The 1,153,433-nt window shown below is 42.0% G+C and overlaps 4 protein-coding genes, 1 long non-coding RNA gene and 2 other non-coding genes across 11 annotated transcripts; 2 read left to right on the top strand and 5 right to left on the bottom strand.

Moving 5' to 3' along the window:
• Positions 1–41,388: 41,388 nt before the first annotated feature.
• On the bottom strand, positions 41,389–806,939 carry RYR2 (ryanodine receptor 2). Its single transcript, XM_042907783.1, has 105 exons — positions 806,892–806,939; positions 595,805–595,924; positions 533,288–533,392; positions 509,753–509,773; positions 499,120–499,134; positions 491,780–491,854; positions 488,083–488,161; positions 484,655–484,767; positions 476,626–476,725; positions 475,823–475,919; positions 446,860–446,934; positions 440,040–440,196; positions 429,569–429,733; positions 424,284–424,405; positions 419,469–419,652; positions 416,146–416,281; positions 401,240–401,335; positions 377,790–377,908; positions 377,309–377,442; positions 375,586–375,827; positions 369,475–369,667; positions 367,321–367,537; positions 365,186–365,290; positions 361,917–362,020; positions 349,577–349,660; positions 335,720–335,879; positions 332,222–332,369; positions 316,420–316,628; positions 313,853–314,027; positions 293,210–293,418; positions 291,862–292,214; positions 290,180–290,294; positions 288,444–288,604; positions 286,379–286,538; positions 285,914–286,000; positions 282,976–283,202; positions 278,828–279,632; positions 275,163–275,363; positions 268,460–268,565; positions 261,610–261,753; positions 259,370–259,643; positions 254,190–254,304; positions 252,683–252,815; positions 252,373–252,476; positions 248,192–248,327; positions 247,457–247,643; positions 245,206–245,311; positions 242,666–242,786; positions 237,585–237,754; positions 235,675–235,895; positions 234,275–234,365; positions 231,695–231,835; positions 229,699–229,862; positions 227,433–227,511; positions 225,805–225,894; positions 224,889–225,026; positions 217,753–217,830; positions 216,447–216,522; positions 212,390–212,513; positions 211,788–211,903; positions 208,582–208,646; positions 206,013–206,134; positions 197,193–197,242; positions 186,603–186,663; positions 185,138–185,376; positions 183,399–183,480; positions 176,325–176,455; positions 172,945–173,265; positions 171,430–171,670; positions 170,744–170,831; positions 167,649–167,741; positions 156,972–157,142; positions 155,816–155,875; positions 153,105–153,239; positions 149,772–149,816; positions 148,896–149,008; positions 146,016–146,112; positions 143,788–143,891; positions 142,209–142,260; positions 130,942–130,995; positions 118,634–118,733; positions 117,054–117,133; positions 113,460–113,536; positions 112,596–112,669; positions 102,667–102,747; positions 101,842–101,930; positions 99,819–99,947; positions 84,187–84,291; positions 81,668–81,749; positions 77,819–79,116; positions 77,018–77,085; positions 74,227–74,374; positions 73,598–73,684; positions 72,766–72,984; positions 71,120–71,250; positions 69,478–69,520; positions 66,276–66,409; positions 61,899–61,959; positions 58,081–58,227; positions 56,179–56,313; positions 48,516–48,672; positions 46,519–46,583; positions 44,767–44,867; positions 43,722–43,773; positions 41,389–42,989 (listed from the first exon to the last, which is right to left on the bottom strand). Exons 1-105 carry the CDS (start codon positions 806,937–806,939, stop codon positions 42,894–42,896), a joined length of 14,913 nt encoding a protein of 4,970 aa, XP_042763717.1. The 3' UTR covers positions 41,389–42,893.
• On the bottom strand, positions 393,183–393,289 carry LOC122202864. The gene has a single exon (XR_006194921.1). It is a non-coding gene; the product is annotated as a U6 spliceosomal RNA (small nuclear RNA).
• On the top strand, positions 761,491–766,710 carry LOC122202635 (prefoldin subunit 5-like). Its single transcript, XM_042909079.1, is given in 3 exon segments — positions 761,491–761,709; positions 766,148–766,319; positions 766,322–766,710. Coding segments are annotated over 3 exon segments (654 nt in total). The 3' UTR covers positions 766,585–766,710.
• Positions 806,940–855,126: 48,187 nt separating the features above from the next.
• Positions 855,127–871,194, bottom strand: LOC122202268. The gene is made up of 3 exons (XR_006194559.1): positions 871,042–871,194; positions 870,380–870,492; positions 855,127–855,212 (listed from the first exon to the last, which is right to left on the bottom strand). It is a non-coding gene; the product is annotated as an uncharacterized LOC122202268 (long non-coding RNA).
• A 20,754-nt stretch (positions 871,195–891,948) lies between these two features.
• On the bottom strand, positions 891,949–1,022,919 carry MTR (5-methyltetrahydrofolate-homocysteine methyltransferase). Of its 3 annotated transcripts, none has more exons than XM_042909233.1 (34): positions 1,022,458–1,022,919; positions 1,018,826–1,019,037; positions 1,014,962–1,015,051; positions 1,012,689–1,012,758; positions 1,010,843–1,010,935; positions 1,009,287–1,009,393; positions 1,007,012–1,007,071; positions 1,006,168–1,006,262; positions 994,638–994,738; positions 993,501–993,562; positions 991,507–991,574; positions 988,568–988,647; positions 985,750–985,862; positions 982,202–982,342; positions 979,503–979,688; positions 967,227–967,406; positions 964,736–964,852; positions 964,316–964,456; positions 958,479–958,568; positions 957,255–957,407; positions 955,175–955,282; positions 953,994–954,094; positions 945,906–945,973; positions 945,199–945,319; positions 937,948–938,029; positions 932,729–932,827; positions 931,593–931,668; positions 928,449–928,604; positions 926,979–927,175; positions 924,390–924,590; positions 923,597–923,789; positions 922,207–922,319; positions 921,678–921,760; positions 891,949–892,419 (listed from the first exon to the last, which is right to left on the bottom strand). In XM_042909233.1, the coding sequence occupies exons 1-34, from the start codon at positions 1,022,489–1,022,491 to the stop codon at positions 892,341–892,343; spliced, it is 3,870 nt and encodes a 1,289-aa protein (XP_042765167.1). In that variant the 5' UTR covers positions 1,022,492–1,022,919; the 3' UTR covers positions 891,949–892,340. The 3 variants fall into 3 exon arrangements, with proteins under 3 accessions (XP_042765167.1, XP_042765166.1, XP_042765168.1); XM_042909232.1 differs by having other exon boundaries at positions 1,018,826–1,019,040; XM_042909234.1 differs by lacking the exon at positions 891,949–892,419 and having other exon boundaries at positions 916,669–921,760; positions 1,018,826–1,019,040.
• On the top strand, positions 1,001,494–1,001,600 carry LOC122202888. Its single transcript, XR_006194943.1, has one exon. It is a non-coding gene; the product is annotated as a U6 spliceosomal RNA (small nuclear RNA).
• Positions 1,022,920–1,043,636: 20,717 nt separating the features above from the next.
• Positions 1,043,637–1,115,620, bottom strand: ACTN2 (actinin alpha 2). 3 transcript variants are annotated; one of them, XM_042909237.1, is made up of 21 exons: positions 1,115,446–1,115,620; positions 1,086,739–1,086,853; positions 1,085,693–1,085,812; positions 1,084,814–1,084,900; positions 1,080,966–1,081,053; positions 1,079,131–1,079,209; positions 1,075,202–1,075,283; positions 1,072,055–1,072,140; positions 1,069,073–1,069,165; positions 1,067,080–1,067,310; positions 1,064,189–1,064,336; positions 1,062,299–1,062,449; positions 1,058,741–1,058,849; positions 1,056,694–1,056,834; positions 1,054,331–1,054,513; positions 1,052,386–1,052,520; positions 1,051,072–1,051,251; positions 1,050,278–1,050,424; positions 1,046,777–1,046,842; positions 1,045,508–1,045,666; positions 1,043,637–1,043,866 (listed from the first exon to the last, which is right to left on the bottom strand). In XM_042909237.1, the coding sequence occupies exons 1-21, from the start codon at positions 1,115,569–1,115,571 to the stop codon at positions 1,043,708–1,043,710; spliced, it is 2,685 nt and encodes an 894-aa protein (XP_042765171.1). In that variant the 5' UTR covers positions 1,115,572–1,115,620; the 3' UTR covers positions 1,043,637–1,043,707. The 3 variants fall into 3 exon arrangements, with proteins under 3 accessions (XP_042765171.1, XP_042765169.1, XP_042765170.1); XM_042909235.1 differs by lacking the exon at positions 1,072,055–1,072,140 and adding an exon at positions 1,070,817–1,070,902 and having other exon boundaries at positions 1,115,446–1,115,619; XM_042909236.1 differs by lacking the exons at positions 1,072,055–1,072,140; positions 1,079,131–1,079,209; positions 1,084,814–1,084,900; ... (1 more) ...; positions 1,086,739–1,086,853; positions 1,115,446–1,115,620 and adding an exon at positions 1,070,817–1,070,902 and having other exon boundaries at positions 1,080,966–1,081,024.
• Positions 1,115,621–1,153,433: the final 37,813 nt, after the last annotated feature.

Consider the following 1,153,433-nt stretch of genomic DNA (forward strand, 5'->3'; position numbering starts at 1 on the left):
TGCGCAGTGTCACATTTACTCCTCCCTATGGTATGTGTTATCTGCCTCTTGTCCAGAAGGCCTCTAGTCTCCAAAAAATAAGGACACAGGAAGACCAGCATGCCCAGCAGGAGTCCTGAAGGGCAAAGTAATCTGTTCCCTCCGTGTCTTTCCACGGGCCTAAGGAAGCTCTGTGCATAGAGGAAAGCCAGCATACAAGACCACTTTTATTTGACCATGTTGTGAAGAAGCAGTGTGTGTGTTGGCTTTTTTGCTCAGTGCTCCAAAAAGTAAATCCTGGGCCCTGGGAAGGTGGAAGCCATGGTCAATGGTGCTTTTAGGCACCTGTATCATATTCTACATTAGGCCATTAGACCGGGCTCCATGCTCTTGATAACACTTTGCACGTTACCTTCCCTGTCTCCTTCCAATGGTTTATACCTGCGAGCGTGCAGTTTCTGGCATTTGCTGTTACCTAGGAAGCTACAGAGACAAGTGATGGGAAAGTACTCGTAAGTAAGTCCGTTCATAATGAAGGCCTAGGAAGAAGCCCTCTGTCAAAGTCACATTTAAATTCGATGAGTCAACCCTTTTCGCAATTACCCAGCAGCCAAGCTTAATATAATCTATCGGAGCGGCCTCCATAAGATGACACCGAAGCCCTGAGACACCTCCGGGCTGACTCGGTGCCCTTGGTTTGGGGCCAACTGACTTAATGTTCTGTGTTTCCTGTGAATGAGTCCTTCCCCTCATTTCACCCTGATGGCTACATTACAATTCCCTAAATTCTCTTTTTGCCTTTTTTTTTTTTTTTTTTTTTTAAATCTCTGGTACCTCGGGAACCTTCTTCTTCTGGCCACAAAAGAAAAATACAACATGGAAATCTGAGTGACTGAAACATGGTAGCACAATGGAAGGACTTCCCGGCTGAGGCCTGATGAAAACTACACCAGAATAGATTCATGACAAAGTGGACAGAGCACAAAACAGTGTTATTTCAATATTAGGAGTGCAATAAATATTTACTTCATGTTCACGATGCACTGGGTGAGATTAAAAACAAAATGAGATGCAGAATTAATCATGAGTCTACCCTGATGAACTTATCCAAGTGCAAGGTTATTCTATGAAACAGATGGCGTTGAAAGGAAAATATTAATTTGTGCATTTTAACCCCTGAAATAAATGTTGAGAAAGCGTAAAATAATCATTACCATTTTTTAGCACATACAATATGCCAAACACTGTGTAAGCAATCTCCATGGATTATTTTATGTAATGCTCACAATGACCTATGAAGTAGGCAATAATATTATCAACATCTTAAGAAAAGAGAAAGAGGGGCACCTGGGTGGCTCAGTCAGTTGAGTGTCCAGCTTCCGCTCAGGTCATGATCTCACAGTTCCAAAAGGCTGACCCCACCCCTACTTTAGCAGGTGGCCTCTTCGTTCTAAGAGGAATCCCATCTCCCTTTATTCACAGCTGGTTGTGGAGTGAATGTGTGACCACACTTGGCTCTGTGACTGGAGAATTCCTCCTGGGGGAACTTGGAGAAATCTCCTCACTCCTAAGAGAGAGCTAGAAGGGATACCCTCTTCTTCTTGCAGGGAATTGTGGGTACGGCTGTGCCACCTAGTGTGGCTGCAGCCTGTGGGCTTGGTCTCTACGTTCAAAGGCTGAACCTAAGAGGACAGAGTAAAGGCAGAGAAAACTACTTGCATTCCTGAGGACATCCTTGAGCCGTGCAATCAACCTGTCTCTGGACTTGTACTTCTATGTGGTAGTAAATGTCCTTTCTGGTTAAGATCAACACCCCCTGCAATATACCACAGCTGTTAAATATAGACACAGAGGCAAAAGTAGCAAAACGTGATGAATATAGTTTTCTGCCATCCTGCAGAAGATTAGATCATCACAGGAAAGCAAACTCTTACTTAGGTACTCAAAGGGCTCTTTTGAGTTTATCATGGGAGGTTGCATAACACTGTTTCTGGTTTCCCACCCACCTGGTCCTTTCTTGGCGAGAATGAGGGATCCATTCCTTCATAGAAGCCAAAGTAAAATTCATTGTTCAAAGAGATTCCCTTAAACACTCTTTGTCTCGGGGCGCCTGGGAGGCTCAGTCCGTCAAGTATCTGGACTCTCAGTTTCAGCTCATGATCTCCCAGTTCATGAGTTCAAGCCCTGCACTGACAGTGCAGAACCTGCTTGGGATTCTCTCTCTCCCTCTCTCTCTGCCCTTCCCCTGCTTGTGCCCTCTCTCTCTCTCTCTCTCTCTCTAAAAAATTTTAAAAAATACTCTTTATCTTTCAGGCACTGTGTGAGGTAAGAATTAAGGATCAGAACTCACAGTCTAAAGAATAACTGCCTGAGGTAAGTGAAATACAGAGATAGAGCCAAGGAAGGGTCTTGGCTGTGGCCATGTGTAGAGACCACATGTAAGGGCTTAAAAACCTGAGGGTTATATTGGTGTATTATTGGGGTAGGAGGGACAGAGAGAGGAATGGGGGCTTAGAAGGAGAGGAAGGGAGACATTCCCAGCAGAAGAAAAAGCATGAACAAAGTCAGGAAGAGGTGAGAAACAGCTGGATGTGTCTAACAGGTACCAAAGCACATGATAAAGTTATCAATCTGCAAACACTGTGAAAATGGTTCTAGAATGGACAAACGCATCAATAGAACCAAGAAGAGAGCTGAAAGAAAACCAATTCTATCAGTGAATTTTGTATATGGAAAAGGCAGCATTTCCAACTTTTCACTCTATCTCTGTATTGTTTGAATTCTTTACAACATATTTATATCTTATTTATGTTTAATGAAAATAGCAATCATTTATTCCTTTTCATGACTATAAAAGTAGACATATGCATTAAACATTCAGAAAACACATAAGGAGATAACAAACATTACCCTTGGGGATATACTCTTCCAAAATTCTTACATATTATTTTTCTTTTCACCAAAATAGGATTATAATTTATGTCCTGTGTTCCCCTTATACCCTCCCCCCATTGTGGTTGTTTTAAAATATCTCTTTGACATTTCTCCCAATAAGAGGTAGAGCCTTATTCTTTTCCCTGAATGTGGGTCAGGCTTGGTGGCTGACTTCTTAACCAATAGACTATGTAGGAAGGACAGGGTATAAATTCTAAGGTCAGGTTATAAAAAAGATATTGCTTCTGTCTTCTGTGATGCTGTTCTCTAGCAAAAAGTAACACATACGGCACTATATCATCAACACCTTAATGTTAATATATGTAAATCTACGTTGTTATTAAAGGGGATAGCAAACCAACCTTAGCCAATCTGACCTTGTATAAATCTCAAGTTCTTTTTTGGTAGATGATGGTAGCCACAGAACATTTAGGTAATTGAGAGTGAATTTTTTCCCATCACAAATGAAAGTAAGCCTCAGTCGAAATTCACACCACACACACACACACACACACACACACACACAGAAAAGCAATGCCATCTGTTCGGTGAGGTATGTGAAAGCCCAGCTCTGTGGGTTTTTGTTGTTTTTACCAACTTTGCCATGAGGTGGACCCCCAAGACCTGACCTTAACTGCTTCCCTGCTTGTGCCCACTGACCTTTGTACCACATTTTTCCTTAAGCTCTTCTTAACTTCTCTCTTAACTCAGCTTCTCTCTTAACTGAGGCAAAGGACCCAATGGCCCAATGGGCATCATATCCCATGATGGAAACAGAAACGACCACTCAAGCAATAATGACTGCCCAGAGGAAGAGCTGTGGCAGCCAGTCCATCCAGAACAGCTTGAGCTCAACCCCCGACTCACATCTGCACAGACGGACCATGGGGTGACCTCTAGAATGACCGACAATTACCTTTACCTCATTATGATACTAAAATCTCCACCCAAGGAGGACCCTCAGCCTCATTTACACAGCATGCGATGTGTGTATAGGCATGTTTCCTTAAGGTCCATGTGCAACCTTATCCCATTTCTAGACACCATGACAAGTCTCTGCTTTCTGAATATTCATCCTAACCCTAAAGAAGAGGAACCCATTCACCCTTGCTTGGGGAGTCATGGCTTTTGAAGTTATTCCCCCCATCTCCTTATTTGCAGCATATAAAGTTTCCTTTGTGTGAAGTTTCTATTTGTGACTCACCGAGGAGCAAACTCATGTTGGTTAAGTCTTGAGTGAAAGCTTCAGTCAGGCAGCACAGTATATCCTCGAATTCAGGCAGCTAGAGCAACCAGAAACCAGAATCCAGACCCAAATGGAGCCCTGTTGAAAGACCAGCATCAATCAGCCACTGGATTCTTAAGATCAAGCCTCAAGGTGTCACCCCTTAGGGTGTGGGCCACAGGCCTTGCTAAATTCTTGTACCCTTTTCAGGCAAAGGTAGGCAGTATTTCAAATAATGAATTCAACCCATGATCTTAAATACCACTGATTCCTCCAATAAGGCCCACCTCTAACAATCATTACGGTAATTAGCACAGTCTGTGGGGCTGAGAAGCAATGGGAGAGAGGAACCCTGGCTGTGGTCACATCAAGTGGGGGCTTCCTAACCAGAACGTGAGGGGTAGCCTGGGTGTCTCCATCGGTTAAGCGTCTGACTCTTGGTGTTAGCTCAGGCCACGATGTCATTGCTCATGAGTTCGAGCCCCACAGCTGGCTGATAGTATGGCTCCTGCTTGGGATTCTTTCTCTTTCTCTCTCTCTCTCTCTCTCTCTCTCTCTCCCTCTCTGTCTGTCCCCCCACCCCCCAGCTCACTCTAACTCTATCTCTCAAAATAAATAAACATTAAAAAAAAAAATGTTAACTAACTACCCCTGCAGGAGCTCAAATTTCAGAGACAATTAATAACTATACCCAGATTAAGATTTTATCTTTTTAAATAATCTCTACAGTCAATTCGCGGTTCAAATTCACAACCCCGAGATCAAAAGTCACATGCTCTATTGACTGAGCCAGCCACGTGCCCATAGGGTATAACTTAAAACACTGCCTATGGTGAAATATGTTTTTAATCTTTTTTGTTTTAATGTTTATTTATTTTTGAGAGAGAGCACGAGTGGTGAAGGGGTAGAGAGAGAGGGAGACCCAGAATCCAAAGCAGGCTCCAGGCTCTGAGCCGTCAGCACAGAGCTCCATGCGGGGCTCAAACTCACAAACTGGGAGATCATGACCTGAGCCAAAGTCAGACGTTTAACTGACTGAGCCACCCAGGCGCCCCGAAATATTTTAAAGTAACAGACGTCATGGCAAACAACTCCACAGCATTCCAATGTGTGGCTATGCCAGACTTTTGCAAATCATATTCATTTAATAAACACTTATGTCATGGCCCATTTGTTCCTTTTATAAACAATTCAGAGATGAGTGCCCTTAACATACACATTCTGTGTCCTTTTCTAATTATTCTGTAACCGGGGTCCAAGCAGCAGGAGCACCTGACTCTGGGGGTCCCAAACAGACCAGCTGTGGTCACCTGACGCTGACAAAATCCAAAAGGTGAGAGCTGAGTGGTAGTAACACAAGAAAAGGAACTGAGTTCAGAAAGGCCGATGCTGGGAATGATGGGAGAAAAAGGAACAAAGGCCAGACTTTGTTGTGGCTCCTAGTCTGCAGGCAGGATTCCTCAGGCATGCAGACTAACTCCTACAGCTCCCTCAAGAACTTCCTTTAATGCGTTACCACTGCCCTTTGATCTGGTTAGTGTAACTTCACTCCCATAACCATAAACACCGCCCCCACAGCCCCCCCCCCCCCCCATATATGTCAGCGATCATCTTTCAAACATACCCCAATGACATACATCTGAAGGGTCTCACCACTAAGGTTCAACTCCACAACAATGAAACCAACCTCAACAACAGCTAGCCCTCCAAGATCCTGGAGACCTTGTTTTTAACAAGCACGAATTCCTTAGAGACTCAGCTATCCCTAACCCCAAGTAAAATGTATATAATCAGTTATTCCTCAAATGTATATCATCAGTTATCCTTACTGGGATAAAGCATTAATCCCGGTGCAGCTCTTTCTGCGCATGGATTTTGTCCCGGTGCTCTCATAAAGCACCTTTTTGCACAGAAAATGTCTCAAGGATTCTCTCTTGGTCTTTCGCTGAGGGCCCCACATCAGGAAGACAGGGGACTAGCATTTCAACTACCTCCAAAGTGCTGAAAATACTTCTACGTCTATATGAGGCGAATGTGGGACAAAGGTTGGTGGGTATGAGACAAAGCCGGGGCTGGACAGGGGTCCCCTCAATCCTGACCAAAAAACGCAGCGTTCCCTGAGACCTGAATCCAAGCGCCAGAGTAGCACGCCTTGCAGGAACCCGGGGCAGGATGTTTACCAAAAGGCGACTCCACCACCAAGACCAGCGAAGACAGAACCAAACCAGTCTGCTCTGAGGTGCACCCCAGCGCTGACCTTTCCCTGACTTTCGCCCTCATGATAATACTAACAAGCACGCCCAGGAGTGCAGATTTCACGTAATGAATGAGACCCGGTACAGGGTTTGCTTATTGCGCCTGCGCGCCCAACGTCCTGTCTCTCTCGCTCCTTGCTGGTTTGAGGTTTAGACGTCATTCCCTTCCCGCATCAGTGTCTTTAAAATCCTTCCCTGGACTTTGTTCTGGGACCCAGCAGGAAGGGTCCTTTCCTTTGTGCTGTTCCGCTTGTGCTTGAGCATGAGCCCCTATGAAAACTTGCCTGGAACTTCCCGGTTTGGCCTCTAGTCAATTTCTATTGTGTAGGTAACAGGCGCATGCAGGTGGTTAGTAAGTGTCAGGTCAGTCTTTGTCTGGGGTCAGTCCTTTGGGGTCAGCCCTGCAGGGCAGTCTTACTGCTGGAGTGGGAAGTTTCAGTTCCCACCAGGTCTTTTGCCCCAGTTAAGCTGGAAAGACCTTAATCAGTTAGAAAGTACCAGACTAAGGTCAAAATGGAGGCAATTGCAAGTTCTCTTTCAATTCTTTGGGATAAATTCCTACAAGTGGAATTGCTAGATCAAATGGTATGTAGCCCATTTTCTCAAAAAGAAAAAAAAAAAAAGAAAGAAGAAATGCAAGAACAAAATGTAGGAAAATTGGATAAAGATTTTGAAAGAAACAATACTTCAAAATTAAAGGCAAGTAATAACAAGACAAAGCTCCAAACAGGAAAAGTAAAAGGAATCAGTGTTATCAGACTGCCAATCCCCAAACTAAAATGTGGGCCCAGATTGCTTCCTTCTCAGTCTCACTAGAACCCAGTCTCCCCACCAACCCCCAGCCCTGTCTCCCCCATTCCTGGAGGGTCCAAGTACATAGTCCTATGCTAACTAATGGAATTGCTTAGAATTAGCGTTTTCCCCTTCAGCATGCAATCCTATTATTTCCTTCTCTTCTGCCCTCCAGGGGAGGAATGGGAAAGGAAATCTTAGTCCTTTCTCCATCTCTCAGTAAAGAGGCAACACAATCCTCTAAGGGTGGATGAGCACAATAGGAAAAGACCCAAACACCTGGCTCCCTGGTTCTAGCAAAAAAGGGATTAGCCTCACTTCAGTTAGCACTCCTAAGAGGAGGCAGTTTGGGTCCAGACCAGAGCAAGCCAGTTCCAATATCTGAATTGAGGAAAAAGCTTAGACTCTTTAAGTGACCAATTAAATCTTCTTTACGTGATTGAGGCCAATTTACATAAATAGTTCCCCACTTTCAAACAAAGGGACAGCAAACAAACTTCAAGCTACTAAAGAACAGAAAGGACTGGAAAAGCTGGCAGTCTCCGGGTTACCTGGGGCAGGATCTGGTACTGGGAGATAAGAGTCCAATCCTGGAGCCCTGGCTGAGTTCCCATGGGGCAAATGCTTGTTTTATTCATTGTCCTATTTTAAACTGCTAGCCAGCTACTCCACCGGTTGAATTCATCTCTACCGAGGAAAAGCGAGAGAAGGAAGAAGCTGCTAGGGCCAAATGACTCCCAGACAGGATGGACAGGCCAACAATGGCAGGCACCACAGCGTTTTCTTACTGACTCAGCGGCACGGGGTCTGCCCGGCACTGGTAATCGATGGACAGCTGATGACTGAAGAATGAATGTTTGATAAGCCTCCATCACAGCGAGGATCCCAGTTGTTCATCAGGAGTCGTTCCCGCCCTGGACCGTCAGCCACGTGATAGAAACGGGGAAACAGGTGCCGTCAGTCTGTTTTAAGTCTCCAAGCACAGCTGCTGGGACAGCAGCTTCGCACAGGTGCTCGCTGATGAACGAGCAGCAGCCGAAGGAGGATGCTCATCATTAGTGGTCCCGTTGCCATTGGAGCCTAGGCAGCCTTTAATCAAAATCAAACACACTGTGTTTCAGCAATCATACGCACTGGAAGCACCCCCTGCCTTCAGCAGACAGGAAGGTAAGCAACCTCTTCCACCCACCCCATGTCATCCTCAAAACCCATGAGTGGCCTCAAAAAGCGTCCAGACTTATCTGACAAATCGTAAATGAAAGATATTAAATATGTTTACGAAAAAACCAAAATATTAGGACGGGTTACTTTATCATTAAAAATCTTTTTTTTTTTTTTAAGTTGATTTATTTACTTTGGGAGGGAAAGAGAGACAGAGAGAGAAAGCAGGGGAGGGGCAGAGGGGGGGTGGGGAGAGAGAATCCCAAGCAGGCTCCAAACTATCAACACAGAGCCCGATTCAGGACTCGAGCCCAGGAACCTTGAGATCAGACCTGAGCTGAAATTAAGTCGGGCGCTTACCAGACCGAGCCACCCAGGCGCCCCTAAAAACAATCTTTAATGGGAAAAAAGAAGACACGGTGAGTATAAAATCACAGCTTGAGTCAAGCATGTGCCCATTAATATAAAAAAGCATAGACACCACAGGTAATTAGACCAAGATTGCCCTGTTCTGACCCTCTTCTCTGGATGTTTCCAATCTTGGTGGGTGGCACCAACATGCATGCATTTCCCAAGCCAGAAACCCAGGACTTTAAATATTCATCATTCCTTCATTGCCTACAAATTAAGCAACACAGGCTCCCATCTTCAAGCGCACATACACCCACCCTCACACACACATGCCCCCTGGTGTGGTCCCAGCCTCACTTGCCCCTGCCCAGCCACACCTTGGCACTGGGAAGCCCTGATGACACGTGCATCTTCCACGTGGCTTTGGTTAAGCAGGAACCTCAAATAGGCCAGCTGTGGTTTGGGAAGAGGCCAGAAACAGCGGCCTTGACCCAAAGGTCAAAACTCTCCTTTAAGTGTGCAGACAAGCCAGTGATAAAGCAGCGCCCTCATGTGGTCGGGAAGCAGAAGACAGCATCTCGGAGACGCAGGGAGCATAGATCAGAGACACCTGGGTGGGAGGAGGCTATTTACAGAAAACAGAGGCCCCACAATATTCATGCGGGGCAAACGCCAACAAAACATGGATTATAACTGTGACTGTAACCTCCTTAAACTAACAAGGCTGGGAAAAGTTCAGCTAGGCTTAAAACTGATTTATTCAATCTATTTGATTTTTGCTCTCACTAAAAGTAAACATTGATAGGATTTTTCTTTGGTTTTTGTTGGTTTGTTTGAATAAACTTCCAGAACTAAAATTAACATACGAAATTTCGTCAGAAACAAGCCGTGTGATCTCAGACGGTAGCAGTTCATGGCTCAGTTTTGCTCACGGTTCAAAATGACAAGAGTGAACTTCCTGATTCCTAAATTTCCTCCCAGCTCAGGAATACTGTATTTACTCCTGGGGGGTGCATAAGATGCTTATCTCTAGAATGTGCTTGACAATTTGTATTAGAATCGTCATGACTTTATTAAAAGTGGTTTAAGACACAGGGAACAGAGTCGTGCTCACACTGGCTCATATTTCGGGCGTCTGTTGTCAGGACAGGAGGCGTGAGGAAGGGAGTCTCAGGAGAAGCCAGGGACCCAGGCTGAAATTCACCCAGGCCTCAGGGAAAGAAATGGGACGAGGAGCCATCACGAGCTCTCTGATGTGGCCTCGCCCTCTCGGCGGCTGTGAGCACCCCTGGTGGCTTCTCCCCTGACCACATCAGCCCCACTGTCCCCTCTTCCCGGGCGGGGGCGGGAGCTGCTTTCCCTGTTAGACCCCTGGGATCGCTGTGTCCGCACAGCTCCTAGAGGCGACCCGGAGTCTGACGCGGCTGCGAGAACTTCACGCTCACCTCCCAGAGCCAATGCACTATTTCCCCATTCCAAACTCGGTGGAGAGAAATATGATTGGAGCAGCTCATCTTTGGAGTCAGGCCTCACTAATCACTAGCAGCCCCTGAATGGCTGTCCTTGCAGCACGTGACCACCCCTGGTCCAATCAGCTGCGGGTGGATGGGAAAGGTCAGGTGACAGAAACCACCGCTGCTGAACTGTGGGTGGGGCAGAGTCCCTTAGCCGGGGTTAGCGTCCGAGTGTAGTTCTGTGCTAACTCCGTAGCCACTAAAACTAGGCACCTGCAGCATTTAAATTAAAATTGATTGAAATAAAGTTAAATTAAAAAACCCAGTTCCTCATTTGCACTATCCACATTTCATGTGACTAGTTCAGGTGTTCACGTGACACTGAATTGCACAGATCTAGGTATGGAACATTTCCTTCCTTGTAGAAAGTTCTGTTGAATAGCACTGGCCTCTAAGTAATAGATAATTCTAGTAGCGTTATTAAATGCCACAGATGATGGGAATATAAATTCAAGTTCATTGAAATAAAATGTAAAAACCCAGTTCCTCATTTACACTCACATTTCAGGTGCTCGGCAACCGCAGGTGACCAATGGGTACTACATTAAATTGCACAGATATAGGACATTTTCCATCATTGTAGAAAGTTCTGGCCTTTACAAAATTAGGTATCTCTAGCACTTCGTAAATATGAAAGATGACAGGGAAAGAAAATTCTTTCATCAGCTTGTTGTCTATCTTGATCTTACAACCTAGATTCTTAGAGGGAGGCTTTGGAGAAATATAATAGGCAAAGGACATCCAATTTTCCTCATGTACTTGCTGGGTCATAAGGCAACTAAGTGACACCCCATCAGCCATCACTTTCTCACATAGGCAGACTGTTTGCTAAGCTGTGGCCTGGTCGATGATTTGGGGATCAGCAAGAAAATCTACAGATACACAAGAGGCAAAATGAGAATATGGGTTTTTCTGTTGCTGTCAGAAAAGCCACACAGTCAAAGCCGTGAGATTGGGTCTGTGTGCCAACAGGGGTTCCATTGTCTGCTCTGTCAGAGTGACCCTCAAAAAAGTGGTTTTGAAGCATGATGCACACATTAGAAGCACAGCGTTTGGTCTGAGCATGATAAGAAAACAATAAAATAGGTCAGGGTCCTATCGCCTCTCCTGTCTTTATTCATATTTGCTGGACAAAAAAATTACCAGAGATGCCGTTTACTACGTGTTAGTGTCAGGCGTGGTGCGGGGTAAAGATAGGAGTTAGAGTCAAAAAGAATTTTTGCAGTTTAAGGCTTTATTGGGAACTAAGGTTCCCGGCGAGGTTCCGGGACTCAAGGAGGGAGTCAGGAAAGTCACCCCCGGGTGTGGTGGGGTAGGGTTTTTAAGCTGTAGCAGTTCGGGGTTTAGGCTGGGGTGGGTCTTTCTCTCGCCATGTTGTGCTGTTGCTGGTAATTGGTTGACCTTCAGTTCGTTCTGGAGAGCCGCTGGGGGCTTTCCCTTGGATTGTGCTGGCGCTCGGTGATTGGTTGCCCTGCGGTTTCTTCCGGGGCGCTGGGGAGAGGGCCGTCCCCTTCCTAACATTCCAACCTCTCATTGGTGATAATGGGCGAGGGATCTGATCTGGCTGCTTCCAGCAGATATAAGGGAGGCGCCGTAGTATGTGGTGGGGTCTGAGGTTGGAATGCGGGAATAGGGTCAGACCACCATCTGATGAAATGCCACCTGGGAAACTTCATGAGTTCGTTTCCCTACGAAACGGAGAAAACAAGGTAAGGGCATAAGTATTATACGGACAGCAACTAGTGGGGTGACTATGGGGAGGAGCCAAGTTAAGAGGGGTGATTGCCACCAGGAGGTTAGGGGGGTCTGAGGATCCTGGGCGGGCGGATAGAGTTTTTTGGATTTCCTTTAGGGGTTCTATATTGGTTTCAACTAAGCCTGATTCATTGAGGTAGTTAGTAGCAACATTCTTCCCTCAGGAACAGGCATGTTCCCCCTTTTTCTGCTGTTAGGAGATCTGTCTCGTCGGTTTTGTAGAGTGACCTGAGCTAGGGAGTTGATCGGCCTTTGTAAGGCGGATAGGGCGGTTGCTGAGGCTTCTATTGCGATTTGGAGCCTGACAGGTCCCTGGAGGAGGTAATGGAGTGTGCAAGGGAGCCGGTCCCAACCCCGGGGGCCAAGAGGGACGTGGCTAGGGATAGTCCGACCATTAGTGGGAGGAAAACGGCTCGTTTGTGGAGACGGAATTCGAGGAGTCGATGGAGTTCTTCCTGTCCGTATAGGGTGAGTTGGGGGATAATGGTGACTGGGAGACAGATAAAAGCATTTTTGGGCATTTGTTTATAAGCTGTGCCATCACACCAATAGAATCCCCCTGGGGGAGGGTCGTGGCTATGCCTAGGCAGGGGGGAGGGGCAAGGTGGGGAGGCATGAGAGGAGTAGCATATTGGGTGAGACGTGTTGCTTTGAGGGGTCTCAGTGAGGATGGGAATCTGTAGGGAGATTTGACTTCTGGGGTGGTTGATGGAGTTAGTGGTGTTGGGAAAGGGGGTGGGTAGTGGGACGGCTATTACTGGATCCGGCTGAAGGGATGCACAAAGAAAGCAGTGTGACAGGTTGGTTAAGCCTGAGTGGTTAAGCAGGATCGCTCCTTGTCTGATTAATGTAAGCCATGAGAAGGGATGTTGTGCAGGGGGTGTCTGTAGTTGTGTGTTGAGCTGGTCTTCTTGGTCCGTGATTACTTGGGTAAGATCTTTAAGGTTGGAGAGGGAAGGAGACCTAGAGGGCTCATAGGTCCGATAGATGGTTAAAGAGGAGATGGGGTTAGAGAAATGGCCGTTCTGATACAGTTTGCCCTTTATTCCGGTTTGCCAGCGGGGATCCCATGGATCAGGGACAGTAAGGGTAAAGTTGCTGTTTTTTAAGCAGAAGCGGCCCGTCCTTGGTCCTGTGAAGCAGTATAGGTTGAGCCAGTGTATGTTACAGTAGTGCTAGGGGCATCCTCCATATTGGTTGGGGGAGGTTTGGGAGCATATTTTGTCGGTTTGGTCATATAAAAAGCAAATGGCGGGAGTAATCCGCGTAGAGGCTTGGAGGGTGTTGAAAGAGGGGAATTTTAAGGTGACTTGATTTTGGCACCCAACAATGGGGCAAGGGGTAGAGGGTATGATGGAGGTGTGTCCATTAAAAGTTTCGGATAGGTAAAAAACCCACCTATAGGAGGGTTGTGAGGGCATAAGGGGGATGATGTTAACAAGGAGTAACAAGGGAAGTATCATGATATATAAGTATGGTTAGTAAAAAGGTAAAGAAGGAGATTTCGACGGGGGAGAAATCGGAGAGAGTTCCCTGAAGCCAACAGTCGGAGACCCAGGAGAGAAATAAGGGGAGGGTGATGGGGTCGGATGAGTGGGAGAGTTGTAGCTCGTGTAATATTGTGAGTGTGAAGGTGGAAAACCGAGGGGAAGGGTCCGTCATGAAGGGGCCTGTCGGGTTAGTTTGAGGGTGAGGGGGCCGGTTGGTTGGGAGGTCCACGACTCTTCTGGTATAGGGGGTAAAGGGGGGGCCCGTTTGAGGTCGGAGGTGTGAACCCACAGGGTGTGGCCCAATAATTTAGCAGCCGTGGGGGTTGTGAGTATGACCGTGTGGGGACCCTCCCACCGGGGGGCAAGGGTTGGTTTTTGTCTTACTCGAAGGAGCACTGAGTCTCCTGGGTTTACAGATAGTGAGGGAGAGGAGAGATCGATGGGAGCTGGTAGAGTGAGGTCAGCGTACTGTCGAATCAGGTGTCGGAGCAGGCTGAGGTAAGGGAGATAGGCAGCCAAAGGAGGAGGATCTTTTGGTAGGGGTTGGGGTAACAGGAAGGGTCGCCCGTATAGGAGTTCAAGTGGGCTGAGGCCTGTGGGTCCTCGGGGAGCGGCTCGGAGTCGGGTGAGTGCTATAGGTAGGAGTTGAGGCCAAGAAAGCCGAGTCTCTATGGGGAGTTTAGTGAGATGGTCTCTTATGAGGCCACTGGCCCTTTCAATGTTACCCGAGGACTGGGGGTGGTATGGTATGTGGAGTTTCCAAGTAATACCCAAAGCTTTGGAGACCTGTTGGGTGACTGCTGAGATGAAAGCAGGCCCGTTGTCAGACTGTATCCTTCTCGGTGGACCAAAGCGGGGAATGATGTCCTTGAGTAGGATCTCAGCCACTGTGGAGGCCCCTTCAGATGAGGTGGGGAAGACTTCTTTCTTTCCACCCTATAAAGGTGTCAGTTATAGTAAGGAGATACCGTAATTTTTTGTGTTTTGGCATGTGAGTGAAATCTATTTGCCAGTCTTCGCCCGGGAGATGGCCCCGCATCTGAGGAGTGGGGCCCGGGTGCCTCATCCTCCCTTGGGAACTGACTGCGGCGCGGGTGGTGCATCGTGGGTGTGTTTTGGCGACCAGTTGTCGTAGGTGGGGGTGGTACCTAATGGGCTCCAGGAAGCGGAAGGTGGCCTCCGGCCAAGTGTGTAGGGTTTTGTGGATTTTTGTTAGCAGGGAAGGGACTAGGCTATTTGGGAGGGCCAGTCGGGGGCCCAGCATGATCCAGCCTGCCTTGGTGTGGGCATCGGGATGGGCCACGTATTGTTTTTGTTCATCTGGGGTACAATCGGGAGTTGTATCTTCGGTGAGGATGCCCATAGGAACTGGGTCGAGAGAGAGAGCTGTTTGTTTGTCTGGCAGTGTTGTCAGCCTTGTGATTTCCTACAGCTGTCTCTGTGGTTAGGGGTTGGTGGCCCTTGCAGTGGACAATGGCCACTTCCTGTGGGAGCTTGAGGGCCTCAAGGAGTTTCGCTATGAGTGGCCCGTTGATGATGGGGGTACCCTTAGTTGTGAGGAATCCTCTTTCTTCCCCTAAGTGGGAGTGTATATGTGCAATAAGGAAAGCGTATTTTGAGTCTGTGTATATTGTGACCCTTTTGTTTCTGGACAATTGGAGAGCCCTCATGAGGGCTGTGAGTTCAGCCTTCTGGGATGTGGTTCCTGTGGGTAGTGTCTGGGTCTCTAGAGTTTGGTTTAATGTAACTACAGCGTACGCTGCTCGTCGGTGGCCCTTGCAGTCAACTAGTGAGCTGCCGTCTACAAACAGAGTGAGATCAGGGGAAGTGAGGGGAAGGTCCTTTAAGTTAGATGGAGGTTTGGAGAGAGTATCTATAAGTTCAGTGCAGGAGTGGAAAGGTGGCTGTGAAGTGTCTTTGGAGTTGATTTGTGGAAGTAGCGTGGCAGGATTGAGTCTAGGGGAGAGTTGGAGAGATATTTCAGGATTTGCAATAAAGAGCAGATGGAACAATTGTATGCGTGATGGAGAGAGGTGTGCCAGGGCCTTATGCTTAAGGAGCTCAGATAGACGGTGCGATGAAAGTATGGTTAGGGGGCAGTGTAGGGTGAGTTTGAGTGTGTCTTGGGTTAGAGTGGCTGCTGCTGCAATGCTCTAAGGAAGGGTTGCCACCCCCTGATCGTAGGGTCCAGTTGTTTGGAAAGGTAGGCGACAGCTTGTAACTTAGGGCCACACGGTTGGGTTAGGAGACCTGTTGCAATTCCAGCCCTCTCATCTGTGTATAAGAGGAAAGGCTTTGAAACATTAGGGAGGGAAGGGACCGGTTGAGTGACTAGAGATGCGACCAGCCGTTGGAAGGCCCTTGCGACCGCTGGAGAGTGGGCCTTGGGGGGTTTCTTTGGCGGCTTTGTATAGGGGAGCTGCGTGTATAGCAAAGTTAGGGATCCAGTGTCGGAAGAAGCCTACTAGACCCAGGAAGGAGAGGATTTCGTCTGCATTGGTAGGTGAGGACAGGGTCTGGAGGGCTTGGAGGCGATCTTGGGTTAGGGCCTTGGTAGTAGGTGTGAGTGAGACTCCCAGGAATGTGACTGCATTAGTACAGATTTGGGCTTTGTGTGGGGAGACTCGATACCCCAGATTAGCCAGGAAATTTAGGATTTGGACTGTATCTTGTTTGGTGTGGTCGAAAGAGGTTCCACATAATAGAAGGTCATCTACGTACTGTAGTAGAGTACAGTGACTGGAGAGTGGGGCTTTGAGGAGATCCCTGGCCAAGGCCTGCCCAAAGAGATGGGGACTATCATGAAATCCTCGGGGAATTACCGTCCATGTGAGTTGGCAGGCCAGAGAAGTGACTGGATCTTGCCATGTGAAGGCGAAGAGGAATTGGGACTCAGGATGTAAGGGAATGGTGAAAAAGGCATCTTTGAGATCAAGCACTGTAAAATGGGTCGTGGGTGGGGGGATTTGGGAGAGGAGGGTATATGGGTTGGACACTACTGGATGGATGGGAATTACAGCTTCATTGATTATTCGGAGGTCTTGAACTAGTCTATATGAGCCATTTGGCTTTTTTACAGGCAAGATTGGGGTGTTGCAGGGGGAATGACATGGGATTCGGAGGCCCTCCTTGAGTAGGCGATCGATGATGGGCTTCAGGCCTAGTCGGTGGGTGTGGGAGATTGAGTATTGGGGTCTAGACGGGAACTGTGATGGATTTTTGAGTCTAACGAGGACGGGTTGGTGATGGGTGGCGATTGTTGGGGTGGATGTGTCCCATACGATTGGGTCCATTGGGAGGTCCAGGTGTGGGTTAAGGCTGTGGTCTGTGTCGTCCATGATAACAGCCAGTAGGAGATGAGTCGGGGAGGGAGAGGAGCAAATAGCTGGTAAATGTATAGAGGCTCCTAATTTACTGAGGATGTCTCGGCCCAAAGGGGGAAGGGGCAGGAGGGGATGACTAGGAAGGAGTAGGAGAAGTGGAGGCCATCCAGGCAGCAGGTGAATACCGGTGTGCATGGGGGAATGGAGGGGGTGCCATTTATGCCCATGACTGAAACGGAGGACGGCGTGGTGGGGCCCGGAATAGCTTGGCAGGACGGAATAGGTAGCCCCCGTGTCCAACAGAAAGGAGATGGATTACCCGCTACCTGGAGTTTTACCCAGAGTGGGTCACCAGAGTTACTGAGTCTGGGCCTCGTTAGTCGTCATCCTCCATCTCCAGGAGTTGGAAGGCAGAGTCCATTCCGGGTGAAGCCTCGCCACGTGGAGGCATTGTGAGTCTGTCGTCCCTTGGGTTAGGACAATCGGATTTCCATTGGCCCATTTGCTGGCACAATGGGCATGGGCTGGTAGGCTTTTTGGGATGGGGACACTGACGAAACCAATGGCCTTGTTGGCCACATTTAAAACAAGGCCCCAGAGGGGGCTGTGGTCCAGACGGCTTTACTGCGGCTGGCCTCAGGGCAGCTACAAAGGCTTGGGTTTGTAATTGTACCTTTTGTTGGAGACGGGCCTGTCGCTGTTCTTGAGCTTCCTCTTGGCCATTAAAAACTTTAAAAGCCATCTTGACCAGGTCGGCCATAGGGGTTTGAGGGCCGTCTTCGGCCGTTTTTAGTTTTCTTTGAATATCAGGGGCTGATTGGGAAATAAAATAGGTGGCCAATACTGTGGCCCCGGCGGGGGTGGTAGGGTCTAGTCTGGTATATTGGGTAAGTGCCTCTGTGAGCCGGCCAAGGAAGGCTGCGGGGTTGTCATTGGAGTCCTGTATTCTTGAAGTTTGTTAAAATTTACTGATTTGTTTGAGGTTGCCCTCATGCCTGCTAGTAGGCATTGGATCATCTGGTCCCGGCGCCGGTGACCATTGCCTGCGTGTTGGTAGTTCCAATTGGGATCCGCCGCCGGGACAGCATCGGCTCCTACGGGCATAGTGGGGTCGGTCATGTGGGTTTGGTCTGCATGCTCTCTGGCTGCGGCCTGGATGCGCTCCCTCTCCTCAGGGGTGAGGGTAGAGGTGAGGATCACATGAATGTCATTGTGAGACTGTGGGCTTGGGCGAGGTATTGGAATTCCTTAATGTATTGGGTGGGGTCAGCCGAGAATGACCCTAGCTGCTTTTCAATGGCGGATAAGTCTTGGAGGGAGAAAGGGACTTGAACTCGAACCAGGCCTTCAGGCCCTGCCACCTCACGGAGAGGTAAGATGGCCACTGGGGTCTGTTCGCTGGGAGGGGCCTGAGCACGAGTTCAGGATGATTTGGGAGGCGAGGGCGGGACGGCTGGGGGTTGGGAGTACGGAGGGGGGCGAGGGCCTGTGGGCAGCGTGGCTAGATCCTCTAACGGTCGGAGATCGGGGAAGTTGGTGAGGTGGGGTCATGGGGGGGTTGTGGGTGGGTGAGGAGCATGCATGCAGAGGGGCAGGAGGAACATAGGTGGGGGCGAGACCTGAGGTCCCAAAAGGCCATAACGTAGGGTATTTCTCCCCATCTTCCCAGCCGATGGCAGAAATTGTCCAGATGGGTTAAGATTTGGTATTGTAAAGACCCCTCAGGGGGCCATTGAGGATCATTATCTAATTGGTACTGAGGCCAGACTACAGTGCAAAGGCAGACGAGTCGTTTACCATGGAGTTCACCTTGTAAGCCTAGGAGCCGGAAGTTTTTTAACAGACATTGGAGGGGGGGTAAGAGATCGAGGCGGTTTAGACTCGTGACTCCCCTTTGGCGTGGCAAGGCGAGGCGTCCCTCGCGTTGCGATAAGGGGCCTTTCGGCGTGCGGAGGAGAGGAGAGTGACTTGCGAGACATCTCTCGTGGGTGTCAGCCGTAGTTGGAAGGGGGGAAGGAGGGGTCTGTCCTACTTACTGGCTCCTGTAGGCTCTTGAGAGTAGGGTGGTTGGCATCTGGTTGGCATCTGGCTTGGTGAGGAAGTTCAGCCAAGGGAGGCGAGCTATCACCTCCCTCCCGGGTTTAGGCACCAAATGTTAGTGTCAGGCATTGTGCGGGGTAAAGATAGGAGTTAGAGTCAAAAAGAATTTTTGCAGTTTAAGGCTTTATTGGGAACTAAGGTTCCGGGCGAGGTTCCATGACTCAAGGAGGGAGTCAGGAAAGTCGCGCCCGGGTGTGGTCGGGTAGGGTTTTTAAACTGTAGCAGTTCCGGGTTTAGGCTCCGGTGGGTCTTTCTCTCCTGCCATGTTGTGCTGTTGCTCGGTAATTGGTTGACCTTCAGTTCGTTCTGGAGAGCCGCTGGGGGCTTTCCCTTGGATTGTGCTGGCGCTCGGTGATTGGTTGCCCTGCGGTTTCTTCCGGCGCCCTGGCGAGAGGGCCGTCCCCTTCCTAACACTAAGCACCTGGGGACTGATACTCCGTACACAGCAGCAGTGAGTGGCTGGGGAACTAGCAGGTTCCTGTAGTGTGACCTTTGGTCTTTCATCCTTGGGGCCTTCCTTGGTTCCTGACTATTTGCCAGTCTAATTCTCCAGCCTCACATCTTCCCAGGAGCCCCCAAGATCCTGCTCATAAACTGATTTCCTTAGATGGACAGACTGATTGATGCATTATCAATGGTTTGCAAGTCAGAGTCATGGCTGAAATACACTTCCATTTGTTTTTTTTTAAGTTTTATTTATTTAACTAATTCCTGCACCCAAAGAGGACTCAAACTCATGACCTCAATCAAGAGTCACATGTTCTTTGGGCACCTGGGTGGCTCAGTCAGCTCAGTGGTTAAGCATGTGATTTTGGTTCAGGTGGTGATCTCACAGTTTGTGAGGTCGAGCCCTGCTGCGGGTGAGCACAAGTCCCACTTTGGGTAAAACACAAGCCATGAGTGAGCTCCTCTCCCCTCTGTCTCTCTCTCTCTCTCTCTCTCTCTCTCTCTCTGCCCCTCATTCACTTGTGTTCTCTCTCTCTCAAATCAAAAAAAAAAAAAAAAAAAAAAGTCACATACTGTTCAGACTGAGCCAGCCAGGCATCCCTATGCTTCCATTTTTATTCTTCAAAACCATTTTTGTTTATATTGGTCTGGTTTAGTTTGGACCTGTAAGTCGCTCCTCCTTCTTCTGCCAGAAGAAACTCAATTGCTTCTCAGTTTCCTTTCACTTACTTCCCTCCTACACAAAGCTCTACGTCTTGCCACACCATTGGGTTAGACATGCAGCCTACACTAAAAGAAATGACCCCATTCTCCTAGACACAGATTGCTCTGACTCCAGAGGGGCCACTACCCCTTTTCTGTGACTGAGGTAGGTAGGCACAGAGAGAAGATATTTTGTTTTCAGAGAACAGAGGCACTAAGAATCATATTAGCCTGTTTTGCTAGTGGCTATCACTATAGCCAAGTAGAAAGAGCCTGATGGAAAATTGCATCAAATCAGAGGACAGCAGAGAGAGAGAGAGAGAGAGAGAGAGAGAGAGAGAAGAAAGTAAGAAGTCAGAAGAGAGAAGCATTAACGTGACTTCCTTTGTACCACTCATTCACCTGCTCCAGAAATACCACCTTTGTAAACACTTAGTACATTTCCTTTTGCTTGAAGGAGTCTAGTTTAGGTTTATTTCACTTGCAGTGAGAGGAATCTTCCTTTTCTCCACATCCTGAAGCCAGCTAATGAGAGAGAAGAAAATTATCTCATAATTAATTTATATTAAGTTGTAAATTACTCATGGCTTAATGTTTCATTTACTCACCCAAGTTTAATTCAGATTTTTGAAGGTACACTGAAAAGTTGATACCCTCTTCCCATAACACTCTGTAGTATTTGCTTTCTTCTTCTTTTCCTTACTCTTCTTTTATTAACAGCGTTAATTTTTTTATTTTTAGTTTTTTAAATGTTTACTTAGTGAGAGAGAACAAGCAGGGGAGAGGCAGAGAGAGAGAGAGAGAGAGAGAGAGAGAGAGAGAGAGAGAGAGAGAGAATATGAATCCCAAGCAGGATCCATGCTGTCAGCATGGAATTCGATGTGGGGCTTGATCCCACAAACCTTGAGATCATGACCTGAGCTGAAAGCAAGAGCCAGACACTTAACTGGCTGAGTCACCCAGGTGCCCCTATTAACAGGGTTAATTTTTTAAGAGCAGTTTTAGGTTTATAGAAAATCAAGCAGAAAGTACATATTTCCCCCTGTATCCCTTCTCCGTTCCCTCAACAATTTGCCCTGTTATTAACATCTTGCATTAATGAGGTACATTTATCACAATTGATGAACCAATAGTAATAATTATTAATATAAATCCATAGTTTACATTATGGTTCACTCTTTATGACATTATGCATTCTACGGGCTTTGACAAATGCATAATGTTGTGTATCCGTCATTACAGTTCCACACAGAATATTTTCACAGCCCTCAAAATTCCCTGTGTTCCACCTGTTCATTCCTCCCCCCCCCCCCCCAACCCCTGGTAACCACTGATAATGTTTGCTGTCTCCATTGTTTGCCTTTTCTAGAACGTCCATATAGTTGAAAGCATACAGTATGTAGTCTTTTCAGATTGGCTTTTCACTTAGTAATATGCATTAAAATTTCCTCTATGATTTCTCATGGTCGAATAGCTCATTTCCTTTTATTGCTAAATAAAATACCATTGTCTGGATGTACCACGGTTTGTTTATCCATTCACCTACTGGAGGACATCTTGGTTACTTCCAATAATGAATAGAGCTGCTATAGATTGTATGACCTCTTTCTCCAATGGCCGGCCTGTCCTATTTTGAAAGTTGCTTTTCATTTTTCGAGAGCTACTGAGATGTCACTGGACTGACAACCTTCAAGCTCCCCAAGATAGTATAAATCATACCACACTCTCTTCCTAGCAATCCTTCCTATAGGTTTCTATAATAGCACCATCCCATTATTGGGTGGTTCCTTGGTCTCTGTATTCTTTGTCATGGTGAACTCTTTCAGGATGGCTTACTCTCTGCTGAGTTATCTAAACTCTTTTTATCTACATTTCCTTGTCTGTAAAATAAAGATGAGAGAGTTGCAAGAATTAAATAGATCAAGTAAATACATTTAGAATATATATGTATATTTAGAATATAGAGATTATGTATATATTTAGAATATATTATATATATATATATATATATATATATATATTAGAATACATATATTTAGAAATAGTACCTGACACACAGTATACACTGTATACATTTTAGCTATTATTCTTTTTACTTATTTACTGAAAGGGACATTTCTTTCATTTAGTTTTTTTAATGTTTATTTATTTATTTTTGAGAGGGAACGAGAAAGAGAGAGCACTTGGGGGAGGAGCAGAGAGAGAGAGGTTTACAGAGAATCCCAAGCAGGCTCTGTGATGTCAGTACAGAGCCTGATATGGGGCTCAAGTTCATGAAACATGAGAGCATGACCTGAGCCAAAATCAAGAGTCAGATGCCCAGTTGACTGAGCCCCAGGCACCCTGGAAAGTTATTTTTTTTTTTTAAGTTTATTTATTTATTTTTTGAGAGAGAGCGCAAGTGGGAGAGTGGGCAGAAAGAGAGGGAGAGAGAGAATCCCAAGCAGGCTCCGCACTGTCAGCAGGGAGCCCCATGTGGGGCTGAATCCCAAGACAGCAAGATCATGACCTGGCGTAAACCAAGAAGCTTAGCCAACTGAGCCATCCAGGCTCCCAACTATTATTCCTTTTATTATTAGTACTAATCTGTGTGTATATAGCAATCAGCATATATATACCATGTAATAAATAATTTTTGAATCAATAGTTTCCTCATGGCATTGATTGATATGTGACTGAACAGAACTTACAATTTAAAATGATATGATAACTGTGTCAGAGTCTTACCATCTATGCTGGTGGGGCTTTCCCACCACATTGCTCACCATTTTCATGGCCTTGGAGACTCCAGGCGAGGCTGCATCTGTGGTGAGGGCCTGACAGGCAATGGCCAGCTGACCAGGCCCGGAATTGTTGAAAGAAGCCGGGGCTTTCTGCCACTTCCGGGTCCACAAACGATCCAGAAACTTTATATCTGGTGCTTCTGACTTGATTCATCTCTCAAGAACTGACAGAAACTCAAATAAAATAAACCCAAAAGGCTCTGGGGAGAAAACTAGAACATTAATTCCTTAATTTTCCATAAAATCTATGATTGTCTCTAGAACACTCGATACCATAGTCCTACCTCAGTCTGTGGGCTTAAAAATATCTCCCCCAGTTTGCATACAACCGGTGCCATTTGAACATGAGGATACAAAACACATCAGTGCTTCCTTCATATCCTCTTCCTGTTTCAGCAAGGAATGATTCAAGTTGAGCTGATGTCAACGTGTGCTGGGCACCCTGGGACCCAAGTCTCAAAGTGAAACCTATCTGAGTTCAGATAATCCAACCAGCTTCCAGCTTGTTTCTGCAGTGGAGGTAGGTCCATCTGCTCCGGGGGTTGTTGTGGGAATAAACAGAGAATGTATTTCAAACGTCTAGCAGAGAGCCTGCCCCAAGTTCACTTGCTTGTCCACCTGGTTGCCAGCTCAGGGAGAGCCCAGTTCCTGCTAAGTGCCCACACCCTACTCCATGGGGATTTCTACCTGAACCTCTCTTGGCTAACTTGCCTTAAGGCTTAGACATAACCAGCTTTTCAAAAGTTGAGTCAAAGATTAAGTTTTTTTTTTTTTTAAAAGTTAAATCTCTTTGGGCCACAACAGCACTTGAGACTTAATTACTTTATAAATGAGCTTTGATTTCTCAGTTGTGACAGGCTTTCCACCCTCCCTCCTACCCACAGTTCAGTTGACTATGCCTAATTATCTTATCTTGCTAAGTCATTAAATATGCATTTGCTAAAGTCATTTCCCTTCTCTCCTCCCTCCCCCCCCCCCCCACCCTCTCTGGAGATTTTATCCTAATTACTGATTTGCTTTCCTTCATGAGAGTATGATTAGTTGGTGAATCTTTTGTTCGCTAACGTGTCTATGTGGCGGGGTGGTCTTGTGGCTCCTTCTGTGCTGATGCTAGTCGAGTCCTTCTTCCCTTGTCTTTCCAAAGAAGAGAACTGGTAGGAAGAGAAGTCCAAAGTATACAGTTGGTCTAAACGAGCAATTTTTGGACTGGGTAAACTATTGGTGTCTTAGGCAGGGTTCCTCTATAAGTGAAGACTGAGACAAAATCTGCTGGGCAGGTAGTTTGCCTGTTGGCGGGACATGTAAACCCAGGGACAAGAGTAAGACACCAAGGTGAGGGTAAAAGGATGGAGTGAGAGGTAATGCACGGGCGTGTTGCCAAGTTCACCACTGTTTGGTGCACAGACATTCCGCATTCCAACCTACTGAGCCTGGGTCTATGTTTCTTCATTCACTTAAAGCTTTCCTATGCGCTCTCTCCATACTAACTTCATGTGCTGCACACAGGCACATTTCTCCACCACCTTGCAAGAATTATTAATCCTGTCCTTCTGCTCTTTTTCCTGCAGCAAATTACGGGGGCCAGGGTTGGGATGCCGTTGATAATATCTATCTTGCAAGACCCATATCAGACATGAGGTTGACAAGTGAGAAACCAGGACCCCCAGAGAGTGCTAGGGTGCCAAAAATAGCATATAATCTCAAGAACTTTCGAGGCCTTTCCAGGTCCTTCCCTAACCTCCACGTACATTGCAGATCATACATAAAGCGTTCCTAGGCTCAACAGGACAAGGCAGATTTGGGACCAATCCCCTGCCTTCTCATTGGCTGCCCTTCCAGTAATAAAGCTTTCTCTGCTTCAAACCTGATGTTTCAGAGATTTGCTTACTGTGCATCGGACACACGAATCTGATTTCAGGGTTTGGCAACACTGTGGCATTTTCTGAGGATCTTGCCGACACAGGGCTCTGACTGTCCTCCCCGGGGCAGTAGGAGACAGCGTGCATCCATTGACTCCGGTTCCCTATCAGTCATAGGACTTGGCTCCCGGGTTGCACTTTGGGGTAGGAGGTGTATGAGTAACCTTGTAGGCGATAGAAACCTCAGGCATGTCATGCTGCAGAGCCAGAAAAGCCCAGAGCAGGAAGCAACGGGTAGATGGCGTAATCCAGGCACCGCACTGTCGGAAGTAGCGGCCTGAAGCAGCAGCCTGAAGCTGGCAGACACCTGAGTAGGAGCGAAGGGGAGCAGCGCATTAGAGATCAAATTGGGATGTGAACCATCAGCCCTTTTAATTCTCCTTCCAATCTAATTTCACAAAGGATACAGCCCTTTCTCAAACCCTATATCTGGTGCTACTCATTTTGAACTAAAGGCTAGAAGGAAAATCAAAAGTGATTAACGACACTCTTGGTGTATCAGTTATTTCAAATAACATTGTAAAACTCTCCAAAATCATTTGAACCTGCATGCGACCATACCGCAGAACACATTTAAGAGGAGTGTTGAGTTGGGGAAGGAGGCATGGAGTCAAGTCAAGCAGCAATGAGATATCCCCACTCCCCAAAGCATTAGGAGTTTGCTTAAAGCACCTTGACACCGTCCAATGGAAGCTCGTGGCTGGTTGGAAAGCTTCTGCCGCGGATTCTGAATCCCCTTTAGAGTAGGGAGCTGGATGATTTCAAACCTGAGATGATGGAGGCACAGAGAGAATGCTGCCTTACAAACCAGAAAGTCCTGGGGGAAATGTTTTCTTCTGACAATGAAGGAGACCGTTTTCTGCTTCTGAAGTGGCTTGCTTGTGATTCAGACAGAGCATTTTTATATTTCTTTGGCGTAACAAAAGTAATTTAGAGTCTAAATTTAAATGTGCACGATTCCAGAGGGCAGGGAGTTGATTTATATACTTATCACATTGTGGCTAATCATGTATTTGAAGAACAAGAGGAAATTACACTAAGTAAAGAGGGCAAATATGTAAAGGCCAGAGTGTCTTCAGAAATCAATTACTAGACTCTGGTTAAAAGTCACATGCATGATAACTGACAGGAGAGGTTTACATTCAGATCTGTAGAGAAAACATGACCTTCACCTTCTAAGTTAATGAAAGAACACTTCGCGTTGCCCTGAGGAAAAACAACAATCCTCTAGCTCACAGAAAAGTGAGCTATTTAACTATATAAACTATAGACACGTGCTTGTAGTTTTCATCAGCTGTGATTTCTCATTCTGAGGATGTTTTCAGGAAGAGAGCCTGACCTTAGGATGCGGTAGTAGGATATTTGCCTTAGAAGAGTCAGCCTGTAACCCTTAAAAATCTTGCAAGTGCGTTACAATTTCTGGAGGAGAACAGACGCTATGGTATTTGTCTTTGCTATTTCTGCTCTGAGACCATGGGAATTTGAGCAAAGTCGATATCCCAGATGACACCGGAGAAAGAGAAAGGCAGAAGGGAGACCCAGCGAGAGAATGATTGAGTGAAGCAGGTATGTATGGTGGAGGCAGAATGTTGGAGGTAGGACAGAAAGTAGAAAGGAACATTTGTAAGATTAGTCATCTTTATATAGTATGGGGAGTAAAGACAGAAGACAATGTGTCCAGAGAGAGATAGACAAGGTCAAGGCCTTAAGAAACAAAGGCTCTTTAGAAGTTTATTTTAGAAGCTGCACACAAGATAATGATAAGGGGGTTATGCTAAAGGCATGTTTGTATGAATGAGGGATTTAGTGGTAAGCTATAGATACGTTTGGCTATAACTCAAAAAAATGATTAAGGATAAGAAAAGAAAGTTATGACTTTCCCCTCCTGCTTCAATAATAATTGAGAAGATTCACATTTGCTGTTCTGGAATGAAGACATGGCAAAAAGTTCAGACTGAGCTTGGTAATAACAGGAAAAGATTGGGGTGTGAGAGAGAGAGAGAGAGAGAGAGAGAGACACGCTCTAGGAGGCTTCCACTTAAAACCAACCTGCCAACATGTTTATATATGTGATCAACTTCTTTAAATTCTTATCAAGGGGATTAAAAAGATAATTTTAAAAATACACAATGCTTTATAATTGACTTGGGAACATCAGATGCAGATCATATAGAAGACAAATTTTAGTCAAGGAACACAAGAGAAACTTTTAGAGGTTATCAGCTTCCAGTAAGCCAATAAAATGATAAATGAATAGAAAGACCATAAACTCTCTCTTAAATACCAAGAAAAGCTGAGGCACACACAATTTATGACAGTCTCGTTGTGAAGATTGTTATAAGGTAATCAGAGACCCTAACCACATTAGATGTTTCAGTATTTTAAACTATAGAAACAACAAAAAACAGCAAGGAGGATTCAGTGCCTTTGATTTACCACCTGCTTGAAGCATGGATACAGATTATTAACAGGTATGATAAAGAGTAATATTTACTGAGCATTGTTCAGGTACGCAGTAATGTTGGATGCTTTAACTCATATAAGTCTTCTGACAATGCAGGGAAGTGAGACATTGTTATTTTCATTCTACAGAGGAGAAAACAGATTTAAAAGGGTTGGGAAATGTATCCTATTCAGTTTCATTCACCCCATGTTCATAGTACCTAGTCTAATGCTTGGCAAATAAAGATATTTAGTAACTATGTACTGAACAAATGAATGAATGAATGAACAGAGTAATGATGCCTACATTCACAGCTTGGACTGCCTAATGTCAAATCTTTAAAACCTCTTTATTGCTTGTAACAGGACTGTGACACACAGTTTGAAATGAGAGTTTCATAATATTAATACTTGAAGCACCCACCAAGACAAATAAGTTACATCCTTTCTTGGACACTTGGATGACTAATCCAATGGGATATCTACCAAACCAATCCTAACACCTATGGAGAAAATAGGTGTTTAGCCCCTCCTTCATTTTCCAAACCAAAAATTAGTGCCTACATTCAAGATAGGCTTAAAAAATGACTAGGGGGGAAGCATAATAACAAAGTGCCTGCAAAACCCCATCCTTACAAATAAATTAAACCCCAAAGTATTCAACAATCAGGGAGTCATCAGTCTTTTTCAAAAGCGGTGGCGAGGCGGGGAGAAAAAGAAACAGTGCTTAGAGGAGTCAGGAGTGAGGACCCTTCAGAAAAATTTCAAAATATGAACTGAGAAAGAAAAAAATCAGAATTGGTGCAACATAGGTGATGTATGCCATGCTCACCACAGCAAGGAGAAGTCCTGTCCCACGTTCACTTATGTATCTTCTTCAGTTAAGCAGTCAAATTGTCTCCACTTGGTGCACCATGAGCGCACGATAATTTTATGAGGAGCCGAACACGGTACATGCATGCAAAGTGGAGGTGGAGTCAAACACGCTTGGCGGGAGACTTCACCGCTGCTCCTTGCTGGTGTCCTCTGTCCGTGATCCCCCAGGAGACAGACATCCAGCCTGGAACTCGGGGCTAAGAGAAATTGCCCGTAGTTCCCCTGGTTCAATCGTCGTTTCCTGGGTCTGATTACATCTTGCCTTGTAAAAATGTTTCAGTCAAGTGGTAAGTACAGGGAGGGGACTTCATTTCTGGCAATGAAGTAGGCTACCCATCGTCACCATCTGTCCCTGGTAAGACAAATAAAAACCCTGAATAAAATAAAAAAATCGATTTTGGCTTAAATATTTTCATTAAAGTGAATCATGCATGGAGAAAAAGTCCAGTAAGTATATAGTTAATTAGCCTAAGGGAACACATGTGGATAATAAACACCCATATCAACATAAGTAACCCCACTTGCATTTCCAAAGCCAGGCTGTGCTCCCTCTGAGCCACAAACCCTCTCTTCTTCCCTCAAGTAGACTTTAAAACCACAGATTACTTTTGCCCATTGGGAACCATGCAATGTTTGTTGTTTTCAGATCTAGCTTCTTTCACTCGACTGTGAGATTCATCCATATTATTCATGTGCAGTAGTTCATTCATTTTCATTGGGGTGTAGTATTCCATTGTGTGAATATAGAACCTAAAGATAGAATTGACTTACTGAATTGTGGAAGGACGTTTCTCTGCGGCGTTTAGATATTACAGACTATACTTCTATGAAAACTATTGTATATATTTCCCCCCATATGTACCGTTGAGTATATGCCTAGTAAGGGAATTTCTGGTTTACAGAGAATGCATGTGATCACCTTTATAGATATCATTATGCATAAAATTCATCTTATTAAACAGCCTTGATGAATTGGCAAGAAAGTAAGGAATAGTTGGGTAACAGAGTCCTTCTTATTTCCTTCCTACTTACCTTCTTCCCTTCCTTCCTTTCTTCTATCTATCCTTTCTTAATAATTCAGCCTCAGAACCATTAGGTAGGGCATCTGAGTGAGGAGAGGGCAGTGGTAGCATCCCTGTGTGGGCTGTAGGAATCCCAAAGAAGTGAGGACAGCTTCATGGGAGAGTGAGAGTTAAGTCTGGGGGGTTGGGAGGGGTGGGAGCAGACCAGAGAGGGCTGTTGAGGGATGAGAAAGGTGTCCAGATTGGAGGAAAGTGGCCAGCCTGGTAGCAGCGGTGAGTGGACATGGGGATGGCTATGTAGGCAAGAACAGCGTTCTAGGGATATCCCAGCCTGAGAGGAGTGACAAGAGTGGCCAAATGGAGGATGGTGTGGCAATGGAAGATTGGTTACATATTATTATTAATCTAACAAATAAATCTATTCAGAATAAAGGGACCCAGGTTTTGAACTGTTGGACAAAAGACTTATAAATATGATAGGGGACATTCTAGAATGAACTCTGTGGTGTTGGACTAGAGTTGGAGATATCAGTTAAATTCATCATTTTCAATATGTAGAAATATAGAAATGTGGATGTAAGTGTGCATGTGTGTGTGTGTAAACATACATATATCCCCTAGGTTTGGCCACTGTGAATATGGATAGTTTTACTCCTTCCTTTTCAATCTGGTTGCCTTTTATTTCTTGCCTAGTTTCTCTGGCTAGGTCCTCCAATACAAAGTTGAATAGAAATGGTGGTGAGAATGGACATTTTAATTTTGTTCTTGATGTTAGGGGCAAAGCATTCTGTCTTCCACCACTAATTATGATGTTAATTGAGAGGTTTTTGAAGATGTTGTTATCAGGTTGAGAAAATTCCTATTTCTTGTTTGTTAAGTGTTTTTATCATGAAACCATATTGGATTTTGCTAAATGGTTTTTCTGCATCTATTGAGATGATTGTGTATTTTTTGGGTGCTTCACTCATTTTCTGTTTTTTTTTTAAATTTTATTTAAATTATTTATTTATTTTTTTAAAGACAGAGACAGAGCATGAGTGGGGGAGGGGCAGAGAGAGAGGGAGACACAGAATCCAAAGCAGGCTCCAAGCTCCGAGCTATCAGCACAGAGCCCAACATGGGGCTCAGACTCACAAACCACGAGATCATGACCTGAGCTGAAGTTGGACACTTACCCAGCTGAGCCACCCAGGTGCCCCTATTCATTTTTTAAATAAAGTCCCCATTTTCAGTCTCTTTTCTCTCCATGACTTACTTTCAGTATTTTTTGCTGTGATTTCTTCAAGTTCACTAATCTTTTCTTTTATAGTCTAAGCTTTCATTAATTCCATCTCACCTACTCGTCATCTCAGACACTGTATTATTACTTTGTCTCTCCTGGTACTTGTTTTCTCTTGGTATCAGAACAAATTACTACAGATTTGGCATTTTAAACAACACTCATTTATTACCTCAAACTTCCATTGGTCAGAAGTCCTGGCACCCCCTGATTCAGGGATTCTAAACTTTGCCTCTCTCAGCAATTTCTTACTTGACACATCTCCAAAGGCAAGGGAATTAAAAGCAAAAATGAACTATTGGGATCTTAGGAAGATAAAAATCTTCTGCACTGTAAAGGAAACAACCGACAAAACTAAAAGGCAACCAACAGAATGGGAAAAGATATTTGCAAATGACATATCGGACAAAGGGCTAGTATCCAAAATCTATAAAGAATTCACCAAACTCCACACCCTAAAAACAAATAATCCAGTGAAGAAATGGGCAGAAAACATGAATGTGACACTCCTCTAAAGAAGACATCCGGTTGGCCAACAGGCACATGAAAAGATGCTCAATGTCGCTCCTCATCAGGGAAATACAAATCAAAACCACACTGAGATATCACCTCACGCCAGTCAGAGTGGCTAAAATGAACAAATCAGGAGACTATAGATGCTGGAGAGGACGTGGAGAAACGGGAACCCTCTTGCACTGTTGGTGGGAATGTAAACTGGTGCAGCCGCTCTGGAAAACAGTGTGGAGGTTCCTCAAAAAATTAAAAACAGGTCCACCCTATGACCCAGCAATAGCACTGCTAGGAATTTACCCAAAGAATATGGGAGTGCTGATGCAGAGGGGCACATGTACCCCAGTGTTTACAGGAGCACTTTCAACAATAGCCAAATTATGGAAAGAGCCTAAATGTCCATCAACTGACGAATGGACACAAAAATTGTGGTTTGTATATACATTGGAATACTACTTGGCAATGAGAAAGAATGAAATCTGGCCTTTTGTAGCAACATGGATGGAACTGGAGAGTGGTATGCTAGGTGAAATAAGTCATACAGAGAAAGACAGATACCATGTTTTTTCACCCTTATGCGGATGCTGGGAAACTTAAGACCATGGGGCAGGGGAAGGAAAAAAAAAAAAGAGGGAGGGAGCCAAACCATAAGAGTCTCTTAAAAACTGAGAATAAACTGAGGGTTGATGGGGGGTTGGAGGGAGGGGGGGGTGGGTGATGGGCATCGAGGAGGGCACCTGTTGGGATGAGCATTGGGTATTGTATGATAACCAATTTGACAATAAATTTCATATTAAAATAATAAATTTTGCATCTCACACGTTGAACTCCAGGTGTTGGCAGGGATGCCTTCCTCTGCGGAGTCCCTGGGGAGGAATACACTTCCAAGCTCAGTCAGGACACAGCAGAATTTACTTCTGTGCAGCTGTAGGTTAACGTTCCTCTTTCCTTTCTGGCGATTGGCCAGGGTAATTCTCAGCTTCTGGAGGGCACTTGCATTTCCTGTCCCAGGTATTCTCTATGTTTAAAGCCAGCACTGGGGCACCCATGGGGGGCTCAGCCGGTTAAGCGTCTGACTTTGGTTCGGGTCATGATGTCCTGGTTTGAGCCCTGCATCGGGCTCTCCACTCTCGGGGAGCAGTGCACTTCAGATCCTCTGTCTCCCTCCCTCTCTCTCTCTCCCCCTCCCTCCCTCTCTCAAAAGTAAACATAGAAGAAAAATTTTAAAAGCCAGCACCACTGGTTTAAATTCTTGCCGTACTTTCAATCTCTCTAAACATTCTCTTCTGATGAGTCTCTTTTCTGCTTTCAGCCTGAGGAAATTCTTTCAGATGTTTCTTTTCCTGACCTCAGGTATTTTCCTCACGGGCCTCTGTTGATCCTTACCCACTTAAAGACTGGAGGGGACCCTCCATGCATCTTCAGAGCTTTCTTTCTCTGCAGCTTTCCTCCTTCTCTGGTTCTCTTCGCACAGAACGCTAACCACCAAAGGCCCCCCTGGACTCCTGGCAACGTGTAGTTAGCTTAGACAAGGTGATGCTGTTGTGTTGAGTAAGGGAAGTTAACCAGCACGATCTTAAATAGTTGATTTATATTGAGTTTGAGTGCTCGCTTCGGCAGCACATATATATTGAGTTTGAAATGAAATATTTAAATTTTTATAAAGAATTCACTGTCACCAACGATTATATCCTTGAAGATCAGTTTGAGAAATACTGATCTAGATGAAGAAATCAAAAATCATTATTTCAGGACTGTTATGGGTTGAATTGTGTTCCTGTAACAAAAGATATGTTGGTACCCTAGCCCCCAGTACCTCATAATGTGGCCTTGTTTCGAGATGGGGCCTTTAAAGAGGTAATCAAATTAAAATGAGATCATTATAGTGGGTGGGCCCTAATCCAGAATGACAGGTGACCTTATAATAAAAAGGAAATATGGACATGCACACAGGGAGAATGCTATGTGGAGGTTAAAGTTGCATTGACATAGTGCCATATCAAAGATCGCCAGCAACCATGGGCAGCTGGGTGAGAGAGCCATGGGACAGGCATAGGGCATTGTCCCTCACAGCTTTAAGGGGAAGTGTGATTTCAGAATGAACTGACACGATAAATTTCTGTTTAAGCCACTCAGTTTGAAGACAAAATAAACAAACTGAACATCCAACATGTTTCTAGTTTGATACCTATAAGGATGTCAATTTTCTATACTCAATAATTTTAACACAATTATAATTAAAACTCCAATAGGCCTTTTTTTTTTGGAACTCATGAAAATGATTTAGGTCTTAAAAGAATTAAAGCATTAGAGAAATCGAGAGTTTGGGGAAAGATAATAAATGAGGATGGGGGGCTTGCTGTATTATAGATTAAAACATTTTGAAGTTTTAGTGATTTAAACATGGTCCAAATGTAGGATTTGTTCACTTCTTACTGCGAGGAACAGAAAATTAGTTCAAACCAGCTTAAGCAGTAATGAAAATGTTAGTGTTTTCTATAAATGAAGAAACGTATGGAAGGCTTCTGATGACAGTGTAGTCTAGATGTTCATGATGGTATTAGGAACATAGCTCCATTTCTCTGTGCTTCTTCCCTCTGCCTTCCCCTTCTGTCAGCATCATTCTTGGACTGCCTTCTCTTGCAGTAGCAAAATGTCTGTCTGAACCGTGAGAGCTCAGTGCTTGTCATTCGGATGCAAGGGGATTCATAGCCAAGGGGATATATCATATCAAGTCCCATAACTATCCAATAAGAGTCCCAAGCTTCCTTCTGATGGACCATCTTTAGTCAACTACCTACCCCTGTAACAATCACAAAGTCAAGAACATGGTTACTTCATTGCTGACCATCTTTGAACTATATAGAAAGGCTCTTCTTACACAAGAATAATTGAAACTAGAACAAAAGGACACTTGAAATAGTAAGGAAGACACACAGTTGGGTAGAATTCACCAGTACAACTACTTTTTAAGGAATAATTTTTATAACAAATCCAATGACTTCAGTAAATTTAGGGCTACTTACATTTTTTAACCATTTTGTCAGTATGGTATTGTGTTTTTCAGGGATCTGTCCATTTCATTTTAGAAAAACTAAAGTGTCAAGTTTATTGTCAGATAGTTGTTGATAGTACATAACGTCCTGTGGTATCTACAGTATCCAGAGTGATATCCTTTCTTTCATTCCTGATATTAATAAATCATGCTTTTCTCTTCCCCTTTTTTCATGCTTAAACAGTGTTGCTACGGATTTATCAACCTTTTTTTTTTTTTTTTTTTATCCCCTTCAAAGAACCAATTTTGGCCTCATTAATCTTTTTTTTTTTTTTTTTTAATTTTATTGATTTCAGCTCACATCTTTCTTCTACTTACTTTGGGTTTAATTTCTTATTTCTATTCTAATTTCTAAATATAGAAACCTGCACAATTGATTTTAAATCTTATAAATACACAGGCATTTAAGCTATAAATGTGCCTCTACTTATTGCTTTAGCTACATCCATAAATTTTGCTATGTTCAATTTTACTTCATTCTTTTTGAAATATTTCCAACTTAACTCTTACAAGAATTTTTGTTTCAACTGGCAAAATGGCAGACAGGCCTAACAATAATGACAAATGTGCAAAAGTGGAAAAGTCCTTATAATCATGGTCCCTATTTTCTAGTTCCTAATCAGCTTTTAGCCTTTTGATTTTTATATCAGGGTTGGAAGAAACAGGGTCATCATTCCCATCTGCTCACCTTCCTTCCAACTTATGACCTTTAACAAAGGACTTGCTGATTCCTTTTTCCTTAGTGGTCCCTTTATCCAGTATTACAGCCAAAAATGAAATTCAAAGCAAGTGGTCAATAATTGACTGCTTTTTGATCTTGGACCTGGATGGATTCGGGTTCCCTGGAAACCTAATATTACTTACCCTTTTAGTACTTTCTCAGAGAAACAACCGGAATCCTATAAACAGACATGAAACGAGAGGTGCCTGGGTGGCTCAGTTTGTTGAGTGTCCGACTTGGGCTCAGGTCGTGATCTCATGGTGTGTTAGAGCCCCACATCAGGCTCTGTGCTGTCACAACAGCTCAGAGCCTGGAGCCTGCTTCAGCTTCTGTGTCTCCCTCTCTCCCTTCCCCTCCTCCACTGACACTCTGTCTCAAAAACTAAACATTAAATAAATAATTAAAAAATCATGAGATAATAAACATAAAATCTAAATATTCTCTTTTACAAGCACAGAGAATAAAGTAGAAACAACTAAACTATCAGAATTACAGAGAAAATGCACCATTCTAGATTGCTCAATGAGGCAACTATTCAGAAGTTAAGGCACTGAATTGTACAATTATGAATACACTGAACTGATAAAAATTTCCCTTAGTCTTAGGAAAACTTTAGGTTTAGGAGTGGTTATCTCTTGCAAAAATCTCATTTTGTTACATTGCGCAAGTTAATAATGTCAAGTCCCTTGCTTTGAATCATGTTATTCAATTCTTAATCTTTGCATAAACTTTGATCCTCAGAATTCTGCCATTAATATCAGAAAAAGTAATCAAGCCTTAGCCATGTTAAATGAATTCATCAATGCAAGTTAATTTATCAAATATATATGGCTGGTAAGTTCTAGAGCTGGGGCTCAAATCCAGATCACCTGACTCTCAGGTTCGTGCTCTAACACATCACACTGAAGGCCAACGCATCATGTCCTTGTCAAATAGTCATATGACCTTAGGGGCTTCAAGATCATTAATGCAACGTTCCCTTAAACTGTAGTCAGTGAACCACTTATCGCAAGTACTGTGTATTAGTGAAGACTGGATACTGATTCGAGATACAGACTCCCTGGCCTTATCAGACCTTCCAAATCAGAATATTTAGGGGCATGGCTGAGGAATCTGAAATACTTACCAATTCCCAGATGATTTATGCTCCTATACTGAGAAAATCTTTCCTAGGAAGACTGAAAAATTGCCATATAGTCTCTACTTAAATACTTCTCAGGGGAGTAAGGCCTCCCCAGTTTGCCCAAATCACTGTTGGGCAGAAGTATCAAAAGGCCATCCAATGGAGTGCCTGGGTGGCTCAGTTAGGCGTCCGACTTTTCATTTCGGCTCAGGTCATGACCTCACAGTTTGTGAGATCGAGCCCCGCGTTGGGCTGTGCGCTAACAGTGCAGAGCCTGCTTGGGATTCTCTCTGCGCCTCTCTCTCTCTCTCTCTCTCTCTCTCTCTCTCTCTCTCTCTGTCTCTCAAAGAAAAACTTTTTTTAAAAGGCCATTGGAAAGAAATACCTCTATATATTACTTCTGAAAAGTGGTCATTAACTTTTGGGAACAAAAAAGGTTTCTTTTTCCTCTCACATCTTAAAGACTTGTATTTTTCAGATTTGGTGAGCAGACCATCTATGCTTTCATTCAATAATTAACCGAACCATTCTCCTTGTTGGAGAACGTGAAAGTAACGTAAATGTTAAGAAAACTTTGTTCTTTTTCTGTGACCTGTTAGCATGAGGCCATGTTTAACCACGCCTCGAAGCTACTTTTTCCTTGTCTTTCATTTTCGATTATTAAATATTTCAAGTGTCCAAGAATCAAACGAAAACTTACATGGTGGCCACTTGTATCAGACTCAAACCTCATGCGCATGTTCAGATTTCTTTCATGCTACTTGCTTCTGGGGTCTCCAGCCTTTGGTTCTGCCTCAGCCTCCTGCACCAGAAAACATTTTTGGGCCCTCACAGTTCTGCTTTCTCCTTGGTCAAAGGCTGACCAACCTCTTGCTCTTGACACCTTGGGCCCTCCCACACTCGAGCTAAGCGGCCCCACTTCCTACCTGCCAGCTTCGATCCACCTGCCCACTCCAGCGCATGGGTCTGATATTCAGGGTGGGGTCTTACAGGCCAGAGGATCCAGTCCGGCAGGTGGAAGGGTACTTGATACACCTCGAGGTGAATTCTGACCGATGGGAAACAAGAGATGAGGAGAAATGACAGAGTCACTCCCTGCCCTATCTCCTTCCCTTGGACTATTGTAACATACAATTTGTTTTCACAGAATGTCATGGGAGGTCCTAGCGTGACAACCGGACACACCTGTGTGGTACCTTTTTCTCTTCCTTGCTTGTGATGGGGCACAGCCATTGCCTGCATGCATTAGTTTGCATTGCTACACACCCTTCCCTGACTCACCCTTGTTGCTTGGCTCTCCTGATAAAGCATAATCACCTCCATCCTTGCTGCAGGCTGCATTCTGGAGAACCCAGGCTACGACAATACCATGTAGTCACTAGCCAGCATAAATAATGTCGTTCCTTTCCTGACATTATGCCTAGTATACAATATAAATTATTTTTTGTGTGTAGCATTCTTCCACAGCTCATTCTAAACTTAGCCTTCATGACATTTTATATGCAGGCAGTCATTTCATGATTTATACTCTTCAAACAAAATGATAAAGAGTTTCTAGCAGTTTATCTCACTGGTGAAAAACTGCTTAAATAATTTTTTCTCTTCTGTATATATAAAAATAAAGAATAAAATGACAATCATCTGGCTATGAATTTTTATTAATTTATAATATAATATCTTGCCTAGGCTTCTGCTCTATTCATCTTTATTTTATGTGGGAGGAAGGCCCTTAGCTTGGTCCTAATATAAAAAGCTAAATAGATATCTCCAATTTCCCTTTCTGCAAGTAAAGAATAGGACATCTTAAGATCATCCATTACTTTTCTTCGTGACATTATATCTTCCTATATTTCTGAATTTGCATATAAAATATTAGGTCTACCTAATGTTAACACGATTTTGGAAATTAGGTTGAAAACTGCAGGTAATTCAAATTACATGTACAATAACTTCCAGGTCTGGTGATCTTTTGAAAAAAGTTATTAACGCTAGTGTTTCTACTTGTGTGTTAATATAGTATTGTTCGTGTTAGAAGCATTACACTTTATAATAGTAGTGTTAGCCAGGTCTATATAAATTTTTTCTCTACAGACAAAAATTGAAAGGCCCATTTAGCCACACTTAATGCAAAGGGAGGACACATAGATCACACTTACAAATTTCTTGAAAAATAAATTTTATGATGTGTGGTAGGAATTGGAACACTGTGGGTGTGTGGGAGATGGTGGACAAGACAGGGAAATCCGTTGCTCCTTTGCCATTAAAACACTTTTGCCATTAAAACACTGTTGACGTGCTAACACGTACGAGTCTTTGATTCCCTAAAACTTTCCTCAACTGAGGATATCCAAAATGTTTAAGAAAATATGAATCCAAATTATTTTTTAAAAAATTTTTAATGTTTCTCTTTATTTTGGACAGAGAGAGGGACAGAGCGTGAGTGGGGGAGGGGCAGAGAGAGAGGGAGACGCAGAATCTGAAGCAGGCTCCAGGCTCTGAGCTGTCAGCGCAGAGCCCGACTTGGGGCTCAAACTCATGGAGTGTGAGATCATGACCTGAGCCGAAATCACATGCTTAACCAACTGAGCCACCCAGGTGCCCATGAATCCAAAGTATTTTAATCATGATGAATATTACAACCGGGTCCAGATCTTTTAGCCACAATTAAGTAACTTACAGACCATTAGGAAAACCAAGGAAACATTCAGTAGAACTCCATCAAGAAGTGAGGTAGACACTGAAATAAAATATCGAGGTGAATGAAACTTCACCTCCTGTCTTGGATTAAAATTGATGCTGTTTCTTTTTTTCAGAAATAGTGCATTTTGACACCAGCTCTTCATGTGATAATCACTTCCAGAATTCCCCTTATCAAAGACGCAGAAGGTGAGTACCAGTGACATTTCATCAAAGCTTTTGTAACTACCTGCTTTCCTGTTTCATTTCTGCTGGGTCATAAAGTGCCTGTTACTTTTCAAGCCAATCTGACCACAACAGGAAAAAGTTTAAACAGAAACTTGGCTTTTTAGAGAAAGCTCCAGCTCTCCCACTGAACCAGGCACTTCTGCAAAGGCATTTAACCTGCCTAGATTGCTCATCCGAAACATGATTGCTCAAATCCTTTCCAGCGCGAACGTTCTAGAAGGCCTTGAATGTCATACATACGAAGAGAATAGTGCTTCTACTGCTCACTACACTGAGTTGTGACATTATAAATACTCTGCCATTTGGGGAACATGGAACTTTAAGGACTCACTCAGCTGTTTAGCACTCATATTAGCTACACAGTTGAATACTAGCAGTCTAGATGATATGATGGGTTCTGACCTTGTCCTATTAAGAAATGTGTTGGGGCGCCTGGGTGGCTCAGTCTGTTTGGCATCTGACTCTTGATTTTGGCTCAGGTCATGATCTCAGGGTTTGTGAGTTTGAGCCCGGAATTGGGTTCTGTGCTGACATTGTGGGGCCTGCTTGGGATTTAATCTCTCTCTCTCTCTCTCTCTCTCTCTCTCTCTCTGTGCCCCTCCCCTGCACATGCACACTCTTTCTCACACTCTCAAAATAAACTTAAAAAAGAGAAATGTGTAATCAGGGGCAGGGTGGCTCAGTTCGTTAAGCACCCGACTCTATTCCAGCTCAGGTCGTCATCTCACAGTTCATGAGACTGAGCTTCACGTTGGGTTCCGTGCTAACAGCACAGAGCCTGCTTGGGATTCTCTCTCTCCCTCTTCCCTGCTCTCTTTCAAAATAAATATTAAAAATGTGTTACATTTATGGCTATTAAAAAACCCAGGTGCCATCCGTGCACTTGTACCAATGTGAGATGATATTTTCCAGGTTTTGTCACAGGTATTTCAGAATGTTAAGATAGAAACATCACCAGTAAGGTGATAGGGAGGTCATCCTCTTCACCATACAATATTTATAAAAATAATTTGGAGAATGTCTAACCAAATGTATCCATGTCAAGTTTACATGAATTCCATGCTTGGTAAATGTACTAAACACATTTGTTTAAAGTTCTCCTTTACTGTGTCCAGAGTAAACGAGACACTGGCCACACTGATGGCCACCTAAAGCCCTTTTTAGCAATGGGGAGGGAGGCCATATTGGTATATTCACCCAGAAAATTGGAGTTTAAGAAAACAGGAACACTTCCCAGTAAAGCAACATAGTGGAAAAAAAAAAAAAATCATTTTCACAGCTATGCCTTTGCAATGGTGAAGAATGTAATTTTCATTACAATATGACTTTTAAATAAGGTTTTGAGGAACTAAGAACTGCCTCTTCTATGTGAGAAAAATGACGATCAGTCCAAGGACTAAGTACCATTTAGTGCATCTGGAAATCTTCAACCATGATTCTAAATGTATTTAATGGAGTAGGATCAAGAGAGATTTCTGGGAAGAGAGAGACAGAGAGAGAGGGGAAATAAGAATGGCAGAAAAAATGTCTGTGTTAAAACAAATATGCAAACATTATTTTGTGAATGTTTGAATGATTGTCTAATACAAAATCTCGAAAGGGATGACATTTCTTGAGTTTGAGTCAATCAGTTCAGAGTTTAATCAGAGAAGTGGTGAGCCACGTTGTTTGAGATTCATGTGACATTTCCTGGGAGAATTAATAATGCTGATACATAAAAGCCCCTCTTCTCTTGAGGACTCGAGAAGGGAATAGAGAGGTGATCTCCTCTAAGTGTCAGCCACAATAAGGCTGGGCAGTGGGTGGCTTTCTAAAGTGACTGGCTTTGCTCCCTTACTCTTCCTCCAACGCCAATGCCCAAAGTCCAAGGGTGGAGGAAGCTCTTTTTCCAGAATTCAGCCTTTTTCTGTTTCTCTGTGAGCACTGTCACCTTCCCAGGCACTAAAGCCGGGAGTGATCAATTAGGAGAGTCAACAAGTCTGCAAAATCCAGGCCAGGAGATGACTAGGGATTTGTTCTCTCACCTCTCACCTGGACTGTTGTTTCACATCAAATCTGACTTTGCTTTATTCATGAAGACCCAAATCTATCAGATTTTATGTCCTGGAGAAATATGTATTCCTTTTCACTGTATGCTTCCTCTGCAGTTTTGTGGCAAAGGGGAACATACTTTTTAATGTTTTATGGAGCTGATCTATTTTATTCAGACACCTCAGAACATAAGATCACCTCCCTGGGCAGGCTTGGGAATTCCCATGGTGTGGTCGAATTGACTCTATTCCTTCTCCCAAATAAAAATGATCCCAAAAGACAAATGCAAACTCTAGGTACCATAGCTCTCATGTTGTGTCAACAAGTTGAAAAATGACAGGTGATACCCAGCCCAGGGCTTGGAACATGGCGAATGTTCGATTAGTGTCTGAGTATGTAATAACACCACTTGCTAGTGTACCAGTTCTCTTTCATATGAAGGCAGAAAATAAATCCGTACTATTACAGGGGGAAAAAACTGCCCTGAGCAAGGAAGAACCTTCTGGAATGAAAGCTGTATAAAAATTAAATGATTTGGGAGACAGTGATCCTTCTGTCATTGGTGGTTTTAACGAACTCCTGATGTCCCCGAGTCAGGGAAAGGGCAGAGGTGAGGCTAGGTGGTTCAAACTGCCTGCTGACTCTGAGTTTCCGTCATCATAAAGGCAGCAAGCTTGCTGGGCCACAAGGAAATCTGAAGGCATTAAAGGCCATAGGGCAGGGTTTGCATTGCCCCAGACCCCTCTCAAGTTAACAGCTCAAGATTTTATAATGCCTCCCAACTATACATGAAATGGAGAAAGAAGAGAGTGAGAAAGTTAGTTAAATAGTTTAATCAGAGCAGTTTTCCAATTCTAAAATTAACAAGCAGACTTGTAATAAAAGAGCTCCAATGTTTGCAAAATGATCTTGCTTCCATTCTGAATCTGTCTTTTTATTTGTAAAGATAAGCATTACATTTAAAAGGACTCAAAATGGAGTGACTGGTAATTATCACCCGTGGTTTTTGATGCATCTGATGAACTCCCTGAATGGATATTGCTTCAGCTTTGATATTAAAAAAATGGCCGGACAAGAAGTCCTTAATCAGCAACTGATCACAGGTGGCCAAAAGAAAGAGAAAAACCCAAAACTACTGTCAAGTTCATAACGTATCACATTGTTGGTGGATGACACTGGCTCCAAATATACAATTAAGCCCACGACACTTTATTACTATGAGTAGAATTATCATGAAAGGTCTCTCACGTTCATCAACTTGCTTCTGGAGGTTTTCTTTGTTCTTTTTAAACTTGCATAATAAACATGCAATGAATTATTTCTTTTGAAAGTGTATTTTTTTTTTTTTTTTGCAGTCTTTGTGTTTTCATACAAAGATTTCATAAAGTCGCAGTGTTGCACCAGAGCATTACCAAAATAAGAGCACGATCACATGGGGAGGGTAAATGTGAATTTAGTGAATGAGAAGAGCCTCCTCTCGTCCTGAGACAGGCCACCCGTCTTTTTTTTTTAAAAAGGTGCACGCAAACTGCTTTTCTTACCCTCCCCCACCAGAGAAAAGAATAAAGGGAAAAAAAAAAAAAACACAAAATCAATCTGAGAAAAAAAAGATCGACATGAAGAAAATAAAGATGTTTTTTTTCATGCACACATCTTCTGCATAGCTCAACCCACATATAGTAAGGCACTATTTCCCTTCGTAAGTGGTGTCCACGGCAATCTCTTAAGTGCTACAGTGCTCTGTGACCATTAGAGAGTTCCTCTCAGTATGGTGAAATAAAGGGGCCGGATGAGTGTGGCTGTCACGCGTCTCTGTGACTGTCCCATAGCTCAAGGGGACTTCCAGGAGTCTCAGAAGGAAATCGGTCCATTTGCGTTATGACTGAGAGTGTCCGAAATGGTGTCCTTTCCAGAGTTCCTATGTTGTCTGTGTATGAATTTAGAATATTCTTCAGTCTTTATTCTCAAAGAAAATACACAAGGTGGGGGGAAAAGCACAGTCGGGTCTTCAGAAACAGAGTTCACTGCTCCCAGAAAGCATATAATGCTGGCAATTCACAAATTCAGCAGGATGTCTCCAAGAGAGCAGAGAGAAAGAGAGACAGAGTCAGACACAGAGAGACCGAAACAAAGAGTGAATGTGTATGTTTTGGTTTTCAGAGGTGACCGGAGTCTGAGTTTAATTTAGCTGGTCTTCATACTGTTTCCGGAAACAATCCCCTGCTGGGAAGAATTCCCAGCATCTTTCTTGATACATCTTCCAGACATAAGATTCCTGTAAACGTAAAGGAAATGTATTAACATCATGTCTTTCCCCAGGATCTGTGCATTACCACAAAATACAAGATAAAAACACACATTTGTTGCATATATATATCACATACCCATGTAACTGTGTAAGTGCACATAATCACATGATTCGAAAAGCCCAAATTCATCTAGAGAGTGCCTAGCTATACCAGACCTCATATATTTCTATTAATAATCCATCTTCATCTGGACCATAATACAATGATGATTAAAAACACTATTTGTGGCATATGATTTTATGGGTTCTCTTAAGGAAATATTATTAATTGTATCCTTCAAATTCAAACTGCTAACAATCGGAGGTGAATATTTGTGGAGGGAGAATTTCAAATACTTAACGAGAACCGTAGATATTTCATACACAATTATTTTTAATTGATCCTAATATTGTGGACTGGAACTCATCTGAAACCATCTGCTATCTGATTAAGCAATCAAGGACATTATACTTAACAGAACACAAAGCCCTGCATTTTCAGCTAATTAAAAGCTTACATTTTTTATGTGAACTTATGATTTTACTTTCTCGACAAAAGCAATCTTTGCACGCTCGTCTGGGATAACAGGAATTTTTTGTTAAGATACTATATCTGAAAGTAATCCCAACTCTTCAGGTTTAATGCACACATTTTCCCCACCATGTCCATATTCTCTGTCACTTCTTTCAGAAGACGGTGTATGGTCACTGTTTACCTACCTGTCCCGTGTGCTCTGTTTCATCTTTGTTTATGAGATACATCAGAAAAAACCTACAGATACAGAGAGACGAATCAGAAATGGGTTGTATGGAAATGTCAGCGTTCACAGATACTTCTGATCTGGCTACGGGCTAACTGCACACTGTTGGCAGAGCAGAGAAACGTATCAAAACTGCAAGGCAAAAGACGCCACGGGAACCAAAAGCTTAACCATTTTTAAAAAGTACGTTTTCAAAGTAGCTACAATGTGGGCGTGTGCAGATCAAGTTATACCTCTCGGGAGCTGCTGTACATCAGGTTTCGTGTCAGATCGCACTTAGCCACTCATGGGGCAGGAATCACAATCCCCATTTAGAAAAGCAGGGATTAAAAAGTTCAAATAACTTGCCTAATGTCCCACAGTTGTGAATGCCGAAGCTTGCTTTTTTTCTTTTCTTTTTGCTACAGTGCTACTCTGCCTCTCTTCTGTTTGATAGCAAAATTGGGTTAGAAACCAAGAATAATTTTTTAGCAAACTGCAGCTAGGGCTAGTCCTACAGCAACAGCCAGATTTCTATGTATTAAAAAAAATGCAACTTTGAATCATGTTAGAACACAGTGCCTAAAGAGGATAATTGGGCCTAAAGAGATCTGTATGTCCTCAGAAAATGAAGATGGAGATTCCTGAGTCCCTAGGAGGCATCTGGAGTCTGCCTTCTTGAAATGGGAAACACGGCCAAGGCTCTCTGAGAGGCTGAGCATGTATTTCGCTTATCATTTTGCACCTTTCCATTTCGTGTTCTAGAAGGTATCATTCACATGAAGGGCTGCAAGTTCTTTTCTTATCACATACTCGTCTGATACCACACCACATACCAGGTACACATACCTCCTGAGGACAAGGGGACCGCTAGCTGTGGGTCTTTCTCTCAAAGAGATAGACGAAGCCTGAGTTCAACAGTATAAAGAAAGGAAGCTATGTCTCTTCTGCTTCTCAAGCTTGCTAACGGGGGGGCACTGGCGGGTATAAGGAGGGGCTGGAGAGTCTGAGTCAGGCACACTCACAGGTAATTGGCCAGGTTGTGTTCCTGTAAAGTGTGGGTTTCAAAGCCATGTGGCACTGTGTCGAAGTAATCGTTGCCTATCCCACAGATGAAACATTTGGTCTAGAAGACAAAGGGAAATATTTACATGTCAGATTTCAGAAAGCAAAACAAAGGAACACACAACTCGCCACTTAGGGGGCAGCTGCTATGCTTACTCGATGTTTGTAGAAGATCACGACAGAAGGCTGTGCCAAGCACACGAACGCTAATTTAACTGTTGCCACAACTATATCTGGCTGGAGGTTTAAATGACATAGGTACCAGCAACAAGTTCACATGTAGGAAGAAGCGTACAGGATCACGATGGCCGAAAAGCACGGTCTTTTCCTTATTTCCTCCAGCTTAAGTGAGAGTGCCCAGACTTAGCCATCAGTCTTGTTCATGACATTAACTCGAGTTATGTAGACGGGACTCAGTGTGCCCTCAGCTGAAACTACCAGCTTGGTACCTACTGGAACAAAGTCTGATGACCCAGGGGAGGGGGGAAAGGTCCAGATTACTCCCATCTGGGGAGAGCCAAATCAAATATCAAGCTGTGGGGTGTTCGATCAATGACTGAGAGAGGGTCTGCCACGGGCCAGGCACTGAGCTAAAGTGCAGAATTAACCAATGAACAGTCATCATCAGAACTTTCTACTCCAGGAATGAGGCGCCTGCTCTTTGTGCCCCTCGCTTGTTCTAACCAGATCTCTCAGAGCAGCACCTGCTTAGGGCCGTGGTGTGCAGGACCAGCACACAAAAGCTAAGGAGAAGCAGGCCTCCCGTTTCATTATGAGAATTTCACATGTATCAACTCAAGCAAATGTGATAGTTATTGCCCTCGTGTGGCTCCAGATGCTCATCGTGCTTGCAAATTAGCAACTGTTTAATGCCATCGGAGGCATGTTTATGATGCCTTAGATTCTAGGGCCTGGACTCGAGACGATTAAGGTAATCTATTCAATTCCCTCTGCCTTATTGATCAACAACTGTGGACAGCAGGAAGGCCACATTCAGAAAGGCAACAGGTCTTTTTACCATTTGATGTCTTGACTAACGGGCTCATGCTTCGCAGCTTCACCCACGAACCTGCCCCTCCTCTGTGTTACTTATCGCTGTGACTCTGGAAACCTGGGTAGCGTCCCCGCTTGCTCCAAACACCTCACCTCTGCATCTGGACAATCACCCGCTGCTTGTCATGCCAACTCCTACGTACTGCTTGAATCCATCTGGTTCCTACATCTTCGGTGGACGTCTTTCGCGAGAGCTTCATCAACTGCCTAAAACATGCTCCCAGCCCACTTCCCTGCCCCTGATCTTGTTAGTTGCTGATGCACTGCCAAACCCCATCACCTTACTTAAAACCCATTTCTGATTTTCCACAGGCTGTACGTTACACTATACATCTCTCCACTGAGTTATTATAAAGGGTTCAACACACCGCTCTGCAATTTCCTGTTCACTTATTTGTCAGTGAATCCATCATTCTGAATGGGTGGTTCTCCTCAGGGAGCAGGAGACATTACTGTTTGCACGCCCCCGGCGTCCGCCATGTTTCCTGCCTACCACACGATACGCGTTGCCCGGATGGAAAGCGGGCCGAGGAAGTCACACATCGCTCATGCCCTTTTCCTACTTTCTCCCACGGCCGTGATTCTTTGATAAAGACAGTAGGAAAAATGAATGCCCACAACAACAACAACACAGCTGAGTCAGACGCGGCAAGACTCACCTCCATGTCTTCTTTGACTTGCTCCTGTTGGTCTCTTAGCTCTCCAAAAGCATCAATAATTAAACCTGGTGTTAAATAAAAACACACTCGAATCTTTATCAACCAGAGAATGATAATGAAGCTCACAGCCCCGTGGCTAGTCCTCCCAAGGAAAGAGAAAATGTACAGCCAGGTTGGGAGAAGTCGTGAGTGAGCACACACTTGATACTCCTCCTAGGGCAGCAGCGTTATCTCTTGGGGGGCAGAAGCACAGCGGGTACTGTGCTTACCCCGTCCCCGAGAAGGGGGTTTCAAAACAAAGTGACAGGGCAGGAAAAACCGCTCGTTAACGTGGCACATGCACCTGGTATGTTAGCCGACACGTTGTTCCAAGAAAGAACAACAGAGATTTCTGGTGGCAAAGCGCAGGAAAGTCTACTGACAACATTTTCGGGTACCGATTTGGAAATCAGACGTTACCATGAACTGAGGAATCTGCCTCCACTCATTCTCGTTACGCGTTCCTCACAAGTAAACTTGCCGGCCCGTTATTAACTGTGTCAGCCAGGAGCTAACTGCACCGCGTTGTTTCCTCTCAGCTCGTTTCCCTCCTGTGACTTACTGGCTGCACATCTTTTTCCGAGTGTTTTATGAGTTTGCTCTCTTATAAAATATGTTATCGTTACACTCAGTAAAGACAAAAGGATGGATTATGAATCTTGTCGACTTGTTCGTGTACTTTACTGGAAACAAAAAGTACCGTTTTGTGCCTGCAGAGCTTAGAGGATAATAACACATTTATAGACATTTAATTCAAGCCAGGATAAACGTATGAACAGAAAAAGGTAGCAAGAGTGATTTTTCTGAGGGAGAAGAACACCACATTCCAAGTTTCCTTAGGGTAAAGGGAAGAACTGGTAAGTTAATATGGCTCTCTGGTTTTTATTTATTTATTTTTTTAAGTTTAACTTATTTATTTTTGAGAGAGACAGAGACAGCATTAGTGGGGGAGGAGCAGAGAGAGACAGAGAGAGAGAGACAGAGAATATCCCAAGCAGGCTCTGTGCTGTCAGCCCAGAGCCCAATAGAGCTCAAACTCAGGAAACCATGAGACCATGACCTGAGCCAAAACCGAGGGTTGGACACTCAGCCGACTGTGCCACCCAGGCACCCTGATGGCTTCTCTGGTTTCAACTGAGGGCTCTGGGTCCAGAAACTTGGGTTTGGATTCCAGCCCTGACACTTCTTGACTGTGCACTTTGGCCAAGTTACTTAGACGTATTATGGCTCAGTTTCTTCAAATGTAAATAACACCACTATTTTCACAGGGTGCATGAAGGTAAAATGAGTTAATAACATGTGCCAGGCACATAGCAGGTACTCAACGATAGCCTTAGGATTCTTTATGAGGCATCAGATACTGTGCTGAGTACTCACATGTACATCACTTCTTTTTTTAAAAAAAAATTAAAACAATTTTTTTAATGTTTATTTAAAAAAAAAAATTTAATGTTTCATTTTTGAGACAGAGAGAGACAGAGGGGAGGGTCAGAGAGAGAGGGAGACACAGAATCTGAAGCAGGCTCCAGGCTCTGAGCCGTCAGCACAGAGCCCTACGCGGGGCTCGAACTCACGGACCACGAGATCATGACCTGAGCCGACGTCGGCCGCTTAACTGACTGAGCCACCCAGGCACCCCTCAAAAGGAGTTAAATGGCTCACCCACCCAACATTATAAAGTTAATAAGTGGCAGGGCAGAAAGTCACAGCAAAGAAAGTGCTCTTTCCATTAGGTAATGGGAAAAGAGTCCAGAGAAATCTGTATCCGACTTCCCCCTTACCAGGGCCCCCTTTGATACCCCCCTATAGATTTCTAATGGAGAAACACTGAACAGAAAAGTTCTCGTTGCCTTTTTACAGATAGCACTTGACATTCTGACCTGCCCTTAAGTGTTAACTTGAACAATAAATGGCTCAAATTCTAGATCCTCTTGAACTCCAGTGAGGAGGATGCTCACCTTGAATTATGGCCAAGAGGATGACAATCACGAAGAAGAAGAAGGTGATGTCAAAGATGATTCGATAGATCTCATATTCGTCGCCTGCTGGGTCTTCGATTTCATCGCCGATACCCCCTCCGGCACGTACCCCGACGTACATGTGGAACATGTAGCACTGGAAAAGACAGACACAGTCACTTCCTGGAGACGCTGCCCATCTGCACATTGAACAAAGTTGAGGCTCTCTCTCTAGCTGCTAATCCTCACTCTGGAAACTGACCATCTCTGCCTTCTACATTGCCTCTTTTTGTTTCAGCGTTTGTGGTTATGATGCAAACACGTGGCTCTTACACTCTGCTGTCCTTTGAACAAAACTCGACACGACACTCTGCCTCGCACCTTCTGTCACACTTTGCAGGGGATGAAAAATACCTCACTAGCATCTGGCATAAGGTAATCCCATTAAGATCACATTAAGGCCCACAAAGCTATATTTAATCACACTGCTCTTTTTTTCTTTTTCTTTGATCAGAACAGACAGAGGAGAGAGGAAGGAAAACCTCAGTATTTAATAAGATGGAATCTCAGAAATTAAGCTAGGAAAACACCAGACCCAATAACGCCATCCCCTCATCCGTCATGTATGGAATACGATGCTGAAATGTTTCTACTCTAATGTGTACAAGAAAGAAGACAGAGGGGAGAAGCAAGGAGGAAATAACAGCTCATTGTTAAGAATCTGAAACATTAAAGCAACCAATTAGAAGGAGAGCTCCAAGCGCCCACTGCAGAAGAGGGCAGGGTCTCTCAGCCTCAGTGCCGTTGACATTTAGGGCCGGATAATTCTTTGGATGGGATCTGTCTCGTGCATTGTAGGATGTTTTAGAAGGATCCCTGGCCTCTACCCACTCAATGCCAAGAGCACCTCATTGTAGATAACCAAAAACGTCTGCAGACGTTGCCAAGCGTCCCCGGGAGGGCAAAATCGCAACAGCTGAGAGCCAGTGGCTGCAAGCGTCAGTGTTTTATCTGTTTTCAGGATAAGGGCAGACTCTCCAGGTCGGGGCCTCAGATTCAGGGACGCTTCATCCCTCTCCACTGATGGGCTGCTGCTCCCGAGTACCACCCTGCACTCTATCCATGCCTGTCAGATAAACAACTCCCGATTCTAGTTCTTGGTTTGCATTTCCTTCCCATCTTAAACAGTTATTTCCCTTTCTTATCCCATTCCTTTTCACCCTCAGGTAACAAGCCTTCCTCCACGAGGCCTTCTTAGACTGTTTCAGACACTCCGACTTACCCAACTGATGTCATCCGTGAGTACAAAACACATTTACCCACCATCTGCCTTAACGAAGGGGCAAAGGCTTTGACACAGTGTCTTCACTTGGGGAGACACCACAATCCCCTGGTCATCTTCTACATTTCTGGCCACCCTTTCTCAGCCTCCTTGGCCAGTTCTTCCTAGAGGAATGTCCCCACCTTCACAGTTAAGTACCATCTCTGTGCCAATGACGTACACTTTTTTTCTGTTTACACCTTGGGTCTCTTTCCTGAATTCCAAACCTGTACCTACCACTTACCTAATTTTGATGCTTCGTGATCTGTCTCACTGCACTGAACTGGCTTCATTACAAGAAGAATGACTTTGGTTACTGCTCTATTATCAGGGCCTAAAATAATGTCCAGCACATGAGAGGAACTTACACATCACTGGGGCGGAGGGGGGGCGGTGAATGAAGAGTGAAAAGTCATGACTGATCGGTGTTCTCATGGAGACTTCACTGTCTCAGCCCATGAACCTCAGATTCTCAGATGACCCCAAAGAGCACAAAGGACAGGCAGCAAGTTGGCCCCAAAATGCTCATAGTTCAACAGCTAATATAGTGATAGATGCAGCACACAGAAAGTGTCCTGGAGCGGATGCCTGGAATCTAATGATCAGAACCGAATAACGACTGGGTCACTCAGGAAGGAGGTTTGTCAGTCTGGCACACAGTGAACGAAGAGGATCAGAGGGCGGCTCTGTCGCTGCCCAACCAAGAACCATCTGGGGCTCAGGTAAGGGGTCTCTCTCACAGACAGGCCAGAAAAGTCATTTTTGTAATGTTCATTTATTTTTGAGAGAGACAGAGTGTGAGCGGGGGAGGGACAGAGAAAGAGGGAGACGCCGACTGTGAAGCAGGCTCCAGGCTCTGAGCTGTCAGCACAGAGGCCGACGCGGGGCTCAAACTCACAGATCGCGAGATCGTGACCTGAGCTGAAGTCGGACGCTTAACTGACAGAGCCACCCAGGTGCCCATAGAGTTTTTCTCTAGGGAAGAGAATGCGTTCTCCTGCGGCATGAACTCTTACGAGTAGGATGTTGGTGTTCTGACTCATACATCTGACTCTTAGGAGCCTGGTTAATGTGAGTCTGTCCTCAAGAGAATGTTTAGTTTCCAGACATGCACAGTTGAAGATAGGACCATGGAATGAGGCTAAATTACCAAAGCAAATGTCTCCTACTTCTCAGGTCTCCTGTCAGCCATCTAGCAACATCCATGTCTCTCTGCTCACCTTCATTCTGTGAAAGCTCTGATGCTGACAAAAGGGCTCCCACCATATTTCAATAATAGACTCAGGCCATGCTGAAAAGATAGGCAGTCTTACGCATTGGATTGTTTAGGCTTAGTAAGCTACCAGATTTTAAAAGTATAAAATTCCAGGTTCACCTGTGGGATGTTGATACTGATTTTCCCAACCTTAATCTCACTACCTGGTTATCCCCAGATATAGCAGGTGGGTGGCTAGAATATGCGGTAGGGTGGTGAACATCCACCTACGTAGGGCTGTCAGGCTTTTAGTTGTCAGATGATCATTCTGCTCCTGAAAATGGAAAATCTCTCATTCACCTTCCTTTTCACAGGAGCAGCTTAAACCTGAACATCAGAGTTGGAGAATGGAAAGCAGTAATTCTGGGACACAAACCCATATACTTTGTTCAGAGAATCTGAGTCATGAGGAAGGAAGGTGCCTGGTGCTACCAACACTGGGAATACGCAGTCAGTTATTCTCCAAATTTAATATTCTATGGTTTCTCCCCTACCCACTCATCTCCCGAGTGGATTCATTCCAGGGTTAATCACTATTTATGACAGCTTTAGGAAATACTGAGGAGGGACAGTTTCTGGTGGAGTAGTGAAGATCTTTACGAGATCTTTATCCTGACCAACCCCCCCCCCCCAAAAAAAAATAGGGGGAGAAATAAAAGTGGAAAGAGAAAGACAGAGACAGAGACTGGCAGAGATTACTTGTTGGGAGGGTAGGGTAAAATAAGTAATTTAGAACAATCCCCTGAGCTGGGGATCGTACTTCCCTAGGAGTAACTCGTTCTCTCAACCACCTGGTAAGTTTTTCCCAAAAAACACAACAGGTCTGGACACCTTCCCTGCAGTTTCTGACTTGGGATATGAGGGTGGCCTCATTGAGCTGCGGTTCATAAAGGGATGCCCTGGTGAGTCCTGGTGAAAGGACCACCCCTTTGGAGATGAATGTCTTTATATAGGCCAAGTCAGTCTCCCTGGCTAGTTAGCTACAATCATCTTTTTGCCTGGGGCTTTGGAACTTTGGATCATTTTGCACTTTCTCCTTGTACATTCTTGGAGAAGAGGTTCAAATTCTCTCAGGATACTGATGGTTTAATTAGATTCTCAGGCTTAAAACACCATGATCCTAAATAAATAAGTAAAAAAGAAAGGAAAGGAAGGAAAGTGTAGGAAGGAAGGAAGGAAGAAAAGGGAGGGAGGGAAGGAAGGAAGGGAGGAAGGGGAGGAGGGAGGGAGGGAAGAAGGAAGGAAGGAAGGGGAGGGAGGAAGGAGGAGGCAGGTGGTAGGTGGGCAGGCAGGCATGTAGCATCACAGTCTAAAACTGTAGCTACAGCGCCACCTGCTGTTAGGCATGAAACACTGGCAGGTGAACCACATCGCTGTGAAAACCTAAAATGTTCCTAACATATGCCAGGAAACTACCAGAAGCAATGAAGGCACTGGAAACTCAGATGTTGCCGAGAAAACAGGGCATGAGTGAAGAAAACCCATCTCAAGCAAACAATCCTCGACTTCACCCTGTGAAGACTAATTGTTAGAGACGGATGTAAACAAAAGATTCTCTTTTGAGAGATACACGCAAGATATTAAGCGTGACCACTTCCTACGCCGTACTTCTGTCTTGCTAGCTGCTGGGTTTTGCTAAGCCTTGACTTTTAACGAGCACTACTACAAGTGAGCAGTTACATTTTAAATGTTGTCGGCTTGTTCAAACCTTGCTGCACAAGTATTAATAAGAGGCAAATTAAAAGGGGTTTTGAGACCAACTATTGTAAGGTAAATCTAGGTGATGTGGCCTCTGATGTGATCGTTTTTAAGAACAATCAGCTGGATACGAGCATGTGCAGAGCTACACAGACTCCTGTGTGCCTGATCCACCTGGCAGAAGTATGGGAGCTGAGATGTTGTTTGTGGCTTGGAATTGAGTTTTCTCTTTTGCAAGAAGACACATCTAAGGTACATCCTCATGATGCCCCCAACCTCACCCCACCCAAAGGCAAGGTACAAAGCTTACCGTTATGTGTAGAGCTAGAAACACCCAGAACAGACCTGGTTGTAGGTAGTCTCACTGGTAGGGGCAGAAATCCCTTAAACTGGACAAAATCCAGGCTCTAGCTCAGTCCTGAGGCCACGGTCGAAACATCAAGAAGCCTTATTTCCTCACCCTAAAGTGAGGCAAACTTCTCTACCTCTTCCCTACACATCCCATGCAACTAGGTCATGCCAACCAGGTAAAGGCAGTTCGTTGTCTTCCTAACTCACTTGTTGTTCAAACCATGCCTGGATTCCTGTCAATTTCATTGGTTGGTAAAATTTACAAAAGCAATGGAAACTCATACCAAGAGTGATGTTCGAAATGTAGTCATCCAAGGATACTATCAGCATAATTGAATAGGGTCAAACATGACTCATGACATTAGAAGGAGACACCTGGATGTTTCAGGGGTCTTATTGTGGTAGGAGGGGGGCAAGTGAGGCCCCGCCATTCCCAATGCCAACTCAAAAGTACTACCTGAAGTCATCCTGACTTTCCAGCAATCTTCAGCGATTCAGCGGGCACCACACCCTCTGGCAGTGAATCACCTTGCTAAACTTTCTGACTCAACCAAGGTGGACTTTGAGATTTAGAACCATGGGGGAGGGGGTGCTTCTGGAAGAGAAATGAATCTCCCTGGAGTCACAACTGTCTGGTGTTAGTAATGACTGACTCCCTTTTGTGCCTTGTTGACTCCTCCAGCTGTCTGCTCCCCTCCCTGCCTCGAGCCAGCTGCTACCCCAAGTCTTGAAGTCACCGGGTAGAGAGGCAAGGTGGGTATTAAAGGCACCTCTCACAAGAGGAGATGAAGGATCCTTACTGGCGGTAAAGTGTCACATGTTTAGTGACTCTGGGGGACGTCACTACCAGTGACGAATCCCTTACCGTGTAAGTTTCTTCTCTCCCTAACCTGTAGTCCTACTCCCTGTAGGAACCCTTGTTAACAGTGTCCCATGTATTCTTCCAGAAACACCGTGTACATATTCTAGTGTATCTAATATGTACATTCTAGCATGTGTATGTGTGCACACAATCAGGATCTTATCATAACACTGTTCAAGATCTTGCCCCCCCTTCCCCACTGAAATGCAATCTGTATGTCTTTCTATATCAGCATGTGCAGATTTGTCTTATTTTTAAACAACTACCTACTTTTCCATGATAGGGATTTGCCATAGTGGGTTTAATCGGGACTCTATTGATATAATTTAGATTATTTCTAATTTGTGATAGTAGCAAGTATCCTTAAACCCACAGGAGCATATTTGGAAACAAACATTTAAATCAATACAATCAGTGGAACTGACAAGTCAGAGGGTAAGTACAATGAAAAATGTGATGGATATTGCAAACTTTCTGTAAAATCATTGTCTTAATTTGAATTCCCTACAAGTGTTCATGAAAGTGCCAGTTTTTCCATCGATTCAACAACTGTGGGTATTAACAAACTTGAATATTCTGCAAACCTGATAGATATGAAATGGCAGTTGATTGATTTGCATTTCTTTAATCTTTGTCAATTTGTAAGCTGACTGAATTTTACCACGAGCTGATTGTTCCTTTTCCTATTGGTTTACTTCCTAGTGATGTGATTTAGTACTTAGTAAGTTAAGGACACTGGCCCTATGTTAATATTTTTCCTAGTTTTTCATTTGTCTTTAAGACATCGCTTAGTGTTGTTCCTTTTTAAAGTAATTGTTTAGGACCCCATGCATCTTAGGTTTTATGACACACTTAGAAAGACCTTTCCCCATTTAAAAATTATTATTATTTCAAGGACGCCTGCGTGGCTCAGTCAGTTAAGCGTCCGACTTTGGCTCAGGTCATGATCTCCCATGATTCATCTCGCATCAGGATCTGTGCTGACAGCTCAGAGCCTGGAGCTTGCTTTGGATTCTGTGTCTCCCTCTCTCTCTGCCCCTCCCCTGCTTGTGCTCTGTCTCTGTCTCAAAAATAAATAAGCATTAAAAATTTTCTTTAAAGAAAATAAGTAAAATTTTAAAAATTGTTTATTATTTCAAAAGTCAAATTGTTATAATTTTTATTCTTTTCTTTTTGCATTAAAATATGTGTCCCATTCAGAATTTATTTTGATTTAAAGAACTAGGTTGGTATCAATTTTTATCAAAATTTCCCCAAAAGCATATCCATGGTACCAATACCATTTACTGAATTCTTTTTCATTTCATGATTTCAAAAGCCACGTTTTATCATACTTTTAATTTCCCAGTGTATCTGCATGTATTTCTAGACTCTCTATTCTGTCCCACACATGTATCATTCTCTAGTACAAAACCTGCCTTAAGTATTAGTTTTTAAAACATTAGTAGTTCCCTCTCATTACTCTTTTGGGTGTTTATTTTTTCTAGAGTAATTTTACTGTCACTTTGTTGGTCTCTTACACCACTAACCCCAGCTATGTAGGTATTTTAATTTGGTGCTCAATGAAGAATTCATCTCCTTTCAGCTAGAGGTACATATTTCCAATCTAAGGTCTCACCTGTAATAACTTCTGATTCGCCAATATTAGACGGGCAGGTTAAGGAACAGGGGTAGAGCAATATGAAAGCTTGGACATCCATTGATTTTAAAACCAAGACCAAAAGGGTAATTTATGCTAAAGTACTGAATATTTAAGCAAAACCTAAGAGTTCTAGTAAAAGATCTAATTTTGGGCTTCAGTGATGTCAGTTAATATCATGAAAGTACACAGATAACTAAGGGTTCAAAATACTCTCCAAGGAAATAATTTTAACCGCTGTCCTGGAATCTATGAACCAATTCAGCTAAAGCGTTTATATTAATCCTTCCAGCTCTAAGTCCTTTATGCAAAAAATCTGATTATCAGGCTGGTACGGCAGATGTAAAAAAATGGCAGAAACGGTCCTTTACATTCTGCAAAAGAATGAAAACTGTTGATTCTTTAAAGAGCCACACAATTTTTTTACTGGGTACGCTATTTTCTATTCTGCAAGGTTAAAGAGTAACTACACAACCACTCATACTGAAGAAGCAGGAGAAATTTTCACTCATATGAGATCAAAGTGTATGAACTTACCGTTAGCATATCATCACATTTCATATCCGGTGTGTCACCATCTTCACTTTTATTGTAGAATTTTCGGAAAAAGTTGAATGCCACAACAGTATATAGGTATACAACAACAGCTAACAAGCCAACAGTTAATACAAGCTGGAAAGCAATGTGACACAGAACATGCATTAGAAATGCAAGGCATATATGACTGGCATGTTCAACATCAGTGTGGGAGGAGAGAATTCTATGAGCACATACCTGGATTTATTGACTAGAAACTAATGGGATCCATACCTCACACCATACCTTTCTTACCCCCCTCTGTGGGGAAATTTATTTCCATATGCTCTTTATTTTATCAAGTGGTCAGACTGTTTTATGCAAAAGTTGGCTACTTAATTGGTTAATGAATGCATACTACAGCTGGAATATGAATAAACTCTGATTGACTTTCACATCCAAATTGATCATAATATGTATGTGCTGAAAATAAGAATTTCACCAAGTTGGTGAAAATATATTTCTGGTTATATCACAGAAAATCTAAACACACTAAAATGCATTATTTTTTGTGTCTACTTCCTCTAATTACAATGAATCCCTATGTTCTTGACCATGGCAGCATATATTAAGTCCTTCAAAAATAATTTTACAATTATCTGGAGAAAATATGTTATCTGAATAGAGGGCTTAATTCACTTCTGTAAATGAAGTACAATGCCACTATAAATTTCTGCACATCTTATTATGAGGACTATTAAGCTCTCTATATTTCTGTAAGTCAAAAATTGATATCTCAAAAAGAAGGAATAATCCTCCCAAAATTTTAGAAGTGAATTGAAAGCAAGCCAAACCTTTTGTGTGAAAATACACAAGAGATTCAGAATCTCCAGTTCTTTAAATATGTCAGGGGCTCAATACTATGAATGAATAAACACTTTTTGCTGATGTCATAGTCACATTCAAAAGTTAGAGTGACATATAGAACAACAATGTGTTGAAATTTAGGAAACTAAAAATCATGATAACTGTTCATATGAACTTAACTATGGACATAGTTCACGTGTTTGGGGGGACATGGATTTAAAAATATGCTGAATTACAAAATTCTGGAAAAGAAGGACTCTGTTAAGCCAAATAACGAATATAGAATGTGTTACTCCCAGTAGACAGGTGATAGCGAATGAATCAATAAATATATGCTTCTATAATGAGTTTATGAATAATTAAAGTTTTCACATTACAACTGGGCTCCATTAAAACATAAATTGATCTTCTGGAACTAGGCCAGTATGTAAGTCCTTGGAGTATGACCTTGTCAAGTATGAAACATTGTGATTCTTTCTGTCCAATTTAAAAGTGGAGAAAAGACCACATGATCTCCAATTTTTAAATGTCACATCAAATTAAGAACGCAGCATCTTGTGTTTTATTACTATTGTAACTAGTGCATCAGGATTCTGAAACACATTTCAGTTCCCTCTGGTATCAAATGGAGTAAATATCATATTAGGAAAAATTTAACTATTTTCCGCGGTGTTTTGTATGTGCCGGGGCCTGTGCTAACACCTCCACATTTATGTTCTTATTTCATTTTCTCAGAAACTCCAAAAGGTAGGTACTTTTATTGTACTCATTTTACACAATGAATTGAGATTTAAAAATGTTAAATCAGTTATCCAAGGTCACACAGTGAATCGGTCAAGCCAAGACTTGAATGTAGGTGTAGGGGACTCTTGAACCAATATTCCTCATGGTTTGTAAAAAAAATTAAAAAATAAAAAAATAAAAAAAGTGCATATCCTCCATTCACAAAAATCTTTAAAACTATATGTTGCCATTGGAGGTTGGGTTTTATTTTTATTGGTGTATTTTTTGTTTTTTTGTTTTTTTGTAGGAAGTCAAAAAAAAATCAACTTTTACCTGCTTGCCATTGTGAGTTACCGATGACAAGATGGTTCTCAGTGTCTTGAATCCCATGGCAATGTCAAGAAGATGAGCAGCAAAAAAAAAGTTGTTATAGTGTCCCAGAATGGACATAGTCATATACCAGGCCAGGTAGAGGAAAGACTGAGAAGACAAACGAGAGGGAAGCATATCAGAAACCAGAAGGAGTGACTGTTGTCCAAAGCTACTCTGATTTCATTCCATTATAATCACTTCATTTACTTTACCTTCTTAGTCTGTCTGTTTATTTAATTCGAATCAGTTCTATTGGTTTATGTATTTTAGTGTTATTTAGCTTGTTCTCAGAGGTTCAATGTCTTTCTCTCCTTTATATCAGAGAGGCTGTTCTTATGTATCTTTCTATAGAGAGAATTTTACTGACCTAATACTCGATAGCAAGGTGTTTTCACCTTGGCACTACTGAGAGTTTAGACTGGATAATTCTCTGTTTTGGAGGCTGTCTGATGCACCGTAGGATGACCAGCAGTGACCCTGATCTCCACTCACCAGATGCCAGCCGTGACCATCAAAGATGTCTCTAGACATTGCCAAAAGTCACCTGGAGGACAAAATTTCCCCCCTTGAGAGCCCTGCTCTACACTCAACCAAAGAACCAACCAACTATCCTTCCCTCTTTCGTTTTTCATTTACTCACTCTCTAAATCAGTGTTTGTGGAGACCTACTAGTTGTAAGAAATTATGTGTGGTATTTTATTAACCAAGCATCTCACTTTATGTGAGCCAAAACAAGTCTAGAAGAAAATGCAAATACTACTTAATGTCACCGAAGGCTATAATAAACCTAATAATACAATTGGTACTATCTGTAGGAATCTTGTTTATAATCAATGTAAGAGATTCGCTTTACAGAGGTTAGATGTATAAGTGTATATACTTTTTGAGGGGAGGAGAATAAAAAAAGTAGAATAAAAGATACTGAGATCATGCTTGCTTTCTGGATTAGGGTCCTTGGGCATAAGAAATGTTTTGCCATTGGAGTCAAGAGCTACCCATTTTGGGAAAGGGAGGAAACCTTCATTTTGACTAGAATATATCTTAAGCTTTAATAGAGAACACAAACAAGACAAAGGGGGCTGAGGTGGTATAAATCATCTTTATGGGCAGTTCAGGGCTGAGGTTAGACATCGGGTGGAAGAAAGCAGTACTTGAAAATAGACACCGAGATAAGACTACGCAGAATGTGCTGAGGAGTGACAGTTTGGTTTGAGAGTGGGCTTCTGTTTCAGAAGATGAGGCTGGAAATGTATGGCGGGGTTGGAAGGCCTTCAAGCCAAGTTAAGGGATATGGGCACACCCCACAGGCACGGGAGAACCCCTGGAGCATCATACGGAACAATGGTATGTGAAAAGCAGCATTTTATGAAAATACCGTCTTGTATCTTTGCACATACAGTCTCTGTTTTTATTCTAGCCAGACTCTTGATAAGTAGGCAATCTTAGCCCCAAATTGACAAATGAGGAAAGTGAGCTCACTCCGGTCAAGCTACTTTCTCAAAGAAGATGTAAGTGGCAGAGCTATTGCGTTAGGACACTACTGGCCAACCCCACGGGGGAGGTTATAAGAGGCACGACTATCAGCAGAACTGGCCAGAGAATGACAGAGGGCAGGAAAAGGATCCAATTGGGCACATAACTGAATGCATATATTAGAAGGAGAAGGAAAAGGAGTCCAAGCTGGTCACCTGGACATAGGTAGCAAGAAGAACAAAAACACTAACAGAAAGAGGAAATGGTGGACAGGGGGACTGCGTTTAGCAGGGAAGAGTGAGGAGAGGAGAAGATGCATTTGTCACAGGACATTTGAATGGACACACCCAGCAGGCTATTAAGAAATGAAAAGGCTGAGGAGAAAGGACAAGTGTGTGGACACAAGATGAGTAAGGAGATGAGTAAGGAGACTAATATAGGTGATCAGGGGAGCCAAGGATACATGTATAGACGACACAGGTGCTGTCCTTAGATAGCCGGATTTCGCAAATAAAAACACAGGCTGCCCAGTTACAGATAAACGTTAGGTAAAGAATAAATAATTTTTAGATTATGTTCCATGCAATATTTGGGATATACTCACATATAAATATAAATATATAAGTATGTATATTGTACATTGTTATATTATAGATATAAAACTACCTATATTTATGTATAGGTATGTATACATACCTATATAAAAATGTAAATATAATATGTAAATAGTTAGCTGTAATTAAAAATTTTTTATAATGTTTTTTATTTAGTTAGTTTTGAGAGAGACAGCAGAAGCAGAGGAGGGGCAGAGAGAGAGAGAGAGACACAGCATCTGAAGCAGGCTCCAGGCCCTGAGCTGTCAGCGCAGAGCCCAACGCGGGGCTTGAACTCATCTGTACTTCATCTGGTAAGCCTAGCTGTGTTTCAGACAGAAACCACACTATTGAGGACTGAAGACATGTTGACAAGTAGCTGGCCAAACAGCCATGAAACTACAGGTGGATGAATAATATATCAGAATAATATAACAGAAACAAGTCTGAAGAAGTCTATCCACGCCCAAATGCTCTGGAGGCAAGAAAACTAGAGCAAGATACGTATCTTGCATGACACAGGTACTGCGGCATATAAGGAGGTCAAGGAGGATTGACCTTAACTAGCAAAAGCCAAGATGGCCGGGCTACCTGAACAGAAAACATCAGTGCTAGAGATGAGGTGGTTTCCTTTTAATTTGAGGGAGTTGCTTCCATTATTAGAAATTTGCTGAAGGCATTAACAGTTGACAATTCTAAAAGATACTCACAAGACTTGTTTTTGAGATCTTTGGAGAGTTGTCTAAAAGACCCAGTATTCCGGGCCCGTGACTGGGTACGATAGGGGTGGGGATAGAGACAGGAGAATTTGGGGGGTGTCGCAGGTCTTTAGGAGAACAGAATTCCCACTCACTGTAAAAGTCACTGCTAATTAGAGTGTGATTTTGAGACTAAGTGAGATGTGCAAGGGAGACAAAACCAGAGGAGGGTCTAGGACTAGGCCTTTGGATTTGCTTGTAAGTGCACCTTCGCAGGTGTGTGAGGATTGTAGGAGGATTCTGAACCAGCAGGAGGAGACAAACATTTGTAGTTGATCCATTCAGCAGAGTTTCAGGACTGTCCCTAGCAACTTCCCATAGAGAGCACATGGGAGCATGAAAACCATTGATAATGATTTTTTTAAACTGAAAATTCTAAGTCAAAAATGTCAAACTATTGAGCAAGCCAGGGTAGTACAATGTGATCGTCCGACCCGACGGTCGGTGGCTTTTGGTGAATTTTTTTCATTATATTTGGATACAGACTTGGGCTATTAGGCTCTTTGAGAAAAGAAGGATCAATCAAGAACAAAAACCAAAAAAAAAAAGAACAAAAACCACAATAATTTAATGCACTTAATTTGGGGGAAACTTAAATTTATCACAATTAATGTTTTAAAACTGTATTTATTTAGAACTTCCGTTTTAACATCTAGGAAACTTTGAACTCATTACCCAACTAAAACCTAAATGAAAATACATGTGAATTTTCATCTCCGTTTCTTTTTCTTGCATAAATATATTTTCATGTTAATCTTTCAGCTATTGAAAGAAATGGATTGAGAGACGGGGGCTAATTAATCACATATTTCCTTGGGTCATTCTCAGATAGTGGTCTGTATTAAATCAATTGCTGTCTGACTGACTTCCCTAAATCACGGACTCTGCCTGCCGGATCCCAACAGACTTGTCTAATCAGAGCGCACCGTCCTTTGTGGTAATGAAGCGGGCTTACGTTGTCCGTGAAGACGACTCCTAGTTTCCACATCTGATACTTCACATCAATAGAGTTCAGTCTGGAAAGACAAAAAAAGAAGGATTTGTGGATATGCGTGTGAAGCAAAGACCCGGGGGCTTGCAAGAGCCTGCTGCCATTCTTTCCGTGGGATGAAACTGGCAACCATCTCAGGAAATTAGTTCCATCCAAAGTGTCAAGGGAATCTGGAACATCTGGATGACGTGTTCCAGAATCCTGTAATGCTTTTTTAGTGGGATCTTGGAAAACAAAACAAAGATGCAACTTCTATTATTTAAGATTAGCACTTTCTTTTCCTGCATTAAATATAAGGTAAAGCCACTTGTTATGTGAGAATGATTTCTGGAAACTATGCTGCTACATTAACCAACATGTGTGCATCCCAAGTTTCCTCGCTTTCATTATACATTTGTAATTGCATTCTGACAGAATAATTTTTACTTAGGCTGATAAAAACTTGCATAAACATCCACATTCACTTTACAACTAAATTTGCCAGCGAAAGGGCTCTTTCATCTTGTTTGTGTTTCCTCTTGTTTTCAAAAAAAAAAAAAAAAAAAAAAAAAATCTCTACCCAAGAAGGCATTCACCTTTTCCCCTTGGTTCCCAAATTACCTTGTAGACTTACTACAATTTCCCATTTGTTTGGTAGTTGCGGGTGTGCAGGTATCTACGTACATTTATGCCTTTCTCCCTAGTCTGCAGACTCCCTAACACCAAGCACATTGTATCATACATGGAATATCTCTCAATAAATGTGCTGGGTGAGTAAATCTTAGCATAAATATTCCTGATCTTTGTAGATTAAATACATACATAGTAAAACATACTTTCTAACTTTAATTTTTTTTAGAGCTGCCCACTGATTCATGTGCTAGAAATTATAACTTTGTTAGCCTAATATTCTAGGTAATTGATATGATAGGATATAAAATATGAGTATTCTTTTCAAAAGGGCTTCTCTATATTTACTGTTTTACATGTTATTTCTTTAGTCATTTTTTTTAGGAAGGCCAATCTTAAATTTCAAGTGGTAGGATCAGTAATCGCTAATCAAAATGGACTTCTTAGAGACTTCTCCCCCAAAGGTTACTTTTTAATTTACCTTAGCCTAGGAGTTTTTATCTTAAGGAAATAAAGTTATCTTTGAGCTAGAATCAATTCTATTACTAGAGATCATTTTTTTAAAGTTCTGTGAATATTTAAAATGGGTTTCAATACAAGGCTATTTTTTTCTTTTTGTTTTTTAAAGTATATTTATTTATTTTGAGAGGGACAGTGTGTGTGGAAAGGAGGGGCAGAGAGAGAGGGAGAATCTCAAGCAGGCTCCATGCTGTCAACACAGAGTCCTATTTGGGGCTCAGACTCGTAAAACTGTGAGATCATGATCTGAACCAAAATCAAGAGTCAGATGCTCAACCGACTGAGCCATCCAGGCACCCCAAGACTATTTTATCTTAAATTTAAAAAGCCAAAGAGAAAAAATAAATAATGGGGTAATTTGCATGAGAGCATGGTTATTTCCCATGAAAGCAATCTAAAACAAAATAAGTGTTTCTATCAGGATGAATGAATGCCCCATGGCAGTTTCTTACTTTATTTAAAAAATGGTTATTATTTTTCCTTCCTATCAAACATTAGGGTAACAAGTTTGCTGTCAGCATCGTGAAGCAGCATACCCTTTTGGTGGCGTAGGACACTCTTTTCTCACCAATCACGACAGTACTCCTGTTTGGGTGGAGCTGACCCAACCCCTAGGGATGGGCCAAAGCTGGTCTAGGCCAACTGGGCACGCATTCACCTGGCCACAGAGCTTGGTTCAGGGGCAGACCATAAGCCAGAAGCTGAAGAGTTTTGCTAGATGGTTTTGAGATACAAATCCCTCCTCTTTTCCCATGAAGACACAAATGAAAAAGATGCAGGTTTTCTGGGTCCTGGCAGCCATTCTATCCCCAGGAGGTAATCTGGCTACCTGTTTGTTTGACAAGCCCTACATATCTGATTGACAAATAAAACATGCACAAATAGATGAATCATCCTTGTACCCAAACATTCACATTAAGATAATATTAATATGCAAACCAGATAATGTTTTAAAATTTGATCTTTGTAAATGTTTTAAATAAAGGAACAATATATGTAATTCTTTTTCCTAGTTATGGACATTATTTACTAGAAATTTATTCTTCTAATTTTATTATCCATATTTATTTTTTATTTAATTTTTTTTCTGAGAGAGAGAGAGAGAGAGAGAGAATCTTAAGCTGGCTCTACAGTCAGCACAGAGTCCAATGAGGGGCTCAATCCCACAACTCTGGGATCATGACTTGAGCCGAAAGCAACATTCGAATGCTCAAATGACTGAGCCACCCAGGTGCCCCTTCATATTTAAAGGTATTAATGCCATATTAATTTCTTGGCACTTTGCCAGGGGTCAAACTCGCAAACATTTCCTATGTAAAAAAGTGGAAAATTCCACTAATTTAAAACTATTTGTTCAGGGGCACCTGGGTGGCTCAGTCGGTCGAGTGTCCGACTTTGGCTCAGGTCATGATCTCACAGTTCGTGAGTTGAGCCTGGAGCCTGCTTTGGATTCTATGTCTCTCTCTCTGCCCCTCCCCCATCATACTCTGTCTTTCTCTCTCTCAAAAATAAACATTGAAAAAAAAATTTTTTTAAAACAAAACTTTTTGGTCACAGTAAAAAAAAACAACAACACCTTTTTGTTTATAAAACAGTCTAAACTTTCCTTCTATTTTTTTCAGACTTTTTTTTTAGGATCATAAATATTACCATGGAAAGAGCATAATTTAGTAAAACGATTTGATTCTACATTGTCAGAGATCTGAAAATATTAGTAGAAAGCTCAACACTGCTCTATGGTCCTTGTTTTTATATGATATTCTAACATAAAGGTCTTAATTCCTAAGCACTGGCAAGGTGTTTCATCTTCTATACAGTGACATACTCATTATGTACCACATGGGTTTTCTTAAAGTACCCAGGTGATATTTTGGATCTAAATCCACAGTTTCTGTTATGTATTTGTCCATAGAACTAACTACTTTTAAACTGAGTTCACATTATTTTTAAAAACCATGTAGCTCCAATAAGTTTTCAGATAGATAAAAAATTATATTACCAATGAGGTCAGCCAACATGTTTTTTTAATGCTAGCTAAAATATTTATCGGACACAAAATAATACCACCCTACAGAGCCTCAAGTATCTATATTTCCAAAGTAGTCACATCCCTAACTGACTAAGACCATAAATTTACAAGAAAAGTGGACATGTTCTTAAGGGAAAGTAACTGTTAAGTTTCTTCTAAAATCGTTAAGTGGCTACAATGAGAAATTACATTTTTTAAAACCTGTATGCTTTACACTTAATCCAGAATTATAGTTGATGAAATATATATTTGCAGTGTGTGTGTGTGCGTGTGTTGTGTGTGTGTGTGTGTGTGTGTGTGTGTGTGTGTGTGTGTGAAATTCAACCTGAGGCAAATTCAATTCAACTGATTCACATCTTTCTAGCTATATTATAACCTATTATTCCATTAAAGCACTATATCAGGAACACCTCATTTAAAAAAGATTTTTTTTAATGTTTATTTATTTTTGAGAGAGAGAGAGACAGAGCATGTGCATGGGAGGGGCAGAGAGAGAGAGGGAGACACAGATCCGAAGCAGGTTCCAGGCTCTGAGCTGTCAGCACAGAACCCAACACGGGGCTCAACCCCATGAACCATGAGATCATGACCTGAGCCAAAGTCAGACACTTAACCGACTGAGCCACCCCGGCGCTCCAGGAACACCTCATTTTAAAGTTAAATTCCTGAGTAACAGCATGACAGCATAGTACTTCTGGCTTGTGAAGTCTTTGCTATTTAAACAAAACACAAGAATTATAATAAAAAGAATATGAACTTTGAACTTTCCTAATAAAAGGGCTCCATAGAGCCCTCTTCCAAAACCTAAGAAAGATTAACCTCTTTTCAGACAGCATCAGAAAAGGTAGTCAAATATTGTGCTTTTGTTTATGTTTGACTTTGACTTAAATGGCATTTAGGGATAGAAAAGGAAAATTAAGTTAAGAACATACATCTTTATTTACATAATTTTTGCTTTATGTAAATAACAAAAAAGTCGCCTTCCAAAATTCATAGGGAAAAATCCAATCATTCCACACCCAAAAATACCCAGAAGCATAGAAGTAGACCCTTAGGTACATTCTTTCCCTCATCTCTATTCCCCCAGGCTCTGAGGGAAAGGAAGTCGAGGCATTATCAAGTTCAGAATTGTATTAATTTCTTCTCCTTTGGGTCTAGAGCCATTGGGAAGAGGTAACACTCACACGGCTGACAGGGAGCTGTCTTTCTTTGGCTTCTTCTTTTCCCGGGCATCGCTGAAATCTAGGGCGGCTTTGTCCATACCAAGGAGCTCGCTGATTCTGTCCCGGCCATAGAACTCCCCATATTTATCCATAACCTGGGCACAGGAAATAAAACATTTTACTGGCCTCAACCACTCAGTAACCCCTCGTATGCATGCGCGTACAAACATCTAATTATTTTGACACTTACTATATACCTGTCTTATGTTCGAGTTCACTTAAAAGTCTCACTTCTGGCTCTTCTTCTGTGATCGCAATGCTTAAGGTCAAAACAAACTTACAGCACTGTACGTAATACCCATCCGAGGAACAAGATGTCTTAGTCAAGAGAGGGACGCATGCAAAAGGAAGGGGGGGGCCAAGGAAATAAGTCAAGAAGTGGAAAAAATGGAATGAAAGGAACTTTGACCAAATTCATACTTTGCGCCAGGAATTATGTCAAGAAATTTGACTTGCTCTCCCTCATGGGACTGTCACATTATGTAAGTCACACTATGTTATCAGCATCCTATTCTGCAGATAAAGAAGTTATGTCTTAGAAAACATAACATGCCCTTGGGGCACCTGGGTGGCTCAGTGTATTGAGCGTCCAACTCTTAGTTTTGGCTCAGGTCATGATCTCATGGTTCATGAGACCAAGCCCCTCACTGGGCTGTGTGCTGACAGCCTGGAGCCTGCTTGGGATTCTCTCTCTCCCTCTCTCTGCTCCTCCCCTGCTTGTGTTCTCTCACAAAATAAATAATTAAATATTAAAAAAATAAAATAAAATAAGAAAATGTAACATGTCCAAGCTTTATGCTAAGCTTGGCAAGAAATGAAATAAGGAAACCACCAAACGAGATCTGACTCTCAGGAAAGATCTGCACTGACCATCGCCAGCCATGGGCTGGCCACTTGTGACAGCATCCTCTCTGGGCTCTCAGTTACAACCGTTCAACTCTCCCCTAGTTTCCTGACTTGAGCTGTCAGTCCTTCAGTAATCCCCGGAACCTCATCACCTCCCCCTGTCTTCAGGGCAATCCCTGCATAGACCCCTTTGCACCACCAGAATCCCTTCTGAGCAACTGTCCTCCATTTCCCGGCCCCCCTCTCCCTCTGCCACATCTTCCTGGCCTTGCCCACATGTCCCGTTTTCAGACCGGTGTAGACGTGGGCCCACAGCTCTCCCTTGAGCCCAGGAAGCACAGCCCCGTGACACAGCCACTCTTGGCCTAATGCTTCCATGAGAGGCCCACACACAATGAAAATGGAGACAACGGTAAAAGCAATGAATGAAAAGTAGGAGAGAGAATGGGCCACTAAGGGGAAAAGAGGGTAGGAGAGCAGAGGACGAGGAAGGCAGAAGAAGGAAATGAGCACTTGAGGGAAAGGAGGAAGGAGGTTCCCCAGGGAAAGAAGAGACAGAACGAAGGAAGAAATACATTAATGGAAAGGAAGAAGGGATTAGCAAAAGTAAAAATAAGCCTCTTCTGAAAGTATACAGTCGAGGTAAATGAAAACATGAAAGAGAAGTGGTAGTTAAAAAGCCCATGAACATCACCCACAAAGGTCTGTTCTGTGTTATTCTCACGGTGCTAAAAACGGGCTGGGGTGGCCTGCATGGGGGTTCCCTCTGGGCTGTGTTCTCACCTCACTCCCAGGACAACAAATCAGCACTAAGTATAGTAGGAGTGCCACCAATAGTCCCTGCTGCAATTACAGTTTAGTTTTACTTTTTTAAGTTTATTTATTTGAGAGAAAGGGAGCACAAGAGTGGGGGGAGGAGCAAAGGAGAGGGGGGCAGAGAATCCCAAGCAGGCTCCACACTGTCAGCGCAGAGCCCCACATGGGGTTTGATCCCACGAACCTCAAGATCATGACCTGAGCTGAAATCCGATGCTTAACTGACTGAGCCACCCAGGCGCCCCTGCAATGACAACGTATTTCTTTGACTCTGAATATGCAGTTTCCTTCAGAGAAATCTGTGCTTTAACAATTCAAAGCTTCTTTCTTAAGTAGCTAATGAGAATAAAATGTTCAAGTTACCTATTTAAAATTGTTTAAAAATAAGGCTTTCAAAGCCCTGGCCCAATGTGGATGTGCTCGTATGCAGGAGGGCAATGCTGCTCAGAATTTCACGTCACACCAGGAGACAAAACTCTTGCGCCAGAATAAAATCTACAAACACACGGCTTCTCTCAACTAGAAAGTCTTGTTATTAAATAGATTTTTTAAAAAAGGTCAACGTGCTTCCTTGTGTCCCTGATTTCAGTTCTTGGTGCAAGCCCTCTATCTCCCCTCAGATTGCTAACAAAACACAGAATCAAAGGGAACAAGAGCACTTCATCTGGCAGATGTCTCTGGCTACTCCAGACGGTACCGGTTGGAGCTAGAACTCATTAAGGAGGTGAGTTGAGTCAGGGTGGCAATCAGAAAGGTTCAAAGAATAAGTAGGAGCTAGAATGTAATGCTTTATGTGAATCGCTTTAGTCTTCACATAAAGCAACAGTATTTCATGATCTACAAGTACCGGTACATACATTATTTCGTTAAAAGAGATCTGACATTAAAATGCTATGTGGTGAGAAGAGCAGAGAAGACCCTTGACTTTCAAGATCAGAGCAGTCAGCAGGCGCCACAGTTCATCACTGATGCCCTATCATTGTTCTTTCTACTACGCTATGACGCAGTCTGCATCAGAAGAATAAAACTTTATGAAAATAAAAAGATCTCCGAAGTTCATGTGAAATAAACAAAACTCAATCCTTTGTTCTCATGGAACGACTCTGCTCCTACAGGGCGAAGCAGGATTCCAGCCCCAGTGATTTACAGCTGTCTTATCAGAAAATGGTCATTAGCCAATTCAGGGGACCCAAAGAAGCTCGGAGAAAATTCTCACCAATTCCTATTACTGTGCGGACTGAGCACCGATTATTCACCTGAGTCAGAGGACAGGTGGATGAAGCAATGCTTATTATTCATTTTATAGCTGCAGAGTATGGGTTCTTCTTTATGTGCAATTTTTGAAATTCATACTGAATTCTATTGCCACTTTGAAATGACATTAAAAGACAGATAAAAGCACACCTCAGTATTTCATTCTCCACACGAGCCATATCAAATTCAAATCTGAATTGCACTCTAGGAAACAAATAGAGAATGCATTCCTTCTGAGAGGTATTACCTTTCTTTTAACAAATTTGTCCCAGTAGTTGTTGGGAAATGACCTAAAAAATATAAAAGCATAAAAGTAAAATAACATCATTTAAAAAAATGATAAATAACAATATGTTGTTTGGAATAAGCAAAATACTTAATATGTAAACACATATTGTTTCATTCACAAAAATTATAATCAATTTTGTCCCACCTTATCCCATAATTTTCCTATATCAGAGGTACATTAAATATTATGTAAGCGTTAATATATCAATATATACATGCAAATCACAAAAAGACTCCGGGCTAATATTTTAACGGGGAAGAATATGAGCATATTTATTAATAAGTAGCTTGTATTTATTTACATGCTGACACATGTCATTTGTAACATGTCAAATGACATACGTTTCTCTGTCAATTATCTTTAAAAACTAAGGTATCTAAAAATCTGTCATTTTTTTTCTTATAAAGTTAAAAAATCTCATTCCCACGTTATCCTCGAGGAAACTGACCGTGGCACCTGTACTAATATGGACTTCACTTAAAGGGACAGATCTCATTTGACTTAGTATTAACAGCTAGAGTTGACAAATACAACATTGAGCATTTAGAGTAAACATTTTTTTTTAATTTTTTTTATTTAAAAAAAAAATTTTTTTTTTAATGTTTATTTATTTTTGAGACAGAGAGAGACAGAGCATGAACGGGGGAGGGGCAGAGAGAGAGGGAGACACAGAATCGGAAGCAGGCTCCAGGCTCTGAGCCATCAGCCCAGAGCCCGACGCGGGGCTCGAACTCGCGGACCGCGAGATCGTGACCTGAGCTGAAGTCGGACGCTTAACCGACTGAGCCACCCAGGCGCCCCTAGAGTAAACATTTTAAATGCACAAACACATCATCCCCATTTGAAAACTCAGAGCTTATTAGCAATTTTAACTTCTTAAGAACAAGCAAAGCTGATCACAATAAAAAGATATTTCACACTTGACACACTTGACTAGTAGAAACTACTCAAAAAATAGTGTATCACTAATACCTGTAGTGGTGGCAAGTTCTACTTTTGTGATGGGTTGACCTGGAACAGCTGCTAGGAGTCTGGGTCTTGATCTCACAAGGGTAAATAATTAATGTATAGAAAAAGCATTTGTCTCCCTGCCTTATATTTTACATGTCATAACGTTTGACTAGTTTTATGCTGGGCTGCTTTATGGTACCAACTGAAAGTTTACAACTTAGATACACTGAAAGTATGAAATTCAATATTTTTGCCTTCAATGCTACAACTCTTTCCTTAATGAATCATTTTTGCCTCGTCTGGTCTTTTGGATGAGATAACCCCACACTGCAGGTTATGCCCCTCTAGCTACACACTTCTCTGAACATTGAGTAATGGATGTTAAGTTCCATCAGGGCTGTGGAAATGGACCCAAAGCCATTTTTGATTAAGGAATTGGGAACACAGATGGGAAAAAAATTGATAGCATCCATTAAGAGGCTGACAGTGCTTAGTCTTTTGGTTTTCTTGGCCGAAAATATAACTATTATTCACCTCTGCTAAACTTTTGACAAATCTGCAGGAACTCCAGCAAAGTTGGGTTTTTTTTGTTTGTTTTTTGTCTTGAAATTTTTGAGCACAGTAATGTCTCATATAATTCTTTACTCACTGTGTGTTGATTACGAGTCTATCCCACTGGCCTTTAATATCATCTTCTGAAGGCTGTTCTGTAATATAAAGCCCATCAAATTCCAATTTTCGAGCTACTTCCTTTTCTCGCTTAAAAATAACCAATGGGACCTACATTTGAAAAAAATAAACACGTTAAAATTAGTTTAGATTTACTGGCATCTCCTGTGGTCGCTATCTTTACAAAACAGCTTCTGGAAAAAGAAGTATTTCCCATGTTACTTCCAGGAAGGTAAAATTGAGTGAAAATGAATTGGTTATATTTAGGCAAAAAGAAACATCTAGAGGTTTAGGAAAAAAAGAAGATAGAATAGATATAGTTTATAATCATATGTTTTTAAACACATAGAAGTTCACAGATAACTACACTGAAGAAATCATTTTTATGTATTAAAGAGAAAAAGATGTATTATATCTTTTATTATGATATACTTAACATACATCTTTATATATGTGAAACATGAACGGATACAATAAAATACAGCAATGTTACTAATGTTCCAAAATGCATGCTTCTAAAAAGTGCAGTGTTATTTGAGAAATCTCTTTTAATTATTCCACACTCAGCATGCCCATATGCTATTTTGAAATAAATTTTAATTCCAGCATCAGCAAAAATCTTTGTCAGCTAGCCAAAATGTTTCCAGAACATATTGGCTCTCTTTTCATATGGACAGATTTTACAGAAGGCACGGATACAAAAAAGAGGCAGACGTTCTAGAAAAATCCAAGAATACTTTCCCTGTCCCCTCTTAATAAAACAAAGGAAAGACAGGGAAGGGAAAAGAATTTCTGAAGAAAATTTTACAGTCTAGTCTTTCACCCTGGGCTCTGGCTTTTCAAAAGTCTTCTAGAAGCTTCACAATCTGAGGTAGGAGATAATGAAATAAAGGCATTACCAAGAAAAGGTGTCTCGCTAGGAAAAAATAAAGAGGTTTGCAAAGGTAATGGGCAGCCCTGGGCATTCGGAGACTATCTTGAGTTCTGTTCACCAAGTTATATTATTCTCTTGGTATTATTCTCTTGGTATATTATTCTCTTGGTGGGGATAGAGCTGCATTATTCTCTGGGTGAAGGGTGACAAACTGTGGTCTTTCTGCCATTGATGGCATTAGGTAGGTGCCTAATGACTCATAGGTTCCATACGATGTATATATAACTCTAAAACAGTGGAGCATTGCTAGGAGACATGGTAGGTTATTTCTACCATGGGGCCAAGTTTTGATGAAACGGGTCATTATGTAAATAATTGCCAATATGTGACAGGAAGCTATAACAAGACAGCCCGGGGCCACAGGCCCTTCCCAGGACAGCCTGCAGTCAACGACTGGTCAACATGGAGCTCTGAAGGCCAGGCTCCAGTCCCCCAGCCCTGCAGGGGCATCCCAGCTTCAGGGACTGAGGCTTGTGTGTGTGGCCTGTTGTATCTGAACCACAGCCCCACTTTGTCTTCTGTTCCACCCTGCTTCTTCTCCTTGCCCCACGGGTGTTGATTCGTGGAACATTCCCTAATAATCTCTGTGCAGGAAATTCCCATCTCAGAGTTTGCTCCCCCAGGAGTCCAACCTGCAAAAGACATGCGCAAACACGGACACACACAGGTACCTTGGTGCCTTACTATCTTACTTTCAAGCAGTAGTAGCCGATGATGCAGAAGAAAGAAATGACCGTGTGAAGAATGGCTAAGATCCGCAGCGTGGGCTCCATGTAGCCGCTGCTCTCCTCCAGGACGTAATGAACCGCGATGATTCTAGGCGAGCCACTGTCCAGGCTGCTAACTTTGGCATTTCCACTTGAACTGCGAGTGGGGGGCTCCTTTCCTTCAACCACAGAAGAAGTGGAGACCTGATTCAAACCATTTAAAGTAGAGTCAGTTCACTCCCTCTAAGGGACCGGCACACACAAGAAACAATGGAAACCCAGCCTTCTCCGCAGAGAGCCAGATATGAGGCTCAGGTACCATGAAAAGACTGAAAGCAAAGGCTAAAAATAAAAAGATAGCTTTTCAGAAGCTGATGGCCTATAACGAGCACACCCTTTAAAACACCTCCTAATCTGAGCAAGAGTTACGAGGAGTCTAATGCATGCAGGAGAAAAATCAGAGGGCTAGGCTGCCTTCTCAGGTACCAAATGAATTTAATGTAATGAGGGTGTGCCACACCCAGATATGGTACCAAGGGGGGTACGCAGCCAAATCAGGCTAGGGACACTGGGTAAACCCTGTACTACATCAAACACTCTTTAGTTGAGGTATTTCCCACTTAGTTTGGAGGAACAAGTCTGCTCCTGCCTTACTACACCGTCAGTGATGTGCCTGAGCTCTAGGTTTTTTCCTTTCATCAAAACATATCTCGAAAGAGATTTACATGTGCTCAGTGGCGAATGTGTGAATTCTGCACACGCAATCCAACCCATCTGTGGTTTCGTACTGGTTCCTGAAACGTAAAGATGTACCTACCTTATAAAAGAGCAAGATGAAATTGATTGCAAACGCGACGAATAAGGCTAACATTCTCATGTTGTAAAAGTTGCGAGCAAAATAGTTCTGAAAAAAACGATGGAAATTAAGGTCACTGAATGAAGAGATTGACACGTGCAGACGATTTAAAGCATTCATTCATCTGCCCCAAACTACTTCTTGAGAGCCTACTCTGCATCCAGTAACGTTCTTGGAGCTGTAGACGCAACAGTGAGGGAGTACGTTTGGGCCACCACGGAGGAGGTACACATCCGCAGATGAAAGACAAAACAAAATCTAATTTCAGAGGATGCTAAATGCTATGAAGAAAAATCCATCAGGTTACAGGCTTGGGGAACACTCTGGTTGCACTGTGCTGGCAGTCACTAAATCACATGGCTTCAGGGAAGGTGGATGTGGTGGAGGTTATGGTTTGAGGACAGGGAGCAGTGGGCCAAAGGCATTTATTAGAAAATATGAACACGCTCAGGCAAGCAAAGAAAACATACTTGCGGGGCTGACTCGTCCCCTGATTGCCACCCAAGGAGAGGTCGGTGAATGTTTACTGGGCCTGAATGATTAGGGTCTCACAATATATCAATAACAATATTCATTGTAAAACATCTTACTAGAAGTTTCTGTTGATATGCGATGATTTTCTTCCAGAATGCCGACTCGGGAACTTCTGGCTCTCCGTATCTGTGTGTGTGGAGCTGCCTCAACTTCTGTTTACCCTTATCTTCTTTGGCTTTTTCTTCTTTTTCTCCATCTTCTCCCCTGTGAACACAAATGAATGAAATACAAGCCATCCAGGAGCTACAGATATAAACAGGTTTTGTGCCAAATTATGGAAATGGATATTTAAATCATGGCATCGCTTGGGGCACCTGGGTGGCTCAGTCTGTTGAGCGTCTGACTTCGATTCAGGTCATGATCTCGCAGCTTGTGGGTTCAAGCCCCGTGTTGGGCTCTGTGCTGACGGCTCGGAGCATGGAGCCTGCTTCGGATTCTGTGTCTCCCTCTCTCTCTGCTCCTGACCCACTCACATTCTGTCTCTCTCTCAAAAATAAATAAACATTAAAAAAAAATTTAAATCACAGCACTGCTGTTGAAAACTAGTTTCTCTTCCAGTGCATTATAATATCCAGAATTTTAGAATGAGGGGTTGGATTCCTTGCCTATCATAGGCTCCCATTGATGGATCATTCTGTGACATTCAAATCTAAAGGGATGTTTGTTCAGCATCGTTCTTCATCAGGGAAATACAAACCAAAACCACAGTGAGATACCACCTCACATGGGTCAGAGTGGCTAAAATAACAACTCAGGAAACAACAGATGTTGGCAAGGATGTGGAGAAAGGGGAACCCGCTTGCACTGTTGGTGGGAATGCAAACTGGTGCAGCCGCTCTGGAAAACAGTGTGGAGGTTCTTCAAAAAATTAAAAACAGATCTAACCTATGACCCAGCAGTAGCATTACTGGGAATTTATCCAAAGGATACAGGAGTGCTAATTCATTCAGGCACGTGTACCCCAAGGCTTATAGCAGCACAATCAACAATAGTCAAGTTGTGGAAAGAGCCCAAATGTCCATCAACTGATGAATGGATGAAGAAGATATGGTGCATGTGTGTGTGTATGGAACACTGCTTGGTATTCCAGTATAATGGGATACTACTCGGGCAGTGAAAAAGAATGAAATCTTGCCATTTGCAACAATGTGGTCAGAACTGGAGGGTATTATGCTACCTGAAATAAACTAGTTAGAGAAAGACAGGTATCATATGATTTCACTCACATGTGGAATTTGAGAAACTGAACAGAAGACCATAGGGGAAGGGAAGGAAAAATAAGTTACAAACAGAGAGGGAGACAAACCACAAGAGACTCTTAAAGACAGAGAACAAACTGAGGGTTGTAGGGGTGGAGGGCTGAGAGAGTAGGGGAGGTGGGTGATGGGCATTGAGGAGGGCACCTGTTGGGATGAGCACTGGGTGTTGTATGTAAGTGATGAATCATGGGCATCTACTCCTGAAGCCAAGACTAGGCTGTATGGTAGCTAACTTGACAATAAATTAAAAAATAAATAAATACAGGGCATCTTACAGGTTTGAAGTGTCTTTACGGCTCTATGTACCACATTCCCTTCCAAATGTGCAATAAAAACATTTAACCGAAAACAGAATGACAATGAAGATACTTTTTTTTTTTTTTGGCTGTGACTTCCCAATAACCTTATTTTTAAATTGTGATTTTAATGTTCAGTTTTAACACCGACCAGCCATTAGGACTTAAAAATCAGAGGCATATTTGCATTTGGCGGTTCACATACATAAAGCATGTCAACATATTAATGATGGAATCAGAAGTACTGAAATTTGATAGTCTACCCCTTCTAGGTGCAAAATACCAATCCTTCATGAAAGCATATTTATGGGTAGTCATATAAACATATATACGTATCGTCACATATACATAACCCCAACCTGGATGACATATATCTAACATTATTTTTAACATGAAAGAATTGCCACAGAAACGGCGGTTGTGACGTTACATTTCACTATAACAAATCATCTACGTGGCCGTTTTTATAACCGACCCAACTGTGCGGGTTTCTTCGACAATGAACAGAGGTGACTGTAGGAAGAGCCCACGAAAACACGCCAAAGAAAACAACGGAGGGGAAAGTAAAAATGCTGTGTGAGCATAGTAGCACTTAGAGGTACTTAAAATTTTACTTCGTTGATTTTTAAAAGTGTGCCTATGAAATTATTTAAACTGGGTGAAAGCTAGAGGTTTCCATGATTAACAGAGGTTTCCATGATTAACAGAAAGCCAGTGTCATGGGGAAGTGACCCATTTTTAGGGCTCCACACCCAGCTCTTTCTTTCTTACCGCCACAAAGGCAACTGCGCCCCGCAGCAGGAGTGTGGGTAAAACTGAAGACTTCTGGGCTCCACACCAGACATGCTGAATCAGAATCCCTGTGGATCTTTGTTTCTAACAAACTCGCCACTGTGCATGTGGCTCTGGGGCTACGCTTTGGGGGGATGGTCACTGCTGGGATTTGGGCAATGGCATTCAGAACGCTTGTCTCCTCCCTGGCTCATAAGGACAGAAGTCCTGCCTGATTCTGAGCACAGAACTGCAGCACTGAGTGACCTTGAGGAGAGCATCCCATGGAATCACTGGAGCCATTTCCGCTGAAAGGGAAATGCACAAACAGAATCCTCATGGAACAAGGAGGAAGAAATGGAGTGGCAGCTGGGGGGGGGGGGGTCCTCCCCCCAGAGCTTCACCTCAAGAATGGCAGACTTCATCAGGGAGCAAGACAGACTGTGTCCCCCAAAGAGAGGGAGAGTGCAGGTAAATCAGACTTACTGAAACAAAGGCACATATACAGAAATTACACATACTCGGCCTTTTCAGGTTCAGATTTGCTTTCTTCTTTCTCCTCCTTTTCTTCCTCTTTCACCTTCTGTTCCTTGAATGGGCCAAGGGGGAGAAGGAAATCGGGGTTACACATCACCTCTGAGTGAGTTTAGGGAACCCCGTGACCCCGTGACAAATCACAACCTACCAAGGATACCCTCTTGCCTTCACGGAGATGAAGGTGCCAGGCACGCCCTTCATTCTGGTCTAAACTCTCGCCCCTTCTTCTTCACTCACACCTCCCACATCCACCTACTCGATCCTTACTCACCCTTCCAGGCAAACTTAAGTGCCCCCCTCTTAAGTTGCACTGAGATCCTCCAAACCAAAGTGATGTTTCCGTTTTGTCAACATACACGACCTCTACTATCTAGTGCCCGCACCATTTAACCCTTCATAATTTCCTAGTTCCTTCATGACTGTTGGTTATATCTTCCTAATAAACTCTCTCAGGCAATTTGAAAGCAATGACCACATCCTCTATCTCCTTTAATGTCCTGTGATACCCAGCGGCATTAGGCACCTGGTAAAGACTCATAAAATATCTGTGGATGGAATGACCGCCCAGCTGACTCCCGTCACTAGGGTGAGGACTTGAGCTTACGCCCTAACAGTTTAAGATAACTCAGTAATTTGCCAAGTATCATCATAAGGCAAGCTTTGCCTACCAAGAGCCATTTCCCTTTGGAAACCCAACTCACGTATTTACCACCACTCTGGCACTAGCACGAAAACGGATGTAGACTTCATTGATCATGCCCAGAGAAGTCCAGAGAGTCAATTACCTGAAATTTTTCTTGCACGTCAGGGATAGGGACCGGGTTGCTCATTAGATCGCTGAGGCCAGCGTTTGGATTATGAGGAATAAGTTTGTACTGTCCTCCTTCTCTCTTCAGATCCAAGCCAAATATGTCCGAAAGAAGGTCGCTTTCCTCTGTCAGTTCCTTCAGGTCTGTCAGATCTTCCGAGGGCAGGGCGGCCTCCATGGGCCTCCTGTCCCCCTCTTCTCCATCCCCTCTCACCTCATCCTGAGTGGGGTCTGGCATGTTGGCTAAGAGTTCTGCCACTCGGATCTTTTTTGCTCCTTCTACTAGGCTCCCGCCAAGCAGCAGGCTGCAAATGATGCGGAAGAAGCCTCTGGAAACGCTGGCCACAAAGTGCAGGAGGCTCATGAAAATACTCCAGTAGGACGAAAAGGCGGCCGTGACCATATCCTTCATCGTCATCTTCTTCACCTTTTTCATCTGTTTCTTCAGGCTCTTCAGGCTGAGCATTCTCATGAGGGTCAAGATATTATACCTGAGAGCAAACAGGGCCGACTTGACCGTCACGATGGAAAAGAAACCCATTCTGGGCCCCTGCTCTTCTGGCTTCTCCTTCTCACTCTCTTCTTTATTCGCTGACCTCTCATTCAAATCCGACTCTGAGATCTGCGCTGCCAGCTGCATTTCGAATATGGTGTCCTCACAGAAGTTGACAAAAAGTTCCATTTTCTCCTTTTCTCCCCCTTCGTTGACCACGTCAAATATGAACTGCCTTTTGGACTCCTTGACCTGGGGCTTCTCCCACTGGGTTCGGCTGGACTCACTGATTTCAAAATACACCCTCTCGATGCGTTTGGCACTTCCCATGATCTCGATGCGGCCCAGAAAGGGCTGGAAGTAATTCAGCACGCTCTCTGCCAACTCCAGGAAAGTCTGCAGTCGCGTATCATTGGGCATGTGCTCCGAAAGGTTGGTCAGAAGAACGGCCACGTTGAAGCCGATGTCCTTTGCGGGCTCGTGAAACCTTTTGACAAACTCTTCATAGTCCAGGGTTTCGTTTTCATCCGTCTCTGCACAGGACAGAAGAAACTCGGTTTCTGATTGCGTGTAGTGTTTATGGCTCTCCATCGCTTTATGGAAGTCCCTCTTGGAAATGACTCCCTTGCCGTCAGGGTCGTATTCTTTAAATGTGTCAGAAGAGGTCAAATCCTTTAGTTTTAAGAACATGTCAAAAAACTTGAGAATCATCTCCACGTTGTTGGAAGACTCCACAAGCATATCGACCATCTGTTTGCCAATGGTTCCATTGACAACATTACCTGGTGGTAAAGAATGGCACGTGTTCAGAATGAACATTACTGATAAAACCAGTGTCTGGACAGGAAATGACCATAGAAGCCTCAAATGACATCTGAATCAAGGACGCCTCCTTGGTTATCATCTACCACATGAAGTCTCAGGAAACGATGGATAGTTATTTGTAAACCCTACTTTAAAAGAGTGATTACATAAACACGTCAAAACCATATTTACAAAGTAGTCAGACTAACGGGAGTAAATCAAGATTTGAAAAAAAGCTGGGTTTTTTTCCCCTCAAATTGATCGAGGAGGCAATATATTTTAGGATAGAAAAAATGGGGGAAACATTTATATCCTAAAGCCAAAAACTGAAGTCCAGTTTCATGTTAATAATAAAAATGAGCATTTGGACAGCATTTTAGGACCGAAGAATCACTATTCATAGAAAATACGTGATTTAATGTTCATATGTTTGTGAGGCAGATACTTTTTTTTTTATTTTTAAAAAAAAATTTTTTTTAACGTTTATTTATTTTTGAGACAGAGAGAGACAGAGCATGAACAGGGGAGGGGCAGAGAGAGAGGGAGACACAGAATCCGAAACAGGCTCCAGGCTCTGAGCGGTCAGCACAGAGCCCGACGCGGGGCTCGAACTCACGGACCGTGAGATCATGACCTGAGCTGAAGTCGGACGCTTAACCGACCAAGCCACCCAGGCGCCTCGGCAGATACTTTTTATTAATTCTGATTTTACTATTGAGGAAACTGAGGTTTAGCAAGGCTAAATGAACGTGCCCGTTGTGACATGATTATTGAGGGTGAGTGCCAGGACATCAACGTGATCCTCTGAAAGCAAATTATATGCTCTTTCTGATTTACAATGTAAAGCATCTCCCAGCATTTCTTCATGGTCGAGAATATTTATTGTAGGAAAATGGAAGATCATTGATAAGCGTGAGAAAATTAGATATTATCCTAAATTACAGAGTCACAGAAAGCTTTTATCCACTGAACAGAATGTGCTATGTAGCATAAAGACAGACATCAGAAAAAAGACACGTGGTGAGGTCTTTTTGCGCAGCAATAAACACCGTGGTCGAGAACGTGGGCTCAGGAACCACACCGTTAGGTTGGAATCCAGGCTCATCTCCAAGCTGAGCAATGTGGGCAGATTTCTTAGCCTCTCTGTGCCTTGGTTTCCTCATCTGCCAAACAGTGGTAATACTACCAAAGCCATAACCTTGGTATTAGGATTAAATGAGCAGCTGGTATATTAAAGTGGGTGAATTTGGGGCATCTGGGTGGATCAGTCGGTTAAGCACCTGACTTCGGTTCAGGTCATGGCCTCACAGTTAATGGGTTCAAGCCCCATGTTGGGCTCTGTGCTGACAGCTCAGAGCCTGGAGCCTGCTTCGGATTCTGTGTCTCCCTCTCTCTCCCCCTCCCTTGCTCACATTCTGTGCGTCTTTCTCTGCTTCAAAAATAAACATTAACAAAATTTTTTAAAGTTTATTATAATGGTGATTTTAAGTTGTCACAGATGCAGTCACAGCTGCTCCTGCAGTTATGAGTGTCGTTACTATTTTCTAGACTAAAATGTGATATGAAGTCATGGTAAAAGAGTCCTGTGCTCAGAGGGCATACAGTGGCTGGCACGTAAGCGTTTCTGCAAATGTGGCATCTTTGAAGTCCTAGCACAAGGCACACCTCCTGCCTCAGTTAATCAAAGTGCAGTTATGCAAAGCACAGTGGACTAAGAAACAGGGAGAGAAAAATTAGGAGGGGTTCAAGAAGAAAGGGGAGGTAGCAACAGCAAACGTGTTTTAGGTGGGTTTGGTCATTTTCACGTGATTTCACCAATTTTGCCCATCGGTCTCTTGGTACCCCCGTGTCACAGAAGAAGGAACTTGAAAATGGAGATGGAACCAGTGCTAGCAAGGGTCACACTGCCAGCAAGTGGGAAAGCGGGGACTTGAACGCAAGCTCTCGAGCACCACGTTTACTGCCTGACCCAGAAGAGACATGGGGCAGGAAAGCAAGACAAGTTGGAAAGAGAGAAGAGAACGAGAGCTGATACAGGCATGCCGTGGGAGAACAGGACTGCCGCCAGCAGCCACCGTGGGGGATGGTGTCCTCTCTTCTTCTCTTGTAGGCCATGAAGGACCCATGGGGGTCACCATGCAGCCAGCTCAACGCAGTGGTTTATACTGTCGGGCTTTATCCACATGCCTGTAATGCCCAATGATTACAAACCAATGGACAAAACAAATAACGTCTTCATATATACTATGTCTGGAGAGCGTGTTCTTTAGGATATCACTAGGAAATGACAAGTGTCCCTGTAAGTTACCACTGGTTTCATCTCCCAGCTATAGAAGCTGAGATATGCAAGATATCTCTTAAAAAATAACCTTGAGAAAACAGTAATAAAGCCAGCAATAAATCCAAGGTATCCGTCACATCTCAGCGTTGATATTTTATGCTTTGCAGTATGCTGACTCCATAAGCAAGCACATACTGATCCTTGAAATCGAAGGCTAATGGGAACTTGAAAATGTAAATCAAAACTACCTTCTAGCATGGACAGCAACATGACCACCATATCCTTCTGAAGATCCATTAATTCTTTTAATAGCTCGATTTGACTGGAATCCTGAAAATATTAATATATGTTATATTAACATATAACATATAATACATGACATACAATACATAATGTGTACATTGCATTTTAGATAATATGAGAAGACTATGTAGCAAGAACACTGTACTTGTTCTCACAAAAAGAAGTGCTTTGCCAATTGTAAACACTTTTCAGAAGTGTAGAACTAAAGAAAGGTCAAGCATAAATATGCAGCGTATTGTAAACAGATACAACTGTAAACTGTAAATTGTAAACAGATACAATTCAGAATTAGTACTTACTACTGATTCTATCTCATTTTATTAAAGTATGTGTGAGGACAACAAACGAGTCTAACATGGGCACAGAAGGACGAAAGCAGCAGCGGGTTCTCCAGGGCCAGGGAAGACTCAGGCACCTCTGGGCATTAGACAGGTTTCGTTTACTTGAAGGCTGTACTCGTCTTTCTTTCCTCCTAACTTATTACACAGAAATGCTATATGTTTTATAAAAATTAACTTATTCTGGAAAAACATGCCTAACAGTGATAGGGACATAAATTTATTTTATATAAATCTAACAAAAATGTACTCAAGTACCACCTACAGGAATAATGTATAATGTATCTTATTTACCAATTTTATTAAACTCCTTGATATTTCTCTGGTTAAGATTTTCTGGATTTTTTCTTTGTTTATGTTTGCCTTTGATTTTTCACCATGGAAAATTCTTTTACAAAGGTATGCTGTGTCCAAACAACACAGAACATACTTATGTTGACATTACAACATTATGGGTCATCAAATTTTACTTTTAAACTATGCCTTGTTTCCTTGTAAAAGATTATACAAGGTATCGTTTTGATCATTTAGATTTTGCTCTACATAAGGTTATTTCCTTCTACATAGTGTCCCCTTGACTAGGTCTACAAACTGAACAACTACTAGGTAGCACCAGACGTTAATAAAGTGATGGAAATACACCAGAATGAGAACTCTCTTCTGAGTGTATAAATTTGGTTCCTGCTGGTTTCCTTTACTTACTAAAGTGATTAGATGAAAGAATCACGTTATTCCCTTATATATGGGGAAGTCACCAATAACCAGCTGTTGACAAAACTCTAGCCAAGCTTCTCTGAATCCTCTTCCCAACTAGACTCCAAACTTGAGCTTTAAAGACCTGAACAAAACCCTAATAGGGGTTAACTGGCTCAAGGCCGCATCCCTAGCATGACCCTAGCCCACCTTAGATGGCCTGCCTGGAAAAACTCAAGGCTGCCAAAAAAAACTCCTGTCTGTGCCAGCTGACACCCGGGGCAGGGTCTCCTCTCCCAGTATCTGTGTGAGGGCAACTGCCAGCCTGCAGACAAGCTGGCCCCATCGCGTCTGTACCGATCAACCCTTTGTAATTTCTCCCTTACAGCCTCTACTGACCTTCTGCCTACTCCCTCATTCTCCCTTAAAAATACCCAGTCACCTCCATACAAATCCAAGTGGAGCTCAGTTCACGCTGGACTCTTTTCCCTACTGCGATAGTTATTTCTGATTAAAACCTGCCCTCATTGCTTCAACCAGTGCCTGGCTTTGTTGCTCTTTGACAATATGCTCCTGCTTATAGGCCGCGGTGGAGGGGGGCGGGGGGCAAGCCCAAGTGTCCTCACTTCACTGGAGGAAAGGGAGCTGGCACACACTAACAGGACACACGAATGTCTTCTGGTCTTAACTCCATCATTCTTTCCTCCCCCTGACACCTGCGAACACCCACACCCAGACAGGTACATCAGATCTCAGGACAGATCATCAAAGTTCACCCTATCAAAGGGACACATTTACTCAAGATTTATATCGAGAATTTTTCCATTCGTGTATCTCTTAGCTTCGAATGAAATAGATACAGTAGTGAGGAAATAATATGCTGATATTTTCAATATGCACTCCCAAGTTAACATTAAAACACAGGTGGACAATCTGTCTATTCTTTATGTGCTTGTCCTCAGATACTTTTTCTCTTTGACTTTCATGAAGTTAAATGTCCTGTTAATGAATGAACGTCATCTGTTGAGAACAGCTGCTTGTTAATGACTCAGCAAGGAAACTGTCTCTCTTTCACCAGGGATTTGCAGATTACAAATCCTTTTTCAATTACCTGGAGGAAGGAGGAAAATTCTAGTGAGTAATCACCAAGAAGTGGGTCTATGAAGGATTGTAAAATAGACAGTGTTTGGGAACGATTCTATTTCTCCATTATAGTCAACTCCTTAATATCTTTTGTTCTCAAATTTGAATAATGGCTCCCATATATTTTCAGCTTACATAAAATTATTCTATTGAAAACTTTTTTTTAAAATATGGAGTGAAAGGTATATAAAGAAGTGACCTAAGAAAGATCATATTCAAACAAAGGAAAGCAGGTTGAGTATACAGATGACTACCGTCCCTTGCGCGTTGGGATGGGGAAGAGAGTTTACCTGAGACAGCTTCATCTGCATGTGGGCGAATACGTGAAGGAAGCCCACAACTGCGTCCCATAGCCTGCTGTGGGCCAAGCTCTGCTGATTCCCAGTGCAAGGACCCTGGACCGGAGACAGACACACAGTGATCATCCCCAGGTAACCGAACTGCCAAATCAACTTTACAACAATAGGGAGGAACAAAATTAACTTAGCGTTTACATATCACCAACATGGTATCTGGAAAAATAGGAACCCAAATGAAAGATCGACAGTGGTGATAATGGCAGAGTACCCTCAGGGGGTAAGTATATTCTCCTTTGAGATGTTCAGTGTAATAAATCCAAAGACAGTTCCTCAAAGACATTCATGTTCTGTTTCTGCATGCACAATAAAATAGAGACAAAAAAAAAAAAAAAAAGAATGATGAATTCTCTCATTTTTGTCTGGCTTTTAGTTTCTTTGACTTAGAGGAAGAGGGTAAGGTCCAGGTCTTTGGGTTATTAGATGAAAGCAATCAGACTTACTACCTGGTGTGAAAAGGGTCTGCGATTCAGCTTCAGATAAGAGGCAATTATTTCTTATCGCTAAATAGTAACCTGGACAAAGCATCCCCATTGAGGAAAACTCCTCTTCAGTGCTTTCGTAAGTGTACGGCTATTTTACCAATCGCACAACCACTGAGATTTTAAAAGATTATTAGTTGATCATTACATTCCCCAACCCGGAATCCAGGGCAAGTGGAACCTAACTTTGCTGTCTTAGCTCATACTTCGGAAGTGATCTTCATGGGATACTAGGGGGCATGTGTTGTAGCAGGCACAAAGCTTGAATGGAGACAGTTTCTATTTTTATCTCCAAAGAAAGATTCTACAATCACCAAGTTTTGCAAACGTACCTACATCAACCAGGGAAATAAATAACAGGGATTTTGTCTATTTCTTAAAAAATTTTTTTCACATTTATTTATTTATTTATTTATTTCCCAGAGACAGAGAGACAGAACCCAAGCAGGGGAGGGGCGGAGAGGGAGGGAAACACAGAATCCAAAGCAGGCTCCAGGCTCTGAGCTGTCAGTGCAGAGCCCAACTCGGGCCTCAAACTCACAAACTGTGAGATCATGACGTGAGCTGAAGTCGGACGCTGAACTGACTGGGCCACCCAGGTGCCCCCCGGGATTTTACTTTTTTAAAAAATGTGTGTGTGTGTGTATATACACACACACATATACACATATATATATATATATGTGTGTGTATATGTGTGTGTGTATGTATATATACACATATATACACACACATATATACATACATGTATATATACACACACACACAACACATTTCTTAACTTTCAATTCATTCGTTCCTTTTGACCAATGACTCATAATGAGTTTCAATTTGAGAGAACATTAAAACATGTTTCAGATTTCACTCTAGAAACAAGTGACCAGGGGAGATGCGCACAATGCAGATGCTGATGAGATGTTGACACGGAACTCTGTCCTGTGTCAGCGTCTCTTCTCTCCTAAAACTGACAGTAAAAGACAGTAAGTGCCAGGTACCTCCACATTTCCAAAGCAAGGGGCTAGACGAAGTTCATGCAAACGAGGAGACTAAATAGACCTTTCGACCCTAAGGATATAAAGGGGACGAAGTTGAAAAGGGAGAGACTTGGGAGAGCTCTCTGCGTGCTGGGCGTCTCCCCCTTCCACCTCTGTTGTGTTGCAAGGGCAGACACACCCCGCGAGCCAGGAGCCGTTAAGAGAGCCACCCGACGTGCCTGGTGTCTGTCTCCGGAAGCAGGGTATCAGAAAGTGTGAAAGGCACAGGGGCACCTGGGTGGCTCAGTCGGTGAAGCATCCGACTCTTGATTTCTGCTCTGACAGCACAGAGCCTGTTTGGGATTCTCTCTCTCTGCCCGTCCCCGACTCACATGCTTGCTTTTTCTCCCCCCCTCTCTCAAAATAAATAAATAAACTTAAAAAATGTGAAAGGCACAAAGTGACCAAAAAAAAAAAGTTTTGTCTTTCTCATATGGGCTACTAAGGAGGAAGAGATCCCGTCCGTCCAACGAGACTGGGATCTTGTCCAACAAGACCATCTGGAAGAGCGATGTGATTCCAAGGCAGACAGACAGAGGCCACCGGACGCACAGGGTCTGGGGAGTAATTTGAAGCTGGGTGGGCAAACAGGCGTGTCCAGGCGCTGGAAGCAGTCAGCGGGCTGAGCCCACTAACGAACACGAGATGCCACAGGGCATGCTCCACTGTGCACTCCTGAATCAAGGAGGAAGGAAGACCTCCCCCCGCACCCCCCCCCCCCCGCCACTCCTTCCCTTCTTCCTCTTGCGCAGTTCTGACCCTGAGGATGCCAGAGTGAAGGGAAGGAGGGAAGGAAGGAAGAGAGGAATCCTGCGGAAGACAGTAGAAAATCCCAGATCGCACCCCTCGTACTCCACCCTCTGTCAGATGGGAGGGATTTCCAGCCTGACGGCGAGGGGAGGTTTCAAATAGGGTAAGAGTTGAGTGTGCCACAGTGCTATTACTGTGACAAAGTGACTGAAGGAGTTGTACTTACCTGAGAGCGGCCAGTGCACAAGACCCATTGAAAGAGTGGTAAAGAAATGGCCCAGAGAACTAAGTGCGAGACGGTGGTGAGGAGGACTCCGGTTATTTTCACCTGCATGTTAATAAATTCAGGGACCAGGGGCGCCTGGGTGGATCAGCTGGCTAAGCATCTGACTTGGTTTCAGCTCAGGTCATGATCTCACGGTTCACAAGTTCGAGCCCTGCATCAGGCTCTGCGCTGACAGTACAGAGTCTGCTTGGGATTCTCTCTCTCCCTCTCTCTCTCTGCCCCTCTTTTGCTCTCTCTTTCTCTCTCTCAGAATAAATAAATAAACTTTAAAAAAATAACAAATAAATAAATTCAGGGACCAGGCTATAGTGCTTTTACAGTGTATTTCAGTCCTGGCTGTTACAACTCTGGGTTCAAGGCGACGGGTCTTCAGGATTCCACCGGGGCTCAAGTCGGTGTCTGCATCATGTCTCGTGGTGCAAAAACCTGGGAGGGTGCAAGGGGCAGGGGGCCACTACGTGAGCCCTAAAATGCCATTTCCAAGAAAACAGCCTGGATGTTTCCTCAAGCCACAGGACACTTTCTCCATGTGGTATTTACTATTTTAATCTTTATAAATGACACAGGACTAAGATCTTCTGCAAGCTCTAGGTGACCAAGACTTGGTTTTACAACCCTGATGCGACAGAGCTGGAGACTGAAGGCCAAGGTACCCATCTTTCCTTCGAAAGCCGAAACAAACAAAACTTAATGAACTTCTGGAACCTGCTCAACCTTTACTCTTGCACTTCCGAGAAATGATAACTGATCTGGATGGAACCTGCACCTCCCTTACTGTGTAACCTTCTTTTTAAAAAAAATTTTTTTTAACATTTATTCATTTTTGAGAGACAGAGAGAGACAGAGTGAAAACAGAGGAGGGGTAGAGAGAGAGACACAGCATCTGAAGCAGGCTCCAGGCTCCAAGCTGTCAGCACAGAGCCCGACACGGGGCTCGAACCCACATACCACAAGATCACGACCTGAGCTGAAGTCACATGCTTAACCCACTGAGCCATCCAGGCACCCCACCATGTAACTGTCATTTCTCACATCTACCCGGTGTCTGCATCATATAAAACCTTTGCTGACTGCCAGGGGGCAAGATGGTCTTACTTGCAGATTGAATTTCTTCTGGCAATAACAAATAAAACTTTCTCTTCTCTCACCACTTTGTGGTCCTAATTTAGGAACTTAGACAATGTAATGTCCTCTTATTCAAGCAATTCTTATTCTTTCCCCTTTATTAAAACTGCAATGAAATCCTATAGATGATTACTTTGACTTCATTGGTTTTGGATCTCCCTCTTATATAATTCTCTATAGTTAGCAAAAATTTGAATCAAAAGCAGTATACAATAGCGTAATCTAAAAGGGAGTCCAAAATAAGCACGAAGCTAGTGATGAGCTTTTATTCCCAGTATTAATAACAGTCATAAATATGATGCGAATGCAAGCTTCTTCAAAATATATTTCATTAAATTCAATGGGGTGGCTTGGACTGGCTCCTGGAACAGAAAAAGGACATGCATGGAAAAATGGATAAAGTCAGTATAAAGTCTATAATTTAGTTCAGAAGACTGTGATTTCAATTTCTTGTTTTTGATAAACGTGTCATAGTTATATAAAATGTCAATGTTAGGGAGAGGCAGGTGAATCTGACGTGCAGACTCTATTTTTGTTTTTTGATGTTTACTTATGTATTTATTTTTGAGAGAGGGTGCGACCAGGGGAGGGGCAGAGAGAGAGAGAGAGAGAGAGAGAGAGAGAGAGAGAATACCAGGCAGGGTCTGCCCTGTCAGTGCAGAGCCAGACACGGGGATCGATCCCATGAACTGTGAAATCATGACCTGAGCAGAGATCAAGAGTCGAACGCTTCACCAGCTGAGCCACCCAGGCACCCCACTCTCTACTTTTTCTTTGCAACTTTTCTGTATATCTAAAAGTATTACAAAATAACTTTTTCTAAAACATATAATTCAGAAATGATTAAATTATATAAAAATGCCACGTAAACTAGGAGTAACAAGAAATTAAAAAATGAACAAGCCATAATAAACCAAGCTACTTTATCTCTGAAATGCTCACATAGAATGTTCTCTGTGACATGAACAAATTAGAATGAAGTTTGGGGTTCCAGTTCAAGATGGTGACATAAGAGGGGGCGCCTGGGTGGCTCAGTCGGTTGAGCGTCCGACTTCGGTTCAGGTCATGATCTCGCGGTCTATGAGTTCGAGCCCCGCGTCGGGCTCTGTACTGACAGCTCAGAGCCTGGAGCCTGCTTCAGGTTCTGTGTCTCCTTCTCACTCTGTCCCTCCCCCACTCACACACACTCCCTCTCTCTCCTCTCAAAAATAAAATTAAAACATTAAAAATTTTTTTAAAAATTTAAAAACGAAAAAGAAAGCACGTGGTAGGAGGCAGGAAAGTCTGAGCGATCTCGTCACAAACTCCACCCCAGGTAGGACACCCAACAACTGGAAGAAATCTCAAACCCTGGAGGTTCTCCCTGAGGAGCAAAGCGATTGTACCCCACGTGGGGCAGCCCAATTAGGACCAATACCTGAGAAACGAGCCCCACAAACATCTGGCTTTTAAGACCAATGGGCTTCCCGCCCGCCAGACCTATGGGGCTGTGGTGAACTTAAGGAAAGACAGGCTCATAAAGTGCCCTTGTGTCGACTCACCCACCCCAGCGCCCAGCGCAGAAGGTGCCCTTTGTAAAGCATCCAGACTTCATGTGACAGAGACGCATTTCCTGATTTTAAAGCGTGGGTCTGAGGGGCAGGGGCCCACCGGGACATTCTCCAGGGGTGGAGGCTGCTGGGTGCCGTCTTCCTGTTTTTCCGCTGTCTCACTAATGCCAGCAGGCACCATCTCTGTTCTCCAGTTTGTGGGCTCTCCCTTCCATGCTGTCCCAGTGCTTGACTAAAGCCAGTCGGCTCCATCTTTCTTCTTCTTCTCCTTCTCCTCTTTTTCTTTTCTTTTGTTTTTTTTTTGGCGTGTGCCATATTTACACTCCGGCCACTGAGGCCTGTGTGTTTTTCCTTTGCTGTGCTTGGGAGCAGCAGTACCTCCAGAAGGGAGCTTCTGCACACAACCGGTAGACTTGTGAGCCTGGGTCCCCTGAGACTGTAACAATCGGACGGGCGGTTCTTAGCAGACCAGCCCCCGTCACTCCTAGGGTACCGCACGGACAGCAGATAGAAATACACCCCTGGTCTTTCTTTTTTTTTTTCAATGTTTATTTATTTATTTTGAGAGAGTGTGTGAGCAGGGAACAGGCAGAGAGAGAGGGGGAGGGAGAGAGAATCCCAAGCCGGCTCCACACTCTCAGCGCAGAGCCTGACCCAGGGCTCCAATCCACGCAAGCGGAGATCATGGCCTGAGCTGCAAGCAACAGTCAGACGCACAACTGACTGCGCCAGCCAAGCTCTCCATCCGTCTTTCTGAGAAAGAGGCTTGCGCGTTTGTGCAGGTGTTGGGGCCTGGGGGCAGGTTTCTGGTGTGGCGCACGGACAGGGGCCTATGGAGCTCCTCTCTGGGAAGGACGGCCAGTGAACACACACTTTGTGCTGTCCCTCTCCCTCGCTCCATCCAGCAGACTGGCATCTTACCTAAAGAAGCTTATGGTCGTCTCTGGTGCCCTGATTTTTGTGGCTGCTGGCAGGGAACAAGTCTACATTGCCTGGCTCTGGCGGCCAGTGAGGCTTAAGCTCGCAGTCCACGGGACTGTCACCAATGATGTAAGAGTTCTTAGAAGCCGCCACAGCAAGCTGGGACAGACCCAGGAGGAGCTCAGTCCTTCTGTGAAAGAGGTCTATCAGCTTCTCAGCACAGCTGCAGCCTGAGGGGGCAGGCTTCCCATTAACAAACTAAAGACTGACGGTAAATCCCTCCAGAGACCTCGAAAAGCGGGCATTACCTTCGCATTCTCCTTCTGCCATATTCCAGGGCACCAGCGTCTCTCAGAGGGGAGATCTTATATATGCCTCACACCCTAATTTCTATGCGGGGTACCTGGTTTGTGTGACCTGCTTCCCACGGGACACCCCTGGATTACTAGGCTCTGGGGAGCAGGGTGGCTTATGTTCCTGGGTCCCCTGGGACCGTAGTAAGTGGGGAAACAGTTCTGGCCAGGCTATGACCCCCAAGTACTGCAGAGAGTGGAGAGAAACATACCTCCAGTCCTTCTGTGAAAAACGCCTACTTGCTAGTCCTGGAGCTTTCACCTTAGGGGCATGCTTCAGGTTTCGCACGCATCTAGGGGCCATGAAGCTCTTCTCAGGGAACACAGGCTGAGGGATGCCATCATTGTGTCCCCCGCCCTCTGCCTCACTACAGCTCACTGGCATCTCCCAGAAAGGAACACGTACACTCATCTGGTACCCCGAGTTTTGCAACCGCCTTGCTCCCAGATTGCCTTGCTCTGGGGCCAGCAGGGTTTATGTTTATAATCCCATAGGACTGTATATATTTGCATTTTTTTTAAAGCTGCTGCCTGAGGGTCTAGCTTCCAATCAGCCTGACTCCAGGGGCTAAGATCTTCCCCTTTGGGACACTGACCGGTCTTGCACACCCTCAACTACTATAAGTTATTCAGACAAAATAGACTGCTTGGACAATTAAAATGGTTTGAGACACAACCAAGAGCTAGCGTAAGGTTGAACGATAAAGTTCATCTCCTAAGGGGGGGCCATTCCTTCAAGACCAGGAGGGATGGCTGTTTCACCTGATGCACAGAAACCAACGCAATCAAGAAAAATGAAGAAACAGAGGAATATATTCCAAATGAAAGAACAAGCTAAAACCTCAGAAAAAAAATATTAATGAAACAATATAGTGGTCAAAGGAACGGTCATAAAGATGCTCCCCAAAATCGAGGGGGAAAAATGGACAAACAGAGTGAGAAATTCAACAAAGAAAGAAAATGTAAGACAGTTCCAAACAGAAATCACAGAGCCGAAGAATACACTCACCCAGCTGAAAAATACACAAGAGGGGTTCAACAGCGGACCAGGTGGAGCAAACTCCAGAATAACAAAAATGAGAAAGAATGAAAGAGTGAAGAAAGCTTAAGGCACTTCTGGGACAATAGCAGGCCAAATATTATTTGCATCTCAGGGGTCCCAGAAACAGAAGAGAAAGGGCAGAAAACTTATTTGAAGAAATAATTGCAGAAAACTTCCATAGCCTTGGGAAAGTAACCAAATAAGGGCCCAAAGAGACCTAGACACATTATAATTAAAATGTCAAAAGTTAAAGCCGAGGAGAGACTCTTAACAGTAGCAACAGAATAACGACTTGTTACATAAAAGGAAACTCCCAAACTATCAGCAAATTTTTTCAGCAGAAACTTCACAGACCAGAAGGAATCTCAACCAAGAATACTCTATCTGGTCAAGCTGTCATCCAGAATTGAAGGAGAGATCAAGAGTTTTCCAAACAAGCAAAAGCTTAAGGAAATAATCAACACTAAACTAGCCTTCCAGTAAATGTTAAAGGGACTGCTTTGGGCTGAAAAGAAAAGGTGCTAATTAGCAATAAAAAAAATCATATACAAGTATCAATCTCACTAGTAAAGGTAAATACATAGCAAACATCATGGATTAATCACTTATAAAGCTAGTATAAGTTTTAAAGACAAAAGTAGTAAAAATAACTGTAATGACAATAATTAGTTAAGGGATATACAAGATAAAAAGATGTAAATTGTGATGTCAAGAACTTAAAGCATGAGGGGTGGGGAGAATAAAAATGTAGAGCTCCATAATGTGTTCAAACTTAAGTTGTAATCAACTTAAAATAGACTACTATGGGGTGCCTGGGTGACTCAGTCGGTTAAGCATCTGACTGCAGCTCAGGTCATATCTTGTGGTTCATGAGTTCAAGCCCCGTGTTGGGCTCCACATTGACAGTGACTCCAACAGTGACACTGCTTGGGATTCTCTATCTCTCCCTGTCTCTCTGTCCCTCCCCCACTTTTGCATGTGCACACTCTCTCTCAAAATAAATAAATAAACTTAAAATAATAAACTGTTGGGCCACCCGAGTGGTTCAGTTAGTTAAGTATCCAACTTCGACTCTGGTCATGATCTCATGGTGTGTGGGTTTGAACCCTACATCGAACTCTGTGCTGATAGCTCAGAGCCTGGAACCTGCTTTGAATTCTGTGTCTCCCTCTCTCTCAAATATAAACACTAAAAAAAAATTAAAAAAAATAATACACTGCTATAAATAGAAGTTGCTATATGTAAGCTTCATGGTAACCACCCAGCAAAACCTATAGTAAATATGTAAAAAAGATAATGAGGACGGAATCAAAGCATACCACTAAAGAAAGTCATGAAACAACAACAAACAAAGGAGGAAGAAAAGAAGAAGAAAAAACAAAAAAGCCAAGAAACAATGAATGAAATAGCAATCACTACATACCTATCAGCAATTACTTTAAATGTAAACGTACTAAATTATCTAAGCACATAATTGAATCAAAATATCTAATCAAAGCACATAAATTGATGAATGGATTAATAAACAAGACTCACTCATATACTGCCTACAAGAGACTTACTTCAGATATATAGACACACAGATGGAAAATGACGGGATGGAAAAAGATATTTCTTGCAAATGGAAACCAAAAGAAAGCTTGGTATCTATGTCTATATTAGAAAAACAGACTTTGAAACAAAGACTGTAAAGAGAAAAAGGTCATTATATAATGATAAAGGGGTCAATTCAACAAGGGGATATAATATTTGTAAATATTTATTCACCCAACATAGGAACATCTAAATAGATAGAGAAAATAATAACAGATTTAAGTTAAGAAATAGACAGCAGTATAATAGTAAGGAACTTTAATATCACACTTATATCAATAGATTACCCATATATAAAATCCATAAGGAAACATCAGCTTGAAACAACACATTAAAACAGACCACTTTGACAAATATGTACAAAAAATTCTCTCTAAAAGCAACAGAATGTATATTTTTCTTACTTGTACATGGAATTCTCCAGGATAGATCATATATTTATTAGGTCACAAAACAAGTCTTAACAAATTTAAGAAAGACTGAATACTGAAATGTATCAAGCATATTTCCTGACCACAATGGTATGAAACGAGAAATCGATTACAAGAAGAGAACTGGAAAATTCATAAATAAGCAACAACATGCTTCTGGAAAATCAATGAGCCAATGAATAAATAAGAGATAAATTAAAAATATCTTTAGAAAATAGAAAATAGTAATATAGTAACAAAAATTAAGGAGTACAGAAGAAAAGCAGTTCTTTTTTTAAAGTTTATTTATTTATTTTAAGAGAGATCTCAAGCAGGAGAAGGGCTGAGAGAGAGGGAGAGAGAGAATCCCAAGAAGGCTCTGCACTGTCAGCACAGAACCTGACGTGGGTCTTGATCTCACAACCGTGAGATCTGACCTGAGTCAAAACTGAGTAGGATGCTTAACTGACTAACCCACGCAGGCACCCCTAGAAAAAGTAGTTCTAAGGGGGAAATTTATCATGATAGATGCCTACTTCAAGACAAGAAAAATCTCAAATAAACAACGAAACTTTACATCTCGTTGAACAAGAAATAGAACAACTGAAGCCCAAAGTTAGTAGAAGTAAATAACAAAGATCAGAGCAAAAAGAAATGAAATAGAGACTAAGAAGACAATAAAAATGATCAATGGAGACAAGAACTGGTTCTTTGAAAAGATATACAAAATGGCACACCTTTAGCTATACTTACTAAGAAGAAAAGAGAGAAGACTCACATAAAATCAGAAATGAAAGAGATGTTAGAACTGATACCCCAGAAATACAAAAGACGGTAAGCCTACTATGAACAATTATTCTCCAACAAACCAGACAACCTAGAAGAAATGGATAAAATGGCTGTAGAAGCAAACAACCTTGCAAGACTAAATCATGAAAAAATATAAAATATGAATAGACATATTAACAATAAGGAGATTGAATCAGTTATTTGAAAACTCCCTATAAATGAAAGTCCAGGACCAGATGGCTTCCTTGGTAATTCTACCAAATATTCAAAGAAGAATTAACACTAATTTTTCTGAAACTCTTCCAAAAAAAATAGAAGAGGAAGGAATACTTCCAAAATCATTTTATGAAGCCAGAATTACCCTGATAACATAACCATACAGGGACACAGCAAGAAAAGACAATTACAGGCCAATATCCCCGATGAACATAGATGCAAAGGTCCTCAACAAATTTAAGCAATTTGAATTCAACAATACATTGAAAAGATCATACACTGTGATGAAGAAGGATTTATTCTCAGGATGCAAGGGATGGTTGAACATCTGTAAATCATTCAATGTGATACACCACATTAATAACATGAAGGATAAAAATCATATGATCATCTAAACAGATGCAGAAAAAGTATTTGATGGACTTCAACATCCACTTATGATAAAAGTTCTCAACAAAGTGGGTATAGAAGGAATGTACCTTAACATAATAAAGGTCAAAGATGACAAGGTCACAGCAAATATTTTTTTAATGATGAAAAACAGAAAGCTTTTCTTCTAAGATCAGAAATAAGTCAAGAATGCCCATTCTCACCACTTTTTAAAAATTTCTTGAGCTTATTTATTTATTTTGAGAGGCAGCATAAGGAAGGTAAGGGCAGAGAAAGGATCTCTGCACTGTCAGCACTGAGCCTGATGTAGGGCTAGAACTCATGAACTGCAAGATCACGACCTGAGCTGAAATCAAGAGTTGGATGCTTAACCAACCGGCCACCCAGGTGCCCCCACTCTCACAATCTTTATTCAATGTAGTATTGGAAGCCTCAGACAAAGCAATTATGCAAGAGAAATAAAAGACATCCAAATTAAAAAGAAAGAAGTAAAACTATTACTATTTGCATGGGGACAGGATACTGGATATAGAAAATCCTAAATAGTCCACCAAAATATGGTTAGAACTAATAAATCAATTCAGGAAAGTTGCAGGATACAAAATCAGTATACAGAAATTTTGTATTCGTATCAACTAATAATAAACTACCAGAAAGAGAAATTAGAGAAACAATCCCATTTACAATTGCATCAAAAGAATAAAATACCTTGGAATAAATTTAACCAAGCAGGTAAAAGACTTGTACAGTGATAACTAGAATACGTTGATGAAAGAAACTGAATAGGACACAAATAGATGCAAAGATATTCCATGCTCATGGATTGAAAGAATTAATATTGTTAAAATGTCCATACTACCCAAAGCAATCTATTTGTTCAATGCAATGCCTATCAAAATTCCAGTAGCATTTTTCATGAAAGAGAGTAATCCTAAAATTTGCACGGAACCATAAAAGATCCTGACTAGCCAAAGCCATCTGGTGAAATCAGGGGGCATCACGCTCCCTGTTTCAAACTATACTACAAGCTATAGTAATAAAACCAGGATTGTACTGGCATAAAAACAGACCTATAGATCAAGAGAACAGAAGAGAGCCCAGAAATAAACCCACATGTATGTGGTCAATTAATTTATGATAAAAAAGCCAAAATATACAATGGGAAAGGACAACCTCTTCCATACATTGTGTTGCGAAAACAACATATGCCACCTATAGAAGAATGAAATTGGACTACCTTCATACACCATATACAAGACTTAAGTCAAAATGCATTAAAGACTTGAATGGAAGACCTGAAAATCATAAAACTCTTTAAAGAAAAAATAGTGGCAATAATTTCTCTGGATTTGACACCAAATATAAAGGCCACGAAAGCAAAAAGAAATAAATGGGACTACATCAAACTAAACGGCTTCACCACAGCAAGGGAATTATCAACAAAATGAAAAGGCAAGGACATAATGAATGGGAGAAAATATATGTAAATCAGGGGTTAATGACCAAAATATATAAAAACTCATACAGCAGTAAAAAATAATCTGATTAAAATGTGAGCAGATTTAAAAATGTTTTTAAAAACACTTTTTTTAAAAAAGACACACAGATGGCCAGCAGGTACATTAAAAGATGCTCAACATCATTAATCATCAGGGAAATGTAAATAGAAACCACAATGCAATACCACCTCACACCTTTTAGGACGGCTATTATAAAAAATATAAGAAATAACAAGCATCGGGAAGGGTGTCGAGAAAAGAGACTCCTTGTATATTGTTAGTGGGATTGGTGCAGTCACTACAGAAAACACTACGGACCTTCCTCAAAAAATTAAAACCGAATTACCAGATAACCCAGTAATTCCATTTCTGGGTATTTGCCCAAAGAAAATGAAAGCACTAACTCCAAAACATACATGCCACCCTGTGTCCACTGCAGCATTACTTACAACAGCCAAGATATGGAAACAACCGAAGTGTCTACTGATGGATGAATGGAGGCAGAAAATGTGATATGAGATACACACACATACATAGACACGCATAATGTAATATTATTCAGCCATTAAAAAAAAGAAACTTGCCATTTGCAACACGGATGGACCTTGAGGGCATTGCGCTGAGTGAAGTCACTCAGACCGAGAAAGGCAATTCACGTATGATCTCGTTTATATGTAGAATGTAAAAATAAACAAAAGAATATGCTCATAAACACACAGAACAGACTGCTAGTTGGCAGAGGTGGGGGGGGGGGGACATGAAATGGGTACAGGGAGCCAAAACAAAACAGCCAAAACTGAAACAGATTTATTCAGTTATAAAATAAATAAATCTAGGGACTGGAATGTCCAACACAGCGACAATAGTTAACAATGCTGTATTACATATCCAAAAGTTGCTATGCGAGTAAATCTTAAATTTTCTCCGCATAAGGAAAGAAACTCTATGACTATGCATGGTGCCAGATGTTAACCAGACTTACTGCAGTGATCGTTTTGCAATACATACAGATATCAAATTATTATGTTGTATGCCTGAAACCAACTTAATGTTTTGTCAAGTCCAGCTCAATTAAAAAAATAGTTTTGCACATACTGAGAGGTTAATGGATTCTTCTTGTTTTATATAAATTCAGGAATCTCACCTATATTAGAAACCAGGAAACGCTCACTCTCCACCTAAAAGGCATTTAAGTTCCATATGTTACTTAGAAACCATTTATTAGCTTCCTAAAAAGTCCCTTGGCTTGCTCATGTTATCAGATAACTATTATATTTTAATCAAGAGAACTGACACGGAATGCTGTATTGATACTTTTCTAGGCGTGGATGAGAATAATGAGAATATGAAGGCAATAGAGGAAGCCAGGGAAGACAAGGGAATGCGAATGTGAGGGGCTGAAACAGATTTAAAATTTTGCTTTTGGGGGTGCCTGGGTGGCTCAGTCAGTTGTGTCCGACATTAGCTCGGTTGGCATCACTTGGCCCCCCGTGTTCTTGTACTCAGTCATTCTATAAACACCGGTAGCTATTCGAGGCTCTGGGGTACCGTCTGTCATTTTTACTTAACTTCTTTCTGCCGCAAGATTATGTTTAGTCTAATGACACAAACTTAGTTTATTCCTCCTGATTTATCCTTGGCACATGGTACTTCAAACAGACTGACTGGTTCAGAGTCAAACTGGCCATGGAGACAGAACACTGAAAGGAAAGATGACTGACTGGTCCCCTAGATAATAATAAAGTTTCCCCTGGTTGAAAAAAACAAAATTTTATAAAATCTTTTAAAAATCTGCAGGTCAAGACTAGAAATTTAGCCTAAGAAGAACATAAAATGAATAGATGTTTTAAAAAAAAAAAGGTATTTAAAAAACATTTTTTAACATTTATTTATTTTTGAGAAACAGAGTGAGACAAAGTGGGGGAGGGGCAGAGAGAGAAGGAGACACAGAATCTGAAGGAGGCTCCAGGCTCCGAGCTGCCAGCACAGAGCCCAACGCGAGGCTCGAACCCACAAAACTGTGAGATCATGACCTGAGCCAAAGTCGGATGCTCAACCAACTGAGCCACCCAGGTGCCCCCCAAAAAGGTATTTGCTTCATGGTTATTGGAATTCTACCTGTAACATACATTATTATATGAGTTCATATGTATGTGTGTGTATGTGCCTTCACACACACATATATATGTACTAAAATGAAGTTGTTGGCTTTTTTGACTGGTTTCTTTTTTATTTTTTTTTCTTTTTTCTTTTCTAAATTCAAGTTAGTTAACATACAGTATGTTAAGAGTAGAACCCAGTGATTCATCTCTTACATAGGACACCCAGCGCTCATCCCGAAAAGTGCCCCCCTTAATGTCTGTCACCCACTTAACCCTTTCCCCCACATACTGTCCCCTTCCAGCAACCCTCAGTTTGTTCTCTGTATTTAAGAGTCTTTTATGGTTTGTCTCCCTCTCTGTTTTTATCTTATTTTTCCTTCCCTTCCCCTATGTTTACCTGCTGTTTTTCTCAAATTCCACATATGAGTGAAATCATATGATACGTATCTTTCTCTGACTTATTTCACTTAGCATGATACCCTCTAGTTCCATCCATGTTGTTGCAAATGGTGAGATTTCATTCTTTTTCATTACCGAGTAGTATATCTGATATATACCACATCTTCTTTATCCATTTGTGTGATGATGGACATTTGGACTCCTTCCATAATGAAGTCTTAAACACATTCTCTTTTATATAAGGTTTCTATGAAACTCCTTCCTCATTTTTGTTGGAATACAATAAAGAGTAGTTTATTGCTCTGTCCTTTCTGCCTCCCTTCTTTAATATTTATTGAGTGCTTAAGATATACCAGGCCCTAGAGATACCACAGAGTCCCCATCCTGGTTCACCCCTGAAAGGAGTTAATAATAACTCAATCTGCTGAATGGTAAGGCAAGTTCATGTCATATAAATTCACACCTCAACCTGATATTTAATTGTCATTGGTTAAGAATCTATGTGAAAGGTCAATAGCAAATGTGAATGATGGCAGGAAAATTGGCATATTGCATTTCTCCATAGAATTTAATGGTAACAAGTTGACTCTTTTTTTTCTTGAAACAGAAATATTTAAATGTTTACCTGAATATACTCTGTGAGCGTGTTAAAGACTTGTTTTGCTACTTGAATTGCTTTGGAGAAATTCCGTTGTCCTTGTTCATCAATAACATCTTTCCCAGAGTAATACCAATAGAAATCACTAATGGATTCCTGCAAAAGAGGGATGATAGGATTAAGACACATTCTAAAGCTACCACTGACCTGCCTGGCTTTGAAATCTAGAATAGGAAATCATTTTAAATAACAAGATTTGGAAGCAAACAAAAATACCTGTGAAGTAAATACTATTCTCAATGATTTTCCTAAACAGAAAATGTGGCAATGTCTTCCCGAGACAGAGATAACAACTAGAGATAAAAAGCAGAAAACTTAGCTTGAAATAATGACTCTCTGTCTTTGATGACTTTGAATTTCACAGACATAAGGAGTCGTAAGATTAATGTGTATTTATCTACTGAGCAAAGCTAAATTAATTTTATGTAATTTTATGTAAGTACAAACATTAGGCAAGTCCTGGATGTTTTTGGGGTTACATACATCTGACCTCCTTTTTTTTTTCCAACAAAGTTCACTAACATTTCCTCATGAGAACTCCAAAATGTTCCTCGCTCTTATAAATGCCCCTCAAGAAACTGGTTGGACTACTTATAAACACAGACACGACAGATATAAATAAACATCTAAACAAGATCAATCTTTTTTTTTTAATTTTTTTTTTAATGTTTATTTTTGAGAGAGAGACAGAGAGACAGAAAGGCAGAGCACGAGCAGGTGAAGGACAGAGAGAGAGAGGGAGGGAGACACAGAATCCTAAGCAGGCTGCAGGCTCTGAACTGTCAGCCCAGAACCTGATACGGGGCTCGAACTCTTGAACCATGGGATCATGACCTGAGCTGAAGTCAGATGCTTAACCAACTGAACCGCCTAGGCGCCCTTAAACAAGATCAATCTTTCTGAACGGGATGTTTTCAATAATAACTTACATTTGGAAGGAATTTTAGTTGGCTAAAGGAATAATAAAACTTATCTTTTTTTTAGTTTATTTATTTTATTCTGAGAACCAGTACAGATGGGAGGAGCAGAGAGAGTGGGGGACAGAGGATCCGAAGCAGGCTCTGCGCTGACAGCATAAAGCCTGATGTGGGGCTCAAACTCACAACCATGAGATCATGACCTGAGCCAAAGTCAGACGCTTAACCGACTGAGCCACCAAGAGCCCCAGGAATAACACAATTTAGTCTAGCATGTAAATTGCATCTGGATTTCAAGACAGGATTTTAAAAATCACAAATATGTTTTCAGCAATATTTCTTGTATTTGCTTCAAAAATGGAAGCTCTCAGTTAAAAAAAAAAGGGTTGTGCTTTTACATACTCAAAAGATTAAGGGAGAAACTGTAAGTTTGAACATGTAGGTTTTAAAGTACTCTATCTGGTTACTCTTATAAATAAGATGAGGGAAATAAAAATTGTACAGAGCTCTCATTACCTAGGTAGGCCTACACCTTCAGATTCAGTTTCACCAATGTGTGAAAGATGACTACAATATCACAGAGATTTTTACCTGATGGAGTGTTAAGCTGGATTTTAAAATTAATTCAAGTATTGGGACAGCTAAAAAGAACCACCTGTCAAATTTAGGTACATTGTGCATACTTTGAAAGCCTTTCTTTCGCATTCCTAAAAATATTTCAAATATTCTTCCTAATTTCTCTACCAACTTTAGAAGAAGGAGCAGAGTATGTAAGTACTTTCCAAAACGACATGAATTTAAAGTGCCATCAAGCTAAAAAACATAAGGGGGGAAAAAATTCCCACTTACAGAAAGAAAATCATGAGCAAAATGGGAGTCAGGATCGGAGGCAAAGACAACAGAGGCAGGTCCCCCCTAAAACTTGGTGAAAGATTGTGATCGAAGACAAAAGATCTCAAAAAATTCTGTTTGGTCAACAATCACGACGCATTAAAACACGTCGGTTTCATACTTCCACCACATCACATCCACTCACCAACCCCCTTCACTCGTTACAAGAGAAGCCGACATACCTGGACTCTGAGTAGGTAGTCTACGGTAGAGATGATGATGTTGACAGTTGTGTTATTGCCAGTCTGAGTTCTCAGATAATTTTGAAAATCTATGGAAGATCAAAAGAAGTCACTAAAGCTGAGTCAAAAGTTTTGAATGAGTTATCCGAATAACTCCAAAAGCAACTGAGGCCTCCGGCAAAATTGCTGTGGCTAAGAGTAGTGCTTCAAGGGAGCACCCCCAAAACGTCTCGGTGCTTCAGAGAGTATCAATTTCCAATTTCTGTCTAAGTGGTTGCTGACGTCTGTTTCCTGATTGCTAGCTCTACAGCCCTGGGCATCCCCGGAAGGAGTTTTGCCGTTTAGGAAAGAGTAATTGAACTATGGATTCAGTAATCATTTGTTCCTGAGTGCTGGGGAAACAAAGATAAAATTAAGATACAGTTCCTACCTTCACAGATGCACAAGTCTGGGAGAGAGCTTGTTATATAAACAACAAAGGGAAATATGTTATGCTAAGTGATACTATGAAGTTGATTCCCCAGTTAAAGAGAAGGGGTAAGGAAGGAATAAACCCATACAGCTCTCTGTAGACCTCGCATCTTTTTTCACCTGATTTAACAGAAAAACAAGTGTTAGGAATTAAGTGGTGCGGCCAGCAAAGGACTTTGAGAGTAGGGATGCAATGCATAAAATGTCACAGTGTATACTGAGCATACGGAGGAATACTCTAGAATGTTTGTGGACTCAGGGACAAGGTGTAATTGGAACGAGCGGGCCCCTGTCACTACTGGCTTCAAACTGCTTCCTCCTTGGTACCGTCATAGAGTCTGGGGTCTCACGAACCTGAGTTGTGTCCCTCACAAAGCAGCTGGAGGAAACGGAAGAGGTCACACGTGAACTCGTCATCTTGGAGAACCTTTTCTCCTGCAGAAAATCCAGAGATCAGACATGATCAGCTATCCTCGCGGGTCCCGCCCTCTCTTTCCCCACCTCCAGAAAACTTGCATGTTGATCTAGCATCGTTCTGAACCAAAAACAGTCACAAATCATAGCCACTCGTCTATCTGAAGCTTGTACGATCATGCGCTTGGCAGATAGATGCACTTTTTCTTTGTCACAAAAGAACACTTGAATCTTAAAACTCATATTTCTCTCTGTTAAAAGTAGCAGCATGGGTTTGGCAACATTTTAGAAACAACCTGAAGGTTTAAACTTCCTTTTTTTGGTTTTTGTTTTTTTGTTTGTTTGTTTTTTTGTAAGGTGTGTATACGAATGATGTCCACATCTCTTACAAATGCCAAGGTGAAATCTACTTTGCTCCCAGAGAACCACCAATTATTTCAATGCAAAGGCATTCATTGCATACATAAAACAGGACCGAGAGCTTCTTCTATTTAATGAATAGTTAAAGGATCTTGTGAAAATTGTAAATGACTAGAAAATGTCTGATTCATTTCAATTAACTATCTCGTTAGCTTGCCTAAGGGATTTAAAAAAGTAAAGACTTCAGAAATCTGATACAGACATGCCATGGTTGGAACTTGACTTTCAGAGGAGACAGAACTAGCGAACAGACCTAATTCTACATATCAAACCAAATGAAAGACTTTGGTGGCTCATGCTGTATGAGTCACTCCAACCAAAAGGTGAAAAGAAGGTTATCTCATAGCCATAGAAGTTACTCAGAATCATTAAAAACTAATATATTTGTGGGCTAAACACCTCAGAAAAGGGTTCAGATATTTTACCTACGTTTTAATCAAAATGTATCTTGGTCACAAGTTACTCGGAAAGCAAAAACACAAAGAAAGAAACAAACGAAAAAAACAGCACCACACAAATGACAGTGGATTTTGCAAGCATAGAGCGTCAGTGGAAAAACTGTCAACGTTATGAGTGTATGTTCTGGAACCTAAATTTGTTGCTTAGAAATCAAAATGACACAAAAATGTCGTTTGGCAAGTGAATGAATGCACTTATGTCTTTAAAAAAAAATGATAATAACTTTTCAGACTGGAAATACTTTGGGCCGAGAAAGAAAACTAGGCAATGACCATGTGTTTACTTTAACTAAAATTATGAAGGATTATAATGACAGAGAGGTGATGGACTTACCAGTCTGCAGTCTGTGACTTTCAAAGTGAGAGGCTTCATATAATGGGAGGGTTAGGAAGCAAAACCATTTTGAAAACTAATATAAACATTAAAAAAAGTACATAAAATCACCGTACTGGTTTCCCTGTAAGATATGATATTTGGCGACCAAACTAAAATCACCATGCATATAGATCGGTTGTGTGGCAAATTCAAGTTTAAGTGCACATTGCTTTGACTCTCAGTACGTGGCTGATAAGCCCATTCCTCAGTGTCTCCGTTCATGACGGGATAGGAAAGAAAGGGAGAAGAGTCTAGGCTAATAAACTAAACTCTTCACTTATGATACTTAGTGTCTTTCCATGAACTGTTTGAATCAGACGAGTCTTTAAAATGATATTTAAAACATAATATTATGAGTTACACAGTCTTCCTGATTCTTTCCTTGCGAGCCCATCTAAAATGCTTTTCTCTAGAAAACTGAATCAATAAACCATGTACTTTCAATGTTCACATACTCCATGTGGAATAAGTAACCCTTGATAGAAAGTATTCAGAAAAGTTAACAAGGAAATAAATATCATACAGTCTACCTGTGTTCCTGAAAATGCCCTGCGCAATGCACACTGATTCATAACGTAAGGATTTACTGCCGGCATGCACGGTATTTTCTCGACCGTATACCAAAACACATACAAGTAACTTTACTTACAAAAGGACACACTGCACACAGCAGAACAACAGGGGAGGAGCGTGGGAGGGGGCGGGTCAAGCCTTCCTTTACCATCAGGTGACAACGAGGTATAAACTGGGGTGCTATTGCTTAACGAACACGTTACTATCTGATTAAAATGCTGCCATTCCCCATGCTGCATGTAAGTGGTACAGTAACAGAGATGGGTGGTGGCTTTATGTCTGCAGAAGGCACAGGATCCACGGTCTATTTTGTGATGTATGCAAAAGAAATTCCATTGCAAGATGGAAACTAAGATTAATAACAACGAAATGGAGTAAAATGTAGTTGAAAGTGCTCTGATGTTCTTAAAATTACTATTTGTAATAGCTGCATGATGGTCAAATGGGAATACTGTAAAGGACATTCCTTGGGTTTCATTTTTAATTGTAAGGGGCTAATGATTTCTAATACTGTAATATAGGGAGAGTTGTTTCAATATTGTTGCTGATGATGAGACAGTTCTTCGTGCCTTAGTCTTCTCATCTATAAAACGAGGGGAACGTGGGCACTGTCTACCTCACTAGCTCTTCATAACTGATGTGACCATTTTTAGATATTGTGGAGAGGTCAACATTATCAGTAGCAGTGGCAACACCACTAAATAAACATGGGAACAACATGCCTACGTGATGAATACAGTCATTTGAACATATTTACTACAAGTGTTTCTATTTCCAAAAAGCCATCTTAATTTTAATGGACCAAAAGAGTCTCAAAAACCTCCATTTCACTTGGAAATAAATTAGACCTTATGTGTGCAAGGTACCTGTAAAATCAATTCCTATTTTAAAAATCTAATCAAGTTAAGACACTTTTAAAGGCCACTGTTCTACTCACAATTGGCGTTAAAAAGTATATAATGTTTGCTTAAGTGTTTGTTTTTATTGACTACCTAAAACACCCATGGTCTTAGCTTGACATTTATAACCTTATCTTGAGACAAAGCTTGGTTTAATTGTTATTACTTGCTAAAAATTATCAATAATTGTTGATAAAACGAAGGCAATAAGTGAAATGCCGAGTAGATATATAGAAACAATTGATTTAGGACACATAGATCAGAAGACTAAGATCCTCTTTGTTGTAATGTCTTTTCATGGCAATATCCCCAGTAATGGAAAGCTAAAAGGATGAGTGGCATGAAATGTTAACACTGGTTGCATCAAAGAACTCCCTACAAAAGCTTGTTATATGGAACTCAAGAGTGTTTTCCCCCTGCCCCTGCCATGGAAGAAATAGTTCTGCTCAGTGATCTTTAGAGGACTCAAATACCTATTTTGTATAATGGCAAAACTGAAAGATTAAGGCTAAAAATATTTTTAAATAGTGAAAAGTCAGGTATTTGGTTCCATGTGGGTAATTTTAATGTCACTGCTTAAATGGTTTAAGTGGCCACTTAAATTATACTACTATTCAACCAACAACGGATACAGTTTTTAAAATGGATTCACAATTAACATTTAGTTAGTGACTACAGTGTGCTAGGCATTGTGCTAGATATATTTTCTTATCATTTCATTTTAGGTTTATAATAATCCTATGAATCAGGTGACATGAATCCCATTTTGTGGGATGCAACTGAGAAATTAAGTAGCTTGACTGAGGTCCTATAGCAATTTACTAGTAAAGGATTTGAGTCCAATAAACTTCGATGAACATTCATTAATTGTCTCCTACATGGAAGGCACCTTGTGAGAACCTGGGCGTATAATTATGACTAATGGACACAAGCCCTAACTCAAAGAAGTTCATAGTCTAATGGAAGAGATAGGCAATACAAAGGTCATTTCAACACCAAGTGGTCTTTCTGGATCACAAAGTTCACATCAGTAACTGATCAGATCTTTGGCTAACAACCTCCGACTACATGTACTATATGTTAGTTAAACTGTGAACTCCTACTTGTTTTTTTATCAATTTTAGAACCCAAAGAAAACAATTTTCTAGATATGTGGCTTTGGGAAAGTCAATTCACCTTTCTGAGGCTTTGTTGCATCACTTTGATATGGGAATTAACGATCTCCTCACCCCCTTACTTTCAAAGGGTTGTTCGGAGAATAAAATTGGCTCAGACAAGTACATTTGCTTTGAAACATGCAAAGCACAATAGGAATAAAAGTGAATTTTCAATGATAGGAAGGCACAGGTTCAAAAGACCTAGGTTTCTAAAATAAAGACTTCAATGGGCTGTGGGGTGTGATAAATAATCTACATATTCCATGTACTCAATGTGACATGAGTGCATAAAATGCATTCCTATTTCAGATCCCAAGACAATAAAAATGACCACTGTGTGAAATAAATTAGGTATGTCCCATGGATAACAGAATTAAAGCACATGTTAGTTATGGAGGGAAACATACCTTTGCTTTCAAATGTGATCCTCAGATTATTTCTCTTATAACGTCTTAATGCCTTTGAGCTCCCATTACTCTAACTGAAATCCTTACTGTTCTTTATCCATTCCATTAACCAACATCCTAACTGATCTCCCTCCCTTCCGGCTGCAATGCCCATCTTAAACACTGTTGCCTACAACGACAGTTGCCGGCAATCCAATCATAAAACACTCCCAACAAAAAGATGGACTCCTTTAACAGCAGTTGAGAAAAATCTACTCTCAAAATCCCCTCACTCTATCATCAGATATAACCACAGAGCTCCCCAACTTCCATGAAGGAAATCATGCTGCTAATGTTAGAGGACTCAGTGTTTAGTTAGCATACTAGCATTACTGAGAAATGAGAAATCTGTTCGCTTTAATGTTACTGGCTTGAACAATGTACGTTAGGACTTAATGCCAGGTACACCATCACACAACACACACTACTTAAGTGTTACTTACGTAGTGGCTCTTCATGGCCTCAGAAAGAAAGTATGAATTCTTTGGCATGGCACAAAAAGCCTTTTACAGCCTCCCACCAACTATCTTTCCAGCCTCTAGTCTGTTCATGTCTCTTCAACCACCCTAGGTCAGTAATGTTCTTCGTGATGCTTTGCACCTCAAGCTTTGCATATGCGGTTCCCTTTCATTGGAATATCCAACGCCTTTCTCATCTACCAGGTAAACGCCTACTTCAGGCCATATGTTACTTCTGTTGTGAAACTTAACCCATCAGCCTGGCAGACAAGTACTTCAACTCAGTTCACTCAAAACACATAGCTCATGGGTTCTGAAGTTATTTGTTTACAAGTCTATCTACATAACACTGAGTCCGTAAAGAACGCCAATGCCTAGGACAAGGTCTAGCACATAATAGCCACTCAAATTTCAATTAGTGCTTCAATGTTTAAAAACTGTACAAGGATGTTAGGAGAATTTATTTAGTGCCATGAACTAGTATCACATGCTTTCCTCAAAAAGAAGGTTGATCCAGAGGAATGGCACAGCAGTGCAGTCAGAACTGAGAGCTAAGCTGAACTACACCTGAGTCAGACTTTGCAAATCTGGGGTGGGAGATAGACAGTAAACAATTAAGCACTAAAATACTAACAAAAAATTAGGATAGCCAATGTTTAGAGATTGTGTAAATTATTGTGACTAATTAACAATTAATTATTTGGCTGCATTTTCATACAAATTTGATGAGGTCAGTATAAATATCCCGAGTAAGAACCTCAATTCAGCGCATTACCAAGTGCAGATGGAAATTTAGAAAGGTGAAATGTTAGTTGTTTTATATAAAATGTTCAAAAAAATAAAAAAAAAAATTCTGAGGACTGTATCAGCTTCAAAATTTCATCTTGTTGATGAAGTCCAGGGCTGCTACAAAATGATCAAAAAATAAAATGAAGTATCTTCTACAACACTCCAAGAAGTGGAAAAGAAGAAAAATTGCACTTTCAAGCTCATAATGACTTAGTAATGAGGTTAAATGGTTCTGAGAAAAAAAAAAATCCAAGGATGGAATGAAATTTTAAATATTCATAAGGTTTTTGGTTTTGAACTTCATTATACGTTAAAAGAAAACACGTGATTAAAAAATTATGCAGAGAAGACAACATTGAACACATCACAAGTCTAACAACACACTTGCCAAAGAAAACTGCGGTTTTTTTTTTTTAACAAATGGGAAGTCCAGGCTTTTGCAGGAAAGGGAGAAATTTACTAAGAAGGGACAGAAATATTGGCAAACTTTCATGGCAGTAACAATGGTAGGAACAGGAATAAATATTAAATCGTATGAAATCCTTATATACAAACCTCAAAAAGGCACACATTTCCTAATGGTATCTCAATACCGGTTTAGGAATATCATATAAAACCATAAAAGTTCCAAAGTGATTTTAAAACTTCAACAGTAAATGTAAAGACTGGCAAGAGATTTGTGTCTTTAAAGAGAGTAAAAAAGCAATAAGAAGCAAAAAATACCACCTAAGCTGATATGGTGAATATAAAATAAGCCCCCGGAAGGTATTAAAAGATGGGGCTAAGGGATTGGCTCATGAAATTGGTAACAGTGGGAGGCAGAGAGCCTGCATTTCAGTCTTGACCCTGTCACTTCACTGTGTGATCCTGGACAAACCATGTAGCCTTTCCACCCCTCAGTCCCCATACCTATAAACTGGGGACAATACCTTACTGGTGGTTGTAGGTTTCAAAAAGTTGCATTTAAGTTAGACATTTTCCATGGCTATATAATTTACAGCCATTTTATCATCATCAGGAAGAGGTTTAGCCTATTAGAGACAGGTGGTTGGGATGCAGAAAATTTAACTCATCAGATTGTCTTCCCAGTGTTGAGTTTATTAAACTGCATGGGTCTCAGGCTTTAAAGCTACAACATCACTAACAGATGGGGAGTTTTCAGCTTTCTCTATGAATTCTGAGAGGGATGATTGATTTTCCGTCTCCTTATGAGGGTACAAACTCTTCTTGACTTCTGTAGACCCGTAAAAAAAAATGGGCATGTCACAGAAATTGTTTAAATATGCCAGAAGATAGAGTTGCTGTAGGTATTCTTAATCTGGGAGGTAGTATGATTATTCATAGAGTGAATGAATTGCCGTCGCGTGTTCTAATAGGCGTCCTGATTAAGGCAAGAGTGTGTACTGAGAAAGCACAATTTAATATCTAAAGCCGTGCTGACGTTCTAGGTACTCCTCAAAAATCTCATCCCTCTTTTATTACCACTGCCTATAATGCCTTTTAGAAACCTCTTTGAAATACCAATGCCAACTTTGTTATTAGTTTGCTGCTGCTTCTTCAAATTGGGTCTCAAGAATGAAAACACAGTTTTTACGTTAGGAAGGTTTTTAACGTGTGATGTTTTCAAAGGAATAGAAAAAATCTCTGTAGATCTCTCAATAATTGGAAGGGAACTGGCAGAACCCGCTGGCCAAGAGGAGACTCAGCAGGACACAGTGCCCCCGGGTCACCACTGATTTCCCATGCACCCATTGGTGCAGCCATAAAGCCACAGAACGTCCGAGACAGAAATGCCACAGAGAGACTACTGCACACATCTATGGTTCATTCGTTTACACGACAATTGCAAACACTGGGTCCGTCAGAATTTTTTTTAAACGAACGAAACAAATCCGAAAACGTAACTTAAACTCTTGACCCTTTTTGTCTAATATGTTCATAACTGAACATCCTCATGGAGAGAAAAAGGAAAGCTTGGTATATAAGTTCTATAAATAAAAGGATGCATAATGATGGAAATTAAATCATCTATTCGTTCCACAGTCTACCAAAGGGAAAAAAATGCACAAAAAACTTTCACTGTCAAGACTGTACACAAAGCTAATAACAAATGAAGGAGCAAATAAATAAAAGGCAGATCATTTGTAATAATTACCACGCTCATGTGTGATGGCTGAGGAAAGGAGGACAGTCAGTACATTTACAGGTGAAAGAAAAGGAAACGGGGAAAAAATAAGTTGAGATGTTGGTTTTGTCTTGCTGTTTGTAAGGAAATACAATAGAAAACGTGTTAATCAGTTTGGGCAATTATTTGTGTGTGTTGAAAAAGAATAAACAAATCAAATCAACCTCCTACTGACAGATGTGACTAATTCTCGCGTCAGAATGGTCATTCTCACCCAGCTATTTCTGATTCGGGACTCACGAATGTCATTCCAATCCGTAGCTGGTTGATGAAGGGTAGGAGACCCTGTAAAGCTAACCTTGCACAGCCACTATTCCTGTGCGGATATGAACAATGGCAAAGAATGATGAATGCAATTGTGTTCAGAGCCTCTGGAACATCAGGTAATAATTGCAGGGAAAATTGAAACTGATTTCTAACTCTGAGACAGGAAGTCCCACTTTGGACAGAGAATTCATCCCTTTTAGGCACTTTACAGCTAATGGGAGATGCCCAGGCTTCCTGGAGACTCTAGAGGCAGGCAGGTAACGGGCTCTGAGATTTGTAGGGGCTCTGAGCTCTCTGGATGGGGCCCTCGGGCCAGTGTTTTCACTGTTGACATAAACCTAAGTCATCAAGAGATTTGGCTGCATATTCATTTCAGAAAATTTAAATAAGTTTACAGTGCTGCTGGCAATTTTTTCTTAAAAGTAGCTTACACAGGTAACTGTAAGGACTAATTCTGGATGGTGGAATCTATACATTCAAATGTCAACAAGAAAATAAAAGCACACAGGAGCTGTAGTGTAGCAGCAGCATTAGAATATGTATAACTGATAATTTTTTTTTTAATTTTTTTCAGGGTTTCTTTACTTTTAGAGAGAGATAGAGAGTGCAAGCGGGGGAGGGACAGACATAGGAAGACAGGGATCCGAAGCAGGCTCCAGGCTCTGAGTTTTCAGGACAGAGCCCGACATGGGGCTCGAACTCACGAACTGTGAGATCATGACGTGAGCCGAAGTCGGACGCTTAACCAACTGAGCCACCCAGGCGCCCCTATCATTGATAATTCTTAAAAAACAGTAAGAAATATGCAGCTAATCCTTTTACCTAATGTGAACACAAATATATGCAGAAATAAGAGAGATTAGTTAATTCTAAAATATTTCAGAAAGGTAAGCAGACTGCAAATGGCAGATAGGATAAAATTTAGTTTTTGCAAAAAGAAAAATTTAGTTTTTGCAACAAGATTAGTTTTATCAAAGATCCGATGTGCCAAAACTAATGCATTGATAATATGACCACTGCAAACTAGACCAAACAAACAAAAACAGATCAACACACAGGGCCTCATTGAAACTAAATTAATTGGAAAAAATGTCAAACACAAAAGAACAAAAACAAATCGAGACAAAAAATATTGAAGATTTTTTTCCTAATACTAAAAACGAATGTGCAGCAATAGTTATTTCTGCTTTCACTGTAGTATATACTAATTTTTCTAGTTTATACACACATTTACAGAGAAAAAAGTCTAAGATTATGTGAGTCATTATATTTGTGTGCATGTGAATTAAGTGATCAGAATTATTTTAACATTAAGAATTACTCCTTAATTTCTTTCATCAAATTTGGACTTGTGAAGACATAGGGATGTATGAGATACAAAGATATCTGTGCTATAAGGGAGGAGACTGTCAGAATAGTGGTCCATCAGAGGATCTCAAAGTGTCACTTTCCTAAGGAGACCAAGGAATCTGAAGATTTGGCAGTTTGCCAAAGTGGCCAAAAAAAGTCCAATATCCTCTAATTTGGTTCATCCATACGCTTTATAATTTCACAGATGATTCTCTTATAAGGGATCTTGTTCTACTAACCAACTAGGGGAAAGGCCAATTACAATAGGTCTGGAACAACAAAGGAGTTAACAGTCAACTGGGAAAGTTGGGTTTTGGGTATGATTTGAGTGAGTGCCCAATTGTGAACTTTTAAATGAGTCACATAAGCATTTTGGCCATGTAAAAATAACCCTACATCTCTCTGTTTTGCAAAGATAATTGGTAACTGACTCATCTCGGGAAAGGGGGGGAGAGGGGACAGGTGACCCTTTTAGTTTAAGTGACTGATACCTGATCCTTCTTCCGTGACCATTCCAAGTCCTTCAGCTTTGTTCTGCCGCTCAAATGCATTTAGGTCGAGGACGCTACAATAGCAGGGAGGAAAACGCTTAGAGGACGAGAAAATTTTCTTTCTTCAGGAGAGCAAATGTGTACAAGTTCTATATCATGAAATGTGAACCAAATATTAACATACACTGAAGACATACCCCAATTCAATGTCTACCAACCATATTTTCCCAGGAGCAGCCCAGTCCCTCCCCAGGGCCTGCAATGAAATGATCCGTGGGCGAGGCAAACAGAAGGCATTAATGGGTTTCGACTTTGGGAGTACATTGTAATGTTAGCAGACACACTGAAATGTAATTATAATAATCATGTTTTCCCAGAAGGAATAGCTTATTACACTAACTATCTGTCAGATTCCTTTGTCAGGTGCTGTCTGAGTGATTTTAAATACTGCAAAAAATAGAAAATGATGACCATAAATGAGGTTAGGGATCATTTGTTTAGGGAAAATGAGAAGTGGTCCACAAGCTCCCAAAGAAAACTAATTAGAATTTCCCTTTTTCTCTTTTAAAATGCACACACTGCTCATTTTCAAGTGTGCAGCATATACGTTAATTCTCCAAGGTCCCTATTTAAGAATAGGGAAGACTATTAAAAGACATTACTAACGCTGAGTAAGTTAGCAATTACGACATTACTAACACCTAACAACAAGGCAGGAAAGAAGGCACCATCAATTGTCCTACTTTGATGTGTACTGAATCACTAAAAAATATTCTGTGTAGAATTACTGTCAGTAATGTTAAACAAACACCTTGAAAGACACAACCACTTAGTAGAGCCGGAACAAGGAAGGAGCGGGCTTACCTGCACGACTGCATCAGGCCGGCAAGGCTCTGAAAGAAACCCACGTCCTTCTTCTCCTTGAGATAGTCAAGCATTTTCTAGGGGTAAATATACAAACCACACGGCCACTGAACACAAGGCTTATTTTTTGTTAAGCAAGAAACATCAAAAACATGGTTTTTGTTCTGGAATAAAGACTTTAAAAAATTAGTGCATATGAAAACGACTGTCATCTTTACCACGACATGGTGACCAAAACGTCAAAATGAGATAGCTGCACGTTTCAGTGTCGGCAGTATATACAGGTGGCTTGGAACAAGACAGCTGCTTTACATAAACATCATAAGCACCATAAATATCCATGGAAATAATACTCTCAACTCTTCTAGTCAATCTTTAAGGATGTGAAGATGTAGACACTTAGTTCAAGTTTACTGGGAAGAAGGCCCACCTGGATGCTAGTCAGAGATTCCCATACAAAAGCTGAGTTCCTTATTTTTTTTTTTTAACGTTTATTTATTTTTGAGACAGAGAGAGACAGAGCATGAACGGGGGAGGGTCAGAGAGAGAGGGAGACACAGAATCCGAAACAGGCTCCAGGCTCTGAGCTGTCAACACAGAGCCCGACGCGGGGCTCGAACTCACAGACTGCGAGATCATGACCCAAACGGAAGTCGACCGCTTAACCAACTGAGCCATCCAGGCGCCCCAAAATCTGAGTTTCTTAAAAGGCATTATAATCCATGTGGTGTGACTACCATATGCTACTGTCTATAAGACATTATTTGTCTATTATAGACCTATGTATATAAGACAGAAATTTAGTTTCCATTTTCATGGTCTCTAAACCCAAGCAATGGTAGCAATCATCTGACCGCTAAATGTTTCTTCTCTTGTCAGAATGATGTCCAGTCTCTGTGCCCAAAATTGTGATGAAACACAAACGTAAAAAATGCTAAAGCAGTACATGGCTCCACCCTCCTAACTCTTGTTGTTGTTTTGTTTTTTGTTTTAACACTTATTTCCTTTTGACAGACAGAGACAGAGCACGAGTAGAGGAGGGGCAGAGGGAGGGAGACAGAGAGTCGGAAGCAGGCTCCAGGCTCTGAGCTGTCAGCACAGAGCCCTACCTGGGGCTCGAACCCATGAACCCTGAGATCATGACCTGGGCCAAAGTCAGACGCTTAAGCAACTGAGCCACCCAGGTGCCCCTTAACTTATTATTATACACTAAAATGAAACAGCTATTTTCAATGTAGATGAAGTAAGTGTTGGAAGTTTCAAACAAGAAGTACATACAAGATGATAAAATGATAGGAGGCACACCAAAGGTTTCAAGAAAACAAAGATACTGCTCTTCTCTGAATCTTGAATAGATGTGAATAATTGCTATCACCAGTGTTGTCTGAACGGGACTTGGCCGAACAGTAAGTTTTGGTAGTCATTTTCCCCCCAAGATTTGACTAACAGCTACCAAATATGTCAAGGCTGTGCACACGCACACACACACACACATACACACAGTATATGCATATGTATGTATGTATGTACACATACATAAAAATAGGAACACGAAACACCTAGCCATTTTCTGGGGAGTGTGATAACTTACTGGTCTAATAAAACGTATAGCACTTATTCATTCCTGGATCTTTTAAACACAAGCAATGTAGCTCAGAGAATTAAAGTGGGGCAGTAGAATATGTACCTGAAGGTTTACAGAAAAAAAGAAAAGGCCTGTATAGACAGGAAGTGCATATATTATATGATTTCTCACGGCTACTTCTGACTCCAAGGATTTCTGAATCTAAATGCTACATCATTAAGAACTTTTAAAGTAAAACATAAATCAAGGGGAATTTGTTAACTATTATGGGGAGATTAAATAGATTAAATAGATTTTCTTTAGATTTTCTTTTTTTTCACATCATGTAGTCATTTACTATAGAAATGAAAACGGGACATCTGTAAATAGGATGGGGGAAAAAAAAGACATCATTATTTTCACAAAGTTGTGATGGAAACAGCGTTCCATTCAACTATTAATGTAAGCAACAAACACGGGTCAGATTAGCAGTAACTCTGACGGTGTCACCAATAGAAATTCCAGAGATTTTCATCTCACATCACCTGGACGAACCATTTCTTCTCAATAATTCGACCAAGTACTACATCTTTCATTTAAGGAGTTCATAAAGAAGCACAAATGAATTTACTAAAAAATGTGTTTATAATGCTCTGAAAATCACATTTCAGTATTTTTGGTTTCTCTTAGAAACGGTGTCGTTTTACTTTGTGATTTAAAAAAGTCAAACCAAGAGGAGTCCAGACGCTTCACTAAGCTGTCAGAGGCATTAAAAAGAAAAAGTTAAGCACCCCAGATGACATTATGTACTCCTCCAGTCCAAAAATATAATGATTATATTTGCAGGAGGAAAAAAAATAGAGTACACAATTTGAGAAAAGTGTACAAACGAATTTTTCAGCTATTCTGGGTTGCCAACTTAACCTAGTCCCAAACTTCACCAACCCAAAAGGCAACCTTCAAATTTTCTCTGCTTTCCTTAGACTCAAAGATCTTCTGGGAACATATACAGGGCTTTGTCCCACTGTCATGATCCTGGGGCTCCCAGAAACCTGAAGTCAAAGATTCCAAGGTTTTCACTAGCCTTCCCTTCTTTTCCTTCCAACAGGGTAGCACTTTCCCTGCCTCACCAAAACTTACCCAAGAAAGAATAATTATTAGTTCCATGTTCATAAACTGTTTTTTCTCATACAGAAGCCAGTATAGAAAAATATGAGATCAATGTTAGTTTTAGAATAATACGGTCTGCTTAACTCATGTTTTGTTTTGCTGTTTTTCAATTAGCGTAAGAATTCTTTCTGAGCTCACAGCCACAACTGTAGGCCATGTGAGTAGTGTCCCCAGGGGTGTGCAGTACAGAGCCTGTGACAGTCTGTTTCTGAGAGTTTTTTAAATCACTCAAACATTCTGATTCTAACAAACTCACAGACCTTGGCCTTCAGTGGGATATAGAGATTATACCCTTTGTCGTAACTGGTTGAAGTCATTAAAATTCAGCCCAGATCACGTCTAACTTCTTAACAGGACATAGCTACAAAACTTGGCTGGGAAGAGGTTTTTTTCATGCCCTGAGAGACTATAATTACAACTAAAAATATTTTAAACAGTGTATTCTGTTTCCATGTTAACCAAGACATAGGCTTCTCACCAAATATACCACAAAATCCTGAGAATCAACTTGTAAGACATGTAACACTGTAAAACATATCGCCCAACTAGGCTCCTGAGGTAAGAATATTAACTTTTCCCCCCACTATTAAAACAAACCATTTTATGCTAATTCACATGAAATGCAGGTTGCACACCATGTGATAGGACTTCTCAAGAGAGTCAGTGCCTCGCATGGCAGGGTGCTATCTACATGTTTGAATGCTGGGACTGATGGCCATGAAATAAAGGCATTATTTTACACAGAAATGAAAAATTGTACAGCCAATATTGCTTTTAGGATGACGAAAATAACTCAATGGGATGACAAGAGGGTCCCTCTGTTTGAAGAGTACATTCTGTGGATGCCTTCAAGATCTTACCTGCTGAACTGTGGAGTTCCCGCCATTTAAGATTGCAATTCCAAGTTTCAAAGTCGCCGCTACCATTGGTCCAGTATCACCTTAAAAATATAAAAAATGGCGTTCCTTATATCATTTCGCCCACTTCATTAACCATTTCTGTCTCAAAACGTATACTTTTAAAATTAATATCACCCCCCCCCACAAATCTGTATAATGGAGTAGGACTGACTGACTTACAAGTCAAAAAATACTAAACGAGTAATAATGCTTATTTTGCCAGCAGTGTTTTTACTCAATCTTGTGGAATTTATCTAAGAATTGAAACTAGATGAGGACATTGAAGAAAAAAACAGAAACAACTTATTTTTAAATACACCTAAAACTGTCAAGATTTAAAACTAATTGTGCATATTAAAGTAATATTGAAAAAATAAGGGCTACCTAGAATTTTAAGGAAAATTCCTCTCTCTCCTTCTCTCCTCCATATATATATATATATATATATATATATATATATATATACACACACACACATATATATATACATATATATGTGTGTGTGTGTATATATATATATATATATATATATTATTTGAGAGAGAGCACACATAAGCAGAGGAGAGGGGCAAAGGAAGAGAGAGAGAAAAGAGAGAGAGAAGAGAGAGAGAGAGAAATGAATGAATGAATCCCAAGCAGGCTCCAATGCAGGGCTCAATCCCACAACCTTGGGATCATGACCTAAGCCAAAATCAAGAGTCAGGTGCTCAACTGACTGAGCCTCCCAGGCACCCCCTCTCCCCTCCATATTATGTTTGAACAACTTTTATAATTTTCATTTTAGCACTTTTTATCTTACTGTGTTTATAGTATTGCTTTATTAGGATGACTGCCTAATTTGAAGTAAGTCACTCAAATAATAATGACAAAATTTATTCATTTATATTTTTAGTAATCTCTACACCCAACACGGGGCTCAAACTCATAATGCTGCGATCAAGAGTCACATGCTCTATGGACTGAGACAGCCAGGTGCCCCAATAACGATAAAAATTTAAATCCAACCAGTTGTCTACCCTTAGTCTATTTTACTTTTACATTATCCACCTCTACTTATCTTAGAAATACAATAATAAAAATAACAGAAATAGAAATAATAATAGAATAAGAGAAATACCTTAGTGATCTGGGAGAGGGGTGTTTAATAAAGTTTTATTAGAACTCAGCCACACGGCTCGTTTACGTATTGTCTCTGGCTGCTTCCATGCTACTATGGCAGAGTCGAAGGGTTGTGACAGAGACCCACGGCCAGGAAAGCCAAAAATATTTACTATCTGGCCTCTCACCGAAAACACTGACCCACCCCTGATTTATTGTGTCACGACAGAATTTCCAAAACTTAAGGACCAGAAATAAAATAAATATTTGAATAAGATTCTGAAAAAAAAAATCCACATTGGACTGGGTTAATGAGAGCCTGCATTTCTGAAGTCACCTGACCTAGGGATGAACAAGAGATTCAGGGACTAGATAAGTCAGGAGGAGTTAAAGAGGGGTGCTCCGAGAGACTGAAGGGGTGTGAGGGGGGCAGCGAGCCTCACCTTTGCTGGCACTGATGGTCTGTAGCACCATCTCAGCAGCCCCGCGGTCATGGAGCCTGGCTTGCTGGTACAGAAGCTTCTGCTTCTCCATTTCTTTTTCCTGAACACAAATCCCAACCATTTATGTTGCGGCTGTCATGAAGCACAGCAGCTTTCTACAGACCATATTTTCAGTCATCTCTTCATGTATGGGCTCTATGACAACATCATGGACCATTTCAACACCAACAATGTTATTCAACAGATGTTAACAATATTCAACTCTCGGTTTTGCCCTTTATATTTTTCTCGGTATACTTTTGGTACTGGCTTATCCGGATGGATTTTCTCAATTTTAATTGTTGGATTAGTCCAAAGCCTGTATCACAGTTTTGAAGTACTGAACTTCATCACTGAAACGTGCACTTTCTGAACGATACATTTGTGCAGAAGTCTGTCACGTTTTTAATCATCTCCCATGCCATGGCCATAACTTGATACTGCTCAGCAAATGGCTCGAGTTGCAAGTTATCACTAAATGACAGGAAAACATGAACTGAGACGTGTTGGAGTTTAAGCAAAATTGAAAGCGGATATGAATAAAAAAGGTAGGCTTCAACTAAGTAGCGGACTTAGGATACGCATCTCCCCGGTCACCCCCCCCCCCCAAGAATAAAAGAAGCAATGTGCCTTTATATTTTGTATTCTCGGGTGGTAACAAACGATACTGCATGGTGCTGCTCGAGCAATGGCTGGGGTTTGGTTCTTTTCCACTGAGACTACCACTGAAAACATAAAGAAGAAAATAAAAATAAAATATAAAGGCACAGCAAGTTCAAGACTGGTAGGATCATTCACTTGAGCTATCCAGTTCGCTGGAGAATTGAGACGGAACTAAGCAGTATAAGTTGCAAAATGGAAGTTGCATAGAGCCCTAGGACAGCGAGTCCATCAAATGGCGTGGTAGAGAAGCTTAGTCAATGGGACATGAAACAGTCAATTAGTATCATGTCCATAAACACAACGGCCAAAACATATATGACCTAAGAGCAGGAAGAGCCGCAGCAGAAGTAGCCAGAGTGACAGTTTGCTGCCATAAACTTTCCATCCAAAGTACGGAAAATAGACACAGGAAGATGGAAGAGGTTTAAAAAATGAAGGCTTGCTAGTTACAGAATATGAAAAAGAAAGTAAACTAAAAGGAGGAGGGGGGGAAGAAATGGGCTCAAACAAATGAAAAAAAAAGAAACCTTCAAATCAAAAGCAACCAACACAGACATTTATGCTGTTACCAGAGAGTTCTCGCCGAGGCTGGCAAATTTGTTTCTTAAATCTTTGATAATATCGTGCTGCGAAAACAAAATTGATCAGGGTTTTTTTTCACACTATAGTTAGAGCTCCTGTGGTTAACGTTTTATTTTTTTTTTCTTAAATTATGTGATAGGTCTAAATGGAAGCAGAGAAAAGAAAAAAAAAAGGCAGCTTTGCTTCATATGTATAGCCATGCTAACATCTAAAAGGGTTGCCTTCATGTTTAAACCTCTTCCTGCAAAGTCAAGAACAAAACGAAAACAAAACCACACAGACACACAAAACCATATTGTCATTACAACACAGTTTCAGAAAAACTGAAAGACCCTTTCGCCTGCTCTTCAGGTGTGGTTTAAAATTGGTCACAGCAACATTTGATCCCTCCTTTTAGACCCAACAATCTTTCACGTTCTTCCTAAACTCTGCACTTGTGCTTCCCAGCGTAACCAATTCCTTTCGTGGAAGACTTTTTCAGTAAGACAGCGAGAAGACATTATTGGCCTAAGGAACCACCCTAGCATTTTCATCTACTAAAGAGGCAAGGGAGTTAGAAAGACTGATTCTTCTACTAACCCAATAAAATGTATGAAGACAGTCATCAGGAAAAACCCAAAGAAGACAGAAGATAGCAGCGTGCCGTATATTCTTGAGGGGGGAAAAAACAAACGAACAAAAAATAGAAAACCCTTTGCTGTTTGTGCTACAAAAGTAGGTGGACCAGCTCGAAGATCTGCCAGAACAATGTACACAATACATTCTAGATCCTGGTATCCTCTGCAGTAACTGAAATCGCGCCTGATGGATGAAGGTCAGAGGATCAAGAGACAGAGAATATTCAATTGCCTTCTTGAAAAAAAAAAAAAAAAACTCCCTGGGTAGAGATCACCCTCATTTTTCTCACACGGCATCTAAATTTCAATATTAATAAATACTTCAGGGGAGATGATGATTCATCTGATACAACTACTGACCTAAAAAAGATACACTGATCTAGAAGCAGGAAAGCCATACTTCATAAGGAGGGATCAGGTCAACCTCTAGGCTTGAATTTCTTCTTTGTCAGATTGAGTTGGAGGCTTTCTCTTCGGAAGGTATTTAATATTATTTCTTTCTGGTACTTTGTCCTTTGAGAAGTGCTTCCTGGGTATGTAATTTAATCCCTCCATTGGAAATTTTATCACAGTGTAATAAAATAAAACCTTGAAAGCTAAACCCGGAAGTTTTCAGACAATAAAATGATGGATTATGTGGAAAGAAAGAAAATTATTTCATTTCAACCTCACTGCAGATTAGTTTTTCTAAGAAAACTGAAGATAGGTCTTTTTAAAGAATTTTACTCAGGGAAACAGCACCCGAAAAGTAGCTTTTTAAAGCATCTTTTTAAGAGTAGGGTCCTGTCCCATCCCAGATTCTGCCTAAACTGCCACTGAGTCTTAAATAAACATTATACCTTCTACTTTAAGTTCAGTCTCTAAATCATTCTGTCTAAGGTTACAAAAGAAGGTTGTGGGGAGGAGGAGGTCCAAAGTTTCAATTTTCCCCTAGGCAAAAAGTTCTGATTACCAAGAGCAACCAGGAATTATCAGCTGTTTTCCTCAGAAGATTGCTATGAACCTTTTCAAGGTCAATAGTGGTAATAAATCAGACCCATGATCAAATAGCAGGCATTGAATGAAAGTATTCAACATCATGACTGCATTTAGTATGACTGAAGTTTGTAATAAAATATTAAGATTCTTCCATTTTTTCCTAGAGTGCCTTGCGTTTAGCATTTGATGGGGGGGGAGGGGAGGGGAATTGAAAGGCCTGAAGAAAAAAATCATCCATTCAGTTCTTCAACAACTTGTCTTACAGGAGAAAAATACGGAACTTAAAAAAAAAAAATAAATTACAACTGCCCCTTGCTTCTTGATGGATAAAATAGTTTATCCCTATGATGGAGATGAAAGATATTTTAAAGTAAAGTAGGTCAGCCTTTTGAGAGCAAAACTTTTACACTGAAACTGACGGACCCCTCCTCGGTTATGTGGGCATTTGGGGCCGCGTGGACATCCCAGCTACAGTCAGTACATAACGCCACAGGAGCCCAGTTGGCTTGCCTTTTTTTGTTTTTTCTCTTTGCATTTCCAAGCATTCAGCAACTGCTGAAAAGGTTTTCATAATGTTTTCCTCTTCAGCTGCATGTAGAGGCTAGTTCTGAGTTTTCTAAGAGCTGAACTCTTTCTATATATATTTCCCATAATTTCATAATAAGTCAACCTTACCTATTCTTATTTGGCACCTTAAGAGTAGTCACAACCTACAAGGTGATGTTGAATCTCAACATTATAAGAAAAAGAAGACGGAAATTTAGAAGACTCAATTGGGTGACTATGGGGGCAAGAGCAAAAGGCAGTGAGATGCTAACCCTTTGGTTTACAACACAAACAGGCCAACTCCGACTAAGGGAACACAAAAATCTAGCTGGGAGTCATGTTCTACATTTCAATTATTTTTGTTCAGTATTCCAGTTTCTGAAACTGTAGGTTGGCCACATTTATAAAGAGTCGACTTGCAGTCCTAGGAAAACACTTTAGATTATAACTCTAATAACAATGGCCCCCCACATTTATAAATTTTAAATTTAATTTCTTAAAAATTAAATGAATGTATATGGAGTTTCCTAGAAGAAAGTCTCCATGAGACCAGGGGCTAAGAGACTTGTCTGCCTGTTTTAACCACAAGGATTCATATACTACAGATCCAGTAATGTTCCCTGCACATCACAGGTGTTCAAGGAAATGTGTGGAATGAATTGCAGAACTAAACAGTGTGGCAACAGGTAGCATGTACAACTGATCTGAAATTTTACAAATGCTATCTTTTCACGTGAAGAGCTACAAAGCTAGTACAACGTGGACGTCTCTTTTTGTCCATTTTTGGTACCTGGTCAAAGAATTATACACGTACAAATACTCATTCTCAAACTGTGGTTTTTAGCTCATTTCATTTGCTGTCTGTACCTTTATTTCCCATTCTCTTTGTTGCTGAATATCGAATAGTATAATAATCTTCCAAAGTTCTGCTTTTCAATAGGATGGGCATAGTTTCTAATGTTTTCTCTTTAACAACAACAACAAAAAAAATGAAGAAAAAGAAAAATATGCTTTCACCCAAAGCAAACTTTAAATGCCACATTTTTTATTAATAGGTGATCAGAGATGACAGAAACACTAAAACAGAGAAATGTCGTTCAGTTAATGTGTTGGAGGTCTGAAGTTTAGATGTGCTATATGGTATGATCATGGCTTACTTCTTCCTTTAGCATTTATACTCCCATACTTGTTGAAATATTATTTCCCTTGGATTCAGCATATTTAGAACTAACCACTATGATGCGGAAGCAATAAAACCCAGCCGCATTGAAATAATTATCTATTTCAGGGACCTGTTGGCAAAACGTATACTACATCTCACACACACACACAAAAACTCCATCAACAAAATATAAAGTGGCGTGGGGGGTGGGTGGGGAGAATGAGCAATTCTAAAATCAGAAGGTATCAAATTAGCAATGTTAGATTAAGTTATCATGAGAGGGAATGTGGTTTGTCCTGAGCACAAAATTGATTTAGAACAGCGTTCATTTACCCATTTGGTTGCTTAAGCCTTAAAAGCATCAAATACTGCCTTGAAGACAGAAGGAAATGCTATGCAGTCCCACTAGCCTGATGAAAGAGAGAACAAGAAAAATAAGGTGATTGGCGGTCTCTAATAATATGGAGGTATGGTTAGATCACGAAGGTCCCAGAGTGTTGGAAAAATTCATGGGAAAAGGGAGAAGTTAGAATACATTTTATCATAGAATGGATCATGACAACTCATTATCTGGGTTTTGACTTCTCTCAGTGCTAGTTGTTTTAAGGGTCTATAATTCTAAGTTTTCACAAATGATTACTGATCCTTCCCCAGATCAACTCTTGAGAAACAGATGTACTCGATACAGTCTTGAATATTACCTGTTCAGCTGACAGAGGGCTTTTTCTGGAGACTGTCTTACAAGGATACACAGTCCTTCTGTTATTCCAGACTCTGGGTACTTATCCTGTGCTCAGCCACCTTCAGATGTCACCTGTACATCTGGACTTTATTGTATATGTTCTCAAATAATTACTTATACTGAATTTCTGAAGACCTTTATCATTATATCACATGCTGTCCTTTTCACGAAGATCCTCAGGAATTTTTGTTTCTCCCAAAGAAGATGACTATGTTTATTTAATTGATATAGTGAACTGTGAAATTTATGTGATAGAATGTGGACTCCTGGAAAGCTCATCGTAATCAGTAATGCTGACCAACTCCAGCAAATTAGCAAGACTCTAAGGCATGGGTTTCTGGATTAATCTCATTCTTAGAAGGCTCCATGTGTCCCTGAACCCCTATTATCCCTCAACGCTTTTCCCTTTTTTATCTAACTGTATCAGGTATAATTGTGTGATACTTTGAATACCAACTAACTAGAATTTAAATAAAAACTTGAAACAAACAAAAAATACCAAAAAGGTAGAGACAGGTATACATGTACAGAAGCTAAGCTATTTTCTACAAAACATTTTTAATGTGACATTTCTATTCTAAAAACTATGAAGTTTATTTTTTTTCCACTCCTCCACAAAAGATTGGAAGAAAAAGTAACAAAAGTTTGCATGCTTCTATCCATATTCTTGCATTTAGATGAATTATGAGATTTCCCTGAAAAATTAAAAGCACTCACCCATGAAAAGCAAATCAACACTTTTAAAGCTGGGTGTGACCCCTGAGAACATCTAGTTCAAAACAGAAAAAGCTGAGGCACAGAGTAATTTAAATATGACCACTGAAGGTCACCTGGATGAGAACCCAGGTCTCCTGTCCTGTGTAGTTCTGTGTTCACCCTCCTGGGAAAGTTTCTCTAAGGGCTTCCTCGGCTTGATTTTATACGAAGGTAGAATTGATTAAAAGTAATAGTAACAACAAATACCTATAGAGTTTGTTATGTGATAGTCAACGTTGTGAGTGTATTATATGTGTGAACTAATTCGCTCCTTACCACAGTCCCATGAAATAGAATCTATAATCAGCCCCATTTTATAGACAGGATAATTGAGGCTTAAGATCACACAGGTAGCTGGTAGAGCTGGGATTCAAATACAGGTGGCTCATTCAACTGATTCTGCTGTTACGCATCTGCTGTACATAATGCAGTCAAGCATAAACCTCAACTGAGATTATTTTTAAAACACCAGCACATGAAGTCAAACTGTCATGCGCAGCAAAAATGCACAATTATATGTGTAAATGTATATTCCATACAGTTTGCTATTTAGGTGCAACACCCAATATGCACGAGTCACCATATACAATATAGAGGACTGTGCTTTCTAGGAACTTTCCTCATACCAGGACTGTACTCCATCCTGCCCCATACCCCTTTCTCTCCAAGACTTGGCAATTTGCCATACTTCTGAGACAGTGGGCCCTAGAAACGGCTCACAGCATTACTGTGGTTATGAAACCTGGCTCCTGTCATCACTACCACCCACTGAGGAGGCCCCACGCCCATGTATACAGAGGCTGTAGTGCCTGAACACGGCTGGACCCACGCTGGCTTTGGCTTCCCAAAGGGTGCATGAAAAATCTGCTTATCATCAGGAAGTATGAAGAAATTAAGCCCCTGTAACCAATAACAGGTAGGAGGTGGGACAGAACCAGTGCTCATCCTTCGTCCCCATTAGGCACTGTTCCAAGATGCATATGGTCATTCTAGGGCCATCTGACATCACTGTTGAATAGCTGTGGTCAGCTCAAGAATGCACTATCTTGTATTTGCTCTCTCTCCTTCCTTAGATCATCCATTCTCCTTTGCCCCCACTCTTACCTTCCCTGGGATTGTAACACCCCTCAACCCCAATAAAGTGTTAGCACATAATCTCTTTGCCCTGTTTTCCAAGGAACCTGGGCTAAGACATGGGGGTATTACTTGAGATCGATGATTTCAGTATATAACAGTGCCGTTGGCGGGATGCAGCCAGAGACATGAGAACAGTGGCCATCAAAATTCCTTATCCCTTCTCTATGATTCAATAGTACAATGAGCAACTCAACACTTTAGCCTGCGTTTGGGGTACCACGGTGCTTCTGCGGTAGAAACAAAGCAACTATAAGTTTACCTGATAAAAAGAATCATTGTTTCAATGTTCTAGATCCAAAGCTATATCTTTGACTTTTTATATTTAAGGGTTGTCTTTGGTAAGACTTGGGGAACCCTTCTAATTTAAATTGCTTTGTTCCTATGGACAGAATTAAATGAACCCATTCAAAGATCGAATTATATACCTGCTGGAGGGTACATCTTATAGCCAATTCATTCTTGCAGGACTGCCAAAGAATGGAATTCTATTCAAAATTAGATCATTGGAGGGGCCAGACAAAGGCAATTTTATCACTGGGTACAGCTATATAGCATCAGACCTTAAAGACATTTGGGCCTAAATGGATTCTTCCACACTCAGTGATGCATATTTTGGAATATGAGCTGGGTACTGGTCTGAATTCTTTAGCAGGTACGATGATATTTTAGTTATGCCTGAGGCCCATCTGGGACAGAATACAAGTTAGTCTCCTAAAGCTTTTTAATACAGAATATCAACTCTGGAATAGGCATTTTTAGCATTTAAGAGAGTAGCAATTCTCTTTAATCAATAGTACAGAATAATAGGACCTCGGGGACTCAGCAGAGAATTCATCTGTGAATTAGAAATTGGGCATTTGCCAAAGGATGATGCAACTTGCCTAATATTTGAGAAAGATGGTTTAGAAGGCAAGTTAATGCTCCATTCCTCTGGCTTACTTAAGCTCCACTGTCATTAATTTGGAGTTTTATTAAGAAATAAATCTATATTATAGTACCTTAATATTCCACAGAAATCCTTCCATTGAATTAGCATTTAATGCCACACGCTCAGAGTTTAGAGAACAGCATTAGAAAAGCAGCAGCCATCTGGGGGACGTTTCTGTGTCTTTTGCAAAATCATAGTTTAAAAATGTGGTTTACTCTGGTACCAAATCTCTTTGTTCATCTAGGTGAAAAAACCCATCATGCTCAAGAGAAATGAAGTTATTTGACCTGCAACATTATTAATTTGTTATTATTGTTATTTGCTTTGGCATTTGAAAAATCCAAAGCTAAACAAAGTGTTCAACTATAGTAATAAGCATCTCAAGTAATTGCTAAAACATTTCTTCCCTTTCAGTTACTCTTGGCCTCTTCTTAAGATTTAACTGTCCTTTTGTGTAGTTTTAGTATTGAAGTAGTCCCAAATCTAAAAAGAGCTATATATAATAAACTAAATATGCAACAAAATTATTAAATAGTTACAGGAAGAGAATATTTACGTATATTATTGATGAAGCAGGGAATTGAATTATCAAGTTAAATCAAGCAAGTTTTAACATAATCGTATCAGCAAAACACACATGTGATGGAAAAAGAAAAGAGCTGTCAAATACTCAGCATTTTAGTCCCCACCTCCTGTGTTTAACATTTCTTAAACTTTACTTCACCCCTGCATGAAAATTTTCCCTATAATGCCATCTTTTAAAAAGACCTAGTTTCTTCTCAGTATCTTCACTGAATACTTACAGATGAAGAATTTAAGTAGAAATACACCAAATGTTAATAATTAGTCAGTTATGGGGATAAAATTAAACTATCACACACTTTAGGTTATTCCCAAATTTGTTTAACATCATTCGTTTTAAGAATTATTGAAACAGCCAAATAAACTTTCACATTTATTATATCTTGGATGAAAACTTCCACTCCTAGACTATCTCTAAGTGATGTTAAACAACCAGACACTTCAATGTAAAAAGTCTGGGAGATTACTAAATTCATAAAGAAAAAGTAATAATCCAGTTGTCTGGTCAATGTTCAGTGGTTCTGTTAGTATCACAGAGTCAACCTCAGACAAGAGTATCTTCATAGGCAACTGCTTTCATGTCTCTTTTTCAAATTGGTAAGAGTTCATATTGCTTACTCATGGAGTATGTATTTTGTGAAAAGTAGCATGCTATGCAAATTAGGCATATATAATAAATTACAGTCCTGAATCACATGGAAATACAGTAAAAAATCTGGTTAAGAGGTGAACATTCCCACATCTTGTCTATGGTTATGCACATGAATAAATGGCAATCATAAGCAACTTTAAAATCCTGTTTCGGAGGGGGGGCAGTTATACCTGGGGGTTTACATCTTCTTTCCTATGGTTAATTGCCAGGCTTCACCAGTATTTGAATGTCCTGCCAGTCATTCTTAGTCTAGGGCACGTAACCTCTTCCCTCAGGTCAGGCTCCATGCCTCACCTGATCTCTTGTCTTCGGTCTGACCTGAATCCTAGACAGATTCCACCACTAGCCATTCCTAGACTTCTGTTTTGAATAGGGAACTTTTCTTTTTTGAATAAGGAATCACCAGATTCGACCCTATTTACCAAACTGGATTTGCTTTTAGATCTCCCTGAAACTGTATTCCTCTCTCAAAGTAAGGTGGTTTTCTTAACCAGCAACACATTCCTGACCTTCCTTATCTACCCGTATCCCACAGATATCAATACACTCTTGGGGCATGAACTTTAGTGCTAGGAAATCAAATCTTTGGTTTCTGCTAGGAGGTCCCTTCATGTTTTCAACTCTCAATAATTCACAAGCATTATACCTGAGATAATCAGTGATAAAAACATAAATACCAGCTTAGTATCACACTCATTATTACCTACTACTTAAGCCCAGAATATATTATTGTCATATCTTACATGTCATTAACTATATTATATCCATCCAATTAGAGTTAAATCTGACAGCTGTATGAACTCAAATTTTTAAATTTATAAGGATCATAATGTACGAATAATATATTCTTCCAAATATAACAGTGAGTTAAAGTATTATCATTTGTTTCTTCTAAATAGATTCTTCATGACATTATAAATTCATTTTAACAGTAATTTTTTTTTAACTAAAGCCATGATGGGTATTTTTTCCCTGGGATCTTCTAATCAATTTTCCTATGAACTAGTGTCATGAAAATAATATGTAAGCTTAACAGGGTTCATAACAAAGGAAAATGGTTGTAATGCTAGATCAAGATGGGTTTTTTTGTTAGATAATGTTCCAAGTGCTCAGTTATTCAAAATATTAAGAGATAGAAGTAATCATCAAGTTGTTCCCTGTAATGAAATGCTGAAATCGACATTAAAATTGTGGAACAGCCTCTCTGATTACTAACTAGGGATATTACGAGCACAATGGGAAAGCAGGCTTCCTTCCAATCTCATCAGCAATGCCATTTGTCGCGTCTCTTTTCGAGTAACAAGACTCGTATTCAAGAAACATCAAGAGGGATGAGGCCAGAATGCTGTACTGAAAGACCCTTAGCTGAAAGGTAATCAGCTAAACGGCTGGCCTTTGACCCCAGCCCAGCATGCAGCCCAGGGTTCACATGTAGGATAACATTTCAATTATGAGTCATTGGAATGGCAAGAATAAATCTGCATCAAGGAACGGGCACCGAAGGGACCAATTGCATTAGAGCTACGAACTCATAGAAAGATTGCAAGACCTTTTATTACAAAAGAATCCAAGATGTTGGGTCTAACAAAGGTAAATGTCACAAGAAACCGAAACTCAGACCCAGACAAATACACACATATATATATAGTTTTACCTTGCTGCGTTGGGATCCTGTGACCTTAAGGAAGGATGAGGACAAGAAGCAAAATAGCAATAAACAATTGCTCGGAAGACAACTGACAGACCATAAATGGTGTGCACTTCAGAAAAAAACAGTATTATTTGCTGCTCAGAGCTCATTCGAATTTACCTCAGTTTCTTATCAATAAAGATGGATTTGAGAACAGAACATACATACTTTAGAAAAGATTATAGTGTCATGTAGGAAAATTAATCTTACAGCATCTTAGTCAGCAACAGTCACAGGGTATTCTCAGATTAGTTTTCGTACTTTCTACACATTGACTTCAATGCTGCAGAGATGCTGTATCGAATTGCTTCTGGAAGGGACACTACTCTTTGTCCACCCCTCAACCTCTACCTTTTTATGGGACCACTGTAATTAAGGACCGACTGCTGGCTACTAATCTGTTTACAGACTTCTGGCTCGAAATCCAGGTATGTAATAGGAAAAAACAAATAATGTAATCTGTTTCTTTCCACTTCATTTTTTTTTGAAAATTCTATAAAGAAAAAAAAAAGAAAAAGAAAAAAAAAAGAAACAGAGAAGGGGTGGTTAGCAACAACTCCTTTTTTTTTTCTATAGAAAACAAAAGTCAAGTCTAAATAAAGGGGGAAAATAATATTGACTTCCCTTCTGGCTAACTGATATTGAGCAGTCTTTCTAATATTTACAAGCTGAGAACATTGAGAAAATAATCATAGAATAGAACATAGCCCTAGGAATATACGCATTCCTACCTCATGCAAGCAAACTGCGTTCTGCACCACCATCTACATATGATCAGGAAATGAGTGACCTAATTGGGTTGAAGTCAAAAGAGGCTGAATCTTTTAGGAGTTCTTCAATTCAGAAGAAAATATCAAACCAAGGGTTTAATTAAAAACTCGATGTCATGTTGCTCTTCAGTGAGTATTTTCCTCACATGTCCGTTGGAAATTTCAGATCCCAACATTCACTGAGATGAGAACAATTTGAAGTGATCTCATCTCGGAAGGTTCTCAGGAACACTCATTCTGAACATATGGGTTTTATTGGATTATTTCATTACTCTACGTTCCTTGGTCTTAACTTTAGCAAATGTTAGGACTCAGATCTGTCTATCCAGCTTCTGACATGCAGTTCCTTGACACAATAAGCTGCAATAAGCCATGAAGCAAGAAACATAAATGTCAGTTATAAGCTATGAAACAATGTTTCAAAGTAGAAAAAAAAAAGACAAATCTAGAAAGATCCATCTTACTTCAAAACTCTTCACTTCTTCTTCACCATCATCATCTTCCTCATCATGACAACTCTGATACATGGAAAACATTAAAAAAAAGTCAGCAGGATTAGAATATGTTGAGGCAGGAGGTACAAAAGAATGTTGTGTAGAACACCAAATCATTGGTATTAATTTATCACTGACATTGTTTAAATGGATGTGTCAGATACAGTAAACGTGGACGGCATGACCAATGAATTCATGACCTACAAGAAAATGATACTGTGCTTTTACAAAATCAAAATATTAAATTGCCAATTTAAGTAATACAGATACATGCAATAATTGTGAATAAAATTAACAGAAAACATGTCCATTATCAAAGTTCATCTTGTAATCCTTTAAATTCATTTTTATTGTAATTGATCCAAAAGAGGAAATGAAATTCTAGCTGCTACTAATATTACTCTTTAATAGAAAAATAAGTAAACTATTCTATTATTTTGAGTTATTTCCCCAGAAATGATAAAGGAGGTATAGTAATCCATGCATACATTTTAATCTAATTCCCACAGCTAAAATTTTTGTTTGATAAATTGTGTGAGGACACAGAGGGTCTGCTTCAAATCCTAATGCTGCCAATTATTAGCTGTTTAGCTTAGGGCAAGTTTCCTTACCTCTCTGGGTCTCCCTTTCCTCATATTTAAGATGGGAATAAGAAAAAGAGGACCAGGGTTCCTGAGACGATTATATGAATTAACATATGCTAATGGTTTCCCACTTAGAAATAAGCGTCTGAAAATAATAAGCATTTAATACATCTCAACTGCTCCTATTATTATGGTTGACCAAAGGAAGCTGTCACTAGCCAATAGCTATGGCAGGTGAAAAACCTTGAGTTCTTCAATGTTAGATCATTCCAGCCTTTCTAAAGATTCCTCACGGTCGGCAAGCACTCAGTGTATCAGTGAAGTGAATGGTGGCAAGTAATTAAATATAAGCTACAAATCAGAAAAAATGCTTTCAATTCAATGATTGCCTGTATTTTGAGTAGAGAGATGAAGAGGGGGTGGGAGAGAAGGCATAGAATGTGATCCTCCTACCCACACAATAATATTCTGTTGTTCATTCAACAAATATTGACTCTCACCCTTTCCAATTCAGAATAAGACTGACAACGTGGTTTGCCAAGGAGAAAGTAAAGGGCACACAGACCTGTGACAATTTTGCTCTTTGGAAAAGGTGTTCAGTAGTGTGCTGCTCCCCAGAAACAAAGATGTGAATTATTTATTCAGAGGGTGGGGGATTATCTGCTAGGTGCTAATGCCACCTTGGCTCCCAGGTAATCAGTTCACCAGGAATTTTAAAAATAAGAACCCATGATGACTTCAGCAAAACATATCTGCAAGGCAAATCTGTGGTCATCCATAACTACTATGTATCTCATGTTAAACACAGAGGACTTTTGGCCTATCTGCCCTCTAAGATTACCAATGTAATATTTCACTCTTCTGCATTAGTAATTAGAAGTGAAGCATGGGGCGCCTGGATGGCTCAGCCAGTTAAGTGTCTGACTTCGGCTCAGATCATGATCTCGCAGCCCGTGGGTCTGAGCCCCACGCGGGGCTCTGTGCTGACAGCTCAAAGCCTGGAGCCTGCTTTGGAATCTGTACCTCCTTGTCTCTCTGCCTCTCCCCCACTTGCACTCTGTCTATCTCTCTCTCTCTCAAAAATAAATAAACATTAAAAAATTAAAAAAAAAGAGAAGTGAAGCATAGGGATTTTATCAAGTAACAAGCATGTTTGCTATTTAAGCAAATTAGAACACTAATATGAAATGTCTCTTACTGGAGAGTTTTAAATGATCTCCTATATAAGTTTTATTACCTTTAAAAATACCAAGAAGAAAAAAAAAATAGCAAGAAGAAACAAGTTACAAAAAAAAAAAAAAGGTTATTTATTTATTTATTTATTGAGAGAGAGAGAGAGAGCGCAAGTGAGCATGGGAGGGTCAGAGAGCAAGGGAGAGAGGTATCCCAAGCAGGCTCTGTACTGCCAGCCCAGAGCCCAATGTAGGGCTCAAACCCACACACCTTGAGATCATGACTTGGAGTGACACCAAGAGTCAGACATTCAACCGACTGAGCCACCCAAGTGCCCCTTGAATTCAAGAATATATTCAGAAAAATTGTCATTTTAGGTTATAACGATATACGCTTTTAAGCTATAAAAGTCATAGGATATGCTTGCTTTTAGAATTCCTTCAGGAATTTAGAGCTCTAGCTGACAGATTTTTTTTTTACAAAAGTTTTTAAGTAAAATAAACTACTTAATAAATCTTTCCATGAAAATTTAGTGAGATTTGCTCCAATCAGGTTAAAATTTGTGATTTTTAGGACCTATTAAGCCTCAATTTGGAATATACATCAAACCTATAAACGACTTTGAACTTCCATTGATTGCATATGTGGAGGGTATGCTGAGACTACAAGAAAACTACAACAGATCTGCAATTTTTTAATGTATGGGGAAGAAAACGAAGGATTCACATGTATACGAGATACATTTTTCAGTAGCAAATGGCATCCGTGTGATATATAGGGTAAGTAAATAGAGTTCTATTAGATGGTCCTAACACACAGGATTAGCTTTCTGCACCAAAATGACAAATTCTAGGCAAGGAGTGATGCCATATGCCAGGAAGGAAAAGGTGAATAAAATCCATACATAAAGGAGCAGAAGTGTGGAATAAGGGACTTTGAAATTAAAAAAAAAAGAAAGAAAAAAAAGAAAACTAAACTGGAGGATACTTTGGGCCATTCCAGCAACCAGATCGAAATTCACAATTGGTGATGAGAATCCATAAGCAGTAAGTAGGGCACTTCACACTGCCAGCATCTGCTGGGAATTTCTTTCTGCAAAGCAAGTATATTTCACACATTGTTAAGTTGCCCTTCTGTGCCATGCCTCAGAAGATGGAGGAGGCAAAAACCAGAAACTTTTAGCATGCATGTAAATCTAAAAGCTAATGGGTGAGGGGTGCCTGGGGGGGCTCAGTCGGTTAAGCGTCCGACTTCAGCTCAGGTCATGGTCTCACGGCTCATGAGTTCGAGCCCCGTGTTGGGCACTGTGCTGACAGCTCAAAGACTGGAGTCTGCTTCAGATTCTGTGTCTCCCCCTCTCTCTCTAACCGTCCCCTCCCCTCCACTCTCTGTCTCAAAAATAAATAAACATTAAAACAAAAAAATTTTAAAGCCAATGAGTGAGATCAAAGTGAGAGAAATCTCCTAAGAAAGTGACCCTGGCCTTTGATAATTTTAACCAACAAAGGATAGAACATTGGGCATAACTAGTATCTAAATATTTTATTATGTTAGTAAGAGAAGGACGAGAAAAGGATTTTCTCAGCCTGAAGCCAAAATAGTGGAAACACTGTTGAGTGAATAACTTATGATGGCAGCATTCTAGATACTTCCATATTGTTATCTTGTTCAAATTGGTAGGAGCATCCCATTAGAATGAAACAGCTTCAGACTGTTGAGGAGAGAGACTGGGTAGTAAAGAAGCATTCTGAGACTCAAGCAGGGGTGGTCATGATGACGACAATGGGGATGGCAACAGTAAGCTAATGTGGATGCACTAGAAATCCTCTGACACACTTTTAAAGGGGTGCTATACATGACAGAAGTAGACGGTTGGAGACACAGGAAAAGAAAAGAATATTAATCTCAAGTTTAAAATAAAGTGTGGCGTGAAAAAATACAAAGATTTAAAATGAGTTTTTTAAGATCTAGAGGAAGCAAAGAGAATAAGGGACAGTAAGAACAGGATTTAGAGCAGATGTAATAATAATAATAATAATAATAATAATAATAATAATAATAATAATAAAAAAGAAGAGTAGAGCTATTCATCAGCTATTTGCTTCAGATTATACCATGAAAGAGAAGTGATTTTTAAATACAGACATTATCTAGCCAAGAGAAATGAAAATTAAGACCCCAATGAAAGACCATTTTATTCCCATTTGGTTGGCAAAAATTGAGAAATCCTATAATATCAAATACTAGAAAGATATGGATCATCAGAATGTCTCTTAAACACTGAGGGTAAGAACGTAATTTCATGCAATAAACTTTGAAAAAGAGTTTGCCATTTTCTCCTTAAGTTGAACATTCTTATACCCTATACCCTACATCCCTTGTACAAGAGAAGAAATGGGGGAACCTGGGTGGCTCAGTTGGTTAAGTGTCTGACTCTTGATTTTGGCTCAGGTCAAAATCAAGCCCTCTGGGATCAAGCCCTCTGTCGGGCTCTGTGCTGATGGCAGGGAGCCTGCGTGGGATTCTCTTCCTCTCTCTCAGTTCCTCCCCCATGCTCACTCACTCTCTCAAAAAAAAACAAAAATTAAAAAAACATATAAATGAATAAAAAGAGGACATTTTGAGCCCTTTTCATGTTAGCAAAAACATAGATTCAACATAAAAGGTTATCAACAGAAAAGTAAATAAATAAGCTAGGGTGTAGTTGCCCAATGGAATATAATGAAATAGTAAAATCAAATGAACTCCGGCAACACATAGAAGGGTTGATGAATCTTAGAAAACAGTATTAAGGAAAACAAGTACCAAGAAATTATATATAGCATACTGCTCTTTTAAAAGTTAAAAACAACTAAAATTAAAAACACATATAATTATATGTATAATTATAATATATACACATTTGCATATATGTGATGTGTATGTATTAACAAATAGGTATGATAAGGGAAAATGACATAAAAGGAGAGCAAGGGTACTGGAACACAAAATTCAGGATGATGGTTTCCTTGTATGTGGGAACAAGGTATGGGTTAAGGCGGAAGATCACATGACTACGTGTAAGTTAGTATGAAGGTCTTAACTTTTCTTGCGTGTGGTGCATTTATGGGTATTTGCTACATTACTAGAAATGACTACATAACTAACTTAGTAAAAGTAGGCCACTATAATGGGCCAATGGTAAGGGTCTAACATGGAATCCAGAGTTACGATTAACCCAGTTCTGTGTTCCTATGGTTAAAATATCAAAACTGAAAATAAAAACCTAATTGATATGTAAGCAGTGCTTTCAAAAGATCCTGCAATGGTGAAAGAAGACATGAAGGCATAAGTCTCTTAAGGTGAGTTCAACTTTTAAGACTCAAGGCAAAAATAGACATTATGTGAATGCAAAATGATTACTGGTAAACTCTAAGAAACCATGAAGGCCAAGAGGAAGTTTCGGACTCTGGGATGCTGATTTATTTTTCTTTTCTTTTCTTCTCTTTCCTTTTCTTTTTTCTTTTTTTCAGGCTCCATATTTAGCATGGAGCCCTGACATGGGATTTGATGCCACGACTCTGAGGTCATGACCTGAGCTGAAATCAAGAGTTGGACGCTTAACCTACTGAGCCACCAAGGTGCCCCTTTATTAAAAAAAAAAAAAAAACAAAAAAAAAACAAGACAATCTTCTTAATGCTTCCTCAAATCATGAAAAAAATATAAACATAATTACCCTATTTCTTCATCTTAATGAGGTTGCAGTGGGGAAATTAAATATGAAGAGCAAATAAGTATTCAAATTAAGAAAACTTGATAATTCCAAGGTCTGTATTTGGCTCACTTTAGAAATTCTCTCCTCATGTTTTCATTTTTAGTTTAGGGACTTTGTGGTCATTGGATTTTCCCCCAAAAGCAGTCTTCCCAAAGGACTAATTCCTTAATTCTCATTTTTTGGTCTATACCTGTGAATGTATCTAAAAATGATGAAGTCAAGCTTTCACTTTTTGCAGATGACATGATATTCTACATAGAAGACCCGACAGACTCCACCAAAAGTCTGCTAGAACTGATACATGAATTCAGCAAAGTCGCAGGATACAAAATTAATGTAGAGAAATCAGTTGCATTCTTATACACTAATAATGAAGCAACAGAAAGACAAATAAAGAAACTGATCCCATTCACAACTGCACCAAGAATCATAAAATACCTAGGAATAAACCTAACCAAAGATGTAAAAGATCTGTATGCTGAAAACTATAGAAAGCTTGTGAAGAAAATTGAAGAAGATACAAAGAAATGGAAAAACATTCCCTGCTCATGGATTGGAAGAATAAATATTGTTAAAATGTCAACATTACCCAAAGCTAACTACACATTCAATGCAATCCCAAACAAAATTGCACCAGCATTCTTCTCGAAGCTAGAACAAGCAATCCTAAAATTTGTGTGGAACCACAAAAGACCCCGAACAGCCAAAGTAATATTGAAGAAGAACAAAGCGGGAGGCATCACAATCCCAGACTTTAGCCTCTACTGCAAAGCTGTAATCATCAAGAGCATGGTATTGGCACAAAAACAGACACACAGACCAATGGAATAGAATAGAGACTCCAGAACTGGACCCACAAAAGTATGGCCAACTAATCTTTGACAAAGCAGGAAAGAATATCCAATGGAAAAAAGACAGTCTCTTTAACAAACGATGCTGGGAGAGCTGGACAGCAACATACAGAAGAATGAAACTAGACCACTTTCTTACACCATTCACAAAAATAAACTCAAAATGGATAAAGGACCTGAATGTGAGACAGGAAACCATCAAAACCCTAGAGGACAAAGCAGGAAAAAACCTCTCTGACCTCAGCCGCAGCAATTTCTTACTTGAAACATCTCCAAAGACAAGGGAATTAAATGCAAAAATGAACTTTTGGGACCTCATGAAGATAAAAAGCCTCTGCACTGCAAAGGAAACAATCAACAAAACTAAAAGGCAACCCACGGGATGGGAAAAGATATCTGCAAATGACAGATCGGACAAAGGGCTAGTATCCAAAATCTATAAAGAACCCACCAAACTCCACACCCGAAAAACAAATAATCCAGTGAAGAAATGGGTAGAAGACATGAATAGACACTTCTCTAAAGAAGACATCCAGATGCCCACAGGCACATGAAAAGATGCTCAATGTTGCTCCTCATCAGGGAAATACAAATCAAAACCACAGAGATATCACCTCACGCCAGTCAGAGTGGCTAAAATGAACAAATCAGGAGACTATAGATGCTGGAGAGGATGTGGAGAAATGGGAACCCTCTTGCACTGTTGGTGGGAATGCAAACTGGTGCAGCCACTCTGGAAAACAGTGTGGAGGTTCCTCAAAAAATTAAAAACAGAACAACCCTATGATCCAGCAATAGCACTGCTGGGAATTTACCCAAGGGATACAGAAGTGCTGATGCATAGGGGCACTTGTACCCCAATGTTGATAGCAGCACTTTCAACAATAGCCAAATTATGGAAAGAGACTAAATGTCCATCCACTGATGAATGGATAAAGAAATTGTGGTTTATATACACAATGGAATACTACTTGGCAATGAGAAAGAATGAAATCTGGCCTTTTGTAGCAACGTGGATGGAACTGGAGAGTGTTATGCTAAGTAAAATAAGTCATACGGAGAAAGACAGATACCATATGTTTTCACTCTCATGTGGATCCTGAGAAACTTAACAGAAGACCATGGGGGAGGGGAAGGAAAAAAAAGTTAGAGAGGGAGACTCTTAAAAACTGAGAAGAAACTGAGGGTTGATGGGGGGCGGGAGGGAGGCGAAAGTCAGTGATGGGCATTGAGGAGGGCACCTGTTGGGATGAGTACTGGGGGTTGTATGGAAACCAATTTGACAATAAATTTCATATTAAAAAAATTAAAAATAAAAATAAAAAAATAAAAATACTTTTACTGATTAACCATATAGCTAAAAATAGAAAGGAATAATGACCATAATGCCTGTAACAGCAGCCTAAAGATACACTGCTTTCTGTAAAAAATAGGCAAATTCACAGCACTGAAAAAAATAGTCTTCTCTTCAAACTATTCCCTACATGCACATGCGCATGCACAATCTTCAGAGGGATTGTGAGTAAAGTGACTGTACATTTGTACTTCATAATGCTGATTGAACTAATAGTCATCTGTTTATTCCATTTTTTTTCATCATGATAAGTGCACTCCTTAATCCCCATCACCCATTTCACCCATTCCTGTCACCCACCTCCCCTCTGGTAACCATCAGTTCGTTTTCTGTAGTTAAGAGTCTGTTTCTTGGTTTGTCTGTCTCTTTTTTCCTTTGTTTGTTTGTTTTGTTTCTTAAATTCCACATATGAGTGAAATCATATGGTATTTATCTTTGTCTGACTTATTTCACTTAGGATTATAGTCTATAGTTTCATCCATGTTGTCGCAAATGGCAAGATTTCACTGTCTTTTATGGCTGAACAATATTCCATTGTGTATATACACCACATCTTCTTTATCCAATCATCTATCAATGGACACTTGGGCTGCTTCCACACTTTGTTGTAAATAATGCTGCTATATATACACATAAGGATGCATGTAGCCCTTTGAATTATTATTTTCTTTTTTTTTTGGGTAAATATCTAGTAGCATAATTCCTGGATCATAGTACCTTATTTTTAATTTTTTTGAGGGACCTCCACACTGTTTTCCACAGAGGTTACCTCAGTTTTTGGGATGAGGATTTTCAAAATGAAGAAAGGTAACCTCCAGAGACCCCAGTTTGATATGAATCATCAAAACTAGCCACTAACATAAACACAGGGAAACCACATTTAACAAGCTTGTGGCCGGCATACTTGCAAAGAGCTATTTAACACTGAATGATAGAGCTGAACTTTAAAAATATTTTGGCTTTGGACTATGGTCTGACTCTAATTAAAGAAATGATCATGTATGTTAAAAATTATAAAATTTAGGGGTGCCTGGGTGGCTCAGTCAAATAAGCCTCTAACTCTTGATTTTGGCTCAGGTCATGATCTCGCAGTTTATGGGTTTGATCCCTGCATCTGTCAGTGCAGAGCCTGCTTGGGATTCTGTCTCTCTCTCCCTCTCTCTCTGCCCCTCCCCCCCCATCTCTCTCAAAATAACTTAAAAAATTATAAGAATTAAAAATACATCAAATGTCAGGGGCTCTTGGGTGGCTCAGTCGGTTGAGTGTCGGACTTCGGCTCAGGTCATGATCTCACGGTTCATGGGTTCGAGCCCTGCATCGGGCTCTGCTGACAGCCCGGAGCCTGGAGCCTGCTTCGGATTCTGTGTCCCCCTCTCCCTCTGCCCCACCCCTGCTTGTGCTCTCTGTCTTTCAAAAATGAATAAACATAAAAAATTTTTTAAATAACGTTTTTATTTAAATAGAAAATATCAGACTATATCGCTCATAGGAAGGGTATTAATTTCATGAAAATTTTCTTTCAACCTACCTATTTTCATGTTTCCATAAATATACTGTATAAATGTGCTTCTTATTGTGGGTTCTATTTTTTAATGTTTATTTATTTATTTTGAGAGAGGGAGAGAAAAAGAGCATGTGCACATGCACGAGTGAAGGAAAGGCAGAGAGAGAGAGGGGGAGAAAGAGAATCCCAAGCAGGCTCCATGCCATCAGCACAGAGCCCAACGTGGGGCTCACTCTCATGAACCATGACATTAGGACCTGAGCCAAAATCAAGAGCCAGATGCTTAACCGACGGAGCCACCCAGGCACCCCTGTGGGTTATGGTTTAAAATAAAGCTGGAAGGTAACAACTTTTCCTTATGCTCTGTAGCCTGTGCTCTCCCCCTGCTCCCATTCACTCGAGGCTACACCACAAATAACTCCCTTGCCCATTCTACTGGCTCCTGACCACCAGGACAGAAGCACGTTCAAATCTCTCTCTTAAATACAAGTAAACAAACGGCAAACAAAAATAATCCCCCTTCAACGTCACAATTCCATCTATTCTTTTTCTCTTCTCATCTCTCTCAATCTTCTAGTAAAGAAACATCTAGGCCACATCTCCTCACTCGTGGATCTCTGCTTAGTTCCCCATAATATGGCGCTAGCACCACCAATGGCCCCTCTCCATAATCTTCTGGAACTGTTCTCACCACGGTCACATGATGCCCATGTACTAAATCCTAGAGAAGTTTCAATTCTTACCTTATTCATCCCTATTCCTAGCAGCATACGATTCTGTTGACTACTCCCTTAGGTCTACAGCTCCTACATATGCTCATGCTTAAGATTCTCCACCTGCCTGTTTTTTTAACGGGTTTCTTTTCTTCTAGAAGGAGAAACATAAACCCATGTTTTTAGAGGCGCAGCCGCAGGCCTTCCCCTCTACAGAGGGGAAGAGACGCCTTCTCTTTCTGGGCAAGACCATCCATGTCTATGACCTCGATTCCCTTCGAATGCTGGTAAATCCCAAATCTGTATGTATAAGCCATCCCTGATATACTGAATGTCAGGCACGAATGCCTCATCACATGTCTGACATCTCCACGTGGCTGTCTCACAGGCATTTTTTTTTCCAATATATGAAATTTATTGTCAAATTGGTTTCCATACAACACCCAGTGCTCATCCCAAAAGGTGCCCTCCTCAATGCCCATCACCCACCCTCCCCTCCCTCCCACCCCCCCATCAACCCTCAGTTTGTTCTCAGTACACAGGCATTTTTAACTAACAAGTCCACAATGTAATAGGTCATTCTTCCTCTTCACTCCAGACCCGCAATTCTCCCGGGCTCCCCATCTCAGTATCGGGTACCACCATCTACCCAACTGCCCACGTGAGAAGCTTCAGAGACACCCTGACTCCTCTTTTAATTCACCCCTTCATTCACCCTCCTATTGTGAGATATAAATGAAACAAAGACTCAGGAAATACTGTTACTATTTTCACATGCTCCACTTGTCACTGGACAGTCACGGACTCCCGTAAACCTTAGGCTAAGCGGGCCTCCCAACTACACACCAGCTCCTGTACCACTAACAGCACTGCTACCACTGAACTCGACACAGCTTTTTGCGATCACTTGCTTGCATTTTGTTTTCTCTCCCTCAGACTATCAACTCCAGGAAGGGTGTATGCATTTTCTTCTTATTGGCCATGTCATCGACAATACCTTGATGCCCAGTGAATATTTGTTGAATGAATGAATGAATGAATGAATGAATGAATGAGTGAACATTTGGAAAATTAGCTCCCCGTAAATAAAATGTGAACAGGGAAACAATGGTTACCTGTCAAGGAAGTTTGAACAGAGATTCATTCAGCAAGTGGAAAATTAAGATTAATGCCTCTTCAGGCTTCTAGGATTTAACAGTATTTTATCTAGACCCCAAAATACATAGATTTTTATCCTTATGTCAGATGAAAGTGATTTCCCTTTATTCAAATTAAACATTAAAGTCAAGATGGATTTATTTACCTTTGCCATAATATCTGCATAAGCCATATATAAAAAATCTTCCTCCAGTTTGCTATGAAAAACAAGAACAACACATGAGTTTTTAAGTGGGAGGCTTGTCATGAGCAGAACTACCATCATGGTAAAATAACCTTTAGTTTTCAACCAGTATGCCCTTTTAAAATGAAATAAACACAAAACCTAGGCAAAGTCATCATTCAGAAATATTGTAGAATCAGCAAAGATCTCAGACCTACACGGCTGTCCCTGTCCCGCCTTACCTTCCAGAAGAGGCCTTCAAATCTCACAAAATAAATGGTCTAGTGACTTACACACAATGTATAGCTTTCATTTTCTTGAAACTACAGAAGCTGAAACAAGCAAATTTAAATGAGGTAGGGGCTTTGACAGCAGAAGCGATACTCGACATTGGATGGAAAGACTCCCCAAATTCTTATGCTACTATATTGCCCCAAAAATACAATGGTCATAGTGATTCTCAAAAATTAAGAAATATGTTTACTAATCCTTTTCTTACAGCGTATGGAAATCATTAATTCATGAAGAAAGGTTTCCATCAAAAATTACCTAATATTTGCAAAGCTATTTCAGCAGTTCAAAGCTTCAGCCATCAGAAAAATTCACTTATGAAAATACCTCATTACCTGACAAGGCCAGACAGAGGGTTGCTCTATGCTTAGGAATGAGATGATTTTGTTAGTTAGGAAATAATAAGAGAGAGAGAGAGACATCGTGAGAGAAGAATGGATCACATTGGCTAAGGGGGAGAAATGTGCATTATTATGGCATGCATAGAGGTCACATGAATTTATCTAGACTCTGAAAAGACTCGGGCGGAAAGGATTGATAATTAAATTATCTTCTGGCTTCTGCACGAACCAGAGGGAGGCCTTGGGCAAAGGAGGATTCCTTTTGTATGGCAGGGATGCAGATAAATGTTTTATAACCTCTCCAAGGTTTCCTCCACAGAGCGAATCTATGTAGTGCTCCCTAGGAGGAGCGGACTCTGAGCCCATTTTGATTACTGGGCATCTGAGTGCAAAGCTTACTTAACTACACAGAGGGTCAGCCTTTGTGGCTCCGGGGAATTCATATGAACCAGGCTGCAAAAGCCAAGGAAAATGGAGAACGCCCTCAAAACAGACCTCAAAGAAACTTCCTGTGGAGATGATGGTTCACCCACCTTCTAAGGTTTCTTAAGACCCACTGCACAATCTACCCAGGAAATTTGGGTGCCCACATTTTTTTGTGTACTGGAATTTGCTTTGGGTTCCTTTTTTTTATTTATGAAGGCCATTTGCGATGAAGAAAAAACTCATTTTATAAGATTCAGGATCAAGTAAATCCGCTGATGACTAGGTTGTTAGGAAAAACTGGAGCTCACAGGTAGACATCAAAGCCTGCACTTGCATGAATGCTGGCCCACAGGTGTGTGGCAGACTGGTCTTATCTTGGAACAATTCTCTCTCCTAACAAGAGTCAGATGAAATTGAAACATGAACATGTGACACACGGGATACTGAGACATGGGTTTCTTTATCTGTTCTTCCTATGCTCACACGAACCGTCCCAACCATACCATTTCTCTGTTAAAGCTGTTCGACTAAACAGAAGGATGAGCTGATGGAGGGGGTCGACTCTCTTCGTGCCTTCCTCTTCCTCTGGAGGGTCTGCTCCAGGTTTCTACAAAAAAACCAAATTGATAAAATTTCACACTGAAATGAAATGTTCACTCAAACTCAGGAGCGGTGTGAGGGTCAGGAACAATGAATAAAAGGAAAGCTATTTTCTTCCTGCTCTGGCGTGTGTGTGTGTGTGTGTGTGTGTGTGTGTGTGTGTGTGTGTGCACGTGAGCGCACACGTGTGCACGCATGCTTTAGAGGCATTGTGCGTGCACGTGTGTGTTTTATATACACTGTGCATATGTGTGTGGGTTACATAATCAATGCAAAATTATGCAGCTTAAAAAAAGTTACTTAATAATTGGACCAAAAAACACTATGGGCAAGGATGACTCACATCACTTACCAATTCTGACTGCCATTCTTGGAAGCAGATTCACAACTGGGGGTGTATTTGGTACAGAGATGTCAGCTTTATGGAGGGCTCAATTTATAAAAAATTACAATAATATCCTAGGTTGTTCCAAGTATAAAAGTTTAGTCCGCACAACACTGAAAATTGATTATTAAACATAGCATCGTCTTTGCCCACACAAGCAATGACAGGGAAAGAATGCTAAAAGTTAATGTGTGAACCACTTCTACATTTTTTATTTTCAGTTACTTTAAACTCACAAAGAATAGTTTTGTACTATTAGAACTTTTAACATGAGGAAAATTATAAAGCATTTTTACTGACTGTAGAGTTAATTAATCTTGACTGTCTGTTGAATGGTTTAATGACTTTTGTATCTCCAAGGCCTTACCCATTTAGACTGATTTTCTCTCTACATAAATGATGTTCTTTCCTGGATTTAAAGGTTAATGTTGTAGATACTGGGTACACGTCTGTAAGATACCCAAAATTCTATTGGTTGTTTTGGTTCTAAAGCCAAACCAGAATTCATTTAAAATATATAGGGATAGTCAGGGTCAGGCTTTCATGAATTATATCAGTTTATCCAATATTCTCTGATAACTTGGGAGTTAAAAAAAAAATGTTTACAGATGAGGTCTTTAACTTGAGAATCAAGAAACCTCCAACTAGTCTGCAAAATTCCAGAGGACCATATGCCTGGAAATTTTCCTGAGAAGATAGTTTCATCAGATATTTTTTAAAAATAACTGTAGGTTTATTTATTTTTGAGAGAGAGAGCAAGCGAGTATGAGTGGGGAGGGGCAGAGAGAGAGAGACACACACACACACAGAATCCGAAGCAGGCTCCAGGATCCATGCTGTCAGCACAGAGCAGGATGCGGGGCTCAAACTCATGAACCGCGAGATCATGACCTGAGCTGAAGTTGGACACTTAACCAACTGAGCACCCTGGTTCATCAGATATTTAATCAGGTCCGCGACTTATAAAACATTAAGACTGGGGTGCCTGGGTGGCTCAGTCAGTTAAGCAGCTGACTCTTGATCTTGGCTCAGGTCATGATCTCATGGCTTCGTGAGTCTGAGCCCTACATGGGGCTCTGTGCTGACAGGGTGGAGCCTGCCTGGGATTGTCTCTCTCCTCTCTCTCCCTGCCCCTTCCCCACTTGCACAGTGTGCCCCTCAAAAGAAATAAACATTAAAAAAAAGATTTAAAAAAAAAGATGAAGACTCCTCTCCTCTCAGTACGAGAGCACCTTTACCTGTCCAAAATGGCGGGACCAAAAATCTAGTCTCCATCTAATGCGTTTTACCATGACTTCCTGTTCTTCTTGCGTCTAGTCCCATCATTCTCTGCCTCATATATTTTTAAAAACCAGCTACTTTTCATTGGCTTTTGTTAACCCTCAACTTATTTTTGGTGGATAACTTCTATATGGTTCAGCTTTTATAGTTCTATGCTAGGTTCTAAGGTGTTTAAAGGTGCTCTGCAGAAGAATTTAAAAGAATAATCGAGTCAAAGCCTGGTTATAATAAACTTCTATCATTCACCTGAAATTCGGAATTGCTGGGTGCTGATGAGATCTCTGAAGTAAGAAGAATAAGATGTTCCCTGAACATTGAATGCAGTAGCAGTCAAGAAAAGAAAGTTTCCTAGGACCAACACTGCAATGGTGCTTTCTCTCCGCTATGATAGGATAACCTGGTCACGCCAGCGTTACTCCACCAGACCCAAGCCCTCTTTCAACTTATAGCCCCATTAAGACATACTGCTAAATCTTCTATCAGCTTATCTTCAAAGTAGTGTTCTTCTGTTTCAATCCAAGACTTTTCGTATCCCTGAAGAAAGAGGTTAACGGCCCGGTGCCTAAAAAAGAAGCATAATTTCAAACAAAGAGTTTTTTTTGTTTTTGTTTTTGTTTTTAAATAAATTGGACAGGTGCTTTATCACTGGACTCTCGGTGCGCTCAAAGACAGAAGATAAAAATAAACTTCCCACTCTTGATTGCACAGGCAAGACATGGTAGTCAATAAGGCAAGGCTTCTCGTAGCACATTCTGACTTGCATTTAAATTCTGGCTCTGCCATTTCTAAGCTTCATAATGCTGGTCAACTCTTCACTTTACCAACATTCACTTTTTGTTCATTGATAAAACTGGGAAAACCCCATCTGCACTTCAGTCTGCAGAGACTTAAAATGAGATAAGTCATGTAAAGCACATGGGGTATATGGATGGTCATTAAGCGGTAGCTAGTATGACATCAAGTGGCTTCAGCAAAACAATATAATAAGGATTAATAAGGAATTAGTCAGTGGTTAACATTAGATACAGGCCCTGAGGATGACAAGACAAAACGAAACGTATTGCATGAACTTAGTAGAGTATACACCCAAAGATTAAATACTGGAATACTGATGATAAATGGTGGCCTAAGAAATAAAAAAATAAAAAAATAAGCGAGGACTAAAAGAATAAGTAAACTCATCATGAAGCCGATGAGAGGTATGGATAAGACACCACCATGGGAAAGGATAAGAGAAAGTCATGACCATAAGGGAACATCATAAGAAAGTTAGAAGTGTTAGGAGAAAGTCAGAAGTGTTAAAAGGAGACGTGTCATTACGGGGTGGGAAGAAAGCTGAGCCCAATGGAACTAATGGTGAGTTACGGAGTCATGAGACACGTGGTTAGATAGGTTTATGAAGGGCCTGGAAAACCAAGGAGAGGAATTGACAGTGCATCTAGAATGCTAGAAATCACCATAAAGTCCTGTGCACGGGCCAGACATGACAAAGGACAGGCTCGACAATATTGGTACAAGAGAATCATCTGAGCGGCTTTGAAACGATACACTTGCTAAGCCCTCACAGAAATTCTCATCCAACAGGCTGAGGCTTGGATATTTCTTAAATGAATTTGAATGTATTTCCCAAAAGCGCCAGGTCTGAGCACCACTGCAATAAAGGATACAATTTTGAGAAGGTTACGTGAGAAAGTGGAACAGCAGATTCCATAACATCAGGGAAATCACCTCAGAATCTGCTGCCATCAACCTGATATGAAGCAATAAACACGTGAGCCGGAGGGGTGGCCATAAAAGGAAGGATAGCAATGTGAAAAGAGATCTAAGAAAAATCTGATGGAATCTGGAGAATGACTGTACAGGACGGACCAGAAAAGGAGTAAAACTATGGATTCAAGGTTAATGTTCTATTGACTAACTGGTGACACCATAACTGAGTTAGAGAATTTAAAGTGGCACATGGTCTGAGGGGGAAATTAATGTATTTTATACTCAGTGAATGTGCCTTGGCAAGGAATCCAGCTGTCTCACTGAAAGGGGAAAGTGTGAAGTTTCTTTGTTTGCTTTGTTTGAGGGTTGGGGGAGGGGTTTGTATTTTGTGTTGTTATTCTCTGACTCATTTATTTATTCAAAGATGTTCTGAAGGTCAGTGTTCCAGGTACTAAGGATATAAAATTGAATAAAACTCTAAAGGATCTCAAAGTCCAGGGGTGCATGGGTGGCTCAGTCGGTTAAGCAACTGACTCTTGGTTTCAGCTCAGGTCACGATCTCATAGTTCATGGGTTCCAGCCTCGCATCGGGCTCCACGCTGACAAGTCAGAGCCTGCTTGAGATTCTCTCTCTCTCTGCCCCTCCCCTGCTCAGCGTGCATGTTCTCTCTCAAAATAAATAAATAAACTTAAAAAAAAAGAACCAAAATAAAGGATCTCAAAGTCTGAATCAGAGAGACAAATAGGCCCAACCTTACAGGATCATGCCTACAATGAGAGGTCTGTAAGAGTGTTCTGGAAACAAAGAGGAGGAAGTGTTCCATTTGCAAGGAGTTGAAGGGCATGGTTTGGTCAGAGATATTCCAAAAAAAGGGACGCAGTTGAGCTGAGTCCTGTTTACCAGATGTGGGGACGATGCCACTTATACAAAGCTCAGAGAGGAAAGAGCACAGTTTCTTAGGAAAACTGCAAGGAGGCTGAAATGGTACCTGGGCCACCGAGTCAGACTCAAATGTACCAGTTTCTCTGTTAACGAGTATGCCAGCTGTAGCTCTAAGAGAAGGTTGAGGGACTGTTAAACACCTTTCTGCTATTCCCATAAACTAGATCCATACCAGTTCTTTTCCCCAAGACCGAAAACCACAAGAAATAATAAACAGCAATGGACATTAATAGTGCTAAATTTGGTTCTAAGCACCCCCTATACCTCAATCCATTAAATAATCTGAACAACTCCATGGGGCAAATCTCATCGTGGCACAAATGAGGAAACTATAACCAAGTCAGGTAAGAAACTTGACCAATGGTCATGCAGGCATCAGCTGACATGCCAGGGTTCAAATCAAGGCAGTCTGACTCCAAAGAGAGAGTTCCTAATTACCCTACCCTGCCTTACATACGTGAGCACAACTTCCTCGGTATTCAGAAGTGATTGAATAACTACACCGCGCATCAAAGTTCTCTGAGATCACCCAACAAAGAAAAACAAGCTCAGGCATTACACAAAAGAGCCAAGACCTGTTTTGCATTCTTCTCTCAGACTACTGCACTCCTGTTAAGGTAGACGCGATGCTCCTCCAGCTTACTAGGGAAAAAAGAACGTTCATCTATTGCCGACATTAAAAAAATTCTGACCTTGGCAGATTATATAAAGGAGCCATTCGGAAGCAGGCCACCACTGCCCTCTTCCTCTGCTTGGACAGAAGTTTGTGCCATACAGCTTTCTTCGATCTCTGTGGGTGCTCCACCTGAGGTAAAAACGATACAAACAAAACATTAAATATGTTGAACTCCGACTTACCCTCAACAATACTGTATTAAACAGCTGTGCCTTTTACATTAAAAACGTTTGGAATTACAATTCCCAAAGTACCCCTGCAATTATTATAGGAAAGCCCGTGTCCTAGAAGTCACCCAACGCTAAATTGGAAATAGTTTTGAATGCTGTGTATTTTCTTTAGTCAAAACAGAATATCTCCCCAGTAGTGTGTACTTAAGAAGCTATGTCATCTGTAAAATCAAAGAAATATAAAACCATTCTACATAAAATCATTTTGCAGCCTTTTCAGAATCTGGTTATGGTTCTAAAACATGTTTTCTGCCTACGCAAAAAAATCAACCTATTCTTATTTATGTATCCATTTCGACCAATTTTATCATGAGAGTTACAGCAGTAAACACGAATAGAGGCAGACATAGAAAATTCTACCGAAATTTCAACTGTTCCTTACTATAACAGGATGGGGAGAAAATGACAAGGCTTCAGGAACACATTACTAGGAGTGAGGAAAAGAATTTAATTTTGCAAAAATGTTAAAATACATTATTATTTTGTTAGATAGGGACAAATGAGAATTCAAAGTTGCAGTAAATGAGGCAAGCAAGCTATTTATTTAGCTAATGGTGTTTGGAGCTCCAAGAGGAAAAAGAGATTAATTATAAGTATTAGAGAGGAAAAAAAAAACAACATGTAATTCTAAATTAATTAGTAGTCTCTAGGTAATTGAGCACTGTACTTCCCAGACTGTAATATCTCCGGTGCATAGATGTAGATTTCTGGAAGAAATAAAAATGTTGCGTTAGCTAAAAAAATAAATCTAAAGTCTATTATCCTTTGCAGTAAAGGGTCAAAATATGAATTGTATAATGCCTGAAGAAAACATTAAGAGTGTCTGGACTAGAGTGGTTTAGAAATTTTAATGAAGCAACTTGTCTTTGGAAAGCACTTATTTATATCCATGATGGTCCTCCCTCCACAGGATCAGTAAACGCTTTGTGACAACTGTCCACTTCGATTTTCTTCTTGGTGGCTGTGTTAAGTGAATCAAGGCTGGTATCGTTCAACTAGACTCAATGCATTACAGTGCCATTCTGATATTCAGGCTGTAAGAGGTAGTTTTTTCTGGGAATAAGGTATTCTGATGGGTGTGGGTGATAGTCAACAAACACATTGCAATAGTGAGGCACTGAGGATACGGTAGTGACCATGGTAGAAAAGGTGTCTGCCATCATGAAGCTTATCACTTGGCAGCGCATTTTACTATATGTGAGAAGTGCTTAATGCCTCTCTTCTCACTGTCCAAATGCTGGGAGGTGCTGCTGTGTTAGCTTGGCTCGAGTTTAAGTGTTAGGAAATCCCAAGGAGACAGGTTACTCTCATGGACAAAAGTTACCAGATGTACAGCACAAAATATATAATTGCAAAGGTCGCTGATACCTACGATGAATTAAGTATTTGCTGCGCGCCCACTGTTTATGCACTGAGTTTGGCGGGTGAAGATACTCATCACAAGCTACTCTATGACTGAGTTACAAATAAACATTAGAATAGAGGTACTGAAGGCATGAATTCCTCTTCTGGTACATCCTCTGCTCTTTTCTATTCTTTGATAATTGATGATTTCTTTTTACTCATGTTCTTAACCATCTGTAAAATAGTTGGCCTTCACTAAAATCTGACCCCCTTACCTTTTCCTAGAAAATTCCTACTTCTCCTTTAAGATTATGGGGATCACCTACTTCATAACTAGATCAAGCCTGGACTCCTTTTATAGCCTCTTCAGCACCTTTTGTATCCCAGCACATCTGTATTATTGCATATTTATCTATCCACATGCTGTACTAGAGGATGACTCACTTGAGTAGACAGACCACGTTCAATTCCCTGAACCTGCGAAGTATAATGCTGCCATATGGTTGTGCACTAAAAAAATGTTCGGGGAAGGAATGACTGCTTCAGAAAATGAATCTCACTACTTTACAAATGACTTCATCCATTATGATTGAATACATGTGTCAATATGTAATATGTGAGTATAATAAAACTATCAGATTTCAATAAGCTTCATTTCATGTATCTAATACTCATTCAAGCAAATCCAGGTATATGCATAAAAACCAGGAAGAGTTAAAACCTTATGGTAGAACAATGCTGCCAGGAATAGTTCTCTGGTAGACATTTAGTAGCCTTCTTAAATATGTGTTTCTTTCTTCTTTTTTTTAATGTTTATTTATTTTTGAGAGAGAGAGAGAGAGAGAGAGAGCGCGGTGGAGGGCAGAGAGAGAGCGAGACACTGAATCTGAAGAAGGCTCCAGGCTTGAGCTGTCAGCGCAGAGCCCGACGTGGGGCTTGAACTCACGAACTCACGAACCGTGAGATCATGACCTGAGCCAAAGTCAGATGCTTAACTGACTGAGCCACCCAGTCTCCCCAATAGCTTTCTTAAATATGTATAAACTCTGGAAAAACAACTCTAGGACTTTATATATCACTTAAAATTTCATTACCTTAAGTTTTGTCTTCTGTTGAGTGATAATTTGTACTTATTTAATATTTCATGGAGATATTGAGGGAAATATTAAGTTCATTATATAGTACATATTACATATGTATATTACATATGTTATATATTATAAATATTGTGGTGTTACACAATGTGAGCACATGTCCATAGCCATGTGGTTTGAGAGTATCCTAGCTACATCTCATCAGGTATAGTGACAGATCGCATGACACTGGAGAAGTTATTAATGTTTGAGGGTCACGTAAGTAAGCAAACAAGGAAATTAAAAGGATATTACGTTAGGTGATATCTGCATGTGACTTAACTGGTCAAGGCAGGGATGAAAGATCACCAGATAATATAAAATAGAAATCAAAGAAAAATCTTTGTCATTGTTATGCTAAGATATTCTGCAAAACATTTACGTGACAAAGTTCCTGAGATGACACAGGCCATTTTATGATTTTATGTGTACTGTAAAAATGTGAGATCTGCCACATCAGGTAAAGGTTGTCATGAAAGCCCAGTGACAGATCACACTGTTGGGTTCACACTGAACTCCCTCACTCTGGTGTCATTTTGCCGAATGGACCTCATGAGACACAGGGACAATGTCCCTCTATTGCAAATATCTTACCTAGGCCAGAAGATTCCTTACACAAAAACGTAACCCACTGATGAATAATTTTTCGAATATTCTCAATTTGAGAACTGTTAAACAAAGGTAATGAATACAGAAATCAAACATAGTAAACTTTGTAGTTTAAAATAGGACACAACTGAAAAATCATATAAAACCACTATTCTCGCACAGTTTTAATATTGATGCCGTAGCTCTTATCTAAATATATTTATTGCTGATCTTGGAGAAAATTAGCTCAAAAATATCTCTAATAAAAGGAAAGTTGAAGCAAGTAACCAAAAAAATTCAAATATTAAACTAGTGAAAGCATCTCATACATGTTGTTATGAGCAGTAATAAAAAAATGATACACAGAACATGAAATCAGGTAACTCCTGAAATTTTTGTTAGAATGATTTAAAATTAAGTGTATAATCCTATTTATCTGTATAAATATAGAAATATTTTGGGGCACCTGGGGGACTCAGTCAGTTAAGCATCTGACTCTTGATTTCGGCTCAGGTCATGATCTAATGGTTGTGAGGATCGAGAACTGCTTTGGGCTCTACACTGACAGCAAGGAGCCTGCTTGGAATTCTCTCTCTCTCCCTCTCTCTCTGCCTCACCCCTGCTTGCACACACACATACTCTCTCTCAAGATAAATCAATAAAATTTTAAAAAAGAAATATTTTGAGAAAAGACAATAAAACAAAGGCCGTGATATCTCAAAATATATTACTTATATATTGCCACAAAAATTACAAGCTTGGAAATTTGCTTATTAGGTATAAGCACTCCTGAATCATATATTATTTATAATGAGTGAGCTGAACACACATGTTTTTGGCCCACCCATAGCTAACAAATTAACACATACCATCTTTGAAATGTTTTTACACGGTTAAGGCAAATACTATGGAATCCATGCTGAATCTAACCTGCTCAAGATGAAAAAGCACATTTGCTATATCTAATACTCTCTCTACGGTCTTCTCTGGATCTGATGTATCTTCAGTCCTGTTCGGTAAGTCTTTGTAAAGAGCCATTTGCCATCTGATAGCAGGATCCTCCAACTGCATGAAAAAGGAAAAAAGTTTCAAAAATACAAGGTTACGATGTAAGGAAGGGAAGACCTACTTTACTGGGTGTAGCCCAGTGTCAAAACACCATGAAGAGATCAACACAGAGAAAGACCTTGTATTCATGAAATTTACCATGCAGTGGGGAAGACAGAAATTAAATATGTACAGTTGTGAGGAGAGCTACTCAAGAGAAAGATAAGGTATCATGAGCTTGGACCTAACCTGCTGGTGGCTGTTAAGATTCCCCTGAACAAGTGAAGTTTTACCTAGAATGTAAGGATGAGCTGGATATGATCAAGGCAAGGAAGTAGGCAAAGTGATCTATCTTTCTCTTCCCCTTTCACGGTCAAACACTGAAAGATTTACATACTTACTTTTACAGGCAATGATACAGGATCTCATTTATCTATAAATACAGGGACTCTGCAACTGAGTTTAGTCTCATTGAAACAAAGATATCAAATATAAAGCAATGGAGGAATATAAAATCATATTCTTATAATAAAGGAGTCTTTTTAATATTGTCAAATTTCCTGAGTGGGAGATACAACTGAATTCTGTATGTTTTTGAGAAAGATTATTATAACATCGTAGAAATGGACAAATATAAACATCTTTATAGGGAAAAGATCACATTACTTCAAAGAAAGAATATAGAATAACTATATTATTGAAAATAGGCAAAGTCATCCCTGTATGTTTCTCTTCCCCTTTCAAGTCTCCATGAAAACTGGGGGACTGAGGGTAATGAAGCACAAGTAAATGGACAAATCTAAAACTTCACAACTCCCAGCCCAAGAAAGCATAGTTTGACATGGAAAAATAACTCATCTAGGGGCAAACACAGGATTTTATACACTGAGTGGCTTGTAGACACCATCTGTCCTTTGATAAGACAAAATGTTTTTCCTCCACATACTTTTTTTCATTTGAGGACTGTGCCTGGTGCTTCCAGACAGAAATACACATTTTTACTTATATTTGGTAAAATAAGTAGCATCTTTATTCTTTCTCATATAAAATTACTTCTTTTGGCCCCCAGGATGACCCATCCTACAATTTCAAGACAATACATTCAAGAAGGTGCTAGGAATAAAAGAATTCATCTTCTGTAAGTCTGTGTGTCCCCATAATATATGTGCCTGACTCTTCACAAAACAAGTATAGACTGAAATATCAAAAAGAATATGCATTCATTACTGCTTTATTTTCAGGTCTCATTCAGTTGGAAGTGAAATGCTGATCATAAATGCTTTCCTTCTCTGCTCTCCTCTCTCTTTCTGACTCCCCAAGACACAACATAAATTGCCCTCAGTACTACTATAAAAAACTTCTAGAATATAATCGGATTTCCTTCTGCTTCTTCAAGACATCCTTTTTTATTTATTTCCTGGGAAGAGCATAGAACCTTCGTTTAGAGGTACTGAACATCTCCTGTCTCTACTCAGTAATGGTTGTCCTAGACCACGTTTCTCAAAGTGTGGTCTTGAGTCCCGGGGATCCCGAGACCTTTGCATGGACTACAGGATCTCCTCGAACACCCATATATGAAGCATAAACCCTTCACTTGAGGTTCAGGCAGAGGCTTTACTAGTACATTTTAAAATGCTCATAATCGTTTTGCAATCTGAGAAGAGATCGAACTCTAAAAGGCATTCATCTCCCATTCTGGCCAAGTTATTACTAAATAATATGAGTACCTACACATCAAAGTGCACACGAAATGTGCTCTAAATCAGTGTCTGTGCCTTGTGAATATTGGAAAGGTATGTCTCACCTTTATCATATTGTGCTCGTAAGTGTTAAAAGAAGAATATGGTTTTGATCTTGGAAAGAAACATTTTAATACCCAGAAAAGCAAACGTTATGCTGTGGTCACTATTTGCTGACATTTGGGCACTGTCATAATTGAAAAAATTTCCCAGAAGGGACACCAGAATAGAAGCAAATAGGCTGAATGAAGATAACAAATTGCTAGACTTCTTACATTGCATAACGGGTTCTGTAAACAAATGAACAATTTATCCCCTAGTATGAAAAATTTCCAAATAATTGTACTACAAAGTAGTACAAAAAGTACTTACTTCTAGCAATTGTTTTTACCCACATTTATGTTTTCCTTTACCTCCCTAGGTAAATTCATTTATTCATCTATTTCTATTACAGCAAGTCTTAATATCTCCTATGTACTAATGACTTCTAATGACATATATTTAATTTCTGGACACTAGATGAAAAAGTTCAAATTCTTATGGACACCTATCTCCATGTCCCAAAAGTCCTCAAACTCAGCTAATGAAGGAAATTTCCAACCTTTATTTGAAATGGTGACATATTTTTTTTCAAAGTCTAAAAATCTTTGGTGATCTACGTTGACTTTTTAAAGTAAATAAAACACATTACTTATCTTGAGAGTCTTTAATACCAAGAGTTTTGCAAGTAGAGTAAAGACTGATTAAAATAATATGTTTTCACTATTTGAATTGCTAAAGTGACATTACTTGCAATACTATTCTAAAGAGAGATTCACTAAATTCATAAATACTATGTACTTAAATTTGGCTTACCTTGCCTTGTAAATGAATATTACTGCGGATTATATCTCGTACTTCATCCTCAGTGTCTTTCTGTCAAGAAATAAATGTTACCTAAAAGAAGTCTTACCATGAATGCATCAACTGTCACAAGTCAACAGAAGTAACTCCAGCCTCTTTTGAAATAGTGTATGTCTGCCCAAACCTACGTACAGGGTTTCAAACACACCACAAATGCGGGGGATTCTTTTTCAGACTATTTCTTGATACTGCTGTGAACCGGAAACAAGGTACCAACTTACATCGACTCTACGGGAAGTGTCTTAAGACTCACTGGAATGGAATTTCTGGTTCACAAAAAGTGGGGGCAGAGGTGTGTTCCCTTGTGATCAAACAGGGGTATATCTCCATCATTCTCTGAACTCTCCAGAAAGTAATTTTGGCATTTAATACTACCCCCCTCTGATCCAGTAACAACAAGGAAATACCCTGAGAATCAAATACTAGAATGACCACCACCAGAACTGCATCTGTGCAGCCCATGGTGACACAATGTCCCCTCGATTTGCTTATCTCAGGGTATCCAATTCTGGATATTCAGAGAGGTGCTTCCGCGTGGGAATGGGGGTAAAAGAAAATGTCCTCCCATTTACATAAATATAAAATAATGATCCCGCTGTATATTCTTGAAAAAGTGCGTCTAGGTAGCCACAAAGAGAAAAAACAGAGGTCATAAAGAAATCTTGAGAACTGAAATGTTGATGCTTGCCAAGTCGAAGAGTCAACTTGGTTGACTTAGAAAGTCAACACCTTATCTAACCACGATCAGCACAGTCCATGATGCTTCTCACACTGAAAAGTTATCCCTCCTAAATTTGAATACACTTTTCATAACAAATTTTATATAGGAGTTCACATGAAATCCATTTTTTTTCCCCGCTACCAGCAACATGTTTGCATCTTTTCTACTGGGTTTCAGAATATTCCCTGGAGGTGATCAACATAATTTAGAAATGAAAAATAGCGCCCCCCCCCCCAAAAGGGCAGTCTTTGCATACACAGAAAAACTGCTTACTAAAACATCTAACGGAAATGAAATCCTGACACAGACCAGTGAGAAAAAGGGAGTCTAAACATTTGAGTCTGGAGGTCAAGTGATCATTACCACCGGTATGAACAGGAAAGTTACCATACTAAATCGGTTTTTGGCCAGAGCGATGAGCTCCTGGTCCCCAGGGGCACAGATGTTCAACCCAATGGGCAGCAACCGCTTCAGAGCTGCCACAATGAGAGAGGTCTGCGTGGAGTACCGATCTCCTTTGCGCTTCATCTTCTTCCTTTCCTGATCAGAGACAGCGGCCTGGGGAACAAAGACAAGTTTTGGATTCGGTGACTGCTTTTCCCACACTCAGAACTAGGAGTCTTGGGGCGCCTGTATGGCTCAGTCGGTTAAGGGTCTGACCTCTACTCAGGTCATGATCTCACAGTTTGTGGGTTCAAGCCCCGCATCAGGCTCTGCGCTGACAGCTGGGAGCCTGGAGCCTGCTTTGGATTCTGTGTCTTCCTCTCTCTCTGCCCCTCCCCTGCTCATGCTCTGTCTCTGTCTCTCTCAAAAATAAATAAACGTTAAACAAAATTAAAAAAAAATTGGAGTCTCTTCTAACTTGATAGTGGTTCGAACTTCCTTCTTTCTTTGGTCCCTATTTTTGAGAATACTTTTCCTCTCTCCTTCTTAGCATCTCTTGCTAATTTTAAGTCCTACTCTCCTATTCCCAGGTCATTAGAATTCACTGGTGTGCTTTCTACATGCTTTTAGAAGGAAAACGCAAATTGTGATTTTAGAGAAGCAGATGGATATATGTAAAGTCCATAGTAATTTCTGATATTATATGTTTAATAGTTTTCAATGCTTAAGAGGAAAAATTTAAGAATATATGGGTTAATGAAAGACCTAAACGTAAGACAGGAAGCCATCAAAATCCTCAAGGAGAAAGCAAGCATAAACCTCTTTGACCTTGGCTGCAGCAACTTCTTACTTGACACGTCTCCAGAGGCGAGGGAAATTAAGGCAAAAATGAACTATTGGGACCTCATCAAAATAAAAAGTTCTGCACAGCGAAAGAAACAATCAGCAAAACTAAAAGGCAACTGATGGAATAGGAGAAGATATTTGCAAACAACATATCAGATAAAGAGTTAGTATCCAAAATCTATCAAGAACTTATCAAACTCAGCACCCAAAAAAACAAATAATCCAGTGAAGAAATGGGCAAAAGACAGGAATAGACACTTCTCCAAAGAAGACATCCAGATGGCTAACAGACACATGAAAAAATGCTCAACATCACTCATCATCAGGCAAATACAAATCAAAACCACAAGGAGATACCACCTTACACCTGTCACAAGGGCTAACACTAACAACTCAGGTAACAACAGATGTTCGTGAGGATGTGGAGAAAGAGGATCTCTTTTGCACTGTTGGTGGGAATGCAAACTGGTGCAGCCGCTCTGGGAAGCAGTACGGAGGTTCCTCAAAAAACTAAAAATAGAACTACCCTACGACCCAGCAATTGTACTAGGCATTTATCCAAGGGATACAAGTATGCTGTTTCAAAGGGACACATGCATCCCCTTGTTTATAGCAGCACTATCAACAATAGGCAAAGTATGGAAAGAGCCCAAATGTCCATCGATGGATGAATGGATAAAGAAGATGTGGTATATATATTCAATGGAGTATTACCCGGCAATCAAAAAGAATGAAATCTTGCCATTTGCAAGTACATGGATGGAACCAGAGGGTATTATGCTAAGCGAAATTAGGGAAAGACAAATATCATATGACTTCACTCATATGAGGACTTTAAGACAGAGAACAAATGTACACAAGGGAAAGGAAGCAAAAATAATATAAAAACAGGGAGGGGGACAAAACATAAGAGACTCTTAAATATGGAGAACAAACAGAGGGTCACTGAAGTGTTTGTGGAAGCAGGGGATGGGCTAAATGGGTAAGAGGTATTAAGGAATCTACTCCTGAAATCATTGTTGCACTATATGCTAACTTGGATATAAATTTTAAAAATAAATTAAAATTAAAAAAAGAAATCTAACCAAAAAATAAATAATAAAAACGATTTTAGGCGTGCCTGGGTGGCTCAGTAAGCTAAGCATCTGATTTTGGCTCAGGTCATGATCTCGTAGTTCGTGGGTTTGAGCCTGCAACGGGATCTGTGCGGACAGCTCAGAGCCTGGAGCCTGCTTCGGATTCTGTGTCTTCCTCTCTCTCTGCCCCTTCCTTGTTTGTGCTCTGTCTCTCTCTGTCTCAACAATTAATAAATGTTAAAAAAAAAATTTTTTTTAAATAAATAAAAATAAAAAAGAATCCCAAGAAACTCCAGCTACCAAGCCAGTCGGTGCCCATCCCCCAACTCTATCCCCTAGGACCTTCCTGGAACTCATGGGTCATGCCAAAGGCTGGGGGCAGGGCAGGAGAGCTGGGGGCACAATCCCTCTGTGCCCAAGAAGGCCGTCACTGCAGGATGAATTGAAATCCATGCAATCCCACGTGGCCTTCAGAAGAACCTCCTCCTATGGATCCAAACCAGCTAGAGATGTTCCTGTCACTCCTCTCAAGCCACCTTGTCTGTCTGTTCAGTTTAACTGCCGATGCCTCTCAGGCAGTGGGTTTGTTCAAACTGAAGCTCAAGAGAATTATAACATATAGGGTCATATTTAACAAGTAAGGAAGACTCATACATAGAATCTGATGAATAAACTATCTTATTGTTCAAAAAAAAGGAATATATAGCTTATTTTTGTTTGATAGATGCTTGGTTTGAAATATACACATGCTCTCACTCTCACACACATGAACACAGTGTATATAAGACTATTATAAAATACATTAGCCTTTTATGCAGTCTTCAAACACGTCTCCCTAGGGCATTAACCCCTCTCTAGTGGAAACAGATGTTAATATACTAACTCATATAACATAAATATTCAGGATTAGATCTCTGGACGGCCTGTTCACATCTGAGTAGTGCCATGCTACCTCAGGGTTCTTTTGGGATTTTGTTGAATTTTATGTTCATGTGTCAGGGTCACTTTCAATGCCGAATCTAATTTTCACTGGGTAGTAAGTGTCATTCTTTCTATTAACAGGGCATATGCTAATGTCAAAATGAAATTAATTGTCCCATATCCACTGCTTTGTACTTGTTAAGTTTCTTTGTAGCAATAACACTGCAGATATCTTCATGACAGTGACATACTGTAATAGTTTCGGTCTACCGAGAAAAAAAACAGAAGAGAACTTAACATACAAACAATATGCTTTCCCTATGTTGCTATCACAACATGATGTTGAAAGAATTTCTTCACATTATGCAGTAAAATAATGGAGTCATCATGAAGTAATGGTGCCTTATATATTGTTAATTATATTATATGACATATTTACTATGACATATATTATACATAGAGTATATGTTGATATATCAAACCTATAATATTTGAGCCACAGCAATAAGAATTGTATTCAGTTTCCAACGAAATGGACTTACTGCATGGACCCTGTTCTTAACTGTACCAATTCATAAGAGATTATTTTCAGTATATTTAGTGGAAAAAAAAAACCCTATGAATAATTATTTGTGCCATTAAATTAACTCATAAAAATAATGAATCAGTGGTTTTATTTTATTTTATTTTATTTTTTAATTTTTTTTTTTTAACGTTTATTTATCTTTGAGACAGAGAGAGACAGAGCATGAACGGGGGAGGGGCAGAGAGAGAGGGAGACACAGAATCGGAAACAGGCTCCAGGCTCCGAGCCATCAGCCCAGAGCCCGATGCGGGGCTCGAACTCACGGACCGCGAGATCGTGACCCGAGCTGAAGTCGGCCGCTTAACCGACCGAGCCACCCAGGCGCCCCTGGATCAGTGGTTTTAAATGAGCTCTTTGCTCATTTAAAAATGAAGGAAATGTAACCACAGTGATAAAAATAATTATCCAAATGAGGAACCAACATCCTAAAAATTAAACAAATTGATACAAATGATTGCAAACATATTTCTATCCAATTCTGGTAATTTAGCTTCAGCAAAACAATATCATACAATACATTAATGTCTAAATTTTGTTGGTGTTATGGTTTTCTTGACCCTAACTTGTAAAGATTTTTGATTTTATGGTTGTATAAGTACAAGGGGCTTATACCTGGTTTGAAATTTATAAATATTCAAGTGACCCTACAATAAGACTAATTGAAATCAACACTAAGGGCAATTATAAACTGCTCCATTTTGAGAAACACTAGACAAATGAACTCCTCCTTATGCTCAAATAATAATCTTGCATTGTATACCACAGGAAATCTATAAACTGAAAAGAGAAATTAATACATCTTTGAACACTCCCAGTGATGATATAGTCCACTTCCACTATAAAGAAATGAAATCTACAATCAAATATGCTTATGTACGACTATATCAATCAGGTTTTTGATGTTTATTTATTTTTGAGACAGAGAGAGACAGAGCATGAGCAGGGGAGGGGCAGAGAAAGAGAGGGAGACACAGAATCTGAAGCAGGCTCCAGGCTCTGAGCTGTCAGTACAGAGTCCGATGCGGGGCTCGAACTTATCAACCGCGAGATCATGACCTGAGCCGAAGTCGGATGCTCAACTGACTAAGCCACCCAGGCACCCCTATCAATTGGGTTGGTTTGTTTGTTTGTTTGGTTGGTTGGTTGGTTGCTGGCTGTTTTCTCACCAGACTATGGAGCTCCATCAGGGCAGGGGCCAAACTTGGTCTGCTCCTTTCTATTCATTCATTCATTCATTCATTCATCCATTCACTCTTCATTCATTCACTCACATACTCATTATTTATTTTAAAGAGTTTTTTAAATGTTTTTTTAAATTTATTTTTGAGAGAGAAAGAGAATATGAGCAGGGGAGGGGCAGAGACAGACAGAAACACAGAATCTGAAGCAGGCTCCAGACTCTGGGCTGTCAGCACAGAGCCCAACACGGGGCTCGAACCATGAGATCATGACCTGAGCCAAAGTCGGCCGCTTAACTAACTGAGCCACCCAGGAGCCCCAAAAGAGTTTTTTTTAAGTTTGTTTATTTTGAGAGAGTGAGAGAGAATGTAAGCAGAGGAGGGGCAGAGAGAAAGGGAGAGAGAGAATCCCAAGCAGACTCCGGACTGTCAGTGCAGAGCCTGATGCGGGGCGCGATCTAGTGAACCATGAGATCATGATCTGAGCCACAATCAAGAGTCAGATGCTTAACCAATGGAGCCACCCAGGGGCCCTTCCAGTATTTAGAACCAAGCACTCCGCCTTGTCCCTAGGAGCTGCTCAATAATTTGAGCAGAACTGCTAACACTACTGAATTTGCATGATATTTCATTTGCAACCAATTCCTAACATTCGAATCAGAGGTGAATTTGCAACAGCATGGTCGATATGGGCATCGTATTTAAACAGAAAAGTAGGGTCAGCTGATCCCCGTCACGAATCAGTCTCTTTCTCTCTCTCAGGCACACACACGCATACACACACACACACACACACACACACAATTTCACCTAAAATAAAATTTAATACAGGATCACGAAAAAGGGAAGACTTTTCTAATAGTCCCACAGTGAAATAGCCTCCCCAAACAAAACAAAAATCATAGATATTTACTAATGTTTTTTTCAAAAAAAATTCAGATATATTAATTATAAAAGTGAATCTCATCACATCAAAAACACAAGAGATGACAAATGCCGGTGATTATATGGAGAAAAAGAAACCCGTGCTCACTCTTGATGGGAATGTAAATTGGTGCAGCCACTGTGGAAAACAGTATAGACGTTCCTCAAAAGTTAAAAATAGAACCACAGGACGCAGCAATTACACTCTTGGGTATTTAGCAAAAGGAAATGAAAACAGGGTCCCAACATGTCTGCACCCTCCTGTTCATTGCAGCGTCAGTCAAAAGAGCCAAGATATGGAAACAACCTATGCATTCATGCATGGATATATGCACACAGTGGAGTGTTATTCAGCCATAAGAAAGAAATCCTGCCATGTGCAACAACACGGATGAACCCTGAGGGCATTATGCTAAGTAGATAAGTTAGAGAAAGACAAATACCATATGCTACCACCTATATGTGGAATCTGAAAAAGACAAACTGATAAAAACAGAGAGGAGAGTGGTGGTTACCAGGGGCCGGGAGGTGGGGACAACAGGGACATGCTAATCAACGTGGACACATCTCCCATTATAAGATAAATATAAGTTCTGGGGATCTAATATACAGCAGAGTGATTGTAGCTAATGATCGATCCTGTGTTGTCTACTTGAAAGTTTCTAAGAGAGTAGATCTTAAGTGTCCTCACCACAGGAACAAATGGTAATTATATGACATGATGTTAACCAATGCTACGGTGATAATCAGGTTGCAATACAGAAGTGTATCAAGTCAATCTGTTGTTGATTTGTTCACCTGACACAGCACACTGTTATATGCCAACTGTATGTTAATAAAGCTGGAAAAGATAGTGAGCCTAGCTTTAAATAAATAAGGCCAGGTGCTACATTTCAACAGGAACTGAAATCTTAAGAAAAAACAGGACAGAATTCTATAATGCAATAGGTAAAACCCACTATTTTTTTTTCTCACATCAACAAACTAACAAGAGTTTGTAATAGATGCTTTCTTTAAAAAAAAAAAATTATAATCTTTATTTATTTTTGAGAGAGAGAGACAGAGGGTGAGCGGGAGAGGGGCAGAGAGAGAGGGAGACACAGAATCCAAAGCAGGCTCCAGGCTCTGAGCTGTCAGCACAGAGCCCGATGCAGGGCTTGAACTCAGGAACTGTGAGATCATGACTTGAGCTGAAGTCAGCTGCTCAACCGAGACACCCAGACCCATGGATGCTTTCTGTATATGGGTTTTTTTGGTGTTTTTGTTTTTTAAGATTATTTATTTATTTTGAGAGACAGAGGGAGCACAAGTGGGGGAGGGGGCAGAAAGAGAGAGAGAGAGAGAGAGAGAGACTCCCACCCTGGCTCCACTGCCAGCACAGAGCGCAACATGGGGCTCGAACTCACCAACCGCGAGATTATGACCTGAGCCAAAGTCAGACGCTTAACCGACCGAGCCACCCAGGCGCCCCTGCGTATGTTTTTTAAAAAGTCATGCCATTAAAAACTTCAGCAATGCTGGCAATACAATGATGAAACATTGGTACCAATGCAACAGTGAGTCTGGAAAATCAACAGTAAAATAAGACACCTACACATGCCCAGGTTAAGGACCAAATTTCAAACTCTTTAAAGTCAAATCTTAGATTTATCCATATTAATTAAGTAGCCACCATGCACCAAGCGCTGCATTGAGCTTTCAAGTTACCATGTGAATAAAATATGTTCCCCGCCCCTGCAGAATGTTGGGTCTTAAAGAAGTCACAGGGGCTGCCGCCCAGAGTGCTCAGGGCCAGGCTGTCACCGAGGGCTAAGAGTAAGAGAAGGGGGCAGGAGGAGACCGGCTTCACCGGAGGGGAGCATTCACCACCCTACACGTTAACAACTGGGTGAAGTACACTAATATGCACTTGCTGTAGACAACACCACTTCCCAAGCTTCAGACAAAGGCACAGCAGGGCTTCCGTGTCCCACACAGGTGGTCACCCCCTCCTTAGAGCATTACGGCCAATTTCATATGCACTGGCCTCTCTCTGCCTGATGGGATACACACATTTTAATTCAAAATGAGGTCCTCAATCCCAGATTACCATATTCCAAATTGGTCTGCTGGCTTCAATCATATTTCCATATTTTATCTATAATTACCCGCTTTCTATATTATCTTCTAATTTTAGAAATGGTACTGCAGGGGTGTGTTGGTGGTTCAGTTGGTTGAGCATCTGACTCTTGATTTGGGCTGTGGTCATGATCTCATAGTTCATGGGTTTGAGCCTTGCATCAGGCTCTATGCTGGTGCTGCAGAGCCTGCTTGGGGTTCCCTCTCTCTCTCTCTCTCTCTCTGTCCTACTCTCTCTCTCTCTTCTCTCAAAATAAATAAACTTAAAAAAAAAAGAAAGCAATGGTACTCCATACAAATAGCATTCGTTCCTGTTTGGATGTCTGCTTGAAGACTGATACATAACAATATGTTGTTTGGTTTGTGTTTGGGTCTGAATCTCCATTCAAAAGAGTTTCTTTCTCCTTCTTCTGCACTCCAGGGGAGTGGATCTATGGGCCACTGTGACGTCTCAGGCAGACAGTTTGAGGCTTTGTCAGAGGAATCCCTGAAGCCTTCTGGATCATTCTGTTCCCAGCTCTGCATGGGGGAACATCTCTCTGCCCATTTCAGCTTCAGACGTAAGACCTATGGCTACCTTCCTGTTACCCATTCCTGGCACTAGACCTGAACAGTGCAGCTTTTGGGAAAGATGTTACTCATTCCTTTGCTACATCCTGCTTTTGGGCCCTTCCTGCCATATGGGGTTAGCAGAGCACCTCAATGATATGATGGAAGTAGAATTATGATGCTACTTTGGCCAACACAGTGACTCTCAAATCTGTGCAAATGCTGAAACACAAAGACATCATGATTCTTTTGGTGAAACAATAGTGTCTTAAACCAGCCTGGGTGGCTTAGTCGGTTAAGCATCTGACTCTTGATCTCAGTTCAGGTCATGATCTCATGGTTTGTGAGATCAAGATCCGCACAGGGCTCTGAGCTGACAGCGTGGAGCCTGCTTGGGATTTTCTCTCTCCTCTCTCTGCCCCAACCCTGCTCATGCACACACATGCATGCACTCTCTCTCTCAAAATAAATAAATACACATTAACAAAATAAACTAGAAACATTACTTCTAGGAAAAATGTTTATGGTATGTATGCAATACAAAATCTCAAGCACACATGTAGACAAAAACGACGAGACGTAAGAACAACAAGGGAAAGCGTGATCACTCATTTCTAAGTACTTCATCAATATTTCTGTTATTTGTTATATATCTTGTTTCAGAGCGTTAGCAGTCATATGGTAAAAAGACTGAAAGGCTTGAGAAAATTTGGGGGGGGGGTGCGGGCATTAAGATGCTTCTATCCATTTTTGCATTTTATCCCCTGCAAATGGGAGTAAATGTTACTCTTCGTCAGTGTGTACAGATGCCCTAGTGTGGCTTATAGGATGTGCAGCACACTGAGCGTATGCTTTGAGAATCAATGGACTACAATGAGGAAAAGGAGGGAAGAAGATGTCTTTGTAAGGGTGTGCAGACCTCTGATCTTACGACTTTTCGCTTACCTCAAGTTTCATGATACACCACAATCACCGTCATCCTCCCAAACTTAACACTGACTCCTTGGGCCCTCTCTCTATGCCTTTGTTAACGGCGTCCTATATCGACAACATGCTGTCAAAGCAGAGAAATTCACTAACGGTTTTCGGCTCAAAACATCCGTGAGACGTGTGCTTTTAGCGCAGCATCTCCTGACAGAGCATCAGCTCACTCTCCAGGCTTGCTGACAGCCCAGAGGGGAGAAAAGTTCTCATCTTTTATGTGTGTGGCAAGAGCACGGTCACGCAAATAGCCTACTGTAGTTGGGGACAGACACTGCAGGCATGCAAAGCTTCAGTTACCCTTAGCTTTTAGTTCCTCTGTAATCGTGTCAAATGCATGCATTTAAAACCCTAAAAAAGACTAGGAGCATTGAGGGACGCTATTCAATTGTCCCAGTGGTCACCAACAAAGCAGGTGACAGGCACGAGTCACTCCTAGGGTTCAGGGGAACAGGTGTCCCTGCCAAGGAAACGCCACCCCATAACTTACAGAGTTAGAGACTGATTTCCTTGGCCAGACTCACACTATGCTGCATCTCTGGCCATCTGGCAGCATACTTTCGGTGTTACATACTTTGCGTGTCTGTAAGCTGTTCATTTCCTTATTTAGTGGTAATTCAAATAACAAAGGCATGGATCTTTAAGTGTTTGGAGAGGTCCTCCCCTCCCTAACATGAGTGACACAGAAGACAAAAATTTAGAGGCATCCCCCCACATCTCCTATGTGAGAACCTGGAATCCATCCATGTGGTTCTTAAACAATGCGGCTAATTATTCTGATGTCCAAGTGTGTGTGTGTGTGTGTGTGTGTGTGTGTGTGTGTGTGTGTGTTTGCAGGTGGGTGGGTGAGTATGTTAAGCATGCCTTTTTATTCTGAGACTTTGATGTCTTGGGGTCTTGATCCTTGATCACTCCTCCCAAAGATAGTCATTTCCTACAGATAATAAACGACTTTCTTGCAAGCATGTCTTTCATAGATCGACCGACCAACCCAGAGTCCTGTATTCCCCAAACGCTTCCTCTACCTGGGCCTCCATCCACTTGCCCTAATCGCCCCAGGGCTACGTACCCCAACTAGGGACACTCCTTACACCCCAGAGACCACTGAAATTATGCAAACTAGCCAACTCTGCTTTACCCGTCCAGTCCCACAAAAACCGTAATACAGGTTCCTGCCCACCTTTTCCCCTTGTTCCCTCTGCCACAAGACCAACAGTGCTTTGCCACATGTCCCCCCCATATGACACGCCTTCTGTTTCTAGGAAACGGTGAGTAAAAACCTCTTCCTTCATGAAAGTCATTTCTGGGTCTGTCTTACCATACCTACTCACATCCTAGGTTTCCTTAAAACTGGGTGTATGCATATGTGTTTAATCGGTAAATAATATTACAAAATCTATAAAATCTCAGTTATACATCCTCAAAAGATCTAAAAGAAAATCAGCAAATGAAGGTTCCATTCAGACATTTTCTAGAACAGTACAACGTATTATACTAATACCTTTGACATCTTTGACTTGGTGTCCGTAATAAGGAAAGACATATTGTTGATTTCATTCTGTACCACAAAGTTCTGCTCTTCTCTTTTGAAATTCTGAGAAGGTGCAAAGAAAATTTCAGTTAAAACCACACAGATAAGAAGCCCATGTAATCAAGAGGTTACACAGGACCCAGAAGTCTTTACAAAGAGAAGTAGTAATTCGATACAGATTTAATAAGAAAGGGAGCAAATATTTGTTACGTATATAATGAGAGTGCTTGGCATGGGGCAACAATTCTGGGAACTAGATACAAATATGTAATGTTTCAAAGGTGGGAACACTAAGATCCAGAATATTTTAAGCACTGAAGTCACACACCTACCAAGGGATAGAATCAGTACTCAAATCCCAATGTAGCTGGCAAAAGGCACAGACTGCTTCTTGGAAGAAACACGGGGCGTGCACAACTATGATGTAGCTTTCCATTCTGCCAGATATTTTATCTACTTTTTCAAATACTATTGACGTTATTTTATTCATGTTCAATTCAGGAGTGTGAGAACACAAAGTCAACTGTTTGAGGAGTGGTAGTGAAGAAAGCAAACACAAAATGAAAGTAGAAATATTCAGAGGTTTAAAACAGAAATTAACAATCTAAGCACATGCCTTCTTCCTCTTTTTTTTTTTTTTAATGTTTATTTATTTTTGAGAGAGAGAGAAAGAGACGGACCACAAGCGGGGGTGGGACAGAGAAACAGGGAGACACAGAATCTGAAGCAGGCTCCAGGCTCTGAGCTATCAGCACAGAGCCTGACACTGGGCTCGAACCCACGAACTGTGAGATCATGACCTGAGCTGAAGTCAGACGCTTAACCCACTGAGCCACCCAGATGCCTCAGCTTCTTCCTCTTTTGGATAAGCAAAACTCAAATAAAATAATTTCCTAGTAAGCATCCAAAATGTTAACAATTGATGAGTAATAAAATATTTTGTGTGAAGGACAGTGAAAAGACCAAGCTTCGACTTTCCTTCAGCTCACGTTAACCTTCTAATCTTACTGTTCATAACAATACGGTTGCTCATGAGTTTCATCTTTAAATATTTGGGTAAGAATATATATGACACACACTAACAGATTTGTGTTTTAAATATACCCATGAGATTCAAAGGGTGCCTGGGTGGCTCAGCCAGTTAAGCGTCCGACTTCAGCCCAGGTCATGATCTCATGATTCGTGAGCTCAAGCCCGGCATCGGGCTCTGTGCTGACAGTTTGAAGCCTGGAGCTGCTTCGGATTCTGTGTCTCCCTTTCTCTCTGCCCCAACCCTGCTCATGCTCTGTCTCTCTGTCTCTCTGTCTCTCTGTCTCTCTCTCTCTCTCAAAAATAAATAAATATTTAAAAAAAATTTTTTAATAAAAAAAATATCCCATGAGATTCAAAAGTACATATTCAGATTTTTTTCTTATTCTTGAAATTATCATTAGACATTCATCTAAAAATCTGATGATGATAAATACTCCTCCAAATACTTTTCCAAAATTATGTCTTGCATATAAATTTAAAGAAGCCTTTTTTTGGTATTTTGGTGATTAATGAAGTTGAAGAGTCTCAGTTCTTCAAGGGAAAATATGCAGGTTTTAGTTTTCTTAATTTCAAATATTCCTTGGATTTCAAATATTCCTTGAAAAGCACCCTGAACCATCTAATGCACCCCTCAACATGAGTTACATAGGATGAGAAATCATTTGCTTTTTATCTAGGGGAACATAAAGACCTAAATGAATTTTAGGCACCACAGAAAATGAAAGTCAATGTGAAATACAAATGCATATATTAAAAAGGCCATTATTTCATATATTATTTCAGTGTGCTTACATTTTTTGATGTATGTTTTTACATACATTTTGATATCAAGTTTGACAGACTCCTCAGAGGCAGGCAACAAATATTATGCATTATTCTAGACATGAAGTGGGAAATTTTTATTTTTTTAAAAATATGACATTTCCAAAGTAACAGGATTTGGATAGCAATCTGACGAAATAAACAAGGAAGTTTTCTCAAATAATGGAACTGAGGTTGAGGATTTTCTTTCTTGGAGTCTCACATTTACAAAGTGCCACAGAATCATAACTGAGACAAAAATTCTAAGATTTTGAAATAATCTGGGACAATAATAAATGTTCACTTAACCCATTTTCTGCGAGTTATTCAAAATAATTATAGAATGGTCTCGAGTTCTTATTATTAAAAACCTTTTTCAGACTTAAAAACATATAGCTCCACTTGCAGCATACAAAATAGTGAAAATATTCACTAAAGATGTACTTTATAATTTCTTTTCAACAGGATTCCGAGCAGGGACTGTATTGTATTCTAACATATACATGAAACTAAACTCCTGTAGAAACAAGAGTGTGTGCAACAAATTTAAAGAAGTAGTATCTTTAACAAGTAAACAAATGTATCTTGAGATTGAAAAACCCAAGTCCAACCCATTTCTCAAACTAGGCATCAGGCGTGCTCCTGGGGGCTCAGCAAAACACCTACAGGAGGGAAGCCTAGAGGAGAAAATGCCACATCCCTGTGTCCCCGTTACCCTAAGATTTAGAGGCAAACAGAAAAAAGCATTTATGGAGTGCAACTAAAAACCCCTCAGTGATTTTTTTTTTTTTTAATACAAATTACCAAACTCCAAATGAAGGTTTATAGTGCTTCAAACTACCACGGGGAATGTGTCCTGTCTCCACACCAGTTAAGGGATACCTAGGAGGCTAGCTTGAGAAACACTGTCACAGGTATTTACTAAAGGGACTGGAAAATTAGTTGAAAACTTGAAAGCCCTGGGGCGCCTGGGTGGCTCAGTCGGTTGAGCGTCCGACTTCACCTCAGGTCATGATCTCACGGTCTGTGAGTTCGAGCCCCGCGTCAGGCTCTGTGCAGACAGCTCAGAACCTGGAGCCTGCTTCGGATTCTGTATCTCCCTCTCTCTCTCTGCCCCTCCCCAGCTTGTACTCTGTCTACCCCTCTCTCAAAAATAAACAAACATTAAAAAAAAAAGAAAACTTGAAAGCCCTTAAAATAAACCAAACCGGAAGCAATATTTTTCTACTTACGTGGGATTTTGACCAGTAGATAAACACTTCAGCCACCATGCGGAAAAGGTCCTCTGCTTCTGGGTTAGGTTCTTTTAGCCACTTTGCCCTGGATCACATATAAATAAAGTGGTGTCTCAGTTACTCCTTCCACTTGATTTTTTTTTTTAAACACCCACTCAGGGGCGCCTGAGGGGCTTAGCTGGTTACGTATCCGACCCTTGATTTTGGCTCAACTAATGATCTCATTACTTGAGCCACAGTGCTCCCCAACATTAGTCTCTGAGCTGGGATTCTCTTTCTCCCTCCCCTACTCATGCTGTTTTCTCTCTCTCGCTCTCACAATAAATAAACTTAAAAAAAAAAAAAATCACCCGTTAAGTTAAATTTCAAACCAAGCAAACTAAGGGCAAGTGTGCTGTCCACAGAGGCCCTAGATGGCCACTGGAGTACATCTGTCTTACACTTAAAGCAATTTAAACACTGTAACTATCAAACTGCTAACTTTTGCAGAAGGCAGACTACTAATGAGATCTCCCTTGGTCAATTCGAGATGCTTGGTGAAAATCACCTTGTCTATACACATCTGGTTAGGTCACAATCACGCACCAGCTCATCCCCAAGCGAATGAAGCCATTCATCAGGACACATGAACCCAGCAAGGTCATGACTGAATCGGAGAAATGAATCCCTTGGGAACAGTGTACCTGTTATAGTCCACAAATCTAATCAAGAGCGGGTAGAAGGCATAGAGGTCCCTGGCCAGAGTGGTGAACTCATCGAGAATGAGAAGCTCTGCCTCGGACATATCCCCCCTGGCCTCAGCTTTCAGATGGTCCTCCTCCGACACCACCATCGCTGCTTTTTTCTTGAGTTTCTCCATTAATGGCAAGAAATGAGTTTTCAGGAGCTGAGGTTTCACTTTATTTATAATGGGCTGTGAAAATACTGTTTGGAGACAGACATTAATATTCTGTTCTGCATCAACAGGCATTAAAAAGAAGACAGATTATAATTACAATTGTAGCATGATTTTGCCCCGCCCACCTCCCCTCCCCCAGCACAAGGCTTCTTTCAGGATTCAGCCCATGCCTCAGGCATTTTTCTAGTCCCAAACCTAATTACACAGTTGCTGTTCAAAAATGATTACTGAATTGAATTTGATGTGCTTTCTTTTCTTTTTTTTTTAATTGGCAGCTAATTTGGAATGGGGGAAAAAATGTTCATTCACTTTGGAAATCAATTATTTTCACAAAAAGAAGAAAAAATCCCCAAATGGAAAACATTCTTCTGGCTCTTTCTTTACAAGGAGTAGGCACCACTGAATAATCACGAGCCTACATACAGCCATCCCGTGTTGGCTTTCCCAGCCTTGTCCCAGTGGGAGACTCAGGCTGCACAGGTCATTTATTTATTTCTGAATTTTTTAAACACCCATCTTGTCCATCCTTGAAGCTGGTCCACATTGTCCGAGGTGGGAGGTGCAAAGACAGACAAATGTAGATTCTTGACTCTGTGTTTTGGTTATCCTCTCCCCACTCCTGATAAGATGAATCGCTAAAAGGGGGTTGTTTCAAAATCCAGTTTTTTTTTCGTCTCTGTCTACAGAACCATCAGTTTTTCCTGCTGCACTTCCTGATCAGTCTTACAGAGACCGTCCAATCAGGAAAATGTTTACTTATTTAAAAGTTGTATCAGACTGTTAAAAACTGAGAACAAACTGAGGGTTGATGTGGGGGTAGGAGGGAGGGGAGGGTGGGTGATGGGTATTGAGGAGGGCACCTTTTGGGATGAGCACTGGGTGTTGTATGGAAACCAATGTGACAATAAATTTCATATATTGAAAAAAAAATAAAAAAAGAATAAAAGTTGTATCAATATGACAAGTCACCTGATGTCTGATCAAATCGACATTTTTTTTTATTATTTAAAGAACAGCGTGACAGAAACAATATTTTTAAAGATTTTTTGAGCACAGAAGAAAATATTAATGAGGCCCAAGATAGGAAAATTCTAGTAGTTCTGTATTTCTTTCCATTTTAAAAAGTTCTTTTACTTAGGAAATCTCTACACCTAACGTGGGGCTCAAACTCATGACCTGCGAGGATCAAGGGCCGAATGCTTTACTGACCAAGCCGGTCAGGTGTCCCTAGTCTTCTGTTATTTCAAAGAGTTTGGCAAATGAAACAAATTCACGTGGTGCATTCCTCTCCAATTCTTACCTGCTAACCTCTTCATCCAGGCTCCCTCATCAATTCCCAGGTTATTATATATGATTTTCAATATATTCCCCAAGAGCGTGTTCATGTGCTCGGAGTTCAGGGCGGTACAGCACATTTCAGCCCTTTCTGGATTATTTTCAGGTCCGTGCTCCCACCAACGAGACATGTAGCTGCAAAGCATGGGCAGTATGACTTCCATGACGTGTGGCATCTGCGTGTAGCGAATGCCGGACTCCGCTAATTCCACAATTTCTTCCATGAGTTTCTCCAAAGACGGTATATTTGGGCACACATCTTCCACGTTAGTTGGCAAATTCAGAGCTAGAGAAACACACGTAAGAGTGAACCGCGTTCAGTGAAAGGACGGACTTACCATGACGGCCACACTTCCACCGTGTATGGCAGCCACAAGCAGCCATCTCGCTCTGGGCTTCAGAGCTGGGCAAGACCCGGCGGGCCTTCCACCGGCTCCCTCTCTTTACTGGTGGCAGCTATATCCAAAGTTCTCTCCTTTCCCCAAGTTCCTATCTCACCACCACGCCTCACTCCTTTAAGATCAGAAAATGACCATTTCTTCTACTTCAGAGCAAACCAGAACATCAAAGGTCTCTGCCTACAGGCCTTCTGTGTGGTCCATCCTTCTGCGACCATCACCTATTTTCAGAGCAAGGAGCTCTGAGGTCCCTGTTCAGGCTCGGCCTGTGTTCTCAATGCCCCACTACAGAGGCCATGCTTAGGCCCTATGTTGAGCCACTTATATATGCTCTGTACACAGCATAATATATATGCATTATATATATAACATACAACATATAATTATACTCTGTACCACCTCCTCCCCAGCAGCCTGCTGCGATGCTTCGAATCTCCCCTGGATTGTTTAACTTTCCATAAATTGCTTTCTATAAATTTAACTTTCCATAAAGTGCTTCCCACCACTTAACTGATCGCCCTTTTTCACAAACCCTTACGTGGCTAACTGTTACAGTGGCATTTCCCATCACTGACCAGATTCCCTTTTCCTTAATCTCAATGTATTCAGTCTTTCCGGACTCCCTCCTGAACTTTGTCAGGCTCCTTTTACTGGCTATTTTCTCCTTGAAGAACTTTTTAAAAAAAAATTTTTTAAGTGTTTATTTTTGAGAGAGAGAGAGAGAGAGAGAGAGAGAGAGAGACTGACCACGAGTGGGGGAAGGGCAGAGAGAGAGGGAGACACAGAATCCAAAGCAGGCTCCAGACTCAGAGAGCTGTTAGCAGGGACCTGATGCAGGGCTTGAACTCACCAACCATGAGATCATGACCTGAGCCAAAGTCAGACACTTAACTGACTGAGCCATCCAGGGGCCCTTCAAGATTCCTCAATGAACACTGCATTTTTGTGCCCTCAGTGTTCTTTATTCTGAATTCTATCACATGTATCTACGGGTCTCTCCCGTACTGCAACTAAAACCCCCCTGAAAGAAAGAATCCAAGTCTAATACTTTCTTATGTCAAATCTCCCCCATTTCCCTCAGTGTGTGTTGCAAACAATTACTTGTGCGATGGCTAAAACCTGAATGAAAGGGGATCTTTCAATTCAATTCCTTTACTTTGTTATGCAAATGATGTGTTACAGAAACAAAAGCAGGTAAATTATCTGCTCTGTGTGTTTCCTTTTCTGCAATAAATAACAAATCTGCTTCATTCTGGATTCACAGCAAAAGGATTAATCAGTCAAAAATCCTAACTAAGACAACTTAGTAAGACAGGTTTACACAGAAGCCTAGTAGCTCAAATTCAACCATGTTTTACTATTTACAAATATATTGTGGCAATTATGCAGAGAAATATTGCTAACTCACATTCAACATATTTTGCCTTAGCTTCCTCTGTTATAGGAAATCAGAATTATAAAATGGGCAAATTAAATAATGGCGATTCAAGGTTTTAAAAGATTCCTTACTTGATAAAAGGCATTATAAAACAAGTATAACCAGCAGATCCCCTCAAAACAGGAGTTACACAGAGAAATGATCTCATTAACAGAGAGGGATGCACTTGTGGACAACAAATAGTTCTTGCCTAAGTTTTGAGAACTCTTTAGGCTACTGGAAAGCAAATGAAATGCAGTATACGATATCAGACTTAGAAGAAATCAAACAAAAGAGTAATATGAGAGGACACCTACATAATGTTTAAGCCTACTAAATAATTCTAACAGGTTCTCACAGACCAATCCTTGAAATCATCAGCAATGGTCCTAAAAGCTTTTCAACTGGTGTAAGGGTTAAATTGTAGTGTAGGGCTAATGCTTAGCTTGAAAAATAACAGCTTTGTGTTGACACTGAAGGTTAAGAGATAACAGCCTTGCTTTGCTCTGGTAAACTATGCCTCATACCCTTGTAAATTAGGCTTCACCAATTAAGGAAACAAAAGTTCAAAGAAAAGAGCATCAGAGGCAGGGTCAAGGAGATCCACTGGTTGCAACTTAGAGGAGAAAGTCTAAAGTAAACACCTCATTAGGCAACTGTTTCTAACTCATCTGGAACCTGTTTCTTTGTTCTGTTCCCAGGTGATGATAAAACGATGTGATCAGTTATAAAAACTCTGTACCCCGGCTGTTCGGGGCCGCACTCTTATCAAGAGTGTTGGTCCCGATGGGTCGGCCTTGCCTCTCATTGTAATAAACTTTGTTGTGACTGTCACTGGTGCCCGCAGCATTCTGTTTCAGGAGTCGTGTGGATGCAACACTGGGACAGTGGGAAAAATGAGCCTACCAACCCAGAAAAATAGATTTTCCCGAGTGAAAGACGATGCGGGGCATGACTACTTATAGATACCTAGTATGCATACAGACGTACATAAAAATCTTAAGAATACACATGCTAAGGTCAGATTTAAATTTGAGTCACTGATTAATTGTGTTTCAGATTTACAAGTTTTTTAAATGATAAAAATTGGACTAAACTGTGAGAAAAAAATCACTTGGAATTAATCTGTCCCAAGAAGACAGACACATCTGGTGAACCCAAACGAAACAAAACAAAAACCAATCTGAAGGGTACAAATCCATAAACATAATGAATAACACCCTCTGCTCGCTGTACCTAGGAGAGAGAACTGAATCAGAAATCAGCCCGACCTATTTATTTCCATTTCTGCCAATTATTTTGTCTTAGGAGGGCTAATTTGAAGAAATTAAACGACTTTTCTTGCAGAGACACTATGGGGATAGTATACGACATTCCAGAGAATTCCAAATCATAACATTTAAAAACAAATAGCATTGGAGATAATAAATTGAAATGGTCCATGAAAAAAATCACTGTAGGAAAATACAGTAGATGTCATTACGTGTCAAGGTCATATCTCAAATACTGAACATGCTTCTTCTGCATTACCTGCTCTTTCTCGCGATGACTTGGTATTGTAGATAGAGTAGATGTTATGTTTGTCGAGATGAGTTTCCAAAAATGCGACAGGAAAGGCACCAGCAAAAGCAGCAAGACATTCTCCTAATGCAGAGCGTTGCCTGCAAGTGCAAAATGTTTGTTTTTTAGGTCTTCCAAGTGAATGAAGAAGTTACACTAAAGGCAACAAGTTTAAAACTAACGTTAGAGGGGCGCCTGGGTGGCTCAGTCAGTTAAGCTGACAGCTCAGAGCATGGAATCTGCTTCGGATTCTGTGCCTCCCTCTCTCTCTGCCCCTCCCCTGCTCATGCTCTGGCTCTCTGTGTCTCAAAAATAAAAATAAAAAAAAAAAAACTTAAAAAAAATTAAAAACAAAAAAACTAACATTAGAGGGATAATAATCACGCAAATAATAAAAGTAACCCCCAAATCCAAGTTCTACATTGCAAAACATCATCTGCTTTCAATAGCAAAGTCTCCACCATTTAAAAACAGCTAAATTATCCGTTAGTTTAAAAAGAAGTTAAGGGGTGCGTGGGTGGCTCAGTCGGGGAGCATCTGACTTTGGCTCGGGTCATGATCTCACAGTTCCTGGGTTTGAGCCCTGCATCAGGCTTGCTGCAGTCAGCTCAGAGCCCGCTCCAAATCCTCTGAACCCTCTCTCTCTGCCCCTCCCCTGCTTGTGGTCTCTGTCTCTCTCTAAAATAAATAAAACATTGGGGCATCTGGGTGGCTCAGTCAGTTAAGTGTCTGACTTCAGCTCAGATCACGATCTCACGGTTTGTGAGTTCCACCCCTGCATCGGGCTCTGTGCTGACCGCTCAGAGCCTGGAGGCTGCTTCTGATTCTGTGTCTCCCTCTCTCTCTGCCCCTCCCCTGCTTGTGCTCTGTCTCTCTCTCAAAAATAAATACATCCATATTTTTGAGACATTTAAAAAAATACATAAAACATTAAAAAATAAGTTAAAACATTATAGACCAAAATAACAAGAAAAACCCTGTCAAATCCCCCCCATGAGTCTGGACATTTCTTTTGCTTTGCTTCCTTTCTTTACATCTTCTTCTTTTTTTAAACATAATGACCTACTGAGGAAGAATTCTTACTAGGTGAATAAATGCACTAATAAACATTAAAAAAAAAAATAAAGTAGCGATACCAACACACTAATACAATTTTCTGAAAATTTACTAAGTAATTTCAAGGTAGCTATGAAATATTAAGACATAATATATACCAAAAACTATTAATAACACTTAAAATTGATTCATCGTTTTTAAGGGAAGGAAGAGGTTTAAGGAATCATTCTGGGATCAATTGATTCAGGGCAGTTCATAACCCATGGCTCCCCCTGCCAGTGACATAAATTCTCACTTTCCCCGGGGCGCTTGGGTGGCTCAGTCCGTTGAGCGGCTGACTTCAGCTCGGTCATGATCTTGCGGTCCGTGAGAGCCCCGCGTCAGGCTCTGTGCTGACAGCTCAGAGCCTGGAGCCTGTTTCAGATTCTGTGTCTCCCTCTCTCTGACCCTCCCCCATTCATGCTCTGTCTCTCTCTCTGTCTCAAAAATAAATAAACGTTAAAAAAAATTTAAAAAAAAATTCTCTCTTTCCCTTAGCTACCTACATAATCCAAGGATTCGCTGGCACATGTTTATTAAATGTAGGACAATATGAGTTATTTCAGCATATTATGACCTCCTGAAATTACATAAATATTTTACTTTAAAAGTCCATAAAATCTATCTAATTAAGAAAAGATCATACAATTCTCTTTGGTAGCTTTAAATTCCTAATGGAAAAATATATGACTACATAAAATTAACAATGCCTAATAGTTTAATATTTTAATTAAAAATGACCTGACATTTAGTCAGCTAGGAGAAAATATCTCTTCATAGAATGACACTGAATAACTGAATAACAGAGTTTAATTCAAACACTGAAAAACATTTTATTACTAAAAATAATTTAGGATAGCAAGAAATCACAAAGGGAACAGGCTTTGATTCAGCCAGACCTGAGTCCCAAACTTATTCCTGATACTCGTATCACTTTAGGAAAATTACTCTCTTTCTGTTTTGCTTTCCTTACCTAAAAACTGGGATGCAGAATTGCAAAATTTCTGACACATAATAGGAGTTCAATAAAAGTTTGAAAATAATGAGAATATATTTATTTAAGAATTTAATAGCCTAAAATGTTTCATATATAACCCCAAAGTAATGAATTCTCTTACATCTGACTGGACAAGTCCTTTTATTTTATTAATAATACATGTGAACTATTTAATAATTTACTTTAAAATTTTGATTCAATTAGTAATTCTCAGACCAACTGTGATTATTCGTATTTTGGAAATAGCAGGTTTTTTATATGATGCTTAAGATACCTACATTTTTCTTAGTACAGTGACACTCTTTCATTTTTTCCAATATATCTTTTACTCATCTTCCAATTTGCATTACAAAATTTTTTTAATGTTTATTTATTTTTAAGAGAGAGAGACAGAGTGTGAGAGGGGGAGGTGCAGAGAAAGGGAGACACAGAATCCGAACCAGGCTCCAGGCTCCAAGCTGTCAGCACAGAGTCCAACACGGGGCTCGAACTCACAGACCGCGGGATCATGACCTGAGCCGAAGTTGGATGCTCAACTGACTGAGCCACCAGGCACCCCCCCCCCCCATTTTCATTTTTATACTCTCCCCAAATGACTTTATAACTGCAAGAAAAATAAAAAAAAAAATGTATCTTTTTTAGATCCTAACAAAAGAATCCCAAAGTTTATCAAGGAAAAACCAGAGGTAAAAAGAATAACAATGAGAGCACTGCTGAGGTTATGAGAGAGTTTGGATTACCAGATACTACAATGTATCATAAATGTATCATGTTATGATACAATGTATCATAACAATTCAGGCTACATGGTACTGATCTAATAATTTAAAAAGTCAAATAACAGAACAAAATAGAGATTCTAGAAATATAACCTATTTAATCTATTACCACAGTACAGAATGAAGGTCTTATTTTAAATCAGTAGATAAAAGAAATATTTAATAAATCTTTCCTTTGGGAGGAGGTTGGGGGATGGGTGAACTAGGTAAAGGAGATCAAGAGGAATAAACTTCTAGATATAGATCACAGAGATGAAAAGTGCAGCATAAGGAATACAGTCAATAATATTGTAATAATGTTGTGCTGCGACAGATGGTAACTACCCTCAGAGTGGTCAGCATGGTGTAATATAGGGAACTGTCCAGTCACTAAGTTGTGCACCTGAAACTAATATAACATTGTATGTCAACGACATTTCACTTAAAGATAAATACTTCCCACATGAAGGATGGTTTTAAAATTTTAATTTGAATTCTACATAACACCTAAAGAGAAACATGAAATTCAGATTCATTTCCAGTAAATTCCCCTCTTACTCCAGAGATGATCATTCCGGACATTCACTACTTTCCTCGAACTTCTTACATTTCTTTTCTCAATCATCACTTGGCTGAGGCATATTTCATTGAGAAAAATGGAAGCCAGGAGACACACACCTATTTATACCTGACTTACCTACTACCTGCTTTCTGTTGAATGGAGGAAAGTTCTGCGTTTCAAAACGTTCTAAAACATACATTTCTGAACACCCCATGTCATTCTCTTTATTGTGTGCTTACTGACCCATGATAAGCTGCCAATATTACATTCTTCACTTTACTTGTTTTGTTTTTTGTTCCTCATTAGGTCTAAGGTCTTTGAGAGTAGGGATCTATCTTGCTTATTACGGTTGTTATCACAGAACCTGGTGCTTACTAAATTTTTATTGAATGAGTAAAGGATTAAAAAGCTAAATGTAAACAACAAAAAGAATGAAAAACCTAAAAGGATAAGTTTTTTTTTAATGTTTATTTATTTTGAGAGGGAGAGGGAGAGAGAGAGAAAGCGCAAGCAGGAGAGGGACAGACAGGGAGACAGAGAATCTGAAGCAGACTCCAGGCTCTGAGCTGCCAGCACAGAGCCTGATCCAGGGCTCGAACTCACTAACTGCGAGATCATGACCTGAGCTGAAGTCGGAGGCTCAACCGACTGAGCCACTCAAGTGCCCCAGAGATAAATATTTTAACTTCTAGCTGTTATGAGTATGGTATCACTTTTCTAAAAATATTAAACTAAGAAGAATAAACACACTTGAAATAATTGACAGATTATATAAAAAAAAATTCCCAGGTCATAAGATATTATCTTTACATAGTTTCATATAGAAGCACTATAAAGTTATAAAAATGCTATAAGTCACAAAGATGGGAAAAAGAACAGGCAAGAGGTTAATATTTGCTATGAATAAAATGGTTTTAATAGATAAAATTCATTACTAATCAGTAAAATAACGCATTAATAGAAAAGTGGACAAGAGATATGAAAGGCAATTCATAAAATAAAGAAAAATGGCAGAGTAACCACAAAACAATGGCTGAGAAGTGGGAGTTACGGAAGTGCATTGGAAATTAACATTGGAGGGACGCCTGGGTGGCTCAGTCGGTTAAGCGTCCGACTTCACCTCAGGTCACGATCTTGGCAGTTGATGAGTTCCAACCCCGCATCAGGCTCTGTGCTGATGGCTCGGAGCCTGGGGCCTGCTTCCGATTCTGTGTTTCCCTCTCTCTCTCTCTGCCCCTTCCCTGCTCATGCTCTGTCTCTCTCTGTCTCAAAAATAAATAAACATTAAAAAAAAAATTTTTTTTTTGAAATTAACATTGGATCCCATTTTTAACTATTGTATTTTTAAATAGTAAAAAGAATAATAATCAGAAATGAGGAAAATGTGAGGAAACAAGGCTTTTCTTGTAAACTTGACAGTGTCAAGTGAATCAATTTTCTGGAAAGACAGTGAGATGTTATCATGATCCTTTAATATATGCCTATTCTTTAATCTGTAACTAAAATAAACTGAACTATAACTAAACTGAGACAATAACTAAACTATAACTAAAACAAATAAAATTAAATATATATAGATTTTATATATATTTAAATACATATACATAAATAAATAGAAAACTATGAACGGAGATTAACATCACTTATGGAAATGAAAAAAACATTCATTTTTCAAAAATGAGGTAACAATAAATTATAAAACTCCCTCAGTATAAAATATTTGAAGCCCTAAAAAATCATATGAAAAGAGATTAACTGAAAATATAGGTAGGGGCGCCTGGGTGGCTCAGTCGTTTAAGTGTCCGGCTGTTGACTTTGGCTCAGGTTAAGATCTCATGGTCTGCGATTCGAGCTCCCCATCAGTCTCTGCGCTGGCAGCACATAGCCTGCTTGGATTCTCCCTTCCTCTCCCTCTACCCCTCCCCTGCTTGTGTGCTCTGTTTCTTTCTCTCTCTCAAAATAAAAAAAAAATAAATAAAGTTAATAAAATATGTTTTAAAGAAAATACAGGTAGGGCGCCTGGGTGGCGCAGTAGGTTAAGCGTCCGACTTCAGCTCAGGTCACGATCTCACGGTTCGTGGGTTCGAGCCCCGCGTCGGGCTCTGGGCTGATGGCTCAGAGCCTGGAGCCTGCTTCCGATTCTGTGTCTCCCTCTCTCTCTGCCCCTCCCCCGTTCATGCTCTGTCTCTCTCTGTCTCAAAGATAAATAAACGTTAAAAAAAAAAAAAATTAAAATAAAGAAAATACAGGTAAAAAACATTCAGAGTGAACTCAGTTGTCCTTTTATATGGATTAATTGTTCTAGCTCTATGTAGTTGCCACCCTATTTTAATTATTGATGCTTTATTTTTATTATTTTTAAAAACATATTTATCGAGAGAGAGAGAGAGAGAGAGAGAGAGAGAGACAGCATGAGCAGGGGAGGAGCAGAGAGAGAGGGAGAGACAGAATCCCACGCAGGGTCTGCACTGTCAGCTCAATCTCAGGAGTGGTGACATCATAACCCAGAGTCAGACCCTTAACTGACGAAGCCAACAGGCACCCCTACTTATTGATGCTTTGTAAGTTTTAACAGTTGGTAGGCCAGATGAGTGAGTACTCTTGCATTACCTTTTCCTCTCTCAAAATTTTATTGGCTAGTCTTGTGAGTCATTCTTTCAAATGAACTTTCAAATGAATTTCCCAAATTTCAATAAAAAACAAATTTCTTAAAAAACTTTAAGAAAACAAATTTTTTAAATGTTTATTTTTGAGACAGAAAGAGACAGAATGTGAGTAGAGGAGGGGTAGAGAGAGGGAGACACAGAATCCGAAGCAGGCTCCAGGCTCTGAGCTGTCAGCACACAGCCCGATGCAGGGCTTTAACTCATGAACCATGAGATCATGACCTGAGCGGAAGTCAGATGCTTAACTGACTGAGCCATCCAGGCACCCCAAAACCCAAATTTCTACTTGAAATTGTATCATAGTAGATTAACTGGGGGAGAATTTACAACTTTTCAGTATTATTCCACTAGAATATCCTTTCACTGATTTATTTTATCAGTCTTCTCGCCAAATGTCATTTTCTTTAGTCTAGCCTTTAAAAAAAACTGCCGTCTTTTTCTTCTCTTTTTCACAGAAATCTTTTTACTGAAGTTGCGAGTGACCTCTTATTTTAAAATTCAGTGGGACACCTGAACTTGACCTGTCCACATCATCTGAAGATCTCTTCATCTTGAATGCGAAAACATGAAAAATAAAGCTGGTTTTAGTAACTGCCTATATTCATGCTTAATTTGCTTTTCAGATACATATGAGGAATTCTTCTAGCAGATTCCTTCATAAACTGGACTCATAAATGCTCTGTTTAATCTTTACATTGAATATGGTCTTTACCATTAGTGCTTTACGTTTGTTTTTTTTTTACATAACTTGATCGACTTTTATTGTATCAATTCAAATTTAGCTTAAAGATTGTTCAATTACTCCCAAGGAATTCAGTATGTTGATCTCGTTGTTTAGTGTATAACTAAGGAAAAAATGATAAAGCAAAGACTTGAAATAAATGGTTGTAACACTTGAAACAGAAGTTAGTTTTAACACAAGTTAGTTTTAACACTTGAAACACAAAGTTAGTTTTAAAATCTTACCTTTCCACATAAATACTTTTGCTGGTTCCCAAAGCATATAAGCTAGTCAGAATTCTATAACATGACACCTGTACATCTTCCACTAAATAAAAATAAAAACAGAACAAAAACACTTGTTATTTATACACTGTCTTAAGAAATTTTAGAATAAAACCAAAATTCCATATTGAGGGCATACTTATGTTTTAGCATTTTTTAAAAAAAATAAAAATTAGGGGTGCCTGGTTGGCTCAGTCGGTTAAATGTCCGACTTCAGCTCAGGTCATGATCTCGCAGTTCGTGAGTTTGAGCCCCACGTCGGGCTCTGTGCTGACAGCTTGGAGCCTGGGGCCTGCTTCAGAGTCTGTGTCTCCCTCTGTCTCTGCCCTACCCCTGCTCATGGTCTGTGTCTCTCTCTCTCAAAAATAAATAGACATTAAAAAAAATTGTTTTTAAAGCAAAATTAGAAGAAATAGATATGTAAAATGAAATAAAAAAATATTTCTCAGACAAAATTCGTTTCTTTAAGAAGCTGAAAGCATTCTACGGAATGGACTATAATTATTCGGAACATTCTCAGGAACATTTTAAAAATAATTTTTCTGCAGATGGAAGAAAAAAGGATTTCTTCAAGAATAAAATTAAGCACAAGAATATTTGGGAAGGTCAGGCAGATTGTGTCTCCTGTTTTGAAGGTATGTAAAGACTGTGTCTTTTATTTCAACACCTAAGTGAACAATAATGAGAGTGCTGGAGGAGGTCGTGAGTTACTTGTTTTTGACCTGACATTCAAGGCATCGGGAAGCCAATCTTATAGAGAAGCCAGAAACTAAAATAAAACCTTATAGGTGATCTACGACCCGACAAGGCATGTTTAAAAGGCAAGAAAGAAAATCTAAGAACCTCGGCTTTCTAATCCCAACTCTTCTAGTATTTCCTGGAGAATGTACCATGACATGAATGGAGAAATCATCCTTGTCCTCCGGACCTGGTTCCGTGTCCACACTGCACTGCAGTGCTCCTACAATGGCTCAAGGACATGTGCTGCGAGTAGCGGCTGTGTTAGCCACTGAGTAACACAGTGGTTTTCACACACAGCCGTACTTCACTGGAGACCTACAAGGTGGAGAGTCTGAGTAGGCATGTCATTAAGACCCACTTAACAAGGGCTTACATCTCTCACGCTCAACATCAGTAGGAGGGTCGGAAATTGGGACAGGTCGCGTATCATTGTGTTTCGCATTGCTACTAGCATTCTGTGGATATTTTTAATAATTATGGAAATCTATGCAAAAATAGCCGATTAAATCCATAAAAACAGACCAATACCTACAAATAGAAAGCGTGTGAGCCACTGTAGTAGGCCAATTGTTTAGCCACAGACTTTGTCAGGATTACAGCTTGTAGAACAATGTGCACTGACTCAGACGTAATCGGAAAACAATGTGGTCAAACGGCATTAGAAAAATTCCATGGAAGGAGGGAACAGAGAAGCAGCAAAATTTGGAACCTGCACTCGAACAAGGTGGAAATGACTGCCCACCACCACTACCTTCTGGTCCCTTCTGTGAATGCATGTGATTCAGTGATCTACCTCTCTAAGAATGGTTTCTGTAACTCAAATGTCAACCGAGTGTTCTGGGGGCAAAAAAAAAAAAAAAAAAGAGTGCATTTCAACGGATAAGCAGCGCTTGATGGGGCTTTTACAATTTCTCATTGTACCATTAGATAGTGAAAGTCTAAGGAATAGGTTTACATACATATTAGATCTTCTCCGAACTGATGCTGGCCAATATGCTCAAATAATGATGACAGCATTGGCAACAGAGCCACCGTGGTATAATTGATAATCTGAGTAACACCTTTGGGTTGGTTTCGGGTGTGGGTGAACTGGCCCTGCTTGAGATTCTCCATCGTCTTCTCCAGATCCTCCGCCGCATTGTCCAGAAACGTTCTGAGCGCACTTTTAACGCTCTCCAGGCCAGTCTTCATGACGGTCCTAGCAATGAGAGAAGGGAGAACAGACACCTTGCAAAAGGACCGAGTGGAATTAGAAATAACACATGCTTCTACTTTGGTTACTCATCCGTGACTTTCACTCAGCCGATTACTTCAATTCACCCTCAATAAACGTTTTCAACGTACTCGAATTTACAGTAATATATTGCCCTGCGAATGCATAACCTTTCCCAAATGTCTTCACCGTCAACTTAATGAGGGCCCAGATCAAGAGGCAGCGCTCATGCTCTGTATTTTCTAGCAATTTTGAGTATTTGTTTCATAATGAGCAAAACACAGGTTTTGAGCCAGCCAATCCCCAAATCCAACACAACCGAAACGGTTTCTGAGGCAACGGCTGTGAAAGAAACGTTGAATCCCTGCTACGCCAAGTCATTAAATGATGTAAATGTTTTAGGAGTGAAGTGTAGCCATCAGCTAAATGAGCCTCTAAAGGCTGAACTTTGTACAGAAGTGACCCCCTAATGCCACTATTTCTAGTAGGAAATGAAGGGATCTAATAGCATCTACTTTTTTCATTTATTATACAAAACACCTCAAGTAAAATTTTAAAGGCAAAAATAAAGAACCCGAGAGTATCATGGGATATTCTCTGTAGGAGACATGGAGGAATTTTTATTTAGATCTATCCTGGATAATAAGTGAAATAAATGTATGACTTAAAGGCTGAATCACTCCTGCAAGATACACGGATTTGGTATTGAGGCAAACGACTGGGTTTCCAGTCCTGTGGCTGGGAGGGCAGAGTAGAAAGTACACGGACTTGGGAACTGGCCTACTTTCACACTTACTATGCAATCTTAAGCTTCGCTTCGCTCATCTGTAAAATAGGAATAAAGCTCATGTCCTTATAAAGCTAAATGTTATCACAAGTGTGGAACACAAGTTACCACACCTAGAAGCTACTGAGACCTCTGAAGTTGCAGCTTACCATCATCTTTACTTGACATGATACATTCCCGTTTCGACCTTCAGTTACATACCTAGCTGCTACAGACATTGCTTGAAATTTAAATAACGATATATATATATATATATGATCACAAAAATAACAGAATGCCATTTATTAGTAATTTACAAAATACGTTTTCACCCACAAGCGTTTATTACAATTCCAAACACTGAAATCAAGAGACAAGGTATGTCTTAATATTCTTTTAAGTGTAGCACTGTTACGCTCACTTAGACAAAAACGTATCCATTTACCTTGCATCCAAAGTCTGACCCAAAATATGAAGACAGTTGACAATTGATGTGGCATCATTTCCTAAAGAGCAAACAAAATGCTATATAAATTGCTACCAAAAATTAGTCAACAGAACAACCCGACAGTAACTCAATTAACAAGATTTTTTGATAATCAAGTTTAAAATCATGCGGTTTTTCTGCTCGAAAGTGGTTATGCAAATGTAAGTAGAAAAGCAATAAAGCATGTTTCATCAAATAGCTGACATACTCAAGAAGCATTCAAAGCACTGTGCCAGGCTGAAGTGTTTTAACTGAACTCTTCAAATACAGTCACCTCCCCATATTGGCTCATCTTCCTCCTAAGTCATAATGTGTATCAACTTTTTAAAATCAGCTCATATCCTTTCTGAAACGAGATGGGCTAAAAGTCCCATAAATAAATTGAATTCCTTTGCAATTACCCAAGCGTCTCTGCTTTCTTATTCCATTCAACTGCATTAGGATGAATTATTTTGCCCAAGTGTTTTTGGCCTTCGGTGAAAACGAGCCACCAAACTATCACATAAATAAGCATCAGAAGCTGAAGAAGTTAAATCCTACCCTTCTCAGATATTTGAAATGGGGATGGCTTTTCTTGAAAGATGACATTCACCCATTTTAACTGTGTATTTTACCAGAAAGTACAGAAATATGAATTATGAATTACTGTACCTATTTTACTTTGTGATGAAGATACATAATAGCAAAGAAATAAAATGATGAATCCAAAGTTACAAAGTAATTTGGCCATTCACAATACAGCTTGCCATTATCGCTTCCTCATTTTATAGTTCCCTATTTATAATACATACAGTCATTTCCCGGGTCCTGAGGTCTGAATGTACATTTTTACTAACATTTGAGTATGTTGCATTCTTTAGGCAAAAAAAAAAAAAAAATCCTAATATATATGAAAATTAACAACTGCCTTAGAATCTGGATAAGACAGTTTAGTGATATGATATACATAAGAAAAAAGAAAACTAAGGTGTTCATTGCTAGAGTCTGAGTTCTTTGATAAAATGTTCCATTCATCTCGTGCTTTGATTCTCAGAATTTCTGGTAATAATGAAGACAAAATCAGCAGAAAGGCAGAATTTGTTATGTCCCTGTCTATTGATTAGTAGGGCTTTCCCTGCAGCCCATGGAAGTATTACTCATTTAATTATTCATTCACTCAATAAATACATGTCAAATACCAGGCATTCTGAAACTTCCAGTTATAAGTGAAACAGAGTTCTCATGGTACTTGCATTTTAATGGAGGACACAGTTAATAAAATATTAAGAAAAAAATCAATATGAACCTAATACCAGGCTACAGTAAAATCTATATATTTATATATATTAATTATATAACTATATATATAGTTACACACACACACACACACACACACACACACACACACATACATATATCAGAGAATAGGGATAAGAGCAACTGGATAGGGTAATAAGGTGAGTGGTCACAAGGCTCTAAGAAGGTGGCATTTGAGCAGAGATTTGAATGAACAAATCATGCCTGTATCTGGGAGAAGGGCCCAGGCAGAGGGAACAGCATGTGCAAAGGCTCTGAGGCAGAAAATGAAGCTGGTGTTCCACGTAAGGCAGTGAAGGTGGCTGATGTGTGATCAAGATTCAGGGGAAAGAAGGGGGGTATGAGGTAGAGAGGAGGGGACTGGCCAGGTTTTGCGATTAGAGCAAGAGGTCTGATTTTTTTTTTTTTTTTCAGGTGCAATAGAAAATATCCTTAGGTTTTGAACAGGAAGGGTTCTGGTTTCTATTTTAAAAGGACTAATTCACACTGTGCAAAACTCTGGAAGGGCAAGAGTGCAAGCCGGTTAGGAAGCTGCTACAGTCAATGACACTGAATTTGCATTAGGATACCAGCAGTGAAGAAGTTAAGAATTCATTTTCAGCCTTCGCTTATGGACTGAACGTGAAATGAGACGGATAGAATCAGGGATAACTCCAAAATTGGGTGAGCACTTGTATGAGCAGTTGGGTGAACGGTGGTAAGATTTACTGAGGTAGAGAGAGCACAAGACAGGAGCGGAATGAGGGAGCTGGGGGCAGCGCGATCTGCTTCAGGCAGGTTCAGCATGATGGGCCTATTAATGTCAGGTAGAGATGCAGAATAGGCTGCCGGTGCACAAATCTGGAGGGCAGAGAACACAGCTGGGTTGGAGCTACACATCTGGGCCCCATAAGCATACAGGTACTTTGAAAAATCATGGGCCTGAATGCAATTGGCCAGCATGTGCATAAATACAGAAGAAAAAAAAGGTCTCAGGGCCTCCAATGTTTGGAAGTGTGAAAGATAAGGACGAGACAGCCCAGAAAATGAGAAAGAGAAGGCCCAGGAGAGAGAGGGGACACAAGGCAACGTGTGAGACTCTAATGGAAGTTATTAGTTAGCCCCCAGTCAGAGAGGCTGGCCCCTCACTCTTCGTCCTAAAACTCAGTTCTTTTTCCCTTTCCCTTCCAGCCTGCTGTCTCCTCCTATAGAGGACCAGTGTTTGTACTTTGAGCCTTTTCCAAAGGAGTGGCTGGGGTATTGCAAACCTCCATTCATTATGAACTCGTGAGGTGGGATTTCTGTTCCTGGTGTAGGCCAGCCCCGAGAATAGTGTCCGGCAAACAGCAGGTATTCAGTGAAATCTTGTGGGCTGTGAAGAATAGGAAATAGTACCAGTGGCCAGACAAGTTCTGGGGGTCAGAGGAAAATGCATAGGGCGTATGGGAGATTTCTGTGATTGTAGAGTAACCCACCATAAGCTCTGGGAATACTCCATATTAGACGCAGTATAACTTTGAATGGAAACATCTCTGTGTAAAAAAAAAAAATGGTGGGGGGAGGCCCCTAAGGAATGTAGAAAAAGTACAAATTGAATCTTCAACATCTTGTTGGGCAGACCACGCAAAAGCATCAATTCTACCAGCAGGGGTAGAGGCCTAGCTTATGATTAGTTTTGATGAGGTAAAGCATGTAGCAAGAGCTTTAAATAAGATAAGAACCCCGTGCACCCCGGCCTTCTGCAGGCTCTCTGGATCGCCATCACCAGAAATGTCAATCACACTATCGGTAAGAACAGGAAAGGCTAGTGACAGTGGAGTAAGATGATAAAATTCTAAAGCGATGATTGTATTTTCATGTATTTAACTACATGTAATTCCTTCACTACTCGGACTAGAATAAAAACCAAAAGTTTGATATTTTCCAGCTTATGCTCTTTCAAGGTCCAAACTGCTTCCCTTGTCTTCAAACATAACTGACCAACACTTAAGGAAACACCCGTGAGTTAGTTGCCTACGTGTCTCTGAGGCTGTGTGTTCCCATCAGTGCGTAAGCATGAAAGGTACGTAACTAAAATCATAACCTATACCTGAATCTGACAGCAAGAGACAGCAAGCGTTTGGTTTTTACAATGATTGTACCAACTCATAAAACACGACAACTCTCTAAATAAAAACAACAAAGTTAAAAGAGGTTAGAGTCAAAATATTCTTTTTGTATCTTAATCTCAATTTGTTTTGTGGTTTTTAATATAAGGTTCCTGTAAGTCAGGAGTTTTCAATGTTATTCAAAATCTGACGTGTGGTGTCCTGCTTCTGTTTTGTAATCTGATGTTTCGAGTCACTGGGAAAGCAGTGACAGACTTTCTAATTTTTATTCTTCATCCTCACTTGTCTCCCGTGGCTCTTGACGCAATACCTCATTGTGTTCGCTTCTTTGAAGAAACGATTAATCTTGGCAGAATCCTCATTAATAATGTGAAATAAAACTAAGCTAGAGGCACAAATTTCTCTCAAAATGATGAGGGGATAAAAAGAGACTGAAAAGGGCCAATGACTTCATTACTCCCGAAGTCTGTGACACTGAACAGAATAAAACTATTGAAACTTTAACCTAGTGAGAAGTTTTAGTTAAACTGAAAATGTATTTTAGATAATTACATATTCTATTTATTTACCCCGAAGTAAGTACATTCTCTCAAAGTGGTATGTTCAAAGAAAAGAAATAGCTGTATCGCTCTAATACTATTTTCTGATACTATTTTCGTGACAGGTCTCTAATTCTGTCGTTTCTCACCTATTTCTTCACAAGAAATGCGTTATTTTTTACATAGCACATAAAACAAGTTAAATCCAGGAAACTCTTGCCTTTGCTATGTATACTGTCATGAAACAACAGAACTGTTACTCTAGGGAAAGACCTTAACAATATTTTAGTGATTTCAACAATACTCAGCAAAAGCAGCACGTTGCACATAACTGAACTATTAAATTCCCAGCATAATGACATGTCCAACTTTCAGATATGCACTATCCTCAGAGACCCTGAGTGCTTTAAGTAATTTTCCTTTCATTATGTGTCCCATTAAACACAAGCACGATCTGAACCTTCTTAGGGATAATACGTACCTGTACTAGTTTTCTAATATCTCCTGATAACAAGAGAGCAGTCCTCATTTTAAACACTTGAATGGGTTTTGGGGGTGGGGAGATAACAGATGGGTCAACGTAAATTTAACACATTAATTTGTTAATCAGGGAGAGATACCAACTGATAGAATCTACTGTATCACTTTACTATGGAAACTCTGCAAACATAACATTAAGATTTACACAGCAGTTTAAATCAGGCATCTCTTGGGGCGCCTGGGGGGCTCAGTCGGTTGGGCGTCCGACTTCAGCTCAGGTCATGATCTCGCACTCCGTGAGTTCCAGCCCCACGTCGGGCTCTGCGCTGACAGCTTGGAGCCTGCTCCGGACTCTGTGTCTCCCTCTCTCTCTGACCCTCCCCCATTCATGCTCTGTCTCTCTCTGTCTCAAAAAATAAACGTTAAAAAAAAAACAACTTTTAAATCAGGCATCTCTTCCTGGGGGGAGAAAACCCAACATTTTAACAAGAACTACTACTGCTTCTTTTAAATATGTGACAATACTTACCCTACTTAATATCCCTGCGGCTAATACTGGAGTCAAATTAATGATGTGCCACATTGGGTTCTAGGGTCACTGAGGACAAACCAGAAGAAATTTTGGAGTACTATGCTCAATTTTGGAGTGTTTGCTTGATTCCAGGCATTCCTAAAAATGTCTCCACTATCAGATTAGGAAACTCTCCAGCTCTCTGGACAATCTGCTATCTCACTAATACGTGAACAATTTACCAGGAAGTGTGAAAGTAGAAAAGGCCTCCGAATGATAACTATTTTGTGCCTTCTCAAATAGTTCCTCTAGGTGAAAGGATCGCGGTTGGCTGGGCTTAATGATCTTGTTTGAATAGTCATTAATTATGCATTACTTCCTCTTCAGTGTAAGTGCCCTAAGTGGTTTCTTGGACACCTTAAGAAATAAAAAAATATATATATGTGATTCTAATGAAATGTGGGATAATTGGATACATTTTTCTTAATCATCTCATAAGCCAAAAAAAAAAAAAAAAAAAGGTAAAATTTCAGTTATTCTGAATGTAAGAAAATTCCAAATCAAGAGCCCTTATCTCTTTGTTCTAAGTGTCTGCTCTTCTCTTTTGGAATGTAGGCTTCCTAAAGGCAAGACCTAGTTGGTTCATTCCTTCAGTCACCTGACATGGATAAAAGACCTACTATGTGCCAGGCTTCGGATACAACAATAAGCCCTCAGTGAGCCGAGAGGTTTGTGCCAGACAGGGATGTGACTCCGGGGACATCATGGAGGACAGGTACTCGAGTGAACAGAATGTTCTAAGAGTAGGGGGAGGGACTAAAATCAGGGAGGTTGGGGAAGGTTTTCCTGACAGAGTAGGTAATATTTGGGTTGAAATCTGAAGGGTGAGGTGAGCAGTTTACTCCACTGAGTGTGAAGGACTGGAGAGGAGACTTATGTCTGGGGACCCCATTCTAGTAGGCAATTACAGCAGGTGCAAAGACCCTGCACAGAAAGGGATATGACACTTTTAAGAAGCAGAGAGAAGGCCACTTAAGCTGAAGCATAGAGAGCAGGCCACAACATGGCAGGGAAGGTGGATGGAGGGGTACTTAGGGGATAGTCTATGAAACACTAATGTGGCCAGATTCAGAAATTTTCTTCTCAAGAAAAGGGAAGCCACCGAACCTGCAGGAGAGTGATAGGAAAGACAGGATTGTGGGGAGACCCGACTGCTGTGGAGCACACTTTGGAAGAGCAAGAGGGGATTCAAGGAGAATGGTCAGTTTGTTCCGAGAGGACAGATGACCGATGCCTGGACCGGCCTCAGATGGTCACAGTGGAGAAGCGCAGAGATCTTCATTTTCCTATTCTCACACCCTGAAAGGATGACCCCACACAGCAGAGCACAATAAATGTTGATTGATGCAGTGCCTGGCGGGGCTCGGTCAGTTAAGTGTCTGACTTCGGCTCAGGTCGTGATCTCCTGGTTCATGAGTTCGAGCCCCGCGTCAGGCTCTGAGCTGTCAGAGCCTAGAGCCTGTTTCAGATTCTGTGTCTCCCTCTCTCTGCCCCTCCCCTGCTCATTCTCTGTCCCTGTCTCTCTCAAAAATAATTAAACATTAAAAAAAAATTTTAATAAAAATTAAAAATAAATATTGAATGAATGCATCAAATGAATGCTATTAAGGCATTAGATTGTATTTTATTATTATTCATCTCACATATAAAAATAAAGCCCTTATGAAGTGCTGATTTGCATACACCTGTGGCACCACGGTTGTCCCTGTTGGAGGCTTAGTTACCAGATTCTGCTTCCTTTCCGACTGACCGAAAGGCTTAAACAGGCTGTAGCAGGAGGACTTATGTATTTTCTACCATCCTTGGCATTTGTAATCAGAATTTCCACTTAGCAAAAGTGAGCAAAAATGGTGGGATGAAAAAGCAATATTTCATTAGTTGGCAATGGGTCCTTGAAAATGGCAAATGGGATTCCCATCACTTCTCAACTTGCCTGGGTCCCATCCATGTCCTAACCAATTTCCTTAAATACAAGAGTACACCAACTTATAATCACTAACAAGGATGTCAGAATTCAAACAGGAACCCTATAATGAAGATACTAATTTCTTCATTGTTATATTTTTCCATAAAGCATTCTAATGGATTCATCAGAACTACTGTTCTGTGGGGAATAGGGCCTGTTTCTGCTTTTAAAAGACTTAGCTTTTTCAAATATAAAATGAAATGGTTTAAATGCCTCAAAAAATATATATGAAGCATAAAACGTTTTGTACTGATGGTCTCTTGAGTTCTTAAATAGTGTGCCTCAATGTAGAGAATGCATTTTTAAGTCGATAAAAGACATACACAAATATAGAAGTCCAAATGTGGGGAATCTTCAATTAATCAGAAAAGTCCTTCAACTACAGATAAAGTCTGGAAGTATAACAACAATTTAATTTGGCAGCCAGCTTGGAATAAAGAGTCCCTTACTCATCAGATCCTGAACTCACCACAATCACTACCACCAAGACGAATATTTTGTCTCTTGGCATGAATATTCCCCTTGTGTCTCCAATCGCACCTTCCTGACATGTTGAGGGTGTGTCTTTCTACATCTTTACTTCTGGTCATCGCTCCTAAGACACAAAGCTCGGGCATTCCTTTGTCAACCTCAACTTTTAACTGTCTTAATCTGTCCTTAGCTTAAGTCATAAACAGTTTGTAAATTTAAAGCAGTAAAGTAAAAACCACTTTGATCATCAGCGTATTGTCTACCAGAATTTGGAAAAAAATGATACCATGTTAGAGAAGCGAGAAAGGAAAAAATCACAGATAATATGACTATAAAGGACCACGATGTGTGTGTGTGTGTGTGTGTGTGTGTGTGTGTGTGTGTGTGTGTACATTAGGTCTCTCTCTTTAGGGAAATCCACAATGGCAGAACTGATACATCAAAAATAAATAGTTGGTATACCACTTCGACTTCATTCTGGAAATGGGTAAATTATAAAGGCTTAATTGTGCATGTACTTTAAAGAGCCAAGTCCTCTAGGTTCCCCTAGGAATCCCTTAGGTTTGAAAGCTGTTAAGACTGCAGTTTACATAATCCTTCAACGTTCATTATCTTACATTCGATCAGCTATGCGCAACTGATCTCTAAGATTAGTATTTATTGTGACCCAGTTAAAAAATGGAAAAACATGGGGTGCCTGGGTGGCTCAGTTGGTTAAGCAGCTGACTTTGGCTTAGGTCATGATCTCACAGTTTGTGGGTTTGAGCCCCCCGTCGGGCTCTGTGCTGACAGCTCAGAGCCTGGAGCCTGTTTCAGATTCTGTGTCTCCCTCTGTCTCTGCCCCTCCCCTGCTCACGCTCTGTCTCTGTCTCAAAAATAAACGTTAAATTTTTTTTTTTTTTTTAAATGGAAAAACAAAAACAAAAACAAAGGTTCAGAGAAATCAAGTCTCTCGTCCAAATCATTCAGCTGGTCTAGTTACAAATAAAGCATTAATATCTAGGTTTTCCGACTTGAAGCCCACTATTTTTCTGGGACATCCTACTAGAGTCTAAAGCCAGGTTGTAACGGTCATGCGTAAAGGTGATACGGAGAAGACTTAAAGATTCTAATAACTTGACAAGACTGTATTAGAAAACAAAGGCCTCCTGAAGTTCGTATTATTGTATAGGCAAATGCCAAAACAAATTTGAAACCCTGAAAACAAGAGACGCTAGAATAATATAAAGAAGACACACACAAGTACGCTTTTGAGGTAAAGTAGCTCTCCAGTAAATTCCTGTTAAAAATAAAAATAACAGTATTTAAAGGCTACAGGATTTAAAATACAATGCCTAAATGGAGTATCAGCATCATATAGGGTTGGTATGAATGTTAAAGTCTGGCTTGTCTCCATGGAGAGGTAGTACAAGTTTCATCAATGCATTTATCTTCAATTACTAGTCCCTTAAGAAACATAGGAGATTAAAGAATAGGCAAAATTTATCCACAGTAAAAGAAGTCTATATGTAGTGCCTTTGCAGAGGTTATAAACGGGAAATGGCACAAGGGAGGCTTCTGGGGTGCTGGAAATGTTTTATGTCTTGATCTGAGACATGTATGCGTGGATGGAAAATTTCAACAAACTGTATCATCAGGCTGTCTTCAAGATTTGTGTACTTTGCTCCATATATGGAACACCTCAGAAAATTTTTAAAAGAAATTATAGTGAAATATAAACTAAGAAGCCAAGAATTTACAGTAAGAACTTAGAAACAGCACAACGGAAATATTACCATGCTCATCAGGAAGAATGTAAACACTGCCCTTGAGAAAAGGGGTCCCCATCAGAGCGATACAGACTAAGACAGCACTCTCGGAAGACAAATGGAGGACACTTGAATCCACTGTTATTACGAGAAAGTTGAAGAGTTTCTAACAATTCTGTCCGCACAATGTTCATACAAATTTTTCTATGTCGAGGAAAAGTCAAACAAAAATCAGTCAACTAGAAATTACATTGAAGAGATTTTGCCCAATGATGTGGCACAACTTAAATATGAATGCAAAAACTCGGGCAATTTAAATGAAATACAGGGGCGCCTGGGAGGCTCAGTTGGTTAGGCGTCTGACTCTTAGTTTCAGCTCGGGTCATGATCTCACGATTCCTGAGTTTGAGCCCTGCGTTGGGCTTTGTGTTGACTGTGCAGACCCTGCTTGGGATTCTCCCTCTCTCTCTCTCTCTCTATTTAAATAAATAAGTAAATAAACTTTAAAAAATATTCACTGTGTCTTATATAGAAATGACTTAACCCTTAGCGTTTCCTGTGAATGGAACTGAACTTACATCTGTATCAGTACACTAAATATTTCATTACTAAAATCACCCCAACACTGTCTCAAAACCGGCAGTGCACAGAGCTAAAGTTTGCTTTTGTGCTTTACAAAAGCAGATGCAGGAAATGAAAACACAAATTCTGCCAGCTGCTCTGGAGTCCTAAAGCCCCACGGCAAGGACAATCTGTGGCATGTGGGTGACTGCCCTGCATGGCTGTCCAAAAGCAGGTGCGCGGTGTGTGGACTTCAGTCACGCGAATTCTCAGACACAAACAAAAGCTAACTATGGGGTGGGTGATGCTAGAAAAGTCACTTCTGCCACGTGAGGTCCTTGCCTCACTGCCTCTACCATGAAGCTCCAATGTCTGGAATGCAGTCAACATGCAAATCTGTAGTCAAGAGCATTAAAAAAAAAAAGAAGAAGAAGAAGAAGCGCAGTTAAAATTTTTTTTCTGATTTATGACAGCTCATTCTTTAATCTATCAGAAACAGACAAATGAATTCAAGGGCCCAGTTGCACTTCACCCCTCCGAAATAAAAGATGGCAGAAGCCGCCATGTCCATTCATTTTCTCTTTCATAACACAACCTTTTGATTTTCAAATGTGCTTTGGACCAGCATAAAAAAGTTACAGTCTTCAATTTCACCATAGAGAATGCTACTTACAAACGACCTCGAGGACCTTATCTTGGCCTATGACAACCATGCATGCAGCCATGCAAACATGCATTCATGCAACATAGCAGCACACAACACAGTGCAAAATTGGCAAAGAAAACCAAGTGATGGCCATGCTAGTATTTGTTGCAAGGGTCTCCTTACCAAATAGTGAAATCCTATGCCTGACAAGAACTCCAAGTTTGCAGAATAGGCTGAAGACAAAAGAAAAACAAAAGAGAAAGGGGGGAAGGGGGAGGGAAGATAGAAAAGACAGGGAGAAATTAAAATAAAATTAAAAAAAAAAGAAGAAAAAAAAGAAAAATAAACAGCTGATATATGAGCAGGAAAAAAGCAACATGATGTCACGCAGAAAGAATCAATTTTCTGAGCAGAATGTGGAGTAGAGGTATTAAAGAAAGAATCTTTGAGTGCATATCTTTAACAAACATGGTTAAAAAAGCACATATTATAAGTAAAGAAACCAAAAAAAATTTGAAAGCAAAGCTAATTAATATAAAAGCAATCTATATGAACCCCATAAGAATATGACTACTCAAATAGCACAAGGAAAACGCTTAAAATTTTATCTGCCCAAATGTACCACTGAAATTCTAGAATTTTTGTTGTTGTTATGGATTATTATTTAAAATCAGAAGTATGGCACTTGGGGCATGAAATGTCACTTTAAGGTTTAGTATGTTTATCATTTGAACTTTCCTTCTTTCCAACCGTGAGCATACCCCTCCCATATACACCAAAGCATCCAGTGAATTTGAACACAGTGAGGTAGAGATAGAATTTGAACAACTGATAATCACTCAGAAAAATGTTGCAGATGCAATAACTTCAAGGGTTCTTCACGCTAATGCTTGACTTAAGCCTATTTCTTATCTCCTCCAGAGCAAGTTTCTGGGCCACTGTGTTCCTGGGGATCGGCAGTGGGAGATCCCAAATAAGGGTGGCCTGCAGTCAGCAGGACAGCACTGATATGTACTAACTCTCACATGAGAACCTGGGAAAGACCTGCCATTGTCCCGGCTTGTCTCCAGGCTGCAGTCTGGCGGGCTCCTTCCAGGTCTTCTCAGGAATACCCTTCACTCCCTTCCCTGCTATACTCCCTTCTATCCATCCCTCAGGATTCAGCAACAGACATGTCTACTCCAACAAGCCTTTGCTAACACCCAGTGCTCCTTCACCACTCCCAGTCCAAGCTGAAAGGGTTCCTTCCAGCCTCTCCTAGGGGTCATGTGCAAATCTCTACCATGACATGTAACCTTCCATATTGCAAATGATACTATTTTCACATCTACCCAAACACTTCTGAGCTCTCAGATAGAGGCTCTGTGTAGCCAGAACTTGATGAAAGCTCTAGCCTTGATGATCCATGTGTACCGCACCACCCACACCCAGCTTGACTGTCCCAGCTAGATCCTGACTGCCCCATTCAGTCTTGCAAAGCTCTCCCATAAACAGCAGCGTGTAGACATGCCCTCCCCAAGACGGGGATATGGACGATGCCATGGAAAAAAAATGGAGTCACGAGCTCACGGCAGGACTGGAGAAAGGAGACGGAGAATCACGTCTGTGACACTGACTTTTTTAACAGTAAGTTTTGGCTATCATCTCTCATTTCTGTAACAAGGCAGAATAATGTATTAATGAAAAATAATTACAAAGGGTATCGTACAGCTTTTCCGAGAGAACATGCATCGGCAAATCTCTCAGTGAATCTGAGGTCTTGAGTCGTCTCCTAGCAGTTCTAAAAGTTTTTAAAACAATGATCTATTCAAGCAGATATTATATTTAAAATGAGATATTAGCCTCCTGAGCTGCATTGTTTGTCTCTGCTATAATGTAAACAAAAAAAGAGATAATAAAATAAGCAACATTCTCCAGGTGCTCTGACCCACTGAGCCTTATGCTAATTCAACAAGGATCTGTCTCCATCTCTAGAGAGTGAGCGCTTGTCAGAGTTGTACGTATTTTGGATCCCTATATGTATATCAACCTGTTTTAAGTGATCTCGTTTTACTTCTTACGAACTGAGACTCTGTCGTATCAGTGTGAAACATTCTGAGATAATGTTGAATTTGTAATGCTAGGATCATGTTTGAACCCAATTCATCCAGACCTAGGACATTTTCCTGCGATGAAAAACACAGCATTATTCTGTGTCCGATTCTGTTGGATTATAGTGAATGTCTGAGAATCTGTTTGAAAAAAATGACTTCTTAAAATAGCAATGCTTCTTAACTTTGGTTGTTCCTAATCAGTAGCCGATATGTAGAAATAGAAATATGTAGATATGTAGAAATAGAAATATGTAGATATGTAGAAAACCAGGTTCTCACAAAGAACAAACTGTATTTCTCCTCCTGTGCTATCATCCACTTTTAGAGTGGAGTTTGTATATCAACTATAAGTTTTTATTATTATAAGCTTTGGCCTATAGTTTCTCTAAAAATATTCTCCATAATACTGTCTTCTCTTTCTGTATGTATATCCCTCCATTACTAACATTCTTTTTTTTTTTTTTTTTTTTTTTTTTTAATATATGAAATTTACTGTCAAATTGGTTTCCATACAACACCCAGTGCTCATCCCAAAAGGTGCCCTCCTCAATACCCATCACCCACCCTGCCCTCCCTCCCACCCCCCATCAACCCTCAGTTTGTTCTCAGTTTTTAACAGTCTCTAATGCTTTGGCTCTCTCCCACTCTAACCTCTTTTTTTTTTTTTTTTTTTTTCCTTCCCCTCCCCCATGGGTTTCTGTTATGTTTCTCAGGATCCACATAAGAGTGAAACCATATGGTATCTGTCTTTCTCTGTATGGCTTATTTCACTTAGCATCACACTCTCCAGTTCCATCCATGTTGCTACAAAAGGCCATATTTCATTTTTTCTCATTGCCACGTAGTATTCCATTGTGTATATAAACCACAATTTCTTTATCCATTCATCAGTTGATGGACATTTAGGCTCTTTCCATAATTTGGCTATTGTTGAGAGTGCCGCTATAAACATTGGGGTACAGGTGCCCCTATGCATCAGTACTCCTGTATCCCTTGGATAAATTCCTAGCAGTGCTATTGCTGGGTCATAGGGTAGGTCTATTTTTAATTTTCTGAGGAACCTCCACACTGCTTTCCAGAGCGGCTGCACCAATTTGCATTCCCACCAACAGTGCAAGAGGGTTCCTGTTTCTCCACATCCTCTCCAGCATCTATAGTCTCCTGATTTCTTCATTTTGGCCACTCTGACTGGCGTGAGGTGGTATCTGAGTGTGGTTTTGATTTGTATTTCCCTGATAAGGAGCGACGTTGAACATCTTTTCATGTGCCTGTTGGCCATCCGGATGTCTTCTTTAGAGAAGTGTCTATTCATGTTTTCTGCCCATTTCTTCACTGGGTTATTTGTTTTTCGGGTGTGGAGTTTGATGAGCTCTTTATAGATTTTGGATACTAGCCCTTTGTCCGATGTGTCATTTGCAAATATCTTTTCCCATTCCGTTGGTTGCCTTTTAGTTTTGTTGGTTGTTTCCTTTGCTGTGCAGAAGCTTTTTATCTTCATAAGGTCCCAGTAATTCACTTTTGCTTTTAATTCCCTTGCCTTTGGGGATGTGCCGAGTAAGAGATTGCTACGGCTGAGGTCAGAGAGGTCTTTTCCTGCTTTCTCCTCTAAGGTTTTGATGGTTTCCTGTCTCACATTCAGGTCCTTTATCCATTTTGAGTTTATTTTTGTGAATGGTGTGAGAAAGTGGTCTAGTTTCAACCTTCTGCATGTTGCTGTCCAGTTCTCCCAGCACCATTTGTGAAAGAGACTGTCTTTTTTCCATTGGATGTTCTTTCCTGCTTTGTCAAAGATGAGTTGGCCATACGTTTGTGGGTCTAGTTCTGGGGTTTCTATTCTATTCCATTGGTCTATGTGTCTGTTTTTATGCCAATACCATGCTGTCTTGATGATGACAGCTTTGTAGTAGAGGCTAAAGTCTGGGATTGTGATGCCTCCTGCTTTGGTCTTCTTCTTCAAAATTACTTTGGCTATTCGGGGCCTTTTGTGGTTCCATATGAATTTTAGGATTGCTTGTTCTAGTTTCGAGAAGAATGCTGGTGCAATTTTGATTGGGATTGCATTGAATGTGTAGATAGCTTTGGGTAGTATTGACATTTTGACAATATTTATTCTTCCAATCCATGAGCAGGGAATGTCTTTCCATTTCTTTATATCTTCTTCAATTACCTGCATAAGCTTCCTATAGTTTTCAGCATACAGATCTTTTACATCTTTGGTTAGATTTATTCCTAGGTATTTTATGCTTCTTGGTGCAATTGTGAATGGGATCAGTTTCTTCATTTGTCTTTCTGTTGCTTCATTGTTAGTGTATAAGAATGCAACTGATTTCTGCACATTGATTTTGTATCCTGCAACTTTGCTGAATTCATGTATCAGTTCTAGCAGACTTTTGGTGGAGTCTATCGGATTTTCCATGTATAATATCACGTCATCTGCAAAAAGCGAAAGCTTGACTTCATCTTTGCCAATTTTGATGCCTTTGATTTCCTTTTGTTGTCTGATTGCTGATGCTAGAACTTCCAGCACTATATTAAACAGCAGCGGTGACAGTGGGCATCCCTGTCGTGTTCCTGATCTCAGGGAAAAAGCTCTCAGTTTTTCCCCCCATTACTAACATTCTTAAGAAACTGTAATTCATTGGGGCGCCTGGGTGGCTCAGTGGGTCAAGCATCCAACTTTGGCTCAGGTCATGATCTCAGGGTCTGTGAGTTCGAGCCCTGTATCGGTCTCTGCTCTGTGCTGATAGCTCAGAGCCTGGAGCCTGCTTTGGATTCTGTGTCTCCGTCTCTCTCTGCCCCACCACGCTCGCTTGCTCACACATGCACACACTCTCTCTCAAAAATAAACAGTAAAATAATTAAGAAAAAGAATTCATAATGCACCTACAATTCCTTGGCTTTGATGCCTCACTGCTCTACAGAAACACTCCCTAGAAATTCTCGGTGCTTGCTGATCAGTAAATCAAATAATACTTTTTCAATCTCGGTCCTGGAAAGCTGCCTATGGTACTTGGCATCACTGACTACTTCAATCTGGGAAACTCTCAGTTCTGTTTTACGGCGATATGTTTCCCCTTCTCTAATAAATCATCCTCAGTGTTCTTCAAAGAACCATTTCTGAAAACCCTTCAGATGTAATGAGTCTCTAAGGTTTGGAATTCAGACCTTTTTGCTTCTCTGTCTACTCTCCCTTCATCTGCTTCCAGCACTGTGAGCATAACATGTGTACAGATAATCTCCAAATACGCCATTTCCGGCTGACTAACCTGCCAGTACCCACGCTTCAGTAATTACCTAACCAAACTGAACCCCTTCTTCTCAAAACCAGGTCTCCGTCATTTCTTTTTTTTACCGTTGCCAGCAATATTGTTCCAACCACTCAGCACTGAAACTCCAGCACCGTGGGGACCTGCCATATGACCCACTGCCAAGGTCTGTGATTTTCTCTCGTCCATGCTTCCCACATCCAACCCCTCTCTCCACGTACATCTCCTCCGTATTCCCAGTACTTCATATATGTTTCCATTGCACTCGTCACAACTTGTTAAGTGGTTAGCGCTACATGTAGGCAGGTACTCAGCTGCACTTCTTAAAAGCTGCACTTAATTGGAACTGCATCATTATATGTGTGTGTTTATCATCCTCAGTCCTAGGACAGCACCTTGGACACGGCATGGCGGGCATTCAGAAACGCGTGCTGAATGGATCTGTGGGTAGAGCCACCTCTTTAAGGTAGCACTTCCCTCACGACAGCCTGCATTGCTGTCATGGCCTCTTAGCAAGCTCACACTTCTCAATCCCACTTTTGTGGCCAGACTGCCCTTTATCCCAATGGCTTCATAGGGCTCATGAATTAAGTAAAAAAGATTAATTATAAAAATCAAAAAGAAAAAAGGAAGAAGGTGCCTTGTTCCAGCAGTCAATATCAATGACAGGGTTCTATAATGAATCTACGTCACCCACACTTACCCTAAATTGCTACGTTCTACACTCTATACGTTATCGACACGTAGAAAATAGTCCCCCTTCTTAATCTACAACCTACAGATTCTTGAAAGTCAATTCTGAATTACCGTGTCTTCTGTATATCTCTAGCCTGTCCATACCCACCCAATGTGGTCTTCCTTGTCCTTGAATCCCACAGCACTGCATGGCTTTCTTCTACTAGAATTATATTTTTACCCACATACTTAGGTACTGCCAGCTACACTCCCAGAGAGCAGAGAGCACACCTTACTCTTTTCCACAGACATGATGGTGCGGGTTTTAGACACAGTAAATGCTCGACATATGATTTCTAGTGCCAAGAAGTATCCAAACATCTAATGGCGACAACCCATTCTTAAATGTGGAGGTTAATTTAGACCCATGCCGTACTGCTACACGCAACTGTTAAATACGAATTAAAAGTAGTCCTGCAGTGTTCAACATGGGTGTGAAGGCATGACTGCTTATTCACAGTAGCAGGGACAGTGGGGTTTTTTTTCTTTGTATTTGATCCTTTTTTTTTTTTTTTTAACCTATTTTACCCGCCAAAGTAATATTTAACTGAAGTGGTAAGAAATCACATTTATAAAATTTCAGTGATCCCATTGTAATATGTCTAAAAAATTTGTAGTTGGTTTTTGTTAGTGTGACGGTGATTTGGTTGTTTTAAGACATAGATTTATGATCAGAAAAGTAAGACTTTTTCCACTTTAAAAATATATAAAAATGGTAAGAAAAACATCTCTACTATGCTACCCAAGGGAAACAACTATTAAAATCAAGTTTCTTCCCTACCAATATTCTTCTACACATCCAAATTTAGAGGTTTTTTTAAAGATCTTGATCCATATTATTTAAATAGATATATATATATATTTTTTACTTTTTAAATAACCATTGTCCTAAGATGTGATATATTTGCATCCATCATAATGTTAATGACCAGACAGCATTTTCCATGTGCCGTAATTTCTTTATCATTAACTTTATTCATTTTTCATCCTAGAATTTTTCCGAGGTTAAAATCTACCTATGTTTGGTACTCAAGGGCTGTGATGAAATAAGGTACTTCTATCAGTGTGCATCTCATTCTTACATGTTGGAATGTGAGACCATTTCTCTTTTGGAAATGGTAACGGGAGAAATAAAATGTGCCGGTCCTTGTTGCCTGAGGTGGAGAAAATCTGAAGATGAAATTACAGAAAACCTTCTGGTGAGGCGTTAATAAAGAGGGGGCGTCTCAGGCCCCCAAACCACATCAACTGAGGCTCGCACAGAATAGCAAGGCTCTTCCAATTTCTTCTATGAGGGGCAGTGGGCAAAGGAAAATTAGTTACCTCTGGGGTCAGTGAACAGCTCTCAGAGTAAGAATGAAAATGGAATGGAGATACAAACATGATGGGGGGGGGGAATAGAATCTGCATACTTTTATTTGTATTCTTTCCTATATTCTTTGATTGTATTTCTCTTGGTTTACATAATTGACTGATACCCAAGTTACCAACTCTGGGAACAAAGCTGCTGTTACAAGATTCCTACTCTGATGGGGGAAGGGGGCGGGGGTGAGGAGACTGCAATAGCCTGGGCTCTCTGGTATTGAAAGGTAACTTGATGCCTTGGCATTTTCTGGCCACCGGGGATGGTGGGCCGGTGAAGCGATTAGGGCACTAGTGAAATGCAGAGAGCCGGGCCTCTCTTTCCCAGGGAAAGCGGAAAGAAGACCACTCCAAAGTCAGGAGGAGATTCATACCTTGGAAAGTAGCCCCTCACCCCCTTTTTTCTGGTAACGAGACGGTGGAAACAAAGTGTGTCACTGGATGGATTCTCTGTTACTTTAACTATAATCGGTTATACCAACTTCACAGGAAGACTATTATTTGAAGAAGTTTGGGGCCATTTTTAACGCGGTTGCAATCTTACATCACATGACATCACATATCATTAAAGTCAAGTCCAAGGAAAGCTTGTAGCCTGCTTTATCTCGGTTACTCATTTTTATAGAAACTTCTTTCAAATACAATCTAAAAGCTTCGTATGGACTCCTGTGTAATTTGATAATACGGAAATAGATTTGCTCTGTAATCGATCACGTATGTACTAAATTTTGGCATATTTTGAAAAATCAGACTTGAAATACCCAGCAGAATCACAAATAAATCTATGAGGAATACTTGGATTTAAACAGAAATGAGAAAGCATTGCTAAATTGCCAACTTGAGTGGTGCAAATCTTCAGAAAGGTACATATTTTTACGTCATTTTCTTCCAAGATAGGTCATTATTTACACACAGATGTTGAAAAATTTGATTCCTGTAAATGGGATTCTGCCCTCCGGAAAAACTCCTTTATTTTTCAAAATTGTGGCAAATATAGTAGACTCAGAAATTTTAGAGGAAGTAATGTTAAAAGCACCATTTATTGGGGCACCTGGGTGGCTCAGTTGGTTAAGTGATTTCGGCTTAGGTCGTGATTTCATGGTTCTGTGGGTTTGAGCCCCACATGGGGCTCTGCGCTGACAGCTCAGAGCCTGGAGCCTGCTTCGGATTCTGTGTCTCCCTCTCTCTGCCCCTCCCCTACTCGCGCTCTCTCTCTCTAGCAAGAATGAATAAACGGTAAAAAAAATTTTAGAAAAAGCACCATTTATCACAAATACTAATGCAGTGATGACTCTGGATTCTGTGATGGGGGTCTTATTCCTTCTATTCAGCATTATATTTAGCAGCAAAATGGAAGAAAACTCAACGTTTAGAACACACGTATTAACTCGTAGAGAGCATCCTCCTCCGTGTTTGATCCCAAGGGGCCAAGGGTCAGGGAAGCTGGGTAGACACTGCACGCTCCCACCTCAAGGTCCCCAGATGCTCTTCCTCAAATGCAAATACACTTCGCTCAACAACAGTCTTTATTTTGTGTAGCTCTTTACCTCGTCACCATTTCTTTCTCCTTGTTTGACGCATGTCCTCCAGAACAGAGGGGTCTGCTTGCTGCAGATAAGAAGTATAAACGATGGTTTTTGAAATACTGATCAATTAAAGGAAGCACAACCTGAAAGAAAGGAAAAGAAAACAGATCTACATGGTGGACGGAGACTCTGGGGCAGCCAGACTTCTGTCCACCTGCAGCAGGTCCCCCAGTATCCATAGCCCTGCCAGTTGGCACGATTTTAGAGTATGCCTCTCTCAAATCTTACCCTGCTATCTCTAGTCCCGGCGGGGGGGGGGGGGGGGGGAGGAGGGAGGGGAGGTTGGAGGGTGTATGTGTGTGTGCGTGTGTGTGTGTGAGACAGGATGTAATTATGGGGAACACACCAAATTTTCAACGGTTTGGAATTATTTTCAATACCTTCTAAAAATGAAATATTCTTAGTCTTCTCATATAACGTAGTTCGGGGTCCGATAGGTTCAAAAAATAATCATCGACTACCATTTATGGGTGAGAATTGCAACTCCACACTGTCAATTCACTGCTCCTAGTAACTACTCTGTGTGGCAAGCGTCATCATCCGTTTTACAGGTATTAAACTGAGGTGCAGAAAGTGAGTGACCTACTCAAAGTCACACTGCCGCTTACCTACCTCCACAGGGTTCTCACCTGGCCTCTCTCAGAGCCGCCTGGCCCTTCCCACATGCTAATCCTGCTGCCCTTTGGCGAATTCCTCTTCTTTGCCCTGTGTGCTCACATCACAAGGCTCTGCACATGCCATTCCCTATGTCTGAAATGCTCTTCCCACACCCCGTAACCCGTCCACTCCACTCTTCCTGCAGACCTCAGCTCAGTGCTTCATCAGATAACCATCCACTGATCTCCTCAACTGGGTAAAATGCCCATATTCTCTGTTCTTAGAACATCATTTGCAATTTTGCATTTAATACGTGTGATTCTGAATTAGTCTTTCTCCATAAGAGTCGATAAAATACACAAGAACAATACACATTTCTGGGTCTGTTTCCCATTACTGTACTCTCCTGGCTTCTAGAACAACTTTTTGCTCTGCTTTGTTTACCCCTTGGTCACCAGTACTTAGGACTTTATGGGACCTACAGCAAGCGCTAGATAAATATTCGTTAAATAAATAAATGAAAAAAAAATAACTGGCATTATCAGTATTTAGACTCGAGTCTGTCTAACTACATTTTTCCTACAACGTGGTATATGGCATATTTATATATAACAGCAACATACAAATTTTTTGTGATCTTCCTTGAAAGTTGTGACATTGCCTGGATTTTGATTGGCACATAATAGCTACTCAATAAATATGTGAATGAATGGATTACAGACTCAGAGGAAATTAAACCACATTAGGCGTCTGCAAACAAAATCACTAGGGGTACACAGGACAATACAAGAATGTATTTTAAATGTATGATTAGAGGCCATGAATACAGCATTTGTTATAATTGGCTATCAAGAGGGGGGATTACAATGCAGTATGATAGATAACTAACAATACGCATCCCAGGATAAACTTGGGATGCTTGATACGGATTTTGAGTGCTATACTGAGTGGAAAGAAAAGACAAGAGAAATCTCCCTTACGGTAAAGGGCACAAATCTGAAAACATATAAAGGAGGCCAAATATGAATCAATCAAAACAACACGCCATTTTGCAAATGATCTCTAGGAACCAGCAAATGCAAGGACTTTGAAAATAAATTGACAGAAAGCATTACGTCCTCAGGCTAAGTGCAACATCGTTTGAACAGGAAAGCTTCCCAAGGGCATATTCTGTCTTCGCGACAGGCATCCCCGGGACGGAGTCTAACACCTGACAGAGACTGGACACACGCAGCACATGCTATGCCAGTGAATGGTCCCAATGAGGAGAATCTGCAATACTTTGTCTCCTGACTGGAGACAGGAAGTCTGTCTGAAAGGAAGTCATGAATGTTCCTGACTGGCTGAAAGGAAGTCATGAATGTTCGCGGCCTAGGGCAAACTCTTGATAAATTCGTATTAAATGGAATGAAGAGCGATATTTGGGTAGACTTTACATATAAACAATTCACCCTCTCTGATCCTCAGCTTCCTCTGCTGTAAACGAGTAGGACGAGGGTCCCACAATAAAGCTTACACAGTAGAGCTTCTTATCATGTACAACTTCCTGAATTTATAATTTATAAACGAATTCTTTTCCCCTTTATAAAAGAAACGCTCGTACATTTTTAAATCCTAACAACCAAACTGAAGAAGTAGATTATTTTTCCTCTTTGTCATTTGATAAAGCCCAGTAAGGAGAACTTTGATTCCTACAGATTGAAGTGATTTGTGAATTACGGCAGGAAGAGCAGGGAGTGAAAATAAGACCGAGTATTCTGGGCGCAAATTCATCCTACATGACTCATGCACTTATTCCTGTGCCACAGAATATTTACTTGTAGTAGAACTCACACTGGTAGACCAGTACGTTCCGTAAAGAGGCAAAGATCTAAAGGGTATATTCGGTTGACAAACACATGGAATGAAAAACAAGATGGAGTGTATACTGTACTTTAGCAAAGAACTTGATTTCTTGCTCGTAAGGAAAATGTTCCGCCTTGCTTCTGCTGCCACCATCTGTAGAAATGAAGAGTTGTTGAACATGTTTTGTTTACTTGAAACATTACAAGATCTTCCACCCAAAAAGCAACATGTAGAACACATCACTGTAACATCACTGAACGCGTTATCCCAGGAAAGCGAACACAGAAACCCATCCAAAATATCAAGGCTAACTTCATTCAGCAGTATGACAATTTTTTAAAGGGGATTTTCAAAAGTACCCAAATCGTAATAAACAAATCTATCGAGGACAGCCCATACACACGCTGGCGTAGCTTTACGAGCTTCTTGACACGTAGCGGGAAAAGTGGAATAGTCACATAAAAACCCCGCATCTTCTTTCAGTAAGAAAGAAGCTCGCCACGGATGACAACAGTGAGTATAAACTCAGTAAACAAAAATTGGTTACATTGTTAGATTGGTGAGCCTCTAATAAAAATAGTTGCTTCTTGCTGGGACTAGAAGTTACAATATTAACATGCCAAGGGAAAAATTGCAGGAAGCCAGCCTGGGATGAGCGGGAGGACCACGACCGTGATATTCGGTTGGCAAATTAACATTCTGCTCAGGAGTAAAGAAGTTCACTTATGTCACAAGATAATTTCCATGAGCAAAGCAAAGACACCCGAGTTTTCCCCATGGTTCAAAAGGTTAAGAACTGATCGACCGAATGCACCGAGCTTTGAAGTGGCCCTTCTGTGCCTCCTTCACGCATCCGCAGGAGGTGACATCAACTCTAATAACCAGGATGATATGCAGACACACGGGAGAGCAAAACATATCCACAACTGGATATACAGTTTTAGTAACATTTGTAAGCAGAGCTTCCTTCTTGTGTAAGAAGCAAACTGACTGCTGCTTGAAAAAAGTTCTTTTGCAAACAGAAATAAAAGCAATTTGAGACAGATTTTCTAAAATCTGAAACATTAAGTTTGGGATGACTTTTAGGAAATTGAGGTAATATTTTGTGATATCAGAACAATGCTCTTTCCAGCGAATTAGTAAAAGAAAAGTACGGCTTTTGTACACTCGCAGGCATCACTTTTACATTAAGAATATTACTCTCAAGAATATTGTGCCAAGTGGCTGGATCCACGTACGGGACTTTCCCACATAAGCTACGTCTAGACGGAATTCTGCACATCACAAAATACGTTAACAGTTCAAGGAATTAAACTGGAAATATCTTCCCTTTTTACATTATGCATTTACATTACACATTTTAACAAAAATGCCTCTGTGCAAAATGCTGATGGAGATAACTGTGGTCTAGATGGAATACAAAAATCAGAAAAAGGCATATATGCATATTCTTACTACGGCCATTAGCCTCCAATGTGTTGCAAAGGCAGTAAATTTAAAGACAAAAGAAGACATCTACAAGTTTTCCTTGCAGTGACAATGAAAACTGGCAATTAAAATAAATGTAAAGGGTCCCAACTCTGCTCCTCTAACAGAATTCTTGCATTTTCTCTGTCACAGCCATCTGAAAAAGGAGCCTGTGACCTCGGCCATGGTAAAAAAAACAACACCTTAATTTCTTGGGCTTAATTTCTGCCCACACCCTTTATCCTGTGGAAATAAGGAAGTGCCCTAACTGGGTGAATTTAAAGTAAGGTTCTTAATACTCCCTCTGCACAAACACTTCTTTATTCAGAAACTTGAACACAGTGGGGAGAAAACCCAAACACATTTTACCCTCTGAATTTCTGTTTCTGTTAGCCATGTCGAGCTCAAAAAGTTTTTTTTCCTTAATCCCTTGATTTTGCTTTCTCTCTTCTCTCTCGCCAAAAAGAAGAGTAAACTTGACTTGCCATTCATCTCGGATACACTTAAATGTGCCTGAGAAATTTCAACATTTAATTTGTGTGCATAAGAGCTTTAAAAATTCACCATAGCTTCATTTTTGTTTTTTGGATCAAATTTCATTAACTGAGACGAATGTGGCTACTTTTCAGAATGATTCATAAATCATATTTAAAAAATCATTAAAAAATTTTAAAAAATCATTGCAGGACCTACAAAAAGATTACATACTGTAAATTAGTTTGCACGGTTGGCTTTTGTGAAAAAAGGTAGTTAAGAAGAGTGCCAAGGCACAGCATCTGCACTGCAAATAAAGAACTGATTGAGAGGGGAAGTTCTTTAAGAGAAGGACACTCAACTGGAAAATCTTTAATCGCATTTGGGATACAGGAGACCAGGAACAAGTAAATTCCAGAGCTCAAATTTCTATGAACTTTAATCTGACACTGTGCCAAAAACTAAGTCCTAAATCCTAAGAAAACAGTAGTAAAGAAGACTCCTTCGTCAGGATGGGTTTGTTGAGGATGTGTTTATTGCTAAGGTGAGGACGATGGGCTGGGGGAAAAGTATTGAAAAGGAGAAAGAATGAGGATTAAAAAACAAAAATAAAAACAGAAAAAAAAAAAGCATGAAAAAGAAATTGAAAAGATAATCACCAGAACATTCTGTTCTTCCAAAGGGGCCAGATTCTACTTCCTTCTATCTTAATACCAACTGGTGGCTGGAAGACGACCCAACATGAAGCTGGGTAACTAACAACTTGAATTTTAAGTCAACAGTACTCAGGACAATCAGGAAATAACAGAAGTGAGAGGAGGCTGTCGTTAAAATCTGAATCTAAGAGTTAAAACAAGGAATTCTTTTCATACTTGGTGGGCCACGTGGGGGGAGGAGGTCTTTCATTTTACTCTAACAAGATCCTAAGTAAAGTGTTCTGCATTGCAGATATTCTACTATAAATGTGTATCCCTACACAGGATAAACTTGAGGGCCTCACGTTGCCTGGAAAGTTTGGGGATGCACAGAGTTTCCGTTTTTTCAAGAGCATGGCAATTAATTTCAAAAGGGAAGATTTAACTGTACCTTAAATTGGGATATCCACCCCATGTGTCTTTCAAAATAAAAAATCAATGCCAATAAACATTGTAAGGAGAAAAGAATGAAAAGAATGATGTGTTCCGTTTTTTTTTAAGTTCTGTAAATTATGCCATCCCGAAAAAATGTGTTTGCCTACTGACTGCTAGATTCTGTTTAGTACTAGGTTGGATAGAAAGTGTTTATGCCACCAGGGAACAGACCATAAACAGCCCAGGAGACTGTGCTGTTCTATACCCTGATGTAGGTACCTACCAAACTCCAGGATATACTGATGGGCTTCATCCACATAGCGAATGAGTTGCTGAAGGAAACTATAGGCAAATCGTTTCTCAATGGAAGGTGTGTCCAATTCCAGGTCCTTGAATCCCCTAGAGCAGCAAAAATGAAACATGGAAACCAGTTTCTACCCAGACTACTGGAAGGTAAAATTTTGCTTAAAAAGTATAAATGGTATATACAAATATGGAACATTACCTAATATTCTTGTAGCTAAAGGCAAAAGTGAGATTTAATTTATAAGGAATACTTTGCATATGATATAAAACTGTAGTGAGTAACTCTATTACTATGCAAAAAAAAAAAAAAAAAGAGTCACTTTAGAGAAACAGTGGGTCATTTTTGCCCCCAATTTTTGCCTAAATGATGGATAGGATTTAACCTAAGTAGTGAAAAGAATCAGGTAGGTGGTAAACAGTCAAGGGCATTTATGTTTCTGATGTGTTTATTTTGAACATACTAAATAGTAGCACTAAGATTTAAACGGGTCCTGAATCATTTGCAACATTAAATATGATGGGGATATTTAAACGGTCAGTCTTTATAACAAGGGTATATACTGGTACGTGTGCTTTTACCTGGATACAGCATATCCATTGATCTGCAAGAACTTGAGGATGTCCTGTGCTTTTTCCCTATCCTTGGCTTTCTCTTTGGCTGTCAGTGTATCATAGGGTACCAGCAGGGGATGGTTTCCACCTCCTAAGAGCATGTCAAGACAAGAACACAGCATCGCGATTAGCAAATAATCTGAAATATGACAGATGACGTGCATAATAGGACCACAATACAGAACTTCGGGTATCTTCTAGTTATATACATGGAGTATACATAAATCATATATGGCTCTTGACTCTCCAGCACCTTTTATGTTCCAATTAATTTAGCAAACCTGTTCAAAGAAACACTGTGCATACGTCTTCTAAGAGGCAATTAATGGGGCACCTGGGTGCTTCATTTGGTTGAGCATCCAACTCTAGATTTCAGCTCAGGTCACGATCCCAGGGTCGTGGGACTGAGCCCCATGTCAGGCTCCACACTAGGCATGGAGCCTGCTTGGGATTCTCTCTCTGCCCCTCCCCTGCTAATGCGTTCTATCCCTCTCATATTAAAAAAAACACACGCACACACATGAAAAACAAGCAAAAAAACACAGGGACACGTAGACATTTGTGACATCCGGGGCTGATGACACCTGTAATCACAGAAGAAGGGAGAAGAAGCTGTGTTACCCTCTCCATTCAAATGAACTCTGGATGTGGAGCATGTAAATACACACTAAAACTTGCACAGCTCGAGCTAGTGAAATTATAAGGCAATTATAAGGGCTAAGCTTCACTTTCCACTTCACAGAGAGAGGAGAAAAAAAATGTCTTAAACATGGAATTTTTAGTAAGCCTCCCAGATCAAACAGTACTTTATAGCCATATATTCTACGCAAAACCTATACTTGGGTTGCTAAGTTCAAAGCTGCTCTCTTAAACATCTCATAAGAGTAACATACGTATGTGACTGACTAAAAATTGTGGCAGGCACCTAGGTTTCCGGTTAACCTATTTTGGTGAAAAATATCAAAGAGCAACCTTCTAGATTTAAAAATTCTAGAAAATATTTAAATTTTTAAAAAACTAATAATGAACAAAGTATTCATAAAAGTAGAGATTTTGTAAAAAGTTTTGTAAAAGTTACAAAAGTTTCAGGAAATGCCCTGGTAATTCCAGATGTAGAGATCTCACGATCAGCATCAGTGTGACGAGCATGGTGTACCCCAGATTTCAACCTTATAAGACACGTATGGGAATATATTTGGAACGGAATCCTGAAATTCCCTGAAACGCAACTACTATGGAAATTCCAGGAAAAAAAAAATACTTAAAAATTAATATTTGGTTTGAACGTTGGTGCAACACAGAGCCTGTAATAGCAGTGTCCAACATGATGTGGCCGCGAGCTACTTAAACAATCCTACTGAATTTGCCCTACGCACAAAAAAAGCAAACAAAAAGGCAAAGGAGAAAATGCCATGTCTGCCTGGAGTTTGCCTGGACTGAGAGCGCCATCTACAAAAATGTGAGCACGCACTGAGCTTTCTGACCATTAGGTGACACTATACGATCATAAATGCAAAGGGACAGATCACAGCTACAAAGCCGACAGATGCTAAGCATTTTAAGGAGCCATCAGTCATTTTATACTTTAGTACTCATAGTATCAAGTATAATACAGAATATTCAGAAGACAACAGAAACCGGTATTTTGTGACAAGCAAGAAGGATACAGAATACGTTATAAGCACACAAGGATCAAATTTGACTTCTACCATCAGCAGAGATCTGTGGAGATGTTTTATGAAAAAAATGTGTAGATCAAACGTCTAATTTGATCATCCTGCAATCATCTGCTGTTTTTGCATTTAGTCCTTTATTCCTAGTAAATATTCTAATTTGGCAACCACGATGATTTGGGGGGCAGACACCAATAGGTTATTATGGGAGGGAGAGAAAATAAAGAGCCCAGGACGGGGTAGAAACTGAGGTATGCAGCTTTTAGGTGTCTGACTCTAAATGACTTTCTGTTTATAGGTGTTTCCTTGTTCCTTACTTCCTATACTTCACTCCTGGTGTTTCTCCCTCCCTCCCTCTCTCCTTTCTGCCCTCCCCCACACATATACACACGCACGCACGCACACACACATCACGGGCACCAAGCCAGGGAGGTTACTGGTACCTCCCACACGCCAGCCCAGAACTCAGAAGTGAAGCAGAGTTGTCAGCACACAAGTTGGTGTCAAAGTCCCTGGGTGAGAGAACAAATTTGTGAAAAGACGCAAGTAGTTTCCTTCCAAAAACTGTCCACAGCCTCTAGCCCGTCTTCTTTCTAAGACTCATTTCTTGCTTTTTGCTCGTTTCAAAACCCAAAGAAGCCAGGGCTGCATATTCTAACACCTTTCCGACTGGGCTGCTGTTCTGACCCTAAGCCACTCCCTTTTTCTTTCAAAAGGGGAAGCACGCGTGGAGGAAGAAGAAGGATTAAGGTTTTGAGGACTAATACCACCACCTCACCATTTAGCCTGCTGCGACCATGCCGGTCTCCCAGCTACAAAGTATGAATCTGGACCCATACACACGGGATGCAGAGGTTGGGACGTCTCATTAACAGGTGGCCTACTTTAAAGAAAACACTGACCGTAGGACATTGAATGGCCAAGCCACAGTGACTAAAACATACTTGGAAAAAGAGAGACTAGACTTTTTAAATGTCTATTTATTTTTGAGAAAGAGAGCGCGTGAGCAGGGGAGGGACAGAGAGAGAGGGAGACAGAATCCGAAGCAGGCTCCCGGCTCAAAGCTGTCAGTGCGGAGCCCCTCGCGGGGCTCAAACTCGTGAACCGTGAGGTCATGACCTGAGCCTACTCAGACACTTAATTGACTGAGCCACCCAGGCACCCTGAGAGTTGACATTTTTCATGCTATCTGCTTACGCAGGAAATAGGCATTTTGTTTACTATTCATGTGGACGATGCCCCTTCAAGAATTTCACTAAGCAAAACTCAATGCCTCTATGGCTCAGCCAGCCAGCCAGCCATCTGCTCAACTATCTGTCGGCCAGACAAGTGCTCATTCATTTAACAAACATTTATAAAATGGTTCTAGAAAAACAGGCCTAGCCCTGAGTCAAATTTTGGAATAGGCAATTTTGGTGTAAGGGATCCTCTCTGTTCATTTCTGTGATGGGTTCTCACTTGTACTAGTCTGATCACGAGTGTGTGGTGTTGCCACCATCCTTCAAGACCCCAGCTGTACTTTCCACCATGAAATATCCCCACCCTTCAAAACTATCTCCCATATATTTTTACCTAGGCCAATAAATAAGAAACAGAGAGTTTCTTGATGCCTAGAACTATACAGTAAGAATTATAAGAGTAACAGAAGTTGGGGCCCTGACCTGGAGACAATTATTGCTTCACTGGGGGAAAGAAGTCTCTCTAGGAAGTAATTGTAGAGACAGCACATGCGTGAACACACACACACACACACACACACACACACACACACACACCAGTATGTTTATAGACCAGGAGTGAATAAATAACAATGAAAGAGATCACCCATCCATGTAGGATGCCTCAAATTGCAGAAATCATGCAAGTAAGTTAAGAGAACATCTGAGAAACAACTACGAGAATATTATGTCATTTTAGTATTTAAGAATAACAGCAGCAAAGACCAAGCAAAAGCATGTAAGAGATAAGAACGTAACTAGACTGGACAAAGCAGAGGGGTTGAGATGGAAAAGGGGAAGGGATGACATGAGAGAAATATTTAAGTTAGGGGTAGAAGTCAGGGGGAGAAGTGTAAGGAATTCACAGAACACCTCGAATGTTTGGATGTGGCATATCGATATCTACATGTTAAAACGGGTAAGAGAGTCGTAGAATTCCCAGACATAAAGAAATGTACACTCACAGGCAGGAAATTATAAAATTCCCACCCTGCAACTGTTATAGGCGTATCTGAACCATTCTAAGAAAATAAAGGTGTAATAAGCTCTTATTTTAAAAAGATGGTTTTATCCATACCATATATTCACAGAGTTGCACTCTGTTTTTTAATCAGGATTTTTGGAAAATATTACCTTTGGACTCCAGCTCCATTTTCTTTTTCTTTGCCCATATATTATGGTAGTTTTCAGCCATCATTTCTGCCATAGCCTTAAGTGAATGAAACAGAAAATAAGTTATAATTTAATGGGTAGAAAAAGACCTCACTTGCCAATAGGTAATATCAAAACATGCTTTAAACTAATAAATCATAGCGTGTCCAGGCTAAACTATCTCAAGATTATCAAACACAATGATCTTACTTGGAATCTGAAACCCAGATTCAACGTGTGAAACCCAGAAACAATCTGTGAAATTGTGCGGTAGTAAACAGCAGAGATGATTTGATGGGAATGATTATTGTTATTTGTAATGGTTTTTGTCTAGTTATTTGTAATGTCTAAAGACAAAGGTTTTATTAATTCAATAATGAAACTTCAGATTAGCTATGGACTTTAACAAAAAAAAAATCTATTTGCAGGTTCTTATTGCAATTTCCAAAGCTTTAAAAGGCAATCTAAATCTTATTAAACAATGAATGCAAAGAAGCTTAGATGGAAAGTCTAGATTCAGTGCCTGCCCCACACTCAGGGAGAGACTTGGACAAGCCACATTAACCTTTTTGTGGCCGTTAGCTTTTTGGTAAGATTGCCTCTAAGATTCTTTTCTTTTCCCTTTTGAGTTTCAAGATTACTATCTCATTCTTAAGGCATCCATACGGGAGCAAAGACAATGGGCAAGTCAAACAATTTAACATAACTGTCATGACCTACTACATAGGGTTTGTCTTTATAAATTTATTTCTCATGGAATAATACTAATAATGCCAATATCGCTGTTTGATCAGGATATTGACCTATCAATTTCTGTTCCAAGGCAACAAATTTTCGTTTACTCCAATCAGCCATTTCAAAGTACATTCCTTAGGCACAAAGGTGAACAGATACAACTATGGATGCAGCAGGCAAAATGCTACCCATTTCCCTGGATAAATGACTTAAATTTCATATTCTTTACTGGGTAACTGAAGTTACCCTTGAGCAGAGCATTTCTAATTCCTGATTTATTCTCTTCTCACTCATAGCTATTCAATTATAGTAGGATTTTTTTAATGCACATTATCTCTAAGGAAAATATGTTATCTGGAAGACGCATCCTAGAAAAAGTTGTATCAACTTTCAGAGCATTAAAAAGCTAGGGTCCGTAATCCATAAATTCCATGGACCCTTTATATGATCAACATATTCAAGCAATTCATGAAGAGAAATGTATGCAGGAAAGTGTTACAATATGCTTTTTAAAAATGGAATTTTCAGAATACTTTAAAAAAGTAATACTTACGTGCAGGTCTCTGGACAGTGTGACATTGCTCATATCAATGGCTCGGGGGCTATAACCATGCGCAGCATCAACAGAAACCTAAATAATTTATGTGAAAATGATAGAGTCTAATTAAAAAACCCAGGGGAGAGAGACTTAAGACAAATTTTAGAAATACAGGACAAGTAAACTTTCAAACGTAATGTTTCCTCAGATGAAACTGGCAAGTATCTGTACGTACATACTTCACGAGCATATAAATTAAATTGTATTTGGGTATCTGATAATTTCAGTTTATGACTGAATAATACATCCCAACATTTCAGGAATTGCCCCTCCCAAAAACTAATGATCAGAATTCAACATATTGTGCAATGGATCCAAGATTCTTTTTTGTTTGTTTGTTTGTTCTTTTGTTGTAATGTTTATTTATTTTTGAGAGACAGAGTGAGAGTCAGGGAGGGGCAGAAAGAGAGAGGGAGACAAAGAATCCAAAGCAGGCTCCAGGCTCTGAGCTGTCAGCACAGAGCCTGACCCATGAGCAGCAACATCATGACCAGAATTGAAGTCAAATGCTTACCCGACTGACCATACAGGTACCCTTATTTATTCATTTGGAGAGATAGAAAACATGAGTGGAGATGGGAAGAAAGAGAGAGAATCCCAGGCAGGTTCCATGCTGGCAGCACGGAGCCCAACACGGGGCTCGATCCCACAAACTGTGAGATCATGACCTGAGCCAAAATCAAGAGGTGGAAGCTCAACCAACTGAATCACCCAGGTGCCCCTGTATCCAGGATTCTGAAACACTACCTTAGTCAAAGGCTCGCTGTATTCTTCAGTTTCTTACAGACTCTAATTGGCTACAATGAAATTTACTCTTCCTCAGGCAAACAGTAATTAATCAAAGAGGGCAATTTATGAATGTCTCAATGGGCCAAATGTGAAGATAAAGTACAACCAACTCTTCCAAAGAACACCATACAGTCGTCAATGATTTACAAAGTTATCTCCAGTAACAATCAGACTTAATTTCTGAATTTTGGCTTTTGAAAAAACGAAACATCTTCTCATCAACCATAACATTTCATGCACTGTCTCGAGCTCTCAATACATTCCTCACAATGTATATGTTATATAACAGTGTTTAATAGAAATAAGCTATGGTTCATGCTTTAAATCTAAAGCTCTATCTTAATATATTCTAGCATGTATTTATATTACATTTCATATGTACAGTCTCCTGTTAGACACGTATAAGCCAAAAAATAAAAATAAAAATAAAATGCACACTATAGCTCATGTTTGTGTTTTTAGGAAAGAGAGGCTAACGTTATGTTACCATTAATAATGGACTCATGGGCTATTCTCAACCTATTGGTTAGTTTTGACTGAACCCTGGCTTTTGAGCCTTCGCCACTGCTCAGTACCATCTAATAATGGAATGTTTAATGAAATCACATTTTTTCCCTCTTTTAAATTAAATATTCCTAAAAGGAAATTTGAAACTTAAAGAACACTAGTGACTTACCCAAGGTCACAGAGCTAAAAATCTGAGCTGGCAGGATTCCAACTCAAGCTATCTGATGCCTTGGCCACTTCCCTCTCCCTATCACCTCCTATGGCCTCAACATATTGCAGTGTATTTCTTTCCCCACAAATCTAATATAACTGTCTTCTCAAATGTTATAAGTTTCCAAGCTGCTACACAAGGCTTCTTTCCAGCTGCCATCAAGCCAGTCCATCTAGATTTGACCCCAGGAATCACTGCTCTCCAGCCCTTCATTTCATGAACTCCAGGAAACCACCCTCCTGTCTCTGTGCTCAACTTCTCTTGACTCCATTTCCTCAGATTCCTTCTTTGGCAACTCTTCTATCCATTACCTGAAGATCTCCCACATTTGTTGGCTCATGGCCCCTTTCCTCCATCTTCAAAGCCAGCAACACTGCACCTCTTTGGCCATTTTTTGGAAGTCACATTTCCCTTACCCAAAGCCAGAGCAGTTATTCCACTCTTAAGGATTCTTGAGATTATACTGGACTCGCTGATAATTCGGTATAATCTCCCCCGTCTCAAGGTCTTCAGCCTTGATCACACTGGCCAAGCCCAAGTAAAGTCACACTTCCACAGATTCCAGCAACTGGGGATCATCTTTGAAAGCCGTAATTCTGCCTAACACAACATCCATAATCAAATTCATTGTTCCCTCCTTGCCATCTCCGAGCAAGTAGCCATCTCAGTGCTCCCTACCTTTCCTCATATAAACACCCACCTGGCAGTCCAGCCCGGATCCGTGGTGACCACCTTTGATTACTCCTCCTCCTCTGCAATCATATATCAGGCAGTCACAGAACTCTGTCTTTTCTACTTTAAAAATCCCTCCGGGATACGTCCACTTCCCTCCATCTCCACTCTCTCCATTCTAATTCAGATATTTAACATTTGTCTTGTTTTGAGGGATGTCTATGGTGTCCTCCCAAGGAATCTGTCTTTCTGCCTTCCATATCCTCCTTCTCTAATTCATTCTCCACTCTGTTGTCAGAACTGTATTTCCAAAATATTTATTTTGTTATTCTCTAAACTCTTCCACTGTATGGGAAAAATCTGTGGGCGTGGGCTGAGCCTTATTGGTCGTAATGTTCCCAGAGGCCGTGGCACAAGCCAGACTTCGCCAACACTACAATGATAAAGTGATTCCTAATCTCACAGACATGATGGCAAACCTAGGTCTTAAAATGATAAATAAACAATATTAGACTCTCTGTAAATTGAATAAATGAATAAAATGGAGTTGGTATCAATAACTTTATTTGTTCCTAAAATAAAATTCTCAGTATTTCATATCCTCTTTGACTATGTCTAACTATTTATCATTTTAGCTTTAGATTAAGTTACTGAGGCTGGGTTAAAGAATGTGAAGTTGATGCCTGTTTGGTCAGGGACAGATTCTATTTATATTTTTCATTACCTATTTCTCTCCTTCATATACAGAGAAATCAAAAGAGCGGCCAAGGCTGCTATAATTTCAAGTTGCCCGAAACACGCACCATTTCCGAACGAGGGGCTTGAACGTTAATGTAATTAACTCCAGTGGTTTTAGCAACAGTAACGGCCCCCACGTGCGTGGTTATGCGCAAGGCAGGCAGATTATGTCTTTTGTTCTTTAGAACAACTCTAAAAGGTAGAGGTCACTTCTCACCATTTCAAACGGAGAAGAAAATTTCAGAAGAATTATTTCAAAAGTCATAGAAAATGGCAGCATCAAGTTTTGAAAGTAATTCCGTCAGAGTCCAAAGAGCTTCACTAATTTCTCAAAATTGCTCCCAACATTCCGCGTGATTTGATTTCTGAGACACCCCCACCTTTCCCCTGGCTACCCAGCTCCAACTCACTCAGCACCAATATATACACACACTTCCTTCATCTCCCTGACATGTATCAGGCGTCACTCCCACCTTACTGCTGCTGCACTGCTTGGGACATTCTTCCCCCAGCTCCGTGTAACTCCCTCGCCTTTTTCAAATCTCTATTCGTCTTCTCAGCGAAATCCACTCTGACGACCGTGTATAAAACTGCAACTCATCCACAAATGTTACCCAACCCCCTCCCTCTGCACTCCCAGTCTGCCTTTCCATGCTGTTTTCTTGTTTCTGTAGCATGAATCGTATTTTTACATAGTACATAATTTCCTCATATCTGCTGCTTACTTTCCCTACAAGAATGTAATCTCCATGAGAGCACAGAGCTTTGTCTATTTTGTCCACTGATCTGCCTGAAAAGCTAAGAATAATGACTGGAACACAACAGGTGCTCAATAAAGAATCCGTTGAAGGAATGAATGAAATTTTGTTTTGTCCTAGCCTGCGTTTTAGTTCTAGGTGGTCACACTTTCCAAAAGTTTCATTCCCATCTCTCTCTTCATCCCGGGTTATAAAATTACTTTTCATTTGTTTAAATAGTTTATATCCTGTATTTGCAATACTGAAAAACAGATAAATAGGAACTTGCAATTTGGGGACAAGTAAGTAATGGTTAAGAACTTGTGGAATGTGCCTGAAATTGTCAGAAACGCCCTCCTTCCATGCTGTCTTTGCCAAGAGGCCTACTTAGGCCCCCTCTCTAATCAGTATCTCCTCACTTTTTCCTATCTGTACTTCTATATATTCTATATCCTATGAAGTTGTTATTGGCCACGCCCAAGCCCTTATGGTATCTTGCATATGCAAATTACAAAACCCTAATGGAGCAGTAAACTTCCTAAAATCAGGACTCATGTCTTCCTGTGGTGTTCAAAGCAAACAAAAAACATTAAAATTGTTATTGATCCACATAAAATAATAATGGTAATAATTAAGTATAATATTTATTGAAATATAGGCCAGTTACTCTTTTTTTTTTTTTTTTCAACGTTTTTTGTTTTTTTTTTAATTTATTTTTGGGACAGAGAGAGACAGAGCATGAACGGGGGAGGGGCAGAGAGAGAGGGAGACACAATCGGAAACAGGCTCCAGGCTCCCAGCCATCAGCCCAGAGCCTGACGCGGGGCTCTAACTCACGGACCGCGAGATTGTGACCTGGCTGAAGTCGGACGCTTAACCGACTGCGCCACCCAGGCGCCCCAGCCAGTTACTCTTTTAGGTGACTCATGAGCCCTCAGAATAATCTTTTAAAATAGATGCTTCATTTGCTTCATTTTAAAGATGAGAAAACCGTAACACAGAGAAGTTAACCAGTTTGCCGAGCTCACACAGCTACGTGGTGGTAAGGCCAGGATTTCAACGTAGGCAGGCTATGCCAGACCTCGCTCGGTTAAATCCAGGCTGCTTCTGCCTTGCAGAGGGAGAGCTGAGCCCCATGTGAAAGGAAGCTGAGACAATTCAGCTCCAAAATCACATCGACCAGTGACCTCTCTCAATTCACCCATTTATATTCCTTACTATAAACTGATGCTATAAAAAGCGTTCCTTAGTTTATCCAAAAGAGCCTCTCTATTGCATAATAGAAAATATCTTTATAAGCTTTCTGGGAAACCAGCAACGGAGAGAAAAGAAAAGACATTAAAAAGTTTGGCACGATGATACCTGAAAAAGATGACAGAACTACAAGATTAGTGATTAAGGAATAATATACGTTAACATTTCAAGTAATGTTGCTTTCTGCTTAAAGAATCTCTGAATAAAAGTAATGACAAGATTATAAATATATTGATGGCATCGACTGGAATTTGCTCTCCATTTCTGATACTGAGAGAAATATTCTTTCTTTACTACTAATAGGTCAAAGCACTACAAACGCAAAAACACTCTTATCTACCATGCAATGCTCTCTGGCATTAAAAATATTTAAATAATAGCAGTAACAATAAGAGTTATCATTTACTAAAAAGAAAAAAAAATGGGGGTGTTAACATTTACTCAAACAGATCAAGTAACATGCCTGATGGTACATTTCTAAAAAGTCTCGGTCTACCTCCAGATACTTCGTCCTTCATCTATGCACTGTGCCTCTGGCATACTGAAATCACACAGGAGATATAACAACGCACATCATATGTCACACATGTATGACGTCCCTCTAAAACCAGTAAGGACTAAGACATGGTTCTACGAGTCTCGGTTGATAGAATCTATCGAGAGCTTAAAGTCCCCAGAGAACAATATTACGAGACAAGCAAGGAGTAAGGAAGACAGGGAATAAATACAACGCATGCAATTTTAAGTCAGGGGACACAATCCTGCTGTTACGGGCAGTGGGAGAATCTACCTTCTTGTTCTGGGCACAGCTTAAATCACCCCCATTAGACAGTAATTTTTTTTGGATTTCCTGTCCAATTTAGAGGGGAAAAAAGAATAATTCCACCCTCTGCACTCTGCACCACCTGGTACACACCACGAGTCGAAAACTTCCTGTACTATGTTGAAGTAGGTCTAACCTGCCTGTCTCTGACACCACATTGTGAGTTTTTGGCCCTTATCACCTTCATGTTCCTATCATCTACCGGAGGGTTTGTGCTCAGTATGTGCTGAAACAGATTAAAACAAAATGTAACCTAGTCAGAAATGTGTGCGTACATGATAAAAAGGTAAAATATGCTTTTACGGCTTCCACCCACATGATACTTACTTAAGAGAATTTAATGTACAACATGCCCAAATCCGAACTCAATCTATTTCAAATATGAAACATGGGAAACACATGCTATGAATGCCCTTATTTTCTTTAAAAAACGGCAATAATACACATGATATTTTGTGCGAACCGAACACAGTAGCCCTAGCAGCCTGGAAAAGGGAAATGACAGGTTTGGCTCCCAGGAGAGATGAAAGGGCCACAGGTAATAGTTAGCATTTGCTCCCCACCTTGAACTCCAGGTTCTTCAGGCTGAGGCTGTGCCGCATCTTGAGCACTGACGCCCCACAGCCAGCACCTTGCTAAGTTGATTGGATTTCCTTGATGTGACCCACTAGCAAGGTGCTCTCTGAATTCTTTTTTTTTTTTTTATGTCTATTTATTTATTTTTGAGAGAGAGAGAGAGGGTGTGAGCAGGGGAGGTGCAGAGAGAGGGGGAGATAGAGAATCCATAGCAGGTTTTGCACTGTCAGCACAGAGCCTGATGCGGGGCTTGAACTCATGAACCATGAGATCATGACCGGAGATGAAGTAGGACGCTTAACCGACTGAGCCACGCAGGTGCCCCTCTCTGAATTCTTGCTCTGCCTGTATGGTTGCATATATTGCCTTGGAAAAGCGGACAGGTGGTCAAGCTCACTATGTGGACCATTCGTGTGGGTTCTAGATCGGGATCACTGTCTGACGATCCCACTGTTCCCTAAGAAACCAACCTTCAGTTCTTTCTCGAAAGGAGAAGAGAACTCTGCAGACAATCTCACTGTACGTAAGGCTTCATCAGTAAAATGTCAAGACCTCACCATTGGGCACTCCTTTAGAGATTAACCAGGAGAAGCATCACCTGATAAACTCCAGTTTTAACCAAGACTTAACTTCACTTAAAAAGAAACATGGTTTTTCCTCTTCTAAACATTCTGTTACTCTTCGTAATTTTCCAATTATTTGTTTTAGAAAACCCACTAATTAAATAAAAGATTCAAATGATTGTGAAACAACATAAGCTGTGCATTCACCGATGTGTTCTTACCTGGCTTGTCTGAGAAATACGACGAGAACGGTTGTAGAGGGCCATGCTGTCTCCCTCCCGTGTTCTCTCAACCCTCCAACCCCATGCCAGCATGGTTTTTAAAGATTCTTTGATTGGCCAGCGATAAATTTCTTTTTCCTAGAGACAAAAAGGAAGAGGAAAAAAAAAAGGGAGGTGCATGGAATCCAAATAAAAAATCTGAAATAGACTACCTTTACTTCACTTTAAAAAAAAGAAGACTGGCATTATTTATTTAGAAATGAAAAAGGAAAGTAAAAATTCTGAAAAGCACAGGGTGAGCTGAGATCTAATTTGGCTAATGCTACAAAAGAGGGATTTCAGCGTATTATTTCGTTGGAGGTTAGTTTTCTTTAGTTTCCCAGCTTCTGATACTTTAGATAGAAACTAAAAAGGAGAAACAGTGCCAGATTATATGAACCATGAGTGCAGGCTTTTCTACCATCTGAATGCACAGATGAGAAAAACTCTTCCTCCGTAAGCACCAAGCTAAAAAAGTCCTTTTCACTTCATTTGTCAAGATATTGATTTCCCCCGAAAGAAGTAAAATACATGCAAAATTATAAGTAATAATCATTGTAAATATTACTTCTTTATCCCTCATCAAGAAACTCCTTAGCACGTAAGAATATTTTCTAAAGACCTTAAAAATATTGGGGAGGAAAAAATATCAAAAAGGAACAGAAGAATATAAGTAGAGAAGAACCTATTAAATGCTCATAGAAATAGGAATAGAGGAAAAAAAGACAAAAGATTAAAATTAAAAATTGCAACCTTTAAATAAAGGTTTTTTAAAAAGCATACATAAATAAAGAAAACATTTTAATAAGAAATTACATAATAAAGAAAAAAATTCAAAATAAATTAAAACTGTATAAAAAAAAGAAAGAAACCTCACCTTTTCAGATAATAGTTTATATGGCTTCATTAACGGCTGAACTTTAGACGAGTCTGAATATATTTCTCCATAAATCCATCCATTTGCCAACTTAAAAAAAAATCAAAATTGTTTTACATGCATTAATTTTTGAGAATGTAGGTATGTATGTGTTGAAGTGTGTACTAGTAAAATAAAAATAAATCAAGATATGGGCTAAGGTTTGAATTCCACCCAGCATAAGTCAATATAAAGATTTCCATCCTAACCAGTATTATTTTGAATAATTACCGAGAACAAATCTTTCTATCCAAAGATTAAACACACCCTGAAGAGATCCAGGTCTATAGTTATGTCAGTAAGCACTCCCCCGCTGAGCAAACTAAGGGGTGCACGGCCCCCATGATGTTGATTCTGCGACATCTCGGGACCTCCATCTGAGATGTGTATGCGAAATGCTCGTTCAAGCAGGAAAACTGGAGTGTGCCGTTTTTATTGGCAAGCTTCTCTGAATAATGCTAACTGTTTGGTCCACTCCAGTATTCAATTAACTCTCAACATGTTTGTTCCACATGATTTTGCCCTTGCAGTTCTGTACGTGTCACCGTTTCCCTATCTCATTTCATATCTGCCCATGGAATCTGAGTAACTAGACTGCAATAGCTCAGGACAGCCTTCTTGTAAATTTCCTCTCCATCACCAGCAGCTTGGTACCTAATAGAGTCTTTACATAAAACAGACACTTATCTCGGACTGACTCACCTAGTAAATAAATTAGTGAACAAAGAACCACACATTCACCAACACAAAAAGAGGGTTTCTTAGGAGAAAGGGACTGATTGGCGAAGGCAAGAACTGAAATTTAATATAAAGTCTAACAGGATAATACAGAGCTGCTCCATAAACACAAACACCTCGGAACCTTTGATGTTTGATTTTCACTTCGCCAACAGTACATGCTTATTTTAGATTCCCGCATCATCTCAGCTCAATTTCTCTGACAAATCTATTTCACATCTCTCAAGTTTAACCAGGCTCAACATAATGTGACTACACAGCCATAAGGTTCCTTTTAGAGAATTTCATGATATGTAGGACATGTGTCACTTAACTCATCAGCTTGCATTTTTCTGACAATACAAATAAAATATGTCAACTTGCCATGCAGTTTATTTTTAGCGACCTGCAGATCTACTTAGCAGTAAGACCTATTACAGAAGACTGGAAGGTATAAACAATCACTATTTCCGATTAATAATTTCAAGATTTCTCTAATATAAAATTACTCTTGAAGCGAAAGTTTCTTTAAAAGATTTCTGACCCACAGTCACCTTTTCTTCCTAAAGCCACTGATGATGATTATCTCCCAAACAATATGTGTTTAGAAACTGTATTTATTATTTCACTAATAGAATTTTTATTCCTAAAACTGTGCTTTTGATAAACAGATATTCTCATTCATATTGGATTACACGTATTAATGGCGGAACCAAATACAGTATTAGCAAATCGTAATTAAATATTCTTTCTTAATCTAGATACAGCTCTCACTTTAAGGTAGAAAACAGTCATGGTCAGAAATATTTGGGTGGTGGCCACTCATTGGGTACATTCAGTACTGAATGACAATGTGATACTCTGGCTTTTACCTTGTCCATTGACCATTTGTCATGAGAATGTTCAGCATATTTGTTAATGAAGTATTCCAACTTCTCAGGAATTGTAATGCTATGAGAAAAATAAAGAAAAAAAGCTTGATTTTTACAGGATTTATGGGAAATCATACCAGTAATTTACTCACAGCTTATGATTGCTTAAATCCCACTTGATGCATAACTGTTAAAAAATCATTTTAACATAGTATTGCTTTTCCCTAGTGCAGGAATAATATATAAATCAAGCCGGTAATGTGCTTATCTGCTCATCTTGTATTAATTCATAACTTATTATGTCTTCATAGAAGTTGCATATATTAAAAATTATATATAATATAATTAAAATATATTCAAAGACGAGGATAATCAATCATACAAAAAAATTTTTTTAAACCTGAATCAAGATATGGTTAGATTTAATGAGCTTAAAGACATACTTCCCTTCCATATTCATTCTTTTAAGTTATTCTCCCTTTTTGACTTAAGTCTCTTCTGCAACAACTATAGGTAGGTAAAAGATCTCCTGAAATCTGACCGGTGACACTTTTTCAATGTACTAAAATTTTAAATTAATGTCATACAACTAGAGATGTGTTAATGATTTTAAATTTTATGGTCTACATATAACATTCTACTATTAATATGGACTATAGCGAAAAGTAACTACTCATGCTCTGTGATCTTGATAACATTTATTCTCGATTCCTTTCATATTTAACATTTGATCTCTTCAACAGATGATAAGGGCATGCAACTGATGACCAAGTCCAACTATGAGACTTGGGAATATCAAATAGATCAATGAACGGAAAATCAAATATATATATAATTCCATTCACTCATGCATATAACTTATTAACACAATTACCATTGATAACTGACTTCTAAATAAAACCTAGCATAATGAGATGGTTTACTGTTCTTGTGCAACAATGTTATCAGTCAGGAATTGAACTATATGACCCAGAAATACTTAAGAAACAATATATAAAAATCACAAAGATGTAGCAATGATTGATATCACTAAGTAAACCTAGTCTGGTAAGAAGGCCCCAAAGGGGTAAGCCTAGGTAAATGAATACACATGCCCGACAGCTGTTAATCAGTTAGATCTAATTAATCAACACCAAGACCACCACATGTTCTGATGTTATTTTAAAATCGTGGATTATATCACGTTAGCAAACCAAAAACTTACCCATGTAGGAACTGAATATGTGATATTTTGGTTTACTTACATTGGAAGAGAAACAAAGGATCAATCACATAAGCCAAATACTGGGGGGTAGAGTCTTTTCTCACGGGACTGTCATCAAATACCAAACATGCAAATTTAAGGCATTATCAAACTAATGGCATACCACTTGGGTTGAATTTTTGATCTGTTATGGAAGCTAAACCAGCTGGGGGGCCACCCAGAAGCCTGAAAGTTGAACTCCCAAGCCAATTTGGATGCCGTGGATGAGAACTACCACTGACTGCCTTGCTAACACCATAATCTTGCGGAGTCACCAAGGAATCGATAAGATAATGTGGCATGAAGAGTCAGCTTTCCTCGCAAATGGGAAACCATGGTCCTACTCAAAGACAGTAACAACAAAAATGCTGAGACTCCAAACACCTGAAGTACTGAGACATCCCGTTTGTAAAAACAATTTACGCAACTAAGTACGGGTAAGCAGTTTTATGCGACGGAACATTTGATCTGTGGTTAAGGCTGTCACGTTGCATTCTAACAGCATGCTACATTTTCCACATATATTCTCATTTGATATTCCCTGGAATCTCATGCTGTGCTTTATGATGCTGAACACCAGGTGCTACCCCTTAGACGCTGCTGACATGTAGCGGTGACTCCCTGCAGCTGACAGAACAGCTCTGCCCTGCCGGGATCACCCCCAGTCACAGATGCGCTACAGAGGCTGGCTGCAATTAATAAACACTTGGGGTAAATTTTCAGCTACAAATATAGCTGATATCCTTTCTTGATTCTCATTACCGCAGATACTATCATGTGGTCACACACACAGAATCCGGGTTATGTGACGTAGCCTAGAAGGTACATCGTTATCTACTTCTGACATGTGTATGATCATTATTATCACCACTGTTCATTCTGTCAAGTAAAGGGACCCCTACCAAAAGGATACCAATTCAAAGGGGGCATGGATTAGAGAAAGTTCACATTAGTACCTTATTCAATTTCAGACTTCACACATCATTTACAATAAAAATCTGCTGCAATAGACAGAGTCCATACTTTGAGGTATCAACAGGTTGTGGGTTAAAGTTCCCTTCAGAATCCATTGATGACTGTTTTTCCATCATACTGACATAATTTGACTCCATGTAGTCTGGAGGCAAAGCTCCCGCAACGGCACTCAGGCAAGGCAGTGCCAGTTTGAAAAGTTCTTGTTCATATTTCTGGGAAGAAATGGAGGACCAAAACAAAACACCAAAAGCCTGGGTTACTGTTGAGCAAAAGTCGTCAGAATGATCGCCGTGGCTGGCACAGCGCTGTCAGAGAAGATCGGAATTACCCCCAGGCTAACGTAACTCCCTCGCAGACTCTTCCTCTAGCAAATGGAAAGTATATGTAGCCTGAAATCCCATCAAACGTGAGACAGGCTGAAGTCAGAGTTACTGAGTTGCTGCTTAAGAAGAATACAAACTCTGCTTCTCTAAGAGGTTTTCTCCAATATTTGAAATGAAATATACTCAGATATTCTAAATGTATAACATGTCTTTACAACTGAAACATAAATTCAGTAGATGAATAGCATAACTATAGAATACCGCCGTACCATATTATAAAGGCTATACTTGAAAAATAAAGGAACATTCCAGAGAGTGAGAAATTTTAACTGATCTGTATCATATACAAAGGTATGAAAAATAAAATTCTAAACCGAGAAAGAAATTCTATAGGGAATATGCACAGTCAAAATTTCTGGGAAGAGGTATTTGTATATTAATCACATAACTAATTAAATTAGTATTTAGGAATTTTTAATTTTTTAAAGTTTATTATTATTATTATTATTATTATTTTGAGAGAGAGAGTGTGAGCAGGGGAGGTGCAGAGGATCTGAAGCGGGCTCTACGCTGACAGCAGAGAGCTCCCTGTGGGGCTCGAACTCGCAAACTGTGAGATCATGACCTGAGCTGAAGTTGGACGCTCAACTGACTGAGCCACCCAGGCACCCCAGTATTTATAGATGTTTCAAAAAATAGAAAATAATATTTATTTAAAAATTATCTCACTTCAAGTGTTCAATTGTAAGTTAATGCTGTAAGTTCCTCTAAAAATACCTTCAGCATTTGCAATTCGGTAACAGAAAGCATCAAGATGTAGCTTCCAACTGTAATCACAGATGAACTTGACTCTATTATGTAGCAAACTTCTGGATATCCTGCTCTGGTTGTCTAATAATGTCCACCTGGGAATTCAAGCTGATTTCGATTAATAATTTTAGCAGAAGCATACAAAGCATGCTGTTCTGATTTTTCTCCGAAATACTATCCCCTTCCAGCCTTCTGAAAATATCTGAACTATCCATTATAAATATGTCAAGTGTTAGGGAATGTCACATATAGAAAGCAACACTGAATGGAGTGACTTTAATCTCCATAGCAGCAAAGTGGGAAAAGTCAGGAAGGCCACTGGAATATTATAATTTTATGAGGCTGCATATTTTTATACGTGATAAGATTTTGTCATGGTTTTAAGATCAGGGTGACTAGGGAGGGTTTGAGTCCAGGTAAGTCCAAATGCGCCAAAACTTGGAGCGCCTGGGTGGCTCAGTCGGTTAAGTGGCCAATTCTTGATTTCAGCTCAGGTCATGATCTCACGGTCTGTGAGTCTGAGTTCCGCATAAGGCTCTCGGGTCTCAGTACAGAGCCCACTTTGGACCCTCTGTCTCCCTCTCTCTCTGCCCCTCCCGTGCTTGTGCGCTCTCTCTCTCTCTCTCTCAAAAATAAACATTTTTTTTTAAATGCACCAAAACTCAACCATGTTCATAATTTCCTAAAATGCTTAGCCATTTTAAATTCTGATGGTGTTATGGTCACAAGGACCATGCTACCATAATAATTAAGAAAACTCGGTATCAATTACATTCTCAAAATATGTTGTATGTTAGAAAAATGAAAAAAAAAACTACACAAGTCTTAATAAGTAAAGATGATATTCTACTAGGAATATTTACAACTTTTAAATTATTTTGTCACACAAAGCCCACAAAATATTGAATCACCTTTTGAGACAGGGCGTCAAAAATGCCCCAAAACAACTTTCTTGATAAATGAAGTTCTTCTTCTGAGGCAGCTCCGAAGTTCCCCCACCCTCCAGGCAGGCAGTAATATTTCCAGCATCTTTCATAATGATTTGTCAGCAACTATGTGAGGAAACAATTAAATTATAAAAGTGATGACTTAAAGGTACCATTTGGATTTTTCCCATTTCCACCCATGTGACTTGACCCAAAGGCCAAGTAATAAGGTCAAAACTGCTCAATCCCCTATGAATTCTTCTGGAGAATACTATACTAGGCCTCTTTAAAATCTAACACTAATCACAGTATGAGGACCAAATACCCAGGTTTACGAACAAACCATCTAGAACAGTAGTCTTTATGAGAGTGTTTGGTTACTAATGTATCCTTGAGTCCTATATATTAGATGGCATCATTTACTCACAGTTTCATGAATCACCATCCCCTGGATGTGCACATCTACACTTAGTGACAGGATTGACCTCAGGGTAACCCAGAGGCACAAGTAAATATCTCTAGGATACAGCACCAGAAATGTACATTCTAAGGGAAATCTACCTCTCAATATTTTTGCTTCCTTTTGCCAATCCTTAATCACCACACTTCAGGCTTTGCTTCAAGCTTGAACATCTCAAACTACTCCATTTCAGTAATCTCCTTATCTGTATTTCTCTGGTGGTTATGGATGCAACATATTATCTTTCTGAGTATCTATGTTGCTTCTTACATTTTCATCTATGCATATTTTGTTTGTTTAGGACTAAACTGAATTTAAAGACAAGGATAGAATCTTCAAATTATTTGGTAGCTCTTTGGATAGTTCATTTTTGATCTATAAACTAACAAATATTCACAACTACTTGCTGAATTAATGAAATGATCTTTATGAATCAGCAATAAGTTTTTGGACTCTTTTCTGTAACTAAGAAGGGAAACAGATTGATAAGGATTATTGTTATTAAAACAAACTACATGTTGGGGCACCTGGGTGCTCAGTTGGTTGAGCGGCCAACTCTAAATTTCGGCTCAGGTCATGATCCTAGGGTCATGGGACTGAGCCCTGTAGTGGGCTCGATGCTGGGTATGGAGTGTCCTTAAGATTCTCTGTGTCTCCCTCTGCCCCTCTCCCGCATGTGTTCTCTCTTTCTAAAAAAAAAACTTAAGGGGTGCCTGGGTGGCTCAGTCGGTTAAGAGTCCAACTTTGGTTCAGGTCATGATCTCATGGCCTGTGAGTTCAAGCCCTGCATTGGGCTCTGGGCTGACAGCTAGGAGCCTGGAGCCTACTTCAGATTCTGTGTCTTCCTCTCTCTCTGCCCCTCCCCTGCTTGTGCTCTATCTCTCAAAAATAAATAAACATTAAAAAATATTTTTTAAAAATAAAAAAACTTAGAAAACAAACAAAAAATGACATCTCTTACTACAGAAATACTTCTATTATGGTCTCCCCTTCAATTACAAAATACACACACATACAATTTAGAAATCTCAAATGATGAAATATTGAGACCTAATGTGTTTCGATTAACTTGGAAATATCTATAAGGTAAAAGAGTTTATCACATAAAGTAATACTGTCTCTTTTTTCAGGTACCTTCCAGCTCATTTATATCAAGAAAATTTTGCATGGCAAAGGGTCTCTAGATGATAAAAAATGTAAAAATGGGATTGGGGGCAAGGATACAATTTATTTTACATAATTAATTAATTTATATAAATTTATTAAACCAAAATCAATTTTTCATGGAGAAAGATTGCATTTGCTAAATATCAAGGGATGGTGAGAGTAACAGCAGTTCAAAAAATAGACGTATTAATATCTCAAACTTCTTTTTCCACCACTCTTACTGGGTGGCCACAAGGAAAAATGATGCTTACCAGATGACAGTGCAGAGTGGTCCCCTATAAAACAGTCCATTGCGTGACTATGACCTCCACCCATAGACCATGCTATTAGACGTACTAGGACACATCGAATATTCTAATGCTAAGTCCTGACTGAGACACTAGATGACAGAAAAATATTCCCAGGTCAGTAAGACACTATGAGACTAGATCATTCATGAACAGAATAATGAAGCTGGGCAGAGAAAGTGTCAGTGATTTTTCCATATTGGTGACAAACTCTAACTACATACAGAAGTTGTCTTTGAACTCTATGAAATTACACTTGGAAACTGTCATGAAATTACCAACTTAGAAAATGGTTCAAAAGCCTGCTCTTTATCCCTTGAGGTTACTAAGATTTTAGGCCACATCTACCACCATGTTTTCCAGACTTAACGATACCTTAGTGCATTGTTTCCTTGTTGCCCATCTTTTTTCCCAGTGATTTCTCTTTCCATTCACCTAAAGGAAATCAATCTTGGAAATCCTATGATATTTTATTACTTGTTTTATTGTGATATACACATTTCTCAAATTTATATGTCCCTTTTCAAGAATTGGAAGAAAATTTCCTCATCAAAAATCAAACATGGCATTTCTAAGAGCTGTACATATTGTAAGAGGAGCAAAGTCAGAGGACTCAGTAATCAACTAACTATAAACATTTCCTATCCTTACCTTAAGAGGCATCTTCGCATGTTCATTTAATAATGGGACATCAAACACTAATCTTCGGAGCAAGTGCTGCATCATAGAAGGTCTCAATTGGCTGGTGGAACAAAGTTCATTTAAATAATGAAGGGAAATGTGTCTAAACTAAGTAAATAGTTCATTAGACTAAATTATATATGCCAAGAACCTCTCTTCAGATGGTGGTTAATTAGGTGCCCCAATCCAAAGATCAACAAAAGGCTACACAACTATACAAAAGGTTACATCCCAACTCATCTCTACTCCCTAGATCTGAAGAGCATTCCTTAGAGATGGCCCTCTTTTCTCCTCCTTCACTTTCCCACCATTCACAGTGGCGGACCCTAATGCTTCCTGAGACCCTTCCTCCAGAAATACTTCTTTCTCCACTCTACTGGGTGGGAATGGTCTTCAGTGACTGAATTAGAAGCAAAAAGAAGAAGAAGTATCCCAACAGGAGGGAGAAAAAAAAGGCAGAGACAAATTTTGCCAGAGGTGGAAGGGAACAAAAATCAACATACAGTGAACGTCTACTATGTGGGGTCATCCTGAATGTTTCACTTTGTTTAATATTTAGGTAAACTCTATGAGGTAGGTATTTTGATTTCATTTTTACAGAATTTGAAGGTCAGGGGAGCTACAGACAGAACCTCCTAATTTTTCACCTCCTTCAGTCCCATCTGGCTTCTAAGCCATACATACACTTTACTGTGAGTGCAAACTTTTCTTCATCAGTGGACTGCCGAGCCACGTGCTTTCACCCACTCTTGAAATCAGAAAGGAGCCATCACCCCAGCTAGGGGGCTTGAGAAATTGTCATGTTAGCTGTCAGAACTCCAACAGGGGAAGGTATGCTCTGGTTTTCACAGTAAGACATTTGAACACTTCCATTTACAGGAAGTGGTTTTCTAGGCTGGAGGAAATAAAGTCAGCCTTCATGATTGCCACACATAAGTAATGCTTTAATATTATACTATATCATTTTTTATATATTTAAGAAGTCTCTTTTTTCTTTTCTCTTCTGGAAAAGGAGTTAAAATCATCACACATAGTCAAAAGGGGAGAATCTATTAATCTTACACTACGGTGGCCAGAGACTCCTCACACAGTCACCCTACCCACCAACATCCAGAATAGTAAAATTGATCCAGCACTGTATCCAATGGCCAGATACCCTAGAGAGGCTTGGAGGAACACTCCAGAACTTGACGAGGAGCAAGGGTGCTCTGATAAGACTCAGACCTTGGGTACAGGCGACTGCCTACAGTGAATTAATTTTTTGATACAGAAATTGTTTCCAAAATTCGTAACTATTTGTCAAGGTCCATATAGTAAATGCTCTTCCTTAAAGGAGAAGAAACTGGATTCGGAGTTGGCCTCCCACTTACCCACAAATGGAGAGCAAACAAACTTCTATGGAATCCCGCTGAGCTTTGGTAAGTGAGCAGCCCTTCGAAAGTCTGTACACAGTGTGCAGTAACGAGTCAATGAGAGAAGCGTGGTGTTCTGTGCCCGCAAAAAGAGGGGCACACCTTGTTAACAAAGGCAACACGGCTGTGCAAAGGTACCGATTGAGGGCCAGGGCCATGTCTGTGGCACTCAAAGCAGCCTAAAAAGAAATCGTGAGAGTAGAAAGTCATTTGTGTTTGGCAGTAGACAACTCTCAAAGGGATGAACATGTTGACATGTAATTTCATTATCTAGAAAATGACAAATACAGTGAAACCTGGGTTTGTGAGCATAATTCATTCTGGAAACATGCTTGTAATCCAAAGCACTCATATATCAAACCGAATTTCAAGACCCATTGGCTCAGGTGGGATCATGTGACGTCTGGCGTCATGTGCGACTCGTATTAGAAGACATCGCTCGCTGATCAAGTTAAAATTCATTAGAAATGTTTGCTCGTCTTGCAGAACGCTCATAGAACAAGTTACTCGCAATCCAAGGTGTTACAGTATATGAAAAGTGAAGATGTATTCCTCACTTATACCTTTAAATGTGGTTCATATGATTTTTTTTTACCACTAGTAACAATCAACTTTCGATTGCTCACAAACAGATAAAAATGAAGTGATGTCTATAGTGATCTCTACCTCCTCAAGAAGCCCAAGAGGCTCACATTCTATAATAAAATATCAATGGTAAGATGAGTGTGAGTTGAAGACGCTAATGATATCCAAGAATGTGAGTACTTTACTAGGGGAGGAAAAACAGAAAGAAGCTTATTCCCATAACAAATCTCATGTTCAAAAATTCTTCCATAATTCTACTTAATAACGTTTACAGTTTTGTTCCTGTCTGTTGGAATCGATAGTGGAAGGTTCATTGTCTTCTTGTGTTCTCGACTATCCTATTAGGTTCAGAATTACATGTGAACACCCCCAACAAAGAAAAAAGAAAATTCAGTGTATTTTTAGGAGTCTCCTCTGAAGACTTTCATGAAAAAGCTGTTACCACCTCAAGATCTGGTTTTCTCTGGAATCAAAAAGACCCACTTAATTGAGAAAAGGAGGCATTATAACTATCAAAATGACATTTAGAGCTTCAGCTTACTCTACAATGCTTTAAACAGGAGAGTATTTACACCAGGAACGACAGATTCTCAGTGCGGACCACAGGAGGCACAGGGAATATTACAGCCTTATCTATGCTTTAAATATTATAATGATGATATTATATTATAATGATGATATATTGTAATGATGATATTATATTATAATTATGATATTATATTGTAATGATAATATTATATTATAATGATGATATTATATTGTAATGATGATATATTATAATGATAATATTATATTATAATGATATATTGCAATGATGATATTATATTATAATGATATTATATTACAATGATGATACTATATTGTAATGATGACATTATGTTATAATGATGATATTATATTATAATATAGTATCCTTATAAGTATTATAAGGATGATACTGTTATTGGCACAACTCAACAGTGTCCATTAAACATTCTTAATACTGTAACTGCTTTCATTGAGAAGCATGATTGTTTCAGCCAACCTCCCAAATCAGGGTTACTATCTTCCGTGGTACCTGATCAGAATTCTTATCTTAATCCTGAGGTTGTAAGTGTTCCCCACTGTTCAATGAATTTCTTAGGATATAGTCTATTTTATGTTTACCCACTGCCTGCTTAAAATTATAATTGGTACTCAATAGACATTTGGTGACAATAAATAAACAAATGAATACATCTATGGAGAATAAGCCAGAGGAGGACATGTCAGGAATTGAGAATGTTCATCGTTAAAATCATTACCGTATCTAAAGAAGCAGCAGCCCGGAGATCAGGCAGAAAGCCAACCTCGAGAAGATGGAGGAGGAAATCTTGAACCTCAATGCCATAGACCCTGTCAAGGAACAAAACCATGGCTGCCTTGTGATCTGGGCAAAACCCCGCAGACATGTCAGGCTCCACCACATTCCCATCTAAAAGAGAGAAGGTGACATGTTGTTGTTAATGGACAGATTACAAATGGCTTCTCTCCAGCCTTCTCACATTCAAGTAAAATTATCAGTTGAATGTTTTTTTGTCCTTCTATCCACAAGCAAGTGCTAGGAACTGACCTAAGAATTACCACAGGGCAATGTAAATTCAAGGTCATTCGAAATGTGATTTGGGCATATCTATTTGTTAGCTGCGTATTTGATTCAATACACAGCATTATGCTAGACAATGTGAAAGAAACAAAAAGGCATCCCAAATCTACACTGTGAAAACTAGTAAATACCATAACAAGTTAAACTGCAAAGTCTTCACTGTTTTCAAAAAATCAGTGTTTTCAGAAACACTAATAACACTCATGCATCCCTGAGAGCCTCTTTTAAACACTAATAACACTCATGCATCCCCATGTGATAATCATGGTTCATTTACATATTTATGGCTTGGACAAAATGATGCAACTCTATGAATCAGTTGGACTGTCAAATGAAACACGTTTCATGAATCATAATAGCATTTAACAACACTTAAGACATATTTGAGAATCAGATTATTTTCTCTATTAATAGTCACTATTTGATGCCTGTATAGATCAGGGAATCTCATTAGAATTCCATAGATCCACACACTGGGAATCACTGAGATATGGAATTAGGGGATTATGTGCCAATTTAAAAAACTGGAGGACAGATCTGCTTCCTGTTTGGCCATGTGGTAATTATGCCAAATAATATCCTGCTACTGATAATACACTATGAGAATCTACAAAGACTATCACAGAATCATTAATATTGATACAATGTTGAAAAAACAAGGATCCAGGGAAGAGGTTACATGACCACAATCATCCTGAAAAAATAAAGTCACAACTTGTTTGTTTTCATTCATAATTAATGAATGGATTTCATATCTGAATTGTGAAAATAAACAAGTAACAATGTTTTCAGGGACATTATATTAAAGGCTAATACCAAATAGCTTCCATTCCTTATTAAATGATAATAATACCCATATACCTACTACTTTCCTTCCTATCATTAAAATAATGGGAATAACAGCTTGTTTGTGGTGTTAGGCGCTATGCCAGGAAAGTTACACACACCATTCGATAACAATTTTCACAAGCACACTGTGAGGCTGGTATTCTTAGCTACATTTAACAGATGACCACTGACCTTTAAGGAAGTTAAATAACTTGCCCAGGGTTGTACACCTAGTAATTGGCAAAGTTAGATTTAAACCAAGAAAATCAGCTTTCAAATCCAACCAAAACTGATTTAATCCTTAATGTTAAATCAGTATGTTATATTTTTTAATTAAAAATCCATATGAAATTCCAGTCCAGTTTAATTCTCCTAAAAAATTGCATGATAGGGAATTCAAATTTATAAGATTCTATGATTTTTTTAAAAATTCTTTTAATGTTTATTTATTTTTGAGAGAGACAGACAGAAAATGTGCAGGGGAGGAGCAGAGAGAGAGGGAGACACAGAATCCGAAGCAGGCTCCAGGCTCTGAGCCGTCAGCCCAGAGCCCGACACGGGGCTCGAACTCACGAACTGTGAGATCGTGACCTGAGCTGAAGTCAGACGCTTAACCAATGGAGCCACCCAGGTGCCCTAAGATTCTAAGATTTTAATATACAGTCGTGACTAACAAAATGTCAAGCAACCTGCTGATCCTAAAATAAGATCTGTGTTTTAAACACTCAATCAAGTAGACGTTCATGTTAAGGAATGTTACAGCTACACATACCTGGGATTCAAGACTCACTGAGTTGCCACAGTTGCTGTTTCACTTTTACCATCTCCTCAAACACAGTGGAGACAATAAAGCTGACAGACTGCCTCCTGTCAAATTGCTGGCTTTTGAACTAGAAGAAGGAAGGCCAGGTATACTGGCCTTACCTTGTGGTCCCTGCAATATTCATCTGCCTACAGTTACAGTTACTGACTTAGATAGTCTGTCCAAATCTGCTGGGGCCAAGCACTGCAGGAAGTGAACATGAACTTTTTAAAATTTATTTATTTATTTTCAGAGAGAGAGAGAGAGAGGGAGAGAGCGCACCAGGGAGGGGCAGAGAGAGAGAGAGAGAGAGAGAGAGAGAGAGAGAGAGAATCCCAAGCAGGCTCCATGCTGTCAGCGCAGAGCCTGATGTGGGGCTCGATCTCACAAACCATGAATATCAACTTTTGAGATTGTGTGTTTGTCCCTCAAGTTTTCTGAAACCCTCCCTCTTTCATTATTATTCTGGGCCATGCTGTAGTTCTAAAAGATGATAAATAATTTCTGAGAAAGGCCTCAGCCATCACTAAGGGAGGAAGAACTAATCATTAGAGGCAAACTTCACGTCCTAAATATATAACATACAGTAACAATTATTACTGATAATGGGTGATGCTTAAATGGGCAACTGACTTGTCACAGAAACATACAAAAAAGTACCAGTTTAGCTTTTAAAGTTGACTTAAATGCGTACCACTCAAAATAAAAACATACAGTTTTCTGTGTATATTTTCCATGAAAGGAAAGTGGTAATAAAAAAGTAGAAATTTAATAATAACCAATGGATTGGGTTTTAAAAATTAACTTTCGTCGTGATTGTGAGAGCTCACAAAAAAATCCTTTAAACCCCAAGGTAGACAATATAGTGCATATTTATAAAGGAAAACACCACCAAATATCATTACAGCACAACTAAATAGAACAGGAAAGAAACCACCTTGAAAAATCTTGAAGGCTAATGGCAGATAACTGGAGCAAAATGATATATACTTTGGGGGAATTCTGAATGAGACATCTGGATATTCTTAGGGGTTATGTTCTTGGTTTTTCATGATAACTGATTTTATCTAAAAATGTAGCACTTCTCTCTTTCCTAATCTGTGTAACACTGGTATTATTATCTTTCTTCTGACAGCACCAATTTTATGGCTCAAAATATAGGGAAAAGAAAGGACATTGTACTTAAGTAAATGAACATGAGTTAGAAAGAGAAGTGGAAAGAGGGCAGGAGAGAACAGTCTGTATGTATACAAAAAAAAAAGAAGTTGCCTCAAGTGGAGAAGATGAAAAGCCACAGACAATTATTCAGTTCATGCTTTCTCGAAAATCACAATGAATATTCAACTCTTATGGCTGGAAGATCTGGGTTTATAAGCTGGGCACATATGAAACTACTTTCTCTTCATCAGAAGGCTGGCGAGGAGGGTAAGTCACGTTCAGTTACACAGTGGTCCCTTCATTCTAGACTACACTTTCTTCTAAAATTAGAAGTTTATATAAAAATGACATATGTAAGAATATCCAATAAAAAATTGAAAACTGAACAAAATTGAAACCGGAAAAAGGAAATCTAAGTATAATTTGGAATCTAATTTGTCCCTTAGTGGTCTTGAATAACTTTTTAAAAAATGTTTATTTATTTATTTTGAGAGAGAGAGACAGAGAGAGAGAAAGAGAACGAGCAGGGGAGGGGCAGAGAGATAGTAAGACAGAGAATCCCAAGCAGGCTCTGTGCCGTCAGCAGAGGGCCCAATGTGGGGCTTGAACTCACGAACAGTGAGATCACGACCTGTGATGAAATCAAGAGTTGGATGCTTAAACAACTGAGCCACCCAAGTGCTCCAAATCTTCAATAACTCTTAAATCTTTTTTTCCATGGTAGGCAGAGTGAACCACCAACAGGGAATTGGCCTCGGGCCATCGCCATGTGCTATTTCTGCTGTGGTTTGGGGGCACTGCAGGGGATCGGTGTGTGTGTAAACCACCCAAACTGTGAGGCATCTGTGCTTCATCCAGCAATGCCTGAGCCCTCCCTCTTCCCCAGCCCAATCTGGCCCCAGGGGAGGGGCCACAGTTGTTGGACAAAGGTTTAGGTAGAGAGTAGGTTAAACCTTTATTTTCCATGCTTTTGGGTTAATATTAAAAACTAATCACAAGCAGTTGCTAAACCAAAATGACATACTGTAGAATGGCAATAAACATTTCATCAAAATGGTAAAAAAAAAAATTCTTTTTTTAATTCTCTCCTTTGTCTTGATAAGAGCACTTCTTTCAACACACTGGGAATTTATAAATCTCTAAGTCAGAAGCTATGGTCATTTCTGGGGAAAAAAAAATATTATAAGTAAATGACAATGAAAACTATCCAAAAGAGTGAAGAAAGGAATTGCAGGCAAGAAAGAGAAGAATGAGGGCCAAAAAAAACAAAACAAACAAACAAACAAACAAACAAAAAACAAAAACCAGTGGAAAGAAATTAGGTAAGACGGTTGAGGTACATATTTGCTCTTCTCTGGAAATTGTCTGAAATGTCATATACAAAAATCTCATTGAAAACAGCCGTTTAAAAACAATGAGGCTAGAAAATACTTTACAAAATGGTAACATCCTTTTCATTTATATACGTGTGTTTGTAAATGTCTGTGTAGAAGAATATGGCAATAGAGCTTTTCTTAATTCAATGAAAAAGATGTACTTTATAGCTTTTTCCTTTTTAACTTTTTTAATGTTTATTTATTAATTTTGACAGGGAGAGAGAGTGGGGAAGAGGCGGAGAGAGAGTGGGGAAGAGGCAGAGAGAGAGAGAGGAAGAGAGAGAGAATCCCAAGCAGGCTCCGTGCTGCCAGCGCAGAACCCGATGCAGGGCTCTATCCCATAAACCGTGAGATCATGACCGCAGCCGAAATCAAGAGTCAGACGCCGAACCCACTAAGCCAATCAGGTGCCCCAAGTTTTTTTACTTTTCTTGAAGAAACGTAAACCCAGTAACTATGCTGCATGGCAGTGGGGACTGGGGGCGAGGTGTTGGGGGGAATGTTGAGTGCTGATGGTAGTATTTAAAACATCATGTCCTCCAATGCCCCACTGAATTACAAAGAAGCTGGCCTTACCTTTGGCTATTGTTGGCATCTGAAAAGCAATGCTGATTACTCCCACCAAATCTCCCAGTGGAATTAGGGATCTCAGAATTGACCGGATTCTGATGGCTTCCCCCTTACCAGCATGAATCAACTACATGAAGGAAAACGAAGGAACGTTAGAACAGCTTCGTGAAATCAGTGTTACAATTCCATCCAGAAAATCTGAAGAATGGGTCTCCCCATCTAAAATAATTTTCTGCTAATTAATTATGCGTATAAACTTAGACCTCTCACAGTATTTGTTATTTTAGGCTTAGAGACAGATATTTACTCGTCCACACAGTACTGCTGACATCAGCATAGGCCAAATCATGTACTACAGCATAGGCCCAGTGGTTTAACCATCAAAACAGTAGTTTTTATCCTCTGCAGGTACTAAAATACATTGAAAATCTGATAAGGCTACGAAGGCTTACCTCGCAAAATTATATATAAGTACCTATCGTAACATGAACAATAAATACAATGAAATAATTATCTTCGGACCCAGAACACATAGTAATATTTATGATTGATTTAGCCTCTTTCTTGCTTTGGGATGAAAATGTAATTGTATCCTTATCCATATTCCGTACTAATTTCTCCCAAGGAAGGGTTTAGGATGTAGTGGGGAAAACGTGAGTATGAATCATGACAGGTTTTTGAGGCTGTCACTGGCTAATGGACGACTCGTAAAGACTGGATGCGATATGTCAAGAACCTCAGCAAAGCTCTGGAACAGACCACGGGCTTTCGGAGTGGGGGGGGGGGGCACCTGTTTCCTTCCCCACAAGGTGAGAAACACAAGTACAATCTCTGTCACATGGGAGGTCTTCAACCAATCGATACAGAAGATGAATAAATTTCAGAAGTGCCAACTTTAGCGCCTTACTGAGTCACTTGGTTTTTTTCCTCCTAGTTTAATAGAGCACAAAATTTCCATTTATTGGCATAATTTCCTGGTTCCTTTGATCTTTCATGTCAACTGAGAAGAGAACAGATACTGGGAGCATCAAGTTTTTTGTATGCAATCACCTCCAGCATACAAACAGGCTCCAAGTCCTTCTAACATTCTGACATTTCTCCACGCTGGGATTCCTCTCTGTTCACAACGAAAAAGTTATGTCAAGAAAGCATGAAAGTTTTTTTTTTTTCTTTTAAAGGCTTTCTCTGATTTTATTTTTCTTAATGTTTATTTTCGAGAGAGACAGAGTATGAGGGTGGGGGTTACGGGCAGAGAGAGAGGGAGACACAGGATCCGAAGCCGACTCCAGGCTCTGAGCTCTCAGTAGAGAGCCAGATGCAGGACTTGAACTCAGGAACCGCAAGATCATGACCTGAGCCAAAGTTGGACGCTTAACCGACTGAGCCGCCCAGGTGCCCCAAGAAAACACGAAGGTTTTAACCTACAGCCATGAGAGAAGGAGACCAAAACAAAAAACAAAAAAAACAAAAAAACAAAAAGAAAAAGAAAGAAAAAAGGAGAGAAAAATAAAACAACACGAAAACAAACGCACAAAACTCCCACAGATCCTAAGCATACGTAGAAAGATGTGATCTGTAAGCAACAGTCCCAAGGGCTTTTCAGTTTAGACGTGTATCTGCCATATGCCCCAGCACTGTTCACTGTGTTTCGATCTCTGTGGTCTTTCCCATTCCCAGGCCATGAAGCTAATTTTATGAGCCTTTAAAAGCTAGCACTTTTAAAATGAATACGATAGAATAAAACAAAGCCGGTTAGGGTAAAATAAAGTACAAAACATCGGAATGTATTACGGAGTAAAAGTAAGTACCATTCCAGGAGACTTCTAATTTCTTCTCCATCAGAACATTTCAGAAAACACCAATCCATAGAGCCTGAATAGCTGTTTCCATCTCTGTAACCACCCGCACTCCCACTTTCCCCTAAACCAGTGACGGGCATATGGCAGCTCCCTCAGAGACGAGATACTGCGCACCAAGAAAATGACTCTTGTCGGGAGCTGTTGTTCTCTCTCTCTCTGCATGCACTAAATTAGCAGAGGAAATTTATAGGAAAAATGTATTCTTTTCTTCTTAAAGTACAGGGAGGCTGAATGTGTTTGAGAGATATAGATGTAACTGGCTATTCCACTAATGACTTGTACTGAAATCTCATTACTAATTTTACAACCAAGGCATTTCCAACTAAATAAACACTTGTTCAGCAATTAGGCGGCTGCTATTATTTTTAATGGAGCGTGGAGATTATTGGTTTTGGATGCCGTTATGATGTTTGCCGGCTATGGATTGTTTTCTGTTTTTATTTATTTATTTTGGGAGAGACAGAGACCAGCGTGAGTGGGGAAGGGAGAGAGAGAGAATCCCAAGCAGGCTCCCTGCTTCCAGCACAGAGCCCAACGCAGGGCTCGAAATCATGAACCGTGAGATCATGACCTGAGTCAAAACCAAGAGTCGGACACTTGACCGACTGAGCCACCCAGGTGGCCCTGTGGATTCTTCACATAGATGGATAAGCCAGGATCGCTGTTCTTGGGCCCCAAAGCACTTACATGCATTTCAGGAGCACAGCGTCCTAAGAGGTCAATCAAAGCTGCATAAAACGTCATGATGGCATTCCCCATGTGGATAGTGTCATCCTCCTCCTCTTCTGTCTCACTTTTGTAGGTTGTTCAAAAGAAACAGAAAGCAAAGGAAACATGATGATAAAATGACACTTCGCGTTTATTACATACTTCTTGGAGAAAAGGGATCCCCAAGGTAATTCATTCTGCCTCTTCTGCTACTTTTCATGTATGTGATTAATTTGTAGCTTGACATTTTTAAAGGGAAGTAACAAGGAGTTAAAGACCAGACACCAAGAATACATTTGTGGGAACTTTAATATTGAGAATCCCTCAAACGAAAAAAAGAATTGCTAATTTGATGGAATCTGCTTATTTCTAGAGGCAGACAACCTTTGTTTTAACAAAGAAAATAACTAATGGAAAGACTTGGTAAGTTTAAACTTACCTTTTTTTTAAGCTTATTTATTTATTTATTTACAGAGAGAGAGAGAGAGAGAGAGCGCGCGCGCACATAAGCAGGGGAGGGGCAGAAAGAGAAGGAGAGTGAGAAAGAATCCTAAACAGGCTCTGCACTGTCCTCACAGAGTCCAATATGGGGCCCAAACTCACAAACTGTGACATCATGAGCTGTGAGATCTAAGCTGAAACCAAGAGTGGGAAGCTTAATGGACTGAGCCAGCCAGGTGCCCCTGTTTAGAAGACTTATTTATAAATAGCTTACATCTACAAAAAAGGTGACAAAGATCTGTCCTATAAGATAGCAAATGTAAGGCACCTAGGACAGTGCTCGGCTCAGAGAAAGTACTTAGAAATGTGATTATCTTTCACTTACTATCTCTTTACCATGTACTCTACCCCACCCAGCCACTCCCATATAATCCAACATGTCTCCCTCCCCATCTCTGTGAGAAAAACAAAGACCTCATTATCTTGCTAATGAGGGACCAATCTAGATGGCCTTGGAAGATCACATCATTCACCCCTCCCTTGGTAGGTGGCTCAGCTGGACCTAGCAGTCTGCAGGGAGACAGCAAGGCCTTGCTGACCACATCCTCTTGGCATGCAATGCTGCTCCCAGGGCACTGTGTACACACTCACTGGTGTGGTCCTGGGCCAGAGATCTCTTGATATATTTTCCACTACTTAGAGAAACTGAGGGCCACCTAGCTCCTCTGTGGCTAATTGATAAACATGTAACATGATCTCGGAAGACTCCCAGTCTGAAACCACCTTGGACTTGACATGGACAAAACATCTAGGCCTAGTCTGTGTATACAAGAATGAGGGTCTGCAGGACTACTCTGCATGGAAATTTGCCTCCAGTAAGCCCTACATTCTATCTTTTCCAGGGGGGTCAGTAGCATGGGAGTAGGATCTGTTAGCAAGACACTCAACCCCACAGATAAAAACTGTGAAGCAACATGCCTGAGTTGACTCATGTCCGTTACTGGAATCAAGTATTAATAATGTCTCCTATGTAGAAATGTAAGGTAGCTACTGCCTCCCATATCAGCCATTGTACCTTAATCAAGCATTTTGCTCCTCAGAATGACAACGCCCCCTTTTCTGGGCTTTACCACTATGCCAGTTAAGTCCCCCATTCTCTTGCTAAAGGTCTTAATTTCTTACTATTATCTTGAAAACTCATTCCAGCTAGCTTCCCACCAAACCCTCCTACAATTTCAGAATCTTGTCTGCCATGGTTTGTAATGACTCGCTTTGCCATACCACCCCACCCCCCCCGGGAAAAAATTCACAAAATACATCTCCTCCAAACAACCTAAACTTCTCCCTGCTACATTCACCCCATCTTCCTTATTTTCTCTTTATTCAAGCTATACCCACAGCAAATTCCATCCATTCTTCTTTTTTCATTAATTTTTTTAAATGCTTGTTTATTTTTGAGAGAGAACAAGTGTGAATGGGGGAGGGGCAGACAGAGGGAGGCAGAATGCAAAGCAGGCTCGAGGCTCTGAGCTGTCAGCACAGAGCCTGATGCAGGGCTCGAAGTCACAAACTCTGAGATCATGACCTGAGCCAAAGTCGGATGCTTAACCGATGGAGCCACCCAGGCGCCCTGCATCCGTTCTTCCAAGTCTAACACATTGGATTTCCAAGGGCAGAAATCATGGGTACCAGAGGATTCTATTGCAATTGACAGAATGCCAATCATATTTTGTAAAATTTCAAGACAAGGAGTATAATTTGCTCCTAAGAGTATATATATTAGACCTACAGTGTTTTACTGGATCCGCTAGTCGGTGAGGGACCATCTCGAGAGGGATCCTCGGCTATTTTTATGGCTTCTTCCATTGCTGCAAGAAGACCGTTCCCACCTTCCCCTCTCAAAGCAGGACCGAAACACTCGGGCCTCCGGATAAGCAACCTCACCACAACATTAGCATTCTCTTCCACACTCTCCCCTAAAATCAAACGAGGAACAAGAACACACAAACATTGGTTATATGGACATTCTGAGCCAATCGATGTTGTGTTCATTCATTTAGATTTAAAGAAAAATCACTAAAACCAAAGGACATAGTCACTAATAAAGCTAGAATTCGACCTAAATCACTAGTTTTATGTACACAAGACTCAGAAAGCTTCTTGTACTTAAAATTTGGAAAGTAAAAAGCATTACAGATGCATAGTTTTTTCACCCTTGTTAATTCATTATAGGAAATGAAGCCATAAGCCTACCTATTAATTAGGACCCAATTATTAAAATTTACAAGAACTTGTAACTGCCTAAAAATGTTAGTTTAATAATAAAAGCATCGCATTCAAGAGAAATATTAGAAATTAAATTATTACTGTGAACGAACTACTGATTATAAAATATTTTACTAACTTTTTCTTTACTAATATTTGCTTCTTATATGAAAATGCTAGGATATATTATTATTTTATACATCTATTTTTATGCAGTTTTAATCATGACCAAAAAAAGACCCAAAGCAATTAGTCTTACCATTACAGAAGACAGCAAATCGGAGAAAGTCAAGGTATCTCTCTCCTTCAACTGGATTCCACCCAATATCTGGGTAACCCTTAGATACCAGCATCGGGCAACTCTGCAGTCCACAACCAGCCAAATATCGAACTACCTACAAACAATGATAAGCAAATGTGTTATCCTGTGGGTCAGAAGTCATTAGATGCTAATACGATACATAATACATGATATTCTCAAAGGACAGTTTAAAACAAATGTGGTTTTGGGGTGCCTGGGTGGCTCAGTCGGTTAAGCATCTGACTTCAGTTCAGGTCATGATCTCACGGTTCATGGGTTCCAGCCGTGCATTGGGCTCTGTGCTGACAGCTCAGAGCCTGGAGCCTGTTTCAGATTCTGTGTCTCCCTCTCTCTGTGCCTCCCCTGCTCGTGCTCTGTTTCTCTCTCTCTCTCTCAAAAGCAAATAAAACAGTTAAAAAAAAAAAAAAAGAATGTGGTTTTGCAAGTTTTTGTTTTTTTAAATGTTTGTTTATTTATTTTGGGGGAGGAGGGGCAGAGAGAGGAGAGAGAATCCCAAGAAGGCTCCATGCGGCCATTGCAGAGCCCAACTCGGTGTTCGATCTCATGAACTGTGACCTAATGACCTAAGCCGAAATCAAGAGTAGGCAGCTTAACCGAGTGAGCCACCCAGGTGCCCCTGCAAGTTGTTTTTAACCTCATGACAACACATGAACTCTCTTTAGCAAAACCTTAGAATTAAGAAATATTTATAAATCATAACAAAGTGCTATCGTAATAAAAATATTTATAAATCAACTCTATGAAAGAAAATGTTCCTAAGTTTCACAGCATTTAATTTGAGACTTTTATCTATAAACATATTTGTGCCACCTGGCTGGCTCGGTCGGTAAACCATGCAACTCCTGATCTCGCAGTTGTGAGATAAGCCCCACATTGGATGTAGAACTTATGTTTAAAAAATTGTGTGTGCATATATATGTGTATATATATATACACATATATATATATATGTGTATATATATATACATTTATATTATATATCATATATGTATTATACATTATATATCATACATGTATTATACATTATATATAAATCACATATATATACATATATATATATTATGATATATTTGATAAACTTTAAAAATGTCTAAAGACCCCTCACCCAGCATAAAACCTGAATCCATCGGAGATACTGAAAGACCCATCTGAGATACAGTGATATTTAGAAAAGTGAATTTACTTTCAACATGGTATTATCAATTTAAGTTTATATTCAAATACCTTGGGTTCAAATCTTTTCTGCATTATTTACTAGATCCTTCTGAACCATGGTTTCACTGTCTATAAAATTTGGGCAAGTATTACTTACCTTTCAGTATTACTGATTTTAACACATTACATTTTCTGCTTATCATTGCCTTTTAAATTACCATTTTAATTGAATGTTGATCCTTGGCAAATTTCATAACTGGTCCAGTTTTAAAAGAAATCCCTATGTTATTATCAATGGCAGTAGATTGCCAGTCAAGCAACTTATCAACCAAATTAACCCAGATCAAGTTAAATCGGCTTGAAAAAGAAATAAACAATCTAGCTAAAAATATTTTGTACCAAACTGAAGTATAATTTGTGTACAACAAACTCATCTATTTAAAGTATAAGTTCAGTGATCTTTGAGAGATTTATGCATTGGTGAAAACACAGCACAGTCAAGATGCAGAACATTTCTATCACAGGGAGCCTGTGGGGCTCAGTTGGTTGAGCATCCAACTCTTGATCTCAGCTCAGGTCATGATTTCACAGTTTGTGAGTTCGAGCCCTATGTTGGGCTCTGTGCTGAGAGCGTGGAACCTGCTTGGGATTCTGTCTCTCTCTCTCTCTGCCTCTCCCGCTTTCTTTCTCAAAATAAATAAATAAACTTAAGAAAAAAATAGAACATTTCCATCACTCTTCAGGACCCATCCATCCCTCCCTGCATGTGGATGCCTTGACAATCTGCTTGGTGTCATTACAAATTAACTGGTCTATTCTAGAACATGCAATCCATGTATAAACATAAAATCCATGTATGTACATGCATGTGTGTATATATATATATATATATGTATATATAGCATGTAAATGTATAAATGCATGTAAGTATATAATTGTATATATATGTATATAAAGATATGTATGTCATTCTGTGCCTGGCTTATTTCACTCAGAATAATGATTTTTAGAGTCATTTACATTGCAACACATGTCAAGACTTCATTCCTTCCCTTTGCTTCATAACAGCCTTCCACCGCATATGGAAATAGTCTGTGTTTCCTTATCCATTCATCACCTGATGGGCACGGTCTCTAGTTTTTGGCTAAGATGAACAGTGTTGTCAGCAATGTCCACACCTTTGTGTGGACATACATTCCTATTTCTAATGAGCAAGTACCTATGAGTGAGAGGGCTAGGTGTGCGTTTAGGACAGGGATACATTTAATTTGTGAAGAAACTGCCAACCTGCTTTCCAAACTGACTCCACCATTGTTCATCTCAACAGCAACAGGTAAGAGTTCCAGGTGCTCTGTATCTTCCACAACATTTGGTATAGTCAACTTTTTAAATAGTAGCCAATTTAATGCGTGTGTAGATAAAAAGATTTTAGGGACGCCTGGGTGGCTCAGTCGATTAAGCATCCAACTTCAGCTCAGGTCATGAGCTCACAGTTCATGGGTTCGAGCCCCGTGTCGGGCTCTGTGCTGACAGCTTAGAGCCTGGAGCCTGCTTCCGATTCTGTGTCTCCCTCTCTCTGCCCCTCCCCCACTTGTCCTCTATCTCTCAAAAATAAATAAACATTAAAAATATTTTTTAAAAATAAAAAAAAACAAAAAATGAGAGAGAGCACGCGACTCACTGGCCTTATTGCTATGGTAAGGAGCCGGTTTCTAAAAATATGCAAACATACAGATTTTAGTAAAATATATTTGCTTTAAAATATGATTTTAGACTATAAATATTAAACTGTATTTACAGAAATATAAATAATATGAAAATGTGTATTCATCTCTATAATACACAAATATGTTTTTGTTGTGTGGTTTTTGTTTTCCTTCGGAGAGAGAGAGAGTGAGCACAGGAGAAGGGCAGAGGGAGAGAGAGAGAATCTTAAGCAGTTTCCACGCTCAGTGTGGAGTCTGACGTGGGGCTCGATCCCAGGACCCTGGGATCACTGACCTGAGCTGAAATCAAGAGTTGGATGCTCAACTGACCGAGCCACCCAGATGCCCCTACAAATGTGTTTTTTTTCAACTGTTGAAAAGAAAGCAGCAAAGACAAGAAAGGAGACAGAGAAGAAGTTTCAATCTTAAATGGCATGAGCATGAAGGGCTAGACTAAAAGGTGACTTGGAGTGAGTGGAAGGGTGTCAGGAAAAGAGCCAGGAAGACATAAGGCAGAAGAATACTGCAGATGGAGGGAGCAGTGAGCACAGGGTCCCTGAGGCAGGAACGCAATCGGCGTGGCTGGAGCAAACAGAAAAGATGAGGAGAATTGCAGGAAATGAAATAAGACGGATATGTGAAATCAGATGAGTCAGAAGCTATCACAATGCCTTTACTTGAAGCGAGGCAGGAAGTCTCTGGAAGAATTGTAGACAGGGTTAATAAGATCCTTTCAGGAGGCTCACTCTGGCTGCTAAATAGGGGAGCAAGGGAGGGACCGGGGAGACTACTTAGAGTGCAATCACAACGACAACACTGGGGGCGGGACTTATCTATGTTCCGGCAAACATGTATGGGGTTTCAAGAACTTGGTTACAGTGCAAGGTCTTAATATGTCACGGATGCCTTGCCCTGGAATATATGTCTATAGGATACGAAATGTACTTTGGGATGTTAAAACAACCTTGGAAGAAATTGAAACTGTACGACTAAAACAAAAGGAACAACAGATACTTTTTGTTCATTCCCTTTCCAGAGAAAAATGCACGTGATCAGAGGAAACACTTTATCTCAAGTTTCTTGTTCTTTGTAATTTACAATTATATGCTATATGTAATATATGTAACATGTTTATAGTACACAATAGATGTGACTGTATCAATATAACTATGACTCCATTACAGTTATATTTAAATAATCTTGAAAAACAACTATAAACAAGCATCACACACACACAGGGGTATGGATGTTGCTTACCTTTTCCAAATCTGGCTCACGCAGAGCTAAGGCCAGTTCATTATTATCCATCACTGATGCGGCTGCCACATCCAACGGTGTTGAACCTCTCATTGCTGGTGAGGCTGTTAATTCAAACAACATTGAGACAAAACCCAGATTGTGCGGCAACCATGAAGGCTATATAAAAACATACTTTCCCTCAAAATTTCATTTCTAAATACGACACATACTGCACTAATCTAAAATTAATTTCCATTAAAGTTTAATTTTTAACTGTAATATATTCTTTTTATCTTAAAGGTGAAATTAAAGCCACGAATTTACTTACCAAGACCAACACTGCTGTTCTCCAATAAATAGCTGAGATGGTCAAACATAGCTTTTTGATTCTGCCGACTTATACGACAGAAGTAACAAAGAAAACGGCAACAGTTGGCCACCATCTTGGGAAAAGTGATTTCCTACATAAAGAGCATTTAGTTAGCGGTGAGAGCCAATGGTCTTCAGAAAACTGAGTTCAGAAACTGAGATCCAATCACACTGTCATTCCATGGGTGCCCATGGGTGCCAAGCCTTTGAGACTGAAGACCATCATTTGTCTCGACTTTAACTCACCTAGTCTTTGAGCCATTGAAGAACAAAACCAGCACTAATTTATAAACCTCATTATCAGAGGTTTGTATGAATTGATCTGGAACTAATCTACAGCCCTAAATCTACAGGCAGCACAAACCTAGTCAGCATTCAGGCAGACTCAGTTGTGAATCCTGACTACCCGTTAGCTGTGCTTCCTTGGGATGATATTCCGTCTCAATGATTCAGTTCTGTAAAACTGGATTAAAATGAATGATAATACTTACTTGGGGTAAGATAGGGAAAGTTCAATGAGACCACTTGTGAAAAGTTCCACTACCTGGAACCACAGAAGGGCGTTCTTACCATAGGTGTTATTGTTGTTGTTTTTAAGTTTCCAGGATTCACACCTTCCCTGATTTGCCCGACTTGTCACTGTGATGAGCCCCTTGACCAGAAGGTCTGCATGCTAGATCCCATCAAATACATCTCCCCTGAGGGCCAAATCTTGTTCTAATATACCCCAGATGAATCTCTTGAGTCCCTCCCTAACAGAATACTTTATAAATATCTTTGTAAGTCTGTCTAACTGAACATGAGAAATATGGACTCCTTTCCATATTTTGAAGAATATATCTTAACATTTCCAAAAATACTGAAATATATTTTGCAAATCATAGGTCATGAAATTATACTGATTCACATGAAGTTGCCTGTTTTATTACTCTTGTTCATTTAGTTTTAAAGAACTGTATTTTAATTTTGGATCACTTAAAAAATTAACTTTATAGTCTTAAAACAAATACTCCAGAGCACCATCTTCAAAACTTGGCCTGGATCAGGAATTTAGTGGAACTAATTGTTGTCTAAATCAAGAGGAATGTCTGGGTCTGAAGAACATGTTTTGTATTTTGGACTTTTTATGTAATGGACATTAATTTATAATTCAGAATTTCGAAAAGTTAGCATAGTATTAACGTTTAAAGTTTCTAAATAACCACTAAATGGGAACAGTTTAGGAGACAGAAAATTACACGGTATAAGATAGAAACTGTTGCCAATATCAAAGGAAAAAAATAACTAACATATTCAATTCTCAATCTATAAGGTTTTATTATGTTTTTTTTTTTTTTTTTTCGAAAGCTATTCTTTAAAAAACAGTCCTCCTAAGAAGATTTAAGAAATCCTCATTAAGAATATGTAATGGATGCCCTCGGGAGTCATATTTCTTCGCATCTTAAGAATCAAAGGTTTTCCTTTACCTTGGACTCTCCACCTCCAAGGACATTCACCATGACCTCCATCACCGTCTCGTGCATCCCAAGTGCCCTCATGAGATTAGGGTGCTGGTAAAATACTTTATTATTCATGATATCCCTAGAAAGGACAATATAGGTGGGGGGGGAGGGGAGCACAAAGGTCAGAGAAAAATTTAAATGACAATTTATCTGAGGTCCTGATAAATCTTTTGGAAATAATTCCTGGCATGAACAAAAAAGTAAGCACAATCATGATTAAAGTTAATAAAAGCAAAAGCTAATAAGCATAATTAATTGAGTTTTCCTCAAAAAATAACGATAGCCTCTCAAAAATAGTATACAAGTTATCTATTTTTTTTTTCCATTACAAGAAAGGTACTAAATATGTAAACATTCATCTATATGAAATATACTTTTGGACACTTATTCCTAATTTTATATATATCCAAACATCTGTTCAACCTTCTTTAGTATAGAAATATGAGTCACTGTTATACCATGTTTCTATGAAAATTCCCATATAAATTATTGATATAAAAACATCTATGCTTTTCATGTAGGTTATTTTTCACACTACATTCAATATTTGTATGTTTAATAACATTTTGTGTTATCATTCCAGAGAAATGCTTTTTTAAAGGAAACATATTCTCAAAGAGAAACTGAATACACATCAAGGCCAGGTACAACTAATCTAAGTCCAGCAAATTAAAATGGACATTCAATTTGAAAAAAAAAAAAAAAAAAAAAAAAAAAAAAAAGCAGATGATACCCAAAATGTTTCCCATTATTACTATTCCATTACATATTTTTATAATATGTATGTAAAGGCATTCCTAAGGATATTAATGTTTAGTAGACATTAAAAATAAATAACTCTTGATTTTTATTTGAACGTAAATTAAATCAATATGATTTTTCCTACAAAACACTCCTGTCATGGATGTAATGTAACAAGAAAATTATATTGCACAGCCTACAGGGAAACAAACTTTCCCTTCATATCTGATCTCCTTTGACTCACTCACCTCTTGATTTAGTCATATGCTAACTTATAGGTACTCCAGGCATATCAAGACAATGAAATAGTATGAATCTTGTATAATGATTTTCTTTTGCCTTTTTTTTTTTTTTTTTTTTTTTAGTTTTAGTTTTTCACTTTTGTTTTTTAATGTTTATTTTGACAGAGATAGAGAGCAAGTGAGACAGGGGCAGAGAGAGAGGGAGAGAATCCCAAGCAGGCTCTGTGCTGTCAGCGCAGAGCCCAATGTGGGGCTTGAACCCATGAACCGTGAGATTGCAACCTGAGCCGAAATCAAGAGTTCGATACTCAACCAACTGAACCACTCAAGTGCTCCTAGTTTTTCACTTTTAGTTGGGTTTAGTTTATCTTCAATAACAAGAGTCTTTAGATAGCACAACTCACAAAAATGATGTCGGGGCCAAAGACTAAAATAGGTCAGATCTATTCCGTGCAAGAACAAATGGGGTAAAGAAAGGACTCCTTTTCCTTCACGGAAGACAGCAACACATGTAGCAGGAGAACCTTCCATTTTCAAACCACACTTGTAATCACAGGATGTGTTCTTTCATTAATTGAAATCGTTTTGCATGACCGAACTTTGGAAAATATTTAATTGAAAACTCTTGTTTGCCTTTAGTTCCAAGTAAGTTGAGTGGATTTATAATTCTACCACTCAGTAGGCAGGTTGTCACTCATTAAACGTGTCCCTTGAGAAGTATGTCTCATACCACAAAGACGTAACTTTTTGTTTCAGAAATATTTTGTTTTATCACTACTGATTTATGTGTTAACAGCATATATTATCACTATATGTTCATTTGACAAGAAAGAGTTCATTTCCTAGAAGGCTTCCTTTCTCATTTGGTGAATTAAGATCATTTACGTGCAAGGCCCTTTTGGGTTAGATATAAGTATTAGTATTCAAAACAAGATTCAGGGGCACCTGGGTGTCTCAGTCAGTTGAGCGTCCAACTCTTGATTTCAGCTCAGGTCGTGATCTCACGGTTGTGAGAGACTGAGCCTCATGTTGGGCTCTGTGCTGAGTTGGGAGCCTGCTTGGGATTCTGTCTCCCCCTCTCAGCCCCTCCTTTTCACACATTGTCTTTCTGTTTCGCTCTCAAAATAAATAAATAAATAAACGTTTAAAAAATAAGATTCATGTTCATATGATTACAAAGACCATCGAATTTGCTTTTGTTGTTTCGGTTTTTCTGTTCTCCTTCTTTTGTCCTGTTAGTATACTTATTTTTAGTGTGCAGTGATAATGATTTTGGAATAGAACCTTCCAGCGTTATTTTAATGATCTCAAATACTTGATAGTTCCAAGACCAATATACAGTATTATGTTCTGAACTTAGAATGCACGTAAATAACACTACACAATCTGAGTCTTTCTATAATTTTTTTACCCACAATGTTATTTTTTAGGTCAAAGAAAACAGTATTCTATTCCGTTAATGTTTTGTTTTGTTTTGTTTTAAGAACTCTAGGTTCAACCCTTTTATTGTTTCTTTATACCCTATTTTATCCATGTCAGTAGTTATTTTCATTCTCCTTTTTAATATTTATATAACTAGGTTAACTGTTTTGGCAGAATGTTTGTATTCCCTATCATTTTTCAACATTTTACATTCAATTTCTACATCCAATGTTTAGGTATTATTCTTGCAGACATGATAAAGCTTAAACTTTTATTTTTGTATTTTCATATTCCTGAATTATGCAATCTTGTGAGTGATTCCTATATTTACGCATGTATGCATCAGTAACACACTCAATAAAACTTACTGCTTCTCATTCTTTCTCTCTGCATTCCATTTCCTTTTCTCTAATGCACAGCCTTTAGAAGGTTTTTTGATGAGGAACTGTAAGTAAATATTCTGAAATATCTTTGTATTGCCCTAATTCTTAAATATGGGCTATAAACTCCCATCTCCAAGTCTCCTTGAAGCACAAGTTCATTGTGAAGAATTCTCAACTGAGTACACATTGTAAATTGATGGTTATTTTCTGAATTTTGAATATGGTTTCTGAATTTTGAATATGGTTTCTCATTGAGTAATGATCTTTAGTTTTGCCATTAAGAATTCCAAATACTGTTTTTTTGTTGCTGTTGTTGTTGTCGTTGTTTGTTTTTGTTTTGTTCTGTTTTCGGTAAGTATTCTGGCTTTTCTTTCAACTTAGTTTTAAGATAGTCTATCACTGGTTTTATGCAGTTTCACTACATTCCATCCAGGTGGGTATATGGAACTACCTGTACTTGAGGATAATCTGTGAACTTGTGTTCTTCATTGATTCTGAAAAACTCAAGCCAACAGCTAGCTCTTCAAATGTCCCCATTTTCTAGATCATCTATTCTGTCTTTTCCAGAAATCCTGTTTACCATATTGTAGACCTTCTTATACTATCCCCTAGGTCTCAAAACTGCTCTTTTGCATTTTCTTATCTTTACCTCTCAGTGCTACAGTACTAAATAATTTCCTCAGATCTATGATCCCACTTACCAATTTTCTCTTCAGCTATATCTTTCCTAATTTAACTAATTCACTGTTTTTAATGCATTTTTCATTCCTAGAAGTTCTCTTTGGATCTTTTCCTTTTTATATTTTCTTTTATTTATGTTTATTTTTGATAGAGAGAGAGCGCGCGAGCGGGGGGGGGGGGGCAGAGAGAGAGGGAGAGAGAATCTGAAGCAGGCTCCAGGTTCTTAGGTGTCAGCACAGAGACTGATACGAGGCTTGAACTCATAAGCTGTGAGATCAGATCTGAGCCGAAGCTGGAAGCTTAACTGACTGAGCCATCCAGGCACACACACCCCCCTTTTTTAAAATAATTTTTCTTTATTTTTTTAATGTTTGTTTATTTCTGAGAGAGAGAGGGAGAAAGACAAGAGTGCAAGCAGGGGAGGGCAGAGAGAGATCTTTGGATCCTTTTCAAATTTTCATGGACATTTTTCCATGATTTATTTTTGGAGAATTGATTTATCCTTTGTATTTTTACCATTTTAAATACAGTAACTTTATGTTCTCTTTCTGGCACTGTATTATCTGAAGTTTTGAAATAGGTGTTCTGACTCCACCAGTATTGTATCTGCAGACCCTTGCTTAAGGCAGACTGTTTCCTTATGTACTTTGCAATTTTCGATTGTAAGTTAACCACTGGTAGTATTTAGGTTTTTCCTTGAAAATTGCACAGTGATTTGAGGCCAATTTTTACGTTCTCAGTTTTGGGATCCTTAGGCTACACATGAGGTATAAATGTTAATCCCCAAATTCACACGAAGCACACCTATAATGTTGAATTCTCTCCCCATTCTTTTTTCAAGGCCCAGTAAATACAGACAAAATTCCTTATTCCTGTGGTGAGTGTTTGTCTCCCCACAGAGTTTAATGTGTTTTTATTAACCTGTATTTTTATATATGATTGTACATTACTGAAAAATTAATTTAAAAAACCCTCTAAGATAGGTGCTGTATCATTGCCACCTTAGCATCTAGTTGTAAAATTAGCCGTTTTTCTAGTGAGCTGTAAAATACAATGTCTAGAAAAGCAACAATCTCATTTAATAATCATATTACAGGTGTATCTCACAAATATTGCAGATTTGGTTCCAGATCACTGCAATAAAGCAAAATATTGCAATAAAGCAAATCGAATAAATTTTTTGGTTTCCCAGTGCATACAACAGTTATGTTTATAATATGCTAGAGTCTATTAAAAGCATAGGGAAATTATGTTTTACAAAACAGCATATGTACCTCAATTAAAAAATACTTTATTGCTGAAAATACTAACATCTCCTGAGCTTTCGGTGAGTCGTAACCACTGATCACAGGCCATCATAACAAATATAATAACAAAGCCTGAAATATTGTGAGAATTGCCAAAATGTGACACATAGAGACACAAAGTGAGCAAATGATGTTAAAAAAAAAAAAAAAGTTGCCCATAGACTTGCTCGATGCAAGGTGGTCATAAACTTTCCATTTGTGAAAAACACACTACCTGTGAAGTGAATAAAGCAAGGCACAATACGATGCAGTGTGCCTGTATTCTAAGCAGTGTATCTATATTAATAAACGTACAGTGCACCTACTGGAATAAATGATTAGAAGGAAGACATTTATAAGACAGAGGTTGTAGTAGTTAAATAAATTACCCTAATCCACGAATCATAAGCTTCTCTTCTTCTTTGCCCATTCTTACACTCAGCAGAGAACGAATCTGACCGAGAGATGCCAGCAGGTTGATGGTATCCTCCACGGAGACACCATTTATAGTGTAGGTCTTTGGCAGAGCCCGGACCAGACCCCCAATGCCATCGTACTGTCGATGGAGCAACACAAACATGGCCCTCACCAGTTCAGGGTCTTCAATGACAGACTCTTGCGCCCATCGGACCATGGTCTCAGAAATCAACTGCTGAAGAGTGGCTGCACAGTCATTACGGATATTGTTTAAAAGGAAAAAAAAAAACAAAAAACGAGAGAAGACAAGTAAGTTGGGCATTTCAGCTGTACCTCTCATAGCCCCAGCCTAATACCAGAAATGAAAAGGCTAGGAACATTCTTTGAAGAAAAACTTCATTTAAACGCTATATATATGTGTGTGTGTGTGTGTGTATGTCATATATATATGTCAATAAAAATGAGTTATGAACATGAAAAGGCAAAAACACACAAGCTTTTCCTTAACACTCATTCTTATAATTAAAGAATTTAAGCTGTTTCAGAACTATGGCCACTTTTTCAAAACTATTGTTGGCAATCCATAGGGTAATCAATATGAACTGTCTATTACTTCCACTGTTATTTTCTTTGTCCCATTATTTTCCTCCCAGATGTGACATCACCATACATCCTTATAAAGTCAGTCATGTGCACTCAAGGAACTATCTATTTTTCTATCTCCTCATTTGAGCCATTTGTAATAGTGACCTCATATAATTATATTTTTACTATAATTTGGATCCCTAATTGTCAGTTAAAATGTCTTCAAAGGATTTGATTGTAAAGCTGTATTCAAGTGAAAAGTTATTCTAATGTAAATTTGCAATGTAACATACAGTGTAATACAGACAAAAGCAACAGAACTTCCAAACCTCCGAAAAATAAATAATAAAAATATCAAAGCTAAGTAGAAAGATGCGACCAACTTATACACAAAGAGGTACTCGATTCCTGGCATTAACACACTGGCAGATTTTCAAAAGAAGCTGTTTTACCTGCTTTAATCTACACAGGAAGTAAAGGAAAAACAAAACCTACCAATTTTAACCAAACAGGAAATGTAGATAAATAGCCAGTATACTTCCACACGTCTCAAAACCAGGCTGATAATTTTAGTACGTCAGAACCATAAACCAGATAATAACAAAAAGTGTTTCATAGGAAATCCTGAACTCTTATTTGGAAGAAGGCATGATTCAGATCTGCGTGTGACACTGAACATTTAGAAGTAGCTGTATGGATGAAGGATTTTCACTGTAAGTTAAGGGAAACGAAAAACAACTAAAATCTTCATGAGTTTATTTTTCTTCTTTCAGTAAAAACTGTTCATAAACCAGTGCTGTCTCACAGAATGAACAGAGACTTCGATGTGAGGTAGCGAGTAAGAAGGATCTCATCAACCCACTACTTGAACCCCTCCTGGGCGAGTGCCATGCCTGAGACTCACAGCCCCAGTGTGCTTATTCATTTTCTGAGTATCGGCTGTTACTCTTCAGTTAAATAGGATAAAAATACATCAGAAATGCGTAACGGTTTAGGAAATATCACAGAACCAAAATATAGTTACAGATACTATCTAAACTTTAACAAAAAAGTTTAATTTGGTGCAAGAACATTTGAAAGTCAATAGCATAATATTTAGACATGAAAGCTAAATTACCCACTTTGTACCTTCTCTTGATAGTCCCTGATCAAATACCTAAATTTTTGGTCCTCTAGGGAGCCCATCCATCCTTATAATACTGCTACCTCTCCATCTGTTCCTACAAATACAGTTGGATGCTCCTATCTACTTCTGGCGGCCATAGACATCTACTTGAGAATGTGATTCTTAGCAGCGCCCGGGGGGCTCAGTTCGTTAAGCACCCGACTTCAGCTCAGGTCAGCTCAGGTCATGATCTCACGGTTCGTGAGTTCGAGCCCCGCATTGGGTTCTCTGCTGTCATCCTGGAGCCTGCTTCGGATCCTCTGTCCTTCTCTCTGCCCCTCCCCTGCTCTCTGTCTCTCTCTTCCTCTCAAAATTAGTAAATAAACTTTAAGAAAAAGAATCTGATTCTGAGAAGCTGCAAACTCAATTTTCTCACTGGCTCATCTAGTATGATGTTAGCTCAAAGGAGAAATAAATGTCAGCAGTTGGGTTGTTTTGCCAGTTTCCTTCCATACTGCTTACAGGATTTCTTGGAGCCACTCTCAATTGGTTTTTCGGCTTGTTTCTTCTTCAGGTATGTCACCTTTTCTACCAAGGACAGCAGGCGTCCTCTAATTGTTAAGTCACTGTTTCCATCAAGAGACCCATCTTCATCCAGCTCAATTCCTGGTGTGAGAAAAGCAAAGAGAACGAAGAAAAGAAAAATGTGTTTGAAAGAAATACATTTAGGAGAAAAATGCTCTGGTTTTGCAACTTATCCACGCATAGCTTAAAGCAATGCTGTCATGTCAAGAACATTTGACAAGACAGAGTTAAGCACTCTTTCACTAGCTCTCAGGTAAAATCCACACACCGGCCTCTACATCCTCCTTTCTCTTTTTCTCCTGTTCCAATGGGCCCAGGGCTATTAGCAGCTGAGACAAATTATAAAATGAGACAGAGAACAAAAAAAAAAACACTCTTAAGAGTCCAGATCAATTCTGCTATTTAGTCTGACCCTTAGGCTAACCCTCAGGCATGTCTGACTTCAGGTGCTATCTGCACAAACTTACAGCTTTGCCCTCCCCAAAATATCTCCTGAACTGTCAGCCTCCTCAACTGCCTCTAAAAATCACAGTGGTATTTTAACAAATTGAGAGAAACGATGGTAGGCATAATTAGCTATCCTAACCCAGCGAAATGCTTTACGTCTTAAGCAATAATCCTATCATTTTAGAGCATCCCTTTATTTATAACAGATATATAGTATAACTTTTCTGCCACTCATTTAGTCTTCTTCATTCATAAGTTAAATTAATATGCAAGGTGATGCTTGTATTCTCTTCACTAAACTAAAATAAAAATAATGCCACTGGTGCTATATATCACTTAACAAATGACTAATAAATGACTAATTAATTCTCTTTCACTGGGACAGTTTGTTCGTATCACTGCTTAAAGGGAAAAAGCACCACATGTTGAGAACAAGTCAATTCTATTTTAAAAGTTCTTAGAATGAAAGGTGGGGAAAGCTCCCCTAATAGATTTGGGCTACTGACATATAACTTAACAAAGGATTTCCTTAAGCATTAATTAATTTCAAAAGATATGTGCCACATTTCTTAGGCCAGTCCTAAAAAGTGCCCCACAACTGGTTTAAATACAACTATTTGTGATCAAATATCTTTAGACTAAATCAACCTAACTCTCATCTCTTTGCCAGAAGCATCTGGTTACATGTCCCAATCCCCCCTTCCCATTCCCTGCCACTGAAGAAAAGAGAAAAAATAAAAATAAGATGTTGGTTACCTCCTGCTTAGTACTAAAGCCTTTGTGATCTCTCTACTTTTTATGACTTCCCACACAGGGTCAGTTAACCATTTTGGCATAGTAAATATTCTTATATGGACTCCTAACAGGCATCATGTATATTTCTGAGCCTATTTACATTTATATTAACTTTGGTATCAGTACATGTGTATGAAAAATACACATTGACGGCTCAACAAAATTACGAAAACAGTTCAAAACAAGATGTTTGACAAGGAAACAGTAATCATTAAAACGAATAAACAGAAATCCTAGAGTTGAAAAATACAGTAACTGAAGAATTTGACTGAGAGTTTCAAAAGTAGACTCAATATGCAGAAGAAGAATCAAAAACCTGAAGAATAGGTCGATTGAAATCATGCAGTCTGAAGAAAACCTATGAGATTTATGGGACAAAATGGAAAGAAACAATATTCACATTGTGGGAATTCCAAAAGGAGAAAGCACAAGGGCCAGAAAGTATATTTAAATAATGGCTGAAAACTTCCCAAATCTGGGGAGAGAAATGGACATGCAGATCCATGTGGCCCAAAAGACCCCAAAGGTGTTGAACCTGTAGAAGGCTACACTGAGACACATTATGATTAAAATGTCAAAAAGCAAAGGCAAGAAAAGAATTTTAAAAGCAGCAAAAGATAGAAGTTATGTAAAAGGGATCTCCCATAAGAACACTGGCAAATTTCTCATCAGAAACTTGTCAGGACAGGAGAGAATGGGACCACTTATTCAAAACACTGAAAGAAAATAACTATAAGCCAAGAATTCCATACCCAGCAACACTGTCCTTCAGAAAAAGAGGAGGAATAGATACTTTCCCCAATAAACAAAAGCTAAGGAAGTTAATTACCACCAAATCTGCCTTATAGGGAATGTCAGAGGGAGTTCTTTGAATGGAAGTCAAAAAACTCTAATTAAGATCATAAAAACACAAAAAGGTAGAATATTACCAGTAATGGTAAGCATATAATCAAAATTAGATTTTACAGTAAGGTAATAGTGGTGCATAACTCACGATTCTTCTTTAAAATTAGCTTTTTTAAATGAATTAAAATATGTTGTTATAACTTTACGGTATTTTACATAAACCTCATGGTAACCACAAGGGAAAATTTTATAATAATTATACAAAAGAACACAAGAAAAAAGGCAAGCATACTCATAACAAAAGATATCAACACAAAAACACAAAATACAGCAGGATAAATAAAAAGGAAAAGTTGATTTACAAAACAACCCAAAAAATAATGAAATAGTAATAGTAAGTCCTTATTTGCAATATAATTACTTTAAATGTAAATGTATAAAATTCTCCAACCAAAAGACCCAGAATAGCTGAATAAAAATAAGATCCAACCATATGCTGCCCATAAGAGATTCACTTTAGCCTTAAAGACAAAGACCAAGAGTGAAGGGATGATAAATGGCATTTCAAGCAAATAACTAAAAATAATGATAACAATGATAATAATAATAATAACAATAATAATAATAAAAACCAACAACTCCCACCAAAACATAATCAAACCAAAATAAAATACCACAGGAAGCTATACATTCATCAGATAAAAGAGACTTTAAACTAAAAATGGTAAAATGAGGCAAAGAGGGTCATTATATAATGATAAAGAGGTCAATACATCAATAAGATATAACAACTATAAATATTTATGCACCCAACACTGGAGTACTTAAATGTATAAAGCAAAAGGTAAAAAACAAAAACAAAAACAAAAACAAAACTAAATGGGGAAATAAGGAGTAATACAATAATAGGTGGGGACTTTAATACCCCACTCTCTACAATGAATAGATCATCCAGGACAGAATCAATAAGGAAAGCGTGGATTTTAACAACAGTACGGATCAAATGACCTAGAGGACATATAGAAAACATCCTATTAAACAACAGCAGAATACACATTCTTCTCAAGTGCACATGGAACATTTTCTAGGATAGAACATGTGCTAGGCCATAAAACAAGTCTTAGTAAATTCAAGAGGGCTGATTATACTGGTTATCTTCTCTGACCACAAGGCATGAAATCAGAAATCAATGACAGGGGGAAACCTGGAAAATTCATGAACACAGGGAAATTAAACAGCATTCTCTTGAATAACCAATGAATCCAAGAATAAGTTAAAGGGGAAATAAATTTAATGAGACAAATAAAACTGGAAACACAACATGCCAGAATTTATGGGGGCAACTAAAGCAGTTCTATGAGGGAAGTTCATAGCAATACATAAGTGCTTACATTAAGAAGCAAGAAAGATCCCAAATAAACCGAAGTGTAAGCTTAAGGAACGAGAAAAAGAGGAATGAACAGAGCCTAAAGTTAGCAGAAGAAAGGAAATATTAAAGATTAGAGCAGAAATAAATGACATATAGATCAAAAAACAATAGAAAAGATTAACCAAAATAAGAGTTATTTCTTTAAAAAAAAACAACAAAATTGACAAACGTTTAGGTAGACTAACCAAGGCCGGGGGAGGAAACAGGACTAAAGTTAACAACAATATAAATGATAAAGGAGACATTGTAAATGAAAAAATGAAAAAGATACCACAGAAATTCTAAAGATTATAAAAGGTTACGATGAAGATTATAAGCAAACAAAGTGGACAACCTAGAAGAAATGGAAAAGTTCTTAGAAACATCCACCTTACCAAGACAGGAATGGAAACTCTGAATAGAGCAATTTAAGGAAAATGAATCCGTACTCAAATATCTCACAATGAAGAAAGGCTTTACTGGTGAATTTTACCAAACATTTAAAGAAGAATTAACAGCAATTCTTAAACTCTTCCAAAGAAATCAAAAAGGAGGAAACACTCCGAAACTCATTTTACTAGGCCAGCATTATCCTGACACCAAAACTGCAAAGAACACTACCAGAAAAGAAAGCCACAGGACATTATCCCTGACAAATAGAGATGCAAAATTTCTCAATACCAGGAAATTGAATTCAACAGCATATTTAAAGGATCATTCTCCATGATCAAGCATGATTTATCCCTGGGATTCAAGGATAGTTCAACACATGCAAAACAATCAACGTGATACACCACAATAACAGAATGAAAGAAAAGAATCATATGATCATTTCTGTAGGCACGTTGGAAAGAACACTCAACCAAATTTAACATGCATTCATGATAAAAACTCTTAACAAATTAGGCACAGAAGAAATATATCTCAACATAACAAAGGCCAATATGACAAACCCATAGCTTTTATTTCTCAATGGTGAAATATTAAAAATGTTCCCTCTAAGATTAGGAACAGAACAAAGTTACCCACTCTCACCATTCCTATTCAACACAGTACTGAAAGTCTTAGCTAGAACAATTAGGGAATAAAAAGAAATAAAAGGTACATGAATTGGAAAGGAATAAATGAAATGGTTTCTATTTGCAGACAACATGATTTTTATATAGAAAATCCTAAAGATTCAACCTAAAAACCTGTTTGATCTAATCAATGAATTCACTAAAGTTGCAGGACAACAATATGTAGTGTTTCTATAAACCGAAAATGAAATTTTTGAAAGAGAAATTTAAAAAAATCATTCCCATTTACAATAGCATCAAGAACAATAAAATACTTAGGAAGAGGTTTAACTAAGGAGGCAAAAGATTTCTATGCTGAAAATTATAATACATTGGTGAAAAGAAGAAGGCACAAATACTGGCAAGGTATCTTCTGTTAATGGATTTGGAAGAATATTGTTGAAATGGTAATATTATCAGAAGCTATCTTAGATTCAATGCAATCCCTCTCAAGATTTCAAAGGCATTTTTTACAGAAGTAGAAAAAACCTTTCTAAAATTTCTATGAAATCACAAAATCCTCTAATAGCCAAAGAAATTCTGAGAAAGAAGGGCAAATCAAGAAGTATCACACTTCCTGATTTCACTAGAGTCATCAAAACAGCATGGAACTGGCATAAAAATGAACAAATAGATAAATGGAAAAGAATCGAGAGCCTGGAAATAAACCCAAGCATACATGGTTTACTGTTAGTTGACAGGGTTGCCAAGAATACCCAATGGAGAAAAAGACAGTCTTCAATAAATGGTGCTGGGAAAATCAGATATTCACATTTAAAAGAATGAAACTGGACCCATATCTTAACCACTCATGAAAATTAACTACAAATGGATTAAAGACTTAAATGTTTGACCCCAAATCATGAAACTTCTAGAAAAAAAACACAGCAACAAAGCTCCTTGATATGGGTCTTGGTAATAATTTTTTGGATATAACACCTAAACCACAAGCAACAATATCAAAAATAAACACATGGGACTACATCAAATTAACTACTAACCAAGTGAAAAGACAACCTACAGAATGGGGAAAAATGTTTTCAAACTATATATCTGATAAGGAGTTGATACCCAAAACATATAAAGAACTTCTATAACTCAATAGCAAACAAAACAAAACAAAAAAACCCAACTCAATTAAAAAATGGGCAAAGGACTTGAATAGATGTTTCTTCAGCTCCAAAAAAGACATATGAAAGGCCAAATGGTACATGAAAAGATGCTCAACATCATCACTGGTCATTAGAGAGAAGCAAATCAAAACCATAATCAGGTAGCAAAGCACCTCACACCTATTAGAATGGCCACCACTGAAAAGTCAAAAGATTAACAAAATGCTGGTGAGCATGTGGAGAACAGAACACCTTGCACACTGCTGATGAATTGTAAACTGGTACAGCTATTGTGGAAAACAGTATAGAGGATCCTCACAAAATTTTAAAAATAGAACTACCATATGATCCAGTAACCCACTTCTTAAAACATATCCAAATGAAACAAAAACACTAATTTGGAAAAGGAATCTGCACCTCCATGCTCACAGGAGCATTGTTTACGATAGCCAAGACATGGAAACAATGTAAGTGTCCATCTGGAAATGAAAGGATAAAGAAGTTGTGGTATATACATACTACGGAATATTATTTAGCCAGAAAACCGGGAAATACTGCCATCTGTGATAACAAAGACAGAACATGAAGGCATTATGCTAAGAGAAATAAGCCAGACAGAAAAAGAAAAATATTGTATGATCTCACTTATGTATAAAACCTAAAAACCAAAACAAACACATAAGCAAACAACAAACTCAGAGAAAAAGAAAGCAGACTTGTTATCAGAAGTGGGGAGTGGGGAGAGAGGAATTGAAGGAAACTGGTCAAAAGGTACAAACTCCCAGGTATAGGTTAAATAAGTACCAGGTATGCAATGTACAGCATGATGACTACAGCTAAACCTGTTGTATGAAATACAGGAAAATTGTTAAGAAGGTAAATCCTAAGAGTTTTCATCACAAGGAAAAAAAATTTTCCCATTATTCTTCCTTCTAAAGTTTTAATGCATCCATATGAGAAGATGGAAGCTTAGCAGAACCTATTATGGCAATCATTTCATAAGATATGCAAATCAAACCATCACACCGTATATTCTAAAATTATATAGTGGTGGTATGTCAATTATCAATTAATCAATCAATAACACATTTAAAAAGAGTTGTAAGTCAAGAAAACATTACCACAATGTGTCATCAAATCTTCGTGAAAATCTAAGAGCTGGTCTCGGATTTCTTCAGGACATGGACATTCACTTTTGTCATCCTTAAAATTGAGAAGCATATTGATCTGAAAGTTTGGACAAACAAGAGGAAGAACAAGAGTAAAAGAAAAGTGAAATCAGGAAAGACACAGCAAAGATCATAAACACCAAAGATGTTCAATCTTTGAATATTCATAAACTGCAGTCCAAAAGATGAAAAGTCATTATCACTCAGTATAACAAATACCACAAAATAAATAGAACTATTCAAAGCCTCGCTTGTTGCAACATAGTCATATAATTTGCTTCCTCTTTCTCAAATCCACAATATGTTAGACCCTTGTATACTTAGGGTTCTTAAATCAACTAAAATCTAAATGTTATTTTTAAAAATATTTTATTGTGCTTTTCCTAGATTTCCTTTTTTCTAGCTAATTTCTAAACTTTACTGAATATTTTAAAGAATTCTTTTTGAGAAGGATATAGTAGCAAAGGCAAAAAAATTCTAAATACGATAGAAAAGTAATATAATGGATAACTTGCTTTTTAATAACATTAATAGTTCAATTAACCAAATTCAAGAAACAATCCTCAATTGGTTTTAGCTTCAGACATAGAACTATTACACTTCTGAATGAAGAAAAGAAAGGAATGTTGCTGTTTCGCAAATTCTCCCGAAGAAACAACTGTTTTCTTTTTAGAATTTTTTACATGAATTTTTTGTTTAACTTTTATTTTGAGAGAACTGTAGATTCCTACGCTATTTTAAGAAATAACACAAAGAGATAACATATACCCTTTACTCAATCCCCCCAAAGGTAACATCTTACAAAACAGTAGTACAGAATCACAACCAGGAGACTGACATTGATAGTTAAGATAGAGAACAACTCTAGCACCTCAAGGATCCTTCCTGGTATACCATTATAACCACACCCACTTCCCTCCTATTTGCTCCTCATCCCTTATTCCTGTCAATCACTAATTGACTGTTATCCATTTCTGTATTATTGTCATTTCAAGAACGTTACATAAATGGAATCACACAGAATGCATGCATATATTGCTATATGATCCTTCTGATGTCCTCAGGGTCTGTAGTGATCCCTCATTTCATTTCTGATAATTTGTGTCTTTTATCTTTGTCAGTCTTTTCAGTGTTTTGTAGATTTTGTTGATATTTTTATTATTTATTTATTTATTTTTTCAATATATGAAATTTATTGTCAAATTGGTTTCCATACAACACCCAGTGCTCATCCCAAAAGGTGCCCTCCTCAATACCCATCACCCACCCTCCCCTCCCTCCCACCCCCCCCCCCCCCCATCAACCCTCAGTTTGTTCTCAGTTTTTAACAGTCTCTTATGCTTTGGCTCTCTTTTGTTGGTATTTTTAAATAACCAGTTTTTGGATTCATTAATTTTTTTTCAGTTGTTGTCCTGTTTTCATTTTCATTGATTTCTGCCTTTATGTTATTGCCTTCCTTCTGCTTGCTTTGGGTTTATTTCACTCTTTTTTAAAAAAATTTTTTAATGTTTATTTATTTTTGAGAGGGTGTTGGGGGAAGGGTAGAGAGGGAGACCCAGAATCTGAAGCAGGCTCCAGGCTCTGGAGTCAGCCCGACGTGGGGCTCAAACTCACGAACCACAAGATCATGACTTGAGCCAAAGTCGGACACTCAACCAACTGAACCACACAGGCACCCTTACCCTTTTTTTTTTTTCCCAAATGCTTGTGATGTCAACTGAGATTACTGAGTGTTTTTCTCTTTTTAAATGTAAATATTTAATGTCATAAATTATCCTCTCAGCACTGTGTTAGCTGTTCCCACAAAGTTTGATATGTGATTACTTTCATTTTTTTTCAGTTCATTGATTTAAACATTTTTTTAATGTTTTATTATTTATCTGAGAGAGAGAGAGAGAGAGAGAGAGTGTCAGAGAAAGAGGGGATACACAGAATCCCAAGCAGGCTCCAGACTCTGAGCTGTCAGCACAGAGATCAGCTCATGAACTGCGAGATCATGACCTGAGCCGAAGTCAGACACTTAACCAACGGAGCCACCCACGCGCCCCTCAGTTGAATGATTTTTAAATTTTCCTTAAGACTTCCTCCTTACACTATGAGTTATTTAGAATTGTGTTGTTTAGTTTCCAAGTATTTGGAGATTTTTCTGTTTTCTGTCTTTTATTGATTTCTAAGTTGACTCTACCGTGGTCAGGAAAAAGATGCTGTATGAAAAAATTTAAACTCTTTTAAATCCGTTTAGGCTGTTTAAGGCCCAGCATACAGTCCATCTTTGAGAATGTTTCATGGACGCTTGAAAAAAAACTATGTATGATGTTGTTGGGTGGAGTGTTATACAAATATCCAAAGACCATGTTTGGTGATGACAGAGTCGCATTTTCCTATGTTCTTGCTGACTTGTGCCTAGCTTTCTATCAATTACTGAAAGAGGAGTGCTGAGGTCTCCAACTATCATTGTGTATTTACCTACTTCTCCTTTCAGTTCTGTGTGGACTTCACATATTTTTCGGCTGTACGCAGTACCTGTGCATTTGCCTTCTTGGTAGGTTCTTACAGCATTGTGTAATGTTCCTGTCTGCCTCTGGTAATTTCTTTACTCTGATAGAGTCACTCTTACTTTCTTTCAGTGTTTCATAATATATCTTTTTTCAACCTTTCACTTTCAACCTATCTACATCATTCTATGTGATATAAAACTTCTCCTAGAAATACCTCATCAGAGAAACATCTCATAGATGTAACCCTAACAGCAGATGGTTAGGCCAAGTTTTATATAATCCACTCGGCCAATCTCTTTTAATTGGAGTAATGTTTAAGCCTTTATTGATATGACTTAAGTCTGTAATTTCATGTTTTTTGTTTGTTCTGCTTTATTTTTCCCAACTTGCTGTGGGTTCCTTGAACTATTTTTAGGATCTCCTTTTGAATTATCCCTGGCATTTTTTTTAGTATATCTCTATGCATAGTTTTTTTTAGTGGTTGCTCTGGATATAACAATATACGTACATAATTCATCACAGCCTACTGGCATCAACATTTTACCAGTTTGAAGCACAGAAAACTCATCTCCCTTTTATACCCCTTATCCTCCTTCATTTAAAATACAAATGTCTTAAATATTACCTATAAATACATCTAGAACACAGCAGAGAGCTTCATCATTTTTGCTTCATCCATCAAATATAATCTAGAAAACTCAAAAGGAGGGGCGCCTGGGTGGCTCAGTTGGTTACGCGTCCAACTTTTGGTTTTGGCTCAGGTCATGATCTCATAGTTTGCAAGTTTGAGCCCCTCATCAGGCTCTCTACTGTTAGCGCAGGGCCTACTTCAGATCCTCTGTTTCCCTCTCTCTCTCTCTCTCTCAAAAATAAACATTTAAAAAAAAAGAGAGAGAAACTTGGGGCGCCTGGGTGGCTCAGTCGGTTAAGCGTCCAACTTCAGCTCAGGTCATAATCTCACAGTTCTTGGATTCGGGCCCCATGACGGGCTCTGGGCTGACAGCTTGGAGCCTGGAACCTGCTTCAGATTCTGTGTCTCCCTCTCTCTCTGCCCCTCCCCGGCTCATGTCTGTCTGTCTCTCAAAAAAAAAAAAAAATAAATAAACATTAAAAAAAATTTTTAAAAACAGAGAACCCAAAAGAAAAGGGAAGATACATTGTATTTATTCCTATTTTAACACCTTCCATTGTTCTTTCTTCATTCCTGATTTTCCAAATTTTCTTCTATTGTCATTTTCTCTCCATTTAAAGGACTTCATTTAGGCTTTCCTTCAGGGTTGGCCTGCTGTAGTCCAAATCTCATCCTTTCCCTCCTTTTGAGAATGTCTTGATTTCCCCTGCATTTCTGAAGGATATTTTCATTGCCTATAGAGTTCTGGGTTTTCAGTCTTTTTTTCAGTTGAAAACCAGTGTGCTGCCTCCATCTGGCCTACATGATTTGTGATCTGAAATCTCGGTCACTCACATTGTTTTTTCCCTCTAGGTGTCATTTCTTTCTCACTGCTTGTGAGATTTTTTTCTGTGTCTCTCGTTTTCAGAAGTTGGACTATGGTATATCTTGATTTAGATATCTTCGGGTATTCTGTTTAGGGTTTATTCAGCTTTTTGAGTCTCTCTCTCTCTTTTTATAAGTTTCTTTATTTATTTTTGAGAAAGACAAATAGTGGGGGATGGGCAGAGAGAGATGGAGAGAGAGAATCCTAAGCAGGCTCCGCGCTGACAGCACAGAGCCCAACTCAAGGCTTGAACTCACAAACTCAGAAACTTGAAATCAATCTGAGCTGAAATCAAGAGTCAGACACGTAACCAGCTGGGCCACCCAGGTGCCCCTTAAGTCTTTTTCTTTGTATCTTTTGCCAAACTTGGAAAGTTTCAACTTTGATTTTTTCCAAGGTTTTTTTTTTTTTTTTTTCAGTTCCCCCTCTTTCTCCTATTCCTAGGACTCCAGTGTCACAAACGTTTGATGTTTTGTTATATTTTCACTGGTTCTTAAAGCTTTATTTTCTTTTCCAGTTTGTTTTCTGTTCTTCAGACTGGGTAGGTGATTCTCATTATTCCCTCTTTAGTTCAATGATTCTTTTCTCTGTCTCCTTTCTGCTGTTCAGTGTATCCATTAAAGGTTTCTTTATTTTCGCTATTTTTCATTTCTAAAATTTCCATTTGGTTCTTGTTCCTATCTTTCTTTCTTTGTGAAGACTTTTTTTTTTTTTTTTTCCATTTGGAAGCTTTATGATGGCTGCTTTAAAAGCCTTGTCAGAGAAATTGAAATCTTCATGAGCTGGAGATCATCCGAGTTGGTATCTAGTGATTGTCTTTTTTCATTCAAGGTTTTCTTGGTTCTTGATATGATGAGTGATTTTTTTTTTTTTTTTTAAACTGAAACCTGGGCATTTTGGTACTATGAGACTTCTCGATCTTAAATTTCTGGCTTCTTCTGACAGTAGCTAGCAGGAGAAGAGTTTAACCTGCCCTGTTCCTTGTTACTTCCAGGTGGGAGCGGAAGACCATTTCCCCACTCGGCCTCCGCGAGCACTTGAGGAAAGAAGGTCTTGTTCCCACTGGGCAGTTTGGGAGACCAGTTCCCCCTAGACCTGTACCCACACAACCCCGGCTGGAAAGGGCAAGAGTGCCTTGGTACTTCTCCCTCCCTAGCCTCTCCTGACACTTTGGACGATGCAACCCTCGTTACCACCCAGCTGGGAAAAGTCTCAGCTCCTCACAGCTCCAGCCGGGGCACCTCATTACAGCCTGATGAGGGTGGCAGGCTAGGCTCCCACTCAGTCTTCGCTGGGTGGGCCAGTTTGGACTGGTGTTTGGCTGATGTAGTACGGTTAGTACCTAAAAGCTTTCAGTTTTGCTAGAGAGATGGTTTTCTTGGTCTTCTGGCTGGACAAAGAAGGCTTTTGTTGGGGCTTTTCCTGTCGGTGCCCATCAGCATTTCTGGGTTGCCAGCTTCTTTAGCTCCAGGTCTGGCATAGATGAGGGGAAAAGAAGATCCAGGGGACTCAACCACCATGTTGTTTCTCAAGTCCCAAGTTCCATAGTCAGTCTCCTGTTTTCTATCTTTCAGAGTCTTTGTATGTTGTCTTTTATGTAATTTCCAGGGTGACAGTTGTACTTAGAAGAACAGGGAAAGGCACACGTACTCCATTTTTCTAGAAGCAGGAGCTATCAATAGCGGTGTAACGAATGGAGTTGATTTGGGGGAGCCTGGTCTTGTTTTCTGCTCCATAAATGCTATTTGTGGCAATAAACAAAATCCCATGTCCCTTCCCTCAAAGAAATTTCATTCTGGTGAGAAAACAAATTCTTCAATTAGTCCACAAATATTTTCATTTGGAAATATCTTGATACATAGAGAAAAGGTCAGGGTAAGATACTGAAGATAGTGTGCATCCCATCTGGAAGTAGATTCTAGACCAGCTAATTGTTTAGTTCAGGCATGTACCCTTGATTCTGCTGTACCTAGGCGGATCTGGGTTTGGATATCATAAACAGGTGATCAGTCTCTCAGCAAGCCTGGCAGCAGTAGTGACATTTGGTCTTTCAGGAGACACCAAACAGAAAAGGTCTGACATTGAGTCACAGAAGCGAAGGGTTCTTTTTCACTGGGTGGTGCCATGTCAGCCAAAGAAGATCCACTTGTGTGGTTGGATACGGTTTCTTTTTTTAATTAATTTTTTAATGTTTACTTATTTTTGAGAGAGAGACAGACAGAGCGTGAGCAGAGCGAGAGGGAGACACAGAATCCGAGGCAGGCTCCAGGCTCTGAGCTGTCAGCACGGAGCCCGACGTGAGGCTCAAATCCACTGTGAGATCACGACCTGAGTCGAAGTCAGACACTTAACCGACTGAGCCACCCAGGCGCCCCTGGGTACTGTCTCTACATGTAGAACTTCAGAGTCTGGCACACAGGTCTCCTCGAAGATTCTATGATACACATGATACCTTTCAATAAATCTCTCATTTGTTTAAACTGAGAAGATTTTTCTTTTCCTTTGGTGAAACTAAGAATTACTAAATCCACTTGGCTAGTTTAAGAACAGGGGGGAAAAAAAAACCCACTTGTAATTTATACTGTAATTTCACGATGTACGGATCCTGAATGAACTAAAGCCCAAAGTAAAAAGGGAAGAATTTCCATTTCATTCTTGTACCTGTTCCTGAGGTGGGGATCGAAATTCCTTTGTCTTCCTGGCAGTGAGCGCGGCCGACATGTTTAAAGCTTGCATAACTTCGTTGTAACGGAAGCGCTGATTGTCTTGGAGCTTGGCTACAAAGTCATCTGAAAAGGCCACGATGGCTTCTATCCGGTGTCGGACCTGGCAGTCACAGAGGTACTGGAGCAGCAGACACATCTGAAAAGATGATGAACAAGACATCAGGGGTGAATTCAGGAATCTTAAGTAGTTAATGTGTACCTGTGGCAGACACGCTTAGTATCAACCCTTCTATGAACAGAACTCTGAGTCTGTGTAGGCAGCACTGTGCTTGGTCCCAGGGGATAAAACCTACAGTTTTTCTAAGCTTAAAAGGGTAAATGCATGCCCCGTTGGTGGACACTTAACTGCCCTGGCCTCCTCGGCAGCTACCGGGGCTATGGCAAATGAGATATATAAGGCGAACTCAGTGAGGAGTCTTGTGGGAAAGATTTCACACCAGTAAGAACAGACTAGAACACTCTCTTTTCAAACTGGGTTTAACTGGGTAATGAGTGACATGACTGTTTCACTTTAGGATGAAAACCGCTGACTAAGGAACACAGGAAAATATTAAGAGCTGGCTTCCTGAGGACATTACTGAGTTCCTATACTAATTCTAGAACTGTGCACCTCCAGACTCTGCATGTAAATTAATTAAGTGGTTTCACTGTTCATTCATTAAATGCCGAGTTGGGTATTCAACCAGAAGTCAAAAGGATTTAAGCGTATTTATTTATTTTGAGAGAAAGAGAAAGACGGCACAAGCAAGGTAGGGACGGAGAGAGACAGGGAATCCCAAGCAGGCTCTACACTGTGTGAAGCCCGACACAGGGCTTGAACACATAAAGCGCAAGATCAAGACCTGAGATGAAACCCAAAGTCAGATGCTTAACCAACTAGCCACCCAGGCACCTCAGCTAAAAGGATTTTTAACTGAGAGAATATGTTGGTAGAAATATGCCTACAAGAGAACGCTCTGCCCATGTTTCGGAAAGCATTTAAATATACTTAATACCAATTGTGATATAAATACAAAGCAGTGTTAAAGGGAACTTTAAAACCACAACAGGGACATTTCTGCCAATGCCAGCTCTGAGGTAGCCCTAGCATCCACTCCCCTCTTCATCTCCTTCACCCCACCCCAGTGCAAGCCCCGTCCCCTTGGGTCTGGACCAGCGTGACAGCCTCTCGACTGAGTGGACTCTGGAGGACTAGCTCTTCTCCTTATCAGTTTTCATCACAGCAGCTACAATCAAATTTTTAGAATCAAATTCCCTTGTTAAAATTATTCAATGGTTGGGGCGCCTGGGTAGCTCAGTCGGTTGAGCATTCAACTTCAGCTCAGGTCATGATCTCCCTCGCGGGTTCAAGCCCAGCGTCGGGCTCTGTGCTGACGGCTCAGAGCCTGGAGCCTGCTTCTGATTCTGTGTCTCCCTCTCTCTCTGACCCTCCCCTGCTCATGCTCTGTCTCTCTCTCTCTCAAAATAAATAAGCATTAAAAAAAAGTTAAAATTAGGGGCGCCTGGGTGGCTCAGTCGGTTAAGCGTCCGACTTCGGCTCAGGTCACGATCTCGCGGTCCGTGAGTTCGAACCCCGCGTCGGGCTCTGGGCTGATGGCTCAGAGCCTGGAGCCTGCTTCTGATTCTGTGTCTCCCTCTCTCTCTGCCCCTCCCCCGTTCATGCTCTGTCTCTCTCTGTCTCAAAAAAATAAATAAACGTTAAAAAAAAAAAATTAAAAAAAAAAAAAAAAGAAAAAAAAAGTTGAAATTATTTAATGGTTTTAAATGAACTCCGAATAACATCTAAAGTCTGTCAAATGCCTGGATTCTGTTACCTGCCTCCTGCCTATCTCACCCTCTTTCCTTAGCTAATTAGGTTAAATGGCCTTTTTCTGCCTCAGAACCTTTGTTGTGCTCTGTGCTAAAAGCTCCTAGAACACTCTTCCTACTCCTTCTTTACATCTACTGGACTCCAGCTCATCCATCTGAACTCCAATTAAAAGTCACCATCTCACAGAGGACTCCCTCACCTTTCTCACGGTAATCCAGTTGAGATTTTCTTTTTACTAGTAATTCATTCTTTTCCTTCAGATCATTTAACGCAATTATCAATAAAATATTTTAACAGAAATAGATAAATACATGTATATTTCCCTTAGAGACTGTGAATGTCTGGAAGGTACAGCTGGCAAGTTTTTCCTCCACCCAGAACCACACGCCTGGCTCAAAGGAAGACCTCAATCAATGTTGACTGAGGACTGAAAAGTAAAAGAGCCTGTCAATGATGCAAACATCAAATGGACTCTTATGGACTGAAGACATGTTAAGAAAGGATCTTTCAGGGGTGCCTGGGTGGCTCAGTCGGTTAGGCGGCCGACTTCGGCTCAGGTCACGATCTCGCGGTCCGTGAGTTCGAGCCCCGCGTCGGGCTCTGTGCTGACAGCTCAGAGCCTGGAGCCTGTTTCGGATTCTGTGTCTCCCTCTCTCTGACCCTTCCCTGTTCATGCTCTGTCTCTCCGTGTCTCAAAAATAAATAAAACGTTAAAAAAAAAAAATTTAAAAAAAAAGAAAGGATATTTCAGACATCTTGATAAGCACAAGAAACAGGCAATGTCTTTAATTCCTTAGAAACATACATGCAGGAAGCAAAATCTTGCTGTGTGAGAATGGGCACACCTACTGGTAACAAAGTGTTCTATGGCTAGTGAGAGTGGGGGCAGGGTAGGAAGGGGTAAGGGGTCCCTTCTGTTTCAGGCATTCCAACAAATGGTTGGTGGAATGCATCTGCAGAAATAAGAGGAAAGAGAAATTGCTAATGAAGAGGAGGAGAAAAAGTGCCTGACACACACACTCAAATCACTAAATGTATTTCTTATCAACTACTGTCAACTGACACCATTAGAAAATTCATGAATTCCATTCTAATTTTTTTTTTAAATTTTTTTTTAACGTTTATTTATTTTTGAGACAGAGGAGAGACAGAGCATGAACGGGGGAGGGTCAGAGAGAGAGAGGGAGATACAAAACCTGAAACAGGCTCCAGGCTCTGAGCTGTCAGCACAGAGCCCGACGTGGGGCTCAAACCCACGAACCATGAGATCATGACCTGAGCTGAAGTCGGACGCTTAACCAACTGAGCCACCCAGGCGCCCCTCATTCTAATTTTTTTTTTAATGCTTATTTACTTTTGAGAGAGAGAGAGAGAGAGACAGACAGAGACAGAGAGAGAGAGGGAGACACAGGATCCAAAGCAGGCTCCAGGCTCTGAGATGTCAGCATAGAGCCCAGTGCGGGGCTGGAACCCACAAACCGTGAGATTATGACCTGAGCTGAAGTCGGACGCTTAAGTGACTGAGACACCCAGGTGTCCCATTCACGAATTCCATTCTAAATGCAAGAAAATTATACTGGCACATCCCAAAACACAACAGGAAGTTGGTTAATTTTATGAAAAACGATTATACACGAACACAAAAATACACACACACCCCTCCCCCACCACCAAGAGGAAAAGAGACAAAGGCAAATATCAATACCTAAATAGTTAGTGACCCTGAAATTCACTAAAAAAAATTTTGTTGTTGTTGTTTGTTTTTTCATTTTGTTTTGTTTTCTGATTACCTGCAATTTAACTGGCTCAGGCAGTTTCATTTGGAGCAGTCCTTCCTTGGGCCTCTTACCCCCTTTGGCTTCTTCTTCTCCAGCTCCTTCTGGCTTGGAGTCTTCCATGGAGGGCTCTTTCTCCAGAGCCTCAGTGTCTTCTTCCGGAGTGGCGGCTTCCTTGAACACACTGGGCTCTATCAGCTGCAAGATGTGTTTTAAGTCGTCATTGTGGAAGATCCCCATGATGAGCAGAGTATAGAAAAGCTTGATGAGAGGTACAAAGAGAAATTCAGTGGTGCCCCCCACGGGGTCCCGGGCATGCAGGCTGCCCTCTTTAACAGCTTCTGTCAGCATCTGAATGGTTTTGGCCTTCAGGATGTCCAGTGGGAACTCTGGACTGTATTGGTAGCATTCGTTATTGATGCTCACAAAACTGGGGGAGGAGAACTGTATCCGTGGCCTGAGGGAGGTGCTGAGGCCAATCCCGGGGAGGCCGTGCTTTTTGTTCTCATCAGGGAAGAGGGTGATGCTCTTGGTCTCCTCCGTCATGGGCACGATGAACTCACTGTTCATCATGAGCCTGGCAGTGGCGTAGGAGCTCAGGTGGATGTCAATCAGCAGGTCATAGTAGCCGGCCCGCAGCAAACCGGGCATGTACTTGTTCTCGATGGCGTAGAGCAGCTGGGGTTCGTCCACGTGGCTGCACAACGCATGCGCCACCCGGTGGTTCCCGAGGGCGCAGACGGCGGAGTAAAGCCGGAGCGTGTGGTAGTGGAATTTCAGCAGCTCTTCCTGCTCTGTCAGCTCCAGTATGTCCACAGATCTGTACACAGGAGGAGAGTGGTAGCAAGGTCAGGTGGGGAAAAGTTCTAAAAACTCCGCATCACAGGAGAAATCTAAGTACCTCATGAATTTCAAAAAGTTACGGAAACATATCTTTGTTCCCGATTTTCTATGACAGGTTTCATGATGGTGTATTTTTTTTTTTTCTCCGTCAGTACTAGGTATTTTACAAGTTTTCCTCCGTATGCAATTTTACGTGGGAAATTTCTAACCACTAGTGGTTGAAGCTGCTTCATCCTCCATCAATCACCCTCAGGTTTGGGGCACCTCTCGTAGACACGGAGTCTCGATCTGCACCCGTGTCTCCTTTCCTTTCAGAATTTGAGCCCTCCTTAGAAAATCTTGAATCTCCTTTTCCAACTTGGCTAAGCTGCCCCAGAAAGCCAGAGACCTTTTCCTTAGGCTAAGTTGTCCCTGTCTCTGACCTATGATTAGTGATTCGCCTGACCAGTCGGAAGTAAGAGAATGGAGGACTAATGCTTCTGAAGTGATGTACCTTCTTACACATCCCTCACGGCCCCAGACTTAGACCAGTGCAGCCCTGGTTTCCATCGGGTATGTATGGCTTGTGAAACAAATACTATTTGTGATATTTCGCGTAGCAAAGTTTCTACTGGGAAGCTGAGTCTACGCTGGGCCATTTTGCTTCTAGAATGTATCATGCCCTTCCGACCCATAAAAAACTTAAAATGGCCAGAATATGCCTAAAGTAAAGCCATTCCTTTCAAAACAAAGTCAATTTTAAGAGGACGTAATTCCTTTCGATGTGCTAATGTTTCTACACTATTTATTTAAATTATTAAGATTGCCCATGGGTGACACTGTAGAATTGAAAGTAGAAACTTGATATATTCACAATAAAAGGAATGACTCATTCATCTAGAAAAGTGTCCTTGGTGAGACTATAATATAAACTCATCAGAACGTGGGTTATTATATGACTTCATTAATATTCGTCTAGCAGTTAACCCCTACACAGTAGAAGCTGAGTAATTACCTGTGATTATTTGCTGTTAAGCTCTGTCACCGTCCCCCATACTCGATCATCCTGTCCATGCCCATCCACTGTGTCTATGCTTCCCGGGTCACAGGTATTCTATGAAAAGCCACTGTGGCTTGATGGTGCAAAGTTATTCCAGACCCTACCGCCCAAATCTCAGCATCAGAAGCATTCTGAGTGAGAAACTCAAAGCAAATGATGACTCACCTAGGCCTCCGGGAAACCACACAACTGTGGGGCCCGGCTGCTAGCACCCAATTCTTGGGAAGGTATATCTAAGCAGGCCTTTTCTCTCAAAGTATAGCGGACAATGATTCCCATGTCTTACCTAGGCCCTCCAGGCTCTCAAGAAGACTATGAGCCTGGCTGATGGTCAAAATATATAAACCTGTTCACCGTAGCAACACAGAACCTCTGCATTCTAGCTTCTTAGTGAAGAACACAACTTAGCCTACCATCTAATTCCTCTCAGACTGCTAGTTTCTAGAAAAAACATCTAAGGACTCCACAATTTACATTAGCTACTGCCCCTTCCAACCCACCTCCTATTATTCACTTTAGGGCACCCTGTTACTTCCTTTAAAGCACCTCTCTTCCCGACTAGACCATGAAATCTTTTAAGGTAAGGGTCCCATCTGTTTTGTACACCATTTAGTATCCAATGCCAGGGACACAATGAGAACTAATATATGTCTGGAATGAATGAATAAGAGAATTCTGGAAGGATCTATAGTCTCCATCTCATGACTCTACATTTAGGTCAGGGCAAACCAAAGCATATACCTCAACTACTTTAATCTGTCTTTCCACACCAACTCCTTATAGCAATATTCATACTTTAATAAGCTATGGATTTACTTGGGAGGATAGCAAAAGAAATAACTTGTTATTCTATCTGTTACAAGGACATTATTTTATCTGTTTAAATATAAAATATAACACCTCCTTAGCACACGCCATACTGTTGTTGGTAAATATTCTCCCTCTTCTTCCGTCTGTCCTGTATATGGGGTAGTCTGATCTGCCCTACTTAGCTTGGGCTTGACTCTATGACTTGCTTAGGCAGGTCATAAATAAAATAAATAAAATAAATAAACTGTGAGTGAATGTAACATCTGCCACAAGCAAAAAGAAGTTCTAAGAGACCTGAAGTGTCTGTTAACCCTCCTGTACAACCACCATTGGCCGTGGAAACTGTATGTCCCAGATCGGAGCTGCCCCATCAATTTGGGTCTCAGGGTAAGAAGGAGGAAGTCCGCACTCATAGCCCACCACAGCCTGGAGCAGAGCTACAGCGGACCAACAACCTCACGTAACGTGAGCAAAAGATTCACGTCTGTTCACAAGCCACTGAGACGTGGGGGTTGTTATTGCATTAAAAGCTAATATAATACCTTACACTCTTCAACAGTCCTCAATGGAGAAATATTTTTCATAAGTCAATATCATTCTTTTATACATCAAATATTACAGAGGGTCTACTATGGATGAAGCACTGTGCACTGGTGATACGATGGTGAACAACATCGACACAATTCCTGCCCTAAGGGAGCTGACCATCTAGCTGAGGAGGGAAATCTTAACCAAAAAGTACGTAAATTATGAACAGTGATACGTGTCACGAAGGAACCAGAGAACTAACATGTATGTAGTGCCATCCCAAATTGTTAAGTATTAATTATTGGCCATGTCATTGGGGCATGAGAAAAAGCTTCTACTCAGCCACTAGTTGGCATATCCCTTTGTTATTCTGAATTTGGGAACTCATCAGATTTTTCTTTGGCTTCTAGGAAGCCTGAAGCCACTGTGGGACTTTACCAACCACACAGAATGATGTGGTGTGAGTGACCCCGTGCCAGTCTCGCCCTAGGCTTTGTTGTTTTCCTGTCCTCACCTTGCCTGCATATCTGGTTCTAGTGACTCTTTTGTGTGCATTTGTATTTCATACATTTTGGGAAAATGACTCAAACTCTTCATGATCTATAGTGAGAGTTCATTTATTTAATGTTTATTTATTTTTGAGGAAGAGAGAGAGAAAGAGCATGAATAGGGAAGGGGCAGAGAGAGAGGGACACACAAAATCTAAAGCAGGCTCCAGGCTTTGAGCTGTCAGCACACAGCCTGATGCGGGGCTCGAACTCACGAACCAGGAGATCATGACCTGAGCTGAAGTGGGACATTTCACCGACTGAGCCACCCAGGCGCCCCAGAGATAAGATATTTTTAAGCTTCATTTTCTTTCCCCAGCAGCACACCTGAGCCCCCGGCCAATGGTCTAATTCAAAGGGCCCTAATCAGACGGTAAAGGGCACACAGGGCTGACCTGTTCTCCTCCGGGATATGGAGAGACATGAACTGCAGAGGATCCAAACACTGCACCAGCCAGCCTTGGCGCTCACTTATTCGAGACACATCTACCTTCAGGAACTGGTTGGGCATTCTGCTCCACAGGACGTGGGACAGAAACTGCACGTGGAGACGCGGGGGACACTGTGGCACAGGGTTTTTGTGCTCACTCTTGAATAATCCCGCGGAGAGAGGCATCACATTCTAGGGAGCAGAAAAAGAACTAATTTGTAACAATCCGTGGGGTTAATAACGTAATGACCACAGTTCTGCACAGGAAAGAGATCCTGGAAGCGAGATACCCTCTGCGTCCGGCAACGTTAATACAAGAAATAACAGAACTTGGGATGAATGGCTCCTGAAAGGTCAAGAGGCGAAAACATCCTGAGAGAACATACCTAAAATTTCAGGGCTGGCAAACAGGCTTGGGGAGCTAGATTTCTTTCGCAAACACTCCCTGGTACGCTGAGAATGCAGCTACAACCAAGTAGAACCACGTAATCTGCGTATTTTTTTACCAAGCTGGGCCCTCGCCAAATCCGGCAAGCCTGCGGCTGTCTGCGGTACCAAACTCCAGGAAGAGTTGCACGCACTTGGCTCTCTCTCCTGGTCTGTCCTCTGTCGCCCACCTTATCCTTCAAGTGCTCACTCACTGGCTCCCTCACTCACAAGTCAGGTTTGTCAGGTTTCAGCAGCCAGTCCTACACCGGGAGACAGCTCAACAGACAAACAGCACCATCACACAAGACAACAGAGTTCATCAGACATTAACACAATCTAATTGTTCTTCACCCTGCTCCAGCTTCAGTATGGATCACCTTCACCCTTCCTAGTGCCTTCAGTCTGATCTCAGGGCAACACAGGTCTCTACTTGGCCGAAGCTTATTCATTCACTCATGACCCTGACACCCCCTCTGCCTGCTCGTCCTGGGCCATATGGAAACAACGCTCTCACCTCTCCCATTACCTTCAGTGCCTCCCTCTCCCATAAAGTCTTGTCTACTGCGTACTTTCAGACTATCTCATCCTCCAGCTACCTTCCTATTCTCTTCTGATAATGGAGAGGGCGGGGAGGAAAGCCAGATACTGCTTTGGGCCCTGAGTGAACAAAACACACAAAACCCCTCCTCTCATCCAGCTTCCATTTTTTTTTTTTAACTGGAAACATAAAATAGACAAAGTTAAAAAGCAAATTAAATAGCATATGACAAAAGAGGTCACGGTGGGGACCCAGGAAAGAGGAAGCAGAATGCAGGACAGCAATAATAAGGAGGATGATCATAATGGGTACGGCTGAGAAGGTGACATCCCTTCCATGCAGAAGGGACAGTCAATGCAAAGGACCCAAGGAGGAAGTCTGCCTGGCAAGTCTGAGGAAGAGCTGGAGGCCAGATCGATCTTTCTGTCTATATATTTATTCACCCAAATTTGCTGTCTTTCTCTAATTTTCAACCTTGAATTCACTATAGTATAGCTTCGTCCATCATTTTGCCCAAATTCTTCTGGCAAGGTCGGAAGCCCTCCTAACCAACAGGAGTCATGGATTCCTTTCACCCATATTATGTTTGCCTTTCTGTGGCTGCTGAGCATCTCATTTTACAAAAGTAGACATTGAGCTCACGCAGTTTAAGGAGCATGTCCAAAGTCACCGAGCCAGCACTGTAAAACCTCCCACCGCACTCCACCCCGACGTGCAGCTGGCATCTCAACTTGTACAACCGCAAAATTCAATTCAGTTCCTTTTCCTGAATTTCAACAAGCTCTTCCGCTTGTTGTCTTAGCATCCCTTAGTTTGTCCAAACTCAAAAAATTAATTTAATCCTTGATTCTTCATTCTCCTTGAGTACCTGAATCCAATTCATCAATGAATACTATCTGTCCAATTCACTGTCAAATTCTATTCATTTCTCCTCTAAAACATCTTCTCATTTACCCCTCTCTCTCTCCAACATGACTTCTCAGGCTCTCATCATCTCCCATGCGGATGGCATCAAATCATCAATAACTCAGCATTACTGCCTCTTCTCATTCTTGTGAGAACAGATACTTCCCACATTTCCACCTCCATATTACTGCCAATGTATTTTTCCAAAACCGGTTTACTTATGCTCAGTCCCCAGCTTCCAGTTTCCAATGGGATCAACACTGCCTATACAGTAGGTACCAACCTCTTAGAGAGGCATTCAAGGCCTTCCCAGGTTGGCTTCAGTCCACCTTCTCTCAATGTTAATCTCCAGCCACATCCTGGAAGTCACCTTTTGTTACAGCCATATTGAATTCTTTAACCTTCAGCACTTTGACTCAAATATTTTTGCTTTCTCTTGCCCTTCCTCGGCCTAGGATGTCCTCTCCTACTAAGTGTATTCTGAGATCTCTTATTCAACAGTTATGAGTCAACCTAAATGCCTCCTCTTCTCTTTGCTTTACCCGATCCATCCCCCTCCAACCTCCACCTTGTTCTTTCATTTGTTCCTGGAGTATTCTATATGTGCACTATTCTAGCACTTACCACAATGTACCAGTTTCGTGTCGTTAAGCCCATTTACTAGCTCACCTGTGAGTTCCAGATAATCAAGTGGTATTGTTATTTGGCATTTTTGTTCCATATAAGCCTAGTTTCATTGAGTAATATATTTTTGATGACCACAGAGAAAGCCTTTTTTGTTCTTCTTCTTACAGAATATTTAATAAGTGATTTAAATTGTGGCACAAACCCTTTCTAATAAATTAACATGGCCCTAGCCACCTGAAGGAAATTACAGAACTTTCAAGCATGGCTTACCTTTTTTTAAAAGAGTCACTTCTGTCACTAACATCGCTGCTAAAAAAAAATACCGAATTTATTTAAGGAGAAGTAGCCGCTATTCCCTAAGAGGAAGACCCCAAACAGAATACCAGCAATGAATCTTTCTTACCTTGATTCTTCCCAGCTCAAACTGGAAAACGTTGGGACTTGTAGCTTGGGCAAAAGCTGCAGGAAATAATTTCGTACTTGGCTCCACCTTAGATAAAGAAATGAATTTGGAAGTATTAGTCAAAGAAGGAACACCAAGAAAAATATTTTCTTTATAATGACCAAGGAACACTTGAAAGAAGGGGCCCAGACACTTTTGTGTTCTTTCAGATGGATCTCCTCTTTCAACAAATATTCAGGGTATCTCATTTCGTTGTTATGCGAACATTTTTGGAGGCCTGTACTGTTTCCCCCCCAAGGGCAGTGTTATTATTCAAAGAGAACTAAAAAGGCCCAATTAGACTCATTTCGGTTTTCATTTTCGTCTATTTTCTAAGGTACTTTTCGATCTTCTAGAATGTGCTTTTTGTGCGTGGGGACAAAACGCTTTCTTCCCAGAAGCACGCCACCATCCCTGCCCACGGACCTGGTAGTAGGTGCTCAGCTCCTTGCCGTTGGCGGTGAATGTGAGAAGCCCACTGGCAGCATCCACCACGCACCCGATCTCCAGGCCATTATTGTTGCGTCCTTGCCCTGGGCTCATGCTCTCGCCCGCGCACACCATATAGCAGTTGCTGCGTTTGATGCTGGATTTCAAAAACAAACAAACAAAACACAAAAAACAAAAAACAAAACACATTTTTATCTTTGTACGACCACAGATACAATAGAAAGCATGTATATCTTGCAAACTAAACCTAAATTATGCTGTGCAAGCAACAAGCTCATGCTGTAATGGGAGAGGTGCACAAAGGGCCGATTCTGTGATTCGGAGCAAAAAGTCCACTGACGTCGTGGATATTCTGAATCCGGTCTTACACGTTTCTAAATTTTGCACCTAATGGAGACAGGTCAACAAGTCGGAAACAAGTAAAAACTGACCTGCGCCTTCCCCTCCAAAAACTCAAACCAAACTGGACCTTGTTCTGAGGTTCAAAAAAGTTTAACTAATAATCATCCAAATTTGCAATTTTCATTCTCCTCATTCTCATGTTTTTGTTTTTTTAATCACTTGTTCTGAGATGAGAAGCAGTCATTTCCGAACACCGTCAAAGTCCTTAGGCAAATTCTACCTGAGCCATCAGTGATTCAACATATTTAAAATTTGGCTAACACTATGCCCCTTTGTGGACAATTCCTGGTGATCTGTTATGAGAGAAAGAATTAGCTAGAATATGCATAACATCACTGACGTTAACAACAAACCCCCACCTGAGTTTCACCCCCACCGAAACCTTTCCCAGAGATGGTAATAAACCTAAAGTGACTTGAGTTTTGCCTCCTTCCCTTTCTCTGCCACAGCAGAGTGAAAATGTTAATGAAACTGGCAAAAAAAAAAAAAAAAAAAAAGTCAAAGGCAGGCAAGTAGGAGGAAAAGAAAAAGAAGGCTGAGATAAAAATCAGTTTCGGAATAATCAGGTTGGCTGTGTTTCTTTGCACTCCTTACAAAACATTCAACAACCCTTCCCTGCCCTCTATTTCTTACACTAAGATCATCTATCCAGGTATCCCATCCCTCTGTTGGGTTATTTCCTTGTACCGTTGCCATCTTTGAAAATCAAATGGGTCCTTCAAGAATGTTCCCAGAGACAGGTGGGTATGGGGCTCCCATACTGTTGTAAAGAAAGCACTCTTTCCTGGACATTCTGGCTTGGCCCATGGTCTCAAGGGCTAAGTTCCACAGTTTTAAGTGTGACAACCCGAAGGCAGGAGAGTGAGCTTCTGGTCACCAAAAATGATGATGCAGGTATATAAGAAAAGCAACATTATGGCGGACTCCCTCTATGACACCTGTCACAGCAGATCAGAGAGGATGCATGGGCACAAAAGACAGATGCAAATGGCCAGATCTTCTCTTGTCTTATTCCACAAGGAAGATAGCCTTCTTCACTTTTTTGAAGGTTTGGTTTGAGTTTGGTTTGTTTTACAAATGAAAAAAGGATGGCACAGAAAGTGGAACTGACTTACCCAAAGCCACACAGCGAGTCAATGGCAAAGCTGAGGAAAGAACCCACTTCTCCTCAGTCTGAGTTAAAATGCGTCCACCTGGTCTAAACTACCAGCCCACACTGTCTTCACAGTTTTCTCCCCACCGCGTAAACCGTTCCCGAGATACATTTCAGACCATAAAAGCCTCACATCCACCCATCTCTAATCCCTAAAACAAAGGCTTAGTACTGGCAACCCAAGCTGTTAGTCACATACGAGGTCACCTGAAGGAATGTAGACTGTTACCCACAAAGGATGCACTGCTCTTACTTTATAATGTTTTTCACTTTTAACGTATTCAGATTCCTTACTGGCTTGTATGCACAACAAAACGGACACTGACATGAATGGTTTCATGATATTGTTCCTATAAATACAACGCGATCCTGGACATGAAATCCAAGGGGGGAAAAAAACCCAAAAAAACAAAAAAAACACCTAGATTTATCAACATGTTTATCAGATGTCATTCGCATAAGAAAAAACAATTGAGAAAAACCGACCTTTCGTGTACTTTTCCCTTTTCATCTCCTAGAGTAACGGTTACTGTACGAACTCTGTCCAAGTCAAAGCCTGTATCATACTGATGGAAATCTGATGTAATCCAGCCCACCCAGACGTTAGCAGGTTCTTGGCCGGGAAAGATTCTCACTGAGTAATAGTACTGTCAAGACAGCAAAAGCAAGTGTTGGCAAAGTTAAAAAGAAACAAAACTTTGATACGCAATGCCTTTGAATTGCCTGACTGCATTTCTTTGCTTAAAATCACTCGGCCTAACTAAAATGTAACAAGAACAAACAGTGGACGCTGGAAGAAGGTAAGTCTTAAAGCAGAGATAATGGAAAGGAAATCAGAAATAATGGGAAGAAGAGAAATGATCTTGTCGGAGCAAACACACTAAATAATTTGAGGTCTTTCATACTCCTAAAATATGGGTACAACTGTATGTGCACATACGTAGCATATTTATGTAATAAAATCACCAATCCATTCAGGCAGATAAACTTCAAATTCTGGAAACTTATACAAGCACACTAATTTATGCTAGTGTTTTATACCTGTCACCCACCTTTTTGAATATGCTTTGCCTTTCCTATCAATAATACTTTGACACCTTAAAATCACTTTGAGGGGCGCCTGTGTAGCTCACTTGATTAAGCATCCAACTCTTGATTTCGGCTCAGGTCATGATCTCACGATTCAGAAGACTGAGCCCCAGGTCGGGCTCTGTGCTGAAAGCGCGGAACATGCTTGGGATTCTCTCTCTTCCTCGCTCTCCTCCCCTCCCCCCAAATCTCTCTTTCTATCAAAATAAATAAAAATTTAAAAAAATCACTTTGAAATAGCTCCGATCTAATATGTAAAAATCTAGCTCAAACATGGTGGCACTCTACAAGGGATGTAATTATGTAAAAAATTGTAAAAATGTAAAAAATTATACATTTTTTCCCATTTGGTGTTTTAGGAAAAGTTGTTTTGAAAAATTTGTTTTTTAAAGCATTGTTTGTTTGTTTATTTATTTATTTATTTTTAAAGTTTTATTTATTGATTTGAGAGAGACAGCACGCACACACGTGTGAGTGGGGGAGGGGCACAGAATGAGAGGAAGGGAGAATCCCAACCAGGCTCTGCACTATCAGCACAGAGCTGGACACAGGGCTCGAACTCATGAACTGCAATATCATGACCTGAGCCAAAGTTAGACACTTAACGAACCACCCAGGTTCCCCTATTTTCTTTTAATTTTTAATTTTTTATTTATTTACTAAGTAGGCTCTACACCTAACATGGGGCTTGAACTCACCACCCTGAGACCAAGAGTGGCATGCTCCATCTACCGAGTCAGCCAAGCACCCCGGTTTAAACATGAATTGGCAGAGAGCAAAACATGACCTCCCACAAAGTATGATAAATGATCTTCCTTTAGACATATCACTAAGATGAAGGAAATTATATGCACTTGGAAGAATTATGTGGAAATTACAATTTTCCCAGGCAACATGATAGCAAAATCAGGATTAAGCATGTCATAAAGTTATTTTGCCTAAAACACTTCTCTTACCACATAATACACCTCAGAATATACCTGTATTTTCTTCAACTTTCAGTCCCCAAAATAGAAGCAAAGATTTATTTTAAAATAAGTCGGCTACAGAGGATGAATGAAAAGGAACTCTTTGACATGAAACACACAACAACTGACAAAGAGAAATAAGTGACAAAAGCTTCAACCTCATACCGTGGACGTTTGCATCAAGTAATCATAATCATCCCGATCATCTGCAAGGACATCTTCGGTGAGCCTTGCAGAATGGCTCGTGCTATAATCTGGCTTTGTTCTTCTAAGCAAAAATCTGAAATATAGTACAGGACTGGGGATCAGCAACATTAAAAATCTCTGCCTACTTAAAACATGTGCATATCATCAATCTAGTAGAGTGGTTCACAACCAGGGCTATTTTTGTTCCCTAAACTATGCCTTTATCTCCCAGCTGGAGATACTTTTAGTTGACACATTGGGGGTGCGGGGTGGGGGTGGGGGTGTGCCACTGGCATTTAGCGGGTGGAGGCCAGGGATGTGACTAAATATCCTTCAATTAACATGGCGGACTCTCACAACAAATAATTATCTGAACTACAGTGTCAATCACGCTGATCTGGAGAAATTAAGATTTAGTGCAAAAAAGGATGCTAAAATAACTTGCCTTGTGTCTATAAAAAATACTATTTAGAGAGAATACTTTAAGTTTCAACCAAGAACGTAAATATAAACATCTTAAAAACTCTTTGGAGAAAATACTTGTAAATTATATATAAGGGGTTAATATCCAGAGTATATAAAGAAATCCTACAACTCAAAAACAACGAAGCAAATAACCCAATAAAAAAAATGGGCAAAGAACCTGAAAAGACGTTTCTCCAAAGATGATATACAAATGGCCTAGAAGTATATGAAAAGATGTTCAAGATCACTGAACATCAGGAAAATGCAAATCAAAACCACAAGAAGACACTAATTCACAGTCATTAGGAGGGCCATCATCAAAAAGACAGAAAGTAACAAGTGTTGACGAGAATGTGGAGAAATTGAACCCTCGGGCAGTGTTGGTGGGAATGTAAAACGGTGTAGCTGCTGTGGGAAACAGCATGAAGGTTCCTCACAAACTTAAACACAGAACTAGCAGCAACCACACTTCTGGGTATGTATCAAAAGTAATTTAAAGCAGGGCCTCAAAAATACATTTGCACACTCAGTTCACATCGGCACTATTCACAATAGCTAAGAGGAAGAATCAACCCAAATATCCATCAGCGGACAGATGGATAAGCAAAATATGTACACACAGAGTGGGGTATTACTCAGCCTTACAAAGGAAGGAAATTCTGGCACGTGCAGTGACATGGATGAACCCCGAGGATATTAGGCTGAGTTAAGCCAATCCCACACAGAAGAGAAAAACACAGTATGAATCCACATTTATAAAGTGGTCAAATTCATAGAAATAAAAAGGAGAATGGGGATTACAAGAGGCTAGGGGGAGGTGGAAAAGGAGAGTTGTCTAATGGGTAGAGAGTTTCAGTTCTGCAAGCTGAGAAAGTTCTGAAGACCTGTTTCACGACTATGTGAACATGCTTAACACTATGCAACCATACACTTAAAAAATGGTTTAAATGGTAGATTGTGTTAGGTGTTTCTCACCACGATAAAAAAAGTGCATTAAATAAGTAACTTCTGGGATAGATTATGTCTGTGGTAACAAATTCGATGACAAACAGGTTGCGTTCCTGTCGCCTGTCCAATCCTTTATATGTAAAGGAGAAGGAGAGGGAAGGACAAACGGACCCTAGGAAATCCCTCGCTCTGTACCTCTCCCCACAAAATAACTGCATATTTGAAATTATGCTCCATGTATCAATGACCTTTGTTTCAGACGAGAGGGCTTTTCCTGAGCATAGTCTTTGTGGTTATTAAACTCTGGTTTTGTGGCTTCCTTGTCTTTGTCAACACGGTCTGGCACCAGATGGCCATGAGCTGTCTTCATTAGAACCTCAAAGTCAGAATCTGCATCGTAATCCTCCAGATCATTCTTGGGCCCAAAGAGGCCGGCGCCTGGGAGCCCGCCTGCCACCGTCTTGGAGAAAACCTCGGCACACTCGATCGGCATGCTCAGGCGATAGAACATGATGTCGGCAGTGCTGTTCTGAGCGCCAAAGGACTTCTGGGTGACTTTTAAACACGGAGAACTGTCGATGGTGCCATCTATTCTGGTCACCTAGCGAATGAAGAAGTGATAGCTCAAATTCGAATCAACGCAGTCAACCTCCTGATGCCAAAGATTGCTAACACACATCACGTCTTTAAAACCCCAAACACGGCCCACACTTGGCATAATTTTGTAAATGATGAGATTAAACACAGGGAGTACTGTGTTCCAGATAGACTCATAGCTCTGCCTTTTTTCTTTTTAATTCAATTTAGTTAACATGTAGTGTAACAATGATTTCAGGAATAGAATTCAGTGATTCATCACTTACATATGACACCCACTGCTCATCCCAGCAAATGCCCTCCTTAATGCCCATCACCTATTTAGCCCGTCCCCCCACCCACTGCCCCTCCGACAACCCTCAGTCTGTTCTCTTTATTTAAGAGTCTCTTATGGTTTGGAGTGCTTGGGTGGCTTAGTCGGTTAAGCATCCGACTTCGGCTCAGGTCATGATCTTATGGCTTGTGGGTTTGAGCCCCGAGTCAGGCTCTGTGCTCAGATGTCAGAACCTGGAGCCTGATTTGGATTCCGTGTCTCTGTCTCTCTCTGCTCCTCCCTCATTCATGCGCTCACTCGCTCTCTCTCTCTCTCTGCTCAAAAATAAATACTAAAACAAAAAATTTTTTAATAAAAAAGAGTCTCTATGGTTTGCCTCCCTCTCCGTTTTTATCTTATTTTTCCTTCCCTTCCCCCATGTTCATCTGTTGTTTCTAACTCAAAACATAGTTTAGAAAATTCATGTTAAAATTACATTCATTCAGACTGAGCCTGGTGTTGCCTATATAAAAACAGAATTAATTATTGTTAATCAGTCTAATCAGGTGCTCATAAAGTACCTATAATCAGAGCCTCATGCTGTGCTCAGACTCCATTACTGTGTAACACAGTAGGGCCACCTTTCTAAGTAAGTGGCAATAACTGTCCAAGTGGGAATCCCCAAGCGTAAAGACGTTCCACCCCTGGCTTTTGGCAACGGTATGAATTTTAAAGAAAAAGCAAACCTCGATGTGCTCATGGTTTGAAGGGACCTGGAGAAACTGAGGAAGCCTCTTGCTTAGCCACATGGTAATATCCCTGTTTGTGTTCACAGCAAACGGTTCGTAACCCTCTTGTAAGCCACAGATGGTGAAATATTTCAAGGTGCTGACATCCTTTCCAAAGTTCATCCTGCCCACCTGAGCCACTCCAAGGCTACAGACAGGAATGAATCCTGGGAAGAAAAGAAAAAAACAAAATGTTCCGTATCATTGGTATAAGAGCCTGTTTGTTTGGAATTTCCAAAAGCACCGCTCTGGAACTCTCGTCTCTGAGAGAGTCGTCGGCATAAAGTAAAAGAGTAGTTCGAGAGAGAGACCACTGTTATTAAGTATTACATGCAAGGGTCAAAAGACCAGTGTTTGCTCATGGTTTACTGAACGTGGCCCCTAGATAAGGCTCTTCTTTTACCCTGGACTCCTGTGAAGAAGGTTAGGTGCTCAGCAGCCCCTCGTCCTCCAGGGATCTTAGGGTGTACGGCAATGGAAGGATGTCGCCATCACACAGCCTCTTAGCTCAGGAGTGCACGGGACTCTCTCAGAAGGAAGGTGAGAAGGAGGGAAACGCCCAAGTGGGTTTGTCCTTCGATCTAGCACAAGCACTTGAAAACGTGCAACTACCAAACACAGCCTAAGCCACAGATTTCTTTGCACGTAACTCAAGGGAAAAAGGATTGGGAGCAACAAATTAAAAAAAAAAATTTGATATTTATTTTTGAGAGAGAGAGAGAGAGAGAAAGAGAGAGAGACAGTGGGGGAGGGGCAGAGAGAGAGGGAGGCACAGAATCTGAAGCAGGCTCCAGGCTCCAAGCTGTCAGCACAGAGCCCAACACAGGGCTTGAACCCACAAACTGTGAGATCATGACCTGAGCCGAAGTCAGACTGCGCCACCCAGGCACCCCTTAAATCTTTTTTTAATGTTTATTTTTGAGAGTGAGAGAGCATGTGCGTGCGAGCAGGGGAGTGGCAGAGAGAGAGGGAGACAGAATCCGAAGAAGCAGGCTCCAGGCTCTGAGCTGTCAGCACAGAGCCCGGCGCTGGGCTCGGACTCATGAACCATGAGATCATGACCTCAGCTGAAGTCGGACGCTTAACTGACTGAGCCACCCAGGTACCCCTGGGAAGCAACATTTTTAAAGGTTTTCATTTGCTTGTAGCTGCTTTCGATCTATGAAGAAAACTGTGTCCCCGCTTTTTTCTGGAGTACACTACACCTAAGCATAGAAAATAAAAATAAAAATAAATAAATAAGTAAATAAATTTTCAGATGTAGTTGCTAAAAATCCCACTGAAACTCCTCCATCTGTCCCTTACCCTTTGATGTCACTGCCATTACAGATTAAGCAGGGCAATCCACACCTAACCTAAATAATTAAGACATGAAATTCAAAATGTAAGTCAAAGTAAACAAGAAACGAAATCAAAAGCAACAGCAATAAGCGACGGGGGAAAGCCAAAATATTTCATCAGCTAATGTAATGAGTTGCAAGGTTAGTACATCTTCCTGCTACTGAATGAACAGGGGAAAACATGATTAACATTGTTAATTGTGTTTTTGAATTCTTTGGAAACAACGGTCTTTAGCAAAGGGCTCTGATGCTCATTTTCAGTGTTGGGGGGCTGCCTAGGTACTCTTCCTTTCCTTCTACAGTGTTTTACACAGAAATTCAAGTAGCATAATAAACAAGGTCAGTATTGGAATGGAGGCTACAGAGCAGAGGATGTAACTTACAGATCAAAGAAGCAGTGGATCCTACGAATAAGCCAGCAACTGTCTACCATGATGACTTACGCTTCATCCTCCGTTAAAATTAGTCAATGTAGGGGCCCCTGGGTTGCTCAGATTGCTAAGCATCCATCTTTGGTTCAAGTCATGATCTCATGACTTGTGAATTCAAGCCCTGCATCAGGTCTGTGCTGACAGCTCAGAGCCTGGAGCCTGCTTGGGGTTCTGTGTCTCCCTCCCTCTCCGCCCCTCCCCCACTCATTCTCTCTCTCGCTCTCTCTCTCAAAAATAAACATTAATTTTTTTAAATTAGTGAATATAAAAGCAATATATAATCCTCAAAATAGCACAAGACAATAAAAATTACATCCTATCATTCATAATGATTTCACGCAGTTTGTATTCATCAATATATACCCAAATAAATAGTGGTATAACAGTGTTACCGGCCAGGAAGCAAGAACACATCCAGCTGTGTTCAAGGAAGCGTGAATGATGAGTTTCTAGTTAAAACTAAAGCCCACAGCTGTGTGTACAGCTGTGACAGCTCTTGAAGTGTCAGTCAAGGGAAATTGTTTTCAATAAGTGTCTAGAAAGGAATCAAAGAAAATGACTGCATAAATACAATAGATCTGAGACAGGTTGAAATACATTTGCACAAACTGGCTTATCTAACATCCATTCGACATAAACTGGGGGATACCAAGACAGAAACATCTCCGATTGTAAATACACATTTCTTTCTAGCCACATTATATGTAGAAGGAATCCCTACCCTATAAGTGAAGTTATAAATACCCACATAGATCCCTGGGTGTTTGTTATATTAATATCTGAACTTTTCCGCATGTTTGAAATATTTTCATTTATTTTTTTAAGTTCTTTTTATTCATTTTGAGAGAGAGAGAGAGAGAGAGAGAGAGAGCGAGCACGAGCAGGGGAGGGGCAGAGAGAGGGAGGGAGAAACCTAAGCAGGCCCTATGCTGTCAGTGGGAAGCCCAACTCGGGGCATGATCCCACAAAACGTGAGATCATGACCTGAGCCAAAATCAAGAGCCAGATGCTCAACTGACTGAGCCACCCAGGAGCCCCAGGAAATCTTTTCATTTAAAAAACCAAGTAACTAGGGTTGCACACAACGATTTATGTCCCAAACTGTTCACTATGGCTGCATTTATGATCACAGAAAATATTTTGCACACTAAATATGTTTTTCCATTGACATGTAATACTATTTAGCTTTCGAATCTGGTTTTCAAACGGTAATTATTATATACAAAAATATTCATAGTACGTATTATTTTAAGAAAGAAAGATATAGCATATGATTAGTTTTTAAAGTTGGAAAGGCAAGGGGCGCCTGGGTGGCTCACTTGGTTGGGCATCTGATTTCGGCTCAGGTCATGATCTCATGGTTTCCCGGGTTCAAGCCCCATGTTGGACTTTGTGCTGACAGCTCAGAGCCTGGAGCCTGCTTGGGATTCTGTGTCTCCCTCTCTCTCTCTCTGCCCCTTCCCCACTCGTGCTCTCTCTGCCTCTCTCTCTCTCTCAAAAATAATAAACAAACAGTAAAAAATTATTTTAAAAATAGATGGGAAAGCATTAGAAGTTTTTTAATTAAAAGAAGTTACAGAGGGGCACCTGGGTGGCTCAGTCGGTTGGGTGTCCAACTCTTGATCTCGGCTCAGGTCATGATCCCATGGTTCCTGGGATCGAGCCCCATCCTGGGCTCCAGGCTGACAGTGTGGAGCCTACTTTGGATTCTCTCTCTGCCTCTTTCTCTGCCCCTCTCCCTCCCCCTCTATCAAAATAAATAAACCTTAACAAAATGTTATAAAATGGTGGAATTTTTAACACTCTTTGTTCTTTTTCTGTCTCTCAACAGATTTTCTTCAGTGAATATGCATTTTACTATAAAAACAGCTGACAGATTTTGTGAAAATAAACTAATCATTTAATTAATAAAACTGGAATATACCTACATCTTCCTCATACAGAAATGTGTACAATCGTGTGGGTAGTGTGGATGGTCCAACAACAAGGGCAGCCTGCTAAAGCACAAAGTCTCAATGCTGGTGAGTGTCCAGTGAGTTACCAGAAATCTTGCCAATAAAATTAAACTGGTACAAGATTTATGTAGAGCATTTAGTAATGTGCATTAAGACACTTTCAACCATTCATTTCCTTATCCAATAAATATTTATGAGCAGCTACCATGCTCTAGAAACTGGGGACAATAGCTCACGGACACACAGACATCAGCCCAAAGGTTCTCACAGCCTAATGAGGTGGGAAGACAAGGAAAGACATCATACTTCTCGACCCATCTCTGGACATGGGGTGCTAAGAGCAGAGGAGAAGGAGAGAGAGAAAATTCAGGAAGGTTTCTTAGAGGAGTTGTCACCTCAGATGGTAGACAGGCCTAGATACTAGGAAATGACTTAGATCACAGTGTCAAGTCTGAGAGACCTGCATTAAAATCTTAGTTCCAGCACTTGTCAGCTATTTGCCCTTTGACGGGTTACTTAAATTCTCTAAGCTTTAATCCTTTCTTCTATAACGTCTACCCCATAGATTACAGGTGTTTTTTTTTTAAATTTGTTTATTTTTGAGAGATAGAATGTGAGTGTGGGAGGGGCAGAGAGAGAGGGAGACACAGAATCCGAAGCAGGCTCCAGGCTCTGAGCTGTCAGCACAGAGGTTGACAAGGGTCTCAAACTCACAAACCGTGAGTTCACGACCTATGCTGAAGTTGGATGCTTAGGTGACTGAGCCACCAGGCACCTCCCCCCTCCCGCCATAGATTCCATTTTTATTTTTTTATTTTTTATTTATTTTTGTTTTTAAATTTTTTTTAACGTTTATTTATTTTTGAGACAGAGAGAGACAGAGGATGAACAGGGGAGGGGCAGAGAGAGAGGGAGACACAGAATCTGAAATGGGCTCCAGGCTCTGAGCTGTCAGCACAGAGCCCGACGCGGGGCTCAAACCCACGGACCGTGAGATCATGACCTGAGCCGAAGTCAGACGCTTAACCGACTGAGCCACCCAGGCGCCCCATAGATTCCAGTTTTAAAAATGAGATCCTCTATGAGCAGTGCTTAAAACATGGAGGCTCGGTGAACAAAATTAAATTGGGAAAAAAAGAAAAGGTTAAAGAAACTAAATACTCATAATAAGAGAATGGATAATTTTGATATATACACAAAATTAAGTATGTACAGGATTCATCAAGAGGAAATTGTAGGGAGAGAAGAAAACCAAACGGGGAAATAATAACACGTGGTGATTCCATGTGAAGGGTAAACAGGTGTCCATTGCACTATTCTTGCCCTTTTCTGAAAGGCTATTTCTCAAAATATAAAGTTGGCTAAAAAAAATCAAAAGCCATATTTGGGGCACCTGGGTGGCTCAGTTGGTTAAGCGTCCAACTTCAGTTCAGGTCATGATCTCACAGTCTGTGGGTTCAAGCCCCCGCATCGGGCTCTGTGCTGACAGCTCCGAGCCTGGATCCTGCTTCGGATTCTGTGTCTCCCTTTTTTTCTGCCCCTCCCCTGCCTGCGCTCTCTCTCTCTCTCTCTCTCAAAATTAAATAAACATTAAAAATTTTTTTTCAAGTTATGTTTAAAATGTTTTTGTATCTTGGAACAACATATATAATATTAAGTTAAAAAGGTGGCTGTGGACATTTATTTTTCCATATCAATGCTTTAAATGGGGAAAAAGTACATGAAAGCCAAATTTCTCTCTGGGTAGTGGGGATATATACAGCTTTTAGCCATTTTTGTTACACTTCTTTGTATTTTCCAAATATTTGACAAGAATTTGTTACTTTTTAATAAACAGATATAATTTTTCATTAATTTATGGCAGATATAGACTTGTAGATGATATTTTTACTACTTTGCTATCTTAGTCCTCTTTAAAGGAAGGTATTAAGAAAGTATACCCAGAATTAGAATTTTTTTTTCTTTTTAGTTTAGATGAAGCTGAACTGAATAAAAATTAAATCATACTGTGACTTCTGAAGATGGAGTTTTAGTAACTTCTGTGATAATAAAAACCAATATTTCTATAAATTATATGTTTTTACATTACCCTACATACAGCAAGAACAACTAGACGGCAATGACATCAGAGAACAAAGAGTGGAAGAAAACTACAGGTACTTTTTGGTCACGGGACAAAAGGGCCAGAGCTCAGTCACTTCCGGTTGGCCAGTACTTGGCAAAGGGCACCGTAAATAAAGGTGCAGACAATGGATGACATGGCCATCACACGAGGCTCCCAAGTAGTGACTAATGTTCCCTGAGTGTTTATCTGATGTGCATCTCACTGAACACGAACAACCATTTGGTGAGACAGGAATCGTTACCACTTTCTAGACAAGGCAACCCACATTTTAGCTGAAATCACTTGCTCACAACTGGGTGGCCGGAAAGGAAACCCAGGCCTGCCAGATCCTACGATCCACACTTTAAGCCAGGGCCATAAATAAGCAGAGAGTAGAGATATTAGGTTTTGTGGGGCAAACTACTCAAACCTCAGTTGAAGTGTAAAAGTGGCCACAGACAGTATAAATGAATAAGCATGACTGTATTCCAATAAAAATTTATTTACAGAAACAGGTGGCAGGCTGGATCTGGTTCTCAGGCCTTAGTATGCCAACCCCTGCTCTAAGTCACTATTCAACCCTGTCTCCATTTAGTATCAGGTCTTACCATTCAGCAAATATTTAATGAATACCTGGCATGTGCCAAGATCTGTTCTTGGCTGGAGATATAGCTGTGAGCAGAATGGAAAAGAGTCCCTAACCCTCTGGAGCTTACCTTTGTGTAGGCATAACAAGTAAACAGTTATATCTATATTTATAGAGTATACATTTATATAGATATAGATATAACTATGCACACAAACTCACACATATACACACACAAAGTATATAATACAAAGTATATATAACGTATATATAATATGATATAATATAATATAATATAATATAATATAATATAATATAATATATAATCATACATAATATAATGTCAGGAAATGACAAACGCAATCAAGACTGACCGAACGTTTGCCATAAATTAAACAAGATGGGATAAATGACATCACTCTTAATAACTGCCCATAGCAAAACATGATGATTGAGGTTCAGTTCTTTGTTAGTTTGAAATAAGCTGAACACACAAACATCCCAACACAATAAAACAGACGTCCACGCGGTTACATATGCCAGCACACGCTCAGGCAGACGTAAAGTTTGGTCCTACCTTCCTATGTTTTATGTTCCCAATCTTCTATTCCAGTCACCTTAACTGACATCTTGCGAATAACAAAGCCTCATGATATCTAAGGGAACTTTTCTTCCTGGCCGGGGATCTTAAATTAGTACCCATGAGTCCAACTGGTTTCCTGGGGCTGTGCCAGACCCACCCTAACCATTTGTAAATTTGTTAAAACAGCAGCTACGACGTATGGTTCAACTGTTTCCTCCAACAAAAGACAGATGGCTTCAGCAAATTTTAACTTTCTCCGTTGACGAGCCACCCTGCTCCGGAGCAGAGGGGTGTGTGATGAGTGTGCGTGTCCACCAAGGCACTGGCAGTCACAAGGATGTGGGGGTGTGACGCAGGCGTGAAATCTGTGGCGGGGGCTAAAATGAAAGAAGATAAAGCAGATCACAAGCATACCAGCTTGTTGTAAGAACATATGGTTTCAGACTTCGAAATTTCTGGACTACAGATACGGATCCTCATTTATAACCCAACCAAATGGCCAAAACCAGTAAAAATGGCTGACATTACACCAAAATGTAAGTTTGAATTATCTGGTCAGAAGAAAGGGTAACACTTAATAGCACCTTAGTATGTGCCAGGTAATATGTAAACACTTTTCCATTTATTATTAAATATTAACCCCATTTTTCAAGATGAGGAACCAAGTAAGACGTTAAAACATTTGTCTCAGGCCCTACAGCTAGTGAAATGGGAAGTGAGAATTTGAATCAAGAATGCAGCAGGGAGGGCAAAATAAAAACAAGACACACTTGCCTTAGATTTCTGGGATCTTAAGAACTGGAAGGGGCATAAACCGATCGCTTCCAGTCAGAGCTTTTTATTTTAGGGAAATGAAAACAGAGAAGCTATTTGCCCAATGTCACACAAGAATTATTATTTTCAGAACTGGGTCTAGAATCCAGGGCTTCAGACATGAAATCTGCCGCTTCTATTCCACGTTGGCTTGGAAAATGAATTAACAAATAAACTAAGTGTATTAACAAATACACTAAAATTCCATAGGGAATTTACTATGTTTTAAGCTCTTTAGTGTGCAGACTTCGTAATATCAGCTTTGGCATAATAGGGACACCCCCATACTTTCTTCCTGGTTCTTGGTTCACTTTGGATCATCAAGGTCATTAGGAATTTTATTTTTGACCCTGAATACTAGCAAGTGTCCCTCTTCACCAAGGTATACAATGTCACTGTCAATTAACTGCCCAGTTTAAGGAGAGTTTGGTTTTCACTGAGCTCATCAATCATAGAAAATAGACATGCAAACTCAAAAGACAGAAATTAGATCATCTGAAATTTAACTCTAGGCAATCAAAATAAACATTCTCATTTGTTAATGTAGCACACAGTGAAGAGTTTTATTCCTGGACACGTCCAGAGAATTCGAGGATCTCTCTTTCCTGATTCTAGACAAAACTATGAAACCAATTATGCTAGTTCCTGACATCTTCATACTCTAGAATTTGTCTACCACTTTATAACCGATGCCTTTATCTTCACTCCAAATATCCAATGTCCCAACACAATTCTTTGGCTGTTTGGACGGCCCCAGGGCAGTGACTCAAAGTCCTGACTTCTACCCATGAGTACTGATTTTTAATTAGGGAGATCCTTCATAAGTTACCGTCCCAGGTCTGATAACAGACATGCATCTCAGGTCTGTTATCAATGGCAGGTTTTTTAGAGTGACACTAGTGACAGAAAGGACTTACGGGGGAGCCAGAAGGCTGGGATCTGGGGTGGCGCAATCCTTATACTCTTGTGTCATGTTGAAAATCTTCTTAATGAGCCACATGATTCCACCGAGCAGTTAATCTGTTGTAATATTTCCACTGAGTGTGAAAATATTGTAAGTACAGTCCAACAGTTCTATATTCTTCCTCTTTTTTAAAGGTAGCGTGGTATCATCAGTAATGGAAAGTTTTCCTTCCCTCTCCTTGGAGGTCTTCTCAACCAAAAGCTATGTGATTATTTTAATTCCGACAATATTCTTCTCTTTTGCTTCCGACAATATTTCTTTAGTCTAAACGAGTCTAAACCCCATGCAGACTCAGCACCAGGAATTCTGCTCACTGTCCTCCCAGGTGGCAGATACAACATGGAAAGCCTCACTTCTGGATTTGATTATCATGATTACAGATGCAGACCCCGAGGACTCCGAACTGATCTTTAGTTACAGAAGAGCCGACAAGGTTGAAAAAGCTCCAGTGTGATGAGCCACTTACACAACACAAGAAAGGCACCTACAGCCAACTTTGTAAAATGCAGGTAATCTGACAAAATAACTGCTCTTTCACCATATGGCAAGATTTCAAATGACTCTTACTTGCTTTAAATTAAGGGTACGATGAGCTCTTCAAACTATGGATAACAGGAGGCTCGGCACTCAGGAGTAAATCAAGAGTGGTACTAGGTGAGCAGGGGCTACATGTAGAGGGGGGCAGCGCAGAAGTTTGCTGGGGCTGCCATGACAAAATAGCACGGACTAGGCGGCTTAAACAACAGAAACTGATTCTCACAAGTCCAAGATCAAGGTGTCCGCGGGTCTGGTTTCTCCTGAGGTCTCTCTCCTTGGCTTGCGGATGGCCACCATCCACGGCCTTTCCTCTGTGCATGGGCACCACCCCCCCCAGCACCCCCCCCGCCCCTGACGTCTCCTTGTTTTCTTATAAGGACCAGTCATCGTGGAGTAGGGCCTGACCCTTATGACCTCATCTAACCTTAATTAGTTCTTTATTTTTTTTTAAATATTAAATTTTTTTTTAATGTTTTGTTTGTTTTTAAGAGAAAGAGAGAGACACACACACAGACTGCGAGTGGGAGAGGGGCAGAGAGAGAGGGAGACACAGAGTCTGAAGCAAGCTCCAGGATCTGAGCTGTCAGTGCAGAGCCCTGTGCAGGGCTCAAACTCACAAACCATGAGATCATGACCTGAGCCAAAGTCTGATGCTTAACCGACTGAGTCACCAAGGTGCCCCTTAATTATTATTTTAAAGGCCCAAATATAGTCACATTAGGGGGTTAAGGGCTCAACATATGAATTTGGATGGGGGAGAGGCACAATTCAGTCCATAACAGGGACACAGACGTGGTTGCATTCAGAATGCTGTATTCACCAGCAGACATATCTTCTCTGAAGCCATGCCTGCTGAGTCCCAAGGGACCCTGAAGGAATCCGTGGATTAGAAGAATCTGACTTCTAGGAGAATTTCATTTAATACTCTCACAAGGCATTTTTTCTTCTTTTTTTTTATAAGGAAGCAAAACTGATTTTTCACACACTTCGGGAGATAGCAAGCCCCAGCAGAAGATGTGCATTCATCTTCATAGTAGTAAGAACTGGCTCATACTGCATGCATTCTTGAAAGAAGTGTGGGACACACATTATGTATTCCAGAAAATTCTGTGCACCATCGTCCCTGTGACCTCAATGTGCCAGGTAAACGTCGTACTATCCCCATGTTTTCACCAACGTTCCTTTGTCTTTCTATTTTCTTTTTTGCTTTACTGTCACTATTTTGTTTTTCTTTCCTTTGTTCTTAAAGTTTATTTATTTTTAAAGAGAGAGAGGGAGAGAGAGGATCCCAAGCAGGCTCCCCACTGCCAGTGCAGGGCCTGATGCAGGGCTCAAACTCAGGAACCATGAGATCATGACCTGAGCCGAAATCAAGAGTCAGATCCTTAACCACCTGAGCCCCCACAGGTGCCCCTTATTTTGCTTTTCTTACATTTACATTTTTCTTTACATTTATATTTTGTGAGGGAATCTGAAGTTTATACTACTTGAGAGTTAAGAGAAAGACTGAGAGCCATAAACAACCAAATCAAAGAACGAATAAAGGAGGGAATGTCTTTTAAGTTAGGGCATAACCATGTTCAATACTGACATAATTTTAGGGGGATCTGGTATTTCTTTAGTCTAAACGAGCTTTAATTGGGAGGCTCAGGGATGCACCCTTATTTTTCCTATTGAAATTAGTGATGATTAGTTTTTGACCTATGGAAATTTGCCCTATGAGTGTGCTTTAAGTAATAAAATATCCTCATAAGGCAGGGAAGAGGGCAAAGAGCAAAATAAAAGTACAATTTGCGAGGAGCTGGTACTTGGGACTAAGATTCTGTTTTTTTTAATTGGGGCACTTGGTTAGATAATGTGTGAACCACAAGATTTCCTTCAGTCCCTCCAGAGACCTAGAGAAAAAGCCATTGGTTAGTAGTCTTCCTGGCTTCTTTTCTCTAGGCTAATAAACCGATCTCAGCCTTTGAGATTTTGCATTCTGCTGACACCAAAAAGCAAGAGATAAACCCAATCCAAAAGCTTACCAAGGAAAAGGTCATTTCTCCCTGAGGCCTGGAGCGGCTATAGGTATTCGATGAAGGGCTCTTCCCTCCCTGAGGTGGCCTCAGATTGACCCTAAGGATGGGAAACACTGAAGGGGAAAGAACATGGCCATTGAAGACCATTCCCACTACCTCATCATAACTGCAGACTGGGAGAAAAGATTCCAATGAGATGCACCTCCCCAAAAGGGCTGGTGCTCCATTAGAATTCAGAAATCTTTTCAAAAGAATTCTCTTGTGTAGATGTTATGTTGAAATGTGGACAGGGAGACCTCTCCCCGAGACAGGATTCCAGAGAAGGAAGCAACAAGAGGGACCAAGGTAACATGTGGGACACAAGGCGATCAAATATAAGAAAGCTGAAGAAGATGGAAAAAACAGAGAACAGAAGCTGGGGCTGTGGGAAATACGAAGCCATTCATTTTGCCCAGAGGGCCCCCCCATAAACACAGGCACAACACTCTTCAGACACAGGCCATTACTATTCCTTATACTCATACCCATAGCTTCTCTGCTGTAAAAGGAAAGATTCTTCCTGATTTCTTGTGCTGGAGATCACACCCCTCTTCACCTTATCAGGAACTTCATTTCAGTTAATATTGTCTCTCAGACTTTTACCATCAATTTCTCCCTCTACTAGGTCATTCCCCAAAGCTCTATGGACATGCTCATGAATCTCGTATTTCTTTAAGAATCTCAAGTGCACAGAAGTGGAAGGTGGATTAATTACAAACTGTTGTTCTTGACGCACTCTTGTCATGACCTGCTTTTGCTTCTTTAGTTGGACTTTTAAAAATACTGTAATTAAGTGGGGTGCGTGGGTGGCTTAGTCGGTTAAGAGTCTGACTTCGGCTCAGGTCGTGATCTCGTGGTTCATGGGTTCAAGCTCTGCGTCGGGCCCTGGGCTGACAGCTCAGAGCCTGGAGCCTGCTTCAGATTCTGTGTCTCTGTCTCTCTCTGCACCTCCGCAGCTCGTGCTCTGTGTGTGTCTCTCTCTCAAAAATAAATAAACATTAAAAAAAATACTGTAATAAGTGTCTGCTAACCCACCGCCCAATGGAGAAACTAAAGCCTTCACAATAGCCTACATCAACCATATCATGCTGATGTTCCCATCTCCCTGCCTCCCTCCACCTGAGGAAACCATCATAGCCTTAAATCCTAAAATTAGCACTCTGTTATTTTCTTTATATGTACTTTTAAAATAGACTTAGAAAGTTTTAGTTGCTTCAAACTTTTACAAAAAATGGTAACATGCTATATTATTCTTGTATTCGTTTCCGATTGCTTTTGTAACAAAACACGACAAATTTAGTGGCTTAAAATAAAACCAATTAAGTATTAGCTTATATTTCTGAAGACCAGAAGTCCAAAGTGGATTTTAACTGGGCTACAAATTGTCCACAGGGCTTGTGTTCGTTCTGGGGACTCCGGACTCTGGGGGAGAATCTGTTCCCTGCGTTTTCTAGCTTCTAGAGGCTTCCTACTGCCCCTGATGCCTGGCTCTTTACTCCTTCTTCAGAGCCAAGATCTTCAAATCTCTTCACTCTTTCTCTCTTTCCTGCCCACCCCCAACTTCTGCCTCCCTCTTCAAAAGACTTGCAAGTTGATTACATTGGAGCCACCCAGATAATCGAGGATAATCCTCCAATCTTAAGATTCTTACCTTAATCACTTCTGTAAAATCCCTTTTTCCAGGCAAGGTAATCTATTGCGAGGTTTTAGGGAGTGGAACATGGACGTCTTTGCGGGGCACTGTCTCTGCCTGCCATAGTTCTCTTTCATGACTTACTTCGTTCCTTGAAATATTCCTCTTGTCATCTATCACTACAGTTTCCCAGTTTACTCATCCACTCTCCTACAGGTGCGCACCTGATGGGTCCCTGGCTTTGGCTACTGTGAGCAGTGTTCCTATGCACATTCTTGCTCGTGTCCCCTGCTGTAGACATGTATAAATGTCACTGGGACAACTGGAATAGAATTTCTGGGTCATGGGTATGTAAATACTCAACGTGCAGTGATTCTGTCAAACTTTTTTTTTTTCAGCAAGGGCACCAATGTGTACTGTCAAGAGAAAACAGACATAAAATAGCATCTAATTATGGGGTTGCAGTTCCCTGATCATTAATAATAACAAACATTTCCTCAAATGTTTATTGTCCACCTGAATTTCCTCTATGAGATGTCAACTCATGGCTTTTCATCCTTTTTTTTTTTTTTTTTAACAGATTTCAGTTCTTCATGTTCTCTTAATACTAACATTTTTTTTCAGTTGTTTACATTGCATTTGAGTCTCTCTACCCCACTAATAAATTGTTTTTCCATTTTCTTTAAGGTTTTCTTATTGTTCTTTTAATGAAAGTTCTTAAATTTGTACAGATTTACCAGTCATTTATAGTCACTGGTTTTTGTTTATATTTGTTTGTTCTACTCTAAAGGAAAGGTTTCCTATCCCCATAGTCTAGAAGATTTGTCTATATTTCCTACTAGGAGTGCAAAGTTTTCCTTTTGGCATTTAAGACCTCAATCCATTTGGGGCTGGCTGTCACACATATGGTGTGAGGAAATTCTCTGATCTCATCTTTTCCATCCAGATCCCATTTTTCACAATCTTCTTTTCCCCACCGTTGCGACATTCCACCCATCACATTAGAAGGCTCCATACAAAGAGGTGCCTGGGTGGCTCAGTCGGTTGAACATCCAACTTTGGCTCAGGTCATGATCTCGCGATCTGCGAGTTCGAGCCCCATGATGGACTCTGTGCTGACAGCTCAGAGCCTGGAACCTACTTCAGATTCTGTGTCTCCCTCTTTGGCTGCCCCTCCCCTGCTCGTGCTCTCTCTCTCTGTCTCAAAAATAAATGTTAAAGGGGCGCCTGGGTGGCGCAGTCGGTTAAGCGTCCGACTTCAGCCAGGTCACGATCTCACGGTCCGTGAGTTCGAGCCCCGCATCACGCTCTGGGCTGATGGCTCAGAGCCTGGAGCCTGTTTCCGATTCTGTGTCTCCCTCTCTCTCTGTCCCTCCCCCGTTCATGCTCTGTCTCTCTCTGTCCAAAAAATAAATAAACGATGAAAAAAAAAAATTTAAAAAAAAAAATAAATAAATAAATAAATAAATAAATGTTAAAATAAAATAATGAAATGAAATGAAATGAAATAAAATAAAATAAAATAAATAGAAGGTTCCATACATGTGCTGGTGTTCTGTCATCTGTATTATACCCTACTGATTAACTTGCTTATCCCTGCACTAATACTACTCTGTCTCAATGATGATAGCTTCACAATAAATCCATATTTATTTTATCCTTTAAAATAAATATAGTAGGACATATACCCTATCCTTGCTCTTCTTTATCATGATGATCTAGATACTGGAGCCCTTTATTCTTCTATATACATTTGGGAAACATCATGTCAAGCTCCGTGAAAAACTTGTTGAGACTTTGATGAATGAAGCATGATGTCTGGATTGAATCCATACATCAATTTTGGAAGAATTAATATCTTAAGGCTGTTGTCTCCTCCATGAACATAATACAGCTCTCATTTATTCAGTAATAAATCTCTTTTTAAAACTACTTTACTGGGGCGCCTGGGTGGCTCAGTCGGTTAAGCATCTGACTTCAGCTCAGGTCATGATATCGCGGTTTGTGGGTTCGAGACCCGCGTTGGGCTCTGTGCTGACAGCTTGGAGCCTGGAGCCTGTTTCGGATTCTGTGTCTCCCTCTCTCTCTGACCCTCTCCCGTTGATGCTCTGTCTCTCTCTGTCTCAAAAATAAATAAATATTAAAAAAAAAACTACTTTACTAAGGTATGATTGACATATCAAAGGCTATACATACTTAATGTACACAATTTGATGAGTTTTGAGATAAGTATACATCCATGAAATCATCACAATCTATGCCACAGACATATCAGTTATCTCCAAAAGCTTCCTCCTGCTCTCTTATTTTTATCATCATCGTCATCACCAATGTGTGTGTGTGTGTGTGTGTGTGTGTGTGTGTGTGTGTGCGCGCGCATGCGCGCACAAGTGTGTGGTGTGAGGTAAGAACATTTAACATAAGATCTACCTTCTTTGCAAAATTTTAGACATATAATTCAGGCCTATATAGTTAACTAAAGGAAGAAGCTCTCTAGGACTTACTAATCTTGTATAACTAGAAGTCTCTATCCTTTGGCTAACACTTCCCTATTTCTCCCTTTCCCTAGCCCCTGGCAGCCACCATTCCACTCTCTGTTTCCATGAGTTTGACTATTTTGGATTCATCATGTAAATGGTATCATGTAGTACTTAGGATCTGTCCTTCTGTATCTGGCTTATTTCACTTAGTATAATGTCCTCCAGCTATCCATGTTGTCACAAATGGCAGAATTTACATCTTTTTTAAGGCTGAATAATACTCCATTGTATGTACATTTCACATTTTCTTCATTTATCTGTCAACACTTAGGTTGTTTCCTTACCTTGCCTATTGTGAATAATCCTTCAATGAATGTGGGATTGCAGAGATCTCTTTGAGATCCTAATTTCAATTCCTTTGGATAAATACCCAGAAGGAAGATTGCTGGATTATGCTGGATTACACAGTTCTATTTTTAATTTTTTGAAGAATCTCCATATAGTTTTCTATAGTGACTGTACCAGTTGACCTTCTCACCAACAGTGCATGAGGGTTTCCTTTTCTCCACACCCTCACCAACATTTGCTATCTTTAGTTTTTTTTGCTCATAGGTATGAAGTGATATCTCACTCTGGTTTTGATTTGCATTTCCATGGTGATTAGTGATGTTGAGCACCTTTTTATATAACTGAGGGCCATTTGTATGTCTTCTTTGGAGAAATATCTATTATGCTCCGTTGTCCATTTTTGAAAAGGGTCATTTGTTGTTGTTTTTGCCAATGAGTTGCAGGTGCTTCTTATAAATTTAAAAAATTACCCTTTATCAGATATACAGCTTGAAAATATGTTTTTCGCATTGCATAGGTTGCCTTTTCATTGTGTTGATGGCATCCTTTCTTGTGCAAAAGGTTTTTAATTTGATATAACTCCATTTATCCATTTTTCCTTTTTTTTTATTTTTTTTTTTTTACTGCTTTTGGTATCATATCCAAAAAAATCATTGCCAAGGCCACTCCCAAATAGCTATTCCCATATGTTTCTTCTTGGAACTTTACAGTTTCAGGCCCTAGAGTTAAGTCTTTAGTCCATTTTGAGTTGATTTTTGTGTATGGTCCATCCAATATCATTCTGTGTATAGCCACAAGAACATTTTGTGTATGGTCCAGAATTGGATGAAGGATCCAATTTTATTTTTTACATGTGAATATCCAGTTTTCCCAGTACTTGTTATTGAATATGCTAACCTTTCCCCATTATGTAGTCTTGGTATCCTTGTCAAAGATCAGCTGACTATATATGATAAATCTCTTAATACAATTAATCTCTCAATAAAGCTCAGTGATTTTTCTCTGTAAAGGTATTGTACACCTTAGGTTAGAGTGAAAATTAGTTACTGAAAATACCTGATGTTACTGTAAATGGTATCTTCTTTTTAATTCAGTTTCACATGTGCATCTAGCATGGAAATTTAGCTACCTTGCTAAATGATTCCTATTACTGTCTGACAAATAATCGTATTATCGGCAAATAATGATAGATTTGTTGTTCCCTTTATTCTCATTCTCATCATTTCCGATTTCATTTCTTGCCATAGCACAAGTTTGAAAACCATTTATGACAACAGACTGCTTAGTGCAGGAAGGTACCACGGCTGCTAAAGTTCTGAAAGATTTTGTTAAGTGTTTTAGGTTTACATTCTTCTTACAACCTGTCTTTATATCTGTGCCATGCTTCTTTTGGCATGTTTTACCATTATCCTAATTCCTCCTTATTGGTACAGAGACAGTGAGCTTAGACACATACATAGTGATTATTAAGGCAATCAAAAGAACTATGTGGTAAGATAAATGAAAAAATACGTATTAATAATATACAAATAATATAAATTATATGTATTTGTAATATATAACATAAATATAAATTATAAGTATATTATGTGTCATATAAATTATACACACAAGTAATGTATTATATATTGTATAATATAATATATATTAGTTATAAATCATAAATCTAAATTATAAATATATAAATAATATAAATACATATATTTCAAATTTCTACTAAGCCTGGTTCTTGTCCCCTACCTAACATGGTAAGAATCACCTCCACTAGGCTCTTGAGGAAGTATATAAAGAGGAAGTATATACACTCCATATAAAAAATGATTACTTAAAAAAAAGCTTGAGTCCTAAAGTGGATATGGGATAATCATCTCTGGCTTTACCAAGATGGACTGGATTAGTCAAAACTCCTTTCAGGTTCTTGCAAAGGGGCAGGTGTCTGGCTACCACAACTCTGTGTGTAAAAGCGTGAATATCAACATTCACACTATACACAACATGGTTTGTGATAAAAATGACTCCTGATGGGTTAACTGCATACACATGGGGAGAATTATATATACTTCTAATGATGCCCGATGAAGAGGAATGCTTGGGGATGCCCTGCACACGTTAGAGTTCCCCTCCTCTATCCTTCTGAGTAGACAGGATCCAAGGATGGGCTCCGTAGTGCTTTGGCAGCTACAACATATTCCTGTGCTAAAAAATCTGTTGAACTAAATAAATGGTTTTTCACACTTGCTCTTTTGAACCCTAGTTGTCTCAAGGGCTATCTCTTAGTCGTGGTGGGTCAATTAAGGAGCCCATCTCAGGGTCTCCCGTTATAGTTATACCCAGAGCATACCCATCGAATTTCCTATTTAGTAAGCTATGCAAAGATAATTGAGAGAGAAATGGAAAATTCCACTCTAAAAAGTATTTTAAAGTCATAGGCATAAAACTCCATTTTATGGAAGAAAGTCTAGAATTATGACCACTTGCTAATTGTTAATGTTAATCGTTAATGATCATGGCTACATGAAACTTGCAACATGCCTTAGAGACCAAAAGATACCTCCCCAACACCTCCAACAAAAGCCCAACGATATGCACCATAAAATTTTCAGATAATCCATCAGAATGTTGTATTAACTCTACAGCAGATGTACCAGTATAGGGTTCAAGTCATTTAAAAAAATTTTGAAATGCTATGAGGTGTAAAATCAAAAATGCTGTTTACATGACTGTGCCAGGCAGACTCACTCAGTCCAGTTCATCACCACGATGGTGATTGGTCTTTGCAACAGTGCTGTGGCATGAACATTTGTTACATGCTTAAACAGTATGGATGAGCATTCCACATGGTTTATAACTCTAACATTACACATAGATTTATGTGGCATAAATTTAACAAAAGAACTCAAACAGGCATTTACTTCCAATGAAGGAAGGCATAGTATGCAACAATTATTAAATAACAACCAATTAAACAATAAAATCTCAGGTCGTACCCATGGTACTGGCCAGTACAGACACATAACACAGAAGAAGCCCCTCTCCCACCTGGCCCCCAGATACATTAGCAGTCATAAACATAATCCCAGAGAAAGGGAGATGGGTGATGGGTCGGTAGAGTACCAGTTTCTCCACCCAGAGATACACGTGTGCAAAACAGAAATTAAGTTATAAAATAATAAGATTCCTATTACTTTTACAAATCTGTGTTTGAGAAATGATGGACGTGCCTGATCAAAAGCTTGTTGAATGATGGGGTGTCTGGGTGGCCGTCAGTTAAGCGTCAGACTTGGGCTCAGGTCACGATCTCACAGTTCATGGGTTTGAGCCCCGCGTTGGGCTCTGTGCTGACAGCTCAGAGCCTGAAGCCTGGAGCCTGAAGCCTGCTTTGGATTCTGTGTGTGTCTCTCTCTCTGACTCTCCCTCTCTCTGCCTCTCCCCCGCCAAAAATAACTAAACATTAAAAAAAATTTAAGGGGCACCTGGGTGGGTCATTCGGTTAAGCATCTGACTTCGGCTCAGGTCATAATCTCACGGTTCATGAGTTTGAGCCCAGCATCAGGCTCTGGGCTGACAGCTCAGAGCCTGGAGCCTGCTTTGGATTCTGTGTCTCCCTCTTTCTCTGCCTCTTCCCCTGTCACACTCTGTGTCTCTCTCTCTCTCTCTTTCAAAAATAAATAAACATTAAAAAATTTTTTTTTTAATTAAAAGCTTGTTGAATGAATGAATATAGAGTTTAAATCAAGGAATGAACTGGATAACTTTTGAGGATCAGGGACCGGTTTATAAATCCTAAAAATACCGACTGAGGTATATCTCTTAAAATCCATGACTATATATATATATTCAAATAATAAGTTATATCCCAAAGCCATTTTGAAAGAAAAATGTGTTTGCTCATTTTAAAATGAGATATTTGTAGAGTATTTTGTTAAGTACTGTCTTGCTTACATGCTCTAGAGCAACACTATCCAAAAGAACTTTCTGTGATGATGTAAAGGCTCTAAGTCTGAGCTGTTCAGGAGAGGCACCAGTTAGCCACAGGGGGGCACTGAGTACTTGAAATGGAGCAAATGCCTCTGGGAAACTCAATTGTAACTTTATTTCATTTAAATTAACGTGAATTCAAATAACCCCAGGCGGCCAGTGGCCAACTTCCTGGAAGGGCAGCTCTGAAGAATGAATTTTTCATTTATTTCCAAAGGGCTTTCACTTTTCCTTCACAACCTTGCTCAAGGTCACCTCAAAGCCCTGCACTGTGCTTCCATGGAACATTCTGCGTTTCTTCAATTTAGAGCTTCCCCACTGAACAGAAATTATTCGAGTATTGACTTCCCCGGTATACTGTAATCTACATAAAAACAGGACAGCGTTTTATTAATCTTTGTCATCTCAGCATCCAGCGGAGGGACTGACATGTGGCAGGTCCTCGTTACACTTTTGTGAAATGAATGAACAGAAAGAAGCTATAAGCAGCTGATTAAACGGGGAAGTTCTAAATGAAAATTTAACGTTTGTGGAAAACTATCCTTTTGCCTGCCATTTATTTTCTGATTCACATGCATAAAAGCCATTTCTGCCTTATTGAAATCCTAGCTAAGCAGGAGAGGTAGTGTTTCTGCTAAAGTAATTTCAAGGGTGTCTGATCAAATAAGCCATATGGCACCCTGGCAATTTACAGCTGCAACTCATCTGCTCACTCACCGTCGAAGATGGCTGCTTATGAAACGTTAGAACAGTCGCCTTCGCTGTGCTGCGAACCCGAAGGCCACTTACCGTCACCAACATCGAAGTCCTTGAACGCCAGTTCCGAGCCCGAGTCGTCCAGAAGGATTTCGCCATTCAGTGTGAACATCATGGTGTGCTCTGTCATGTCCACCATGCATCCCACGACATCGCCCGCTTGCCAAGAGCGCCCATAGTGTTCGTTGCCCTGGTGCCACCGCTGGGCCTAAGGGACAGAAGAGTCTCTTGTCACAGACCGAGCCGGGAGAACAGCACCCACCCACCACTACTGGTAGGACTCACAGCAGCTCCTTCTAGTAACACAGCAGGAGGAAGGGCTCAGTGCCACCCCACGCACGGGTCACACACCCTAAGCGATGTGGAGGTGCCTGGGAATTCTACGTCCCTTTGATTAACACTGTATGCTGTGGAATCTTGAAGAACAACCCAAATGCTATGTCATTACTTTGAGGAACGATGACTTTAAAAATCAAACCCGACACACTTTCTATTTAAAACAAACAAACCGGGCGCCTGGGTGGCTCAGTCGGTTGAGCGTCCGACTTCAGCTCAGGTCACGATCTCACGGACCGTGAGTTCGAGCCCCACGTCAGGCTCTGGGCTGATGGCTCAGAGCTTGGAGCCTGCTTCCAGTTCTGTGTCTCCCTCTCTCTCTGCCCCTCCCCCATTCATGCTCTGTCTCTCTCTGTCTCAAAAATAAATAAACGTTAAAAAAAAAATTAAAAAAAAAAAAATAAAAAAATAAAACAAACAAACCAACCTCTGTGTCCTTAGAGGTTATTTTTTCTCACTAAAATGAATGCTTCTCAGGATTTGGGTTGTTTTTCTCCACTCCTCCAAAATGCAAAGAATTATGAGTAGAGAAAAAGCTGAGAATTTATCACTGAAAATGACATTCTAGTTTTCGTCTACTTCAAAATAAAATTCCATTCCTTGGAACCAATGGCATGGATACTTTAACAAAACAGACATCTTGAAGCATTTCAAGATATACTAAAACTTAAAAAGCTCCAAATCAAACCTAAAAATATTCTTAGGATGTTTACTGAAATAATACACCAAAAATGAAATGTGCCAACAATGTTTTGTATACAGAGGTGAAATTTCACATTATAAATACAATTCAAACACATTTTTGATAAATGTGACTTGTGAATCTGTAAGTACATTCCACTGATTTATGGGATCAAAATTAGTTACATCAATTATTTTGTCAGATAAATCTTCTCGTTTTCCCCTCAATCGTCGCCTTCATTGCAAACTGATATGTCAGGGGGTATAGTCACCAATGTAAAGTAATGATATGATTATTTTCAAGTATAATACACTCTACTTTTAAAAATTTTATTTCAGAAAGTGCTAGCTTTCAATAAGTGTTTAGATATTCTATCTGAAATAAAAAACAGGTTCAGGAAATGTGGTGTTTCACAACAAAGTGGGTCTGTTGTCCCCTGGAAGACACATTATTAATTTCTAGCCTAGAAATGCTGTCCCACTCATGCCTACCTCAGTACTCAAATGTCAAGTCTCCTCATGATTGCTTATTTACTCTAACTTTCCTTTTAATTAAAAATAACTTTTCCCCTTCATATGAAAGGAATGTAAATTCATGGAAGAAAATCACAGAATAGAAAAGACTAAAATTTCTATAATTTTATCAATCAAAAAATGACTATCATTCTCTTGTGGCTAGGTTCATATACATATTATTTTTTTATTTTTAAATAATTTATGTACATAAAATAATCTTTAAACATTTATATAATGTGTAAGTAAATAATAAAATAAGCACCTGACCAGCTTCCATCCACCTTAAGAAATATTACTAATAATGCTGAAAATGAAAACTTTTTGTCATTATAAACAACAGTCTCCAGCATTCTTGTGGCTATTAAATGTGTTTACCTATCATTGATAAATTTCTTCTATGGAATTGCTACGTCAAAGTGTATGCATTTTAATAGTTTTTTTTTTTATGTTTATTTATTTTGGGGAGAGAGGGAGAGCGAGTGCAAGCAGGGGCAGAGACAGGGAGAGAGAGAATCCCAAGCAGGCTCCAGCCATCAGCACGGAGCCTGATATGGGGCTGGAGCTCATGAACTGTGAGATGACAACCTGAGCTGAAATCTAGAGTCAGAAGCTTATCCCACTGAGCCACCCAGGCGCTCCAAAGTACATGTATTTTTAATTAGCATATGCATTTTAACACTTCTGATAGATAAGGATGATTCATTTTTTGGGTAGCAATGTTTTACTTCTTGAATTTCCCTGTGGGGGAAATGTTTTGAGATTACAAGGACAAAATTTTCTTGGAACTATTTCTGCTGAGTGGGTGCTCCAGAAAGTCCTGATTTTACTGCCCTACCCAAAGGAATGGCAGCGGAAATCTCTCTCTCTCTCTCACTCTCTCTCTCTCTCTCTCTCTCTCTCTCTCTCTCTCTCTCTCTCACACACACACACACACACACACACACACACACACACACACACACACACACAGTATGTAGATGCCTGGGACACAGCAGCCTACAATACCCAGAGCCTACAAATTCCGGTGTCTGGTGCTCAGCAACGTCTGCTCAGCAACGTCTGCTCACCTTGAAGCCATCAAAAGCAAAGGCACGTTCGTCTGAGCCCAGCTCTTGGTCAGGTTGACAACCTGGCCTGCTCCATCCAACTCTCATGTCTCCAGCAGTGACAGCCTCAAATTCAAAATACCACCTTCCTGCCTTGACGGCATAGGTTTTCTCAGCGCGGAAGATTCGGAACCTCTCCCCGGTGCCGCTACACACTTCGGCTCGGGCAGCTGTGAATGGAAAGAGATTCCGGTGACCACTGGATAGGACATTGCAAGAGGAGACAGGACACCACACAACATCAGTAACCAAACTTACCATGAAGTTGGTAATAATACCATCTCTCTTACTCTGGTTCACATTGTATGAAGTGTCTTTATACATATGATCAGCCACTGTCACAAGGAACCAGCTTCGAGAAGGGGAAAAGACAAGGGGCTTCCAAGGGAGAGATGGGTTATCAAACCTCAGTTACACTGCACGGTGGGTGATGCTTCCTCCCTCAGCCCCTGTTCAGCAGGGAATTATCTTTCTGCAGGAAAAACACCTCCCAGCCTCTTGGTGGTTTGCCAACAGAATCTGAGATGAACTTGACGACGTGGCCGGAAAGAAGCCAATAAAAGAGATCTGAACTGCTGTGCACAAGAAATGAGTAGACGCTTGTGTATGTGAGAGAAGGAAGAAGCTGCCAGGAGGTGACGAAGACAGAGAGAAAGCCGCAAGGTAAAGAGATAAATGGCACAGAAGGGTAACCACTGACAGATTTCCCAGACAAGATGGTTAAGGACAAAACTCTTCCAGTACTTCACATTTGCATCATAATGTGCTACACATACAAATGCTGTGTTTAAGTTTTGAGGGGAAAACAAAAGGGTCGAGTCCAACATCAGGATCAGTGGTGCAAATATATACATATATATACTTCATATATATATATATCTAGATATATCTATCTATGTATCTATGTCTATATCTATATCTATATCTATATCTATATCTATATCTATATCTATATCTATATCTATATGTGTGTGTGTGTGTGTAAAAATAAGATACACATAGATTGAAAATGCCAGGAGTACAGGACAGCCATGAAAACATAAGTCCCTAGGAAATCAATGGGGCATGGAGACAAGGGTCCACTGGACTGATAAGTCAAAGGATAAACCATCAGCTCAGCTAAGACCTGGGTTAGATGGAAGACGACATTTAAGTGACGTTGACCAAAGTCACACAAGTGACAAATGGCAGAATTCCGGAGCCGCCTAATGCTGCAGCCTGTGTTCTTTCCACCCTGCATCCAGTAGCTGGCAGAGTCAGTAGGTACTGCTTAAGTATTTGTTCTCATCTGTTCTTTTTTTTTTTAATGTTTATGTATTTACTTATTTTGGAGCAAAAGAGAGAGAGCAAGGGAGGGGTAGAGAGAGAGAAAGGGAGACACAGAATCTGAAGCAGGCTCCAGGCTCTGATCTGTCATCACAGAGCTTGACACAGGGCTCAAACCCATGAACCCTGAGACCATGACCTGAGCCAAAGTCAGACACTTAATGGACTGAGCCACCCAGCTGCTCACCTGTTGTCCTCTTAAGAGTCGGGAAAGACATCGTAAATAACAGAAGTTTAATACCAGCTTAGCCACGGATTTGATAGGAACAAACAACAACCATAAACATGATCCACATAAGCTTTAAAGGGCACCAGTAAACACACAGCTAGACCTACTGTGTCTTCAGTCTACTGAAGATGAGACTGGCATAAAGAGACAATGGACTAAGATATTTCCATCGATTGCAGGACATAGAGGTGAACTGTATCTATTGACAAAGCTTTCAAAAGCTTTTTAAGTTTCTGAATGAGCAATGCTTTGTTGTTTCATCTTTTCCCCACAAACACACCCATACGCATATACCTAACGACTTTGTTGGCTCCAAGCAAGGGTCGTGTCTCCAGCAGCAAGAGCCTCAAATTCGAAATGCCACCTTACACGAGTGCTCACGTATGTACCTCACATGTGCACACACACACGTGCACACACACGTCATGCACTACATTCAAACATCATACTGAAGAATAAATGCATTAATCGAGTTTAAAAGTCAGACATTTAAAATAACATATGGAGGACACTGCACGTACAAAATCCTCTGAAGAGGAAAATGTTTGCTTCTAATGCATTCAAGTTGGGGGTGGACAGGAGCCTGAATGAGAGAGAAACATCTCTATGGTGAAAGATAAAAAATTCTCATGTCTGTTACTTAGTAACAATGGTTTTTGAAAGACAGGACAGCAAACTACTTTTTGAGGGAAAAAAAATCATCAGATTTTATACTTGAAGGCAGTTACTGGTATTAAGAAACTAGTTCTATGGGCACCTGTCTGGCTCATTCGGTACAGCATGTGACTCTTGATCTCGAGGTTGTGAGTTCAAGCCCCACACTGGGTGTGGAGCCTACTGAAAAAAAAAATAAGAAAAGAAAATAGTTCTAAATATTGCAGTACTAAAAAGATGGAAGTCAGATTTTCAGACTTACTTAGTATTTCCTGAAGAAACAGCACACTGATCCATGACTTCCTTAAATCGTGGTTACAACCCTCCCTGAACTAATCTAAGACATACAGAACATGAGCCATGGTCCATACAAACATTTGGAAATTAATTTTCATGAAAGAAAAAAGCCATCCTGTAGTTATCCTTATTTTTCGTTATGTCATATTTTCAAATAAAATCATACATTATGTTCCAGTATGCACAAATAAACTCCCAATTTTCTAAGCATAAAATATTCCATTCTTTAGAAAACTAAGCTACTAGAAAACTCACACGTTCTTTTTTCCTTTTTATGTTTCCAGGACATTGGACCACACTCATATGCACACTGTATAATCATGGAATGAAAACAAAGTTTCTTATCAGCTTAAATAGGTTGGAAGGCAAATTTGATATAAAAACTATAACAGATAATTTCCTTAAAAGCCCACTACAAATTACCCTTGGTAATAACACTATGAATCCTCTCCGCTAATACAGGTAATGAAAATAGGGAACAGTATATGGAAAATACGTGGCAATCACGGTAACAATGCAGAATTTCTTAGTCCTGGTATTTTATTTCCCCTGACCTTAGCTACTGCACCTACACTTCCCCGATGAGACTCAATCTGAAATGGAAACACACAAGCTATTCACAGACACCATTATGCACGGGACTTGTAACCTCCATGGATCTTCCTCTGAATGCCTGTGTGATCCATAGCTCCTATTCGGTATTTCTCACATTAGTGTAGGGCAGCTGACAACCAAGGTTTATAGAAGCAATGGTTCAGCATTCTGTTTCTTGACGAAATTCCAATATTTAATGAAAATCTGGATCTACAGAAGTTTAAAGAAAAAAGATCCAGGCAATCTGCAAGAAATTTCTTTTGCATATTCTGGGGCATCGATCACCTGGACACAAAGGAGATGCTCTTCACGGGTCTGCGAAATTGAATCTAGGAACAAAGACTGTTCCAAGCCCTGGACACGGGAATCCAGGCAGATACCCAATGGACAAGCACCAGTCTCAAAGGCAAAGAGCGTTCCTCCAAATATGCAATTCTTACGCTTTCCTTCATGTTCAACACTCGACATTCGTAGAAGCTTGGTAGGTAATTCTAGCTCATGTAAGTGTGTATATGTGATTTTCTTATATTGTCACAATGAACATAATGATAATTGGTATTAAAAACAGGCACAGTGAGCAGATGTATTCCCAGCGAAATTTACCAAGAATAGTGATACCCAGAGAAGAAGAAATTAAGGGATTATGCCTTTAACAAGTGACCTCAAGATAAAGGGTAAGGTCTGGGAAAATCCTGTGTTCCCAGTACCCCACAGATCCTAGCACAGAGAGGCCACACAGCAGTGACTGATCAAACGGAGCCTAAGCACCCATACGTGCTGTACTGCAAACTGTACTTTTAGAAGATTCTGACGCTAGAGGGCAGTCAAGGTCTAATTATGTATTGAAAATGTAAGTTATTTCCCATATGCTAGGAAGGCAGGCAGGCTAGTCTCTTTAAAATGTTCACATGTACCTAAAATCCTTCAAGTGTGCTCATATAATAACTTCTAAAATGATTGAGATTAACCAGTCATCCTTGTAGCCTCCTGGTATTATGTTTAATCAAACAATTTAAACCTTGATAAAACCTTGCAATAAGAATAACTTAGTTTTTCAAATGTTTTAAAATGTTCTTTTAGAACAATACTCCAAAGATACCACTGAGTTCATATTCAATCTGGAATACGTAAGCATTCTGCTGATGAGTGGAAAATAAATTGGAGCCCTGATTTGATTACACAGGGTTAGGGGCACCTGGGTGGCTCAGTCGGTTAAGCGTCTGACTTGGAATCAGGTCATGACCTCATGGCTCCTGGGATCCAGCCAGGCTTCAGGCTGTGCGCTGACATCATGGAACCCGCGTGGGATAATTTCTGTTGCTCTCTCTCTGCCCCTACCCCACTCATGCGCGCTCTCAGTCTCTCTCACAATAAGTAAATAAACTTAAAAAAAAACAACAACTGCATAGGGTTAGATTCCATTTTATCTAAAGTTTTATGCCCTTAGCTTTTTTTTTAATACCAGCAAGGGCAGTATATAGCCAGTTACGTTTTTAATCTTATCTCAGTGATCACCAGGTTGATTTTGCTTTATTCCACACAATCTCTCCCATCTATCTTTTAATTTCCATTTCCCCCACCCTTGTTCTGAACATCACAAATTTTCCAAAGCCTCCCAACTGGTCTCTCTATCTCTGAGCACTCTCCCCCTCCAATCTGTTCCTTCCCACTGTTGCCATAGTTACACTGCTATTGTAAATTGTGATCACACATCGAGCTTTTGCTTTAAAACTTCCTGGGGCTGGAACTCCTTGCACACATCTACCCACATTTTTTTTTTTTTTTAATCTGGGCTTTCGAGATATTCCATATTTTGTCCTAATCCTTCACTTGCGACCAATAGTGTTTTCTACCTACTTATACCCTCTAATTTAGCCTAACTAGACTACCAATCATCCGTCAACTCTTTCTATGCTTGGTTACATCCGATACGCTTTCCCTCTGGCAGAAATGCCCTGTCGCACCTACTCTCTACTTGTTGACATTTTGATCCCTTCAACACCTAACTCAGATGTCATTTTCTCCCCTTATTGATTCCCTCAATCAGAAAACAAATCTTTCTTATGTATTTTCTATAAAGATCAGTCAAATCCCTACTATGAAGCAGGCATGCTGTTGGGCACTGGGACACACTGGTGAGCAGGAAACAGGGTCTCAGCCTCCACCGCGGAGTGTACTATCGTAGCCTCACTGTTCTTTGCTCATGTAACTTCAGGGGGACAACCTTGTCCATCAACGATCAACGGTTCTCTCTAAATTCCTAATGTTCAGAAACCACACCATCCTCCGATCACCACTTTTTCCTCCTGGTTTTCTCATTTCCTTTGCAAACATATTCACTTTTTATTTTATTTTTATTTATTTATTTTTTTAAATTTTTTTTTTCAACGTTTTTTATTTATTTTTGGGACAGAGAGAGACAGAGCATGAACGGGGGAGGGGCAGAGAGAGAGGGAGACACAGAATCGGAAACAGGCTCCAGGCTCCGAGCCATCAGCCCAGAGCCTGACGCGGGGCTCGAACTCACAGACCGCGAGATCGTGACCTGGCTGAAGTCGGACGCTTAACCGACTGCGCCACCCAGGCGCCCCCATATTCACTTTTTAAACACATTAACTTCTTCCTGGGCTTCCCTTCCTGATCTGCATAACTTTCTAAATTTTTTTGAATGTTTTATTATTTTTGAGAGAGAGAGAGAGAGAGAGAGAGCGCACAGGAGGAGCAGAGAGAGAAGGAGACACAGAATCTGAAACAGGCTCCAGGCTCCGAGCTGTCAGCACAGAGCCTGGCGTGGGACTCGAACTCATGAGCTGTGACATGATGACCTGAGCTGAAGTCGGGCACTCAACCGACTGAGCCACCCAGGTGCCCCTATCTGCATAGCTTTCTAGATTTCCTGGCCCTATTTCTCTTATTTGCTGTTCACCCCAATCTTTGCCTGGTTTCGGGTTCTTCATTCTTCTCAACATCTATACGTGCTCTGTTGACCTTGCTGGCAAACAAGAGATTGGCAGGCACCACTACCACCTCATAGTCTCCAATCTCAACTGATCATTAATGTTTCTCTGCAATTGTTTCATCTGTTTGCAGCTAGCTCTCTTTTCCATCCCACAAAACAGCCATGTCTCATCTTTATTGCTGTGTGACATCAGCAGGAATGGCCGAGTGACGACCTCCAAAAATCCTCTTCCATAAAAGCAGTGACGACACTGGAAAAAACTGTCCAAATCAACTTTTTTTCAGAGCTCTGGAAATTAACCAAAGTCTGGCAAAAATCTGGGTAGTGTTACTCGATCAAAATGGATGAATGTTTGTAAGGACAGCAGCAGGCTTACTGGTATTTTAACTTATGTTAGTGATATCCCCTTCTTGCTAGGTATGTGGCACAGTGGAAATCAACGGCCTCTCAATTACAGTGTAAATCAGTAACCTAGAAGCTTCTAGAGGGAACAGAATGGAGCTGGAAACCCTCCAAAGCCCAATTCACAGATAACTGTCATTATTTTCCCTTCACAGTAGTTTGTCAGAAAATCCCACTGCAAGGCTTTTCTTTATCTGGTCTGACTTTGTTGGCCCAATGCAAACCATCATTTCCCAAAAGGCATTTGTTGAAAATAATCAGAGGCAATTTTTTAACACTGCAGCTGCGTGACGTGGCAATAACAGTGAGGCAACCAACACGCTGACCGAAAGAAAATTTCAGAAGAAGAGCTGAGGAATGAGATGTCCTTAGTAGGTTGTGAAAACTTCCAGTGTAATCCTGGGAATCCAGAAAGCCACACTCACGCCCAGGGCTGTGTGTGTGTATGTGTATGTGTGTGTGTGTGTGTGTGTGTGTGTGTGTGTGTGTGTGTGTGTTCGTGTTCAGAAAGACCTGAGAAGGTCCTGAGTTCTGACCGCTGGGACCTTAAGGTTCCACACAAGCAGTAAGTGAAGGCTAAGGTGAGGACTGCCTGCTTGTGTGTTGGAGTTATGTCTCAACATGCACACAGAGCCCCTCCCTCAACAAAGACTGGGAGACTTATAAGCGCCAAGCATTTGGGAAAGTCTCTGTCCAATCACTAGCTGACCATGAGGCTAATGAAACAGAGGCTCCTGGGACTACAAATGACAAAGAAAACAAAATATACAAGGCTAGTTAAGAAAGTCGTTGAACAAACAAACGACAATTACAAGTACAATAACAAACCATGGGGGAGGGGAGATTCCAGAGTTGCTATATTATGTTATTTAAAATATCTGATTCTCACCAAAAATAGGGAGACATGCAAAAAGACAAGGAAGTATGTCTCCTACAGGGGCAATAAAGGAGTCAGAAATTGTCCCTGAGAAAGCCCAGATACTGGACTTATTAGACAAAGATTTTAAATTGCTATTTTATTTTATTATTTTTAAAAATTTTTTTATGTTTATTTCTGAGAGAGGAGAAAGAGAGAGCAATCACGGGAGGGGCAGAGAGAGAAAGAGGCAGACAAAGAATCTGAAGCGGGCTCCAGGCTCTGAGCTGTCAGCACAGAGCCCAACACGGGTCTCAAATCTATGAGCTATGAGATCATGACCTGAGCCAAGGTCAGACGCTTTAATCAACTGAGCCACCTATGCACCCCCAAAAATTAGCTCATTTAAATATGTCCAAAGAACTAAAAGAAACCATGTCTGAAGACCAAAAGGAAATTATGAGAACAATGCCTCACCAAAAAGAACCTATCAATAAAGAGACAGAGATTATTAAAAAAAACCAAAAAAACAAAAAACAAAAAAAACAGAAATTCCTGAAAAGTAAAATAAGTGAAGTTAAAATCCACTAGAGGGGCTCAACTGTAGGTTTAAACTAGCAGAACACATAATCAAAGAATTTAAGGATAGATCCACCAAGATTATCAAGTATGGAAAACAGCATGGGAAAGGAATGAAGAAAAATAAACAGCCTCAGAGACCCTTGGGATACAATCAAGTGTGACAACCCATGTCTAATGGGCATTTCAGCAAGAGAAGAGAGGAATAGGGCAGAAAGAATATTTATTTTAATTTTTTTTTTTAACATTTATTTATTTTTGAGACAGAGAGAGACAGAGCATGAACGGGGAAGGGGCAGAGAGAGAGGGAGACACCGAATCGGAAGCAGGCTCCAGGCTTTGAGCCATCAGCCCAGAGCCCGACGCGGGGCTCGAACCCACGGACCGTGAGATCGTGACCTGAGCTGAAGTCGGACGCTTAACCAACTGAGCCACCCAGGCGCCCCGAGGGCAGAAAGAATATTTAAAGAAACACTGACCACTCTTCAAATTTGATGACATTCATTTACAGTTCTGAGAAGCTCCACAAGATCTAAGTAGGATAAACTCAAAGAAATCTAAACTAGGCACATCATAATCAAATTACTGAAAGACAAAAAGTCTTGAAAGCACCAAGAGAGAAGAAACACATCACATGCGAGGATCTTCAATAAGAGTAACAGCCAGTGTCGCATCAGAAAACATGGGGGCCAGAAGGCAACGGGAGGCCATATACATAGTGCTGAAGGAAAAAGAAAAAGCCAGCCTAGAATTCTACCTCCAGCAAATATTCACTGTTCTCTTCAAGTCTTCTGACACAGTCCAGCCCTTTCTCACTCTCGCCCCTTAGCAAATAAGCTCATTTTCTATTTCAACAGAAAACAGTAAGCACATAACAAGAATTCCCTGTGTTTCATCCTAATTTTCCGTGAACATAGGTTTCTACCTTCTCTTTAATCCTTACCTCTTTCACACTAAATTTAGGGGAGCAGGTGTTCTCCCTATTATATTAGATTGGTCCCTTCCTCCGTGCTCTGATTTCACCCCTGGCCCTTGCAGAGGCTACACTTGATCCAGCTCTTCTCCTTTATTTTCAACCTCCCACTTTCTGCTGGTCCTTTCCCTTAGCATATAAAAATGTCCAAATGCCTCCCTTTAAAAAAAAAAGAAATATTTACTCTTTAATCCTTTCTTCCTCTCTTGCGGTAGCCTCAGCTTTATGTTTATATCCAGAACTGAGTCGTGGTAGTGTCTAGGGTCTCTCAGGCATTTCAAACTCAAAGTGTTTACAATTAAACTTGGAATCTCCCCCCAAATCCCACCTCTATTTGCTCTGAATCCTGGTTCCCTGTGAATGTGGATGTACTTGGCATCTACCAACCCAGAAACCATCCCTGCCACCCGCTTTGTCCTTCTGCCGATTCTACTTCTAAATGTCAAACGATTCTGCCCTATTGTCTCTATTCACAGTATTGCCTAAGCTCAGGCCGTCAATACTCCTCAACATCACTTGTGTAGCCGCCCAACTGTTGTCCTCACCTCCACTCTTGTTCACATTCAACCCATTCTCCCAAGAGTCACTTATTTTTTTTTTTAATAGAAAAATCTTTTTTTTTTCAATCTCTGCCTCCTCTACTTCATTTCCTGCCACTTCTCAAACTCTAAATTCAGCTATGCAACACTGAAGTCCCCATGTGTAATGCTCGTTTGTGGCTCCAGGCTCTTCTACATACCATACTCTTGGCCTGGAATACACGGGACTTGGTTGATTCCTATGCATCCTTCTAAATATTACCCTTGCTTTGCCTACTTTTAAGTAGGTAAAGTAGGTGGTTTTAAAACATGACTACAAATATTTTGCCATATTTCCTTTCAAAAACTGTGGGCTTGAGTGCGGGCTCTTTAAGTGACTCACATCTAACAAACAGAATACGACAGAAGTAAATGTAATGGGCGTTGAGGTCTCCCCGTCATGCTATGTCTTATTCATGCGGGGGGAAGTCATCTGCTCTGTGAAAACACTCAAGCATTTCTCTGAGGAGGTCTGCTGGCAAGGAACTTAGGTCTCTGGCCAACAGCCAGAGAGAAACTGAGTCCTTTGGCCAATAATTATGCAAATGAGTTCTTAGAAGCAAATCTTCCAGCCCCACTGAAGTCTTCAGATGACTGTAGCCCTGACCAACTCGACAGCAACCTCAAAAAAAGGCCATGATCCAGAACCATCTGACTAACCCACTCACAAATTCCTAACCACAGAGATAACAAATGTTCGCTGCATCATTAAATTTTAGGGGGACATTTGTTACACAGCAATAGATAACAAATACACTTCCTCTATGAAGACTGCTCTGACATCACTAAGCTGAGTTAAACCCTCTGAGCTATGATACTTGAGCGTTAACACTTACACCATATAGTAGTGTGGACAATTCAGTCTATCTTCCTTGCCTACCCTGAGAGCTACCTGTGGGCAAAAACTGTGTTATTCATTTTTGAATCCCCAGACCTGGGCAGAGTAGATGTTCAGTAACTATGTATCAGAGTCAAGTGGACATGAAGATGACTTGAAATATGGAAGTAACATGAAACCCAAACATGGATTTTATAAACATGAACTCCTTCCCTTTCTCCTTGAAATTCACATAAGTCACAAGAAAGTAGGTAACTGTAAGGTAGCAATACATTGCCTCACAAGGGTGTTAAGAAGATAAAATTGTATTATGGTTGTAAATAGTGTAAAACTATATGTCATAAAGATAACATCTTATGCAGTATCCAAAGAAGGTTATCCGTAAAAGTGAATACAACAGATGTAACTGACACAGACTATGCCCTTGACTGATAATGTCTTTAAAATATAATCATCACTGATTATTTTTTGTGGCATATACTGCACATCTTGTACAGGGTAAAACGGACTCCCCCTCTTGGATACCAACCATATATAGTTTTTAAACAGTGCATTTCTTTTGTTTGTTTGAATGGGTAATGCAAATAGAGTACAAAATTTTTTTAAAAATGATATGCAGCAAAATGTAAATCTCCCCTCCCACAGCTGTCTGTCAGCTATCTGGTTATCTTTCCTGGAAGCAATCACTGTTACCATTGTTTTCTGTGTCTTTCCAGAGTCAGACTGTGCATATGCAAGCATTTACATATATTCTTTTTTATAATGCAAATAGTACCATGTTCTTCACAGAGCTCAGGACTTTGCTACTTTACCTTAATATGATACATCTGAGATTGCTTCCTACCGGCACTTCATTATATTTAAGAACTTCATAATATTCCATCGTATGAGTGTACCATGATATTTTTAACCAGCTCCCATGCGCCAGAGTGTTGTCTAATCTGGTGCTTTGTTTTACTTTACGGTGTGTGTGTGTGTATGCGGATGTGTTGGGGAGCTAAGACACTACACTATTCATGTCATTTATATTTTTCTGTTGGACTGTGTAAGTCTCCTCTATTACTTTTTTCCTTTTCCCTAATCCTTGATCCTGAAATGCATTTCCTCACTCCGTGTCCACCACTGGCATCACTCCAATGTGTATGCTGTTTTGCCTTGGACAGGTTTGTGTTTTTGTAAGCGGTAAGGTACTCAGAAATTATATTAATTGTATTGTATCCCTGCTCTGTTCCATTCTTCATGATCATTGCTTCTGAATTGCTTCATGCTAGGTTTTAACATTTCTATTATTTTTATCTATCAACATTTCCCAGAGATGGACACATAGGATTCTTTCAGCTTTCACAATCACAAATAATGCTACAATAAACACATTCCTCCACACCTGTGTCTAGACCTACACATGAGTGTTTCTACACCCAAGTGTGCCATTTGCTGGGTCATACTCATGGTTTCTACATAATACAAGCTTTTCACGCAACAAATTTGCCAAGTTATACTTTCAACTGAGATGCACGGGGTTCCCATTGTGTCACATCCATGTCAACACATGGTATCATATAGCTTTCTAATTATTTTAATTTGTTGGATATAAACCTATAAATATTTTATTTTGCATTTCTCTAATGATTAGGGAGATATGAAATATCTTCATGTGTTTTTAAATCGATGCAGTTTCCCTTACTATTTACATATTTGCCTATTTGTCTATTTTTTATTAAGGTAACTGATATATGCCATTGTATTATTTTCATATTACAACAGAATGATCTAATATTTATATATATTGCAAAATGATCACTACAAGTCTAGTTAACATAGTGCTATGTTATTAGTAAATATTTATATGCCTGATATACCTAGTTGTTCATTAAAAATTACACTTAGGGGCACCTGGGTGGCCCAGTTGGTTAAGTGTCTGACTTCAGCTCAGGTCTGTGGGTTCAAGTCCCGTGTTGGTCTCTGTGCTGACAGCTCAGAGCCTGGAGCCTGCTTCAGATTCTGTGTCTCCCCTTCTCTCTGCCCCTCCCCTGCTCACGCTCTGTCTCTCTGTCTGTCTCTCTCTCAAAAAATAAATAAACATCAAAAGTATTTTTTAATTACATTTAATAGATCACTGCAAAGGGGGGTCATGGGGCTGTGAAACCAGGAGCTCTAACACTGATCAAAGAATGAAGCTGTCCACAGGACGTCACAGTCATTCGACAGTGCCATCTTTCTGAGGAGACGTGATGCAAAGCCACTCATAATTGTGACAAGTGACTTATAATAATCCAAGATTGGTGGTAAAATAAATGTCAAAAAGTTTAACCTCCAAAAAATACATTTAAGATTGATTCACTCTTTGAAAGGTTTGTAAAGTCAATACATCCCTAAGAAGACTGACCATGACAGAAAAGGAGAAACATAAACTGTGAATACCAAAAATGGAAAGAAGTGGCACTGCAGACCCTCCAAACATTAAAGGAATAATAAGGGGACATTAGAACAATTTTATGCCAATAAATACGGCAACTTGAATGAATTTACCGAATTCATGAAATTTGTGAATTTACTAACTTACTGAAAAAAACATAACTTATCAAAACTGACATAAGAAGAAACAAAATCTAAATATCTCCCATAGCTATTAAAGACATTTGAATTCATAATCAAATACCTTTCCTAAAATATAAAACTAGGTCCAGATGGTTTTAATGATAAATTCTATACGACATTTCAGTAAACCATAATACAAAACTATCTCAAATTCAGAAAACAGTGGGAACATTTCCTAATTTGTATCACAAAGCCAGGACTACCCTCATAACAAAAGCTGACAAAGAGATGTTCCAAGAAAAGGAAATGACATGCCTTATGAATTTAGATATAAATTTAGATATTGCTTATGAATTTAGATATAAAAATCCTTCATAGAATAGCAAAGAGAATCCAGGTATATATAAAGATGGATAACACACCTTGACTAAGTAGAGTTGTATTAGAAATGCAACCTTGTTTTAACATTCAAAAATCAATGTTACTCACAGTATTTTCAGAATAAAGGAGAAGAATATATAATCTTCTCAATAAATGGCAAAAAAATTATTCGGTAAAATTTAATATCCCATTCATGATAAAAGCTCCCAGAAAACTAGGAAGAGAAGAGAACTTCTTCATGGTGATAAGAGCAGTTAACATCATACTTCATGATGAAACAATAAAAATTTTTCCCTTAAGACTGGGAATGAGGCAGGATAATCTCCCTTGCCACTTTATTAAACATTGTAATTCTTTCCCAGTTCAATAAGTCAAAAGACAAAAAGGCATGATAATTATAAAGGAAAAAGTAAAACTTTTTGGGGCATTGGGGGGAGACCTTATGGTTATGTAGGTAGAAAATCCTAAAAAAAAGAAAGAAAGAAAGAAAGAAAGAAAGAAAGAAAGAAAGAAAGAAAGAGAAAGGAAAAAAAGTAAGATAAATTCTGCCAGACCACAGGATGTAATATCAACATATACATAACATTTGTGTTTCTCATATTCAACATATTCATCTTTCAACTGGAAGATGAAATGAATGAAAACTAATTTCACTTATAATAGTTTCCAAAATATCAGATACCTCTAAAAATAATGGGCAATCCCTCTACTCTGAAAGTGGTAGATAAACTAGAGAGGACCAAAATAAATGGAAGGATAGGTCTCGTTCATGAACTGATAGACTAAATATTATTAAAATGTCAATTCTCCCCTAACTGACCTATAAAGCCAACTATATCCCAACAAAACCAAATTGACAACTGGAATCTAAAATTTATAAAGAAATGCAAAGAAAAAAGGAGCCCGAAAAACCTCTTAAAGAAGAAGTTAGAGGACCTACCCTACCTGATGTTAAGATTTGTTATAAGGTGGCAATAACAAAGAGAGCAGTGTGGTACTGACTTAAAGATAGACATATGGATGAATAGAACACAATGGTCAATAGAGATTTGACCAAGGTGGCAAGGTAACTTAATGGGAAAGGACAATTTGTCGTAACCAATGGTGCTGAGACAGCTGAAGATCCATCTGGACAAAAATGAGCCTCGACCTTAGTTTCCCATCACAAATAACACTCCATCAATTCAGATTATAGACCTAAATGAAAACGTTACAATCATAAAACTTCCGGAAGATAGCACCAGAGAAAATCTTTGTTTTTGCACAGGCCAAGATTTCAACCTATTCAAGATTTCAACATATAACCATGAAGGGAAAATCATAAATGGACCTCATCAAAATTAAGAATGTTCTGCTCTTTGAAAGATTTCACTGAGAAAATGGAAGCACAACTCAGGTCCTGGGAGGAGTTATTTCCAATATCTGACACAGTCTCCATATCCAGAAAATCTACATGTATGTACAAATATTTACAACGACATATAGTTACAATTCAATAAAAAGAAGACAAAACAACCCAATTTTTAAAAATGGATACAGATTTGAAAAAACACTTATCCCAATGGCCCATAAGTGCAAGAAAAAATTTCAACACTATTACTCTGAGGAAAATGAGAATTAAAACTATTAATAAGATCCTATTTTGTATCTATCAGGATGGTTAAAATCAGAAAGATTCACTACCAATTCTTGGCCAGGATGTGGGAGAAACCATCCACACAGGATTACTACTGTGAGGAGTAAGTAATTGCCTAAGGTCTTAGAAACATTTGCTGTACCTGATAAGCACTGTAAAATCATTAGCTATTATTACTATTTATGGTCCGGACATCTTTGCACAGCTATCACACTGAAAATAGTAGTCATCAGAGAATATTTAGGATGCATTTTTAAAAGCTTTCTATCAAAAAATATAGCCACTATAAGGAAACGCAGAGTTTATTTCATTTCTGCCAATTTTAAAATATGGATATTCACACCAACTCAGACTTCAGGCAAAGCTTTAAGGAACTAATCATTTTAAACCATATTCTTAAAAGGTATTATTTAAGGGGAATGTGTTCTTTATAAAACCTCTGAAAATGTATTTCTTCAACACATATTTCTTGAGTGCTTACTCTAATGTGCTCACCTTAAAGCAAAATGTTGCACTAATTAATGAATACTGTCTATAGGTATGAGTAAAAATAATGAAGGTTCCGAAGACAGTAGCTATGGGTTTACTCCCACAGACTAAACAAGGAGAGCTGAAGGAAAGCCTGTGGGATGGAAACAGGGGCAATCTCAGGGTTAATTAACCTCGGACTCTCTGGGAAGGTAAACCCATTTCTTCCCCTTGCAGAATCACTGTGGTCCTAAGACATTCTACTGAGAGATGAGCCTAATCCTTCGTGTCCTCAGGAAAAAAAAAATGCTCCAACTACTGGCCTAAATTACAAACTAAATTACATCCTGAAGGACTCCATCTCGTACGTTCCCCCGCTTTCAGTCAATTATTTGGCTTTAAAGAACTACTACACAATTTTGCAACCCAAGAGGAAGCAAGGAAAACCCAAATACCATGATCTTGATCTGGCGCCTCCAGATGATAGCCATATCCCAGCAGCGTGCGCACGGCCTCGCGGAGGCTGTCCTTGTTGGACTTCTTGGTGCGGTCATCTAGAAGGGTGTAGGGAACCAGGCGAGGGTTTCTTCTGTTCTTTACATCCTACGGGAAGAGAAAAGGTGTTGGCCATCAAAGCGGTGCTGAAGCGATCATTTTGGAAATGAGACAGCCACCAGATACAACAGAAATGTGAAGTCCCTGAGTTCAAAGCTGCCTCTCCCCCACCTTCTTTGTCTTCTCAGGTAAGTTACTGAACCACCATCAATACAAAAGATTCAATCCAATGAATAACTGCGTCCATTCAAAGCAGTAACACAAAGTAAAAACAGCGGTAACAAAAGCCGACTGGAAGGATCTCTGTAACCATCTTTCATCTGCCGGGGTCACAGGGCAATGGGCTAATTTGGGGCACACAGCATTTCCTTGCACAGTTGACTGATAAGTCTTTGTTCCAAGAAGAGTCAAATGATCACTGGTCACCTCTCAGTGACATCGGTCTACAAACAACATAAGGCTGTGGTCCCTTTCTCAGAAAAATTCAGTGTGATATAGGCAGCCATTCTATGAACTCAACTAGCTTGAAAAATACGCACTCAAGTGACTCCATTAACCTGTGAGACCAGTTAATAACAGAAATACCGAAAGAACTACAAAACTCACAATTTGGCTGTTACAAAAGAGGCTCCAAATTGAAAAACGTGATGAAACCGGTATCAGCAAAGCCAGAAAGTGGGCTATCCTACCGTCCTGGCAAAGAAATTACTGCCTTCCATCCACTCACTGAGATTCCGTTGCAGTTTTTGTCAGACTCTCCATATTTCGGGCAGCATACTCAACTCTCACTGTAACCCCAGCACGATGAAGAATTAGGAGGCTGTGGTTCCTCCCAAACCTTCTCGAGAAAAAATGAGTTCTGGGGTGGGTCTGTTCTGGGTGGGTAGGAGCAAGGAAAGCCTTTCCTACTTTCTTCTCCCCTCGCTCTAGCAAACTCGTACCAATACCTGCTCCATCAGGGTCAAGAGCACCTAGGTTGCTTGGTGGGGGGCACCACTCCAAAGCCACCCCCAAAATAAACCAGCAGTGTAAACAGAGCGCCTACACTGCCAGCCCAGCTGTGAGATGCACCACCCAGCACCCCTGTTTTTCAACATGGTTTTTGTCCCCAAACTTTCTACAGAAATTCTGAAGCCTTCAATGAATCATCCTCTCTGGAGATGTCCTGAGATTCTGAGTGTTCACAGGAGCTCCCCAGGGGACTCCACGCGCACTCAGGTTTGAGACCAGCTGTGCTAGAGTCAGACAGAGAAGAGGTAATTCAGTGAAGCTGTTTTCAAGGACTTTCAGTATAGGTCTGAACTAGATTACGCTAACAAGAAGGTGATGGAAAATTCAAGACAATGCTCGTTCAAATAATCCAGCAAACGTGAGTTATGTCAGTGGGGAATTCGGTGGAGGGAAGGGGTGGGAGCTGGGAGAGGGAATGGGGAAAGGATTTCAATGAGAGCTCTGGCCAGCTCAAACAGAGCCTTAGGCTTGTAGGAGGAAATGCACGAACAGGAAAGAACATCCCTCGAGGAAGAGACGGACATCAGGGAAATCCTGATTTGTCTGACACCGCCATGTGGCCTTCAAGGCAAGTAAGCCCTCCTTTCGCAGAGAGTCAGTGTGGACCCCTTAGCCCTCTGGGGTGTAAGAATCAGGTTCTCTCTGTCTCTCTGTCTCTCTCTCACACACACACACACACAATGCTTAAGCAGATTTAGTGCCGACATTCTCCTCTGTTATAGCCAGCTTAATTCAATATAAACATATATTTTATGAGGCCACTCAAGGCTATTCAAGTTTTCTTTAGCCTTCCCAATGGCAAAAAGTCACCAGCTTAGAAGGATTTGGGAAATTCATTTTTTCAAGTCAACACTGAGGCTGTATATCAAACCACAGTCTAAGCCTATAAGTAAGAATCCATTTTATTCCCGAAAAATTTTTAAGTCACGGCAGCCCCAAAACGAGCTGGCTGGAGGCAACAAGGAACAAGGAAGTGAAGAATTTTTGGCTCTGGAGTCAGAAGCCTTGACCCCAAGCTGTGTCTGCCACCTGCTAGCTGTGCAGCACTGAGCGCAGTGCTGTCAATAAGGCCCCCTGTACACAAGTGAACCGGGAATAAAAACCATTCTCCCTGACGTAACTGTTGTTGAGAGTTAAAAAGAATAGATGTAAACGTCTGGGCGTGGCGACTGGCACCTAATATAATAGCAAACTGCTCTCTGTGTGCGTCAGAAGGTAGGCACTGTTATCAGCCTTTCTCAGACAGAAGTTATGTAATGAAGTTAAATCACTTACTGATGAGGAAAACAGTGGCGCAGAGAATTTAAGAATTTAAGTAGCCTTAAATTCTCAGTGGCACAGAGAATTTAAGTAGCCTTCCCAAGGTCACATGGAGACAAGGAGGTAAAGCTAAAATTTGCTCTTCACCCCTCTGCCATGCTTATTCCAATAGGTACTCAATGACAGTCACTCCCACGGGGGCCACCCATGAATGGAGATCCATGGCTCTGAAATCCATAAAGTGCTGAAAACTCAGTTTTTACCAAAGTTTAACAAAAACTCCGTTGGTGGTAAAACATGATCTGAATTGATGCGAGCCTGTTTATAGTCTTTATTTATCCCTCCTGGTATTATCATGCCTACGCTGTGCTGAACAATTAGTAGCAGCATTTTGCCGCCCTGCTGGGAGTGCTAAGTAACACGTAATATGTCACCACATCAACGTCCCAGAAACCCAAAAAAATATCTCGATTCTGAAATTCATCTGGCCGCAGGGGATTCGAATAAGGAATTGTGGACCTCTTTTATTATTATTTTATCCCCACCTTCTCATTATTTCAAAAGTTTCTCCTTAAACACAACCTCAGAGAGACAAATGCCACAAAACTGTCTTATAAATCTGTTTTCGTTAACATTCACTGAGTGCCTCACGGCAACACTCAGAGCTATGGTCATCTGATTTCTTGAGCCGAGCATTGAAGAGGGGCCTTAGTGCACAGGCACATTAAGAAATGTATATGAGTTTTTGGGGCGCCTGGGTGGCTCAGTCGGTTAAGCGGCCGACTTCGGCTCAGGTCACGATCTCGCGGTCCGTGAGTTCGAGCCCCGCGTCGGGCTCTGTGCTGACGGTCAGAGCCTGGAGCCTTTTTCAGATTCTGTGTCTCCCTCTCTCTGACCCTCCCCCGTTCATGCTCTGTCTCTCTCTGTCTCAAAAATAAATAAACGTTAAAAAAAATTAAAAAAAAAAAAGAAATGTATATGAGTTTCAAAATGGTCATTATTTAATCCCTCATGCTGATGACCACTTAAGTAAATCTCAGCCCCCACGCCATGAAGCTAAATTCCCACGTACCTGTTGCATGCCGTAAATCGCAGCCCACGTGCCGTAAAGCTCAACACCCACGTACCTGCTGGATGCCGTAAGTCCAGCCCTGCCGGATTCGATCCCGGGCCCACACGTTGTGCGCGTTCTCCGCCAACTTGTCCACCATCGCTTCCTGAGAGGGCGTGAGTTTAATGAAGCTCAGGTCCATCGGGGCAGGCTTATACCCACTTGTCAGCTGGTAACTACAAAGCAAAACAAAAGAGATTATGTAATTGGCCTTTCAAAAACAAGTCCAGGCTTAGAAATCCCTCTAAGGGTCTTTTTATGGCCCCACCCACTTCTAATGATTCCAGACACCCCACTGGTGACCGCTGGTCGGTCGGTCAGCAACCCTGGAGCCCTTCATGCACGCTAATAACTCATTGGGCACAAAGGCCACGTGATCTTTGTTTTCATTTTTATGTCAATAAAACTAAAATAAAACACCTTACCTATCTCTCAAAGTTGAGAAGGACTTAGTGTTTCTGAGTTCCCAATATTTGAGGCTTTTTTATAGTATTAACGAAAATACTGGTTACCAATGAAAACATGTGATAGATTTCTCTTCCCGTTTATATTTTCTTCAATTTTCAAATGTTATAGTAAATTCATATATTTATTTAATAAACCTGTGGGTCCTTTCAGATACTAGCTGCTCATTATTGCATAGGGAGATTTTAATGCATTTATGAATTCATTCCCCCTTTTTGACTTCCCTGGTTATATAATTTAGGAAGCCTCTGGATAAGACAGAGAGTAGGAAATCCCAGGTGCATAATCATCTAAAATATTAGGAAGGCCTGGATTTTAGGGAATTCTTATCAGAGACTACTTCCATACTCTGAAATGGAAAGAAAGTACTAAAACGAGCATAAGTTTTCATGTTTCAGAAGAAATATAAAATTGAAAATATAAAAATTTAAACATGCACGTATTAGGGCAATAATACTGCCCTACTTCTTTGTACAAACACACACACAGCTGCCTCATTCTCTTTTTTAACTACTGAGATTTGAACAAAGCCTATTTTATAGCTGCCTCCCTGCCATTCTTCTGTCATTGTTCTATTCCCTATAATCAACTATGCCTTGAGGTCAAGATCTGTTTCTAATCCATTTTTCTAACTGTCTTTATATTTGAAACAGGGCATGGCAGATAAGCAGCCTTTTGAAGATCTGTAGTGTTTGCAAGAATTAACTTTATATACTGAATATAAAGTACATGCATCATTTTTATTTAATGTTTGTGTATCTTTGAGAGGGAGACACAGAGCATGAGTGGGGAGGGGCAGAGACAGAGCAGACACAGAATCGGAAGCAGGCTCCAGGATCTGAGCTGTCAGCACAGAGCCCCATGCGGGGCTCAAACCCATGAACTGCAAGATCATGACCTGAGCCAAAGTTGGATGCTTAACAGACCGAGGCACCCAGGCACCCCAGTACATGCGGCTTCATCTCAAAGATTCTCCTTTGTACAAAGAAAACCAGCTAACTATACCAAGTTAAAAAAAAAATTATTAGAACATGAGAAAATGCTCTTTGAGATAAAACTATGTCATGGTTTTTCTTTTAAGTATTCTGGGCTATGGCTCTCAGAATTAGCAGGCAACCTTCTTTGGAGCAGAGAGCTTGACTGCCATATTCCTCACTATCTGTCAAACGGAGAATAGTACCAGATACATGGTAAGCATTCAATAAAAATATGTTGAATGAATTGATGTGTTACAGCAATAAATAATTTTAAGGTTGAATACAGTTGACTTTGCCTTAGTTACTTCTATTTCCTTAGGAGACCTCTAGTATTTTATAAGTCATTTATCTATAGACAAAAGTATGAGAAATATTTTGTTTTGTTTTGTTTAAGTGGATTAGATTGTTCTGGCAATTGTTACAGTTAAGGTTAATTCCTGCCTTATGTCATTCAATTTATAGTCACAAGCTATAATTATAGACAAGAAATTTCATTCTGTTTTAAATCAGCACTCTGCAGGTTTGGGTAATTAACAATATTTTTTTTTTCCTGTCTTTTTTTAATATAAAGAAATCACATGGGATTTTTTAACCACTCATACAAATCATTGTGTGTTACAGAATTCTGGTTATAAATAGATAAATCTGTAAACTAGAAGCACAGTCTACATACAAGTTCTTTTTTCAGAAAATATGTGCATTTAAAGATTTTCTCTACACTCAACGAGGGGCTTGCGCTCACAACCCTGAGATCCACAGTCACATGCTCGGCTGACTGAGCCAGCCAGGTGCCACTCATTCAAAAAATATTTTCTTCAAGAAAGAGCTCCTAATAGATTTCCAACGTACCAACAGATGATCAAGCTAACGGAGTTTATTTTCCAAGTACCAACATATGATCAAGCTAGCACAGTTTAATTTCCAAGTTTAACATGACTAGCTGGAGGCAGTGTTAGAATCAGTGATCAAGAACTCAGTCTTCTCTATCGCCCCGTCTTCCCACCTCTGCTTGACACCCTCCTCCTGGCTTCCCCACCATCGCCCAGCAGGAGGTAGCATAACAGCACACAAGTCTTTCTCCTCCCATTTTGTAATGGCCCTGAGACCTCCTAACTGTCAGACAGGAGACATACCGGATACAGTTTGGAAACTAATCTATGAAAAATCGATTAGAGCCTAAGCCATCTTAATGAGGGGTATGTGCATGTGAAGTGAAAAAAATCCTTCCCCTGACAACCAATTCTAATGGTAGGCTTTCCAGCAATATCTCATACGGAATGCGGAGGGATGTTTGAAGGGTGGAAGATGGGAAGGAGGTCCTTCCATATGAAAAATTATAGATAAATTCTACTAATGTATAAAGCTGGATAATATGTGACATAAGCATTTCTCTTTATCTTCTAAAATTTCCTCTTCCTACATGGAATATCTACTAGACTGGCTTCAATCTGTGATCATAGTGAAAACCCTTGGAGATGTATTTGCATCTGTTGATTTAACATGGCACAATAATTGGTTTATGCTCATTTTCAGATGTAGACTATAATTTATTTTACTTTTCTTCATAACCCTGTGCAAGAAAGGATTTGAAGCTTCAAGAGATTCTTTTAGAGGCATCTGGATGGCTCAGTCGGTTAGGCATCCGACTTTGGCTCAGGTCATGATCTCGCGATACCTGACTCTCTATGTGGAGCCTGCTTCAGATTCTCTGTCTGTCTCTCTCTCCCTCTGCCCTTCCTGTGCATGCTTTCTCTCTTAAAAATAAATAAACATTAAAAAATAATAATAAAGTGATTCTTTTAAATGGCTAATAATCCTATCCAAATTAAAGTTACTGACTCCCATTCCCCCTGACCCTTATTTCCATACTGTTGTACTTCAAATCACCTATAGTAAAAATAAATACAGATATTTTTGAAATTCACAGACTTAACAAAAATGGTGACATCATGAATGCTTAACCAATATGAATTAGTAGTATCACAATGATTTTTAAAACAATTTTCGTTTGGAGTACATGTTGAGAAAGTAAGAATCGAATCATTATATAAAAATAGGATTGTTTTTAAAGGAGCGTAAATGAACTTTGGTAAATACTGTCCATTTCACCTTATTAATGTAATTTTAGTAGGTACATAAAGATAAACCAACTGCTTATATGAAATATTCTCTTCTTGTGGTTGAAAAAGAACAAAAAGCAAAGCTTTTCCTGTACTGCATGTAAACTGGAAACTAAGTGGTTTCAAGTAAAGTTTCAGATTAATTTCCAGAAATTTAAAAGAAAGAAAGGAAAGAAAGATTACCATTATAATTCTTGGGGAGTAGAATTTCATAGCTCAAATAATAGGGAAAAGTTGTATCAATAGTAATTCTATTAATTCAGAATACATCATCATATGCATCAAATACAAAATATCTCATGTTAAAGATGTTGATGTGTTACATTCTCCCTTTTTGACCTTCCTGGGAAAATTCTGCCAGCATCTGTCAATAGATCTCTTTCTCCTGCAGTCTGGTTAGTAGGTATCGTTTTACTTCCTTTACTTTTATATGCAAAGTCCCTGTTCCATCAATCATCCTGAAATGCAGCCGATGAGGAATATATATGGAATTAAATAAATACATTCAATATACTGACCTTCCAAGGTATCAAAATTCTTTTGTAGTTATTATCTCTCAGTTAATTTATTTTGACGTGGCATAAAATCCAGTAATTAAAAAAAAAAAACAGTGAGATTAATAAACTACGTGTATAGGGCTTCAGTTTCTTTTCTAAAACACCCCTGTGCCTGGAGAAATAAAACAAAATGAAACAAAACTGGCAAACTGCCAGTGTCATCTGCACCAAATTATCGAAGATGTAAACAAAAAATGACAGCACTTGACCCCGCTGAGGAGTTGTCATGTGAAGTAGCAATTTCACTTTGGGCTTCATTCCCACCTGACCCGCATTTTTCTGAAGCAGGTATTCTAAATGAGCCTCTGAATAAAGTGCTCAGTATAATATCACTAAAGGGGCAATTATTAAAGTGGTGGCATCAAAAACATGGCAGAATTCCAAAAACACTAAAGAGAAAAACCTTTTTTTTTTTCCTAGCCTCTCCCACCTCTCAAGCTTCCTTGTTTAGGATGAATCAGGTTAAATGAAGCTTGGAAGTCATTATGCTGTGAAAGATGCGCAGTAAACATGAAAAGATTATGTCCAAGTTCAGTGGATGTGAGGTGTAAATTTCAAAACCAAATCCGCCCTTCAAGTACCTTGGAACAAATGGGAAGATCTCAGATGACTGCACATCAGAGATATTCAGGACAAGTTTTTGCTGGAAGCACATCTACTAAAAATGCATCCTGGGCTGACATTTTCACAGAAAGAACAGAAAGAGAATTCAAAACTCCTCCAGAGCACAAATACAGGAGAATTAATTTCAATGTACAAATTAGGAGGGAAATGGACAAGGGATATGTTTCTTCTATTACTTCACTTCTTTGTTTTTAAGTAAAGGTAATATGATGAAGTGCCCTGGAGACCTGCCCCCACCACCCAACTCCCTTTTATCAATTTCTTTTTACTCCAAGGCCTTCCCCTACCCCAAAGCCCCTTTGAAACAAAACCACAAGGTATCCAGTGCCCCAAGAAGGGGTCATCTCAAGAGAGAGACCAAAGAAAGCCATTCTTGGTTTGGATTTTTAAAATAGACTTTGAAAATTCACTGCAGAGGCCATAGTCTTTTAGATAAAGGCCTTCTGACAGTACAAGTTAGGTTTTTGAGTATCAAAAGAGCAAGGCCCAGATGCCTTGGGACAGAAGGAAGACCAGATAAAGACTTCTTATGCCCTGCCCAAATAGGTTCCACAGAGCCTAGAAGAACAGGAGGATTTAGAGGGAAGCCAGGGTTCTCCAACCCCCACCCAGGAAGAGACCAGGTAGATCCCGCGGCCAAAGTGAACTTCTGTCTTGTTCCCAGAGCGTACCAAGGATGATGGCCAGGTCCTAGAATCTCCCACACCCAAGCCCTTCATCGTGCAGCACGACTACAGAAAAACAGATATGGCAGCCAGCCAAGTCTCCCACCTCCCTCCACCAACCGACTGCAATCCCCAAGTTGCCAGAGAGAATATTCTCAGGTTTCTAGCAATGAAGAGGCAAAAAGAAGAGCAGTGACCTGGAGGACTCACAGAAATGAGAAGGAGAAACCCACTGTGTGGACTCATTACCAAGACCAGTGCAGAAAACAGGCACCCCATAAGATGCCAGCAGAGGTGAATGAAGACAAAAGACAAAGACACTCAGACCAAACTCGAGTCAGGCTCCTCTGAATCCTCTTTCTGTCTAGGACTCTGACCTTGGGCTCTGTCATGTTCCAATTAGTTCCATTTTAGCAAGAATCCTACTGATCAATCAGTTTAAGGAAAATCCTCCAACCTTCCTATCGGATGGCATCCCTCATCCCCTACCTTGTTATCCCATCACCTGGTCTGCCTTCAGCAAGAATCCTATCAAGTTCATCTTGCAGGATCCCCCTTCTTGATGTGTCTTCCTAAGTAATTTTCTATCTACTGACCTGCAGCCCTGCTGCTCCTTGGTTATAAATCCCCACTTATCACTGTTGTATTCAGAATGGAGTCCAGTTCCATACATAGGTCTCTCTTCCCTATTTGCAAAAGTTCCTGAATACAATTTGCCTTTATGGCTTTAACTCCTGTCCAGCTCTGGTTTTCTTTGACATAAATCAGTCCTGGCAGCACAGTCAAATGAGGTGGACAATGGATCCAGTGTTCGCTCCCCATTGGGTGAGTGTCCTAAACACAGGTGGTCCTGGGAGCAAGAGGAGGGTAGACCTTCAATTCAGATTCAACAACGAATATTCATTTGGTGGTAGGATGTTTTAGGCCCTATTCCAGGAACTAATGATAGATCACTGAACAATATGGACAAAAAAGTCTATAGGAATTATATTCGGATGCAAGTAGGCAGGAAACAAAGTGTAAAACGATAGTATGTTAGAAGATGTAAGTGCTATGGGGAAAAATAAAGTAGAAGAGGGGACATGGGGAAAAGTACAATTTTACATAGGGAACTATTTTATCTTTTTTAAGATGTCAAGAAAAACCGCTTTGAGAATATGACCTTTCAATCAAAAATTTAAAGGTGAGAATAAACACAGAAAACAATGATTTTAACAGAGTTTTCCCTGAAAAGACTAGGATTAAGTTTCTAATACTAAGCTTCATTCTGGTGCAAGGCCCATTGGGCTTGAATGCAAGATTAAACCTGATCAGAGAAAATAAAGAACATTGCACGCTAGTGCATTTTTTAATTTGTGGTTTGTGAAATTGACTCCTTACACAGAAAAGAAGTCTATAAACCGGTTTTGTTTTTTCGGGACCACAGTGCCTCACCATTACAGAAAAAATCCAATGGTATTTGTAACACTGCCTTTCACTTAAGTAACTATTTACACAAACTGAATTTGGTACATGTACTATGTCATGGGTCCACACATTCAGCATCCAAGCCTTCATCTCAAAACGTCATTTGTATCTATGTATATGCATTCTTAGCCTTAGGTTATCATTCTTAGCCTTTTATGCGGCTCAATATGCCTGAGACACCACTTACCCCTCCATTTCCCATCACCGCCAGGGGCTTCATTAGCATTAGTGGTAAGAAGGTAGTGGGGTATGGAGGGGATTTGTCACTGGATTTAAAGACCTCTCAGACAATCTAAACACTACCAATTCATAATTCAACATTACCTATTATTCCCAGTGATACAGTCAGACAACCAGTTCCTGGTCCTATGTTCTGTGCTGATTTATTAACACACATGAGTGCTAAAGAAAAGTTTTAATAAATGGCATTGGTATTTAGACAAGGATTTTCTTTTCACTTAAACCTATAGCTTTGGGGGCACCTGGGTAGCTCAGTCAGTTAAGCATCCGACTTCGGCTCAGGTCATGATCTTATGGTTCATGAGTTTGAGCCCCACATCGGGCTCTGTGCTGACAGCTCAGAGCCTGGAGCCTGCTTCAGATTCTGTCTCCCTCTCTCTGTGTCCCCCTCCCACTCCCACTCTGTCACTCTCTCTCTTTCTATAAAAAAAAGTTAAAAATTTTTTAAATAAATATAAAGTAAACCTATAGTTTTGCTTCTAAATCTCAATTACTCGGGCATATTAGAAATCGGCAATCATAAACTCTCCGAGTGGATTACTTCTACTGTGTTTTTTCTTTATTCCTACAGTAAATGGACTCTATGTTCATCAAACTATGCAGTGGGTCCAGAGCTTCACTTTACAATAAATGTACAAAGATTTGTGAATTTAAGAATTGACGATAATATAATGTGTTACACTCTTCAGCTGTCTGCTTGTTTGTTCTGCGGAGGAATAAGGAGAAAGGGAGAAAAGAACTACCATGAATCACACATTCTACAGAAGTCCTTAAGGATTTTTCGTGAAATGGTGTGTATTATGTATCAGAAAACACTCACACTCAAATGGCCTATTTTCGAAGAGGAAATGTAGCATGTAATGCAAATGACACTTGAGTCTGTGTGCATCCTTAAATCTGAAATGGGTCTCTTGTAGGCAGCCTGTAGGAGTTACGTTTTTCCCCCTTCAGCCACTCTGGGCCTTTTGATGGGTAAATTCAATCAATGTACATTTAGAGTAATTATTGATATGTAAGGACTTACTAATGCCATCTTATTCATTGCCTTCTGATCCTTTTGCATTTCCATTGTTTCCCGCCCCCCCACCCCCACCCCCTGCTCTGTTTCTGCCTACTTCTGTAATTGGTTATACTCCACGGAGGTATGTTCTGTTTCCCTTTGTCTTTTGAGGATCCACTCAAGGTCTCTGCTTGGTGGTTACCTTGTGAATTACAATAAAACATCTTACAGATAAAACAGTCCATTTTAGGCTGATAGCAACTTATCTTTGAACACCTAAAAAGGCTCCACCTTTACTCTCCGTTACATATTACTGATGTTATAATTTATCTCCTTTTGTGTCGTACATTTGTTAACAATTTATAGCAGCTATAGTTCTTATTACTCGTCTCCTTTGACTTTCATACCATGGTTGTGTGGTTAACACACCAACCGAATGTAGAGTTACAGTTCTCTAAGTGTGACTGTTCCTTCCCATGACCAGCGTGCTGTGAGCTTTCACACCCTATGTTTCTGGGATAGCGTCTTCCCATTTCGGCACAAAGAATTCCTTTCAGCCTCTCTTGTAACGCCAGTCTAGAGACAGTAAACTCCCTCAGCTTTTGTCTGGGAAAGCCTTTGTTTCTCTTTCGTATCTGAAGGATACCTTTGCCATACAGCATATTCCTGGCTGGCAATTTTTATCTTTCAATGCTTTGAATACATCATTCCATGCTCTCCTGGCCTGTCAGAGTTTCTGTTGAGAAATCAGCAGGTAGCCTAATGGGGCTTCCTTTGTCAGTTACCTTCTTTTTTCCTTGGCTTCAAGATTCCTTCTTTATGGTTGATTTTTGAGAGTTTCATTAAGATGTGTCTTGGAGGGGCACCTGGGTGGCTCAGTCGGTCGGGCGTCAGACTTCAGCTCAGGTCATGATCTCGCGGTTCGTGGGTTCGAGCCCCGTACCGGGCTCTGTGCTCACAGCTCAGAGCCTGGAGCCTGCTTTGGATTCTGTGTCTCCCTCTCTCTGCCCCTCCCCCACTGGTGCTCTGTCTCTCAAAAATGAATAAACGTTAAAAAAAAATTTTTTTACGTGTCTTGGAGAAGGTCTTTTTACACCCAGATAATAGCACGTGCTATTAGTTTCGTGGACTTGTACATCCAAGTCATTCTCCAGGTTTGGGAAGTTCTTGGCTATTATTTCTTTAAATAAACTCTGTCCCCTTCACCTTCCCTTCTCCTTCTGGAGCCTGATCATTCAGATATTTGCTTTTCCGATAGAATCTGAGAGGTCTTTTAGGCTTTCTTCACTCTTTTTAAACTCAGGTCCCGCTCTTCTTCTAACTATATTAATTCTATGTTCATGTCCTCCAAGCCACGTGTCCTTCTTACCCCTGGACTGCCTTGTGACAGATTTTCTCCTCTGCATTCTTCATCTCATTCCCTGACTTATTCAGGTCTAGTATTTCCCTTTAGTTCTTTTTAGAATCTCAATTGCCTTGGTAAAGATCTCCTTTTGTTTATTAACGTTACTCCTGACTCCCGATTTCACCGGATTGTCTTTCTGAGTTTCCTCTTAACATGTTGAATTTCTTCACAGCGGTTACTTTAAATTCTTTATCAGATCCTAATACTCTATGCCTTTGAGCTTGGTTGCTGGAGAATTATTTTCCTTTTGTGACTCTACACTTCTTGATTTTTCACGTTGCTTATAGGTATACATTTTTGCTTTTGCATTTGAAATTGCCAAGACCCTCTTAACCAGCTCTTGTGTCTTCTCTGGTTCTTAGAGTTGGCCAGGCGGGTAATTAGAAACCTCTTTTTTTGATTTGCAGAGGGGAGTGTTATATTTCAAGTTTATGGTTACTTCCTTGCCCACCATGTGTGGCCTGTTCTCTGAGCATACTCCCTGTCTCCTGGAGTTACCTGGGAACACACACACAAAGCCGGCAGCGGAGTGGGGGAGAAGTATGGGTTTAGCCCTTAGTGAGCTGGGGAGGCCCATGGACTGGGTAGGGAGATGGGGTAGGGCATGTCATTCCCAAAGGCTTCTAGATGGACTTTCTGCTGACCAGATTCAATGTCTGCAAATATTATCTTCCTCTTTCCCCAAATCCTCCCTAAGCTTCCACCCACTAAGCTCCCACATTAGTACACTGGGTGCTGATGGACAGAAATGGGTATCTCAAGCTGCATCTTGCCAGCTGGGGAAGCTGGGTCCTCTCTCATCATCTTCCTCTTTGCCTGTGGGACAGGTCACCTTCACTAGATAAATCAGCCCCAAAAGGCACCTTCTTGGAGGTAGGGCAGTGTCCAGAAAATTTCTCCTACCACTTCACCATGACTAAACTCATTTTCTCCTTTTTCCTTTCTTTTTATTTTAATGTTTATTTATTTTTGAGAGAGAGAGAGAGAGGCAGAGAGACAGAGACAGAGCATGAGTAGAGGAGAGGCAGAGAGAGAGGGAGACATAGACTCCAAAGCAGGCTCCAGGGTCTGAGCTGTCAGCACAGAGCCTGACATGGGGCTCGAACTCATGAACTATGAGATCATGACCTGAGCCACAGTTGGACACTTAACCGCTTAACCAACTGAGCCACCCAGACACCCCTCCTTTTCCTTTCTTCTTCAATGGTGTATTGGAATCTCCCTTTCGAAGGGCTAGATTTCTGCAAGCTCTCTGTGGTGGGTGAGTGTCTGCTCAGTTCAGCACTCACCCAATTCTTGCCCAAACAGCCACAAGAGGGATCTGGGCAGTTGCACCTGTTAATCAGGTTCTAAGGTTTCTTTGGGGTCTGTCTGTCTCCTACCATCTGAACTGATGAGTGAGATTCCTGCTGGGTCTCTTGGAGTAAGGTGCAAAATGTGGAAACCTCCACAAAGATGCTCTCATTTCTGTATGAATGTCTAATTTGTTGATTAAAAGGAGGGATAAGGGGTGCCTGAGTGGCTCAGTCAATTGAGCATCCGACTCTTGATTCTGGCTCAGGTCATGATATCATGGTTCCCGGAATTCACCCCTGCATCGGGCTCTGCACTGACAGTGCTGAGCCTGCTTAGGATTCTCTCTCCCTCTCTCTCTGCTCCTTCCCCACTAGCACTCTCTCTCTTTCTCTCAAATAAACAATAATAATAATAATAATAATGGGATCCATTAATAATCTACAAGGTACTTAAACCCCAAAGTTTTTTTTTTTGTTTGTTTAAAGATTCAGGAATGAGACACTATAAGCTACTATTACCTGAGATATTCAACATAGCCAATGCAATGAGACAAGAAAAACAGTAGGCGTATTGGAAAGGAAGAAAACAAACTGCCATCAATATCAGGTAATATTATTATTACCTGGAAAACTCCAAGAATCTGCAGAGGTATTTGTTAACAATAAATTTAGTAATATTGCTAGATTGATATCTTTTAAAATATCATTTAGACATCATGTGCAACAACAAAAAGAAAGAAATCCTTAATATCTAAGATAGATGAGACACATAGGAATAAATCTAACAGAAGAGGAACAGACTTCTGTAAATGTACACTCAATAAGGGCTGGGGCTTTGTTTATTACAATGCTCCTAGTTTCTAAAATGCCGGGTACAAGCATGACATCAGCAAAATGACTCGCCTGATGTTCCTTCTTTATATCCCCCTTTTAAAAAATTTATTTATTTGTTTGTTTGCTTGTTCGTTTCTTTAAGGAAGAGAGCGTGCAAGCAGGGGAAAGGGGCAAAAGCAGAGAGACAGCACCTTAAGCAGGCTCCAAGCTCAGAGTAGAGCACAACACGGGCTCCATCCCACCACCCTGGGATCACGACCTGAGCAGAAATCAAGAGTCAGATGCTTAACCCACTGAGTCACTCAGGCTTCCCACACTATTTCTATTTTGATTTTGTGTTTATCTGGGGTAACACAAAGCCAGGGTGACTGATGGAGATTACGGGGTGGCTGCTTTGCTTTAATCTTCATGATATTGCTGAACACATTTCCAGACCTCCTATCTACAATGTGTACCTCCTGGAAACTGAAATTAAGCAAAAATAATAACAGGATATAGCAATCATTTCTTTAACACTTCCTCATTTAATACCCAAATATCCTTATGAAGAAGGTATCATCTGTTAGCAGCTGAGAAAGGTGAGGTTTTGAGAAGTTACACAGGATCACAGAATAGAGGCTGTAGCCCAGCAGGTAAAATCACCCCTATAGCATTCATAGTCTCAGATTCTCATCGTAAAATGTCGATAATAATGCCAACTTTATAACTATTCCTAAAATATATTCTTTTAGTGGGGCATCTGGGTGTTACAGTCGGTTAAGCATCCAACTTCAGCTCAGGTCATGATCTCACAGTCCATGAGTTTGAGCCCCGCATCGGGCTCTGTGCGGACAGCTCAGAGCCTGGAGCCTGTTTCAGATTCCGTGTCTCCCTCTCCTTCTGCCCCACCTCCACTCCCACTCTTTCTCTCTGTCTCTGAAAAATGAATAAACCTTAAAAAACATTTTAAAAAATATATATTCTTTTAGTAAAAGCCAAGTTAAATTATACGAATATTTTTTGTAGAAAGTAGAAAACCATAGATAAGCAGTTAGGAATATAGGCACAGGTGTATACACGCACACCTACACACAGAGAAAATAACATACTTTTTATAACATACTCCCAAATATTTCCTGAGCTTTATTTCCTTACTGAGGAAGTCACCCAGGTATCCATCAGGAGTTATCTGGATGCTGTCAGAATGGCTAAACTTAACAACTCAGGAAACAACAGATGTGGGTGAGGCTGAGTTGAAAGGGGAACATTTTTGCACTGCTGGTGGGAATATAAACTGGTGCGGCCACTCTGGAAAACAGCATGGAGGTTCCTCAAAAAATTAAAAATAGAGCTACCCTACTACCCAGAAATTGCACTACTTGGTATTTATCCAGAGGATACAAAAATGCTGACTCAAGGGGCTTCTGGGTGGCTCAGTCGATTAGGCATCTGACTTCAGCTCAGGTCATGATCTTATAGTTCATGGGCTCGAGCCCCATGTTGGGCTCTGTGCTGACAGCTCAGAGCCTGGAACCTGCTTCGGATTCTGTGTCTCTCTCTCTGCCCCTCCCTCCCCCGCTTGCACTCTGTCTGTCTGTCTGTCTGTCTCTCTCTCTCAAAAGCAAATAAACATTAAAGAAAAAAATTTTTAAATGCTAATTCAAAGGGGCACATCACCCCAATGTTTATAGCTATCAACCATAGCTAAATTATGGAAAGAGCTCATATGTCCATCATCTGGTGAATGGTTAAAAACAATGTGTATATATGGTATGTATACAATGGAATATTACTCAGTGATTTAAAAAAATGAAATCTTGCTATTTGCAATAACATGGAAGGAACTAGAGGCTATTATGCTAAGCGAAATAAGTCAGTCAGAGAAAGACAGATACATGATTTTACTCATGTGGAATTTAAGAAGTCAAACAGATGAACATAGGGGAAGGGAAGCCAAAATAATATAAAAACAGGAAGGGGGGTAAAACATAAGAGATTCTTAAATACAGAGAATAAACTGAGGGCTGCTGGGTAGGGGGAATGGGCTAAATGGGGGATGGGCATTAGGCAGGCACTTGTTGAGATGAGCACTGGGTGTTATATGTAAGTGATGAATCACTAAATTCTACTCCTGAAACTGTTACTACACTATATGATAACTTGGATTTAAATACAATTAAAAAAAGAGTTATTTGTGTGCACTAAATTGATGCATAGGCTAATATTGTTTAGACGTTCAACTTACTTCTTGGGCAGCTTCATTTTTTTCACCTTTTCTTCAGCATGTTCATCTGCTATTCCCACATGACATCCTAATGCCAACAAAGTCCTGGAAAACAAAACCAGAGATGAGCTGTAACAACTCCCTCTCTATGTCTGGAATAACCCAACACAACAGCAGATGGGAATAAGGTAGGACAGTCAACCTTGAAAGCAGAGAAGAAATTGTTAATGCAAAGGAAAAACGCTTATAAAGTATTTAGTTTTGAGTAATGAGTAAGACATTGAAAATTGAAACCTCACAAAAAAACAAGTGAATAGTATGTCTTTCTCCAAACCCCTCCCTGTGGTCCTGTTTCTTTCCCTAAAGGCACTGACTGCTTCCAATTCTTGAATATCCTGCTCTAGTCTGTGCAGTCTCGAACACACATGTATGGGTGTGTGTGTGTGTGTGTGTGTGTGTGCATGTGTATTGTTTCTTTGTTCCCTTTTACACAATGAGTATAGTTCTCTGCAATTTTCTATCTTGACTTTGCACCATAACTTTGATATACGGTTCTTTCATATAAAGCTGCCTTATTTTTCAACAACTTTGAAGTTCTCCATTAGTTGGATGTATCAGAATGTTTTTACCCAGTTCTCTGTTCATACCTAGTCTTTTGTTATTATAAACAATGTCACAATGAATAACCTCATACGTTTAGTACATGTACTGTATCCTTCATCTGTAGGTTAAAAATTCCTAGACATGGGATTACTGAGTCACAGGGTATATGCATTTTAAAGATTTATAGGACTCCTGGGTGGCTCAGTCAGTTGAGCATCCAACTGCGGCTCAGGTCATGATCTCACAGCTCGTGGGTTTGAGCCCCACGTAAGGCTCTCTGCTGTCAGTGCAGAGCCTGCTTCAGATCCTCTGTCCCTCTCTCTCTCTCCCCCTCCTCCACTGGTTCTCTCTCTAGCTCTCAAAATAAATCAGATAAAACAAGGATTCATAAATATTATCAAATGTCTATAGAGTTGCTACTAACTTACATTCCCACCATCAGTCTACAACATTGCCTGTTTCCCATACACAGTTACCAAACAGCTTACGCTTTACCAATTAGTCGGTTAAAAGGGTATCTCATTACCATTTTGCTTTGCTTTTTTAAGACTATACTTTTAAGTAACCTCTACACCCAACATGGTGCTCAAACTTACAACCCCAAGATCAACAGTCACATGCTCTACCAGCAGAGCCAGCCAGGCGCTCCTGTATTTTTCATATTCTAAGTGTACCTGAGTGCCGTTTTCATATTCTTAAGAGTACCTGTACTTTTTTTTCTTTGAAAATATTACTTGTTCACTTTTCCATTAGATTTGGGTTTTTTATTGCATTTTAGAAGCTCTTCCTATGTCTGAGATAGGAGTTGCAAATGTTTTTCTCTAGTCTGTCTTTTTCCTTTATTTAGTGCTATTTATATGCAGAATCTCAAATATGTTTTTATATAACTGAAACTTACCATCTTTTCTTATAGCTTCTGAATTTTATGTGGCACTGAGAGATACCCCATTTGTAAAGTCATTTGAAGAAAAATGTCCATGCTTTCCTGTGTGGGGGTGATGGTCAGAGGGGTCTATTAGCTTCAGGCACAGCTTAACTTTATTTTTTTTTCCAGATGGATACCTAATTCTTCATAAAATATTTACCAAATAATTCACCTTTTATCACTGGTTTGAAATGCAACCTTTAGTAGACACAAATGCCCCATATGTTTTTAATCCTTTACTGAACTTTCTATCTAGAAAAAAAATCTCGTTTTCAAATGTCTATCAGGGGTCCCTGTTTGCCAAGAAGAGTTTATCCATTTTTTTTTTAAGATACTCTGTATCTTTTCCTCCCCTGAATGACCTTTCATTGCTTTTCCTGAGAAATATCCTTACCATTCACATGTAGAACTCAACCTTTAAAGTCCCCCAGGTTTATATGGAACAATGTGCCTTTAGTAGCCATGACAATGAGTGGTTTCTCCTATCCCAACAGAATAAGAGACAATGGTTAATCCTTTTTGGATTACAGAATTTCTAGGTTCTAGTCAGTTCCAGAAGGGATGTGGCAAATATTTACAATTCATTTACACTTATCCCCTACAACATCTTAAAAATGAAAATCTGGAGATAGATAGATGGCATAGATAGGTACAGCTATGTATATTTACACATCAACTGTCATCAAGTTAAATTTTAGGTTAAATGTGGTAAAATTCAGATGATCCTGTGAAATTACCCTTCAAGTGTTAATCTGCATAAGTATGGACAGATCAAGAACTGACTGAAGCTGTAAAAATTACCTAGAGAATGTGCCAATTAAAATGAGATCGAGCATGGGGCACCTGGGCGGCTCAGTCAGTTAAGCGTCTGACTCTTGGTTTCGGCTCAGGTCATGATCTCACGGTTTGTGAGTTCAAGCCCCACATCGGGCTCTGTGCTGACAGTATGCAGCCTGCTTGGGATTTTCTCTCTCTGTCTCTCTCTGTCCCTCCCCCACTCACTCTCTCTGTCTCTCAAAAATAAATAAACTTAAAAACAATTTTAAAAAATGAGACTGATCATTAATAGAAGAATAGAAAACACACTCAGAGAACAAACATGGGTTACACGTATTCAATCAGTGTCCATAGGATAGGAAGTTTTTTGTCATTATTCCTTCATTCATTTAACTATTCAATAAATATCTCCTGAACATCACTAGTGGCAGGCCCTGTCCTAAATTCTGGGGATAAGCTTACTGGTCAGTGGGGACTACAGCAATAGTTAATTACAATTCAGTGTCCTGTGTCCAATGAGATACATAGAAAGCTATGAAATCATCAGGAGGATGCCAGACCCAGCTCTGAGGGAACTCAAGGTGACAATAATATTAGGATCTATCTTAAACTCTGACAATTCGATCTTTGAGGGCACACCCACTGAGAAATCTTCTGATTACAATGAATGGAGAACTTGACTATACACTAAGTGAGGGCCTTGAATGCCACACTGAGGGACTCACACTTAGGTGGATGGACAACGGACAGGTTACTGAGGATTATGCTCAGAAAGATAGAATTAGAAGCTGTCAGGTCAGAAATGTACCTCGAAAAGGTTAATTTATTACTGTTTTAATAAACCTGCAAAGTTGTATGACCATCACTACAATCCAGTTTTAGAATATCTCATCTCACCAAGTTCCTCATGCCTGTTTGCACTCATTCCTCACTCCGACCCCACCTCCCCCAGGCAACCACTAATCTATAATCCGTCTCCGTAGATCTGCCTTTTCTAAAAATTATATATAAAAAGAATCATACAGGGGTGCCTGGGTGGCTCAGTCGGCTGGGCGTCTGACTTTGGCTCAGGTCATGATCTCGCAGTTTGTGAGTTCAAGCCCCGCGTCAGGCTCTGTGCTGACAGCTCGGAGCCTGGAACCCGCTTCACATTCTGCGTCTCCTCCTCTCTCTGCCCCTCCCATGCTCATGCTCTGTCTCTCTCTGTCTCTCAATAATAAATAAACGTTAGAAAAATTTTTTTTTAAAGAATCATATAAATTAGGATCTTTTGTGCCAGGCTTTTTTGACTCAGATTAATGTTTTTTAGGTTTATGAATGTTATAATGTTTATCAGTAGCTTATCTCCTTTTATTGCTGGAAAATATCCCATTGTGGGGCTACATCACATTTTGTCTATCCTTTCATAAGTTTATGAACATTTGCATGGTTTCAACCTTTTGACTATTACATATAATGCTTCTATGAAGATGCTTCTGCAGACCTTCATACAAAAGTCTTTTCATAGATATAAGGTTTCATTTCCCTTAGTTACATATGTAGGAGTAGAATTGCTAGGTTGTTTGGTAAATTAATGGGGGTTTTCCAGTCTGTCTTTTATGTCATAGCCCTTGGAATGTATGTGATGCATTTCATTATGATTTCACTTGCATTTTCCTAATGAGCTATGATGTTAAGCATTTTATAAATGTGCTTGCTAGTCATTCATAGATCTTCTTTGGTAAGAAGATCTCAGATGCTCAAGAAGACTTCAGATGCTCAAATGCCTTGTTTATTTTTAATTGGGCTGTATGTACTCTTATTGTTGAGTTGTAAGAACTCTTTATATATTCTGAATACAAATCCTTTAGCAGGATTTCCCCTTATTTTCTACAAAGTCTACAAATATAATGTATGATATATATGACATGACATAATTTATATGACATATAAGTATTTTCTCCCAGTCTGTGGCTTTTCTCGTCAAAAGTTTCTTCATAGTTTCTTCTGAAGTACAAAAGGTTTTGCTGTATATAAAATGCAATTTATTGATCATGTGTTTTGGCTTTATGTCTAAGAATTCTATACCTAATCCAAGGAGGTTTTAAAATCAGAGCAACAGATCATTTAAAAAATCTATTTAGTGAAATTATCAACCACCCCAAGTTCTTTGAATTGGTCTCTGTATTATCTGTATTAAAACCACTGTATCTGGTTTAATGTATCTGTTTAACTCACATGTTTAAGATGTTTAAAAGTCTGCTGAGGAGTACGGGCACCTGGGTGACTCAGTCAATTGAGCGTCTGACTTTGGCTCAGGTCATGATCTCATGGTTCCTGAGTTTGAGTCCCACACTGGGCTCGCTCCTGTCAGCGCAGAGCCCAATTCAGATCCTCTGTTCCCCCTCCCCCACCCCTCCCCCACTCACACCCTCCCTCAAAAATAATAAACATTTAAAAACAAATAAAAGGATTATATTGGAATGCATTATCAAATTAAAAAAAAAAAAAAAGAGTCTGCTGAGGAATGAGGAGAGGAGAGCACACTACAAAGCGTGCCCAGGGAAGCCTGGGTGAGGCTAGGTGTCCTAGTCCACGCCAGAGAAGAACAGAATAACGGGGCAGAAACAGACTACCCGACGGTGGGTTCCCTGTCTCTGTCTTAGTAACCGCAGATATCTGCAGTAACTTGCACATGTCTTCAGTAAATACTACTAGATTAAACAGCCGAAACTGGTCCATGTGGCACTGTAGTACTTACAGCAGATAGCCACAGGAAACAGGTAAACAGACTGGCATAGAGCCACGGAGAGAACACGAGGCACCCTGCAGATGACGAGCACCTGGCATGGAAAAGCCTGGTTAGAGAGTGAGCTTTATTGCCTATTCATTGCTTCACTCATTCAAAGAACATTTACCAGGTTCTGGGGAAAGTCTGAAAAATGGTGGGTAAATGAGAAGCCTGCCCCCAAGAAATGCAGGGTCTGGTGGAGAGGCCATCCTGTGATTACACAAACCAGGAAAGGAAGTGTCTACGCTGAGAGACACAGAAGGGGCGCGTGTCCACGAAACGGGGCCTTACTGCGTCAGGGAATGTTTACTGAAACCGCAAATGTTTCCTGAGGGAGCGATCGGAGATGTAAGGGATGGGAACAGGGCCCAGAGAGGAACCTCCCAGGAAGAGGACACATAGAAAGCCCTGTGCTGGAAAGAAATATGCAAACAGGTGACTCAGAAAAGGCTAGTGTGATGGCAAGACAGAGAGACAGTAGCCCTCCCATAGGATGAAGCTGGTTAGACGGAAGGCCAGACTTTGTAGACTTTTATACAAATTAAGGCACTGTCTTCACCTAAAGATCGGTGGAAAGCTGCTTTAAAAGAATGTCAATTGTGGGGGTGCCCAGGTGGCTCAGTCGGTTGGGCCTCGACTTCAGCTCAGGTGATGATCTCACGGTTCATGGGTTTGAGCCCCCACCCCCGTCGGGCTCTGTGCTGACAGCTCAGAGTCTGGAGCCTGCTTCGGATTCTGTGTCTCCCTCTCTCTCTGCTCATCCGTCCTCTCTCTCACTCTCAAAAATAAATAAACATTACAAAAAAAAAAGAATGTAAATTGGGAGAATGACGCAGAGGCCTAAGTGTTCAGAAACGACCAGCTGGCTACCAAGCACAGAAGGAGAAGAGAGGAGAATGTATACATCTCCGCTGGACCCGTGGGGAGTGCATGCCACTTTCAGATGGTTAATAACGGTAGCTTAGGTTAACGTGGTACAGGATGCCGGTAGCACGGGAGGGGCTGGAGGGCTAATCGCATCATAGCGATGGGAGAAAAGAAAGAAGTGGATGGACTAGAGGATCATTAGAAGGCCCTGGGTGAGGGGAAAGAGAAGCTTCGGAAGCGACTCTGAGATAGCTGGTGTGTGTTACAGGGGGCGCTTCACCATTCGAGGGGAAGAACGCTTTTTAAAAGCCTGAGATTGGAGGGGTTAAACACATCACAAAGTTGGAGGTACACCTGCAATATCCAAGCAATTTGGCAACACAGTAAATTTTCTGTGCTGGATGCTTTGTTGGAACCGGGTATTATGATGGTGAATGAAAATGAAACAAAACAAAACATCACGGCCCCTACCTTCATAGAGCTTCCGGTCCAATAGTAAATATTAACGTATTAAGTAACTCAGAAAGTAATACTAAAAATTGTGTTGAGAGCTATAAAAAGTACTACAAGGTGTTATAAGAGAGAGTGGCGAGGTCATGGGGAAGGTCTCATCAAGGAAGTACATTTAAGCCTAACGGTGAGGAATGGGTAGGGAGGGGCCTATCTAGGAGTAAGGCAAAGAACTTTCCAGGCCAAAGGAACAGCATATAGGAGGCAGGACAAAATGTGAATGAGTGGAGGGAAGAAACCACGGGGCTGGAACAAGGGCAGGAATTAGATACACTGAGAAGTGGGAGGTGTCAGATCGCCCAGAGCTTATACAGACCCATGAGGCTGGGACATTTGATTAAATGCAGTGGGGAGCCACTGAACAGTTCTCAGCAACATGTGTATGACTGCATCCGGGCAGCTGAGACCTGCCGCTGTGCACAGAATGAATTGGAAGAAGCCAAGTGAGGGGCGGGGGGCAGTGAGGAGATTCCCGTGACAGTCTAGGTGACACGTGATGATGGCTCAGACTGAGAGGAGTGCTGTGGAAATCGGGGAAGGGGAAAGACTGGAGATACACTTGGGAGGACCTGATGATGGGTTGGATGCAGGGATCAAACAAAAGGAGGAGTCCAGGATGACTCCTAAGTTTCTAGTCTATGCGGCAGGATGAGTGGAGATGCCATTCACAGGGGACGAAAGTCTGTAGGTCAAGGTGCCTCAGACGCAAACAGGGAAAATACCAATTGAAGAACGGGAGACACACAGGGCAGGTGTCTGGGGTACAGATGTACATCTAGGGAGTTGTCCGCACCTGTGTGGTATCTGCGTGGGAGGAGAATGCCCGAAGACTTTGCAACAGAGAGAAGACTGAGCCCAGGACTGAACAGAAAGAGTCACAATATTTAGGGGCACCTGGGTGGCTTAGTCGGTTGAGTGTCCGACTTCAGCTCAGGTCATGATCCCACACTTCGTGGGTTCGAGCCCTATGTTGGGCTCTGTGCTGACAGCTTGGAGCCTGGAGCCTCCTTCAGATTCTGTGCCTCCTTCTCTGTCTCTGTCTGCTTGTGCTCCCTCTCTCTCAAATATAAATAAATAAACGGTAAGAAGAGTCACAATATTTAGAGATGGCGAAAACTGTTGCCAGCAAGAGACTGAACTAAAATAAGATACAAAACTAGAAGGGAAACCTGCTCTTTTACATTTTATTTATGTTTGATAGACAGAGAGAGACAGAGCACAAGTGGGGGAGGGGCAGAGAGAGAGGGAGACACAGAATCCGAAGCAGGCTCCAGGCTCTGAGCTGTCAGCACAGAGCCCGACGCAGGGCTCAACCTCACAAACCGCGAGATCATGACCCGAGCTGAAGTTGGATGCTTAACCGACTGAGCCACCCAGGCGCCCAGGAAATATGCTCTTTTAAACAAAAATCACTCCTCTTCTCTTAACTGCTACTTTTCTCCCCTGGTTCCATATTGCTCCCCTTGGTGTCCCTGTGTCCCGATTCCTCATCTCATCCCTCGCTACATACATATGCAAACAAATCACATTTCCCAAAAATAATTTTAAGGAAAAAACTACTTGACCAGAAGAAAAACACTGTCATAGTCTTCCTCGATTTTTGTTGACTTCCAAAGAAAGATTCTTTTTTTTTATTTAAAAAAAATTTTTTTAACGTTTATTTATCTTTGAGACAGAGAGAGACAGAGCATGAATGGGGGAGGGTCAGAGAGAGGGAGACACAGAATCCGAAATAGGCTCCAGGCTCTGAGCTGTCAGCACAGAGCCCGACGTGGGGCTCGAACTCACAGACCACGAGATCATGACCTGAGCCGAAGTCGGCCGCTTAACCAACTGAGCCACCCAGGCGCCCCTTCCAAAGAAAGATTCTATGCAAGTATACACTATGTTGACTAAAAATCATTATAACTTTCACTTCCCAAACATAAGTCATTTATTCAATAATTAAGATCGGGGTGCCTGGGTGACTTGGTCAGTTTAGCATCTGATTCTTGGTTTTGGCTCAGGTCATGATCTCACGGTTTCATGGGCTCAAGTTCCACATCGGGCTCCGTGCTGATGGTGCAGAGCCTGCTTGGGATTCTCTCTCTCCCTCTCTCTCTACCTGTCCCCGACCCATGCATCTCTGTCTCTCAAAATAAATACATAAGCTTAAAAAAATTTAATATCTGGAATTCAGAAAATACTGGGAATAAATCAGAAACTAAGATTTTAGGAACACTGGTTAAATTGGGGACAGGGCTTGGCAGGCATGCTGTAACCACTGTGCCGTCCTGAGAGAAGGTGCCAGAAGTCTGCAGAACTCTACAGTACACAGACGACTATCAAATCTGACGTTGTCTTTTCTCAACAATTGGCACAACAACAACAAAAAATTCACAGAAGAGCATCCAAAATTCAAATTCACTTAAAATAACCCTTTAACCCCAAATAAGGGATATGCTGGAGTAATCTTTTGCTTCTCTGTTACTTGGCACTTCTCAGAATTCAAATGAATAAAGGGTTAATCACCCCCATGATATTCTTATGGCGTGTCAGACATGTAGTGCTCAAGGCTTCATCAGTATTCTACGATTTAGTCCCCACAACAATTCCACAAGGTAGATGCACTATGACCCCCATTTCAATGAGGGAAGAAAATCTAAGGTTCAGAAAAATCTAAGATTCCTTTAGAACAGCAAGTGCTTGAACCTATACCAACCAAAGTCAAAGTTGTTCTCTCCTTCTTTGCTCTGAAGACTTTCAAACAAAGGACTAAAGAAAATACAGAAAGAAACTACTGTGCTTTCTCTAAACTACTGAGATTGGGCCAAACTTTGGAGAGGTGGGGCCTCTTCCGGTATAAGGTAAATTTTTAAAGAAATAGGTTAGGGGCACCTGGGTGGCTCAGTCAGTTAAGCATCTGACTTCGTTCGGCTCAGGTCATGATCTTGCAGTTTATGGGCTCGCCATTTGTGGGTTTGAGCCCTGTGTTGGGCTCTGTGCTGACAGCTCGGGGCCTGGAGCCTGCTTCAGATTCTGTGTCTCCCTCTCTCTCTGCCCCTCCCCAGCTCACATTCTGTATCTCTCTCACTCAAAAATAAATAAACACACTCAAAAAAAATTTTTTAAAGAAATAGATTAAATCAGCTCATTGTAAAACCATAAACTATTGAGAATTAGCTCATGAAAAAGGTCATTAGCATTCACCATGGGCAACAGCACCATGGTACATGCACTCTGATGATTAATCAAACCAGCCACCAATGGCTCTTAGGAATGAGATCAGATTACATGCAGTCAAACTCAACACACTAAATGCAAATACAGAGATTTCTCCACCTCACTGCTTCCCAGGATTCGCCCTTTGCAATAGCTGGCCGAGGTGCCAATCACTAAAATTATAGGGAGTGTACTGCAAATTTAACTAAATTATCTTCGACCATGACCTTTCAATAAAACATTTTGTTGTAAAAGATGGGCAAATGGTGAGCTGCTGTGAATTACTTATTGAAATGTACAAGCCTCTCATCAAGAATACAAAGGAAGGCAGGGCATCCCAAACACGGGGTACACAGGTCACAGCCATGCATTATGCATTCTTTATCACCGGCACATGCTGCGAATTTTTATCTTTGGTGGGTTCTCAACTTACTTGATTTGTATATATTTCCCTTTCTTTTTATTTTTTTATTTTATTTTTTTTTTAACTTTTTTTTTTTTTTTTTTTTTTTTTTTTTGAGACAGAGAGAGACAGAGCATGAATGGGGGAGGAGCAGAGAGAGAGGGAGACACAGAATCGGAAGCAGGCTCCAGGCTCTGAGCCATCAGCCCAGAGCCCGACGCGGGGCTCGAACTCACGGACCGCAAGATCGTGACCTGAGCTGAAGTCGGACGCTTAACCAACTGAGCCACCCAGGCGCCCCATATTTCCCTTTCTTTTTAAATCAATAGTAGAACCTAAACTCATTCTATGCCCAATATGTTAATTTCCATAATGTTAATTACTATCACCTCTTTGAAGAAATATACTTGAACGCAAAACCTAGAGTGTGACAAGGTGGTTAAGTTTTATGTTCTGAATCCTTGGTAAAATCGGTTCAACGGAAGTAACTCCTTACCCTTCACAAAACTGAAACAAAAACGGACGCAGCATATAAGCCTACTATAAGCATGAATTAGAATTAAGTGACCCATTTGAACAAATGTAGTCCTAGAGGGTCATCAAGGACAGAAAAGGAATAAAAGAAACATGACAGTGCTTTCAAAAATATTTTCTGAACTTTGCTGTATTAAAACGTAACATTATTCTCCCTCCTTTATTTTATACCACCTCATTCTTTCGTTTGCAATGGTTAAGTGGCACATTTCATGACAGAAATTGGCAGTCACTGAAAAGCACATCTGCCGTTAAAGATGACATGCAAGGGGCGCCTGAGTGGCTCAGTCAGTTAAGTGTCCGACTTCAGCTCAGGCCATGATCTCATGGTTCACGGGTTGGAGCCCTGCATCGGGCTCTGTGCTGACAGCTCAGAGCCTGGAGCCTGCTTCAGGCTTCAGATTCTGTGTCTCACTCTCTCTCTCTTCCCCTCCATCACTCGCTCTCTGTCTCCCAAAATGAATAAACACTAAAATTTTTTTTTTAATTTTTTTAATGTTTATTTATTTTTGAGACAGAGAGAGACAGAGCATGAATGGGGGAGGGGCAGAGAGAGAGGGAGACACAGAATCGGAAGCAGGCTCCAGGCTCTGAGCCATCAGCCCAGAGCCCGACGCGGGGCTCGAACTCACGGACGGTGAGATCGCGACCTGAGCTGAAGTCGGACGCTCAACCGACTGGGCCACCCAGGCTCCCCTAAAATTTTTTTTAAGATGGCAGGCAAACAGTCTACAGTAGCCTTTCTCAAAGTGTGGCAAATGGTCCTGAGATATCCTCTGAAAAATGATGGTATAGCTCAATAATTTGGGGAAATATAAATGGAATCCACCCCAATTTCAAGATTCATAGTACTGGAAAATCCATCAGTAAAAAATAAAAACTTATTTAATTATTTTAACTCGGCATCTTTAAAATGTGTTAGAGCAGTGTTTCTCAAACTATCTGTGATGAAGGACCAATTTTCTTTTAATTTCTAGCCTGTAGTGGTCTGATTCTCTGATAAAATACAAAAAAACTTGTCAGAGAAAATCATGTGTTTTTTTTTAATTTAAAATGTATGTATGTAGGTATGTATGTATTTTGAAAGGGAGAGAGGGAGAGAGGGAGAGAGGGAGAGAGGGAGAGAGGGAGAGAGGGAGAGAGGGAGAGAGGGAGAGGGAGAGAGGGAGAGAGAGAGAATCCCAAGCAGGCTCTGTCAGTTCAGAGCCTGATGCAGTGCTTGAATGTGGCTCGAACTCACAAACCATGAAATTATGACCTGAGCCGAAATCAAGAGTCAGATGCTGAACTGACTGAGCCACCCAGGTACCCCGAGAAAATTAATTTTTTTTAATGAAGACATAAAATACAAGCTTCCATTTTGTAAATTATTTATAAATTACTGTTTATAAATTATTCAGTAAGACATAAAATTGCTCCCTTGAATTGGTATAAAAGTTTCTAAACACTTATTGTTAGTAGCTTTTCTTATCTTGTCACAAATCAATAACAATTTGTGACTGACCTGGTCCATGGCCCACACTCTGAGCAGCACTATATCTGATCACAGAGCCCTTGTGTTCTGTAACACCCATCTGTAGGATGCTCTTTGGTAGATACTTTATAAAGACATAAAATGACAAGGTCAAAGTCTAATTCCCAACAAATATTGATCCAATCCACCTGTGCATTGTGAAAAGTTCTAACTTCAACGCTGAATTATAAACTATATCGATACCTTGTTTGTTCCACGTAAGGCAGATAGGAAAACAGGAAAAGTTAAGAAACTCACTTCAGGGTCTCAAGCGACATCTGCAAATTGTAATTGCGTTCCTGCTCCGGTAGCTTGGAGAACTCCACCAGACACGGATGCTGTCTCTTATTGTCATCTCTAACCTGAAACAGGGCAGAAAATCCTCATGTAATAGTCTCCAATATCAGACATTAGCAACGGCAAGCCGCGTCTGTGTGGTGGAAAGTGGAAGGGGAAAGTGGAAGGGGAAAGTGGAGGGGGAAGGTGGAGGGGGAAGGTGGAGGGGGAAGGTGGAGGGGGAAGGTGGAGGGGGAAGGTGGAGGGGGAAGGTGGAGGGGGAAGGTGGAGGGGGAAGGTGGAGGGGGAAGGTGGAGGGGGTAGGTGGAGGGGGTAGGTGGAGGGGGAAAGTGGAGGGGGAAAGTGGAGGGGGAAAGTGGAGGGGGAAAGTGGAGGGGGAAAGTGGAGGGGGAAAGTGGAGGGGGAAAGTGGAGGGGGAAAGTGGAGGGGGAAAGTGGAGGGGGAAAGTGGAGGGGGAAAGTGGAGGGGGAAAGTGGAGGGGGAAAGCAAGAAGGAAGCCCCAGCTCATCACCCTAGCAAATTTGCCCTGGAACCCCCCCCCCCCCCCCCCGGCACATTAATGTTTGAGGTCAGTGGTAAAACTTGGCGTTCTCTGGGCCCCCTGTTCTGTTTGTCACAGTTCCTGGCCCCAGGTCCCATGCCTGCTCTACCCGGACACCCACAGCTCGCCCCCTCAGCCCCCTCCCGCATTTGTTTAAATCTTATTTTCTCAACCAGGTTTATCCTATCCACCTTCCCAATGCGGCCATCTGCCCGCTCACCCTACACTTTCTTTTTCTTCCATAACAAATTCCACCTGCTAAAAAATTCTGGTCTGCCGGACCGGATACTTTACTGTATTGTCTATCTCCTGGCACTAGAAAGTAAGACCAAAGAAACGGGGATTTTGTTCTCTTTTGTTCTTTGCTGTATTCCCAGCACCTAGAACATGCCTGACACGTGACAGGCACTTAACAAATGTTTTGTAAATTGAAATGAATTCTATGTAAGAAGGTGCAGTGATGATTTAGTTTTCATGTATAGTCATTTTATGTGTTTAGAGCCAAACGAACTGGAGACGTCAATCAGCAACATGACTGATCTTTGAAGATGGTTCCGGTTGTCGATCTCGCCCGCTGCAACCTCCAGATAACGCAAATCATTCCTTCACCTTAACAAAATCAGCCTAATACAGGCACTTTTCACATTAATCCTTAAAAGTGTATATTAGCAATAAGAGTAAACAAAATTCAAGACTTTAGGAATCAATTAGTAAGAAATCTGTTCTAGATCCTGACATTACTACTTTTTTTTTTTTTAATCTTCTTGGAGACCCAAGTGAAACGGGCATTGGTACATCGTAGCACTAGATGACAGTCATATGCTGTTAGGGTACAAATTACTCCATGGGAATAATTACCAGGTTCTAGAAACGCCACATAAAAAGTGTGCAAACGTGAGCAAAAATTGTTTTAAAAAACTCTTCAGGCATCACTATGTTAAAAATAACATATTGTTTTTTTCTTCCTAGTGATCTTTACAAATGAACAGGACTTAGGCAAAAGCATATACAATATGTACTTGACTAAATGTGTGACTCTGGAAATGAAATCTAGAATCACAGGATTTTACATGAATTCTAAACATAAAAGTAGAAGTGAATGTGTCCAAGTCCTGATACTCTACTCCCCATTTACGTTATGTCCTCTTCCCCTCTATCATCTATACCAGAGAATAACACTACTGTCCTCTCAAAGGTCCAAGCTAAAACCAAAAATCTGCCCAGACTTCCCTCCCTCTCTTATCCATATCCGATACTTGAACTCTAAAACACGTCTTGCAATCATGTCTCTCCTTCCCCACTGCCAGGCACACAGTTGTGAAACTCACCATCTCCTACCTCAGGGACTGTCAAGAGCCTCGGCAGATCTTACAGCGCAAACAGTTCCAGACTAGAAGCTAGAAAATCTGGATCCCCGTCCTAGCTCCTGACGATCCCTGTGACTGCTCTCAAGGCCCTTCCCTCTGTGAGGACTCTCAGAGGAGACATCATCACCCGTAAAACTGAAATAACACATAGCCCAGCACACTGTTGTGAAAATTTAATCCAGGAACCTGCGAGATTGTATGTGAAAATGGAAAGTGAAAATGTATTCATCTAAATAATACATAAATGTGAGGAAGTAGAGTATCATACAGCATTACCGCTAACATGGGGTATCATGCGGTATCACCACTAACACTAATCCTAAATGTTCTTTATTTAAAGCTCAATGCGATAGGGGCGCCTGGGTGGCTCAGTCGGTTAAGCGTCCGACTTCAGCTCAGGTCATGATCTCACGGTCCGTGAGTTCGAGCCCCGCGTCGGGCTCTGGGCTGATGGCTCGGAGCCTGGAGCCTGCTTCCGATTCTGTGTCTCCCTCTCTCTCTGCCCCTCCCCCATTCATGCTTTGTCTCTCTCTGTCTCAAAAATAAATAAACGTTAAAAAAAATTATTAAAAAAAATTAAAAAAAATAAAGCTCAATGCGATAAATTACGACAGAATGAATACACCCATTTCTATATTCAGTCAAATATAAGAAAGTACAATCTTTGGGATATTTAGACTAATAACATTATACAAATAAAAGTATTTCCACAGTCCTGCTAAAAATAAGTCTAGGATACATGGAATCGCATAGGAAGTGCTTTTTCTCCTTAATCTAAATTCTACTGACAAACTATAAATGGAGATCTTTAAATACGAAGTTGGAAATATATTCAATCATTGTATCTCAGCCTATTTTCCACCTATGAAATCAACTATGACCCTCTGCCCACAGGCTCCGTACTGACCGCTACACACAGTTAAGACTAAAAGAAGTAAAACACCAGGGAGGGGAAAAGAAAAATGACTGATTTCTTTTCATTTTCAGCTTTCACTCTCAATTTCAACGAGGTTTTTCTTTTTTTTCCAAGTGGCTTAGAAATCAATGCTTATTGTCTGTATATGTTAACCTTGATTTAAAAATATAACTTTCAGCCTAAAGAATGACAACTTTTCAATTGTCTATGCAAGCAAGCCATCCTTCAACAGACACGCCAATAATGTTGTCCCCTCTCGTAATGAAAAACTGGACAAAAACTAATATGTAAGGGGAAAAATCAATCTAATCGATTCATGTTGCCACATAGCAGGATGAGTGAGAAAAAGTTAGGTTTTCAGAAAGATGTATTAACAAGTCTGAAAATAAATTTCAAAATTACTTACCGGACCATACTGCCAGCCAAGTTCAATTTTATTCATAACCCAGAGTTCATGGATATTCTCTGCCAGTTTTTCTCTTATTCTCTCCAGGTGAGGAGGTAACACAATCTAAAATTACAAGAAAAGAAAAGGAAAGAGAGAGAGAGAGAAAGAGAGAGAGAAAGAGAGAAAGAAAGAAAGAAGTAAAGAAAGAAAGAAAGAAACACATCAGAAACAAATGCAATAAAACAGTGCTAACTATCCTCACAGTGAGCTGAACCAAATAAAACCACTGTAAACCATCAAAACTAATATAACGAGGTTCTAAACATTCTAATGTAGTTATTAAAATATAACTAGGTATAGCTAAACATTTTTTAGGTAATTTGGAGACTTTGGGTGGGACAGCTTATGTTTCCAAGGGAATATATGAGAAGTTGGGAAGAAGGAAAAGAGAGTGTTGGTGGGGGCAGTCACCATTAAGAAAGATGCCTTCATGGGCGTGGGATATAGCTACCAAAGTGTGCATCAATTAAAAGAGAAATCACCTCAAAGTTCTTAAACCAACCTGGCCATTCCCCATAGGCCAGAATGAAGGCGATTCAGTGGCCAAAGGATAATCCATAGGCTCTCTGAGTCTGTACATATCTGATTGTAGTGATGTATGTTTTCCCTTAACTCTACTCTACCACTCTCATTGGTTTCCAAGTATGAGCTTCTAAAGGAAAACTATCTTTACATGCTCTCATTAAAATGAGGAAGTTTAGGGGTGCCTGGGTGGCTCAGTCGGTTAAGCACCCTTCAGCTGAGATCATCACCTCACGTTTCATGAGTTCCAGCCCCCGCTGGGCCCTTGGCTGTCAGCGCAAGAGCCTGCTTCAGATCCTCTGTCTCCCATTCTCTCCCCTTCCCCCACTTTCTCTATCAAAAATAAATATTTTAAAAAGAGAAAGTTTAATGACCTCTTCACAAAGAACACGAATGGTTTTCAAGGAGAGGGCTTGGTTGGTCTGGTGACGCACTTCTGTGTCACCCCACAGCCAGTCCCCTCCACAAACAGAGGGCAGGCGATTGCCCACAACGTTCGCTGATGAGGCAGTTGCCCCAGAAATGCAGGCTGTCACTGCTCCCTTTCCCCACAACGGTAGAGATACTCTAGGTCTCGGGAAATCCTCAATGTGTTCTCACCGCAGAATCCAACCGTCCCTCCCGGCCCAGTTCCATCCTCCTAATCGTGTTTACTACCACACTTTGGAAGCACCACACCTATCCTGCCACCGTGCAGCCAGAAACAACACACAGTAAGCTTTAGGCATGAACAAAGCTTGCTCCTTTTACTAAATAATATAAAAATTCAGCATGACGAGACAGAAAAGAGGATGCCAGGAGCTAAGCAAGCGTTCGCCAAACAACTGGACCCTCTGAGGCCTGGTATTAATTCTACTTCAGGATCTAGAAGCAATCCCTTGGATCTTCGAAAGTAATACAAACTTTGAATATCTAACTAACCTTATTGAAGTTACTTCAGTGTCAAGATAGAGCCATATTTAGTTAATTCATTGTCTGTGTTGGGATATGTACACATGTATGAAACAGAAAAGCAAGAATGAAGGCTAATATTTCTTGGGTGCCTGTTTGCAAAGTATTGTGCTAACATGTTATTTATTAACCATACCCTTAGGATCCTAATCGACGAGGGGAGTAACTTCCTCAACGTCCCAAAGAAAGCATTTGACCCTGGGTGCTATGACTCACTTCAAAGCCCACAATCTCAATCTCTACCTAAGAAAAAGTTCAGTTAAATTGCTTTAAAATAATAGTGTATCGAGATGGGAGGAGAAATTTAAAAAAAACTACACCCTAAAATTAGCATCCATTACCTCCAGGTGTGACCCACATTAGTGCATCAGGAAATCAATGTAGTGGCTTGAGACCACCCTTAAAAAAAATAGAATCAAATCAAACGGAAAATAGATGAGAGGAAGTGGTAAAGGTAAGCATTGTTTTTATGAAACGTGCTTCAATTATACACATGAATCGTATGACTGTCAGATGCATTCCTGAGGGTTGCGGACAAAAGCGTCGGAAAACCATGGCACATGAGAACAGTACAACAGTGTGGCGGTACAAGTGGCTGCCATTACACCTGCTCCGCGTACCTGGCTGGTGTCCACAGGGATTGGTGTGAAGGCGGCCTGCGTCAGGGAAACCGTGGGGCCCAGCAGGTCTCGGGTGTAAGTTCTTTCTTGCTTGTATTCTCTGCTGTGTTCCACTTTCAACTTCTCTTTTGGCAGAACAGCTTCGTAACAAGGAGCATACCCAGGTGGAGGAAGGAATTTAAATTCTCCGTGTCTCCCCCCAAGCAGAAAGCGTACCCTAAAAAGGATGCGTGCCAGGGTCAGTGACAGCTCTGGTGTGTATAGCAAGTCGCCTCATCAGCAAAAGACGAGGAGTAAATTCTCAGCACAAAATTAACTTTATCACACACCACACTTTTCCCCCAAGCACCATCATAATGTGGGTGCCATAGAGCCTAAGAGCCTCTAAGCACAAAAGATAAACTGGGATCACAGGAAAAAATGGATTAAACGATGTTGCTGGGTCAGGGAAAACTATCATTCACTGAAGAAATAGCAAAATCACACACAACAGACTCCTTTGGGAATGAAATGCCTGTACACAGTAATGGGTCACTGAATGTCTCAAGGGGCCAAAACAGTCAACTGAGAAAGAGGAGACATTATCTAAATATCTATGTATTTTCAATTACAGGACTGGGTGAGGTCTGATTTCAAAAAAAAAAAAAAAAAAAAGTCACTTTCCAGCGTCCAACTTCTCAGTGAAATTCCTTAAAGGGAACTCAAATGATATTTCATTTGTAAAAGAAAGAAGGTAACCTTATTTCTTATTCGACGACAAAAAAGTCTTACTAAAATCTTTTATACATCGAAATGATTATATCAAAAATAATTTAATCCAAGTTCCATTGAACAACACTTTTCGAAGCATAGCTAAATGATGGGGTGCTCAGCTTACAAAATAAAATCAGGGGTGCCTGGGTGGCTCAGTCAGGTAAGCATCCGACTTCGGCCCAGGTCATGATCTCACAGTTCATGAGTTCGAGCCCTGCGTCCGGCTCTGTGCTGACAGCTCAGAGCCTGGAACCTGCTTCAGATTCTGTGCCTCCCTCTCTCTCTGCCCCTCCCCTGCTTATGCTTTGTCTCTCTTTCTCTCAAAAATAAATAAACATTATTTTTTTTTAAAAAAAGGAAAATTAAAATTTCCTTTTCCTTGCAATTTTTTTTCTAATTTCTCTGCTTCAGTTCTAGGCCACAAATAACAGGAATAATAAATTAGTAAATAAAATAAAAAGCAAAGAGCAAAAAATGAGGACAACTAAAATTTTAAAACTAAAATTTTTAAATTTTAAAAATTATAAAAAGAAATACAATTTGTATGAATACACCAGCAAAGGTCACTGGTGCGTGGATAGCTAATAATTCATGCTTTCTCTGTCCCCTCTTCAATATGGTGCTTCTGTAACCATGAATTATTCATGTGGATAGAATTCAAATGGAAAGAATAACCAGAATAACTCGATGGCCAGTCGTAATAAGAGAGCCATTCTCATTAGTTAGCTATATGCATATATTAATAGGTGACAACGTGGCCCCTTATCACAACAGACCGATGCTTGTTAAAGTGTTCTTTGTAGAACTCCAAAGAATTATCATTTATCTCTTTCCATCTGGTAATAGCAAGAAGGCAGAAAGTTAGAAGAAACCATCTTGACCCAGCTGATCACAGGAAGATAATTTACAAGTGTAACAGGTAGAGGGTAACACAGAGGAGATATCTCAACCTGATGAAAAAAAAAATCCATTTAGTTTCTGTAGAATCAGGGGGTTTGGAGTAGGGTGGGGGAAGATGATGACAAGAAAAGAAAAACTGATGAAAATAAGTATAAGAAAATAAGTGGTATTTTCTTACATAATATAGTTCATTTTCCTTTATTAAATAAAAAGTAAACTTAAATTGCCTTGAAATATTCCAGAACACTATTTGGGAGAGGTTTAGCAGATGGCTCCGTCTAAATGGCAGAATAGGTGGACAGAGCATTCAGCCCCTCGAGATGCCCCTCTGGGGTGAATCTTACCTCTTCTTCCAAGGCACTAGCAAAATGCCCCGGGGGCAGATGCCCCAGGGGTGAGAGAGAAGGTTAGGGAAGCGTGGGTGATGGCAGTACAGAGTCTTCTGTGAAAGAATGAGAAGTCAAAAGGGACACAGACCAAAAAACACACAGAAATACTAACTTTATTCCTGCAGAGAAACTAACAACTGGAAAGAAGAGGCCATCGATGTTGAAATTCTCAAACATTCCTTGAACAGGTTGCCCGTTAATTCGGAATGAGATGCTTGGGGCGCTCAGATCTAAACAGCAACTGATGACATCGTCAGTTCTCAAGAGATGTTGATTCGGTGAGCTTACAGTACGTGCAATACAACCTATGGAGGAAAAACAGTAACAGAGGTGACTTCTTTTTTTTTTTTTTTCCTCACAGCATCATCTTCAGAGCCAAAGATCTGAATCGGTAGTGACAAATCAATGCACAATACTGGAAGAGAATAAGTCTTGAATGCCTCTTAATGTTATATATTAAATCTTTTGTCCAAAAGCTGTTGCTTTTTGGGGGAAGCCATGCTGCTATCTTTACTATAAAACGGGCCTTCTCATATGCAGAGAATTCTGCATGGAGATGAATGGCATTTGATGCACAAATCATCTCAGAGCTGATAACATGATGATGTCAGAGAAAAAGCTCCAGGGAGAGATCTGAGTTCAAACAGATGTTTTACAAACTACCATCTGTATGACCATCAGCCCATTACATAACCTCTGTAGACCTTGATTTCTTATAAAGCCAAATGCCATAACCTTGCAGAGTTGTAATAATGATTAAATTAATGGTTTAAAAGAACACCAGGACTTGCATGTCAGTCCCCTTGCCAAATATTAAATCCCCTTTGTTTTATAAAATAAAAATATATGAGGATAATGAAAGCAGAAAATGTGTTCATTCGTGCACTGTTTGCTGAGAGGCAAGTATATACCAACTGGTTTGTTTTTACAATTGATTTCACACAAGATCTTGGTTGGCTTCCTAAATACAGCAGGATGCAAGTTGAGGCGTGAAATGATTATTTGATAAATGTCATTTCCTGCCCCAGCCAACCTGTGGCCTACGCTCATTCTTGACTATGTCAAAACTCCTTTGCTAATTAGTCTCCGTGGGCACACAGGCAGACAAGAAGGTGAGGCTTTCTCAAATACACATGCTCATAAATGCATACAAAATTTCCCAATTTGAGCAAAGACAAAAATAGATGTCATGATACAAGATTTGCATTTTTATAAGACCTTTTTTGAATTTCCAGCATGCCAAATTTTTTACCAGCAGCATATCTGAAATGCCACTGGCAGAAGATATAGACTTTTTAAATTTTGTGTAAGTCTTGACTTTTATCAGTAATCAAATCTGCAAGCAATAAATTCATTATCAAGTGGTACTTTTAGAATTCCCTAAAGAGAGCTTTTCAATGTTTATTTATTTTTGAAAGAGAGTGACAGAGAAAGAGCGTGAGCACGGGAGGGGCAGAGAGAGAGGGAGACACAGAATCCAAAGCAGGCTCCAGGCTCCAAGATGTCAGCACAGAGCCCGATGCAGGGCTTGAACTCCCAAACTGTGAGATCATGATCTGAATCGAAGCTGGATGCTTAACCAACTGAGCCGCCCAGGTGCCCCAAGGGAGCTTTTTAAAAACATCATATAAAAGCAATGTAACTCACGTCAAAAGATCTATACCCTTCTTTGTATCAAGGTGAAAATGTTATTACACAGATATTTACTATACACCAAATATACTGCTCAGACTGAGGGACGTTATTATGCTAATGCTGAGGACTAAAAGTCACCATGGCAAACTCTCTTGTGATGCCTGAAACAAAAAGGAAAGACAGAGAGGATCACTAGTGCACAACCTGAGGTCCACAATTTAAATGGCACTCACACTGTTGAATCCACTGGGAAGCATTTTCAGGTTTCATGTAAGCAAACCTATCATATCCATATTAGAACTACATTCCTGTCCTCCGCATTAGCCACAAAGGAAGACAGCAGCAGTGTGATTTACCAGTCCTGGATTGGAAATCTGTACCCATCTTTCTCCTCCACTCTTCTATGACATTCCTCCACACTTCCGTATTTAAATGCTCCGAGACTCATCTCACTTTTGGCCCTCCCTTACAAACACTTGGGACTTGGATGCCGAAAACCCAGTTCTGCATTCACAGAATGTAGCAACTCTGTGCAAAGTTTAAACTGGAAAAGAATAAGTGAAGACACAGCTCCAAACTTTTGCTGATGAGCCCAATTCTCATTCCAGAAGACATCACCAGTCTTTAATTACAGAAAGTTGAGCGGTAGAGAACATGCTCTATACCAGAAATCACAGATTTAATTCTACTTTCACTATTAAAAAGAATAGGAGCGTAACCCCAAGAAAATGATCTGAATTACTATGACTCTGACCTTAATAAATCAGTCAGAAGCCAACTGATTTAGTTTTGTCTTTGTTGACTCTGAATCTAAAATTAAGAAAGCATTTAAGGGACGCCTGGGTGGCTCAGTCGGTTAAGCATCCGACTTCGGCCCAGGTCATGATCTCGCAGTTAGTGAGTTCGGGTCCCGCATCAGGCTCTGTGCTAATGGCTCAGAGCCTGGAGCCTGCTTCGGATTCTGTGTCTCCCCTCTCTCTCTGCTCCTCCCCACTCACGGTCTGTCTCTGTCTCTCAAAGATGAATAAATGCTAAAAAAAAAAAAAAAAAATTAAAAAAGGAAGCATTTAATATGGCTGGTGTCAGAGAAATTTCTGCCTGTGCTCTCTTCTAGGATTTTTGATGTGTCAAGTTTCACATGTAGGTCGTTAACCCATCCTGAATTTATTTTGTATCTGGTGAAAGAAAGTGGTTTAGTTTCACTCTTTTGCACGTAGCTGTGTGGTTTTCCCAACACTATTTGTTGAAGAGGTGTCTTTCTCCCATTGCATATTCTTTCCTGCTTTGTTGAAGATTAAGTGACCATATAATTATGGGTTCATTTCTGGGTGTTCTCTTCTGTTCCACTGATCTATATGTCTATTTTCGTGCCAGTACCATATAGTTTTGATCACTACAGTTTTGTAATATGGCTTGAAGTCTGGAACTGTGATATCTCCAGCTTTGCTTTGCTTTTCCACGATGGTTTTGGCAATTTGGAGTCTTTCCTGATTCCATACACATGCCAGGATTTTTTTTCTTCTAGTTCTGTGGAAAAAATGCTATTGGTATTTTGATAGCGATATCACCGAATGCGATTGCTTTGGGTTGTACAGATATTTTAACAATATCCGCTCTTCCATTCCACGAGCATAGAATGTCTCTCCATTCGTGTCATCTTAAATTTATTTCATATTTTTTACAGTTTGCAGAGTACAGGTCTTTTATTTCTTTGGTTAGCTTTATCTTACTGCTTTTGGTGCAATTGTAAATGGGACTGTTTTCTTCATTTCTCTTTCTGCTGCTTCATTACTGGTGTGCAGAAATGCAACAGATTTCTGCACGTTGATTTTGTATCCTGTGACTTTACTTAATTCATGTATCAGTCCTAGTATTTTTCCTGGTGGAATGTTTCAGGTTTTCTATATATAATATTATGTCATCGGCAAACAGTGAAAGTTCGACTTCTTCCTTACTAAGGGATGCCTTTTATTTCTTTTTGTTGTTGACTGACAGATCCCAGTAGCTGAAAAAAACCCACACCTTTCAACTACAGGCAAGACACAGTGCGTACTTCCTTGCCATTTAAAAAGCAATTGAATGTTTTCTCCTGATATAAAGGTTCAAATGATTTTCTCCTGAACTTCTACAACCTATCCTCCTTTCAGTGATATATGGTCACAGGTTCACTGAATATTTTTGTTGTTGTTGTTGCTGCTGTTTTCTTTAACAGAGACTGCATAATAAAAAGTATAATGCATCACAGGAATTCCAGGAGCACTGGGTTCTTTTTGTGTGTTGAAAGAAAAAGCTTCAAGCTAAATGCAAAAATGAAAATGGTAAGGTGGCATTATACGGCTAAAATAATTAGAACCAATTCAGCATTGTTTTATCAGAGTAATCTCCCCTCTCCCCTAATCTCTGTGTACTGGGAAAACAAGTTAACACGTTTCATTCATTCAACTGAGTACCCAAGTCATGCGGAAGCATACCAGGAAGTAAAGAGAGAAGATAGTAAAACTGAAGGGTGAGAGTGAAAATGTATTATGAGAGAGACATTACCCCTATTTTATGTTTGTTAGGCCTTCTGCACTTAGTGGTCATTGCCTTCGTGTGGTCAGCAGGAAAAGCATACTACAGGAACAGAAGCTCTGACTGTAGTCGGGCCAGAACAATCCACTGCGTGTCAAGACAGGCGCACTGCTCCCTGGGCCCCAACTACAGGCCCCCACGTTAGGATGAAAAATCTCAGCCAAGCTCCTTACTTGACAGAGAAAACCCTGAAATGCCTGCATTTCCCTTGCATTGACAAATATTTTCTGCCACTTGATATAACTAGTACTCAAAGACTAAGATGTTATTTTTTTATTTGTTGTTGCTTAAGATATTCTTTTTCTTCAGTTATATTTTTGCACTCCTAAATGTGGTTTCCTGAAAATAATCATGCCTGCCACTTATAGACGTATGCTTGTTTATAAATAGAGAAATTCAGAAAGGTATTTCAAAATTTAACGGGGGACGCCTTTAGGAAGTAGATGTGAAGGGAAGGAGGTATTAGGGACTTTTCACTTCTGTACTATTTGAGTTTTTGATCATGTATTAATTTTATACTAAATCTTAAAGACTCCAAAAAAAAAAAAAATATCCGAAATGCAGCTTCAGGTCTTCCAGACTTCTAAGCTACTGGCACTGAATAAAGGAAAAAAAAATCAGTAAGTATTCATGACAAACTACAGCTGCACAAAGTGCTTTCATTCACAAACCCATTACCATAAACTCTTAGATTTAATTCAACTTTTAAGTTTTTATAAGCTATTAGAACTCTAAAGCAATCCGACTTCAGCCAGGTCACGATCTCGCGGTCCGTGAGTTCGAGCCCCGCGTCAGGCTCTGGGCTGATGGCTCGGAGCCTGGAGCCTGTTTCCGATTCTGTGTCTCCCTCTCTCTCTGCCCCTCCCCCGTTCATGCTCTGTCTCTCTCTGTCCCAAAAATAAATAAAAAACGTTGAAAAAAAAAAATTAAAAAAAAAAAAAAAGAACTCTAAAGCATTAATATATGAATATCACGTTTAACGTACACTCAACCATCCGAGTGCAGGTTGACAGCTGGCGAAATGAACTATCTATTTATTTTTAAACAGTTCCACACAAAGCGTCATTTGATTATAAACTGACTCCTTGGGGCGCCTGGCTGGTTCAGTCTATTAAACTTCTGACTTTGGCTCAGGTCACGATCTCACAGTTCATGAGTTTGAGTCCCGCATTGGGCTCTCTGCTCTCAGCCCGGAGTCAACTTCGGATCCTCTGTCCCCCATTCGCTCCCTGCCCCTCCCCCGCCCGTGCTCTTTCTTTCTCTCTCAAAAATAAATAGATGCTAAAAATAAATAAATAAGATAATAAAAATAAACCGACGCCTCACAAGACACTTCACAGATGACGGATTCCTGACGTAACATGATTTACCAGGAGGTGGAACTTAGTCTATTTCTCCCAATTATTTTCTGGGATCTGTTCTTTGGCTTTTATATCGGAAGCTGAAGCTTTGCACACACCTGCTAAAGCAAGTAGGAAACACATACATTTGGTTTTTTTTTTTTCTTTTTTGCACTTGATTTGTGAATCAAACCCCACTTTTCTAACACACTGTTCATCAACGGTACAGTCTTTCGGAAATGTACTATAATTGTAAGAGTTTTCTTTCTCTCCCTCTGAGTTTCATTTAACATTCTCACTCATTGTTTCCATGTTAAATTTCTTTTTATTTTTAATTTTTTAAACGTTTATTCATTTTTGAGACACAGAGAGAGGCTGTGAATGGGGGAGGGGCAGAGACAGAGAGAGACCCAGAATCCGAAGCAGGCTCCAGGCTCCGAGCTGTCAGCACGGAACCTGATACGGGGCTCAAACCCACAGACCCTAAGATCTTGACCTGAGCCGAAGTCGGACGCTTGACCGCCTGAGCCACTCCCAGGCGCCCCTCCATGTTAAATTTCTGAATAATAAACGTATTTGATTATACACACAGCACCGAAAGCTTTCGGAAACACAGAGCAAGGGCAACAGATTTCTCATGCGGATGCGGGGGGGGGGAAGACACAGAGGGTGCTGACCTGACCAGAGGTGAAGGCCATCAAATCCGTAGGAGAAGAGATCGTCTCCGACTCCATTGCCACCCCACTCCTCACCGCCTCCAGGGTAGGGAGAGTACCCTTCGGTGGACGCCCAGCCCACCCTCAGGTGAGTGGCTTCGGCAGTCACGAACGGCTCCGTGTGGTCCACCATCAGCTCGTAGTACCACTTCTTATACTGGGCGGACCCTTCACTGACGCCCAGAAAAATATTGGGTCTCATGCTTTTAAAGAGAGACAAACAGCACATGAGAAACTCCGGACAAACCTTTCTCCAAGATGCAATACGTTAAATATATGTTTTCCTCCAGTACTACAAAATTACTAAGTCGCTGATGCGGTAGGCGGTGACAGCCAGCCTTAGAGTTAACAGTCGGTAACTGGTGCTTGCTTTTCGGATTACTTGGAAATATCGCTCAGGAGTCTAAGATTATGGTTTCTTCGTTGCTCTTCTGCACATTTCATATCACTGATCATGTTCAAGATGGGACACTCAGTATCACAGGCCTTTTGGATCCACGGCATTATTAATTCAGGACACTGAGACATTTTCCCTAACTAAGCTCTGTGTCAGATAGGGAACGAGGCTGAAGCAAGCCATCTTGTTGGTAAAGGAACCAGAGTGATAATCAGCTTTGTTGTTCTCTATGCCTCGCTGAGGGCAGAGGGATTTCTAGGGAGATGCATTTAATTCTGCTTCCTGAGGGACTTAGACCCTATGTGAACGGTAAAGATTAGCAACAATCTCAGGAAATACCTCTCAATAACAGCATGTCTATTATACAAGCAGCCACTCAGAAAGTTCTTAAATCACTTGTGTTAAAAAAACACAATATAGAAATATACACCAAACCCTACATTTTTGTTTCAAACAGGGTAAGGTGGGGGACAGTTCCCAGATAGCTGCTAGATACAGTATATCAAAATTATTACTATCACACATACTATTTTCTTAATTGTAATCTGTATTATTATTATTATTATTATTATTATTACTATTATTATACTTTGTATAAGGAAGGCAGCATGGCTCGGTGTTTAAGAGCTCAGTCTCCAGAGTTAGACTTGAGCTCTATTTCCAGTCCAACATTTTAATCTACGGAATGCACATAACGGTACCCCGCTGGACTAGTTGAACCTTGTACAAACACGGTGTGGAATACATAGAAAGTCCATGGAATAGTGTCTGGCATACAGTAGTCAAGGGATGTGCGATAACCCTGGAGGGAATAGCTAACCAAAAACGCAGCTTTATTTTTTTTTTATGGTATTTATCATATGTTGGACATCCCGATTCAACTTTTTTATTATACACAGTGGCCACTTCAACACTGGCATTGAAGTGTAGTGCTTTTGTTCATATTCTAAGAAAGTACAAAACATAAGTATATACAACTCTGTCCTTGTATAAAGGCCAGCCCGCTCCCAAGGACATCAGTGAGAACCATGAGAGTGGATGAAAGCTTACATCTTTGGGGTAAATGCATATTCTGCTTGGTTCACCTATTATGATTATGATTATGATTATGATTGTGATTATGATTATTATACCATCTGACTGATAGAAAAACTGCACTATTCGCTGGGGGAATACGTAAAATATCCTAATAAAACAAATGGACCGTACGATGCCTTAGCTATAGAGCCAGAACATGAATCGCTCTGTTATGCCGCCTATTTGGTGACGTTGTCCTTGTGAATCTACCTGCTAACGTGGTTTACAAGACGTGTCTGCAGAAGCAGATCTCTTCCCGGCAGCAGATTGTCGCAGATGAGATGCTGGTTGGAACGGACTGCTACTCCGTGGCAGACGCAGAGAGAGCACAAGACGTCCAGAACCTGAAAAAAAGCAATCACTTCCAGCTGACTAAGTCCCTTCTCAGATTCAAGTATCCCAGCACTTTTTGTGAACACAAACACATTCCCTCTGACCCAGCCGTTTGAGCAGGGCAGCCATGAGTCCACTCACAAGTGGACTTTACAAGTTTCTCTTACATACCAACTGAGAATTGCATGGTGCCCCATTGGTGCTAAAAAAAATAAGCGCTAAATAATATTTTGATTGCAATTGAGAAATGAAAAATACTCATGAATCACTTGAAACGCCTTTTATAAGTTGTCTTATTTTAAAAATGTATTTAAAAGTATGCCAGAGTTCATTCATGGCAGTAAAATGCTTCCCTTACCTTGTGGTTTCTTCCATGCTTGTCTAAAAGGGAGATTATGGATTTAATGTGTCCTTCTTTGATAATATTTAGGGCTTCTGGACTTTCTACTAACACACAGTGCAAAACTTCAAGAATACCTAAAGAGAAAATCAAGAAAGAAAATATGATTAAAGAGTCTGCGATGAGCAGTGTCTTACCTTTCCTTCATGTGTTCATTCTGCAAAATGTAATTATTACGCACTCAATGTGCTTGTCACAAGGCACTCTGATAAGGGACAGGTGATGTTTGTGACAGGGGACTGATCACTAAAGATGATGAAGTCCTAGTTTAATGAGGAAAAGCCAGTGTTAGCAGAGTAAGCAGGTAACTCTGCCTGGGGAGGTACAAAAGAAAGCATCCTTAAGTGGAGCCTCAGAGAACACATTCATGACCATTTTCCAGACAGGAAGGTTAAGGTGGTACAAGGCTGAGTGAATTCTTGAATGGTGGGCATACCTGGGGTGCCTGGAGTACGAGCAAGTAGAGGACAGTACAGGTAGATGGTAGGTTAGGACCAGCTTATGAAGTTTCCCAGCATTAAAAATATAACCCTACAGGGGCGTCTGGGTGGCTCAGTCAGTTAAGCGGCCGACTTCGGCTCAGGTCACGATCTCACGGTCCATGAGTTCGAGCCCCTCATCGGGCTCTGGGCTGATGGCTCAGAGCCTGGAGCCTGTTTCAGATTCTGTGTCTCCCTCTCTCTGACCCTCCCCCATTCATGCTCTGTCTCTCTCTGTCTCAAAAATAAAATAAACGTTAAAAAAAAATTTTTTAAAAAAAATATATAACCCTACAACAATGCATTCTAACCCACACAGATCATTACATTCCCCTGGAGGTAAATGGCAGAAAACGTTTCTCAGTTGGCAAAACAACAGAATACAAAAATACAGAGAACTATACAACATACAAAACCTGATTAAGGATGGCGGTATCTTAAGATAAAATGGAATTTACCCTTTCTTATCTTAAAATTTAAGAAAGAGAACAGAAAATAATTTTTGGATCGGAATGTTTAGTGTGAATTTGGAAAGCTGAATGTGTACATACGTATTCATGGTTTCCGAGCAAGCTTGCTTTGTCCCTAATGAGAGTGCAGGCCACCTGTAGTAATTAGATAGAACACTGAGAAAATGTGATCTGAGAGATACAAGGTGTCACGAAGGGCCCAAGGGAAATCCGCAGAAAGGCGTATACATCTCCAGCGGAGTTCACTTTCTTGGAAAAGAAAAGCGCGCAGGCTTACAAATGGCAGAATGTGGAAGTAATGGTCGAACGTGGCTGTCACAACTTATACTTGATCCAAACCCCAATCCATTATCGGACAAGGGCTATTAATGCTAATTTCTACACTAATGACTTAATTTGTTGACATATGAATGTATGTTCAGTTAAAAAAAAAAACAACCCAAATATGAGTTCATTTTTTGGTGTAGTTCGAAATCGACTTCTGTGTTCCAACAATCCATGCCAGTTAAAAATCCAAGATAGGAGAAAATAATACAAGCTGATGGGTAGTTAAAGATGTTTCTGTAAGGGTACTTAAACTGAAAGCTTCTGGTATCAAAAATGGAGCAATAAAACTCATTCATTCTGAGCTAAAATAAACTAAAATAATAGAGAGGGAAGAGCGTTTTTAGTAGATTGGTCATATTTTAGCCTGACGTCTTTGTTTGTTCCCTGTTACCTATTACTGCAGAACCCATGGCAGCTGCCCATATTTGCAAATGGGCTCATTCAGTTAAGCGTCCGCCTTCAGCTCTGGTCATGACCTCGCAGTTTGTAAGTTCGAGCCCCGCGTCAGGCTCTGTGCTGACAGCTCAGAGCCTGGAGCTTGCTTCAGATTCTGTGTCTCCCTCTCTCTCTGCCCTTTCCCCGTTCGCACTCTGTCTCTCTCAAAAATAAATAAACATTAAAAAAAATTAAAAAAAAAGAAAGTTGTACTGTGTCTCCACACTCATCTATTCACATTTCCTCAATGGCTGCTTTTGCATTAAAGAGGTAGGGCTGAGGCTGCGAAGTCAGAGCCCTACGGTCCATAGAGCATCATATATTTCCTGGCAAGTAAAAGACCAAGAAAAATAAATTCTCTTTGTCAGTAAATACGCGTGAAAACCAACAGCATTCAAAACCTTGAACATATGAGAAAAGATTTAAGACTAGAGTTTGAAAATGCACAGCACATATCACAAAATGCAGGAATGGCCATACGAAAATAAATCTGATTCTTCTCATATTCTGCAGACTTTAATAGAAGGCTTCCAGAGTTTGGGGCTTAACATTCAATCAAATATGTTTCTTTAATGCTGCTACATCATATCCAACAAATAATCTACTTAGTCGAAAAGGATTGACTACCTCAAGTCTGATAGTGAAAGGTCAGAGGAAACGACTTTTATTTTCAACTGTTGGAATTAACAGCAAATGTTTTATGAAATAAAAATAAAAAATTTTATTTTTTGTGGTAAGAAATTCCTAAAAGATAACAATTTGGAAATAGCAAAAGATTCATTTTCAAAAAAAAAAAAAAAAGACCAGCTAGAAGGACTCTATTGTGTGTATATGTAAATCATGCCAACATATGTCTGGAAAAAAGAGACAGAGGAACAAGGCTTAACAAATATTATAATGGCAACACTTTACTAAAGATGATTTGACTACTGAATTCTAAATACACTGAATAAGACCCAGAAATGGGAACAGTGCATAACACTTATTGCCAGATTCTCAAGGAAAAAATTTAAAGCTTGGTAGATCATAACCATATTACCAGAATATACAATACGTTGTCAAACATACACATATGCAAACTAATAAGAAAAAGCAACCTGAATTTGTAAGTTTTAATAAGTTTACAGAAATGATTTTAGTGAAAATTTTAAGAACATGCAAAATACACAACGTATAATGTAAACTTTCAAGAGTAGACACCCAATGGGATATGCATTATGACTGCAACTATGTCAAATATGTTATGTATAAAATACGTACTTTAAAAAAACACCAGGAGTTAGTACACCAGAGTGCTCGTGCTGGTTGCTGCTGGATCAAGATACTTCTCTTCCCATATTTCATGAATTGTAGGAAATGAGTACACAGAGCTTCTTTTTTATGTTTTTTAATGTTTGTTTATTTTTGAGACAGAGAGAGACAGAGACAGAGACAGAGCAGGGGAGGGGTAGAGAGAGAGGGAGACACAGATTCGGAAACAGGCTCCAGGCTCTGAGCTGTCAGCACTGAGCCCGATGCAGGGCTTGAACTCCCAAACTGTGAGATCATGACCTGAACTGAAGTTGGACGCTTAACCGACTGAGCCACCCAGGTGTCCCTCATTTCATAAAATTTAGGATAAGCATAAACAAACCTACCCTTTCCCACACACAGAGCACCCGAATTGTAAGAGTTTACGTAAGGACTATGTATGGTATGGCTTAGTGAGGGGCAACAAGAACTCAGGTTAACTATTCCCAGTTGACTTCAAGTACCACTTCCTAATCATCTCATGGACATTTCAACCAGAATGGTCTCCAAGTGCCTCCAACTCAACTCTTCCCAAACTGAATATACAATACCGTTTTTGTATCTATACATGTAACTGCTTCTCTGATCCACGGCCCATTCTAAAAGCCAAGTCTAAGTCCAAGCTAAAAAATTCCCTCATTTCTGAATTTCTGGCTTCCAGTTCCATCTAAGGTCAAAGCCCATTCCCCTGTATGCCAGCTCCTTCCCTAGATGACCCAACCCTCCTCTACTGCCTCATCTCCCACCAACTCCTCCTACAAAGGACGGTTAAAATATACTCTTACTTCAAACTACATACTATAAATATGCTTAGGTGCTCATATATTTACAATACATTTGCACGTTACAAACATTTATTTTGTAGCTACCAGGCACTGTTCTAGGCAGTAACATCATTGGCAGTCAAGGCCTGTCAGGCTCAGGGGGAGCCTGTCGGCTCTGCCCCACCTTCCATGTTTTCACATGTTATTCTCAGACTAAAATACACTCCCTTCTTCTGGGGCTGCAAAATGGGAATCATCTTGCAAAGTCAGAAAGTCACCTCATTCAGTGGGATTTTACCAACACCCTAGAATGAATTATTCTTTCTTTGTAGGATTGATCACACTGTATTAAAATAATTTATGCTCATTTCAATCTCCCACTGGAGAACGAGCTCTGGAGAGCAGACATGTGTTGAAATCTGCTTCCTGGTCATCCATCACACTCTGGCCCAGGGAGCCCCATCTCATGTTTGCCAACTGAATAAGTGAATGAATATAAACGGACTATTAGTATACACCTTCAGTTTAAACTAAATAAGCCTATGATAGGTTTACCCAATATAACAAGAGTCATTATTGTGAAGACTATATAAAATAGCTACTTTGGCATATTTTACATCTGGAAACTTTAATATTAAAATACATTTTTTAAGGTAGGAAGACAGATGATAGAACACAGATGGAAAATGTAGATTTCTTAGTTCCAGGATTACTTTACTTGTGCTTTAATTTCAATAGGGAACATTTTGACTTACTGAATAACAAGAATTTTTGTGGGCTTTAGTCTATTTCTGTGGGGGTCATACACAAAATTCAAAATTAATGGTGTAAGCCCTATATGTAATATACGTGAAATATTTAGCTATTTGCCTTAAAACTTTTGTGGCTGTAACTTTGTTTATAGGGTTCATGAGAAAGAAAGATCTCTGAGGGTGTAATAAAATGTCTGGAAAGAACCTCATGGTACTGGAAGCATCCGAGTGCTACCATGGGTCATGCGCAGGGTGGTCCAAGGTTGAACAAAACTTGTTGAGCGTCTGTACGGAAACAAACCACGGAACAGAAGTGCTATATTTGGCCTGACGTCACATACCAGGAAGAATCGAGCCTAGGGATCTCGCCCCATCCTCGGTAGGCACGAGTTCATGGTAAGTCTTGCACATTTGAGCAAAATATATACAGAACCAGACCAGCAGCCGCTCAGGCACAGGGGGCTAGTGTGGGGCAAGGAAGACCAGTGAAGAATGGAGAGACGATGCCGACACGCCCTCTCCAGAAAGTGTTTTCTCAACCACAGTCACGCGTGTTTTGCAAAAATAAAAATTATAATCTCAGAACACCGAGGCGTATGTGGGTTTAGAGGGAACCTAGTTGTCACTGCACATGTGGGCACTATTCAGCTTTGGGAAAGGACTTCTCTTTTACATCTCTGCTCTACGCATGGGTAAGGATCCCGGACAGCTTTCTGACAGAGCACATGGCCTCACCTGACAATTTCTACACGGAAGCCTCTTAGTCTAAGAGGCGAGCAAAGAGAAGGCTTCAACCTGGGTGCTAATCGGTATGAATCAGACTGTCCCTCAGTGACAGAAACACTGGGGACACAGCGCAGGTAACGCACACAGAACTGCAACATCCACTTGCAGGGTCAGCAACAGTCACGATTAGAGAAACCACAAATTCCACATTATTCAAATCATAGGTTGCTTTTCTATTTTTTTCCCTACCTAGGAGTTAAAATTCTTTGTAACATTTTTTAAAAATTTTTTTAATGTTTATTTATTTTTGAGGGAGCAAGACAAAGCAGGAGTGGGGAAGGGGCAGAGAGAGAGGGAGGCACAGAATCTGAAACCGGCTCCAGGCTCTGAGCTATCAGCAGACAGCCCGACGCAGGGCTTGAACTCAGAAATGGCGAGATCATGACCTGAGCTGAAGTCGGTTGCTTAACCAACTGAGCCACCCAGGTGCCCCTAAAAATCCTTTGTAACTTTTTGGTCAGACCTTATTAGTAATATCCCCAAGGCTCAATGAGGGCAAACAGAAATAAGGGAAGTTGTATTTTCCACCTTGGATAATTAAATGTAAACAAAGTGACTCAAGTAAAAAGACGTGGGGGAAAGACACTGGGAAATAACATGACAACACAGAACATGAAACACACAAGCCAGAGCTGTCTATAGGGGTTACAGGAGACTGTTCCTGCATGCAATAATGACGCATGTTATGGACTGTTATCCTTTGATAAGGGGACTGGAGCACTGGATATTTACTAGGCTTATTGAAGAATTATAATAGTAACAGGTATTACTATTATCCTGTCATATTACATAGTGGTTATAACCATGGACTCCAGCCAATGTGCCACAGTAGAGTCCTGGCAAATTTTTAGGCAAGTTACTTAACCTCTCTGTGTCCCAGAGTCACCATTTCTTTCTTTTTTTTTAACTTTTTACTTTTCATTTTTTATTTTTGAGAGATAGCCACCGAGCACGAGTAGGAGAGGGACAGAGACAGAGGGAGACACAGAATCCGAAGCAGGCTCCAGGCTCTGAGCTGTCAGCACAGAGCCCGACACAGGGCTCGAACTCACAAACCATGAGATCATGACCTGAGCTGAAGTTGGATGCTTAACCGTCTGAGCTACCCAGGAGCTACCCAGAGCCCCCATCTCTAAAATAGAATTAGAATAATGGTACCCACTCTGGAGGGGGGAGGTGGGGGGCTGTTTTAAGGAGTAACACATGGAAAGCTTTTAGAAAGCTATATAAGCATCTGCAATTATTTTATGGTTGCAACAAAATAACATAAATGAGAAATGAAATTTAGAAAAAGGATCATCAAGGAAACATTAGAAATATGCTTCTTTTGAAACAGAGATTAAAAACTTTAAATCAGGGAAAGGTAGGGAAATACTGAATGGTCAACACTGATCACCAGGAAAGTTCAGGGAATATATTTATTGATCAGCGTGAAGAAATGAAATCGATGCTAGATTTTAAAATAAAACAGTTAAACTAGCAAATCCAGGGGAAATTAGACTGGTCTGTTAGACACCGAGGGAAAGATAGGGAGACACAACTAGGGCAAAGACAAAACTGTAAGACAGCTCTACATTCTGGGGACAACAGGACTGCTGAGCCAAAAATACCATGAAAGATTATACCAAGTAGACTTAATGTCTAATCAATGTTCAAAAAGGCAGAAAGCACTCCTTTGACAGGAACCCCTTCTCTGGGTATTAAGATTATGAAAAAGAAAAACACATGAAAATAAAGTGGGCAGCGGTTGGAGACGGCAGAAGAAAAGTTCAGCTAGCTGCATGTTGACAGAAGGTCTAAGTAGTTTGGGAGGAGTTTTGCAACATACCAAAGGTGAGGCCAGAAGAGAAACGATCTGAGTTATGTACAAACATATTAACTTGTTCCTGGGCCCGCGCACTTGAGGGAGTCCTTTAAAGGCATGTCTCTGTTATTCTGTTCCACTCATTTAATTGTTTTTTAAGGTTTATTTATTCTTGAGAGACAGAGAGAGACAGTGCATGGGCAGGGGAGGGGTGGAGAAAGAGAGAAAGAGACAGAATCGGAAGCAGGCTCCAGGCTCGGAGCTGTCAGCACAGAGCCCGACGCGGGGCTCGAACCCACGGACCATGAGATCATGACCTGAGCCGAAGTCAGAGGCCTAACCGACTGAGCCACCCAGGCATCCCTTGTTCCATTCATTTAAATGGAACTGCCAATGAGTGATATAATCATGTACTGCAACCAAGCTGTCCTTGTTTGGTGGTTGGGCATGAATGTGGACCTAGAAGTAGCAGAAACTTCTAGTTTGAGCCAGTGGAGAGGTTAGTTTGCTCTCCCTAATCAGTGTTAGGCCCGTGCCGAGCAAATAGCAGGAGGTGAGCAACCAATCAAAATAGACCATAATTACAACACATCTTTCTTAATGTTAACAGTGAATTCTGCATGTTACAGACTGAAGCACTGAGAGAAGTAAGAGTAATCTGTGGTTTGTTGAAAATGAGTATAAACTTGGAGCGCCTGGGTGGGCTCAGTCAGTTAAGCATCTGACTTTGGTTCAGGGCATGATCTTGTGGTCCGTGAGCTCGAGCCCTGTGTCGGGCTCTGTGCTGATGGCTCGGAGCCTGGAGCCTGCTTCAGATTCTGTGTCTCCCTCTCTCTCTGCCCCTCCTCTGCTCTCTCTCTCCCTCTCAAAAATAAATAAACATAAAAAAAATAATAATAATTGGGGCGCCTGGGTGGCTTAGCTAAGTGTCCAACTTCGGCTCAGGTCATGATCTCGTTGTTCTCAGAGCCTGGAACCTGCTTCAGATTCTGTGTCTCCCTCTCTCTCTGCCCCTCCTCTGCTCTCTCTCTCCCTCTCAAAAATAAATAAACATAAAAAAAATAATAATTGGGGCGCCTGGGTGGCTTAGCTAAGCGTCCAACTTCGGCTCAGGTCATGATCTCGCTGTTCTCAGAGCCTGGAACCTGCTTCAGATTCTGTGTCTCCTTCTTTCTCTGCCCCTCCCCTGCTCACGCGGTCTCTCTCTGTCTCTCAAAAATAAATAAACATTAAAAGAATTAAATAATAATAATAAATAAAATGGGTACAAACTTGAAGTCAAGAAACTATTTGAGTTTCAGCGTGAGATAAACTGATGAATGTGCTTTTTAACTTTTGTAAGCAAACAGAAAGGGACAAAAGAAGCAATGTTCGTTTTGCTTTCTTTCTATAACACAGCACTAACTTGTAAAGGAAAAACACTAAATAGGGTTTCCATATCTCACCCCCCTTCAAAAAAAAATGGACTGAGTTGATTTCAATATGAAAATATATAGAGTCATGGGCGGGGGGGGGGGGGGGCGCCTGAGGGGCTCAGTTAAGCATCTGACTTCAGCTCAGGTCATGATCTCCTGGTTTGTGACTTTGAGCCCACGTCCGGCTCTGGGCTGACGGCTCAGAGCCTGGAGCCTGCTTCAGATTCTTGTGTCTCCCTCTCTCTCTGCTCCTCCCTGACTCCTACTCTGTGTCGCTCTCAAAAATAAACATTAAAGTGTTGTTTTTTTTTTTAATCTGAAAATATCATGTCTTGAAAATAACAATGCCAAGAGATGCGGCCTCAAGCCAAGTTGAGAAAACACATCATTTTCTATACTTCAAAGTTTTATAATGGTTTTGAGTCTTCAGAAGAAAATTAGCTCATTAAACCTTGAGCTAACATGAAGTTGAGAAGGGAGAGAAAAAGGGACAAGGATTGAAATATAACACAATTTGACAAAATTAGGAAAATAAAAGTGGAAGTTCGTGAAGATAAAGGTATACCGCATTGTTATTCATATACAGAAGGGCAGAATATCAGGAATGCATTAGCAAAATAAATAGGCAAAAAAGACAGACTCAGGGTATTTTACTGGAAGACAAGATGAATGGGAGTCAAAAGCTTCCTGGGGTATATTATCTAAAATAAATAACACATAAAATAAGCAATGTAATTATAATGTACTATTCAGACTTAACTAGGCTCCTGATGGTGTGCTGCTCTCAATTTAGCAATATTTTACGAAGACAGACAAACTAGAAGAGTAAAAGATGGTTAAGAAAAGAAAATGTCAGTTAAAGGTAGTTATGATACAATAGTTAAATGATGTTAGAAATGTGACATTATACAAATATTTATTTGTATAAATTGCTATATCTCAAAACCCACGGAGTGCTGAGCACCAGACACGAAATCACAAATAATTTGAAGCTATTCTTATCTTGCTGGTTACTGTTGGGTGTTTCCCCCCATTTATTTGTTCAATTATCACTTAGTTCATTAAATGGGCTATCTGCCGTGTGAGGTTCTAGATAGGAGTAAAAAGAGGAACAGAATTTGACGTCATTCCTGCTCTTATGAACTTTCCAGACCGCGAAACTTCAGTCCTGGCTGCATTACTTTCCTTTGGCCTTGCAAAGATCATACCTCTTAGCTTCCTAGCTTCAAAGTCCTCATTGGTAAAATGGAAATTATAATGGAACTGACCTCACAAAGTACCTGGGAATCCACTGAGGTAATACAAATGACATCTCATCACAGTGGCCTAAACTCACTCGTCCCACTCCTTTTTTTTTTTTTTTTAAAGTTTATTTCTTTTGAGAGAGAGAAAGAGCACGGGGAGGGGAAGGGCAGAGAGAGGAGGGAGAGAAAGAGAATCTCAAGCAGGCTCCACACTGACGCAAGGCTCGAACCCACAAACTGTGAGATCGTGACCCAACTGACCTACTCAGGAGCCCCTTAGCGTCCAGCTCTTGATTTTTGGCTCAGGTCATGATCTTAACGGCTCCCGAATTTGAGCTGCTGCCTCAGGTTCTGGCTGACAGTATGAAGCTTGCTGGGATTGTCTCTCTCTCTCTCTCTCTGCCCCTCCACTGCTGTTTGTTTCTCTCTCTCTCTTTTTTTTTATCTCAAAATAAATAGAGAAACTTAAAAAAATATTCCCTTGGCCACACAATGTGCTCATTATAGTGTTCAAGAAACAAGAAAGGTATGCCTCTCTGTGAAATATTAGTGCCTACAAACATACTGGCAGATGCAATTAATTGCTCTAAAGGCCTTTAAATAAAATGTTCAAAGATATATACATCTGAGTACTTTTAAAATAAATCCTCCAGGGCAAGAGAAACACAGATTAATGAGCTCTTCAAAAAGACACCTCAAAGCGGCAAATATTTATTGAGAACTATTATTTTGGGCAGAAATGTAAAATGATCATAGCATCTGCCTAAGCTTTGTATAAATTTTAAAAAGGCAGTCTTTTCAAGAAATGGTGCTAGAGAAATTGGATATTCACAAGTAAAACAATGAAACTAGACCCCTGCTCTACAACACTCAGAAAAATTAACTCAAAATGAATTAAGGACTTAACTCAAGTGAAACCAGGAAATTCCTAGAAAAAGAACTTCTTGACCCAGGAACTGGTAATGATCTTTCAGATATGATACCTAAAGCATAAGCAACAAAATAAAAAATAAACAAGTGTGACTAAATCAAACTAAAAAGCTTCTGCGCAACAAAAGAAACCATCAATAATGTTAAAAAAAAGAAGACAACTTACAAAATGGGGAAAAATTGCAAACCGTGTATCTAATAAAGGGTAAATATCCAAAATATACAAAGAACCCATTAGGGAGAAAAAAAAACCCATCCAATTAAAATGGGCAAAAGTGGGGCTTCTGGGTGGCTCAGCGGGTTAAGCATCCAACTTCAGCTCACGTCATGATCTCATAGCTTGTGAGTTCGAGCCCCACGTCAGGCTCTGTGCTGACAGCTCAGAGCCTGGAGCCTGCTTCAGATTCTGTGTCTCCCTCTCACTCTCTGCCCCTCCCCCACTCGTGTTCTTTCTCTCTCTCTCTCTCTCTCAAAAATAAATCAACATTAAAATAATAAAATTGGGGTGCCTGGGTGGCTCAGTCGGTTGAGCGTCCGACTTCAGCTCAGGTCATGATCTCACAGCTTGTGAGTTTGAGCCCCGCATCAGGCTCTGTGCTGACAGCTCAGAGCCTGGAGGCTGCTTCGGATTCTGTGTCTCCCTCTCTCTCTGCTCCTCCCACACTCATGCTCTGTCTCTCTGTCTCTCAAAAATGAATAAACATCAAAAAAAACTTATAAAAATACATAAAACAAAAAATAAAATGGGCAAAAGACCCAAATAGACAACTTTCCCAAAGAAGATATATGAATGGCCAACAGATACATAAAAAGATGCTCAACATCACTAGGCATCAGGGAGAAGTAAATCAAACCCTCAATGAGATATCACCTCCCGCCCATTAGAGTAACTGTCATCAAAAAGGCAAGAGGCAACAAATGCTGGGGTGGATGTGAAGAAAACAGAACCCTTGTGCACCGTTGCCGGGGTTGTAAACTGGTACAGCTGCTATTGGAAAACCGGATGGAGGGCCTTCAAAAAATTAAAAATGGAACCACTACCTGATGCAGCAATTCCGCTTCTGAGAATACACCCCAAGAAAATGAAAACACTAACTCGAAAAGACATCTGCACCCCCACATTCACAGCAGCATTATTTACAAGAGTTGAGACACAGAAACAACCTGAGTGTCCACTGATGGATGAGGGGATAAAGAAGATTACGCCGAGTGAAGTAAGTCAGCCAGAGAAAGACAACCACTGTCTGATCTCAAACAAAAACAAAAACAAACACCAACAACAAAAAAACCCAAAAACCTCCAGGAAAAGAGATCAGACCTGTGATTTCCAGAGGCAAGGAGTGGCGGCAGAGGATTGGATAAAGATCGGTGCTCACTAGCTGCATAAGCTACCACATGCTGAGGATAAGCCAACTCTGCCCTGTGCTACACAAGGCAGTGGGTAAGAGGGTAAATCCTAAGAGTTTTCATCACAAGGGGAGGTCTTTTTGGTTCAGTTCCTTTTACTTAAAAAAAAATTATATATATGTGTGTGTGTGTGTGTGTGTGTGTGTGTGTGTGTGTGTGTGTGTGATGATGGATGCAAACTAAATCTGTTGGAGTACGAATTTCACAATCACCTAAGCCAAACCATCGTGCTGTATACCTTAAAGTTACACCACGAGTGTGTCAACTGTATCTCTATACAATTGGGTGGGGGGAGGTCTCCTGCTGTACGAAGACAACCCAGGGGTTGGGGCACCTGGGTGGCTTGGTCGCTTAAGCGTCCAACTTCGGCTCAGGTCATGATCTCACCGTCCGTGAGTTTGAGCCCCGCGTCGGGCTCTCTGCTGATAGCTCGGAGCCTGGAGCCTGCTTCAGATTCTGTGTCTCCCTCTCCCTCTCTCTGCCCTTCCCCCGCTCACGCTCTGTCTCTCTCAAAGATGAATAAACGTAAAAAAAAAAAAAAAAAGAAGAAGAAGAAGAAGAAGACAACCCAGGGGCATCATTTCCAATAAGCACAAAAGAAATGTGCACAGAATAACCTAATTCTGGTACTTGGTCCGTGTGGAAGAGGGGAAAGAGAAAAGTTACACATTGTTTAACAAAACCCACAAATCCTATTTAGTTATTTAGTTATTTTTAAAAAATTTTTTAAAGTAATCTCTACACCAGATGTGGGGCTTGAACTTCACAGTCACACGCTCTACCGACTGAGCCAGCCAGGCGCCCCAAAAACGCACCAGTTTCTCACAGGGCATTATGTGCAGAATGGTCGGTGGTCCTGACATGAAACAGTATGTACAGAGAAGAGTCCACCTTGAGATGCATTTAAAGATGGATACAATTTTAGGAAACTGAGCAACTTGCTCCAAGCCTGAAAACATCAGAAAATACTCCCCGAAGACGTGAACGTACTTTGTCATGTGGTGAAGAGTAACATTTTTTTAATGTTTACTTACTTTTGAGAGAGGGACAGAATGAGAGAGAGAGAGAGAGAGAGAGAGAGAAAGAGAGATAGAGAGAGAGAGAACGTAAGCAGGGGTGGGGGCAGAGAGAGAGGCGGACAGAGGATCTGAAGCAAACTTTGTGCTGAGAGCAGTGAGCCCGATGTGGGGCTCGAACTCATGAACCGCGAGCGAGGTCATGACCTGAGCCGAAGTTGGATGCTCAAGTGACGGAAACCCAGGTGCCCCAAGACTAGTATTTTAAATCATGTGTGTCTAAACCTCCATTACATAGTGTGGTTCAAGAGAACAAACGAGAGAGAGGGGAGACATGGTGCTGTGATGGCCAAGAGGGGCTGGCTGGGTTGGAATACTCCAGAAGTCACTCCCAGCTCAGAGACTCTAGGACGTAGGTCAGTAGAGCTTACTCGTTTACATGCAGGAGATATTCTCCCTCATGACCTTGGAAGAACACAGAAGGGCACACTCAGTCCTTTGCTTCCCTGTACCTGAGCAGCATATATCATGAAGGGATAGAGGGGATCAAGTTCAGAGCCAGAAGGCCAAAGTTTGAGTTCTGCCTTGGCTGCTTCCACACTGTATGACCTTGAAAAAATAGCTGCACTGTGCCTCACTTCCCCATCTGTGAAATGGGGATACTGAGGCTATCTACCTCACAGAGTTATTGTGGGGATTTAGAGACTTCATATATTTATTATTTTCTTTTGAGAGAGAGAATGTGAGCAGGGGAGAGGGACAGAGGGAGAGGGAGGGAGTGAAGGAGGAAGAGAAAGAAAGAGAGAGAGAGAGAGAGAGAGAGAGAGAGAGAGGATCTCAAGCAGGCCCCCTGCTCAGTACACGGCCCGACATGGGGCTCAATCCCACAGCCCTGAGACCCATGACCTGAGATGAAACCAAGAGTCGGACGCAACGGACCAAGCCACCCAGGCGGCCCATGAGTTAACATACTTAAGGGGCTCAGAACACTGTCTGGCACCCAGTAAAGGTAAGTGCTTGCTAATATTAAGCTTTTCCACCTGCAATTCTTCATCCTGAGTCGGAGCCATCTCAACATGGGGAAAAACAAAACCGTAACAAAAAAAACCGCATTTCTCTAAACTGAATTGTGCAGTTTTATCAGGGAGCTCTGACACTGCCTGTGGTCACACAGCAGCCAGGCTCTCTCGTTTCAGATCTTGTCTGATCCAAAGAATCCAGCGTATGATCTGCAACATTGTTTATCACTTTACTCCTTGTATGTTTCAACGGTTTGCACAAGTTTTTTTTTATAAGAAGCTCTTGGCTGAGGGTCTTTGCATGGTGCCCAGAGTACGTTCATGTACACATTTGGCATCAAATTTCTAACAGCCCCCCCCCCCCCAATCCCACAGCAACCCGTGGGGCGTGCTGGAGGCACGGTTTTCATCTGGACTTTTCAACAGTTTTCCCTAATTTTATTGCCGAACACAGAACACCTGTCTGGTTTATTTCTATAATGTAAATGCCCTTTTAAGAGAACGCAAATAATCTTGTAGTTATTAACAACGGCTACTTATTTTTAAAAAAAGGCGTTAGGTTCTTATTGTGACATTTTTATTCATTTAATGCAATGAAATGTGTCGACTAACAGTCCTTTGGGCAATGCCCATTTTACAGGCAAAAATATGAGGCACAAAGGGTTGGAGTCGTGCAGCTATAAAGGATGAAGCTGGGCTTGGAACTTAAGCAGTCCATTTCAGAATCCATCCTTGTAATCAATCTTAAAAGTTCTCTGCTTCTCCTTAACACAGTATAAAAGTACGTGGAAAACAAGAGATGATTAAAAAGTGAGCTGCCATTTCTGATGAGGTAGTCTTGGCAGAGTTCAACCCTGTTTTTTGTTTTTGTTTTCTTTTGTTTTGAATTTAATGTTTACTTATTTTGAGACACACACACACACACACACACACACACACAAAGAATCCGAAGCGGGCTCCAGGCTCTGAGCTGTCAGCACAGGGCCTGACATGGGGCTCGAACTCACGAACCCTGAGATCATGACCTGAGCTGAAGTCAGACGCTCAACCGACTGAGCCACGCAGGCGCCCCTTAACTTGAATTCAAGTTAGCTGACATACAGAATTGTCATGGCTTATGGAGTAGGACCCAGTCATTCGACTCTTACAAATGACACCCCAGCGCTCATCCCCAAAAGTGCCCTCCTTAATGCCCACCGCCCATTTAACCCATAAAAATATGGAATGCATCACGAATTTGCATGTCACCCTTGCACAGGGGCCACGCTAATCTTCTCTGTATCTTTCCACGTTTAGTTTGTGTGATGCCAAAGTGAGCACTCAACCCTGTCTTTGCTGATGAAATGGTAGGAAACCCATTTAGGAGACCAGAGGCATGAGACAGCCTGAGCTGAGACATCAGTTCCCACCGCATCAACTATACCCTGAGACCTAACACCACTTCCCTTCTCCAGTTGCAGCTGCCTCCGGCGGGCACCCAGGAGGCTGAGCTCACGGCCCATCAAGATTATGTTTCCTGTATCACATCAACGCTAAGGGAGGACACCTGTGATGCATCCTGCCTTGACACCGAAGATAAACCCCTCAGGTGGGTAGTGACTGGCTTCTTTCTTTTGACTACCATGCCCGAGTGAGTAGAACCCACTTTAAAAGCCAAGGCACTAAAACAAAAGGCTTGATTCAATCAAGAGGCACGTTGACTTGAGAAAACTGAGCTACGTCAGACACGATGCAAAGAAACTTTAATGAACTCAGTTCTAGATGAAGTCCTTAAGCCATGATAGGGTCCCCGGACTTCAAGCATGACGGAAAGCAAGTGACACAGCACAATTATTTCACCAAAGATGATGCTAGAAGTATTTAATATCCAGCGTGGTAGGAACGAAACCCTATCAGAGCAGACACTGGCATTAAGCAGCCATCTGTTGGTAGCAGCACATACGAGCCGAACCTTCACTTTTGTCCATGACAGTAAAACATAGGTTTAGTACACAGAGAGGACAAGAAACAGTCAAGGTCAAAGGCAGAAATCACTGGCTGTGATTTTGTTTTTAATAAGAGGCTTTCCTCAAACAAGCCCTTCCCAGATAACATAGTTTCTCTGAGATTAGACTCCTCTTCTCTTCTTCCAGCTAAGCAGACATTTAGAGGGTGGCATCTAACCAGCTGTGTGTGGGAAGAAATAACATCAGCAAAAGGGACCAATGCTCCTACGTGCACAGCAACCCCGGGGGATCTAAGGAAGCAGGATGGGAGTGTGGATTCCAGGAACTGTCCAAAAACACCCCCAGGGGACAAAAGCTCTCGTGAATTCGTGGGAGGCTGGATGGGGGGATGTAGACTGGAGAGAGAGAACGTCCACGGGACAGATGTGGGCAAGCTTCACTTATCAACCCCTCTCCCCATCGCCTTAGGACAATTCCTTGCCCTTTGCTGGCCATTGGGGTCAGTATGGAATGTCGGGAGAACAACAGACACCCCCAAGGGCAGGAAGTGTCCAATATAGGTACCAACTGACTTTGACTTTGGGCTTTCAATCTTTCATACCTTCCTTACCCAAATCCTTAGGAGGCTGGTTAGTCAGAGCCTGGGGAGATGATCTCTGTTAAGTTACACTCCTCTCGGCGGTGGAAAGCCCTGGCCGGCATTCCCGCCATGTTGGCAGAAATGGAGTGAGCAGCGCTATGGCACCTGTGACTCTTGGACTGAGGCTCTCCTTCCCACTCCTTAAACAGACTGGGTGACAAAGACTGAGCCTGCCTTTGATACTCCCCGCCACAGGACCTATCTGAGGAGCTGACGCTCCGAGGACAACACACGTTCATGGACCACTGAGGCAGGATTGTCAAACAGACCAAAAAGGCAAAGTAAGCATGGCAAACAGATCTAAGAATTAAAAGCCCACCGTGAATCCGAACTTCCTATTTAGTGTCAAAACACAGGAGAGGATTGCAGATCCATTGCACAACCTGGAGGGCCACCACCCGGGAACAAGGCCACCAGACCCCACCTGTCTATGAAATCCTGAGCCCGGTCCCTTCCAGCCTCCTTCAAACTTTAACATCAGGTGCCAGAAATGAGTCATATGGTTAAATGAGCATAAGTGGGAAGAGATAATAAAATCAATCAGCGCTATGCCACAAAGCACTACAGTGTTCTTCCCAAATGTGAGACAGTTGAAGATTTTTTTTTTCCATCTCTAAAAAACCATTTTCTGAAAACACAATTTGCCATCTATCCCACACACAGGCTTTTAGAAACGCATTCTGAAATGGATACAGATTCTGGGTAACCCAGCAACTTTGATCACCTGCCTCATTCAGAAAGGAATGTTCTGTTTCATTTGGACTTTACTTTGAGGGACTTCCCCCCCCCCCCACTTTTCACACTGCTGGTAAAATAGATTTAAAAAAAAGCCCTCCAAATCTAGATTCTCCGCTCTCTGTCCTCCTTTTCTTTCCAGCCATAACTTAATGCTTTGTTGGGAAAGGAAGTAGAAAGGCTGTATGTGGACGTTTCCAGCATCCTTCAAAAAGGAGTAATTTTTGACCAGGGACTTAGCTAACTATTAAATTAGTAACCTTTAACCGCTAATACATTATTTCAAACATTGAGTGAATATCTTTGGAAATGTACACTCAGTTTCCCTGTCTTAAATGACCCATTAGCATCAAACATGATTTTACATACTGTAATGACCCAGATCATTATTAAAACACTAGTCATTATAATGAGCTCTAGACGAAGTCACAGAAGTAAATGAATGAATAAGTTATGAAGGAGTGGTAGGGTCAATGGGTACCGACCCCAACAGCTATCACAAAAGGTTGTCTTTACACAGTCTGCAATATCATGGTGATTCTGATTTAATGTTTCTTGTAAGAGTCAGGTGCACAATGTCCTGGCTATACCCATAGCTGGCTTTCTGCACAATTGAAAGATCTGAATCAACCAACAGCTGAAGTTGCCTTCTTCAAAGCTACCTCCTGGAAAACCGTCCCTTTCTGTGATATCATTAAGTGTTGCCTAAACAGTTGGTATCATTCCAAAAGGTTAGCTATGATTTCTGCATTGCCAACAGTGGAGAACAATATCCTGTGACCTCCTGCATTTTCTAACTCGATTATTCATACCTAAGTACGTGTTTAGGGGGAGGACCCTGGCACACAAGATTCTGGGACAGATTATTCACAGGTTACACATTTTTCCCTTTGAGAAATGATGAGCTTATGCTCTCCAAGAAATAATTGTGACATCTTTGGAAGCTTTAAACGATTGTATTTCGGGATGCCTGGATGGCTCAGTCCATTAAGTATCCGACTCTTGATTTCGGCTCAGGTCATGATCCTGAGATAGAGCCCCATGTTGGGCTCTGCGCTGACAGCACGGAGCCTGCTTGGGATTCTCTCTCTCCTTCTCTCTGTGCCCCTCCTCCACTTGTGCTGACATGCTCGAGCTCGCTCTCTTTCAAAATAAATAAATAAATAAGGTTAAAAAAATAAACTATCATATTCCTAGGTACCACATGCTGTATGGTACGTGAGCATGAAGCTTAGGCAATTCAAGACCCCTGAAAGATTCCTTCTTCTGCTGAAACCCAGAGGGACCTTCCTTCATGGGACTTACTCAGAGTGGAGAACAATGGGCAGGAATCTCAAAGAAGACCACGTTCACCCCTGCAAAGCTATGTGTGGGATACACTGTACAAAAGTAAGACTCAGAGAAACTATGCAGCCCCCTGACCGGCAGACCATTTCAGTCAACTATTCCTTGAAGTTCCCAAATAGCGTTCCAAGTGCTAAGAACATCCTAAGGAGAACCCGGCATTCAGAAATACATCAACTCAATCAACTGGACTTGCTCGTGCAAATCTTTTGTCTTTTCAATTAAATTTGGCCCAGAGACATAGTCACACATGAAGCCTGGGGAAAGGTCTACTTTATCTCTTCTTCTCTCAAGAAATTCATAGTGGCTGTTCTTACCGATGCTCCGATAGAGCCTTAGGCACTAGAGATACTAGTCAACTTTTGATGACGCACAATGTGTACAAAAGGTTGTGTCCACCGCTCTTTCTGAGCCTTGCTAACATGTAAGGAGATAAACAGTGGTTGGCTGGGGAGCAGACACTGCCAGGGCCCTGATCAAACCCTCACGCTCTGCATTCAGTGAAATTCCAGCAGCCAAGTTCTGCATTTCTTTGCTTGAGGATTTGCTCTGATCACAGCGGCAGCTGGAAAAGCCACAGAATTAACACCCCCTGGGAGCAGCACTGCTCAGTGACAGAGAAAAGTTGGTTGTAAACATCTTGTCTCAGCCCTCAGGTGGGAGAACTGTAGGGCTCAGTTTCCCAGAACTCCCCAAGGGAAAAGCTCCAGCTACACACGGTGGTAACTTGCTTGTCAACACACCCTCTCTGACCCCTTCTCTACCGAGTCTCACGGTGACTCCCTTCCCAAATAAACCTCCAGTCCTTTTCTCAAGGTCTGCGTCTGGTGGTACCAGACAAATGTACTTCATTAACACAACCTTTGGCTGGCCTTTTCAGATCTTCATCAGATTTCCATTTGAGTCCGTACCAATTTGACTTTTGTCCACTGGACTTTTTTCCCCCCTTTTTTGGAGAAAGAGAGAGAGAGGAAAGAGAGCATGCTCACACATGAGCTCTGGAGAGGTGGCGGGGCCAGAGTGGGAGAGAGAATCCTAAGCAGGCTCCACTCTCAACATGGAACCCAACACGGGGCTTGATCCCAGGACGCTGGGATCATGACCTGAGCCAAAATCAAAAGTTGGACCCTCAACCAACTGGGCCACCCAGGCACCCCTGTCCACTGACCTCTTCTAAAGGAAACCTTGAGTTCCTAGGGTTACCCCTCGCTCTGCTCTACTGTTCACATACAGACACAGAGACTAGCAGTGCAGCTGGAAACAGATCAGCTGAGGTGATCATGTTCAGCAGTTTCTGAGAGTAAGATGATGCATATATGAGCACTCAGGAAACAGTTACGTACGAATGAAATAAATTTATCTTATGCATGTGTGTATATGGTATGATCTAATGATATGCATATCGTTACTGTTACTGTCTCTAAAAACTAAGCAACATTGTACCTTCTCTAAGAAGAAAAGTAGTTCATTAAAAGCATAAATGTAAGGACAATAGAGAAAATTTGTTTTAGTGAAAAATATTTCAGAGATGTACAAACTAGGAGGCTACAAAGCATAATGAACATACTTTAAGTCTGACGTATGATTATGAGCTAGGGGTTCATCTTTGCTGTAACAATTAATTCTAGTATCTACAATCATTCATTTAAATGTTCTATGCCTCAATTTCCCTTCCCTTAATTTTTTTGATGTTTATTTTTGAAAGAGAGGGAGAGATAGAGGGAGAGAGCATTTTTATTTTTTTTTTTAATATTTATTCACTTTTGAGAGACAGAGAGAGAGAGCAAGTGGGGGAGGGGTAGAGAGAAAGGGAGACACAGAATCTGAAGCAGGCTCCAGGCTCTGAGCTGTCAGCAGAGACCCCAACACAGAGCTCAAAACCATGAACCGTGAGATCACGACCTGAGCCAAAGTCAGACGCTCAGCCGACTGAGCCACCCAGGCACCCCTCAATTTCCTTTCCTTTAAGGTGACATGTTAGGTTCAGCATTTTCCAAGGGTCCTTCCTACTCCTGACTTTCACTGTGCTTTCTGAGAGCATGGGGGCTTCTACGTGAAGTGGAAATGCCTGTGACCAACAGCTGGATTGGACAAAGACAACAGCAAATAGTGATTTGCATCCAGTGGGAATGTGCCTATAAACAACCAAACAGAAGACTCCAGACACTGGGCTCTACTTAGCTCAGTTTAAAGGATGCTCCATTCTGTTCTTTCCTTGTCTCTCTCCTTTTTTGCTGAGCACTTTTTTTTCTGTGCGTGTGTGTGTGTTTTAAAAGCTTATTTATTTATTTTGTGAGAGAGAGAGAGAGAGAGACAGAGAGAGGGAGAATCCCAAGCAGGCTCCACACTGTGAACGCAGAGCCTGATGCAGGACTCAAACTCATGAACTGTGAGATCATGACCTGAGCCGAAATCAGGAGTTGGTCGCTCAACTGAATGAGCCACCCAGGGGCCCCTGTGTATGTGTGTGTGTGTGTGTTTCAAGTGAAGCAGTTGATTCACCCAACATTAATACTGTCCTGAAGGTTGCTGGGCTCTCTCTCTTTCCAGATCCTCCCCATGGCTAGAAAAAGGGGTCAGCATACCTTTATGTATCGACTGAAGATTGCCAACAATTCTGGACATGTTGACCCAAGAACCTATCCATTTATGCAATCATGCCATCACCTTTTTTTTTTCTTTTAGTGTTTATTTATTTTTGAGACAGAGACAGAGCATGAGTAGGGGAGGGGCAGAGAGAGGGAGACGCAGAATCTGAAGCAGGCTCCAGGCTCTGAGCTGTCAGCACAGAACCCAATGCGGGGCTCGAACCTGTCAACTGCGAGGTCATGACCTGAGCCAAAGTCAGATGCTCAACCAACTGAGCCACCCAGGGGCCCCCAAAAATATGCCATCACCTTGTTAACCATCAATTGATCATACTCCTGAGAGTTATTCAGTTTTCTCCTTATTCAAGATATTCTGTCTTGGTCCATAGTCATGCCATTGGTGCTGTGATACCATGAAAGCTGTCATTTACAATTCTTGCACCTACTTTAGCTCAACAATCTCCTTCTTTATATCTGCCACCCAAGAATTCAGCAATGCCTTAAAACTCAAAGTCTGTGACTCAAATTTCTCTTCCTCCTAAACCTTCATCATTAAAACTTCACTCGGAGACTTAAAATTACCCCCTTTGACCACAACCATCTGTTCTCCTATTCATTCCATTCCGACAAACAAACCTATCCTTGAATGGGTCTTTCTCATACAAGAGTCATGAAATTGTTTCTGTACTGACAGGTATATTCTTAAGTGAATCCAAACATCCATTCATACATTCATTTCTTCGTTTGTTTAATAAAAACTGTCCAACATCCACTAGGTGCCAGATGGGATGGTAAACCCAAAGATGAATGAAATCGTGTCTATAGCTTCAAGGCGTTCATTGCTCGTGTAGGAGACTGAGAGAAAAAAAATAAGTAACGTAAAGGGGCATCGGTGGTATAGAAGGGCAGCTGATAAAATACTGTGCAAAGAGAGAAAGAAGCAACCAATTTCAGTCTGGGGTGTTGCTGATACAAACTGTGGTGTTGGATAAGTTCAGGAAGCCCTGGTTATCAGAGTTAAGTTTCTACAACACCAAAATAAGAATAACATACTTACTATGTTAGAGAGGGAGAAATCAGGTTGAGTGCTTATAACTATTTTATGATTATACAGACAGTTTATTAGTATCTACTGAAACATTAAAAAATTTTTTTTTAAGTTTATTTATTTGAGAGAGAGAGAGAGAGATTAGGGAGGGGCAGAGAGAGAGGGAGACACAGAATCCGAAGCAGGCTCCAGGCTCCGAGCTGTCAGCACAGAGCCCGATGCGGGGCTTGAACTCATGAACGGTGAGATCGTGACCCGAGCCGAAGTCAAACACTCAACCGACTGAGCCACCCAGGCGCCCCTATTGGAACATTTTAAAATAAAATATTATGCTGTGTGATTTGGAAAACTAATTTTTTTTTCAAATCTGTCCAAATAATCCTTTGAACACAAGCCAAAAATAGAAGTTCCAAACCACTTTTTTGTTTGTTTGTTTGTACAGTACATTTGGAATGAATGATTTGAAAAAGAATGAGAATTCTGGCTCTTTAGAAGCTTTCAGGGCTTCATTTTTTTTAATGTAAATGAACAAGATATCGTAAAATTGCTTTTCAGAAATAACTAAGAAAAATACCAACGACTGGACCACCTGGGTGTTTCAGCTGGTTAAGTGTCCGACTCTTGATTTCAGCTCAGGTCATGATCTGATGGTCACGAGATCGAGCCCCACGTTGGGTTCTGTGTGCTGACAGCACAGAGCCTATTTGGGGATTCTCTTTTTCCCTCTCTCTCTGCCCCTCCCTGGCTGTTGCTGCTGACTCTCTCTTTCTCTCTCTCTCTCAAAATAAATAAACTTAAAAAAAAAACGATTTTGTCAATAAGTAAAAACTTCAACCTATTAAAAGGAAAACACTTACATTGCACCGACGCTCTGTTTTTATCTTCAATTTGCTTTTATGTCTTAAAGGACATAAAACAGGAGAAAATAGTAAGGATATATCATGACAAGGAGATAATCGGAAAACATACCAGAAGAAGCTTCCAGTCTTTCCAATCGGCTGATCAACCAGTCCAGGGAGCCAGAAAATTGGGCACAGTTTTTACGATTTCCTCTAATTAGAGCCGCTGCAAAAGAAAAAGAGCAGACTTCACAGTTATGTGATTTTCCAGGTTAAAATGCAAGGGAAGTTGCTAGTGGCCCTGAAATGGTGGATCAAGAAGAAAATGCTTTGGCTTAAAACATAAATATATAGACACACCTACGTGGACAAAACTGAGATACTTTTTTGAAAGAATTGATATTTATTAATAGGGACTGAAACAAAACACAGCTCATTAGAAAGAATACATCTTGAAGAAAGTTACATTTCATATTGGGAGGAAATAATAAAGGATAATGGAAAAACCAGTGTCCTGGGAGTTGCCTCACCTGGGCTCTAATACTCTTTGCATTTAATTAGCCAGGAGATTAAATCATTTAATTTCCCTAGAGCTCAACATTCTCACCTCTATAATGAAGAAGTTAAGAGCACACCAGTTTTCCTGAAAATGGAGCACAAAATACTAGGAGATACACCCCGGTAACTGTAATAGGCACATAGACAGATACAATTAATTAAAATGTTACCTGGAAAAAAGGATGGGAGGGTAGATGACTAGTAAGTCTGAAACCTTCTGCTTTCCCCCTGTATCTCCACTTCTCCTTTAAAAAAGATTCACCACCATGCACTTGAAGGATTCTGACATGCAGTCAAATCGCCTGTTCTGTGTTTAACCTACTGTTTCTGACACACCTTTGACAAAAGAAACCATCTTCTATGAAACTCCTACGCGACCTCGAGGATCTCCTTCAATCCAATGTACATAATCCATTTAAAACTTCCAATGATTCAAAATCATGCCATTCTTTCAAAGCAAATCTGGTGAATATTTTAGGTTAATTCATGAGATTGTTCAGAAACTACAATTGTCCACAAAGGGTCGGTGAGATGGTGACAGAATAGGGCATTTAATGGGAAAAAGATGTCACCATAAGAAAACAATCACTATTTATTTTTTTTTAATTTTTTTTTTTAACGTTTATTTATTTTTGAGACAGAGAGAGACAGAGCATGAACAGGGGAGGGGCAGAGAGAGAGGGAGACACAGAATCTGAAACAGGCTCCAGGGGCTCGAACTCATGGACTGTGAGATCATGACCTGAGCCGAAGTCGGACACTTAACCGACCGAGCCACCCAGATGCCCCAACAATCACTATTTAAACTCTGCTAGTGCCAGAAAGCAGTTTGAAGAACGCAAGTTTCAGAGCCCCTGTGGTGACAGAGCATAATTAATGTTAGACTTCTGTCACATAAACTAAACGTTGGTACCTGACCTCAGAGTAAGAAAAGAAACAGTGACAGCAAAGACAGGAAGGTCTATTCTTACAACTGTAGAAGAGCTCTGTGCACAGAGCCGCAGGACATTTGCACAAAGAGTAAACAATGATGCGCTTAATTACTTAGACTCCTCTCTCCCTCTGGGGCCAGATGTCCAGCAAGAGCCAGCAATCAGCTACACACACACACACACACACACACACACACACACACACACAAGTGACAAGTGCCAGGGACAAGTGTCAAGGATGAGGTGTCATAGAAGGATAAGGAGTCCAATGTGTTCGGCAGGATTTCTAATTTTAACCCATTAGAATATCTGTTCATGACTTACAACAACAGCCACTGAGGGAGGGTATAGGGTAAGGTTTCTGAATCTTTACAGAGTCTCATTTGTTTAAAATTTAACTCACTCTTTTAATTTTACCTCTGGTTTTTAAACCTGAAGATAGTAAATGTTTTCTTTAAAGGACAGATGTTAGAGATAAGGTGATTCTTGAAGAAGCTACAACGTAAAAATCAACCCTTTTAATAAACCATGAAACATTAAAGAAAATCATAGAGTAAACCACACACAGAAAAAAAAACCTTCATTAAATTTGCTGCAAACACAGGGCACCTGCGTGACTCAGTCGGTTAAGTGTCAGATGTGGGCTCAGGTCTGATCTCATGGTTCGTGAGTTTGAGCCCTGCATCAGGCTCTGCACTGGTGACGGTGGGGATTCTCTCTCTCTCCCTCTCTCTCCACCCTTGTCCTGCTCACACTCTCTCAAAGTAAATAAGTAAACTTAAAAAAATTTACTGCAAACAGAAATGGCATATCCCATGACATTGTAACTGACAGCCCACTGACAACAATGTAACCAAACTAGAAATTAGTAAGAAAAGTAGAGACAAAAATAAAACTCAGCCACTTAATAATTTAAACTCTCTCATTAATAATTTTTGAGTCAGTAACAAATCAATACCACAATTACAGAATATCTAGTAAATAGCAAAAACAGAAATGTTAACCTAATAAAATCAGTGGTCTATGGTCAAAACTGTACTCAAAAATTAACCACTTCCACTGCTAAGCAACAGGGTGAAACGTGTTAATTAAACAGCCTTTCAAAATGTAAGAGAGAACATCAAAAAATATAAGTAAAATAGGAAAAAGAAATAAACAGCCAAAAAGAACTACATTAGAAATAGAAAATGTGATCTATGTAATAAATTAAAATGGTAAAATTAATCCACAAAGTCAAGATTTTTTTTTAATGATTATTTATTTTTGAGAGAGACAGAGCGTGAGTGGGGGAGAGGCAGAGAGACAGGGAGACACAGAATCCGAAGCAGGCTCCAGGCTCTGAGCTGTCAGCACAGAGCCTGATGCAGGGCTCGAACTCATGAACCGTGAGATCAGGACCTGAGCCAAAGTCAGACACTTAACCGACTGAGCCACCCAGGCACTGCCAGGAATTTTTTTTTTAATATAAGCTAAATATCAACTGCTTTAATCATGAAGGAAAAAGAAAAAAATTAAGAATAAACAGGAATTATAAACACAGTCACTGTATCTCTGTACCAGAACTCTGAAACATCTAGGAAAAAGAATGGTTTCCAATTATGCATATGTATACTTTTTTTTCCACCAAAACTGACCCAAAGAAGAAAAGTCTAAATTGAAAAATAAAGCATGATTAATATTGAGAAGTATGTCAAAGACCAAAAACTTTTTTCTGTATTCAAGAAAAAAAGTGATTTCTAAACTACACTATTTTAAAGTAAAGAAACTAAGGAAGCCTCCCTAATTATTTTATAAAGACAGTATAACTTTGATATCAAGACCCAAGAAAGAAAGTATGCATATAAGAAAACTAGAGGGAACTCTTAATTACGAATACAAATCCAAATATCTTCTATAAGGATAGTATTTACAAATCATATTCAGCAATGCATTAGCAACATTAACTCAAGTAGGGGTTCATTCCTCCAATGAGACAGAAATGTGTTAGGATGTCTGTTAATAAGTCCAAGACGAAATGTGATGATCTCAATAGACTCTGAAAAAATATATATATTTCTAATGAAAACAATTAAACTCCATAAAATCAAGTGCCTCCTGAACGTTATCAGTGTGTGGGTAGATGCGTGTGTGCAGGTATGTAACATGGCTTACAGATAAACGGAGGGTGTAAAATCTTACAGTTCAGCAAGTTAGTTAAGAAGAAATCAGTTAAGTGAGTTTCCAAAGTAATTGAAAGCTGTGCTGAGAATTATAGGAAAGTTCATCATGATACAGTTTATAAGAGCAAAATACTGGAAACAGTCTGAGGGTGCACTACCCTACCCTTCAGTAGGGTAGTATATGTCCACTAAAACCTGGTGAAGGGTTATAGCTACTGCCAAGAAGAGATGCCCCCAATACAGAAGACAGGTGCAAACAAATGCTATAGAATATTGGTCATATGATCTCATTTTTGTGAAGTAAGTGCATATATTCAATGTATATGTATACATGTATATGTATAAGTATATGCAGAGCATGGAAAAATGGTGTTTTTTTTCAGAATATTTCTTGGAAAATGAGAGCTGCTTCTTTGAGAACTATATCCTGATAAGTTCCTGAGACAGAAAACAGAGACCTTAAGGAACACTGATAAAGGTAGGACTGCTATCCTGCATCCAAAGGGGACATTTTCTTATTTTAAAACAGGAAGGAAGATGAATGGAGCCAGGAGGAAAAAAGGATCATGCTCCGTGACGTTTTCCTTCACAAGGACTCCCTCTGGAGTCACAACAACTTCCATCCCAAAACAATCACAAACGGTCAATACGAATGGCAGTTTGCATGCACCTGTGAAGAGGTGAAGTTCAGCATGCCAAGGTACTACATAACCCTGGAGAGACAACAGATGATAATGAAGAAGCATGAAATGGAAAACAATGTATCCAAATAATCCCCCAAAACGTAGAGACATCAAACCGAAGCCTTGAGCTTGTCTCAATCCCTAAAATTGGAATGCGGACTGAGCTACCTAAGCCTTCAGGAGCAGAGGGCCACAACTGATGTCACAGTGATGCGGGATGTGCATGGGTGTGAACACATCAGGCTATTATTGTATGTGTGTGCATGTGGGTGTGTGAAGTGTTTTATATGTGTATAATGTTATAGAGATTCACAGAAATGTTTTTATTTATCTTTAATTTTTTTGATGTTTTTATTTATTTTTGAGACAGAGCGAAAGCACGAGTTGGGGAGGGGCAGAAAGAGAGGGAGACAGACACCAAAGTAGGCTTGGTGCTGCCAGCACAGAGCCTGATACAGGGCTCGAACTCACACGCCGTGAGATCATGACCCGAGCCGAAGTCTGATGCTTAGCCAACTGAGCTCCTAATTTTTTTTTTAATTTTAGAGAAAAAGACAGAAAGAGAGAGAGAGCAAGAGCGAACATGAATGGGGGAGAGGTCGAGGGAGAAAGAGAGAGAGAATCCAAAGCAGGCTCCATGCCCAACGCGGGACTCGATCTCACGACCGCGAGGTCATGACCTGAGCTGAAATCAAGAGTCGAACGCTCAACCGACTGAGCCACCCAGGTGCCCAAAGAAATATTTTGAAAAGGTTATATGCTAAAATGGGTGGTTATGTTTTAAACGTAGTTTCTACCTTTTTTTCTTTTATCACATTTTTTCGTGTTGAATAACTAACTAAACCTCTCAACTTTATCCAACCAGAATATGAAACGCAATATTGGCCATCCACCGAAAAATTATTAATGTCCAAGAGACTCCATTCTGCATCTCTTACTCGTTTTGTAACATCGCTGTGTCCCCATGCTTTAGTGTCTTTAAACTCTGAGACTCAACTTCTCAAAATACTTGGAGAATCAGAAAACTACAGGCAGGTTAAGATGCAAAGATCTTCCAAGAGTACTCTCCCTTTTAAAATTTACTGAACAAATAGTGATTACCTACTTTGCATCTGGCACTGTTCTGGGAGTAAGAGATATAGCAGGAAATCAAATGAGGTTCTCTTTTGGAGCTTACATGCAAAGTATGGAAATACCAAGTGAACGGTTATAACGTAGGCAAATGAGGGACCAAAGAACTAGAATCCACAAAGATTTTTAAAATTTTCAGATTAACAAGCGGTTGCTCCTAAATCCTGAAAAGCCTAAAAAACAAATACACAAACACACAAAAACTCGAGAAGGCCGTTGACAAATCTCAGAGTGCTGTGCCACAGAAACTTCTCGGAGAGCTTGAGGAGGCATCCCTGCCATTGGGGGACCGTGCGAACTCAGGTTTGAGGACCGCCTGCCCAGGAAGTGGACGGGGTGGGAGAGGCACCGACCCAGTGTTTTGCGTGGATGGGTCTCGATGACTGTGTTGGGCCAAGAACGCACGAGCACTTCTCATGGATCCTGGGGGAAGAGCATCTCTGTGGACTCATTCTGAGTCTACTCAGCACAGCCATCAGGAGCAGCAGGAAGACTTCAGGAGAAAGAGGCTGGAGGCAGGCTACTAGACACGCATGGCCGAGCAAGGAGCCGCAAACAGCCACCTGAGAACAGACTTGCAGCTGTCCCGTCCCGTGAGCAGGGCCTTGGCTAAAGGCATCTGACATGCCCCCCAGAGAAAGGCAGTTCCCACCCCCTGCCAGCTGTTCCACTCCCCCCCACCAAGGAGGACAGCTTTAACCTTCTGGCCAGAGCCAGAGATCGGGCAGCCACACAACCAAGAGAAACTAGGCTATGTTCTCTCCTCCCTCTCCACCCTCATCAGGAGGCAGCCGAACAGCTGGCTGGTGGAGGACACGGTGAGGGGAGACAGCCGTGTGTTCCTGCTGGCACAGCTCATACTGGGGCCAATGCCTCACAGGCAATTTCAGTTCCAGAGTCCACGCTCGGGGCCAGTCGATGCTGCTCCCCACCAGTCTCTTTCTGCCTGAACCCCTGCTCTAGAAGAGATCAGGAGGAGGGGTCTCGGTCAACATCAACAGATTAAGAAAGTATCTCGGGGTGCCTGAGAGGCTCAGTCAGCTAAACTCTGAACAAAAGCTGGTAACTTCTGCCTCCTTAAACGGGCTGCAGCCTATCCTCTTTGTTTCATACTTTGAACCTTCATTAAATGAGTATTCATTGGGAGGGTTTGCCAAAGAGCCATTTCTCAAACATCTTTAGAAAATCATCCTGGCTTGCAAGCCTCCTGCAGATTAACTGTGTGGATTTCAGAAAAGACATATGAAAGCCAGCCATGGCAATGCTTTCAAACTATGAATATTGGTGTCTCCGGAACACTCCACTCCCTCCAGGAGGCGGGCTCATCAGTCTGCCTCTGTCGTTCTCCACCTACAACGCATATTAAATAGATCTGTGTCAAATTTTAAAATTGTTATAGATTATCATTCCCACCTGCTCTCTCCATGCTAAATAAACCTGCTGAAGAAAAAGAAGGTGGCTTATTTCACACCAAAGTCTACGACGGGATCTACTGTCTACCTAGCTGGAAGCATGGGAAGGAAGCTTAACAGACTTGGAGTTAATGATACTTGGGCCACACTTCCTGATACCTGGGTAAAGAAGGACAGTGAGGGGCACCTGGGTGGCTCAGTCTGACTCTTGGTTTCGGCTCAGGTCAAGATCTCAGGGTTCGTGAGTTCAAACCCCGCATTGGGATCTACGCTGACAGTACAGAGCCTGCTTGGTCTCCCCCTCTGTCTCCCTCTGCCCACCCAGCCTCTGTTTGCTCGCTCGCTCACTCTCTCTCTCTCTCTCTCAAAATAAATAAATGAACTTTAAAAAAAAAGAACACTGAGATGTAAATATCTTATCACCTCCAGATACTGCTACAGATCTGAGGCTTTCACAGCCACACTGAAGTATCCGCTCACGTATAGACGGCTACTTATCTTCTGATTACACTGACTTCAGTGAAAATTACTGGCGGCAGATGGTTCTTAAGTCAACATGAGATTATATATTTTTTTCTAATCATGGAATCAGTGTTCCTGACAACAAAAACAGAAAATCAAGAGTAGTCAAAGGAACAGTTAAACCACAAAATCTCTCATCGCTCTGTGTACCCCGAACACCCACCAGAGAACCTACCGTGTGTATATTGAAAAAGAGCCTCTTGGGCGCCTGGGTGGCTCAGTCGGTTGGGCATCCGACTTCGACTCAGGTCATGATCTCGCGGTTCGTGAGTTTGAGCCCCATGTTGGGCTCTGTGCTGACAGCTCAGAGCCTGGAGCCTGCTTCGGATTCTGTGTCTCCCTCTCTCTCTGCCCCTCCCACGCTTGTGCTCTGTCTCCCTCTCTCTCTTAAAAATAAATAAACATTAAAAAAGAAAGAGAGTCTCTGAGTGCCTGGGTGGCTCAGTTGGTTAAGCGTCCAACTTCAGCTCAGGTCATGATCTCACGGTTTATGGGTTCAAGCCCCGCATCGGGCTCTGTGCTGACAGCTCGGAGGCTGGAGCCTCCTTCTGAGTCTGTGTCGTCCTCTCTCTGCCCCTCTCTGCCCCTCCCCCACTCACGCTCTATCTCTCAAAAATAAATAAACATTAAAAAAAAGAGAGAGAGCCTCTTTAGATGCATGCACTAACATAAATAGTCTATTTCTTCACTCGACTGGAATTAATTTACTAGCTTTCCCTTTCATCCTCAATTGTGTAGCACAGTGCCATTTACATTAATGACTCTTTTCAGTTATAAAAGTAATGTGTGTAAATAGAATAAATATCCAATGGAAAAGTAGAAGTCCTGTCTCCTGAGAAGCAGCCACCTAGCCCTTCTCTGTGCATCCTTCCTTAAGTGTCCAGTGTGTACAAGAATGTATCTTTCTCTACATATTTCTAATGCAAGGCAGTTGGAATCTTAATGTTAATACAGTAATCTTATTCTTAATACAGCAAGCATCTTGCTTTTTTTCACTCAATACCATATCCTAGATGGCCATGCTAAAAAAGAACAGCCATCTGGCGTGTTTTATACAGTTTTCCTGATGATACGTTTATCTCAATTTTCAATGATAACACAGTACTACACTATTACTTATGGAACCAATCCCCTGTTGATAGAAAAATTGCTCTCAATTTTATGCAATTTATAAACAATTTTGCAGTGGACCTCCTTTCCACACTTGTACAAATATATCTCTAGAATACATTTCTTAAAGTAGAATTTCTAGAGTAAAAGGAAATACATTTAAAGTTTTACGTATACTGCCAACCAGAGTTTGTTTGGTTTTTTAAATTCCATCAATTTGCACCCCCACCAGAAAGAAACACACTACCCAACATTTCCCCCAATAACGAGTATTATCAAATCGTTTATCTGTGCTCATCTCCTAAGTGAAAAATGATCTTTATCATTTTCATTTGCAGTTATTTGTCATGTTGAATATCTTTTATTATTTTATTTATTGCTCTGGCAACTACCTGTCCCCATCTTCTGTCTGTTTTTCTATTAAACGATATGTCCTTTCCTTATGGATTTATGAAAGCTCTACATATGATAGAAACCGGGCCTTTGTCTTTCACACAGGTGGCATATTTTATAAAATCCCCACCTGTTTTTTTTTTCTATTTTGTAATGATATCATTCACCATAAACATTTTGATTTTTGCGTAGTCAAATTTATCAGTCTTTTATTGATCACTTACTGATAGGATTTAACAACAACACGTATTGGGATGGTCAAGGCAGCAAAGTCAGTAGCTGCACAGCACTATGGCTAGGCTAGCTTTATTATTCACTCTGTCTCTTACTCAACCATTAACTCCATGAGAGCAGGGATTGGATCCTGGTCATAGCTGTCCCTCACTGCCCAGATTAGGGCATCTCCCATAACAGGTATTCAATTAATCTTTCTGAACGGATGAGAATCTTATTCAAATGCAGGCCCATTGGACCCAAAGTCCACGTTTTCCAAACACGACACAGTCTCTATTACAGAGGACGCCTCTTCAGAAGACTGTAAAAGGAAAGAGATTCAAAACACTTGGGAAAAACAAATGGAAAAAGAAGCTTCCCTGGAGAGAGAGATTAAAAAAGAGAGAGAGAGGGGTGCCTGGGTGGCTCAGTCGGTTGAGCATCTGACTTTGGCTCAGGTCATGATCTCACAGTCTGTGAGTTTGAGCCCCACGTCGGGCTCTGTGCTGACAGCTCGGAGCCCGGAGCCTGCTTCGGATTCTGTGTCTCCCTCTCTCTCTGCCCCTCCACTGCTCGTGCTCTGTCTCTGTGTCTCTCAAAAATAAATAAACATTAAAAAAAAAAAAAAAGAACGTGTGTGTGTGTGTGTGTGTGTGTGTGTATTTAGAAAGTATATTCGGAACTTATATCTCTTGTTGCATAAAAAAATTAGTTTAAAAGCCACAAAAACATGCACATGTCTGAAATCAGTGTGTATTACCTTACGACATACACGATTACTATACTGTTAACTTCCTTTAAGATATGAGTTTTAGAGAATTCTAATTACATCAATTTTAAGTAATAGCTCCCTCAATCATTTCTTAATCAAATGGGATGTAAATAATTAAGGAAACATACATACATTTAAGAAATGTATACTTTATGTCTCCATATTAATCTATAACATAGATAATATTTACTGCCTATCAAACCTCTGATATAAATAAACTAAGTCTAACATTCTGAAAGTATAGAAGTGGATAGGAGGCAAGCATTGGAAGGACCGAATGCTCAGGGAGCAGGAACAAAGTGAGTGAGGTCTCAGGTGAGAAGGCAGACACCCCAGCCATGGGGCTCCAAAGACTGGAATGGGAAAGGTGAATACCGAGTATCTGAAAGTCAATGGCAATTCTTGAAGGAAATGTGCAAGGATTCCCTGATGTCTCCCATGAAGATTGGTGGAGAGAAATCATACAGCATCCAGCTATCAGCATGATCTCAAGTATTTACTGAATATCACCTATGCACCAGATGTGGAAGATACAGATGTAAGAGCTGGGCATGACTGTATTCAGAGAATGGGTAGAAAAATGGAATAGAAAATCATTTTTGGCCTGGAGGGAACTATGAAGAACACTTTATTTCCTCCATTTTCTGATGAGGAAATCAAGAGCCACTGTGTATCTACCATAAGCACCCTGCTGTATCTTCTGCGTCTTCTGTATTTTCAAAATCCAGAACTTCCCTTGTTATAGCCAATCGTTGCAAGTGAAGTTTCTTTTCTAAGGCATAGTTAAAAGGCAAAAACAAGAACAGAAACAAGTTGAAGAAGAAAGTTTTACTACATTGATGACACAGAGGATGGTGATAAATGTATCCTGAAAAAAAAAACAGGACTAATGAGAAGAAGAGGGAGAGCTGAGCCTTTGCACACATTACAACAGGTAAGCCATCCAACAATCTTATGAGGGGAATTAGTATTGCCATTTTACAGATAATATTTATGATAACAATAGACGTCACTCACTATGTGCCTGGTATTTTTCATGGAATTGCACAACGACCCTAAAAAGGAGGCACTCTAGAGTGGGCATTGAAGATGAAGAAACCGAGCTCGGCTTTAGTAATCTGTCCAAGGTCATGTAAGTGGTAGAGCTATAATTCTGAGACTCTTCTGGGCTAAAAGAAGGGTCATTTCCTCAGAGGCTGTTGCCTATGGATTAAAGATTAGAGCTTTGGTTTTTCAAGAAAAAGACATGATGGTAACAGAATAACGGGTTCAGTGATGTGTAATGAACCAACTTGATGGCCACATCTAATCTGTTATAGGGAAACCTACGCCCCGTGGGAATCTCTAATATATTTATTAAATAATTCAAACAACTATTTATTGAGCGCCAACCCCATTTGCACATGGTGCTAGGTGGTGGACAAAAGCACTCAGATGAGAATTCAGTCCATAAAACCTTTTGGATGAGTGAAGTGTACACGTTAACATTTGAGCTGGACACTTCAACTCCTTCCCCAGAATTCTCTGCAATGCTCACTTCTGTATGGCAGCCGGGCAGCCCATGGGCTTGGCCCCAGTTTCTGACGTGAGCAGTCCCCATGAAACGCTGGTGAAATTCCTTATTTCCCTTGCAGGAAGAGCTACAGACGTGTCTAATGAGATGAAAGGGGTGATTTGCAAGGGGTTAAGAAACGGCATGCTCTTTCCTAAGAGACAGTTTCCAAAAGCGGCCCTCTTTCACTTGTTCCATTGTGTGTGTTCACTTGTGCAGCACTGTGAGTGGACAGCAGGCGGCTGAGGCCACATGAGGGCAGCCTGCACTGGGGGGAGCAGACCCTGCTGCGGAAGGCACAACACACATAAAGAAACTGGTTCCGGAAGCAATGATAAAGCCACTGAGTCACACCCGCTGGTAGACCTCCAGCTCTGGGAGCCAATGAACGACCTCTGCTGTGTGCACCAGAGGCTGTAATCCGCACGTGGACACATCCTAAGAGATGCATCATTCCACCTACAACAACTGCTTCTCCCCTTCCTCTCTGAGTAGGTAAGTCACGTAAAAGTCAGATCTTCAGCCATGTTCCCGTGAAAAATCAAGTCAGGGGCGCCTGGGTGGCACAGTCGGTTAAGCATCCGATTTTGACTCACGTCATGATCTCATAGTTCGTGGGTTCAAGCCCCGCATCGGGCTCTGTGCTGACAGCTCAGAGCCTGGAGCCTGCTTCGGATTCTGTGTCTCCCCCTCTCTCTCCCCCGCCCCTGCTCTCACTTTGACTCTCTCTCTCTCAATAATAAATAACCATTAAAATTTTTTTTAATAAATTAAAAAAAAATTAAGTCATAAAACCACTTCCGATGAAGAGTGTGCTCCCACCCAGCATTTTGTAGAGTTTATTACTACTCCTTCAGTAGGTTCTAAAAGAATCCAATTTAATCCCCAACGAACTCTGTCAAGTAAAAGGAAGATAGGCTTGAGGGATATGTGGCCCAAAAGGATAAAACTGAAATGTTGACTTTGCCGGATGAGACGTTTTCTGTGATTTGAGAAAAATGCATTATATTTCTCTCTGTCCATCTGTGTTACTTATGGATACAGGAACGCATGGACCCAGTGAAAAGAAAAAACTAACAGACTATGGAAAGAGCTGATGTGAAAATGGAAGTAAGACGTGCATCACCGAGATTTGTCTGCAACAGCACACTCTCTGCACATAACCCTTTCCACCCTCAAACACACACAGAGGAGACCCCTCTTTACCCTCAACACCCAGTTTGTCATAGAAACAAAGCCAGCGTTGGACCCAGTGAAGAGGTCAAACTGTGGTAGCAAAACCACTACCATACTCCAGACGCTACCAAATGCAGAAATTCGTGCTGTAATTTCTTCACTGACAAAGAAATACTGTCCTTAGGATTTGGGCACCATAAAATCCTTATCCTAATGATTTCATGGGTAAAATAATCAATCCAGGGGGCGCCTGGGTGGCTCAGTCGGTTAAGCGTCCAACTCCGGCTCAGCTCATGATCTCGTGGTTCATGAGTTCGAGCCCCACAACAGGCTCTGTGCTGACAGCTCAGAGCCTGGAGTCTGCTTTGGATTCTGTGTCTCCCTCTCTCTCTGCCCCTCCCCTGATCAGGCTCTGTCTCTCTCTGTCTCTCGAAAATAATAAATCCACAATCCTAGGAAGCCTCAATATCCTGGGTCCTGTTCAAAGACACGCTAGCCAGCATTATCCCTTATTCTGAAAATACCAAACTGTATGTGTTTAATTGTTATGGCAGATAAGACAGGCCACCTGAAGGGAACAGGCACAAGAATTCTATTTGCTAAATAGTATTATTAAATTTTAGTGAGTTTCAATTAGATTATAGATAATATCTAAATATTTTGACAACTTTTCCATTTTTTGCTGAAAAAAAATGCCTTGAGACTTCTTTTCTCCACTTAGGCACACACTTTCCTACTCTATCAGAACTCGATTTGTTTAACTAGTCAACATTCACTGAGTATCTGTCATGTGCCAGACACGATGACAGAGATGGCCAAATCAGAAAAGGTGCCCTTCTTGCCTTGGAGATCATGGTCACATTTGTAACTAATGTGGTAAATGCTACAAACAAGTAAATATTGAGTTCCAAGAAAGCAGAGAGAGAGGGAGAGAGAGGGCTAGGGAACTGTTCAGTCATGCTTGAAACTTAGAAAAAATGTCAAGATTAACTTCAAAAAAGTCACGCGCGAACTGGGCCTCAAAGAATATACAGGAATTTGGGGAAAGGTGGGAGTAGGAAAATGTCCCTGAAGCGTGGATGTGGCCAGGATACTGAGAAAGTAGGTATGGCCAGAGAAAGGGGAAGGACAGAGTCAAGGGCAAGCCTAAAAGGGTTCACCGGGGCCTCAAGTCCCAGGCAAAGCAAGTTAAACTTGGCCTTCTGGAACGATGGGAGAAGCTGAGAATTTTCTCAGCGGAAGAGACACGTAGCTACAGTTCACCAGATGACTGTGGGATTGTGGGGGGTGAGGGTGAGTGGAGAGAGAGGCAATTCTTCACAGGTCTTCTGCTCTTGCGTGTCTCGCGAATGAGCCACTGAAACCTTTATTTTGGGCCATCTTTTCACGGATGTTTGTAGCAAGCAGCCTTGGAAGAGAGAGATGGTGTCTCCACCCAAAGCAAAGGGCAGGCAAGCGTATTTCCAACATGACTGACTGGGAGTCACAATCCCTTACCGGTAACTGAATGCACTGCATGTCAAATGTCCCCTTCATATTATCCTGTGAGAAGTGGGGTTTGGGGAACTGGCCCCCCAGATGCTGATATCTTGGCTTCGTCCATTGCTTTGAGAAACAAACTATCCCTCTTTATCCTACTTTGAGGCCAGCTCAGTAGCTTCCAAGTTCATAGTTCATGACAACAGACATGGAGAAGCTATTGGAATAGCCCAGACCAAAACCAATAAGGACGTATGTTTGCATACAGTCGACAGGAATGCTCCTAAACCACAAGTGTTGCTTAACATACGTCAAGCACACTTAGAAGCTGCAAACGCATGGAGAGCCTGGGTGGCTCAGTCAATTAAGCATCTGACTTCGGCTCAGGACATGACCTCATGGTTCATGAGTTCGAGCCCCGCATCAGGCTCTGTGCTGATAGCTCGGAGCCTAGAGCCTGCTTTGGATTCTGTGTCTCCCTCTCCCCGGCTCGCAATCAATCTCTCTCTCTCTCTCTCTCTCTCTCTCTCTCAAAAATAAATAAATGCTAAAAAAACAATTAAAAAAAATGTAAGTTGCAAACACAAATCTCAAAAGGACGGAAGGAAGATGAAGGTCCCTGACGAGACTCTGGTGAGGGAGAAAGAGGAGTCTTGGGGGACTAACTTCAGAATCACAAAGGAAATATCTCCTGCATATGCATTCAGGGGCCCCTCCCCCCCCCAAATTACACCCTTGATGTCTCCCTTCCACACGCTGAAGACAAATCTACTGCTCCGGGCACGGTACACATTCAGGGATGGATGTAAATACCAAACATCACTAGGATTTAGTGTAACAACAGGAAACACATTGAGCCTCGATTAAGAAGCAGGTCATAAAACTTATGGGATCGTTCTACACGGGCGTGCGTTGGCTGCCTCGAAAACCATCAGACGTCTTACCTAGCAACTCATAGAGAGAATTCAGAATCGACTTCCAAGCCTCGCCTCCTTCTCTCCCCGCCACGTCCGCGAAATGCGCCGCACTGCTATAGACATGCAGCCTGTCGATGCACTCGAGCACGAGGTTGATCATGCCCTGGAAAGTTAACAAGAATTACCCTGAGAAACAGCGATGCTGCTCACAGACGAGAAATGATGCTCAGTTGATTAATTAAAAAAAAAAAAAAATGCCTGGCTTGAAGTAAGCCTGTTAATCATAAAGAAAATTGAGGCCATGTATTTACATGACAGGAAGAAACACATTTGCATGGGAAATAAAATGTTCTTGAAGTAATGCAAGTGGCTTCTAAATCCTGTGGGCTGTTCTCAGATAGAAGCAGAAGAACAAAATCAAAATATGTGCTTCATATTTGCACGGGCAAGGTTTACTGCTAGATTAAGGAATTGATCACAACTGTATTCTACCATGACTAAACAAAGGTTCACTAAAAAATATTCCACGTTGACATAAGGATTATTTTTTTTAACTTTTTAACGTTTATTTATTTTTGAGAGAGAACGAGAGAGCAAGCGAGCACAGGAGGAGGATGGGCAGAGAGAAAGGGAGACCCAGAATCCGAAGCTCCAGGCTCTGAGCTGTCCGCACAGAGCTCAACGTGGGACTCGAACTCAGTAACTGCGAGACCATGATCTGAGCCCAAGTTGGACACTTAACCAACTGAGCCACCCAGGCACCCCAAGGATTATTTTTTAAGTTTACTTTTATTTCTGTTGAGAGAGAGATAGAGACCAAGTGGGGGAGGGGGACAGAAAGAGGGAGACAGAATCCCAACCAGACTACACTGGCACAGAGCCCGATGTGGGGCTTGAACTCACGAACCTGAGCCAAAATCAAGAGTACGTCACCTAACCGACTGAGCCACTCAGGCGCCCCTAGCATAAGGATTATTTTGAGCTGAAGGCAACTAAGAAAACATTCTCTTTTTCTTCTCCACCAGGAAGGGCGGGAGATGTTTAATCACAAGAAACAATGCCCAACGCTTATCAGCCCAGAGGCTTCACAGAGGAATCTACCTAAGAAACTTTACTAACTCACCCTCACCTTCCATTAGTTTCCGTCTGTATTTACCTTCCCACAACTTGCTGCCCCAGAGGCTCAAAATTCCTTTCCTTTGTCTCTTCGTTTTCTACAAACTTACTGTCCTTTTGTTAGGATGCTGTACAAGCCCAAGTTCTAACCACTCCTTTGAGTTGCTCATCACAGAGTGCTCCATGGATATGCAGGGTTCACCAGTTAATAAACCTCCACGTGTTTTCTCTTATATAGCTATCTTTTGTCACTCTGATCTGCAGGGCCTCGACCAACAAACCTGAGATGAGTGGAGGAAAAATATTTCTTTTCCTCCCCTGTAACAGCATGAATGAATCCTAGTTCTTAGGGTAGGCACTGTCATCATTTTTAATATTAAGCTAAAGATCTAATAAATGAATAAAGACAAGCTCATGAAAAGATAGCTTTGAAGCCAATCAAAAATGCGTTATACCACTGTGCAAGATGCTATCTAAACCTGGGGCTCCTGGAGGGCTCAGCAGGTTGAGCGTCTGACTCTTGGTTTTGGCTCAGGTCATGATCTCATGGTTTTCTGGGTTCGAGCTCCACATTGGGCTCTGTGCTCCAAGCAAAGCCCTGCTTGGGATTCTGTCTCCCTCTCTCTCTGCCCCTCTGTCACTTGTGCCATCTCTGTCTCTCTCAAAATAAATAAATAAACTTAAAAAAAAAGATGCTATTTAAATTTGAGATTAAGCTTGTATTATTATTTCTAGATCAAGGTTGCCAAAATGAGGCAAAACACACAAAACGAAGAGTTGACTAATCAAGGGAACCTATTTCACACAGAGTTGTAAGAGGGACCACGGCCCTAAGTACATTTGTCGGTTCCCGTCCGGATTGTCTTGTGCAAGAAATTGAAAAAAAATCCAAAATCAATCCTTCGAATTTTCATAGCCCAGTATTTCAGCATGGTCTAATATTTTGGCAGATGCAGGATGAAAAGGTCTCAACAGGGGCACCTGGGTGGCTCAGTTGGTTAAGTATCCGGCTCTTGGTCTCGGCTCAGGTCACGATCTCACGGTTTGCGAGTTCGCGCCTCGCATCGGGCTCTGCGCTGAGAGTGTGGAGCCTGCTTGGGATTCTCTCTCTGTCCCTCTCTCTCTGCCCCTTCCCTGCTCTCTCTGCCTCTCTCTCTCAAAAATAAATAAATAAAAACTTTCAAAACTTAAAAAGAAAAAAAGAAAATGTCCCATCAAACTCGTCCATGTTGTCACTGGCTCACGTCCACAGGTCTCCGTGCTTTCATACCACTACAGTCCCTAGACCCACCTTTTTTTTTTTTTTGGAATATACACTAAAAAGTCCTCAAAAATTAATGTTAATTTCAAAGGCTGTTGATGGAAAATTAGGAAACCGTTTTCAAACTAGAAGAAGGTAGAGGTAGGGATTGTGGGTACTCGTCAATATCCTCTAACCTTTCTTTCTTAGACACTTTTACTCTGAAACATTCATTATTCCACACACAGGGGGCACTCAGAGGAAGGGGAGCATGGACTGAGCCGGTGGCATTTGCCAGCTCACCTCTGACATCCTCCCACCGAAATTCTTCTCTATGGCAGTAATTCCAACACTCTTTTTAAAGGAGCATTAGACGTATCACTTGGTCCTTCTGTAATTCTGTCTATAAAATATGGCACGTGAACTCCTTTTTTACTGGAAGGTGCGTGAAATAAAATCACACGCGAAAACTCAGTCCATGTAAAAGTAAGAAGTGCATCTGCTCTGTCCAAGCAGAGAGGCTGGAGCTCTGTCTCTCCACAGGCGACCTGACCTCCCCTGGGCAGTTTCTCTCTCTCAACACCAGGCTCCCTGGGGACCAGGCACCTCCCAAGAGCCTCGAGAACCTGCTGACGAGTCTAAAAACCCTCCAGCTTTTCAAAGCCTGTGTTCATTCGGACACTTTGAGATACTGTGTGTCTGTAACAAACAGGAAGCAAACTGCAGTGCAGTGAATGATCAGTGCAGAAGGCTGAGCCGACAGTAAAATAAAATGCCTTTGCCAGGGGAGTGAAGAGTTTCACTGTTTCAAATTAGCACTCGCTGACAGAGACACAAAAATGATCGCAGGGTTCCTCCAAGGCCCGGTTCCCTTATGCCACTGTTTACCTGCTCATCCAACTCAAAACGCAAACCTTGTCAGAGACTCTCCCCCCAGAGCAGCGGTTTTCCGAAGACAGCAGCATAAAGGAAATGAATGTTGGTGGAAACTCACCTCTTCCTGGAAGAGATTCTGACGGTTCTTTAGAGCCCGTAATCTGTTCTGTTTGTCTTCATGCTCTAAGTGCTCGTCGGGGGGATGGAAGTAACCAATCAGGTCCTGCAGACTCAGACTCACAGATTCTATAGGGAGGTCTACGGTGGAAGCCTTCACTTTTTTGCTGAGCGCATCAAGGCCCCTAAAATACACAGCAAACATTTCTCGACATCAGCGATCTGCAATCTTACTGTTTTTCAGACCACGGATGAGTTAAAGCTTTACCCTCTCCCCCCACACCCCTGTAAAAGGAACCCATAAGAAAGGTCCTAGTTTTCCTCAAACAGCAATAATTAATATATTCCAATAAAAAATTCTAAACTTCGCCAACTATATATGATGCTATATTAAATACACCAGTATTGGGGGGGGGGGGTGCCTGGGTGGCTCAGTTGGTTGAGTGTCTGACTTCAGCTCAGGTCATGATCTCAGGGTTCCTGAGTTCGAGTCCCACATTGGGCTCTCTGCTGTCAGCACAGAGCCCACTTTGGATCCTCTGTCCCCCTCTATCTGCCCTTCCCCTGCTTGTGCTCTCCCAGAAACTAAATAAATATATGTTTAAAAAATAAAATATAGGGGCGCCCTAAAAAATAGGGTTAAGTGTCCGACTTCGGCTCAGGTCATGATCTCACAGTTTGAGTTCGAGCCCCGCATCAGGCTCTATGTTCTACTTTTTGTTTTTAGAGAGGGAATTGTTACCTGCTACATCACTGACCCTCACTGTCATTTTGTAAATTCCTGCCTGTTCAAAAATATATTCCAATGATTTTTAACTTAAAAAATTTTCTTATTGATCAGAAAACAAGAAATTAAAATGCTTTTATCTGAAAAAAAAAGTATTTAAAATCAGACTAAGAAACGTTGCATTTTCTAAGCTTTGAAGAAAAACATATTACTGGCAAAAAAATGGGTTAATTTGTTAAGCTTCCTGACATTCAGACTTTTAAAATTCCTAGTTCTGAATGTATCTGGAAAGAACTTTAAAATAGACTATTTGTAAACCACATCTTTCCAAAATAAGTTTATTTTAAAAAAATTTTTAACGTTTATTTATTTTTGGGACAGAGAGAGAGAGAGAGAGAGAGAGAGAGAGAGAGAGCATGAACGGGGAGGGGCAGAGAGAGAGGGAGACACAGAATCGGAAACAGGCTCCAGGCTCTGAGCCATCAGCACAGAGCCCGATGCGGGGCTCGAACTCACGGACCGCGAGATCGTGACCTGAGCTGAAGTCAGACGCTTAACCGACTAAGCCATCCAGGCGCCCCCAAAATAAGTTTATTTTTAAAAAGACACAACAGACACCATAAAAGAATGTAAGAATGCCTGTACTATAGTTGGTATAGTAATATTCATATTAGTCAAGACAAAATTTAATGCATACAAGATTATACTTCCTTTCCTGCTCTCTGCATAAGCCAAATCAAATGGCAATATGTTATTACAAGGAAATGTTTCTAGCTAGCTATGTATTTTAGACTTCACATTTTAAAAACAATAAGAGCCTCGTAAGAGAATTAGCTTTTTTTTAAGTTTACAATTCTCAAAAATATAATTTAAAATGTATCATCAATTATATAAGGATTACAAATAAACTTTGAAGAGCTGACTTCAGCCTTATCTATTACCTAGTTTTATTATCTCGATAAGTCTTTCTATGCCCAAAAAGTAATAGAAATGACTTGTCAGAAGAAAATTATTTCTCCTCTTTTAAAATAAAAATTTATATGCAATGAAGTATTCCTGTTCTAAACCTGTTGTCCTATTAAACTTTAGTTGAATCATAAATATATTGATAATAAAGTGAAACTCAACTCTCATCATACTGAAGTAAATGAAATTCAAAGGTGATTCAAATATAAGACCTACATTTTTAAACCTAAAAAGGAGCAATAATAAATGTCAGCTTTTAGGTTATTAAGTTGAATATATTCACTATCAGAAATGTAATCATTTAATTACTTTCCAGAAGCCTCCTGTCAGACAAATACAATCCAAGACCCTAAAATTGTTAATTATGTTAAGGTTTATAACTTCTATCTCTACAAAGACATTTACCATCTTAATTTATCAATAACAAAAAAATGAAGGGAAAAAATAATTGGGGAAATCCAAAGGTGGTAGAATTATACTATGCCAGAGAAAACATACAGCCTTAAATTCGTGTATATTTTGTTAATTTGAAGATTAAACAATATTACTACCACAGATTCCTCCCTTATATAATTTCCTTTAAGAATACATCATTAACATGGGGCTTCTGGGTGGCTTAGTCAGTTAAGCGTCCAACTTCGGCTCAGGTCATGATCTCACGTTCGTGGGTTCGAGCCCCGCATTGGGCTCTGTGCTGATAGCTCAGAGCCTGGAGCCGGTTTCAGATTCTGTGTCTCCCTCTCTCTCTGCCTCTCCCTTCCTCATGCTTTGTCTCTATCTCTCAAAAATAAACGCTACATTTTTTTTAATAAAAAAAGAATACATTCATTAATATACCTAAAGGAAAAGAAGGCTTCATATGTATTTTGTACAGTCCAGAAGAATAGAATCCCTCTCACAACACAAATACAAACACACACACACACACACACACACACACACACACACACACAGCCTTCTACCATCACCACCACCACCATCCTGACCTGGAAAAAAAGGAACAGAAGGGTCACAGAAAATAAACTGCGTAAGACACACAAATGAAGATATATTAAATGGCCTTGACCTTCACTGTAAGCAGTGAAAAAGAGAAGTCTGTCCTTGCATTTTTAAAAATTAGGTTCTTAATAGTAAATAAATCTACATTAATAAAATGAATACTTAAAAATAATTCACTTTGGAAAACACACAGGTGCCAATATTATGAAGACCTGGAGATTTTAAAGAATTTTAGTGCTTTCATGAATATTACAGAAGAATCAAATTATTTTACTTAAAATAATGTACCCTTTATAATATTCTGTAATTATGTAAAACATTCCAAAGTTTCTGAGATATATTTAAGAACTGTACAAATTCAGGAAGTCTAAAGGTGCAGCAAATACTAATGAGCATGTAAGTAAAACCCACATATATAAAAAATACATGAATGTGATGAATTAAATAATATTAAAATAATTAAGTAATCAACTAATGGGTAAATCACAAAGAGAAATTAAATAAAGAAATATGGTCAACAGGGAGGCCTGGGTAGCTCAGTCGGTTGAGCCTCTGACTTCTCAGATCATGATCTCTCAGTTCATGCATTCAAGCCCCATGTCAGGCTTTGTGCTGACAGCTCAGAGCCTGGAGCCTGCTTCGGAATCTGTGTCTCCCTCTCTCTCTGACCCTCCCCCACTCATGCTCTCTCTCTCTCTCTCTCTCTCTCAAAACTAAATAAACATTTTTAAAAATTAAGAAAAAAGAGGCCTGAACCTTTAAAAAAAATACATAGTCAACAAACATGAAATATACCTATTTTCACAATTCTTGAATAAATTCAACTTAAAAATTATTGTAAATATACACATATATGTATATACATACACATGTGTACATACATACATAAACTTTTCCATCAAATTGGCAAGTTTACTTATTTTTTAAAAATTATTTTCTTTTTAAAAATTTTTTTTAATGTTTTTCATTTTTTAGAGAGAGAGAGAGAAAGAGGCACAGAGAGAGACAGAGAGGAGAGGGAGACACAGAATTTTTGAGAGAGAGAGGAGAGGGAGACACAGAATCCAAAGCGGGCTCCAGGCTCTGAGCTGTCAGCACAGAGCCTGACGCAGGGATCAAACTCATGAACAGTGAGATCATGACCTGAGCCAAAGTTGGACGCTTAACTGCCTGAGCCACTCAGGTGCCTCTATTTTCTTTTTTTAAATGTTTGTTTATTTTGAGAGAGAACACAAGCAAGCAAGCAGGGAAAGGGCAGAGGGAGAGAGAGAATCCCAGGCATAGTGTAGAGCCCGATGTAGGGCTCAAACCCACAAACCATGAGATCATGACCTGAGTCGAAACCAAAAGTCAGATACTTAACCAGCTGAACAACCCAGATGCCCCTCAAATTGGCAAGTTTAAAGAGATGTATGATACCCATCACAAGCCAGACTGTATGTTGGTATAATGTTACAGAAAGCACTCTGAGCAAAAGCTTGATTTAGTTTGAAGATATATAACTGTTTCCATTAGAAGGTATGAAACTTAGTTACTGTAAGAATCATTTTATTTTTTTGATACCGTTCAAAACTCACAAAGTATGTAGGCTTCATTACCCTCAGTGTGAAAGGAATATAAACAGGTCCAGAACAAGGGTATGTTATAGCATAATCCTAACCTGTAGCTATCAAATACAAGTTACACACACAATTTCTAAAATCACATTGCACGGGCGCCTGGGTGGCTCAGTCGGTTGAGCACTGACTCTTGATTTTGGCTCAGGTCATGATCTCATGACTTGTGGGATCGAGCTCTGTGTCGGGCTCTGCCACTGACAGTACAGGACCTGCTTGGGATTCTCTCTCTCTCCCTCTCTCTCTCTCTCTCTCTCTGCCCCTCCCCTCCCCCACTTGCTGGCATGCCGTCTCTCAAATTAAAAAAAAACAATAAAATTACATTCCCTTTTTAAAAGTGTATTTAAAATAAAGACATAAAACCACCTAGCTCCCATTTTCTAATGTGTATTGCCAACCCACCAAATTGTAGGCGTACCACCGTAGTGTATTTTAGACTTGTGTATTTGTAAAGCCAATAAAGAAGTCGAGATAAAACATCAAACCACCACAACAAAAGGAAACGTACCTTATAAACCTGTTGAAAAGGAAGACAGAGCTCCGGATGACTCGTGCGGTCCGTGATTCTTCATGCTGAGATCTAGAGAGATTTAAGCCGTCATCCATGTGACCTTCATGATGCATAATAGCCTGGACAAATGCAAAAGAACCCTGCCGTTACTCCCACCATCTCCGTTCTAAACATCTCCATCTAAGAAGATGCACACTTCAAAGGTGAGCCGTAACAATAACGGTTCATACTTACAGTGAGCCGGGCATGGTTTTACGTGCAACTATTCAGATTTATAATGAAAACTATGCTGGAAGGTGTGGTTTTTTTTTTGAAGTTTATTTTTATTTATTTTGAGAGAGAGAGCAAGTGGGGGAGGGGCAGACAGAGAGAGAGGGAGACAGAGTCCCAAGCAGGCTCCGTGTTATCACCACAGAGTCGGAGGCGGGACTCGAACTCACAAACTGTCACATCGTGACCTGAGCCAAAATCAAGAGGTGGATGCTTACCTGACTGGGCCACCCAGGTGCCCCTTGAGTTGCATGATTTATAATAACTCATTTAAGTGGTATATACTTTTTTAATATTATATATATATATATATATATATATATATATATATATATATATACTTATATAAATACTTATACATATATATATAAACACTTTTTTTTTTTTGCATTTACCACTTAAGTATTTAGAATGGCAAAATAATACCTGAAGTTTCTACTGATTTCCTGATGGAAACTTATTTCTGTCTTTACAAAAATGTGTCTACATGTTATCATTTCTACCCATATTTTTCCCACAACCATATATCATATTCAACTGTTAAGAAAAGATACAAGGAAAATCTGATACTAGACTAGAACTCTTAGAAAGTAATATCTGAGTTAAGAATTTTGCTTCATTCACTCCGTTCCTGATGATTTGTGCAATCATATTCTGAATTTCTGGGGAATGTTGTGCTATAAATAATATAAGATGCAGTGTAGCAAATCCAGGAAAACCACTATCATAAATTAAAATAAAAAGCCCTGCATAAAACTCATCTCTAGTATCACAAGCAATGTGGTATTTATCCTTAAGAGTAGTAGTAATTAGAAGGAAGCATGGGGGAGGGGGGGAGGGGGGGCAGAAAGCGTTCCTAAAATCTGTAACTTTGAGTTTTCAAGAACCCACATGAAAAGAGTTTTTTTTAAAAAGTAAAATTTTAATTATATATTTGATTTACCCCAATGTATCCAAAATATTTTGTCACTATTTAATAAACAGAACCAACCTGTTCACGAAGTATTTAACATTCTTCTTTGCCTTCAAAATCCAGGATACTTAGAGTATCCTGATTTAGATACCAAACTGTTAGTGAAAATACGTGATTTGTTTTAGAATTGATGACATTTACAGTTGGAAGACTACATTCACATACCTAAGCTGTTCCAAACATGCACAAAAATTCTCCAATAACTTAATTAAGCATAAGCTTTTCAATTTAAATTAATTAAAATCGAAACGAAAAATTCAGTTCCTGTAGCTCTGGCCACATTCAAGTACCAAATAGCCACATGTGGCTATTGACTGGTTGACTTGGACAGAACTGTTGACTTGGACAGCAGAGCCCCAGACCGAATTTCAACTTTATGGCAATTACAAGGGACAAAGGCGACGGGAAAAAATAATTCAGAGACATTTAGAACACGGGACATTCTACAACTGGCCTAGATTCTTAGTCAGTGATGAAAACAAGAGAGGAAGTACAAAAAAATGCGTGAACATTGATTGGATCCTGATAGGAAATGAGATATAAAAGACATTCTGGGACAAGAGAAGAAATATGAATACAAACAGGATATTAGATGATATCATGGAATTCTCATTATTTATTAGGTACAAGAATGGTATTACTGATGTGTGTGTGTGTGTGTGTGTGTGTGTGTGTCTATATGTATATATACACATATGCATACACATATGTATGTGTCTATAGACACACATATAGACACACACACACATACAGAGAAAAAGAGGGAGAGAAGGATGAAAGGAGGGAAGGAGTAAAAGAAAGTAAATACTGTAAATTATTAATAATGGTTGAATCTAATTTGATGGTATATGGATGTTCGTTGGATTAGTCTTCTCTTTCTGTTTGAAATATTTCGAAATAAAACATTCAGGAGAAAAGAGACAGAAAATATCTGCTAAATCTGGTGGTTATTGGGTCAGCTCAAAGATCATTATAAAAAAAAAAAAGTTTGCTTTGGAATCCAATCAACCTCTCGTGCCCCAATTTGCCCATTAGCCATTTACTTTCCAAACGTTAAGACAGTGCTCTGTGGGCTCAAAATTCTGTAATGCTACTGTAGCCAGAGACCAAGCCAACAGGTGCACGCGTGGGATCTCATGAACTCTAACTCCACACCCTTGAAAATACACGTTTCATTCAAGAACCCCCAAGCATCTTTCAGAGTTCAGGCACTGTGCTAGATATGACAAATACAAAAATGAAAGACATGGCTCCAGTCCCAAAGAATCTAGTAATGGAGACAGATAGTAAGTCATGAATATATACCTCTGTCGTGCCCTTTCCTGTCTGTCTCTCCCCCTTAGCCTGTGAGCTGAACTTACTCTAACCTCCGGCTCTGTCTCCTGTGGACCTCAAAAAGCAGCTTCAACTCGCTGGCTCCAAATACGCAACAACTTGGATAAAAGACAGAGACATTTTGCTGAGTGGAAGACGCTTTGTACAAAAGAGTGCACGCTGCATGATTTCCTTTACACAAATTTCTCCATCGGGCAAAACTAACCTGTGGTGGGAAAAGATTACAAAAAGCAATTGCCCCTGGGGGAGAAGGGGCGGGGACAACCTGGAAAGGAATGCTGTACAACTTTCTGCACAAATGGAACTTTGTTCTGCCATATTGTCATGTATGTGGGTCACATAATCTTTTGGCATTTCAGTGTATTTAAAGTCTACGTCTAGGGGTGCCTGGGTGGTTCAGTCGGTTGAGAATCCGACTTCGGCTCAGGTCATGATCTCGTGGTCTGTGAGTTCGAGCCCCGCGTCAGGCTCTGTGCTGACAGCTCAGAGCCCGGAGTCCTGCTTCAGATTCTGTGTCTCCCTGTCTCTCTGCCCCTCCCCCACTCATGCTCGGTCTGTCTCTCTCTCTCTCTCTCTCTCTCTCTCTCTCTCTGTCAAAAATAAATAAACATTAAAAAAAATTTAAAGTCTACCTCTAAAAATTGAAAATAATGGTAATAATTTACCAGGACATAGCAAGGGGGGTAGGAGTATAAATAAAACAAGAATACAAAAGCATTGAGAAGAATGAAGGTGAGGGACAGAGACACAAGGGTTCATTGTATTATTCTGTTTCCTTGGCATATATTTGATTTTTCCATCATGAAAAGTTAAAAACAGCTAAGCTCAGTCACAGGAAATAAATGGTTTACAATACTGCATATGAATAAATGCATTTAAATTTATGAGCCTCGCTCAAAGACCTCAAAGACAAGAGATGATCTCATCACAAAGATCATATGGGTCTACAAGAGAGTTGTCCCTGGCTTTCCATCCAAAGCTCTAAGTTAGGAGAGAGATGACTTAGGCCCAACTCAGTCAAAGCAGAATCAGCCTCCAACCTCACTGGTCACTCCAAAGAGATCACAATAACCCTAAAAAAGTCCATTCTGGAATGTAGATATGTTATGATTAGTAAGTCTATTGGAAATAAAGATTTCTGCCCCACTACAGTCTTTCCAACATCTCACATCGGTAGAAATAATATTTGTGGTGTTATTTGGTTCTGTGTAAAATTATGACACGTGAACAATTTAGTACTATAGTACTAAAGGAGCTCACAAATAGTGTGGGATGGAGAGCTGGAGGGTGAGAGGAAGGACAGAGAGAAAGACAGAGAGAGAAGAGGGCAGGGGAGGGGAGAGGAGGAGCGAGGAGAGGGGAGGGGTGGAGAGAGGAAGGGAGAGGAGGGGAAGGGAGAGGTACCCTAGTAAATGAAATAGCTACAGGACTACATATAAAATTTAATAAGTTATACATAAATGCTATGAAAACATAAAGGAAGGCACAGGAGATAAACTGAGACTTTCAAGAAGAACTTTTAAAATCTTTAAACTTAACCCCTGCAGGACAGATAGAAATTGGGTGGAGAAAAAAAGTTTTAAAGGGCATTCCAACCGTAGTTGATGCTTGAACAACATAGGTTTGAGCTATGCAGGTCTGCTTACACATGGCTTTTTTTCAATAAATACAGTACAGTACTGTAAATATATTGTCTCTTGGGATTTTCTTAATATTTTCTTTTCTCTAGCTTATTTTATTGTAAGAATACAGTATATAATACATAAAACACACAAAATGTGTTAATTATTTATGTTATTGGTGAACCTTCCCATCAATAGTAGGCTACTAGTAAAGTTTTAGGGGGAGTCAAAAGTTAAACACAGACTTTGACTGTGGGTTGGTGCCCCTAGTCCCATGTTGCTCAAGGGTCAACTGTGTTTGCAAAAGCACAGTTGTGTATAACCCACATTGTGTGTGTTTGTTGGCTTTTTATTGAAGTATAGTTGACAAACATAGCATATCAATTTCATGTGTACAAAATGAAAGTCAACCTTCTGGATGGAAGAAGGTATTCGCAAACCATATAACTGACAAGGGATTAATATCCTATATACATAAAGAGCTCATCCAAAGCAATAGCAACAACAACAAAAATATAATCTGATTCAAAAAATGGGTAGAGGATCTGAATTGACATTTTTTTTTCAAAGCCATGATTTTTTGAGAAACAAGGAATGTGGTACAACTGGTGGGCTGAGAAAACCAAAGATGATCCCCAGAGACTGGACAATGAATAGGTGAATGGGGCACGGATGAGATAAGAGGCAGGTCAGGAAGGGTATCATATCACTATCAAGAAGTATAGTACTTGTCTTATGAGAAACAGACTGTCAGCAGAGGATTAAACCGTAACAGTGTATGAGCTCTCCTGCTTTCTAGAAATACAACTCAGGCAGGAACAGGGAGAACAGAGTGAAGTAGGTAGACTATGCTAGAATCCAGAAAAGAGTGTATTTCTTCACTTGATATTTAAAGTCATTATGTAACATCTGGCATTGTTCACCCCACAAAAACCAAAGAGATTATTATGGTGGGATTTGACCTTTTGCATGTAAATAGTGTTTTGTAGGTGGCCCACAGTGTTAGCTACCTCTTACCTTCTGTTGGTGTTTTATCGTCACAAAAAACGATGGCTATAAATAGCGTTTTTATGTAATCTTACCTTACGTTGTATGGATCCCATTCTCACTGATTTCACATCCACAGACTGGTAAGTAAGCCACAGGCCAGTATTTATATGTTGAATATAGCATACTGAGTCTCCATATTTTATTTCTGATGTTCCCATGCCATCGACTTCTTTTCTCACCCCTACATCCAATTTTTCCTAAGGAGAGAGAGAGAAAAAAAAAAGATAAGCAAATGTTGTAAAAATACTAGTTTATATTGAAAGAACTTTGCCTTACTGTAAACATGTCCCTTGAAATATTCAGCCCTCTGACATCCTTTAAAATACTAATGGTCAAATATTCCATTCCAGCAGTTCAAGCTGTACTGAAAATTGAAGTAGGAAGTTATAAAGATAAACATACCCTGAATTATTCATAATAATAGAACATTATTTTGGCTATAACATTTTATATTGCTTAATGGCAAACTCCAAACCAGAGATCTTAAAATTAGTAGCTTAGGCTTCATGTTCTTTCCAGACTATTTTTTCATCGTTGATGGTTAACAGCATATATTTAGAAGAACAGAAAATCCTGTTTTGAGTTCAATCTCTGCTACTTACTACCTCTGTGACCTTAGGATAACTTAATTAAACATTATAAGCCTTGGGTTTCTCATCTGTAAAGAAAGACAACAAAAGTATCTCCCCTGCACCATAGTATCAGACAGCATGAGCTAATGCATGTCAAGTTTTCAGCCCAGTTCCTGGGATAAAATAAACACTTACCTAAATTTTAATGATTCTGACCATGAAAATGGTATTGATAATGTTGACAAGGATATTGCTGAGGATGTTAATACCAGTGATGGCTTCTTTTGAACTGATCGAAGCTATAATTCAGTTTCCACAAGGGCCACTTCCAACGTGGACCATGGAAGTATTCACTCCTCTAGGACTACGAGGGTAAGCTCCCTGTGCCATGAAGGAACAGCCGATCCTCTGACACCAACTAAATATATAAGTCCCTATTTCTTTTAATGCTTCCTTCTTCAACATGCACTTTCAGTTTTCCCTCCCATGCTTAATTCTGGTCTTCAGGCACATGTGAGGTCTTCAAGTTCTGTATAGTCCTTAAAATAACAGCAAAATAATCTAATCCTCTTTTGGTTGCTGGATCTCCTTTTGTGGTTCCTTATTCTTCTCTTTGGTCTAACTTTTGTTGATAAATTTAACTTTCATCTATGCCTTTCCTTATTCAACTTTCAAAATAGTTACACAAATGTTTTTGGAGACTAGCTTGATGTAATAGTTACACAATTAGTTGAAAATTACTAATAGTTACACAAATGTTTTTGAATATTAGGTTGGAGTAAACTTTATGGCTGTTATACAGAAAGGAATACTTCAAATAAAAATAATTCAAAACAAAATTCTAATAAGATTTTTTCATGTGATCTGCACATTGTACTAATACTAATAACTCTAAGATGATTATGAACACTCCAACAATTGAAAATTAAAATGAATTGAAATTCTTAATACAAAAGGTCAAGGTCATGTAAGAAAATGAATACAATTATATGTTAAGTTGATTTAACCATTATGCAAATAACTTGAAACACTATTCCAAGAATCTGCAATAAAACAGATAATTAAGCTATTCCAATTTCATTCTATCAAACAAGATAAACTACTAATCTACTTGCTCCAACCCTATCAATGGGAAAATTAAATTCTAGGGGAAAATATAACGATGTAATTATCTCCTCAAAATAAAACAATGAGCCTCTAACATTCTAACTTTCTTGTTTTTTGTTGTTGTTTTGTTTTTTTGTTTTTTATCCAAGGGAGTTCGTTGGTAGCCTACTTTTATAGACTGCGGATTGTGTTTTGAGAAGTCACAATTACTAATTGTAAAGTTATGCTTTGTTTGCTTTTTATTAAATAGTTCACATCTCTCTCTGAATTAGTTTTAACCATGGTACGTCATGTAGAGTGTCTTAGTGACTATCTCTGAGCCTCAGGTCAGGCAAGAATGGCTAAAATAACATTAGAAAAAAGTAAAGTGATTATTTGCTGTATGAAAGAATAAAGGCCATTCATGCTCCTTCTTTCTTTTATTTCCTGTCATTTTCTGTAACTCAGACTTAGAGGGAAGGAGAAATTCAGGTAAAAATAATCCAGATGCTTTGAACAACTATAAGCAGAGGCAAAACATGAGTCAAGAATATGACAGCTACAAAAAGCACCTAACATAAAACTAGCCTGTTTTACTAGAAATAACGTATCCAGATTAGACAAGTAATAATTTTACTAATACTCTACATTCACTCAACACATGTTATTTTTTTTTTTTAATTATTCTGGCTTTGGGAAATGATAGAGTAGTGGAGTTGGACTAATCCTCCCAGAGAGAACAATTGTAAAATTTAGAAGACATACTTTCCAGAATCTATCTGAAGATCCTTAAGAGGGATCAAAAGCAGGGAGAAATCGGAGAATATTTTTCTCTCTAAAGAAAAATAGTACCCATGTGATTTTTTTAAAGCTGCCTTTTGGGATGCCTGGGTGGCTCCTCTGATTAAGCATCTGACCCTTGATTTTGGCTCAGGTCATGATGTCACAATTGAGATCAAGCCCTGTGTAGGGCAGTCCCGCATAGGGCTCCATGCTGAGAGCATAGAGCCTGCTTGGAATTCTCTCTCTCTCTCTCTCTCTCTCTCTCTCTCTCTCTCTCAAAAATAAATAAACTTTAAAGGCTGCTTTTTGCCTTGGGACATACCCTGCCCAATCTGCTTGCAGCTCATGCAGAAGGAATCTGCTGCCTTACTGGCTTGAGATATCAGAGAACACACCATAAGGCTCACAAGCAGCTGGAAAATTAGATGAGCTAAATCCTGTAGTGAAAAGGTATCTGCAAAATCTGCTTATAAAATTCACCCAAATTCTTGCTGACCACTAAACTATGCCCTGCGGAATGAAAGCAGATGAAAGCTGATGTAACTGTGCAAAAATACAAGCAACTGCCCACTGCAAAACAGAGAACAAAACTGGAGTTTCAGTCCAACAGGGTTAACTGCCTGCTGAAACTAAAATCACTCTTCAGGGCGGGGGGGCGGGGGGAACCTTAACAAAATTCAGAGTCTCTATAACCTACCATTTCTAATACCCAATAGATACTGTCAAAAATTAGTATATGTGAAACACAAGAAAAAGTGATCATACTAAATTAAGAAAACAAAACCACTGTGACCCATGCCAAAGAAAACAGAATAACGATAGGGAATAGAAAGGATGCACAGATAGCCCTTACAATTAGCAGACAAGGACTTTATTTTTTGTTAATTTATTTTAGGGGGAAGGAGGCAGAGGGAGAGAGAGAATCTTAAGCAGGCTCCACGCTCAGCGCGGGAGCCCAATGCAGGGCTCGACCCCACCACCGTGAGATCGTGACCTGAATCGAAATCAAGACTCAGATGCTCAACCTACTGAGCCACCCAGGCAACCCAGCAGACAAACTCTTCAAAGTGACCATTGTAAATATAAACTACGTTCAATGACATAAAGGAAAATATACACATAATGAATAAAATGATGGGACTCTCAGGTGAAGAAATATAAACTACATAAAATGAAATATAATAGCAAAATGAAAACAGTAATTGAAATATAAAATTAATTGGGTCAGCTTAACATCAAATTGGAATTACTAAGGAGACAATGAAGTTGAAAGCAGGTCAGTAGAAATTTTCCAATCTCAAGATCAGATTGCTTTTATTTATTTATTTATTTATTTATTTATGCTTTAAATATTTATTTATTTTGGGGAGAACACAAGCAGGGACAGGGGAGAGAGAGGGGGACAGAGGATTCAAAGCAGGCTCTGTGGCTCTACACTGACAGGCTGACTGCAGTGAGCCTCGTGTGGGGTTCAAACTCATGAACCGTGAGATCATGACCTAGGCCAATGGCGGATGCTCAATCAACTGAGCCACCCAGGCACCCCAAGATCAGAATGCTTTTAAAAGCACTCTGACATAATAAGTACTTTGCCATTAGGTAAAAACTTTCCTCAAAAGACCAGATAAAGATTTAATTCCCATACCTTCTGCATTTCATTGAGGAAGTGTTTAGATCCTATTATTTTAGCATTCATTAACATCCATACATTTTTAAATAGTCTACTTTTCCATCCTATAAAGAATAATCTTGCGATCTGAGGACCATAAAAATGCTCAGAAAGAAAACAACTTTTTTTGACACAGTCTCGAGTTATTGAAAAGGATTCTATTTTTACTGTTAGGTGATCTTTTGGACATTTTCTCTTGTGATTCATGGACAACCATAACTCACAATACTTTAACTAGAGAGAGATACTGGCACTTCACTGAAATTACTTCTCAACTGCCTTCTTTCCCATTGACTGTTAATTAGTTTTTCAAGAGCATGAATCATATGTCTGGTTCCTTCACCTCAGTGGCCCATATCCCAGGAGCAGAACAGTCCCTGCAAATCCTAGATTCTCAACAAAGATTTACTAAATTAATAAATCAATTTTTGGGGAAAAAAAAAAAAGCGCATACCCCTTCAGAAACTATTCCCAAGTCTAACATTCAAATGATTCCACTTACGAATGCTTAGAAAACATGATTTCCTAATGAATACCAAAAGAGTTTTAGAAGTAAAAAAGATCAGCGTGAAAAATATTAAGTGACATTTTGGCATTGGGCATATGAAACTGACTAGTAAAGCCAAAACTATTTGTGATCAACTGTCCATACGAAGTGATATACAGGCATTACATATACCAAATGAGGCCCATTAAGAAATTTAAGCTAGTCATGCAGGATTATGTTCTCATTATATGAACCAGGTAGTTCAGTGAGATTCTTCCAATTACACCATCCCTAAATCCATCCAAATTATTCTACCAAGTGGCTGATAGGAAGGAAAATAAAAAAAGGCCTTTATCCTCAGAGGATGGTGTGTTTGTTTTTGTAACAGCCAGTTCTCCCTTAAACAAATAATCGTTAAAGTTAGGAAAACTAAAAGCTCAACGTCAAAATATATATATACCCTTTTGCTTTTATATGGTGCCATACTTAAACATAAAAGGGTTGGTCACTGAAAAATGTGAATCTAAAAATGTAACGGGGTCAGAGAAATTACTGGAACCGATATGCCAGGCCAAGCTCGGTCCATCCAAGGCAGGTGTATAAAAAATACATAGCTTTCTTTGTCCCTGGTGTTTGTTTAGAAATCTCACGAAGATACACTGGTGGGTGTGTTTGTAGAGAGAAAGGCCTTAAAACATTTCTTGTGCTGGAAGGATCTTTGAGGGGTTTCCCTCGCGGCAAACAAGGTCACAGTGCCTTAGAAGTCCTCTAATATCTTGGATAAACCCCACCCCTTGAGGGTGGGCTGGGCCAGTGTGTATGATGGGATAGCACTTGTGATTAGATTATGTTCTATGGCAAAGGTGAGACGATCTTGCAGATGTAATTAAAGTCTGTATTGAATTGACTGTGAACAAATACTATGGGTGAGTAACAGTTAATCAGGTGAACTCTTTAAAGAAGGCTTAGGCTTTCCCTAAGCAGCTAGGGCCCATGGCGTTCCATCCCAATCATGATCTTTCTTTCCAGCCACTTGCGTTACGGACTCTAGGCTTACTTGGCCAGCCCTCACAACCTCATAAAGCAAATCCACATAATAAAAATCCCTTAATATACACGTCTCAACGCTGGCTCCGCTTCTCTGGTTGAACTTTGACTGCTACACCTTATCTTAACCCCAAAGGTTTCAGTGAGCTCATTCTTGTGCAGATTGCCACTAGAAAGAATCAGCGTAAAAACTATTACTGAATTTCTCTATTTTCTGTAAAATTATAGTTGGCATTATTTTCTATTATGCTATCAAACATTGTTGAAAAAAGGTAACTGAAAAAGTTTATTTTGAATTTAATCCTGATTAGATACAAAATCCATCTCCATAACTTGGCATAACTATTTTGATAAGAAAAAAAATTCTCCACTTTGTTTTTATATTTTAGATATTTAATCAATCCCTAAACAACCATAATAGTCAGACTATTCCAAGTGAGCAAGATATATTTTCTACCTGCCATTATTATTATTATTATTACATCTTTAATTTTCTTATTAGTTTTAGTATTTGCATCCAAAATCTGGAGCTGTCACACAACTCACCCAAGCCACTGTTTCCCATCTGCATAATGAAGATTAAAAATAATGGGGTTCCTGGGTGGCTCAGTTGATTGAGCATCGGGTTCTTGATTTCAGCTCAGGTTGTGATCTCAGGGTCGTGGGATTAACTCCCCCAAGAGAGATGCTCTCTATCTTTCCCCCTGCCCCTCTTCCCCTACCCCCTCTCCCCTGCTCTTGCTCTCTCTCTCTCTAAATAAGACATTAATTAAAAAATTAAAATGGGGGCGCCTGGGTGGCTCAGTCGGTTGAGCGGCCGACTTCGGCTCAGGTCATGATCTCACGGTCTGTGAGTTCGAGCCCCGCATCGGGCTCTGTGCTGACAGCTCAGAGCCCGGAGCCCGTTTCGGATTCTGTGTCTCCCTCTCTCTCTGACCCTCCCCTGTTCAGGCTCTGTATCTCTCTGCCTCAAAAATAAATAAATGTTAAAAAAAAAAAATTAAAAAAAAATTAAAATTAAAATGAAAAAAGTATCTAAGCTTCATAGGCTTGATCTAGGATTAAACAAGATAATTCACTTAAGGTGCTTAGTACACTACTTGGCATATAATAAGTTATTAGCTGTTATACTTATTTTCATTGCAGAAGTGTGCAGGTTTGAAAACATCTTAAAAATTTTTTGAACTAAGAATAAAAAATTCCAAGTAAAAATGACATAATAAAAACTACATCCCGAAAATGTTTTGTTCTTTCTATTTCTGCCACTTGATCCATAATCGTTAATCTCAATGGCAGCCTTATTTGAGGTTAGTATTCCATCATATATACACCTTTAAGTGTCTTTATTTCAAAGACCAGGGGCCATGTTCAAATGTAGAAATGAACACAGGGATGAGAGAATCAACTTACACTATTTTCTCTAAAATCTTGACAATATAAAAAATACTTTATTTTAAAAATAATTTCATCTATAATTAAAGACTTTTTATTCTGTTTTAGTTGGTTGTAAATTCAATGCTTCTTTATCATGTAAATGCACAACAATTTTCATCATAGATTTTAATTACTTTTTCATTTTTTTAATGTTTATTTATTTTTGAAGGAGAGAGAAGACAGAGTGTGAGCAGGGGAGGGGCAGGGAGAGAGACAGCCACAGAATCCAAAGCAGAATCTAGGCTCTGAGCTGTCAGCACAGAGCCCAACACGGGGCTCGAACTCATGAACCGCGAGATCATGACCTGAGCCGAAGTCAGATGCCTAAACAAGTGAGCCACTCAGGCACCCCAAGGATTTCTTTAAGTAAAAAAAAATAAATAAATAATTTTTTTAAGTTACATTATGATTTGCTTTTTATTTTAACTCAACAATATTATGATGGATATTTTTCCAGATCTGTATATTCTAATAGCTAATACCACTTACCTATCAACTATATTTGTTGAATATCTGAGTCTTTTCCAAGCTTTTGCCATAACAAAGAATGATGAAACTTACCTGCACAGGTTTTATTTTATTTCAGTAAAACAATCCCCCCTCTAAAAACAATTAAATTACAGACTTCATGTATCCTACCAGTGGTTTTTCTCTTTATTTCTTCTTGTATCTCCTATAGGTTTTGCTTACTGAATATTAATACTATGTCATTTTATTCGGTATAAAGATTTGGTAACTGTTTACATCCTCAGTGAATTCTGCTCTTTGATACTAGGAAGTATCCTTCTTTTTTTCACTCAACGCTTTCAATGCCTGAATTTCTCCTCATCTGATATTAAATCAGACATCCTGCTTTGTTCTGGTTTGTATTTTCTTGGTATTCAATTAACCATCTTGTAATTTACAAACTTTCCAGATAAAATTGTTCTAGAAGTGTCTCATTATGTCAGTATTATTTATACTTCATGATCCAATATGAAATTGTTTTAAATTGTAATTTTAGCCCATTTTTATGTAATGATAAGGCAAATACACTGAGTCTCCACCTGTCAACATTTTAGATTTTCTGTTTTTACATTTATTTGTTTTCTAATTGTTTGCTACATGGCCTATGGTCTTTGTTGACTGTGGGTTTCTGTGGCTATGCAGAGCCTATCCTTTGTGCCTTGTCCTCTTTCTTTTTTTAATTTTTTTAAATGTCTATTCATTTTTCAGAGAGAGAGAGTGTGTGTGCGATGCTGGGGAGAGGCAGAGAAAGACAAGGGGACAGAGGATCCAGAGCAGGCTCTCTGCTGTCAGCAGAGAGCCTAATGTGGGGCTCCAACTCATGAACCGTGAAATCATGACTTGATCTGAAGCTGGATGCCTAACCAACTGAGCCATCCAAGCGCCCCGCCCCTGCCTTGTCCTCTTTCTACTGGACTGGTCTGTGCACAATAAGAATGGTAGTATTTTCCTCTTTTTTTTTTTTTTCACCAAATTCCCTCTTTTCCACCACCTTATTTTAGTAAATTTCATTATACTTTAGTGTTTGCCTTTTCCCTGTTAAATATCTTATACTTCCATTACCTGATTTTTCAATTAAAAAAAATATTCTTTGCCCTTATGTGTTATGGGAGGCAATCAGCGCGCCTCTTTTTCACTTTTTCTCTTTTGCCCCTAATTTTTGTTCGATTTTTGCTTTGCAAATGCTACAGTGTGGAAAACTTTTCCAGTGTCTTTCACTGCGATATGACTCCTCAGGTTCTTCTACTTCTCTGGGATTTTATTTTGCTGAATTAGATTTTGCTAGCATGTCATGTGTTCCCTTTAGTTTTTCTCATTTTCTACAATAAAGCTGTATGTCATTGTAATAGGTACCGTCTTTTTTTTTTTTTAATTTTTTTTTTTAACGGTTTTATTTATTTTTGAGACAGAGCATGAATGGGGGAGGGGCAGAGAGAGAGGGAGACACAGAATCGGAAGCAGGCTCCAGGCTCTGAGCCATCAGCCCAGAGCCCGACGCAGGGCTCGAACTCACAGACTGTGAGATTGTGACCTGAGCCGAAGTCGGACGCATAACCGACTGAGCCACCCGGGCGCCCCTGGTACCATCTTTTTTTACTTAAAAAAAGAGCTTCTACCATCAGATAACTGATCCCTCTTTAGTGAGCTGATTTTTTGTCTTTTTCTGACTGTGGTGCGATCAGTGGCTAAACCAGCACCCTCCCCCTCTTCTGCTGAGGTAGGCTTGAGGAAGAAGCCCCTCAACACCAAGCTCATTCACAATGAGATCCACTGTGCTTCCCAACTACGGAGACAAGGAACAACTGTCCACCAGAGGTCCACAAGACACAGCTTTCAGAGCCCTTTGTGGGGCCCATACAACAAATACACAGACGCGGGTCCGGTCTGAGACTGTCCATTCAGGTTTAGCAGTTTTGTCTATTTTTCACCACACGGAATAGCTATCTACACTGCTGTCTCTCCCAGAGATCTCTGAGGAAGTCAAGAGTCCAGTATTATCTTCCACCACTCTGTATGTTGCAGAGCAGAAGAACTAACAGAGTGGCACTACGGACGGGTACCCAGGCTACTGTCTTCTCTCGGTTACTTCTGGACTCACCCAAACTTAACCATTAGCTACAACAGGGGCATCAGGTTCTACATCTCTGCAACAAAACTAACCAGTAATCAGCCCCATTCCTACCATTATGCTCGAGTTTCATCCTTCATTCACTGAAGGACAGAAATATATGATAAAAATGAATACAATAGGTGCTCGGCATTGGTCAATTGAACATGTGATTTTTCAACCATTCCTGAGACTCCTCACTGTTCAGGACATTTGCTCTTTTGCTGAACCATGACTGGGAATCCACTGCATTGTGGGGCTGATCAGTCGGGGACCAGCCATGAGGTACTGAGGGGCCCAGTTGTGCTGGAGCACCAGCATTCCACCTTGACTTTGATGCACATGTATTTTTTTTCTATTTTACTCATCATCTGGTTCAAAGGGATTCTCATTAGAGATCTAAAGAGTTTTCTAGGACGTCTTGTTCCTACAAATGATTCAAAAGACATAAGAAGAAAGATCCGCATAGAAGAGCAGACATGAAAACAAATGTGTCTTTGAGGAAAAAGTTTTGATGTGTTTTACCGTCATATTGTTATATGACAACAGCACGAGGTTTGTGCTAACTGTGCCTAAGTCTAAGAAAACAAACAAGCCTGATGAATGCGTTTTATGTAAACAACCAAAGAACTATAAACCAGGTGAGACACGTGAGCAGAGTTTTACTGAAAGGAATGGATAGAAGAGGAACTGGAAATTTAGAAAGACATGTAAAATGTTCTTACATCATTTCTTTGTTTGCATTTCTAACATTGAAAGAAATGTGATGGGAATATACTGACACGTAGCCCGAAATTACATTTTCTCTTACCTTGGAAGATCGGAAGGTAAATGCTGTTGACTTTACATCAGCCTTTTCTTTGTCCATGAGTAGAAGGTTTTTGTCTTCCATGAGACTCAAGTACTTTCCTGTTGTGACATGGCGTAGTCGGAAGGGCTGGCCCCATCTTATGTGGCTTCCACTCCACCTGACAAACACAGTTAAGACTTGATCCAACGGCATCCACAATCACAGGAGAAAAAGCAATTAAAACGTATGTGTCGGACATTGAAATTTGCTTTGAATATATTGCCTAATGTTCTCAAAACCCTTAGGACGTTGGTGGTATTAATTTCATTACACAAATAACAAAATGGTTAAACAGAATGATTAACTAACAGTCAATGTTGCATACCTAAAAGTAAATAGGAGTGAAATTTAACTCTAGGACTTCACCTTTAAGTAAATAGAACACCATCCACACTACATACTACTCTATGCAAAGATGACTAAGGACTTATGTTCTAAGTTAACATCTAATCGTGAGTCACAGATACAGAAATTAGGATAGAAATTTTAAGTTTAAATAATACTTTAGATTCACTAGCTCAAAAACTTTTGTTGGAAAAATAAAATTTTTGTTGGATTCGCACAGACTTGAAAAACAGTGGTAATTTAGTCAATGCTTAAGTCTGATTAATTGGAGCTCATATATACAAAGTACATACTTGAAAAAAGAAACCTATTCCTAGGCACTGAATTTTAATAATGTGAAACAGTTATATCATTAAAAACTCATCAGCAAAAAGGACAAACCAAGAAAAGATTTCTAAAAAGGTCAAGAGAGAAAAAAGTAAAACACAATAATGGGAACATGCAAACTAAGGTTGCAGAAAAAAAGGTAAAAAGCAAAGTTATGATCATTAAAACCCGCTTTTCGAAATAACTTTCAGACAGGGTCGAAAAGAAAACTCAAGATGCAGACCATCCTTGTTTTGCACAGTGCTGTGTCAGCTGAGTCGTGTGTATCTGAACCTTGGACTCACGAAAGTAAGGTAGGGAAACAAGGCTCTGATATGCAAGACGTTCAGTTAATATGGTGATGTGCAAGGAAAGACAGTCTCTTATCATTGACAAGAAGTATGCTGACAATCAAATAATGTTTTAAAGAACTAAAAGTAAATGAATGACAGCAATTACCATGCATATAAATTCAAAAGGAGATAGTGATGGTAAAGTTGCTATTAAACAAATTAGAACTTAAGGCAAAAAACATAAAGGGGATACCGTCATGTACTTTATAAAGAGAAAAAATGTAACTCTAAAAAGAATGTTTGTGGGGCGCTTGTGTGGCTCAGTTGGTTGAGCGTCCGACTTCGGCTCGGATCATGATCTTGCGGTTCATGAGTTTGAGCCCCATGTTGGGTTCCGTGCTGACAGCTCAGAGCCCAGAACCTGCTTCGGATTCTGTTTCCCCCTCTCTCTCTGCCCCTACCCTGCTGGTACTCTCTCTCTCTTTCAAAAATAAAATAAATAAAAACATTAAAATACATACATACATAAAATGTCTGTCATGAAGCTTCCCATGTCAATGGAAAAAAGAAAACAAAAGAAACAGAGATAATGATTTATAAAGACAATTACACTGGAAGCTTTTTATCACTATGTATTAAATCGAAAAGATAAAAATTATAGAAATGAAGGATTTCTATATGATTGAATTAATCAATAAGCTTACTTTAATATAGGGTCATTACAAAAGTCACCAAAAATTATGTTTTTTTCCTATTCTACAAATTGAGAATATTTTTTTCAAATTTGCCAATCTTAGTAAACTCTAAGTCAATTTTATGCTGTTTTTCTAAACTAGATTTTTGGCTTCAAATATTGACAGGGAAAACTAACAGTAGAAAGATATTGTGATAAGGTTGGGGCGCCTGGGTGGCTCAGTCGGTTAAGCGACCGAACTTCAGCTCAGGTCAAGATCTCGCGGTCCATGAGTTCGAGCCCCGCGTCGGGCTCTGGGCTGATGGCTCAAAGCCGGGAGCCTGCTTCCGATTCTGTGTCTCCCTCTCTCTCTGTCCCTCCCCGTTCATGCTCTGTCTCTGTCTGTCTCAAAAATAAATAAAAACATTAAAAAAAAAAACTTAAAAAAAATAATAAAAATAAAAAAAAATAAAAAAAAGATATTGTGATAAGGTCATTATTACACGGATTTGTTTATAAAGAGAATTCGGACAATCCCCCGACTAAATTAATAACCATGTACCAATAAATCCTACTAATAACACAGTATTGTTAAAAATGAAATTAGGGGCACCTGGGTGGCTCAGTCGGTTAAGTGTCCGACTTCCGCTCAGGTCACCATCTCACAGCTGTGAGTTTAAGCCCTGCGTTGGGCTCTGTGCTGAGAGCTCCGACCCTGGAGCCTGCTTCAGATTCTGTGTCTCCCTCTCTCTCTCTCTGCCCCTCCCCCTCTCATGTTCTGACTCTCAAAAATAAACATTTTTTTAAATGCAATTAAAGTTCGGTTACCAACAACAGAATATTAAATCATTCCTAGTCTGGTAAATAAACCAGCTCTGTTCATTCCCTTCTTATAAAATTAAGTATATCCTTGGCAGATGCTTTGGAAAACACAATTATTTTTAATATTCATTTCCATTATTTGAAGAAGCATCTGAATGCTTTTCTAAGCAATGACTCATCTTAATTACCATAAAAATTCATTTTCAAAATAGTCCCAAATTTTGACAAAGTAATACTTTGCAACAGAACTTCTAGAAGGTATTCTGGATATTGTGTGCGAATCTACTGATTAGGACACATATTTACAAGCACTCCTTTCAAGTCACCAAGAGGATTATGTCAGGGATGGAATGAATTGGGACAATCACTGGCAAAACTGTAAAGTCGAAGCACATTTTCTTTAGCTTAAAGCCACTCAAATTAGCTGGCCTGCAATGCCCATGGCCCAGAAGAAAAGAGGAAAAGCCTAGGAGAATCAAGGGGGCAAGACAATATTTAGTAAAAACTGAAAATAGGAATAGTAACATTAAAGCAATTTCCTATGGTAACATAGCAGAAACCTGTTCCCTATGTCTTATCTACATTTACCTGAAATGACTTCAAAGGAATGGGGAGTATTTGGTCATTCCTCATGACACATCCATCTTTGATTTTTGTGGGGTTTTTGTGACATACAAGAAAGCTGAATGTGAAGGACACATAAGGCATATTTTTCATTGCAGTGATCATTCCCACTACAGAAACCAGCACATATCGTACTTAAATGTTCCTACAACTTCACGTTGGGGTAAAATACAGCAAAGTGTGTTCCATCTTATTTAACTCCCAAAACTAAAACTTACCTTATTAAAATGTTCATGCTACTGAAAAACTTATGACAACATTACTGAGTATGTGATACAAAATATCTAAGTACTAGGCTGTATAAATTGCAACAAATACATAGTTGGAGACTTTCTTCTAGGAAAAAAAAGAACACCCCAAATATTGTAACATAAATATTGACTTTTGGGTGCAAAATTCCATTATACGCATAAGGAGAATCAGTGACTCTCATTTCCTAAGTATAAAGAAAAAATGAGTATTTGCATGGCCAAGGTACACAATAAGACACGGAAACTAAATGCAGTCACATTAACAGTGAAGTCAAAGTAGTTCAAAAATTCAACAGAACCTGAAGAAACACTTTAACATAATTACATTCATTACAAGTGAACCTGCTTTCCTACCGTACAAGAGGATGACATGGTATAAATCGAGGGTCACACGGTACAAAAAAACATCTCTCTTCCATCTTTTTTTTTTTTTTAATTTTTTTTTTTAACGTTTTATTTTTGAGACAGAGAGAGACAGAGCATGAATGGGGGAGGGGCAGAGAGAGAGGGAGACACAGAACTGGAAGCAGGCTCCAGGCTCTGAGCCATCAACCCAGAGCCCAACGCGGGGCTCGAACTCACAGACCGCGAGATCGCGACCCGAGCTGAAGTCGGCCGCTTAACCGACTGAGCCACCCAGGCGCCCCCCATCTTTCAAGTGGTTGAAAAGCTACTTGCTCTGCCTTCTGGTGTGAGGCTCCCCTTGCTGCCATTTAGACTCTGAAACAATCCGCACAGCCGCATACCTGAGGCTCGGAAGCGCCCCCTTTCACCTCTGGCTGACCACAAGACCAGGCTCTTGCTATATTATCAGTCATCCGAATTCAAAGTTAAAACAAAGCCCATGCTTCCCATTTCAAACTTCAAACATTCGGCAACAGTAGAGACACAGAATCCAGACCAGATGTCCAGAACGATCTGGAATTATGTAATTACAGTTCATCAATTACAAGGCTGACAATATAAAAAGGAAGCCCTGTCTGGTTTTCAGGAATTCACATCCTTCCTTTTGTTTTCTGTTTTGTTTAATCTATAAAATGAGACAGATTTAGGGCCTTGTTTGCTCAAAAAAAAAAAAAAATCCATTTCTTTAAGCACACAATCACGAAGGGTACGAATATCTATGAATTTGAAAACCCATCTGGAATCTGTTTTCCAATGGCAATGCCACCTCTCTAAGCTTCATTTCTATCGACTATTTCACTTCTCTAATTAAGCTGCATTTTTATAAAACACAAAGGAAAGGAAATACATACACATATTTAAAATCTCTTTCCCTAAATTCTCTGAAAAATCTATAAAGCACATGAAAGCTCAGTCTCTCTCCCTTTGTTTTATGAGGATGACACTCCTTTTTCCATCTCATTAAGAGATGCATTTCGAATAAAATTTTACATTGAATTTCAATATTTACCAAAAGCTTTAATATTCACGTGGATTTCATCAAGTAGGTATTTATTTGGAAGAAACATATCCTCAGTTAATTAATAATTAATGAGGTTAATATAGAAGAACTTTTTGAAGTTATAGACTTACTATCATAAGAAATGTAAAAAATAAGGGGCACCTGGGTGGCTCAGTCGGTTAAGCATCTGACTCTTGGTTTCGGCTCAGGTCATGATCTCATGGTTCATGGGTTCGAGCCCCACATCAGGAGCCTGCTTGGGATTCTCTCTCTCTCTCTCTCTCTCTCTCTCTCTCTCTCTCCCCTCCCCTGCTTGCATACTCTCTCTCTCTCAAAATAAATAAACATTTAAAGAAAAGAAATATAAAAAATCAACTTAATTTACATACATATTTTTGTTGCATAGGTGTATGATAGCATGAGTTAAAAAAAAAAGTCTTTCAATCATAAAAAAAAGATGACTGGGATAAAAAAAATGGCCATGACAGAGTAACAAAAATAATGATTTAATAATTTTTTAAATAATTTTTACTGTTAATAAAGACTATGTTCAAGTGTTTTCAATAAACAAAGATGGGTATTAAATCACATCAGTATTTGTAATCAATAAGACACTTTAAAAAAATGGTATGCTCATTTTGTTTTAAGACGTCACTACTTATAACACATTATAAGTTATATTCTACACATCTATTTAAACTGACAGTAGAAACTGTCTATGTCAAAACTTACAATGTTCAAGGATACATTTTCAAATTTTTTCAAAATTAATGTATAGGATATATAAGAAAAAACAACTAAAGATCACCAAACTATCTTTTGTTATTATTATTAAAGTTTATTTATTAAGTTTAAGAGAGAGTGAGAGCGTACATAAAGGGGCAGAGAGAGAGGAAAAGAGAGAGAATCCCAAGCAGTCTCTGTACTGCCAAGCATGGAGCCTGATGCAGGGCTCGAACTCATGAGCCGTGAGATCATGACCTGAGCTGAAACCAAGAGTCAGAGGCATAACCACCTGAGCCACCCAGGCACTTCAAGACTACTAAACTATCTTAATCATCATTAGATAAGCATTAATCTCAAAATATTAGGTCTTCAAAGGTAGTTACTCTATACCAAGACAGTTCCCTATACCCCTCCATGGAAGCTATAATCTTAAATCAATAATTTCCAAAAGTATAATAAAATAGGGAAAAAATACATGAAAACTTAGCACTTTTTAGGCAAAGGACTGAACCTTCCAATCATTAAAAAAAAAAAAAGATCTAATATTCTATTTAAAATAGTTCAAAATGACACCTTTATAATCAATATTGAATTTATATAAAGGAACTATAAGTCAATCTCTGAACAACTTTTTGAAGTCACCAGAAAGGGAAAAAAAGAAGATATACATATATATATAATATATATATATATATAATATATATATATGTATATATATATATTATATATATATATATAATATATACATACATATATATATGTCTAGAATATATACCTATATATATATATGTGTATATTTGTTTCCATAAAAAACAAATACACAGTGACTTTGTATTACAGTCCAAATTTCTCACTCAGCTATCAAGATGTCTGTAAATAAAGGCAGTGACTGACAGTAAGACTCCTGTACTCTCGTTCAAGTTCAAGTTTCCTGTTTTACATATGCCTTTAGAAGGTTAAATCCAGAGTCCATCAGACCTGAAATGTGTAACAGGCTCGCAAACCATCTGTCCTGTTTCCAAACCTTATGTCACCCTCTCCTAGGAGCACCTTCTGCCAGGAGATTCACAGACCAAGATGACATGATGTCACCAAAACAAATAAGGCTAAAGACAAGAGCAGACTATATAGAATTATTGTGTACTGCCTGGTGAATTTAGGCCACAAAAAGCCAAAGAAAGGTAGGCAGAAGGGAAAGAGTAGAAACTCTCCACCACTTCCTCAGTGTTTCATTTGCTTGTTTACTGTAGTTAGCATGAGTATTTTCCATAAAAGCACAGGTCCACAGGATTTTGTACACTTGGAGCACTCGGCTGTATTTACGGCTTCTACTTACGCAACTCTTAGTGTCTCTAGTCTCCACAGGGAACGTGCATGGACAGATACAGCACCGCCTTCATAGTGAACAGTTCTGGTTAAAAAAAGAAAAAAAAAGCCCAGTTTCAACGAGTGTCATTCTTGGACTCTATTTTCTCAAGGCAATTACAAGAAAAAAAGCCAAGGGAAAGCCTTTGGATAAGGTCATACTTTCTGGCACGAGACAATACAGCTGGAAATAAAAATAACAAAAGTAACAGTAAGTGATCAATTTAAGTTTGCCCTGAATAAACATTTAACTTAAACATATTCTCACATCATTTTCTCCCTCTACTCCCATTTATTCCCCCTCCCTCTCCCCAGCCCACCTCTCCTCCTCTCTCACTCTCTCTCTCTCCCCCTCTCCTCCAGTGAATACATTCACCTTACTTATTTAACTTAGGTCCATTAAAGTACTCAGCTATGAGTTTATGTGTAGTTTAAAATCTTATTATTTCAACACATGCATATAATTATTTGCAGTTTATATTCTGTTCTAGATACATCAAACACTGTAAAGAAATATAAGAACACATTAATTTTAATGTTATATTATAACAATCTGCAAAATTACTAAAGATAGAAAAGTATCACCGAAAATATAAACATCAACCAAAAAAGTCTCACACACAAGGAGAGAATTATCTTTGAATGCACATCACACACACCCAAATTCCAAAGCTCTCATAACGATAATTATGACAGAAGTAATGCTAGGTAATTTACATATGTTATCCAACTTAAGCTCTTTGCCAACCTGTTGAGATGGTTTTAAGGAAACCAATGCTTATACGTGCTCCTTGTTTCTTCCCTGAGACTCACCCTCTCTGTCTACTGAATCTTTGCAATCATTCAAACACACACAACCCTGTCCTGTCTCAAACATAATAAGACCATTGACCATATTCTCCTCTCCTGCTTGCCCCATATCTTCCTCATGGATCACCTCCTGTCAGATCTCTGTGCCTCCACTTGCTTCCTGATCCACCTCTCCATTGAAACACATTTGCTAAGGCCATCATATGATATCCGTGGTCCAAAATCCAATGGACTATTGATGGTTTTTTACACTGGAGAAATACCTACTATCTTGACAGTTTTTCTAACACCATTCTCACCTACTTTTCTTCTCACTTACTGAGATATTCCTTCTCATTGTTTTTATTGTGGAAATTTTCAAATAGACACAAAAGTAGAGAGAGTATTATGCTAAATCTCAATATGCCCAGCACACAGTGTCAACAACAATCAACATAGGGCCAGCCTTGTTTTACCTATAACCTCTAGTAACCCATTCACATACAACTCCCCCCCAAAAATACATACATACATATGTAGATATAGATATGTAGATATACAGACACACACACACACACACACTCCTATGTAAAATCTGCTTTTATGAAATATCCCTTCTGTTCATATTTTCCATTTTCTCAAAAATGTTTTGTTTTTCTGTTGCTCTTTCAAATCAAGATACAAACAAGATGCACAAATTGGTTAAATATCTTAAATTTCTATTACTCACAGTTTTCCCTTCTTCTTTTTTCCTTGTTGGCATTATCTCTTGACAAAAATCTGTACCATTTGTCTTGGAGTTTCTACATTCTGGATTTTTCTGATGACATGCTCATAGTGTTAACATGTACTTCTAAAATGGTAGTTGGATTTCTAGGTCTAGTGTTTTATACTTCCTAATACATCACATCAGGTGGTAATAATGACTACTTGGTCTACCTTTTTAATATTAAAATTGATCAGTAGGTTTAGAATCACCTTGATCCATCTATTATAAGAGTTTTAGGTATACCTACAAACAGTGGCATAGCAGTGATTTTCAATCATGGCTGCAGATACAATTATGTGGATAGCTTTTTAAAACGTGATGCTATGCCCTCACCAATGACCAATTAAACCAAATCTGGAGTCCGGATTTTTTTTTAAGTTTATTTTTATTTTGACAGAGAGAGAGAGAGAGAGAGAGAGAGAGAGAGAGAGAGAGAGAGAGGGAGAGGGAGAGGGAGCAGTAGCTGGGGAGGGGGAGAGAGAAGGAGAGACAGGAATTCCAAGCAGGCTCCGCACTGTAAGTGCAGAGCCTGATATGGGGCTCAAACTCACAGACTGTGAGATCGTGACATGAATCAAGATCAAGAGTCAGATGATTGACTGAGTCACCCAGGCGCCCCTGGAGTCAGGATTTTTAAAAGTTCTCCAACTGGTGGTAATCAGAAGCTAAAGTGTGGAAATCATGGTCCAGATCAGTTTCTACACAGCAGCACTATTGACATTTTGGGCCAGCTAATTCTTTGCTGTGGGTGGCTGTCCAGTGCACTTAGGATGTTCACTGATTCCTGGACCCTACCAACCAAATGCCAATAGTACTTGTCTCTTCTACTCCCCCTCCCCAGTTGTAACAACCAAAAATGTTCCCAAGATATTACCAAAATGTCTTCTGGGGGACAAAACCATCCCCACTGTCAAGCTACTGGTTTAGATTAGTGGCTCTCAATCTGTAGTATTAGAATTGCATTGCAGGCTTTTTAAAATACAGATTGCTGGACCCAATCTGTTGCTACCCCCAAGTTCCCGATTTAGTAGATCTATGGTAAGGAGAAGAATTTGTATTTCTAATAAGTTCCCAGGTGACATTGATGCAACTGGTCCACATTCTGAGAATCACTGGGCTAGAACCATTATTTTATTAGGGCAGTGATTCTTGGCCTCGGTTGTATACTAGAATAATCTGAAAAGCTTTACAAACTCCAACGCACAGACAATTCTCAAATTAAATCAGCATCTCTGGATATATACTTAAAAATAACAAATAATAAAATATAGATGTAATGTGTATATATATGTATATAGATACACAGATTTTTAACTCAATCATGACCTTTAATAAAGATCTTGTACTTGGCCATAAAAAAAACCTTTATCAGATTTTTTTAAAAGTAAAGCCATGTACTCATCCTATTTTCTAATTATAACCAACAAAAATTGGAAATAAATACTAAAAAGATTTTTAAAATCTAACAACTTGGAAAACTCAGTAACTCTTATAAATAATTCATGGGTCAGAGAGGAAATAGAAATTAGACCTTATCTAGGATGTAATGAGGACAAGAGTACTTCAGAACAAATCTATGATTCACAGGTAAACTTTGAAAAATTTAGGCCTGAAATCCCTTGATTATTAAAGAAGTAATGACAAAAAAAAAAAAAACCTTGAGTTGTCTGAAGAAATTAAGTAGTGAACAAAATAAACCAACAGAAAATAAAGAAGGGATTCTATGATGTATTATTAAGATAAGTAAAATGCAAGAATGCAAATGATATAAATTTCTGTACAACAGTAAATCATAATAAATCTATTGCATGTATGTATGTATATGTGTATCTATGCAGAGGTATTATCTATATGAACATGGAGAAAGTTCTTGAATAATGAACACCAAGACAGTAATGTTAATCACATAATAAAAGTTATGTAGGAACTAAGCTTGAAACTAAAATGTACTCTAAGATAAAAACAGTATTAAGTAATGTTTATGTACAGTTGTATATATTATATATAACAAGGTATAGGAAGAATTATCCTTCAAATGTTTTACTCTCATCAATTTTCCTTTATTAACTGAATTTAACAAGGATCTTTTATTATTTGTATAAGTAGAAATCTAATGATATTTTAATTTGGGGGGAAATTAACATTTAAAACACAAATGTAAAGTCAAAAGGAAAGTTGGAACCTCCTTTCTGGATATTTGTCTCCTGAAGGGACTTCTTGCCTTTCATTATTTCTCTCTATTTTTTTTAAATGATTCATCAGCAAGTGTAGAAAACTCAATGACCTGCAATTCTTCAATGACAACTGGGGAAATCTTTGCTTCTATACAGAGTCTGCCATATAAATACATGCCAAGTGCTGAATGTCACTGGTTGTCATATCAAGCAGGCATTGGCTATTTCAGACCGAAAAGTAACCTTACAATATCAAAATCCTAAATGTAGTAAGGATCTCAGTCCATCATAAATGACACTAAGGACATGTAAACTTATTTAAAAACTGGTCCACTTGGAGAAATCCACCTGTTCTATCTATGAAGCGATCATCCCTTTTCCCTGCAATATGTCTCAAGTATCAAGTTTAAAGATCCACAAGTTTACCAAATGGTATTAGAGACCATATTTAAACTCATACAACTAAATGATCATCTTCATAGCAAGTGTTTTTGTCAACAGGAAGACTAAGAAAAGAGAAAGATTCTCTAAGAAAGCAAACAGACCTATAGCAACAGCACCTATGGGCTCAGTCAGCATCACACGAGATTTCAATGCAAACAGCGTCAATGACACGAAAATGCAAGGGAAGGTCATGAGGATATGAAACAACAAAGTGCTTGTGCAACTCTCTGCTCACTGAAAGACTATCTTTGCAATGAACCAAAACAATGTTACAGCTGATAAGAAAAACATGTGTTAAGATAACTGGCCACTGGTATCCCTTGTAACAGAATTTTTTTTTTTTTTTCAAAGAATCTTCCACCTCATGAATCAGTAAAACTCCAAGTCACTCAGGGTGCCTGGGTGGCTCAGTCGGTTAAGCGTCCAACTTCGGCTCAGGTCATGATCTTGTGGTTCACAGGTTCAAGCCCTGCGTCAGGCTCTGTGCTGACAGCTCAGAGCCTGGAGCTCGCTTTGTGGATTCTGTCTCCCTCTCTCTCTGCCCCTCCCCTGCTTGTATTCTTTCTGTCTCTCTCCCCCTCTCAAAAATAAATAAAACATTTTAAAAAGTCTTAAAAAAAACTTCAAAGTCACTGTAATTTCACTGACGATGAATTTTTAGTGCACCTAACAGGGGCGTCTGGGTGGCTCAGTCAATTAGTTAAGTGTCTGACTTCAGCTCAGGTCACGATCTCACAGTTTGTGGGTTCGAGCCGCGCATCAGGCTCTGTGCGGACAGTTCAGAGCCTGGAGCCTGCTTTGGATTCTGTGTCTCCCTCTCTCTCTCTGCCCCTCCCCTGCTCATGCTCTGTCTCTCTCTCTCCCTCTCTCTCTCTTTCAAAAATAAATAAACATTAAAAAAAAAATGTGCACCTAATAACCGACAGTGTGTGCCTTATTTGACAATACTCTGAAAAATTCCAGGCTGCAGACTGCAAGCTATGCCTACATAACACATTATCTCCCAGTATAACACGCTTCATTAAGGAGCTCATATTTCAGGTTGATCACATAAAACTGCCTGGAGAGGCCCTGTAAGGTTATTCTTGTAATAAGTACAAACTTTCCCTATTATGTCATCAATTCCACTTTTCATCAGTATTATCATAGTGTCAACTGAAATAAAAGTAGTCAGCTATTTTTGTGTTTTCAGCGATAAAATACAATGTAAGTCTAATCTCAACTGTTGGACCATTTCTTTCTCAGTAGAACGCACGCACTTTGACAGCCAGGATGGGTCCATCCGAGGCCCAGAAAAAAACGAGCATTAGCACAGTAATAAAAGCACAGCCCCTCCAAGCTCTGCACTGTGTAACAGTTTGGCATATATTGACATTTATTTATAAGGATTTTATAAGATACCCAATTCCAATCAGGAGACTTTAGCATAGAATCGTAAAACACGATCAGTAAAAGATTCTACGCGGTAAAGAGAAGTCTTCACCCTACAAGGAAACTACTTTTTCTCCCTGTGAGCGCTGTCCCGGAGCGTCTTCACTCGGTGACATCACAGTCACTGGCTCACGTCTATGACAAGGCCCCGAGAAGTTGACAAATCACTCTCAGGCTGGACTGTAACTAACTTTCTGAAGACGTCTCTTCTTTGTGTGAACTTGCGTGAGGATGCCAAGTCACTGAACTTCTCCGTGCCTCATGTCTTCACATGCAAAACGAAGCTAATGGTCACTGGGTTGGTGAGAAAGGAATGAAAGACAGAACCCACCTAGGCATCATGGAGGAGCCTTTGCACGGCAAATGTAGCTCTGGGGGTTTGCAGGAAGACGAGGAATATGACGCTGTGTTTACTGTTTCTAAATATGGCGTTAAAGACTCAATATTGCTTGTTGAATTGAACTGCCGTAGGACCGTATACTTGTTTATATGCAAAGGTATGATAAGTCCTAAGTTATGAAACTGCTCAGAACAAGACAAGAAGCAAAGAAATTCACAAACAACTCCGTAGGACTTTTTTTGGCATCTGCTGTAGGATCCTATAGAAAAGTCAAGCTCTGAAAATCAAATATACATTACACAGATCAAAGAGATACTTTTTTTTTTGCCCTAGCTACCTTCTCCCTCTTGCAAAAACCTACTTCTTTTTTTTTATTTTGAGAAAGAGAGAGAGTGAGTAGAGGAGAGGCAGAGAGAGAGAGAGAGAGAGAGAGAGAGAGAGAGAGAGAGGGAGAGAGAGAACCCCAAGCAGGCTCCGTGCTATGGGCACAGAGTCCAATGTGGGGCTCAAACCCATGAACTTTGAGATCGTGACCTGAGCCGAGTCAAGAGTCGGACGCTTAGCTGACTGAGCCCCCCAGGCGCCCCGCAAAGATCTACTTCTGAAGGCACCCACTCTGGCATCCTAACTTTGGCTCTCCACACAGGATTTCCAGGACTGCTGGGGGACAGCCCATCAACACTTTCACTTCCACCATCAAAAGGAATTCCAGAACAGGGTCTGGCAAACTTTTCTGTAAAGGGCTAGACTGTGAATACTTGGGGGTAAATGCATCTTAAGGTTTCTTTCATATTACTTAACCCTGAAAGCAGTATGGGTAATATGTCAAAAAATGTACATGTCTATGTTCCAATAAAATTTTATTTAGAAGAACAGGCAAGGGGCTGGATTTTCTTTTTCCAGTTTTATTTATTTTGAGAGAAAGAGCAGGGGAGGAACAGAGAGAGAGACTCCCAAGTAGGCTCTGCACTGTCAGTGCAGAGCCCAATGTGGGGCTCAAACTCACGAACCATGAGATCATGACCTGAGCTGAAATCAAGAGTCGGACTCTCAACCAACTGAGTCACCTGGGCACTCCAGCAGTGGGCTGGATTTGACCCACACACCATAGTTTACAAAGCCTGATCTAAAAGAATCTGCCCACATTACTGGCAATTTTAACCTCCGAGACAGCCAGCTAGATGAAATCTGAGGTCTGGAGATTTTCATCACTGTATTAGGGTTCTTCAGAGAAAGAGAACCAATAGGATATAGATAACTCCTAATATATACATAGGGCTTATTTTTATATATATTATGCTTATATATAACACATGCATAATAAATAAATGTGATATAGTAACCATTAGTATGAAAATAAATAGAATATTATAAATATCTAATTATATAGAAAGAATTTTTATATGAGGAGCTGGCTCGAGCTGCCAAGCCCCAAGATCTACAGTTGGTACCTGGAGACCCCGGAGAGCTGTATGGTATAAGTTCTAGTCCATGTCCAAAGGGCTGAGAATGAGGAGAGCCAACTGCATAGTTCCATTCCAAAGAGTGCCAGGTTCAAGGCCCAAGAAGACCTGATATTTCAGTTTTCTGCTTCACTCAGTCTATCGACTTAAATATTAAACTTGGGGCACCTGGGTGGCTCAGTCAGTTAAGCGTCCGACTTCGGCTCAGGTCATGATCTCATGGTCCGTGAGTTCAAGCCCCGCGTCGGGCTCTGTGCTGACAGCTCAGAGCCTGGAGCCTGTTTCAGATTCTGTGTCTCCCTCTCTCTGACCCTCCCCCGTTCATGCTCTGTCTCTCTGTCTCAAAAATAAATAAACGTTAAAAAAAATTAAAAAAAAAATATTAAACTCATCCCCAAAAACCCTCACAGAAACACCCAGAATAATGTGTGACCAAATAATCTGTGCACTCTGTGGCCCGGTCAAGTTGACACATAAAATTAAACAACAAAATAAGGAATTGAGAGAAAATCCAAACTATCTTGGATCACATTTCTTTTTCATTTAACTTTTGTTACCACTTGCTTGTTTTTGAAAGACAGTACGTGAGGGAGGGAGGGGCAGAGAGAGAGGGAGACACAGAATTGGAAGCAGGCTCCAGGCTCTGAGCTGTCAGCACAGAGCCCCATGCGGGGCTCGAACTCACAAACTGCAAGATCATGACCTGAGCCGAAGTCGGATGCTTAACAGACTGAGCCACCCGGGTGCCCCAATCCTCAGTCACATTACTAACTCTGGAACTAACATCTACATTGTGAGTGATTCTTCTTCTTCACAAGGTAATTACAGATAAATTCAGGGTTTCAGAGCACATGACTCATCCCCAAACACTTGAGTTTGATCAGTGAAGTATGAGCAATACAGCCGTCTTATATCTGAATTACAAAAAGAATAATTATTTTCAATATCTGCTTGTCTTTCTTTTCTTTCGTGATCCTCGTTCCTAAAATGATATCATTCAGGAATTCTTTGTTTTCTATTATTGTGTAACAACTGACCACGGGCTTACTAGTTGAAAACAATATGCATTTATCAATCCCGTGGTCTGCAGGCTGGAAGTCTGGGGGAAGCATAGCTGGGTTTCCAGCTCAGGGCCTCATAGGCTGAAACGAAAATGTCGGCTGGAGCTGTATTCTTGCCTGCAGCTCAGGGTATATTCTCTCTCTCTCTCTCTCTCTCTCTCTCTCTCTCTCTCTCTCTCTCTAAGATTTTATTTTATTTCTTTTAGTAATCTCTATGTCCAATGTGGGGCTCAAACTCACAACCCCGAGATCAAGAGTTGCATGCTCCTCCAACTAAGCCAGCCAGGCGCCCCTCAACGTAAGCTCCCTGGTGGTTGGTTGGTAGAAGTCGTTACTCGCAGCTGTATGACCAAGGTCCATTTTCTTGCCAGGTCTCAAGTGGGGACCTCTTTCAACAACTAAAGGCTGCCCTTAGACCCTGGGCACATGGCCCCCTCCATCAACCCTCTCACGATATCTCAGCTTACTTGTTCAAGGCTGGCAGGAGAATTTTTTTTTTCACACTTTTAATCGCTGACTTCAACAGGGCTCAGTCCCTTCCATTAAAGACTCACCTGATTAGGTCAGGCCCACCGAGGAAAATCCACCCTTTGATTAAGTCAAGGTCAGCCCATTGAGAAAATATATTTGCAACACATTTTCCAGGTTTTTATACAATGTAACCTCAGCACGGGAGTAAAGTCCACCATATTCATAGTCCCACCACACACACAAAAAAGGAGGGGATATTACAGAGTGTGTACAGCAGGAGGGCAGGAATCTTAGGGGCCACCTCAGAATTCAATCTTCTGTTTGTCCTCTCCTTCAAAACTTTCCTCCTTTCTTTTGAATTAAATATTTTTTCATTATTGTCATTCTGGCTTCCCTTTAATATTTTACATTCTTTTACTATGTTTTCAGTCATTACTATAAAGATTACAATATGTGTTCTTGCTTATTAAAAATTATTTAATTATGGGGCGCCTGGGTGGCTCAGTCGGTTAAGCAACTGACTTCGGCTCAGGTCATGATGTCACAGTTCGTGGGTTCGAGCCCGGCATCGGGTTCTGTGCTGACAGCTCGGAGCCTAGAGCCTGCTTTGGATTCTGTGTCTCCCCCTCTCTCTGCCCCTCCCCCATTTGCGCTCTGTCTCTATTTCTCTCAAAAATAAATAAAATGTGAAAAAAAAATTTTTTAATTATTTAATTACTAATTTTACTACTTCCCAGACAACACGAGAATTGCCATTTAGTTCCATTTGTTCTCCTGACTTGTGTGCTACTATTACAGTGAATTTTGTTCACTATAGTTTTTAAATCCAAGATTTATATACAGCTGGCATCATCAACATTTTGCTTAACTGATGGTCTTTATAAGTTTTCCTCATATTTGCCTTCCTTCTGCTTTTTTTCTCCCTTTCTGTATCTCCAAAATTATTTCTGAGATAATTTTCTTCTACTTGAAGAACATCATTTAATAATATGTCCTTGACTGTGGACGAATAGGCCACGTCTTCCCACGAAGGGAAGACGAATTCCCTTCGCTCAGTCTTTTTAAAAAAAAATCACCATTTTACTAGATAAAATGGTTGTCAGGCTGGTAGTCATTTTCTTTCAGCACTTTTACGTTTCTATCCAAAGTCTCTGAATGTTTCTTATAGGAAGTGAGCTGTAAATCTTACTGTTGTCACTTTAAAGGTACTATACCTTTTTTCTACATTTTTAAAAAGTTTTTCAATTTGTGTTTACTTTCCAGCAGTTTTACTTTTGTCGGCCTAAGTATTTTTACTTTTTATCTGTCTTACTCAGGGTTCACAGTCCTTCTTAAACCTGTGGCTGAGGGGAGGCTGGGTGGCTTAGCCAGTTGAGCGGCTAACTCTTGGTTTCAGCTCAAGTCATGATCTCATGGTTCTAGAGTTTGAGCCCAATATCAGCCTCTGCATTGACAGTACAGAGCCTGTTTGAGAGTCTTCCTCTCCCCCCTCTCTCCGCCTCTCTCTCTCTTTCAAAATAAAATAAACTTTTAAAATATATATTAAAAAAAATCGTGGCTTAATATACCTAATCAGTTGTGGAGAATCCTTAAGCAAGTTGTATTAAATATTGCCTGTGCACTGTGTATTTGTGTATTTGTAAGCTCTCTTATTCTTCCTCTGTCTTCCTCTCACCTTCTCCTGTTGCCCTTCCCTTTTATGCCCTTTTATTTTGGGACTCCAATTACATGTATGAGAGAACATTCTTTATTTCCTATCTATTTCTTATTCTCTTATATATTTCCTAGTCTTTTAGCCATCAGTGTTTCAGTCTGAATTCTTCTGACCTGATTTCCAATTCACTAATTCTCTTTTCAGCTCCTTCTAAGCTGATGTTAAATCCATCTATGAGTGTCTAATATCAGTTATTTTAACTTTCATTTTTAGAATGCCTAAAGGATCCCTTTTTATAGTTTTCAGTTCTCTACCAAATTTCTTCATCTTCTCTTTTAATTCTTAGGTCATAATAATCATAAATATTTTATTTCATTTTTTAAAATATTTAATGTTTATTTTATTTTTGAAAGAGAGAGGCAGAGTGTAAGTGGAAGAGGGGCAGAGGGAGAGGAAGACAGAATCTGAAGCAGGCTCCAGGGTCTGAGCTGTCAGCACAGAGCCTGACGCAAGGCTTGAATTCACGAACAGTGAGATCATGACCTTAGCCAAAGTCAGACACTTAACCAACGGAGCCACCCAGGTGCCCTGTAAATAGTTTAAATTCTATTTGTGATCATTCTATTATCTATGTATCCACGAACCGTGTGCCTTTTTCTACAGTGTGTGTTTGCTCTCGCACCTTGGTCAACTCCCATCTTATACACCTGTGTTGTATATAACAAAGAATTTGGCTGACCTATGTCCCTGTTCCTAGGAGAGAGACCCTAAACCCCTGGAATTTCCCAAGTGACAGAAGTGGCTTTGTTATTCATGAGCCCCTCGGATTACAACTCAATGTAGGCTACCAAGTGCACTCATAGCAGCCCCTCGATAGCTTCACTGTGGGGGTTGGCCATGCTGGAAAGACCAATGAGAGGACGAGGAGCTGGAGGATGAATCCAGCCTGACCCCTGTGGGGAGTGACAGGTGCTGGAGACTGAATTCAATCATGCCATCGAATATTTAATCAATCATTGCTACATAATAAAACCCTGATAAAAACACTTTGGAACCAAAGCCTAGTGGAGATTCCTGGACAGCGGACACATCAATTTTAGATATGCTGACCCACAGAGAAAGGGCAGAGCAGCTGTGCAATCAGGCCCTCCCAGACCTCACCTTACGCATCCCTTTAGCTGGCTGGTATGATGTGTATGCCTTACAATAGGACTGGCATCATAATATGATAGGGAGAGACAGGATAAAATAGTCAGAGAGGGAAAGGTTAGGACCTGACATCCCTGGGGGAAAAACACATATTTTAGAACAATGCTGGGAGCGTGACCACAGCAAACCCCCTCGGGTGTAAGGGTCCTCCTAAAAATGCAATAGACACCACCCACCCCTCTCAGGTTTCCCTCAAGAATTTGACAAGAGACCTAATTAAAAATAAGCAGTCCCTCATAAAACATATGACCCACAAGGAACGGTATGGCCATAGACCACCCCTCATACAATGGAAATGAGCCAATCAAAAGGGAATGACTAGGCATTTAGAGGTACCTAGCCAATAAGGGTAGAACCTCAGAAGGAACAAGGCGGAATGGAAGGGACTAACCAGAACCTTATTAAACAAAGACCTTTGCCTGCAGTCACGAGCATTCACTTTTGAATGCCCCCCCCCCACTCCACGTAAAGAGCTTTCCTACTGTTCTTACTTTAAACTGATTTCAGATGCGAATAAACATTTGCCTGCTGCTCATTTTATTCTGTGTCCACTTCTTCCTTCTTCAGAGGGGATGAGACAACGGATCCCGGGTATTGTAAAAAAAAAAAAAAAAATCGTGCAATAATAATTATAGCATTTTCTTGATTTCCTGAATCTAAAGGAGTTGGCTGAGGGGAACCCTCAAATTTGTAGCCGGTTGGTTAGAAGCACGGGTGATGTGAGGATACCACCCCCAATTTGTGTCTAGAGTCTGAGATAAGGGTAGTTTTGTAGAGAACTAAGCTCTTAACTTGTATGACCTGCTAACTCTGAGTAGTCAGTACCAGAAATTCACTGTAGTCTACCAGCTGGGGTGGAGGCAAAAGAGCTAGTTTAATTTTCACTATCAGACGTTATGTAAAATTATAGAGGTCATTTGAGTTCTGTGTGTTACTTTCTCCCAAAAGATGTACTTTTTTTGCTTCTGGCAGGTAAAATGATCTAGGGTTACCAGCAATCTCACATCATCTTAATCCAAATAGAAACTAGTATTATTTGAGGCTGAGTCTTAAATACTTGTGAGGGCTGGTCTATTTCTGGTTCACCTTCAAGGGCACAGCCCTGGAAGCTATACCTATACCTCTGAAAGTGCCTCTCCTCGGTGGGGGGGACGGGGGTGGGGGGAGGGTCTTGGGGCTTTCATCTTCTTCTACTCTGATTCTTCCCACAGCCCTGCTCTTCTTCCCAGCTCCTCAGCCACTGAAACCCCCTGGAGAGATGAGGTTGCTCCAAATGCTAAACTCAGTTCTCTGGTCTCCTTGTATTTTGGGACACTGGCCCTCACATTTTGACTGCTTTTTTTTTTTTTTTGCTCTGAGTTATCTTCAAACAGATTTTAGGGGGTGGTTTACCTTTTTTAGTTTTTCTCAGGAGGACCTTGGTTTGAAATAACCTATCTACTATTATTACCAATTTCACTTTTAAAAATTATCTTTAAAGTACAATTATTTTCAACTTTGAGTCCATCCGGCCAATGGGGAATTCAAGAGCTCATTATTCTTGCTAGAGTGGTGCAGCAATTTCAGACATGGGGTAAGACCAGTTCACTTGTTAGATCTCCTGTACACACATGCTCCCTTCCAGTCTGAGGGCTACTGATTTCTATTCACTGGAGAGGCATGACATTTTGCCAAAGTGAAAAAAAAAAAAAACCCAGAGCCACTCCCCTCTGACTTCTTGCCATCTCCTTATAAGCTAAGATGAGATGGGAAATAGAAAGCTATCAGGTAGTAGACGGCTGGTCATCCTGAAAGTGGAACCCAGTAAAAATACTCCCCAGTCTCTGCAAATGTCTTCAAAATTTGTTTTGAACTAACACCACAGAAATACAAATGATTATAAGAAAACATTATTAAAAAACTATAAGACAACAAGCTGGACAACCTAGAAAAAGTGGATAAATTCCTAGAAACATACAACCCTCCAAAACTGAATTAGGAACAAACAGAACTTTTGAACAGACCACAATTATCAGCAACAAAATTGAAATCAGTAATTAAAAAAACTCCGAACCGGGGCACCTGGGTGGTTCAACCAGTTAAGCATCCAAGTCTTGGTTTCAGCTCAGGTCATGATCTCACGGTTTGTGAGTTCAAGCCCCACATCACGCTCTGTGCTGTCAGCACAGAGTCTCCTTGAGATTCTCTTTCTCCCTCTCTGTCTGCTTCTTCCCTGCTCACTTCCTCTCTCTGTCTCAAAATAAATAAACTTAAAAAAAATTAAAAAAAAACAAAAAATAAAAAAAAACCCTCCAAACCAACAAAAGTCTAGGACCAGATTGCTTCACAGGTAACTTCTACCAAACATTCAAAGGAGAGTTGATATCTGTTCTTCTCAAACTATTCCAAAAAAATAGCAGAGGAAGGAAAGCTTCCAAATTCCTTCTAAAAGGTCAGCATTACCCTCCTACCAAATCCAGACAAAGACACTACAAAGAAAAACAAAGGAAGAAAACTAAAGGATAACAGTATCTCTGATGAACATAGATGCAAAAATCAACAAAATAGTAGCAAGTCAAATTCAACAACACATTTAAAAATTCATTCACCATGAACAAGTGGGATTTAATCCAAAAATGCCAAGCGTGGTTCAATATTTACAAATCAATCAATATGATCCATCACATTAAGAAGTGAAAGGATAAAAGCCATATGGTCACCACAACAGATGCAGAAAAAGTATCTAACAAAGTACAACATCCACGATAAAAACTCAACGAAGCAGATACAGAGGAAACACACCTCAACATAATAAAGACCATATATAAAAAGCCCACAGCTGACATCATACTTGATGGGGAAAAACTAAGATCTTTTTCTCCTAGATGAAGAACAAGACAAGGATGCACATTCTCATCATTTTTATTCGATATAGTACTAAAAGTCTTAGCTGCAGCAATCAGTCAAGAAAAAGAAATAAAAGGCATCCAAATTGGTAAGAAAGAGGTAGAACTATTTTCAAAAGACATGATGCAGCAAACTGAAGATTCCATAAGAAAAAAAAAAGCCACTAGAACTGATAAATGAATTCAACAAAGTCACAGGATACAAAATTGACATACAGAAATATTTTGCATTTTTTCCATTTTTTTTTAAATTTTAGAGAGAGAGCACATATGTAAGCAGAGGAGAGGGGGAGAAGGGAAGAGGCAGAAAGAGCCCCAAGCAGGCTCCATGCTCACTGAGAAGCCCGAAGCAGGGCTCCATCCCATGACTGAAATCATGACCTGAACTGAAATCAAGAGTCAGCCGCTTAAGTGACTGTGAACCACGGAGGTGCCCCATGTTGCATTTCTATACACTAATAATAAAGAAACAAAAAAAGAGAAATTAACAATCCCATTTAAATTATACCAAAAATAGGGGCATCTGGGTGGCTCAGTCGATTAAGCCTCCAACTTTGGCTCAGGTCACGATCTCACGGTTCATGAGTTGGAGCCCCGTGTCGGGCTCTGTGCTGACAGCTCGGAGCCTGGAGCCTGTTTCAGATTCTGTGTCTCCCTCTCTCTCTCTCTCTGCACTGCCCCCCAACTTGTGCTCTGTCTCCCTCTCTCTCAAAAGTAAGTAAACATTAAAAAAATTTTTAAATCATACCAAAAATAATAAAATACCAAAAGAGTGAAAGAATTATACTCTGAAAACAATAAAACAATGATGATAGCAATTTATGATGACACAGACAAATGGAAAGATATTCCATGCTCATGGACTAGGAGAACAAATATTGTTAAAATGTCCACACTACCCAAAGCAATCTACAGACTCAATGCAATCGCTATCAAAACACCAACACAGAACAAGAACAAACCATCCTAAAATTTGTATGGAACCACAAACGACCCTGAATAGCCAAAGCTATCTGGAATCTGGAAAAAGAACACAGCTGGAGGTATCACAATCCCAGATTTCAAGTTACATCACAATGCTGTAGTAATCAAAACAGTATGGTACTGGCACAAAAACAAACACATCGATCAACAAAACAATAAAAAACCCAGAAATGAACCTGCAATTATATGGTCAATTAATCTGTGACAAAGCAGAAAAGAATATCCAATGGGAAAAATACAGTCTCTTTAACAAATGCTGCTGGGAAAATGGGACAACAACATGCACAAGAATGAAACTAGACCACTTTCTTATACCATACACAAAAGCAAACTCAAAATGGAATAAAGACATAAATGTAAGGGGCACTTGGGTGGCTCAGTCAGTTAAGCATCTGACTCTCAGTTTCAGTTCAGATCGTGATCTCACGGTTTCATGAGTTCGAGCCCCACATCGGGCTGTGCACTGATGGTGTGGAGCCTGCTTAAGATTCTGTCTCTCCCCTTCCCTCTCTCTCTGCCCCTCCCCTACTCATGCTGTCTCTGTCTCTCTCAAAATAAATAAATAAACTTGAAAAAAATTTTTTAAAAAGCCATAAATGTAAGACCTGAAACCATCAAAATCCTAGAAGAAAACATAGGCAGTAATTTCTTTGACATCAACCAAAGAAACATTTTTCTAGATATGTCTCCTAAGGCAACGGAAGCCAAAGTAAAATTAAACTATTGGGACTATATCAAAATAAAAACCTTTCACATGGTGAAAGGAATCATCAACAAAATGACAAAGGCAACCTACTAAATGGGAAAAGATATTTGCAAATGATATATCTGATAAGGGGTTACTATCTAAAATATTTAAAGAACTTGTACAACTCAACACCAAAAAAACACAAACAATCCAATTAAAAAATAGGCAGAGGAAGTAAACAGATATTTTTCCGAAGACAATATACAAATGGCCAACAGACACATGAAAAGATGCTCAACATCACTCATCAGCATGGGAATGCAAATCAAGACCACAATCACATATCACCATACACCTGTCAGAATGGCTAGAACCAAGAAAGACAAGAAATGACAAGTGTTGGTGAGGATATAGGGTAAAAGGAACCCTTGTGCAATGTTGGTGGAAGTGCCAACTGGTTCAGTAAGTGTAGAAAACAGTATGAAGGTGCCTCAAGAAGTTAAAAATAAAATTATCATATGGTCCAGTAATTCCACTACTTGGTATTTACAAAAAAAAAAAAACGAAACACCCAAAATATAATTTGAAATGATATATGTACCTCTCTGTTTATTGCAGGATTATTTATGATAGCCAAGATACTGAAGCATCTGTGATTGTTCATCCGCAGATGAATGAATAAAGATGCGATACATATACACAATGGAATCTTACTCAACCTTAAAAAAGAAATCTTGTCATTTCTAACCATGTGATGGATAGAGTGTTTTATGCTAAGAGAAATAAGTCAGTCAGAGAAAAACAAATACCATATGATTTCACTCGTATAGACTTTAAGAAACAAATGAACAAAGAAAAGAGAGACAAACACACACACACACACAAACAAAAGACTGACTCTTAAATACAGAGAACAAATTGGTGCTTGCCAGAAGGGATATGGATGAGGGGATGGGTGAAAAAAACTTTGCTGTGAGATAACTGTAGATTCACATGCCGTTGAAAGAATAAAGTATTTCTGAACATTTTGTTCTTGAACTTGTCTAGTTTCTCCTAACAATAATGTTTTTAAAAATATAGAAGTCTCTCATCAAGAATATTGGCTTTGAGGGGTGCCGGGGTAGCTCCATTGGTTAAGCGTCTGACTTCAGCTCATGGTCTCATGATCTCAACATTTGTGAGTTCGAGCCCCACATCAGGCTCTGTGCTGACAGCTCAGAGCCTGGAGCCTGCTTCGGATTCTGTGTCTCCTTCTTCTCCCCCTCCCCGGCTCACGCTCTGTCTCCTTCTTTCTCAAAAATAAACATTAAAAATTTTTAAAATATATATATTGGCTTTGATACAATCCCCGATCTTATATTTATCCAGTTCTGCTTTTATTACATTCTACACCATGTTGTCATTTATTTGTGTTAGTTCCTGATCCTCATCAGTGGGAATGTCCTGTGCCACAAAGATTCCTCATATTCCGTTTTATAACTACATGCTCTTCCTTCTCTCTCCCTGCTCTCGCTTCCCTAACTCTGGACAACCACTCCCTTCCATTTCTAAGCTTTAACATTTCAAAAATGTTAGAAAAATGGAATCTTAGAGTATGTAAGATGCTTGGATTGATATTTTTCACTCAGCATAATTGCCTGAAGATTCATCCAAGTTGCTATATCAACAGGGCACTGCTCTTAATTGCTGAGTAATATTCTCTGCTATGGTTATACCACTGATGGTTCAATAATTCATGAGCTGAAGGACATTTGGGGTGATTCCAGCTTTTGGCTGTTACAAAAAAGCTACTTTACACTAAGTATTTCTGTATATTACATGTATACACAATACTGTATGTAAATATATATATATGTGTACATACATACATATATATACACATATATATGTATACACACACACACACACACACGTGTGTGTGTGTGAATACAGTTTTCATTTCTTTGGGATAAACTCCCAGGGGTGAAATTGCTAGGTCACGTGGTAGTGTATACTTAGTTTTTAAAGCAAGTGTCAAAATGTTTTCCAGAGCAGGGGTACCACTCTGCAAGCCATTTATGAGTGATTCAGTTTCTCTGCATCCTCACCAGCACTTGGCTATCAGTATTTTTGTTGGTTTTGGTCAATCTGCATATTGATTATGCCTAATGATGATTAGTCATTTACCACAATGACTAATGATGCTATACATTTTCTCATGAGCTTACTTGCAATCTATATGCCCTCTTCGTGAAATAGCCGTTCTTGTATTTTGCCCATTTTTTAATTACGTTGTTTTTTTGTTGTTGTTTTTTGGTTTTTACTGCCAAGCTTTGAGAGTTCTTTATGTATTTTTAGATGTTAGCCCTTCATTGGAATTATGACCTGCCAATATTTTCTGCCCCTCTAGAACGTGTCTTTTCATCTTCTCCACATGGGCATGTATAGAACGAACACAAAGTTTCTCGTTTCGATGAGGTCCAGTTTATCAATGGTTTCTTTTCATGAAGTTGTGGTTTCAATGTCAAGTTTTAAAAGTCCATGATCCTCAAGATTTTTTTTCTATTTTTTCTGAAAGTTTTATGGTTTTATGTCTTACATTTCTGTCTTTGATCCACTTGGAGTTCTTTTTTTGTGTCAAGTGTGAGGTTTGGGTCAAGGCTATTTTTTATTATTATTATTATTATTATTATTATTATTATTATGATTATTATTATTTTTCCCCCTTGGGCATCCATTTGCTTCATCCAAATGTCTTTTAAGTTGAAAAATCCCTTCTCATTTTCTTTTCTATCAGAAACAATCTCTCTCCCTTCTAAGACACTAACGCACAACAACTTCCTTGAACTTAGTCTTTAGGAAATACAAGTCAGAAAGGGAAGTGCCTTGTACAAAGCTTAAGCTTTCTGGGAAGTCACAAACCTCCCCTTTGGGGGAAAAAAAAACACAGGCACCACTGATTGCTTAGTGGGGAAGAATAAGGGAACGTACTTCAAAAAAAAATTAACATCACAGAAATCACCCCACAGACGAAAATCTTTCCACATTGGCAAGTGTGTGAATTTTCTAGGAAGAATCTGTAATGTACATCAGATTGTCAAAGATACCCACAACCACCCAATTATGTTTTGAAAATCATGGTTTTCAAGGCTCAGATGCCCGCTACAAGAACGGGGTCTCCTTCCACGGACTGATTTGAAGTCAAGGCGCTTCCGGTAGAGAAGACTGAGCCAAGGATGTGGGACTCCCAGGCGCGGAAACAGTATTCTGCTCATTCAGGTTGGTAAGCTGGTCTAGTTAAGACACCTTTTCTTCCCCTCCCCAAAGCAAAGCAGGGAACGGTCTTTCAAGAGTCACCAAAATAACACAGGTGGGGGACCTCTGACCCTGCTGAGTTAGCGAGAGTGGGAGTCAATGCAGGCACCCCGCTGCTCTCCATAAACAACCCAAAGCACACGACTTGTTTTTTCTCCATTTATTTCTTTCACAAATGCAAAAGAATAAGCATTTGTGTGCAGATGCCCACATACATGTCACTATCTGAAAGGTGTACAAGAATGCAGGGTGCTACCCTGGCTGAAAAGTAAATAGAAGAGACGAACAATAGGAGACACTGATCGCCAATAAAGATAATAAATGGCAGTATGTGACGAGCGTCATTATTTGTACGGGGCAGTTAAAGACAGTCCCACCACCAGCATGGCCTCAACCAAATTAAGTTCCGCTGTGTTAATGTATTACGAGACCCTGGAGACTGAGGCTTCTTCTATGAATCCTCTGCAAAATAATCAGGTTCACCAAAAAATTACTCACACAGAGCTACTGACAGTTGATACCGAATAGCAGATTCAAACCCATTAGTGGAAAGAGAAGAATGTTGGACTAGCTCGTACAGGCTAACAAGCTTATTGCTTCAAAATCAGAGACGGAGAAAGATTCCTTCCTTCCTTGAGGAAGACTGCTAACCTTCCTCCAAGGGCAGAATGGTAAGAGATGCTTTCTACGATGCAATTTTTGAATAGACTGTGTTGGCCTTTCCCAGATTAACACTCACTTCTTCCTGAATGTAGTATTGAGATCTCACCAGACAGTGAATTCCTTAAAGACACAGGCTGGCTCTCATTCAAATGCCAACAACATACAAGTCCCTCAATAAGCATTCAAGGCATTGAGTGGAAGGGACTGAAAAGCAGGCCCAGGATTAAAAGGTGATTTCAGAATAAAATCCTACGTGTTGGAGTTTACGCATTTTTCACAGTAGAATTTGGCCATTGGCTGCAGTCTCCTCCATGCCTATGAGGGCATTTGCCTGGGCCGCAGGTGCTAAAGCAAACTGTCAAAAGTGTCTATACAGCAACAGTGACCTCAGGAAGTACACGTCTACCCGGTGTTGAGAGTAACATTGTGTCTCCACTTGGGGGCTGAGTCTGTGACGATATGTCTATTCAAGTTGCTGTCCAAGAGAAAACAGGGATGTTTTGAGAGGATACATCAGAATAAATGCACATGAATCGCCACGAATTAAAAACAGTATTGATACTATAGAGAAGCATGTAAATAGGACTAGAGCAGGAAAACAGCAAAAATATGTCGCTGCTCTTACCTTTCACTCCACCCAAAATACAACCACAAAGTCATCTGGAAGTTAAAAAGGAGAAGAAGCTTTCCTTTCTTTCCTTCTTTCTTTCTTTTTTTCTTGAAAGATACTGCTAACATTCAGATTAAGTGAAGAAACAAAACAGGGCCAAGTGAAAAATCGTCTTGAATTTCATCGAGAAAATAACTGGAGTATTTTTTTAATGTTTTGTTTAATTTATTTTTGAGACAGCATGAGCAGAGGTGGGGCAGAGAGAGAGGGAGACACAGAATCCGAAGCAGGCTCCAGGCTCTGAGCTGTCAGCACAGAGCCCGATGCGGGGCTCGAACTCATGACCTGAGCCAAAGTCGGATGCTTAACCCACTGAGTCACCCAGGCACCCCTGAGGATATTTCTCTTTTAATGTTGATTTTTTTAATTCTATTGTCTCTTTTTTTATTCACTTAACTTTAAGTGTATAGAACACTTCAATTATTGTTGTCGTTGTTGTTTTTAATTTTTCCTGAAATCCAATCGTTTCAATTCCTGTGAATATTTTTAATCTTTTGCCTTCAAGACCTATATTTTGCCTTCAAGACCTATAGTGCATGCTAGCCCCGTCATTCCTTGAGTATGTGGGTTATAGACCGAGTCAGGCTGCTAAATGAGGGCAGGCTGAAATAAGGCCCTGTGCTGTCTGCAGTCTGCAGGGAGTTTAAATTTGGGGAAAAGAGTGAACCTCTCTCAAGGGAGTAGAGGCACAGAAGAGAAAATAGCTCTCCCGATATGTGTTTACTCTTTCATCAAAACTGCTTAGCAAAGCCATCCAGCTCCCATAGCCAGGCTGCAAAGGTACATACGGGTCGTGAAGGGGAACAGGTGCCTGAGAAGTCCTCATCGGATAACTTTATCTCTTTGAACGTTTAGGAGCACAGAAGGCAGCTTTATAAGCTTCCTCCGAGGTGGTGACTGAGGGCGTACAAACCCGGCAAGGATATTAGTCATCCGATTGTGTACACAGACATAAACCATGCATCTCTTTCCAAACCAGACAGCGAGACACTTAATTCATGGTATCAAACCCATCTCACTTCTTATCAATTATTTACAACTAAAGCTCATTAAATCACCAAAATATCATAAAAGGGGCAAGGAGGCAAAAAATATTGTCATGCATACATATGGCACAGCTTTTGCCTGCTGAGTCACATGCTGGAAAGCAAATGCAGCATTTATTTCCAGATACTGTCAGAAACAATAACTTAATTGTCCTCCACTGGCAAGTAGAAAGAGCAAGCATACGCAACAGTAATGCCTGATAAAACAGAAACAGAACCACCTCTCTCTGCGGATCAAGCTCTCCCTCCTGCTCTCTCCCTCTCTCCTTCTCTCCCGCTCTCCTTCCCTCTCTCCCTCCCTCGAACACACACACAAACACAAACCCTCTCCACTCCTTTGTCTCCTTTATTTTTCTCCAAAGCCCTTCTCATCACCTTGTATATTATCTGTGGGTGCATTTAGAAATAAGTGCATTTATGTTTTCGTTGCCTCATATCCCCACTAGAATGTAACCTCCTTGAGAAAAGAGACATTGCATCCTTTTATACACTGCTATAACCCCAGCACCCAGAACACGATAGTCATTCCACAAATTGTTACTGAATGAATAAAACTACCCATGAACTACACAGAATAACCGGTTTTAACATACAAATGATGCTTTTCAAAAAACGTTCCTCTAATAACGGGTATCCAAGTCAGAGATCCCAAATAATAGTTCCCAATAATATTCCCCCAATTTTTCCACTTTAAAATTCACTAATTTAAGCACGTGGGTGGCTCAGTCAGCGTCTGACTCCTGATTTCAGCTCAGGTCATGATCTCATGGTCTAGGAGTCAGAGCCCCATGTCGGGCTCTGCAATGACAGTGTGGAGCCTACTCGGGACTCTCTCTCTCCCTCTCTCTGCCCCTCCTGTGCTCATGCTCTCTCTCTCTAAGTAAATAAAACTCAAAGGAAATGCTAAAATTCACTAACTTAAAAGTATGGCATACTTAATTCAGATAGTGCGCATTTCATGCATAAGTAAGTGTATGTGCACGTAAAGGAAATGCCTTTGCTGATATTTTATTACGCTTCACATAAAAATGGACTGGGGTGCCTGGGTGGCGCAGTCGGTTAAGCATCCGACTTCGGCTCAGGTCATGATCTCGCGGTTCGTGAGTTCGAGCCCCGCGTCGGGCTCTGGGCTGATGGCTCGGAGCCTGGAGCCTGTTTCCGATTCTGTGTCTCCCTCTCTCTCTGCCCCTCCCCCGTTCATGCTCTGTCTCTCTCTGTCCCAAAAATAAATAAAAAACGTTGGAAAAAAAAAAAAAACACATAAAAATGGACTGAATAGGATGCAATCCAGTGATAGGATCCAGGGCAGAAAATACTCCCCATGTAAAATATGCCATGCTCAAAATGAAAACCGGTAATCAGATTTCAAGCTTCCAGAATGAAAGCTTATTTTTAAGTAAGTAATTAAAACACGATATTGCTCTGACAAATCCCTGTCTCTCCTTAATATATTCTCACTATCTAAAGAGTCTGGGTCAGAACTAAAAAATTACAATTTAAAGCTGATACTCAAAGTATCCCCCTTCGACCCAAATGCTCACAACCTCTATAGATTATATTTTTACTGTTATTTAGACAACTCGCATACCTGTGACTTTAGAACCACAGGGTCTTCCTGGAAAAAATCTCAAGAAATTTAAGGGGCACCTAGGTGGCTCAGTCGGTTAAGCCTCCAACTTGGGCTCAGGTTATGATCTCAGGGTTCGTGAGTTCAAGCCCTGCATCAGGCTCTGTACTGACAGCTTGGAGCCTGGAGCCTGGAGCCTGCTTCGGGTTCTGTGTCTCCCTCTCTCCCTGCCCTTCCCTCACTCACACACACACACACACACTCTCTCTCTCTCTCTCTCTCTCAAAAAATAAACAAAACAATCTTTTTTTAATTTTTTTTTTAATGTTTATTTATTTTTGAGACAGAGAGAGACAGAGCATGAGTGGGGGAGGGTCAGAGAGAGAGAGAGACACAGAATCTGAAACAAGCTCTAGGCTCTGAGCTGTCAGCACAGAGCCTGACGCGGGGCTCGAACCCACAAACCGTGAGATCATGACCCGAGCCGAAGTCGGAAGCTCAACCGACTGAGCCACCCAGGCGCCCCAAAACAATCTTTTTTAAAGAAATTTCAAATAAAACTATCGTGATGCTGTATTTCATGCGTAATGTCAGAATTCAATCCATAAACATAAGATGAGCAAGAAGAATGAAGAAAACTATGAATTCAGTTTAGCTTGAGTAGGAGCTCATTCTCCCATTCAGTTCCACTTAACTGTATGGGCCACTGTCTGCTCTTCGTTCTAAGAGTTTTTATTAATACCCTCATGAGAATGCCTAGGTAATTACTTCCACATACAAGTCTAAATGTGAGGAGGAAACTAAAGTTCACTCCATTGGTCTCTGGTATTACAGAACCCATCCCCAAACTGCATGTTCAACTGCTATAATTATAGTTGTGTCTATTCAACAACCGTCAACGGAATGGGGCACAGGCAGGACGACGTATCCATTCGGGAACGAGGCACTGATGACCGACATGTTCCTAAATTACTAGAAAGTAAATGTCGCTTCTGGCCATCTCCTTACTTCAACTACTTCTTATGACAAATCTGGTTTGACCTTAGTTCTTTGACTTTCGCAACGTGACGCGATTACTGAGCGTAAGCAGATCACAAGTATGGCACAGAGCTGTGAGGTAAAAGAATTCTTTCACGTATTTCCCTAGAATTCCTCCAGCTTTCAAGTGGCTGTCCAAAAATCAAATTATTTCCACTTCTTTTTTTTAAACGAATCAAAATATATGTTCTTCGGTTATCATGATGCGTTTCTCCCCCAGTAGAGATTCAAATCAATTAAAGAGCTACTGCCTCCAGACTGAGTTGCCCTTTGCCGCCCGCCCCCCGCCCCGAGTCACTGAAGAGACTGAAATGACTCCGGGTCAGAACAAAGGGGGATAAAAACATTTCTACACAATGATAGTAACAAGACTTGAGTGCAGTGCGAATGTAAAATTTAAGAAATCATTTTTCTTGTGACATGCAACTAAATGCCCAATCTCACTATTTCATCAAGACAAGTCTAACTATCCTTCCTTAAGCAACACCCCTTAGGTTGCTGCTGCCTATTTCTGACTCATTTTCTCCCTCAAGCCATGATCTGACATCTCTTTAAATCTAATTTCACCCGCATAAACATACTGTGCACAGGGCACAAACGGATGTGTTCTTACTGACATCACTCCCTAGAAAGAGCAGTGATTTGCTGAACTGAATACATATTGAGAGTAATTTGACACACAGACATTAACAACATTAACTCAAGAATGATATGAGAAAGGACAGATGTCAACATGTATGCAATGGGACAGCAGATCCAGAACAATAATAAAATATCTTTGAAATGCCCGCTAGTTTTCCCTGCAGTAATAACCAGCTACCTACAGAATCAGTAGAAAATCCACCCTATAAATGCCCCGTTCAAGAAAACACCTATTTAGGGGCGCGTGGGTGGCTCAGTCCGTTGAGCGGCCGACTTCGGCTCAGGTCACGATCTCGCGGTTTGTGAGTTCAAGCCCCGCGTCGGGCTCTGTGCTGACGGCTCGGGGCCTGGAGCCTGCTTCGGATTCTGTGTCTCCCTCTCTCTGCCCCTCCCCCATTGTGCTGTCTCAGTCTCTCTCAAATAAATAAATAAACTTAAATAAAAAACAAACACACACCTATTTAACCTACAGGTTCTCTAGTGTCCAGGAGAACTGGAAAACTGTAGTCATTGTCAGTGAGCTTAGTTGAGGAACTCTGGGGTCTCTCTGCCACTGAATATTCTCATCGGAGGATGAAAATATTCAACTATTCAAACAAAAACTATGCTCATCCATTTCTGGCTTCTGAACCTTAGCAAGAATCAGGAGTCCTTCCTCACCCCACACCTACTCCATTCAATTCAAAGAATAGAGGATTTTCCTCGATACAGTTTAGCCTCGCTTCCTCCAAAGCCTATGCTCTAGTAAGCTTTCATCCACATGCCCACGGTCCCTCAGATTCTCCCATATCTGACTAAATCCTGCTCTTCCATCTAAATAATAATGACAGCGACAACGAAATCTGCTGATCTCTTACTGCGCATCAAGTATTTTCCACGCATTGTCCCACTGAATCTTCCCAGCTCATACTTAAGCTGCATTTCACAGTGGAGAAAAGCAATTCTTAAAGAAATTAAGTCACCCGCACAAGTCACCCAATTGGGAAGTGGCAGAGGTGAGGCCCAAACCCAGGTGTGTGTAGCTCCAGAGCCTTAACTACCAATCTCTCGCGTCTGTAGAAACAATAGAAGGGCTCTAAGAAGCATCACTTGCTCTAAGTGCTTCCTTTAACAAATCAGAGAATAAATTCCCCAATGACTAAGACAGGACCTCTTTTTGCTCCTAAGTTTATATAAACATATCACCGCATTTAACACACCTGCCCCCCAATCTTCCCTTGGCTTCCATGACTAACCTCCCTGGTTCTCTACCTGGTTACCATGCAGACTCTTCTTTGCCTGTCCACATCCCAAACGTCAGCGTGCTCTGGGATACCACCCTCGGCCTCCTCTCTGGTTAGCCTATTCCAAGGCTTTGCGGCCTTTTTAAAGCAATGCCCCAAACTGATCAACACATCCCCCTAATTCCAGCTCTGCCCTCCCTATGTAGGACCCTCATTCCTTCAACTGTCCCCTGGGCACTTGGACTTTACATCCAGGTCAAGCTCTAAGTAAATGACTCAAAAATTCCAACTTCCTGCTTAATGTCCCATGGACCCTCTGTAGTTACCAGTATCCAAACTTTACTCAATCCGTACTATGAAAACTGAATGTCTCCTAATAATCTCTAGCACCATCTCTCTTTACTCAAGCCAGAAACAGCAGGACACCCCGGATCAGATACACTCCCTCATGCTCCACACTGGTTTATCTCTAAACCAGTCAACATGACCTAAAACGTCTCTGTTCCAGATAGAGCTCTCCATTCTGATGGCCACCCTCCAGGTAAAGTTTCTCCCTTCCTCTTGCACGAGTGCCTACAACAGCCTTCTCCTGGTTTCCCTGATTTGGACTCTCCTCATTGGTGACCCAACCTCCTCCTGCCCGTTAAGACCTACTATTCCTTTACAAGAGACCTGACCATTTCACCCCCACCCCACGCTCCTTCCTAACTACCTCAGAGTAAAAGCGAGCCCATGGTAATGGTACCGAGGATCCTTCAAAAGCTGACCACACTGCTCTCTCTTGTCCGGTCTGTACCTCCGATTCCATCCTGCTCCCGGTCCTACACGAACCTACACGGTTCTTCCACTCTGGAAGAACAGCTATTTCCACAATACACTACATCCCTTTGAGTCTTCTGTGTTTTCTTCTGTTTGGAATTAATTCCCCAAACCGAGTGCCTTTTGAATTCCCTCTCATCTTGTAGACAAACCCTATCAACACCATCAACATCTTCTTCCCAACCTACTACCAGTGGCATTTTTCATTTAGGGAATTTTCCAGGCTGTGCATGCCACTCTTCACCATAAGCCAGGTCTTCCTGGTAAGAGAGGTACAACTACAACCGAGGCCTCAAAGTGACTTTTCCCAAGGTTAAACAGCTAGTTAAATGAGTATTAACTTTCAGGGTGCCTGGGTGCCTCAGTTGGTTGAGCATCTGACTCTCGATCTCGGCTCAGGTCATGATCTTGTGGATGGTGGGATCGAGCCCTGTGTAGGGCTCTGCACCAGCTTTGGGCAGCCTGCTTGGGATTCTCTTTCTCTCTGCCCCTCCCCAACTTGTTCTCTCTCCCTCCCCACCCCTCTCTCTCTTTCCCAATAAATAAACTAAAAAAAAAAAAAAAGTGAGTATTAACTTTCTAAATGTTCTCTATATCAAAGTTACAAAACTGAACATGTATTAAATAATAGTTGCCTCACTATATAGGTTCATATTATGAGAAATGTCCACTCAAAGACTTAAAAACACATAATAAACCATCCACACAATGTCTTCTCTCATAGTACTCTCATATATGTGTGTTCAACTCACTATGGATCCATTAATTCATAAAGCAAAGCAGGACATTCAAACCATCCTAAATATTCTATGGTTTTGGATTATTTTTGCACTTTCCCCAGTGACTCCCCAGAGGACTTCAGTCTCAGCCCAGTACCAACAAATATTACCATCAGAGAGGTGTTATAATCACATAAAATATTAGGGAGAAGCCTCCGTTCCGCATACAAATTTTATCGTGTATGTCAGTAAGTGGGAGGTAATAGGAAAAGGTCCCAAACTTTTGTGCAATTTGAGAACTCTGACTTTAAAACTGAATTTGAGACTAAACACGCCAGAAAGAAATCAAAAGTAAGGAACATGTAATGAAGTTTTAAGTAGTTTAATGTGTTCACTCCTCCCACTCAGTGTATTTTAGTCCAAACTTCTGACCATGTTTTATTTATATCAAAATTTTCAGCAATTCTATCAATAGGTAATAAAAAATACAACATAAGAGAAAAACTTCTATAGAGGCCAACACATGGATTGCTTCAGTGCACAGAGGAGTGTTAGCGGCCCATTTTCTATTAAGCGAATGGTCTTAATTTAAAAATTGTACAAGGGGGCGCCTGGGCGGCTCAGTCGGTTGAGCGTCCAACTTCAGCTCAGGTCATGATCTCGTGGTTTGTAAATTCAAGCCCCCCATCAGGCTCTGTGCTGACAGCTCAGAGTCTAGAACCTGCTTGGGATTCTATGTCCCATCTCTTTGCCCCTTCCTTGCTTGTGTTCTGTCTCACTCTGTCTCTCAAAAATAAATAAATCTTTAAAAAAAAACTTTTTAAAATAATAAATTAAAAAATTAAAAATTGCATCAAGGCAAGACTCAGATACACCAGGCTTGGTACCAACCTCCGCTGCTCTTCACCGTGTTCTCCTGAAGGGACAGTGAGGCATTCATCCATGTGTCCGTGCAGCAACCTGAGGACGTCACCACCAATTAGATACCCTGTAAGGATTGAAATTCAGGCACATTTGAACTGTCATGGTCAGATGCCGATAGCCAGGCAGATCATCTGGTCCAATCTTCTATTTTCATAGACAGAGAAACAGAAGTTCAGTGAGGCTTAAGTATCTAGCCAAAATCTGCCTGGCGCCTCTGAGCGCAGGGTTCCCAAGTCCCACCGTCCGTGATGTTCCCGCTAGAAAACATGACCTCAATCCCAGAAAAGCCTCCGTTCCACATACAAACATGGAGAGGCTCAGAGCTGAACCTATGTAAACGAGGATGATCAGAACAGATGCAGAGATTAACCTGACGCATAAACACTGCCGTGGTCTGGCTCTAAGTCCCCCAACCCTGGAAGGTGAGAAGCCTCCCTATTAGCCTCACCGAACAATACTCTGAGGCCAAAACACTGGAGAAAACAACATCTAGGGAGCGAGCACGTACAGCACACACAGATAAGCGAAAGGTGGCGGCACAAAAAAAAGAAAATCAATCTTAACACAAACTTCACTTTTAAATAGCAATCGAAACAAGATTCTTAAATGTCACGTATCTGCATTCCAGAATATTTTGACACAAAACGCCCTGATTAACAATCTGCTCATTATCACAATTCCAAGGATGACTGTCAACCATGGATCAAGGACAAGCCCTCTAATTGAAGTGGAGTTTTTTGTTGTTTTTTGTTTTTTTTTTTTTTTTTTACCTTGGGCGGCTTCACTTCCTGAGCTGATTGGGGCCACGCTCCAGAGAGTCTGCTGGAAAGCGGCATCCACGTGTAAGCTGCCATTGCCGTAAGACAAATGCTGTGGGAGAGGCAAAAGAGGGCATCTCTTCAGGCTTTTCGAAAGTCTTACTACGTAAGTGCTTCTGGCAGCTCGAACTTAACACTGCCGATTTGGGAATGTCCACTGAGAACATCTATTTCGATCCTGTCACTCAGGCATTAAGAGACTAGTAGGAAAAAAAAAAAGTTAGAGCTCCTATTTGACTTTAGGTATTTTTGAGCTTCATTCTAAGAGTGACTAACAGAAGCCACTAATCAGAAACACACACACAAAACTACTAAAATCAATTTATGCATTAAAACAGACCATTTTGCTTTGCAGTTCACTGATGGACAAAACTTGACAGAGAGCGGTCACTCACCATTGAAATTATAATTAATTTTTCTACATATCACACTGTGACAGCTTTTAGACGGTGAAATAGGTAAATTCTAAGGGACTTTCACAGGGTCCTTGGAGAACTTTTATCTGCAATTTGGTATGACAGCCAGTAAGTGGCAATATTTCCTAATAGGTAGCTAACCAGCACCCTCCATTTCCTCCAAAATTCAGATACTACAAATTTCAGATTTTCCTTCTTAAAAACAGAAATGTACTAAAATAATATCATATTTCCCTTTGAAGAGTCACAATATATGAGTTTTCAAATAATTAGTAAAGAAAAACAAAATTATGGGTAACCTTGCTCATTTTACTGATCACTACTTGGCTGATTCCAGAATTTCAAATACACATAGAACAACCACTTTTTCCTCAGAGTCATTTCGGGTAAACATCACCAATATTCCTGTAATGTTTCTGCAACACTTTTCCAATGCTGATGACAGCCTAAGCTTTTAAGGTCTTTAATTGTGCCAGATTTTCCCCAGAAATCTGACCCGCTTTGTTAAATGAAGAACAATCACGAAGCAGTCACGGGGCGTTCCTGTGCTCCACAGGGCATTGAATATCCTAAACATACTCTCAAGTCACCGGCAAAAACAGGTAAGTCACTATCGTTCTCTTGGGAACAAAATCAAAGAAAATTTTGACATTTGACACTTAGGTGGTCATCTTATCAATAATCTTTCCAATCAATAAGATTCAAAGTTTCCCTGTTGATGCATCATACTTAGCAGTAACTTGCTCTGATCTTCTCGTCTTGGCTCACCATCTGCCTTTTTACAACCTTGTCACCTCAGCCTGTCCTTTGAACACCAAATCCCAGTGGACATTCGTTACTGAATTTCTTCCCCAATAGGAGACTCCTTTAACTACTTACAGATAAATTCGTACATGCTCTGCTTCCATAACTAAGGAAGCCATATTTTCCTTCAGAGCAGTCAGAGTGATGTAACTGTTCTGTGTATTTTTCTTTCCCCATCTCATAAGCTATTAGACACAGGTTCACAACTGTATACCTCATATCGAGCAGCATTGTTCACTAAGCAAGAATGTGAAGAAGTCACCCAAACCTTTAAAATCAAAGTAGCATAAAACAAAAAAAAAAAATCTGAAGTTATTCTATGAATATTCCCATTTCAATGACCTGAGTCAAAGTAACAGCACACACACACACACAGACACATATCCATATGGATTTTACCAAACCATGAGAAGATGACTCAAAATACCAATGCCTATATCTTTATTTGAATTGAAGTGAAAGCTCATACCACATGATGATAAATTATCATCGTTTGTCAACACATCACGTTTCACTGAATACACTATGTATCAAGCACTGTGTTAAATATCAGTAGATCACATGCTGTACCCTCAGTACACTTGTAACATGGAAGGGAAGGTAAAGTACGTGCATATTTTGAGGTAATACTTTAAGGGAAAATAAATATACGTTTCAATGTTAGGTGAACTGTAATTGAAGCGGTCCAGGAATTGAAACGAGACAGCACCTTGGCCAACGTAACCGGAACAGAGCTCGCTGTACTGAGCCTTGAGGACAGACAGCACTTGCACAAGAGAGAAGGCATTCCACATGGGATGAGAGCATGAGGGGCCAGTAGGACTGCTTGGTCTGGGCCTCACATTTCTGTGTTTAGAGATGCTGTCTCCGAGTAACTTTGTACATACATCGGATTTGAGTATGTATATTAGTAGGTTAATGTGCTAAAGTAAATATTTAAAACATGCCAAAATTTTGTATGAAACAATTTACATTTTGTAAGCCAGTTTGGAGGTTTTCATTTTTAATATGCCAGAAACCTCATAAATGGAATTGGCCTGGACCTCTTTGTTCCTCTAAGAGGCTTTGATAACAGATACCAGAACATGGGAGCACCTTATGCTTCAGACAGTAAGGAGCTGCTGGGGGCACCTGGGTGGCTCAGTCGGTTAAGCATCCAACTTCAGCTAAGGTCATGATCTCATGGTCTGTGGGTTTGAGCCCCGTGTCGGGCTCTGTGCTGACAGCTCAGAGCCAGGAACCTACTTCAGATTCTGTGTCTCCCTCTCTCTCTCTGCCCCTCCCCCGCTCATGTGCCCGCTCATGTGCCCCCACCCCGTCAAAAATAAATAAACATTAAAATAAATTTAAAAAAAAATAAGGTGCTACGAGGGGCACCTGGGTGGCTCAGTAGTTAAGCATCCGACTTCAACTCAGGTCATGATCTCGCAGTTCATGAGTTCGAGCCCGGTGTGGGGCTCTATGCTGATAGTTCAGATCCTGGAGCCTGCTTCAGATTCTGTGTCTCCCTCTCTCTCTGCCCCTCCCCTGCATTCTCTCTCTCTCTCTCTCTCTCCCTCTCTCAAAAATAAAATAAGCATTAAAAAAATAATAGTAAGGAGCTGATGTAGTGAAAAATAATGGGGGTGGGGAGGAGGGTTAAGATGCAATTTTCAAATCCTATCTAAACCTAAAGATAAATAATACGTATGAGAGGACCATAAAAATATGAAAGTTTCAGTCTGCTGAATAAAGTCCAAAAAATGTCCTTAAGATCGTATTGCAGCACATAAACTTACTTAATAATGCCCACTCCTCTCAAGAAAATATTCTCTGGGCATAACTATTCTGGATGTCTCTAATTAATTTTGCTGCTTAAACAGCTAAGGGAAATCTAAAGACACACATCATTGTCAGACCTGTCCGATGAAATATTCAGAAAGCAGTAACAGCTGCAATTACTGAAACTAAGACGAGTTGTCCTTAAAGCAAAACAGATGTTGTCAGAGGTTGAAAGCAAAGTTGGCCTTAGGCTGAAACATGTAACTATTCTAGAATTTACATGCTTACAGTAGCATCAACCCACCAGCAAAAGTGGAGGGGCCTGGGGCCTCCTCCACTCCTTCATGTCACCGTGACCTTTGTGTTAGTGACTCTCCAGATCGAATACACACAGGAGTCAGCTGAGGATCTTGTCCAAACATGCATATTTGAACCCAGGAAGTGTGGAGGGGCCAACCAAGGCTGCTGGCCCCAAAACGGTGTTTTGAGTAACAGGACATTGTATGATAGAATCACAAAATCTCAGAACTAAGACAGGATATTATAAATCATCTTATAGGAGTTTTTTTTTTTTTTAATATTTACTTATTTTTGAGAGACAGAGACACAGACAGAGCCTGAGTAGGGGAGGGGCAGAGAGCAAGGGAGACACAGAATCTGAAGCAGACTCCAGGTTCTGAGCTGTCAGTACAGAGCCCGACATGGGGCTCAAACCTATAAACCATGAGATCATGACCTGAGCTGAAGTTGGACATTTAACCGACTGAGCCACCCACATGCCCCTATGGGAGTTCTTAACCAAAACTCCACTTAGAGAACGTCTAGTTTTCCTTGTAATCCTATGTATATGTTTCATGTATTTTAAAACATTGATGACAAGCGGTCAATAAGCTTCATCAGATTACCAAAGGGGTCTATGGCCCATAAATTTTTAGGAATATCTGAATGCAACCCTTATGGGATGCATTCATTCAACACAAATATTTCTCTCCTAAGTGTCAGGCACTTGGGTCCTCGTGAGCAACATTCTGGATACATTAGCATCCAGTGACAGGAAACACAAGTACATAAGACATATCACCCCTCAGGCTTCATTTTCTCCTTCTGAGAAAAAATGAGGGGCACAGAATAGACACTCTTTCCGAAAGGAATATTCTATGATTCCATCATTGGAGCCACGGAGAGAGAAAAAAAAAAGGCTCAAAGTAAATAAAAATGTTTGCTGCAAAATAATTAGCTTGAAAAGATTTATGATCGCTGTCCTTTTTAGTTATCAGTATTTTATGCAACTTGAGGCAATTCAGCAACTTCTTATGTAGTCAAAACACCTTGTACTTCTTATGAGAAATTCAGAGATGGGTAGGGGAATGGTGGGGAAATTCTTATGAACCCTAGAATGCCTTATTTAAGCATCTGCCGACCATTCTTTAGATTGTGGGGTTCAGCTTGGCCTAATTTCTTTCAGACAATGGCAATGTTTTCATGGATCTTTAAAAAATCTGTATGTTTCTATAGGTGACCTAATTAAGAAAAAATTAGTCAAAAAATCAATGTGTCCAATGCAAGTAATCCAATCCATGGATTGAAGACTTCTGTGTGTACCAGGGTGATCTGATGTCTTTCTAAACCAATAAAAGTTGTGGTGTATGCTTTATTTGTTCAGTTTGAAATAGATTCACAGTCAGCACTACCTACACGGCCATGTTTTCTCTATTTGAAGTTGTGTATCTGTCTTACATTTAAGCTGCTTTGTCAATTCTTCTTAAAAGAAAAAAAGTAAACAGTTCCAATAGGGACACAGGGATTTTGTTTTTCTTCTTGGATATCCTGAAAGGAGGATGAAGGTATCATTCCATATGAGAATATGAAACAGCAAGGTGAGAAAAGACCATATTTGGATGAGCGGTTGGCAACAACTTATTTCTAGAAATAAGACCCCTTATTCCTTGGAAATCATGTGCAGAGAAGCAACATACGAAGTAGAGGGCACAGCCCGGGCTGCTTGGTGTCCAACACAGCGCCCTCTTCTGTCCACGGGGCACGGCTGCAGAGGACAGGGTGAAAATCAATCGTGTAAAGTCAATTTTACCCATTAGCACCCCAGCAGTTGTAAGCTTTATTAGAGTACCTAAAGCCCAATTCAGCTTAACCATCTCTGTTAGTGGAGGAAAACCAGATCAAAGGTCCACAGGCACTAATGACTAGAAAGTTATAAAATCAATGGCTGGAAAAGTTTATTTTAAGTAGTTATTTTTAACGAATGTGTTTTCAGCCAAAGTTATTAAATTATTTACTTTGAAACACATCAGCAACTTGTCAGGATGTGAACCTGGCTTTCCACGGTAGACCTCTATTTAAAATCAGCTATATTACTCCCTTTACTCCTGCCTTCCCGACTTCTTCTTCTTCTGGTTAAGTATCTGCAGTGTCGTTAGCCATTCTCCACAAGGACAAATCTCCCAAGTAAACAGTAACTCACTAAGCAACTCTCTGGTTTGGATCAAAGAATTTCATCTTTTTAACACCCCTGTGAATTACGTTCTTTATTATCACCATATTGCAGGTGAGGAAAGTGAGGGTTTTAAGAAGTTCCATGACTGGCCCAGGCTCATACTTACCAGGCCCTACACTAATAAACAGATATTTGTACACAGAGCCCATTTTTAGTTATTTAGGCGCAGTATATGGGTTATTCCAGCTGCTGCTATTCCAAAATCCTTTTGCTCCCTCACTATTTACCCTTATCAGACTTTCTCCAGATCCTTGTAATCAACGACAGCAAGAGTATGAAATAATTAAACATCCCTATACCCTATACCCATAACCCAAACTGTAACACATACTTACTGCCTTACAATATTCTTCTACAGTTCCCTGTGTATTTGGTTCACTTCTTCCACTAATGCTTTGAGGGCAGAAAGCAGGTGCAATGTGCCCTTGGTCTTTCCTGCAGTTTTTATGACACGCTAGGCACACAGAGATGAACACTAAAAGCACTGACTCCGTGCCCAAATAAAAGCGAAATCTGAACAGTCTGGGTGACCACTGTTTGTAGCTCACTAAAAGCATACCAGAAAAGGAACCTGGGTGAATTGGCTAAACTGAAGCTGGAAAATAATTCGTGAATTTCATTTATCATGAGATTTATTTCTAAAGGCAAGAGAAGGTGAACCTCACGCATTATGATTATTGATACTATTCGTCTAAGCGCTTTTGAAATCATACCTTATTCACATTCATTATCTGATTGGCTCATCCTAGTAAACTTGTGTTAAATATAAGCACCAGCATTTTGCAAGTGGGAAAGCCAGAATTCAGGGAGTTCAGGGAATTAGTGGCAGAAGGGATGCTAAGAAGTATTGTCCCCAGTGAGATTCCGAGTTTTCTACTCCTTCAGTACCTAACAATGGCATCCCGTCAGGTAAACTCTGCTATGTCGTGGGAAGTACAAATTGTACAGCAAAAACATGCACAGTCATGTCCAAATCAAAATAAGATATGTATACATTTAAAAGCATGCAATGATTATTTTTAGCTGCTACTGGTTTCCAAGTAAACTTACAACTCCAAATATCTATCTCCTGATCAAGATGTACAGCACCTTCACAGACACAGCATGTGCATACAGCAAGGGCTTAATAAATGCTTCTTTGAGGAGCTGACATGTCTGTATTACCCCAGAAGCATGTGCCCGCTTCCACCCACACTGGTCAAGAGACAAAAGGAGAGAAACACTCCAGGCCTCCCTTTGGCTGTTCAACATTAGATGTTCCACTTAATGTAACAGTCCTGTGAGTTAGACCATCACTGTTCCATCATTTCCTGGTCTTTATCATTACCTCTTTCCACAGAGCAAGTGAAACAAAACCGTTCTTCCGAGATACGTCTCAAAATTGGAACGAAATGTGTTGATAAGCACAGTCTGACTCCCAACAGCCCAAACCCACCCTATTTCCATGTTCCCAGAGCAAGGGGCACCAGCTACCTTCTTGATCTTAAATCGACTGCTCAAAAAGAGCTTCTTTTCATTTATGGCAGTGGGAATACACTTGCTATAAATCAGTGTCTGCTTAACTGCTACAATGTTCCATTTCTGATTTTTATTTCTATCATCATCCGCTGTGATGTTTGGAAGTTTTTTATATAAATATTCATGGAAAGTTTATAATTTATACTTACTCTTTTTTTTTCATTAAGATTTCTTTATTTATTTAAGTAATCCCTACAGCTAGCGTGGGGCTCGAACTCACAAACCCCAAGATCAAGAGCCACATGGTGCACCGACTAAGCCAGCCAGGTGCCTCTGTTGAGTTCCCTTTTCAACCTCAAAATAAAAAGAACACTTTGCATTGGCATCCTTCACACTTCCATTGATTTCACTCTTCTGAAAACTTGGGTGCAGCAAAAATACAATTTACTAAGTAAGTTAAATTAAATATATAACGGCCTCGCCACAAAAATAAAATACACCTTCAATGATACAATACAAACTTCTTTTTTCACACTCCCATTTCTAACCCCCACCCTCTGAAACCATGCCGTGTCAATGAGAGACCGGAACTGGTTTTTATTTCATCTATTTCTCCTTTGTCAACATGGCACAAGTTCCTCATATACTAATTTGCTTTCGTACATGTCAAAATAGGTTATCACAATCCCCTTAACACAGCCTTCGGTGGGCACAAAATAAAGTCCGTGGAATTTTGAATTCCTGATTAGACTGCATTGGCATGTCATTAATAAAATAACCTGAGAACAGGTGCTGTCAGTATCATGAACACACAAACTAAGGGCACAAGGGAAGCCTGTCTAAATAAAGCCGGGAAGCCACACTTGCACACAGGTCACATGAGTCCCTTACTTAAAGTTATTTATAACTCATCAAAGAGAGATACAGCCTTGTCTCTAAGCAATTTCGTTAGGGAATTTGCAGTCTTGGGTTTACGGAGAAAACTTCATGGACCCAACACCCAACACACGACCCCTCCTGCCACACTTACCAGGTACCTCTCAGAGGACACACTGACTAAGATGAGGTCATCTCCAACGCGCACCTTTTCTCCTTCCGACCTCTGCTTGGAGGCAGGATGAATGGTCCACCAACAAGCCTCACCTGCAGGACGATTGGAAAGGGGAAACACGAAGAGATGCCTCTTATTTTAAAATCGATTTTGTCTGCCAGCGCCTCCAAAATCAAAGAGTCTTTCTTTTTTTTTTTTTTTTTTTTTTCCTTTTCAAGGTTCTTTTTTTATTTATTTTTGGGACAGAGAGAGACAGAGCATGAACGGGGGAGGGGCAGAGAGAGAGGGAGACACAGAATCGGAAACAGGCTCCAGGCTCCGAGCCATCAGCCCAGAGCCTGACGCGGGGCTCGAACTCACGGACCGCGAGATCGTGACCTGGCTGAAGTCGGACGCTTAACCGACTGCGCCACCCAGGCGCCCCAAAGAGTCTTTCATAAAACAAGTCTTCAAGTCGGTCTCCCGATAAATAAATAAAATGGTTCTTCTCACCCAGCTTTCAGAAGTTTGAAAGTTCACTTGCTGTTTACTGCAAGTTCGTCTGGTAGACCACGGAACTCCAAAGACCGAGGCCCAATTAGCTTAGGGTAAACACATGGCAAAATGCACAGATTCTCTGCAATGGAACCCGGTTGTGACATTTTGGGAAGTTTGGTGCCTCCCTCCCCACCCCGCCGCCCCCCACACTGAGAACTGCTTACAAGGTATTTATTTATTGTACCATATGGTCAAATCTACCAGTCATGCTGGTCTTACTGCATTCCTTCTATAATCACATGTTCCTTGCTCTCTGTAATAACCTCTAGTTTTCCGGCACATGATTTTCAAAAGGACTTGGCGTTTGCAATGTTGTGACAGTTGCATTATAGCATTTTAAAAACTCTGTACTTTGGGGGGATGCTAATTAAAAGTAGATGCAAAGTGTTGTCACTGAAATGTTACTATCCTGTGCCTTGTTTTATTTTTTATTTTACTTTCTAAAAAAATTTTTAATATTTATTTTTGAGAGAGAGGTTGAGAGAGAGCACAGGAGGAACAGAAAGAGAGGGAGAGAGACACAGAATCCAAAGCAGGCTCCAGGCTCTGAGCTGTCAGCGCAGAGCCCGATGCGGGGCTTGAACTCACGAATCATGAGATCATGACTTGAGCCAAAGTTGGATGCTTAACCAACTGAGCCACCCAGGAGCCCCTTATTTTTTATTTTCAAATATGGTAGTTTCTACTTAACTAAGGGTAAAATATAAGAGAATCCTACTATAGAAGGATACATCTTAAAAATATCTGGGTACACATTAACTCAAATAATTTCTTCCAGAACAAGTCAAGCATAAGCCTCCTGAGCCACACATCAATCCATTCTTCAGTCCCATTAGCTAAAAAATAAACTTAAGCAAACAATTCTTCAATGTGTTTAAAGTTCCTTTTAAAATCTAAATCTAAGTTCTATCCAAAACTGCGAGTAGGGTTTTAGTGATCTCTGTTATCTAATACTCATTCTTCCCCTTTGACCAGCTTTATTATTTTTCAGAACACTTATTTTCTTTCTTCTTCACCAATTCCCCAATGCCAGAATAAGTTCCATAATAGCAGGGGCTTTGTGTTTTTGTTCACTGGGGTTTCCCCAGCTGCTACTAGCAAATTGTAGGCACTAAATAAAAATTCACTTTGCATAAATGTGTAAATTAACCATCAAATACCACTTCTTAAGCATTCTTACAGCCAACATGTCATGTGCCCTGAGATGCTTTCCTTGTATAGACCACAGTCTTACTTGAATGTCACCTTGCAGGGTTCTTTATCTTTATTCACTCAGTTCACATTTTTAGGGTTGCAGGGAGTTTTTCATTCATTCACTCAAATGTTTATCAAGGAACCACACTCTGTCAATCACTGCTTTAGAAGTTGGGGATACACAGTAAACAAGGAATGAAAAGTTATCTGCCTTGTGAGTTTAATTCTCACAAGGCAGGCCGACAACAAGCAATAAATATAATAATTCAGCAATTCAGATGATGTAAAAAGCTACGGGAACACAGTACACCATAAAGGGATCACACACTGGCAAAGGGACTGCCTTATTTTGTTGTTTTGACGATTATATAATCATCTCAGTGTATGAAAACAAATTCTAGATCGTACATGTATTTGACTCTTTTTGAGAGAGACAGAACTAAAGACTTTTTCATGTCAATGTTGCTGAAGTAAATTAAAATGAGGAAACATTTCAAAACTAGCAAAAATGCAGAGAAATGATCAAGCTTCTAAAAATAAAAGTAATATTCCTCGTTTTGGTGCCTGGGGTTCTGGAATCCGTCATGCATGGTGATGTGTTGGTCTATGAAAAGTTAATTAGGTTGGTGAATATTTATCTTTATCCACTGGTTGTCTGTGAAAATTTTAGAAGGTGGTATTTTTTAAAATTTATTTTATTTACTTATTTTGAGGGGGAGAGGGGAGGGAGGGAGAGAGAGAGAGAGAGAGAGAGAGAGAGAGAGAGAGAGAGAGAGAGAGAATCCTAAGCGGGCTCCACACTGTCCACGCAGAGCCCAGTGTGGGGCTCAAACCCACAAACTGTGAGATCATGACCTGAGCTGAAATCAAGAGTCAGTGGCTTAACTGACTGAGCCATGCAGGCGCCCCTGGGAAATTATTTAAAAAGGAGGAAAGGGGAGAGGTATGAGGGGATAGCTTGATCCCTCCCCTGAAAGGAAGTACTCAGTAAGAGTTGGTCTGTTTCCTTCCTTTGTTTTCTACTTGGTCTTTATTTTTATTTTTCATTCCAATTTTTCATTTAATTCCATAAAGTTTTGATTTATTTTTATTTTTAATTTTTTTTATTTTTAATGCATGCTCATTGTAAAAGAAAATAATCAAATTGTACAGAGGCATATAAAGCGTAAAGTCCTCACTGCACTGAGAACAGAAACACCAACAGAGTCTATGTTCTCCTACTTTGATTCTTTCCAAGGGTAAATTGTGTTAATGTATGCATTTTCTGTTTCAAAATATAAAAATATATGTGTATTTGGACAGATATGTAGCCCTATGGACAGAGAAATGAGGCAGACTTTCATTTTTGACCTTTTTGTTGGAATCCTGACATGAAGCATGCTACATTTTTTAGACTTAAAATGTAGTAAATATTGTATTTGTATCCAAATCCCTAAGAAGAATGTTTGAGGTACAGTTTGAGTAACCAGTTAATTATGTGGGAACGACCAACCAATAGAAACAATATACACTTCCTCCTTCTACTAAAAATCTTCCTTAGAAAGTCATTCGTTTTTTTCTTGACTCCATCCATAAGAACATTTATCTAATGGATCTCCATGGCTTACAACTTCTCCCAGTCCAATCCCTGCCATGCTCTCTCTGAGCACGGCCTCACTGGGGCCCAAGGCGCTCACCTGTTGTGTCCTCTTGCAAGCCAACGTCAAAGGCCAGTTTATCAGTTGAAGACCGGGAGGTGGACAGACAGCACAGATACTGAAAGACAGAGAGTCAGTAGTTGTTGCTAAACATTTACGGTCCTGTGGGAGTTTAATTCTGACGCGTCATTTGCTATCATCAGTCTATCTCTGCTCTATCAGTCTTCTTCACATCTGGATGCTTCTGTGCACGGCCCCGATTTTTCATTGTGAGGGAGAACAACACTCATATGGCATTCATTAGGAGCAATGCTCTAAGGGAGATGCAGTCCTTTTTCTCCTCATGAAAAGACTTAGGAAATGTGTTCTGTCAGTAAAAGAAAACACATAACTGGGGATATGTTTGTACATCTCCCTTCATGTGATATTCATGATCGTAAGCAAAAGTACAACCTGATCTGACAGAAATCTTTCTCCCAAACAGAAATTTGAAAACTATTCACTCTCATCTTCTAGCTCTGGTTTCATTTTTGAAATTTTAACTCTCGGGGAACCTAGGTGGCTCAGTCGGTTAAGCGTCCGACTTTGGCTCAGTTCATGATCTCACAGGTCATGAGTTTGAGCCCCACGTCAGGCTCTGTGCTGACAGCTCAGAGCCTGGAGCCCGCTTCGGAGTCTGTGTCTCCCTCTCTCCCTGCCCTTGTCTCCCTACTTCTCTCTCTCAAAAGAATGAATGAATGAATGAATGAATGAACGAACGAACAAACATTAAAAAAAGTTTTTTTTAATAAAATAAAATTTTCACTCTCTGAAATTCATCTGAATTCATTTTGGTGTGCAACATGTCACCTCACTGAAGTGAGGTTCTATCACATGTATACGAGTGTGTGATTCCCTATGAGTAACTGAACTCTTGCAACACCATCATCTCCTTCCATCTCCCCCCCCCTTAAGTTTCCCTAACTGTATATGCTCGAACATAAAGTCTAGCATAATTTTTCAGTCCACCTTCCTGAACCGTACCCCAACCTCAGAAATCTTGCAAACTGGTATAAGAATGAGGACACAAGGATGAACGTAGTATAAGGTCAAGATACACTATCATCTACGTAACAAGTGCACTGCCAGCAAGACCAGGAGCCCTGCAAAGAGTACTCAGAGACGATTCTGGGGATGGAGCAAGTCCAGACCTCTCAGAGTTACCGAACAAATAGGGCAAAGCCTAGAAAATTCCTTCTATGAAACAGGATCCACCCACCTCAGTGGGAGTCAGTAACTGTGAAAAGGCGAGAGTGAATCAATTGGGACAGATGTGCCGGCACATTAAGTGGAAGTCAGTGCCATGGGGATGTAAAATGAAATTAACATGGAGATTCCAATTCTGCCTTTTGTCTACAAAACACTGGCTCCCAAAATTATACAAAAGTTGCTTTGAGGGTCCTCAAAAATGTTCTGAGCCAGTGTAGGACTGTGAGTCTCACCTTGAGAAAGGCTGCCCACGGTGATACCTGAGGTTCATAGACTTTAGCTCTAAATATATTAAGTGTCTTCCTTTATCTTATTAAAGTCTTCTGTTACATCCTGCAATAATTACAGTACTGGGTACTATAAATATTACCATAAATTCTCTCTTCCAATAATATTCACAGCAACTATGAGGTAGGTAATATAATTATTCCACTAAATGTTCATTAAGTTCCATGAGGACAAGGATATGATCTTATTCACTACTATACCCAGCACCTAAAACAGTACCTAGCACACTTGAGAAAGTGAGTCTGAACCCAGATTGACTGACCAAGTTCTGGAATAGAATTCTTTCCATGAAGTTTTAATGCACGATGGCTGTATGCAAATAGGTTGTATTTATGTATTTATCTAGTATCCAGCCACTTTACTAGAGTATTTTCCTAAATTTTATTCCTTATATTGCTGTGTCAGCCAAGAGATCCAGAACCATGTTAATGTACTTTTGGTTTTGTTTATTTGTTTGACTTGGTTTTGTCAAGAACCACCTTAGTGTTTGACAATTAAGATTGATGTTGATTATTGAATCGATGTTTATATTTTATCATTGAGAAATTAATCATCAATGCTTAGTTTTTATTAGAAATGGGTGTCGAGTTTTATTAAAACCTTTTTCAATACCTGTTAAGATGATCACAATTTTTCTTATCTGGCCTATTTATATGATGTAGCACATTAATAGAAATGATATTATTAAGTCATCATTAAAATGGTATCTACAGTTTTCCTATACTTCTCTTCCTATACTTTTGAATTCCATTCACCAGAACTTTAGGTCAGGTTTTCACACTGGTAATCATGAATAAGACTCAAAATTTTAAGTTTATTTTGAGAGAGAGAGAAAAAGAGCATGAGCGGGGAGGGGCAGAGAGAGGCAGAGAGACAGAATCCTAAGAAGGTTCTGCGCTGTCAGTGCAGGGCTCAAACACAATGAACTGTGAGATCATGATTTGACGCTTGACCAACTGAGCCACCCACGTGCCCTGACTGACAATTTTTTATATGTTTTTGGGTACTGATATTGAGGCTATGCTTGGTCACCTGTTCTGAAGTGATTTACATAATATCAGAATTATGTAAATCTCTAAAACAGATTTTCTTCATGAAAGAAACAATCAATTATATTATACTTCTAAATGTTGGACCATCATGTATTCATGAAAATTATATTGATGAAGAATTTAAATAATGTGGAAAATGCTTATGCTACAATAATATGTTTAGAAAATCAGGATATAAATTTGGTTATGTAGTAAGATCTCAATTATGTAAAAAATTAACAGAAAGGATTAAATTTTTTTTTATTTTTATTTTTTAACATTCATTTATTTTTGAGACAGAGAGAGACAGAGCATGAGCAGGGGAGGGTCAGAGAGAGAGAGGGAGACACAGAATCCGAAACAGGCTCCAGGCTCTGAGCTGTCAGCCCAGAGCCCGATGCAGGGCTCGAACTCATGGACCGCGAGATCATGACCTGAGCCGAAGTCGGACGCCCAACCGACTGAGCCACCCAGGCACCCCAAGGATTAAATTTTTTTAAAGTCCCTACACATTCTTCTCCCATTAACATGATCATGAAGAATTGTGTCATCTGTAATTTCCAAATCTTATAAAATAAATATGTATTGGTTTTATAACCTAGTAACGCTTTTACAAGAGTAGAATAAAACTTTTATGCATTTTACAAACTATATAAAATAATAATGCATATTATATAACATAAAAATATATAGAAGTATATCAAGTATGTATCTATATAGACAGATATGTATATGAGTATCTATACCTATATGGATAACACTGTGGATATAGACTTTTTCAATGTTATCCTTCAGAAATTTTCTAATAAATGAACTGTTTAATTTCTTTAATTATAAAATTTAATTTTCTAATAAATGAACTGTTTAAAACAAAATCAAAAATGAGAAATATTTATTTGACTCTTACACCTCTGTCTTCTTAAAACCAGTCTATCAAAAATTAAGATAATAAAAAATAGGAGTCGTAAATGATAGAACTGAGGGACTTTACAGATCATCTAAGCTAACTCTCATTTTTTAAATGAGAAAAAATAAATAAGGTACAAAGATATTAAAGAATGCATCATCCCAATTTATTAATACCATCAATGAAATGCTAGTACCAACACTTCCTGCTGATGTATATCCAAATGAGCCCTGTAAGAGATGAAATCAAAATGCACACTCACCATGCCACTATAGGAATGGCGTAGCAATATGGCATGTCCGTACAGGAGTGTTCGATGACCACCACCTTGAGCAGTCTACATAGAAAGAAGAAAGGGTCGACAAGAAAAAAAAAAGAAGAGTAAACTTAACTACGTCAATAAAATACTCTCTTGCTATCAAGGAAACATTTAATAGGAAGGAATAAAATAAAAGTAAGCAAAGTGCTGTGATAAGAATGTTTAAGTTGGAATAAGGCTACCAAGAAAAATCTCTACTGAGAGCCTGACAGTTGATCTAGTTCTTGAAGAATGAACTTGATTTTGGTAACTGTAAGTACTTACCAGAATTTGTAATTACTTATTTATAGTTGTTTATTGTCTCTATTTCCCATTACATTGTGAGCTGCACTGGGCAGGGACTACGGTACCTTAGTCACCCACTGTACCCCAGGTTCCTGGCAAAATGCCTGGCACACAATAAGGACTAAATAAATATCTGTTCAATGAAAGAGAACTCCTAAAGCACAGAATGGATCAAATCATCTACAGGTTTGAAATTGTTTCATGCCTTCCAACTGTTTTTTTTTAAGAGTTCAAATTTTTTAATATGAAATAGAGAAATGCTTCTCAAATTTTAGCATACTTACAAATCACTGGGAAAGCTTACTAGGATAAGGAGTGAGGATACTGACTTATTTATACTTCAAGAAGTGAAGAAAGTACATTAATATCCTTTTTTAAGTTTATTTATTTATTTAGAGAAAGAGACAGAATGTGCACAAGTAGGGGAGGGGGAGAGAGAGAGAATCCAAAGCAGGCTCCATGCTGTCAACGCAGAGTCCATTGGGAGGCTTGATCTCATAAACCATGAGATGATGGCCTCAGCCAAGATCAAGAGTTGGACGCTTAACCAACTGAGCCACCCAGGTGCCCCAAGAAAGTACGTTAATATATTATACTACTATAGCTCTTTTCACTCAAAAGATACCTGCTTCCTACTGTTCTGTACAACTCCTTAGGATAACTTTTTTTTACATGTTATGCTCAAAAGACCTCAGAACCATTCTTAAAACAGGTCTTGAAAGGGATTCAAATAAGAAAACCTGCTTTAAAAAAAGGAGAATCGCTTTTTTCATACACTGAAAGGGAAAAATCTACTTTGCAAAATCATATTCCTTCTCAGAACTAGGCACTCTTTGAAAAGTATTCATTTCTTTTAAAATAATGTTTGATTCATGTAGCCAAGAACAATTTTATTCACCTTGCCTGATGTGGATCACTCTGACAGGAGCTTACCTTTTCATACCACATATAGGTTCCACAGCCACAAAATACAACTGACCTTGAGTAACACTTAACAGTCACACCAATCAAAATAAGATTTTTTAAAAATGAAGGACAAGGCCTTAGATTTAACCCAAAAGTGGCAAATGATCCTTTTACTCTGACGCTTTGCTTTAGTTCACTTATATAATAATATGTACACATACACGCGCGCACACACACACACACACACACACACACACACATATATGTAAATGTTCAAATTGGTTAAGGGAGATATTCCAATTACAGATTTTATACAACTAGGCAATTATAGATTTTACACTATAGATTTCCTCACCACTTAAATACAAATTTATGCTGCAGATTTAGTTTTAATGGAACTGAAAAAGTATGCAAATAACCCACACTAAATTAACTTTGTTACTTAAGAGAGCACAATTAACACAAAGTGAATGCAATTTCTGTCACATGGTCCACACTACTTTTTCTCTAATGTCTCATTTTATTTTTTATATTTATTTAAGTCATCTCTATCCCCAATATAGGGCTTGAACTCACGACCCCGAGATCAAGAGTGGCATTCTCTTCAGAAGGAGCCAGCTAGGCACCCCTCTGTCATTTTAAATGGTACTACTCCAATTGCCTCTAAATCAGAAAAAAATAAAGTGTGTAATTTCCATACTTGAGCATATATTGGATAATTGTTCATTCAACAAACGTATATGAAAACAATTATGTATGTGAGATTGATTCAAAGAGGTACCTTGGTTCTTTTCTGTGTTTTTTTATTTTGTTTTTTGATTTGGTTAGTTGTGTCAATGTTTTTGTTAAATTTGGCCTGGTCCTTGCTTTAATTTAAGTGAACAAATATTTAGGGACTTCCTCTGATATTGGGAACTTCTGGTACTTTATGAAGTGGCTATACCGAATACTAGCCAGTTCTAGAGTTCTTCCTTCAACACTCTACAACACTGTGCTTCAGGTAGACTATTGGACTTCCCTTGAGAATTTCAATGAGAAAAAGATCATCACTGCTGGGTGATGTATCAGGACCCCAGAACAAAGGTCCATTTTCCCTTTAGCCTCCCAAACCTAAACCTATAAGGACTCAGCTGTATAACCATATTATGCTTTGGGAATCCCGCCAGGATCAACTAGGTTAAGAGTCAATCAAGCTAATGTAGTTCAAGGCTGGCCCCCTTTCAAGAACATACACAGGAAAAAAATAATCTTAGTGGTTTTTGAAGTTAACCTATTAACCGTTTTTTGGACTCTGACATATGGGCAAACTAAGCATTGCTTTCAATTGTACCAATTTAGAAAAGTAGAAAAATGACATTTTATGTGAGACAAATAGACTTTTAGTTCCCACGAAAGCCATCTATACTCTAACTAGTCCTGCTAATTCTCCATTAAGTATCACACGAAAGAAACACTCTGTCCTATGTGTTAGAAGACTACTGTCTGAGAGGTACAGTGCACTTGATGCTAAGGGTAGCACACATAATATTTTCTTATTTTCAATAAGAACTGAAAGCTCTAATTATTCATTTACTCAACAACTATATACTGGATCCCACGTAGTTTCCTTCAAATATTTGCACACTAACAACAAAGAAAACAAGTTTAAGAGTTACTTCTTTGTGGGGTGCCTAGGTGGCTTAGCCCGTTAAGCATCCAACTTCGGCTCAGGTCATGATCTCACAGTCAGTGAGTTCGGGTCCTGCGTCGGGCTCTGTGCTGACAGCTCAGAGCCTGGAGCCTGCTTCGGATTCTGTGTCTCCCTCACTCCCTGACCCTCCCCTGCTTGTGCTCTGTCTCTCTCTTGCGCTCTCAAAAATAAATAAACCTTAAAGCATTTGTTTTAAGGAGCTAATTATTTGTATGATTCTTAATGCCTCCAACTATGGGATGCATTATCATCAGATCCTTTTCGTAAAAATATTACCTGGAACTTACAAGTCCTTGAATACATTTCCAAGCATGACTTAGGTTCTACCTGTCCCTGAAAATGCAGCTGCTGGTACCGTAGCCCTGCCTCTAAGGTTGGTTGAGTCTGTGATGTATTTAGTGAGCTGCTGGTTATCAGCCCTTCATGGGCCCCCCCAGCAGAACCAGGATCTGGAAATCAGCTCCCGCTAGACTACTGTGGTCTCCTGTAGACGATGAGGGTCTATGTTAAGGTGCTACTGCCATTTTAGGTGGAAAAAATAACAAAAACATCAACAACTATCATTTCCAAACTCTCTCAGTACTTCTGATGTTGGAGAGCTAACCATCAGTTATTAAAAGGTGAAATTTGACTTTCTGAAAATATCAGCTAAAAACACGTTTTCAGGGGCGCCTGCGTGGCTCAGTCAGTTGGGTACCTGACTCTTGACTTTGGCTCTGGTCATGATCCCAGGGTCACAGGATCGAGCCCCATGTCTGACTCCACACTCAGCATGGAGATTCTCTCTCTCTCTCTCTCTCTCCCTTTACTTCTCTCCCCCTATTCGTGCTCTCTCTACTTCTCTCCCCCTATTCGTGCTCTCTCTCTCTCTCTCTAAGATTAAACAAAAACAAAAACAAAAACAAAGAAAGCATGTTTTCAGTTCTGTGTGTGGGTTTGGACCCATTATCCCTGAAATGACTGACACGGTTAATGTTCCACAACAGTGTAAAAAACATGACCTCATGAGCTATAAGTGGATAAAAGAGTCCAGAGTACATTCAAACAAAATCTAATCAACACTGTTGTATGTGTTCTAAACCAGCCTCACTTCAAGTTTTATACAAATCTTAATATCAATTTAGTATTATTAGGCATTCCTATGCTTCTGGCTTGCCAGGATCTTACTCAAGATGTCCAATTAGGGGACCCATATTGTAAGCAAAAGCTTTGATGTACATGCTTCTATGTTTACGTATATTTAGAACAATATGCCATCACGGGGTATAATTTATTCACGCTACCCTCTGTGGGAAGAGGGACAAATTGGATCATTGTAACTACATTTGATGTATAAGAGCAGAAAAGCACGAAACATAAAATCATAATAGCAATGACTAAGATACTGAAGAGGTTTATACACACAAAAAATTTACTGGCACTGTGTTTCTGTTGTTTTGGTGTTGTTGTTGTTGTTGTTGTTTTTGGCTCTGTGTTCTTTAAATATGTGTTTGTATTATATATTGGCTTATTAGCATGTCTCCCCTATTATTACTCTTTAACACTATCTAATTTACTAACTGTATAATATCTAAATACTTTAAGTTTTCTGTTTTTCTATTTTTTTCTGTATAAAAATGCTATGTTAATAAATGTAGGACATCGTAATTCCAGGCCCTTATTATGCAAAAAGGTTGTTTTTGTAATAAGTCAGACCACAGCATTTTTCTGTATTCCTTGACTGCTATGACATAACATGCCATTTTAGAAGTAAAACAATGAAATCTTAAAAGAGATTTATTACTGCAGGTGATCCTTGAGTACACGCCAAAATATGAAACAACAGACAAGAACAAGAAATTTGTATTAGAGAACTTCTTTCATTGTGCTCAGATATTTAAGCAGAGAAGCTTTTAAGTTTACCTTCAAATCCTAATAGTCAAATTTGGGAAATGAGTTGTTCCAGGGAGAAAAATGGAAAAATATCTCCATGCTTAAAACTTTTAAATCATCTGACAATGACCTAAAAAAATGCAACTGTGAACGGCACAAGATCAAAGAGGAATCACACAGAATTGGGGGGCCTGGTATTTCGGTCAACCTATGGGTCCCCAGCAGCAGGACACAGACACTCGCAGCCCTGCCTTCTTTAACAGGGAATCACGTAATAGATTCACAAGATGATTATAATAACTGATGAGAAATCTGTCTTCGGTGCAGAGTAAATGTGTCTGACGAAGCCAGTTGAACACTGTCAAGATGGCCATTTCGCATTGGATGGTGTACCTCTGATGGGTGTCTTAACCTAAAGGTCTCCTGGGGAAGCAGACCGAAGGTCTATTAACCAACCACTGCGCCAAGAGTAGAAATGGGCTCTCACCACAAGGAAACATCTGTCTGGTTCTGGGAGGTTAAACAATGCCTGTCCAGGTATGAAACCCAAAGCAAATCACGATTGGAAGATGAAAGCTAAAGAAAATTTGGCATCTTTTCCCGTTTAAGTGGCTTAAATTGCTATAACTTCACACATACACCCTCTGCTTAGATTCTAACCTCTCTGGATCATCCAATGCAGGTACAAAAATAAGCCATCGGGCTTCTGGCTTTGCAGTTATAGGGAATTAGACCCTAATCAAATTATTCCAGGTATGCTACCTGGTTTAAATGGATTCTACATCATCTTTATTTTTTTTAATTTACATTTTAGGTAGTTAACGTACCAAGCAATATTGGTTTCAGCAGTAGAACCTGTCTGGTCACTACTCGTCTCCTACACGCAGTGCTCCCCACACGTGCCCTCCTCCATTCTATATCATCTTTCTGTTTGCACTGAGTTTTCTATGAACCTGCTCTCATGAAAACGCTTGAAAGAGAAGTTTAAGGTAACCATCCCATTCATCCTCTTCCAAGGGGAAGTAGATATGGCATTGGATAAGGGACCGGTATGATAAAACGGCAAGATGGAAAAAAGAGCAGTGTAAATGCAGATTTGGCAAGAAAAACTGAATTTTTCAAACCCCATTTCATTAGGTATGTATTCATATCTGCAAGGAGAGGACATATTCATGTTTTGCTGCTATTTATACCATTTCTCAACTAAAATGCTTGTTTCATGATGTTTAATTAAGTGGTTAATGTCCTCTCTTCCCAATGTTAAGGTTATAATAGTATCTTCTGTTATTTGAAATTTAGGAAAATGTTTTGTGTCCTTGATGATAGATGGCTTCAAAGAAGTCATCTGCTCTGTCACCCCAACCAAACTGTCAAATTCTTAATGTTAATGAATAGGTCCAGTTGTGAGGACCCCACAACACTCATAGTACAGAGTTTTGGAAAATATGAATGACAGACATAGACTCAAGAGACACTCAACCATGGACACTTTTGCTTCCCTTTCTTCCATGCGACCTTTTAAATCTACATCCAGAATTTTGACTTAATAGGTTTCGTACTTTATATCTTTTGAAATGACATTCTTTTGGGGTGCCTGAGTGGCGCAGTTGGTTAAGTGATCTCAAGGTCAGGTCGTGATCTCACAGTTCGTGGGTTTGAGCCCCACGTCGGGCTCTGTGCTGACAGCTCGGAGCCTGGAGCCTGCTTGGGATTCTGTGTCTCCCTCTCTCTCTGCCCCTCACCCACTCACACTCTGTCTCTCTCTCTCTCAAAAATAAGTAAATATTAAAAAGAAATTTAAAAATAAATGGCATTCTTTTGGATTTTTAAATTATATTAAGCCTTCACTGAGTGAATACAATAAATTTCTCTACACATTGTTTCTTGGCTTTTCGAATAAAAAATTAAATTTCATGAATGTTATATGAGAAAAAATGGTAGGTACATAAAAATAAAACAAAAAACTTCTAGTTTATATCTCGAAAGAATGACATTCTGCTCTTCTTCGTCATATTTCCTTCAATAACATGTCACGTATTTTTGTCTCCTCTCTCAACTTGTCTTTTAAGATCTTTCCATTTTTGTAATTTGGTTAAGAAATGAAAAGGGGTTAAATTATTTTCACTTCTCCTGTAGCAGCTTCATGGTGCCTCTTCCAATTTCCCAGAGTATAAATTTCATATTGTATTCATGCAAGACAGCTTTAAAAGCAAAACAGCCAATATGATCCCCAGAGTGAAAATTCTAAATGGAAAGCTGTGAAAAAAATAAGTTTTGATAGGAGAAATTCCTAACATCGGCTAAATAAAACTTAATGTCGTACAATATGACCCAAAATGTCAAACGTTGTTCATTAAGACGTCAAATTTAAATGTGTGATTTATTTAAATTTACAAGTTCCAAAGTTTGATTTAATTTTTAAAAACTTGAAAATGTGAAGAAAAGTGCCACGAATTAAAAAACAAATCCATGTAACCAAATTTAAAACGCACCAAGTATTACATATAGACCAGATGATCCAATGTCTTACCTTCATCATGAATTTCTGTAGGGGCAGAAGGAAAAGAGAGAAAATATTATACATTTTTGCAAAGACTTCTTAAAAATAGCTCTTATTTATAAAGATTCCACTGTTCAAAATAGAGTTATGTGAACAATAAAAAAACTACCACACTCACTGTGAGATCACAAGAAAACTTAGTATCAACTACATACTAGAGGAAAGCTGTAGCAGGCAAAACTCTCTTTGAAATTGTCTTTATATCAGTTTTTCCTACTTCTGTGAAAACATGCTGCTGTACTTTAATGCATGATTCGATTTATAACATAGCCACTAAGCACCAAAAGAACCAAAGGTATATTCTGAAAATGATACTCAAAAATGCTTTATAACTTTTTTTTATCTCTTGCATAAAAGTGCAGTGATATAAAACAGCAACCGAACAAAGTTTAGTAAAAATAGTGGATTAGAAACAGGTAAGGTGGATTGTAAATTAAGATGCCGTGATATGCTGTTTATATGTCATGCAAAACAACAATAAGCAGGTTCTAGACACTACATATTCCAAGATGTGTATTTCAAAGAAAAACCACAAAAACTTTTCTCTTTTTCCCTTAAAACATTTCTCTTATGATTTGCATATATAATAATAGCTCATTTTACTTCTGCAAAACATAATTTGTACATACATTTCTTCATTTTTCCTTAGACCCATAAAATTTGACTGCCTCCTCTTAGAAGAGGTTCACAGATGCAAAAGAGCTAAGAAGGAAAAATAACAATATATTTCCAAACTTAGGGTTAAATTTAGCTGTCACAGTGTTTAAGTCCTAAAGAGAAAAGATACGTTCACATTCATTTTAAAGACAACAGCAAGGGGAAGTTATCTAACATAGTATTTGTAAATACCAGTTATTTTCCTGAAACATACATGCATAGTAATTTACATGTTACTAAATGGAAACTCTACTTTGACTGTTTTTTTTCATTTTTAATATTATATTTTTTAATGTTGTTTTTAAGTAATCTGTACACCCAACGTGGGACTCAAACTCACAACCCCGATCAAGAGTTGCATGCTGTTCTGAGTGAGACAGACAGGTGACTCTTTAATATCAAAAATTTAAGGAAAATGTGTAAAGAACCATTTCATTCTTAGCTTTAAAAATATAGGCTGTTTGGTTACAATTTTGTAAGTGATATCAATGGTAAATGACATCAGAAAATTTATTTTCCATGATGAAACTGGCCAATCAGATCCTATTATGAGATCTCTAGTGATGTAAATATCACCAGATGAGGAATTAGGAAAAATCCTTTTTAAAGCCTTAATTAAAAGAAAAACACAATTCCAAACTTTTGGTACAGATCATAGCTTATAACAGATACTTTATTCATGAGTTTTTGTTTTTGTTTTTGTTTTTAATTGAGCTCAGTTTCGGAGATTTTTCCTTGAGAAATGTTCTCAGGCTGATTTTCTGTTTTCTAGGTTAAACTACATCAGAACTGTAATAAATAGAGAAAAGAACGGTCAGGAGAGTCAGAACAGAGGGCTGCTATTTACAATTCCTAAGTAGTGTCTTAACTACAAGAAGGGCGAGTCACTGGGGAGAGTAATCCAGATATATGATAAAAGAGAACAAATACTGAAAATTAGCAAAGGCCAAAATATCCATCTGCAGCATGAGAAAAAACAGCTCATGTACCAGACACACATTATCAAAAGATAATCAAAAACATGAAAGATTACTTGTGGCATTACTGACATTAACCTTCTGTGCAAACCACTGGTTGGTCCATTTGCCTCAAGCGCTACTGATAACCAAGTGATAACATTATGACAAGTTCAAAGGGGATCACTGGGGAATGAAAAAGCAAGCAAGATACATTAAAACAAAAAGGATATATATGTAATTTTAATCTCAATGTAAACACTGCCTAGATATGATAAAAAGCAACAGAAAAAAGAGTAATAACAAAATCCTTTAAAAGGTGCTGACATGATTAAAAGAAGAAACTCATGCCTAAAGATAAATATTGAAGAGAATAGGCTTGATTTAGGTTAGAGAGTATCACCTTATGCTTCCACTTTACTGAAAGAATTATTTATTTCCCTCATGCAAAGGTCATTAGATAAAAGCTAAAATTCTATTAGACAAGATACAGAAACAGAGGACTATAAACGAAGGAAGAGTCCAGGCACCAAGGTGAATTGACGCTGCTTTCTGTCTAGAAGAAACTGGTGGAGGATGAAACACAAGGGGAAGATTTTAGTTCTTTACTTCTGAATTGGTAGGTCCGATGAAGCTTCAAACGTGAGCAAGAGCTGGAGGCAGAGCCCCCATTACGCTACGTTCACATGAACCAGGAAGAGAATTAGACATCCTTGAGCTGTAACTCACAGATAGATGGCCATGAGGGGGGCCAATGGATGGCAAACGGAAGCAGAATAGTCGTTGGTCTGTAAGTTTATGTCATTTGATCTAGCACAGCTGAGAGACCTGAAGGGCTTTCTTGGCATATGCAAATGATTATGAGTAGGAAAACAAATCAAATAGCAATACTCCATTAGGAAAATTGTAATCAAACACGGGACATCAAGAGAATGCATAATTACACGCTGGTATAAAGAAAGAAGCAGTGATTCGGGAGACCGAAAAAGCTCCTCTACCATAACTAGGCCTTTCAGTTCAACTTTGAATTTTTTAAACTGTTATTTCAGTGGTGCCTGGGTAGCTCAGTCGGTTAAGCATCAGACTTCATTTCAGGTCATGATCTCACAAGTTTGTGAGTTCAAGCCCCATGTCGGGCTCTGTGCTGACAGCTCAGAGCCTGGAGCCTCCTTCAGATTCTGTGTCTCCCTCTCTCTGTGCCCCTTCCCTGCTTGCATTCTCTCTCTCCCTCTCTCCCTCTCTCTCAAAAATAAAAATTAAAAAATTTTAAATAAAATAAACTAAAACAAGCTGTTATTTCAGTTTTATGAAATGATAACTGATTTAAAAATGTAATACTTCCATACATGGACCTGTCTTAGAAGTTTTTTGTTTTTTTTTTATTTTTTTATTTAAAAAAAATTTTTTTTTAATGTTTATTTATTTTTGAGACAGAGAGACAGAGCATGAGCAGGGGAGGGGCAGAGAGAAAGGGAGACACAGAATCTGAAACAGGCTCCAGGCTCCGAGCCGTCAGCACAGAGCCTGAGGCGGGGCTCGAACTCACGAACTGTGAGATCATGACCTGAACCGAAGTCGGACGCTTAACCAACTGAGCCACCCAGGCACCCCGTCTTAGAAGTTTTAAAAGAACCTTTACTGAAATAATCTTCTCAAAAATTATATAGATCTGGAATTAGCACAAAATAAACATTTGGGGGCTTGTCACTAAAAAGAATTATCCAATCCAACGATCTGAAAGGCTAGGGCAAAATTTTGATGCAGGAGGACCTTTTAAAACAAAGTTTCCACTGAGGGCAGGAAACGTCCTACTTTGCACACAGGCTATCCACTGAATTTCTTATTTGCCATCTTTTCTCTTGCATGTAGCAAGATGCTAGGATTTCTCCATAATCCCCCAACTGGTATCCTCTACTTTGCAAGTGGGGATATACATCTGGTAAATTTCACGATGTTGAAAAAGAAAAAGACCTCTCACCACCAAAGACTTGAGGTTATTGGTGGCTATCTGTTTAACTGAAGTATAAGTGACAGGCAATGTTTTATTAGTTTCAGGTGTATGACATTGCTTCACCAACGTATAGATTACGTAAAGCTCCCCACTGTAAGTGCAGTCACCAAACATTATGACAATATTATTGACTATATTCCCTATGCTGTACTTTTCATCTCGGTGACTTATTTTATAACTGGAAGTGTGTACCTCTTAACCCGCTTCACCTAGTTTGACCATCGCCCCCGCCCCACTGCCACGTTCCTTCTGGCGACCACTAGTTTGTTGTATGTATGAGCCTCTTTCTGTTTTTTTGTTTCTTCATTTGTTTTTTAGATTCCACATGTAAGTGAAATGACCTGGTATTTATTTTTCTCTGTCTGACTTCACTTATCATAATTCCCTCTAGGTCCATCCATGTTGGTGGTTATTTTATTTTTTTTCCAATATATGAAGTTTATTGTCAAATTGGTTTCCATACAACACCCAGTGCTCATCCCAAAAGGTGCCCTCCTCAAAACCCATCACCCACCCTCCCCTCCCTCCCACCCCCCATCAACCCTCAGTTTGTTCTCAGTTTTTAACAGTCTCTTATGCTTTGGCTCTCTCCCACTCTAACCTCTTTTTTTTTTTTTTTTTTTTTTTTTTTTCCTTCCCCTCCTCCATGGGTTTCTGTTAAGTCTCTCAGGATCCACATAAGAGTGAAACCATATGGTATCTGTCTTTCTCTGTATGGCTTATTTCACTTAGCATCATACTCTCCAGTTCCATCCACGTTGCTACAAAAGGCCATATTTCATTCTTTCTCATTGCCACGTAGTATTCCATTGTGTATATAAGCCACAATTTCTTTATCCATTCATCAGGTGATGGACATTTAGGCTCTTTCCATCATTTGGCTATTGTTGAGAGTGCCGCTATAAACATTGGGGTGCAAATGCCCCTATGCATCAGTACTCCTGTATCCCTTGGGTAAATTCCTAGCAGTGCTATTGCTGGGTCATAGGGTAGGTCTATTTTTAATTTTCTGAGGAACCTCCACACTGCTTTCCAGAGCAGCTGCACCAATTTGCATCCCATGTTGGTGGTTATTTTAAATTAATAATGTTCCCAATATATTTGAGGGACCAAAAGAAGTTTAAAAGTAACAACTCCAAGGTCCAAGTGTATATCAATATGTACTATCTAATAGGATATATGTACGCATATTTGTAATAACAAAACCCTCAACTATTTCTCTTATGATAAAAATACCGTATGTAAATACTTAACTTTCTAGGGATTCTCCACTGAAAATATCCAAAACTGAACTGATTGACAGGCATGTTGACTGCAGGCCCAGAGAGCATCTAAAAGGGGCACGGCTTCCATTACCATGAAAGAGCAGTGATACCCGTAATCATTGAGCCTGTGGCTATGCTCTCACATGGCTCATAACAATAACTATCTGGTTACAGGTGCATGCTCGTATCTTTTAAATAATTCACTATATTTTGGGGGCAGATTGGTCATCACTGTTGTCATTTTCAACCTATTGACAATTCTGTACAGAAAGGATTTACGTGAACTGCCTTTTCTTTTGAGTGTAATGAATTTGACAATATATATGTGTGTAATTATCCACTTCTTCTTTTGAAGGGCGAAGAAAAATAAATGCTTCTGAAAGGCTACCATAAATCCTCCCATTTTGGCTCGCTGACACAGGTTTATAAATCACTGAGCTGCATGAACGCCTAAAATATGAAGTAAAAGAGCTATTTAGGGCTTTCCTCTTTTTGTAGCTTGTCTCGTGAAAAAAATTTCTCTAAATCAAAACCAACAAATTGATCTCTGCACAAAATATATGGATCATAATGACCCGAAGATACATAAAGCCTCACCTATACTCAGATCACCGCCTACATATAAAAAATTATGTATATCAGGGTGTCTGACTTCGGCTCAGGTCATGATCTTATGGTTCACGAGTTCAAACCCCATGTCGGACTCTGGGCTGACAGCTCAGAGCCTGGAGCCTGCTTCAGATTCTGTGCCTCCCTCTCTCTCTCTCTCTGCCCCTTCCCAGCTCATGCTCTCTCTCTGTCTCTCAAAAATGAATTAACGTTAAAAAAAATTTTTTTTTAATTTTTTTTTTTAACGTTTATTTATTTTTGAGACAGGGAGAGACAGAGCATGAACAGGGGACGGTCAGAGAGAGGGAGACACAGAATCGGAAGCAGGCTCCAGGCTCTGAGCTGTCAGCACAGAGCCCGACGCGGGGCCTGAACTCACGGACTGTGAGATCATGACCTGAGCTGAAGTCAGCCGCTTAACCGACTGAGCCACCCAGGTGCCCCCCAAAAATTTTAATTGTGTATATCAAAGTATAGAACATTCTATCTTTTTCCAAACCATTTCAAACACGTATGAACCTTGAAAACATGAAAGCATTTCACAGGCCCTCACATGGCAGTACATGCACATGAAAACACATTACTGTTTTTAAACTGCTATTCAGTTAGGAACATTCGAGAGAATTTTGTATCTTAACAATTGCAACAGCATCAACGTATTCCTGAAAAGAGCAAGTATATGTACGAGACCTCATTCGGTCTACAGACACTGCTCCACATCTGACAAATATCACACTGTTTTCCATCCCTTCGTCCCAGCTCCACCCAACCCCACGCACTAGGCTACCCCCCGCTAGAGGCCTGCAACCCCAGGCACCACGCTAGAGGCCGATGCTATGGGTTAGGGGTGCCAGAAGGCTGGGGTGGAGTAGACAGAAATAACAGGCAATCTATCACCTGCTACTCCAGACCCACCAATGTTATTCTCCCTTCGTGTATGAAGAGCAACATTTGATTACTCAATGGGCTTATGATTAAATGCAAAATACTCAAAGATGCTCAAAGAGACACTGGGAAACAAGTGGAGAGAGGAAGGGCGGGAAGGGGGGAGGAAGAGATTGATTAAGACTGACTGACCTTTGATGAAGCTATCCGGAATTATACTATCAGAAAATTCACAAAGGAGCCATTTGCCTTTCCATATATATGTAAATTTTACAGGGCTCCTAAAAGGTCTTAATCTGCGGTTGGTAAATGCCCTGTGTAGTTAAGCAAGTATAACTGTTAAAATGGGACACCTGTCTCAGAACAAAGTGATGGCAAAGAGCACCGCATTCCAAACTTACTGTTATACCACCAAAAGGGGCGGCTGAAAATCGGCCTGCTGCCCTTGGCTGACCCCCAGCTCTGGTCTTCCAGAAGCGGTCGGGGAGCAAAAGGATGGTTCTTGGAAGGAGGTTTTGGGAGCTTCTGAGTCCTGCTCTTGCCCACTCAAGCCTGGCCTCACCTCAAGCCTAGAGAGAGTGGCTTTGGGGACACCTGTGTCCCCCAGGAGGTGGGACACAAGAGACCGGTGTCTGACTGTGCCTGGAGATGAAGATGAAGAGACGGGCTAGGCAGGCTGTGGCAGCAGAGGGCAAGGAGGGGGCTTGCTGCTAGAGACAGGCTGCCCCAGAAAGAGCCGGCCTGGGGATGTCCGTAATGCCCCCAGGAGGCCTTGGGACAAGGCAGTCGTCACCACTGACCAGCTGGGGGATCATTGGCTGAGGCAAGAGAACCACAGGTCAGATTTCTGGTGACGGGCATTCCCCAGAAAACCCTCCCAAGTGCCCCAGAGAGCGCTCGCCTTAACACCTGACAAGCCCAATGAAGGTCACTGTCATCAAGAAAGACTTCCTGCCAGGGGCACGTGGGTGGCTCGGTTGGTTAAGCGGTTAAGCATCCGACTTTGGCTCAGGTCATAATCTCGCAGTTTGTGGGTCAGAGCCCCGCGTCGGGCTCTGTGCGGACAGCTCGGAGCCTGGAGCCTGCTTTGGATTCTGTCTCCCTCTCTCTGCCCCTCCCCTGCTAGCTCGCTCACTCTCTCTCTCAAAAATAAACATTAAAATTTTTTTAAAAAAAGACTTCCTGCCAACTTCCCTCTTCTTCCATGTTCCTGCTGCACCCTGACAGGGGCAGAAGCGCTGGGCAATGGGCAAGGGCGTGAGGACCCTGGCAGAGCGAAGTAAGAGGCAGCTTCCCACCCCTTATCCCCCCTCCCCTCCTGGGTTCCAGCCTGGGGTGGCCCGAGCTCCAACACAGGTTAACCTACATCAACTTCAGACCCCCCCGATTGCACAGGATTGCATGATTTGGTTACCAAAATGAGACTTTTGTGACTTGAAATGACTGGGGGAGGGGTTCTTTCTGTCTGGATATAAGAGAGGTCCTGGGACCCATCCTAATTTAAGGAATGGGACAAAGGAGTAGAGGCCCCATAGAGCAGGTGGGTAGGCAGGGGGTTAAACTGTTTTTCTGTTACCCTTCAAGGTACCGGTTACAGTCGAATTTCAAACTTCTAATGGAAAATATGTAAGATTTGAACTACATGAGTCTTCAAAGAAAGGAAGAGCTCAAACCAAAAATTTACCGAGTCATATACTCATAATGATTACCAGTTTCCTCAAACAATGCCAGCAGGAATTTTCATTATATGATATCTAAATGGCAGTATATTTCAGCATCAGTGTTTTATTCTTAATATAATGGTACTATCTTAGAACAAGAAAGGACTGGTCCAGATTCTAATCCTATAGATGAGGAGATAACAGTCGACAGATAGCCTACATAAGGTTATAAAGCTAGTTACTTGCAAAGCTGAACTGCATGATTTTCAGCTCAGTGTTACTTCCTTTTCTTTCTCAGATCCAGAAAGCAACCTCAACTGTGAAGATTTACGAATAAACTTGATAAGAATGAAGCCTGAGATGTGAAACTGTTACGAAAATGAGAGAAAGGAAAGCCACAGGGTGAGGTAGGTCAAGAGTAACCAGACACAGGGAGGAAGAGAGGGAAACACTTACAGACAAAGGAAAAGAGGGTTCCCATTTGTTCATGAATTCTATTTCCAGATTTGAAAGTGGCTTGACTGGTTGGTTCAAGAAAAAGTGATCTCTGGGTACAGCACCTAAGTTGACTAATGGAAGTAAAGGGGCACTGAAATGAGAAAAGACAGACTCATTTTAGGACAGCTGCCATTGGCAGGGAGTCACCAAACGATGACCAACATGTTCGTAGAGACAGGTCTTTATTCCCAAGACAAGAAGAGTGTAAAGCTTGGACCAGAGCTCTAACTATAGGCACAGAAGACATGCAATTTCAAAACAACAACAACAAAAAAGTTGAACAGGATTAGTAATCGTTTAGCTACGAAGAGACAGATGATGAATTTACATTCTCGCCAGAAATATAATACAGAAGTGGCAGTTCTCAGAATTATGTGGGTATCATCATCATGGAAATGGCAATTAAAAAAAACAAAAAAGCTTTCCACCAATATAGAGGGATCCAGTAAGTGAAAAAGAGCCAAGATTCACAAAAAGCCAAGTGAACATGCATTCGTTTCAGTGGTAGAAACACCACTGAAAGGCTACTGAAAATCAGGTAGCAAAAGGCTCAAAAAATATTGAGAATATCAAGAGACTCATATCCCAGGATCAGGGAAAATAATAAATATAGAATGAAGCCATCAGTTAAGCCAATCTTTAAAAGCCAATATTTGGGGTGCCTGGGTGGCTCAGTCGGTTGGGCGGCCGACTTCGGCTCAGGTCATGATCTCGCGGTCCGTGAGTTCGAGCCCCGCGTCCGGCTCTGTGCTGACAGCTCAGAGCCTGGAGCCTGTTTCAATTCTGTGTCTCCCTCTCTCTGACCCTCCCCCGTTCATGCTCTGTCTCTCTCTGTGTCAAAAATAAATAAACGTTAAAAAAAAATAAATAAAAAAAATAAAAGTCAATATTTGGGGCGCCTGGGTGGCTCAGTCGGTTAAGGTTCTGACTTTGGCTCAGGTCATGATCTCACAGTCTGTGAGTTTGAGCCCCACATTGGGCTCTGTGCTGACAGCTCGGAGCCTGGAGCCTGTTTCAGATTCTGTGTCTCCTCTCTCTGACCCTCCCCCATTCATGCTCTGTCTCTCTCTGTGTCAAAAATAAATAAACGTTAAAAAAAAATAAAAAATAAAATAAAAGTCAGTATTTGGGGCGCCTGGGTGGCTCAGTCGGTTAAGGTTCTGACTTTGGCTCAGGTCATGATCTCAGGCTTCGTGAGTTCAAGCCCCACATTGGGCTCTGGGCTGACAGCTCAGAGCCTGGAGCCTGTTTCGGATTCTGTGTCTCCCTCTCTCTCTGCCCCTCCCCTGCTCCTGCTCTGTCTCTCTCTCTCAAAAATAAACAAATATTTAAAAAAAATTTTTAAGTCAAATATATTAAGTCACAAAGCAAATAAAAACAAAATAATACAACAAAAATAATAAAACATGCTTCACTGTTTTGCATGCTCAGGAAAAAAAGTGTTGGTGAGACTCTAATTTCCATTCAGAATTAAAAGTATTCAGGGTGTTCAGGACTGGAAGGATTCCTCTCTCCTTTTAGCAGATGAGGAAAGTGACATCTGAGTAGTAACATGGCCACCTTACATGATTTGTCACAATGCTGGTCCAGACTTTGCCTCCAGAACCCTGTCACCTGCATCTTTCCTCACGATACCAACAACACCTGTACTTTTAAAGATTCCATTAATACAGATAACACACCATGTCTATAGAGCATGGAAAACATAAGAGCTAAGCAGGAGGGCTTTAAGATTAAGTAGTCGAGATTTGTTGGATAAGAGATAAACAATTCTGATTCCTGTTGATCAGAAGCATATCATAATTACAAATTATATAGAAAGCATATACTTCTAGGTAGGGAGAGTTTTCCAATCTACCTCCTTTCAGACGAAGCAAAACCAAAACTTCGTAAGGTTCTACGTAGAGACCAGTAAAATATGCGTTCATTACAAGATAGCAGTTAGTTTGAATATTCATAGTACAAGCCACACTCAGAAGCAAAACAAAAAGATTAGAGGCAATAGGAAACATGCACTTGTTTAAGATCACAGTTTCTTTGTAAATACATGGAAACACATACCCATTTTTCCACATCAACTTGCTGGGGAAAGAAAAAGCCAAAATAAATAACAAGCAAACAAATAAATGCCTGGCAAAGTTTCAATTACTGTCATTTAAATAAATGGTCCCTGCACCAAAATCTTCCATTTCTAGTGGAAAATCAAAGGACTCAAATTGTAATTAATAACATTTAATCTCAAATAAACCAGAAAAAGTCAATTAACTTAGTAATCGGAACTTTTAAAGTTATTAAACTGGAAAAGCACCAGGTACACGAAATCATAACAATCCAACATATTCAAAAGCAAACATGAACACTGATCTGATTCTCAAACCTAATAGGCTTCCAGATTTAGGGACCAGTCTTCTCCTCTAACTGTAAGTATCTATTTAATGAAAATAGAAATATAGCGGTCAATTTAGAAATACAGCATCTAACCATAAAAATCTTTCATGAAATAAAAGTAAACTTTCTCTTACCCCAATCTTCCTCACATTGTATAAAATGTCACAATATAACAAAAGGCATGCCTTGCCAAAAAATCCTGAAATTGTATCAGCATCAAATTTTTTTATTGCATTTATTAATGAATGCATGTTAGTCTCATAATCATTATGAGATTCCTTAAAAATATAAGTGAATAAAATTATATTCCAAAGTATAAAATAGAATTAAAAAAAAACCGTATGTCAACAAAGACTGTCTGTCTCTACAATGCCCTCGGTTCCTAGCAAATCAATCAGGAAAAAAAAAAAAAAAGTCAACTTTAAGGGGCATACGCCCTCTCAGAGTTGTTTGCAAAACCCACCCCCCCAATATAACACCTATGATTGGTATATTGTGAGACTTGAGGTTTGTTTCAGACTCTTCATACACTAAGTTTATTTGTAACTTTTTTCCTTAGGCAATTCATTAATTGGGGAAGATCTAAGGCTAGTTAGGCAGAAATCTTGGGCCATGGCCAGGAATCTGCATCCCTTAGTAAGCAAGCTTGTGGAAGGAAATGTGCATAAACGTAACACACAGTGGTTATTTTTAAAATATTAGACAGTGATAGAAAAATATCAACTTAAGTACACAGGTGGAATTGGTTTGAAGCCCCAGGAGGCTACTTACAAGAGAGCATTTTGGTTTATTTAATAATTTATTTAGTCCTCTGAAAAATCTGTTATAAGTTTTAAAAACACACAATTGCTTTTTAAGAGAGAACAACTTACTGAATGGAAAGACCTGGTTTTCACTCTAAATTTTTAAGATACTTGGCTGTGATATAAAGTTCAAGTCCTCATTTTAAACTTTAACTTATTTACAACAGGATGACTTTGTTTCTTCAGATACTGGGGCAGAGGGAAACAATTTAATCGTGACTAGTTGTAATATAGTTACCATTTACTTTTTTACCTCCAAAGGACAAATCCTTGTATTTGTTCTCTTTCAAGAGCAGTAATTCAAGAAAATGTGAAATAATTTCCTTTAAATAGTTGTCGGGAAAACAAAATATGCCATACTTGCAGTGACTCCGTTGATTAGCCAAGACAGTTTATTAACCCATCATTTTCACTTCTAAATGTTAAACATTCTCTCTCTCTCTCTCTCTCTCTCTCTCTCTCTCTCACACACACACACACACACACACACACACACACACATACACACACACACACACACACACACACACACACACACACTTTGCATCACTGCAAAGATAAAGTGTTGTAGGATTTTTCTAGAAGAAAGAACTTGTAATCAAAAGTCAGTAACTAGTATTAGTAACAGAAGCTCTTTACTGATCTATAGTTACAAGGAGAAACAATTTCTTAAAAGTAGCAAGAATTAGTAGCAATATAACAAACTCAGTCTCCCAATACCCAAAGAAAGGCTTAGCAACAGCATGTGCTGGAGGTGAATTATCACATCAACACAAAAGACAAGACAAATGGCCCACAGATTTAAAAGACTAAAGGGCAATAAAGTTGTAATTATGCATAAGCAAGGCAGAGCGATTTCATGACACATCTCTTACTAATGTTAACAAGAACCATTTCATTAAATGCCTGCAAAAGGTGAAGAGGAGAATGATTTCTGTGGAGATAATTGAGGAAGGGAAATATAAAGTTCACAATAACCTTGATTAATTTTATAGTTTAAATAATTACCAAATCCATAAAGCATATAAGACAAATGAACATTTATTCTAATCATTTATTACCCAAATATTTGGGATTTTAAAAATATGCAGAAATTACATTAGAGAAAATAAATATATTAACATCTCTAGGAAATTACATTAAGTATTCTATCATAATAAGACTAAAAAAAATGGCAACCTCATTTTTCAAAGAAAACAAAACTGCCATTAAGGAAAATAAAAGAGTAGTTTAAATTCCAAGTTGATTTAGCAAAGGACGGAAGTTAAAAATATAGTATAAAAACAATTAATTCTAAATTGTATCATTATATGAAAGATGAAATATTCATATGACATCTCTTTGTATTCATATTTTAATTAATACTTTCAGGATATATAAACACGAACTATTCTATAACGTTAAAAAAAATTTTGGTTGCTTCTTTCAAATTACTTGAGTTAAGCCTTACTGTGTAAGGTGAAGAATTTTATTATCATTAAATCTGTAAGTCACATATTAAGCAGTTACTATGTGCCAGGCTTTGAACTAAATGTTTTACATGTAATCTTATCTGCATTTTATATATGAAGATACAAATGACATATAAAGGTGTTACAAATCCTCCACAATGAAAAAATGTCACTTAGTTATTAAACAATGGAACTTGACCTTGACATTGTGTCTCTAACGGCAAAGCCCCACACTCCCATGTCACTGCTTGGTACACCATATCCAAGTTACATCATCTTTTTTTTTCTTGTCTCAAATTTTTATTCTGCATTCAATCTGAAATTGCTCAACAGCCTATTTCTTCTTCTTTAAGTTTATTTATTTTGAGAGACAGAGAAAGAGAGCGCACCCGTGCACAAGTGGGGGAGAGGCAGAGAAAGAGAGAGAGACAGAGACAGAGACAGAGAGACAGAGAGAGACAGAGAGAGACAGAGAGAATCCTAGGCAGGCTCTGCACTGTCAGCACAGAGCCCAATAAAGGGCTCTAACCCAGGAACCATGAGATCATGGCCCAAGCTGAAATCAAGAATCTGACTCAACAGCCTATTTGTTAGTTAAGTGCCACCCAGTATAATATGTTAACATCAAGATGAGAGAAAGTAAAATGCACCTATAACATCAAACATGTTATTTAGTATCCCTTGTTCAAAGCATGTTTGGATTTTTGCATAGATACATTTACAGTGTTTGTTTATTGTTGACAGAGAGAGAAAGAGAGAGAGAGAGAGAGAGAGAGAGAGCAAGCAGGGGAGGGGTAGAGACGGAGACACAGAATCCAAAGCAGGCTCCAGGCTCAAGCTGTCAGCATAGAGCCCGATACGGGGCTCAAACTCAAGAACCATGAGATCATGACCTGAACTGAAGTCTGACACTTAACTGACTGAGCCACCCAGGCGCCCCAAGAATTTTTAATATCAAGGCATAACACAAACAAGTAATCAAAATCTTTAATGCATGCCGACAATCCACTACCCTGCTGTTAAATTTTTTTGAGTAATAAATTAGAGAAAAGTGAAAAAGAAATTCTCTACCCTACAAATAATTCTCCACCACACAGGCTGTTTATTATTAAGCTTGGAATAGAGGAGCAGGGACATGAAAATTTGCACACTGTGTTCCAGCATTCAAAACACGATGAAGTCATCTAGATTTTTTAAAGCAAATTATGATTTGGAGAGGCCATGTTTTTAATGAATATATTCATTTCAGAATATATTGAATTCTGAATATATTGAATAATGAATATATTCAGTTCAGAAAAATATGCAAGCCATGAGTATAGAGTTTGGTGAAATTTTACTGAGTAAATGAGCCCATGTAATCAGCTCCAGATCTAAACAGAGGACACGACCATGACCTAGAAACTTCCTTCACACCCTCCCCAAAGATAGCAATTATTCTATCACTATTAATTTAAATATTTACTTATTTTATTTTTGAGAGAGAGAGAGAGAGAGGATGAGCAGGGTGGGGGAAGAGAAAGGGGAGACAGAGAATCCCAAGCAGGCTCCACACTGTCAGTGGAGCGAGATACAGGGCTCGATCTCAGGAACTTGTGAGATCATGACCTGAGCTGAGATCAAGACTTTGATGCTTAACTGACTGAGCCAGCCAGACGCCCAAGTTTTACTTTTCTTATTTTGAAAATATAGACTATGTTCTCTTTTTATTTAGTTCCTTTAGTGGACATTAAGTTTGTAAAACTCATCACACTGTCGTGGGTAGTAGGAATTAATTCATTTTCCTGGCTTTGTAACACTGTTTTGTATGAATATATCACAATTTGCATATTCATTCAACAGCTGAAGGAACAATTAGTGATCTACTGCAACTTGGAAAGGGAACTAATGAAATTTTCTCTCATTTTTCAACAAGACCTCACGCAAACAATAAAAGATTCAAAATAAATTAAAACTGCTTTGTTTTGGCTTACATGTTTCCTTCCTCTGCCTCCCCACACAAAACATGGATTCCTTGGTGCCTAGTTATTTATTGAATAAGTTACCAGACTGCCATTTAATAAGGAACTAAAAGAAAGCCACATTATATGCTTTTATTAAATATCGGCATATAGGTAGGTCAATCACATCTCAACAAGCAATGAGCTCATCCCTTGGCAGCAGGAGGGGAAAGAAACTAATATCATTAAGAACCTACTACCTGTGCTAGGTATTTTTATATTTATATTTTTATATTTTATATTATATTTATACTCGCTTTCTCTCCTATAAATATTAGTCTCAACAGAAAGGATTTTTTTTCTTTTCTTTTCTTTTTAATTTTCATACATGTTTATAAATAATAGAATTGCATGGGGAGCCTGGGTGGCTCAGTCGGTTAAGCGTCCGACTTCGGCTCAGGTCATGATCTCACCGTCTGTGAGTTCGAGCCCCACGTCGGGCTCTGTGCTGAGGGCTCAGAGCCTGGAGCCCTTTTCAGATTCTATGTCTCCCTCTCTCTCTGCCCCTCCCCTGTTCACGCTTTGCCTCTCTCTGTCTCAAAAATAAATAAACGTTAAATAAATAAATAAATAAATAAATAAATAAATAAATAATAGAATTGCAGATTTGCTGGACCTCAAACTGAGGTGTTTACTTAAACCCTTTAGGAGCAAGCCACATAATTTTAAAATGGAAAATACAAAGTATTAAATTAGAATAGATGTGGTGCTAATGTTAAGGAAATTATAAATAAATAAAAAATAAATTATACATATATAAATCATATGTATATAAGTTATAAATAAATAAAAAGAAGTATGTCTCCACAGTTCAATATGTCTCCACAGTTCAAATACAAATGTGATTTGTATTTTATTTTTTTAATTAAAAAAACATTTTTTAATGTTTATTTACCTTTGAGAGACCGAATGCGAGTGGGTTAGGGGCAGAGAGAGAGGGAGACACAGAATCGGAAGCAGGCTCCAGGCTCTGAGCCATCAGCCCAGAGCCCGAGGCGGGGCTCGTACTCACGGACCGTGAGATCACGACCTGAGCCGAAGTCGGACGCTTAACCAACCGAGCCACGCAGGCACCCCATGATTTGTATTTTAAACCACATGAGACCCTGAAGTCCTTTCTACCATTAGTTTAAGGGCAAAAAAAATTCATCATAAACTTAATTAAGCAAATGAAGTCACAAAAATCCAGTAAAATTCACTGTATTACACTTTAGTCAAATTTCCTGGCTTTATTCTGATTTTTGTATTAATCAGGCAGAAACTTCACATTCTGGGGAGTCTGTGAAACAGTAAAACGGACTTAACACAATACGGTAAACTTAGCAATTTCCTACACTAACACATTTAACTTAATTCCAGGAAAGAGTTTAGAAAACCTACTTGAGGTTTAATTTGTTTTTCTTCTAAAATTTAAACTAGATAATAGAGGACTAAGATTTACTGCTTCTGAATGACTCCCATTTTAGAAAAGGAGCAGTTCCTGTAATACTGTTTAAATTGCTTTCCGAATTTGTCCAAATCCTTAGGAACACCTACTTTCTCTAAGCCAGAATACGTCAAAATGACTCTTGCATAAACTTTAATATTAACATGATTTAAACAAGATAGGTGCTAAGAAATAATAGAGTGGCTCTCTTCCAGGTAAGTTCTTATGAGAATTATAATGTTCGATTAAATGCCACAAGTACATTCATTCGGGAAAATAAATAATTAAGAAGAGTATGAACAATTTTTGAGGGGAAGAAAGTAGTGAGGTGAAACTAGTCCTATTAAATATTAAAACATTTCCAAAATACAGTGATCAAATCGGTGCTGTTTGGGCATAATAATGGACAGACATGTATGACAAAATACATAATTCAGAGTAACACATTTGGTGATGTATGAATTTAATGTAATATAATTTAATGTAATGACTAAAAAGGCTTCGCAATCAATGAAAAAGGGAATCATCAGTCATGAACAATGATGGAAGTTTTGCTTAGCTACAGGGGAAAAAAAATCAACTTCCATACTAATTTAAGTAAATTCCAGATGAATCGACACTGAGTAATAATAAGCTCCATGTAACAATAAGCTCATAAATAAATTCCAGATCCATTTATTATAAAAAAGTGAGGGATGCAAAGAGGGACGCCCTGATTTTAACAAAACAATTCAATGCAATTCCCATCAAAATCCCAACAAGTTATCTTGTGGGTGCTGACAAACTGATTCTAAAGCTTTTACGGGAATGCGAAAAAAGCCCACAAGAGCCAACAAGACATTGAAAGAGAAACATTGAGAAGCCTGACACAACCCAACATCAAGACTTACCATAAATTGATAGCAATCAAGGCAATATAGGACTGGCTAAAGAACAAACAGATCACTAGAACAGAACAGAAGGCCCAGAAACAGACTCACGTACATAGAGTCAATTGATCTTTTTTTTTTTAATTTTTTTTTTTCAACGTTTTTTTATTTATTTTTGGGACAGAGAGAGACAGAGCATGAACCGGGGAGGGGCAGAGAGAGAGGGAGACACAGAATCGGAAACAGGCTCCAGGCTCCGAGCCATCAGCCCAGAGCCTGACGCGGGGCTCGAACTCACGGACCGCGAGATCGTGACCTGGCTGAAGTCGGACGCTTAACCGACTGCGCCACCCAGGCGCCCCGGGTCAATTGATCTTTGACAAAGGTACAAAGGTAATTCAATGGAAAAAAGATGATCTTTTCACCACATAATGCTGGAACAATGAATCTAGATGCACACCTTAAACTCTTGGGAAAAATTAATTCAAAATGTATCACAGACTTAAATATAAAACATAAGACAATAAAACCCCTAAAAGGCAACACGGGCAAAAATCTGCCTGACCTGGGGTTTGACCATGACTATTTAGATAACAACACCAAAGCCTGATCCATGGGGGGAAAAAAAAAAGCTAAGATGGGCTTCATTAAAATGAAATCTTTTGCTCTGTGAAAGATACTGTTAGCCAAATGGTTAGACGAGCCACGAATGGGAGAAAATCTTCACAAGATACATACACGATCAAGCCCTGGAATATCCAAAGAACTCTTAAAACTCAACAACAGGAAAACAAACAGCCCACTTGAAAACTTAGCAAAAGATCTCATAGGCACCTCATCAAAGAAGATATACAGCGACAACCACAGGGAAAGACGCCCAACATCATATGCCATCGGGGAATTGCAAATTGAAGTGATAATGAGACACCACCGCACATCTATTAGAATGCCTAAAACCCAAAAACTGACAAGAGCAAATGCCAACGAGGAGGCACAGCCACAGGAACTCTCATTCACTGTTACTCGGAATGCGGCATGGTACAGCCACGTCGGAAGAGAGTCTCTTACAAAAAAGAAACATAGGGTTTCCTCCAGGATGGATTTGAGGTGGACGCTACGAGAAACACATGCTAACATCACGATCCAGAAATCACGTTCCTTAGTATTTACCCAGAGGAGTTTAAAACTCATGTCTACGTGGAAACTGGAGCCCGAGATTTACGGCAACTTTATACGTCGTTGACAAAACTTGGAAGCAACCACGATGTTCTTCAACAGGTGTGTGGATAAATTGCTGGAGTTCCACAAAATGGAATATTATGCGGCAATAAAAAGAAATGAGTTATCAAGCTGGGAGCAGACACAGAAGAACATTAAACGCATATTGCTAGTATGAAAAGACTATGTACCGTATGAGTCCAACTATATAAAATCATGGAAAAACTATGGAGACAGTACATATCAGTGGTTTCCACTGGTTGGGGGAGGGAGGGAAGCACAGGGGGTTTTTAGGGCAGTAAAACCATTCTGTATGACATAATCGTGGTACATACATGACATCATACATTTGTCAAAACCCACAGAATGTACAGCATGAAGAGTGAAGCCTCAAGTAAACTCTGGGCCCTGAGAGATCGAGGTGCATCAGCAGGGGCTCATGAATTATACCAAATGTACCACATGAATGCAAGACAGTAATAACAGATGAACTGGGGGTAAAGAGTATGAACGGCTTCTCAACGGTTTCCTCTATACCTAAAACTGCTCTATAAAAAAATAAGAGAGGGGCGCCTGGGTGGCTCAGTCGGTTAGGCAGCAAAATTCAGCTCAGGTCATTTCTCACAGTTTGTGGGTTCAAGCCCTGTATCGGGCTCTGTGCTGACAGCCCAGAGTCTGGAGCCCACTTTAGATTCTGTGTCTCCCTCTCTCTCTGCCCCTCCCCCACACGCGCTCTGTCTCTCTCTGCTTCTCAAAAATAAACAAACATTAAAAAAAATAAAGAAAAATTATTTTAAAAGGTGGGGGAGGGGGTGCCTGGGTGGCTCAGTCGGTTAAGCTTCCAGCTTCGGCTCAGATCTGATCTCACAGCTTGTGAGTTCAAGCCCCGCATCAGGCTCTGTGCTCACAGCTCAGAGCCTGGGGCCTGCTTCAGATTCTGTGTCTCCCTCTCTCTCTCCCCTACCCTGCTTGCTCTCGCTCTCTCTCTCTCTCTCTCTCTCTCAAAAACAAACATGAGGGGTGCCTGGGTGGCTCAGTCGGTTAAGCGTCCGACTTCGGCTCAGGTCATGATCTCGCGGTCCGTGGGTTCGAGCCCCGCGTCGGGCTCTTTGCTGACAGCTCAGAGCCTGGAGCCTGTTTCAGATTCTGTGTCTCCCTCTTTCTCTGACCCTCCCCTGTTCATGCTCTCTCTCTCTCTCTGTCTCAAAAATAAATGTTAAAAAAAAAATTAAAAAATAAATAAATTTTAAAAAGCATGAAAAAAATTATTAAAAAAATAAGTGAAATACAAACATTTCAGACATGAAACCATATTGTATATATATAAATTGTATATAACACACACTAAATATTTACTATGTAATATAAAATGAGAGCAATGTAAGAAAACATGAAAACCCAGTGATAGGGGACTCCGCGGAGAGAAATATTACTTCTGGCTGGGAGGATTAGGAAAGGACTCAAGGAGGATGACACCTTGAACGTGTGCATAGAAGGATGGGGTGAAAGGCCCAGGACTGTACGTTGAGGCATGTGTGTGCTAAGTATATAAGAACAGGTTTCTGCAGGTGGCACCTGGGTGGCTCAGTCGGTTGAGTGTCCGAGCCCCATGCTGTGCTCGCTGCTGTCAGGGTACGGCCTGCTTCAGATCCTCTGCCCCCTCTCTCTCTGCCCCTCCCCTGCTCATGTGCTCTCTGTCAAAAGTAAATAAAACATAAAAAAAAAAAAAAAAAAAAAAGAATAGGTGTCTGCGGAAAATAGAGCATATTCAGGGAGCGAGTCCAGTTTGGATAGAAAATGGACAGAATGAAGAACTAAGGGCAGAAAGAAAGGAAAACTGGAGCCTTAAATTCCTTCACAAACACCAAGGTCACATGGTAACAATTACATTAGGAGCGGTCTGGGCAGGGGACCGTTGTACAACATTGATAAGCAAGTTAAAGGACTAGAAAGAGGACATAATCAAAGCAATCCTTGACAAAGCAGCATGAGGTTGACCTACTTATTGGCTTGATCCATTCAAGGGCACAGACTCCTTCCTACTCAATGCTCAGAGGAACCAAAAACTCCTTGTGGGGAAACTACCAACCAATCAGCCATATTTAAGTATCTCGTAGCATCCACCTCAAATTCATCCTGGAAGTATAGCAACCAGAGCTTGAGAATGAATAAACGACATAATTCATTTCCCTACTCGTATAATTGTCATACACACCAATACTTGTATCGTGTAAGCCGTAAGAAACAAGATGAAATTTCCAGGTCATGGGGTGTGTGCAGACAATCCTGTTTTAATCTTTGACCCTGAAACCCGGTTTTTATTCCTACACTCCCTAAAAAAGCATTTGCTGAGTGTTTGCAATTCACACATTCCACTCACATCCTGTCCTGGAAGAAACAATCCTAGCTCCTCAGGCTCTCTCTCACCATTTACTCTGCAGAGAGCCTGGACCATAGTTACTCATCCCTAGAGTAAGCAAATGCAACCAATCCCAGCTTACAAAGTAGTCAATCTTCCCGGCTCACTGTGGCTCCTTCTGTTACTTACCTACCATTTCTCTTTCTCTTTGCATGGTCTCATCTCGTCAGGACACTTTTCTCTCATGCGAGAAAATGCAGTGTTTACAATATGTTCCTCCTGTCTCTCACCAGGCACACTTTCTCCAGAACTATGGGAATCAGTGCACTACAATATGGAGACCATACTGTGCACCCTTGGGTGCTTCTCTTTGCGCTTTGTGAATGGTCTAGGGGCATTTCTGAGGGTTTCTGGTCCAGTAGAGAACTCTCCCATGGCTCCACACAGTCTTGGAGATACTGGCTTCACCATGACCTGAGAAGCCACATGAACATAATCTGGTTGTACCCCCAGACCTGGCTTAAACGTTCCACCTGATCTCTCGAATCCTCAGGTCCCAGTGGTCTCTGTCTTTCTCTCACAGCTCTGAGATTAGCTGCAAACGGGGACAGCTTCTGGGGCGTCTGGGTGGCTCAGTCAGCTAACCATCCAACTCTGGATTTTGGCTCAGGTCATGATGTCACGGTCATGAGATCAAGCCCTGTGTCAGTCTCCATGCTCAGTGTGGAGCCTGATTAAGAGTCCCTCTCTCTTTCTCTCTCTCTCTCTCTCTCTCTACCCCTCCCACCCTCAAAAAAAACAAAAACAAAAACAAAACCATCACCACCATCACAACAAAAGACAGCTTATGAGAGTATGTGGCTGCAACTCAGGGGAGCCACTTGGCCTCCTTCTAAGTCTTTAAATCTGAGAGGGCGCCTGGATGGTTGAGTGTCCAACTTCGGCTCAGGTCATGATCTCGCAGCTCATGACTTTGAGCCCCACGTTGGGCTCTGTGCTGACAGCTCAGACAGAGCCTGGAGCCTGCTTCGGCTTCTGTGTCTCCCTCTCTCTGCCCCTCCCCTGCTTGGGCTCTGTGTCTCTCTGTCTCTCAAAAATAAACATTAAAAAAATTTAAATCCTCAAATCTGAAACTATGTGCGAGATTTTGTATGCACACATTTTATCTGTATTTTCATCTGGTGAAAGGTTCTAGACCTTCTATCTGGTTCACAAAGGCACCATGCCTGGGGATGGCCATATAACGTCCCACCCGGACTGAGGCACTGTGGACAGGAAAAAGGGGAACTGGCAGAAAGTGAGTGGTGACAAGAGAGCTTAACCTGGATTGTGCCAGGCCAACAAGAATGTGTGGGCACCTGACTCCAAAGGTTATTTTCTCATTTTCCCTTCTGAAAACATTCCTTTTCTTCCACAACAGAGAGGGGCAAGGGGACAAAAGGCGGGACCTCACAGGCAAAAGTCCTCCCTTTTGTTCAAAACCATTACAATAGCTGCAAGAACAGAATTTTTGGCACTTTTCAGCCCCCTGATTTTTGGTTTACAAAGTCTATCTTGCCCTTCCTCAAGCTGGCAATATTCCTGAACATCTGGTTCGTAACACGCATCCTAGGGGTTAATGATAGAGCAAGTGAACACAACAGACCAATGGGGTTTACTATCTAGTAGGGACAGGTGGTCTTGAAAAACAATAGAAACGAAAATAAAAGTGAAACAAGCCACACAAAGACCGATAACCCATGATTTCACTCATAGGTGTAATTTAAGACACACAACAGATGATCGTAGGGGAAGGGTAGGAAACATTAAGATAAAAACAGAGAGGGGAACAAACCATAAGCGACTCTTAAATACAGAGAACAAACTGAGGGTTGAAGGGAGTGAAGGGTGGGGGGATGGGCTAAATGGGGGATGGGGATTTAGGAGGGCACTTGTTGGGATGAGCAGTGGGTGTCATATGTAAGAGATGAATCATCGGATTCTACTCCTGAAGCCAAGACTACACTATATGTTAACTAACATGGGTATAAATTTAAAAAAAAGAAAAGAAAAGAAAGGAAAAGAAAAAAACAGAAGTATATAGTATGTCGAAAGGTAACAGTTCTTTGGAGAACACTCAAGCAAGGGAAGGAAAAGAATTAGCTATGGAATGAGGAGAGGAACAGGCAGTATAGTCTGATAAGGAGCAGTAAGAGAAAGAGGTATTCTATCAAATTAGACTAGAATGTTTTTAAAAAATAAGGTAGGGGCGCCTGGGTGGCTCAGTCGGTTAAGCGTCCGACTTCGGCTCAGGTCATGATCTCACGGTCTGTGGGTTCGAGCCCCGTGTCAGGCTCTGTGCTGACGGCTCAGAGCCTGGAGCCTGTTTCAGATTCTGTGTCTCCCTCTCTCTCTGACCCTCCCCCATTCATGCTCTGTCTCTCTCTGTCTCAAAAATAAATAAACATTAAAAAAAAAATTAAAAAAAAAAAAAGAAAATAAGGTAGAACTTTAAGAGAATAAAAACTAAGGGAGAGTTGGCTTGATAGCTGATGAATACCTTTAAATCGCTCGTCAATTCAGGAATAGTTTGTCCTGTGAATTTATTATCTGATTCATCTGCTATCACATGTTTCCATGTGAAAAATATTTTTAAACTTTTAAACGCACAAAAAATCAGATAATTTATTATCTGATTCATCTGCTATCACATGTTTCCATGTGAAAAATATTTTTAAACTTTTAAACGCACAAAAAATTGAGGAAGATGCCCAAATTGAATGAGAGTAATCAAATAAAATAATCTATACATTCAAGATTCATTATCTAAAACAGCGCATAACTGAGCCACTGTGATTCAATTATATGTGGATTAAATTGGCCTCCTTATTGAGTTTGATGCTGGAGTCTTTGGAAACCACATCATTCAAATACATAGAAATATGTAGTATCCTTAGCTTCGGAGTAGAAAGTAGTCTTTCTTGACACAGAAAGACAGTAGAACAGAAAATGTCTACAGAAAGAAGATGCACATTTTAACCACAGACAAACATCCACATTCACAAAAGTGACAGATAAATAATTGTGGCTCAGCCCTTTAGATTATAATCAGATTCATCTTTTAAATCACTGCACCAAGTTCACAGATGAAAGACAGGTACATGGCTATGTACAGAGGCTTTAGACAAGATGCTGGCTAATGACCACAAAAAGCTGGTGATTTGTTCATTTATTTGCATTATAACTCCATTCCCAAAACAGTATTTGTTCCCGAACAAATGGATGTTCCCGGACAGCAAGATAAAAAGAAGTCAGCCTCTTGAAAGAAAATGTTAAGTTATAGTAGCTATTTGGGAATTGAAGTTTCAATACAAATAATAACATCAAATTGTCTTCAATATAAACAGACCAATCCACTAAGCTTTCCACAGTTTTTACCTATTGAGGACATCAGCCATTTATGGTGTAATATAGGATTATGTATAGGGGAACAGTGCTGGAAAAGTGAGTAGAGGCTCCTTCCTCTGTACTCATTGAGAAAATGTTCTCGTCGCTATTAGATCACTGAATTTCTCGAGAGCAAAGAGTCATTCTTATTTATCTCTGAATCTGCAGCCCAGAATTCACGACAGCAACTCACTACCCTTTCATGGAATGAATGCAGCGTGAATCAGTTGGGTAGAAAAGGATATGGCTTTTCCATTTCTGAACTCTGGATACAAATGAAGCATAGACTTTGATCTCTTTTCCTAGATAAAGATTTAACTTGCTTGGCTCTAGATTCTGGAGAACCTCAACTATAAGTAAATATTTCCAATGAAGCCATAAGGATGTTAACTCCGTGTCTGCTATGTGCTGTAGCAAACAACGTTAGAAATTATCCAATGTTTATTTACACATGCAATTGTCTTCCTTCTTCCAAAAACAGAACCCAATTTTGTAGGATGTACCTTTCTTCTCTCCCTCCCTATGCTCGGAACCAGCTGTGTTGACCACAGTTCCCCAATAAATACCACAGTCATAAGTATGCAGCAATGTGCATGAGAGAAAGTCTACTGGGAGGTTTCTTCATTGTCATACACAAAAATACAGAAAGTCAGCTCATTTGCCTGCCTAAGGAAGATGTTAAATAGAGGTATCATGTCTGAAATCACTGCAGCTGTGTTGTAATCCCAAGGGAAACTAGTCTAAGAACCAAGCAAACAGAGAAAACAAAGGGAGAGAACAACAGAAAACCTGAGCCAGACCCCTGATCAATTACAACTGGACCATAGGCCCGTGTGTCATTTTTTTGGTGTGTCATTTTTTTCAAAACCATATATGATTCAGTTGTAAAAGGTGACACAATAGTCTGTAATGTGATCCAGTTTATGGAAAAATATATTTATACGTGACATTCCAGATGGCTATAGACCAATCTTAGAGCAAAGTGATCTTCAGGGCAAAGGAGGATTATGAAGAGAATATTCGCACTCAATACTCTCTATATTACTGTTATGAGAATAAAAGATTGAAATGGTGCTGCAATTTAAATTTTAACTTAAATTTAAGTGTATTTGGGGGCACCTGGGTGGCTCAGTCAGTTAAGCGTCCGGCTTCAGCTCAGATCGCGATCTCACGGGTCATGAGTTCAAGCCCTATGTCAGGCTCTGTGCTGACAGTTCAGAGCCTGGAGCCTGCTTCAAATTCTGTGTCTCCCTCTCTCTCTGTCCTTCCCCCACTAGTGTTCTGTCTCAAAAATAAATAAACATCCAAAAAAAAATTTAAGTGTATTTTTATATTGCATGCATGGGCAGGCACTAATTACATTTTCCCCCTTCTGGCTTTATTGAGATATTAATTGATATACATCACTGTAGAAGTTTTAGGTGTTCAGCACAATGGTTTGATTTACACAAATTATGAAATGGTTATTGCAATAAGTTTAGTTAGCATTCATCATCTCAACATAGATACAATAACAAAAGAAAGTAAAAAAGAAAAAAAATTTTCTGTGTGATGACAACCCTTAGGATTTATTCTCTTAACAACTTTCCTATACGCCATAGTTGCACAGTTAACTAGCCACCATACGGCACATTACAGCCCCAGGACCTATTTATCTTATCACTAGAAATTGTGTGTGGGTGTTTGTGTGTGTGGTGTGTGTATGTATATATGTGTTGTGTGTACGTGTATATGTGGTGATGGCCCCCAAAATGTAATTTTTTAAGAGAGAAAGAGAGCATGTGTGCATGAGCAGGGGAAGGGCAGAGTGAAAGGGAGAGAGAGAATCTTTAGGCAGGCTCCATGCCCAGCACTGAGCCCAACGAGAAGCCCAACTTTGGGTCTGAACTCACAATCGTGAGATCATGACCTAATCCGAAATCAAGAGTTGGATTCAACCAATTAAGCTCCCCAGAACTCCCAGGAAATTGTTATCTTTTGACCACCTTCCTCCAGTTCTCCCTCATCCCATCTCTGGAAAACACAAATCTGATCTTTTTCTATGACTGTGTTTTTATTTTGTTTTTGTAGATTCCACATATGAGTGAGTCATACAGTATTCGTCTCTGTCTGACTTATCTCACTTAACATAACGTCCTCAATTTCCATCCATGTTGTTGCAAATGGCAAGATTTCATTCTTTTTTATGGATGAATAATATCCTATTATACACACACACACACACTCACACGTACCACAACTTCTTTACCTACTCATCCATCAATGGATGCTTAGGTTGTTTCCATGTCTTGGCTGTTGTAGATAATGCTGCAGTGAAAATGGGTGCCGATATCTTTTCAAGTTATTGATTTTGTTACCTTTGGATATATTCTCAGAAGGTGAACTGCTGAATCATATGATAGTTCTATTTTTAGAGGACTCTCCACACTTTTTTCCACAGTGGTTGCACCAAGTTACAATCCCACCAACAGTGTACAAGAATTTCCTTTTCTCCACATTTTCGCCAGCATTTGTGATCTCTTGTCTTTTTGATGGTGGACATCTTAACGGGCATGCAATGGTATCTCATTGTGGTTTTGATTATTTGTATTTCCTGAATGACCAGTGATGTTGAGCCTCTTTCCATGTGCTTGTTGGCCATCTGCATGTCTTCTTATTTGGCTCTAGGCTCCATCCCTGTCACTGTAATGGCAAGATTTCATTCTTTTTTATGGCTAAATAATATTCCTACACACACACACACACACACACACACACACACACACAATGTACAGAACACAATCTATATCATATGAACCCCAAGCATGGTTTGTTAACCCTTCATCTTTCCACCACACTGTTTGTGTGTGTGTGTGTGTATCACATCGTCTTTATCTATTCATGTATTGATGGACACTTCTACTGTTTCCATACCTTGGCTACTGTAAATAATGTTGCTACAAACACAGAGGGGTGCATGTATCCCTTTGAATTAGTGTTTTTGCATTCTTTGGGTACATACCCAGTAGTGTGATTGCTGGATAACAGGTAGATCTATTTTTAACTTTTGAAAGAATCTCCACACTATTTTCCTTACTGGCTATGCCAGTTGGTATTCCCACCAGCAGGTACACAAGGGTTCCTTTTGTTCCACATTCTTGCCAACACTTGTTTCTTGAGTTTTTGATTTTAGCCATTCTGACAGGTGTGGGGTGATATATCTCATTGTGGTTTTGGTTAGCATTTCTCTGATGATAAATGATGGTGAGCACCTTTTCATCTTTTATACATTTAGCTATCTGTATGTCTTCTTTGGAGAAATGTCTGTTCATGTCTTCTGCCCATTTTTTAATTGGATTATTTGTTTTTTAGGTGTGGAATCATATAAGTTCTTTATATATTTTGGAAACTAGCCCTTTATTGGATGTGGCATTTGCAAATATCTTTTCCATTTCCATAGCTTGCCTTTAAGTTTTGTTGATTGTTTCCTTTGCTGTGCAGAAGCTTTTTATTTTGATGTAGTCCCAACAGTTTAGTTTTGCTTTTGTTTCCCTAGCCTCAGGAGACATATCTAGAAAGAAGTTGCTATAGCTAATGTCAAAGAAGTTACTTTTAACATACCATTAATCAAGCAAGTAAATAAACAAATGAAGACATATATATTTATCTATATTTATAAAATTTATTTATTCCCTACCATATTCCAGGCAGGCATCATGCTGAAGCAAAAATAAAAATTGTGGGGCGCCTGGATGGCTCAGCTGTTTAAGAGTCCGACTTCGGCTCAGGTCATGATTTTGCAGCCTGTGAGTTTGAGCCCCATGTCAGGCTCTGTGCTGACAGCTCAGAGCCTGGAACCTGCTTTGGATTCTGTGTCTCCCTCTGTCAGCTTCCCCCCACCCTCCTGCTCACACTCTCTCTCCCTCAAAAACAAATAAACATTAAAAAAATTAAAAATAATAAAAATAAAAATTGTGAGTGTGGTATTATTTTTCTGTACTGAAAAGTATCTTGGTCCAGTCTTTGGATCTGGTCTCTTCAGCATCTACTGCCATGACACTATTTAAAAGTGTAATACTAATCATCCATTTCATTCTGTGTTTTAATAAAGACTTAGGAGATGCAGAGCAGTAACATATTTAAAAATTAATGAACATAAAGGGTTTAAGTCAACTTCACTTTTTTTCCAATGAGTCACTAGCTTAGCAATCTGAGAAACTCATTTTTAAACATGTACAGAACACAATCTACCTCATATGAACCATAAGCATGGTTTGTTAACCCTTCATCTTTCCACCACACTATCCTAAACCACTTTAATGAAGAGGAAAGCAAAAGGAAAAAAAATCAATATGGAAATAAAACTCAACCAGGGTGGACACAACATGAGTTCTTTTAATTTCTGACCTGCCCAATAGTTTGAAAAAATAAGTCTTTTATATGCAGTGCACTGAGCATATATCAAAATACAAGAATAAGGATATAAAAGAAACATTAAGATCCACTTTTGGAATGCCCAATTAATATTAAAAACTCAAAAAACTCTTCAGAGAATACAGTCTTTTAAATATGTCTTAAATATTTTAAATATGTCTTAAATATGAATTGGTACATATATATAAGATAGACTGAAATGGACACTGATCGGTTTGCAAAAAAGGATATTTTTCAGTCCTTATCCAACTAGATTTCTCTGATTTTCATCTGATCTTAACATCTTCCAACGACATCACAGAAGTAGCAGGCTGAATAATGGTACCCCAAAGACATCCGTATCCTAATCCCCAGAATCTGAAAGTATGTTACATGATACATGTGGCTGGTTTTGAAGATAGAGGATTGGCCACAGATGAAAAACGTGAACTAGAAAAGGCAAGGAAACAGATTCTTCCCCAGAGTCCTACAGGGACTGCAGTCCTGCCGACACCTTGACTGCAGCCCACTGAGAATAAATGTAGATGTGTGACCTCAAGAATTGGAATGAATTTATGGTGTCTCAAGCCATCCGGTGCGTGGTAATTTGTCACAGCAGCCACAGAAACCAATATATGTGGCTTCTGTGACTATTTTCTCCCGGTTCTCCTCATCTTTCAGACTCTATCTTCCCAGAGCCTTCCATGGGGTCCATCCCTTTTCTTCCCGCTGATTTAACAGTGATACCACCTCGGGCTCTGCCACTGCTCTTATTACATGGATATTCCATAGTAAAGAGCTTAAAAGCATAGACTTCAGAGCCCAAAGGATAGAGATTTGTACCCCAGCCCTACCACATGCTAGCTAGGTGATCTTTTCAGATATTGTGGTTTTCAGGTCTAGACATTCCAGTTGGTTCCTCTGAATAATTCTTCAATGTTAAGTATTTGAAACTTCTATTTCATTGAACATAGTTGCAATAACTACTTTAAACCTTTGACTGGTAAGATCATCTCGGGGTTGTTCTTAGTTGCTTTTTGTTTTTGTTTTTTTTCTCTTTCCACTATTCTATATGGAAAGTTCCTGTCTGTTCTCCTGTGAAATGGAATCCTTAAAGTATACATTAAACAAGTACAACTGTATGGAGAAAATATTCATTAAAAATGTTTGTGAATTAACAACGGTATAATAAAATAGCCAGAAGCATAAGATCACCTAACTCATTAAACTGTACTAACCACAACACACGTAGCGAATGCTATCACAGACTCCAGTTTAACATAATTGTGCCATCAGTATACTGGCAGAACTATGGGGGGTTGGAATGTCGGAGGAAGAGGGACCCAGAGCCAGACTAACCACGATTGCAAAGAATAGGCCAAGTCCAGGGAAAAGGCAGTAAGAAATTAGTACCAGTTCTCCCAAGGGAGTACACAGGGATGAGAAAAAGAATAAGTAAAAGAATATCAATAGCCACTGTTAAATGTACGCTAAACAGTCTACACGCACCATAATGTAATAACCACCAAACCTGATGGCAAAGACTTACCTTCCCCAAAGCCACAGAAGGATACGTAGCTGAGTGGTATTCTAAAATATTTCTCTAATTCTATGAAGCCCTGCTACTGGCCCTGTGCTATACCACCAGCCTGCAAAATAAATCTGAACTTTGAGAAGACATTGACAGATGTGGATTCACAGACAGACAAGTTATAGACCCAGGAGAAGGACAGAAGGAGCAACAGAAGCGAGGATGTACATGTACAGAAGCCCAGGGATGGGCACTGCTCCAGCGATCATTTTCCTTTTCTTGTTTTACATATTTTATCTCCACCCTCAAAACGTTAAAGGCTCTATGAGCAGCTACTCAGATCAACAGGTCTTAGTTTGTTTAATATCGATATGCTTTGAATAAGAATAAAAAGCTGAATGATAGTCAATGGATAAATACATGATCTAGATCTGTCTTATTACACATTTTTTTTATTAAACAGATACTTCAGAAAATCCCTTTAGATAAAATCCCTCAGAATGCTCTTGTGCCACAAAAATGTTACTTCTTTTACGAATAGTCACAATAAAAAACTCTGTGGAATCAAACCTTCACAAGTTAGGTAATATTTTTGCCCTGTTTCATCTTACACATACCCTTTTGCTATCAGTAATTTTCATGATTTGTTTTGGCACAAATGATGTTGGGAATTTCTTGCTAGTTTCCTGAAGCTTTATGAAAACCATGCATTTATTCAGAGAGATTCAAGAATATGAGCGAAAATGAAAAAGGATGGCTTTAGATGGAAATTTTTTTCCTTATCTTCAAGTGTGTTCAGATTGCTATGTGCACATGACAGCATTTTGGACATTAAATGGTATTATGCAATTTACTGAATCACATAAGGAATTTAGAAAGAATTATTTTTTAGAAAAAGAACAAGGCTCTGTTGATTATGGGAAAAATCAGCATTACTCTGTTGACATACTTCCTCCTGGTAACAGTGGGTCTTTCCTTAAGCAAATCTGCACAGTTTATGAAGTTGGAGATGATAATTTGCTTGACAAAAGGATTTGCCATAGATTCCTATAATGAATTCAAAGTAGAACTAGTTAGTTATGAGGCTATGGGTACCCTTGGAATCCAAAAGACTTGCTTCCTACAAGTGCCAGAAACATCCACCTATCAAATGTGATCAATCAGACATGCCATTTAGCTTGTATTATCATCATTAGATGGTTGATAACATGGAGAATTTCTATCCTTCTTGGTAAATAGTCATGGTACCAAATCCTGAGTGTTCCCTAACTCTGAAAATTCCAGGGCTACCTCAGAATACCCCCAAATCACTGGGACCACCCCCAAGTCTCTCCAGGACTTAGCCTCTAGCATTATAGCTGGGGTCCACTCTGAGAAAATGATACCTGTGCCAAATTAGTTGTTAAATATTCTGAGTATCACTTCAGGGTATCATCAAAACTTCTCTGTGGTCTGGAAGAGTCTTTCTTCCTACAAAATATAGGATCCCCTTGAGGGGAGGACAGTGGTTTCCTCCTAAAAGCTGCTCATCTAAAATTGACACTCAGGTCAATGAAATGGGTCCCTTTCCTATAGCAAATTTTTCTCAATTTATACTTTTGAATTAACGCCTTATGGCAGCTACGCTGATCTTTAAAACATGGTGTTTCACAAATCACATAAATTGCTACCTTAGAAACAGAGAGAAACCTGCAGAGGGGGAACAATTCAAAATAAAATACAGCTAAATAAAATTATTAGGTGGGGGTACAGAAATTCTAATAAATACCTTAAACACATAACTTCTAAAATGGTAGTTCCAGGGGCGCCTGGGTGGCTCAGTCGGTTAAGCGTCCGACTTCGGCCAGGTCACGATCTCACGGTCCGTGAGTTCGAGCCCCGCGTCGGGCTCTGGGCTGATGGCTCAGAGCCTGGAGCCTGTTTCCGATTCTGTGTCTCCCTCTCTCTCTGTCCCTCCCCCGTTCATGCTCTCTCTCTGTCCCAAAAATAAATAAACGTTGAAAAAAAAAAAAAATTAAAAAAAATAAAAAATAAATAAATAAATAAATAAAATGGTAGTTCCAATACTTCCTATACACGCAGAAAATTTAGAGCTAACCTAGTCTAACCCCATGATTTGGGAGGGATAAGACATCGTTTCAAATATGTTAAATTTAGAAAAATGAGTTTAGCAACATAAAATTTAAATTTATGACCCTTTCATCATAAGCTGGTATCTACAAAGATAAGTAAAAATATACTATACTATATTATATTAATTATACATATACATTAATTATATATAATATATATAAGCTGGTATCTACAAATATAAGTAAAAAGATAATATGCTACATATGTAATATATAAGTAAAAATATAAAAATATACTTTCCTAGATGCTGAGGCAAAAGAAAAATGATTTTTCCTTTTAAAAATAGACTTGAATTTCAAAGCTGACATGCTTCAGTGCTGTTTAAAAATCAGAAGAGGTTATTCCAGGTAGAAACAAACCTAGCTGAACTGAGAAATGGTTTACTCCTCTGTAAGCCTATTTTAAAAGCTTTGCAATAAAGAACAGAATTAAAAAAAAAAACTTTATATAGTTTAATACAGTAATTTCAAACTTTTGTAACCAAAAATGAACTCAAAAAAGTTAAAACACACATAATACACTTGGACCTTTTGTAAAGTAAGTTTTTATTCTACCATCAAACACAAAACACTAAAGTTTGTCCTCCCTAGTTACTGGTATACTATTAACATTTAAAACAAATTTAGAATTGATGCACAAACCAATTAAATTTTGTGTAATACTAAATTTTTAAAAATTACAAGGCTAATGAAAATGCATCACATCATAATTCATTTTCTGTAGAACTAGGTGTTATTTTTCAACACTCTTACTCATCTAAACTGGAACAATGATTAAAAACAATAGCAGTAACACATAGAACAGTAATGGCAAGAGAAAATTTTCAGTTTCAGTCCTGGAAATGGTGTACTTTTCTTAAACTATACACTGCAGTAATTATAGCACCATAAATAAATAAATGAACAAACAAGAAAACCACAAGAAACCAGAATTTGGCCATCCATCCTCTGGCTTAATTTTAAACTTTAATGAATTGGTTAAGAATTGAAAGTAGTGAAGAAATCAGTCATAGCAAGTTATAGCATGGAAAAAAAATTTAAATTGCCAAATATGCTACAAAGAAAAATGTCTTCATTAGGGGACAGAATAAGAATTCCAATATTCAGAAGAAAATTATTAGCTGCTTGCAAAGCTCTGACTGACTAAAGCCCTATCACCCTAATTTTATTTCTTAAAGTATAGAAGAGTGCCATGAAATTTTACTTGCCATAAAGAAGCTTGGAACATAGTCAACATGGTTAGTGGCATTTGAAAATGACATGAAGATTAATGACAAATAGCCATGCATAAAGCAATTCATTAAAATGGTAACAATAACAGCTCTGAAAATGTACGAAAACACACAAATGCTAAAAGAAAGATTCTGTTGTAAACCACAGACATAAGCATGAGGTTCAATGACACACATCATCTTGAGGTTGGATTTTTTTTTTTAAGTTCTTTAAGACATCACAGGACTGCTGGATAAAGCAGGAAGTCAAACTTCAGGAAATCACAAGTAAAACACATTGGCTTACTTTAGCAAAAAGAAGATATCCAATACCTATGAAAGAAACCATTCATTAAAATACCGTTAAGTATACATAAATTAAGTACTTGCCCCTTCTGATTTCTCCACTGTGTTAGCCAGCATCTCCTGTAGGGCCCGGACAGAGAGAGACTGTTCCAGCACAAAAGTGCAGATAGAGAGGTCTGGGGGAACATTCTGTGTGGAAAGAGGGAGAGAAGCCATTGTCATCATCTTCATTGTCATTGTCGTCATCATCATCAAGCAGTCGGACCCAATTTACTTTATTAAACTTCAGTTTCTTTCATAAAAAAAAAAAAGATTACTTATAAATTCTCTATTATCAGCTCCTCAATCACTGAAATACATTATCTAATCTGCTCACACTTAATCCACATTTTAATTTATGGATAACAACAGCCACGGTGTACCGAGTGCCTACTCACTTAGGCACTGCACTCAGAGCTTTATCAGAAACCTGTGTGGTCATCCATGGTAAGGATGATTACTATTGTTATGTGGATAAAAAAACAGAGAAGTTAGGTTACTTTTCCAAAGTCACAATTACCAAGTTTTTCAAGGCAGTATTAAAAATCCTGATTTCTTGGACTTCCAAGCATTCTTCTAACCTACCGAGCAGTCAGCTGATAAAAAACACAAACCACAGAATAATACTTGCTTCAAACTATCCAAGTTAATAAATATAAAACTGAATTGGTACAAAATAGCCATTTACACAGGCTTCTCTTCATCCAGAAAAAAGACAGTTACTTTGTTTTACTCAAGTTGGATATATATTTGGCCTCTAACTAGAGATGTGGCAATTTGACTTCTGCTCTGTCTTGGAGTGGGGTGGGGAGTGTGTATTTTCCCTTTCTCTTTCCTTCCCTTAAAACTTCCACTCCAATCAATAACTCCATAAATTGTGAAAATCCCAAAAGCTTAACTATCAAGGTGGTGAAGAAAACAGGGTAAGAACTGACTGGCGAGTTAGAGACAACTATCCCAATCACAGCAAGTATATTATCGTTCATGAATGCTTTTTGCCCCAATCACAGCAAGTATATTATCGTTCATGAATGCTTTTTGCTTTAGATAAGCAGGATCTAGTGGGCAATCCAACCGGGTCTGGGAAGAGGCTCAAAGGAGGATTTTCCTAACAGAAGACCATTATGAATACATTAAACAGTACATGCAAGTGACACAATGTCTTCTTCACAAAACGAACATTAGGAAGACAATTCTAACTTGATGTAATGAATCAAAATTACAATTTTTCATGTCTAAATATTTATTAAATTGAATCACTACCATTAAAATGATTCTTATCATCAGAGAATGATACTTGATGGTTTCAAGGAAAATGGAGAACCAGGGTTCCAGAATTAAAATTCTTTTGTGGATGAAATGAACATATAATCTTGGTCACTAAGGTTACTCATACCCCACAAACCTTCCTGGCACCCATGTATGTATATATGTATGTATGTATGTATGTATGTATCTTTCCTTCCTTCCTCCCTAAATCTTTTTTTTAATGTTAATCTATTTTCGAGAGAGAGAGAGAGAGAGAGAGAGAGAGAGGCAGAGAGAGAGAAAGAGAAACAGAGGATCCAAAGTGGAGTCTGCACTCACAGCAGAGAGCCCAATTCAAACACATGAACCGTGAGATCATGACCTGAGCCAAAGTTGGACACTAAACCACCTGAGCTACCCAGGCCTCCCTGTTACTTATCTTCTTTTAAGATTATTTATTCATTTTTGAGAGAGAGAAAGAAAGACACGGTAGGGGAGGGGTAGAGAGAGAGGGAGAGAAAGAGAATCCCAAGCAGGCTCCACACCGTTTGCCTAGAGCCTGACACGGGGCTCAATCCCATGAACTGTGAGATCATGGCCTGAGCCGAAATCAAGAGTCAGATGCTTAACTGACTGAGTCACCCACATACCCCTGTTCTTTATTTTTTCTTTGTTTAATATGAAATTTATTGTCAAATTGGTTTCCATACAACACCCAGTGCTCATCCCAACTGAAATTCCCTTCGTTGGATTCCTCTATTCTCCCATTCAGGGCTTCTGATGCCCCCAAATTTCCTTCCATTCCTTCTCAGACTACCTCAAGTGGTCATCAAAGCAAACACCCAGATCTGGGCATAGCTACTGCTTTCCCAGTCTGCAGTCAGCTGGACAAGGGCTCCCTTTCCAAAACGCCCAGATGAAAGACTAGAGGCTAGGCAAGAACTTCTCTTTTACTATGACATTAGGAAGAATTCTTTTAAATTTAACTTTCTCGGGTCTAACTATATTAACTGCAATTTATCGGACCAAGACAAGGGCCGATGGGGAAAAAAATCTGTTACTCAAAGCATTTATTCCATTCTTAACCATTTAATTGTGAGAGTTTGGAAGCTATACCAACAGGGCGGATAGACTACCATGTTATTAAATGGTGTGCTAGTAAACCAATTTCTCAGGGGGAAAAATGCCTTGATGGGTAGCATTTGCCCATTTCTGTGACACAAATACTCTAATAATTGCTGATCTCGGAGTCAAAGTTTATAAATCAGCTCATAAAATTCCTAAATATGTAACACATAGCTCTCAGGAATCTACAAGAACTGTTCCCAATGTACCATTGGACTGATTTCAGACCCACATCCATTAGTTGCTTTAGAATGACTATATTAAAACAGTTAAGAGCTTGGATTCTATACACAGTCACCTAAGCAATAATCCTGGCCTCACTACTTACTAGCTGCTAACTTTTCTAATCTTTGGTTTCCTTCCCTGGAAAATGGTTTAGGAATTACAACAACTACACCATCCCCATGGAGTTCTTGTGAAAGACAAGTAAGTAAAAAGGCGTATCACAATGTCAAGAGCTCAAAATAAGGGAGCTATGGTCATTAGTTTTGTATACTGTCCTTTCTCTCTGTGGCACTCAGGAGTACCACTCATGTCTTAAAGCTGACTCTTGGATGGAGTCTGCTCTGGAGAAACAGTGTTTGAAATCACAAATCAGGGGTGCCTGCGTGGCTCCATCTCATGTCATGATCTCATAGTGTGAGTTCAAGCCCTGCATCCGGTTCTGCACAGAGAATCCCTACTTGGGATTCTCTCTCTCTCCCTCCCTATCTCTCTCTCTCTCTCTCTCCCTCCCTCCCTGCCCCACTCGTGCTCTCTCAAAATAAATACACTTAAAAAAATCATTAATTATGCACCTGTTCATAATATCCAAAATGTTCTAGTATTTTCAGGAAAAGGTAGTTTCTGGTAACATTCAAAAGTTTATACACTGGATGTATTTATTAAACTGTTTCATGCTTCATTTGATCAAAATGTTAAAAGGATGGATCACTACAACAGCTTGCATTTATTTTAAAGACCCTTGAAAATGGAATGACATGGAAAGACATGAATTTGGAATGTGTTAACCTTGCCACACTAATTTCATCTGGCCACAGCATGACCTGCCTGTTACACATGTTTTTCGAGACAGTAGGAATTAGCAGGAGTAAAGGAACAGACAATCCACAAAAGTAATTCTCTCTCAGACTCAACCCACTTTCTTCTGACCCATCTTTCTCTTCTCCCCCTCTCTCTCTCTTTGCCCCTCTCCTCCTCAAAATACACACAGATGTAATAGAAAAGCTGAGAAGAAAATATTGCTTACCCCTTTCACAAAAATGTGAAACGATACAAATCAAAGCTCTGTAGTATCATGTTTGTTTCATTCTGAGGAAAAATCATCTGGTTATTTTACGCAACAGAATCATTACTATAACTTGTTATCTTTTATTTTTATTTTTTTAAGTTTATTTTATTTTGAGACAGAGAAAGAGAGTGTGAGTGGAAGAGAGGCAGAGAGGGAGGGAGAGAGAGAATCCCATGCAGGCTCTGCATTGTCATCGCAGAGGCTGATGTGGGGCTCGAACCCACAAGCCATGAGATCATGACCTGCTTAACTGGCTGCTTAACTGACTGAGCCACCCAGGTGCCCAACTTGTGAACCACTAAGGGGCGCCTGGGTGGCTCAGTCAGTTAAGCATCTGACTTCAGCTTAGGTCATGATCTCCCGGTTTGTGAGTTTGAGCCCCGCGTCGGGCTCTGTGCTGACAGCTCAGAGCCTGGAGCCTGCTTCTGTTTCTGTGTCTTCCCTTCTCTCTCTGCCCCTCCCCCGCTTGTGCTCTATCTCTCAGTGTCCCTCAAAAATAAATAAATGTAAAAAGAAAATTTAAGTGAACCACCAAAAGTATTCCTTAATGTAGATGAATGTTTCTTCAAATAACCTTGAATGTTTTATAATAGCTAAACCATAACATAGTATTTATGTTAAGCCTTTGTTCCCACTTCCCAAAAAGAAAGTTGAGTCAGTGAAAAATAAAGGGTCTTGTTCTTTAGTTACAAACCAACTAAATGGCCGGATATCAAAGTGACTCCTAACAGCAGGCACAAGAAATAAAGTATTACGTTCTAGAAACCTCAGGCGTGAGAGTCTCAACCCACAAACATCTGCAAGCTATCATCTTGTCCTCCATCTCTTATGTTTTAAAGTCCTGTTACCAAGAAATCTGAGTTTTCAAACTGCAATATGAGAAAACTTCACAGGGGACCTGGGTGGCTCAGTGGGTTGAGCATCCAACTTCAGCTCGGGTCATGATCTCGTGGTTCCTGAGCTGGAGCCCCGTGTCGGGCTCGCTGCTGTCAGCACAGAGCCCACTTTGGATCCTCTGCCCCCACCTCTGCCCCTCCCTGACTTGCGTTCTCCCCAAAGTAAGTAAATATTTTAAAACAAGGGACTCTTCTGTCCTTACAATGAGTGTGCTCGTAAATCGTGGAAACCACCCTTATGCTGTATGCCTTCCATTATAAGGACTTCAAAAGAGACCACATCAGAATGCAACACTAAGAAGGACAGCACAGCATGTACGTCTGTCTACCTCTTACACATTACACACACATTTCTTTCCCATGCGAAATTAACTCAAAGTGCTTCTGTCTGAATGTCTACCTGGGCTGCCCAGAACAGTACCCCAAGCGGGCAGGCGAAAGGTTAGCAATACTCTTCACGTAGAGACAACCCCAATTCGATGAGGACATGTGTACGTTCACAAGAATAACAAACCTTAAGCTAGCAGCATGGTTGGGTATCTTTTCTTCTTTTTAAAATACAAATTGGTCGCTGTTCTCCTCTGCCTAACAGCTACCTGGCCTTAAGGGAAGAAAATTCTCCAGAATAACCACATACGGCATCTGGCTTTGTTGGCACTGGAGAGTCTGTGTGAAATCAGTTAGGTTTCCAACTGAGGTGCCCATCAAACCATTTGGCTTCCACAGATATATCTGCCTAACCCACTTAAAAAACCTATTGAAACATGCCATTACCTTAACTGAACTGCAACCGGTTATCTGGGACTACGTAAGTCACAGCTCATCACTTACCGCTATATAAAAACTGCATAGCAACTAACCACTCCATTTTTTTAAAAAAAAATTTAAGGTTTTATTATTTATTTTTGAAAGAGACAGAGTGTGAGCAGGGGAGCGGCAGAGAGAGGGAGACACGGAATCTGAAGCAGGCTCCAGGCTCTGAACTGTCAGCACAGAGCCTGATGCAGGCGTGGAACTCGCCAGCCGTGAGATCGTGGCCTGAGCCAAGGTCAAACGCTTTAAATGACTGAGCCACCCAGGAGCCCCTTAATCACTCCACTTTAGCATCCTCATACCCCTGCTCATGCTTTTCCTCCTTTAGCCTAAAATATCCATTTCCAGGTCTCCACCTATGAAAACTATTTCATGTTTTTGAATCACACATAAATAGAATTACATATGAAAACATTTTCCTTATTGAAAATTCAAACAATACTAAAAAACTGAAAGCTCTCTCTTCCCAAATTTAATCATACTCATTCTCCCTTATCCTTCCCCCCAGGTGTCAGCGCATGGATGATGACCTTTTGGCTGTGCCCCTTTCCAGGTCTTTTGTTGTGCACTTACACATATGCTCACACAGAAGCGTACAGAATGGCTTTTCCCATTAACGGGCTCCCTTTGTCCAAATTACGTATTTTAAATTACTAATATGTCTTAGAGATCGCTGTCTATGAGCCTATCCATATAGGCTCCTCTAAGACTGCTAGAGAATCTACATGTATCATATGCCTTCTGAAGACTGGTTCAAGTTCTCTGCCACGTAACACGGTCACTCAACTTGGACCCTCACCCCCCCAGCCACCGCTTGACCAGCCTGATGTGGTAGCTTACAACACACAGTGTTCACTGTTCAATGAGTTGACCTCAACCTCTGATTCCAAGTGTTTCTGCCTACAGGGATGTAGGTAGTTATAGCCCAAGTGACAGATCTCCACTTTTGCTTCTGTTTTAGTACTCCTGACACAAAGACAGGTTGCTTCTTCACCTTTATGCAGTGACTTCCAAGTGTGCTCCACATAACCTGTGGGGTAACTCAGATATCACAAAATGTATTTTGAAAATCAATGAGATGTTAGCTCATGGCAGTTCGACAGCATAAGAAAAAGAGCAAGACACTGTATCAGAGGACATGGCGCTCAGACCCAGGGCGTAGCTAGCCAAGGGACCGTAGGTAAATCAGTCTGAGCTCTCCCATCTGTGTAAGTGGCAAATGCTTTTCATAGTTCAGAGAATTGTTCTGAGGTTCAAATAAGAAGATCAGCGCATTATAAACCGAAAAATGCCAATAAACTATCATTTTTATCTGCCTAATTTAAGAAAAACCTAAATCAGATAGAAAGCTCAGAATCGCAGAGATGTAAATTAAGAGAAGAACCAACGTTCTATCAAGAAATGTGAAGACAGTATATTTTAGAGTGGAGCAGATGGTCTGAAGTTGAGACAGATTTGTTTTTGCTCAGCTACCCATCTGCTGAGTGGCCTTTGGCAAGGGACTGTAACCACGGAGGGTCAACTTCTCCATGAACTATGGAGGTACCAAAATGTATCTTCTCCAAAAAATAAAGTTGTTGTTTTTTTTTAAGCTGCCAAGTAGAAACAGGAAACAGACAAAATTTCACCTACCAGATGGGGAATAATATTCTTTAAAATGTTTACATATTCCACCATTCCAATAAAATTATGGTGTTGTATCCCATTGACTTACATGAAATACTGTAAAAGGGATTATCAAGCAGGATATAAGAAAAATCCTCGTTCACTTTTTCCTCTTTATATGTCTTCAAAACTCCAGTCATAACACTTCACTATATCCCCAGCCTGCCAATGTGGTTATTACAAGACTTTCACACCTTTCTATGAGAGTTCACAGGTCTGGGTAGTTTTTCTTGTCATATTCTTTTTCCCTTCATCCCACTTTGCACCAAAGATTAACATGCAATTGCCTTAGAGAAAGAAACATTTATCCTATGTAAACTAATTTTCAGCTTTGTAATAGACAAGGCTAAATGCGATCCTACCAGATAAAACTGATTATGTCTGGGTTTCCCGGGGTCTAAAGGCTTTGAATCTCTTCAGAAAAACTCAAGCCATTGCACTTGGCGTTCTTGACAACATGGGTCCAGGTGGAGAAGGATCTTTTAGGAGGTTTAAATGACTGGTAATTAGTGTAAATCACCACTACAAAGAGCCATAGCTCTACCAATTCAGCAGTTTATCATGAAAATCCCGAGTGACTTCATAGGGTTTCATATGATTTGCTTGGGTGTTCATTTCACCCACTGGCACGTATCTTTTTATACAATGTCCTTTAAACACAATATTAAGTAGATACGCCAATCTATCTTATTTGTACAATTACTTTAACACTCAGATGACTCAAAGGCGCCAGTGCAAATACAGAGGTCCACTAGTTTGACATTCCATCACACATTACCTCTCCCATTCTAATAACACCCAGGAATATGATCTCAGGTCGAGTCTGCTCTCACCTCTTGAGTGGGAGCCATAGTTGGGCAGAACACAAGTACATGATATTTTGAAAGCAAAACACTCAAAAAGAAACCAAAAGAGAGATTTCCGCTATGAATTAAGACTCAATATGAAGGTATCTTAAAAACCATACATGCTGTGAAGGGTTCACTGGATATAGCCCCCTACTTCTAAACACTGCTAAGTCAAACACCTATCAGTCACAATCTTTATCAAAGCCTAACTCTCCAGACTCTAGGTGTTGGCCCACTATGTTATTCGAATTTAAAGCATATAATTTCTAGTCCTATAAATACATGATGATGTTCCAGGAAGTTGGGCTCCAATTTGAGAAATCCATTAAAAAACTCAAGGGTCCCCACTCAATTCAGAGTTTACAGCTGGAGTAAATACATAAGTAAATGGATGAATACACAAGCCCAAGAAGAAAGTCACCATAAATTATTTTGGAGCAAAGTTTCACTCTGCACCAAAGAGATATTCTTAAGGATTAGCAAAATACATATATGTTCATCACATATGTAGAAAGCATGTGGCATTGTCACGATAGCAAGTATACACTGATAACTAAAACAAAAACAATGTGTGGCCCAAGCATCTGTCCTCTGTAAGGACGAGCAGCTGTGCCACATCACAGAAGGGAGCTCATCTGATTTGGAGCAGATGTCACGTACCCTACGTTGTCTGTGAAAGTGACCCTTTCCAGGAAGACCCAACAGCCCTTCTAGTCTGACTCCATACATTCCTGAGTGAGGTTGCCAGCATGCAAAATAGTCCCAAGCTCTTCAGAGACTCCTGGCTAACCCTGAGTAGTGCGCGCACAAAGAGACACAAAGGACCCAGCAGAAAGTAAATCTGAAGCAGGGTTCAAATGGCCTGAACTTCGCACGCACTTCTCCACCCACACACAAGTCCACGTGCTGAGGACAGAAACCTTACTGTTCAAAGTATGCATGTGCAACCATTGCCCTAACTCTATGCTACACACGAACAGGGCAACCTACAGGAATCCAGGCTGAAATAAAAATAAGAATGAAGAGAAAAATTTGAGCACTGACATCAGTGTTAAAACACCACAGAAGAGACATATTACCCAGGTTTAGTCCAGGCAAGTTCCTAAAAAAAGAAAAGCCAAACGCAGAAAAGTAACACAACCTTGAAATGGGGCAATCAGAATGTGTTCTTCTGGGGCACCTGGGTGGCTCAGTCGTTTAAGCATCTGATTCTTGGTTTCCACTCAGATCATGATCTCACGGGTTGTGGGATCCAATCCCACGTTGGGCACACAATTCCAATGGCATTTTTCACAGAAAGAGAGCAAACAATCGTAAAATTTGTATGGAACCACAAAAGACCCCCAAAAGCCAAAGCAATCTGGAGAAAGAATAACAAAGCTGGAGGCATCGTGCTTCCTGGTTTCAAACTAGATGACAAAGGTACAGTAATCAAAGCAGGACAGGATTGGCATTAAAAAAAAAAAAAGGCACGTAGATCAATAGAATGGAACAGAGACCCAGAAATAGGCCTATGCATATATAGTCAATTAATTTACAGCAACGGAGCCAAGAATATACAATGGGTAAACAATAAGCTATATAGGGAAAATCAGATGGCCACATGTAAAAGAATGTAACTGGACCACCCTCTTGCACCACACACAAAAACTAACTCAAAACGTATTAAATCCATGAAGGCAAGACCTGAGACCAGAATACTCCTAGAAGAAAACCTGACATCAGTCTTGGTAATGAGATTTTGGATTTGACACCAGAAGCAAAGGCAACAAAAGTAAAAATAAATGGGGCTACATCAAACTAAAATGCTTCTACACATCAAAGGAAACCATCAACAAAATGAAAAGACAAAACATTTATCTGATAAGGGATTTATACCCAAAATGTATGAAGAACGCATACAACTCAACAGCAAACAAACAATCCAATTTAAAAATGGACGAGGGGCACCTGGGTGGCTCAGTCGGTTAAGTGCCGACTCCAGCTCAGGTCACGATCTTGCGGTTGACAAGTTCGAGCCCCGCGTCGGGCTCTGTGCTGACAGCTCAGGGCCTGGAGCCTGCTTCGGATGCTGTGTCCCCCTCTCTCTCTCTGCCCCTCCCCCATTCATGCTCTGTCTCTGTCTCAAAAATAAATATAAACATTGAAAAAAATTTTTTAACAAAAATGGGCAAAAGGACTTGAATACTTTTCCAAAGAACACATTCAAATGGCCAAAAGGTACATAAAGAGGTGTTCTACATCACTGTCAGGAAAATGCAAATAAAAACCATAATGAGATATCACCTCACACCTGATAGAATGGTTATTATGAAGAAGACAGGAAATAACAAATATTGGCAACATTGTGGAGAAAAGGGAATACGTTTACATGTGATGGAAACGTAAATTGGTGCAGCCACTATGAAAAAGAGTATGGAGATTTCTCAAAAAATTAAAAATAGAAATCCCCTACAATCCAGCAACTCCACTTCTGGGTGTATACGCAACAGAAATGAAGACAGGATCTGCACTCCCATATTCATTGCAGCATTTATCAAGATATTTAAGATATGGGGACAATCTAAGTATCGATGAATGGATGGATAAAGAAGATGTGGGGCATACACAATGGAGCATTATTCAGCCGTAAGAAAGAAGGAATTGCTGCCATTTGCAACAACACGATTGTTGCAACAACAGGATTGAACCTGAGGCCTTATGCTAAGTGAGCTAAGTCAAACGAAGACAAATACGGCGTATCACTTATATGTCGAATCTAAAAAAGCCAAACTCAGAGACCAGAATGGTGCTTACCACGGACAAGGGGGTGGGGAAAAGATAATACACTGATCAATGAGTACAAACTTCCAGTTTAAGATGAATAAATTCTGAGGCTCCAATCTACAGCACAGTGATTACAGTTAATAATGCTGCATTATATACTTGGAAGTTGCTAAGAGAGACGATCTTAAATGTTCTCACCGCAAAAACGTAAGGGTAATTATGTGATGTGATGCAGGTGTTACGTAATGCTATGGTGGCAATCTTTTTGCAATATATAAGTGTATCAAATCAACATCCTGTACACCTTAAATTTACACAACAGTGTTATGTCAATTATACCTCAATAAAGGTGGAAAAAGACATAAGCTTATATAAAGAAACAGTTATAAAACTGTATAATTGGATTTACGACACTCATATATGATTTTAAAATAGTACAAAAAGAATGGAGCTATGTGAAACAAAGTTTCTTTATTTTACTGGAATTAAATTAGTATTAACCTTAAGTATATTGTGAAGTTACATTGATGAGTTACAATAAATTAAAATAATGCATATTTCAATTCTTAGAGTAACTACTAAGAACATGACTCAAAAAATACATAGCAGGGGCGCCTGGGTGGCTCAGTCGGTTGAGCGTCCGACTTCGGCTCAGGTCATGATCTCGCGGTCCGTGAGTTCGAGCCCCGCGTCAGGCTCTGTGCTGACAGCTCAGAGCCTGGAACCTATTTCAGATTCTGTGTCTCCCTCTCTCTCTGACCCTCCCCCGTTCATGCTCTGTCTCTTTCTCAAAAATAAATAAACGTTAAAAAAAAATTTTTTTTAAAATACATAGCAAAAAATAAGCAAAAGAGGTTTCAAAATGGCATACTAACCATTTTACACAAAAGAAGGAAATGACTAAGGAACAAAAGAACAAAAACAACAACAAAAAAGAGGAGGCATAAAACAAAAAATAAAATGACAAAAATCAATGTAACCATTCCCTGTATATTTTTCAAGGAAAATATGATGTATATACATACACACACACAAAATAGAACATTATTATTGGGATGGATATTATAAATTATACTTGAATAAAAAATTAATAATATATAAAATACAAACAGAGGAATAACAGAGGAATATTATTCAGCCTTTAAAAAAAGGGAAGCACCTGGGTGGCTCAGTCGGTTAAGTGTCCAACTCTTGGTTTCCATTCAGGTCATGATCTCATGGTTTGTGGGTTTGAGCCCCACATTGGGCTCTGCAGTGACAGCTTGGAGCCTGCTTGGAACTCTCTCTCTCTCTCTCTCTCTCTCTCTCTCTCTCTCTCTCTCTCTCTCTCCCCCTCTGCCCCTTCCCCACTTGCTCGTGCACTCTCACTCTCTATCAAAAATAATTTTGATAAAATATTTTTTTTTAAGGGAAGGAAATCCTGTGGTTTGTGACAACATCAGTGAACCTGGCATTATGTCACGTGAAATCAGTTGGATTCAGACAAATTCTGCATGATTTCATTTATGGGTAAAATCTCTAATCGTCAAACCCACAGAAGCATGTAGCGCAATGACTGTGGCTGGGGGCTAGGGAAAAGGGGGAAATGGGGAGGTGTTGGTCAAGGGGCACCACATTTCAGTTTTGCAAGATGAATAATTCTGCCGATCTAACGTACAGCACAGTAACTGCTGCTAACAATACTGTATTGCCTGTTTGAAATTTGCTGAGAGTTCATCTCAAGGGTTCACACCACATAAAAAACAATTTTAACTGTGAGAGGTGAGAGACGTGTTAAACGGCTTGACTGTGGTAATTATTTCACAATGTGTGTGTGTATGTGTGTGTGCATATATGTGAGATATATATGTGTATATAGATATATATTTATTTATACGTATATATTTTATACCTTAAATATATACACTTTTTTAATTTGTCAATTACAACCTCAATAAAACTAGGGGGTAAATCCCACTGCCTAGTAAATTACATCCAAGCTCCCTGCCTGGTGTCCATATTCTAGATCCAACCTAAGTTTCCAGCCTATATTTAATGCTTACTACGATTGGGCTACATTGGGTAACTCTCTACTCTTCATAAACCTATTTCCTATTCCCATCTTTGTCCTTTGTCCAATTTCTACTCATCCTTCAATGCCAAGCTCAAGTAGTACATCCGTGCAGCATCTCCTTCTGACTCAAACCGCCTTGTATGATGCATATTTGTACGCAACACATCTTTTCTCACTATTTAGTAACCTAGAGACTTCCTTACCCTCCACTATGCTTCATTTGTGATATATCTTGTTGAAAAGTCTGAATAGTACTGTCTGTGCTCCATGGGCAAGGCCCATTAAAGAAAAACAATTCTGTGATACATATACCATCTCATTGCAAATGAACCACTGAAAAAATATTTGTAATTAAGCCCTAGAAATATTTTTAAATTGTATTACTTTTAAATTTTTAACTAAAGATTTTTAAATAAGGTAGATGTGATCTTTCCAAGGTAAATATGTTAAAACAACGCAAAATCTAACATTTCTGTGAAGCCTTAAAAATTCTAATTCATGCTGATTTTAAGAATAATGTTTTTAAGATTGAAGAACACTTAAAAAATCAAAATTTTCTGCACAGAATTTAATTACGTTATTTCAGGACCCTTTCTTGCAGGAAATTAGATGGATTCACACACACCTACTCCATTCATAGGTAGGTTACTAACCTGAAAAATTTGTTGGACCTTTACAGAAGTAAATTCTTTGGTGATAAAATTACACACTTGTAAATCTTTTATTTGGCAAATAACATAATAAAATTGAACGAATGATGACACGTTTCATCCTAGTAAAAAGATTTAATGATAAAAATGTCCATTAAAATAACCATCCATCTATTTTCTACAAGCTAATCCCAGTTTATATTAATTTCACCCCCATTAACCACACTTTATGTTTATACCCATAATTGCTTAAAGAATGAATGATCTAGTTAAGTTTTCGGTGCCTGCTGAAATACATCTTCGTTAGACTGATCTCATTTCCTGCAGAGCACCAGGCCATAACCGCCCGTGAAAAGTAAGCACATAATTTATCAGGACTTGAGGAAAGTCTCCATCTCTGTTGAAGAAAACATTCTCATCTTTAAGCGTGAAACTACTCAAACCTTTCCAGTCTATGATACGCCTGAAACACTAACCAACTTAAACAGCTCACATTGAATTGATGCATGCTCAATGGACTAACAATTCAATTATCACAGAATGCTCAAATTCAAATTGGGAATCTGAGCACCCGCAAAGCTAGCACTCCTTTTTACATATATAACTTTAGCCATGAACACATTTCAAAAAACAGTGTAAAAACTCAGCTCCTTAAACGAAGATTTATTTTTCAAGGATGCCTGTTTGAACATATTTTTGCCTTTGAAAATTCATGCTGAAATATGAAATACATTTTTGCCTTCTCAATTTGATTTTTAAATTTGGTTTTTCCTATTAAATTATTCATTATCATCTTTCAAAAGAACCAAACTTTTTTAAAAAGTTCAGGAGGAGAGAGGGAGAGAATCTTAAGCAGACTTCACACTCAGCACAGAGCCAGATGCAGGGTTCGATCCCACTACCTCAGGATCATGACCTGAGCTGAAATCAGGAGTTGGATGCTCAACCAACCGAGCCACCCAGACACCTCTCAAAAGAACTTCTGAAAATTGTGTTATAAGTGGAATATCGGGATCTCATAAAAATCAACAATATGAAGCCACTGAAGGAAGAAAAATGAATTAAAACGCGATGGTGTAAAACACCTAATATCTGTAACCTCAAGCAAGAGCATTTCATCAAGTTGGAAACTGGAGTAGAGATTACTGGTCTCCAAACCTCTCTCATTGTATACCCTGTATGACTTCCCTAATGTTGCTTAACCAATTACTACGAATTCAGTAGCAACACAAACTTATCCTCTTCCAGCTATAAAGGTCAGAAGCCTGAAATCTGTTTCATTAGGCTAACATCAAGATCCGAGCAACGGTGGGGGTGCCTGGGTGGCTCAGTCAGTTAAGCATCTGACTTCAGCTCAGGTCATGATCTCACAGTTCATGAGTTCGAGCCCTGCATCAGGCTCTGTACTGACAGCTCTGAGCCTGGAGCCTGCTTCAGATTCTGCCTCTCTCTCTCCCTCCACCCTTTCCCTGCTAGTGCTCTTTCTCTCTCTCAAAACTAAACATTAAAAAAAAAAAAAAACAAAAAAAAACATATGAGCAACGTTGTATTCCTGGCACCGAAGGGAGGGTTCCCTGCCTTTTTCGGGGGCTACACATCACCTGTATTCCTTGACTTCACCTTCAAAGCATATCCTTCCAATACCAATCTTCATTCACCACAACCTCTTCTCCCATTCCGTAGTCAAATCTCTCTGACCCTCCCTCTTAGAAGGATACTTCTAATTCCAATCAGAACTTACCCAACTAATCCAGGACAATCTCCTCATGTCAAGATGCTCAGTTTAGCCACATCTGTAAAATCCCCTTTGCCATATAATGCCTTTACAGGTTACAGGGATAAGGACCCAGGTACCTGTGGCATCAATGGAGCCTACCACAAATTCCATAAGCAAATATTTTGAACATAAATTACAAAACAGAACGTATTAAAATACTGTTTTCATCATACATCTGAACTCCAGTACTAATATACATTATAAAATATTACAAATCAAGCTAAAACATTTTCTATAACTTACTTTACTTGAACAGAACAAATTTTGCTCAGGTTATCAATGTAATACGGCTGAATATGGCTCATGGTTTTTTAAATCATGGGTTAAAAATTTGTAATACAATACTATGAAAGGCTGGTTTCAAGTGAAGTTTAATCTCAAAAGTAATTTGTTTAAAGGCTTTTAAAGCTGAAAAAGAGGGGTGCCTGGGAGGCTCAGTCAGTTGAAGTTTGTCTGACTTTGGCTCAGGTCATGAACTTGCAGTCTGTGGGTTCAGGACCCGTTTTGGGCTCTGTGCTGACAGCTCGGAGCCTGGAGCCTGCTTCAGATTCTCTCTCTCCCTTTCTCTCTGCCCCTCTCTCACTTGCGTGTGCTCTCTCTCTCTCTCGCTCTCTCTCTCTCTCTCTCTCTCTCAAAAATAAACATTAAAAAAATCTTTAACTAAATAAATAGTTCAGTTCTGAAAAGTCTCACTGTGATGACTATACACTCTGACTAGTTTATATGGCTCAAGGAACAAGTAAACCATAGGGTAAGATTTGTAATTAAAATAAATGTTCTGATAGACTTGAGTGTTTTTGACCGTTTTCTTATCAGATCTAACTACTGTTGTTTTACCTCATAATACAGCTAGCTGGCAAAGAGTTTGTGGAAGCTAAAGAGTTTGTGGAAGTGAAAATACCAACTCTTACTTTCATCTTTTTATTTGTGCCTACATTGCGAGGATAGTTTTCAATTTGTATTCTACAGAATATCGAAATGACAACTGTTCACTTTTTGAGCTAATTTAGATAGAACTAGAATATTTAATAGTAATTATAGTAAATAATCATCATGGCTAACACTCAGCTGCCCCCTACTCTGTGCCTGTTGCTGCTGTAAGCATCTGACATTTATTTATTTTATTAATGATTTCAGGAATAGAATTTAGTGATTCATCACATAGAATACCCAGTGCTCATCCCAACAAGTGCCCTTCTGAATGCCCATCCCCCAGTTCGCCCATGCCCCACCCACCTTCCCTGTATTTAAGGAGTCTCTTATGGTTTGTCTCCCTGTTTTTTTCTTTAATTTTTTTAACATTTATTTTTGAGAGAGACAGAGACAGAGCATGAGCGGGGGAGGGGAAGAAAGACAGGGAGACACAGAATCCGAAGCAGGCTCCAGGCTCTGAGCTGTCTGCACAGAGCCCAATGCAGGGCTCGAACTCACAAGCAGTGAGATCACGACCTGAGCCAAAGTTGGACACTTAGCCGACTGAGTCACCCAGGCATCCCTCCCTCTCTGTTTTTATCTTATTTTTGCTTCCCTAGATTTATTAAGCCAATTCATCTAGGAACTCGTATAAGATAGGTAACTACTAAACTGATACTGTGTTATGATTCACTAAAATCAAACAAATCCTAACTGTGGAACTCTTGTTCATCTTCAGGATTAATCTTGCAAGACTTTCAAACTATGCCATGTTTGTTGATAAAATCTGGTTTCTTTCTTACTTGTTTTTGAATAAAAATAATACAAAAACATGTTCTATTATCTTCCCACACCCACTGAATTGCCTGTACCTCCCAGAGGCAACATTTTAGAGTGGAGACCACTACCAGAGATAGTAGTAAAAGTCTATTATTCTACAGACCACAATAAGGGACAAATAATACTGAGCAGACAGTACAGCTGACGGAAGGCTCATACTTCAACGTAACTATTAATAGTACAAATATAACTTGCAAATATATCTATTTATATTACATTATACATATATTATTTTACAAATATTATATATTACATATAATATATAATGCGGTATTACACTGTATATAGTACTGGGATCAGGAGTTCTCAGAATGTGTATAAATATCAGAAGGAACAAAGCAGACTCTAGGGTTAAAGCACGCAATATTTCAGGAGCCATGAAATTTGACAGAATGCTCCCAGATGGAAAACAGGAACAAAGGACAAATGAGCTTAATAAATAAGGTAGATGACAAAGTTCTATAAGTAAATAAACCAATAAATATACACAGAAACTAAAATCATATTGAACATATTCATGACTGCAATTTCAGAATTTCTGTGGAAGTTCTACCTCTATTCCATATGACCTTGTCACCATTACACTATGAAAATCTAGACCAGCATTCCACATTGCTTTTCCACTGAAGAACACAAGATACATTCACTGCTGAGTTGACCATTTAGTTCCTGCTAAAGACAATTCATTGTGTTGTAGTTAGAACTGGATTAGAATTCTAGCTCTTCAACTCAGCTACCGTGGGACCTTGGGTAAATCACCAAAACCCTCTGAACTTCGGATGCTTCCTCACGATGTAAACACTAAGTGAAAGAATACAGAACTCCCGATATACCAAGTGATGCAAAAAGTAATAATAATGTTACTAGTCTAAAGCTTAAATAATTTTTTTATTATTTATTTTTGGAGACACAGTGAGACACAACATGAGCAGGGGAGGGGGCAGAGAGAGAGGGAGACACAGAATCTGAAGCAGGTTCCGGGCTCTGAGCTGTCAGCACAGAGCCTAACATGGGGCTCAAACTCACTAACTGTGAGATCATGACCTGAACTGAAGTCAAACGCTTAACTGAGCCACCCAGGCGCCCCTATTTTAAAGCTTTTAAGGTAGAAAAGAAAACACTGGCTGGATTCAAGTACAGTAGACAAATGGTATCTTATCATAAGGAAAAAACTATAGAGAAATTAAACTCAACATGGCTCCCAAAGGATTGCTCTTTTCTTAGGTTCAAGTTAATGAAAGTGTTGGGCTAAAACCGTATATCTCAAAGAAGTCAAAATTATCTCTCCACTCATTAAATGATATATTTTTATTGTAATGAATCATCATATTAAGGCATGATGGATACAGAGGAAACAATGCGTTAGAACTCAGAAGGCCCACATTTTAGTCTTGATAGATGTACACACATGACCAGAAAATTAGTAAAATGGCTTTTAATCCTATCCGCTACTATAGGTGATTATAACTGACTACTCCATAGCCCAGTCTTATAAATATTTTAAGTTTCTTGCCTCGGTTTAATTGTGAGTCATTAGTGTCTTCATCCACACACTTCCTCCTCCATTTATGAGGGCAGCATTAGTAAAATAGTCAAGAAACTTTTTTATTTATTGCTAACACTTCCTCTATGGCCAAAGTCTGCAGACTAGGCTCCCACCATTATCTTCTAGGCCCTCATAGTTTTACTGAATAAGTAGCATATCCTCAAAAGAACATATGTAAAGAAATACGTTTTAAATAAAATAAACACCCAACCCATGAATCCATCAGGTAGGTTCAAATACGCATTATGAGTGGGGCGCCTGGGTGGCTCAGTTGGTTAAGCGGCTGACTCTGGTTTTGGCTCAGGTCATGATCTCATGGTTTCGTGAGTTTGAGCCTTGTGTGGGGCTCTGCTCTGGCAGCACTGAACCTGCTTGGGATTCTCTCTCTCCTTCTCTCTCCCCCCCCTCCCCCACTCACGCTGTCTCTGTCTCTCTGAAATAAAAAAACTAAAAAACAAAATACACATTATGAGTGATTTTAGAGGTCCCTGTGTACCTTTACCCAATAGCATTCCCTTGCTTTTTTAAATAAGATTATCACAAATTTCTGTAACCTACACAATATATTGTTTAAATTTGGTTGCTGGCATTTGCCCTTTAAATAATTAAAAACATGGATTATATATTCTTTCATAATTTTTTTGGTGGTGCAATAGTACATTTTTGAGATCCATCCATGTTGATTGATGGCAATACATGTTGTTCATCCATTTTTTATTGCTCTAACCTGCTTACAACTATAGCTCAATTTGTTTACTCTGATGCTATTTCCAATTATTTTCATATTAACAATACTACAACAGATATTCTTATATGTGCTTCCTTGTGCTCACACATTTTCCTGAAGTATGTACCTAAGAGTGAAATAAATTACAGTGTTCCTACATATTCGAGTTTACTAGTTACAGTTTTCCCGTATACATTCCTGCCAGCAGTGGGCGAAAATTCCTGCCACTCCAAATTCTTGCCCACAACGATACTGCCAATCTGTAAAATGGTAATTTACTGTGCTTTTAATTTTCAGGTCCCGAGTTACTAATACGGCTGATAACGTGTTCGTAGTATCATGGTTCATCTGTACTTCCTGTTCTATGAAACCCCTATTCCTGTGCATCTTTTTTGTTTTCTTTTTTTTTTTTTATTTTTTTTTAACGTTTATTTATTTTTGAGACAGAGAGAGACAGAGCATGAACGGGGGAGGGGCAGAGAGAGGGGGAGACACAGAATCGGAAGCAGGCTCCAGGCTCTGAGCCATCAGCCCAGAGCCCGACGTGGGGCTCGAACTCACAGACCGTGAGATTGTGACCTGAGCTGAAGTCGGACGCTTAACCGACTGAGCCACCCAGGCACCCCTTTTGTTTTCTGTTAGGGTATTTGTCATTCTCATATTGATTAGCAGCAGTACTCAATGTATTCTGGACACTTCTAGGTCTTAAATTTTACGTTTTGGCACGCAGCAAACCAAATAGTAAAATTGGGTTTTCCTTTAGTGGTCTGTTCCCCACACATAGAAATGGAAGAAGCCCTAAGATGATAGCCAAATGACCTTGGGGATGCACAGAACGATCTAATAATAAATAGCCTTGGAATCAGAAAGCCCAAGTGACAGAACACATACGCAGCAGAGGGGAGTTTTCCTCTTTCCCTAACAGCAATTTACATCTGTGTGGTCCTTTACGTATTGTCAACGTACTTTAGGTACTTTATGTGATGCTCAAAACAAATGTGATGGATGAGGAAAATGAACGATCACTGGCATTTTACACCTAAGAAAATAAGTTGATGAAGGGATGTGCCCAAAATGCAAAGAGGGTGGAGGCAAGTCCAAGTCTCCTGACCTCCAGTCCACCATGCCTTCCTCAACATCGTATTATCTTCCCCGTAAGGAATGAACGCTGCCAAAGCAGGAGAGAGGGCATGTTTTGAAAGTGCGACTCATCCATGTAATGTACTTGTAGCTACTTCTTATAAAGGGATTATATTGTACTCAGAACGGTATTGTAAAGTGAGGTCCACTATAGGTACAGAGATAGAACGGGCACAATCTATATCCCTCCCACACCACTAACACTCTATTAAGTCAAGATTTTCCCTACACACAGATCTCTTACCCCTCGCGTAAGATTTACACACACACAGAAAAAATGGTCATGGGGTATGAATATCTAGCTGGATAAAAGATACGTGGAGTCGGCTTCGGGAGTCTATATTCTCAAGCAATATGTCAGTCATATAAAGTAGAGCACACACCAAATGTATCCGAATCATCCCTGAGGCAGCTTTAAAAACTGGACAAAACCTCTACACTCCCTATGACTGCAAATACTATCCTAATTTATATGTCTGGTGGGAAGAAGCAAGGATTAGGTACATACGTGTATTTGATACCATGAATGCATAAAGTTTTCAGGTCACATAAACACAAGTTTTCTTCTAAAAATAAAATTTAGGGGCACCTGGATGGCTCAGTCAGTTGAGTGTTCGAGTCTGATTTGGGCTCAAGTCATGATCTCATGATTTGTGAGATCAAGCCCTGAACTGGACACCGTGCTGACAGAGTAGAACCTGCTTGGGATTCTCCCTCCCTCCCTCTCTGCTCCTTCCCCACTCACGTTGTCTCTGTCTCTCTCAAAATAAATAAAAGAAACTTAATAAAAATAAAAAATAAAAATAAAATTTAAAAGGACAACCGCAGAGCCATTTTCAAATGACTACGTAATATTTTTAATTACTAAATAATTAAACTCTCGGGAACTTTAATATAGTGATACTCATATCAGTCAGAGGTAGGAAGGAGACTGTCACTGTATCTTCTAAATTCTGTACCAGGCAATTATACTGCCTATTCAAAGAAAAAAATATAATACAAAACTCTCCCATCTCATATCAAAATTAATTCCATAAAGATTAGAAACATAAGAAACTAAGAAAATTCTAGAAGAAAATACCAACCTCATTACTAAGAAATCAGTACTGTTTAAAAATACGAGGGAAAAATCCTAAATAAGAACATTTCTAATTGTAACAAGGAAGCTCTGATCTTAGCAAAGAGGGCTACTTAACTTTTTTAGCATATACCAACTACTTGGAAAGTTCTGGAATTATGAAGATTACAAATTGTTTCCCATGGTGACTGGGAATATCTTTTCTACCATCCATATTAAATAGAGTTCCTGCAATAGCTTTACCACAACATTTTGTCTTGAATTCTTTAACAAACAGTATGCTATAAACAATATGTATATCTCTTTTGAGAGGACAAGAAACTACAAATTCTAAATATCTGCAGGCTTGAGTTTTACAGAGATAAGAAGTATGTATTCAATGGTGGAAGCTCTCAGCTATGTATAAGGTAGAGAAAAGCAGAGGTCTTTTCTTCAGGCTCCAAGTAGAATTTTAATTGAGATTATAGGGTTTTTTTTTTTAATCCGTTAATTATTTGATTCTATTTATTGGTGTTTAAGGCATGTAAGGCAATCAACTGGTCAGTACAAAGTTGGCATATGTTTAAATCAAAGCCATATGACACAACATCCACATTTCCTGTAACACTTACAGCATACCCCCTCCCTTCCCCTTGGGGAACAGAGTCCTTATCAATTCAATTCCAAAAACATTTAATGAGTACTTTTCCATTAAATTCGCTTCAATTATTATAAGACAATTACAAAGACTCAGTTACACCTAGGACTGACAGGCAGAAAACTCAACAGACCTCATGGATGGCATGATGCCCTGTCAGCACCGAGGGAGCTAGGCTGGGACTCTCCAGAAAGTTTAGAAGTATTTTTAAAAAAAATGGAAAAGTCAACATATAGCCCTGCTGGCATCAATTAATTCCCTACCATCAGTATAACCATCCCATGACAAATTATAGGAGCATTACCAGGAAAATTAGGATAGAAGTATTTTGCCTAAGTCGGCATCCAAGACCTCTGTTTTGTGAGTTGTTAGCAACCCATGACAGTCAGCAAACATATATGACCGCTGAAAAGTTTGTAGCAGAACAGAGCTCTATTCAGTACTTCAGCAACAAGGGCAATGTTTCATCCTCTCCCATCCTTAGAACTAAGAGATCAGATAAAGGCCAAAATTACATATACTTATATGTCAAATGGGATGCAAAACAAGGCACAACTTACCCCCTCCAGGCAGCCATGTTTAACAGACTAAGGGAATACAGAATATGAGAGGGCTGTAATAGTAATCAAAGGGGAAAATATTAACAAAATCAACCAGAGTCCCAACCAGGCAGAGAACCCTTAACGACTCTGTTTGTTTTCACTTAAACCCCCTTGCCCAAAACAAACACCAAGATGCTTTCTCAAATTTCCACTGTTTGTCCGTGAATTACTGAAATATTGGGTTCCGTCAATAGTCTTCAGTAAGTCCCTAGGGTATATAGCTCTTACCTGTGTTACAGCCAAGGCTCCACGAAGTACTTAACGTCAAGTGACTTGTTCAGATCCAAACAGAAAGTGAAGTGAACAACCTGGCCTGCAATCTGGGTCTCCCGAAATCAAGAGAATCCCCTTTCTCCCCTCCACCATGGAGATGTGAATGCCGCCTGAGTCAACCATATTCTTCAACTTGAGAAATAAAAATAATAGGCAGCATCTCTCTGCAAAGGAAATTATTTTCCAGACATTGTTCCGGGTTAAATCTCTGGTCTGTGCTTTCCATCCTAGCAATTTTCAAACACATTATGGATTTGTCAGCAGCCCCAGGATCCACAGCCTTGGCGTAATTAAAACCCATTAGTTTGGTTCACAGGATAATGGCACCACATGTGCTGTGAAAACATATTCTCCTAAAAGCCCCTAGGAGGACATTAAACATTCACAACCCACAATAAAAACTTAGCAGAACATGTCAAAGAGTAAAACTTTTTATTAGCAGATGGCGTAACTCACCACTCAGGGATACTATACTTAGATCCAGCCAGTACTGTTTATGACTGAACTAATGGAAGTGTGAAAAGTATCACGGGTCCCTCAGAAAATCTCTTCTGGCCCAGAATTCCACCACACCAAAGTGTCATCGCAGGGCTGAGAATTTTCCACTGCATTTCTGAAGGACGCTGCATGCTCAAAGACACCAGCCTAATGACCTTGTTTTGTACCACTCCTTCTCTTTATTATGAACCCTCTGTGGCTCAAATCTTACACTTTTCTTCTTCCGTACTCAAATTTGGGCAAGTCTCATCATCCCCCTTCTCTCTAGCAGAAGGCCACCTTCTAGGAGCCACATTAGGATAAAACCACTCTGATCAATGGGAATTCTCAGTTCCAGCAGCAGAATAAAGAGGGGGAAACAGAAAAGGCGATAGCATTTTAAGAATTTAAGCTAAGACTAATCCTGAGTTTAGAGCAAAATCTATGTAGATCTATGCAAATAAAAAAAAACCCTCTAAGAATTGTACTTTAAGCAGTCATAATCTTAACCAGGAAAAATACCTCTAAGTGCATTCATATAAACGTTGAACAGTTTAACAATCAGAGGTTTACCTATGATACAAAAACAAGAGAATAGTGAATGTCACAAAATGACTTTTTTCTTATATATATATATAAATTAGCCTCATTCACCCTGTTACGTTGCTGCAGTGGCACTGGCCTCTTGGGCTGATGGAAACCCCAAAGCAAATACAAAGGAACTAATGATGTCACGGTTAAGAATTTCGATTCCTTAAGAAGAAAACAAAACCAAGAACAACACTAGGTCTCCCAGTTACACAGTATTATTTGAGAGCCTAGGTCAACCATTATTACTCCCTTTTTTTTTTTCTTTTTGATCACAGACCTCACTGTTAATCTGATGGAAAAAAGCACATAGTCATAACTGAGGACACAACTTCAAAGGAGTGTGAATCCTCTATGATATCTTTGAACCATTAGGTCACTGTAAGAAACCATGAGCTCCTGAGATCAGGATTCTCCTCTTCATCCTTCTATGCCAGAACCCAGAACTAAGCCTGTGCCCAGAGGGTGGCAGAGTTGATAAGGGAACGTGTGTTCAAGGTCAAGGGATGGATGAATGATTACCACAAAGAATAATCTGATTGGTTAAGGAAATGATACAGCTTGCTCCTGAAGAAATGAATGACTTAAATGCATTAGTAGCATCATTGTAATATGTAAAAAAAATATATAAAGAAAAAGCTCGGCCTTTTGAAAGGAAGCAATTACTAAATTTATACTTGAGTGGTCCCAATAGCTTCTGAATACTCTCTTCACACTGAAATTCTCACCATAAGTTCCAGAATATTTTTTATTTACTTTTTGTTTTAGCTTTATTTTTTATTTTTTAAAATTTACATCCAAATTAGTTAGCATATAGTGCAACAATGATTTCAGGAGTAGATGCCTTAGTGCCCCTTACCCATTTAGCTCATTCCCCCTCCCACAACCCCTCCAGTAACCCTCTGTTTGTTCTCCATATTTATGAGTCTGTTCTGTTTTGTCCCCCTCCCTGTTTTTATATTATTTTTGTTTCCCTTCCCTTATGTTCATCTGTTTTGTATCTTAAAGTCCTCATATGAGTGAAGTCATATGATTTTTGTCTTTCTCTGACTGACGAATTTCACTTAGCGTAATATCCTCCAGTTCCATCCATGTAGTTGCAAATGGCAACATTTCATTCTTTTTGATTGCCGAGTAATACTCCATTGTATATATATACCACATCTTCTTTATCCATTCATCCATCGATGGACATTTGGGCTCTTTCCATACTTTGCCTATTGTTGATAGTGCTGCTATAAACATTGGGGTGCATGTGCCCCTTTGAGACAGCATATTTGTATCCCGTGGATAAATGCCTAGTAGTGCAATTGCTGGGTCGTAGGGTAGTTCTATTTTTAGTTTTTTGAGGAACCTTCATACTGTTTTACAGAGTGGTGGCACCAGCTAGCATTCTCACCAGCAATGCAAAACAGATCCTCTTTCTCCACATCCTCGCCAGCATCTGTTGTTGCCTGAGTTGTTAATGTGAGCCATTCTGACCAGTGTCAGGTGGTATCTCATTGTGGTTTTGATTTGTATTTCCCTGATGATGAGGGATGTGGAGCATTTCTTCATGTGTCGGTTAGCCATCTGGATGTCTTCCTTAGAGAAGTGTCTATTCATGTCTTTTACTCATTTCTTCACCGGATTATTTGTTTTTTTGGGTGTTGAGTTTGATAAGTTCTTGACAGATTTTGGATACTAACCCTTTATCTGATATGCTGTTTGCAAATATCTTCTCCCATTCTGTTGGTTGCCTTTTAGTTTTGCTGATTGTTTCCTTCACTGTGCAGAAGGTTTTTATTTTGATGAGGTCCCAGTAGTTCATTTTTGCTCTTGTTTCCCTGGCCTCCAGAGACGTGTCGAGTAAGAAGTTGCTGCGGCCAAGGTCAAGGAGGTTTTTGCCTGCTCTCTCCTCAAGGATTTTGATGGCTTCCTGTCTTAAATTGAGGTCTTTCATCCATTTTGAGTTTATTTTTGTGTCTGGTGTAAGAAAGTGGTCCAGGTTCATTCTTCTGCATGTCGCTGTCCAGTTTTCCAGCACCACTTGCTGAAGAGACTGTCTTTATTCCATTGGATATTCTTTCCTGCTTTGTCAAAGATTAGTTGGCCATATGTTTGTGGGTCCATTTCTGGGTTCGCTATTCTGCCCCATTGATCTGAGTGTCTGTTCTTGTGCCAGTACCATACTGTCTTGATGATTACAGCTTTGTAGTATAGCTTGCAGTCTGGGATTGTGATGCCTCCTGCTTTGGTTTTCTTTTTCAAGACCGCTTTGGCTATTTGGGGTCTTTTCTGGTTCCACACAAATTTTAGGATTGTTTGTTCTAGCTCTGTGAAGAATGCTGGTGTTATTTTGATCAGAGTACTTTTTTAAAACTAAAAACTAGCTTCAAAACTGAGGTTATTGGAATTTAAAGGTACTACATTGCTCTCAACTTCTTCGGAACCAAGCCATCACTTTATACTCCCCAGGGACTCGATTCTACTGAAAATACTTTTAAACTGTTTGAAATAGTTATTCCTCCAGGGTTTTACCAGTGCACTGAAGTCTTTAAGCCAAACAGCCACCTTAACCTTACTTTTCGGTAGGTAGGCTGTTGTACACATGGAGGATGGTGGTTTTGACCTTTATGGAAGTCATCACTCTGTGTTAAAACACACTAATGAGCTTATGTCTTACCTATTCCTGCAGTTTGTTAAGGCAGAGCACAAGGATTAAGTTCAGCCTTTCCCTCTAATTATTTAAATCCATGCAAGAGCCTGTGGCTTTGTCTTCTTTGTTCTTTTCCCTCCTTTTCTTTCCAAATCAATCTTCTTCTCCCTCTCAAGTATTTCTATTTCTGGGATGGAGTTTTCCATTAGTTTCATTTTTTGTTCCTCTCCCACAAAAGAAATATGACTATAATTATATCTTTGCTTTCATCGCTCGTACTTTTGACAACTATTTTGTTCCTTTCACATTCCTTACTTTTCCCAAATACAATCATCTGTTAAATAGTTTCCAAAAGTGTGATTTTATTTTGGGGCTCATCCTGTACTTTTCAACTTTTACCACTTAAAGGCAACCAGATGAAGTGTGCACATTTTATAATCTCTGGTACGCCTTCTGAAATATTAAACCCAGCCCATTCTTCCAGTTTTTCGGACAATAAGGATTCTAAGAAAGATTCTGATATTCTTGGAAGACAAAAGAACTGTCACCTTTGCTGAGTCATGCTCCCCAATGCATGACCTCTAAATGCAGGAAGTGCTTGTTTGGAGACCCCTTGTCTTCTATAACTGCAAATTCCCCTGGTGATTCTTACCCAAACCTGTGACTGTGACACCACCCAATGACTCTCAAGTCTATGTCGTTGAACCTGACCTCTCCTTGGTACTCCAGGCTAACATTAAGCCACATATTTGACATCCCTACTCAGATGTCACAAACCTGGACAGTCAAAATAGAATTCAATATCAATACCTTCCTTTCTCGGTGCTCTCCACCAACCTTCCTCAAAATAGAATTCAATATTAATACCTTCCTTTCTCAGTGCTCTCCACCAACCTTCCTCATCTCAACAATACACTCAAATCCAAAAGCTTTAATTCCGCTCTTGCCCTCCATCTGGCAAAGAACCTGAATTCAGCCACTTTGATTGACTTTACTACCAACCCAGTTCAAGCTACTGTCCTCTCTTGTCCTCTCCCATCTCCTCTCCCTGCAGCAACCAGCACAAAAATTAGAAACAGAAATCATGTAACACGCTTGTTCCCAACCGTCGGATGGCTTTCCACTGAACTTAAAATACAAACCAAATCTCTAACTCTAGTTTGCAAGGCCCTTGATGATTTGGCCCCTGCCTATCTCTCTGATCTCATCTCGTCTCAGCACCCTCATGTGCTAGACTCCAACCATGTCAGCCTCTTTCTTGAACTGTCCACGCTCATCCCCAACTGAGAGTGTTCACACCGTCTCTTCTGTCTGCCTACACTGCTCCTTCCTCTACACATCCGATGGCTCGCTCCTTCTTGTGACTCGGCAATCAGACAGGCCTTTACAATCAAACCAATCTAAAGGAACTATCGTGCCGTTTACTATCACCTTACCTATTTTCACATTCTCTATAGCGTGTATCACCAATGTAACAAAATTATTCTCTTTGTCCGCTAAAATGAAAGATCCATGAGATGATGAACTCTGTCTCAATCACCACCCTGTCTCCATGATTTTGGGCACTGCTTGGAATATAGGAGGTAGGTAACTCAAAGTGTTTATTGAATGAATGAGTTTTAGGAATTTATTTTATTTAAAAAAAAATTTTTTTTTAATGTTTATTTATTTTTGAGACAGAGAGAGACAGAGCATGAACAGGGGAGGGTCAGAGAGAGAGGGAGACACAGAATCTGAAACGGGCTCCGGGCTCTGAGCTGTCAGCACAGAGCCCGATGCGGGGCTCGAACTCACGGACTGCGAGATCATGACCTGAGCCGAAGTCGGACGCTTAACCGACTGAGCCACCCAGGCGCCCCTAGGAATTTATTTTAAACACAAACCACACTGTATGAATTTCATGGCACTATTTTTTTTTCCTTTTGATACAAAGTTATCACATATACTAAAATATCTCAATTAAGTTTCTTCATATTAGATAATTTTTGTGGAAATTTTAGCCAATAAAGAATATTAAAATATTACATTACAGTGTTTAAAATATTCTAGAAACTATGGTACCTCCAAATCCTACATGATGCTAATTATACATTCTAAATTACTAACTTTCAATAACTAATAGAAATATAGATAGCCCAGGGAAGCCTGGGTGACTCAGTCAGTTGGGCAGCTGACTCTTGATTTCAGCTCAGGTCATGATCGTATGGATCACAGGTTCAAGCCCCACACTGGGCTCGGCGCTGACATTGCAGAGGCTACTTGGGATTCTCTCTCTCCGTCTCTCTCTCTCTGCTCCTCCCTGAATGCTCTGTTGCTCTCTTAAAATAAATAAACTTAAAAAAAAAAAAAAAAGGAAATGCTGATAGCCCAAAACCTCAATGTCTCTTTAAGTTATCCAAAATACCCATGTTTCTCCAGGTTTAAGGAACTTAATCTCAACGTTACAAGACTTTTACTGGCAATGTGAAATATATCATCACCAAGGCCTGCTATGGCTTTCTCTCCAAATTTCTGGACCCCTTTCCATATATATCAATGCAAATCAGTTTGTCACTACCTTATACATAACACTACAAGAAGTAATCCTCCCTGCCTTATTTTGACGTCCTTCACTCCATTTTTATTCACAACACTTCAAGTACAATTTATAAAGCATTTTATTTAGGCCACTCCCTTGTCAAGAAAGAAAGAGAGACACACACAGTGAGAGAGAGAGAAAGAGAAAGAGAGAGAGAGAGAGTGACTCACATTCATTAATATTATTTCACTAACTCTTCTCACAAAGACTCCATGCTCTAAGAATTCTCCCTGAAATTCCCAACACATAATTCAGTGGTTACCAATCTGCAAGCCAAATATTATGGATTACAGGAAGAAATCAGGAAAAGCACCAAACATTCTAAAAGCACTGTCTGTATACTGAATAATTTACACATCTTAAAATGTATGTCTTTGTATACGTATGTACAGGTATATGTGTAAATACATACACACATATTTGCAACTGCATATGTTATTTTAAAGTGTACTTGCTTAGGGGCTCCTGGGTGGCTCAGTCAGTTAAGCATCTGACTTTGGCTCAGGTCATGATCTCATGGTTCATGGGTTCCAGCTGTGCTGACAGCTTTGCTCTTGAAGCCTGCTTTGGGTTCTGTGTCTCCCTCTTTATCTGTCTCTCACCTGCTCACTCTCACTCTCTCTCAGAAAATAAATAAACATTAAAAAAAACAAAATGTATTTGCTTAATCCAATAAGACACTTTACCTAAATAGGTAGTAGTGTTTCTGAATTCATAGTATTTTCAGTCATGCCCCATTTTCTCAATAAATGGACATCAAATATAGAACTACAATGCCTTTAAAGTCCTAAAAGCTTTTGATATTAGGTAGGGCTTCATATTTTAAGAAGTTCTCTCACATTCTTTTTCTTTAATTGAACTTAAAATACACTCTATTTCCAACCTATGTGGCTCCCACTCCAAAGCAATATCAATGTATATTGCACTTAGAAATCACCCTTCATAAATTAAGCTTTTCTTAAAAAAAAAAAACAAAAAACTTTTGTTTTAATGTTTATTTATTATTGAGAAACAGAGAGAGACACAGCATGAGCAGGGGAGGGGCAGAGAGAAGGGGAGACACAGAATCCGAAGCAGGCTCCAGGCTCTGAACTGTCAGCACAGAGCCCAATGTGGGGCTCAGACTCATGAACCAGGAGATCATGACCTGAGCCAAAGTCGGACGCTTAACGAACTGAGCCACCCAGGTGCCCCATAAAGTAAGCTTTTCTAACCATCAGCCCATTAGGCAATTTAATCATTACTGGGCCATCAATTTGATCCAATTAAGGGAAATAATTTTTGTATTTTAACTAGACGCACCGTTTACTCATCAAATATTAAACAGTTAGAAAAAGTACTAAGGATATTTCTAAAAACCTCTATTGCTTTACCATGATAAGCCTGGAAACTGCCAATACTATTCTCATTAACACTGATGGAAAATTACTCGAGAGGATCTCTAAACCAAAAATGAACAAAACAATTTAAACATGAAATGAAACACAATTTTTTAGAACTCAGGGCTGATCATTTTTTACCCTTAGATATATAAGAAAAGCCATCAATATACCATAGTAAATGTATCAACTTGTTCATGTTAAACTACTTATTGTTTATTAACCTATTACCAATTTATCTTTATTCATCATAAATAAAAATCACTCAATGCAAGCAGTCAACTCACTGAGTAAATAATAATGAAATGTAATATATTCAATGGATATAAAATGTCAATATTTTAAAAACAATTCTCAAAAGTCAACTCCATTCAAAAATCTTTCCAAATATATAAAAAGCTTATTTAAACCTTAAAAGTGCATCCTCAGGGGCACCTAGGTGGCTCAGTCAGTTGAGCCCGACTCCAGCTCAGGTCACGATCTCTCAGTTTGTGAGTTCGAGCCCCACATCGGGCTTGCTGCTGTCAGCCTGCCAGCACAGAGCCCGGCTGCAGATCCTCTGTCCCCCTCTCTCTGCCCCTCCCCTGCTTGCACTCATAAACAAACAAACAAACAAATAAATAAAATTTAAAGTGCATCTTACACAGTAGGTAAGCTCCATATTTATGAGAAATTTCTGTGTTTGCCAAAAAAGTGCACACTGAAAGACAACTAAAACATAAGTAAGTTTTATCCCCTTCTGAGGGGCTGACCTACCCTCTGTGTGGCTATAATAAGCTTTCTGTATAGCCATGGTCTACTAATCTATAGGTTCTTCCCCAAAGAAGCTCATGTATTCTTTAGGGCTTGACTTAGGCATCAGTTTATCCAAAATGCTAAGAGTGAGCAAGATGACCTTCCTATAGGCTCCATTGGTATCTTATTCTGGACCCTGGATAGCACTTACCATATGTAAACAAATATTTACCTCCCATCCCCATAGCAGTCATAAAAGCTCAAGAACAGTAAGGATCCTGTTGTCTTCATGTTAAAGGGATGTTGTTTTCATGTTAAGTGATTCACAACTTTATCCTTAGATTCTAAAAAAAAAATTTTTTTGTGTTTATTTTTGAGACAGAGACAGAATGCAAGTGGGTTAGGGGCAGAGAGAGGGAGACACAGAATCCAAAGCCAGCTCCAGGCTCCGAGCTGTCAGCACAGAGCCCGACGTGGGGCTCAAACTCATGAGCTGTGAGATCATGACCTGAGCCGAAGTCGGACGCTCATCCGACTGAGCCACCCAGGCGCCCCATATCCTTAGAGTCTAAAACTTATTAAATGCTCAACAAATGTTTCTTGAATTAACTAACAAACTGTTCAAAAAGTCACAGAACACAGATGAAATTTTAAAGGGGGAAAGGATGTCCTTTCCAGTGATTTCGCAACTATCCAAGACATGCTTTGTTACTTTGAAAAATAATAAAATCTACAATACGGGTTACAGGGGTTGTTTTGACTCTTAACTAACTTTATGATAAAGCGTTCAGTAAATCTATCCAAACTAATTTTTGAATATATGCACATTTCATTTTATGCAATAATGGAAAACAATTAGCATCTCAGTAAGAGAAATAAAAATAGTTGCTACAAACCACTGGTTAAATTTACTGCGCACTTAAAAAGCACACTGTTCAAAGCACTTTTAATTTATTTCATATAGTCATTATAATAATAGCATAAGGGAAGGACAATTACTTCACAGCTGAAGGCATTGAGAAACAGGACTTGTGCTAATAATGGTCCATGACCACAAACCTTGTAAGTGCCACAGAAGTATAAATACCACTTGGTATTTTTAATGCTAATAAGTTGATTTTCTTGGACAAACAAGGCACACTCAAAACTTTTATCTGTTTTTCTATGAGACCTATTAGTAGAGTCTATTTTCTTTTAATCATTTTCATATCCTCTGGTTATTTTTTTGATTGATATAATGCTAGCAAATAAAGACTACATACAAAGGATTATGCAGTTCTAAAACATCATATTCAGGTTAACACATCCTAAAAAAATGATTTCCTTTTTCAAATTCTAGCCTAACACCGACAATACATATTCAATGATGAGGTAATCATTCTCTACAAATCTCTAACATCTTTACATATGTTTTATTTATAAGTTTTGTTAACAATTTCTATGATTATCTATGTGTTTGCCTAAAGAATACAATCTTTTTTATTCTGTTCTTCCCTCACATCTGTCGATAAGAATGACATTTTCACCAGAGGTCTCAAACATCCTTGTAACATTTGCTTTCATATGTCTTATTATTTCTGGTGTTACTGTGAATAACTTTTGTCTTTTTTGTTTAGACTTTTAAATCATAGGTTATTTATTTTAATATGAAATTTATTGTCAAATTGGTTTCCATACAATACCCAGTGCTCACCCCAAAAGGTGCCCTCCTCAATGCCCTTCACCCACTTTCCCCTCCCTCCCACCCCCCATCAATCCTCAGTTTATTCTCAGTTTTTAAGAGTCTCTTATGGTTTGGCTCCTTCCCTCTCTTTTTTTTTTTCCTTCCCCTCCCCCATGGGTTTCTGTTACGTTTCTCAGGATCCACATAAGAGTGAAACCATATGGTATCTGTCTTTCTCTGTATGGCTTATTTCACTTAGCATAACACTCTCCAGTTCCATCCACGTTGGACCACTTTCTTACACCATTCACAAAAATAAACTCAAAATGGATGAAGGACCTGAATGTGAGACAGGAAACCATCAAAACCCTAGAGGACAAAGCAGGAAAAAAACCTCTCTGACCTCAGCCGCAGCAATTTCTTACTTGAAACATCTCCAAAGACAAGGGAATTAAATGCAAAAATGAACTATTGGGACTTCATGAAGATAAAAAGCTTCTGCACAGCAAAGGAAACAATCAACAAAACAAAAAGGCAACAGACAGAATGGGAAAAGATATTTGCAAATGACAGATCGGACAAAGGGCTAGTATCCAAAATCTATAAAGAACTCACCAAACTCCACACCCAAAAAACAAATAATCCAGTGAAGAAATGGGCAGAAGACATGAATAGACACTTCTCTAAAGAAGACATCCAGGTGGCCAACAGACACATGAAAAGATGCTCTATGTCGCTCCTTATCAGGGAAATACAAATCAAAACCACAGAGATATCACCTCATGCCAGTCAGAGTGGCTAAAATGAACAAATCAGGAGACTACAGATGCTGGAGAGGATGTGGAGAAACGGGAACCCTCTTGCACTGTTAGTGGGAATGCAAACTGGTGCAGCCGCTCTGGAAAACAGTGTGGAGGCTCCTCAAAAAATTAAAACTAGATCAACCTTATGACCCAGCAATAGCACTGCTAGGAATTTACCCAAGGGAGACAGGAGTGCTGATGCATAGGGGCACTTGTACCCCAATATTTATAGCAGCACTCTCAACGATAGCCAAATGATGGAAAGAGCCTAAATGTCCATCAACTGATGAATGGATAAAGAAACTGTGGTTTATATATACAATGGAATACTACTTGGTGATGAGAAAGAATGAAATATGGCCTTTTGTGAATAATGCATTCACATTTTCTAATGCATTTTCTATTTTGTTATTGCTAGAATATAGTAACGTTACTATATATTTATCATATATCCAGCAACTTTGCTGAATGATTTTACTAGTCCTAATTAATCTAGAGATTCTCTTATATTTTCCCTTTAGATAATAATATTGTCTATATATATTAAGACAGTTTGGTTTCTTTTTCAACTTAGTCCCAACACTGCCACTATCTATGTGATCTTGAGCAAGTGACTAGGATTTATTTTATTCATTTATAAAATGAAATGACTGACCCAGGTAAATTTTTTAAGTGTTCATTATTCTAAATTCCCTAAATTATATTATATACCCATACAACACCATGTTATATTCTGTCCTGATCTTCATCCAATGCAGTTCCTTTTTCTCCAATTTTTTTTAAAATTCTAGTTAACATACAGTACAACATTTGTTTCAGGAACAGAATTCAGCAATTCATCAGTTACATACAACACCCAGTGCCTATCATAACAAGGGCCCTACTTAAAACCCATCACTCATCTAGCCCATCCCCTACCACCTCCCTCCAGCAACCCACAGTTTGTTCTCTATCTTAAAGAATCTCTTATGGGGGGCGCCTGGGTGGCTCAGTCAGTTAAGTGTCCGACTTCGGCTCAGGTCATGATCTCACGATCCGTGAGTTGGAGCCCCGCGTCGGGCTCTGTGCTGACAGCTCAGAGCCTGGAGCCCGTTTCAGATTCTGTGTCTCCCTCTCTCTCTGCCCCTCCCCTGTTCATGCTCTGTCTCTCTCTGTCTCAAAAATAAATAAACGTTAAAAAAAATTTAAAATAAAAAATAAGAGTCTCTTATGGTTTGTTTCACTCCCTCTTTTCTCCTCTCCCATATGTTCATCTGTTTTCTTAAATTCCACATATGAATGAAATCATGTGGCATCTGTCTTTCTCTTGACTGACTTACTTTGCTTAGCATAGTATACTCTAGTCCCATCCACATGGTTGCAAACAGCAAGACTTCATTCTTTTTGATGGCTTAGTAATATTCCATTGTGTATATATACATCTTTTTTATCATCAGGGAAACACAAATCAAAACTATGATGGGATACCACCTCACACCTATAGAATGGCTAAAATTAACAACACAAGAAACAACAGATGTTGGCAAGGATGCAAAGAAAGGGAAACCCTCTTGCACTGTTGGTGGGAATGCAAACTGCTGCAGTCACTCTGGAGAATAATTTGGAGGTTCCTCATAAAATTAAAAACAGAACTACTTACAACCCAGCAATCGCAATGCAGTTCCTTTTGACTGAGCCCTTCTAAACATAGTAAGCCTACTCCTCTTCAAGTAATCCCAAGTGACAGAAATACCTAATACTTACTGAACAGACATGAGATCCCTCAAATTTCCCAGCTCCCCTGTAATTGTGTCAGACCCTTAGGTCTGAGCAATTAGCTATAAGCAGAGATGATGTGTGTCTCCTTGGGACCAAATCCTGCCCCCCACCAAGAAAAGGAAGTTAGTTCTCCACACTCTTCTCTCCTACTACTTTACTTTGACAAATGAAGTCATTCTAGATGTGAAGTGTTGGTTACCTGGGGTTCCTGAGCGACCATCTGGAGAAGAGCCCTCTAATCAGTGTTGGACATGTAACATGTGTGTGAATTAAACCCTCCATGTATAGAAAGCCACTGAGATTTGGGGGTTCCTGGTTTTTTTTTTCTCATTAAGCATAATTTAGCCTATTTTGATTAACCCAGGAGGGCAATCAGTTTCACTTCAGGTACAACTAATTGGTAATAGCTCCCTAAAATAATAGATCTTAAATATATTAAGAAGCTACATCTGGGAAAATTAGAAAAGAATCCTATGCACAGTCAACAACTCCAGAACTACGAGAGACTGGATGAAATCTGGAACCTTATTTTAGGTCATATGTTTTATGCAAATTGAAGCTTATGAACTAAAAGACTGGTGGTAAACTTTAGTTATTAGTGGCCTGAACACTAAGTCCAAGCAGTAGTCTGGCAAAACTAACAGTTGCAGTACGGTTCTTTAGTGCAAATATCCTTAGCTCTTGTCCATCCCTATATTTCTATTCACCAAGTTGACTATCTTATCCCAATACTAAACCCTCAATTACAATTAATTTCCAGTAAATCAACTTCTACTGGAGGCTTTTAAGGCATAACCTTTTTTTTTTTTACAATTTTATTTTATTTTTCAGAGAGACAGAGTGTGAGTGGGGGAGGAGCAGAGAGAGAGGGAGACACAGAACCTGAAGCAGGCTCCGGGCTCTGAGCTGTCGGCACAGAGCCTGATGTGGGGCTCAAACTCACGAACCGCGAGATCATGACCTGAGCCAAAGTCAGGCATTTAACTAACTGAGCCACCCAGGTACCCCTTAAGGCATAACCTTTAAAATGTAAATGTAAAAAGGCAAAAGTTATTATTCATAACATCGAAACTTCCCAGATTAATTACTTGAGGGTTTACTGTTTTTTTAAATGTTCTAATAATTCAATTAAAAAAACAGGCAGAAAACATGAAGACATTTTCCAAAGAGGACACAGAGATGGCAATAGTCAACAGACACATGAAAAGATGCCCAACATCACTTATCATCAGGGAAATGCAAATCAAAACTATAATGAGATATCACCTTACACCTGTCAGAATGGCTAAAATCAACAATACAAGAACAGGTGTTGGCGAGGAGGTGGGGAAAGGAGAACCCTCTTGTACTGTTGGTGGGAATATAAACTGGCACAGCCACTATGGAACACAATACGGAGGTTCCTCAAAAGTTAAAAACAGAACTACCCCGTGATCAAGCAATTGCACTACTAGGTGTTTACCAAAGAACACAAAAATCCTAATTCAAAGGATATATGTACCCCAATGTGTACAGCAGCATTAGCAACAAGAGCCAAATTATGGAAACAGCCCAAGCGTCCACTGACTGATGAATGGATAAAAAAGAAAAGATAAAGACACACACACACACACACACACACACACACACACACACACACACACAAGGGAATATTATTCAACCATAAAAAAAGAATGAAATCTTGCCATGATGTGGATGGAGCTAGACAGTATTATGCTAAGTGTAATAAGTCAGCCAGAGAAAGACAAATATGATATGATTTCACTCATATGTGGAATTTAAGAAAAAGAACAAATGAGCAAAGGGGAAAAAAGAGAGGCAAACCAAGAAACAGACTCAACTACAGAGAACAAAGTGATGGTCACCAGAGGGGAGACAGGTGGGGGGGGATGGTTAAATAGACAATGGGGACTAAGAAGTGTGCTTGCTGTGATGAGCACACGATGTTGTACAGAAGTGCTGAATCACTATATTGTACACCTAAAACTAATATTATACTGTATGTTACCTGACTGGAATTTAAATAAAAACTTTAAAAAAATGTTCTAGCTACAAATCAAGTATCATCTTCCATAAGCTATTTTCAAATAAAGAACTTCAGAAGTACAAAATAGTAAAAAGTACTATAATAAACACCCATGTTGCAATAACCAGCTAAAAAATAAATTATTATATACACAGTTAAAGCCAGCTAGGAATCCAGCCCTGATTTTATCCCGCTTGTTCCTCTGAAGAAGGACTAACCATTCGGCTGAACTTAGTGTTTATTATTCAAGTGCATTTTTTTTAGAATTTTACTACATATGTCTATTTTCTAATACTAATTAGACTTGTTTATCATATTGTAACATGACATGAATAAATGGTATCCTCCTCTGTGTCTCTATCTACAATTTGATTTTTATTTTTGCTCAACATTATGTTCTTGGGGTTTATTTTTGTTGGTATTTAGGTTTATAGTTTCACTGTATATATATATACATATATATACTATACATATATATATATATATATACGTGTATATATATATGCATATATATGTATATGTATATGTATATGTATATGTATATGTATATGTATATATGTATATTTATGTATATACATATATATATATATAAAGTTGTTTAAATATACTATTTAATTATCAATTTCCCTACTGACAATTTCCCTACTGAGACCTTTTGTTTGTATGTTTTCAAAATAAATTTTTTGAGCAGTTTCAGGTTCACAAAAAATGGATCAGCAAGTACAAAAGGTTCCCATATAGCCCTCCACCCCCCCCCATCCCTACCAACACAGACAACCTCCCCACACCACAGTTGTCCATTTGCTACAACTGGTGAATCCACACTGACATATCGTTATCAAAGTGCACAGTTTACATTGGAGTTCACTATTGCTGCTGTATATTCCATGGGTTTTGAAAAATATCCAATGACATGGATTCACCATTACAGCATCATACAGAGCATCCTCTGTGCTCCACCTATTCATCCTAGTTTCCTAACACCTTGGCAACCACTAACTTGACCTCCACAGTTGCGCCATTTGCAGAATGTCATCTAGTTTGAATCTTACAGTGTGTAACCTTTTCAGATTGGCTTTTCACTTAGTAATAGGTCTGTAAGGTTTCCATGTCTTTTCATGGCTCGATACCGCCTTTCTTTTTAGTACTAATATTCCATTTTCTGGATGGACTACAGTTTGTATACCTACTCATCTACTGACATCTGAATTGCTTCCAGGTTTCGGTAACGATGAATGAAGCCACTACAAACATCCGTGTGCAGATTTTCATGTGGATATAAATTTTCAGCTCATCTGGGTAAATACCATGGAGCACAACTGCTCAATTGTATGGTTAAGAGGACGCTTCGTTTTACAAGAATCTGACAAATTGTCCTCCAAATTGGCTCTTTCATTTTGCATCTTCACCCATAATGAATGAGAATTCCTGTTGCTTCACATCCTTGCCAGCATTTGGTGTTTTCGGGGTTTTGGATTTCACCATTTTAACAGGTGAATGGTGGTCTTTTGACTGCTTTTGTTATTACAAAAATGTTGAAATGAACATGTATGTATACACATTTTCATGAGGCTATGTGCAAGAGTTGGTCTAGGCCAGGTATATTTCTTGGAGTGTATTTGCCAGGTCCTAGAGAGTATCATCTTAAACCAACATTTAGGTCTAATGTCGGTATAATTATTTTAATTAATACAAAAAGGTCTAAAATAATTCGTTGTAAAATTGCTCTCCAAAGTGGTTGTGTCCATTTATACTCCTAATAGGATTATACGAAAATTTCCACTGATCCGTATCTTTTCCAGCATTTGGCACTGGTAAACTTACCAACTTTTGCCAATTTCATGCACAGGAACTGGAATGTTCTTAATTTGTACATCCCTGATTATGATCTTCAGCATCTTTTTAAATATTTGGAAGCAATTTGAGTTTTCTTTTCCATGAACTACTTCTTCAAACCTTTTGAACATTTTTGTACTTGAATATTCTTTCTTATTTATTAATTGGTAGGAGTTCCTTATATACTCTGAATAGTAGTATCTTACCAGTTTTATATAAACATGTTAAAAATAATCTCTACCATCTGAGGCTTTTTTCTAAATGGCTTCTGTTGACATGCAGTAGTCTTTAATTTTAATGTAATCAAATATATACTTATCCGGCTTCATGGCTTTGCCTTTTTGGATTTTTAAAACATCAGCTTGACTGAGATATAATTTAGTGCAATAAAATTTGCCACTTCTAAGTATACAATTTAATGAGCTCAATACTTGTCTACATCCATGTAACTGTGACCTCAACCATAAAAAAAAAATCATTTCCATATATTTCATGGAATAAAAATGTCTTCATGTCTCCGTAATAAATTCCCACCTCCTTCCTCCAGCCCTTGCCAACCACTGATCTGCTTTTTGTCACTGAAGCTTTGTCTTCCTATAATTTCATACGAGTGGAATCATTCAGTATGTAGTCTTTAGTGTCTTGCTTCTGACACTTAATGCTCTTGAGATGCACCTGTGTTGTTGCAGAGATTAAAAGTTCTATTCTTTGTATTGCTAAATGGTAACGCTTTATCAGTTCGTGGAGATTTGGGTTGTTTACAAATAACACCGCTCCAAACATAGGAGTCTAAGAGTTTGGGCAGAAACGTGGGTATACAACTCAGATAAATAGCTGGGAACGGATTGGTGTACTGTACATAAATTTACGCTTTAAAATTGCCAACCTGTTTCCTAAATGTGCCATTTTGCATTGTCATCCACACTGGAAGGAGAAAACTGCTCTTGGTATCATCAACTCGTGGTACTATGTGTCCATTCAATTTCAGCCATTTTACTGGTTGTGCAGTGGTACACCACTGTGGTTTTAATAGGCACTACCCTAATAACTAATGGTGTTGATCATCTTTTCATGTGCTTACTTACCTCCTTCATGAACATGTTTTTCAATTTCAGCGCAACATTTAAACGACTTGAAGTTCTCCAAAGGCGTTCTACGCATACCCGTTGGATTTTCCCATTGCTCTGCCCCTCAGCTACACTTGATATGGTTTGTCACTTTGTTCCCACCAAAAATGCTCTCCTCCCTTGGCCTTTTGACTCTGAACTAGCCTGTCCTCTTGTTAGCACTCTCCTTGTTGTCCTTGTTCTCCCTTTCTTGACCATCTTCAAGTTCATTCATAGCTCAGTATTCTTCCCTTTCTGCACAGGACACAAATATATTCATCACCAATCCAAGCCCTACAACTACACTAGGGCCTGCTTCTAGCGTATCTCAGCTCTGAAATCTTTCCTGACAAGCCAGCTTATAGTGGTCTTTGCCTTATTTGATGTTCTATAGAACCTGCCACTATTCCTAACTGATTCACAGTACATCTGATTAAATAAATCTCTTATGGGGCACCTGGGTGCCTCAGTCAGTTGACTTCTGGCTGAGGTCATGATCCTGGAGTCATGGGATCGATCCCTGCATCAGGCTCTGTCCACATGCAGCGTGGATTAAGAGTCTCTCTCTTTCTCCCTCTGCCCCTCTCCCCCACTCGTGCTCTCAAAAGAAAAGAAACCAAAACAAAACAAAAGAGAAGAAAAAAAAATAATAAATCTCTTATGTTGTTCTCTGGCTATTTTAGGTTTCTTTTCTTCCCCTCCAGTGGGAGCCTGATTACATTTTTCAAGAAAGAGGATATTTTAATAGTAAAATACATGCTAAGCATTTTATAAGTAATATTGCCTGACCTATAATTTAAACAAAATAAATAGAAATGTAATCTCAAGTTATCACTTACTATAAAGCAATATGTGAAATAAAAAAATTTCTATGCCAAGATAGTTATTCTGGCAAAAAAAAAAAAAAAAAAAAAAAAAAATCCTAGCATTTCATTCTGATCAACTTTGTCAACAACAATTTATATTTTTTAATTATGTATGAGCACGCTGACAAAGATGCTCTTTGTATGAGCAAAGATGCTCAAAGATTCATTCTTTACATAAAGTAGTAAATTAATTATTCCTGCAATGCACTGTACCAAATCCACTATCAATCTGTATAGGATTAAGCTTTATTATAGTCACAAGTATGAATATTTACCCTGGTAAATCAAAGCCATTAAATTAATTCCTTAAGTCAGGAGGACAGAGTCTATGCATTCTTTAGAAGGTACAGCAGGACTAAAAAAGCCAAACAAACTGGTGAACTGTCAAAATAGATACATCAATATTAATTAAGCCATTGGTCCAAAGGAAAGAACAGAATCAGTAGAAATCAACTACCATTCATTGATCATCTACTTCCTTCAGAGATGTGCTATGTGCCTGAAACACAAGATAAAGGAGATACTCTCTGCCTGAAGGTGTTTTAATGATTATTATTTCACAGTAATTTGAAAAAGTAAATGTACAGAGACATGTGATTTAGCAGCAAGAGGTACAGTAGAAGGAATTCATTTTGCTTGACAGAGAAAGAAGGAGAGGAGGATGGGGGGGAAAAGAGGGGAAGAGGAGAGAGCATGAGAGGAGAGAGTTACTTTTGCAGGGAGGAGGAGGATGCATCAGAAATGCAGGAAAGTGTTACAAAGGAAGACCTATTTGGACAGTGGCCTAAAGGATGAAAAGGCTTCCTTCAAGGGAAGCATTGAGCAAGGGTGTTCCAGGAGCAGAGAGAACTAAGCATACACAAGGGCACGCCTTCTTCCAGTAAACTCAGTCAGGCTCGTTCATACCTCCAGGGAAGGTTATACATGTCTGAATATACACATCGATGAGTAGTGACAAAGAGTTGCTCCTTGACCAAACTCTTACAGGCCCCTCAGAACCCTCTTTTCGACTAGGCCTCAACACTGGCCTATAAAAACTACACTCTCAACAAAAATGATTTTGTCCATCCTCTCCCCTCCACACTGGAAGACTTAATCACTAACACAGTTTCTAATAGCTCAAGGCAATACCCCTAGGATGACCCTTGCCACCCTTAAACAGCCTGTCTGAGCAAGCTCAAGACTCCCAAAAGAATGTATATTTTGCTCTAGTCGACACCTGGCACTAGGACCTACTACCCTTTCTCAGAGCATTTACTGAAAAGCCTTTACAACTGTGAATCCTTCCTCTGTCCCTTTGGGATATACGTATATCTCCCGCAACTCAAGAGTGCCTTTCTTGAAAACCTGAAAGCCATTCCTTGAAATGTAATCATCAGGAAGGACAGGGCCTCTGTTCCCGTCTCCCCAGAAGAGAATCCTAACTTCAATAACTGCCAGCTAGTAGATACACCTGGACTAAACAGCATTTACCTTGACCATTCATTATTTTTCACTTCCCTTTATTCTACCAAGCCCTCATCTTCCCCCCTCCTCACCCCCTCATTCTTCCTGTAACAGACCAAATGGCCTCTGCACAAATCAAAATTGAGTTCAGTTCCCACTGGACCTCCTTCCCTACTGCAGTAGTATGTTACTGATTAAAATCTGTCCTTATCATGTTAACCAGTGTCTGGCTTTGATTGCCTCTGATAGTAGCAAAGCTTGGAATAACACAGTCCATTGTTCTAAAGCTTTCAGGAGCGGTCTTTATCTTTCAAATACAGTTGCACAGGTTACTTGGCATTTGAAGGCCTGCCTCAACCCCCACAAAAACACTTGGGAATTCTTCTTCACAGACAAATGCCTCTCCTCCTCTTCCTTTGTCCTCATCCTCCTTGTGAAATGCTTCTTTCCACATCACACTGTATTTATGGATACTCCTATTTTACTCCTTTATTCCCTTATTCATATGTCAAACATACTCATTAACTCTTCATCACCATCTGTCAAGAAGTCCACTCACACTCCATGCCTCTGCCTTCATAAAACTTCGCTCATGCTTCCAGCCAGAAGCACTCCCTTTCCAAATTTTAGGATAGTGCGAGACATTTAACCTGCAGACAGAACATTTTTCTTCCATCATATCTTTGTTTTTTTTTAATTTTTTTTTTTTCAACATTTTTTTTTTATTTATTTTTGGGACAGAGAGAGACAGAGCATGAACGGGGGAGGGGCAGAGAGAGAGGGAGACACAGAATCAGAAACAGGCTCCAGGCTCCGAGCCATCAGCCCAGAGCCTGACGCGGGGCTCGAACTCACGGACCGCGAGATCATGACCTGGCTGAAGTCGGACGCTTAACCGACTGCGCCACCCAGGCGCCCCGATTCCATCATATCTTTGATTGTCACCCCTGTTGTATTTGTTGTAGCTTCTCCATTAGGAATATAATATTTTCCATGTGTTATATGAGGCATAGACACACTACAGTCTATGGACCAGATCTGGCTCTGTTTTTGTTTCTGTACAGCCCTTGAGCAAAAAGTGGCTTCAATATTTTTTAATGGTTGAAAAAAAATCACAAGAATAACGTTTTATGACACAAAATTAATAGAAACTCGAACTTAAGTGCCCGTCAATACAGTTTTTATGGAACACAACCATGTTATATACTGTCTATGGCTGTTCTTGTGCTACAGTGTCATGGGTGAGTAGATGTAAGAAAATCCTTTAACCCACAAAGCCTAAAGTATTTACTATTTGGCTTTTTACAGAAAAAGTGGGTCAACACCTAGGGGAGATCATCATCTTCTACGGTTGTGTTCACTCCAGTGATGGCTAAACCAGACTTTCAGATCTAGAAGGTAAAACAGTGTACAAGACCCTACTGCAGTTTCCAGTTTCTTCACAGGCATTCATTTCATTCAGCTCTGTGTCTGCTCATGCTGTTCCCCTCTTCTGCATATGCCTTCGGTACTTTATTTGTGAGGACTAAGAATGCAATGGGTCATCACCAGCTTCGCGTCTACCAACACCCACACCATTTGGCCAGGAGTGTGAATTTGGTGATAGAGTCATCGGAGGGGACACAACATTGCTTTTCACTTTCCTTGTGAGCACAGCCCCTTGAGCAAAGGCACACAGGCTCCTTAGGTGGATTACAGCATCTGCCCACCTTTCTACGGTGTTTGCAGTGAACCTGTGTGTGTCAGGCGTGAACTCCAGGTAGGTTTTTATCCAACAGGTTCCATCTACCTTATAATTAGTGAATATCTCTCCCAGATTTTAGACTGTTTTCCAGTGTTAGATGTCCATATGTTCTCAAGTTTTCATTTCATTTCAAGAAACACAATGGGGGACGCTTGGATGGCTCAGTCAGTTGAGCATCCGACTTCGGCTCAGGTCATGATCTCATGGCTTGTGAGTTCGAGCCCTGCGTCGGGCTCTGTGCTGACAGCTCAGAGTCTGGAGCCTGCTTCAGATTCGTGTCTCCCTCTCCCTCTCTCTCTCTGCTCCTCCCCCACTCATCCTCTCCCTCTCCCTCTCTCTCAAATACAAATAAACATTAAACATTTTTTAAATAAAGTTAAAAAAAGAAACATAATGGGAATTTTTTACTATAATGAGAATTGTTTAAAAACTTACAAATATTCCCAGAATGAGTCTTTACCTCATAAGACAACGCATCACTACTGTATTATTCACATGTCCCCTAGCATGTTGCCTCCTTGAGGGATTTCAATTACATCATCTTTGTCCTTTTGTATCGCCACCCTTTCTTAACTGGGCAGCATCAATATATATGTGAGATGCTAAGAATAACTATTTCCACACGACTTACAAATTATAAGTTAACAAATAGTTCCCCTCTGGCCATGATCTGCCAAAAACTGTTAGGCATCTTCTCCTAATGTTTCTGTTCTAGCAAAACTTTGTGTAAGTATGCGATCGTTGATCGTTCATTCTTTATAAACTGGATGTTTTCCTCTTAAACTATTGGCAAAGAAATGATTATATGACCAAAGCAGGATGATTCTGAGAAACAAGTTATGACTACTGGTCATGTACATTCCTTCCCAACCACACTGGCCTTTTTCCTTCCTTTTGCCCAAAATAAAATTTTCTGAAAATCACAATAAAGTAAATAGAACAAAAGGGGCGCCTGGGTGGCGCAGTCGGTTAAGCGTCCGACTTCAGCCAGGTCACGATCTCGCGGTCCGTGAGTTCGAGCCCCGCGTCAGGCTCTGGGCTGATGGCTCAGAGCCTGGAGCCTGTTTCCGATTCTGTGTCTCCCTCTCTCTCTGCCCCTCCCCCGTTCATGCTCTGTCTCTCTCTGTCCCAAAAATAAATAAAAAATGTTGGAAAAAAAAAAATTAAAAAAAAAAATAAAAAATAAAATAAAAAAAAAAAGTAAATAGAACAAAAAAACAATAATGCTAATATTTATTTTCCCTTAATTCTTGTATTAAGGGAGAATTCTTGTATTAATTGTATTACTTCAATTAATTGTAAAAGAAACACATTGACAAACTACCATATTTAAACCACCAAACTACCATGTTTAAAATATTTCACAAACTTGGGGTGCCTGGCTGGCTCAGTCAGTTGGGCGTCCGACTTCGGCTCAGGTCATGATTTCACGGTTGGCGGGTTCAAGCCCCACGTCGGGCTCTGTGCGGACAGCTCAGAGCCTGGAACCTGTTTCGGATTCTGTGTCTCCCTCTCTCTCTCTGCCCCTCCCCAACTCACGCTCTGTTTGTCTCAAAAATAAATATATATAAAAAAATTTTTTTAAATATTTCATAAACCTTATTTTTAAAGTGAATCTTTCTTACATCATCCAGAATTTATTCCATACTGACATTTTTATTATTCAAAATTTCTCACTTGAATAAGAAGAGTACTTCATCTGGAATATCACAACTATTATGCATCATTAATATCCTAATGCATTATTTATGATGGTGAATAATATCCTGGAATGAGAAGTCGCTGAAGATAAAATATTGCTCTATCATGTTCCATTAAGGGAAGAAATACTTTTAATTAAAGTGATGCCACAGAAATTGGAAGAAATGGAAAGAGCTCTTGATATTGTTCTATCTACAAGGCTCAACTTGCTTTTTGGAAGCCTGATAAAAACAAACAGTGTTGTTTTATACATGCAGTAGATATGGACCAGTCTTGGAAATCCAGAATCACTGAAGTGTTAGGCTGAAACAGATTTTAAAAATTCTTCTCTCTCTCCTGAGTCCACAAAAAGTTAACACCAGAAAACTAAGCTTGTAGCAATAAGATCATGATATAAGAATTCTTTTTAATTTTCTTAATGTTTTTATTTATTTTTGAGAGAGAGAAAGAGAATGAGTCAGGGAAGGGCAGAGAGTGAGAGAGGGAGACACAGAATCTGAATCAGGCTCCAGGCTCTGAGCTGTCAGCACAGAGCCCGATGTGGGTCTTGAACTTATAAACCACAAGATCACGTCCTGAGCCAAGGTCGGACACTCAACCAACTGAGCGACACAGGCCTGCCAAGAATCTTTTTTTTAATGAATTTTCCCTTTTGGGAGACTTTATTGATAAAACACTGGCCCCAAACTATTACTGATCCCTTTTCTAACTTAAGCTAAACTTGAATTTGTATTCACACACGTGTAGATTGCACGTGCATATGAGGTATCACTCCAGACATGTACGTATATGCTTCAGTATACTTTCGAACGGGTCAATATACAGAGAGGCTATTGATACCTTCGTTTTATGACCAGCTATTTTATGGATTTCTCTCCTCATTCATCGTGCAGTTTTTCCACTGGTTCTCTTGCAATTCTTAGACTACCACTAATCAGCGGCGATGATCTCTTCCTATCCAAACTTAAGTTTCTATGTCTAATTACGTCAGCTCAAACCTACAATACACACTTGCACAAGAGAGATGCTGACCATCCTTCTTTAACTTATACCTAATTCTGATCATGAGCATTTCCCTGTATATAAAGCGCTCACTTTTTAATTGAAGTCTGCGTATGTGCACAAGTGTTTGTACATAATGTTTGTGAGCTATCCATCAATTCTTATTTTATAAATTTCTGAAACATACACTCTGAATTTTGTTACTGACTTTTCCCTATCTTCAGAGATATCCAAAGGATTTTTCTCCTTAGGACAACTGACATGAAGAATATTATTAATGATTTTTTTTTGGGGGGGGAGAGGGTACTGAGCCACTCTTGGATTCCTAGAATAAACCACTGGGTCATAATGCACATTTTAATGCAACATTGGTTCCTTTATTTTTTTTTATTGTTTTTTAATGTTTGTTTATTTTTGAGAGAAAGAGAGAGATACAGAGTGTGAGTGGAGGAGGGGCAGAGAGAGAGAGGGAGACACAGAATCCAAAACAGGTTCCAGGCCCTGAGCTGTCAGCACAGAGCCTCATGCAGGGCCCGAACCCACAGACTGCGAGATCATGACCTGAGCCAAAGTCAGATGCTTAACTGGCTGAGCCACGTAGGTGTCCCAACATTGGTTTCTTTAAAAAAAATATTTTATTTCAGATTTCTGTATCAATATTCGTAAGTGAAATTGATCCATTGTTTTCCAAAATAATTTTTTAAGATTCTGGAATCCTTGTTATACTTACTTGAAATAAACTAGAAGTTTTCTTTCTTTTCTTATGTTTTGGAATAATTTAAGTAGTATAGGTAAGTAGGGATTATCTGACTCGGCGCATTTCTTGTCAGGAAATTCTTTTACTGCCTTAGTTTATTCAATAATTAGTCTGCTCAGACTTTCTGTGCTAAATTTAATTTTTTCCTAGAAAATGATTCATTTCATGAAGGTTTTCAAATCCACTTGCATATAATTGAGCAAATGGTCTCTTATGATTTAATTTCCTCTGTTTTGATCATTATCCCCCTCCTTCCTTTATGTAACTTTTAATATTTGAATATTTGTGTTTTTCTTTGTATTGATTGAATTAGCGGTTTGCCTATTGATTTTTTCAAAGAACCAATTTTTAAATTAACTCATCCATTTCCTTCTTACTCTGTTAATTGCATCCTATCACTTTCTTTTGCTTACTTTATTTTCTAGTTTTTAGGTGGTTGTTGAAGTCATTTGTGGGTTTCTTTTCTTTCATTTTCACTAATTTATATATTTAATGCTAAAATTCTTATCCTCAGAACTTCCTCAGCTGTGTCTCACATATTCTACATGTCACAATATCATGTATTCATTTTCACTATGTTCAAGAAATTCTTCAATTTTTATTTGAGGCTCCTACCTTCACTCAACATTTATTTAATAGTGTGGCTTTTTAATCCTTAGGTAGAAGGGACTTTATGGGGATTTGTCTTTTTCTTTGAAAAATTACTTCTGGTTTTATTTCTGTAGAGTCATGTTTGTATTACTGCTGCTCTTTGCAATTTACTGTGGTTCTCTTTATGTGACCTAAGATATGGTCAATATTCTTTAGTGTTTTTTTTTTAATTTTTTTTATGTTTATTTATTTTTTGAGAGAGAGACAGAGACAGAGAATGAGCAGGGGAGGGGCTGAGAGAGACCAGGAAACAGAATCTGAAGCAGGCTCCAGGCGCCGAGCTGTCCAGCACAGAGCCCGACATGGGGCTCGAACTCATGGACCATGAGATCATGACCTGAGAAGAAGTCGGACGCTTAACAGACTGAGCCACCCAGGCACCCCAATATACTTTACTGTTTTATGTGAACCTTTTGAGAATGTATACTCTCGGGACACCTGGGTGGCTCAGTCAGTCAAGCATCCCACTTTGGCTCAGATCATAATCTCAGGATTCGTGGGATAGAGCCCTGCGCTGGGCTGCACACCCACAATGCAAAGTCTGCTTGGGACTCTCTCTCTCCGTCTCTCTCTGCCCCTCCTCCACTCGTGCTCGTGCGTGCTCTCTCTCTCTCTCAAAAATAAATAAAATTTTTTAAAATGTATACTCTCTGAGGTTCAGATTTTGACAAGTCTTTATAAGGTCGACCTCATCGACCTTTTATACGAAACATTTTACTTATTTTTTCCACTTGAAGTGTGTTATATCTCCTATTAGTACTGAGTTTCTCTTTCCTCTTGGCACCTGTAGTTTCTGGCTTCAGGAAGTGGTTTCTGTTACTGGGTGCATACACCTACTTCATCTTCATTGTGAAGCATACCCCTTAACATTGGTTAGACAGCCTTCTTTGTCTCTTTTCAAGGTTTTTGGTCTCAATTACACCTGGTCAGAGAGTTGAGAAAGTCACTTTATTTTTACTTGTGCTTCTTAGTATCCCCCTGTCCAACTTTTTATCTGTACTTTCTTTATCTCTGTTTTAGTATACAAAATGTCATATTTGGCTATGTTAATCAACCTGAAAATCGTAAGTTCTTCTTATTTCAATAGGTTAAGTCCACTTACAGCTATTGATATGGAAGTTTAATATAATTTTTATAAAGTCTCCCCATTTTTCTCCCGTGTTTTGGTCGTATACCAACTTCACAGAGTCAAGCATGGGACCACTACATGTGATGCTCTCTCCTTCAAATCATCTGGAGTCTCAGCTTCTTGAGTTGCTTCTTGAGCACGTTGCTTGCTCACAACCAGTCCTCATGCCGGAGTATCTACTGGAGCTCATTCTCCAGTAAATTCCTAAGGAAGGGCTCATGGAAACAATATCCCTAATTTTTTCCATATTCATAGCAGTTTGTTTAGAGCTTTTCCACAAAAAGTCAATTTGGCTGGAATCCTTGACTCCTATTTCCTTTCCTCGAGTTTCTTAAGCATTGGTGTTAACAAATCTGATGACATGTGACCTCCTTTCCTTTAAAAGTGACTTATCCTTTTGCCTGGATTCAACAGATTTTTTCTTCTTTACCTTTAATTAATATACTTTATGAGAATATCTGTCTTGAACAACAAAGAAATTGATTTTCCAGGGGCGCCTGGGTGGCGCAGTCGGTTAAGCGTCCGACTTCAGCCAGGTCACGATCTCACGGTCCGTGAGTTCGAGCCCCGCGTCAGGCTCTGGGCTGATGGCTCGGAGCCTGGAGCCTGCTTCCGATTCTGTGTCTCCCTCTCTCTCTGCCCCTCCCCCGTTCATGCTCTGTCTCTCTCTGTCCCAAAAATAAATAAAAAACGTTGAAAAAAAAATTTAAAAAAAAAAATAAATTAAAAAAAAAAAAAAAAAAAAAGAAATTGATTTTCCAAAGTATGCACCATGCTTTGCAACGTGTATAGTTTCAAGCAAGCATTCCTGAGTTTTGGTATTTTCCAGGATCTTTTATTTTAAGTACATTAGACATTCTTCTAAGATGTTCTCTTGTGCTTTTTTGAATAGACAATTTTTTTACAGCAGATTTAGGTTCACAGCAAAACTGAATGAAAGGTACGAAGATTTGCCCATACACTCTCTGCCTGCATAGCCTCCCCCATTATTAACATCCCCCACCACAGTGCTTGGGACATTTGTTATGACAGATGAAACTACACTGATGCATCTAATCATCCAAAGTCCATAGTTTACATTAGGTTCCACTCTCGGTGCTGTGAATTTTATGAATTTTGACAAATGTATAATGACATATATTCATCACTATACTATCATACAGAATAGTTTCGCTGTCTTAAAAATTCTCCATGCTCCACCTATCCATCCCTCCCTTCCTTCCTAACCCTTGGCAACTACTGATCTTTGCACTGGCTCTAGAGCTTTCTCTTTTCCAGAATGTCATATAGCAGGAATCCTACAGTATGTAGGTTTTCATATTGGCTTCTTTCACTCAGTAATATGCATCTAAGTTTCCACCATGTCCTTTTGTGGCTTGAGAGTTCATTTCCTTTTAGTGATGAATACTATTCCATCATCTGTATATACCACAGTTTCTACTGTTCATTTACTGAAGCATACCTTGACTGCTTCCAAGTTTTGGCAATTATGAATAAAGTTTCTATAAACATCCATGTGCAACTTTCTGCATGGCCGTTAAGTTTTCAACTCCTTTGGGTAAATACCAAGGAGTACAATTCCTGGATCATGGTAAGGTCATAATTAGTCTGGTAAGAAACTGCCAACCTGTCTTTCAACATGGCTGAATCATTCTCCATCGTCACCAACCAGAAATGAGAATCCCCGCTGCTCCACTTCCCCACCCACCATCATTTGGTGGTGTCAGTGTTCTGGAATCTGGCCAATCTAATAGAGTTAGCGGTACCTCATTGTTTTCATTGTCACTGCCCTGATGACATATCATTTGGAGCAATTTTTCATGTGTTTATTTGTCATGTGGATATCTTCTTTGGTGAGGAGTCCGTTAAGGTGTTCGGCCCATTTTTTAATCCATTTGTTGGCTTTCTTACTTCTGACTCTTAGGAGTTCTTTCGATATTTTAGGTAACAATCCTTCATCAGATGTGTCTTTTGCAAGTTTTTTCTCCCAGTCTGAGGCTTATCTTCTCATTCTTATGACACTATTTTTCCTCAGAGCACATGTTTCTAACTTTAATGAAGTCCAGCTTACCAATTTATTCTTTTATGGGTTGTGCTTTTGGTGTTATATGAAAAAGGCATCACCATACCCAACATTCCCTAGGTTTTCTACTATGTCATTTTCTAGGATTTTGTAGTTTTACATTTTAAAATCTGTGATCCATTTTGAGTTAATTTTTGTGAAGAGTATAATGTCTCTGTCTAGATTTACTTTTTTTTTTTTTTAATTAAGATGTCCAGTGATTCCAGCACCTCTTATTGGGAAAGACTATTTTCCCTCCATTTTATTACTTTTGCTCCTTTGTCAAAAATCAGTTGACTATATTTGTAAGTCTACTCCTGGACCCTCTATTCTGTTCCACTGATCTACTGGTATATTCTTTCACCAATACCACACTGTCTTTAATATTGTGGCTTTATAAGGAAACTTTGTTTTCTCCTTCAATATTACGCTATTCTGGGTCTTTTGCCTCTCCAAATAAACTTCAAAACAGTTTGTCAATATCTGCAAAATAACTTGCTAGGATTCTGATAGGGATTGCATTAAACCTATAAGTCAAGTTAGACAGAACTAACATTTTGATAACATTGAGTCTTCCTATTCATGAACATAGAATATCTCCCCATTTATTTAGTTCTTCCTTGATATCTTTCATCTGAGTTTTTATTTTGGATCTTATGGTATTTTGTTAGGTTTATACCTAGGGTTTTTTCTTTCTTTTCTTTTTTTTTTTTTTTTTTTTTTTTGCATTCTAATATAAATGGTATTGTGTTTAAATTTCAAATTCTACTTGTTCACTGATGGTACATAGGAAAGCAATTGAGTTTTGTATATTAGAATTGTATCCTGCAACCTTGCTATAATTTATTAATACTAGAAGATTTTAGTTGATTCTTTCAGATTTTCTACATAGATGAAAAGATCATCTGCAGTTTTATTTCTTCCTTCCCCAGCTGTATGCCTTTTTTATCTTTCTTGTCTTATTGCATTGGCTAGGACTTCCAGGATAATGTTGAAAAACAGGGGTGAGAGGGGACATCTTTGGCTTGTTACTGATCTTAGTGGGAAAACTTCAACTTTCTCACTATTAAGATGTTAGCTATAGGTTTTCTATACATAGTTCTTGTGAAGTTGAGAAAGTTTCCCTCTATTCCTTTTTACTGAGAGTTTTTATCATGAATAGGTGTTGGGTTTTGTCAAAGGCTATTCCTGAGCCTATTAATATGATTGTATGACTTTTCATTTTTTCTCAGTTGATGTGATAAATTATACGAGTTGATTTTTGAATCTGAACCAGCCTTTCTCAACTGGGATAAATCCTATGTGGTGATAGCATATAATTCTTTTTATACGCTGTTGGATTCAATTTGCTAATATTTTGTTAAGGATTTTTGCATGTGTTTATGAGAGGTATTTACCTTCAGGGTTTTTTTTCCCTAGTAATGTGTTTGTCTGGTTTTGATTTTAGAATAATTTTGGCCTCAGAGAATGAGTTAGGAAATATTTCTTTTGCTTCTGAAAGAGATTATAGTTAACTGGTCTAGTTTCTTCTTTAAATGCTTGATGGTTTAAATGATTTAAATTCACCATTCATCTGGGCCTGCTGCTTTTAGTATGGAAAGTTTTTAATTGTTGATTCAATTTAATACCTATAAGCCTATTCAGGTTGTCTATATCTTCTTGTGTGAATTTTGGCAGATTGTGTCTTTCAAGGGATTTGTCCATTCCCCATAATATATCAAATTTTGGGGCAGAGAATTATAGTATTGCTTTATTATCTATTTAATGTCTGCGGGATCTATACTGATGTCTCTTATTTTTGATATTTGTAATTTGTATTCTACTTTTTTCTTAACTAGCCTGGCTAGAAACTTACTAATTTTATTGCTCTGTTCAATAAATACAACTTTTTAAAAGTGATTTTGATTTTCTGTTTTCAATTTTATTGATTTCTGCTCTAATTCTTTTCATTTCTTTTCTTACACTTACTTTGGATTTAATTTGTTCTTCTCTTTCATGGAAGTTTAGATTATTGATTTTAGATCTTCCTCTTTTTTAATAGATGCACCCAGTCCTTTAAATTTCTTTGAATTTCTAAACATTGCTTTTGCTGCATCCCACAAATTTGGTAAGTTGTGTTTTCATTTTAATTTAGTTCAAAATATTTTTAAATTTATCTTAAGATTTATTAACCAAGTGTTATTTAAAGGCGTTACTTAATCTCCAAGTATTCTGTGATTTTCAACCTTTCTGTTTTAATTCACTTGTTGTCTAAGATCAGACATTGCATGATCTCTGTCCTTTTAAATTTGTTAAGTTGTATGTTATGGCCCAGAATATGGTCTATCTTGGTCAATGGGTCCACATGAGCTTGAGAAAAATATGCATTCTGCTACCGTTGGATAAAGTATTCCATACATACCCATGACATCCAGTTGATGGATAGTGTTGTGCGGTTCAACTATGCCCTTACTAATTTTCTGCCTTTTGGATCTCCCCATTTCTGATAAAGGAGGACAGAAGTCTCCAACTATTACAGTAGATTCATCTATTTTTCCTTGTAGTTCTATTAGTTTCTTCCTCACATACTTTGATGCTCTGTTGTTACACACATACATGTTGATTGTTATGTCTTCTTAGAAAATTGATTCCTTTATAATCATATAATGCCCTTCTTTCCCCTGATAATTTTCCTTACCCAAAAGGCTGCTATTCCTACTTTTTCAATTATTTTTAGCATGATATAGCTTTCTCCATCCACTTACTTTTAATCTATGTGTCTTTATACTTAAGGTGGGTTTCTTGCAGGCAAGAAATAGTTGGGTGTCATCTTTGATCCACTCTGACAATCTCAGTCTTTTAATTCATGCATTCAGACCGTTGATGTTCAAAGTAATTCTTGACACAGTTGGATTAAGATCTACATATTTGTTTCTGTTTTCTATTTGTTGCCCTTATTCTTTGCTCTACTTTTGTCTTCCATTCTTTTTCTGCCTTCGGTGACTTTAATTGAATATTTCATATGATTTTATTTTCTCTCCATTCTTCACATATAAGTTATACTTTTTTTCTTTTTTAGACAGAGAGTGTGAGCAGAGGAGAGGGGCATGGGAGGGGAGAGAGAGAGAGAGAGAGAGAGAGAGAGAGAGAGAGAGAGAGAGAATCTTAAGCTGGCTCCACGCTCAGTGCAGAACCCAACACGGGGCTCAATCCCATGACTTTGGGATCATGACATGAGCTGAAAGCAAAAGTCAGATGCTCAACCAACTGAGCCACCCAGGCATTCCCCCTCCCCCTTCTTTTTTTCTTTTTACTTTTTTAAAGTGGTTTTCTTAGAGTTTGCAATATACATTTACAACCAATCTGAGTCCACTTTCAAATAACATTATATTTGTTATTCCATGGATAGTGAAAGTACCTTTTAACAAAACAATCCTAATTCATTCCTCATCCTTTGTAGAAATGCTGTTATTCATTTCACTTACACATAAGCATACATAGGCAAATACAGTGTTGCTGTTACTATTTTGAACAAACTTTTATCTATTATATCAATTAAGAATAAGAAAAATAAAAAAAAAACTTTAATTTTACCTTCACCAATGCTTCCTTCCTTCCTTTATGTAAACTCAAGTTTCTGAGCTTCCTTCTTGTTGAAGAACTTCTTTCAATGTTTCCTATAAGCCAGGTCTACTGGCAAAAAATTTCTTCAATTTTTGTCTGAGAAAGTCATTTCTTCTTCACTTCTAAAGGGCAATTTTGCAGGATACAGAATTCTAGGTTGATAGCTTTTCCCTCCCAACATTTTAAATATTTCACTTTATTCCCTTCTTTCTTGCATAGTTTCCAAAAAATTGGATGCAATTCTTATCTTTGCCCTTTTACAGGTATAAAGTGTTTCTTCCTCTGGCTTCTTTCAGGATGTTTTCTTTATCTTTAATTTTCTGTACCTTGAAAATGATATGCCTACGTGTAGTGGGGTTTTTGCATTCACTCTTCTCGGCATTGTCTTAACTTCTTGGACCTGTGGTTAGATATTGTAGAATAACTTGCAGAAATTCTCAGTCATTATTATTTCAAATATTTCTTCTATTCCTTTCATCATGGTTCTAGAATTTTTTGGTAGTTGTCCTACAGTTCTTGGGTATTCTGTCCTGTTTTTTTTTTTTTAACATTTATTTATTTTTGAGAGACAGAGAGAGGCAGCAGGGGCAGAGAGAGAGAGAGAGAAGAGACACACAATCTGAAGCAGACTCCAGGCTCCAAGCTGTCAGCACAGAGCCCAATGCGGGGCTCGAACTCACGAACTGAGATCATGACCTGAAGAGAAGTTGAATGCTCAACTCATTGAGCCACCCAGGCGCCCCTGTCCTGTTTTTTTTTCAATCCAACTTTTTTCTTTGCTTTTCAGTTTTGGAGGTTTCTATGGAGATATCCTCAAACTCACAGATTCTTTGCTCAGCCGAGTCCAGTCTAATAATAAGCCCATCAAAGGCATTCTTAATTTCCGTCAGTGTTTTTGTGCTCCAGCATTTCTTTTTTTCTTTCTTTGAATTCCATCTCTCTGCTTACATTGCCCATCTGTTCTTGCAGGCTGTCTATTTTATGAACTGGAGACTTTAGCATATTAATCATAGTTGTTTTAAATTCCTGGTCTGGTAGTTCCAACACTGCTGCCATATCGGAGTCTGGTTCTGATCCCTGTTCTGTCCCTTCCAAATGTGTTTACTGCCTTTCAGTACTTGGGTTTTTTGTTTGTTTGTTTGTTTTTTCTTGATAGCCACGCATGAAGTACTGGGTAAAGGGAACTGCTGTAAACAAGCCTTTAGTAACGTGCTGGTAAGGTACGGGAAGAGGAAGTGTTTTCTGGTTCTGTTATTAGTCTCAGTCTTTCAGTGAGCCTGTTCTTCTGGACTGTGAATTTCACAAGTTTCTCAGCATTCCCCCCTCTTAGGTGGCACGGGATGGCTAAGGCGGGCTGGAGTCAGGAATTTCCTTTCCCCTGGGTAGGTCAGTCACTGACATAATTGCAGCAGGTTGAGTTCTGGTAAAACAGGTTCTCCAGAGGGCATATCTTGTTAAAAACATAATCCTCTGGATTATCTCAAAATGGTTCTTTTTCCCTCTCCCTGGCAGAAGCACCAGGGAATTTTCTTCCAATATTCACTGTGAGAACCGGGGGGAGCCCCAGGAGGGAAAACTCCCAAAAGTGTGGGGCCCCGGGATTTTCTAATGCTTAGAGCCGTCCATACGGAGCCCCGGCGATTCATCAGTTCAGTTCAGGTTGTCCCATCAGGCACCGGCTCCTTAGAGGTCACTGCTCACGTGAGCTGTGATTCTGTGCACCTGCCTGTCGCTCTCTCCGATTTGGGGGCAGAAGTTTGCCCTGTGACCTCACTGCCTCACGGATCTAAGAAGGGTTGTTGGTTTTTCAGTTTGCCCAGCTTTTTACTTATTGTTAGGACAGAGTGGCAACTTCCAAGCATCTTACGTGCTGGACAAGAACCTGGAAGCCTCTCAGGTGCTGTCATCTCTTTCCTCTAGTTTTTGGGTTTTTTTTTTTTTTAACAGGTTTTCACTTTTCCCTCTTCTGTTACTCTTAAGGCATTACCATGGGTTTATATGCTCTGGTGTCCTTTCCTAAAGTTAGTGTGTCTGTGATTTACAATTCAGTCCTGTGAACTTTCAGCTCTTTTCAAATCTTTCTCTTCTCTACTCACCTTTTTTCTGAGTTTATAATCTATGCTGTTGTCTCTGAATTTCTTTAGTTCATTTTGAAACATCATGTAACAGTTTTAAGTCTGGTGGACCTGACTTAAAATTATTCTGCTCTTTATTCTGTCTCTTTAACATATAAATATAAATATATATATATATATATATACATATATATATATATATAATATATAAAAGGTAACTTCAAATAACTATGTAAATAAATATAGATTACTCCACCTATTATTATAAATTACACATAATTATATATATATATACACACACATATGGTTTTATATAAAGTATAGTTATATGTATATAACATATATCTTTATATAGATATATAAATACATAAATTACATGTAATTTATATAATTATGTGTATATATAACTGTTTTACATATAGCATAATTTTATGTACATGACATAAATGGTATAATTATACATATAATATATATGTGCAATATACATTTATGGGTATATGTATATATAATGCAATTTGTATACAATTTACATATAAAATAATTTATATGTAAATATTTATAGATTTAAATATATGAATATAGTATATATCAATGTATCATATATTTCTATATTAAATATAAAAATAATTATATAAAAGAGCATATATGAAATAACATATAGAAATATTTTTATATATTTATAAATATATAATAAAAAGACACCAACCAGGAGCAGAATTATGTCTACAGGTAACAAAAACATTTCAGAAAAACAGATAAGGCTGGAAGGAGCTTCTTTGGACAAAAGGAGAATGGTTCAGCTTCTCTAGCGGCACGGCTCTAGGCAACTTGTTCTTCTGTTTTTACCCAGTATTTAAAACACAGCCTTTCTTTTCTGAGATCTGGTGGCTCTGTTTCCCTCCCTCCCTTTTACCTGATCCCTGTCCATTCTTTGCCCCTATCACCCTGCTCAATCCATATTTGATTCTCAAAAGCTTATTCTCAAAGTAAGGCTTGTCTGAGGGTGCCCGGGTGCTCAGTCGGTTAAGCATCCGACTTCGGCTCAGGTCATGAACTCACAGTCCATGAGTTCAAGCCCCGCATCGGGCTCTGTGCTGACAGCTTGGAGCCTGGAACCTGCTTTGGATTCCGGGTCTCCCCCTCTTTCTACCTCTCCCTCTTGTGCCTTGTCTTCCCCTGTCTCTCAAAAATAAATAAACAGTAAAAAAATATTTATTAAAAAAAACATAAGGCTTGTCTGGAAGGGGTTTTACTAGATTAGCTTCCAAATTCATGGGCCAAGATTGCTCCAGAAATACCCGTTCTTACCATATCTCCTTCGCTCCCTCTTGGTTTCAGCTGCTGTTTCCACACTGGCCCACTATGCTCTCCATGAGTACTTGTAACTGATTTTTGGGTACGACAGAAATGGTGCTGTCTTTCCTCCACTTCCTGTCATTCATGTCCCAACACATATGTGGGGATAACGTGTCACCTAGTAACGTGTCACTGTGTTGTGTGTGTACGTGAAGTTCTGCTCTCTTCCAAGCTCTGCCTACTTTTACATAAAGACTCGCAGAAATGAAACCCCCTGCCTCTCTGAGAGCTTCTCATTTCCCCTCAAACTGAATGAGAGCAGGTGGGTCTATCTCAAAGTGACTGGGTTCCTAAAAGCAAAAGCCTGACTTCTCAACCATAAAATAAAAAAAATGAAAAGTCATTCATATAAAGAATGTGCAGTAAATATCCGTGATCCTAATTTAGGAATGACTAAACTGAAGTAGCATCAGATCTGACGTTTGCATGTTCTTCAGGAAAACCTATGCTGCAGTCCCGAGCCATTCTCTTTCAGGCAGAAATCAGCATGGAGAGATATCCTAGCAGCATGAAACAGTCTTCTGGAAAAGAGACCCCTGTCTTTGATTAAAAGACTCTGCAGCTTAAGACATTTCTGGGATCATTTCCAGGAATGCATATATAATTTACAGTGACTGACTCCTTGCTCACTGCCAATGATAACTTTGTTCTCTCCACTTTTATAATCAATACAGGAGACAACAAACTCGAGAGGGGGAAAAAGGACCATCTCCCATTTTCCACCAATGAAAGTCAAAACCAGATACATCTGCACAAACCACATCTGTACCCAGGCTTACATACTTTAAACATGAACGGAGATCCAGAGCTTTGACTCCGTTATTACTGAAAGTTAAAAGTCTATAAAAAATATAATTGATCAGCGGTCTCCCCTCAAACTTAATAGTCCACTAAGTTTTGTGGCTCACTTACTAGGTCAAGGCACTGTGCTCGTTACCGAGCAGCAAGAGTTAAGAAAATAAGTCAATACGCTCTGGTCCTCAGGGAATTCAGAAGCTGGTCTATGTGTCTGGGAGCATACATACATATGGATATAGTCAGGGAGAGAAAGTGGTGCAGATATTATACAGAATGAATCCCACTGGGCAACAAAACAGAAGTATAAACAAAGCACTTAAGAAGCACAGAGAAGAGAATTCAGGAACTTGGGAAAAAGCAGCCCAGAATAAGGACTATTTGAAATAGCTCTTGAAAGACAAGCAGGATTTCAGCAGGCAGAAAAGTACAGGAAGGATATACGAGAACAAAGGCAAATGGAAACATGGGGGAAAGAAACAAAACAAAAACCTGACATTGTAGCAGGTTTTCAAGTAAGACTGTACTTATGTTGTAAGAACTTAAGGGGCGCCTGGGTGGCTCAGTTGGCTTAGTATCTGACTTTGTTTCAGATCATGATCTCACCACGTGTAAGCTCGAGCCCCGCATCAGGCTCTGTGCTGACAGCTCAGAGCCTGGGCCTGCTTCGGATTCTGTGTCTCCCTCTCTCTGCCCCTCCCCTGCTTACATTCTGTTTCTTTCTTTCTCTCTCTCTCTCTCTCTGTCAAAAATAAATAAACATTAAGAAAGATTTTTAAAAAAGAAGTTAAAGAAAAAAGTTCAAATTGGTTTATTGGATTTCAATTGCTACTTCATTCTATGCTTGATGAACAACCTCAGTATCTCATCCTTCAGGCAAATTTTCAAATACACGAGCAAAGAATAAAACAAAATGACAACAAAAAAAGGTTCAGGCGGTCAGTTCACTAGGTCATCCGTTAACAATGAGATAGTTAAGCATGTCTCCGAGGAAGTAACCAGTTTAAATGGATTAGTGCCCTGACTGCCACATGAGATGCCCACTACTGAGTAGGAAGCATTCATTTTTAGTGCTGGAAACCAGCTCTTACGTTAAAGGAACAAGAAAACAATAGCCAGTACTGTGTTCCACACAAGGGAAAAATCAAGAACCAGCTAACTAAATGGTGTGCCTTGTTCCAGCCACTACAAAATAGCAGAAACCACAGGGAACATCCTAAATGTTAAAATGCTTAATATTTTCTTTTTAAGAAGACCATTTTTCACGACTGACAAGTGTCACAGTCATTAATACAAAGAGAATGCTGAATAAACACTTGTAAAATTAAAACAGATCTAAGTAACAGGGGCACCTGGGTGGCTCAGTCGGTTAAGCATCCAACTCTTGGTTTCAGCTCAGGTCATGGTGTCATGGTTCATGAGTTCAAGCCCCGCATCCAGTTCTGTGTTGACAGCATGGAGCCTGCTTGGGATTCTGTCTCCCTCTCTCTCCGCCCCTCCCCTGCTCACTCTCTCTTTCTCAAAAATAAATAAATAAACATTTAAAAATAAGTAAATAAATCTATGGAGAGCTATAAAATGCATCATGATCACGTTTTGCCACTGACTATTAAAATGGTAGTAAAGTTACTAACGTTGAATTATTATAATTCAATTATAATTTAATAATTATAATAATTGCAATTTATTATTATTATTATCAATGAATCATGTGTACACAGTGCTCAGTATTATTTCACAGAATTATAATTATTTCACCAGAGAAGTACTGTGGTATAAAGGAAAGAATGAAGCATTTGAAGTCAAATGGCCAAGGTCAAAGCATGGAAGAATCATTCCTGACACTGTTGTGTCAAGGCCCGGCGAGCATCTTAGGCATGGGACCTGGCCTCTGTTAGCTTTCCAAATCCTCCCCTGTGCAGTGAATTTGAGAGCAACAGCCATGCACACTCTTCCCACAACAATGGAGTAAGACTGCCCGTCAAAGGGTTCTGGACGTCAGGAAGTACAACGCAAAAAACGACTACACGGACCAATTTCTGGTTGACTTCCCACCCACGAGACATCTTCATTTCCTCTTTCCCTCATTCGACACAATCTAATCTTTCAGCACATGGTGCGAGTCCCCAAAGCAAGTTCTCAATCTCCCCCTCCAGATCCCCCACCATTGCTCTGGTCCGAAGACCTAGCAGCTCCCATCCAGACTTCCACAGACACCTTCCGACCATCTCCCTGCTTCCATGCTTGCTCTCTCAACACCCTCCAATCCCCACGAGAGCCAGGACGATCTTGGCAATGTCTACATCAGATCTCATCACTCACCTGCTCCAATGGCCTCCCTTCATCCCAGGGAGAAACCTCAGCTCCTGGCTGTGGCCTGGAAGGCCTTCCATGACCGGGCCCCATTGACATCTCCTCTTCCTAACCAGGGGCCCCTGCACCACCTGGTTCCTCTTTCCGGAATGTTCCAGAGTACTTAGTACTGCTTACTCTCTCACTTCACTCCAAACTGCTCAAATGTCACTGGCTCAGCAAGTCTTCCCCAAACACCCTTTGTGAAAGGGGGAGTCCCTGCCCTTAATCTCTACCCTATTACTCCGCTTTCTCCATAGCCCTTCATTCTGAAATCACACCACTTATTTACTTGTTTACTCGTCCGCGAGGATATAAACACCACGACGGGGGCGAGGGCTTTGTCTGATTCTTGCCAACAACCCTATCTGACTTCCTTACAAAGAGTGGGGGTCCAGCTAGAAACTTGCTTCGTGAAGAGTCAAAACATCTTCCACACCCCCTCTTGTTTATTCTGCTCCCCAGGCAATTACAGAGGGGCCCGTCAATAACTTGACTGCCATGAGTAAAACCCCAATATCTGAACAGCCTCCCAGGGCTTTATCCCACCTTGGAATTTGAAGTAGACTCCAGGAAGCAAAGTCTGTTGCCAAACCCTTCCGCTGCCAAGCACAGTTTCTGTTGTTCTTTGTGGATGGTCGCGGTGCACTGCAGGACCACTTCATCGTCCTGCAAAAAGAGAAAAAGGAGAAAAAGTTAGAGATCTGACATGACGAGGCGGTCTAACTCAGATCTTGGACGCTATTACTTTAGTGCATATTAAAAAGCAGAGACAAAGGGAACAACAACTCGCCAAAAAGACCCACAGAGTCGATCCCTAGAGAATGTCTACTTGTAAAAAAGGTAACGGGGTAGCAGGAGAAAGAGGGTGCAGCCGCTCAGCTCAGCCAACAGTTCTCTCACTCTCATTGCTGGTCCCCAGAGGCAACCCACATGAGAAAAGGTAAAATACAAAATTTCCACGTTAGCACTCTTACACGCCGCTTTAATCATCCAAATTACAAAGAAATTTCCTGACACACGCCTAGGACATCACGAATCATCAAGAACGACATGGGTTCCAACAGCAGGCACACACGTCGCTCCAAAACCAGCAGAGGAAAACAGGTCAAGAACGGACCAACCCAGAAAGTCACCCCAGTTCATCCACACACCGGCTACTTGTCCACGTTTGAAAGGACCCTTGGTTGCTTAGAAATGGGCAGAGAGAGGATTTGCTAGTTCAGTCCTGTGAAACCCAACACTGGCTTCCAATTAACTAAGCAGCCTTACAGGACAAGTTATACAAGGGGGAGGACGGTAAATGGACGACTCCGTGTAGGCAACATGAGGACTGCAAGAAACACAGGCCTGAGAACTAGCCATGGCTGGATTCCCATCTCAGCTCTGCCATGCACAGGTTAGAAGATCCTAGACAAAGTATTGCATCTCTAAGATGATAAGGTAATGGAGTCACACCATGACTGACCTGCAAAAGGCACCAAATAGATAATAAATGGGAGATACCATCGTCATTTTTTTAAGATTATTTATTTTGAGACAGAGAGAGATCTTGAGTAGGGGAGGGGGGTAGAGAAGGAGGAGGAGGAGGAGGAGGAGAAGGAGGAGGAGGAGGAGGAGAAGGAGGAGGAGGAGGAGGAGGAGGAGGAGGAGGAGGAGGAGGAGAGAGAGAGAGAGAGAGAGAGAGAGAGAGCGCGCGCGAGAGAGAGAGCGCGCGAATTCCAAGCAAGTTCTACACTGTTGGTACAGAGCCTGATGCGGGGCTTGATCTCACAAACCATAAGATCATGACCTGAGCTGAAATCAAGGGTTGGACGCTTAACCAACTGTGCCACCCAGGTGCCTGATACCACTGTCATTTTTAAACAAAATATCTCACTTTAACAAGTTCTAGGTAGCAAATACCAAACAAGTCTAACCACTTACATTTTGACACTTCAAACACAAGGCAACAAGACACTTAACAGGGTAGTAAAAGGATATACTCACTGACCCTTTTAATTAGAGTCTGAGAAAAGGAACAAACAAGTATATCCTAGAAAACCCTTACCCAGGAAAAATGGCAGAGTGGGGGGTGACGAGCTGCGATAAAAATTCAAAAGCAGAAGACAAGCCGTTTGGGTTAACCCAAAGAATCTGCTGTATCAACTGGAAAAGTACAAGTCTAATTTGCATTTAAAGCCTTCATAATCCTATGCATTTGCTTTATTTCCTATATGGTGAAGCAATATCTAATGACTGGCCTACAGCTCTAGTCACAGGCAAAGTCCAATTTCTTAATAATTTCCTCCCGACTATCCCTCCAGGTGCCCATTAATTTCCAGTGAACATTCAATTGTTACAACTTAAAAGTCATCTGCTAAAAAAAAATAGCATTATTTTCATATAATGAGTACATCTGAATATTAATTCATGCTCAGCATGGCTATAATAAAAATAATGAAGTGTTTCTGTTGGTTATATAATCTGCAAAATCAAAGATATATTGTGTTTTCCAAAGAGGCAGTGTAATAACAAAGACCTGAATTGTGCTGATGTGCTCAGTGCCTTACCAAATCGCCATAGCCTTTTGCTATCTGGTCCCACTCACACCCGCGGGAACTAACTTCAGCATGCAAACTGCACTCTTGGGTAAAATGGGCTCCTTTGGAAGTTGGAGTCTATCTAAGTACCATTTAGTAAATAATTACTTTGATGCACTCATTAAAGACACTTTGGGAATGAGAATAAGAAAATGGAAAGGTATAGGTGAGAATAATAGTGCTATTCAGTAAGCCACACAAGAAAAGAAGGCACACCATATTTACCAAAAAGAACAGTCTATGTCAGTCCTGGCATTAACTTACTTATTCTCCACATCTCATTATATAAAGATTATCCACAAATACACAGATGAAGACAATGAGGTTCAAAATAACTTGCTGCTGACAGAGGGCTGATCATACCTAGTTCTAGGAACTGATCATTAAACCTAACTGATCTGAATCTAAAAGTCCTCAGCCCCATGTTGCTTCTAGAGGCTCAATTGGTTTTTTACTACAATCATTATCTAAAAAAGTACCTCTCAATCTTTAATGCACATCTTATCACCTGTGAGTCTTGCTGAAATGCAGATTCCAGTTCTATCGGTCTTGGGTGAGGCTGAACCTACATTTCTAACTAGTGGATCCGAGGAATTAGGATCCCAAACAGGCCCCAGAAAGCATATAAATCCCAGGAGACACGTGAGTAGTCTCTTAGAAGAGCTTGAAGGCAATCAATAACAGATGAATATTAAAACAAGTCCATATACTTTGGACAGAACCAGAAATGAGAGTACATGTGAAGGTGCTCATTAATATGTGGTCCATACCAAAATATCAGGGAAAGGAACCAACTTAAATAATATATGAACTACCCTACTAAGTGTATAAAACTAACTCACTCATGCCAAGTTTCCCTTTCACCTAGTGCCTTAACACTGTGATGGAGTGCCTGGCCACGAAGCAACCTTAAGTTCAAAAGAGTTCGGCCACCCCACCAAGGAGAGAGGCTATTGCTACAACGTTAGATCACAGTTCCACTTTGAATGACAGAACCTAGCCTGACTTTTGAGGCTTTTTCCAGTTTACCTGGCAGCTGTTTTCATTTTATATTTCAGTAAGCACAGGGTTCCTTTCTGACAGAAAGTAAAATATACTGAGCATGGATGGACCAAAGACCAATTCATAAATACCTGCCAGTTCCCTTTAATTTACCCATCATTCATCTCAAAGCATAATTTTTCTCCATAACCACTGTGGTTTGAGAGCCTACTGACTATGCATTTGAGACGTCCCAATAAGTAGCTTTATTTTTTATTTATTATAAACCATGTGCAGTAAATCTGGTTTTTATCAACATATAATGTGTGCGTTAAGGATATAGGTACATGCGCACACACACACACACACACACACAATCCATTTTCTTTTCTAAGAACAAACCAAGCACAGCCTAATACTGATGGGATCTAGAAAGTTAATACTGCTAAGGTAACAGAACAATAAGGCTATAGTGAAAGGGTGTCTCTTGTGTCATAAGGCTTCGGAATTAGTCTTTGCTACCTGGTCCTGAGGTCCAGGCTCCTAACTCTCATCACTGACCTTTACCTTTTAGCTGCATGTGCCGTTGGTGTACCCGAGTGCCTAAATGCACACTGTGACCATCACTTTTCCCGCCCGAGCCCATAACAACTAAAACCCTCCTTAAGTATTTGCCTTCGGGTATTTTTGGTTTTCTGAGTTCCCATGTCTCATTCCTAGGACCTAGTGCAACAAATTTTGATTCAACTCACAGCAACTCATCTTCCATAATCAAAACACTACAAAAGTGCATTCTGCTCATATTCTATCATTTCATTTTTTTAAAATTTCAAAGTCTGTTCATTAACCGTGAATGTCTAGCACAATAATGAGATACGAGTATCACGCCTGTTCCTGGAAACACTTGAACTGACACCATTTCCCATTTTATATAAAACGAACTTGAAGAGACACAACTACTCCTCTTTTTTCACAAATTTTGGAAATATGAAATTGTAAAAACCAAATATTCTAGGAGCAACTTCATGAGCTTCATGAAGATAAATGGCGCTTCTGGGAGAGTGGTATCCAGCTTACCATCCCCAAGTCCTATGGCTTCTACGTCCAATCCACCCATTTCTCACCACACCAGCTACCATCATGGTTAGTCATCCTCAAAACCCACTGAATAGCTTTCCACACTGCAAATTCCCATCCAACGGCACTTCAACTTGAGGACACAACCATCAACCTGACTGTAATGTTTCCTGGCTTCAAATCTATTAATGGCCTCCCGCTGCTCTAAAGAAAAACACCAAAAGACTCTTTTAGTGTGCAAGGCTCCACACTGCACAGAAGAGTGCCAGCCCAACACTTCCTCCAGCCGACCTTCCTTCATTCCTACAGGAGTTTGCACATGCTATTAAACCCTTTAGCTCTCTCTAGTTAAGACACATTTATCTTTCAAATCTTACTTAACTCAAGCACCCACTCCTGAGGTGAGCCTTCCCAACCCACCAGGCTATGTCACTTCCTTTGTTTTGGGCTCCTATACCACTGTATTCCCTTTAGTTGTCATTATGCATTCACTTATGTAATTATTAAATTACAGCATCTAACGCTGCACTGGGAAAATATACTCAATAAATGATCATTTTAATCCACTTTATACTAGCTTATGAATAAGTGCTACCATGCTGACAAATAGGGATGCTTTTTAGAATTGTCAAGGTAAGATCCTACCTTTCCAATTAAAGACAGCATTACAGGATTCCATTAGGCGATTTTCTGGTTATATTCAGCCAGGAAAAAGGGCAATATTTGAGGAAAACTGCTGATCCTACTAGATCTGTGACAAATGTTAATGTATCATAAGCGTTCGTAGCATCAATATAAAACCCAATGAGATCACTGGATTTAAAAACAAAAAAAAAAAAAAAAAAAGCAGTCCGGTCCCTAATTTCCCCATTTCCAAATAAACATAATAAAACTTCAATTACAACTCTTTTCATATACAATCTAAGCAAATCAAACATACTGCCCCCTTGAAAAGTCAAAAAAATGTTCTTCACAACCCTGGTCATTAAAAAGTCCCTCACATCACACCAGGTGTTTTCCTTAGATGCTTACAATGCTTGTCATTTTGAAATGTTTATCCAGGTCTAGACCTTCTGTAACTGGTCTTTGTTTCTCAGTTATGTCTTAATAATTTTTCCACAACTGGCTCCAACTCAAAAGACTACATGCCTTGTATCCTATGGTCAAGCAGGGCAGACTGAATTTCATAGAAACCAGGGTGTCCAATCGAATAACTTCTTTAATGAAAACCGAGGCAATCGCATCAGCCAATGTAGACACAGCGAATGCCTCATAAGTATATGCTGGATTGAATTCCTTTTGTTAGGTGCTCTTGTAGTCTTCCTGTGACCTGACAACTCTTTGGAACAGAGATTATTTGGGGCGCCTGGGTGGCTCAGTCTCGGTTAGGTGTCCAACTTCGGCTCAGGTCATGGTCTCACAGTTTGTGAGTTCAAACCCCGTGTCGGGCTCTGTGCTGACAGCTCAGGGCCTGGAGCCTGCTTCAGATTCTGTGTCTCCCTCTCTCTCTCTGCCCCTCTGCCCCTCCCCTGCTCATGCTCTGTCTCTCTCTCTCTCAAAAATAAACAAACATTAAAAAAAAAAAATTTTTAATAAAAAAAAAGAACAGAGATTATTTGGGGCAGGCAGGGATGAGGGGTGGGGGTGGAGCCAGCCCCAGAATGCTGCATTCCAGGCAATTCTGTGATGAGTAAATAAGACATGATTTCTCTAACAAATGCTGCCAAGAGTGCTGAAATAGTACAAAATGGGAAATAATTACCAAACAACATCAATAGCTTCTTTCAAACATTCATTCGTCATTGAATAAATATTTACCGAGGATATATGTGATAGGATATCCCCTAAGCGCTTGAGATAAATCATTGAATAAATCCAAGATCCCTGCACTCATTAGGCTTACATTCTGGCAGGGGAAGAGGGTCAATAAACAAAAGCACAGTCAATTTGTCAATCGTGTTAAAGGTAAAAAGTTCCATGGAAAAAAAAATGGAACAGCGTAAGGGGGATCAGGAGTGTTGCTATGGGTGGGAAGCATAAAAATATGAACACAACTGTCAGATATTGTTGAGGGGATGAATTCTGAGCAAAGACTTGAAGCAGGGAAGGAGAAGGGACACGTGACTGTCTTCGGGAGGAGCACTGCCTGGGGGGGATGGACAATGAAAGTCATGTTCATTGAACACCCAGCATGCTCAGGGAAACAGAGGATGGCCTTGTGGCCGGAAGATGGTGGGAGGTACTGGGTGGGGTCACACCATGAAAGACCTTGAACCCAGCATGTTCAAGGAAACAGAGGACATCCTTCTGGCTGGAGCAGAGTAGTCAGGGGGATGTCCTTGGGGCTGAAGCAGAGTAGTCAGGGGGAAGATGGTGGGAGGTAGTGGGTGGGGCCACACCTTGAGAGACCTTGAGCCTAGTGTCTGAACTTTAGCTTCTACTAAGGGAATGGGAGCCACTGGGTCCTGTACTAAATGCAGACCTCAGGGAGGCAAGAAAGAATCAGAAGGATCTAAGGGGAGTGACTTCAGCCATTCAGGGAGATGAAGGTGATCCAGACCAGGGTGCAGCAGTGGAGGTGGAAAGAAGTGAGCAAATTCTAGATACGTGTTACATTCATCGAGCACTTCCGATGTTCCGGGAACTGTGATAAGCGGTCACTGGTCTGTCTCCTTGACGTCATCATCACTTCTAGCTTTTCTGGCAATTGGCTAAATAAAATGCTATCTATACTATTGGCTTTTCTTACAGCAAATATGTGGTTATCAGCGCAAACGAGCTGAGACGATTTAAAAAAAAAAAGCCCATATTTCTGGTCTTGCACTGAGTTTACAGTCATTTGTTTAAAAAATACAGATAGTCCTCAGTTCACACAATGGTACAACCAGAAAAATGACTGTGCAAAGCAAATCTTTGGGGAAACTATTTACGATTGTACCTTTGAAAATTTTGGTCCAGACATTAAAAACTCTACCAGTTATAAAAGTACAGAGAAACGGAAAAAAAAAAAAAAAAAAACAGTAAAATATTTAGCTCCCTATAATTTTAAACATTAAGAACACTGAGAATTAAAGTATTTTTGTTCTTTGTAAAACACTCATCAGGAGCAGTCTGAACGGGGCCTGCCTTATCCTGCTGGTTATGTAATTTTCCCTGTGGAACGAGCACCCCCCTCTATGTCTCAGCAAACTGTCGCACTCCTACATTTGGCTCATTCTCCAGCATCTTCAGGGTTCTAGAATATCTCTGAGAGTTCCTTTAATGTGAATTTCTTTGCCAGTGTTACTTCCTCGGCAACAATCTTCATCCTCTGTGTCACAACCACATTCCTCATTCGTGGCGATAAGCTCGCCTCCGCTCGGTCCCTCTGGCTGCACATCCACGGTTTCTCAAGCGGCAGCTGTGTCTGCACTCCCACACTCAGACTCAGCATCTACAACTCCTCTTCTGTTCAATGCGAATTTCATTTCCAGGTTCCCCACTTTTCATTTCTTTACCGCACCTCCATTTCCGTTAGCCAATTCCCACTCACCCATGTTCGCGAAACGTCCCATGCCTTGATGACAGGGAGACGAGGACGTAACTAATGCACCTGCACGCCTACGGTCTTTGCAGAACACGAAGAACACACGGGTGGTGACCGATCCCCACGGACTCGGGAAGAAGCCACGTGACTGGTCACTGATCATGCTGTGCATCTGGTACCTATCTGATGGGGATTCGTACACCGAAGAGTGAGCAGTGACGTCTGTATTTGACACAGTTACTCATAAGCTATCATGGTAAATGAAATCTGAACCATTATGTTGGGGTACAGGTGCCGTTTAACTAAGCCATGCCAACAGAAATGGTGCCTATCACAAGGATGCAAAGCCCAGGCCACCCATGTTTAATTGAGAACCTACTAAAGACATAGCGACTTGAACATAGTATATTTGCAAGGTAGAATTGGCAGAATTTGCTGACAGATTGTAGGAAAAGAAACCAGAAAGCTACTATTGAATAAATTATAGCTGTACAACCAAAAAAAAAAAAAAAATCATCACACTGGAGAGAAACCCTATAAATAAAGTGAAGGGTCCCCTGCCACAGATTTAACCTTTATGCCCATCTGGAAATTCGAATGGAGAAACACCCTATGACTATATTCTTAGTATAAGAGCCTTCAGTCATCATTCAGCCCTAAAGAGTACATTTTTTTAATCCACACTGGTTTAAAAAAAAAAAAAAAGACACACTGAGTACCTTCTTTCTGTGGGAAAGCCTTTAATGCATACTCTGTCCCTAGATAACATCGGAGAGTTCACACTGGAGAGCAATGCTGTAAATGCAGTGAATAAGGAAGAGCCCTCACCCAGAGTATATTACCTCTATGGACATCAGAGAATCCACACAGAGGGAAAAACTGTATGAATATAATGATTACAGGGAATATTTCAGCCAGAAGGCTAGCCTTTTTTCATACTAAAGAATTCCTATGATAGACGGGGTGCCCCGGTGGCTCAATCGACTGAGCATCCGACTTCGACTCAGGTCATGATCTCACAAGTTTGTGAGTTTGGGCCCCGCATCAGACTCTCTGCTCTCAGCACAGAGCCCGCTTCAGATCCTCTGCTCACCCCCACCCTACCCTCTTTCTGCCCCTCTCCTGCTTGTGCGCACGCTCTCTCAAATAGATAAAGATTTTAAAAATCTTAAAAAAAAAAAAAAAGAATTCATATGATAGAGAAACTCTGTGCCCTTCGTCTGTGTGGAAAGGTTTTAATTGAAAAACGAGCAAATTTGCACTTGAGACAAGGTCTATCTCTGTGATCACTGTAGAGGGCCTTCAGGTGAGCTCCAGGCCTGGTGTAAACAAGATTATTGCCCCCAAAAATCATAATCTTTAAGAAAGAGGGCAAGATGATGTTTACCAGGAGGTACAACTCTCTTGGAGAATGCCAGGTAATACCTGCTAGAAAAGCATATCAATGGGGCGCCTGGGTGGCTCAGTGGGTCGTGCATCCACCTTCCCCTCAGGGCATGATCAGACAGTTCGTGAGTTCGAGCCCCGCATTGGGCCCCGTGCTGACAGCTTAGAGCCTGGAGCCTGCTTCGGATTCTGCGTCTCCCTCTCTCTCTGCAGGCTTGCACTCTTTCTCTGTCTCACTGTATCTCTCTCTCTCTCTCTCTCTCTCTCTCAAAAATAAGTAAACATCAAAAAAACTTTTAAAAGAAAAGCATATCAGTGAAGAAAGCATCTGAAATCCACTACTCATAGAGCAACACTTCTAAAACATGGATGGGCTGGGGCGCCTGGGTGGCTCAGTCGGTTGAGTGGCCGACTTCGGCTCAGGTCACGATCTCGCGGTCCGTGAGTTCAAGCCCCATGTCGGGCTCTGTGATGACAGCTCAGAGCCTGGAGCCTGTTTCGGATTCTGTGTCTCCCTCTCTCTGACCCTCCCCCGTTCATGCTCTGTCTCTCTCTGTCTCAAAAATAAATAAACGTTAAAAAAAAATTAAAAAAAAAAAAAAAAACATGGATGGGCTGGCAAGGCACACGACCACCTCAGTGTCAGGAATGAAGAGCAATCTTCGTTCCTTAATCAACATTAAAGATCTCACCTGAGGAGACACTGATCCTAACATCGAGTCTTCAGCTGGAGCTCACAATAGAAAACCCATCCAGGGAAGACACTCTATGAAGAACCCAGTGCTACCAATAATTGCTGAGTGACATATTACTGCAAAGATGCAAAACAAAGACGAAGGGCTCTAAGAAATGTTGAGTGTGGAATTTGGTAACCAATAATAATAAAATTATAATAATATTAAGTAATAATCAATTAAAAGCATGCTCCGCAATAAATTGGTACTCTAGGAAGGCAGTAAAAGTTGTTGAAAACCTAGTATGTTGCTTTTTATTCTGATATAAACCACAAAAATATGCCGAGTGAAAATGGGCCATTTTTTTCCATTAATAATCCCTCCCTGTTGATCAGTTAGATGGCTCCCGCCGTTTACGCAACACTAAACATAATCATAAATACTTAAGTTAATCGGAAAATAACTCTTTGCAACTGAAAATGTAGAATACGAAATAATGCACTTTTATTAGAGAAGGGCTAGAGTAGTAACATAAGAGTGACGAGAAGCCTAGATAAATACATAATTTATTTAAAAAACTAAATTGGATTCCTGTATCGTGTCATACACAAAAAAAATCAGTTGTAAGATTTGAAGATTTCTTTTTTTAAGTTTATTTTTTTATGAGAGAGTGTGAGCAGGGAAGGGGCACAGGTGGGAGGAAAGAGAACAGCAAGCAGGCTCCGTGCAGTCAGCACAGAGCCCAACGCGACCCTCGATCCCGCAAATTGTGAGATCATGACCCGAGCTGAAATCAAGAGTTGGATGCTTACCCCATTGAGCCACCCAGGCGCCCCAAGATTTAAGACTTAAATTGTGAAGGCCAACTTTAAGACTTCAAGAAGAAAATACAGGTGAATATCCGTATAATTTTGTAATAAATGAGGATTTCTCAAGCAAGACAAAAATAACACAAAAGAAGAGATTAAGAAACTCAACTTTATTAAAATTAAGAACCTCTATTCAATAAAAGTCACCATAAAGTAAAACAACAACCCCAAAACTATAAGAAGAGTTTGGAAATTCATACTAGAAACAAATCCACACATAAAGGACTTCTAAAAATCACTGAGGGAAAAAAAAAGAGAAAAATAGGCCCAAAACACGAATAGCATTTCAGAAGATGAAATACAAATGGTGAATTACAGGACAAGAGGTTCAACCAAGTGATGGCAACAATGTAGAAAAATGGGAACTCTTATACATGTCTGGTGGGAGAATAAATCGTTAAAAACCATTTTAGGAAACAATTTGGCACTGATGTCGAAAACACATGCCTTGCAACCTGGCAGCTCCATTCCTAAATAAATTCCCCAGAGAAGAACCTTATTTATTCCTCGGAGAATGCACACATAATAATGTGCATAACAGCACCAGAATCCTGAATGGGAAATGGCACCAACCATCACATTCAACAGAAGAGGCAAGAAGAGGAACGGAATCGGCAATAAGATTGGAAACCAAGGTATTCAGCCGCAAGGAATGGGTTGAGGTAGGCACTTCGGAACGAGGTCATCAACGGTCCACGTGTGCTGGAAAAACTCTCTTCGGTGGGGCCTATCATGCGATTCAGGAGCAAACGTGGCGATCTCGAGGGGCCACACTGAGCTGGACATCAGTAAAATGGTCCCAAGTCTTGGAAAAAGAGAGGAGCCATCACATCGAATTCTCCTGAAGGACGCCAGATTCCATACGCGACTAGTTACGGATTCCTGGCCACAAGACATATGCTTTGTACTAAAACTGAAGTCACTGAAGGAAAACTAAAGACCCACAATCTCTCACACACGCAGAACGTGAGGGTGTGTCAAAGCCCACTGAGGCATGGGAAGCACCAATGACTCAGTGCTTCAGAAGCTTTGGGAAAAATCTCTTCTCCTGAGTAATAGTTTTATTTGCAGCAACAGGAGCCCTTTGGCACTGCAGAATGACTACACGATCCTCCGTTCCTTACGGGTAAATGAACCGAATGTCCTTCAAGGCCCCTTCCAGCACTCACATTTTATGGTTCCATGGAAAAGATGAAACAGAGAAAAGAGAATTCCGCTCTTGTAGAAATTCAAAGACAGAAATGAAGCATACCTTGTACGCTCTTACCGCATAAATTATCGCTAGCTTCCTCTTTTTTTTTTTTTTTTTTCTTTTTCTTTTTTTGGTAGAGGAAACTAACAGATACCTTGTTAACATCCTTAACTGTTCAGGCTGCGTGTGTGGTTTTATGCAAGATGACAGTGACGCTTGGTTTTTCGTCTCTTTTACCTATTACAGAAGTCGTCTGTTGCTCAGTGCTAATGACTGTCGGGCCAAAGCGCATACATCCAATGGCATGTCAGAGCTGATGAGCCGTGAGGGCGGCGTTAGCATGTGCCTGGGTAATGTCAGCTGAAGGAGAGCTGGACAGAAACACCCAGATACTGGAGACAGTCAAGACATGAGACCTTTTCTTCATCTCTGAGTCACTAGGGGTACTACGCAAACAGAAGGCGCAAGGCAGAATGTTTCCTCTGAATATATAAATATGTCACCGATGCCTTTCTGGTCCCAGCTCGGGAGAAATAAACACTGCTATCGGAGAGGAACTTTACCTTTCTCATCCTGATACACTACAGCAGGCCGGCCATCGGTGCGGAGTAAATTTGGTGCACCAGTAAGCTCTAAGGAAACCATCCAGTTTCTGCAGGACCTGCACTGTTGTAACCAATGGAGACTCTGCTGGTCTCGCGGGCCATCAGCAAGCCTTGATGACACGAAGTTTCAGCCTCCTACGAACTATGACTTAGCAAAAATAAAAGCCGGAATCATCTACAGAGCTCTTGAATGCCTTTCTTAAATGCTGCAGAAACCAACAGAAACATCAAACAAGGTATAGGTAAGCCTTTACCCTTAGGAATAGTCACAAATAACGAGCACATTGCAATAGGTCTATGTGCCCCTTGGAATTTAGCATACCCAAAACGTAAACCTTTCTTAAATCCCCCCCAGTTTTTGCCGTCCCCCATTGTTTCTCATCTCCGTAAGTAGCACTGTCCATCAAAGTAATTAAAAGCAGACATCTAACTTCCTTCTACTAACTCCTGTGTTCCTTCAACCTGCCCTCCCACCGCCCAGGCCTTATGCAAGTCAACCCATTCTCATGATCTCACGCCCTGCACCCTCGATTTTCTCCACCTCTACAACTCTCTCTCATGTCTTTCTCCACGTTGCTCATTACAATCCAGCCACACGTCTCCCTTCTATTTCTCAGACGTGAAAAGCCCTGTTCTGCCTTGCTTGTTTTTCCCTTTGCACAAATGTTCTTCCTCCAGACCTTCACAAAGCCTGCTCCTTCCCATTAGTGAGGTCTTACCTTAGAGTCCTCTCCGTCCCTTCCTACCCAACCCCCAGGCACACGACTCATGTTCTGCAATTGTCTTATTTAACTGTTTTCTTGCTCATTGTCTTCTGCCTACCTTGTTTATACTGACCCCCAGTGCCCAGCACATAGTAGGCATTCGTAAAGGATATCTGAAGAATAAAAGAATGAATGGATTCTTTCTATGCCTTCAAAAGGAAAAGGAACTACCATGTATTACCTACCTCTTCCCGAGGGGTACCTAACGACCGTGAAGCACCTACATCCCAGGTACCGCGCAATTCCTCAGTGACACATCAAGGCAAGCCATATGTCAGTTCTACTTAGCAACTTCTACTCGTCACAGAGCACAGCATCTGGCTCAGAACACAGTCAACCAATGAGAAAAGGAAGAGCTCTAGGAGTTAAGTACTATCATTATGCTCCTGAGTATGAGTAAGTGCCATTAAGGCAGCTACTTTACGGATAAGAAAAAGGCATCCTGACGGTAAATCGCCTGCCCGCGGTTACCCACCCTGGGGTGTGGTGGAATGGGGCCAAAATCTGGGTCCGCCTGACTCTAAAGCCTATCCTCAAACTTCTGCATGTACCGATGTAAAATCATTGCACCAAGAGTCTGGCTGGGCAAGTGTAGGAATCTACCAAGAAACTGAACCTAATCCTCTAATTTCCCTTTCATCAAATATGTCTGGAGGTGCCTGGGTGGCTCAGTCAGCTGAGCGCCTGACTCTTGATTTCGGTTCAGGCCCCGTGTCGGGCTCTGCACGGACAGTGCAGAACCTGTTTGGGACTCTCTCTCCCTCTCTCTCTGCCTCTCCCCTGCTTGTGCGCTCTCTCAAAATAAATAAACTTTAAAAAATATGTATGTCTGATGATGCGGCTATAGGTAAACTGAACACAGTTATTATACGTGGACTGAACTGTGTTAGAAACAAAACCAAATGAAAAACGTATTGAAAGTAACAATTAGTTTGAATGGAGGAGTAGCAGGAAGCGGTGAGAGGAGAAAGAAGGCTGGATGTATCATTAATAAGTAATTAAAAGCCAGTCAATAGTCAGAAGTGAGAGTAAGAAAGAGCAGTCTAAAGTAATGCCACTCAATAGATTTTTAAGAAAGGACAGAGAAAAGAACAAAGTAGAAGACAGGAGGACAGAAGAGGAAAATGGACCCGTTTAACTTCCACATCGGAGATGGAATAATACCAGTTTAAAACTTGTTCTGGGCTACTGTAGAAAAAAAATAATGTACTGACATTTGCCATATCCTTTGGAACTCATCAAAATACGTGATAAAATAAATTTGTTGTCTTAGGACTCAGTAGAGTACCTTCCTCTTCAATTATCACTTGCCTCAGTTTCCACACTATCCTAACACCCAGCAGAGGGAGTAAAAAGTAGGAGCAGGGCACCTGCTGGCTCAGTTGGTTAAGCATCCAGCTCTTGCTTTCAGCTCAGGTCATGATCTCACGGTTCATGAGATCAAGCCCCTACATAGGGACAGATCTGTCTGTCAACACGGACCCCGCTTGGGATTCTCCCTTTCTCCCTCCCTCCCTCCCTCCCTACCCCTCTCTCTCTCTCTCCTATAGATAGATAGATAGATAGATAGATAGATAGATAGATAGATAGATATCTTCCTCAAAAATTTTAAAAAAGAAAAAGAAATAGTACCAGTGGCAAACCAAGATGGGGAAGGTCACAGGCACAGTCTGCCCCAGGAGCAGAGAAGAAGGCAGTACTCTCTATAGGGAGCTGCAACACTGTAATGAAACCCAGCAAAAGTTGGCCTGGTTTTTATTATCGCCCTGCATAAGCAATTCTCAACAGTTAGGAAATACACTCCCTCCCTACTGGTGACTGCTCCTTCTACTACATTCCCTCCTCGCACAAGGTGGGTCACGGAATATTAGACCTGCTGAATTACTAGAGGAAACACACACACACACACACACACACACACACACACACACGGGCTGATATACTAAACAGCACAACAAGAATTGTTGTGCTCACCAATAATTTATGGACACAGATACAATCCTATCACCAATCAGATCCCAACTACAGAAGGAGTGAGGTAAGTCAGGACCTATTCACCCATAAGACCACATGAAAAATCCATTCCAGTATCCTGATACGACGTATCCCCTCTATTCTCTGGTGAAATTTTGTTTCAAAATGTGTGTGTGGGGGGGGGGGGGGGGCGACATTGAAACTACCCTTACGAATATCACCTAGAAGAATAAGAATTTCTGAGAAACCATGCGGTAAAGGAAATTTCTTTGTTCCTGTTATAGATCTTTGAAAATAAATCTCTGAAATATTTCCAGAGCTGTGATAGAACAAGAATTGGAATTAAAAAAAGATAAAGGAAATTAAAGAGGGTCTAACATGGCCTGGAAAAGATATGAGGTCATATATGCAGAATCCTAACAGTAGAAACCGCTGACAAAAATTAGCATTTAATTTAACGTTTATCATAAGAAGGCTGACTTGGAAGTAAAAAAATTAGATCTGGAAAGGCAACATATTTCAGACATTCTCAGTGTCTGCTTCATGCCAGATAGAGATTGGGTTTGACAGATATATTCACCAACAGTAACGTCAACAGAAATGTATCTGTTTCTCTTTTCCACTTAGAAAATATCATGCATAAAGTTGAAGCCTACGTTCTCAGCTCTGAAATGATCTGAAACTTCTCCTTGGCATTGAAGATTGCCACATATAGAAAGATCCCTGTTAAAATGCATCTTAATATGTGTGCTAAGTGTAAGAATGTTATTCTCTGTCACACCTATACTGGGTTTGGTGGAACACAATAAAAGAAAGAGCTATTAAAGAAAACGAGAGCTCCTATTTGCACCTAAGACATGAAAATCAAACACGGAGACAAGCAGAGTAACTTAGCACTCAATAATGTCTCCCCCTGTCACCTGGCTGGTGCTGAAGCATAAAGTATTAAGAGACCAAAGAGAGCGCCCCACGAGCTGACCCCTTAGGATTCATTCTGCAATTATACCAGAGTGTTCTACCTACCGTACAAGCCATTTATGAGACGTTATGCCTCTATGAAAAATTAAATATATTTATTCAGTCCTACTGGTCTGAAATATTTAGTATCTATGCAGAGCAGATGAGACCCATATAGAAGTATAAATATAGGTACACATCATGCATAATATACTGGTTGAGATTGCTTGCATATTTTAGAATATTCGAAGTCTACCTTCTCTTCTCTGAAGAATGGAAGAGGCCACAGTGAGCAAGTGGTACAGATTCTCACAGATCCACACTAGACTCGGATTGTATAAACCACATTAAGACCCTGGACAGACAACTACTGGGTACTAATAATCCCAACACTAAGGAAGAATACCAAAAGATGGAGAAGTAATTTCAGAAGCAATTTTAAGATCTGAATCTACATGCCCACTATACACACACACACACACACACACACACACACATACATACATATACACATATATGTATATATAGCATTTATATATTATATAATAACATATATTATTTCAAGATAAGGAAATTTCAGACACTATGCATTCTTGTGCGCATGCAATCACTTGCTCTCGCTCTCTCTGTCCTTCCCTCCCTCCCTCTTTAGGTGTTACACAGACATCTCTATGACCTCCAGTAAGTGCATTCTTCCTGTACTGCACAACCCAGGACAAATTTTCCAGACTGATCAAAAAAAGCTAACAGCAGGCCGGACAGATATATTGAACGTAAACCACCCGGAGGAGAGTAAACAAGACAGTTTTTAGCAAAATCACGGAACATGTAATAATACGATTCATAGAAACTATCTCAATCTTGTTTCTGAGATATGTTTTGTTTGATAGGGACCTCCCCACCTGCACGTTTATACAAGGGCTCAGAGTGCAAAATGTATAGGTATCACATTTTTCTACAGATTTATAGATTCCTTTTGGAAAACAGTGAAATAGTAGTTGACAGTTTCAGCCTCCGATTTATGTCGGTAATTGGCAAACCTATTAAATTCTGTTCTTGCTGACTATAATAAATGTAAGTCTTTAATGAAAACAGAGATTACCATCCAGCATAGCAGGCCCCCAAACCTCTCTATTTTCATAGGCTTCCAGTAATTTATCTCACTTTTCTTGCAATCAGTGAATATCTCAGCTGAGAGCTCTTCGTTGACCTAGGAATGAATCAACGATCCAGTAAATTCAACCTGAGCATGAACCTCTTCCCGATAAGAGTCCAGTACGTCCGTGCTGTAGAGACTGAATACGCATGAAATAGCAAACGTCAGCCCCGGTGTTGCTTTCACGCTGTCTACACAAGCATCATACCAATCAGCAAAAGGTTAACGTGCACATGAAGCAAATTCATGATGTAAGTTTTTGGGCTAGATTTCAGAAGGCTTAGCGCTGAACTCGCAAATGTCAGTTTACAAAGGGTCAAGCATAAGAGGTGGCAAACAAACGCTCCCTGGATAAAGGGAGACACACAAAATGCCTGTCACAGACACCAGCTGCACAGGAAGAGCCCGCTGGAGCCCTAACCAGACACCCAGGCTGGGAAGCCCTTGTTCAGAGCACTTCTTGGCTGCACGGCCCCCGGCGATTCACTACCCTTCATCCTCAATGGTTTTCATCTACGAGGTGCAAACAATAACATTACCGAATGGTCAGTTATAATAAGTTGTCCGAAACACACAATTTAATTTAGAATAATAAAAAATGTAAGTGGGGGGAGCATTACTTTTGGGCTAAACTCAGAGTTTAGGGGCGCCTGGGTAGCTGACAGTGCAGAGCCTGCTTGGGATTCTCGCCCCTACCCTGCTTCTGCTCTCTCAAAATAAATAAATGAACTTTAAAAATTTTTTAAATAAATAAACTCAGAGTTTAAATGCCAGTTACCAGCTCTCTTTACTAGTCATGGTGACTAGTATTTTCATCTATGAAGTGAACACCCACCTTAGATGGCTGTTGCGAGACATTAAGTTAATCAAAAATATATTTACAAACTACCCAGGACAGAGTGCTCAGAATACAGAAGATTATTAATTAATAATTGCTGCGTCAGGGGCACCTGGGTGGCTCAGTCGATTGAGCATCCAACTCTTGGTTTCAGCTCAGGTCATGATTTCGCAGTTTGTGGGTTCCGGTCCCACATTGGGCTCTGCACTGAGCATGGAGTCTGCTTGGGGTTCTCTCTTGTTCTCTCTCTCTCTCTCTCTCTCTCTCTCTCTCTCTCTCTCCTCTCTCCGCCCCTCCCCCATTTATGCTGTCTCCAGCTCTCAAAATAAACACAGAAACTTAAAAAAATACTTGTTGCTTCATCCTTTCTATTTTTGTAAGGATTAAGTTCACTCACTCAAGACAGGCTTCCATCAACAAGACAGAACGAGTTCTTGTACCTGCAAAGCTTACGCTCCTCAGGGAATAATCAGCAGATGAGCCGTCACAGAAGTGAACACCAGGCAGTGATAAGAGCCAAGAACACAGAAGGACAGGGATTGACACCCTGACTAACGGAGGGGGTCGGGATCGGCCTCTCTGCTGAGAGGACACTGAGCCAAGATCAGACAGTTGCAAGTTAGCTCGTGGCATATTCGAGGCAGAGATTCCAGGGCAGCAAATACAACAAGTCTGCAACGGGAAAGGGTTTGGTGAGCTGAGGAAGAGCAAGGGGGCTGGTGGGCGGAGAGGAGGAGACGGGCACAGGGACCGGGCGGAGCACCCAGAGGGCCTTGCCGGCCACGGGAAGGGCTTCGGTGTTCAGTCCGAGCAGCACGGGGACCATGGAGGGCTGCGATCCGGGGAGTGACATGGCTCGTTTCGCTTGGAAAGAAGCACCCCGGCTTCCGTGCTGGGAGCAGCACCACCAGTTGAGAGGTATTACTGAAGCCGAAGCGAAAGAGGATGGAGTCCTGTCAGGGTGCTGCCTGTGTAAACAGTGGGAAGTGGCCACAGTCAGAATATAAGAAGGTAGCGTCGACAGAAAGTGGGATGGAGACGGTGAAAAGAACGATTACAAGCTTCGAGGCCTGACCGGGGAATGCTGGGGGAAAGCCTGCCAGACGGCAGGCAAGACGGGTGTCAAGTCAACTTTGGACACGTTAGGTTTGGGAAGACTTTTATCCAGATGAGACTTCAAGCAGGCAGCTGGAGAAAGGAGTCTGGAAGTCAGGTCCTATGTGACAGCTGAAGACAAACACTTCAGAGTCACCTGTATGACAAGGTATTTAAAGACCCTGACGCTAGGGGCGCCCGGGTGGCTCAGTCGGTTAAGCATCTGACCTGGGCTCAGGTCATGATCTCACGGTTTGTGGGTTCGAGCCACGCGTCAGGCTCTGTGCTGTCACCTCGGAGCCTGGAGCCTGCTTTGGATTCTGTGTCTCCCTCTCTCTCTGCCCCTCCCCCATTCATGCTCGGTCTCTCTCTGCCTTTCAAAAATGAATAAATGTTAAAAAAAAATTTAAACATGAACCCCAAATCCTGGGGCTCGCCAACACCAGGAGCTTGGGAGGGGAACATGAGGAGGGTGGGAAGATGGAATTTGACAAGGCAGAATCCTAGGGAATCAGGGCCAATGGGCTGTAGGGGAGGAGGAACACCAGGACTCAGCCGGATAAGTGAGTTGCACAGCGGAAGTCAAGCACCAAGTGAGAAAAAGGCTAAAGATTACCATCTTGGGATTCTCTCTCTCCTTCCTCTGCTCCTCCCCTGCTTGCTCTGTCTCTCCCTTTCTCAAAATAAATAAACTGAATTTAAAAAAAAAAAAGGTGGGGGAGCAGCAAATGGTACAGCAGCAGAAAGGGAATATGGAATAAAGGAAGGAAATATTTGGGGCTCCTATAATATTTCTGGCATTCTTCTGGGCACTGTGGAGAGAGGTGATCAAAACAGACAAAACTCCTGCGGTCCGTCAGTAATGCCGGGGAAATGATATGAATACAACAAAGCAGGCGAGGACAAAGATATAACGAGAGTTGATATTTTATACGGCCATATAGGGAAAAGCTCTGTGATGACATTTGTCTGGATGAAGCCAGGCCGTGACGATATAGATCTACGAGAAAGTTCTAAGAGAGGTACTGTTGACATGTTTGAAAACTATATTATCAGCTGTTTGTAGGATGGTGGGAATAGTCGTGAAAACACCCAACAGAGGAAAAAGCTTGTGGGGAGAGGGGACACAGGCGCACGTCCACGTGTCGAGAGCACAGGTGGAGAGGTCATGGCCTCAGGCAGGGGCAAAGGTGGAGTTAAACATCCTGACAATGTCTGCAGCCAGCGACCTCAAAGCACTCAGAGTCCACTGGGGAGACAGAAGGCAGAACAGGTAGGTGTGTGATTACATTGGAGCATACCTGTACTCGGGCATCATGACCAAACAAGAAGAGGACAGAAGAGGAGCAGAAAGGGGTGAGCCACCTGCGAGTGTAGTCCCGGCCTGCTGCACATGTAATAGACCTCTGTAGAGCCCGTCCACACCTGCTATCCAGTTTAATTCATCCCAATACTACTTGAGGCATGCTGGAAAGGCTGCTACATTTGCCTATTTGAAAAAAAAAAACTAGGGCCACCTGGGTGGCTCAGTCAGTTGAGCGTCTGACTTCGGCTCAGGTCATGATCTCACGGTTTGCGGGTTCGAGCCCTGTGTCGGGCTCTGTGCGGACGGCTTTCTCAGAGCGTGGAGCCTGCTTCGGATTCTGTGTCTCCCTCTCTCTCTCTGCCCCTCCCCTGCTCGTGCTCTGTCTCTTTCTCTCAAAAATAAACATTAAAAAATATCTTTTAAAAAAAAAACGTACCTCCACAGGGTCAAGGTATAAACTACAATGTAAATCCTGAAGTAGACTGATGGAAGTCCTCACTGGGACCGTGATTCACAGCATCCATCACACCAAAAGGGCCTATGCCTCTCTTTTCCTAGACTACACTCTTCAAGGGCAAGGACGATGCCTTATTCTTGCTGCATCATACCTGGAATATTACAGATTTTCTCAATAAGTGATAGACCAGCGAATGAATAAAAAGGTGCCAATAAAAAATAAAAATCAGGGGCACCTGGGTGGCTCAGTCAGTTATGCATCCGACTTTGGCTCAGGTCATGATCTCATGGTTCATGGGTTCAAGCCCCATGTCAGGCTCTAAGCTGTCAGCACAGCTGAGAGCCTGCTTCAGAGTGGGTGTCTCCCTCTCTCCCTGTGCCTCCCCTATTCGTGCTCTGTCTCTATCTCTCAAAAATAAATGTTAAAAAAATTAAATAAAAATTAAAAAATAAAAATAAAAATCAGGGGCACCTGGGTGGCTCAGTCAGTTAAGGGTCTGACTTCAGCTCAGGTCATGATCTCATGGTTTGTGAGTTCGAGCCCCGCGTCAGGCTCTGTGCTGACAGCTCAGAGCCTGGAGCCTGTTTTGGATTCTGTGTCTCCCTCTCTCTCTGCCCTTTCCCTGCTCGTGTTCTTTCTCTCTCAAAAATAAATAAATATTAAAAAAATAAATATCAACAAAAGTCCAGTCGAGATAAGTTAAAACACCAAGAAATACCAAATCTCTCACTTTCTAGCTACTTAATCTTAGAATAATTCCCTTCAATGAAACTCAATTAACTTATTCATACAAAAAAAAAAAACCCTACCCTTGCTATATCGCAACGATTATCATAAAGATAACATTAAACACATGAAGCCCTTTGTAAACTGGGAAGTACCATATAACACTTGGTTAGTACTAACATCCACATAACTGGTAACTCAGACAAGCAACACAGGTCATGAACAAGGTCACGCACAGTTTTAGCAGTGTGGCAAACCAACTAGAGGTGAGATCTGATCACCTGTAAGAGCTTAGTCTGGGTCAATATCATCCATGAAAGACCGCGGTGTTAAGAGAAAAAAAAAAAAAAAAAAAACAACTTAACAACAAATTAAAACCGTATTATGAGGAATACAAATACCACACTTGGTTTGGACAAAGAAATTATGAACCTGCCAAAGGTATTCCCCAATACTTTCATCTACAGGTACCTGGCACTTAAAGCTTCACTGGTTTCTGATATCCTGTCAAGGATGCTCAATCAAAAACTATCAAAAATGCTCAATTCAACAACTTTTTTAAATATTTAGGTTGAAAACTTGCCTAAGAGGACATTCGATGTCTACCACCTTTGTATGTCTTTTAAAAATCCCAATTGGGGGGGGGGGGGGCTCCTGGGTGGCTCAGTGGGTTAAGAGTCTGACTTCAGCTCAAGTCGTGATCTCACGGTTCATGAGTTTGAGCCCTGCGTCAGGCTCAGAGCTGACGGTGCAGAGCCGGCTTGGGATTCTCTCTCCCTCACTTTCTGCCCCTCCCCAACTTTCTCTTTCTCTTTTTCTTTCTCTTTCTCTCTCTCTCTCTCCCTCTTCTTCTCTCTCAAAAAAAAATAACATTACAAAATATTTTTTAAAAAATTAAAGTCCAAATGGAATTTTTTAGATGGTCTCTTGACTAGTTTCTTAAGTCTCTTTATCACGAAAATTGGGTTCATTCCTTCTTGCTTTGCAAGAAGCAAATTTTGCTTTGCTCCTTAGAGCAAATATAGATATATTAAAACATCCTTTTCTGTCCTTTCTAGTAATCAAAAGGTGTCAAGTGCATATTACAAGCAAAAAATAAATTTCATGTAAATAAGGAAAAAGAATTTCCTGCCTGGGATTCTTTGGATTATTACTGATGAGGAAAAATAAAAACCAAGAAAATACGCCCCCCCCCCCCCAGTTCATGTTGAAGGTGTCTTGGCAAAAGATGATTTAGCCAAACAATAACTGAAATACAACCTGAAGCAGTATTTCTCTTTTGAAATAAACGGATTTTCCAAATTATGTATCATCTTTGTGCTAATCAGATTCTGCAAAAACCCAAAGCATCATGATTTCTAGTTGACAGTTCAAGGTTACAGAAACCTCTGAATCCTTGGCTCTGCCCCTCTGTGGGTCAATTACAGTTTAAGTTGTCAACTCTAAGACCCGCCTAAGATATCTTGGACTCTGCCTTTTACTTTTGCTGTTAGCATAACCAGCAGCAGGTTCTCTTCTTGAAACTATCTTTTCTCCCCTCCATCACCAGAAGGTTCTATCCACCTCTCTCCTGCTGCCCCAACACCCCGTGGCACAGTCTTTGTTCTACAAAATGTTTCTCCTTTGTGTGTTCTTCCCATGGTGCAGCACGCTTGTGACTTATCTACAATGGCCAGCAAGGACAGCTTATTAAGCTGTCATGTGAGTCCCTTTTCCTAATCAGCTCTGAGAAGAGGAAGTCTCTTGTGCGACAGAAAATAATGAAGCTTCCAACCCAGCAGCACCTTGAAGGTCTGTGACATCTGAGTGGGCTCCATTTCTAATGTTTCCTTCACCTAGTAGTTATTGTAACAACCTCTTTCTTCAAAGATTGCCCCTCACAGGGGCCCTTCCACAATAAAGGGGCAGGACAGGAAGAGTGGGCACTCTGAATATGAAAGTCTGTGTAATTTAAAACTCCATAGCAGATGGAAATGACAAGAAAAGTGAACCTGTAGCTAAAAAGCTCATTTTAAAGAAACCATTATTTTTTTTTTTTCAGAAGCCCAAATGCTTTATTCTTCCTGCACTATTTAATAGTTTTGAGGGCTTTTTCTTTTCCCTTCTTCTCAAGAAATCTCACAGAAAAAACATTTTGTGGAACTATTTATGACAAATTGTGAATCATTTAAAGATTTTTCTCTTCCAGGGCATCTGGGTGGCTCAGTCAGTTGAGTGTCTGACTCTTGATCTCGGCTCAGGTCATGATCTCACAGTTCATCTCCCACTGAAATTGGCAATCAAATATTTTACATTTTCCATGGCTTGGCTGAATCAACAAATTAAACCAGTGGTCATTAGGGACGCCTGGGTGGCTTAGTTGGTTAAGCGTCCAACTTCGGCTCAGGTCATGATCTCGCGGTCTGTGGGTTCGAGCCCCGCATCGGGCTCTGTGCTGACAGCTCAGAGCCTGGAGCCTGTTTCAGATTCTGTGTCTCCCTCTTTCTCTGACTCTCCACTGTTCATGCTCTCTCTCTGTCTCAAAAATAAATAAATGTTAAAAAAAAATTAAAAAAAAAAAAACAGTGGTCATTAAATCATGGAAACAAACCATTAAAAATAAATAGCATTTAAAAAGTAAGAATTATCAGGGTACCTGTGCGGCTCAGTTGGGTAAGCATCTGACTTCGGCTCAGGTCATGATCTCATGGTTCATGAATTCAAGCCCCGTGTCCGGCTCTATGCTGACAGCTCAGAGCCTGGAGCCTGCTTTGGGATCTATGTCTCCCTCTCTCTCTGCTCCTCCCCCATTTGCACTCGCTCTCTCTCCCTCTCTCTCTCTCTCTCTCCCAAAAATTAATAAAACACCAAAAGACATTTTTAAAAAATAAAAAATAATTACCATGTATAATCCTATTTCTGAGCAAAAACCAAATCTAATATAATAAGCCAAAAGCCGTAAACAACCAAGCCAGAAAAAAAAAAAGTGAGGTTCAATTACTTTCATTAATGTTCTTCTCGAGGATTCAAATACTTCATGAACAACACTGGTGTCCAGAAAGTGATTATAACCGCCTGAAAACGAACAGCACTGGCAAGGTCCAGATAATTCAGTAATGCTGCTGGCACAGACAGGGGCCAACTGGAGGGACAGAACAGCAGGCAAAGAAGGAAAACAGACTAAAACACTCCGAGTGTGATGTGACTTCCGATTAAAGCTGCTTCCAAAATTAAAGCAAATGGTCAACAGTGTTGACGGACACACCTGTTTAGACCCCGAGAAGAAGGCGAACAGGGATCTCCCAATCCAGAATCCAAGATCAGCTGGATGTTCGACCAGCCCCGTGCTTTCTCAATATTCTCTTGGTTGAGTCTTCCCTCCCACTTTGACACAGTATTTAAAACTCCTCAATTGACTTCAAACCTGAGCCTCGATTTGTACAAGTCTTGTTTCTGGACGGTCTGTGGCCTCCATCTATTTATATGTTTTAATGGAAATGAACCTCTCCCTGCATGTACTAACGGAGCCTATATCCTTACTGTTCCACACTCCTGACAGGTACGCAAATACAGCTGAATTTTACTTCCACATTAACAGGAGCGTGTTTGCCTTCGGAAGCCCATGTAAAAACTGTCCCATGCTGCTCCTCGGTGCATGGTGAGCTGTGCCCTCTCCAAGCTCCAAAGTTCAAAGAGAAGCATTCCAACAGAACCAAAAGGGTGTCTAAATGGCCCCGTCATAAAACCTACATAAATTATCTTTAGTGGTGATAAAACCTAAAAGTAATGAATTATTTAAAAACTATGTTTAAAATATGGGACACCTGGGTGGCTCAGTCGGCTAAGCGTCTGACTCTTGGTTTCAGCTCAGGTCACCATCTCACGGTTTGTGGGTTCGAAACCCCACGTCGGGCTCTGCACTGATGGTGTGGAGCCTGCTCAGGACTCTCTCTCCCTCCCTCTCTCTCTCTCAAAATAAATAAACTTAAAAAATACATACTTCCAAAGCTTCGCTATGAATGGCTTTCAAGGAGGGAGCCCCCCCGCCCCTGAACTAGTGGAAAGGTTATTTTTTCTTCTAAATTTTCAAACACCACCTTGCACACGAATGCAAAGGGCAGTGCATTTAAAGCAGAAGGGAGTGGCCATCTGTCATCTGGATAGCCCAGTAGTCGCTGCCCCTTCTGGGGAGATACCTTGATATTCCTCTCTGGAGCAAACTTCTCCTCCCAGACTCTCAGTCTAGGTGATCTGGGTAAAATGAATTATGCACTCCCACGCCTCTGAGGGGCCCACTTGTGACCACTGGCTTCCATCCTAGTGACATGACCCAGGTTGGTGCAATGAGACTCAATCACAGCAATGAATTATCAGGAAGGAAAAGCTCTCTCTTTCTTTCCAAGTTAGTAGAACGCGTGCCTGGAGCTGCTGGTGACCATCCGGCCGTGTCACAGGGAAAACCTCTCTGAAGGTGAAGCCGATACTAAAGAAAACACAGCCAAGAACCAAGGCGACTTGTCCTCATAGCATCACTCGGGTCCCTGGAAATGGCCATGCGTGAACTGAGACCTGCCCTGGACCTTCCAATCACACGAGTCAGCCACACACCCTCCTTTATTTATTTCTTGGTACCAATAGGAGTTCGGTTTCTACAGATACATCCAAAAGAGTTCCACCAGCAACATGAGTAAATCCCTCCAGTACTTGCAACATTAGAACTTAAATTCACAGAACCTCAAACCTCAAACCTTTTCAATGAAAGGAGGTCATTTTCTGTAGGAAATGTCCACGGGACCTTGTACTAAAGTGATTTCCATAAGGTTACGGCTCCTCTGTAAGAATCTATGTTCTCGGGGCGCCTGGGTGGCTCAGTCGGTTAAGCGGCCGACTTCAGCTCAGGTCACGATCTCGCGGTCCGTGAGTTCGAGCCCCGCGTCGGGCTCTGGGCTGATGGCTCAGAGCCTGGAGCCTGCTTCCGATTCTGTGTCTCCCTCTCTCTCTGCCCCTCCCCCGTTCATGCTCTGTCTCTCTCTGTCTCAAAAATAAATAAAACGTTAAAAAAATTTTTTTTTAAAAATTAAAAAAAAATTAAAAAAAAAAAAGAATCTATGTTCTCTATTTTCTTGATCCTTTACCCTTCATAGTAACATGACAGCGGTGACCTCTTAACAGCAGGAGAACTTCCAAACCTTTCAAAACATCTAGCATTCAATGATTTTAGGACACTGGAGAACTAAACCCAGATGAAAACAACTACATACAGCAAAAGCCTGTGACTTTCTGTTGTGCTTAAGCATTAATGGCAGTCTTAATGAGCAAACCAAATGATCTCCTCTCATGATACAATCCTAAAAGAGAAAGAAAAAGATTTTCTTTACCCAAGCTCCCTCCCTCCCTGCTGGGAATATTTAAATCTTAATTATTCCTCAGAGTCTTTGCAATCTTGCAGGGTAAATTGCCGATGAAAAAATGAGATGCTTTCTTGGTGTATATGTTACAGAGTGCAGCAACTGTTAAGAAAGAAAAATTACGAGCTTGGCTCAAGTGCACTGCTCTAGGACCGTCAAAACCTGGGCACGCCCAAATGCATAGGTTCAGAAGCATTTTTCAAAAGAACAACAACAGCAAAAATACACACATTTCCATTTATAGGCAAAAGTGGACCCATCTTTTATTTTTTATTTTTTATTGTTTTTATTTTTTTTTTTCATTCAACGTTTTTTATTTATTTTTGGGACAGAGAGAGACAGAGCATGAACGGGGGAGGGGCAGAGAGAGAGGGAGACACAGAATCGGAAACAGGCTCCAGGCTCCGAGCCATCAGCCCAGAGCCCGACGCGGGGCTCGAACCCACAGACCACGAGATCGTGACCTGGCTGAAGTCGGACGCTTAACCGACTGCGCCACCCAGGTGCCCCCATCTTTTAAACTATAGTATTTTTAAGTATATATGTGTCTACTTGAAAGAGAAGGCAAGAAGAGAGTCTGACTGGGAAAAGCGCTGAGGCTGAGCGGACCCAGGTAGACCCAGGTAGAAGGCTGAGTGGACCCAGGTAGAAGGATCATTCACCTGAATGCTCCCAAGTCACCCTGATTGGTTTAGTGCCCTTTTCTGTTGGTTTTCACAACCCGCTTACAAATGCTGGTAAATATGCTATAGACTACGTCATTATCCACTTCAAAACAAAGTCAAACCATTAACTGCAAAAAGTCAACTGTGAATCTCTTCTAGATCTGAAGTGAGTCGCAGGTCTATTATTAACCTGGACATACCAGGCAACTACAGATGAAAAGAACAGAACTCCAGGACCACTGGTCTCGTGGATGGTTCCACAGACCTCATCTTGGCTTCACCTAGTGGAGAAAGAGGCCAAGGCCAGGGGACCAAGGGAAAGGTTAGAATTCTCAATATCTGATTATCAATATTTTCCTTTGCTGAATTATGGGATCTTCAGAGAGCACGACAATAAATAAAGGATACTGACGAGACCTCCAATCATTTCCCTCCCACCCTTCAGGAAAGAACCGTACCAAACACATTTTCTATTACAATATCTCAAAGCACCACATTCTATTAGTAAAAACTTCTACCGTCAAAAACTCCATATTAAATTACTTAAATTCAGCGTAAGTTCTTTTTCTCTAGTTTACTGCTCAAAGGATAAAGAGCTTACTGCCTGCTATCTTCAGAACTTTTTGTTTCTTATTCTTAACACTCAGAAGAACTTCAGACTTTCTTTCTTTACCAGTAACTATCTTTTATAATCTTGGATAAACTATTTAATTTTCCTAGACCTAACTTTCCTCCTCTGCAAACTAAAATATCACAACAAACTTGTGGATACCTAAGGCTTTTACTAAGTTGATGTTCATCCTGTAACTCTCGCTTGGTTTCTTAGACTCTGTTCTAGCTCTTTAAATATGTGCCCCATGTGCATTTTTCCTAAATTCCTAATTCTTTCCTGGAACTTTGCAAGAAAAAAAAAAATGATAACGATGCAAGTAAAAAAAATCAAAACAAAATTTCAATGTCTTGCACTGACCTATTATAATAACCACTACAAGTGAATGGGAGGTGAGCCGAAACAGCAAGTCCTAAGTGTCTGAGCCATGGAGGGGACATCCTTGTATCAGGGCTAATGAAAGCCATCAACTGGTCATTAGGAATAAACCTTTCCAATTTGTAAATCAAGTTTTTGGTGTTTTATTCTTTTTTTTTAACGTTTATTTATTTTTGAGACCGAGAGAGACAGAGCATGAATGGGGGAGGGTCAGAGAGAGAGGGAGACACAGAATCCGAAACAGGCTCCAGGCTCTGAGCGGTCAGCACAGAGCCTGACGCAGGGTTCGAACTCACGGACGGCGAGATCATGACCTGAGCTGCAGTCAGACGCTTAACCGACTGAGCCACCCAGGCGCCCCAACGTTTATTTATTTTTGAGACAGAGAGAGACAGAGCATGAATGGGGGGGGAGGGGGTGGTCAGAGAGAGGGAGACACAGAATCTGAAACAGGCTCCAGGCTCTGAGCTGTCAGCACAGAGCCCAACGCGGGGCTCGAACTCATGGACCGCGAGATCATGACCTGAGCCAAAGTCGGCTGCTTAACCAATTGAGCCACTCAGGCGCCCCTTTGGTGTTTTATTCTTAATTTGAAAAGCTAATGGATGACAGAACACCGCAGAAGGGAAGAGAGAGGTTTGTGCACGGAGACATGCCATATTCACTCAGAATATGTGGGAGTGAATGCAGGTTTGAGAAAATTCCTACTCAAAATGCAAAACAATAGTGGGATAAAGTAAGTATGGAGTGAACACCAAGGTTTGTTTGAAACGCTTTCCTCAAATATGCATACACATGACATGCTGGAAGTTAGCATTTGCCTATTAAATGATGGCACATCTTTACCCTCACCTTTGCCCTAAAAACTATTTTAATGATCATGGTGTCTGGCCCTAAGGGATGATGGGAAAGCATCTCAATGATCTATCCTTCTTTTAGATCTCTTGTTACTTAGATGATATGAATGATCAAAACGTTGCTGTCTTCACATATGCTTGGGGAACAAATCAATGTTGCAACGGCAGTGGACAAACCCAAAACTTCCAAATGTTTGATAACCAGGCAATAAATAGCTTCGCTTCATCATCTCAGCTTTGCTTGCTAGTGAACAGAGAAGGAACTGTGTCATGTATTTAAACTGAAGCTTTGAGGGGCGCCTGGGTGGCTCAGTCGGTTGAGTGTCCGACTTTGACGCAGGTCATGATCTCATGGTCAGTGAGTTCAAGCCCTGCATCGGGCTCTGTGCTGACAGCTCAGAGCCTGGAGCCTGTTTCAGATTCTGTGTCTCCCTCTCTCTCTGCCCCTTCCCCACCCATACTGTGTCTCTTTCTGTCTCTCAAAAATGAATAAATGTTTAAAAAAAATTTTTTTAATAAAAATAAATAAATAAATAAATAAATAAATAAATAAATTGAAGCATTGATTCTCAGAATTCCTAAATGAGATATATTAAAAGGGCATAGCCTTCCTAAGGAACACTCCAAGGAATGCATAAGCAAACAAACAAAAATAATAAATAAGTGTAAGAATACCAAGCTGGGAATGGCAAGACAAATAGCCACTACACTTGACTGATATATGCACAGGCCCATTTCTAGCCACGATACATGCATAAAAATACAGTAAACGTTAATCAGAAATTCACCCAATGGAAATAGAGTATAAAAGGTCACCAAGAAGGGGTCCATCAGTAACTAATACAAACTCACTGGATAAGACCAAGAGAAAAATAAAAAGCTACCTAAATACCTAAAATGATTATTTACACCATAAACCTCTCTCTCCAAAAGAACAAAAAATTCTGTTCAACTGATGGGCTTAAGGTTCCATAAAGAGGAAGTTGAGATGGATAAAGCAATCTGCAAGCCTCTAAGAACAGTCTAGGTTCCAATTCAGCAATGTGTTCTCAGAATTAAAAGCTTTTGGGCATGAAAATTGGAGACCCTTACCAAAGGGGAATTTACAGTACTCATGGAAATACAGAAATTATCTCAGAGTACTTCCTCTAAACAAATATGCCTTGCCTAACAACAAACTGGTGTTTCTTCAATCTTCACATCCTTTTCCTATAGGCTTCCCAGATTTTTCTCTCAATATCTTATCCTGCTATGCAAAGCTCATAAAGTATCAGTTACGCAGGGCTTATCTGAAACGTCCTATGGATGATACAGTGAACAAAAATGCCTTCCGTCTTGAAATACATTCAAGCAAAATTTCCTATCATCCTGGCATCCAAAACTTTCTCTTCTCCGTTCACATTTTATAATGTGCTAGGGTCTGAATGTTCAGGTCTCCCAATATTCACACATTGGAATCCTAACACTCAAGTGATGGTGTGCAAGGTGGGGCCTTAGGTCATGAACATGAAGTCCTCATGAATGGGCTTAGTGTCCTTATAAAAGAGACCCCACAGGGGCGCCTAGGTGACTAAGTCTGTTGAGAGGCCAACTCTTGGTCTCGGCTCAGGTCACAATCTCCCAATTCATGGGATCGAGCTCCGTATTATTGAGCTCTGTGCTGACAGCATGGAGCTTGCTTGGGATTCTCTCTCTCCATCTCTCTCTGCCCGTCCCCTGTTCATGCTCTTTCTGTCTCTCTCAAAAATAAATAAACTTTAAAAAAACAGAGACCCCACAAAGCTCCCTAGCCCTTCCCCTATGTGAGGACAGAGTGAGAACTCTGTGACCCCCCCAAGACGGCCCTCACTCGACCGTGCGGGCACCTTGATCTCTGACTTCCGGCCTCCAGAACTGTGAGAAATAAATTGTGGGGCTTATAGGCCTGTGGTAATCTGTTACAGCAGCCTGAACAGATAGGCATCACGTAGCATACAGAAGGTGCTACCTACCTAAAATTAGAAAAACAGTAATTAATTAGAAACAAGCTACAGAACCCTGGGTCAGAAGTGAAAAGGCCTCATCTTATTTGGCATCTAGTGGGGAAAACAGGCGTCCTCATCCCCTCAGAGCAAAATCCCATGCGAGGCCTAGAGATGCTAAGTGATTTGTCCTTCACCACCCTAATCCACGGCAAAGAAAATAAGTATTTATGGCATCTCTTTTAAAAAACAAAGTAGGGGCACCTGGGTGGCTCAGTCAGTTAAGCATCCGACTTGGGCTCAGATCATCAACTTGTAGTTCACAAGTTTGAGCCCTGCGTCAGGCTCTGTGCTGACAGCTCAGAGCCTGGAGCCTGCTTCAGATTCTGTGTCTTCTCCTCTCTCTGCACCTCCCATGCTCATGCTCTGTCTCTCAATAATAAATAAACATTTAAAAAAATTTTTTTTTAAACCAGGAAGAAACAGATGCAAAAAATAAAAATATATAGTTGACCTTTTTTTTGATATAAAGCTGCTACAGACAAAACAATCAGCTATGTAAACAAATCTCATAATCCTCACTCGTTATGCTAAAATCATGTTCATCTGAAATTCACCAGATTTAACTTGTATGTAAGGAAAAATATACTTCAAATTACAACTAGTCATAATTTTAGGAATATCATTTTAAAAACGAAAACATCCCACTATACAACTGACTTCTATTAAGCCATCTATCAAGGGGCAGAACAAATCTACAGTTGGTTAACAGACAGGCATTTTATTTGTTTGTTTCTTTTCAGGGTTTCTTTGTTTTGTTTTCTTTTTATTTGTTTTGGGTTTTTTTGGTGTAAAAAGGTGATTTTATTATAGCACCAGGACAGGACGCATGGGCAGAAAGAGCTGTCGACAGGCATGTTTTTAAAAAACTGAATTTGTCTCCACTTTCAAGGACAATTTTTTAAAATACCTCCATTTGGAAAAAAATTAACATAATTTTGAGACTTATTAGTCAAGTGATTGCTGGCTGGTTTTGTCCTTTTCTAAAGCTACTTGGCATTAAATGACTTGATAACAAGTCTCAAACTCATATCATATAGAAGAGAGGTTTAAGTCAACATCCTCTTTTAAATAAATCAAGTTGGGGTGCCTGGGTGGCTCAGTCGGTTAAGCGTCCGACTTCAGCTCAGGTCACGATCTTGCGGTCCGTGAGTTCGAGCCCTGCGTCAGGCTCTGGGCTGATGGCTCAGAGCCTGGAGCCTGCTTCCGATTCTGTGTCTCCCTCTCTCTCTGCCCCTCCCCCGTTCATGCTCTGTCTCTCTCTGTCTCAAAAATAAATAAACGTTAAAAAAAAATTAAAAAAAAAATCAAGTAGCCTTAGGGATAATATTAGAAATATATATTTTTAGACGTATTGAAACTAAAACTTGGCTGACTTTCCCTCTCTGTTTATGTCAGCCACAATTTGTTTTTTTTTTCCAATTCAGTGGTTCCCCCAGTATAAATAAAAGATAGTTGCTTTTCATAATTAATTGTTGTTTTCTTAGGGTAATGTAGTGTTTCACCATTTTATTCACCTTTCAGATTAACAAGATATCATGACACAGAGAAAAGCATCTGGAGGACATGGTTGAGGCAGACGGCAGAGTTCTATTTAAAAAAGGAAGGGAGGGTTGCCTGGGTGGCTCCAGTCAGTTAAGTGTCCGACTTTGGCTCTGGGCTCAGGTCATGATCTCAGAGTTCATGAGTTTGAGCCCCACGTCAGGCTCTGTGCTGATAGCTAGGAGCTTGGAGCCTACTTCAAATTCTGTGTCTCTGTCTCTGTCTCTGTCTCTCTCTGCCTCTCCCCTGCTAGTGCTCTGTGTCTCAAAAATAAACATGTTAAAAAAAAAAAATTTGAAATACAAAAAGGAAGGGAGCACCTGGGTGGCTCAGTCAGTTAAGCTTCTGACTCTTGATCTCGGCTCAGGTCATGATCTCACGGTTGTGCGATTGAGCTCCTATCAGGCTTTGAGCTGACAGCACGGAGTCTGCTCGGGATTCTGTCTCCCTCCTTCTCTGCCCTTTCCCTGCTTGCACGTGCAAGCTCTCTCACTCTCTCTCAAAATAAATAAGCTTAAAAACTTAAAACAAAAAAAACAAAAAAGGAAGGATGTCTTCTGGTACACCTGGGTGGCTCAGCTGGTTGAGCATCTGACTCTTGATTTTGGCTCAGGTCATGATCCCAAGGTCATGGGATCAAGCCCCACGTTGGGCTCCATGCTGAGTGTGGAACCTGCTTGAGATTCTCCCTCCCTCCCTCCCTCCCCCTAAAAAGAACAATGAAGAATGCCTTTGTAGGCTGGAGTTTTTCCACAGGAGCCAACAGGGATGGTGCTGGGGGCAGCTGATCTTCAACACCCTTCAGCGCCCTGGGAGCAGATGCAGGGGTGGTGGGGGAATCTCGTCGCAGCTAGAACCCACCAAGGTGCACTGAGCCACATTAGTCGACATTAGGAGCATGGTGAATTTCAGTCCAAAGCCTTTTGGTTTTTACTTCAATGTGTTTTGACCACCAAGCTAGAACAAAAACCTCTCAGCACATGAATCTTAAGAAGTGAACTAAAGGCGTCGGTGCAGACAGGTTCCGGAAGATGGCGGCGTAGGAGGACGCGGGGCTCACAGCGCGTCCTGCCGATCACTTAGATTCCACCTACACCTGCCTAAAGAACACAGAAAACCGCCAGAGGATTAGCAGAAGGGAGTCTCCGGAGACGAGAGGCCTACGGAAGAGGGTAGGAAGGGCGGCGAGGCGGTGCGCGCTCCACGGACTGGCGGGAGGGAGCCGGGGCGGAGGGGCGGCTCGCCGGCCAAGCAGAGCCCCCGAGTCTGGCTGGCAAAAGCGGAGGGGCCGGACGGACTGTGTTCCGACAGCAAGCGCGACTTAGCGTCTGGGAGGTCATAAGTTAACAGCTCTGCTCGGAAAGCGGGAAGGCTGGAGGACAAAGGGAGGGAGAGCTGCTGAGCCCCCGGACGGCAGAGCTCAGCTTGGCGGGGAACAAAGGCGCCAGCGCCATCTCCCCCGCCCATCCCCCAGCCAAAATCCCAAAGGGAACCAGTTCCTGCCAGAGAACTTGCTCGCTCCGCGCAAACACCCAACTCTGTGCTTCTGCGGAACCAAACCTCCGGCAGCGGATCTGACTCCCTCCCGCTGCCACAGGGCTCCTCCTGAGGTGGATCACCTAAGGAGAAGCGAGCTAAGCCTGCCCCTCCAGCCCCCGTGCACCTTGCCTACCCACCCCAGCTAATACGCCAGATCCCCAGCAACACAAGCCTGGCAGTGTGCGAGTAGCCCAGACGGGCCACGCCACCCCACAGTGAATCCCGCCCCTAGGAGAGGGGAAGAGAAGGCACACACCAGTCTGACTGTGGCCCCAGCAGTGGGCTGGGGGCAGACATCGGGTCGGACTGCGGCCCCGCCCACTAACTCCAGTTATACACCACAGCACAGGGGAAGTGCCCTGCAGGTCCTCACCACGCCAGGGACTCTCCAAAATGACCAAACGGAAGAATTCCCCTCAGAAGAATCTCCAGGAAATAACAACAGCTAATGAACTGATCAAAAAGGATTTAAATAATATAACAGAAAGTGAATTTAGAATAATAGTCATAAAATTAATCGCTGGGCTTGAAAACAGTATACAGGACAGCAGAGAATCTCTTGCCACAAAGATCGAGGGACTAAGGAACAGTCACGAGGAGTTGAAAAACGCTTTAAACGAATTGCAAAACAAAATGGAATCCACGATGGCTCGGCTTGAAGAGGCAGAGGAGAGAATAGGTGAACTAGAAGATAAAGTTATGGAGAAAGAGGAAGCTGAAAGAAAGAGAGATAAAAAAATCCAGGAGTATGAGGGGAAAATTAGAGAACTAAGTGATACACTAAAAAAAAATAATATACGCATAATTGGTATCCCAGAGGAGGAAGAGAGAGGGAAGGGTGCTGAAGGGGTACTTGAACAAATTATAGCTGAGAACTTCCCTGAACTGGGGAAGGAAAAAGGCATTGAAATCCAAGAGGCACAGAGAACTCCCTTCAGACGTAACTTGAAATCGATCTTCTGCACGACATATCATAGTGAAACTGGCAAAATACAAGGATAAAGAGAAAATTCTGAAAGCAGCAAGGGATAAACGTGCCCTCACATATAAAGGGAGACCTATAAGACTCGTGACTGATCTCTCCTTTGAAACTTGGCAGGCCAGAAAGGCTTGGCACGATATCTACAGTGTGCTAAACAGGAAAAATATGCAGCCGAGAATCCTTTATCCAGCAAGTCTGTCATTTAGAATAGAAGGAGAGATAAAGGTCTTCCCAAACAAACAAAAACTGAAGGAATTTGTCACCACGAAACCAGCCCTACAAGAGATCCTAAGGGGGATCCTGTGAGACAAAGTACCAGAGACATCACTACAAGCATAAAACATACAGACATCACAATGACTCTAAACCCATATCTTTCTATAATAACACTGAATGTAAATGGATTAAATGCGCCAACTAAAAGACATAGGGTATCAGAATGGATAAAAAAACAAGACCCATCTATTTGCTGTCTACAAGAGACTCATTTTAGATCTGAGGACACCTTTAGATTGAGAGTGAGGGGATGGAGAACTATTTATCATGCTCCTGGAAGCCAAAAGAAAGCTGGAGTAGCCATACTTATATCAGACAAACTAGACTTTAAATTAAAGGCTGTAACAAGAGATGAAGAAGGGCATTATATAATAATCACAGGGTCTATCCACCAGGAAGAGCTAACTATTATAAATGTCTATGCGCCAAATACCCGAGCCCCCAGATATATAAAACAATTACTCATAAACATAAGCAACCTTATTGATAAGAATGTGGTCATTGCAGGGGACTTTAACACCCCACTTACAGAAATGGATAGATCATCTAGACACACAGTCAATAAAGAAACAAGGGCCCTGAATGATACATTGGATCAGATGGACTTGACAGATATATTTAGAACTCTGCATCCCAAAGCAACAGAATATACTTTCTTCTCGAGTGCACATGGAACATTCTCCAAGATAGATCATATACTGGGTCACAAAACAGCCCTTCATAAGTTTACAAGAATTGAAATTATACCATGCATACTTTCAGACCACAATGCTATGAAGCTTGAAATCAACCACAGGAAAAAGTCTGGAAAACCTCCAAAAGCATGGAGGTTAAAGAACACCCTACTAACGAATGAGTGGGTCAACCAGGCAATTAGAGAAGAAATTAAAACATATATGGAAACAAACGAAAATGAAAATACAACAATCCAAACGCTTTGGGATGCAGCGAAGGCAGTCCTGAGAGGAAAATACATTGCAATCCAGGCCTATCTCAAGAAACAAGAAAAATCCCAAATACAAAATCTAACAGCACACCTAAAGGAAATAGAAGCAGAACAGCAAAGGCAGCCTAAACCCAGCAGAAGAAGAGAAATAATAAAGATCAGGGCAGAAATAAACAATATAGAATCTAAAAAAACTGTAGAGCAGATCAACGAAACCAAGAGTTGGTTTTTTGAAAAAATAAACAAAATTGACAAACCTCTAGCCAGGCTTCTCAAAAAGAAAAGGGAGATGACCCAAATAGATAAAATCATGAATGAAAATGGAATGATTACAACCAATCCCTCAGAGATACAAACAATTATCAGGGAATACTATGAAAAATTATATGCCAGCAAATTGGACAACCTGGAAGAAATGGACAAATTTCTAAACACCCACACTCTTCCAAAACTCAATCAGGAGGAAATAGAAAGCTTGAACAGACCCATAACCAGCGAAGAAATTGAATCGGTTATCAAAAATCTCCCAACAAATAAGAGTCCAGGACCAGATGGCTTCCCAGGGGAGTTCTACCAGACATTTAAAGCAGAGATAATACCTATCCTTCTCAAGCTATTCCAAGAAATAGAAAGGGAAGGAAAACTTCCAGACTCATTCTATGAAGCCAGTATTACTTTGATTCCTAAACCAGACAGAGACCCAGTAAAAAAAGAGAACTACAGGCCAATATCCCTGATGAATATGGATGCAAAAATTCTTAATAAGATACTAGCAAATCGAATTCAACAGCATATAAAAAGAATTATTCACCATGATCAAGTGGGATTCATTCCTGGGATGCAGGGCTGGTTCAACATTCGCAAATCGATCAACGTGATACATCACATTAACAAAAAAAAAGAGAAGAACCATATGATCCTGTCAATCGATGCAGAAAAGGCCTTTGACAAAATCCAGCACCCTTTCTTAATAAAAACCCTTGAGAAAGTCGGGATAGAAGGAAAATACTTAAAGATCATAAAGGCCATTTATGAAAAGCCCACAGCTAACATCATCCTCAACGGGGAAAAACTGAGAGCTTTTTCCCTGAGATCAGGAACACGACAGGGATGCCCACTGTCACCGCTGCTATTTAATATAGTGCTGGAAGTTCTAGCATCAGCAATCAGACAACAAAAGGAAATCAAAGGCATCAAAATTGGCAAAGATGAAGTCAAGCTTTCGCTTTTTGCAGATGACATGATATTATACATGGAAAATCCGATAGACTCCACCAAAAGTCTGCTAGAACTGATACATGAATTCAGCAAAGTTGCAGGATACAAAATCAATGTGCAGAAATCAGTTGCATTCTTATACACTAACAATGAAGCAACAGAAAGACAAATGAAGAAACTGATCCCATTCACAATTGCACCAAGAAGCATAAAATACCTAGGAATAAATCTAACCAAAGATGTAAAAGATCTGTATGCTGAAAACTATAGAAAGCTTATGCAGGTAATTGAAGAAGATATAAAGAAATGGAAAGACATTCCCTGCTCATGGATTGGAAGAATAAATATTGTCAAAATGTCAATACTACCCAAAGCTATCTACACATTCAATGCAATCCCAATCAAAATTGCACCAGCATTCTTCTCGAAACTAGAACAAGCAATCCTAAAATTCATATGGAACCACAAAAGCCCCCGAATAGCCAAAGTAATTTTGAAGAAGAAGACCAAAGCAGGAGGCATCACAATCCCAGACTTTAGCCTCTACTACAAAGCTGTCATCATCAAGACAGCATGGTATTGGCATAAAAACAGACACATAGACCAATGGAATAGAATAGAAACCCCAGAACTAGACCCACAAACGTATGGCCAACTCATCTTTGACAAAGCAGGAAAGAACATCCAATGGAAAAAAGACAGTCTCTTTAACAAATGGTGCTGGGAGAACTGGACAGCAACATGCAGAAGGTTGAAACTAGACCACTTTCTCACACCATTCACAAAAATAAACTCAGAATGGATAAAGGACCTGAATGTGAGACAGGAAACCATCAAAACCTTAGAGGAGAAAGCAGGAAAAGACCTCTCTGACCTCAGCCGTAGCAATCTCTTACTCGGCACATCCCCAAAGGCAAGGGAATTAAAAGCAAAAGTGAATTACTGGGACCTTATGAAGATAAAAAGCTTCTGCACAGCAAAGGAAACAACCAACAAAACTAAAAGGCAACCAACGGAATGGGAAAAGATATTTGCAAATGACACATCGGACAAAGGGCTAGTATCCAAAATCTATAAAGAGCTCATCAAACTCCACACCCGAAAAACAAATAACCCAGTGAAGAAATGGGCAGAAAACATGAATAGACACTTCTCTAAAGAAGACATCCGGATGGCCAACAGGCACATGAAAAGATGTTCAACGTCGCTCCTTATCAGGGAAATACAAATCAAAACCACACTCAGATACCACCTCACGCCAGTCAGAGTGGCCAAAATGAAGAAATCAGGAGACTATAGATGCTGGAGAGGATGTGGAGAAACAGGAACCCTCTTGCACTGTTGGTGGGAATGCAAATTGGTGCAGCCGCTCTGGAAAGCAGTGTGGAGGTTCCTCAGAAAATTAAAAATAGACCTACCCTATGACCCAGCAATAGCACTGCTAGGAATTTATCCAAGGGATACAGGAGTACTGATGCATAGGGGCACCTGTACCCCAATGTTTATAGCGGCACTCTCAACAATAGCCAAATTATGGAAAGAGCCTAAATGTCCATCAACTGATGAATGGATAAAGAAATTGTGGTTTATATACACAATGGAATACTACGTGGCAATGAGAAAAAATGAAATATGGCCTTTTGTAGCAACATGGATGGAACTGGAGAGTGTGATGCTAAGTGAAATAAGCCATACAGAGAAAGACAGATACCATATGGTTTCACTCTTATGTGGATCCTGAGAAACATAACAGAAACCCATGGGGGAGGGGAAGGAAAAAAAAAAAAAAAAAAAAAAAAAAAAAAGAGGTTAGAGTGGGAGAGAGCCAAAGCATTAGAGACTGTTAAAAACTGAGAACAAATTGAGGGTTGATGGGGGGTGGGAGGGAGGGCAGGGTGGGTGATGGGTATTGAGGAGGGCACCTTTTGGGATGAGCACTGGGTGTTGTATGGAAACCAATTTGACAGTAAATTTCATATATTAAAAAAAAAAAATAAAATAAAAATAAAAAAATAAAAAAAAAAATAAAATAAAATAAAATTTTAAAAAAACTTAAAAAAAAAAAAAAAAAAAAGAAGTGAACTAAATGGGGACGCCTGGGTGGCTCGGTCGGTTGGGCGTCCGACTTCGGCCCAGGTCATGATCTCACAGTTCATGAGTTCGAGCCCCGCGTCGGGCTCTGTGCTGATAGCTCGGAGCCTGGAGCCTGCTTCCGATTCTGTGTCTCCCTCTGTCTCTCTGTCTCTCTGTCTCTCTGTCTCTGAACTAACTGGCATAAAACACCACCTCCCCAGCCCCAGGCAGGCATGCTAGACCCAGCGTGCTGGAGCACCAGGATGCAGGCAGATTCAACACCCCGATGAAACCCTAGCATGCTCACGACTGAGCCCAGCTTAAAGCATTACCCCCAGTCACCTGCAGGCCCGTGCAGAGCTAACTTCGCTACTGCAAGCCCAAGATTCCGCATCTGCAGCAGGGTAAATGCCTCCTGGAATTCAAGGAAGCAATGATTAAGGTGGTTAGCAGTCCGTGGCACGCTGTCAAATGCAATCAATGTTAGCTATCACTGTTCTTTTTTTCCCCCGCCTCCCTCATATCACTGCAGGCTTCTCGTTCAAGCTCCACACCAAATAGCATTTGAAAACCACGAAAAGGGAGAGAATGGCTGCGATGCGTTTTAGAAAACATTTTATAGAAGTTCTGGACAGTACAAGTCCTCACTGTTTACACATAATTATTATTAAATGCCATGTGACATACACGCCTCCCCCACTCCATTCTAGAGGGCACCCTACAAAACTAATATCTGGCCTCCTACACTGTCTTGTCACTCTAAAGAAACACAGATCTCACCACGAATCCCTTCTTGTCGATACCGCAAAGTAGCACTTGAGTTTTAAACACTCCTAAATGGTTATGACAACGGGGAACAAGTTAAAGTCTAATGATCTATTAAGTTCTCTCTCACAACCATCTATTTAGATGCTGCTTCCTGAGTTCTACAGTGCCTCGAGAGCTGAGGTGTTTTTCCAAATGAATAGAATTACTATTTATATCATAACATTCACTAAGACAGTAATGCCTTCCGAAGCCTAAGAACTGGTCACATCGGTAAGAAAAAACAGGTAAGCAATGCCTTTGAAAACAGAAGGGAAAAGACAGAGCACTTCAAGGACCACAGAGGAAATGAAAGGACATGGGTCCAGAGGGATACACTTGTAGTTCCAGAAATCAGGGAGAGGTGAAATATGCAGCAATTTAATACGAGCTCAGGAGGATTCCACCTATATTCATACCATCGTGCAATTTTTTTCACCAAACCACAAAAGTATTACTTGACATCACAGCAACCCCTCTACCGGTACTGTTAACTTTCTGCTAGATTCCAGACTTGATCAACTCCTAACTCTGAGGGCAGAAGGGAGACCCTTCTTACCACCCCTGTTTCCATTAGGAAGGATCCTCTCGAGCCTCTTTGTGTCCCTTCCTAACCTAGCTGATTGGTGCACTCAGGACTCAGCTCTGGCCTTTCCTCCTCTTGGGAACACGCTGCCCACAAGAAGAATGGGCCACCCAATCAGTAATAAATGTGATGTCATAGTCTCTCCCCCTCTCCTCTTGTATTTCCCAAGGTCTTTGGAACCCAAGCAAGAAAATGGAGTCTATTGGCTGGGCCTGCTCACAGAGACTGAAACATTACCACCTTCTGAAAAGACTCAAACAAAATCTAACCTTAGGAAACACAGCCCAGTGGTTAAGAGTAGAGAATCTGACACTGAGAGACAATGTTTGAAACCCTCTCTGCCGACTACAAGAGCGTGCACAAAATTCTTAACTTTGCTGGGTCTCAGTCTTCTCATCTGTAAAATGGGGACAATAATAGTAACTCATAGGACAATTAATATATGTAAAGACCTTAGAACAATGCTTGGACATAATAAACTAAAATTTTAGTGTCACTAATATAAGCATTTTTTATTATCACTATTATTATTACCTCATTGCACAAGATAAGACTTGCCCATGTTAGGTTAGATTCCATTTTATGAATTCATGGCTCCAGTAGGACGCCAAGAATGATGAACTGACGATAATGGAGAAATTGTGGGAAAATGAATCAGTTGGCCCACTGTGGGCACTGTCACCTGAAAAAGTGGTCTTGCCTTTCAACAAGAAGACGAAACTCCACAAGCATACACACACACAAAAGATCTTTGTGTTTCTGTTGCTGTCCTTCATGTCAGTAATCATGCATCACCTGGTCTCCAAATTTTTGATGTGCACGAATCTGCCTGATGATAGAACAATGGAGGCCAACCCGTGGTCCCATCAAATGTTTTTGGGTAACAGAAGAAAACCCAGGCGTCCTTTTTGCCCAGGGTTTTCTATGACCCACAACGAGTTATTTCTCCCCTTTATCACATACCCTAAAAAAAAATCAGGAGAGAAGAAAAGTTTGTTATTTGACATACCAGAGTACATTTAACTGACCAAATATGCCTACAGCTAAAAGGCTAACCAGGCTATCAGAGACCTTTCATCTCATTAGTAACTGAAATTGACTGTATGCCTTACCTTAGCAACACTGGTGACTTCTGCCTATCACAGAGCCACACAGAGTGTTGGTAACGGGCTCAGATGAGTCCCTAGCACTCGCGTTCAGGCTACATGTTACCTTTAGGGCCCAAATTGCTCTATGACAGGCAAGGGCCACTGTTCAAATGGAAGCTTGGGGATGCACCTCATTTTTAGAAAAGCACAATTAACTTAGGGCAAGCCTGCTCTCACATGTACCCTTAAAATGGTACAATGAAGAAGAAACGTTAAGTGTGGGGTTGGAAAATGCTGCTGCTACTGGGCTATGAAAACATTTTCCCCAGCTTGGCTCTACCTACATCACAGCTACTATCAAAACCCTAAATAAAGACTGAAAACTTCAAGGAAAAAGAGAGACATTTCTTTCCACTGTACTACCAAAACTCCAAGGAAAAAAGGGACAGTAACAGCAAAAAGCTAGGACTGTGGCAACCCAACAAGTTTAGAGTATGGTTGAAGACATACTATGGACAGCTTCTCTCTAGCCTACTAATTACACACCAACTTATTATGCCCAACATATCCCCAACACCGGCCCCACACCTCCATTTTCATACACCTGAAAGAGGACAGAAAACATCACACAAATGCAATATTCCTGGAATAATACAGGTCTTTCCAAAGCCCACTGGCTTCTTCTGTCCATAGTATCTGCTAATGGTTATTCTCAAACCTCTCACATCATCTATTCTGGACAAAGCTGTTCCTTACATTCCAAACATTTGTAGAAAGAAGAAAGAAAAGAAAAGAAAAGAAAAGAAAAGAAAAGAAAGAAAAAAGAAAAGAAAGAAAAAAAAGAAAGAAAGAAATGAAAGAAAGAAAGAGAAAGAAAGAAAGAGAAAGAAAGAAAAAAGAAAAAGAAAAGAAAGAAGAAAGAAAGAGAAAGAAAAGAAAGAAAAAAAGAAAGAAAGAAAAAGAAAGAAAAGAGAGAGAAAGAAAGAAAGAGAAAGAAAGAAAAGAAAGAAAGAAAAAGAAAGAGAAAGAAAGAAAAGAAAGAAAAAGAAAGAAAAAGAAAAAAGAAAGTAAGAAAGAGAGAGAGAAAGAAAAAGAAAAGAAAGAAAAAGAAAGAAAGAGAAAAAAGAAAGAAAGAAAGAAAGAAAGAAATTAAGAAAGAAAGAAAAAGAAAGAAATTAAGAAAGAAAGAAAAAAGAAAAGAGGAGGGTCACTACCCATCCCATTGAAAGACTATGATGCCATTGACAAAATGGAAAACATTAATGCAACATCCCCCTAGGCCCAGGGCTGATACTGGCCCTCTGGCATGGAAGACAAAATTTGTGTCTGTGGCGAGCACTGCTTGGACAATGTCACTTCAGTGAGACACTTGATAAAGAGACAGAAACACCTCCTTCCTTGTTAAATCAGACAGATGCTTTAAATGTGCCTTAATCCAGAAACAGGTTAAGAAACCAGTTACTAACTCTACTTCTGAATATGTGCTGAATAAAGCAAATATTAGAAGAATCTTCTTGGAAAGCTGGCAGTATATGTGACTAAATTAAATACAGGCACTATCAGCAGAATGTCTGAGAGGTCCTGAAATTTCCCAATAGTCTTATGCCCTTCGCTTTTTAAAACCAATTCTTTCCCGAAGATCTTAATTCCTGGAAAGTCTGCTGTGTTACAAATGTCATGCTTGTGACCAAAACAAAGTCAATCAAATCATTATTACTAACACGGACTACTTTCTGCAGAAAAATCACTCTGCTTCTGGCACATTGCAGAGGCTAAATTTAATGTCTTAAATAAACAAAAGTGAAGATGAGCTGGTGTAGCGTTTCACCAAGTCTGTGTTTTCATTCAAGTCTTTTACTAACCATAATAATAAGTTAACAGAAAAGCAATACATTTGAAGGGATATAAATGTGTGAGATACTTCAGCCACCCGCTCTCAAGGTAAGCAGACAGATCTCCAATGTCTATTAATGGAGAGCCCGGCAGACTTGAACTTCCAGGACTGCTTCAAAACAATGAGTAGTTTTGACCCCGCAGGTGGTTCCCCAACCAGCGCCTGATGATATAAGCTTGACATCCCCACATGCATTTCCTCAATTGTAAAACACCTGCTCTGAGAAGCAGGTGTGAGGACCGTGGATGATACATACGATGCGTGTGTGACAGAGGGTAGGACACGATAGGTGTTCACTAACCATCATCCAGACTGTGTAACACATAGTCATAGCTAATATAATACACACACACACACACACACACACACACGCGGCAGGTAAGTCCTGTGTGGTTCCATGCACAATGCCTGCCACATGGCAGGCTCTCAAAAGATAGCTGTTGAGAAAGTTTTAAAAAAGGAGAGCCCGGGGCACCTGGGTGGTTCAGCTGGTTGAGCATCCGACTCGGGTTCAGGTCATGATCTTGCATTCATGGGTCCCAACCCCGCATGGGGCTCTGTGCTGACAGCTCAGAGCCTGGAGCCGGCTTTGGATTCTGTATCTCCCTCTCTCTCTGCCCCTCCCCTGCTTGTGCTCTCTCTCTCTCTCAAAAAAAAAATAATAATAAATAAAATGTTAAATTTTTTTTTTTAAAAAAAAGGAGAGCCCAAGATTATTTAAAATTGCACAGTTTTCAGTAAACAAGACTAAGTAGAGGCTGGAGGGCAGCCCTGGTCTCCTGCACCTTCAAATTCATGGTAATCCCTTGTTCTGATGCTGGTCTCACTTGACAACCATGTGAGGTAAGTGTTAGCCTCCCTCATTCACACGTGAAGGAAATCGAGACTTAGCAGATCAGCATCCCCTCCCTCCTTCCTGTCTAACGGGATCTTAGCTTTGTGCAGTTACCCACTCCTCCCCCACAAAGCACTGTGCTCCAAGGGGACCCACCCCACTCTGAGCTGCAGAGGTTATTTTTACTTGGTGAGCAATTTATTTCAGAAATGGGCATCGGACCAACCTCTAGTTACTGAGACACAAGAGAAGCCAGGCTTCTGGAAAAATATTCCTCTCTACTAGGAAAGGGCTCCCAGAAGAAATAGCGTGTTTTCTTCCTCTGGACAGTGCCACATCTGCACAGCATGACTTCAAGTCCTTCCGCCATCGTGCCATGAGTTAATAGACGGATTAACATCCGATGTAGCAGAGCAGAGAGATGTATCTCCTGGAGCATCCAGTTCTGGACAGGCTCTACCTCTAGACTTAAGTTAATAAACCCCCTTTGGTGGAAGGCAATCAGAAATAAGAGTCTCTTACTTGCAACCGAAAGCACCCCCAAGTGGTCTCCAGCCCAAAGTTAGAGCGTACCATACCCAGACCCAGGTCTGTCTGACGCCCCAGCTTGCTTTCTTGGCAGCTGCATTCCAGCAGACCTCAAAAGGTCCCACAGGAGCCTCTCCCAATGCTAGAGACCAGGGTAAAGATAGAGCACTGGGACTATGTGGCAGGTGCCCCCTGGATGCTTTCTGTACATTATTTAATTTAATCCCTGTAGCTCAACACTGGCCTCTAGGACTCAAATGCCAAATTCGCCACAGTGAATGGACTCCTATGGAAGGCTAGATTTTATTGAAGTTAGAAACAATGTTTATAGGAAGCAGTCAATTGTATCAAGAGCCTTGATTTGCAAAGTATGGAAGAAAGAAAATGAAGTTAGGAGTGGAAATCCGTAACATCCTGAGTCAGTTATTCAACCTCTCCTAGCCTGCATTCCCCCAAGTATAAAACACCTACTCTGGGAAATTTAGGTGAGATAGTAGGTGTTCAATAATCAGTACATAATCACAATATTCCTGAATCCACCTCCAGTAATGCTAGAAAACAATCGCTGAGCACTGAAATATTTTGAGCGGTCTCGTTAATCCTGTGATCATAATCCATCAGTTTCCATTCAGCAAGGGTTCTTCTTAATGTTTATCCACCGTCAAGATGAAAAATGACCCCTAATAATCTATAATCTGATTTATCCTTCCAGAAATGACAAGGAATTATTACACCCTCCTGGTATTTCCTGAATGGAAGAGCAAAGATGAAAAATGAACGTGCAACGAAAAGCATCCAGCCGATTTCTAAATAGCTTAGAAATGTTAATAGGATAGTGGCCCCACCACTATCTAGGAGATACAGATCTCCTAGGCCACCATGATATTAGTCACTAAGTGATTTTAAATCTTCCCATTAATCCCCTTGTCCCCATTATCTATTATTTCACATTCTGAAACCACAGCAATAGCCCTTTGGGCAAAACAAATACAGCAAAGCCTGCAAATGCAGACCACAAATCCTAAGTACAAATCACTGCTCTCTCCTAGTGGGGACCCAGGGTGCAGGGGAAAAAGCAGAGGTCCCCTCGGGGGGGCACAGGGGATGGGGGTCAGCAGTCATGGCTCCCATTTAATCACAGGACACAAACCTCTTGGCTTGGAGCCAGCATGACACCTTGCCGTTGGCACGCCCACTAACATTCACTGAGCTGATTCTTACAGGGTACCAGCCTCTGCTTAAGTACTCTGTGTGCAATCCCGGGCACGAGGTGCTGTTGTTTCCTCCACCTGACAGAGGACAAAACGGAGGCACAGAGAAGTTACAAGCCCGGGGTTGTGTATGCGGGGTGCAGCCAGGATTCAGTCAGGCCCTCTGTCACCAGTCTCTCTACTTCTAACCACTACCGAAAGTCCCTGGAAACAAACAGTTGCTATCCAAACTAAACTTGCCCAGATATTCCTATGGTTATTTTATTTTTTTAAGATAATTTATTATCAAGTTGGCTGACATACAGTGTATACAGTGTGCTCTTGGTTTTTGGGGTAGAGTCCTGTGGCTCATCACTTACATACAACACCCAGTGCTCATCCCAGCAAGTTCCCTCCTGAATGCCCATCACCCATTTTCCCCTCTCTCCCACCCCCCGTAAACCCTCAGTTTGTTCTGTGTATTTAAGAGTCTCGTCTCTTAAAAATGAAGGGAGGAGTTGGCCTCCCTCCCTCTCTGTTTGTAACAATTTTTTCCCCTTCCCTTTCCCCATGTTCTTCTGTTAAGTTTCTCAGGATCCACACGAGTGAAAACCTATGATTTCTGTCTTTCTCTGACTGACTTATTCCACTCAGCATAATATCTTCCAGTTCCATCCACGTTGCTGCAAATGGCATGATTTCATTCTTTCTCATTGCCAAGTAGTATTCCATTGTATATATAAACCACATCTTCTTTATCCATTCACCAGTTGATGGACATTTAGGCTCTTTCCATAATTTGGCTATGGTAGAAAGTGTTGCTATAAACATTGGGGTACAGGTACATCTCACTTTCCACCCATGTTCTTCAGCAACAATAAAAAGAGTCTTTTAGATTCGAACATCAAGAGGACAAGTAGATAAACGAGCCACCTGAAGCTCGAGTCACCAGAAGGAAAAGAAATTATTATAATAATGTCACCAGAACTAGCATTACACAGAGCAAAGGATCATAAGGGATGTCTTTGAAAGAAAGACCAAGTAAATTCCACATGTCAGAACTGTGACAGACAGTGGGGCCAACCTCACCTCCCTTTTGGAGACCACTTCTCCACCCAGGAGGCACAGTGACCTGGAAGTCAAGGTCCCCATGGGGAAAGCCACCCCTACCCTCTCCTTGGGCAGAGTGCAGAAGGTCTTTTCTTATCAGCCTGGCCCCCAATGTATGACAACCCTACTTTTTATTAGAAACCAAATACTATGCAGTCCTGGAGTCGGAATTCTAGGTACTCCTGAGGGGCAGGAAAGATTTGGGGAACAGTCCTTCACTTACAAAAACATCAACTGAATACCTACAATGCCCAGGGCACTGTGCTAACCATTCATGAGTATGTGGTACACTGGGCCCTATACCGAATGATTTTTTTTTAATTTTTATTTTAAGTAGGCTCCATGCCCAACGTGGGGCTTGAACTCATGACCCTGAGATCAAGGGTTGCATGCTCTACTGACTGAGGCAGCCAGGTGTCCTTACGTTGAATGTTTTAAATTGCACTATCTATATAATGTATTGAATACATTACAGTTTTTGAAAGATACAATCATTTAGCACCCAACATAAGGCTAAGAATCTTTACTTTTCTAGGTTTTATTTTAGGTTCCTAAGGTATTTTATTATTTTATTGATTTTTTTAATAAAGCATAGAAATTTTTCTTTTAAAATCTGATAGTGAAGGCTGAGTATGACTGGCATTTAACGTACCTACTGAAACAGATATATAGGAGAAATAGAATTACAAACTCAGACAGTCAAATATCATATGGAATCTAAAATTCATCTGTGAACCACAAAAGTCTTCAAAAACCAGAACTGAAGTTAAATTTGAAGGCAAGAGGCCCTAATATTTGATATTATTGGACAAATATTTTTCATTCCATATTTTATTACAGGATTTATATTGAGAATGATAGAACATGTTCCTTCTTTAGCTACATAGTTTTTTCTTTTTCTTTTTCTTTAATTTTTATTTATTTTTGAGAGAGAGACAAAGAGCACAAGCGGGGAGGGGCAGGGAGAGAGGGAGACAGAATCCCAAGCAGGCTCCATGCTGTCAGTACAGAGCCCAATGTGGGGCTTGAACTCACGAACCGTAAGATCATAACCAGAGCCAAAATCAAACAGGCGGACACTTTACTGACTGAGCCACTCAGATACCCCTCACTACGTGTATTTATTCATGCTCATCTAAACTTCAAATATTGATGTATTAACTTACATAAACCAAAGTGCATTATACAGTTCTGTATTTGTAATTCCTTAAACTTTGCAACCTAATACAATTTTAATGATATAATTACGAGATTTTAATAGAAAATATGTGGACAGCTTTCAATGAATAATCTGTAACATTCCGTCCATACTTCTACTAAAATTTTAATCTATTAAAATATGAAACTTTGGCAACACAGGACTTCAGTAGACAGATGAGAATATAATAATTTTCCAAGGTTATAAGACTAATAAACTGGCATCCACTGGTCTTCAAAACCTAGTCTGTTTCCTCCCTTCTTACCCATTTTTGTGCGAATCCCATAAAAGTATTTTGATGTGTTTAAAATAATTAGCACTGAGCCAAAACACCCAGTTAGAAGGAGAATATAAAGGAAACATGAAACAATACAGGGAAATTTACACACATAACTACATGAAGAAAAATACTCCATATGATTCCAGGACTACCGATAAAAAAGAATCCTCATGTACGACATCTCAATTTGTTTTAGAAAAGGAAGAATGATAAATAATAAATCAACGTCCTGAAAACAAGGTGTAAAAACCCACAGTCACACCACTGCTGCTAATCAATATTTAAAGAGCTTAGAACCTGCAAAGATAGCATTCTGCGAGATTCTAAAATACGTGTTGGTTTTCTGTACCAAAAATGCTTCTGACTTGTAGGCTTATGAAATATCAAAAATAATTGTGAGGTTGAGGTTGAACTGAGCCTTTGCTATTTCATTTCCCAAATTTAAATTCTACCATATTTTCTCTCTCTGGTTTTGATTTCATTTATATGAAAAATGTTTAAATGGCAACAATATTGTAATCCTAAAGGGAAGAGAATGACAATAAGAAATAGTTGTCTCACCTATTAACTTCTAGTTAAATTTTTACACATTACACGCAAAACACCTAGAAGATATTTTAAAACTAAAAGTGTTTAAAAAAAAAAAAAGTCAGACAGGGCAGCTAAAAAATACTAAAGGATTCACAGTAACTTCACAAACAGTAGGACCTAAAAGGAGGTGAAAGAAAGTGCAATTGGAAGATCTGACAAGATAGTAACTTACTAGAGGTGTTAGCTTAATTGCAATTACTTAGCAGACCTTTCTTTAAGCGTGATGTTCTTTTTTAAGCACTGGCTTAAGAATGCCTAGGAAACCAATCAGACCCTGACACTGAAGGCTGATGAATGGGAGATACTACCTTTTCATGTGCACCCTTACAAGAAGAAAGCAGTATTTCACTCAGATCTTGCCAATGCTACAGATTTTCCTCCTGGGAAGTTTCTCAAATGATTGTGGGGAAAAAAAAAAAAAATTTAAGGTCGCTTTACCCACGGATTGCCGGCTCAATTCTTGGACCAAACGAAAGTACCATGGGTGTCAGAATTCAGTCGCCATTTCTTGTTGACAGAAGAGAAAGAACTTAAACCACATGGATCCTCACCTTCCCCAGGCTGATATCATCTCATGTGAGGAGCGCGGTCCTTGGGCCATTTTCTTTTTCCCTGCTCAAGAACCGCAAGCTCTTGCCAAGTTCTAAAGTCATTTTCAAACTGCTAGCTAGGCATGTGCTCCAAGATGCCTCTACTATAAGAACACTGTCTAATTCCAAGTATAGTTCTCACGTTTATTTTGGAAATATATTCAATGAGTATTTTATTTATTTATTTACTTTTAGAGAAAGAACGCACGAAGGAAAAGAGGTGCAGAGAGAGAGAGAGAGAGAGAGAGAGAGAGAGAGAAGCTCAATCCCCACAACCCTGGGATCATGACTTGAGCCAAAATCCAGAGCCAGAATCCAGAACCAGATACTCAACTGACTGAGCCACCCAGGAGCCCCAAATATTTTTATTCTTAAAGTTCATCTGGATGATTAAATTAACGAGAAAGCAAGAAGAAAACACCAAACACCATACTGGAAAAAGAACTGTCTTGAATGAAACTAGCTCTACTCCTGCATACTGAAACAGAATATAAAGTTAACTTAATTAAAGAAATATGAAAAAAGTTTATAAGTTTGTGCATAGACATTAAAGCGGTGAAAAATCAATGAGATGATGATTGCGACAATCAGCTAACTAATGATCTGGAAACAGAATAAAGCTCTACCTCAAGCTTCGCCCGAATACATTTCAGATGGATTGAAGATGTAAGTCCTAAAACTTGGAGAAAAGACAAAGTATTTTAAGAAAAGGCAGACAAGATAAAAACGTGACTACACAGTAATACAACAAAAGTTCAGCACCATAAGTCCAATTAAAGGTAAATTACAAACTGGGAAGAGCAGTCATATATGATTCGCTGAGGATGAATATTGTCGTATAAACAGCTCTACATGCTGAGGAGTTTCTCAACAGAAACACTGGGTAAAGAGTACTAAGTAGAACATTCACAAAAGAAGCAATACGCTCAACGATAGAGAGGGCCCAACCGCACTACCGAAATACAAAACTATGGAAATAAACCAATCAAGCTTTGGTTTCTTTTTGCAGCCTATCAGGCTGCCAAATGACAAGGAGTAATAATAGCCAATGGTGGTTAAAACAAAGGGAAATGAGCATTATTTTACCTGGCTGGGACCGCACATCAAGGTTCCTTTTTTTGGCATGATGTTTCAAAAAATTTTTTAAATGTGCATACTGGTCTGGCAATGCTATTTCTGGAAATTTTCTTAAAAATTTAATAAGGTACATGTAACAGGATATTCCCTGTAACATTATTTATAAACCTAAATGTTCATTGAAAGTGTTGGTGGGTAACTGATTTTATTAACATCTAGCCAGGAAACATGTCCACAATGTACTTTTAATTGAGAAAAAAATTAATATGCATAGTATAAAAAAAGAAACATGGAGGTACTTCTCTCTGGATTATAGGGTTCATAGTGAGCTTAGTTTTTTTCTGTTATCATTTTTAATATTTTCGGAACTTTTTTCAAAGAAACTTCTTTGTAAACAACAATGCAAGAAAAAACACTGCAAGGAGCAGGCAGAAACAAGACAGGTGTCTGCAATTTATTTTAATGCTTGGTCACCTGCCAAAGGGACTTAACATGGCACTATCATAAAATTTGCAGATATCTTCATAGCTCTGTGCAAATCTGACTGCAGATATCTTATTTATCTATTAAATTTCCCTCATCTAATTAACTTCATTTGTTTTGATCATCAATTTTATCCTAAGTATGTCCCACATAAAAGGTGACACTTCCCTCAAGTGGGTATCCAACTTATCATCCTTCCTCAGGTGCAATAAATCAGTCTAGCTGGAGTGAAATTGAGGGGGTGAGTATCCTTAATAAGGATATTAAGAATAATCCTTAAACACACACCACAATTATTCACTACACACTGAAAGCGCTTTGGCATTCAGGTAAATCAAGCATGGCACTGTTGATATTTCTTAAAAGTGGGCCAGTCATGCTTCAGAGACCTGTCAAATGGATAAATGATAAAGCAAAGAACAAATCCAGTGCAATGAAAAATGCCTTCCCCAAAGCAAATGATTCAGTGATTTGGTTTAAGAATCGATACAATGGTAGAAAAGAGCACTAGACTTGGTACAGGGAAAACCAGGTTTTCATCCCAAATGGACCACCGACTAGCAAGGAGAATTCTTGCAAGCCTATGTCTAGGCTTCATCTCCTTGCCTGAAAGAATATGAACTCTGAAAAACTATCAGGATTATCTGGGGTACCAATGAAAAAATCATCATGACAGAGAGCGTGACTCAAAGATCATAACCAATCCCTACAAACTGTAGCATCATTACCATCATCACCAAGCAAACTGATTGGTTGGATAGATATGATCAAATAAAAGTGTGGGCGTGGTCCAAGCTCCGGAGTCCATGCCATGGGACGGCACTGCATGCCTGAAACTGGGGCTAAAGTTGAGAGTTTCTCTGCCCTGTTCCAACAGGGAAGAAATGCACACTCATCCACATCTGTGTCTTCATCCAGGAATGCCATCGGAGGGCCCCAGCAGTATCCAGGGCCATGGCTGAGAGGGAACACTGAGCTGGATCAGACCCACCTCCCAGCACGTACACCTCTGTTGTGACCAGAGCCAACTCACTAGGCTTCATTTGCTCTCCCACAACTTCCGACAGAGATATCCATGACAACACATAAGAGTTGCCAAGAGAGAACAGCGCTGCAAATTAAAACAAAAAACAAAAAACAAAAAACACATCAATTAAGTAGTTACCCATCTCTGAGCAATTACTCCCACCTTTGGCCCAGGTGCCCTCGTCCTGCCTCCTGGAGGAATAGAATGGAACTACGGACCCTAGAGCCTGCTTTCAGAAGTGGGGGGAGCAGTTCCCTCCTTCCTCACAGCTCTGGCTGTCAGCACAACCTCTCTGCACCCAGGAATGCAAACCCAGGGAGAACAGAAGTCTATTTGCCCCATATCATGGTGGAGGCAGGGAAAAAACAGGGTCATACCTGCATACGAGGATCAAGGGGAAATGCTGACTCAGTCCAAGGTCAACCCCAGACCCACACACGCTCAACGTCAGAAATCAGCCGGGGCTAGGCATATCAATTTGACCTCTAGACCTGAGGGGAGGTTTTAGGAGCATTCAAGAATAAAGAGCTAGGCACCTGGGTGGCTCAGTCCATTAAGCATCCAACTTTGGCTCAGGTCATGAACTCGCAGTTCATGGGTTCCAGCCCCACATCGGGCTCTGTGCTGACAGCTTAGAGCCTGGAGCCTGTTTTGGATTCTGTGTCTCCCTCTCTCTCTGCCTCTCCCCCAGTCACTTTGTCTGTCTGTCTGTCTGTCTGTCTGTTTCTCTCTCTCTCTCTCTCTCTCTCTCTCTCCCTCTCTCTCAAAAATAAACATTAAAAAAAATGTTTTAAAGATACAAAGAAATGGAAATGCATCCCGTGTTCATGGATTAGAAGAGCAAATATGGTTAAAATGTCCATTCTACCGAAAGCAATCTACATATTCAATGCAATCCCTATCAAAATACCAGCAGCTTTTTTCACAGAGCTAGAACAAACAATCCAAATTTGTATGGAACAACATAAGACCCTAAATAGCCAAAGCAACCTCAAAAAAGAAAAACAAAGCTGGAGGCATCACAATTCCGGATTTCAAGTTATATTACAAAGCGATAGTAATCAAAACAGTAGGACACTGTGGAGGCAGCAAACTCCAAACCCGTTTTTTGTCACAGGCTCAGTGGTTGTCAGAGATCACTCTGAAAGGTTTAGCTCCTCTACACATAACTTCATCTGCCAAGATAAAAATCATTACAAAATGCACGTATATGTTGCCCTCGTGCTAGTTGCAATAGAGCATTTATGCCCTAGTAGTGTGTGAGCTTGTCCCCATGATTCTCACTCGTTAACTTAGTGTCAGCCCATCCCAGGTGTTACAGTTGGCTATGGCCACATGGGCCTCACTGAGCAAATCTGAATCCATAAAATCTTTCTAGAACCTCATATACCTCAACTATTTTCAAAGATCCTAAGTTGCAAAATAAGAAAAATTAATATGCTACTATAGATCTGTAATTATGTACAAAGTCAAAAAGGATAGAAACCTTTAAAAAAATTTTTCAATGTTTATTCATCTTTGAGGGAGACAGAGCATGAGCAGGAGAGGGGCAGAGAGAGAAGGAGAACACAGAATCCAAAGCAGGCTACCCGATGGCGGGGCTCGAACTCGTGAACCACGAGATCATGACCTGAGCTGAAGTCGGACACTTAACCGACTGAGCCACCCAGGCACCCTGTGGATGGAAACCTTTTAGAGTCTCGCATCCTACCAGTGGATAAATGAATTTTTTTCTGTGGTTCATCTTAGGAAAATTTAGAAAAAATAGTTATTATATGGAGTTAGGCAAACTAACAAAATATTTCACAAAAACAACTTTTCCCAGAAGAGCTATCCCACCGCCGACTTGATCACCACTGATCTTTCAAATATTTGGCTTCTTCCATAAATATACAATATGCCCAGCAAAGCGTCCAACAGTAGACGGATGGCTGCTTGGACAAGCGTTTTCTGAATAAACTAATTTTCCTTGTTTGAAATAGCTACAGAACGTACGTGATCTAAATAGCTCACAACAGGGGAATAATTTCCTACATTAAGGCGCACCTATGGGATACGATCTTATTGAGGATTTAAATCATGGGAGGAATATAATAGTATGACACGATATTAAGTGTACAAGTCAATATATGAAAATACATCTATTACTGTAGCTATATAGACTATAATTAAACACACATGCAAATGTAGTTGGTGTATTAGCATGAAAGGGTGATGAAAAGCTTTCTTTTTTTAACTACAAGTTCTTTTTTTTTTTAAGTTTATTTATTTTGAGAGGTGCGGGGAGGACAGAAAGTGGGGGGGGGGGGGGAAGGGAGGGAGGGAGAGAGAATCCCAAGCAGGCTCCACGCTGTCAGCACAGAACTCCACCTGGGGCTCGAACTCACAAACACTGAGTTCATGACCTGATCCAAAACCAAGGGCCACTCAGGCACCCCTGAAAAGCTTTCTTTAAAGAAAACTTTCATTATTTTACTTGAAAAAGTCGGTCCTGTAGTAGACATTTCATCAAGGAGGGCTGAGCATTCACAATGTGGCCCTCCTCACCCGCCTGCCACCCTCCTGCCTTCTCCACATTTCAGAGAAGAAAATTTGAGTAGAAGCAGCACTTAAAAGATGTCGTCACCCATCTTCAAAATTTCTGAATGAATACTGTTCAGTCAACAAGTTCTTCTGCAAAGGAAACTTTTTTTTAAAGGAAACTCCATGTGTCATCTGCAAAGAAAGGAAAGGGACCAGGGTAAAATTTAAATCATGCCTAGAGCCCATCAAACCTGCTCCTGATGTGGAAAATGCTCGGAATCGAAACCTGGTGGGAGGAAGTCTTGAAAGTAGAAATGAGTGACAAAGAGATGAGAACCGAGTATCAGACACAAAAACGTATCCGTCACATCACGCACGCGTCTATCTTGAGGAAAATTTCATAAAGCGAAGTTTATAAGGAAATGCAGGATTTTGATGACGTGAAAATGAAAAGCTCTCCTCGTGTATAGAATTCACAAGAACCGTAAGAGTTTCTGTGTAGGTCAGGCTTACTTCCCCAACTTGTGTATTATCGACGTTTTATAGCTTCCGCCCGCACTCATTTGGCGCTGCCTTCTCTGAGAAAATCCAGCCAAGTCGTGATTGCCCGTCTTTCTGGCATCTGGCAGGTAAGTCAGCAAATCCATAGATGAGATGAAATAGCTTGGAAAGAACCAAATGGTGCTCATCAAACAAATTCTGAATCTACTGTCTCTCAGCCCATCACCTGCCAGATTGTGTTAGCAACCACAGGCTTATCAGATAAAGCTTCCCCACAGTTCAATGCCAGAGTCATGCAGCTAATGGAGGAGAGACATCAGCAGCCTCCAGGGCCTACCATCCACTGAGAATTCCACATGCAAAGGGACCTTCCTTGAAACCTCAGTGATGAAGATGAAGAACAGGGTGGGGGGCTAGGTGAGGAGGATACTGATGCTAGTTTATGGAAGGCGCTGGCCTGGATTCCCATCAACAATGAACCTACCAACCAACCATTAATTTCATACCTAGTGCACCAAGCTTTCGGGAAAAGGACATCTACTTGCAAACGTCTGCTTGCAATGTCCCTAGAACAGCCAGAAAAACACAAACGAGATTTCACAGCAAGAATCACAAAGCTATTTTTGTCTTAGGTGTGCATCTCATCGGATGCTACAAATCAACGAATCTGTCCAGAACTGTTAGGAGGAGGCGAAATGACAGCTGTCAAGACCAGTTCTCACCGTAAAACTAGGCCTTGAGGAATAGCCAGGGCAGTGTCAGGACCTCAGAGGGACACTAATAGAGAGCAGAAGTAAACAGGCATCAAGTCGGGTTGGTTTTGTTCTTTCCTTCAGTGCCTGGCAGGCAAGGCTATGACAGCCTCAAGGCCAACATGTCTTGGGCCAGTCATTTTCAATCCCTGGCTGAAACCCACTTCTTTTATTTATGTCTTTATTTTTTTTAATGTTAATTTATTTTTGACAGAGAGAGAGAGACAGAGCATGAGTGGGGAGAGGCAGAGAGAGAGAGAGAGAGACACAGAATCCGAAGCAGGCTCCGGGCTCTGAGCTGTCAGCGCAGAGCCCGACGCGGGGCTCGAACCCACAGACCGCGAGATCATGAGCTGAGCCGAAGTCGGACGCTCAACCGACTGAGCCACCCAGGCGCGCCGAAACAGACGTCTTTTAAAAACATAACTCAAGAAGATGAGACTGTGATGTTTATCATTAAAATTATCATCTTCCCACAAATGCTACCCTGGATCATTAAAATCTAGGTGGGAAGGAATGGCAGGAGGGACAGAAATAACTAGATTGGGAAGCTCACAGTGATTACTCTCATATAAATGACACACTGATAGAGCCAGAGTCCTTAGCGGCTGCCATCCCAGCCCCATCACCACATTCCTTATCGGCCAAGACCCCTAAGCAATCAGGCTCAGGGAGTAAAAGCTCAAAGAGATGGTCACGGAACATATAACTTCAGCTACTGATGGGAAAAATCAAGGTTCCTTTGAACCGACTTCAGAGAACTAAGCACTCAAAACTGATATTATCATTATATAATAAAATGTACTTGCTGATTTCCATGGCATGTTTTTGTGAGGGATGGAAGAGTTATAAACCTACAGCGTCAACATACTGGCAACTATTAAAAAGATGTCCAGAAGAGCAAAAGTAATCCCCCCAAATTTTCAAGTTTCCCACTTCTTTTCCGAGGAGTATCACTTCATTCACTAAAGGATAACAACATGAATAGGAGGTAAAGAATAAAACAGAAGAAACTAAAAGTAAAGAGGCACAGTGGAGCCCCACTACTGGGATTCCGATCCTAGCTCTGCGGTACGTACATTCGCTCTGTGACCTTGGGCAAGTTACTTCACCTCTCTGGTTTCTTTATATTTAAAAGAGAGAGGACAGCCACAGACCTATGGTTCCTCTGACAGGTTAAATGAGTTATCAGTTGTAAGGCACTTAGTACAGATACAGAATGAGTGCTATAGAAATATTTACTGTGGGGTGCCTGGGTGGCTCAGTTGGTCGAGCATCTGACTTTGGGCTCAGGTCATGGCCTCATGGTTCGTGGGTTGGAGTTCCGCATCTAGCTCTGCGCCGACAGTGTGGAGCCTACTTGGGATTTCCTCTCTCCCTCACTCTCTCTGCCCCTCCCCCACTTGCTCGCACCCATGCCCACTCTCTCTCTCAAAATACATAAATAAACTTAAAAAATATTTATTGCAATAAACAAAAATCAGTTCGTGAATATAAATTTCTGAAATACATTCAAATTAGCATATTTTTGAATCTAACTACTATAATGGAAATATGGATATATCATTTCATTTTTAGTAGGAAACTCTTCTATACAGTTTTTTTCCATGCATCAGAGATGTCTACAGACATAATATTATTTTTCGTAGATTGAGGGTTGAAAGAAGCCTAAAACTTAATGCAACCCTATGCTGTTCCAAAGAATTATTTTTAATCCCACAATATCTTGCCTCTATGACAAAAGCAAAATTGCCTTGAAGACAAAAGCCATGTGAGACTTTCATTTTATATGCTCTGCAGGACCCTGCAAACTATCTGCCATGAAGCTGGCACTTGTCAAGTTAACTGGATTAACCCTAATTGGATTAATCTAACAGTTATGGCGCTGGCCTGAAATTTAATTAAGTTTGTTAAATTCTTACTGTAAATATAGAAAACCTGGCCAATTTGGTTACACTATAATCCTTCAAATTGTTGAAAATCTTCCTTAAGTCATAAATGAACTATCACTTCACAGAAAAAAAAAGCAAATATATTTCCAAAAAAACATTCCTTCCATGGTGACTTTCTGAATCCTTTTCTAGTTTTTCAAGAACCTAAAAATTGTGGATGACAAAATAAATTCTGGACACTGATTCTTTCCAAAACACCAGGAACAAACAAATCCATCTTCCAAGTTGAAAACCTTTTCACACTTAAAAAAAAAATTTTTTTAAGTTTACTTATTTATTTTGAGAGAGACAGAGATAGTGAGAGTAGGGGAGGGGCAGCAAGGTGGGGGGTGGGGCACCTGGGTGGCTCAGTCAGTTAAGCTTCTGATTTCGGCTCAGGTCATGATCTCACGGTTCGTGAGTTCGAGCCCCGCATCTGGCTCTGTGCTCACAGCTCAGAGCCTGGAGCCTGCTTCAGATTCTGTGTCTCCCTCTTTCTATCTGCCTCTCCCCTTTTCATCCTCTGTTTCTCTCTAAAATAAATAAACATTTTTTTAATTAAAAAAAAAAAGAGAGAGAGAGAGGGAGAGAGAGAATCCCAAGCAGACTCTGCTGTCAGTGCAGAGCTTGATATGGGGCTTGAACTCATGAAACCACGAGATCGTGACCTGAGCTGAAACCAAGAGTCAGACACTTAATTGACTGAGCCACCCGGGTGCCCCGCATTTTTTTGACACCTCTCAGAGCAGAAGGCTATTTGAAAAAATGAAATCTTTGTTTCTTCTTATTTATAAATATGAAAGGGATACAAACTAACACACAAAGAATTCTATGGAAAAAGACCACCCTCTGCAAAAATATAAGTCAAAAATGTACCCAAACATCCTTAATAAAAATTATAAATCTATATCCTTTAAAATGCAAAGATTATGGGGCACCTGGGTGGCTCAGTCAGTTAAGCGTCTGACTCTTGGTTTTGGATCAGGTCATGATCTCACGGGTTTGTGAGTTCAAGCCCTACCTCGAGCTCCACACTCTTACATTCTCTCTCTCTCTTCCTCTCTCTCTCTCTGCCCCTCCCCTACTCATTTGCTCTCTCAAAATAAATAAACTAAAAAAAAAAAAAAAAACAACCCAGAAAAAATGCAAAGATTAAACAGCCTAACACCACACTCCAATCCACGAAAACGTATCACAGTTCAGGTGATAACACATTTGTATGATGACAGAAAACCAGCTTGACACCTGTGAAGAGGTGACACATGAACGAAATCGCGCTGTGGTGCTAAAAGTGCCTTTATCCTGGATGGGAACAAGTGGGCCACTCCTTCTGCAGACAAGCTGCAGAACAGACTCACCTACAGTGCTCTCTGGAAACCCCTCTATCATCAGCTTTGAAAAATGCACGACCACAGCCTGGCCTTGGTCAATACCTGAAAGCAGTCCTCTTTTAAGTCATATACTCTAATTTCCCCATCAGATAACAACCTCCTTCCATCCTTCCCGCTGCTCCATTACCAACAATTTGTCCAGGAGTGTCAACCCCACTCCCGCCTTCTCTTCCTTCTTTAGTGCCGATCCCACCCGCCCGGGATGAATCAAATCAACTCCTCTTTTGGACAATTCCCTCCTTAATTCCCTACGTGCCAGTGCCATTATGCGACAACCCCTTTGCACACCCACATCTTTAGATCAGTCCAGCTACCTGAATTCCTGTACTCCGCCCCCAAACTCCAGCTATGGAGCACTACGGCATTAAATTCAGAGAACGGCCGAGTAGCACTACTAAAAAGGTAATTTTAACCTTAGCTGTGTGTTCATTTTACTTCCTGTTCCCCCAACTGCAAGTCTAAAAGTTCACCCCTTCTTCCAGCCCTCCACTCAACCCCTACCACTCTCATTTCCACAAGAAGACATCCCCTTCCGTCCACATCAGTTCTGTGATGTGTCCACACCTACACAAATGTATCTTTCAGAAACTTGCTTGATTAATTATGTTTGTTCAATTTCCTGGTTGGGATAAAAATAGCCCAGTCTTTTTCATCCAGAAAAGACTTGGCCTCAATATGGCTAGGTAGTTATATAATTAGGGAATACAGATAAGACTTGATTAAGAGACAGAAAAGTATGGTCAATCAATAAAAGTAAAAAAAAAAAGTACTTAAAAAAATTCAGTATCGATTAAAAAAAAAAAACTCCTCGTGAAAGCGGGATGGATGAGAATTTCTCAACTTGAGAAAATGTTATAAAAATCCTATAGCAAGCATCATAGTTAAACACCCACTTTATACCACTTCTACTGAACTCTGTGCCAAAGATCTAAGCTATGCAATGAGACAAGAAAAAATATATATGAGAATTACAAAACATACTGTTCACAGACCATATAATTTACTACAGAATCTTCAAAATATTTGAGTAAGAGTTCAGCAAAGTGGCTAATATCACATCAGTTGACAAAAAACTCAATTTACTTCATACACACCTAGAACAAACAGAACATGTAAATGGAGTCTTTAAAAGTTCCAAGAGCAAGAAAACATAAAATAAGTATCTAAGAATCAAAGTGACCAAAGACATATGAGGCTTTATGAAGAGAATTATAAAACCTGATTGATATACATTAAAGGGAAACAAAATAAATGGAGAGAGAGACCATTTTTATGGATAGGAAAGGTCAATATTTTAAAGATGAAAACTGTTCCCAAGTTGACCCATAAATTCAATGTCATTCTAATTAAAATGTCAACAGTATAGTTCATAGACCTTGACAACCTGATTCTTAAATCCATATCAAAATGCAAAGTACCCAGAATAGTTAAGAACGTGTTAAAAATGAAAAGATAAAGAAAGGACTTATTATAAAACCATAGTTAAGACAATGTGACAATGGCAAAGAATCGGAACAGCCTTGGAAGGACAAAATAAAACCCATAAGTATATGGAAACTTGAAATATACCAGAGCTGAAGTATCAATAATTGGGGAAAAGGTGAACAGCAATAAATCATTAATACGGGAAAAAAAATAAACTTTAAAACAAATTCCAGGTGAATTAAATGAGTAATTGTGATAAGCAACACATAGAAACTTCAAAAAAAAAAAAGACACAGGAGAAAATTTCATGAATTCAAGGATAAAAGGAATTTCTTAGATAAAAGAACACAAACCATAAAAAGGCTGAGAATCCTGACTTATTCAAAGTGCAAAAGTCTATACATCAAAAGATACCATGTTAAAAGACAAGCCAGAAACTGAGAGAAAACAGTCAAAATATGGAAGAAAAAATGTTTATATCCACAGCATGAAATAAACCAAGGAAAACAACCCAATGGTAAATGGACAAAGAATATAAATGGGAAACTCACAGAAGGAACCCAACATCAAATAAATATACAGAAAGATGTGTGAAGTCACTAAGAGTCAGGAAAATGTAAATTTAAAACTTCAAGATAACTTTATTATACCCCTTCAGATTGGCAAAATAATTAAAAGTCTGGTAATAGAAACTTTGGGCAAAGATGTGAAGAATCAGGAATTCTTTCTTATTCACCATAAATGGGGGAGTAATTAGCATAACCATTCAGGACAACAACTTGTAAACAGCTAGAAAAGCTGAAAACTCACAAGCTCAAATTTAGTAATTCCTGCACTGGGCTTATGCCCTAGAGAATCTCTCTACCTGTGCCCAAGGAAACGTGAAGGATGTTCACTGGAACGGTGTCTCAAGAAGAAAAAAGGAAAACACTTGAAAACAGTATAAATACACAAAGACAGGCGAATGGATGAATAAACTGTGATATATATGCAATGTGCTTACAATGCAGAAATACCACACAATGACACATCAGTGAGGTGGAATATCAGGACCCATCTGGAAAAATCTCCCAACAATATTAAAGAGAAGGGGCGCCTGGGTGGCTCAGTCGGTTAAGCGTCCGACTTCAGCCCAGGTCACGATCTCGCGGTCCGTGGGTTCGAGCCCCGCGTCGGGCTCTGTGCTGATGGCTCAGAGCCTGGAGCCTGCTTCCGATTCTGTGTCTCCCTCTCTCTGTCTGCCCCTCCCCTGCTTGTCCTCTGTCTCTCTCACTCTCCAAAATAAATAAACATTAAAATAACGGATTTTCAACTTGGAAAAAAAGACTAGTTGGTACAGAGCAGCTACAGCACAACACAACATGGCTTCACTCCACACTCTGCTCTGAAAGAGTTTGTCTGGATTCACATCATAAGCAACTCAAACAGTTTCTATTTTTTTAATGTTTATTTATGAGAGAGAGAAGGAGACAGAGCACGAGCGGGAGAGGGGCAGAGAAAGAGAGAGAGAGAGAAATCTGAAGCAGGCGCTAGGCTCCGAGCTGTCAGCACAGAGCCCAACACGGGGCTCGAACTCACGAGCCTTGAGATCACGACCTGAGCCAGAGTCGAACGCTTAATGGATCGAGCCACCCAAGCGCCCCTCAAACAGTTTAAAACAAAAAGACGGTAATGAAGAACTTGCAAAAATACTGGTTTGTATCATGTGACAAAAGACCAATACCCAGAATAAAGTTTCAAAAGCAAAAAACAGTACGTGTAATAATTCCAAAGACAAACAGGCCAAAAAACAAACGAACAAAAACCACAAGTGGCCATAAAGGTGCCTAACTTCAGCATCAATTAAAACAAATAAACAGGGGCGCCTGGGTGGCTCAGTCGGTTAAACGTCCGACTTCAGCTCAGGTCACAATCTCGCGGTCCCTGAGTTCAGGCCCCGCGTCGGGCTCTGTGCTGACAGCTCAGAGCCTGGAGCCTGCTTCCGATTCTGTGTCTCCCTCTCTCTCTGCCCCTCCCCCGTTCATGCTCTGTCTCTCCCTGTCTCAAAAATAAATAAAACGTTAAAAAAAAAATTTTTTTTTAAATAAAAAAATAAAGAGAAAAAGCACATTACAAAAGAATACAAAAAATATCCCATCATTTTATCATGTTTTAAAACATGCAAAATGCCATATATTGCTAATGTATGGATACGTAAGGAAAACATGCATGTGAATGATAAACATCAAATTTAGGAGAAGGGCTTCCTCTGCGAAGGCAGGAGGGAACGTTATCTGGCAGGAGTGCATGGTAAATTTCAACCGTAGCTGTGAATCATTTCCTTAATCTGGGGAGTGGGTACATGAGTGTTTGTTAGAACAGTCTTGACACTATTTTGTATGCTTAAAATATTTCATTACTTTTTAAAATCTTTGAAAAAAATGGACAAATCTGAAGGTAAAATATGTTAAGTGGGGACTACAGTAACCAGTGAAGATTTCACTAAAAATAAAACCTGGATCTTAAAAATGAATACATAGAAGTTGCCCAGACTGACAGGAAGGAAGACATACTCTAGATCAGACCAAGGCTAACTATTTACCTTTTACGCTACAAAACAGAATCAGATTCAAACCTGTGTAAACATCTCCGCAATAGCAGAATCGGGTGGAAAAGATGTTTAATTATCCCTCACTGAATTTTTTTTGTAACGTTTATTTACTCTTGAGATACAGAGCATGAGCTAGGGAGGGGCAGAGAGAGAAGGAGACACAGAATCCAAAGCAGGCTCCAGGCTCCAAGCTGTCAGCACAGAGCCTGATGCGGGGCTCAAACTCACAAACTATGAGATCGTGACCTGAGCCGAAATCAGACACTCAACCAACTGAGCGACCCAGGTGCCCCCTCACTGAATTTTAACCAAAGTGGTTCATAAGTTTCCTTAAGACTGACTGCCATAAAAAAGGTTGAGCAGAGTGCCTGGGGGGCTCAGTCAGTTAAGTGTCTGACTCTTGATTTCAGCTCAGGTCATGATCTCACGGCTTATGAGATCGAGTCCCACATCAGGCTCTGAGCTGACAGCATGGAGACTGCTTGGGAGTCTCAGTCTCTCTCTCTCTCTCTCTCTCTCTCTCACTGCCCCCTCTCTCTCTTTCTCTCTTCCCCTCCCCACCCTCTGCCCCTCCCCTGCTTGCACTCATGCTCACTCTCTCTCAAAATAAATAATAAAAATAAACATTGAAGAAAAAAAAAAGGATGAGCTCTTAAACAGTCAAGTGATCATAAAAAGGCTTGAAATTGTTCTATGAAATACTATCGATGCAGCTTTGCCTGTCAATCAAAAGTAAGTTCTTCACAATGCAATTAGCCAGTTTTCCCTTTTTTCAACCCAAGGATATCTTCTGCCCTCCAACTCATACCATTTGCCGTTGTGGTAGTTTTAGCTTGGTCACATCATCTATGGTCTAATCTGGAACAGAGGTCTCCTCCATCCTTTCACTCAACGCTAAAGGGTCTTCTCCCACTAAGATGCAGGAATGAAATTATAGGGACACCACTCAAGTTTAGACAGTTGAGCCCCAGGGTCAAATTATGAGAATATGAATTAAATGACTACTAAATTGACTTAAGTCACCCAGGCACACCAGGTAAAATCTTTTAAAATACTAAAAAGAGCAAATAATCCTTAAACAGAAAGCAGGAGTTCATTTGTAAGTCTAGAATTGGCTCAGTCGGCGAAGCGTCCAACTTCGGCTCAGGTCATGATCACATGATCATGTGGTTCGAGCCCCACATCGGGCTCTGTGCTGACAGCTTGGAGCCTGGAGCCTGCGTCGGATTCTGTGTCTCCTTCTCATAGACTTCCAATAGAAGTCTAGATATAACCACTGAATTTTAAATTAATTTTTATAAATAAAACCTGAAAAGTTTATTTTTGTTAATTATTAACTCATTAATTAAGAGAGAATCAAAAATATGAATTTCTTTGTTTTTAAAGCCGAAAGATTTTTCTCCATGTAGACAAATCCTAGCAGCCAAATCACAAACATCCTACCCTGGATAACCACATACAATGGTTTCAGTAAAAGACGGTTGAATTAGAGAGAAGGCTTTAGTTCTAATCTAGCTAAACTACCTATTAGAACTTCGTGGAAAGTCTAATAACACACATGAAAATGTTTTGAAAGGCACAAAGCATATCTTAAATAAATAAAGAGGCAATATTGTTAGTATTATAAAGCCAGGTAAGTACGCCTCTATATGTAAACTATTCTATGCAGGTCACCCAACTCAAGAAACGTTTTTGTGGGTTTTTTTTCCTTGTTTCAATATATCTATTTAATATGGTTGAAATGCCAGTAAAGAGGTGCCTGGGTGGCTCAGTCTGTTAAACATCCAACTTCGACTCAGGTCATGATCTCACGGTTTGTGGGTTCAAGCCCCACATCAGGCTCTATGCTGACAGCTCAGACTCTGGAGCCCGCTTAGGATTCTGTGTCGCCATCTCTCTCTGCCCCTCCCCTGCTCATGCTCTGTCTCTCAAAAATAAGTAAACATTAAAAAAATAAATAGGGGCACCTGGGTGGCTCGGTCAGTTAAGCGTCCAACTTCAGTTCAGATCATGATCTCACAGTCTGTGAGTTCGAGCCCCACGTCGAGCTCTGTGCTGACAGCTCAGAGCCCGGAGCCTGCTTCAGATTCCGTTTCTCCCTCTCTCTCTGCCCCTCCCCTGCTCATACTCTGTCTCTCTCTGTCTCAAAAATAAATAAAAACACTAAAGAAAAAAAATTTTTTTAATAAATAAAATGCCAGTAAAAATAATGTTATTAGAACATTAGTAGCCTACCAAAAGTCCATGTCAGTAAGTATTGTTAAGCCGTAATATATTCAGTTGTTCCTTAAGCTGACATTTATTTGACACTTGTAATTAATGATTTCTTAGCTTATCAAGACCTTTGCTTGCACTTCTATGGTGCCTTTGAAAAAAGGTGATTCTAGAGATTGGAAAAGAAATGAACAGATCCCTTTCAGTATCCAAGGATTTCCACAACCTGCCAGACAAGTGGGAACTATTAAATAATGAGGTATTTGGGGCGCCTGGGTGGCTCAGTCGGTTAAGCGTCCGACTTCGACTCAGGTCACGATCTCGCGGTCCGTGAGTTCGAGCCCGCGTCGGGCTCTGTGCTGACCGCTCAGAGCCTGGAGCCTGTTTCAGATTCTGTGTCTCCCTCTCTCTGACCCTCCCCTGTTCATGCTCTGTCTCTCCCTGTCTCAAAAATAAATAAAACATTAAAAGAAAAAATTTAATAATGAGGTATTTGAAGACTAAAATTATGAAGGACTTTTCCTAAAGAACTGTTTTATTTCCTCATTAATATTCACTACTCAATAATTATTAAGCAGCACAGTTAATATTTACTGACGGCTCGCGACTTCCTGGGTCTTATGCTAAGCCCTTCACAGAGCCTAATTCATTGATTCCTCCAATCTATACGACAAGGTGGGCAATACTGGGTCTCTCACAGGTGAGGAAACCACTATGAAGAGGTCAAATGGCTAACCCAAGGTTATGCGATGACTAATAGTAGACTTGCACCAGAAGGTAGGTCCCATTTGGTGCCAAATCTGGTATTTTTAAGCACTTATTCAGGATTGCCTCAATATATGGATTTGTGTGTGCAAAAGACAGGAGAGTGCATTCCAATTATGGAGAGAAAACACTAAAGGAAACCAATGAGAGAGATTTCAATCCCAATACTGGCTCTTCTAAGTGCCGCAATGTTGGGTGATTTCATGTTTATTTCAAGTTCAATTAATTTGAATAACTGAGGTTTTTAATTGATTTTCCTGTAGTTTCCGAAATTTATACAGTGAGCAAGTTCAAATTCTGTAGTAATAACACACATATCGGAAAAATAACAAGAAAATATACCTACGTGCATGAACCTAACAGCTTGAGTAATGGCTTAAGAGTTCAAAGAGTTTGGGGCACTTGGGTGGCTCAGTTGGTTAAACGTCTGCCTCCTGGTTTCGGCTCAGGTCATGATCTCATGGTGAGATCAAGTCCCACATCGAGGTCTGTGCTGGTGGCATGGAGTCCGCTTAGGATTCTCTCTCTCCCTCTCTCTCTGCCCTTCCCTTGCTCACGTTCTCTCTCTCTCCTCTAAATAAATAAATAAGCTTTTAAAAAAAGTTCAAGGAGTCAGGGTAAACGTTAAAATATCTATTCACAGTTCAGATTCAGTAAACGCTTCCTGACCACAGGAAAGGTACGAGGCTCTAGGTGAGGCCCTTGTGCAAACATCACCTCATTATATGACTGCCGAGAAGAGCCCCACTTTCCCCGGGAAGAAATTGGGGTTCAGAGGATTCTCAAGGGAGCAGGGTTCCCCGCTCTTCCCACCAGTCCTCTGCCGCCTCTCATTGTATCAAGGAAAGCGTCAAACGGGGACAACTGTGACATCTGCAAACCAGGAGCTAACACCGATCCAGACTCCCGGTTCTTAGACCCAAGGGGCAAAGATGCCTTGTCAGCCTTCTCTCCAGCAACAGCTTGATTCTGGGGGCCCTGCTCTCTCCCTACATCAACCCGGAAGATGAGTGCAGGCCTGCCTCTGGGCCAGGGGATGGGGTCTGCATCAGTGATCAGTACTGATCTCCTTAACTCTCTGACCTCAGCACCTGCCCGCCTAATGCCATGGGCCCTGCCGGTACCTTTCTAGCTCAGCCAGCCACCCCTTACCCCCCACCCCAAACTTCCCATCAGCATTCGATGCTTCCAGAGGTACCTCTCCTGTGCAAGAATCTCAGGACTAGACGGTTAGCACTACAGTGCCATGTCTCATTCACAGACAGTACACAGTGGGGTTCCATAAAGTACTTCGGAATAATCAATTCATTAATGACCTTGATTTTGTGCCTGAAAGAACTGCAATCGTCACCACAGAATCTCTTTTCTTCTCTGGATTTCTTTTTAATTTTTTTAATGTTTATTTTTGAGACAGAGAGAGACAGAGCATGAACAGGGGAGGGGCAGAGAGAGATAGGGAGACCCAGAATCCGAAGTAGGCTCCAGGCTCTGAGCTGTCAGCACAGACCCCAAGGCAGGGCCCAAACTCATGAACAGCGAGATCATGGCCTGAGCAGAAGTCAGACACTCAACCAACTGAGCCACCCAGGCACCCTCTTCTCTGGATTTCTATTCCAGGTCCTAGCCAGCCCTACCAGGGTATCTAGGATAAGAAAAGGAAACCAGTGAATGCCAAAGAACTATGAAATCATATCTGTATTCTGCCAGCAACTACATCAAGGTCAAGAGAAGAAGAAATTAAATGCATTTATGCAAAGGAAATGCTGGGGAATGCAGAAGAAAGACATTTCCAAGCAGAATTTCTTTTCAAGGGCTCAATCAATGGCAAGTGCTCAAAGACATCAAAAGGATCCTGCTTCCTCAAAGTTTTGAGGAAAAAAGGAGAAGTTAAAGATGGAACAGCAGTTGTGAGGCAACGTTTGACTCAAGAGAAAGACAACGTCCCCTTCATTCGAGTTTTTTATTAAACTACTAGAAACGCAGTGAGGAAGAACATGACAGAGATGTCACAAATATATCCGTCTTGAATTTGGTCAAAGTCCTGATGCCTCGAATTTTGTTGTAGAGTTTTATAACAACTTTGTGCCTCTTTGTAAGGACTTCTCAGTTTGACACCAGTAGAAAATGTGCATATCATTTCCACAAAGTTCTCAGAGTTTTTAAAAAGAAATGAGTTATATAAAAATGAGATCCAAATTCATCTATAATTTACAACCACACCTTCCCCAGAATGCAATACTGAACCTCTAGTGCCAGAGAGAGTAAGGGTACTGATCTTTGGGGGGGGGGGGGGGGGGGGAAGCAATGAATTCCCCTTAAATAAATCATTTTAATATGTCACAGTGATGATGTGAACCAGTTAGAAGCCTCTCAAAACCATTCAAGATCTTTTTCAAAGGCAGAAAAAGGTCATTTTCAGAGAAGCTCCAAACAGGCGTCATGGTATCCACAGCATTTGGATTTGAGAGGGTACTTAACGGTCATGTCTGCTTTACCATTATGTTTGGGTTCTAAATAACATAGAATAAATTAACGACATATCATATCTAGAATACTGTTACAGGTAATACATTATCAATGGCTATTTGGTTATTCCTAATTTGAAGAAGCACATTTAAGTGGAGTAAAACAAAAATCAAGAAAATTGGCTTTTAGTAAGTTATGTTTACAAGTCTCATGTCTCTGGTTCTTGGAAGGTGAAATTACTGCCCTCTGGCCTCTTCGTTTTGTTAGATTTTAAAACGATTAACGTCTCCCATGAGCTTTTGACCCCCATGTAAAAGCACTGTCCAAAGGCTAATTAACCAGCCTAGTAGTCAAATGCATGTTTCTGTTATCGTTTCCGTTATGTAACGGAGTTCGCAGAATTTGAGATTACTAACTAAACTCACCAAACACCATCTGAAATGACAGGTGTGGGGATCACGGAGCATGGGTCAAGTCTTGGCTCTGCCCCTCAGGGCCACCAGGTCTTAGACACATCACCCAAATCCTACGAGTCTTGTCTCCCTCCCCACACTGAATATTTTCTAGAAACTTCTGTTCTGCCTATCTCACTGTGGGTGTTGGGATGAGACCATGGAAGAAATTCAAAAATGTATTCAAAGACATGGGCCTTACATACGCAAAACCCACCTCGTCTCCCTGAAGAGATGTGACCCAACAATGTGGAAAATATTATTCAGCAAGTAACAGTAACAACAGCAACAACAAAAGAAAACTATCACCTACCTTTTCCTCTATAAAACATTTCCATCAATCAATTGCTCTTTGAAGTAAGTTAATTGAGAGTTTTTCACATAAAACATATTTGTCAGCAAGAATAATAAATGCTCTGGGGCGCCTGGGTGGCTCAGTCAGTTGAGTGTCTTTGACACAAGTCATGATCTCCGATATGTGGGTTCAAGCCCCACGACAGGCTTTGAGCTGGTAGCTTGGAGCCTGTTTCAGATTCTCTGTCTCCCTCTCTCTCTGCCCCTTCCCCTCTCCCTCTCTCTAAAAAATAAACCAACATTAAAAAAAAAAAGAATAATAAATGCTCACTGCCTTTATCATTAAATCAAAAAGTTGCTAAAAAAGTTTTTTCATCAATTAGGGAGAGAAACCATTTGGATACAGACAGGTCTGCCTGGTTTGATGCTGCTGCTCTTTTCTATCATCTGGCCTCAATCAGAACTCAAACTCAGCCACACAGGCCACCCTACAGCCAAAGAAATGTTTTGTAGCCGACAACTCAGTTTTCTTGCCAAGACAAGTTTTGTCTGATAAAACCTAAGGTGGTCAAGATTCAATGAAAGCCCTATCAATATTCCAATAATAGTCTTTGCAGAAACAGAAAAACATCCAAAAATTCATACGGAATCTCACCGGCCCCCTTGAGATCATTTCAGGACGAGCTTGCAAAAGGAAGAATGAAGTTGGAGGCCCCACACTTCCTGATTTCAAAACCTACTACAAATGCAGGAGTAACCAAGATGGTGAGGGACTGGCCTCAAGACCAGCGAAACAGAACGGAGTCCAGAAGATAACCTTTGCCCATACGGCCAAACAATTATCCACAAGAATGCCAAGACCACATCACGGGAAAAGGACAACAGATGGTGTCGGAAAACCTGGACAACCCCATGCAGAAGAAGGAAGCAGGCCCCCGCCTTACACTGTATACAAAATTAACTGAAAATGGATTAAAGACCGAAACTTAAGACCTAAAACTAAAAAAATCTCCTAGAAGAAAACAGGAGGAAAGCTTAAGGACATAGTATTTAGCCATGATTTCTTGGATAGAATACCAGAAGCTCAGGCAGCCAAAGGGGGGATAAACAGATAAAAGGGACTATATCAGACTTTAAAACTTCTCCACACCAAAGGAATCAATCGGGACACCTGGGTGGCTCAGTCGGTTAAGTGTCCAACTTCGGCTCAAGTCATGATCTCATTGTTCGTGAATTTGAGCCCCAAGTTGGGCTCTGTACTGACAGCTCAGAGCCTGGAGCCTGCTTCAGATTCTCTGCTTTGGACTCTGTGTCTCCCTCTCTCTCTCTGCCCTTCCTCCCATTGGTGCGCAATCTCTCTCAAAAACAAACAAACATTAAAAAAAAATCAACAGACTGTGGAGACAACCTCTGTCATGGGATAAAATATTTGCAAATCATGTATCATTTAAGAGGATAATATCTAGAATATATAAGTAGCTTATACATCTCAACATAAAAAAATAATAATAATCCGATTTAAAATTTAAGGAAGGCACTTGTTACATTTACCTGATGAATCACAAAATTCTACTCCTGAAACCATTACACACTGTAGGCAAACTAGCTCAGATTTAAATAAAGTTTGAAAAAATAACTAAACAAACATTTAAAAATAAAAATAAAATTTTAAAATGGGCCAAGGACTTGAGTAGACAATTCTCCAAAGAAGATATACAAATGGTCAACAAGGATATGAAAAGATGCTCAACACCACTAATCACAAGAGAAAGCAAATCAAGACCACGAAGAAATACCACCTCACATGCATCAGGATGGGCCCTATCAGAAGAATAGAAAATAACAAGTGTTGGTGAGGATATGAGGAAGTTGGAACCCTGTGGACCGCTGGTGGGAATGTAAAACGGTGCCGCCATTATGGAAAAATGGCATGGAGGGTCCTCAGTGAATTAAAAATAGAGTTACCATATGATTCAGCAATTCCGCTTCTAAGTAACTAACCAAAAAAAATTTCAAAGCAGGATCTTGAAAAGATATTTGCACACCTACATCCACTGTAGTATATTATTCACTATACAAGTATGGAAGCAACCCAAATATCCATCAACAAATAAATAGAATGTGGTTTACACATACAATGGAATATCATGTGGCCTCAAAAAAGAAGGAAATCCTGGCACATGCTACATTTAGGGAGGCCCTGCAGACATTATGCTAAGCAAAATAAGCCAGTCTCAAAAGGGCAAATACTACATTATTCCACCCATAGGAAGTCTCTAATGTCATTAAAATCATAGCCACAGAAAGTATAAAGGTGGTTTCCACGAGCTGGGAGGAAGAGAAAATAAAGAATTAGGGCTTTCATGGTTATTGAGTTTCAGTTTTGCAAGATGAAGACGTTCTAGAGATGTGTCTGCACAACAATGTGAATATACTGAACACGAATGAACTGGACACTTAAAAATGGTGATGATGGAGGGGTGCCTGGGGGGCTCAGTCAGTTAAGCATCAGACTTCGGCTCAGGTCATGATCTCACGGTTTGTGGGTTCGAGCCCCGCATCAGGCTCTGTACTGACAGCTCAGAGCCTGGAGCCTGCTTCGGATTCTGTGTCTCCCTCTCTCTCTGCCCCTTCCCTGCTCATGCTCCGTCTCTCTCAAGAATAAATAGACATTTTTTTAAAGTTATAAAAATTGGTGAAGATGGAAATTTTAATCCTATGTGTTTATGACCGTAATTAAAAAAAAAAAGACATAAAACAAAAATCCTGTTAAAAAAAATCTAAGGAACTTAATAATATTGAGTTTACTCAACCAGACTGCAATGTTGGACTCCCCAAATAAAGTCACGTAAGGATCCATTCTAAATAACATAATGATGACTGCTAACATTTAGTGAACATAGATGCCAGGCTCAGGGCTAAGAGCTTTACATGTATCTTCTCGGTTAACAATCCCAACAGATCAGAACGATTATGTCCAATTTATACACATATCGAGGCTGAGACAGGTCACACTCTGGTAAGGGCTGCAGGACTCCCAGCCTGTGCCACTGAGTAGGATGCTGCATGTTGTATGATCTAGTACCTTCTCTGGTTAAACACTTAACCTGCGCCACAGAGTGAAACTCACCACAGATGCCATCTTTTCCTAATTAAACAGAAATAAATAGCCGACCAGCAATTGTCGGCTTGAGAAATTGCCGGAATAGAGGGGGCCCGTGTCAATTTCCCTTTTTATCATAGAGCCTCCCAGAGTTGCCCCAGCTGAGGAGTCCCTCACTCGGCTCCCTTCTTTTTGACCTACATTTATAAATAAATGCTAGCAAACACCCTTTGGGGAAACCTATTTACAGCTGAAGCATGCTCATTCCCCAACCGTGCACAGCAAAATTGCAGCAGGCATATATTATTACAATCCTTCACTGAGAACAGTCCGTGAGACCAGATCGCTATCAGTTTTCTCATCTCAAACTAGCTGCTCAAGGCCTAAGGACTGAGACACACAGCTAAGGCTGCTGGCTGGGTGACATGGCTTTACTGATCAGTGCAAAGAGAAGAAGAAGTTACATCCAAGTATGAAAGGAGATTGTTTACAAGTATGCATAACACTACGGAGCAAAGGGCTTGAAGATTTTTTGTGGACATAACAGAACTGCAACTAAAAAACCAAGTAGGAGCAATCCCTGCTCTGGGGAGGACCCTCTAGGTCTGGGGAGGACCTCCTGTTCCTAAAACAATCCCTGTCTATTGGTCCACAGACGATTGTGCCTTTCTGCCACCTGCCTTTGCCAAGAGAGCACTGTCACAGTTGCAGTCTCTATCCTATCCCTACCACTCCATTCCTCCTATATCGACGACTGGAATTCAGGCTCCCACTGATTTTCCTTTGCAAACTTAGCAAGGAGTCAGGCTTCCTTAGGCGAGGCGGCAGTGAGCTCCGCCTTTGGCTGTTGGAAGTGGCAGAAAGCGGGTCTCCTTTCCTCGGGTTCCCTTCACCAGCCAGCACAGACCACAGCCCAAAGCGCTGCATTGGAACGAGGCTCAGCCACGGTGCGGGCTGCGTCCTCTGCAGCCTATTAGCACTGCCGCTGTTTGACAAAAATACATCCAGATGCTGAAAACTTAACTGCAGGCTTCGGTGATACAACCACAGGGAGAAGCAAATGATTATTGTTTTTAAAGGCTTTCTCTAGTTTCGACAGTAAATCAAGACAATGGGATTTCTGGGGAAGTATGGGGAAGGGCAGCCCGTACTTTTCAGGCACGGTGATGTGCCCTGTTAAACAACTAGATTTATGTGTTTCTGTCCTTCTGTTAGAAGGGATGCCCAGAATCGTCACCCAGAATACGCCTTTCGATCTTGGTAAATCCCAAGTGGGAAAAAGAGACAAACAGAAGTCAAAGCACCGGACCAAAAATTCAGGATCATGGACACATTGAAAGTCAAAAAAAAGTTTAAGCAACTTCAATATCCAGATTCACGTGTTCAGTTTGATCCACTTAAGCTAAAACCAGATGCCACCGCAAGGGCTTGGGTGGTAGAATCCAGACTTCTCATCGCTATCCTAAGGATCTGAAAGGACCACATATTTGTTCTCACACATGCAACCGTAGATTATAAAAGAGGCGAACATAACCACAATGCTTGCATTAAAATAGCTCCAAATGGACTATCTGTACTAATGGGAAGAGTTTGCCACAGGCAGTAATTATGTCTGGAAATTGCACACAGAGAAAGAGACGGAGAGAGAGAAAAGGGTCTTCCTAGTTCCCAACTCCAAAGCCCTGCAGGACAAGACCTCCTCTCATGAATCACGATGCATCGTCTACCCAAAGAGGGCTTTACATTTCTTGGGGTGCTGGATAACAGCTCCCGGGTTGCAGACCCAGGAGGTCCTGGAGCCCCGGCCCTCAGACCCCTGACCCAAGGACCCAAGGACCCAGAGACAGATTGTGGCAATACGATCCCGGCAATACAACAGCCCCTTCACCAGGCCCCAAAGGGAACACGTTCTGTGGTTTTCCGAGCGTAGGCACTTCAGGTAAACGGAAGGCTGTCCGGTAGAACTGCCAGAAACCGTGCCGCGTTCCAACTATGGTAAACAGACGGCAGCAGAAGAAGTAAACGCTTATGCTTCTTTGGTTTTCTGTAGCCTTGGAGCCACGTGGTAACCACACGAGTCTCATGGCCCCCAGAGAAACCAATCCTGACAACTGCCTGGGAACTTCCACTCGCTTTCTCCTGACCACACGCAGCCACGTGCCATCACTGACCTTCCCAACCAGACCAGGAGGCTCCAGAGGGAGGGGATCCGTCTTCTCCACCGTTGTATCCACCCCCCCCCCCACCCCCTAGTATGGGCCTGGAGGTCTGCCGTGAGTTATAGGACCAACAGCATGAAGACAGAGAGGGACTGAGACCCCTGTTCTAAAGCCAAAGGTGAAGGGGCTGGTGACGGGGCATCTGTGGATTTCCTTGTTCTGGAAAGGCAAGGAGTTCTGCTTTAGGCCTAAGGGGCATTTCTTAGTCTGCTTGGGGCTGCTACACTGAAGTGCCACAGACTGAGTGGCTTGTAGACGGCAGGTATTTGCCCCTCACAGCTGTAGAGGTTGCCTTCTGAGGTCAGGGGCACAGCAGAGTAGGGTTCTGGTGAAAATGAATACCTCTGGCAGGATGCAGACTGCTGACTTCTCACTCTGTCCTCACATGGCAGGGAGCACGGTGAGCCCTCTGGGGGCTCTTCTCAGGGCACGCATCCCCTTCGGGAGGGCTCCGCCCTCACGACCTGATCACCTCCCAAAGACCCCACCTCCTAACCCCATCAGCTTAGGAATAAGGCTTCCATCTATGAATTTTGAGGACACAAACGTCCAGCCTGTAACTGAGCACAACACCTAACTAAAGTAAATCTGAAAAGACGTGCCGAAATCTAAATATGTCATGCTAATTGTACCTACAGAACAGTGATGCTTGGGACTGGTTTTTGTTTTTGTTTTTTTTTTATACAAAGACAGGAAAGAGAGCCTTCAACTCAACTGAAAAAGAAACTGGCCCTGCTTTCAGGGAGACTGTGGGAGGCTCCACACACTTTTAATAAAAAAAATATAAATAAACAGTGAACATCCCAGATCATTGGGGTTTTTTGTTTATGTATTTATTTTGGGAGAGAGCGAGCAGGGGAAGGACTGAGACAGAGAATCCCAAGGATGCTGTGAGCTGTCAGCACAGAGCCCTATGTGGGGCTTGATTGCACAAACCGTGAAATCGTGACCTGAGCCGAAATCAGGAGTCGGATGCTTAAATGACTGAGCCACCCAGGCGCCCCATCTCCCAGATCATTTATGGACTACCACCTACCCCAAATGGCACTTCAGCGATAGTTGGAGTCAATCACAACTGAACTTTTAAATATGAGCACACTATGTATTATTTTTGTCAAAGGCGATCTATTCTGCCAAGAACTTGTAAGTCATACAGTTACATCTATTATTTAACAGAAAACAAATTACGTAAGCCTCTGAAAAAAACACACTCTTGATTAAATTAATGGTTCCTGGAAAGTCGTTCTTTTCTTGTAAATTATATTCCATAACCTGAGAAAACTTGCATCATCTAGAGCAGAGAAAGCTTAGTCAGCATTTCTCATCTCATCATCGGGAGAAAGGGCAGGAGCCACGTGTCCTCCCAAGACGGCAGTGAGAGAATTCATTCTTCAGTCTCCCCCTCACTCTGGCCCCCTCCCCCGGCTCTGCACCCACCATCCTTCTCCACAGCCCTCCTGAGGCTTGGGAAATAAGCTCTTCTGGGGGAGGCAGGGTGCCCCCAGAGGCCCCACGGGCTGTGCCAGCCCAGTCTGCCGCAGTGACCCTGATGTTCTGCCACTTTGGTTCCCAGCACACCTCCTGTTGATTAGGCATCACACCAGCACAGGTAACTCCCAGAAGGGTACAGGGACACAGGCGGCTTCCTAAAGCAACAAATTACGTGGGAAGGATTGGTCATGAAGCCCAGTCAATTCACTATAAGATCTTATAGTGTTTGGAGCCTCCTTCTCTTAAGTAAATGGGATTAGAGAGTTCTAACCATGGACTTTCCCAGAAAAGCAACAGGCAACACGAAGCTGGGTCTTCAGTCATCAGAGGACCTCAAAGGGATCATGGAGAATCTAATGAGTACCAGCTGCCCTCATTTGCAGAGGAAAACCCTCCCTCCTCTTCCACCCCTGTCCCATGTCACTGGTATTTTAGCCAAGGGGAGTCTCTAAATGGAACAAAGGACGAGACCACACTGTATCCACATTTGGGAAGCCCATCCCTGTCTTTCTCCGTTAGCCTAAATTTTAACTAACATTTGACTTTCCTTCTAAGGTGACTTTAGAAGAGTCCCCAAAACTCATGTCTAGGTATGCTCCTTAACTTTCCTATCTGGAAATTCTCTCCTTCTCCTAACGTGAATATGCCATACTAACATTTAAATACACTTTCCTTGGGGCGCCTGGGTGGCTCAGTCGGTTGAGCGTCCGACTTCAGCTCAGGTCACGATCTCACGGTTCGTGAGTTCGAGCCCCGCGTCGGGCTCTGGGCTGATGGCTCAGAGCCCGGAGCCTGCTTCCGATCCTGTGTCTCCCTCTCTCTCTCTGACCCTCCCCCATTCATGCTCTGTCTCTCTCTGTCTCAAAAATAAATAAACATTTAAAAAAAAAAATTTTTTTTAAATAAAATAAAAATAAATAAATAAATAAATACACTTTCCTTCATTAGGTACTTGGTGGTTTCTATACCCTCATCTTTCCTAAAACTGCCATCAAAGGTCACGGGTGGCCCCCTAACTGGCGGATCCACTGGGAGCTGTCACCCCCACAGTGATCCTGCCGGTCACTACCACTGCCTCCTTCACACACAGGGCAAATTCCACCTTCTCCTCAATTCTTCTCTCCTGTTCCTGGCTCTCGTCCTCCAACTGACCTTTCTCAAGTCCCTTCCCAGGGTCTTTACCCTCCACCAAACTTTTTACCAGGGCTGGCTCTAGGATTCCACTATCAAATATACAGATGGATGCCACGGAGGTCCCGCGTGCCAAGGGTTACAAAACTGGGGATGATACGCTTTTGAAAAAGACAGGGATTAGTGGAGCCTTATAACTTCATTCGAATCTGCAACTCCCACACCACCGACATGTGATATAGTGGTTGATCCAGAAGGACCAGAGTCAGGATCTTGGCAGCGAAGAGCGGTGCCTTGCCACCAGCAAAGCAAGAGCCCGGTAAAGGGAATGGCGGTCCGGCTGTCCCGCTAATGTTTTCACATATCGCACCATGCCAGAGTTATCCGTTTTCCTGGCTGTTCCCTCAGAAAAGTGGCATATCCTACAATATAAATATGAGGTTATTCATTACAAGTTCTGTCGTATTCAGGTCCCTACCTAGAACACCTTGATGGAATCTCGCTATATTTAGAAATCAACCTACACCCCTTACACTGGTCCGCAATGCCTACATGTCTGGTCCCTGCCTACCTTTCAAATCTTCCCGGCTTCTGTGAGGGTCCCTCGATCCCGCCAGGATCCAAACTCCAAATCCAGAACCAATCACATTGTGTATGTTCACACGGCAGAATAGCACAGTTCCAGTCACTGGAGAATATATGCGTGATGGCGCGGGATACCATTTTTATAAAATTCAGAAGCAAGCAAATCTAAAAATATGTTATTTAGGAGTATGTTGTGAATCTTGTGGTAAAAATCAAGGACACAAAGTGAAGGAGAAACTAAGGGCAAGAGGGCAGCAGTTTCCAGGAGAGGGAGGTGAGCCTAGGATGGGGCCAGGCAGAAGCCCCAGGGAGTTGTATTTTATGTTTAAGCCACATACTCTATACATACATAACCTGCGTTCTTTCATATGCACCCGGCATTTCATAATTTTATTTTTTTCAAAAAAATTTTTTAATGTTTATTTGTTTTTGAGACAGAGAGAGACAGAGCATGAACAGGGGAGGGGCAGAGAGAGAGGGAGACACAGAATCTGAAACGGGGTCCAGGCTCTGAGCTGTCAGCACAGAGCTCGACCCGGGGCTCGAACTCACGGACCACGAGATCATGACCTGAGCCGAAGTCGGACGCTTAACCGACTGAGCCGCCCAGGCGCCCCGATGATTTTAGAAGAAACGTAAGACCAAGTTTGCTGGGCCACACCATGGCTGCCTGCACCCAACTGCAATTCAATTTACTGTGTCCCCGGCTCTGACAACAGCTAGACGCGGCTCTCCACTGCCAAGCTCCTAGTCCTTCTGGATCAGCGCCCCACAACGAGTCGGCTGTTAACAGAACTGCAAATTTGAATAAAATTATGTCACCGCTAAGCCTTCTCTTTTTCAAAACCCTATCATGTACTTTCTTAACCCTTTGCACACAGAACCTACTCTGCATTCATCCGGCATGTTTAGCAAACCTGCAATTCCCTGCAAACAGTGGCTGTTTCCCCAGGACACGGAGGCTGGTGGGCTGGCTGGTTCGGTACCCCATGTCCCACTTTATTCCTAGCTGACACGCGCCACGGCCAACCCGCGTGAACTTGAGTCTTGGGGGTCCCCAGCGCTGCCCCATCACCCGACACATCCTGGGCCATTCTGACGTCTGCTGGTCTCTCGGGGGATGCTTACGTGTCAAAGGGCTCCCTCAGTTCAAATCCTGGCTCCCCCACTCACCCAGAAGCTTGACCTTGAGCAAAGGACTTAAAATGGAAAGAAGCATTGGAACCTCTCACTTGAGCTGTTTTAAGGATTAGATGAGACAGTGCACCTACAGCAGTGCCTGGATCTGCTCGGTGAGGGTTAGCATATCACAATAATAATGACCTGCGCTGATCAGAGATGATGATTATAATAATAATAATAATGTAACTATTATATTATCATTATTATTATTATTATTCGTTATCTGAGCTGACCAGAAAGACAAAGCGTAAAAACAGAGGTCGCTCTGAAAGATCAAAAGTCAGCAAAGTCTCAGAGCCACATTCAGTCATGTGGCGTATCACAAATGAAGTGGCCAGAGGGTCAGTTACCAGAGAGCCAACAGAGAAAGCAAGGTCCAAACAGAGAAAACTGGGAAACACAGGCTGCACAGCAGCCCAGGGTCTCCCACTGAAAGGGGAAGGAGGGCAGCCGAAACTGGGGACAGGCAGCCTGGAATCCACCGTTGGTCACCACCAGTGTGGTGCCCGCCCCTCCGCCCCCCAGGAGCCTCGCTTTCCAGACCTGGGGACCAAAATGCAGCGTTCACCATCTGGCCACTGTCCCAGACTATCTCCCCACCAGCCTTCGCCGTCAGGCATCCTGACCTGCCCTTGCACTGGACTGTGCCCATCGTGGACGACAAGGACGAGGTTCAGTAGGTTGGACCTCCCGTCATCCGCAGACCCACAGTCAAAGCCTCAGCGCTCGGCACCACAGACCTGAAATTTGGTCAGAAAGCCAGGGCCATTCTGGCACCTTGTTCTGCCCGCCAGGCTCACAGAGGGCACGATGACCCTCTTGATTCTCTTTGCTTCCTCTTGGTCGGTCAAGCAACACCCAGTGCCAGTTAGAGCTCGGCGAGAACAGTCACAGGACGCAGCCCAACTCTGTACATCCCTCTCTGTCGCATCCCAGAGCCCGGTCGGCAGTGCCCAGGTGCTGCTGGGCAGGTAGCGTGAGTGAGATGCATGTGGGTTCCCGGTGGGAACACAAGGGAAACGGAGCCCTACTCAGACACCTGTTAGCCATGGGACTTCCCCGCAGTTCCTTAACCCTCCAAGTCTGTGCTCTCAGCCGTAGGACAAGAGGTATGATCCCAGGACAGAGGTGCTGAGAAGGGAAATGAACTAATACAAAGGGCTTAATGGAGTAGCTACAGTTCATAGATTCCAATATATATTAGCTGTTCCTCTTCTTTCCCCCTCCTAGAGGACTGTCCTGCAGGATTCTGAAGGGCTCCTAAAAGATCTCCCTGGGGGATCACAAGTAGAATCTAATACCAGCTTCTGAATGTCTTGACAAATCTTCAAGCTTGCCTGTAAAAACTACAATAGGAAAAGCTGAGTCACAGTGTGATTAACCTTAGCAGCAGACGGCAGGTCTGGTGAATCTTTGTCCAACAAGCTCTACAAGTATATCTCTCGACTATTTGAAATTATTTCTGAAAATGAGTAAAAGCAATGTAGATGTCCCAGTGCTGTTTCTGTGTCACTGTGACCTGTCACATGGCAGAGATAAAACTTGCTAATCAGGACACTCTTGGAGAAGAAGAGCAAGATTGCCCTAAAAGATATCAATTTTATTACAGTAGCTATTGTCATTTAGGCAAGAGAGTGTTAGCAGAGGGACAGACAAATCTACAGGACACAGAAGTCAGAAACATACGTACAACAAAGGTAGCAACTGGCAAAGATAGCCTAGTAAATAAACAGTACGAGGACAATCATTTATGTACATTTTTAAAAACCTTGGGTACGCACCTCACACTATACGCCCTACATTAAGTGGTTATTAAGAACCCAAAGGTATCCCTTGGGTAAATTCCTAGCAGTGCTATTGCTGGGTCATAGGGTAGGTCTATTTTTAATTTTACCCAAGGGATACAGGAGTACCGATGCATAGGGGCACTTGTACCCCAATGTTTATAGCAGTACTCTCAACAATAGCCAAATGATGGAAAGAGCCTAAATGTCCATCAACTGATAAATGGATAAAAAAATTGTTGTTTATATACACAATGGAGTACTACGTGGCAATGAGAAAGAATGAAATATGGCCCTTTGTAGCAACACGGATGGAACTGGAGAGTGTTATGCTAAGTGAAATAAGCCATACAGAGAAAGACAGATACCATATGTTTTCACTCTTATGTGGATCCTGAGAAACTTAACAGAAACCCATGGGGGAGGGGAAGGGAAAAAAAAAAAAGATGTTAGAGTGGGAGAGAGCCAAAGCATAAGAGAGTCTTAAAAACTGAGAACACACTCAGGGTTGATGGGGGGTGGGAAGGAGGGGAGGGTGGGTGATGGGTATTGAGGAGGGCACCTTTTGGGATGAGCACTGGATGTTGTATGGAAACCAATTTGACAATAAACTTCATATATTGAAAAATTAAAATATAAATAAAAAAATTAAAAAAAATAAAGAACCCAAAGGTTAGAAAGGAAAATGCTGAGATTTTTCAGAAGGAAATTAAAACAAAAACAAAACCATGACCCTGAAGGAGAGAAGGCTTTCTTCAAACACAGAAGAGTCCTAACTATGAAGAAAACTAGACAAATTTCTCCTACTGTAAGAATTAAGAACGCCTGTTCACTATAAAACTCCAGAAAGAAGAGTGGAAAAGACAAGGTTGATGGCACATGTGACCAACAAAGAACTGAATATGCAAAGAAAGTAAGAAAAATTACAGCTGAAAAGACAAATAAGACGTACCTTCTGGAAGGAGAAAGACCAACAACCAATAGCCACGCGAAGAGATATTCAAGCACATGATGAATCAAAGAAATGGTAATTAAAGCCACCGTGAGATTTCATTTTACATCCCTCATCTTGGCAAAAACTAATGTCTGACAATGTCAAGTATGGCAAAGACATATAGCAAGTCAAATTCTTACACTTCCCCGGCAAGAGAGGATGCTGGAAAACAACTTGGCATGATCTCGTGAACACGAACACATACCCTACAACCCAGTAAGTTCCTTCCTCCGTGTAAATCCTGAAGAAATTCCGGCACGTGTACTTCAGGAGACATTTACAAGCCTGTTCCTAGAAGCTATTAAAAAAAATAGTAATCTTAAGGGAAGAGTCTAATGACCAATAATAGTTTGTATAAATGGTTATTTATTTACAAAGTGAAATACGGTACACTTGCACAAATAAATGATCTACAGCTACCAGCACTGGTGTGAATCAGTGAGAAACATAATGTTCAGTGACATTAACAAGTTGCAATAGAACACACTGATGGCATGGGAAATCATTTTTCAAGCTCAGAAACAAGGAAATAACACACTGGTGTGTGTTTTTAAAAAACGGGAAAGCGGGGCACCTGGGTGACTCAGTAGGTTGAGCATCCAAGTTCAGCTCAGGTCATAATCTCCAGGCTCCAGAGTTGGAGCCCCGCTTGGAGCCCCACGACGGGCTCTGTGCTAGCAGCTCGGAGCCTGGAGCCTGCTTTGGATACTCTGTCTCCCTCTCTCTCTGCCCCTCCCCCACTCTGTCTCAAAAGGAAATAAACGTTAAAAAAAATTTTTTTTTCTTCACATGGGAAAGCAAGAAAACGAGAAAAAAAAAAAAAGGATAGAGATTATCTACTGGGAAATGAGAATTTCTATCAGGAAAAAGACCCCAGGAAACGATTGAAGCTGGCAATGGTTCTTAAGCTGGGGGGTGTGCTCACATAATGTCAATGTATTGCTGGTGTTCATAATTTACGTATCTGTGACATTATTTTAAATATCTAAAGCTTGATCATTTTGGAAAGAATTTCAAGATCCCATTTGCTATTCGCATCATGTCCCAAAATGACAGAGCAATTCCAAAGCAGGCAGCTGAGTTTATTACCTAGTGGCCAATTCAGAAGGACACACGCAAAAGATACTACCAGTAGGAGAGCAAAGAAATACTCTTAACAGTCACCAAAACCAGGATCCATGCGTTATGAGGTTGATGAGGAGATATTATTTTGAAGGACAGCATAACATACACTAAAGACGATGTATTTATGAAAAGATCTAGTTAGTTCATCTGGGAAAAGCCCCGGTAATCTCAGTAAATACCAAGATATTATTTCCTCCCGTATTAATGAAACGTCTGACACGTGTCCTCCCAGTATTAACTTGTGTCAGACACAGTTTCCTGAACCACTGTGCTCTTGAACCTTTTACTAAGCTTTTGTACCAACTTCAAGAACATCTTCACCAGACACAGGGCAGTCCAAGGCAAATTAAGGGTTTGTGACCAAGTGCATCAAATGTGGATATTTTCCCTGAGATCCCAGCAAAAGGTAACACCCTGCAATGTTAAAGACTTATACTCTTTAAAAAACACATGGTTCTCCAGGTACACAAAGTACTAACAGCTTGATCACAAATTGGGTAAATTGGACAGCCAATGGAAATTATTAAAGTAAGACTATAAAATAAATCTGATATTAAAGTTTGGTTTTTATTTTTATTTTTTTTAATATGATATTGACAAATTGGTTTCCATACAACACCCGGTGCTCATCCCAACAGGTGCCCCCTCCTCAATACCCATCACCCACCCTCCCCTCCCTCCCACCCCCCAGCAGTCCTCAATTTGTTCTCAGTATTTAAGAGTCTCTTATGGTTTGCCTCCCTCCCTCTCTAACCTTTTTTTTTTTCCCTTCCCCTCCCCCATGGTCTTCTGTTAGGTTTCTCAGGATCCACATAAGAGTGAAAAAATACGGTATCTGTCTTTCTCTGCATGACTTATTTCACTTAGCATCACAATCTCCAGTTCCATCCACATTGCTACAAAAGGCCAGATTTCATTCTTTCTCATTGACACGTAGTATTCCATTGTGTATATAAACCATAATTTCTTTATCCATTCATCAGTTGATGGACATTTAGGCTCTTTCCATAATTTCGCTATTGTTGAAAGTGCTGCTATCAACATTGGGGTACAAGTGCCCCTATGCATCAGCACTCCTGTATCCCTTGGGTAAATTCCTAGCAGTGCTATTGCTGGGTCATAGGGTAGATCTATTTTTAATTTTTTGAGGAACCTCCACACTGTTTTCCAGAGCGGCTGCACCAGTTTGCATTCCCACCAACAGTGCAAGAGGGTTCCCGTTTCTCCACATCCTCTCCAGCATCTGTAGTCTCCTGATTTGTTCATTTTAGCCACTCTGACTGGTGTAAGGTTATATCTGAAGGTGGTTTTGATTTGTATTTCCCTGATGAGGAGCGACGTTGAGCATCTTTTCATGTGCCTGTTGGCCATCTGGATGTCTTCTTTAGAGAAGTGTCTATTCATGTCTTCTGCCCATTTCTTCACTGGATTATTTGTTTTTTGGGTGTGGAGTTTGGGGAGCTCTTTATAGATTTTGGATACTAGCCCTTTGTCCAATATGTCATTTGTAAATATCTGTTCCCATCCTGTTGGTTGCCTTTTAGTTTTGTTGATTGTTTCCTTTGCAGTGCAGAAGCTTTTTATCTTCATGACGTCCCAACAGTTCATTTTTGCATTTAATTCCCTTGTCTTTGGAGATGTTTCAAGTAAGAAATTGCTGTGGCTGAGGTCAGAGAGGTTTTTTTCCTGCTTTGTCCTCTAGGGTTTTGATGGTTTCCTGTTTCACATTCAGGTCCTTCATCCATTTTGAGTTTATTTTTGTGAATGGTGTAAGAAAGTGGTCTAGTTTCATTCTTCTGCATGTTGCTGTCCAGCTCTCCCAGCACCATTTGTTAAAGAGACTGTCTTTTTTCCATTGGATGTTCTTTCCTGCTTTGTCAAAGATGAGTTGGCCATACGTTTGTGGGTCTAGTTCTGGGGTTTCTATTCTATTCCATTGGTCTATGTGTCTGTTTTTGTGCCAATACCATGCTGTCTTGATGACTACAGCTTTGTAGTCGAGGCTAAAGTCTGGGATTGTGATGCCTCCTGCTTTGATCTTCTTCTTCAAAATTACTTTGGCTATTCGGGGCCTTTTGTGGTTCCATACAAATTTTAGGATTGCTTGTTCTAGCTTTGAGAAGAACGTTCGTGAAATTTTGATTGGGATTGCATTGAATGTGTAGATAGCTTTGGGTAGTTTTGACATTTTAACAAGATTTATTCTTCCAATTCATGAGCACAGAATGTTTTTCCATTTCTTTATATATTCTTCAATTTCCTTCATAAGCTTTCTATAGTTTTCAGCATACAGATCTTTTACATCTTTGGTTAGGTTTATTCCTATGTATTTTATGGTTCTTGGTGCAATTGTGAATGGGATCAATTTGTCTTTCTGTTGCTTCATTATTAGTGTATAAGAATGCAACTGATTTCTGAACATTAATTTTGTCTCCTGTGACTTTGCTGAATTCATGTATCAGTTCTAGCAGACTTTGGTGGAATCTTTCAGGTTTTCCATGTGTGATATCATGTCATCTGCAAAAAGTAAAAGCTTGACTTCATCGTTGTCAATTTTGATGCCTTTGATTTCCTTTTGTTGTCTGATTGCTGATGCTAGAACTTCCAACACTATGTTAAACAACAGCGGTGAGAGTGGACATCCCTGTCATGTTCCTGATCTCAGGGGGAAGGCTCTCAGTTTTTCCCCATTGAGGCTGATATTAGCTGTGGGCTTTTCATAAACGGCTTTTATGATGTTTAAGTATGTTCCTTCTATCCCGACTTTCTCAAGGGTTTTTATTAAGAAAGGATGCTCAATTTTGTCAAATGTCTTTTTTCTGCATCGATCGACAGGATCATATCGTTCTTATCTTTTCTTTTATTAATGTGATGTATCACACTGATTGATTTGCGAATGTTGAACCAGCCCTGCAGCCCAGGAATGAATCCCAGGAATGCACCCCAGGAATGAATTGATCATGGTGAATAATTCTTTTTATATGCTGCTGAATTCGATTTGCTAGTATCTCATTGAGTATTTTTGCATCCATATTCATCAGGGATATTGGCCTGTAGTTCTCTTTTTTTGCTGGGTCTCTGTCTGGTTTTTTAGATAGTAAGACTTGCATGCCAAAAAACCTAGGGTTGACTTATTTCAAACAGTGCTCAGTCCAACTAAGGGACAGACTCCAATAAAATCACCTCACAGCCGTTTCTGTGATTCTTGTAAGGACCATAAATGTTTATATATAATAGTATATTTTAAAGTAGGAACCACTGTCCATTGCAGTTAGACAATATTAGCTGAGCAAACTTTACAAGCTGAATGTGATTGAAATAACATTCGCCGTTTGTCTGAGTGCACAGGAAATTATTATAATTTAAAAATTAACTCTCCAACCTATCATATCTACAATGTGCCTAACACTGACAGTGATAACGCTACAGACGGCAGACGGAGAAGACCAGCTATGGGCTTTCCAAATTACGGCTGTCAAGAAAGGAAAGAGGTCCTATTAAGAGGCCCTTTTGTCTCTAAAGGAGGAATACAGGGGAAAGACCAGGATGAATCTGGAACCCAACAGATGTTGTACTGGCTAGGACTGTCTTAGTTAGCAGGGCACTCTGCCTGGAATCAGAAATACTCTTAGCTTCAAAATATTTGTTCTACTGTCGGTGACAGAGTATTTCTCTGCTCTCTTGCCGCCAATGTCTTTGCCCAGGTCCTTCTGAATTGGTCACTACACGATAAAGTCAGCTGTCTACTTTGGAACTGCTCTGTGGTTTAGGACATGATAGAACAGCAACTTTGATCTTAAGGCTCTTTTCAAAGGCATTCAAAATTATATATATAAAGTGTGCCATAGGCATTAAGAACGGTACGTTTAGATTCCAAAAGAATTCACATCAATGGTCCCATTAGCTCTACTACATGAAGTACAAGACAGCCAATTTCCAAATGTATTATAGATGCACATACAAGCATGTGCCTTACAAGTAGGCAGGTATAGAGAGACATGCTGAAAGGGAGAAATCATACATGGTTATGGGCATGACTCTAAAGAAATACAAAATGTTCTGAAGGCCAAACGAGAAGATAAACCTGGAACGCTTCCAGCAGACTGGCATGCATAACAGCAGATTCCAGAGCAACCATTTGCTATTTTAAGATCCACCATGAGGAAAATAAAGAGGGAAAAAAAGTATTTCTGAAAAATACGTTAAAAATTCAAGAACTATAGCATACAGTTAAGGTGCCCTAGAGGGCACTATCCAGATTGAATGTGGTATGCAGAGAATATATGCTAAACAACATATCTATAAAATGTAATGCAAGACATAACATTTTTTAAATAAACAGAAAAATAGGAGCCTTCAGATTAGGAGTATTCTAAGACTTACATATTCAAAAGCTATGCAGAAGCACATGATTCATTTAGAAGTGATGTATTATTAATAAGACTAAGGTTTTGCAATCATAAAGATTGACTCATGATCATACACTTAAAACCTGGAGAAAAATATTTGTTAATAAATGTTGCAAAGAGAAAACCTTAACTAATTGTTTCTTTAGCCTTCATTGATTAACTTAGGTAAGTCAGTCACTTGGTTCTTTTTAAAGTGGAAGCCATCACAAGGATTACCTTTCCCTCATAAGTCATCAAAAGATTTCACCAATGCTGCTCAATCGTGATCCTGTATCATTGTTGGGGTATTTCTAACAGCCTGGTCTAAAACAGCCCCATTATGAGATTACTCCTAACTATTTAGCACAAACTAAGTGCATCCTCCCCACTTTGCTGACTGCTAAAAGCAACAGGTATATTTTAGAAAGAGCATGAGATTAATAAATTTCAGATTTGGTCTAAAGTTAAAATACAGAAATAAGTAGGTGACTACAGTTCATTCTCTCAGGTGCTATCATAGAAGGAGGTGGGGAGGTGAACCCCAAATGGGGCAGTGAGCCCCAAATGGGGCAGTGAGCCTGTGCTGACAGGGGCTGAGGACAGGGGTAGGTGCAACAGGTGGGTGATGAGGAAGGCAGGTTCACAAGTATGAAAGAGAGTAGGTGCATCTGAACTCCAAGTTCAGTTCAAAGGGAACCTCGTTTAGGAACAGGTGACTAAAGGTGATGCCTTAGAGCTGGCCAGAAACCAGATCACAAGTTACGACCCAACTTGATTTAAGCAAGAATATAGTGGTTGTTTATGATTTTTTAATACTACCACTAACCTCAGGGAAGATTAAAACTCAAAATACTCAAGGACAACTCTGAGCCACGCTGCTTTATTATAAAGGTCTAACCCATTAAATATATTCTGCTTAAATATTTAATATTAAACTATATTGAATGAAGAAAAATGAAACGTTTTTTAATTTTTATTTATTTTGAGAGAAAGAGAGAAAGAAAGTGGGGGAGGGGCAGAGAGAGAGGGAGAAAGAGAATCCCAAGCAGGCCCCACACTGTCAGCACAGAGCCCAATGCAGGGCTTGAACTCACGAACCATGAGATCATGATCTGAGCTGAAAGAGTCAAACACTTAACCAACTGAGCCACCCAGGTGTCCCAAAAATGAAACATTTTTTTAAATTCTCATGAATACTCTACCATAATTAAGTATCTTTGGAACGCTGTCTTAAATTAACTATGTTAATCTTTTATCACGAAGGTAGACTCTTTCAGTGAGTCTGTCCAATTTTCTTTTTTTTTTTTTAATTTTTTTTTTTTAACGTTTATTTATTTTTGAGACAGAGAGAGACAGAGCATGAATGGGGAAGGGACAGAGAGAGAGGGAGACACAGAATCAGAAGCAGGCTCCAGGCTCCGAGCCATCAGCCCAGAGCCCGACGCGGGGCTCGAACTCACGGACCGTGAGATCGTGACCTGAGCTGAAGTCGGACGCTTAACCGACTGAGCCACCCAGGCGTCCCTCTGTCCAATTTTCTAATGCCTACACAGCAATTAGGAATCATGCATATTATCAGGGCACCTGGGTGGCTCAGTCAGTTGAGCGTCCAACTTTGGCTCAGGTCATGATCTCGAGGTTTGTGGGTTCGAGCCCTGCGTTGGGCTCTGTGCTGACAGCTTGAGAACCTGAAGCCTGCTTCAGATTCTGTGTGTGTGTCTCTCTCTCTGCCCCTCCCCCACTCACATTATGTCTCTGTCTCTCTCTCAAAAATAAACATTAAAATTAAAAAAAAAAAAGAATCATGCATATTATCTACAAGAGCCAAATTACAGAAACAGCCCAAGTGTCCATTGACTGACGAATGGATAAAGAAGATGTGGTACGTATACACAATGGAAAATCACTCAGCCATCAAAAAGAATGAAATTTTGCTCATTGCAACAGCATGGATGGGCGGAGCCAGAGAGTATAATGCTAAGTGAAACAAGTCAGAGAAGGAAAGACACATATTATATGATTTCACCCATGTGGAATTTAAGAAATGAAACAAGTGAGCAAAGGGGAAAAAAAAGAAAGAGACAAACCAAGAAACAGACTCTTGGCCATAGAGAACTGATGGTACCAGAAGGGAGGTGGGGGGAAGGGTTCAATAGGTGAAAGAGACTGAGGGGTGAGCTTGAGAGGAGCACCAGGTGTGGTATGGTTATGGAAGTGTTGAATCTCTGTATTGTACGCCTGAAACTACTGTAAACGTTATAAATGTAAACTATAATTGTAAACTAAACCTTATATAAACTGTATGTTATATGCTGTATATATATGTTATATATACATACAACTGTATGTTATATGTCTATATAAACTGTATGTTAACTAACTGGAATTTAAAGACAAACTTAGAACAAAACAAAAAGAAACGTGCATAAAAAGTGTCTGTGTTTCTATACAGACAAGGAGTCTGTGTGGATGGCACGTCCCAGCCTGTCGATGTGCAAAATTTAAGGCACAGAGAACGAGACCAGTAACTCCTGAGGAGGACGACTACCACCTGACCCTGCTTTTTCTCTCCTGCAACTTCTGGACTACCACTCGGTGTTTTCTCAATGAAGTAACCACAACAACATTACGAGCTAACCATTGTGGGGAGCTGACTCTGTGCAGGACCCCATCCTACACATACCTCCTATAACTCACCACAACCCAGTGCGAAGGGTTCTCTTCTGCTACCCTTCTCCATTCTTGTTTCACAAACGAGGCCACGCAGGTTTGGAGAGATTCAGTCATGTGCCCGGGACACAGGGCCAATAAGCAAGAGTGCCAGGCCTCAAACCAATGGTCTTTAGGCCCAAACCCCAGGGGGGAGCAGTGAGCCATGAAGCAAGACAGACACCAGCCAAGTGTGCTAAGGCTTCCTTTTTTATTCTCCGAACCGCTTGGAACCCCAGCTAGGGACACGTAGCTGCTAAGTAGAGAGTCATTAGTTGAACCTGTAACGTCTAGAACAAGGCACCGGGTGTCAGGTTCGTCTTCCTGAACCTCGTCTGAAAAGTTGGGCCAACAACACCTTAGTAGTAGTGATAACCTTAAGAGAGTTACGGTGAGGATTAAGTGGGCAATAGGATTGCTTTGATTCCCAACAAGCAGCCAACAGCCCACTAAGCAGGTCTCTACATCTGATTCCCCCATTACTTGAACACAGTGAACAATCTTACCTAGGCTATAAGTCTACCTTTTTTTTTTTTTTCAACGTGTATTTATTTTTGAGAGAGAGAGAGAGAGAGAGAACGCAAATGGGGGAGGGATGGAGAGGGGAACAGAGGATCTGAAGCAGGCTCTGCAGTGACAGCAGGGAACCCGATGCGGGGCTCGAACCCACAAACTGTGAGATCATGACCTGAGCCGGCTGAGCCACCCAGGCACGCCAGTCTACCTATCATGCTGTGTATACAGCATGGCATGATGCAAACGGCCATCCCAGAAAGGGGAAATGTGGATTTCTTGGGAACCTCCCTGGGGCCCCGAAGTGACACTTACACCTAGATGACGCAGCAATCTCTCCTGCCCCAACATTCTATGCGCAGTGAGTACTTAAAGAGCATGAGTCGATAAAACTGGTCTTGCCAAAAACATCTCCAGGGCAAAAGAAGACTGGGTAAATTTCCGAAAGCATTTGTGTTTCACATCTCTTGTTACCCCTCCTAATCAAAGTTTCCTATTTTCGCTTCACTGGCTTTATGAGGATGTTAGACTCATCGGAGCAGTGGCTTTCCTCTTTAAAAAGAGAATTCAAATTCGGTTATTTAAGAGGAAAGCAGTTGTAAAAATCATCATCTCTCTTTGCTTCCTGTGCACGCTGGCAGAGTGCACAGTATTTTAAAACTTTTTTTTAAGAAAACTTTTTTTCTTACGAGGACAACCTATTTTCAAGAAAAGTCTGCCCATCTGGCCTCACTCTCCTCTCCATCATACCCAACAGCCACCACCCCCACCCGGCCCCGCCCGCCAGGAACCTCCAAGACATGCCACAACTAGGCAAGAGTACAGATGAAAGTCGCCGGTGCCACCGATGTCCCCCTCCTCTTCCAGCACCCACTGGAGACCTAGAAGCCACGAGATCTCACCGGCGATCACTTAAATAAGGCTTGTCACAGGTGCTAACCCCAAACTGGTTAAACCTGGTTCCCAGGACGGAAGCTAGGTTAAGGACGGAAAGCTGTGTGTCTGGATCGTGCCTGGGGAGCAAAAGGAGTTTCACCTACCCAACAGCAAACAAAATCCGAAGTCTAGTGAAAGAGCCTACTGATTAAATGCATCTTTTATAGCTATACTTGAACTTAAAGAGGAACGAGATCTCTTCTCCCGGAACAAATTAAACAGTGCTTTAATTATGCCCAAATACTAGTGGTGAGGGGCAGAGAGATCATTTAACTCAGACTTTGATGAACCTGCTATGCTCTTTTCTAAGGTCTTCATACTTGGAAGGGCCCAGCCCAGCCAGCCTGCTGCTTAGTAGCCGTTGATATGGAGGCAAAGGTAGCCAAGGACGCACGATGTGGAAAAGAATGCCAAGTGCGTTTAACCTCATGGGAGCAAAGCAGAGAAACCCAGAAGCAAAAGCATGGAAACCACTTGTGTGTGCATAGAGCTCTGTGATCATCAGCTCTGGGAAGCAAAGCACAACGCTACTGATTGTACAATATAAAAACTGCGAAGCAAGGAGGGAGGGACAGATGAATCTACCGCAGCCTTTTCTAAACCACTGCACCGCGTGATTAGAGAGAAACCCTGATGAAAGCAGACTTTGAATGAGAAGTTCCAGAGGAGTCTCAGAGATTTTCCCCGGATAAGATCTGATATTATTCGGATAGTGCAAGGGGCTAACAGCCAAAAATATCAATTGGCAGCTTACCTAGAGCACTGAGCTCCAGAGGTTTCTAACACCAAGTAAGGAAAATGAGTCCACGGAAGGGAGATAAAATCCAGATGTTTCCATCGCTCCCGTGTTTTCCCTGGAAGTAGCTGGTCATCCACGGGACGGTTTTAGTGAGTTGTAAACATGCGGCCAAATGCGTGGTTAGAAATGAGAAAAGTCCTCGAGCTCCATCAACATGGTTCTCTGCTTCACTCATACGGTTATTGCTTCATGACAAAGATGGACATTCTAGGGCAGAGTATTTTAAAACTGTTTTTAAGAAAACTTTTTTCTCTTACTAGGACAACCTATTTTCAAGAACAGTCGGCCCATCTGGCCTCACTCTCCTCTCCATCATACCCACTAGGCGCCGCCGCCCCCCGCCCCCCGCCCCGCCCGCCAGGAACCTCCAAGACATGCCACAACTAGGCAAGAGTACAGATGAAAGTCGCCGGTGCCACCGATGTCCCCTCCTCTTCCAGGACCCACACGTGCACCTCCTTCTGTGTCTACTCCTCCTCCCCCACACGTACCCTGACACTACTCTGTGTTCCAGAACCACTTTTAAGGCGGGTTTTGTGTTTTACATCAGCTGTGTCTTCACCCGACCCCTTCACACAGAAGTTCAAAACCTGCCTGTAAGTCACATGTACTTACTCAAGGGTTTTTGGAAAAATTTCCTATAGCCAGAGATAGTTTTTTCATTTCTTTCTTGTATCCTTAACGAGTATTTATTGCAAAGACTGGAAAAAAAAAAAAAAAAAAACCCACATAGGTCTGAGGGTGAAAAGAAATGAAATATATAGGGTTTCTTAATTTTTTTTTAATGTTTATTTATTTTTGAGGGAGGGGGGGAGAGGCAGAGAGAGAGAGGGAGAAACAGAATTCAAGGCAGACTCCAGGCTCTGAGCTGTCAGCACACAGCCCGACGCAGGGCTCGAACTCACAAACCATGAGATCATGACCTGAGCCAAAGCTGGCTGCTTAACTGACTGAGCCACCCAGATGCCCCTGAAATATACAGTTTAATGAAAGTATATACTCCAACTAAATAGAAACAACTTTCTAGTTGTTTCTATTCAGTCACATTTTTTTTTAATTTACTTATATTATTTTGAGGGGGGGGGGGAGAGAGAGAGAGAGAGAGAGAGAGAGAGAGAGAGAGAATGAGAATGAGAATCCCAAGCAGGCTCCACTCTGTCAGTCCAGAGCCCGACATGAGGCTCAAACTCACAAACCATGAGATCATGACCTGAGCCGAAATCAAGAGCCGGACGCTTGACTGACTGAGCCACCCAGGCGCCCCAGTATTAGTCACATTTTAGAATTATCCTGCCAGTCTTCTGTTAGCCATTGACATCCCCAGACCACCTGCCTGAGACTGAGACCACCAGTGAGCCCTGCCACTTCCCCCCCCAACTTTACACCCTGGATCTACTTGTACCACAGTGCCCTCCAACCTGCCAAGCTTCTTCCCACCTAAGAGCTTGGCACTTGCTGCTTCTCTGTGTGGAAGGCTCTTCCCCTAGATGCTGTCAGGGCTGGCTCGTTTTCATCACTCATGACTCAACCCAAATAGCACAGCCATAAAAATCAACCAACGATCAACCTAAGACACCCTCCTCCTCTTACCCCCAAACTCTATATTGTCCTGTCTCTCATTACTGTGTTGTTTTTCTTCTTCAAAGCGATATCCCGGTCTTCCATTATCTGGTTCGCTTATTTTGTTTATTGTGGGAATCTTCCTGTCTTCCAAGGGAAGCTTCCCATGAGAAGGGCGTTTGTCTATTTTGTTCACCATTCAGTCTAACCCCAGCACCTAGAGTAATGACTTAACACATTAAGCACTCAGCAAATGAATAAAGGGAGGGGGGAAATGTCCAAACTATACCTAAATACCTAAAGCTAACTTTAGAGCAATTTTTAGTGATAAAAATTTTAAGCGGTGTCTAACAGTTCACCAATGGTAGGGTTTTAAGTAGTATCCACTCTGACAATTTTCACTAAAAAGCATATTCATGCCTAGAGTACGTGAATTATCCAAACACCAAAAAGCTACCTGAGTAAAAATGGTACAAGTATTTCCAAGCAGATCTCCTTTATCATTTTTTTGCTCACATTATTTCAATTACATTATGCATTTAGAAATATAAAAGGAACATTCCATCCATATTTACTCTAAAAAACCGGTAAGAAATTAGAAGTATATTTCGCCTGGTAAAAAGGCAATCACACACAGAAGCCTATTTGTATCATAAGCAGCCAAGACAAAAACAAAATGATCTTTCGGTGTGTGGGGGGAAATTAAATTAGAAATCTGATTAGATGACATTTAGAAAGTGATGAATGCATGTTCATGCTAACTATAATTTAATAACAATTTAATATTTTGTGAATAACAAACAGCTCAGCCTATCATCATCAAAAGAAAAGAGAAATCACCATGGCATATCCAAGGTACTCAAAATTCCCATTCCCATTATGGAAGACCCAAAGATTAAAGAAAAAAATTTTTCGTACAGTAAAATATCTCAAATGAGACATTTAATCACCTCTGTTCTTTTTGGAAGACTAAAGAATAAAACAAAAACAGAATCATCAATAGCCAAGTTTTTTCCAATCGCATGGACACCACGGCGGGGAAAGAATTGGAAAGGCTTACATACTCCCAGTATATCCAGATTAACATCCTAAAATACCAAAAGGCAAAATTCCTTTTAACCAGCAAACTAAATCTATAGCTAGATATAGAGCATTCGACATCGGAAAGCGGGGCAAACCTAATGGCAGTCAGTTTACAAAATTAGCAAAAACAGGTCAATGAAATCTAAAGATTTAAAATTCTCCCATGTTAGGTTTCCCCCATAACTACATGCAAGTATTATGCAATACACATTCCACCTCCATCCTCGTAAGGCGCTGACAGTCCTCCCCCAGAAAGGCTGAAGAAGAAAAGACGATGCAGAGACGTCCTGGAAATCTATCAAGATCAAAGCCATTTTGCTTAAAGCTTCATCCCTAATGAAATATTTCACGAGTCATGCCCAGGAACCTGAGAAGGACAGCGCTGACACAGAGTGGGGCTAACATCCACCCTCTGTGTGGAAGCTGGCCACGTTCCCCTCCTCCCAGGCGGGAGCCACACGGACCACCGACAGGTCAACGGAGGGAACATCGGACCTTTCCCAAGACAGCCCGTGCCTGCCATTGGCTGCAGCCTGACACAACCCCGGGACTCCTGGTCTCCTGAGGTCAGTATCCCAATCAAATTCGGTTCCCTTTGGCTGGATGGGTATCCAGGAAAATGAGGAACTATTCTTGCTGTTTGTTTCTGTGTTTTGTTTTGAGAGAAAGAAAGTCATCCTGTACTTAGAATCACAGCTTTCAAAAGCACAAACAAAAACAAAACAAACAAAATCCCAGCTTTCAAAAAGAAATCGCCATGGGCTCCTTACATGCAAACCATCACAGGGCTTCAATGATGCCCTAATTTAGAGAAAATAACCACTGACAGACCGCACTGCTTACTCCTGGTCTTCCAGGTAAGAGAGATCAAGCTATCATAATCCATCCAATCGAAAAGTTAGAGCAAACAAAAGGATCCTCACCATCGTGCCCAGAGATATTACTCAGCAAAACTGTCCTCACCGGAGACAAACTGCTAAAGCAGTCTTTGTTCCTCCGGGAAAAAAACAAAAAGCTGGACCACAATTCTGTTGGATGGGAGGTCCCTACTCTAACCCTACATGGAATTTTACTTGAAGACGGGAAATTCTGAGGGTTCACACGTCATTGTGGTGCCTACTTATGTGATGGTTAATCATCATGCTTCTCTCCCCTATTCTGCAGGTAGAGGGTCCACCCCCGGAAATCTCCAGAAGGACAGACTCCTAAAGCCGCCAGCAGGGATTCCCCCAAACACCACTGCAGATATCTGCAGTCTGTTTCATCAAATATGCAACACAGCAGGCTTTGGAAATCGAAGAGAAAGGCTTTGGTGATAGCTTCCTTGCACGATCTTAGAATGCTAAGTGTTAAGAGCCAGTGTGCAAGGACGAGGTTGGTTTTGCGTGTTAAGTTTCTTTGCCGCTTCGTTACTTTTCTGAATGTTTTTGTTCGAACCCAAATAAAGACATCTAGCTTCATCTCAAGCAATTTCACGCCAAGGACAGTCTCTGGTGACTACGCATTTTCTCGTTAAGTCTTGCTATCCAGAGATCGGACCTAAAGCTCTAGAACCCAATCGGTACACCCTGATGTTTTTGTGCTCTCAACTCCAAACTGATGATATGTGAGGTGGCAAAGGCTCTGAGCTCGTGGAGACCTTCCACACTGCAGCGTGATCTGTAACTGGAATCATCAACGCTCTCTTCTGCCCGATGGGCAACAGGAAATGTAAGTGTCCCGCGGAATTGCTGTTCTCTTAAATACACATCACAGGGGCGCCTGGGTGGCGCGGTCGGTGAAGCGTCCGACTTCAGCCAGGTCACGATCTCGCGGTCCGTGAGTTCGAGCCCCGCGTCGGGCTCTGGGCTGACGGCTCGGAGCCTGGAGGTTGCTTCGGATTCTGTGTCTTCCTCCCTCTCTCTGCCCCTCCCCTGCTTGTGCTCTGCCTCTCTCTCTCTCTCTCTCTCTCTCTCTCAAAAATAAATAAGCATTAAAAAAATTAAAAAGTGGCACTTATATGGGGCGCCTGGGTGGCGCGGTCGGTGAAGCGTCCGACTTCAGCCAGGTCACGATCTCGCGGTCCGTGAGTTCGAGCCCCGCGTCGGGCTCTGGGCTGATGGCTCGGAGCCTGGAGCCTGTTTCCGATTCTGTGTCTCCCTCCCTCTCTCTGCCCCTCCCCTGCTTGTGCTCTGCCTCTCTCTCTCTCTCTCTCTCTCTCTCTCTCTCTCTCTCTCTCAAAAATAAATAAGCATTAAAAAAATTAAAAAGTGGCACTTATATGGGGCGCCTGGGTGGCGCGGTCGGTGAAGCGTCCGACTTCAGCCAGGTCACGATCTCGCGGTCCGTGAGTTCGAGCCCCGCGTCGGGCTCTGGGCTGATGGCTCGGAGCCTGGAGGTTGCTTCAGATTCTGTGTCTTCCTCCCTCTCTCTGCCCCTCCCCTGCTTGTGCTCTGCCTCTCTCTCTCTCTCTCTCTCAAAAATAAATAAGCATTAAAAAAATTAAAAAGTGGCACTTATATGGGGCGCCTGGGTGGCGCAGTCGGTTAAGCGTCCGACTTCAGCCAGGTCGCGATCTCGCGGTCCGTGAGTTCGAGCCCCGCGTCGGGCTCTGGGCTGACGGCTCAGAGCCTGGAGGTTGCTTCGGATTCTGTGTCTTCCTCCCTCTCTCTGCCCCTCCCCTGCTTGTGCTCTGCCTCTCTCTCTCTCTCTCTCTCTCTCTCTCTCTCTCTCTCAAAAATAAATAAGCATTAAAAAAATTAAAAAGTGGCACTTATATGGGGCGCCTGGGTGGCACAGTTGGTGAAGCGTCCGACTTCAGCCAGGTCACGATCTCGCGGTCTGTGAGTTCGAGCCCCACGTCAGGCTCTGGGCTGATGGCTCGGAGCCTGGAGCCTGTTTCCGATTCTGTGTCTGCCTCTCTCTCTGCCCCTCCCCCGTTCATGCTCTGTCTCTCTCTGTCCCAAAAAAAAAAAGAAAAAAAAAAAATACACATCACATGACTCAGCGATGGAACAAGGTCTAAAAATAAATACACACACATGGTTAGATTGTATGTGCGTCTCAAAAGTCCACTCTGTGCGCTGATTTTATAACATACGGCTAATTTCACTCTATGGCTAATGTCACAAGAAGATTTTCCAAATAAGTTTTAAAACCTGGGCTCCCTCCTTGAGAGACTTCAGTCTAAATATCACTAACCACAACAGCAAATCACAAATTTCAAAAAGACCATCCGTGTGTACAAATGTTTCATGTCAATCGGAAAACAAAATGCTTAATGGGCTCATCTTTCTGCCTCCAAAAACATTCATGCAGAAAGTATCTGTTTTTATTGCTGGTGTTGTCTAATAGTTTTCAAAAGACTGCTCACAAATTAGATCAGAGAATCAAGGGGAAGATGGCAAAACACCCGGGTGTTCTAGGTGAGGTAGTGAGGGGACTGGAACCTGTCCCTAAGAAGCTAAGTCCCCAGGGTCGAGTGGGCAGGCCCCATAAAAACACATGCTCACGACAAGCCAACCGGGGGCCCCAAGGGAAACTCACTCTTGTGTGGTAGGTGGGGCATTAAGATCACCCTCAGGTTCCCATTCTGAAGTTTGAATAATAAATGAAAGAATATTAATTAAAATACATTAACAATATGAGGTAATTTGGGGACAGGCAGTTCACAGTTTACCCCAACCTTAAGAAAATCCCATTTTTGACAGTCTCAAAAATGTATAATTCACAGATCTGTTTCTACAGGGCTTTCAAATGAAGTTAGTCAAAAGCAAAAAGATTCTGACCCATTTCAAGAAGTCTCCGCTCTACTCAGCAGGAATGTGCACATGAATTTGTTAATAATCCATCCCTGAGATGTTCTCCAGAAAACAAATTCATTGCCATAATGTTACTGATTTTCAACCATCTCCGGCTTCCCCTCGGTGTTCGCCCTCCCTATCAGTACGTTCATTCCAGGAATAAAAAGCAAAATGAGCAGTAAGTGACATGAGACCTGAAAACACGAACACTGCAAATAATTCTCTAAAATACCTTCCTACACAGGGCCAGATGATTCCATGATTTTCAATACCTCACAACTGGCACATGGGGTATAGACAGCAGCTAGACAGAGCTCAGAGGATTCTGGACGGCGGGGGGGGAGGGGGGGGAAGGTGGCAGGGTAGGGGGGGTGAGGAATTGCCTTCTGAGAGTTCGCATGCAAAGTAGAAGAAAGCTATAAACAAAGATAAGCAAAATCAACTTAGAGCGCTTTGGCATGAACTAGATTGTCTTTATGAACCTGATGACAGACAGCCTTTCTGTCAAAAAGGGAGGGAATCCGGGGGTCTTTGATTCCAACCTCATCAAGCACCCGTTGGTTTAACTGCCAGAAAGGCTGGCCAGTGCGCTGTGGGCCACCAATCAGGCCATTTGCCGCCACAGCCTCCCAAGGTCACCTTCTGCACAGCATGCGTCATTATCTGATCGTTTTCTCAGTCTTGTATTTATTTGTGGCCTATGTCTGCTCCCTCACCCTGCCTCCCTCCCAACACACCCAACACAATGGTGTCTTGTTCACACTATACCCCAAGAGCCTAAAATTATTGTCCGATGAACCAAGGAATCATGGGGTTCGCAAAACCCCAGGCCGGTCGATGGCAACATTTCTCTGCATCAGTTAATAACAAGTCCATGCTCTAACGGGATTCGTCAGTTTTGCGAGCTTTCTGAATTTGAGACAGTGAATCTGATTCACTCCAGGACATTCCTATAAAGTTATTTTTCGGATCCTGCAAGGGGCAGAGGCAGACCCCCACCCCCACCTGCCTCCTTCAGCAACCGGGCGAGCAGGTGACAGGCTAGTACAGCCCCTTAGCTGGCCTCCTCCACGTTTCAATCTATCAACGTGCACACAGACAAACGGTTGTATTTCACATCCAGTGGCTGAAGCCTATACCAAATTCCTGACCTCTCAAACGTGAACCAAATCTGTGCGGTAAGCTGATACACTCAGCAGCTAACAAGCCAATAGTCTGTCCTCAGCTCCCTCTTCTGTCTCTGGTTTTCAGAAGGAAAGACCTATTCGCCAACCACCACTCACGAATCTGACTTTGAGAACTGGGTCTCAAACTTGGGGAGACCCAAGGCGTCTGGCGTTTGCCCACATACACCTTGTGGATTCTGGAAAACACTAGGCAGGGGCGAGGGTGGGGGGCAGTTTGCAGCTGTGATCCTTTGCAACTTCTAAGGAGATGCTATTGTTGGAAGTGTGGTACAGCATATCCCTTAGGTGTCTGAAAAGAAGGAACCACTGGTTAACTCTGAGCATAGGTGCGGGGTTGAAAGTACTTAGAGGTCCCTGGGGGCTCCCAACATCGGTAGTTGGTATGGGTGCCTGTGTGTTCCCATTCGAAAAGCTGAAAGAGGAACCTATCTCAGGCCAGAGTCTGCTGTTGTTCAATCTCTACTTCTATCAAACACAATGGGTAGATAAGAATATCAAATACCACTGGATTTACCACTGGGAAAAGGAGATGGAGCATTTCTGCCTGGTCCTCGTTTCTACTGAAGTAGCAGCTGGAGAAATGATAACCTTTATGCCTGATGAAGCCTCTGCTCCTTGGGTATTTATTCTAAAACCATGTCTCAGCCACCCCCTGTAACAGCCAGATTAGACTCCTGGAGAAAACTGTAACTCTACCTACAGATGCTTTAGATAATGAGTTATTCATTGCACTTTATTTTTTATTTGAGAGAGAGCGAGCGAGCACGGGAGAGGGAGAGAGAGGGAATCCCTAAAGCAGGCTCTACGTTCATCATGGGGCCAGACGCAGGGCTCGATCCCACGACCGTGAGATCATGACCTGAGCCAAAAGCAAGGGTTGGACGCTCGACCAACTGAGCCACCCAGGAGCCCCTATGCTTTATTTTTCCAACTGGCATAACCATCTTCCTGAAACACTGCTGCACTACACGGCAGGGTGAGTATTCTTCTGCTTTTCAATATTCCTGTTTCTCTAATTTAAAAGGACCCCAGAGTTATACTGAGCACACGCCTAACTCCCTTTTTAATAGGTAAGTGAATAAAAAGGGTGTTCTGGAATTCTAGCCTAAGCTACCCCCAGAGATCTACTAAATATTAAATGGATTCATGATGTTCTATTGATACACCAAGCCCGGAGCCTTTAATGGTGGCAATCTTTGGTCAAATTAAGTACCAGACAGTGTAAAGATTCAACAATTCGTAGGTGAGAATCATGGTTTCCCAACATGTGATCCGAGGACCGCTAGAGGGGCCCCAGGACTCCATAAGTCATCTCTTTTCCAACCACATATGTATGTGAGGCTGTATTTTCTTCAAATACTTCCAGCAAGTAACTACCTTAAGGAACACACCACGGGAGACTGAATACAAAAGCACATAGAAGAATCCAGCTGTCTTCTCTGAAGCCAAACATTAGAAATGAGCAAAAATCTACAGTGTTATTCTTCCCACTATTTTTTTTAATATTTCATTAAGAAATACATTACTGGGATGAGGCTCCTGGGTGGCTCAGTCAGTTAGGTATCTGACTTCAGCTCACATCGTCATCTCGAGGTTTGTGGGTTCGAGCCCCGAGGTGGACAGGCTCTGTGCTGACAGCTCAGAGCCTGGAGCCTGCTTTGGATTCTGTGTCTCCCTCTCTCTCTGCCCCTCCCCCACTCATGCTTTATCTCTCTCTCCCCCCCCCAAAAAACAAATAAACATTAAAAAATTAAAAAAAACAAAAAAGAAATATGTTACTGGAGCGCCTGGGTGGCTCAATCCGTTGAGCATCCAACTCTTGATTTCAGCTCAGGTCACGATCTCACGGTTGTGGGATCGAGCCTCACGTAGGGCTCCACACTGAGCGTGGAATCTACTGCTTAAGATTCTTTCTTTCCCCCTCCCTCTTCTCTGCCCCTCCCTCACTTGTAGGTGCACTCACACTTACAATAAACATTAAAAAAAAAAGACATTACTTATGTTAATTGTTTTAAATGATTAAAAAAGTTATAAGTTAATAAATTTAATATTTTGATAAGTGCAACTCACATAAACAGAAGCTCTTCAAAATGCTCAATAATTTCTTAGCATTAAAAAAAGAAGCACTTTAAGAACTGCTGACCGGAAACACCTCTACTCCAAGTGAAGCCTGCTCGCTGGCATCTTCTGGTCCAGAAAATTAGCCTATTGGCGTTTCTACGTCTTTAAGACTATGAGTCTGTAAAACAGAGGGGCATCAAACGCTGGTGTTTCCTTCCTTCTTACCTTCCTTCTTTTTTCTTCTTCTTTTCAGTAAAAAGAATAAAACAAGGATTTCAAAGAATTCTGTCTTTGTGAGGTTATGTATTTGAAATGGTGAAGTGACTTTTAAGCCATACTTACACAATCCAAGTACCATGCCCAGCTAAAAGGTTAAGGCTGGGGCCAAGTACATTTAAGACATTTTTGTAATAAAGGCAACTAATGATGCCATTGATTTAAATATGAAAAACATTAAGTCATCCATGCTGTGCATCATTCAGATGGTTAGGATCCTCGGATAATCGTGAATCGTGGCACTTGAACATTTCAAATATTTGAGAATGGTTATGGTGGCATTTTCCTACAATGTGTGATTTCACTCCCTAGTAAAATTTGACTACTCAACAAACATTTTTTTCCTGCAACCCAAGCATTTTATTAAAGGAAAACAACAGCAACTTATGATCAGAAACCGCTGGCTGATGTTCATTAATGCTCACTAATGTTCATTAACATGCTTGTGGCCATCAGATATTTGTGAAGTTTAAGTTACTTATGTTTGTTAAATTCAAAGAGGGTTTTGGTCATCACATGCCTAAGTCTCTCTATTTAGCCTTTTTTAAAGCTCCCTGATGACAGAGGTTAAGGTTATTTATGGCAGTGGGGGAGGGGGAGTGTTACCAGACACACAGGAAGTCCAATAAAGATCTCTTGGATGAATTACGTAATTACGTGACGGCATGATTATTCCGTATTAACAGACTGTATTTAGTTACCAATGCCAGACTCATAAATGATCCACGAAAAGAATAAGCGGGGTGACCTGCTTCCACACCTCATCCTCCCAAAGGAAGCTGTATACCAGTTCAGAAAACCAGTTCAAACACGGTAGGATACTAAGGAGGAGCAAAACAGCCAAAGCTTCTCCACTGCCTCCGAAGATGCTTCAAATTCATCTGGTTTGTAACGACAAGTAAAATCCTAACGGAGGTACAACCACAATTTCATCTGGTCACACACTGTTTTCAGACACTTAATTCTTTTTATCCGTAATATTTGCTTGCATAGTCCACAGCTCAAACAGGTGATTCCTAATCTACAATTATCAGGATCTCTCTTGTTTTTAAAATTTCTCTATTAATTTTGGGAGAGGGGGATAGAAAGGGAGAGAGAGAATCCCGATTCGGGGCTCGATCCCACAAACCGCGAAATCATGACGTGAGCCAAAATCAAGAGTCAGATATTTGACTGAGCTGCCCAGGTGTTCCCCAGAATCTCTTTTTTTTTTTTTTTTAATTTCTTTAAATTTACTTTTTATTTTTTAATTTTTTAACGTTTATTTTTTTTTGAAAGACAGAGAGAAACAGGCCATGAATGGGGGAGGGGCAGAGAGAGAGGGAGACACAAAATCTGAAGCGGGCTCCAGGCTCTGATGCCCGGGGCTCAAGCTCGTGAGATCGCGACCTGAGCCGAAGTTGGATGCTTACCCACCTGAGCCACCCAGGTGCCCCAACCCCCAGAATCTCTTAATACAGCACTCCGTTCAATGTGTAACTTAGTTATCTACTAAGCAAGTTTAAATTATAGGATTTCATAAATGCTTCTATAGCAACAACTGCACTGGGCAATAAAACTTTAAATAAGCAAAAACCCCATGACGAGTCTAACACCCAGGAATGTGAATCAGCCCCCTGGAGTGTTATTATGTTTCTACCTGCACAAATAATTAATAACATATAAATTATAATGGTTTATAATTGTTACAAAGAAAAATTCTTTCTCTTACCAGTTTTCAGAATCAATTCTTAGTTTCTTGTTTTGCTTTATCATCTACTGGGGAGGCAGGGAGGTGGTGGAAATCCCAAGTATAGTCCAATCACCTTGAGCTTGTAAAATCTTACCTTCCCAGAAAAGAACTATAAACATCAATGACAGGCTGTCAGTAGACATTAGTAAAATGGACAACTCCATTAACAACAGGATGAAGATATATTCAGACACTCAGGACTACACTCTCAAACATCCCTTCCATTAAAAAAAAAAAAAATCACAAACATTGGTCTCAAGTTCAAAACAAGGACTCAGATCAGAGGGAAAAAGAAGATTTCATTGTCTTTCAGGGTGGCAAAATCTGGTTAACCAAGTAGAAAAGAGCATCACTTCATACAGTACAACTTAAGAATTACAAACAATATTAAAGGAAATAGGGACGAAAATGCAGTTGAAGACCATGATAAAAGTGAACTATTTTGGTATCTGGTTGAAAAACTGACAAGCTTTTGTTTATAAAATATATTATTGTGTACACAGTCCAGACTCTGATGCAATCAATATGAATAATAAACTTGTTTTATAAATGGAATGGCTTTATCATAATACTAAGGTATTCTTCATTGGTAAGATAATATACTCTGCTACTAATACGGTATGTGTTTGTCAAGTACTGCTTGTTAGAGACTTTAGGATCCTGTAAAATTATTCTATTAACAGGGTGTATTCATCATTCCCATTAGTAAGGCATGGTCCCTGGCCTCTAATATTCATTCTGGAGAGGAAAATAAAACTAATCCCCACATAGGAAGCAATTAGTAAATAACAGGACACAGAATTAAGTTTCCAACTCACATTAATAATTTCATAAGCTCGTGTGTTCATTGGGGATGAGGTTATGGATGAGATGGTGATTGATGTGGGCCTTAAAAGCTAGCTCAAATGTGTATGTTTTCTCTATAAAATTGAAAATTTCCCCAAGGATCAATCTATTATAAGGTCTTTGTATCCCTCTGATGCCCAGCTCCTTGCAGAGTACACAATAAAGTGTTTAACGAGCCGAATCACAAGTGCCATGAAAATATAAGTGTATTGGGGCCCCTGGATGGCTCAGTCAGCTGGGCGTCCAACTTTGGCTCAGGTCATGATCTCAAAGTTCGTGGGTTCGAGCCCTGCGTCAGGCTCTGTGCTGACAGCTCAGAGCCTGCAGTCTGCTTCAATTTCTGTGTCTCCCTCTCTCTCTGCCCCTCCCCTGCTCATGTTCTGTCTCTCTCTCTCAAAAATAAACATTAAAAAAAAAATTGTTTTAGTGTATATGTAAGTGTAATTGTCATAAAAGCAATTCACACATTGCACAGAACTCTCCTGTCTACTGATCACTGTTCCTCCCCCTAGGTGCGGTCCCCACAGACCACGCCCTGTCCTGGACCTAACAGGACTACCGATTAGCTTCCACTTCTCTTTTCTCAATTCGGCTCACGCCTTTCTGACAACACTGAGTAACCTGGCCCATATATTATGTATCGCAAGGATGCTGCTCTGTCCAATCACATCAAGTCTGAAAGAAAGGCCTTGTTCTCCAATTCTGGCTACCGCCTAGCACTTCACATAAACTCATGAGAGATCCTGAGCCTGTCTCAGACACACAGAGCTAGATCCATTCTTTCTTTCTTCATTCATTCATTCGTTCATGCATTCAGGTGGCAATCATTTAGTCCCTAACTACTCTGGGTTGAGCACAATTCTAAGCACTGAAGGGATGAAAAAGAATATGATTATTGCCCTAGAAGAGCTCACAGCCCGTGAGTTCAGCTGTCAGTAGACAATATTTTGGACAAAGACACAGCATACCAAAATGCGACCAGTTGAAGGTTGAGAAAGCAAACGCCGAGGCACTTTTAGGAGCAGGAGGGCAAGAAAAAAGGGAGACAAAGGAAACTAAGGCAAAACTGTCCGATCTTGATAGATACAGGTAAACATCGCTAATTTCCTCCTTAAGAGTCAGGGAGAAAGAGTATCTGGGAGGGATACACTGTGCAGGTGACACATTTTTCTCAAGAGTCCATGAGTGCTCCACTCTCTCCCCTCCAGACATGGACTCCTCTTGCTCTCTTTAATGTCTCCTCCCTTTATCTCCACAGTCCAAACCCCGCCAATCCCTGAGCCCCCCACGACAATACAACCTTCCCTGACTCCCCCCAGCGGGAAGGAATCTCATCCTGAACACCTGAACCACTTCGTCTATAAGTACTTTCTGATGATTTAACTTTCCACGGGGAGAGGAAACCGACTACCATTCGTTTACCTTCGATGTCAGATACTCAAAGTGCACCAACGCTAGTAATCTTCATACGGTGTTTTTCACTTGCATTTCATAGGTGAAGAAATCAGAGTCCAAGGGGTCGCGGAACCCACACAGTCAACGTGACAGTGGTCCAGACCTCCACCTTCCTTTCATGACCCCACTCCACTCTATACGTCCGTGTACCGGTTGAATATACTTACTGAATTGAATATACAATATAGTTGAATAGACAATATACTTATTGAAGGCTTATTCTGGCCTCTATTCTAGGACTACAAAAGTGGTCCTGCCCATACTCTCAGGAAGATCACCAAATAGTGTGGGAGAGCCACAGTTAAGTGGGAAAAATGCATTTTAATATCAATATTAAAATTAATAATTAATATTAATGACAATATCATTTGCAGACATGAACAGGTAATTGCGTTTTTTAAAAAAAATATCTCAGCATTGGGAACACTGAGTCAAGCAAAGTTAAACAGGTTTTTAAGACTTATCATATTCATATTCTGGGTGCCTGAGTGGTTCAGTCAATTGAGGGTCCAACTTCAGCTCAGGTCATGATCTCGTGATTTGTGAGCCCAAGCCCCACACTGGGATCTGTGAGGACAGCACAGAGCTTGCTTGGGATTCTCTCTCTCTCTCTCTCTCTCTCTCTCTCTGCCCCCTCCTGCTCATGTTCTCTCTCTCAAAAATGAATAAGCATTTTTTAAAAAAAGACTTCTCATATTTTTTTAATGTTTATTTTTTGAGAAAGCACAAGCAGGGGAGGGGCAGACAGAGGGGGACAAAGGATCCGAAGCGGGGTCTGCACTGACAGCAGCGAGCCAGATGTGGGGCTCGAACTCATGAATGGCAAGATCATGACCTGAGCCCACGTTGGACTCTCAAAGTACTCAGCCACCCAGGTGCCCTAAGACTTCTCAGATTCTTTAATGCAAAATCTCCAGGAAGTGAGTGTAAATGAGTATTCTCCCAGACTTCTTTCTTTTTTGTTTGGTAAAATTTATAATTTTAAGCATTTTCTTAGTGCACAGTTCACTGGCCTTACGTACATTCACAATGCTGTGCAAACATCATTACCATCCATTCCAGAACTTTCTGACCACAGATTTTGTGGAAAGTACCACCAGTGGGGGAAGGAGGGTCGCAAAGAACACACTTGGATAAACCTGTGACATGATGCTCAGGGATGTGGCAGGGGTGCCCCAGACGCTGTGAGAACACAGGACCCACACCGCTAAGTAAAGGACCAGGGCAGGTCTCTCCAACCCAGAGACCTAAATGTCCAACCAGACACCTGCAGGTGAAAAGCCGAAAAAGACAGAATGTGAGGCTGGGCAGAATGAGCAGTCGTGTAAAGGCCCAGCTGGGAGAGGTGACAGGGCACCATCAGGGCTATGAAGATCCCTACAGGCCCCCAGGGGCAGAGGAGTGCCACATAAGCAAACGGCTGGTCAAGTGGCAAGGGGACTAGACAAGAGCATTAGTTTATGCCTGTGTTGCCGCCCTCAATGTCGTGGTCATGGCAAACTTTTATAATTTCTAGACACTCAGAATTCAACTTCCACTCTCCCTGCAGAGTAGTCGCAACACTAACCCTTCCTATTCCTCCCAATCAGATCTAGAACTGCATGAAGGACCGTTAAATACTCAGCCGGGCACACGCTCCTGAATTACTAAATCATTTGCATAGAAACCACAGGAACATGCAGGTGGACACTTACTTTACTTAGTATAAACTCACTAAGGGGCGCGTGGGGGGGCTCAGCTGGTTAAGCGTCCGACTTCGGCTCAGCTCATGATCTCGCGGTTCCTGAGTTCGAGCCCCGCGTCGGGCTCTGTGCCCACAGCTCCGAGCCTGGAGCCTGCTTCGGATTCTGTGTCTCCTTCTCTCTCTGCCCCTCCCCACTCATGCTCTGTCTCTCTCCCTCTCTCAAAAAATGAATAAACGTTAAAAATTTAAAACAAGTAAACGTGAAAAATTAAACTCGCTAAGCTCTCTTCCAATACGAAACCACAATCATCCACCTTCTGTTTCAAATCAAACCATCTATTCTTCCCCCTAAATCAAATTCTGGTTTCTGTCTTTAGCTTCATAACCCACTGCCTGCCTATCAGTTTCATGTGTTGATTTATTTCAGGTCCCCTCTTTTATCAGGGAGTTTCATCTGAGGAAAGAAAGAGACAACTGCCGCCCAAAGTTAATCCCCAAAGACATAAAGACCCCTGAGGCATGAAATGCCAAGTGGCCCCAGGGGCACCTGAGACTTCTCAAAAGCAGGAGGAAAGGATGAAGAGTGACGAAGTATTCTTCCGCTGACAAGAATGATAGCTTGTTATAGAGGGACTCACACACGTTTAAAAATCCTATTTCAGTCTTGCAGCACCTGGATGGCTCAGTCGGTTGAGCGTCTGACTTCAGCTCAGGTCATGATCTCATGGTTCATGAGTTCAAGCCCCACATCGGGCTCTGCGCTGGCAGCACAGAGCCTGCTTGGGATCCTCTGTCCCCATCTCTCTCTGCCCCTCCCTTGTTCTCTCTCTCTCTCTCAAAAATAAACATTTAAAAAATAAAATAAAAATCCTATTTCACTCTTGAAACCAATGGGGAGAGAGTAAAAGCAAAAATATATACAAGTATAATATACTTTAACATAACATACGTTATGCCCACTGCAGTCTGTTAACCCACTGCATGTCTGTGTTATGTTATGTTATGCCCACTGCAGTCTATAAAACCTCTTAGGAAGACAAGAAGGTCCAAATCCACAAAGGTCACTACTGAATTCTTTTGCTTAAATCCTATTTTTGCTTAAATCTTCAGAAAGCTGGGTAAGCACTTTAACAGTGTTCTACTGGCCAATCGGAAACGGAAAATAACTTCCATGTGGAATCTAAAAACAAACAAACAGAAAAGCTAAGCTTGTAGACACAGAACACAGATGTTGGTTGTGAGAGGTGGAGGGTCGGGGGTCGACGAGACGGGTGAAGGGGATGCAGAGGTACCAACTTCCAATTATAAAATCCATCCTGGGAATGGTAACGCACTGCACAACGTAATACTGTAATCCATACTGGGAAGTTGCTAAGAGAGTGGATCTTGAAGTTTCCCACCGCAAGAAAAAAACTCCTGGGGCACCGGGGTGGCTCAGTTGGTTAAGCATTCGACTTTGGCTCAGGTCACGATCACACAGTTTGTGAGTTCGAGCCCCACATTGGGCTCTGTGCCGACAGCTCAAAGCCCACTTCGGATCCTCTGTTCCCCCTCTCTCTCTGTCCCTCCCCCGCTGCCACTCGTGCCCTCTCTCTCAACAATAAATAGAACATCTAAAAAAAAAAGAAAAAAAATCTGTAACTGTGTATGTGACGGATGCTAACCAGACTTACTTACCATGGTGATCGTTTCACAATCTATACAAATATCAAAACGTCTTATTGTACGCCTGAAGCTAATAAAATGTTGCATGTCAATTATACCTCAATAAAAATAAATAAAAATTTTAGATCCTAAATCCAAACAAAAAAAAAGTCAAGTAATTGCATAAAAAGCCATACACTGTATATTCTTAGTTGTAGATTCACACTAAACACTCTGGAAACTTCTGCAGCACATTAAATAAATAAATAAATAAATAAATAAATAAATAAATAAATAAATAAGCAAGCAAGCAAGCAAGCAAGCAAGCAAGCTGCACCTAACTTTCCTAGCCCACAGATCTTCACAGGGCCCAGGGGGACAACCTCATCACAGAATAGCTGGAAATTTTCATCATCAAATCACTGCACATCTCCAGATCTCAGACTGCCCCACCAGTAATACTCTGTTCAGAGACGCAATGCATCACTCACTGATCGGTAGGTGAGCACTTTTATTTGTATCCCTGGAGAGTAACAACGAAGGAACAAGCCAGCCCCACGAGGCGCTCTCAGAAACCAAAGGTGCAGAGAAGCCGAGAATCAGATTTGCAGAGAAAAGTGCACCATCCATAATCCATAGCTCCTGTGACCTCTTCCCTTTGGGGGCTATAATTGGAGGTTACCAACGTTATCTGGTGCCAGCAATGCAACCCAAAGCCCTTCTCCCAGGCTGCAGTTTTTTTGGTGTGTGTGTGCGCGCGTGTGTGTGTGTGTGTGTGTGTGTGTGTGGTCCTCCTCTCCTTAAATCGCATTTATTAATTTACGACAAAGGTGCTTCCCAGGGTCATCCACCCTTTAAATCTACTTCCCTGGAGAATGAAACTTTTTGAAAGTAATAAGTACCAACCCAGAAAACTTGAAGAGACACACTATTTTAATCTGTCCTTTGCAGAATTGAAACACCACTCCACAGCCCACAGAATTCCTACAGTAGAAGACTACATTTTTATTTCTAATACAAACACAGCCTTGGGGTGATTTAAATGAAAAAAATATGTAACAACTCAAAGAAGCATCATCTAAATTTACGATGTTCATTTTCTACCCGTGGCCTAAAAATGGTTTTGCAGGTTGCCTGCAAACTTATTGAAAAACTAAAAGACATTTATTGAGTTGTAGTTTATAACCTTCAAGAACTACACAAAAAATATGCTCTGCATACACATCCCTCGTCCTATCTAGAACTGTTTCATGCCAGCTGACTCAACATTAAATTCATTATCCAACCAAATATATTGCAACAGTGCACAAGAGTTATTTGATAGAAATATTATTACCTAATTTGAACTGTCAGAAAAATGATGGGTAATAAAGACCCATCGTTATTTAAAAAAAATTTAGATTTCAATTAAAGAAGTCCGAGGAAAGACAGGCACGGTCTCCATTCCCAACTCTTATCAACTTATTTCTATTCTCCTATATGTCGCCTCTCCATTAATAAAGTCATCGTTCGCCCAAGTACCAACACGTTATTCATCCCTAATTCATTCTTCTCCCATCCTAGCATTCCTCAGACCAATTCATCTGCCTCACTTCCATTTTTGCTCTAAATACTCTGTCATTCATCAACTCTTTGTCCAAACCTTCATCATCTCCCACTGGCATCCACACAATATCATCCTAAGCATTCTATTTCTAGTCTCTCTGCGTCTGTACCTTGAGTCACCTTTTAAGTTTTTTTTAAGTTTATTTATTTTGAGAGAGAGGCAGAGAGAGAAGGGGAGAGACAGAATCACAAGCAGGCCCCATGCAGCCAGCGTGGAGCCCAACACGGGGCTGGAACCCACAAAGCAACTGTGAGATCACCATCTAAGCCAAAACCAAAGAGCCAGATGCTTAACAGACTGAGCCACCCAGGCACCCCTTGAATCACCTTTTTTTTTTTAATTTTTTTTAATGCTTATTTTTGAGAGAGAGAGAGAGAAGAGTGCGAGCAGAGGAGGGGCAGAGAGAGAGGGAGACACAGAATCCGAAGCAGGTTCCAGGCTCCGAGCTGTCAGCACAGAGCCCGACACGGGGCTCGAACTCATGAACTGTGAGTTCATGACCTGAGCCAAAGTCGGATGCTTAACCGACTGAGCCAACCAGGCGCCCCTTGAATCACCTTTTTAAAAAGCGAATGTGATCCGACACCCAGCACGGTGACTATTGTAAAGGTCTTTCGTAAATATATGCTAGATCCACACAGGTCATGTCCCGTTGCTTAAAAACCTCGGACTCCACACTTAGCCCACCTCCAGTTCCCAAAGGGCATCAATTACAAGGCCCTTGCCCTGTTCTATCAGCAATCGCCTTGACACTTCCATTATCATAAGCAACAATACAATATCAATAACAATAATGATCCCACACTGAGCTAAACATCCATACACTTGGATATTTTTGAAACTATTTATATGCTCACTTAGCAGATGAGAAAATAGGGGGTTTGCAAGGAAATACAGAAAGATTGCAAGAGTAGCAAAATTCGAACTCAGGTCTTTCTGAATGAACTCTGCGATCATATACTACCCTGCTTAAAGATCCATTGTAACAGGCCACACCGTTTCATTTGTTACTTCTAAGTAACATTTAGAAGTAGCCATTCATAGAGCATTTTGAGAGGGGCCCTATGCATTACTGAAAGTCATTTTCTTTACAGTCAAAATACCAAAAGTCTGGGCAGCTCCCTCTGTTAAGGTCGTTTCTCCACTCTGATATATCCATCACTGGAGCAGGCAGAGACCCAGTTTTCAAGCAATAATGTCTTTCAGAAGAAGAAGTACACTTTGGTCTCTGGACAATTCTGGCAATTGCAAAATGGCATGTGAATACTAATGTCTTGATACTAAGCTTAAAATTAAAAATCAAGCACAGTACAATCCTAATGCAAAATTAAATGGCCCCTAAAACTATTTTCCTGACAGCACCATCATTATGCCTAGATCTAAAATTAATCAGAAGTAAAACTCAAGAGGAAAACTAATCAACCCAATCTATTTTCTCCTGTGATTCCTGTTTATTTGTGAAATTTCACCTTCAAAATCATGACCCTGAGATCTAAAAGAAGTAATCAGAGCCAAACTAAAAGCACTGTGACTTAAACCCTGCACTCTCATGCCAGCAAATCAGAATTTTCTTCTTCCAGCAGTATGGGAAGTAGATCCCTGACAATCAAAAGCAAATTCAAAGCCTCTGAAGCCAAAATCTGTGGGATTTTCTACTAATGCCTCCAGACATGAAATCTAGGAGGATTTCTAGAATCTTCCCGTTGAAACACTCAAGAGCTTCATCCCCGCATTTTCAAATTCCCCAAATATATTATCAAAAGTCAGTAAAATGTACCATAGGTTTAATATTTCCATTAGCCTAATTTCTACCTGTAGTATTTTCTTTCATAGAAAAGAAGGCAGTTGTGTGAACCATGCCATTAAATAAATAATAAATAAATAACCTTTCAAACTACAAGCCCAAGAAAATTACCTGCCTTAACCTATATTCAGGGGCTTTCCACATGCTAGTGTTAATTGCTCGAAGACACAAAAATAAAAGGTTTGGTCCCACCTCTATCCAGAGGCTTGAATTCCTCCCATCCTGTGACCTCACATCATCATGACATTGCTCGCAGGAGGTCAAACCATGGTCCAACACGAAATCAAATGCTCTCTTTCTCTGTATGCTTTTAAATATGAACGTGTCAGGAGGCCACTGTTCCAGAAGGAGAGATACAGTAACAGTCAAGAGCACGGGCTCTAAAGTAAGACACATCTTGTTCAAGTTCCAACTTGCTACTTCCCCTGTATCGGGAAAGTGATTCAATGTCTCTAAGCCCTGGGAAAGGTGAGGAACAAAGGAAAATAATGAAAGAACATAACCTCACAAGGCTTTCATAAGCAAGGACGTACAGAGAATACTTAGCCACTGGGCCTAGCACACGTTAAGTCCTCAAAACCCCACTAACGAGCTTTCTTGAGTGGAAAACAGGCCAGCACGTGAATCATGATGGCAATGTCTCTTATACTTGAAAATACTGGTGTCGATATTCCTCTCCATAAAAATTCCCAGAGGGGCCCCATTTCGCTACTTCACTGAGGGAGCCTGGGTTTCATTTCACCAGGAAACAAAGTAATATGATCACCAAAGACCAGTTATGAGCTATCTTGTTGCTCCCATCAAATTCATGGAGAGGTCAAAAGTTAAATTAATCCAGGATACTGTGGCTGTCTGTAACAGGTGTGGGGTGAGCTTCTTTGCATTCTGAAGGAGAAGAAGACATCCCATATCTCACTCTTAATAAGATCTAACAGGACCCTGCTACTTGTACTCTCCGCAGAGAGTGTTGCCTACGGTTACCTTTTATCAAATGAACTTCTATAATGAGTCAGTTACTTTATTTGCTGATAGGACTCCAAGTATGTTTGGAGGGACCTAACTGCTAAATCTCACCAAAATATCTCTAAACCTAGCTAGCCGTATCACGTGCTAATTACACGCCTATCCTTCCTCCTTTGAATTTCTTTCTTAATTTTCAAATATTTCAAGGGTACATACAGGCATAGAAAATAATGCAAAAGGCACCTTTTGAATCAACTCCCCAGATCTAACAATGCACCCTCAACCACATCTGGAAACAATTATTGCCTTAGTGTTTGACGTACTATCTCCCAGTACATCGGACTCTCTGAACACTTCACTGATGCTTTGAACAGTGTCTCTCCTAGATTTGTCTAGTCGAAAGAGAAACCCAATCTGGAAGAAGCTAGAGCTTGGAGCCAGCAATAAGTGCATAAATGTAAGAACCTGAAGAATTCACAACATTTCAGGTAGGGTGCTCACCTTTCCCAGGGCTTAGAGACATTGAATCACTTTCCCGATACAGTAAGGGAAGTAGCAAGTTGGAACTTGAACAAGATGTGTCTTACTTTAGAGCCCGTGCTCTTGATTGTTACTGTATCTCTCCTTCTATAACAGTGGCCTCCTGATATGTTCATATTTAAAAGCATTCAGAGAAAGAGAGCATTTGATTTCGTGTTGGACCATGGTTTGACCTCCAACGAGCAATGTCATGATGATGTGAGGTCACGGGATGGGAGGTTCTTGGAATTCAAGCCTCTGGATAGAGGTGGGACCAAATCTTATCTAGGCAATCTTAAAGGGCAGGGCAATTCCAATGTCGATAAAAGTAACTACTACCATTTCATACCTACTGTGTGCCAGTCACTTCATTCATCCTCTCTCATCAGTGTAACAATCCTACAAGGTAGATATAACTCATACCATTTTATATAAAGAAATGAAGCTCAGAGTAATTTGTCCAAGGATCGCACAGCCAGAACCTAGATTCAAACACAAGCCCGCATAGGTTCAAAACTCATGTTCTTCCCCTTACACCACGCTGTCTTTTCTAATACACTTCTGCATAGAGATAGAATACCCACACGATCATCCACATACAGAGATAGACGAAAACCAATTTCCCAAGGAAAAGGAGATTAGAAAGGAAAGGTGGGGTTTTTCAAATTATTTATCCCACAGTCTCATGTTTATTAGACCCTGAACACTTCAGCCAAAGCCCATTTACACACCCATGTCGTCTCCACAGCTTATAGAACACGGTTCACAAGAGAACTACCGTGCCATCCAATTTTCAGATAATTACAGTTAACAAGCCCAGTGGCTGGGTTAAGTCTGTCCTTGGGGCACCTGGGTGGCTCAGTTGGTTGAGCGTCCGTCTTCGGCTCAGGTCGTGATCTCACGGCTTGTGCGTTTGAGCCCCGCATTGGGCTTACTGCTGTTAGCCCAGAGCCTGCTTCACATCCTCTGTCCCACTGTCTCTCTCTCTCTCCTGCCCCCTCCCCTGCTCATGCACTTTCTCTCAAAAATAAATATTTAAAGTCTGTCCTGAATAAAACCAAATAGGAGTACTGTAAGGAGACCAAGGTCAAGTCAAGGTAGCAGAAGTCTTTTTAAGAAAGCACCACTGAGGTGCGCTTGGGTGGCTCAGTTGGTTAAGCAAAGCATCCAACTTTGGGTCAGGTCATGATCTCAAGGTTTGTGGGTTCGAGCCCCATGTCACGCTCTGTGCTGACAGCTCAGAGCCCGGAGCCTGCTTCCGATTCTGTGTCTCCCTCCCTCTCTGCCCCTCCCCTCCTCATGCATGCATGTGCACACGCGCTCTCAAAAACAAACATTAAATATTTTTTCATATAATGTTTAAAATTTTGTTAAGTCAAATCACATTAAAAAAATAAAAAGAAAACACCACTGTAACTGGCCAACATCCCTTACTCAGTTACTCTCCCATATAAGACGACTCTGCAATAACTGACCGCATGTTCGGTCTTGCCGTATTCAGTTAAAACGGATTCTCTGACAACCACAGCACTCCAAGATTCCACAACATTCAGCTCAGCAAATAGGGCACAAGGACTATGTGCCAGATACACCAGCGGAGAATGTACAAGTGGTTAAGAGATGGCCCCTCGTGTCGAGGAGTTTATTTTTACATTATGCATAACGTAAGAGGCAGCAACTACAATAAAATTTCAAAATGCAATCACGGAAGGAATCTCAACGTTGCATGGCTGCCCCTAGACACGTTCAAAATGCTGAAGGTGTAAGAGGCTCATCACTTGTGCAGGAGGAAGTTGATCAGTGAGGAGGAAAAGTTCAGCTGCAAAGAGGGAAGAAAGAATGCCCTCAGCAGCAGGTCACCGTGTGTATGTCTCACCACTGCCCGCTTGAAATGCTGGATTTCGCTGGATACTGCTAATGCTACGAGAACAGCTACAGACCCCCTTCCCTCTTAAGGTAACAGAAAAAGGGAAATGTATCAAAATTCGCAAGACTGACTAGGTGCTTGTTTAACAATTAAGCTACGCTTGGGGCGCCTGGGTGGCTCAGTCGGTTGGGCGTCCGACTTCGGCTCAGGTAACGATCTCGCGGCCCGTGAGTTCGAGCCCCGCGTCGGGCTCTGGGCTGATGGCTCAGAGCCTGGAGCCTGCTTCTGATTCTGTGTCTCCCTCTCTCTCTGCCCCTCCCCCGTTCATGCTCTCTGTCTCAAAAATAAATAAATGTTAAAAAAAAATAATAAAAAAAAAATAATTAAGCTACACTAAAAATGCTTTAAAAGCCCTTTCAGTTTTTAATCAAAAAGAAAGATCTCTCAATGCCTCTTATGTAAATATATAATTCAGCATGGTGTCCTTGATCTTTTCTGGCACTCAGTATTTTTTTTTTTTTTTTTAGCTAAAATCAGTTTCCTAGAATTTCAAATCCCTATTTCCAAGTTGTCTGCTTGACCCCCAAGACTCTTACTAAGAGATTTGTTTAGGCATTAGTCATCCCCAGTCCAGAATAAAGGGAACTTTCAGCCCCCCCCAAATTTTAAAGCTGGCATAAGATTAAGGGTAAATTTAGATTTTTGCTAAGTGTTATGTTTAATGATAACCTAATTATAAATGGGTGATTATTCTAGATTTTAAGTGCAAAAAACAAACAAAACAAACACTCCAAAAGAAGGTAGGTCTGCAAACTACCGTCTCTTTGTTCAAAGATTCAACAGGAGGATGCATCTGTAGTTTAAAATTCAAAAAATAAACTACTAGAGTAAATGAGGGCAATGCATTCTGGAAATAGATTCACACATTCTCCGAGTGAAAGGAAAAAAAAAAAAAAAACTGGCAAAATGACAATTCAAAACAGCCCAACTCCTAAGAAGTATTTTTACTAGTGGAGAGAAACTGGTTAAGAAAGAAAAGGAGTTCTCAAAGGATTTAAGCTGTCACCGATGAACTGGTCAGGGGAAAGAGCTGCCAATACAGCCAAGTGCTCTGAGTAGGAAGGAATCCTAGGACCCTACGCGCGGTGGGAATGGTTTCCTCCAGGAATGCGGCCGCCACGTTATCTGCATATTTGAAGTGGGCTCCCAGGAGGGCCGCGTCAGTGACTCCTGAAACTGTTTTCTCATGCATTCCTGTGTCAACTGAACAACCTTCTCAAAGACACAAACCGCACGCTGACTCCAGAAGCACCTCTTTGCAAAACTGGCGTGCCCCTCAGAAAAGCTTTCTCACAGTCCATAGATACCACACACCAGATTAGAAGGTGGGGTTAAAAACAGGGAAATCCACGAAGATTTTAAATCCTACTTGGACATCTCCCTAAATTTCCAAACCCTGCCGTCTGATGAAGTCTTTCCGCTCCTTCTGAAAAGATGGCTTTTCAAGAGAAATCCAGCAACTGATTTCTGTTTTCATTACACCCAAGATAGCACCACATACCACATCTGTTATCCAAACGGATGCTAATCCGAAACCCCTCTTCAGTCAGTATCAATTATCAGCATACGCACCTCTTGGCAAACTGTAACCTAACACTCTTACCGATACCTACATTATTGCTCTGTTGACCGAGACCTCAATGCCTTAACCATGATTGTTTACTCCAACACAGTGGCAGCTGGAAGAGAAAAACCTTTCAACTTTAATAATAGATCTTGACGGTCAGAAACCCCTACACTCAAAGATACAGCCAAGGCATATAATTTCTCCCTTAAAACTTCTATTTTCAGGCTAGCAACCATCAGTGTCCTAGTGTTCCTCATTTTTGTTCCTCGCTGCCATCACCAAAATGCAGAGTTGGTATTCTCTGGAGGCTCTTTTTAGGAAAAACCACTATTCGGGATTTGGGCCACTGGTGTTCCCATGTACAGCAGACCTCGACCCAATGGGTACACACAGAGGACTCTCTGACAGCTCACACTGGAACAGGAGAGAAGGAGACAGACGATAAACAGGGAAACAAACAGATGAATGAGGCAGCTTCAGAGGCATCCGTGCTGTAAGGAAAATAAAAACAGGTGCCTAGTAGTTCAACCCTGGTGCACATCAGTAACTCTGGATTACGGTGCCAGGAGACACGAGAATGTTCATAGATTTTCACCGAAGAGGAAAACTACCCATTTGCCCACAGACAGGAGAATGGATACGTAAGTGCTTAAAGGTGCACGTCACCAAGTATTAGATGGTAGCAAAAATGAATGCACATGCTTCGGGCAAAAATAAGATGAGTGTCAGAAACACAATGCTAATTGATGGGGCGCCTGGGTGGCTCGGTCGGTTACGCGTCCGACTTCTGCTCAGGTCATGATCTCACGGTCCGTGAGTTCGAGCCCCATGTCAGGCTCTGTGCTGACAGCTCAGGGCCTGGAACCTGCTTCGGATTCTGTGTCTCTGTCTCTCTCGGCCTTTCCCCTGCTTGTGCTCTCTCTCTCTCAAAAATGAATAAACGTTAAAAATAAAAAAGAAACACAACGCTAGTTGTGAAAGTCTAGTCCCCAAAAACAACCTACAGGGTGCCTTTTTAAGTTTTATTTATTTACTTACTTACTAATTTATTTATTTATTTATTTATTTATTTATTTATTTATTGAGAGAGAGAGAGAGAGAGAGAGAGAGAGAGATGGTACAAGTTGGGGAGGGACAGACAGAGGGAGGGGAGACAGAGAATCCCAAACAGGTTCCTCACTGACAGTGCAGAGCCCGATGTGTGTTCGATCCCATGAAACTATGAGATCGTGACCTGAGCTGAAACCAAGAGTCAGACACCTAACTGACTGAGCCACCCAGGTACCTGTGCACCACCCCCTTTTTCTTTAAGTGTAAAACTAAGCAGAGCTAAATTAGTGGTTTCGTTTAGAACTTTCAGTTAGGGAAACACGCAATATGTGATACAAGGAAGGAAAAAACGAACATGAAATTCAGGTTAGGAAGTCTCTGGAAGGGAATAAAAAGGGTAGAACAGGATACCCATGGTTTAGTTCTCAAGCCAGGTGCTAGGGTCACAAGTATTCACTTTATTACTAGGCTTTGTAACTTAGCGAGGTGTTACATATACTATTGTGTATGTATCAAATAGCACATTCAGAAAGCTATGAAGAAAGTAACATAAGGTATATGACAGTTTCTAAGGCAGCTAGGACTGACACATGATGGAAGACCAAGTAATTTGAAATAAGCTTAATTCCCACAGTTACAAATATGGGAAGTGATGTGCCACCTCCCCTTTGAGTATTTGCTTTAGAAAATTAGTGACTGTACATTTTTTCTTGTCTCTTTGAAATCTATGTAAGTTATTTTACAGCTAATTAAAGGCTCTACCAGCTACATGACCCACATGGGTCTTTCTCAAGGACCTGAGAACCATCTCTTCAGAACATAAACATCCAAGGGAGGGAGCACCCCCACGTCCCAGCCTCTGGAGGTGGGGAGGAGCCTCACTTCGTGGGCTGCACCTGGCTCCAATTGCAAAATTACCTCCTGTCCTAAAGACAGGAAAAACAGGGGTACCTGGGTGGCTCAGTGTGTTGAGTGTCGGACTTCAGCTCAGGTCATGATCTCACGGGTCCTGGGTTCGAGCCAGACCTGCGTCGGGCTCTGTGCTGACAGCTCTCAGCCTGGAGCCTGCTTCAGATTCTGTATCTCCCTCTCTCTGCTCCTCCCCCTCAGGCTCTCTGGCTCCTGCTCCCTCTCTCTCAAAAACAAACATTAAAATTTCTTTTAAAAGATAGGAAAAATAAACTTTTTCTTTGTATAAAACCAGTTAATACTGATGATCACCCCAATGGCCAGGTAAATTTAGAATGAACTGTGTATAATAAATGGTGAGGTCACGTCGTCTTACCTGGGGACTAGTTATTGTCTGTCTTGAGACCACGCATGCCATGGGCTGGGTCCACGTCACCATATACGAAAGTGAGATTTCTTCGTCTTTACTGGTTTAGCAGATTGCCCACGTGTAATCATGTTCCGGCTTAATGCATATTCAATAATAAAACGTTTTTTTTTTTCTCTACTACCTTTGCAGAGAGGATTTCTGGACTGGAAGAACATTTACTTTTTTTTTTAAGATTTTTTTGAAGATTGAGTTTTTAATTCCATTTCCCCAAGAGTGGTTGGAGACAGGCTACTAAACTTGGGTCTTTGGTTGGATTCCCGTGGAGCAGACTCTTGGAGGAAGAGTTGTATGCAGGGGGGCAGTAGGGAAGAGCTCCCAGGAAGCTGGTAGGGGCTTGGGGATGGGATCCGGGAGCAGAGGGAAGCCAAGCTAAGAAGGCTGTTGCAGCCAAAGTTCCTGATTCCACGTGGGAACTCCAGAGTGTTCGTTCTGCCTCAACAGGAAGCTAGGCTTTCCTGTTTCCATCCTGAACCGCTATGGAGAGGGCTAGGGGGTGACCAGAGGCATAAACTCGCTGGTACAAAGCAGCTACGTACAATGGTAAAGGAATCTCTTCCAAGGAAGAGCTGCGGACGTCTACGTTCAGAAGCAAAACCCTCCAAAGTGAGGTTTATAGAAAGCTGGTGGGCCAGGCAGGACCCTGAGGCCGGGGTATGAGTCCCTGGGAGGGAGCTTGGGGTCGACCCTGGCTGCCATGGGAAGCTACCGGAGAACTTGAACGGAATGGCCTGATTTTACGTTTTGCAGAGTCATTCCACTTCTGCACCATCAAATCAGAACCACCCAACAAGAGGGAAATGTTTGCGCCTCGGCACATTTACAAACGCACTGCCACAGACTCGAGGAGTTACTCACCAAAGACAAACTGCGAACGTTAAATTTCAGAATGCCAAGGAGGCACTGAAAGAAGAAGGAATGTAGTCTCAAGCCACCTGGAGCTGACGGGGGTCTCCCCCAGCAGGGAGCGAGGAGAGGCAGCAGACATCACCCGCAGCAGTGGTCGCCCCCCATCCTGGAGACGACCAGGCGGGACAAGCCTGACGGGCTCTCCCCAATTCACAGCTTCCAGTGACACAGGGAGAAGAGAAAATAAAATAATATAAGCCGTCAACAGGGAGCAGTGCACTGTGCTCTGGGGGTCAGAGCCCCTTCCGTGCATCTGACCTTGAGCTCACTGAGCAGATGAGATCAAAGACCCCAGCTTGCAAAATCTCTTTGCCCCCAAGATATGGGTGTGCTCCTCTGGGCTGCAGCTCGCTCTAGCAATGCCACCAGCAATGGTGTTGCACTCCTCTGTCCTCCACGCGTCTGTGGAATACTCCACGTCACCGAGTGGTCGCCTTAATCCTACCAGATCGCTTCCCTCCCTGGGCTCCACGCCCAGAGATGCTATTCACATTTACCTAAGATAAATGGAACAGGGGGTCATTTTCTCATTTTCTTAACTCACAGCTCCAGCTGCCAGCCTTTCTGGATTTGCTCTAAAAGCAAATACGACACCGGACATAAAATGTCATGAAATTTACAGCATTTCCCGTTTTGTCCATAAATAACAGATACCGGCACTTTGGTTTCATACAAACACCTGATAAACTGTCCAAATGCCCAAAAATGCAACAAATAGAGGAAAGGGGTGCTCAGATCCCTTAGGGTGCACACCTCCCCTGGAGGTTGAGGTCACCCTATACCCTCAAAGACTGAGGGCAGGACCCAACTCATCAGTGCAGTGTGGGGCCCCTACTTGGTCAGAAGGTGTCTCCAATGCAAAGCTTCTTTTTTGTTTTTAATTTTTTTTAATGTTTATCTTTGTTTGAGAGAGAGAGAGAGAGAGAGAGAGAGAGAGAGAGAGTGAGTGAGTGAGTACAATCTGGGGAGGGGCAGAGAGAGAGGGGGACAGAGGAACTGAAGCGGGCTCTGTGCTGACAGCAGAAAGCCCAATGCAGGGCTTGAACTCAAAAAACAGAAGCTCATGACCTGAGTCGGATGCTTAACTGATTGACCCACCCGGGCACCCCTCCACTGAGAAGCTTAAGACTACATCTGACTGGCTGGTTTTAAGGAGGAATCTGTTGGTAAATCCCACAAACACTTTAGGGGAATGGGACAGCAGGGGTTCCTGGCAGACTGTGGCTAAATGAAAGTTATAGGACTCCTCCCCAAGACACAGAGGCTCAATTTAAGTCACTGGAGGTCCCCAGATTACCCCATAAATAGGAGACACTAGGAAACTGGAAGGATGCCCCATTTGAAACATCTTGGAGACCGGATTAAAGCAAAGTTGGCCAAAAAGGTATCTGATAAAACTCATCCACCACTTATAATTTTAAAAAATCTTTCCAAACAAGGGATAAGAGAATTTGTTTTACCTGACAAGAGGTCTACCAAAAACCCACACCAAAAAAAATTAATTAATTAATTAATTAATTAATTTAAAAAAAAAAAAAAAAAAAAACCCACACCAAACATCTTAATGGTGAAACATCAGAAATCCCCCTCCAAGTCTGGAACAGGAAAAGGACATCCACCAACACTGTTTCATTCACCATGGTACCAGAAATTCTAGAAGGCACAGTCAGACAATAAACAGAAATAAAATAGGTGTATGCTCTATTTCTCAGCCAACCCATTCGTAATTTATGTCTGGAAGATGTTCTCACACTGTACACAGTGAGACATGGACAAGATTGTGCCTTGCAGAACTGTTTTGTGAGCAGAAATTTTTAGAAGGGAAACAGTCTAAGTGTCTACCAACAGGAAAATGTGTTTAAAAATTGCAATATATTTCTACAAGGGAGTATAAAAACAGAACAGGTGCGTTCCTTAACCTGCAGCTGCTGATAGGGAAAAAGCTGACTCAGCCTGGCTCTGTATATCTAGGGGACACAGAGAGGCTGGGAAAGGTGAGGCTAAACCCTGATACTATGGATGCTTTTATGCAGATAATCCAAAGATATCCGATGGTCCAAAGTGAGTCAACTCAGCTACAACAGTTCAAAGCGACCTGATAATAATTAAGCTACTTCCATGGCCACAGATATGGTCTGGACCCAGAAATTCCATGGGTTTCCAGAGCTTTCTATTTAAAATGTTTTAATATGCCCTGAATTCAAATCTCTTAACATTTATTACCCCATAGACTTCACCAAGAAATGCCACCAACTAGAAGTTCCTAATTTCAAACTGTTTGTTTGGAAATAGAAAGTTAGACGAGATCATCTCAAACAGCCTCCCTTGTCTCCTATGAGAATACAAAGCTGTACATAAATGGCTTCTGTGCTGGGGTTTTTCAGATGCCCTCCGATGGGACATCAGTGTTTTAAGTTTTTTTCAGAGAAAATTCAGTTTAACAGAGCAGTGTGGAGAACAATTAATCAAAATCTAACCTGTGATAACTGGCTTAATAATAAATTTGCATGTGCTCATTTTTCAAAAAGTTTCTGTCATGCAATACCACTAAAAATAATTTTAAACTTGACCATGCAAATAATCAAGCACAAATGATTATTCTACTCAATTGGCACATAGTAAAAAAAAAAAAAAAAAAAAAAATCAATCCAAGGAGTCCTTTGGATGGAGGTCAATAGATATTCACGTGGGAACTAAAAAGCAAAATCAGAGAACTGAAAAATATTATCTAGTGATTGTGGTTTACAAACTATGTACCACAATAGTGCTTCAGGGTTCCATGATATTTGATTCTGATTTCCAGAATTGGATATGCATTCCAATGTAAACTGTCCTCCGTCATCAACTTTGTGTTCAGCTTTTGAATAAATCTTTTGAATAAAGATTCTTGAGAGAGAGCACGCACACAAGCAGAGAGAGAGACACACAGAATCTGAAGCTGGCTCCAGGCTCTGAGCTGTCAGCATAGAGCCCAACGCGGGGCTTGAACTCACAGACTGTGAGATCATGATCTGAGCTGAAGTCAGACGCTTAACCGACTGAGCCACCCAGGCACCCTGCCTTCTCGTTCTTGAGTTTGAACTTGCACACATCTCTGTCCACACATGTTGGCCATCACTTGCCCAAGCAGTGCCTCCCAGCAATGCCGTGTTGTTAACATCCTCGTACGGACAAAACGAAGTATCATAGCATTGGTGAAATTACTGGAAACTGTTAATGCATTTCAATCTTGGCATTTATTTAAAAAAAAGAATGAATATAAATAAATGTTAGGAAAATGCAATGTCTAGTGATAATGGAAACAAAGTCACTCACAGAGTGACTGCTCACAGAGATTTTATCATGGTATTTTTCTCTCAGGAACAGAGTCCTTTCTCTACCCCTGCTGTGTATCATGCAAGATCATTAGCTCGCTTTTGCATATTTAACTTTCTCACAATGGCTTTATTGAGTGAGGATTCATGTGCCACACAATTCATCCATTTGCAATATACAGCTGAGGGCTTTTCCGTATACCACAGTCTATTTCAGAATATTGTCACCACCCCCAGGGGCGCCTGGGTGGTTCAGTCGGTTGAGTGGCCAACTCGTGATGTCGGCTCAGGTCACGATCTAACGGTTCGTGGGGTCAAGCCCCATGTCAGGCTCAGCACTGACAGGGCAGAGCCTGCTTGGGATTCTCTCTCTCCCCCGCCTCTCTCTACCCCTCCCCTGCTTGCTCTCTCTCTCTCTCTCAAAAATAAATTTTTTTAAAAAAAGAATATTTTCACCACCCCAAAAAGAAATCCTACACCCTTTAGGTGGCACCCTCCAAATCTTCCCAGCACTCTCAGCCGCTGGCACCCACTAATCTACTTTCTGTCTCTAAAGATGTGCCTATTCTGGATACTTCATATGCATGGAACCACACAACATGTGGTCTTGAGCGTCTGACTTCTTTCACTCCGTATTCAAGAGCCATCACGTCCCAGCATGCCTCATACGGGCTTCCTTCTCACGACCACATCATAATCCATTGTGTGCATACACGTCTTGTCTACCCATATGTCAGTTGATAGATACTTGCCTTGTTCCTACTTTTGGGGGGCTGTTGTGAATAATGCTGTGATTACCATTTGTGTACAAGTTTTTGTGTGGGCATATATGTTCTCCTTTGGCTTGGGTATACAGCTAAAAGGAGAACTGTTGGGTCATATGACAACTCTAGGTGTGACCATTTAAGGAATGCCAGGCTGTTTTCCAAAGCAACTAACTGAATGATCGTACGTGGTGACCAGCAGTGTAGGAGGGTCCCAATTTCTTCACATTCTTACCAACACTTGTGTTTTTTGTTATAGTCATCCTAGGAGGTATGGAGTAGTATCTCAGGGTGGGTTTGATTTGCATTTCCCTAGTAACTAGTGACGTTAAATATCTTTTCATGTGCTTATTGGCTATTACACACTCAACTTTACACACCTTATGCATGGGATTATGGGATTAATTCAAAATAGGGGACTTCGAGGGGTGCCTGGATGGCTCAGTCGGTAAAGCGTCCGACTTCAGCTCAGGTCATGATCTCACGGCTTGTGAGTTTTGTGAGTTCAAGCCCCACATCGGGCTCTGTGCTGACAGCTTGGAGCGGGCAGCCTGCTTCGGATTCTGTGTCTCCCTCTCTCTCTGCTTCTCCCCCACTCATTCATATTCTCTCTCTCTCTCTCTCTCTCTCTCAAAAACAAATAAACATTTCAAAATAGAGGACCTCCAGATTACAAATTTAACACATTAAATACTGCCAACCACTCATGTGTTCTCACTTATGGGTGTTACAATGACTAAGTTTTATAAATCTAAGCTTACATAAGATTAATTCATTTGCTTCTCTATCACAGTTTCAGAAACAACATCATGTGACCTAAAAACAACAACAAACTACAAAACTGCTAATCTAACCAAATCTCTTTTTTTTTTTTTTTTTTTTCCACATCTAAGAAAATAATCCCAGAGACTCTAAATGAAAAAACCATCTTGGACTGGAGGGGGAAAAGCCAGGGGAAAAAACAAGTAAACAAGTAAACAAGCAATAAGTAAATAAGTCTCTCATCTCCCAGACAATAGATCTTTCCAGCAAAATGAGATGAACAAGAACAAAAACACCCGGCCTAAGAGTAATATAACTAGAAAGCACAGCAAATAAATGATTATCAAAAAGGTCAGGTTATCCTGGAAGGGGCAAAGCACACTCAAGTTTCTGTGGTGTTGACAGGGTCCTATGTTGGGTCAGGATTATACAAGCGCTGGCTTCTTTATTTAACTGTTCCTAGACGTGTGGACACTGTATTTCACAATAAAAAGTTTAAAAATCAATTTCTGCTCATGCAAACTTAGGGATAGTTAAGGGGGAGATTTTGCTTTACAAAACAAACTACTTAAAATCCATCCAAAGCTGACAGTTAAAGGCAGGGAATTCTCTTCCTTCGGTCTTTCATACTTATTTGAATGGAGACCACACGGCACATCTCAATTTATTCTCTACGGATAAACAGAAGCATCGCCTTCAAAGACAACCCATTTTTCAAAGTGACTGCCCTTTACTAAACATCATTCGCTGCCAATTTACTGAAAATTACATTGATTGCAACCTCATAAAACCCTTGACGTTCTTGACAACCCTCAACGACCCACAACCCAAGGGTCACACCTGTTCTTCCTCTTCACCAGGAAAAGATTAGCAGTGGCAAGGACATTCTCACATTAGACACTAAAAGCCTTAATATTTACACTGTTTGGCAGCCCAGAGCCCGCTCTCTAGCAAATTATTTTAGAGCTGGAGAATTCGAGGTCAGCCCAGCAGAACAAACGCATGCAACGAGCTGCTAGACAATGACAGGGTAAGTGATGGTTCCCACTCTTGCTGACTCAGACCGACACCACTGGCAGAGAATCTTTCATTAAGGGAAGTGAAATTAATGGTTACAATGGGTGTGCACGCACACACACACAATTATATCAGTTGGTGACTCGCAAGGCAAAGTAAAATTTTGCAAGGTCCCTAGTACAGGCTCATGAAGGGTAAGTTGGAGACCACCGGTTAGAGGGATCTACAATATTTCCTCCAGTATTCTTTTTTAATTTCCACTCTATAACCTCTGATGTACTAAGAACTTGGCTTTTGCACCGTGGTGCGTTAGAACGGGCAAAGCTTCTGCCCCCGCTCAGTACTTGTCCCTCCCACACACGGTCTGCTCTCGAGAGTTCCAAGGCATTGAGTACACATTCTAAATGATCACCACTGTGCAACATGCCAAGCCTCCTGAGCCCCTGCTGCAGGAAGCAGGATGTGCTCCTTATAAGCTTGTTGGGAGTCTCACGGCCTAGATGGCGGGGAAAGGCAAGAGAGAAAGGTTTGATCTGGCCCTTCATCGTCTGGAGCTCTTGGAAGCCCTCCTGCCCAGCACGCACGCTGTCACACAGCCCAGGTGACGACAGGAAAGAGGAGACGGGACCGTTCACAGTAAGAATGAGCCAAGGTTCTTTAGCACCTTCCACCGTCCTGCCCTCCACTCGATAGCTTTCCAACAGCCTCTGTACCGTAGCGAGAGCATTCTCGTTACTGTCTTTACATGGCAGCTGCATTCTGAGCACGTAGCAGACGACTGCTCCTACTTCGTTAGTGCGGCAGAGACCGTTAATGAAATTCAGTTGGCAAAGTTGACCATTGGGTCAAGACAGAAGGGTAGTTTGTCACGGACACCCAAGTTACGGAAGGCAATCGTACACATCTTTCTCTCCCAAGAACCAGCAGGCAGCACAGGAACAGGAACTGACTGGGGACTTCTGCTCCCTGTCCCTCGGGCCGGGGTGGGGGGGCAGCTTTCCCTCCTTCCTCAGGACCCTGTGACCAAGTGGAGGAGGGGCCACAAGCCAATATGCCTGCGTATCCACCTCCACGGGGGAGGCCCTGCCCTTTCTCTCTGCTGCACGGTTATCAACTTGAAAGACTTCGCTGGTCACGGCAAAGACCCTTTGAGGGATCCAAAGAGATGTGATGTATGAAATGGAAGGCTGGACAAGAGACAAAGCCATCAAAGTTAAGGAGGCTCGATTAGTCATATGTCAAAACTTGACATAAAACACAAGCAGCAAGAAGAACCTGGTAGAAGTCAGAGCGTAGACTGGAATGTCTGAGCCAGAACAATATCGGGAAAACGGCCCCCCCGCCATGAAATTCTACTATACGAACTTTTTTTTTTTTTTCCTTGCCTCACGCTACTGTATGGCAAAGATAAATCAAAAGTGATGCTACCCATCCTTGGTTGCCGTTGCTAAGATTTCTTGAAGACACCTGAAAATAAACTAAAGGAACTGAGTAACCTTACATAAGGCATCGATGGCATGAGTCATCCAGCTCTGAGAGCTCGCACACCAGATATGTTACAGACGGCTGACTTGTTCACTAAAAGGGATCCAGGTCGTTGGTTTTCTGGACTCAGCCTCCACTTTCAAGTCGCTGGCTTGGTTGTGCTCCATCATTTCGCGGTTTCCTGCCACCGTGAGAACACAGGACAGCACAGGATGGCAAGTAGGGCAAAGAGTTTAGAGGCCAACGATCTGGCTTTGAAGCCCAGTCCTGCCACTTTCTGGCTCTGTGACTCAGTTTTCCCACCTGCAGAATGGGAATGAAAACAACAGCAAAGCGTTTCAAGGGTGAAAGGAGTTAACAAACAGAACACTTGACCCTGACGCTTTTTCTTAATATTTATTTTTGAGAGAGACAGAGAGTGAGCACAAGCAGGGGAGACGTGGCGGGGGGGGGGGGCGGGGGGGGAGTGGGTGGGCAGGGACAGATAGATGATCTGAAGCAGGCTCTGTGCTGACAGCAGAGAACCTGATGCGGGATGCAAACTCATGAACCGTGAGATCATGACCTGAGCCAAAGCTGGACGCTTAACTGACTGAACCACCCAAGCGCTCTAGTCCCTGACACTTTCTTACAGCTATTTATGATTGTATACATTAGGACAGATCAAAAATGGTGACGGCCCCTCAACCACTTGCTTTGAAAGTATTAAATTCTATTTTACCCTGCTCGCCTTTATCCATTATAAAGAGAACATCAGATCACCCTGTTGAAAAACAACTCGACACCAAATATCAGTTGTTGGTTCCTCCAAGGGAGGGCGCCCACCGCAGGGTCGGACTGGCTCAGAGCCCGCCAAACCAGAGGGGGGCAGCAGTGGCGTCCAGAGCAGTATTCTGAGCCAGGAACCTCCTAGGCCTCCGCCACCACGGTATCCCAGAAGCAGCCCAATACCCTTCGCGCATCCCAAGTGCCGACTCCGTCCAAGCCACGGAGGGATCGTGCACAAGTCAATCCCAGGAAGCGCCCCCAACAGCTGCAAATGGAAATGTGGACGACCAACAGAGCACATCCCTTCTTGCCTTTCCTGACTAATGGACGATCACCGCCTACACAGGGGCTCCCCCCTACTCACTCCCCACACACAACTGACGAATGTCTACTTGCCCTGTGAGGGGCAGTCCAAGCCTGAACGTACAGTATTAAAAGGCTGAGATACACACAACTCCACACGTTTTCTTCTCGTGCCTACATTGCAATAAAGGCCACCTGCATGGCTCAGTCCGCTAAGTGTTCAACTTCAGCTCAGGTCAGGATCTCGTGGTCTTGAGTTCGAGCCCCGCGTCGGGCTCTGTGCTGACATCTCAGAGCCTGGAGCCTGCTTCGGATTCTGTGTGTGTGTCTCTCTCTCTCTGCCCCTCCCCTGCGCTCGCTCACTCTCTCTCAAAAATAAATAAAAACATTAGAAATGAAGGCATTCTGAATGGGTGTGCACATTAGGCGTCTCCATTTCTATAAGAAGGTTCATTGTACCTCTTCTTTCAACTGGTTGCAAGCAAAATATTCTGGTCCTTATCAGACTCAACAAATTCTCCACTAATGCCTATCAAATCTCAAGTAGGAAAAGCAGTGATGGAAATGCATTTTAAACCAATGGCCTCATGGTACATCTAAGCAAACGGCCCACAACGTCTTCTCTTCCAATGATCTGGTTCTCCGCCAGATGTCCAACCCTCGTAACTAAGGTCATGCCCCAGACCTTACTAAGGTTAATTCTTCCTGAAGCTTACTGTTTTTCTTTTTTTTAATGTTTATTTATTCTTGAGAGAGAGAGAGAGAGCGCGAGCGCGAGGGAGGGGAGGAGAGAGAGAGAGAGAGGGAGACACAGAATCTGAAGCAGGCTCCAGGCTCCAAGCCATCAGCACAAAGCCTGATGCAGGGCTCGAACCCACAAAGTGTCAGATCATGACCTGAGCCGAAGTCGGACGCTTAACCAACTGAGCCACCCAGGTGCCCCCAGAAGCCCACGTTTAAGCATCTCCCTCACATTCTTGCTAGTCCTTTGCCTGGAGGACTTGTCTGATACCCTTAACCCTACAACCCCTGATCCTGCCACCAGCCCCCTGCCTCCCAACCCCATCTCTATTCCTCCAAAGTCCTCTCTTCCCTCCTCATTCAGGTTAAGTACAAACCATCAGGGTACAAACATCAGGGCACATCTGACACAACACACTTATCCCCTGTCATCCCTTCCTTCTCTCCACATTGACTGAGAAAACCACCGTGGTTAATGGCCCAACTCCACCTGAACCCTAAACTAAGTAGGACCACAGGGAATGCTTGGACCTTTCCCTCTTCGATCTCACAACAGCCTGGGGTATTTCATCTTTCCTCTCTCCTTGAAACTCAACTTCTCCCCCAGTCCTCACTGTCAGTGGAAGCTCATGCCTCCTATCTTACGAAAGCAGAAGCAATCAGAAAAATTGCACAAACTCCCAGCCATTCACTCACCTAAGTGCAACTGTGCCCATATTCTCTGCCTTCTCTCCTGTTTACATGGATGATTGTCTTAGCTCCTAGGTAAGGCCAACCCTTAGCTAGAAACACAAGGTCCCGTCCCTTCCTTTCTCCTATTCAAGGACACTGCTCTCCTCTCTCTCCTGCACCATCATATATTCCTTCTCAGGTGGATCCTCTACATGAACATAGTCCTGTGCTTTTTTTCCTCCCATATTAAAACTCTCAGACCCTGCTTCCCAATCCAGCTATCATTCTGTTTTCTCCTTTCCTTCACAGTCAAATTTTTTATTTTTTTATTTTTTAAAATGTTTGAGAGAGAGCATGAGCAGAAGAGGGAGGGAGAGGGAGAGAGAGAGAGAGAGAGGGTGAGGGAGAGAGAAAATCCCAAGCAGGCTCCATGCTGTCAGCCCAGAGCTCAACATGGGACTCAAACTCATGAACTGTAAGATCATCACCTGAGCCAAAATCAAGAGTAGGATACTTAACCGACTGAGCCACCCAGGCACCCCAGAGCCGAATTTTTTAAGGAGTTATCCACACTCAATTCCCCTCCTTCCATTTGTTCCTACACCACTGGCATCAGAAGTTTACCCCATGACCCCATGTCAAGGTCATTAATAAGCTGCAGAGTGATAAGTCCAATTCCCAATCACCACCTTACAAGATCAGCAGCATTTAACCTAATTGACAGGTAGCACGGCAAACTGGTTAGGAGCGTAAACTCTGGAGGCAGACTTCCTGAGTTCAAGTCTTAGATCCCCACTTACTTCCTGGTGACCTTGGATAAATCAGTTAATCTCTCCACATCTCACTTTCATTCTCTTGAAAATGGGAATGACAGTATCTATCTCATAAAAGCTATTGTTAGGATGAATAATATTTACGAATGAATATTTGTGAAACGAATGATATTTAAAGGGCTCAGGAAACTTGGCTAATATGTGGCTACTATTATCGGTCACAACCTCCCTGAAAGATTTTCTTCAGTAGGTTTTCAAAATGTCATATTCTCCTACTTTTCCTCCAGTCCTTTGTTAGATCCTCAATTCCCTGGATTCTGTCCTTAATCCTCCAGTCTTTTTCACCCCTTCTTGGTGCCCTCCATCCAGCCCAATGACCTAACGTGTGGCTCCAGTGTAGACCATTGCTCTGACCTCCAAATTCATGAATCTCACCTATGTTTGCGTTCGATGATATTCTTCAGCACCTATTTCATGTGCATAGATACTGAGGGTTCAGTAGAGATAGAAACCATAAAAATCCCACCCTCATGGCTCTGTTGGGCTCATGAAGAAGATGAACAATAAGCAAAATAAGTAAAACATAATGGATTAGATAAGGAGGATACTCAGAAAAAAGATAATCAGGGAAGGGAGCCAGGGAAAGTATGCGGGGAGAGGAATGAGTTCCAGTTACCGAAGGAATTACAGTGGTGGCCTCACTCAGAAGGTCATGGCTGAGTCCAGACCTGCAGGAAGTATGGAAGAGCCTCGTGGAAAGTGAGGGTGATGGTTCGGATGGAGTATGCCATTAACATGACCCTGAGGCAGGTCCGGGCCTGGCCTGTTGGGGAGTGACACCAAGGAACCAGGGTGGCTGAAGCAGCGTGAGAGGGGAAGGCCAGGAAGAGAGGAGTACCCACAGGTATCAAGGGGACCAGGCTCTGTTATGCGTCACAGGCCACTGCAAGGACTTGCAAGGGTTTTTTCTCTGGGTGTGTGGAGGCCTGTGCAGGTTTCATGCACAGGAGTAACATGAATTGACTTGTACCTTTTCAAGGCACTTTAAACAGGCAAAAAAGTAACAAAACAAATACGTAGCCCTCATTGAAACACGCTTGAAATCACAATCCAGGTCAGGAAATAAAATATTACTCCCAAAATTCCATCATGACCCAACTTAAGGACGATCCCTCATCTTTCTCTACGAATGGAAGCATAATCTCACTTCCTTTTCTTGCTTCTCTCTATACTCTTAACATCTAAGCATGTATCTCTGACACTAGTTTATTTTTGCTAATTTTTAAATCTAAAAATAGCAACATACACTACACATTCTTTAAATCTGGCTTCTTTCACTCAACACATCATGTTCCATTTTGTTGTCTCCAGTTGTAGTTAGTTGTCTTTAAAATACGCTATCATATTGTGTAGCAAAACCACAACTTACCCACAGAACTCTGCTATAAAAATTCTTACATGTCTCTCTATACATGTGCAAGCACTTCCTCCGCTGGTAAACTGAATCAGACCTTCAACCTTAAGAGCTAAGCGAATGTTCTCTAAACTCCCTCCAAAACCCACAAGGACATTACAAGAGAGACAAGCTAAAAGCTCCAGCTTAATCTCAGTCATGAGCAAAGTTACTAAGCAGAATGTGAACGAGCCAAAATCAGCAATATATAAAAATCATAACACGTAACAAACAAGTTGGGTTTATTTTAGGAATGCAAGCTTGGTTTAACATTCAAGAATCAGTACTATTCATCACATTAACAGGATAAAGATAAAAAACTATAACATCTCAGAGATGATGAGAAAATATTTGATAAAATTCAATATCCATTCACAAAAAAAAAAAAAAACTTCTGAAACACTGAGAATAAAAAGGAACAGACTCCATCTGCAAAGGAGTACTGACAAAAATCTATAGGAAATATTTTTCCTGGTACTATGGAAATGTTTTTTCATGGTACCATTTGAGTCAATTCTGCTATCATTGTTCACATCTTTATTGCTACTAACTTTTGTCTGTTTATTTAGCAGTTATCAAGAGAGATGTGTTAAACTCTGCTATGATTGTCAATTTGGTAACTACTCTTCAAAGTTCTGCTAATTTTTACTTTATATTTTTTATGTCTATGTTATCAGTTACATACAAGTTTAGAACTATTAAATGAATCTTCTATCATTATAAAAGGTCTCCCTAGCTCTACTAATGTTTTGTGCCTTAACGTTTGCTTCACCTTGCATTATACCACCTATCTTTAAAATAGTGTTTACATAATATAGCTTTAGTCAGTATTCCACTTATATGTGTGTCTTTATGTTGTAAATATGTCTCTTGTAAATAGTACAGACTTGAGTTGCATTCGTTTATCCAGGCTGGCAATCCTTATCTTCCAATTGGCAATTTTAGAAAATTTTCATTTAATATAATTACTGATATATTTGGGTTTAAATATAGCATCTTTCCATATGTTTTTTATTTGTCCCATCTCTACTTCCCTCCTTTGTTGCCTTATTTTAAAATGATTTGGAAGATTTATTGTTTGATTTTTATTCAGTTAAAAATATTTTCTGGGTGCCTAGGTCAGTTAAGCATCCAACTCAGCTCAGATCATGATCTCACAGTTTGTGAGCTCGAGCCCTTCGTCAGGCTCTGTGCTGACAGCTCAGAGCCTGGAGCCTGCTTCAGATTCTGTGTCTACCCCTCTCTCCTCCCCTCTCATGCTCATGCTCTCTCTCTCAATAATAAACATTTTAAAAAAAGTTTGTTCATATTTTCTAATTTCCCTTGTCATTTCTTCTTTATGGGTTTAAAAAAAAAGTTATTTAATTCCAAATATTGGATATCTTGTAGATACCTTTATTGTATTCATTTTTAGTTTAGTTCTATTTTGAATAGAAGAACTACTTTGGGATCTCAATCCTCTTAAATTTGAATTTTTTAATGGTCCAAAATATGGTCACCCTTGATGAATATCCATGAAAAGTACTATTGAGCCTGGGTGGCTCAACTGGTTCAGCGTTTAACTTTGGCTCAGGTCACGATCTCATGGCTTGTGAGTTTGAGCCCTGCCTCAGGCTCTGTGCTGACAGCTCTGAGCCTGGAGCCTGCCTCAGATTCTGTGTCTCCCACTCTCTCTGCCCCTCCCCCACTCATGCTCTGTGTCTCTCTCTCTCAAAAATAGACATTAAAAAAAAATTGCAAAGTACTATTGAGTGGTTGGAGTAAGTGTTCTATGTATGTTGTGAATGGAAAATGCTGTTGAAATCTTCTATATCCTTACTGATTTTCAATTTTTCCTATTTATTATAGAGATAGGAGAGTTGAACTATGCAACTGTAATTGTGAATTTGTCAATTTATCTTTTCAAGTCTATCAGTTTTTCCTTCATATGAAGTTCTATTAGATGAATGTACACTTAAAATTGTCTTTTTGATGAATTGATGCCTTTATCATGTAATATCATTCTTTATCCCTTGTAATTCTTCTTTATCTAGAATCTAGATGAAGATTTATCTAGAATTCCAATTTTCTTTTAATTAGTGTTTGAGTTGAGTATTTTTTCAATACTTATCTGTATCGTTATATTTAAAGTGGGCTTCCCATGGAAAGCATAGAGTTGGGTTCTTGTTTTTTTAAGCATCCTAACAACCTCTGCCTTTGAAGTATTTAGATTATTTATACTAAATGTAATTATCAATATGCTCAATGTATATTTACCACTTTGCTATTCATTTTTTTACTTATTTTATCTTTTTTCCCCTTTCCTGGTTTTCTTATTGATAATTCTTACTTTTTCCTCTATGACCTCTATGCTATGCTATAGCTATTAACTATATCCCTTAATTTGTTATTGCGCCAGAGTTTATAACACGCATTTTTTAAATGTTTATGTATTTTTTTAGAGAGAGAGAGAGAACAAGCAGGGGAGAGGCAGAGAGAGAGGGAGACACAGAATCCCAAGCAGGCTCCAGACTCCCAGCTGTCAGCACAGAGCCCGACGCAGGGCTCGAACTCACAAACCGCGAGATCATGACCTGAGCTGAAGTCAGCCGCTCAACCAACTGAGCCACCCAGGCACCCCTATAATATACATTGTTAACATCACTGTCTATATTATTCCACTTCACATAAGGTACAGTCTACTTGTGTTTGCACCCTCCTGCCCTTTGTGCTATTGTCGTTACACGTTTTACTTCTACATGTTATAAGCTCCCCAATACACTTTTCTTTAGGCAGCCAATTATTATTTAAGGAGATCGAAAATTAGAGAAAAAGGTCTGTTTTTATTTGTCCACATTGTTACCATTTCTAGCACTCTTCACTCCTCTGTAGATCTTCCATCTGTTATTTTCCATCTGCCTGACGAACTTCATCTAAGATCTCATATACTCTTAGTCTGTCGATAATGAGTTTGCTCAGATTTTCTGGTCTGAAAAGGTCTTTATTTTATCTTCATTTCTGAAAGCTTTTTGTCTAGGTAAAACATCTAGGCTGACTTTTTTTCTTTCTTTCAGTACTTTAAAGATCGCGCTCAGGTGTGCTCTGTCTGGGATAGTTTATGAGAAGGCAGACATCACTAAACTTTTATTCCTCCGAAACAGTTCTGTTTCCTCTGCACTCTCTCAAAATTTTTCTCTTTACCTTCGGTTCTCAACAGTTTGACTACTATGTGCCTACGTATGTTTTTCTATGTAATTATCCTGCTTGGAGTTTTCAAATTCTTGGATCTAAGGTTTGTTGTCTTTCATTCATCTTGTAAAGTCCTTACCAATAATTTTTAAACACATTTCTCTCGTACCTTTATCTCTTTTCCTTCTGCGAACCCAACTGCATGTATTTGATATTTGCCCCACGTTACCTCAGATGTATTGTTCTGTAATTTGGTTCTGTTTCTCCAATTCTTCTCATTTTTTATATTGTGGTTTGACTTTTCTAATTTTTTTCAATGTTTATTTTTGAGAGAGACAGACAGAGTGTGAGTGGGGGGAGGAGCAGAGAGAGAGGGAGACACAGAATCCAAAGCAGACTCCAGGCTCTAAGCTGTCAGCACAGAGCCCAACGTGGGGCTCAAACCCACGAACGGTGAGATCATGACCTGAGCCGAAGTCAGACACTTAACCGACAGAGTCACCCAGGTGCCCCATGGTTTGACTTTTCTTGACCCGTCTTCAAGTTCATAGATTCTGTCCTCTGAAGTGTCCAGCCTGTTTGTAAGGCCATCCACATTAGTTATCCATGAGTATATAATAAATTAACCCCACGCTAAGTGGCTTAAAGCATGGTTTCTGTGAATCAGGAGTTCAAAACACCTTAGGCGATAGTTCTGGCTCAGGGTCTCTCATGAGGTTGCTATCGATCTGCCATCCAGAGCCGCAGTCATCTGAAGGGACTGGCTGAAGCAGGAGGATGTGCTGCCGAGATGACTCACTCACATAGTGCTGGTTGTTGGTAGAAGACCCTGGTTCCTCTTCACACGGCCCCTCTACGACCGCTTGAGTGTCTTCATCACACGGTGAGATGGCTCTCCTCAGAACATGTGACCAAGCAGAGAGCAAGACCTGGTCATCTGGCTTGCTCCCAGGTCTTCTCCTAAGTACCCAGTGCTCCCAGTACCTCCTTCATGTGGCCTTCCCCAAGGTTCCCATTGAAAACTTCCCTCCATGGGGCGCCTGGGTGTCTCGGTTGGTTAACCGTCCGACTTCGGCTCAGGTCATGATCTCACAGTCCGTGGGTTCGAGCCCCGCGTCGGGCTTTGTGCTGACAGCTCAGAGCCTGGAGCCTGTTTCGGATTCTGTGTCCCCCTCTCTCTCTGCCCCTCCCCTGTTCATGCTCTGTCTCTCTCTGTCTCCAAAATAAATAAACGTTAAAAAAAAAATTAAAAAAAAAAAAAGTTTAAAAAAAAAAAAGAAAACTTCCCTCCTTGCTTTATTTTTCTCCAGAGCACTTTTTGCCATCTGACATACATCCCCCCCCCCACCAGGATACAGGCTCCACATGAGAAGAGATTGTGTCCACTGGTATACCTCCAGTACCCTGACAAGAATCCAACAACAATTTATTGTCATGCAATAAATCCTGACAAGATTTATTGCATGAATCAATGCTGTGGTCGTTAAACTTCCGTACCTTTTACCTTGCACTCCATAAATCATCATCTCAACATTCTGTGGTCTTATGCACCAACAAAAACAAAAAGCCCGTTTCTACCTAAATCAGGTATTTGTTTTTAACCATTCTGCTACTGTGTTTGTCATTTATAGTCAATTTTAAGGGCATTACCCAGATATATTTAGTAGGAGCAAATTTTGAGCCCGTTGCTTCTTCTCTGAGAGCTACTTTTCTAAGGTATAAGACCATCTATGCAACTACTCCTCCTAAATTCTAAGTTTTTCCTTCGGATAACTCTAGATGAACAGAACACTGTATACTTACACTTCATTAGCCCAGAACTTCATAAAATCAACACAAATCAACATTTGTGCAAGGCACACCTAAATGTCATACCCTTGGTTTTGGAAAGAACCCTCAAAGAAAGGACCATGTGAAAAACATTTTTTGATTTACTGAAGATTTACTGAGAAGGACAATGTTTACATTACTCATTGTCCTTATATGAAGCCCCATGTGAGAAATTCCTTTAAAAATTTAATGCCAAGAAAAACAGTGTTTCCCCAAAATAGATCAGTGCTTATGGTAAGACATTTGCTTCCTCCTTTGCTTCATCCTGATTCTATAAATTTTTTAACATTAACTTATGTAAGTCCTTGACTGAGAGTTACTCCAAACCCTTGGGGGAAAAGACTGGAAATGTCAGTCAGTAGATACATGTGCACCCACAACTGGGGTGGACAACCGTCAAGGTTTACCCAGGATAAGGTTCACAAAACATGGGACTTTCAGTGCTAAAACCCAAAAGGTCTCGGGCAGACCTGGAGGAGTTGGGTCAACCGTACCCCAAGCCTGGCAAGGGAAATTCAACATCATCCTCAAGTGACCTTATATTTCATTCACTGATTCTTTACATGTGTAACACTTCAGGTCCCCCAAAGAACAGACACCAAGGAAGATTTAGACATACAAGCAATTTTCTGGGGAGACACCCATGAAGGACAAAGGGGATATGAAGCAGGACAAGGCAGGGAGAACATTCAGACCCAGATGCAGATCTGACACCTGTGAAAGGGGAGCGAGTGGGGCAGAGAAGGAAGGAGGCTGGGGGGTAGAGGAAGGACAGCAAAGACTATCCATCAGAAGAGTCCTCCGTGGGGCAGGAACAGCCCAGCCCTGGTCTCCCTCTGCCAGACTCAGTCCTTGGGTGGAAGCGGGCCAGCAAGAGAGTGGGCCGGCCATGACCTACAGCACATAGGAAGGTCCAGCAGCTGAACACTGTGTCGCCACCTACTCTTTTGCAGTGGGGAGGGGAGTGGCAGACCCCCCCATGGCTGCCACGTGCTTTCTGCCAACTTTCACTTTGTTCCGTTCATTAGAGAAGGTGACCTTTTGAAAAGAGGGGTTTTAATTCACCAGTAACAAAGGTCTCTTCTTGCCCAACCAAAAGAAGCACCAAAGGAAAAGGCAAAATTCCACTTAGTACATGTTTATTTTGCTTTTCACTAAGGGCCTTAGTGGGAAAAACTGTCTAAAGCAATTTCTCCTTCGGTTTGATGACTTTCTACCTGCCACTTGACAAACTTAATGTAAGAACAGTGTTGCTAACACTTCCATATCATTGCTTAATTAGTCTCTTTTCAGTCTGTGATTGCATTTTAATGTCCCCCAAATGAAGCCATTCCCACCACACTAGAACACCTGAAAGGGTTAGTCGGCTGTTGTAATTACCACGTGAACAGAATGAAGCAGTATCACAGGACCTACGAGTTTGGGGATTTTTGTCTTGTTTTTTTAAACAGGCTTTATGAAGTCATCACTTTGCTTCGTGATTTCCCCTGTGGCTGGGAGTCACCGAGAGCAGACCAAGTTCACATGGCTCAGCAGATTCGAATCTCTAACAAAGTCAGAACTGTCCAAGAGTGCCCTACAATCACTCACAACTAACCGACCCCCGGGTCTGGTGGCCGTCACCTTAAAAACACCTTTTCAGAGGCGCCTGAGTGGCTCAGTCCATTTAAGTGGCCAACTTGGGCTCGGGTCACGATCTCGCGGTTCGTCAGTTTGAGCCCCGCGTCGGGCTCTATGATGATGGCTCAGCTCGGAGCCTGGAGCCTGCTTCAGATTCTGTTTCCCCCTCTCTTTGCCCCTCCCTGCTCGTACTCTGCCTCTCTCTTTCTCTCCCTCTCTCAAGAATAAACATTTTTTAAAAAAAAAAAATAACCTTTCCAACCTCAGCTAAGTAAAGCAGTGCAATTAACATGAAGTCACCAGCCCAAAGTTTTACAGATTTTTCTGTGTTCCTCATTCAAGATTCAGAGTTTCTCCTGTGTCTGGGAAACACCAAGAAATTATCTCACTCACAAGACCCTACTCCCTATGAATTAAATTTCCACCGTAGTTTTTTCTCAGTCTCGGCATTCAATGCTGTGGGTTTGCTCAAGGTTGAAGATTTCCCAGGTTTGCTTATTCTACTTTTTTTTTTAAGTTGATTTATTTATTTTGAGAGAGACAGAGAAAGAGCAAGGGAGGAGCAGAGACTGAGGGAGCGAGAGAATCCCAAGCAGGCTCCATGCTATCAGTGCAGAGCCCAACTTGGGGCTCGATCTCACGAACCGGGAGATGCTGACCTGAGCCAAAATCAAGAGTCTGACACCAAACTGACTGAGCCACCCAGGTGCCCCTCCTTATTCTACTTATAAAAATTCATCTGTTGCATAAATAGAAGTCCTTGGCCTAAGTCAGCACACAGGTGTTCCCAAAATCAGAACCAAAAGACAACAATACGGACTAGCTCAGAAGACAGTGAGTATGGCAGGCAAAGGGCCAGCCACCAAAGAAGCCCACAGTGGAATCCCCAGAACCTGGGAACAGGTTGCCTTACCTGGCAAGGGAGAATCACGGATGCAGGTGGGATTAAGGTTACTCATCAGCACACCTCAAAATGAAATCATCCTAGGTTATTTGAGTGGACCCAATGTAATCACAAGGGTCCTTTATTTTTAATTTTTTTTAAGTTTATTTTTTAAGAGAGAGACAGAGAGCAAGCTGGGGAGCAGCAGAGAGAGAGAGAGAGAGAGAGAGAAAGAGAGAGAGAGAGAGAAAGAGAGAGAGAGAGAGAGAGAGAGAGAGAGAGAGAGAGAATCCCAAACAGGCTCTGCACTGTCAGCATGCAGCCTGAGGCAGGGCTCGCCCTCACGAACCGTGAGATCATGACCGGAGCAGAAACCAAGAGTCGGACGCTTAACCCACTGAGCCACCCAGGCGCCCCAACAAGGGTCCTTTAAAAGCGGAAGAGGAAAGCAGATCTAAGAGTCAGAATGATGGACTGCGGGATTCAGCTCGCCATTACTGGATGTGAAGATGGAACGCGGCCAAGGAATGCAGGCGATCCATAGAAGCTGGAAAGGCAGGAAAAAGAGATTCTCTCCCAGGACCTTCCAAAGAAGGCAGCCCTACCACCACCTCGAATTTAGCCCAGTGAGACCCATCCCAGACCTCTGAATCCCAAACCAGCAGGACAGGAAATACGTGTGTGTTTTTCAGCCACCAGATTTGTGGTGATTTCTTACAATAGCGGTAGAAAACACATGCAGTGAGCTGCCCATTCCCGAAGGTAACCAAGCAGATGCTGGTCAACTGTGAGGACCCCACAGAAGTGGCCCCTGAATTGAGTGATAAGCTATAACAAACCTCTCCAACTCCTTCTGATTTTAACAATCTAGAAGCTAATATTTTCTCCGATTCCGATATTTTCTCCGATTCCGATTTGAACAATCTAGAAGTTAGTATTTTCTCCAAATTTCCAAACACAAGGTCGCTGACAGGTTTGGGTTATCACAAAATGGGCCATATACCAATGACCAGACTCCAGCTTATTTCCTGAATGTCACTCACCACTCACTCACTACTGTAATTGTCCTTCATCTGTAAAACAGAAGTCCCCAGCTATCGAGCAGTATCTCACTTGACGACCTTTATAGGATTCTTCAAGACTAATAGAATAGGGGCGCCTGGGTGGCTCAGTCAGTTAAGTGTCCAACTTCGGCTCAGGTCACACGGTTCATGAGTTCGGGCCCCGCGTCGGGCTCTGTGCTGACAGCTCAGAGCCTGGAGCCTGCTTTGGATTCTGCCTCTGTCTCCCCTGCTCATTCTCTGTCCCAAAAATAAAATAAGCATTAAATTTTTTTTTTTAAATAAAATAAAAGGCACACACACAAATTACAAGACAACGTTTAACAGAGCTACTTCATTCCCAACTGCCAGGACATGGACACCTGTTCATTAATTAACTTCAAGGAAGATATAAATGTCTTTCTATCTCTGGGTCTCTGGAAAATTCACGTTACCCTTACATATAAAGCTTTTCATTTTAAAAAAATGTTTAAGGAGAAAAAGTGTTAACTTCCAATAAAAATTACTAGAGAAAGCGATAGCACATTTACACATAGCTTCAACTTGTATGCAATGACAAAATGAGTACTTGTGCAATCCCGAACAAAAATCAGGCAGCACGCCTACGAGAAGCTAGCTAAGTGCTTCTCCTGTCTCTTAATGAGGATCAGAGAATTTGCTGAGTAAGTCTTTATTCATCCAACACCGGCCATCATTTTGTGCACATCCCCTTTCAGCTTTTGCAAAAGGAAAGGTCATGATTCTCTTAAGTCTTTCCTTATTTAGGAACCCACTTTCCATTTCAAATCAGTGAAGTTTATGTGAAGCTACTTCACTGCTAAAAGTATGCCCCTCTCCTCTGAATTACCTCCCTCCTGAATGGATCATTCCCATCAGCATCCCTGACCTTCAAGTGCAATCCCATTTTTCTGGCAGCTCTCATTAACTCACACTAAATTTTCCACAGATCTGGGAAGCCTGTCATCATTCACAGCACTGATGAACAGTTGAACCCAAAGCTACTAAGGCAGGCTTCCCTCCGGGCGGGAAGGGGGGGACCCCAACTCACCAACTAGCACTTTGAGAAAACAGCCACTGAACTAGCTTTGTCTCCACATTCATGAGCCATCATCCATTATACTTTGTCCCATACCTCACTCCTTTTCCCACAAAGATACCAAGAGACACTTTATCAAGGACACCATGTCTGAATCTATATATCACACAGTTAAAACAGTTTCCAGTGTAGTGATATTTAGGAATCCAACGAGGTCACCCGCTATGGTGGCTTGAACGTGAACCCATGAGGGACTCTGGTGGTTACTGCTTCCCTTTCACACAGAACGCATCCAAGAAAACCTTAGTTTGCGAGTATAATTCGTTCCGGAAACATGCTTATAATCCAAAGCACTTGGATATCAAAGCGAATTTCCCCATAAGAAATAATGGAAACTCAGATGATTTGTTCCACAACCCAAAGATCTTCACGTAAAAATGATTACAATACTGTAATATAATACAAAATAATAAAGAAAATATAAAGAAAAAAACAAATTAACCTGCACTTACCTTCAAAAAGTTTCATGGCTGGTGTGAAGGAGACGAGAGAGAGAAGGGTTATTGTGTAGGACGACCTTCACTATCGCTAATGGAATCGCTGCTATCTATTCGCTCAGTGGAATCTTTTTCTGCATGGAGGCCATTGCATACGCTCACATGGATGTTGACTACAGTGCAGTATTAATAAACTCTTGTCATACACTGTATTTCGTGTAACCAGCAATAGTGTGGCAGAGGAAAGGGTCTATATCTGCAGGCAGCCTGACCTAGAATGAAGCAAGCATTCGTAAGCTCACTCTTGTCTGGAACAGAAAAGGACTGTCCATAGGTGCTTTGAAGCGACCAAAAACACACTAGTATCAGTCGTGGGCACCTTTTAAAGTTCTGAAAAATCACTGATTTCTGCCAAACACCACAGGCTGAGACCAAGCATCCGAGCATGGGAGATGACTACCCATAATCCCACAGAGACAGAGACAGAGAGACAGAGAGACAGAGAGAGAGAGAGAGAGAGAGAGAAGAAACACTGGCTCAGTTGTGATCATGTGATACTTGGTGTCACGTATACTCGTATCGCAAGACATTGCTCGTTTATCAAGTTACAATTGATTAGAAATGTTCACTCTTCTTGTGGAACACTCGCAGAACAAGTTACTCGCAATCCAAGGTTTTACCGTATTTGACGATCACGCCAGAACTTCATCTGAAACTAACATCAAAAACCCCAATGTGAAGTGTGTAAGATTCCATTCTCGGTCCTCCACGACCTCTCCTTTTTCTACAGCACCTCAGTGACAAATGACAGTGGTTCAGCAACCTTCACTACAAATTCTGGAAAAATCCTAGTAGGTAATTGGTCTGGATCAGGAAAGCAACTTATTAGGAGTTTACTTTCTCTTTGTCTTTCCTGGGCTTCAATTCTCTTACAAGTAAGTTTTTACAGCCTTCTCCTTGACCAAGGAGACAACAGAAGCAAAAAAAAAAAAAAGGAGTTGAGTGTTCAAGCTTCAATTACTCTTAAACTGAAGGAGAGAATATTTGTAACATGCCAGCCACAACGCTTGGCACGAAGCTGGTACTCAAACATTTGCTATCTTCTTTTCCCTGTTTCACCAGAGGCCTGAGTAATCCTTTCATGCCTCTCCTTGACCTAAATACAACCCCAAAAGGATGGCGTTTGTGGGTTTGTCTGGACTTTGCAAATTGTATGAGCCTCACCTCTCAGAGATTTCCTCTTCTGACCCTTATAAGTTGGTCCCACGCCTTCTCCATACCACCCATATGTGTTAGTGGTCTAACTGAATGTGCACACACACACACACGTACACACACACACACGCCCTGCAGTTCACACCTGCAGTTCTAACAGATCTGTGGGTTCTAACAGGAGAAGGAAGCCCCTCCTTTTTCTTCACCTGCAGAGCTGCCCTCCCATCTAGAAAGGTCATCTTCTTGGATGGAGCCCACAGCCTCAGGAGGGATGCGCAAGGCATGAAGGGAAAGAACGCCTCGCAGATCTCCAGATCACCTGGCAACCAGCAGGGCCACAGATGCACCACACAGACGGTTGTCACAGCCACTCAGAACTCCATTCTGGAAGGCCCTTATCCCTCCTTAGCTAGAATATACGTAAGAGAGCCAGATCAGGGAAAACAGCAATGCCAACAGCAAAAACATTAATACAAAGCTCCATGAAGCACATTTAGCTTCAAATAAACCTAATAAGGTAGGTTCTACTATTTACACTTTACCAATGAGGAGACCAATGAGCCTCGAAGAGCTTAAGGGACTCACCGGTCACAAAGCTACTTAGGGGAAGAGGTGGACCCAAATCAAACCCAGACCCGCCACTTGACTCTACGCTGCACATTTACCGCCTCCATTTATTGCGCACTGAGAAGATTCCAGGCACGTGTTCAACACTGTGCGCACGTTGTCTCTTTTCAGACTCCTAACGACTGCATCTTAAAGATGACTCAGCTACGGCAAACCTACTAGATTTCGGACACACGCTTACGTGGAGCTAAGTAGTCCGGGACTGTTGGAACTCAAAGTGCACTTCCTAAGGTACTTTCTGATGGGATGTTTAAACAATAGGATAATAGTAACCAACGATTATCAGCCTTTTACTATGTGTCAGGCGATGTAACACGGACCACAGAAAAAATCACCCCATTAATCCTCCCAATGCCCCTGTGATTAAAAAACTACTATTAAACCATTTTATAGATGAGGAAACGGAGGGCCAGAGAAGCTGGTAAATCTGCTAAAGGATACAAAGTCAACAGAGGACACAAGAGTCAAAACCAAGTGGTCTGACTCCAGAGATCATACAAATAAACGCCACACTATATTACCTCTGCTTTTAAGAACAAGCACCCGGGTAGTTAGCCTAAAGCATTCGCTTGGACTCTCAGAGAGAGGGGACTTCTCAGTCCTTGGATAACCCGTGTTAGGAGAAATCACTCATCACTTAATAGCATACATGCTACGAACTGAACCCAAGACTACGAATGAAAAAGGAATAGTGATCACAGATGAGATCCAGTGCAAAGAGGTGGTTCCAACAGACAGATTTCAGAGATCCAGGTGAATGGGGCTTTCCTCCAGGTGGCTCTGGTACCGAAAGGTCACAAATTGCAGGACCTTCACGGAGTCCAGTCCATTTTTCTCACCCCGACTTCAACCAATAAGGCACGAACAGAATAGCCTCACACCCACAGAGGCCAACCTAGCCTTTCCTTCCACTCACCGAATGCGTGTGGACCCCCTCAACAAACTGGTCATCCTTGGAGAGGGACCCGCTGGAGCCCGGGTGGCCCCTTCGACACAGCACCTGTAGGTGCATCTCTGGACACCTGGAGTCCAGGCCGTTCCGACCAGCCCAGCACGCGGCGTTCACTCAGGTGCACCGCGACGCGAGCACGTGTGCAGCGTGCGATGGCAACAAGCAGCCACCGTCTTGGCTCGCGAGGGCCGCCGCAGCAAAGTGGAGCACGCTGCGTGCTTACGTGGCAAAAGCGATTTACGTCCTGGAGGTCAGAAGCTGGGGATGAAAGTGTCAAGAGGACTGGTTTCTGCCGAGGCCTCTTTTCTTGGTTTGCAGATGGCAGTCTTCATCCTATGCGTTCACGTGGTCCTCTCTCTATATCTTTTTTTACATTTTTAATTTTTTTTTTTTTTTTTTTGAGAGAGAGAGAAAGACAGAGTGCGAGCAGGATATGGGCAGAGAGAGAGGGAGACACAGAAGCCGAAGGAGGCTCCAGGCTCTGAGCTGTCAGCACAGAGCCCGACGCGGGGCTCGAACTCATGGACCATGAGATCATGACCTGAGCCGAAGTCAGACGCTTAAGCGACTGAGCCACCCATGTGCCCCTCTCTGTGTCTGTATCTTAATCTCTTCCTACAAGGACACCAGTCATGTTGGATTAGGACCCACTCTAATGACTTCATTCTAACTTAACTGGTTCTTTAAAGGCTCCGTCTCCAAACAGTCACATTCTGAGGTATCGGGTGTTAGAACTTCAACATATGTATTTTGGGGCCACATAATTCGACCCATAATACCCACACTAGAAATAAACTTTATAACTAGTTAGAACAATGTCATTCCAAATTCATTTTTTATAAAAGTTTTTTTTTCTTTTTCACATGAATTAGGTCCAAAAAATTAATTTAAGTTCCTTTAAATATTCAGCCATAACTACTTCAATAATGTTAATAAGTAGAGAAGAAAAAAATCCTTAGAAATACAGCATCCCTTTGACCCGACAACTCCACTTGCATAGAAGTATTCTGAATATTTATATAAAAGGAAGCTCATCCTATCATGCTTTGTACTAGCAAACTATACAAACAACCTAAAACGTTAAACGTTTAAATAATTGGCTGAATACATTTTATTATGGCATCTTATACGGGCTTTAAAAATCACGCAGTAGAAGGGCACCTGGGTAGCTCAGTGGGGTGAACATCCGACTATTGATTTTGGCTCAGGTCACAAAACCAACATCATGGGATCGAACCCTGTGTCAGGCTACTCACTGAGTATAGAGTCTGCTTAAGATTCTTCCTCTTGCTTTCCTTCCAGCCCTCTCCCCAACTCGTGCTCTCTAAAACAAAAAAAAAATAAAGAAATCATACAGTAGAGGAAGGTTTAGGACTTAGAAAAAATTCACCACCTACCATGAAGTAAAAAGGGTGAGTTATGAGATGGTGTTCAAAAGGAGACCAATAAAATAAAGTATATTTATACATAGTATAAGAGGCACAGACATACACACCAACATTATCTCAAGAAGGGTTAGGGAATATCTATTGCTTTTGTTAGCGTTTTAAAATTTTTTTCTTACAAAAAATTTTTAATCTTTCTCCTTTCATTTGGCCGTGTGATAGTGATGTAGGCACTCCAGGTCTCGGAGACAAAGTTTTCTCATTTTATACATATATACATATATTTTAACATTTATTCAGTGCTTGAGAGACAGAGAGAGACACAGCGTGAGCAGGGGAGGGACAGAGAAAGAGAGGGAGACACAGAATCCAAAGCAGGCTCCCGGCTCTGAGCTGTCAGCACAGAGCCCAACATGGGGCTCGAACTCACAGACCGTGAGATCATGACCTGAGCCGAAGTCGGCCACCTACCCCAAGTGAGCCATCCAGGCGCCCCATAAAGTTTTCTCATTTAAGAAGCGAAGACACTAAGTCTTTCTGAAATACTCCTAGCCAACATATTCAAAACCAGCTTTGAAACTAATTAAGCTACATGCACACATACACACAAAAGCATTTCTTTTAGTTTTAACTGTGGTTAAAATCCACACCTTATTAAACTTACCTTCTTTACCACTTCTAAGTATACAGTTCAGTCGTGTTAAGTATATCCACACTGTTGTGCAACCAACCTCAGGCACCCTTATCATCTTGCAGAACTGAAACTCCGCCCATTAAACAAACTCCCCATTTTCTCCTCCCCCAGCCCCTGGCAACCTCCATTCTACTTTCTAACCTATTAATTTGACTACAGGCTAAGTATTTTTGACTAATGAGCCTGTCCCTTGGAGGCAGTGACCATGAATAATTTTATTTTTGCTTCCCCAGGGACAAGCACAGCATCCAGTATGTAGCTGAAACAAATTACTGAATGATGAAAACAGCAATCGCCTTGCTACATCTGGGAAATGTCTGTGGCTTCCATTATGTGGCTTCCACAATGTGGAAAAGCACTTTGTGTTAAGTCAGTAGGAAGAACTATCGTCCTCCATGGTGGCAGTTCCCGACCGTAGTTTTAGATGCACCTGGGAGTCTAATTCAAGAAATTTCTTTTAAAAAAATGGAGGGGAGGGGGGTGATAAATTCCAATCAACTCCCCTTTAAAATGTACCTACATGTGTGCACATTCCCCTAAATTCTTTAGAAATGGGAGAAAGAGTTATTTGCAGGTATTTGTGTGTGTGCTGGAAAATCACAAAGGTTGAAAACTGTCAGTGGCTAAAATTAACAATTCAGGAAACAGCAGGTGTTGGCGAGCATACGGAGAAAGGAGAACCCTCTTGCACTGCTGGTGGGAATGCGAACTGGTACAGCCATGCTGGAAAACGGTACAGAGGTTCCTCAAAAAGTTAAAAATAGAAATACCCTATGATCCAGAAATTGCACTACTAGGTATTTACCCAAAGGATACAAAAATACAGATTTGGATGTTTATAGCAGCTCTGTCAACAACGGCCAAACCATGAAAAGAGCCCAAATGTCCATCAACTGATGCATGGATAAAGAAGATGCGATATGGCACAAAACCAGACAGTCAGATCAATGGAACAGAATAGAGAACCCAGAAATGGACCCACAAATGTATGGCCAACTACTCTGTGACAAAGCAGGAAAGAATCTCCAATGGAATAAAGACAGTCTCTTCAGCAAGTAGTCTCTTCAGCTGGGAAAACTGGTCAGCAACATACAGAAGAATGAACCGGGACCACTTTCTTCCACGGTACGCAAAAATAAACTCAAAATGGATGAAAGACCTAGGGGCACCTGGGTGGCTCAGCTGGTTAAGCACCTGACTTCAGCTCAGGTCATGATCTCGCAGTCTGTGAGTTCAAGCCCCGTGTCGGGCTCTGTGCTGACAGCTCAGAGCCTGGAGCCTGCTTCGGATTCTGTGTCTCCCTGCCTCTCCCTCTGTGCCCCTCCCCCACTTGTGCTGTGTCTCTCTCTCTCGGAGAAAAAAAAAAAAGTAAAAAAAAATTTTTTTTAAATGGATGAAAGACCTAAATGTAAGACAGGAAGCCATCAAAATCCTTGAGGAGAAAGCAGGCAAAAACCTCTTTAACCCTGGCCGCAGCAACTTCTTACTCAATCCATCTCCAGAGGCAAGGGAAACAAAAGCAAAAATGAACTATTGGGACCTCATCAAAATAAAAAGCTTCTGCACAGCAAAGGAAACAATCAGCAAAACTAAAAGGCAACTGACAGAATGGGAGAAGATATTTGCAAACGACGTATCAGATAAAGAGTTAGTATTCAAAATCTGTAAAGAATTTATCAAACTCAACACCCAAAAAACAAATAATCCGGTGAAGAAATGGGCAAAAGACACGAATAGACACTTCTCCAAAGAAGACATCCAGATGGCCAACCGACACATGAAAAAATGCTCCACATCACTCATCATCAGGGAAACACAAATCAAAACCACAATGAGATACCACCTCACACCTGTCAGAATGGCTCACATTAACAACTCAGGCAACAAGAGATGTTGGCGAGGATGCAGAGAGAGAGGATCTTTTTTGCACTGTTGGTGGGAATGCAAGCCGGTGCAGCCACTCTGGAAAACAGTATGGAGGTTCCTCAAAAAACTAAAAATAGAACTACCCTACGACCCAGCAATTGCACTACTAAGCATTTATCCAAGGGATACAGGTGTGCTGTTTCGAAGGGACACATGCACCCCCATGTTTATAGCAGCACTATCAACAATAGCCAAAGTATGGAAAGAGCCCAAATGTCCATCGATGGATGAATGGATAAAGAAGATGTGGTATATATATACAATGGAGTATTACTCGGCAATCAAAAAGAATGAAATCGTGCCATTTGCAACTACGTGGATGGAACTAGAGGGTATTATGCTAAGCAAAATTAGTCAGAGAAAGACAAAAATCCTATGACTTCACTCATATGAGGACTTTAAAAGACAAAACAGATGAACATAAGGGAAGGGAAACAAAAATCATATAAAAACAGTGAAGGGGACAAAACATGAGAGACTTAAATATGGAGAACAGAGGGTTACTGGAGGGGTTGTGGGAGGGGGGATGGGCTAAATGGGTAAGGGGCATTAAGGAATCTACTCCTGAAATCATTGTTGCACTATATGCTAACTAATTTGGATTGAAATTTAAAAAATAAAATTAGTAGAAAAAAGAATGTTGAAAAAAAAGATGTGATACACACACACACATACATACACAATGGAATATTACTTGCTGATCAAAAAGAATGAAATCTTGCCATTTGCAATGACATGGATGGAGCTAGAATGTATTATGCTAAGCAAAATAAGTCAGAGAAAGGCAAATACCATATGATATCACTCATATGGAATTTAAGAAACAAAACAGATAAACAAATGGGAAGAGAAAAAGACAGAGAAGGAAACAAACCATCAGAGACTCTTAACAACAGGGAACAAACTGAAGGTTGATGGGGGGAAGTGGGTAGGGGATGGGCTAAATGGGTGATGGGCATTAAGGAGGGCACTTGTGATGAGCACTGGGTGTTATATGAAAGTAATGAATCATTAAATTCTACTCCTGAAACCAATATTGCACTGTATGTTAACTAACCAGAATTTAAATAAAAATTTGGAAAAATGAAAACTGATTGAAACGATAGCCCATCAGTCACAGACCCCAGCTCTCCCTGAGGATGTCCAATATCTCAGCCTCAGCATGAAGCCTTCCTTAACCTCAGTGCAGAAATCCAAAACACACAATTTAGAGAATCAAATAGAAAAACAAATCCCTCCACCCACCCTGTCCATCCTCCACAGTGCTACCATATTTATCTTCCTAATAACACAACCTGATGTTTCTCCTCTATTTACAAACCTCCACTGACCTCCCCTGCCTGGAGAAGTCGGTCAAAATCCCTCAGTGCAACAGAGAGGGTCTCCTGTGATATGAACCCGACCTAACTCCTCCATCCCGCCCAATCAATACCGCATGTTCTACGTTTTCTCTGTCCACTTTTACATGTGCTACTCTCTCTTCCTTCTTAAGCATCTCCTTCTTTGAGAAGCTTTTATTTACCCTTCAAGATGCAGACTCCCGTGACCCGGCTCTTCCCGGACTCACACACACGGATGTGTGCCTCGATGTTCTAGGACTACAGACCATCTCCTCACACCTTCACGAGATCAGAAGGTCTCCCATTATGTCTGCCTGCTCCACCAGACCAGACTCCCAGAGTACAGGCGGGGTGCTCTGGCCGGCTGCCACTCTCCAAAGCCTGACTTGGAACAGGTCCCCAGTGAAGCAAGTGCTGGAACATATCTCCCACCCTGCCTCCTCTCTCCCTGAGTGACAAGTCCATGCAAGGTGGGTGGGTCACTCAGCCGGGCTCAGCTTCCCCTACGAAACCAGGACCACGATCACACCTGACCTGTCTTTGCAGATTCTTGCGAGGGTCAACCCAGAAGGCTTACAAAGTCACTAGGCAAGAATCCGAATTCTTCAACAGAAGGTATTCAGATTTTGATATCCTAATTGCAGACTTTAAGATCAACTGAAATCATCTTTTGACCCTATCAAAATGAGAGTTTTCTCCTCTCTTCTTCTAGGCCCACACATTCTTCCACTTTTCAGCTATAGGAGAGAAAACACAAGACAGCTTTTGTTCCAAGTACAGAACTAATTGATACGCTAAAACTAAAAACGGCAACAGGTTAACATCAATATCACATTCATTCCACCTTCCTATCTATGGACTAGGATAAAAAACAAAAAACAAACAAAAAAAACAAAACAACTATGGAGCAAGTTTCAGACATTATTAAGTTATCTTTACAGCTTTTGAAGAGTAACATTTCACACCTTTGGAAGCGTGAGGGCCTGGAAGTTGGTTCTCGCCAGGAGACTTCACACCTCTGATGGTCATCAAAGCCCAGGTCTGATGTTTGGGGCTTCAGGTTTTCTGTGTGAAAATGAACCTTTGTCTTTAGGGGTAGGTACTACAAAATCAACTTCGTTTCCAAAAAGAACACTTTCGTCCTCACAAGGAAAAAATAAAATCGATCCCATTTCCTAAAGAAAGCCTCCACAACACTTTCCATTCTTTCTTAACCCACCACGGGGAGTCTTCCTTCGCGCTAAGGTGGGGCTGAGCTGGGGGCTCTGGAGGGTTTGCACAGTGGACCGTGCCAGGGAAGCAGACGGACCTCAAGAGGACAGGGCTGCCAGCCGCTCCAGAGTCCTCAGTGGCCTTCCCTGCTGGCCCTCCTTTCCTTCCCAACCCCTTCGAATCTGGATCTCCTAGTCTGGGCACCCTCCCCCCCCTACTACCACTTGGTGGTGACTACCTTACCCTTGCTGCTTTCCTGGATGATCTTGGCCACCAAACGGCCCAGAGCTGAATACACGTTCAGTCACTACCTTCCGAGGACCCCTACCGCCTCTTCAAATGAAGAGTCCTTGTAGTGTTTCGGTCTTGTAAACCAAAAAAGGAGAATAGATGCCCTCCCTAAGACTTCAAGGAAGAAGCAACAGCCCCACCCTCGGCACCCAAAGCTGAAATTCTTTTTACACTATTCCTTGCTAATACCAGAAACTAACCCCACAACTTTCATAATTCAAATATTGCATATTCTCATACCGTGCTGGCCCAATGTCTTCATTTTCCCCGTAGCAAGGCATGTACGAAATCCCTATTACCATTACATAAAACGTGTCATGTGAAACTGGCATATTAATTATCAGCCCCATGAATGTTAGGCATGTACAATAATCTATTAGTATTGCATAAGACATACTATGTATATCGGGCATCAATCGCTAGTCCCCATGAATACTAAGCACGTATAAACCGAGAAACCCCAAGGATCGGCATCAGCTCCAATAATCCTCCAGACAACCCTTGAGGGCAAACACCATTCCTGAGTTCCCACTTTCTACAGTAAGAGGCTGCCAAAGCACAGAGAGGCCAAGCGACTTGCTCAAGGCCACAGTGCGGGTTCCAGAAAGTCTGGCTCCAGAGCATGGGCTCTTACCCTCTAGGGCAGACCGGCCCTCACCCCCATTACTCCCCTAAACTGGCATCTCTCAGTGGAATCCTGTTCTATCTACCCTCAGGTGTTTTTCCCTTAAGAGCAGGGTTTCTAAAAGGATTTTCCAGTGATGTAGAAGAAGAGTGGTTCTATCAACAATAGCCAAAGTATGGAAAGAGCCCAAATGTCCATGGACGGATGAACGGATAAAGATGTGGTGTGTATATATACAATGGAGTATGACTCGGCAATCAAAAAAGAATGAAATCTTGCCATTCGTAACTACATGGATGGAACTGGAGGGTATTATGCTAAGTGAAATCAGAGAAAGACAAAAATCATATGACTTCGCTCATATGAGGACTTTAAGAGACAAAATAGATGAACATAAGGGAAGGGAAACAAAAATCATATAAAAACAGGGAGGGGGGAAAAACAGAAGAGACTCATAAACATGGAGAACAAACAGGGTTACTGGAAGGGTTGTGGGAGGGTGATGGGCTAAATGGGTAAGGGGCACAAAGGAATCTACTCCTGAAATCGTTGCATTATACGCTAACAAATTTGGATGTAAATTTTAAAAAATTAAAAATAAAATTTAAAAAAATAATAATTAAAAAAGAAGAGTGGCAGCTTTTAAAAAAATTTTTTTTGGGGGGGCGCCTGGCTCAGTCGGTTAAGCGTCCGACTTCGGCTCAGGTCACCATCTCGCGGTCCGTGAGTTCGAGCCCTGCGTCAGGCTCTGTGCTGACTGTTCAGAGCCTGAAGCCTGTTTCGCATTCTGTGTCTCCCTCTCTCTCTGACCCTCCCCCGTTCATGCTCTGTCTCTGTCTCAAAAATAAGTAAACGTTAAAAAAAAATAAAAAAATAAAAAAGTATTTTTTTTTTACAAGCTCTAACAGACCTGCAGTGTCCAAACTCAAACACTTGACACTTTTACATTCTATGATAGAAACTTCTAGAATTCAGGATTACACGCTAAAGGTGCAGGTGTCATTTCGAAAACCTTCACGTGGTAGAACATCTTCTGTTATTCAAATACTTTTCAGTGAGGGGCGCCTGAGTGGCTCAGTTTGTTAAATGTCCGACTACGGCTCAGGTCATGATCTTGCGGCTCGTGGGTTCCAGCCCTGCCTCGGGCTCTGTGCTGACAGCTCAGAGCCTGGAGCCTGCTTTGGATTCTGTGTCTCCCTCTCTCTGCCCCTCCCCCGCTCACACTCTGTCTCCCTCTCTCTCTCTCTCTCTCTCCCTCTCTCAAAAATAAACAAACATAAAAATAAATTTAAAAAAAATACTTTTCAGGGAAATGTCATCTGCAGAGGTTAAAATTTTAAAGAGAAATCATATTTTACATATCAAATTTGACAATATTTTTGATAAGAAACTGTAAACACAGTAAAGAGGAAAGAATTGTTAGCACCTAGCTCCGTCCTAGTCGAAGTGAATAGACCAGGTCTGTCTTGGGGCACCCCGGCCTCTTGACTTTTCTCCCTCTCTCCACACTCCTGTGAAAATGTCTCACCAAAAAGAATCACTTCTGTACAATTTAGATGGGAATTGAGATCAGCTGGATTATTAGGTTTCCCGGGGACATATGTATTTCTTTAAATACTCTACTTGTGAGATAAAAGTCTCTCCTCCCTTCACAAAGAGGTGCCCGGCTGACCGCGTGTTGGTTGAGCAAAGGGCCTCGAGAGGAAGAAGCAAATGGTTGTGCCTGTTTGCAACAAGAAATGACACAGAGCAGGTGTCCTGCCAAGGCTAGCTGTTCTGCCGAGCTGAGAGCCCTCCCGAGCTTTCCATTTCCATTTCCCTCACTTCATCAAAGAAGGGTGAACCAGCATGTCAATACTATATGTTTTTTTTTTTAATTTTTTAATGTTTATTTTTGAGACAGAGTGCAAGTGGGGGAGGGGCAGAGAGAGGGAGACACGGAATCCAAAGCAGGCTCCAGGCTCTGAGCAGTCAGCACAGAGCCCGACGCGGGGCTCGAACTCACAGACCGTGAGATCATGAGCCGAAGTCAGACGCTCCACCAACGGAGCCAACCAGGGCGCCCCTCAATACTATATTTTTAACAAGTGTTTATCCTCATGGGATCTTTAAAAATAATGCACTCTGAGATGTCGAGATAAAAGGGACTGAAATTCAGCCCTCTACCGGCCAACAGGTGTTAGCCTACTGAATTCCACCTTCTAGCTCTGTCTATTCCTCTGCCTGCAAAGTTCCGGTTATCTCCTTTCCTCCCAAGTGTGCTGCGTGCTTCTCTACCCCGTTCCACGGAAGTTTCAATTCCACTCCACAAACATTTAGGAAGTGCCCTCCTCCAGACAGGCAACTAACTATGCAGGGTGCCAGTAGATGCATTAGTACAACATGATCCTACCTTCCAAGCATCAGGCACATCCTTAAATGACCATGGGACAGAGTCCTGTAACAGAGGAACCAGCAAGGTCCTACTACCAGAGGGAGGGGGGAAAGTTCCCTTTCCAGGCTTATAAAAGCTGAACCTTAGGAATTCTTAACACCCCAAGAGCAGAGCCTGGTTCTCCATCCTACCGAGTATTGGGTCCGTGATGCAGAAAGTGCCCAGCACATGTGAGAAGCAGCATACTGCTGACATATGTGAACACAACCCTGGTAAGATTCTAGGAAGCTTATTTAACAAATATTTCTATAATGCCGAGCCTCCGCAACTTAGGGCACTTAGGGATAAAAAAAGCAAACAACCAAGATACAGGATTAAGGATAAACCAGCTAAACACAAGAATGACAGCAAATTACACAAAGAAGCATAAACTAAATATGAGCCAGAAACTCAACCGTTATTTTAAAAGTCAGCTACATGTCATGAAACAATCATGGGCCCCATTCCTAAGAGGTTCGCATCCTCATAGGGAAATAAATCAAACAAACGTGGACCCCCCCCCCCCAGAAACGTAAAACTATGATGACTGTTACACGTGGGCTGGAAAGGTGAGCACTTGTTGTCAGAGGAAGAAAACATTAAGTCCCTGAATCCTAGAAATTTGCCTGGAAGGACTGAGCCATCAACTAATTTTTTTTAAATGGTGTAGTTTAGGTAAAAGAGGTGGGTTGGACTTCTGCTTGCCTAAGGCATAATAAGCGTGGCAAAAAATATTAGCGGAGGTAAACAAAATTTTTAAAGGAACCAAAAAGGGTAGAGATGGAGAAGAAGAGGAAATAATTAGTGAGAGGGACCCTTGTTTTCCTCATACTTCACTTAATCCTCCTGACCAGCAACTGGAGCCAGCCCCTACCCGCGACCCCCTGGCGGAATGACCGATGAGGTGTCCATCTGATGGCCGCTAGGTGGGACAGGGGGATGCCACCAGGGTACCAACAAATATGGCGCCTGTTTCCATGGACCTTACCGTGGCATGAGTTACATTTTATCATCCCAGTTTTACAGGCCGAGACATCTAACCCCACAACTCACCCAACAGCCCACAGAAGAGCTCTCATGGGGCAGAAGCAGGGCACAGACCAAGCAGGTTTACAGGACCTCAAATTCATGAGTTTTCTGTGACCCTGTACGGAGAGGCAAAAATGAGCACCGCGAAAGGGAATCCCAAAGGTGGCAGGGTCTTCTACTTGATGTTTTCCACTGGATTTCCAAGTCCTACCCTGAAGCACCCTTCACACACAGGACTTCAGATTTTTACTTTCCCTCAAGAACTGCCTGACAGGCCATGTCCTCACAGCAGTGGCCACTGGCCAGGACCACTGAAATTCTCTGTCATGCGTGGAAGGCATTATGTGTGGGAAGTCGCCGGCAAGGAGTGAGATACAATCATTTCCTCTCAGAAATAAATAGAATAACTTCTCCTCCATTCTCTGCTACTTTTGACAGAAAGGACAGCAACATATTAACAGCTGGAATAGACAGTCCTACAACTGATTCAACAAGGACAGTGCCGTGAACGTCCATCTAACCAAATTTGTTCCCTGTAGCAGCCTGACATAACAGTGTCAGAAATTTCACCAAATGCACGTTCACAGTAAATATTCAGTCACACACTCCACCCTCCAATTCCTCACACAGGATGCAAATGCTCCAGGTAAGGACTTCCCAGGGCTCCTCTGAGAAGAAAACCCCAGGCCCAAACTGGTGTCCCTTAGGCCAAGTCCCCAAACCAGGGCTTAATACCTAATCTAACTGCAGTTTCAACCTCCCCCAGAAATATAACCTTAAGGTCAGTCTGGAAATTTCCAATAAGCACCGATAAGTTGGCCACAGGGTCCCTGTCCATCCCCTAGAAGATGATGAGGTCATCTGCATGATAACACCCCTTGCCCTTCCTGCTAAGGGAAAGCTACTTGGCCTGGAACAAGTCTTTTCTTTTGCAAATACTTTCTTTCCCCACCCTCCTTCTTACAAAACCCTCCATTCTGTACAACTTACAACTCCTCGGAGCTCCCCTTTACTTGCAAAATGGGATGCTGCTCGACTCATGAATCAGTTAATAAAGCCAATTAGACCTTCAAATATACTTGGTTGAATGGTGCTCTTTAATGATAGCTACAGGGAGAACAGCGGGCCCAGCACTGTTCACAGAGGCTGTGAATTTGAGACCCGCGATCTCGTTGGACCTCGATAAAGCCACCCAACTCTAGTCTCAATGAAGGGAGACTCACAAGAGTTCCCCCAGGAGGTTGTGGGAGAGACCACATAACAAACAGAGCATCAGAGCCGATGGCCCAGCAGCAGTAACGTAAAGATGTGCGGACACTGAATCTCAGTTCAAATTAATCAAAACAGAAAGTTAGATTGCACATACCAGGAGGTTCCTGAGCACCACACGGAAGGGAGGAAGGAAGGGCAGCAAAGACCCAGAGTGACACAAGGTAGAAGGTGTGTGCCTGGGGTGCGCTGAATTTGCAGGCTTTGTCTACAGCAGCGCTTCTCAAAGTGGGTCCCCAGACCAGCAGCAGCATCACCTGGGAACTTGCTAGAAATGTACCCCAGACATTTTAACAAGCCCTCCAGAAGATTCCAATGTGTGCTTAAGTTTGAGAAGCACTAGCGAGCACAGGACACTTAGTTCTAGGGCTCTCCATCTCTAGAAGGAAAATGAATACAGGATACAGGGTCTCCAACATTCCTACCCATGGAGGGCACAGCAGGAGGACCAGACTTTCTTAGCTTAGCAAAGGAGTGCAGCTGACCATGTGTGTATCTTACAGCCAAACTCTGGAACCTGTAATATTGTGCAATTCCCCTGGAGCTCAAAGCTGGGTTATATGCCCCATAAAGGTCGCTGAACGCCATGATGACATTTAAAGCAAAAGTCCTCCGGGAGGTAACCTTCCCCAAAAAACGGTGGTAGGCTAGCAATCATCTAGCTTTCCCTATTCCCCCACCTGCCCTAGCACATTTTGTTGTTGTTGTTGTTGGTTTCTTTTTTTGGGAGAGAGCATGGGAGAGGAGCAGAGAGAGAGAGAGAATCCCAAGCAGGCTCCACACTGTCAGTGCAGAGCCCAACAGGGGGCTTGAACCCACAAACCTTGAGATAGATCATGACCTGAGCCAAAATCAAGAGTCAGGTGCTTAACCACCTGAGCCACCCAGGCACCCCTCTTGTGCACAGTTTTTAAATGAGTTTCACCCCTGCTGCAGGCAGGAGATCCTGTCTGCTGCCCCCCCGACCGGGCCCACCACAAAGGCCCTTCTGGAGAATCCACAGGCGTGTTGGTCGTTCAGGGGGTGTGAAGCACAGGTATCAGATGCTGCTTGCAGATTTTTCCAAAACATACAGTTAACATCGCAGACAAAAATCAATGCAAAACAAAATGTCTTCAAGTCCAGTTTCTGAGTGAAACCATGCCTGAATTTTACTGCATGTTCTTTTGAATTTCACTGCATGTATTTTTTGCCAGCTTAAAAAAAAATATTTTTCCTTTTTAAAAATTTTAAAAAAATAGAGGGGCATGTGGCACTTCCCTGCACATTTTTGCAACCCCTGTGAATCTATGATTATTTTAAAATGCAAGTATATATACATACATACATATATATACATATATATATATACATATATATATATACATATATATATACATATATATATATACATATATGTATGTATGTATATATATATATGTATATATATATATGTATATATATATATGTATATATATATAGTTTATAGAGAAAGAGAGTTAGGTTTTCCCCTGATTATTCTGTTCCATACATACGGGCAAGTACTCACAAACCAAAAACTTTTTGGTGATTTCAAAATTAAACCCGTTTGCTCAGGTCTGTGTGAAACAACAGCATCACCAGCATGGCCACTGGTGATGGATGACCCAGTGAGGCAGGTCCCCATCTAACCACCATGGGGCGCACACCGTAGCTGCACTTGGGAGCCAGCACCCCAAAACACAGAAACTGAGTTAGCTCAGAGATCCTGAAAGCATAAAAGCGAAGCATTCCAGAGAAAAATCAGAGACCGGAGACAATACTGTAGGAATCCTAGGACAGGCTTCCCAGATTCTGCAAATCACCTGGGGCGTTTGGAGGGAGAAGGCTTTTCTCACTCCTGACTGCCAAGAGGAGGGACTTCCCCCCACCCCACCCCGAGCACACTCCTGGACTCTCGGTCTCTCCTCTACCTATGTTCCTGCTGGAAGAAGTAACTTCTCAGACTGACAGATCTGGGAGAATCGCCCACCCTGCTCAGCTCAGCCCAGCCGGGACCCCTTCTCTCGTTGGAAGTGAACTTCTGAAGCCTGTGAGGTTCTGTGGGGCTCCAGGCCTCTGCCCCAAGGGAGGGTCTGCTGGGGCCTCCAGGCAAAGAAGCCTCATTCCAAGAATTCAATCAGCAAGCCTCTAGGCGGGCTGACTTAACCCAACATCCTCCAGCCAAGCCTCTATTAGGGAAGAAATGACATTTTGACCTCCCTTTTGTCCTAGTCATTGTTTTTCTTCTCAGTTTGCTCAGAACCTGGGCGGGAAAGAGGACTAGGGGACACTGGGCCCTTGGAATACCTCCCCTGGGTGTGGTCTTATGATGCAGATTCCCAGGTCCTCCCCAGGGGTGCTGCTCACCTAAGTGAGTAATCCTAATCCGAACCTGATGATTAGTGTAGTGTTAGGTGTCCCGCTTATGCAAAATTTGGGTATGTATAAGCCAGCTGCACTGAGGTTTATAGCACCATCCAGCAGGTCAGTCTGAAACACTCCCACGGGGGAAATGAGAGAAACTGGGAGCTCTGGGCTCGAACCTTTTTGCCAGGAGGTAAAGCAGCCTAGCAGAGGAGGAGAGGTTTTCCAGGGATGGCTCCAGGGACACAAGAAAAGGCTAAGGACAGTCAAGTTCAGACTGAAGTGTCTTCCACCCCAAGCCCCACTCCCCTCTGCATCTCTACAACCATAACAGAGACTGATTGTGCCTCAGGAACAGGACATCAGGGAGGGAAGCCACGAGCTCTGAGCCAGAAATCAGAACGAGGCACGTATCACCTGTAACAGGGCAAGGTGAGTTTATAAGCATCTCAGATAAACTACAATTGCAGGGAATGCTTTCTAATAAGCAAGGAATCATAACGGGGCATTTATAGCACAGCACCCATGACCTCTAAGTTAAGAAGGACAGAGCACTGTGTGGTCGGGTCCCTTGACACTGACATTCTGATATCATTCCATAATGTGCCCCCTCCCATTCACGCATGTGCGCTCTGTCTCAAAAATAAACAAACATTAAAAAATATTTTAATAGGAGCGCCTGGGTGGCTCAGTCGGTTAAGCATCCGACTTCGGCTCAGGTCATGATCTCGCGGTTCGTGAGTTCGAGCCCCGCGTCGGGCTCTGTGCTGACAGCTCGGAGCCTGGAACCTGCTTCCGATTCTGTGTCTCCCTCTCTCTCTGCCTCTTCCCCACTCGTGCTCTGTCTCTCAAAACTGAACAAACGTTTAAAAACACTTGTTTTCTTAATAAAAAATATAAAAATTAAAAACAACTTTAATAATATAAAGAAACATAAGAATGTTCATGAGACTCCTCTGGTTCACTCCTGACGTGAGTCCTCCAGCCCTATTTTTCCCACATATTCTCAGATGTCTTACTCCGATTTCACCTCCACACATTTGGGGAAGGGACGCCTTACATACCCCATGCTGAGAAATCCTTGTCCCCAAGGGCAAGTCTGTATCTGCAGACCTCTCTCCTGGACCCCCGAACTAACCACCTCCCAGCTGCTCCACGTGACTCCCCGGCAGGGGTGGAAAACGTCCACGTATCCAGAACCAACCTCCTGGCCACACCTGCTCCACCCGCCCGCCAGAACCTCAGAGACCCTGAGCCCTCGTCTCCCCTCACAGCCCCCATGGGAACCACCAGGAAATCCTGCGCCGCCTCCAGATTCCCAGTGCACCGAGTCCTGCCCCTCGGCATCATTTCCACCTGCTGCCACCAGGGACAAGCCCGGCAGGACCCCGGGGCACAGCGGGAGCGGCTCTGGGGCAGCTGCTGATCCTCACCCTCTCACCTCCCCTGCTCTGTTCTCAACACGGCAGCCAGAGGAGTCATCCCTCTGCTCAGAGCCCCACAGGGATTCCCTGATCGCTGCCAGCCAGAAGCCGGGTCCTCTGCCCTGCTCTCCTGCTCCTCCTCAGACTCCCCGGGCACACCCCCCGAACTGGGTCTCCGTGCGTGGCTGCCCCTTCTGCCGGGACGACCCGGGATGAACAGCCTCACCTCTCCCAAGTCTGCCCAAGTGGCACCATCTAAAGCAGCCCCATCCTGACTGTCGCCTATTTAAAATCCTACTCGTTCCCTCCTTCAGCCCCCTTATCCTGGTCTACTTCTCATTTTTTCCCCACAGTACTTTTTTTTTTTAATTTTTTTAAACATTTTATTTATTTTTTTGATAGAGAGAGACAGAGCACAAGCGGGGGAGGGGCAGAGAGAGAAGGAGACACAGAATCCAAAGCAAGCTCCGGGCTCTGAGCTGTCAGCACAGAGCCCGATGCGGGGCTCGAACTCACGAACCGTGAGATCATGACCTGAGCCAAAGTCGGATGCTTAACCGACTGAGCCACCCAGGCGCCCTGGTACCTTCTAACATACCGTGCAATTCACGTAATATGTTTATCTTTCATTATGTCTCCCCCACCAGAATCTAAGCTCCATGAGGACTCAGTCATCTAAAGTCTAGAGCATAGCAGGTGCCTAATAAACCCCAGAGCCTTCCCCAAGCCCCTGAGCTAGCGCGGGGTTCCGCTCCACTCCCCCCAGCCATGTGCGCCAGACTGGCAACCTTCTCGCGCGAGAAGGGATGACCCACATGGAGGGAGCAGCAACCTTTCTCTGACATCTTACTTGGAAGGTTCCAGAAGGCCCTTCTGCACCATTTCCCCCCAGTTGGCCAGGGTGCCCGAAACTCTCAGCATATTGTGACACTTCTGACGGGGCCTCCACAGAGGAGAGAATGTGGTGAGATCTTGACAGTCGTTACCATCAGGGCACAGGTTAGTCTGCTTGAGAATCCATCCTACAGCAGTAAGCATGTATACAGGGCCTGCCGTGCGCCAGCGCTGTGCTTAGAAACTCGGGGCTAACGCTAGAGGAGACGCCGTCCCCACCCTCCAAGATGCTGGGGTCTCAGCAGAGAAAGAGGTGCATTCACAGACAACCGAAGAACCGTCTGTGGTTAAACATGCAATCAAGTTGTGCACGGCATCCTGAAGTGTGAGAGGAGAAAGACGGCTGACAAACCAGCAGAATTTGCCTGGCAAAGAAAGGAGGGAAAGGCAACAGCACCTGCAAAGCCACGAAGCTGTGAAAGGCACAGCACACGTAAACAACAATGTTGGCAAACTCACGGCCCTAGAACATCACCTGGAAGGAGCAGAGGAAGAGGAGGCCGAAGGGAGAAAGCACTGGCTGCCTTCTAGGTTGGGGAAAGCAGTGGGGTGTGTGAACAGGGCAGTTTTGGGGGGGACCCAGGGGCAGGCAGGAGGGGGTGGCGGAGGGAAGAGACCTCACCGGAGGAGCCTGAATGAAAAGGCCGTCACAGGAGCCCCAGTGAGAAACCAGGCATGCTCGAACCAAGGCAGGAACAACGAGCAGACGAAGGAGGACCCTCGAAGGTACTTATGAGCCAGAATTATCCCGCCAATCACCTAGGAAGACTCGGGGCAGCGGGGAAAAGGTATGCAGTTTGGTGGAACAGAAGAAAATGGCCCAGAGCATGATGCAAACCCCCCCACCCCCACCCCTTGTAGGGCCTGCACAGCTGGAGACCGCCGGCGAGGGGAGTTCCAAGCACCAGATGTAATGCAAGACGGACACAAATCCCCACGGGCCAAGCCTCAAGCAGGCACCTGCCAGGGATGAGAGGTCACTGTGGCCCCTCCAGGTCCTACTGCAAGCAACAAGGGTGGGAGATGGGCTGGAGATAGGGCGCCCTGTCCGGGTCCAGGTGAGAAGTGACAAGGAGCACGGGCACTAAAGGTCACGTTACAGCCACAAGGGAACCCACGGAGGATCTTCGCCGGGATGATGTAGGCCACGAAAGGCCCGGGTGACCACAGACGGACAACCAGACCAGAGCTCCTGGTTGCAAACAACACAGAGGTCAACGGGGCCGGCGTGCCGATGGGTGCTCACGGACTGACAGGGAGAACGGTACACCAGGCCCGGAAGGAACCCAAGCAAGCTGCGGGCCAAAACGAGGCCCACAGCCAAGAGCCACACGGGAGCAGTAAGGGCACCCCAGCACCAACACCCGACTGGGCTCTCCGCTGTCCCCTGTCTCCTCACATCACTCGCTTCAGGCCCCGAGGCCCAGGCCAGAGTCTGCCTGGTTGTGTGGAGGTCAGGTCAATGCCCTGGGTGTGGAAACTACTTTCCTAAATGAGCAGTGCACATACTTGTATTTGTATCTGGAAGGAAGACACACTGACAGAGGAAGGACTGTTGGTGTGTGTGTATGTGTGTGTATGTGTGTGCACGCAGGGTGGGGTTTGGGGACAGAAATCTGTTTTTGACCTTTCTGGGTGTTTCTCAGGCGAGAAAGCACCACCTTCGGCCCTAAACGAACCCTCGACTCTGGGTACACTGATCTATTCCCGCTCCTGTTCTGTGTCCTCTCTGGGTATTCTCCCCACCTGCTGTCCTGTTCCCCACCAACCTGCCTCAATCCTATCTCTGGGGGCTCACCACAGCCCGAGGCTACTAACGAAGTGAAAAAAACAGAAGTAGTGAAAAACACATGAAAAGTGCCTCTTGTAGAATTCTTTAAGAGCTTCCTGGGTGTGTAGGACAGTAACTCCTCTATTAACGATGGGGCACTGCTTTTGCTTCTGTACAAATAAAGGTCTGTGGTATTTATAAACCAGTCTGGAGGCCCATTCGGCACTTACCTTACACTATTAATTAGCCCCTTCTGTGCAGATGTGCTTTAATTTTTAATGTTTATTTTTGATAGAGACACAGACTGTGACCAGGGGAGGGGCAGAGAGAGAGGGAGTCACAGAATCCGAAACAGGCTCCAGGCCCTGAGATGTCAGCACACAGCCTGACACGGGGCTTGAACTCATGGACCACGAGATCATGACCTGAGCCAAAGTCGGAGGCTTAACCGACTGAGCCATTCAGGCCCCCTGTGTATATGTGCTTTAACCAAGACTGAAAACATTATAGGAGCAGGAATTCTCTTGCATGCTGTGTCCGTATGTTTGTCTTCAACCTCTACAGAGCCTAGTAAGTGCTCAATAAATATGTAATTGATGAGCCAAAAGGAGAAAAAAATAGAAATGAGACAGCTCCCCTTGCTAATGTTGGGACCACGTATTGTTGCATCAACCCTAAAGATACAGAGTTTTGTTTGGGAGGTCCTATTTGTTTAAGTCGAAGCTGGCAGGTAATTTTCCTGGAGGCAATAAGGGGATGAGTCTACAAGAACAAAGGGGACAGAGCCAAGCGTCTGAACTTGCTTATTCACTGAGCCACGGACCCGGAAGTCACGCCAGTGAGCCGAAAGGGAGAGAGCTGAACCGCAGACAACAGGCCATTAGGCAATCGGCCAGACACCAAAAGAGAAGCTTCTGGACCCTGAAAGGAAGCACCGTCATGCAGCAATGAGTTAGCAGCCCCCAGGAGAGCCTTCTGTCGGCTTAGGAGGGGCGGTGGCAGACATAAGCCATGGGGACAGTCCCCTTTGGACAGACCAGGCAGGACAGAGAATGGGTTCTGGGGGAAGGGGACACTATGGGGTCTGGATGGATGGGATGGAAGGGGTGACCAAGAGATCAGTGCAGCAGGGAGGGAAGAGGTGGGGCAGGGCCACGTGAGGAACTATCTTCTGTCCTCAGGGGCCGGGATAACTTCAGAGGGACACCAAAGAGTCCCTACACACAAAAAGATAAGAATCAGTGGCTGACTCAAAAACCCCAAGAATTCCAGGTACACAACGCCTTTCTTGCTGTGGCTTCTGTTCACCCAGCAACTGCCTACTTACATTCTAGATCGATCGGGGAAACTCCTTGAAAGCCCAGGCGTGTGCAGGAGATGCTCGCTCAGTGCAGAATGTCAGGATGTCAGAAGAAATTCATTCTCCTCAACCTCATCTATTTCCTTCTCTGCTTTTCCGTTTTCCTTTTCCTCATTTCATATCCTCCCCCTGCCCCTGGTTTTTTTCAGAAAGCATTCCTTGAAAAAGCTCCAAACTTGATCCCAATGGGGACCCAAGAAAAATGGAAACTACCCCATTTCTCACCTAAGCTGCTAGCGAGGGCAGGTGGGAAGCCCGGGGAGGAAAGTATGGATGTGCAGCTACCCTAACCCCAGGAACTGAGGCTGAGACGGGGCAGAAGCGGATTGCACTTGAGATTAGGGGCTGGGCTCTGAGGCCAGCTCTGCTTCTAATTGGCTGCTTCACCTGGGGAAAGTTACAAAAAAAAATCCTCTCTGCCTCAGTTTCCATATTTGTAAAACAGAAAAAATAAGAGCACTTACTTTATAGTATTTTGGGAAGAATTAAATAAATACTCAGAATAGTGAGTGGCACTAAATACTCACCTCTTCTTTCTTTCACTGCTCCCCCCAATAAATACCTAAATATGTTTCAAAACACAATGTTTATCAGAACAAAAGATCCTATTGATCCACCACAGGGGATGTGAAACAGAGCAGGAGTATTAACTTATCATTTGTCCTTACACGTTATGCCCCTGTCCTTGGATTCATCCCGTAACCGATGGCACAGGGCTGGAGAGGAAGCCATTGAGGCTGACTGGCCATCTGTGGTTCTGGAATGTGGAGAGAACGGCAATGTCTGTGGACCAGCTGGGCTGAGTTAACCTAAATACGGTCTTTATATTTTGGTATTGCATATTCTGAGTTCTTTGTTCCTTAACACCCACACTATTTTCTCATTTATCAGATGGGTAACGGGACTCAGAGTCCATGCAGGCAAGGAACCCTGGTGGCCGTCGGATCCCTTCTGCATCACGTGTCGTGCGGCACAGGGCATGTGACTCAGGGGCGGCGATGTGCAGGAGGGAGAGGCTATCTCGGGCCCTGCTGACTAGTGAGCAGGGTCCGTTCCAGGTCTCCTGGACTTCTCCTATGGTCAAGGTTACACCACTCACCCTTCTTCTGTGTTCAGAGCTCTTATGCCACAAGTGACTTTCCCTTCCAAACAGTCTCCATTTTCAAGGTCTCAAATGCCATTTTCATGCATGAATAATTAAATTTTTACCATTCCTATGGGAAACGAAGAGGGAGCCAAAGAGACCATCAGAGCTGATCTTGATTTTTATCTGAAGTGCAAAAATTTTAATGCGTGCGTGCATCTTAAGAAAGAAAATGGAAAAGGAAATTCACTTGGAAATTCATGACCCAATCTGTTTATCTAAAATACAAATGTGCATCAGCAAAACCAGAGCAACACCAATGCCAATGGGCCTGGGGGCGTTTGCTAGCCAAGATACCACACAATGTAAGGCTGCGTTTCTCCAGGTCTCCAGCCCAAGTGATGATCACTAACATCACTGCTAACAGATGTACATGGAGTACATACTTGGTTAAAAAAAATAAATTCCCAGAAGGAGTAAGATGCAGTCTTATACATATACATATACATATATATATATATATATATATATATATAATTTATATATGTATAAATTTACATATAAATTATACATATATAAATTATATATATATATAATTTATATATGTATAAATTTACATATAAATTATACATATATAAATTATATATATGTAGATCTTACATATATAAATTTATATATTTATCAATTTACATATATACATATACGAATTATATATTTTTTCTTTTTTTTTTTAATTAAATCCAAGTTAGGGGCACCTGGGTGGCTCCATCAGTTAAGTGTCCAACTTCGGCTCAGGTCACGATCTTACAGATCGTGAGTTCGAACCCCACATCGGGCTCCGTGCTGATGGCTCAGAGCCTGGAGCCTGCTTTGGATTCCGTGTCTCCCTCTCCCTCTGCCCCTCTGTCACTCACGCTCTGTCAATCTCTCTCTCTCCCTCTCTTTCTCTCTCTGTCTCTCTCTCTCAAAACTAAGATAAACATTAAAAAAAAATCCAAGTTAGTTAACATATTGTGTAATAATGGTTTCAGGAGAATTTAGTGATTCATCACTTATATATAACACCCAGTGCTCATCCCAACAAGTGACCTCCTTAATGCCCATCATCCACTTGTATTTTACCTAAAACCCATATCCTACGTGCCAACAAAAATGAAAGTTGCTTTAATTGTATTATGAAAGATACTTTCCTTTTGTCTCATCTTTTCAATCTCTTAGAGTAGAGGGTGGTGTCACCAGGATCCCTGAGAAAGACAAATAGGTTTGTTTTTTTTTTTAAATTTTTTTTTTTCAACGTTTTTTATTTATTTTTGGGACAGAGAGAGACAGAGCATGAACGGGGGAGGGGCAGAGAGAGAGGGAGACACAGAATTGGAAACAGGCTCCAGGCTCCGAGCCATCAGCCCAGAGCCTGACGCGGGGCTCGAACTCACGGACCGCGAGATCGTGACCTGGCTGAAGTCGGACGCCCAACCGACTGCGCCACCCAGGCGCCCCGACAAATAGGTTTTAAGTAGAAATCGTGAATATACCAGAGACCCAGAGGCCAGACTTACCAAAACAAAATTCTTTCTTATTTAACCTGATTTAAGTAACAGAAGAGATCTCAACAGCCACCCCATAAAAGAAAATCAGTTCTGTCATCTGGGGTTCACTTCCTTATTAAAAATTCACAGTCAGTGATCATCACCAAGAGAAACCCACCACAGCTAGAAATGTTCAGGAACCCAGCGGACCAGGAAGCGGAGACCTTGCCCGTGCCCGCCACCCAGCTCAAGGTGGTACAGACCAACCATGTGGAAGCCCAGGACTATCTGAACGCGTCCAACGCAAGCAAGAGAGGTAAAAATGACTCGCCCCACCGACAAGCTCTACATGTGTCCCCAGGAAGCTACAAGATGCGGAACACGTGCTCATCGACGGGGAGCAGACAGCCGAGGAAGCCAAGGGCTTTTTCGAGAGGAAGACAGGCTTCCTCACCAACCAAATGGAGAAACCCCAGCGAGTTCTGCAGGAGAAGCATGCCGTGAAGCAGGCTGTCATGGAGATGATGAGCCAAAAGACCCCGAGGCTCCCAGCCCTGGGGACAGCTCCGGCCACTGCCAAGGCCTGAGAGCTTGGTTCAGAAATGGGGCAGAGGGACCCTGCTTCTGGGAACCTGGGATCTTGTGGGTGTGGTTTCCTGGGGTCCCCAGGGGTCTTGTGTTCAATGCTAATAAGCGTGCCGGCTGAGCAGAAGGAAAATGAATTCATACGTAAGAATGAAGAACCCGACAAGATAGAGTGTTCTGGATTCCTTAACGCAAATAGCTCAATCTCTTCCCCTTTTAACTCAAGGCTTTAAATCTCTGTACTCTTTTTCAGGGTTTAGCGCTGATGGAAAAGGTCAGTCTGGCAGCTCTAAAGAATTCCACTCTCTATTTATTTATCTACCTAAGGGACATAGTTTGGATCCTTGACTGCACTGGAATACTTGAATCATACCAGTTGGAATAGGAGCCATCCAGAAGTTGAGAAAGAAAAGAAAACATATATTCAAGCTAAAATCAATCCAATTTTAAGAGAGGGCCATTAGTCTATCCCAATTTTAGTAAGGTTTTGAACAAACAGGCTAGACAAAAATAGACTAAAATCACAAGTATGACTGGACAGCTTTCACTTGGGGCTCTCCTCCCACAGCCGATGGTGGGACAGGCCTCCATTCCAGCTCCTTGGGGGTGGAGGACTCCTAATTAGATATTTGTTAGGAGAAAGGCTTTCTGAACACACCCCCACAGATTGAAAGGGGGCACGAGCTGTTGCCCTCTAGCGTCTAGGTCACAGAAGACATGTTCCAAACTTGCCAGAGAGCTCACTCAGTACTCTTCTGGAATGTGCATCTCTAGTCCAAGTAATTTTATAGTTACTTAATTTTATAGTCAAGGATCTCCATATTTTCTTTTCTGAAGCAGGTTCCCGATGATAGAGGAACCAGCATAAGAGTCAATACTACTCCCAAATACCATTACCATGGTTAGAATAATAAAACACCAATGTATATTCCGTTTGCCAAGAAGCAAAGCTGCTCAGGGAAATGAGAACTGAGAACTATGTAGTCCCAAGACTTTAAGTTTTAAATCTCGTTACCTTCCACAAGGTGCTGTAAAGAAACTACTCTCATAGGAACCGTGAACTAGAAGTGTTAATTTCTGATTTACAAAAAAAAAAAAAAAAAAAAAAAAATCACATAGGGAGGAAGCAGGATTATCTTGAGTACAATGGCAAAAGAGGGAGAAGAGAGTTGCACGTGACTTAATCCCTAACAAAACAAGTCCAAGGAGAGATTTCCCAGACTGGTAGTCAAACAGCGAAGGGCACTCTTTCTCCCGTGGAAAGTATTTGAAATAGGGCATTGTTTAATGTCATAAACTCAAAGGCATGTCCCTTCTGTTGAAGGAATAGACTGTCAAATCCAGTTTTTATTCCCCCTTCCCATAAATCCAACACTGTGAAGGTCAATGAAAAACACAAAACAATTTTCAGGATCGCAGGGGGCCGTGACCTTTACCATCTTCCTGTGACAACAGTGTAGAAGTCCAACTTGTCACAATAATTTATTTGAAGATGCAGACTTCTGCATGAAAAAAGGGAAACCAGTAGAACAATTCAAGGGAAACCCAGTTTTCTCGGGGCTCATGCTGTCCCTCCTGCGTGCAATGTCCAGAGTTCAAGGTCAACCATAAGTCTACCTTCCCGTATCACCAGCTGACAGCCTTATCACTTGCTGATTCCTCTTGCCTGAGCCAGGTTGAGCCACGCAATGAGTAGTTCATAACAAGCCTATTGTATGCCATCTCGTTCTCTGGTTGATCTCCTTTGCCTGGAACCTCTCCGCAGCCGGGAGCACTGTTTGGCGGTGGCTGGTTAATACTTCCCAAAGCCTCGCAGAAGCAAAGCAAATCCCCCTTGCAGATGGAACACTGTTAGTCCTTGATCTCCAGATACCAGGCTAAGGGGGAGGCACTACGGCGTGCCTCGGGGGCATTTGTCTCCCTTCAGTGAGAAGGAGGTGTCAGTGGTACCTGCGGTCAGCTAAAATTATGAAAAATAACGCTTTTTTATTTTGTGTGGCACTTTTTGGCTACAGAGTGATTTCAGACAAGGGCCCAGTAAAATGTTGCGCTTTTCCGACACGCAGAGGGTGGCCGTCCTGTAAGGTCTGGATCAGCTTTGTTGGAAGAGCGCTGCACGGTCCCACGGAGGCAGCCGCGGAGGAAGTATGTGGTACATACTTGGGAGTATTTATAGGATTCCATTTGAAGACCAAATTCTAGAAATATGCAGTGCCCAACTCTGGCTTACGTAATCCAAGTCTCGTAGTTGAAGCCAAGGCTTCCCTTTGCAAAGGCAAACTGATTAGATTTATAAATTTTATTTCAGATACCCTTGCCACACCCTGTGCCCTTTGTTGTCTTTAAAGTTTAAAACTTATCACGAGGTTCTGGAGTTTGGAAGTCTAAACTGGGTTGGCCAGGCTGTATTCTTTCTTAAAATTCTGAGCACCCATCTGTTGGGTGGCGTCCTTCCTCCAGCTTCAAAGCCAGTGGCGTAGCATCTCCCCCGCTTCCTGCCTCCCTCTTCTCAGAACCCTGTAATAATGTTGGACCCACCCAAATAATCCAGGATAATCTTCCCATCGCGAGATCCCTAATTGAATCACACCTGCTAAATCCCTGTGGCCTGTACGGGAACATTCACAGGTTCCACAGATTAGGACAGGATATTGGCGGGGGGTGTGATTTTCCTATCTACCACACCAACCTTATAAACTTATCTCTGCAAACCACCTGATTAAGAGTAATCTTCTGGGGGCACCTGGGTGGCTCAGTGGCTTAAGCACCTGACTCTTGATCTCGGCTCAGGTCATGATCTCACAGTTCATGAGATTGAGCCCCGAGCTGGGCTCTGTGCTGACAGCATGGACAGCATTCTCTTTCTTTTCTTCCTCTCTCTCTCTCTCTCTAAATTATTTTTTTAAAAAAGAGTAATCTTCTGAAGTGCCAGGGATTAATTAAAAATTCATTATAGGGGCACCTTAGTGGATCAGTCGGTTAAGCATCCGACTTCAGCTCAGGTCATGATCTCACAGCTCGTGGGTTCAAGCCCCGCATCGGGCTCTGTGCTGACAGATCAGAGCCTGGAGTCTGCTTTGGATTCTGTGTCTCCCCCTCTCTCTGCTCCTCCTTCATTCATGCTCTGTCTCTCTCTCTCAAAAAGAAGTAAAAGTTAAAAAAATTTTTTTTAATTCATTATATATATAGTCTTACCAACTTGAGTTTTACGTTTGTATTATGCATTTTACTATCACACGGGATACACTGGGAATAGTTAAGGCATGTGAATTATTTTTCTAGACTGTAGCCTATTTATCTTCCCCCATTTCTGAAACTAATATGTAATATTCATTTGCCAAAGCTAGTGTGGATTTTGTTGTATCCTTTGAGAGATTTTTGTGACAAAATGTGAGGTCATACATAAACCTGACATGATACATTGTAGTTTTAATTCATGCTCAGGAGCTCAGCTCTTAAAAATCACGTGGCTTTAGGTTACTTCTTAGCGATTCACTACCTTTTAGTGACAAATGTAAACTGGGCTGAACAAAAAATGATTTCCAACAATAAAAGCATTCAAGAGAAAAGAGATGGTTATTCTAACAACCACTATCTTCTTTGGAAATGCACATAAAAATCTGATGGATAGGAAGAAAGGATTCTGCTTATTCTGAGACATGCCTACCAAAATGTTAGCTGTCTTCATTTACACCTAAGAAACACTAGTCTGAGATCAGTGATGGAATAAAGCCACTCCATATCAGGAACAGGCTAATACGGAGGCAGAAGAAAAGGACAGACTGAGCAGATGCCTCCTGAGGTCTGAAATACTTCAAAGGGAGCACTCAGCAGTGAAAAGGTCGAGAAAGTAGACGGTGACTCTCTGCGAGTTTAACCCGAGAATGAGCGATTCAGTTTCGTGCAACCATACAGGTTTGGCTGCTATTAACGAGCTAAAGCGTTTTTCCCATTAGAGTAAAAACTCAGTCAAGAAAGGGTTATTTTGGCTTCATAAATAATACAAACACTTAACTGAAATCCAATACAATGCTGTGTCTCAGAATACTGACCTGCCACCTCTTTTGCACATAACGTGTCCTTCACACGACAGCTTCATCTAAACACATCAGGTACTACGGGGAAAATACCACCTACCACAGGAACAAGGCTGGAAAGAATTAACCTGATGGGTAGAAAAGTGACTTCACCCCTTCAGTATTTTCTGCAACATAAAACCAACGCAGACTCATTTGTGAGTCCCTAGTTTTATTCTTTGACGAAGTAACAGGACCCAAAATCACGGAATGATACTAGCTAAGAAAAGTCAGGGACAACATCCACACCCCTGGTTTTGTTCTTGTTTCTGTTTGGTCTCATACGGCACAGGTGTTTGCGATGACAGGTCACGAAAAGCATTTATGTCCTGTTGCCCAGCACCTAGCAGACACGTCATAGATGTTTGCACGTGTGTTCAACAGGATCCACTCTTGCAAGGAAAGGACGAGAAGGAAAGGAGAGAGCTTGCTTCCCATCTCTCCCGACCAGCCATCGAGACTTATTACGAGTCGTGGTCACAAAGAGAGTGGTGGTGGCCAGGAGGACCTCGCTAACCGTCCACATCTTGACCAAATCCCAAAGGCCACCAACCCATGAATGTACATATGTCAGGTATGTATCCCAGGCACGTCTCTGTAGGTAGCTAGTCCCAGGCGATCTGGGATTGGGAGGAGTAAATTCAGGGAGCATGACATCTGTCATCTAGTTACATCAATTTCCAGCATTCTCTGAAAGACAGAAACAGCAAATGTGGCCATCATTGCACTTCTAGATGTGAAGGTATCACTGGACACAGTTCTCCCCTCGTGTCAGCAGATGCCAAATGGATGGCACATACCAGTGACTTAAAGCAGCATTCACAGAGGAATAAGGGCAGGGAATACTGTCTCTTTAAAGTGGTCCAGAGTGTGTTCTCTATTCTAAATAATGCGAAGAATTTCCTTTTTTGTAATTGTTCTTTAATGTTTATTTTTGAGAGAGAGAGTGTGAGTAGGGGAGGGGCAGAGAGAGAGAGAGAGAGAGAGAATCCGAAGCAGGCTCCAGGCTCCAAGCTGTCAGCACAGAACCGACGCGGGGCTTGAACTCATGAACCGTGAGATCGTGACCTGAGCCGAAGTCGGTCACTCAACCGACGGAGCCAGCCAGGCACCCCGAGAAGAATCTCTGAGATGAAAACCACAGAGAGCTGAATGGAGATCTCAAATTTTTATTAAGGCTCATTTCAGAAACACGTCCAAGCCCCACGGTGGTAGGAGGAATATGAGAAGAGAAACCGAAGATGGCCAGCCGGACCCAGAGAGGGACATCAATTCTGTCAACATCTCAAATCGGAGAATGTGGTGAGATCCGGCCGGTTTCACCCCTGTACACAAAAAAATGTGTGAACCCCGTTTTCTGCTTCTTGACATCTCTGTGGGCTGAAGGGGGAAAAAAACATGTCCTGGTGCATCTGGTATTAGGAATAAATCTACATCCACACACGGTACTTGAAGCGTGAGTCATTACTCACTACAGTCGTCACACTTTGCATCTCTGTTTAGACAAAAACATTTACATTTTTTATCCTGACTTTGCTAGACTATAAAACCGGATGATTCATCACAGGTAGGTAATCACGTTAGCAACGTTTAAAAAAAAAAAAAAAAAAAAAAGGTGGGGAAGGAGGGAGAGGAGGGGAAGAGAAGGAAGGACAGAAGCCAAAAAAGCAGCGTATCCTAAGCCAAGGATTGCGCCTGAAGCAAAACAGTAAGCGAAAGGGTACGCTCTCCTACAAATACACCCCGTAAAAGCCAAGCCCAGTGAATGAAGCTAAGTCAGTACATTCTTCTCTCGGCCCAGGTGCTAGTTCAGGCGGTACTGGAAAGCAACAGCAACCGGTTGGCAATTCGTAAGTTGTTCCTAGAACAGTCCCTCCTGCAGGGAAATTAAAGCTTTAAAGTCCCCCCCCCCCCCATCTTTCGCCAGTGCAAGCTGAGAAGTTTGCTCATGGCCAGTGGCCGTGCAAATGCACTGCGCCCTCTGGAAAGAGAAGAACTCACGCCACAGCACGCCTAGCACTGCCATCTGAGAGGTGCAGGTACACGTCCACACACAATACAGGCGATCCATGGTCCTCCAGGCTGAGCGTCAACTCGCCCGCTGTCATCAGCTCTATCCAAGTGACAAGCATCACGTCTACGGCTTTCAGCCAACGAGGGTCCGCTGCGGCGAGAGAACGGAGGCCCTGTATCTTGACACACTCGGACCACAGCAGTGCCCGTGACCTGTCCTCCCGAGGCCCCAGCATTCCCAGCCTCACAGAGCCAAGCGATGTGCCCCGACCAGAGCTCCTGGCCACCCCCTGCCGCCTGCCATCCTCAATACCGAGGACACTGTAGGATGGCCAGTGAGGAAGCCCCGGCTCAAACTGAGGTCGGCTCCCCACCTTTCCCACCGAGGGAGCCTTAGTAAGATAAAGGTGACAGAGGGAGGGGCGCCTGGGTGGCGCAGTCGGTTAAGCGTCCGACTTCAGCCAGGTCACGATCTCGCGGTCCGTGAGTTCGAGCCCCGTGTCAGGCTCTGGGCTGATGGCTCGGAGCCTGGAGCCTGTTTCCGATTCTGTGTCTCCCTCTCTCTCTGCCCCTCCCCCGTTCATACTCTATCTCTCTCTGTCCCAAAAATAAAAAATAAAAAAAAAAAAATAATAAAAAAAAAAAAAAAAAAGGTGACAGAGGGGAAGGAGGAAAGGATGAATCCAGAACACAGAAGAGTTAAAAAAAAAAAAAAAAAAAAAAAAACTTGGTCGCTAAGATGGGAAGTGTTATGGACTAAACTGTGTCCTCCGCAAAAATGTATACATTGAAGCCCTAACTACCAGCATTGTGACCGTATTTGGACACAAAATCTATGATGAGGTAATTAAGGTAAAATGAGGCCATTAGGGTGGCCCTAATCCAATCTGACTGGTGTCCTCGTAAGAAGAGAAAATTAGGCCGCAGACACACACACGGAGGAAAGACCGTGTGAAGAGGCCGTGAGAAGTCAGCCCTCTACAAGCAGAGATACTGCTGGGGAAGCCAGACGTCCCAACACCTTGATCTTGGCCTTCCAGTCTCCAGAATCGTGGGACACTTGTTTAGGCCCCTCAGCCTGTGGTCCTTTGTTATGCCCACCCTGGCAGGCTACCACGGAAAGAAACAGCACGCCTTCAAGTGTCTGAGGGGCCTTACGCTCCTCCTGCCCCTGTCTACACAGCAGCCTGCCCCCTGCTGTTCTCTCCCCTCAAGTCCCCAGGAGCCCATCAGCCTCATACTGCCCCCACCTGAAATCAAGTAACAGAGCATTTCACTCCAAACACTCCTGGCTCGTGATGTCAGAAAAGCAATCTGCTTAAACACACACACACACACACACACACACACACACACACACACACACACAATTACACCATTTCCAAAGTACAGCTATTGTACACCCTGTGGCTTCCTTCTGCCCCCTCCAGCCCCCAGGAAGAGCAGAGAGGATATTAACGTTTATTGAGCAAGTTAAGAATTTTATCTTCTGAGGCAGATTTTACTTGATGCAAAAGGAAAGGGACTCGGAGAGATGAAAGTCACTTTTCCAACAGTGGAAGCAGGAATTGAACCCAGATATTTCTGGTCGCCAAGCCCTTGTTTTTTCCACCATGTGAGAGTTTCCTTCCCGCAGCTGAGATGGCCGAATGTTTTATAAAATAGTTACATGAGGAGGGGGTGGAAATGCCACTGTAAACAGTATTCAAATAGGCCTAGAGCTCACTATTACACTGCTATAGGGGCACCTGGGTGGCTTACCCGGTTGGGCATCTAACTCTTGGTTTTGGCTCAGGTCATGATCTCGCGGTTCATGGGTTCAAGCCCCACATCGGGCTCTGCACTGGAAGTGTGGAGCCTGCTTGGGATTCTCTCTCTCTCTCTCTCTCTCTCTCTCTCTCTCTCCCTTCCCCATGCGCATGCACACTTTCTCAAAAATAAACTTTTTTAAAAAATGGTATGAATTAGATGTTCTCTACTACACGAGCTTGTAGAGAAACTGAGATTTCCCTTCAAATTTTACAAATCATGCTCAAAATGACGATAGCACCCTTGAATAGTTTTGACTGAAAGATAACTCAGGGAAATACCTACTTTTAAAATACAGAGTAATAAAAAGGCCACATGAACCCCGAGCTCTCCTGTCACTATTCAGCATTTGGGGGCTACAGCTCCGGTGACAAGGTTATTCCGGGCTCTCAGAGGTCAGGGTCCGTGAGCAAGTCAGCCCCGGCCTCCCGAGTGGGTGCAGCAGGTGAAGCCAGCACTTAATTTCACCTTATCATGAACCCCAGATCGGCTCTTAATTTAATTTTCTTTCATCCCGGAAGTGCCTGATGAAAAGCAAAACACTAGTCCCTAAGCACTAAAACTGCGAAGAGTGACCAAAAATGGCGAGACCAACTCCCAGGACGTGGACTGACGAAAGCAGGGCATCAACCACGACTCCCCTCCCCACTCCACCGGCAGCAAGGAGGTTCCAAAAAGAGGGTCGTGAGCCACTCCCTCCCCCACTTGCCCATTTGCTCCCAACATGCTTGCTCTGCCCATGAATAAAAGCAATCACCACCTTAATGTTCGCGAATGGCTATGTATACGTCGTCACCTTGCTGCCCGTACGAATTATGCACGTCATTCAGTATGTTGGGCTTTCTTGTAAGTGCCATTCAATTTCCACGATGCCCTCAGCCCTCGGGTTCTGAGTATTCAGTCTGCTTACATGGCCTGATTGTTCTCTTACTGCTTTATAAAATCAGAGGCAACATTAGAGGCCAGGAAAACAGACGAAAGGAGAGAAGCCAGCTTTTGACTTTGGACAAGCCGAACTGGAGGTAACAACGGAGCACCCTGGCCCACTGAGGTAGCATCCTCGATGCTGTGTGCCGGGGGCCGGCAGCAGATGAGACGGTCAAAGGGGAGAAAGAGTGTGCGGATGAGGGAAGACCAGACTCCTGAGGCATTCACGTCTGGGCAGTGGGAGGAGCGTGGGAAGCAAAGGAAACCAGGCTGGAGAGTGAGATAATCTCTGCGTAGAGCTGCACTATCCCATACGACCCATCTCATGTGGCTAGTGGGCACATGAAACGTGGCCAGTCCACACTGAGATGTCCTGTGTCTAAGACATACACTGGGTTTTGAGGCCTAAATAGACGGTCCCATCTCCACCAGGGAAGTTCAAGGTGACTAATGCTGAGAGAAAGCGTTTGGCCACCAGGAATCTTTCAGGCACCTGTCCTGGAGAGTGGTGAGCCGTACTACAGCAGGGGCAGTGAGTAAATAAAGCATTGCTGCCTCCAAACGTTTTTGGCAGGGAAATCATGGAGTGTGGTCCAAAAATATTCTGTTTGTTGTTTACGAAAGGGAAGAGCTGTGAATGTTTATAAACAGTGTGCTGGCCCCCTTGCCTTTTTCCCAGCAAGACACAGACACGCTGCCTCCCAAATTCACGTTCTGATCCCCACAGAACATTGAAAACGCTCACAGGAAAAAGAAAGAGCTCAAGTGGCTACAGAAGGTAAGTCATGTGGTAACTTGTGGAAACATCCAGTCTTCAGTTCATAGAACAGCTAGATTTTCCTCATGCTTCCTGCGGTTTCTCTAGTATCTTATAAGGACAGCAAGGAGACACAAGAATCAAGGTCACCGGACAATGCAGTGTGGCTGGACTCTCATGCCTGTCACATGTGAACCGAGTCCATTATAAACTTGCCCTTTATTTCCCTTCTTATTTTATTCCTCAAATAATGGACCATAACAATAGCAGGGTCCAACCTGACACTCTTTCCATAGAGAAGAAACAGAGAGGCTCACACACATCTGCTTATCGGAGCTCTCGGTGGTTAAGCCTCTGGTACTAAGAACTTGATATCACTACAGATTGCAGGAGGGGGCAGCTGGAAGAGGCAAGTCTCTCCTGGGTACTAGATGCATACGATACATACGGTGAAACCTCGGCTGCGGGCATAATTCGTTCCAGAAACATGCTTGTAAACCGAAGCACTCGTCCATCAGAGCGGATTTCAAGAACCATCGGCTCCATTGGGATCATGGGACACCAGGCATCACGTACTACTCGTACGGCAAGACGTCACTCATTGATCAAGTTAAAATTTATTAGAAATGTTTGCTCGTCTTGTGGAACGCTCGCAGAACAAGTCACTTGCCATCTAAGGTTTTCCTATGGACAGATAAACATATCTATATATAGTATATATATCATATAGATGATACCTATGTAATGTTCTTCATACTTGAAGAAACATAACACGAGGGTTTTAATTCCACAAGATAATGGGGCCGTGCGTAAAAGTGGCACCCACAAATTAACATACAAAGACGCCCCGACAATAACATTTTTAATACTCCACTTCCAGACCACTAGAAAGATGTGGCATCTTAGCTCACTGATGGCCCCTACAACATACCTTTTGTTTTAAAGCGGCCTGGGAAAGCTGTGAGCATGCAGGCTCTGAGAGCCGGCTCAAAATGACGAGCCGCGTGATTTAACCTCCCTGTGCCTCCATTAAAAGGGAGACAATAACAGTACAGACCTCACGTGGTCACAGGAGGAGAAAATGAGCTAACCCTGCTCACAACAGGACCTGCCCCCTACTAAGTGCTCGCCAACGTTAGCCACCGTGTTAAACAATTAAAGCTTCTGAGAACCTGATCTTAGCAAGCCAGCATTCCAGCTGGTGACCTCAGAGACAGTGTGTGATGGGGCCGGAAAGCTTCACCTCCAGTTTTTGTCTCCACTTCTTCCTCCCCGTCAAGCATTCACAGTGACTTTTGCAGCTGTTGGTTTTTCCCTTCTTGAAGGCCCTGATAAGTCCTGCCTTCCAGGGAGTATTTAAAAGAAAACAAGAGTCCAGTGATGGCAGCCAGGAAAGAACAGCTGCACTGGGAGAAGGAAAGGCCGATTTTTTAGGAGTGATGGTTTTGTGTAGTTAGCCCTTGGGTGGCGGTCTCCTACCGCTGTAAGCAAGGGAAGCCAATAGGAAGTGCAAGTTTCCAGATAATCACCAACAAAACCATCCTTCTATCTGCATGGGTCACTGGGGGTGGAATAGTATGGCGAGAGACGTGTGGGGCATACATGCAACCTAAGTGTGGCATATGTAACACATCTTAGCATAAATTCATCAAGAAAGTTCTAAACTGTCATGAGGAATTTTATCTGGTAACTTCAAGTGTGTTTGTACACAGACATATGTATGTATGTAGGTAGGCAGGTGCATATACATATGGGGACGCATATGTGTGTGTATATGGGTATGTACACAGGGAGAGACCTCTCAGAGGTCCAGGTCGTCCCTTTATAACTTACACACATGGGGTGTCCACACACAGGGAGTAAGGAATAAACCAGAGCATCCTGGACCAATGCCAATGGAGACACATCACATCTGTGGCTCAGAACTTTTGTTGACCTCCTTTCCCACAAACTTGCTTCCCACATTTTACCCTCTTTCGAAGGTAGGGGACAAAAAAAAAAAAAAAAAACAAGGGCAGAAAAGGTGGAAAACCCTAAAGAAGGAGAACCATGAAACAGGCTTTCCAAAATTTTGCTTAGAGCCTCAGATTTTACGATCACAGTGCCGACATCTAAGCATGCAACCTAAATCAGGGAGGGTCCAGTTTTTTTGTTTTTTTTTAAACAATGTATTTTTGTTTTGTTGTGATTTATTTATTTTTAAGAGAGAAACAGAGCACAAGCAGGGGAGGAGCAGAGAGAGAGAGAGGGAGGGAGACACAGAATCTGAAACAGGCTCCAGGCTCTGAGCCGTCAGCACAGAGCCCGACGTGGGGCTCGAAACCCACAAACTGCGAGATTATGACCTGAGCCGAAGTCAAACGCTTAACCTACTGAGCCACCCAGGCACCCCATTTCCTAAGCTTTTAAAAAAATATTTATTTATTTTTGAGTGAGAGAGAGAGAGAGAGAGAGAGAGCGCGCGCGCAAGCAGGGGAGGGGCAAAGGGAGAGAGAGAATCCCAAGCAGGCTCTGTGCTGTCTGTGCAGAGCCTGAAACAGGGCTCCATCTCACCCCTGTTGAGATCATGACCTGAGCTGAAATCAAGAGTCAGGTGGTTAACCAACTGAGCCACCCAGGCGCCCCAGGGCGGGTCCAGTTCTTGAGGCTCTAATCCTCTAACAACGGAGGGACTCACACACGCCATTCTATGGACAGGGCTCCCAAACCGTGGTTTCGGCCCCGACCCCTCCCCCCCAAGGCCCAGCCACACAACTCCAGCTACGCTACAGCTGTGAAGTCAAGGACTCATCACCATCACCTGCAACCTCTATTAAGACAACCACATCTCTATTCACATCTCAAGGGTAAAACCTCTCGAGTCATCTCTGAAAGACTTAATTCCCCAATCCTCAGTGACCAGGCACGGGCCAGACTCTACACAGGACACAGAAGGTACGTGCCTTGGTTCCACACCGGTCCCAGCCGATGTTGCATTTGAATACGCCTTATACCCACGGTGAGCCACTGACTAGTCATCGGGCGACAGCATAAATACATCTGAGCAGCGAGAAGTTGGGGCAACGCAGACCATCTGAAACAGGTTATGGGAAAAGGAGCAGGTGACACGGGATGCATGCAAATGACCCAACGGTGAATCCTGCTCGAGGCCCCTATGGTTTAAAGGAGCCTCATCTGTGTCCTATCGCTGCGACATCTGCCTCCCCGAGGACCCACCCATTCTTCCTGGTCTCGAGACTATCATATAGCTCTGGCCAGCACTGAATGAAAAATGTAACGCAAGCCACACGTATGATTTTAAGTTTTCTTACAGCCACATTTTTTTTTAAAAGGTGAAAAGGGACACCTGGGTGGCGCAGTCAGTTAAGCGTCTGAATGGCTCAGGTCATGATCTCATGGTTCGTGAGTTTCAGCCCCGCTTTGGGCTCTCTGCTGTTAGCCCAGAGCCTGCTTCAGATCCTCTGTCTCCTCTCTCTCTGTTCTCTCTCTCTCTCTCTCTCTCTCAAAAATAAACATGAAAAAAGAAAGCTGCAAACCTAAAATTCACAAGAGCTTCATCTTTGGAGGATAAACTATTTTCTCCATATTTTGCAACTGATCAAATGCTCGCATGTTCAGGGAGAAGACACAGGTTGCTATCAAGTGATTCGCTCACTCTTCGAGCTCCTCATACAGATGACAGGCAGGCCGATGCCTCTAAGTTACGTAACTAAAAGAATATAAAAGGAGAGCCCTGGACAAGAAGTCTGGGTAACTGTCCTACACTCTGCCTGACACACGACGGGCACTGGGCGATGCTTGCACGAATTACACCCGAAGGAATGAGGAGCGGCCATGAGACTTTGGACAGTGCATCTAAGCTGTTTGTGTCCCTCGGTGTCCTTTACGTTTAAAATGAGATATTTGATGCGGCACCTGGGTGGCTCAGTCGGTTCAGCATCCAACTTCGGCTCAGGTCATGATTTCACGGTTGGTGGGTTCAAGCCCTGCGTGGGGCTCTGTGCTGACAGCTCAGAGCCTGGAGCCTGCTTCCAATTCTGTGTCTCCCCCTCTCTCTGCTCCTCCCCCACTCACGTTCTGTCTCTCAAAAATGAACGTTAAAAAAAATTTTTTTTAAGGTGAAAATAAAAAGGTGAAGTTAACTTTAACTGTATACTTTATATAATCTAATATGTCCAAAGTATTCTTTCAACATGCAATCACTTTTGCAAAAGTATTAATATTTTACTTTTTCTTTTCTTTTTTTTTTTTTGGCCCCACTAAGTCTTTGACACCTGGTGTGTGTTTTACACTTTACAACACATCTCAGTTCCCAGTAGCCATGTTTCAAGTGTTCAACAGCCGTGTGTGGTGACTGGCTGCCATATTGGACAGCAATCATTCTAACGATTATCCTGAATACAGACCATGCCACGAACTTGCTTCCTGGGCCTCCAACTGAAAGTTCTCTCACTGAAGCTCTTCTCTGGCCGTGACCCACTCTTACCACCCATGTCCCATGTTGTAGCGGGATTAATCCACCTATCACGGTCTGACTCACTCGCTCAAGGTAGGGGCCCAAAGCAGGAGCCATATTTGTACTGTCAACACCTACCACAAATTAGACATTCGGTAAATGTTTGTTCTACAGTCAATCAATTAAATACTCCAAGATGAAATCCAAATTCCTTCAAATGACATTGTGGTTTAGTCTTTAACTCCTTAGCTGTCCCACCTTCCTATTTGTAAAGCCTCTTCCCCAGGCCCCAGCTGTCTATAGCAGTGCAAGGGGGCTGGAGGTCGTAAAAGGTCACGGAGTGAACATGCTACATCTTCCTGGAGCATCAGTTAAACTACCTGCTGAGTATTTTAAATTATTTTTATATTAAGGAGCACCTCTCTCTCTCTCAAAATAAATAAACTTAAAAAATATGTTTTTATACTGAAATGCTCTGATATACAACGCAAGAGAAGACTAAAACCCCAAACGGTTGTTAAGAGTAAATACAAGTCTCCAAATACATTCTGTGCTTACAGCACGCAGCTTCAAAACTGACACCAGCCCGGGCTGCCCGGGTGGCTCAGTCGGTCAAGGGTCCAACTACATTCAGCTCAGCTCATGATCCCACAGTTTGTGAGTTCGAGCCCCGCATCGGGCTCTGTGCCGACAGCAGGGATCCTCAGATCCTCTGTCCCCCTCCCCCTCTACCCGTCCCCTGCTCACCCTCTCTCTTTCAAAAACAAAGTAAATATTACAAAAAAAATTGTTTTTTCTAAGCTGACAGCAGCAAACGTCCAAGCACTCCTGCTGGCGGTGCTCCCCTCCCGCCAGCTGGCGCACTGATGGAAATACTCAGAAGCCCTGGCTGCCGGGCGCCAGCTGGTCACGCCTCACGCCTCCTCGCCTCTGTTCCCTGGCTGGCAGTGCCCCCTCACCGGTCTCTCCGTCACCCTATCTGCTCATCGAGGAAGTCAGGAAGCCCATCCTGACTGGTGCAAAGTAGAACGTCCCAAACTCCACCCGACCTCAAAAGCCGCACGGTTCTCTCGGCATCGATAATACCCGCTTAACACAGTTAGGTGGCCAGCTTTCCCTCCCCCACATCAGAGGGTCCCTGACAGCAGGGCCCGCGTATCTCACTGCTTCTAATTCCCTCGGGTGATTTGCTCTTGACCGACTGTGAACAGGATGTGCGGCCTACTCTGCTTCAGGTCAGCATGCGACATAAAACATTAAAAAGTACAAAAGCACCTGGGAGGCTCAGTCGGTTGGACGTCCGACTTCGGCTCAGGTCATGATCTCGCGATTCGTGAGTTCGAGCCCCGCATCAGGCTCTGTGCTGACAGCTCGGAGCCTGGAGCCTGCTTCCGATTCTGTGTCTCCCTCTCTCTAAGGCTCCCTTCCCTGCTCACACTCTGTCTCCCTCCCTCCCTCTCAAAAATAAACATTAAAAAATATATTTAAAAAAATAATAATAAATAAATAAATGTCCAAACTCTTGGCTAACACTATTTACAAGAAAGAATTGGACTCTGTCAAAATACTTGAAGAAAATTATTCACTCCTGATAATTCAGTACTTTCTTAAGTTCAAAAAAAAAAAAAAACTGTGAAAGGCAACAGCAGTGACTGACAAAAAGCATCATCACGGATTTTCCTTGGGAAATATTTCTCTCTTAAGTTAAATGTTATATAAACATTCCCGATTTCTCTGGGCTACTTTTAGCCATCCAGATGACAAACATCAATAATTAAGTCCAGTACAAAAGTCCACTGTGTACCCATCGTGCAAGTTATAAATGTCCAACTTGCTGCACCCACTTTGAAGTGTATTACTTATTCTAGACACAAATAATTTCAAGAATGATTAAATCCCATAAACAGTAAGTTTATGTATCAATACACGAGACAATTAGCCTTTCAAAATCACTCCCTTTAAATTCTATTGCTAAACATCTGAGTGGTTTTGTCTTTCCCCTCACTTTTCCTCTTCTCACAAAAGATAGCCAGATCATCAGTAAACGATGGGTAACAAGGATAAGCTGCAAATATATTACATCAAGGTTTTGAGGGCCTAGAATACATTCACTAACACTCTTCCAGAGCAGCCTCTAAAGACAAGATTTTTAATTCCATTTACAAAATATCAGCAGTTCAAGATCACAATGTTCTAAAGGACCATTTATCCCCATCCATCATTAAACTTTTCTTACTTTAATAAACTCTTTTCAGAGGGGCGCCTGGGTGGCTTAGTCAGTTGAGCATCCAACTCTTGGTTTGGGCTCAGGTCATGACCTCAGTTTGTGGGTCTGAGCCCCATGTCAGGCTCTGCGCCGATGGCACAGAGTGTCCTTGGGATTCTCCCCCCACCCCCCGCAACCCTCCCCAAATAAATAAATAAACTTTAAAAAAAAATAAACTCTTTTCAAAAAAAGGCACTTCTCCTGGGGTTGCCATGACTATGCCAAAGTTTAAGAGCTAGAAGAGATTTTTGCCCCGGTACAATGTCTCCATTGTATATATTTTTCCTCAACTGGCTCACCTAGGAGCAGGTTGGAAGACAAGGTCAGTTAAAGGCCACAGTAGAGGGAGATTCTAAAAACAACAACAGAATTTTTTTTGAGAGAGCAAGTAAGCAAGGGGCAGAGAGAGAGAGAGAGAGAGAGAGAAGCAGGGGCTCACCCAAAGCAGGGCTCATGTTCACCCAAAGCAAGCAAGCCTTGTGCTTCCCTGATGCGGGACTCGAATCCATGAACCATGAGCTCATGACCTGAGCTGAAGTCAGATGCTTAACCGACTGAGCCACCGACACGCCCACGAATTTCGTTTTATACATCAAAAGCCAGAAAACAAAGGCAGTGAAACTACTTAAGCTCATAGTAAAAATGGATTTTGGTGAACAAGAATTCATTTAAACATTAGCTTCAATCATAACAGAGTAGGACTTTCTTAAAGAAATTCCCATACCCAAACCCATTTTTGCAGAACTCAGGACAAATGTAATCCTAATAAGAATATAGGTTGGATGACACTGAATTAACAAATGGGAAGTTGTTGGTTTTTCATTCCTAAGAATAAAGAACATCCATCCACCTGTGAAAATATGGAACTGGAGAATAAGACAGAGAATTCACTTACATAAACAGCCACAATGGTAAGGGACAGTGGACAGTGAACATAGTCCTGTCTACCGTAAAAGGTTTCAACAGCGTTTGTGTAACAATAGCACCCTCAACTGTTCTTAAGCCATGTCCATGGATCGTGACCTATAAAACTAGTATTTTGGCCAAGGCACAAATTTTGCCTATTGGTAAGTGGGATCCCAACCACTAGCCCAGTCTCTGCAGGTCAGAGTTTTTCAGGCATTCAGGTAAGACTCTGGAAGAGAGATACTTATAAATATAAGCAATCTGGAAACAAACAAACCTCAGGTAGATTAATGGGATGTGCCCGTACTCTACCTACCTCCCAGATATTAATATATCTATGGAAGAATAGGGAATATTCTGTGGAATAATACATGTGGAAAAAGAGAACATCACCCACACCTCTACAATTTTCCTTACATAATGCCCAGCTGTCAAAAAAAAAAAAAAAAAAATGCATGGCTGCCAGAAACTGAGACCAAATGAATAAAAACCAAGAGAAAAAACAAAAGACAATAAAAACAAATCTGCAAGTGATATCAACATTGGAATTATCTATTAGGAAACTGCTGTGATATATATTTTTGAAAACAGATAAAAAGAGGAAGACTATGACAAGAAAGTAAGCATGTAGGAAATGAATGAAGGCAAAATCTTATTAGTAAAAAATAAAATAACTGCAAATTTAAGAATTCAGTACATAGGTTTACCAGCTTGACTAGACAAAGCAAAAGACATTTAGGAACTGGTAGAAAGGTCAGAAGACAATATCCAGATTGAAGTACAAAGAGGAAAAAAAGTAAAAACATAACAAGAATATAAAACAGACTTAGGGAAAAGGAGAAATATACATGTAATTGGAGTCCAAAAGAAGAGGGAAGAGAGAAAATGAGGGAGAAGCAATATTTGAAGAAATACTAGCAAAGATGGATGAAAAATATCAAGCCACAAATTTGAGATACTTCACAAATCCCAAACAGGGATAAACAGAAAGCAAATATCATCTTTGACAATAAAACCAGAGGCACCTGGGTGACTCAGTTGGCTGAGTGTCTGACTTCAGCTCAGGTCATGATCTCACAGTTGGTGAGTTGGGAGCCCCCCGTGGGGCTCTGTGCTGACAGCTCAGAGCCTGGAGTCTGCTTTGGATTCTGTGTCCCCCTCTCTCTCTCTGCCCCTCCCCTGCTCATGTTGTCTCTCTCTCTCTCAAAAATAAACAAACATTAAGAAAAGAAAAAAATAAGACTTACAGCTGACCTTTCAAACAGAAACAGAAGCTACAAATGCTGGAAAAAAAAAAAAGAGCCACCAACAACTGCCAATTCTATTCTCAGACAAGGAGAAATACAGATGCTTTCAAACAAAAACTGAGAATTTATTTTGCATAGACCTATGATTTAAAAAAAAAAAAATCCTAAGGGAGTTCTTCAGATAGCAGAATAACGATCCCACATTTAAGCATGGTGATTCAAGAAGGAAAGTAAGATACAAGGCAGCCTAACATACAAATCAATCTAAATGAGTACTCACTATTAAAAGAATAATCAAAATGTCTTGTGGAGTTTATATATATATATATATATATATATATATATATATATATATATATATAGAGAGAGAGAGAGAGAGAGAGAGAGAGAGAGAGAATTAAAATACATGACTACAATAGCACAAAAAATCAGGAGGGGGTAAATGAAGTTAAAATGTTATGGGGTCTTTACAGCACTATTTGTGTCCAGTACATAGAAAAGTTCTCATTTACGGTAGATACTAATAAGAATGTATGCTATAATCTCTACCATAAACACTGAAAGAGCAATAAAAGAACATATAACTCACAGGCTAGTGTTAATAAATACTTGATTATAGCCAATTTCCCGATGGACACCGTTGCCGCCACCACTGGGAACCTCTGAACTTGGCCACACACAGGGAGACGATCACTGCCCCGCCACCTTACTTTCCACTCTGCCCTTCCTTCTCTGGTCCCAGTCCAGACGCTCCTCAATTGATATATATTCACCATGGATCTCTACATTTCAAAGATTGTGTTTCATCTGCTGAAAGTTAAATAGGATTTTAACATACCAAGATAATTACAAATCGATCAATCATGATTAATCTAAAAGAAGGAAAATATGGGGGCGCCTGGGTGGCTCAGCTGAGCATCCAACTCTGGCTCAGGTCATGATCTCTGGACTCGTGGTTTGACCCCCGCATTGGGCTCTGTGCTGACAGCTCGGAGCCTGGAGCCTGCTTCACATTCTGTTGGCTCCCTCTCTCTCAGCCCCTCCCCCACTTGCACTCTCACTCGCTCTCTCCCTCTCTCTCAAAAAAATAAAACATGACAAAACCTCTTACCAAACTACAGCAATCATAGTTGATGAAATTCTCTAAGTTTTCTCTGAAATTGGGGAAAAAGGATCAAAGATCTGCCATCATGTCTTACAGTTGTCATTTACTGAGGTCCTGGCCAGTACAATGGGACAAGAACAAGAAATAAAATGGGGAAGCAAAAAATAAAAGGGTCGTTAGGCACAGATGACATAATTGGGTACAGAGAAAATCCAAAAGAATCAACAGGTAGTCTATTAGAATTAATAAGTAAACTTGGCAGGGTTGCTGGATACAAGGTCAATATGTAAAGGTAACTATATTCTTAGGTTCTAGAAAGTAATTTTTAAATGATACCATTTACATTAACATCAATAAGTTTCAAGAACGTAGGAATATATCTGATCCAAAAAGCCTCTCATAGTAAACTAAGTATAATCCCTGAGAGAAATTTAAGACTTAATACCGTGAAGATACCAGTTCTTTCCAAATTAGTCTATAGACTCAATGTCATCTCATTAAAAGTCCCAGCAGTTTGGGGTGCCTGGGTGGCTCAGTCGGTTAAGCGGCCAACTTCAGCTCAGGTCATGATCTCGCGGTCCGTGAGTTTGAGCCCCACGTCGGGCTCTGTGCTGACAGCTCAGAGCCTGGAGCCTGTTTCAGATTCTGTGTCTCCCTCTCTCTCTGCTCCTCCCCTGTTCATGCTCTGTCTCTGTCTCAAAAATAAATAAATGTTAAAAAAAATAAATAAATAAAAATAAAAATAATTAAAAAAAAAAAGTCCCAGCAGTTTATTTTGTTGGAATTTACAAGCCAATTCCAAAATTTAAACTGAAATGAAAGAGGAACTAGAGCAAAGTCAGAGGACTAACACCAACACATAACAAGTCAATATAAAACTGGACCAAGTTAAAAGTCACGGGATTAGAGCAAAAAAGTGGGGGGAAAGTGGTCTTTGTAATGACTGGTGCTGGATCGAGTGGACATCCATGGCGATGTGGTGGGGAAACTGAACTCTACCTCAAGCTATAATGGAAAATCAATTCTACATGGATTATAGACTTCAAGGTCAATGTTAAAATAATAAAACTCCAGAAGAAAACACGGAAGAAAATCTCTGTGGCCTTTGGGTAGGCAAAGATTTCTTAAACAAGGTATAACATGAACACAGCATGAACGAAAAGTAACTTGAAATTCACTGAAATGAAAAACTGCCGTTCAACTACCACAACAAAATGCCCATAAAAGAGGGGGAAAGCAGCCGTGCTGGAGAAGATCTCTGCAACAGACCTCACAAAAGGCCTGACACAGGCAGCATATACAACAGTCAACAAATTAATGAGAAAATGATAATTTTATTTAAAAATGGGTTAACAGTTGAATAGGTACCTCACAAGGGAATATCCAAATGGCCATTAAAGATACAAAAAGGTGTCCAGTGTTATGAGTTATCATGAAATGAAAATTAAAATCACAATGATATATGCCATAGGGATTAATTTTTATTAGAAAAACTAACATTGACTAAGTCCTGTTGGTGGGAGCATTGACTGGTGAAACCACTTTGGTTAAGTGTTCAGAGCCTGAGCCTCAAGTATCCCCAGTAAGCAATTCCACTCATTGGCGCACACCTAAGAGAAATGTACACATACCTGTATTTCAGGTGATCATTCAACATTTGAGAACACCAGCATTATTCATAATACCAGCTCTATTCATAACAGTAAAAACTAGAAATAAGCCGGTATCTATTAACCAAATGATTCAGTCAACTGTGGCATAAAACGATGACAATAATGAGCCACCATTCGATACAACAACATGGACGCATCCCACAGACATAATACTAAGCAAAGAAACCAGACACAGAAGACCACATGTTGTAACATTCCATTTTACATAAAATGCAAAAACAGGCAGAACTAATCTATTTTGCTAAAAGTTAGAACAGTGGTTACCTTTGGAGAGGCGGTAACCATCGGGGGGGGGGGGGGAGGGGTGAGAGAGGTTTCTAATTGCACACAACATTCTACAGATCGGTCTGAGTGGTAGTTACACAGGTGTGTTCACACTGAAAAAAATTCATCAAGCTGTGCACTTAAGACTTACGGCCAATGATATTGCAACAGCAACATAATGGGACAGATGGCAGTTAACTCTTGTGGTAAACATAGCATAATGTATAAACTTGTCGAAGCTCTAAGTTGTAGACCTGAAACTAACATAATACTGTGTGTCAACTATACTTTAAAAAATGTTAAAAACAAATAAAAAATGCACTAAACCAGCTTAACAAAACTTACGTGCTTTACTATAAGTATAATCTAATTACACTGTGAATTTAAGTTTGTTTTTTTTTTTATTTACTTAAGAAAAATTCAACAGGAAAAAGAGTCTAGGGAAGGCCAATAAATCAGTCTTAGGAAAAGTTGCCTACAGGCAAGAACTAGGTCTTATATATCTCATTATATCCATGGAGTCAAGCAGAATGCCTGGTAGATACATAACAGGTATTTAGAAACGCTAAGAATACAATAATAATAACAATAGTAATATATAAATTTACACGTACTTTCTATTTCCACTGTTACAAATACGAGGGTTTTCAGCCAGCATGTGATAATCCTTGTTAATCTCCCCTTGGACAAAATGGGAAAATGCAGACCGGATGATTCTAATACACAACTGACTTGACACAGACTTAGAAGGAAATCTTACTAGGTTGGTGTATTGGGTTCTAGCCTCAGCCCTTTGCTATTTAGGAGATTTATTAGTGACTCTATAAAAACGAATTGAAAATACAAATGAAGAAAGAAGCTCTAGGGTAACCCCCAGCACCCCACAAATTCCTGATACATAGAAGCTAGTGAATACATCCTTGCTGAAAACAGGAACACACGCACATAAATAATCATGGCCCCTCCCACCCAGTATATTCATAATATCACCATTCAGTGAAAACATCAACCTAAAAAATGGTCAATCCGATATTTATGGCATTCATAAGGAACTGAAGGAACCCAAAGCCAATCGTATAGTTAAATAAAAATGAGTGCCCCAAAACATATTAATTCAACGCCCAAATACAAACACAGCCTTAGTCTCCTATAATTTAGAGTAGTTTTTCTTCTACTTCATGTGAAAAACTGTTATGTTCTCAGTAGTTCAGTTTATGGCACATAAGAACCTTATCAAATCACGTCAGCAATAATTTTCCTCTGCCCATAAAAATAGGCTGGATTTATCTAACCTTAAAAAATAGACTCCATTTATCCACAATATTGGCCCCCACCTTGGAAGTTGTACTATTAAATTATGTTGACTTCTGATGGCCTGAATAAGCAAAAGAGGGTTCCATTACTCATTTTCTCTCTTATGCAAAGATCGCAAGCCCTTCTCCTTGATTTATTCACCAGGCTCCATTTTAGTCGGATTCTAGTTTGCTCCATTATTCACGGCAGAGGGCAACAGCATCACCATTGTTAACGCTGAGATTTTAAACCCCATTTCTATATCCTGAGTCATCAGGGTTATCTCTATACGTGCCCCCTCTTCCAGAACTCTGGGCTTCAAGGTGCCCATCTGCAGAGGGAAGGGACAAATGTCTCTCTGTTCCCTCCTGTGTGACTGCATGACCCCTGTATGATTTATAGGATCACTGGTGCCACTCCCTACTGACATCAGTCCTTGCTTTGGGCCGTTCCAGAACAATATTTCTTTTTGATATAACTTATGCCCTGTTTCTTGCTCTGCTGATCCTGCCAATCCAAAATTCAAGATTTTGTTCTGCAGAAAATGTCCTTGGCAGGACTAAAACTAGAAAATGCTCTACTCACAGTAGATATGGCAGTTTCTTACCACTTTAAAATAAAAATGTTGGGTGGCTACCTCCCTCCCACCTTCTAGTTTGTGCTTGAGTGTTACCATTGTCCTCATCTCCCCTTCTCTCTGGATCAGCATCCATAAGCACTGCAACCGGCTGAAATGACGACAGAGTCCCAGGGACAACAGGAAGAAGCCTCTAGATCATTTGATCCAGCTCCTCTTTGCCCCCCATGGCATGCCCAAACCCTTTTACATTTGCACAAGAGTGGTTTCATTTTCTTTTCTTTTTTATAACTTTTTAAAAATATTTATTTTGGGGGGGGGAGGGAGGGAGAGAGAGAGAGAGAGAGAGAGAGAGCGAGCGTGCACACCAGCGAGCAGAGGAAGGGCAGAAAGAGACACACAGAATCTGAAGCAGGCTCAGGCTCTGAGCTGTCAGCACAGAGCCTGACGCAGGGCTTGAACTCACCAACCGTGAGATCACGACCTGAGCCGAAGTTGGACGCTTAACCGACTGAGCCACCCAGGCACCCGGAGTGGTTCCATTTCCTAAGAAAGGAGTGAGAACCGGGTATGCGTGGCTTGCTACGTCTGAGTCTGGGCTCGTTCTAAAATTTAATCCTGGCACACGGAAAGGTAGAGTCTTTGAACTTGTTTGTGTAGCAAATGCTGGCACCCCAGGCACATCCCAGCAAGACCAAAAAGACAGAGGACGTGTCTGAATTCTTCACCTAGTACATTACTGATTGAAGAGGTTCTTAAAAAGTTGCAAAGTGTATAACTTTGCTTGATATGTGGCATATCATATTTATTACATATACATATTTATCACACATACATTACATACCTATGTCCATTAAACAAGGTCAGATGTATCTAATTTAATAGCGGCAAAAGGTGACATACTTTTATCTTAATTCTGTATCGATGCATGGGGGCGAGCCTGTGCTTTGGCTAGTGGGGCAGATCCTACAATAATCGTCATCTCAAAAGCAGCTTCCTTTTAAGAAAGTGTTGCAGGCAGTGATTGAGGGCAATAAAGAGATTAAGATACATTCTTTGTTGTTAAGCACAGACATCTGCTGACAGCTTTTACTTTTATATCCCTGGTGTTCAAGTATGAGACAAATTGGGATGTGCACGCTTAAATGCTATATGCATTTACTACTTAGATTTACAACAAAACACAGAGTTTTGCAAGCTACAAATTATATCTGCCGTAGAGTGCCAATTACATACAAATGTAATTTTTATGGAAATTAAAATATCTCAAAAGTGTAAATTGCTTAATTTTCTGAAAAATTACTGAAGTTTGTTGAGCTGGCTAAGCTATTTATCATACTAGGAGAGCCAAGGACAGTTGCGAGCAGCAGAATCCTTTTGTTTCCTAAGGTATTTCAACACGTTCCCCTGACCTGAACTGTCAGAGAATTGTTTTAATATGCTCCTAAGCTGTCCATTTGCTAAAAAATTATTTGTAAATACCTATACAAGCCCTGTAATCTTTTTGAGTCCATAGCTAAAGGGGAAAAAAAGGAAAGAAAAACACACCAGCACTGGGGACTTCCACACACCCCACTGAGATAGGCCTGCTTCAAGCCCAGGTGGCTCATTCCATCACCGACGACGCCATGCAACATCCAAACAAAACACGCCCAGTTTAGAGCCAACAAAGCTCTGACTTTAACCGCGTACCAAAAGGTCCCCGGCTGAAAATGCAATTGTGCAAAGCTAACCTAAAACCAAATGAAAAGAGCGTGTGCTCTCGAATTAGGTAAAGCAGTGATGAAGGATTTGCAATAAGGGGATGATGCATCAGTGTCCCCGTGTGCCCGGTTACGGCAGCGGGGGGGGGCGGCAGCAGGGGGAGGGCGGCAGCAGGGGGAGGACGGCCCCTCTCCTGCCCAGCACCTACAGTCTTGCTCCAGCAACTATCCCTCATCCTCCTTAGACTTAGATTATGGTCTCGCCCATGAGAAAAAAGTAATCAATAACTTCTTCCAAGCTCGCGTCCTCCCCACCCCCCCAGGCTCCCACCCCCCCTCCCTCCTTCCTCCTCATCACCAACATACGGGATGAAAATGTCCGTCCGCACCGTCTTCCTCAGCTCCGGCCACCCTCACCTCTCTCCTGCACCCGGCACCTGCTTTCACCTTCCTCGGAGAGACCGCATCAAGCCTTGGCTACCAGGTGCCCTTCGTGCTCCTGATGGGACACCACCATCCGCCCGCCTTTGCTGTCAGGCCAACGGCGTCGAAATCTGCCCCCTCCGGCGCATCCTCTTCAAACGCTAAATGCACATTTCCAGCATTGCCCGCGTATTCGCTTCCTGGGGCCGCCGCGGCAAAGAGCCACAACTGGGTGGTTCAGTATCTGTCGTCTCGCGGGCCAGATGCCCGAGATCAGAGAGTCAGCAGGGTTGGGTCCTTCTGAGGGCCTCGGGCATCCCTTGGCTTGCGGGAACACGGCTCCAGTCCTGTCCGCACACGGCACTCTCCCTGTGTATCTTCACATCATCTTCCTTCTGTACGTGTCTGAGCCCACACTTCCCTTCTATAAGGACACCAATCACCTTGGATTAGGGCCGACCCCTAACGACCTTATTTTAACTGACCGTGTCTCCAAATAAGATCGCGCTCTGAGTCACCGGTTAGGACTCCCGTGCATCACTTCGGGGAGGATGCAAGGTAGTCCACAATGTACCTCTAAATCAGTATGTCCACACCTAACCCCACAGCCCTCCCCTGAAACCTTCACTTGGGCCACGTGTCGCTGAGTCTCCTAAGCTCCTCCTTTTCTTCCTCTCCTCCTTCCACAGCATCTCTTAAACCTCTCCCCTACTTTGCATTCCCACAGCCAGCACACAAATTCGGGCCGAATTATCTTACGCCAACTCCACGGCGACCGTCCCCTAACAGGCTTCCGACCTGCAGTCTCCATCTGATCTGTCCATACACCAATTCATCTTATAAATTGCTGCCGTATTAATCTTCCTAACAGAGGCTCTGACCCAGTTCCCTCCCCAGAGAGGGGGAAAAAAAAAAAGAAAGAAAAAGAAAACAGAAGAATAACTTCAGAGGCACTTCTGACCTTCCCGATTCAGGATAAATCCCTGCCCCTGCTGGGGTCAAGGCTCTCCAGCCTTCTGGGATTACCACAGCCCACACTCTCACACAGTCTCTTCGCCGGCCATGGCCCCATGTGTCTCCCGGCTATACAGTCCAGGGTCCTGCCAAGAAGAGACGGCCCCTCCAGAAGGTTCCACTGCAAGGTGTTTAATGAAAGGAGCAAGGAGTCGCTAGGGAGGGTGACAGGGTCCAACAGAGCGGGGCCAGCAATGGTGGGGAGCTGTTACCAGCCCTGGGCCGGAGGCAGCAAGGGAGGAGCGTGTTCCCAGTGCCCGGGGAGAACAGGAGCCTCCCGGACACGGAGCAGGGCAGACAGGAGTAAACACGCATCGGGGATGGGGGAGACAGAGAAAACCCACACCCTGCCTCCACTCGCGTTCCGATTCACCTGGGATCCTGTCTGCCCACCCTCCTCACCCAAGTCATCAAAATCTACCCATCTTTATTTTTTTTTAATATGAAATTTATTGTCAGATTGGTTTCCATACAACACCCAGTGCTCATCCCAACAGGTGCCCTCCTCAATGCCCACACCCACTTTCCCCCTCCCTCCCACCCCCCACCAACCCTCAGTTTGTTCTCAGTTCTTAAGAGTCTCTTATGTTTTAGCTCCCTCCCTCTCTACCCATCTTTAAAAGGCACTGGTGACATCAAAGATTTCTTTTAAAGAGGTAAAAACACGACTCTTAAGCAAACATAAAATGAACGCACGTCTGAGGTTTTCCTGAATTCCTAAGCAATAAAGGACCAGTATGACAAGAGAGCAGGTTCAAAGGAGAATCCGAAGGACGTGTGCATATCAAAGTCCTCCAGAAAAATGAACCTGAACTTGCTAGCAATGTGCAAAACTGCCGAGTGCCCACGTTCCACCAGGCACTTTGCATTTTCCGTGATCGACAACCAAACACTCAGGAATCACTGCTCTGTGTTTCCCACAACTTAAGGAATTGTAAAACAGCTCAAAAGACCAAGGAGAGGCAGAGATGACCCAAATAGGAGAGTGAGGCGGACAGGACACCCACAGTTCTTTTTTCATCGGCCACATCCACAGTCCTGCCCAACTCTTCCCGACTGTTGGAAGGAAAGAAAGAAGGCAAGGACAGGAGGAGGAGGGAGAGAGGGAAGGACAGAAACGGGGTCTAGTGCCACAAAGACCTTGGGCTCACCACCCACATCATGTCCTCACTCGCTGCCCTTGAGCAAGTCACTGCCCTACATCTATCTTCTGATCTGCATGAAAGCAGTCAACTGCCCTGCGGACGTAATGGATTGCTGGGGGAATTGAATGAATGAATGGTGGCTATCCTGTCTGAGCCAAAACTCTTGAGGAACTTTCATTTGCCTCCACTAGAAAATCCTTAAGCTGGACCTGACGTTCCTTTTGAGTCTGAAAACACTGTGACCATAAACGCCTCCTCCAGGAAGCCCTAGGCAACCATAATTATCAGACACACATCCTTCCCTCCTCAACATCCTGGCTCATAGCAGTTATCTCCTTCTTGCATCTGATCCACGGTAGGACATTTGCTGTCTCTTTATTCCCCATCCCACGCACCAGAGATACAATAAACTCCTTGAAGCAGAACAGGCCCAGAGAGATTTGAGTCCCAACACCTAGCATGGTGCTCGGCACATAGTAGGTGGTCAACAAATATTTCAAAATGAACCAGAAGAAAATACAGGTCACAGCCACCACGAGCTATCACTTCACACCTGTCAGAATGGCTATTATCAAAAGGATCAAAGATAGCAAGCGTTCACCAGGATGCAGGGAAAAGGGAGCCCTCGTGCCCTATTAACAGGGATATAAGTTTGGGCGGCCACTACAGAGAACACTATGGAGGGTCCTCAAGGAATTAAAAATAGAAACTATCACAGGATCCGCTTCTAGGTATTTAACTGAATGAAAGGAAAACACTAATTTCAAAAGAGACCTGCACCCTCCACGTCCACGACAGTATGACCACAACAGCCAAGACATGGGAGCCACGTAAGTGTCCACAGAAGGATGAGCGGAGAAAGAAAACACGGTATACATTTACACACCATGGACTGTTACTCGGGCATAAAAAAGAACGAAATCTTGCCCCTTGTGACGGCATAGATGGCCCTCGAGGGCATGACACCAAGTGAGATAAGCCAGACAAAAACAAATACTGCCTCATCTCACTTGTATGCAGACTCTGAAAACAAAAACAAAAACAAAAACACAACGAAAACTCACAGATAGACAGAACAGATGGGTGGTCACCAGAGCTGGGGGAGGGGGGGGGGGCAAAATGGGTGAAGGGGGTCAAAAGGTGCAAACTTCCAGTCACAAAATAATTAAGCCTTGGAAATGTGAGGTACAGCATGGTGACTACAGATAATAACACCGTATTGCATATTTGAAAGCTGCTAAGAAAGTAGATCTTAAAATTTCTCATCTGGAGAAACAAATATTTTGTGACTATGCGTGGGGATGACGTTAACTAGACTTACCTACCGTGCTGATCATTTCACAATGTATACAAATATCGAATCATCGTGTTGTACACCTGAAACTAATATAATGCTATGTGTCAATTATATCTCAAATAAGTAACTACATACATACGTACATATCAAAGCAGTCTTGCAGGGGAGGCGGGGTGGGAGAGACAAGACAGTAAACAGGAGAAGGAAGAGGTAAAACCCCAATTCTCTCTTCTCCTTTGCAGTTTCTGTATCCTCATGTGTGTACAAAGGATTTAAGTTGGGCGAATTTTGCAGGCTTTCCTGAAGGATGCTGTCCTCCGTAGCTGCAGTCGTGGGACCTTTATACTCCATAATGATACCCCGTCTTCAGGAGACAGTGGCCCCCTTTACTGTCACAGAGAGGACAGCAGAAGAATTGGATGCTTCCGGCTTCCTTGACAGCCATCAATCAGAAAGCATTCAGCTCAGCTTTTCATTTTGTCTGTGACTCAGGAAGAAACGTTCTCCTGATGTTTCATTGAACCTACAAGCCAGAACTTGTAAGCTGAGCAAAACTCCCAACCGTGAGCCTTGTCCGTGAAGACAAATCATGACAGAGGTGTCCCGGACCAGAAGGGATGGAAGGGATATGCTAAGAGAGAATAAGGAAAAAAATAAAATGCCATCGGGGATTAAATCCAGTAAAGACGTGCGAGCATGCGTGTGTGTGTGTGTGTGTGTGTCTGCGAACTTTTTCAGGTGCCTCAATCACCCTTCCATCACGCTCTTCTCTGAAAGAAAAGAAAATATGTTCTGCCCTACAGGCTCATAACTGTACATGTCCCTGAAGGGCAGTTCTTTAAAATATTCTCTTTCAAAAAGGCGCTTCGATATGTATTTTCATCCCTCAGCCTATTCCCCCAAATGTCCACTGTTCCAAAAATAAAATGAATCCAAACTTTCAGAAACCCTAAAGAGGAATCGGGATGGGGGCATTTTCAGAGATCATGTGGCATTTTGAGCTTCGGCTCCTGCCTGACACGTTGTTCTACATTCTGGATGCTGCCCTTTGTGCATTCTTTTCACGTCTTAGATAAAATCAAACCCACTTTCGTGGCAATTTACCCCACCTCGCGGAGGTGGCCTTTGAGCCCTCCCATTACGGCTACATTCACCACTCTTCACCTTTTGTCTCCTCTGAATTTACACAGAGCACAACCCTCCAGGACCACGAGCCTACCGGTCCCCAGGTGACGTGTGCAAAATTCCACTGACACCTCAGCTCTACGGGACTGATTTCTGCCTGCCAAGTGTCTCCCACGTACCTGGTATTATTATACCGTGAACAAACTCAGTTTCCGATGTGTGCCTCTTGAGTTAGGACAGCCTAGTCAACTTTGCACACGATCGCTCTATTCTGTATTTATCGTCAACATATTATCAACGTATTGTCTCACAGAATCCAGTCCCTTCGATTCCACAAACATCTAAGGAGGGCCTCTCATGTGGCACGTACCCTGTGAGGCACTGGTAGTTTAAGAAATTCACACTCGATATTATAAAGTACATTCCCACAGAGAAAAGCAAGGCATCAAGCTTCCCTCTGGTTTTAAAACAAATTAATCTCCAGCCGAAAGGGACCCCATACAGTCTTTAAGTGTGCAGGTTCTAGAGCCACCTGCCTGGGCCTGAAACCCTAGCTCCACAGCCTGTGTCTGGCAATAGAGGGCCAGTGACTGAACTTCTTTGTACCTGCCTCTGAGGGATTTTGTACGGATTTCATGAGGAGATAAAAGTGAAATACTGAGAGCAGACATTCTGGACAGTGACTACGAATATACCTACGAGAAATGAAGTCACCAACAGTGGTAGGTAGATAATTCCGTAAAATAGCCCTGGTCTCCTGACCACACCAGAGAGATGACGGCCCTTCGGGGCTGCCACCATACTTCAAGTGACTTCCGTCAGTCTCTAGAATTGTCCAGATGTCCCTAAGAATTCCCCCAGACAACCTCAAGAGACACATGGGATGATGCTGGTTTGTCTCTGGCCCTGCCCCCATCAAAATGGCATCTCTCACAGACGGCTCACCCGTGGGCCCTGTCGCTTACCGCGTTCAAAGAACAAAAACGAGACATTCAAGTATGAGAAGCAGTAACAGAGAACAACATTTCACTGCCACCCCGAACTAATTTAATAGAATTTCACTTTTGGGTCAAAATTTGGTAAAAAAAGAAATATGGAGTGGGGCCCCTGGGTGGCTCAGTCGGTTGAGCATCCGACTCTGGCTCAGGTCACAATCTCGCGATTTGTGGGTTAGAGCCCCACGTCCGGCTCTGTGCCTACAGCTCGGAGCCTGGAGCCTGCTTCAGATTCTGGGTCTTCCTTCTCTCTCTGCCCCTCCCCTTCTCTCCCTCTCCCTCTCTCAAAAATAAATCAACATTAAAAAATAAAAAAGAAGAAGCCACCCCAAAGCTTAGTGGCTTAAAACAATGACTTGAAAAAATATACATGGAGTACTATCTTGCTCTCATGTGAGTGCGTTATACGTGTGTATGTGTGTGTGTGAGACCAAAATTTCTTAATGAAAATTTCTTTGAATGTGAAAGAGATACAAACTCCACCGAAATCTCAAAGAAGTTAAATCATGATTCCTTTTAATTTGATAATCAGAAACCTGCTGTGGAAAGCAAGTGAACACAACTTTCAATGGCTATAAACTCAGTGTGACATTTAGTACTGACTTTAACAATGTCCCGATTTACTCAACACTCAAGGATTTGAGTTGTCCCGTATTTTTCTTTTTTTGTCCTCCAAAAACATATCTTTTATAGGCACCATACACGTATCTTTGGTTTATATCTTTGGTTTATGTATTATATCTTTGGTTACGTGTTAAAACACAAGTAAAATTCACGGGCTCATGTGACCATTATGAGTCAGATTCTAAATTCAGAGAGAAATGAAATAATTAAAAATTTCGTTAGAAGGGGAACACATGTGCAGGGAGGTGTTTTTTTTGTTTGTTTTTTTGTTTTCTTAATTTTTTTTTAAATATTTATTTATTTTTGAGACAGAGAGAGAGAGAGAGCATGAACAGGGGAGGGTCAGAGGAAGAGGGAGACATAGAATCTGAAACAGGCTCCAGGCTCTGAGCTGTCAGCACAGAGCCCGACACGGGGCTCGAACCCACAGACCGCGAGATCATGACCTGAGCCGAAGCCGGACGCCCAATCGACTGAGCCACCCAGGCGCCCCTGCAGGGAGTTTTTTAAATCACAAAGTTTCACAGGGGAAAACAGTGTTTGCTGTCGAAGGAAACATTAAGCGGACCACACTCGGTTGCTCTTCCTGATGTGCTGATGACAATGTGGGACCCGTGACCCTCACTGGCCAGCCACACGTGACCTTCCGACGCACATTAATAAGTGTGCGTCCTTGTGAACAAATGTGTGCTCATGGCGCCCCCTGGGTGACTCCTGCCTCAGCCCCCCCTCGGACCCAACAAGGCCCCATCGCCCTGTGAGTTCCTATAGCCCTTTCCGCGGTGTTCCTCACTTTGCCCTGCATTCGCCTGGCTCCCCAGCTAGATTTAAGGTTTTCTTCAGGTAAACTGGCAAATCCTCATCTCCAGTCGGCGACGGTCAGTGCCTGCGCACAGCCGCCTAGCGGAGGTCTCACCGGGGCACTCGGTGGCCCTGGCTCTTCTCTTGGTCCCTTACTCTGGAGACAACTCTGCCTGGTTAACGAGCCCGGAGGCAACGACACGCAGGTCCTCTGGACACTCCTAGTGAGTGGAAAACTTCAAATTTCTGTTTAACTGCAAAATAACATCACTACAGAACTTTCATTCGGCCACAGGAACCAGGAAATATACCTCCTATCTGGGCTTTGAGGCCAACTGTAATGTTTTAGGAAACCCCAGAACTATCCTCACTTGTTCACTAACCCAAGTAAGAACAGGAAGCCCGAGAAGTCCTCACTAAGCCAGGAGAGAAGATTAAAAAAGAGGTTGATTAGGAGTTTAGTCACTGACCCTGTGATCTACCAGGATGGGAATTTTCAAGGACCTCAAAAGTCACTGAAAGTATGTACTTCCGGCACAAGGGTAAGGTGTTTTTTATTATTAATATTTATTTTGAGAGAGAGAGAGAGAGAAAGAGAGAACAAGCAGGGGAGGGGCAGAGGGAGAAGGAGAGAGAGAATCCCAAGCAGGCTGGACACTGTCATCACAGAGCCCGACGCAGGGCTCGATCTCACAAACCATGAGATCACGACCTGAGCCAAAATCAAGAGTTGGAAGCTTAACCAACTGAGCCACCCAAGTGCCCCAAAAGGGTAAGGTTTTTTTGTTATACTCATCCTTCTAAATGATTTGAGTTTGGCTGACCCCAGGAACTCCTAACACGGCAACCTCAGAGGGCCCCTCAGAGCCAAGTGCCCACTTGACCTTTCCCAGAAGAATTTTCATAGGACACCTCCACCCTCAAAGTCACACAACCATTCATGTTCCAATATTCTTCCCGTGATTCACAGAGATGAAAATAAGTGGACGCAACTGCCCCACCAGAAGCGCCTGTGACGCCCTGAGAGTCACCTCACCATCTAGAAGCATCTTGTTTGAAATGCAAATTCTGACAGGGACCCAGTGTCTCTCACTCAGACTCACTCAGGCCTCCATTTAGTCTCGTTCTCTCCTTAGGTCAGTTGTCTCGGTAACTTCCCTCTCTGGAATGCTCCTCACATGTCTAGCACCAAATGCCCTCCCCTGATGGCCCAGGAGCCCCCGCAGCCCTCCCACAGCCCACCATCACCTCGTCTGTCTCACCCACGCACCTCCCCTAACCTCCTACTCTTCTGCCCGTAGGAGGGATCTTACTAACACTCTCCCATCCCCACGATGTTTGTCTACTTCTCTCATCACAGATAACTTCTTTCTGCATTCGAACACATTCACGTGATCTTCACAACTATTAGGAGGAGGAGAGAGGGAGGAACTCTTCTCTTGTCCTGGTCCTCCATTTCCATGATTCCTTGTAGGTAACACTGCACTAAGCATCATGGGAAACGAATGCCCCCAACAGTCACAAACCCCCCCAAAGAGCCTCAGGGGAGCAATATTAGGGCCACACATGAGTGATAAAATGTGTGGAACGGGGACACTCGAGAGATGGTTCAAGAAAGGTAAAATCACAATTGGCTAGAGTGACCCAAGGGCCCCAAGAAGATGGGGAACTTAAGTAAAGTGTCAAAAATCAGATTATAGAAGGTCATGAACCAGGCAGAGCAACTAGACCACATGTGACAGGAACGTGGAACTGGGGAGTGGCATCACGGACACAGGGTTTTAGGAGGATTCAAATGGCAGGAGAATTCAAGGAGGGTTGCTACTGGCTGGTGGGGTAGAGGGACAAGGAAGGGTCACAACAAGTACTGGGGTGTGAAAGAAATCTAAATCTGAGCCAGATGCCAAGGAAAACACCCCAGGAGATGATGACAAGTAAGATACAGGAAGAGAAAAGAACTCAACAGATGCATGGAGTGCCTACATGAGCCAGGCAGTGGAATAGGCTTTGCACATAAATTCTATCACATGATCTTCAAAAATCCCCCTGAGATGCCTAATATTATCTTTATGCCATAAGGGAAATTAAAAAAAAAAAAAATTTCCCCAAGTACATAAGCTAGGTAACTGTTGGAGAAAGACCTCAGAGCAGGTCTATGAAGGTTAGGACCACACTGGTGTTTCTAAGAGCTCAAAATGGCAGTGCCACTGGCCGACACAGAGCCACTGGAGGATGAGCCACTTAGGGGGCTGAATACACACGAGCTCAGGACGGGAGAGCTGGCGGCGCGGGGCAGAGCACGGTCAGTTCTGAGGTGGGTTGCTCCCACAGGAAGGAGTGACTTGGACAAAGTTCCTATAATTGCTCTGGCTCTCAGAGTTGGATGAGGTCATCGTGAAGTCTTTTCAAACTCTATTATTCCAAAGATCCAGCCTGATCAGAAATATATATCAAAATGACTCCGAATGTGCCAGGTCTCCAAAAGTGCACAGAGGAACTCCGGGAGGGAGGGTGAGTCTAGCAGAGCGTGTGGAGACTACAGGAACAGGGGTGGAGGGGCGCATCTCGATTGGGCATGGAGGGGGCTACCGGAAACGTCCAGCTCGGCGGTTTTCGGGGTAAAAGCAGCTAGGTAGCAATTACAAGGAGAGGCAGAGACCAGCTGTGGGTGGAGCCCACATTTGGAAGAGCTGAGCGGCTAAATGGAGAAACTTTAGGGCGGGAGAAATCCGAGTGCGTCAAGGTGGACCAGAAGAACGGCGGGGAGGGAGGCAGGGAAAGGAGGAGTATGTGCGGACTCCCGCCCGGCACCAGGGGGCAGGGGCCAAGGTCTAGGACGGGCGAGAAACGGCAGCTTCAGAGAAAAGGAAAGCGGCGTCCTTGTCAGTGGCTGGAAGGCCGGGGGCGGATGTGGACAGGGAACCCTGGGAAGGGGAAAGAGAAGGATACGACCGGGCAGGTGGGTTCTGTAGGGAGGACGGCTCCCTGACCGTTCCGCAGAGATTTTCACACACCTGGCTTGACTCTACGCCACTGCTAGGGACCGAATGTTTGCAACCCCGTAAATTTCCTACGGGGAAATGCCAACTCCAAATGGGACGGCATCAGGAAGTGGGGCCTTTAGGAGGTCATTAGGGCAGGAGGCTGGGACCCTCAGGAATGGAGTGAGTGTCCTGATAAGAAGACGCACAGGGCAGAAGATTTTTCTCTCTCAGCCCTGTGAGGACACGGCAAGACGGCCAGCTGCAAACCAGGAAGAGGTCACACATGGCAGCTGCCTGACCTGGATCTTGGACTCCCCAACCTCCAGAACCGTGGCCATTAGTATCTGCTTAAGCCCCCCTCCCCCACTGTATGGTCTCGTTATAACAGCATGAACCAAGACAGCCCCTAATTTGGAGTAGGACACTGGGCCAAAGCATCTCAGCTCTCTGAGCTTTAGTCCTTATTTAAATGACCGTGGGGGGTGGGGGGAGGGGAGGGGGGTAGACGAGATGTCGTTTTCTAAAGGTCTCCTCCTACCCTAATATCCTAGAATTTTTACATGTGTTTTCTTCCCTTCTGATTTCACGCCAGCCTCTAAGTCGCTTCTTTGCAATTATAATTGCAAACCACATCTCTCTCCGTATTCTGGATGCTTCCTTCACACTGAATATCACGCCCTGCATGCGGAAGGTGCTCAACAAATGTTTTTCTGAATTAATAAAAGTCCCGTAATGTCACAGTTTCAGGAGCCAAATGTGTGCCTTCCTCCTGTCTCCAAGGACAGTCCCAGAAGTTGTAATCTTTTCTCGGCTAATTCAGCCTTGATAAAAAAAAAAAAACACTTACCTAAAGCCCAAGCACAAATAAGACTGAATGTCAAATAAATTAGTGCCCTAATTGTTTCAGATCCTGCCCTTCCTGTGAATGTGTACACACAAATTTAAAAAAAAAAAAAAAAAAAAGTCCGATTATGTAAGCCTGGGTGCACTTTCTATCAGTCCCTTGACAAAATACCACAGTGCACATCTATCGTCATGCCTTCGTTATCAAGTGAACAAAAGGTGCAAATTCCCACGGCCCACTCAGAGTCTTTTCCTTTGTACTCCATGACATTCCTACAGCTGACAAAAGCCACTGGGTACCCTGTCTGCTGGAGCGCTGAAACCTACTTGAACTGCTGATATGCAGCCTTTCTCTCCTGGAAAGGACATTAGCCTAAAATCTGAATTTCAGTCTCAGTTCCGCACTGTTGAGTCACTGACTTTGTACAATTAACCTTCCTGTACCTCCACAAAGGAGGCTAAACATTCCGGCTCAAACTTCACACTGCTGGGTGCTGGACCTGATACTTTAGGATTCTTACTATTAATTGCTGAGTACTTTCTAAAATTCTTATTATTATTATCTGCAAGATGTACACGTCCTGCAAAGAAATCTACAGTTAAATTGCTCATTCTGCAAAGGAAGGCCGGAGGAAAGCCAAAACATCCCCCTAGGAATGATGTCTGCAGCTTGGATTAAGTTTTCAATCTCGATCTACGCATAAACACAAAAAAGAGTAACTCAACTTTCCGACACAAATGAAGGAAAAGCAAAGTACTTGGGAAAATTAACCCCTGACCAAGGTCATCTTCCATCGTGGCTTTCTTGAAGTCAAGAAATTCCCTCTATAAAATTTTATGATTGCTAGGAAAATAAGAGGAGTGTTACTAAAAAGATCCATGGTTTTAGTACCAAATTACAGTTCACTGAGAATTTTAAAATAAAATAAACCACCCATTCCAAATCACAGGCATGTTTGGATAGGACACTGAACAAATCCATCACGGGCTGAAGGCTTATTTTACGATAGGATTAGGTCCTTAGCACATCCAGGGTTTACACGTCCACATTCTCACTTTCTCTCCAAGATAAACACATCAGAGTGGGCAAGCTTCCAGCTGGTGGGGGAGTCATTGAATCAAAGATGATCGTTCATCCACATAACCACTTGCAAGAAATGTCAGCAAACTCACAGGTGCATAATGATAAAGCCTGGCACAGGCTAACCAGTGACAAAACTCCCCTCCACAAATGACGAGTTAATTCACAGCAGTGGACATAACTCATGGACACAGTTCATTAAAGATTTCACCTTTGCTTCCCTTAACAGTGATCACCGATGTCTTCTAGAAGAAGAAGAAGAAATCAAGTTTTCTGTGGACAGAAGGATCCCAAGGATGTGTCAATGAGCCATAGTGCTTCAATAAGAATTCAAGATAATACTTAAGGTGCTCTAATCAGATATATGAAATGATCAATCAACTACACAATTAAGGTCTCCTAATGACTGATATTCATTTTTTTTTAAACACAATAGCTTCAACTGTGATCTATAACTATTTCATCTAATATACAGATTATTAACCCTCTCTGGGCCATTTCCTTTAAAACAGAAGGAGAAGGAGAAATAACTCATAATGAGAAGATTGCACACAACAGAGAAATGCCCTGGGGAAAAAAAAAAGAGAGAGAGAGAGAGAGAGATGAATTTACTGTAAGAACTACATTCTCTCCGTTAATAACTCCATTACCATCTCTGAATCATTAACACAGTCTCAGGTTAAGAGAATAAAATGGAAAGGAGCAAGGGCAGAAAGCAGTGGAGTTGGTGGTAAAGGACTGGAGAATTGCCACGTAAAATTGTAAAATTTAGAGGCACCGGCATGTTTTCCTTTTAAACGTTAAGCGACACCAAAAATATTCCCCTGCTCCACTGTGCCACCTCCTTCAAGGTCATTTATCATCAGCACAACCTACGGATGTTTTATTAAAAGAAAAATCCCAGCCTAGGACTGCCAGATCTCTACACAGGACCCACTTATCAAAGGTGTCGCACCAGCTGAAAGGCAGCTGTTGAGTGGCACGGAGTTAACATTACTTTATATGTGCAGAACCCCATCAGCACGCACATTACCCCGGTCTCTATTAAGTATTCTGATAACACCACGTCCACCAGCGTGGCTTAACATTTAAGCCTGCAGGAAGCCCTTGAATGTGTGAAGCCTTCCAAATTTTTCTAGCTGATTTTAACCCTATGGGGTTTGGGGGAAAAAAAAAAAAAAAACAATTTAAAAATTACACAGGAAATAATGCTTTGTCCACTTGAACAAAAGCTGTTGTGGTTTGGAGAAACATATTTATTTCCATGCGTCTTTTATTAATTTTTTTAAAACCTTATGGACAGTTTTTCACTTAAAAAAAAAAAAACTGTGTTATGAGTAGGCTTAAAACATTCCCCACGAGCAAGGTTTTCGCCTACAGGCTCTTCAGAGTCCAGTCGTGGGCCAGTTGTACTTCAAACAGCATATATAATGGTGCATAACGTGTAGCCGTTAGTTCAGATCATTCCCCATTTGAGGCCGACCCTGGATCTTATCCTTTACAAAGGCTTTCCACCCCCACCGTAAATATTAAGGAAAAAATAAATGCCTTCAAAAATTAGAAGACCAAAAGAAAAAAAAAAAATGGCCACTTACAACGTTCCTGAACAAACTGACCATTTTCACTTGTTCTGCTCCTGTATACATCATCTACACTATTTTCACACCTAAAAGTTACTGTCTGGCTAATATTTCAAAATTTAAATCTATGATTTTCGTGACTGTGCAGGTGAACTGGGAAGTGATCTCTTTTGCACCGTTGAGGAAAAGAAGCAGAAGCTGCAGTCCTCGGGCGGGGGTGGGGGGAATCCTGGAAGGAAAAATCTTTCGGAGGGGAGGAAACAAGTGCCGGGAAAGGAACGACGGAAAGAAAGGATGCTGCAAATGCTAACTAGGTTATTCCTACCGCGAAGTTACGGCATTTTCTTTTGCCAAGAGGCTCTCCAGTCCCAGCTCTGAGGTGAGCAATGCCTCAGCCTGGGAAGTATCTGCAGCGTTCGAACAAATCAGCGAGGGGAAGGAGCAGCGCCAGGAGGTACTTAAGGAGAAAAAAAAATTCTATCAGTGTGGAGCCAACCTTTCCCTGCTGCCACCCAGTGTGGAAATTCCGGGCAGTCACCCTGCCCTTACACACGCACACGCGCTCACACTTTGCTGCACTAGGCATTCAATAAGCCAGCATTGAGAGAACGACACGTTCACGATGTCCCCGCCACCCCCGCGTGCGCGCGCGCACACACACACACACACACTCGCTTCCCATCCCTTCCACGTTCTGCAAACGGTCGCAGCACCGTGACCCGCGTGCCAGGGAACCTCGGTGACCACCGGGGCGATTCCTCCTCCCCTCCGCAGCACCCTGACTTGGGAGAGATTCGGGGCGGGGGGGGGGGGGGGGGGGGCCGCGTCCCGCACCTCCTCCGGGACCAGCCGACCGCGGCGCGCTCTACGCCAAGTAGGCGAGTCCCGGGGCTGCGCGACAGCGCGCGGGTCCAGCCCGCAAGCCGGGGAAACCGCGCCGCGGCGGAATTCCCGGCGACAGCCCTCGTCCCGGGGCCCCACCGGCCCCCCGGTCCGCACCACCACCACCCCCAGCGGCGATCCGGAAGGCGCAAGCCCCGCCACGGGTCAGGCCGGACGGGCCCTCCTCCGGGACTCCGGCGCCTGCGAGGCGCCGGTCCTCGGCGCCCCGGGACCGGAGGCTGCGCGCCTCCCGCCCGCTCTCAGCGCTCCCGCCGCGCTCCGGCCCCGGCTTCCCCCACGCGCGCACGGACACGCACCCTTCCCTCCCGTCGCCCCCACACGGCTCCCCCGGGGCCCCGGGGGCACCCCGCCCCGCCCGCGCGCCCCCGCCGCTCTGCCCGGCCCCGGCCCCCCGGGGGAAACGCGGGCTGCGTGCCGCTTACAGTTCGCAGGAACTGGATCTCGTCCTCGCCTTCGCCCCCATCGGCCATGGCTCCGCGCCTTCTCGCCGGGGCTGGCTCCCGAGCCCCGCGGAGCCCGGCGGCGGCCCCTCGCGCTGCCTCCCGCCGCCGCCGCTGCTGCTGCTGCCGCCGCCGCCGCCGCTGCCGCTGCGCCGCCCGGAGCCGGGGGCGGAGGGGGCCGCGGCGGCCGGGTGCGAGCGCCGGGCGGTCCCCGCCTGCAGAGCGGAGGAGGAGGCGCGGGCGGGGGTGGCCGAGGCGGGAGCCTCCCCGCGCCGCACTGTGCGGGAGGAGGGCGACCCCGCAGCCCAGCCGCGCCGGCCCCGCGCTCCCTGCCCGCGCCGGCCGACTGCTCGGCCCCGGCTCCTCCGAGCGAGTGCGCCGAGCCCGCGGAGCCCCGGCTGGTGCCGCGGTGGGGGCGGGGAGTGGGGGCGGCGGGCGGGGAGGAGCTCGCCGGCTCCCCTCTGCTGCAGGTAATCCGCAGCCCGCCGCTCGGGCCCGCCAAACCCGAGGCCCAGCGCCGCTTACTGGCTGCCCTGGGTATCGGGGCCCCGAGCACCGAGGAGCGCGCGGCCTTCCACCTCCGCGGGTCCGCCCGCCCCTCTGACCTTCGGTGAAACCCGGGGCTCAGCGTTCTCTCCTCCCGGAGGGGACTGCGGCGGTAACTCGCGCGGCACCCCGGGCGGCGCGCAAGAATCATCTTTCAGCTGGACGCACGGAGGGGGTAATCGAAAATTAAGTCGCCCCACACAGGCAGGGTATTTTAAAACTTGGATTTCCTCTCCTTCTGACCGACAAGGGGATTCTGCAATCTCTAGTCTCGGTGTACCTTGCTTTTCACAGGCCATCCGTACAAAGTGCGCGGTGCACAGAACTGGAACAAATTCATTCCGCGAGTATGTGGGGAGTGCCTATGGCGGACACCTGTAGTGCAAGGCAGACAACAGAGTGTAAACCCTGATTCGACTAGGAACTGCAGGAAAGGAGGGGATAAAATAAACTTGAATCGCTGATGAGCTAAATTGACTTTGGTACCCATTTATTTCTGAAGAAATTCAGAACATCTGAACACCTCACCGTATATCACAAGATCTTTACCTCGCACAAATCCACCCAACAGCTCACCACGTCGCCATTTGACAAAGGGCTGTGACTTAACACAATGCAGGGTGTCTGAGACGATGTGGACAAGAAGCACTAATCTCTTGTCCCTAGCCCACCGCAGCCACCTAAGATACTTAATAAGTATACGCGAAGTTTCCAAACGTCAGTCCTACAAAGATTAAAGAACTGTAAAATTAAGGTTTTGCATCAGTTTACCTAACATCACACATTTTGCGGCATCGAATGAGTTACTAAAACCTACCAGCAAGTTCTATGCAGCGTACATCTTATTTTCAGCTTTCCTCAACTTTATACTTGCTAAGCTGGTTTTGCCTGTTTCCAGTAAAATGAATGCCAAAAAGAACAGGTGTGATAAATACTCTCCCTCCCCTGTAAGAGCAGGAATGTTCTGTTATATTTAATGATACTAGTCACCTAAAGTGCTTGACATATTCTTGTACAGTGATCCATGACAACTAAATCTTAAACCGTTACTATTTATGCGTATTTTTACTCCTAGGAATCTCTAAATGAGCAGAGTCCTCACAAAAGGTAAAAGTCCTCCATGAAGGATGACTATACTCTGAAGTTGGCTCACAATTTCACATTAAATAGTTTGATCTTCCAAATTTATGACATAAAATTGAATTTTTCTGTATTTTATGCATAACTATGCCTACACAGACCATTTCTTGATTGAACATGCACATTGTATGTTTGGGAATTACTCCATTCTACGCACATAGTAGGTAAAATATAAAAACTCTAACTCGCTGGTTTTACATTTTGGCATATTAGCTAAGCTACACATTTTTCTACCAAGAGTTATATTTACTTCTTTAATTCTCTCAAGTGATAACATGTTAAATGGCCTGAGTACTTAATATTCACCATATTGTAAGTCTTCAGTAGCAAACCGAGCAGAGAACTTTTGTAAAACATACATTTGTGTGGACTTGAACATAAAAATACAATACTATGAGGTTATAGATCTCTAATCTGTACTAGAAGGATAAAAACATGTTTGAGAATGATCATAATATTCATTTTTTAAAGAACTAAAGGAAATATAGCATGTGATCTAATATTGGTGATAAGTGTATGCATGAATACTATTTTTGGTACTCTGATATGTTTTCTATATTTCGTTATTATAAAAATTGAGATGATTTTCACAAGAACACTAATAAGTTACTAAAAGCTAGGGGAATTTTTGAAATATTTTTTAAAACTGTTTCAACACATGAGAAGATGCTTAACACCACTGATCATCAGGGAAATGCAAATCAAAACTACAATGAGATAACACCTCACACCTGTCAGAATGGCTAAAACCAACAACACAAGAAATAGCAGGTGTTGGCGAGGATGTGGAGAAAAAGGAACCCTCTTGCACTGTCGGTGGGAATGCAAACTGGTGCAGCCACTGTGGAAAACGGTGTGAAGTTTCCTCAAAAAGTTAAAAACAGAACTACCCTATAATCCAGCAATCGGGTTACCCAGGTATTTACCCAAAGAATACAAAAACACTAATCCAAAGGGATAAATGCACCCCAATGTTTATAGCAACATTATCTATAATACAAATTATGGAAAGAGCCCAAATGTCCACTGACTGATGAATGGATAAAGATGTGGTGTGTGTGTGTATATATATATATATACACACATACATATATATATAATGGTGTATGTATATGGTATATATACGTATATATAATGGAATATAATTCAGTCATAAAAAAATGAAATCTTACCATTTGCACTGACATGGATGGAGCTAGAGAGTATTATGCTAAGTGAATTAAGTCAGTCAGATCATATGACCTCATTCATGTGTGGAACTTAAGAAACAAAACAAATGATCATAGAAAAAAAAAAAACAAGAGAGGCAAACCAAGAAACAGACTCAACTACAGGGAACAAACTGATGGGTCACCAGAGACGAGGTGGGTAGGGGGATGGGTAAAACAGGTGATGGGGATTAAGGAGCACACTTGTGATGAGCACAGGGTGATGTATGCAAGTGCTGAATCACTAAACGGGACACCTGAAACTAATATAACACTGTATGATCGATAACTGGAATTTAAATTAAAACTAAAAAAAGCTGATGGGTTCAGTTTGTTCGGATATGATTTCCTAGTTTCTTCTGGTGAACAACCATGGCAAGAAAAATTGATTTTGACTGGAAGTATCATGGCATGATAGAATGCGAACTTATCTCCATTTTGACCATAATTTTAATTGAGAAAAGGAACTATTTTGGTTACAGCTTAACATTTACGTTCAATGTCTTTAATTCTTATTGTAGACTTAACATATTGGGGGCAGCTCGTACATATTTTCACAGGCACAAAATTATACTCCATAAAATAGAAAAAAAGATTTTGTCTATTTAGAACTTCCATAAGCATCCGACACTTAATATCTCTGGTTTTTATAGTGCTTTATTTATTTTTATTTTAGAGAGAGAGAGAAGTGAGTGGGGGAGAGGGGCGAGGGAGAGAGAAAGTTAATCCTAAGCAGGCTCCATGCTCAGCACGGAGCCCCACGTGGGGCTCAGTCCCACGACCCTGGGATCATGACCTGAGCTGACATCAACAGTTGGACACTTGGAGCGCCTGGGTGGCTCAGTCGGTTGAGCGTCCGACTTCGGCTCAGGTCACGATCTCACGGTTCGTGAGTTTGAGCCCTGAGTCGGGCTTTGTGCTGACAGCTCAGGGCCTGGAGCCTGCTTCCGATTCCGTGTCTCCCTCTCTCTCTGCCCCTCCCCTGCTCACACTCTGTCTCTCTCAAAAATAAATAAAGATTAAAAAAATTAAAAAAAAAAAAAAGAGTTGGACACTTAACTAACAGAGCCACTCAGGTTCCCCCTGGTTCTTGTAGTTCTTATGAAAATGTTTCGTTTTTTATATCAATATTACATATATTTTTTTTTTGCTTTTTGTTACTGAAATTTGTCATCTTAATATTGCTTTATTGGAGTCTTTGTACTCTGTAGAAACATACCTGTTTCCCATAACACTCCATTTTAGGACTTTATAAAATCATTGAGAGGATGTTATCTCCATATGTTTTAGTCCATATCTGAATGGTGTTTTACTTTATGATCAATATTATATCCTGCAAGTGGGGGGGGGGGGAACCATCACTTCCTGTTTTGTTTTCAATTAGAATTTTTCTACAATCATCAACTCAGAGTGGGCCAGTGTAGCCCACTATTCCCTAGGCAGAACTCTAGACATCCTTAAAGAAGAAAAAACTAAGACAAGTAATGAGATTTTTCATTTACATGTACAACTTACTAAACTCACCAATGATATACATGAGCATTAGAAAAAGTAACTTCTTGCTGAAGATTTCTACAGAAAATGAGCTAAAATACTCAGGGTTATCGTTTTAGTTGAGCTTCTTTCAGTTATAAATTAAAGACCCTAATGCTGAGGGGAAAGCCTCTGCTATTGTCATTAGATCATGGTGAAATTGGGCTGGAGAGGACCCAGGATCTGAAGGGTGAGCCTACTGCTTATCAACTCAGATTCCCAATGTCAATACCTAAGGAGGTCTTCACAGCATCTCTTCCTATCCTGTTTCAGAAGTTGACAAAGCAAAAGTTTAGAAAATGTCCACTGTATTTCCATCTTTATTACATGTATCCTAAAATAGTACCGTTCTGATGTAGACCTGAACTAAAAACAAACTCCAGCAAATCCTTGGAGGGCATAGCCTGAATCTCTGGGTCTGCATTGATGCAAGGTGGTCAGGAATGGCATCAAAATGATGATAGTAATGGTGATGGTCATGGTGATTGATGGTGATGATGATAAAGGCTCATTCACTGAGCATTTACTCCCAGAGCAAGTGCTCCAGGCACTTAATTTTATTGTTTCTTTCCATCTTTATAGCAGCGCCATTTTAGAGAAAAGGAGACCAAGACTTAGAGAAGCTAAGTAAAGACTGAGATCATCCAGCTGCTGAGTGGTGAGGCCGGGGTCAGGGGTCTCCAAACCTTAGATCTTTGTCACTGCTTCATGCCATTGGCCCTCCCCCACCCAGCATAGAAACCACAGAAGAGTCTAGACTAACATCAACTAAAAAAGGTCCCGGCAGCCCCTGGAGATTTATTCCTGATTTCATACCAACCCTAGGGGTCCTGTGAGCTCATGGGATGCCAAATGAGTTCTGGAAAAGGAAACAGGGATTACGATGTGATCAGAAATAAAATCCAACTTGTGTCCTGGCCTGTAGTTTGGGTTCTTAGGGGAGATCAGTTTTTCAAGACTTGAAAGTTATTCGTCACTATCGTATCAGTTCCCTAAGTTGAGCTTACCATTTGGAAGCTGCAAACTAAAATTAGTATTCTGCTATCCAGGGTCAAGACTAAACTGCATACAGATGATAAAAGTGAACATGATCTATCTCTTGGGGTCAGCAGAGCCCCTGACACCATGAGGGGGTTGACCTTACATGACTAAAAGTTTGCTAATTAAGCCCTTCTCTGCTGAAAAAGGGTTGCTGAGGAGCCATGGGCTCCCCAGAGACCTCTCCACCACAAACTGCCTCAGTGCCTGCACAAGTAGTCATTATGGCTGTCATATACTCCCTAAGGCGGGTCTTCCTCCTGGTTTGCCTATGCCTATTGTACCAAAACTAGGATCCAAAAGCTAATCATCCTCTTTGATTCCTCCCTACTATAGACTGAATGTTTGTGGGATCCCAAATTTATGCATTGAAGCCTAACCCCGAGTATGACAATATTGGAGGTGGGGCCTTTGGGAGATGATGAAGTTTGGATAAAGTCATGAGAGAGGGGGGCCCCCATGATGGGATTAATGCCCTTATAAAAAGAGGAAAGGAGAATACAGAGGTCCTGTGGGCACACAGTGAGATAGCAGCTACCTAAAAGCCAAAAGAGGGGCGCCTGGGTGGCTCAGTCAGTTAAGCGTCCGACTTCAGCCCGGGTCACGATCTCGCGGTCCGTGAGTTCGAGCCCTACGTCGGGCTCTGGGCTGATGGCTCAGAGCCTGGAGCCTGCTTCCGATTCTGTGTCTCCCTCTCTCTCTGCCCCTCCCCCGTTCATGCTCTGTCTCTGTCTCAAAAATAAATAAACATTAAAAAAAAAAAATTTTAAAGCCAAAAGAGCCCTTAGAATGAAACCTACCTTGGGAGCACCTCCAGAACCTTGAGGAATAAAATTTTATTGGTCAGGCAGCCTGCTCAGTTTGTGGGATTTTGTTATGGCAGCCAGAGCAGACTAAGACACTCCCTGACCTTCGCCACCTAACATCAGTGTCCTTTCCTAGGTCAAGAGACATCTTCCTGATTCTTGTCTTTAGGTCCCCAATTATTTCACTAACTTTTTAACTAGTCTTCCTGGGTTTTGTTCTTTTTACCATGAGCCATCTTCCAGACTCTACCAGAATAACCTCCTACAACGATACTTACAACTAGCCACTTCCTTGCACAGTAGGAATTGGAGCCATTGAAGAATGACTTCCAGATACCTACCATATTACATTCAAACCCCTCAGTCTGGTGTTTGAGGGTCTCCATGATAAAGCCTTCCAGATTCCTTTCCAACATTTACTTTCGAGTACTCTCTTGTGTTGGTCCCAAACCAAGCTACCGTTCTTCAGATAAAATATGGGCATTAAGCAATCATGCCTTTTCTTTTGCTGTTTCTTCTGCCGCCTAGGGCCACAAAATCTTGTCAAGATCTGTTCCATCCTCCAAGGAGTAAATTCAAAGCCCACTTCTGAGCTTTGCATTACCCTGGCAGGAGATGGTAACTCCCTTCTGTGAATCACGGCCCTTCATCCCATATTGTCCAGGATTCTAGTCACATGTCTAAGGACAGTATCCCCCAAATGCACTAACAACCATCTAGAGGCTTCTACTTCTTATTGTGCTCATTCTTCACATGTAGTAATTAAGAATCTCTATTCTCCATGGACATAGACTGCAGGTCACTGCTACCACTTTGTACACAATTTTCCAGCTTTATTTTCCTTTTGAGAAAATTTGGAAACACCATTTTTCCTTCTATCTCTTCCCCTACATGGAGGTCATTCATGAGTTGCAAGGTACTAACCACCTTGATGTGCTCACAACACAAAAGTAACCCAGAAACCTTTGTGAATCTAGAATCTACCCCCAAATAGGACCAATCTCCCTAATTTCTTCCATGTTTTCACGTAATAACATAACACATGAGCAGGTTCTTTGAACTCACTCTTCACTCATTCATTCATTAATTCATTCATTCAACAAATACTTACTGGAGCAGGCCTTGTCTTAGTGAATAATGCATAAGGTCCATGATCATGGGGCTTCTTGTAGGGAAGGAGATAGATCTCAATAAATAAATCTAGATGTCAGATACATTCAATGCTATGAAGAAATATAAAGCAAGATAAGGAGACAGAGAGTGACAGAAGAGACCATTTTGCAGATAAAGTGGTCAAGGGAAGGCTGGTATAGTCACATGGCAGTGACTTGAATCAAGTGAAGAAATGTGCCTCGTGGCTTTCTAGAGGCTGAGCATTCCATGCAGAAGGACTGGTGTGTGCCAAAGCTTTGAGGTGAGCTGCCTTGTTTGTAGGATGGCAAGAAGGGCCGTGTAGTACATAGAGCAAAAGAGCGGGAGAGTGGTGGGCAATGAGGCCAGGGAGGCAGGAAACATGGTACGTATCCTGCCCCATTCCAAGAGGGAACGCCCACCGTTGTTTTCAGGAAAAGGCCCTAACACACTCAGTCTGGTTTAAACTAAGCCTAGTTGGCTACACACTTTAACATCTAACCTGAATCTCCATGCTCTATGCATGTCAGCTTCTGGGGTGTTAGGAATCATCTAAGTATCTTTACCTGTTGAATTTTGCCCAGAGGTACAACTTGATGAATTTCATACACACACACACACACACACACACACACACACAAAGGCATCCTGTATTCCATCACCCTTGCTGTTGAGCTGGTGACTGTCTCCAACAAAGGGGCTCATGCTCGTCTGTTCACGTCCCAGGAAATAGGACAAGGTAGCAATCATAAGTGTGGGCTTTGAGGCTAAAGGAACTCAGTTCCAGGCCTTTCTTTGCCACTTACTATGAAGTTACTTGATAGTCTAGACTTCTGTGTCCCCATGTATAAGATGAGCATCATAATAATAATACCTCACAGGCTTACTGTGAACATCATGTGAGATAATGAATATAATTTGCAGAACACAATGCCTGGAATATGGACACAGTCACTGAAGAGTGTGTGTGTGTGTGTACGTGATTTAAATTTAGAACTAAAATTACTTATATTCTCTGAAATAAAATCAATCAGATGGTATGTTCAGTGCAACAACTTCAAAAATAAAAATTTTTCTAATTTTGTCATGCTTATTTATATGTAAAGAGTTTCTTTGGTAGATGAACTACATTCCCACAAATATGCCACTGTCTTTTAGAACGTTTTTGGTTGCAAGGAACAAAGACCTAAAAATCAGGAGATTAAGCAACATAGGGGATTGTTTCTCTCATGTAACATGCCTGAAACTAACAAATCTAAAACTGGGCAATCCAAAACTGGTGCAGTGGCTCCTGTGATGTTATCAGTGTGCTGTCGTCCTTGTATGTTTCAGCTGCATCATCCTTAGGTCATGGAATCAAGCCTCATTGTCGCAAATGGCTGCTGTAGCACCATTCCAAATGGGAATAAGGGGTGTATGGTGGGACAAAGGGCACAGGCCATATGAGTTAACCCACCCTGTAAGGAGTTTTCCTAGAATCCGCACAAATAACCTTCATTTCTATCTCATTGACCAGAATGTGGTCTTCTCTCTTTATATGAGAGGCTATGAAATACAGGTTTTAGCTGGTTACATTACAGCCTCTACAAAATCATGGATCCGTTGGTAAGAAAGTGTACGAACATGAACATTGGGTAGATAACCAATATATTTGGCCTCAACCTCCTTACAATTGTCTTTATGTGTGAGATAAGTACATACTTTTACAACTTTATGGTTAAGAGGGTGGTCTCAAGAACGTCCTCAATCCCTTAAGAAATATATTTTATGTCATCAAATCAAGACATCCATTTGCTTAGTTCCCAAATGGAAATACTTCAGGCATTCGCCAAAACCTAAGAAAATTAATATGTAATTCACCAAAATAGCCTCTTGCTATTTTGCTAATATTCAGTTTAGTATGTCACACATACTAAACTTCTTCTACACAAAACATACTGATTTTTTTAAGCTACAAGTTCTTACCATATTCTAGCTTCAACTTGATTTGACAATAAGAGATCCATTTGTCTGGGGGCACAGGTGGTGCTGGGAAAAGAGAAGGTGACATGCTCATCCAATGCTGTAATACTTTTGGAAGAGTAGAAAGTCCAGAAGAATTTAAACACTGACTTCTACAGTGCTCAACTACATACTAACTAACAGTGTTATGATACAAACAGAATTATATCTTTTAATTTGCCATTGGATGCCATGATCACGGTGACATTTCTAACGATGGTGGAACTAAGGAATATGAGTTTGAGAAAAGGATCTATGGACCTCAAGATGAAAATCATTGGTCAAGCTCTGTGATGTGATACTTGGGCACAATTCTCTACTTAAACTTCAGTTAGCCGGTGCACTGTGCCACCAGTGGGAGTCATAAAGGATGAGGTTGCCCAAGCCAGCACCCTCCCTTTGACATATGTTGAAAGCTGAAGGCTATAGGCCAGGACAGATCCACTGTGAAACCCAACCTAGGAGGCTTTACAACTGATACTCTAGTGCCCATTCATTCATTCACTCATTCACTCACTTATTCATTATTACTTACTGCCTTGTTCTGTGCTCTCTTCTTGGAATGCAGAGTGAATGAGATAGTGCTGGCCTTTCTGTAGCTTCCAGGGGCACACAATGCAGAAAGGTAAGTGCTGTGACAGGTACTTAGGATGAGGAGTTGGGGGTGGTGGGGGGGCAGGCTGATGAGGGTGATAGGGAGGAAGTGATTTGTAAGCTGAATGGTAAGAAGGTGTCATCCAGATTTGGGGGATGGGTGAACACAGAAAGAGTGGTCCTCGTGATTGAGGAATACAGGAAGGATCAAGGCAGAAGGAGAGATCTCAGGGGTGGACCTAAGAAGCTGAAAAGTGTTGGCCCCATCGTAAGATCCACTTCAACTGAAATGGCCCAACGCATTACATAAGAGCCCATCACTGATGTTCTTTCATATTGTGCTTAGGAGAGCCAGGAATTGAGCAGACACTCTGAATTCCCTCATGTCCCATCTCATTTCGATTGTGAAATCTCAGGGTTCAGGGAATTGCATGTGCTAGACTAATGGATTGTCTGGATTGGGAATTGCCAACCTCCTTTCCCAACTGTAGTTTCGTATTAATAATTAATTGGTTCAAAAAACAGTTATTGGGTGTCTACTCTATACTAGGCACGGAACTAGGGGCTAAAGACAAATATAACAAAAGATGGTACGATGATAATCTTTCATCTACCACTTCAGCTAAGGCACCAAAGCCAAAAGCAACAAAATAAGTGGCAAAGACTCCCACATAATAAAGAGAAGTTCCAGAACACCCATGTAGGACTTGCAGAGAAGGTGCTGGAAACTGACGTTGAAGCCCTTAGTGCTTGTGGATATAAAAGGATCGAGTCTGAAGTGGCTGAGAGATCTGACGTCTTTGGAGAAGGTGGAGTCCTCCCAAAATCCTGGATCTATCACCCTGTCTGGGGGAGGAGAGGACAGGTGCATCCCTCACTCAAAGCCAATGAGGGGATACAGAAAGTGTGATGTGGGTCCCCTAGAGATTCATATCTGATTCCTGCCTGAGAAAGGCAAATAGTGAGAGGCCTCCCCTGGGGAAGGGACAAGGCCACACCAGCAGCCTGATGCATTTAGCACAATCAGAGGCATTTTCCTGCAAGTTAGGGGTTTTTTTGTTGTTGTTTTTTAAGGGCACCTGACCCAAGAGGACTTCCCACCAGGGCAAGACGACCACAGCACAGAGGCTAGAGATGGAAGCATAAGCTACGAGGGGAGGGGGAAGTGGGGAGGGGCATGGCTGCTTATAGGGAGCAGAGGGAAGGCGGGGTGGGCCCTCTGAAAAACCCCTGAAGGCATCTCAGAGAGAGAGAATCACCTTTAAGGATCTGCCAAATGGGAGTAACTTTACTCATGCTTCCTTCCAGTTCTTTCTCCCTCTCGGTGACACTTTCCAAGCCTGGAGGAGGAGAGAGGGGAGAAGGACAGGGATAAGGTAGGAAAATAAGAGAGAAGTGGACCCCATCATCCCCACCTTTAGGATTCCCTGCCAGATGCTCCTAAGTTCCAAGAGAGGAGATGAAGTTTAAAGTCATGACTATAAAACTGGCCTAAACATTCTGGTATTGAACCAAGACTGATCTTATGACTAAAAGTGACAAGAGGGGCCCCCATTAGGGGCCTGAGATTTCATTCATGGAACAGGAGAAAACAAACAAACAAAGAAACAAACAAAAAACAAGCAAAAGATGAATGTTGGAATGTCCTTTACTCAGCTCTGGTCTTCCAGTGTAAGGGTTGTACAAGGTTGTAGAAGGAAACACACAAAGTCTAAGAGGGGAAAGAGGTTTACAGCATTAGAACCCAACGTACTAAAAAGTAGAACTACTGTGGGGGGGACGTATGTGATGGAGAAAGAGGAAGATATATGGAAGGCTTCAGACTCTTTTAGATGTTCAACTAGGGTTGCCAAATAAAATACAGAACATCCAATTACATTTTAATTTCAGATAAATAACAAATCAATGTGTTAGTATAAGATTGTCCCGTGCAATATTTTTATTTGCTAAATCTGGTAAAGCTATGCTCATGGGACAGAGATTGGCCCTGGAGCCCCCACCCTCTCTTTTTATGTTTATTTATCCATTTTGAGAGAGAGGGTGTGAGAGAGCGAGCAGGGGAGGGGCAGAGAGAGGAAGAGAGAGAATCCCAAGCAGGCTCTGTGCCTTCAACGTGCAGCCCAATGCAAGGCTCGAACCCATGAACCCTGAGATCATGATCTGAATCGAAATCAAGAGTCGGATGCCTAACCAAATGAGCCACCCAGGAGCCTCTGGAACCCCTCTTATTGATGTAATCTGTCCTCCTTATTGCTCTTGTTCTGCCTGGACTTTGGGTTCTACAGACACATCTGGTCACACCTGGACCACTACATACCCACCACTCACCTATTGCTGCTGGGTATAGCTACCTCACAGAGAAATCATGAGAATCGAAATGAAGTCATCTCAATATCATCTCTATGCTATGACTTATAAACGGTCTGTCTCCAACACTAACCTTGCTGCTTGAGCTCCAGAGTAGTTGGTGGGAGTATCCAACTACCATGTGGATGGAGCGCAGACAGTCAGATACGACATATCCCTAACGGAACTAACAATTCCCCAAATTTCTGCCCCAAACCACTCCTTCTTGAGTCTTCTCCCATCTGGGCTAATGGTGGTGCACAGTTGATCAAGCCAAAGACCCAGGCATAACCCTTGGGTCAACTCTCTTTTCTCATTCCCCATGTGTAATCCATGGCAAGTCCTACCTCTAACTGTGTTCCAGGTCTGGCCCTCTGAACTATGCCCACAACCAGCATCCTAGTCCAAGGCTTCGCCCTCTGCTCTCCTTCTGTAGCCTCTCTCTACTTCCCCTGTCACCCACTCTTGTCACCCCACACAGCAGCCAGGAGGACCCTTTACAAAAGTAAAATGGATGTTATTCCCTGGTTACAATCTTCAAACCTCTTCCCACTGCCCTTAAATAAAATCCGTACCCTCTATCCCCCACCCTCAAGGTCCTGCATCCTCTGTTTCTTCTGAGCCCCCTTGTCATCCATATTCCGCCTTTGTTCACTACACTTCAACCCCACTGGACTTCTTTCTACCCACCAAAGAGGGCAAGGTCACCCACCAGCTGCTCGCTCCATGGGGCTCTCCCCCTTGGACCACTGCATGACTGGCTCCTTGTGATTGCTCAAGCATCCTCTCCAAGAAACCCCCCTGACCTCTCTTCTCGATATTCTGTCCTATTTCCTTCTTAACTAGTCACCATTGCCTGGAATTAACCTATTTACTTGCTTCCCAAGCAGAAATCAAAATCCTTGCTGAAGTCATGATAGTGAATATCTCTTACCTCCCCCTCAAACCAGAGACTTGTCATTCTGTCATAGGAGGAGATTAATTTAGTCTGACAGGATTTGTTCTTCCCAAAGCCATGCTGCTCACTACTGCTCTTGTTCAAATATTCATCAAAAGGTTTCACAATTATTTTCTTCCAGCTTCTTTCTTGATATGGAGGTTGTGTCTGTCAGTCTGAAGACATCTGGATTGTTCTTTTTGTAAATAGGCAACTTACTGTTTTTGTTAATGTTCAAACTTCTCCACAAACTCTCTAAAAAACCAATGCTTCCCCATACATAAAATTGTCAATAAGCAAAACTTGTGGACACGGATGCCCCAGATTTTTTTCCCCTTAGTCTTAGATTCAATTCATACCTCCAAAGTCAAATCACATAGTGTTATTCCAATAGAGATAAATACACGGATGGATACGAAATTGTTTTTAAATGCCTCCACCCTGTAGGTATCATTTAAGATCAGATTTCTATGTCTGTCCAATGAACAAAAATCTTTCATTTACATATTTCATTACTAAGACGTTTAGTCTTTTTAAATTTTCCTCTATGAACTTTGCTCTATCAACATTTTACCTACTAAATGGCAGTATTTCTTCATGGTTCTCCTTGTAAACTGCCCTACTTTCAGCCCCATGTTATTCTTATATTCCATATCCTATAAAGTATTTTGCTTAGTCAATTAGTTTTCCTTTTATATTTTTTCTGTTTTTCCATATATGGAAATTACTATATTGTTCTTTTAAAAGTATATGCAAAAAATGTCCAGGCTTCTTGCTCTGGCTTCATTTTATATTTCATTTTCAGTTTCTACAAATTCAATTTGTATATCCTTAAATTGTATTTTTTTTTCATTTTTTATATTTTTCATTTTTTTAAAGCAGGCTTCACGCCCAGCATAGAGCCCAACATGGGACTTGATGTTATCACCCTGAGATCAAGATCTGAGCTGAGATCAAGAGTCAGATGCTTAACTGATGGAATCACCCAGGCATTGATTTGGAATCACCCCAAAATGCATTTTAATTATTTGTTCACAAATCTTAGTCTGTTCAGTATAAAATATCTTAGGAAAAAAAACAGACCCTTCTTGTTTCCAAACATTGAAAGTCAATCCAGGGCGTCAACAACAAAAGCCTATTATTTAGGCAACCACAGAAGGAGTCACTTGATCCCATACATATGCTGGGTCTCTCCCCTCTGTCCCTAAATCAGTCTGAGCCTGTCTTAGTCCATTTGGGCTGCCACACTACAACAAAAATACCAGAGAATGAGTGGCTTAAGCAACAAACATTTCCCTCTCATAGTTCAGGAGGCTAAGATGTCTAAGGTCAAGGCACTGGCAGATCTCTGAGCACCCTCTACTTGGTCTGCAGACGATCATCGTCTTACTGTGTCCTCATGTGGCAGAAGGAATGAGGAAGCCATCTGAGGTCTCTTACATAAGGGTACTAATCCCTTATGGGCTCCACCCTCATGACCTAATCATGTCCCCAAAGCCCCACCTCCTAACACCATCACCTTGGGGGTTAGGATTTCGGATATGAATTTTGGGCGTGACACAAACATTCAGCCCCGTCACAGAGCCTAAGGCAAGAAACCCTGCAGCTGTGGCCTCACAGTCTGAAGCAAACTTTTAATGGAGAAGGTTCTAAGTCCCTCTGGGTACAGCACCTCAGGCTCTGCCCTGGGTCCTATTCTGACTCCTTGTCTCTTTCTAGACTGAGAGTCTGCCTGACCTTTGTCAGGTCCCACCCCAGGCACAGGAACTTTGTCCCTAAATCATGCACTGGCCAGGGGTTGCTCCCACCTATGTCTGTAATTGCCACCAACCCTACTCATCTTCCCTCTATCCTGTGTCAGAGATTTTTGTTATGTCCTGGCTTTCTATTCTCTATCTCCTCCCTCTACCACACCTCCCCAAACCCGCAGCACTACTAACTTCTGCGGTCACCTTTGGCTGGGCTCTACTGACCCTTAGAGTGGAGCCCCTCACCAATCGGGACCCCTCTCCTCTCTGAGAGAGATAAACAAACCTCTGTTTGGTTTAGGCGGTTGTAGTTTGGGAACTTCTGTGTTACCACAGCTTGGGCTTGACCCCTAACGTACACTATACATTAATACTAGATAAGAATATAAAGCCAAGGATAAAGCAGATGTTTTAGGAAAGCCACTACCTTGAGAAAAAAAGAAACCAGCAAAAACAGGAAAAATGACCTCAAGATACAAAAAATATAAGGTGTAGAATAAAGCTAAATAACAACAAGAGTAACAAGGAATAGCATCACTCATTTTAGGGTATCATGCCCATAAAACAAGAACAAGTGCCTATGCAAAAGGAATAATAAGAAAACACATAAGAATTCCTAGTAATTCAAATGTTAACCAAAATTAAAAGTTCAACCAAGTGTTATATGTTAAAACTGAGGGGCTTTCCTGGAAGTGGAATAAAAAGACAGAATTGTAACATAGGAGAGAAAGAGGAAAAACCTGGGGTCTCAATCTAGGCGATATGGCATCTAGCTCATAGTAGTTAAAAGAGAAAAGAATGAAGGAAACAAAGGGAGCAAATTATCAAACCATATTGCAGAACTGAAGTGTCCAAGTAGAGAGTTTGAGGCGGCATGAGGAGTATTGGCTCCACTGTGTTTGAGCTCTACCTGAAAGAAGAGAGTGTCTTCTGTTTGATAACAACGTGCCCATTAAGCCCCGGGGGAAGGAGGGGCAGGCAGTACTGGGGAAAACAAGGACCAGTTGGAAGACTGATGTGAGAGTTGAAAAACCTTGAAGTAACCCCATCATTACCATGTAGCGTCATCAGTACAATCAGGAAAGGACCTACCCCAAACTTCCTTATCCAAGTCTCTTAACTAGAACACTTATCAGCCGTAAGAAGCCAATAGGTCGCTGAGAGTGACCTAATTCATTGCACGCAGAGCACTCTCGTTCCCAGTGCCTGGTCCATAGGAGGGAGTCAGTGGACATTGATTGAAAGAAGCAATGAATGAACTACTAAGTGAACAAAGAGCTCTCCTGCAATGGTAGTATGGGGAGGCTCTTTGGGAAGAGGAGGTCTTCTGTGTCAAGATTTGTGTTCTTCTGTTCAGCGGGTGAGTCAGAAGGGCCAGAAAGACACAGAACGGTAGGGACAGGGACAAAGTAGAACCATGAGGAGTGATACCATGTCAGGAGTGCAGCCACAAGACTGAGCAGGGAAAGCTAGCAGCCCTGGGGAAATGTCAAATTAGGTGAGTTAGCAATAACGGAGAACTTCAATAGCCCACGCACAGATATAGATGAGTTTGGGGATAAGAACCAGTCATTTTATTTTTTTGACGTTTATTTATTTGTTTTTGAGAGAGACAAAGTGCAAGCTGTGAGAGGCAGAGAGAGAGGGAGAGAGAGAATCCCAAGCAGGCTCTGTGCTGACAGCGGGCTCTATCCCATCATGAGATCATGACCTGAGTGAAAATCAGGAGTCGGATGCTTGACTGACTGAGCCACCTAGGCGCCCCCAAAACCAGTCATTTTAGAGACCACAAGAAAAGGAATCCTGCCAGACACTTTACCAAAGTGTTAAGAGAAATGGGTGCTGAGAAACTCAGTGTAACAGTAATCACAGTACAATTAAATTCAGTGTTCTGAAGAAGAGAACAAGCCTGTCCCTCCCATCAGAATATAGAGCACTGACAATGAAGAAAGCAGTCTTTGAAAAAAGAGCAAATAACTAGAGCAGAAATCTCATATTTTCAAAATATCTTAGTAAAAACATAAGGTAAATGTAAGAGATACATGACAAATCCAAAAGGTTATATTCTGTAACAAAAATCTTTTGTGACTAGGTGGCAGAGTATGGCCAATGAGATGGGGAAGGGGCTGGAGAAGAAAGAAAGGAAAGGAAAGGAAAGGAAAGGAAAGGAAAGGAAAGGAAAGGAAAGGAGAGAAAGGAGCTTTTATAGCTAGGTTAGTTGACTCCTCTTTGGGGCTATGTAAATTACACTGAGACAGAAATTAAATTAATGATGAAACTAGTTGGGGTGCCTGAGTGGCTCAGTCAGTTAGGTGTCTGACTCTTGATTGTGGCTCAGGTCATGATATCATGGTTCATGGGATCAAGCCCTGGGGCAGGTTCCACACTGAGCATGGAGCCTGCTTGAGATTCTCTTTCTCTCTCTCTCTCTCTCTCTCTCTCTCTCTCTGCCCCTCCCCCCTGCTTGTGCTGGCTCTCTAAAATAATCATAATCATAATCATAATCATAATCATCATAATAATCATAAGGCTAGCTATCATTTCTTGAGAACTTTTCATGAAATGAACATGGAACCAGCTGAAAACACATTCCTTCCCCCTAGCTAGATTTAAGCTCTGGGACATGTTAAGTTTAGATTTAATTCAAGGCACAAGAGGAAACTGTTGAAAGGTTTTAAGCAAGAAAGTAACATGATATGATCTTTTTGTATAATAAGACACATTTTTTTCTTATCGTTCTCATTGTTAAATTTCTTTAGGTGGTAAACTATTTAAAAGCAAAACTAATAACCATGTGTTGTGAAGTTTATAATACATGTTATAATGTTATGTAAAATGTTTGACAACAGTAGCACAATGGATGGGAGGGGGAAATGGAAGTATACAAGGTTCCTACCCTAGATATGAAGTGGTGTGATATTATTTGCAGTCTGAACTGTGAAAGTTAAAGATTTATCTTTTTAATCATAAAGGTACCACAGAAAATAAATGAGTAAAACAGAGGCATAGCTAATATACCAAAAAAAAAAAAAAAAAAAAAAGACACAAAATACAATAATAAAAATTCCTGGGGCACCTGGGTGGCTCAATCAGTTAAGCATCTGACTCTTGATTTTTGCTCAGGTCACGATCCCAGGGTCATAGTATGGAGCCCCGTGTGGGGCTCCATGCTGAGCGTGAGCCTGCTTGGGATTCTCCCTCTTTCTCTTCCTCTGCCCCTCTCCCCCACTTGCTCTCTTTCAAAAGGAAAAAACAAAAAAAGAAAAGAAAAAAAAAAACAAAAACCTTGACTGATCCAGAGGAAGGAAGGAAAAAAAGAGGAAAGCAGAAAGAACAAATGGGACAAACAATACAAATAGCAAGATGGTGATTTAAACACAAGTCACTAAATGCATTAAATATAAATGGTCTAAACATTCCAATTAAAAGGCAGATTGGATAAAATTACCTTTCTTTCTAACTCCTCTTCCTCTCCCTTTTTCCCACCTCCTCTTTCTTTCTCTCTCTCCTCAACCCCCATCCCGTGCCCCCAAGGACTTTCTCCTCTCTCCTCCCTTCTCTCACCTCTTCCACTCTGTCTCTCCCCTCCATTTCTCTCCTCACCTCTTCTCTGTCTCCTCACCTTTTTTCCCCAATCTCTCTCCCTTGACATCTTTATACGTCACCTTTTCTCTGTTTTTTTCAAGACCTTGTCCTCTTTGGGACCAACCAAAAGAACTCTAAGTTCTTCTCACTTTCTCATGCCAAGAAATTGATTATCCAGACTAGGCTCCAGAGGCACAATCTTGATGACCTATAAGATCCTCTCCCTTACTATCCCACCTTCCTCCTTAGCCAGTCAGCCAAAACTTCCCATTGTTTTTCTTCCTATTACATCTGTATCACTGAGCAACTATAAATGTATGGAGAAAAGGTGTACCAAAGAACAGAAAATAGGTATAAAAGAGATTATCTTTCTTTACCATGATAATTATGCTAAGTTCACTTTTCCACACACCTTGGGAGTTCATGACATGCTCTCCGACTACTAAGTAAATAACGAAACATCAATGTTAATCTCATATATCCCACTGTATTAGTTTCTAAGGGTTGCATAGCAAATTATATCAAACTGGGTGTCCTAAACAACAGAAATGTATTCTCACCCAGTTCTGGAGGCCAGAAGTATGAAATCAAGGTGCCAGCAGGCCATGCTCCCTCCAAAGTCTCTAGAAAAGAATCCATCCTTGCGTTTTCCAGTTCCTGTTGGTGTTTCTTGGCTCATGGCAGCAAAGCTCAAATCTCTGCTTCTCTTGACATGATATTCAAATGGCCTTCCTCTCTGTATATAGATATCTTGGTGTCCTCTCTTCTTATAAGGGCATTGGATTTAGGGTCCACCTTAAAACCAGAACAATTCACTGTGATATCTCTAACTAATTACGTCCGCAAAGATTCTATGTTTAAATAAAGTCACATTCTCAGGTCCTTGGTGGACTCTACCTACCATCCTGAAATATATAATAGCATTCGGGGATTAGCACTTTTACTTTAAATTTCAAATACTTTTTCCCTAAAATTTTCACCAAAGTTTGCCACATTCTCCACTCATTCATTCACTCACTGAACAAGCATTTACTGCACATTGACCATTGCACTAGACACAGGAGTGTGGGTCATTCACTCACTGAACAAGCATTTATTGCACGTTGACTATTGCACTAGCCATAGGAGTGTGGGTCCTTTTAATAAACCTAAGTATTGCTGTTACTCTTGAGTTCTTCATCCTGATTTTGTATCTCTGATTTCCAAAGGGAGTTGTCTGCCAGACAGGGAATTTCTTCCAGGCTGGAGTTATTTTCACACTTCGGTTTTTAAATTAAAACAATAGTAAAGTGCACTGACATTTTGTTCCAAGAGCATGTGGAGTAATATTTTTATGGTTACTCTGGCAACCACAGAGGCATGAGTGGGCAGGCGGAAGGGAGCAGAAGGCTTGGCATCAGTAGCAGAGGGTGGAAGGAGCACCTCTCTGTGGCGTGCTGGCTCTGGTCCTCACAGGACGAGGCCAGGAGTCCAGCTACTGCCCGGAAAATGGCCCAGATCCCTGGCCTGAATCATCATCCTATGACTGGAGAATGCGGACAGATTACTTTCTCAAGAAACTAGTGATAAACCAAAGGGTGTAGGAATTAAGAACTTGTTCTAAAAAAGAACTGTTTATACAGGGCTAGACGTCAGCACATGAAGGGCAGTCACTGGGAGCCCGGCTGCTTGTAGGCACCAGGTACACGCGTCACCAAGGGCACAGAGGCGGACGCCCTGTCAGGGACTTGATTTTGCCAGTGGTACTGGATTCTGGGACAAAGTCTGAGCTGGGTCCTACGATGTCTAGTATCTCTACACTTAGGAAACATGGCTCTACCATTAATTAGTCAGTCCCTATCTACTGGGGACCCAGTACACGCACAGCACTGAACCAGAGGCCTCGGAAATAAAGATAAATCAATAACAATTAAAAAAAAAAAAGAACTACCCTAAACTGGACAAAGATATAATGCAAATGAACAATAAATTCATGCTTGTGTGATTCACACGTTTTACCCTGTAAGTCTAAAAAAAAAAAAAAAAGGACTCGTGGGAAGGAAAGAAAATCCGAAATCCTGTTGGAAGTCAACATGTCTTAATAGTTAAGCGTGTGAGCTTGACCACTAAGCGTGGTCCTGGATTTGAATTCCAACTTTCCCTTACTCGTTATATATCCTTGCAAGTCACCTATACTTACTGACTCTGTTTCCTCAATTGCAAAAGGGAGGGGGAAATTCTTACCTCATGAGGGCATTGCGAGGATTAAATGAGAAAGCATTTCACGGGCACTAATACAATGTCTTGGCATATCACTGATACGCAATACATGGAATTGTCACTATTGTCATCATTCATAGGTTCACTCCCACCCTTGTCATAACTTAGGACATGGGCCCAGGTATGGTGGCCTGCTGCCAGCAGGATGGTGCTGGCAGGAATAACCAGGAGCTGGGATCACCAGGAGGCTATGGAAGCTAACTCCTAAGACCCAGCCTTCTGGAAGAGAGAAAGCACAATGATTGGATCATCAAGGTCAGAGACAACCTAGACATTCCGTCGTCAGCTGGGACCTATTCAGTAGGGTGCCTGGCTCCAACCACTTAGCCCAGAACTTACTGGGTGCCTACTACTGCACTGGATACCTTGTCAGAGGGTGGACAACATGGCCGGGGTGGGGTCAGCCAAAACTACTCCATAGAACGCTCCAAGGTGGGGAGAAAAAAAAAAAAAAGTGAGGAGTATAGGGAGGAGTCGCCACACATGGAAGAAGCTGGTTTCCTCTGGGGGCCCTGGTGTCACTCAGGACCCCACCTCACAGTCTTCATTGTGAATCCTGATAGAGGAGGGGCAGAACCATTCATGCAGGTTAGTTAGAAACAGAAACTGGATTGGATCTTCACAAGAATGGTCCAGGGCCCAGGTGTGGGAAGCTGGGCAAAAGAAACGTGGGGTGACAAGAAATGCGGTGAGGAGGCTGCCCTTGGCCACGGCCCCTGAAACTCAGAGAAATCAACTTGGGTGAACAAGAAGTCGTTCTACCTCTCTGTTAGATTAGTCACCCAGTTACAATTATTTTTAAGATAGTGTTCTATTTATACACCAAAGAGCTAACTATGGAACTGTGTGACTCCGTAAGTATTCAAAAATATTCCACATGCACTGAAATGAAAATATGAATTATAACATAAAGCCAGGCCAGATTACCTCAACTTTCAGACTATCCTATCTAGAAAGTAGACAATACTAACATTCGATTGTTTTTTTTAATCACAGAATGAGACAAAAATGTTCCCATCTGTCAATTTCTTAAAAAAACAAAAACTCAAATCTCTACAAGTATATGAAGTGATTTTGAATGTAAATAATCACTTTTTCCAAATGTGGTCAAATTGGTTATATTCAAAACCACACTGAGATATCACCTCACGCCAGTCAGAGTGGCTAAAATGAGCAAATCAGGAGACTATAGATGCTGGAGTGGATGCGGAGAAACAGGAACCCTCTTGCACTGTTGGTGGGAATGCAAACTGGTGCAGCCGCTCTGGAAAACAGTGTGGAGGTGCCTCAAAAAACTAAATATAGATCTACCCTATGACCCAGGAATAGCGCTGCTGGGAATTTACCCAAGGGATACAGGAGTGCTGATGCATAGGGGCACTTGTACCCCAATGTTTATAACAGCACTTTCAACAACAGCCAAATTATGGAAAGAGCCTAAATGTCCATCAACTGATGAATGGATAAAAAAGAAATGGTTTATATATACAATGGACTACTAGTTGGCAATGAGAAAGAATGAAATCTGGCCATTTGCAGCAACGTGAATGGAACTGGAGAGTGTTATGCTAAGTGAAATAAGTCATACAGAGAAAGACAGATACCATATGTTTTCACTCTTATGTGGATCCTGAGAAACTTAACAGAAGACCATGGGAGAGGGGAAGGGGGAAAAAAAGTTACAGAGAGGGAAGGAGGCAAACCATAACAGACTCTTAAAAACTGAGAATAAACTGAAGGTTGATGGGGGGTGGGAGGGAGGGGAAAGTGGGTGATGGGCATTGAGGAGGGCACCTGTTGGGATGAGCACTGGGTGTTGTATGGAAACCAATTTGACAACAAATTTCATATTAAAAAAAAAAAAAAAGAACAACTAAAGGCAAGTGGTTTTATCTGGTCTCCAGTGAAACGATACAATTCTGACTTTCCTTGACTAATAGAACTGTCTGCCAATTGTCTGGCTGAACATAGAAAATAGAGAATTAGGGCATAAGTGCTGTAACTTCCAGAACAATGGGTTTGTGGAGAGAGAATTGGAGACCTGAGTCCTATTCCCCTGCCCTGGACGACGAGAAGTGTTGAGAATGCGCTAAAGCACAGTTATGAATAAATAAGTGTTCTGGGAGAAGAGAGGGTTGGTCCTTTCCCTCAAGTGGTTTAGCATCTAGCTGGTGTCACAAAATTGCAACCGAAGGACAGTGATACCAGTGAGACAGTTTGCAAGAAGGTTCCACAGTGATGCACCATTCGGAGGAATGAGGGAAAGGGAGAGCCCATGGCATCCTCCATGGGGCAGATGGTAGGCTGGCCCTGGACTGTTAGGGAAACTGCCGGGCGGGAAAGGGGAAATGCAGAGCACCTTCTGGATCAGGAGCCCCTCACGGGAGCATGGGTGGGAGCCAGCGTGGGGTTCTGGGAGACCCCGGGAATGGACCACGCACAGAGAACTAGTTAGCCAGACCAGGGAGTCTCAATAGAGTGTGGAAGGAGTCTGTGCCCCAAGGGTTCATCCAATACCTGCCACGGGCCAGGCACTGCAGGGACATGGGAAAATGATGTTGACATCAGGAGGCATGGAGGTGGTGTGAAACTGAGGTTGGGTTGGGGGAAGGCAGTAGGAAGCAAGTGGGCTCAGCTGAGGGACTCCGGACTATACTGGTGAGGATCTAGGGAATATGGAAGAGAAAAGTGGGATATCTCAAAAGAAGTGAGAGATATTGCCCGGACATGGGAGACACAAACTTTAAATGACTCAGAATCACCGGGTGAGCAGGTGATTGTTGGTGCCAAAGACAGAAACAGTTGTCAGCTGAGCAGAGCAGGGCCCCTTGGCTGACCCACTGGTCAAATGAGGGTGCGAAGAATTTCCTTACTACTTTACAGGATTATTGTAAGATTATGTGAGAAATGGTTTTAACCGTCATCTAAGATGTGTATCTCACCTAGAATTAGAAAATGTTGGACTTTGTATGCTAATCAGGGGGCTGCTGTCCTCTTAGGAGTGATTTCATGTCTTCATTATTCATTTCAGACATGCACAGTTGCTTTCTGACTCTAGATTATACCATTTTTAGAAATATTAACAATAAATGCCAACGCTTAAGCCACAGCCCCACCGCTTACGCACAAAGGCCACAGTTACTGTGTGTGAAGCATGTTCTATTTGTAGTTTTATCTCTTTGCCTTGTGGGTTCCTAATCTCGAAAGGGCTTCTCTCATCCTGATTGGCTAGGTCAAGTTGTTCTGTCTAATTCTGCCGCTCACCACTGGGACAGGGATCATCGTGTGACGGGTACTGGATGTCAGGGCAGCCCCGTGGCATTTCCACTTTTTCTGCTCATCACGCTCCGGTAGCTGGAGACTGAGCACCCTCTCTATCTGGTATACCTGGTTTGCACAGACCAATTCACTTTTAGTAACGGGATGTTTTTTTTTTTTGTAACTGGATTCTTTTTAAAAAAAAAAATTTTTTTTAACGTTTATTTATTTTTGAGACAGAGAGAGACAGAGCATGAACGGGGGAGGGTCAGAGAGAGAGGGAGACACAGAATCTGAAACAGGCTCCAGGCTCTGAGCAGTCAGCACAGAGCCCGACGCGGGGCTCGAACTCACGGACCGCGAGCTCGTGACCTGAGCCGAAGTCGGACGCTCAACCGACTGAGCCACCCAGGCACCCCTGTAACCAGATTCTTAATGCTGTATTAAAGAGTCTCTGTGGCTGTATTGGCAAAGACCAGTGGTGTGCCAAAGTGAAATGGACCAGTAAAAGGAGCAGAGAGAGAAGGAACTGAATAGTTTGAGTGAGAACCAAGCCCTCCTCTTCTGCCTCCCCTATTGTGGTGTCTCAGCGCTCACCGGTACTCCCACCCTGCCTTCCCTTTCCTGTTGCTGAGGTGGATCCTCCAGTAAAGATGGAGGGGATGGCAGGGGGCTGGGGGGTGAGGGCAAGGAGTAAGAAGATTAGAAGCAACATGCTGGGAAACTAGGGAAACGAGAGAGATCAGGGACATACCCAGCTCATTCCTGCTCATCCAGCTCTTGTCTTCTCCCCGTATCATTTCCGATTCTTATTCTTCATTCTCTGCTTGAGCCCTCAGAAGGCCCTTTGGGGGCCACCTGGGTGGCTCAGTGGGTTGAGCATCTGACTTCAGCTCAGGTCATGATCTCGCAGTTCCTGAGTTCAAGCCCCACATCAGGCTCACTGCGGTCAGCCTGTCAGAGCAGAGCCCACTTTGGATCCTCGGTCCCCCTCTCCCTGCCCCTCCCCCACCTGCATTCTCCCCAAAATAAATAATTTTTTTTTTAAAAAAAGAAGTGCCTTGGCATTAAAGTAGGAATTTAAGGATGGAACTCACTTCCACCTTTCCCTCTTTTCTCTTGGCTTTCAGAAAGTGCCAGATCTCCATGTTGTTTAAAACTGAGCACGGGCACCCTGTCCTCAAAGAGGCTGAGCTTCACTGCCTGAAGGCGGGGAACAAAACCTAGCTTGACTTTGCCTTGAAAGAAAAGCTAAAAGCTTAGAAAAGATACAGCATTGCTGCTGGACAGAACGGACTGTGCAGAATTTCACGTACTTTCAGAGCAATTCATAATATTTGTACCATAATCTCCCATTTTCCTGACTTCTTAGCCTTTTTCTTCAATGGAAAATCAGCTAATATCTGAGACATGTGTTACCTTCAGGCTATAGTATTTAGCTCCCAAGAATGTTATGAGGATTAGCAATACTTAGTCACGTATATTGCTCACAGGAATGACCCGAAGGGGATGAACATAATTAATCACAAAATGTTTAACAAATATTGGTGTTGCATATAAACTTGTATTACTAAATTTCAAAAAAATAAAAAATAAAAAATAAACATGTATTACTAACACCCACAATTATCGCATTACTACATCCAAAACATCTACATGACTTTCTACATTCTGCTTAAATAGTCATTGTTAAACTGCTAAGGATCCTCAAGCATTAAAAACTGTACAAAGAAAATTTCAGTGCTCTCCTGCTTTATATCCTCAAAACATAGTCATTAACATCCTTAAAATTTATCTTCAACCTGCTCATAAAATTGAAAGTATGCACACAGTGTAGAAAGGGAGAATTAACTTAGATGATGAAACAGTTTAGAAATGAAGACAACTTTCCAAAGAATGAGTGGAAATACCATTTCCAACCATACACAGTTATGGTTTGGCAAGAAGAAGGAAAGCCTATCAAACGCTAAATGTTCCCATAGATTTGAATTTCTATATATATAATACTTCTTGGCAACAAGCCAGAGCAGCAATGGCTGTGTGTGTGTGTGTGTGTGTGTGTGTGTGTGTGTGTGTGTAAGTTCACTTATGCATTCACTTGATCAGTGTTAACTGAGCACCTAATTCATAACAGGCACTGGGGATAGAATAATGAACAACAGACACAAAAACTCCTGCCTTCCTAAATTTACATGCTAAAAGCTAGTAATAATCAAATGTATATATCACCTACTTATTTATATACAGACTCGAAGGTATATGGTGTACATAGATATATGTATTCTACTTAAATATTTACTTCCTTCCTATCTGCAATACTGCCTTCATAGTACAATAATTATAATCTATAGTAACTGCTTCCATGAACCTTTTCAACTTCTCCTTCCTTGGTGGAGACCTGAATAATGCTAACTGGCTATCCCAAACCCAGAATAAACAGCTCTAATATGCTGGCTCCTGGGTTCAACCAAGACAACATCCAAAAGTGTATTATTTGCTTTAGGCTCAAGATGATGAACAAATGGAACATACATGACTACTGCTCTTTTCTTTCCAAATCCTGTTCACCTGGGGGGGGGGGGGGGGGGGAAGAGATACAAATGGAATTAAACCCCAAGCAGTGCAAGAAATGGGAAAAGTAAGCTATTAAGATTTTTTATAAATCTGACAAATTCTAGAATATGGTACATATGTGCAATATTTTAATAGTTAAAAAAAAAAAAAGAGTGGAAGAAGCTACTGTCCAGAAGTTGCATTAGGGAAGAGTGCAGGGGATGCCAGTAGGGGAGCTCCATCCGTCAAGGCTCCAAACTCAAGAGTGGATTGGGGGGCAGACACACGATGGAAGTAATGGAGGTTCCCGGTGATGCCCAACCCAGGCCTCCACTGCCGTGTGCACACCCATGGAGAGAGTCTTCAGTCACAGAGGACACAGCAACAGCCAGGGCCCCTGTAGTCTTGGTGGGCCTGGGTCCGGCCCCGTCTCCTGTCGCGGGCCTGTAGCGCTAGGCTCACCTGCGGACAGCCCCTTCAGCTGTGCACCTGCATGCCCCCAGCCTGACTCCTGACACCGGCCTCCACTGCCATGCACCCATGCTGAGAACTAGCACACGTGGTCATTCACACCAATATCCAGGGTCCCTGAAGATGCCAGGGAGCCTGCAGTTGACCTCAGACCTTGCTACTTGCCCTGTTCCCCGAGGAGGGCAAAATGGGTAAAGGGAGTCAAAAGTACAAAATAATGTATAGCAGACTGACTGTAGTTAATAATACCATATTACATATTTCATTTTAAAAAATTTTTTTTAATGTTTTTTATTTATTTTTGAGACTCAGACACACACACACAACATGAGTAGCGGTGGGGAACAGACAGAGACAGAGACACAGAATCTGAATCAGGCTCCGGGCTCTGGGCCATCAGCACAAAGCCTGACTCAGGGCTCAAACTCACGAGCTGTGAGATCCCGACCTGAGCTGAAGTCAGATGTTTAACCGACTAAGCCACCCAGGTGCTCCCCATATTGTATATTCCAAAGTAGCTAGGAGAGTGGACCTTGAAAGTTCTCATTACAAGGGGAAAAATAGGTAACTATGTATGGTGATGGATATTGACCAGATTTATTGCAGTGGTCATTTTGCAAGGTATACAAATATCAAATCATTACATTGTACACCTGAAACAAAAAAATTATAACTACAATAATTTACTATGGTTACACAATATAAAAATATATAAATTTACATATGAAAAACAAAGCATGGGGGTGAGGGAATAAAAGGATAGAGTTTTCTTAATTTTTAAAAACTGAGAGCTTTCTACCTGATATCAGTAATATGACAGGGATGTCCACTCTCACCACTGTTGTTTAACATAGTGTTGGAAACCCTAGCCTCAGCAATCAGACAACAAAAGGAAATAAAAAGCAACCAAACTGGCAAAGAAGTCAAACTTCCACTTTTTACGGATGACATGATACTCTACATGGAAAACCCAACAGACACATAAGCCAATGGAACAGAATAGAGAACCCAGAATTGGACTCACAAATGTATGGCCAATTAATCTTTGACAAAGCAGGAAAGAGTATCCAATGGAAAAATGACAGTCTCTTTAGCAAATGGTCCTGGGAGAACTGGACAGCAACAGGCAGAAGAATGAAACTGGACCACTTTCTCACACCACATACAAAAATAAATGCAAGATGGATGAAAGACCTAAATGTGAGACAGGAAAGCATCAAAACCCTAGAGGAGAAAACAGGCAACAACCTCTTTGACTTCAGCTGCAGCAACTTCTTACTTGACATGTCTCTGAAGGCAATGGAAATAAAAGCAAAAATGAACTATTGGGACCTCATCAAGATAAAAGTCTTCTGCACTGCAAAGGAAATAATCAACAAAACTAAAAGGCAACCAACAGAATGGGAGGAGATATTTGCAAATGACATATGGGATAAATAGCATCCCAAATCTATAAAGAACTTACCAAACTCAACACCTGAAAAACAAATAACCCGGTGAAGAAATGAGCAAAAGACATGAATAGACACTTTTCCAAAGAAGACACCCAGGTGGCCAACAGACACATGAAAAGATGCTCAACACTGCTCATCATCAGGGAAATACAAATCAAAACCACATTGAGATACCACCTCACACCAGTCAGAGTGGCTAAAATTAACAATTCAGGAAACAACAGATGCTAGAGAGGATGTGGAGAAACAGGAACCCTCTTTCACTGTTGGGAATGCAAACTGGTGCAGCCGCTCTGGAAAACAGTGTGGAGGTTCCTCAAAAAATTAAAAACAGAATTACCTTACAACTCAGCAATAGCATTACTAAGAATTTATCCAAAATATACAGGAGTACTGATTCATAGGGGCACATGTACCCAACTATTTATAACAGCACTATCAACAATAGTCAAATTATGGAAAGAGCCCAAATGTCTGTCAACTGATGAATGGGTAAAGATGTGATACACACACACACACACACACACACACACACACACACACACACACACTGGAATACTACTTGGCAATGAAAAAGAATGAAATCTTGCCATTTACAACAACATGGATGGAACTGGAGGATATTATGCTAAGTGAAATAAATCAGTCAGAGAAAGAAAGATATCATATGTTTTCACTCATATGTGGAATTTGAGAAACTTAACAGAAGACCATGGGAGAAGGGAAGGGAAAAAAATAGTTTCAAACAGAGAGGGAGGCAAAACATAAGAGACTCTTAAATACAGAGAACAAACTGGCGGTTGATAGGGAGGTGAGGGGAGGGAAAATGGGGGATGGGCATTGAGGAGGGCACTTGTTGGGAGGAGCACTGGGTGTTGTATGCAAGCAATGAATCATGGGAATCTACTCCCGAAGCCAAGAGCACACTGTATATACTCTATGTTAGCTAACTTGACAATAAATTATATTAAAAAAATTTTTTTTTAACATTTTATGTATTTTTGAGAGAGAGACAGAGACAGAGCACAAGTGGGGGAGAGGCAGAGAGAGAGGGAGACACAGAATCCAAAGCAGGCTCCAGGCTCTGAGCTGTCAGCACAGAGCCTGACGCAGGGCTTGAACTCACAAACCGTGAGATCATGACCTGAGCCAAAGTCGGATGCTTAACTGACTGGGCCACCCAAGAGCCCCTTGACAATAAATTATATTTAAAAATGTTTTTCGAGAGAGAGTATGCATGAGTGGGGGAGGGGCAGAGAGAGAGGGAGAGAAAGAACCTTAAGCACACTCCATGCCCAGTGCAGAGCCTGATGTGGGGCTCAGTCTCACAACTGTGAGACCATGACTTGAGCCAAAATCAAGAGTTGGACACTTAACTCACTGAGTCACCCAAGCACCCCAAAGGATAGAGTTTTGGTATGTGATCAAAATTAAACTGTTATCAGCTTAAAATTGACTATCACATCCATGAGATGTTTCAAGCAAGCCACAGGGTAACCACAAAACAAAAACCTATAGTAGATATACACAAGATAGAGAGAGGAATCAAAGTCTATGACTACAGAAAAATCAATTCACAAAGAAAGATGGCAAAAGAGGAAGCAAGGAACAAAAGAACTACAAAACAATTAACAAGATGGCAATAGTACGTCGTTACCTACCAATAATTACTTTTAGTATAAATGGATGAAATTTTCCAATCAAAAGGCATAGGGCAGGGCACATGGGTGGCTCAGTCAGTTAAGCATCTGACTCTTGATCTCAGCTCAGGTCTTGATCTCGGGGTCATGAGTTCAAGCCCTGCACTGAGCTCCATGCTGGGCATGAAGCCTACTTAAAAAAGACAAAAAAAACCCACAGTGGAGGAATAGATATTTTTTAAAACAACATAGAGAAAATACACACACATACTCACACAGAAGACTCAACTATATGCTGCTTATAAGCGGCACCCTTAAACTTCAAGGACACACATAGGCTCAAAAAGAAAAGATGGAGAGAGATATTCCATGCAAATGGAACGCAAAAGAGAACAGAGGTAGCTATACTTCTATAAGACAAAACCGACTTTAAGTCAAAAAGGGAGTATGAGACAAGATAATTCTGAGGATAAAGGGGTCGATTCATCGAGATGATATAAAAATTAAATATAAAACTATATGGAACCAACATTGGAGCACCTAATTATATTAAGCAAATACTAACAGACCTGAAGAGAGTAAGAGACCATGATACAATAATGGCAGGGGTTTCAATACCCTACTTTCAATAATGCATAAATTATCCAGACAGAAAACCAATAAATAAACATTGGACTTGAACTACACTTTAGACTAAATGGACCTCTCCATAATAAGAGAATATTAAGTTACATTTATTCATACATTACCTTAATATATACATTCATATACTGTATTCAGCTACCAAAAGAGTCAGCAAATTTAAAAATATTGAAATCATACCAGGTATCTTTTCTGACCACAATAATATGACGCTAAAAATCAATAATAGGAGGAAGACTGGAAAGTTCACACATATGTGGAGAATAAACTCCTGAACAAATAATGGAAAGAAAAATATCAAATAAACCGCCTAACTTTAGCACCCAAGGAACCAGGAAAAAACAAGAACAAACTAAGCACAAAGTTAGTAGAAGAGAGATTAGAACAGAAATAAATGAAATAGAGAATAGAAAAAACAATTGACAAGATCAAGAAAATGCAGTGATGTTCTTTTCTGAAGACATAAACAAAATTTACAAACCTTTAGCTAGACTTACCAAGAAAAGAGAGGGGACTCAAATAAAGTTATCAATGAAAGAGGAGACATTGTAAGTGGTACCACAAAACATACAAAGGATTATAAGAGATTTATAAAAAATTATATGCCAACAATTTGACAATCTAGAAGAAGTGGATAAATATCTAGAGACATGGATATTTCTACCATGTCTGAATCATGAAGAAATGGCTACTGAACGGATCAATAAGTAGGAGATTGAGTCAGTAAGGAAGAACCCTCCAACAGGGAAAATTCCAGGATCAAATGGCTTCACAGATTAATTCCACCAAACATTTAAAGAAGAAGTAACACCAATTCTTCTCAAACTGTTTCCAAAAATTGAAGAGGAGGGAACACTTCTGAACTGACTTAATGAAGCCAGCATTACCTTGATACCAAAGCTTGACAAGGACAGTGCAAGAAAAGAAAACTATGGGCCAATATCCCTAATCAACATAGATGCAAACATTCTCAACAAAATACTAACAAACCAAATTCAACAGCACATTAAAAGGATCATCCGCCGTGATCAAGTGGGATTTATCCCCGGGATGCAACGAAGATTCAACACACGCAAATCAACAAATGTGATAATACCCATTAACAGAATGAGAGACAAAAACCATATGGTCAGCTCAATAGATGCAGACAAAGCATGTCACAAAATCCAATATTTTTTCATGATAAAAACTCTCAAAAAATTGGTGTAGAGAGAACACACCTCAATATAATAAAGCCACAGCTAACATATTAAGTGGAGGAAGGTTGAAAGCTTTCCCTCTAAGACCAGGAACAACACAAGTGTGCCCACTCACACCATGTCTATTCAACGTGGCGCTACAACGGCGATGGAGATGCTTTTTATTGAATGCCTTCCTTTAGCACTTGAATTTCTTTGAAACATACAAACACACATTACTCTGATTAAACAAGAAGCAAACCACCACGACAAAATGGTTCGGGAGCTTAATTTTTTTTCAAGATGTAATAGGAATTTTATTCCATTTCTTTCTTTTTTTTCTTCAGTTCCATTAGTGTTATTGCTCAGGTCTTTCCACTAGCAAAGGTGCGGTCCCGCGTCAGTAGGCTGTGACCACCCCCAAATGCATGGCCAGTAGCAGCAGAAAGGGTAGGGTTTTCTCAATCGTCCTGGTAACTGCAATGGTGCTCACTTGGCTTAGACAGAGGAAATCTAGCCACCCAGAGATTTCTTAAGACTCAGAGCAGCTTTGCAGGAGAATTTCCCTAGTTAATTGACCCTTGTTAGCTTCAACGACAGCAGATAATCTCCAAAAGCGAAACTACTTTGAGTGGCAAAGCTGTTATCTACCGCAATGTAACTGCCCGAAATCTAGTGGCTTAACACAACAACTACCATTTTACTGTATCTCACAGCCATGTGGGTCAGGAATTCAGGAAGGGCTCAGCAGGCAACTCTCCTGTCCCAGGGGGTCTCTCAGTGCTACTCACTTGGCAGGGGGCCTGTTCAGGAGGGTCCAGGATGGTTTCCATCACGTGTCTAGGGCTGTGGTAGAGTCGTCTGGAAAGCTGGGCCCGTCTGGGGCTCTCAGCACCTAGGCTCTCTGTGTCAGAATTCCCTTCCTTTTTGAGGCTGAAGAGTGTTTCATGGTATGGCCGTACTACAGTGAATACCACCGTTTACCCCTCCATCCGTCGGTGGACACCGGGGCTGCTTCCGCTTTTTGGCTACTGTAAAGAACGCTGCTTGGAACGTGGGTGGCCAAGTATCCGTTGGAGCCCCTGCAGTCACCAGAACTGACTATTTTGAGGAATCAGAAAGTGCAAAATCACTGGTCGGAAACTGTAAACAAGTTAGAAGTCATCTGGAAGAATCCTTAAACATGAATAAGCTCAGGCTGCTGTCTGCAGCTGCCTTCCATACATTTCGAGCAAGGGCTCCCATGGACAGACATTCGTATCACAGCACCAGGAACAGCAAGCGCCCTGCTCTGATCCTGTAACACACCTGAAATATTTCTCCCAATTCCCTTTGAGACCAAAATTATACATTTAGGAACCAGCCGGCTGAGATGAGGGAGGGTGGTCTGGGGTGACAGCCTCAGATTCACTAATTGTTCAAGAAATACTGGGGCACCTGGGTGGCTCAGTCAGTTAAGCCTCTGACTTCAGCTCAGATCATGATCTCGCAGTTCGTGGGTTCAAGCCCCATTAGAGCCCTGTGCTAACAGCTCAGATTCTGTCTCTATCTCTCTGCCCCTCCTCCACTCACACTCTGCCTCTCTCTCTCTCTCAAAATAAATAAACATTTTTGGGGGCACCTGGGTGGCTCAGTCAGTTAAGCGTCCGACTTCGGCTCAGGTCATGATCTCGCAGTCTGTGGGTTCAAGCCCCGCGTCGGGCTCTGTGCTGACAGCTCAGAGCCTGGAGCCTGTTTCAGATTCTGTGTCTCCCTCTTTCTCTGACCCTCCCCTGTTCATGCTCTCTCTCTCTCTCTCTGTCTCAAAAATAAATAAATGTTAAAAAAAAATTAAAAATAAAATTAAAAAATAAATAAACATTTTAAAAAATGTTTATATATATATATATATATATATATATATATATATATATATATACACATATATATATATATATTTACTGAGTGCCTTCTATGGGCCAGACACTGTGCTCAGCACTTGGGATGTACCTGTGAACACATGAGACAAAACTCTGGCCTCATCCTAGTGAGGGGGGATGGGCAGATGCTTAAAAATATGCTTCATGACTAAGTGACTTCTTTACTGGTACATATCAGCATCACTGCATTCATCCACTCGTTCCTTTATTTAATCATTCAACAAATATTCACCGGGGGCCTTTTCCTTCTTACAGAAAAAGGTATTTTTGATTTAAAAATAGAGCCGAGACAGAGCTGTGCACAGGACGACATGCTACCTGCCCCTCAGAGCCGAACTCACCAGCGTCCGATGTGTGAAACATTGTGCGTCGTGTTTTCTTTCCCAGCACTACTATTTACATTAAGGAAGACATGAGATAAAGATTTGAACTCAAGAGAAGACTGGAGATTAGGCGTGTTCAGCGACTGGAGACTCAATTGGGACAGAAATTCGAATCTTTACGACAAGTCCTCGTAATGGCATTAAGAACGCAAACAAAATAGGCACGGCGCTCCTGAGGCATCCTTGTATAATTTCAGACCTAGTCCTCCATTGTGTTACAATCGGAAAATAACAAGCCAGACTTCCCAAAAGCCTGAAACAAAATCACTGGCTTCTAAAAATGTGTTTATGCGTATGTACTGTCTCAATGGCAACAGCTCTCTTTTACGCTTTTTGCTTCAGAATATTACTAATGTCTGGTCAGAAAGCATAGCCGTAAAATTAGCCCTCAGAGCTGATGTGTACCCAAATGGTAAGAAATATTCTATTGTGCACCGGTTCAATTGGACGTTAAAGAATGGCATGGCATTTCAGGGCTGCAAAAAGAGAAAGGAACATTCAGAAACCATCAAGAGATTAAAAAGTAGAAACCGGGGCACCCAGGGGCACTTGGGTGACTCAGGTGGTTAAGCCTCCGACTTTGGCTTAGGTCATGATCCCGTGAGTTCGAGGTGAGTTCGAGCCCCACATCGGGGTCTGTGCTCACAGCTCAGAGCCTGGAACCTGCTTCAGATTCTGTGTCTCCATCGCTCTCTGCCCCTCCCCCGCTCATGCTCTGTCTCTCTCTCTCTCAAAAATAAATAAACAATTTAAAAATTAAAAAAAAAAAAAAGTAGAAACTAAGACCAGTCATCCAGTTAGGCTAAAAAATGAATTTCTGTCTCCAACTCGGGGGTCCGTGGTGGACGGAGGGCTCCTCTTTGCCGTTCTGGCCGGAAGCGAGTGGGAGGTGTCCCTCCAGAGCTCAGTCTGTCCCTGGGAGAGAAAGCACCAGAGACAGGCAGGCAGGAGACCGCACAGCCCTCACCTCCCCCACCTCTCATGCTCCCACTTTCTCCATCAGCAAAAAGCCACCTTACACACGACCAGCGTGTTGAGTCTCTAGTGGGACACAATATTTGACCAAAAATAATTGATAAAAATACGTGCGGCGTAGGCACGACATCGAGCTTTCTGATTGTAATGTACGCGCCTGACGTGAAGCTTTTGATTGCCGAGATAGCCACGGCAAAGACATCCACCTCCAATAAACACGTGGCCAGCCGTAAGACACAGCTACTGGCCAAACAGCCAGATAAGGAATGAGGCCACCCCAACCCATAAAGTCCCCTCTTTCAGAAGGTTCTGGGTAAGCTACATATGACAGTTTGAGTGACTCCGCTTCTCCTGCCAGTGCCTTAATTCCACTCTTAGGCCTTAAATGATCCAAGAAAGAGTGAACCCAAGAAACCCAAGACACCCTATGCTCAGAATTCCAGGCCCATCCCCTCTCTCTACTTTGTTGCGCGGCCCTCGGATGTGCCGTGTAATGATCTGTGAGTAATAAACTTTGTTCCTCAAAGGTCCCTGACGGTTTTTGCCAAAGTGCATCCTGAAGCCAAAGCAAGAACCACAAGGCTGGGCCAGCCCCAGCGCTTGCTTTGGTGAGAGAATGTCTTCGGGGCCTCGCTGAGAGATACATTATATGGGCCCGGGCATTCTGAGGGGATAGCATCGGTGTCAAAAGATCAAGACCAACACCGCACAACTGCTAAGCGGGGTTAAGGAACCTCAGTCCCTTCCTGAAGGAAACTGTTCCAACCTGCTACCCATAGCCCCAGGTTGCTGAAACTATGTGGCTGGAGGAAAGAGCAAGGATTTGAGAGGGAATCATGACAGGCACTAGGGAGCAGGCCAGGGCTAGCCAATGAGGGAGAGAAAGGGGGTTTGGGGTCCACCAGACAGCAGCCACTAGAACTAACCCTCTTACCATGGGGGGCCAGGCATGCACCCTAGCAAATGGCTGTGGTAGAGCCACATCAGATTTGCCAGCTGTGGGGACTTTGCCTCAGTTTCCTCATTTGTGAAGTGGGGATATCGTGAGGATTAAAGGAAGGGTTAATAAGGGAAAGGATTCAGAAAGTATCCGCTTTAATACTGGCCTGAGTAATCATGGTGGAGTCAGATCCCCAAACCCCCTGGAGAGCTTATCTGTCGAGTTCTCCTGGATTCTGAAGTTTGGCAGTTCCTTTGAGGGTGCCGTCCCCAGACGCAGGGCCATGATGAAGTTTCCCGCAGTCCTTCACAGAAGGAGAAAAAGGAGGTCAAGTTGGTGGGTATCTGTAGAAGGTAGGCCACGGTCCTTTACTGGGGAAAAAAATGTCCTTTGTTCCAGGATTATTAACTTTAAGGCCCCCATAGTAGGCAGCTGTCATTGCATACCTCCAGAGGGTTTCACCCGCGTTCACCACAATGTCAATGGCAGCCTGGCTGGCTCATTTCCTGACTTGGACCGTGCTTGATTTTCTTGTCTTTCTCTTCTTTTTCCTCCTCCTCATCTTCGCTCTCCTCTTCTTCCTCCTCAGTGTCCTCACTGGTGATCAGAGGAAGAAGGGAAGGCCACCAAGAATGTAGCTCAAGAGCCAGTCTTCACCTGGGAACAGAGACACAGCCTGGGCAAGAATGGAGAAAAGAGAGAGAGGCTTAGCTTACTTTCTATGTTTCAAAATAGACATAGCAAACTTAACGAAGCAAACAAACAAAAAACTCCCCCAGGAAACCTTACGCATAAGAGAAAGAAAGGAAGAGATATGAGAATATAGACTTTGGTCTCCTTTGTCCTTTCCAGAAAATACATCTATAAATAAGTCCTTCGTGGACAGCCAATGAACAAGACAAAGATAAGTATCTGCATTCTGAAGCAAGCCACCTAAATATTCTCCTTACCATGCATTTACTATGCTAGTTTTCCAATTTCTGTTCTTTAAATTCCATGCCATTTCTATTCTTAGAAGAAGTGAATAAACAGGGAGTCGAGATAATTTGGTCAAAATATAGGACTGCAAAGCAGGATTTCTAATAGGCAGTTAGCAGGGGCGCTTACCAATGGGGAACTTGATAAATTTATTTTCTCTGAATCTCCTTGTTTAAGAAAATGAGGGAATTGCATTAGATGATCTCCAAGGAGATCATTTTGAATTTCAGTGTGGATTTTCCCAGCTACATCAAAAAGCCTGGAAATGAAGCCAGGGCATTTAATACACTGAAAGGCTTTAATTCGGCTGACCCCCTTTATTCCCTGATGCCGGTCTACAGAATCTGCTTCCATAAACCGTAACCATTCAGTCCAAATGCCAGAGCTCAGGACCCCCAGGGGAAGATATGAGCCAGGGTCATATTTATTTCCCACCCACTGGACAACTATTTGATGGGCACTTCCTGTGTGCCTGGCTCTGGATGAGATCCCAGGAACCAGACAAGTAAGGAAGACCTCTCTTCGGAGCATTCAGAATCCAGGGGGAAGGAATTCAACACAAGCAATTCCCGATACTGTGATGTGTGCTTTAACAAAGTGTGCAGAGGGCGCTGTGGTCACCCATGTCTGCGTGCCCCAGGCCAACCAGGTCTCCATAGCCCTGCGGAACATGACGCACAGAACTTCCCTGATAAGAGAAAAAGAGTCCTCTGGTAGCAAACAGTCACACACGGTACTATCTTCAGTGACGATTTGGAAAGGTCAAAACGTACCCTGGTGACAGAAGCCAGCTCTGCTTCAGGGAAGAAACCAGTAGGAATTCAAGTTGCAATGCTGCCGTTTCTTACTTGGAGAGAGCCACTGGACCACCCTGGGCTCCAGCCCCACACTGGCTGGGAAATGACCACCATCCTCTGGGCCCAGGGAGGGCAGGTGCGGCTTCGTTGTGGGGAGGGCAACTGCCATTCAATTATTCAAGCCATCCCTCTGCTCTCTCTTCCCCCACCCACCCTGCCCTGCCTCTCCCCTGTCTCTCTGTTCTCCTTCCCCAGTTTCTCTCAGCCACGCTACCTCCGAGGAGACAGAAGGGAAGCATTGTGCCTCCACCCCCAGTCACCCACTGGGACTCAGTGACCATTAGGTGAGGGAGCTCAGCTTATAGCTGATGCTCAAAAGCTACTGCTGGTCCACTGCTCAGCCTTTCCTGGTGGGAGGAGTAAGAGCTGCCTGTGAAACATGAAAAATTAATGAGGAGAATATGAGTGCCTGGGGTTCCTTTCTCCTCAGACCAAACCAAATCAATAAAAGCCTCAGCTCCTGCCAGTAAAGGGCAAAAAGAAGCGTGCATCACCTATGGACATCCAGAAAACCATTAGAACTACAGAATATTTGGAGTGTAAGGCTCTGAAAGTTCCCCCAACTGTACAGAGAGGAAAACGGATGCCCAGAATTCTGGTGTTTTAGCCACTAACACAGCAAGTTGGTAAGCAGAGTCTTGGTTCAGACTCATCTCTCTGAACAGGCTTTGCCGACACAAGTCACAATCAGGAATCCCACTGGCCTCACAAAGTAATGGGGAGACAGGCCAAGAGGTGACATGGTGCAGAGAAACCCCAACCTCCTTGCTCTCAAAAAGAACCCCCAAGTGGGAATGGAGAGAAGGAAGTGTACCCAGGCTCACCCACTGCCTTGACCCTGCCTGGACCCCTGGGCCCACTGGTTTCCTCTGTCTTTGCGGTAACGACAGAGATAATAAGAACTGGACGCCTGCACAGTGTCCATCTGGTGGCTGGGGAGAGCCTGGGGGGAAACCACAGCCAGTGAGCCTCAGCCTGCGCTAAACCAACAGTCCCCACACATTCTGGGCAGCAAGGCACATCCAGGACCCTGCCCAGGCTAATTGGCTTGCAAATTAGGTAATAAAAACAAAGCTCTTTAGAAGTCAGTCGAATTTTCTAGGCACATGGGTCAGGTAACCTTATTTCGTCCTATAATTTAAACCATGTTTTTAAAATCCTGCTTTGGGAAGTCACAGCGCTTTATTTTTTTTAAAGACTTTATTTTTTGAGAGCAGTTTGGGTTCACCAAAAAAGAGACGAAGGTACAGAGAGTTCCCATACACCCCCTGCCCCGACACATGCGCGGCCTCCCCCATTATGAATGGCCCCCACCAGAGCGGCACATGCATCACCATCAACGAACCTACGTTGACGCATCCTCATTGCCCAGAACCCATAGTTTTCACATCAGGGTTCACTCTTGGTGTTGAAGTTATGGAGCTTTTTGAGGCTTTTTATTTAACTGGTAGGGTGTCCCTCCTTTCTTCCTCCGTTGCAAGTCTGGAGAAAAGTCCATCCTTCCACAAAGTGCTCTGGGGGTAAAAGGGCAACCCCGACATCAGAGCAAACATAGAGTGCCTGACCCCATTTCCCTTCTGGTGGCATGTGAAGTCACTGAGTGACACAGAATGTCAGTGACCCTCGAATTCATGGGGGAAATGAGGACACTGACCTATCAAAAGGGCCACAGCCAAGGAGACAAAAGGCCACCCTATACAGAAGCCATCTCAACAGCAGCGTGACACAAAGCGATTCTCTCTGCCAGCTTTGCCAAAACTCGTGAGCACAGTCCTGTCAGCAAGGGGCAGGGGAGAGGACAAAGGACAGAGCAGGGTGACGTCCACAGGAGAGGCTGGCCAGGTGTTCCTCACACTGGCAGCCCTGTGTGTCTCCATTCAAGGATGTTGGGCAAGAGATCATCTAACTAGTGTGACCGACCAGGCCAGAAAGACAGTCACAGAGGAGAGGAGGACACCAAAGGGTCACAGATGCTTTCTCACAATCTGCAATTTTCAGAATATTCTTCCCCAAACCTCTGCCTCCCAAAGGCCTTATCACCAGTCATAACGAATAATGGGGACCCACCTTTGCTCCCACACACATTCATGAGAACCCCTCAAAGAAGATAGTGCAGCCCCATGTGCTTGCTTTTGAGTCCCCACCTGAGGACTCCAGTGGAGGCTGGTGATCCCAATACAAACCATGGCCAAATACACTGGGCTCTAGCGTGGATGTCTGCCTCACCTTCCATTTAAAAATGTCAGCAGAACTACCCCATCGGGCCCTTCCCCCCTGCTCGCCTCAGCCACCACAAGCAGCTCAAACCTTCCTCTCAGCATCACCTGACTCCTGCTTCTGCACTGCTGGTCCTCTGCCCTTCTCACCTACCCAACCCCCCTCCCCACCTCCCCCACCAGGGGCCTTGGGGAATTATAGTCTGTGGTCAAAACATTCCTCTGGATCTTCAAACCCTTCTCTCAACTATCCATCTGCCTCTGGGCTCTAAATGAGGACCCTGATTACTTTGCACGCACTCAAACTGAGAGTGAATTAACCACCTCAGAAAAGACAGCTTAGACCCATTATAAAAGGGTCCTACCATTCCCACCCCACGTCTCTCTATTTGGTACCCTGTTTTATTTTCTTCATAATACTTACCGTTACTTGAAATTATCATGTTCGTTTGTATGTTCACCTGCATGTTGTTTGGTTCACCCCCTAGAATGAAAGCTCCGTGAAGGCTGCATACTTAATTCAATGCTGTAACCCTAGCGCCCTCATGGGCCCCATAGTAGGTGCTCAGTAAATATTTACTGAATGGATGGATAAAGGAACTACCTGCAGAGAGCACTGCGATGTCATGGAAGCACATAGGAGGAATTATGGAAGCACATGACCTGGAATGGCAGGGAAGACATGGAGGAGAAGAACCAGAGAAGGCTCAAGGGGAGGCCTAATGGACGTTACTCAAGTAAAAACAGGTGGCTGGAGCCTTCTGCATAAAGATGGCAGCTTGAGCCTATACATTTACTCTTGTTCCGTCTAAAATGATAGCAAAAGGAAATTTTTTTGAAGGCAACAATTCTCAAGAAAATAAGATGATGGGAGAAGAGTGGGAGCTGGCAAGATCCAAGAAAGCTGAATCCTAAACCAGTAGTGGAGAAAGCCAAAACTCAATCTGGTTTACATCAGAGAATGGCCAGAGGCTGACGAATGGGTGGCAATGGTTACCTCTGGAAGATGTGCATGTGTGCGTGCGTGCGTGTGTGTGTGTGTGTGTGTGTGTGTAGGGACAGTGTAAATATCATTTGAGTATATTCACCATCAAAACAATGAAATAAATCAAAAAAAGAAAAAGATAGGCATGGGACACAGGGATTACAACAGGCTGACTGATAGAGAAGCAAGACCAAGTAAAATGGTGCTAAACTGTTTACAAAGGAGAGCCCGAGACCTACTCCGCCAACTGCCTCCATACAAATGAGTGGATGGCCCTTCCCAGCCCAATGAAAGACTAAGGGCTTGTTCTGAAAAGGGTCCCTACTTTAGTGATGGCATGCCCAGCTGGGGGTGAAGTGCCATACTGAAAGCAAGGGGATTAAGTGAACATCTATTTACAGATGCTGCAATCCCCAGCCTTCTTCCCCAAATCGGCTCCCAGCATGCCGGGAGGTGGGAGATTGGAAGACCTCTGGGGAATCTGGACGGCTCTGAAAGAATTAACACCTACTGGCAGAGTTTTCCAATGCAGCAGCCAGCTACATTCCCTGCAGCGAATCCCAAAATTCCTCATGCCCCATCAACAAACAGAGCTTCCAATAGTCTTCTTAACATCCCACTCTGAAATATGAACAGACAACTAAGCATCACCAGACATTTCAGAAAAGTTCTAAAATAGGTGCAAGAATCCAAAAAAAAAATTTTAAATTGTAAAAAAAAGAACTTGGAGGAAACAAAGTCTATGTAAGAAGAAAATTCAAAAATATTTCTTTATCAGAAAGAGGATTTTACTCCACTAACCGAAAACAAGATGCTTTTTCAAAAAGGAATATTCAGAGAATTAAAAAAAAACTCTTGGAAATTAAAAACATAAGAGCAAAAATGAGAAATTAAGCAGAAGCAATGAAAAATAAAATTGAAGCATTTTCTCAGAAAATGAAACAGAAAGAAAGAGAGATGCATTACAAGAGAGAAATGATAAGAAATTTGAAGTACCAATTTAGGAGGTCTAACACCCAAAGGGGTAAGTCAGAGAGGAAGAGAGAAAAGGGAAGAAATTGTTAATGAAAGAATATAATTTCTTACAACCAAATGACATGAATTTCCATTCGAAAGGGCCCGAGAAGTGCCCAGGATAATGTCATAAAATTTCGGAGTACCAAAGACAAACAATGAAGCAGAGATCAAAATGGCACCAGAAACTAATGTCACAATGTTTTAAGCTTTTGAAAGGAGCCTTATCGTCAAGGTAGAGCACTACATCCAATCAAATGATCACTCTGACAAGGTAAAGGTAGTTTTTTCAAAGGTAGCTTTACTACCTTTAATTTACATGACAAAAACCTTAGAAACTATAATTACCCGAGGAAGCAATCTGAGTATATTCTCCATCAAAACAATGAAATAAACCAAAAGAGAAAAAAAAAATGGCAGAGGAAACGGAATTCAAGAGGTTGACTGATAGAGAAGCAAGACTCAAGCAAGATCAATGAGGCACCAAGCACAGAACACAGCCAGTCGGGTCAGGCTGAACCACATGAGAAAGAATATGAAATTGATAAAATACCTGGCTGCATCTAAATGTACGGAGAAGAAAACGGAGACATAAACACAGAGCCTGGGGTTGAATTAATGACCAGTACCGGATTAGTACACAAACTAAGCAAATAAGCAATCAAGACAATTCATTACTCTAGAGGAAGCAGAAGATTTTTCAGGAAAGTTAAAATAATTATAGTTTACTCCATGGCTCAGTTTGGAATACCATTTCAAAGGTCATATTAAAGTAAGCTCTAAATATTGATCTTACCAAAATTATTATATAGGCAAATATTTTTGGAAGTTGGAGTAGGAGGACCAAATAGGTGGGGGTGAGGCGGGAAGGGTGGAAGAGGAATATAAATTGATGTTGTCTAAAACTAAAAAAATCCAGAAATAACCAGCCAGCAGTGTCATTTAAAGTGTTTCTTTCTGAGAAAGGGGGCTCAGAGGAGAGAGAAGGAGCAAGGGGTGTCTGCCTTCAGTAGCAAGGCTTTTAAAATATTTGTTTTTAATTTAAAAATTGAATAAAACAACAATAAATAAATAATAAAAGCAAAAGGTAATGATAGGACAAGATATCCTTGGCAGAGGAAATGGCGTGGCATTGTATCAGCAGTACAGAATGTTGTGCTTGCGTAAGGCTTAGAGGAGAAGAGGCAAAGAGACACAAAGAGGAGAGGACAAAAGGAGATGAGTCTGGGAGTCCTTTCCTCATCTATGTTGTGCAAAGCTCCAGGAGAATGTTGCTCTGATCCCAACAATGAGAAAAAGCAGGATAGTCTACAAAATCCTAACTTGTCTTGAACCCAACAGAAACTGCCCGCAGTTTCAAGGCAACCAAAGGAGCTGAATTCCAAAGAGTGGCAAGCCCCTCCAAGAATACTGGGACATAGTAACTCTTTCACCACTGGAGGAACATGGGTCAAAAAAGAGGCTGTGATAGAAGTGGGTAAGAAATCAGCTAAGGGGAGCCCAGCTGGCTCAGTCAATAGAGCATCCAACTTTTGATCTCAGGGTCATGACTTTAAGCCCCATGCTGGGGGTGGAGCTTACTTAAAAAGTAGAAAAAGGAGAAAGGTGGGGGGAAGAGAAGGAGGGGAAGGGGAAGGAGGAGGTGGAGGAGGAGGAGGAGGAGAAATAGAAATCAGCTAAAAAGTGAACAAATTCCTTAAGGCCACATGTGGCTAGTCCATCAGTTTAGAACTGGGAGCCCCAGACACACAGAAAATTTGCACTCATCCCAAGACTTTTCCATGAACCTACACATGGTACTCACCAGAAAGACTGAAGGTGGCAGGGCAGGGGACCCGAGAGAGCTCTTCTCATTGACACAGGTGTGTGGCAGGTGAATGCTGCCTTTAGCGGCCAGTCACAAAACATCATCTGCTTCCCCAGACGTTCTTCTCACAAGAAGCAAAAACCTTAAGCCTAAAACTGAAGTTGGACCAATAGGACCATGAGAACCTCTCTATCCCTTCCTAATAAATTCAGTACCGAGTAATCAACAGTAACAGTTTACCAATGGAGAAGAGGAATGAATGTGGAGAGAGAATCCACATTTGCTTAGATGTGCAAAGATAGCTGAAGGCTGAAAGTGGAATGAGAACACTGAGGAAAACCCTCTGGCAGCCCAACCCTGAAGGAATATGGAGCCTTGGTACACTGAGGGTAACAAACAGCAAGGAAACTCAAATCTTGCTCAACTAGATTGACTCATTCCCACCCCCCCCCCCATGCACACACCCTAACAAATGAACTAGAGTTTGTATTTCCAGATGTAAATACTGCTTACCCAAGTCTCTACTGTTCTATAAATGATGCCCATCATTCAATAACAAATTACAAGACACATAGAAAAGCAAAGAAAACACAACCCATGGTCAAGAGACAAAGTAATAAATAGAATCAGATTCAGAGATGATCCAGATGTTATAACAGGAACAGGGACTTGAAAATAACTGTGATGTAAATGTTAAAGGATCTAATAAAAAAAAGACGGACCAGTGCATGAACTTAATGTAAGAAGAGAGACAGAAACTATTTTCAATGTTTGTTTGTTTGTTTGTTTGTTGAGAGAGAGAGACAGAGTGTGAGCAAGGGAGGAGCAGAGAGAAAGGGAGACACAGAATTGGAAGCAGGCTCCAGGCTCTGAGCCGTCAGCCCAGAGCCTGACACGGGGCTCGAACTCACGGACCGTGAGATCATGACCTGAGCAGAAGTCGGACACTTAACCGACTGAGCCACCCAGGTGCCCCTATTTTTAAAACGTCAAATAGAAATGCCAGAAATGGAAAGCATAATATCAGATACTAAGAATTTTTTTGATGGGCTATTGGATACAGCAGAGGGAGAAAAATCATCAAACCTGAATTTATATTTTTAAAAATGATCCAGAATAAAACAGGTGTAAATACTGGTATGTCTGTAACATATGTATGTGGGTATATAATGTACTGCATGGTGACTATCGTTAATAATGTGCTGCATATCTGAAGGCTGCTAAGACAGATCGTAAAAATTCTCATCATAAGAAAAAAATGTAACTATGTGCAGTAATGGAGCTAACTAAATTTATTGCAGTGATCATTTCATTATATATACAAACACCAAAATCATTACATTGTACCTTTGAAGTTAATATAATGTTAAATGTCAGTTATGTATCAATGAAAAAAGAAAAACCAACAAAAATATAAGATAAACATTGTACTTAAAAAATAGTTAATGGAAAAAATGGGCAATTTGATTAGACATTATCCCAAAGAAGATACCTAAAAAGCCAATGATCCTATGAAAACATACTCAACATCGTTAGTCATTAGGGAAAAGCAAATCAAAACCCCAATAAGATACCAATGCACATCCACTGGGATGGCTAGAACGAAAAAGGCATTAACAAGTATTGGCAGAATGTAGAGAAATTAGAACCCTCATCATCGATGGTGAGAATGTAAAATGGTACAGCCGGTTTGGTAAACAGTTGGAAGTTTCTCAAAAAGTCGAATGTAGGCTCAGCAATTCTACTCCTATTCTAGGTATATATCCAAGAGAGCCAAGAGAGTTGAAAACAAGTGTTCAGACAAATATTTATAGCAGCATTATTCAGAATATTCAAAAGATGGAAACAACCCAAATGTCCATCAATGAACAGAAGGATAAACACGATATGGTATATCCACGCAATGGAGTTATTATTCAGCTATAAAATAGAAATGAAGTCCCAATGCATGCTACAACACGGATGAACCTTGATGACATTATGTTAAGTAAAAGAAGCCACTCACAGGGACCACATATTGTATCCATGCATTTATATGAAATGTCCAGGATGGGTAAATCCATAGACACAGAAAGTAGATGAGTGTTTGCCAAAAGCTGGGAAAAGGAAAGAAGGTAGTAACTGCTGGAGGGTTCATGGTTTCTTGTCGGGTTGATGAAAATGTTCTGAAATTAGATAGGGGTGATGGTTGTACAACCTTGTGAATGTACTAAAAAGCACTGAACTGTATACTTTAAACAGATGAATTTTATGGTGTGTGAATTATATTTCAATTAAGAAACTGACAGGAGGAAGAGGTTGATAAAGGCAGTATAGGCAACACTTTCTCCATAAACTTGAAGGATGTTACAATACTGATACTGAAGGATGAGAGCTGCAGATATACAGCTAAGTGAGTATGCAGAAAGTCCAGAAGGTTAGAGGCTTGCCAAGACACTACAGAGGCCAGATTGGTTGTGGGGCCTGAGGGGAAGGTAGGCACCAAGGGTAATTGACAGATGCCTTTGGAATTTGGACACAATACCTGGGGAACACTGGTTAGGAACCAGGACCGATTTGAGGACTTGATGAGGTCCATTTCAAATATGTTGAACTCAATGCATGGGCAGGACCTCTGGGTGAAATGGTTAGCAGGCAGTTAGATACTGAGAATTCCAGAAAGTGGTCAGAGATACAGATGGGTTCTGGGGAAGAAATACACAAAGATAGCAGCTGAAGTTGCAAGAGTGGATAATCTCACTTACAGAGACAATGAGGAAAGGAGGAAAGAAGGCAAGGGCAGAAGTTTGAGAAATGTCTGCTTCTGCGGAAAAAGCATCAGAAAAGCCACAGGATGGGAGAGCTCCGTGGACAAAAAGGGGTGCCGACCGTATAATGTGTTGCCACAGAAATCATACCTACTAACAGGCTATTGGAAAATTATGAGATCTGCAGCAATTCAGAAGGAATAGTTCTTTGCAAGGAGTACGAGTAGGATCCAGAGTCCTCTCTGTGATCAAAGACTGAGAAAGCTTAGTGCTGGGACAACACAATACTATTCACTGCTCTTGACTTCCCAGAAGAACAAAGCCAGAGTCTCACAATATATGACACTCCACTGCGGAATAGAGCACCGTGCATGAATATTCCAGCCCGAGAGCTAGCGTTAGACCAAAAGGCTCTCTCAAATTCCATAAATTGACGTGGCATGTCCGTGTTAAAACAAGCAGGGCACCACCCCGTCCAACCTTCTCAATTTTTAGACGAAGAAATTTTAAGTTCTCCACATGGGGCTAAATTAATTTTCCCAAGGAAATTCTCCCAGTGGAAGAGCCAATTCCATACCTAAGGATCCCTGCCTCCTTTACTGCCACTGTCTCTCCACCAAAAATATCACTCACCTTTGCAAAACAACCTCCGATGCTCTTTAAGAAGTGAGAGAGAGGAAGCAATCGAAACACAATGTCCCGAAAAATCTGCTCCTTAGCCTCTCCTGTTGGAAATCTGCTCGGCCTTTTTTTTGTAGTGGTCTCCCAGCTGTGAGAGCGGACACTTGTTCACTTGTTATTGATTTGGTAAATCTAGTAGAAGATTCCCTCCCTTTCTTTCTCAGTGATTCTTGTTGCAGTGTGTCAACTGGGATGCCAGTGAGTGACAGCGTTTGTCCAACAATGACAACAGTTGCCCTTAACATCAGCCATATAGAAGAAGCTTACTAAATATTATTTGATGACGATGATGACGATGACAATGCAGCCACCCACAGCCTTTATCCCCTTGTCACTTTTTCCTTGCTGCTCATAATCACAAAGAAGAATCACACACACACACACACACACGCACACGCACATGTGTATTTTTAGCTTCCTATCTCAAAGCATTTGGCAAGCTGAAAATTCATGCACCAGACACCTGCAAGGACCATCTTGCAGCTCACAAAAATGCAGCCTGCTCCAAGACAGCATCTGTTCTGCAGCGCAGGGCAATGGCACAGAAGAGCCCGGGGCAGGACCTGAAGACAAATGACACGGCAAGTGAAGCAGCAGGTGGGATTCCAAGCAGCCGGAATAGAAGGAGCAGATGGTAAAAACAGAGCAGCCAAAAAGGGCTTCTTTACCCAAAGTGCTGTGGATTCCTTCATGACCCCAAATGCCTGAAACCTGAAACAGATGATGGCTGGATCTAGAAAACAAGAAGGGGAGGGGAGGAAGATATTTTAAAGAAACACATTATAGCCCTTCGATACCTGAAGCCATCTGTGTCTAGAGGGCTGGGCGGCTGGGACGCAGGCAACATGCATGAAAACACAGTTTCCATATTTATAATTAGACTTGCAATTTCAAGGTTGTGACCAAAGCTGGCTACAGGTGGCCACCAAATGCTTGCTGGTTTTGCAGTTGTTCAGAGAACGTGCCTTTACTGGATTTCGCTGGTCCACTGTGGTGGTAAGAGTATGAAGGTTCTGATTTGCCCAAGCAAATCAGAATTTAGGTCAGAAGGGCATTTTAGATCTTTTGCCTGATTCTCATGGGCCTGGGACCTAGAGACAAGTACGAACGAAAGAGGGTCTTTTTAAAACCAGACACAAACACAAACGCTGCCTCTACTCTTCTCTCTTCCCCTCCTTCTCCTCCTTCCTCCTCTTTTTCTTTCTTTCCTTCCTTCCTCAAATATGTTTTTATTATAGTTTCTCTTTGACTTCTACACAATTGGATAAACACATTTCTTCTGAAACACCAGAGTGAATGCTAAAAATATCAGATAATTTGTGTTCCCATTTAGATTTTTTTTTGTAGTGTTGCATTGAAAGCATTGGAACAATAAAGGAAATAACTTGTTCATAATCACATCATTCTATCGGCCATGTATTTTTTTTCCTTGTTTCCTCCCGGTCTTTGTTCACAGACTTGGAACATACATTGCATAGAAAGGACCATGTTGTACTTACGATCTTTCTTTTCTGTATTTTTCCCTGAATTCCGAACCTTCAATTCTTTTTCTTGCTGTATCTGCCCTTCTGTGCCACGCACACCACAGCAGAAACTAGCAGAAGCAGGGGACCCAGTGTGCTTGGTTCACTGTTTCAGGGTCTGGCATATTGCAAGCATTCAATAAATATTTTTCTTGAATAAACCTAAATTTTACAATTATGCTTTTTAACAGCTGCCTGGATACCACTGAGTAGATCATATGGTTATTTCCTGCCGTTGAGTGTTTGCTTCCAACTTTTCTCTAACATATGTAGAGAAACTGTATGTATAACAAAATAGGTATCCACTTTCCACCCCTCCAGCCTCCACTTTCCTCCCCTTTAGCTATTTCCTTAATATGATGTCTCAAGAGGGCTGTCCGTGGTTTAAATGGTCTTAACATTCTTATACCTCTTGACATGTATTTCCAAATTACTCTTCCAGGGAAGACAGTCCCCTGCCTGTCCTGAGCACGCGTCACTGGAGAAGCTTCTGGCTGATTCCTAGGGGCGGGGCTAGGAGCACCTGTGGGATCTCATGGCCTTGGGTCCTCGGCTTCAGAGTAACCGGATGCTTTTCTTGTCCTCTGTGCATGTTCCCAAGTGCTTCCTGAAAGCCATCACCTCTATCTTTCTTGGTTTAAATCACTAAGAGGAGGCTAGGCGCTGATGCTGATGCTGACAGCAAGTTGGACTGCAGGGACGCTTTTTGGAGCTCTTGCCTACCACGTGGGCTGAACACAGCCTTCACACATCTGCTCCTCTGTTGCGGGACCTCATCCTCTGCTCTGGCATCGCTTGCTTTGCACAAGATGTGTCTGTGTAAAAATGCTGTTTCCCCACCCACTCCTTCTCCGCAACTGCCTGTCCCCAAACCAGCACCCATCACGCGACATCTGCTGGGCACAAGTGGGGCATCAGTGGCTCCTAGAGGAAATTCATAGGGAACTCACAGTCCAGCCACATCCGTGGGTTGTCAGTTACCCTGCCACGTGCCCATGGAGAAGACAGTGGAAGACGCTGGATGCCAGTGTCGGAAACCCTCGTTCTATTTCCAGAAGCTGCAAGATCATGGGTGAATCACTCACCACCTACGATCCTCAGTCCCCCTCTCTGTGAAAGACAAAGAAGAACGGCTCTCCTATCTCTCCCGCTCATGGTGAGAATCAGTGAAACAATGTACGCTAACACTCTGCAAACTGAGAAGTGTTAGTGGACGTACAGCGTTGTTGTCACCCCTGCGGTACCAACTCTGAAGTACACAAGAGACCGATAGGGGGACAGGCACCCTTGTTTACCTTCTTGACTGCCACGTCCTCCTCAGTCCTTCCTCCCCGAACCCCAGTTGTGTGCAGGTGGAGGGTGGCTCTGTGCTCGGCACAAGGGGATCACGACTGAACCACAGGAATCATGGAAATCCTATCCCCTCTTTGCTACTTTGAAGTAAGCATGTGATCTGGTTCAGAAGCATGACACCTGCAGGAACACGGTGCAGTGAGGGGTGGTGGGAAAGACAGCCCTCCCTGACATGAGGAGGAAGCCATGTGAGGAGGAGCCCTCCTCCTTTCTGCTTGATGTCGCCACTCGAGGCAACGGTGCTGGGCATTACCGCTGCCCTCTGGCACCCGGCAAGGGAAAGCCAAGAGCAACTCGGGTGCTGATCCAGGGTCCTGACTTGGTTGAACCAGTGCATCAACACCATCTGGAAACGCCCATGTCCAGATTCCTTGTTTTGTGCGATTTGCTACCAACAACAGTTACTCTGTCTCTCTCTTTGTTAATGTTTATTTACTTTTGGGAGAGAGAGCCCGCAAGCACAAGCGGCGGCGGTGGGGGGCGGCGGGCAGAGAGAGAGACACACAGAATCCGAAGCAGGCTCCAGGCTCTGAACTGTCAGCAGAGAGCCCGACGCGGGGCTCAAACCCACCAACCATGAGATCATGACCTGAGCTGAAGTGGGACGCTTAACCGACTGAGCCACCCAGGCGCCCCAAAGCACCGGTTATCATTCTCTTCAAGGCGCAAAGGCGAGATGCATGGGGTGCCGCAGGGGGTTCAGCACACTTCGGCTGGCATGTCCTATTCCTCGTCCTCTGCCTCCACCACTTTGCTTTGTTGTGGTTCACTCTTCAAATTACAATAATTAGTACACGTCGGAGGCAAAAGCAAAATCATATAAATCTGGGAGTGGAAACAGAATGAAAATATGACAAATATGTGATGAGGAGAACCGTGGGCACGGGGACAACGGGCCAGCAGGTGTACCGACCGGCGGACACGGGGAGGCTAGGACAGAGAACTGGGCCCGGCGGGGGTAGATGAGGGGATCCTGGGGCTCAGAGAGACCCTCTGAGGAGAAGAAAGGCTTCCCCCTGGGATACTGTCACCTACCCCTCGGCTGTCCCCAAGTGCAGCTCTTATGCCCACAAGTAGGCTGGACATTCTTTGTTATCACACAAGTTACCAGCGAGCTTTCTGTTTTGTTCAGTTTTGCTCCTTAAGTGCATGGCCCTGTACCAAGTGTCTTCCTTGGCTCCTGACGCATAATCATCACTGGTCCTTACATAACCCCTCTTGCTTTCAGATTTATTTTTCTTATATAACAAACTGCCAAGCCAACCTCACCAAAGACTTAAAAATTTCCCAATGACACGCACGCACCCATATGCTCATCTACTATCCCACTTCCCCGCTTGCTTCCTGCAGCAAGTTAACACCTTGGGTTTTGTGTTGATCATTCTTAGCCTTTTTCCTTTTTTGTGTTTTACCCCATCTATGTGTCTGTCCACCAATACATTGTTTGATTTCGCTTGCTACTTAACAAGCGTAGTTAACATTCATCCAAGTTGTCTCACGTGGCTGGAGCTAATCTATTTCTCGCTGTGCTGTGATAGTCCATTGTGTGCATATATACCACAATTTATTCTCTTGTCGAAGGACATCGGTTGTTTGCATTGTTTTACTGTATAGAACAAGACTCCCATGAACAGTCTCACACGTGCGTCTTAATGCACAAGCGCTCAAAGGTCCGGTGGATATTTACCTACAGTGGAATTGCAAATGTGAAAACATTGAAATGGACACGATAATGCCAAATTATGTCACAAAGCGGTCGCTCCTTTATTTTCCCACTGGCATTATATGCGAGATCCCAATGACCGTGTTATCACTAATACTTAGCATTGTCAGACTTCTTAACTTTTATAATCACATGGGTATCAAATAGGGTTCTACTTGTGCACAGGCTTTACAATCCCCTGGGGGCTTACCATCTTTTTATGTGTCTATTGGCCACATGTGGTTCTTCTTAGATAAAATACATTATTCTGGTTTTTGCCCAGTGTTCTATATTGGTTTGCTTTCTTTTTCCTACTGAGATGTAAGAATTCTCTCTTATTCTTTTTTTTTTTAATTTTTTTTCAACGTTTTTTATTTTTTTTTTGGGACAGAGAGAGACAGAGCATGAACGGGGGAGGGGCAGAGAGAGAGGGAGACACAGAATCGGAAACAGGCTCCAGGCTCCGAGCCATCAGCCCAGAGCCTGACGCGGGGCTCGAACTCACGGGCCGCGAGATCGTGACCTGGCTGAAGTCGGACGCTTAACCGACTGCGCCACCCAGGCGCCCCCAAATTCTCTCTTATTCTTGAGTAACCTTATTGGTTAGTTTTGTGGTGCAAATATCCTCTCTGGTTCCTCTCTTGCAAGGATACACAATTATTCTGAGAAACAATATATTCTAAATACACATTAAGAAAGACTTCAGTATTTGGTATTGTCAGCTTTTTGGAGTTTGGCCATTTTAGTAAGTGTGCAATAGTATCTTGTTTTAATTTGCAATTCCCTAATGACGAATAATGTTGAGCAGCTTTTCATATGCTTATTTGCCATCTGTGAATCTTCTTCGGTGAGGTGTCCAGATATTTTGCCCATTGTTTTTGTAACTTGGGTTCTTTGTTTTCTTATTGTTGAGTTTTAAGATTTCTTTGTATATTTTGGATACAAGTCATTTTTGCAAGTATTTTCTCCCAGGCTGGGTCTTCTCTTTTCATTCCCTTGACAGTATCTCTTATAGGAAAGTTTTTTTTTTTTTTTTTTTAATTTGAATAAAGCCCAATTTACCAACGTTTTTCTTCTGCGGATCACGTTTTTGGCATATCTAAAGATTTTTTTTTAAATCTTTATTTATTTTTGAGAGAGACAGAGACAGAGCGTGAGTGAGGGAGGGGCAGAGAGAGAGGGAGACACAGAATCCGAAGCAGGCTCCAGGCTCTGAGCTGTCAGCACAGACCCCGATGCAGGGCTCGAACTCACGGACCGTGAGATCATGACCTGAGATGAAGTCGGACGCTTCACTGACAGAGCCACGTTTTTGGCATATCTAAAAGCTCATCGCCAAACCCAAGGTCACTCGATTTCTTTCCTATGTTGTCTTCTTGAACTTTTTTCATTTTGCATTATGTATCAAGTCCAAGATGTATTCTGAGTTAATTTATATGGAAGCTGGACAGTCTATGGGTAGGCTTTGTGTGTGTGTGTGTGTGTGTGCGTGTACATGTGTATTTTTGCATATGGTCATGTGCTATTTGTTGAAATATCTTTTCTCCATTACAATGCCCTTGCTCCTATGTCAATAAGTTGACAACATTTGTGTGGTCTATTACTGGGCTCTCTATTCTGTTCCACTGATCCAACGGTCTGTTCCTTCACCAGTATCATGCTGTCCAAATGACTGTGGCTTAATAGTAAGTCTTGATGTCCAACAGGCAGCCTTCTAGCTTTGTCTTCTTTTTCAGGATTGTGTCGGTTGTTCTGGGTCTTTTAGCTTTTCACATAAACCATAGAATCAGTTTGTCTATATCCATGAAAGGACTCGCTGGGATTTTGATTACAATTACATGGAATCAAGGAAGAAGAAGTGACATCTTAACAATAGTGTCTTCCTATCTATGAACATAAAAGATCTCTCCGGTTAATTTTTTGATCGTTGTATTTTATGGTTGTCCATTCTTTTAGGAATAGAGCATGAGGCAGAAAGAAATAGCTGCTAAGGAGGTGACTCAGGTGAGGACGTAAGACAAACGTCTTCTTTTTAAATAAAACTGAGAAAAATATCATCCAAATAAGGAAGGGGCAGACCTTAAATCACATATACAACAAATAAGCAAAGACCAGGAGCTCTTTTGATACTTAGACAAAGCATATAGTGTATAAATAGGATTATATAAGCCCTAAAACAAAAGCTCTTTGTTGAAAGAATTTGGTGCCTATGAACAGTTATCTGTTTGGAGTACCTGAAGAACTCCGCATGTAAATCATAGTCTTAAGTTTTAAAAAATTGGTAAGTTGGGCTCATTTTTAAAAGAGATAAATTGGAAACTTCATTTACTTATCATTAGTTAGGCAGCGATCCATGACAGCATTGGGATAAAATCTAATTTATCTCAGCAAACTGGGGCGTGGCTGTCACTGACAAAATGAGGAAGTAATTTGAAGCAGTTCTTGTTCTATTTGGGTCAAAACAGAGTCTGATCTCAATTTTCTAGGTCACTTAAGCAAAAGTCGTCTCCGGGACTGGAGAACTCAGTACTTGCTCCATTTCTCTGTCTTCTCTGGTGGAGGATGAGTCCACGCTGGTGTTTCTCTGAAGAAAACACCAGCACAACCTGGATCCTCTTCAGCATGAAGAGTGAATATATGTTAATTATCCTTTCCTTCATTTATTTAGTCAACGAGATTGTATTGAGCACTATGTGCCAGGCTCTGTGCTAGGCTCAGAAGAGAGGAGTGCCCTGAAGAAAAACAGAGCAAAGGAGGGAGACAGCTTGCAGGTCCTGTTTTACACAGGGTCCGTGGACGCTGGGGCCAAGAGCACCATCCAGGGCCTTCCTTGTAGGACGTGGTGAGGACCCCGGAGGTCTTGCGGTAAGAGAGTGAAATGCCTTGATTGCGATTGGCGAAGGCTCACTCCTCCCTTTACTCTGTAATAAAAGCATTTTCTAACAACTAAAGGTAAAGTAGGAGCTCGAAGCTCAGGTCTGCCACACGATCTTTTACGGGAGCAGGTCAGAGACAAAACCACAAAATGTTCTGATACGTTCCAGAACTTAGGATGCTGGTGAGTAATTTCCCAATAAATGTATTTCTTTATCACATTTTATTACATCTTTATTAAGACTAAGTATTAGTCTTAGCACAACTATTTTATTCTGCCATAAGAGGACCTTTAGACTCTCATACTGATAGGGAAAGGGATGCTTACAGAGTCAGTAGCATTTTCTAGAAGCTCTGTATGTGTGGGCTTCTCCTTTCCTCAGTGAGTTGGGAGATTTGATTGTTTGCCCACAGGAGCTTGAACTCTGGACAGAAAAGCTGTAAGTTCAGAGCTTCGGTGCAGAATGTGAATGAGTTGTGTCCATATCACATCATTATAGGGCTTCCTAGGCACTCAGAAACCATCCAAACAGTAAGGAAAGTGCTTGGCTTGCTCAGCTATATGTTCTAAACAAAGCAATGGCTTTCACAGGAAAGCAGTTTTCTTTATACTTAGCCCAGTACAGTGTATGGAACTAGACAAACCTAAATGGCCATCCTGGTTCTGCCTTATTAACTAGATGACCTTGACCAAATTACCCAGTCTTGCTGAGTCTTAGTTTTCTCTTCTGTAAAATGGGAAGTTTTGATGACAAACAAAGTACCTGCCTGTAAAGTACTTAGCATAGTGTACAGTCATAATTAATAGCCCACACCTGCCGGGTGCTGTTATTATTACTATTGATTACTATGATCATTATGAACTTCCTTCCATTGCTCCCATCCATCTGTTGTAAGTAATCACTCTCCATGCTGGCTTGTTTTCCACACCTTCAAGGACCCATAGGCCAACACATCATTGCTATGTCTTTTAGCCTTTCCATAACCCAACCTTTACTGTCACTTCCCAGCTCACATCTTTCTTGGCTGACCCCAGTAACCCCCACCACCTCTAGATTGTGTGTCTGTGGCTGGACAACAGTCAATTTGTTTGGCAATCTGTTCTTTTTTGGGAGTAAGCTGGCTGGAGGATGGAGACTGGGCTTGCAATAACATATCTAGGGTCCACAGAAAGATCTTGGAGACTGAGTAGGGGATAGAGTAGAATTTTCTTGCCTGAAGAGACCTGAGATGGCCAAACATCAAGGCTTGGGAGCCTCCTTGAGAGGTCTCTGAGCCCCAGCTTTAGTAAGAACCATATGCCCCAGGGCAATGTAGCATTTCAATTATGCAAAAGCAGACTGAAAACCAGAAGGTCCTTGGGGCAGGCTGAATAGTGGCTCCCCAGGAAATACCCATCTCAAATCCCTAGAAACTCTGAGTGTTACCTCAATTGGAAAAAGGATCTTTGAGGGCGTGGTTAAGGATCTTGGGATGAGGCAACAAGCCTGGATTATCTTGGTGGGCACTAATCACCATCATAAATATCGTCATAAGAGATACAGAAAATAAGACAGAGAAGAGAAGTCACAGAGAAGGTGATGTGAAGACAGAGGGAGAGATGAACCGATGCAATCACAAGTCAAAGAACGTCAAGGAACACCACAGTCACCAGAAGCTGGACAAAGCAAGGAAGGATTCTCCCCTAGAGGCTTCAGAGGGAATGTGGCCCTGCCAACAACCTTGCTTTACATCTTCTGGCCACACGGACAGTAAGAGACTACATTTCTTTTGTCTGAAGCCACTGAGTTTGGGTTAATTTGTTAGAGCAGTCACAAGAAACTAATACGGTCTCCCTTCAGATTTTCTGGAAAGCATTTATCTCCAACCCTAAGAACTCTTGAATGATCTTAGGAGATGGTCACCCTCCCCACCCACCTCCTTCCCTCCCCTCCTCCAAAATGCATGATTGAGACTGAATTGCTCAAAATCCTGATAAGCAGGAGTTGGAGCTAAATCTAAATCTCATTTTTAAAAACAAAGCTATCCTATCACAGTCCCTGCTTCCACAGCTGCTGGAAATTCCAGAGGGAAAGGAATTAAAAGCAATAGGAGTCACTTTCCTGAGCCCTCAAGGTATCGTAGCCCATTCCCAGAGGACTCCGTCTCAGGAAGTCAAGACCAGCTCCCCCTGCCCACAAAGGGTAAGGATTTTCTCTGGAGCCACCATAGGCAAACCTGGAGGCAAACCTTCCTAATTTACTAATTTATCACCATCCTGCCCACACCCCTCCCCAGTGATCTTTGAAGCATTAATTCATTCCACACGGAATTTACAATCAGATTAGTTGTAGTTTCCTCCTCTTTGGTTATTTACTGGCCAATGACCACCAAACATCCTAACTTTCAGTAGTGTGTCTTTGATCTCCCTAGTGGTGCCCCCCCTGCCCCCCAGAATCTAGTACTACCAACATCTACTTTGCTGCTGATTCTCTTCCCAGATATTTTTTTTTCCTTAAAATGTCAAGTTAGCCTAGACCTAAAGCCAACCTTTGCAGCAGCCTCATTAAACTCAGCTCAAAATCCATTTCTCATTTTCATTCTTTTGAACCAAGCCGCTGCCCCGCCTCCCACTTCTATCTAACTGGATTGTTGTGATGGAAAATCATCACTAACGTCTAAGCCCTTCTCCCTTTCCTGGGGCTCTCTGGTAGATCTGACTATCAGATCATAAAACTTACTGATTTTTATACTCACCGACGAAGCTTTAACTCTTTCTTTACCAAATGATATAAAAAATAATGGCAACCTGAAATGGTAAGCTTTTCTCCTGTAAGGGCAAAGCTCTTATCTTAAAATTAAAAGGGGGATGGGGCACCTGGGTGGTTCAGTCAGTTAAGCTTCTGACTCTTGGTTTCAGTTCAGGTCATGATCTCATGGTTTCGTGAGTTCCAGCCCCACAGCTGGTTCTGTGCTGGCAGTGCAGAGCCTGCTTGAGGTTCTCTCTCTCCTGCTCTCTCTGCCCCTCCCCACTCATGCTGTCTCTGTCTCTTAAAATAAATAAACTTAAAAAATTAAAAATAAATTAATGGGGGGGCACCTGTCTCAGTCAGTTGAGCATCCAACTTTGGCTCTGGTCATAATCTCACAGTTTGCAGGTTTGAGCCCTGTATCGGGCTCACTGCTGTCATCTCGGAACCTGCTTGGGATCTTCTGTCCCCCTCTCTCTCTGCCGCTCCCCGGCTTATGCCGTCTCTCTCAGAAATAGATAAACATTAAAAAAATTAATATGGGAAGAATTACCACAGAAGTGAGACACTGGGGGGCATGATACAAATCAGTGTGCTGACCTTCTCCTCTTTCTCAGGACCAGGAAAATGGCACGCAGAGAACTTTACAGAGGAAGCAGAGAGCAAAAGCAGCCCCTTTCCTTGATTTACAACCCACACCATTTACATGGTGGACTTTGCTGAGGAGTCTGGGAGTTAGGGCAGGTGTTTACACTGTCAGCCAGTTTAGCAGATCATGTAGAGTAGAGCCTTAGACATCCCTGCCCTTCAGAGCTCTTCAGCTGTTCCCACCATGAGTGGCCCCTTCTCCCCAGGTGCCAGCATCCTGCCTTGGTTCTTGGCCCTTCTTTCTCCCTGGATGTCCCCTATCTCCCTGCCACCAGCTCTCTGAAACCCTCGCTCAGAGGTATTCAAATGTCTTGCAGCTCCCTTGACCCACCCAAGCCACCTCTGACAGCTATCATTTCACAGGCCAAAAGGTTTATCACGCTGCTGTGCTAAAAACCATTTCCTCCCTAAAAGGAATTCTGCCGCCAGGTTTTGCAGTTTCTTATCACTCTGTCTTGAGGAGAGATATTTTTACGTTTTTATATTTGTGGAATGCAGGGTGTCTTTCTCCCGGCCTCCACTGCCTCCCCCTCTTCTACCAGAAACAGAGCCCTCGAAGTTTGTGATTGACAAAAGCCAGGAAAGCAAAGCATGCAACTGATCCAAGCTGTGAGATGGGGGATGATGCTAGAAGATGAAATTCTTCCTGTGGGCACCGTGACCTCTCCTCACGAATGTGCCATGATGGGCCCTGTTTGCCAGCAAGGTGGGGCAGCCGGACAACTGGCCGGGTGGGTGCTCACTCCTGCTCACCCACAACGGCAGATGGCAGAGAAAATCCCAATGAGCATGTGAATCCCAGGAATGAAGAAAGGAAGGAGCGGGGGAGAGAGGGAGAGAGGAAGAGAGGAAGGGAGGAAGGGAGGAAGGGAGGAAGGAAGGGAAGATGGAAGGAAAGAAGGAAGGAAGGAGAGAGGGAGGAAGGGAGGAAGGGAGGAAGGGAGGAAACAGAGAAGGAAGAAGGAATCGTGTCCAGAATCCCAGGGAGGCATTGGGCACAGAAGAGGACAAGTGCGGAGTAGAATAACACCTCTTACAAGGCGCCACCAACGAGAGGATCCTGATGATTCAGGAAAAAATTTTCCTTTTCTGAAACCTTGGCATCTTGGAGTGTAGGAAGAGAGTTCCGACCACAAAGTCCCTGAGAAAGGCAGGTGGGGTAGACACTGCTGAGCAATGTGCCCCTTCCTGTTGGGAATTTGGGCAAACTAAGGATCGGTGGGTGACGGTGGTTTGGGAATCTACCTGCAAATCCTGACCTGTACTTAGTGGGGTCCTCCATGAAACTATCCCTTGGATCACCGTGTCCCAATACCATGGCGATGCCTGTGTGCCTCTTAATTACCCCAACGTTAGGAGCAAGCTGGGCTGAACACCAGCAGAGAGCGTACGGGAATTCTCTCTACTATCCTCACGATTCCTCCGTAAATCTGAAATCATTTCAAAATTTCAAAATTTAATTTAAAAATCACAAGTTGTATTTTACTCCTCAGAAGCCCCATGGAATTCACATCACACCCTGGGTAAATCGTTATCATGGCCTACTCGGTCCTGTTGTGACCTGGCAGACCTCTCATTATGACCTTATCTCCTCGTTCTCTCTCTCTCTCTCTCTAATTCCCCTTACTTATACTGGCCTTCTTACAGTTTCTCAAACCTCAGAGGCTCTGTTCGCCAGGTCCTCTCCACCTGGCATAGTCACGTTGGCACATGGCTTGTCCCAGAGCTGGACCATATGGTGGTGCTATTTTTAATTTGTCGAGGATCCTCCATACTGTTTTCCAGAGTGGCTGCACCAACTCACATTCCCACCACCAGCGCACGAGGTTCCCTTCCGTCCACACCCTTGCCAACGCTTGTTGCCTCTTGCCTTTTTATGACAGCCGTGCTAACAGGTGAGAGGTGATACCTCATTGTGGTCTCGATCTGTGTTTCCCTGGCGATCATGGATGTTGAGCATCTTTTCCTGGACCCTTTGTAGGTTTTCTTCTGAAAAATGCCTCTTCAGTTCCTCTGCTCATTTTTTAATTGGATCGTTTGGGTGTTTCTTTCTTTCTTTCTTTCTTTCTCTCTCTCTCTCTCTCTCTCTCTCTCGCTTTCTTTCTTTCTTCCTTCCTTCCTTCCTTTTTCTTTTTCTTTCTTTCTTTCTTTTCTTTCTTTCTTTCTTTCTTTCTTTTCTTTCTTTCTTTCTTTCTTTTCTTTCTTTCTTTCTTTCTTTCTTTCTTTCTTTCTTTCTTTCCTATTGAGTTGTATGAGTCCTTGTACATTTTGGATGTGAACCCCTTACCAGATTTGTGGCTTGCAAATATTTTCTCCCATTCACATGCCTTTCCACCATGTCTGTGGTGCTGCTTACAGTACAACAGGAAATGAACAGACTATGCTTAGTCACCCCATGGGCTTCCCTTCCCCTGTAAGACGTTGAAACTCTGACGTGCTGCAGGTTCGTGTCTGCTTTCTCGCTACACTTTCTTCCCTGGCAGTCTAGTTGATTCCAATTTCCTTAAATACCGTTTATATCTCGAGGACTCTCAGATTGTTATCTTCAACCCAGACAACGCCTCTCAGCGCCAAATGTATACATTCAACAGCTTTCTTCACCTGTGCGTTTGGAGAGGAGATGCAAACCCGTCCCTCCCCGCGTCTTCCCCGCCTTGAGAGTGGCCTCTGCTATCTCTCTCGATTCAGACGGTTGCTGATGCCAAGAATCTAGGTAACACCCTGGGCTCCTCCATCCTCTCATCCTGCCCACCGAACAGCCCACCATCTGGATGCCCTGCCAATTCTACACCCAAAATATAACAAGACTCTGCCCACTCCCGCCACCCCATGGCCCACCACCTGGTCCACCACACCCCCGCCATCTCTCGGTGATGCAAGAAGTTCCCGTTGCCACTCTGGCCCCTCAAAGTCTAAGTTTTCCACATGTATCCAGAATGGTCTTTTAAAGGGACCAATCAACTTGTGGCCAGCCACTCCTGCTTGGAAAGCTTCACTAGCCTCTGTGGGTGCCCAGAGTAAAATCAAAGCCCCTAACCTATTATAGAATCCAGGCTGGCAGCTCCCTTGTCTCCATTCATCTTTTGCCACTCTGCCCTTTGCTCCCCACACTGCCAGGCTCGCTGATATTGTGACAGTTTCTGGAACATGCCAAGCTGTTCCCCTACTTCTCTGACCTGTGCTTGGCTGGCTCCAGCTCTTCCTTTGATCTTGGGAGTCCTGAATGTTCCTTCCTCAGAGGCACCTCCCTGACCACTCTCTGAAACTCTCGAGCCTCATCTTGTGGGGTTCCTTCGCAGTACTGATCACAACGTTGTTTGTGTGTCCGTTTTTTATTTGTTGTCTGTCTTTCCCCATAGAATGAAAGTTCTGTGACAACGGGGCCACATCAGCTTGTCGGCAGCTGTGTTCTCAATTCCTGGCATGAGAGATGCCCCTACCTCCCTCCCAAAAGAGTCACTCAATGTACCAGTGAATCAATTCTTGGCCCCTCAGACCCTTCGTGCTGGCTAACAGCAGGCTTCCGTGTCTTGAGCTTGGGGAAGAGGAGGTTAGGTTCTCTCAGGAAAATCTGGCACTGATTTGTGAAGTAACCTCAAGTAAATCACTTTGCCTCATCCACTGCTCACTTCCTTCCCATGAGATGCTTCTCACCTAGCTCTGCTCAGATGGACGGGCCATGTTCCGATGACGCAGGTCAGGCGGGGAACAGAGCCTCATCCTCATGGATGCAAGGCATTTGTTTGCAGGCACTTCCTGTGCTATGTGTATTGACTCTAGAATCACATTTAAGAACGTTCCCAGGAGGGCCCTCTGTTGTGTTGCCATCTGTGAGCCTAACTGCCTGAGCTGAAGCTATGGGGAAGGAAAACAGCGCCATTTCTGGAGCCCAGAGCTGTTGTTCTTGCATACTGCTGTCACTGAATTCTCTTGTCAAAGAGCTCAGTATGGAGATAACTTCCTGGTAAGTTTGGAATGACACGATCAGAACGCTGCTCAGCTCATCGGACATGTCGCAGGAAACAACAAAGCAAGTAGACATGTCTTCTACGAAGGGCTCTGGAGTGAGAACGAGTTAGCACTTCCAGAAAGGACAGTGGATCGCACACACAGCTGTATCAAGGGCACATCATCAGTCAGATAGGGGAGGCAGGAAGCACCTAGCTGAGCATGACAAGGCATGCTGTACCCCCTTAAATGGAATGGATGGAATTTCCTGCACAAGATGCATTCATAGGCCCAGAAATCTTGACTATGGGTGGGATGAGCCCGAAGGACACATGATTAGATAATGCCATTTGAGAAAATGTTAATATAAACAGAGATGTTTTTCTTGTCCTTTTTCCCCCCTCACTCTTTCAGAGATATTTTTTGGTGGAAAACTCCTGCAGCCATCCATTCCTGGATTCAGACCAATCATATGACCATATGAAATTAAGATCCTCAAGCATATAGAAGGAGATCGACCCTGCTAAGTGTCACCGGCTAAACAGGAGCAGGAACTTTAGGACACAGGTTCTCTCTTTCACGTTTGGCCTGCCAGGTACGTATTGCAGGAGGTTCTGTAGCTAAGCTCCCTGGTTTCTGAAAACACCAAAACTTCAGAACCAAGGAAAACATCTTCAATCTACAAGTAGGACTCTGAGTCCTTGATTTCAAGTTCCTATGAACTGAAAACAATGTGAGTCCCTCGAATTTATGGAGACATGACTTCCAGTTTTGAATGTTTTAGTACCTTCCTTCCCACACCAAGGCGTGTCCCCAGAAGCAGTAACCTCTGTCTCCTAAGTTTCGTGAGGTGCCGAGCCACTTCCAAACAGTGAGAGAGGAACGGAGATAATTTGTCGGGGTTTTGGGCTGAGAACAGGCATTCTATTCCCTGGAAGGTTTCTTAAGGAAAGAAAACTATGTTGAAATCCTGCTCAAAATTAGCTCTAATACATCATCTAGAAATAATAAGTTCATTTAGGTAAACTGTGCTGTCCAGAGACAGTCAAGTATAGTTAGACCTTTTTGTGAATTGCTTTACCTAGACACTCAGTCACACACTTACTCAATGTGTATTTCTTACCCTTCCAAGGCAGAGAGGTCCATCAGTAAATGGAGTCATAAAGCTCAGGGAACAGGAGGCATAGCTTGAGTTTTCTGGAAGGCCTGGACATCGTGGGGACTTTGGATGGCACACTGGATGGCGTGGAAGCAACAGGTAATGGAGAGAAAGAAGGAGGGAGAAGGAAAAGAAAAAAGGAGGATTGAAAAGCATCCAATCAACTGGCCATTTCCCTAGCATCCCAGCAGCTACTATCTGCCAATGAATGGCATTTCTGAGTTTATTCCCATTTGCTCTCTCTAGCAATGTGCTCTGATGGAGGGAAACTGCCTGGTTTATGAATAAGCCAAAAACTTAGGAATTCTGGTTGGTTTTCAGATCTACAAGTAGGACCACTGGATCATTTATTTCAAGTGTTTGGGAACTGAACACAATCCATGAGCCACTCTACGATGGCAGTTCCAAGAAGAAGGAGCCCTTTCCACAAACACATGTGTCCACATCCCTCTGAATCTTCTTTAAGGGAAGGGCCTGTGTTCCTTTCCATGACCTCCAGCACCCACATGGTCTGGCCCCGGCTACCTAGCTGGCCTCTCACCCTACCGTTCTCCTCCTCATTCACTGATCCTCACCCACAATGGCCTATCTACTCCCTGGACACAGACAGCCACGTTGTCACTCACTGCAAGTTATTGTTCTTGATATCTCCTGGCCTTAGCACTCTTCCCCAGATCCCGGGTCCTGACGATGCCAGCCTTTTCTCACTCAGGTCTTGGTCCAAATGTCACCTCCCAAATTTCCACTTCTGGAAGTGGTTCTTCCCCCAAGAACAGCGAGCAAGGCTGGGGCAACCAGAACTACATCTGTTGGGAGGCATCAGAGAGCCACCGAAGCAGCGAGGAATCACAGTTCTAAGGAAGAAAGGAGGCCCAGGGGCGAGTCTGGCATCTGGGACCACTTGCCCCTAGAGGCGTTGGTAAATTCTGCAGGTGGAAGCTGAGAGCCTGCAACCCTGAGCAGCGTTCTCCACACATCATTGCGTGTATAGGTGGAATCTGAAAAGCAAACAAAAAGCAGAATCAGACCTACAAAGACAGAGAACAAATCAATGGTTGGCAGAGGGGAGGGGGCTAGGGAGGGATGGGCAAACATGGGTGAAGAGGGGTGGGAAGACACAGGCTTCCAGTTGAATGAATAAGTCATGGGAATAAAAGTTATAGCATAGGGAATACAGTCAATGATATCATAATAGCATAACCTATAGAGTTGTCGAATCACTATGTTGTACACCTGAAACTAACGTAACGTTTTGCGAGCTATACTTCAATACGAAACAGAAAGAGACAGAGAGAGACAGAGACACTATGGGTTTCAGAGACTGCTGGGGAGGGGAGCCCAGGAAAATACCCTAGGCTATCAGTTGCCCTTGAAATAAGTGTGAACCAACAGACCAGCCCCCTCAGGGTCTGAAGCTCAATTTCAAATAATCTAAATCCTTGATTGAATTAAGGCAACTTGGAATTATGAGTGTTTGTAGCCCAGATGCCTGCCAGAAGCAAAAGTGCATCCTCTCTGGAAGAATATCACAGCATTAAAAGCCTCAAATTCTCTCTGCAGATGTTCATATACAATATCTGGCACTCATTAGAATAGAATTTGGTGCATAGAGAGATAAAACATGACGAAAAATGGAGACAAAAATAGACCACAGAAACAGACCCACAACAGGTCCAGATAATAAAACAGACACAAACTTCAAAACAACCATGACAAATATGTTTGAGAAAGAAAAGACAAGATGAAAGATTTCAGTGGGTAACAAGAAATTACTACTAAAAACTAGAAAAGATGAGCCAAATGGAAATTCTAGTGTGGAAAAATAACACGACTGAAATCAAGACCACTTTGGATGGGTTTAGTGTCAGATTAGATACAGCAGAAAAGAAAATAGGTACACTGGAAGCTAAGCAAGAAAAAAAATAGAGGGACAAAAGAGAGACAAAAAGACAGAAAGAGACAGAAGAGACAAGACAAATAGGACATTGTGAAAAGTTCTGACATAGTTGAACTGGTGTCCTAGGTGGAAAACACAAAGAGAATGGGGCAAAGGTGAATTTACTCAGCTGATGAGATTTCATGGTTGTGTGTGTGTGTGTGTGTGTGTGTGTGTGTGTGTGTCCCCTCATAGCAATGTAGCAGCTGAAAGGAGCAAGGTTATATTGACCTCAAGACTCCATGTGTAGGAACATGGTAACACCACTTGCCTGCCAGACTTCTGCCCTCTGTGATACATGCAGATGTCCCTACCCAGAGCCCACCCAGCTCTGCTGATGCGTGTGATCCTGGTTCCCACTCACTGTGTCTCCCTCTGTCCTTCTCTCATTCTCTGATGCTTGCTCCGGTAGTCATTAGTGCTGTTCACCCGAATTTCTGGTTCTCCTTCTTTTAATATTTATTTATTTTTGAGAGCTAGAACATGAATCGGGGAGGGGCATAGAGAGAAGGAGACACAGAATCTGAAGCGGCCTCCGGGCTCCGAGCTGTCAGCACAGAGCCTGACATGGGGCTCGAACCCACCAAGTGCAAGATCATAACCTGAGCCAAAGTTGGACGCGTAACCAACTGCACCACCCAGATGCCCCTCCTGTTCTCCTTCTAAGCATGGTAGGAAGTTAGGTGTGAGCCAGCTGTCACCTTAGTAGTGACATGTGACAGTCACATGTGTCACATGTCTATTTGGTGTGGGAGCTTAAAGACCCAGCGCTCAATAGAAACTTAACACACGTTCTCGTCTCCTTGCCTAGAAGTCAAGACGGAGCCTCCATGGGCCCAGTTCCTGGATGATCACAAGAGACAGAGCTTCTGGCTGATCTACGAGCAACAAGCCACACGCACAAGAAATTAACCTGTCGCTTGAACACTGGGGCTCTTTGTCACCAACCACCGTGTGACTCGGCCCATGCAGACCTAGTTCAGTCTGCTCTCACCATCTACTTCCTATTTCAATCCAGGCACCAGGAGACCTTTGCTTCCTTTCTGTCTCTTGGGTGATGGAATCTTACTTTCCCCTTAGCTTTTCTGTACCTTTTCTCATCCCCTATTTATCTTTGCTGAAGGTGGTGACCTTCTTTATCCCCGAGAATGTACCTTGTCTCTACTCCTTTGTTCCAGACAGCTGCAGCTCAGTACGGCAAGGGAAGCTTCTTGGCAAATGACTACAGATCACATCCTAGGGGAAAGCTGCCTGGCCCCAGTCTTCTCTGAACTGCCGCCATTCTGCCAGCATAGGGCCGATCCCCACTGCAGGCAGATGGAGAAGCTTCCCCAGGTCTTGTCTGACCAGGGAATTCAGCCGGTGACTCCTACTGGCAAAGACTACAGTTAGTTATGGATTCTGGGCCAGCCCCTAGCAGGCTGCCGGAGTGATGCAAATGGAAACAGACAACAGGCTTTGGATGATAGCTTGAGAGCTGGATGAAACTAGAGAAAGCAATGCTTAGGACGATGGCCTGGAGGCCACAGCGAGCATCACATTTTCTGTGAAAGAAGGACAGGGAGGCTGGAGAATATTTCATGTATTTCTTAGTGCATAAAATTAGCTGTGTGTGTGTGTGTGTGTGTGTGTGTGTGTGTGTGTGTGTGTGTATGTAGCCATGAAAGGGCATTCCTCCCACATTAACAAGGGCTAAGGACATCCTTTCTGATTAGCAAGATAAAATTATTTTGCATTTGTTGAGTATTTTGTTTCTAAAAGCTCCAGCAGATCTGTGAATTCAAATGGCACAGTTGTTAGTGTGCCTGTGTATGCACACGCGCGTGCACACACACACACACACACTCACTCACTCATACCCATTTTCTATAAGGGGATAATGAAAGGGGGAGTCATAGATATGTGAAGAAGTCCCATCTCTTTGGGGGAACAGGTGGACTTCCTAACACCCCCTACAAAGGACAGTGGTGGCCGCTGGGCTCAGCTTGCTGTTTTCTGCCAACAACGAATCCAGATTCTAGCGCGCCGAGTCTCTGAATGACCCACGGCAAGAACCCTGCTGTTTCTGCAGAAAGCTAAAAAAAAAAAAAGAAAAATAAAAAAAAAGAAACAAATCCCCTCTGTTGCTTCCCCCCCAAACCACAGCGAGTAATTTCTCTCTAGCACTCGCTACGGCTGGAGCAGGGCCGGCTTCGTGACTGTGAAAAGTGGCTGTTTCGCGGCTGTGCCCCTGCCAGGGGGCACTCTGGAGTTCTTCCTTTCTCAGAGTCACAGAACGCCTCTCCCTGTAGTACTCAACAGTTGGCAAGGCTGACGGCTCAATCCTCCAGGCAGGGCTGAAACAGCTGCTATTCAAGGAACTATTTAAAAAATACTGGTGTTCCTTAGAGGCGGGGAGGTGAGAGTGGCATATTTCGCTGGGATCCAGGAAGAAAATGAAATGCGGTCCATCTACTCGGCGTCAGCTGTGTTCACGGACAGAGCAGGTGGCTGCCTATATATTGGTCTGTGAAGGGTGATAAGAAAATCCGCGGCCAGAAATCCACCCCCCACCACACCCAACTGGTCATGAGATGCTAGAATCTTCCTTTATGATTCCTCCTTCGGCATCCTCTTCATCAATGCAAGGCGCTTTAGAAGGAGATCATTGATCCTTAACGCTTTGTTATGGGCTGAATTGTGTTTCCCAGAATTCTTATGATGAAGCTCTAACCTCCAGAAGCTCAGAATGTGGCCGTGTTTCGAGAAGGGACCTTTACAGGGGCAATTACGGTTAAATGATATCATATGGTGGGCCTTAGTCCACCCGGCTGACATCCTCACGAGAAGAGGAAATGTGGCCACACAAGAGATGCCAGGGACACACGAGCACAGAGAAAAGAGGATGTGAGGGCAGCCATCTGCGCCCCAAGGAGAGGGGCCTCCGAGGACACTAACCCTGTCAGCAGCTTGATCTTGGACATCCAGCCTCCATAACCATGAGAAAACAAGTAGCTGTCGTTTCAGCCTCCTGGTCTGTGGTATTCTATCCCGACAACACTGGCAGACTAACGCACACCTTAATGTGAATTAGTTTATCTGATTCTCCACTCTTTGCCGACTAGTCCAAGTTTGGAGGAGAGATGAGAAATAGGTTCTTCCCAAGAAGGGAAAGGTCTGGAGAAGATTCCCAAAGAATTACGAGAGCTGAGCACGCGGGAAGGATGGTGTGTCGGATTGGAAGGAAGAGCCGCAGAACGGGGAGGGGGGAGATCATGCCAGCACTCACACCTGACATTTATGGAGGATTACGTGGCTCCAAAGTGCTTTCACGTCAGCATCTCGTCCTGACAACTGTGGGAGGGAGAGGAGTTCTCCATCTTGTGGATGAGGAACCAGAATCTCAGAAAAGATGCGTGCGTTGCTCGAGGCCAGCAACCCCAGAGCCCAGACTCAGACCCGACACCGTCGAGACCCATGAAGACAATGTCTCTGGCCGCCCAGGGTTGCTGCGGTCCACCCTGGGCACCTCGCTCATCCCACCACTACGCAGCCTCCCGTAGCCGGCATGAGCTGGACTTCTCGGGAACACAGGGCCAAACCACCGCTTAACCCAGCGGTATCACACCGCAATCTCTACCCCAACTGGGATAGAGATTGGGGGCCAGAACTGCATCTTGGTCCCCCTCAAAGCCCTAGAAACACCTGATGGAGAGACTTATCTAGATGAACAGAACATCTGCTGACTGAGTCAGTATGATCCCGTTTGTTTTGTCTTTGTTTTGTTTGCCAAAGCCAGGTCTGGATTAATCCAAGGTATATACAAGGATCACGAGCGACCTGGTCAAACTCCTCAGGTGGTCACTGCTAGCCATCTGGCCAAGCTCCTTCTGTGTTATTCGAGAATTTGGGTGGCCACTCACCAAGCTGGCTGTCTGCAACAGAAACTCAGGTACAACTTCATGCAGAGTCACTCAATTTAGACTTTTCACTGTAACAGTACCTGAAGAGGTTCTTCAAAATAGGACTTAGAGTGACAACGATAGTAAAAGCTATTTACTAAGGACAGCCCCCCCCCCACTATAAAACGAGCAGTGTATCATTTAATAAAGTTTTCCTAAGTGCACAGTCACATATACAACATGCGACGGTAGAGAACAGACGACCACAGTGTGGGACCCAATTCTGTCCCACTGCCCAGGACAGGGACAGGTCCCTTTTGTAGGCCCAGCACCAGCTCTGAATGAGCCCCCTGGCCTCGGCTGTGTCACACCTCGTTCAGTGAGGCCAGGGCTGGCTTTGTGGACGGGGAGCTGAGAAAGGCCCCGTGCTTGGTTTACTGCTCGGTTTTCTCCATCCTGAAATGTTTCAGAATTTTTGAACAAGGGACTCCACATTTTCATTTTGTGCTGGGCCCCACAAATCACAGAGCGAAGGTATAAACTGCAGGAAATTCTCAGGCTCCAGGTCAGTAATTCAGAAGAGGAGATAGGGATTTCTCAGGGGAGGAGGGGGACGAACCAGACAGAGCTGGGTGGAGGGCACCAACCTGAACACGGAGGGCCTCCTTGTCACACGGGGTGGACAGCTGCCATCAGTGAATCCAAGGGCGGTAGCTAACCTACAATCACACCCGGGCCTGCCCCACCAAGGGCTTGGGAAGACACATGACGGGCGGCAGCAGGGAGTCAATGCCTCAGAAGACAAGGGTCGGAAGCCGGAAAGTTCTGTCCACATCGCAGCAGGAACCGCTGGGAGCAGGGCTCAGACCCTGTGCAGCAGCCGCTCGCGAAACCTGGCCAAGAAGTCCAGGGACCCAACCACCCAGGCCGGGGTGAGGGCTGGACCCCTGCCCGGCTGGGAAATGAGCCGGAGACTGGCAGCCATGAACTGTTCTAGCAGATACAGAGGAAGGGAGAGAGAGGGGGGGAAGCTGCTGTCCTCCCTTCCTGTGTGGCCCATAGTGCCTGCCCACCCCGGGGCTAGCTCCCTCCAGCCACCAGTGGGGACACACCCAAACCTGCTGTGACGGATGCATTAGAACAGCCCAGCAAATAGAGCCTAACTAACAGGTGAAGGTCTTCAAGCTACATCTAGAATTTTCATCATTACCTCCATCGCTCTGGCTCCATCTGCTCCTATCTGCTGCGAATTTTTGTCAAAATCCTAGAATTCAAGAAGGCATGGCTCGGGGTGTCTGGGTGGCTCAGTCGGTTGAGTGTCTGACTCTTGGCTTCAGCTCAGGTCATGATCTCACGGTCGTGGGATCGAGCTCCACGCTGGGCTCTGCATTGACAATGTGGAGTCTGAGATTCTCTCTCTGCTCCTCCCCAGCTCTATCTCTCTGTCAAAATAAATGGATGAAACTTTAAAAGAAGGAGGAGAAGGAGGAGGAGGAGGAGGAGGAGGAGGAGGAGGAGAAGGCGGCATGGCCCATCTTCAATGTTTGTGCTGCAAACTTGTTTCTGCTGGGGGAGTAAAAGATCTCTTTTTCTCTCCGCTGGCTCCCACCCCCTCCCTCTCCTGCCCCAGATCTCACTGGTAATAAACAGCAGCCTGAATGTTACTGGAAAGTCTCCCCATGACTCAGAAGGCCTGCGCCCCACAGAGCCCCCTGTGCTTACCACAGCCACCCACCTTGGCGTGAGCAGCCGCTTTGAAAACTGTCCCCCTGCCGCCTGGTTGGGACTTGCTGTTGGTTTGATTTCTGTATGGGTCACACATCTACTCCCAGTGGGGAGGCTTTGCTTGGTGTAAGAAATACAAACGAAAGCACACGCATTATACTCTGAATTCTTTCTGGAGGTTAGAGTAAACGACTTCTAAGACTCCTGCCAGAATCGACTGTCAATAAACCAAAATCTGATGGATAAAAAGTCTGCCTGGAATCGTCTGAGATCTAAAGCACAGAATCTACGTAGACACAGGAGAATTCTAAATGAGTCTAATGGTTAGACGACCGTGGCTCATGTTTCCTGAGCACTAACTACGTGCGAATTGCACCACTTACAAGGAACGATCCTTCGTGTCCTTGTCATAGATGAAGAAATGGAGGCTCCCAGAGTTTGGCTGATGCCAAAGTCAAAGCCGATAAGTAAGGGAGCGAGAACTTCCTATCCATGTCACGCCCATCTGACCACCTCATCAGGTTATTGGCAGAGAAAACCAGTCCCAGCAAGGAACCCGCTCCTAGGCCCTGGCTGCAGCTTCCCCACGACAAGCACCCAGACGTCGTCATGGTGACTGGGCTGGAGCTGCCGGGCCCATAGGTTTTCTCTGCTCCTGATGTTGATTCCGACAGTTTCTCACATCACCTTTATCTCTGCACCATGTCGCTGCTTCCTGGCCTTGACTGTGTGTGCAGACAGAATATTTCCCTAATGCTTTGGAAATGCACTGTTTGAGATCAATAACTCTGGGATCAGAGGCAACAGTCCGCACCTTCTGGAAGGGATACCGGGTTCGCAATACCCTCCAGCTTTGTTTTTGTGCATATCTGCCTCCCTTTACATGCTATCTGCTTCAATAACTCAATAACTGGAGGGTCATATTTGGTTGGGTCCACTTTCTATGTAGTGAATCTGACGAGCCACTATATTATGCAGTCAAATCTCATTGCCCTAAAGCATAATTCACTTAACCATTGAATGATTTTGACAACAGTGTCAGACCAGGACAGACAAGTGTGAGTGTGGGTGCACATCCACGTGTGTATGTGTGTGTCCCATCATCTCCATCACCCAGACCATGAAGAGCAGTCTTCGGGTTGCCCATCCACACTCACTGGCTCCCCCTAAAAGTCAGTACTCTTCCCTCAGTCCCACAGATACTTTCTTTATCTGGGGTCTCCTCCTTTCCTCTGACCCAGACAACTCTACCAGCCTCCTGCACCACTTGCCCTCATCACATTAATGCCTGAATTATCACCCTTAAATCAGGTCAGCCAATCATGGGTCTTCTTAGTCCCACAGGAGTGGTACCTCCGACCTCATCACCCACTGCACGCACTGACAATTTATTGCACCAGCCATCACAGAACCGACATTACTGAGCCTGCACTCAAGCAGGGGACTCGCATCTGCTCAGGAGTGTTGGTAAACAGAACATGAGCACGTGGTCAGTGCTGGCCCTGGAGCTCTCCTTGCCCTTCCATGACTCTACCCAATGCTGGCTCCATTCCTTCAGCCTGAAAGGCCCTACTCTCTTCCTCGCCTATTAAAATCATTCTCATCTCCTGAGGCAGATGTTGCCCTCTCTAACAATGAGCCTAATCTCCTTAGAATCCCCTTCCGGAGCGGGAGAACCTGAGTTTTAGTCCCAGCTTGCTACTAACTAGTTGTGTGACTTTAGGGAGTTTTCTGAATCTCGCTGGGTCTCAGTTTCCTCATCCTGAAAAACAGGGATAATAAAAATACCTCCTTTCATAGTTGTTGAGAGGACTAAACAAGATTTTGTATTTAAAGCATTCAGAACTGGGCAAGAAAACACTTCCCACACATTGCTTATAGGCTATTCATGCTTAGACCATTCTACCTGCTTCCTCTAGTTGACTTTTTTGAGGCCAGGAACTGTCTTTGCACCCCACTGTCACTTGCAGAGGGTTTTATCAAAGTAGATGTTTAATAGATGTTGTCTTGGTTGAGTTCAATTGCTACAGGATTAGAGACATGTTGGGTAATTTGAAGGTCATTTTAGCCATTCCCCCTTGCTTCAAGTACAACTTTCCTAATTCTAGGTAGATGAGAGTCTGGCCCACTGACAACCTATTCCACTCTCTGACATTTCAAACAAACTGCCTTCACAGACCTTAGATAACATTTCATGCAAGGACAACACATAGATGCCCTTTTCCATGCTGATCAATTAACCATTATGTAGCTGGCAGTGCTACAATTGATTAGTGATGTCTGCTCCTTGCATGAGTTGGGCGACTGGTAATGTGTGCATAGTGTATTTGCTGTTCCCAATTTACTCCATTGCTCTAATTCACACATGAGGAAACTAATGTCTAGAGAAGTTGAGTGACATCCTAAAGGCCACACAGTCAGTTAGAAGCAGGGTACAAACTGGAAGTCAGGTGTTCTGGGTACTAGCTCAGTGTTTTTTTGGAGGGAATAAAGTATAGAAAAAAAGAAGAAATAGATCCAACTGTGAGTCTACACCTCATTTACCCATGGATTTAAGTGTCCATGGTTCTCATTCTGTGGCCTAGGGATTGTGTCTTAGAAGCATAGCACATGAGCAGTAGTAGCATAGGGAGAGTTTCTCCTTCAAACCACGGACACATCCTTCTCTCAGACAACCTGCCTAACGTGGCACTACCAGATGGAGCCCACTCAAACCACAGGACATCAAGGCTGAGTCCTGGCTACTTTAAAAGCAGAGACATCTCAGACAAATTCCCATGAATTTTAACCTTGTAGAAAACAAGACTAGACACATGGTATCTTCCCTCCAAGAAAATACCCTGTTCTTCATAATTTTGAATTTATGCTTTCAAATGAAAAATCAAAAAGGTTTAACGGGTGCCTAGGAGGCTCAGTTGGTTAAACATCTGACTCTTGATTTCAGCTCAGACCATGATCTCATGGTTCGTGAGTCTGAGCCCCACGTCAGGCTCAGCACTGACAGTGTGGAACCTGCTTTGGATTCTCTCTCCCTCTCTCTCTCTCTCTCTCTCTGCTCCTCCCCTGCTCATGCTCTCTCTCTCTCAAAATAAATAAACATTTAAAAAATTGAAAAGGTTTTTTGGGAAGGAAGGAAAGTACTCTGCAAGATTTAAAAAAAAAAAAAAAGTTTAGCATTCAGATGTTCCAAACAAGCTGAAAAATTAATTTCTAAAGGCTTCAGAATGTATACCTTGTGTCAATAGAATCTAGACTCTGAATATGTCCAGACTAAAAGTAGTTAGGGAGAAAACAGGGTGCCAATACACAAAAAAAAGAGAACTAAGAGGCAAAATTCATTAAAACCCAGGCATCTGCTCTTGGGAATGATTGATGTTCCACCTGTAAGCTATGCAGTCCCATGGCTGAGTCACATCTCACTGTAACTCTCTTAAACACAGCTTGAGGCCAACTATAAAATGGCACACCTTACTGTACATCTTAGAACACAAACACTGGCATGCAGAATCATGGAATATTACAGCTGAAAAGGAAAGTAAGACCAAGGCCCAATCCCGTCTTTACAGATGTCCCCACAAAGAGTGAAATGGCTCAGCTGAGACTACACTGCCAGCTCCAGGCAGAGCTTGCCTATAAACCTGGAAGTCTCCGTTCAAAGTCTTTTTGGTGTCTAATGTACACATCCCATGGAAACACAGACCATCAGAAGGAAAGTATCCAAGAAATTGTATTCATTGCCAAAGACGAGTGTTTATATAACCTGAGTTAACAATTCCATTTGTTATCTTTTGCTTTAAAGCAGCCAAACAATCTTGATGTGCCCCCACTTGGGCCTGTGAGAGCTCCCCTATTCTTGCCTTACAGATGAGTGGGGAGGCCAGTTCTTGTTGATTGCCTATTATTTGCCACGGCCTACCCACATTATCTCACTAGAACTTCTCGATTTATTTTCAAGAACCTGATTCTCTGAGAGGTTTGGTTACTTACTCAAGGCCCTACAATGACTGATAAATGGTGGAGCTTGGATTTGAAGCCAGGTCCACCTGCCTGTCTCCAAACCCTGTGGACTTTGCACATCACCAAACTACCTCCTAATACCAACAGGGTTAGAGAACATTTCCCATGTTATTTCAGAAAAGGCAGGGAGGGAGGGAGTAGGGAGGCAGAGTCATGTGTACTTGGTATTCACATAAGGATCCCCAAGCAGGACTCAGAAGCATGGGATCTCATCTTCTCATCTTCTGCAGCCCCAAAGTCACAAGGAACACATGGAGCCTCCAGCTGCCCTGTCCCTGGAGGAGCTGGCCCCAACCTTAAGGCGATGGTTAATTTTATGTATCAACTCTGCTAGACCACGGTTTCCAGACATTTGGTCAGCCATGAGTGTAGATGTCACTATGAAGGTATTTTTTTCAGGTGAGATTAACATTTAAGTGGGCAGACTTTGAGTTAAGCGGATCCCCCTCTATCATGAAGGTAGGTCATTCAATCAAAGAAGAGGTCCCTGAAGGAGAAGAACTTCTGCCTCCAGATGGCTTTCAGCCTTCAGCTGCAAGCATGACTGCTTCCCTGGGTCTCCAGCCTGTAGAATGAGGAACTTGCCACCCTCCATGGTCAAGTAGACCAATTCCATACAGTCAATTTCAGACTCTCCCTCTTACCTCTGCATCCCCCCTTGGCTCTGGCTCTCTGGAGAGCCCCAGCTAATGAACATGGGGTGAGCCGCTTGAGCCCCTTTTAGTCTAGAGCAGAAGCCTCCTCAGCAGCACCCCAGGTCTCTTTTCTCTGGACCTCACCCTGGGCTCCATTTGGCCTTCCTTGTTTGGGCTGGGGATGGGGGCCTGGAGGGCCCCCTCCTCCCAAACCAGAGCCTGTTTCTACCTGTTCAGACCACCGGCTGTGAGACAGAGCCACCCGAGAGCACAGGACAGAGGCTGAGAGTCCCTCAGCACCTGTAACTAGAAGTTCCACCTATTGTATGGGGGTGGGAGGGGTCCATGACCACAGATCCCATTTCATCCCTAACACGGGTTTGAGTTTCCACCCCTTAGAGGGCAGAGAGTTGAGAACCAGAAGGTCTCCTAGAGGCTAGAATGGGTATCAGCTTCTCAATCTGCACTGTTCATACATTTCTGGTCAGAAGGGAGGAAGTTGCAGCATCCAGCATGGACCACTAGGGTGGGCTCCTAGCACCCCACGGTGAAAGTGGGGGTCCTGAAGTCAGCCAGGCATGGCTCCCACCCAAAGCAGCTTCAACATCCCTGCTTTTTTTTTTTTGAAACACCCCCTTTCTTCCTCTATTGATTTGAATATCTATTCCATTTCTATTCTTTTTGTGGATACTTTTAAAGAGTAAATCAGTACTGATTTGGTTGAACCATGTAAAATTGCCAATATTGGGTCATTTCTTATTTGCAGAAGATGGTAGTTTTATGTGGTTCAACAGTCTCCCCCAGGATAAACCAGGATCCTTAACACACTTTTTCTCATTTCATCTCTACACACTACATGCATAACCTGCAAACTGAGGTCTATCTTTCTAATATAAGGCTGAATTTGAAACAAAAGTACAGTGGTGCCTGGGTGACTCGGTTGGTTAAGCGTCCACCTCTTGATTTTGGCTCACATCATCGTCTCACAGTCATGAGATCAAGCCCTGCATTAAGAGACCTGCATCCGGCTCCACGCTGAGCATGGAACCTGCTTGGGATTCTCTCTCTCCCTCTCTCTCTGCCCCCTTCCCCTTGCTTGCACTCTCTCTCTCAAAATAAATGCATAAACATTTTTAAAAAGTACACTTTACTTACATGTTCCCACTGTTACACCTTGTATAACACGTCTTGCTGCTGGACTCTCCTATCTGCTAACTGGAATACAACCATACAAAATCTATGGGTGACAACTTTATAAAGACCTTATAGGACATAAAATGCCAGTTACTCCAACTCTTAAGTGATTATTTGGCCAGAGATAGAATTACAGCTCACATTCTTTCCCTCGGCACTTTATACATATTCCTTCCCCATACTCTGACTTCCAGTGTTGCCAAAGAAAAATACATTGCTTTTACAAAATTGGGCTGTTTTCAAGGTATCCAAATAGGCTTTCTTCAAAGTCACGTGTCCTCACTTCATGATCAACAGCTTTATGGATGTGACACCCTCCTTCGTTCCTTCGAGAATTTTAAGTTTGCTTTTTTCTTTTTAGTTTCTGTGATGCTTTATTGAAGTATCATGTACATTCCATAAAAATACACTCATTCTAATGGTACACTACAATTTCTAAAAATTTACTATTGAAGTATGGTCGACATACAATGTTATAGTAGTTTTAGGTGTTCAACATGGTGATCAAGCCTATACGTTACGCAGGGCTCAGCACGGTGAGTGTCGTCACCATCTGTCACCATGTGTTATACTATTATTGACTATGATCCATATGCTGTACTTTTAATCTCCATTACCTAATTATTTTATAACTGGAAATTTATGCTTCCCAATCCCCTTCTCCTCTTTCGCCCATTCCCCATCCCCCACCTTCCTTCTGGCAACCACCAGTTTGTTCTCTGTATTCCAGAGTCTGTTTTTGCTGTTTGCTTGTTTGTTTTGGTTTTTAGATTCCACACATAAGGGAAATCATACAGAATTTGTCTTTTTCTGTCTAGTTTATCTCACTTAGCATTATCCCCTCTAGCTCCATCCATGTTGTTGCAAATAGCAAGATATCATTTTTTATGGCTGAATAATATTCCATTGTGTGTGTATGTGTGTGTGTGTGTGTGTGTGTGTGTGTGTGTGTGTATTCCATATATATTATATATATATTGGTACATATGTATATATACCACATCTTCTTTATCCATCCATCTACTGGTGGACGCTTGGGCTGCTTCCGTATCTTGGCTATTACAAATAATGCTGCAGTAAGCATAGGAATGCATATATCTTTTTGGATTGCACTACAATTGTTCTTCATCAATGTACGGAATGGTGCAACATCAGTACCATCCAGTTCTAGAACATTTCCAACACCTGAAAAAGTTCTGTCATGGCCATTCGTATTCAATCTTCCCATCCCAGCCTGAGGTCCTCATTGATAGGCTTTTATCTTTAGATCTTTTCGTTTTTTGGAAATCTCATGTAACATGTGGGTTTTCCTGTGTGGCTTTTTTTCTCTTAGCATAATGTTTTGAAGACTTCTCCATGAGGCAGCATGTATTAGCAGTTTATTATTTTTATTGTTGAGGAGTATTCCATCGTGCCTCATTTTTATCAGGTGCTTCCTATGTGCGCTGTTCTAAGCCTATTTCCATAGGGTTTATAGTATACCCGGGGGATGTGGCCATGCCCATCCAACCTGGAAGCACTTCTGGAATAAGACACTGCTGCTTCTTTAATAGAGCCAGACCCAGCCTCATCACCTATCACTTCAAGATGAACAACAGCATTTTCCTTCCACAGCTGATTAGAAAGCAGGTGTCATACTGTGAGACCAAGCACCTTGCTGGCTCCATGCCGGCTTCCGGGTTCAGTCCATCTCAGCTGGGAAAGTCTGGGCCGGGGCGGGGGGGGGGGGGGGGAGCTGCCTGCATCCAACTTTGGGGAGGGGCCTAAAAGCTGGAATTTTCCCACTGCTCGTTGTAATGGAGCTACGTGTCTTGTTATTAAGTGTGCAGCGTTGAATTGGCTCGTCCCATGAAGGAAAATGTTCTGAGTGTTTTAATGCTTAAAAAAGGAGAAAGATAAAATAGGAAGGAAGGAAGGAAGGAAGGAAGGAAGGAAGGAAGGAAGAAGGGAGTGGGGGAGGGAGGATGGAAGGGAGGGAGGGAGGGAGGGAGGAAGGAAGGAAGGAAGAAGGGAGTGGGGGGGAGGGAGGGAGGGAGGGAGGGAGGAAGGAAGGAAGGAAGGAAGAAGGGGGGGAGGGAGGGAGGGAGGGAGGAAGGAAGGGAGGGAGGAAGGAAGGAAGGAAGGAAGGGCGGCAAGAAGCGTCATTTCTATCTCCCTTCTCTTTCAAACCTATCTCTGGACATGTTTGTCAGCAGCCCTGCCAGCTGCTGCGAGTATCTAAGAGTCGGCTGCAGGCTGCAGCGTGAAAGGCAACCTCGGTTTCTCCAGAGAACTCCATCAGTGAGATATCTCAACTCTGGCTTCGTCTGAAAGAGGAAAGACAGCAGCTCACAAGTGAACCTCCCGTCTCCTCACAGAGCTCTGAGAAGCAGCTGCGTCCTGTTTCTCAGGCCTTGACAACACTACCTACTCCTTCCGCCTACAGAAATATTCTGGAAAAAGACATGAGTACACTAGAGACACCACCTCTCCTCCCAAGCTCCACCTCACGCAGCCAGAATCTGGCTGGATGCATTTATCAGAGTTCCCAGCCGGCTAAGAATGAATGTCCCAGGGACTGAAAGGGAGCAGAAGTAGAGCAGAAATCCTGCCCTCAGGCATAATACTGTAGCTCTCCAAAGCCAAGGACACGCTACTCACACGAAGACTGACACATTTAGCAAACATGTACTTGGAAGGCTAGGTTTATATAGCATGAACGTGATTCAGGAGAGCTGGTCTGCATGACCATTTCTTTGTAAAATTCAGTATTCATTTCCCAATGAAATTAATTATCAGAAGCCAGGGGAGTGTTTATAATTATTGACCCCAGAATCCCACTGCCAGGAATATGTCCTAAGCCACCAACTCAATGGGGGTGGGAGGACGAAAGCCAAGATGTTCGAGGAAGGCTGTCATCATTAAACTGCCGAACTAGACACTATCAAATTGTGCCACAGAGAAAAATGATAAGTGAGAAGAAATCAGTGTGTTGAGACATGATGCAAATATTAAAAGTGATTATGATGTCAATTATGCTGTCGCATAGGAAATCGAATGAGAAGTGGGGAATCAGGAGATGTATCTGGTATGCGGCCCAAGCTTACAATATCACAGAAATATTTATGTATACGGGTATGTCAAGAGCATGTTATAGAAAAATGAAATGCGTTGTATTAAAATAGGAGTAAAAGGGATATTAGGAGAAACAGTTTTCTCTGGATGGTGAAATATTATATTTTTTTTAAGATTTTATTTTTAAGTGATCTCTACACCCAGCATGGGGTTGGAACTCACAACCCTGAGACCGAGAGTCGCACGCTCCATGGACTCAACCAGCCAGGTGCCCCCAGTGGTGCACTTAATATTTTTAAAATAAAAACGGAAACCAAAAGCAACACAAATTTTAGTGAGCTCTGCAGCAATGCGTAAAAGCTCTTTCAGCTCCTATGCAGTTAATCCCAGGACTAAATGTTCCGTCCCCAGCTGTAGGGCCTGCAGACAGGCTCCGCAGAAGGCAAATTAAAGAGAGAGAAGGGGCTACGAGAGGAAAATCAAGGAAGGAGGGGGAAGGGGAGAAAAGGGATCAAGACTTACAACCACCTCATGTTCCATCTATGTTTGCTTTTAACATTTTGTCTTAAGTTGAGCTTACGTCTTCAGCTTCTGGAATCAATTCCTCCCCTGCATTACATTTTTTTTCCAATTTCATATTTACAAACTGAACACCAGATTCTCTCTTCAATCAAGATCCATGGGTTTCAATAAATACTTGATTAAAAATCAGCTTGGCAAACTTCCTTCCAAAGGTTACTGGCTTCATCCATCAATGTATTGGAATGGGGATAATATTTTAAAACTTAGCAATATTTGATATTTTTACCTTTCTCATTGCATGACCTTCGTCCTAGTTGGTCTGGGGCATCCATTTTCCTAGGGGAAGGCACAAATTGGGAGGAGGGGATGTTTATGGGGAAGATTAAACATGTCACAGAAAAAGTATAAAGATAAATACAGCTTAATACTCAGCTTCTGACATGTAAAGTAGGATTAACTACAAAGGCAGTAATAGTCTTGCAATAAGTCTGCAGCTTTAATAAAAGATTAAACACCTTTCTCTCCTCCGTTGGAATATTAACTATCAAGCCTGAGTGATTCAGGTCATAGAGGCATCCACACAATGAAGAAGAGGTAACCCACTTGCCCATAACAACCACTTCATGGAGATAATTCCATGACCGGGGTTCCTCCATGGTAGAGGCAGAATATGGCTATACGTTGAAATGTGTTCCCCTCTCAAATTGATATGTTGAAATCCTAAACCCCAGTACCTCAGAATGTGATCTTATTTGAAGGTAGGTCTTTGCAGCGGTAATGAAGCTGAAATGAAGTCATTAGGGTGGACCCTAATCCAACATGACTGGCGTCCTTATAAAAAGGGGAAATTTGGACACGGCTATACAGGCAGAATGCCTATGAACATAAAGATGGCCATCAACAAGTCAAGGAGAGAGGTCTGGGACAGAGTCTTCTCGCACAGCTCTCAGAAAGAACCAACCCTACCAACACCTTGATCTCAGACTCCCAACCCCACAACTGAAAGACAATACATTTCCATTGTTGAGACCACCCACTTTGTGGTGCTTTGTTATGGCAGCCCTAGAGCACTCATATAGTAACCAAAAGAAGAGGACAGACAAATCCCTCTTTTCCACTCTGAGGGGCCATAGAGAGAAGAGGAAAGGTGTGTCTTCCTCTCTCCTCATCTAGGGCTCTGGAAGAAGATCACAATAATAGGCTTCCCTGTACCAACCCAGGATGCTGCCACTCAAAGTGAACTTGGCCACAGAGTCACAGAGTCAGGTGAGCAGGCTTTGGGCACATCTTGACAGCTTCCCTCAGTTCAAATGGGGTATACTGGAGGGGAAGAAAAATAATTTTCCCTCTGCCCATCTGGGTTTCGAGGCTGTGACACCATCACTACACCCACCCACCCACCCCCAAATAAGACAGATTAACAGGACAAAAACAAACAGAAGTTTAACAACATGTAACTCCCCAAAGTGGCCCAAGCCACCACCTTAAATACCATCTCCAGTTAGAGACAAAAGAAGGTGTTAGGGGGGAGGAAGGCAGGTTATGGGAGGTGACCAGGCAAAGCAGGGTGGCCAGGGTATGGTTGTTACGCAGATTTAAGTTCCTTCTCCACTGACAAAAGTTTCCAGAGATTTAGTTATTCTCTTCTGCCTGACAGAGAGAGAAAGACAACTTTACAAACAGAGACTTCCATTATAAATGTTAATATCCCTCACAACATGGTAACTTCTACTCCCTTTTTAGAGATTTTCCTATGTCTGCTGTTTCTTAAAAATAACCGACTCAAGATAATCCTTATGCCAAAGAGGCACATCCTGGGGTATGTATTTTGCACTCCTTCAAAATACAAGACCCCCAGTGACTGACAGAGTCTGAAGGGTGGGAGAGGACCAGAGGAGGTCACAGTAGCGGTGATGTGGTGGCTCTCCAGGGCCACCATGGGGGCCCAGCCCAGTGGGAGTCACAGCCCGGCTTTGGTCTAGACTGGGCCCCAACCAGACAGAAGCTTCAGCTGCAAGCCCTAGCAAGGCGAGCAGCTTCCGGATGGACAAGAGAGGTCACCCCTGAAGATCAGAGCACTGCTAAGCATCCCACCAATTCCCCACCACGCGAGCAAGATGTGTGTAAGCCTCACTCCATTCCATTTATTTTTTCCTTTTGTTTAAAAATGTTTATTTATTCTAAGGCGGGGGAGGGGCAGAGAGAGGAGAAAGAATTCCAAGCAGGCCCCACACCCAGCACAGAGCCCAACTTGGGGCTCAAACTCCCGAACTGTGAGATCATGACCTGAGCCAAAATCAAGAGTTGCACACCCAACCGACTGAGCCACCCAGGCGTCCCCAAATACCATCTTTGAGATGGAAAGTGAGAGAAAACATACCTGACAGGCTGAGCCTTTTTAGTCAAGGGAAGCTGGGCACAACCAAATGACCAGATAAGACTAAATTTTTAAACCAGGACGGACGTTATTTTTTTCCTCACAGTACCAAGTCACATTATGAGTTTAAATTCTACCGCAGACACACAAAATGCTTCATTATCACAGAATATGGGAGGCATGGGGGAAGAAGTGGGACTGTTCACCACCAAACTCTCTTTCCCTCACCCATGAGACACAAGTCTCTCGATTTACCTTTGTCACCCATCCATTTCTCTCTTCGTCCCACTGTTTCCATGTCAGCATTAGCCAGGAACAAGAGCAAGTCGTGAAGTTTCCTTCCATCTCCAAAACAAACCTTAAACTTAGGAATGAAAATGATAGAACGTTTTTTTCCCTAAACCAACAGTGTAAGCCAGCTGGACTGTTTTGTAAAAATATCACACCCTCTCGACACTTCACTGGCTGATTTGCATATGGTGCTAGATGATTTTTCTTTTCCCTCTTTCAATCAACTCAAGTAAATATACAACACTCAGCCAAATTACATCCTCTAGCAGAGGAGAGGTTTCAAAATGTTTTCTTGTTAATTGTTTACCTTAATCTGTTTGTTCACAATTTCGGAGACAGGCAAAGATGAATCGTCAGAACAAAGTTATTCCAAAGATTTTGGGGGGGGGGGGGACAGGCTGCAGCTGGAGAGTTGTTATATAACTTTTGTTATATGGCTCTTTCCATTTTCAAGGTGTTCAGCAGACGCTGACTAATTAACTCAGGAATTGATTTATGGGCTGGAGCATCCCAGCTAGCAGCAACAAGCATTTCACACTCGGCGTTGGAAAACATTCTCATTGCTTCCCCGGTAATGCTGAGCCCTCATTAGGAGGTAATGACCGTTCCCTGTTGTCGCTCCGTGAATGATGCAGTAACTAGGTTCATGAGCCACAGAAACTCGGGGATCACGTAATCCTCTCAAAGCAGGGACTCTGGCCCCCAACTTCGACACATGCTGATGATCCCTGAACACGTCCAGTGACCGCCAACTCAATACTGTCAGGCAGTTGTTTGCTGTGGTTCTGGTGGGTCTGAGTCAAAGGGAGTTGTTCACACGAGCATTTCCCCCTTTGGGGGTGTCAGAAGGAGACACGTGATTCCAAGGGTCGTCTGGAGAGATGCCAATCCAAGTCTGCTCTCATCCAAGATCAGAATTCTCCCATTAGACAGGCACCTGGGTGGCTCAGCTGGTTGAGCGTCCAATTCAGCTCAACGGTTCATGAGTTTGAGCCCTGCATGGAGCTCTGTGCTGACAGCTCGGAGCCTGAAGCCTGCTTTAGCTTCTGTGTCTCCCTTTCTCTCTGCCCCTCCCCCACTCACACTGTCTTTCCCTCAAAAATAAACATTAAAAAGAACTAAAAAAAAAAAAAAAAAAAAAAGAATTCTCCCATTAGAACTTGCTGCTTTGAGGTTAAGAGATTATCGCTTTTTCATTATTATTTATGAGAAGCAACAATTTGGGGCCAGATATCGTGTCGTCCTTCGGGATTAAATAAGACCTACTCTTTACCGAGCAGGAGCGGACCATCTAGCTCATTAAATTTTAATTACTTTTACTTTCAAACAGGCAATTTTATAAGTCATTTTTATAAATTTGGACATTCATTCATGTATTCAATAAAAGCTTATTGACTAGAAGTTACAGTCTGGTAGGGATAGAAACCTAAATAAACCGTTGCAAGTGCCATATACAAGTTCCAAGGGCCATAATAAAGCACAGTTCCCTTCGTTGATCCTTCTTAAGGCAACTGGTCAGGGAAAGCTTTCAGACGTGTTAAGGCAGAAAACCTAAGGGCATTGACAGTCCGTCAAAGCGGGCTTTGGGAGAAGGATGCCGTCAGAGAGATCACTTACTTTCTGATTCTGTTCAAGGGCAGCTCAGCCATATGCCAGCTGCCTGACCCCAGGAGTCCTTGGAAAACACATGAAATCATTCTCACCCACTAAGGTGGTATGACTAATGAGAGGTCTTGTGGTCGTGGCTTAATGAGGTGAAACGATTAAACTGTAATTAGCACATTTATTAGCTTAATATGAATCAATGCTTTTAAAGTTCCTGAAATGAATTTAATCTCCAAAATAAATTAAGCCCTTCCTACAAGCTCCTTCATACCGTTAACATACCGATTTTTTTTTTCTTCTTGGTATTCAGTCACAAATCCCATCCCCCACAAACAGTCTCAACCGTGCAACCAGCCTGGGGGAAGCTAATCAAGTTTTACTGTAAATTGTTCTCTGGGCTGTTCTGAAAATTCCAAGGCAAGGTGAGGAAGAGCAGACCTCCGGGTAGGATCAAATTCTCATTGATCATGACGACCAGAACCATGTTTCTGGTAAAGCCAAAGACGGTGCTCCCTCGCCAGAGGGCCTGCCAGAGTAGGCAGGCGGCCAGCTCTGTGCTTTCTGCAGTCACTTGTTGCCTTTACGCATTCATCCATCAGGCTGAACACAGAATCAATAACTAGTCGCCCGGCAGGATTTTTTAAGGTTATTGCTCGCAATCCTTCATTTGATGGATGCCTGATGTTGGTCATATTGACTGAGAGTTGAAAAGTAGCTTTCTGATGCAGGTTTGATGAGTTACCGTTCTCTGCCAGATAAAGAAGTTTCTACAAAAGAAGAAAAATTACTTTTCCGGAATCTGCTCTTGTTCTACCGGACCAGAAATGTAGCTAAGAGGCTTGAAGTAGAAACACCAGACAACTCAGGCTTCGCCAAGGATGTTGCCTACTTTTGACAGGAAATTCCTCGTGTCCTGCACCCATACAGTCGACACTGGGACAATGTGGGGGTTAGGGGAACAGAACTCCCACCCTGGTGCAGTCATATAACTTTTGACTCTCCCGAAACTTTACTAATAGCCTACTCTTAATAGGCTTATGCTCTTAATAACATAAACAACACACATTTTGTATGTTACATGGATTATATATGGTATTCTCACATTAATCTGAACTACAGAAAAGACAATGTTATTAAGAAAACCATAAGGAAAAATCGAAAAAAATCCACATATAAATGGGCCTGTGCAGTTCAAACCTTTGTTGTTCAACAGTTAACTGCATTTTTAAAAGCCACTGTACTTTTTGCCCAAAAGATTTTTTTTTTTTTTAATGTTTATTTTTGAGAGAGAGAGAGAATGTGAGCAGGGGAAGGGCAGAGAGAAAGGAAGGGATTTTTTTTTTTTACAGGATATAATTTTTAAAAGGAATTTTCTTTGGAAATGCCAAAACAAAGCAAAATCTATCAGATATCTGAGATGTGGTCTTAGAATAATCCTAAGCTACAATCAACCCATATCAAAAGTTGTAACTATCAAGTTCCTGATTTTATGATGAATTTTCATTTATCCAAAATGTTTCCAAATTCTGGGATATTTTTTAAAAAATTCAGATTGAGGGATGCCTGGGTGGCTCCGTCGGTTGAGTGTCCGACTTTGGCTGAGGTCATGATCTTGCAGTTCATGGGTTCAAGCCCTGTGTCGGGCTCTGGGCCGACAGCTCAGAGCCTGGAGCCTACTTCAGATTCTGTGTGTCTCTCTCTCTTTCTGCCCTTGCCCTGCTCGTACTCTCTCTCTCTCAAAATAAATAAACAAACAAACATACATACATTAAAAAAAATTAAATAAGTAAATGAATTAAATAAAATAAAATTCAGATTGAAAAAGAGAAACCAGAGTGCTGGCTTTGGCAATAAACTCTCCTCCTTTCCATATTTGTGACTGCTTTCTCCAGCGGGGAGAAACATGCATTTTATTAATAAAAGGAGTTTTCTTCCAGCTTTTTTGAGGTATAATTGACAGAACTATAATATATTGTAAGTGTACATGTGATCATTCGATAGACGCATACGTTATGAAAGAATTCCCACAATCCCACAATTACCACATCTGCACCTCACATATTTGCTTTTTGGGTTTTGTTTTTTTTTTTTTTTAGGTTTTTTAGCAGGTTTTTTGTTTGTTTTTGGTGAGAATAGTTAAGTTCTCTCTTGTAGCAAATTTCAATTATACAATACACTAGTATCAACTATAGTCACCATGTTATAGATTAGATCCTCAGACCTCATTCGTGTTATAATGGAAAGTTTGTGCCCTTTTATCAACCTCTCCCCTTTACCCCCACTGCCCACCATTCCACTCTATGTTTCTATGAGTTTGACTTGTTTTTGTAAGACTCCACACATAAGTGATACCGTGCAGAATTTGTCTTTCTCCGTCTGGCTTATGTCACTTAGCAATCTCACCACCATTTGCTATCTCTTCTCTTTTTGCTAATGGACATCCTAACAGGTGTGAAGTGATATCTCATTGTGGTTTTGATCTGAATGTCCCTGATGGTTAGTGGTTCTTTTGTTTTGTTTTTCCTGATGGTTAGTGTTATTGACCACTTTTTCATGTATCTCTATCTGTATGTTTTCTTTGGAAACATCTTCAGATCTGTCGCCCATTTTTTAAGTTGGGTTGTTTGGTTTTTTGCTAGTGAGGTGTATGAATTCCTTGTATATTTAACCCTTTATCAAAGAGGTGGTTTGCAAATATTTTTTTCCCCATTCGGTAGGTTGCCTTTTCATTTTGCTGATGGTTTGTTTCCTTTGCTGGGAATAAAACTAGTTTTAGAACTGTTAGCCCAGACCACTGCAAAAAGCAAGCCTACTAACTAGAGTTCAGTATTCGTTAAATTCATTTTTCCCCTGAGGTACAATTTGCATGAAGTGCAATGCAGGCATGTTAGATGTGCAATTCATTGAGGTTTGATAAATCTACAGTCTAACCAAGATACAAAAAAAAAACAAAAACAAAAACAAAAACAAAAACAAAACAAAACAAAAACAAAAAAACCACTTGTATTATTCCAGAAATTGCCCTTGTGCCCTCTTCTGGTCAATCCCAGTCACCATAGACAACACAGCTCTCAAGTCCATCACCAGAGATTACTTTCAGCCTACTCCTGAACGTCATATAAATGGAATCATCAAACCCTTGTTCTTCTATGCCTGGTTCTTCTGCTCAACAGAATGTCTGGTTTTGCCATCAAGATTAAGCAAAGGTCATAGAAAAAACTGAGGACTATTTGATCTTTTATTATTCTCTGGAAGAATATTTCTAAGATTAGAATGATTTGTTCTTTGAAAATATGTCAGAATTTACCTGTAAAAGTCCTCTGGTTTTGGTGTTTTCTTTGTGTGAAAAATTTAAAGCTACTATTTCAATTTCTTTATAGATATTGGGTCATTCAGGCTTTCTGTTTCTGTTTTGAGACGATTTCAGTAGGTCATATTTTCCCATGAACTTGTCTAGCTTATCTAAGCTTCCAAATTTATCAGCATAAACCTGTTCATATATTCCTTATTTTAATTTTGGTTGGATCTGTAGTTACATAATTTTTTTCTTTCCTAATATTACTATTTTTTCCTTCATTAATCTCACCAGAGATGTAACTACTTTATTAGCCCCTTTTGAGGACAAAATTTTGGTTTTACTGATGATTTCTAATGTAATTTTTAAAATTATTATTGATTTCTGCTCTTATTTTGTATGTTCTCTCTCCTTCCACATTCTTTGGATGTATTCTATTGTTTTATTTTCTTCAGTTTCATTATATTGACACTTAGCCTTTCTTCCTTTTCAAAGTAAGTGTTTAAGGCTATATATTTCATCCTAAGTATCACTCATAAATATTTTAACATGTATAGCTCGCCTCATTTGAGAAAAGATTTATAAAGAGGCATATAGTACAAGATTTAAAAATAAGATTATGAAGGGGCGCCTGAGTGGCTCGGTCGGTTGAGCGTCCAACTCTTGATTTTGGCTCAGGTCATGATCCCAGGATCATGGGATGGAGCCCCGCATTGCCCCAAGTCCACACTCCGTACAGAGGCTGCTTAAGATTCTCTCTCAGCGTGCCTAGGTGGCTCAGTTGGCCAAGCGTCCAACTTCAGCTCAGGTCGTGATTTCACAGTTTGTGAGTTCAAGCCTCACGCTGGGCTCTGTGCTGACAGCTCAGAGTCTGGAGCCTGCTTCAGATTCTGTGTTTCCCTCTCTCTCTGTTCCCCCCCACCGCTCCCCCGCCCCACTCACGCTCTCTCTCTCTAAAATAAAAAGACATTAAAAAAAAAAAGATTCTCTATCTGCCCCATCCCTTGCTCATGTGCCCTCTCCGTAAAAGAAAATAATAATAATAATAATAATCAGATGAAGAGGAGATTCTTTAAAGATGGCAATGGTGTTTGCACAGGTCTGGTTTTAACTGAATTGCTTCTTCACATTTACAGTGGGTTTCTTGTTGGCAGCATGCAGCTGGGTATTGCTGTTTTTTTCCAATCTGATAATCTCTGCATGAGAATTAGATATTTATACAATTTATATTTAATGTAATTACTGATATGCTTTGATTTAAATGTTCCATACAGCTATTATTTTTTGTATGTTCCATCTGTTCGTTGCCCTTTATACTCTTTTTATGTCTTTCTTTCACTGAGGATTTTTTATTATTCAATTTTATCTCCTTTGTTGTCTTACTGGCTATAACTCCTTGTTGTGGTAGCGTTTACTTTAGGGTTTACAGTACACATCTTATTTTATCCATCCACCTTCAAGCAATATCGTGTCACTTCACAAATAACACAAGAATCTTACAGTAGCATGCTTCAATTTCTTTGTAGGAATGTTTATTCAAGTACTCTGTCCATTTTGAAAATGAGTTGGTTATTTTGCTATTGAGTTGTAGGGGTTTCTTATATATTGTGGAAATGTACCCTTTATCAGATAGATGTTTGCAAATACTTTCTCCCATGCTGTAGCCTGCCTTTTCATTTTGTTGATTGTTTCCTTTGCTGTGCAGAAGCTTTTAGTTTGATGTAGTCCCAATTGTCTAGTTTAGCTTCTGTTGCCTGTGTTTTTGGTGTCATTTCCAAGAAGTCATTAGCAAGGCCAATGTCCAGGAGATTTTCTTCCATATTTTCTTCTAGCAATTTTACAGTTTGTCTCATTTTATTTGTCTTTTTGAGGATCGCCATCCCAGTAAATATGAAGTAGCATCTCATTGTGCTTTTTGATTTGCATTTCTCTAATGGCTAATGATGCTGAGCATCTCTTCATGTGCTTGTTGCCCATGTGTATATCTTTGTTGGAGAATTGCTTATTCAAATATTTTGCCAACACTTAAATTGGGTTATTTGCTTCTTTAAAATTTTTTTTTAACGTTTATTTATTTTTGAGACAGAGAGAGACAGAGCATGAACGGGGGAGGGTCAGAGAGAGAGAGAGAGAGGGAGACACAGAATCTGAGACAGGCTCCAGGCTCTGAGCTGTCAGCACAGAGCCCAACACAGGGCTTGAACTCACGAACCGCGAGATAATGACGTGAGCCGAAGTCGGACGCTTAACCGACTGAGCCACCCAGGCACCCCGGGTTATTTGCTCTTTTATTGTTGAGTCGTAATTGTCTTTCTACATTGTACATGCAACTCCCTTATCAGGTCTATGATTGATAAGAAATTTTCCCATTCTGTGGGGTGTCTTTTCATTCTCTTGATGGTATCCTTTAAGGCAGAAAAGTTTTAAATGCTTATTTTGTTAAATTTACTTGTTTTTTTTCCTTTTGTGCTTGTCCTTTGATGTCATGTCTAAGTAGCATTCCCTAATCCAAGGTTGTAAGGATTTATGCCTTTTCTCTTCTAACACTTTCACATGGTCTTTTAAAAAATAGTCTTTTGATACATCTTGAGTTAATTTATGCATGTGGTGTGCGGTAGGGGTTTTTCAACTTCATTGTTTTGCTTGAAGATATCCAGTTGTCCCAGTACCGTGTGTTAAAGAGACTATTCTTTCCCCCACTGAATGTCTTAGCACTCTCCTTGAAAATCAACTGACTGTAAGTGTTCAGGTTTATTTCTGAACTCTCAGTTCTATTCTATTAATCTGTATGTTTATAGTTATGGCAGGCAGTACCACATTAGCCTGAAAACTACTCATAGTAATAAGACATAATAACTGTTAGTTATATGTATCAAATGCTTGGCAAGAATTTTCACAAAGGAGATGCAAGTAAAAAATGACAGAAATAAAATAATAGGAAAATTTAGTATACTTCTGTCAGTCCAAGACCAATCAAATGGATTAAAAGATTAGTAAAACTATAGAAAACTTAAGCAACACAATCAACAAGATAGATTTTATAGATATACACCTAACTCTGAACTCTACTAATAAGGGGTACACATCCATTTCAAGTGCTCATGGAATAGTCAAGAATACTAGTCAGAGTTTAGGTCACAAGCAAAAAATGCTACTAATTTTTGGGTAAAAGGTGAAACATAAAATTAAATAGCAGAATTCTTTTTAAATAACAATAATAAGAACAGTATATATCAGAATCTGTGGGATAAAACTAAAGCAGTTATCAGAGCATTAAATGTCATACCAGTAAGTATTTTAAAATAAAATGAATTAAACACCCAAGCAAAAAAGAAAAACCAAAGAAAGTGGAAGACAGAAGAAATATACAAACAAAACTTAATGATTTAAGAAACAGAAAACCAACAGAAATAACAAATCAAAAAGCTGACTCAACAAAATAGGCAAAACACTAGCTAAGCTGATCAAGACAAAAAGTAATAGAACATAAATATACCGAAGTATCTGTGACAAATGGGAATAACCAACAAAGAGAAAGAAGTAAGGAAAAACCTATGAGACTACTTTGCACAACTCTCTACAAATAATTTTAAAACCTAGACGAGGGGCATCTGGGTGGCTCAGTCTGTTCAGCAACTGTCTCTTGATTTCAGCTCAGGTCATGATCTCCCAGTTTGTGAGTTCCAGCCCCACATCGGGCTCCATGCTGATGGTGTGGAGCCTGCTTGGGATTCCTTCTCCTCCCTCTCTCTCTGCAACCTCTCTCTGCCCTCTCCTGTTCGTGCTCTTTCTCTCTCTCAAAATAAATAAGTAAACTTAAAAAAAAAAAAAACTAGATGAAAAGGATAATTTTTAAAGGATAATTTTCAATTTGAAAAAATTGATCCCAGTAAATACAGAAAGTCTTAATAGACTACCTATCATAGAAAAAATAAAATGGTTATTCACATACACATGCATGCACACACACACAACATAAAGCAACCAAACACAGGTGGTTTCTCAGGGTATGTCCACCAAGCTTTCAAAGTTCAAATATTCCCAATTAGACTTAAATTATTGTAGAACAGAAACCAAATTTGTTTTATGAAGCAAGAATAACATTGACACAAAATTTTTTAATGTGATTTTTAAAATGTATTTATTTTAGAGAGAGAGGTTGAGAGAGTGTGTGAGCTGGAGAAGGGGCAGAGAGAGAGAGAGGGTGTGTGTGTGTGAGAGAGAGAGAGAGAGAGAATCTAAAGCACATGGGGCTCCATCCCACAACCCTGAGATCACAACCTGAGCTGAAATCAAGAGTCAGACGCTCAACCAACTGAGCCACAGGGATACAAAATTCTGATAAAGATTGTTTCAAGAAGAAAACTGAAGAACAACTTTACTTACGGGTGCTGAGGAAATGATCTTAAATAAAATCATGAATATGAAAAGGTTCTCAACATCAATGGTCATAACGGAAAAGCAAATTGAAGTCACAATGTCATAGTACCATCATACACGAAATGGCTAAAATTTTAAAGGCCTGGCAGTACGAGAGTGACAAGGATGTGGAAGACCAGTATTTGAGCTCCCCCAAAGGCTGATGCTGAGACAAGGTTTCAAGGGCAGGTAATTTATTTGGGATGTGATCCCAAATAAAAGTGACGAAGACAGATAGGGAACGGAAGGCAGATAATAAATTACGCATGATCAAGCAAGTTACCACCGAGGGTAACTGAAGCTTAATCCCATGGGAACTCTGAGAGACACTGTAGAACACTTGCCTCAGAGTTACCCTACTTGAGGAGTGAGGGAACTGAGGGGTTATACACCAACTCCTGTCAATTATGGGTTGAGCGCGACTCCTGCAGGCAGTAACCTTAGAGTATTTTCCGGGATGCCATCTGCATGGGCGCAGCAGGTCCCAGCCTTCAGAGAAAGTCCTGCAGCGGAGACAGATGATGACACTGGCAGCTAGAAGTCAGGGTCAGTCAGTCAGTCACCCTACAACCCAGAGTGACTACTAAATGGACCGACTGGAACTCATAAACTGCGTGGGGGTGTAAACTGGTACAATTACTTTGAAAAATGCTTTTGGAACGATCACGAAAGCTGAAAATACCCTCTAACTACTCTTAGGAATATACCCAATGTAAATGAGCGCATATGCGCACCAAAAGGCAGGCACAAAAATGTTCACGGAAGCTTCACTGTAACAGTAAAACCTGGAAACAACCCAAATGTCTACCAACCCGTAGAAAGAACAAATTGTAGTATATTCAAACAATAGCATACATCAATGAAAAATAAAAACTACTAGGACACACAACATGCTTTAACCTCAGAAATATAATGCAGAACCCACGGACTAGCATTCCATTTATATACAAAAAATAATTCATGGTGCTAGAACTTAGAATGGGTACATTTGGGAGTGACAGTAACTGGGGAGGAATGAAAGGGAGGCTCCTCAGATGCTGGTAGATCTACTGTGCCTGGATTTGAATAATGGTTACACTGGTGTATACATTTGTAAAAATTCTCTAAGCTGCATGCTTAAGATTTGTGCCGTTTTTGCATCTAAGTCGTGTTTCAATGGAAAGACTTTTAAAAATCATATTTCCTTGCTCTTCCCACTGAATAAAGCAAGAATCAATGCATCAACCCAGTAGTAATCAGCACCCCTGAGCCAAGACTGTGGTTTCTAAACACGATTTCCCATTAAAAGGACAAGGGATTTTTGAGAAGTGGCTGATTCTAAGGGGAAGGAGATGTAAAAGATAAGCCTGGATCACACAAGAGCAAGGACACTACTAAAGATCACTCTACTTCTATCACAGGGACTCGGGAATGAATGAGTAATACCACACTGGTCAAAGGTAAGAAAATTTGAACAGCAAAATACAACAATAAATGAAATGGAGGAAATCATTTCAAATACGTTAGTATCTATGAGTTAGTTCATAGTGCCATCAAACAAGCCTCATTGGTCAACTTTGGAGACCGGAAACATTTGAAATATGACAAATAAGGTAAAAGAAGTAGCTATTTTTGCTGTTTCTATATTATCTGCACTGTAACCAAATAACTAAAGAGAACAAGTTTCTATCTGCATTAGTACTTGAGCTAAAATAATGAGCTGTCGGAATGAGAATATCACCCTCTTGTAGCTCCTAATGAATGAAAAGATCTAGACGCTGGTCATCGATGGCAGGTAACGTCACAAAAAAGAGAGACTCCAGACATGATATCCCTCCTGATGGACATTCCCAACACCACCCACTCGGTGGTTGTGCAACACTACAACAAACAAAATCTTCAAATACGCAGGGATTCTGACAATTTACATGAAACAAAAGGAAAAGAGGAACACGCTGAACAGTAGTATGGGGACGAAGACCAAATCTAGACCAAGGAAAATCTGTAAGACAAACATCTTCCTTTCTTCAAAGAAAATTACAATAAAAAATACACAAGAAAACGAGGGAGAATCAATAAAGATTTCAGAGTCATTAAGTCAATTATAACATATGGGCCTTATTTGTATCCCAATTCAACAAACCATAAGAATATAAATAGCAAGAGATAATCAGGAAAATGTAAATACCAACTGGATATTAGAGTATTCTTAAATTTTAGGTGTCATAATGGTACTGTGGTCATTTTTTTTCTCTATAATTTATTTACTTTTTATAATGTACATCCGAGTTACCTAGCACATGGTGCAACAATGATTTCAGGAGTAGATTCCTTAAGCCCCTCACCCATTTAGCCCATCTCCCCTCCCACAACCCCTCCAGCAACTCTCTGTTTGTTCTCTATATTTAAGAGTCTCTTCTGTTTTGTCCCCATTTTTGTATTATTTTTGCTTCCCTTATGTTCATCTGTTTTCTATCTTAAAGTCCTCATATGAGCAAAGTCATATATTTGTCTTTCTATGACTAATTTCGCTTAGCATAATACCCTCTAGTTCCATCCACGTAGTTGCAAATGGCAAGATTTCATTCTTTTCGATTGCCGAGTAATATTCCATTGTATATATATACCACATCTTCTTTATCCATTCATCCGTCGATGGACATTTGGGCTCTTTCCATACTGCGGCTATTGTCAACAGTGCTGCTATAAACATCGGGGTGCACGTGCCCCTTCAACACAGCACACTTGTATCCCTTGGATAAATACCTAGCAGTGCAATGGCTGGGTCGTAGGGTAGTTCTATTTTTAATTTTTTGAGGAACCTCATACTGTCTTCCAGAGTGGCTGCACCAGTTTGCATTCCCATGTGGTCATGTTTTTGTTGGGGGGGGGGGGGGGAAGTCCTTGTAGAGGTACATACTAAAAAATTTACAGATGAAATAATGTCTGGGACTTGCTACAATATGGAGTCCATGTTAGATGAAGTTAGATAAGGAAAGATTAGCCATGTTTTAACAATTGTTGAAGTTGAGCACGTTAGTTTGCTAGAGAGGCCATAACTAAGTAACATGGATTAACCTCAGAAATTTAATTCCTCATAGTTCCAGTGGCTACAAGTCTGAGATCAAGGTGTCGACGAGTTCTGTTTCTTCTGAGGACTCTTTTCTTGGCTTGCAGGTGGTCACCTTCTCCCTGTGTCCTCACATGGCCACTCCTCTGTGCATGAATTGTCTCTGTCTTAATCTCCTCTTTTATAAGGACACCACCATATTGGATTAAAGCCCACCTGTATGATTTCATTTTAGTTTACTTACTTCTTTAAAGGACCTTTCTGCAATTACATTCATATTCTGCGGTCATGTCTCCGAACATATGAATTTGGAGGGAACACAATTCAGCTCCTAACACTGGGTGATGATGACAATGGGGTCATTACACTATTCGTTCCACTTCTGTGTAAGTTTGAGATATTCCAGAATAAAATTTCCATTTCTTAAATGAGAAAGTCGGTGGACGAGAAAAAATAGAGTTTGCTGTGAACTACTCCACCGAATCTAGATAGAAACATAGTCACTTGTTCTTTATTTTTCCAATTAGTGGCTCAATAATCTGTAGGCCGACTAGTAGACCATCTTTTACGTTCTTGAGGTGCCTCCATCCCCAGAGTCTAAGAAACCCAAGAGTATACTGAATCCAAAGTGCAATCAGACCTCCCCCAGTGCCGGCCACAGAGGAAACTCGGGTCTCCTTAGTTTAACCACTGACTGGACTTTGCTGATGCACAACGCTATTCGTTCCTTCACAACACAGTACACGTGCTTGCTTAGCACTGCAACAAAAGTGACCTTGATGGCCAATATTGTGACACTGGCTGAGATGTTTGAGGGAGGACAATTGCATCGCTTTATGCTGAGTTCAGATCGAAGTTAAAGTTCTCAGCTTTCAGCTCTTTTAGTGCATTCAGGCAGTCTCTCACTAAGACGCTTCCAAGAGAACTGAGTCAGGATTGTTCCAGCGCATCATGGATTCGTGATGGGTGGATTCAACACTCAATTCATAAAGTTGAAATAAGATAAATATCCAAGTTAGCTAAATGGGAGAAAGTGGTTAATACCCACAGAATCATAGAACAGCTGACTTCGATTTCTGGCAATAAGGTAGATTACAATAACCGAGAATCTTCCCGCCTGGAAATGTTGCACAAAATATAATAAACATCCTTTTAAATATATAACTAAATTTAAGATACAAAACAGGTGAACATAAGGGACGGGAAGCAAAAATAATATAAAAACAGGGAGGGGGACAAAACATAAGAGACTCTTAAATACGGAGAACTGAGGGTTGCCGCCAGGGTGTTGGGTGGGGAGGGATGGGCTAAATGGACAAGGGGCATTAAGGAGGACACTTGATGGGATGACCACTGGGTGTTATATGTAGGGGGTAGATCACTGGATTCCACTCCTGAGTCATTACTGCACTATATGCTAACTGACTTGGACGTATATTTTTAAAAAGAGAGAAAAAATAATAAATAAATATATAACTAAACAGGCAAGAAAGTAAGGGAAATCCTTAAGGGAAAAGCCAGAAACAAAACCAAAAAGCAGAAGTTCAGACAGCTCTCATGAATTCTGCTGGACTTGACAGCTGTTAGGGAAGGAAGACTTTTTCTCTATCCTTCAAGACTTTTCCAGCTCATCTAAAAATTAAATTGACATGAGACATTAACAGGAGGAAAAAACCCAAAGATTAATTAAGTGCACATGGCAGCCCATGAGACCTAAAGAAATGACTGAGGCTGACAGTTTTTATACTTTTTAGACAGACAGACAATAAATCTGTGAAGAACTGTAGGACAAAGAAGACTTATTTCAGGTGCTTTAATTACTAAGGAATCCTAGAATTTGGGCAGGGGAAGTAATCAAAGTAACAAGACTTGTTTGTACAGCCGTCTCTACTCTGAATTCCCTACCTCTAGTAATTAGGATGTCTTTTTACCTTTCAGTTTTAGGGTAAGTGCCTTTTCCGTGGTAAATTTATTTCCTGCTTTCTGGAGACAAAGGGGGCTTAGAGTCCTTTCTGCACCGGCTGTTTCTTAAGTAACTTAATTTAAAATCATCAATTTATCGAAATGGCACATTTGGTCGGCGGGGGGGTGGGGGGGGGGACTATCCTTGGCCCCTATATGGCCAAGCAGCTATCATTTTAATAGCCATGTTAGGACAAAAAAATAAACAAATAAAGACTTAGACCCATGGTAGAAAAATGGAGCAGAAGTTCTCAACAAGAGTCAGACCCTCCAGGCTGACGTCCCCAGTAAAAGCGTGAATTAAGAATATGGCCTATCAGCAATGCGATGTAACAAGAGAGCTTTCTGGTTTAATCCTGTGCTTCAAGTCTAAGTGTCTTCAAAATCAATACCACCTTGAGAGTTTGTCCATGGACCTTTTCTATCCTGTGTTTGCACACATTTGTACTACATTTGTGTAGGGATTTCTACATTGCAAGATTCACATTAAAAAGTCATTTCAGGCTGATAATACCCTTGGTATGCCTGAAAGAAAGAACTAGTTAGAGAGACACATCTTTAACCGAAGCCCAAAGGACTCCAGCAGATAAAACTCCACCAGATATGAGCTCACAACCGATAATTATAGATGATACTTAAAGAAATGTGAGGACTGAACCCACTCATACATAAATGAACCATCCGAAACCCAGATATTTTAATGACTTGCCAAAGTCACGTGGTTTTTTAGTGGCTGAGCCAGAACAGAGCTCAGGTCTTATGACTTGCTTGCAAATTATGTATTTTCTTCTAGCAACAGCCTTTTTTTTTTTTTTTTTTTTTTTTATGGTACTTCTCTCACTTCAGAATTCTAAGGGGAAAACCAGGTCTGTCTTTAAATTCAACATTCCAACACTGAAAACTGAGCCTTCTGCCCCCAAATAAACAAGTTGATTCTGCTAGTATGATTGTTCAAGTCCACAGGTAGTCTTAATCTGTATTGTAGAAATACTCTGCACCTAAAAAAATACATTTTAAAAATGGGTTACTCAGTACTCTCATGGTCTGCTGATCGGAACATCCTCTTGGAAAGTAATTTTGTTAAACACACCAATAGTTTTCAATGTGATGCTCCCTTGAATAATTCATTCGTAGGATCTTCTCAGAGATGTGAGCAAAGGTTTAGTGCTCAATTAGGCTCACGCTTTTGTAATCTAAATGGCAAAAAATTAGAAACGGCGTAATGTTCAACAAGGAGGAATAGTTATATAAATTATAGTACACAGAATAGATTGTTATAAAGCCTCAAAAATATCTTTGAAGGCTCTGATAGAAAACTGAGTGGAAAAAAGGTAATATAAAAATATACGTGTATAAACCACCATTAGGATGGCAGTTACAGAAAAAATAAGAAAATAGCAAATGTTGGCAAAGAGATGGAAAAAACTGTCTCGTGCTCTGTTGATTACAATGCAAACTGGTGCAGCCCCTGTGGAAAACAGTATGGAGGCTCCTCAAAAAACTAGACACAGAATTACCACATGAGTCAGCAATTCCATTCCTGGGTACATACCCAGAAGAAATGAAAGCAGGAATGTAAACAGATATTGGCACATCTATATTGTTAGCAGCATTATTCAAAATGGCCAAAATGCGGAAGCAACCCGAGTGTCTGTTGACAAATGAACGGATAAACAAAATGTGGTCTATCGGTACAGTGGAATATTATCCAGCCTTAATCAGGAAGGAAACTTTAACACATGCTACAAAATGAATGACTCCTGAAGACATTACGGGAAATGCCCATCACAAATGGATGAATATCATACGAGTTACAAATCTATGAGGCCCCTAGAGGAGTCAAATCGATAAACACAGAAAGTAGACCAGTGGCCGCCAGGGGCTGGGGGGGGGGGGGGCGGGCAGGGGAGGGGGAGTGGGGAGTTAGTGTTTAATGAGGAGAGAGTTTCAGTTGTGGAAGATGAAAAACTTCTGGAGATAGATGGGGGTGTGGTGGCACAACAACATTAATGTACTTCATGCCATTGGGCTGTACATTTAAATGGTAAATTTGGTGTCTTATATATTTTATCACAATAAATAATGTAGACATGAATATATACAATATATATAAAACATTAACACATAGCATACATAATATATATTGTATCTATTGTTATATATGCATTTGTATACATATATAGTAACATAAATTGCATTAAAAAAGGTATGTGGTAAGTAGGTTAACAGGTAACAAAAACTGTCAAGATTTATGGTGTATTCATTCCTATTATTGCTATAACAAATTACCATAAATTTGGTATCTACAGTCATAGTCTCTTACAGTTGTGTGGGTCAGAAATCGGGCATCAGTATCACTGAGCCAAAATCAAGGTGTCAGGTGCTGGGCTGTCTCCAGAGGCTCTAGGGGAGAATCCATTTCCCGGCTTCTGGAGCTTCTAGAAGCTGCCTGCATTCCTTGGCTCACGGTCCTTTTCTCCATCTTCAAGGCCAGTGGCATTTTGCTTCACTGGTGACCTTGCCTTGTTCTGCATCACATCTCTCCCTGCTTCCCTCATCTAAGGACACCCATGACTGCATTTAGGCCCCACTGGACTATGCAGGATAATCTCCCCATTTCAAGATTCTTAATTTGATGTCATCCTTCACCACAGAAGGTAACATCCACCCTTTTGCCATAGAACACAGCTGTCTTTAGGGGCCATTATTCCGCCTACTCGCACATGGATGGAAAGAAAGAAGAAAGACAACAGAAGGAAATGTCATGAAACATTACTAGTAGCTAAATATGGATTCTAGAATCATGAATCGTTTTCCTCTGTATACTTTTATAGAGCTAACATGCTTTTTGCAATGAACAAGTTTTATAATAAAAAAATACTATTTTTTAATGTTAATTTTTGAGAGAGAGAAGGAGAGAGAGAGAGGGAGAGCGCATGCATAAACACAGGGGAGGGACACACAGAGAGAGAGGGAGACACAGAATTTGAAGCAGGCTCCAGGCTCCGAGCTGTCAGCACAGAGCCCAACGCAGGGCTCGAACTTATGAACTGTGAGATCATGACCCGAGCGAAGCTGGATGCGTAACTGACCAGGCACCCCTGAATACTACTTATTTTTAAAAGGGCTTTTAAAATACAGATATAGCTCAGTGTGTTGGAGGTGCTCTTCCAGCTGTGGGTTGGATTTCGCTAAATCTCGTGTAACTCTCCCGACGACCAGAGTAACCCATCTGTAGATGTCAATCCCCTAACACGAACGTTGTCTATGATGTAGAAGCAAAGTAAGTTGCCCACTTACGACTCTGCTCAGGAATGAATCCAGTCAAAATTAAAATAAAACTCCTCTGTAGGGAAGGTTAATATACACAAATGTGATGCTGCAGTTAGAAGACATTTCGCAAAACCCAGATCTCAACTCCCAGCATGGCCTTGGTCTGCACCCAGTTGGCTCGTCTGTAATATTTATGGCTCCTTCTGGAAATCTTCCAGTCTTACCACAGTCAGGTCTCTCCTCCCTGAATTCCTCCTGGGCCACTAGCATTCATAATTAGATTTATACACATTGTCTGTAAATGAGGTATGTGTGATGTGGTGTTGCATCCATTATTTTGGTAGCGTGGTGAAAAAGTGAGAAAATTAAACCTCCCCCAAGGGTCTACACCACCACTCTTCAGTTAGTGAAGATTCTTTTCTTTAAAGCGAGGCACTGTGCTAAGTGTGCAACCACATCCCAGCAGACGCTCAGCCACAGGCGGGTCTTGGTCCAGAGAGACTAAGACAAGACACAGAGACAGCCATCAGGACACAGGTGCACTGGGGCAGCTTATGTCCAGGGGGTCTGGGAACAGCCTACTGCATGAGGCGCCTGCTCTGGGATCTGCAAGCCGACAGCTTTGATGGCGCAGCGACTACCCCAGCAGCGGTCTCTGGCCTCTCCCTCCTGGCACAGCCCGTGTTCCAAGGAGATCAAGGCCTGCCATCCACACACTCTTCATTGCAAAGGAGATGCTTCACACTGACCACCCCCGGAGCCTCTGACCTTGAGTGCTGAACAACGTGTCCCTCTACATAGTCTGCTTGCTGGGAATATGGCGGGAAGACAGGATCTCTACTCTCCAGAGATAGTGATTAATGGGCAGTCAGGGCCTTCTGGCACATCCCGTACAGCTGGATGCTTTCTGGAGAGTACCACGTTCAAGTTCTTGCACTCGCATCATGGTCATTTTATTGATGGAGAAGCTGCAGCTTAGAGAGGTCGTGTAACTTGGCCAAAGTCACCCAAGCTAGTAGTTGTTGGAAGCATGAGTTGGTGGGGGGGGAGGGGGGGGAGGGGGGAGGGTGGGGGAGGTATTTGTGAAGCAACACGGAATATACACTATAATTCATCACACATCTCTCCACTGAGAAGACAGGAAGTCCAACCCAAGTCCCCTCATACCACTGGTCATCTTGGGGGGATTATTCATTAACAAACACCTGCTCTCTTCAAAGTTTCCAAACACACAAAGAAAGCAGAAGAGAGAGTTTTGTCCTTTTAAATACCCCACAATCTAATTGGAGAGACAATACATACAGCCTGTGATGTAAATACAGTGACAAAGCAGTATGTAATCTCGGGAGAGCCACACACGAGTGACCGATGAAGGGCTAAGACACGTGAACTGAGGCTGGCGTTCGGCACAGAAGGGGACCTGCTGGTTAAGAGCGTTTATCTTTGAGGGCAGAGTGGTTTAGCGTGATAAACCAGGGTTCTACAGATTTTACTCACCATAAATATGCTTTCATGGCAGAACCAAAAAGATGTTATAAAGTAAGGCAGGGGCTTTTTAAAATTTATGTTACTGTGCAATTGCTACCTCCTCTGCACCGAGGCTCAGAAAGCAAATTTTTAGGAAAGACAAAGAGGAGGACAAGAAAGGGAATCGTGGTTGAGAGCGACGGCAGGAAGGCAGGCTGCGTCATTAATCTCTAAAGAGCAGTTGGTTAAATAAGTGGTTTCTCTTTGGAAGGCAGATGTTTATCAGTAAATACTCTCGGGAAGCACAGTTTGTTAATCTTTGGGGGGAGATGTCTGGGCACTTTTGTTCCCCCGGAGGCCGTGGTGTGATAAGGAGGAGGGAAGCCTGACAGCTGGTCTTGGATCTGTATTCGCTGAGCTGCATTTGTGCTCGTGGCTGATCACAGGCCCTTTCCTCTCAAACACAGGAGGAGGCCGCTTGGCCGTGCCCACGTGCACTTATCGTGCCCGGTTCTGGCATAGCAACAAGGACATTAATGTTCAGAACCAGGTCACCGGGGAATGCACCCGTGTTTTCAACAGCACGACATGGCATACTGGTTTCTAGCTGGGTTAAGCTAGAAAGGCAACCAAGCTTACTCGATGAGGTCTAAAACTGGGGGTGGTAAGGGGACAAAGCAAAAGGTCAAAGTTCCCCCCGCCTTTTTTTTTTTAAGTTTATTTATTTTTTTTAGAGAGAGAGAGAAAGAGCATGAGCAGGCGAGGGGCAGAGAGAGAGCTGTCAGTGCAGAGCCCGATGCGGGGCTCGATCTCACCAACGGCAAGATGACGACCTGAGCCGAAACCAAGAGTCGGACTCAACCGACTGAGCCACCCAGGTGCCCCAAGGTCAAAGTTTCCTAACGGCCAGCAGTTGCACTCAGAAGCATCAGTAAAATCTTGCGAAAGAGGCCTGAAACCTACGTGGGTGGTGCAATACTCCTCCAAGCCGTGCCCTTGAGACCAAGACAGGAGACGGATGCCTCCCCAGCTTTTAAATCTGCAGTGGAGATTCTGAGTTTAAGATGCGAATGACACAAGGTACTGGAGGGAGTCCACTTGCTACAAACTCTGCAGACAATGTTACTCTCCCCGAGCCCAGGAAGTCTGACTCACTTGCTACTGTTGTACACGACGCCCCAGAACAGGACCTCGCCCAATACATAAACTCATGAATGAGCATATAAATGGATGAATTGAATGAATATGCGTGAATGCATAAATGTCATCTCACAGTATACATTTCCCCTCTTGGGGATCTCAGCCAAAGCAAGAGAGAGGGCACTTGCCCAGCCAGCACCTCCTGTCTGTAAGATCTTAAGCACTGTTGGAGCTCCTGAGAGAAGAAAAAAGTACACGTAAATGGCTGCAAATCTTAGCAGGGCCCTGAGAGCCAGGTACCAATCACATCTATAAAATAATAGAAGTTTTTCATATTTTTATCTGAAAGGAGTGATAGAAATGACTGTATTCACATCAAAGCGATTAGCAACACAGCCCCACCCACTTTTTTTTTTTTCCCTATAGAAGGCAGGCTTTGTCCGTCTAATGCTGGTAAGAAAATATTTGGGTAAAGTCCCTTGTGCTCTCTCCCCATTGTTTGGGCCGTCATTATTCTTTCCTACTTCTTTCCTGCCCCCTCCCAAATATGCCCACAAATGTTTGCTCCTTCCATTATCCAACTCTTTGAAAGTTTTACCCTGGCTTCCCACATCCAGAAATATCACCTTTCCACATCTGCTCCAACCCTACACACTGAGCACAGACTTAAAGGTGGCATCCAAAGCTAATAAACTTTTCACTAAACAAAACCCATTAATTACTCTTTCTTAAGAGTCAGCTACTTCTGCTAATCTGATACAAACCATCCCAAATTAGCATCTTCCTCCCTCCTCAATGTCAACGGCACTAAATGACTCAACCTTGCCACGCACCAGCCCCTTCAGCTTCCAGGGGATGTGCTGACATCCTTGTCACGACACACTCCCTCACTCTGTAACCACATTTCTTCTGCATCTTTTCATACACCCTGATGAACCTCCTTCACTTCAGCAACCCTTTCTCTGGGTTAAACAACGTCAGGCTTGGCTCTTTTGCCACACAGTGATAGCAGAAGAAGATACTCTTGTTATCTGACATGATGGGGGAAGAATTCTTCTTAGTCTATTCTGGTTAAGGGAGAAGGATCACACTTCTCACACTTGGGTGGCCAACCTTCAAATATAGTAATTCGCACTAAAATGTACTTAATACTGAAGTCATGCTGAATTTTAACAAGTCTTTGATGATTCAGAAGGCACTGCAGGAATATTGCAATACTTGTGACTCATCGTGATGGAGATCAGTGATCACTGAGTAGTAGATTTTGGAAAGGCCACTGGTGGATGCATCAGTTTTGTTTCTGCCCAATTGTCGCCCTGCATTGAACAGGTGCAGCAAACCTGTGTCTGGAAAAGCTCCAGGGAGTCCTAGCTATGATTATTATTATTGAGCTATAACTGACATATAACACTGTGTAAGTCTAAGACCTAGGGATGTGTGGCTTGATACGTTTATGTATTACAGTAGGATTTTCACAGTAGCTCAGCTCGTACCCTTATCATGTCACATACCATTTCTTTGTTTTTAATTCCACATACAAATGGTATCATACGGTATTTGTCTTTCTCGGATTTATCTCCCTTTCTAGCTGGTTTCTTGATGTTTGAGCTTTTAATACGATTTCGTCCATCCAAGAAATATTTAAATTCCCACTACATGCCTGACGGAATTTCTCAATTTTTGGTTCTGGCTTTAACTATTGCAAATACTCTTCTTCCTTGAGGAGCTCAGCAAACAGAATAGGTACCATGCCTCCTTGCCTCCAACTTTCTGATAAAGGTTTGTTTTTGCCTGTTTTCTTCATGATGGTCAATTATAGCAGACAGATGGAGGGCTCGTAAGTTTTCATAGGGTTCTTCTCTCAACTCATCTAGTCTGGTGGGTAATAAGGCACAGAGTGGGAAACATGAATATTTTCCATTTATTGATCATTTTTCTAATTATAGAAGAGAATTGTACCCAAACCCATCCCTATGCCAAGCTGAGAGGGACCCAACTTCTAACTGTACCAACCTCCTTCCATTATAACTCACCAATTTGGGGGTGGGACGGAATATATTCACTCGTTGACATTTGATCCCTAACTGTATTCAAAACTTAATTAACTTGATGGCACATTGTGGGGGAAATGGGATTCTGCAAAGCAGGAACCAACACTGGCTCTGCTAATGACCAAACTCTCATTTAGCTTCAACTTCCTGAGCAGTTCGAGCAGATCTGTTACAGCCTGCCCATGGCAATGCACGGGGAAAACCGATGATGACTGAATAGAAGTTTTAGAGGAGACACGCCATTGAAACAGGACTTGGAGCTAACTACTCCCTTTTCTCAAAAGAGTTGCAGTATTTAAAAAAATAACTGAGCATTTCTGACACTCGGGTATTTTCCACTGACATTCTTTTTTTTTTTTTTTAATGTTTATTTATTTTTTTTATTTATTTTTTTTTATTTTTTTTTTTCAACGTTTATTTTTTTTATTTTTGGGACAGAGAGAGACAGAGCATGAACGGGGGAGGGACAGAGAGAGAGGGAGACACAGAATCGGAAACAGGCTCCAGGCTCCGAGCCATCAGCCCAGAGCCCGACGCGGGGCTCGAACTCACGGTCCGTGAGATCGTGACCTGGCTGAAGTCGGACGCTTAACCGACTGCGCCACCCAGGCGCCCCAATGTTTATTTATTTTTGAGAGACAGACAGACAGAGCATGAGTGGGGGAGGGTCAGAGAGAGAGGGAGACGGAATCTAAAGCAGACTCCAGGCTCTGAGCTGTCAGCACAGAGCCCAATGGGGGCTCGAACTCAAAAACCGCGAGTTCATAACCTGAGCTGAAGTTGGACACTTAACTGACTGCATCACCCAGGAGCCCCTCACTGAAATTCCTCAGATTTTTTTGATGTGCTCATTTCAACACAGTTGAAAAACAATCTATCACATCAGGGAAAACTATGTTTCATTAATGATATTTAGCACTATCCACCAAGACAAATGGATTTCCCAGGTTTTCACTGAAAACATGCACAAAATACATGGGTCTTCCATAATAAAATAAACAATCCCACGTGATTACAGATGGGTGAGCATTGAAATTCCTTCAGATAATTCAGAAGGAAATGTCACTTTTCTCTCTTCTGAGTTTCCCTCTGGGTAAAAGAACAAACAGGATTGTAAAAAGTTCAAAGTTCCTTCCTCAGCTGCCAACAGCTTCACATTCTGCAGGCTGACTTATGTATTGCATCATGGAAAGCAGAGACTGTGATAAACATCATTCATCAATCTGTCTGGTTTTTGTTTCTTCCATTTCGTGTAACATCTAATCTTAAGGTTCTCAAAAATCATTTGATCCAACCCTTTTCTAGGCAATAATTACAGAAAATCACTTGTTTTGTGAGTCTCCAAAAGGCTGTAATAATACTTAAAAGCAAAGAATGAGGCAAAAGATATCTTTGAAAATCACATTTTGAAGGGAGTATGTAAATGGAATGAGATATTCCATGTGTTGAGAAATGGGACCACGTCTAGGGCTGAATTGATTGAAATCCTAACTTTTCAGATTATTCAAAATCACATCTATTTCAAGCTGGCTTTGTTGCCACGCTCGTCTTTTTTTAAAAGGGTAACAATAGATGCTTGTTATAAAACTGAAGCCGTGTAGAAAGAATGAGAGATACCCAAACCCTGAGTCCCTCCCCGCTGGCCCCCCAATCCCATTCCCCAAAAGTAACCACTTGAGAATTTCTTGTATAACCTTCTAGGTATTTTCAGTGCACATACTAGCATTTTTTTAGACACACATATGGAATTCTAATATACCCTGTGTTCTGTAATTGGACAACACGTACAGTTGACGTGTGGCCATGACGTGAGCTTGAAGTGAGGTGACTTTTCTGCAGGCCGCCCATGTGCTATCTTCAAGGGGCAGTAAAGAGAGCATCAGCAGGGCTGTTTCTGCTACGACGAAATCCTGAAGGTGGGTGTGGAGGGTACTAGACCGTTTATGTCCCAGTCTCCTTCTGAGCAAGAGAAAATCACCACGGTTCTCCCTCTGCTCACTTAGAACACTCCATGTAGGGAACCACACGGCCGGTGCTGGGCTAGGCTCTGGGGGTTTGGAGCCCAGGCAGCGAGCCTTGGCCCCCACCCTCATGGAGCTTCACAGAATGCTCTCCCCGCAAAACACTGTCCCCCTGAGAGAGTCTGCTCGTCAACTCAAGCCAACCTTTACTGAGCACGTATCAGGAACCAAGCTCTAGTGAGACACACTAATACCAAGATGAACAAGGATTCCAACCTGCCCTTTCAGAATCACAGCCTAATGGGGACATAGATTATTCTGTCACCATGACAGCAGTGGGAAATACGCACGTTGCTACTGCAGAAAGGAAGAGGGGTCATGTAGCTTTGCAGCGGGGAGGTTGAAAGCTTTCCTGAAGCCCATGGATGGAGTGGGGGGGGGGGGGGCGGTTATGTCAGGGGGAGGAGACCACGTAAGAAGATACCTCCTACAGGGCATGCAGGAGATGATTATCGAAAGTGTGTAAGGACCTTGGACATATCCTTGGCGAGGGGGACATATTGATCTGGGGAACAGGGCCAGGTGGGCATAAAGGTTCCGAGAGCTCATGGTAACAGCTGTTCGAGTCCAGGATACCCTCTTGGTGTTCTGAGTCCAGAGGAGAAATAAGAATCTTAGCCTGGGCAGGGGAGGAGAGAGGGGCTGAGAGGTATTTAGTGGGTAAAATCATCAGGGTACGGCAACCAACTGGATGTGAAGGTTCAGAAAAAGAGAGGGCAGGGACAACTCCCAGGTTTGAAATGTGGGGGACTGTGAGATGGAAGTCTCTCTGGACTTAGGTTAAAAGATAGGTATTTTCTTACTTCTGCACTATCTATAACGCTCTTAACTTGTATTTTCCCCTTGGCGTGAAAGCCCTTTTCTATATCAAAATACTCTCTCCATTCTTTCTTCTGCTCCAATGTAGTTTTTTGTTTCAAGTTTTTATTTAAATTCCAGTTAGTTAATATATAGTGTAATATTAGTTCAAGAGAATTCAGTGATTCATCCCTTAAATATGACACCCAGTACTCATCCCAATAAGTGTCCTCCTTAATGCCCATCCCCCATTTAGCCCATCCCCCCACCCAAGGCCCCTGTTTATTCTGTGTAGTTAAGAGTGTCTTTTATGGTTTGCCTTTTTTACCCCTATGTTCACTGGTTCCTTTCTTAAATTCCACATGAGTGAAATCATATGGTAATTCACCTTTCTCTGACTTATTTCACTTAGCATAATACACTCTAGCTCCATCCATGTCGTTGCAAATGGCAAGATTTCATTATACACATCTTCTTTATCTATGCATCAGTCATTGGAAATCTGGGCTCTTTCCACAATTTGACTACTGTTAAAAAGGCTGCATAAACGTCAGGGTGCATGTGTCCCTCTGAAATAATATTTTTGTATCCTTTGGGTAAACACCTAGTACTGCAATTGCTGGATCACAGGTAATCCTTTTTTTTAACTTTTTGCGGAACCTCCACACTGTTTTCCAGAGTGGCTGCACCAGTTTGCATTCTCACCAACAGTGCAAGAGGGTTCCCCTTTTCCCACATCCTTGCCAAAGCTGTTGTTCCTTGTGTTGTTAATTTTAGCCATTCTGACAGGTGTGAGGTGGTATCTCATCATGGTTTTGATCTGTACTTTCCTGATGATGGGTGATGTTCAGCATCTTTTCATGTGTCTATAGCCACCTGTAGGTCTTCTTTGGAAAAATGTCTATGCATGTCTTCTACCCATTTCTTAGCTGGATTATTTGTTTTTTGGGTGTTGAGTTTCAACAAGTGGTGCCGGGAAAACTGGAGAGCAACATGCAGAAGAATGAAACTGGATCACTTTCTCACACCGTATGCAAAAATTAATCCAAAATGGATGAAAGACCTAAATGTGAGGCAGGAAACCATCAAAAGCCTAGAGGAGAACACAGCAGCAACCTCTTTGACCTCGGCCAGAGCAACTTTTTTTTTTTTTTAACGTTTATTTATTTTTGAGACAGAGAGAGACAGAGCATGAACGGGGGAGGGTCAGAGAGAGGGAGACACAGAATCCGAAATAGGCTCCAGGCTCTGAGCTGTCAGCACAGAGCCCGACGTGGGGCTCGAACCCACGGACCGTGAGATCATGACCTGAGCCGAAGTCGGACGCTTAACCAACCGAGCCACCCAGGCGCCCCAGAGCAACTTCTTTAGTAAGAAGTATGTCTCCTAAGGCATGTGGGGAAAAAAAAAAAAAAAAAAAAAAGCAAAACAAACTACTGGGACTTCATCAAAATAAAAAGCATCCGCACAGCAAAGGAAACAATCAACAAAACTAAAAGGCAGCCTATGGAATGGAAGAAGATATTTGCAAATGACATCTCTGATAAAGGGTTAGTATCTAAAATCTATAAACAGCTTATCAAACTCAACACCCTATGTTCTTTAAATAACAGAGAGCTTCCTCACCTCCCATTCAATCATCAACCCAACAACGGTCCCCCAATGGTCCCTGCAGCCCCTCAAATGCCACAGCTGTGCCTGTGGCTCCTGGTCCTGGAGTCCAGCCCTATCTCGGGTTCCTCACATTCTCCACAAGCTGCCCGTCCACGATTGCAGCCTGAACTCCACCTCCATACCAAAGCCTCCCAATCCTAAGGCCAGTCTTCCTAAATTCCAAAGGCACGCATCCAAGTGCCTGTGTTCAATGTCAAATTTGTTTCCCCCGCCCTCCATCCTGTGCCACAGCAAATGATGCTGCCGTGCACTTGTTCACCAAAGCCCGCCATGGGAAGCCACGCTGGCCCTTGCCCCACGGCACCACTGCGTGCACATAAAGCCCCCTCCGCCCCTGCCTCTGCATGGCTGTTCACTCTGGCCGAAAGGTCCTTCCTTTCTGAAAAAACAGCTTTAACAAATACGCAGTATTATGTAAAAAGTCACCATTCCAGATTTTTATTATTTTGTCTTTATTATTTTATAATACACTTAATACATGCATTAAATACATTTCACAAATATAAAACTGTTACATTATAAAGAATATCACAAACAGCCATCGACTACCATACAACCCAAGAACCAGAATCTGACTAACAACCTGCATCCAGCGATGTGTCCCTCTGAGATCTGCTCGGCTTCCCTCTCTCAGGGTTAATTACTCTGCTGAATTTTGTTTTTTCTTCATTTACAACATAGTTTTACTGTTTACATATGCTTAGACAATATACTCTTTGGTTTTGCTTGGTTTTGAGCTCAATAAAAATAGCATCATAGCATATATGGTCTCCTGGAGCTTGCTTTTTTTTTTTTTTTTTTGGTAATATTTCCTGAGATTCACTCTGTCGGGTACAGCTGCAGTTCACCCGTTTTTACTACTGAACAATACCCTTTAGTGTGACTATACCTAGTTTACTTAACCATTCTCCTACAGACAGATGGACGTTTTGGTGTTTTTGGTTACTGACTATCACAAAGGTGTTACTATGAACACTGTTGCACACACCTCCGGGGACAGGTAAGAGTTTGTTGGATCTCCAAGGGGCAGTCCGAGCCATAAGCCAGATCCTAGGACATGCAAGGGTTCAACTCTGGGAGGCAAAGGTGTTCACGCGCTCACACCATGCGAGCTCTCACAGAACTTCTCTGGCACCCGGTCCTGTCAGGCTCAAGTTCTGCAAATGTTACGGATGCAAAATAGGATCTTGCTGTGGTCTTAATTCGTATTTCCCTGATCTCCATTGCTGTGGAACATCCTTCTACTTATTTATAAGCCATGTGTACTTCCTCTTCTGTGAAATGCCTTTTCCGTCTAATTTTCTGTTGGGTTTGTTTCTTAAACAGGCACCCTCCATATATTCTGCTTGCTAATCCTTTGTCAATTAATTGTATTATAAACACCTCTAGTCAGGACTTGTCTTTTCCCTACTTTAAGTGGTTTATCAGCTTAATGTAAGTCTTTATTTTAAAAAGTTGATACAATCATCTTCTCTTTTGTGATTAGTCCTTTATGTCTCAGGGGATTCTTTCCTGCCCTAAGGTTTGTTCGTGTAAACGCTATTTTTTTTTTTTTTTTTTTTTGTATTTAAGACCTTAATATATTTGGAATTGGTTGTTAGACAACACATGAGGCAGAAATCAAATTTCGCTCTTTCCATACGGTAGGCACAGCTCTGCGCCACAGATGGAGTCATCCTGTCCGTCTCTTATGCGCCCAGCCACCACCACCTTGTCTCGAAGGCCAACACGCACAAGGGTTATTTTCCAGGCTCCGTATTTTAGGGCACTGCTCAGCATGCTCATCTCGGCACCACGTACGACAAAACTCACTACCTCGTAAACTCTGCTTCCCGTTTAGAAGCATCCAGTCATTCTGAGTGCTTTGCTTTTTCCACATAAATTTAAATATCTGCCTGTCCCATGTGACAAAACCGCTATTGTAATTTCTGTTGGAAATGGCATTGAACCTATAGACCAATCTGGAGAGATGTGATACCTATACCGCATTAATATTCCTGTTCACAAAGACGGCTCTTCACTTGTTCCTACCTTGCATCTTCACCTTTATCCCACGGGTCCCAGATCAGGCCTTCGTCTAAGCATCGCCTTCCCGATATCTCTCTACCGCCATCCCCACTAAAGTAGGCTCGGTGTCTTCTGTGTGCTAACTCTTCGGACACCTGCTACAGTGTAAGCCAAAGGCGATATGGGCTGAGTGTGAGGGCTCTTGCTGGAGCGACAGCACTATTGTTCATGACTGAATCTCACCATTTGTGAGAAGGTGAGACACTCTGGGTCTGAGGTGTCTGCGTGCCCTCCTGGAAGGGGCTGTGGGATGTATGCTGTGCTCTGCAGGACAAGCTTAGATGGAGACACTGAGTCCGTGAGATCGTCCACTGAAACTATACCGGCGAAGAAGGTCGCTGATGACCGGCCCTTGAGGACAGCAGGGTTTAAATGGGCAGAGGAAGAAAAACTAGGAAAATGGCTGAGAAGTGATCAGAGACACAGAAGGAGAATCAGAGAGTGGTGTCAAGGGGGGGGAAGCAGGGAAAGGAGGGTGTTGAAGGAAGTGGTCTGTATTGTTCAAGCCCACAGGGATGAGAATCACTGGGAAGGCCACTGGGTCTGACCCGAGAGGTCACTGATGCCAGGAGAGGCAGGTAAAAACCTAACCTCACTGGATTCAGGAGAGAAGCGGGGAGAAGGTGGGAGGCACTATATGTCGAACGCATACCAGAGAGAACCAGAAAGAAGGTGGACTACTCTCTATGTGAACTCAGCCATAAATGTAGACAGGATGTCGGGGAACATCTCAAAGGAGGAAGTGGGGTTTCATAAACCTGCTCTCACCACCACCTGACAAATCAGACTCCTCAGTGCAGCAGAGAGAGGGGAAGATTCCAAGCAAGGGCCTCTTTGGAAGGAAAAATAAGGTGGGATCCTCAGTGAAATGACGACGCCCACTGATGGTGACAAGAGATTCTGGACATGCAGGCACCGACATGGAAAAGACCCCGAGTTCAGAACGGCCACCTCCCTGCCTTCGAAGTGGCCTGACATTTAGGAAGGGACGGGTTTTCAACCTGTAGCTTACATTCTTTCACAAACCTACAGGCACTCGAACTCGCACCAATTGTTTCTGTCTCTAGAAAAAAGGCATCGGTCATGGGATTATATAAACAGTACATTTAAGGAAGCCATTCTAAGGGCAGTCGGTTAAGCGTCTTTCAGCTTGGGTCACGCTCTTGGCCTTGCTCGCTCACACTCGCTCACCCTCTCTCTCTCGAAATAAATAAATAAACTTAACAACAACAACAACAAAAAAGGAAGCCATTCTACCACATAACCAGCTGAGGGAAGAGATGGCAACTATCGAATGAAATCAGGAGACTTAACAACTGTAACTCTGACAAGATACACTCAACTACCCGGAGGAGGTCTTCTTTCTCACAGAAGAATGTACCAAGAATGACACACCTGCTATGGAACCGAAAGTAAGTCCTCCAGCTAAGTGCCTGGGGAAACTGAGTCCCATGCTCACTCAAGAGACCAAGTGCACGTAAAGTCCATGGCTGTTTTTGCCTCGTGGGCCCGGGACGGCTGACAGGGGGGCGGCTCTGTGCGTCCGCGTGTGCACGCTGCACATGCGCGGGGGTCTCGTTTCCTACGGTTCCCCCTTCACCTCCAAGGTCCTTGAATGCACTTCTGACGGAGCTGCTCTGGGAAGCGGGACCGGCTCACCCCCGAGAGCGAGGGAGGTGGCCGTCACACAGAAAATGGGTACCAAGGTTCACGGGACCCGGGAGGCAGGCTCTCTGTCCCAGCCGCAGTGTAAACAGGGTTCTAATCCCAGAAAGGGCCTCTCGTGCAGTCAGCACCGCCATCACCACCCGCACTCCCCAGGTCTTTCCACCTCCATCGATCTGCCACCCTTTCCAGGAGGACTCACTGCGTGCCGAGCTCGGGGCACTACCCCCTGAACCCCACAGAGGCTACCGTTCACCAAGCAGCCCTGGGGGGCCAGGTCTACACTGCAGGAACCTACAGCTGGGTTAGTGCAGACAGACTGAGTGGGATCACAATGCTCTTCACCCATCCAACTCCACCCAGGACAACTCGGCCAGGAAGCCTGCTCCGCTCCAGAAAACAGCTCTGAGATGTTAGCGACCCTCAGCAGCCCTGCTATCTCCCTATCTCCTCTTCCCCCTCGGGGCAAGGGAATGAGGAATTAGAAGATGGAAATGGTAGGAGAAACCACCGTATTTGGCCACACAGGGGCAAACGGCTAGTCAACGGCCTCCTGCCAAGGGGACTCTGCACCCACGTAATCGCGACTTTCGAAGATGGGGTCTTCCTGATAGAGCACAGGGTCGCACTCCGTTCCCTGTCCGTTCATCGCTGCACCCTTCTAGATTAAAACACCCGCTTCACATAGTGTGACTTTGCCCCGGGGTCACATTTTTCTATACATTTCTCTATTCAGCTAAGCTTCAGGCTCTTTTCTAAGAGAGCGAGAAAAAGAAAAAAATAAGAGGCCTTCTCAACCCAGAGTAAAAATGAAACAAGCAAACTGCCTTGCTTTGAAATGCAAAAGACCTCTATCTCCAGCTTATCCTTGTCCCTGAAAGACCGGGGACACCGCTGGAGACACCGGCTTACTGCTCCTCAGTCAAGGCCCCCCGGAAAAGACCCTGGTTTCCCAAGGACACAGGAAGGCCCTGATCCTCCACACGGTCCCACCAGTCAATCTTCCGAACCCTGAGGCAGAGCGAATGTCACAGGACAGAGACCTGAGACCCGCGTGTCTGTTGCTACTGTTGTTTTTAAAGGCACTCTAGATTGTATTTCCGTGAGGATCAAGTGCAAAAAAGGATTTTTAAATAGAAGTTACTCTGTATCGTATCCCAAGATGGGTCCCAGCCATTTCTCAACGTCAGCCACAGACATGTTCTTCCTCAAAGCATAATCCTCAATCTGCAAAAGATTAAAAGCAGCGTATCAAACCACAACGATAAGACCTTCTGAAGTGAAGTTTGCACGGGATCTGCCAAGAAACATTAAATGCCTTCCATTTCTTGTCTTAATAGCAATCTCTGAAGTTCAACAGGGATGGAGATCTATCTGGTCACCGAGTCGCCTTATTCTCTGGGCAGAAAACAACATGCAGTGCGTATGTGGTGCTGGGAGGCTGGCTGGACTGTGGGTATGAGTGCTGGGCGTGGGGGTGTCTATGTGTAAATGGGAGGGCGAGAATCGGGGTAACGGGCTGAAACAATTTAAGACGTTGACTGGAGTAAATTTTGTCGCACTTTCTCCCCTTAGTATTCTCATTCCCACGTGAAATAAAACCAGTTCCACGGTTCCATTTAAAACAGGACCGGCATCTAGGGAAGCCATACACAATGGAACAGCTAACTCACCTGGTCCTTGGAAATTTTCCCCACTGCAAAGTATTTGGACTTCAAATTGGAGAAGTAGAGGCCAGATACTGCTGAAGCAGGTGTCATCGCTAAAGATTCTGTTAACCTGATGCCTAGAGAGAGCAACGTGGGAAACACGGTCACTGCCTCAGTGCCCCGCACAAGCTATCAGCCATTCTTGCTGAACATGGGAATGGAAGGAGCTCATGCCTTCCAGGGGGACACATGACACAGCATGAAAGATGTGGCAATTCCTGCCAAGTGGATGTACCCCCCCACCACCATCAATCTTCCAGGATCGACTACAGAGGCCTCTGTCTGCGCCTCCACCTGGGCTCCCAGACGAGGAGCCCCAACCCCGCGAGGAAAGCTCCATCTGAACCCCAGGCTCCTGGACAGCCACACGCTGAGAAGGAGCCCACGGCAGGACTCACAAGAGACGCTTCCTAGGAGCTGGGAACTCTGGGGGAACACCAGGGCTGTGCACGTCCTCTAAGCCATGCATCTCACGGACGGGGAACAGAGCGGCAGAGGGGAAAGAAATGCTCTGCCAGAGATCAGCAGATAGCTGATGGCAGGGAAGCACTCAAATCCATATGTTATGGCTCCGGGAGTCCACGCCATTCCTGCCAACCCACATGCAAATGCCTCCGTCCCTCACCTAAACCTATGTTCCTGTCACTTCATCGGCACTGATGGCATGCTTCTGATTACCGATTAATTCCACTGAAACTGTGAATTTTGTCAATAAAGAGTGAAAGCCAAGAGAGGAAAGAGCTGAGTGGCGGGTTGGGCCTGATGCAAGGCCAGTGTCCAGAGACACAGTCTGTGAGCGATGGGAGGAGGAGGAGGTGGTGCGGACTATGGTACTAAAGGTCACGAAGGTCGCTACTGGAGATAACAACAGTGACAGCCCTGTGACAGGACACAGGGCAGGAGGGATGCGGGGGAGTATGACGAGCTAAATTCTCATGTCCTCGGTGGAGAGAAAGTAACTGAAAGTGATCAACCTGAAGATGGGGGAGCGGGGCGCCTGGGTGGCTCAGTCGATTGAGTGTCTGACTTCAGCTCAGGTCATAATCTCGTAGTACATGGGTTTGAGCCCCGTGCTGGGCTCTGTGCTGACAGCCTGGAGCCTGCTGCGGATTCTGTGTCTCCTCTCTCTCTGTCCCTCCCCAACTTGTTCTGTCTCTCTCTTTCAAAAATAAATAAACATTAAAAAAATGTTTAAAGATTGTGGCATAATGATATGGACGTAAAACACTATGACACACAGCTAGAGGTGAGAAAGGATGGGGTTCTGTGTTTCCAGATTTGTGCGTCACAGGGGTAACCGCACACCCGTGTCCTTGGCGGGGAGGGACGGCGCTCGCCAGCTCCAGGCACGTACCCGTGCAGCGCTCCACGTCGGCCAGTTTCCACATGGTGAGCTTCTCGGTGTGGTCGGGCTGGCTGGGGTAGCCAGGAGCCGGGCGGATGCCCTCGTAGCGCAGCCTGCGCAGGTCGGCGGCGTCCAGCTGCTCGTGGCTGTGATAGGCCCACAGCTCCCGGCGGACCCTCTCGTGGAGCTCCTCCGCAAAGGCCTGCAGCCAGGGAGAGGCGTGCTTGGGCAGAGGCGGGGGACCCCCACGTCGGTGCCCCCCGGTGCCCCAGAGGCCATCAGGGGGGTCCGGGGCGCCCCTGGGGCACCCCTCCACCCCCCCCCCCCCACACCACCACGAGGACGGAGCAGGCAAGAGCAGACGGGCTGGGCTCTCGGCTCGCCTGTCGTTTCACTGGCTGCTCTGTAGCCGGCCTTGGCCTCAGCCTGGGCTCTGACGTATCATATTCAACGGTCCAAGGACTCCAGGCCCTTGAACTGAAACACTTCCCTGATGGTCTACAGCAGACAGGGGCCACGAGGAGAAGCCAGTTACTGCTTCCAGGTCCTCCGCTGTCAGCCTCAGGGGAAGAGGAGGGGACCTCTGCTTGGCTCAGGTGACCCCACCACGCACAGGAAGATGGGGAAGCCACAGAGGATGCCAACATGACAGCGAGGGGCCCTGACACAGGAAGCGGTTTTGAATCTTTCAGGCTCCTCGGGAGAGACAAGAACCGCAGCAAAGAGGTCACAGGTCCGAAGACGGCTCCAAACGACGGCACGGAACTGGGGCTCCCCACCCCGCCCAGCGCTGTTGCGCTACCTCGGCCAGCCGGTCTCCCAGGGCCTTGACCATGATGCTGCTGTAGTCGTCACACTCCTGCTCATAGGCCCTGCTCAGCTCCTCCACCCCGAAGCAGGCAACGGCAAACAGGCCCAGGTAGTCGCGGACGCCCGAGTGCAGTGGCGCGATGAAGTCTGAGAGGCAGTAGTAGGGGTCTGCGCTGGCGGCGTCCTTCTCGGCCTGAAAAGCAACCAGTGGCCAGACGGGTGATTAGCACGGGACAGCAGTCTGGTCTTTGCAGATGGCCCTAAGCTTCAAACAGGGGTGTCTGTCTTGTTCACGGTTACACCCCCAGCACTTAGAAGAGGACAGGATACAAAGTGAGTATTCGACAAATAGTTGTTGAATAAACAAATGAAATTAGATTTTGAAAAAGCGCAAGACAGGACATGACATACGGTCAAGAAACCACTGAATCTGCTCACTCACACATGGACCAAACATTTCCCGAGTGCCTCCAGGCACCGTGCTAGAAACTGGAACCTCAAGCATTCATATCAGAAAAAATTTCCCCACAAGTGTTTCCAATTCCAGATCAACACTAGACCCTGAAGCGGCATCCAAAAGGGACCCACCAAATGCACAAGCCTCTGCTTCACGTTGACGGACACGGCTCGACAAGCTCCCGGCCACGAGCCAAGGGCCACGTACCGCCCACCGTGGCAGTGGCTCAGGAGACGGCCGAGGACGCGCCTGGGCCAGCCTGGAACCAAACTGAGCACTGAGCCGGACCGGCTTCTGAGAGTCTCGCCTCTCACCCCACTGACAAATCAGGTCTCAAACACATTTCACAATCCACAAATACTTACGGAGAAGGTAAACACCTGAAACTGCTATTTACTGAGTGCTCACTACACTCGTGGCTGGTGCTTGACAGGAATTCACTGATTTAAGGCCGTCAACAACCGTGTGAAGGAAATACGTGATGCCACCAGCTCCGTTTCACAGCCAGGAAGCTGAGGCAGACAGAGCGTGACCGGTAGCCCAGCGTCAGACGGCGGCAGGGGCGGGGTCCGGCACCGCAGTGTATACCCCTGACTGCCGTAGGGCACAGGACCAGTCAGGGACTCGGTGGGCGGCACCAGAAGCTACAGGGCTCACTTGCTTGCTGGCCCTGGAAACAAGCACAGCTTCACCGACGCTGGGCAGGAAGTGGTTAAACGGCTGCCGGCCAGAAGGTGTTTGATAACAGCCTGTGGAAATGTCACCAAGCTCGGGGACGGGGACGGCTATGCGGGGAGAAGTGGCTCTCCAGCTGTACATTCTCTCATTCTCTGCTAACAAAAGCCAGAGGGAGACACAAAGCTTCCCGGCCCCACAAGGGGAGACAGGTCATAGAGCCCCACAGCACTTAAGAAGAGACAGCCACCAGAGCCACTGAGACAGAAGACTCCCAGAGCAGCCAGAATCTTCCGGAGTGCTGGAAGAAAGAGCTATCGGAATGGGTACTAAATGCACATTGAGAAGTCATTACACTAAACGCCCTGACACAGCCTGCCTGGTTAGGACATGAATGGTTGGACGTAACAAGAGATCAGAGGACGCAGGACCTGAAGGATGAGAAACTGGGCGGAGGCCTTCGAGCCGAATCATACCCGAGAAAGCCAAGCGACCAGCTCCCTAGCGAGCAGGGGCGGGAACGTGGAGCCTGCTGCCTTGCGGCCTATGGTGTCGGCACCCCGTGCATACAGGAATGGTACAGCTGCCTTTGGTGATCCTATCGTGGCATCATTTCACGTCCCGAGTTTAAGAAGCCCTTCAGATGCGGTGACCATTAAAACACTATCGTTATGAAACACATCGCGGTGATGATTAAAAGCAGTAACACTGCTCTGCTTCTGAACGACCCGAAACGGTAGTGACACAGGGTAATTCACCGCGACCCTTTGTTAACGACCCTGGTGCATCCTGGTTCCAATTCTGGATGGGGACAACTGTATTTTGTAGCAGCTATGGGACACACACAGGACGTCTGTACTGTCACAGGGTGAGCATGAGAGGCGGCCGTGCTGAGGGAAGCCAGCGCGCACAGGCCGGGTTCACACTCTGGATGCTAAGCACTTAGTTCCATCCCATCGGCCTCCGTTCCTGCCCCTGCAGGATGGAGATGTGGACTGCCCGCAGCAAGGCCGTGTGGATGTGAAACACGATGGTCCATTCAGCACCTCTAGAGCACCTGGCACCGCCCAGACATGCAGCAAATGTTTGTCCCCACCTGTCTTCCCCTTCAGAAAGGGAGCCCCCAGCCTGTTTTAAATAACACGCATGCCTGCAAACCCAGGTTTTGGAACAAGATGTGCGTCTGTGTGTGACGACCGAGGCAACGGCGGCATTCCTCACCCATGAGTCCCGCCGGTGCCCGAGGGGCCAGCCTCTCCACCCACACTGGCTGCTTCTCTCCATCGTCCTCACAAACGCCTTGGCCTCGGGCCTGTGCATGGTCATTTGGGGGGGAGCTGGGGCAGCCCTGTCATTTGCACAAAGCTCAGACTTATTTAATTCTTATTTACGCTTTTTCAGTGCTTCCACCAAAGCAGCAGCAGCGGGGTGGTCAGTGCGGCTCCGTACCTGCTGCCTGAGCCCGTGGAAGGTGGCGATGGGCTCTGCAGCCTGGGGCTCCGCACCCTCCGCGTACAGGTGGATGTCGTCTCCCACGCTCTGCGCTGGCCAGAACCCAACCACGCCCCTGGCTCGGAGCTTCTTTTGAGCAATCAGCGCCGTCAGCATGGTTTGGGCATCATCATAGACTTTTCTGGCCTCTTCACCTATTAGGAAAACACCGTTAAGAATTCACCTAAGAGAGCCAATGATCGTCAGCGAAAACCACTTCTTCCTCAAGCCACCACCCCTCCTGAGCCATCGTCTCTGGTCACCCTCCTTTCCCCTCAAATACTGCACTGGTGCCTGTGAGCAGCACGACTTAAGGGGAGCGGCTGGGGGCTGGTGGCTCCTGCTGACCACATGTCCCGCCCGTCTCCCCAGCACAAACCACTGACGTGCCTCCAGGCGGCAAGAGGCAGAGAGCCTAACGTGTGGCTCCCAGCACAGTCACCAGACAGGGCAGGCCAGACCCTTCCTCGCCGACCTTGCTCGTGTGCCCATCACCCCACCGACCTCCCAGGGGCCTCTGGGGATGTGGGACAGGTTGCAGAGGCAAGTGTGGCCCAGGCCCTCTTAAGTGGCTTTAGCACCGCACACAGGTGGCCCCAGCTCAGGGGCCTCCCACAGTTGTCCCCCGTACAGTGGGGACTGCCCTGACCCCACACTTCCAGCAGGCCACCTGCCACCTTGCTCTCATCTGGCTCTTTCCTGATCCTTTGACTGGCTTGGCACCGTGAACCCAGGCCTTTGGGGGCAGGTTCTAGGGGTGGGGCTACAACTCCACTCACCCCCACTTCTCTTGCTGATCGCCCCAAATCCCCTCCCCTGACCAGTGCTCCAGGAGCAAGAGACTCCTGGCATTTCCCCAAATGGGCACCTGTGACTGTGCCTTTCCGTGCTGTCTCCTCTGCCTGGGACGTCCTCTTCTCCGGTGCTGTCTCACATCCCCAGTCCCAGCCTCAGTAACTCCCCTGTGCTCTTCCAAAAGCAGTTCAAACACCACCCCCCCACCCCCCCCCCCCCAGGAAGCCTCCCCTGACCTCCCAGTCTGAGGTCTGTCTCATCTTGGGTCCACAGAAGCCCTGGGCTCAGCCCCACGGCAGGAGCTCGGCATGCCACGTGGGAACCGCCCATCGCCGTCGGCTATGCCAGCTACTGGCCACATCCCAGAAGGCAGGGGTGTGTTTATTCCCGGTGCCCAACAAAGAGCCTGGCTTATTAAAGAAGAGATAAATGAAATGCCAACTACAGTCCATAAAGACCCATCTAGCAGCTTCAAGCCACCGAAGAGGTAAACAACACCCCACACGTTAGACCACAACGAGAAACCATCTCCCACAGCATCTGAACTCTCGGCTCTCCACCTGTTCTCCCCTTCAAAGTCCCAACACTGTGTCTCGAGTATCCGTGCAGAAAGGAAGGGTCTGCTGAACGAACCTACAGTTTTGTCCTTAAATATCTTGGGAAAGTTCCGATTCGGGTACTTGCCACGGAGCTGCCAGACATCAAAGAAAGGCTTCCAGTCGATGTAGGCCACCAGCTTCCACAGATCGTAGTCTTCAAAGACCCGAGTCCCAAGAAACGTGGGCTTCACTGTAAAAGTGAAGTAGTCATGTCACACGGATGCCGCAGCCTGGGGCTAAGCGCCTAACGCGCACGGCAGGGGTCTGTGCCATGCCTCCCGGGCCAGCTCTGTACTGCTCCGGGGGCCCCACACTCTCTCTCCCCGCAGTCACCCACAGGAGCTGCTTTACAAGGAGGGGAACTGTAAATTTTGCAGTCAATCTTAAATAAAACTACCCTTCCCAGACAGCTGTCTACACCGGCCCTTAAAAATTCTTCCCTCTGCCCTTTGGTCAAAGAGAAAAGACTTGGGTTTCTCTTCACTTGTACAGACGGAAACAATACTAAAGTAAATGCCACTGTAGAGAGACACATAAGGTAAACCACTTACCAGAAGTGTGAAAACAAGAATCAGCAATCTCCACTTCCCACTGATACATGTGTATATGGGCAAAGTATAAGGACACGCACAGAAACAAGGCATCAAATTCGGGATTGTGCAGGGGAGGGAGGGGCACACAAGCAGCTTCAACCACTTATGTACTGGTTTTTTTTAATGTTCATTTTTGAGAAATAGAGAGAGCGCACGAGCAGGGGAGAGGCAGAGAGAGAGGGAGACAGAGGATCCGAAGCAGGCTCCGCACGGTCAGTGCAGAGCCCCACGTGGGGCTCGAACCCATGAACCGTGAGACCATGACCTGAGCTGAAATCAAGAGTTGACGCTTAACCAACTGAGCCGCCCAGGCGCCCCGGCATTGCTTTGTTTTTAAAATGGGCACCAGGTTATTTCTGAGGTGGCTGGCGGTATTCGTGGACGTTCGACATATTGTGCTTCACACCCCGTGAGTGTAAAACAGGACCCGAGTTAACTAATGATGAGGATCCTGAGAAACTTAACAGAAACCCAGGGGGTGGGGAAGGGAAAAAAAAAAAAAAAAAAGAGGTGAGAGTGGGAGAGAGCCAAAGCATAAGAGACTCTTAAAAACTGAGAACAAACCGAGGGTTGATGGGGGGTGGGAGGGAGGGGAGGGTGGGTGATGGGTTTTGAGGAGGGCACCTTTTGGGATGAGCACTGGGTGTTGTATGGAAACCAATTTGACAATAAACTTCATATATTGAAAAAAAAAAAAAAAATAATGATGAGGAATGAAGAAGAGCAGCACACCGGCACCCTGCCTGCAGCGGGGTCAGCGGGGTCTGGCCGGAGTCGGAAGTGATGCCCACACACGAGCTTCCTGGCCCTCAGTTTCCTGGTCTGTAAATAGGGTCAGAGAACTTACACCATCCTGCCCATCTCAGGTGCTTGGGACCGAAGTCCCAAGAGCACTTTTGTCTCGTCAGATGGTAAGAGGCGGACGTGAGGCAGCAGTACAGGAAAAGAGCGAGCTGCTGCTTAGTCTTGCCTGGAAATCGCTATCTTTTCACACATGTTCGCAGTAGCTCTTTCTCATTTGTTCCTGGTCGTGTTTTTACTATTGAGAATAATCACTTCTTCATCATATTCCAGTATGTTGCTTCGTTTGACAGACAAAAGAAACTACAGATTTCCTCCTGATGAATGTCTCCTCTTGCCTAGAAAGGCAGGGAGAAATGCCCTGTCACAGTCACTGAGGGATGTCAGTCTTGAATTTTACCGCCAACGACCTTGAGAGAACCCCTCTGTCTCCCTTTCCTGACTTCCTGCAACTAGTCTAAGACTGGGGTGTCCTCAAAAACATTTCTGAGGGCTGTACGTCAGCGCCTCGATCTTCTCAAGCAGCAGGTCCAGAGCCTCGCAGAGGCCCCGCACTGGGGACAAGTGGCCGTTCGACTGCTGCCTGGCACCGTGGGCCTTCAGAGGAATGTCCCCACTGAACTGTGTCTGGATGTCTGACTTGGTTAAAATGGACTTCCCTTATGAGACTTTTCCAATTTCACAGTGAAAGGTAAAGAGAAAATAATAGACTATATAGTTATTTACATTTTTCGAAGGTTTATCTTTTCTTATCCTTACAACCTTTCACAGGGTGACTCCTTCTTACACATCAGAAGAGGTCGAACATGGATGCAGGATGCTCAAGGTCAGTGATTTGCAGCCGGGAGGCAAAGTGGGGTGAGAACCAGGCCTCCCGACTCCTGACGTGGCATTCCTCCTACTAAACCACAGCGGGCTCAGCAGGACTGAAATCAGAACCGAGCTCACCTACATTTCCAATTTAATGCTCTCAAGTCAGCCAAGGAGCCGCAGAACACAGATGTTGTGAGCAAGGAGAGCGGATCTGAGGTATTACCTTGGAGATACAGATTCAATGAATACAACCCCTGTTCACCCTGTCTGGGCTGTGCGTGTGTATCTCATGCCTCTCTGAGCGTGTCAAACATCCTCCATATTTTACTCCCTCGTGAACACCTCTATCAGGCAAGAGAGCTGGCTAGAAATAAGGGGAAAAAAAACAAATAAAAGAAACAAAAAGAGGGAAGCATGCAGAGAGACAATGGGAGAGAGCGAACAAGAAACAGGAGCTCCAGCTTTGCCGCAATGTTCTAAAGTTCTGTTCAGTGTGAGGGCATCTTCAATCTCAGAACTACACATCGGTCCTGGGGCCTGGCCTGTGACCCAGGCCACTCAGTGACTATACCACCCAGAACCTGCGTCAGGCTTGGGGGGGGTGGGGGGTGGAAATTGAGCACAGCACAGAGGAGGGAGTGTGGGTTAGAAGGGGCAGACCAGGGATAGAACCCAATAACCTTTCGGGCTCTTACCCGAAATTCGGGGTTTTCACATTTAAGCGGGGATAACGGCACATTCACCTCGGGGTTGTGTCAAGCACTCAGACACTCCAAGCGGTCTCAGGACATAGTTTGGTCCTCCATAAATGGTACCTGTTTCCTTTCATTTTCAATCATCAATGTCCTTCATCACCATTATTAGACACGATAAAGCATCTCCAGCTGCCTGATTCCCAGCCAGCTAAATGCAAATGTCTCTCCGGTCACATTATCACCCACAGCCTTTCTCCAACTGACAGTCCAACAGACCTGGAGGAGCCTCCGACAGCCAGTCCATATGGAAACCGTGTTTTCTAGCCTGACTTAAGGTTAAGTATCTTCTCTCCTATGAAAAAAGAGAAGTTATTTAGTCAGAGACGCTTAGTTTTTCAGCTGCTACTATGAAAGTATGTCTGAAAAGCTAGTACATGTTTTATTTAAAAAAGGAAAAGGAAAAAAAAACCCCACAAATGCTTCCATTAATGAAAATTCATTTCCTGAAAAGTTCTTCCTTTGCCACCCAATGTGAGGGCTTCACATCAGCACCAGAACAATGGAGAGTAAAGATTCAATAAATACCCATTAAATATTGATAGGTGGATACAAAGCTGACCTGTGCCCTTCTCAGAGCGGTGTCCTGCCGGTGCTTCTAGAATACCTGAGGCCAGGCTTATCTGGCCTGCCGTTGACCGCCCCCTGGACCAGAGGGCAAAACTAAGAAATTTTCAACTGTGAGCAAACCTAAGAGGCGGAACGCCAGCCACAGTATCTTGGGCTGGTCACCATCTCACAAACACCTCTTTTCTTCCTGCTGTTTGTTGTCTCATTTCGCTTGCCTCGCCACCCCCCAAATGCACCCCTCTCCGCACAAGGCCCAACAGGCAGATGAACCAGGAAGAAATATTCCAGTGACTTCTAAAGAGTGATTATGCCTCCTTTCCAAGGAACCCCTGAAGCTTATCTAGAGAAGGGCAGTTGTTGAGACACTGCTCTGCACAGTCCGTGCTGGGCAGTCAGGGAGAGAGGCGGACAACGGTCCCCTCTAATGTCATTTTCTTCCATTATTTCAAGAACAAGGATCCGTGGGAGTCACTTTCTATACGCTGCTTCAGTTTCCGTTCTCCCGCTGCATATGTTTTATTCATTCTCATAGCTCTGCTGTCTAGCACAGCACCTAACACCTACTGTGTACCCGATAAATGTTTGGTGGAATAAATGAAATTAGTTTTAGTATAACCCCAAGTTATCAGGAACTTCGACACCAGAGAATTCTGATTTGAACATGAAAACAAGGCTTCTCTAAAATGATGCTAAACCTGTTGCCCTCCTTTAAACAGTGAAGTCACATTTTAAAAAAAAATGCAGGATCGGTTTAATACCCAAACTAGCAGGTATTTGTCACTTACCCTGAGAGACTCGTAATGGTCCTGTCTGATCTCTTCATATTCTTCTAAGATCTCCTCAAAATATTCATCCTTGAGATTCTCATCTAATAGCTGAGAGCACTGAAAATGCAAGATCAAAGTTCAAGAACCACAGAGGAGCAAAAGGAGATAAATAAAATATGGACACCACTGGTCAGTGCTGGCGACACCTCCTTCAGGAAGCTTCCCTTGTCAACGTCATCCCCCCTCCCTTCACCAGCTTCATGAACTCCTGCCGGGGTGTGCAGTTAAGAGCTGCCTCAGTGGACCTAGGATGTCCAAATCTCACACATTCGAAAGAAAGCCCTTCATGGTTCCTGAGAGATAAGCTCTAAGCCCTTGAAATGTCCTGCCTGATGAGACACTTCGTCTACATGGAGCCCTGGGCCACCCTGGATGGTCTATGCTAACTAACAACGTGACTAGGGACGAAGGGGGCCCCCTTATTCATGTTGTATCCGTCTGACCTCTGGAGTAACTAAGGTTCTGGTAACTAAGGTCAGTCAGGTCATTAAAGCACTCCTACGTGACTGACTCCCAACAGAAGCCCTGGACACTAAGGCTCAAGAGAGCCTCCCTGGTTGGCAATGCCCCCCGTACACGGTGTCACTCATCACTGGTGGAAGAATTAAGCACTGGCCACGTGACTCCGCTAGGAGAGGACACCAGGAAGCTGGTGCCTGGTCCTGCTTGGATTCCACCCTTTACATCCTTTGCTGACTCGTGGCCATCCGCCATGATTATAACAGTGTTTCTGAGTTCTGTGAGTCCTTCTGGCAAATCACTGAAGGGGAGCGTGGTCTTGGGGACCGACACAGCACACTAGTTAGGCTCCTCTCTTCAGTGTTTCAAAGATACCCAGTTCACGTCTTCATCACTGCATTTACCTCAGGCTTTTAGTACCTGTCTATGTACCTCCTTGCCTCACTAGAGGACAAACCCTTTGAGGGCAGGGCTGCGCCTTAACCACTCCGTGTCCCTGGTTTCTAGTTCTGTGCCTGACACGTGCAGGGCGCCTCCTCACTAAACTCTTGCTGAAGGAATGAGGCTAATCTTCACAGTCAACTATGACTGGCTAAGAAAAGAACAGAAACCCGTCACCTGACAAATACGAGGCTACTCGGTAAACTGTAAAGCTAGGATCTGCGAAATATTATTTGTGACCAGCATTATCAAGTTGGTGGAAGTAGAGCCAAAACCAAAGCTCAAAAACAAGAAATGGCTGCTTCTGATCACGATCACTTCACGACGAGGCACCGCCCCACCCCTGCGCCTCCAGCTGGATTCCGCCCCCTCCCCTCCCCCCCAACACACACACACACACACACACACACACACACACACACACACACGAGGGCAGGGAAGCCGAGAACCATGACGTGAAACTGAGCAGGGCAGGCCGGACGATGGCTCAAGGGCCCACCGGCTTTAAGTGTCTATGATTCTGTGTGACTTTTCTAAGCATCTCTACCAGCAACCCGATCCCCGAAGAGTTAGTACAAAGCCAGACCACTTTCTTAAGGAACCTAATGAGAAAAGACCCTTGCGGTGAGCCTAAAAACAGGCTCCTGAATGGTGTTCACACCACAGGGTACCTCCCAGCCTTACATTAACCTCGGCTCAATGGAGTCCCCGTTTAGGAAAACCAGCAGAGCTCAATGAAAACAGCAAAGGGATGCCTACTCCACAGCTCCCCAAAGTACATGCAACCAGTGTCTTAAAATATTGTTTAAAATATTGCATTCTGCTAGGTTTTAGACTCTGAGAAGGCAAAAGCCTGCTTTTCTAAACATCCAAAGAACTTAACCATACGCTGCCACAGCGACTATTGGGAAGACGGAACACACCCTGGGGGGCCCCCTGTTCCCAGAGCCAAAGTGACAAGCCAGTCCCTCCATGCCCAGTCTGACTTGCTTGATGGAAACAAGTCTGTGGTCAATTATACAGGCTAATCTTCATGATCTTTCCATCATAAAACCACAGCCCAGTCACGCGTCTTCATGCCAACCATTTGGACACAGCACAGCTTCTCTCTTCCTCCTTTTATTCTTTGTTCTTGGTGACAATAGCAGTGAATGAGAGGGAATAAGTTGAAAATATATTTTATAATTTAGAAAGAACTAAATACTGGCACCTCGTTTATTTAAAAAGAAAGAAGGGGCACCTGGGTGGCTCAATCGGTTGAGCGTCTGACTTTGGCTCAGGTCATGATCTCACAGTGTGTGGGTTCAAGCCCCACATCGGGTTCACTGCGGCACAGCCCCCTTCGGATCCTCGGCCCCCCTCTCTCTGCCCCTCCCCCGCTTGCACTCTCTCAAAAATAAATTAAAAAAAAAAAAAAAAGAAGAAAGGAAAGAAAGCAGGGGCATCCCGAGGTCTAAAGCTCCAACTACCAGGTCGTTGCCATGTTTGGGACTCTTTCAAACACCTGCGCCAGTGACCCAGAGCACAGGCCGCTGGCATGCGTCTCGCAGCTGAGCCCGAAGACACAGAACCAAAAATCGGCCTAAACAAACTGTACCACTGATCCTGAAAAGCGTCACTAGCAATAACCCAAACAACTTACTGTTGGACTTATGTCTGAGTAATTTCAGAAGGCAGCCACTTCTCTGGACCCAAGAAGCACTAACCACTGCTGGCGGTCCAGGTGGACGGACCCATAAGGAGCACCAGTGCCCGTGCTCATCTTCTGGCTCTCCGCTCGGCCCTTACTGCTTAGCTCTTCTAGACGGCGAAGGAGGGAACTCAAAATGGAATCCAGAGGCTGGTTCCTCCCAGCCAAAGTCCTCTCCCGATGCAATGCTAGCACCATGTACTTGAAGAGGGCCAAGGGCCTGGTCTCCATATGAGAAATGTTCAGTCATTCATTAGTATTTGAAAATAGCAACAAGCCTTAAAAAGAGGTCCACTGGCTAGTCAACTATGAACTCCATACGAGCTCCTTATGAAGCACAATTCAAATATAAAATACAAAAACTGTCCTGAAACTAACTTGGAGACACCTACTTTATTTACACATTAGTTTACGTCAAGAGTAAATAAAAATGTGACTTTATGATTCCAGTTTGATTTAACCGTATCTTTTTTTTTCTTTTTTGAGAGACAGAAAGTGCAAGCAGAGGAGGGGCAGCGGGAAGGAGGGGACAGAGAAAGCAAGAGAGTGAGAGAGAATATATCTTATTCCAGGCCCAGCTCAGAGCCCAACATGGGGCTGAATCCCACGACCCTGAGATCACGACCTGAGCCGAAATCAAGAGTTGGATGCTCCAGAACAGATGAACATAAGGGAAGGGAAGAAAAATATTATAAAAACAGGGAGAGGGACAAAACATAAGAGACTCTTAAATATGGAGAACAAACAGAGGGTTACTGGAGGGGTTGTGGGAGGGGATGGGCTAATTGGGTAAGCGGCATTAAGGAATCTAATCCTGAAATCATTGTTGCACTATATGCTAACTAGTTTGGATGTAAATTCAAAACAGAAAAAAAAAAGAAAAAGAAAAAGAAAACTCTTTCTACAAAAGAAGCATACAGTATTAAAAGTACAAAGTCATGTATATAGAGTGTTTATAAATATTCATAAGGAGGTCAGCAAGATTTGACAGTTCACAGAGGAGGATGCATGAATATAAAATTATTCACGCTAATTATTAAATAATTAAAGTTTATAACAATTTAAAAATAGAAACTAAACAATAATAATTTTCTTAAAAAAAAAAAAAAAAAGGCTGGACGCTCAACTGACTCAGCCACCTGGGAGCCAATGATTGTATCCTTTTTAATAAGAATCACTGAACATTAATGGGAGCACATTTCGTGCAGCAGAGAGTAAGACCACCGGCCTTCACGCCCTACCCTACCGCTTGATAGACATGTGGCCTCAAGAGAGGTGCTAACCTCTCTGTGCCTGTTTCCTCTACTCTAAACATGGTTAATGAGAGTATCTGCTTCATGGAGATTAAATTACAAATCCATGTAAAGCACTCACCACAGTGTCTGGCACACTATCAATTTTTAATAAAGTTAGCAATTATTGTACAACCTCCATATAAATAAATTCATAGATCTGGAAGGATGTCTTTGGAAAACGGTTCAGGCAATGTGGCCACCCGAGCTTCGGGCTGCACCATGTCACCTGATAGTTTCACAAATCACCAGACCCTCCTTGGTAACCCTCCTCACCTACAAATGTGAAGGCTGGACTAGATCAGCAGGTTTGGTCTGTTGTGTTTTTTTAAGTTTTTATTTATTTACATGAGAGAGACAGAGACAGCATGAGTGGGGGGGGGGGGCAGAGAGAGAATCCCAAGCAGGCTCCATGCTGTCAGCACAGAGCCTGATGTGGGGCTCGAGTTCAAACTGTGAGATCATGACCTGAGCCGAAATCGAGTCACATACTCAACCAACCCAGGCGCCCCCACAGATTAGCAATTTTCAAATTGTGCTCTTTCAAGAACTAGGTGTGGGGTGACGGATAGGAGGGGCTGCTCTAACTCATACTGTACTGAGCTTCCAAGTAAGACATCACTGGAAGACAAGCTTTCTGTCACTAAAACGAACTTGGAAACCACTGGACCACATGGTCGTTCAGATTCCCTCCAGCTATGATGTCCTCTTAGTCAATGAAAATAACGAAACACGTAACGAGAGAGGACATTAGGCTTCAGTGACAGAGAAAAACCTAAAAGACCACTCAGGAAAGTGGTTTATTACATTCACCGAGAAAAAGAATCTATTATTCTGGATGGTGAACATCTAGAGAACGTTCTTCTCTCTTTGGGTAGGGTCAACCGGCCCATTCCAGATTAAATGTCTACCTGGAAACAGGTCGTTTAAAAGATTCCACATTCCTTCTAGCCTCGGCATGGAGTTAAGACAATATATGTTCACACTTGTAAATATATGTAAGTGGCTGAAATCTCTCTCCCTCTGGGTTGGTGTCGAGGTCACAGGGATCCTGGCAGGGCTTCTCGGTGACTCAGACTCGGTCTCTGAAAGCACAGGACACACTCACCTGGCCCCCCTCCAGCAATGCAGACGACCACAGCGACACCATCCTAACAAGCCCTCGCACATTCTTTCACATATTTTAGTAGAACTGGACAAAAATAAAAGATCATCTTGGGAAATACCCCTTATTCAGAACACAATCTTTTCTCCTCTCCTTACATAGCGGAAATAACGGAAGGCCCCACACTTACCACCACCACACTCTTGGACGCGTCCAGGACGTGGATGACAGGCGCGCTGTATCTGGGAGCTATTTTAACTGCCGTGTGGGTTCTAAAAAGAGGGGTCAGGAAGAAAAACATATCCATCAGCGCTGACAGCTCCCACATGACCCCTGTCTGGAACCATCAGAGACAACGTGTTTCCACAGGGTGCTTTCCAGAGAACGAACTTCACGCGTCCCTCGTAAAACAAGACTGACTTCCTCCCCACCCTAAGACGGGGAATCCAAGGGGAGAAGACAGGGGTCTGTCGGCTCAGGCTACGAGAAATCTGACAAAACGAGGAAGACGCTGCCCTCAGCTCTCTGCCCTCGGGAATGAGACCGTGACGCCGCACTCATTAGCGGCCTGCCTGAACCGAGGGAGCTCACCAGCCCAGGTGACTGCCCTTGGCTGCCATACAGGTCAGACTGCGTTTCCTCCCCCAAATGAGCTGGGGTGGCAGCCAGGGCGCCCGGGAAACCAGACCCAAGGCGGCGGGCCCAGGACGCACCGGCCACGCCCCTCAGCCCCGACCCCACCTCGCACTTGTAATAAGGGGCCCCGGACCCTGAATAAATTTGGCACGAAGGAACCGAGAGGCATAAGCAGCAACAGTCTTCTACTAACGTCGGCTCGGCCCCAAACCCCTCCTGCCAGACTCGGGAACATCAGCGGTGAGGAACACGCTTCAGTCCTTGAGACGACCTGACTGAAGTACGCGGCAAGCCGTCTCTGGGGACTCAGTCTTACCGCACAGGGTACACACCCGCTCTTGCCTCACAGAACACGGCCCACTACGTGAGGGGTGAGGATGGACCCGCGTGCCCTCCCGACTGCGGTTAAACCAGGGCCCTGAGCACAGGCCGCAGTGCCGCGTCCAAGGGCGGCAGCCGTACATCCCCCAGGACGGGCAGGGAGGGGGCCGTCCCTGCCGGTCTCTGCTGGACCCACGTTCGCCCCCAAGGCAGCTCCTCCCCGCGTCAGATGCTTTCACATTCTCCCCCTTGGCCCAAATGCATTTCGTTTGGGAAGATGTCCAGACTATGCTACCATGTGGGGAAACAACAAAATACCAAACAGTACGTTTGTGTTTTAAAAACCACACTACCACCCTCAACCCGCCCTAACCCTCCAACCTTACACAGGAGTTTCCGTACATTTAGCAAAAACCAGATACACCTCAGGTGTCAACACTGGTTATACAGCGGCTGGAGGTGGGACGGAGGACGGGAAGGGAGAGAATAAATTTTACTTTACGTTCCTCTGAAGTGTCTGACATGTTCTAATAGTAAGCGTGGACTACTGAGGAAATTTTTAAAACCAAGAGGATATGAGAAGCCTGAGGTATGTGTGCGTTTTTAATAGACTTCTGAGGGATGACTAAAAATTCATTTGCGGTGAGACAGACAAGACTGACATTTCACCTGTCCCCTTTGTGCAAGTATCTCCACACACGGACAGGAAGCAGGGGACAGAAGCCGGAAGTCACAGGAAGTGAGCCATCGAATGGAAGTGCAGGCTTAAGCCACTGAGTGCAAGAGACTCTTCCACAGTCGGGCGCTGGGGCGCAGAGCAGCAGGGAGAACCAGACCGTGGTCCTGAAGCAGCCACGCCAACTCCACTGCGTCCCAAGGACGTGTTTTGTGTCCGCTGCGTGCCCAGGGACCAAAGATTTGAAAATATCTTTGGTATTCTACAAAGAGAAGATTTTCTTTTTTTTTAAGTTTTTTTTTTTTAACGTTTACTTATTTTTGAGACAAAGAGAGACAGAGCATGAACGGGGGAGGGTCAGGGAGAGAGGGAGACACAGAATCTGAAACAGGCTCCAGGCTCTGAGCTGTCAGCCTAGAGCCCGATGCGGGGCTCAAACTCACGGACCTGAGACGAAGTCGGACGCTGAACCTACTGAGCCGCCCAGGCATCCCAGGGGAAGATTTTCAAATAGTAGGAATACTTTTGTTTTTTTAATTAAAAAAAAAATTGTTTTTTAATGTTTATTTTTGAGAGAGAGAGCGAGCACACACGCAAGCAGGAGATGGGCAGAGAGAGGGAGACACGGGATCTGAAACAGGCTCCAAGCTCTGAGCTGTCAGCACAGAGCCCGATGTAGGGTTCGAACCTACAAACCGCAAGATCATGACCTGCGCTGAAGTCAGATGCTCAACTGACTGAGCCACCCAGGCGCCCCAGGAAATTTTAAAGAAGAAACTGCTTCCAGTTTGACAACAGAATATAAGTGAGACTATGTTTGCTTCCTCTTCTTTAGGTGGTCAGTTCTTCAAGCACACAAATGTACCTCAATGTATATTCTGCATGGAGTTCCTGTAGGAAACACTAAGCCTAATGTGACTTAGTTGACATTTATCTTAAAGAGAACCAGTACAGTTTTAAACCTTCAAGTCAACATAATTAATATTTATTAAGCATCCAAGCGTTCTCTGTGCAATTCCGGCCATTCTCGCACTGGTGATCTCTGGACAAGGGTACCAAGAAGAAACTGATGGGTTCCACTTTTTAAAAACACTACCACCACCACCACATAAAAGCACAGTGTTGCTTTCCAGCATAAAAAAATGACAAAGCCAAATGAGGGCAGCCATTAAATCTGTGCTTGCTTGGCCATCAAGAGTACTTTTGGTTTCCTTATAAAACGGTATGATATTGATTCCACTTTCTCCTAAGCTTCCATTTATGCGGCCCTCTCCAGTTGGAGGCAGACTTCTGTCTGAAGTCTGAAAAGATATATAATGTTGGAATCCCTCCTGCCCTCCTACAAACCAACAACACGGGGCTAGCCCCCTGAGGCTCAGTCTCAAATCTGGCTCTGCTAAGTCACTCACCAATGCCGGGGACCCAGTTAGTCGCCTCTCATACTTGCCAAATGGGCATGACAGGGTTAACTTTAGAAGGTCTTTTTGAAAAGCACTGAAAAAGAACAAGTACTCCAAGCATTTATTTCATGCCTTATCCTTCCAGAATTAAAATGTTTTACCTAAATGCAGCATCTCACACACACACACACACACACACACACAAATAAATAAGAAATAAGACCTTAGAATTTGGTGAGAAAAACGAGAGAGGAAATAAAGGCACGAGCACTGAGCAGTGGGTCAGAGGCAGAAGTCGGGTCCCTGAAATCCTACACCCAGGCCTGAGCTTCGAAGTTCCCTGCAGCCAACTCAAAGAGGAAAACACTACAGTTACATCATTCAGCATCTTCCCTCCTAACAATTAAAAAATATGTAAGTTCAGAAAATTACCTCTATTTCTGGGCACTGAATTCCTTCTGAATTCTCCATTACTCACAAAAAATAACTGAAAAAGACACTTTGCAGTTATTGGCTCTAAACCACTTAGAAAAGCTAACTGCCACACTTGTGTCTTTGAGAAGGTATGTAGCTAACAGGGCCAGATGGCCATTAAAGTCAATTCCAGTTTGTGACACGAAACCATACGCATTACAGACAGGAGAATATTCGGTTTTCCGTTCTCTTACGGCTACGGGTTCAAAAGGGAACTCTGGGCCTATTTGCGTGCCCACATGACCCCTAATCGGTACAGTCCTTTCGGCTTCTCCAAGGATCCACCAGACAGCCTTAAGGCTCACTGTGAATGTCTTGGGAGTACAATTCTAATTCTATCATGCCACCACAGGCCACTGAGATCTGGAAGAGCCACGGAGTTATACCTCCTTATCTTCTTTCGTGACAACTTGGAAGTCCTGAGCTGCCACCCGCTCAAAGAACAGTTAGCAAAGGAAAAAAATGGAACACTGCTGAGCTCTCAACAGGTCTACAGGAGGCAATAATAAGGGCTCTCAGAGGGCTTCTAAGACATTCAAACTCTGAATGCCTTCTAGCAAAGCTGACTCTCCCAGGAGCAGACGGCATCTTACACAGATGCAAAAAGCACTAACTGTAAAGGAAGAGACTGATAAATCAGACTTCATGAAAATTAAAAACTTTGTTATTTAAAAATACAACTAAGATAGCAAAAGGCAAGCCATAATGGAAGAATCTACTTGCAACGTATATTTCTAATAAAGGGCTTGCGTCCAATATAAACAAAAAACATGTACAAGTCAGTAAGAAAAGAGGCAGAATACCCAATTAAAAAAAAAAAAGACCTAAAAAGCATTAACAGTCAACATACACATGAAAAGGTACTCAGCATCATTGATCAGCAAGAAAATACAAAGGAAAACCATACCAAGATGTTATTACATACCTACTAAAATGGATAAAATTGAAAAAGGTGTGGAATAACTGGAACTCTCATAATTGCCGGTGGGAACGTAAATTAATACAATCACTTTGGAAAACTACCCAGCAAAGTCTAACGCCAATGATCATGTGCGTATGACCCAGCAAGTGGCATTCTTCCAAACAGCCCCAAACTGGAAAAACCCAATACCCGCCAACAGTCACACGGATGACTAAGCCACCGTGTATTATACGACGGAATATTGCACCACAACGGAACAGCAACCACTGCAACCGCTGGTTTGGGCCTCCCAGGTAGAACACTGCGCAAAATAAGCTAGGCACAAAAGAGGACATGCCACAGGACTCCATTTATATGAAGCCGACATGCGGGCAGAACCAACCTACGGTGACAGGGCAGTGGTTACTTCTGCCGTAAAGGATGACTGGGTGGGGGCACCCAGCAAAGTTCCCAGAGTGCAGTGTTACCGGGGGTTCATTTCTGTAAACTTTCATCAAGTTGTGTATCTGTGATTTGTGCACTTTTCTGTATGCCTGCTACATTTCAGTCAAAGGGCTTACTCAAATAATGAGGGCCGGATTAAGCACCGTTAAGTGAGGCCTCACCCACTGTCACTACTTTAGAACGGAGTCAGAAGGGGGGAGGGTTACACCAAGGCTCTGAGAGATTGCACAGGAAATCTATTCGGCACAGGCGTTTCTGGCACCGCAATGGAGAAGGGAATGGTTATCTGGAAGGACTGCCACTAGCTTTTATTTTCCAAGTAATTTCCCGGAAACAGCAACAGGCATGGAAGAGAACAGAACCAGAGAAGGCAGAGCTCATAAAGAGAAGAAGGAACTCTGGCAGGTCAGGGGACCCAGCTGTCCCAGCGCCCTTCCCCAGACCCCGAGAACAGAAATTCTGCAACCGCACAGAGAGACAGTGGGTGACTTCCAATCTGATGAATTCTAACTTGATATCCCAGCTTATAACTGTGAGGAGGCACTGATGGCTAATTCTGCTTATGATGGATCTTAGGAAAGTAGTTATGTTGCCTCTGGATATTTTTTTTTTTTTTTTAAAACCTCTTTAATCTGGTGGCTTTTACTTGGTAAAAGATATAACAGAATGGACTATTTTGTAATGTTCCAATTTGCACATCACATTTACCTACTCATAATACCTTTCGTTACATCTGCTTCTTTAAATATTTATCTATTCTGTTTTACAACCATGATCCCAAAAGTATTTCATGCTCATAAAGGTCTGTAAGTTCTCTTATCATTCTCTTTACTAAGCTAATGAATATTCACGTTAAAATAATCAATTACCCAAGACTATGCTCATTGAAACTCCAGCTATCAACGGTTGGTCACATCCCTGGAGAATAATCTGCCACATATCCTAGTGGGTAAGTCCTTGGTGGGAAAAACAAACTCAGCTTTCCAAGGTGAGCGACAACAGCCACCTTATTGAGTCCTTCAAGCATGAAAAATACCTAGTGAATAAATGACATATAACACTGTTACTACTTGTGAAAATAATCCATTCAGATTATAAATGGGATGATGGTTAATTTTATGTGTCAATTTGGCCAGGCCACAGGATCTAGTTTTTGGTCATACACCAATCTAGATGTTTCTGTAAAGATAATTTTTAGATGTGATTAACATTTAAACCAGCAGGCTTTGGGGTGCCTGGGTGGCTCAGTCAGTTAAGTGTCTGACTCTTGGTTTTGGCTCAGATCATGATCTCACAGTTTGTGGGTTCAAGCCCCGCATCAGGCTCTGTGCTGACAGTGCAGAGCCTGCTTGGGATTCTTTCTCTCTCACCCTTTCTCTCTGCCTCTCCCCCACTTATTTATTTATTTCAAAATAAATAAAAACAGACTTAAAAAAAAGTCAGCAAACTTTGAGTGAAGCAGATTATGCTCCATAATGTGGGTGGACCTCGTCCAATCAGTTGAAGACCTTAAGAGGAAAGACTCACGTCCTCTGAGAAAGAAGGGATTCTGCCTCCATATAGCCTTTGGAATCAAGACTGCAACATCTGCTCTTGCCTGGACTCCAGCCCTCTGACCTTCCCTGCAGATGTCAGTCTTCCCAGGCCCCGTGATCACATGAGCCAATTTATTAAAATACATCTCTCTGTGTACGTATTATATTAATAATATAATACAAAGTGATATATAAAATCTACATAAAGAAAAAATGTATACACAACCTACAGATTCTGTTTTTCTGGAAAACCCGGCTTAGTGCACAGTCATTTCTAGTGTAGGATCAAGTTCAGTGTTCCCCCTGGGCATTATTCCCTGCCAAAGTAAACAGTATGGGGCATAAAGAACATGTCATAAAAAGTCTAACAGTGCCCATAATTAACATATTTCCCCCCAAACATCATTATGATCATGAGCCAGGAAAAAATCTGACAAACTCTGTAATGGCCATGTGACCAACTTAGAACTTTCTCCTCTCTAAACTGTTTAATCCAAAGGTTCTCAAAAGGTTCCCCCTTTCGGAAACAACTTCCCAAGGTGATTCTCTGATTCGTTCTTGCTAGGCTGGCCTTCTGCCTCAACTATTTCCAGGCTGGAGTTTCTTCAAGGGAACCTGTAATTACTCAATCAGACACCTGCTTCAAGACAGAGAGTGGGCTAAAGTTCAAGAAATGTCTTTGTGCCAAAAAATACACCTTCTCCACCTGGCTTGATTTCAAGAGGAGAGTTTAACAGAAATCTCAGGAACTGAATGGGAGGGGAGAGGATTAAGGAAAAGACAATGACAAGCCAAAGGAATCCCAAAAAAGACAAAGGGTGGGGAGATCACAGAGGAAGTTTCCTACAGTGTGCTGCAGAAGTGTCCCGGCCCAGGTTCTTGTCCAAGTGAAGACTGAAAGCTCGTGAGCTTCTAGAACAAGGAGCCGATGAGCTAAGCATAATAAAAAACAACCCAGGTTTCGTCACTGTTTGTAAACACTGGCATTTAAATGAATTTAAAGGACAGCAAGGAGCTCATTAGCATGACTTACCTCGATGTGGTCGCCCCTCCAATCAACAACGGAATCTTTATGGCCAATCTCTCCATTTCCTTGGCAACAAAAATCATTTCATCCAGGGAAGGAGTGATGAGTCCTGACAGGCCTATTATATCTAGTATTTCAAAAAAGAAGAAAGGACAGTGAGAATGAAGATGAGACAAAAGCAGAGAAGTATGGAAGACTCATTTTAGCAACTCTGTAATAAAGACCGTGAGACCTAACTAACATCGACTCCCCATTTCTAATTGTAAGACATCTTTCCTGACTGGGGAGTTTCGATTTACCATTTGTTTGCTTTACATAATAAATGGGATTTGTAACTTAAAGTTACAACAGTGTACTTTCCACAGTTGGGGGAAGCCATGCAAATAAAATACATTGTTCATGATTTCCCAGACTTGGACGTGTCACGGTATCTGAAAAAAACATTAAAAACGATGAGACGATGAGATGTGGAGGAAAATATCTAATGCAACCCTGTAATAAGAAGCCTGTTTCATTCCCCATCTTCCAAGCTGCAAGGAGTTTCAAAGTCACCTATTCACTGATTCGACCCCCACCATCAATGACAATGAAAGCAGTCCCTCACCCCCCACAGGAGCTGGCACCTGTTGGATAGGCTGGGGCATCACCACTTACTGACAGACAGACACAGGGGAAAGGACACTCGGAGGGCCCAGAAGTCTGAGGCACAGTACCTGCTTTGTGCTCAACGGCAGCCTTCAGTATCTTGTCGCAGGGAGTCATGACCCCTAAATCAATAACTCTGCGGTACAGAAATGAGAGGTGAGAAAGTTGGGGAGAACCCAAGAGAGACAAAGCCTTACTTAGCCATCAAATACCCCTCTAATGTAAATTGGAATCACAGTGACTCACTAAGGACAACTACAACTACCATTTATTAGGTACTTACCACATGCCGGGTGCTAGGCTAAGATTTTTAAAGCAGCTTTATTGACATAGAATTCATACAGCATAAAACTCACCCATTCAAAATACATGATCCAGTGATTTTTGGCATACTACATTGGTTTTTTAAGTTTATTTATGTTGAGAGAGAGAGAGAGAGAGAGAGAGAAAGACAACAAGCTGGTGAGGGGCACAGAGAAGGAGACAGAATCCCAAGCAGGCTCCACACCATCAGCACAGAACCCAATGCAGAGTTTGAACTCATGAACTGTGAGATCATGACCTGAGCCGAGATCAAGAGTCAGATGCTTAACCGACTGAGCCACCCAGGTACCCCTACGTTATTATTTGTTTTAAGCTCTAGTAAAATACATAAAGTACCATGTGCCCTTCTAACGATTAAGTTTAAAATTCAGTGGCCCTAATCAGAGTCAGTCACAGTGCTGTGCAACCATCACAATACCCGGTCATCTCCCCAAATAGCAACTCTAATCATCTGGCAACAGTTCCCCCTTCCCAGTGGTCCCTGTGAATCTGCCAACTCTAGACATCTGTGTAAGTGGACTCATACATCATTTGTCCTTATATCTGGCTTATTGCACTTAGCACAACGGACACACACGTTCTGCCTATTCACTCGCCTGTCAGTGGACACGTGGGCCGTCTCCCCCACGCTGAGCTTTTTGCACAATCAATCCCATTTTACCTTCAAAGCGGCTCCAGGATGCAAGTACCACCATGGGCTCCATTTTACTGAAGAAGGGCCCAGAGACATTAAGCAACTTTGTCCACACAACTAATTAGCAGTAGATTTGGGACAAGAACCACGATCTGACACCATAACCCATTCTCTTGGCCACTGAGGCCAATAAAAACGTTGGGCAAGTTCACTCAGTAAACACCTACTGAACAGGAGAGACTAGCTGGAAGCCAATGTGAAGGATCATCAGGAAGGTCGGTTCCTGCTCACGGAAAGCGGACAATATGAGAATCTGGTTACTGAGTCACGGGAGAGGGAGACAGAACCAGGGAGCAAATCACTGAGGGAGACAGGGTAAGAGACTCAAAGGAAAAGCTGACCCGAGGGCTTGAGGGCCACATCCAAGATGGAGGGCGGGCACGGAGCAGAAGTGCAGGGGCCCGCTTTGTGGGAACACAGTAAGACTGGAGGGGCTCCAATTGATAGAGGAGGCGCTTTCTGAACTCAAGAGGATTCCCACCCTGGACAACATTCCATGTACGACTCCTCTATTCGAGATTAAGAAAGCACCCATCATGGTGGTCATTTTTACAATTTAATTTCATCATGAGTATGCATTTCACAGCATGATTTTCACCTCTTTCATAATGTCAACAATTAAAATAGGCAAAATAATTGGGGGCACCTGGATGGCTCAGTTGGTTAAGCATCTGACTTCAGCTCAGGTCATGATCTCACAGTTTGTGAGTTCGAGCCCCGTGTCGGGCTCTGTGCCGACAGCTCAGAGCCTGGAGCCTGCTTCAGATCCTGTGTCACCCTCTCTCTCTGCCCCTCCCTTGCTTGCACTCTGTCTCCCTCAAAAATAAACAAACATTTAAAAAAAATTTTTTTTAAATAAAACAGGCAAAGTAATTTTAAAAAAAAGGAAATCAACGAACTACTACTGGACACACCATCATCTGGTCAGAGGGGATGCCTGACAGGAAGGAGTCTTGCTTCTCGCTATGTATCTTTTTATACTCACTTTCTAGCTTGCTCCCATTATTACTTGAAAAGAAAAGAAAAGAAAAAACTGGCCCATATGAATCCCCAGTAAAAAGCAAGACAATTTCAAATCAACGATAACTACGCTCAGCTTTGTCGGCACTAACCCAGCAGAAAGTAAACGCTGTGCGTTTTACTGATGTGGGACGGCAGGTCCTAACAACAGTGAGATGACGCCACGTTTTTGTTTTTAGCAAATTAGGAAAGGCTGGTGACTACACCTTTTGTTAAACTAGGACTAAATATAGACTGTTGCATACAAAATTGAGTACAATAGCGTATTGCTTTTTAAATCGAGACAAGACGGCATACATTTCAAAGCTGTGTTCAACGTCATATGGTATTTTCAAAATTCAATTACAAATCATCAGTCTGATGGCGAGAATTAACTTGCTCTCATTTCTTTTTCTTGTTTTAAGCAGTGTGTCCTTCGGGAACATCTTACACATGCTTGCTTTGTTTGAGGACATTGAGGAGACCTTGTGGCTGGACAGAAATGCGGAAAGGGGGAAACTGTAGGCACAGAGGTCAGAGAGGGCATCTTAAGGGGGGCAACTAGTGCAATTTTCAAAATACCGGGTTTGAGATTTCTTTAGATATCCAAATGGAGCTCTCAGGTAGCCGACTGGATACGTAAGTCTGGAGTTCTGGTGAGGGGTCCATGCTGGAGACAGAACCTGGCACCTGGCACCAAGGTGTTAGAAAGTCACGAGACTGGATGAGATAAGGCCGTCCCGGGCCTTGTTGGCCTGGATGTGCCCCCTGGAAACTCAGAGCCTTGGGTCCAGACCTACTTTCATCGGGTCTTTTAACAAGACCCCCAGGGGAGGGGAAGGCACATGACAGTCTGAGAAGCACCACTGTGGGTGGCAGGACAGAGAAGAGGTCCAAAGCCTGAGCCCTGGAGCACTCCCCTATTTGGGGGTCGCACAGAGAAGAAAAAATCAGCAAAAGAGAGAAAACCCATGACGAGTGAGGAAAGAAGGGTTCTGAAAACAGTGGGCTAGGCGACTGGGACACAAGTTCAACTTCCAGTTTATTAGCCTGTCTTAAGAATACTGGGAAACAGTCAAACAAATCATTCAGCGGGGGCGTACTTCCTGACCTTCCAGGCACAGAGAGTAATACTTACAGCTCTGAGATGCATGGAGGTGGTTGCTCACCATCAGGGACAAGCAAGCCCAGACAGAGGCCACCCCCAGCCCCACCCTCAAGGGAAAAGGGATGTTCCCCACACATCTGGGCTGAGAAAGTATTGGCAGGTTCGGAATATGCATACGGTGTGACATTCGTGGAGTGTTGTCACCTAAACTGATGACCATTAGAACCATCCGAGGAGGGGGGATACGTGGGCTGAATCTTGAAAAAAGTAAGTAGGTATTAGCTCAATGAAGGAAAAAAGAGGGTAGTCTACACAGAGACTGGCACTAAAGGTCCAGAATGATGAACCAGCTGGCCCTGGGGAACTTCAGCAGAAGGAAATGACCTGAAGCATTGGGGGAGGGGCTTCTATGGCTGCGGCCATTCTTCCCGCCATCCCTTTCCACTGTCCCTCTGCTTTACTGCAACTTCCTGTTTCCCCCACATACATCTCCATTCCCCCTGGTTTCCCCTGGTTTCTTCAATTGGAGCCATGTGCCCATGTCCACAGGCCTCTTCTAATCCACATTCTTATATTATGCCACAGGAGAGACTACAGAGAATAAAAAATTAATGTTATGGGAAAATGCTGATTTTAGGAATCCTCTTTCTAAAGTGTTTATAAGAGGGCTTTAAACACAAGCATTTACTTTGGGCTTTTAATTCAGAAAAAAAAAATATAAGCTGCACTCGATGCTTTAGCGAAGGCATCCGATACTAGATGAGAATACATACGATATTATAATAGATAAGAAGTCCCTTTTACTCTCTACAAAAATTAAAAAGGAAAATCAAAGCCACGCACCTGCATCCATCATCAAATGCTTCACATTTGCTGTCTCTTGAAGAGAACTGAAGATGACATTTGTCTCTGATCCTGCAATTCACACACACTACCACTAGATGGAAGCACCCAACCACTCTGCAGTCCCCAGCCAAAGTCTCCAATCTGTGCTTAAGCGGTGCTGACAGTGTCTGTTTCCATTTCTCCTTTTTTAAAACAACGAATGAGACAAATTCTGGAAAGTCTCCCTTTCAAATATAACAAGTTGGGCAGAGGAACCGAATAGCTATTTTTCCAAAGAAGACATCTGAAGGACCAACAACGTAGATCAGAAGACGCTCAGCATCACTCATCATCGGGGAAATGCCAATCAAACCCAAAATGAGAAACACCTCAAACGTGTTAGAATGGCTGTTATCAGAAAGCCGCGTGGTAACAAGTGTTGGCCAGGATGTGCATGAAATGCTGTCACCGTAAAAAAAGAAACGGTAACTATATGAAGTGAAAGTGCTGTTGGCTAACACTATGGTGGTAATCACACTGCAGTATGTAAGTGTACCAAACCAATACGTTGTACACCTTAAACTTATACCATGTTTTAGGTCAATTACATCTCAATAAACCAGGAAAACTGTGTAACACCCCCCACCCCTATATATACATATCAGCTTGAAAATCTCTGAATAATTATCTAGTGAGCATGTGTGGAGCATAGGACTAGACTAGTCTGCCCTTGACTTAGATAGTCATTTTTCTCACTCAGCTGAACACTCTAATATTATTCAGTTTGAAAGTATTTCATTTATAGCCATCTGTATATTGCTTAATTTTTACTCAGACAGATTAGCAACAACTGGTTAAATATAAACAGGCCTCTGTTATTATTATCTTCTTCACCAGATCCATATTTTTAAAGTACTAGATATAGGATATCTAATTTTATTTTATATTTAATTTTTTTTAATATTTATTTATTTTTGAGAGACGGGAGTGAGACAGTGCACAAGCAGGGGAGGGGTGGGGTGGGGGGAGGGGGGACACACAGAATCCAAAGCAGGCTCCAGGCTCTGACCTGTGCTAACACAGCTAGCACAGAGCCCAACGTGAGGCTCAAAGTCAGGAACCATGAGATCATGACCTGAGCCGAAGTTAGACACTTAACCAACTGAGCGATCCAGGCACCCAAATATAGGATATCTAATTTTAAATTTTCTGCTGACATATCCTACTTTTTCTTACACAAACAATGTGCATTAACTGTGTTTACAGTGTGCGTTTACCTGTGCTTTACCAGTGTGCATTTTTTTAAAATGTTTGTTTATTTTGAAAGAGGGAGCACAAGCAGGGAGGGGCAAAGAGAGAGGGAGAGACAGAATCCCAAGCAGGCTCCATGCTGTCAGCGTAGAGCCCGATGCAGGGCTTGAACCCACAAATCGTGAGATCATGACCTGAGCCAAAATCAAGAGTCAGACACTCAACCGAATGAGCCACCCAGGTGCTCCCACATTTTCTTTTTATATAAAAATTATTAAGGAGCATATTTAAAATCCATTTTCAGGTACTATCTGATCAAAAAACATTTTTAAATACTTTATATTACTTAAGAGGAATTTAACTAGAATGTTAACATTAAACATTACAGTTAAAGTTGTTTAACTTTATAATCAATAGTGGAAGATAAACTGAGAGAGCAGAGTCCTCCCTTTTGGAATCAGAAGCCCTGAGTGTATGGCTTGCCACTTGCTGGCTGTGTGACCATGAAGAAACTCCTGAACTTCTCTAAGCCTCAGTTTCCTCATCTGTAAAATGAGAAAGACAATAACTGAAGCGGGCAGCACAGGATCAAAACCATAAGAAGGAAGGAAGGAAGAAAGAAAAGAAAGGAAAAGAAAACCATCAGGAAAAGAAGACAGAAAACAGAAAAATCAGTGATGTAAAAACACTAGCTCATTTGTGAAGTGGTAACCAAATGTTAGGTATTAGTGGTCTCTTGGTGGATCTATCCCTTAGGTCTATTCAAATTCTCAAATTTACATGTTCTACTAGATCACAGAATCTAATGCATCATCCCCAGAAAAATGTTCTCTGTCTGGACAGAACTATCATCTTCAGTCCTCTTGACTTCTTTTTCCTTCAAAAAGAAAAAAATCCTTACCACCTTATGAGATTTTCTGCATCGATGACAAAGAGCCTGGAACTAGAAAGCTGCCTTAAGATTTGGTTCTGGATGGTTTGCTAGACTCACTCACTAGCTGCGTGGTTCACTCCAGATCCAGCCTAGAACCTGGAGGCTCAGCAAAAGTATACATTTAACTACATAAGGTAGATGCTGGGGGGGGGGGGGGCACTTGCCTACTAGCTAACACCATAAAATGAAACTGATCAGGGGGCCACGTGTTAAGAGGCACAAGACCCAAGAGGGCGTCTGTCGTGATAGAAAAGGTTTGTACGTTCACTCATGTTTTTATAAAAGGGATAATTACAGTTTCACTAGAAGATGTTTCTCCAGTTAGACTTATGAGCAAAGACAAGCACCCCTTCAATGCACAGGACAGAGGAACTGGATGTGCTGGAGGAAAGCCTCGGGTTTAATAAGCAGGTTTCACAGATGCTGACATTCAGCTGGAGCAGCACCCTGGAGAAATGCCACAGTTCTCCCCGGCCTCTTAGAACGTCTTTAACTGGAGGAAAAAACATTCCTAGTGTGATTCTTTTGGCTACTTACCCATTTTCTGAAAATAAAAAATTATAAACTCATGACAATAATATCTCAAGAATTGCTTTAAGAAGTTTACCTACAAGCTGCTTTTTTTCAACAGTTTCTGGACCACGATCACAACTGTATAGGTACCTGGCTATTTAGCCTCCTAAACAGTAAATTTCTTGAGTTTCTTGAGAGAAGTCAACTAAATCATTTTGGTGTCTCTAGTGCAATGTGTGGTCTATAGCAGACGATCTATAAACATTTGTAAGCTGAATTCAGTGCTGACTAATTATGATGAATGCAAACAGAAACCAACGACATCAGGTTTGAAAAGGTGAGACCAGAGCAGAGATATCTTGTAGATTTCAGGAAGGAAAACCCTTATCCAAATACTTACTCTATAGTTGAAATCTCATGACAACAACCTCCGATGTATTTACCTTTTAAAAAAGAATAAATACATCCCAAAATTCCTCATTTGAAAGACTGGGAGAGGGTACTAAGTGTTCTGACAGCGAGTGGGCAGAAAACAGAAATGTCTGTGAAGAAAGAGGCAAAAGTCATCCTGATACCGTTCTCGTTCCTTGCCTCCAGCCTTCCTGAGGGCTTCTTGGTTGCATTAAATTGGCCTCGAATACAGAGATGAGATGGTTAACCAAGTTGAAAGGAGGGAGGGGCTGGAAGGGTAACTGTCACGGGACAGCCGGAGAGACCCGTGAGGGGCCACGGCTGCACCACAGGCCTGGCTCTCTTCAGAGAGGACACAGTACGTTGGAAGGAAGTCCATGACTCACAGGGACTGTGGTTGGACATGGACCGGAGAAGGCATTAGTTGTACTAGGCTTTGGATCATAAAGAATATGTTGAAATCTGAGCAAAACATACACTTACTATAGGTCATCAGCTCTCACATGGAAATAACTTAGTGCTGAATATGTATCCACTATAAAGAGACACATCAGCAAGAGATTTTACTTCTGTACATTCCAAAATCTAGCTTCATCATTTCTAAGAGGCATGCACAGTCCTGTTCTAAGCAGAGGAAGGAGAGAATTGTACAAAGCCTTCTTATAAAACCCCATTTAGCCAAAGTCTCAGCTCTAAGATCTCCGCTCTGAGACTGCCATCATTTACTGAGGAGAAAAACAGAACACGCTCTAGGCCACTGGCTGCAGGCAGGAGCCCAGTGTTCTAGTAATTAGAGCCTCTGGCCCAAGGTCAATTCTCAAGAAGCCTCTTGGTTATTCTGACCCGGCTTGAATAGTTTTTACTGTTCCTTTTGTCCTTTTCAACCAGATTAACAGGTGACAAAGTTACTCATTTATTTCATTTGAAAAGGTGTGTTCAATGTGGAAGTGCGAAAACACAGTCAGGAAACAGAAATTAAAAATAACCTTCAACATCCACGGCTGGACCCTACCCCTCCCAAACAATACAGAATCACTGCTGCAAATGCTTTAAATTTTGAATAAGAAAGGGGATGAGAGAGGTGGGTCTTGACTCACCTGAAATTATTGCAGCCAAGGACAACGCCAACTATGTTCTTGCCTATGTCGTGCACGTCCCCTTTCACGGTGGCCAACACGATGGTGCCCTGGTAGGGGTCCTGGGGAGCAAACCAAGCAGCTGAGCACTGCTGTGGTCACTTAGAACAGATCAACTTAAATCTCTAGAAGCAGACAAGTGTTGCCACAGAAAGCACTCTAATACAACAAAGACAACCTCAGAGACTGACCCAGAACCCACATCACATGCTCTGCAAGTACAAAGCTGTGCCCCCGAGCACTTCCAAGGCAGCCTGCCTAGCAGGGGAGCTCAGGGAACTTCAAGCATGGGTTCCATCACCTCGAAGAACAGTTTAAGTTCGAATCCAACACGGTCCCATAGCTGAACGACAGATCTTAAACTGCAAAAACACTGTCTGAGAAATATTTATTGTGAGCAGGAAAGGGAGAGGCGGGGAACAGAGGGAGAAGCCTCATCAGAATCTGAACCACCATCTCAACAGCATTTAATTATCTTTTGTTTCTTCAATACCATTGTCCTAAGCCCTGCCAGCAACCCCTTCCTCAATTAATTAGTTAATTTTTAAAAAGAAAAGGAAAAGGCACACAAGGCAAGTGGGAGGTCTGTCGGAGCCATTCACAAGCTCACACCAATTTAAGGATTCAGAATCCCACGGGCCAAAGCTGGCTGAGCTTCTCAGGGAGCTGAACAAGGTCAAAGCTTCATGAATGACTCTGGAGGCACAGCCAACAAGATTTAAATTAGATCCGGAAGCAGTGCCAAGGACATTACCAGTATACAGAGAAAAATCAGTGAAGAGGTTTTCCAAAGCCAAACCTGACTCAGTTACCTCAAGGGGAGGGACCGATCTCTACAGCTACAGTGTCTAGCACAGCATCTGGCACATAGTAGGAGCCTTGTGAACGGTCAACAGATAAACAAAGTGGTTTTGTTTTGAAATCACGGGCTCGGTTTGAAAAACTACGCTCATATTAAAAATTCAGAGAGCCACATTCACAGGAAAATCCCAGGGTATTCTGATATCTGGTAAAAGAGATCACCGCTCTATTTTATCAATCAGTGACAGGCACAGCCAAGCCCCGTGGTCCCTACCCCAACCCAGTAACCGTCTCTGAGGCCAATTCCTCCCAGGGCCCACCGGCCTGGACAAATGACTTGCCTCCTCTTCTTCTATGCCAGCATGCGTTTTATTTTCTTCTCTTTCTTTTTCCATGAAAGGAATAAGGTGGCCAACGGCCTTCTTCATGACTCGAGCTGACTTTATAACCTAGGAAAAATACACAGAGTCTGGCATCTTTTACCAAACCCCCTGAATGGTTGCTACTGGCCCCTCGTAGCCTCTTAACTTAGCATAAATGAAGAACGCAAGCTTTGGCCTCGGGTCAGCCACACCGGAGTCCACTTTTGACAGCAGACAGGATGAGGAATGAGTTCCTCGTGGAGAAAGACAATGAATGAGGCACAGAAGGAAAACAAGGCTAGGACCCCCGTGCTGCGATTCCTGTCCTCTGAACCCCTCTGCACACTATTGTTTCTCAGCCTAGAAGGCCGCCCACCACTTCTCCAAGTTCTGTGTGCCCTTTTCCACTCACCAGAGCCCCTTCTCAGCCTTCCCGTCTTGCTCCCCAGCACTACAATTCACTTATAATTAAGGCTTCTGCTGAAGCAAGAACGGGGCCTTTTACAGAATCCATCGACGTATGCTACTATTCATGGGTGGGAGTACGATGCACCGTCTCCAAGTGAATCCTCAGAGCAGAAACCCAGCAGACACCATTAGCCAAATGAGCAAGGTTAATATAACCAGTAATGAGACACAGCAACATTCTTGGCCTCCTCATAGGATCCACTGAGAAGGGCACAGCATCACCCTTATGCTTGCCAAAAACGAGCAAACATCAGACAAACCCAAGCTGAGTGGCAGCTATGTAAACACTCTGCTGCACTCTTCAAAAATCAAGGTCATAAGGAAAGACTGAGGAGCTGTCACAGAGACCAGGATAAGAGCAGTGTGGAGCCTGGAATAAAAAGAAAACAGTAGTGGGAAAACTGGTGAAATCTGGGGCAGCTGGGTGGTTCAGCCGGTTAAGCATCCGACTTTAGCTCAGGTCACGATCTCGAGGTTGGTGGGTTGGAGCCCCGAGTCGGGCTCTGTGCTGACAGCTCGGAGCCCGGAGCCCGGAGCCCGGAGCCCGGAGCCCGGAGCCTGGAGCCTGGAGCCTGGAGCCTGCTCTGGATTCTGTGTCTCCCTCTCTTTGTCTGCCCCTCCCCAGCTCATGCTCTGCCTCCTCTCTCTCTCTCAAAAATAAACAAACATTAAAAAAAATCTGGTTAAATCTGAGCAAGGTCTTTATTTTAACAGCATTACACCGCTGTTAACTGCACTCAGGTCAAGGAAAAATGTTTACCTTTGGGGAAGAAGCTGGGGGAGGGATATACAAGCCATTTTTCAAGGTATGTTTGCAGTGTGTCTGTCTAATGTCACCTCAAGAATGCAAAGTTAAAAGTAAGTCAACGTCATGAAAAACAAATCGTTCCTCGTCTCGTCGTGGTGGTAGTTTGGCTGGTGCATACGTGTGAACACTTTTCACACCGTCTCCTCCACAAACATGCACTTCATGTATGTTAATCATACGACAAAAAAAGCTGTTAGAGAAAGGGTGAATATTATGAAAGAAAGTGGGCATTTAGTTAAATACAGGAAGAGTAATTAGAAAAACCAAAACAGGGCCTTGTTCCGTATGCCTCGCAGCCCCGACCCTGATGGCCCCACAGACGTTTTGTTAACTGATATGGTTAGTAGCTCCTATAGATCAAAATAAGAGTTCTGGTTTTCTCGAAACATAAAATTTAATGTTTATCACTATTCTAAACGCATCCTTCAAAATGAATACTGGCTGGTCAAATCAAATGCTAACGTTATTAACTTTACGTGAAGCAGGGGTTTTATTTTAATTTGGGGGAAGAGCACACAGGTGCTGGGAGTAAGATGTGGTGGCACTTCCTCCTCACAAAGCAAAGGATTTCCAGATGACCTCTAACCTCTAACCTGCACATCGCCCTGAAGACGGACCTCCCGGACGTCACTCGTAGGACATTTACAGAAAGAATGACCACATCTCAGTGCCCACGAGCTCTTGTCAAACTTCAAACTTGAGAAATCTACCCGAACTTACTATTTACTCAAAGACAAAGTCTTTTTCTTTCAATTGTGAAAACCACCCCCATCTTTTGCCAACCTGAGGCAGAAACATTTTTCCAGCTCCAAAAAGGTCACCGACAACTTTCATGCCGTTCATGAGAGGCCCTTCGATTATATTCAGAGGCCGGGGATATTTTTCCTGGTTTAACCTGGCTTCTTCAGTATCCTCAATAATATGTTTTTCGATACCCTATTTAAAAAAAGGATAAAAATCACATTAAAAATTGGCCTAAGGCCAGTCAATAAAGAATGAATCATAGAAATGCTTACGAGTACAGGGTTTGGAATTAGAGTACGCGGGTTCAAATCCTGGCTCACTAATCTCAGCAATTTATCAAGCCTCAGTTTCCTAAACTGTCACACAGTACCTGCCTCATGCGGTTAGTTTTGAGAATTAAATGAAATAACCTATGTAAAGTGCTCAGCTGGCTTTACTGATACAAGGTAAGCACTCCCTAAAAGTATGCAGAAGTGAAAGAAGGAATACTGTGAGTAAAGTCCAAATTCATCATAAAATACACTGTGTCCCACCTGAACGTTTAGCAGAGTATGCGTTACTAACGACCTCCTGTGGAAGCAGTGTGTGTTGTCAAGGTAAAGTTCTGGGGCTGGGGAGGAACGACAGTGGGCAGGACCCTTAGGCGAAGTCCAAACCCACAAAGCCTCCGCTGACTCACCCAGCCTTCACTGATCAAGCCTTAATCCTCGGTGTCCCCAGTTCAAGGTCCCTTAAATGTGGCTCAGTGATTCCACAACCTGAAATATGTGCATCTCAAAAAAGTTTCAAGAGGTTGAAAGTTAAATTCGAGAGCCAAAAAGAGAACTCGCAAGTTCTCCGGACCACAAGTGAGGACACCGAAGCCAAGAGCTTATGTTGTCTGAAGTCCAAATTATCAGCAGAAGATCCAGGACTTGCTCGTGGATCAAATGACGGCAACTTGGTCTAGAACAGCGTTTCCCGACCTTGGCAGTACGGACATTCTGGGCTGAATAATTCTCTGTCACGCGGGCCCGTCCTGTGCACTACAGGAGGTTTACGGGATCCCCCGCCACTGGATGCCAGGAACACCTCCCACCCCCTACTGTGACGACCTAAACTACCTCTAGACACCGCCAACTGTGCTCCGTGGGGGGGTGGGGGGGGCGGGGGGGACAGTGTCCAAACTGCTCAGGAGTGTTCTAGGGAATCTCCCCTCCAGCAACCACCTCGAGGCTCCACCAGCCAGCCTGTTCTCACTCACCCCGTGCTCCCACAGCTCACCTTCACAAGGGCATACTCGAGGCGTTCTTCAATGGGGCCATTCCTCCACTCGTCAGTCTGGACGACTTTCTTCCCTCCTTTGCCATGAGTCTGAGTTGAAATTAGGACAGAGAGTGGGTGCAACAAGCCCTCACAGCAGAAAACTATGGCTTATTCTATTTTTATATTGCTGGTGCCTAGTTGAATGTCCAGCATGAATTAAGATCTCAATTAATGTTTGAGGGAAGGACAGAGACAAGGAGAGGTGTTTTAGGATTTAAGCCTGTGGTGGAAGGGTAAAATGAGGCTCCCCGTTCCTCCTTTCCTAAGGGAGCAATTTCAAACGAAGTATGGCCAGGCAGAAAGAGAAGCTGTTCCCACACGTGCTGGGCCTCCGAAGGCCTCCACGTGGAGCATCACTACCCACAAGCACGTGCGGAGAGGCCGTCATGTGCCAAGCCACACGGCACCCAGGACGCGGGCACACCCAAGGGGTGCAAGACACGGCCACGCTCTCAAGGACCCCGCCACATTGTAAGGAGGCGGAAGGGGAGCCAGCAGAGAAAGCACGTGCCAGGGGCTGGGTGAGTAGATGATCCAGACAACTACGTGCTACAAACCAGACCCAGGGTTTCGAGGAATGAGTCGTCACCACAAACCCGGGGGGAGAGAGACTTTGAGGAAACGGACAGATTCAGCAAAGGGACAAAAAGTGCAATGACCGTGGTCCATGAGGTGAATTGCATGGCCTTATCTGTTTCTCCATCTCAAGTGGTGGCATCACTTGCCCAAACCAAAAATCTAAGTACATTTGTGAACATTCATCCCTTCCTCTCTTTCGGTCACTCACCGAGCCCTCAAAATTTCTCCCCGCCGGGTGCCTGGGTGGCTCAGTCGGTTGAGCGACCGACTTCGGCTCGGGTCGTGATCTCACGGTTCATGAGTTCAAGCCGCGCGTCGGGCTCTGTGCTGACAGCTCGGAGCCTGGAGCCTGCCTCAGATTCTCGATCTCCCTGTCTCTCTGCCCCTCCCCGACTCATGCTCTGTCTCAGAAATAATAATTAAAAAAAAATTTTTTTTTAATTTCTCCCCGCCGTGCTTCCAAGGTCCGAGCCGTGAGCTGGTCTCTGCAGCCCACAGCCGCCCCGACCCCAGTGCACCTTCTGCACTGGAACCAGAGGGGCCTGTCCAAAATGCAAATCACGAAGCACCCCTCCCCGCTCCCCACCTCCCCCCCACCCCCGTGAAAAAATTCACCGTAGGTGTCCTATTCTTCCAGGGATATATTCCCTTTCTAGGCCAAGGACCTCTGGCCACGGCTCCGCTCCGGGCCGTGCCACGCGCCAATCTGGCTTTCTCCCCCTGACCGCATGGGCTGCGTCTTCTGCCCCGCCGGCCCAGCGGCCCAGCGAGCCCAGCTACCCAAACGCTGCAGCTCCTCACACTCCCCATCATCTCCCTTGCCCCTGGGCCTTCACAGTCATTCACCTGACACGCATTCACTCAGCACCCACCTATGGGCCAGCCCCCCCCACCCGCTACATGCAAATGCCCCTCCCCGGGGGACCACCCGCACCGCACTCCAACACCAAATCCTCGCCCGCCGGCTGGCTCCTCTCTAGCTTCCAGGCCTCCCCTGACCCTCGGCTCCGGGAGGCTTTCCCCGACCACCTGTGCGCCTTCAGGTTCAGTGTCCCTCCTGTGCGTTCTCACGGCGTCCCGCGCTCACCGCGCTGGATTACACCTGTGCTGTGCCTTTCTGTGCGTCTCCCTCAACCGCAGAGCACATCTCTCTTACTACTTGGATCCTCCAGGCTCAGTGAGGCACACAGCACAGAACAAGAGTTCAGTAAATACTGGCTGAGTGGTTTAATGCTGAACAAAACCAGATTTTCTGCAGCGGTGGTTTACAGGACAGTAGAGGCCAAGTCACGGAGCACCAGAAATCCATGTGATGGAGCCTGGATTTAACCTCACAGGCAACTGTGGGGCGGGGGCAAGGGGTGGGGGCGCAGGACAAAATTCAAAGTTCCGAAGCTGCAGAATAACGAAGCAGTATTTTCTTTTTTTTTTTTTTTTTTTTTTTTACGAAGCAGTATTTTTAAGAGAAGCCCAGAAGGGGGAGGTTTTAACAGTCCGGGATAAAGGCCTGGACTACAACGCCGGTAACAGGAAGGAAGAAGACAAACACAAAGACATTAAGAGACAGACCATGTGTAAGCAGAGATGGAAGGACCTGGGAGAACCCCAGAACCGCAGGGTTGGGGTGCTCACTGCAGTAACGATGGCACAAGGGTCTCCTCACCTATCGGAAAAACTACAGATGGTGATTTAAAAAGAACAGTTTGCAGCATGAGTCACGGGAGTCGAGACACGGAAGCAAACTAAATGTCCGCTGGTGGACAGACAGATCCAGAAAATGTGGCAGAGGCATACGCAGTCACACTGTCCAGCCACGACGATGGCAAAGCCCACAAAACCAGAGCTGTGTGGCACTGCAGAAAGAAACAGAACGAGAAAAGAAAAAGCCCTGCTAAAGCTCACATTCATGTCACCTGACACAGAACACCCCATTTGCTCTATGAGCCATCAGACAATGCCTGCCTGCGGGGTGGACTTGGAGGAGTGAAAACAGGGCAGTGTTGCAAACACTCTTGGAACAAGGACCTGGTGTGTCCACAGAAACGCCACGCTGTGCAGCACTTACGTGGTGGGGAGGGGTCCAGACGGAACGTGATTACAAACAGCGGCCAACGAGGACACAGGGAAGGCCAGTGAGGATTTCACCAAAGTGTTGGCGGCTGCAGCGAATGAAAACCACCCCACCCAATGAACGTGCTGCAGAAAATCAGTGCTTCGAGCAAGAGGGACACCGGAGGGCGGCTATTTCACAAGCACAACATGGCACGCGGAGTCCACCTTGCTCTCCAACTAGTTGCTCAACAGGATGTTCGCCACGAGCGAAACACAGAATGCCTCACGGGTGAAACACACACAAGACCCACTGTGGAAGCTCAGCAAATACAAAGCTACCAAGTAAAGCGACCAATCAACTGTCATGTCCATCTGGCTGCTCCTTGTATCCATATCTACTGCTCTAGGGAAGCTTCTGTGTCACGGGGTCCTCACGGTGATTGCTGCTTCGTTTCTGGAATCAAGGGGAGTAAACTGCTCCAGAGGAAGACAGAGAAGAAGGCGACCTCCAATGGCAATGAGGAAGATGAAGGCTAGATGAAGGATCAGATAACCTTTTTCACAGAAAAGTATCAAGAACAGTCTCACAATCCAAGGTCGTTCAGGAACGACTGTGTTCAGAACAGAGATCCTTCCAGCCCAAAGGGCTCATGACCTCCATTAGGGTACTGCTTGGTAAGGAACCTGCTCAAAGATCACATGGTACCACGCCATCTCCAGATGTCGTTACCAACAATAATTTATTCATCACAGGTCAGTCTGCACCCGATTAAAAGAATTATTTTTCAACAAACCCATTAACTCCCCCAAAGTGGGATTAGAGAGCTTAGCGAGATCAGAGAGAAGATGCTTTCCACCTGTTCAACAAGGTATCACACAGGGACTCGGGTGCAGACTGCATCGTTTAATAACAAGAAGAGATAATCATTTTCTTACAAAGAAAAAAAATCTTCAACCTTTACTTGCCCCTTAATATCACTGCTTTTTATGCTCCATTTGCACTTGGTACATCCTGAGAAATCGCTACAGAGCTGGCAACTCGTGGGACTTATTAAAGTATACCTGTTTTGGTTATTAATTCCCTTAATGGTAACAGAAGTCACCTTGAAGGTAGACAGCCTACTCGACAGACGGGTCAATGGCTTGTAGTAAGTCCTTGTGGCTACATTAAGAGGGAGGAAATTTCTTATATGATGGATTGTTAAGCTCTTGCAATTGCTGTTAAGATCTCCCTCAGTTTGGCTGTGCCCCAGGGGCAAAACCTCTTCACAGCTCAGCAGGATACACAGAAACAAAAATCTGTAAGCAAACTCTAAAACACAGATGGAAAAGAAGGACTGACATCACCTACAAAGTCAACAAAACCTTAAATGAGAACAGCCTTACACACAAGGATTCCCACCTTTCCTCCGTGAGAGCTGGCTCATCTGGACAGTGGAGGAAAAACTGAAACACCACATCACTGTGTGGGTGAGAACACTCTGGTATAACTTCATAGTTATAGAAACTCGGATGCCCTTTTGGCTTCACCGGAACCCCGAGTTACTAACGGACAGGTCTCCCCACTCAGCGGAAGACAGGCTCGGGAGAAAATTGAATAGCGTTCCACACTCAGGTTCTTGATGTCTGAAGACTATTCAAGGGCTAAGCACTCTGTCTAGATGAGCAGAAACAGTTCTGGAAAGGGGGGGTGGGGGCGATCCAGAGACTGTTTCGTATGCAATGAGGTGAAAAGCACAACTTGATTATATTTGCGGTAATCAAGACCGGATCCATCCTGGCCTTGGCCCACGAGAGAAATCGGAAATGTGTTTAAGGCACGGGAAGGAGGAGCCTGTGCTCACTGGCACACAGTCTGAACTCCGTGAGCTTCACTGAGCCCACAGCAATTTCAGAAACTTAAGTCTTGTCACCTGTAAGCTGACAAGGAGGCAGTTAACCCTGAACCTTCCTAGCCTTCCTCCAGAGCTCTCTAGTACTCACTCTTCGACGGAAGCGGAAAGTGAGCATCTCTGCCAGAGTTAAATTCAGATTTTAACACGGAAAACGTTAACGAGGGAGACAACATCCACGAGAGCACTCTACCGCCTTCACAACGTGACAATAACGTCCTCCTTTGCCTTCACTTTCAGAAATAAATGAGAAAGTTTCTTTGAGGTAAAGATCTCATCTTATTTAGACAGAACAGTAGGAAGCCACACCCATGATACATACTTAATGTACCCAGGACTGCCTGACACATAATAAAGGGAAACAAGGAACCGATTTTCAGACTCACTGTAATTATTCTCATGTCTATAGATCCGAGGTGAACAGACCACAAGCCCTCAAATGCAGAACGCTGCCACAGGTGGACCAGACCCTAGTATCAACAGGCACACAGACATAAACACGCCACAGTGGGAACCCAGAAATAACACAGCCGCACAGGAAAATCCAAAATAGCTAATTTAAATTACAAGGAAGAAAAATATCTCATAAAATGGAAACGTGACTAGAAAGTTATAACAAAATCTCAACAGTGGTTAACTTTGGATGGTAGGATTCTGATTTTTATTTTCTTCTTTTGTTTATCTGTATTTTGTAAATTTTCTAGAATTAACATGTGTGACTTTGGTATGAGAAAAAACTAATTTTACCTTTCATTTATTTTTTTTACAAATACACCATTTTTTTGATTTTTAAAAAAAATTAAAAAAAAATTTTTTTAGAGACAGAGCACAAATAGGGGAGAGGGACAGAGAGAGAGTGAAAAAGAAAGAGAGAAAGAGAGAGAGAGAGAGAGAGAGAGAGAGAGAGAGAGAAGCTCAAGCACAATCCAAGCTCAGTGCAGAGTCTGATGCAGGGCTCGATCCCACGACCCTGGGATCATGACCTGAGCAGAAAGAGCCGGGCACTCAACTGACTGAGCCACCCATGTGCCCCTAATTGCATGTTTTAAAATAAATGTACAGAAGCCTAAATTCAGAACACTGAAGCAGGCTGGGTATGGCCTGCTTCTGCTTCCTTACCCTTAACTAAGACACCTTCTCTGGAACTCTCTGTAGAAATTAAGTGATCCAAAGACTGGATGAGACACTTGCTTCTAGTCTACGATGGTCTAATGAACCTGAGTGACGAGTTCAGACAGGAAAAGCCATCTGTCAGAACACTTTTCTCTCTACCTGCGCATAGCGTAAGAGCTTCTCAGTGGCCTCGGGGTCTTTATTCCAGATGAGATCTTCACAGAGCTGGAGGAGCTCCTTATGGATATCATCATAGACAGGGAGGCTTCCGGCATTCACTATCCCCATGTCCATACCAAACTAAGGGCAATACAAAGAAAAAAAAAAATGAGAATTTCCACGGAAATTCAGAGGTCAGCAAACGTTTTCTGTAGAAAGTATCTGAGACCACGGTGTCCGTCACAACTACTCAGCTCTGCTACTGTACCATGAAAGCAGCCACTGACGATGCATAAAGCACAGATAAAACGTTAGCCACAGAAGCTGCAGCAGACCAGCTGCGTGAGTCTGTCCCCACATCTGCAAACCCCTGTCCCGATTAAAAACTGGCTCCAAGTGCAAACAGGTGTTGTACTGTACCTTGATGGCATGGTAAAGGAAAACCCCATGCATTGCTTCTCGAATGGCTTCCATTCCGCGGAAGGAGAAGGACAAGTTGGAGAGACCTCCACTTACTCTGGCTCCAGGTAATGTTTCCTAGCAAAAAATTTTAAAGGTGAACAGATTACCCTATTTTGCCAAAAGTAGCAATCACATTCCTCAAGCTACATATACAAGAGCGGAAAGTAAAAAACGTGAAGTTCGAAGTAATTCAGGGCTTCTTGGAGCCAGACGCAGACTCAACTTGCCCTACCACGACGTCGCGGGAGCTCTTTCATAGACGGTCTTTCCTCCTACGCTCTAATCCCCTATGGGAAGATAAAAGATTCTGCTGTATCCACTTCATCTCTACAGGGAGCCGGACGGGGCCACAGTACATGGTGAGTGTGCCATAAAATACTTGCCAAATAAATCACAGAGAAAAGAAAGAATCAGAGATGGAAAACACAGAGAGAGACAGAGTAGTCGGTCATTCACTCGAAGGCTTCTGTAGCCTAAATCAACCAACTCCCTAGTTCACCATAAACTTGGCTGATTATACCACAACGTGAAACTGAGGCTCCCAGCACACGTGATGACAATATCAAGCATGAGCATGCATGTGGAACAATAGGAACCCCTCCTTACGTTGGTCAAAGTACACACCAGCTCAAGCACTTAGGGAGACAGCTCACCTTATCTACTGCTGTGACCCAAGCACCCCACTTCTGGGTGTATGCTATAAAGAAACTCATGCACGTGCACCCAAGTTACACGTATAAGAATGTTCACAGCAGCACTGCTTATATGGTCCAAAAACTGGAAACAAACCAAATGTCTATCAACAGCAGAACAGTTGATTGTGGAACAGTTACACAATACGATATTATACATCAATAAAAATGAACAAAGTATAATGACAACATAGATGAATCTTTTAAGTAAGTCTGGGTAAGGAAAAGAGACATACAAATCTTAAGATTCTATTTAAAGGTTTTTTTTTTTTAATGTTTATTTATTTTGGCGGGGGGGGGGGGGGAGACAGAATGTAAGAAGGGATGGGGGAGGGGCAGAGAGAGAGGAAGAGACACAGAACTCGAAGCAGGCTCCAGGCTCCGTGCTGTCAGCACATAGCCCAATGTAGGGCTTGAACTCAATGAACTGTGAGATAGATCGTGACCTGAGCCAAAGTCGGACACTTAACTGACTGAGCCACCCAGGTTCCCCTGAAGTTTATTTTTTGAGAGAGAGCATGTGTGCAAGCTAGGGAGAGACAGAGAGAGAGAGAGAGAGAGAAGGAGAGAATCCCAAGCAGGCTCCTTCCTCAATCTCACAAACTATGAGATTGTCAGCTGAGCCGAAATCAAGAGTCGGACACTTAACCAACTGAGCCACCCAGGGGCCCCAAGATCTTATATTAAGCTCAAAACTAGGCAAAGCACTGGGTACACAGTTGATTATTTGTGGTAGTTTTGTTCCATAAAGTCACCGTGAACAATGAATCCAGGAATATCGGAATCACTGCTCCGAGGGAAAAGTAGAGTTCTGTTCCCGTGAACCTCTGGTCACACAATTTTCATCTACTCATCAATATATAAACTTGTCTTACGTGTGTTTGTGTAAAGACATCTTGTTTAACGTATAGTATTGATTCACTAACACTGAGCTCACAGCCAACAGCACTACAAGTCCCATCTAAACAAAGCTTACCTAATGCAAGTATTTTCTCTGCAAGGCATGTCCAGCCTTCCCACACTCAGGCACATTAGATGCCACTGCAGCACTATACTTGGGGGCCATTGAAACAGGGAAAGAAGTTACCAAGAAAATGCTCAAAAATGTGAAAAACATGGCACTTAAATAGACCACGAAATGGACGCTTGTTTGCAGGATGATAGCTGAGAAAAGCAGGAGAGTATGTCCTTGGTGACCTCATCTGGGAACGTGTAGGTGGGGCCGCTTGAATTTTTCACCTCTCTGCACACGGGCATGTCCGTGAACGACTGCAAAAGTACCATGAGTACTGATTCTGGGGTCACGAATAAATTTTACCAAGTGGGTGAATTTGCAAATACAAACTGTACATAAGCGATAAAATTCTAAAGAAAAGCAACAAAGTGGTATCATAAAATTCAGGATGATGGTTACATCATAGAATTCAGAATGAGAGCGTAATCTGAAGGGAGACTCATGGGAGCACTAGGCACGTTCTATTTCATGACCTATGTAAAAACTACTACGTGATTCATATTTATTTATTACACTCTGTACCTTTTATATATTTTCTCCAGTATGTATGTTATACTCCATAGTGTAAAACACATACGTGAAAAATAAAAAAGGCCCCTAAATTTCCGAAAACGAATTTACTACCTAAGAGTAAAATGTCGACATTCCCAGCCAATGATCATGTAGCTCCAACTACTCACTGGAGCCATGGGATAAATGTGAGGGATGTCTTGGGGAGGAAAGAGAAAACATCCATACTTACTTTAATGATTTTTGTGGCGTGGATAAAATTAACAGCATACAAGTTATGTTCTTCCATCCCAGTACCAATCGTGAGGATATTAGGGTCAAAGATGATGTCATTTGGATTAAAGCCCAGTTTTTTCACAAGTAGATGGTAGGCCCGGATGCACACTCTGATTTTGGCATCCGTTTCTGTCGCCTGGGGAAGGGAGGAAAAGACGTAATTTGAGATAGAAAAATGAAGTGTTATCTATGAAAGCAGAAGCACATTTCACTTGTCGAAGGCACTCGGGTACCAATGCTTGGGTTTTACAGACTGTCGCCAGCACAACAGCTACACTGAGTCCGTGAAAATAAAATCTCACACACACACATGTGGTATATTAATAAATAAGCTTCTTAAAAAATACACACACACGGTAAAAACTCAAACGCTACTGAGGAACAAATTAACGAGTCAGCGTCCCTCCTGTCGAGATCTGCCTGCAGCACCTTAACTCATCACCCAGGCAACACTTCTGAAGGGTTTCTGGCATTTTCCTGCTCCAATACTCCACAAAGATCCAAGAATCCCCACCTTCTTCCCCACCCCCCATGCACTGGCTAATTAACGTGTGCCTTAAATCATAAATGTAAATAGAATCCATATTACTCTTCAGAACGGTGACACTAGAAAGCAAGGAACAGATTCCAGCAAGACTCAAAACTCCCAGCTGCTGCCCCTCAAGCCTTACAGCCAGGGCTCACGTCTCCGGGTTTATTTCCTAACGTTTTCTCTCATCTACTCTACTCTTCCCCCTGCTCCTCTGATGGTCTGGACACCTGCCAAGCTTCTACGTTAGAGCGAAATGCACTGCTGCCACTGCCGGGGACACACAGGGACATGGCTCTGTGCTTCGCATCACACACGTCCCAGCCCAGACAGCTCTTTCCAGTTTGGCCTTCCTTACCGTCCCCTCCGCCACCCTGCCTGTTTCCCCCATCCCATCCCCCTCGTGGCACCTCTTTCTAGAAATGGTATTTATTTGGCAACTTATTATTCTTATGTTTTATTATTTATTAGCTTGTTGAGCCAGAACACCAGTCCTGCTGTATCCCCTGTGCCTAGAGCCGTGCCTGCCAAAGTATGTGCTCGATACTGTTTACTGAATCAACACTGCTTTTACTCAAAGCCCTTCCGAACTTTGTAATGGAGACTATCTTCAGACCAAATTTACAGCCTCAACACAGGGCTTATTCAACAAATTACATTCTGAGTTATTTTAAATATTTTTTTAAGTATTTAATTTTGAGAGACAGTGTGAGTGGGGGAGGAGGAGAGAGAGAGAGAGAGAGAGAGAGAGAGAGAGAGGGGAAGAGAGAGAATCCCAAGCAGGCTCCACACTTTCAGCACACAGCCCAAGGCAGGGCTCAAACCCACAAACAGTGAGATCGTGACCTGAGCCAAAACAAGAGTCGGATGTTCAACTGACTGAGCCACCCAGGTGCCCCGAGTGATTTCTTGCATAAAAAATCAAATCTGCTCTGAAGAAAAACTGAACACTTGCTATCATGACAATCCAAAAAAATAAGCCACACACAATTCTGTGTGTAAAATGTTACTGACAAATGGCCAACACCACTGAACTACGTGTTGAGTCTACAAGCTATTTTGAGGGAGGGCGCCCTTGCCTAGACGTGGGCACTAAGTGTCCTGACCTCCAGAGAGCAAGCTCTCCAGGTGAGCACACAGATGAGGGCCACTCAGAGAGGCCTCACCCCCCAGAAAAGGCACGGTCGGGAATTACACAAAGAACTCACCCTTAGATCCAGGCTTTCAATAGCTTGCCTACTTTGGTATTCTTTCAACTGTTCCCTTTGGTTTCCAATCTCTCCCGGCGTCCTGCAGCTGGTGGGGTTAGGTGTCACCTCAGCTGGTTCAGTGCCCCCATGACTCAGCAGGACCAAGGGCCAAGGGAAAGGGAGACAGGAGTGGGCTCTGTGGCCCCACCGCTCCAGGCTTTAGGGAAGGTGGCAAGCTCTCTTCTTCCCTAAATGAATTTCTTCAACAACTTACTCCTTCAGTTAGAGTGACAAGGTTAAGGCCAAGATGTAGGCCTGGAGAAAGCAGTCAGGAGCAGGTCGTCCAGGGCTGGCTTTAGTCTTGGACTTTGGTTCACCCTTCACCAGTGAGCCCAATAAGGGTTCTAGCTTCTAGGTTCATGGCCCAGCCAAGCTCCTTAAAAGAGGAGGCAGAGGGGCCTGGGGCTACCAGCACTGCCAGTGTCTCTTACAGCCTAGTTTGATTGGTAGGTCAAGAGATCCAGGTCCTGCTCACTTCTCTGAGCCACGAATGACACGCGGCCAAGTGTGGAAGGCTTAGGGTGTCGTGCGCAGGCGAGCAGGGAAGCCCAGCCGTGTGCCAGGAGGCAGCGTTGCCCACGGAACAAGCAGGAGGGTCCTCACAGGGCAGGAATTCGTTATTCGGGCCAGAACAGAATCACCAACTCTCAGCCCCGTAAGGATACATCCTTGTCAAACTGTTCCTGTAGCACCTGGAATAGTCCCGTCACATTAACAGACACTCAACTCCCGGCCGTTGAATAAACAAATGAATCTCAGAATGAACAGAGGCTCGGTGTGCAGACCTTTGCCAGAAGCAGGTCATATCACGTTAGATTCGCCAGGATTTTTTCTGTCATGTTCCTCAACCAGGGTTAGGAGATAAACACGCTAGCAAGCTACAGTCATGCCAGAGGATCTCACAGGATCCAGAAGAGAGGTCCAGGGAAAGAAGAGAACGGGAGCCTCCCTCTGTTCGCAAGGGTTCTACACTCTGGTCGCACATTGTCATCTGTGGGGCTCCTGGTGTGTTTTCTAATACCTGGACCTTCCCCTAGACCGGTTAGATCAGGACCTTGAGAAGAGAGCTAAGCAACGATATCTTTAGGAGCCCCTGGCGATTCTCCCGTAAAGCCAAGCTGGGGTCCTGGATCGGTGAGGCGGCACCTTTTCAGGTCAAGCGATGAGAAAACCTCAGGGATGAGTCCACAAATCTCAGGGTCGAGAAGGAAGGAATAAAGGCCATTTATGATCTCGCCATCTACCCGATTTACTCTTAGGCTGCAGAAAGCCGGACAGCCATCAGTAGGCAGATGCTTTAGTTAAGAATGAGCAGGAGGCCCATCCCGCTGCCACGAAATCCAAGCCAGAAGTGATAGGGACATGGGTGCCACCATCAGCAGGGCACCGATGAGTCAGAAGGAAGAAACCTGAAGAAAGAAGTTTACAAGGAAAAACACTCTGGCTTTCCAAAACCACAGAGGGCGTGGGCTTAGTTCAGAAGCCTTCTGAGTGGATTCTCCATGGTGGCAAATGTGCGGACGGACACAGCAGGCAGCCACGGGCAGGTGTTAGGAAACCCAGCATCACGAGGGCAGAAGTGAAGGCCAGGGGTGAAGACGGTGGAGACCCTGCCCACGGTGGAGGAGTGCACTGGGGTCGCTGGAAACGCAAGGCCAACCTGGAGGGCCCCTGGTTCACCCCTCGGCTGAAGGAAGGGAGGGGTGCCCCTGGCACAGCTCATGCACAAGGCAGAAAATCTGGATGCCAGGGACTCAGACTTTGAGGGGGAAATGGACGAGACGGGAGACAGGGCAATGAGACACAGAGACAATCTCCACAGTATGCTAACACTAGGGAGGACAGGGTCTCAGATGTGACCACTGGGGACACAGCAGATGAGGAAATCAGAGGCCAGACTCATTTGTGTAGTCATGATCATGATCCAACGCCTGCCCGTGGCTTTTTCTCCAGAAACTACAGATAGAAGCCGCGTGCTGGAAAACCGTACTCTGCAAGGCCAATGCTAAGGCCCAGGTGAAGCAGCACCATTTCCTAGCTAGGGCCAAGCGACCCCATTCAAATCTTCTCCATCACAAAGAGGAAAGCCAGGCGCGCTGGGAAGCCAGAGCCTGAGCTGGAGGTCCCCCAGCTGTGCTGTTACTCCTGTGAGGTAACGAGCGTCCCAGGCTCCGTGGAGGCCTGGGGACCAAGAGAGGCGTGGAGGCCTTCTGTTCCTCACATCCCTGTCATGAACTCCCGCCTCCGAAAGCAATCTGGAAAAGTCTTTGCAAGGACTTCAGACCTATAGTCCATCTGAGAAGGAAAGGCCCAAGAACAGAAATATCCAATCACGTAAGCTTAACTGGGCAGTGGTGACCTCTCCATAGCCACTGAATAGGAGGCCTCTGAAATGCAGAAATACTTGTAGGATGTTAACAAAGCTCAGAGAGGATCAGAGGAGAAAACGTTGAGAATGAGCTCCTAGGCGTGGGTCAACTACCTTCAGCAAGGTAAAAATAAAGGGAAAACTGAGAACTATTACTTCCCTTTCCTAGAACCATTTACGATACCATGGTGCATAGCTTCCTGGAAAATACAAGACATTCAACTGAAAAACGGTATCAATTTATCTAAATTCAACAGAGAAGCGGTCATGAAATAAAAATCTAAAAGATCATTACCAAAGGAGAAATATTTACGAAAGGAAAAAATAAGCCAACCACAACAACAAAGTGACACAAAACACCTAGGAAGGTTCCCGAAATTCTCTATTTAAGAAAAACTATAAAACCTCATTAATAATAACTGGAAAGACATCCTATGCTCCTAAATGACAACTAGGAATATTGCTAAGATATCATCATACTCTAGGTTAGGGTTAAATTTTAATCAATATCCCAATGGGGCTTTATTTCTCCATAAGTTGGAAAATTATCTTCAAATCATTTAACAGAGGAAAATGTGAATATAACGGATGCATTTATAGGATACTGATCCTTTGAAATTAGTTTGCACACGTGCAAACAAAAATGATATAAGCCCATCCTTTTAGGTGATAATTATATTTCTAAGAAACCTCACATTATCAAAAATTATTCTATCAAAATAATCATTTCAATTAGAAAAGGAAAATTAAATCTAGTAGTAGTAATAACATTATTTTCCCATAGAAATTTCAAGGATAAAGGAGTTAAAATAACAGGCAATCAAAACTATGAACATCAGCAAAAGACAAAGAAACGCTTCCTTATTTGCCTTTTACTCCAGAAGTCTCAGGGCCAGAGCCCCCTCAGCCACATCCGACCTTGACCTCGCAGTTTTCAGTGCAACATGAATCACAAACATAAACCGAAGACGGCAGCCAGATACTGCAACAAAAGCAGGCGTGAGTTCCCCCTTCTGTTCAGTTCCAACAGTTTTTCCATTTAAGAGAGAGGCTTTCGGGGCGTCTGGGTGGCTCAGTTGGTTAAGCGTCAACTCTTGATTTCAGCTCAGGTCATGATCTCACGGGGGTTCGAGCCCCGCGTTGGGCTCTGTGCTGATGGTGCAGAGCCTGCTTGGGATTCTGTCTCCCCCCTCTCTCTGCCTCTCTCTCTCCCTCTCTCTCTCTCTCTCTCTCAAAAACAAATGTTTAAGAGAAAGGCTTTCTCCTTAGAAGCAACCATGTCATCCAAGCAAAGCAAATCTTGGTTCTTAACTGTTTCTACACCCAAGAGTGTGAGGAGAATTCACTGACAGAAGACATGCCTTTAAAATAACCAAAATATCTGTATTGTTGGCTTCTGAGCTTTGCAAATATGTGAATTTTTTTTGTTTTGTTCTTTGTAATTTCTCATAATTCTTCAGTAAACATATATGTCTATAATCATACAGAAAAATTATTTTTAAATAGGGAAAGCAGTATTTAAAAGGAATCTTTAGTTCTACTGCCTTATAGTAACAATTATTTTCCTTTACAGCATTTTCTTCTGATCTTTATTAAATGTAGTTTTTACGTTGTCATGTATACAGTGTCTAAATAATTTTTGGTTTTATGTTTTTTATTTACATTTTATAAGCACTGTCACCCTGCCATAGTCTTCGTAATTAATATTTGAATACTCTGAATAATATCCCAACAGAATGATGTAATCTAAGCTAACAATTTCTCTCCAGCTGGGCATTTAGGTGTCTTTTTGTTCAATAAAGCTGGTGAAAAATCTTTGCGTATATAGTGTTCTTAATGCTGCCGAATTCTTTTATTGGGATAATTTCCCAGAAATGAGATCATTAGCTCAAAGGGTATGAACGTTTTTATATGTCTTGGCAGGTATTACAGCATCTTTCAAAAGGGCCATCCCAGCCTGATACTAGGCTCTAGGATGAATAAGCTTTCTGTTTCTACTGCTGTACCAGCACAGGCCTTGATCATTTTTAAGTTTACTTTCACCGACTTAGTACAGATAAAACATTACCTTAATATCGCTCTAATCTGCATTCTTTCGTAACTAGGTTAAAACGATTCTTTCCCTACACTTGCTTTTTACTTCTAGTCACATTCAAATCTACATTGGGAAAGCTCGTTCTCAGACCAGACCGGACACTGTGCAATGCGAACGGACAAAGCGTGGGGTAAGTTACACAGGACTTGGAAACACGCATCAGTATTCAAACTGGCAGATCAGGGATCCGAACTTGGCTCCAGCACGTCCTAACCATCTGACCTTGACTCACTCTAACATGGGAGGACAGCTACCCCCAGGTGGTTGCTCCGAGGACCGAGATACACGCTGCTGGTTTCCAATCACAGTATACACATCACCTCTAAGGCCTCAAAATTCCTGAAGCCAGATTTAAGAAACAAAACAAATGAGCCAAGGAACGAAAACAAGAAAGGGACAGGCTAGGCAAGAAATAGACTCTTGTTAACTACAGGGAACACGCCGACAGTTACCAGAAGGGAGGTGGGTGGGGAGACGGGTGAAAGAGGTGATGGGGATTAAGGAGGGCACTCGAGGCGAGGCACACGCACAGGGTGATGTACGGAATTGCCGAATCCCTACATGGTACATCTAACACGAATGTAACGCTGTATGTTAACTATACTGGAATTTAAAATTAAAAAAAATTACTTAGCCCAGGTCTCACCCCAGACCACACGAGCCAGGAACCGAAAGGGGGGAGTCCAGGGCTGTGCATGGTTTTTAAAAGCCCCGGCAGAGACCCCTTCTCCATGGAGGCTGCTGGCTACACACAGACGCACTGCTGGCAAAGCACACGACACTGCATTCCCATTCTGAGCTGACCTTGCTGCATGCTTCACTGAGAAAACAAGCAGTTACAGACTCCCCCGGAACACCGCCTAGCGTGCCTCTGGATCTGCAGGCTTCCAACTTCACTCCAGCAGTGTGAGCACACTGCCCCCCCCGCCCCCAACCTGCACACTGATTGCCGGCCCTCCCCACTTACAAGGTCACAGAGCTAGCAAACACCCCCTTTCCCTGGTGCATTAATTCCTCTTTCTCTACCAGATCAATCCCATCGGCTTGCAAACACATATCGTCACATCATCCGTCTACACACACACGCGCGCGCCCTTTCTTAACCCCCTACCCATCTCTGGTTTCCACGCTATTCCTCTGTTCCCCTTTAAAGCAAAACTCTTCAAAAAAGGTTGTTTACACCTGCTGCCTCCAATTCTCCTATTCTCTCTTGAACCCACTCCAATTAAGCTTTCATCTCCTTGGAAACAGTACAGCAAGATCATCAACTACCCCAGTTCTAAATCCAGTGATAAATTCTTTGTCTCATCCTACTTGATCTAACCACAGCTCTTTAAAATAGCTCACCGGGCCCTTCTTGCTTGTTCTTCACTTGGCTTCCCAGTGAAACCCGTCTTCTGGTTCCTCTCCTACCAAACAGGCTGCTCCTCCTCGAACTCTTCTCATGGGGTCTCCTCCTCTCCCCGGCCCTGAGCACTGCAGCTCCAAGATGCACTTGGTCCTGGGACCTCTGCTCTACAGTCATTCCTTTGGAGACACAGTCGTCCTGCTTTAAATCCCACCTATGTACAAATTATTCCCAAGTACTGTACATCCAACATGTTTATGTTGACCGGTGTGTGTGACCTGTGTTTTTATTTCTTACTCCCTGTGCACCCTAAAAATGCACATTGCACATTTATGCCCTATCTTCCTAGGGCCTGGCACACACCAGGGGCTCAAGATGCACTTGAAAGAATTAAAGCCAGTATCTGCCTCCATCAACTAATAACAGATTTCTATACCAATTTCTTACAGAACACTTAGATAACAAAAAGAGAAAGAGCTCCTAGAAATAAGACTCGATAGAGAGTCTGGAGAATAAATACAGGTGTAGAAATCTCACACTGAGCACAGCAAAATGCTAGGGCTGAAAAAACAGGAAAGAAAAGAAAATTAGGCAACCTTTCCAAAACATGCAATATCTGAATACCACATGTGCGAAAAGAGAAGATAAAAACATTCAAGAAAACTTGCTGCAACTGTGGCCTCAAGTTTCCCAAATCAAAAGAGACCACTGGGTGTACCTCATGAGAGATGGCTCATCATCAAGAGATTTCAGAACACCATGGACAGAGAAGATCCAAGAAGAAGCATCCAGAAAGTAGGAAAATAAATAGGTTTCACAATAAAGAACGAAGGGTTAGAACAGCCCTAGTGGAAACCAGAAGACCATGTTTTCAAAGCAAAGGGGAAAGAATTCCAAGCCTCTATCCTATACCCCCGTCCAACTGTCGATTAGTATAAAAATAGAATACAGCCATTTTCAGACACGTAGGGTTTAAAAAATTTTACCGCCATGTTTTCTTTCTTAGGAAGGTGACAGAGAATGCACTTCACCACAGGAGAGCTCAAACCAAGAATGAGGCAGGGGCACCCAGGTGGCTCAGTCGGTTGAGTGTCCAACTTCGGCTCAGGTCATGATCTCCCAGTCTGTGAGTTCGAGCCCCGCATCAGGCTCTGTCCTTACAGCTCCGTGCCTGGAGCCTGCTTTGGATTCTGTGTCTCCCTCTTTCTCTGCCCCTCTCCTGCTCACACTCTCTCTCAAAAATAAATAAACATTAAAAAATGTCTTAATTAAAAAAAAAAAAAAGAATGAGGCAATTAGGAGATCTAAAAATCTAAGGGAGGAGTAAGAGGAATACCCAGGAGGACGGCGAGGGACGCTTCACAGGGCCAGCTGCCAGTCAGACTACGACCTTCCCAGACTGTGTCAGAAGACCTGAAGACAGCATTCTTCAAGAAATTTAAATGACCATCTTCTGACTGTGTTTGGATACACTGGATACTGGAAATTTACACAACTAGAGGATATTTTGAAAATAAACTGTACGAGAAACAAAGCAGACGGAAAGTACTGATTTCACGGAAAGCAAACAGGGTGCAGGAAAGAAAAGGAACTGTCGCATACGACCACATGTCTGGGCTTGTACGTTGCTTAGTGACGTGAGCACCGAAAATAGTCACAACTAAAATTAACCGTAGTGGGAGGATGGGGGGGATACAAGTAAAGATGTGTGAAGTGGGGGTACAGAGGATAGTAAAAACGCCAAACTCATCCCCACTATAGAGAGGCAATAAATAATACCTAAAACTGGGATTCGAAGACAAGGAGGGAACTGCTGTGAGTATCAGATAAAAGCAGACATGGTTGCCGCTGGGGGGCTAGAGGGCTGGAGGCTTCTGGGTTTTAGGAAAACCCACACAGCGGTAGTTGCCTCTGTAACTACCTACATAGACATCTTAGGTAAAAATAAAAACAATGCCAGAAGGTCTCACCACACTGAACTGGCAGGGGAAGAGGCCTGGATAACAACTTTGCAGAAGGAGGACTTAACGGTACGTGTCCAAATGTTAAACACCCGCACATCCGAGGACAACCATTTCCCAGAGGAAATAGCTGAATGAATTCGGGAATTTGCCGGCCATGTTCCTTTCACTAAAAAATTAGAAACAACTGTAATGTCATTCAATATCAGACTAAGGAAAACACACAATCCTGGAATCTAACGCAACCATGAGAGACGGAGTTATAACTCATATTTACCAAGACAGGAAGATGCCGATACTCTGCCGAGTCGGGGGAAGGTTCCAGAACAGCAGGTGTAAATTCACTTATATAAAATGTTTAATTCTCGAGAACTTCTCCTCTTTTCCTAAATGGTCCCACGGCTTTCTCGTTCAGTTCAGGTTTTTAATGTGTTTCCTCTTCAGAAGGACTTTCTGAGGTGGCTTTTTCTAAAACAGCCAACTCTTCCCCGGCTAGCCTTACCCTGGGTTCTTTCACCCGACCATTTAGCAAAGATGCCGGTGAATGACACCAGATCCGGGCTCAAATCCTAGCACCAGCCACCTGTGTGACAACAGGGCCGCAAGCGCTTTGGTTTCCTCACGTGGAATACGAAAAAAATAATAAAACATAGCCAACACTTCTATGCTGGGGCAAAAAGCTGATTTAACGTGCGTAGCGTGCCTGCTTGGTAGGAGTCAAGGTTCAATACATGTCCATTACCAAAATCATCTCTTTTGCACTCTTCTGGATTATTTGAATTTTTCTCCTAGTGAAAACATATCTTTTGGACAACATCGGTAACACTTCAGTCACAATTTTACTCTAAAACTACAAAAAGCAGAGAAAGGAAAGAAAAAGGACATATAATTCCACTACTCGTCAGTCATACAGAATAAGAAGTCAGTATGTCCCGATCTGAAACCACGCCTACCCTCCAGTTAACTGGTGTTTTTTTCCCTCAGCTTATACAGACACACATGTATCCACATAAGTCTTGTTTTATTAAATAAAACCGGGATCATGCTGCCTTTTTTCCCCATTTTTCGATATATTGTGGACCTGGTTCCACACCTCATCCCGTTTAGCCGGTACGCAGTGCTCTGTGCGGCATCCGCTACTCATGGACCGTCAGACTCTTTGCCAGTTTCTGCTACCATAACACCACGAGGAGCTTGAACACGTACCTTCACGTATCAACCTATTATGAGATTCCTGGGGTCGGGGGGTGGTGGGGGCTGACTCACAAGGGATGGAATTTTTTTTTCATTGTTTTTAAAAAATACTGAAGAGACACAAAAATGGTTCTAAAAGTCACGTGAGGTATAAGGCATCAATACAACATAATCACTGCACACCCTTCGCTCGCTTGACATTATGTTTCAAGCTTCCCACTGCCCCTCCCTGATACCGTGGCAGGGACACGACGAGAGGAGCCATTTGACAACATGATCCCAGTTTTATTTAATAAAACAAGACTTATGTGGATACATGTGTGTCTGTATAAGCTGAGGAAAAAAATGCCAGTTAACTGGAGGGTAGGCGTGGTTTCAGATCGGGACATACTGACTTCTTATTCTGTATGACTGACGAGTAGTGGAATTATATGTCCTTTTTCTTTCCTTTCTCTGCTTTTTGTAGTTTTAGAGTAAAATTGTTTGTGACTAAAGTGTTACTGATTTTGTCCAAAAGATAGGTTTTCACTAGGAGAAAAATTCAAATAATCCAGAAGAGTGCAAAAGAGATTTTTCTCTTTGATTAAAAAAAATAAATATCCTGGGGCGCCTGGGTGGCGCAGTCGGTTAAGCGTCCGATTTCAGCCAGGTCACGATCTCGCAGTCCGTGAGTTCGAGCCCCGCGTCAGGCTCTGGGCTGATGGCTCAGAGCCTGGAGCCTGCTTCCGATTCTGTGTCTCCCTCTCTCTCTGCCCCTCCCCCGCTCATTCTCTGTCTCTCTCTGTCCCAAAAATAAAAAAAAAATAAAAAAAAAAAAGTTGAAAAAAAAATAAATATCCTATTAATGCTTCATTTTTTATTTCCTTAATCACTACAAACTATAGTATCTTCTCCTAGATTAGCTCTTTGCTTTTCTTTTTCTATAAACTGCTTATTCACTTCCTTTGTCTAGACTTCTTTTGGCTTGATTTGGGTGTTTCATTTTCCAATTTACAGAAACGTTGCATGCTGGGGATGTTAACCCACTGCTACCACTCATGTTGCAGATGGTACCATGTCCTTCACCCCAGAAAGTTAAACATTTTCAGGTGGATACCTCTATTAATTTTCCTCCTGGCTTCCCAAGTTTAGTTGGGTAAGTGCCCATATACTCCTCAGAATTTTGTTTTTTCCGTTAAGATCGTCCACTGACGTAGGCTGCATTTTAGGATACGGTGGGAAACGGGGCTCTACTTTATTTTCTTCCAAACGCACAGCCAGTCGGTCTAATAGCATTCACTGAATAATACCTTCCTCAACTGATACAAAGACTTCAGAATATATCAGATTTTCCTACTTGTAGTGACGAGTATCTGTACACGTGCATGACGTGTGTATCCACCCGTGCACACCCACATGGTACTTATGGTGTTCTGGACTCTACTGTCTTCCGCTGCCTGGTCTAGCCCGTGTAACGCGATGGAGCTCAGTCCAAAGTCCTCACTCACCTGCCCTTCTTCATCAAACGCCATGACCACCACAGCAGCTCCAAACTTCTTAATCTTTCTAGCCTTCTCCAGGAAGTCGCCCTCGCCCTCCTTCAGACTAATGCTATTGACAATGCACTTCCCTTGGCAGCATTTCAGCCCGGCTTCAATCACAGCAAAATTGGAGGAGTCGATGCACAAGGGCACCTGAGATCAGAAGGGCAAGAAAAGTCACAGAAAAATTACAAGTCACTACAAACTCCCACCCAAGGGCTCCCAAATATTCCTTATTTCTTATTTAGGAAAACAACAAACAAATAATAGTAGTGTGGCAGAAAGAGGATTTTAAGGTAGTCGTTCTTAATGCCCAAAATACTTGGGAGTAATTCCAGTCTTACAAGAGACCCCACGTAGAAACCAGGAATTTATAAATCAAAGATCACGACTAAACACTGGAATGAAACCACTGAGGTCAGCTCACCGGCTTCATTTCCAGGTTACGCTTTCGAGTGCCTAAACTAAATCTCCAACAGGATTCAGAAAATCCCTGATCTGACTCTGGGGTTAATGCTCAGCCTTGTACACCCCTGGGAACAGCCTTCCAGCCAAGTTATTCAAATTCAATCTTCCCTTTAGAAAATCAAGTTCTTGGGGTGCCCGGGTGGCTCAGTCGGTTAAGCATCTGACTTCAGTTCAGGTCATGATCTTATGGTCCTTGAGTCTGAGCCCCACATCGGGCTCTGCATTGACAGTTCAGAGCCTGGAGCCTGCTTCGGATTCTGTGTCTCCCTCTCTCTCCGCCCCCTCCCATGCTTACACCCTGACTCATTCTCACAAATAAATAAACATTAAAATTTTTTTTAAAAAGAGAAAGAAAAGAAAATCAATTTCCTGACTGGGGGCGGGGGTGTTTAGAAGAGTTCTAGAAGTAGAAGCGTTTTACTATTAGAAAGGAAAAGATGTAATATTTAATAAAAGCATATAACTAAAATAAAGGACAAAACTGGAACGCACAGATGAGAACGGGTTCATTTTTAACAGTCTCTGTGCATTCGTGCCTCTGTTCCAGGAAAAGTAAAAGTAAGTAAGGGTTCCAAGGCAGGACTAGCTTCAAGCAAAGAAATGAAAGAGGGCAGCTGATCTAAGCTCCATTACTTAAAGTGACGCCCACGTCAGGCCCCGTGCTAGACTGGGGGGCACTGATGGAGCAGGAGGCTCCCGGGCCTCCCCAAGCTTGTTAAGATAAACGACTAGACACACAGTGCCATGAAGTGTGGGTAACGTGGGGGCAGGTGAGCAGCATGTCTCGGAGGCACCTCGCCTCCCAAGGGCACCTAGGGCAGAGAGAGAGCAGGGCAGGAGAATGCAGGGAAGGTTCCCAGGGCAGTCGGCTCGTCCGTAGGCCACTCTTCCAAAGCAGAGCATGACGGAACGAGGGAGCCATCGACTCTGCTCTTTCTTACCACACTGGCAGTGACAGGTTTGCTAGGAAAGGGGTCAGGCACCAGTGACGATACCAGGCCCACTTTCTAAACCGCTGGCTGAGTTTGGTGTCCCGGCTGTGCTGGTAATATGGGCTAGTCACACGTTTTTATGCTCGACTCCAGTCGTTTATAATTTGGTCTCAAGTAAATTGTGGTAGGAGGTCAAAACCAGGAGAGATCAAGACAAAATTACTGGACCAATCAGAACAGTAATTCAAAAGGTCTTCGGTTACTTAAGGCTGGTCCTTGTTGAGGCACTCCTATGTTCACGATTCACGAGTCAGACAAAGCAGCGGAAAGAAACTCGGGTCAACAGTCAGCGGACTTGCCTGGGACCGTGAGGAGAGTCTTCTGACCCCAGTAGAGCCCCCTTCCCACCGCTCAGCAGATAAAAAGCTGCTCCCCCTCTCATTCTGATGGACTTGGAACAAGTCATTTGGTTTCTCCGCACCTTAAATTCTCAAAATATTTACTCCCAGAGGAGTGACAGGGCTTTTTACTGAGGAGTTTTAAGACACAAATGAAAGACGGGTCGATGTAATTCACTGCTTACCACAAGATGTCTAACTTAAGCATTTGCCATGGGCCTAATGAAAAGCAGACAGCCTCGTCCCTCAAAGCACTAGGAAGTTTCCTTTAAGAAGAACTTCACAAATCACTTCTCACCACAAATTCAATGGTAGAAAATGAAGTAAAATGTTTAAAGATTTTAGAATCCATCTAAAAAAATATTTTTTAAACTGGACACAATTAACTTTCATCTTTTAAAGAACAAATGTAAAAGCTCACATAGAATGCTTCAATTTAATCTTGTTTTATAATTTTGTTTACTCTGATAAGCCCAAATGGGTCTCTTCTTCCTGCAATAAAGAAGAACTGGCTGAGCGCCCCTGTGTTAGAAATGGAACCCATGACTTGGTAAAAGCGGGTAATTGCATCCTTCAGAGACATGGTAAGCAGGTTCCTAGGCCATCCCGACATCAGAGGAAACTCAATTCTTGTGAGCAATTCCAGAAGCCTTGGAAACAGCCGAGCTGAAGTCACAGCTCTCTCTGGTTTATATCAAAAGGCTGCCATTAAAGGAGAAACTGACAGTCAGAAACTGTTGGGTGTTCACCGTAAGAAACCAGAAAACCAGTGTATAAGAGGACAGACCCATGGGACAAATGACAAGGTTAAATGAGTGACAGAGTGAGGGCAGGTGAACTCCCTTGGGGAATAAACATTTTGTACAACCTTGGCAATGTCAGGCTCAGAAGCAATAAAGTTGCAAAATCTGGTCATTGCACTTGTACCATCCAGCATCCCATCATCCATGTTGATATCCAACACCTGGGCTCCCATTTCCACCTGCACTTTGGCAATGCTCAGAGCTTCCTGAGGAAAGAATGCCAGAGGAGGCAGCATTAGGAGAGGGCGACCCGAGAGAAGGCAGGCAAAGTCATCCCTACCTTCCCGGCAGTCCTTCCAAATCAGACTAGACTGGCCAGCCACCCCAACCCTGGGCCCGCTCTCCTCCCACCAATCATCACAGACGGATGACTGACCCTTCTTTAACATCTCCTCCATCACATAATTTCATCACTCGGAATCCACCAAGGTGCTGTTTTTCCTGCCATAGAGAAGCTACACTCCCCAGCCTGGTGTCCCAGGCCTGCCGTGACCTGGCCCCGTCTTCTTACCTAACTGAACTCCCCCATTCCTCCCCTCCTGGTTCCCTTCACCCAGCCACGTCTTTTCCACTTCCGAGTCACAGGTCACATCGTCCCCCTGCTTGAAATACAATCTCCTTCCCTTCTATACTGTTTAGGACCCAGCTCAAGCCCCATCTCCTCCAAAAGAAGTCCTCAGAGAAACCATCCAAAACTTCTGTTGCTCTTCAGTGTTTGCCAAGACATGCAAAGCATGTTGCCGCCTATTGGTAAGAGTTACATGAAATAGGAGTTAAATAAAACTCAGCAGATTTTTATACTGGAAGGTTTTTCAAATCCTGTAATACACTATTACGCACTGCAAATATCCAAGAACAGGATATAATACGCAGCATTTCCCATTTACGACCATTTAAGGAATATCTTGTAGGATCAGTGTTCCAGAGAACATCCTTCAGGTGGGAAACACTGCTTATTCCACAACGCTCTGCCGCCTCCCAACTTCTGTGACAGCTGTGATCATTATGGTATGGTTTACGACATCATCCTGTCCTCGTGATTTCAGGAGTATCAGCTTATTCCTCAAAATAGAGCGTTAAGTGTTTAGGACTCTAGAAAGGTCCTGCTTTCCTGCTCTCCTCTGAACAATGCTGGGCAAAATATACACGTTCTATAAATGCTAATTGATAAAACAGAGTTTATTTTGGGTCTTCACAGTCCACTTCATAACGTAATAAAATAAGTAAGGATAAAATCAACGGTAGCTTCTGATGTTGTCCTAATTTTTCCCTGGCTTAAGCAAGCCACATAGAAACTGTCAAGGCATCACTATGATAGAGCAGACATGGGAGCCTCTGGCATTGCCCGAGGAAAGACCATTCGTGATGACCCAAGGTTACACGGGAAAAAGACGACAACAAAATTCAAAATCAAAACCAAAAAGTGTTTTCCAGCACGCGTCCCCATCCCTATCCTGGAAGGGCTCGCACCTGGCCGGGGGCGGACAACACCGGCCCACAGAACAGCTGGCAGTGCTCCCCCACTCAGGGTGAGTCCAGCGCCAAGGCTGCCCGAGCAGCAGGGAAGGGCCAGGTCTCTGCGAACTGAAATGGAGGAAGCCACCCGAGAGGGAGAGTCTTCGGCTGGCCCCTGGGGGACAGACTGGGGGAAGCAGAGAGGAGACGGGGCAACCTGGCAAGACTGGCGATCAAGAGAGTCGGACAGCAGAGATGCCAACACCCCGCCTCTCTATTCCAGAAGAGTCACGGAGTGAGAGCGTGGAGGTCCGAGCCTCCCACACGGGCTCACTACAATGAAGTCATGTGTACAAGGTGAGCAACACTCAGCACTGGGGTTTCTTTTAGGCCAGTGCTCTTCCCAGCAAACCGCCAAGCCTTGAGGGATCGTTACTTCAAGGGAAATTAGAATCAAATAAGGAGTCACCCCTACTGATCCCATTCCAGCCTCCACCGCCTCCTCGTCCTGTGGACTCTAGGCAGAGACAGCAGAGAACACTGGGGGTCTATCACTTACTTGACGGAAAACAACAGGCAAGTAGTTTAACTTGCCCCAAAGGCCCATCGGTAAGATGGGGATAATAATAATACCCATCTCACAGGTCTGTGTGGGTTCAACAGTGACGTAAAGTGCTGAGCACCACAACTGGCCCATAGTAAGACCTTACTAAAACAAAAAATTTTTTTAATGTTTGTTTATTTTTGAGAGACAGAGAAAGTGCGCACAAGCGGGGGAGGGGCAGAGAGAGAGGGAGACACAGGATCCGAAGCAGGCTCCAGGTTCTGAGCTGTCAACACAGAGCCCGATGCAGGGCTTGAACTCACGAACCGTGAGATCATGACCTGAGCTGAAGTCAGACTTAAGCAACTGGGGCACCCAGGCGCCCCTAAATGCTAGACACTATTACCCCCATCTGCTTGCATCTTCCTAAAACGCCCTCTGTTCTCCGTGTCAAATCTGTCAAATCTGAGGGCTGAAAGGGACGCTACAGAATGACCCTAAGAATCAAAACATAAATAGAAACATGGAACGCCATAGAACCACAAAGGCTCATGAGGATTTTAGAGGGGAAGAGACATGTAAAAAAAAAAGGCACGGCATGGGGGAGGGAGGGGCGGGGCAGAAGCAAGCCTCCTGGAATATTCGAATGACAGACCAGGATATGAGGGAGATCTGGTGCCTGCATGGAGAGAACTGAAGAGTGGCCTAAGGAGTTTGGATTTTATCCCATCTGCAAAAAAATGTCACCCTGTGGCAGCTTCTGGCCTGGGGTGACAGAAGCACACAGTGGCAGCGAGCAGCAGCAGGAGCACAGGGAAAAAGACTGACACGATGGCCAGGAACCGGCTAAGAGGCTCGGCTGGAGGGCCGCAAAGGATGGCAGACGGGCCCTTTCTCGGTGAGTAAAACTAAGTCCGGTTTGATACTGGTGTCTGGAAGACCTACTTCCTAAAGCAAAACCTCGGTGACAGCTGATGATAAGATAAATCAGACTAAACTCCTCCAATTTTAACTTCTGATTTTAATAAGAAAAAAAAAATCTATCCAGATGCTTAGGGGAGGCACTTTTGAGATCAGATTTTGCTTATGCGCAGGGTGACTGAGCCTGAAAATACTGTGGCTAAACTATCACGTAAACTTTCCAAGACAGGGGCCTCGTCCTTCTTTTCTGTTTGCTTGTCTGTGTCAGTCCAGAGCCAGCAGAATCAGAAACACTACGAGTCACTTGGTTGATGCGGTTATGAGGAAGTGGACAGGAATTTTCTCGGCTTCCTCTTTCCCTAGAAGGATTTGTGAGAGGCCAAAATGCAGAGTACCCTCAAATTTTTAAATTTATCTCACAATTAACAGAAAAGGTCGGAACGCAGATCCCTCCCATCTCACCCCACTACACATCCCCAGGGAGGTTCTTTTCGACCAACGTTAGTAAGAACGGCTTCGGTCTCCCGAAGCCTCCCCTCCCAGCTGCCCAGCCCGCTGCTAACACGCATGACCGTTCTCCTCACAGTCCCCACCGCGCTGCAAATCACTCTCTCAGAGGCAGAGCGGTTTCACTGACAGGCCGTCTAGCCGACGACATGGCAGTTGCCTCAAGGGTCTTACTAAGATGCTCACTTCATAGTTTCCTGCCATGATGAGTTTAGCAAACCTCCTGGATCCTGCCACGTTACAGCGCTCTCCAATGTTAACAAAGTTGGTGTACGGTCCGATCCTGAAGGGCTCTAGACCTTAAAAGGAGAAGCATTTTGAGAACTTTCTGGAAATTCACATGATGATACGAGACAGACAGAAAACAAGCGCTTTCATGAGAAAGAAAAGTTTTGGCGGCACAGCGCACCTGGCTACACAGGACGCCTAACGCGGGGTGAGGAAGGACCACAGCCTTCTTCCCCCAGAAATCTTTAAACATGACAAAGCTGTATGTTACGGCTGCACTTACAACCACAACTCTCAAAAGAAGTATTTCAGGGCTTTTCAGTTCAAAATTTTTCTAAGGAACTGCATCATACCAGCTTTGATAAACAAGGAAAAATTATCATCATACCCCTATTTCACCAAGAGCGTGGGGCCAAGGCCAGGAGGTCAGGAGCCAAAGGATTGCTCGCAGCTGGCCACTTGGAGATCAGCGGGAAGCCAGCCGGGGCAAGCTTCCTTCATCCCCCGGCAGCGTGCTCAGAACTCTACCTGCTGTCTTTGACCCAGAGGCCAAGAGCCCGGGACCAGCAAGGTCGGACTGGGTCACCAGGAAGGACCCAGGATGAGCCCTGGGAGACCGGAGTCGCCACGGCACACCCTCCACTCGTGAGCGGACTCTGGGAAACGCAACTCGGGCTGTCTGCACCTCTTGCCTTATTTGCCAAGGGGACGTAACATCTCCCCTGGTACGGGCCACGTTAGGGGCAAATACCAGCTTTACAATTAGGAACACATTAACCGAGGTAAAAAGCAACAGGCGGTGCAAAGTTATCACTACAGAAAACGCTGTTATCTGTTTCTGTTCCAATGATATTTAAAGCACGAGGAGACAGGGTCTGGCAGGATCTGGGGACAGCCAGCCCCGGGTTCCAAGCCCCGTCCAGCTATTTCAGCACACAGACCAGGGCCGCTTCTTTTGTGGCCTCTGATTGTATAAAAGAGAGACATAAAAGGATGTTTTTTCACACTTTTTTCATACATTTCATAGCAATATTGTAAAAACGAGACTAGATAATACTGATAAGCATAAAATTAGCATCTGCAGTCATCGCTGGTGTTGTTAATGAGAGAAAATGGCTTTTGCATCCTTTGCCAAAGCACTGGTTGAAAAGGAACAAGATATCGGGGAGAGGAAAATAATGAATACAAGATGAGTAATTATGAAGGTCTTCCAGACTGGTTAACAGACTGGGGAGACATCCCTTCCCAGTTCTGTCTTATGATTTCTTCCCACTGGTAGTGACTCTCCACGTGAACCTCGGGGTACCCCTGATCCGGAGGCAGACGCCAAGGTTCACAGGGCAGGCAAACAGGGGTGCCAACATTTACGTGCTGAGGGGGACCCTGCGCCACCGCCCTACAAGCATTGTATGCAAAGTGCTTCTCAACTATTATCAATGTGAGGTATCTGACATAAAAGCTCCATTTTCCTTACGTCTGCAATCTATAAGAGAACCATTTAAAGGAGTGTGTCGGATGTCATTCTTTTAAAATCTGATTGAAGGTGATTTTTAAAAGCAATTTAGAAATAGCACTGGAAATTCAAATTGGAAGAAGAGGCTTCTTTGATTCTTCCACATAAATTCTTTTTAAAAGTCCTATCTAAAAGGTTCTCTTGTTTCAATCTTGGCAAAGTCAATCAGTAGTCTTAAGATCTAAGGATGAAATCAACTATCCTACCACACCTCTCCCTGGCAGAAGCCACGTTCGGGGGTAAGGGGTGTGCCATCACCCCCTAAATCCCACTCCCTCTAGGCTTGCTCTCCGGCTTCTGGAAAATGAACAGAAAGCCAGGAAGACTGCAGAGGGTTTTTAACCCAACTTCACACTCACTCACTGGGATGAATTCTATGAAATATGTTCTGACTGAGAAAAGGAGGTGCTGCTTTTGCTGTCCTTAGATTTTATTTCAACTTCCTTAGAGGAACATAAGGAACACACATATTTCAATTTTGAGAAATGTTAAATTCTAAGCTATTAGGGTGCATAATTTCCCACGTGCACTATTTGCAGATTCTCTAAGAATCTGTTATTGTATACATATAGCTGTATATCTATAAATATATATACACACACACATTTTTGTTGTTGTTGCTTAAAAATGCCATCTAAGAATATGTCATTTTAGTATTGTGGAGAAAATATAAAACTTAAAGTTATTTCTCTAATAGTCGGCATAATGGACTACTTTACTGATGTTCCTTATTTGAACATCAAAACTCATTCCAGAAAAGGGAGGCTGCCCACCTTACAGGACTGATGAGCACCCAACAGAACAGTAACTACACCTCTTTGTAAAGTCCTGAACACACAGCAAATGCAGGATCATGGCAAGAATATCATAGAAGCAAACGATTTCCTAGGAAGAGGCTGCCGTCATTACAAACCACTGTTTGTGGAGGTTTGGAACTTCCAATAACTAACGGCAAATCCGACGATTCAAATGGTTAGCCTGTGGCCGAAAGCGTGTTTTCAAAGCGGTGCGTAACAGAGCCGCGACTGTGTGAGTTCTAATTCTGAGCAGAGACCCCCCGACCTGGGCAAACCACCTGTGCCTTCTGCACATTTCCCACCTCTACTCTCCACTAGAAGCCACTTAAATGCCAGAAAACACGCACGCCTCTTGACCTAAGAAGCAAGTTACTTGGCACACGTATCACCACCGCTCGGAATAAACGTACGGAATTAACCCACAAGTGGTTTCTGAAATCCTAACAATCGTGTCTCTACCACTTACCAGAGAGTAACATATGCTGTTCAAAAACAGTGGCAGGTGGAACTCTAGGCTTACAGTTTTTCACAGCTTCAGCAATTTCCCTGAGTTAAAAGACAAAACACTACATCCATTAATTCAGAAGAAAATAAATTGAATTAAGCTAATTTCCAGCTATGAAATTAAGTCTATTTAACATAATTATGCACATAATTATGTACCTAATTCCAAACGTGCGGCAGCAGCTACGCCTTTTAGTTTTCTCAGCAAGGCCCAAAATGAACGTACAAACTTGAACTTTTCTCTACCTGCCCAGTCTGCTGGGCACTGACTGTACCAGCTTCTGCACTCAGAGATACAAACTGAGAGACGGATGGGATGGTTTATGCAAATGCCAACAGCAAATCCCCTCCTTTCTTTCCCAAACCCATAGGTGTCCTTCCCTCCATGAACCATGTACTTGCTTCCTAGTAGTTTGACAGAAAAAAGGCTTCCTCGTAGAGGAGGAGCACACCAGCAGACGGGGTGCCACGAGTGCAGGCCTGTGTTTTAGGTCTGTTTTCTCCAAGCATAAGCACACAGTAGGGAGGGCACGTAGTAATAAATCACTTGAAACCTCAAAAGTAATTACTCTCAAAAATTTGCTTTGATTGTGCACACACTTCTTAACCTTATTGGCTTTAGTAAATCAGGTCTTAGATCAACTTGGAAAAATCAGGCTACTCCACTAAATTTATCAGGACCTGTATGAAATACTCACTCTGCTGACCTAGATTAGTATGCAGACGCCCCAGTAGAAGCAGCAGGAGAGCGTGTGCGTGCACACACACACACACACACACACACACACAGAGGTGAATAGACAGAGAAACATATATGCCTACATGTATATACACACAATCACACAGGTATTTTTTTTTTAATGTTATTTTTGAGACAGAGACAGAGACAGAGTGCGAACGGGGCAGAGACAGAGGGAGACACAGAATCTGAAACAGGCTCCAGGTTCCTAGCTGTCAGCACAGAGCCTGATGTGGGGCTCAAACTCACAGACTGTGAGATCCTGACCTAAGCTGAAGTTGGACGCTTAACTGACTGAGCCTCCCAGGCAGCCCACCCCACAGGTATTTTTAAAACAACTCTCTTTAGGGGTGCCTGGGTGACTCTGTCGGTTGAGCATCTGTCTTTGGCTCAGGTCATGATCTCACAGTTCATGAGTTTGAGCCCCACATCAGACTCCACGCTGACAGTGTGGAGCCTGCTTGGGATTCTCTATTTCCCCCTCTCTCTCTGCCCCTCCCCTGTTCATGCTCTCTAAATAAAACTTTAAAAAATAAATAAATAAAAACAAAACAACTCTTTTTAAAAAGGAGAGGATAACCTTAAAAACAAAAGGAGACCGAAAGATATACTATATTCAACTACTGATAGCTTTTAGATATTATTTAAAAGATGTTTTAAAAATTACATAGGCTCGGGGCGCCTGGGTGGCTCAGTCAGTCAAGCAGTTAAGCGTCCGACTTCGGCTCAGGTCATCTCACAGTTCGTGGTTCAAGCCCCGTGTTGGGCTCTATGCTGACAGCTCAGAGCCTGGAGCCTGCTTCAGATTCTGTGCCTCCCTCTCTCTCTGCCTGTCCCCTGCTCATGCTCTGTCTCTCTCTGTCTCAAAAATAAATAAAAACATTAAAAAAAAAATTACATAGGCTCTTGCGGTGCCTGGGTTGCTCAGTAGGATGAGCATCTGACTTCGCCTCAGGTCATGATCTCATGGTTGAGTGTTCGAGCCCCGCGTCAGGCTCTGTGCTAACAGCTCTGAGCCTGGAGCCTGCTTCGGATTCTGGGTCTCCCTCTTTCTCTGCCCCTCCCCTGCTCAATGCTCTGTCTCACTCTATCTCAAAAATAAATACAAACATTAAAAGCAAATAAATAAATAAAAATAAAAATTATATAGGCTATTAACAGAGTCTATCACAGAAGCCAACAAAAACAGTGAAATGTTAGATACATCAGAACAGTGGACATATCATGTGCACAGACTCAGCACAGTGGGATGACTGGCTCAAAACCGACCGTCACTCTAGGGAAAAAGCAAGTTACAAACAGTCCTAAACTGTATCCTATCTCACTGAATTGCAAGCCTCTTTAAGCCACACACTGGCAAGGACTTGAACACATGCTCTCCTTCACACCCTGTCCCTCAGATGCTCGCTCAACAACACGGGTTAGGCCAATGACCGGGCGACTTCTCTTGACCTCAAGGAGCTTGGTTGTCTTGTCGTCTTTTCCTTCCATGAGAGAACTAATGGGGATGTGTGTTTGCCCACAGAAAATATGAGCTGTCCTTCCTTGACTTTCTGAATATTAGTCAGGTATTTATGGATAGAATATCGTGATGGAATTTGCTTTACAATGTTCTCAGGGGAAAAAATTGGGAAATAGATAAAAAAAAAAGAAAGAAAAGCAAAATACTGAAAATTATGGAAACTCTGTCACAGGCACATGGGGATTCATTTTATTAATCTTCCTTTGTTTTTGGAATTTGTCACAGTATAAAGGTATCTTAGTTTGCTGGGGCTGCCATAATGAAATACCACAAGACTGAGTAGCTGAAACAGCAGAAATTTTTTTCTCGAAGTTCTAGAAGCTAGAAGTCTGAGAAGAAGGTGTTGGCAGAGCTGGTCGCCTCTCTGGCTCGCAGATGTCTTCCTCTCCCTATGTGTTCACAGGGTCCCTTCCTCTGTGCGACTGTGTCCTCATCTCTTCTTACAAAGACACCAGTTATGTTGGATTAGGGCCAACCCACATGATCTCATTTCACCTGAATCGTCTCTTTGAAGATCCTATCTCCAAATACAGTCACTTCAAAGGAACTGGGAGGTTGGGACTTCAACATACGAATTTTGGGGGGTGGGGACACAATTCATCCCACAACAAAAGGTAAAATACTTAGAAATGATTACCACCTGATATGATCTGGTGTCGTACCACAGCACCCACCAACTATATTGACCAAGCCATCCACAGCAAAGGCCTGCATTTAGGAAAAGAAACAGTTTCAGAGTCCGTCTGAATTCGAAATTCACCACCACCACTTCAGCGGAAAAGAGATCTACATTTCATAAATGAATGTTTCACTAAAAAGAGGGCTAAACATAATCCAAGATACAAAGCTTTCACATGCCTTAGATAGGTTTAAAGCAGGGAACATAGCTCAGATAACTATGAAATCCTTTGTACCATTTAAAATGTGATGATGTAATCATTTGCCTACTTGGACATAATAAAGACCTTTTTTTTACCTATATACTGAGCGGAATCACATGATGAGCTGGATAGCACATCAAATAACACATGAAGTACATACCAGCTTTTACATTTACATTAATTTAAAATTTTATGGGGGTGCCTGGGTGGCTCAGTCGGTTAAGCATCCGACTTTGGCTCAGGTCACGATCTCACAGTTGGGGAGTCCGAGCCCCACGTCAGGCTCTGTGCTGACAGCTCGGAGCCTGGAGCCTGCTTCGCGTTCTGTGTCTCCCTCTCTCTCTCTGCCCCTCCCCCACTTGTGCTCTGTCTCTCTCTCAAAAATGAATCAACATTTAAAAATTTTTTAATTAGGGGCGCCTGGGTGGCTCAGTCGGTTAAGCGTCCGACTTCAGCTCAGGTCACGATCTTGCGGTCCGTGAGTTCGAGCCCCATGTCGGGCTCTGGGCTGATGGCTCGGAGCCTGGAGCCTGCTTCCAATTCTGTGTCTCCCTCTCTCTCTGCCCCTCCCCTGTTCATGCTCTGTCTCTCTCTGTCTCAAAAATAAAAATTAACATTAAAAAAACAATTTTTTTTTAATTAATTTAAAATTTTAAAGAATTAAAAATTCAGCTCCTCAGTCACATCTCAAGCTCTCGGCACACAGCAGTGGCTGCATACTGGACAGTGTGGTGTAGAATTTAACCACACGCTAGTTAGGGAAGGACAGGAACTTAAACAGGAAGTCAAGGAACTGAGATGTCGGAGAACTGGAAAGATCATCTACTAGAAAGGTCTTGAAGTCTCAAGAATTAAGTCAGAAATCATTTAGGAGATAATGTTAATGAGTCAGAAGCTAAAACTTCAAGGAATGAGGAAAAGAGACCCAGGAGTTAGTGGGTGGTACGGTCCTAAGACCTGGGATTCAAAGGTGGGAGGTATGTGGGCAAGAAGGTATCCTTGTGACAACAGGGAGCAAGAAGACATCAACGCTCCCCAACAGTATGCTTGAGGCAAAGTGGGGGAGGGGAGCCACCACGTGAGGGCCTTGCAGAGAACAGCCTAGTTTCAATGAGTTCGGGTTGGACCTGACTGGGAATTTTGCAACAGACACCAGTGCCTGATGGGAAGAAAAATGCTGTCATCAAGCCCCTCCCTCTGCCTCCACCACCTTAATTCAGAGTAGTTAAGCCATTTTTTTGTTTGTTTGTTTTTAATGTTTATTTATTTTGAGAGAGAGAGGGGCGCCTGGGTGGCTCCGTCGGTTAAGTGTCCGACTTCGGCTCAGGTCATGGTCTTGTGGTTTGTGAGTTTGAGCCCCACGTGGGCTCTGTGCTGACAGCTCATGCTCTCTCTCTCTCAAAAAGAAATAAAAATTAAAAAACAAATTTTTTTTTAAAGAGAGAGAGAGCAGGGGCGGGGCGAGAGAGAGAGGGAGACAGAAAATCCCAAGCAGGTCCCATGCTGTCAGCACAGAGCCCAATGCAGGGCTCAATCCCATGAACTGTGAGATCATGACCTGAGCCAAAATCAAGAGTCGGACACTTAACAGAATGAACCACCCAGGCACCCAGAGTAGTTCAGCTTTTGTTATACATACACTGGGATTGCTTTAGCAGAAAATTTTAAGTTTTCTAAATATTCTCTAGATACTCTAAATCTAAGATTTCATTTCTCTAGCTCTTAAAAACTGAAGGGAAAGAGAATGGTTAACCTTTAGTTGCACGGCCATCATGTGTGGAGTTTCATCGTAGTCACCGAAAGTGTTGGGAAGACCTAGGAAAGCAGATTACAAGCATTATTGAAAATCGCCTTGACGCGTAGACTAATGTTGGCGAAGGCTTTAGGTTTAAAAGTGAGAAAAGTTTATAATTATATGATGATTGCTTGCAAAATCAAACTATAATTCTTAATAATGAACACAGTAAATGAAGAGGTATCACACCCCCACCCCCCAAAAAACCACAGAGGCAAATAAACAGAGACTATTTCTCTTCCATCTGAAAGAAGAGTCACCACCCCCAGCCCCTTCCCATGAAGGAAACTCAATCTCGTCAGCTAGCTGCTTGGGGGCGGGGGTTAGGAGAGTACTACATATCCTCTGAATTGATGAGAGCACCGGCTATAAAATTAAAAACAAAACAAGCAAAACACAACTAATCACCTCTCAAATAAATTTTTCCAAGTAAAACTTTAGCATCTAATTAACCAATTTCCTGTTTTATTTATTATCCCCTTCTAGTTTTCTTCTTCTGGTGGGAAAGAAAATTTATTAAGCATTAAAATGTATGTATTTTGGGAAAGAAAGCTGGAAAATGATGTTTACCCCTAAGGAGCTAAGCAAATGCTCAAAAACATTCACCAGGAAATCTGGTTAATCCAAAATGGGTTACCAGTTTCTAATTGGACAGTTTGAAAACTGCCTATAAATATCTTAAAATTTCTTACATATAGTAACATAGAAGAGCTACCTTTTAGAAAGGAATAATTTAACACACAGGTTGTTAATACAGCAGAATGGACAGGAGGGCTCCCTCTCCTCTTTCTTGCACTCCTCTCTTTGGCCACATTCACTCGGCCAGCACTGTCACCAAAAGCAAGGCTCTGCTCGGCTATGTACTGGGATTCATCCCCCAAAGTTCTGTCCAATTCCGAGGCTTTCAGGATGAGTCAAACTATTCCTTCAAGTCTAGAGGGAAATAGTGGTCTAGACCCACTGTATTTTCATTTAGAAGATTCCCACTGAATGTCAACTATATACCAAGACCTGCAAAATAAACTCTTTTAACCCTACCTACCCCTGTCTTGTGTATTTGGATTTCCTCAGGTGCAACTCCCTAGAAATACACACCTGCATTGGGGTAACAGAGGACATAGGCTGTTGTACATTTTCCAATTGTTTCAATAAAAGGTCTCATTTCAGCTGCACCCAGAGCACAGTTTAATCCAATGCTGTAAAAACAAAAAGATATTAGGAGCATCATCTTGCATACAAAATATTTTCATATAGAAAAAGTCACAATAGGGGCGCCTGGGTGGCTCAGTCGGTTAAGCGTCCGACTTCGACTCAGGTCATGATCTCATGGTCCGTGAGTTCGAGCCCCGCGTCGGGCTCTGGGCTGATGGCTCGGAGCCTGGAGCCTGCTTCCGATTCCGTGTCTCCCTCTCTCTCTCTCTGCCCCTCCCCTGTTCATGCTCTGTCTCTCTCTGTCTCAAAAATAAATAAACGTTAAAAAAAAATTTTTTTTAAAAGAAAAAGTCACAATAAAGAAAGGACCATATCTAAAACCAAGCAGATAATAAATCTCCACTTCAGCTTTAGCACCTCCATTCAGATATAAACAAAGCCATTTCACCAAAGTCCCCAGAAGCACTGAATGTTTCTGTCTACGTCTCCCACGTCAGGTGATGTTACAGCTAAAGGACCCTGCCTCGGATATCTCCTCGAATAAATTCACGGTTTGGTTAATGGTATCCTGTGAAGCAGAAATACCTACAAACTACCACTGCTAATAAACATCTGATCTGAAATCAACACATAAGAGAAAGAAAAAGGACAATTATGGAGGTAGAAGGCACATTAATGACACATAGAAGCCACTGTGGGAGTGTAGAAGACCAAGATTTATTAGTCTTTGTTCTATAACCGACTTGCAAGGTGACCTTGGACTTATAATTTGTCCTCTTATAAATTAAGCTAATTTCTTTACTATAAAATGAAGTTTCGTTTTGCAAATGAAACTTACTGTGGACTCAAATAACACAGATCTAAGCAGAGCTGCTCTAACAAGTAATCCCACCAATCCCACTCTCAGCCGGGGCCCCTAAGGCCTTCAGGAATTCAGAAATTAACTATGAAGCTACTAGTCTAGGAGATCTTTTAGTTTCTCATATTTCACTTTTTTTTTCTTTTGCTATGATTCCTAAGTGCAATGCGGTATATACTAGATTAGATCTTAAGGCAGAAAAGGGGGCATTAGTGGAAACACTTGAAAGCTGAATAAAGTCTGGAGTTTAGTTAATAGCAATACTATTCTTACTTTTGACCAAAGGACCATAGCTATGTAAGATAGTAACATTCAGGAAAACTAGATGCAGAGTATATAGAAATTCTCTCTGCTATCTTTGCAACTTTTCTACAAATCTGAAATTACCGCCCCCTGAAAAAAGTTTATTTAACACACACACGATACCCATTCATGATAAAAACTCTCAGGAAACTAAGAACAGAGGGAAACTTCCTCAACTTGATAAAGAACATTTACAAAAGACCTATAGCTAACATCATACTTAATGATGTAAAACTAATATCCCCCTAGTATCAGGAACAAAACAAAGGATGTCCATTTTCATCTCCTACTCAACATTGTACTGCAAGTCGTAGCTAATGCAAAAAGAGAAGGAAATTAAATGTATACAGATTGGGAAGGAAGACATAAGTCTGTCTTTGTTCAAAAATAAGATTGTCGACGTAGAAAATCACAAGAATCAACTAAAAACTCCTGGAATCAGTACACAATTATATACAGCAAGGTCACAAAATATAAGGTTAATATACAAAATTCAACTGTTTATCTATATACCAGGAATGAGCAACTGATATTAGAAATTAAAAACATGGGGTGCCTGGGTGGCTCAGAAGGTTGAGCGTCTGACTTCGGCTCGGGTCATGATCTCGTAGTTGACGAGTTCAAGCCCCGCATCGGGCTCTGTGCTGACAGCTCAGAGCCCGGAGCCTGCTTCTGATTCTGTCTCCCTCTCTCTCTGCCTCTCCCCTGCTCATGCTCTGTCTCTCTCTGTCTCAAAAATAAAGATAAACATAAAAAAAAAAAGAAATTAAAAACACAACACCATTTACATCAGCACGAAAACAAATGAAATACCTGGGTGTAATTCTAACAAAATATGTACAAGATCTACATGAGGAAAACTACAAACCTCGGAATAAAGAGATCAAAGCAAATCTAAATACGTGGAGAGATATTCCATGTACATGAATAGGAAGTATTGTTAAAATACCAATTCTTCCCTATTTATAATATAATATAATTTATATATTCATTCACACAATCCCAATGAAAATCCCAGCCAGTTATTTTACAAATCAACTGATTCTGAAGTTCACATGGACAGGTGAACAACCCAGAATAACTAGTGCAATACTGAATTAGAAGAAAAATGGAAGGACTGACACTACCCGGCTTCAAGACTCACTACCAGCGAAGGTAATCAATGGTATCGGTGAAAGAAGAGACAAATAGATCAATGGAATGAAAAAGAGAGTCCAGAGAAAGAACCACACAAATACAGCCAACTGATGTTTGATGAAGGAGCAAAGGCAAACCAATGGAGAAAGGACTTCCTTTTCAACAAATGATCCCGGAAAGATGGGACATCCATATTTGAAAGAATTCAAGGACACACAGACCTTACAACTTTCACCAAAATTAACTCGAAATGGATCACAGTTAAATGTAAACTACAAAACTATTAAAGATATAAAGATATATATGAAGATAACACAGCCTGAAACTAATATTACACTGTATGTTAATTAACCGGAATTTAAATTAAAACTTGAAAGAAAGAAAAAAAGATAACACAGAAGACTTAGGTGGTTGTCAGTTTGGCAATACTGAAAGGAGGATCAATGAAAGAGAAACTGACAAGCTAGACTTTACTACAATTAACAACTTCTGCTCAGCAGAGGACACTATCATGGGAAGACAAGCCACAGACTGGGAGAAAGTATTTGCAAAACACATATCAGATAAAGGAATGGTAATTAAAAGACAACAAAATCTTAAAATTCAATGATAAATACATATGCACCCAACACAGAAGCAACAAAAAACATAAAACAATTATTGACAGACCGAAAGGGAGAAATTGACAGCAATACAACAATATAGGACTATAACATACCACTTCCATCAATGATGATCATCCAGACAGAAATCCATAAGGAGGCCTTAATATGATACATGAGACCAATGGACTTAACAATGATATATACAGAACATTCCACCCAAAAGCAGAAAACAGGTTCTTCTCAAGTGTACATGGAACATTCTCTAGAACACATGTCAGGCTACAAAATGAGTCTCAAAAAATTAAAGACTGAAATCGTGTCAAGCTTCTTTTCCAACCACAATGATATAAAACTAGAAATCAATTACAGGAAGAAAACTGGAAAAACTACAAATATGTGAAGATTAAACATGTTACTGAACAACTACTGTGTCATAGAAGAAATCAAAGGAGAAATTAAAAAGCTACACAGAGACAAATGAAAAGAGAAATATGACACACCAACATCTCTGGGATGCAGCTAAAGCAGTTGTAAGAGGAAAGTTCAGAGCAACAGAGGTCAACCTCAAAAAAACAAGAGAAATCTCAAATGAGTAATTTAACTTTACACCAGAGGAACTAGAATAAGAAGAATAATTGAAGCCCAAAGTTAGCAAAAGGAAGGGAATAATAAAGTTCAGAGTAAAAATAAATGAAATAGAGGCTAAAAAGACAAATAGAAAAGATCAATGGAACAAAGAGCTGGTTTTTTAAAAAGATAAATGCAATTGACAAAACTTAGGTAAACTCCCTAAGAAAAAAGGAGAAGACTCAAATAAATCAGAAGTGAGAGCAGAGAAGTTACGAGTGATAACAAAGAAATACAAAAAAGTCATAAGAGACTATTACGAACAATTATATGCCAGTAAATTGAACCTACAAGAAATGGATAAATTCCCAGAAACTTACAATCTTCCAAGACTGAATCACGAAGGAATAGAAGATCTCAACAGACCAATTATTGTACTAGTTTGGAGACTGAAGCATAAAAGTCCAGGATCAGAAGGCCTCACTAGTAAATTCTACCAAAATATCCAAAGAAGATTTAATATCTATCCTTTTCAAACTCTTCCAAAAAATTGAAGAGAAGGAAATGCTTCTAAACTTACTTTACAAGGTATTACCCTGATACCCAAAACCAGGCAAGGACACGCCCAAAAAAGAAAATGACAGGCCAATATCCCTGATGAACAAAGATGCAAAAATCCTTAACAAAATATTAGCAAACAGAATTCAGCACTACATTAAAAGGATCACACACCACGATCAAGTGGGATTTATCCCTGGGATGCAAGGATGGTCTAACATCTGCAAGTCAGCCAATGGAATATACCACATGCACAGAATGAAAAATAAAAATCCTATGATCTCAACAGATAAAGCAACTGACAAAATTCAACATCCACTGATGATAAAAACTCTCAACAAAGTGAGTACAGAGGGAACATACCTCAACATTATAAAAACCATATACAGCAAACCTATAGCTAACGGCATTCTCAACGGTGAAAAGCTAAAGCTTTTCCTTAAGATCAGGAACAAGACAAGGACGCCCACTCTCTCCACTTTTATTCAACACAGTATCAGAAGTCTTAGCCACAGCAACTAGGCAAAAAGAAATAAAAAGCATCCAAATTGGAAAGAAGTAAAACTCACTATTTGCAGATGATAGGATACTATATGTAGAAAACTCTAAGGACTCCCCCCAAAAAACTGCTGGAATAAATTAATTAAGTAAAGTTGCAGGATACAAAATTAATATAAAAAATATGTTGCATTTACACTAAAACTATTGGAAAGAGAAATTAAGAAAACCATCCCACACATTATCAAAAAATAAAATACCTAGGAATAAATTTAACCAAGAGGGTGAAAGAACTGTACATTGAAAACTATAAGATGCTGATGAAAAAAACTGAAGATGACACAAAGAAATGGAAAAATATCCATGCTCATGAAATGAAAGAATATTGTTAAAATGTCCACATTACCGAAAGCAATCTACAGATTCAGGGCAATCCCTATCAACATTCCAATGGCATTCATCATAGAACTAACGAATAATTCTAAAATTGGTATGGAGCCACCAAAGACCCTCAGAAGTCAAAGCAATCTTGAGAAAGAAATACGAACCCAGAGATATCACATGCCCTGATTTCAAATTATACTACAAACTTAGAGTAATCAAAACAGTATGGTGTTGGCATAGAAACAAATCAATGGAAAAAAATAAACCCATGCATACATGGTCAATTAATTTACAACAAAAGGGGCAAGAATAAGCACTTGGGAAAGGACAGTCTCTTCTTTTTTTTTTTTTTTTTTTAACATAATTTACTGTCAAATTGGTTTCCATACAACACTCAGTGCTCATCCCAGCAGGTGCCCTCCTCCATGCCCATCACCCACTTTCCCCTCTCCCCCACCCCCCAACAACCCTCAGTTTGTTCTCAGTATCCAAGAGAAGAACAGTCTCTTCAATATATTGTGTTGGGAAAACTGGACAGCCACAAGCAAAAGAATGACCTTGAACCACTTTCTTATACCATACACAAAAATCAATCAAAATGGATTAAAGACTTGCATGTAAGGGGTGTCTGGGTGGCTCAGTTAGTTATTTAAGCATCCCACTCTCAATTTTGGCTCAGGTCATGATCTCATGGTTTGTGAGATTGAGCTCCGCATCAGGCTCTGTGCTGACAGTGCAAAGCCTGTTTGGGATTCTCTCTCTCCTCTCTCTCTCTCTGTCCTTCCCCTGCTCACACACACTCGCTATCTCTCAAAATAAATAAAATAAACATAAAAAACAAAAAGACTTGCATGTAAGACCTGAAACCATAAAACTCCTGAAAGAAAACACAGGCAGTAAGCTCCTTGACATCAAACTTAGTGGTGTTTTGTTTTGTTGTTTATTTTTTCACTATATGAAGTTTATTGTCAAATTGGTTTACATACAACACCCAGTGCTCATCCCAAAAGGTGCCCTCCTCAATACCCATCACCCATCCTCCCCTCCCTCCCACCCCCCATCAACCCTCGGTTTGTTCTCAGTTTTTAAGAGTCTCTTATGCTTTGGCTCTCTTCCACTCTAACCTCTTTTTTTTTTTTTTTTCCCTTCTCCTCCCCCAGGGGTTTCTGTTAAGTTTCTCAGGATCCACATAAGAGTGAAACCATATGGTATCTGTCTTTCTCTGTATGGCTTATTTCACTTAGCATAACACTCTCCAGTTCCACCCATGTTGCTACAAAGGGCCATATTTCATTCTTTCTCATTGCCACGTAGTACTCCATTGTGTCAAAAACACACTCAGATATCACCTCATGCCAGTCAGAGTGGCCAAAATGAACAAATCAGGAGACTATAGATGCTGGCGAGGATGTGGAGAAACGGGAACCCTCTTACACTGTTGGTGGGAATGCAAATTGGTGCAGCCACTCTGGAAAACAGTGTGAAGGTTCCTCAAAAAATTAAGAATACATCTACCCTATGACCCAACAATAGCACTGCTAGGAATTTACCCAAGGGATACAGGAGTACTGATGCATAGGGGCACTTGTACCCCAATGTTTATAGCAGCACTCTCAACAACAGCCAAATTATGGAAAGAGCCTAAATGTCCATCAATTGATGAATGAATAAAGAAATTGTGGTTTATATACACAATGGAGTACTTAGCGGTGTTTTTTGTTTGTTTGTTTGTTTTTGGATCAGATTGAAAAGTCAAGGGAAACAAAAAAAGAAAGTAAACAATTGAGACTACATCGGACTGTAAAGCTTCCGCACAGTGAAGGAAACCATCAACACAACAAAAAGGCACCTACAGAACGGGAGAAGGTACCTGTAAATCGTATACCTGGTGCTCACTTTGGCAGCACATATACTAAAACTGGAATGATACAGAGAACATTAGCATGGCCGCTGAGCAAGGATAATGAGCAAATTATCTATCTGATAAGGGGTTAATATCCAAAATATATAAAGAACTCCTACAACTCAATAATACAACGAAAGACATCCAATTAGAAGATGGGAAAATCTGAATACTTTTCCAAAGAAGACATCCAGATAACCAACAGACACATGAAAAGATGCTCAACACGACTGACTCATCATCAGGGAAATACGAATCAAACCCACAAATAGATACCACCTCACACCAATCAGAATGGACAATATCAAAAAGACAAGAGATAACAAGTGTTGTCAAGGATGTGGAGAAAGGGGAACCCTTGTGCACTGTTGGTGGGAATATAAACTGGTTCAGCCACTGTGGAAAACAGCATGGAAGTTCCTCAAAAAGTTAAAACTAGAGCTACCCTATGATCCAGCAGTTCTACTACCAGGTATCTATCCAAAGAAAATAAAAACTCTCATTCAAAAAAAATGTATGTATCCCTATGTTCATTGCAACATTATTTACTATTGCCAAGATATGAAAACAACTAAAGTGTCCGTCAATGGATGAATGGATAGATGTCTCACACACACACACACACACACACACACACACACACACACACACACGAATATTATTCAGCCATAAAAAAGAATGAAATCTTGCCATTTGTAGCAATGTGGATGGATCTTGGGGGTATCATGCTAAGTGAAATAAGTCAGACAAAGACAAATATTACATGATTTGGCTTACACACAGAATTTAAAAAACAAAGCAAACAAAAACCCAGACTCACAAATGCAGAGAACAGACTGAAGGGAGGGGCTTGAGGTGGGGGGGGGCAGTGACTTGGGTGCAGGAGATCGAAGAGCACAAACTTCCAGCTATAAAAGAATAAGTCACTGGGATGGAAATGCAAGGCTTGGGGAATACAGTCGGTAGTATCGTGTCAACTTCGCATGGTGGACTTACTGTGGTGATCGTTTTACAATGTACACAAATGTCAAACCACTATGTTACCCACCTGAAACTAATATAATATCTTAAGTCAACTGTACCTCAAAAAAAAAAAAAAGATTGCTAGGTCCTACGTACGGCTAAGTCACAACCCTTGATCACATCTATTCAGTTTTCCCAGTTTACCAGCTCTACCTGGAACACGCTTAATCTATTTTTAATCTTATGCTACGTCATCCACACTCAACACCAGGTAATAAACTAAAAGGTTTTACATCACCACATTATCATTAGAAAGGACCCCAGCCTGGGGCGCCCGGGTGGCTCAGTCAGTTAAATGTCCAAATTTTGATTTTGGCTCAGGTCATGTTCTCCTGATCATGAGATCAAGCCCCTCGTTGGGCTCTGCACTGGGCATGGAGTCTGCTTAGGATTCTCTCTCCTCTCTCTCTCTCTCTCTGCCCCTCCACCACTGTGCACTCTCTCTCTCAAAACAAATAAATAAACTTTAAAAAATAAATAAATAAAAAGAAAGGACCTTGGACTTTTTCTAAACTTCATTCCAATCCCAACTCCTCTCTCCAATAGTTAGGTGGCTCCAGTTCCTCATTTGCTGCGTGAGAAAGTTATGCCTAACTAGCAATCTGGGTCCCAGTAATGTTAAAGTAAAATAAGATACATGAAAATGTTTCAGAAAAATAGTCTTTATACTGCTATTTGCTCATTCTGATACTTCCATATGCCTCTGCCAGGCCAACTCTGACCCAGGTTTTAAAAATTAGTTTCAGAGGCGCCTGGGTGGCTCAGTCGGTTAAGCATCTGACTTCGGCTCAGGTCATGATCTCCCGGCTCGTGAGTTTGAGCCCTACGTCGGGCTCTGTGCTGACAGCTCAGAGCCTGGAGCCTCTTCAGATTCTGTGTCTTTCTCTCTCTCTCTCTGCCCCTCCCCTGCTCACACTCTGTCTCTCTCTGTCTCTCAAAAATAAATTAAAAAACATTAAAAAATTAAAAAATAAATAAAAATAAAAATGAGTTCCAACGTCACCTTCTCTACAAAGCCGTCCTTGAATCCCACGAGAACACCATCACTCCAACCCACCTACTGCAAGATTTTTGTTCATACTTCTGTAGAGCAGTTGACATTTTATATTTTAATTTACTTACGAATTTCTCCTACTGTGGGCTGTTTCACATTTGCCTGTATTCCGGGGCACAGGGTTTCCATTAATGCTCGATGAATTAATAATAATAGTAATAATGATACAAAGACACTGTCCCACTGTACTTTGTTAACACATGTACAGTTTGTGATGACCAAAATCAGCAAGCAACGGTTTCTTACAGTCACCTTATTACATACTATCTGCTTATATACACACAGGTATAGGTATGTGTATTTTAAAAATTCTCATAGATTTGTCAACCAGCCTCCTCAATACTGAGATCAACTCTTAGTCCTGAACCAGAAAGCAAACTGCTGGGTACCACTCAGAGTTCCAAACCCAGAACAATACAAACAGGATCTGATAAAACTCTCCAATTCCTGGGCTGCTTTCTATCTGTCCATCCGCCCCTTCGGTCCGTACGATTCATAACAAATTGGAGACCAGATCTATTCTGTGAGTGGGCTATAGATGGACGTTGAAGACACAGAAAGAATTATAGGATAACAACGGAAAAAAAAAAAGTAACCGCTGAGTGGGTCGAAAGTCAGAATTAACTGCATGTTTGCTGAAGGAAGAGAAATATGTATTTTCAAAACTCCATAAAAATATCCTCCTTGGATTTCTGCAGGTGAGGCAGGGGCAGGGAGAACGCCCCCTAAGGGTGTCCTCTGAGAACGGTCAGCAGAACAAAGACCAAGATGACACCTGGGCCAACGTAGGGGTTTCACCTACGTATCGAGGGATGCGACCAGATCATGATTAAGAGTAAAGGAGATGGGGAAAAGGGCAATAGAATAATACTCAAAAATAGCTGAGGAAATACAGGGGCACTTGGGTGGCTTGCTGGTTGAGCGTCCGACTTCTGCTCAGGTCATGATCTCAAGGTTTGCGAGTTTGAGCCCTGCGTCGGCCTCTGTGCTGGCTTGCTTCGATTCTCTGTTTCCCTCTCTCTCTGCCCCTCCCCTGCTCGCTCGCTCCCTCAAAAATATATGAACATTTAAAAAAAAGGTTTTTAAATATTTAAGGAAAGACAAAAAAATTCAAAAGTAAACTAGGTAAAGTTTGTCTTCAGAGACCCCTACATTTTCCTATCCTTCAGTTTTTCGGTTGAACATTTACTGCATCCATTCTACACACCAAGGACTCTATTAAGCGTTAGAGATGTGCAGATGATTAAGAGATTGCTCTGGAAAAGCTCATGAGCTGTTCAATCAATCACAGTCAAGTTCGATACAGTTACTTTCTTAACTATCAGTCCCAATCAACTGTATAACAATGCACTCTAAATTAATAGCAGCTTTTAAGAAATCACACTGCCACATTAACTCAACTGTAAGACGTGTCATGAAATTAGAAACATTAAAACATGAATAAAACAACAAGAAAATAATTGATGAAATGTGGAAGCACAGTCGCTAAGAGCTGCTCCTATCCCTAGATCACCTACTGACTTACAGCCTCTGAGTCTCTGTTCCAGTCTCATTAAAATGGGGACACAAACAGCAGTGCCTGCCTCCAGGTGGTGCTGCTAGAATTAAAAGAAATAACTCACAGAAAGCACTTAAAACAGAAAACTCTCAATAAATGTCTACTACTATTATTTTTATGGCAGAGACGATAATAAAAGTAAACAGAGTGCTCTGAAAACATCAACCTGAGCTAATCAGAGAGGGAAAGTTCCCTGAAGAGGACTCTGGAGATGATTCGTAAAGGCTAAAAGGAGTCAGCAGAGTCGGGGGGGGGGGGGGGGGGGGGGGGGGGGGGGTAGGGAGAGGGAGGGAGAGGGAGGGAGAGGGAGGGAGAGGGAGGGAGAGGGAGGGAGAGGGAGGGAGAGGGAGGGAGAGGGAGAGAGGGAGAGAGAGAAGGGGGCAGGCACAGCTTCCAGGCAGGAAGAACAGGACGTGTGTGAAAAAAAAGGCACAGGTGAAAAGAGTATATATTCTGGGAGGTTCCATTTCACTTGTGGTATGTAATTTGAAACATTTTGATCAGAAAAATAGGGAGATAGTTTAAAATAGAACGTAAAAGCCAGGTTAATCTTTATTTAAAGATAAAAATCTGAGCTAGAGAATTGCCATCTGATCCCACACTGAACTGCTTCCGTTTGCTCCCTAAGCTGGGGGGAGAAAACACCTTGCAAAGCCCTGTCCTACCAACGTAATAGTTGGTAATAGTTTTACCTATTAGCACTATTAGCGCTGGTAATAGTTTTGCAGAATTAGGACTCTGCGCCAAGCGCAGCCTGCAACTGTGAGGGGCACGCTTACAGCCAAACAGGCAGCCATCTGCCCGATCCAGGAGGTACGAGCCCAGCCCCTCCAACTGACCCATTCTGACAGTGGTCTTCTGACGCCCTTCGGAAAAGTCTGAAGGCACTTCCCGGAAAGCCAACGTCCCATGCAAGCTTTTCAGTGGAAATACGCAGGACCAGTCCCCTCCCAGGCCCCATTTTGTAGCCATCCAAAAAGATAGCCCTAAAAGGAATGGGGTCAAGGAAAGAATGAGCACTTACCAGAGTGGGTCTGCATGAGACACACTGATGACAAATGCCTCTCCCGTCTGTCCAGAAAGAGTTCGCCCACTTTTATCGATAATTGTCCCTGAAATCTGAATTAACAAAGTAAACTCCGTCAACGACAGAGGCTCAAATTAAGAATATGGTCACAAACGTGAAATAAAATGAGCACGTTGACTTTGCTCTCTTACGAGGAAGGGAACCGTGGAGCTCTAACAAAAGGAATCACTTACCATCGTGGTCAGAAAGGACGTGGGTAAAGTGACTGTGGGGAGGAGCCGGTAAGCCATAAAAACAAAAAAAACAGGGAAAGTCACTGAGGCAAACCCAGTGACCAACAAAGCTTCTGAGTTCACACATCCGGTCCCACAGCAGAAGGCCTTCCCAGAGACCTCTGGCTGTCCTGGCTGACACATAGCTGGTTCGTCCAACACCCCTTGATTTCATCCTATTCTTTTCCCACCATCAGCCTTCGGCGTCTCCCGTGGGTCTGCCTACTCGCAGGCTGGGGTCGTCAGCACTGGCCCTGTCAGTCAGCATGCAAGTCCACTCCTCCGGGACCCTTATCAGGAGGAGTCCCTAAGCCCTGGACTCCAGGGGACCAATTCGGCCATGCTTCCTTGGAATGGTCTGCTTCTGCCAACCACTTCTAGGTTCATTTTCTTAGCATTTCCAGAGCTTGGCCTGCTACTGGTCTAGAGCGGGTGGTAGGAGGAAGGTGAACAGAGGAGGCTAAAAGACACTAAAGACAGTTGTCCTGGGCAAGGAAAGGCAAAACCCTACCCTCGAGATGACAGTATTAATAAAAGGCACGATATATCATGCAAATTTTAGAACTTACAAAGATAGGTCGGGGGGAATACTCCTCTTCAAAAAGTTGCTGGAGTGCGAACAAGGCTGCCTGTTGGGGGTAAAAAGAAGAACATCTTTATTTCTGAGAGACTGTGTCCCCGGTCAGTCTAACTGGCTCATCAGAAGTCTCCCTTTTCCAAAACCCTGCTAGGTAAGATAAACGTCGCAATCTCTGGGGAAGAAGCATGTCCACCCTGCAAGGTGCAATCCCGACACACGTTTCCCAAGTATAACACTGTACACATTAAAACAAAACAAATGCTGGCTCAGAGTTTACCTACGAACAAATATTCCCTCCAAAGAGGAGCTTAAGAGCTACACTCTCTTCCTTCTCCTAATCAAAATTAAAAATAAAGAAGAACGGGGGTGCTCGGGTGGCTCAGTCGGGTAAGTGTCCAACTTCGGTTCAGGTCATGATCTCATGGTTTGTGAGTTCGAGCCCTGCATCGGGCTCTGTGCTGACCGCTCAGAGCCTGAAGCCTGCTTCGGATTCTGTGTCTCCCTCTCTCTCTGCCCCTCCCCTGCTCATGCTCTGTCTGTCTCTCTCACAAAAATAAATAAAACATTAAAAAAATTAAGTTTAAAAAAAATATTTGAAAATCACTGGTTTAAAAATACAATCTGTGAGGGACACTTGGGTGGCTTGGTTGGTTGAGCATATGACTTTGGCCCAGGTCATGATCTCATGGTTCATGAGTTCAAGCCCCGCGTTGAGCTCTGTGCTGACAGCTCAGAGCCGGGAGCCTGCTTCAGATTGTGTGTCTCCCTCTCTCTCTGCCCCTCCCCCACTTGTTCGTTTTCTCTTTCTCAAAAATAAACATTAAATTTTTTTTAATTACAGAATTAAATACATAAGTAAGAACGCCTCCACCTTCCACACCCTCATATATCCACAGTAGGTACAGAAACTAACAGTGTGCATCACCACAAAAGAATGTGAGCTTGGAATGTGCTGTAAAGGTACAAATCCCAAGTTACTGTGTACACACCAATGTTTTATTAAGTTCCAGGGAACTGATCTTCTCCTTCTTTTCATCATTACATCTCTTGATTCTAAGAGGTTTACATTTTCACAATTTTCGGAAATCAGAATGCAACGTGTACTCAATGTAGATCTTCACTGTGATGGTGAGGTTCTCTGGCATAAAAGGTTACTAAATCGACAATGTGAGAATTTCTTTTTTTTTTTTTTCAGAACTAGGCAAGTTGATCCTAAAGATCTCATGGAAAATATATGTGTAAGAATAGCCAGGAAAATTCTGAGGGAAAAACAGAGGTTCCGGGAAGGAGGTGAATAAAAGCCTACCAGTCAGACATATTTTAATGATAATGTACAGAAAATAGCAGGATGGGAGCGTGACATCTGACAGATTACTGGAACAGATTCTACCCAGATGCACTTCTGAATTTAGGATGGTCTGGGTGACGTTCCACAGGATTCCTATCACTGGGAACTAATAGGTTATTTAATAGATGATGTTAAGAAAAAACTAGGTACACCTTAGAGAAAGACTACTAGGTACATCTCTACCACATTCCTTGCCCCAAAATAAATTCCAGAGGCGCCTGGGTGACTCAGCTAGCATCTCACTGACTCTTGATTTCAGCTGAGCATCTGACTCTTGATTTCAGCTTAGGTCAGGATCTCAGTCGTGAGATCAAGTCCCGCATCGGGCTCCACATTCTCTCTCTCTCTACCCCTCCCCTGCTCATGCACACACACACTCGCTCTCCCTCCTAACGAAATAAATAAATCTCAAAAAACTTTATCAAAAAAAAAAAAAAATTCCAGATGCATCACGGGGGAAACCAGTCCCTCGATAACCTAAAGGATGTTATCACACTTTCTACACCTGCACAGCATCTCTACCAGGCCCCCACACTGGTTAACAGTGGCTATCCGGGAAAGACCTGCATCCCAGGGAACAGGAGAAGGAAGGACATTGCTTTTCACTCCATATTTTTACATATCTTTCACATTTAGAACCATGTGTGTGTATTTACTACATCTGCATACATGTACCTAGTAGCTGTACCTATAAATATTTACTTTCATAATTTAAAAAAAAATTTTTTGCAACTTCAAAAGATAACCTTTTGACATTTTTCTCATTCCACTGGCCGCAATTAGAAATGTTCAAGAACAGAATGGAACAGAAGACTTTTATCTAACTTTGACAACGGCTGTGACGGTCTTCTCGCCACACTGGGCGATCATCACAGCCCCACCCCACTCACCGTCCCTTTCATCTCCCTTAACTCACCTTGGCGTTCGCAGTGTCAAAAATAGTTTCAATGAGTAAGATATCAACCCCACCATCCAGGAGCCCCTGGGCCTGCTCTTTGTATGCTTCAACAAGCTCGTCAAATGCTGCAAAAAAGAATAAATAAATCACATCCAGGACTCAGTCATCAAAATCCTCTCGGTGGCCAGGACATGAGTTCAGGCCTGCGCCGTCAACTAACTATTGTTGGTTTATGATGCTTAATTTAAGGACAACATCACCTTTTGTGAGAAACCAAATAAAGGAATAGGGCCGTGGTGGAAATTACACCTGTAAACCGAACACAGTTGCTCCTACTAAACACCGCATACGAGCCGAGAATGAGTGAGTGAGGAGGCAGGCATATGGTCTCTTGAGCCCCGTACCTTATTTCCAACATCTTTAGAGTGGATCATTCATTCCAGAGGTGGTTTTAATCAGTCAGTTAAGGGATGAGTGTGAGGGACAGCTACAGAAATATATCACACTGACGTGGAAACATCGCAGGCCTCGTCCCGTTCCCTCACGCTTGCCTTGGTGAGAGGCCACAGTCCCGTGGACTTCACTCCTGCCCTCTGACACCAACTCTGCCAGAGAGGAAACCTGCCTGAAGGGCAAGTTCAGCCTGTAACCAAAGTGTTCAATCACTGCTGCGTAAGATTTCTGTTAGAAACATCTTGAGTTGTCCATGTCTGTCTGAGAGGTCATCCCTTCTCCCCATTCACCTCCCAACCAAACAAGAAAGAAGCTTGGATATTCCAGAGAGAAACCTCAACAGTACCTTTATGCTTGCTGTATACAGCACAAGAGAAAGGAGAACTCAGCCCCTTGCTGTCATGTTAGACCAAAGAGGGCATCACCAGGCATAAGCCCAGTATGAGAGAGCAATCCCTGGTGAAGAAGTATGGTATCACTACATGGAAAGTTCTAGAACCAAAAACCTACAAACCATACTTGCCTGAACTTGTCATCTATACAAAACTCTTTACCATACAGAGTATCAGTATTATTCAGCTAAGTTTCATTCTTTTTGTTTTTTTATTGTCTTGATGTTTAAGAAATTGACCTAGATCTGCAGATTTTTCATAAAATCTCAATGTAAGTGTTTATATACACTAAGTTATAATGTCGACCGTGCTAGTATGTTTATATGGTTTGGGTTGCTTTCTGACATGAAATGGAGATTCAGTGAGTTATTCTGTAATAGACCAAGGCCTGGTGTCCATACTTACCCAACTGTTCCGTGTAAAGCTTTTTTTTTTTTTTTTGATTGTTTTTATTTCCTCAGCAGATAAAGAAGCACCAACACAATACCATGTACATTTGAAAACAAACTCAATAACAATAATAATGATGATGATGACAGTAATAAAAACAAGAGCTAACTCTTTGTTTAGAGGTTAACTACATTCCAGGGACCATTGTAAGGCCTTTATGTCAATTAAGTCACAATAACCCTGAGGAAGATCCTGTTACTCGTCCCATTTTACAGATTTTAGGATCACTGAAACACAGAGATACTGGCAGGTCAAAGATTATATACCAGAAATACTCACTAATGTTCCTGTAATCTGGTTTTTCCACAGATGGAGACACAGAGAGGGTCTTATTAGTTGGACCCAGGGCTCCTGCCACAAACCTCTTGATTCCTTTGGGAAAAGAAAAACAAGCGTAAAATCTCTAAATAGGCTGAACTTTGTGTTGTGAATCGACAGGCGCTAAGATTTTTCCCTCCAACACACGTCTATAACCCCTTATCTACAACTCTACAAGACAAAAGCACAAATTTTGTTCTTAATTCATTTGACGACAAAACATGATGTGACCTCTCCTGAACCACAAGAGGCTATTTATAGTCTTTATCGCACTTAGTGAGACAATTCACAGATTTTACTGCAAACACGCGTTTGGTTATCGCGGCCCCCACCAGGAAAACGATGAACCATAGGGGATGTGCACGTATTGTTGCCAAGCCAACCCAAAAGACTCTGAATCCTTGCATATCTGACTTCAAAGTGTTTCAGTGAGTAACCCCTCTTCTATCACCACAGCCGTGTTTGGATAAATCATCTCCCCTTATTCTTAAGAAATCTCAAAGGTCCTGAACTTGACACAGAATCTGTGAGAGCTCCTCATGGAAACATTCCACTTGAAATACTCTCCAGCACTGGGCTACAAGCCTGTCACTGTGGGAGGATATTAAGCCAGGATTAACAATTATAAAGCCTAAATTAAAGTATGAGAGATCAAATCTTAATCACTCTTTTAATAATCCTTTAATAACTTTTCCTCCAGGCTAGAGTCCAGGTGCTTCTAAAAGAGCCTCCAATGTTATGTCCATTTACATGTCATGACAGAAGCCCAAGGAAGGGGTGCACTGCCCCTTGCCTTTGGTGACAGTAACCACTCAGTAACCTGGGTTATGCTGTATCATTTAACTGGAGAAGACCACTGACTAGTTGATAACCCAATCTTTGAACAGGTTACCTTTCCCAAAGCTGAACAATAATGAGGACATAAGAAAAAGGTCCTTCTCTTTCCCCGCTTCAGCGTGTTTAACATTTTCTGACCTGCGACCCTGTCGGGCTGACAGTCTGTGCGTGCCCCTGGATTTAAGCATTATCTCTCAGAAGCAGAGCTCCCATGAACTGCTTCAGTCTTCATTAGTATGCTGTGTCTAACTTCCTAACAATTCTGCTTTACATTTTCTCCTGTTGGCAATAATCTTACATTCCCAAATCTTTAGGGGCTCCACATATTTCTTGTATTCCTCTCCCTCCCGCAAAGCCTCCCCACCAGCTGGCGCCCAAGTCATGTGAATGGCAGCCAGCCAGAAGGTTAGTTATTTCAGGGAGCCACTTTCAAGTCCCAGCAAGACTAAATCTAATGCCACACTCCTGGGTGTGCGGCACAAAGCCTTTAAGGACATCAGTGGTATGAGGCAGAAAATGCTCAAAAGGCAGTATCTCTTTACCTAAATAAGCCAATGGTGGGGATGAGGCAGCTTTAAAGGGATAAGATCAGGTGTCTTAATGTTAACCATGATAACCAGTCAGCTGTCACCTTAACTACCTAACGACGTGCTTCCAAAGGGAGAAAACTTGTTTTAGCTGCAAATACGCAAGGAAGCTACAGTCCTAGCTACAAAGGTAAGCTGTAACCCCCAGTAAAGCAAACACAGCGTCAAGCCTGAGCCCATGGGCGTGGAATAAATCCAGAGAGACACTGAGCGGCTTCTTAGGGAAGGGCAGAGAGTAACTTACACACAAGTACAAAGCAGCGACTGCGGCGTGGCCAGCAGGCCGATGGTCACAGGGGGAAAAGGGCCATGAAGACAGAGCCTTGTAGCTCAGAATCTCAAAGGAAGCATCTCCGTGAACCCGGGAGGATGACGTTCCTTACCTGTCTGGAGAGACACCTCCTCGGCCGCTTTCCTGGCCACCGCCGCAGAACACTTGTTCATCCGGTAGGCCTAGCAGATCAAACGCAAACGTCAGCTCGCTCTTCTTTTCCTCCCGTACGAGTAAGAACTCCTGACCTTCAAAAACCCAGTTTTATTCAGTAAGGAAGTACAGAGGGAATTAACAGAAGCTCTGAATGAAATCTCAGCCAAGAAGACCTATCAGCTGCCCCAGCTGTGAGGACAGCAGGAAAGACAAGAGTCTTTGAGACCTGGTTTTAGCTTCTTCCCCTAAACTGTGAGCTAAATGACAAAAAGGGCAATGCCTGGACATGTGGTATGTCAAAGAGTAAGCTGATGCAGTTACATACTCTGCGAATCAGCAAAAAGCATGGTGATGGGAAAAGACAGGAGGCCTGGGCTGGAGGACCAATTGTCCCAAGAGCCTGTGTGGCCCACTCCTTTTTCAGTGTCTCCGGCCGTGACTTCCTTCACTGGATGGTGGCTGAACTCAATGGTTCCCAACTTTCTACAGATCACTAACCTCTTTAGAATTTTGTAAAGGGCCATGAACCCTCTCACTGGGAAATAAAAAGTATGCACAAACCTCAATTTAAAGAAGTTTATAGGCCTCCTCAAAGGGGTTGACAGACACTGCTTCACAGGTTAGAAAGTCCTAGACTTGTGGTCTTCAGGATCCCTTCTAAGATCCTATGTGTCATGTATCCGCAGAGTTAGTAATTAAGAAGCCAGAAGATCCTAAAATACGGGGTGGCAAACTATAGCCCCCGGGGCAAATCTAGCCTGAGCCTGTTTTATAAATAAAATGTTACTAGAATACAGTCAAGCTCATTCATTTGCATGTTGTCTATTGCTGCCTTTGCACTATAATGGCAGAGTTGAGGAGTTGCTGTATATGACCAACGAAGCCTAAAATATCTACTTAACTGGCCCTTTACAGAAAAAGTTTGCCAACTCCTGCCCAATAATCACACGAAACTCATCATTTTCCCTTGATAACCCAAAAGACACAAGATCTCACAAAACATCATGAGAAAAATCAGTATTGGAGCACCAGGACTTCCTGCATGAAAACAGAGGAATGTGTCTGGAAAAATCCCACACAAAAATGGGAACGGCAGCATCTACTACATATTCCCATCATCCACATTTTATAAAATTTGGAAAAGGGGTATCATGTTGATCAAAATGAAACCAGATCTCCACCCCACACCCATGAGGATGGCTACTTTCATAAAACAAAACTCAAAAACCCCAAAAACAGAAGCGAACAAGTGTCGACAGAGCCGTAGAAAACTCAGAACCCTCGTGCACTGTAGGTGGGAATACAAAATGGTGCAGCCACTGTGGGAAACAGCATGGTGGTTTCTCAAAAAATGAGACACACAATTACCGTATGAAGCAAGCAATTACCCTTCTGCGTACAGAATCTCAGGAAACAAAAGCAGGGAAGCAAGGAGATCGTGGGTACGTAGTAGCAGCATTGTTCACAATAACCGAAAGGTGGGATCAACCCAAGTGTCCCCAACAAATGAATGAACACACAATATGGAGCATGATCTGGCCTTAAAAAGGAAGGAAATTCTGACATAGGCTACGGCATGAGTGAACTTGGGAAACATTATACTGAGTGAAATGAGCCAGTTGTAAAAGGACAAACACTATGATTCTACTCACGTCACGCACCTAGAGAAGTCAAATTCATAAAGAAAGTACAGTGGTGGTTTCCGGGATGTAGGGGGGTGGCAGGAGGACGGGGAGTTACTGTTTAACGGTTACGGAGTTTCAGCTCCACAAGATGACCAGAGTCTAGAGATGGGAGGTGTGATGCCTGCGCACCATGAACGTACTTAACGTCACCGAACTGTACGCTCAAAATGGCTAAGATCGTCAATTTTAGGTTACGTGTGCTTCCCCACAACTAAAAAAAAAGAAAATCAAATCTGCCACCCAGTGCATGAAAAGGCCTCCCCAAACTGCACACACAGCCAATCATTATGCCTTTATCAGCAGCCACTATAAGTATCATTTTTATTTGATTACGTGCCCATGAAAGAAACCAGTTACAAAATGAACGGTCTGCCATGTTCAGAAGCAGAAGAGATTCAAACTGTTTTCCAAGTCTGACCACGAAAAGTAGGCATCTGGGCACTGGCTGGACTCCGCGCTTCTGGTGGTTTTCTCACTAGCAACTACCACCAAGGCAGCAAATGCGCAGAAATGTCTCAGACTTGAGGCACAATGGAGTTCTTACCAAGTGTTCGAGGCCGTAGTCGGCTTGGGCGACATTTGTGCTGCTGAAAGTGTTCGTTTCAATGATATCCGCTCCAGCCAGCAAGTAATCCTGCAACAGGAGACAGTGATGTCAATGCTGTGAGTTTGAGAACCCCTGTCCCCCAGCAGCAAATAGGACTTTCCACTGGCACCACCACCAGACACCCCGGGACCACTTACTAAGCGGCTGGCACTACACCAGAGGCTAGAGGTACAAAAAGACATAAGGATGTCACAGAAAGGAATGTGCTCTAAACAAACTCAGACCCTGAACTGACAGTTCACATGCTAAGTTGTATGAGCTGAATCAAGTTCCTTAGACTCCGGTTTCCTCGCTGGAAAGTACTAGAATCTAACTCTACACAGTGGCTGCACGATAACACAAGCATCGAGTTCTGGCCCGAAAAGCACTCTCCGGCCTGAGCACAAGCTGGCTCCCACTGACAACCGCACTATGAGAGCCCAGTTCTGCCGGGAGCTGTCTCCACCCCAGTTTCCGGGTCCCTCTGAGCCAGAGCTACACTCTTGCAGAAGCCTGAGGGTCTCAGCATCAACCTGCCCTCAACCTACCTTCCGCACTTCACTCTTTGGACAACACCTTCTCAACCTCAATCTGATGAACACTCGAGAATCTCTCAGCTCCCCTGACTTCCCAGTACTGAGTAAACACAACCCTTCCCAAACTGATAAACAGTTTGCAGAACAGCTAGGAAATGAAAACCAAGATTTACCTATTTATAAGTTACAAACATCCTAAATATCCACCAGTTGGGAAAAACTAAATAAGCTGGAATTAATCCACTTTATAACATGCTTGGTGGCAGCTAAAAAACATTGTGTGTATCTGCATATACCGACATGGAAAAATCTCCAAAAAGTATCGCTGAGTAGAAACCAAAATTGACTGATGTGTAAAGTATGACATCATGAAGTTTAAAACATACACGTACACAAGCAGTATGAATTTTCTACCAATATGTATGCATACACATACATGTATGTACACACACATATACATACATATAAATGCATAACAAAGTGATCCGGAAAGACACACACCAACTAATGTACGTGGTTAGGTCAGGAGAAAAAAAATAGAAATTTGGAGTAGTGGTCAAAGCAAATTTATTCTTACCTATGGGTTTCGTTTTTTTATAAGAGCAAATTATATTTAATTTTTCAAAAAAAGAGCAAGAAAAATTGGAAACAACATTAATGCCTAGGAATAAATTTATTAATAACATATACACAGAATATATTATGAAGTTCTTAAACCATGTTTAAGAATATTTAATGCTCATGTATACAGATAAAAAAAAACCCAAATTCTAAAACAGTATAAAGTAATCCCAATATAATCCCATTTAAAACCCCAGTATAAAAAAAAATTAAATAAAATATAAATTAAAATATGTGAGTAGTTATTTATTGGTGTTGATATGTCCTGGTTTTGATTTTCTCTTTTATGGTTTTCTATTTATCTAGCTACTTCATTTTTTAAGCAATAAACATGTATTGTCTTTACAATTGTTTCTTCTGGCTCTTCATCCTCTCTCTACACCTTTTTTCCTGGCTCAGAATCCCACTCAAGGGCCCTAGGCAGAAATCATGTGATCAGGGGCAAGCTGCGTAATGTCCCTGCTCCTCACTCTTCTCCTGGAGAAAGCTGTCAAGACTAAAGGAGGACTTTAAGGAGAGCATTTGGAGAGGCTAACAGAGGTGTTGAATTCTGTTTTGTGACAGTGATATTTAAGGCAGGGTAGTCCTCGTGGCCAGCTCCCACAAACTTTCCCTGGGCAGAACCAAAGTTGTGGCCACATCACCCATTGTGGTTCTTATAACCGCAAAACACATCTCAGCAACAACCACAGGGCACTTTGGGGAGAAAAAGGTATATTACTCCCAAGTCCTGGAGGGTACAGGCATGCCCAGGGCCACATTGAAAGGGGTGAGGGGCACATGGGGCGGGGGGAGCACAGGCATGGGGTTCTGCCTCTTCCGGGCTATAGGGATGGGGAGCCTGGGGTTTCGCAGTTTCACTCTTTATTGCCGAATTTAAGACATGAGTGGGAATCAGGCTGTGGAAAGGGGAAAAATGGGGTCAAATAGCTGGCTGTCCGGGTCACCCAGGACTCTCTAAAAGCAGAACTTCATGGGTGGGAACAGCCTGGCTTCTTATCTAAGTGTTTAGTCGGTAGCTGTAGTACGTTAATTATGAGATGGATGTCTTTGAAATGGGTATCTTGGCAGCCAAAAGCTTCATGTCAGGCACTTGCATTACAATCACAGAAGCTTCCGGTCGGGCACCTACACTACAAACATAACCGAGACATTCCATTAAAATTAGCCATCAGGGGATCTGATCCGTGGTCACTAACGCCACTAGAAACAGCCAAGTGTGAAAACAACCCAGTGTTTCCTTTCTTCATCCAAGAACGTGGTAGGTTCTCTGCACTCGAAGAACTCTAGCTAGAAAATGCACCCCAGAAATGGGACACCCACCTACACTTTATTGTATTTACAGCCATTTTTGCTTCATGTGCCTATTGTGGGTACCTTGTAGTTCGATCTAGATGCCTACCTAATACAGACGGCAAGGATTCTTTCTCTAACAAATATTTACTGAGTACTTACTACGTGTGAGATGCTCTAGGTAGTAGGGATTTGGCAGTGAAAAACAGGCATCAATTCCTGTCCTGCAGAAGCTGATAATCTAATGATAATCTAATGATAATCTAATGATAATCCACACGAACAATATGACGAAGCTACATGTCATGGTAGTTCATATGATCTTATCAGTTGCATTATAAGAACTGTATTTGTAACCCTAACAAGCAATTCATACCCATGAGGGCATTCCTGTAGTTAACAGGATTTAACTACACAGTCTCAAGGCCAAGCAGAAAAACTTAGGTACCATTCTTCCTGCAGAACCAACACCTTTTCAAGGACCAATTCTAAATCTTCTGGTACCTAGAATTCCCATTATGAGCAAAGGAAAGGCATTTTCTTCAAATGAATGCTATCCTTCACCTTACCTAGAAAAAAGTCTTGACCACACAATAAAATGATCCCTTCCATACTCACTGGAACACTTAATCACTTGTTTAGACATTTTTTTTTTTTTTTTTTAAGAAGAGCTTGAAACACCTATAACAATGCCCCTCTCCAGAAAATAAAACTCTCTCGCTTAACTGGTAAATACACTTTGTCCTTCTAACTGAATCCAGACCAGGGAAACAGATTTGATCATCTTAATACCTCTTCCAGTCACAGTTCTGTGTAATTCCTATGATAATCTATAAAACAATTTCGTTCTGTGTTTAATTATGTTATAAAAATGTATCGTACCCAGTTACCTCCTCCTGATCTCTTTATGTTGAGTAACCATTTTTATTGGACACAGAAAAATGGAATGAAAGGGGATGGGATTTCAAGTCAGGGAGGCTCCCTAATGTCAGATAAGTTCCTTAACCTCTGTCAGGCTCAACTTCCAAATCTACAAAATAAGAATAACCACCTTTGATTTTACTTCATCAGGGCTGTTGTGGTGACTTAAGTAGGATAGCATATGTGAACCCCCCAATTTGTCCAAGACCTTTGTGGTTTCTCACTGGACTTTAAATGCCTCGAAGGCAGAAAAACTACCTTTCTGAACTCCTTATCCTGAATGCTCATCACAGCGCATGACCTTTACTTGATGTCCAACAAGCCTTTCTGGTGAACAAACCACCTCTTTCTTCTGTCCCCTCCAGACACTGGGGACAGTGGTCTGCCCTCCGTACGCGAAACGACTTACAGAATAATCAAATGAACACAGAAGACCCTGGGGATACTTGACCTTATGGATTTGGTAAATGACATTGGGTTGAGTTACACTTAAAATATCATTGTTGCCTTTCAGTGGCCTGGCATGATCTTTAAATTCGTGACCTCGGAAGTCTTCTTCACTTAGCTTATGCCGCTGGATCATGGTGCCCATCCCTCCATCCAGCACCATAATCCTCTCCCGCAGAAGGGCTTCGATCTCATCCCGCAGGGTTTTCTTCACACCTGCTTTAAAGAAAGGGAAAATCTGACTTTCAAAACTGAAAGGGGAAAAAGACAGGGGGAGGAGGTTTCTAAGAACTACTCTTATGGGAGTCCCTGAAAATTCCCTGTTGAGCCTCCTCCCTGGTTCATCTTTTCCTGGCTGCCCTCAACATGTCCCGTATCTACTGTCCCAAACCTGCTTACTTTTAGCTTCAAGTCCTTTTCCCTCTGTAGGGGATTCTACCTAATCCTGCCCAAAGAGGTCTTCTGTTGGGAGCTCCAAAATTCACCCGCCTCTGCCTCAAAACCCTCTTACGGCTTGGCTCACTCCATTTTCCTTCTCTCTCCACCTAGGGAGGGAGCACTTCTCCACTCACTGCAGATCTGACCACGGAGTGTGCCTCTACTCCTCCTCCCATCTTCATAAAAAATCTAAGCGTTCTTCCACGGGGGTCCCTACTGTATTCACTTTTTAATCCAGAAATACACAAACTGTTCTTGGTCTTTAAGACAGTTTACTATTTACCATAAAACAACCTTGCCCCCCACATATACAAACTCTGAGATCTTGTTAAAGCAGCCTTCATATATGCAAGAGATCAAAGTTTTTTTTTTAACTAAACAAAACATGATTTTCTATGAGAAATTTGACATATTCCATAATTTATGTGGAAAACTAAAAGCCCAGAAAAAAAGCTGAATTAACTTTGAAAAAGTAGTTTACTTGGCCCACTAAATAGTCTACCATAAAACTATATTCGCATAAGGAAAAATAAAATATAGGATATCTTCATTACTTAGAATAGAGAACGACTTCAGGCTCAAAAGCCCAACCTATAATATTTTTAAAAATGATGAATTTGATTCCATAAAAACTAAGGATTCTTATTAAATGAAAGTCACCATAGACAAAAATAACAGATTACGGATTGGAGGAAGGTTCGGCAATGTCTAAAACAGATTACAGATTGGAGGAAGGTTCGGCAATTGGAGGAAGGTTCGGCAATGTCTAAATGCATCTGTAACATACAAGGAACTCGGACAAAGATGTGAATAGTCAAGTCAAGGAAGGATAAAATAATACTCAACAACTACTGAAGAAATGCTCAAGCTTATTAGCGATTAGATGTGAATTAAAACAAGCTTAGGGGTGCCTGGGTGGCTCAGTCAGTTGGGCGTCCGACTTTGGCTCAGGTCATGATCTCACAGTTCGTGGGTTCGAGCCCCACGTCCAGCTCTGTGCTGACAGCTCAGAGCCTGGAGCCTGCTTTGGATTCTGTGTCTCCCTCTCTCTCTGCCCATCTCCTGCTCACTCTCCGTCTCTTTCTTTCTCTCTCTCTCAAAAGTAAACAAACATTAAAAAAAAAAAAAGATGATACTTATTTACACGCAATAGATGAGCAATAATTATAAGACTGGATAACGTCAAAGAAAATCTGAACCCTCAAGTATGCTTGCTGGAACACAGACAGCCATTCTGGAGAGAACCTGAAGAGGTCTTCCTCCCAGATTTGCCGGTTTAAGTGTTCACAGCTCTTATCTTTTGTAATCCTCATGCTTTTCCAGTAGAGGATTATCTTTCACTGGCTTCTAATCACCTTGCCCTCCAGAACCTTCTCGTAAGAGTTAAGAGTTAAAAGTCACATGGGGCGCCTGGGTGGCACAGTCGGTTAAGCGTCCGACTTCAGCCAGGTCACGATCTCAGCCAGGTCACGATCTCGCGGTCCGTGAGTTCGAGCCCCGCGTCAGGCTCTGGGCTGATGGCTCGGAGCCTGGAGCCTGTTTCCGATTCTGTGTCTCCCTCTCTCTCTGCCCCTCCCCCGTTCATGCTCTGTCTCTCTCTGTCCCAAAAATAAATAAAAAACGTTGGGAAAAAAAAAAAAAAAAGAGTTAAAAGTCACTTTAAGAATTCTCCTTTCCCTTGCAAGGGTAAACGGTCATTGAGATCTTCCCTGAAGAACAACAATAACCAAAATACACTCGTGCTTATCTGCGTTCGGTTCATTATGCACAGAACATCCTGTACATTTTACTCCTGACTAGTCAGGTGCTTAACAGGGCACATTCTCCCCAACATCTCTCACAGTGGAAACAAATATCGAGTTTTTGCACTTCCCCCATTTAGCTGAGGCCTTCTGCTGTTGATACATTTAGATGAAAGGGAAATCACGTATTTCCTTTTTTAATTAAATGGGAAGGGAAAAGTAAGAAGTCATGAAGCAGAGGGGCGCCTGGGTGGTTCAGTCAGTTGGGCGTCCAACTTCGGCTCAGGTTATGGCTCAGGTTAGGCTCTCGTGTTGAGTTCGAGCCCTGGGGGTCAGACTCTGTGCTGACAGCTCAGAGCCTGGAGCCTGCTTTGGATTCTGTGTCTCCTCTCTCTCTCTGCCCTTCTACGACTCACACTCTGTCTCTCTCTCCTTCAAATATAAATAAACGTTAAAAAAAATTTAATAAAAAAAAGTCATGAAGCAGAGATATTAAAGAGCTGTAACATAGGCCTCTGTACATCTTATTTGATAGCATCAGTGACAAAACGTTTCTCAGTTACATTTCCACTGGTTTGAACACCCACATCAGAACCCCAGAGTCAACAGGCTCACTAGCTCACCTGTGTAAATTTCCTTCTGAGTTAGGACTTCAGTATTCACCCCTGCCCAAGATGAACACCCTCTTTCTGTCACAGGCAGCTACTGTTCTGTCCTTATCACTGGTTCTCTTCTTGCTACATTGCCTACCTCATGGCTCACATGTTTTCATGGGTAGACTTGACCACACATTTTAACCAGGGACGACCTTAGAGACCCAGAGCTCATTATAAAGCTGAAATTATTTTCAGTTCTTGAGCTAGTTTTTTTCTCAAAGTTAATCTCAGAGCCCCCAGCATCACCATCAGCTGCGATTACTACTTCCCATCACGACCTTCTATCTGCTTTTACACAGTGATAATTCTGTGCACACTGGAGTTTGCTCTAACCCTGATGCGGAAAAGAAACGTTCGCTGCAGTTTCAAATAGTTCTCTGGGTTTGCTTTCTGTCTCAGCACGTGGACTTTCTTTGGATGAGCACATGCTCAAAAAGTACTGACTAAGAACGTTAACTCATGCAAAACTTCCAAAGCGCCCTGCTGGAATATGGTGCACCAAGCTGCAAATTTTCGTTACTTTGACATTAAGAGCGTGTTTCAGGGACAGGACGCGGGGACAGGGCGGTGCTTCGCGGCTGCTGATGGTCTGTCTGGGGAGCGAGGGATACAGGTGCGGAAGGAACCAAGCGGAACAACGTGGGACCTCAGGGCTGCTCCGCAGGTTCAAAGGTGCCGCCCGCCCGCGGGGAAACCTGGTCGCGCGTCTCCAATTGGGGAGGAGAATCACCCTAGGGATTAGGAGCCCATAGCAGGAGTCAATAAACAACTGAACCGCTGGGACCGGGTGGCAACGTTACCGGAAGGCGTCAGCTCTGGCAGCGCGGGTGACATGCCGCCGAGTCTCCTCCTCCTCCTCAGGCCAGCGGCAAAGCCGGGAAGTCGCGCTGTGCACAGGAGACGGCCAAGAGCGACGCCAGCCAGCGCCCGGGAGCCTGCCTCGGAGGCCCGAGTCGCTGGGAGCGCCAAGGGCCCCGGAGCCCGCCCCGCCCCGGGCCTTGCGCGCACCGCACGCCGCGCGGGAGGTGCCCCCGCAGGACCTGGGCGCGGCGCGGGGATGATACGCGCGCCCTCGGCCGCTACAACGCTCGAGCACGTGCTTTCTTCGCGGTCACCCGGCTTGTCCTCCGCGCGGGGCTGGCGGCCAGATACGGGCGGCCCGAGGCCGGGTCGCGGGCAAGGCGCGGACCGAAACCGAAGAGGAGGACAACGTGGCGTCCGAGACGCGGGACCGAAGCTCTCAGCCGCCTTGGGCTTTGGGACACATTACAACGCAGTTAGTTTCTCCGCTCAATCTAGCCTCTGCGTGGGAGGTCCCGCCCCTTCCAGCCTGTGATTGGTCTGTACGGGCACGTCACGGCTGTATTGGCTGATCTGTTTGAACCAATCACCTGAGGGTTCTCCCCAGGGTTCTCTGGGAGATGTAGTTCAGGATCCCAGGCGGTCAGTGTTTAGATAGAGCCCAGAGGAGGCTTTGCTCATCTCCAAGCCCCATATCCAGAAGTGCGGCCAGAGTGACCTCTCCAAGTTTAGGTCGTAGTGCGAAGTTGACGATGGTTTTCAACGTGTTTTGGTGTCAAGAGACAGGAACGTGGAGTCAGAAGACGAAGTACCAGTCACGTTTTGCTACTGACTGGCGCTGGGCAAAATAATTAATCTGAGGCAACACCACTCTACACTCTCTAAGCATGAAATGATAGGTTTTGCTATTTTATAAGGTTGTAGTAGGGAGAAAATGAGATAGTGTGAACGCGCTGTGAAATCTGTAAAGTACGTATAGGCATGTTAATTGTCACTTATTGACAATGAAATTTTATTGAGCATTTATTATGTATCATGCATTGAGCATGCAAAGAAATGCTTCCATCTTGGAGAGATGGAGAAGGAACTCGCAGGAAAAAAAGAGAACCACGTATGGATACAAAAGAGCTGCAGTATTCTAAAGGTGTTGGGGCGAAGCTTCAAGGAACTGAGTCTTGAAGAGTAAGAAGTGTGTGCCAGGTAAGGCCATTCCTGTTGGGACAAACTCCCTGGGTGGAACACAGCACTTGAGAGAATTTGAAAATAAAGGACGGCTCTGTAAGGATCAGCCTGGTAGATGGGAGGAAAGCAAATGAATCTAGAAAAATAAAACTGAGACCAAATTGTGACGTTCACAAAGCTTTTTTTTAAAGTACAAATTTGCCTGCCCTTCTCATTTTACTGTGTGTAATTATACCTCAATTTTTTAAATGTAAAAATTATAATAATGTGTATGGCATCTTTACCAACAATGGTCACACTTGGAGATGGGAAAATCGGAGGGGGTGGGGAGTGAAGGGAACAAAGGAGAGTGTGGGCGGGATAGGATGGCCCTGAACAGCTGAAGATCTTGTTAGGATTGTAAGGGCTAGTTTTAAATTATTCCCCGTGTCAGTTTGTTGATGAGTCCCTTGAAAAATAATCTTTTAGGTACCTAGTTACTTAGTATCCTCTGTCTTAGCAGAAATTGCAGGAATTGTGTATCAAGTGTGTATTTTTAACAAGTCGTTCAATACTTGCTTTGTCAGCTAAAACTGACCAGATCCAGTGTTCTCTTAGTCTTAAAGGGGTAACAAATTAGACTAAAGGGGCAGTGAATTACTAGTACAGAAACTCACACAACGTAAAGAAAAGTTCCAAGGATACCGTCAGGGGTTGACCTGTGTCCCCCAACACAAATGTTGAAGTCCTCTAAACGCTAACACTTCAGAATATGAACTTACTTGGAAATAGGCTTGGTGCACATATGGCAAGTTAAGATGAGGTCCAAGTGGAAGGGACACTTAGCCCAATGTGACTGGTGTCCTTATTAGAAGACGAGAGAAACACACAAGAGAAAAAACAGCCATGTGACAGCAAAAGCAGAGGTTGGCATAGCCTGCTGACACCTTGGTTTTAGACTTGTAGTTTCCAGGACGGTCACACAATACAGTTTTGTTGTTTTAACCGCCCCCCCCCCCCATTGTGTGGTACTTTGTTAGAGCAAGCCTAAGAAACTGATACAAATACATCTTTAGATGAGGTGAGACCACCAAGGCAAAGCCTCAATTTCTCTGTCTCCGTAGAAAAGGACCTATTGTCTTATTCTGATGATAGTCTGCTAGCCCACCCCCCATCTTCACCCCGACTCTCATTAAGCTCATCCATCATACCCATTATGTAGAGGTAAGGCTCCAAACTTCCCCTTGGTAATTTTGGGCTTCTTTCCCAATGGGTTTGTCTTACAGAGAAAGAAGTTCTGATTGGTGAAGCTATATATCCAAATCTCACCGTACACCAGGGGTAAACTGTATTCCAGCTTTATACGTTATTCTATGGGCTTGATTGTGTATGTCAACCCCATTAGATTGCATTGGTGTCCTGCCAGTCGAGAGTCCTGGGACTGTAAACTGAGAGCCAGTTCTGGAACAAGGTATTGCTTGCCCTGGGGTGTGATCAAGGTGATCATCGACTTTCCCCAGAAAATCCCTGACTTTGTCCTCCCTCCCTCAAATCCTTTCGTAATCTCAAGATTTTGACCCATCCTCAGAGGCACAGAGGTCAACAAGCATTTTGATTACTGACACGGATTGCACTAATTGAGGTGAATTTACCGAGTCTATGATATACAGTCTTGTCACCAAGTACAGGGAAGTAAAAAAGAATATAAATGAAACCTGAAGGGTTTTTTTTAAGCTTTTTAATTTTTTTTTAACATTTATTTATTATTGAGAGACAGAGAGAGACAGAGCATGAGCAGGGGAGGGCAGAGAGAGGGGGAGACACAGACTCTGAAGCAGGCTCCAGGCTCCGAGGCATCAGCATAGAGCCTGATGCAGGGCTCAAACTCACAAACTGCGAGATCATGACCTGAGCCAAAGTTGGATGCTTAACCAACTGAGCCGCCCAGGTGCCCCAAGAATTTATTCTTAATTAACTTTTCAGTTTAAAAATTATTTCTGGCGTGCTCTGAGAGCACCCACTTCTCTCTGACTGGCTAGGACAGCTGATCAAGACTAGGTACTACTCCCTCTTTCTTTCATCATAAATTGGAAACTGTGAATAAGGTAAGAAAAAATAAGATAAATAAATAATAAATTAATAAATAAATAAAAATTACTTCTGATTCCCCTTCACGTCTAGAATAGAAATTTCTAGAATTCAGGGGCACCTGGGTGGCTCAGTCGGTTAAGCATGTGACTTCAGCTCAGGTCATGATCTCACAGTCCATGAGTTCAGGCCCCGCGTCAGGCCCTGTGCTGACAGCTCGGAGCCTGGAGCCTGCTTCGGATTCTGTGTCTCCCTCTCTCTCTGTCCCTCACCCCCTCATGCTCTGTCTCTCTCACTCTCGAAAATGAATAAATGTTAAAAAAAAAAAAAAAAAGAAATTTCTAGAATTCAAAGATAAGACTTTACAAAGTGTTTATCAGGTCACTTTCCCTTCTATCTCATTGATAAAAGTAAAAGTTTAGCAGTTAGCTAAAAGTTTAGCTCTCAGCTCATCATCTCAAGTAGATTAAATACCACAGTCCTGTTTATTAAACAAAAATATTGGTACTCATAGGCAAAATCAAACCAAATCAAAACAAACCGACAGCTCCCAAAAAACCCAAAACCCAAAATCCAACTCAAAGCAGATTTAGAGCAACCCCCCCCCCACGCTTTGGGTTTTCTTAAAAAGTTTTAAATATCCTTGCAATTAAATTTATAAATGTTCTCCTCTCTGTCTTCTGAATGATGATATTTTCAGTGTTTGGAATTAAGTTTTGTCTAACCCATAACTTACAGTGTCGGATGCTGGTGTCAGGCTGCTGGGGGCCCCTCTCTACTGCTCTCTAGTTGTGGGAGCTCTTGGTACTTCCTTTTTCCGTAATTTCTGCCTCTCTAAAAGGAACAAATATATGAATCCTATTTTATAAGCATGAAGATTAAAATAAGAGTTTGCTCATAAGAACTGAAGAGTTCAACACCCGAGAGCTAGTCTTACCAATGTTACTAGATCAAGCCCATGGTTTGCATTTTAGTTAAGTGATGTCTGCATACAGGTGCTGGCATAATTAGGCAGGTCAAGGGTGAACTGCCTTGGATAATTAAGGCTGTTTTTGCAGTCAGTGGAGCAGGAGGCAGAGATTGAGCCAACTGATTTCCCCAGGTGCCAAGTCCTAGAGAGAGATGGTAATTCTCTCAGTGCAGGAGAAAAGCGAGGCCTCCTCAGGGCTATTGATGACGGTAAAATAACTTCAGGGATGCCTGGGTGGCTTAGTCGGTTGGGTGTCTGACTTCAGCTCAGGTCATGATCTCACGGTTCCTGGGGTTCAAGCCCCGAGTCAGGCTCTGTGCTGACAACTCAGAGCCTGGAGCCTGCTTCAGATTCTGTGCCTCCCTCTCTCTCTGCCCTTCCCCTGCTTGTGCTCTCTCTATCTCTCTCAAAAATAAATAAACTTGATGTTTATTTATTTTTGAGAGAGATAGAGAGAGAGTGGGCGAGGGGCAGAGAGCGAGAGGGAGACAGAATTCCAAGCAGGCTCTGAGCTGTCGGCACAAGCCTGACTCGGGCTCAAACTCACAAACGGTGAGATCATGACCTGAGCCCAAACCCAGAGTCAGATGCTTAACTGTCTGAGCTACCCAGGCACCCCAGAACAAATTGTTTTTTCATAACTACAAAAGGAAACTGGTTAAGATTCAGTGCTTAAAAATTTCAACAATCTAGAGGCCCCTGTGTGGCTCAGTCGGTTGAGCATCTGACTTCAGCTCAGGTCATGATCTCCTGGTTCATGGATTTGAGTCCCGCATGGGGCTCTGTGCTGACAACTCAGAGACTGGAGCCTGCTTCAGATTCTGTGTCTCCCTCCCTCTCTGCCCCTCCCCTGCTTGCACTCTGTTTCCGTCTCTCCCTCAAAAAAAACATTAAAAAAATTTTTTTTTTTTTTTTTAGATTTCAGCAATCTAAGCCAAGTTAGTATTTTGGTTTTGGTTTCCTTTAATGGGCAAATTTTCAAATAGGGATGGGGTGGGGGGGGCATCTGGGTGGTTCAGTTGGTTGAGCATCCAACTTTGGCTCAGGTCATGATCTTACGGTTCGTGAGTTCAAGCCCTTCATCAGGCTCTGTGCTGACAGCTCAGATCTTGGAGCCTCCTTTGGATTCTGTGACTCCCCCTCTCTCTCTGCCCCTCCCTAGCTTACATTCTGTCTGTCTGTCTCTCTCTGTCTCAAAAATAAACATTAAAAAAAATTAAAAATAAAAGAGGGATGATTTAAAACATCGTTTTCTGGCTTTGCCTGGGCGGCAGGGAGGCAAGGTCCAAGTAAGATAATCAGGGTGAAATCTAGAATTGCTACGGTATTTGGGACATAATTCAGAGATATTAAAAAAAAATAAGAACTCTTGGTGTATGGCATTTAAAAATCTGTTTAAATCCTATGAATTGTTGGCATTATTATTTGTTCTTTTGGTTAGCAAATATTTATTGACACTGGCCAGACACTGGAGCTAAAATAATGAGACAGACCAGGTCCTGCAGCCTAGAATGTAGGAAAAATGATAATCAATTATATCATTATAAAGCAAGATTAGTGCCATGGTGCTCTTATTATCCTTGTTTTAGGATGAAAAAAAACAAGGGAAAGAAAAGTTGGCTGATGAGACTGCAGTCCTGTTTACACGTAGTTGATCACAACCAGTTAACAGATTTCTTTGTTCCTTCTGCACCTGCTCTCTTTACTGATTAACTAAACGAAAAGGAAAAGAAAGAAGAGAGAGGAGTTAAACCCAAGGTCACATTTTCAGTACTTGGCAGCTGGTCCTCAAACCTGGAAAACTGGTTTCAGCACTCAGCTAAGACTTTCCTTTGAGCAGTTCATGCAAGAGCCCTCTCCCCCAGAAAACTGGACATCCCGAATCGCTGGTAATGTCAGCTGTTACACAGAATCCCTGGCCCTCGTTTACAATATAGCATGAGTTTACAAAACATTGCTGCTTTCTTAGTAGTTAAATAAATGCCATTCATATTCCTGAAACCCTGGAATTTTACTATGCTACGTTTTCAATGGGAGATATTCGGGGCGAGACAAAAATTTCACGTTCAAAGGACGTTCAACATACGGCCTCCCCAGGGTGTGAGTACAAGACCTTCCTGAGGTCTGGGAGGTCAGGCACTTGCCTACTACTCTGCCTGTCCTTTTGCCTTGCGTATTTAATTAGTCTTTTATTCCGTTTAAGAAAGTCTTATTCGTGTACAGACTTTTTCTGGCTTGGTCTCAACTACGTCTACAGCAACGTCTAATTACTGGCACACAGTGGCAAGTGAATTAATGTTTGCAAGAAGAAATTACTGGGGAGCGCCTGGCTGGCTCAGCCGGTAGAGCATGCGATTCTTGATCTCAGGGTTGTAGGTTTGAGCCTCACATTGGGTGTAGAGATTACATAAAAATAAAACCTTAAGGGGCATCTGGGTGGGTCAGTCGGTTAAGGGTCCGACTTCGGCTCAGGTCATGATCTCACGGTTCGTGAGTTTGAGCCCCATGTCGGGCTCTGTGCTGCCAGCCCAGAACCTGGAACCTGCTTCCGATTCTGTGTCTCCCTTTCTCTCTGCCCCTCCCCCACTTGTGCACACGCGTGTGCACACACACACACTCTCTCTCTCTCTCTCTCTCTCTCAGAAATAACTAAATATTAAAAATAAAAATAGATAAAACATAAAATCTTTTTTAAAAAGAATAAATTACTGGAGACATATGGCCGTCACCATTTTTCAGATCTTATCACATAAACACAGCTAGCTCAAATTTCACAGCAGACTATAAAAGAGAGAGGAGTTTGTTTGTTTTGTTTTTACAAGGATATACTTAAAAGTTGTAATCATTCTCTAAAATTGGAGATACGATTCTTTCGTTTTCCAATGGTAAGATAAATCTCACAAGGTTAATATTAAATACAGCAAAATAATCCCCAGATCAAGCTGACTGTAATTCAATGAAAGGTACTAACCCTGGTAAAGGAACACTGTGTTCCTCAGAAAATGTGGGCACTGGGTGAAGCTGAATATTGCTTAGGAACGGAGGCACAGAGAAGGGACTCAGGAATGTCCGACTTGCTAATGGGATCTTTAACCGTTTCTGGTGTAGCGGGTTTCTATACTAGTAGGAGATCCATGCCTCAGGCTATCAGGGTTTGAGACCACTAGCCTTCAGAGTCCTCTGGCTGTTGCCTGGGTGGCCAGCTAGTTCCTCTCTGGGGACAGACAACCATACTGGGACATGTAAGCTCTTTCTACTTAAAGTGGGACATAAATATACCAGTATACCATTAAGAATACCCATGTGTAAATATCAAGCACTTCTAATAATATCTAACATACCTTTTACACTTGGATGGCCAGTTGGTATTAAGGACCTTGATATAAAGTCCTTATTAAAGCCATTAATTTGGATAGCTCTCAAAAATGAAGTATTGCCTGAAAACATTAAAGTTACATAATGTATGTTTTTCTTCAAGTAAATATTTAATCACCAATTACTTATTCCATTGGTCAAACGCTATTAATTTACAGTTCAGGGTTAATTCTGTAGTATGTTAAATCTTGGCATGTTTTTATTAGGGACTAATTTAATTTCAAGTAAATTGAAACCCATGGCATTATTCAGATTATCAAAATGTGTAATTGATATATTGACATCAGAAGGGTACCTGGGTGGCTCAGTTGGTTGAGCGTCCAACTCTTGATTTCGTCTCAGATTATGATCCCAGGGTCTTGGGTTCGAGTCCCGCCTCGGGGGCTCAGTATGGAGCCTGCTTGAGGTTTTTTTTCTCTTCTCTCTCTCAAATAAAATTTAAAAATATTGACATCAGAGCTTTAGAAAGTCAATAAAACAAGTACTAATTAACTACCTGAACTAGATAAGTAATGTGTCAGGTGCTTTGGGGGGGATGCGGAGATGTTCAAAACAGGATTTCTACCCCAAAGATCAAAGAGAGATAATAAATGAGGAAGACAAAGCAGAAATTGAATAAGGGAAGTACAAATGAAAAGCTACCGACCAGAGAAAAGGAGGAAGTTCATTCAAAATATAAAGAACTGAGAAGGATTCAAGGAAGGAAAGGGTTTGGACTACAATGTAAAAAATTGGTGCTTATGGGCTGAAAGTTTATGGGGCACCTGGGTGGCTCAGTCGGTTGAGCGTCCGACTTCGGCTCAGGTCATGATCTCACGGTCTGTGAGTTCAAGCCCCGTGTCAGGCTCTGTGCTAACAGCTCACAGCCTGGAGCCTGCTTCGAATTCTGTGTCTCCCTCTCTTTCTGCCCCTAACCCACTCGCATTCTGTCTCTGTCTCTCTCAAAAATAAATAAAACATTTTAAAAAAATGAATGTTTACGCCATGCCTACACCTCACACGAATTCGTATGTTGAAATTCTAATGCCCAATGTGATGGTGGTGGGATGTGGGGCCTTTGGAAGGTGCTTAGGTTATGAGAGTAGAGCCTTCATGGATGGGATAGGGCTCTTCTAAAAGAGGCCCAAGACAGCTTCTTTGGAAAGGGTATTCCTTGGTCGCAAGTAATTGTTTGAAGGACACATAGATCATAGATGTTATAAGCTCTGCCATATGTAACTTGTCTTTCTACTGCTCATATGCTTGAACAACTGACTGATCGCCTGTGAAATTCTTGAATCACAGCTTTTTCCCCTCAAAATTGTTTGCTGTGTTGTCTTTCTTTCTAACAGCTCTACTGAGATATGATTCACATACCATGCAATTCACTTATCTAAGGTGTACAATTCAATGGGTTTTGGTGTATTACATTATTAAATTTTTTTAATGTTTTAATGTTTATTTATTTTCGAAAGAAAGAGGGAGAGAGAGAGACAGACAGAGCATGCGGCGGGGGAGGGGCAGAGAGAGAGGGAGACACAGAATCCGAAGCAGGCTCCAGGCTCCGAGCTTTGAGCTGTCAGCACAGAGCCCGACGTGGGGCTCGAACCCATGAACCATGAGATCATGACCTGAGCTGAAGTCAAACGTTTAACTCACTGAGCCACCCAGGTGTCCCACATTATTAATTTTTTTTAATTGTGGTATAATATATAACATACATTTGCCATTTTAACCTTTTTTAAGTATACAATTTAGTGGCATTCATTACAATCACAATATTGTGCAACCATCCCCATCATCCATTTCCAAAACTTTTTCACCACCCCAGATAGCAACTTTGTAACAATTAAGCCCCAGGCCCTGGTAACCTATAATCTACTTTCTGTCTCTATGAATTTGACTACTTTAGGTACCTCACAGAATTGGAATTATATAACATTTGTCCTTTTGTACATGAGTTATCTCAGCATGATGTTTTCATGGTTCACTCGTGTGTAGGTTCACTCGTGTGTAGCATACATCAGAGCTTCATTCCTTTTTAAGGCTGAATAGTATTCCATCGTACGAATATACCACATACTGTTTACCTATTCATTCATTCATGGACCCTCGGATTGTTTCCACCTTTTAGCCGTTGTGAATAATGCTACAATGAACATTGGCATACGAGGATTTGCTCCGGCCCCTGCTTTCAATCCTTTGTGTATAAACTTAGGACCTGGAATTGCTGGGTCATTTGGTAATTCTACGTATTGCTTCTTGAGGAACTGCTCAGCTATTTTCTGTAGTGACTGTAGTGTTTTACATTCCGACCAGCAACGTGCAAGCCTTCCAATTTCTCTGCATCTTTGCCAACACTTGTCACTTTTTCATTTTCCTGATAAAAGGTATCTCAATAGGAATGACATGATATCTCTTTGCAGTTTCGGTTTGCATTTCCCTAATGATTAGTGATGTCGAGCAACTTTCCTGTGTTTATTGGCCATTGTATATCTTGTGTGGAGGAATATCTGCTTAAATCCTTTGTCTATTTTTGAATTGGGTCGTTTATTTTTTGTTGTTGTATTGGAGTTATTTATGTATTCTAGATACCAACCCCTTTTCAGATACACGATTTGTGAAGATTTTCTTACATTCTGTGGGGTGTCTTTTCACTCTCTTGATGGTGTCCCTTGAGGCACAAAAGCCCTTAGTTTCGTTGAAGTCCAATTCATCTATTTTTTCATTTTGTGAACTGTGCTCTTGGTGTCATTGCTAAATCTAATGTCATAAACATTTCCCACTACGTTCCCTATGTTTTCTTCCAAGATTTTTGTAGTTGTAGTTAAGATTAGGTCTCTCATTCATTTTGAGTTAATGTTTGCATATGGTGTAACATAAGGGTCCAAATTTATTTTTTGCATGTGGAATCCAAATTTTCCCACCACCATTTGTTGAAAAGACTGTTCTTTCCCTATTGAATGGTCTTGGCACCCTTGTCAAAAATCAATTGACCATACATGTCAGGGTTTATTCTTGGGTTCTGCAGTTTATTCCATTGGCCTATATGTCTCTCCTTATGCCAGTACCACACTGTTTAGCTTTGCAGTAAGTTTTGAAATGAAGAAGTGTGAATCTTTCAACTTTGTTCTTTTTTTCTTCAGATAGTTTGGCTATTTGACATTCCTTGAGATCTCATATGAATTTTAGGGTGAGTTTTTCTGTTTCTGTAAAAATGCCATTGGGATTTTAATACAGATTGCATTGAATCTATACATTGCTTTGGGGAGTATTGACATTTAACAATATTCCAGTTCACGGATGTGGGATATCTTTCCATTTATTTAGGTCTTCTTCAACTCACGGAAATGTCTTGTAGTTTTCAGTGTGCAAGTCTTTAACCTCCTTGATTCAGTCTATTCCTAAGTATTTTGTTCTGCTTAATGCTATCGTAAATGAAATTTCACTAGTTCCTTGTTAGATTGTTCACCGCAAATGTATAGAAATACAACTGATTCAGGAGTGTTGATTTTATATTTGAATCCTCACTGTATTCATTTATTGGATCTAAATTTTGTGTGTGTGAATTCTTTAGGGTTTTCTATATATAAGATCGTATCATCTATGAATGGAGACCCTTTTACTTTCTTTCCAGTGTAGATGTCTTTTACTTGTTATTCTTGCCTAATTGCTCTGGCTAGAATTTCCAGTACTCTGTTGAATAGAAGTGGTGAAAGCAGGCATCTTTGCCTTGTTCCTGATCTTGGAGAAAAAGCTTTCAGCCTTTCACCATTGAATGTGATGTTAGCTGTGAGGTTTTTTTGTGTTTCTGTATTTCGTGTGGTCTTTATCATCTTGAGGGAGTCCCTACTATTTATAGTTTATTGAGCATTTTTATCATGGAAGGGTGTTGAATGTTACCATGTTTTTTCTTTTTCTTTTCATTTTTTTTAAGTTTATCTATTTTGAGAGAGAGAGAGCATGTAAGCGGAATAGGGACAGAGAGAGAGGGGAGAGAGAGTCCTAAGCAGGCTCCGCATTATCAGCACAGAGCCTGATGTGGGACTCAAACTCAGGAACCATGATATCATGACCTGAGCTGAAATCAGGAGCCGGATGCTCAACTAACTGAGCCATCCAGGCACCACCCCTATGGTATTCTTTTTCTGTATCAATTCAGATGATCATGTTTTGTTTTATTTTGTTTTGTTTTGTTTTCCCTTCATTGTGCTTCATTATGTCATGTTAGATAAAAAAGATAAAACTAGGCAGGGACCCTAAACTGAGTGGTTTCGAATTAGGATTGGAAGGCTCAGCTGAGGTGCCTCTGTTCTTCTGCCTCTGCCTTAGGCCAGGCCCTTGTCTTACACTTGGACTCTTAACAACAGCCTTTTCAAAATAGTCCTCATTTTACTGTCAGCGGATCTTGGAATGATTGTCTTTGAAGAACTTGCAGTCTGCTGGGAATAAAGAATTTCTTTAAAAAAATTTTTTTTAATGTTTATTTTATTTTTGAGAGAGAGAGAGCACAAACAAGGGAAGGGCAGAGAAAGAGGGGGACAGAGGATCCAAAGCAGGCTCCGTGCGGACAGCAGAGAACCTGATGTGGGGCTCGAACCCATGAACCGTGAGATCGTGACCTGAGCCCAAGTCGGGCGCTTAACCGACAGAGCCACCCAGGTGCCCCGGGAATAAAGAATTTCTAATTCAGTTGATCTCATTGGATACTGGCCTTTTAATGAAAGATTTGGTTTGTCCCTGGTCTGCAGACTATAATAACCTGTTTCATTTCTAACCTCATCATAATATTGAATGAGTACATATGTTAGGACATAAATATAAATCTTAAATGTAAATTCAGTGTTTTACGTTTAAATCCGGAGTCTTCAGGGCTTTCACACATCTGAAGCAAACAAATAGTCACTTCTTATATGTTTATTGCTTAAATAAATACTCCAGCAGGCTGGGGATTCATTTGGTTTTGCAAATTTTATGCATATCTCCATTTAATATCTTATTTTCTCCTGAACCATTCGGGACGGAACATTTCATGTATAGAACAGAATTGGGTTGATTCAGACACCCAGCCCCTAAGGGGAAAAGTGTCGATTTTTGATATATTGAAGAATGGCCCCTACAGTCTACACCGTGGAAGGAAATGGAATGTGGCCTATGTGTGGTATTAGAATAAGACTTAGAATTGCCTACCTTCAAAATTCATCTTAGGGTAACAGGTAAGAACAGTTCTGGAAGTCTCAACTCTGCTGGCTGGGTGATCATAGTCACTTAGCCAAGGTGGTCTCAGTTTTCTGTAGAATGAGGATCATAGTGAATTCAAGGGGAATGCTGTGAGAAGCTGTGATCGTGGCTACCACATTTCTTCTCTGAGCCTCATTTCTATCAAAGGAAGGAATCTGGATGAGATTATCACTGGGCCATAATTTCCTGCAATCCTGTTGATATAAGTCGGTATTTCCCAAAATATGTTTCTCAGGAGGGAATGTGATAGGACATTCCTTACTTTTTTAATTTTTAAAAATTTTTATTCTTGAGAGAGAGAGAGAGAGAGAGAGCATGGGTGGAGGAGGGACAGAGAGAGAGACACACACACACAGAATCTGAAGCAGGCTCCAGGCTCTGAGCTGTCAGCACAGAGCCCGACGTGGGGCTCGAAACCATGAACCGTGAGATCGTGACCTGAGCTGAAGTTGTACACTTAACTGAGCCACCCAGGCGCCCCAGGAGATCCTATATTTTAATAGTTATGGCAGACAAGGTAGAGTTGACAACAGGGCCGGCACAGCTAAGGGGATATGCCTGCGGCCTGCAGTCAGGTTTGCTCGGCCTCACAAACCCCAGCTGCCTCTCAAGACGCTACCCCACAGCTTTCCGTGATTATCAAAAGTAAGTGAGGCGATGAACAACTAGTTTTATAACCATTTGGGGGCCGTGGGATATAGGAAGAAGAGGCAATACAAGTTTAATTCCATAGCAACAACTTGGTGCACACAGAACTGCCCACTGGGAGATTCGGGCATGTAGACTCATTCAGCACGTGAGCTTCTGGAGGAATCCTAGAACAGACCCCTCAGCTGGAAGGGGGAGAGAGCTGAGTCTGGTACTGCTGTGGGGACCCCAGACCCTGGAGGCCCACTGCAGTATAAGGAGGGAACAGGCATTAGCCTTAACACCCTGTGGTTGATTTCTTGGGCTCAGAAGCACTGCAGTAGCAAGAGGGCATCAGGAGTGGCCAGCCAAGTTGTACGTGGTTTGACAGCCCCATATAACCAGCATCCCAAACGCTGTGGTGATCAGGGACCAGAGACATAAAATGGCAAGGCGGGGGGCAAGGCTGAGCAGGAGCCTTAAACCCTGATGACATCTGTGAATCTCCTTGTAAGAAAGTGATGTCATAATGGAAGTTCCAGGTGGAAGGTAAGACATTTAACATGCTTCTCCTTCAAGAGCCATATCATGTGGTCTCTGTTGATCAAACGATGTTCTCAAAAGAGGACAGAAATTATTTTAAAGAGAAGAAATGGATGAGTGGGGACAGGAAGAAGACAAAGAACCTTACCCCCGGAGATAGAAGTATTCTGTTACGGCAAAATTGCTGACATTCACTCTGATGGCAAAGAGTCAGAGGGGTGCTGAATGGTGAAACTGTATATAAAACAGAGGACTAAAGCATATGAAAACAAAGAGTGTCTGAAAATTGTGCTTCAAATTAAATTATACGCAGTGGTTGCAAATGAATGAATGAATGGATTGAATGAATGAATAGATGTGTTGAGTTTGGTACAAAATGTCACTATCTTCGATTATGAAACGTCTATAAAAATGAGTTGACAGGAAAAAAAAGTGGAAGTGTTTAGGACAATCTAAGATACTATAATATGAAAGATATTACTAAGTATATTAATATAGTATACGTGTGTATACTATTATAGTATATATACAGCTATATTTAACACAGGTGTGCAACCAGGTCAGGAAGCTGTCAAAGTTCATAATGTTATTGGGGCATCTGGGTGGCTCAGTCAGTTGAGCATGTGACTCGAGCTCAGGTCATGATCTCCTGAGCCCCACATTGGGCTTGCTGTTGTCAGCCTGTCAGCCCAAAGCCCACTTCCCATCCTCTGTCCCCCTCTCTTTGCCCCTCCCCTGCTTGTGCTCTCCCCAGTAAATATTTTTTTAAAAGTTCATAATGTTATTATTTGGGGTAAGGCTAGGCTGCTAAAACAGAGACACTAAATATAGTGGCTTAAAGCATACACAGTTGACCCTTGAACAACGTGGCGGTTAAGAGTGCCAACCCCCCTCGCAGCTAAGAGTCCACATATAACTTTTGATTCCCTGCAAACTTAACTACTAGTAGCTAACTGCTGACTGGAATTTTACTGATAACTGTCTATTAACACGCATCTGTATGTTATATGCATTATATACTGTATTCTTACAATAAAGTAAGTCAGAGAAAATAAGGTGTTATTAAGAAAATCATAAGGAAAATACATTTCTAGTTCTGCTCAGTTCTGCATATATATATAAAAACACCCTGCATGTAAATGGATCCATGCAGTTCAAACCCGTATGTTCAAGGGTCAACTATCCAAGTGTCTCCTTCCATGGCAGTCTTGAGGTGAGGAGCCCATGTCACAGGCACAGATCTGTCAAACAAGGACCCAGATGTCTTCTAAGCTGTGGCTGTTCCACCCCTCGGACTTAACAACCGACTGTTGGTTAATGCCTGCTGTCTCTTTCCTCAGGACTCCTTGTTCAGTCCATTACACTCAGGAAGTGTTGGGGGCACTTGTTTATTTTAACACACCTTTGCCAATAATCTTTTGTAAAAAATGCATTTCTATTACTACCTGCTTTAATTATATTTTCATCAAAACACTGGAGCTGCAGATTTAGATAATTAAAAAAATGGAAAATGTCTCCCATGCAACCTAATTGCCAAAATCACGCTAAACAGTTAACTCAATGAGTCTTCCTTTCTGTCATTAAAAAAAAAAAATGTGACTTTATTTTTCAAGTCAAATAAACTGTTAACATATTTTGAGGAATAGAATAAAAACTACCAAGAGATAAATGATGCAACAAATCTTGTAAAAGCAGTTAAGTCAAGATTAAAATGCTGTTGTAGAACAGCAATGTAGTAGAACATTTTTATTCTGTAAATTTTTCTCATTTACTTATGCAATATAATATGCAGCTACAGTCTTAAGTTATTCATCAAGCAGAGGGGATGCTGAAAGGAATGTTACTCCTTTGGCACAGGTGTGCGCATATGTATACCGAACTCTGGTGTTTGGAAATAAATACAAATCACGTATAAAATTAAGTAATTCCATTAATTTTGTTAGACACACTGATCCAACTTTTTCAAAGTGATTAATGAGAGTAAATATAGACTGGTAAAAGTCAATTGGTCTCATATCTAGTATAAATTGGATTTTTTTTTCTAACATGAAATAGTATATATTAAACATTTTATAAGATGAATTAAGTTCAGGACTGTAACTGGAATATTTTAGATGCCTGGATAAATATGTCTTAAATAGCTTCTTGTGTCATGCATACCAGATCTCAAAGAAGCCACGTAAAAATTTACCACAGATTTTGCCTGGTGAAATATGAAAAGTCAGAAAGCCCTCCTGTACTGACCTGTGCTGCTTTGGTTGTTGGGTGGTGTTTTTCTAAACCAGCGAGCTCATTCTAAGGATTGGTCTAGAGAGTAGCTGAAAAGAATTGCTTGTGTTTTAAATACAGGACCCCAAAAAGTGCCATTTAGATGGTTAATCTTTCTTACTGATGCTCTGATTTTCCATCTCCAGTCTCCCTCATGAGTAATTCATTCTTTTGGCAATAACTGAGGAATGGAAAAGGGGAGGTCCGTAAGTGAAAATCAGCATTACTGGTACTGCCCATACTTTATGATACACGTATCTGATTTCAGAAAGTCCCCACGAGGGCCAGCGCGTTCTATGCCTGAAGCCCCAGTTCACCTTCAGCAGAGCAATGACTAAGACAAGAAGAGGTAAAAAGTTTTACAGCTGGGAGTATGGCAACTCGACTAAGCACACCCAAATAATGGTTCAAATGATCCCGTTGTTTGGAGCCCTGGAGATTTTTACACCTTAGGTCGGTGCACCTTAGAATTCGAATAGGTGAGGGGTGCGCTTTCCTTTTGAGAAGTGGGAGAAGGAGAGTTCTACAAGCAAAAGTGACAAAGGAGACCCTGTGATATCAGGAAAGAGGACATCTGGGAAGCGGAAGATCCAGAAATGCATTAAAGGCGCCCATGTCCACGAAGTACTTGGAATCTTCACGCGCACAGGGACTTGTGCTGGAAGGCTGCTACTCGAAGTCACTGATCAGTTTGAGTTCTTTCCTGCCCCTCTCCGGCCAGCCATCGGCCTGATTAGTTCCACCTTTTCTCATTCCTGTGCATGCTATTCACCAACACGGAAACTCACAAAACCATGCAAAACTGTTCATTCAGTGCTTACTACCTGCCCTGTGCCGGGTCCTGTGCTAAAGGTTGCACGGGGAAGACAAGTCCCTGCCCTTCGGTGACCTAAGCACAGCACTACCCCAGGGCACTATGTGACAGACTCAAAGCAGGAGCAGGAATAAGCTCCGGATGTAGAGGAGATTAAGGCTGTGAAGACTGGGCGAGCCTAGGGAACACCTCACAAAGGAGGAGAGAGACCCGGAAGGATGATTGGATTTGCCCCACCTGGAGAAGAGCAAAGACCCTCCCCAACCTCTGAGACGCTTGACCCAATTGTTAGAATCGTTGAGGTTTTGGAAATAACACTGCTCAGGGATGGGTGGGTATGAGGTGCCTGTGGGAACAGTGGCCAGAGGGAAGGCTGGTTCCCTACGGGCACTCACGGACATTAACGCATCGATTTCCCTGTATTTGTTTGCCTATCCCATTGGCGACAATCACCCGAGCAGAGCACAGAGTCCTGAGGCACAGAGAAAGCAGTGGTTCTCAGCCTCAAGCATACATACATTAGATGGATCGAGAGGAAACAGTGGTACAGAGGACTGGATTCTCCCACCTCCACCGCCATCAGAACTCTGATCTGGGCGGTCTAGGGTGGGATCCGGCATCAGTTATTTTAAAAAAAGCATTCTTGGTGAACCTCACATACATCTGGAGCGGAGACACAGGAGTGGGACATGTTGAGGAAAAAACAGGTCAGGGGAAGGAAATGTCCCCAGCGATGCTGCATGGACAGGACCTTTGCATTTTAAGGCAGCACAAGGGCTCTGAGCACCAGGAAGGGGCCTGGAGCAGACGGTACGCCCCTGAGCGGGGAGGTAATTTTGATGAGGGCTGGCATGCTTGGTTTTGGCCACTGGGCACCCAGGTGATTTTGAAATTATACACTTAAATGCTGACCATAATCCCATTTCATCGTTCATACCAAGTATTCAAAAAGTCTCTTTCTCTTAACAACTACTGTTTCTATAGCAAATCCTTCTCCATCTCTGGTAGCTCGTCATGCAAGGACGCACCGTGACTTTTTATCGGTGTATTTGCCACTGTGGTTTCCTGGCCATGAAAAAGGATTTGCAACGTGTACCTTGGTGGACCCCCAGGCATTTCTTCTCCTCATATGTTTATCAGTGGGGATGTCTGCACTGCTGTGGGGATAACTTCAGAAAGACTTTAAGGCCCTGGGGAATCCTTGGCCAGAGATCCCCACTGACAAATCACAACCGCCTCCAGCTCCCGGTTTGAAATGAATGATGGTCTGTCAGTTTCTTAAGTATTGAGTTGTTAATAAATGTAAAAGGGAAATAAAACCTGTCTTCCTCGATGCTGATTCTGTATAGAACATGAAAATGCCCCACACAGGACAGTATCATCACTGCACAGGCCCCTGGGTATTAAAGAAAGCTCAAGGACACAGTGTCTTCCTGTCAAATAATCCAGAGAAACTATGGGTGAACTTTTGTCAGCTTGTTAACAACTGGCAACTTCGCCTTAAAGTTCAAGTCTCTAACTTTGTATCATTTAGATTGGCCTTAAAGTTCAAGTCTCTAACTTTGTATCATTTAGATTCGTGTCCTTTCACTTAAGGGCTGTAGGGAGGTCATCTCCAGCGTATTTCATGAACCTACATGAGTCAGGTACACAGTAGGAGAGAATCCCAAGCCCAATGTATCCATCTAAAACGAAGTCATTGCCAGGCATTTCTAGGTCAGCAACCAGACCTTGCCGGAGTTTGGCCATTTATATTTGTCCTACTGTTTACCTTTCCACTAAGAGGTTCTTTATTTTTTTAGACTTTTTAATTCTAACAATCCTTTCCTTTACCCCTAATCCAGTGGTTTTCAATTAATTATGAGAATCCTCCAAGGAGCTTTTAAAAACATAAGGATGTCCAGGTCTTAACCTGGACCTTCTTGAAACTCTGGGGTGAAAGCTGGATATGCACACATTTTAAAAATACCTATTAGCTTTCTGAAAGTGAGCTGCTAGGTAAAAACTCCTTCCTAATCCATTTAGTTTCCTGGTCCACTCATCTCTAACTGGGTCAACCTTAAATTCCTCATCTCAAATTCACCCTCTACCCAAAAAGCCCATCTCTGACTCTTCAAAGCAGACAAATACGAACTCAAACAAGAGTTTTAAAATATGATGGAGATTTTAAGTGATGAAATTTGTGGTCAACCAAAGAAACCGGTTATTGTTTGGAGTGATAAAAAACAGGAATTCTTTTCTTTTCCTTTTCCAAATGAAGTTTAATTGATAATTCAGCTTCAGGAATAAAAATAACTTCCGAAATGAAGAGTATAAATATGTTTAGTGAGTGTTTTTCAGAGTTTATTTCTTTTCTTTCTTTCTTTGCATACAGTGCTGATCCATTCTCTTGCCTGAATGTTATAAAGAAATTAAAATTTTAGGTAGATGAGCTACCTATTCCCATCCTAAAACACCACAAATCCCTAGTAGCCTTGAAGGCAAAACGCCTCCCCAGTTTTTCCGTAATGTTTATGGCTGGAATATAGCACCTGGTTGAAATAAAATAGGGACTCAGAGTTCACTTAAACACGACCCCAAAGGTGTCTGGCATTAAACTCATGGACTCAGATATTTCAGGAATTTGCAAACTACCAGCTACCTACGAAAACGAAGCCCATCCGATTAAATTTATAAAGGCTGAAGGTTCTAAATGGGCCAATGCCGTAAAAGTGTTAAGTTACCAGACAGTTATGAATGGAAAATACCATGTTTCTGTTGATGGAAGTCTATAAAAATCTGAGGAAACAGACTGTAGGTAATGAGCACATTACTGCTTTTCTAGTAACACTTTAACTGCTGTTTGCAACTGTTGTTGCTTGTTTATAATTCATTTCCTGATCGTTGAGGACCGAGATACAAAAAGAATTCCTGCTTTATTCTCTAGAAGCTATCAACAAGATGGAAGGAGCAGAGGGGGAGTGACAGCATACCGCAGCGCAAGCAGAAAAATGGATGAACATTGACAAAACCAAGGAGGTGCTGGGCACACATGGGGTGTCCTCTGTGAGGAGGCTTCAGATGCAGACGGTGCCAGACTCCCAACCCGTTAGGATGTAACATCTAATCCCGGCGGTGGATGCGCACCACGGGCTCACGGAAACACCTGCTGCGCAGAACGCATTTACCCGAAGATATGTAAAGCTTCTGCAATGCAAGAACTTACCTCTGCCCCTGTTGAGACTTAGGCCTTTCCTACTTTTTCCTAAGAACTCCTTCTTCCCAGGTCGTAAAACCAGAGGCATAAGGCAGTTCGGCCTGGAGAGCTGGAAGGGTTCCAGTCTCTGACCTGTCCCCGGTTATGAACTGCTACCACAGACACTTGTTTAAAAACCGAGCACTTACGGATGGAGGACCTGTACTCACAAGCTCTAGAAAAAGCACAGAAACCTGGACTCAATAAATAATCCTTAAAAACTCATTTTATCTAGTGCTTTTTTTTCTTCCTCTCTGGCAATTAAACTGATTCTCGTATTTCCTGAGGAGGTCCCTAGTTTGGACGATTGTAAGGCATTGAGACCCACTAATTGACTACATAATCCTAAATAATGAAGAACTGACTATAATCTCTACTTAAAAAGTTTTCAGTACTAGAGATCTTTCGGGTCGTTTTTGTTCCCTGGACAGTATTAAATTCAAATATACCTAATCTTTGGATGAGCAGTAAAAACGCTAATAGCCCAAATATATTCCCCTAGGGATAATGACGTAAACACATTAAATATGAAGAATATTTTTTAAAGTATCAAACGTTTACCTAATTCGTGATTTTGTCCCCCCCCCCGATCTTGAATCCTGGGTTATCTTGTAATTTCCCGTTTTTTACTTTCCTTCTGTCCCGGGGGCCTCCTAATTTCATACTACACAAGTAATTTGCTTTATCAAAGAAAACAAGAAAAACCTGCTATCTCCTTGTCTTTACCTAAAAATCCAGAAATAAAGAAACCTACTTACAAAGCACGCTACCTCATACACTGTAGAAACTTAATCTCAGCCAAGTTACACTGCTGCCAATCACTGAGCTGCAAAGTGTTTCTTTCTCTCTCTCTTAACTTAATAAAGCTTGTCAAAGGTTCCAAGAAACCAACTGTGACTTCGGCTTTTATTGCGTTCTGATGGGATCAGTGGTTACAGGGCCCCAGCATCACAGATCACTCTCCCCATACAGGGCGGAGGAGAACGCGGTGTAATCCAGCGCGCCGGGCACGCTGCCCGGCCCGGAGTAGGCGGGCATCCTCTTGATGCAGTACTGGGCCTGATCTGGTGGCAGCTCTCGACGGAGCTCTTCTGCCAGGATGTACGGCTGGAAAAAAAACACACAAGTGTCGGTTAAGATCAGTGGCAGAAAACACAGGAATGTCAGTGGCGTTGATACACATCGCCTGCATCTGTTGGATTTAAACAAAGGATCGAAGTTGGGGGTCTAACGGGCGGTAGTGGACAATGGATGGAAGGCTGCGTTTCACTCCTAAGAGCGTATGTGCAAGGTGATTTGTCTTGTGGCCAGAGCAGGAAATCGTAATATGCTTCATAAAGGCAGAGGGAGGACTATCACCAGTATTCCTCAAAATGAGCCATAATGCAAGGGGAAAATACTACAGCCTAAGATTCACACTGGGAAGATAAAGGGACAGTTGGTTTATATCATACACTGATGAGAATATAGGGATGGTTACTTAACGTGATCAACGTTTTCTTTTTTTTAACGTATGTGATTGTGTTTTTAGGAAATGGAGTCATTTTCCTACTCAGTTTATTATAAAGCTAACTTTGCCACTGGAGAAAACCTCTTTCTAAAGCAAAATAAAATTAACATTAGCAATGGATTTTTTTTTCTTTTTTTTTTTCGGTAAATGTCAAATGTCCAACAGGAAACAGCATAATTCTAGTAAAACAGACTGGCTGGGGGCAGCTGGGTGGCTCAATTGGTTAAGTGTCTGACTTCAGCTCAGGTTATGATCTCACAGTTCGTGAGTTCAAGCCCCGCATTGGGTTCTATGCTGACAGCTTGGAGCCTAGAGCCTGCTTCGGATTCTGTGTGTCCCTCTCTCTCTGCCCCTCCCCTGCTCACACTATCTCTCTCTCTCAAAAATAAATAAACATTAAAAAAAAATTTTAAAAACCAGACTGGTTGGTGAGAGTCAAAAAAATAAATAGCAAATACACTATAACTTATAGTAGTTTTCTTATGGGGTGGGTGCATTAGATGAGCTTTGCTTTATTACCTCCTCTCCCTCTACCCCCACTCTCATGAGAACAGGATGAATTTTAAAATAAACATTATTGTTTTTAGGATAGTTTAACCTATCTGATGTTTTAAGGTAATAAGCATGGCCATGCTGATGTTTTAACACCCTAAATTCCTCTTCCCTCTCAGCCAGAACACAGAATAAAAGAATCATGTCCCACATTGAATTTATACATACTGAGATGTTATTGTTTGGGGAATGAGATTCAAAAATCTTCAACATGCAATTAAACTCCTACTTCATTTCTAGCCCACACGTAATGAAAAGCCTGCCAATATTTTAAATGACCGAATGGCTATATTTAACTTTGCTCCCGTGGTTGGGCACAAAGTTGAGGTCACTGATCCTTAAGAAAAGGTTCCCGGTTCCACGGTATCTGATTTGTGTGGCATCTACTGACCCAGAATGTAAATTGGCATTTAACCAGTGAAGCACAGAAAAAAACTCTACAAAATATGCACTTGGTTCCTTCTGTCAAATTCACTGTGAGGCCCACACAAAGTGCCAGGAACAGAATGTCTGTGTTTTCTCTGTTCTGTGTTTGCCATCATTAGGTTTACTTGCTGCTTTTTGATTTCAATGCTGATGTGGTACAAAATATCAAAATGGTTTTTACTTGGCAACGCTGTTTCTTGTTTTACCAGATCAATGCACCGGACTACCACAAAAGCAGAAGGAAATCTGTCACTGCAGACCTTATCAGAAGCCAGGATCCGGAAGGAGGCGATGACCTGCTCGGCCGTGTCCGTGTCCGCCGTCTCTCTAGTCATGAAGTCGATGAAGGACTGGAAGGTGACGGTGCCCTGTCCATTGGGATCCACCAGGGTCATGATGCGGGCAAATTCAGCTTCGCCCTGAGGCAAGGTTGCAAAGAAACATGTAATTCAACGGGACACAACCCTCAATGAGGCCTTTTTACCTCCCGACATGCAAATTCCTTAGCGTCTGAAAATTTAAATAGCGACTTAAGTTTATTGCCATGAAATGATGTTACAAGTTGCTGTAGCATCAAGCCAGAAGCCGCTGAAGGTCAGAATTCCTTCCTCCCTCTGACCCATGTAGCCTTCAGGCCTTAACATATTTCCGGAAGAGGACATCAGAGAGAAAGAGAGATGGGCCTTTTCTCGGACTCCAATCAATCAACAAGAGTAACATTGCTAAATGGAAGGCAGTTCAGAACGTGGCTCTCATGATTTTTATTGTAAGGGTCTGAGAAGAACCAAAGTAGCTCATGTTCAAAATCCACATTGATGGGTAATAGAGAAGCCGGGGTATACTGTAAATGTAAGATTTTCTTAGCTGATTTATTACTAAAAAAGTTTTTACCTTCTAAGATATTAGTGGGAAAAGCACTTTGAAAATCATCAGGCTACTAAATACCATTCAAGTGTATACACTTTATAAAGGATAAACTGTACAGTATATGAATTACATCTCAACACGGCTGTTAACAAATCATCAGAAGGGGTGCCTGGGTGGCTCAGTCGGTTAAGCATCCGACTCTTGATTTCAGCTCAGGTCTCCATCTCACCTCCTTCTAATGGTTCATGAGATCCAGCCCCATGCTGGGCTCTGTGTTGACAGTGTGGAGCCTGCTTGGGATTCCCTATCTCCCTCTCTCTCTGCCCCTCCCCTGCTCATGCTCTCCTTCAGCTCCTCCCCCCCACCTCAAATAAATAAACTTTAAAAAAAAAAACTTTAAAGAATAAAAAAAAAATCATCAGAAAACTTCATGTTCTCTTCTTTTATTAGAAAATAAAAATCTGACCAATTCCTGAATAAACACACATATTCTGGCTCTGTGAAATTCTTTCTATATAGTAGCAGGCAAGCCTTCAAAAATATCCTATACGATGAAAGTGCACTGATCCCAAGTGTGCCATCATAATTTAAGTGAGTCACCTCCTAGAAGTCCAAAGTCAATAAAATATCAAATCTTAGTAAAATTTTCACTTCTGTCTTACCAAATCATAACCCATGGAAATCAAGCAGGCTCGGAAATCTTCATGATCCATCAGGCCATTCTTCCTCTGCCAACAAAGAAAATGAACAGAGAAGCTGAACGTTAGGGACAGATCAAGTAAGAATCCAGTAAGAATCCAGTAAGAGAAGAGCCATGTTGAGCCCTGCCGAAGAGACTGTAAAGGTCACTCTATTTATCAGGGGATGGGGCTGACACGGGGATGTTACAAAATAGTTTCTTAAAAAGGAAAAAGGAGGGCAATGCCTGGGTGGCTCAGTTGGCTGAGTGTCCGACTTCGGCCCAGGTCATGATCTCGCGGTTGGGGGAGTTCGAGCCCCGTGTCGGGCTCTCTCTGGTCAGCTTGCTTCGGATCCTCTGTCCCCCTCTCTCTCTGTCCCCCCACCCTGCTCATTCTCTCTGTCTCAAAATAAATAAACTTAAAAAAAAAAAAAAAAAGGAAAAAAGTGGAAAGGGGGCTAACCACCAGACAAAAATTAAAAGAGATGACACTTGCAAGAAAGCAGCAGGAAAAAAACCACCTAGTGCCAAGAGAATGGCCCGGTCAGAACTAACTACTGCCACCTACTGATGACAGATCACTAATGGTCCAGAGAAATTATCACGCTCTCATGGCCCCAGGCGGTCCTCTTTGTGAAGCTCCCGGAAGACACCAGCATTCCTAGGACTCCCACAATGGCACAGCGACCCCCAAATCACTCTCCGGCTCGTGGGCCAGGATGGAGCGGCCCTCCCACGCATCAGACAGCCATGCTCGGAAATGCAGTGGGCGTCTGCCCAGAGCAGTGTGCAAGAAGGCCCAAAGGGACGACGGCTGTCACAGCCGAGGAAAGGCCGGGTCAGGACAAACAGTGCCCTCAACTCTACAGACACCCAGGTGTCCCCACAAAGCCCTGGGTGTGATAGGAAGTGCGTGCCGTGCTGAAGATTTTCTTGCAAGTATTGAGGAGACAGCTAAGGCTCAGCATCAGTATGAACTTAAAAATAAGAAAACACCTTTAAGGTTATTTTTTGACATTTTCACTTGCCCATGAAGTGGCCCGTCCCAGAAGCGAATGGCAAGTTCTGCTTTCCTATGAATGGAAACTGCACGGGTCTGTTCTCATGCCTGTGCCTGGGGCTCAGTCACTGACCTGCCCTCCCGGGAACATGCTTTCCTACCTCACTGACACTTATTTCAGGCTGACTTTCCTTACTTCTCTTTCCCTGGCTCCTCTGCCTCCTTCACACACAGTTAATTCCCCACAGTCTGGGCCCTTCCCTCTTCCTGCTCTCCAGGCTGCGCTGCCACAAACACCAGCACGTGGGGACCCCTGCAGGGCTCAGCCCTGAGCCCTAACCGGGTTGCCAGCTGGCCAGGGCACCTCTTCATAGAATGCTCACTCCACTTGCACGGCACTCCTGTTCTCATGCCCTCAAGGCTTGGAATATCCATGTTATTTGTAATCTCTCTCTCTCCTCCGCCCCCCCAATCCTGTGGTTACGTTCTCCCCGATTTCTGTCTCAGCGAATCTCAGCTCTGCCCTCTTGTCCTCACTTGTACCTCTGCTATGCCCCCGCCCAGGAACTCCCGTTCCTCTCCTCTCCCTTCTCCAAGAGCCTCCGGTCTGTGCCTCCACTCCCCGCCCCCTACCGTCCAGTCCAGTCCATCGTAGCCACTGCAGCCAGGCACGTTTTTTCTGAAACACAGCCACGATCAGGTTACGTCTGTGCTCTGAAAGCCCAGCAAGAATTCCCTGAGGGCACATCCGCTGGGTCCTCTGCCATTCCTAACCCTTACTATTCAATGAGAGGACGCAGCAAAGTAGATCCACATTCCTGACACCTCTCCCCACTAAGTTCAAGCAAACGTCGTTCCCCCCAGGACATACACTTCTTAACATTGACACGAACTTTTGAACTTGGCAGGTCCTGGGGCGCCTGTGTGGCTCAGTCGGTTAGGTGTCCGACTTCAGCTCGGGTCGCGATCTTGCCGTTTGGGAGTTCCAGCTCCGCGACGGGCTGTGTGCTGACAGCTCAGAGCCTGGAGCCTCTCTCTCTCTCTCTGCCCCTCCCCTGCTCATGCTGTCTCTCTCTCTCTCTCTCTCAAAAACAAATAAACCTTAAAAGAAAAAAAACTTGGCACATCCTGTGTTGCCCTCCTTTGGACTTCAGTTGCAAAAGACAATCTCGTTATCTTGGATTCAAATAAATGTGCTTTTTCCTGTGAGGCGGCCCCAGTGAGGCAGAGAGGTCCTCCAAGGAGCCCGGCTGGGTTTGTGCGGGGACAGCGATCCCTGACGTGGACTTGAATGTATGGATCGGGTCAGCAGTGGAACATGTTCCTACGCAGTAAAGCAGCGCTCACAACATGCTGACTTCTGTACTCCTCTCTGTATTTCACTCTTTATTGTGCCTCAGGCCCCGATCACAGGTCTACAGTCTGAACTCTTTGACAGGTGCACAGCCCAGAGGCATTTTTAAGAACCATCTACTGAAAACTGTAAAGCATACACAGAGTCCTGTTCAGAGTACTGGGATATCCCTTTTTACGGGATTTTTACCAAATGAAAGGTGGTCTTAGAAGTCTCTTTTAGCCATTACGATAAGAAAACTGGGAATTTTCTTACAAAGACTTGGTTTTAAGGGCTCCTGGGTGGCTCAGTCACCTAAGCGTCAGACTTTTCACTCAAGTCATGATCTCACGGTTCGTGGATTCCAGCCACTGTCAATGTCCATGCTGACAGCACAGAGCCTGCTTGGGATCCTTTCTCTCTCCTTCTCTCTCTGTCCCGTCCCCACATGCATTCACTCTCTCTCTCTCTCCCTCTGTCTCTCTGTTCCTCCCTGACCCACACTTTCTCTCTCTCTCTAAATAAATGGATAAACCTTAAAAAATTATAATTGGTTTTACTCGCTATTATTCAAATAAAATACCAGGTAATATTTTAGAAACAGCACTTAACTATTTATATGCCTGTACCATGCAAATGATCATCATTCTGTTGGTGCATTTTCCTTAAAACATGTCGTGAGTCAGTTTTATTAATTAAAAAAAATTAAAACAAGCAAACAAATTAAGTTTTATGTGTCAAAATGGTAGGTTAAGTTTTCATTAGGCGCTTTATCTAAGTAGTTACTTAGGAAAAGCATCTCAGAATGTTGTCTTTGAGTCTTTAGAAAAGATCTAAGTCCAGCAACCACATCTCATCAAGGATGCACTTTTGCTTGGAACAAATCTAGCTTTGCCATCAACTACAAAGGCATCCGTCAGGTGGTCTGCATAAAGCCACATGTGAACCTTGACTCTGAATCACCTTGAACGACATCAGAGCCTAGCACTTCATCTTTGGTGGCTGTTTTCATTTGGCATTAATTATCCGGTTTCCCTGTAATATCTATTGGGCATTAACACTTAAACTAATAGCACGAATATTAGTTCAAATGCACTTTTTAATGTCCCCAGTATTGCTTTTCGAGTAACTACAGGGAGAGGTAGACGTACCCTGTCAAAGTGGTTGAAGGAGGCCCTGAACTCATTCATCTGCTCTTGGGTGATGCCTTTCGCGTCTCTCGTCAGGATCTGGGTCTCCACTTCATTGATGGTTCTGGCGATGGTCGTCAGCAGCACCTCCCACCCAACACGAATGTGCTACCAAAGCAAAAAGGAAATGATCAGCCCTGGGTCTTATCAGCACATCAATCTTGCCTCCTCATTTTCATAGCCGGAGAGCAGACTCAAAGGGAGGTAAGTAGGGCTTACCAAACTCTTTCATTATTCCATTCTAATTTTTCACTCTTCCTAAGACTCTGTAGTAGGAAGTGCTCAGAAGTGAGAGTGGGGGTTCTAACGGTGGTGACTGGCACTTCGTAAACAAAACATACAATACAGAGTCTATTTGTCATTACAAATATCTTTCCATTTACCAAATAGCAGGAAGGGCCCTGGATTGCACCTGCTCACTCCAAGGACAGGAAATTGGGCCAAACTGGTAGCAATGTTAACCATTTGTTTTGGCTTTCAAAGCAGTGCACTGGATTCATTGTCATGATGATGATGATGGTGATGGTGATGGTGGTGGTGACCGTGGAAACCAACAATTTTATAGTGCTTGATCTAGTTCACAAAGCTTTTTCACATATAGTGATGGGGAAGGCCTGAAGATCCCTAACTTCCACCGTGCAGAACTTCACAGGAACAGACACAGACAACTGTGGGTGGGGGGGAAACACCCCAAGAGAAGGTGAGATGGTCACGACTAAAAGCCACAGCGACCCCCGCCTGTGTGGCCGCTGTACCTCCATGGTGTAATTGGTGTGCTTGTTGTCAAAGACCAGGGCCTCCTGGATGAGCTGATGGTCTCCCTCTAGCTTGTCGATGTTGTTCTTGTAGTTGATGATGTTGTGCTCATACTGCTTCAGCTGGTTCATCTGGTCTTCCAGGGCTCCTGTGATCTGGATGGAGCTCCGGGCAATCTCCTGATGGAGGCAAGAGGAGGGAAGAAACGGGTGAGTGGGCCTCTACAGATGACCGTGTGGGAGTCCCAGTTCCTGATGCTGCTGCAGACGCCATGCTGGCATTCAGCTGCAGCCAGAGTCACGGGATTTTCTCAGGTGGGGTGGGAAACGGGGCAGGACCACAGTGTGAAAGCAGCTCTGGTTATGATTCATCTACAGGGTGGGGAAAAATCAACCGAGAGCCGAAAGAGCAAAGCAGGAAGAGGGGTGAGCGTTATCTCAGCCTCCTTCCACTAAAGACGGAGGCCTGCCTGGGTCAGCACTGCCCTGTTCTGGAGGCGGCGGTGTGATGTTCTTCATGAAACGAGCTGTGGACAGATGTAAGACCACTGGAGAGTCAAAATAATTTCTTACAGCTTTATATGTTCTCCCTTTAAGAAGGAAGGTAACAATTTACCACCATAGGAGGTTGGGAGAAACACAAGAAGGGCAATATATGTCTCTTGGCTATTCTCAGGGATAAAATGAACCCAGAAATCAGTGTCATTCAAAGATCACTTTTCCTTAAATGTTCTGAAAATGCAAAATATCTGCTTTATTTTTAAAAAAAAAAAATTTTAAGTTTATTTATTTTGAGAGAGACAGAGGTAGCATGAGTCGGGAAGGGGCAGGTAGAGAGGGAGTGAGAGAGAATCCCAAGCAGGCTCCCAAGGCAGGGCTCGAACTCATGAAACCGTGTGATCGTGATCTGTCCGAACCAAGAGTTGGACACTTAACCAACTGAGCCACCCAGGTGCCCTTGAAAATGCAATCTTTGTGACTCTTCACATGTCCTCCTTAGGGATGGATGGTTTAAAATCTAGGTCCCATAGAAGCTAAGCACTGAGAAAGAGCCCCGTCATCCTTTTTAATGACACAATGAACGGATGGCAGCAAGAACAGCCTGGTCCCCGTTAGTGTGCCCCCACACACTGCACCAGTGTCCACAGGCCACAAAAAGCTCAGGAGCCCAAAAGAGCAAAGCCCAGCATGACAGGAAGGGCCCTCCCAGCCCTGAGTGGAGCAACCGGGAGCAGAAGAGGTGTCATCGTTGGGTCAACTCAGGGACTAATTTTGAGGCTGGGGAAAAGCTCTCTGTGAAGGGCGCCACACTACCTCCATCTTGTTCTGGATCCACGGCCCGATGGCATTGGCCTGTGCAGCAAACTGGCGACGCAGACGCTCATTGGCATGCTGACGGGCCAGCTCCTCCTGCAGGGACTGATCCCGGATGGGCACAAGCTGCTTCACCTGTCAGGGACCAAGGGCAACAGGGATAAGACACCAGCTTTCTTCCAACAGGAGTGACCGAGATATGTGCTGAGAGTCCAGAGCGGAGGGGTGGAAACAGAGAGGGCGGGGGGAGTGGGGGCCCCCACTACAGGAACCAAAGGGAGAGCTCAGTCTAGTCCTGATGCCCCCCCCCCCCCCAGTGCCTGCTGAAAACCTGGGTGCATCTGCATTAGGGACACGGACATTCCTCCAGGCAGGGGCTCCCTGCAGAGGATTTGTGAACTTGACTGAGGGAAAGCGGACATCTTTATTTTCACTATCTCTAATTGAAAGTTAGTGTTTCCTTCGATTACGAATGTGGGCAGCAAATCCACAGTAGTATTTAGCAGTACTGTGACTTGATCACAGTAGAAATCACAGACATTCTCATATAACGTGAGTTCTCTGTGAATCCACAAAGGAGCTACCTCAGAAGTCTTTTTTGGGTCTTCTGCAAAACTGCTCCCACAGACGTTACCATTCATAATGTCCCTTTCACAAAAATCCACGTGTCCAATTTGCTTTTTAACTTCGCACTGGGAGGAATGTTTGCCCCACTTGAAGAAATGACAGATTTCCCTTCTCTTCAGGGGAACTACTTAGCTCAACATGTTTCCCTTTCCATGTCGGCTGTCAGAAGGCTGCAGCTAAATTTGAAGTCAGTCCCCGTCTCCCAGATAAACGCTCTCCTTGCCGTACCTGTTTTTCTCCTCTTTTGCACTGTTGACAACTACACAATTGTCGTACGCGTGTTTCTGTACGAAGCCACCTCCGATCCACTCGGTGGACTTATTCCTTGGAGGCCACGTGGTGGCACACACAGATAGCTGGGCTACCGTTTAAACCGTGGAAATAAATCTTTCTTAAGAGTAAGACAAAAAGGCTCAAATGATCCCATTTGGACTATAATTAAATCCGTGGACAGTTTCCCAAAATCTAAAGGGCTGCAAGTTAGCAGGAATACTTTCCCTCCCTAGTTTTCTGAGCAATTTTTCTGCATTTAAAATTTCACACACATTTGGGAAATGTCTACCCCACATTCTAAAAATTCTTTAATGAAGTTCTTACGGTAGGCAAGCTCGAGTGCACCCAATTTCCAGCTGGGGTTTTAAAAATGGTTTCCCTTATGGTATTAGCATCCTGGCCTATACTGATTTTGCCAACATTTTGTAAGATTTTCCTTAAAGAAAAACATTTCTGCTTTCTTTCCTTACAAACCCAAGACTGCCGAGTGGCATTTAAGAGTTTAACTTACTTCATCTGCTAGAAACAAGACAACTAGCCCAAAATGGAGTTACTTAGGCTAAGCCCCATGTCACCAACTGGAGAACTCAATTACAGTTTCAGGTTGCCCAGGAATGGAATCTTAAACTGGCCAATCACCTGATCCGCACTAGTTAGGTCATCGGCTGACAGACAGACCCCCACCATCCCCTGAAGGAAAGTAACCTTGCAATAACCAACCAGCTTTTTTCGCCTAGTATAATTTCCTTGTTCCCGCTCCCCCTCTGCCCACAAAAGTCTTTCACTTCGTACAGCTCCCCAGAGCTCCTTTGTAGCTGCCGGATGGGATGTTTGCAGGATTCGAATCGATTTTGGCTCAAATAAACTCTTAAATTTTTACTATGCCTCAGTTTACCTTCAAACACATCTGTGACATTCGGGGCAAAGGAAAACCCCAATCGTGATGCAAATCAGTCACTCTGGTTCCCCCAAGTTTTTACCTCTCCCCTCAGCCTCGGCTTCAGGAGTGCCCACCCTGCCCCACAGCCGGTCCTCAGTCACCTACCTTGTCCCACTTGGCCCGGAGCTCATCCACAGTCACAGTGCTGTAGGGATTGCTGGAACTGATTCTGATGCTGTAGCTCTGGATCACCTTCTCCACCTCATTCTGGATGGCCATGATGGACTGCCGCTCACCATCCGCCTCGGGCAGCGTGGCCTTGAACTGCTCATGGGCAGTGATCAGACTCTAACCCGGAGACAAAAGTGGGGAAAACGTTATGACAGCGCGAATGTTACAGGCTGCGACGTTCCCTTCTGCACAGGTGCAAATGCCTTTTTTAATTGCAGGAATCTCTGCGGGGAAACAAATTCTGGATGTTTTAAAGATGCTATTTTGTGCACAGGAGTTCCTCAGAAATGGAAAAAAGACACCAGGATGATGAAGTGATGGCTAGTAATCCAAAGTCTTCAAAAAAAAAAAAAAAACCCATCATTTTCTTTTTAAACAAAAATCATGTTTGCGTTCACAATTTTTTATTTTATTGAATGTCTATTTATTTTTGAGAGAGAGACAGAATATGAGTGGGAAAGGGGCAGAGAGAAAGGGAGATACAGAATCTGAAGCAGGCTCCAGGCTCTGAGCTGTCAGCACAGAGCCCAAAGTGGGGCTCGAACTCACAAACCACGAGATCATGACCTGAGCTGAAGTGGGATGCTTAACCAGCTGAGCCATCACTTCCGCTTCCCCAGCTACTATTTAGGTCTTACCCTCCACTGACAAACAGAACTTAGCTGCCCTTCCTAACCTCTGCAGTCCAACAAGAGAACATAACATTTGCTGTCTTTCTGTTTAAAGACCACCAGGAAATACATCTCTCGAAAAGAAAAGGCGGCAAAAACCAATTTGTTCCTCTACGTCTTTAAAAACCTCCATGGGGATGCCTGGGTGGCTCAGCCAGTTGAGTACCCAGCTCTTGGTTTCAGCTCAGGTCACGATCTCTCGGTTTCATGCATTCGAGCCCCGCATCAGGCTCTGCGCTGACAGTGTGGAGCCTGCTCGGGATTCTCTCTCTCCCTCTCTCTCTGCCCCTCTCCCACTCACACTGTCTCTCTTTCAAAATAAAGAAAAAAAAAAAAAAGCCTCTCCTTTGGCCCTAAGGTGTAAGACCTCAGCCCCTTGGTTCTGGTGTCTGTAGGTGCCATGGAAACCACCGTCTGCCACGCTAACGGTCGCTTCAGGCGCTGCAATGTAGAGTGACCTTTCACTAAACAGAGAAACTGCTTCACGCACTAGGTAGAGCTTCCACGACACTTAGAAATCTCACTTATTCCAAAAATAAAGGATTTCAGGTTGCTAACCTCTGCTTCAGAGCTCATGCAAAAAACGCAATGTTCAACAAAGTAATTTCTTTCCCCCTCCACCCAGGTGCAAATAGAACACTCTAGAACGCTCCTGAGCGGGGAGAGGTGGGTCCAAATCCCAACCTTTAGCATTCTTTATATTTGGATTCTTTTTGATGACTATTTTACAAAAAGAAGAATTTGAAAGTATTTCCCTTTCTATTCCATTGTACATCAAGTTCACGGTACACTGGTCTCTCAATAAACTGCGTCCTGGCTATTTAAGAGTAACTCTCCTCCCTCACGTGACTCCTGAAAAGTCTTATTTGCAAACTTTGAAGTTCCAGAAGAAATCAGAAGCAGAACATTTTGGTCTGTGGGAGACAGGTGGTGCTGCTTCATGGTTTCTTTTGCTTTATGACCCAGCAAAAGTATACAGATCTTAATAAACAGTCGTGTGGATATATTTGCAAAGTACTTGGGGCGAGTGGGTGGCTCAATCGGTTAAGGGTCTGACTTCAGCTCAGGTCATGATCTCGCAGTCTGTGAGTTCGAGCCCTGCGTCGGGCTCTGTGCTGACAGCTCAGAGCCTGGAGCCTGCTTTGGATTCTGTGTCTCCCTCTCTCTGCCCCTCCCCCGCTCACACTCTGTCTCCCTCTCTGTCTCAAAAATACATAAATGTTAAAAAAAAAATTAAGAAAGTACTTAACGCAGCAGCCAATAAACTCACAACTTTCCGTGGATACCTCCCAAGAGCGTATAGGTCTATTTTGCTCGATGATTCCACAGTATGTTTTAAAAACAGGCCCTTTTAGATGTATTCACCACTGTCTGATTGATATGAATTTAGCTGCAGCCAATAGCAGTATACCCATTTTTAAGCTAAAGATCAAGGGGTAATTTTGGCTTCCCAGTTAACATTTTCCTCAGGGGAAAAAAATAAACAAAAACAAACAACAAAAAACAAAAACAAAAGAAGAAAGAAGAAGCAACGAAACAAAAAAGAATTCTAAGTTTTTAAAAATTGCAGTTCATTTCTAGTACGGCAGGAGTCCGGGGGTTCGGGGGAGGGGGGGGTTCGGTTACCTGGATCTCCTCGATGCTGTGCACAATAAACATGTCCTGCAGATCCTCCATAGCTCCTTCCATCCAGTTGTTGAAAGGGGCAGCTCTCTTGGCAAACTCCAGGTGAAGCTGATCGATGGTTTCTAGCAATTTCTCAGTTCTCTGGAGATCAGTGAAATAGGAGTGTTATCCTAGATTGATAAACTGTTCTCCGAAGACACAAACGTGCATTCCAGGACAATAAACTCTCCTCTGACATCGTGTTCATCGCAACACGCTCTCACCACTAGCTCGTGCGTCCCAAAGATTAGCCAACGTCCAATGAGGAGACTGAGCCCTGCAGGTCTCTGAAGTGCCTTCCGAATCAAAAAAGGATTGAATAACAGCCAGCGCAGCCTTGTTTTGAAAGAATGCTCTGCTAAGTGCTACTTTTTTTGAAAACTGAGAATCCGCATGGGGGATATAGTAACTTGCTTTCAGCTAAAGCAGTACCTTTAAGGTTAGATCTGATTCCCTAACCATGTTAACCAGATCATTCAGGGCATCTTCCTCATTTTATACACAACGGTGTGCAGAGAAGATGCACGCCTTTCCCAGAAGTCACCTGCCTAAGTGAAGACGACAGAAGAACTACAATTTAATGTCCTCAAATCTTCATTCGGGATTTAATACAGAGATCTTCTTTGCCCTTCTGGGCACGGGGAAGCACCTGGCTTCGAGCCACAGAGAACACTGTAACTGTTTCATCTGACAGAGATGATGGGGGCAGACAGGGAAAACAAGCATGCCCTATCTAGAGATGTCCCATAGTTATTCATTTTTTCCTCCTGCCCTAAAATCTTGGAGGGGTCTCTGTTTGCCTGGTGCTTCTTCCCTCAACCTTCCTTTCTTTAGGTGGATATGCTAACAGCCATTTGGCATCTAGGAAGCTTGATATCACATATTATAAAATTTTCATCAGGGGCGCCTGGGTGGCTCAGTCGGTTGAGCGTCTGACTTTGGCTCAGCTCATGATCTCACAGTTCATGGGTTCGAGCCCCGCATCAGGCTCTGTGCTGGCAGCTCAGAGCCTGGAGCCTGCTTTGGGTTCTGTGTCTCCCTCTCTCTCTGCCCCTCCCTCACTCATGCTCTGTCGGTCAAAACTAAACATTAAAAAATGTTAAAAAAGGGGCGCCTGGGTGGCGCAGTCGGTTAAGCGTCCGACTTCAGCCAGGTCACGATCTCGCGGTCTGTGAGTTCGAGCCCCGCGTCAGGCTCTGGGCTGATGGCTCGGAGCCTGGAGCCTGTTTCCGATTCTGTGTCTCCCTCTCTCTCTGCCCCTCCCCTGTTCATGCTCTGTCTCTCTCTGTCCCAAAAATAAATTTAAAAAGTTGAAAAAAAAATTAAAAAAAAAAAATGTTAAAAAATAATAATAAAAGTTTCATCAGACTCAGAAAACGGGTCACTGCTTCCTTCCTTTGCAGCGTACGTGTGCGTCTTCCGTGGGGAGAGACAACGGGGCACAGCCACCTACCAGCCACTTCCTGTTGCTTATCCAACTCTTCTACTTGAATAAGGCCAAGTTCATCCTGGATCTGTTTCATTTCCCTTTATCCTCCAACATTTGTTGTCATTTTCCCTTTGCCCACCTGCAAGTGAAGTTCTTCCTGATTCCCTGACTCCATCACAGCTCAATTTACTCTTTAGAGAAGGCCCTTTGGAAATTCACTATAATCACTACCTGATACAAAATGGGTTTATACCATAATCTTATTACCCCTGGATTTTTCTTTTTATTTCAAAAGTATGCTTCACTGAAAAAACAAAAAACAAAAACAACCAATGCTTCACTGGAAATAGAAAGTATGGCTCCCCGGGGGGGAAAAAAAAGCACGCTTCACTGCTATACGGATAAATACAGTACAAAGCCACCAACTATACATTTCCCACTTTCTCCTATTTTTCACATTCTCTGTGGTGGCTCCTTTCATGAGACAACCTGTTGTGTTTTACACACATCACGCCACGGAAAAACAAAAACAGGAACTTAAGAGCTTCTAAGAAAAGATTTCATGTCAACAGGCTTCACCTCCAAGGCTTCTCTCCTCTTCTGAGTAAGCGTTCCCAATCTGTCCCACTGGTCACAGATTTTCTGGCACCGATCATTGACATTCACAGCATCATGGTAGTCCAGTTCACTGTTAGAAGTGAAAAGAAAGATTAACTTTCCCTGATGCTATCAGGAAAATGGACATGGGCTCAAAATAAACAGATTTTTTTTTTTTTTTTAAATATCAAAGATCTGATAGAAAAATGGCAGGGTATTTTGGGGTTTTATTAACTGCCACCACTGCAAACAGGATCATTACTCTTCGACGGACTACAAGAAACATTAGTAAAACTCTTGCTGGTCAAACAGTTTTCTGAATAGACAGAAATGCTGTCTTCTCAGTGCCCCCAGCTAACTCCATTCTCCCTTGGTTTTCTTGGCCAGGCCCCCAGAGTATTATTTTTAAGTGGCGATGTACCTGTAAATGAAGCCAACCATCTGACCTGGAGGACAGTCCTGTGGGCCGCCTGAAGCCACAGTGACTGGAACACCAAAGTGAGTCAAGGCGGAGGGAGGTATCGGCTTGCACCCCATTGTGTCCTTGGCTCCCCTCAAAGGGCACAGGCCTTGCGGCTGGGATGGAGCACTGAGTCCAGAAGGGGCGCTGTGACTTTATCTAGCATTGCAAGGACTTTGAAAAACCAGCAGAACACAGCCCTTCCTCTTCCAAACAAAAGTTCTGACTTGTCTAATGCCACCGGTGTGACAGTAAGAACAAAATGACTTCTTGCTAAATAACTATTCTTCCTCACCAACCCCCTCTCCTTTGTAAGGTGAAGTAATTTGAATTTAGGATTAATGTTTTTTGGTTTTTTGAGAGAAAGAAAGAGAGAGAGAGAGAGAGTGTGTGTGTGAGCAGAGGAGGGGGAGACAGAGGAGGGGGAGACAGTGTGTGAGCAGAGGGGCAGAGAGAGAGGGAGACACAGAATCGGAAGTAGGCTCCAGGCTCTGAGCTGTCAGCACAGAGCCCAACACGGGGCTTGAACCCATGAACCGCAAGATCATGACCTGAGCCAAAGCTGGACACTTAAACAACTGAGCCACCCAGGCGCCCCTGAACTTAGCATTAAAACAAATTTCAAACTAGAAGGTTAACCTAGTATTGCTGGGGATAAAAAGTTGGAATGATGTATAAAATGTAATCACCCTTTCAGTTAAGATAAAAATTTGATTCACAGAGGTTTAAAGACACCTTTAGCGGACTCCTCTGTCATGAACAGTCCAAGATAAGACAGCTTTAAGGAAAATCCCTCCCCTCCAGCCAAATTCATTTCCCTGAGACTTAAGCTTGTTTATTTCTTCTTTGACCTTAACTTAAGGCAATGGTCGTTCACCCTGTGCTTTTCTTTTCCTCTTAAATAATATTGACTTGTCCTTATTGAATGTTATTGCCTCTGCCACTGAATGCATGTGGTTGTGATCTGAGGGTTCTTTTCAGTGGGTAAAGCTTGTCCAGCTCTTACAAGCAGCCTTTTACATACACATACACATCACCAGTCTGAGACAGACTTAACTTCTTGTGTTCTTTGCTATAACCCAAAAAACCCCAAAATGCACCACCAATTTGCACAGCCTTGAATACAAAGTGAAAAGGCTATGGCTCTTCAAAGTGCAAATATTAAAGAGAATAAAGGCTTCGAGAACAAAAACCGAAACATTGAATCCTACAGACCCCATGATGGAGACACCAATGCTCACTTCTCCATAATTACCTTTAGGGGTATATACATTTCTCCTTTTTCTAATTCATTCGTAAGAGTTCCATACATACCTGCTGTCAAGGAGTGAGGGGTTTGCATAACTGTGCACACTTTGAGAGCTGCACAAACACTTTATTATTTTAGGAAAGGTAAAAAGGACAAAGAAGCAATACATTAAAATGAACACGAGGGCACCTTGATGGTTCAGTCTGTTAAGTGTCTCACTTGGGCTCAGGTTATGATCTCACGGTTCATGAGTTCAAGCCCCGCATCGGGTTCTCCAATGTCAGTGCGGAGCCTGCTTTGGATCCTCTGTCTCCCTTTCTCTCTGCCCCTTCCCACTTGCACTCTTCTCTCTCTCTCTCAAAAGTAAACTTTTAAAAAAATTAACAAAAAAAGAAGAATGCAGATTTAAATTTTATACCTGCTGCCTCTTTTGACCATGTGAACAAACAGTCACTGGGGATACCAGGAATGATGATACAAAATTACTACTTAAATGTTATGGGCAACACTTAAAAGCATTCCAAATTGCTCACAGGAGTGGTTAAAGGGCATTAAATAGCTTGAGTTCCTTTCATCCCTTATTTTAATTGTAATTGTTAACAAGCAGCCAAACACCCAATCTTCAAGAACCATGAGAAGATCACGTCAAGACCACAAATACAGTGTACAAATTGGATTATGAAGATCTCAAATAATTAAGAGTTTATTTACCAAGGCTAAAAAAACAGTAGGATACTCTTAAAAGAGGCCGTCGCTGGTAATTAACGAGTTGTGAGGAACACGGAAGTCATAAAAATGTAACGCAGTAAATGTTTATTATATGTTTTTAAAAATTGTTTTGTGACAGTTATCATTATGTGATTTTAGGCACTCAAACTTCTGCAGCTGTATCAGTGGGACGGGAGTAGGGAATGAAATATTTTATTAATCAAGAGAGTTAGTGTATTTACTTTTTTGTTTTTCAAGTTTATTCTTGAGAGAGAGAGAGAGAGAGAAAACACGTGAGTGGGGAGGGGCAGAGAGAGGACAGAGCGAGAATCCCAAGCAGGCTCTGCACTGGCAGCGTAGAGGCCGAATCAGGGCTCCAACTCAACAAACCGCGAGATCATGACCTGACCCGAGATCATGACCTGACCGGAAATCAAGAGTTGGAGGCTCAACTCAGGGAGCCACAGAAGTGCCCCTTTCCAAGACTTCTTTAAAGACCCTCCCCCCTCGGGGCACCTGGGTGGCTCAGTCGGTTAAGTGTCTGACTCTTGACTTCAGCTCAGGTCATGATCTCATGGTCAATGAGTTCAAGCCCCATATGGGGGCTCTGTGCTGACAGTGGGGAGCCCGCTTGGGATTCTCTCTCTTTCTCCCCCTCTCTCTGCCCCTCACCCACTTACACTGTCTCTGTCTTTCTGAAAATAAACTTAAAAAAAAAAAAATTAAAACCCAAAAAGGCTTAGAAAGACTACAGGAAGGGGCCTCCCCGAGGGCGGCCACAGACAGACGCTGCACCCGGGAGCAAGTGGGCCTCGAGACTTAAATCAGGCTGGGTCCCTCCCATAAAACAGAAAGCAGGGAAATGAGAAAGCACGTATGTGTCGACAAAGAAAAAGCGGGGCCATCATGTCTCCTCCTCCGAGGTAAGGCAGGGCCTCCAGCTTCGTTGCCCCTAAACTGAGCACCAGGAAGGAAGGGAGGGCCAGCCTCACCCGCCCTGGACGCCCCCCGGGGGAAGAAGCTGTTGGTGGAACCTTCCCAGCGCGCCCCCGGCCCCGGCGCCGGCGGAGCCGCACCGCTGCACGCGAGCAGCGCGCCTACGCACAGCACGCACAGCACGTACTTGAGCTCCTGCGCGATGGCCGCTATCTGCTCCACCCGGTCTTGGTGCGCCGCCAGGTCGCTCTCGAACGCCTCGTGTTTCCGCAGCATGGCCCGGACCTCGGTCAGCGTGGCCGACTCGTAGTCCTTCTGCAGCAAGATCTGCTCTTTGCCTGCAAAGGTTGCATAAGGGGATATGACTACTCTGATGTCACGCATCGGCTTCCTTGCACCTGCAAAGTTCTCGGCGATCCTTAGGACTCCAAAGAACCAAGAGAAGGACCGAGAATGACGGGACTGAAGACACAGAGGTGCTGTTTCAATCGGTTTCCAGGCTGTAGCTGTGCTAAGGCTGCTGCCCGAGCCCCTCTGTGTTCTAAAAGCTCATGTCTACACATAGAGAGGGGAAGCATGTGGAGTCCACACTAACAGGTCCACATTCTCCATAACCCTGAGTAACAAGTAACTGATTGTGCATCGTGACGCTCGGTTAAGTTAGCGATGATTAGCGTGCAAGCGTTACCTGGGATAGTTGGACACACTCGTACTCTACTGGCCCACCCTCGGGTTCAACCTTGACCCCACTTCTTTATGCTTAAGAGCCTCATTTTCTCTGGTTAAATATAACCTGTGGTTTCCTTCCTAATAGTATGAGAAGCTTTTCTCTTTGAACCTCCACCTATTTCCCCACAAGTATTTCTTAAGTCAAGCAACTGCTGCGGTTATAACCGGACCCACATTTATTCCCCAGTTGATGACCTTTAAGAATTTAATTCCAGGGGCGCCTGGGTGGCTCAGTCAATTAAGCATCCGACTCTTGGTTTCAGCTCAGGTCATGATCTTGCAGTGTCATGAGTTCGAGCCCCCCACATCGGGCTCTGTGCCGACAGCACAGAGCCTGCTTGGGATTCTCTCTCTCCCTCTCTCTCTCTGCCCCTTCTCCACGCACGCTGTCTCTGTCTCTCTCAACATAAATAAATAAGGCAAAAACTTTTTAACAAATTTAATTCTACACAGCTACAAACGGAAAGCAAATGTTCATATATTTAACGGTGACAACATAGCACTTACTAGGCACCAGATACCGATTTAAATACTTTATAATGTGGACTCATTAAATCGTCATTAAATCAAAGGCCTGTGTTGGAGGTATCATTGCCCTTCCACTTTGAAGAGGACATTGAGGCACTGATAGGTCGGGAGCTCATCCAAAGTGCACAGCTGGGAAGTGTCTGAGCTGGGACTCCCACCTCCCTGCCTCCAGGCCCACGACTCCAACCATCGTGCTGTGCGACATCAACCGTCAAACAACACTAAAGCAAAAGGAACCAAAGGGTGAGGGGAACCTCCCTGACCTTTCTCCAAATAGATTATGGGGAGAAGATTTTGTTCCTCTACCTCAGCAAAATTATGATCATGGTGTCACGGCTGTGGAAAGATTTGCAAGGGCTGAAAATAGATGAATCCAGTGAAATCAGGAAGCTAAGACTATAGAAAACGATCCCTGGCATTCCTCCTTCCAAGCAGATCTTCTAAATGGGAAATTATGTTGCTTTGTGGCAGGAGCCAGTATCTGGGCCAGGGCTGTCTGACCGACAGGGAATAAACAGATACTTATGGATCAAACAGAAAGAAAGTGGGGGAAGACAGAAGGAGGCCAGGACTTACATAAGGAAGCGTGGGAAGAATGCATTTTCGAGTGCCATTTTGTGAAAAAGTACATTATCTGCTCAACTAGAAAATACGCCTTCACGCCCACCTCCCGAAGAAATTTAGTACTGGGACAGCGGGGTGGGGCGAGGTGAGGACACCTGCCCACAGGGTCACTGGCATTAGGGACAGGGTTAGCAGAGACCGCACAGTGTGGCCCTGTCCGGTGTTGACAAACCCAACCCCAGGCTAGTGTACTTGCCATAAGCCCACGTTTCGTGCGTCGAAGCCTTCTGCTTGAACTTCTCCGCCAGGTGCTCCACGCGCTCCAGCCTCCGAATCTCGTTGAGGAGCCATTCCTCGTAGCCCTTCTCCGCCTGCTCCAGCCTCTGCCAGGCGCCGGCGATATCCTGGGGGCATTCGAGGATGAAAACGCAGGTTACGTTCTGGGCTCCTCTACAAAATCCCCTCTGCTACGAGTCCGACAGCCTTTTCTTCTCCTTGCTACCCGCCCTCCCTATCCCCAAATAACTAACTGTTCAACTGCTCTGGCTTTTCAACGTCTTCGTTCTCACCAGGGCCTTTTACAACCCATATGGTTGTTCGTATCAGCCAGTAAATGCCCGACACTCGTCCAGATGTGGACAGAGGCTTACAGGGCTTGAATTTTCTGGCTAGAAAAACATGAAGCCGCGGGGTGACTCGATTCAAATTGACTACTACTCAGTGACTGTGCTCAATCAGCCAGCCAGCCACCAACAATCATTTCCTGGACAACACACACGTGCCGGGCACTAGGGAGAAACTTTTGTACAAGAGTAAGCGACACCTGTGAAGTTCCCTGCCCCAAGTAGCTTTCGTGATTGTCGGGAAGGAAAGAATAAGTGAGTGCAGTTAACCCTTGAACAACAACACAGGAGCACCGACCTCCTGCACAGGTGAAAACCAACGGATAAACTTCGACTTCCCCAAAACTTAACCATCAATAGCCTACTGTTGACCAAAGGCCTATTGGTAACATCAACGGCTGATTAACACATATTTTGTATGTCATATGGGTTATATACTATATTCTTACCATAGAGCACACTAAAGAAAATGTTATAAGAAAATCAAAAGGAGGGACACCTGGGTGGCTCCGTCGGTTAGGCTTCCGACTTTGGCTCAGGTAAAGATCTCGCGGTTCGTGAGTTCAAGCCCCACGTAGGGCTCGGTGTCGACAGCTCAGAACTTGGAGCCTGCTTCAGATTTTGTGTCTCCTGCTCTCTCTTCCCTCCCCCACTTGTGTGTGCTCTCTTTCTCTCTCTCTCTCAAAAATAAACATTAAAAAAAAGAAAAAAATCAAAAAGAAACTACATTTACAGTACTGTCCTGTATTTACTGGAAAAAAAATCCATGTGATCGGTTTGGTTCAAACTTGTGTTGTTCAAGGGACAACTATAATTAAACAAGTGATCGGCTGTGAGGTAAAAAACAAAATGGGGTCGAGTGATGCTGAGAGACTAGTGGGGGGGGGGCAGTGTTCCTTCAGGTAGGTCACTTGGAGAAGACACATCCAAGGAGGTGGCATTTTAGCCAAGACCTCAATGACAGAAAAAGCCAGTCACATGAAGAGGTGGGAGTCAGCACTGATGCCTGAAGCGGGGATGGCCCTGTGTGCAGGGAACAGCACCAAGGGCACGTGACACAACATGGAGTGGGGATCAGCTGGGTGGGAAGGGAGTCAGATCACACGGGATCCTATAATATAGGCTTATATATTATATAATATAATCTGGACCTTAGTCCAGATAATAATATAATATATATAACATAATCTGGACCTTAGTTGAAATATTCTAGGAAGTCACTGGAGGGTTTTAAGTAGAGACACATCCTAGTTTACATTCTGAAAAGAGCCCAGCAGCTGCTGTGCCGAAAGTGAATGTTAGGGGCCAGGGAGAGGAGGACCACGGGGGGCCCTAGAAGAGAGAGAGGTGGCTTAGCAGACAGCATGGCTGTGCAGGCCAGGGCACAGACAAGATACAATCTGGAATCTGGACCAGAGCCGGTGGGACTGCTGAACAACTGCCTGCGAGAAGGTGACAGACAGGAAGAGTCCAGGATGAGGCCAGGGTTTGGGGCATCAGTAACTCGGGGGGTCGTGATGCCATCTGCTAAGACAGCAAGCCACAGAGGGGCTCGGGGACAGGTCAGCTTTGAAAATGCTCTGAGACGTCCACGTGGGTATGTGAACCTGGATGTCGGGGAGGAATCAAAGCTCGAGATGGACAGCTTGGGAGGCAATGGCGTTCAGGTGCTGAGGGGGAGATCGCATGGGAGTACGGAGGTGGAGAAGAGCGTCAGCACCCCCCCCCCCGAGAGATGTCCTCCCATGGACCCTGGGGCAGGGGGCAGGAGGCGGCCAAGCTCTGAGCCGAGCCCTGGATGGAGTGGGAAGGAAACAGGGCGGAAAGAGTGTCGAGGAGGAGGTGTGGTTAATGGGGTCAAAGCAGCAGAGAGTATGAAAATAAAAGTGACAACCAGAATGTCACCACGGATGCCGCTGAGCTGCACAGGAACGGTCTCAGGAGGGGACACGCCAGGTGGCCGCGTGGTGAAGGGCAGAAGGAGTAAAGAAGCAGCGAGGAGGTGAGAAGGGCTGCCACTGACAGCTCCCTCTGGATTGCCTGCTGCGAGGGGAGCCGAGGGCAGGCCTGGGCCACAGGGAGGCAGCGAAGGCGGTGGCGTCTGGGATTTTCCAGTCCCCCGTGTGCTGGTGTGAGTGAGTCAGCGGAGCCGGGAAGCCAAGGTGCAGGGAGGGATACGCATGTAGCACCAGCCCCGGGAAGGTGCCCGGGTCGTAAGAACAGGGAAGAGAGGGAACGAGATGTAGATGCTAGGAGGCCTGGGAAGACGAGGCCAGGTCGCAGGAGGGCAGGGAGGGGAGGAGGGCGGTAGAGGCTGCTCTTGGCAAGGCCCCGCACCCGGAGCAGTGAGGGGTAGAGACGAGACCTGCATGCTGGTGAGGAGGAGACATCTGGAAGGAAGGGGTTACGGGGCCAAAGTTGTATCTGGTAGCTGCAAGGACTGGAGAAGTCAAGGCGGCCTTGTGGGCGGCCCATCAGAGAACAGGCTCCCTGAACAAAAGGGGGAACCCGGCCCGGCACTCACCGACACCATCTTGCCCTCGGAGGGCATGAAGGCGGGCCGGTTGCTGATCCGAAGCTTGGTCTGCAGCGTGTTGAAGTTGATCTCCAGCTGGCACTTCTCCTGCACCTTGGGCGGCTTGTGCTTGCGCCGATAGTCCCGGAAGTCCTCCAGCTTCTGCTGCATGGCGTGCATGGCCTTCTCGGGGGTCCGGTTCTCCAGCCAGGGGATCGTGCGACGAATCCATTCCAACAGCTGCTCCCAAAACACAGAAACGCTGCTGAAAACACCAGCAAACTGCCCCCCGTTAAAAAACAAAACCAAAACCAAAAACAACAAAACCAAAAAAACAGAAGCACCTAACAATTGGCACGGATTCACCTAACGTTCCTAAAATTACAGAGTATGAATACAGTGACTCCTGACCGAGAGGAGAAAATAAAACGGCACCCCAACGCACAGTGGCATGAATGAAAACTTCGATGTCCCTCCCACCATGGCCACTGGCGATCACCCCAACGATGCCACACACAGGTCGGAAACTTAGAGTCAGCACGAGTCATGTTTTCACAAAAATGGGACATTAACAGGAAATTCGGGGACCGGACATTAGCAGACAAATGCTGGATGGAGCTTTCAAATGAAAAACAAAAACCTGACAGGGTGAAATGGAAAATCAGCAAAGACTTGGGTTTGGCTTAAAAATGTAACTCTCTTTTAAACAAGCTCAAATCTAATGAAGCTATTCACCAGAGAAATGTACTGTCAATCTGGGACCGACCCCCCACCAATGTATATTTTGATTTGTTATCTAGCTTTTAAGGAAATCCACATGGTCGAAGTGAAAATGGTAGTGAATTTCTAAGCATGAAGTGATATACCCCCTTCTCTTAAATTGCTGACAAGCTGAAAGGCCACTAATAATTTGCATTTATTACTCGGAAAATGACAGCAGGTGAGAATGAAAGCTAGTTAAAACGGTGATACACCGGCAGTCTAAGGGTCTGAGGAGGAAAAACAAAGGACCAGGGGAGAAAAGGAAGGATGTAATTGCTGAGGAGTATCTGTCCTTTGATCCTGGTGGTGCCTGAAGTGGGCTGCTGGGGTTAAACACTGCTGACAAACTGAATTTTCCCATCGCGGCAGGATGGAAATAGAAACTCGGCACCATCCGGCGGGATCACCATGAACACTCCTTTGGAAGACTGCTTCCCAGGATCCCGACACTTTTGCCAGGACGGACCACGTATCAGCTAAATTCAGTCAGAGCGAAAATTATTTGGTCTGTGATAATGCGTCACTGTCACGGAGATCAAGCCAGAGGGGTACGTGGCCGTGCACGGCACTCAGCCCATCCCTTGTATGGGAGAAGCCACGTCGCGGCAGGACGAGGCTGTGCAAGTTGCTACTTCGGCCAAAATCAGAACAGAAAGAAGAACGACGTGGAAAGTGCTTTTGTAACCGAGAATCTGGCTGAAGAGCTGCAGGAGGCATCATGGAAACTCACGTGCAAGCACGTTGGATGGAGGGCCCTATCTCCCCCACATTTCCCTCTAGGTTTTCATAGACAACACAAGGCTGAGCCTCGTCTCACAACAGTTCCTATGATGCTCGGTCACTGTGCAGAGCAGGGCTTCTGAATAACACAGGGTACCCTATGTGAGGTCAGTAACCAATGAAGCAGGGAGAAAAAACAAGTAATGCAAGTGAGTCGTCGGGGGGCGTCCGACCCTGGGGGCGCAGAGCTGAGAATGGCATCACACACCCCCCCTTCTTAAAACACACAAACGACCTCTATGCCTCGGGGTGGCTGGGAAGCCCATCAGGATTGCTTTTGGGCCAGTAAGTAGGTTGTTACGAGACGAACCACCTCTGAGATCGAGTGTAGCTCCCTACTTTTGATTCCATCTGAGATGAAAAATGCAAAGAAAGGCAACACTGACGGTCGGGGTTCACCCTCCGTGCCTCACCCTCTGGGTGGGAATGGACAGGACTGCCGGTCACCCGCTTCCTTTACCTCACTTGCTAGCCTCTCATATTCTTCCATCAGCCTCTCATTCTCTTGATTCACAGCAAGAACCTTACATATCCTGTTAGCTGCTGTCTCGGCCTGTAAAACACAATAGGTAAACAGGACAGCTCTGTGCCAGGGAGGCACATGCACAGAACGGAGCGTGAGAGGGCAGGAGAGGGGATGAGGAGATGGCGTGCTGTAAACAGTGCAGATTCAAAGTTAGGGTGGAGTAAGGCTGAGGGTATGGCTGTTCAACACTATGGATCGTTTCACACCTTTTGTTACACAGACTTACACGGCAGGCTGAATGTACTGTGGGGAGTAACGGGGAGATACCATTAGTCTAAAACAGAAGCTTCGTAAAACAGCAAGCAAGTTAGTGACGGAAAGAAATGGGTCAAGGAAGCCAAATTCTCCCGTCCCTGAATGTCCACCCGAGTACTCTACTGACCTCCTGACAGTGGGGTGAGAACTCTCTAAATACCATCAGCCTTTGGAAATCAAAGCAAAAAATAACTGGCTCCTGAATATATATTGGCATTGCACCGAATTAACAGAAGACCTCTTGTCCTAAAATAAATATGTGGATCTTGCTAGGTGGGATCCTTCCACAGAGCGAGATTTGTTTAACGTACATGAGAAGTGGTTGAGGTGCACATGATTCTCGGCCATCACTTTGTGGAGGGGCACTTGGGCCAGGAGTGGCAAAGTGCCCCGAACCACGACCATGTGATGAATCAAGAAGAGCCAAGTTGCCCCCCCGGCCCCCCAACCTGTCCCGAAGCCTTGCCTCTAAAGCCTGCCAGAGGGCCCATCTGCAGTTAGCATCATGTGCTGGTGACAGTCATAAAGAAATCACAGAAAACAATACTATGTTGTCACCCCAATCCATCGGTTTTCTCCAAGCAGAGACAGGTGAAGGGGCAAGAGACAGGTGCATATGGAGGTAGCTGAGGGACCATCACCCACAACGTGTGTCTTAAGAAATGTGGATTTTTCTGAGGTTTTAACCTTACTATCCTTTTGCTATTTCAATTAAGATTAGTCTTGAAGGATGTCAGAACCAATCACTGAGCAGTGAAGGCAGTCTCTAGGCAGAGGAGAATAAGGGACACCAGCAAGGTGCTCGTCTCTCCTCAACAAATGTCCCCTTCACTGTTCAACGAACGTGGCGCCATTTTCAAGGCACCTGTTTTTTCCTAAAGCACAAATGTTTCCCACAATTTACTAATGAAATAAAAGCAGGAGCTTAGAAGGAAGGAAAGATAGGAGCGCCTGGGTAGGTCAGTCGGTTAAGCGTCTGACTTCGGCTCAGGCTGTGATCTCACGGTCCGTGGGTTCGAGCCGTGCATCAGGCTCTGTGCTGACAGCTGGGAGCCTGGAGCCTGCTTCAGATTCTGTGTCTCCCTCTCTGTCTGCCCCTCCCCCAGCTTGCACTCTGTCTCTGTCTCTCAAAATTGAATAAACGATAAAAAAAAAATTTTTTTTAAAAAAGGAGGAAAGATAAAAAAAAATTTAAAAAAACCTTCAGGAACTGTCTAAAGTTAAAGCTATTACCAAAAACAATTCCCAGTTTGGAACTTGCCATATTAGGTCATTACAGAACACTTAGAAGGATTCCAGGGTAAGATGTAAAGCGTACAAATGCACGCCCAGGTAGGCGCACGCGCATACACACACACACGCACACACACACACAACTAAAACCGATGCAGAACAGCAGCCCAGATCGACACGTGTTGAATACCTGCTCCGCGCCCGCAAACGCATGGTAGAAGCAGGAAACGTATGTCATGATAGCTCTTTCATCGGGCTTGGGAGTGTTCACAATGTCTGAAGGGAGGGAAAAAATAACACAGAGAACAAACACACACACAGATGAAGAGTAGAAACCAGGGTGAACAAAGGGAAGAACAAATTGGTTTACACTGATCCATTTTCTGTGTGTTTCTCGGGCCCACAGTGCCGGCGCTCAGGAAGGCTCTCCAGCCCCGACGTGGTTTGTGAACAGAACGACTTGGACCGGCATAGCTTTAAAACAATCCAACGGAGGGCCTTTCTTCCTCCCCTGCCCCGTGATGAGCTTGTAAAAGTACAGCTGAGGCATTAACTGGGGGGGGGGGTGGGGGGGGACTGGGTGCTGCACCTCAGGGCTTGCTATCACTTCCTAATGACGTGGGAGGCCCACGTCCGCTCATCTTTTGACCACATCGGGTCATCTGCCGCTTTTGCTCTGAGCGACGCACGTGACCTCGCAAGATGCTGTGAATCCGGGCAGCGCTCCGAGGCCCCATCTCTCCTGCCACCTTCCCACCCCACCTTTGTAACTGCTGGCTTTCTGGATCCTGTAAGGAGGATGTTCACCGGAGAGGGCATGGCTTTTAATGCCTTCTGCGCGTACTTACCTTGCCATTTACAGAAATCACCATGGGTAACAAAACATCTAAAGAGAAGGATATACACGGCTTGTACTTATTGTGACTCTTGCTACCGTTTGCATTAGCTGCCGAAATAACCAACAGGAAGAGAGAAAACAGAACCGTGTGAACACACATCCTTTCTTCCTTCACCTTGGCAACACCATTTTTTTTTTTTTTTTCCTGAATTGCTTTTTACCTGTAAACTCCGTTCCGTCACTGGACAAAACGAAGTTGAAGAAAAAAAAAAAAAAAAGATACCTTGTAATTCCCTAAGAGTGAAAACCTAGTCATTGGGTTTTCAGAGGGTATTAATAGAAAGGATGCGGGGGTTGTGTAACAGTATGGAATCTTCTGGAAAACAAACACGAACAGCATACTACTGCATGGACAGAAAGGAAGTTGCAAAGAAAACTAGACTAAAAAAGACAAATGACTGCCTTCTCAGAACCAGACAGGTCTCCTTACTCAGAGGAGAGGGGGAAAGAGAAAAATGATTGGGGAAAAAAACAAAAATTAAGACACAGAAGGTGAAGGGTGAGTGGCGACTCATGTTTTACATCCTCACCTTCTGTGCACCAGCAAAAGCATGATAGTAACAGGAAACATAAGTCATTATGGCTCTCTCATCGGGTCTGGCAGTGTATACTAAATCTGTGTGGAGAAAAGAAGGTTAACTACTCGGATGTTCTAGTACCCACAGGCTTTGCCAAGTGCGGCCTCAGAGAAGCCAAAGCAATGAATCTTCCCCCCTCACCCCCACACACTTATGTTGTCAAAACTTTGGCTCTAATCAAAGAAGTCGTTACTCTCTGTATACTTCTGAGAATTGCCAAAGAGAAGAACACGGCTAGTGCAGAAGACCCCTAGACTGGCAAGGAAGTCACATCCACAGCCGGAATCAGAACGCCAGGATTCCACAGAATGCATACAACGGCACATTCCCAGAGACTCTCTACCACGGTACGCAAGGAGGGCCCCATGGTCAACCACGATCCACACAGAACATACGCACCCACGAATCGAAGCCTGGTGCTCACCTTAAGGAAAGGTTTGTTGAGGAAAATAGGGAAACAACTTCCAGAATGTTTTAAAAGCAGGGAAGACGGGTAAGATTAGAAAAGTTTCCCCAGTGTTTATTACAGGTAACCTGTTCATGGGAGAGAGACCCAAGTAGCCACTGGAAAATCCCCACATACGGTCCGGAGACCAACACAAATGACAGGAAGTGAGGTCAGCAGCAGCAGGCGGGAAGGCAAGCCTTCACCAGAGGGGTGGACGTTCTGAGAGGAGGTGGCCAGCACGTGCTGTGGCCAAAACAGGGACATGCTAATACAGTGCTGTGGTGATGAGAAGTCTGAGTGCAGGTAGCAAGGACAAAGGGTCGGTCACATAGCCCGGGACCTGTTGGGCAGTCATATCACAACATGCCCCACACTCAAGGCAGTCAAGTTCACGACACTGCCAGAAGATTCCTGTGAGAAATTACAAACAAAATAATATAGTATGTAAGCCTTTTTCTGAACCATTTGAAAGGAAAAGAAAAGAAAAGGCATAGACTAAGATGTGTCACAAGGGAAGAGGAAATGAAGGCGTACCAGGACATCTCACTGGCCTGGAAGGATACATAGGATGGATACACGCTCAGACCAGGGCTCAGAAACTAAGGGGGAAAACCTACTGACTAAGAAGCATGTCAGCATGCCAGAGGAATAATGATGGTGACCCTGAACTCACCTTCAACTGCAGTGTATTAAGGAGGCATTAATTAGCTAAGTGTCTCCTGTTTTTTCCTCCCTTTAGTATTCTAGCTATTAACTCAAGTGGGTAAACTCTGGGTAGTTATTTACTCTATGGAAAGGTCCAAGGAGATATCGCACAAATGTAAACTTGGCTTAGAGAGGACAGACAGACAAAAAGGAAAAGCAACTGTTCTCCATTGCTACTTCATTATTTTATTACTTTCTCTCTCTAAAGAGCTTTTGAAAACCGTACACAGATTCGGAGGAGTATATTCAAGTGTTAACACCCAATAATGTGGGTGTTTGATAAAATGATTAAATTAAAGGGCGCCTGGGTAGCTCAGTCGGCTGAGCATCTGACTCTTGATTTTGGCTCAGGTCATGATCTTGAGGTTCGTGAGATTGAGCCCTGTGTCAGGCTCTGCACTGAGCATGGAACCTGCTTGAGATTCTCTCTCTCTCTTTCTCTCTCTCTCTCTCTCTCTCTCCTTCCCATTCACGCACACACACACTCTTTCTCTCTAAATGAATAAACATTTCTTTAAATGCTCAAATAAGTGGGTAAAATTAGAACCCTACTTCAAAGATCACTGTTTTGAGTTGCACTGTGTCCCTCAAAAAGATATGCTGAAGTCCTAACTCCCGCCCCCAGTACCTGAGAATGTGACCTTGTTTGTAAGTAGACCTTCACTAATATACTCAAGTTAAGATGAGGTCATGCTGGGGTAGGGAAGATCCTTAACCCAATATGACTGGTGTCCTTATAAGAAGAGGGAAAGAGATGGAGAGACAGACAGGGACAGAAGGTGGTCATGTAAGGACAAAGTCAGAGGTTGGAGTGATGGATGATACCATAAGCCAAGGAATGCCTGGGGCTTCTTGAAGCTGGAAGAGGAAGGAAGAAACCTCTTCTCCAGATTTTGCAAGAAGCACGAGGCTGCCGACAGCTCGATTCCAGACTCATAGCCTACAGAACCATGAAAGAATACATTTGCGTTGTTTCAAGCCACCTAGTTTATAATTCAAAATGCAATCGCCAAAAATAAGGAGGATCAGAAGATTGACAATTGCCTCTAATCAAGTTCTTTGCTTTCCCCCAACCATGTCAGTTAGGGGAAGAAATGGACCATCAGGGAAGAATAGTATCAACAACAAACATAGTAATAGAAGTTCCTTGAGGGTAGGACCCTGCCTTCCACACCTCGTGATCTCCTGCAGGACCTAGCAGGGTCCTGCACACAGTGGGCGCTCGATACACGTCTGTTGAGTGAGAAGAGAATCGCAAACAAGTGAATTGAATGGATGGTCTCCACATATCTGTCCTTTCAATGGTGTGCCGTAGGTACAACGCACACAAATTCATCACATGCAGAGAGCACAGAAGTTACTGGAAACCAGTCCCCAGAATGAATGGTGCTCAGCTGAAAAATGCTGAGAAAGTTAGCTTCTTTCAGATCTAACTAAATGTAATCTAGACCCAAAATGAAACATGGAAGCTTGAGAGGCACACTGATGGCTGAACATTCAGTATTGTGTATTTCGATTCTGTAACTTCTTCTGGCTGGAAGGATTTTTTTTCCCTTGTGAAGTCCTGACACTTCACAAGATTTCTTTGCTAAACTTGTCTCCACTGTTAAGAGAAATAACGATGTGTTGTTACAAAAATAAAAATCACAAAGCAAATCACAAAGCAAAGCATTCCGCCTTTTCTTTGCCAAAGCTGAACCTTTTATCAAATTATTTTCACTATAGTTTTGCTACGTGGTTTTGAGCAGGATTTTTAAAAAGAATTCAAGAGCCAGGTACAAGGAAAATTCCCTTAACCCTCCTGTGGCCAAGGACAGAAACTTCCTCGGATTCTTAAGTACTCCGGATGTAACTTGGCTATAAAGTTTTACAAACCCCCACACGTGGCCATAGCATGCACAGTCCATGGATTTTATACGAGTCGGTAAACACAATTTTCCTCTTACCTTCAGCATCCAGCATTTTGGGAATATCCAGGTGTTTCTCTGCAATTTCCATGGCCAGGTTAATATTTCCTATTGGGTCATCCTGTGTGAAACACAGCATAGCCAGTTTTTGAAAGTATCTTTTGGACAGGGGTTACGAGTAATGTTTTTTACATACCTTACTTTTCAGAGGAGACTCTCTCATGCCCACCACATAACCATGAGAGTGTAAGTAATATTCCTTCTTATCTTTTCCCAATCCCTCAAAACATTTAGAGAAAAACCAAAAGTGATGCGAAAGCCACACGAGCCATGCACACTGCAAATCATAAGATGTGAGCCAAATGAAGAGGCCAACTGCTTTGTAGACAGAAAAGTTGACAGATATTCTCTCCTGGACCGGAAAAAGCCTGAAGACCTCCAAGCTTATTTTCAACTCTACTGATAACAACATTTAAATGATTCCAGAAGAAATCACGAAACGTACATTTTCCAGATCTGGAGGGGCATCAATGGAGAATGTCTAACACCTTTGTTTTAGATGTAAGAAAGCTGAGGGGTAAAGAGGACAAAACATGGTAGCCGGTGAAACATCTGGATCCCTAAAGAAGCAAGGGTGGCTACCCTTGAGCAAGACGGCTACCAAGATGGCTACCAAGAGCAAAAATTATGCTTCTAGGGGCACCTGGGTGGCCTAGTCGCTTAAGTGTCCTACTTCAGCTCAGGTCATGAGCTCATGGTCCGTGGGTTGGAGCTCCGTGTTGGGCTCTGTGCTGACAGCTCAGAGCCTGGAGCCTGCTTTGGATTCTTTGTCTCCCTCTCTCTCTGCCCCCTCCCCCACTCATGCTCTCTGTGCCTCGAAATAAATAATCAAAATAAACAAACATTAAAACATTTGAAAAAAAAAGTATGCTTCTGGGAAGCTAAAGACTAAAATTATGAAAATTGTGAAGAAATTTTTGTTCTTAAGATTACATTTACCTTCACAGTAAGATTGGTTAAATTATGTGTGTGTGTGTGTGTGTGTGTGTGTTAATTTATAACATAACAAAATAAATTTAACCAGAGGTGTATATCCAAAACATAGAAAAATTTAAAGACTTATTTAACCCTTCTTGTTTTGATCCACTTAAGAGATTATTAGGAACCTTAAATGGGATGGGGGTAGGTAAGATAGAAAATCAAACTGAAAAGTAGTGTTAGTCCTGGGATCGCTTGAATGAATTTTAACATCAAAGCCATTTAAATATTTTAGAAACTGCGATGGTTTACAGGAGCAGAATGAGTTTCATATGCTGAAGTGGTTTTAGAAGGGCAGCCTTCAAAAACACATTCACAAGGCTCAGCAAAGAAACCCAAGTAAGCTTCCTGGCCCCACAGAGTATACATTTCAGGCAAAACATTTTTTCCAGTAAATGTTTTAACAAAGCATATCATCATTTCATTAAAAGCAGCCTTATCATCAAGTGAGTCTTACCTGTGTGTTTTATGCATCTATTTATAAAGCCAAATTGCTGAGTAAAAGTATCTTTCTTTTTGTTTTAAACACGTAAGAAAAATTTCAGTATTAAAAATAGAATAATGGGGCGCCTTGGTGGCTCAGCCATTAACCACCTGACATCAGCTCAGGTCCTGATCTCACAGTTCGTGAGATCAAGTCATACATCCTGTAAGCCCCACTTCTCTCTCTGCCCCTCACTCACTTGCACACTCTCTCTCTCTCTTTCGCTCTCAAAAAAATTACAACAATGATTCTGCGACTCTGTGAAAACTACCTCATTTATACTGTGATTGAGAGAGAGAAAATGTGGCAGTTAAGTATTTTCTTGGCTCAGCTACTGGCCGTGTGACCTTGGGCAGATTTCTGAATTCCATTACTTCCTTCATCTATAAAACTGGGATAATAACAGTACCTACTTCATCAGTGCATTATATTTTACTGTGCATTGTACTGAATGATTATGCATGTATATGTAACATACACAAAATAATACATATACACAATATACGTATTAGTACATGTATGAATATATGTACGTGTGATATCTATGCATGTGCAACCTACATATTAATACATACGTATGTGTATAATAAATATACGTATTTATTTATAACCGACTCTAATCTAGAGCTGTGTAAGTATTAACTGCTACTGTTAATTGCTATCATTTTTCACTCATCAGACATGGCAAATTACCACAGGTCTGTGGACCATTGGTAATAAAAATGGACCACCGTAAACTGCTAATGAAACTCGTTCGATCTAGAACAATCTCTTCATTTTGCAAACAAGATAGAGATTCACTGAAAAAAATACACACTATCTCCAAGTCTGAAACTTTTCAAAATAACTCCAGAATAAGAGAATGTGTTTGAAAAGCTGAGGCGCTCAGGCAACCTTCTGTTACGGTACAAGTAAATTTCTCAGGAGTAGCTCACTGTCATCGGAGACAGGCCGGGAGGGAGGCAGTGAGCAGGTGACAGCTAAAAAGGTGACAGCTAAAAAGGTGCCAGGGGCACCTGAGTGGCTCAGTCAGTTAAGTGTCGGACTCCGGCTCAGGTCATGATCTCACGGTCCGTGACTTTAAGCCCCACATCGGGCTCTGTGCTGGCAGCTCGGAGCCTAGACCCTACTTCGGACTCTGTGTCTCCCTCTCTCTCTGCCCCTCCCCTGCAGGCGCCCTCTTTCTCTCAAAAATAAACAACCATTAGGGGCACCTAGGTGGCTCAGTCGGTTAAGCGTCCGACTTCAGCTCAGGTCATGATCTCACGGTCCGTGAGTTCGAGCCCCGCGTCAGGGTCTGTGCTGCCAGCTCAGAGCCTGGAGCCTGTTTTGGATTCTGTGTCTCCCTCTCTCTGCCCCTCCCCCGTTCATGCTCTGTCTCTCTGTGTCTCAAAAATAAATAAATGTTAAAAAAAAAATTTTTTTAAAGACAAACAACAACAAAAACAACCATTAAAATAATAATAATTGCAAAAAAGTAATAAGAAGGTGGCAAAAGCCAGGACACTCTTCCCATGACCGTGCGCACCACACAGGTGAGGGCAGCATGCAGCAGCAACAGTTCCACAGCAAAACACGTGACTCAACATGAAGGCCACGAAGCACACCAGCAACCGGGAGGAACTGGGCCGTAACCATCGCTTGGGGGAACATCTTCAGGGCAGGCAACGCCTCTAGCCCTCGATCTTCACATGTCGTTAAGTCTAGGGCAGCAGGACTACCTAACTGCAAGGTTTAGAAGGGGCCTGGCATTCTTTTCTCGGTCACAGATTCACGCTTTTAAACCACTGTTAAAGAAAGGATTCTGACGCTAATGGAAACTTAAGCAAACTGAAGCTTAAGCTTAAACAGAGAATTAAAATTTCCTCAGCTGAAGTTTCTAAAGAGAGCAAAACTGAACGACAGAAACCCTTTTCCGAGGCTACGGCTAATACCTTCTGTCAATGGCAAGATGATTATGGAAGGTCCCTTGTGTGAGAAATTAATCAATTCTGAGTGAGAATGCCTGCAGCTCAACCCTGCAGGAAAGGTAAAGGGAATCTGAAAGGAAGGCGTAGGGAATTTGAACCTTTCTTTACCCCAAACCATAGATGTTTCTCTTCTCATATTTACAATCTGGGAGCGTAAAATCTCTGAGACACATCTCTAAAAACCTTCAGAGTAAATCAAGCCAAATGGACGAACATATCTTAATTTGGGCCAAAAGGCTGATGTGCCTCTGGGTCTTGTCCCATCTTCATTATTTAATATTAATAATTAATTAATCGCTAATAAAAGGATTTTCCTGGCTCCCCTTCCCACTTGCACTACGTGCAAGGCTAGCTGGGGACACGATGCCGGTGGCAGCCTGGGTGTTCGTGTGAGTTCAGTGCTGATGTGCTCATTTCAGGACAACATGCTGAGGGGCAGGGCGGGGGGACGCTGCATGCCAGGTCCCCAGAATGACCTTGTTAAGCTTTGAGTAGTCAATGAGGTCGGGCCGGTGTCTGTGGATGAGCGCACAGAGCCCAAGGCCGTCTTTCCAGCTGCATGATGGTCAAGAAGAACAGGAACACGTGTTAATGGAGAAAAAGCAGCAGCAAGGGTCTGCCCTGGGTCAGATGGAGCCCCGAAATTTGGGACGCATGGCCCCTAACGCCCTTCTGTCTGACTTAATGCACCAAAGGCCCCATGTACCTCCCTCCCTACCCAACCCAGTATACTGTGGTCCCCTCCTTGAACACCAGTCTTCTTTCTGGGGTGTTTCTAGCGTCCTCGGTTCTTCTTCATTTACAGCTTCGGGCCCAGGACTCTTCCCCGTCCCGCCAGCCCACTCTGGTTCTGGGCTGGGAGACCCGGCAGTGACGAGAAGGAAGACGCCCCTCTACTGTGTCTTGCTCTCCTCCCGGTTCAGTGCCCTCCATCCTAAACCCCTCCTCCCTCTCTCCTCCAAGTCTCCCATGTGGATCCAAGTGCCAGGCTCTACCCAATAAACACACACGAGGACATCTACCCCGAAACGTCCACGACATACTTCTCTCCAAGATTCTTAGTATACTTGAAAAGTCACCATGAGCTCCCAGGTACTCCCATGTCTTTCCTCATAAGGTTCTTTACATGTTTTTAAAAAGGCAAAGACAAGCGAGCACCTGAGGGACTTAGCAAGGAGGGCCTGGGCTTCCGGTCTGATTCCCCAGAGACACCTGCGCTAACCGTTCTTCAGACGACCTAGGGCTGTGAGCCTCCCAGCGATGACCAGGGGTTCACTGAGGGCTGGGAGCTGGAGTTCTGTTCCTCCAGGGAAAGAAGGGGAGGCAGGGCAGGAGGAAAGCCCCAGGGGCAACACAGCTTAAGTAGCCTGGGCCAATCTTGGGCCCAAGGAGGAAAGCAAGAAGGTCAATGAGAAGCAAGTCTGGAACTGGTTGACTTCTATGCTGGCAGAAGGTCTCAGCCCTTGGTGGCTCCTCATGCCCTCCAGACTGCATGTTACAGGGACAGGAAGTCCTCTTTCCCACCTCTGCCCCTCAAGGCTCGGTGCCTGACACTTGGTAGACACTCTACTGATACTTGTCTCCCCAGAAGAACCTCCCCGATTTTCCCCTGTGGCTCATCCTCACCCTTCATTTCTCTGATTACCCACAGTGGCTGGGGACTCGTTTATATTCATAGGTAACCCACGGTATAAAGGGCGACAATACAGACAGCTCGTCTACCCACAGATAGCAATGACAGAAGACCTGCATGAGGTAGAATACTGAAGCACGTGAAAAACCGTGCTCTCGAATGGCATTTAGCTTTCATTTATCCAGGTTCCTGTCATTCTGCAAATGTGAGTGTTCTACTTCTCTCGAATCCCAGCATACGAAGTTGGCCGATGAAGCGTCTTTCCCCGTCGTACACAGGGAGGCATCGGTGTGCAGACGATCCATTGTGGGAACACGCATTTTGCCTCCGAGGCCTTCTCACCGAGAAGCCCCGCCTTCTACCTCCTCCCAACACCAGGTGAAGGCAACGGTGAGGTGCAGTCCTACACCCCCAAACTGTGAAGCCCCATTCAGGTGCTGCAAGGTATTCACTTATCAATACCAAGCTGTTCTACCAGCGCCTCAAGCCTTAATCAGACACCCCCACACACCCCCAGAGAGATCTTAAGCATTAGAGATTCTATGGCCTCGGTTCCTCTACATACATAAAACATGGCTCAGACAGGAGCAGGAAGACACCAGTATAAGGAACCACTGTCCTCCCTGCCATCTAAGGATCCCAGTAAGAATGTAAGAACCCAGGGCCCTGGCTGCTTACCTGGTGTGGAAGTTCTGAATGTTCACATTTCTATAAGGAGCGGTTTTCCTTTGACACCAAAGCAGGAGACCTTCTTTGGCAGAGGTTTCTGTAATGACAGCCAGGAAAAAGTGTCCGCGTGGAAATACTCACTACTTAATGCACCCAACTCCCAGTCACTTTCTAAAAGGAGACGTCCTGGGGGGGCCAACCATCAAACACATCCTCTCTTCCTGTGGTCTCTGTAGAAGGGCGGGAGCCAGAACCCTGTGCCCAGGGACTGCCTTGTGATGACACTTAAGAGACTTGCAGAGGAGGGGCACCTGGGTGGCTCAGTCAGTCAAGCATCTGGCTCTTGATTTTTGGCTCAAGTCATGATCTCACGGTTCATGAGTTCAAGCCCTGCGTTGGACTCCATGCTGACAGCGTGGGGCCTGCTTGGGATTCTCTCTCCCTCTCTGCCCCTCCCTCATTCCCTCTCTCAAAATAAATACAATAAACTTCAAACAATAAAAAGAGAGACCTGAAAAGGACAATGCAGGAGCAACTGCCAGTTATGATACCCTAAGTATCAAACAACCAGACTTCAGGGATTTGGGCAATTTACCATTTTTAAAGGAAACTTTAAAATCTGTGTGTAGTTTATGACTTCACTAACCTGTCATTCAATTCACTTACCATTTGGAATCCTGGGTAAATGGAATTCACTAGAGGCCACAGTGTCTCAGATTTACTCCCTTACCCAGTGATTGTTATAATACTGAAAGGCTTTCATTAGTGCATTTCAGGTTTGGCCACCTGAGTTCTGACCAAGTGGAAACGACACCACCCCCCTGTGGTAGCCATGAAGGTGTGCGGCTCTGATGTCCTGCTGCTGGGAGCACAGGGCAGCTCACTGAGGTCCCAGGTGGCACTCTGAATCCACCCTTCACTCCCCAGAGGCCATACTTCCTCAGCTGCTCCAGACAAAGACTGAGCGAGGGAGGGGCCCTAGAACTGGGCCATCCTGTGCATGTGGGGCTCCTCTAAGAGCAACTGAGGCATAAGGGCTCCCCGCCAGCCTGTGAACAGACCTAAGGACCACATTGCAGGTAAGACTTTTCTCCCCCAAGCCTTCCCTTCCCTTCTCCAGCATGGGTGTTGGCCAAGTGCACTGGCCATTTCCTGTTCTTCACAGGCATTCCCCTCCACCCCCCCTCCCCCAAATCTCCTGCATGTCTGTTCTGGACTGAATGTTTCTATCCCCCTAAAATTCTGATGTTAAAGCCCTGACCTTATTTAGATAGGGAGGCTTTGGGAGTCAATTAGGGTTGGATAAGGTCATGAGGGTGGGGCTCCCATGATGGGATTAGCACCCTTATAAGAAGAGATACAGGACATAGCAAGACGGTGGTCACCTACAAGCCAAAATGAAGGTCCTTATCAAAAACTGACCACAGTGGCACCCTCATCTTGGACTTCTAGCCTCCACAACCATGAGAAAATAAAGTTCTGCTGTTCAAGCCACTCAGTCTATGGTGTTTTTGGGCAGACTAAGACAGCATCTAATACCCACCTGGCACTTGCTTCTTGGAGAACCCAAAGTTACATATATCCAAACAGTTCCTCAAACCCGCTCCTAAAATCTAGGATTCTGTCTGTATTTAAGTGTTAACAGTTTAGAAAACCCCTGTAAACACATGGACTCTTGACTAACTCTGGAACTTGGCCTCCCATTTCAGTTAGAGCTTGAAGTTTATTTTTTTTTTAATATCAAAATAAGTATTCCGTAATTATTTATTTAAATTATCCATTCTAGTTCTGACTTCCTTTTGACCTATAACCCAGTTTAAATAAACACACTCCCAAAATTTCATGTGCTATGGAATAACTTGAATGATTCCTGTTCACATCTCTTCTCTAGAAAATTCTTGTTTGGAAAAGCAACTGAAAGTTCTAAGACCTCATTCAAATATTAATTGGTACAGATGCTGAAGGATGAAACTCCCTATCTAGTGGTCCTGGCCAATAGAACTAATAAGAAAAAGTACGTCAGGAGGAAATAATGTACTGTACATTACAAAGTTTAAACGAAACAGGCTAGCAAGGCAAACAGAGGTAAAGTAGATGAATAAAATCTCACAACTGCTATGGAAATTTAATGTGCCAGTCACTGGGGCACCTGGGTGGCTTAGTCGGTTAAGTATCCGACTTCAGCTCAGGTCATGATCTCACAGCTCAGAGACTGGAGCCTGCTTCGGATTCTGTGTCTCCGTCTCTCTCGTTGCCCCTCCCCTGCTCATGTGCCGCCTCTCTCTTAAAAACAAACAAGCATTAAAAAAGTAAAAGAAAATAAAAATAAATAAAAATAGGGGCACCTGGGTGGCTCAGTCAGTTAAGTGTCTGACTCTTGATTTCAGCTCAGGTCACAATCTCCTAGTTAGATGAAGTCCCACACTGGGCTCTGCACTGAGCATGGAGCCTGCTTGGGACTCACACTCTCTCTCTCTCTCTCTCTCTCTCTCTCTCTCTATTCTTCCCCTCTCACACTCTCTCTTTCTCTCCCAAAATAAGTAAACATTTTTAAAATAGTAAAACCAAAAAATTCATATTTGTTCTTTAAGGTGGGTTTAACTGTTTAAATATCTATATCTGGAAGTACATAAAATTGGTAAAGTTATTACGAGTTACCGCCTCTTAATACAGTGAGAACTTTTAAGAAGCATTTTGTTATTTTCGCCGGAATGAAAGAAATGTGCTTGAATAAAAGTACATTTATGGAAGTTTTCAAATTCAGGCTGTTTATTAATTCAAGCTGGCTGTCATTTCTGAGCCTGAATTATTGAGATTTTAATACATCATATCTTACTTGGATTTTTAGATGACACAAGTGGGACTTCAGTGCCAGACGAGAATAATCTAAGTGGGTAAGAAACTCCTTAAGGGTAAATACCATAGGCTTCATGCCATCTGGTCCAGCAGTAGATAAATTAGTGGTTTTTTAGTGTTTGTTGGTTGATTAGCAACTGACGTCATCTGAAAAACCAGCGTCAACAGGGACTCCATCCTGGGCAGAATTATAAACAACGCCCCCCTCACCATGCAGGTACCTGGTTACCTGTCAGGTGACAAATGACAGGATGCTGACTGGCTGGACAATTCACACCGCCTTATTTAAATATGTTCTGCGGCTATACATTTTGTGATGTGAAGCCTAAACAGGCCAACTTCTAATTTTGAGAATGTCAATTTGACACTTTTCAACAGTGCTGAATTCATCAAAATATTTAGGAGTACAGTGGGCGTAAAAGACTAAAGATTTTCATCTTCGGTGGAACGCCAAGGATTACGATTCTATTATAGTGACAGAACAGTTGTTGGGCCGAAAGATACAATAACAATAGAGATTTTGTTAACAGAAAGACAGAAAGAGGGACAGAAAGACAGAAACAGACAGTGAAAGGAGGAAGGGAGGAAGGGAGGGAAGGAGAGAGGGTGAATGAATGAACTCAGATTTCAACTGTTTTTTTGCACCTGAAAAAAAGTGTTTCAGCTTTAAGTCTTAACAGCACTGTTCTAGTTGTGAACCTACTAGTATAATAAGCAATTAGAAGCTCAAAAAAATGCTCATTTTAAAAAGCAACTTCTGTTCTGAACACGTGCTCATCTTTTCCCCAAATGACTCCACCCCCATGAATGAAACAGTATTGCTGGGGTCTTTTCCCATACAAATATAAAACCTGTGAAAACCCAACTCCCATATCTTTCCTTAAATCATGTAAATGGCACTTCCAGTTTAAAAGCCCTATTCAAATTTGACTTTACGAACTCAATTTACACAATCACTCCAAGTATCTTATTACCATCAGATCTTCAACCACGTCTCTTACCTTCAACTGAAATATCCTGAATAGCAAAGCGAAGGATGATGGTCCAGATCATACCCAGCGTCATTTTCACGTTGCCATCCACAATTTCTTTAGGTGAGAAAACACAACAACAAATTAGCGTCATGATAACATAACCGGTGCATAAACTTCTATAACTTGTACGCTCCCCCTAAGCTTTGACTTCCGAGCTATCGGAAACTACATCCATACGCGGAAAGACCAGTTGATGTTTTTGTAAGTGTGGCAGCGTGTCTAGTTATAAATACAGTATTCATAACCAAATGTCTCTAGATTAAATGAATTCTGAGTTAATCATAAGCACAAATCTTGCGAATGCATAATCACCAAAAACAACCCAAGAGTTTCCAAAGTGTAAAGACTAGATGGGCTAGGGTTCTAAGTCATCAGATACACAGAACACAGGCTGTTCTTCAGACCCCGATCCTTCCAGTGGTCCCCAGGTGGCAGGTTCACAGGATTCAGTTGTGTAAACTAAGAAGCAGGGGCGTCTCAGCTCCTACCAAACTCTCCAGGGTTCCCAATATCCCAGAGAATGAAGAGGTCACTTTCCTCCTATTAATTAGTTCTTTTTAAGAGTGACTGGGAAGGTTAAGGTCTTTCTCACGCCGATAATCGGTGTGAAGAAGACAGCATTATATTTGACTCTCGTCTTTACGGATAATCTCGGAGCCTGGTCTCCCATTCATGCTACCTTTCATTCTCATCTCTAGACACCAGAGCCTACCAGAGAGCCTGACGTGAAGCAGACACAAGCAACAGAAGGGAGGGAGGGAAGAATTCACCTGGCAGCAGGCACACCTGCCCCCCACTGTGAGATCAGTGTGGCAGCCAAGGTTATTCTTCTCACACCTCATTTACCTTCAGCCCCGATGGACACCAGTTTCACGCCTTTGCTGGCTATGTAATCCAAGGCTTTGTTGACATTAGCAATTTTGTGGAATCGCATTTTTCCTCGGTCAGGTTTCGGCAGCCTTTCCCCTGTCAGATGAAAAAAGAATAGCGTAGGCACAGAGAAGCTAATCCCTTGACGTGGAACCAAGATGCCAACATTCAGAGTCGGTGCTTCCTTAAATGGAAAGCACGGTATCGGACTATTTCTGATGGGTCTCTGGCTTCTGTAAATCACAGTGTAGAGGAACACGGACCAAAAAAACTTTCAAGACCAATGGACTGATGTGGAGCCATATGCTTTTCAGATCTGCCGGGAGACTCCAGTTTGGTCCCCATACGAGCCAACTTGCAAAGGAGAACGGGGAAAAGCGGGTTGGTATCCTGGGAGCGTCTGGAGCCGCCGACTAGCTATTAGAGGAAGTCAGGAGAGCCTAGTCCAAATCACCGCGGTGGCTGCCAGGGCTGAGACACCTGATTATGAAGATACATGGATCGGGGCAGACTTGCCATCGCCCTCCCACTCACACTTCTTCAAGGGTGATCCCTCCTCTCATCCAAACTCTAATCCAGCCAACTGAAATTCAGGGCAAAACACAACCCCTCTGGGATTCGAGCTCATGTTTTCCGGGTTACGCCAGCACATACAGCGGCTGGCTGCGTGAACGACAACATTTGGGAGATGCGCTAGCTGGGCTAAGAGTAGAGAGGGCAGCTTGGTGGGCAGTCACATAAACGTCACTTTTTTTTCTTTTATTTTGTTTCGAGGTGGGTGGTACAAACATGGTTCTAATTAGTCAGTTTTAAGCAGAATTTACTCCTTTTTCAGGGCAGAAAAAGAAGTCCAGGCAGACTGCTCTTTGGAAAGGTTTTCTTTGCTAATAATACCATGTTCTTGCCCAGCCAGGTTCAAAGGGAATTTCTGATACAGTCATCTCTAACTAGACGCATATCTAGCGCTCACACGCGGATGCATGGGATTCGGGTAGGACGGCTATGCAATATCCAGGACCAACCTGAGATGACTTCCAAAAGCAGCATGAGTTTAAGGCCATTCCTGAAGTCCTCCTCGATGTTCTCAATCTGGGTGCCAGCTTTCCTTAGGTGGGAATTACACCAGGCCGTGAAGGTCTGCAACGAGAACCAGACACTGCTGGGCACAGACCCATCAGCGGTCAGCCCCCCTCCATGCAGACGACACTTGACATCGTATGCACTCTGGGGAGTCTAAGAGGCTGGAACTCCTCTGGGGAGAATTTGGTGGAAAGAACGACTTGAAAGACTAAAGTAAGATTTTGTTAGTTTCCCCTTTAGGGACAAAAGAAAATCATTTATTTGATATGCCAGCCTGAGGAATTTGTGCCTTCTGTTTAAAACGGTACCACGTTCAGGGCCGCCAGGGTGGCTCAGCTGGTTAAGCATCCGACTTCAGCTCAGGTCATGATCTCACGGTTGGTCAGTTCGAGCCCTGTGTCGGGCTCTGTGCTGACAGCTCAGAGCCTGGAGCCTGCTTCAGATTCTGTGTCTCCCTCTCTCTCTCTGCCTCTTCCCTGCTCACTCTGTCTCTTTCTCAAAAATAAACATAGAAAAAAAAAACAAAACAGGCACCATGATCAGGGGCATTGGGGTGGCTCAGGAGGATGAGCATCCGACTCTTAATCTCAGCTCAGATCATGATCTCACATTTTATGGGATCGAACCCTGTGTCTGGCTCTACACTGACAGCATGGAACCTGCCTGGGATTTTCTCTCTCTCTCTCTGCCCCTCTCCCACTTGTGCTCTTTCTCTCAAAATAAATGGACTTTAAAAAAAGGTACCATGTTCACACCTATGCCTTCCTAAAACCTCTTACTTTGTAGGAAATACAGACTACATTAGAGTGTGCTTATTCCCTGCATACAACAAAAATAAGCTTGCTTGCAGAACGGATGAATAAATAATGTTTCAGGAATGTTCATAATGTCTTACTTTAGAGCAGAGGGTGGGCGGTATTGTGTCGCAGAAAGGAGAAGAGAGGAGGGGACCCATAACCACTAATTACCTACATCTAGTTTATCCTGAATGCACAACAATGTTAAGCCAGTAACTAAATTAATTAAACAGATTTGCAGTAGAGTCAGTCATTAAAAATAATGATAACAGTAATAGTAAGAATAACTTCCTACTGGCTGGCATATTTCAGGCCCTGAGCTAGACCCTGCATTTCAAAGACCATTAGATACAGCCTAGTCAGGTTAACAAATTACAAAGACAATCTTCAGTGGAAAGATGGACTATATATGAAGTGACATCCAAAGTCATTCTGTTTATTTTTCAAGCCGCATTTAACTTGGCTTCCACTTGTGCACGATTTCCTGCCAAAACCATTTTAGAAGTGCTTCTGGCAGCTGCTGGCTAAGAATGCAAACTGTCCCCTTGTCTCACAACAGCTGTGGGGCTCAAGAACAAAATGCCCGGCACGTTACTCTGTGGGGAGACACGCAGATAGGGTCTGTGTTCTAGATGAAAAAATGAATACCTAAAAAATAAACAGCTTTCATGCAACGCCACAAAAAGACATAGTTTCCATAAAAATGATTTTCCTGAGTAATAAAGAAGGTTTAAAAATCTGATTGTCACTTTTTTCAACAAATATGTGATGGCATTAAGTTCAAGGGCAAAAATGTAGGCGTTTTCTTGGACTTAGAAGAATTCATTTTACTCGGAGAGCCTACAGTAATAATGAGGTCTCCCAAAACACATCTAAACTTTAGTCAGCTTTAAACAGAAGAACAACTTGAAAACATATACTCTAGATCTATCCCCAGTCGATGGGGCAGCCACTAGCCATGTGTAGCTATTTAAGTGTGAATTAATAAAAATCAAAGGAAATTAAAATTTTAGTTCCTCAGTTGCACAAGCCACTTCTCTTTTATTTTTTAAAACAGAATTTATTGTCAAGTTAGCTAACATACAGTGTATACAGTGTGCTCTTGGTTACTAATCTTTGACAAAGCAGGAAAGAGTATCCAATAGAAAAAAAGACCATCTCTTTAGCAAATGGTGCTGGGAGAACTGGACAGCAGAAGAATGAAACTAGACCACTTTCTTACATCACAGACAAAAATAAACCCAAGATGGATGAAAGACCTAAATGTGAGACAGGAAGCCATCAAAACCCTAGAGGGGAAAACAGGCAACAATCTCTCTGACCTCAGCCACAGCAACTTCTTGCTGGGCACAGCCCCTTTTCAAGTGCTCAAAAGCCACATGTGGCTGGTGGCTACTGAGCTGGATGGTGCCCATACGGAACATTTCCAGCATCATGGAAAGCTCTATGGGACAGAGTTACTCTAGATAACCCAACTTTGGTGTTTGAAACTAAGATTGTTACAAAGAGTCCATCATTTATTTATTTCAATATTAGTTTATCTATTTACTTTTTTTTTACACTTGATTTTAGCCAAAAGGCCGAGAAGCAATTTATTTTTTATTTTAAGTTTATTTATTTTTGAGAGAGAGAGAGAGAGAGAGAGAGATACAGAGCATGAGTTGGGGGAGGGGCAGAGAGAGAGGGAGACAGAATCCGAAGCAGGCTCAGAGCCTGATGCAGGACGCAAACTCACAAACCGTGAGATCATGACTTGAGCCCAAGTCAGACACTTAACCAACTGAGCCACCCTGGCACCCCTATCTATTTACTTTTTGAATAGGTAATGAATTTCTTTGGTTCAAACTTCACGTAGGGGCACCTGGGTGGCTCAGTCGGTCAAGCATCCAACTTTGGCTCAGGTCATGATCTCACGGTTCGTGGGTTCAAGCCCCGCATCGGGCTCTGTGCTGTCTGTGCAGAGCTTGCTTGGGATTTTCCCTCTCCCTCTCCTTCTCTGCCCCTCCCTCACTTGCGCATGTGCACCTGCTCTCTCTCTTTCAAAATAAATACAAAAACTTAAAAAAAAAATTCAAGTGGTACAAAAGGGTATGAAGTGAAAAGCATCCCTTTCTTCCTACTCCCAACCACCCAGCTTTCTTCCCCAGAGGGAACACACACATTCGTTTGTGTATCTCCTCAATGATCTTCGACAGATATGGAGACAGATACACACATCGTTTTTTGTCCCTTTAATACAAATCAGAGTATACGCATTGTTCTCTACCTGGATTTTTTTTTTTTACCCACTTAAAAAATATAACCTAGGGGTCATTCTGCATCAGTACAGATCATTCCTTTTCATGACTACATAGTATTTCCCTGTAGTGCATACACGATACTTTATGTAACTAGCTCCCTGTGGATGGACAGTTAAGCTGTTTCCAGACAGTTATCCTTCAGTAGAACACATCCCAGGCCCCATTTTCAGCAAGAAAAACTACTTTAAACATGGTTTGGGTTTTGGTTTTGTTTTTTTTTTTTTTAACTCACAATACTGAGATTAATCATATATCTAACCTGTTGGGACAGGCACAAGAAAACAGGCCATGATTTTTTTTAATATGATATTTTGTCAAATTGGCTAACATACAGTGTATACAGTGTGCTCTTGGTTTTGGGGGTACATTCTCGTGATTCATTGCTTAATACAGCACCTAGTGCTCCTCCCAGCAAGTGCCCTCCTCAATCCTCATCACCCATTTTCCCCTTTCCCCACACCCCCATCAACCCTCAGTCTCATCTCTGTATTTAAAAGTCTCTTATGGTTTCCCTCCCTCTCTGTTTGACACTATTTTTCCCCTTTCCTTCTCCTATGGTCTTCAGTTAAGTTTCTCAAATTCCACATATGAGTGAAAACATAGGACATCTGTCTTTCTCTGACTGACTTACTTCACTTAGCATAATACCCTCCGGTTCCATATCTATGTTGTTGCAAATGGCAGGAATTCATTCTTTCTCATTGCCAAATAGTAGTCCATTGTACATATAAACCACATCTTCTTTATCCATTCATCCATCGATGGACATTTGGGCTCTTTCCATGATTTGGCTATTGTTGAAAGTGCTGCTATAAACAGTGGGGTACATGTGCCCCTATGCGTCCGCACTCCTCTATCCTTTGGATAAATTCCTAGTAGTGCTATTGCTGGGTTGTAGGGTAGATCTGGTTTTAATTTTTTGAGGAACCTCCACACTGTTTTCCACAGCGGCTGCACCAGTTTGCATTCCCACCAAGAGTACAAGAGGGTTCCCGTTTCTCCACATCCTCGCCAGCATCTACAGTCTCCTGATTTGTTCATTTTAGCCACTCTGACCAATGTGAGGTGGTATCTCAGTGTGGCTTTGATTTGTATTTCCCTGATGAGGCGTGACATTGAGCATCTTTTCATGTGTCTGTTGTAGGTCATGCTTTTCAAAAACTGAATTGACAGGCAAAAAATATCATGACCTAAAATATTTATCGAGTTCTTTTTGTTCAGATTCAACTTAAAATGAGCAACTACTGCTGATGAAAATTACCTTATCCTGTTACCACATGATTTAAGTCCTTTCATAATAAGAGTATCAGAAACACTCCCGGATAGAACCCCAAAGCTGCTCATGAAATCCGTGCAAGCTTCCTGACCCCGCTATGCAACGCCGTGGAGGTCTGTTTGATCCTACCTTTTTATAGGTATACATAACAGGGAAGGTAATTTCCCAGAGGTAATTATTCCTTTGTGCAAATCCAGAGAATGAATCTAATCTAAAAGGTCAATTTATTTAGTTAAGTCTAATGAAGGGTCCCTATCTTTAATGAGCATTCCAAGGAGCCAATAAAGGTAACTAACCAATTGGAATGTGAAGAAAGGACCCCAACAGCTCTGAGATAATAGCTGGCAAAGAGGCCAGTGCACTCTGAAAAGGAATTTTAAGCTTTGTTAGAACGTTTCATTTTCATTCTATTTACAGTTTTAATTACCACGGTCTATAGAGACCGTTCTTAATGCATTTCCAATCGTCCTCGGTTTCTCGGAAAAGCCTGCTAATTATGGAGGAGACAGAGCAACAACAGCCAGAGCAAACCCCCCATACATTTTCCCCGAAGGCTTCTTTGTGGCTTGTCTTGCTGGTTGATAGCAACGCACATCTTTAAAGTCTGTGGGAACTAAATCTTGGAGGACTAGTGTGGAATGAGGGTAGGTCCACACGGTTTTTGAGGCAGGCTCCTTGGGTCAAACCAGACTACCAAGCCAGATGTCCTTTCTTAGGAAAAACGATGCTCTATGAACTAGACAGAGTCCAACAAGGAAACAGGCCACAGTCTCCACAGGTCACAGCTCAACCCAGAAACTGCTCAGTCACAGGTGAGGTTCTCCAACCTCCTCTCCTGCTTCCTCTACCTCCCTCCTGGAGAACAGTTCATTCCCCACACCTCTACACCTAGCGATAAGTACCAATGCTTTCTGCAGCTCAAAGACAAGCATGTGAAAAAAAAATTTCAGGGCCATCCAAAGATAACCAGACAGGAAACCACAGAACCATCTACAGATGTTCCTGACTTACGATGGTCCAACTTCTAATTTTTGACTTCCTATCGGCATAAAAGCCATTCGCATTCAGTAGAAACCATACTTGGAATTTTGGATCTGTAGCTTTTCCCAGGCTTGTGCTATGTGGTAGGGTCCTCTCTTGTGACGCTGGTCAGGGACAGCAGCTCCTTGCCAGCCACAGGACCATGAGGGTAAACAACTGATACACTTACCAACATTCTGCACCCGTATACATGGCCCTTCTGTCGCTCACTTTTGGTACGGTATTCAACTACATGACAGTCAACACTCTGTTATAAAACAGGCGTGGTGTTAGAAGCTCTTGCTCAACCGCAGGCTAGCAGAAGTGTTCCGAGCACGATGAAAGTCAGCTGGGCTGAGCTATGATTTTCAGGAAGTTAGCTGTAGAGAATGCATTTTTGACTTATGGTATTTTCAACTTACAATGGGTTTATCCAAATATGACCCCATCAGAAGTCAAGGAAGATCCGTATCTCCAGAAAGGAAAGGCTGATAGTCTTTGAAGTCCTTACCACCTTCCAAAGAAGCTCACATGAAAACAAAAGGAAAAGGCGGGAAGGCAGTGGAAAGCACGGTCTCGACATGTATATTCCTGAGACAACAGGAGCAAATATCAGCATCTCTTCCCAAAAGAGAAGGAATCACCACCTGTGAGGCACCGGCCAGGATGGGCAGTCCTGGGGGCACAGACTGATCTTCCTGAATACAGGCCTGCCCTGGCCATGGCATAAAAACTCTTCAGAAACACGGTGCAAAGGAGAAGGGCCCAGAGGTGAAGGCTGTGTTCCCATGGCTTGTAGGAGGAGGTTTTCACACAGAAAGCCTGAAGGATATTCAAACTATCAGCAGTCCCTCCTCTGTTATATTCCTAAACGTAATCAAGAGGCACAGAAAATGTTCTTTAACCCCTGAAACATGGTGGCTGAGAACAATATCTGTTGAAGGAGTTTCCCAGGAGTAGCTGTTACCAAGAACTGTCGGTCCCATTCAGCGGTGGGCGAGGCCACTCCTTCTTCATGAAGAATGTACCGGCAAAGCCCCTAGTTTAAGTCCACAAGAACTATAATACTGACCACTGTCTTTCTCAAAGATGAATTCTATGCCAATCAGCACACTGTGCTAAATGACAAAAAAAAGTACTACATGAAATGCTGAGATAAGCCTGTGTTACTGAAGGCTATCCATTTGCATTTGGTTTCTTTTTCAATGAATTAAGCCTATAGACATAAACACCTATATTTTAGACTTTTCCACAGAGAAAAAGGGAAGAAGGTCTTTTAATCGAGATGTGTAATAACTATGGTCATTGACATAACACAAGTTCATATCTCTACCTGGAAGAGATTATTACCCAGATAAGGACCAAAAAAAAAAAAAAATCCACCTTGAGTCTGACACGGTTGTCTGCATAGCAATCTATTTCATGCTATCAGTTAGTTATTAATTCTTTCAGCAATTTGGTTCTAGGTGTGGCCTGCCTCTTGTAAGACTAACTGTTCAATTTACTAAACAAAAATGTGGCAAGACAACACCTATACATTTCTTTCATGCTTGTTAAACTAGCTTTAACTGATGATAATGCCATAAAATACTCATTTCAGGTCACATTTCCTGAAATGGGTACTCAGAAAAGCTTACGGGATTTTTCTGAATGAAACAGAACAGGGCCCGCTGAGGGCTGGGACATTTGGGCAGAGGCCCACAGCATGAGGCTCAGGGGGTAGAAAGGTCTTAGCTTTCAAGCCCACCAATTATGAAACAGTACTGTTGTCAGATCCAAATCAGTTTGGGGCATTGTCAAAGCGCTCTGTGACTTTGAGATTGCCGATAGCTTGCTTTCCCCAGCGAGTGGAGACGCCGGGAGGCTCGCCGTGTCCACCCTGGCCCGCATCCTGTGGGGTGGGACGAACTGGCCCCAGGTAAGCGGGGGCAGTGGGCCCCAGGAGAGGCGGAGGTCAAGCCCGGCCCAGCCTGCAGTCATGGCTCAGAACTCAGATTCTATTTCTGACTCTGACTCCATGTAACTGTTTGTCCTTCATGCCCTGACACTTTCCCAGCTACAAAAACACCGGATAATTGTCACGATCAACTCTATGAAATTGCTGAAAAAATTATCAGGAGGAGAAGAACTGTGAAAGCCAGTCAGCCAACGTTACCTACTGCACTGGTTCTGAACACACTCTCATGTACGCCTACCGGAAACCACTCTGTGGTTTAAGTTGATTTTTCTAAAAATGCTCCATTTATTTTTCTATTTACAATAATCACTTTAATGGTGTGTTCTTTTCCACTCCATAGACTCCCAATTTGCCAAGATTTCTTCTAATCACTTTCGTGTGTGTGTGTGTGTGTGTGTGTGTGTGTGTGTGTGTGTTTTAATATTTGAAAAGTAAGGGGTGGGGAGCATCTCGAAAGCTGCACAGATTTATAAAATCTCTGGTTAATGCAGGAGAGGAGGTCAGAGCTGTTCCTCTGGAGTAAACGTGATTTCAGCTTTAGTGTTTAAAAAGGAGACAGTGCCCTCACAAAGAGCAGGGAGCCCACTGACAGAGAGGGCAGAAATTCCTGCCCCTTGTGGCTTGCAGAGGCAGAACATTCTGGTTCACCACAAAGCTTCACCGTCCCCTCAGCCGAGAGAGAGATTCCAGTCCACACACCACGTGAGGACACGCGCTGGGCGATCCATACGATGGGCCACTCCAGAATCACATCAGAAATCAGCAACATAGCCTTACATTTAAATATTCAGACACATAACCATCTTGGAAAACATTTAAGGAAGTGCTGTGGACCCAGAAGTCACTCACAATATTGACTGGTCAGCATAATCATCTGATCTTGAAAAAAATCCCAAACCTTCAAGGTTGCCACACAACATCATACTCACACAACATTACAAAAAAATGTAACCAGAGAAAGAAGTATGTAAGCATTAAAGGCTTACTTGTAAGGATCCTGCCTGTGCGACAACCAATTGCAAGACGGAGCCCTAATGTTAACCAGGGACCTAAGCACACAGTGGGCAGCCCTCGGCTTACAGCTCCAAGATCCTGCTAGGTAACACAGCGTGCAACCGCTCAGGTCAGCAGTCGCTGAAGAACAGCAGCCCTAAAATCTGAAGCCTAGCTCTGTGACCGGCTCAGCATCTGGTGTGGGCAAGTCGGCTCCTCTCTCCTATGGCTTGTTTCTTCCCCTAAGGAATGCACCGTTGACCTAATTCAACGAGTTGACTGTGATGCGTGATGAATTAAAGAGAACGCAAAATATGTCACAAATGTAGAAACACAAAAGAACAGCACTCAGTGATGGCAATAATTCAGAGAGAGCTGAGGTGCTTTGGGGTTTAATTTAAAAGGGAATTAAACCATTGCATAGAAAAACAGACAGCCTACAGTCACGATCTCAGTCTACTTGAGCATAAGAGATATTCCACCTCCAATAACTAAGCATAAACAAGCTGTTGCTTAGCACAGTTCATAAACTGTTGCAGTAATACAGACAGAAAAGGGAGGCGAGAAGGTCTGGGATCCAAGAAGCCGGAAAGATGCCAGGTCTTCTTCATCTTTTCCGGATTTTCCACAAGTACTCACACCACTGGTCAGAGAACAAAGAACATCGTTAGCATCTCTTCACTTCCTCAAGGCACAAGGTGTTCAGAACATTAATTCTGGCTGATAGCAGGAAAAAATATTATGCCTGTGTAATTTTTTTTAACGTATTCCCAAGAGACAATTAATATAAAGGGCTACATTTGCATCAGGACTTGGTTCCAAATACACTAAGTATAAAGAGCCTTAAAATTTAAGTCTTGTAAGGGGCACCTGGGTGGCTCAGTCGGTGGAGTGTCCGACTTTGGCTCAGGTCACAATCTCACTGTTCACGAGTTCAAGCCCCACGTCGGGCTCTGTGCTGACAGCTCGGACCTGGAGGCTGTTTCGGATTCTGTGTCTCCCTCTCTCCCTGCCTCTGCCTGCTCCTCTCTCAAAAGTAAATAAACATTTAAAAAGTTTTTAAAAATTAACTCTTATAAAAAGGCAAATCCTTGAAATAAAGATGAGTCACTTTCCCTCTAAAAAAAAAAAAAAAAAGGCAAATCCCATTTCATCCCATTGCAAATGGCAGACACACACTGATTTCTCAGACTTTCATATGCCTGCAAGCCGACACCAAAACGACCACAGTAATCCTGTCTTACTCACCTCTGTATCACCCACAGAACCCAACACCCAGCAGGCATACCTGGATTCACACAGAGAGGACTAGCACTTATTTGAATTTTCAACACTTGAAATGGTGACAATTCCAGTCATAAATAAGCTGGAAGCTCAACAGTACCAAACACTGCTTTTTTTTTTAATGTTTATTTATTTTGAGAGAGAGAAAGAGCAAGCAGGGGAGGGGCAGAGAGAGAAAGGGAGAGAGAATCCCAAGAAGGTTCTGTGCCTGACTCAGGGCTGGAACTCACCAACCATAAGATCATGACCTGAGCTGATATCAAGAGTCAGGCGCTTAACCGACTGAGCCACCCAGGTGTCCCCAAAATACTGTTTTTAACTTGAATCCCAGGGATACTCAGAAATACAAATTTAATTACTCAAAGACACAGTAAGTGGGGAAAAAAGAAGAAGTCTTTTTCCACTGATGATTCACTGCCTCCCCCCCAAATTCCGTCAGCAAGCAGCGTTCGGGGGTCTCTTCTACCCAAAGTTAGGATGTCTGGCAATCTCAAATTGGGGGGTAGGGTAGCCTACGAACAACTCAAGGGGGGCTGTCACTATCAGAGTCCTTAAAGGACCTGGTGGGAAAGCAGAAAAAATACTGTCAGAAATACCTGACGTGGGACACCACGTAAAAAAAATAGTTACAAACAGAGAGGGAGGGAGGCAAACCGTAAGGGACTCTTAAATACAGAGATCAGACTGAGGGTTGATGGGGGGTCGGGGGAGAGGGGAAAATGGGGGATGGGCATTGAGGAGGGCACTTGTTGGGAGGAGCACTGGGTGTCGTATGTAAGTGATGAATCAGGGGAATCTACCCCCAAAACCAAGAGCAACTGTATACACTGTATACTAGCCATCTGGACAATAAATTATATTAAAAAAATTAAAATAAAATAAAATGCTGGTGTAAGTGATACACTTATAAGCGGGGGTCTTTGCTCTGTGCTCCTGACAGGTGCCTGGAGCATGCTAACACTCAGTATTTGCTCAATAGGATCTCATTTGCCAGACTTTCTGGGACAATTAGTAAAGACGAAAGCAGTCAGATTTTTTTTTTTTTTTTTTTTTTTTTTTTTTTGCTGAAAAAATAAAAAAGACTGAGGAGTTTAAAATCTGTTATCTGTTCAAGTTCCAGGTTTTTAAAAAATTATCGTGTCAAACTTCATTACGGAATCCTTAAATGTTAAAAGAGACTCTGTAACCTTGCCAAAAAAAGAAGGAAAAAAAAAAAAAACCCTTGTAAAAAAATAAAAGACAACCTCATGGCTGAGGGTATCCGAAAATAGAATCAGGCTAATGGATGATCCTTTAAGTGGGTAGGTTAAAGATGGCTCTCCCAGCACTTGGAAAGATAGTTCCACCCATGTCTGGTTTTCATCAGAAATTCTGAACCGTGCATTTTGGGCTTCAGTCACCAGGCTCCTAAGACTGACTTCCATTTAGGTCCTGGGCTGTTCAGAATACAGAAAGAAAGGTTCTGTAAAGCCCTAAGGCTGCTAACAGGAAAAAAAAAAATGGTTTTTAGGTTTTTTCACAAAGCCAAATCTAGCCCAGACTGATTCCGGCTTGAGGAATGGCCTCTCCAGTATGTGGACTCTCCTCCACAACTTCCAGAAAAGGACGGGACAGATTAAAGTTATGAATTTGGAAAGGGGTAAGGACAGCTAATCAGGCTACTTTGTATCGGGAAAAGTCTAGGCTTCAATAGGAAACCTGTGCCTTGTCTACAGCACCCCATCTATGCTATTGTCCAACTCCTAAATCATAGATAAAGGAGAGCAATCAAATAATTCTTGCCTATAGACAAGAAAGGCATTCTGTTCTGTACAGGGACCATCCTCCTTCCTCCCATAGAAAAACGTCTCCTGCCCTGTGGACGTTCATCTCGCTATTCCTAACCTATAAATGTGCCTCTTCTTTGGATTTTCTCTTGAACTGCTCGTTAACTCCTCTTCATTTTTCTTTAATGAGTTAAATAACATCTTTAACATGCATTCACTTCTATGTTTGTGTGAGAGTCACGCTTTTTACCTTTATTTGAGAATTGTCTTTTCATACTTCAGGCTTTAGGGTCCATTTTCTAAAGACAGGTCAACCCTCAAACACGCTAAAATATTCGTTATTCCGATCAAAATGTTATTGATTTCAGTGAAGACAAGAATGATCTGCGGAATCGAAGTCTATCATTTGCTGATCTTAAGTGACGGTATGCTTCCCTTGTCCTGTGAAAATGACAACTGTCCTAAGTCTCAGCTTACTGGATTCCTCTTCCATGTCAAAGCCTCCATTTAAAGTCTAATACGTGTCCCCATGTTCCCTCTCATACGAATCACCATAAATAATACTAAATTTGGGTTGAATTACTTAGCACGTTTCCCTGTTTCATAAAGATCTTACATTTATCTAGAAGCTAAAGTATTTCCATCTGTTAATTTCCTCCCTGCTCAAGAAAATTTCCCACAAACATTTTATCACCACTTACAGGAGTCTTTATTACTCATGCTCTTGATTTTCACTTCTCAGCTCCACTTACTCATCTCTAAATTCCTATTATCGGCAAAGTACGTAAAGTAACAAGCAAGAACATCAGACACGTCTCTGCTCCACCGATTCCCCGTGTTTTGAAACCAAAAAAAAAATTGTTTTGAATTTTTTGGAAACAAAATTTTTATATAAAAATTTATAAAACTTATTTTTAAAACCTTTTATTTAAAAAAACCCCTAGCTCTTCTAAAGGACCGTTAGTAAATGATCTTGGTGAAACTCCCCCGTTGTAACTGTTGAACGGAAAAAGGCAGAGGTTAGAAATACGCAGATTCTACCCAAACTATTCGAGGGCTGGAAGCATATGTTAAACTAATCAGATCAAGTATCTTCAATATCAAAGTCTCAGTCATTCTTGCTCTAAAAGGTTTTTTGTTTTTTAAATAAAGGAGGTGGGGGTAAGCTCAAAGAACCACATGAAAGCTCTCAGGTGCCTGGTCAGCCAAGACAGAGCAATTCCCGGGCCAGGAGCCTGACTTAGCCACTGGCTGGGAGTTCTCTGGGGTCACACCTGCCTCCCCCAAGCTGGCATGAGCTATGTGGAGAATTCCTTTGAGGACTTTCTGGTAAGCAAGCATCTACAGCTCCCAACAAACAGCCTTACATATGATTGATCCTGAGCTATGCTTCCCAAAATAACTTGTTCCCTTGCAGCCTGGGTAATTATGGGCAAGATGTGGCTCAGTGACAGGGCAAACCCAACTGTTGCTTGGTTTTAGGCAACAGCAACGTTTATTATACTTTTATTATTCTGTTCCTGAGGATGAATGCAAGGCTTTTCTTTAGAAAAGCAAACTGATGTTTCCCTCCTCAGCCCATCCGGGGAACTGAAGAAACAGTTCACCATAATGTTACTACTTTCAGGGACCCAAATAAATGGCTGCCTCATAAGGGATTACAGCGCTCATTTAGAACGAAACAGCTCTCCGTAAGACACCACATGCTCTGCATTGGTGTTTTGGGCCAGAGCGCAATCCTAAACCAGAAATAGTCCCCATCAGGTACGTCTACAGGATTCCTCTCCACACGGGGAAACCTCTGGTTAGCAGAAGGGGTAAAAACAGGGGAGCCGGCCATTTCCAAGGTTCCTGCTCACTCCGTCCTGAGGGAACCAGGCTCCGATTTCCTCCTTCAAAAAGTTCCTGCCTAGGGCTCATGCTGAGTGGACAGTGTTCACAAAAATATACGATGAAGCCTTCGTATCGTGAGCCATTTCAGACAATCACATACTATGATACAAAATTCATAAACATATGCTTCCATACTATAGCATAAAGTGTTCTAGTAGACGATATGGCAAAATGTTAACACCAGTTTTCTCTAGATTGTGACTTTTAAAAATTTCTTATCCATATTTTCTGTAGGGAACGTGTATGACTTATGCAGAAATGTATCTTAAAAAAGTAACTCGGGGAAGTATACGCAACGTGTTAGCCTAGATTCTTTGGTCTTCATCCTGGTTATCTGTAATTACGTTAAGCTAGCTTTACTTCATTAATCCTCCATATTTCTCCCTGAAAAAGAAAAACGACCTAAATTGGATATAATTAAGCAACCCCAGATTTCTGAAGTTAGCCAATGGAGGGCGCCTCCAGGATTTTTTTTTCAAGTTTCACATTAAAATCCCTATTTCGACATCACATTTCAAAACCCTAATGGAGAAGGTACACACTGTCCAAGTTCTAGGATCGCAGAACAGAAATCCTTTGGAGTCCATAATATCCAGTTACCCAGAATGCCAGTTACAGCAATACAACCCACTGTCACACACCAGGTATTTCTGACAGGATTTTTCCGGCCTCCCTACCAAGTCCTTAAAGGACTCCACCAGTGACAGCCCCACCTGTGTCTGACTATAGAAACACGGGGAATTTTTACAGTAAGCATGATTTTATCACACAGTAAATGTCCTTATTAGCATTGCTGCACTCCCAGAGTTTACATATATAAATATATATATACATATATATATATATACATATATATATATATATATATGTTTTCAAATATAAATATAAATACATAAAACTTAAATTGTCTGAAGAACAAAGCTAGATAGAATTTGACTTTGGTGACCGCGCTACCTATTTAAATAACGTGTGACCCTTCGTTTTTCAGACTCGCAAAATAAGCATTCTTAAAGCACAGCACATATTAACGTCAAACTGTCTGAAGTGTGAATCTACACAGTATTGATGAAACCATAAAGATAACATATCAAATACCAAAAGCACATGGTGGCATGCATTTCAGAGGGGAGCCTGACCCACCGTGGGGGGTCGGTGGCCCCGTGTCCCTCCACACACAGGGCTCCACCCCCATGGCTCTCTGCAAGGCTTGGCCTTCTAAAAGATACATGAATTAAAAGATTTGGAAATTACTAGACTCTGGTATTTAAATCTGTTCAAAACGTAAGAAATCTCACTTCGCCAATATCTGCATTTTTTAAAGTTCAGAAATAAACCCGTATTTTGAGAAAAGGCATTGCTATCCTATATATACATTACTTGGGTCTCAACATTATTTTAATGTTCTGAGGTTGCTACGTGTATGTCCTCGGAACACAGGGACCACAGAGTCTGCATCTAGCCTGGACCACTTCTGAGAGTCCAAGGAAACGCGGTTATTGCTACAGCCCCCAGTGGGACCTTTCTGGGCAGACTTGGATGTAGGCTTCCTACCTCTCACTCCGCCTTTTCGTCATATCCCTTCCTGAAGAACAGAGGCCCTGAGAAATGAACACCACGTCATACACCTTAAATTTATACAGTGTTGTTATGTTTTTTAAAGTTGTACTGTATTTATTTTAATTTTATTTTTTATTTTTTTAAATTTACATCCAAATTAGTTAGCATACAGTGCAACAATTTCAGGAGTAGATTCTTTAGTGCCCCTTACCCATTTAGCCCATCCCCCTCCAGTAACCCTCAGTTTGTTCTCCATATTTATGGGAGTCTCTTCTGTTTTGTCCCCCTGCCTGTTTTTATATTATTTTTGCCTCCCTTCCCTTATGTTCATCTGTTTTCTCTTAAAGTCCTCATATGAGTGAAGTCATATGATTTTTGTCTTTCTCTGATTAATTTCACTTAGCATAATACCCTCCAGTTCCATCCACGTAGTTGCAAATGGCAAGATTTCGTTCTTTTTGATTGCTGAGTAATACTCCATTGTATATATATATACCACATCTTCTTTATCCATTCATCCATCGATGGACATTTGGGCTCCTTCCATACTTTGGCTATTGTTGATAGTGCTGCTATAAACATGGGGGTGCATGTGTCCCTTCGAAACAGCACACCTGTATCCCTTGGATAAATACCCAGTAGTGCAATTGTTGGGTCATAGGGTAGTTCCATTTTTAATTTTTTGAGGAACCTCCATACTGTTTTCCAGAGTGGCTGCACCAGCTTGCATTCCCATGTTATGTTAATTATATCTCAGTAAAGCTGGGGGGGGATATAAAATAAATAAAAGTGAGTTTTTGCACAGAGTGAGGTAGCCTGGGACTTGGCATGCATGCGGCCACCCTCCCCCCCCCCCCCTCACTTCCAGGACTCCCCTAGATATGCACACATGTAAGCAGGCAAGGGCCTGATCTAGGTCTAAATAAAATCCCCGGAAGCAGTCTTGGCAAGACTGCCCCTAAAAATAACCTTTCCCCAAGAACCCTTTAAATGTCTCTTCTCTCCTTCCTCCGGCTGTACTCTGGGGGTGGTGGAGGAAATAAAGACACAGATGTATCAAATTCAGCATCCTCAGACACCTTCCCCACCTCCTGTCTCTGATCCAAGCTCACCGTCCAACGCGGTGAAAGCAGAGGTCATACGAACTAAGAGGGAACTAGACCAATAACCCTGCAAGAGGTTATAGGGTCACTTTATCAGATCAGTTTGCAGCAGGAGGCGAGAGAGACTCCTTACACACAGCACACACCCTATCGGCACAGACACACGGGCACAAACTCGTAGCAGTGAACCATTCACATTTACAGGATGCTAAGAGGCTTTGCCTCTGCCCAAAACGCCTCACACCATGCCAGCCTCTCCTCTTGTCAGCCTGAAATCTATGCTGAGGGTTCTTCCTGGAATTAGACAACGGGATTATCATCCTAGAAAGGTTACCTTTAAAATGCGGGTGATGTCTGGAAAGGCAGGTCTTGGGAATCTTTCATTTAAAGGAAGAAGGTGAGGGGCGTCTGGGTGGCGCAGTCGGTTAAGTGTCCAACTTGGTTTCGGCTCAGGCCATGATCTCACGGTTCATGGGTTCAAACCCCACATCAGTCTCCATGCTGAAAAGTGCGAAGCCTGCTTGGGATTCTCTGTCTTCCTCTCTCTCTGCCCCGCTCCCCCTCACTCTCTCTGTCCCTCAAAATAAATAAACTTAAAAAAAAAAAAAAGATTAAAGGGGGCAGGTGACAAATGGCCTCCTTCAAAGTTCTGCTTTGTGCTGAATCTTTCAAAAATTTTTTACGGAATAAAACACTGGTTGAGCATAAAAACTGTTTCCCTTTTAGAGGTGGACATCCCTGGTAACCATTTCACAATGTATGCATATATCAAAACATCCGGTACACTTTAAATATCTGTAATTTTTATCTGTCAATCAATTACACCTCCATAAAGCTGGGGGGAAAAAGAATCAGACATCCCCTATCCACGAAACAGGTTTTCCTTGGCCAGTTGGCAGTTGGGTTCAGAAGGATTCACTATGTTCTGCATTCTCCCTGGTTTTGTGTATGTTTGAAACTTTCCATAATGTGAAGTTAAAGAAAAGCAGAATTCTTTTAATTTTTTTTAAATTAATCTTTTTTTTTTTTTTTTTTTTTTTTTGAGAGAGAGAGAGAGAACAAGCCAGGAAGGGGCAAAGAGAGGAGAGAATCCCAAGCAGGCTCCCCACTGTCAGCATAGAGCCCAATACAGGGCTCAAACTCAAACTGAGATAATGACCTGAGCCTAAACCAAGAGTCAGATGCTTAACCAACTGAGCCACCCAGGAGCCCCAGCAATTTTTTTTTAATATAAAGAGAGTCCTTGGCACTGCGACGTCACAGTGTTTATGCTGAATCTTGGTGGGACCCAAATCTTAGAGAGCGTTCCTGCACTAAGACAGCACGCCTGCACGGGGAGAACTGATCTGTGCTCTTGCCTCCTGGAGTCTCGTTGGCTGGTTCCAAAAGAGAGCTGACTCGAGTTCTTAGGCATCATGAACTCTGGCTTCTTTTGGAACTGAGTCAGACCAGCAGTTAACTCCAAAGGGATGCCCTTAATGGCGAATCCTACTAAACTCCATCTGAGAGGGTTTTGTTAGCTTTCCCTGTGGTGCCTTTTCTCCTCCTGTAGGTACCTCTGTTGGACGAAGCAACTGCTACACAGCCTGACCTGGAGAAAAACCCTTGAATGACAGTATTTACCATGCCCTAAAACTCAGTTCTCTCATTTCATCAGACACTCCCAGTTGAACACATTGTGGAACGAAAAATTCACAGGCACACACAGCCTTCCACAAACGCAACAGGTTATTGGTAAGTGAGAAATTAGGAATACAGAATCCCAGAATTCTACTCAGAGTTGTAGGTGATAAGTCTGAGTACAAAGCAATTGAAAAACCCCAGAAAACGATTAGTAGTTCAAAGCACAGCCTTCAGAGTCAAGCAGCATGGCTCTAAAACTCAGCTCCGTCCCTGGTGGACCAGAATATGCCATAAAATAGCAGCATCTCTGCATTTGATAAAGCTCTCATTGTGAGACAGGACTGTATCTTTGTAATCTAGAATTCTGTGTGTGTTTTCTGGCTACACTTCCCCACCCTCAACAACCCTTGGACAAGTCACTTAACCTGGCTGAAAAAAAGGAGAATAATAATACTCCATTCTCAAGGTTGTTGTGAAGATTTAATAAAATAATATCTATGGTTAAAACAGTGCCTAGTAATTCTCAATAAATAACTGCTCTGCCCTGCACAGTGCATAGTTTGGGATACTAAGGATAACAGACCAAATCCCTTCCCCACCCTTTTTCTTAATCTTTCACATACTAAAGTATCACTTTTACTGTCTTGGAATTCTTTTTGTTTTGGTGTTATACTGAAAACAAATTTTTCTTGTAAATATTCTTCTGTTTCAAAATTTAACAGAATAGATCAAAGTATGCAATAAAATAATCAGCCACTTCCTATTTCATAAATTTCCAATAATAGGATAGAAATTACACAGTTTGCAAAATGTAAAATGCATGCCTTGCCTTTTTCCAACAAATCTCTCCCCACATCCCAGCCCAATCTGACGCTCACCCTCTCACCCCTGCCTCCTCTCAAAAGTGCGTTTGTTTCAAAATAGAAAAATATTATCCTCTGTGGGTGACCTCTAAACTGATTACAATTCTGAATACATCTGTCATCATTTTCTTGACCAACACTCTCCCAACCCCAAATACTAATAATATTTTCTAAAATCCTCAAGACCAAATATCTAAATGAGGGCAACAATTCATTCTACTCCCTTAATTATATAAATGATAACATAGAAAAAAAGGAAAGCTATCTGGGGGTTAAATTCTACATTTAGTAGAAGATGAAACAAATTCTACTGTCTTCAGCAATCCTCGTGACATTTTAGTATAGTCTTCCTCAGGAAAGCCTACCACTGGCCATTTCAACTGCAGTAAGCGTTTCATGCCACAGACCTGAGCACATCACCATAAATAATTTCTTACAGCTTTTCACCTCCTTTGAAAGCATAACTCAGCTCATCGGCTAAAAGATATCCCATCCCACGGTGCCAAATCCCTGCGTTTCTCTTCCAGCAACTAAATCAATTCAAATGCCACATTCAGACTGGCGAAGCTCCATTGGAATACCAAGGTGAGATTTCTCCAGGAAGAAAATCAAAGACGTTGTGACAGTTCGAGTTGTTCCAAGTCCTCTGATGTGTCCCCATCTTCATGCAGAGGAGCAATGCTCCCAGGTGCAGGCAATGACACTGCTTCCTCTACAGCCTTCTTTTTTTTTTTTTTTTTAATGTTTATTTATTTTTTGAGAGAGAGAAAGACAGAGTGTGAGTCGGGGAGGGGCAGAGAGAGAGGGAGACACAGAATCCAAAGCAGGCTCCAGGCTCTGAGCTATCAGCACAGAGCCCAACGCGGGGCTCAAACCCACAAACCATGAGATCGTGACCTGAGCTAAAGTCGGATACTTAACCGATTGAGCCACCCAGGTACCCCCCATCTAGAGTCCTCTTGTCTTCTCTGGATTTCTCCCATGTTCCCCTCCCCATAGTTTCAACCATTGCCTATGAGCAGATAACTGCTACACCTAAACCTCCAGGCTTGACCTTTCTCCTTGATATTTCCATTGAATATCAAGCTCTTGATCCAAAGCTCCCATTTTTACCTTCTATGAAACCCAACGATCCCTTTACTTCCGTAAATGAACACCAAAGGCATTAGAGATAAGGCTAGAAATGATTAGAATTCAGTTTTATGGTTTGGCTATTGCATGGTATTGGTCAAGGATCTCAAATACAACGGGACATAGTGGTAACATAGTTTTACTGGGTTGAACAGAAGAAACTGCAATTTTTGGAAGTCGAAGTGGTCAATATTGAGAATTTCATACGTTCATCCTAATACGTGTAAAATACCTCAAAATTCTAATAAAGAGCAATGACATTACGTAACTTCTAAATAATTATTTTCATGGAGCAATGGCTCAGTAGGTTAAACGTCCAACTCTTGGCTCAGGTCATGATCTCATGGTTCATGAGATCGAGCTCCGTGTCAAGCTCTGTGCTGACAGCCTGGAGGCTGCTTGGGATTCTCTCTCTCCCTCTCTCATGCTCTCTCTCACTCTCTCAAAATAAATAAATAAACTTTAATAAATAAATATTACTTTCACATCTTATTTGACTATCATGAAATAACTTAAAGATTCCTTATGACTGTAAAAGGTAGGATTTCTTGGTTGGCCAGTCTCAATTATAATTGTCTATGTAAGACTCAATCACAGGTTCATATTCAGTATAGGTCTCATTTGCCCCAAATAAGTGTATATTCACCTCTTTGTCCATTTGGTCCTCATGATCACTAAAAAAGGAGATTTTTCCAAGACAGCATGCCTTTTAATGAAAAGGTTGTCACAGATACTATTAAGAATCTATTTGTAATGTATAACGATTCCTGGGGGTTATAACTAACAAATTTACCTGCTGGCAAAAAGAAACAAACAAAGCAAGACAACCCAAAGTCATGCTAACGTCTTAGTCATGAACTTGGCCTGTCCTTTCCAGGACACATATATTCTTCAGAATCACCCACGTCTATTCTCTCTTATCCAGTTCTACTGGGAAGTACAGCACATTTTCCAAAAAAATTGGTTTTACCACAAAAACACACACTTAAATTATACTTATCTGAATCATAAGTGAATTTGTAATTTTCTTTATTAAGTGGGTAAAGATTTTCAATCTGGAAAATAAAACTGGTCATTTCAAATCAAATTTAGGTTACCAGAAACTTTGTTCATTAAGATGGTGACACATTATAATTTAAATAAATCTGCATGTATGAAAGTTTAATTCCAAAAATCTCTAAATTCCAATTATTTTTAAATTAAGCAGCTTGTCTTTGAAGGCTCAATCTTAGACTAAGGATTAAGTCAGACAACTCCATCATGTTGAGGACTTGAGAAAAACACTTTAAGAAAAATTTTTTTTTAACATTTATTTTTGAGAGACGGAGCACGAACGGGGGAGGGGCAGAAGGAGAGAGGGAGACACAGAATCTGAAGCAGGCTCCAGGCTCTGAGCTGTCAGCACAGAGCCCCATGCAGGGCTTGAACTCATGAACTGTGAGATCATGACCTGAGCCGAAGTCGGATGCTTAACTGACTAAGTCACCCAGGCGCTCCAAGAAAATATTTTTTAAAAGCACTAGACAGTAAGCATGATTTGGAGTTAATACATATATAGCTCAAGGAGTTATAAAGACTGCAAAACTAGGTTGTTAATTATTACACTTAAAAATTTTAATTGTACTAAATGCCTTTTGGAAATAGAACTCATAACTTTTTTCATTCCACAAATGAGTTCAGAGTCTGAGCAGGCTCAGTGCAGGGCTCCGGGAACCAGAGAGTGTCTGCCCACAGCCCTCAGAGGGAGACCAAAACACTACCAGGTGACCCATGTTCTAGAAGGCTAGCCTCCTGGAGGAGGGGCCTGATGGAGGAGGAACTCCAGAATGAGCAGAGGACATAGGGGCTGGGCATAAGGCAAAGGGGTGAATACCACTCTGTGGGGTTGGACCTTGAACCTGTGGGGGAGAAATGGAATAGTAGACAGAGGCTAGGTGAGACCTGGCCTCACAAACCACTGCATGGGGTCCAAATTCTCTCCTGATGGCAATTAAAAAAAAACACAGAGGAACTTTAAGCAGGAAATACCATGACCAGGCTTGTGTTCTATAAAGATCATTCCTGCCAGGATCATGGAGAAAAGCCTGCAGAGAAGCATGAGCTATGGGAGGGTGACAGCACAGGAGGCCACCACCCTAATCCAGGCAGGAAACACAGAAGCTCTGAAGACCTTAACGTATATAACAGGAGGAAGGGGCAGGGTCCAGAGGACTTCAGCAGATGGGCTCCACCAGAGTTGACAGGGAGGGAGGCACCAAGGATAACTCCCAGAATCCCGCTTGGGTGACACGGAGGAAGATGTTTCCATTCACCGCGACAGGAAACCACCCAGGTGGGACATTCGGGAAATATTCTCTCCTTTCTTTCACCAGCCTAGTGGAATGGGGTGTCCTTCCTGTGCGCTTCGCACTGACCTTTCTGTCTCTTGAACTGGGCTGTAAGTTCCTTAAGGCCTAAGGTGGTGTCAACTCAATTCTCTATCCCTGGACACGAAAAATGTCCAACGAATGAAAGAAAGAAAGACCGTGCCTGTGGTCCGTTTAGATTTTGCTCTTCAGTAGGGCTGCAGGTAAAAAAAAAACCAAAAAAGCAAAGAACGTTTCCGATCTGGAAAATTGCAGGGAGGGGGACAGGTGCGTGCCCCCAGATGTGCGTTTGTGTAGAAAATGTTCCCCCCAGACTTCTTTGGAAAGACCAATCCCTTGCGCTCAAGATTTTCCTTCCTTTGGAATTTGTCTAGCACAGCAGTTAGCAAACGTTCCCCCTAATCTTTGCTCTCTGTTCTTTCTGGAAGAATTAGTACCGTTCCCAGGGAAACAGCGGTACAATTCTGACTGTCCTCCAACGTATTCCGTACCGACTCCTCTGCTCATCATGGTGGCTCCCCCGCCCACTCGGGGACTGTGCCTTTTCTGTAGGTGTCTCCCAGCTGCAGCCACTGACTGCAGCTTTCTGACAGCTTTCTGAAGCCACGTTCATTAAGTTTCCCAGCTAAGAATTATATCCGTCCTCCCACACCCTTGTAGAATCTTCTTTTGAGTTCAAGTTTCTTCCCTGGTGAACTTGGCTGAAGGCGTGGGGCCCCAGCGTCTCGGGGAGGGTCTGAAGACAAAAAGTGACTTTTCTGCCTTACCACTCGAACCAAGTGTGTATTTAGAACAACCGTCCCTCCGGGGTCAGAGGTGTGTTGGTGCTCATACTAGATTCTGCCTTTCCACGCCTACCCATCGGCATCCTTCTCTGGACATCAGGGGCCCCTTAGAACTCCAGCCCTCCCTTCAAGTGATGGATGGCCTCGGGAACACATGACTTGTCCCACAGCCCCGGAGCTCACCCCCCTGCCCTGGATGACATGTCCTGTAAATATGCCACTTTCTATCTCCCGGCAGGTAAACCGATTCTCCTCATCAGTTTGCTTGTTCCTTGTCAATACCACGGTCTTGACTTTCCAGTCCAGGAGCTCTGACGGCGGGATCATGTCTGCTTAACTGGATTTATACAGCAGCCTCCCGTGGAACAGCACAGGGCCATTTAATACTTTTATAATCCCTCCTGACCACTCTCAAATTGATGCCTTCCTCACCATTTCTCCTACCAGCCCCTAGATCTAAACCTGGCCACTCTACCCTGCGGGTCCCATCTCAGGCTTCTGCCTGGGTCTCCTGGCCTCAGGTCCTCCTGCATCCGATTCATTCCGCAAACAGTCGGCTTCTTCAAGCACGGCCCCTTGGACTCCATCACCTGCAGCCTGGGTCCCCTGTAAGCTGGCCCTCTCTCTCTTCTCTCTGAAGTTCAACCTGCATCCTGAGCTTTAGCTAAGCCTGTCTCTTCCTTCTCCCTCAAGCACATCAGAAGCAGCAGACGCATCCAAGAATATGGAGCTGGGTGTCCTAGGCTGGCCACATTGGCCACTTTCTCCTTTCAGGCTCTCACTCTCTAAGCTTGTTCCCTTAGCCCTTTGTCAGAGGGTGGTGACGGGGGTCCAGGAAATAAAAGGGTGAGGGTGCTTTCATAGCACGAAAGGGTGACTGGCCACTCAGCTGATATTTAGTTACTACTTAAATTATGGCCTGGCCCAAGTCCTACTCCTTTACAAAGCTACTTCCTCATTATTCTCACCCACGATGACTTTCCTGATTTGACCTCCCATAATTTTTGTTCTTTACACAACGAGCGCTGGCACTTAATGTTAAACAACGTCTTATTTTCTAAGTTCAAGTGTGTAAATCCATTCTTTTTAAAAGTACACCAAGGGGCGCCTGGGTGGCTCAGTTGGTTAAGCGTCCGACTTTGGCTCAGGTCATGATCTTGTGGTCTGTGAGTTCGAGCCCCGAGTCAGGCTCTGTGCTGACAGCTCAGAGCCTGGAGCCTGCTTCGGATTCTTTGTCTCCCTCTCTCTTTGCCCCTCCCTTACACCCTCATTCTCTCTCAAAATAAACGAATAAACTTAAAAAAAATGTATATCAGGGGAGGGGGATGATGGGAAGTTAGTGTTTAGTGGGCACAGAGTTTCAGTTTGGGATGCTGGAAAAGTTCAGATGGATGGGGATGATGGCTGCATGGCCATGTGAATGTATTAATGTCACTGAATCGTACCCCTAAAAATGGTTAAGGGGCGCCTGAGTCGCTTAGTCAGTTAAGTGACCAACTTTAGCTCAGGTCGTGACCTCATGGTTTGTGACTTTGAGCCCCATGTCAGGCTCTGTGCTGACAGCTCAGAGCCTGGAGCCTGCTTTGGATTCTGTCTCTCTCTATCTCTCTCTCTCTCTCTCTCTGCTCCTCCCCCGTGTGTGCTCTGTCTCTTTCTGTCTCCCTCTCTCAAAAATAAACACTAAAAAAAATTTTAATGGTTAAAATGGTAAATTTTATATATATTTCTCCGCAATAAAAAAAACAAAAGTACAGCAAAGTCACTAAGGAACAAATCTGTGCTCTGTTGTCCCCCAGCAGTCCAAGTGCAGACCTACTGCACAGCTAACCACCATTACACCAGTTGCTAAAACAAATATTTGCCACATGAAGGTAATAACATTTGAACATGTATAGTGTCTAAAGCCCCTTCAACGTAAACTGATTTAACCCCTGGATCTTGAAAAGCATGACGAGGTGAGAAAGGTCCCACGTATCTTTATTTTCTAGATAAAGAAACAGAAACTTGAAGGTTTAGGGACTTGATCGCGGTCAGAGAGTACCAGGGAGCGCTGGGATTCCTCTAGGTCTCATCAATCTGAGAAAGTTCACAAGCGTTTCATCAACCGTTCACCTTGTTGGAACACACAGTGCCTTTTCTCCAGGGAAATATTCAGGCAGAGGCAGACTGCAACATGCAGCGGGGAACAGCTTCACCTTGTGCCCTTAACCAGCAGCTGCTCTCCTCAGAACACAGAACTCTCAGGTCCCTGGGCTCTCTGTTTAACCTGGACCCTGTGGGCAGCTGCTCCCACACGTGTCTGTCCATGCTGCCTGAGCTGACACGGCGACACTTTGGCCTGGATGGCAGACTTGCTCCAGGATGAACCGTGAATCGGACCCTCTAAATGACAGACATGCAAAACAACTTGACTTTCTCTCCAGAATGATTAAAACCAGTGAGAGTTCCGAATACAGAATAAATGAACCACTCTCTTATTCTCCCAACGACTGGTACAAAAGTTTATCCGTCCTCTAGCCATAAACAAATTAAGGATGTAGGGACCCTTTATACTTCAAAACACATAGTCATTTCCTTAAAAGGCCTGTGCGAGGCTCCCAGAGTGAAGGACAGTGCCCCAAGCTCACAGAGATAGCACACATATTCAGCATTGCTGTTCTCACAAGTCACCTCCTGATTAGGCTTCCGTTGAACTGAAGGTTGAATGTGTTCCTTGGTTCCAAGAGAAGCTTGCTTCTAAATACCAAAGCTCTAGGAGTTTCAAAAGTCCACTGAAGACAGCCTAACTTACATGAATATGTATATCCCTACCCCTGTTACTAAACACCCCTGAAAGAGAAAGGGAGCCCTTCGAAATGCCTGCACATACTTCTGCTAAATTCAGTGTCTTCTGAATTGCCTCTTTTTGGAAAAAACACTACACTTCCTCAAAAAAATTGAAAATGGAACTACCACATGGTCCAGAAATTTCATTTCTGGGTATAAAACCAGCAAAATTGAAAGCAGGGTCATGAAAAGGTATTTGTACACCCCTGTTTATACCAGCATTATTCACAATAGACAAAAGCGGTCCAAGTGTCCACCTGCGGATAAATAAACAAAACGTGGAAGATACATACAGCGGAATATCAGTCAGCCTTAAAAAGGAAGGAAATTCTGACACAGCCCGTAACACGGGTGGACCTTGTGAACACTATGCTAAGTGAAATGAGCCAGACTCAAAAGAACAAATACCGTTATGATTCTACCTATATGAGGTCCCTAGCGGAGTTAAATTCTTAGAGACAGAAAGTAGACCAGTGGTTGCCAGGGGCTGGGGAGAGGGGAGAATGCAAACTTATTCTTTAATGGGTATCCAGAGTTTAGTCTTGGAAGATGAAAAGAGTTCAGAAGATTGGTTGCATAACACAACAATGTGGGTATTCTTAACTCCGATGAACTGCACACTGAAACGTGCTTAAGATGGTCAATTTTATATGTTTCTTACCAAAATTTGTAAAAATCATCAAAAAAAAAAAAAAAGAAAGAAAGAAAGAAAGAAAGAAAGAAAGAAAGAAAGAAAGAAAGAAACAAGCACTCTACTTTTGTTAAGTCCTTCTGTACCAAAGAATTCCACACCAGGGAGCAAGGATTACCACAGCCCATGAGACTCTCTGAACCGTGGATATAATTAGGCACCGCATCCATTATAACGCCACAGACGTCATCGTGTGTTACCAGCATCTGTTGACAGATCTCATACCCAGCATATCACTGAAATGGCAAGTGTGGAGAAGGTAGCCCACAATAGAAACAATGGCATTTTACCCTTGTCCCGTTCCAACAGTTTGTCTCATACGACATAAATAGAGGCCACTGCTCTGGCTACACTGAGCTCACAGCTCGATATTATTTTATTGACCTGAGTAGGTTCTATACCAAAAGTAGAAACAGAGTTCTCTTCTGGATCTGTTCAGACCTGTGTCCTAATGCAGTGGATTCCCCACTCACACCCGCAAGATCTGTGTGTGAGCTCAGATTTAGCTTAAAAATAAAAATAAAAATAAATTCTCACTTTAAACTTAGCATTCTTTTGAATTGGGAACAGGAAGTATAATAATGTATGTCAAGGGCTATCCAATTATCATATTATATTCATGCAGGTATCCCAAACTTAAAACAAAAATTACAACAATGCCATTGTATCAAAAAAATATTGTGAATGCATTAAAAAAAATATGACAGGAGATATATGTCAATGTGGCTTTTGGAAACTGACATCAGCTCTATCCAAAACTAAAAAACAAAAGCAGAAACCACTGTGATCAGACTATTATTCCTAAAAATGATGGGCAGACTATCTGCCCAATTCCTTAGCTATTTACTGTTTCCCATACAAAAAAAAAAAAAAAAAAAAAAAAAAAAAACATGACCATGAAAATGTACCAATCAAAACTTTGGGGAAATTTTTTAAAGAGAAACACTCACGCTAAAAATTAAAGTCACTTTTGCACTTCTGTTTGACCACGCATCACCTAGTCCAGATGACACGTTCATAATCCATGTGTTTTCCCTCACAGTGTCATTTAAAAATTGTAGAAGATTTGAAATTTTATTTTCCTTTACATTTATCACTTCCAATTCTCTGGCTTCCAAGAAAGTGGGGATAGTGGAAGTCTTAGGAAACTAACGTGGAGGGTGAAATGTAGCCAAATTTGAGGTTTAAAGTAGTAACAGTAAACGTATTTTACCAGAGAGGGTAGACAACCAAAGAGGAATCTTGATATAAGAACAATGCTTGGCTATTTGACAAGTATCCAAATAGGGAGAGATCGTTCCAGGAGAGATCCTTCGCTAACACTGCTCACTGGGAGAGAAAGTACAGATGTACGTGTTTCCCACGGTCGTACACTAATTCACCAAGTAACACAGCACACTCACTCACAGTGGCAGCTACATTTCCTATGCACGCATATGGTCAACAGAGGTTATTCACGTCAAAGCAGGTCCTTAGAAGGGAAATCCACTTTGCTCCACCCCCAGAAAAATAGGGGAGGCGGGAGTGTAGGGCACTTTGCTTTTGTCATGACACTGTCATCATAAAGTTGGGTTCGCAGGTCTGCGATGGCATGCCTGACCCCACCAGGCTCTGTGCCCAGTCAAACAGGAGGTGGGTTTAGCCTCCTGGTGAACATTCTCTACGTGTTCCAGCCAAGGGGATCAAGAAGAAACCTTGAAATAGTGGAATATTCCACTGGGCCCCCAGAGCGCCAACCAAGTTGGGCAGGGAGCTTTCAGAGTTGGCTGACTCCCTCGTCCCTGTGTGCTTACCTCAATGAACCACAAATAGAGCGTGAAATAATTATTACTTCATTGGTGAATGTCTAGTGTCCATACAGCATCCCTCTCTTAGGAGCCCCAAACACTTAAGAAATGATTTGCAAATCTACTCTTCGGGCAGCCCTGTGACTATCCCGTTGACGCTGATGTTCACTTGACATTTTCATTTGAGGAGAGATGGGCTGGGGGCAAGTGAACACAGTGGTGCAGGTTAGTATAACTCTTGCGGCGAAGGTCACAGACGCCAGGGGTCAGGAGCAGACCGACCTGAGACTTTCAGGTTCTGGTCTGACACTGGTTAAAGCAGAAACACACACACTGTTCCCCCTTTAACGTTTTTCGTTTTGTGACTCTTCAGTTACTTACACACGCGCGCGCACAGACACACACGCACACGCGCGCGCGCGCACACACGCAGGGCGCCCGGGTTCGTGCCCGTCCCTGGACGTGTTCTCCTTCCTCACGGGGCACGCGGGCTACGATGACACGGGACAACACAACACCTCCACCGCGCGCCCACTCGCAGGTGCACGCAGTGGGCGAGCCCGCGGGGGGACCGGGACACACAGACGCGCGGGCCAAGCCCGCAGACGGCGGGCACGGGGCCCTTGCTGACCTTCCTCTGCTGCTTCTCCCAGGCCGGGTCGAGGAGCAGGTCGCGGTCCCACTCCTCCTCCTGGATCATGTACTCGTCATCTTCGTAGACGTAGTTGTACTGCACGCCGGGCTCTATCTGGTTCATGGCGCTCGGGGGGCCGGGGCTGCGGCGGGGCGCGCACGGACTGACGGACGGACTGACGGACGGGCGGGCGGGCGGAGACGCGGCGGGGCCGGCGGGCGCGCGGAGCTCGGCAGAGGCGCGGGCGGCGGACTGGCGGGCGCGGGGTGACCTTCGCGCGGCTCCTCTCGGGGCGGCACGCCTAGACGCTGGGTCGCGGGCGAAACACCAGCTCGAGCCGCGAGCAGCTGCCGCGCCGCTTAATACCCGCGCCGCCCGTCACGTGGCCGCCGGGCCGCGCCCCCGCCCCGCCCTCCGCCCGCCCCCGCCTCTGCCCCCGCCCCCGCTGCGCCGAGCACGTGCTGGCGGGCTGGGACGCGGGGCGGCTGGGGGTCCCCGATCGCGCGGCTGCAGCAAACCTCCTTGGCCGCGAGCGGAGCCTGCATGCACCAGCCCACGCCTCCCACTTACCCTTCTGCCTCGCGGCGGGCTCGGTTGCGGGCGCCCGAGCCGGTTACGGGGCGGAGGGGAGGAGGGGTGGGTGTACGCGGGCCCGGGCAGGGGGCACCCATGGTCGGGATCCCTGACCGCCTCCAACGCCTCCAAGTTTTCCAGATATCATTTGCATATTCACGTTTTCCACCTATTTCCATAGATAACACGCACATACACGCCTGAAAAGTAAAGTTTAAAAGCTACAGAATCCCCTCGTTTTCTTCTACCCGCCCTCACCTGGGGGAAATCAAGGCAGGGGACTTGGATCAACCGTGTTAAAATGTCAGGAACCGAACCAAAGGCGGGAAGGATCAGCACTCACCTGCCAGTCATAAATTTAAAAGAACTGACAATGGAGGACAAGCAGCCAGCTTCATGTTACACTTAAAACTCGCCTTGATATGTTGCACATAAGCCTTTTCATTCCTGTGGTTCTGGTTAGCTGTTCCCTATCGGTTATGCCCTGGAGGAACCGAGGTGAGGTCCTTTGGGACAAGCAGGTTGAAATTTTTTTCATCGAATATTTATTAAGCGCTTCCTGTAATCCACACACTGGGATACTAGATGTGAGCTGATAGGCAGGAAACGTGCCTTCTGAAGTTCATGTCCAAATTGAATAAAAGTTGCCCACAGATGCTCCATAGCTGTTCGTGATTCAAAAGCTTTTAATTACTTCACATGTTTCAAGCTGAAACTATGCTCAGATTTATCATTGTTCCTCAGAATTTTTACATCACTTACTTTTATTATTTTGAGCTTTTTGCAAAACGACTTTGACAAATTAGCATATATGCTGCATTAACATTTTGTGAAACATACTCACTAGAAAGAACATGAACTCCATGAGAGCAGAAATTTTGCCTTGTTCACAGCCGGAATTACCAGCAACTAGAAGGATGTCTACTACTTAGTAGGTGCTCAAATATTTGTTGAAGGAATAAGCACTCTTGGAAACAGTGACTGCACTAATTTGCCTGGATTTAAACTTAAGATTTTAAGCTTATATTTTGCATTAAAGTCATACTCTCTGAACAAGTTTGTCACTAAACTTTAACAATTAGAAACTGTATCGACAATGATAAAAACTGTCATCTTAGTCTTAAAAAAATTAACTGGGGGACCTCAGATTCCAGCTGAGATGGAATAAAAGCCAGATTTACCATCCGTCCTGAAACAACCAAAATCAAGGGGAAAAATATCTATGAAACAAAGATCTTCAAGACGTTGGTCATCAGGCAAAGAAGGAGGATGATGGAAGGAAATAAAAAAAAAAAAAACATGAAAACTATGATTTCCCCAGTTTATTGCCTAGAGTAGATTCTAAGGTGCAATACAATAAAAGGGGACCCACGCGTAGTTCAATGGTCTCCCTAGGCTGGGAGTTCAGAGAGACCAAGGTGGCTAGATTTTGCAAGACCCAATTACAGAAGATGAGACAGCTGCAAAGAGAGAGAACCCTGGAGATTTCCAGAGACTGTCCCTCTAGTCTGATCAGTGAATGCATGGGAGAAAAATACCTGAGGCCAAGGAAAGAAGCAGCCAAAAGACCCGGAAGCAATGGTCCTTGGAATTCATAAAGGGCCTGAGTGGTTCCTGTTTTCCTTAGCCAGAGTGGAAAACCTCACAATTCACGGGACATCAGATGGAGTATTCAGAAGTGGGGGGAAATTACCCCTACACTAAATGATATACTGAGACAGCCATCTCAGAGGAGTAAGGGGAAGACTGCGCAGCATTCACACAGGGCCAGGCGGGTGTCTGCTCCAACCACCGGATGGCAGAGACTCATAATTCACAGAGCAGTGGAGCAGAGTAGAGTACTTGGGAATGACTTGTCTCAGTACTGTGGAACTAATTATTCCTTGGCTACTCCTAGAATGAGCATGACTCTAACCCAGACTAGCAAATCATCAAACAGTCATAAAAGTCACAAAAGCAAGACCCAAAAGGATAAACTGTTACCAAGTGACTGAACTGTTTCCAAGTAACTGAACTACATCGCAGAACAAAAGCTCAGGAAGATTTATAGGAATACAAAAATATCCAGCACCCAACAATGTAAAAACCACAATCTGGCAAGCAATCAAAGATTCCCTCAGGTGAAAGAGAGAGAAAAACATCATCCATGATAATGAGAATAACAATCAATCAAAACTGACCCAGGGCTGACACACAAATTAGGTACCAGACAAGGACATTAAAACAGTTATTACTACTATGTTCTGTATATTCAAAAAGTTAAATAGGGGCACCTGGGTGGCTTGTGAGTTCGAGCCCCATGTTGGGCTCTGTGCTGACAGCTCAGAGCCTGGAGCCTGCTTGGGATTCCGTGTCTTCCTCTCTCTCTCTGCCCCTCCCCTGCTCATGCTCTGTCTCTCTCTTTCCTTCAAAAAGAAACAAACATTTTTAAAAAATTTAAAGTTAAATAGAAACATGGAAGATATTTTTAAAAGACCTAAGTGAAACTTTTAGACATGAAGACTACAATATCTGAGATGAAGAATACACTGCGGGATTAAGTGCAGATTAGACACTGCAAAAGAAAAGATTAGTGAATTTGAAAGCATGGAAATAGAAACTATCCAAAATACAGAGAGAAAAAAAATAATCCAAAAGAATGAAAAGAGCTTCAGTGACATCGTTGGAGGAGTGATCCACCGTGGTCCTGAGGATGCCTACATATTCTTGCAGGTATGCCAAAATTGCAGGACCCTGGCAGCAGTTTATTGAGGCCATTTCTCGAGGTTGTATTTGCAACGGGCAACCTTGACAGATGAGGTAATGTCTATCCATAAACAAAGAGCAGTCTTGCTGCTTCTTGCCATAAAATTCATGAATCCCCAAGTTCAGTGTTCCTCTCTTCTAATGAAACCCACTGTGTGAACAGGCTACACCTGTGAAACTTGGGGATTATGGAAAACCAGCATGAGCAGTGAGATTGATCATATTCATGGCCATAAAACAACTCTCAATGAATTTAAAAGGATACAAGTCTTACAAAGTATGCTTTCAGACCACAATAGAATTAAATTAGACATGGGTAACCAAAAGATCTCTAGAAAAATCCCCAGATATTTGGAAATTAAGTAACATCTAGGTAACCCAAAAAATCAAAAGAGACATGAAAAGAGATATTAGAAAGTATTTTTTTAACTAAATGAAAATGAAAACACAATAGATCAGAAGTTTGGGGGTGCCACTGAAACAGTCCTTAAGGGAAAATTAGTAGTCCTAAGTGCTTATATTAGAAAAGAATGATCTGGGGCGCCTGGGTGGCTCAGTTGGTTAAGCGTCCAACTTTGGCTCAGGTCATGATCTCACGGTCTGTGAGTTCGAGCCCTGCATCGGGCTCTGTGCTGACAGCTCAGAGCCTGGAGCCTGCTTCGGATTCTGTGTCTCCCTCTCTCTCTGCCCCTCTCCTGCTCATGCTCTGTCTCTCTCTGCCTCAAAAATAAATAAAACATTTTAAAAATTTAAAAGAAAGAAAAGAACTATCTTACGTTAATGACCTCAAGCTTCCACCTTAAAAAACTAGAAAAAAAAAAAGCAGAGTAAACCCAAAATAAACAAAAGAAGGAAATAATAAAGATCAAAGTAGAAATTGAGAAAACATGTAAAACAGAAACCCAGTAGAGGAAAATTAATAAAATCAGTAAGCCTACACCGAAACCAAAAGACATCAATAAAATTGATACACTTAAAGCCATACTGATTGTAAAAGAAAAAAAAAGAATGCAAATTATCTATATCAGGAGTGAAAGAGGTGACATCATTACAGATTCTATAGATATTAAAAGAATAATATGTGAATATTACTAACAACTATATGCCAATAAATTCAATAGCTTAGATGAAATCAAAAAATTCCTTTAATGACACAAACTATCAAAGCTCATTCAAGAAGAAATAAAAATTCTGAATAGCCATGTATCTATTAAAGAAACTCAATTGGTAGTTTAAAACTTCTCCCACCCACTCCACCCCAAACACGCATAAAATCTCTTAAGGGCAACATGCCTTCTGTGGTAAATTTTATCAAACATTTAAGAAAGAATTCCAGTTATATACAACCAGGAAACTAAAGAGAAAGGACTGCTTTCCGACTCATGCTATGAGACCAGTATTAGTCTGATACCAAAGGTAGATAAAAATAGCATAAGGAAGCAATGGATCAGTATCTCTCATGAAAATAAATGCAAAAACTCTCAACAAAATTTTAGCAAATTGGATCCATCATGATCAAGTGGGATTTATTCCAGGAATTCAGGAGTGGTTTGAATATTCAAAAATCAATCAATTTTTATTGTTTTCATTGAAGTGTAGTTGACAGACTATGTTATATTAGTTTCAGGGGTACCACATTGTGATTCAACATTTATATACATTGTGAAATGATCATCATGCTAAGTCTAGTTGATCATCTGTCAACATACCAAATTATTACAATATTATTGACTATATACTTTATATCCTGTGACTTGTTTATTTGAAAACTGAAGTTTATACCTCTTAATCCTCTACACCTATTTGACGTGTATGCTACCCCCTTCCATTCTGCCAACCACCCATTTGTTCTCTATATTTATGACTCTGTTTCTGTTTTGTTTGTTCATTTGCCTGGATTTTAGATTCCACATGTAAGTGAAATCATATGGTATGTATCTTTCTCTGTCTGATTTATTTCACTTAGCATAATACCACTAGGCCCATCCATGTTCTCATAAATGGAAAGATTCCATTCTTTCTCATGGCTGAATAATATTCCATTGTTAAAAACATATGTATCACATCTTCTTTGTCCATTTATCTATAGTAAACACTTAGGTGGCTTCTGTATCTTGGCTGTTGGAAATAATGCTGCAATGAACGCAAGGGTGCACATATCTTTTCAAGTCGGTGCTTTCATTTTCTTTAGATAAATACCCAGAAGTGGAATTGCTGGATTATAAAAACAGATTTATTGCCATCTTAACAGACTCAAAAAGGGGAACCACATGATTATCTCAATAGATACGAAAAAGCATTTGACAAAATCCAACATCCATTACTGATAAAACTCTAGCAAAATAGATTATAAAGAAACTTCCTGAAGCTAATTAAGGGCATATAAAAAAAAGAACAGAAAAACCATAGCTAACATCAAATTTACTATTAAAAACTTGAATGCTTTCTCCTTAAAAACAAAAACGAGTCAGGACCCTAACAGGTGTATCTGATATCACAACTTCTATTCAATATTGTACTAGCAGGGCTCCTGGGTGGCTCAGTCGGTCAAGCGTCTGACTTCAGCTCAGGTCACAATCTCACAGTCTGTGGGTTCAAGCCCCACATCAGGCTCTGTGCTGACAGCTCAGAGCCTGGAGCCTGCTTCAGATTCTGGGTCTCCCCCTCTCTCTGCCCCTCCCATGCTCATGCTCTGTCTCTCAATAATAAATAAACTTAAAAAAAATTTTTTTTAATATTGTACTACCAATTCTAGCCAGGGTAATCAGTCAAGAAGAAAAACAGTCATCCAAATTAGGAAAGAAGAAATAAAACTCTTTATTTTATTTCTATAATAAATCATTATTATTATAGGATTATTATATTAGTGTAGAATAAGTTCTATAATAATAATTATTACAGAATAAATATGTAGAAAATTCAGTGGGTTCTTCAAAAAAGCCACTAGACTAATAAATGAATTTACCAGTGCTGCAGGATATAAGATCAATGTGCAAAAAATAAATCATCTTCAGAAATCTCCAGGCCTCTCTGGCTTTATTGGACAATACTAACAAAATTTAAAAATGAAATAACTCCAATCCTACACAATCTCTTCCAGAAAATGGAAGAGAGAGGAACATTTCATTTTATGAATTCATTTATGAAGCCAGAATTATCTTGGTACCAAATCCAGGCAAAACAAACCAATCCAAAACAAACAAACAAAAACAAAACAAGAAAAAAAGAAAGAAAACTACAGTCCAATTTCCCTAATTAACACAGATGCAAAAATCCTCAACAAAATATTAGGAAATTGAACTCAGTAGTATGGAAAAATAGTAAAAGCATTTGCAAATCATATATTGAATCAAAACTTATATCCAAAAGTATATTAACAACTCAGTGCGACAGTAAGAAAATGATCAACTCAGTGAAAAGATGGACAAAAGACTTGAACAGATAATTCATCAAATACTAAAGGCAACCAAGCACATGAAAGAATGCTCGACATCAGTGGTCACTAGAAAGATGCAAATTAAAACCGTGATGGGGCACCTGGTGGCTCAGTTGGTTAAGCATCCAACTCTTGATCTCAGCTCAGGTCTTCATCTCAGGGTCATGAGTTCAAGCCCCACATTGGGCTCCACACTGTGTGTGAAGCCTACTTAAAACACACACACACACACACACACACACACACACACAGCATGATGAGATACCACTTCACCCATAAAAATATCTAAAATTAAGAAGTCTGAACATGTCAAGTGCTGGCAAGAACATGGAAGAATTAGAGTTCTCCTATGTTGTCAGTGGGAATATCAAATGGTACAACCAGTTTGGAAAACAGTTTGATAGTTTCTTAAAAAATTAAACATATGCCTACATATAGATCAGCCATTCAACTGATATAAAATTCCAGAAAATGCAAGCTAGGGTGAGGAGGGAGGCTTACAAAGGGCATAAGAAAACTTTCTGGGGGCGCCTGGGTGCCTCAGTCAGTTAGGCACCCAACGCTTGATTTCGGCTCAGGTCATGATCTCACAGTTCGTGATATCGAGCCCCACATTGGTTCTGAGATGTCAGCGCAGAGCCTGCTTGGGATTCTCTCTCGCTCTCTCTCTGCCCCTCCCTGTTTGCAGTCTCTCACTCTCTCTCAAAATAAATAAACTTTAAAAAATTACAATTAAAATTAACTGTGTATTTCCCTGTTGCCTCAATAATTTGTACTGGTTCGGTATCTATCAATGGTAGTTCTTTCAATATATCTTACAAGTTTCAATTTTAAAATTCTGCCCCTTTTGGGAGAGTCATCTAAAATGCCTTCTCCTCTAACACAACGCCTGCTAATTGAAGCCTGAAGTGAGTCACCTCTGCATTCTAAATAACCTTTAGATATGTAACTAACAAATACTGCTTTGAATGGCAAATAATAATATATAATTTTACTCACTGGATTATACACTCCTAGAGGACTTATCTTATACTATTTGGAATACCAATTACACCTGATTAAAAAAAAAACAGTATATGGTAGATGTCCATAATTTTTAAAAAATCGATAAATACAGTCAACATATATTAATTGCTTTGTGTCAGGAACTACGGAGAATGTTTCAGATGCTACCTAATTTAAATCTCACAAAAACCTATGTCCAAAGTAAGTATAACTATCCCCTTTCACAGAGGGAAAACCTGTGGCTTAGAGAAATTAAGTGACTCGCCCAAAATGGTATCACTAACAGTTGTCAGAAACAGAAGTTGAACCCAGGACTGCTGTTAAACACTACCAGGCACTCTTGGGATCTGGCTGAGATCAACTAACCAGCGACAGAACCACAGTGAGAAGGCATGTCTCCATTCTCACAGGCTCCTCATCAAGGCTTCTCTGAGGTCAACTGCCTTAACTCTCACCAGCCATTCTCTCGCCTCAAGCTAACGAAAAATCCCATGGCTCAAGAATCACATTCTCTTTAAGAATCCAAATAGCCTGCCAATGATATTCCAACCTTACTCATTTCCTCCCTTCCTGGTTTCCTCCTTCCATTGTCTCCTCCTGTCATCTTTTCTTGGGCCTGCCCAGTCCCCTTTCCAATCTCCTGTTTCACTGCAATCACACAATCCTTGCTTCCCCAAAAAAACTTAACTCTGATTTCATACTGATTGTATACGATAGTAACTAACATTGTGAATTACTTGTTCTTTCTTTTTCTGAATACATATATTTAGGCCATTTTTATATAGGGTAATAACTTCTAGATTCATAGAAACAGGAATTTCAGATCTATTCGATGTTAGCTACTCCAGCTCCCGCCCACTATAGGAACCAACTGGAGAATACCATAAAGAAAAAAATTTTGACTTGCTTACCTGCATTATTTCTAGACCTATGGGATGGCTGGTATGACTGGAAAATAATTTTCTAGTCGCGGAAGACTCACCACCTCAAAAGTGACTTATCGAAAAGTAGATTCACTGAATCTTAAATTTCAGAGATCTTTGCTTGTATGGCCTTTCAAAGACTCTGTACCAAATTTTGCGTTCATAATTTTGTGTTCTTTTTTCTTACGTAGGCCCACCAAATGGAATAATCTATGGGCCCCTGAACTCATCTTATTTTTGGGAAAAGTGAGGTCGCCTCTACCCATTAGTAGCCCTGTCTTCTGGAGCTGTAGAGATGTCTAATCTGATTCTACATGATCACATTTCAAATATTTTAAGACAATAAGCAATACACAGAAAGTTTGTTTCCATTATCTAGTGACACTTGTTTTCCAGATTTTCCCACATTAATAGTATCTATTAAGGGCTCCTGATGCGATAAACACTGTGGTAATCTTGTTATAGAAAGTGTCCATTAAATCTGCTCATCCACCCAGGAGGAAAGGGGCTATGATTGTAGGTTGTAGAACTCGTTCAAGGTCACACAGCTCAAACATGAAGTGGATTATTACAAAACCCATACATTCAACAGCGATGTCATATTACCCTCTTAATTGTTTTTCTGAACACACTCGTGTGTGTGTGCGTGTGTGTGTGTGTGTGTGTGTGTGTGTGTACAGGTTTCTAAAATGTGAATTCCATGCAACCTTTTTGGAAAGGATTTATTAGCACTTATCAAAAATTATAAATATACCCTTTGACCCAGAAGTTGTATTTTTGTGAATCTACCCTTTAGACATGGACACATGTCCGTGTGTAGGAGGCTGAATCTCTCAATTTTGATGTCTGTGATTTAGAAACGAAAGGCAATTTTCAAAAGTGATGGCTTTTGTGGAGGAAAATTATATATGTCTATGAAATGTTTTGCATTTAGAAGAAAACACTCCAAACTGTTCCTATCAGAGAACCGTGGGGAATAGGTAGGGGGTGGAAAGATGCGGGAACTTCAACTATTTGTTTCATAGAGTTTTGAACTATTTGTTTTTTACCATGGGCACATGTTACATTTATAATAAATGATAGCTTGTATTGCTCGAGCTGTGCTCTCACCAGCTCAGAGAACAATACACCATCGAGAACCAAACATCACATCCATTAATCCAGCTTAATTTTGCATTTGATTTTTTTTGTCCGCCTACAGCTGGTTTCTATTGAACTTACCGTCAGTTAAGACACCTAGGTCTTTTTCTCACAGAACCAGAAAGCCGTGTGGGTAAAATTACACAAGATAAAATCCAATACAATTATTGTTACTTATTGTTAAGAACAGACGTAGAACGACAGGAAACCTTGGCATTTTCCACATTTGTTAGTGCATCAGCCCACATCCTCTTTTCTGTTGGTGATGATGTTTACAGCTTTCTTGAGTTGCCCAAGGTTCGGAGTCCCCCCCGGAAGTGAAAAAGGACAGGGGGGTGGGGTGCAGACACAGCTATTCAACAGTGCTTTGGGGTATTTCACTTTGTTTGTTTTTTATAAATGTACATTTATAAATGGAATGCTTTTCCCTAACCCTACGAACAATTAGCGTTGACAGATTCGTGTGGAACCTTTTCAGAGTTTTGTATGTGTATTCACACAACATGAGTATTATTTTTTAAAAACTTAAGATAGGATTAAGCTACATGAACTGTATGCAACTTTTTTTTAATACTGTAACACTGTATCTTGCATGTCAGACAAGATTGGTGCATTGAGGGTGGTACGGCCATAGACTATATCTCGTATACCTCTGTGTGTCTTTCAGGCAGATCATTCTTCCTAGAGGCAGCACTGTCTCAATAATGTTTATCTAACCTCTTGACCATCAGTCTTTGTGTGTATGTAGGAAGGGTAGAGAGGGGAAGGACATGTGTCCTCCTGAAATTTCAGAAGGCAAGGAACATCAGAATTCCATCTGCTCAAAAATGTATGTCCCTAATAGTCCACTAACTGGAGGACCATTTAGGATGTAGATGTTGTTTCTGCAGATTACCTTCACATCACAGCTCAGAAAGCACCGGGGCAGCAGCAGCCCTGTCTCATGCATTCCTGGAGGTCACATCCCGTTTGCTCAGTCCACCAGGCACTAGACTCAAGTCCACGGCTCCTTCACACCCTGGATTGTTTCTCCAGCCCTTGGTATCTGCCTCAGTTCCTTGCCCTTGTTTGGGCAATGCCTTTGGACTCCCTGCCTTCCATCTGACTCCACTTCCCCTACTCTCCATTTTGGCAAATCTGAATCTCTAAGGAAGAGACCCTCTCCTGGCCAGACTTGCCCCTCAGAATCACTCAATCCAGGTTAGCCCCAGGAGGGCATTCTCCCGTGGGGGCTGGGATGCTGCATGATATACAGGGTTGATGGACTGTTCGCAAACACCCATTTATTTTATTCAGGCAACGTTCAAGATGGATTTGGTGAATTTGAGATTAAGCTCTAGGTAGTCTGATTTAATTTAAACATCTGGAAAATGAGAATGCTATGGTGGGTGGGAATGTAGGATGTGAGATAAAGGGCAGAGCACTGTGCTAGAAGGGAACAAGGAGGAAGTGAAAGAGGTGAGCCAAGACTTTTGCATGTTTTATAATTTTGATGGAACTTGGGTGACGGAATAATTCCTCAAAAACTGTATGTATTTAGCACCATACTAAATACCACATTTAAATGCCATGTTGACATATTTTTCATCCCTTAGGGTGCCAGTGTCTGAATTTTAGATGTCAAAACTAGTAAAGGAATGTACTGATAATATTGACCACATGTCAAGGGCATGCTAGGCACATGCAAAGTGCGTCACTAATATCAGACTTCATTATTCCCAGGATCTAGGACAACCTCTGGCATGTAGTAGACCATTAAAAGGAATGATTGTCAAATCAACGAGTAAATCAGTGCACAGGTAGTAAATACTGCAGTTAGGATTCAAATACATATCTGCCCGATTTCAAACTTCTTAGCCCTTTGAGTCTATCTCATTTTAGCTGGTTGATTCTGATCCAGGTTGGTCAAATATCCTCTGATGCGATTCTTGAATTTAGTCTAGTGATTCTCGTCAAGAGAGCATAAGGAAACCCAAGGCAAAAGAATTTGCCAAACATGTGCTCGGGGAAAGGAGGTTCAACTCTTGTTCTTGGATGACCCACCTCCCTGGGCCACTCCAATTTAAGAATACTCCAGTATAACAAGACAGAAATTGTCTTTGAATCACCTCTGGCTTAGCCAAACAATTTGGACAAGGCAGGTCAAAAAGTTCACTTCTTTATTCAGCAACTATTTTTTGAGTCTGTTCTAAGTACCAAGGACCATGGTACGTGCTGGTGATACCAAGAACAACACAAATTGCTACCTTCCAAGGGGCTCACAGACTGCAGGGGAGAGAATCACACAACAGAAGGGCTGCAGTACAATAATTCAATAGTTGTAATGGAAATATATGCAAACATGCAGGTGTACGGGAAGACAGGATTCAGGTGAGACGAGGCAGACTTTTCAGAGGAAGCTGGGTTTGAGCTAAGGTCTGAAAGATGAGCAGGCGTTTCCCAGGTATAGAAGCTGAGGTCGGTGGTTAGGAAGAGAGAACAACGCCGGCAAAGGTATGGAGCCCCGGTAGACAGCCCTGAGCATGAGAATCTGATGTGCGGTGACAGTGTGGGGCAGAGCAGGAAATACAACTGGACACGTGGGCACATGGGCTGATCCAAACCTGAGGTGGCGTCTTCTGTACCACACTGGACAGTGCAGATTTGTTCTGTAAGTCAGGAGGACCCCCTGGAGATTTTGCCCAGGGGATCATAACTGGATCATCCTGTTAGAAAAATCATTCCAGCAGCCAAGGGGCAGCCGGGACAGTGAAAATCGGGATGGCTCTGGGAGACATTTGGAAAGTAGAAGAAGATATTTTAATGGATTAAGTGGAGACAGAGGAAGAGAGAAAAAGGAATGTAGATTCCTTCCTAGTTCCTGATTTGGTCAGTGGGTATATGTACTATTCCTTGAGACAACAGAGGAAGGACAGGGGCGGGTATGGGGAAGGAGCGGGGAAGATGGTGAATTCATCTTAAGACATGTCCAATAGTCAGACTCAAGCTTGTGATCTGGAACACCGGAGAGAGGTCTGGTCAGGAAAGACTTGGGAGGCTTCGTTGCTAATGTCCTGCTCAAGCGTGTTTGCAGAGGTGAGGTCCCATGCTCGGGACACAGCCTAGTGGTGGGACCAACCTTTACCAGCAGAGATTCAAAAAATAGTTATTGTTAGTCTGCATTTAATCAGGTTCTATGGATCTACTGAATATACTAAAAGGCTGGTTGCTTTTCTTTGGCAGAAAGCCTGAAATTTTCCTGTTCTGTTGTCATTTTCTTTATTTTGTATGGGGTGTTGAGTAACACAATTTGTTTTTTCTGAATGTTCATACAAAATATGCTTGCTTTCTCAAAAAATCACAAAATCCCTAGGAATTTTTATTTCCTTTATCAGAAAGAAATCTTCAAATGCATCTTTTTAAGGACCCATTACACTGTATCTCTTTCCCAATCCCTCATAATGGACCCTGAGAGTCTGAACAAAATAAAAAGCCAGGCAGTGGAGAAGATCTAGAAAGACCACAACTGAGGAGCTATTAAAGTTCCCTCCTGGGGGATTGGATGATAATAAAGGGACAGGATGATGAGTTTTTGTTGTTTTCTCAGTCACAGAGATAAGCTAGGTTCCAAGTCCCTCCTGTAATTTAGTCCTTAAGGCAGCTCAGCTGAAAATAAGACAGTGCCATGAGGCAAAAGGCAATGCAATTTTCTCACTTGATAGAGTCTTAGAATCAGAAACTCGCTTCTAAGAGCAGAAAGAGTACATTCCCACTTGAAATTTTATTTTAAACACCACTATGTGCTTGGGTTAATTGCCTTTGGTCTAAAGGAGGGGGACCCATTTCTTCTTCTCTTCTAATATGGGAAATAAAGGAGACACGACTTTCAGAGAATTAGAGATAGTGGACTCTAGAGATCAGGTCTAGCTCTCGCACTTCACAGATGAGGATACTGAGGCCGAGAAATTAAGGGGCCTGCTCCCACTCTAACCATCGCTGCCGCCTGGAGAAGCGGTGTGCTATGGCAGAGACAAACTGGAATTAGAGCAAGCTGACCCGGGTCCCGGCTGTGCTATGGGACTGCAGGCAGCTTTCGTTACCTCTCTGAGCTAGATTTCAATACACACAGAAAACGAAAAACCTGGGTTATAAAATCTCGATGGTCACTTCAAATTCTAGCATCCTGCAAACGCTTTCTTGTTGGTTGTTTGGTTGGTTGTGTTGATGTAGGTGTTTTCATTGCACTTGCATATGCAATGTGCCCTATCATCAGGCCAGGAGGGAGCTGCTGCCTCACTCATGGGCCAATGATGGGTGGACACAAGGGTGGGAGGGACACGCATAGAGCAGCCAAGCATTTCTTTCAAGCTCAGAGGCAACGTTACCCGGTTGCTAGCCCAGGACATTGTAACCACTCTTTCCTGCCCCTCATGCTGTAACTTCTGTTCTTTTGCAAACATTGCCGAACCCCTGCTACTCCAAGAATGGCCGGTTCTTCCTGGACCCGTAGCCGCACCTCACCTGGGGACTTCTTACACAGCAGAGCCTCAGGCTGAACCATAGGCAGACTAGAACTCACAAATCAGAATCTGCATTTTAACAGGATTAACAGGCATGTGTGCGCAATAAAATTGGAGAAACACTGTGTTTGCACATTCTGTGCTATAGTATTGATCATAAACCTTTGAACTATAGCAACCAGGCAATGCGTTTAAACTAAAAATAAGTAAACAAGTTGGAGACATATTTGCACAAATTACTTCCTGTAAGGATCGAAGTCACATCTCACATTACCAGCACTTGAGAATTCAGAATTCGGCATTATCACTTATTCCTTGTGTGATGCTGGACAAACTATTCTCCAAGCCTCCGCCTCCCTAGCTGTAAGATATGAATAATCTCTGCCTCACATATTTTACCAGGAGTACTGGAGTATTATAAAAAGCAAATGACATACTATATGCAAAAAAAAAAAAATATTTATAAACGTTTAGTACCATAGAGAGGCAACTTTTAAGAAAGGGGATCATCCTGACTCCATTGGTAATAGAACAGGTACTTTTGAGAAGTTGACAGGATGGGTTTTGTTTATAGAGAGAGGTAATTACCTGTCTAGTGAAGTTTATGAGACGATGGAAGCCCTCTTCCATCCACCTCACTCTCCCTTCTGTGAAATGGTGAAGTTTTTCTAATAGGGCAGGGTATTGAAAGAAATTCAATCACGTAAGTCTGGATGAAATATTTAAAAACATCTCTGCACACACAGGGATGAACTGGCAATAAAGTAAAACATCCCCAGAAGGCCAAACTAATTCAAAGTAGGAGCTATGAGAAGTAATACTAACATCCAAAGCCAAATTTCACCCTGAGGACATTTGCTAAAAACAGAAGAAAAGAGCGGGATCTCATGGACATACGCGCAGGGCGCAAAGCACAGAAGACAAAGGCTAGGAGACACTGGTAGAGAAAGTCAAATGCAAGAGTCTTCCTTGAAAAGTTGACGTTCCAAAGGGCCATACAATCAGCAAATGAATTACTGGCTCACGTGGTAATTCTATTTCTAATTCTTTGAGAAGCCTCATACTGTTTTTCCATAGTGGCTGCACCAATTTACATTCCCACCAAGAGTGCACAAGCATTGCCTTTTCTCCACATTCTTGCCAAAACTTGCTATTTCTTGTCTTTCTGATACGAGCCATTCTGACAGGCGTGAGGTGACATCTTGCTGTGGTTTTGATTTGCATTTCCCTGATGATGATGTTGAGCACCTTTCCATGGACCCATTGGCTATCTATATATCTTTGGGAAAATGTCTCTCTTCTGCTCATTTTTTAATCAAAAAAATTTTTTTCTTGGCTGTAGAGTTGTATGAGCTCTTTATACATTTAAGGTATTAATCCCTTATCAGTTACATGATTTGAAAATATTGTCTCTCATTCCATAGATTCCCCTTGCATTTTGTTAAAGATGGAAGAAATTCACCTTAAATGCAAAGTCACAAAAAGGTTAAAAGTAAAGGATGGATGTCAGGAAGTAAAAAATGGCAGATTTTTACCCTATTTGCAAGTCAATGATCTGGCCTTGCTTCAGTGTCATGGATGCAGGCAGAAGACATGAGACCACTGGATCAGAGATAAAGGACTTTATTGCTCACAACAATAAAGTAACCAGAGTATCAACATTTTCACATCCATTTTCCAAGTCTCAAATACCAGATTCTGCAAATATTAAATAGAAATTAAAAACAGACATTAAACAGAAATTGAAACAGGAAATTTAAAAAAAAAGTTTCCTAAGGGAAAAAGCCAGGTTTTCCAGACTGTGTCTTTCTTTCCTGTGTGTTCCTCTCACACACAACACTTCACTTTTGACAGTTCGGGTCACCAGTTGTGTGCGGGGCTTTCTCAACAATAAGCAAGTCTTCAACACCAGCTGGGGGTCCTCTGACTGAGCTCAATTCTGACACTATCTATCTGGAGACAGTATCAGATCACACAGTTAAGGTCTCAGCACCACAAGACTGCCCCCATCCCATAGACATACTTCAGATGCTAGTTGCAAACCTGGGTTGTCACCTGTGTTTCTGACCAACCAGTTACTGATTGGAGGTTTCAATGACCCCCTCTATGGGTTTGATTAATTTGCTAGAGTGACTCATAGAGCTCAGGGAAACACTTAGGATATTATAAAATTTGTTAAAGGATATAATAGAGGATACAGATGAACAGCCAAATGAAGAGATACATGGGGGAGGTCTGGGAGGGTCCCAAGCACAGGACCCTCCATGGAGTTGGGGTGCATCACCCTCCGGCGTGGATGTGCTTGCTAACCTAGAAGCTCTCTGAATCCTGAACTACTGGGATTTTTTGGAGGCCTCCTGACATAAGCATGATTAATTATTAACTCCATTTCTAATCCCCCTTCTCTCTCTGGAAGAAGGAGGGTGAGGCTGAAATTCTAAGCTTTTTTAAAAATTTTTCTGTTTTATTTTATTTTTGAGAGAGAGAGAGAGAGTGGGGAAGGGGTAGAGAGTGAGGGAGACACAGAATCTGAAGCAGGCTCCAGGCTCTGAACTGTCAGCACAGAGTCTGATGCAGGACTCAAACTCACGAACCACGAGATCATGATCTGAGCCTAAGTTGAACACTCAACCGACTGAGCCACCCAGGAGCCCCTTTCCTTTTCTTTCTTTCTTTCTTTCTTTCTTTCTTTCTTTCTTTCTTCTTTCTTTCTTTTGATATAATTTATTGTCAAGTTGGCTAATATATAGTGTATACACTGTGCTCTTGGTTTTGGGGGTAGACACCCAGTTGCTCATCCCAACAAGTGCCCTCCTCAATGCCCATCACCCATTTTCCTCTCTCCCCCTCCATCAACCCTCAGTTTGTTCTGTGTATTTAAGAGTCTCTTATGGTTTGCCTCCTTCCCTCTCTGTTGGTAATTATTTTTTTCCCCTTCACTTCCCCCACAGGTAAATCACATCCTCCTGAAAATCCTGTGTTTTTTTAATGTTTATTTATTTTTGAGAGCGTGCACATACCTGTACATGAGAGAGAGAGACAGAGAGAGACAGAGAGATAGTGTGTGTGTGTGTGTGTGTGTGTGTGTGAGAGAGAGAGGGACAGCATGAGCCGGGGAGGGTCAGAGAGAGGGAGATAGAGCCTGATGTGGGGCTGAAACTCACAAACCACAAGATCAGGACCCAAGCCGAAGTCAGACGCTCAACTGACTGAGCCACCCAGGCGCCCCAGGAATTTACAGGGCTTTTAAAAGGCGTGTGTCAGGGATGGGTTCAAAGACAAATATTAGAACTAGCTATACTTCTAATGTTCTAATCACGTAGGAAATTGCAAGGGATTCAGGAGCTCTGTGCCAGGAGCTAGAGGGAGAGACCAATACATGTATTTTATATTATCTCACAATAATAAAGGAATATCATGAACAACTGTATGCCCCCGCCTAAATGTCATCAACTTAGGTAAAATGGATGGCTTCCTTGAAAGACATAATTCACTAAATCTCACTCAACAAAAAATAAGTGTCCTAAATAGCCTGATTGAAGAAATCGAGATTGTAGTTGAAAACTTTTCCACAAAGAAAACCCCAGACCCAGATGGCTTAACTGGTAAATTCTACCAATGCGTTTTATAAAGTTGTAGGATGTAAGACTGATGTACGAAAATCTATTATATTTCTATATACCATCTGTGTACAATCAGAAAGCGTAATTTAAAAATAATGGCATTAATAATAGCATCAAAAAGCATGCACTACTTAGGGATACATATGACAAAAGATATAGAAGGCCTATACACTGAAAATTATAAAAGTTTATTTTAAAACACATAAATAAAAGGAGTGATATACTGACCTGTGCTCATAGCTCAGAAAACTCAATGTTGTTAAGCTGTACTTTCTCCCCAGACTGGTTTATAGATTCAGTGCAATCCCAGTCAAAAATCATAGCAGGCTTTTTGTAAAAATTGAAAAACTGGTTTCAAAAGTTATGTAAAAATGTAAAGAATCTGCAGTGGCCAAAACAAAATTGAAGAAGAACAAAGTCAGAGAGCAAGCACTACCTAATTTCCAGAATTTTTATACAACCAAACAATGAAACAATGTAATATTGACATAATAAGAGACAAATAGTTCAATGGGACAAGGTAGAAAGTCCCCAAAAATAGACCCCTATATATGAGCAACTAATTTTTTTTTAACGTTTATTCATTTTTTGAGAGACAGAGAGAGACAGAGTGCAAGAGAGGGAGGGCAGGGAGAGAGGGAGACATAGAATCCGAGGCAGGCTCCAGGCTCTGAGCTGTCAGCACAGAGCCCGACACAGGGCTCGAACCCACGAACCGTGAGATCACGACCTGAGCCGAAGTCGGACACTCAACCGACTGAGCCCCTCAGGTGCCCCGATGAGCAGCTAATTTTTGACCAAGTTGCAAAGGTATGCAATGGAGAAAACATAGTCCTCTCAAAACATGGTGATGGAACAAATAATCATATGAAAAATAGGCAAAAGAAAGTTTAAAACTAAACAATACGAAACAATAAACTTTGACCCATCCCTTATGTCTTACACAGAAATTAACTCAAAATGGATTATGGACCTAAATGTAAAACACAGAAGGGTAGAGGTTCTGGAAGAAAACCTAGGAGACAATCTGCCCTTTGGTTAGACAAAGGTTTCTCAGATATAATACCAAACACATTACCCACAAAAGAGAAAAAAATGGATAAATTGGGTTTCATCAAAATTAGGAAATTCTGCCTGTGAAAAGACACTGTGAAGGGACTAAAAAGACAAGCAGCACTCTGAGGGAAAATATTTGCAAATAGTATTTAGTGAAATAACTATGTCTAGAATATGTAACAGGTGACTGGGTGGCTCAGTCAGTTAAGCGTCCAACTTTGGCTCAGGTCATGATCTCGTGGTTTGTGAGTTTGAGCCCCGCGTCAGGCTCTGTGCTGACAGGAGCCTGGAGCCTGCTTCGGATTCTGTGTCTCCCTCTCTCTCTGCCCCTCCCCTGCTCTCCTTCTCTCTCTGTCTCTCTCAAAAACAAACATTAAAAAATTTAGAATATATAAAAATGTTCCAAAACTCAATAATAAGAGAAGAGCCAATCCAATTAAAAAGTGGACAATATATTGGAAAGACCCTTCATCAATGAAAGCCTAGGGGTTGAAAATAATCACAGAAAAGATGCACAAACATCAACAGTTATTAGAGAGATGCACATTAAAACCACCATGAGATAACATTACCTACCTACTTGAGTGGCTAAAATTAAAAAAGACTTAATATACCAAGTGTTGGACAGGAAGCGGAAAAACTGGAACTTATACACAGCTGATGAAAAATGGTTTGACAGTTTCTTAAGAAGTGAAACGTATGCCTACCATATGTTCCAATCAATCCACTCTTAGATACCCACCCAAGAGACAAGAAAGCATATGTCCATACAAAGATGTATGCACGAATTTCCATATTTGTTACAGCCCCAAACTGAAAATACACCAAGCATCCATCAACAGGTGAATGGATAAAATCATCATGATCCATGTAGGCTGTGATAGGCTGAAAAAATTGCCCCCCAAAGACATTCCTGATGCCTGGAATGATGTTTACCTGATTTGGAAAAAGGGTCTTTGTATGTAGGATTAAGTTAAGGATGTTTGAAGCTAAGAGACAATCTTGGTTTATTCAGATGAGCCTTAAATACCATGAGAAGTGACCTAATAAGAGCCACCTGCAGAGGAGAAAGGAAGCAGCCGAGGGGCAGAGGTCATGTGACCCAGAGGCAGCAATGGTAGGGAGGCAGTCACAAGGGAAGGAATGTAGACAGCCACCAGAAGCTCGCAAAGGCAGGGGACAATTTCTCCCCCAGAGCCCTGCAGGCGTTGTCTTGCCAGACTTCAGACGTTTGGTCCCCAGAACCACAAGGGAATACACTTCTGTTGTTCAGAGCCATTTAGTGGCAGTTTGTTACAGAAGTCCCAGGAAACTAATACAACAAAAAAGATATTTCAGTAAATAAAGGGATGAACACATGATCCACACAAAATGATATGGCTAAATCTCAAAATAATTATGCCAAGAGGAAGAAGCCAGGCACTAAAGAGTACATACTGCATGATTTCCATCTATAGCAAATTCTAGGAAATGCAAACCGTGGTTACAGAAAGCAGATCTGTGTTTGCCTGGGGGATGGAAAAGGGTAGAAATGAGACATTACAAAGCAGCACCCGAAAACTTTGGGGGGTGACAGGTATGTTCATTTTATTTTCTTTTCTTCTCTTTCTTTCTTTAACATTTATTCATTTTTGAGAGACAGAGAGAGATAGAGCATGAGCAGGGAAGGGGCAGAGAGGGAGATACAGGCTCCAGGCTCCCAGCTGTCAGCACAGAGTCCAACACGGGGCTCGAATTCACAAACCGTGAGATCATGATGGGAGCCGAAGTCAAACGCTTAACCGATTGAGCCACCCAGACGCCCCTGATTTTGTTAATTGTGGTGATGGCTTTACAGGTATATGCATATGCAATTTTATCAAATTATACATTTTATGAGTTTTTCTTTAAGTTTATCTATTTATTTTGAAACATATAGAGAGAGAGTACAGGAGGGGCAGAGAGAGGGAAAGAGAGAGAATCCCAAGCAGGCTCTGCAATGTCAGCACAGAGCCGGATGTGGGGCTCAAACTCATGAACTATGAGCCTGTGACCTGAGCCGAAACCAAGAGTTGGACACTTAACTGACTGAGTCACCCAGGAGCCCCCTCAAGTGATACATTTTAAGGTTGTGTACATTATGATATGTTAATTGTGCTTCAATAAAGTTTTTAAATGAAACGAAACCAAAAAAATGGTCATCAATGGCTAGTGTTCCTGGTAGCAGTAAACCCAAACACTGTCTGGAAGATCACACACCTGAAAAAATGGTGTCAAAAACTCCCCACCAATTAAACCCACAAGAATGTAAGCTCCTGTTCAAAATTCACAAAACACGTAAGGAAGACAGAAGAAAGGACTCACAAAAATATTTTATAAGGTATCAAAATCAGACTCACTAACATTTAAGGTACTGGAATTGTCAAAGTCAGGATATAAAATAAAATGTGCTTAATATGTTGAAAGAAATAAAAGAGAATTAAAAACATAAGGAAGATGCAAGGGACTATAAAAACAAGACTATTCTAAAATAATTAAATAGGGACGCCTGGGTGGCTCAGTCGATTGAGCGTCTGACCTCAGCTCAGGTCATGATCTCACAATTCATGGGCTCCAGCCCTGCGTCAGGCTCTGTGCTGACAGCTCAGAGCCTGGAGCCTGCTTCGGATTCTGTGTCTCCTTCTCTCTCTGCCCCTCCCCCACTCACACTCTGTCTCTTTCTGTCTCTCAAAAATGAATAAATACTTTTAAATTTTTTAAAATAATTAACCAAAGTAAAACTTTTTTAAAAAGCCATATAATAATTAGAAATTAAAACCCAAAAGAGTTAAATAGCAGGTTAGACACAGCTAGGAATATACTGTGATAAGCCAAATAATATCCTCCCCCAAATGTCTATTTCTTAATCCTTAGAACCTATGGATATGTTATGTTACACGGCAAAAGGGACTTTGCAGGTGGAATTAAGGATATGGATCTTGAGATGAGATTATTCAGGATTATCTGGGTGGGCCCAGTGTCATACTGAGCCTTGAACAGCACAGGACTTTCCCCAGCTGCTGTCAGAGACAGATGCAGCAGGAGAGAGACATGGGAGGCATTAGTGTCAGAGACACTCGACCCTCTTAGCTTTGAAGACAGAACAGGGGAGCTACGAGCCAAAGACTGAGGAAGTTTCTAGAAGGTGAGAACAATCCCTGATTACCAGCCAGAAAGGAAGTGGGAATCTCAGTCCTACAGCCACATGGAGCTCGGTTCTACCAATAATGTGAATAAGCTGGAAACAGATTCTCCTCTGGAGTCTCCAGAAAGGAACACACTCCTGACAACACAGATTTCAGTCTTGTGGGAGATGGGCAAGGGGAAAACAGCCATAGTCAATGGCTTTCTGACCTACTGATGAGTGAAATCATACATTTGTACTTGTTTGAAGCCACTAAATTTGTGGTATTTTGCTATGGCAGAAAGAGAAAACTAATACAGATATTTTGAAATGAAAGTGAATAACCAGAGACTGATGTGGGTGGGTGGGGGGGAAAGGAAAAAGATCCAGAATGCAACACAGAGAGAAAGAGCTAGAAAATATGAAAGAAAGTTTAAAAATATGGAGGATAACATGAGGCAGTCTAAGTATTTTTTTTAATGTTTATTGATTTTTGAGAGAGAGACAGAGACAGCGTGTGAACAGGGGAGGGGCAGAGAGCGAGGGGGACACAGAGTCAGAAACAGGCTCCAGGCTCTGAGCTGTCAACACAGAGCCCGACACAACACAGGGTTCGAACTCAAAGGCTGTGGGATCATGACCTGAGCTGAAATCAGATGCTTAACCCACTGAACCACCCAGGTGCCCCGAGACAATCCAAGTATTACCCTTGGGACTTGTAGGAGGACAAAGCAGAGAATGGGAAGAAGGCAATATTCAAAGAAATAATGACTTAAGATTGTCCTGACTGATGAAAGATTCTGTTCTTCAGATTCTGGAAATTTATTGACTCTCAAGCAAGAGAGTATAATAAAGAAAAGAAATAATGTAGACACATGGTTAAACTCTAGATCACCAAAAAGAAAGAAAGATCTTAAGAGAAGGCAGTTAGAAAACCCGGACAGATTACCACAAAGAAGCAACAGTTAGGTTCACATCTACTTCTCAACAGCAACAACAGAAGCCAGAAGACAGTAGAAAAGTGCGGTAAAGCATTGAACCCGTGACACTTTAAAGTGTTATAAGAACATCATCATCAACATGAATCATATTCAACAAAACTGGTTTTGAACAACTAAAGTCAATTGAAGACATTTAAGGGAAAGCAAAAATCTAAGAGGTTCTGTCATCAATAGACCCTTTCTGAAGGATATTCTAAAAAATGGAAAAGAAAGGAAATTCAGCCAGAAGGTCCGAGAAGCAAGAAAACACACCCCCAAAAGCGGCGAATACATAGGTAATCTTAAAAACAAACTACCAACAAAAATAGTAATGTCTTGATGGTTAAAAAGTCAAAATAAAATGTGCGGACAATGGAACACTGTTTGTACAAAGTCTACTAACAAATATATTATTGTAAGTACAGTAAGTTAAGTAGTTGCAACAGATACCATATACGTAGCCAACAAAACCAAACAGTGTTTACTATCCAGACCTTCCCAGAAAACGTTTGCCAGCCTCTGCCCTAAAAAAAGCACAAAACTGGAACGCTATTTCATTTTCCCTTTATAACCCAAAAGCCACCTGATCTTACAAAGCCACAATGTCACAAGAGAACTCAGTGCCAGAGTACTTGAACTGCCCACACGAACACACAGCCACGTATCTGGAAAAGTTTCAGACTCAAATGGGGACTTTGGTATTGACCACATTTTCCTATCATTAACATTTTACACACTTTGAACGTGGAAACGTCATGTTGATTAAAAGGAAACCAAATCTGCCACCCTTTACCCATTAGGATGGTTCCTACACAAAACAAAAACAAAAACCAAACACAAAGCAAAAAGAAACGAACGAAAAAAACCCAAAACCAAAAACTGAACAAAACACACACAGACGATAACAAATGTTGGCGAACGTTGGGGAAACTGGAACCCTTGAGTACTGCTGATGGAAATATAAAAGGGCTCAGCTGCTGTGGCAAACAGTATGGTGTTCTTCAAAAAGTTAACTATAGAATGACCGTATCAGCCAGCAACATAGAATTGCCATATGATTTAGCATCTACCCCAAATCATTGAAAGCAGGGACTCAAAGGGATTCATTATACCTATGTTATAGCAACGTGATTCACAATAGCCAAAAGACGGAAGCAACCCAAGGTGTCCATTCATGGATGAATGAAGAGGCAAAATGTGACACATATTCATTGTATTATTAATCGATTATATAATTAATTAGTTATAATATTATTAATCCTTTAAAAAGGAAGGGATATTATTCATCCTTAAGATGGAAAGAACTTGTGACACATACTACAACATAGGTTACCTTGAGGACATTATGCTAATAAACCAGACACAAAGAACAAAGACCGTAGGGGGCGCCTGGGTGGCTCAGCTGGTGAATCGTTTGACTTCAGCTCAGGTCATGATCTTGTGGTTCACAAGTTTGAACCCTGCGTCAGGCTCTGTGCTGACAGCTCAGCACAGCTGAGCCTGCTTTGGATTCTGTGTCTCCCTCACTCACTGCCCCTCCCCCACTCACCCTCTGTGTCTCTCCATCTCTCAAAAATGAATAAACGTTAAAAAAAAAAAAGAACAAATACTGTATAATTCCACTTATATGAAGTACCTAGCGGGTTCAAATTCACGGAGACGGAAAATAGAATGGTGGTTGCCAGGGTCTGGGGGGAGGAAGCAATGAGGAGTTAGTGTTTAAGGGGTATAGAGTTTAATTCTGCAAGATGGAAAGGTCCTGGAGATGGGTGGTGGTGACAGCTGTACAGCGATGTGAATGGACTTAATGCCTCTGAACCATACATTTAAAAATGGTTAAAATGGTACATTTTATGTCATGTATATTTTACCACCATTAAAAAAAAAAGTCAAGTTGGAAGGTAAAGACGTGGCAACAATAATGTGTACGTTAGGAAAAGGTGACATGTTCCTTGTGCGGTCCAGTGGGAAGATAGGGATGTCGTATAACTTTAGAAGCTGTTACCTTATATATCATGTGGTAATTCGCCTGTAGTTACCATAAAAAGTAGAAATACAATACTTGAAATAACTTTCAAGTAGTAAAGGGGAAAAATTGGATTGAGGGAAAAAAAACACTTTATCCATAAAGAGATGAGAAAAAAGGGAAGGAAGCAGAAAAATAGAACATATGAAGGCAAATCTGAATGTTGAGGGAAAGAATCCAGGAGCAAGAGTGATGATTCCAGGGAGGAATGGGAAACAAGGAAGGGTCTCTGGCAGGGGTTGCTGGGGTGGAATCAGAGCACACAGGCAAGGGGTGGGTTGGGAGGGGTCTCCACTAAGGAGGAGGAACCAGGGAGTTGAAGTGCACAGATGCACGTTGGCTCGTGGGCGTGGTCCTTGGACGATGACTCTTGGAGTCACCAGTGTAGGGGGCAAGGGCATCAGCCCAGGGAGGATGGGTGGGGAGGTGTGAGAGGGCTCAGAGGTTCTGCCCAGGTAGGGCAAAAGTACTACGAATGGAACAGGAGACAAACTCGCCCCTTCATAATGGGACCTCATTTCTAGAAGATTCTGCTTCCAGATCGTTGAGACACTTACAACTACAGCTGAGCCTGACTCAAAGTGATAAAATAGGAAATGAAAATTTCCATTTCATTTTTGCTTCATGAGCCATCCAACCTTCCTGTTTTGCAAATAGCCCTGTCGAATTAAGTCATAGAATTATGGAAGCTTGGTATGGTTAGAGCTTAGAGGAAATTGGAGATCATTGTTACAGATGAGAAGGTCCCAGAAATATTAATCCAATTTTCTTCCCCAGACCTCTGCTTTATTAATTTTATTTACAAAGGAGACTGTGGTAATACAAGATAATGAGCAGTTAGCATTTCTGCAGGATATATTTTCATTGCATTAAAACTTAAAAAGGGGCACTTGGGTGTCTTAGTTGGTTAAGCACCCAACTCTTGATTTCCGCTTGGGTTATGACCCGGGGTCATGGGATCCAGCCCCACTGCGATCACAGGTCTGCTTGAGATTCTCTCTCTCCCTCTCTTTTTGCTCTTCTCCTGCTCATGCTCTCTCTCTCTCTCTTTTTTTATTTATTTTGAGAGAGACAGAGAGAGCGTGAGCTGGGCAGGGGCAGAGACAGAGGGAGAATCCCAAGCAGGTTCCAGGTAGTCAGTGTGCCAAGCTGGAATCAGGGCTCGAACTCAAGAAACCGTGAGATCGTGACGTGAGCTGAAACAAGAGATCATGACCTGAGCCCAAATTAAGAGGTGGATGCTTTATTGACTGAGCCTCCCAGGTGCCCCAAACAGGATGTCATTCTTAACCCAGACACTGACTAGTTCAACAGCACCATGTGCATAACAACAGCATCTTGGGCCCACTGGAAGACTCCCACACTTATTTTTAGAAAACTTTGGGGAGGAGGTGATCCTCAGGTAGTCACAAAGCAATTTGTTCTCTTCACTTCCCCGCAGTGCCAGACCTCGCCTTCCTCTGCCTCTTGTCTTATGGAAGGACCCTGGATCCACCTTCAGTGATTGCCCGACAGTAGGGCACCAACTTAGGAGCCCCAACACCTCCAGGACCTGGGATGTCTGGGTACTATCCGAGTCTGTGCAGAAGACAGGAGATGGGCTTTCTTTCCAGCTGTCACATCTGGAACACCACTTAGCTCTGCTTGCATTTGGAGACCTTTCTTAGCGAGATCTTTCAACTTCAAGACTTCACACTTTTGCTCAAGACCCCTTCACCTGCCCCAGTTTTTAAACAGCCAATTCATCCTTTCCTTTTATTTTTTTCCATGCTTCCTCCCCAACCACAGCCTCTTCTGTCCACCTCCGTTACAATTACAATGTCCAGGTGTGTATTAGTTGACGAAAACTGCTGTGTGCATGACTATGTCTCTATGTGTGTATTTCCGGTGGGAGAGGGGGGTTGGAGATGGAGAGAGAGAGACAAGTTGTCACATTCCCTGGCAACAGCCAACCAAAAGTACCCCAAATGCCCTGTCACGCATTTATCACACTTGGGACCAGTTGCATTAGGCTCTCAAAACTTTATCGTCGTCAGCGAGATGAATTGAGTTTTCCAGTGCATGGTCTTGAAGAGCCCCTATGCACAGAAAGCTGATGGCAGCTAGCACTTCCATTGTGGGCAACATTGTTTAATTTTTATATTGTTTCTTTCACTATAAAGGTAAATGGTGTTGTTGCCCCTGTGATCACTTTCAAAGGCACTGTATTTGGATGCTAGAAAAGTTGATGTTTGTAAGATTAAAAAAAAAAAAATTTCAGGGGCACCTGGGTGGCTCAGTCGGTTGGGCATCCGACTTGGGCTCAGGTCATGATCTCACAGTTTGTGAGTTTGGGCCCCGCGTGGGGCTCTGTGCTGACAGCTAGAAGCCTGGAGCCTGCTTCGGATTCTGTGTCTCCTTCTCTCTCTGCCCCTCTGCCACTTGTGCTCTGTCTCTCTCAAAGGTAAATAAATGTAAAAAAAATTTTTTTAATAAAATAAAATCTCAGACTAGTAGGACTTGAATACACCTTTAGAGATCAACAATCAACAATACAATCCCCAAATTTTTGTGGCCAAAGGGTTTAGGTGACTTTATTTATTTACGTAAATTGTTTTAATTTTTCAATTTCAGTATAATTAATGCACAGTGTTATTCTAGATCCAGGCATACACTATCGTGATTCCACAATTCTACACATTAGCGCTCATCACGATAAGTGTAGTCTTTTATTTTTAAGACCAGAGAGAGAGCATGAGCACGGGAGGGGTGGAGAGAGGGAGAGAGAGAATCCTGCCCAGGCTCCTCGACACCAGCTCAGAGCCTGACGTCGGGCTCGATCCCACCAACCAAGAGATCCTGACATGAGCCGAAACCAAGAGTCGGATGCCTGACCTGAACCCTGTAGTTTTAATTGCCTTCACCAATTTCACCCACCTACCTCCCCTCTGGTAACCAGGTTTTAGGTGACTTTGAAACTAAGATCATGTAGCTGGTCTTCTGATACAAATTAAATGTTCTTTTCAGTACCTCACTCTGTTGCCTAAATTTCAGATCTTTTATGCGAAAGCAGTGATTCTCAACCATATTTTCATTCCCCTCACCTAGAATCTTTTTTAGCCTTTTTTGTCCCCCAATGACATTGAAATACCAGAGATAATCTGTGTATCTGTTTATTATATGTGTGTCTCTGCTTTCTACATAAAAAGAGTACACTTCTTTCCACCTCTTCACTGAAAATGCATGTGTTAAAGTGATACAGAGTGAGGCAATGGTGTGATTCTGAGAAACACTACCACCAAAAAACAAACAAAGAGCTATTTTATGTCAGGACACTTTCAGCTGCAAATAATAGAAAATTCGACTAGAAGTTGCTTAAACAATAAGGAAAATGTATATTCCACATAACAAGAAACGTGCAGGTAGGAGTTTCAAGCTTAGTTAATCCTTTATTCTACTGTAAGCTTACATACTTTAAAATTTTTTTTAAGTTTATTTATTTTGAGAGAGACAGAGAGAGTGAACGGGGGAGGGGCAGAGAGAGAGAGAGGGAGAGAGAGAATCCCGACCGAGCAGGCTCCACGCTGTCAGCACAGAGCCCGACCCTGAGGTCAGACTCATGAACTGTGAGATCATGACCTGATCCAAAAGGAAGAGTTGGACGCTTAACCGACAGAGCCACCCAGGCACCCCTACGCACTCTTTAATTAACAGACTTATTTTTGAGTAGTTCTAGGTTTACAGAAACATTGAGATGAAAGCACAGAGAGTTCCCATCAACTCCCTCACCTAAGCCCCTAACAGTTACCCTGGTTATTTGTTTTGATCACTTTATTTTATTTTTTCAGCATGGTAAGTGTACTCTTTAATCCCCATCCCTGTTTCCCCCACCGCCCCACCCTAACCCCTCCAGTAACCATCAGTCTGTTCTCTGTAGTTGAGAGAACTTGTCTCTTTTTCTCTTTTTTTTCCCTTTGCTCCCATGTTTTGTTTCTTAAAATCCACATATAAGTGAAATCATATGGTACTTGTCTTTCTCTGACTTATTTCACTTAGAATTATACGCTCTAGCTCCATCCATGTTGCTGCATGGATTTCATTCTTTTTTATGACTGAGTAATATTCCATTGTATATATATATATATCATATCTTCTTTATCCATTCAATCAGTGGACACTTGGGCTGATTCCATAAGTTGGCTTTTATAAATAATTCTGCAATAAACATAGGAGTGCGTGTATCCTTTTGAATTAGTGTCTTTGTATTTTGGGGGTAAATATCCAGTAATGCGATTACTGGATCATAGGGTAGTTCTATTTTTAAGTTTTTGAGGAAACTCCAGACCGTTTTCCACAGTGGCTGCACCAGTTTGCATTCCTACCGACAGTGCGTGAGGGCTCCTTTTTCTCCACATCCTTGCCAATACTTGTTTCTTGTGTTGTTGATTTTAGCCATTCTGACAGATGTGAGGTGATATCTCATTGTGGTTTTGATTTGTATTTCCCTGACGATCGGTGACGTTGAGCATCTTTTCATGTGTCTGTTGGCCATCTGGATGTCTTCTTTGGAGAAATGTCCATCCATGTCCTCTGTAATTTTGTAATTGGATTTTGTAATTGGATTATTTGTGTTCTGGATATTGAGTTGCATCATTCTTTATATATTTTGGGTACTAACCCTTTATCAGATATGTCATTTGCAAATATCTTCTCCCAATCACCCCTTTTATTAACATCTTGCATTGGTGTGGTTCATTTGCTATAATTGGTGCACCAATGTTAAGACATTATTATTGACTAAAATCCATAATTTACATTAGGGTTCACACTTGGCGGTGTATATTCTATGAGTTTTGACAGATGTATAATGATATGTAGTCATCATTACAGTGTCATACCGAATAGTTTCACTGTCCTAAAACTGCCCTGTGCTCCACCAATTTATCCCTCTCTCTCCACAATCCCCTGTCGAACCCTGACCTTTTTATTGTCCTAATAGTTTTGCCTTTTCCAGAATGTCATATAGCCAGAGTCATACGGTATACAGACTTTTCAGATTGGCTCCTTTCACTAAGCAATATGCATTTAAGATTTCTCTCCACATCACAGCACCTGGGTGGCTCAGTTTAAGCGTCTGACTCTTGATCTCCACTTAGGTCTTGATCTCAGGGTCGTGAGTTGAATTTCCATGTTGGGCTCCACACTGGGCGCCGAGCCTACTTAAACAACAAGAAAAAAGGTTTCTCTACGTCTTTTCATAACTTGATAGTGCATTTTTTTATTATTTTTTTAATGTTTATCTATCTTAGAGAGAGAGAGAGAGAGAGGCAGAGCATGAGCCAGGGAGGGACAGAGAGAGAGACACACACACACACAGAATCCGAAGCAGGCTCCAGGCTTTGAGCTGTCAGCACAGAGCCTGATGCAGGGCTCGAACTCATGAACCGTGAGATCATGACCTGAGCTGAAGTTGGACGCTTAACCGACTGAGACACCCGGGAGCCCCAGTGCATTTCTTTTTTTGTAATGTTTATTTATTTATTGTGAGAGAGGGAACATGAGTGGGGGAGGGGCAAAGGGAGAGGGAGAGAGAGAAAATCCCAAGCAGGCTCAGAGCAGAGCTCAACACAGGCTCAATCCCATGAACTGCAAAATCATGACCTGAACTGAAATCAAGAGTCAGACGCTTAACTGACTGAGCCACCCAAGCTCCCCAGAGAGCTCTTTTCTTTTTAGCACCAAATAATATTCCTTCCGTTGCCTGGATGTCGGCCATTTGTTTCTCCATTCACCAACCAAAGGACATCTGGTTTACCTCCAAGTTTTGGCAAATACAAATAAAACTGCTATAGACATTCATACGCAAGTTTTCGTGTATACATAAACTTTCAAATCATTTGAGTAAATACCAAACACTGTTGTGGGATCATATAGTAAGAACGCGTTTAGTTTTGTAAGACATTCCTCAATTGTAAGGAGAGTTCGTGTTGTTCCATATCCTCATTAGCACTTGGTGTTGTCAGTGCTTTGGGTTTTAGCCACGCTAAGGGATACGCTGAAGGATACGCAGTGGTATCTCATTGGTATTTTAATTTGCAATTCCCTAACGTCCTGTGATGTAAAACATCTTTCTGCATGCTTATTTGCTGCATGCGTCTCTTCTTTCTTCAAGCGTCTGTTCAGATATTTTGCTCATTTTTAATTGGGTTGTTTCTTATCATTGAGTTGTAAGAGTTCTTTGTATATTTTGGATAACAGTCTTTGGTCAGACGTGTCTTTTGTAAATATTTTCTCCCAGTCTGTGGCTTGTCTTTTCATTATCTTTATATAGTATCTTTCACAGGGTAGAAATTCTTTTGATTTGAATGAAGTCCTGTTTATTATTTTTTTTTCTTTTCACATATTGTACTTTTTGGTGTCATACCTAAAAACTTATCACTTGGGGCGCCTGGGTGGCTCAGTCGGTTAGGCGGCCGACTTCGGCTCAGGTCATGGTCTCGCGGTTCGTGAGTTCAAGCCCCGCGTCGGGCTCTGTGCTGACGGCTCAGAGCCTGGAGCCTGTTTCGGATTCTGTGTCTCCCTCTCTCTGACCCTCCCCGTTCATGCTCTGTCTCTCTCTGTCTCAAAAATAAATAAACGTTAAAAAAATAATAATAAAAAAATAATAAAAACTTATCACCAAACCCAAGGTCACCTAGACTTTCTCTTGTTATCTTGAAGCAGTTTCACACTTTTGCGTTTTACATGTAGGTCTATGACACAATCTGGGTATTATTATTAGCATTACTCTCTGCAAATGCCTGTTTTAATTACTGCACTGTTGACTGTTCTCTATTTTACATTATAAATGGCACTCTGAGAATTAGATTTTCCTCTTTCTATTCCGCAGGTTCTCCTGATTTCCTTCCATGGGTATTTTTCCTACAGGAATCCTTTTAAAACATCCATAGTGTTTGGACCCGTGCAGTGACTTCTTTACCATGAGCATATTATGCAATTTGTAAGATTCCACACTTACAACTGCGGAATAAGTCAGGCCCTAAAAGAAACTAACTTAGTTTGTGTCCAGCTCAATATGTAGTACCCAACCCCAGTGAAGGTGCACAGCTAAAAAGCTGTGAAGATTCAGAAAGTTCCCTCAGATGGAACATTCAGAGAAAGCATGGGGCTCTAAGGGAGCTTCAGCTGGTACCATGCTATTAATGAAGCTGCCCTTGCCCTTTGCAGCCTAACACACATGGTGACAGGTGGGGAAACTACAAATAGCCTTGGCCTAAGAATGGAAAAAATGATAAGCTGGGGCCAAGGCTTTGAAAGTGACTTAATGACAGGAATGCAAGGGGCAGGCCTGACTATACAGAAGAGTGTGTTATAGGTCTCCCAAAGAACCTTCGATTGCGGAGGACTTTGGCCACAATCCACCCTCAGGCTGGCTGCTTAGACAAGGGTAGTAACCTACGAGCCTCAGTTCTGTGACGGTGCTGAGATCCGTGAGTCCATACGCTGTGTCTCAGGAATACCAGCTTCTTAAAAACATCAGTCTTTGTCGTTATACCAGACTGAACCACTTTGAACTGAACGTTTCCTGGGCCGATCACACACTGTGCTGGTTCTTGCTGGGTTTTGATGCTATGAGAGGGTGGAAAGCAGCTTAACTCACCTGTCAGCTGGATCACATTACCTGAAGGCCAAGTAAAAGGCCACGGATGGGGGATTTAAGAGCTCTGGGTTTTAATCCCAGCTCCACTTGTCGACTCATTGAACACTTTTGGCATTTTGATTTCCTCATCGTTAAAATTGGGATATGAGCTGTCTTTACTGGGAAGGTGACTATGAGTAATTAGTGAAATAGACCACTTGGTGCTCTGTAAATTATTCCACGGAGGAACACGTGAACTCTAGGCCTCACTCTGCTTCACCCTGCCCTTACTGCCCTCAAACTGTGAGATAGTTAGGCCACATGACCCCTAAGACAGGTTCCGTTCCAAAATTGGCCATTTCGGCCACTGCCACCCAAAACGTGGCGGTGGTTTTCAAACTTGTGCGAGAGACAGAATCGGCTGCAGGGTCTGCTCAAACACAGATTGGGGTCCAAGATTGGGCATTTCTAACACGTTCCCAGGTGTTGCTGATGCTGGTCCCCAAGGGACCTCACACAGCTGAGAACCACTAGCTGGTGGTAGCTGAGAAAACCCTGGAGGAAGGAGAGTTGGTGGATAAAGCTTACCGGTAATCTGGCCGTTTCAAGGGCATCTGTGCAGACCCACAGGCCACCCTTCCCTCCGAAGGGTCTCGTGCTTGGTTAGCGCCCTGCTGTCACCAACCACTTGAATTTCTTCGTTTTTGAACAAGAGACCCTGCATTTCCATTTTACATTAGGTCCCCTAAATTATGTAGCCGGTCCTGTTCATAGTTTGGGTTTTACAAATAAACTGTGGATGAATGAGCAAGGCTCATTTTGGAAAGCCACCTTAAAAACTACTAAGAACTTTAAGCTGGTTCTACACCCAGTGAAACGGGCTTATTTAGAAATTATTCTTTTAGTTACAGGCATTTTGCCGGTCTGCTAATCCACCAGGAGAGTCCAGCAGGTAAGCCGTCAGGCTTGTCCAGAACCGGGCAGGGTGAGAGGTCCTGTGTCATTCACCTTCTGTTAGGACTTCTCCCCATTCTTCTGCTCCCTCTCCTCTGCACACCCAGTGGGCTTTCCTCACTGCCCCAGGCAGGAATACTTTAATAGGCTCAAGCAGGAATGTCTGCATGTCAAAATAATACCTCCAGGGAGAAAGCAATATTACTAAGTATACATATTTTTTGAGAAGAGAGGACTTTGCCCTTTGAATCGTAGCACGCAGAGTGCTGCCTTCCCAGCCTGTCTCTGAGACCGGACCGCCACACGATCGTACCCGTAAGAGGAGAGATCCTTTAGGAGCCTAACTTAAAAAAAGTTCACCCAAGTGAGACCAACAACACAACTAAGCCAACCGTTAGCAGAGCAGAGTCAGAGCTAGGGAAGCAAAATGAAGACACCCACTTCTTTTTTTAGGATGGGATTTCCTACACTGACATACCTCTTGACTTGTTTTCCTTCGGTCAGAGCTGATAATAGTACACGGGTTTTATGTGGTCCCATCCTTGTGCACGTCGGCAGTGGAGGGCAGTATAAAGCCCAAAATCCATTTATTTTGCTTCCCCAGGACGCCTGGCATTTCCCTAATTAGAAACACACAACCTGGCCAAGTTTGGCCAAGAAGACAAAAAGAATGGGAGGCTGAAAGAGCCATGGCCTGAATTAAGATTGTATCAGACTGTCTGAGGAAGATTCTCGGTTTCAAAGCGGTAGCCAGGGGACTTGTGGACACGCACTGAGAATGGAGTGATACGGCTGGCCAATGTGGAGACACCGGTTTTAGTGAGGGGTTAGTGGAAGCATGAGATGTTGGCAGACTAGAAAGGAAGGAACTAGTTAGCTCTCGTCTAACATGGGCTCAAAAATGGACTCTCATCTAAGGCACTCAAAACAATACTGAGCAATTCAACCTTGTTTTCCTCTGAGGGACGTGTACCCAGGGCCCCACTGTTTGTATACAGGGAGACTTTTGATTTAGAAAAGAGATCTTCTTAGGACACTTTGCAGCCATAGACCAGGAAATGTCCCCCATGAGCACACCAACTCGTGGTGCCCTGAAGTAAATGACCCTCCTCGGTTCTGTGTTTGCACAACTTAGCCAGCCTTTAGATACAGGCCCCCTCTAAGGATCTGGGCTCTCGGAGATTTTGACAGATAAGTCTTTTAGCTACTCTCTCTTTGGGGGTGACATCTACAGATCATTGCCGAGAATTAATATTACCGCATATTGACCTTTGTATGGTTGTGGAATAAGGACTCAAAGGAACATAGAATCACTGTTAATCATTACTTCCTCCCGGGATGATTGTGGGATCCTACCCACTTCCTGTGGAGAACGAAAAACCCCACCCAACTGACTTTCCCAAAGAGCAGCACCAAAGATATCACTTCCTCCCTTCAAAACTTTTCTGTGGTTTCCATTGTTTGCCTAATTAACCGCAACCTTTTACCCAGCCCTATAGCACTGGCATGATGCAGGGCTCGAACTCATGAACTGCAATAATGAGCCGAAGTCGGATGCTCAACCAACTGAGCCCCTCAGGTGCCCCACAACACACATTTTTTGGGAACTGCACCGTGTAGGCCTTGGTACCTACGGTTACATTTAATCCCCTTATCAAAACCAAGGCAATTTAACAAAAAGGAAAGATAATTTTATTTAACAGGTGCAATATAAAATTATAACAATATATACACAACAAAGGCAAACAGAAACCTATCTTAGCATATAGTTTCTTATTTTTATTTGATAAATTTTTATTCATTTTCGTTTTGGTCAACCCAAGTTTTTTTAAAATGTTTATTTATTTTCAGAGAGAGCACACGAGTGTGAGCCCATGCACACACAGAGGAGGGGCAGAGAGAGAGGAGGAAGAGAATCCCAAGCAGGCTCCAAGCTATCAGCACAGAGTCCAATGCAGGGCTCGAACTCATGACCTGAGCTGAAATCAAGAGTCAGACGCTTAACTGACTGAGCCACCCAGGCGCCCCTGGTCAACCCAAGTTCTTCAGTCGTTGTTTTTTTTAAGATTTTATTTTTAACCAATCTCCACACCCAGCGTGGGGCTCAAACCCACAACCCCAAGATCAAGAGTTGTATGCTCCACCAACCGAGCCAGTTGGGACCCCCACCAAGTTCTCAAATTTAAAGAAAATTATTTTAAAAAACCTAAAAAGTTAGACAATTCTGTCCATTAAATTATCATTTTCTTAAAGTTAAAAAATAGTCAGTACTCTTTGAGTGTTCCTGCAGAACACCTAAATTCAGCATGGGGAGCAACAGGGCTTTGGCAGGAGCATAGACTGAGAGCCACTTCAGGAGGTGGGCTCTACACGATATTTGTGGAGAATGTAAGACACTTTCCAAAAGAAGGTGACCAAAAATAGAAGCCAGAATCAAAATTCAATCAAACCAAGTCATAAGAGGATTAAAAATTTATATCAGTACGTCTGCACTTGGGTAAGATGTATCATCCAAGCCAACAAGATATTACTTTGGTTCCATCCAAGAGTTGGCTTTTATTCTACAGCACAGGGATAGTTGAATACACCAGTCACCTCTGAAGTTTTGTGCTTTTCAAAAGATGTCTAAGCATACGGGGCATTAACAGCATCACTTGTACCAAAGATATACAGACTCCAGAAAGGGAAATCTGGCCACGAGTTACAATTTTGACTCCTCCTGTCCTGTAACAGTTTTGTCTCCTCTGAGTCAGAACCTAATGCATTTCTTCCATTAAAGGTTCTTATGCTGCAGCAGGGGCACCTGGGTGGCTCAGTCGGTTGAGCGTCCGACTCCGGCGGGCCCAGGTCCTGATCTCATGGTTTGTGGGATCGAGCTCTGTGTCGGGCTCTGTGCTGACAGCTTGGAGCCTGCAGCCTGCGTCAGATTCTGTGTCTCCCTCTCTCTCCCCCTCTCTGCTTGTGCTCTGTCTCTCTCTGTCTCTCAAAACGTGAATAAACGTTTAAAAAAAAAAAAAGGTTCTTATGCTGCAACAGCTTTGAAACTCAAAGATAAGCCTCTGTATACAGAAGACGGCCCAAAGGGAGACTTCTCACAAATTGTGCCTAATGCCTGTTCCCACAGGTGGACAGTGTATTTGAGAATGAGGACAGGGTGAGAAAAAACAGAGGACCTGGCTTGTGTATAGCTCCTGAGAGAATAAAAGCAAATGCTGTCTTCCGGTTCTCCCCGAGGAAAGGTTGAATATGTTAGGAAAGTTGCAAGCTGAATTTGTGTTGTCATTTGGGAGGCAGAGGAAAGTTAGCTGTGTTCACATCAAATTAAGGCAATGTCTGCTGTTTTCAAAAGAATTGAGGCAAGAATAATCTAAACCCTCAAATCACATGAAGGTGGTGGATCCCATCTTCACTGGTTCTTAGGAACTAGAAATAAGTTTTAACTTCTTACTCTCTTTGATAGCAACGAGAATTCGTATCTGAAAACACGCCTTCCTTATGCAACTCATTATAATGATGTTTAAAGTATCAGGTAACCAGATTGCTGTCTCGTGGTGTCACCTGCTGATTTTAACCTGCTCTTACATTCAGACCCAGAGGGTTAGCAGAGGCTGCCGGAAGAATGTTGAGTCTGTTTTCCGTGTCATCCCTGTGCCAACCAGACTCTGCCCTTGTCTCTGTGAGCCGAGCCAAAAGGAGAAAAACAATATTTTGCATACAGCTTTTCAGGAGATGATTATCTCATCCTAACAGACTGCTGGAGTTGAAATGAAAATTGCAATTCTGTGTTTTTGTGTGAAAGAAACCACTAATGAATGGTTTTGTTGTTTTCATAAACAAACGTAAAAAAATCTGGCTGCAACATTGCAAAAGGAAGGGAGAGTGAAAAAAGGAGCCGTATAAAGTGCAGCATGAAGAATGTTCTTTACCATCATCACCATCCACAGTCATTTGTTCATAGGGTGGCCAGATTTTTTTTTATATAAATGGTTCTTTTTTTAAAGTTTATTATATTATTATATTGTATATATTATTATATATTATATTTATACTATATATTATTATATAGTATATTATATATATTATATTATTCTTATTATAAGAGACAGCACGAGTGGGGGAGGAGCAAAGAGAGAAACAATCCCAAGCAGGCTCCATGCTGCTGGTACAGAGCCTGATGCGGGGTTCAAACCCATGAGGCCGTGAGATCATGACCTGGGCCAAAACCAAGAGTCAGATGCTGAACTGACTGAGCCACCCGGGGGCCC

Source organism: Panthera leo, chromosome D2 (assembly GCF_018350215.1).
Source record: "Panthera leo isolate Ple1 chromosome D2, P.leo_Ple1_pat1.1, whole genome shotgun sequence".
Classification (NCBI taxonomy): domain Eukaryota; kingdom Metazoa; phylum Chordata; class Mammalia; order Carnivora; family Felidae; genus Panthera; species Panthera leo.

What these genes read in the sequence shown, in the direction of transcription:
- RYR2 (XM_042907783.1), bottom strand. Translation starts at nt 806,939, where the DNA reads ATGGCCGATGGGGGCGAAGGCGAGGACGAGATCCAGTTCCTGCGAACT. An exon ending in GAGTGGCTCCAAGAAATCCT is followed by an intron (nt 259,644 to 261,609) that starts GTAAGCAGTATG and finishes ATGACTGTGCAG; the next exon opens with CCACTCTTCAGCAGTTGATT. An exon ending in CATATCAACAGAAACTTCTA is followed by an intron (nt 73,685 to 74,226) that starts GTAAGATGTTTT and finishes CGTTTTTTTCAG; the next exon opens with AACTATTTTGCTCGCAACTT.
- MTR (XM_042909232.1), bottom strand. Translation starts at nt 1,022,491, where the DNA reads ATGTCACCCGCGCTGCCAGAGCTGACGCCTTCCG. An exon ending in TCATTTACCAAATCCATAAG is followed by an intron (nt 1,015,052 to 1,018,825) that starts GTCAAGTATCCC and finishes CTCCTGTTGCAG; the next exon opens with GATTACTTGCTGGCTGGAGC. An exon ending in CCTCTGTTACCCCAATGCAG is followed by an intron (nt 993,563 to 994,637) that starts GTGTGTATTTCT and finishes CTGCTTTCCTAG; the next exon opens with GTCTTCCCAACACTTTCGGT.
- ACTN2 (XM_042909237.1), bottom strand. Translation starts at nt 1,115,571, where the DNA reads ATGAACCAGATAGAGCCCGGCGTGCAGTACAACTACGTCTACGAAGAT. An exon ending in GGTGTCCATCGGGGCTGAAG is followed by an intron (nt 1,084,901 to 1,085,692) that starts GTAAATGAGGTG and finishes TCTCACCTAAAG; the next exon opens with AAATTGTGGATGGCAACGTG. An exon ending in GCACGAAACGTGGGCTTATG is followed by an intron (nt 1,062,450 to 1,064,188) that starts GCAAGTACACTA and finishes CAACCTTTGCAG; the next exon opens with GCAAAGAGCAGATCTTGCTG.